Here is a 1,153,433-nt window from a genome sequence, read left to right on the forward strand (position 1 = left end):
CTTTGCCAACGACAATGAAATTTGCGTTTACCAGCAGAAATAATAATAATAAACCCTGCCGAGGTTTTCCCTAGAGACTGCTATATGGAGTTCTGCAGGCGTCTATAAGCTACAGTCATCATTTACCATCAGACGGGCTGTATGCTTGTTTGCCACCATTATGGTATAAAAAATGCCTCACAATTACGTAACTTGTTTGGTCTTCAAACTAGTATACCTTGTGTTTAAATAACAAGAAAGGCATCTGGGAACACAACCTAAAACACCCAAATCTAAGCCAAAATTTCATGCCCTAAATTGGCCCGATTGGGAATCGTACCCGCGACCTCATTTACGCACAGCAACGTGTTCACCACTATACTATGTACTAAGATGGAATTTCTGTTTCATAGCATGAGTGGCACGAATAATTCTTCATGCTTATCCAGATGAGCTTATTATGCTTTTGGCAACGCATGGGGGGTATCATGGGTGAAACAGTATAGTCTGCTATGTCCATGGTACTGCTCATGTCTATAGGCGACGGTTACCACTTTCCATCAGGTGGGCCGTCAGCTTGTTTGTCATTCTAAGTTGCATAAAAAAAAAAAAAAAAGATGAAGGTACATATTACACTATCGAAATATACTTGTTTATTTTATTACTAACTGTATCCTGCGGCTTTGCTCGCGGGAATCAGTATATAAAGTATTTTATATACTAAGTTAAGGATATAACGTACCCGTATACTGAATTTCATTCGCTTCCGTTCGATAGTTTTTACGTGAAGGAGTAACAAACATTCATCCACTCATCCTTACAAACTTTCCCAATTGGGGGAAGGGATTATTAGTAATGGGATCTAACTGACCCATTGCTAGCAATACACTCTTCAAGTCGACCTCCTCGTGGTTCCCCCTGGAAACCATCGTGGTTAATTCTAGTAGAATTCGTCACGATGGGCTAACTGACATGCTTTCATGCATTTGCAGGTGACGACCTATCATCCCTCACTGGGACCCCGCCAGCGTATAACGATAGCGCGGGCGGAGTTACCATTCCATTATCGCTCATAAAAAAAAATACTTCCCAATTTATAATATTAATAAAATAGAATTTAGGCATATTAAGTTCAATAATAAATAAATAGTGGAAATTTTTTTCCTCAATCCTTTCCTTCCAAACGGTAAGTGGCAGGAACCACCTACAAATGCATTCTCAAAGAGTGTTGACGTCAGACAGGCGGCCGGTCGTAAAACTATAAACAAAATCCTTTAGTAATATGGATAAAACCATATTACGCCGATCCCTAATAATAATTGGGCTGAAGGTAGAAAGATGTTGATTAAATAAATAGTAGACAAATTAAATGAGTAAAATCATACTCTCCACATTTTGTTTGACTCTAAAATATATCAATAATTAAGGCATAAAGGTATAACTTCTCAATCATCAGAAATAGCAACACATGAGAGGTGGCATGAGCGTCACAATGTTACCTGTGACTATTTATTTCTAAAAGCGACAGTTACCACTTTCCATCACGTGGGCTTGTTTGTCGATCCGAGTCGCATAAAAAAACAATGATCACATAAACTTGACAGCGTATTGCCAACTTTCAAGTTACGAACCTATTGTTGTACAAATGCATATTAATAAAGTCTATATAAGTAAAAATGTTCGCTAAAGGTGTCGAGAACGGTTGGACCAATTCGGTTAATTTTTTTTTTTTTTTTTAATATTCGTTGTAGTTCGAGAAAGTTTCTTAATAAGAAAGTTAAGTTTTTTAAAAAAGGTAAATTGCCGAAAAACGTAAATACTTTTCTTTTCCCCTTATAAACTGTTCCTAATTGTCAATTGAAACATTTCAATTGAGTATTAACACCAAACTACCACAGGTTAATAGCTTTTTACAGAACGGCGTAACTAGTATAATAAATTTGAAATCTGTTTAAAATTGTAAAATCGAACATATAAGTTCTATCTTAAATAATATAGAGCATCGAGTATCAAAAATATGTCAATATACATGTTTTTAATTTAATTTAAATCGATTATCGACTGATTAATTTCTTTTTTAAATCCAAATAAAGCGCTCTTTCTGCTATGTTGCACGTAATTAGATTAAATTTTCTCCATATCTGGTCGATTTTCTAAAATTTTAATTTAGAACTATTATTTGCAATATAATATAAATACATATACATATGTCCCTGTTGCTTATAAACTACTATATATGCATTAATTAAAAAAGCGGTCTTTTTCAATGATTTAAGACCAAAATATATTTTATGTGTATATTCAAGTATAAATGAAAATATTTAATAAAAACTTTTAAATATATTCTTAAAAAAATTATATATTTTTTTTTATTTAACCTCATAATATAATTTTCTCCCACATACTTAACATTGGCTGTAAAAACTGGTAACCCAATTTACGCAGTCATAGATAAAATGTTGAGCTATTTTTGGTGAAATGTTTGTTTTGAGACATTCTATCTATATAATTTAAAAGTCCTATATTATAAGATAATATTACTATAATCCAATATATTGGTTCGTGTATTAAACCCCTTACATTAGACTATACCACTATTATTCTCGTCTAACAAGGTGTTAAAAAAACGTATCTAATGAGACATATTTGCCATTCCCAATAGAGTTAAAAATTCAAATCCCACAAAAGACTTTAATTTCACAGATTTAATATTACAATGAAATGTGTAAGGAGCTCTCCTCCCGGCGGGTGTTCCTACAATTTGATTTTACCCTTTTCTACCCCATTTCCGTAACTACTACGTTGATGAATCAATACTATTTTGACCCCTAGTGAGCATAAACTAACCGTGATATAATGAAATCAAATACGCTACGGATGTTTACGATTTAAATTTTAAAACCAACACATATACACCACACACACACATTCATACAACATTATACGATATTATATACTGTAACAACTTGCCGGCGATCATTGGAAATGACAAAAATAAGTAAGTAATAAAAATGTTAAATAAATAAATAAATTCATTAAATTCCAGTTTCCGTGAATCTACTGAATAATTTAGTGAAAATTGGCAACTTTATCCAAGCCCCTTTATTTGGCATTTCTAAATAAAAGGAGTAAAATATAAAATTGCAAATTTTGTAAATGTGTAAATGCATTATTTTTTTTTTGTTCATAACTCTTCAATCGTTATGAAATTTACATACGCATAAATAAAGTATAGGTTACTATTTACTCCCAACAATTCATAAATATCTAGTTCATACGAAGTCAAGAGTAAAAAATTCGAATATAAATATGCACTAAAAAGAACCATCGATAATGGTAAACAGAGAACTAAATACCTACTACGAGTACATCCTTAACGGTAAATTCCCTCCAGTTTATTTCTGAGAACGTGTTAACATATTTTTTAGCGTCCACATCTAAGAAACCTACCTGACCATTTCCAACTTAATCATTAGATAGGTATTCGATTTGTCTAAGCGGAAAATGAATCCACTTTTTTCTCTAATTACAAGAAACACGTTTGTTCTAATCATTTTATATTCAAAACTAAATCTTTTCGCATTTTCTTCCAGTGAAACAGATTAAAAAATAATCTGGAACATCTCTAGGCGTTCATAGGTTACAGTAACCGTTTACTTTCTGACGAGTTGTATACTTTTTTGCGGCCTTCGTGATTTAAAAAAGGAATTAAATTAAGAATATCAGTGCCTATGCTAAATTTGTTATTGTAAATATCGGACGATGCCTTGAGCTTGCATTAGTGAATAATAAATATTGTAAATATGATATTGAGACATGAATTTGTCTCTACACAGTTCAAACGAGTGAATAACATTTAAAAATAATGTTAAGTATGCTCAGTTCTTCTGGCTTAGGTTCTGTATAATATACTAACACTACATAGTATAAAACAAAGACGATTCCCGTCTGTCTATACTTTTGTATGCTTAAATCTTTAAAACTACGTAACGGATTTTAATGCGTTTTTTTTTTAAAGATAAAGTGATTCAAGATGAAGGTTTATCTGTATAATATAGTAGAGAAACATTGATAATTTGAAAGAGTTGTAATGTAATGTCATAATGTAATAGGGGACTGGCGACGCTATTTAGTATCAGTATACATAGTATTACACTCGTGCGAAGCCGGGGCGGGTCGCTAGTCTATAATAATTTCTATAAACGTCGGTTATGTCGTATAATAAACACATAAAAAAAACAGTTAAAATATTTTGCAATCAGATAAAAATTGCTTGCTTTGCGGTAGGTAGGCATACACATTCTCAAATATATTATTTTTGTGTAGGTTATACAGTTATAATTATGTTAATTTAAATATAAAAGGTATTTAAAACCATAAAACCAACATAACATTATCGAAAATGGCGGAATTCGCATAATTTTCCAACAAATCACAAACGCCTTTTGTTGCCCGTTTGGTTTAACACTTTCACTAGAAAACTAATGGATAGGCACTAACTAAGCTGCTGCTAGACCGAAATTATATAAACTGAAAAATAAATCAAAATTAAAATTTGTATTATATTATTTATAAATAAAAAAATAATAATTAAAAAAATTCTGTTGATCTTATTAAGACCCCTCATATCATATTTTCTTAAATATCTCCTATATACAAATATAATTTAATTTCAGTCTTATTATATTAGTAAAATTGTTGATTTATACATAACTAAATATTCTCCATTAATTTGTTGAAAATAATTTGTAATAATATTAACTTTTATAATAATGTGTAATAAATTTAAAATCAGAATAATATCATAAACGTTGAAGTAAGTATATCTACTTGTTTGTTTGTTACATCTTATGACACCTTAACGGATGTATCCATTATTATAAAAATTGCTTGACACATAATATTTGGCATAGAGAAGGACATATATAATATAAGATATAAAATAAACTAGAATATTTTCCTAATAGTAATACATCAAAACATCACACGTTAACCGCGCTGTTGTAACTCGTAACTCTCTCTCGTTCTGACGCATAGTAGTGGAGGTATGTTAATATTGTATAGGTACATGTTGCACTATAAAAGATGTGACGCTGTACGCATCTCTTATATGAAACAGGCGTTATTCAAATCTAGATTATATTTTAGTACACATACATTTAGAGCACTAGTTTTTAGCCGCGACGTCGTTCACATACATTTTTGTAGTCTACATAGTATAGTGGTAATTTAACGCAGTTTCATCTTCCAATGGTTGCGGGTTCGATTCTTAGGATATATATAGGAGCTTAAACTTTTATTCTATATCTAATTAATAACATAATATTCACAATTATAAGTCTGTACACATCATTACTTAAAAAATATAAACTTTCACTAATACCTACATTATGTATCTATTTTGCGTACAAGAATGACCAATAATCAATATTTTCATAATACTAGAAAAATAGACAGCAGTCTGTTCCTAACTTTATTTCTGAAGAAGTGACAACATCATTTGTTTGTTTACTACATCTGTGCTAAATTAAGCACAGAAAAATCAAAGAACAATTCAAATTTTGGTTTTACCGTTAACATCATGATGATGATTAACTTTTAAGTAATTTGCAAATGTATGAGGCTCTAAATTAGTATTTTTTTTTTTTGTAAATATATTACGCGATTACATCGCTAATTCTGAACCTATTTTGATGATTTTTTTATTCGATAGGAATTAATTCTTTGTTGGATCCATATAATTTCTGTGATGATTGTTTATTTTTATTTTTCTTTTCGTAGCTAAACGCACAATATATCTACAAGTGATATGCCCTGTGTCTAATTCATCTACAAAATATCGTCTTGACTGATGTCGCTTCTTTGTGTCAAAATATATTTGTTTAAACTTTAATAAAAAGAGAAAGCTATGTTGTGGTTCTAACACTACCAATAACTGCTTACGGATCCCTGGGTGTACGTCAATATAAAACTGTACTAAAGAATACCTGCTGTGCCGGGCTGCACTAAGTGATTTCTGTTATTTCTCTAACTATATCTAATTAATCAAAATAAATAATTGTTATTTGTATATTTAACTTGGCTCATTTAATTTTGATACTTGCAATTACATAAAGTATATTTATACATGATACCTATCTAAATAAATGTTTCTAATGGAATAAATTTAAATAGTTAAAGATAACAAAATTCCTTTAGATCACTGCCAGCTGGTAATCCCATAAGGTAGCCACCTAGGAGACTTGCTGCATTTCCACGCTGAATAGCTATGGAAATGCGTTGACCAAAGTATAGGCCAGTCTTCTGGTCGCCAGAGGTTTCTACCAGTCGGTGTGAAATCTCTTTAAAAAGATTCATGGCTTCGGAGCCCCACGGACCCAGAGTTTCAACTCCAAACGCCGCAAATATAAATCCATTTCCAAGGGATAAATATTTACGGTGCTTGATAATCTCCTGGTGCGTTGCGGCGGCACTAGCCCTCTTGGATGTACTTGGAAGGTGAGACGGCACCACCGTGTCGACGCAGGTGAAGTCCCATACAAGCGGACGTCCCATCCTCCAAGGTACCAAGGACATCCCGTCAGGTCCCTTGCCATCGTCACGAATCAAACCAGGAGGTTCTAGAATGGCAGGCACGCCCGCGGTGACAAGAGCCCGACGGAGAATGTCATTAACAGCTGAGTGGCGCAGCAAACGTCCAGCACTCTTAAGGCAAGATAGGCCATGGTGTCCCAAGGTAATGACGTTGTCCCCACACCTGCAGTGGTGGGAAGCATTCGTTTTGGCCCCCAATCTGAGAGAGATAGAGAGTCTAAACGTTGCGTTATTCAATAATGTTCCGATATGAGGTGAGGGAATTGTGTGTAATAGGCCAGATTCCCATTTGGACACCGCGAGTAAAATATCTATATCTTACAATATACTTCTAAACGAACATTGAAACAATATGGTCAATAGATTAAAATTATATTCCACACAAAAAATCTGCTTCTATTATGAAAACTAGTGATTTTGATCTACAAAAAAAAACTGAACTTATTTATATAAAACTTCTATGGGGCCAATGTATAAAAATATCTTTTCATATAAAAAAATATTTTTTCAAATCGGTTTACAACTGAGATAATTACATCTTTTTGTAGTTGGTTAAAAAACAGTTGCTTTAAGCCTACTGTATACAAAAAGAATTATCGAAATCCGTGTAAATTTGTCGAAGATATCATGTTACGTACTCGCATACACAAAAAATACAAGCAAACTGAGAACATCTCTTAAATAAGACTACTATTTTTTATTAGCATGTTATTCGATTTCCATTTTAATACAAATAAAAATGAAAAGTACCAAGATGGGTCAAGATTGATTGACAGATGTTCGGTTATTGAAGCGTGGATGATTATATTTAAAGTGACCGCTCTTAAGATCGTACATACACATACAAATATCGTATAAATATAAATTTATGTATGTAGACAAACAAAAAAAGTTTTGCATGCACTCCGCTCTGCTCGTAAACATTTAAAATTTTAACGTTCTCTTTGAATTAGTACTGTATAAATATGTAGGCATATTTTGCTTTGTAAAAAAAAGCAACAATTTCGAACCTGATCAAATTAAATTTAACTAGCAATTATCATCATATCAGCCATTAACTGTTCACTGCTGAACATAGGCCTCCCTCTATTTGAGGAGTTTTGTCAGTAGTTGCCACAATTGGCAGGTGGATTGACAACCGTAGTTAGGCATTGGTGATACTTTAAGAGGGACGCTGCTCATCTCTAAATCATTAAGTTCCCTTAATCGCCTCTTAGGACACCCACGGTAAAGGAAGGAGGAAAGAGGGAAAAAATTAACTAGCAATGTCTAAATACATAAATAAAGATAAATACAGTTTAATATTTTAATACATTATAATGGACACATTTAATAAAATAACATTGATTAACAATATATTTTTTTTTTTTTTTTTTTTTTATAGAACTTAGAATGGCAAACAAGCTGACGGCCCACCTGATGGAAAGTGGTAACCGTCGCCTATAGACATGAGCAGTACCATGGACATAACAAAGTATACTGTTTCGCCCATGATACCCCCCATGCGTTGCCATTCCTGAGGACTCAGGTGTTATACCTCTGTACCCAGTAAATTCACGCCATATCCCACCCTTCAAACCGAAACACAGCTATGCAAACACAACTGCTTCACGGTTGAAACACGAAATATAATACTATAATAGATTATAAATTACAATACATGTATTACAATATAATACTAGATTATCCCTAAGTAACAAGACAGATTTCCCATTGAAAATCCCATGGAAAAAGGAACTAACTCACCATTAATCATACAATATACCACATACGGGGGGAAAGGGATTGCCCTATTAGGTCGAACTCCACGTGATTCCCCCTGGAAACCATCGTGACCAATTCTTGTTGAATTCGTCACGATGGGCTAACTGACCTACTTCATCCTCAACTATCATCCTTCACTGGTGCCCCGCCGGTGTATACCGATAGCGCGGATACCATTCCATTTTTATCCATGAAAAAAAAAATATACCACATACTTTACATAGAAGTGTTCCACTTAGGTACCTCTCTTCCATTTGTATTTCTACCGTAAGCAGTTGTGTTTGCATGGCTGAGTTTCAAGACTGAAGGATGGGATATGGCAATCAAATTTTAAGGTACAGAGGCATAACACCTTAGTCTTCAACAATGATAATGCGTGATAGGTATCATGAGCAACACAGTATACTCTATTACATCCATGATACTGTCCATGATACTGCCGCTTTCCATCAGGTGGGCCGTTAACTTGTTTGCCATTCTAAGGTGCATAAAAAAATGAATAGATCGCTCTTGTGATAACTAGTGCTTCCACTTATCTGTTCAATCTTAGACAAACACAACATAGACAACAAAAACTGTGAAAAACAACACCAAAATTAAATTAAAAATATAAATATTTATGGTCATTGCAATGACATTAGCTGTCATACTAATGTGTCATAATTTATAGTAGGAAAAAACAATTTAGTATAGAAATACTATACCGTAGAGAACTACGGTGGCCCCTTATGATATGAGCTAGATGCTACAAACACACATGCTGGTAAAATAATTATTGATAACATAGTATAATAGACATGTTACGTTTAAGGGTATGACGCTTCATTTGGTGGTTATAAAAAAATTATGTCCCAAACTGAAACTCGAATTGAGCAATTAAGTAAAATAATAAATTTTCACAGCCATAAAAGAAAAATACTTAAAATAATATCATCAATTCATAATCGGTTTCAATATAAAATCCCGTTCGCAACGACAAAGACACACACACACACACACACACACGCACGCACGCACGCACGCACGCACGCACGCACGCACGCATGCACACGCAAGCACACGCGCGCGTACACACACACATTTAAATAAATATATATATATACCATATTAATTTATATTAAGAAGACAGCTATAAATTTAATTCAATAAGTGAAAATTAATTAGCAATATATATTCAAATTTATTTTATAAATATATATAATGACATTCCTAGTAGAGACTATAAACTCCTGTAATATCACTTGCGTGTTTCTATTAATTTATTTTTGATATTTTAATTATTGGTGTTAATTATCTTAGTAATTTAAACCATTAATTAATAAAGCATTTTATTTATTACTAGTAATCCGGCCCGGCTTCGCACGGGTAGACAGAATTTTCGAAAATAATATATAGACTATGTTACTCGTTGATAATTGTAATTAACTATCAGTGAAACAATTTTTAAAATTTATTGAGCAGTTGTTGAATTATCTACTCGTATTATAAACAAATAAATAAAATAATTATATTAGTACAAATATAGAAGTACTAACTAGCAATAAACAGTGTGTGGGGGGAAAGGGATTGTTAGTAATGGAAACTAAAAATCCCATTGCTAGCAATATACCCAACCAGGTCGACCTCCTCGTGGTTCCCCCTGGAAACTATCATGGTTAATTCCTGATGAATTTATCATGATGGGCTAACTGGCCTGTTTTCATTCTCATCTATCACCCTTCACTGGTGCTCCGCCAGCGTATCCCATTAGCGCAGGCGGGGTTACCATTCCACTTTCATCCACCAAAAAAAAAAAAATAAACAGTGTGTTTGTCTTTGTAGGCTAGAATAAAAAATATCTTATGTATTTGGCATTATTTATAAGTTTTTTTGAGAAATAAAAAAAGAATTCTCCTAAAACCACTTAGCTATACACTTCGATTTTAACTACAATTACATCCAGAAATAAGGAATTCCTAAGTACAATAAGAATAATTTGCCGTGTGGTCCCGGCATAGAATAGGTCACCCCTTCCTTTCCCGTGGGTGTCGTAAGAGGCGACTAAAGAAGGGCGAGAGATAGGCAGCAGCGTCCCTCTTAAACATCTCCAAACACTAACTGCGATTGCCAATCCATCTGTCAAGCGAAGCAACTATTGGCAAAACCCCTCTTATGAGGGAGGCTATGTTCAGCAATGAACACTTAACAGCTGATACAACAAGAAGAAGTACAATTTCACCGGCGGAATATACGAAATGAATCATACTATGAATCATATAAAGCTACTGCTATATTTCCCTTAATATGATATATATATATTAAGGAGTATACTTCTATAAACCTATAGCCAGAGCCAATTAATTGAATAAGAGGGGGGAGGGGGAAGGGTTATTAGTAATGAGTACTAGTAAGCCCATTGCTAAGAATATACCATGTCAGATCAACCTCCACGCGGTTTCTACTTGCTTAGTTCTAAATAAATTCATCGCGATGGGTTGACTGATCTGCCTTTTCATCCTCACCTAGATTATCCCTCGTTGATGCTCCGCCAGCGTGTTAGCACAGGCGAGGTTTACATTCCATTATCACCCATTAAAAAATCTGAATATTATTATTACTCGTATGAGGAAGGATTACCTCTTGTCTCAAGAGTTTTTAGACCTCCTTCATAATACAAAGACCTCTGACGCAATTTACAGGACGATGACTTTTCATCCTCTCAGTACGAATTAAATGTGTGTGACAAATGCCTTTGGAAAATTCAGAGGTTCAGACTGGGATTCGATCTTGAAACACACAGTCAAGCTGTGAATAACTGACTTGTCACTACTTCGAATCCTATGTTCCGTAATGTTGTTTGCAAACCATCAACAAAAATAACAGAGGAATCGTGTGTCAAGGCAAGGTACCTCGTCTATTACTTTTAGTATCTATACCGTTGCCTTTATTGGTTTTAAAGCATGTCTAAGTCAATAAATATTAATAAATTTCACGCTTATCCGAGCCCACCACGCTTGTTTATATATTTATATGTATAAATATAGGCATACCTATGGATTTGCCAAAAGAAATGTAGACATCCTTTGGACAATATTATGCAAAACGTCAGTCATAATTTTATAATTTCAAATCTCGAATTGTACGATAACTAATTTTAACTTTTCTAAAAGTAAATCCCTAATCAAATGAAAGAGTTAAAAATAGACTACTAATATGGTTTGACAGGGGGAAAAGGATTGTTAGTAATGGAGACTGAGAATCTCATTGCTAGCAATATACCCAACCAGGTCGACCTTCTCGCAGTTCCCTCTGGAAACTATCATGGTTAATTCCTGATAAATTCATCATGGTGCGCTAACTGGCCTGTTTTCATTCTCATCTATTCCCCTTCACTGGTGCTTCGCCAGCGTATCCTGTTAGCGTAGGCGGGGTACCATACCATTTTCGCCCATCAAAAAAAATATGATTTGACACATTTATCACAAACGATGTCTATACTATACTCATAACTTTGTTTTGCAAATATCCACTGATTACGCTATTTACCATTTGACTGGTTGTATGCATATTCCTTCCCCGTGGGTGTCGTAAGAGGCAATTAAGGGAACTTAATAAACAAGAGATGGACAGCAGCATCTCTCTTAAAACGTCAGCAAAACTTAACTGCGGTTGCCAACCAATCTGCCAAGCTTGCCCAACTACAGGCAAACTCCCCCAAAAGGAGGAGTAGGTTCAGTGGTAGACGATGACAGCTGATATCCTCATCATCATGCATATTTTGTAACTTCGTCGTATATAAAAATCTTACCAGCACTTAAATCGTGATATCGTTTTAGTTAAGTAAGGATACCTGTGTGAATATATTTTACTACTAGTAAGAAACTGGTGTCAAGGATTTCTAGGTCCCCTTTATTATATATACACGAATATATTTCTCTAAATCTGTGTCCTAATAATGTGTCCACTGTATGGTAACATAATAAGAATTTGTCTCAGCATCCTGTTATCCCCAGGATAAGACGATTTATTTTAGAGTATTTTTAAAGTATTCTCTTATCACATAGGTCAATGCAAAAAAGATATCTCAAAAAAACCCTATACAAAGACACTCCTTTGTAACGTATCTCTATCTGTGCCAATCAGTAGAACGTCATGTCTATGATTAATTTATTTAATAAATCATTACCTCTCGCATATAGCTTACCATGAAAAACACACACAGAAATAGACGGTCAAGTTCATTGATTTCGATAATAAATTAGACTTATTTGAATAATTTCGCAGTTATACTAGACACTTAGATATAATAACTATAACGTGGATGTACGATGTAGTGTAAGGATGCGGCACACTTCATGAGACATGTGGCCAAGTTAATAATATACGTATTTACTAAGTACCTACCATATACGTGCTAAGTACTGTACTCCCGTTTACATATTTAATCAACCTGTATAAGGTTCTCAGGTCCGGTTCATTTTATTATAAGGAATTATATTTTATTATATGTATGTAAATATTAAATTATTCATATATACCTTACCCTGTACTAATGTGATAGAGGTTGCATTATTATATCAGACTTTAACTGTCTACTGCTGAACATAGGCGTCTCTCATTAGGAGTTTTGCCAATAGGTAGCTTTCAGTTTCATATTGGAATGAATATAATTGATTGCTTCTGTAAAAAAATTTAAGAGAAATAAAGGAAAACAAACTTGATATAGGTGAAGTCTAAAAAAAGGAATTACACTTTTGTCATTAACTGTCTACTGTGTTTAAATTTCTCATAGTGTCGGTGTGTTTTTACGTTTGATTTACGCATATTATCTTTCGATGTAAGTTTTAGAGTGTAAATGATGATTTACTGTACCATAAAGTAGAAAAATAATTAAATTTTCTGACAAGAAAGATTATTCAGATATACTTACCAGAGGGAGACTTTGTACAAAAGATTGCTTGGGTACCTCTGTCCCATTCGTTTTTCAACCGTGAAGCAGTTGTGTTTGTATGGCTGTGTTTCGGTTTGAAGGGTAAGATATGGTGTGAATTTACTGGGTACAGAGTTATAACACCTGAATTCTCAGGAATGGCAACGCATCGGGGGTATCATGGGCGAAACAGTATACTCTGTTATGTCCATGATACTGCTCATGTCTATAGGCGACGGTTACCACTTTCCATCAAGTGGGCCGTCAGCTTGTTTGCCATTCTAAGTTGTATAAAAAAAATACTCGTAAGTAAACTTGTACATAAGCTAAACCAATAAAAGTTGTTAGATATACATATATGTATGTATTGACAAGTCAGATTTATACCTCAGATTCTATTTTTATAGTAAACTAGCTTTCAGTCCGCTACTTTGTATATATAGATATCAGAAGTAAGGAAATCAATGAAATAGACCTCCTCTAAATGGCGTATGAAGATCACGCATGTACCAGATTTTAAGTTAGTCTTCAAGTTTTTGCGTGATATCAAAACAAACATTTACACAGACAAAATTTCTAAAAAAATATTATTTTGGCTTCTGTTAATCTTATTAAAACCTCTTTATAATGTTTTCTTAAATATCTGACATGTACAGATATCTTCTACATTTAAATTTTATTATATTAATAAAATTAGGTATGCAGAAAAAAATATAAAAAAAATATACTAAGAAACTATCACAGATAGATCTTCTATGATAATTTTTAGTATCAGTTATTAATGGAACAAATAAATTATTTGAAAAATTAATTGGACAAACTGATGATTACTAAATAAAAAACAAAAATCACTAAGTCCAAGTTGACGAGGTTAAGACAAAGATACTATATATTAAAGACGTTTTATGTTTTTATTAATAATACAGCTGGGTACGTTATTTTCGTAACTCTTTGTTAACTGCCATTTGTCAACATGGTAACCGACGCCATCTTAGATGAATAATGCGTGAAAGCACCAGTTTTGACGATCGGAATTGAATATGTTATTCTTTTCTCATGCCATTAATTAACAAAACGAACAATGTTCGACCTTACAATTATTATGAATAGGAGATATAATCGTAAAACACAAGTATTGTATCTGACATAAGTTTGACTAATTCAATCTATTATAAGATGGGTTTTCACACACTATATTTATATTATTGTGTAATAATATATGAATTTGTTTTATTGTTTACTTTGAAAAAATATGGGCATCGTGAATCTTTATAATTTACACAAAGAAGAAGAAGAAATAATGTAATTATAAATAATCTATACTTATAATAAATCTTTAAGGAGGTCAATTCTGTACATGAAATATATTTCCAAAATAACTATCAGGGGGTGATTAGTGATCGATACTGATGCCAAAAATGCAATCAGTAAAATTTTTGTCTGTAAACTACTTGACGGATTTTAACGAAACTTGGTACAATTATTCTTCATACTCCTGGACAGGTTATAGTATATTTTTCATCACGCTACGGTCAATAGGAGCAGAGCAGTGAAGGGAAATGTTGGGAAAACGGGAGAAGTTACTCCATTTTTAAGCTTCCGTCGCGTTTGCAGCCTTAATGGACACTTTTTAAAATGTAAAAATGTCCACACGTGCGCCGCCGGGACGGGCGGCTAGTTGTTAAATAAAATATTACGATTATCAAAAACAAATAAAACTTACACTCAAAAGACTTAGTAGAAATAAAATTCTAAAATTTTGTAAATATTTTTGCTTGACTGGGTAATCTTAATAAATAAAAATCTTTACACATGTATTTATTTATTTAGAGATTTTAATATGGCTTAGCACCTTTCCTTATGGCAGTCTGTATAGAGAGAGAGAGGATATGGGAGGCCTATGTTCAATAGTGGACAATTAACGGCTGATGTGATGATGATGATGATGATGATAATGTAAATAAATAATTATTTCATACACACTCATATCACATAGTAGTATAAGGTAGTATTTTATACTAGTGTCGTAGCAAAAAATAGCGTAAAGCAGCGTTAATAGACGCCTGTAACACTAAAGATGCCAGGCGCGTTTTGTCGACGATTAAGAAACCACATTACACTCTTTTTGCAGAACCCCATGCTGTAATCTCTAGGGAAAATCTTGGCAGGAAAGTCATTCCAAAACCTGAGTGTTCGCAAAAGGAACTCTGTCTAAAACCACACTGCGCGCGACCACTTTGATTCTAAGGTTTGACGATGAATTCTTCACCAATAGCCGCCGATGATGTCTGTGAACATCATGTCGAAGTGTACTTCAAAATATTGCACAATTCAATATACAGTCAAGTGAACTAAATTTCATTCAAATCTGTTTAGTCATTTAAGTGTTATTGAGTAACGAACATACAAACATTTTTACAAAATTTCACAATTATAATATTAGTATTAGTGTCCGACCGAATTTTCGATTTCGGTTTCGGCTAGTTTCGGCCAGAAATTCTACTTTCTACCTTAGTTTCGGTTTCGGCCAAAAATTGGCCGATACTTTCGGCCGCGCCGAAACTTTGTGTGTGTGTGTTTGTGTTGTGTGTGTGTCTAACTGAAAGTTCTTTTTTTTAAGTTTACTTCCAAGAGTAAGTCATAGTTTTAACATGTCTTTACATACAAATATATATGACATATTTGTTACATACTTTAGTTAGTGTTTATTATTACCCTTTAACTATCTGTGTGTTTGTGTAAATGATTGTGTAAAAAATACACTAGATTTCAGTATAGAAGAGAAATTCTAAATATGTTTCAGTAAGTTTCGGTTTCGGTTTCGGCTGTAAAACCTGTTTCGATCGGACACTAATTAATATCATTCGTTATTAAACTATAATATGTTTTTATATTATTTGACGTAATCTTGTATCTAAGGAATGGCAACATATGACGGATATCATGAGCGATACAGTATACTCTGTTATGCCTATGCACCTTCTCATATCTATAGGCGACGATTACCAATTTTCATCAGGTAAGCTGTCAACCTATTTGTCATTCTGAGTTGCATAAAAAAATCTCCTATCATGCCTTAGATTACTGCAAAATAAAGCTCATGTGAACGAGAACTTATCATACTGCCACGCAATGCATAATGGAGTACAAAAAGAAACTATAACAAATTATTGGTAGATATTTTTTATATACATATATAAACATGTTTAACGATGTATATGTATATTGTACGCATGTAACATGTCACACGGTAGGTCGACAAGACAGGCCGCCACTTAACTAAGCTATCGAGCGACGCGTCAAACAGGACGACCTCCCAGCAAATATGGACTTTAACATAGATTAAACATGCAGACTGTCACTGTAAGTAGACTCTCACATACTTTTTCAATATTGTTTTTATAGTTTTTCGTTTAAAATCAGAATTTTATAGCTTCAAAAACAATACAAATTTACCAATAAATGTAAATTGAAACACCGAGAAGAATTACTTGGCGCATTTAATTAAAAATCTTAGAATGTCTATATATTTAGACTTTTAATTTTTGGTTTTTACTATCTATTATATTGTTGCATCTAAATATATTAATTATCTCCGATAAACGGAAAATCATAACAACAAATGCATCATTACCTGTACTGTATACCTTCATTATCATCATTATATTGGCCATTAACTACCTCTTGAGAAGTTTTATTAGTTGCATCGCTTAGCTGCAACCAGCCTGGGTTGGCATCCGCAGTTAGGCTTCGGTGATGTTTTAAGTGATTGTATACCTAAACGATAATATCTACCCAAATGAATAACACGATATCTTATCGTACAATATACTTCCCACTAATTTTTATTTACGATTAGGCTGAATCTTCGCTATAGTGTTACTCTCGGTCCACTCTCGCTCCTCTCTCAACGTGATCAATATATACAATTCAAGATTTATAATAACAGGAATGGATTGTAGCGTGAACACACATATTGTTACTTACGTAATAGTATTTTACCATATCGAAATCAAAGCGAAAACGGACCGACCCACCTGATAGAAAATGGTGATTGTCACCTATAAACATTGAATAACTCCATTGATTTAATAAAATACAGCTATTTCCATCCCCAACGAGTGAAGTGTAGTTTCATTACCAATATCTCTTTAGACTAACACACAGTATGAAAAAGAGAGAGAGTACCAAAGACTTTTTATTATAATATTCATTACAAATACAGATAATTACCATCTGGTTTATAGAAAGCGTCTGTTACTCTTTGACCAGTCACTCCATTTATCGCGAGGTTTAAGTTGTTGATAGCGGCGATGATTCATTTGCTGTGCTTTTCTGTTTTTTTCGTTAATGTACCTGCCATTAAGTAGAGTCCTAGCAGGACAGAGTGACAACCAATTTAAGGATCCCTGGGTAGGTTTATGAACCCATTTATCTGACCGTAACAAACTTAATGGTGTAGAGATTTAATATTTTACCTTTCGATGGATTCTCGAATAATACAAATATTCTTAAATATATAAATATTCATGAATATCTATTTGTATTAATTTAAGTATTTTCTCTGTATAGTTATTATAAAATGTTGTATATATTAAAAAAAAACAATGTTCCAATTATCATGTATATCATTTGTCAGGTACTCACAATATCCTTATCAGCTTTGTCTAATCTGGGACTAGGTGGCATCATAAGGTCCATTATGTTTAATTTTTTACTTAAACTAATAAATAATAAATAAATTAATTAAAAATAAATTTCAAATTAAATTAGTTTAAATTAATTTACCTATAATAAGATTCATGAATTGATACATCGAAACTATCTAATTCTGTCGTTTAAATAATAACTGATTCTTCCGTCATACTAATAAACGAATGGTGCTTATAGGAACTGTTCTGTTTTGATTACTAAATTTTACTTCCCGTTGAGTTTTAATTTCGATACTAGCTATGCTAATATGTAATTATATTCTAAGCAATATTTTAAACGTCATTATGAATGTGCTAATTTTTTGTGTATATTTTCTCCAAAAATTACTAATCATGTCTATGGACGACTATTGCCACTTTCCATCAGGTGAGCTGTTACATAGTCATTGTTAATTGATTAAAAAAGGAACTTTTATCATAAACTTACACGTACACAAACGCGCGAGCGCGCGTGCACACACACCTGCACGCACGCATGCGTACATACACACACATACACGCACACAAACACACGTGTGCTCGCGCTGCGTGCGCGCTCTCAAACACACACACACACACACATATAACAAAAATAATTTCATAGATATATTTATTTAATATAAAATATTATATATTAATTTAATATAATGGTCCAATGACCAACATTAAAGTAAACACTATCAAATGCAAAATTCGTATAACGTAGTCACAAAAACAAAGATTGAGATGCTCCTTATTTTGTAAGTCGCTTAAAATGTGCTTGTAAATCAATTTATATTTATTTCTATATAGATAAGGAACCCGACATATTTTTATCAAACACACTCAGCCGCATACCCACGTAATCGGTCAAGTCCCGGTTTAAGCACGACTTAAGTGATCCCAATAAAGGGCACTGTTTTATTATTTCGTTCTTAAACTTATCTTTTGAATGTATGTTACATGGTAACTCCGGAACTTCGTATTGACTGACTTTAGAAACCACACTTCGACACATTTTTTAACCAACTGAAGTGAGGCAGAACAAATAATTATTATTCTTAATCTATTTTATTTAATTTTCATATAACTAAAGCACACATAGAGGTCATAACATCTAAACAAAGCCATTTTCTACCAGTTAACTATGGGACTAACAGGAACTGAAGTCAATCAATGATGCAATTGAAAATTTAAATAAAGTATACAAAAAAAATATAGTATAGTATAGTATATAGTATATTAAAAAAATATATCTACGTCCAATTACAAATTAATAATTCATTATTTGTACTATGATTTCTTGATGGGATTACACTGTCATCAGAGTATTTTAGCCATTACCTGTCCATTGCTGAACATAGGCCGTCTCCATAAGGGAGGTTTTGTCAGTAGCTTGCGATTGCCATCTCATCTGCTCGCTTGGCAGACGAAATGGCAACTACAGTTAAACTAGAAGTTAAACAAGAAAAGGAAGGAGAAGAGAGACGCTGCTTAGTCGCCTCTTAAGACACTCACAGGAAAGAAAGGGGTAGTCCATTCTATGTCAGAACCACACAGCGGGATTCCAATATATTAATTATATAATATTACTAGTTGCTCGCCCTGGCTTCATACTGGTTTACTCTTCGTACGATTCTTTAAATGTAACTTAAAAAATATTTTAATAAAGTTATTTGTTCCACTGTCTTTACTCATTCATTCAGTATGCTGTTTTTTTTATTTTTATTGCAATTAAAAACATCCTTTTTAATCCCAAATATTTCACTTTAATAATAGCAACATTCAAGTTTAATCTATGTAGATTAAAAAAAAAAGTATATTGAGCCTAGATATTTTACGAAAAAGACTTTATTTAAATTTCATTGAACAAAGTACTTTATTCAGGAATGGGACCTAAATATTAAACGCATGCCCATCAGGTGGTCCATTTGTCGTGCACCGCGAGAGTAGAAACTAATTATCGAACATTGATTTACATCACAAATATGTTTGACAATCTGAACCCGGTAGGCGAGACGTGCACCGTACGTTCCCCACACCAGCTTCTGTTAAGGCGTAGCTTGTTACTCTTGCAGGTCTATTTATTTTAATGTTTTTAAGTTGAGGCTCCCTTTTGGGCAAAAGAAATTGCTAGTGAGATACGTTCTCTCCTACTGGAGGTTGGGAAGCATGAGTATCAAGGGTGGGAAGCTTGTGTTATGTTTTGTATTTGCTTGTTCCTGTTGTAACTGTTGCCAACACTTTTCGATTGAAATATATCGAAAATGGTAGTTATATGAATATATTGTAGATGTATTATTTTACACACACACAATCACTGTTATATTGCTACATAAATAAGGAAAAGAAGAGTAGTTGTTTTACGTATCACTTTTTACACAATTGCCAAAAAAAGAAGTGTAATGGTATCAAGGTTCATATATGTGAATTTCTTTGTTCCACCGTAACTTTTTAATGTCTAAATCAATCTATTGAAATATTCAGAAGTATAAAGATATATGGGATATCATTAAGATATCAATATCGGAGAGTAACCTTTACTTCTTAAAATTAGTTGACGTAATTTTTAATTTTACATTTTATAATATTTATTTTCATAATTATGCTATTATCATAATTATCTTAATTACTCAACTGTATAAGCAATTATGTGTATAAAATGTCTTTTCTAATGTAAAATATCAATAAACTATAATACCAAGGTATTATACATTTGAAATTGTAATTTATTATTGATATGACACGCAAAATGTAATTTATTAATCATATTTACTATATTGAACATTAACGTATTAAAATTTATTAGTTTAATTTTATTTTATTTTATCTTTGACATAAAGTTTGTATAATCTAAATAATCGCCAATATCAGTATGTCCTTATTTAATTGATACATTAAATTTGCATGCCTACTATTTTAAGGCAATTAAATAGATGCCAAAAGATGTCACATCTGTATTGTGCTCAATGTCTGTGTAAAACAAATAAATATTTCATTTCATTTCATAGGATCTCTACATCATCCCAAGTATAACTGGCTATATATTTGTGTTTTTTTTTTGTTTTGACAGGGCAATGCACTATATGTATTTGTAAAAATAAATAAATAAATTCGCTTTCATTTTTGCTAAAAAAAATTGTGTTGTCATATACTTCCCCGATTTATAGATGCTATAGGTCATGAATACAAATCTAGCCAGCACCAAAAACTTAGTGTATCAATTTAATTACTTACATACCCGTGAGAAAAAACACCATTGAAACCGTTGAAACAAATAATATGACAATGGTAGGCTCGCCTACCATTAATAATAATATAATTATAATAATATAATATACCATTAATAATATAATTTATTTGCTGAAAAACATGGTATACAGATGTTAGCAATAATATGTTAGGAACAGGTGTGTTTTGCCAAAACAATGGCATGCAAAATTTTAATATTTATGGTAACTTCTTTTCAAATACTATTAATAAAATATTATTTATGTGCTTATAAAGTGTAATTATTCTTTATATTGTCATTGTCATATTATTTGTTGGATTTAATATGTGTATTATGTTTACCACAATGACAATAGCCCAACAATGTCTGTGTCTACTCCAATGTAGATTACGGTTGCGAGGATATCGTCACGAATTCATTTCTATTAGGACCATCGATCATGAATACCACGTACATGTCCCATCAAAGCATCAATGTAACCGGTTACCGTAAGCTGTAAATATCTGCAACACCAGGTGTATCACGTCGTCACATGCATTGTCGACCCAGAAGATGCCTTTTGTATTAATTTTTTTTAACCAACTTCAAAATATACGAATTTTGCAATGCACGTACGCGCGCCATCATAATTTAGTGTCTTTTTTTTTTGAAAAATCGAAATAAAAGATTGAATATCTTCAATTTCCTAAAAAGTAATATAAATCAGTAATGATTTTCATAAGTATACCAATTTAAATTATTCTTAATGAAATCAAAGGAATACCTTATTTTTATTTTTCTTATATGAATTTTCAGTCGATGATACTTTCTACCGACTTGAAAAAGAAGGAGATTCTTAATTATGCTTTTTTTTATTTGTTACCTCATAACTCATTCAGTTATAAACCGATTCAGATTTTTTTTTATCTGAAAGGAGATACAGATACAGATTGGCCGCAAGATTGGCCACACATACAAATTTTAGCAAAATCGATTTAGAAGTTTAGTCTTTGAATCAAATAAACTAGTTTTGTTTAGTCACAATTGATGTCGGTTTTTTTTTTACACGATTTTAATTATTCTTATTTTAACAATTAATGACGTTAGTTGCATCAACTTATTTTCTAATAAATAATGATTTCATCCTCGCACAACACGTGCTTTTGTATAATATTTGTTAGTGTATCTGTTTGTACTGGTTTGGGTGATTTCTATATACCTGTATTACTTAAGTTTCTATTACAAACTCTACTTAGTTTGGAACTAGATGGCGCTGTCTAATATCTATGTACACTGGGGAGGAAAGGGATTGTTAGTAATGGGGTCTGATTTCCCTAAAACTAACAATACACCCTATCAGCTCGATCTCCACGCGGTTCGCCCTGGAAACTATCGTGATTAATTCTAGGTGGAAATCGTCACGATTGACTAACTGACCTGCTTTTTCATCCTCACCTACCATCCTTCACTGGTACACCTTCACCACCTCGCCAGCGTATACCGATAGCGCAACTCTTGTCAATGAAGCTCTTGCCACTCACTACGATATTCTATGTACAGTGTCATAAAAAAATCTTTTGAACACTGATAAGAGTTCGACCTTTTTTGTCATTTAATGAAATATTTATTTTATATTGATTTTATTATTTCATTTATATATATATATATATATATATATATATATATATATATATATATATATATATATATATATATATATATATATATTATACTAGTCTATGTTACTTTTTATTATGAATATATGAATATAAATACTTCTTAAATCGAAACAGTAGAACGTGTGTTCTTTAGCTTTAGTTATGGTATATATGTAGGTAGTTTTTACCATATCTAGCAGTGAGCGATCCTTGGTGCAGTGACAGACAGGTTATTTTCTTTATTTTAAATTTATTTATTTATACTTTTGCACACATTAAAATATGTCTACAGGGCAGACTTAATACCCGATGGTATTCTCTACCAGTCAACCATTAAGCTAAACAGAGAGAGTAACAGTGAAATTACAGGGTACAGGGGAATAGCAGCTGAGTCCTCAAAAATGGCAACGCATGGGAAGTATCATAGGTAAAATAGTATACTCTGTTATGTCCATAGCACTGCTCATGTCTATAGGCGACGGTTACCACTTTCTATCAGGTGGGCTGTCAGCTTGTTTTCCATTCTAAGTTGCATAAAAAAGAGTATGTGGCAGTGCATTGGTCTAATAAATTTAATTTTGTTGTTGTGCGTAGGTAAGGTCTCGGGTTCGATTCTTGATAGTGATAATTTAGGAAACATACTTTTCAAAAGTTACTTCAGTGTAGGTGTTCTGGATTAATACCCAAAGTGTTAATTATTTCATTTTTATGATACAGCCTATTTGTTCGATCTTTTAGACGATTCAATTGCTTAACCTTTTATCTTTTATATTTAATTGAAAACTAGATAAAAAAATAACCTCTATAAAATACTAATTATGAGCAAAAACGATCATTGAGAAACAGACAAACGGACAAATAATCCCACCTCATAGGACTATTTTTTTTCTTTTAAAATATGGTATCCTCGTAAAAAAATTACCTAAAAGATTTGTTACATAAAACAAATTACCTTTTTGATTCCGTGTTATATATATATATATATATATATATATATATATATATATATATATATATATATATATATATATATTAAATTCATTATATTATAAATATTTATTCATATTTATAATTATTTCACAACATATTTTATAATGTCCGTGTCTATAAGCAACACTATCTCTTTCCATCAAATGCTTCGTTTGCTTGTTTACCATTCTAAATTGCATAAAAAATATAGTCTTTTTTTCCATTTCTAAACTACTATTTACATAATTATCTCTATGTCAGTTATCTTTTATTACCCCTGCCCTTTAGTTTCAGTCAAATAAATCACTCAATAACAATAAGCTTCTACTTAACAAATTAATTATGCATACAGTAGTTACGGCCCATCCAAATATAAATAACAAAAGACACACGGCTTTTGAAAATTCATTTATTTATTATAATTACATATTTTTTACATTTATTTACATATTTCAAAGGTTGCCGAGTAATGTAGCGTGGTTGTTTATTTTAGAAATCGATTTGTAATCACAAAATGTTTGTTCAATTTGTTAGAAAATGTTTGTTTTATAGCATCAGTAAAAAATGTCTTTATGAATGAGAACTGAGATGTAGATATATCATTTTACCTTTTACATTTTACCTAAAAAGTGAGAGCAATATAATCATACACTGTAAAAAGTTTTATACAAACATAATGTAAGTTTAAAACAGTATAAAGATTAGAAACAATACCTTAAACAACATTTCTACCATACATAAAACATGTATACCTGTTTAATAATAGTTTATAGTTTACACATATTACCATATTATATGTATCGTAGGAAAACCTTTTGCTTTTTATTTTATTACATTGCTAATACTTGTATTGATACCAAACAAGTCGCGTACACAATATATTTTACTGAATGTGTTTTGATAGAAACGAAGTGTTATGATGCATATAATTATTATCATTTAATTTTATCAGGTATTTATATATTTCCAAACAAAAATTCCTAAATTTTAATTGTAAATGTCTTATCAACTGTACTCCTAGAAGTAAAATTACGCTACAATTCGGCAAGAATTTTAATAGTGCACTAAACCGTATGTACATTCAATATTTAAAATTGATAATAACCTTAACAATTTAAATATCACGTTATTATAATTATACACTGGCACAAATACAATATTTATATTTTTACAATAAATTAATTTATTTGGTATCGAAAAATGCTTATAATATCACGTTTTTGCATCATTTGTCTTTTGCACACAATCTTTTGTATTTTTATGTCCGTCCCGAATTTATAATGCGACACAAATTATTGTGTACAAATTTGATGCGATTACAAAATAACTATCTATACTTTTGCTCACATTTCTCAATTTGACTTAGAACCTTGCCAATCCTCTCGTGTAATATTTTAGCATTTTTCTCTGGCAATGGCGGCAGAATGTCTCTTATTACAGCATTATTTTTCATATGAAACATATCACTAATTTTTGTCTTTATCGACTGCTGATACAAATTGTTCAAAGCTTCTACAGTCTTTTTTCTAAATACACATAGATTATCTAACATTAAACTATGGTATACATTATATTTTTTTAACAATCTATAACCATGTAACAAACCAGATTCATTGTCTAAAAATAAGAGTAAACCACTATCCATTTTCCTGGCTAAGTTATGTGCTGGCCCATCCATAATGTTTATATTCCACTGGTAATTGAATAAATTGTTAACAATTCTATCTAAATTCGCTGTTAAATAGTCGAAAATAATGAGATCAGACCATTGGGCAAGCTCTACAAAAGATGCAATTGTTTTTTTACTCAATATCATATCAATATACTCAAAGTTATTGGCGGTATTTTTGGTTGATTTAAGATTTTTTGTTTTCAATTTTTCTATTAGGATCTCTTTTGATATCTCAACTGTCTTGTTTTCTTTCAAACACATCTGTAAAACGTCATTTTTATTCAAATGTCTGTTTGATGGTTTGAAAATATCTGGAATACTAGCTGGTTCTAGGCTCGGTATATACTGGGTCAAAACAACAGCTCTGTTAGTATTCCACTGTGCAGAAGCAATGTCGGTAGCTACATTTCTCCATAGCTTATCTTTTAAATCTACAACTTTGACAACAGATGGAGCTAAATTTGTCAAGTTTAATAATCTTCCTACGTAAAAACTAAAGATTTCTCCTTGAATTTGATCTGTGTTCTGTCTGTATCGAACACAAGCTTGAATACCGTCTTTAAATGTAACTAAACGATTTTGCATTCGTCCACAACCTGGCTCTAATTTGATTACTTCGCTTTGCTCCACATACTTTTCCCAAATTTCTGCTGTATTTTCGCCATAACCTTGAGGCATCATGTCTTCCACTTCTGGTCCCCAAAAAACGTTGTCATACAACACGGTATATTCATTAGGAACATAATTCGTTGTATTATTAATAACCTTATTTATTGAATGTTTATGATTAGTTACTTTGTTATCTTTTAAAATATCTTTCATATCCTCTGTTAAACCTTTGGGATAAATATCTTTCTTATATTTATGACTCTCACCAGTAAATGATACAGCAACAAATTTACTATCTCTTGTCTTAACTTTTTCATTTAAATCAATTTTATTTTCAGTCTTATAAAAATTATCATCAAATTTCAAACTATTTAGAGTTCTTGAAGTTACTTCTCTAGTGTTATTTGATCTCATTATTTTTCTATCATAATTTGGATTGAATCGCGTTTGGGATGATCCCATTAATATTACTCCTATTACTAATCCAAATACAAAACTAATAATTACACTTAGAAAACAATAATTGTAAAAACTATAATCTTTTTTCATCATGTTTCTTCTTGATAATTCTTCTCTATATTGAAAATTATTATATAAAATATAATTAGGTTTCTTTATAGCTAAAAATTTCGACAGATCAATGGGAGGTATTTTAATTTTGTTGTCTATGATTGGCTCTTTTTTTATGTCATCTATAGTTGGTATTCTTTCACTGATGTCGCTTTCTTTTTGCAGAGATTTCGTCTCGCCTTGTATGAGATACATGACTGGGTGATTATCCATCGTACTTGTGCTTACTTAGTTGCCATTTTGGATATCTGTAACAAAAGAAATAGTTCTGTTAGCAACAGTAAAAACAGTTATTTTTTTACACAAAAGTAAAGGTTTAAAGTTTTAAAGGTTTCATTTAACATGATATTTTGTCAAAGTTGAAAAATATATTATATTCATAGCACAAGCTATTAAATCCAACTTAATGTGCAAGTAAACGAGGATGTTTTTGCGCGATTTAAATTACATATTCTTTTCAGTCTACTTTACTCATAGATATAGCGTATACTTATAAATAAAGAAACTTGCAAATAAAGTTCCATAATTTATGTTATTATCAACCCCTATGATGGTATATGATTTCATCACCTCAGATTATGTACAGTCTATGCAAAATCAGATTTTCACTGCTAAGAACATGAAGTTTAATTCTTAAATTTATGTTAACATAATTTGGCCCGTTCGACGGTATTTGAACCCATATCCCAGGCTACTCAGGCATGTGTTGTATGCCACGGTAGGAGTACTATTAGTTGGCAGTATTCTTTTTTTGACGTCATTAACTTCGAAGTTACATAACGTACATACGAAGTTTTAATCTGATATATAATCTAATAATATATGATAATAATAAGACTGCAGAATGGCATTCTTTGTACAAAAATAAAAATCAAAGATGTAGGTACAGAATAAAAAGCGATATTAAAAATAGAAGGCATTCAATGAAATTCTGTATTCATTTCAAAACTGCTAATTAAGTGTATTGTGACTAATTCAGAAATATTCGATGATTTTATATATTGTAAAAACGCTTAAAATGACAACAAAGACATGTGGTGTCCATAACCTATAGACATGAACATCACAGAATATCCTCACGCATGTGTTGCCATTCCTGAGGACTGTGGTATTTTGGTGATTGCATTACATCACGATCATATTCCATTCATAACTACGTTTTTTTTTAACAATTTTTTTTTATATCGATGACTCTAGGTTTATTTTTTATTTTAATTATAATAATATTTGCATATTGAAATGTTTCATATAATCGTAGTTTTGACAGCCCGATATTAATAAACAAACATACATTAAGATGTCTACCCGATATAGAGCAATTAACAGATTAAATGTACGACATAAAAAAATGTAGAAGTCATTTTGCGTCAATCACATGTAGGATTAAAGTAACTAGTTTATTCAACTCGCCTCGCTTGAGTGCACGTTGTTGTTTGCGAACGAAATAACATATTATATTATATACTTCTGGATTAGGTGTATATCCTTTCCGTTCTTTTATTTTACTTTTGACAACTTGAATACTTATATTTATTTACTTTGTAATTTAAAAGTCGACATCAAAATTAGTGGTAAAAGAAAATATGTTAACCATATTGATTGGGGGGAAATGGTTGTTATTAACGGGTTGCTAGCAATATACCCTATCAAGTCGACCTCCACGACGTTACCGTACCATTTTCACCCGTTATAAAAAAAAACCTTAATAATCTTTATTCCAATTTACACTTTTAAAAATATTATAGATTTTTACGTTATAAATGAAGAAAAATATGTCTGAAAGTAAAATATTATTTTATAAACATTGTCCACTTCCATACAAAATTGTGACGGTAATGAACAAAATTAAAACGGGTAACTTTATGCCAGAGATATAAACACAAAAAGTATATTAATATTATGATAATTACCAAAAAATATATTAATAAACGTTTAAAATCACATGCATAATTAGTAAAAAAAAGCCTAATATTAAAACGGAAGCCCAACAATAAAAAAAGATAAAACCACAAATATACGAACAAATTGGGAAATAACACGGTGTTGTTATAACCCCCAATTATTATGTTAACCGCCACTAATAATTCAATTAGGATCGCCCGTGTGTAATCGACTTTATGAGCGTACGCCCATTCCGAGACAAAAAAACGTAGGGAGGGGCACACGATTTGAAATAATGGACACTGGTAATTATTTTTTTTATCTGTAAACTTACGATTGTGGACTATATTTCGTTCAATTTTATGCAAACAATGAGAAAAAAATCTGTATAGGTTTCTTTCTTATAGGACTAGCTGTTTTCCGCAGCGTTACTTGTGTGAATAAGTATATAAAGTATTCTATCTGATAAGTTTAGAGACAACGTACCCGTGTACCACATTTCATTTAAATCCGCTCAGTCTTTGAAGCGAGATTGAATAACATCTTTTCATATTTTTATTACATCTTTACAAACTTTCACATTTATAATGTTAGTGGTAATAATAATAATAGTTCAGTTTTAATATCTTCTTATACAATTATTTTTAAACATGAGATAAAACCATGCTCCATAAATAGGTAAATCCTGTAAATACTAAACAATGCTCTTCCCTATAACAACATCATCATCATCATCATCAGTCGTTAACTGTTCACTGCTCAATATAGACCTCTTGTAACAATGAAAAAGTGTCGAATATCCACAACACTGGTCAAATTACAGTACTTTTCGACGAAAACCACTGTGTTTTCTACACAGATAAAATAACTAACAGAATACCATTCTTAATCTATGCTCTTAAGTCTATTTGATTTATACACTGAATGAACTGACTGCAATTTACCAACGTTGCGTTTTTAATCTTATATCAATCAAATTTATGTCGATTGATTAAAACCAATTAGCTTGAGGCCAACTTTAAATTGGTACAAAAAAAGGGGCTATGACCCGTTCTAAGCTCAACCCAAACAACGCTTTTTGTCGGACTCGGCTGTTTTATTTTTTGTCCTTTGCCACGCTACTCTTTTTTTATTTGAAACTTGTAAATTTCTGTTGAACATACTCTATGACAGTTTTGTTTTTTATTTTTATTTTATTCACTCCGGCGTCGTAATTAAGTCAGGTAGTAAACAGGAAAATTATCAGAAGGAAATACCAACTAGCGGTATTCATCTACTCTGATAGTAGCAAGAGCTTTCTTTCAAACTACAGGATACATACTGATTATTTACATAATGATTGAGAATAACTAATATATTTACGTATTTGCAAAGTGAGTACAAAGATAAAACGAAAATCCTAATCCGTCAGTCTCATTCGTCTCAGACGCGACACGGGTCTATTAATGGGGCCAAGTGTCCCCGTTACTAGCAATATACCCCTATTAGGTCGACTTCTAACAATAAGGTGGTTGTTAGAAAAGACAGTGGCGATTTCTTATTTGTAACGATATGACAATTGATTTGTCTTTATGCTAACCTATCATCAATCACTGCCACCTCGCCAGGGTATATCAATAGCGCAGGCGGGCTTACAAATCCATTTTGAGGTCATAAAAAAAACTAGTAAAATTGTAAAATGAGAACAGTAAATAGTTTTTTTTTTACAACACAGGGTGCAAACGAGCTTACCTGATGGTAAGTGACTACCGCCGCCCATGATTTTATATAAATTATAAAATAACTATGTATTTACTGTTCTCATTTTATAATCGATATAAAACAATCTCATTATGCATTAATCAATTAAACAAACAGTATTTTTTTATTGAACATCTTGAAATTTACATTTAAAGTGATCACTCGGAGACAGCGATTAAGAAGGATGACGGTACTTTTCGTTATCATACACATAACTCAATTTGGAAAGTGTGTACTTGACCCTAAAATGACCGTCTGTTGGTTATAAGTGAAAGTATTTGCCTTGTCTTTCTAAATTTCCAAACAGACGTGAACTGGACAATGGGATTAACTAAACATAAGCAACGGACACTATCGGGCCCTTGCTAGCAATATTGGATCAAGCCAACCTCTACGTGGTTTCCTCAGGAATCCATGACGGACCCAGGTAAAACTTTAACGAAAATGACGATGAGTCAACTTCAACATCACCTATCATTCCTCCCTGGAGGAGAAAGGGATTGTCATTACTTATTGGAAGTCATTACTTATCCCGTTAGATCGAACAGGTTCATTGCTAGCAATATTCCCTATCAAGTGGACCTTTACGCAGTTCCCCCTGAAAACCATCATGGCGGAGCACCAGTGAGAGATGATTGGTTAGGATGAAAAGGCAGGTTAATTAGCCCACCATGACAAATTGACAGTTAGCCCATCATGAACCACGTGAAGGTCGACTTGATAGGGTATATTGATAAAGGGACTAATCTTCCTATTACTAATAATTCCTTCCCCCCATCATGATGAGTTAATCAATCTGACTTCACGCCCATCTGACATCACTCAATGGCGCCTCGATAACGTTAGTAGGGTTAGTATTTCGTTATCATCCCATAAAAAAGATGATCCCTTATTAGTACCCCACGTAAACCAATAACAACTAAGATAAGGTCACCATTCCATTTACATACAATAAAAACATGTTTCTTAATATATACTGACAAATTAAAGAAAAAGTATACTCTGTGATGTTCATAGGCATAACAAGTAACAGAAGACAAAGGGAACTTAAAGGGATAGGCAGGACCGTCTCTCTTAAAACATCACTAAAAGCCTAATTGCGATCGCCAAACTGCCTGGCAAGCGTAGCAAATACCAGCAAACCCCTTCTTATCGAGGAGGCCTATTTTCAGCAATGAACAGTTAACGGCTCATATGTTACGATGAAATGAATAAGTAAGGATTTTACAGGAATGCATTTCACAGTTAGAAGTCAAAGTAGCCAGATCTCGCTTTTAAAATTCAAACAAATATAATGCACACTCGATTGCTGAGCTACAGAAAACAGAGGTTATCAAACGTAACCCTTCACAATACATCAAATATCATCACGACAACAATATTCAAAGGGGCCGACATATCATATATTACGAGGTCACTCTGTGAACCGAACCTTAGGGTCTAGATTAAGCCCGCATTGTCGATAAAAGATCGCAGATACCAACAAACAGTTCATGTTTTATTGTTTATTAGATGTCTCCGAGATGGGGAAATGATACTGAAATGGTTTTGATCTATCGAAGCATGGGGAAAAATCTAGAGAAACAAATACACAATGTATGTGTTTAATGTTTCGTCTCACAGACAAATGATGTTTATACATATATGTAGTACATTACACAATACATTACATATAGTACACAGAAGTACATATATGTATAATCTGTTTTGATAGAACTTAATAAAAATGTGACCCAGTTTTCGACCGACTTCAGAAAGCTGGAGTTTTTTAATTCAGTTGTACTTTGCTTTTTGTTTATTACTTCATAACTCCGTCAATTTTAACCCGATTTGGTAAATTATTTTTTATCTGAAAAGATATACAGTACTAAATCAATTTAGTAGTTTAGTTTTTTGATCAAAATAACTGGTTGTGTCACAATTGAAATGAATTTTTTTTTTATAAGACACAATCTTTAATTATGTAGTAATATTATCATAGAAACGCTCGTTAAATGAAATAAATAGCAAATCGAAACATTCAATCAATATATTGATATTTATTTGTATTACTATTGAACATCAATAGACTGTTTTATCGTTGGGTCAATTATATGATTTCATTTTCATTGAATTCTATCAAAAGGACCTACGTGCGGTCCCTCTGGAAACTATCTTAGTTAAGTTCAGGAATTAGTCACGATGGGCCAACTGACCTGACTTCATCCGCACTGTATCCCGCTAGCGTATACCGATAGTGTATTGTCATTCCATAAAAAAATTCGTTGACACAAATTCAATACTTACATAAAGGTATACTTGTAATACCAGTCTTTAATACAGTGTCTTAAAAAATAATAACCTCGATTCCATATTTAAATCCCTGGTCGCCCCCCACTGTTAAGAGGCGTGATATTTATGTCCCTTTCACGAGTTCACTGTAAAATAATTTTATTAAGCCAATATTGAACATAACCATTGTTGGTTCGCCTACGCGGCTGTATATCGTAAACTATATTTTCGGCTTTGTATTAGGTAGCCGTGTCAGGTTTCAGAAATGATTTTATGTAAATATTGAATTTAGAACTTTAATTTATATGCCACAATCTACTGTAAATTTAGATCTATTGACGTCTACAGACAGCTTTTTTTTACTTGATATATATTTTAAACAACATGTCTATTTGTCAAATTTAAATATGAAACAGAATCAAGTATATTTCGCCCCAGAAAAAGGCATCAATTATTGTGAAATAAATTGCTATTAGCAAGATTTTTTCTCGTCACATTACATATTCTTTCTTAAACTCAACTTTTGTTTAAATAAAACAGTAAATTTTTTAGTTCTTCTCGTCCTAAATTGTATTCTAATCTGGGTGGTAAATTGATAAAAAAAAATACTATTAAAAAATATTTTGAAGTTATAATAATATCTTTTTTTATACCATGAAGGTGGCATACAACCATACAGCCCGACTGATGGTAAACGGTCAGAATAGTCCATGGACGCCTGCAACACGTGCGCGTGGCCGACATACATTCTTTTTGAATAACCCCATACTGGGGAAAATCTTATTCCATAGCCATTCGCATGAAACTGCACTGTACACGACCATTTAGGATTTAGCGTGTGAAGACGAATCCCCTGTGGTAAGAAGTGAAGATAAAAGGTGTTTGTGGATATTATTTCGAATAATTTCCGGACAGTTTATAATGTACAGCTGATTAAAGTAATAATTTCTGATAGACTTTAAATAAGTCACTTCTCTCGTCTTAATTAGGCAAAATTCTGACTAATATACCATGACAAAACCACACAAAGTTATCATAGTCTCTAAAATTATGAATTATTATAAGAATATTTGATACAGTGCATCTATAAAAGGCCGAAAATAATCCAACGTATCAGTTATTTCGAATTTCGAACGTCACGGTGACCGCGCGCATGCGCCCGTTCCTAATTCAAATGATTAATGATAACCGCCACGATCGACCATAGACTAAGCTTTTATTTTTTTTACTGACAAGAGTTTATGTTGTCTGTCTGAATTTAATTCGCTCGCATCATTATTATGAGTTAATTTGATACTATTGAATTTTATAAATTGAAGATAATTATTAAAGATAATCATATAATGAATATGGTATTTTTAAATACTAAGTTGTAATAATAGACAAAGATTTAGAATTAGAAATATTTTGGAGACAATTCCATATGTGAAACTAGAGGTGACGACTCTATTATCTACTGATTAAACAAGAAAAGCCTGACCTATCAAACCTGTCACAACTATTTTATAAATGTAGTCTGTTACCGCAGATGGAACTGTATGAGTAGATATGTCAGATTTTTATTGGACATTAATATATCTATTTCTCTTTTCAAAATATAATCCTATTTTTGACAGACATATGAATAATTTTATAAACGTTTTATAAGACAATAATTAAATATTTGATAATATTAAAATAAAATATTAAATATACAGTTTATAGATATCAGTAGTAACGTAAAGTTTATAGTCATAAATATCGATAATCTATGATTACCTTATAATTACTAATACGAGGTCTGTCCGGAAAGTTCGTATAAAAGTGTTCTGGAATGCGAGAAAGAGGAGTGGGGAGGCCAGGTAAGCGCAGGACCCCTTCCTTATGTCCCTAACAATGCTTCAGTTCTGGTCTGACCGCCGTGCGGTGCGAACTGGCTTGTCACGCCATCTGTGAAGTTACCTCTTAACGAAACCCCGTCGGCATGGAGCCCGCTTCCGTTGAAGAGCAGCGCGTCGTAATCAAGTTTCTCTCGAAACTCGGCAAGAATGGCCGTGAAATTTTTGCCGATCTCAGAACAGTTTATGGGGATGATGCTGTGAAGGAACCAACCGTCCACAAGTGGCTAAAAAGATTCAGAGAGGGCCGAGAAAGAGTTCGATGTTCGGGGGATTGTCCATCAAGAATTCGTCCCTCCAGGCCAGACAGTTGATGGAAAATTCTACGTCGATGTGCTCAGACGCCTCAAAGCTCGTGTGGCACGAGTTCGTCCAGAATTGGCGCGAGAGGGGCGTTGGATTCTTCACCACGACAATGCCCCTGCCCACACCTCTCTTGTTGTCCGTGAGTTTTTGAGTAAAAATTCCATTACGGTGACCGAACACCCCCCTATTCGCCGGATTTGGCCCCGTGTGACTTCTTCTTGTTCCCAAAAACCAAATTGGTACTTCGGGGGCGGCATTTGGGGGACATAAATGAGATAAAAAAAGCTACGACGGGGCAGCTGAGAAACCTACAACCAGAGGACTTTCAAGGAGCCTTCTCACAGTGGAAACGGCGTTGGCACAAGTGCATTATGTCACAGGGGGAGTACTTTGAAGGGGATAAAATTGATTTACCTGAATAATTGTAAAATAAAATTTTTAAAAAACTTTTATACGTACTTTCCGGACAAACCTCGTAAAACAACAACAGTGCTACCAACATTATGACATTTATCATTCACTGTCACCCTGTATTGAAAATTCAATGTTTTATCAGTCTTAAACAAATACAGCACAATACCGAATTTTATTTCATGGAAGAATTAGATAGATGCATAGATATATATATACACGATATATATATGATAGGGACACTCGCCCGAATCAGTCACTGAGTCTGCCAAATCATCAAAATGTCATCAAAAGTTCATTCATGTTTTACTCAGTAAAAAAACTACTAAATTGTAATAAACACATACATACACAAATATCAATAAATACGAGATATAGTAAACACACTACACTAAGAAAAAAATTGGAATGCAAATTCCTGTGTCTATGAGTAGATTTTGCTTTGCAAACAGTTTTTTCGGCTTCAGTAATTTTAAAACTAATACGAGACTAAGACAGAAGAGAACCCTATCGATTTCGTAAAGAGTTACGATAATCGGTTTAAAATTGGCAACATAATCGCATGAGCAACAACTACCAAAAATTCGTACACAATGAAAAGAAAGGAGATCTTATAAAACTCGCTTGTATACTCGTATGTATGTAGTAAAGTGCTACATTTTACCTACTTATACATCTGCGCAATTGATCTATAAGCCACAATACCGGTCCCAATGTCAATGTTCTGGGTGGAGCCGTGGTCCACGGATGTTTAGATAGCATCACTCTTGTTATATGATTTTTAGTATAAATAACTAATGGGTTAAACATTTGTAAACTTGTGTATATGCAACGAATAGACTACATCGCAATCATCTATTTCTAAAAGATTTCCAAAGAAAGAGGATTTTAATACGTCTTTAATTATGTATTAAATTCTAAATACGCTAAGTGCAAATCTAATCGCAATTAGAAAAAATGCTAATTATGATTCGACTTTGGTAATTCCTTACGTAATCAACAGGGTTCGATCTCACATACGCAAACAAGCATAAAGCTATCCTGAACTACATATATGGATCGAAGCACGATCTTTTACAGTAAATCAGCGATGCGAATATAGTAGTGTTTCCTATAGTAATCTATATTTAGTAGAAGACTAGATGGCTGAAATTATTAATAAGACCACCTTTTCCTTACCTATAACTGTTTTAAGAGAATTTAATGATAGAGAGATGGGCGTCGGCGTTCTTCTTAAAACATCTCTAAAAACCTAACTGCTGTTGCCAACCCGCCTACCAAGTGTGGCACCTACTGACAAAACTCTCCGTATGGGGAAGGCAGTTGAGAGTGAACGGCTGATATGAATCCATTTAATATAGACAGACTATCTTTCATACTCATATTAGTAGAAATACTAACCTCTAACAAGCATTGAAAGATTGGACATTTCACAATCGGCTAAGTAATATAAGTCGTTGCTTAGACGTTTCGCTATATGCCCCATTAATCATTAGTGGCTGGAGTACAGCCATTGTGGATTTTATAACCTCGTAAAAGGAGACAGAAGGAATGTCGGGCGAGCAGACCAGCGGCTGTGAAACGTTTAAATATATTATTATTTATAAATAGAAATTTCGAAAAAATTATATATTCAGTGTTACTCTCTGATAATGTAGCTTTCTATGAGTGAAAGAATTTCTAAAATTGTTCAAGTAGTTTTTGAGTTTATTCATTACAAACAAACAATCAAATGTTTCTTCTTCATAGTTGTGGTGTTCGCCTGTAAGTCTTTTACATTAGGCAAAATTATTTTTGTGTTATTGATTAAGTAGCATGTAAAATGTAAAAGTTGTAGGTGAACCTTATTAAATAAATAAATAAATAATATTAATAAAGACAAATTTGAATAGCAATAAAACCAAACCGCACCTAATGGAAATGACAACCGTCACCTGTAAACATGAACTATGATACCCATAGTAATCCATATGCACGGTTATTCCAAAGAATTAAGGTGATATGCCAGATGATTGCTGTTGTTTGGTACTAAATATTTACTCCAACTTAAGAACATGACTCTTAATATAATTATTTGGTCCTACTTGTTAATTATTATTTACTTCTTGACTGGTAACTACCAAATACACAGAAATCTAGATTAGCTCTTTAAGTAAAGATAGATATTATAATCATGTTTTAAAAATATTCAAATAAATCTAAAAGGGCAGGTTTTGTTAACATTAATACAAAATACGTATTTACTTTGTCACTTTCGCTTGTAGCTATATATTATAATTAATAATAAACTTTGACGTTTGTGCAGCGTTTGAACCGCCCGTTTGCATTATATCTAACACTAAACTGCTATACTTACCCTGCATGATTAAATTATGGCATAACGTACAATTAGTTGAAACACAATTCACATATAAATATAAATATTTATTGCAATTCAAATGAATCATACAAAACGAGAATATTAGAGAATATCGTAAACGTAATGTTATTATCTAAATCTAATAAATATAAATTATTTAAAATTAATAATAATAGAAATTTAATAGTTCTTTTAAATAGTCATAAATTTTCAACTCTCAGCTCTCTCACTCTTAAAATAAAGGGGAGAGGAAGTATTATCTCTATTCTGTCTCGGTAATCAAAGTATTCCTATAATAGAGTTCATCAAAATTAGCCCAGACATTTAGGTATAAAAACTATTTAGTTATTCTTACAGTAAGAGAACATACATATGGCATTTGCATATGAATCTATCACTAAAAACTTTGCACCTACTTCATATTTTGCTTTAATATTTTTTAAAGACTTTATTGGCATCAAAATCCAAACTTTCAGCGACAGCTTAAGAAGTATATTGTGTACATTATTTACACCATGTGATACCGGCATAGTATAGGCCACCCCTTCATTTCTCGTGGGTGTCGTAAGAGGTGACTAAGGGAGGGCGAGGGATAGGCAGCAACGTCCCTCTTAAAACATCTCTAAAGCCTAACTACGGTTGCCAACACGCCTGCTAAGCGTGGCAACTACTGAAAAAACTCCCCTTCTGGGGAATGCTTATGTTCAGCAATTGCCAGTTAACAGCTAATATGGGATGAAAATAGATTTGACGTTGATTTAGTCTCCGTGAGTTCTTCACTGTCCTTGAATTATATTTAAGTGTATTTGTTTGTTTGTTTGTTTTTTACATGACTAAAATAGGCTGAGGAAAAGAATGATTTTGATAACCATTTAACACAGGGGGAAAGGGATTGTTAGTAATGAAGACTGAGAATCTTATTGCCAGCAATATACCCAGCCAGGTCGACCTCTTCGCGGTTCCCTCTAGAAACTGTCATGGTTAATTCCTGATGAATTCATCATGATGGGTTAACTAGCCTGTTTTCATTCTCATCTATCACCCTTCACTGGTGCACCGCCAGCATATCCCGTCAGCGCAGACGGGGTTACCATACCATTTTTACCCATCAAAAAAAAACACCATTTAACACAAAATTTTATATACTTTTTATTATAGTTAATTTTATTTTGATACTTGTTTATTTATAATTAAAAAATATCTATAAAAAGACGAAAATTTGTCATTATATTATATACTAGCAATGCTCGCGACTTTGTCCACGTAATAGAGATAAAAATTAGTCTCTACCCTCCGCCATACCAAATAACTACTAAATGGAGTAGTAGTAGGTATTGGTAATCTGGATAGAATTATTTTGTTTAATTCCGCTACCAATCCAACATCCGAAGATTGATCACCACTGTTACTACCAGAAGTTCCACAACCTTCCATATTAGCCATCAATCTCCGACTACCATTTTATTCACGCATCTTTTTCGATACATATTTCACATCTAAACGCAATATCTACAGGCAAATAATTAGATCGCTGCTCAAAGCCTAGTATTAACTGTTTGGCGCCCAAACTGCGGATCTCCGCAGTTTATTCAAATAACCAGTGATATGAACTACCGGAAATGAGTACCTAGTTCGGTAAAATATTTATTACATTTATGCCAAACTTCATCATGATTGGTTAAACTGGTATGCTGTTTTGATATACCAAGAGATAACAAACAAATAACTCACTGTCACATTCATAATATTTGTAAAGATATAATAATCAAGTTTGTGTGCGAAATTTACCTATAAGTTACAAACATTTTTTTAAGATTTCACATTTAATTTATTACAGGAATTAGTAAAGATTTACATAATGAATTTTGATTAAACAAAGTAAGACACAAACATTTTTTAACTATATTGCTTCTCTAAAATTCCTTCTTAATCGTCCCGTAACAAAAAACAAAAACAGTACCTACGTCAAAATAACTTTGCATATGAGAATTTACGACGAAAAAAAAGATCGGGCCACTCAATCGATCACGCTTGACACATTTACGTAGACGACAATATGAGACAATCGTATAAAAAAGTAACCCGTATATCCAATGCGTAAGTACTAAAATCGAATGTCTCCATTATTCAACTTTAAATCCATGTTATTCAATAAGAGAATTCAATTCCAAATTAATTTGTACCTTATACGCTTTAGTTACGATTGATTTTCTTGTGGCAAATTGTTTAATGATTTTTTGTACTTTTTTGTCCCGTTTCAGTCCATTTGTCCCGTGATGTTGTATACATGTAGAAACATGCCAGGAGACATGTTGGTTTGATGTGGTTATTAACTTGGTTTTAACGGTCGAGTTGGTTGAAATTTTGTTACGAAACTACCAATTAATACCTTTATAGTTACGGTAGACAAAAAACATCCCCACGACAGTAATTCCAAATGGGGTAAACTTAATTCCAAATGGGACGGACTTAATCCCAAATAGGGTGGTTTGACGTATTTTATAAGCTTTTTCTTAATACAATGATTATTATATTAATACTACATTATATAGAGACTACAGCATGGGGTTCTTCAAAAAAGAGATAAAGAGGTTTCTTCAAGGTCGACAATGCGCGCTTAATACCTTTGGTATTGCAGGCGTTTATAGGCTACGATAACTACTTACCATCAGGTGAGCCGTATGCTTGTTGGCCACCTCAGTGGTATAAAAATATGCATAGATAAAAATCAGGATACCACCCCTACTTTACTAATAATCAAAGTTACAGTATCCTGTAAAATGTTGTACTTCTTCATAGTTAAACTTTTATGGAACGTAATAAATATATTTTTTTATGCAACTTAGAATAGCATACAAGCTGTTAGACTGTTAAATTAAAATTACATTTTCCATCAGGTGGGCTATCGCCCACCTGATGGAAAATGGTAACAGTCGCCTACAGATATGCTTATATGAACATAACAGAGTATACTGTTTCGCCCATGTTACCCCTGTATTATTCTTCTGTACCCTGTAAATCCATTGCCATATCCATGATCTAAATATATTATGATATAATTTCTTCGTATTTTCTAAAATTACTGAATAAAATAAGATACTCGTACATAGCCGGAATGAATTTGACTAGAATATTATGGACAGTGTGAGTACTATTAATAAGAAATCGTTAAGTATAGTAAATATCATAATAATAAAAAAATACAAGTTAAATTAATTCTACATAACCACATACACATATTTAAACTAAAGAAATAAACTATGAGAACAAATTTGAAAATTTTCAATATTAATAAATGAGAGGAGACAAATTCTGTATAAGAAGACTAAAACTGTCAAAAAAAAAGAATCATCAAAACTGGCAAGACATTCCTCGATATACCTACAGTTAATTATAAAATTCCTCTTTTTTGAAGTGGATTCGAAATTACTAATCAAAATTAAAAATACTACGTAGTTTCTGAGTTTAAACTTTAAATACCCATACAATTTATAAATCCTAGCATAGACTGCCCTGACTGTACAAGTACAGTCGCCTGCAAGTAAAAACAAGTAACAATGACTGTAATGTGATCGTAGAGCCTTATACCCTGAGGTCAAGTTACAGGTCGATAATACCACAGAAGTTAACTCGCGTTTAACTATAGATTACTTTTAGATCGAAAGATTCAAATGTCATAAAAAACTGTAGAAGACCGAACGCATTTTGAAGAAACTTAGTCTAATGATCTTATAAGTCTTAATCCGAGGATAAGATAATAATAAAAAATAAAATATATATATAAGGATAAGATTAACGATACCCAAATTATACGAGATTTAAAGTAATGCGTTTTTTATATGTATATATAGGAGTCGTATTTAATTTAAAAATAAATAATTTTATGCTACCAAAATATCAAGCATACGGACTGTACCTAATGTCGAAAACATTACCATACAAAATCAGAAATATTGGATGTTCATTTAATTTATTAATCGATTTATTTATGAAAATAATTTATGATTATTGGAATGCCAAAATTTACATAAATTTGGAAACAGTCAAACAGTCTAACAAATTAAAATATCCGTTCTATAATCTACAAAAATTATTTACGATGCAATTATCGTTCTAACAAATCGTTACTAATAATAATACTAGAGAAAGAGAGAAAAAATATTCGAACTACGAATTAATATTTAGGATATAATAAAGGAATCAATAAAGGAATCTATTTAAAAAATTTACTTCGACTAACCGAATCAAATCTAAAATTTTAACCCCTATTACGCGCAACGGCACTACAAATTTCCAACCTCCAATCAAACAGAATAAAATAATTGACTTGCTATAAAGAAGCGACAAATAATAGTACCAGGTGCTGTAATAGTAACAGGTGCTATAACTACCTACCATTTTTGGTAGCAAATTGACTCCCGTTAAATTTTTGATCACTGGGCGTTTAAAGACACACGTGTAAACCGGCTTTTAACTTTATAGTTTCCCCTTCATAAAAGTCTACGATGTCAATCCGGGGATAAACGTTGCAAACACAAATACAAAACTTTATAGCAGCATTTCGAGTCCTAATTCCAATGACATAGAGTTGTTTTTAAGTTTCATAAATTTCATTTAAATTTGTTACGTGGTACAAAAGTATTTTGTTTTGCTGTTTATTATTAGATATTTTATAATTTGTCCTGGAGTTTTTATTACTAAGTATAGATGTACTCGTATACGCAGTTTCGCTTGATGAATCCTAAAGAAATGAGCGAATATTAATAATAGAAAATAAAAACTGTCACCTATAAACACGAAGAATATCAAGAATAATACATCAAAGAATACACTATGATACCCATGGTACCATCATGTATTTTTTTTTATAAATGAAGATGAAAATGTGCACTCACTTATGCAATAGCGGGGCATTAGAGCAAAAGGAAATTATACAAATGAAAGTAGGACAGTTAGCCTATCTGGGCAAATGCACTTCAAATTTAGCACAATAGTTTCTTGGACCCCCCACATGGAGGTCAATCTGACAAGGTATATTGCTAGCAATAGGTAGTAATATTACTAACAATCCCTTCCCCTGACCACTCACGCATTGCTATGCCTGAGGACTAAGGACGTTATGCCTGCGTACACTGTAATTTCACTGCCATATCCCATCTTTCAAACTGAAACACAGGCATATATAATTACCTGCATGTACAATAATCTTATTTCTTATCTTGGTAATATAATGAAATTGTAAGTAGACGACGTCTATACATAAAAAATATATGAAGGATCTTATTAATAAGATAAAAGTCTTATTAATGAGCATTAGAAGCTAAAATAATAGTTTTTTAAATGTTTGTCTATCTATTAGTCTGTATGTTTTTTGACATCACACGAAAATTACTTGAACAAATTAAATATTACACACACACACACACACACACATACACACATCAAACACAGTTATGTTGTTTAAGATCGAACTTAAAATCTGATGTTTGTTTTATCTTGATACACAATTTAGAAGTTACCTACCAGTAAAAGTTAAAGAGAAGAAAGAATTCAATTCAAATATCATTCAAGTATTTTATTAAGTCATTGGAAATAGGTAATACCTATAACTGAATGATATTTCATTATTAATAATTTTAAATCTACAGGTACTAGAGATGTTGTCAGTCTTATGGCAAGCGCCCTCTTAATTTCACTCGGCGCTGAAAACATCACAATATCGTACGATCGACGATTAGTACATAATTATCTTAATAAACGTTCGTAGAATTTAAATTATTAATTCCGTAACCGTACTTGAGATATAAAAAAATACGAGCTGTATGCCCAAGAGTGAGTGGTACAATGAAGGGTTCCTTACTATTTTACGTCAATACAAAAAAAAAGTATGCAAAATTCTTAATCTTAATACTTTAAAATATCGGCAAATAGCATAGCAACTACTGGCAACTGGGGAGTTGCCAGTAGTTGATTAGCAACCGCAGTTAAACTTTGGAGATATTTTAAGAGGCACGCTGCTGCCTATCCCTCGCCCTCCCTTAATTGCCTCTTACGACACCCACAGGGAAAGATGGGATGGCCTATTCTATGCCGGGACCATATGTAAGATGTGGTGAAATGAAATGACATGAAATAAAAATTATTTGCCAGAAACATTGCTGATATGATGTTACATTTGTCAAGTTTACAAGATTTCCATTATGTTTCGAGAGCATGAATGTGTATCTTTCATGTTTCTCTGTAAATGTATGTAATGTATGTGGTCTGTGACGTTAGATGCTTGACGCTGCATAATTATAGGGTGCCAAAAAACACAATAACATTAAATTTTTAAGATTTTATTTCACTAAAAATCCGACTTCAATCTTGGCCGATATAATATGAGACCAACAAGTCATTTGGTATATACGAGGTTTGTCCGGAAAGTACGTATAAAAGTTTTTTAAAAATTTTATTTTACAATTATTCAGGTAAATCAATTTTATCCCCTTCAAAGTACTCCATGTCCTGTGACATAATGCACTTGTGCCAACGCCGTTTCCACTGTGAGAAGGCTCCTTGAAAGTCCTCTGGTTGTAGGTTTCTCAGCTGCCCCGTCGTAGCTTTTTTTATCTCATTTATGTCCCCCAAATGCCGCCCCCGAAGTACCAATTTGGTTTTTGGGAACAAGAAGAAGTCACACGGGGCCAAATCCGGCGAATAGGGGGGTGTTCGGTCACCGTAATGGAATTTTTACTCAAAAACTCACGGACAACAAGAGAGGTGTGGGCAGGGGCATTGTCGTGGTGAAGAATCCAACGCCCCTCTCGCGCCAATTCAGGACGAACTCGTGCCACACGAGCTTTGAGGCGTCTGAGCACATCGACGTAGAATTTTCCATCAACTGTCTGGCCTGGAGGGACGAATTCTTGATGGACAATCCCCCGAACATCGAAAAAAACAATCAACATTGTCTTGACATTTGAGCGGGATTTTCTTGATTTTTTTGTTCGTGGTTCCCCGGATGTCTTCCACTCTTTGCTTTGGGATTTTAATTCGACATCAAATTCGTAGAACCAAGACTCATCTCCAGTGATGACTCGGTTCAAAAAGTCACCATTCTCTTCGGCTTCCAACCAGTCCTCACAGCAAGCAACTCTTCGTGATTTTTGATCCGGGGACAAAAGCTTGGGAACGATCTTGGTGCAAATTTTTTTCATTTGAAGTTCGTTTCTTAGAATTTCGTGGACCACGGTTTTGCCCAAATTAAGCTCTTCAGCCACCTGTCTGACCGTTAAACGACGGTCCCCATTAACACAAGTTCGAATTCTTTCCATGTTTTCGTCGGAATGTGAAGTGGAAGGACGTCCTGAACGTGGGTCATCTTGAACGTTTTCTCGGCCCTCTCTGAATCTTTTTAGCCACTTGTGGACGGTTGGTTCCTTCACAGCATCATCCCCATAAACTGTTCTGAGATCGGCAAAAATTTCACGGCCATTCTTGCCGAGTTTCGAGAGAAACTTGATTACGACGCGCTGCTCTTCAACGGAAGCGGGCTCCATGCCGACGGGGTTTCGTTAAGAGGTAACTTCACAGATGGCGTGACAAGCCAGTTCGCACCGCACGGCGGTCAGACCAGAACTGAAGCATTGTTAGGGACATAAGGAAGGGGTCCTGTGCTTACCTGGCCTCCCCACTCCTCTTTCTCGCATTCCAGAACACTTTTATACGAACTTTCCGGACAGACCTCGTATATGAGATAGGTATCACTTTATGTGAGTAAGTAATAGATACTAATGACAAGCTGTGAGTGAAGAGACATCTACCTCACACAATTGCCTACGAAACCCCAAAAAGGGGTATATTGGCAACGATCCCTCATACGATAAGTTACGCTGAACATTATATACTCGCATTAGCGCACCGATGGCTAACGCGAGCTGGAAAAAAAGGAAAAAGTAAAAAAAGTTAAGGAACACAGGTATATGTATGAGCATGAATGATATGGCCTGACGCTTTGTCGTAGCGTTAGCAAAAGAATTTAGAATACTTCTTCATTAACATATCATTTATTCAAATATTTTTTTTGTTATTACCAATTTATTTTTATTTTCATTTTTCCTCTACTATATGCTAAACGGCTATCTCGTATGTAAAATAAATTTTCCGATCTTTTTCTTTATTTTACTGAGATTATAACAAAGTACAAAATGACAACAATTTGTACTTTGTAAGATTTCATGATACAAAAGTAAATTCATCTTATAGTAATATATGTTCGAATCTCATCTACTTCGTATATTCTCTTTGTAATAGGAAATGTAGTATGTATATAACATATAAATAATAATAATAATTTATATTTTTTCTCCCACAACCATATTACATTTTGATTGGCAATAATAACATAAAACGAAATATAGTTGTAAACTGGCGTCTAAATTAGGCAGCGAGCTGCCTGTGTCTTAGATCACCAGGCAGCATCAGAATAGAAAAATATCACTCAAAGAAAAAAAATTACCTTCTTTTTCTATAATATTTATTTCTTTCGTATTTTCATCTATAAGTATTCTTTTTCTTTTTTTTTTTTATACCACGAAAATGGCAAACAAGGATACAGCCTTCGATATAATTTTTACATCATTGTATAATTTTATATATAAAATGCAATAGAGAAATAATGAATTAAAAATACAGGAAACAATTTTTATACTGTCCATACCCACTATCTCGACTGGAAATTTTTGGAATACCGCCGACCGGCGGCCGGGGAGATGCTATCTGCTCGCCCTAAACATAGTGGATTCGAATCCAGCCGCGCGACCGGTTCGTAAAATAGATGTCTCTATCTCATTGAATATAATGTAATTTTGTTTAATATTTAATAATAATTATTGAGTAATTTCATAACATTAATAGGGAGGCAAAAAAAAGAATGTTCATAAGAGAAATGTAACGTAGGAGATGAAATTTGAAACTAAATGATGTAAAACATACATACAATTCCCTTTTCGCCTAGCACATAACGAACTTAAAAATATTAAAAAAAAATAATGAGTGAAAATATAAATAGTACAGCGAGATAAAGTATACAGCATCCTAAACAAGTTGTTCCTCATGCTCCCTTACCAACACCCAAACTTTTAATTCCATCTTTTCTAAATAAAACAACCTTCGGCATAATTATGATGATTCAAGAAAGAACTGAAGGCGCTACCTGCATTTATCTTTACGTATATATAATCTTACACTAGATCATTTTGGGATATGCGAGAGAAAATATTTTCCAATTTCCAACTCTATAGGTAAATATTTATGGTGTAAAATCAATCTCGTATCGCTTTTGACTTCTGTGAGTAATTATAGTCTGTGCTTCTAATAGCGTCTTTAGAGCTTCACAAAATACTTTCCTTCCCATATTGGGTTTATTTTCTTTATCAGATGAAAAAGAAATAGCAACGTAGGCGAAGTACCAAAAAGAGATGATAGATGAGGTTGAAATCAGGGCAGTCGTCGTGATGTATTAAGGAATTAAACATGACGGTTTTCAGGGAGAACCGCATCTAAGTTAACCTGGAGGATACACTGCTAGCAATCCTTGCTAGATCTAATCGTTTACTATCGAGTAGGACTTGCTTAATTGTCACTTTTGAATAGGTCCATGGCTGCCACATCCTATAGGGGTATGAATGGTCCATTCCCTTTGTGGTGATATTAGACGTAACCACATTGCGCCGAACCAAATTGTACTCTACGTAGCAACTGGGCGAGCTTACCACTGTCTGACAAACTTGCACTTTTATAGTTAATAAAATGTTTGTATATTATTATAGATTCCTACTGAGTGCACGGTCTATCCGAAACATCCGGTCAACATCTTCTCAAAGGGCGAATTCCTAAAACGCGCGCAAGAGCAAAAACCGCCCAAGTTCTCAGCTAATGACCATGGAATCTCATTGTTTGTCGTGCTACTTATTCTGCGAATGGACGATCGGAACAATTAGGAGTTTTGTATAGGATCCAATGGGGCTTTTTAGAGCTCTCACGAATTGAGAAGCCATGACACGCTTCTATTTAAGCTTCCATGTAATTTTTACTGTAATTTTTACCATCTCTAAACAATAATATACATATTTATTTCATCGCACTAAGTCCCGATTGTTTATTTAAAATAATATAGGTACATCATCATCCGTCCATTAATAAGTGTGTCATAGGAGTCATTATGTTCTGTGATGTTCATGTCTATATGCGTTAGATTAGGTTAAATCCAATTTACACAAAAAAAGTCCTTAATATTTTATTATAGGATTGACTGTGCTCGTTTCTAAATAAAAAGATTCTAACCTACTACGCCGACCACACGGCTCAGTATAGCGTTTCCTTCTCTTGCACTGTTCAATAGTGCTTCACTTTTTTTGCGACATTCTAAAGATGAAAAACACTAGCAGAAATTCCATAACCTTCCAACAATCTCCAACTGTCATTATATTCACGCAGGTTTTGCGATACGTGTCTCACTTCTAAACAAGACATCTTGAGGCAAATAATTAAATCACTGCTCAAAGCCACTAGGTTCTAATAAATAACCAATATAATTTAATAATTTGCATGAAGAAGCCTCGTTTAAATTGCCTGATCCTTTGAACTTCATCGGTAACAACTGTATAAATAAAATAGCGCTAAGCACAAAACTCGAGAATGGCTAGACCTATCTAATTAAATTCAAAAAAATTCTTATGTCTCTATATAATACAGATTGGAGTGTGGTGTGAGGCAAGGAGGGTTGTCTTCGCCGGTACTATTTAATCTGTATATTAATGATCTGATTGTTGCTTTGAGTGGTACCCGTGTCGGCTGTCACATAGACGGCATTAATGTTAATAATATAAGTTATGCTGATGACATGGTGCTGCTCAGCGCATCGATATGTGGGCTTAAAAAACTCGTGGCTATTTGCGAGTCGTATGCTGCATGCCACGGACTGATATACAATGCTGTGAAAAGTGTGGTCATGGTCTTTGAGAGCAGAGGCAAAAACGCAATAGGCTTTCCAGATATTAAACTTAAGGGTTCAGCGCTGAAGAGGGTGTATAAATTTAAATATTTAGGACATCAATTGGCCTCGGATCTCAAAGATGATGATGACATTGAACGGGAGCGGAGGGCGCTGGCGGTGAGGGCGAATATGATAGCACGCAGGTTTGCGCGGTGCTCTAGACAAGTTAAAATTACGTTATTTAGATCACATTGCACATCTTTCTATGCATGCAACCTGTGGGCTGTATATACTCAAAAATCCTACAGCGACCTCCGTATCCAATATAATAACGCGTTCAGGGTGTTGATGGGGCTGCCACGATTCTGCAGCGCGTCAGGGATGTTCGCTGAGCATAGTGTAGATTGTTTTTATGCCACGATGCGAATAAGGTGTATGCACACCTGGTGCGCAGAGTACTTGCCAGCACCAACAGCATCCTGAGTATGATAGCAAGCAGGCTGGACTGTGTGTACGTTAATCGCTGCTGCGCAATTTCCAATGGAATTGTGCAGCGGTGATTATCTGTATACTACTTAATATATTGTATGTGTGTATGTGTGTGTATGTGTTTTGTGTATGTAAATTTACTAACATTAGTTTTTAAGAATATTGTTACTAATAAATATTTAATGGACCAAAAAGTCTGAAATAAAAAATTATTATTATTATTATTTAAATACATATTGTATTTAACATCTCCCTTTTTATGGGGGTAAATGTTCAACCATGCGGGCCTTAGCCAAGCAATGGTTGACTTTAAATTATATATGAGGATGATGACAATGATGAGGAAAGAAATTTTCTGACTATGCGGCAGGTATTGAGGATGACCGCTTTCTGTAGCAAATCTATTGTATAGGTAGGAATTTGTAACATATCTAAATGCTTGTGAAGATTTTTGGGTACGATTCCTGTAGACGATAGTACTATGGGTATTATGTGGATGGTGTGCGCTTTCCATTGCTTCTTTATCTCTATTGCTAAGTCTGTATATTTTGATAGTTTTTCATTAATAGTGCTTTGTAATTGTGTGTATTCGGAATAGCTATGTCAACTATGTATACTACATTATTTTCTTTATCATGTATAGTTATATCGGGTCTATTGAAATGAATGGTTTTATCGGTAATGATGGTTCTATCCCAGTATAGTTTACAGTGTGCATTCTCAAGTACGTTGGTTGGGTTGTATTTATAATATGGAACTTTATTTTCTATGAATTTATATTTATGTGCTATATATTGATGTATAATTGAAGCGACTTGATCGTGACGATGTTTGTAATCTGTTTGTACTAGTGTCTTGCAAGCACCTGTAATATGTTGGATAGTTTCGGAAGCACTATTACAGTGTCGACATGAGTCACTAGGCAAATTGCGGTCCTTTATTATTTATTATTATTATTATTATAAGAATTTTTCTCTAAAAATTGTAAAAATTTCTCAGAAAATATAAAAACCACATTTCTCTTTTTCCTACATAAATTATTCTTAGCTGCCAATTTCAGCATTTCAATCAATAGTTTGACAAAACGACGTCTGTCGATATAGATGTGAAAATGAGTTTGTTTGTATGTTTGTTACCTTATAGCGCTTTGACAAAGCAATCAATCCCTATAAATTCTTATTACGTAGACGTAGTCGCGGTAAAAGCTAATATATCCATAGCAATATTCAAATTTTTAACCTATATTAACATTCTTTCAACTCAAAAAGCCATATTCTTTTTCTAACCACGTATCGAATCTAAACCTTTAAAAATACTATAACTCATTCAGGAAGTATGTAAAAAGTTTTGCAATATTTCTTTATAATTTCTAACTACTCTATTACAAAGGTTTATAATATAAAATATATTCCACAATAGTAATTTATCTTTAATCTTTATGGATACGAGGAGAAAGGCGATGTCGTAAATATACAGTATTTACTGTGCCGATTCCGATAAGACTCCCATTCGTGGACAGATTAGACGAAGGTGAAAGCTTTTTGCGTGTAGACATACTAATAATTTTGAATACATTGTTGCGTAAACGCTTGGTACAAGAGAATATTGTTATAAGCCATTGCCTTTTACGATACCGTAGAAAAATAACCAAAATAGAATACTTATACAATTATACATATTATGCTATATCTGTATGTCCATCCATAGATTTGACCCTGTCATATATGAGAATCTTACTAATATAATAAAATTATAACTTAACGATATCTATTTACATGGAAGATATTTAAGGAAAAATAATATGACGGGTCTTAGTAAGACCAGTAGATCTGAAAGCAATATTTTTTTGAAATTTTGCCTATTTGTCTGTCTGTATATTTGTTCCAGTATCACGCAAAAACTACTTCGTAAAATTGAATGCGGTTTTAACAGTTGTATTCTTAAAGATCTAGTTTCAAAACTGGTGTATGTTTTATCTTAATACTCCATCTAAAAGTTGATTTTCTTACTTCTGAAATCCGCACCTATGAAATAACGGGTAAAAAGCTAACAAATATGAGAATAAAATATTAGTTTTACTTGAAAGTAATTAAAATTTCGCATAAATTATTTACATCATTAATAACAGACTTTAAAAACAGGAGGTTCAAAATTCAATTTCTTTTGCATGGTTGCATTGTTATGCTAATTCTATGATGTTAGGCGATATCTTTGAAGAATTCGGTTGATATAAATCGCTTGGTTTTAATCCCCATTTTAGTAAAATTGTGATTTTATAAAAAAGAGATTAAAATATAATTAAACAGGAATTGGATGGTACTTTACAATTTTTGTTTAAATATGATGATATTCAGAATTCCTTATAACATCTACCAAGGTCTGTTATATGAGTATGTATTACAAATGTAATTACTGATTTACATCTTTCCTTAGTATCTTTAAAACTATGTATAATCTAAATATATATAAGTACTACTGTGAAATCACTAAGAGAGCGTGCAATAGACAATGCAATTTGACCTTCGATCCACAGTAAAGACCTATTTCAGTTACAAATAAGTAATCGTAAATACCGCGTAGACCACCGACCATAGACAAATGATTATTAATTGAAACCACAGACTATGAAATTAGATTTATAATAAAAAAAAATCTTTGCAGATCAAATTGTTTGGATCGTACATTTGTGACCGTATATATAAAATCGATGTACGTAATAAAATTTAATACTCAAGAGCACATTGAACGAAAAATCAAATAAATATAAACACATTAATTAAAATACATGGCGCAATAATAATGATAATATGTCAATAATTTTTACAACCAAGTTACGAATAGCTTTATTTGATACCATTGACAATTTTATATGAGACAAATCACTTTAAAAAATATACGATACGTGTAATATTGTATAGGAATTTCAAATTGCCTACCGCTAAAAACTAGTTTTGCAAGATGGCGCGCCGCGATTATAAATTTGTATTCAATATGAATTTGTTCATTTTTATCATCTCACTTCCTTTACATAATTATGTGAGATAACCATACTATGAAAATTTTTTTGTTCAAAATATCAAAAGTTTAATGAAATTTGCTTTATAAATTAAATTTTTTCTCATTATAGTTCACATTGGTAAAGCTTTGTTAATAATTTTTTTTTTGTATTTTTTATATAGTTGTATGTTTTGTAAATTATTACATAAAATTTGTTATTTTAATCTTTTGCTAAAGTTTATTTGCTAAATAAAAACTGAAACACAATTTAGTAACTCCCTTACTAAAAATAATTAAGTAAAGTGTAGACATGACAAGAATTTTTATAAAAGTTAACCGCTAGTGACTCCTGACAAGGAAAATATTAAAAGAAACATGAATGGGACAGAGCTACCGACAAAAACAACTTTTGTACAAAGTCTCCCTCTAGTATATGGGCTTTATCTCCATTGGTAAAAAAAAACATATCAGAATTATTTGATATTGATGTGTATTTTTAATAGAAACTGTTAATATCATAAGTTCCATCAAACAAAAAAATAATACACACAAATCTAAATTATCATAACCGTTGGCAAGCCTGATATAGATGATGCCTGACAATTAAAAAAAAATTAAAATAGCAATAGTTATTAAATTCTAACACGCCTAACAAGTGTTACTTTATTTTATTACACGCTACTTATACCAATAAATTTTATTGATCAAACAAAAATAAATACAAATTGGGCAATAATGTATAATTTATAGCTAAACCGGTTTAATATTATATAGCAGTTTATTTATTACCTTGTAAAAAGTTAGGTATAGACAATTTTATAATAAAAACCATTAAAATAACTATATATAAGAAATGGGTAGGTAGTATAACCATATCTGTATAAAACTGGAATTAAAATATTTTATATAAGTAAATAGAACATTTAATAGTGTATTTAAACAGGCATTTTTAAGAAATTATTTAAAAACGTAATTAATAGATTATTAAGTTGTTTCACACTGATTAACATTTGGTCATGACAGAAACAGAAAATTGATATGCATTATCATATATAACTAAATTTGTAGGCAATTTAAATTACTGTAATTTTAACTGTATTTTTTTATTTACTTTACTTTTAAATATGTAGTATATTAGGTATTTTATTTTTAATTTAAAAATTATCAAAATAAATACTTTCATAAGATCACTTATAAGCGACGTAATTTGGAAACTATCATTAATATTTTTTTTATGCAACATAGAATGGCAAACAGTCAAACGGCACTCCTGATGGAAAGTGGTAACCGTCGCTTATAGACATGAGTAGTACCACGGACATAATAAAGTATACTGTTTCGCCTATGATACCCCCCATGCGTTGCCATTCCTGAGGACTTGGTTGTTATTTCTCTGTACCCTGTAAATTCACTGCCATATCCCATGCTTCAAACTGTAACACAACCATGTCATTAATCTTTATTATAAGAGTATTACAGTCTTTTTAATTTGAAGTTAATAAAGATGTAATCAAAAAAATAATTACCCCACCAAAAGACGATTTGCTGATACCCAATTAAAACAATTAATTTATTAGTTGAATGCTTCGATTTATTACTAATTTCAATTAAATAGTGTTTCTATGATAAATTGAACAAAACTTTGTTACCTACCCATTAAATTCATTAGATTTTTAAAATAATAGAATATTCGATATTGTCTATGATTCCTATCTTGAAACAAGACGAAATCGTTATGGATGAAATCTTTAATCTCATTTGCCTGCAACAGTCATATAAATTTTAAAGACAAAAAGAAAAGAAAGAAATTATTACCTTCTTCTATTCCCTATGTCGTCATTTTATATGTATGGGATGGTCGGGTTACATTACCTTTGATAGTTTAAAAACGTTTAAACAAAAAAACCCTATTAAATATTTCACTCCGTATCATTATTTGTTATATTTTATAACGTTATATTTCTTTTAAGCAATGCAAACCAGATCTCAAAACTTGTTCCATTGTTAATTGACGTTTGCTAAAAAGATCAAAGCTTATTTATTATAAGGTACATCCATAATTTTGGCCATAGAGTTGTAGATTGCCGATAAAATATTCCATAATGATTAAGCTATCCGAACAGGCATCTTGTTTCATTGTTGCAAAATCACGAATACACGGATATTTAATCAGAGACTGATCAATAGATGATGTATTTAGCATTGATGATGGGTAGATTTCGGATTTCTTGTTCTCTAAAGGTCAACTGATTCTTATATATTCAAAACAAGCCGCTATTGTGTCGATCAGTTTGACAACAGTGAATTGGCGATTTTTATAAATAAAATTATTTTATGTATTTGAAAAAATAACTGTGATTTCAAACGTAACAAAATTAATATGAGACCAACACTAGAGTAAACCTTAACAATTATTAAAAGAACTATCAAAATCGGATTGAATCTGTTGAGAAGCTTTTATATAATAATAGTTTCTCAATCGATAACATACAAAGAAAATACAGAACAATCTCAGTTTTTTAATTTCTTGTCGAATTCACCACGGTGGGCCAACTGACCTGCTTTCTTCCTCACCTATCATCTCTCACTGGTGACCCGCCAGCGTACACTGATTGCGTAGGCAAGATATTATCCTATTTTCACTCATTAAAATAAAAACTATTTCAAATTCAGAGATTTAAGGCTGGAATTTAATTAATCATCTTAAGCGAAAGGTCTTCATGAGAGTAATGTTTTTTTTTTTAATTTTCTCCTATCTGTCTATATGTATGTTTGTTGTGACATCCCGCAAAATCTACTGCATTACATTGAACTTAAAATCTTATGTGTTATTATCTACTTCCAATCCACACCTACAAAGTCACAGACATTAAGTTAGTAATAAATAAATTGTAATTCGATTTAAAACATGCTTTGAACTCCTCATAATACAATCGAAAAGAATGTCAATTTGCTTTTTTTTATGATTCCCAAACACAACTCGTCCGTGTCTGGGGTTAACAGATTAAAAATAGTTGTCTATGGTTCAAATACGGCGGGAATGGTCTTTTGTGAGAAAAATTGTCGCGTGACCCCAAGATTACAAGCTCGTGGGTCAAAGTGTCACGAACTGCTTTGTTACTTTATAATGTTTTGTTAAAGAATTTTTCCGGTCTCCAAATTTTACGGTAGCAGCAAGATGTAGTACTTAAATTTTTATATTTTCTTTTTCCCGCAACTTCGTAGGTTTTATTTTTAGAAATAGATAACATTTCTAGATGGCAAAACATAGTTTAATTCATTAAATATACATAGCGGAGTTATATATTATTATTAATTTTCTAATAAATACTAGACAAAACATACACCAGCTTTTATTAGATTCTATTTAGACCCTCATAAATATAACTGTTAAAACCACATTCAGTTTGATGTTATAGCTTCTGCGTGATACCAAAAAAAACACAGATAGACAGACGAACAGACAGACAGACAAAAATTCTAAAAAATCCTGCTTTGGCTTCTATTCCTCTTATTAAGACCCCTCGTATATTTTTTTCTTATACATCTTCTATGTACAGACGGCCTCTAGTTACAATTGTATTATATTAGTAACATAAGATTATAATAAATTTTCACGTGATACTAACGGCTCCAGAGCCAGTTTAAAATCTTGAAGACTTTGTACTTGATTCGCATTAGACGGAAACAAAAGTTTAAACCGGTTTTACTTGCGCGCAACTTAGTTTTTATATATATAATAATAAATACCACTAAATATAAAACAGCACCATCTAGTCCCAAACTAGTCAAAATTTATAAATTGGATACCAGACAGTGATACTACATTGTGGTAAATACATACATAATATTTATAGGAAAGACTCTAATACAGACAGATATACTCATTAATACAAAAGTTTGTGTTGTGCGAAGATCGAATAAATTTGCACTTAATGGTAAATTAAAGATGCAATGTTATTAAATGTAAATTACTATGTTTTTAATGGGTGAAAATGAAATGGCAACCCCACTTGTGCTATAGATATACGCTGGCGGAGAGATGAGGGGCGAGGATAAAAGTAGATGAACTGGCCCATCGTTATGAATTAAAAAAATATATCACTATGATTTCCTAGGAAAACCACGTGGAAGTCAATCTGACCCCATTACTATCAATCCCTTTTCCCTGCAATGGTATCTAATAATGATAATTAAGCATAATCTCTATGAATTTATCAATAAAACATTGCAAAAGTTTTCTTGTTCTACTGGAAACGAATAAAGCCGTATGAAACAGCTAGTGAAGTACATATGAGAATGTTTGAGCACCTACCCTTCATAGCCTCCGATATCAGAAAGGCTCTACACAGCGGGGCATAAATTTATGGCCTACTCAGCGTATGCCAGAACCTGATTGTGGTATCAAAGTTTCTTTTTACTGAATTCCTTAAAGTTTTTTTTAGAGAGTTCCGTACCTATACGAATAAACTAACTTTTGCCCGCGACTTTCGTGCGTGTGGATTTTGAAAGTAGAAAAATAAATGGCATAAATCACTTCTAAAATAGCGTACTAAAATATAATTTCAGATTGTTTTCCACAAAAAAAGACATCAATTGTGATAATACCAGTTGTTTTAATTTAAAAACTAAACTACTGGACTATTTTTCATAAAATTTCAATAGACCACTCTGCACTTTAAAACAAACAAAAAAAAAAACTTAATTGACAACCTCCTTGTTTTCGAAGTTGGTTGAAAGCGTTTGAAATCTGGTGTAGGTTTTATATGCGACTTTCAGGAACACAGCGGTGAAAACTGCATCCAATTTGGTAAAATAGTATTTGCGTGATCTCGAAATAAACTTACAGACAGACAAAAATACTAAAAACTATTGTTTGGATTTCTAGTGCTCTTATTAAATCATCTTCAACACACAAATACTTCGTAAATATTATAACCGTACTTTTAGCCATGACCAAACGTTTAATCCAATTAAATTCAAAATTAAGATGTTTTTGAAATATGTGTAATTTCTTTTTGAATATTTCTCTTATTAAATTTCCACATATAAATTAGACATTTAGTATAGTCAACTTACAATTCTATTAATCTTTATAATAAAATGTTAGAAGAAAGAGCATCGAGCCTCAAAAATGGATCAACTTTTTGTCAACCAATTGTCAAATTAGCTGACTCGTTTTTTTTTTTATCAATGTCTAATAGAAATACACATAAAAATGTATCTTGACGTATTATTGAATAAATAAAATGAGGGTTTACCCATCAAAAAGATGAAGAAATTATAAGACAAAATAAATATAGAAGTTATATAAGAATCACTCGTAACAATTTTTCACGCATAATTGTATGAAAAAGTTGACCTGCTTTTCTCAAAGCATTTCTATAGAGATTATCTATATAATCTAAGAATAAAATATATATAATAAAATTGTAACTTGATTATAAGATTAAAGATGTTAGCACCGAGTGTTCTCTGCCTATCCTATTAGGATCTAAACTGCAGATATACAATTACGCAATGATATTGACAACATAAGATAAATAGACAATAGTTAAAACTAAAGATTATCATAAACAATACACAACTATTTGCGACCCCATTAGGTTATTAGAAAGGAGATTGCGAAAGAAACATGATAAATGATTACTTGTTACGTTCACAGTATGACTAACTTGGTTTGTTCTTGCAAAACAACGCCCTCGGAATTTTGTGAGATAAATAAATCAATCATAGAGACGAGTACATTCCTTTGAAATATATACCATGACGTCACATGGTAATCTCATAAGTTGGGGGTAAGGGATTGTTATTATTATTACGGACTACCAGTCCCATTGCTAACAATATACCCTATCAGGTCGACCTCCATGTGATCTCGCTTATAACAATCGTGCTAAATTTCAGAAGTATTAATTACGATGGAGTAACTGACTTGCCCTTTCATTCTCACTTGTCATCCCTCAATGGTTACCATTCCATTATAATGCAAAAAAATCCTAACTTTCAAGTTAAATTTTTATGTACTGATATATTTATGTATGTAATGATGTGATAATCATTGGTGTGGATATTTAAGCTTTTCCAATAGGGAATATGGGAGAAGAGGTTGGCCCTAAAAAAAGGGTATATCGACACTCCAGTCATAGCTGAAAGATATGCTCTTGATCCCAGGATTCTGATCCTAGAATCAGATCTCTTTACATATAAATTAATATGTATAGATTAATGTAAATCAACATTAATTCCCCATTTTTGGGTTTGCTCAAAGAGAACTCTTGTAGAGTTAAACTCGCCTTTGTACATTTGCTTACTTCTGTCGTGTTTTTATGTGTCATTAGTATGTACAATAAAGTATAAATAAATAAAAATAACGACGGTTTTCAGAATCGTCCTGATGTATATTGCTAGTGTCTATATTTTTTTTAATGGATGATAATAGAATGGTAATCCCACTTACGCTATCGTTATAGGTACATTGCCAAGGCACCAGTGACGAATGATAAATGAAGATGAAACAGGTCAATCAGTTTCAAAATTCACCAATTTCACAAATTCACCAATGAATCAATCACGGTGGTTTCTAGGGGGAACCGCGAAGAGGTCGACCTAATAAGGTATATTGCTATTAATAGGATTGCTAATCCCCATTACTAACAATTCCTTTTCCCCCCGTAGTGGGGCTGTTGAACCTCAATACTAACAATTCCTTCCCCCCATCCCCCACCCCCACGCTATTGGTTTCTACTGTCGAGTCCAGTGAGGAATAATAGGGAAGGTCAGATCAGTTGGTACAACGTCACGAATGCACCAGGGCCAGGAATTGACCACGATATTTTCGAAGAGAAACTGCATGGATTTATTATTATTATTATATTGAACGACCTTACTAGCGATCCCCTTTCCCTTTCCATTCATTACATTAGTATATGATGAAATAGTGAACACGCTTTTTATTCAAGGTTGTTATTTTGAAACATAAATACAGGATTTCACACACGCAACATAATCCTCGTTCTCATCAAGTAACCGCCCACTGTATTAAAAATCACATTTTTAAATTTAATGAACGTATTTAACAATTCTGTGGTAATTAATTTGACAACATAATTAAGAAGTAATGGCCTGAGATGTTATCTGTCCGTTGTTTAACACAAGTGAAGCTTAATAAGTAATTAATTAAAACAAATTTTATAACCTTCGGATACTTTGTTTTAGTTACCATAATACCGGTATTGTTTTTACATAAGGTACTAGGTTCACTAGGTGGTCCTGGCATGGAATAGGCCACCCCTTCCTTTCACGTAAGTTTCGTAAGAGGCTACTAAGGGAGAGATGGGCAGCAGTACCCCTCTTAAAACATCTCTAAGGCCTAACTGCGATTGCTAACTCGACTGCCAAGCGTGGCAACTAATGGCAAATCTCCCCAAAGGAAGCCTTATGTTTAGCAGTGGACAGTTAAAAGCTGATATGACGATGATAATGTTTACATATATATGTATGTATAAATATATATATACATATATATGTATATATATATATGTATATATATGTGTATATATATATGTATACATATGGGTAGGTAAGTGTATTTTACAGAACTGTCCAAAAGAAATGTAGTGTTTTTACGGTTCACGTATGTTTATTTTTTCCACCGTAACTTTAAATTCCTTAACAGATTTAGATGTATGGGATATCATTTAAGTCCATACATCATCCTTAGTTATTACTGACTAATTTTAAATAGTTCGTTTTTGACAAGGCCGTCGTGTTTTCTTTTTAGTTTGCGAATCAGAATATATTTGTTTTATAATTTCTTTATTTATTAACTCTTTATAAGGTCAAGTCAGAGAATAGATAAGAAGCAAACCAGGCAAATGCCTTGACCGGTACAATTAGGAGTGACTGTTAAAAATGACAGGAAATATTACTTTTGCTAGATATTGGACTGATCCTCCGCTATGAGAAATGACTACAAGGATACTGTAAATTTTGACCTGCTCCTATATTGTAGAATCGAACCCGGAACCTCATTCTGGCAAAGCAAAACACTCAATCACTATGTTGCGGTGGCCATTATAAATGTTTTATCGTTGTGTTATGAATTATGAGACTGCACTTGTCTAAAGCTTTATTACAATAATAAATTATACGATAGATAACACTCAGAAATAATAACATGAATGGATATGATTTTAATTTTTTTTTTTTTTTACAAATCTGAATATATATTGCTTTTTATCACATGAGACATCCTCCTTGATTAAAAGTGGTTCCTAAGCATCGCCATAGAATAATACTGTGACATCGAACAATTTCATCGAAAATCTCACTCGGAGGTAATCTAGAGCCGAAGGGTCAAACAAAATCTTGTACAGGATGTTTAGGACAGGACATATTACGTTGATACCTTATTGTGAACTAATTGAGTTGAACCTTTTTATTTCATCCTAAGTTTAACACCTTAAGCATTTTATGCCTACCGAAAATTAAGATTTCCGTAAGATTTAGGACTCGCTAACTAACCTTTTACATCTTTCTAAGATTAAGAATTATACAACACAGAAATTATTTTACATACAGCCAGTGTTATAATTTATGGCATTTTTGAACAAAGATCTTTAAACATAAAATTATTACCTGCTTAATTTAGTTAATCATACTTTATTAATCTCTTTTACATAATATATATTAAAAAAACTTATATAATACATAGAGATAGTTACAAAATCGAGAAAAATAACAATATAAATCAATGACAGTTACGTGATAAATATGCTCAGCTTTACCCGTTATTTGTGTATTTTAAACATAAGAAATTCTGCTAGGACTTCTATCACAGTTAAATTTCTATTCTATCTCAATATTGACATAAAAATGTAACAACATTAACATAAAACTGTATATTTTAACAATATTTGTACATAAAAATTGATTTGATTCGATATCGGAATAAAACTAGGTATATTCTCACAAGTGATACCACAGTAGGTAATAAACTTGTAAACATAATAATAAAGACACCAGTACGATGGACATAAAACAAAATAAAAATAAAAAAATGTTACAAACCTTCCATAAAAATTCCAAACATAATTTATATCAAAAGTTTCATATTATTCCACAGCATGTAAGCACTGTCACAAACACTTTATAAAAAGTACAAAATAGTTTCATAAAATATAAAGTAATATTATTATAACACTTTTATAAGCGTCCGTTCAGTAATAAAAAAGTATATCACTAAAAATAAACTCGTAAAAAATTAGTCAATAATATTTAAATCACAAAATCGTTTTTATCTTAAAGACGTCTGAACTCCTAGACGTCCGATGCAAGACTGCCGACTAAACTACAATGCACACTTGAATAAGAGTTATAGCTGTCTCTTTTTAACACTCGAACCGACAAGTGAGCGAGCAGAACAGATATAATGGCATGCATTATGGTATCGTGTCTCGATGTACTTTTTTCCGATTTCTTTGAAGGATCTATATATGATCTATAGATCTTTACAGCGCGTGAGTTATGCCTCCATCCACGCAGTGATTCATTGATACGCTGCCATTCCGTTCACTATAAAATTATAGTATTTGATTTTTTAACTATTATGGTTGGACGGTTGTTTAAAGTTATGGTAAACAAGTTGTAACTGTTATTTGATCAGTGTACGAGCCAAACGTTGGACTTTAAATGAACTTTCGGATATTAATCTATAATTTATTTCTTTAATAATGACCATATGGGTAACTAGCTAGAAATATGAATAGTAGGACAAAAATTCTGCTGATTTAAATATGAATAGTAGGACAAAAATTTTGTCTTGATGAATACCTAATAACTTGAGAGTAAAAATAAATCATTCTTAGAAACAGCACAAGAATATACTCTTTTTACTTGTTATAAAAATAGCGGCAAAAATATCGTGTAACTTACGTCTAAAATTTTTTTTCATACAACTTAGAATGGCAAACAAGCTGACGGCCCACCTGATGGAAAGTGGTAACCGTCGCCTATAGACATGAGCAGTACCATGGACGTAACAGAGTATACTGTTTCGCCCATGATACTTCCCATGCGTTGCCATTCCTGAGGACTCAGGTGTTATTCCTCCGTACCCAGTAAATTCACGCCATATCCCACCCTTCAAACTGAAACTCAGCCATGCAAACACAACTGCTTTACGATTGAAACACGAATGGGACAGAGGTACCCAAGCAATCGACTTTTGTACAAAGTCTCCCTCTGGTACCTAATACTAATGTAAATACAAATTTTTATCAGCAATTTCGTCTGCATAGCCATAACACGTAAGACTCAGGTGTTATTCCTCTGTACCGAGTAAATTCAGTAAATAGTAAAGATTAATGCTTGATATTTTTTTCTATTTTCTTTAAAGATTGCAAAAAAATTATATATAGCATTGTGAAATATGAAGATTCATTTTGAGTTCTATATTTTCAACAAAGATGTTAAAACCCAAAAGAATGTGAGTAAAACTCACTATGTATTTATTGTTTCTTTAATATTTTTTTATATATGTTACTGAACAACAAGCGCTTCTCATTTTGCAGCCATTTTCGTTGTAAGGTGGTAATAAAATGTGCTAAAACGGCAATTTAGATAGTATATACTGTGGTCTTTGCCAAATCTATATGTAAAACAAAACAGTGCGAGTTTATTCCAGTGATGTTTACTTTAACATATCTAGCTATACATATAAAGCATTTTTTATATAAAAACGGATACAATAAAAATATGTCTATGAATCAGTCGTATACATTTAAAAAATATATTATTTCACTTTTTTTTATTGTGATTATTTCAATTATTTATTGTCCATTACTTAACACAAGCCTCGGCTATGGACTGCCACTCTACTTCAATTCTCAGTCGAATTTAACGACACCAGTTTTATTACTATAAAAAGTATAAAATTGCAAACAAGTCGGCGGTCCACCTTATAAAATGTCCTGTCCATCGCCTATAAACATGAACAATATTGTTGTTTTTTTTTTAAATACTTGCCAATTTTTTTACCCGCCTATGTCATGAGAAACAAAACAGCAAACGTCTAAGAGCACAATTCAAATCATCCAGGCCTAAATCACTTCAAAAAGTTTGTTAGGAAAATTGTCATAACCGAGAATTAAATCCTACCTGAGACATTAAGATAAATAATGCTGACTCCCCAATCCTCAAAAAGTAATTCTAAAAACTATATTGGCAATCTTCCCTCCAGATTAAAAATTAAACGCTCAAATTAGAATTGAATTTGATGTACAATTTCCTAGAATTACAATTTTAATTTGATAGTTCAATTATAGCAAATTATTGTAGTATGGACTACTAAGAATTATTAAAACAATTCTAATTGTATTCTACAAAAAATTTGTTTAAACAAGTTCTTAAAATAAAAATTTCGCTGTAATATCAAATTAAAATTTTAAAATTAAGCACAGAGAATGATGCTGCAGAATCTGCTTCATTGCTGCTACAAGTATCGAGGTCAGTGTTTAACCCCCGCTTCTATTAAACCACCAAAATATATAAATACAAAGCAGCGAAACATGTTCTGTCTGCGACATTTACTGCCGTGTATATTTTTATGGAAATTATTATCATAAAACAAATATTATTATATTCTTTTTATACGTATCACAACATATATGTATGTCTAGTTTAAATGCGGTAATTTATGTGTATTTCACATGTTATAATAGAATACAATATATATAAAAAATTACATGGCCAGAACAGGAAATGATGAGATGAATTGAAGAAAACATATTACACCGATCCAAATAGATATGGCAAGATGGCTGGGAGAAGAAGAAGTATAGAATACAATAAATCTTAAATCAAATCAAAAAGTGGATCTGAACTTTCTTATATTCTAGTACTAAGTTCTGAAGAAAAATAAAAACAAAGACCTTTCGTAACCGCAAAGACTTATATCTTAGAGAACAGTGTATCCTTTTCACGCTGTTCTCTATCATCAATGACCCTTCCTCTTCTCCTTATTTGAAAGATAGGTTTCAGTTTTTTAAAGACTTCCATTCCCGTAATCTTCGGTCATCACACAATCTCCTCCTCGTAACCCCACCACATCATTCGGGATTTATGACCATTTCCCATTTCTTTTACTATCAAGACTATCAGCCTTTGGAATAAAATCCCTGTAGATCTACGCAGAGCATCTAGTAAAAATATTTTTAAAAGAAAACGAAAAACGAAACGACGAAACTGCTTCTGTCACTACAATCTTAGGGTACCATAAGGACCCAAGAAAGACCCACATGGGCTGGATTCTGTTTATACACATTTTAGTTGACTGGTCGATCAGTTTTTTCTATATGTTTAGATAAGAAATAATTTCCATCGTGCCGTCTCGCCTCAAGTGTTGTTACTGGACTGTAGGTATACTGTATGTGGACATGGGCATGGGCAGTCGTGTAAAAAAGTGTTGAATTATTTATAATTATTAATAATGTATACAATTATATTATATCCCACATCCCTACTAGATAGAGTGAATACCTCAAATGTATTAAGGGAGTCAATGAATACAGGTAACTCGAGACCGTTCCTTATAGCAGTTTATGGGGAAAATGCCAACTGCAGTTAAGTTTTGACGATGTTTTAAAAGGGACGCTACAACCCGTGCCTCTACTATTAAGTAAAATAAAATACAAATTTGTAATTGTAAAATCAACTTTAACAATTTTAAAATGCTTATAATGAAATTTCAATAAAAACATATTCTTTTTCTATAGAGAGAGATAAAAATTATTTACAATCAAGGTCTGTCTACACCACCCTAATTTGCTATATTTCTATATTACAATAATAATATATAGTGCAAATTTTAATGAGCATAATACACTGAAACGATTTTCATTAAACAGGGACGTGTTTCATTAAAATGCCATAAAAATCATTAATAATGCCAAGTCAACGGCCGCGTACAATACAGATGGCTTATTTTATTTATTTTACAAGTCTAATTATATCAATGAATCGGGAATTCGCAATAATGATTGATGAGTAAGGGCGTATGCACACTCGACATAATGTTCTTTATGAATGTCGCTCCCTTTTGGAAGTCGTTCACATTCTGCGTAACTATAAAATTTAAAATTAGATCTAGAAAAAAGGGTAGTAAGCTATCTTGTAAGGGCGAATTTGTATTCTGTTCTATTTTAAATTTAATGAAAAAATATCTAAATTTTGTTGAAACTATCAAAGAAATCCTTACAAGTTCTTACTACTATTGTAAATGTGAAAGTAACTTTGTTTGTATGTTTATTACCTCTTAGCGCCTTAGGGGCCTAACCAATAAAACTTATGGTATACCCGTACTATATGGAATGGAAAAAGGCATAGGCTACCTTTTACCTCGGTCAATTAACATATCCCGGTCACGTGATCGAAGTTACGGATAAAAGCTAATACTTACTAAACACTAAATAAATTAATAAATTAATTATATATAAAAAATAATAAATAAATTAAAGTGAAAAATCTAAATATTCAATCGACTAATCGATTTTTCATTGGAACTTTTATCTCGGCATCGTCATACTCTTAGTCAACTCAATTATTGGTTACTTTACATTTTCATTAAATTCTACTAAAACAGTCTATAGTAAGTGTATTTTTTATTGCTTTAATCTCATTCGGAATTCATTTATAATTCGATTCGCATCACAGTGCTCAGAGCCCTAAGTGCGCAGGTGCTGTATCCATCATATTCACAACAATGTTAATTTGACAACACCCGTCCGCGGCGGGTTCGAGTCCCGTCCTTATTTCATGATTTTGAACCAATTTCCCGAACATTACAGCGATATTATATTGGTACTAGATTTAATTCCCAGCTTCACTTACATTATTTATGACAAAAGTAATTACAATAATAAATCAATTCTACACAAGAAAGATATAATACTTAATTTAAAACGCTATTTTTTCTAATAATTATAAAGAAAGAAAAATATGTTTATTATTACATATAAGTTTTATATAAAACATTAAAATAAGTGTAAATTCGATATTATTTTATCAGAATAAAATTTCAAAAACTTGAGAGGTATTAGAATCGATTCTGAGGTTCTATCATTCTTTTAATTTATCTCTAAAATTACTATTTTTATTCGATAGTTTAGAATAATTATTACGGTATGGACCATCGATAATTAAATGTAGTTCCAACGCAATTCTACTAAAAAAAAAAACAATTTTACTGGTCCTTAGAATAATTATGTAGCTAAAAAATGTTACATCAGGATCAATTAACTAAAATCTTAATAATTAATAAATATATAAATAAAATATGTTTACGCCCAAATGTAGTAGTTAAGTACATTAGTGCCTGTAATAACGTGGTTGCATTGCACCAAGCACATTTCAATCCAATATAGCAGGAGATAAGCCTACTGCAAAATTTCAAACTAAATTAATTTGTTAATAGTGTTCTCTATCGCTACATAATCAGATTACTATCACATTGTTTTTACAGTAGTCGTAACACTCATATAAATATGGTGCTCCCTAGTATCTAGTGTTTTTGGTATTGTCATAATTTTTATTATTAACCTTTGGAGTATAAAATACTATGCAACCCGATATTCTAAGCTTCCTGTTGTTATTTATATTTGTTAGTATTTTACTTTACACTTCTATTATATAATACCTGAAACCTAAAACAATCCATTGTCTTATTAACAAAGATTCATCAACATAATCATTATCATTACAGCCGTTAACTGTCCACTGCTGAAATAGACTTCCCCCATAAGGGAAGTATTGCTACAAATTGCTGCTTTTGGCAGGCAGGTTGACAATCGCAGTTCGGCTTTTGATTATGTTATAAGAGGAGCACTGCTGCCCATCTATCACTCAACCATTAAAGTTCCCTTAATCGTCACTTACGACATCCACAGGGGTAGGGGTGGCCCATTCTATGCCAGAACTATACGAAATTAACAAGGATCCGATTCAAGCATTTGATATCATTTCTAAATACATTAAACAATTTTCTCCAGTGACGATTATACACAAAGCTTTACCCCCTCAATTAACCGACTAGTGTATTCCGACAAATCGTGACGTCATCAAAAAGTATGCAATGGGAACAAAAAAGCCGGTAACAGTGAGTCATTAGCTAATAACAAAACAAAAACCGTTTACAATATTGAGGAATCTATTTTGCAAATTGTAGACAATACCTGTTATTCCATAATGGTCTCTGACATCCGACATATTTTTTTTTTATATTACTAGGAATTACGAACAAGTTTTGAGCTTATTTATTATATCTATATTACAAATAACAGAATTTTAATTTTATTGTATCCTTAACAAATTGCTTTACAACCTTGTTTGTTGGAACAAGATATTATTTGCTGTTCATAATTTAGAACTGTCTTTCAAATTAAATATTGAACTGAAATTAAAGATACAAAAGACTTCAATATATAAAATAGAAATCTATTTATAATAAATATATAAATTGTATAATATTGTCTTAAAAAATTGCTTTTGATAATAAGACCACCTTACTGTAGGTACTTATACAAATGTATTGTTACATTTATTAATTGTTTTTTTTATGCAACTTAGAATGACATGAGCAGTATCATAGACATAACAGAGTATATTGTCGTCCATGATACTCCCCATGCGTTGCCATTCCTGAAGACTCCAGATTGGCTGTTTGTTTCTCTGTCTTATTGTCTGGCTTATTCCCTATATTGTGTAATGCAAATAAATTATACTCATTTATATGAATATATATTAATATATTTATTTATTATATGAATGATCGTATAAATAAAAAAAAATATATTTTTATTAAAATTTTAAACTTTCGTCCTAAATTTAAATTAATGTCAATAATAAATGTTTAAAATTTTCTGTGTTTGTAAATTAAACACATTTACTCTAGCATATTTATTTTTTATTTTAATTATCGTCTTGCATCCAGGTAAAGACCGATCAATGCAAATTTTAAAAAGGTTTAATTGAATTTAAAACACTTTTTGTATACGACTGTACTTTAGAACTGTTATTTTTCGTCGGTGAGCGATGTCGATAACACTTTAAGTCTGTCTGTCTGTAACAGTCTGTCGATAACACTCTGTCTGTACTTTAGCTAGACACTGCAGACTATAACTTAACTATTCAAAATATATCGCTACAAGATATATAATTAATCCAGCTTTGTTGTATAAAAAAGACATTAATAGCGCATTTAGATATTTTGCTTGTACTCGAGTTACAAAATAAAAATATTGAGTCCAGATTGGGTCTGACAGATTTACAATTTTTTATATTATCTAAATCTTATTATTATCTCCGACCTAATTATTCATAATGTAAATATGAAACTATTAATTTTTATGATAGAAGATATGTAACTCTTGATGTTATTTAGCACCAACTAGTGCTGTATAGTCCGATACCAATATTTTGATGAATCTATTACCAGAGGGAGACTTTGTACAAAAGTCATTTGCTTGGGTATCTATGTCCCATTCGTATTTCTACCGTGAAGCAGTTATATTTGCATGGCTGTGTTTCGATTTGAAGGCTGGGATATGACAATTTTACAGGGTACAGAGCAATAATACTTGAGTCCTTAGGAATGGCAACGTATGGAGAATGTCATGGGCGAAACAATATACTCTAAATAGTTCATGATACTGCTAATGTCTATAGGCGACGGTTACCACTTTCCATCAGGTGGGCCATCAGCTTGATTGCACCGTTGTTTTCAGCTAAAATTGCATTCATAAATAAAATATTATTCAAAATAGCATATAAAATTAAGTTTAGTTGAAGTACAAATATTGCTAAAGTTATACAAACTCTGAAAACTGTTGTTTTTTAAAAAGACTACATTATAAAGCGATTGGTATTAACTAGACGATCTATATAAATACAACAATTGAAATTGTTATTAAAGTCATATGAAAACATTAAATATAATACTCATATTATGATATACCTAGGCCGGTGACTCCATCCGTGTGATGTGCGTGGGGTGTCCTGTTAACACTAAGGGATCCATCCATTCATGCGATGCTAGAATTTATACGAGGAAATTCAAAATACACACGCCTACACATAGTTCAGCTTTATTGTTAAAACACTCAATATGTATAATAAATAATATACAACGAATTAAACAAATACAGTGAACGCTCTATAACTCTTTCAGACCTGAACGATACGAACGTGAGTTGTAACTTTAAAAAATTCTAAAACCGCGCGCAATTCATTTTTACGCACGAAGCTGAAATAACATGATAGTGAGATTCTAAACCAGCCAATAAAAAATAATTTTAGCGGTTAGGTGGTGCAGTAGTCTCGTGCGTGCCGGCAAGATGGCTTGGCTCCAAAACACGAAAATATATTTAATCTGAAAGAAAAAAAAATCCTGGGTCTAAAGGGCTATAAATAAGCAACTCATTTGAACCAATTGCAATAAAAAAATTCTTATTGGAAAAAGTTACTTATAGGGAAAAAAGGAGTATAAAAATACTTTACCGTCTGGAAAATCATTTTACTTATTTTTTTTACTAACTAAGCTGAGTAGAATAAATCAAATATAAAGAATGATGCTTATAGAGAGGTTGCTTATATAGAGCGTTCACTGTATAATGTTCCACAAAAAAAAACAAATCTCAACAGGATTTTTTTTAATACATTATAAATATAGCAGTTTTTGTTACGCAAATGAAAAACGGCAGCTTCAATTGTCAAATAATTAAAGTTAAAAATACACCGACTTAATTTGTGACAAAACTAAAAAAAACTAAACCGACTTGAATAATTCTTTTTTAAACCGAACGGATATGCTTACAGATTGGGTTTATAGAAATTATATCCAAATCGATTTAGTAATTTAGTTTATAAATCAAAATAACTGGTTTATCACAAATTAAGTCCGTTTTTTTTTCTAGGATAAAGATAATTATTTTTGCAGCCGATAGTTTTTACTCCCAGGATATTCGGTAATTAATATGGGGCCAATGTTAATTTTGCCATAACAACAGAACAAGCCACAAGCCTCTATTTTAAGTAGCAGGCAATCAAAAATAATCGATATTATATTACATTTTGCAACTAAAGTTTTATTTAATTTATCTATAAACAAAAAAAAAAAGATTGTCTAATTACCTATGGAAGCCTAGGTTAGGTCTTCAAAGTCCGGATTTCATTCCTAACCCACTGAATAAATAAGGTCTTATATTCCAAACAGTATAAAAACATAACAAAATTGTATTTATCAGATTTAGAGATTAATGCAAACACACACAAGTACACTAGTACACTACTACATGAGTATTCGCTAATGACAAATAGACACACAGCTTGAGTGTTTCCCATGCTAACAATATTATCTATCGTCATACACGGTTTACGACAAAAAAGGGACAAACAAACAGACAAACGGATCATTAACTGGGGACTGAACCATCCCAGCGCATTCTATACTTCGGTATGTCTTAACATTGTAGCGTTAAGGGGCAGTTCTATCTAATATATTTCAATTTATTTTATAACTTTATCATAATTCGACCTTTTTGCTTTATTTTTTTTATTTACTGGTTAAATACCTATATTACTGTGATGGTTTAAAGTTTTAGACTTTTAAAGTAATTCCAAAACCTATTTAAATAGTGCAAAAAAAAATAACATAAAAAAAAATGAAAAAAGAAATAAAAAAAATAAAGTAAATGAATAAAGTACCGAAAGTATAACATAAATAATTTATTTAAATTCCTACTTTCAAAATGTCAGTTGATGGGATAAGAGTCGTTGAGGTTTATAATTTTATTTTACACTTTGTACATTTTGCACGTGCTGTATAATTTTAAGACAGTATTTACAAAAATAGTAAATTAAAAAAATATTATTCTGAACAATACTATAGGCATTGTAGAATTACTAATCCGCTCATACGTTCCCTCTGCGGTTCATTCTTTCTGTTTTTTTCGGACTTTTAAACTCTGGTACTAGTTTTTGGTAATGCAGCCAATTAAGCCGCAATGAGCCCAAGAAACCGATAAGGCTCATGACTCTCAGTAAGGTTCTCATTTTCTTAGTATGTAAATACTGCGAATATCTAAACTCACAAATTTTACCTCTTTAAAATGTTAGTATGTATAACCATATTTTTATATTAAAAAAAAAAAAAAACATAAAATGGTGGCAAAGAGGTAACATAGAGTATACCCCTTAACAATCGATGGTTGAAGGCAAGCTTTGTTCGGTAGGTCTTTGAGTTGGTATCTCGCTGATTTATTGTCTACCCGTCTGTTAGTAGCGGTGTGCACACATTGACAAGTGGCAATAATTGTAATTTATTTTAATACCCATGACTTCGACTGTGTGTATCATAATTACGAGTATTCTATTAATTAATTGTATATGTTAATCTACGATATGGTTTGAGATAGTAATGTTAAAAAAGAAAGTAACGGTGGAGGACAGATAGACTGAGACATGCATACATACGTGTCTCATCGTCCTAAAATGATCGCCTTAGGACGTTGAAACCATCTTATAAAAATCTAGTCTAAAAAATTCCCTACAATAGAATCAGCGACAATTGCGAAGAACTCTCTGCTTGCGCAAATATAAACACAATTGCTCTGTATAATATTTTGTGTATGATATGTAATATTGCGACCAATTTAAACTATTATTTTCTCTATCGATATAATTCACTTCTTTGTTAATTAATTTTATCCTGATTGAATTCGGAACCGTAGTAAATTCCGGAACCACCACTATTCGGTAACAGATGGCGCAAGTTGTCCCATTCTTATGTTACTAATACATTATATATACAACTAAAACATTTTTTTTAAGAACAATATCTTTAAATATTTAAACAATATGTTTACCACAAACGTTAAATAAGGAGTAAGATTAAACATATACAAAAATATAATTTCCAAAGTACAAATCCGCTTGTCGCTCAACTACTCGCTTTGCCGGAATCACAGTGGTAGCTTCCATGACCGCGGTGTCCACTAACACGAGTTTTTGTCCGTCCGTTTGTCATAATAGCTGGTTATCTATTTAGTGGCAGCGTTTTGGGGTGTGATTCAGATGTTTTAGGATTCAATATTGATATAAGTAGAATTAGTATAGTGTTTGGATTTGCAGGGTAGCATTCTCTTAGTAGTAGATAATTTTTTTTATACAACTTAGAATGGCAAACAAGCTGACGGCCCACCTGATGGAAAGTTGTAACCATCGCCTATAGACATGATCATAACAGAGTATACTTTTTCGCCCATGATACTCCCCATGCGTTGCAATTCCTGAGGACTCAGATGTTATTCCACTGTACCCTGTAAACTCACGCCATATCCCACTCTTCAAACCGAAACACAGCTATGCAAACAACTGCTTCATGGTAGAAACACGAATGGGACAGAGGTACCCAAGCAATCGACTTGTTCATATATCCATTTATACACTATCATCATCATTTAAGCCATTATCCGTCCACTGCTGGACATAGACCTCCCCCATAGACTGACATAAGGAACAGTCCTAAGCCACCTGCATCCACTGACTCCCTGCAATGCATTTGATGTCGTCACTCCATCTAGTAGAGGGTCATTCTACACTGCGATTGCCCGTATGGGGTCGCCACTCAAGAACTTTTCTTCCCCATCGGTTGTCGGTTCTTCAAGCTATATGACCAACCCATTTCCACTTCATCTTGCTTATCCTTCGAGCTATGTCGGTTCCATTGGTTCTTTTGCGGATATTCTCGTTTCGGATTCTATTACGCCAATATACTACGAACATATGCCATCAACTTAATAAAGTCGTAACAAGATTATTTATTTTATTAATTAACTTTTGGATCCAATTTTAATATCAATATATTTACAGGCCACAAAATATAACGGGCTCGGAATTTATATCAGCTTAAACCTCAGAAATAGCAATGGTCGTCACAGTACATTGTCATGTCCATGATTACCACTCCCCATCAGGTTATTTATAAAGATATCTAGTTTAATAATTTTTAACGACCAACTTCCCACTGCTGCGCACAGCGCGCGTGTCCTCGTAAGAGTTCTTTTTTCCCCAATTAAAAAAATTATAGTGTAATAACTAACTTATATTAATTATTACACCCAAGTAAGATTAATTTCAGGCAAGCGTCTGGTTATTGAACTAAAAGCCAAAACCGGAGGGAGACTTTGTACAAAAGTCGATTGCTTGGGTAACTCTGTCCCATTCGTGTTTCAACCGTGAAGCAGTTGTGTTTGCATGGCTGTGTTTCGGTTTGAAGGGTGGGATATGGCGTGAATTTACTGGGTACAGAGGAATAACACCCGAGTCCTCAGGAATGGCAACGCATGGGGGGTATCATGGGCGAAACAGTATACTCTGTTACTTCCATGGTACTGCTCATGTCTATAGGCGACGGTTACCACTTTCCATCAGGTGGGCCGTCAGCTTGTTTGCCATTCTAAGTTGTATAAAAAAAAAGTTATATAAATAAAATCATATTATGTCGGCCCCAAATAATTGGGTTAAGAATAGGAAGACGATGAAGGTGAACTATGTACATTCTTTTAATAATTATACAACTATCCATATATAAATAAATGTCTAAGTGACAAATGATAAATTATAAATAAATAAATTGCTTAATTTTCAAAGAGAAAAACTTAGAACTACAATTTGATATTTTTTTATTTAAATAATAGAGTTTGGAACATTGTGACATATCGTCATCATTGAACAAAAATGCAAAAATCTATATAGTTACTTACTCTAAATTAAAAAAAAATCTATGTCGCTCGCCATAAGTCAAAGAGTGTTCAAAGTACACAATATAAAATAAAATAGCTAAATACGGAACCATTAGTTTGTTTCACATGTTCATGCCATATACGAGCAAACTCATATAAATTAAATATTATAAACAGGGTGAGCCATATGACTTCATTGTTGTCAGTCGAATCACTACGGGTTTTTTGGACATGATTTCATCATATTTCATAATATTTTATTATATATATATATATATATATATATATATATATATATATATATATATATATATATATATATATATATATATATATATGCATATCAACAAAATTTTAAAAGTCTATGAAAATATGTATACATATACATTTCTCCAATATGTCACTGTTTAATTGTTTATAATAAATGAGTTTTTAATTATTTATTTATTTATTTCTTATTGCGCCAAATTAATACGTATCGCTTAAGCAATCTCTTCCAGCGTTGATCTTCCATTCATAATGAACATTATTATCGTACCAACCGGTAATTGTCCACAGTTAAATATAGGTCTCCCTCTGGAGGGTTTTGCCAGTAGTTGCCACACTTGGCAAGCGGATTAACAATCGCAGTTAAGCTTTGGTGACGTTTTAAAACAGGCCGGTGCGGCCCATCCCTCGTACATTAAATTCCCTTAGTCATCTCTTACGACACCTACGAGAAAGAAGGGGTGGCCTATTCTATGCCGAGACTATACAGCTAAATTCATATTATGTACTCATACCTAATTATGTATCTACATAGTATATATATGTAAACTTTGTATGTCTGTATTTCAGTTTGAAGGGTAGATATAACAGCCAAATTTAAAAAATACAAAGGTATAAACATGAAAGATACCAGAGGCGTCACAGTATAGTATCGAATATCCATGCTGTTGCTAATACCTATTTTTTTTATAGATTTTAATGGATGACAATGGAATGGTAACTGCCTGCGCTAATGGTATACGCTAGCGGGGTACCAGTGAATGATGATAGGTGAGATGAATAGGTCTGCTAGCCTATCGTGATGAATACACCAGGAATCCAACACGATGGATTCCAGGGGGGACCACGTGGAGGTCGATTTGACAGGGTATATTGCTAACAATGGGTACGGTAGTCCGCATCTAACAATCCCCTCTCCTCGCTAATACCTATTGGTATTAATAACTATTTTAATCAAGTAGACTGGCAGTCTATTTGCCATTCCTAGTTATATAAAAAATATGAGATTATGACAATGTCACAAAAGCCGGTAGAGTTTTTTTGTGCCTTTATGACGTTCAATTGTTTAAGCAATTGTCCAATTTTATTACCCAAACAAACCACTTACCACCAACAATTCCTCGTACGTAACAACAACATAAACAAAGACTTGTTTTTATCGACACAAAAACAAACAGGAGGCGTGTCTGTCCCTCGCGTCAATACAATTCAACTCAATTTAAAAGAAAAAAAAACATTATGCTTTCTATTACCATAGAAAATATTTATACACCTTAAATTATCCGTTTGTTAATATACTACTGCTGTAACTACAACTTTAAATGTCCGTTTATTTAATATTTTATTATATTACTGCTGTATTAAATTGAAAAAACACATACTACATTTTAATTATGATAGAAATCAAAAGTAACCTGCGATCCTAGGGATGGGTAATATGTAGTAATATCCATATATTTTAGTTACAATATTACAATACTGGTCCAATAATAGATATGTTAAAAGTCTGTTATCTAAAAAATAATATTGGATAATAGAGTTGTAGCGTATTTGAAAATATATATCAGGCCGATATAGGCGATATTGAGACGGATGACGACCTTTTTTACACCATCAATGTCCAGAGGAAGCCAATATATAGATATCGAATCGGTATCTATATTATTATCGGTATTCATATTACCCATGCCTAGGCGGTCTTACTAATTAAATATAGAAATGATAAAACATAAACCAACTTTAAAATAAAACCTAAATTATACTTATAATATTTCGTTTATGCATTAAATGTTAATGTTTAATACGTAAACGAAATGTTTTAATATATATATTAAAAAAATAAACACTCATCATTATATTCCTGCTTTTATCCCATATAATTTGAGAACGGCGTAATAAAAAAATCATTTAAAAACATCGTGTTAGTTATTCACTCCACAAATACAAATCTGGAGAAAAGACCTGTATATTGTTATGCATATTACTCAAGGTTTTGGTTTTATGACCGGCCGCCTACTTGACGTCAGGCATCCTTGGAAACACACTTGTTGGTGGTAACCTAACCTCACACTTACGGTATGGCGGAAAGAATTGAGGAAAAAGGAAGTGAACTTCGGGAGCGAGGAAAGGAAGTTAGTGAAATAGGAGTGAAGGATTTATGGGGAAAAGGCGTAGCAGAGACACAGCTGTTGCAGAGGAAATACACGTACTGGACAGACTGTAGCTGCTCAGGAGACCGGGGTCGCATACCAGTATGCCCTTACTCTAACATCAAACAGACAATTTAACTAGAACATCCCTGATATAAAAAAAAATAAGCAATACCGTCTTAAAATTTTCAAGAGAATTTGTACTTGGGTGTGATAATATCAGACTATTCGTCAATTTTCAAAAATAATTAAATATTTTTTAATATTTTCGCTTGATTTTCTCAAAGCGATTTGTTTGAAAATTCATTTATACTGTTAAATTTGTTCTAGAAATTATAACAGAGACCAATTGTTCTAAAAACAAACACTAACAATCTTTAACTTTGTTATGCTTTTTTCTAAATATTTTCAAGAATATGCAAAGACGTCATGATATACAGTTAAATGACATTGAATCAGAACTTGTTTTTTATTAAAGATTTTGAAATGCTCAGTTATTTACTGGATCCTTCATAAGAATATGAGTCAGATTTTTGTTCTTTTTTTTCTGCGACGGATTAAATATGACGATATCAAAACTTAAAACAGGCTATGACAATAAGCTTTCCGGTTTTTATGCAACGTAATAAAAATGTCAGAATGTAGCACATTTGCAAATTGGTTTTTGGAAATATTTCGAGGTGATGTTTCCTAACATGGCGGGATTATGCTAAACAAATAACTGAACAAAACATCGTAAACAATGCACAACTGCGTGTCCCCTGCAAATGCCTTCAAGTATTATCATTATCTTTGAATACCAGCTTTTAAAGCAAATCCTTCGATGGTAATTATTGATGGTACCAATTTATTTTTAAGCGACCTCTTTAAAAAAGTATTTGTTGTGGCTATGTTACGCATTTACCGTACTGATTTTGATAACTTTGCAATTGACTCCATATTAATCTTTCCATAGTCAAAGCCGCCAATGTAGAACTGTTATTCATTATCAATTAATTCGCATGTAGATCACGAATCATTACAATGAAAAAAATAATGAAGATCAGTTTATTATAGAAAATAAATAACATAAGTATCACTGTACCTAGTTTTATTATTATACAATACTAAAATTCTACGTTATCATCAGTTCCCAAACTTGGTTAAACCTGTATCTTAGATAACTTTAAGTATATTTTATTTATTTAATAAGTCAGTGGTTTTCAAAGCACCGTATTTTCTCCTAAATCTTCCTAATTTCGTAAAATTACTTCTATACTTTTAAGTCATTGCATACATTTATTTCGAGTATGGCGCCATGACAAAGAAGCAAACCTGAAGTGCGCTGTTTGAGAAACTCCAATGATAAACTAACTGTATACTAAATGACTCGACTTCGTATCACAGGTTACATTTTAAAATCGCATTCGCCATTTTTCTTTATTTCTCAACCTGTCACAAGAATCGAACCCGGAACCCCTATTTACAAAGCTACAACTATATTCCATAAAATCAACCGCAAATACACCGCACTCGTCGTATTTTATGAATACCATAAGGGGCCCGCATTCGCGAAGACATAATTTTTACGACAACATTTGAAGAGAAACGCACGAATTCAAATTATTGGGCACGGCAGTAACAAAGTAAAGTATGTTCATTTGTGTGAATTATACTAATTTGTAGTCTGCGCGCTGCCAAATTCAACGTGCGGCATCCAAGTTCCGATCGATTCGTTGCCTGTTCAAAGGCGAGACACGTATTAAAACATTGTAAATAAGTTTAATTTCACCATTATCAAGTCACTGTTCTGCTTTAGTAATGGCGGAATTAAACAAATTTATAATGAATCAAAGTAATATCTGACGTGTTTTATTTAAGCAAAGTATTTTAAATTATACATTCGTAATAGCAACGTGTGTAGTGTTGTCGAAATTTTACACTTATCTATTTTTCACATAATGTTTATCACTATCATATATTTTAAATATGTAATAAGCATACGGAACTAAAAATATGCTTCTTCTGTAGTACAATACTGAATAAAAATAAATAAAAAAGGAAACAAAATACCTACAAAAAAAAATCTCTTCCTGGTATTTTGACTCCAAATAATATGTATTATCCACTTCGAAGAAATATGGCCAAGTTGAGATTTATGTTTATCACAATTGCAACGGTCGATAAAATTCCTCTGACTACTGCAACTGATTTCACTTTTCAGGTAATACATTTAAAAAAGAAAACTTGACCTATTTTTTCATATGTACATTTATGAAGTGCATTTATTCATTTCTTGCCGTTTCATTTTTCGAGACAATATAGACTTTATTAGCCTCAGATTATAGCTGATAATGGATCCGAGGTGTCAGTTTTATTGTTGAAAAACGAACCAACGTGACATTAGAATAATATGGATTATTTGTAATAATAAAGTTATTTAATATTTTTATCATAATAACTCCAATAAAGCATACTGTTTTAATAACACCATTGCTTCTCCTCTTAAATTTTCATGTTCTATTACATGGGAATGTAATAATTTTTTTTAATTAATATGTATCACATATACATTATTTTTTAATGTATTATATTTTGTATGTTACCTGTTAACATATGCATTGTCGCTTCTGAAGATATTTATACTCTTATTCCCATGTTACCCTCTACAGAATGCTACTGACTCTGAACTTTGTCCTAGAGCAATTCTAAACTGGATTTTTCTTATTTATAAAATAAAATAATTTATACGCACTATTGCGATGGACCATGGTGTTGATTATGTCTATACAGGATCAATCGTAAAAAGTATACCAAACCCAAAATCAGTGGCAGTATTCATATAACAACCTCTTTCTCCAAGCAATAAAATGCAGCACCAATTTTTTTAAATAATTTAAAAAATGTCTATACAAGCCACGTGGTCACGTGATCTACTCAATAAAAGACATTAAAAAATGTATATTTAGAATTTGCCTTTTTTGAGCAAATAGTTTAGTTCCTTTAATACTGTCACTGGCGTTTGGCTTGATATATTCTTTACGAGTAGCCCTGTATATAAACAACTATAATCCCCTTTTCTTTTACTTAGCTCATCTATTTGTTTTTTTTTTTTATATTACTTAGAATGGCAAACAAGCTGACGGCCCACCTGATGGAAAGTGGTAACCGTCGCCTATAGACATGAGCAGTACCATGGACATAACAGAGTATACTGTTTCGCCTATGATACCCATGCGTTGCCATTCCTGAGGACTCAGGTGTTATTCCTCTGTACCCAGTAAATTCACGCCATATCCCACCCTTCAAACCGAAACACAGCCATGCAAACACAACTGCTTCCCGGTTGAAACACGAATAGGACAGGGGTACCCAAGTAAACGACTTTTGTACAAAGTCTCCCATCTGGTATTATTTACTATTCCTCCAAAAATATGACACTAAAACTTGCCTAAACAGAAAACGATTACAGACACAGATGTAAACTTCGTTACCAATTATAATTAAAATAATACGCCGACTTTATCAATTCTCATTAAAATTAGCATTTCATCCGTAATGTGTCAAATATTTTATTTATAATATTATTGTATAAGATTACGAATATGGATATTACGTGGTAATGTCCATATAAATACTGCCATTAATATCAGTACCTTAAAATAATGGCCGATAAGCAACCAATCATATAATTGAAATCGGGTTGTTTTAAGGTTGTATAAATAAAACTGTGTTGATCGCTCAACGAATTAATGTGCGATCTACAGATATATTTAACCATCTTTTAAAAAATAAATTCCTAATATACCTGTAATATTTCGTTTATATTTATCTCACACTAATCACATTTATCTTACCCCAACTACGCACGGTTTTTTCAAAAACAAATTATAGCCTATGTTACTCGCTGTTAAAGTAACTTTCTATAGGTGAAAGAACTTGTAAAATCCGTAAAGTATTTTTTAAACCTTTACTCTTTGTTAAAAATATAACTAATATTTTTCATCCATTCATCATATCGTCCTTGGGGGATTTTACCAGTAGTTACATTACTTGGCAGGCAGATCAATAACCTCAGTTAGGCTTTGGAGTTGTTTTAAGAGGAACTGTGCTATCCATCTCTTGCCATTCCTTAGTCGTCTTTTATGACACCCATGGGAAAGGAAATGGTGGCGTATTTTATGCTGGGACTACACGGCAATACTTTAATAATATTTACATCAATTTGTACAAAAATCGTTTGCTTGGGTACCTCTGTCCCATTCGTGTTTCAACCATAAAGCAGTTGTGTTTCCATGGCTGTGTTTCGATTTGAAGGGTGGGATATGGCATGAATTTACAGGGTACAGAGGAATAACACCTGAGTGCTCAGGAATGACAACGCATGGGGAGTATCAAGGGCGAAACAGTATACTCTGTTATGTTCATGGTATTACTCATGTCTATAGGCGACGGTTGTCACTTTTCATCAGGTAGGCTGTCAGCTTGTTTGCCATTCTAAGTTGTATAAAAAAATTAAATTACTGTATTTCATAGTTTCATTAAAAATAGTATTACAGCAATAACATAGCTGTTAAAATAATGGGCACCGGCCAAATATCTGGAAATACTAAGCGCTTCTAGACAAGTGTCAAACTAATTTATCAATAGATAAATCTATCTCACTTGGTAAAACTATCTACGAAACGGGAACGAAATTAAACGAACAAAAATAAAATAAAAATATTCTCCATTATTTGTCGTTTAAATTATAAAGAGAAAATATACTAATAAGTACGTTCGTATAATATAGTGGCATGAAGTATTTATAATATGTGTTTATCCAAAATTCTTCGACCAAACAGCGGGAAATATCATAAATTTAAGGTTTTGCGAAACGATATCGCAAACAAAATGGCACGCTTCCGACTGCAGCTAAATAAACTTGACCGGTTTAATGATCTATAGGTGTTATATATTTTACATACATACCATTACCATAAAAATAAATAAACAAAGATTTTTATTTTTACTTCATTACCATACCAGTTTTAAAATATTTTATCCTTAAATATAATATTATTTTAAAATATTTTTTAAATGCGATTATTTGTAAATTTAGCACGGAAATGAACCATATTGTGTAGAATTAATATACAATTTTTTTTAATATAATGTAAGCGGAGAAAGTTGCGGGAGACTACTAGTATACTATTTACTATATAATATGTAACATATGTACAGTATATACTTTATTGCTGACAATGAAAATGATATACCTCAACACGTTGGATAGAAAGTGGTATTCACCTCTTGTTTTCCTAATCATACATTTAAAAACTGTTTGATTTTTACAACTTACAATGGCAAACAAGCTGACGGCCCACCTGATGGAAAGTGGTAACCGTCGCATATAAACATGAGCAGTACCATGGACATAATAGAGTATACCGTTTCGAAATCCCTGGAAACCATTGCTGTAAATTCATTTTAAATTCATCATTCTGAGCCTCACCAGCGTATACCGATAACGCAGACGAGTTTACTATCACATTTTCACCCATTAAAATAAAATAAACTCTATCACTAGTAAAAAATTACTTATAATTACTGGCTGTTTTACACTCAGTCTACGCTGTTCGTCTTTCTGTTTGTATCAGTCACATCACAGTTTCGCGAATCTCCGTATCTCCATTATCGTTCTATTAGTAAAAGATAAAATATATAAAATATACTATAAAATTAATTCTATTAAAGAATCTCTAGTAGTTTACATTGCCCCTACTTACAAACAATTTTAGCTTAATAAAATATTAGTACTGTCGCGTGGACTCGGCATAGAATTAGCCACTCCTTCCTTTCCCGTGGGTGTCATAAGAAGCGACTTAGGGAACCTAATGGCCAAGGGATGGGTATCAGCGTCCCTCTTAAAACTCACTCACACTAAAGCCCAACTGGCGTTGCCAATCCACCTGCCAAGTGAGGCAAAGCCCTCTTATAGAGGAAGTCTATGCTGAACAGTGAACAGTTAACGGCTTATGGGAGAGGGGATATTAGTATAGATTTACCAAAATAAATTTAGATTTCCGAACAACGACAAGCTCCTATTCGTTCTATTAACCTAAAATTAAGTTAAATAACTTTTCCGTCATTTAAATAAAATAACCACGTGTGCAAGAATATACAAGTAAAACTAAACCTTATTGTGTACTCGCCCTCGACGATAATATGCAACTAAAAGTCATATAAAGACTTTATAAAGTGCTCGCATGTCACCCTCATCACAATCGCTACAGTCTACATACTTCTGCCTACCCCGCCCAGCATTACTACCATAAGAATAATTCACAAAGTATGGCATGACCATAAAATGTCGGGTCCATGGACACTAAGAGCCGTTTTATTCATTCAAAAGTAGTTTTATTTGTCACAGTACGTTTCTTTAATGTCATATAAAGCCTATTTGAATAATATTTGAGCATTTAAGACTTTGTGCGAATACCATGTTTTGCAGGTAGGGGGTCGATATTATTTGATATAAGTTTATGATCGTTTGTTAAAGTTGAGGATGCAGTAAGCTTTAGGCTATTATTTATAAATTAAATATATGAAATCTAAAAAATATAATTATAACATTATTTATCCTTTCCATGTGCTGTATAGATAAAAAAAAGGTAAATTACTGACATAACTTTTTATAAACATTCAAAATTCAAAATTATATATAATTACAATTTTATTAGTGTTATGATAGGAGCATCATATGTATGTCATATAGTGTGACATTTATCGTCTGTCATGTCGGAATATCCTTCGCGGCGTCCATATCACGTCGTAATTTTTGTCTATAAAGTCTTTATAGTAAGTGCCGTTTATTGATGTATCGCCACAAGCCGCTCTCATGATAATTACTAAGATGTATCACGCCTATGCCACTTCTACTACTGCCACTCAGTGTGCCAATTGCTTTATATTACAAAGAATACAAAATAACCCACATGACATGATGACCAGCACACATTTTTTTAAATTTAATGAGATCATTTTGAATGGTCACTTTATTGGTGCAAGTTGAGTTATAGAGGTGTTCTCGACCATACATATTTACAGTCAATTAAATATTACCCTTCGACAGAGAAATCGAGGAAGTTTAAATCTGTATGCAAAAATTTAAACACTCATTCTAAATCTTTTTCAAAAAGGACTATTTTAATAAACATGTTTTAATTAATATTTTACATATTAATTATATGACCTCCTTTCCCGTGGGTGTCGTAAGAAGCAATAAAAGGACTAAGTAGATAGTTATTATCCCTGTATGTAAACGTTTAGCTATTGTTTAACTAAGAAATTAATTTTATTGCCAGATAAAAAAAAAGATTCCAAAGCAAGGTAAACTAAGAAAGACTTTGTACAAAAATCATTTTCTTGCTTACCTTTGTTGCACTCATGTTTTTGCCGTAAAGCAGCTGTGCTGTCTATAGGCGATAGTTATCACTTTCTGTTACGTGAACTGTGAGTTTGTTTACAATTCTAAGTTTAATAAAAAAACTTTATAGAATTAATTACATTAATTATAAAGGTTTCTTTACAACGCTTTATTAAATCCTTAACCTAGTACAACTAAGAAGAACTATAACGTACTTTCTTGTCATAAAAGAAAGTACTTTACTTAAAACTGTCTAAAATGAAATCTTGGCTTGCATTTGTAATGATTTGCGAATTATTGACTAATCGTTCCTCACTATTAAAATGTAACAACTTTCTGTTAATACACTGAGCACGCGCGTAAAGCAGTACAATCATTTCCCAGCCGCATTTGGATAAAAAGGTCCACGCGTTCAAAAACTCAAACAATTTCGAACATCTAAATACATGCACAAAACGAATGGCTCGCATTTGTCTCCCTGCGTGCGACGCGACGCCACTTTTATATTTATTTAAAAAAGGAATACATTTTTAAATTTAAAAAAAAGAACCCGCGCCCGATCGTTTTGTTTCTCTTTCGCTTGCCCGCGCTTCGGAGATAAAACGAAACGATACAACCTATCACATACCACAGATTAGAAAAGGACAGAGGCAATCGATTGTTTTTTTTTTCTCAATGGCCAGTTATGAGAGCTGTCTTTGGTGGAGATCATAAAGAATTTAAAAATGATATTACTAAGACATCTCTGGATATTTTGGATGTTTACTTTGATTCGTTGGTTTACTTTTTTTTCTATCCTTTCTCATAGAGCGGTTTGAAAATTTCTTTGAGACATCCGGGTGTCCTGCTGTAGATAATAATCTTATTTTTATTGAATAAAAAAAGCTATTGATCGTATCAGAGCGATGTTTAAAATGAAGAATGGCAGGATACCGCGTATGAATGTTTTTATTGAAAATAAAAAGTCATATGTAGATACGTATGGTTTTTATTTATTATTATTAATTTGTCCCACGGCCATTTAGTTAAATATTATTTTATTGACATGCATAATTTACTGTGCTTGTTTTGTTTAATTATTGAAACAACTTTATTATAAATTCCTTGATAAAAATAATAATCTTGGTCAATAGGCGAACTTTTGTTGTTCCCGTAACTTCTTTTGCACAATCTGGAAAAAATGCCTATAACATCTAACTCTATAACGTTTTTCATTCTAAATTTCATGACGATTGTTGGAGCCACTCTGGCGCCAGGAGCGATAATAAACATCCTCATTTTTTTACTAAGAATAATGACAATGCTTCGATACCATTTGGTGCTCCTCGCGGTTTTTTCAATGAACTGATATCATGCAACTAATTTCATAGTGTAAACTATTATTAAAATGAAATCTCTCTGCAAAAAATTTGTACTGGTAAGTAGTAGTAAGTAATAATATATGACAATTAAATTAGTCCAATAGGTCCACAGTGGCAAATTCGCCAAAAATTTATCACGAAGGTATAAATTAGTATGACCCTTACATGTTTTTTATGAAATATTAGATAAATAGGACAACAAAAAATTTAATCATATAATGCATATATCACTTAATACAAATCCTGTACTAATTGTGAATTTCATTAAAATAAGGTATTTTCTTTACTAACTTGAACGAGAATCAAACCCAAAGTTTAAACGAAAGGGTTTGGATACCACTGAGCTACCGGAGATCGTCAAAGTAAAGGTTTGTCCCACATTTTTTATTGAATAAAAACGTCTTTGGGCATTACTCATTTCAATAAAAATACGTAAAAAAAGAAACCACACTGAAGGTTACCCTTTTTGTTACGAGAAGTTTTAAAAAGAAAAATATATACATATAAAAAAAAAACAACATAAAAGCATTCCGCCACCGGTACTCATAAGTCACCATGGTATATTTAACCGATTTTGACATTAAAAAGGTCATGGCTTTTATACTCGGCGACTAGTTGACGAGAAATTACAATTTTAACCTATTATAAAATAAGACTTATAGTAATGTCTCTTTCAAATATGAAGATTTAGTGAAAATTATAGTTAAGTTATAGAAATTACTTAGCCATTATGGAACCCTAAAAACTGGTTTATTCAAATAGTCTATGAGTTACAGTACCACATATAATAACTATTTATTTTTTGCACGTGTATGAGTGATACAAATGAAATATATTATCTTCTCTCTTTTTCTCTTTTTATTCTCTAGCTATAATAATTATAAAACCAGAACTTTTAATCGACATATAATCCTTTATTTTAATACCTAGTAATTAGTCCTTACTTACCGCTATGCGGTCTCAGCATGGAATGAGCCACCCCTTCCTTTCCGGGGAGTTTCGTAAGAGACGACTAAAGTAACTTAATAGTGGAGTGATGGGCAGCAGCGTCCCTCTTAAAACAAAATCTTCCAAAATCCTAACTGCAGTTGCCAACCCACCTGTCAAGGGAGGCAACTACTGGCAAAACCCCCCTTATGGGGGAGGCCTATATTCAGCAGTGGTCAGTTAACAGTTTATATAATGATGTTAAATTAGCCCTTTCGGAAATACTTGTGTAGCCAGTTGTTATGCAACTTTAATTGTTCCTCGCCATCCTAAGCTTACCTGGAATATATCTCTATTTAGCGATAACTCCGCCCATTGTTGCCTCTTTACCTTGCTTCTTGCAATTAAGATTTTTTGTGTACATACATATGTAATTTATATCTTTTTTAGGGGAAAAATAAAAAGTTTAAAAGAGAGAGAGAGTGAATAAAGAATTTATTCGCTTAAAAGTAAGAAAAACCTCCCATATATATGGTCACTAATGACTATCCCGCAATCGTATCGCAATCGTATCGTGCTCGTATCTCACGGTTGAAATGTCCCAAATAGTTTCGTATTATTGATGACCGTACACGTAGAGTAGAGCAAGCATGCAAGAAATATTTTAAAGATAAAAAAGGCATGTCCGTACTTGATGGTCGGTTGAATTGTTGCTTTATTTATGGATTTTAAGGGTTAGGGTAAACGATTTTATTTATTGCATAGTTAAGTAACCCTTTTGCGACTACCCCTTAAGTAAATTGAATCTAGTGTCAAATTATAGATATGTAAGTAAAAAGCTTATTTTAAAGTCTTATTACTAGATAAAACGTATGTTGGAAATTCGATAGTATGCTTCCTTAACTATATTTAAAACTAATAAAGTAATTAATGCCCTTAGAACGAATATTTATATTTAGTAAATCCTTACTATATATATATATATATATATATATATATATATATATATATATATATATATATATATATATATATATATATATGTGTGTGTGTATAATTATATTATTATAAACCTAAGAGTAACTTTGTTTGTTTATTACCCCTTAGCATCTTGTTAACCAATCTATGATTTGTTACGCTTGTTACGCTTTCTATATCAGACAGAAAAAATAAATTCCTTTTTAATCCTGGTCAGTGAACATATCCCGATTGCACGGACCAAGTCGTATGTATGCTAATAATAATATGAATCTGATAGTGTAAGGAGAGAAGTAAAAAATTGTAATTTCAATAAAAACACCAATTAAATTCCAAAACACCTCAAAGTTTGAAGACGAAGGTCTTTAATCAGTGCGTGTTGCCAGTAATGACCTTTGGAACCGAAACATGGTTCTATAGTTATCCATAGGATCCATGGTTGTCCATATGCAAAAGCTTCAAGTTACTCAGCGAGCTATAGAGAGAGCTCGGAGTTCCCTTGCGTGATCAATCCGAAATAAGGATATCCACCAACGAATCAAAGTGGTCGACATTGCCTAAAGGATAAGCAAGCTGAAGTGGCGAAAAGCTAGTTATATAGCTCGAAGAACCGACAACCGATGGGGACGAAAGATTCTTGAGTAGTGACCTCGTACCGCCAAACGCAGTATAGGATGACTATATGACATAGGTGGAGTGATGACCTCAAATGCATTAAGTCAGTGAATACAGATGGCTCAGTAGTGTTTCTTACAGCAGTCTATAGGGGAAGCCTATATTCAGTAATGGACTGATAACAGCTGATATGAAGATGATAACGAAAACATTTAAAAAAAAACGGTGGAAGACTTAGTACATAATTGTCTGCGTCCACATAAAATACAAATGTAATATATATCACTGTCACATTTGTATTTTCACCACCATATAACTGTGCTTGCATTACTGTGTTTTACATATTATATAATATATAGATAGATAGATAGATACTCTTTATTGTTTCCTACAAAAGATTACAATAGTAAACTTATTATAAATATAAACAATTACAAGAAATAATCACCATGAGAAAACAATGGGCGACCTTATCGCTAAGAGCGATCTCCTCCAGGCAACCTTTGGATGTAGAGGAGATCGGAGGCATAATGAAATTCTATTATTTCTTAATATAGAGATACGATACATGTAATAATGTAAAATATATATCATATATTGCATATTAATAAGGATAATTAATCACGACCTTAATTCCAATTGGAGTAGTTAGATTATTGGATCCAGCTTAAAGATAACAAAATGTACCTTGTCTATGCGACTAGTCAATTAGGTTTGAATCCTATTAAGGAATAGCAATCAAACCACTATGTTTGAATTCCAAAGATCCAAGACTATATTTCATAAAATGGGTACATGAAGATTGACAAATAAATATAATTACCATCAGCATGATGATATCAGCCATTAACTGTTCACTGTTAAACATAGGCCTTCCCCTTGGGAGGTTTTGCTAGTAGTTGCCACGCTTAGCGGGCGGATTAGCAACTGTAGTTAGGTTTTGGTGACGTTTTAAGACAGACACTACTGCCCATCCGTCGACCATTAAGTTCTCTTAGTCGCCACTTACGACACCCACGGGAAAGGAAAGAGTGGCCCATCCTATTCCGGGACCACACGGACTATCAACAATCGACATAACAAATAGAAAATAGGAAAATAGATAACACATAAACATTTAGAGCCGATAATTTCGAACACTAAAATATTTTCGAGAGTAATCAATCAGTTGATAACCACGCTCTTGTCACAACTTTTTTGTTTAATTGTTTATTTAATTTAATCTCTTAGCACCTTCACGGCTTAACTAATCGGTAATTAACTAACTTTGGACCAAATATAGTAATTGGGATAAAGAAAAATGATGTCTTCTTACGATCGAATCCTGCAGTAGATTTAAAAAAAAAGTACGTTTTAAAAGTGCTTGTAAACAAGTATTTTTGAATAAAGATGATTTGAATTTAACATTAATGCTACTGTTTAATAAAATAAAATAAAATATATAATAAAATGTGGAAAAAGTTTTCGATGAGAACTGTTTAAAAAAAAACTATTCAACGCAAGTAAAGTCGCTAAATAATACTTAGTAATTACAAAATGTTATATTTATGTATAATAAGTTTGGACACGGACGTAATTTGTCGAATATTGTCCACTGCTGTAATTTATGTTCGATACAATGCGCGCGCGCAGACCTGTTGAAGCAATCCTTATTAAGGCGATGCCCGTATAATCAAATAATATAATAACAATATATGAATTGTATATTATATAGACAGGACGATAAATATATTTATTTATTTATTTAACACTTTATATAATATAGACTATAGGACCGATACAATTAAGAACAATATTGATATAAATATAAAACTAAATCATTCAATACAAAAGTTAATTTTTCTAGTTTATCTGAAATTGGTATTTCGTATTTATTTAAAAATGTAGAGTAGAAATAATATATATTTCTACTATAATTGTTATATTAGCGATTGTATAACAACTTAAATTTTTTATTATATTTAAACTAGAGCAAATCTAAATTTTAAGAGAATATGGATTTTTTTTATCAATCAGTTTAAAAAATATATTTAATTAATTGTTACATATTGTAAATACAAATATTTTCCAACTTTAACAAGTTTTAACTTTATAAGAATCCCCTATTTTACATCAGAATTTAATTTAACGAAGTTCCTTTTCTACATACCCCCTAAAATTACATCTTAGTTAAGTAGGTTTGTTATTACAGTATAGACATTCCCCTTAACATATATAATTAAAGTCGAAACCACCTCATTTGTAACCGTCTGTCCGTCCGTCACGCGACGGCCGTGCAAAATCCCGATTTTTTCATTAACTACATGTGAATTGCAATAAAAAAAAAACATATCCCATAAACAAATTATATTGCATACTCTAATGAAAACTTCAAATTTAGAAATAAAAAAAATATGTATTACTCTAATAAATATATTGAAACAAAAAAAATTGTATAATCCATAAATAATTAGAAAACAAATATTTTTTTGAAATAAATATTATGAATAGTAAATATTCATTGAAAAAAAATATAAAAAAAAATGTTCTACGCAACTTGGAGTTATCGCAGAAATTCATCTTACCGGTTATTTGTATATATTATAATTATTTTATTAAATTTGTTTCTTCTAGTATTGATAGTACAAATATTAATGGAAACGAAAAAAAAAATAATAATTCTAATCAAATAACCATTAAAAAAGTGTTAATATACTTACTATATAGTTATATATATGCTTTCGTATGATATCCCACATAAATTGGTGTAGATCTATTTTGAAATATTCAACAACCCTTTTAGACCCGAACTATTAGACAGAGTAAAGAAAATAATAATATTTTTTCCATTTTTATTTTTGTAATAAAGTTGAATAAAATATTTAAAACTAGTTCAAATTTAAAATCAATTAGTTCTTCTATTTTAATTATTATATACACACGAGTTCGCATACAAAAAAAATTACATAAATTTGTTTTATGACATTTCATATTTATCTTTCGCGTTTAAGTTTCGCATTTAAAACATTACAGTCTCTCCTTACATCCTTTTAGCAACCACACTCCACATTATCTATATAAATATACATATATAAACATATATTGTAACACCTTACATGTAGGTCTATATAAATCGCAAAATGCCCGTCTCTCAGAACTCGCAAAAATGTATTTAAGTCAGAGCGAGATCTCGAAAAACGAATCATTTCTTGCCCAAAAAGAAAAAGTACGCGAAAAATTTGCTGAACCGTTAAACACACTGTACATTCGACGTCGAGTTACGAAGAGAAATGCCGCATCAATTTGGAGTAAGCAAGCTAACGAAAACATAAAAAGAAAAAAAAAATAAAAGATAGAATGAGAGACAGTCTTATTAGAGAGAAGTGTGTACTGAAAGACTATGTAGTGACAAAAATCGTAAAGAGAATGTTGCGTTAGTTTGGGCATTTGGAGAGGAAATGAAGGAAGAAAGGAAAGATGAAAGAAGAATTACGAAAGAGATTTATCTAGCAAAAATGATTGCAGATGTTGATAAGACCCGCCCTAGACGGACATATGTCGACCAAATAAACGACGTCCTGAAGTAGGGCCAAATTAACAAAAAAAAGTACCCATAATCGGCGAGCGTGTATAAAAAGATAGATGAATAGAGGAAGCGAAAGAGATTTGTTCGAATCGAAGCATTTAGCGTTCCATTGTTTCTGCATACCCTAATGGGAGACAAACGTGACAGATATGTGTGTATATATAAATAAATGTCATCTATAGATATACAATGCGAATTCAGATAAATGTTAGCACTGAGGGAGACTATACTAACCTATTCTGATCAGCTAGATCGTATTCTTTCTAAAAGAGGAGTCAAAAGTCTCTGGAACTGGAATATGTATGAGATAAGTTATGAAATTGCAAGAAGCAAGATAGGTATATGGGTAAGGATAGAGATTTTTTCCACTTAGTTGTCTCTCTCTACCCGAAAAAAAGACTTGGTATGATAAATAGATACGTATGTATAAAAATCATCGCTTGGCAGTCGTGATATAGATATATATCTACGTGTATAGCATTCGATAATTGTTTACATTAAATAATTTCATACAAATCTGTTCATCCGTTTAAACGTGATTAAGTAAAATAAACATACAAACATCCAAACATTTTTACAAACTTTCACAGTTGTAATATTAGTAGAATATTATAGACATAACTGATGTCTTCTTCTTTTCTCCTCTACCCAAAGGTTATTTGGAAGAGATTGCTTTGGTGAGAAGACCACCTTTTGTACTTCATATGTGTAGTATACATATAAGTATATAGTTTTGTATTATTATTTAAGTGGTGCAATAAAGAGTATATTAATAACTGAATATACTGTGCCTCTCTTACAGCACCACTATTAATTTTACATACAGATTTATTTAATAAACTATGTATTATTCCTTCATGATAAAATATTCTATCAACAGAATAGCAACTAGAGCAATCTACTACCAGTTTGAAGCTGTAGTAAGACATCCTTATAAATATTATAAATGTGAAAGTGGGCTTATTTGTTTATTATCTCTTGCGGCGTTAATGACTTAACCAATTACTATGTAATTTGATATACACATATTATATGGGATGGAGAACCGATTACTTTTTGTCCTAGTCAGTAAAAAGTCAAACATATCCTGGTGGGGGGAAAGGGATTGTGATGTATTATTGATGGAGACTGAGAACCCCATTGCTAGCAATATACCCAACCAGGTCGACCTCCTCGCGGTTCCCCCTGGAAACTATCATGGTTAATTCCTGATGAATTCATCATGATGGGCTAACTGGCCTGTTTTCATTCTCATCTATCATCCTTCACTGGTGCCCCGCCAGCATCCGATAGCGCAGGCGGGGTTACCATTTCATTATCATTCATTAAAAAAAAAACATGTCCTGGTCACGGTGAGCAAATCAGTGCTAAAAGCTAAACCGTAATAAATCGAAATAGCAAAATAAAACTACATTTATATTCAAGATTTAGCAATATTGGATAATTTGGTACTTACTTTGGTAAGTAAAATAACCTCAATATTTAATAAAAATAAATAAATAATATCAAAACTAATTAATTTTAATATTTTCCGTTTTCTGTGCAACTACAATGCTCACTCTAAACATTCGTACTCGTTGTGTCCCACCAAATATCTCTGACAATCAAAAGAAACTAACTGCACGCAGATATCCGTCAAAAAACACATGGAATACCACCGCGAACAGCAAAATGGGCTTAATTATCCGACCCATTGCAATTGTGGTGAACTTGTTTCGGGCAAACGGGAAAAAACGTTTTTAAAATCGAAATGGCGACCTTAAAGCATTGAGGGTAAGTACCAACGCAATTCCGCCGGGTTATAATTACGTCGTGGTACCGGCGTATTACGGTCCGAGGCCCCGCCCAAACTGTATTTTTTGCGCCGAATTATTTCTTACTGGGTGTGGTTTTTGAGGAGTAACGCCTCGATAATTATAACTTTGTGGAAATTTTCCTTTGCCCGAAAACTCTTATCTGTACAGAGGCCGACAAATAACTGGAACACTATATTTATACCGCGTAACTTGCGTAGTAGCAATTTTATCTGAGAAATTCGACATTTTGCTCCAGAAACAAAACAATGATAAAATTAATATAAAGACCAATATAGGAGTAAGTTCTAACAATTCCAATTATCAAAAATGTCAAAATCAATTCCAATTTGCTGAAGACATCGTGTAACACACACACAAATAATCCTATTTAAAGTTGCATGAAATAAAAGATCAGTTCAATTCATTTTTAAAACACCGTTGGCTGTCTCTATCTCTAAAACAAAAATTTTTGTTTAATATTATATGTATATATATAATTATATAAAAACGTATTTTATATTGTTTTATTCGAGTTGTTGTTAAATAGTTTAGTAGTTGTTCTTTATTACCAAAATAATATATAACTATTTCTTAAATAATCTAACAAATTATTAGTGCTTTATATTATTCCCAAATTCGTGTATAATATAGTATATATCATATATGTGTAAGTATATTTGTTATTCATATACATTTATTCGTTTATATATGTAATTTTAGTATGTATGTATATCAATAATTAGTAGTACCGCATTCGAGTATTCTGACACTTCCCTATGGTTGACTGGGAGAGAATACTTTTAGCATTAAGTCCGCCATATACACATATTTGTACTAATGAATAAATAAATAAATAAAAAATAAAGTATTAAATAATTTAATTTATGGAATTGTCGTAAAATAACTAATAATAACTAATTTTAAATTACTAAATATTATTTTCACATCTGAATGTAAAAAAGCCGCCGTTGATGTCTTTTGTTCGTTTTGGGTTTTATTCAAAGTATTTTATATCTACATAATACTAAGTTTATAAAACATTGATTATTTGTTTATATAGGCTATACGTATATTATTTTCAAAAATTCTGTCTACTCACACAGGTAGACATAAATTAAACTGAGTCAGAACGCTAAGATATTAGGATTGGATACGTGGGAAATAAAAAATGTCGCGGCACTTTTTAATTTTCATTGTAAAAAGAAACCAATTAAACTTATTTCTTATAACCAATCAATAATTTAACTGAATTATAATATTTTGGACAATAACTAAAACAGGTTTATGAGAGGTAAGACCTAATTATGAATAAGGAGGATTAGCCTAAATGCATTTATTAGATTTAAATAAACAAAGATAGATAGATAGATAGATTTCACGCCGGCTGGTGGAAACTACTGGTGACCAGAAGGCTGGCCTATACTTTGGTCAACGCATTTCCATTGCTATTCAGCGTGGAAATGCAGCAAGTATCCTAGGCACCCTACCAGCTGGCAGTGATCTCAAAGAAATTTTTTATCTTTAAAAAAAAAAAAAAATATATATATATATATTATTTTAATTACTTATTTCTAATTATATATCTAGATTAACTATCTCTTCTATTTAGATATTTATAGTTTATGGTTAATAGACAAATTCATTTCGGACCTAATACATTTCCTTCAGTGAGAATAGGTTACTGTTGCTGTTATATTTTCACTTATAATATGATTAAGTTTTACATAGTGCTAAAATGTCGAAAATTAAGACAAAAATTATAATAATAACAGGTATCAATTAGGCGCTGAATAAAATATAATATCTTTTACCAGCAATATCTTGTGAAGTAAAGCTGTAAATCAAAATTAAAACCAAATTATACACGATTACATTTCTGTTTTCCTAAAGGTTGACGTGATAGAATGCTTTACAGCACTAAATCCGCCTTTTGTATCAAACATTTTTTTCATAAATATTAAATAAATAAATAGACCATATTTTTTTATGCAACTGAAAATAGATAAAAAGATGACTTTCTACCTTATAAAACTGACTGCCTATAGTAAAAATCTGCAACATAATCTCATATTGCGATACCGATGGTTACCTTCATGCGTTGCCATTCTTAAGGCTAGTATAGTGTTATACCTTCATATCACATAATTTTGACTGCTATATAGCCTTCAAACTGAAACATAGTAGATAATATCTGTTCCACAGTATAATTACGACTGAGACAGAAGTGTCCAAAGTGACATTGCTAGCAATATACCCTGTTTGATCGACCTCCACGTGGTCCTTCCAGAAACTATCGTGCTGAATTTCAGGTGTATTCATCACGGTGGGCTAACTGATCTGCCTTTTCATTTTAACCTATCATCCCTCACTAATGCCCCAACAACGTATACCGTTAGCGCAGACAAGGCTACCCATTATCATCCAAAAAACAAAATGTTTAATGCTTTGTTTTTCATCAGACATTTATAACGTAAAATATATATGTATGTATAATAAAAAATAATATAAGAATATTATATGCTATGTATATGATTTATATATTACTATTTATTCTTAATATTGTTTTTATTTCTATTTATTTGTTAATCACGTTGCACCGTCAATTATATTTTCTGTTATTCCCGTCTACGGTCAACTGGTAGATAACGCCATGTCGTGTTGAGTCCTCCATTTACACTTTCTAGGTGTGTTAAAGTTTAATAAATAAATAAATGTGTAAGACTTTATGAAAACCTATCGATTATTCCTCAAGCTAGGATATCCTTTATTACGTGAAACCATGTAAGGAACTTCTTAGAATACGCATAATGCCTAAAAATAGGATAATATCCTTCTCTTATAGCGAAAGACCCATGCCCAGCAGTGGGAGGTTAATATGTTAATTTTCGTAGATATGGTATAAACTGACGTCATAATTAACTTCACACAAACGAAGCCGCGTGTAGAGCTAGTTTTATCCATAACACTAAGGATACGATATACTCGTCAGATGCCATCAGAGCACCGCGATATGTCTATTAAGAGTAAGCGGCTTAGCGCGGGTTCGATTCCCAACGTACGTTCAAAATAAAACTATTGTGTGTAACGCCGGTGTGCACACAAGCGATAAGCGCAAGCGGTAAGGAAACTGTATTTTATACAAAAAAGTGCGTGCCTTTAAAAAAATCTACATAATTTTTAATAGTAAAGTAAATCTAAATTGTAATTAGTCCTCTTTCATAAACCTGAATAGGATCGAAGGATAATAACATTTTATTTTAACATTTTATTTTATTATAATTCTATAATTATAACATTTTTCTACATATAATATATAATCTTATTATAAGTATATTTTTTTACATTTCATTACAATTGTACAAACAAATCTTCTACTTACACCAGCAATATATTGAATTTAAAATATAAATAAGCTTCTTATTTCATTTTGTGCTCACAAATCTGTCGGCAAAATATTCCAACTCGTACATAGTAACTGTAATATATCAGTCTCTTACTAATAATAATATATCTTTAACTATTCTTGTGAATATAAAATCAGTCTCTTTGTCGATGTATTCATTTTTGTTTTTATATTGTAGGAAAAATCGCAATCAGCTCATGCCTTGCACCAACCGTCTGATCTTTTAATAAATTGGCCGTAAGTGCTCATACGACGTCTTAAGCGCCGACTCGTTGTTTTGTACAACTATAACAAGCTGATACATATATAAAAACTGTTTGTCCGTCCGTCTATTTGTCCGTATTAACTGTTATGATGGATTCCCCACCATTGACTATCACGGTATAGAACTAAATCTATTTCAAAATGGAAAGACATTTTTAAAATGCATTGTCGTGTTTAATAAAAAGGATAGAAGTAATATGATTTTTAAGTGACTAATTATGACCGTGGGTTTACTTGTGTTTGATTTCTAATGTTATGTATGAAAATTATTTTAGAAACTATTCTTAGAAGAGATTTTACCTCACTATATATATTCTACTGCTTTTACCAGAGGGAGACTTTGTACAAAAGTCGATTGCTTGGGTACCTCTGTCCCATTCGTGTTTCAACTGTAAAGCAGTTGTGTTTGCATGGCTGAGTTTCGGTTTGAAGGGTTGGATATGGCGTGAATTTACTGAGTACGGAGAAATAACACCTGAGTCCTCAGGAAAAGCAACGCATGGGGAGTATCACAGGCGAAACAGTATACTCTGTTATGTCCATGGTACTGCTCATGTCTATAGGTGACGGTTACCACTTTTCATCAGGTGGTTACCACTTCCCACATTCCCTCATACCTTAGAACCTAGGTGGTCGCATACAGTGCGGTGTCAAAGATGTTTCTTCCCACGAACGCTCAGGTTATGGAATGAGTTCCCTGTTGAGGTTTTTCCAAAAGACTACAGCATGGGGTTCTTCGAAAAAGGAATAAATATGTTTACTCAGTATCGGAAACACGTCATGCCCTGTAAAAAATTTCTATAATTTAGCAGTTATTGAGCTGCAAATTTGGACATAATAACTGGACAACCGATAGAAAATATTTCAATACTTTTTTTACCCATGTACATGTTATATGTAAAAAACACTGAGATCAATATTTAATACTCGTAAATTAATATAAAGGACTCGAACCCGCGACCATTAAAATATAAAGCGATATATAAATCATCAAGAACGTCATATAATTATATTCAAATAACTATATATTGATAGTAAAAATGTGGAACTGACTTTAAAGAAGTTTTCAATTAAACTCAGCTCTTTAATCCTTTTAATTTTTGCTAATTATGGATCAATATTTTTAAATTTTACTTACTTAGTTTCTACTGTTATAGAACTCAATATGGCCACAATTAGCCCAATAATTTATGAATATTTATTTTAAAGACCTAGATGTTATTTTGCGGAAATCCATATCATTGGTTTGTCGATTAGAATTATCTTGTTTCATTTTGCTACCCTTAGTATGCATGTGCATGCCGTGCGAGCTCCAGCATAGAATGGGCTACTCCTTCCTTTCCCATGCGACTAAGGGAAAGCGAGGGTTGGGCAGTAGCGTAAAACATCTCTAAAAGCCTATCTGCGGTTATCAACCCGCCTGCCAAGTGTGGCATCTACTGGCAAAACTCCCCTTATGTGGAAGGCTTATGTTCAGCAGTGGACAGTCATTGGCTGAAATAATAGTATAATGCGTGTAATTGCTAAAAATTGAGGATGAGACATTATATTAGAATTCAAAATAGCAAAAAGTCCAACGACGTCATATGAAATAATTTGATATATTGTTTATTCTTTATCGTTCGTAAAAGACATTATAACAGAACCGGCTTCGTGCGGAAAAACAGATTTTTCGAAAACAATATATATATGTATGTTTCTTGCTGATAATAAAGCTTTCTACAGGTGTAAGAATTTTTAAAATCGGTTAAGTAGCTTTAAAGTTTATCCGTTACCAACAAACAGTCAAATCTTTCCTCTTTTAATATTAATATAGATAATCACTATACATAACAGTATACAAGGAATACACAAGTATGGTTTGTTTCCATCACTAAAATAACATAATTAAAAATTTAAATTAACACGATTTTTTTTAATTCGTTCAACAACAAACTCACAGTTTTTGCTTTTCGTAAAGTATATATGTATTTATCAAGTATACGCATTGTGATTATTTGATACTGCTTAATAGCTTAATACTAATGTATCAAATCATCGTCATCAGGTCAGCAGTTAACTGTACACTACCAGGCCTCTCCGTGAGAGAAGTAGTACTACTACTAACTGGTACTACTACTGTTGCCAGTAGTTACCAGGCTTGGCAGCCAGCTTAGCAACTGCAGTTATGCTTTTGGTGATGTTTTAAGAGGAACGCTGCTGTCCATCTCTTCCATTAAATTTACGACGCCCACGGGAAAGGAGGAGCCCATTCCATACTCGGACCACACAGCGTATGTATATATTTTATTATATGCAATAAAATCAAAATAACAGTGGATTAAACTAATTCTGTATCCATACATAACGTGATTATTATCTATTAAATTTATTTAAATTTTCATTAAATTCATTATACCTACGTTGTTTAAATAAATTTCCATTGTTCAGATCACAGGCAAGAAACACCGAGGCGATCTCAAGATCACTGATATGGACAGAGAAAGAAATGTAAAAAGTGTCTACTAATGCCAGTAATTTTATAAATTAATCAGCGTGTCCCACGACTGATTACCAATTTAAATGTAAAAGACATGTGCGCATCGTGCATGCATTATTAAAGTTCCGTAGTATTATTATTTTTAAGTTTCCAAAATGTACCGTTTTCCAATTTTTATTTAATAGATGAGAATAGATAGTTAACCCCGCCTGCGCTATTGGTACGCTGGCGGTGCACCAGTGACACATAATAAGTAAAGATGAAAGAAGGTCAATTAACCCAACTTAACCACGATGGCTTCCAGGGGGAACCACGTAGAGATCAACCTAATAGGGTACTGTCAGACCCCATTACTAACATACCCTTTTCCCCAACATTTTTCTATTACAATCTAACCAACAGAGTCATAACTTGGCTATATTTACGCAAATTCGTAGGCTAATACTTTGATGATTACAAGAATAATTTTTGTAGTCTTAGACCCTGTTAATTCGGTGTGTTAGATTTGGGTTTCAAACTAACATTTTAGTTAAAATATTTTTTCTTTCTGTCTTCTAAATTTACCCCATATGTGTATAAGCTATATGCGCTGAATATATTACCTATTCCAAATAATACAAAAATTTTACTTTATATTTTATTTTTACAAAAATAATACATAAATCCTCAATCTAAATCAACATTAGACAGATCATCTGTTATCTTCTTAATTTCCTCTTTGCTCCTCTTTGTTTCTCTCAACTTTATGGCTTCTTCCTTTTTCTGTCCGTAAAGTCTAAAAATAAAAGATTTATTAATTGTAAAGAACAATTTCACTTATTATTAAATTTCAGCGTTACAAATATCAGAAACTTACAAACGCATTCCTACTAATCTAAATAAACTTTAAATTCAATTTTAGAAGGCTTACAGCGCCACCTTCTAAAAATGTATAAGACAATCTGAAGTCACTTTATAGCGACATCTGTGAGAGATGTTGGAACGTAAAAATGTCAATCAATAATACTTTGTCACTAATACATATAGGTGGCAGTATTTAATATTAAAGTGATTTTATAGTATTTAATTATCGATAGTCAAATTAACCTGTATGTAGTATTGTAATATATGTATTATTACTAATATTATAAATGTGAAAGTGAGTTTGTTTAATTTTATTCAAGCATTAAACTAATAATTTAAGTAGGTCCTTAGATTTTAATTTTTATGACTAAAAGATATATAGATACCTTTTTAAATCCTCTAAAACTTTTTGTGGTAGATTCCCAGGCCTTGGCTGATGAATTTCGTACTCTCCTTTTTCGTTCTTCACCAACTCAACCATGGAATCTTCCAAGTTCGGCACCTCGCCTGGTCTCGACGTCTCCTTGTTTACTTTTGATGGATGTTTCATCTTCTGCGCCCAAGTCTGAAGATATTTGCCTCCATCTGACTGCAAAATACATTTATTTATTAAAATCTGGCCCGGCTTCGGACAGGTACATAGAATTTTCAAAATTAATATACATATCCTATGTTACTCGCTGATAATGTAGCTTTTCATAAGTAAGAGAATTTTTAAAATGGGTACTTTATATACACTCCTCGCAAAAATTAAGGGAACATAAAATTTTTTGAAATTTCTGGGTGATTTTCAACAGGCTGTATTTCAGTGAAAAATAATCGTACAGGAAATTTAAAAAAAGGGTTTTGAAGCTTGAAAACTCTAGTTTTCAGATTTTTTGGGAAAAAAATTTTTTGAGCTCCGGTTTTCATGCAATTCTTAAACAAAGCTGAAAATAATTTTTTTCTAAATTTTCTAGGTTTCGTTTTTCACTCTATGGGCATGGAAAAATTTTTTCGAGCTACTCCATTGTATAGGTCTCTTAGCGTGTTTATTCAGCTTCAAAAATCGCTTTGGATGGCTCAATTACGACCATTTGTCTCCGAGATATCGAACTTTGAATGCAAAAGCATCCTTTTCCATTCAACTGCTAATATCTCTGGAACTACTGGTCGCACAGCAAGCGGGCGTCGAGTTTCTTTATCTGCATAAAATTTCCAATTAAGCACAGTCAAGAGTTAGTGAAGAAAAAATTTTTTTCCACCTCTAACATTGAATTGAAAAAAGTGGAAAAAAGTGACTTTTTCTCCTTTTTTGGTTACTTGGCTGTATCTTCGCTAATATGGGCGGGAAAGCTAAGGTTTGAGGAAAATTTTACAGTCTATTGTTCCTTAAAGAACCCCCTAAATCCCTGGAGCGATCGGTTCAACGGTTTTTCCCGGACCAATTGATTGAAATTTTGGAAAAAATAAGGGAACAAGGTTTTTGTCCCTTAAACTCACCCTAATCCATTCAAAAATCAATAATTTCATTTGTTTTTCACTTTTTACTCAATTTTTTGTTTTTTAAAAATTCATTATCAAAAAAAAATCGAAAAAAAGCAAGAAAATTTTTAAGAAAAATTTTTGCTTGCTTTGCGATCAGTAGTTCCAGAGATATTAGCAGTTGAATGGAAAAGGATGCTTTTGCATTCAAAGTTCGATATCTCGGAGACAAATGGTCGTAATTGAGCCATCCAAAGCGATTTTTGAAGCTGAATAAACACGCTAAGAGACCTATACAATGGAGTAGCTCGAAAAAATTTTTCCATGCCCATAGAGTGAAAAACGAAACCTAGAAAATTTAGAAAAAAATTATTTTCAGCTTTGTTTAAGAATTGCATGGAAACCGGAGCTCAAAAAATTTTTTCACCAAAAAATCTGAAAACTAGAGTTTTCAAGCTTCAAAACCCTTTTTTTAAATTTCCTATACGATTATTTTTCATTGAAATACAGCCTGTTGAAAATCACCCAAAAATTTCAAAAAATTTTATGTTCCCTTAATTTTTGCGAGGAGTGTATTTATTTACAAAACAGCTTGTTAAGCATTATAGCTTTTACCAATTCGCATGACAAGGCCTTATAAAAATTATTTCACATAGATTGCATTAAATTTTACATTAATTAATTAATTAACGCCATAGATAAACTACGTTGCCATCCTGTAAAACTCTTCATTAGTAGAATGGAATAAGTCTACTTGTTGATACTTATTAAACACACAGTTATCATCATCATGTCAGCCTTTAACTCTCCACTGCTGAACATAAGCCTCCCCTGGGGGCTTTGCCAATAGTCGCCAGACTTGGCAGGCGAATGGGCAACCGCAGTAAGGCTTTAGAGATGTTCCATCCCTCGCAACCCCTTAGTCGGCTCTTACGATACCCACGGAAAGGAAAGGATGGCCCATTCTATGCCGGGAGCACACGGGTTAAGAGCATATTTTGAGTTTAATTTTGAATAGATTGAGATATAGATCAGGTAGATGTAGGTCGTTTTTTTCTTGCAACAGCAAAAGCGAAACTGAGCATAGAAGTTACCTTTTCTCTGTTCTTGTTAATTTTAGACGGAGGCGGTGAGGGTGCTTGCCGTTTTGTGTTGCTAGATGAAAAGCCCTGGCCCGCTGTAAAATAATAATATACATTTAAAATCCAATTTTAAAATTTTCTTGTATACGAAAAATAGAAGTAAATTTTCTGACTGAAATAAAAATATAAAGTCTCGTGTCTAACTTTCTAATCCTTTACGTTTTTTGCTGTAAGTAGAAGAAAAGTTTTATATGATCCAAATTAATGTTTTATTTTTATTGCATTTAATTTTTTATATGTCATGATATTATCAAAATAGATTCCCAATAATTATCGTTATCTATATCAGTCCTTTAGTAATTTATTTTACAACAATTATACCTTATAATAACGGACATCTTTGCATTTTAGCAACAAAATTACGACTTCCATGACGTAGTAGTGGGCATATTCATCATATCAGCCTTTAACTGTCCACTGCTGAACTTCCCCCTTCTGGGGTATTTGCCAGTAGTTGCCACGCTTGACAGGTGGATTGGCAACCGCACTTAGACTTTGGAAGTATTTTAATAGGGACGCTACTGCCCATCCCTCGTCCATCCTTAATCGCCTTTTACTATACCCACGAAAAAGGAAGGGATGGTCTATTTTATGCTGGGACTATATGACATAGAATATATATATATATATATATATATATATATATATATATATGTATATATATATATTGCATAAATAAATTCCTGAGTTCAATTCACAATCTAACAACTTAGGAAACGAACTTTTCTAAAATGGCACGGATTATAGGTATTTTGAATTGTGCTTCTCAGTAGTATTCGCCGTCTGTTTTCTCCTAACACAGGGTATCCTAGTTTGAGGACCAATCTATAGATCTTAGTGTGTAGCATTTATTATTATTATAATAATTATTGTAATTTATAATAATTATTACCAATAAACCATATTTTCTTTTTAACAGATTACTCTTGAATTAGTTAAAAACTTACTTAAATTCTGCGTCGTTGTCTGCGGTCCCAACTCAAAAACAACTTGAAAATCAGCGTGATTTCCAAAAGCGAAACCAAACCCGACACGAGAATCAGTGCCTGAAATAGTACAAAGAAGTAATATCATTAATAAAAATACTACATCTATTTAGAACAGACTTTTATAATCTGCCATCAGTGACGATACGCTGGTAGTGTCCTTATATTACACCGCAGCCAAATAAGACTTTGGAGCGTCGTATTCCTGTGATATATGTAATAAGATTATTAGAACTTCTACTGGTTCTTATTTATGAATGAAACCTTATACGTCTAAGGCATTCGTATGAGTGACTAAAATAAACTCTTACTATGAAACGAAAGTATCAAATAAATCATACATATCTCTTCCTCTCTTTTTTATACTACTGAGGTGGCAAACAATCATGCGACCCAACTGATGGTAAGCGATTACCATAGCTTATGAACACCTGCAGTACTAGGGGCATAACGCGCGCGTTGCCTAGCCTGAAGAAACCTCTTCACCTCTTTTTTAAAAAAACCTCATGTTGTAGTCTCTTGAAAAAAACCTCTATAGAAAGCTCATTCCATAACCTAAGCGTTAGTTTCTTTACATTAATTTCCTCATGTGCTGAAAATCGTGACTCCATGTTGTGTAGTCAATTCACAAAGCAGTATATAATGTATTTGTAATGTGGTATACAATATTTGAAGCAATATTTGATCAGAGTAACTACTGTAAATTGTATATATGTAAATTTATATAACGAATGCATTCATGTTTATTTCACCTCATTTCATTTGAATCCATAATTAGGATTCACGTGTGGATCGATTATTATTTCGATAAGTTCGTATGAATATCTGAATTTGCGAAACCATCCGCTAGAGGCTAGGTTTTCAATAGAAGTAGAAATCATTCTTGGTTGATCTTTACAGTATTTGCTCTCTAGTCCCCTGTCTTTTCTATTTATAATAGAAGTTTCTTATTTAACGTTGGGTAGCTGCCCTACAGGATTCATTATCAACAGAGTTTACTATAACAAAATTCAATTAGAAATAATTTACCTTTCTTTATGGGTGGTATATTTGAGTAAGCGACTGACAGTAAGGATGGAAGCTCCTCTGGTATGATCACTGAACTCGATACTGAAACAAAAAAAACATACAATAAAAAGCTATGCTTGGTAGATAATGGGGCCAGTTCTGACGTCCCATTTCTCTAAATTAAAAAACAAAATCTGTTTTCTTAATAATTTACTTTAATGTCTATGGATAAAATCATATTACGCCGATCCCAAATAATAATTGGGCTAAAAGTAGAAAGATGATGATAACAATGATGAAGAAAAATTTCGCGAAGTTACTGTTTTGTGGACCACTATTTATTATATATTACATATACTTAATACTTATAATTATTTTCCTTAATGTTTTATTCTATTAATTTTCTTAATTATACAGTACCTACTTGTACAACAATTAGTCCATTACCCTAAGGTTGTCTTGAAAAGATTGCTCTCAGCAATAAGACTACCTTACTGTACTTATACAACTGTATCGTTATATTTATTAATTGTCTTGTTTTTCCACTATATTGTATAATGCAAATAAAATATACTCATTCATTCTCTATATAATTTACATTTTAATAATTTTGACTCAAACCAATTCGAAAATTAGTTCATATTGGTCCTTACAATAAAAATTCCGCTAAGACATCAAATTTTATATTTACAGATTAATTTAGAGAAATTCTAAGGCTTACTTAGAATTGATCCTAATCAATGTCTATAACATAAAGACCGCCTTTTATGCCATATTTCATTGTTAAATAAATAAAATTAATATAAATTACAAAATATGATATCTAGGTACCCATCCATTTAAGATTACTGCTCTCTGTCCAAAGGTTAAATGGAAGAAGCCGCTTTTAACAATAATAATGCCAAATACTATAATCTATAATCTATTTCTAGTAATTGTTCTTCTCTTCTAATGTTAATTCTTGGGGGGAAAGAATTGTTAATAATGCGAACTACCATTGCTATTGCTAGCAAAATATCCTATCCACGGATGGTCTCCCCTTGAAACAATCATGCTAAATTCCAGGTGTATTCATCACGATGGGCTAATTGACCTATCTTTTCAGTTTCACCTGTCATCCCTCACTGGTGCACCGCCAGGGTATGTGTTATAGCGTAAGCGGTGTCACCATTCCATTATCATCCATTAAAAAAAAATGAAGTTTCTTAAGAAAACTGTTTGTCTAATTTGCTGAGAAATGTTACAAACATTAAAAGAGAAATACTTTCTAATTTGTATTATGTAAGAATTAATATACAAACGTATCTTTAAAAATACTTAAAGTCGCCACTGTCGTCATGAACTCTGATCTAAGTTGACGCAATACGTCCTCAAACGAATAGGTACATGTGTTACATGTTGAGCAATTAAAGCCTCCACGAACCATACGACACAGATCTCCAAATAAGTATATATTTAACCTGCCATACATTATAATCCTTAGTTTTTATTTAATCCTTATAATATTATAAATGTAAAAGTGAATTTGTTTGTTGTCCATTAATGCCATAACCAAACATTGTAAGGTATACACATATGTGTATGAAAAAAAGAGAATAGACTATTTTTTAACCCAATTATAGACATATCCTGGTTATGAGGGTAAAATAGTAAAACTCAATAATAATATAAATGGGAAAGTTTTGTTTATACGTTACGCCATAGACAATATACCACTTACTTCATTTGACATGGAAATATATATAAATATATAGATATTATAATATTGTTTGCTCCAAAAGATTGCGTATATATAATATTTTTATATGATTTTTAGGTACCTCTGTCCCAATCGTGTTCCAACCGTAAAGCAGTTGTGTTTGCATGGCTGCGTTTCTGTTTGAAGGGTGGGATATGGCGTGAATTTACTGGGTACGGAGGAATAACACCTAAGTCCTCAGGAATGGCAACGCATGGGGGGTATCATGGGCGAAACAGTATACTCTATTATGTCCATGTTACTGCTCATGTCTATAGGCGACGGTTACCACTTTCCATCAGGTGGGCCGTCAGCTTGTTTGCCATTCTAAGTTGTATAAAAAAAATATGATGGTATTACAAATGCCTGCAGAAGCAAGATTCGGTGCATAGTCGAGGTCATAGTAAACAAAAACAGTAATTAAGTATAGATTAATACCTCAATAATAAATAAGATATCGAGATATACAGGAGTATATCCTCACTAATTATATAAATGTAAAAGTGAGTTTGTTTATTGCTTTATTGCACCTTATCCGCTTAACAAATCACTATGAAATTTGATATACATGTATTATTTGAGATAACGAAAGATAAAGAAGGGTATAGCCTAGTATTTATTCCAACGTATTCCGATTATGCAAATATACGTGTATAACGTACTATAAGGAATAAAAAACAATATAAACTACCTTTTATCCCGGTCACACGGACGAAGACACGGATAAAAACTAGTATCTGTATAATAATAAATAGCAACATCTTGTTTACCAAATCGTTGCTTATAATTTTTAAAAGTTGAAAACATAATAACTCTTATAATGATAAATCAATAGATTATGTAAGAAAACTACTGTGCAGTGAAAACATAAAAATAGTTAAAACTTATATTACCTACTGTGTAGTATATCTACTCGTATATATTTACGTCGAATCGCTGTCACTTTCATTCGTAATGCATCAAAACAAAAAATATATGTTGTCACACATGTAACAGAAGTAAAATATGACAGTACATACGACGGTCACGAGTGATTTACTGCAGTGTAAAATATATGTGTCAATCTATGAACCTATCGATGTATTAATATTATTTCTTGTAATTGTTTACATTTATAATAAGTTTACTATTGTAATCTTTTGAAGGAAACAATAAAGAGTATCTATCTATCTATCTAATAATATTTTATAAGTTTCCAGAAAAACTAATAAGATCTTAGCTCAGTAGCGAGCCTTGAGAGAGACCTATGTGCAGAGGTGGACTGCAGTAGACTAACTACGAGTATGATTATTATGTTAATGTAGTGGTATGAATTTATGTCTGACAGTATAATATTTAAACTATTATAATAAAACGATTTTTTTGATACGCGCTAATACCGCGTACTGCCGCAACTAGCAGTCGGATTTGAAAAATTCATTTTACATTTGACTGCTCATTTTTCGAAGAAAGTTAGGCTATTCACCATAACGATACGAGAACTGGCTAAGCCGCGGAATATAACTAGCACTCCTTATATAACACAATTGATATAACTGTGACTCTCATAGTAGGCCTTATGCTAATAACATCGAAGCCATTTACATTATCGCTCAAAAAAACTATTGTATCCTAGCTGTATTCCTATAATATAATTAGATAAATTTTCATTTTCAAATACTCTTCAGTTTTAATTTCAGTCGCAAAATTAGTATCTCATATCAATAGGAATAAAGATCTATTTGTATTAACAACTAGTTATGTTGTCTAGACTCTAATAATGATTCACTTACGAGTATAACGCAATTGTATAATACAGTAGTGAGATTATGAAACGCCCAATAATCTGATACTTTATGTGGTATTGTTAACTCTCACAAGCCTAATACATACCATAAGACTAGTACTCACTTTAATGCGAAAAAAACTATTTTAATATTTAACTGGTAATACTTCTATATTAGGAGTTAAATATTGAAAATATTTTCTCTTTGCATTATAAACTACTTACCTAGATCTTAAAAAAAAACACTTAAATACAAATTTTAATAAACTTATTTTTTATACTTTTTAATGGCATCGTACACCCGTCGTATTAAATATTCAAAAACATAGCTAATATCACTTGGGGTGATGTAAGGATTCTTACAATATCCCATGCATTCTTATTTGTTCAGGCAGTTAAAAGTTTTGATAGGACAAGTACACGCACATACGTACATACATGAACTCTATATGGTCCTTTTTTTTAAATAAAATACTTTTTTGTAATACAAATATAGTTATCGGGAGGGGGGGTAGGGGGAGCGGGTGTATTGGCGACTAAGGGCCCAATTGCTAGCAATATACCCAACTAAGTCGCACTCCACGTGGTCCCCCTGAAAACCATCGTGCTGAATTCTAGGTGAATTCTAATTTATAATGCTGAATTCTAATTTCATCACGATAGGCTAACTGATCTATCTTTTCATCTTCACTTATCTCTTACTGGTACCCTGTCAGTGTATACCGTTAGCACGGGCGGGGTTTACCATTTCATTGTCATCCATTAAAAATATATATAAATGCCTAATACAAATAAGACTAATAAACCGTTGATAGTACTTTCTGTATGTGAACTCTAGAAATTTCCTAGATATAGCTACCTACATTTAGAAATCGACATAGTGTCAATCAAAAACTTCTAACATATTATTTTAAAAACTTGTATTTATTTTTTAACGATATAACGACTAATACTGTAAATTTATAAAATTCCCTTTGTACATACGAATATATGTTGATTTTTAACAATCTATTGCTCTCAGATGTTTCACTCTCACATCATCACATCAGCTATCAACTGTCCACTGCTAAATATAGGCTTCTGCCCGGGAGGGAGGGAGTTACTACTCTCTCGTTTTTTGTATACTTTCTCATAATTAATGGTGCCATAAATCAACACCCAGGAAACAAGTTTGATTAATATAATTATTCATACAGTGAGGACTAAACAAAGAACCGAAGGCTACTTACGTAATCTCTTTGTCAACTTTCGTAACTCGTCTCGTAATTGCCGGTCAAAGATTAAAGCCGGTTATGGATCTTAAATATTTTGAACATAGAAAGTTAGGACCGCAGGGACTATCCTTAATCTATGAATCTAAAGTACCTGATACATAGATTAAGAATAATACCTGTGGCAAACTCTTTCTATGACCTGATAGATACCACAGATAAAGGTTGTAATATTTTTTTCTGTGCTTATACTATTTCTACTGTTTTTTTTTTTTTTGGAAATATAGATGCAGTACAATTAGCAAAACATTCCATCTTAATAGCTAAATCTTTATCTATGATGTCTATAGGTACTTTAATTTTATTCGTCTTGAATTTTTGAATTGAACTGTTTTCAACCGATTTAAAAAAAAAGGGAAATATTGAGTATTTTTATTAACTGTTTTTTTTTTATATTACTTACGCTATCGTATAAATTTATAACTTAAACCATAAATTACCAAAACACGGCTCTCTGTTTTATTTCTGCTCATTAGGTATAATAATTAACAGATACTTACCCTAATGTATTATATATTAAAGTCATTAATAACACATTAATTATAATTTTGTCCAAGAATTAATTATTTTAATTATGAAATACTCACTTATTGCTAAATAATAATATAATATTAAAGTATGTTAATTGATACTATATTTAATCGATAACTTAATAAGTAAGATGTGAAGTAGGTACTACTAATTTGTCCTCAATAAAGCTATAGTGCGGACATGCCGTTCACTTATGCAATGTATGTGCTTTAATATCTCGATGTCCTTTGATAATTAAGAAATTGTATATAGGTATGAACTTTAAATACTTATTGTACACTTCAAATTGTGTCGGTCAACGAAAAAAAATGTTTTACAAATTACATAAGATTTTATTTTTTGATTATTTATTCCAATAATCCGTCATTATTACACATATATATTCTACATATATATTCTACACATATATTCTATTAATATTATAAATGCAAATGTTTGTAATGATGGATATATGAACGAATGAATGTTTGCTACTATATCACACAAAAACTGCACATCTGATTTGAATGAAATTTAGTACACAGATAAGTTATATCCTAACTTAGCACATAAAATACCTAATACATTGATTCACACGGATAAAGCCACTGTGTAAGCTAGTTATCGAATATAACCTTTTACGATCTTCCTACCCTTATCCCAATCATTTGGGGTCGGCGTAATATGATTTTAACCATATTAAAAAAAGATTTGGTTTTTAGTTTTACAACCGGCCACCTGCCTGACGTCAACCCTCTTTGGGAATTATGATATATTTGTTGTTTTAAAAACAACAAATATCACCAACTAAATGTTTATATAAAATAATTTAAAAAAAAGTAATGATTTTTTTATTAATGTGTTTTAAATACCACACACACACACACACACGCACACTGAATGAAGACGAATAAAATCATTCGTATGAAATTTAAATTAACTGTTAAAATAATACTCACCCAAAGAAACAAGGAACAGGAAAATACATAATCTCACATCCATTGCGTATTAATTTCACAATTACGACTGAATAAAGCACAGACACTTAACACTACTAAACAATATTACAATCTCCTTTTACATTCGTCCTTTGTCATCAATGATATTAAAAAAATAATATTTATAAAATAAAATCGAACGTCAACCACCGATTTTACCGCCAAACTGACTACAGTATCATATACAAACGAGTGTCGTAACTCTCACATAATTATTATGGCCTAAGTGGGGAAACTAAATCGATTAATTTCATACCTTACGATTTGTTCAAATTAGGTATACATTCCTTAGCTATTATTCATCGAATATACCTCTTTGCAATTCGATTTCTCAGGGTCCATGCGTACAAAATTCAAAATCTTTTCGAAATAAGTGCTAAAATCATTTTCTCTTGACAATCAACTCTATTCCATTCGATAATGGCACATATTGCATTGTGCTAAAATATCTCGTATGTTTTACGTATGTGTGAGTTTCCATTCACCGCGAAAAGTGAAAGGTTGTCGTAACTTATGTCAGACAATGCTGCTTGTATATTTTAAACCTTATTATTAAAATAACAAGAAGTTACTATTAAATGATTCAAAATGGTTTATATTATATTTTAAAACAATAACATAGAGCCACCACTTTCTTATTTCGTGAAACCTATGGTAGTCTGAGCGGGACAGTGCATATATTTTCCTATAGGCGCAACTATAGATAGAAAGCTGCAAGGCTTGGTCCGGGAAGAATTATACATATTATTGAAATTATGAAAAAAGTAGTTTTTTAAATATTATATGTATAATTAACTAAATAAAAAATAAAATCACAGCTTCATAATATTTATAAAAGAAATTATAAAAAAAATATTAGAGAAATCATGAGCTAATAATTATTTTCGAATCTATAAAAGTCAGTTATTTAATTCAAATTAAATTAAACTGTAAAGTAATTGGAATTATTTTTTTTACAACACAGGGGGCAAACGAGCATGCGGCTCACCTGATGCACTCGAAATCAATATATGTGAATACATTTTGAGAGAAAATTAGACGGCTATGCTAAATCTGTACTAAGTCATCGTCATCATCATCATCATATCAGCCGTATAATATAGGCCTCTCCATAAGGGGGATTTTTGCCAGTAGTTGCTACGCTTGGCGAGCGGGTTAGCAACCGAAGTTAGCCTTTGGTGATGTTTTAAAAGAGACGCTGCTGTCCATCCCTCGACTATTAAGTGTACTAAATATTTCAATTAAATTTACTACTACATTTATATGGTTATTATTCACGTAATCGACAAATTTCTGTCCATTATCGTCAGAGAGACTTCAAAAAGGGAATTTTCTATTCTATATGTTGCGCGATTCTATATTCAATTTGATGATTATTTTTTATTTTCGTGGGTCTATGTATGTGTTTGTGCGTGTATGTGTGTGTGTGTTTTTTTTTAATTCGTGTATCCGCAACTATTTAAGATGCTACAAAAGTATGTTTTATTTATGGATACAAGTCACACTCATAAGGATTACAAACCGTCTGTGTAGTTAGAACAAAAATTTACTAATACAATATTGCACCATTGATTTGATAAGTAGGTGCTTTACGTACAGTCATGGAGATAAAAAATAGACATAGAGTTTTAGTATTTCAATTACCTATGTACTTAATATACATCATAATAAGACAGTATTTCTATTTCTCTGAATTTTTATTTCACACATAATATTGTATTGAAAATGAAGTACCTAAATATATTTGGCGTTGTAAAATCTACAAAGTGGTGTCTATCTTAAACTATACATAACATCTCTAAATTCAATAATAAATATAAACCTTTTAAGGGGGGAGACTCATGTAAAATTTTCAAAAAATCGATTTTTTTTTTTTCGATATTCTGAAAGTATACTATGTTGAGCGTGTACTGACGAGCCGGAAAAAAAAAATCTCGAATATTTACAAAGTTATAGCTAATACAGTGGAGCGGGCCGAAGTACGTATTGTCAAGTAACGAGCCAGGTAGTCGGGGCGCTTGAAAAGGACCCTTCTATTATAATACCTGGAAATATTTCTTTTGTTCAACTATCGAGAATCCTTTTTAGTAAATATATATATATATATACTTTTACATTTCTGCACACGTGTAACATTAGTACACGAATAATCGTTAGTCGAGAAATATATTTAGTTTAGCTGGAGATTTCTTCGTGTTCAGTCGATTTTGAAAAGCAAAAATGCCGAATTATAAAAAAGGTACACGTGGGAATATTGCAAGAAATAACACCCGGAAACGAAAGTTTCAGGGCAATCAATTCACTAATAATGAAGGTGAAAAATTCGAAGCCAGTGTAAGCCATGATCACAGTGCCAGTGGCAAAAAACTCCATGCCCGTGATAGTGAAGATATAATAACAAATCCTTTACACGGGTACAGGATAATTGAATTTTTTACAGTGTTTACAGCTTTGTCTGAAATTGTGAAGTGCTCGGTGTGTAATCAGAAGATAAAATTCAATGAGTGTAGTTCCAGAGGTCTTGGTTTTAAAATTGTTGTCACATGTCCATGTGGTAATAAAACAATAAATTCAGGTCCTTTCATTAACAACGGATTTGAAATAAACCGGAGAATAGTGTTTATCATGAGACTTTTGGGTGTTGGAAGAGAAGGGATAAATTTATTTTGTAACCTGATGGACCTATGCACTGGTTTGAGTAAAAGTTGTTACGCTAACATTGTGGAACACATTTATAATACAGTGAAATTATCATTTGAATTTCTATCGCAGAAGGCAGTGAAAGAAGAGATGGAAAAAAATGTCGAGCAAGGAAGAGAAAAAATATTTTAAAAGTATCTGGAGATGGTACTTGGAAAAAACGTGGTTTCAAATCAAATTACGGTGTTGCAACGCTCATAGGATATTATTCAGGGAAAGTTATTGATTTGAAAACAAAAAGTAGTTACTGTCAAGGCTGTATTTACTGGAAGAACAAGACTCATACAGAAGAATTCCGTAAGTGGATTGAATATCACGAGGATGAGTGTCAAAAAAATCACGAAGGTTCGTCAGGAAAGATGGAAGTCGATGCCATGAAAGAAATGTTCTCGACTTCAGAAGAAAAATTCGGAGTAAAATATGGTAACTACATTGGTGACGGAGATTCTAAGACATTCAAGGCTATTCTAGATTTAGAACCTTACGGTAATGAGTTACCAGTAGTGAAGAGTGAATGTATTGGTCATGTAGAAAAAAGAATGGGTTCTCGACTTAGAAATGTAAGAAAAGAAAAGAAACTTTCGGGGAGAGGAAAACTAACTGATAAAGTGGTAAAAAAATTAACAAAATATTATGGTTTAAGTATTCAGAGAAATGTTAACAGTGTTGAAAATATGAAAAAAGCCATAATGGCTACTTATGATCATATTTTTTCCACTACAGAAAATCCCCAACATGATAACTGCCCTGTAGGCGTTGATAGCTGGTGCAAATGGCAGAAGGCTATTGCTCAAAATCGAGATCCTCGAAAGGAAAATTTAGCTCCATTACTTGGTGAAGATTTAAAACAGCATCTTTTACCAATATATCAAGATTTGTCCAAAGATGATTTACTTGAGCGATGCCTTGGTGGTCATACGCAGAACGCGAACGAAAGTTTTAACGCTACAGTTTGGCGATTATCCCCAAAACACCTGCATTCCGGACTAAAAGTAGTCGAAATTTCAGCTTACATTGCTGCAGGGATATTTAATGAAGGTTATACTTCCGTATTAAGAATAATGAACCTTTTGAATCTGAATATTGGCACTTATGCTAAGATATTTGCGGATAGTACAGACGAGGAGCGAATAACCCGACAGAATCGTAAAAGCCTTTCAGAGACCAAAGATGCTCGTTCAGCTCGCAGACAACATCAAATAGATGAAAATCAACTTTTTGAGGAGGAAGAAGGACTGTTATATGGACCTGGAATTGCAAATTAGTCGGTAAGTAATTAATAATTCAGTAAAACTACTCATTTTCCTGTACTGAAACTTTAAACGCGATTATCTCGAAACTACTTTTTGAAAAACTGTTCGTGTTGTAGCTCAAAAAATTATTGACCGATTTGTTTGAAATTTGGTGAGGCTTTTCTCTACATTACTATCGGAAGGATAAACCTAAAACTTCAGGTATTTCTGATTGATTACTTATTTTTTTTGGGGTCAAAAGGGTCAAAAAAATAGCCCAAAATCGTAACTTTTTTTTAAGGCTGATTTTATATTGGATTTTATCCTTTTCTTTTTAATTTTATAGGTTTATCCTTTCCGTTTATATGTCCTGAAAAAAAATAATTTTTTTTTTTGTGTTTCAGATCAATGGTTGATGAGTGACAAATGAAGCAGTTTCGGACCTCGCGTCAGAGGCAGCCTACAAGACATCATGCTGAGCCGCCATTTTGAATTAAAAAAAAAAAAAATAATTCTTTTTTTGTAGTCTTAAAATGTTTAATAAAGTTGTGTTAAAAGTTCTAAACAATTAAATTATTTTTTCACTGTAAAAAAAAATATTAAAAAATGACCGATTTCGAGGCATTTACATGAGTCTCCCCCCTTAAAATGTCAGTCTGAATTTAAATCCTATTTTATAATTTGCAGTTTGGTAACCTTCCTTCGACGTAGTTAAATAAATTTTACTTCTTGTTCAACTCTTACAATTTATTCAACTAGAAATATTTAATAAAAGTACAATTAAAAATCCCTTTGGTAATATAGTCCATTTTTCATTTCTCTATACCTAATTTTCATAAGAAATTTTATTAAGTAAAAGTTAAAATGCACTTCCTGTGAATAATGGAGTAAAAGTTAATAATAAGACATATTAACACACAATCCTCCCCTGGTATATCATAAAAGCCAACTAAAGGTACAAAACACCCATATTAGAAAAAAAATTTTTTATATAAAGTCGTAAACCAAGCCTCTGGCTAACCGAAGGCAGAAGATAAGTGATAATTAGTAATCACGTATAACAACCCCTTTGCTAACAATATTTAAAAAGACATCCATACCGTTCATCAGAAACCATCGTGATTATCGTCGTGAATTAATCACAATGCACTATCTGACCTCAGTTTATTCTCACCTATCATCCCTCGCTAGTATACTGTCAGCGTAAACCAATAGCGTAGGCAGGATACCATGTCATGTTCATCCCAAAAAAGGTAATAGGTAAATCTCTACCTCTAACAGAGAGACACCTGTGTCTAGTAGTAGCAACTATTCAACACGAATTTTCGTTCGTTAACTGCTTGTTTTATTATGATTACATAAATATATTGTATATATGTACGTAATAACACACATACTCGTGCATACCATATGTTTAAAGAAAATTTTATTTTTTCCATATATTTCGAATTTTTGTAACTGACTGTACCAATAATCTCGTGGGAATCGTTTAAGAAAACAATGTCTAATTAATTATAATTACAGGAGTATTGACATACTTTGTTCTTAGCATTCTATCATAATCCACGGCATAGTTAGAACGCCCTTTGGCTGTAACTTAACCTTTTATCCAAAACTATAATATATCGATTAAAAATGTATTGTTAGTAATTTTGTGAAAAAAATCATTATGAGTACATGAATAATTAAAATTACCTATACCTAATTAAAATATTCTGTGAATTGTCCAAAATGGCTCGGAAGGTGATTTTGATGATTATTTTTATTTTTGAATGTAAGTATCCATTTCAATCAGCATTTATTTATTTATTGCTAAATTAAAAAAAAATATTTATTTGTTGCAATCTATTGATATTGTTTTATTTTCACCAAAAACCAGTGAATGGTAGTATGAAAATTTTTCGACTGAAAAGAGCCTCGAGCTGACGTTTTTGTTGTTCTTAATTAATTTATTAAAATTCAAACGTATATAAACGTATATATTGGCTTGTACATAACGTTAAGTTACAAAATTTGATTTTTAAGCGACTCTATTGCTGATGGAATAATACAAGTGTTGCTTTTATTTATAATCAACAGCTTTTTTAAATCAATAGACAATGTTATCAAAAATTATAACTATATATATACTGCACTAATTTCAATTGTCAAAATCAGCCTCCTACGAGCCTCGTTATGTTTTTATGATTGCTCGTTTACAGTCATATGAAAATGCTTTAAATTTTTTCTACACATAAGTACTTTTTACTATTATATCAATCGTTGACTGTCCACTGCTGAACATAGACCTTCCCAATAAGGGGAATTTTGCCAGTAGTCGCCATGCTTGGCAAGTAGGTTGGCAACCGCAATCAGGTTTTTGATGATGTTTTAAGAGGGATGTTGCTGCCCATCTCTTCACCATAAACACCCTTCTTACGACACCCATGGGAAAGGAAAGTGTGGACCAATATGGCAGCAAGTACTTACATAGGATTCATGTTGGCCAATGTTTAGTAACATTGTTAGTGGATGACATTCTTAAGATATTTACATTGTCTGTTTCTCCACAGGTCTTCTAGCCGAAGGTATAATACTGGTGGTGCCCGAGGATGTCCCAGCTGGATTTGCAGCCATCTATGGATTCTCCCCTCGACTTAAATTTGGTACGAGATGGATATAAATATACATATATTAACATTGTCAATTTTCACAATATATATCTTATTAATATTATAAATGCAAAAAGTTGGTAATGATGTACAAATGGATGGACCGTTACTGTTTTACGCAAAAACTATTGAACGGATTTGAAATAAATTTGATACATGGGTAGGATTTATCCTAACTTAGCACTTAAAATATTTTGTACTGATTCACGCAGACGGGGCTGCAGTATATAACTAGTATGTTATATCGATTACGATTTGTAAAATAAATTCAATAATTCTTGTTAAATACAGTCGGGAGACTTTAATTTTAACTAAATTAATAAATATACATAGATTGGTACCATTAAAGTAAACAACACCAAATACAAAAAATAGCGTAATTAAAGTCGATTCACAAAATCAAATATATTTCTCGCGAAAATATTGTCGTACATACACAAATAATATATATGCAATTTAAGACTTTTTTTTGAAGACTTGGTAACAATTTTTAAAAAGACACTAAATTTAATAAAAAATTATTTGCAAACGTTCTTTAATATAAAATACCTACTTATTTGGTACCTATATAAAATATCATCATGGTCCTTAACAATAATTGCTTTTGCAAGATAATTACGTGCCTAAAAATAGCTTATAATCTAACAGGTAACGATCAACGCGTCGGTTTCGGATTCCGTTTTGGCAACCACGCTGATTTCCAGCTACTGTACGAGTTCGGACCGCAGCTCGTGACAAAGCCCCTAGCTAAGACCAATCGTAAGTCATTTCAAAGAATTCAGTATAACAGAAAAAGTTAATCAATTATTTTTGTTCCGACTTATTACTTTCATATTATGAATGTTATATATCTGAGTAACGACTACCAGACATTCTATAATACCTCAACTTATAGATACAGACACATTTATTAATACAAAATACTTGTTCTGAGCGGAGTTCAAACTTCTTACCGTGAACCTACGAGTACTAACAGACACTAAAAATTATAATCGTCATTATATCTAACAATCAATAGGCTTGGGGACTTGATCAGTCTGCTTTCTTTACTCTTTGTATCATTATCGTCATTATTACAACTATCATCCACTGCTGAACATTGGTCTGCCTCAAATTTCCCTATATAATCATATATTCTAATCCTATATGATCCTAAGCAAGCGCAAAAACACCGTTGTGATTACTAGGGCGCATTGTCCATATCATGTCACAAATCTAATAGAGTTGTGGACACACTTTCACGGTTCATTGAGGCCGATAGGGTGATGATATTCCAATCCATCCAATTCCTTACTTTAACATTTCACAAGTTAATTTACTAGTGTTCGCCTAACAACTTTGCCCACATTGAACTATACACTGTACAAAATCTTGGTTTGGACATGTGTTTTGTAAACATCTCTTTTGGAAATAGAATTGGAAATATCTTTTTTGGAATTTAGGAATGTACTACATCGATCATGAATTCATACTCCGAGTCGCACTTGGCCAATTTTCGGATGGCTGTGTCCAAAACCTTTTTTGAGAGCTGAATTCGCACCTAATCTTAAACCATTAGTATCCAGTAACTCACTATAACGCTTTTAAGATCGTTACTGCACCACACGAGGAGCCGTCTCAAATCTAATTGCGCATAGTCACTTAGGAACCTTTTTCCCCGTCTATCAATCATTTTACCAGAGGGAGACTTTGTACAAAAGTCGTTTGCTTGGGTACCTCTGTCCCATTCGTATTTCAACTGTAAAGCAGTTATGTTTGCATGGCTGTGTTTCGGTTTGAAGGGTAGGATATGGCGTGAATTTACAGGGTACAGAGAAATAACACCTAAGTCCTCAGGAATGGCAACGCATAGGGGATATCATGGGCGAAACAGTATACTCTGTTATGCCCATGGTACTGCTCATGTCTATAGGCGACGGTTACCACTTTCCATCAGGTGGGCCGTCAGCTTGTTTGCCATTTTAAGTTATATAAAAAACCTATAATGTTGATTACCATGTATATTCTGTAATAAGCATGGTGCTGTTCATGTTTATACGACGGTTACCGCTTGCTTCCTATCAGGCGGAACATCAGCTTGTTTGCCATTACAAATTTCTAAACAAAATGTTAGACTTCGTAATACATTAATGTGTATTATTCTAGGTATTCGATCCGCGTCGTACACTTGTATAGTGAGAAGACGTCCACTGCTGGACTTCCTCGTGAACCTCGGCCTCGTGAAGCAGATCTCGTACAGATACAACGTAGTCACCGACAGCACCGAGGTCGCTGATGATGAACCCAGATAGTTTTGGATTTAACTGTCATACTATCACTAATACTAGAACAAATCGCCTACAATCTCTTTTTTGGGTAGTTGTGTAAGAGATTCTCAATTTTCCTATATTTTATGCGTGTCTGTGTAATTATTATTATTATCTTTAAAAATTCTAAACCCATTACGATATTTTTTATGTGAAACAAAATCGTAAAATACTTTATATAAATATTTAATATCTACTTTGCTATTTTATTTCAAAATGCATCTTCTGGTGCGGTACTTGTAATGTAATCTTAGTAAATGTAATCTTACATTTGAGAACTTACGACGTTAAATAAGATTTTTATGTTAACATACAACTAAATGATTTCGAAGCACTAAATATCCTCACACAATTTTTCGATACCTATTTTTTAATTGACTTTAAAAAAGAAGGAGTTTCGTTCGGATGTATTTTATTTTACATCAGAATACCAACATTTATAAACCGCTATGGAAAACTTTTATCTGAAAAGGTTTACTTATAGATTGGTATCATGGCAATTTTATCAAAATCGGTGCAGTAATTTAGTTATAAAATAAAAATTATTATTTTTGCCACGACTGAAGTTGGTGTTTATTTTATTTTGTACGACTACTACTATTTATTTTTGTTGTTTGTCATATTGTCTAAGTGAAACGTTCTTATAAGATCGCATTATGGCATAGTAAGATTACATGTCTACCCGTATGTGTGTCACGGCTATTCTTCTCAGTAACTGCTAAGTACATTGCAATAGAGAAATCTGTCAACATGAAGTTTAACACACTTAACAAATTAAAAGTATTAAATAAAAATATGAAATAATATTTTAATTATACACAAATTACATCGAATTACCTACGTAAATATTACTGCGGTACTCATTCTAAAACCTTATTTTGTTCTATTTTATTCGACACAGAAACCTGTTTTAATTCAATAAAACTCATTAATTTAAAACAAATTGAAATAAGTACACAGTAGTGCCAATATATTCAATAAATTATTAATAAATCCTGAATGTTTATTTAAACCATTTTTTATTTCACTTTTAAATATTCAAATATTTATTACGAAAAAATAATACTAAAACTTTAGTGAAGAGATAAAATTTGCGTGTGGTCCCGACAGAATAGGCCACCCCTTCCTCTCCCGTGGATGTCGTCGCCTCAACTAAGAGAGATTAATTAAGCAGCAGCATCCTTCTTAAAATATACCTATAGCCTAAATGCCAACACGCCTGCCAAGCGTGGCAACAACTAGCAGAACTCCTCTTATGGGGAAGGCAGTGGACAGTTAACGGGTGATATAATGACGTTGATGGTGAAGAGATAAAATAAACATATTCCACATGTTTGATATAAATTAATTTATTACGATAATATTCAGGTAACCTATCGAGAACAAAATTAAAAAAGTAACCAAATTATCTGCACTACATACACAATTATAATATCGTATTTAATAATATTAGTCTTCGTAAATGGCAATACAATTTTGAACATATAAAATAATTAACTACATAATACAAAACTCGCGGGGGTTGACAACAGGCCACATGGGTTATGAAAACAAATGGATATATCGTCCATATTAGAAACATTGTTAATACGAAATGCCCAATCTTCCCCACACCATTCCCCAAATGTATTTACTAATCTACGCCTACGGTATAATTAACCCACCTAATACCTCGATTAACAGTTTGAACCAGAGACTTTGGATCACAAATAAATTATTTTCTACCGACATTTTAAATTCCAAAATATTGACGATATATCGTTTTGTCTATGACTGATAGCATAAACAAGAGCTATATAAAATAATACCAAAGATGTGACACAATCTGTTGTAGAAACGCAAAATCATAAATACACTTATCATGAAAAATAAATACACCTCTGAAGTTAATATAATTATAGTATTGACAATATGGCGAGTGAGATATGCGGGTAAAACAAGGAGAAAAGAGAGGAACCCGTCCTTTTTTTCTTTTGTATGTCTGTTTATGCCATAGGAATGCTAAATACAAAATGAAGAACTATAGAATTATGACTTTCCATTAAATTTCCAAATTTATTTTTAATAATGACTAAGGAATCAAAAATTGATAATGTTTTGTCATACTAGAAAAGTATCACATTCTTGTGTTTTTATGGCCTAGTTTAAACTTCAAAATAATGACTGAAAATTATTAACCGATTGTGTCAGCATAGAACTATCTGTTCTTTTTTTTATTGAAGCTTTTAAGACAGTCAATTACTACATATATAAATAATAAAGACCTTTGTACATAAATAATTACGACTTGTGATCAGAAAACGGAGTTGTTCTATATATAATGAGAGATTAACAATTTATAATTGCATAAATTTAAATAACAGATATAAATTTATTTAATTTAATTAACCAGGGCTACTATCTGTGGAAGGCTGAAAAATTATTTTTCAATCACAATTAATATGACATGTTAAAAAGATTTAAAAAAAAGAAAGTAAAATTTAAGTAACAAGACTTGAAAACATATTTAAAGTAGTATTAAATATTTGAAAAAGAAAGCAATACATAAATCTTACGTCAGCATTTAAAACTGATACACTCTCAGTCTATATAGAGAAACTCCTATAAAAGATATAGTCATAAATGCTTAAGCCCTGAGCCATGCTTAAAAAAAAATCAGAATCTGTTAAAATATTACAATAGCTTAGTTTAATATCGTTATTTACACTTTCAACATACACTTCGTACATACAACCTCGCATACAATAACCATTACTACATATTTGTGACGAATCCAAATAAAAACACTTAGAACTACGATAACATTGACTTGCGGACGTTAATCGATTGAGTTAATTTAAAACACCTCCAATTATCAGAGAAAAGATATTAACAGCGCCATCTATATTACAATAAGTGACTTAGTGACTCAGTATTGAGAATTAAGATAACGAAGAACGCAATCTTAGATCGCATTTTCCAATTTCGAAGCTCTTAAATGCCCTTATCATAATAAGACAAATATCTTTTTCAGACTGACATTATACCATCAGTATGAAATTTATTTAACAATTTCCCAAAACAATTTGCACTAACATCCCTGATGTTTTATCTATTTATTCTAAGTTTCATTTTTAAACTGAAAACAAGAATATAAACTAATTCTCTTTCATTGTGAATGCAAAATGAAACTCCTTGTTTATGGTTTGGATTGTCTATTAAAAGTGACAGAACACATACCATAAACAAAAATTACAAACGTTTTGGAGAATTTGCAGCGCTTACACATTTTAGCGAACTATTTGTACAAAACTATATACATTTCAAGCGTTAGAAATCACATTATCAATGTCGACTTGTTTAAACACTCTGTACAATCTATCCCTATAAAACTTCCGAGCGAATTATCAATTAATACAACGAATCCACATGCCTTAAGAGCCATTATTTTTACTATTCATATTCATGTACAAACGACCCAAACAGCGACCAATTATATACATAACATCAATCACTGTTTATGATCTGCAAACTTTGGCGCATTTACCTTTGTCGACACAGTTACCCACTATAATAATTTTCATGACGACTTTTTAAAAATACCTCAACACTTCACTTGAAAACATTGTATCTCACACCTTATCAAATCCAATATGGCGGACTATTTATAAAATTTTCTTGCACTTCCTCGAATCGTTAATTAATTTTTAACGATTGTAGTACAATAGCGAGAAATAGGTACTGTTGGTTGCATTTTTGCAATTAACTGCCGACGAAAGCGGTAAAACAGTTTTTCAACCATTTATGATGATACTTGTATTTGGTATTCTTAGATTAATAATTGGTCTAAAGGAAAGACCAATCGTTAATCTCAATTTATATTGTAGACTTTACAGAATATTTTACTTGCAATATTAAAACCTCGACTAATGCAAATACGCCATTAACGTTACTTTGGTAGAAATTCGAATATGAGGTAGTGTTAACATTATAATGTTAAAATTTTAATTTGATATAAGCACAAAAATAGATTGAAATACATGCTGAAAAGACATTTGGTTTGAGTGTTTATTTATTTCTTTTTTTTACTTAAGTAAGCATATTTCCAAGAATAAGTAATTACACTCGTTTTCATATTTGAAGCGTAAATTTATATTGGAACTTCCTTTGAATTATAGTGTTCTATTTCTGATAGTTCAATTGTTATTTTTCTGCTAGTTGACTAGCTTCTTAATGAAACAAATTTTACAAATCTGACAACACAATTCTGGTTTGGCATGGTCATTGAATGCATTTATGAATATTTTTTTAATCTATAAATAATAATGCTAAATTATGGAAACCAATTAGCTATAATACCCGTGTCGTTTAAAAATTCTTTTAATTCATTACAATTGCGCCGGCTTCAGAGTTTAGGTCCATTTATTCTAACCGTAAATAGAATAGAATTATCTAATTTATGCTATATGACTAATAATAATAAAGTTCAAATTATTTATGCTACATGTAACGATGTCAAAACATCTAACTTTGCTCGCTGACAATTTCGTTATATTAAATAGTTCTATAACTCTGAAGCCAATATACAAAACCAATATTATAATTAGTCTAGACATTAATTTGAATAGATAACGCAAATATTAAACCAGTAATCCGTTATTACCCCAGTATTACTTTTAAACTAACTTCGTACCCGGTCTTTAATTTTGTCAAACAAAAATTATCGTTTAATCACTCAGTATATTCTTCCGCAGATTTGGACTGTTCTGCACTTGCTCGTTTCATTTTCTATGAATCTGAATGCAGAGATATTTATTGGATAATAGATTAGTCCAAAGAAATCCCAGCGCTCCTCTTTAATATAAATATAATTGTTTAAGGTCATGCTCTAGAGCATGCTTAATTACATCAAACCGACCATCTATTCAAATTAATATCAACGTTATGACTTTATGACCAGCTGTGATAATTTTAGAAGGATACATAAATATTTATCACATTCTATAAAATCATACATACGATCACGTAAGGCACTTCACACATAGAGCAACACTGCGTTATATGTAAAAACTCTGCAATTAACACACAGATGTAGAAGATACGGTGCCACGGCCATCAGTCGTGTGGCGATATGTTACCATAGTATAAAAAAACAACCAGTAGTATAATATCTTAACATACCCCGAAAGATTACATGATTTTTAATTCCGAAACTCGTTACTTTATCTAACGTGTCTAATGGTCTACTGTTGATTACTGTATATATAAACTGCAGTGTGTTTTCAAACGATTAATCGACAATCGCGGCGATACTACTCTATGTGCTGAAAGCCTTATATCTATGCAATATTTAATTTTACCTACATCAAAGTCTCATAATGTATAACACATTTCAATACATAAACACGATACAAGTATAAAATTTTCTAATAACAAATTGGAATGAATTTAAATGCAATAATTAGTATGGCAGAATTAACATGATTTATTAATAAACATACCGAATAATCATGTTTATAAATTGATTAACTCTGATTAAATTCGTTAATTGAGTGTAAAATGTAAGTCAAGGTTACATGAAAGTCAAGGATATATTAAAGTATACAATTAAAAATTGATCATATCTTTTCTTTGGAATGGTTGTCTTTTTAAATTGTCACTCCATAACTTTTTGTTATACTTTTATATATATTGTAATCATTACAAATATGTTGTAACATATATATTTTGTCTCTAACTACACTGGGTTGGCTGGAAGAGATTTCTTCCAGAGATAAGCCCTCCCTTGTTAACAAGTTGTTAAACTAATCGCTACATGTATTGTTCAAGTGCAATAAAGAATATATATATTTGTAATTATTACAATACATGTATTAATCATAATACTGTTACAAAAACATTTATCATAAGACAATAAACAGTAATCATAACTTGATGTTTTAATAACTAACAGATGATATTAGTTAACTTTTAAACGTAGTAAACTTTTAGTTTGCTAGCATTGAAAGTCATAAAAGATCACCTTTGCGGATCAATACCGCACTAGACAGTATATTATCTTTCTTTTATAGATATGTCAAAAAATTTGGAATATGTTTAATTAAAATTTCAAACTCAGCTTATAGCATATAATTTGGAATGTCAAAAAATAAATTGAATTAATAGAATTTTAACAAAATAACAAGGATATGCTAAACCAATTTAAAAATAAGCCGTATGAGTTCCCTATTTAAAACGTAAAATACATGTGTGTAAGACGCAGAATATTTTATTACATTTTAATGCGTTCCATTTCAACAATTATGGATATATCTCTTTTTATGGTACAAAAACTTATTCCTTGACATCGACTCAATATCGTTCAGTAAAACATGTAATTTTATCGTGCGAATAAAATCAGAGTTTTACAGTGTCCCTCGCGGAGCGCGTGAAGGCAACTAGACGAATATGTACCATACCCATCTGTTGCGTTTATCTAGACTTATTCACGCCAATGACATTTGATTGTGAGAATTTTTTTTTTTTATTTCTCTAAGAAAAGCTCAAGAATCCAGTCATTCAGTATTGCAGAGTCAGTACAGTAATTCAGTAGTAAATTAAATTTTAAATTGTCTTATATCGGTAATTCAATAGGACAAATACATAAAATCCATTTTAGGATTGAATATTTATTGCAATTGTCAATGTATATACAAAAGTACAACCATTTTAAGCCATAATTTGCAGCAATTGCAAATCGAAATTGCTACTTTAATCCTTGAGAATAAACAAAAGGACTGTTATCTGTACCGCCCCATATATTGTTTGGTATTTTAATAAACGTTAATCGCTCTATCCATGGAGCGACAAACTCAAATGCACTACGGGGAGGCAATGGCAGTTTATGGGAGTGGCCTATATTCAATAATGGACAGTTAACAGCTTATATGATTATGATGATGATGATGATGATAAAATGTTTGTGCAATTCGTTCTCTGTTTGTGCTGTTTGTAAAAAAAAAATTAAAAAAATCATAAATAGTATAAAATGTACATATGTATATAGTATGAGGACGACATAGAATAATCAATAAAAAATTATATTCGTGCAAAAGTTTTTGCCGTGATAATTTGTTAATAAATTTAATTAATTTATTATTACTTCTTACAATCAAATGTCAATAATGAAGCCATAAAGACACATTGAAAAACCACTAAACGTCACAATCATTCGAAATACAAATAAAGAAGTCACAAAACTCGATAACGGTTATAACGACACCTACCGCTCATTTAAAAGTTTTCCAGTTTTTATCACATGTTAGGCTTATACTAGCTCTCCGCCCCTGGTTCTCTTGACGTGTTCGGCGGTAAACTTTGGGGGCTTTGAGGGAACTGATTCACCATTTTCGTTTGCATCATATTTAATAATATATCGGAGTATTGTTCGAAGAATGATAATGCTGTAGTGTTGCCAGCGTTGCCTGCTTCTGTAGAAATAAAAATAAAACCTTTATATAACTGTAATTACAGCCGGATCTTATAAATATGCAAATGTTTAAATTATTCATTTTAAATTATTTTAATTCTTTAAGACAATAAAATAGAATTAAAGTCATACAAACAAATGACTATAATTTTTTTATCACAATCTACTATATAAGTACATAAATATTTTAATTACATACATACATATTTAAATTATCGTTTTTAAATCAATTTTTAGTTTGCGCATTTGATTTCTAATACATTAAAATGGAGTTAAAGTTATACTCTTTTATTTTGTATTTCTTTAATGACTTTCTTTTTAATTTTTTACTTAAAACTACTAAAAAATATAAGACACATTACATACTTCAATAATCAACAATCATTCGAGACACCGTTGGATCTCTTACAAAAAAAGCTTAGTCTAATATTATCATGCCGAGTAATACGTACTCGTATGCTCCAAGACTTAAGTTGATTATTGAATTGCAACATACAATTGTACCGACAATCACAACAAATGTACCGTTTCCCTTGTATAATAAACTCAAAGAATTAATTCAAATTGCATCAGCACGAAACAAATTGTGTGATAAAAAAATACTATCGTGTTAGAAAAAATGTAAATATGTATAAACAACAGTAATGTAAAAACAGTCTGTAAAATGTTTGTTTCTTTTTGTTGGTAGTTAACAAAAACAAAGTATACATTATAATAAAACTGTAACTAGACTAGTTAGTAAGGGTGGGCTTATCTCTAAAAGAGATCTCTTCCAGCCAACCCAATGCAGTTAGTGAGAGACTTTGCACACTGCACTTCACAAATCGTCATAGTAGTAGAATACTGACGGATCTGAGAAAGATTATATATAAAGATCCGTCAGTATTCTACGACTATGACGAAATGTTAACTGTTTAGTAATATTTGTAATACAATCAAATAGTCGCTTTTAGAAGTTTGCTTTCAGCAGTAACACCACTTTATTACATCCATATCAATTATCTCTGTGCAATATTGTTATATTTAACCGACTTCAAAAAAAAAAAGGCATTCTCAATTCGATTGTATTCGTTATTGTCCCGCCAATTAGAAAACAATTTGGAAAATTATTTTTTTAACTGAAAAAATATACTTACAAATTATCACATAGAACTTTTATTGAACTCGCTTCAGCGTTTTGAAATCAAATTAACTGTTTTTGCCACAATTGAAGTCTTTTTTTTTAAACAATATTATTATTACCCAAATGTGTAGTCAAAGAAAGCATATTTCTTTCTCTCTCCCTCTCTATATCTTAATTTTTATTTGTCGATAATTTCAATAAATAAATATACTAAATTACATGTATATACATATTACAAATCATCCAAAGACAACGTTACCACCACCATCAGCACGCCACAAACATCACGTCACGAGACCCTGAAATAAACTCAAAACTACCTTATTCGTCGGCTCAGTGGCTATTGTGGACACTACCTTTCGAGACGAGGTGCTCCAATTTCTGTCGAGTGGAGTCCACGTTTAGACCTTTGTAGTCCCCGTCGTTGGACGAGAGGCTGCTCAGGGCTTCGCCCCCGTTCTGCGCGTTCCGCATCACGGCGCTACGAAGGACCTTTTGCGTTTCAACTATAGCCGCTTCGAGACCTGAAAAGAACATTATTAAAAACAATAGACAATAGAAGCAAATTGCCAGGCCACCTTATAAGACATGACGATTTTTTAAAGATCATGCTAGAAGAAAAATTAGAGGGCAAAAGAGGAAGAGAAAAACAGAGAAATAACTACATGGGACAGATAAAGGAAACACTAGGTGTCATGTCTATGTCATGTATAGGAAACTAACTGACCTGCTTCATCCTCGCCTATCACTACTCACTGGTGCCCCGCCAACGTATACCGATAGCGCAGGCGGGGTTACTATTCCATTATCATCACTTTATAACTGATTAAGGCGGGTAAAGCCGGGGGATACTGTTAGTGATATATAAAGTCAATTGTCTTAGCCTTAGACGTTACACTTTTATGAACTAACAAATAAAGATTTATTTATTGCCTGTATTTAGAATAATTTAGAACTTAACCAGCATAAGAAATATATTAAACATAATAATTTACCGCTGATATCAGCGGCGGAATTGGGCTCCCTTTGCAGACTCGTGTACAGCTGGACCACTTTGCACGCGGTTTTCGTCAGTTGTTCCGTTAACGCGGAGCACAGCTGTGACGACGACACTACAAAAATAAACAAAATTAAGGTAATAAAATAACAGCTACATTAACCTATTATTAAGCCCTAATCAAATAACACAGTAAAAATATTTATATGTATAAATATGCTTGGTTGGAGTAAAAATATTAATTATATTTTATGATGGCATGTAATAATGATACATTTACATTGGCTAATGTAAGGAACTGACCATTGTAAACCTATGTAAGATCTACAATGATAACCCGTGAATACAGTAAATCTGTATATACATACGTATAAAAATCTCGTGTCACGATGTTTGTAGTCGCACTCCTCCAAAATCTCGACTCGACCGATTTTTATGATTTTTTTGTGATAATTTGGTAATTATGAGCATATCTCATAAAGTACATTTTATACCGTTAACTGATTAAGACGTCCCTATTCTTAATTTATATAGCAGAATAATATTTGCCAAGTTAGGTAATAACGATCATTCACAAACAATAATTTATAAATCACTTTTACATGAAAGACATACAATCGTTTCTCTGAATCCCAGAAAACGTAAAAATAATTATTTCCGTTATGATATAAGTAAAATTAAAAAAAAACCTTACTGTTGGCCTCTGGGGCGGTGTCCTGTTTGGGTCGCTGCCTCGTGTTGGCCGTCAACCGCGCGGTCACCTCTCTCGCCTTCGCCGACAAGTCCCGTTCGCTACCGCTACGTCCTGATAAATGTATTTTACAAATAATATGCATGTGAGAGTTGTTTAAATGTTTGTATATTTAATTAAATAAAATTTTTTGTTTGTTTGTTTCAACCGTGAAGTAGTTGTGTTTGCATGGTTGTGTTTCGGTTTGAAGGTTGGGATATGGCAGTCAATTTACACGGCACAGAGGAATAACACCTGAGTCCTCAGGAATGGCAACGCATGGGGAGTATCATGGGCGAAACAGTATACTTTGTTATGTCCATGGTACTGCTCATGTCTATAGGCGACGCTTACCACTTTCCATCAGGTGAGCCGTCAGCTTGTTTGCCATTCTAAGTTGCATAAAAAAACATCTTTTAAGGGCAGCTTACTATACACGTCTACGTCATACTCAATGCAACAAGCTGATACAAAAAAAAAATTAAGTGTATATGACCCATGCGAAGCCGGGGTTGCTAGTTTATCGGTAGACAAAAATACTTAACCACGTTCCTTCAGATGCTCCGAAAGTTTTTTTTTTTTTTTTTTAATTTCCATCAAAATAAATATTAGACCAGATAATGTAGTTTTTTTTTTTTTTTTTAAAGAAAAATCGATGTCTACTACTCTTGCAATATCATTTGTGGTTTACTTATTGAATCCAAGTAAATAACCACTCACCAATACGTCGCTGGTCGACCGAGCCCGCTCTAGGCCGCGGCGGGACCGCCGGCTTCTCCGCGGTCCTTTCCTCCGCTTCGGAACTGGACTCCTCCTGCCCCCCGGTTGAGAGGCTCACTGTGATGTGCATGTTAGTTTATTAGGTGCAGGTTCGATAATTGTTAAGCGCTGTGGTCAGTGTAATTGTAACTACTTCCTATTGTTTGTGGATTATTACTATTGGAGCAGTGTATGCTGACATTTTTGACTCTACAATAATTTTATTGTTAAAAATTTCATAAGTACATTATATTTTATATAATAACTACCAATTTAACTCATATGTAATTTGGTTGAGATAATAAATTTTACAATAATGTTCTATAATATGACAAAGAAATACGACAATTTTTCATTTTTTTTTTTTACATTTGGCTTATTTAGTAAATAATGATACGTATAACTATATTTTTTCAAAATATTATTGCAGGAAATAATAGAATATAAACAAATAGCTAAAATAAAAAATTAATGAATGAAATTCTATGAATATTTGAATAGAATATCTATAATAATGTAATTACGTATAATAGGCATGTGCATTACTATTGTATTATATTTAATGTTTGTTTTATATGTTATGCTGTTGGTGTTCCTTTAAATAAATAAAATATCTAACTTTATACTACTGTCAATATTAATATATCTTTATATGAGCAAAAGCATGGCAACTACTGGCAAAACCCCCCTTATGGAACAGATCTATGTTGAGCAGTGGACAGTTAAAGGCTGATATGATGATGATGATGATGATGATATGGGCGAATGTCAAAAATGTCATCGTACTATCAAAATAAAGAGTACTATCGAGTGACAGTTGCTAGAGTAAATGCGATGTTATTATTCATTACTGACTCACGCTGGCGCACGTAAGTCTATTATATACCAATGAAAATTAAATAAAAGTGCATTTAAAGTTCGTATATATAAAAATTATTTTAAACTAACACTTTACTAGCTACGTTAGTTTATGATATAATTGAATATAAGTTTAATATTGAGTGGAGATCGAACCTGCACTATAAGCGTTGGCGAGTCCCCGTCTCCTGGCTGTGTTCGCAGCAACCTTGTTCATTGAACTGATGGTCGGCCGCATCAGACCCTGGGCACGAGGGGGCTGCTGCCGAGACGGTTGTGGATCGGATTCTGAATCACTCTGTGAAATAAAAAACATGATTATAAATTATGACTGTTAATAATACCAAATACCATAAACAGAGTTTTATGTAATAATGTTGCGTTTTTTTATCAATTACAATAAATATATAAATTATTAAGTTAATTTTATATTTTATCTTATCTACCTAAATAATAATGGACATTTAGCCTGATGATAATTATTTATTTTTGACACACCTGTATTATGTACAGAATGACTAGGTTATTAGTATTTCAATAAATTTTACATACCAGTACTTTGATGAAACATGTAGCTCGAAGTATACACAACTGAATATCTAATGTAACCATGTTTAATGCAAATAAAGACATTTAAATTGGTAAACAAACTGACCGCCCGCCTAATTTAAACTGGTAGTATAATGTGCATGCAAATTCTATAAAATTTACTGTATCCGGGACCTAGCAGATAATGGAGATATCTTTTCCTTATTAAAAAAGTCTTATATCCAATAGAGAGAAGTTAGTGGGTTGTAAAGTACGGCTGGCACGTCGATGATATAGAAAGATTTCTCTCCTTATTGTTCCATATTACTTCGTATCAGTCGTCTTTAGAATAGGTCTCGAAAATCTAGTACAAAATACCCAAATACCTGATTATTTAAGACCCCAACACTTGAACTTCGGGTCATGTTTGACTTGTTGTTATACCGGGGTGTAGGCCGGACGAATCCGCTGGGCGATTTTGTCGCAGGCGCTGTAGGCTGCGCCGGTTTCGATGTGGCTACAATATAAAAATAACGTTAATGTTACGCAGTAGAAAAACATTTCAAGTATTTACATATTACGTCGTTTATAAAGTAAGTAACAGTATGAAAATATCCATCTGTTATTTCTAGTATAATAAAAAGTATATATTTTTTTGTATTTTCTTTACCTTTAATTTCGAAAACTACTAAATTTGTTATTGTTAGAAAGCTATACCATAATAAAATAATATAGGCTATATTTCTCACAAAAATTATGGGAAATAATATAACAAAATTAAATTCTCAAAAAAGTCCAAAAAAGACAATAAAAATTTAAACTTAAAATATGCTGTTTATTTTTTCAATATATGTATAAGTTAATGATATAAACGTTAATGTTATTTATGTTAATTAAGTTATTTATATTAAGACTAGGCACTGGTCTCAATGACAACGATAAAGCGACTAACGATTGACAATCAACACATAAGAGATACACAATTACAATTACAAATTTTAGAATTTTTTTTTTTTAATCGTCTATATGCAAACGGATACTGCATTATCGTGGATCACCAATAATTTCAATAAGTTCTTTAATTCTGAATGACTTCATCATTATTTTAAAACATCACAATTTGTTTTCCAAAAGAGATTTAAACGTTTCCCCAAGACCTACATTTTTTATATTAAAGATATAATTTAAGTAAATTCGGTACACTGCTGCAGATCCGCACTATATAGAACAAAGAACCTGATAGAACAAGCTATGGATATGCCCAAATATTTATATTTCACATGTTTTAATAATAAAAAAATATAACATGTCTCATATTAAAATCTATTGATGTACTCTATTGCAATCAACTCGCTAGTCGCTTGATAAAATCGCTACTCGTTGCCTGTCAGACAAGTGGTTTATATTAAGTTAAAATAAAAACACATAAAGCTCGCACAATATGCAAGCAAGCTCAAATATGCAAAGCTATTTGAATAGAAAAAAGAACATGCAAAGTAACTTGCACTGTATTGAAGATTTCCTATTTTTTAATACATGTCTATAAACTCCACATAGTGGCACATTTGTAATACTCATATACGTCAATAATTTAAAAACGTAGAGCATCATTTACCATTTCTAGCAGTTTCAAATAGTTGAATACCTTCACCATGATATGTTTCCGAATAAAATGCAAACCCAACACCAATAATTAGGTAACCAAAAATGTAATGTGTTTAAAATCATAATGTACAGTTATTTCAACCCAAATAATAGTTTTGAAACTTTATTATGTGTGAGTTAATCCCTTCCATTCATTACAGGCAATATACTAGATTATTCATCTTTAATATATTTATGTTCAAAATAAGAATCAATAATTTTAATTAAGTAGTGGCGCCTCCACCTTCAAATATCCGATTCCGACAAGTTAGTTTTGAATTCATAACCTTCTGTGCAACCATTCTGTGTCAACCTATAGGAACCTACCTTGTGGCGTTCTCGGTGCCGGCATAGGTTTGACGGCGAGATCGGACAGCGATATAGCCCGCCTCATCCCCGCTGATTCCTCTTCAGGCTCAGACGACATGTGGTTGCGATTGACTGATGGTATACCCGAATATAAATAACATGCAAGCTATCTGAATGATTGGTCGGTACGTAATACTTATTATTTTTTTGTTGGCATTATGCTGATAATGAATTTCAGTACAAAACTCATGATTTAATATCACAAGATCGACTAGTAATCCTGTTTAACGCATGACATGACGTTATCTGTGTGTATCCTTATTTTAAGTAAAATACAAACATGGCACTAATAATTTCTAAACTTATTAAAACGAAATAAATATACTATTCAATTGAAAATGTAGTAAAAAATTGATAAGCATAAAATATTGGTAAATCATCAATCAATTCATTAAAGTAAAGAAAAAAAAAAGTGTAAAAGCAATTTTAATATTATAGTTACAATTCAAACTTTTGAGTGCCGTGTGATGTTTAATTAAATAAAAATTATGAAATAATATTAAATATATCAGTAATCTAAGTGACCATTCCTTCAGATGCGAATCCAGCAAAAGCAAAGACAAAATATAACACTATGTGTCAAAAAACACGTGCACACATGATTGTAACAAAATAATTATAACATGCCGTAAAAATCGTTATTATTTAAAAATAAAAACGAGAAGCTATGATTTGTGATGATTTGTGAAGATCAGCCAAAAGAAAGCAAAATGAATATAGATAATAAATATTGTAAATTTCCCGAATAAAATGTTTGGCTTCTTCACATTGATCACAAATTTGGCAAATTCATGGTTGAATTTGGTATAACGAAAGACAGCGACGTCTGATAAGCGCAAATTAACGTGACATCTATTTTTTGTATAACTGCCAAACATGCTTCCGAACCTTGCGCTGGCGTAAACTTCGATGGAAGGACCGGTGTTTGAAATGGCACCCTTTTAGCTAGACAAGAACCTCTAACGACATTCCCCGAACAAATTACTGGTCGTATTTTACTAGTAGCTACAATTTTATTTTCCATACACAATCTCGGAGTAGGAACTCTTATAACCTTTCTAAAAGGTGTTTTTGGACGATTGAATCCATAAAAAGAAAGTCGTTTTGGAGAATTGGTACAACTCGAACTTGTCGTCGAAGATTCGTAATTTTCACTGTCTAAATGAACGTCAGTTTTTGGTATTACCATTTCATTGTATACTCTCTGTTTTAAGTTTTTGGGAACGTTTACCTCAGTTTTTATTGTATTATTTAGTTTAATTTCCGGTTCCTCGACACCAACAAGTTCGTTGCCTGATTCGTTTGTTACGTTGTTACTTTCTTCCTGAACGTCTACAGTTACCAAACCTCCTATTTGTTCAGAATCCAATATATCGGGTAAACTTAAATTACGTTTAATTTCTTTGTTTTCAGAAATTGGCAGTGTGTCTGCGTCAGCTTCTTCCAAAGTCAACGATGCAAAATTTGGTACCGTATTTTGTTTTGTTGCTAATTTTTCAAATTTCCTAGATAATACTTTAACCACGCCTTTGCCGTCATTTATATTGGCTTTTAAAGGTTTCATTCTCCATTCTTTTAATATTTTCTCTTGCAGTATTTTCCTTTCCTCCATTTCTACCAACTTATTTATAATTTCTATTTTACGTTCAATATATTTATATTTTTTTATCTCTTCATTTATTTCAGTTTCAGGCACTACATTTTCTTTAGTATCCATTTGTCTACTATGACACGGTTGAGATAAATCCCTATCATGTGAAATCTTCTTATTAATTTGATCTTTAATACATTTCCCGTAAAACTTGTTATCTTGCTCCGCATAATAATCTAATGAATCTTTGGCAAAATCATTACTGTCTTCTATAACATCTAAAGAGTCCATACTAACTTGTTTCATTCTTTCAATTCTCTGCAAAGCGTAAACCTCTAAACTGTCCATTTGTATTTCAGATTTATTCTCATTCACATCTTTTTCTTTAACAAAAATGTCAAATGTCTTTTCCGCGCTATCAGAAGAGTCAATTTTGTTCGAATTTTTGTCTTCCTCTTTCTTATTACCTAAATAATTTTTGTTTTGCAAACCATCTAATTTAGCTTTATATTGGGATGATATGGAAGAACTAAGACTAGCCTTATCTAATCCTGCTTTTAATCTGTTGTTTATTTTCACCGACGATGTTCTTTTAATAGGTTTAGGTGGTTTGTGTGGAACGAATTCCATTGTGATTTTAACGTTGTTGTTCTTCTGAGATCCTCGTTCAAGACTTTTAGTGACATTATTGTATTTCGAGCCGTTCGCTTTATCCTTATTCAATTGATTTTTGCTAACTTTGGTTTGAGCATTTTTACGTATCTGTTCTTCGAATTTTTCAAGATTTTTTTGTACATGAGAATTGCGTTTCTCCATCAACGTTTTGAGTGGATTCGGTTTAGAAGCAGGTTCCAATACAACTTCAAAACTACAACTTTTAGATTTAATCATAGTGTTTCGGTCACAGCCTTCCATTTCACTCACATGTTTACGTTTTTCTACAAATTGTGGTTGTAGAGATTTGCTGGTATTAGCCCTGTAATCAGTAGTTTTTAATCTGGGTATTTCATCTGTCTGTTTCTTTTCTTTCGTATACTGCTGAATATTATTTCCATCGAAATAATACGCAATATTCTTTGCTGGTGGAGGCTCTTTTGATGCAGAATCATAGAGACTTTTAGATCTAGTCACCGTCTTATGTCCTGACATTTCTGAAGTGGGAATTTCGAATCCATAAATTTTACTAGCCGGAACCTTTGGGCTAATACTGATCGGAGCAATATCTTTATAATTAGGACTCGTACCTTCTAAATAATTATTATACATGTAACTACCAAAGTATGGAACATTATTAGGACTTGATCCATAACTTTTCGATGTATTATCGAATTCGTAGCAACTTTTACTGTTTCTAGGTATCCCTACACCGTGACTTCTTTGTTGGCGTTTAAGCCTCGTACCTTCGAATAGCATTTCCAAAGGAGCACTCTTAGTACATTCTGAATCATCAGATAGTACGCTTTCTAAAGAGTTGCAATTAGTCCTCGATAACTGGTTATCGTTATCCAAAAACATCTCGTCTGATAATACAGATTCTTGACTACAACTAGACTTTATATATTTTTTCTGATTCAGAAAGAAACTAGCACTGCTATGTCTGTGATGTTCCAAATATTGTCCATCGGGTTCATTAATATTTTCAAAGGAACAATTTTGGGAATCATTCAAATTGTATCTACTACTATCAAATTTAGCTTGTTGGAACGCTACTTCGTTGCCGTATTTTAAAAATATTTCATTAGAAACACTGGAACAGTTTGAATTATCACTAAGAACGGATTCATTTGAACGTGTCACGCATCTTTTGGTTAATACACTTTGGCACCTATATATATTCGAATAATTATAATTAATTGAATCTTCATCCATAATATCATCAAGATTCGATGGCATATTTCGAGGTAATGTAGAACTTTTCTGACCAATGCACTGTGGTTTAGCAGGCACTGCGGGCTTATCACCAACATATATTTCGTAATTAGAAACAGCACGTCTGGGAGCTTGTGATTTATTGTGTTTCTTACAAACTTTCTTGGAATAAAGTTTATTTTTACAGCTTGCGTCTTGACTTAAACTACAATCTTCTAAAGAATCAGAAGAGAAATTACCGTCATCCTTTTCTTCTACTTCTTTAGTCGGGTGTAAATCTAAATCATTTTCTGCTTTAGGCCCATAATCATCTAAATCTCCATACTTTTTAGTTATTTCAGCTATCATTTTCTCTGTATCAGTTTTTATAGTATCCACAATACTTTTCCCACTGTCTTTCAAATTTTTACTATCAAGCCCTACAAAGAAACATAAAGAATTTCTTTTTTTAGGATCTAAAGAGTTTGTTTGTGGCTTTTGTTCATTTTGATTATGGTTTCGATTTTGAGCAACTTTATCTGTCCATTTACACTCTTCCGAAACCGGGGAGACTGGGCATGATTTGTAATTTTTAAAAATACTTCTTGCATTTGGTTTAGGTTTGGGTTGAGGTTTATCATCAGGCTTTAAATTTAAATGGAAGTTTTTAGATGGTACTTTAGGAGTTTCTTTCTCATCCTTATTAGGAAATAGTCTATTGAAGACCTTAGACTGAACAGGCTTTTTGCCCATATCTATAGTAAAAGCTAATGCTTGTTTCTGAGGCAGTTGTTCTTTAAATACAATGGGTTTGCTCCCATAAGGAGTGAAATTCATTGTGCGTCTATCATTTTGTGTTTTTGGTATATTGGCATGAGGTGGTACATATGGTGCCACATTTTCTATATATTCGGGTATAATTTTGTTTAAATTCGCAGGAATGGCGTAGGGGTTTTTGTTCCGATAATCAATATTCATATTAGGGTATGGATTTAGACTGTCGAAATAATTTGAGTTTAGACTATCCAGGGTTTCCTCTGGACAAGGGTTGGGTACTCCTGGTTAGCGTGATGGGGAAATTTTAAATGTTAGTATATAGCAATACATATGTTATCGTATCTGACAAGAAATATACTTACATACATAATAAAATTATATTACTTTCTATTTTTAAATCACATTTATAGTCAACTATCTTTATATGTAAATGTAACTTAAAACTTGTATACAAACAATTACATTTTTTTACTTATATCATATAATTATTAATTTCTTGTCAGAATATGGTATGTAATAGCAGATGTTTATGATGTGTCACGCTCAATCTTCAACAAGAATTAGAATAATTCAACACAAATAATTTATTACTGTATTTTCTTAATATGTAATTTTATTAATAGTATAGTAGACTGATATTAATTAATTCTCAGTAATTAGTTATTTACATACAGTTGGCCATGACATACTTGTCAATGATAAAATGAACTATTGCTCTTCATTTTTTAATCACATCAGTGCCTTATCCTCTAAAAATTATTTATTAGTATTTATTAATATACTAAGATTCTTGACTGTGTTAATAATTTTACCACATACAATTTATTAAGTTTACTAAACTTTACTAAAATCAAAATCTACTTTTAAATTGATTCAAACATTTACTGTTGTTAATAGAAAACTAAACTCTATTATAACAATATTACAGTAATAAATTGACTGTATTCATTAGAACAATAACACGCATTATTACTAGGAGGCACTTACCATATTGCCTCGTATTGGACGGAACCGCCATAGAGATGGGGCGGGCCCGCCGCGAACCATCTTTCTCTGGCACGTAGGACAGATCTGTGGTCGACTGACTACTTTTTAGATTCGACCGGAACGCCACCTGATAAACGAATATCAATTTAATAACATTTATAACTAAAAAGGTATTAAAAATTCTTATTCTATGAGTTGTGTGTACCTACATGCATAGTAATTAAAAAATAATAATAAAAAAAAACTAAAGTTATTAATAAATATTTAAGTATTCTATTCCACTTTACCAGATAATCTGACGTCATTGTTGACAAAAAAAAGTAATTTTAAGCATCTATACAAATAATCTCTGTATTTGTGTTATAAGTTGTAATGTGTATGTATCCATTATTGTATTATGATTATATGTATTATGATGCATAGTTCCCCAATAGATGAACCGATTTTGATTCAGTTTTGATTGTGCTGACATACAGTACAAGCAGTAGTCTAAGCACTAATCTAAACTAATATTATAGAGAAAAGATTTAATTATCTGTTTGTAATGGATAAACTCATGACTTAACCGATTTTAAAAATTCTTTTACCTATAGATAGCCACACCATCAGCTTTTAACATAAGACTATTTAAAATTTAAAATAAAAAAAAATATCTAGAATAAATAAAGATCCCTTCACTATATACCCGTGCGGAGCTGGGGCGGGTCGCTAGTCTACAATATTATCTGTGTATTAATTTTAATTAAAAACTATTCAGCTGTTAAAACGCAATTGAGTTGGAAACATTCAAAATCAACTTTTATTTATCATAAGAGTTATAGTTCAAGTCAATTTCAAGATTAGTAAGATACTAAGATACATTTCTAAGATACTGACGCTTTCAAGCTGCCGCCGCGTCTCCAATATGCGCCTAGTAAGTTCTTCTCGCTTTCTAGCCGCTTCAGGGTCCACGTGTTTGCCCGGCGTCCTCGGCGCCGGCGCCGGAGCCGAGGGTCTGGCTGCTGGTACTGGAGCTCGTGACAAGTGTTGTGACGATAGAGATGTGTTGCCTGCATTAAACAAAAAAGTCCAAAATGAAACAAGTTTGTATTGACGACTGTCTTAGGTCATCAAACATAGTCATTGCATCAAGCATATGCAAAACGAATACTTGAAATCAGTATATATAAGTATCAGTATATTGTAATCTTAAATTATATAGATAGAGCATCGAGTGTAAAAAATGGGTTAACTTTTAGCCAGCCAAACATCAAATTAGCTAATAGTTTTTTTTTTAATCAAAATAAACGCATTTTTTTTTTAAGTGTTGCAAGTAACTAGAAAAAAAAGCTCAGATGTTTTAAATTAAATTCGGAACTATTTTTCGGATATAATAATATACAAATGTACTTATTACTTACCAATTAATATACATGTATTAATTAAAATGGCAACTATTTACAATTACATAAAAACGAGTACAAATTTTATGTCCATACTTGATATAAATAAAAGTATCCAAATAAAGATAAACATTATTACAAATTACCATGAAATTTGGTTTGAATTTACTTTTTTTACGTTTTTACTTTTTAATTTAACCTTATAATATACACACTAATAAATGTAAATTATGATGACCGTATTCACGAAGCATAGACAAACACTCGACCTATATAATCTATGGATCAAATATGCCCACAAAAAATAGAACAGATTGTATCTAAATAAAATCACGTTGTTATGTATTATATTCTTACTATACAAGAATGAATAGTTAACAAACCTCCAGGTGGTGTCGTGTCTAAATCAGCGCCACTCAAACTATCGAACGCGGATTTAATGTACTTCTCACGACGACCAGCGGTGTCGATCGACTCGCAAGAACCCGATAGTGGATTCCGTTCTGCATTGTCGCCAGATGGCGTTGAAACCTGTGATAAATATTAAAAACATTATATCTACATAGTTTAAAACAAAGTTGCTACCCGCTGTACGTTTATATCTTTTAAATTAAGAAATTTATTTTAATGCGGTTTTCATAAACAGAATGCTTTAAGAGGGATGGTTTATATGTATAATTTAATATTCGTTTATGTTAATTTGTTGAAATATTATGATTATTCAAGATGTCAGAAGTAATCAAATTGACTGAAATCTTTCATCGAAAACGCCGCCTAATGTACAAAAAACTAGTCTAATTTATACTCGATACAAAAATGTAAGCATATATGTTCTACTACACGTGTAAAGCCGGGGCGGGTCGCTAGTTAAAAATAAAACTGCTAATACATCGATTTGATATTTCAAATATAATTTATTAATGAATTAAAACAAGAACGAATGGAACTTGAACCCTAAAGCTTCTGAATAGAATGTTGTATCATAATAATGTATTACTTACCTCGTCGTCGTCTGAGTCATGGCCGGAGCCACTGAGAGACGTCCCGCTAGGTGGCAGCTCCAGTCTTGGTGACTCCGCTTTCCACCTCTTGGAGCGACGTACCGATTGCCGCAACTCTTCTGCGTCCATTGCGTTCACCATAAACTCGCTAAAACATAAAACAAATATTAATGGGGAAATTAATGTATTGGAAAAGACCTTCCTGTAGGCACTTCGTTGTATAAGTGAAAGGGAGATGATTGGCATGTCATCTACTTATAAAACAAATGTTAATGACCTGCTTTATGCAGACGTAGAAGTTCTAGGAGGAGGGAAGGGAGATCGCCATTGTACGCGAAACAATGGTATTTGCTTTGAATAATCCGCCGATGTAAATATCTCTTAATATTACGCGTTCTCAACATTTAAAATCATTTTCTAGGCTTCTTAACATATACCCACATGTTGTTTTTTGGACGTGTCTTTTCTCATAGCTAAAACTGCTCCCGACCTTGGCTACTACACAATTCTATAGTGGGGACGACCCACCCGGCCTTCTCTTAAATACGCCTACAGTTTTCAACATTTATAATTCTCGAAGTGTATTAAACAAGATGAATTATGTGAAGAAAATAAAAAAATAGGTAATTAGTGGGCTTTTCAACCCCCAAAATAAACTCACCCGGGCGTGTCGACCTCATTGTTGCCCGGATAATATGTGGGCCGGTTGCCCCGTTCCGAAGATGACGTCCTCTCGCCGTCCGATATATCCTCGATGTCACCATCGTGCTCCGTTGACTCCTGGTCCTGAGGAAAAAAGCTCATCAGTAGTTTTTCCACTATACCAGAATACCTGATGGACAGTGGTAACTGTTACCTATAGATATGAACAGATATGAACAGTGGATATACTGCTAATAGTAATCCTGATAATGAAGATGTCTTCTTGTATTAAATATTACTCAGGTTGCACTCCCATACATTCCAAATTATGAATAACAAACAAAATGACGCAGTCTGGATGTAAGCGCTATAATTGAAAACTGATTGAATGAAAAAAAGATAACTTTAGACCTCAAAAAGAATCAAACGGTCTCTTAAAGAGATAAAATAAGACCGATAGAAATCAACTGATAAAACTCTTAATATTAAGATCTCTTTTATCACAAAATGCGTATTAAAATCGACAAATGATAATACAATTTGTGTAAATTCCTTTTTTTTATGCCACCAGCCTTGCATACAAGTGGTGAACGAATCAACCGATTGATACATTTTAGTTAGCGTAAAAAAATATAAAATACATAACAACACTGTCTCATTGTATCCTGTTCACATGGTAGCGAAAATATATCTATCGGCAAAATCATTCGGCACTTGCTCACGATGGCTGTTCTTTTTACATTTTTATTTCATTGTTAAAAAAATACCATTAAATAACTATAAATAACAACCTGTAAATAACAAATCACTAATCATAAAGTTACAGTATTGTGAAAAAAAAAATTAAAAACATAACACAAATAACCCATGACCATAAATATAAAACAAAAACAAAAAAAAAAAAACAAAAATCGAACCTCGTACTTAAAACTGCCGAGCGACGAGTCATCCGTATGATGCCGAGTTCTACCCTCACCCGTTCGGGTATTGGACACAATAGTCACCTGGTGCCGTGGGAAAATAACAAAACATAAGCACACGAAAAATAAAAGGAGCATGCCATTTAACACACTTATTAATATGGTGAATGTGTAGGAAACGCTTCCGAACTTTGAACATAAACTGTTTCACATACATACAACGCGACACTGATTAATACGTGTGCAACATTTACATACTTGTATTACTGTGCCCCAATGATTACTCCAAATTTTATATGAGACGAGTGTTAAGGCCATCATTTAGGTAAACTATGATTATTAAGTTATACACATCATAACTTACCTACCCGTCTCTTATAAAACATAAAACATGCACAGCGCAAGACTAAGTTAAAACATGTTTTAAACTTCATTTTATTAATTTTCATGTAAATACTAATGCTATATTAATAGTACATAAAATTCCATTTTAACAAAATACTACTTTTACTTTTTTATATAATTACCTACCTACGGAAGCATTTCCTTAAAACACGTTATATTGACTTCTAAAATATCGAAACAATATTTCTAAATAAAAGACAAACTATTTTTTATAATGACAAAATTGTCATTCCAATGTTAGTGATATTAAAAAAAAAACACAAAGCAGATTATACTCTGTACGTTATAGCATGTTACTACTGACACCTGACAATTTTACCAGGTTCTACTGGTTTTTTTTTTAGTAAGATTTTTAGAATCAATCATAATAAATCTAACTTTCTTATAATCAAATGTTTTGTTGCGTACTTTATAACGATAAGTTGTTTTAGAATACTTTTTTATAGTTTTAGTTCTAGTGCATTCACACCTTGCTATAATGTACAGAGTATAAATAAGAGTTAAATGAAAATAATGTATGCAGTGAAAAGCAAGACGTAAAAATCTATCTTTATTATACTTTACAGAAGGAAATATAGAAGTCATAATTAATTCAATAAGGCAAATTAATGATACTATGAAATGCGATGACTTATGAACCCAAAGCATCATGCATAAGTATGTAACTACAGTCTGTACTACTTGATATATTTAGTAAACAAAACCTGCTAACTTTTTAGTTTTTTAATAAAAAGATATTCAAGGAAATTATAAAATAATATATGTACAATATAATCAATTAACATAATACCCTTTTCATAAAAACTATTATTTTATGTATTGTAATAATGATCGATAAAAGATTATTTTCTATATAATAAAAATTAAAAAATAACGATTTTTTTTTTAAATTAAACAAGTGATATGCCATTATAAATAACAAATAAGCTTATATACATAAACAACAAAGTGAACTTCACAGAATATACTGTGTTACCCATGACACTCTTCTAACGACTAACCGCTTTACAGTGTCGGACGTTTTTAGGATTAAAACTACTTTTATTAGCTGACTATTATTATTGTCTTGTAAAATAATAATAAAAATGTAAGTAACATCTGTATAACTGTTAAAAAAAAAACAATAAGAAATGCAGCTCTTCATCTCGGTATGAAAGAAATGAATAAAAACTCATTAAACACGCTAAGAATTTAAAATTTCCCTCATGCAATAATGACAGAACATCTCTGTTTCTGAGCGAGAGAGAGATGGCATGTGTTGAATTTGTATGAGACACGAAATGCATGCGTGACAAACGAATATACAGCTGCTGCGCTGAGTGAGCGCATTCTTAATAAATTAACAACTAATTAATAATAACAATACTTAAGCAATGATAAGGAAACACATGGTATGTTTGATGTTGGTATTATAATCGTCAAAATAATATCCAAAATTTTAAAAGGCCTTCTTTGCTAAGAACTGCAACATCGCAAAATCCTGTAAAATTTTGTGCTTTCATTAATAAGATACTTTTAGTTAGTTTTTTTTTTTTTTTTTTTAATAAGAGAGATCTACGCAATATATTTTACATTAGTCAATTTAAGAACGCCAATTTAAAAACCCTTCTTTGCATAATGGTGGAAATTTCCATAATAACATTGTATGCCCAAAAATTATATAAAGAACAAGTTCACTTTTAATTGATCTGGATACCTTTTTAATGTCTATCTCAGAGAAAAAAGCATAGCTGTATATATATTTATTTTTTTAACCATTTTTTCTTTAATTTTGAGCATGAATTATATCACATTGATTTATTTCACCAATAAAAAAATAATACAAAGAAGGGTTGAAGTAAGATTTATAATGATAATTGTTTATACCCTTTGTAGTTCATTTTATAAGATTAAATATTACATTTTTTTACATAGACTTTTCTCAATATTTTTTTATATTTAGATAACAGTGAAAAACTACAAAATTCGACAGGAGATCGCAGCGTGCAATTGTCAGCACAGATATCCTCTCTAATTCCGATGTCAACAATATGCAAACGGTGAATGAAGCATACAAGCGGACACTCGGACAAACAAAAGAAAAAATAAATTGCAACTAAAACCTTCTCGGCCCTCGGAGATATCATGAGTATGTCATATGTCTTTCTCATGGTGTTATCAAAATGGCGAAATAGGGCTTCCACTCTTGGTAACTGCGTCAGGTTGAGGGACCTCGGCCTCTAGCGTAGTATCATAACCAATAAAAAAATAAAATTACATTTTTTTCCCCCTTTTTACTTATCCGCAATACGGAAAAATTTTTGCTGTATGATAATTTTCTAAAAAAGAAAAACTTACGTGTTGATCTCTATAGTAGAATTAGTCTATTCGACATCTATATTGCCCCGAAAAAAATGAAAAAAAAAAAGGATAAAATATAATTATAAAATTTATCAGCAGTTATATAGGGTCAAAACATTCCTACTTTTATGTATTAACAAAATAAATAAATTATTTACATTATAAAAACCCTCACCAGAAAGAAAACCAAAACCATATTGTGAGTGATTAAACAACACGTTAGACATATAAGGAGCTTTAGCCGAGTAAAAATATTCCAATCACTTATATTATCATTTGAATTGAACCTTTTTAGTATACAAATAAAGTCTTATTTACGAAAAAAATTAGCAAAAGTGATCCTTAAGAGGATTAAACATTAAAACAACTTTTAATAAAATAATAATGAAAATTAAATAAATTTTTATTGAAATTCATGTCAAATTATAAATATAAAAAGAAACCATAAATATTCCTTATACTATTTAACATAAGCTTCAAAATCGTATTTAGAATATTTGAACTCGCTCCCAGCACACCACCAAAATACATCCTGGTTGTGTATAAATACCTGTTTAACGTTGGTTTGCTCTCTTCTTTTCTCAATATACCGAGTGTCCGTGCCACTATCCAACGAACTGTCTTTCGAACCATCCGAGTCCACGCGTTTTTCTATATACAAACAAAATTTGATTCATTGTATTTCACAATAAAAACCAATTTCAATTGAAGCAGAACAAGTTATTCTGAATTCAAAATTAAACTACTTAACCGATTTTGATAAAATTTGTACGGAACCAATCTGTAAGTATATCCTTTCAGTTAAAAATTGAATTTTCCAAGTAGAGTTATAACTGACGGAGTTATGATGTAACAAACATATAAAAAATACAAGTGAATTGAGAACTTATTTTTAAAGTCGGTTGAAATTTTGAAATTGATAAGTAGTAATTTCAAGCTACTAAAATATACAATTATTTACAGCTCCATCTAGTGATCTATTAATTGTGACTTGCATTTATGTTAAAAGGCAACTAGATGACGCTGTACACAAATGAATACCTGAACCCAAATCACAAATGTTTTAACATCTCTGTAAATTATTGATGCCCATTAATTTCTCTCTTTCCATTAGTTTATAAACTAAATAAAATCTTATCTGAGAAATCAGTTCAAGGTACGATAGGACTGATATACCTGAAGTAGGTAAAAACCCTTAAAGATTAAAAAAAAGAATAAAGTATAGGATGAAGTAATTACCGGGCTGCACCCTGGTGGCCCACTTGCCGCGGGGCGGGTGCGCGGGCGGCGCGGCGGCGGCCGGCGTGGGCGGCGCAGTCGGCAGCGAGTCCCCTAAACTCTTTTTAGCCCACGTCGGCAGCTTCCCGATGCGGAGCCTGGCAACAATTCAATATAAGATGCATGCAAAATATCAATTGGAAACATCAATGACCTCGACATATCTGGGGGAAAGGATTGTTAGTAATGTGGTAAAAATATACCCTGTCAAGTCGACCTTCACTTGGTCTCCCTTGGAAACCATCGTGCTGAATCCCAGGTGTATTCATCACAGTGGGCTGACTGGCCTTTTCATTCTCACCTGTCATCTCTCGTAGGTGCCCCGCAAGTGCGGGGCACCAGTATACGATATTCCGTTAACGCTCACAGGATTGCCATTCCATTATCATCCATTAAAAAAAGACCTTGCATGTCAACGGTCACTCGAATACTATGGTTTGCAGCCTCCAAAAGTTTCCCCCTGGAAACCACGATGGTTGATACTTAAATGAATTCATCACGACTAATCTGACTTCATCATTCTCTAATACCCTGCAAATACTAAGAGCGGAGGCGTCCAATTTTCGTGTTATAAACAAAAAATATGATTTGAACAGAAAATTATTTTCCATACTTATCTCTTTTGTCTACATTAAATAAGTAATTCATATATGAAACTGCTTTATTGATAGCGTTAATACTTCACAATAGCGCAAAAAGTTAGTATTCATTTGTATCATTTACTAATACATTTAAATATAAAATAAAAAAAAAAAGTAAGTATTTCATAAAACTCACGTGTAGTCCGGAACGATGGGAGTGCCGTACTGTGTTTGATCGGGAAGGTCACGTGGCGGAGATCCGAAATGGGAATCACTCTCGCTGTCCAATGCCGACATACCGTTAGTTGGCGCTGATACTTTTCTGGACAAAGTTATTAATTATATAAATTATTTAAGTATATCTTTGAAATACTTCAGACTTAAAAATATAAAAGAACTTCATAATATGGACACCGCAATTGTTTTTCAAATACATTTAAAATCTTTAACATTTAAGATATGCTGCAATACTTAACAAACAACATTTCCACATAGGAAATAAATATGATTATATTTATTTATTCATAGTAATAATTATTGAATTAGTATGGGTAAATATTTACAGATGTTTCTATTTACATTGACACAAATCATACAATAATGTACATAATGAGTGGGCATGAATAGTATTGATACCGATCCGATATCTATATATTGGGTTTCTCTGAGCATTGATGGTGGAAAAAGGCCATCACTCATATCGATATCAGTCGGATTATCAGTCGGATATTTATTTTCGAATATGTTAAAAGGCTGTCAATTCAATATTATTTTATATTATATATATATATATATATATATATATATATATATATATATATATATATATATATATATATATATATGAGTATACATAAATACACAATAAAAATATATATTTTTTTTTATTTTATTTATTTATAAACAATAATTTGTATTTTAATGTCATAATAGGTACGTACAATAAAATTCATACAGTACATGAAAATAAATATAATAGAAATTAAAATTTGTTATAGTTACAGCATACATAATATTGTAACTAAAACCACTTTTCATTAAGAGCGTTTTTAATAGAAAAAAAAATGGTTACTAACTTGCCCTGGCGGATGGCTTGCTGCGCGAGCCGCGCCCGCATAGTGACCACCATGTCGTGCGGCACCCGCCACACGAAGATGCAGCCGTCTCCCGACGCCGACACCAGGTGCTGGCAGTCCGGCGTGAACCTAGAATAAAGTAATTAACGTCACAATGTAAGCGGTCATTAAACATCAGTCATTCTATAACAAAACAACCAGAACCACCACTACAACATGGTTTCATTCCTTTAAATAACAAACCAGAGGGAGACTTTGTACAAAAGTCGTTTGCTTGGATACCTTTGTCCCATTCATGTTTCTACTGTGAAGTAGTTGTGTTTGCATGACTGGGTTTCGGTTGAGAAGGGTGGGATGTGGCAGTGAATTTACAGGGTACAGAAGAATAACACCCGAGTCTCTATATAAAAAAAAGCATCATTCATATCATTAAAATATAAAAAAATTTAATGATAGCATTAATGGATTAAATAATAAGTGATACTGACTTTTGCGTATTAATACATTAACATGGAACTATTAACATATAATGATAGACTCATATGAAAAAAATAAACAAACCTGAGACCAGTGACAATTTCCGAATGACCGTACATAGTCGCCATGCACTCGCCAGAATAATAATCATAGACGCTCAGTATCTTGTCCGTGCTGGATGTTGCCAGGTATATACCGCTGCTATCTAACGCCACCTGGTGTTATAAAAATTAAGTTATTTAAACTTGGAATATATTTAAAAACTTACAACTAATTAATACCCTCTATAATATTGGATTGAATATCAAAATTTCGCTTGTTGTTTCGTCTATAAATTTCGCAAATCAAATATCAAGTGTTCAAGATAAGAATCTTGAACACTTGATACTTGATTTGCTCACATTTCAAATTCGATTGGTAAATACTATTAACCATTTAGGGTTGCCACAGAAGGAGCGGTATGAAACAGACCGAAAAATAACAACACATGCATTACTGGTTCATAGCAGGATAGCTGGGTACAGAGGAATAACATCTGAGTCCTCAGGAATGGCAACGCATGGGGGGTATCATGGGCGAAACAGTATACTCTGTTATGTCCATGGTACTGCTCATGTCTATAGGCGACGGTTACCACTTTCCATCAGGTGGACCGTCAGCTTGTTTGCCATTCTAAGTTGTATAAAAAAATCTAGTATGGCGATATTACTGCTAGCATATAAATTATAATAAATATAAAAAGACAATAAGAAATATAAATAATAAGAATATTAGACCTTGATAAGTGTGCCGTCCTCAGCGGTGGTTCCACGGAAGGTCTTGGTGTGACGACCCTGAGCCGCACTGTACACGCGGACGTTGCGGTCCTAAACACAACATTCTTTTATAATACACTAATCGTTATTAGTTTCAACAACCTTTTATGTCCAGTTTTATATAAAATTAAGACGTGTTTAATTCACAATTAAGTAATTAATCATATTATTTAAAAAAGGCACTATAACGAATTAACGGAATGTTTTTGGGTACTATTATATTTATTAACCAGTCACTGAAACCAGCCATTCAGATAAAAAAAATATATATATAAATAATTCAAAATAATTCACGCTCACTTTTTATCTTTATCCGACCAGTATATTATTCTCAATTTCGTGTATAATATAGTATATATCATATATGTGTAAGTATATTTGTTATTAATATATATTTATTCGTTTATATATGTAATTTTACTATGTATGTATATCAATAATTAGTAGTGCCGCATTCAAGTATTCTGACACTTCCCTATGGTTGACTGGGAGAGAATGCTTTTAGCATTAAGTCCGCCATGTACACATATTTGTACTAATGAATAAATAAATAAATAAATAAATAAAAATAATACGTATTTTACTTTTTATATTCAAATAAGCCCACTAACCTGGCAAGCGGTAAGTATATGCCTGCCGCCCGCATCCACCTCCATGTCGTACAGCGTGGTTCGACCAGACACGTTCTGACCACGGGCAAATTGATAACTGCCATCTGGATTCTAAAATGATATAAATGACGTGGATTAGCAAGAAACGTATTTTATGATTGACAATTTTTAAAAGCAGATAAGGAATATATAGATAAACAAGAAGACGATCAATTATAATTTTTTTATTCTTAAATTGCAGTGGTGTTTTATACAATACAACTTAGAATGGCAAACAAGCTGACGGCCCACCTGATGGAAAGTGGTAACCGTCGCCTATAGACATGAGCAGTACCATGGACATAACAGAGTATACTGTTTCGCCCATGATACCTCCCATGCGTTGCCATTCCTGAGGACTCAGGTGTTATTCCTCTGTACCCAGTAAATTCACGCCATATTCCATCCTTCAAACTGAAACACAGTCATGCAAACATAACTGCTTCACGGTTGAAACACGAATGGGACAGAGGTACCCAAGCAATCGACTTATACTAATGTCAAAATTATCTCTTAACTGCATATAATATGTAATACTGACCGTTCGTATCTGTCGGAAGAGTATCGTCTTATCCGCTCCACAAGACACCATCTGCAGCTGCCTGTTCGTGCTCAGGAATCGAACCGCGGTTATTGACGACGAGTGGTCATCAAGAGTTTGCATTATTTGATAACCCTGGAAATAATTGATGAATTTTTAAGATTTATTAGAATTGTAAGTAATTTAAGGTAGTATATGTGACATTGGGAGATATAAATGGCGACAAAAAATATTAAATGAAAAATGTTTCGTTTTAAAGGATGGGATATGAGCAGTGTTATACCAGACAATGACTTGGTCGTCAGGAATGGCAAAATAAGAGTATCATGGGCTTCACTGTATATTCTGTGCTATTCGTGTGTACAGACGACGTTTACCTTTACATCAGGTGGGCAGTTAAACCCTTTGCAATTCCATATAAATTAATAATAGATAGATACTCTTTGTTTCCTCCAAAACATTACAGTAGTAAACTTATTATAGATACAAACAATAACAAGAAATGATCACACTGAGAAAACAGTTCACGACCTTATCACCAAAAGCAGACTCTTCTAAGCAACTTTTGAGTGGAGAGCAGTTTTTTTTTGTGGGTAAAAATGGTATAGTAACCCCGCCTGCGATAACGGGATACGCTGGCGGAGCACCAGTGAAGGGCGACAAATGAAAATGAAAACAGGCCAGTCAGCCCATCATGACGAATTTGTCAGGAACCAACCATGACAGTTTCCAGGGGGAATCGCGAGGAGGTCGACCTGGTTGAGTATATTGCTAGCAATGGGATTCCCAGTCTCCATTACTAACAATCCCTTTCCCCCCGGAGAGCAATAGTTATAAACTGTTTGATCGGAAGCACAATGATACATTAATAACAATAAACTATAGTGCACAATAGAAACGTATACAAGGAGTATTTATAAATGAAGTGCATATACAAAAGGCAGCTTTATCGCTAAAAGCAATCTCTTACAAACAGCTTGGGATAACCTGGATATAATATGAGAGATACCTGGTCGACCCGGAAGACGTGTATGAGACGATCCCTGGAGGCGGAGGCGAGCAGCCGCGGACGCGCCGAGTACTCGAGACAAAGGACTTCAGCGTCGTGGGCTTCGAGCGTATGCAGCGGGCCGCCGCCGCCGCCGGCGCGGTGCACGTGTACGTTGCCGGCGCGGTCGCCCGCCGCCACGTGGGCGCCGTCCGGGGACACGCGGACGCACCTACGAGTACATTATATATTTTATATGTAAAAAGATTATAGTACAATCTTAGATTATATAGTTGGAGCCTCAAGTCTTAAAAAACGGCCTGACTTTTTGTCAGTTAACTATCAAATAAGCTGACTCATTTTTTTATCAGTGTTCTATATATTTACGCACATAATGTATCTTGACGGATCTATATTTAATAAATGAGTTTTTACTCATTAAAAAGATGTAAAAATTATACGACAAAATAAATATAGAAGTTATAAAAGAATCAATTATAACTATTTATCCAGTAAAATTGTATGGAAAAGTTGACTCCCTTTTCTCGAAGCATTTGTATGGAGGCACTATATCTATATAATCTAAGAGTATGATATAGATATCATACCTCAGAACCATTGTTTATTGCAACATGAATTTCTTAATACATAAAAGTCCCATGTTACGATGTTCTTACAGGCTAACCTCTGAAACCATCCAACCGACTTTAATAACAATTTGAAATGTATATTGTTTGTCCCAACTTGAAAGATAGAATAATTTTAATACCAATAAGAAAAAAACCGACAAATCGTCTTGACAGACAGACAGACAAACTGACATATAATTAAATGATCCTATAATAGTTCCGTTTTCCTTTCGAGGTATGGAACAACTGCCGAGTTTCATGCATTCTTCTCATCAACAAAACTCAGCATACGGAATGGCAGTCATTAAGAAGAATATTGTTTCTATTCTACATTGCTATAAAATATAACTACTCCTTGACACTTTCATGAGAGGATACCAACGTATGGACAGAAGTTAAAAGAATATAGTATACGAAAAATATGATGCAACATACCTGACTCCAGTCTTATCGTCATAGGATTTCGACTTGTCTTTATCACTGGTGGCTGTCAGGTCCACATCCTTCAGGAACTTTAATTCAGGGTCGACGTATATCACTTTCGTCAGCTCCTGAATACGAAAATATTCATCTTTTACTTCTTTCACTTTTATAATTTGACTAACATTGAACATACAATGTCCATGGTACATATAGACAGAGTGTATTATATTTGGCAACGAATGGGGGGTATCATGAGCGAAACAGTATACTCTGTTATGTCAATGGTACTGCTCATGTCTATAGGCGACGGTTACCACTATCCATCAGGTGGGCCGTCAGCTTGTTTGCCATTCTAAGTTGTATAAAAAAATGCAAGCCAATTTCAGATATCAGACTTCGTTCCTAAACTGGAAAACGGTATTATGTATATATTACCAGAGGGAGACTTTGTACAAAAGTCGATTGCTTGGGCACCTCTGTCCCATTCGTGTTTCAACCGTGAAGCAGTTGTGTTTGCATGACTGTGTTTCGGTTTGAAGGGTGGGATATGGCGTGAATTTACAGGGTACAGAGGAATAACACCTGAGTCCTCAGGAATGGCAACCCATGGGGGGTATCATGGGTGAAACAGTATAGTCTGCTATGTCCATGGTACTGCTCATGTCTATAGGCGACGGTTACCACTTTCCATCAGGTGGGCCGTCAGCTTGTTTGTCATTCTAAGTTGCATAAAAAAAAAAAAAAAAAAAAAAAAAAAAAAAAAAAAAAAAAAAAATATTAGAAAACAAAAATAGTTTATAATTATTTTTAAAACGTATGTTCATTTTTTATTCAATGTCTATATACACATATAAGGGAAATTAATGAACCAACTGTGTTTTTGTCGTTTTCTCAGTGAATTCATTAATTTCACGTTACATATGTAAATAAACATAGTTCATAATTCTTAAAACTTTTTTAATTACTTAACTGAATATGAATTATTCAGCAAAATAAAAATTCTTTCACAACACAGCAAAGACACTTAATATTATACAATAATAATTTTGAATAAGCTCCTGAGAGACAAGTAACGTCTTATTTAAAATAGGAAAAATATCAAATACTCTTAACACATACTAAAAATATGAAATATATATAATATAAAAAATATATAGACACCGTTGTCTCAATCTATTTATTTATTTATCTCGTTCTATTTCATGCATGTTAGTAACAATAACATATCCGTCGACAGATTCGTTTGCCACTTGTCCAAGGTAAATAAAAATATATAAGAAAGGAATAGGACTCACGTTGCTGTAGATGTTGGAAGCTGCAGAGAGGTTCCATGCTCGGACGGTATCATCGCTCGAGCATGTGAGGAAAGTGCCCGGCGGCAGTGGCCCGCCGCTCGGGGCCACATCCACGCCCCATATGCACGCCGAGTGATACAACGCCGAGTGACATTTGCCTACCTGCATACATGTCAAAGGTCAATACAATACATATGTACAGGTTGTAAAGGGATATATAATAATAGACATAACTATAAACACAGTGATCATTTAATTCACAACTTTATCTAAGAAACATAAGTTGGAATTAATATGAAAATTAAGTTCATACTGTTAAAATATTGGCGTCACAAAAAATTTTACGCCATAATGGGTCGCTATTTGTATTAATATTTATTTGTAAATGTTATGAGTTATTATTAAATCAGACAGTATCGAGACACGTGGGACCGTGTCTGTACACGGTCAAGTTCAAAGAAAAAGGATAGAGTTTACACTATATTTAAGTATTACCACTAGTTGCTTTATACTTATAGTACAAGTTCTGCTTATTTTGAGACTAAATAGTGATGTGTAATATATCCAAGGTTAAAAAAAAAACACATTTCAATCTGTATTCCTTGTTATAGAAATTTCAACAATTTCATAAAATAATAAACTTAATTCTCAATTAGGTATATAAAGGTTAATTGTCTTCACAATTAAGTAGGTATATTTTAGAAATGAACTTTGAAACTGGCCAAGTCTTTAACTCACCCTTTTGATATCTCTGACGTCCCACACATATAAACTGTGGTCGTTGTACACACACGTGAGCTTGTGGTTCCTCTCGTCGTATGTTAACGCCACTGCGTCTGGATACCGCGCGTTTTGGGGCTGTGTGAACATATGGCTGGAAGAAACAATAGGAACATCTTATTAATATAATAGAATTGTAAATAGATGACATCTGTACATGGAGATATTTAAAAAAAATATATATATATGAGGGGTCTTCATAAGAGCAATAGAAGCTAAAATAATATTTTTTTACAAGTTTTGTCTAGATAATCTAGTGAAGTTCAACATCCAATGTGGTGCAATAGCTTGCAAAAGCTACACCTTGCTTACTTGCTAAAGCACCATATTGGATGTGGCTTTTATATTCTGAAGTGCTAACTTAAAAAGTGATATATATTTTATCTTAATACATCATCTAGAGGTATATTTAATTATTTTATCTACTTCTAAAATTCATGAGTACGGAGTAGTGAGTAAAAAGCCAGTATTAATATAATAATAATCATCATCATCATCATATTAGTCATTAACTGTCCACTCCCGAACATAGGCCTAGGAGCTTGGCAGGCGAGTTAGCAAATACAGTCAGGCTTTGTCTGATGTTTTAAGAGGGATCCTGTTGCCCATCCCTCGACCATTAAATTCCGTTAGTAACCTCTTATGGCACCCGCGGAAAAAGAAGAGGTGGCCCATTCCATGCTGGGACCATATGGCTGGTTAAAGTATTAATATAATAATAAAAAAAAAACCGGATTTGTGAAACAGAAACTTTCATAAAATGTACGGTACAATAAGTATTGTTTTTTTCTTAAGGAGATAGTTAACACATTATCGTTATCTTTCGTTTCATTAAGCTAGTGACGCACTTTCAATATCAAAATATTTTTCAATGATATATAGATTAGATTATGATGACGAAAATGATTTTATAATGTTTCAATTAGATTTTATAGTTTAGATAATAATCTATTGAGATCAGTTATCATTTCACTTAGGTATTACTAACATAGTCAGTCACAGTAATAAATAATTTTAGAAGGTACAAGGTTTTATTTGAGATATATAAATTCAGGTATAGTGTGAATTATGAAAGGTCACAGAGAAAGCACTTTTTAAAAAATCAATCAAAAATAGTAAATAAAGACTGTGTTCTACAAAAAAAAACCGACTTCAATTGTGGCACAACCAGTTAATTTCATTTTAAAACGGAATTTTGAATGGATTTGGACACAATTTCTATAGGACCAATCTGTTAAAGTGTCCCTTTAGATAAGAAAAAATTAATGTTCCGAATCGGATCATAACTGACGGAATTATCCTTATAATTATAACAAACATAAAAAAATACAACTGAATCGAAATCCTACTTCTTCTTGAAGTCGGTTACAAACATTTGTTTTGTATAATACTTACTGCCTTATTAACATTATAAAAGTGAGTTTATTTGTAACATCTCAGCACCTCAACTGCTTATCCAAACGTAATGAAATTTGGTATATACATACCATGTCGGAGGGAGAAAGGCATAGAAACATCCCGATTAACGAATATATCCCTATCATGTAAACTAAATCGTGAGTAAAGGCCATTTGACAGATTATTCCGACGTTGGCACACTTTGGTAAACTTCAGTACTCCTTAAGATATGAGAGGAGGAGGTGGTCGCACCTGATGGAGGAGCCCTGAGCGACGTCGACGCCGAGGTAGTGCGTGCGCGGCAGCGTGGTGATGTACTGCAGCGCGCTCGGCGAGAAGCAACGCACGATGCCCTCCGCGCACCCCACGAAGATGTACTCGTTGCCGATCGCCATGCAGTTGGCAGACGTCGTCTGAGAAATACATTTACAAATAAAATAATCATTACACCAAATGTCTCTTTAGTATTGTATTCACAAAAATAGAGTTCAAAATTTAACAATGTATAACATTCGGGAAAGAAAACAATTGGGCCATTTTACATAGGATAAGATATGTATACCACATTTACAATATAGATGAATGGTGATCTTGTTCTTATCCTTCATAATTTTCAAGCATAGCGTGAAAAAGCACTTCGTAAGCCAGGAGAAAAATCCCCTTTTCGGTCGCTCGCATTTATGGATTATACTGTATATGTATATATGTAGATTAATTCCCATATAACGAGATGAAAATGAGTTGCCAACACATTTTCATCTCGTAAAAAAACCGGATCTCGTACTGACCCTTAACTCGACCCATTTGTCGAGCAGACGTCGCCCGTTGAACTCGCACAGCAGACCACCGCGCGTGATCGCGTACGTGCTGTCCGCGGCCGCGCCGCGCCCGCACACCACGTCGCAGAACTCGTTGTCCTTCTGCTCGCCTAGGATCGCCGACCGGCCCATCAACGGCACTGGCTCTTTGAACTGTGAATCAATTAATAAATATACATTAAATCATTTGCTGCGATAACCTAATCGTTAAGATCCAATTCTATTTTTTTTTTATTTAGAATGACAAAGAAGCTGATGGCCCATCTGATTGAAAATAGTTACCGTCGCCTATAAATATAAACAATGTAACAATGTAGCCACCGGTTATACACGTATGTAAAAGGTGGTTAATTATTTGCGGAAGTACTTAAGCTGCAAAAGTTAATTATGTACTGTAAAGAGAGATATATCGAAATTTAGTAATCAAATCGGAACAGACAGCACCACCGAGACAGATGCTGGCACACAGACATAGTTATAATACTAATAGTGATATTTTTAATATGGAATAAATTTTGTTAACAATTGTTTCTGAACAACATGGTGAAAACTATTCTTTTATATTACCTTAGCATTCCTGGAGTACTCCAGATACCAGAACTTGACGTGCCTAAATCCAACTGTGACGAAGTAGTTTCCATTCTCAGAGAAACTTACTGCCTTCACTCGAGACGAAACCTGTAACGAGAAACATATTTATTACAGGATATCCCAAAGAAGCTAATGTTCCCCTGACAATGAATGCTAAGCGACGAAAAATAATATACTAAAAATGTCCATTATCTGTGCCTTTATAATATTAAAATAAATAAATTCTAACATAATTTCTGTACTTTAAACAACAAACAAGAGAACAACATTATAATAATTAATAAATAAAATTAAAGATTTTATCCAAAAAAAATCTACTTCAACTGTGACAAAACAGTTATTTTCATTTAAAAACTATACAATTGAACCGATTTTAATAAAATTTATATGAAAACAATCTATAAGTATATCCTATCAGATAATATAAGAATTTTCCAAATAATAATAAAATTGTATCATAGTTTTATTTTTAATTATAAATTCAAATAATATAAAATTGTATCATAGTTTTATTTTTTGCCGTATTTTTTCAAATACCAGCTGTTGCCCGCGACTTCGTCCGCATTTCCGTTGTTTTTCGTAAAATAGGATACTTCTATGTCCTTCCTCACGGTACAGTGGTTTTGATATAACAGACACATTTCCCTTCACTGCACTGCTCCTATTGATCGTAGCGCGATGAAAAGTATACTATAACCTGCCCAGGAGTATGAAGAATAATTGTAGCAAGTTTCGTTAAAATCCGTGGAGTAGTTTTTGTTTCTCTAATGAACATACAGACAGACAAAAATTTTACTGATTGCATTTTTGGCATCAGTATCGACCACTAATCACCCCCTGATAGTTATTTTGGAAATATATTTCATGTACAGAATTGACCTCTCTACAGATTTATTATAAGTATAGATATACTCGTAGATAGAAGAAAATATAGATAAACATTTGCATGCCTACATGGCTTAAGACAATTAAACATATGCCAAACTTAATACTACATGGCCTATGTTCATAATTTTATGATTGTTTTTTGCAAATAATCTCATTTCACTGAATAAAAATACAACCAAATTGCTCCTCCTGCTTTGTAAAGTCGGTTGAAAACAATAATACATAACAATTTAACAATTTACCTTGTTACTAGCTAGTTTAAGGTTGGCACGCCAATCCCACACGTTGACTATCATGTCATGTTGCGACCCGACTGACACTAGATACTTCGATGATGTCGAAAATGCCTGAAAATATAATAAATAGGAAATGAAAAAGAAAGTTTTTTCAACGTAGCATGATGTACTTTTAAAAAAGATTAAAGAGCTTTCTTCGAGGTAGGCAACGCGCGCATAATGCCCCTAATATTGCATCAGGTGAGCCGTATACTTGATTGTCACCTCAGTGGTATAAAAAAGACATGATGAATAATTGGAAAGTAATTTTTTGGTGTTAGCTTTGCTAATAATTTTCCATTACTTCTACGGTTATATTGCAATGGAGAATGCTAGCAATTTAGAAGTTAATTATTTTTTAATAAGATATCTCTCTCACTAGATCACAATAGGTTTTTTTAATGAGTGAAAATAGAATAGTAACCCCGCCTGCGGTATTGGTATACGCTGGCGAGGCACCAATGAGAGACAATAGGTGATGATGAATGCAGGGCAGTTGGCTCATCATGAAGACCACCACCCAGAATATGGTCAACTAACTAGTTTCTAATCATGTATATTTCTTCAATAGTACCCAGCCAACATAAAGCAATAGCACAAGCGGATTTACTACTCCATTCTCATGTATAATAATTAAAGATCGTGTCCTACAAAAAAGACCAACTGTAATTCTGACGAAACCAGTTATTATGCTCGAAAAATTAAAGTACTGAACCCATTTTGATAAAATTTCTATGGGACCAATCTGTATGTATATCCTTTCAGATAAAAAAATATCCAAATCGTTTTAGAACTGACAGAGTTATGATGTAACAAACATAAAAAAATGCAACAGAATTGAGAACCTCCTTTATTTTTGAAGTCAGTTGGGAATTTGAAAAAGGGTGAATTTGGAACTGTGCACAGGAATTAAGACAAATTGAACTACAATTTCCTTCTTGAATAGTTGAGTAAATATAGGACTCACCACACAACTGACACCATGTGTGTGTCCTGGGAACTCTGCTATCTGCACGGCACCAGATGCGGTTGGGTCCTGAAAACGCAATATACGTAAATTAGGCACAAAAATTTAAGTACAAAAAAATTAAATGTCACTACTTTTCTTCATTTTCAAAGCACGGTTTTACATATTTATTTATAAATTCAAATATTTTATTTAGAAAATAAAGGTCCGTAACATATAGATCGACACTTTTTTATGGAATTACGAAAATATATATTTTAGTTTCAAATCAGCTATTAGGCAATAGATGGCGCTATATATTTATAACTATAAAATAATAATACTCATTACTCGCCACTAGGTGGCGTCAATGGTTTAATGCGCTTCAATTTTTTAAAATGAATGAAAATTTTTACAATTTATTACATTATTACAACAACTTGTTTTATGATTTAAATTTTCAAAGTGGACAGTCATTCTTCGGCAACTATAAAAAGTCAAACAATCAATTTAACTGTACATTTGAATATCACATGTACCTTTTCACAAATTGAGAACCAATTCTGATAATCCTTTTAGTAACCGATAGCATTTACTCCTCTGTTGACCGCATATTCATCGCTATTGAAGTCTTTTTTTGTAATAGAAACTAAAATTATTAATGCATGATTGCTTCCTTTTTTATATTGCCAGGTAACACAGCGTTTGCTAATCAATAAAGTCTCTCACGTGTAGATCCCACACCCGCACAGCGGGCGCGTGTCCACACTCCCCGGTCGCTAGGTACCGCCCGTCCGGGGAGAACGCAACGCACGTCACACTCTTGCGGGACGCGTTCAACACGTGCGACTGTCTGTTCTTTCTGACGTTGTACAGCACAACCGTGCATCTGGAAATGTAATAAAATGTAATTAATATAAAAAAAATTAGGTTACTAAGGATACACTAACAAAGATTATGGGAAAGGGAAAAATACTATAGCAAAATTAAATAATTTGATACAAAAGGAAGTAGCAAATAATCTGATGATCCAACTAACAATTTTGATACTATAATAAGTGCAACAAAGTTACAAGAATCGCTTGGTGTTGAAGGTAGAATACCTTACGGTGGATCGAGCTTGGAGCCTTATCGATGCAAAGCAATGTACCTATCTCTGTACCGCTGAGGTCGTCGCTCGAGTCACACAGAACCAATTTTATTTTTTAATAACAAACAACTTTTATCTCTCCGTACATATAAAATGTTAAAACACCCCAAATATCAAAATATCCCGGGGGCCCGAACTAATTAAAAAAGTTTGTTATCTAACACGTAAGTCTTTACGAAGTAAAATGAGTAAAGTTTAGGAGGGTGCAAGTGTTTTAAAAGATTGTTTTTCATTATATATCCCTATCTGGTCGACGTGGGAATCCTCTATCGATTTATCTAGTCACTTCACCCCTACAGATCCGCTAGTCCACAGTCATCTATCATTAATCCTCTCAAGAACATGGATGGCGGTACTGGCTATCATAACATAGTAATTTGCGTCAAACGTGCTTGTCTGAACAAAAAATCTTAAAGTCAGTCCAAAAGTTTAAACTCAGCACAACAGTTTTATTAATCCTAGCCTCATTTAAGCAAACCTTGCCACTTTCTCTCAAGTAAGACGTATTTGCCATACCAAGTTGTTTAAAAAAAGAACGTATACCAAAGTCCATCATGTAATGGCTCCCACATAGTTAAACCGCAATGATAATATGTAAACGCATGTGTAAGTGTCACGCGCGTGGGTTACATGAAGCTTAAACCATCGACTGTTAGCATGGGAAGGGCTTGGTTTGCCATCACTGTGACGAGCGGAGCGTGTATGGCAAACTCAATGTTTTGGAATTAATTCTTATATTATTGAAAAAAAGAAAGAGCTTAGGAGAGCAGTGACTACTCAATCGGACAACACTTGTGCATACCCATATTTGAAGGAGGCCGGATGGGCTGTACCCACCCCAAAATTATCTGATGCGTGCTCAAGAATAAGAGCAAATAGTGGTCTTTCTGCTATATGCAAAGACCCTATGCTCACAGGCGATATCGAGCCCTTAAGTCTAAGGTAAGACTTTGGCACCCTTTGTGTGTTCTACCGTTTCTATAATGGATTGTGTTTTAATTAATTCTTTGAAATTATGCCCAAAGCCACCTTTTATCCTCGCATTACTCGCCATCGACAGGGAATTCATCCTCACACACTTGAACTTAAATGGCCACGTACAGTGCGGTTTTAAAGAAATTTTCTCCCGCGAACGTTCAAGCTGTCAGGATATATGCGCCTTTTCAAAAGGGCGAAAAAGTTCCCCTGGAAAATCTTAAAAACGCCAATAAATGCACCTACATTCCGGAACATCCGACCTAAAAGTCTGAATTTTTCAAAACCGTGTTTGCGATTATTTAAAAATGATTACCCCTTGCTTTGTATTTCGAAAAGCACGTAAAGCAGTCATGTGATAAGTCACATGAAAAGTAAAAAAAAAAGTCTATCGTATATAACGAGGGCGGTCTAAAAAACTGTTGATAGTAGAGGGGCACCCTCATACACGAACTAAAAATGGTAACCGTACAATAGATACACATCTGTTGGTACCAGAGGGTGCCACCCTTGTACAAGTAATAGTGTCGAAAATTAATGACAAACATTGTTCTAACAATTAAAAGTAGTAATCGTCCATTAATAGAAATAGAAAACACGATAGGTATGCCAGATTATAATAATCTGAAATTCAAGGCACTACTCCTGCCATATTTAAAAACAACTGACAGAAGTGTTACAAAACTTAGTCCAGTTTTATAGCAGTTCTGTCAAAGATGCAAGCAATAAGACTAGATTGTTATCCTAAAACGAGTCAACACAGTATTATTCGTGATGCAACTTAATTAAAATTAACAATGACAACTATTAAAATTGCAGAAACAAATTACGTTAAATTTAATGTAAAATGTTACATTCATATACATATAACATACATATACGTATAATAAAATAAAAATACGTATATAAAGATATAAGCTATATTCAATATATTACTATTTAAAAAAAATCTTATATCTAAGCATAGCATGATTATTTGAGACGATCTTCAGAGGACCTGTGCTCATTATTTATACAAGACATTAAAATACGTTTATGGCATTATCCGCCATTCTTTCCGCTTGTCGCCCAGTACATCATCACAGCCGCATTTTTAAAGAGGCCTTACCTTATTCGTATGTATGACGGACAGACGGACGGTCTCACGGCTACAAATACCATGGTGTACATATAACTGTCGTGTTTTGTCTATTGTACTAATCGTCGGCTTAAGCCTGCTGGCTTGTATGTCGTGCATTTCAATTGATTGATTTTAACAAGACAACGAGCTGTGGTGTGAATTTTTAATAGCTCTTTTTTTAATAATACTAATTGCGGCTTTACCCGCGGGATCCATTATCTCCTTTTCCCGTGGGAATTTAAGGATATCCTTTCTTAGCACTCACCTAAATTAAAACCTGTATAAATAACATTTCTAGAGTTCTAGTCCCACCGGCAATAGGCTTAAGAATATGCAGTAGTGTTTTAAAAGATATTAATGAAAACCAATATATTTAAACAATACAACAACTGTATAATTTTTAGGATATCCTACCAAAATACAAAAACGTAACTGAATCTTAATCTAATTGTGTTAAATTATAACTTACTATTTAGGCTTTTTTTTCTAAAAAGTTTGAAATAAAAAAAAAAACTGAATTTATAAACGCGACGTATAATGCGACATACAATAATGACAATATCAGTTAATTTTACGCTTCTAAACATAGGCCACCCTTGAGGTGTTTTGTCAATAGTTGCCACATTGCAGGCGGATTGTAAACAACTCGACGTACAATAACCGTCATAAATCTGCTGTGAATATTAATTTTTTTTTATACAACTTAGAATGGCAAAGAAGCTGACGGCCCACCTGAGGAAAAGTGGTAACCGTCGCCTATAGACATGAGCAAGTACCATGGACATAACAGAGTATACTGTTTCGCCCATGATACCCTCCATGCGTTGCCATTCCTGAGGACTCAGATGTTATTCCTCTGTATCCAGTAAATTCACGCCATATCCCATCCTTCAAACTGAAACACAGCCATGCAAGCACAACTGCTTCACGGTAGAAACACGAATGGGACAGAGGTATCCAAGCAATCGACTTTTGTACAAAGTCTCCCTCTGGTGTACCTTTATCACTAGGGGCATGTCTTATTCTGCAAGAATGACAACAGCAACCAAATAGAAGTATCATGAGCAGAATTGTATAAAATGTCTTCGGTGCTATTCCTGTTTATGGGTGATAGTTATCGCTTTCATCATCATAGCAAACAACTTGTTTCACATTCTCAATACATAATATAAAAAAGAACCTACACTTATATAGTTTTCGTTTCATAATAGAGCCTACAACGGTACTTCAAGACAAAAAATCTAGTGGACAGAGCGTCCACCGACCGACAATCACGTTCAACTGTACCTCACTTCCGTTTCCGCGAATCTTTTATAGCCTGTGATTTATACTCGGACTGTCTGTTATGTCTATTATTAGTTACTAGCCGTTATCTGTGGCTTTAGTCACGTGCTGGACAATTACGTTAACTACCTCAAGTGTACTTCTAATCTCAATATCGTTTACAATCCAAGCTATTGCCAATGTCAATTTTATACCGTACTCTTGAAATAAAACGTAACTATTAAAAATTGGGTTACAATTGTATTCGCATTAGCAAACAATATATAGATAGATAGATACTCTTTATTGTTTCCTCCATAAGATTACAATAGTAAACTTATTATAAATATAAACAATTACAAGAAATAATCACATAATAATCAATACTAATACATATCAGTCAAAATAGCGTCAATAGCACCCAATAAACCGATTACAATATTAAACCAATACTATTTTAGTTTTTTACAGATTTAAAAAAAAAAGGTTCTCAATTCGGTTGTACTTTGTTTTAATGTTTGTCATAACTCGGGGGGAAAGGGATTGTTAGTAATGGAGACTGAGAATCCTATTGCTAGCAATATACCTAACCACGTCGACCTCCACGCGGTTCTCCCTGGAAACTATCATGGTTAATTCCTGATGAATTCATCATGATGGGCTACCTAGCCTGTTTTCATTCTCATCTATCACCCTTCACTGGTGCTCCGCCAGCGTATGCAGTTAGCGCAGGCGGGGTTACCATACCATTTTCACCCATCAAAAAAAAACTCCGTCGATTCTAAACCGATTTGGAAAATTCTCATTTGAAAGAATATACTTACAGATTGGTTCCATAGAGATCTTATCAAAATTGGTTCAGGAGTTTAATTTTTAAACCGAAATAACTAATTTTGCCACAACTGAAGTTGGTTTTTTTGGAACACAATTTTTAAATATAATTAAATACACATACAAAATGGAGGGACCAATATATCGTTACTGTTGCAATTCGAGTATGCGAAATATCAGAATTCCCATATTGATTGATCGGTTTCAATTTCAAGAGTATCCCTACAGATCCGTCCTTGACGGAGAACATCAACAGGGTCGGCACCCCGCACGTGACCCTCCTTGTAATGTAGGTATCCATAGCCTACGGTAACCTTTTACGATCATCCATAGCCTACGGTAACTTTTTACGATCAAATAGGTTATGCACTTGTTCACCGTTTTTGTTGAATAAAAAATGGGCACTAATCATAAGACTACGGACTGAAAATAAATTATTTTTAACATAATATCTCAAATAAATACATACATACATATCTGTCACGCCTGTCTCCCATTAGGGTAGGCTGAAACAATGGAACGCCAAATGCTACGATTCAAACAAACCTTTTTCAATATCTCAAATATTACTGGATAAATCTAATAAGTATTCGCCGTATATTCATATTCGTAGTTGCATTATTACCAAATTATCAATTGCATTATTTTCGGCGTTGACAGTAACATCCTATTAATTAAACAACTATTATGACACATTTTTAATACTATAGAAAAATATATTGTATGTTTTTAACAGAGAGAGATTTAGGACAAAAATCGTTTATGGATACCTCTGCTGTACCTTGGAGGCAAGTAAGGCATAATATCTTGCTTTTTTTAATATTTTTATACAATATTAATAGCAAACAAGCTGACAACCAACCTGATGGAAAGTGGTAACGGTCGCCTGTAGACATTAATAGTGTCATGGACATCACAGAGCCTTTCTATGGTGGCCATAGTATTTCTTATATGTATATAGATGCCACGTCTAAGAACTAAAATATTGTCTCCGTACCCTATAATTACTTTCATTGGTTCTCAAAAATAGAAATACATGAGGAACCACAAGAAAATATAGATAAATATATACACTTTATTGTTTCCTCCGACATAGCCCGGAAGATAAGCAAGCTGAAATAACAATAGGCTGAGAAAAAAGGTTCTTGAGTGGCGACCTCGTACGGGTTAGCGCAGTGTAGGACGACTCCCACTAGATAAAGTAACGACTTCAAACGCATTGCAAAGAGTCAGTGGATACAGGTGGCTCAGGACCATTCCTTATGGCAGTCTAAAGAGGAAACCTATGTTCAGCAGTTGACGGATAATGATTAAGATGATGATGTGGACGATGATGATGAGGATGATTGTTTCCTCCAAAATATTACAGTAGTAAACTTATCAATGTATACTATGATGTCCATGGTACTGTACATATTTATAGGTGACGGTTACCATTTTGAAATAGGTGGGCAGTCAACTTATTTACCATCGCATGTCGCGTAAAAATAAAAATAGTCTCTGGTAGGGCAACTCCATTCATAATAAGACTCCCTTGACTTTCAATTAAAATTGAAACACGAAATAGATGTGTATCGATCTAAAGGTGTGCCGCGCCGCGCCCGCCGCCGCGCCCGCTCCGTCTGCCGTCTAGCGCAATCAATACTATTACAAAACCGTACGGACGTTATGCACACTGCACATGTGTTGCACTTCCACGGGACAATATTCAGGCTTCTATATCCTAAAGCGGTGAATACGAAATCTTTTATATAGGTTTTGTTTTTATGGATTACAAAAATAAAAACTAGACATAGATGCTAAAGAGTTATTAGATTGTTATATCTAATGTATATATAATAATATATATATTCTCCTATATTCTAGTAAACACGACAATTTATTTAAACAACAAGAATAAGATCTAAAAAATAGAACTGAGTATATTTAGACTAAACGAGTAACCAAAAAACAGCATATAAAATTAAAATAAAAAAAATACAAAAAAAAACCTAAGAACATTCTATTCTAAAATCTTTGAGAAGAACAATAATCATAGATCAAGATAACTTAGAATCGAGTAAGTATAGACTAAATAAATTGAGATTATGCTCCGAAAAAAAGCAACAACTTTCATATGAAACGTACGAAACTAGTGTAAACTCTATAGATTTCAAATTATCAAAATAAGTTTAAAATTTGCGAAGATATAACGTAAATAAATATAGAAAAAATAGAGGTTATCAATTAACCTTTTTTTTTTTATGAAATCACTTAAATATCAATATAAGAAAGAAAAAATCATTCCCGAATGCAGTCGTGTACTAAAAGACTACGAAATCAAATTGAATATGGATTAAACCTATTTTAACTATTAGCACTGGTAGTTTTGTCTCTTTTTTTCTGATAAAGAATTAAGTTGAAATTTTCAATATAGGTTTATTTATAAAGTATGAGCTATTAGTACTAGTAATACCAATACGTAAAAATGCATATAGCATTCTTACTAATATTATAAAATAAGAATGTATTTTTTTATAACGGCTTGATCAATCTTCCTGAAATCTGATATATTACCATATTTAGTATTTGGTATAGTAAAAGACAGATAAAAGTTGCAAGAACAACTTTTCAATGTAGGTTTATTTTATGGGGCGCATCCATAAAATAAACCTATATAATTTTTTTTTATTTATTTATGTATACTATTTATGTATACCTAGTACTACCATTAATACTAAAAAATAATTCATGAATACCCGAAGTTGCTACGCGATTGGAAATAATAGGTTTCTTGTGGGTAAAGCCATCGTAAACAGCTAGTTTATGACATTAGTATGTAGGGACTGGTTTAAATGGATTGGATTAAAGTTCTCCATTACACAGCAAAATATGACAGGTTTATTTAACTTGGCTAATTTACAGGGTTCGTGTTATTCAGCTGAAACAGTCGTCGGGGACGGGGGAATGAACTTCGCAGTGTACGTACATTGTTTACTGCTATAAAACATTTTGAACTGTATCTCGAAAGATTACATTAACTAAAGTGCGGTTTACAATTTGACTTGTAATTTCAATCTCGATTTGTTTTTCACAGACTTAAAAATAAAACAACCTGTTTCTCTCAGTATTATCTATTTTCCTATATTTGAGTCACAGCGAGGGGATGAGATAGGCTCGATAGAGAGGCAGGTTGTAGCCATACTGTACAGAATAGTACTATTATCTACGTATGCTGTCGTTATTTTGAAAAAGATAAAAATATCTGCCAAATCTATTTAAAATGGGAAAATGGCCACCATCATATATAGACAGCAATTAATTGCACTCTCATACCCTCATACCTCACATGCTCTCACGACCTTAGTTTGCATTTGCATTGACTATCTTTACATCGAAACAAATAATGTACATATTACTATATCAAGCCAAAAACAGTAAAACAGTGTTTCTTTCTTCAAAATAATCCTTGAGGAGTCTATAGGCAAATGCAATACCTAGCATCAATGCTATTTCTTTGCCTGTTTATTATATGTATAAATCTAATTTGAATATATAACTGGTAACACCATTCAAATTGAGATATAACATTGTGCTAATTTATACATACACATGTCACTACCGGTAGTAATATTTGTACATTTGTAAACATTATTATTATGAAACGTGTCTACTCTGTTAGGGCAATAGACACAAAATATAATATGGTCGTTATAGATTCGCGCTCGTTAGTGAACGAGGCCAAGTCCTTTGTTATAACAAATAAATAATATATGTTGCGTTGTTCTTCCAATTTCTTAACAACAGCATATATATGTATCTGCCATAATATAATATCGTCTCATGATGTCATGACACAATAAATCTTTCACAATGAACTTAGTGAGTGACACAGAGTAAATTTTTTCCGCGTCGCGACATAAATAATTTATATTTAGATGGATGACTGGTACACTTTACGTCTACTTATAAAATAATAATAATTTAATTTTCCTAATAATAAGTTTGTGAAAATAAAATATAATACAGAAACATTTCTTACTGAAAAAACCTTAATAAACTATACAAAGAATAATACAATTACATTACAAAATAATCTCTATAAAGAAATGTGGATGGTTAAGTTAAATAAAAACCGGTATAATGGAGTAATTGAGATGTCACAATATACTCTATTTCAAATGAGATGACACATGAAATGATACTGCCTCTGTAAAAAATATAAAAAAGTTAAATGATAAGAAACTCATAATCGAATATCTCCATAGTCGAGCAAATACAACAATTTTCTGCGAATACTATGGTAATGATCTATGAGTGATACCAGTATTACTGAAATTTAAATTTTAAAAACATTTAATTAAGATCTTTAAAAAGTTTTACGTCCACTCCCATATCCCATTCATTTGCACGTCAACTCTCGCATGTGAGAGTCGACGTGCAAATGAACGTCGACTCTCACATGCGAGCCTTGCGAACCATGCCTCATCATAAAACTAACCCTGTATCATATTGCCGTCATGAATGGACGAAACCATAACGGGAACGTATCAGTGTCAAATATGACGTAACACCGGTCATTGTATCCGTTTCATTATGACAGGTTGCGGTGGTAATAGTCGATATGATAATAATAATAAATCAATTTTTATATTCAAGAACTTGACTTTATCCTTGCATATAAAAACGTCTGAAAACATCCACACAGAGTCCCAGTTTTAGATGCGTGTATACGTTATTACATTATCCCACTATATAAATTATAGTCCTTCATTCGTCAGTAAGCTATTCTAAGCTATGGTAATCCAGCCTGCGCTATCGGTATACGTTGGTGGAGCACCAATAAAAGATGATAGGTAAGGATGAAAGCAGGTCAATTAGCCCATCGTGAAGAATGACATAAGAATTAACCACGATGGTTTCCAAGGGGAACCGCGCGGAGGTCAACCCGATAGGTTGGGTATATTGCTAGCAATGGGACTGTTAGATTTCCCCCTTTATTAAGGTATTTGGGGAAGCAAGTAATCATCTTATCTGTAGAAAAATATATTGAGATAATAATAGTATTTTTTTTAATATTACAAAATTAATTTCAAACCTCTGTAGTATTAAAATAACAATGAGCAATGAATTCTTATACCTACTAAAATTTATGTTTAAGTTAACCATCTGTAAAATAAATTCGTACCTTTTTCCCGTTAATAAATTCTCTAATTCATATTTAAGTTATTACATTTGCTGTATATATTAAACATGCAAACAGTGTCCAATAATTTATGTACGAATTAGAGTAAGTAATATTCAGGTTTATTTAAAAATACGATTTGACTAGAGAAAGCAAACTGGTCAATGGGCGAGTACAGTAAGCAGTAATCTGAGCATATGGAATGAACGATCGATCATACTTGTACATTGTTATGTAAGCAGACAAAATCATAGTCAATAGAGGTCTGTATAAACAGATTGATGGCGGCAAGTAACTCAAGGACGCCCTCGCGACTAAACTACGAATATTCCAAATAAAGGCCAAATATGAAATATTTAGTAAAATACAGAATGAATATGTAGAATAAAAATAAAAATTAAAAAATTCTTGTAAACCTAAAAGCAAATTATCTCTAAGAGAATATGAGAAAAATTAATGTTTATAATTTCAAAACTATTAATAATAACGAAGTTAATATTTTTTTTATGGTTTGCTATGTGTAATCTATTGCTTATTCAAGGATGAAGCCCAAAAGTAAACGAATGTCTAGTTCCACCACAATAATGGTTAATGTGCGTCAATGCAACAAGTTATGGTCGCTATACTGACGTACAGTAATAGTAATCAGACAATAAACCTTAGGCTATCTATACTCAACCAAACAGGAACTATGGAAGCTCTATTATGACTTTATTACCCAACTTTACAGTTTACAAAAACTTAAAAGTAGATTATTAAACAAAAATTTACTTTTTTTATATACAACTTAGAATGGCAAACAAGCTGATGGTCAACCTGATGGAAAGTGGTAACCGTCGTCTATAGCATGAGCAGTACCATGGACATAACAGAGTATACTGTTTCGCCTACGATACCCTCTATGCGTTACCATTCCTACTAGACAGAACAATATATACGACTACTAGATCGAACGAAACACACATTCGAAAAATAAAATGAAAACCCTTTCCTGAAATATTCTGAAAACAACCTATATCTGGTATCTTGAAGCACCGGAAAGTAAATAAGTAATAAGTAAATAACGCGTAATGTTGATTCACGGCATAGGCACGGATATAGGTAAAATGATGGTAACAAAACCAGCGACTATTAAAAACTATTCTAACTACTAATATGCCATACAACCATCAACTTATTACAAACAGCTATAACTGATTATGGTTTTATAGGTTCTACCACCATTTATATGTATATCAATTTTAAATTTGCAATTTGAACAAATTGTAACATCAAATTGCACGTCTGCCAGACAGATCGAGTAGTGGGTATCAAATTAGAGCGGGATGCGCTCCGACCGGAAAATTGGATTCCTCTAGCCGTGAAATATAAATCTAGGGTTGACTCTAAGGGTACGTGAGTCAAGTAATGTGATTTGTTTATTAATAATCTTTAACCAATATAGATGGAAAGCAGTGACCGAATAGCCTTCCTAATGCAATTACCGTCTTTCTGCCTTTATTCCAATTTTCTAAGTCAACGTAATACATTTCCTCTTCTATTCATCTATAATCTCAATTTTCACCTTAATTCCTACTCTGACTATATCAACTTTCACACAATCTACCATGTTCCAGGTAACAGGTGACGTTACAGCCATTCATAAAACATTCTCTTCACTCTTGCGCATCACATGTCCATTCAAAAACAATTGTTTACTTCATAACATTTATATTACTAAAGCTAACTAGACTTAATGAAGACTATTTGAATATTTAAAAATTCACTGAAATGTCGCGAAGTATATTCAACTCTGAATTGAGAGTTTAAAATTTGAGAACTTCTGCTCTAATTTTTACATGTAAGTGGCAGCGTATACTACAGAAATCAGGCTGACACAATTTGCATCAATTCAACATTTCCTACTCTGCGCGGTGATGGCGTAACGCCGCCGTCATTTACCATATCTATCTTCATGTTAAAGCCGTAATACGCTGTGAGAATCAAAAGACTGATTGTCCTGTCTTTACGTCTTTGACTTTATACTAATATATACATAGATACATACCTTTTGAAATACTACATTCGAATGCACTCAGCAAAGTATTATAATTCTAAACATAATCATCTCTAATAATCGAAAATCTACGTGAATCTATTAAAAGTATTCAGTGGTTTGTACTCACCCTGCTGGGTAGGCGACGATCTCTGTGTTAGGATCACAGTCGAGGGCCGCATTACTGCCCACTGTCAGTCCGAGCACGCTCTCCAATTTGATCTGTGGACAAAAGAACAAAAGTATCAACAAGTGTTTAACAAAGCGTTAACAAAGCCCTCAGTAACTCTTTACCATAAAAGAGGAGATTATTTTGGTGGTTATCTATAGATACAAGGTCTTCAAATTTATGCACATACACAGTAGATAGTTATTGAACATTTCAAATTATAATTAATGATACACTCATTAAAATTGAGTGAAATTTTTATTATATTTTACGGATTTGAGAAAAAAAAAATAAGCATTATCAATGAAGCAAATTACAAAATATGATAGCGTCTATAAGCAACAGGGACTGCTAAAAATCATTTTTATTTATTTATTTATTTTTTGTTTATGGCAACAAACAGTCATTTACAAAATAATTAACAACAATATACATTACAGTTTTAGAACAATAGACCTAACAGTGCCAATAACAGTATTTTAAAAACATAGAGATAATTATTTATGAAGTCCCATGGAAACACGCATGAAATTTAGCAACAAATCTAAGGTACTAATATATATAAGTATCAAAGATGAAGAAAAAGAAAGAAAAAGCGCCGATCATATGGGTTGTATGCTTATTTGCCACATTTGTGATATAAAAAAAATATGACTCGTTTTAGAATTCTGTCACAACTTATAAATCTTTAAAGTAACGATTCGAAACCTCAAGATCTGGGCATATTCTATTCAGGAAACAAACGTGACATAATAAAGTTTCATGGAATCATTTAAATAGTATAATTTGTGTAAATAGTACAACAGCCTTGTAACACTATCTCAAACTAGGCCCAAAGTTTACATAGAGATTAACGTTTTTGGGTTAGTTACTTGATTTTTTGTTTACTTTGCGTAAGATCTCTTTGCAATTCCGATAAGTGCTTATGACGTACAAACAATATGAGGCACCTTTAATTGAAATTTTAATGTTAGAGCAAATTGTTTTTAGCTGCTGTACTGCCTAAGTGGATAAGTATAAAGTAAATAACGTTGTTGATTTATTCGTCTGGAAAAGATAGACATCGCCATTTTTATGTGTCTAGTTGAGGTACACTTTCATAAATATCGATGAATTGGTGAATGTAACGTTTATTGTGATTGTATGTAACTAGAATATATTGAAATGCCAAGACAAAGACAACTATGAGTGAAATTCGACTAGGTATGATAGGATCTACGTTCAAGGTTGGTAGAGAGTATGAAATAAAATATGTTATTGAAAACTCCCAAGATATAAAAACAAGAGAAAACAAGGTAAATAAATAGGATTAAGAAGGAAGAGCAAAGTTAATAATGAAAGGTGTAATAATAGAAGTAATAGAACGAGATAATTTAATAGTAAATATTAATATACGGAGAATATGCAATTATGACAAATTATGCAATTATGAAAAATTATGACATTTTATATGATAACTTGATAAGAAAATGATAACCTGGATAAAAAAACGTAATCTAGAATCACAGATACTGACTGACTTGACCGGTCGTCCTTGTAGAGGACGTGCATGCCCACCGACAGTTACAAAATAGTAGGAAGTCAAGGCTCAAGGTCATGACCTTGCAGTTAGTGCTTTAAAGTATTTTTTAAAGGTACATACTAAAATAATGTGACAAATAGGACTTATTTCAACTTCAAAACGGAAGTACAGGTATGGGGATGAATCATTGCAAACATTGACACCTACATACGAGTATATATGTACACAAACACTCAGAGTCGCTTACCTTCTATGAATAAAATTTAATAAGATGATTTCAAATTTTATAGATCACTTTCGAAACATTTTTAATACAAGCTTATTTCCTTTTACACTGATGGATGAAAGCGTAAAATCTACTAAGTTCCACAGTTGGAGGCTTATCATTTTTAAAATTTCGAATGATGGCGAGGTACCAGATAAAAATTATAACCGTTATTTATAGAATAGACATTAATAGCTAAAATATTTTAAGACCCTTGATACGTAGATCGTGCCTACGGGTTACCTAATTAAAGTAAAAAAATGGTATACAAGCTAAACTTAAATAATTCAATGACTTTATTCCAAAAAAAAACCGTGAAATTCTCACAAAATTAGAATGAAGCGGATAGGAGAGTAACAACAAGAAATACTGTGACATTTGAAACCTTCTCTTAGAACTCGCTTAATTAAAGAAACAGTCGAAATACCTAATCCAGTTTAAATGAAGAATCATATGTATGTGTAATAGAAATAAAATCCAAGGCCATCGACACCTGATCTAACCGGTTGTCCTCGCGAAGGATGAGCACTCGCTCGTTACAGACTTGTTGGGGACTTTAGGACCGTAACATATCATAACCTTGGAACGGAAGTTCGAATTACACGTTTTATTAATAACACTAAACTGGTCCCATATTGGCAGTCACATGGGAAATGTGCTAGTTACTGAATGAACTAAAATATAATTGTAGTGATAGAATGAAAAATAAAAACTCCACGGGCGATATATAGTACGAAGAAGCCAGTTCAAATGATAGTAACGGAGGATTTTGAACTACTGTCCCGTACACGAGTAGGCAAACACAGTAGAGATCGATCTATGTCTTATAAGTGTGCATATTGAATTTAATAAAAAAAAATACAAACAAAATAACAGTAAACGCCAGCTTTTTTACGTGCGTAAATCTTTAAACTAGAGTTTTATTTAGTAAATTGTGATGGCATCTCGCTTCTAAGTAATTCCAAGATGGCGAACTGGTTGTCCTTGTGAAGGATGCGCACGCGCCGACCGTTACAGCTACACGATCTACCTGAGACCTTGTAATTTGAACTTAGATTACAACGCAGATGCTTTTTAATGTTTCGTATATTACACATGAGCTCCCTGAATTCCATTTCTAGTTAACGACGTCATGTTTCGTAGTTATATCTAAAATATTTTAATTTAGAATACGAAATGGTGTGTTTACAAGTAAATTAGCTCAGCAACAAGCAATGTTTTGCATAAATAAATAGGCACCGGTTTCCATCGTTGCAATAATTATATGGAACCATCACGGGAGCAAACACTATCGATTGCAATAAGAATTGTGACAATATTTTGATTTTTATTAAAAAAAAGTTGCAAGTATATGCAACAATTTATAGATTATTGGAAAATCCAATTATTAATATATAAACATTGACATCGATACAAATATTTGTATTGACACTTCGATAATTTGGCACACCTAAACTCAAATCAGTATCTAACCATATCAGGTTAATCTTAAAACACGGATCCCTAAATATTTTATATGTGTAACGGAATATTCCTTTTCCTTTTTTTCGCTTGAATAATTAACCGAACTTGAACTCTCTATAAAAATTAATATTCGTACCGCAGCTCTCACTTTCTCGAATCGATCAATACCTAGACTTTAGTTTCGGAGATAATGGAATAATCACAACGGTTTATCAATAGTATCTATTATTTTATAATTATAATCACTACGCAATTTTCTGATAAGGAGCTGGTTTCTGGTATGACGAGTCTACAGATTGGTAGTAATCGACACAAATGTTCTCAGAAATAATTAAGTTGCAACTCGTAGAGAAATGTGAGTGCGTGCGCGTTCATCTTCACCACGGCAGTTCCGCACGTTATGCAAGCACCCTAATTACAGCATGACAAACTGGGTAATTTATCGCTCTTACTTATTTCTATCGTGAAACAGCAACAGCGTTATAGTGTTAGTTCGTAAGTTTATACCCGGGGGTGGCAAATGACAACATCTAAAAGTCGCATTTCACCGAACATTCTATATCTGTGGTGATGTTTTATACGTTACGGTTACAACTTTTCATCAAATGGTTCGTTTGCCATTCACTCCCAATAAACGCGGGAAGATTGATAATATTCTCACGTACACAAACAGCACGTAAACATCCAAAGTTTCGGTGAATTCCGATAAAAGAAACTGGTTAAACAGTGCATGCGTAATTTGACCCAAACGTACAAATTGACGAGTGAATAATTTACTTGCTAGATATATAAATAGAAACACAAGATAACCACATATGACCATAAGTACATTTTTCCCAGCTATTATAATGTACTGCGATGTTTATTAAAGAGCCCAAAGAATAGGTAACTTTTTATATCATCATCATCAACCGTCAACTATCTACTGTTGAACATAAGCCTCTCCCATTTTTTATATACTGGAATATAAATACATTTTAACGAACTACCAAATCTTCTATTATTATATTTTTTTACATTATAATATTTTGTTACTACGTCTACATAAGTATGTACTGAACTATTACCTCTACACAAAATATTCTTAGCAAAAAAATTTATACCTGCAGAACCCGCAAGCGCATTCTACTACTACTACTAGACCAGTTTCTATTATCTATAGAACTAAATAAGCCTTTCACTTTGTTAGCTTTAAATTAAAATATAGATTGCACGCACAAATTAATTATGTGCCGAATTATAACCGATCTGATATTGCGTCTAACTGAGATATTCGTATTTGCGTTACAATTAAAACAGGGCAAATGCTAAACAGAATTGCCCACTGATTTATTTTTTATTTTTAGGAAGACAAACGAACAGACGGTCCACCTAATGGAAAGCAGCTACTGTCGCCCGTGAACACCTGCAACACGAGAGAAGTTACTTGTGCGTTGCCAATCTTTTAAACTTCCAAAGAACTTAATAATTTATAATTATTTCCGCGAGATAATAACATAATCAATAGTACCAAAAGTAATAAAAACAATACTTATTGTTTGTACAAAGAATCACATATTTTTTAACTACAAAGTATGTATACAGATCCATGCAAAATATCACCTACCTACCTGACCTAAAGTCGCAGTTATTTGCGAATCAAAATAATCACATTGGTATAACACATAATTAATTTATCTCTATACATGCAATTACTCACATGTCTAAACTAAAAAGTCCCGCCGCCATAACAGCACTTGACGAAATACCTCGTCAAAATATTTCAACACAAATATTCATAAGGTCCCACCCACGCCGATCAGCTGTTACGGTGGCTAGAGATTACGGCTCCAGGTGACCCAGTTTCAATATCAACTTGTTACAAATAGAACTACAAGTTAGTGAGCGCATATTAAAATATATAAGCTATTATAGTTTACATGAGAATATCAAGATTTCAACCCTGATTAGATAAACTACGAAATAATACATTTCGCGAATCGGCGACTTAAAAAAGAAGGAAATTCCTAATTTGAATGTATTTTCTTTTGTGTGTGTATATAACGCAATATCTTTCCACACTATTAACTTCAAATCAGTTTTTCTTGCGAATCGATAAAAACTCCCGTGTTTATTCCATATTAATCACGATAAAAATAGTTGTTTTTCTGAATCAAAACCTAGTTATTCATTTTTATCTATATGTATTTCATTAACAAAAAAAAGATTTTCTTTTTACTTTTCCTATTTTACGACAGGAAATAGGCAAACAGCGTTAACGAAAGAACTTAAACAGGCGTGTGACAAAATCTGCCACAAGTTATCTTGATTACACAATATAACCTTAGCGGCCCAGTATAAGTAATGGTGCCATAATCCGCAACCTGCTTGTCCATTATGGCCATGGTATGTGCGTTGGCGTTACATTCAGTTAGTTAACCAATAATTTGCAGTCAGGACCCACTGTAATGCGATGGAGAGCTTAGAATTTACATATAACAATGGATAAATTTAAATCTAACATATTTGACTTGATTTTAATCCGCCAGGTAAAGTGCGGGCAACTCTATCGACTTTAATTTTTTTTATGAAGGCCCACCTGATAGAAAATAGTAATTACTAATATATATTATATGTATCATCAAAAATCACTAAAGTATATGTATCATATTCTCCAATAATAAAACAACTACAATATTTTGTATACCACTGAAGTGGCTAATAAGCATACAGCCCATCTAATGGTAAGCAATTACCGTTGCCTATGAACGCCTGCCATACCAGAGGCATTACGTTGGGGCGGTTAAAAAGGTTTTTCAGGGTCGGCACGTTGCTGTGAAACTTTTTTACCCCTTTTTTGAAGAACCCCATTTTTTGTGCAATGAATAATTGTGGGGCCAATATCAGAAGTTAAATCCCTGATTTAATATTAACCCATATCATGAATAATTATAATACATACCACTTTTGTCACGACCAAATTCATATTTTTGTCCAAAAACCTGTTTGGATAATAGAATTGCATAGTTACGAATACAATAAGAAACAAATTCAGAGGAAGCAAATCACACCCAATTATAAAATTACAAATCTTAAATAGACTTGGCCAAAAACCAAACTCAGAATGCCATTTACGAAAAGCAGCATACCCACTACTGTGCCACAGCGCCGTTCGGTCATAAATTTTACACTATGGCAAGAATGGTGCTAATTCAAACCAGCCCAGTATAAATTAGACACGCTAAATACGTTCCTCTCGCTTTTACACAAATTCGCTTTCAATTTCCGTGTAAACACGACTATCTGGAGGACGTTTATGGTTTTATGATATATGTCTTACGGTTTATTTTACCAGTATTTGATGAGCTAAGTCAATGAAACGTCATATATACCTATTGTGCGCGTCATAACCATAGTACGAGTTCACTTGAATCAATTTAACAATACTAAATAAAAAAAGTACTAAAATGTAAATTACGAATTCAACGAGGGATTTGTTCGTGAAAAAGCAAATCTTTATTAGATTGAATTAGAGATTCCATTCAATGCAGTTCTTTCGTAGTAAAAATTGCCAAAAACTGTAATCCACACCATGCAAATGAGCAGAATACAATATCATCAAATAAATACCCACAATTATTAAAAATTTGTTCCACGAACAAAACAGTGACTGCAATCGCAATATAATGTAAGTTTTCTGCGCAGAAACAATCCGCAACTACATAATAACATTAATACTCGTAAGACGGTACCATCACAACAAAACAGTCTAAATCGATTACAAAAACATCTAAGGCGGTTTAGAAGTAGCAGAGATATCACGTAACATATACACTGATAAAAAACAACCGAAATGAGTGCCTTCTTCTTTGGAAGTCAATTGAAAATATTAATGTCAATATGAAAAATACCAGAGATAACATTATGTATGTATCTAACCTGTTTACGTGACTTCACTCTATTATCAACAATGATTATTAAATCACACATTTACACATGACTTAAGATCAACTTAAATTATACTGACGTTGTTATTATAAATAATTTAAACCTTTAGATTCTACGCTATTACACAATTTGATACTCACTCGACCTAAAAAATATGATTGACGGTTTAGCAAAGTCACGCACTGTAGTATACGACTGTAACAATATAATATACATTTAAACAGCAAAATACTGGTGAGCTTGTATGAAAAGATTTGATGAATATAGAAGATGCGACAAAATTATATTTGAATCGGAGCATTTGGCATTTCATTGTTTCTGTCTACTTCAATGAAAGACAGTCCTGACGTATACGCGTATAGGCAATGTGGCAACATTGCATATACATGTATATATTTATGTTTCGAATGGCATTGTATGCCAGTGTAGTCTAATGACGTTACATTGAATTTCATACTTATTTATCGGATCCGGTGACGCCTTCTGATAACAAGTTTTTTCTTCCAACCTTCGTTGTACAAAGAGACCTTTAGCATAGTTTACCGGATGACGGCCTTCATCATCATCATATCAGCCGTTAACTGTCCACTGATGAACACAAAGCCCACTCATAAGAGGGGCCAAGGGGTTTGCCAATACTTGCCACGCTTGGCAGGTGGGTTGCCAAAACCGCAATTTTAAGAGATACTGAACACTTTTCCTTAAGGATCATAACGGATCTTATAAGACCTAGCCAAAATGTGAAAACAAGTTTTCATATCTACTTTATATGAAAGACCAAGAAATATCTTTATAATAATTGGAAAAAAATCATTGAGTTTATGGCAACTTACTGGATTTCCAATCATTTACATTCAAGCCGTTACAGGCAGTATACATACTATCATTTGGAAGAAAAAATATAGACTGGTACTTTGTTTTACAATGTTATAAGAAGTACTTGAAGTTATTATAAATTCTACACGTGTCCAAATTAATCAAATATAAAACTATAAGAATATAATGACTAAACAAAATTACTTTTAAATCACATTATTTTGACACTTGCGTTGCAAATAAATCTTAATTATAATTCGTAATTTGCCAATGTAATTTCCTTTATCGCTGTCATTATACGAGCATCATAATAATTTGATTCTTTAATGAAAAATAAGCAACAGGAAATCTCCAACTCAAAACCGGATTCAATTAGCCATTAGTTCTACTCGCTCAACTAAGTAACCAATAGTTTAAAGCAGAGGCTTCACATTTTCAAACTAAACGATTTTGTACAATGTCATCTGCACGAGTACGCCTCACCTATTGCTAGTGCCAAGAAGTTTGCTTAACTGTTATGTAAAGGATGAGGTATAATTGTAAAATCTCTCCCAAAATCACGGTGTGTGAAACACACATACAGAATCACATAAAAAAATTCGTGTTAAAAGGTCATCGCGAACATCTGCCATTGAAGCGTTCATAGGATGCGGCATCCGATTAACTCCAGGTAAAAATCTCAATATAGAACATCTTCGCTAATGTTATAAATATGTAAGTGGGTTTATTGGTTTGTTACCTTATTGAGACTTAACGTTTTAAATAATTACTATAAAATTTGGTATACACGTACTATATATGATGGAGAAGCATATAAGCTGCTTTTTATTCCGGTCAGTAAACATATCCCAGTCACGCGGACAAAGGCGCGGATAAAAGCCAGTAATCAAATAAAGTGGACAAAGTTGGAATGTATATTACTTGATATGTAATATAATTATATGTATACTTATTATATTCAAACAAAAAGTTGTAAGATGACACCACGTGGTTTGTAAGACGACACCAAAACAAACAAGTTATTGCGATGTCTACTAGTCTTAAATTATCTTGCAATAGCGTATAAACCTCATTGTAGTAACTCAATTTTTGTGTTATCTTTTTTTATATACTGTATTCGTATATTTGATAGAATAGCATTTATAATAATAATATTGTTATTGCCGGTTGAAACGTTAAATATGTAAATTTTATTTATCTGAATCTCCTAGACAGTACTCAACTGCTCCGTATTACATTCAAAAGTACATAAAATATATTTCGATCTTCTATGTTACCACTTCTAACATGAATTAAAATGATAACGATACCAAATTATTAATAAAACCATAGATAACGAATTGTGTTCTGATGAATTTTTGAGCATTATGCTTGCAGCCATCTTTTACCATCGCACCGCTTACTATCAGTGGGGAATCTATCCCTACAACCTAGAACTAAAATGGTCACACACAATGCGGTTTCAGAGAAGTTTCCTCCCGCGAACGCTCAAATTGTGAAATAATTTTCCTGCCGAGATTTTCCCTAGAGACTACAGCATGGAATTCTTCAAAAAGAGCGTAATAAAGTTTCTTAAGGGTCGGCAACGCGCGAGTGACATCCCTGATGTTACAGGCGTCAATAGGCTACGGTAACCTCGTTTACCATCAGATAGGCCCTGTGGTTATTTGCTACCATAGTAGTATAAAATAAATATAAAACTTTGTTTATAATCACAGCCATGAAAATTACGATTATAATGATGTTATAGCTATTAACGTAATATTTTTTTTTTTATATTTAAAATCTACGTTACTAAATAATTAATGTAATTCAATGCCCTGACTCAAACACACTCAATGAAAATTTAATACTCCGCCTGGAGTTTTCGGTCTATTTGCGTCATGGATTGCCATAAAGAACAATTCATATCATCAATCCTCTGGTAATTTCTAGAATATTATAAACGCATTCATATACGCTAGAACCACCCACTATCGCAAATTTAAATTGCTCATGATGGTTCATGGGCGACAATTTGTCTCGTGTGAGCTCATTGTGAAAGATAAAAATAACTACGACCTTTTGCTGTTTCCGACTTAAATCTTGCAACGGTCGATATGTAATTAGCACGAACACGACGAACTTACTGTTAGATGGATAAAGATGGCGCTATAAATTCCATAAAATGTGCCATATTTTTTCTACTAACTGTGAAGATACAAAATATCTATTGATACTAAATCAAATCAAATGTTATATATATATATATATATATATATTCGTTTAAAAACTTGTTAGTAAGGGTGGGCTTATCTCTAAAAGAGATCTCTTCCAGCCAACCCAATGCAATTAGTGAGAGACATTTATCAATCGTCCAAACTTTTTTCGACATACTAGGAACTCCTACTAAATCGTAATTTAGCCGTAAAAACTAAACAGGTTCCTTTGAGCTTACTTGATCAATCGATACTAGTCATTGCTAATTATATAAGTATGACCCGCAGTGTTTGAGTTTTTATTTGAATAGGTAATATGTATACGTCGTCTAGTCTAAGTAAACAATACATTTTTTTTTCCTTTGAGTATCTATCCTTGTAATCATAAAAGATATTGATACTTAGAAAACATTTGGTCTCTTTCAAAGTTGTTATAATAAATACCATATTATAACAACGTTATATCGCCGTTTAAGGCATTTGCATTTTATTTACATATGTGTACAAACTTCCGTCAAATTCCGACAACTACAACATAATCAAGGATGTAACAACAACTATTAATATATGTATATGTGGTCCCGACATAGAATGGGCCACCCCCTCCTTTTCGATGGAGTTGTTAGAGGCAACTAAAGGAACTTAATAGTTAAAAGATGGGTAGCAGCGTCCCTCTTAAAACATCAACAAAACCTAACTGCAGATGCCAACCCGCCTGCCAAACGTGACAACTACTGGCAAAACCCAAGAAGGGTTTATTGGTATTTATATTCCAGTATAAAAAAATGGAGTTAACGGCTGGTATGATGATGATGAATATAATCAAGGATATTTAATCAAAATACGTTTAATTCTTGATAGTCAATATTTAGCTATCCAGCTTACGCCAGAGTCACTTATAATGTAAATATTATGCTCGTATCTGAGAAATTCAGAGGGGAATCTCAGTCCAATCTTGGGATTCCTGGACCTTAGCCAAACATTACATAAATTGTCAAATGTATGTCAAACTAAAAATTTTTGATAACATCATGTTACGCACTATTGTACAAAAGTCAACCGCACAGTCTTGCGATTTACAATTTATGAATGAACAAATAAACCATGAATCGTAATTTAGGTTTGTTGTAGTATATATAGCAGTTAATAGTACAAGTTATAAAATAAAAAATAGGGACCAAGTAACCAGTAGTAAGCTTCTATGAATGAATTCAATCGGTTCTATTGAACATAATCGGTATTTAACCATCATCAGTAAAAGTAACACCTGGAAAACATTCCGTTAAAAACCGTCACACTTCGTTAGTTCCATTAACCGAGATAAAGCGCTGGAAATGGTGTAAACGCTGAATTCTATCACGTTCAGGAGTTCACTCACCTCATACGCCGGTGTGTGTAGACTGTCCTTGATGACTGGCGCACTGTTCCTCGGTCCGATAAGCGCCATATTCTCATTTTAAAACATAAAATAATAGGCAAAGTAGCGCAAATAACGATAACCGATATAGATGCTCCAAATTCAAATCACAATACGTCGATCACTGGCCGTTTCCAATTATAATTTATAGCACTGTCACATAAAAATGATATTTCCACGAATTCAACAACGTTATTTTACATCACATGCACACTTCCTCATAGCAGCTACAGCTGATGTAACACAAGGTCACTGAAATTATCATTGTTAACGTAACACTTGCAATATTTGTAATGCTAAACATGTTATTTTTTGCAGGTATGTACGACGAGCTACAAACTGTTTATGTTTATTGAGGTGTTAGTTATGGGTATTTTTTATATTAGGTAATTGTTTATATCTGTGCGTGTACATTATTACCAAATATACTTTTCCAAGGACAAGTAACTACTCATTTTTTATTCATACATAACAAACATATCGAAGATATATCACTTAAGATTTTTCTACGCAAAAAAAAAAACAGCTAATTCAAAATTTATATAAGATCAACGTTGCAATAAAACATTAACTACAGGGCGAAAATTTTGTTTTGAAGAAAATTTTGGCCAGTTAGTATATATATATATATATATATATATATATATATATATATATATATATATATATATATATATATATATATATATATATATATATATATATATATATATATATATATATATATATATATATATATATCAACGATATCAAATAACGTCCATAAAAACGGCATGAAATATAATCTATGCTCTTTTTGAAGTCAATTAAAAACAGTTATAAAGAGAAAAACTAGTTTCTTTTTTTTTCATACCACTTACAATTCTCTTTGTTTGCTTACTTATAACACTTAATTATCTACAGTGAGACAATTAAAATAATCTTAATATCCGTCCCACAACTTCAAGCCAACCACACGCAGTAAGATTTAATGACATTAAAATATTTTATTTTCATCTAGCTATTGTTCTTAACACAGTATTTGTGCAATGTTTAACGATTGAAGATTGTTTCACGTGTGATTGTGGTTGAGCTGAATGTATGTCCCGTATTATGAATTTGAAATATAGCACAAATTTGTGATCGCCAGTCGGCACACATTTAATAAACAATTATTATTTATTAATTTGTTCATTAAAATTAAATTAAAATGTATTTATTGGAACCATAAAAAATTACAAAAGTAGGGTAGTGTATGATAACAGCTACAATTCAGACGTTATTTGTGTAGTTTATTCATTTATATATAGGTACAGAAATAAGACAATTTCCTTAGCGAAATCATTAACGACTGGATCTTGCTTTGCAAAAAAATCCCCTGCCATCGTGATCAAATTAATTTAGGAATTATTATAAGTAGTTGAAAATTGACAAAGATATCACGTAACATATACTCAAAAAATACAGGCGAATTGAGAACCTTCTCGTCTGGAAAATCACTTAAAATTACTGTATCACTTAGTTATTATAAATTGCACAAGAACAACAAAGATACTATAGTAATACGAAAGCGACCAGGATATATTCACTCACCAGAATAAAAATTAGCATATATTCTTCTCCACCCCGTATAGTAAGTGTATACCAAATTTCATAGAAATTGGTTGAGTCGTTAAAGCGTAATAAGGTAACAAACAAACAAACTCACTTTCACATCTATAATATTAATAAGGATTAACACAAAAACAACGAATAGTAAGGGCTTTAGCCCTACCGACAGATTGTTGATCAGGCATGCACCTGTTGACTTTCGCCGGAGAAACTGCTTATAATTGGAGATCGCTTTCACGCTGCGCCGGCGCAGGCCTCTCGCGAATGCGGTTTGTATACAATGTCCCGGATTAAGTTATTTGTACCTGGAGATAAATGGACGTTAGATATACAACATTTTCGAATTACTTACGAAAACGTAGCCCTCAATTTAGCTGTATCACTATTACGTGATATCTTCCCAAATTTCAAATCCAATTTCATGAATAATTTTATTTATGGAAAAGGTTTACTCCCATCTTTATCCTGTAGTAATTTTATTATAATTTTTTTTTTAATAAAATTTAAAATAAATTGTACGGAACAATTTAACATAAAGTAACCATTATCGTCATTAAAAACCAAATTAATTACACGTGATTATTTTTTAATGTGACTAAACATAATTACATAATAACACCTTGATTAATTGATTGTAGCGGTAAAAAAATAAGGTAATTAGCAAACGAATGTACAAAAATGTATGGTACAACAGTATTTATGTTTACGTAGATAGGTTCGCATAGAAATCTCCGTTTCCGAAACCATCCGCTAGGGGCACTTTTAAATTATGGTCAATGTAAATAGGAACACGATCATAAAATAAAATGCATACTGGACACTCAGTAAAGATTCTAGATGGTTTTGAATTTGTTACAAAAAATCAGCAACTTCACTGATGACAAAATTAATATTAAACGGCAGCAAACACCATCGATTACAATAAGAAAAATAAATTATCAAAAATACACACAACAAATTTACTGTTACATTTAAAACATATATACTAAAAGGAAAACATAGTTGTAAATATCGTAGTTTTTTCAAATGCTGTTAAAAGCGAAACAAAGCATCAAGTTCAAGCGTCTTTTCAGAAAGCTATATTCTGCTCGGGCCCCATAATGTTCAGCTTCCATTGTTTCAAAGTATCGACTTAGCAAAGAATGGCAGCGAGGCTTTTAACACTGTCGACTTTTCAAGTTACTGGCAACCTTCATTCGCTTTATAGCACAAATATATATTTACATTGTGATAAAGACAAAACTTTGTTTATTGTAAAAGCGAAATGTTGGATGAAATAAACTATTAAATGGAATAGAATTCAACAAATCAATACACGAAACCCTAATAATTGATTCTATATCCATTTTACTGATATAGGTGTTATCTTTTTTTTATACAACCGAGATGGCAAACAAGCATAGGACCCACCTGATAGTAAGCAATTACCGTAGCTTATGAACGCCTGTAATACCAGGGACATTACGCGCGCATTGCCGACTGAAGAAACCTCTTTACACCTTTTTTGAAGAACTTTATTGTTGTAGTCTCTTAAAAGAAACCTCAACAAGGAGCTCATCCCATTATACACTAGCGGCCCGTCCAGTCGCATGGGTGGACATTTTTTACATTTCCCTTCACTGCTCTGCTCCTATTGATCGTAGCGTGATGAAAAGTATACTATAACCTACCTAGGAGTATGAAGAATAATTATACTAAGTTTCGTTAAAATCCGTCTAGTAGTTTTTGTTTCTATAACGAACATACAGACAGACAAAAATTTTACTGATTGCATTTTTGGCATCAGTATCGATCACTAATCACCCCCTGATAGTTGGTCAATTCTGTACATGAAATATATTTTGGAAATATATTTCATGTACAGAATTGACTTCTCTACAAATTTATTATAAGCTTAGATATAGATGAGCGTTCGGGAGAGAAAACATCTTTGAAACCGCGCTGTATACGATCACTTAGGCCCAGAAAGTCTCTTGCAGAAGTCCATATCGCTGATTATTTAATTAGAATTATTATGTTTAATTCCGCTACCAATAAACGGTAGTAGAAATAAACAAAATAATTTTAATCAAATAACCAGTGATTCTGTATCGATATACGTCACAAACACTTACATAACAACATTATGGTCACGAGTTTAGTACACGAGTGTGCCAATAGATCAATCAATATACACTTATCATAAGTACTATCACATAATAATTTGTTTTGCAATACAGATAGACAAGAGTCATAAAATAATAAATGTCACACAATTACACCAACTGCCTGGTGGTCAAGCTGGGACAACTTGCGTTATGAGGATCCTGGCAACGAATATCTGGGGGAACAACCCATTGTTGACTGGTAGAGATCGCCGTTAGGTGTTAAGTCTGCCATATATGTATATGTACACTTACTTATATAATTGTGTAATGAAGTTTAAATAAAAGAAACACCCATCTTAGCCAATTCAAAAAAGATAATTGTCTAAATTGGCTCAACCGGGATTTGAACAAAATAAATGGTAAAGGAAAAAGTTGTAATAAATACTAAAATAATGGGATGCAACCCAGCTTGCGCTTTTAGTATTCACTGGCGAAGCAACATTGGGAGATGATAAATGAGGAAGAAAACTGGTCAGTTAGCCCATCGCAACGAATTAACCACAAAAATTAACCAGTGGTTTTAGGAGAAACGACGTGAAGATCGAACTGATAGGATCGAACTGATATTGCTAGCAATGGGGTTGTCAAACCTATTAGTGACAATCTCTTTCCCCACCGCATGAAGAGTACCAGGCAACACAGTTTATTGTGTGTTGCCAATGGCATTATTCGGATTTTCAAAAGACGTTTATTACTTGCCATCAGATAGTACGGCGTTTTACCACTCCCAGTAGTATAAAATTCTTATTAATTCCTTCATATTTCTACGTGCAAAAAAGCCGGTGAAATCAAAGCGTATAGAGCTGAACAGTAGATAGATCCGAAACATCATAAAAAGTGGATCCAGTTTTAGAAATCTCATAATTCCTTTCTTGCACGGGTGAAAATGTAAAGCTTGTGCATCATTGAGCAAGTGGAGATATATCATAATATAAATAGAAATAAATATTTGTAACTAATGAATAATTATAATAATTTTCTTTTACACGCGATCTTATCACTTTTCTTGTGCATAAATATATGGCGTATATAAAAAAACCTCACTCTATTAAATATTTTTTTCTTCAGAAATATTATTTTCCTCTTAAGAATAAAAAAAAATTAACTATATGTCTAATAATTCCTACTGTCATAGGGTTGGAAGTCATTAGCGCATTCTTTCAGTGACGTTTTAATATTTATTTATTTATAGCATAATTTTCGAGTTCATAGCAAAAAAATTACATACAAATAAAACGCGTTGAAATCTTTTACTTTAAGGAAATGCCACGTTAAACTCTGTTCTTTCTAATTCCTAAAATCCTGAATAGGAGAGGTATTGATAATAATGAGGATTCATATCCCCATTGCTAGCAATATACCCTATTGAGTCAACATTCATGTGCTCCCTATTAGAAACCATCATTATTATTTTCTAGTAAATTAATCACGATGGGCTGATGAATTAACTTCATCCTCGTCTAGCATTCTTCATTGGTACTCCACCAGTGTATACCGAAAACACAGATAAGGTTACAATTCCATTTTCATGCCATTAACAAAATCCTAAAAATCTCTTATGAAAATAAGTAGATAAGATATATATAGGCCTACGTACATATCTGTCATCCCTCATTGGTACTTCGCCAATGTATACCGATAACACAGGTGGTGTTACAATTCCATTTTTGTCAATTGTCATTAAAAAAAAATACCTAAAAACCTGGTAGGAAAATAGGTAGATAAAACCTACGTATGCCTGTACAGACAATACGAATACAAGAATATTTTATAGCTGGCAATATAAAGCAAGCTAAAGGGTGGGGCGCGTTCTCTCACGAACGCCCTCCGGCGTATGACATTTCGAGGCTGGACCTCTATAATGGTTCAAATCGCGAACGTTTCGCAATGCCGCATATTTGGAGTATTGTTTCACAACGGCATATTGAAGAGTTATTGGACATATTAATATGCAAAGACTTCGGGTAATTGGATTCAATGAATATTTTCATTGTCAACATCTCGTCGTCCATCGCTGTATACGAGTACTATTTGCTTTAGAAGTAATATTGTGAGACTAGATGTATACCGAGGCTTCTTCCGCGTGAAGTATGTATGAAGTATATTATGTGCTTACTTAGGATAGAATCCATGCATGAAAGAGTAATAAACAAACATCCATCCATCCTTACAAGCTTTCACTTTTTATTATTATATGTTTGTATGTTCATTTATGTTAAAATGTATTAATGTTATTATCTATCAAAACATTTATTTCATTTAGAAATTGATTTTGTTAGACCAATGCAGCGACATGTGCTCTCTCTGTTTAGTGTAACGGTTGACTGGTAGAGAATGCCATTAAGCATTCAAGCAAGTCCGCCCTGTACACATATTTTAATGTATGCAAAAGTATAAATAATTAAATTAAAAGGGTAACTGAACAATATTAATGTTGTCCAAATTTAGTAGCTCTATCATTAATTACAAAATACCGAGTACCCTCGTGAGACAATGAGAAATAACACATCCCATGTATCACGCGAACGAAATCGCGAGCAAAAGTTAGTGTGTTTAGCAAAAACGGCATCTCTTTCACTCAACGCAGACGCAACTTTCATCTAATTACTTCCTAGTACTCGATACATATTGTTTCCGCTATCGTGATCGGTCGGAAGCGCCATTTTCTCGTGGCATTGAACCGGTTAGAACCGGTTCATAAAGATTTATTATAGCGTACAGTATACAAGCAGATCCCGAGGCTTTGCTCACGTGAGTTAGAATAAAAAGTGCTCTATTTGTTGATCTAGAATACAGTCTATCCGTATGTCAGATTTCATTGATAACACCTAAAGGCGGTTAAACCTGGTTGAGTAAGAAATATCCAAACAGATTTACTAAACTTTTACATTTATAATATTCCTAAAAACTAAAGCTAAGATAGAAGAATCACAAACATATTGAAACTGACAGTAAATATATAATAGAAGATATAACGATAGAATGAGAAAATTCAGAGTGCGTTAGGGAAGACTAATAGGGATTTATTAGCACGTCGAATTTCGATGTGTTTGCCTGTTCTTGAAAGCGATATTACGACCTTAGATTATATAGATAGAGTGTCTCCATACAAATGCTTCGAGAAAAACAGGTCTTTTCATATTTTTCATACAATTTTGCGTGATAAACAGTTATGAATGACTCCTTTATAACTTCTATATTTATTTTTCTTAAAATTTCTGCATCTTTTTAACGCGTAAATAATCATTTTATTCATTAAATAATACGTCAAGATACATTTTATGCGTAAATATATAGATACTGATAAAATAAAACAACAAAAAGTTGACCCATTTTTTAGGTTAGATGCTCTATCTATATAATCTAAGATTACGACTTACGATGAAATAAATGGCATCAAAATAACAGCCATTATATGGTATCTTAATTTTAAATCTTATAATATGTTACAAACTGATAATTAAGTAACAATGTAAACTATGTGATAGATATTATTAACCATTATATCAAAAGATGAAGAGCGGATCTTTATTACACTTAAAATCATCATCATTAATACATAAATGTCTCGAAGTTAATTCATATGTAATACAAATTAGTAAAAAAAAAATATGTCAGCTAATAAAATTCTAATATAGCAATAAAATTCATAACAATAAAACTGTTAGAAACCAAACTATTACGGATATCTAAATTTGTAAAAAAATAAACTTCCCTATAAGTTTTTGAGGGCATATATAGCCGAACAACATTCTGTTTACGGAACGACCGCTAGATGGCGCACGGAAGACGCCATATTTAAAGCGGAAACACTTTTGCGCGGGAAATAACGTCGCCATATTTGTGTTGACACGATACCATTTTAGGGCTATAAATGGTAATCTATGTGAATGTTAATATCATCTTTTTAATATATCCATCCATCAGTTATTTTTTATTGCACATATGAATTATTAATAGAGATTTATGTGATAAATAAATAAGATCAATTATTCAAACATGTAAACAAAGTCACACCTCTATGGTAGTCTATGAAAGATACCTACGTACAATCAGAATAGCATATAAGTGATGGAAATAATGATAATTGATGAATACTATTAGGATAACATAGATAAGTACCTACAAATGTCATAATAAAAAGATGGTCCGATGCCTATTAATTAAATTATCGCGTCGCGTAGCACGAATCATGACAATCTAAAACCAGAAAATTTTAAATCTTTAGCATGAATAGTTACCGAAATATAAGGTAAATGGACGGCTAAAGTCACAAGGGTTCTTTATAATTTTAACTCTGAATTCTAAAAATACAAATGGAATAAGAGGATTCTCCAATGTCGCTTAAAATACAAACGAATGGACGCCATGTTCTATTATGCAAATAAATTATTTAGAATTAAATAATATCGCGATACCTGTTATCCATCTGTAATATCTAGTGATCTGTCACAAATTATTTCACTTTCTCCACGACTCTATTCATCAGGTGACATCATTAATAAAATACTAAATGTCACTATCACGTAACATCGCGTGACGTGACTTCATCCTTAATTTAATTTTGTTCTACAAAAGACTGGTCGCGACAAAATGAATACCTAGCCAACACGGTAGTAAACCCTATCGATTGCGAAACAACCATCAAAATCGGCTTGATCTGACGAACATATTGCGTGACACTTGGATAGGTATACAAAGAATATAAACAAAATGAGAACCTCCTCCTTTGGAGACTGGGTTGAAAATTGAAACAAATTGCATCTTGTCTAGCCCCCGGTCACACCTCTAACAACTAAATAATCTCGACATTGCTAAACTTAAATATGAACTCACATCCTCATTCTGCGACTATTTAACTTATGATCTTGAGAAGTCATTGCAACCCACACGGCGGCCATGGTCATATTACGTAGAATTTTCTAGAAGTTTCTAGAGACTATTGCATGTATATTCATTAATACACCCACAGGTATACCATGGTGTATAATTACGATGAAAATAATTTTTATACACACATTTGTTCGTTTTGACAAAATGAATTTGGATATATAAGACCACAAGTTCGTTTCTCGGACGAATCACTGCAGGGAGCAAAATTTTTAAAAAGTAGTTCTACTTGTATGTTTAGCTACTTCAGGACTAAGCGATTCAAATAAAAACATAAGTTGTTGGAAATCCAACAGACGACATTTGTGTGAGAGATAACATTGCCAGAAATGGAGTGAAGGACGAAATGACTGCAAAAAGTGATAAATGGAAGAAGAAAACACATTACGCCGGCCCCTAATAGATATGGGAATGGATAGGATGAAATCCAACACACTTTTGAACGATTTATATAACTAAGTGCCGCCTCTCATAAGGAAATTTTTTATGTATTTCAAAACTATACTCGTCAATACCAAACTCCAAAGGTAATTGTGTAACTTATTAAAATAATTACAAAACAAAAGAACTACTGAACTATAGCATACAACCCGTTAGTCTATTTGTCACCAATTAACATAATAAAACAAGTATTTGCAACTGCTATTGTCTACAGCGGTGCACTACGCTTAAATAATACAATTATGTATGCGCATATGCTAATAGAAGATTACGTATCGAGCCGTAATGTTGAGGTGTGAAATAAAATAATAAAAATACTTGATACGCAATCGTATGGTTACTTACTCTTAAAAATAAAAGAGAAAAGAGTGTCGGTCACACATTAACAGACTTCCGTTGTTATAATACCATGTTTAATTATACTCGACTGCTAATACGCCTTTACTATACCTAATTTGTATTGTAGATAGCAACCAAAACAAATTATTGTATTTAAAACTTCAGCTAGGAGACTCTCCTTTTTCATTTTTATGTTACACCAGTAATCTTCTCCAATTCTAAACTATAACAATAACTCTATATGTGATTTTTTTTTAATCAGTTCCATATAGGAGGATGTTCTCAAATCGTATATATTTTTTGTGCCATATCACGCAATATTTTTGCCAAATTCAACATCATGATAATTCTTTCTGCTATCGATAGAGTTGGTTTTATATTATTGATATCATGGTTAAAGTCCATGTTTTTATTTCGAAGCTATTCTTTTATATTGTATTATTTTATGTTTTTATATTTTAAATTATTAGATTCACTACCAAACCCTATAATGTCAGAGCTTTTAAAATCGTCTTTGTAAGAAGATAAAGAAGGATATCCATTACATTTTTTAAAAAATCGATACATAATTTATAATATTTATTATTTTGTATAATTATTAATATGTGTAGCTTGTATTATTCTTCATATATACACATCTTACAAATATGTTTATGCAATGTACATAAATCGTATAACTGGCTATTTTTGATATACGTATCAATTTAATTCTCATGAAAAGGTTTACATTTATTCCATAAATCTCTTATTAGAGGTAATCGTCTTTTCACATTATATTTAAAATTAATTGTTCATATCATTATGTTTGTGTACAATAAAGAATAAAGAAAGGTCAAAGTGTAAGTGAGTTAAATACCTTTGCCATCATTTAAGAGAGGAATACTTATTTATTGTTTGTGGAACACGCAAACCTTGTGAAAAGACACTAATAGCGTGTAATTGTGTTTATAAAGTTTATAGGAGTGTTATACGAAAATGTTATTTGATTCTGATTTCATTCTTGATCATTTCTTCGTGTTTGCAATGTAAGCAACGCTTAGATACGTCTATTGATATTATTACAATAATACATGATCTTCCACAATTTGTTACAATGAATACCTGTCAGGTTTTATCTTTCAAGGCAATTTCAAAAGTTTATTTACATTTAGTTAGATGTCTAAAGCATTGAAAAACTTTTTTTTTTTCTTTATTACTAAGAATCGCAAAGACCGCGCCCGCATGATTGTTAATAACGTTGCTTACAAGCATGAAAAAACATAGACATTACAGTGTAGTAAAACATATTCAAGATTTTTTATCGATGCTCAAAAAAAAAACTATAAACTATCATGAGACATCAATCATTTCAGCCGTTAACTGTCCGCTGCTGAACAGAAGCCTTCCCCATAGTTTTTGCCAGTAGTTGCCAAGCTTGACAAACAGTTGGCGACCGCAGCGAGGATTTTAGAGATATTTTAAGAGGGACGCTGCTGCTCATCCCTCTACCATTAAGTTCCCTTAATCATCTCGACGACTCAGACGACACCCGCGGAAAAGGAAGGGGTAGTCTTTATTCTATGCCGGGACCACACAGCCGTGCACGCACACACATAACACATCAATATAACCAACATATTATAAAAACCTTAATTTTTTGCAAGTCTCAATTAGATCTCGGAGCACACAGGTATTAACCCACTTGCTTATCTTACTTTTAGTTACGAAGATCTTTGCAGTTTCGCGTACAATACGTAGTTGCGTCATTGTTGCATTGTATTTTGTAATTATAGGTAGACTTGAACGGTGTATAGCGGTTTATTGAAAAGGTGTTAATTACCGTAGTTTAAAGACCCTCATATTTTAACAATAAAGATCGCTCGGTGAAATTGATATCTATGTTTATATATTTATGTTATATAGTTAAATCTATAAAGATTTAACTATATAACATAAATTTAGAAGTGTTTATAAATTGCTAATCTTATAACGAAAATATAAATTTGTCTCGTCAAATTGGACAGATTTATAAATTTTAAACATTAAGTAGTTTCCTTATTTACTATATTTGTTGGTTCGTAGTAGCTATGACATGTGGGGCATGTGGTGATTGACATGTGGGGTAATGAACGCTAATTGTACGATGTGTCTGCGCTGATGTCGCGGGACGGAGGGCTCCTGCTATTGGATACATGAGCTTCTCCTTCCGTATACGGTACTAGATTCATTAAGTACATAGAACAGAATTTATAATTCAACTTGTGGAAAAAGAATTTGACACGTAGTTAACGACTCAATTACTCGTAAATTAAACTTTAATTTATAAAATTTATGAAATAGAAAACTACTGACTTAATGTTAAAATATTAACTCACTCAATTAAATTAAATTCAAATTAATAAATATATAACTAATAAGTATTCCCCTATATCATAGACAATAACTATTTCAACTTATTGACGACCCAAATCACTATTCTAATTAAATAAGTTCGAGGTACCGCTGGGTTCAAGCTCTCGGATTCTTAACTGTTAAATAATGAAATATATGAGTTTCTATTTTAAGGGATGACCTACATGAAAGATGATAATCTTACATATAAAAAATGATGTTTTAATAGAGATAGTAAATTTTTATTATACTTCCATACTTCAGTATGCTGTAAAAATTTAAATTAAACCTAAACTAATATTATAAACAGGTAAAGTTTGTTAGTTTGGATATTCGGGGTAATTTCGGATACTACTAATCCGATTTTGGAAATTCTTCCACTGTTAGAAAGATCCCTGCGTGAAATAGACTATTTTTTATTTTGATAAATATATAATTTTCAATAATTAAATCAATTTCATTTATTCAATTAATTAATTTATGTAATTGAAGTCGGTCCAAGTTCAATAACAGTTTAAAGTAAAAGAATAAAATCTATAGCAAAAATATAAATTACTTTTAGCTTTACAAAAAAATCCACGACACCATACATCTAAGTTTAATTCTTCAGCAAAAAAAATGGTTTTAAGTTAAAGGTAAAATTAATTTTATAAGCCGTTAATTTTAAAATCTTAGAAAATATTAGTGCAATACTTTCACACACGCCATAATATCAGCCTTACTACAATGTGTTGAACAATTTAAAAATTACACAAATAAACATTGCACCCGTACTAAACCGCGGTGGATTACTAGTATTTAATATAATTACAAAGAAATACTACAAATGGTATTCTTACCTAACAGTACATAAGTGCAACTTACAGGTTAAGGGATAAATACTATATACTATCCATAGAGAAAAAAAACATGACAAATTGTTCGATACAGCCAACATCGTAATTTAACTGTACATCCTTCCTCACATATTATACGATGATAAATTCCACGGACAAAGTCGCGCGTATACATCACTCATTCAATACAATTAGCACATCAATGATATTATGTTGACAACAAGACCGACTGGCGAACAGAAGGTCACATGTAATCTTGTTTGAGACAGAACCAGTCTTCAGTTGTTATTAAGCAATATTTAGACGTGGTACGAGTACAGATGATTTAAAAGTAAAGAAGTGACTGTCAAGAAGAGGCCCGCAGGGCTTATATGGATTTAATATAAGCTAAGTAAATCCAATCTGTACACTATGTTTTCAATCATGGCGTTAAATAATAATAAGAATAATTTATTGGATTAATACGTTCAACATCATATTTTGTAATAATAATTCATGCGCTTAAACAAATCTTGCGTTTTTCATTTATATTTTAAATTAATAAAATCAAAATATTAAAATCTATTACTACGGCAACGGCAAAAGTTACATCTTTGTACTTTTATTTTGTTTTATAATTAAATCTATCAAAAATCAATAGATAAAAATTGGAATGGAAGAATACGAGTACCACGCAAATCTTAAAAATGCCATTAAACTAATGATGATACTGTTTAAATAACAAAGATCCCTTACTCACTAAACTATTTAGTTAGGACTTTTTAATTACTATTGCAAGAAGACAGTAGAGCTTATTGTACACAAAATATCATCATTCATTGAAAAAATGTTGTAAAAATAAAATCCGGGACATAATCTAGGCTAATATATTACTGATTAAAGATTATAACGATCGACGAAAGTAAAAGCTGAATAGACTGTCTTATGACACTGCTATCCATCATATTTGACCTTTATTCTCCGATCACGAAGTATGTTTTAGCTTATTGAGTAGAAACTATTACAGATATCATCAGTACCAGCACAGCAACACAATGAATCTTTGTACCTCCACAGATTGAAGGAAATGATATAACAGATTTATAACAGATCCTATTCTTGAAGAGAAAGAAATAAAACATTCTAAATAATCGACGGTTGTAAATGATATACCCGTATATAAATGAGATGTAAATACATTACGCAAATGTAAAACTAATCATTATTCATAACACATTATACCTACTCAAGGACAATTCGCAAGTGTCTACTAGGCGAGATTTTATATATTTGTAGAAGAAAAAAGAAGAACCCTATTATAATTTTTATTAACAAATCAAAAAGACATGTTCTGTAAGTCATCAAATTCTATAAACAAAAGTGATGAGCGTTAAATATTTAATGAATTTGTAATTCATAACATTCACGAGTATTGATTTATTGTTAATTTAAATACAATGTTTAAAAATGAATGTGTACAACATAAAGATACAAAAACAAATACAATGTAATAATCCATCTAATTGAGTGTCAATAAATCTGAAGTAACTATAATAATGAATTCTAAAACAAAGCATTTTTTTATGTTAATAATTAACAATCATTAATTGTGTTAAGTCTATTAAATTAATTAAGATAATTATAAAAGAAACTATTAAAACCTTTATATTTGATAGCCGTAATAGTGATAATTCATTGAGAGTATGAATAGCTGTGAAACTAGAAACGAACACTGCTGATGTATAGAGCAATGTTGAAGTAAATTATAGCATCATCAAGACAGAAGCCAACAATATCCACAATATTAAAGTCAATAAAATAAAATGCGTTGGTCTCAAAACACTTCATTATCATGTTAATGAGGTACGCAATATTCAAGTTAGAATATAACTAGCATTTTTTGTTTATGTCGGTTCACGCGTTGGCAAAGAGCGTCTGTAATGGTAAAAACTCGAGTTTTTACTCGGTTTGATATTATTAATAGAGTACAACTGTTTCGCTAAAGATACTAAAGAAGAATTTTAAAACAAGGGCGCTTTTAATTTTATTTATTGACATATAATTTTTAAACATATGTTCACTTTTATTCGATGTTTTTTTTTATTTAATTAACTTTATTGTTACCAAAATAAAATATGGTATAAAAGGAGTACTTAATGCTAATAGCATTGTCTACCAGTCAACCTTTGAGATAAACAGAGAATCACGAACGTGGTACTTCATTATTGGGATAAATAAAGAAAATAACAACTAGTAATGTACACCTATACAAAATAAATAATATATGAATAAGTAAAATATAAAAGATGATGACTAGCTTTGCTGTAATGAGTTCATAAGGTGAGCATGGAATTTATGTAATAAAATTGTAATACTGCGATTGCTAACCCGCCTGCCAAGCATGGCAACTACTGACAAAACTCCCCTTATGGGGAAGGTTTATGTTCAACAGTGGACAGTTAACGGCTGAAATAACTATACGGGGTAAGCATAAACATGAAACTACAGTTCGTCATGGATATCTCACATAATCGTTAGTTAGTATTTGTTTCTGTTTGTTACAATCCCTATAGATAATACCCAAAAGATTGCAATACACAAAAGATATCCACAAACTTCTACCAGTGGTTTAAAATACAATCTTAATTGCGCAAATAGCTAAGTACCTCATAAAATCCATGTTAAAAATTAATTATTAATAAATTTTTTTAACATCAAATCAGTACTTTCTATAATAAAATATAGTTAAATTTTATATAATCATTGTACTATTGGACCACAAAAGAACAAGAAAGTTCTTTCAGAGATGAAGCACGCGACGTAAGTGATCTGTCAGACTGTCACCATCGATCTTTATATCTCGTTATGTATTGCTAAGTCAATAATTACCCTCCCAAGCATCTGATGTTACCGTAACTAGTGTTATCTACACAAAACCATGGGAAACATTCCCAGCATCCTCCATAATGAATATTAACAAGAACTACTTTCATTAATGAAACCGTATAAAGCTCAGTTATTATGCGAATATTATTTTAATTTATTAAGTGATTCATTCAATCCAACTGATATAATAATATAGAAGAAAGGTTGAATCTCAAATCTTATAAAAGAATAATAAATATGCTCACGATTGTAATAACACATAATTTGTCGACTGCGGTCGATGTGGTGAACGTAATACTCAATTTGCCTGCATTTCACCGAATACATTAGAATTTAACATGGGAGGCGACAAGACTATTGCAATTTCACGGATTAATCTGATTTGTCGAAAGGGTTTTCATCACTAGGGAGTTAATCTGCATGCAATTTAGTTCAATCCTAACAAAAATATTCAAAAATATAATTTTGAAAAACAAAAAGGAACTAAGTTGTTTGCTATATAAATGATATACAGTATCATATCATAAAGTCAACCCAACGAAAGTGTTGCACTGCGGTGACGTCATAGTACTCAGAGGAGCAAGGCAAATTGAGATAAGTGGACCAAGTGTTAGGTCATCGTCATTTAGATCATTACTAACGACCGCTGCACGTGTAGCTTATTTCGGGATTAATACTTAAACCAATTTACAAAATGAAGTTATCAAAATAGTGTGAAATGTTCTCGTTGCCAGGAAAGAAGGTATGTTTTAAAATTTACTTTTAAACTAAGTTTTCTATCTTTCTATAATATTGGAGTTTTAATTTTAAGAAACAATAAAAAATTGTTCGACAGTAGGGTCAATTCTGAAGAGGTATTTCTTGAAACCAATCTTTAAAATTAAAATTGCTATTTGTTACTACAGCGAAATCTTTATTCTAAACACAAATATGAATTAAACTTCTAATAATATATTAAAGTCCAATTATAATTTTAGTTGAAGATGATCCATAAAACGGTAATATCTCGAAACTATTGTTTTAAATAATTGAAATTAATATTATATTATGAGATAAATTTCGAGAAACGGCGGCTCAGAAGCGACCCCAATGTGGATTCTATTTTGGAAGTTATTTCCGTTAAAATCTCATCCAATGAAACCTTCATTCGAAATGAGATGTGCAAGAATTTAAACTAAACTTTAAAAGTTGTGATTCTGACAACATAAGAACGACCGATTAGACAAACGAGCAGATATAATGTAACATGGATCTCCGTTTAGGTCACAGTTTTAAAATGTTAAAATCCCTAAATAGATTTCATACTTTAAAATGCTTACTCACAGGATTTTATACCAGACTATACTAATTAGGAGTCTAGGACGTGAGTCACGGCCGAATAACTACAGAACAGGAAAGCAGGCTGCATTGTATGTAAACATGTTGCATCCTTTGAATTAACAAATACGCTGTAATTGTTGCATTTATTTATAGAAGATGCATATACGTATTAGCAAATAGACAATCTAAGTTTCTGTTAGAAACTTAAAATTCAAAGTCCTTTATTTTTGAATATAATAAAGATATTAACAAATTTATGGTAATTATCACAGAGAGTAGCTTGCTTTTTAACTTTTATATAGGTTATAGTATGACAAAAATTGCATACACAGACATTTTTAATGTGATTAAATACATAAATCTTCACAGCTACGTCATTCTTCTAAAAGATCTCAATTTTTGCATTTATAATATTAGTACATTTGTAATAATGTAATAAGTTACTCTATTTATGTCAAAGATAATGAACAAAATATACGGTAATCTCCTACTCGTATTATAAATAGCGAGTATGGTAATGAGGAATAAATAATAATATGGTAATAGTGAAGAATAGAACATAAAGATGCAATCTTTCACATCTTTATTTAACCTTCATATCATTTAAATGTTGGATATGTTTTCTTTTTCGGATCAAAAAAACTGCTTATCAAGAAGCATAATTTACTAGTAGAAACGACATATTATATAAAGTATGCGTTCAAAATTTAAATATTTTCGATAACATACACACGAAATATCTCCTCGTTCATTAAAGCCAACCTGACAGGATATATTGCTAGCAATGAAGACTAATGGGGAGGCTATTACTAACAATCCCTTCTCTAATAGAGTAGGTATTAAATCAAATAGGAAAATACCGTGTCTAACCCTGTCTGACCTAGTCTGTCTGATCTATTTGACTTGCAAGTTGTTCATTATAAGAATGAAGGTTAGCAGATAGTAATATGCGATTAACCAACGATATGCCAATTTAGGTACGATTTGATCTATTTTCATAAGTCACAAGCCCATTTAACAATACGGACTAACAAAACATTTTGTTACCTTGAATATTAAATACTTATGATTGGAATCTTACATAAAGACACAATAAGCGCGGATTACTTGAGGACATGAGTGATGTCATTCTGTATTATATAGCCCGAGATCTTGCGACATAAACATTTATGGGATATATATCTATGTATGCAGGTATGTACTTTGCTTCACTTAAATGTATAATAAATAAGGAATAAAATTCATTAAGAAAACTTACTAAGATTTATTACTCGAAGTACTCGACTCAAAGAGTCTAAAATTAAAATATGATATTAGAATTACAAAAAAAGTCCGTAAAGACTTAAACCTCCAACCAATCACGTAATCTAATTAAGTTACGTAGTTATAAATTTTACAATTTTAAGATAAATTGATAATTTTTTTTGTAATTAAAAAATTCTGCGAATCTTCTACTGAAAATTTCCACTCTATATTTTTATTCCCAAGTTTTTGTTATTTGCTTTACCAAAGACATAGGTATCTTATTCTTAAGCGGCTTAAAAGTGAAAAGGTTCTCGATTTTCTGATAGGTATAATGAAATAATGAAAAAAAATTTTTTTTTTTCATTGTTGATCGATGTTGATATATTTTTTTAATTTAGCGGATTTGCTCCCAAAAAATTTATCAGGATTATTAAAATCAATATTTTTCGTTTGTGGAACACATTTTTAAATTACATTTATTAATATTATATTCCTAATTCTATACTGCGCGTTAGAATTAACATTTCAACGTAAATGATGTCTGTTATCTGTATCATTATTTGCTTATGATTAGACACTGCATGAATTACACTACATTTGCCTCTCCAGTTATATATTTAACTGAACTAAGTGTTATCTTGTTATCTCATTATCTCCCGTTATATTTTCACAGAATAAAGATTAGTAGGCTCGTTGTGTCGTTGACTGTTTTGTTTGTGTACTAGTAAACATTTACGGCAAACTTTGCTTGCACTTCACAGAACATTAATCCGTCTTATATACAAACAACAAGAGTACATATGAAATTATAACCTTACATTTTTTATTGGAAAAACAAATGTATAATTGCTTCATTTCTTATTTACTATAAAATAATAATTCGGTCATATTGCAATTTTTGTATTTTCTAGCTGTTATCTTACATTCCCAGTTTCGGAATTGTCTAACTACTTTCAGGTTCAACTACTACTACTACTTTCTTACTGTACGAAAAAGCATGTATTTGCTCCGTAACGATAAACAAGTGATGTAATAGATTATTAAAATCGGTTCCGAATTAGAAACCAATTAACCAAAAAGAATAGGGAAACCAATGAAACAAAAAAACCAATTTCGATAATAAAAATAATCCTTTCATTTTTTAATTTATTTATTTAATACTTTATTGTATACACAAATTATACATAAAAATATGAGAGAGGTAATCAAATGTACAAAGGCGAGATTAACTCTAATAGAGTTCCCTTCCAGCAAACCCAAACTAGAATGGAGCATCAATATCAGCGGGTAGAGCATTTTCATTCCTAATGAGTGTCTTGTGGTTGTAATGGTTGCTACTGTTAATTATTTTAAATAATAAATCGACATTATTTTTAGATTATTTAACAAACGCAGTACACTTCGTCGACCGCATTGGGCGTAGATAACTTCCTACTATTTGTAACTGATCTTAGAATACTTGTCACCATAGATGGCTGGACCGGATTCCTAAAGCTTGTATATCGTTAATTAAAGCACTTGATCAGATAATGACGCGTGTTTGTATTATATTTATATCACAACTATTTGTAAAGTTGGTTAAATCTTCATGCCCTTAGCACTTTCGTCTTACTCAAATATAGCGGTTCTGAAGATTTAAACAAATCCCTTATACAATACACAGCCTGATTCTAAGGTTGACTCAGTTTTCTATCAATATCCCGTGTACCGCCTTACTTCAATATCCGCATTTTATAAACTGTATGTGCGTATATAAAAAAATGTTTTTGCTCTAATCCAATTAATTAGGATTAAAATTAAAATATTTGTAGGTATTCTATGCCAGTTTATATCACTTAGGTTCATAATAAGTTTTCTATCTCACTTATAATAACAAAAGATAAAATAAAAGTAAACATAGTCTCTTATCACGACTGTAACATCAGAAGAGTTATACAGATATTTAAAGACAAAACATAGAAACTTTTATCAAATCGCATAGTTTTCTTCTAGTAATGTCTTTATACGTAATGTATATGTATGTATACACGTGACCTTGCAGATACCAAAACTCCAGCCTACTAGATGCACAAATGTAGTGGCAACCATGAACTCAATATGTTACCGAATAATTTATCGTTTGATAGCCGAATCCGCAAGGCGGCACAAAGGATCGTGGGTTCGAATTTTATGTAAACACAACATAGTTTAAGGTTGAATACGCTGTCGCTAAATAAATGTGAAAGATTTGCAAAGTTATTTGAACCAACTATACTTAAGTGCATTTGAATGAATTTGATACCTAGGCAGAACTATGATATGTAAATATCACTGATAGGAACATAGGATTACTTCTCTTTATGCTAATACTATCTCTCTCACACAAATGTACACAAACACTCATAGGTATGGCGTATGTACTAAGAAACAGTTAGGTAGAATAACTGTAATGTAATTATGTTCAATATTAAAAATATACTAGTACAAATAAAAAATTAATACACATTTTTTTATTTTCTTGTTTATCTCCATCTAGTCAAAATATATCTCACAACATAGTAATAATAAAATTCTATGTCAAATATCACAGATGACCCCTATACGTGTAGAATGTAGATACAGTTATCAAAATAATAAAATTGGTATAAAAGAAAAACATAGCTATTAAAATCTGCCAAAGCATATTATGCTGAGTAGAGACTATGTTGACTATCTAATATGTTATAGATAGACGAACACTTTTCTTTCTAATAATTATCGAATCTTCGAAAATAATACATTAAACGGAATTCTAAAACTATTGACCTAATAATTATATTGATTTTAAACTAGTATGTTAATTAAACACCTCATACCATAGCATTTAGAATCTGTTACGACCTAAAGCAACTTATCTAAGTGATATACGGTTAGCTCATTTCCTAACATTGTTTATACTGGATGAAATCACGTTTGCATATTATCATACTACCTTGGTTTTGCGACTTTGTCTACGTATTCAAGCGACTTACAGAAGGAGTTTCTCAATTCGTCCGAGTTATTTTTATATCTAGATATGTTATGAGATTACGTCTCCAATTCTAAACTGATTTTCACGATTCTTTTTGCTATAAATTGGATTTACTCTTATATTGATCTCATTTTAATTTTGTGACGATTGAATTGACATTTTTCTTTGTTTAGCAAACAACTACTAGTTGAGAAGAAAAATTTACATAGCGATATGGCGTTCTAATTTCAAATATTCACAATGTAGGGTATCTACGCAACATCTCATCGTTTATCGGTGTTTGTGTATCTATTCGCAATAGAAGAGGCATTTCTTTTTCGCGGACAAACAGTATTTATTATTTCTTTTTATTAATGGACCCATTTCAGTGCGCCTTATTTTTAATTAAAAAAAAAATTAATAGAATAATATACAATAAAAGGATAGTTAGTTCCTAGCTATATTTAGTGGATATCAAGCACCCAGAAGCCAGGCTCGGCACTGGTGGTATTTGGTTAAATATTATCACTAGAATATTAAATAGTACTATACAGATAGACTACATCCTAGATTAATGCACAGGATACTTCATTTTTTACTAAATTACGCAGACAAAATCTAAAAAAAAACATTTTTAATATATACGTATTTTATAATAAATGTAGCAATTTCATGAATATAAGAATCTGGTTGGTATGTTCAAAAGCAATATTTTTATTGTATTTGAGATTCTTATGTTATCAAATCAGGCTTCATTATTATTCATTATTATTTTGGAAAATTTACTAAGTACATGTTTACTTACACTTTCTACTTTAAAAAATAATGCAGACATCTATATGTGTTTTTTATCCAACAACAATACCCATAACATAACACCTTAAAACTCACTTGCAAATTTTACGCGACAAGAAATATGAATAAATGAGATATAGACCGCACAAAACTATTTCGAACTGTCAAAATAAAATCACCACAGATAGCACAAATTCCAAAATCGATTCCAATATCGAACTACTCCCGTAACGAGAGAAATTATTCCTCACATATCAGCGCGAGTGTCGCGCGCGGCGCTAACACCATCACTGGCTTTGGCGGATTGGCTCATGGCTGGTGTGGGAGAGGTATGTTTAAATTAATCGGCGGATGTCTGCATTTGGCTGTTGAAGGTGCTGTATGGGTGACATAATTTGTTTTTAATGTACTATGCCTATAATCTGCCGACATATTATAAAATACCGAATCAATAATAAAACTTATTAAAAAAAATCTATATCTATATTCCTTAGTAAGCGTATTGCTTCAAAACGTCTTATTTATTTATTTACTTATCTTAAACAATATAACAAAAATTTTAAAATCCATAACAGGTTAAGGTTTAGGTTCAAGTCTTTAGATAATTTTTCGGATCAACTAGGTAGCTATTGTTCTAAATAATTGTGCGAATATAACAAAAAATTTACTGCAGGATCGGATATTTACTAGAGAGCATTTATATAACTATATGACATGATGATTATGATTTATGTAACATGAATTCATGAAATTTCATATAATTTAGAGCTGATCAGATTCGAATTCACTAGCACTGTGGTTGTGTTGGGGCAGCAAACCATTATGTCACAATACTGTATTTATTACATTACTAGCTTTTACACGTGACTTCGTCAGCGTGACCAGATCATATTCACTGACCGCGATAAAAAAAAAGTAGCCTGTATCCTTCTGCAACCCATGTAGTAGATAATGTTGTTTCAGACTAGTTGGGATAAGAACCTTCACGGACAACAACGATTATGATTTGGGTGAATGTCACCCCAACATTTCCGTCACCTCGTGAGCCAAGTCGAGATATTTCCTCTTCTTCTCGGTTTCGACTTTCACGAAGTACTCATCAAGCGGTATGGTGGCGTCCACCAAAAAAACTCTCGAGATTGCCTAATTATATTATTATAAATATATTTTTAACTTATGGTTTTCACCTTCTCGACTTACGTCGGCTTTAATATATACCTCATCCTGTAACCCACAGGAATGCCCCCTAGCGATATATTTTTTATGTTGCGTTTATATAATATTATTTAAATTATTATAATTATATCATAGTAATGGCTAAGATGATGACATTAGAGTAAAGGATAGGATTAGAATCTATTCTTAAAACGAGTCTGAATCTTCATAAGCAGTCATGTTAATAACATACTACCCACCTTTTCTCTACCGTGCACTTACGCAATTAGTTTTTACAACATGTCTGTACATTAACTTTTTGCCGTCCATTTACTTACATATGTAGTTTGTTTCTAATTGAGTTATCGTGCGAGCCGATGCTGACAGTATATTCAAGTTTTCATACAATTTAATTCCCTATTGAATATTTGAAGATGTTGCAACAAATTTTTCGGCAAGTTTCAACAGACTTCAAAAAGGAGAAGTCTCTAATTCATAAGAAGTATTTTCTTGCATTTATGTTACGTTATACGAGCATGTTTTTGATTATTAATTCTGTTCTTGTGTTGCTCCCATAAATAATTGTGTCAAGAAGTCAGATTTTTTATGGAGCAAAATTTCAAATATTCATTGATTAATTGGTTTAAAGAGAAAACTTGACAAGTAGACAGACATAGCACCTACTTTCTCATTTCCCATATTATTTCGTCTTTTTCAAATGTAGGTGCTAATTATGAGCACAGCGTGTAATATTTGAAGGTTCCGTAGCCAAAAGATTCACATAATAATGGATGTTCATAACTTTGGCTTTAGTTTATTATATATCAGAAGAACATATAAGTAGAAATTGACCATTACATCATATTTTTTATTCAGCTATTATTCTTCATTTGTGAATCGCCTATGTGGTCGGGATATATTGATTAATTGAGATAAAAAGTATAAACATTAATATTATTATTATCCATGCTCAAGTTATAAATACCAGAGGGAGACTTTGTACAAAAATCGTTTGCTTGGGCACCTCTGTCCCATTTGTGTGAAGCAGTTGTGTTTGCATGGTTATTTTTCGATTTGAAGGGTGGGATATGGCAGTGAATTTACAAGATACAGAGGAATAACATTGAGTCCTCAGGAATATCAACGCATGGGAAGTATCATGGGTGAAACAGTATACTCTGTTATGCCATGTGATATGCAGGCGACGGTTACCACTTTCCATCAGGTGAGCAGTCAGCTTGTTTGCCATTCTAAGTTGCATAAAAAAAAGATAAGAAGTACAAGTATCACGAGTTAGTACTTATAATATTTCTTACTAGAAAAAATTCAACAAGGAACTGCAGCAAGTATTTTTAGCACTAGCGCTGTAATTTTCCAGACTAACATTTTCGACACCTGGGAAGGTAAACTGTAGGTTTTTCTCGAGATATAAATAAATTTTGTTTTATCTAAACATACATAATATTACAAAACTTATGACTTTTTTACAATAAACAACTTAATATATTCCAAAGTACCGTTTGGATAAAGTTAATAGACTCTTTTTTTATAGGGAAAATAAACATTACGGAACGATTTATAAGATCCTCCTCTGCATAAATTTAAAAGTTTTGTTAAGAACCATTTACTTACTGAATTAATTCCGAGACCATTAACAAAGTAAACTATATATTGTAAGCAACTTCTTAAAGACGAAGGTTCCCAATTTATGCGATTATCTACTTTTCCAGCGACTTCAAAAATAACTTTCTCAATACGCTTGTATTTTATTTATGTTTGTTACTCCATAACTGTCTCGGTTATAAACCCATTTAGATAATTATTCTTTTATCTGAAAGGGTATATTTACAGATATTTAGCAAAATCATAAAAATGTTAATAAAATCGGTTCAGTAGTTTATATATAGTTTTCGAATGAAAATAACTGGTTTTGCTATAATTGAAGACGGTTTATTTTTGTAGAGCAGAATCCTAAATTATTTGTAAATCATGTTAAGCAACTACGTCACAAATTCAGATCTTATTTTCAAAATTAGTTTTTAAATCAGCAGTGTTTACTCCTACAGTGGTAATTGAAGTCGCTTTTTTTACTAAACAAACGATACTTACATGACAACGACTAGAAGTTATTCTATTGTAAGCCTCTTAGGAGGTGATAGAGAATCAAAAGTCTACAACTGCTTTAATTTTTACATGTGTTGGCAGCCCAACACAACAAATAAAGTATTTTTGTATAATGACAATAGCACCCTCTATCTGCTCATATCCCTACTTCAACAGTCGTGTACAATTTTACTAAATGTACTTAATTTGTAGTATCATCGACATTTAATATCATCTCACAACAACCAGCTCCTATAACATCCAGACGAAAGTTAGGAGTCGTATAACATGGTCTTATCTTCTACACTTTTAAATCTTATGGACGTGCTCCAGTTTCGCATATTCATGACATTTTTTCACATTACATACTGTTAATCTGAAGCAATACGATTTATTTCTTATAACTCGCGGATGAAACTGCTGACCTAGGCCGACCTAAGCCGTTAACAGTGCGCCCTCAGGTGCTCTCAATGTGAGAGATCTAATAAACTCGGCAGGTAATATAAAATAAATCCTATTATGATCCGTGTAAAGTGGATTTTTTATATTCTTATATATTTGTATTATCATACTTCCGCCTTTTATTACCAAAGCAATATTTGACAATTTGTTTAAAATTGTTAATTGGCTTCGTCATCGCTACATGCTATAACAATATCGTTTCTTCAATCGCAAATTCGGAATGCAATTGGTTGCACGCGAATGTTCTGCTCCCGTAGTAAGTGGGTCAATTTCTATGCGCCTGCGTTGCATTAATGACAATTTAAATAATTTACAAATCAAATTATTTGCATACTTCTCGCAGCAATTAGAATTACAGGATACGCAGGCATAACTTTTTAATCCTCAGGAATAGCAACGCATGAAGGGTACCATAGGGTACCATAACTACCTGAACCTCCTTTCGGAAGTTGGAAATAAGCAAAAAATAAATCACGTGTTTCTCTTGTCTATTGCCAGGGTCGTATGTTTATTTGTCACCTTTACTGAAAGAAAACCAGCTGATGACACATAAAATGAAGGAAGTCACTATCATAGTATTTATTACACATTCATCTTTATCAAAATCTCTTAACGTATCGTCACTTAAACAATGACATCATATTTACTCTCGCCTCAAAAAACTGCGTGTGCTATTTATATATAAAACTGTGAGTGCTATTTATATTATTTTTAAGAGATATTTATTTTAAGCTTTTTATAATTTGAATAGGATCCAATAAGTTAAAACACGTTTGAAAACAAGTTGGAAATTTGTTTTTATGACACCTCGGGATAAACAAGACATTAAGGGTTCTCGAAGGCTTACATTGTATCCATCTAGTAGGTTAACTTTCATATAATCGAATTGAAATCAAATCGAATAGACGTCAATAAAACTAATAGTAACATCCACTTGATGTTTATTCGATGAGATTCCGATTTGAACTCAACTCGATTGGGTTAAATGTCAGCCTGCAGGTTGTTCTTACTCTTATAATAAAATTGAGCACAAGTACATTTTGTTCTTTTAAAAGAAAACAACTTCAATCTTGAACACACGTGGGCTGATAAATGCCGAGATTTTCCGTTGTTGTAGCAGGGATTTGCCACACTTGGCAGGCGGGTTGGCAATCGCAGTTTCGCATTGGGTAATGTTTTAATAGGGATGCTGCTGTTTATCCCTCCATATCATACCTATTACGACACCCACGGGAAAAAAAGGGTGGACTTATTCTATGCCGGGACCTACACAGCGATGGAGCAGTTTCATACACATATTAATTTGAAAATATTTAAGCTGAGCACGCAGAATCGAATATCTTTTTGTTTTGCTTCACAAGAAGCATTTATATGCTCCACAAAGAAGATGGACGCCTACAACCGTTGCAAAATTTATATGGGATGAATATAGGAGTAAACCGCATCGATGATGAAAAGAATTATTAAAATCGAAATAGAATTGGCGAAGTAACCGTGTTATATATTACTAGCTTTTGCCCACGTCTTTATCTGCGTCATATGTTTACTGACCAAGGTAAAAGTTTTACCTTTGACATTCTCCATTCCATATAGTAAGTGCATACCAAATCTCATAGTGATTATTCCGTTACGCCTTAACATTTACAATATTAGTAAGCATAGCCACAAACAATACAAACGAAATGAAACCCTCCTTTTTTAGAAGTCTGTTTAGAAGCTATTCGTATCAGATGAACTAGCGAGTATAAAAAATTTTTTCTTCCATAGATTACGGTTTGCTGACAGCAAAGCGATGTCGCAAGTACGGACCATAGTTTGAAAATCACCGGCAACCGTAACTGTACAAATGGAGACACCGTACTTCTTGGAAGAGGCGAGCCTATTTAGAGGTAACAAGTTCTAGAAACATTAAATAATTGCATGATCACTTTGACAAGAACGTTAATTACAAAAAAAAAAGAAGCAATTGCGTTTACTGATATAAGTTCTAATATATTGAATAATAATCTATAGAATATTTACATTTTAACAAACGACATAAGTTCTTTATGATTACACTACGAAATACTGGTATTAATTCAAAAAGAAAGGAAGTTTTCAATGTGTTTGTATTTTTTAAAAACTTTAAAAAAGATTCTAAATCTTATGATTTATTTTATTTTGTATTTTTTTGTTGTGTGAGTCATATAAGTCATTGATTGAAGCTGTTTTTTGTAGAGAAAAAACCTTATTGTCATATCCACACTTCTACATTTGACAATTCTGCATTCTAAATTCAAATATTTTAAAATCTTAATGTATTATCTATGATAATGTCGTCGTCTATCGGCGCGTTATATTCACCTATATATAAAATAGACTATATATTATTTTCAAAACTTCTATGCAGTCTTGCGAAGCTGGGCCAGATCGGTGGTATAATAGTGAATAAATATATTTATCATTTAATTTATAATTAATTACAAATGCAAAATAAGACTGCCGGCACACAACGTTCCGCGGACACTTTACGAGAAGCGATACTTCACCCATCTGTAGGGCCCTTGTGCTTGCCAAAGGGAAGCCTCAGAAAGTACAAGAGCAACGTGTAAAATTTCCATCTTTTTCTTGTCTTTTTAAGCCACCACAAAATTAAAGACATTTCCTAGTTCACTTTTAATTCTGGTTCTTCACGCGATATCTTTGCCAATTTTGAAATTATTTGGGTTAATTCTTCCCAAAAGAAACGAAATAAAAATTAGGTCCGGCCAACACAGGAATAAATCCTTATCAAAATCAATTAATCGATGCAGAATTAGCGAGGATATCGTATAGCATACACACATATACAGGAGAATTGACAATGTGATTTTTTTGGAGTCGCTTAAAAATATAAGTGTTTATATATCAACTTATATTTAGAAGAATGAATATATGGCGACTAATAAGTATATAATTCTGTACTGTTTGTACAGTATGTTAATATGCTGGATGACGCCATCTATTGGCAAGTAGTATGCAATGTAAATTGTAGTTCAATAAATGTATTTTTTTTTTATGGGTGAAAATGGTATGGTAACCCCGCCTGCGCTAACGGGATACGCTGGTGGAGCACCAGTGAAGGGTGATAGGTGAGAATGAAAACAGGCCAGTTAGCCCATCATGATGAATTCATCAGGAATTAACCATGATAGTTTCCAGGGGGAACCGCGAGGAGGTCGACCTGGTGGGGTATATTGCTAGCAATGGGATTCTCAGTCGCCATTACTAACAATCCCTTTCCCCCCTCAATAAATGTATTAAAGAAACAATCTATCTTATGAAGAAGTGAGTGAGCATATTTGCAACATACCGTCACTATATTCATATATATATATATATATATATATATATATATATATATATATATATATATATATATATATATATATATATATATATATATATATATATATATATATATATATAGATGGATAAGAAAATTCTTCAAGAACTTCTTAATTAATAATTAGATAAATAATTGTTAAAGATTAGGTATTATTTAAGATATAATAAAAATTCATATATTTGGACTTGCCATATAAGCAAACCATAGACGTAGATCATTCAACTGTTAAACCATTAAAATATTAAAATTTTCTAAACGGATAGCCTTGGCACTACACGCACTTTGTAAATTCTAACATTATTATAAAAATTGAGTTACGAATAACGCATTTAATTTTACCAAGAACTTCACACCTTCAAACAGCAATAAATAATAATAATAGTAGTTAATAAAAAAAGCTATTAAACTTACCCTGTCTGAGATAGCTTCCTCCATTTTTCCGCGTTTTAAACTAGGCGCGCGAATTACATTTGTTGCTGGCGCTACCACGCTGGGAGGCGGCGCATTCCCGGCATTGCCAGTCGACACCGGTATGTAACCGGCCTCCATTCTATCTTGTACTACATATGTCCGCTACTCGGCAATAGATGGCGTTGTACGGCAAAAATTAAAAATGGATCAATTCCTTCCGTGCGCACATTATTCAATATTCTCGCACTATTATTCCACAAAAAAAAAAAAAAACAATTTAATTCACTGTATGGACGTATATGTATTATCGGCACTAGCCATTTTTAAGGAACTGTTAAGTTGAGCACTAGCACTGAGCATTAATTGTTGCATGGAATTAAAATTAAGTATAGTCCAAACGACGCACACTAAATTCACTTATGTATTACTCAAATAATATTTAATATCACAATTAAATCACTGGAAAACAAAGCGAGCGTGACACTGCCTCGAGGTTTTCTGACTCTTCTAAATTTTCGAGTGAATGACATCCATTCACTCGCTCACTCTCAGCACCTGTGAAAAAGACAAACAATAGTGAGGTTAATTGACAAAACACAAACAGAAGGTGCTTTGGAGTTTGGACAAGTTTTGCATCATTAAACAAAGTAGGTAAAATCTTAATTTAGTATTAACACATCAAGGTTTCCAATATAAAGGTCAGTATCTATTATACTTAAAAAGTTATTTTATCACAAATTAAGTCTGAAATGAAATGCTGCAGTGTTTGTTAACTAAGACTTATGAATTATTCTATTTTCCGATCATAGAAACCTAGATAAGTTTTTAGTACTACTTAAATTCTTAAAAAATTTTGGGTATACAATTATCTAAAGGTACCTAGATAGAGCTTTATTTCTCTAATAAGTATATTAAGTACTAACAATGACAATATGGCGAAATTACGTTACACACGTATTACTCCTTAGCAAGCAAAGAATGATAATAAATATTAATCTTATCTTTACATATAGGTATATGCTATTTAAAGAATTAACTACGTAATAATCAAATGCCACAAAAGGAAAACAAACGTAATTATATAAGGTTGTGATAGATACTTAAATCAACAACATATGGAAATAACTATCCAGAAGTGCCAGAAATGCCCTTAATAATAATAATAATGTTCGTTTCCCCTTGTGTTATTAAAAAAAATAAGACACGACGTACAAAATGTCCGATGTCTATAGAGACAGCCTAGTAATTTTAACTATATTTTTTTCTTATTATAACCTTCAAGAAAAGAGTATACTCCTTTTTAAAAGACCGGCAGCACACCTGCAATTCCTCTAGTGATCATGGGCAGCGAGTGATAGCCGCTTACCAAGCTTGCTTGGTCCTTGTATTATAAAAAAAATCCCATAATAACTTTGATAATAAAGTCTTAAAGTCGATAGACACGATATCACACTTCCTTGCCCCTTACCCTCCCCCTTAATGTGTAACGTAATACATCGACGATCCCTAGCTTATAATTCATAGAACCAAACAGGTAATCCTCATAATATTATAGATGAACAAACAGAACAAACAAAGGAAGTAGCAAATGAAATCTGCTACTTACTAATTGACAATGACACATATTTCATCAATACTACCAGCCCACTTGATAGGTAAGCGTGCGTATAGAGCAGTAACTAGTCGCGGAATTTCGCCAACGCCTATTGTTAGCGGGAGCAACACATGTTCAGTATGCAAATACAAATGTTATGCAACGGCTTCAGCCACGGTGAAATGGTATTACATTTAATTGCTATTACACTAAATACTACATTCACAACCCACCCTAGCTTCGTAACTTACATGTTTAAGATTTAGTCACGAAAAACAATTTTTTTAGTGACTTAACGACAAAACGTTGAATTTATTTACGTATATAAAAGTTATAAAGAACGTATTGTACATATAAACATTCCACAAAAAAAGTGTTTCAATGACAATGAATTCCGTATCAAAATCAACTGCGTGGTTTAGAAGAAACAGAGGAAGGAGCAGATGCGGATGACTTTGTTTTTATACTATTTAAGACACTGCAAAAGGTATTTTACTACTATACTTGTATATTAAATGCGTTTAAAAATACAATAAAATGCAAGTGTACAACACTTTTATAAGTACCAAAAAAATTTACTACTTATTAATTCTTCCAAGCAGACAATATTATTAAAATTGAAACATTATAATTTATCAAAAATAAATTAGAAATAACAAGGTTTCGTGATTATGACGAACTGCATTAATGCGCAATATGACTAATTGCGATTATGACAAACTGTTTGCGTATTGTTGAGCTAGGATTATGAGAAACTACGTAAATCTCCTGACTCGACTATATGCTTTGTGATGTGAGGCATACAATCTACTCATGGTAGAGTTTGGTATTGTTGGTTGTTTGAGGAGTTGATGGTTTGACATTGTGTCAGGAATCACTACCTCATCTATCCATCATCACTTATTGATACTCTGCAATTGTATACCAATAGCATAGGCATGCTTCCATTTTCATCTTTCAAGATGAAATCATGTTACCGTGGTTGAATTTGAATGGTAAAAACCTTAAATTCCCAAGAGTGGCAACGCTTACAAAATACCTGTTCCTTGAAGCACAGTATTATTATGTAATACCTATTGATGGAGTTTTTTTTATGTCTATAATAAAGCAGTTATTAACAGTATTTAGTATTTTATAGTAGTTTTACATATAAAAGATCTTATAATGATTTTGTTATGCTCTGTCAGAGAATGGCAATATAGGTTGATGTGCCTGACAATTTGTTGTATTATACATATTTAATATTACATAATTTTACATCCATAAAGAACATTATGGCAGTCTATGAGAGAGTTCTATATTCTATATAACAGTCGACAATTAACGGCTAAAATGATGGTGATAAACATAAATAGGTACTTATAATTTGATGGGCTTGTTCGCCACGCCTTATATACAAAAAAAAAAAATTATACAATTAACAACGCCGAAGACATATTGTAAGATAATATAGCCATTATGACATCTGATCGTAGCTTGGACAATAGCAACTCGATGCCAAATCAATCATCAAGAAATCGATTATTCGAACTCGTTGATGCATGCAGAGAATCCATTATGCGTCGATTATGCTCCACCTATTTGATGATAAATATGTTGACACTGCAATGCAGATATGATGCAGACATTTGTGCAAACTTTAACTGATAGATAACACTTATACGCGTAAACCGGTGGTTCTAAAAGCCTTGAATTAGATATTAAAATTTACCCAACAGTTCCTTATTATTCTTGGAGAGAAGGGGAGGGATTGGTTTAAAAACAAAAATTTTACAAGAGACTTATTAATTACTAGTATTTTTATAATATCTAATTCGTTGATTAATTTCAACCGTAAAGCAGTTATGTTTGCATGGCTGTGTTTCGGTTTGAAGGGTTGGATATGGCGTGAATTTACTGAGTACGGAGGAATAACACCTGAGTCCTCAGGAATGGCAACGCATGGGGGGTTCATGGGCAAAAAAGTATACTCTGTTATGTCCATAGTACTGCTCATGTCTATAGGTTGGGTTAGGTTAGGTTAGGTATAAAAAAAAATTGTAGTGTTCTATATTATTCGGACATGATTTTTACAGAGAAAGTTTGCTAATATTTCATCATGGAGTAGGCAGCATTACGCCAGAAAAATGATATACACTTCAAGTAACATTACAAATTTACGATATGGAAGGGAGGAGGGGGGGAGTGTAAGACAATATTAACTGCAGACGGACTGCCAACGGAAATTGTCGCCGCAACACGCTCTGTTTAGCGTGCAGATGCCGAGACAATGTTTCAGGGTTCCTTGTGCTTTATGCGAATATTTATTAATCTTTCTTCAAATTCTTATCCAACTCACTACTTCCAATCTCTGCATTAGATTAGAAGTATTGACTCTTCACCTTTACCCTTATTCTTTTCAGCTATAAAAAATATTACCTATGAATTTTTAGAGCACAATAAAAAGTACTATACTATATGACCGTGTTGTCCAGTCATAGAATAGGCCACCCCTTCCTTTCCCATGGATATCGTAAAAGGCGACTAAGGGAGAGCGAGGAGTAGACAGCAGTATATTAAAACATCTCCAAATCCCAAATGCGGTTGCCAATCTGCCTGCCAAGCGTGACAACTACTGACAATACCCCCAAGGGCCTCCATATGTTCAGCAATGGACAGTTATAAGCTGATATGACGACGATAATTATACTTTTTGAATAGATAAATCAGAAAATAGGGTGCACTAACCCTAATATGTGTACTTCATGCCTCATAAACCCTTATCCACCTTATTCCGTTCCCTTTAATTCAAATTCTTGAGGTAATTAAAAAGCAGTAAAATCATGGTATGACAACTAGAAAACTTAAATAAATGCCATTCAATTACACCAATGGCCAAGAACAAAGCGTATCCTAGTTGAAGGATACGCTTTGTTCTTGAATGAGAAACCAGACATCTATGATCTGAGAACATATCACAATCCAGAATTTTTAATCCCGAGTCTATTTAGAAAAGCCCATCGCTCTTTCCGCGGGATTTCGTTTATGCAAAGTAACGTTCTTACCACTGCACACGGTGATGGTCGGATTTGGAATAAAATTAAAGTTATCTTTATTTAAATTATTTCTATTTCAGAATAATAGATAAGAGAACCCACAACTAACTCCTCGACTTGCGGCTTTACTATTTTTTGTACGCAGTTTCTCACGCGCCAATTTATAGCACACTCTGAATACCAATGAACCCGTATAAAAACTACTTACATGAGTAACTTATAATCATTGCGGTGATGATGGAAATTCCAGATTAGAATAAGCTTACTTTACTACAATGGTCATAGGCATACCGTCGGTTGCCAGCCAAAAACTTTTAACTAACATGGACAAAGATTTACAGGTATCAATGAAATCAAAAAGAAAAGAAAGTAAAGAAAAAAGTAATTTAATAAATCAGAAAGTAAATTAATAAATTCACAATATATTGATGTAAAAATTATTCCTCTACATAACATAGATAGAGAAACAGGAAAGTTAAAAAATATATCTACAGCTATTTTATAAATGCCAGTTAGGAGATATTAGTGGTTAACCGTCGATATTCTGTAACCGCAGGAATGCTTAAAGCCCAGTCAGTGGCCTATAGAATATTCAACAACCTCTTATCATTGTCGACCTTTACCTGTTTTTGCATAATATAAAAATATATACAAAAAATATATGCATAATATATACAAAAAATGTCTTTCCTTATAACTGAAAGTGTTTATTGCGATTATCGTATATATTATAAAGTTTAAAAAAGGTAAGTGCCAAAACGAGAGTAAACTTTTCGTTAAAAAAAAGAGTTATCAAAGTCTATTCAATTAGTAATAAACATAAGAGAAACATAAAAAAAATTCAAAAAATTGTGGAATTGAGAGATACCTTCGTAGGTGAATTGAGATAATTATTATATTTCCTTTCTTCAAGTCAAAAGAAAGGCCCGTCCAATATTTTACTATTTTTTTTTTTTGCATTATTTTGATACGTATTTTAGAAATAGATACTTCATGTTTATCAAGACAATGAATTGCGTACTTCAAACAAAGGGATCTGGGTCGCTAAAGATAAGTAAATTTCCGTGGTAAAACAAGGGCCTAGCTATATGTTCAGGGCCATTTTATATATTTGTATGGGTCATACACACAAGCTCGGGTTAAGTTAGTAAGCTCCGGACCATCCAGATCAGTAGTCCCATCAGGGAGATACGATTCGTTACTCATGTTCACATATATCTGGTAATTCAATATAAGTGCGCAGTGTCCTTATTTAATACATAAGAATTAGCAATTATTGACAACAAGTCTTTTTTATTCATTTTTGTGACAAAACCAACAGATTATCAACAGATTATACTTATAGATTAGACATATTTACGACAAAGCTATTAACACAGTCGGACAAAACATCTAATATTTAAAATTTATATTTTAATCATTTAAAAATTATTGTGAATTACTTCGTGCTTCGAAAAAGACTTACACTAACTATCAATTACAAATTACAATTAACTAAACAAGTCCTCTAAAAGAACAAGGTTCAAGTGGGGGCATCGGGGCGAACCCCTTTGCTCCGGAATCATCACCAAAAACGACTAGCCCCGGGTCTCTAGCATCAATGCCTTTTGATGGCTTCGTGAGATTCAATGGGGGAGCAGGTCGTACATAACAAAGGGAGCATTACTAACTCCTGACACCAGAAAAAACCACTCATGAGTAATAGTTGTATGACAAAATAGTTTTTTTTTTCTCTTGGAACTTTAATGGCTCATATAATCATTATGAAACTTAACGTAAAGGTAAGTATTTGACATTGAGAAGGATTGATGATTCCCTTTAGACTAGAACTTTTGATCCCGTTCAATCAATATCATCCAATCACGTGACGAAATATCAGGCACAGCTAGGTACTTTTTCAAAGGTTAAAATAGCTACCGTAATTTCTTACATAAGAGGAATTAAGATCTTAAAAACTTATAGTCCTTTGAAGTGGCAACATTTGAGAGATGACATGGCCGAGACAGTACAAATTGATGTTCATATCTACAGGCGACAGTTACCAGTATCCGTCATTGAGGAATCAGCGTGTGTGCCATTCTTAGTAAAATAATAAAAATCAACAAAATTTTGGATACAATTAAAAATAGGAATAGTCAGACAATATATGTACCTATGAACAACATAAAAATTACCTATACATATTGTGACGTCAATAGCTCGCCTTCGTTACGTGTACTGAGTACAATTGGAAGAAATAATAAATAACAGAGAATATCTGTACAGAGGCGAGTCACACAAAACTAGCACCAGTATAATTTATTACTATATATATATATATATATATATATATTTACTTTACTTTTTATAAATTATAAATTTTCTACATATATTTTAATTTTTATGTTTTTCTTTTTGTATGTTTTGATTGTTATATTTTTATATGTTATCCGTGCACGTTGTAATACAATTGTACCTCTATGGGCTAAGTACCTGATAATAAAGAATTATTATTATTATTATTATTATTATAATGACCTACATATGCCACCTATTTTTGAGGCAATGGACAAAAATATAAAGTACTCGTGGACATATGGTTTGATGAATGACCGGCGCGCCTCAGGACTCAAACTCTGAATATGCTGAGTCAAAATCACCTATTAAAACTGTATTCGAATATTCATCGAGAATCGATTAACTCGAACAAATCGCCCAAATCGATTGTTCACGGACAATTTGTTGCAGTTTTATTGTGCGGGTCGGTGGGTCGTGCTCTAGTAAGTAATAATTGCTATTAGCGGTACACGATTTGTTTTATTTTAATATTTATCAAAGGGTTATTACATAAATAAACACACATGTACTATAAATTATCTAGACTAATATTATAAAGAAGAAAGATTTTATTTTTTGTACATGTGTTTGTAGTATATTACCCCAAAACTACCTAAACGATCTAAAAAAAATTTCACCTATAGAAAACTATATTAACAGCGGATAACATAGACGGTTTTTTTTTTAATTAAAATATTAAAAAAAAGGCCGTTAAAGCTGGGATGTACTACGAGTAAGTAATCAAATAAAAAAGGAAAAAGATTTAGCAAAGGGATAATTTGTACCAAGTCGTATCGTCGTCTAAAAAGCTTACTAACGTGCAGTATATCAGTCTGAAAGGTAATGAAATTACCTAGTGTGTAGTGAGTGTGACTCAAGATCTTCATGTCACAAGGGTCAGTAACGCGCGAATGATGCCTCTGCTGTTGCAAGCAACTTAACTCTTTATTTTCGTTCGTGACTAAGTCTGGTTGGCAAACGGCCAATCCGGATTAAAGTCTTTATTACACTATTTTATTACATTATAAAACTTATTTAGTATGTAAATACGATTCTAAATTGCAGTAACAATTTTGCACTTAAGTTACTCATATGTTCTGATACTACCTAACCTAATTAAATGATGGCGAGCGAATGTAATTGACATTGTTTGAAAGATTAAACTGATTGATTGAATAGATTTGAATTCGTTCGATTTCATAATGTCTCTGGCTATCCCATCAGACAATACACTCCTGCCTGACCATGTATATAGGCATATGTTATATTTTTTTTATTATTATGAATAAAAATAGAACTGGCAACCCCGCTTGCGTTGTTAGTATACGAGGTCTGTCCGGAAAGTTCGTATAAAAGTGTTCTGGAATGCGAGAAAGAGGAGTGGGGAGGCCAGGTAAGCGCAGGACCCCTTCCTTATGTCCCTAACAATGCTTCAGTTCTGGTCTGACCGCCGTGCGGTGCGAACTGGCTTGTCACGCCATCTGTGAAGTTACCTCTTAACGAAACCCCGTCGGCATGGAGCCCGCTTCCGTTGAAGAGCAGCGCGTCGTAATCAAGTTTCTCTCGAAACTCGGCAAGAATGGCCGTGAAATTTTTGCCGATCTCAGAACAGTTTATGGGGATGATGCTGTGAAGGAACCAACCGTCCACAAGTGGCTAAAAAGATTCAGAGAGGGCCGAGAAAGAGTTCGATGTTCGGGGGATTGTCCATCAAGAATTCGTCCCTCCAGGCCAGACAGTTGATGGAAAATTCTACGTCGATGTGCTCAGACGCCTCAAAGCTCGTGTGGCACGAGTTCGTCCAGAATTGGCGCGAGAGGGGCGTTGGATTCTTCACCACGACAATGCCCCTGCCCACACCTCTCTTGTTGTCCGTGAGTTTTTGAGTAAAAATTCCATTACGGTGACCGAACACCCCCCTATTCGCCGGATTTGGCCCCGTGTGACTTCTTCTTGTTCCCAAAAACCAAATGGGTACTTCGGGGGCGGCATTTGGGGGACATAAATGAGATAAAAAAAGCTACGACGGGGCAGCTGAGAAACCTACAACCAGAGGACTTTCAAGGAGCCTTCTCACAGTGGAAACGGCGTTGGCACAAGTGCATTATGTCACAGGGGGAGTACTTTGAAGGGGATAAAATTGATTTACCTGAATAATTGTAAAATAAAATTTTTAAAAAACTTTTATACGTACTTTCCGAACAAACCTCGTACGCTGGCGTTAAGAGACGATTGATAAGGATGAAAGCAGCGGGTCTACCATAAAATGAAATTCCGAAAGTTCGGACTCAATTTCGTGTTTTTGTTTATACCAAAATCGGACCAATAAATGGAGTTTAACATTTCGTTCGTCATACATCCTATCATAAAAGTCCAAATATTTTAACATTTTTAATATTTCCAAACTATTATGTAATTTTAACATCAAATTTGTGTTTCGTTTGGCTCCAAAATTTCAGAAAACACTTCATGGTAGGCCCTCTGATCAATTTGCTTATCGTGATAAATTCAACAAAAAATAGACTCAGTAGTTGCCAAGGATAAGCACGTGGAAGTCGACCTGATAGAGTATATTGCTAACAATGGGGTTGTTAGACCCATTACTGACAATCCCTTTTCCCCATTATAATTTAATTATTAGTCTTCTCGATGATCTTTCTTTAAAATCATTAATTATATATAAACCAACTGTTTTCCGCAACATCGTCCGCGACGCAGTTTTGTCTGCAGACAACGTCTCGAGACACAGAAAACATACGAACTACTTTTATAAATCATACCAAATGCCAAGGAGCATGACCTAACCACGCCCAATACCGATGAAGTTACAGAGGTCGTTGCTCTTAAAACTGATGCATGGACAAGTTTCAATAACCTTAATTTCTATCTCTAATTGAGGTTATTAATAGGTAGAACATCGGGCTCATCGTAATACCACTAAAGGAAGATTTTTACTAAAGTTGTCTGCTTGGGCATCTCTGTCTCACTCGTGTTTCAGCCGTGAAACAACTGTGCTTACATGGCTGTTGTATCGGCTTGAGGACAGACTTTAGCTGCTTCAGAGTACGTAGATATAACACTTTAGGAATAGCAATATAGGAATAACATGAACGCGCAGTATATACGTCTGACATACGATGTCTACTTTTTCATGCCTTTATTTCTTTTCTTCTTTAAGCTTAATCTTTAAGTGACAGCGGTGGTTACCACTTTCCATTGAATGAAGCGTCGACTCGTTTGCCATTCTACCTAAGTTGCATAAAAAACCACAATTTGACATTGACCTACAGACGACCTCAGCCGAATTTTGTGGACGCGGCAAATCCCAGGCATAATAGACCTGCTATAGGGTATAAAGTTCCCTGAATAATAGCGTCATAGTAAATGATTACTAGGTGTAGGTGGTACGGACAGGTACGAAAATTTAAGCGTTTTAGGGGCCAACATGTTTCTTGAGAATGCTACAACTGACTTTAATTATATTATTGACAAAACAAAACTCCAATATTTAAATACAACGATATCTACTGATAACATTAAAAAAATACAAGCGAATAAATAACAATTCGTTGACAAATTTTAAAATAAATTTCGCTTAAGGGCCGTTTATTAAATAAGTCCTTAATAAGCAGTACATTTATTATCCTATTTCAAATAGGCTTACAGTACAGTTGTTGCAGATTTGAAATCGTAAACTTCATGAAAAATGATGAAAGCTGTCAGTAGTCGAGTGAAATATGAACGTAAACATGTTAGCCGTCATAACTTAACTAATAACTTAGATGGTGGTAACTTGTGACTCACCTGGATACCACTACTATCCTGTTAAATTACTGATATGACGCATACATGGTTGTCTGTGTGAAGAGTGAAACAACCAGTCATTGATTAGCAATACTGATTGCAGTTAGTTTTACTTCAAATCTACGAAAATAACGTACCTACGTACGGTTGCCAAGTAATTACTTCGATGTTTAAAATAAAAAAGAACTATGAAAACTATTCATGTGATTGTACCCACATGCAATAAATTATTTATAGTACTACTTCTTGTCTATCCATTTATACATTCATCAGAATTTTTATATTTATTGCTATGACGTTCATCGCGTTGTGCATGACGATAATATTAGATGAAAGACGATAGTCACCACTTTTGATTGATCAGTAGTATAAAAAGTCAATTTAAAAATCAAATAAAACAAAAATGCAGATAAAATATTTAAATATCTTATGATTTATTAACTTCAATGAAGTCAAATTTGGCAATTTTACTTGGCCATTACCTATAGAAAAAGCAAATCGAATGCCTAAGACCATTATTTTTACATACATACATTTATTTGTTTCATTTTCATGCCTCTTTAATTTTAGATTTACTCCAATTTACAGATTTAGCACACTGAACCTTCCACGTATAAGTCATTTCGCACTTGACCTCCCGCGTTATATTGCTGTCACTGACCTTTATTCCATTGACTCGGGCCAACTTTTTTGTAACCAAAAACATGTTTTCACATATTGAATCGATCTATTTTTGACTTTATTACTAGTAGACCTAGATTGAAATAAGGATAAACTTAGTAGGAAACGTATCAGGATTTTCTTGTATTGAAGGGCCTGCTTGTTGAAGATCCGTGCACTAGCGTGAACTTTCGAACAATGTTCTATATTTTTTATTGTATATTTATTGCATAGTCAATAAACAATCTTACTAAGTCTTTTTTTTTTAATGAATACTCTTAAATCCAAAGATTATGGACGTGTTTGCTTAGAATCAAAATAATAGTTTAAGAAGGTACTGTACTCTCAACACATCACTACAATATTCTAAAGAAAATTAATCCAATTTCACACAAAGTTCTTTACCGAGTAAACGAAAAAAAACTGAATAACAACAGCTCGTGCTGTACATAATTAATAAAGCATGACAAAAAATATTTCGTTTGATATCGACAGACAATAAAAGATTTACAATATTTAACATATTATCTAAATCAGTCGAGAGAACAATGCTCAGGTTACATGTGAGAATATAAGAGAAAGTAAATAAAACAAAAAAAGAAAGATCTAGAAATTACCATTAAAATGTTCCGTTTACATCAGTTTAGGCCTAATACTGTACGTTTGTGGCAACGAATAAACATTCTAAGCAGCGAGCGCAATGTACTAAACGCCGACACAAAGACAGGATGCTGGCCGATGAATTCTTAATGCAACCGATGTTGCTATTCGTATGCGATTGTTATCCATACACGAATCGAACCAGTACTATACTTACTAACAACAGTATCGTAAGATAATTTATTGTATGTACGAGTACAATACAGGTATCATTTGCGGTAAAAAATTTCAACTGCATTTAAAATTTCCTTTCACAAACAGATTCTGCGAAAGAAAATGACTAGTAATTTCAATATATTTTTTTTTATTTTATAGTCAAGTAAACGTATCATGGACGACTATATACGATTTTATATACACATTAGATTAAAAATATTTTAATTTAATACGCAGAATACAGTGTATTAATAATCGAAGTAGATTTTGCTAAAGAAAAACAATCGCTTCATTTGTGACATAATTAATATGATACCGATCGTTGAAATGTATAGCTATCAGTAGACTTCGCTTCACAACAAGTACATTTTTTATCCGCAAAGAAATATCATATGAGACCAACACAAAACCGTATCGATTGCAAAAAAATTAATCAAAATCGGTTTCGCAAACATATAATTAAATTAACAATGACGTATTGAAATAACATAATAAAATAATGCAAATAAAAATAGTATTAAGGACATTAGGTCCTTAATTCTGTTATAATTTACATACGTACATAATTTACATACGTACATAATTTACATACATGTATGGCGAAACATGTACTTATGCTTTTTATATGTCACCCCTTGTATCTCATGTTTCAAGAGAATGATAAATAAATAAATCACGAAACAAATATAAATAAAAAACACACCGGCGTATTGAGAACCATGTCCTTTCAGAAACCAACACAAATAAATTGCAAATTCACGACGTGAGTATAAAAACTCGCAACTTTAGTAAATGAACATTGTAACTTCACTGTTCATATTCGTATTCGTACATTTAGTTTATTTACAATCAAATAGACGAAACACGTTTGTATCAATACTAGCTTTTGGTGAAACCATGTAAATGTTGATTGCGCAAGTGAAAGTTTTTTGTTTTGTCTGTATATCTCTGGTGGATAATGTCAATCAATGTAATTGTTAATATGTTATTAAATTACAATAGCCCTATAGGCAATATTTTAATTGAAATAAAATAAAATTCATTACTTACCAATAGGCATGGGTAATATGAATACCGATTCCATGTTGGGTTCTGGACATTAATTTTTTTTTTATACGACTTAGAATGGCAAACAAGCTGACGGCCCACCTGATGGAAAGTGGTAACCGTCGCCTATAGACATGAGCAGTACCATGGACATAACAGTACACACACATACTGTTTCGCCCATGATACCCCCCATGCGTTGCCATTCCTGAAGACTCAGGTGTTATTCCTCTGTACCCTGTAAATTTACGCCATATCCCACCCTTCAAACCGCACAGCCATGCAAACACAACTGCTTCACGGTAGAAACACGAATGGGACAGAGGTACCCAAGCAATCGACTTTTGTACAAAGTCTCCCTCTGGTAAAGGAAAACAGGTCATCACCTATTTCGATATCGCCCATATCGGTCAAATATCTATTTTCGAATATGTTATAAGTCTGTTATCCAATATTATTTTTTGCATACTTTTAACATATTCGTTACTGGACATGAATATTATAACCAAAATATATAGATATTGCTATATATTATCCACTCCTACTTACCAAATACGTTTTGGTAATAAAAGAATTACTACAATCATGAAAAAAGAAGCAAAGAAATTTTCGTACACATTGGTATAAGCATATTTTTATTCAAAATGTGGAATCATATATCTACAACCAAATTGTGTTTTCTAAAGAAAAATAAGAACTTTGATAGTCACTAAATATATAGGATCAACTCACGAGTTAATCTTATAAATTTTTAAAACAGTTCCCATAATCGATTCAGAAGATATAACACACACAAAAAAAAAATACTCTTCAAAATAAGAACCTCTTCTTTATGAAAGTTAAGACGCACAAAAACAAAAGTTGTGAAATTTACTTAGATATGGATTACTCTTTATTACGATCAATCAATTTGTTCCTATAAGACAACAAAATTATGTTACACAACCAAAGCCATGGGACAAAGAATTGATAATAATAAATGATTGCTGACTCATAAAGACCAGTTTAGTTCCGTCGCTTTTATGACATTCATAAAAGGCACCATTTTTCATTTTCAGCCAATAATTACACAACAATGCGATGTTTGTAGCCTAAAAACATCAATATCAAAATATTTCTCCGCTTTCATTTCAAATAACACCGCAATGGAAATTAGTTCCACTGTGACGGTAAAAGACTGAAAAATCTATCCTTTAACCCAACGGTGTAGAGACTATTATAGTGCTAGACTATGTACCGGTTGATAAATCACACAAATTACTCGGTTTCCTGTACAATGAGCTAAATACAAAAACAGTGTTAGTTGTATGCAAATCTTTTAAGAAAATAAACACGAATATACATTTGTCAAATGAATCAAAATGGAGAAGGTATATTTATAAATAGATTTCTGAGGTAAGTGCCGAATACATACTTCTAAATTCCAATACCACTATCAACTAACAAAATGTGTTTAGTAATTCTCATTTCTCTTTAACAAAGGGATTTTTACTACTATTCAATAAATAAATTTTTACAAGAACATCAGCCATGATTCTTTTATCTATTATCAAATCATCATACAACTTAAAATACAAACACACATACAATTTAAAGTACACTTTGATCCACAAGATAGCGACTTTAACGTTTCGTACACACGTTACATTGAAAAAATTGGAATTTACACACTTCTTTTGGGAGTATTGTTGATATTATTTTGTAATTATATTAATTTTATGTATATATTAATTATATGTACAAAAATGTTCAATACCACATCCACTTAATTTCCAAACTACAGTGTATACATGGGTCTTCCTGGCTTACAGCCTTTACAATGGGATTCGCAATGGTTCCGTAACTTGTTGTGTAACAAATAGCAATTAGTTATCTTACTTCATGTACAGTGTTGCGTTTTGCCGTCTCTTCACTAAAAGGTATCTTAAAACATACATTTCAAAATGCAAGCAAACAGCGTGGGAATTCATACCATGAACGAACAACTACAAGATTTTTACATCTGTCTCTGAGATATTTTTTTATACCAAAGAGAAGCATACAGCCCGTCTGATAGAAAACATGCTATGGCCTATAGATACCAGAAATACCAAGGACATTGAGTGAACCCTTTTCTTGTGCGCGTTGCCGACCCTGAGGAAACTTCCTTACCGGATATTTTTAACCATATACTGAATTCGGACGGCCCGAAGCTTGGAAGCCTCTGACCCGGAGATGTGTAATTAACTCTTTTTATCACCACTTTGACATTGGAAAATACTAACATCTGACCATAATATAAGGACGAAATTCCCTCAACAAAATTGAGACATGTTTCCCACGAAGAAGCGATTTCGTGTGTCAGTATGTTTGTAGGTAACGATCTACGTAACTACGGGAGTTGGGAACCGTTATTTGCAAATAGTTTGTACGAAGTGTGAAGTAATTAACAAAAACGATGCGATTGTGAAGAAGCTTTAAAGTTAAGTAGAAAACACGACGCAATAATTGTTAACTCAGAGAAGTATAAGACTTACAGATCCGTAGCCAAATTACCAAAATGTTTCGTCTTACTTATCTGTCTAAACGTAAGTTACGCTCAATGTTAATATTTCTTTACAGACATATGAAATCAAAATCTTGAGAAAAGATATAGGATTAGATTCTTTAGAGTAGTTTCTCAACATCTTCATTTCCTTTATTTTTTTCACATTTATACATTTTTTCATAGAGGTTCAACGTTTTCCTCTAAAAAGTTTCTAATTTAGACACTACAAGTATGTAGCATTTTATCTATGATAAATGCGGCAAGAGCACCCTCGACTGACTTGCTCAGTTACTTCTTCCTTGTACCTGTAAATCTGCTAACATAGTCCTCTATCAATCACTCTCTTAACAAAGAAATAGTTATAAATACGTTAGCTAACTAATGATACAGATTTGTGTTACTCCTTTGGGTAGATGTCACCGTGTTACTTATTTCTACTGTGGAGCAACAGCACATGCATTGGATTTTGAAATAAAATTCTTAGCTATATGCCGACCGTGCCGTTGTAGCAACGTAACACTCGACCGTTCCACGTTAAAACCATCACGCAGAGCATATCCAAATCAAACATACCCAATGGAAAGGTATAGACAGCCGTCTCTCACATATTTGCTATTACCACAGACCGAAGATTTCTTATTAATACATCTAGAACCATGGCTATCACTATTACATAATGAAACATCTACTTACGCTCATATGTACAAGTACCGTGCGCGGTGCGTACTTTTTTCGAAAGGTCATATTTGAGTAGCAAATAGAGACAGGAACAGGGAGTGGTCAATGGCTACCAGCCATACTGTATCAAGTTGTATTACTAAAGAGTACATAGAATCAAGAATTAATAGATATTTTTTATATCATCTACGAATGGACTCGTTGCTAACAACCAAGGTGGTAATAAAAGACTTTGAATATAATTAATCTACCAATAATTACAGTTCATGGCAATTAATTTAGTACCTTCTAAGGTAAGGATACTTTTATTTATTGTACGAAAAAATTCATAGACACTTATAAATTATTTGAATGGATCGACTTGACATCAATACTGTTGTAGGGATCTAGTTTCACCGACAGCAAATAGCGAATTACAAAGATAAACTAATAATGTACGCTTTTCGCAGAGTAATAAAAATGTTAAGCTTTATATTACCTAAAGTGTCTTATCAACTATGGCAGCAGCAAGCTGTATATAAAATTACAGTACACTTCCATATTCAAAAACCGCGGATTGAGCCTCGTGACTTGTAACACATCTGGGGTCATTCGTACCGACTTTAAGCACCAATTCTCTCCAAATTGTTAGTCATAAATACGTATGTATCTCTGTACACATATGAGTGAGATAGTGGAATGTAAACACTGACTCGTGTTCGCACTGATACCCCACTTTCGGATTTGAGATTAAACAACTCCGTTTTATTTACTCTGAAATCTGGGGTGCCTCTTTGCCAATTTACATTTCGTTATTCTGGAAGTTCATATTTAGAATGAAATAAATATAGTCCCATTTTTGTATTTCATTTTTTGGAAAATAAGGACTATAAATAGTTTTTATTTATATAGATCTATAGAAAACACAGTAAACGTGTAATAACTTTGTGTGTGACAATTATATTATATTTTTAAATGCCTCTCTATATCTCGCTCGTTGTGGTCTGTACGACCAGTCCCTAAATGAGAGACCCGTTGGTACGGTAAAACTGAAGGCCACATGGGTTTGTATTCTTAATACCATGAAACCATAAATTCGTCAAGGTGAAGCGCACGTTATAGGTACAAGTTGTTAATTCAACGCTAATAAACAGAAGCCATACAAATTATTTATTTACCAAATTATGTTAAGTCTTAGTTCCTAAACAGTATCACGTTTCTATACACGTCGTGGTTCAGCAGTTAAGTACTGCTACCTTAATTCATAGAAGGTCGTAATTTTAATTTTAATTGCCTACTAAAAACTTTTAAATTTTATTATTTAAGTTTCGTACCTGGGTCTGTATGAGAAATTGGTTTATATAAAAAGTAATTGACAAGAATATTATTTTACATTATAAAAATATCTGTATATAATAATATCTCATTATCAGACAGTCATCAATCTGTCAAATTCTCAATCAAATGTGACAATCACACAACAAAATATATGCTTATGACTATAATTGTAAATGGAGTAATCAGAAGCATTTTCGTTTTGAGTATTCAAAAGCTCTATTTATTTACATATGTATAATTAATACTAGCTTTTAGGAAGTACCCACTTTTAAACAGCATATCAAGATAAAAGAAACATCAGATTTTAAGTTAAAACACTCAGAAACATAATAGTGAAAACAGTAGTAATACTGGAACAAACATACAAACTGCCAAATTTCTAATCATTATTGTTTTGACATCTATTGATCTTCTTATTAATTATTTTTTCTTAAATATCTTCCATATACAGTCATTGTCTAGATTGACAAGGTCAAACTAGTATTATTATTGAAAGATTTATTGCCAACTGGATGTATACTGTGGCGTCCCACACGTGATTTAGGATAAAAAGTTACTTAGGATATTGTATATATATTTGTGTATTAAATTTAATTCAACGCCATTTACTGTTTATACATAAATGCGTAATAAACATCTAAATATTATTACAAACTTTCACATTTATTATTATCATTAATGGGATTATAAATTTTAATAAAGTATGGGTGTAATTGCCGGAACTAAATGTAAAAAATGTAATGTAAATTAACCTGATATGATAGTCAGCTTTGACTGATAAGAAAGTGGCCTGTTATCTATTTATAGGTATAAAATGTGACGCAATAATATTTACTTTAGGATGACGCATTTATTGTATTCAGTTGTTTATTTAATTAATTTTTTTTTACATATTAGGGCTTAGGGCTAATTACGATGTACGTAGACTATGTCATTACAGTGACGTAATACTTTTTTTTTAAAAGGCAATGGCCTCACCTTCACTACCAGTATAAGCTGGTGGCAGGGCACCAGAAAGGTGACAGGTAAGGATGAAAGCTAGATAAAATCCAACCATGTATTAGGAACCGCATCAAGGTCAACCTGATAAGGTATGTTGATATCAAGAAAGCTATTAGGTAGAGTCCATTATTAACAATTCCTTTCCACACAGTGACAAGATATTACACTTTGATCTTATTGAAACGGCTGAGAAGCAATAAAATGACATGAATCTATCTACTAATCACACCTACATTTTGCAGAATATCGTAGAATCCTATGTAGCAGAGGGCGAGTTGTACCAGAGGGAGACTATATTCAAAAATCGTTTGCTTGGGTACCACTGTCCCATTCGTGTTTCAACCGTAAGGCAGTTGTGTTTGCATGGCTGTGTTTCGGTTTGAAGGGTGGGATATAGTGTGAATTTACAGGGTACAGAGGAATAACCTCAAGAATGACAATGCATGGGGATGTCATAAGCAAAACAGTATACTCTATTATGTCCATGGTACTGCTCATGTCTATAGGCGACGATTACCACTTTCCATCAGGTGGGCCATCAGCTTGTTTGCCATTCTAAATTATATAAAAAAAAAAAATAAGCCTGCCACTATCATCAGACAATTTGCAATTTTATTAATATTTTTTAGCTCTAAAGCCCATAATTAATAAACCACTTTGAAAATTTTTATTATATCTAAAATATAGATTGGTTTCATAGAAAATGTAACAATTTAGTAGTTTATTTTTTAAATCGGGATGGTTGGTCTTATATTATGGTTTTGACTTAATTGAAGTTGCTGTCATGCTTTTATATGGTATAGGTTATGTACCTAAAGGGTATAAAGGAACCCTCATGGTGCAACTTTGTCTATCTATTCATCCATTTATCACAGCATTATATCTTGGTAGTATCTGAAGCAAAATATCTAAAATTATTACAATTAATAAGGGTATATGTGAATATAACAAGAAAAATAAAATGACAACAAACTTAGTTACAGCTTTTTTTTACTACAATTAGGCTTGGGCCTAACAAAATTCTTTTTAATTAGGGCATAAAAAGATATTTATTTCACATGAAAAATGTAATGAAGATATTTTTATTTCATATTTATATATAACACTCTCAGTTTATGTCATGTTTAAGTTAACTCGCAACTGACAGTTTTTATTTTTGTGGATCAAAATTTTAAATGATTTGCGAAACCTTCAAATATTTCATAAATCTATTTTAGCTATTTAAGTGTTTTGTCCTTTTTTTCAGTTAATTTCACAAATTGAAACTAAGTGAGAGAACACTAGTTAAATTATTAGAAAGATTTCTATAAGTAAAATAATATGATAGAAGATTTAATAAAATCCTCAGTTTAGATAAAATCCCTAAATTGAGCCTATATTGTGTTAATTTAAATATATCATGCATGAATAACAAGGAAACTATAGTTATGAACTTTATAAATAATACCTAAAGTTATGACAGGAAAAGTTGTCAGACCTTCAATAAAACTGGTTATTGCAATACAAAAATGACTCTTAATAATTGCTGAAAGTAATAATATATTAAAGAATTCAATTAGACGAAATCTTTTTTTTTTTTTTATTAATTTTATTAAATGTTTTAAATTACTTAACTCCAATCACATAATCTACCTTACAGAAATCTTCTCAGATAAATAACATTTATTTTCGGAAATGAAACAAGTTTATACCAGACTTAAAAAAATCGTAACTAAGATCATCGAAATCTTAAGACAGCTAAGTCTCCCTTCTTCATATAATTATCCCATCTTCATAATTAAACCAAACAAATGCTTCATAATACAAAGATGATTTTGGTAAAAACTTTCACCGGTTCTGCTGCAACAGAGCGATAGTAATCTAATGATATTGTCTCAGGCTACCTATAATATTCGAGCATGGTAGGTACACAATAAGTCAATAAAAATAATTGCATTCCATTTAAAAAAAAAGGCACTTACCATATGTTATTATGCATTTCCTAAGGCCAGCGCTGCAACGAATTCACTACACACAGGTATTATTATGATAAGAAATCACGGTAATATGTAAATAACATGGGTCACTTGTCCAAGCATATTCCGGGACGATTTTAACACAAAAAAGTCACTGCCACATTAACATTCAATGTACGGCTTTCAATATAATTAAAATACATATGCACAACATAAGACAGAAATAATTTGAGCAAATTAAGTTAAAAATACGAGCGTCTACAGAAGTGACACCCTCAATCGGTTGGCAATCTTATGAAATTTATAAAAAAAAATAATTGATTGATTTTATCGTGAAGTTGCAACAATTTCGTTCATTTCAAATCAGTCGTCATTCATAACGAATGAGTGATAGTTATCGTTTAGAAATAAGGTGCATCAAAATTTGTGTAAATAAATAGTCAAAGGATTATTTAAGTTTTTATATATTATGTTTTATTAGAAATCTGCAGGTTAAGAAACAACAATAATTTTATAAAGCAAATTGTTTCAACCGGGTTATATTGCAAGTTATTAGTTGATAACATGTTTACGAGGATTACTAATTTATGAAAAATCTTTTAGTTATTATTCATTTTGTCTGGATTCAGTTTTAATTTAATACATCGTGATTTTATTACATATAACTAAAATTTATTTACTGAACAGTGGATCAGTCAATTGAATGAATTGTTTGAAGTGTCACAGTCATTAATGACATTTCCCAAAGTTCTCAATCCAATCAAAATATACAATCCTGAATTACACAAAATTTCTATTAATTAATTTCAATAAATCCTAGTCTTAAATTTACTGTAAACTCTTTACTTTTCTTGAAATTTTAGGGTGTATTTTCAGTACATTAATTTACTACACAGTTATTTATTTGCTGCAATAAATAATCAAAAATGGAAGAAAATAAATCAGAAGAGTCGTCAAAAAATGAATCACAAACAGAATTTAAAAAGCCTGTTCTAATAGGACGAATTGGTAAATTGCCTAAAAAGGCTAAAAATGAATCTGAAAAATTTGTTGAGGAGAAAAAAGGAGAAAACTCATCAGAGAATATCACAGAAGCTAATGTTAAAAGTAACTTGCCTCCAGCTATGTTACTAAAGGAAATGTCTACAGTGATACCGTATAAAGAACCAAAATGGTCAGGTTTATGTCCTGATGGTAAGTGTTCTAGTCAATAATAAGTAAACAAATCTTGTATTTATATGTGAACTCTAGTCCTTATGACATTTTAACATACAACTATTTCTTATCCTTTGGATTTTTTAAATTAATTTTTACCATTTACTTAAGTTTATTTGACTTCTTTCAAATTAAATTTTAAATAGTTTTTGATCTGCCTATTTTAACATTGTAGTTTTCTTTAAGAAACTTTGCTCATTAATATATTATTACTTTATAAATACTCTTTACAAATTGCTACTTTTGTTGTTTTCATTCTACCTAATTTGAACTAAACAAGTTTTTAATGATGAAGGCTATTACTTCAATAGCTAGATAGATTGTAGGAATATTATTAAAGCCCATTGAATTTATTATGCTAATGTTTGTTCTATTGTTTATTTAAACTGATCATAATAATTTTGTTACAGGTTCAGATTATGCTTTAGAAGTATTAAAATCTGGGGTTATTGTAGAAAAAATTGAACTGACAAAAAAAGCTTATTATGTGTTTGGAAGGCTAGCCAACTGTGATATTGTTATGGCTAATCCTACCATATCAAGGTACATTGAACTGTAAAACTATATATGACTTTCGTTGGTCTTAAGTATTTCCAATGCATAACGTAACATCCCACTTGCTTGCAGCGTAATATTTAAAGTGCTAATATTTAAAAAAAGACAGTTCCTATTTATAGGTTGAGATATTATCATAGCATGCTGATCAAGTCATTGAACATTAGAAATAAAAGTACTTGTAGATACAAATATTGTTTTTAAATTAAGAAAAATAGTTAATAAGTTAAATAAGGAAGGTCTTTAGAATTCTATTTGCAGTAGGATCCAGAAAAAATATGATAACAACACTAATCAGATTCTAGGGGTGGAAAGATATAAAAAGTATGTTATAAAGATAAAAATATGTAGAATATCACATACCATTATATTAAATCAATGTTGATATTTGGCATCAATTTAAGTTTTTGATGTATTTAATGTTTTATGTATTTGTTAAGAACAAAATTTTTTTTTTGTTATCTTTTTAGTACACTTAATCCAACTGTAATCTGATTAAAATGGTGTTATCAACTGATTGAAGAATTAAATTTTTTATGTACACAATTATAAATGATTATGATATTTCCTCCTTTGTTTATAATTTGTAAAGTGTACTGAATGAAGAATTGGAGTTGTCTAAATAAGTTATTATATTTTCTTTTAATTGAAAATATGCCTCATACTGTTCATCAAGATTTGATCAATTAGAATACAACTCATGATCTGTACTGTATGTATATGCCTTGTATCTTCATATGTACCTATATAAAAATCTCCTGCCATAATGTTCATTAATGCTAATTTCTAAAATGGCTCAGTAAAACTATTTCAATTTATATATTATGAAAATTTGTATTGTTTACTCCAACTCGAGAGATACTTTTTTCCTGATAAGAAAATATATGGTAGGTGGTGGTAGGTGTCAATATGTTTGCTATTGAAATTTGTTATTGTGTACTTTAAGCTATAATAAAAATTATTAATAATTTACATTACACTACACAAAAAAGATTTAATATACAACTGTGAACTTATCTCATAGAGGGATCTGTTACAGTTAACCTTTGAGAAATTGGAAAAAAAAAACATAGAATATTTGAGGATAAAAATTGTACAGCTAAAGATACAACTTAATAAAACCTACTTAAATTACAATTATAAATGTAATATTTTAAATATTATAAAAACAGATTTTTCATATATCTTGGAAGAGTAGACAATTTTATACTAAATCACTTCTAAATACTTACAGACATCATGCAGTCCTACAATATAAAGCGTTCGCAGAAGATGGTGAACCACCATCAGGATGGTATTTATACGACCTAGGCAGCACACATGGAACTTTCTTGAACAAGGATAGACTAAAGCCCAGTCACTATACAAGGGTACGAGTGGGACACCAGATCAAGTTTGGAAATAGCACACGATCTTATATTGTATTGGTAAATTGAATCTTTTATTTAGTAAAAAACTAGTACTAAAAGGTCAATTAACTATGCCTTTTTTTGTTATTTTTTTTATATGTTACATTAATATAATTAAAGAATATAATAAAAAAATTATTTTATATTTTATTTTTTAAAAGTCCACCCTTGTATTGGTGACTTCTTTGGTATCTTAGATTTTACATATAAGAGTAGAACAGTTATTTATTCTTAAAAAATAATTATAGGGTCCGGACTTTGACTGTGAAGGTGAATCAGAATTATCAGTTACGGAAATAAAAAAGAGAGCAGAAATAATGAAGTTGGAGAGAGATAGAATGATACAGGCGGCAATAGAACAAAAGGAGAAAGACAGACTCGAAGAAGAGAGGAAAAGAGATGAACAGGGAATTGACTGGGGAATGGGTAAGGATAGTAATGTCACTAGGTTTTTATAGTAGAATTGCAGATGATTTAATTATCATTAGTACTGGAATATCTATATAATCTAATAATTAATTGTTGAAATTAAATTGTAATGCTATCATTATTGTCTCTGCATTCCTTATTTCTGTCAATGTACTAATATTTATAATTTCCAAATTATTTTAACAATACCTTGGAACACTAATCGAGAATTCTAGAATGATTAATTATTACAGCAACTAATAAAATTTTCTGTTTCAAAGGTGAGGATGCAGAAGAAGAACCAGACTTAGCTGACAATCCTTATGCCGTCACAGCCAATGAGGAGTTGTATCTTGATGACCCTAAGAAAACGCTCAGGGGCTACTTCGAGAGAGAAGGGCTCGAGCTAAAATATGACTGTCAAGAGAGAGGCATTGGACAGTTCATGTGCAGGTACTCGTATAGTCGCACAAGTAAATAGCTTAATGTAAAGAAATTACGCGTCAAAATGTTCATTCATGCATATCTCCGTAACTACTCGCAAGATTTTAATTAAATTTTATAAATATATTGTTTATTCCAACTTAAAATATTTAAATACGATATTTTATGTCTTGATAGTAAAAAATTGACTGAAAAGCTAGCGTGGTAGAGTGCAAAATAATGTTTCCCGGGCCAACAAGTACATACAAAATTTATAGTGACACCTTGTTATTATTTCCCTTCACACACGCGCAAACCATTCAACCTTTTTTTTTATTTTTGTACAAATTCTTGATATAATGTGTAGAACTCATGATATAATCATGATAGAATACATTTGCTGTACCGATTCCTTGTTACAGCCAGTTCTGACTTCTCTTAAGCAAATAAGTAATCTTATTTACTAATCTATACGTCTATACTAATATTATACAAAGAAAAAAATTGTTGGTTTGTAAAGGATAAATTTAAAACTATTCAACAGATTAAAAAAAACCATCTATAGATAACTACATTATCAAGGAGTAATGTAGGCACATATATAATTGTAATTACTTAAGTTCCTTATCCCCGTCTCTGTAAACATATCACAAACTTTAGTAAAAGCTAGTAAATTATATTTGCAGAGTGGAATTACCAATAGATGACGCTCGCGGCAATCCAGTTATCGCTGAGGTGATGCACCGTGGCAAGAAGAAGGAAGCTGTGATCGCGTGCGCACTGGAGGCGTGTAGGATACTCGACCGGGCTGGTCTGCTGAGGCAGTCCAAACATGGTGAGTAAATCTAATTACTCAGTCAGATGAAATAGTAACCCCACCCCACCTGGCTATCGTTATATGCTGGTGAAACACCACTGAGTTATGAAAGTGGGGGGTCCCTGATAGAGTCCTTGATATTTTTCAATGGGGCTGTTAATCCCCATAATTATAATGTTCCCAGCGTAGTATATTGGTCTTCAAGAATGGCAATGCATGAAGGGTATTATAGGCATTACAGCGTATTATGGAATGTCTATAGGCTAAGGTTGTCACTATTTATTTTCTAATATAAATATAAAAGTTTGTATTTAAAATTCAGCTAGTTGCAACCAGCGCCTTTGTACACGCGTGTCTATTCTATAGTTACATATACAATATGGGGGGAAAAGGGAATGTTAGCAATGGAGTTTGTTAGCCCCATTGCTAACAATATACCCTATTAAGTCAATCTCCACGTGGTTCCCCCTGGAAACCACCGTGAACAATTCTTGTTGAATTCGTCACGTTGGCCTAACTGACCTACTTCATCCTCATCTATCATCTTTCACTGGTGCCCCGCCAATGTATACTGATAGCGCGGGCGGGTTTACCATTCCATTATCACTCATTAAAAAAAAAGATATATACAATATGCACTAAAAATAGGAACTCGTATTTGTAGTAATTAATATTCGACTGCTAAAAGTTTTTGTATTGCCATTTAATATTAACAAAATTTAAAAATAGGTCGTAACTACGATTTTTAGCTAAGTAAACCTCTTAACTTCTTTTTTACCGTATACCAAACAGAATCTCGCAAGCGTAAGGAGCGTGATTGGAGCGCAGACGACTATTACGACTCCGATGACGATACGTTCCTCGATCGCACTGGCAGTGTTGAACGCAAAAGGAAGTTGCGAATGGAGAAACATGGCGCCATTGACAAGAAGAAAGATAAACCACTCACATATGATGACTTGGTGAGTATTTATACTCTCTCATATTGGTGTAATACACAAATTAATTAAATGTATGTATATCTGACCCGTTTTGCCATCAGAAAATACCTTGAATGGTGAAAATTTCGAGAGGTACTACAAGTATGTTTAAACAACTTCAATAAAAAGCAGGTATATATATATATATATATATATATATATATATATATATATATATATATATATATATATATATATATATATATATATATTTGTATGGAACTATAAGAAACTCAACAGATGTTATTAATCTTTAGACTTTAATGTTTAAAGTTCTACAAAACCAACAATTACAACTTTTTAGTTTTTATTTAATCTGCACTGTAAATGCATAAACCATAAACACATAAAAGTAACACTACATATTTTTTACAGCTTAAACAAATAAAAGAAACAGAAGAGAAGATAGCGGCAGAGGAAGTCAGACTAGAGCGTCTCCGCGCCTCCTCTAAACCCGTGCAACAGACAGACGGCGAAGCGGACGCCCTCGATGCATTCATGAGCTCCCTAAAACAAGGACCCACTGTTGCACAGAGAGCCGATATTTCAAACGCCAAGGTATGTTATATTAACTTTTAGACTTTCGCACTGCATGGTCTACTCATGATCGCGAGTGGTGTAACCTGGTTGGAACGTTGAAAAACTCAGGTAAATGGAATTAATCTCCATCTCTTATAAACTAAGATATGTTTAGTCTTTAGTCTATTTTAATAGACTTTAAGGTAAAGGTTTTTTGAAACATACAGAAACAGTTTGTAAATGAAATTAATAAAAAATTGGAACATTCATTCAATTAATATTAAATACACACAAAATATTAGATACTCTGATATCTTCTATGATCTTCTTCTATGATATTCTATGATCATATTAAATTTTCTTCTATAATCAGGTCAACTATTCGTTTTATTCCTAAGTTTCATAAGTACACATTATATTTTAATGTAATAACTAAAGATTGTACCATATCCTCTCAAGAGTAAGGCACCCAATGCTCCCAAAACTAGTTGAGCTTTCTTGACCAAATTACATGTATGTTAAACTGGCAGTTATTACATTACAATTATTTGTTTTATTGATTATATTAAAACAAACTACAGTATTGTTATTACCATTTCTATTTTATATTGATCTTAAACATTCCATGTGATGCGTCAGAATATTTAACAGTTCATTTGATTAAATGATAGATAAGCTTTAAACCAGTAATTTTCAGTGTTATCGTTTTCTATTTTAATAGCATAGTTCAGTTAGACATTAAATTTAAAAAAGAAACCGACATAAAAAAAATAACGAAACAAAAACACAAAAAGCATAAAATAAACTAACACATTAAAAAAACATAATCTGTTTCAAAATAAACTCTTTAATTATATGTCCCTTAGAATAAGATTTAATTTAATCTATATTGGTAAAATATTGAATTAATTTACATATGTTTGTATAGATGAACATACAAAAATTGAAAGCAGAGCTTACGAAAATGCACCGTTTGGCGGAGCTCGCACGGCCGGCGCATATGCCGCCATTGTTAAAGAAGGACAGCAAAATGGCTGTTAAAGTCGGCAGTAACTCCGTTATCTATGGCAAGAGGTGAGTTAGCTTACATGTAAGAACATGTAAGTTTTATACTATATATATATATATATATATATATATATATATATATATATATATATATATATATATATATAAAAATGTAATTCAAACACTTTTATGAATTGTTTAATAAGTGCCCTTACTACAAGCTTTGCTTAAAATCAAACTAGATGGTAATTAATTTAATTTGAAGGAGATTTTTCAGTATTTATTAATCCTGGTTATGTACATCATATATAAAAAATCTAATGAAAAAACATCAATCTTATAGTTTTAAACTATGCACAGTAATTATTGTTATTGAAAAGAAAACACCTAAATTTTTTTTTATTAAAACTTAGATCACAATCAACGTAACCAAAAAAAAGTAGAATTGGGCACATTCTCTTTTTTAGAATTGGTTAATTTATGTAAATTATCATTAATAATTATAAAATATTGAAGTTATTAAACAGTCTTTTAAATAAAATATCAATTGTAATATTCAAGGCAAGGTAAGGCTATAGACACCTGTAACACTCAGGGTGTAACGTGTGTGTTGTCGACCCTAAAGAATCCTTAATACACACTTTTTGCAGAACCTCATACTGTAGTCTCTGGGAAACCCTCAATATTATTATATTAATTATTAATTTTTATTCTTTTAATTACAGAATAAAATTAAAAGAAGATAACGAAAAACGTCCAAAAATAAGACAGGAAGTAAAAAAAGAAGAAACAGAATTTGTTGAAGAAATGGATTCTGATGAAGAGGTGGAAGTAAAACAATCGGAAAAAAAAAGTGAAATGTCAGAAAATGTTACAAAAGTAACTGTGAGTGAGACGACGAATGATAGCAGTAAGAGTGTAACAGACGATAATAATGAAAGAAAAAGAATGTATGGCCCCATGCGACCTCCAGATGATTACGTAATTCCAGGAGATTACTTTGATCAAGAAACTGACAGAGATCTACCAGAAATAATGGAGAAAGAAGATGTTTAATTATAAGAAATAAATCAAATGTTAGAACTTAGCAGTTTTATTTTCTCTTCTGTTTTGTAGATTTTCTTCGATTATAAACTGAAAATTTTAGTGCTAACAATCGATACAATATTTTACTCTGTGTAAAATAAACAGTGTATTCGCCCGTAATCCTAGAACTCAATTGTTAACATTGCACTTCGCGTCAGCTTCAGTGTTGTTAATTACTCCATTTGTAATTTGCCTAGCTTTTATCCTAATTCACTCCTTTTAACTTTTCGATGTTACAATAACCCTGCGTTTATATGATCAACTTAGGTCATGTAACATCCTTTCGCACAACGCGATACAAACAATTTTGGGATTTAGAAAAATTTTGACGACTTTCTATGTCGAATTAATCCCTTCTCTATGCGCCCATCGGATAGGGTTCCTCAAGGGGATCAACTTTCGTCATGTGACATTTCATCATCCATCGTTTTTTTTTTAACAGCCATATGGATATCCACCAACCCACAGTTCACTTTATTTTAATTATTCCTTTACTTATATTCTGATTTTATTATATGTGTATAACTTTCATTTAATATGGCCCGAAAATCAAAACTGAGTGAGCAACACTAGTCACCCATCTATGGTCTTTTTCATCTGTGACTATGCGTCGCCGTCTATTGCTTGCTTTTGACGTCATTCTCGTTGCTTTTTTAAATTTCCTTCGTACCTATTCTTTTCTATGTGTCTAAATGTGACTTTTTTTTAAACAACATAAATATTACAATATTAATTGATACTTAATGTAATGTATTGTGTTATTGTAATTCGATTCACTTTCTGAGATAAGTGATATTAACATAACCTGCAAACAAAACACCGCCTTACTAAAATGGATAATACCGATGAAAATGTTGAAATTGTGAGTACACTTTTATTTCTCGTTTTTATTTCAGTTTCATAGTTGTAAATAGATATTAAAACCATCTTAGATAGTACAGTTTTAGTTAAATACGCTAAAATATCTACAGTGTAATCCTAACTCCCCACAATGCGTGGTATTTATAAGCGCTTAGCTTGATATTTATTTTTTAGATACGTGATAACTACATTAATATTATTCTATATTTCCTATAAATTTATTCCCACGACGAACATGGTCCCTGTTTTTTTAACTTCATATTAAAGAATAAAGGACAAATTGTATGCAAGTGAACAGAACTTTAAATATTTTGAATATCTAGTTATTTTTATAATTTTGCCGCCTAATTTACAATGCATTTTTATCAAAGAAGAAGCTAAATCACTCGGCTATCGCTGTTTTAAAGCAAAATTACAATTTCACAGTATGATTTTGTGTGAATACAAACTACCAAATAAAATAAAATTATAGTTTTAGGTTAGATATAAGTTTAGAAAAAGATTAGTTGTTGGCCAATAACATTTGAATAGAATATTAAGCTATGAAATAAATATATAATTTGTCTTTTCTCTCATGATACCCATTATAAGGCATCTGTTAGTTTCCTTTTTTTAATGGATGATAATGAAATTGTAACCCTGCCTGTGTTATCGGTATACACTAGTGAGGGATGATTGGCGAGGATAAAAAGGTAGGACAGTTAGTCCATCATGACTAATTCAACGATAAATGAGTCACTATAGTTTCCATGGGGAACTGAGTGGAAGTCGACCCAATAGGATAGAATAGCAATAGGGGCTGACCTCCCCATTACTAACAATCCTTTCCCTCCACCTGTTAGAGATTAGGTTTCAGTTATATAATAATAAGTATATACATTTGAAATTTCAGGACTGGGGAAATGAAAGGCTGAGTCGTGCCCAACGTGCTGTTGAGGCAAACATTTATGATGTAGATTCATGGTCTTTGCTTATTAGAGAAGCCCAGACAAGGCATATAAATGACGTGCGCTCAATGTATGAGAAGCTTATTACAGCTTTTCCTACTACAGGTCGTTACTGGAAAATCTACATTGAACAGGAGGTTAGTATAACACTGTACTACTTTTTTTCTTTCTTATAAGAAAGCATATATTCTAATTTGATAGTCACAGACATGCTGAAAAGCTGTCTCTCATAAAATACATTTAATTAAATTCTCATATTTATTAATTGTCGATATATTTAATGGTAATTTTATGAACTTGCTATATTAAATTATATTTACAATGTGATACTGTGATGTAAGGCACCATACTTACCTTCAGGGTGACATCCAAATGAAGTTGACATAATTGTTGGAAACAATATACATAGCAAGTACATAAAATTCCCATTATACACATACATAGATATAAAAAAATGAAGAGAAATTGTTTTAAAAATAATAATTATAAATTGTTTCTATTGTTTCAGATGAAAGCAAGACTATTTGAAAAAGTAGAAAAGGTTAGTATGTAACATCGTAAGTTATTTAGTTGTAAGTAACATCTGTGATATTAAAAAAAAATAATTAAAATAAGCTTGTCAATGTGACAAGAAGGTATTAACAGATTCTATGAATCTATGTACATTTAGATGTAAGATGAAATAAATGAGACAATATGAAACTTTATCTTTTTTTTCGGATAGGGTGTCTGTGTTCAGACATGTTGGAGGTGATTTTTGGCAGGCAGCAAATATAGAAATTAACATCTGGTTTTTTATATTGATGTTTAAATCTTAGAAATTTATGATAATGTTGCCATAAAAAGATCACTTTTGACATGTATTTCAACCCTACATACATATCCCTGTCTTGTGTAGTTTGGCTATAAAGTCACAATTTATAACATTTGTCACAATATTTCTTTATTTTTATTTAAGAAATTTTTTTACAAGGATGATCAAGATATCCTATTTATAAAAAAAAACCAAGAAAGTAGAGATACACGTACTCCTTTCACTATCCCACTGGCAATGATGACAATTAAATCAGTTTATCTGAATAATTAAAATAGTGTTCTCATTAATGTCCACCCCCCACCCCCTTCACTTTCTTTACAATTCGTACTGTAGAGCTATACCCAAAAATTCAGTACAGTGTACACATTTTACATCATGCTACAACTATCAGTGAATCATACTAAACTAGAATTTTAAAATAATCTATTTTTGTTATATATATATATTTAAAAAATTATTAAATTTACTAAATAATGTTAAACAACTATGCCAAGTTTATTAAACATGGTTTAAATAGGCAGTGTTTTAAACTTTTTTTGTAGTAATAGAACAACTGTAAAATCTAGAGCCAAATTAGACCTTCATTTCAAAATCTGAATTTACTATATAATTAAAAATTTACCTCTATTTTCACATCAAATCGTAGCGTATAAAAGAATCGAGTGCCAAAAGCCATAAAAATTTTCTTATCTCATACATGCACACCAATTCTTGACTCCTCCCAATTAAAAGACAATCTAATTATAATAAGTTAGTTTTCCTTTATTACCTACATCCATCTACTTTAATATTGTTATTTTAGTAGACGAAGTAATACATTACTAAGTTATTAATATATACCCCAAATCAATAATTACATACATATCTGCTACACCTGTCTCCCATTGGGGCAGACAGAAACAATGTAATGCCAAATGCTTCGATTCAAACGGACCTCTATTATTTCCTCCACATTTATCAATCTTTTCATACACGCTCCCGGCTAATTTGGCTCTACTTCAGCATGTCTCCTATTTAGTCGACATATGTCCGTTTAGAAGGCACTTATTGACATCTCCATTCATTCGTGCTAGATAAATCTCTTTTGTAATTATTTTTCATCCATCCTTTCAAAATAACCAAACTAACGCAACATTTCAATCTTTGTCACTGTAAGAACAAGGAATTTTTGTTGTCACTACATCACCTTTCAGTCCACGCTTTTCTCTAATCACATTATTTTTCACTCTATCTTTTAATGTAATACCACACATCTTTCCGAGCTCTCATCTCTACAGCCTTTATCCTGCTTTCTGTTGGTGTCAGTTCCTCCTGAATTATGGCAAGGCAAGCTTTACTCAGTACACGAGATTTTTACACTCATCATTCGGAATCCGCAATCAGACTCTTTCAAATCGGTCTAGCAACTGTCCATGAAAAGATTGAACAGCCAAAGAGATGCTACACAGCTTTGTTGTACACCACGTTGAAAGCCAAACCAGATTGTATAGATCCTATCTTATTCGAATGCCTGTAACAGAATATTTACTCTCTTATTATTCGAATATACTAATCCTTATATAAGAGTTTGAATGCCCATATCAAGTGGCTGCCCACCCCATACATAGTCAGTGTTTGTCATTTCTGTCCATTCTGTTATAAGCCTTTTAAAGTCAACGAAGGCACAAAAAAGCTTGATATTGAGCTAAGGATTTCTCTGCTATGCAACAAAGGAAAAGACTTAATCCGTACATACCATACCCAGAGTCGAATTATCTCTAAAACAAACTAAGCAAGTGTTTAGGCAAATTGTAAATAAAGAAAAAAAGAACAAAATTGTGCAATACCTACTTAAACAATATAAAATTGGCATAGCCTTAAAAATATGCATAACAATGGCAGTCAGCAATTGCGATGATGTGCGGAGTTTTTCCTGTTCAAAGAGAGTGAAAAATTATAGTCGCACGACCATGACAGATAACAGATTAAATTCGTTAGCAATTAATTTCAGTAGTAAATATTGAATTTAATTTATTGCTATCTTTGAACTATGTATAACGATATTATTGGCAATTTCGAAGACTATTAATTTCATTTTTTTTTACAATTGTCATTGAATATGTTTAGTATATATTTTTAAATATACTAAATATTTATAATAAATGGCGCGCTAGAGGGGCGCCGATGAGGTGCTTGGTTTTCGCGACATTTAATCCCCCTTCGCTCATACACTTTCAAAATCCTGATTGCACATCCCAAATTTCACTCTCCGTTTCGTTCATCACTCTTAATCGAAATCCTAGCATACAAATTGCCTATTGAAAAGATTTATTTCACGGAAATTTTTGCTCTCCTACTGTGCTTGCGACTTTTATGTAGTGGCCTATTAAAGTCTTTGTCCTAGTCACCTAATACACAACTAGACCGCCAAAATTTATTATACAACAATTACAGCAGGCTTACAATGATATCTCAACCTTTTTTAAACATCCCAGTAGATAGTCTATCGAAATTCTGCTTTACTAACGTTCACTGTCTTCATTGCTTTTATTACTTCATCCATATTCATATTATTTTTACTATCAACTTCCTTGCTCATCATTTGCTCTCTGATTATATTACCATCTGCATACGTTATCACACCCACTTTTGAATCTCCCTTTTTACCTCTAGCTGTTCGAATTAAATGCTAAAATAGCTTTTGGTTCCTTACAATTCCTTTTTTGTTTTTTTTCGTCACTACTTCTTTAACTTTTTTTTTTCATTATGTGATACTTCTCTTGCAATTTTTTCAACATTATTTACGTAACCTTGCATTCTTTTATTGACATCGGTGGCCAACAAATCTATCCAAGCTTTTTCTTTAAAACCACCATGTCTTTCATATCTGCTCTTCTATCTATCTTTACTCTCACTCTTTCTATTTGTGAATAAGCCACTTATTCTTGAAACTACCAAAAAGTAATCATACATTCAGTCATTACTCATGAGTGGAAATCGAGCAGTCTTTCTTCTTCATTTTATTCACTCCTAAAACATCAATTATTCTCTCGTTAATCATCATACTTCATTTATTTTACTATCCATATGTCCAATTTGACATTCCTTTGCCCTCTTTTTGCCGTTCGGGCAAACAGGAGAGTCATGAATTGACTCGAGACGTAGCAAATCGTCATCGATGAAAAATTTATTAAATAATTATTATAATAAATAGTCTTAGCAATACAAATTAAAATCGTTATTTATGATCCTGTAAGTGTTTAATTTTTATATTTAATTGTGTATAATAGTAACTATCAAATAATTTAGAATATTTATCTAATAATCAAATTAATTATTTTCCTCCTATATGGCAAGGTAAGTTTCATTTATTGATAAAAGACACAAGTCTGCGCGTTTACCGCAAAAAAGACGCCGTTTGTCGTATCTCCTCACTTTCAGGGCACTTCCCTTGATAAAAAGTCAAGTCTAGGAATTCTGGGCGTTGATATATCTTGCGACGTCCAGTTTTGCGGTCATCTGGAGGAGAAGGCTAAGATAGCTTCCAAAAAGTTAGGAGTGCTCAATAGGGTGAGACGATATTTCATGCCAGAACACCGCCTGAAATTATATAAAGCCCAAGTCAGGCCGCATATGGAATACTGTTCTCACCTGTGGGCAGGAGCGCCACAGTACCAACTCCTTCCGTTAGACCGCATTCAAAGTCGGGCGGCTCGAATTATCGATAGTCAACGCCTTACTGTCCGACTTGACCCATTGAAACTGCGCAGAGATGTTGCATCTCTGTGCATCTTCTACCGAATTTATCATGGGGAGTGTTCTGAGGAATTGTTCGGATTGATACCTGCTGCTGATTTTTACAACCCGCCACAAACTAAAGTTTCATCCCAATCATCTGGACGAGTGGCGGTCTTCCACCGTGCGTTTTTCAAGGCACTTTCTTCCACGCACAACCATTCTTTGGAATCAACTTCCAGCAGCAGTATTTCCGAACCGATACGACAACATAACCTTCAAGAAAAGAGTATATTCCTTTTTAAAAGGCCGGCAGCACACCTGCAATGCCGCTGGTGTTGTGGGTGATCATGGGCGGCGGTAGTCACTTACCATCAGGTGAGCCGCATGCTCGTTTGCCCCCTGTGTTGTAAAAAAAAAAAAAAAAAAAATAATATCTATATATATAAAGTAAAATGTCTTGACCATTACACAGCAAAAACTGCTGATTCTAATGTCTATTTTATTTCTACACTTATTATTTATCTTGTCTTCGCACGGTTAGATAGATAAAAAGATAAATTAGTGTTTTATATTAACGTTAATAATTTTTGTTGGTTCCGGCAAAAATGGGCCACCGCTTCCTTTCCCACGAGTGTCATAAGAGGCGATTAAGGGAACTTAATAGTCGAGTGATGGAGAGTAGCGCCCCTCTTAAAACATCACCAAAAGGCTAATTGTGGTTGCCAATCTGCCTGCCAAACGTGGCAACTACTGATAAACCAACCTAAGTTTGTCAGTTTAGAAGTAAGAGGCAGTCGGTGCTGTGCACACCCCATAGGGTAGACATGGATAAGTCGACGATTTTTCTTGCGTCAACTCGATAACTCAGACGTCACCCCACTGCGCTAGCACATCTTATAGTTAACTCAAAATTGTGCCGCGACGCACAAAATATCTGGTATCGCTGTACACTGTGCTTAAAACTGGACTCCGAAAAAAAACAAGCCTTTATATTTTACTGCATTTATACCATTTATACAGTTTACAACTGCACCTATTACCCAAATTTCTCCAAGTCCAAAGCCCATTTCACTGTTTTCCAACAACTTCCCGGTACTGCGCTGTGTGCCAACTCATTTTGAAGGAGTGAATCGACACATCCAGCGCAATGAAGTGAGTTGGCGCAATTGCATGGTGTAGCGCTGTGTTACCCATGTCTACCATAGGGATAAAGGCGTTAGAATATAATAATAATATTGTATGTGTGGTCATCTAGCTGTTCCAGCGGTGTCTCATGAAGATTCTCAACATCGAACTGTGGCGGCTTTACCTGAACTATGTAAAGGAGACCAAGTGTATGTTGCCAACATACAAGTAAGTTAATATTTACATTTCTGTTTGTACCTACTATTGAAGCTGGGGGAAAGGCATTGTTTGTACTAGTGTGGTACTAGCAATATACCCTACTAACAGGCCCTTTCCGACGCGGTCCCCCTTGGAAACTATCACGGTTGATTTTTGATGAATTAGTTATAAACGGCCAACTGACTTGCTTTCATCCTCACTTATCATCCATCCTGCTAACACTAGCAGGGCCCCATTATACACATACTAAAAACCTAGCGGAGTTACTATTCCATTATTACCCAAAAAAAAATATTGAAGCTGGGCGTGAAGGGATTATTAGTACTTGTATTGGGGTCTAAAAGGTTAGTTGTTAGCAATAAACCACCATATATAACTATCAGATCAACCTCTTCGTAGTTCTCTCTAAAAACTGTCATAATTAATTCTTGTGGAATTCATCTCAATGGACTTGCTTTCATTCTCTTTCAACATTTCTCACTGATACCCCGCTAGCGTATACCAATAGTGCAGGCGGGGTTACCATTCTATTGTCAACCATAAAAAAACGCTATAGAAATTTTTCTTTGAGGGAGCTATTTATAGTAGGTAATTACAAATTTTTCATTGTGTAATCTAGATGTTCTTTCATTTTTTGTATTTAGATATAACAATAATAGGATTTTATTAGATCTCTGAAGGAAAGATTGATAATTATATAATTTCTGATTGGCATATCTTCTCAGACTATCTTACAGACCTTTGTAATTTATTCCTTTTCTAGGGAGAAAATGGCTCAAGCATACGATTTCGCACTGGAAAAAATAGGGCTAGATATCCACGCTTACCCAATATGGAATGACTACGTCACATTCCTGAAGAGTGTGGACGCTGTCGGCTCTTATGCTGAGAATCAGAAAATATCTGCAGTCAGAAAGGTTTATATGTTCTCTGTTTATATTCGCATATCAGATAGTTTTAGCGTAATCTTACTGATATAATAAAATTGCAATTAGTTTATGTTTGTACAGAGGAGATATTTAAGAAAAATTAATATGAGGGGTCTTAATAAGATAAATAAATGCTAAAACAATAATTGTTCTGGTACCATGTAAAAACTACTGCGCCAAATTGGATGCGGTTTTCTCAGTTGTATATGTATACCTAAAGGTCTAACATGTTTTCCTACTTCTGAAATCTACGCGTACAAAGTAGCCGAAAAAACTAATATAAAATATGAACATGTTCTGTGACAGACACGTTTCTTCATCTTTTTGGCCTCCTGCTCTTAGATTTAATGGATCAAATGTTGACAACAGTAAAGTAATGCCATGGACTACCTTTGTCGGGATTATGATCGTTAGCGTATTTATTTTAATCAATATTTTTTATCTTAGGTCTACCAAAGGGCCGTTATAACCCCAATAATAGGCATAGAGACGCTGTGGAAGGATTACATAGCTTTCGAACAAAGTATCAACAGTATTATTGGTGAGTTTTTACATATGAAATTGTTATTGCAGGCGTTTATAGGCTACGGTAATCGGTTAACATCAGGTGGGCCGTATGCTTGTTTGCCACCTCAGTGGTATAAAGAAAAGTTATTATTACCTTATACATACGTATATTTTATTTATTCAAAAGTAAAAAAAAAAATAACAGAACACTAATTTTATTAAAAGTTTTCATATTTAAAGAATAAAACAGAATCAAGCCGGTTCGTAACAGGTATTTTACTCTATCTTTCAATTGTCCATTTACTTAGAAATATTCTACTTATCTTACTAATTATAATTGTTATTAATTTGGAATTGATTCAGTATATTAATCCGTTACTAATTAATTGCAAAGTATTTTTTGTTACAATTTTGAATTAAATGTATTATTATTTCATGAACAGCGGAACGAATGGCTATGGAGCGTTCAAGGGAGTATATGAACGCCCGACGCGTGGCCAAAGAGTTGGAGACTGTCACACGGGGCCTAAATAGGAACATGCCGGCGACTCCGCCCACTGTCGACCGGGAGGAAATGAAACAGGTTTAAATCTCATATAGCTACAGTGTATCTTAATCCTCAGCCATGGGCATTAGAAGGAAAGGGGTTGTTGGTAATGGAGTTTAACAGCCCCATTGTCAGCAATATACCGTATCAGGTCGACTTCCACGTGGTTTTTCCTGAAAACTATTTTAGTTAATTTATACAAAAGTCGTCACGATGGACCAACTAACTGTACTTCATCCTCACCTATAATCTCTCACTGGTGTCCTGCCAGTGTATACGAATAGCGCAGGCGGGGTTACCATTCCACTATCATTCTTAAAAAAAAACCATGGGCGTTACAATTTATTATATAATGTCCATGGTGCTGTTAATCTCGGTAACGGTTACCACTTTCCATGACATAGGTTTTCAGTTTGTTTGCAATTTTATGTTGCATAAAAAAAAAAGTAGTTGAAAATGTTATTATTATTCCATATATTATAAGAATACAAAGTATATGGCAACACAATTTAAATTGTTAAAATGAAAATAAATCAAAATCATCATTATCATAGCAACCGTTATCTGTTCACTGCTGGACGTAGGCCTCCCCTACAGACTGTCATAAGGTACGGTCCTAAACGACCTGAATCCACTGACTCCCTACAATCTATTTGAGGTCGGTCGTCTATTTAGTAGGTGGTCGCTACTCAAAAACCTTTCTTTCCCTCGGTTGTCGACGAAGAATTCGAACTATGTGACCAGTGGACCTACCATGAAGTGTTTTCCGAAATTTCGGAGCCAAACGAAATACAAATTTGATGTTAAAATTACATAATACATGCCGTTTGGAAATATTAAAAATGTTAAAATATTTGGACTTTTATGATATTATATGATGACTTATATGATGAACGAAATTCATTTTATTGATCCGATTTTAGTATAAACACGAAATTGAGCCCGAAATTTCGGAATTTCATTTCATGGTAGACTCGCAGCCCTATTGCCACTTTATCTTCCTTGTCCTAAAATCAAAACGAGTAATAATAATAATGAAACCTATGCTGTATGTTACTTTTTATGCAGTTTTTCAATCATATACTGTAATTGGTTTATGTGTAGGTGGAACTGTGGAAGAAGTACATAACATGGGAACGCTCGAATCCTCTCCGCTCAGAGGACACGGCGTTAGTCGCGCGCCGAGTAATGTTTGCCATAGAGCAGTGCCTCTTGTGCCTGGCGCACCACCCTGATGTATGGCACCAAGCGGCGCAGTTTCTAGATCATTCTGCTAAACTGCTCACGGAGAAAGGGGTGAGTTCGCCAGTCGTTGTTGTATTGTGTATCTGCTATGCAAGTGTTTATATTACATTCGCGACTCGAACCGGCTTCGCACGGTTTTTGTTTTTAAATAAAAAACAGCCATGTCACTCGCTGTTAATGTGGCCTTCTATAGGTGAAAGTATTTTTTATACTGTATAAGAAATTTTCAGTTTATCCATTACTAGTTATCCGACTTGATAAATAAAAATTTTAAAAACAACATATAGTAAATCTTACTCATTGATAATGTAGGTTTTTATAGGAAAAGGTATTTTTAAATTATTTAACAATTTTTGAATGAATCCTTTACAAAAAAAGCTTTCTTAGTTTTTACCCGCCATTTTGTTTGCGGGTCAACTATGTGTTGATTGATCGGAGTAAAAAGTAACCAATCCTTCTCCATCTCAAATAGTACACGTGTACCAAATTTCATAACGATTGATTTAACTATTGAGGCGCTAAGAGGTAACGAACTGACTCACTTAAAATGTTGCAGGCGTTTAGAGGCTACACTAACCGTTTACTATCAGACGGGTTGTACGCTTGTTTAGCACCTTCATGTTATATAAAAATAGACTATATTCTTTGTTACCATCAGCTGATCCATCGGTTTATTTGCGTCTCCATATCATATAAAAAATATAATTATTTCTTGTAATTGTTTATATTTATAATAAGTTTACTATTGTAATCTTTTGGAGGAAACAATAAAGAGTATCTATTATCTATTCATCTATAAATTGTTTTGTCCAGGATTCAAATGCGGCACGACTATTCTCAGACGAAGCGGCCGCTGTATACGAGCGGGCGACGAGCGGGCCGCTCAAGCAATCTACGTTGCTACATTTCGCGCACGCCGACTATGAAGAGAGCAGGCTGCATTACAACAAGGTTAGTTTGACGGGCTGTTAATGCGATTAAACACACTCGAACAAGTTTTAATTTATCCTACTTAGGTTAACCTTAAAATCTGGATTACATACTTAAATTATTTAGTGAATTTCTAAATTTCTTGACATTGGCAATATACTTCTTTTTGTATTACTAATTGAAGAATTATGGTACTGATTGTATAAATAATAATTTGTTAAAGTAATATAGAAAAAAGAGTGCTAAATTTATAGTCAATCCATTAATGTAAACTCACTTTTATGATCACAGCATATACACAGCAGCAGGTATATATAGCACAGTACATAATATTGTTTATATTCCCAGGTGCACCAAGTGTATACAAGATATTTAGATATGGAAGATATAGATCCAACGCTGGCTTACGTACAGTACATGAAGTTCGCGAGGAGAGCTGAAGGTATCAAGTCAGCGCGGACCGTGTTCAAACGGGCCAGGGAGGACCCTAGGTAAGGTTCCAGTCGATTGATTAATAGAAAAGATCTACTGTAGCTACTGTCTATTGGGATGCCAAGTCTGTAAGGTTTGTAACATTCGTGTTATTTAATTTCGATAATGACAAAAGATATAAGAAATGAAGCTGTTCGATCTAAGTCTACGTTTTCTCACGACAATTTTAGGAAGTATTATCTTAGTTATACACATGGTTTCTTGCGCCAAATAGCTATCGGCATTTTCTTTTCTCCTCTACTCAAAGGTCTAGAAGAATGTAACATCTATAGCGCCTACTATTTCCATATTTGATATACTATTATTGATGGAACATCTGCTATAGCTGCATATACTTCATTTAAGCCACCCATTCGTTTTCAGTGTGATTATCTCTTATAATGCTTTATATTTACAAGGAAACAATAAAGAGTATCTATATATCTATAGCTACTTGAAGTATATTGGAAACACAATCTGTAAAACAGACGTATTTATATAGAACATAGGCGTATTGGGGAGGGGGACAGCCCAGCATTATCTGGTGTCCTCCCTAGAATCAAGATTCGTAAAACACTTTTAAAAATAAGTATGGGCCTCTTAGAAACAGCTGTAATCCCTACACGTTTGTTTGTCCCAGATCCCGCTACCACGTGTTCGTCGCCGCTGCTCTCATGGAGTACTACTGCTCCAAAGACAAGAACATAGCCTTTCGAATCTTTGAACTTGGACTCAAGAAGTTCTCGCATATACCGGAGTATGTGCTCTGCTATATCGATTATTTGTCGCATCTGAACGGTGAGTATATCTGTCTCGCTCATGTCTAATGTAAAAGAGAGAGATAGATGGAGTTTTTTTTGATGGGTGAAAATGGAATGGTGACCCGCCTGCGCTAACGGGATACGCTGGCGGAGCACCAGTGAAGGGTGATAGATGAGAATGAAAACAGGCCAGTTAGCCCATCATGATGAATTCATCAGGAATTAACTATGATAGTTTCCAGGGAGAATCACGAGGAGATCGACCTGGTTGGGTATATTGCTAGCAATGGCATTCTCAGTCTCCATTACTAACAATCCCTTTCCCCCCAGTCAAAGTGGGTTAGAGTTTATTTGTTACCTGTTGACCTCTCAATAGCTCAACCAGTCGTTACAAAATATGTCACGCATACAATATTTAGGATGGGTCATTATTTTTATCTTAATTAATAAATATATTCCATTCACGTAGTCGAAATTGCAGGTAAAAACTGTTCTTTATGTAATAAATGAGAATACAGTTCAGTTAGAAATTAAAATCCTCATAATATTTTCCTTGTGCAGAGGATAACAACACTCGAGTGCTGTTCGAGCGAGTGCTCTCGTCGGGCAGCCTCAAGCCTGAGAGTTCAGTGGACATATGGAACAGGTTCCTCGAGTTCGAATCCAACATCGGCGATTTGATTTCTATCGTTAAGGTAGAGAAACGACGGCAAGCTGTACTAGAGAAGGTAAAGTCCCTTTTAAATTTTCTTTTTACTTTTTTTATTTCATGTTGTTTTTACTTTTTTTTTTTTTAATGTAATCAAGCTTACAGTGTGCCTAATGAAAAGCGGCCAGCTCATGAAAGTCTACAACAGTAGAGGTTAGAAGTATCATTCATACTAAGAAAAATTTCATCAAGTGACATAAAGCGATCATTGTGATGATCTTGATTTAAAAATCATTGCTTTCTTATAGGTGTCCTAAGAGACGAATAAGGGAACTTAATGATGGAGGGATGAGCAGCAGCGTCGTCTTTAAACATCATCAAAGCTTAACTGCGGTTGCGAACCCGCCTGCCCAGCGTGGCAAAACCCTCCTCATGAGGGAGGCCTATGTTCAGCAGTAGAGGGTTAACGGCTAATATAATGAATATAATTTCTACCATCGTACGGCTCGCCATCGACAGAGAGTTCATCCTCATATCCTACAGCCCAATGGTCACGTACAGAGCGGTTTAAGAGATGTTTCCTCCCACGAACACTCAGGTTATGGAATGAGCTCCCTGCCGAGGATTTCCTAAGAGCCTACAGCATGGGGTTCTTTAAAAGAGGTTTCTTCAGGGTCGGCAACGCACGTGTAATACCTCTGGTATTGCAGGCCGTATGCTTGTTTGCCACCTCAGTGGTATAAAAAAAAAGTAATTCAACTTAATATATTGGTTCGACGTTGCCTTCCTAAGTGGAATTATGGTTGAAGTATACTTAAAATTCGGCAGGAATATTGAGTCATCATTATCATATCAGTCGTTAACTGTCCACTGCTGGACATAGGCCTCCTCCATAAGGGAAGTTTTACCAGTAGATCCCACACATGGCAGGTAGGTTAACTACCGCAGTTAGGTTTTTGGTGATGTTTGAAGAGAGTCGCTACTGACTATCCCTCCACCATAAGCTCCCTTAGTCGCCTCTTACACACCCACGGGAAAGGAAGTGGTGGCCCATTCTATGCCGTGACCTACTCGGCTATTAATTTTAATAAAAATTTTATATTACTTTTCGTGTTTCAAATTGTAATTTTTATAATTACTACTTAACATTGATAAGCAAATTAATCATTTAAAATTTATCTCTTTAATATTCCTTTTTTTTTTATACAACTTAGAATGGCAAACAAGCTGACGGCCCACCTGATGGAAAGTGGTAACCGTCGCCTATAGACATGAGCAGTACCATGGACGTAACAGAGCATACTGTTTCGCCCATGATACCCCCCCATGCGTTGCCATTTCTGAGGACTCAGATGTTATTCCTCTGTACCCTGTAAATTCACGCCATATCCCACCCTTCAAACCGAAACACAGCTATGCAAACACAACTGCTTCACGGTAGAAATACGAATGGGACAGAGGTACCCAAGCAATCGACTTTTGTACAAAGTCTCCCTCTGGTTCCTTCCTTCTTAAAGTATTGTTAAGATACGATAATTTGTTTTAGATAAAAGAGTTTGAAGGCAAAGAGACCGCTCAGCTGGTGGACAGATACAAGTTCCTAGACCTGTACCCCTGCAGTATTGCCGAGCTCAAATCAATTGGATACACAGAGGTACGAAATAATTTTACAATTTATTTATTTTCATTTAATAACGCAGCATAATGTTATATTTTTTTACATATAATGAATTATCACTAACTTCATATATTCGTTACTTATTAGTATTTAATTATTTTTTCCACACACACATATATATACCTATATCTTCACAGTTTTATAGCTCGGGCTCAACTAGTAAATCGAAACGATCTAATAACCCTTGTTTACTTTCAGGTCGCATCTATGTCTAATAAATCTTGGGCGCTTGGTGGACCTTTGGCGGGCATATCGCCAGAATTAGCAGCTGTCATATTAGGACAGAAGTATGCTTTTTTTAATGTGTTGATAGATACTATAATATAGACTAGATGGAAATTGTTTTAAACCAAAATATTATATAAATAAAAATGTGCTTGAAATATACATACTACAAAAATGCCTATTTCATATTCTTTAATCTTGACTCTATATTCTTTCTATATGTCTTTTCTTGTCCTCTTATAGATTTTCGTAAATAATATTGGTGTGAATTTTTAACAAAATTAGTATACGAAAGACTGATATAATCAGAGAGAAGAAAATACGAAAAATTATATTGTAATCTTTTTATAAAAACTAGAAAAAGTTTATACAAATCTTTGTAATACTTATGAGCAGAAGTTCAAATAAAAACACTTACCAGTTGATTACTACCTCCTCAGGGACAACGATCCAAACAAAGACATTGCTCGGCCGGACACTAATCAGATGATACCTTACAAACCGAAAGTGAACCCCCTACCTGGAGAACATCCTATATCTGGTGAGAAACATGTACATTATAACCATAGACTGAACGGGAATAGATGACGCAAGTACATCAAACTTGTGTCGTTTCTTCTCCTGATAAAAACAAAATAGTGCCATATTTTCATATGATTACCAATAGGAGCAGTTTTACAATTTTTTTATATTTGTCGTGAATATGTTATAGAATTACAAGCTATTTTTTTTTTTATTATCTAAAATTTTATTATTGTATATAATCATTAAACTTTTACTACATTGTCCATATTTAACTCGCCTTATTACGTATTTCCTGTTATTATATAATTAGATATTAGAGACCTATAAGAGATAAATTGTTTTTACAACAAATGGCTAAACTCAGTAATTATTAAAATCAAATCAAATTATATTAATATCTTCAATTAGTCTGAGAAAAAAAATCACATAATTTCAATAACAGAAAAAACGTTCATAGTCAAATCTTTTTTGATTCTGTATATATTAATAAATGTTATTTTTTTTTTTTTGGTATAATATAGTTTTTATTTGCCAAAAATAAGTATTTATTAAATATAAAAAAGTATAAATAGAAGGGGGCACCCAGGTTTGAACTGGGGACCCTACGATCTGCAGTCGTATGCTCTACCACTGAGCTATACCCCCTGTATAGTGTGTCTTGAAATTGAAAGTCATTTTTGTAAAGGATTCTGTTATAACGATTTTTTTGTTTAAAAATGTATTCTTACGACTATAATTCCAATTGGAGTAACCAGACACGTCGTCGACAGTTACATTTATAATGAACGTAATACGTAAACATATAAAGCTGTGGTCAATATTTTTTAAAATGTCGGTAATCAAAGAATAAATAGTTAATGTAGTCGACTTATTTTTTGAAACCCATATATTTTATTTAAAGCAAAAATTTTAAAGTCGTGAAAAGCATAGGTATATTTCACAAATTTTTTGGATATCACCGGTATTAGAGTTATCGGTCTAAACATTAAATCTGTAAAGTCTTTAAAATATTAAAGACTTGACAGATTTAATGTTTTCACACGAATTCGTTATTTATATACTTTTCTAGAAAAGATAGGATATATTTTTATTTTTTACACATTTTTACACATACAATTCTTTATCCAATTACATTTACACCCAACAAACATATGTCTTTCTAATAACATGTGTGATAATATGTAACAGGTGGCACATTCCCGATGCCGCCTGCGTGCGCTCATTTGTGCACGCTGATGCCGCCGCCGACCAGCTTCCGCGGACCGTTCGTAGCCGTCGACCGCCTCATGCAGCTCTTCAACAGGATCTCCCTCCCTGACAAGCGTGAGTGTTTCATTCATAGTCACTTACGAGCATAAATAGTGTTATTATTTCAAAAATTTCAATTCTTTTATTCATTTTAATCGTCTCTCAGTATTGCCACATCGGGTATGCTTTTCGCAATTTGGAGCGAAAATTTTTGTGTGTGCAAAATTATATAGTTATAGTTTTTTGGTACTTGTAATGTTTGTAAGTGTGTTAAGGTACATATTTATAGTAAATTATAATAGAATAATACAATAATTACAGAAGAAACAATCCTTTTTTTTACGTCTTTCACTTTCTGGCACATAGCAAAATGTAGTGAAAAACGATAATTTTTTTTATTGGATAAAAGTCCTGGAAATCATATTTGATTCAGAGAAAAAATGTTTGACGTTTGGATAAAAAATAAAATTCGCATCTGGCAACCGTATAATCTCCATCAATGAACAGATACATACATAAAGTGCCATAAAAATATCCAAATATCCAATGTCTGCCTGTCTAAACTCAAAATATCTCGACTAGCCTACATTTAAAAATGTAATTTGTTTAAGATGGCTTCTCACTGGATATGCTCTATTTCTTAACTCCCATAATAATTATGCAATGCTGTTTGCAAATAGAAAGTTGCCAAAAAAATCTAATCATCTTTTTTTTGCTTAGGGAACTGTTGAGCAATCTTCCCATTTGTTCTTGAATGTCTTTATTGATAAACTCAATACTAACTCAAATTCTACAACCACAAATAATCTAGATCGGTGAATTATTTGTTACTTTGTATGTACAGTTTTTCTTAAAACATTGTCCTTCTTAAAACTTTACCAGAGCCAAACTGCGGTTGCCAACCCCTCTGCCCAAAAGAAAGAGAGAAAAATATTTATTTAAAAATATTTATCAATATCAATTACAACTAAAACATAAACAATTATAAACTTAAAGTAAAAGGAAATACACAAACAAATGTATACCTTATGATTATTATAATTAGAAATTATGCGACCAAAATGGTCACCACTCAACTAAGTAATAAAGGCTGATGATGATGACGTACAGTTTGTTGCGGGTGGTTTGTCAATACTATTAATCTTTACAGCCCCAGCGCCGACCCAGGAGAATGGCTGCGACACGAAGCTGTTTGACTTGGCGCGCTCCGTTCACTGGATTGTGGATGATGAGGGAATCACCACCGTAGCCAATAAGGTAATAGTTTCTTTTATTCGTGCAAAAGAAATGTTAGTGGTAGTCGTTAAAAAAAACCATATTTGTCTTACAACCATGCGGTATACTTTTAGTCTTTATGTATTTCATAAAAATAACTCACATGCACTCCGGACATGGTGTGCTTATTCCAGACATTTAAAAGCTTGACAAGTTTAAGTCTGTACAAACTACAGATTTTTGAACTAATATTTAATTTGTAAAATTGTAAAATTTAACTTATAATAAGCCCACAGATAGAGAAAGGGATTGTTAGTAATAAGGCCTAACAGCCCCATTGATAGCAATATATCTTATCAGGTCAACCTCTACGCGGTTTCCCCTACCTATTTTCATACTTACTTATTATCTCTTACTGACGACCCACCAATATATAGTGCAGTGGGTTTACTATTTCATTTTTATCCATTAAAAAATAAACAGGTCGATTTCGACGTGATTTCCCCTGGAAAGCATCGTGGTTAATTCTTGTTGAATTTATAACGATAGACGAATTGACCATGGGATGAAAGTATCTCATCTATCATCTCTCACTAATGCCCCGCCAGCAAATACTGATAGCTCGGGGAGAGAGGAGCTTCCATTTTCATCCATTAAATAAAAATAAACGGACCTGTTTACTGTGGTATGTGTGGTATTTTCTGCCCGCCATTTTAAAAAGATCCCATCAAAGAGTTTTTCATTTAATTATGTTATTCTGTGTGTATAAATATAGTATTAACATATGAGTAATCCAGAATGCACTTTGTGACAGACGCGTCGAAGAAAAGCCGGCGAGGACTCGGATGATGACGAGTTGGGTGTAGCACCACCCGTCAACGATATCTACCGGCAGAGGCAGCAGAAGCGGGTCAAATAGATGGTTCTGACACACTCGACTAGTAGAAATATAAGACATACATATAGAATCGTAGCCTTGATCTATGTGATGTAGAACGTTTAGGTATAGTAGACGTTCTCTATATAACTGGATATAACTAGCACTGTTTTTAATTATTCCCAATGGCTAACAGAATCACCTGTTGCTACTAGCGCCATCTAGTACCGAACTAAATAGTTTTTATTGTAGAGCATAATATATAATACATGCTAGTCTCGTTTACTAATAATCCCCTCCACCACCTTCACCCATTTCATTATATTAGATTATGAGTTTCAGACTCAGACGGGCCACACAAGACTATTTGTACCTAGTAATTAATAACAATATATTTAACATGTTCACTGAAATGTTAACTACTTGATCTAATAAACGCTACCCATTTAGATGTGAGGCCTCCCTTTGATCTGTAAGATGAGTAAATGTCGTACCTATATTTTTATGTACTTCAACTTTAAGGAAAAGTTCAGACATTTGTTTTTTAATACTTACGTTACATTGTACAATACATTTTTCATGAATAATGTTGCTAAGTCATTTTGTCTACACCTATAACTATACAAAATATATAATTTGAAACAATAACATAATAATTAATTAACACAAAGTCTCATTTAATGACATTATTGTACCAATTCATAGGCTACAGTAATCACTTAACATAAAGCGGGCCGTGTATTTGCCACCTCAGTGGTATTAAAATCTACTTAATGTAATACCAAGATAGTTTATTAAATGTGTCAAATTTCAAACGATTATTATAAGGAGGAAACAAGAATATATACCTATCTATTTATAAGGATTTATTCTTCTTTCAGTCTAATATGTATCCAACCTTTTTTGTTCTAATACATGGGAAATTGGTTCTGGTTTTAATAAAGCTATACATGTGCAGTCTGTAACCTAAACTTAGATATTTTATTTTTAATGATTAATTGTATAATTATATTATCGTATGTTTAGTTAAGTAATAGATTATAAACATATTCATGTAATAAAATTTTATAATGACTTATATTGGTTTTATTTCTTCTGACACTCCTTTTCCTTTCAAGATTTTTTTTTACCATAGAATAATTGTTTTCACCATACAGTACACAATTAAGTGATTTTCGTACGTGTGTTATTTTCTGCCCATCATTTTAAAAAAGCCAATTATTTAACATAATGTTAAATCTTGGTCCTGTTAAATTATTGTGTTATGCGTATTTTACTTGAGAGTTAGATAAAAGTAAAAATGATAGAACTGAAAAATTTATAATTCTAAATTTATAGCTCACAAAAAATATTTATTAATTTATAAGTAAAAGGACAAAATAAATATTAGGTTATGAAGTCTTATAGGTTGTGTTATTTATTCCATAATTTCATTAGCTCTGCATGCTTCTTTTGAAACAAAAAATGTGCGCCTCTTTTTATATGTGTATATGACCATCTATGGCCTCATTATAGTAGTTGATGAAAGAGTCATATAAATCCAAGCTGTTTGAAAAATTTTATGATTATAAACATATTTGCTTAAAAAATACTTTCGAATTCTTTAGAATGGAACTAGTTCATCAACTACGTCCATTGAGATACGAGAATTTTAAATCTAAAAATAAGTTGAATGTTTTGTATCTAAAGGAGTAAGGTTAAATAGTTTGCATATAATCAATTATATTCTATCTAAATTATAGTTTATGAACGAAACTGAAAGGACACAAACTGACATCTTTGTTTGACAGACATTGTTGACATTTGATTAATCCAGCCCTTCATGTATTTTGGTCGAAAAGTCGAAATAGTATTTCGGCCCGAAAATGGCCTCTTTATTAAATATTTTGGTCCGTAAATCTGCTTTGGGTCAGACCAAGTCTTTACTGAATAACTTACCAGCAGTTTACAATGTAAAGTGAGTGTTGAACTTAATTATTTGCTCCTCATTTGTTAATTTACGTGTTCGAATTCGTTACGTAATTTTGTTTTTTGATTATGTAGGTTATTGTTTTGTCTAATTTAGGTTTACAAAATAGTTTTACATCTCTATTATATTCTTCTTTAAATACCCATTCTTAATTTGCTACATATTGTGAAGGAAGTTCCTATAAAAATAACAAGCAAACTTGGTTAGAATTAACTCTACCATACCTCTATCAAAATCCGATCAAGTCTTTATAATAAAACAGTTTCTGTCTGTTTGTAGATTTGATGTATATTACTTACTATAAGTAGTAGCCAACTCGAAAATAACAAATACACAAGAATTGTTTACTATTGATAGGCAATTATAATCTAACTATAATACTGTTGGCATATTAATATTCTTGATTATCTCATTTAGCTTAATTAAGCTTTTGGAATAGACCAATTTCATAAATTAACTCACTAGATGCAGTATTATAAATTACCTACGTGCCTTTATGTTTATTATGTTATGGTATGGCATAAACATTAGTAATCTGTTTATTTAAATAAAATAACAGTATAATTACTAGGCAATAGATGCATTTTTATGACACAATTGACACATTTCCCTGTTAACTCTGTTTTAGTGAATACCCTTAGGAAAATGGATATGTATTGCATGCAGGTGACTTAGGACCATTCCTTATTGGCTGTCTATAGGGGAAGCCTATGTTCAACAGTGGACAGATAATGACTAAGATGATGATACATTGAATAATAAATTGACTAAAGAATCTTAAATTTAGATATATATTTTTATCATAATTTCAAACTCAAGGGCCATAGAGTAGTGTCATGTCATTTATTTATTTTACCTACCTTATTGGCAGATTAACACATTTGTTGTGAGTAGTCAATTAAATTATCTACAATTTGGTACCACAGTTTGCAATCATATTATGTTTTTTTGTAAATGAAACTAAATTTTGGCCTTAAATTTGCTGCTCCTAAAATTTACCACCTTTTATTATGGATGAAGATGGCATGGTAACATTTCCTGTACTGTCAATATACACTGGTGAATCACCAGCGAGAGATGATAGGTGAGGATAAAAGCAGGTCAGTTAAATGAGTCTATTAGACCCCATTACTAACAATTTCTTTCCCACCAAATCTGCCATCTTAGCCTTCAGCAAAGCAGCCAGCTGGTAAATTTGCCACTGAGTACCTCCAAATATTACAGGATACATAGATATTAAGAGCACTCATAACTTTACCATACTGAAGTTCGACAATATTACAATTATCTGACTATTTTCAAATACAATTTTAAAGATTTCTATCTGATTATTTAAAATGTTTTCTATTGATAAACTAAAATGTTTATCATACAAAATCAATTTGCATATATTTTTTAAAATACATTTACATTAAACTTTTTGTATTTCCAGCTCACAACGCAAAGCTCATAGATGGATGCCAGATGCTGAATTTGTGAAGCAGTTTGAGGGTGCTGTGATGTATCCTGATGAAGTCACATCATTACTCAAACACCCTCCATATAACAGTAAATAATATACTTTAATAGCTTGTAATACAAATTTAAATACTCTTTATTATATTTTGACTGTTAAAGGTAGAGGTAAATTAAGGAGTTCAAAATAAGAGTTAGAACATCCTACTTTTTACTAGTATTATAATTGTGATAGTATGTAATTTTTTCTTATGCAACTTAAAATGGCAAACGAGCTATTGGTCCACCTCATGGAAAAAAACTGGAAGATTACTGTCGCCTATAGACATAAGCAATACCATGGACACAACAGAGTATACTGTTTCGCCCATGATATCTCCATTATGTTGTTGTCATGTATGTATAGTTGGTTTTTGTTACTCTTTCATGCAAAAATTGCTGTATGAATTTGAATAAAATTTGGTATAAGGATACATTACATCATAATATAGAATAAAGAATACTTTATATACTGATTCATATAACTGAAGCTATAGTAATGTAATGGACATATTGGGAACCAAACTTTACCTGATTTATTTAAATAAGAAATTTGATTCCCATTTTTAATACACAATTTCGTGAAGGTGATTGTCTTAGGAAAAGCTTCTTAATAAAAGCAATGAATTGTTTAAAAAGGTAGATGGCTATTGTTTCCCATTTGTGCAGAAGTGTATACAAATGTTATAATGGTGTTAATTTAGTATTTAATGTTTGAAGCACTTTATAAAAAAATATATAAAAGTTAGTTTATGACATCGTCATTAATATAGTCTGATTGTTTTTAGGTGTGATCACTCCAACGGCAAAACAAGTGCGTAATATGGTGTTGAACTTCGGACCGCAGCATCCCGCCGCCCACGGTGTACTTCGGTTGGTGCTTGAGCTTGATGGAGAGGTATTATAAATCCTTTAATAATAATAATAACAGTATTAGCCATATGCTCCATAGTTAGAAAATTTTTAAATATTCCCACTGAACAAAATAAAACAGGAGAACAAGTTTATATGACTATATCATTATATAATGCTTTTTCCTATATCTTAAATTAATCTTCGTTCTTCTTATTCCAGTATAGTAACCCCTTTTTGGTTATAAGCCCCCTCCAGCTTTAACTAATTATCCCTATCCTTTGCTTTTATTTCCCACTCTTTACCTATTGTAGTTATGATATCATTACTCTATCGTTTCCTGGGTCATCCTTTTCTTTTGTTTCCATTTGGATCATCTACCTTGTTGCTTCTACTGTCCATCTTTCTTCACAAATATAAATCTTTTATACACTCAAAAGAGCAATAGAACTGACCACCTATGATTGAGATACATAACTGTCTTTTATAAACATGAACAACACCATAAATATAACGATGTACTCCTTCATATTCTATGTGATAATCTCTGAAATATCTAGCACAAATTTATTTCTCAGGTAGTATCAGAAGTATAAAATTTCTACAAGTTCAGTGGTACAATCGTGATTTTTTTTATACAACTTAGAATGGCAAACAAGCTGACGGCCCACCTGATGGAAAGTGGTAACCGTCGCCTATGAACATGAGCAGTACCATGGACATAACAGAGTATACTGTTTCGCCCATGATAACCCCCATGCGTTGCCATTCCTTAGAACTTAGGTGTTATTCCTCTGTACCCAGTAAATTCACGCCATATCCCACCCTTCAAACCGAAACACAGCCATGCAAACACAACTGCTTCACGGTTGAAACACGAATGGGACGGAGGTACCCAAGCAATCGACTTTTGTACAAAGTCTCCCTCTGGTAAAAGATTGAGTAATAAACAATCAAACACCTTAACAAACTTTCACATTTATAATAATTATAATTGAATAACAGTATATTAGCAAGAAAGAACAGCTGATTAATATTCTATGATTCATACAGACCGTTCGCGCGGCGGACCCTCACATCGGGCTGCTGCACCGCGGCACAGAGAAACTTATCGAGTACAAGACGTACACACAAGCGCTGCCGTACTTCGACCGGCTCGACTACGTGTCCATGATGTGCAATGAACAGTGCTACAGTTTGGCTGTAGAGAAACTACTCAACATCGACGTCCCGCTCCGCGCCAAGTACATTAGATGTATGTTGTATTTTTTTTATATTTTTTAACAAGATTGTAACCTAAATATACTTGATGGAAAGTGATGTCACACATATACAATATCGTAGATGTCACAGATTATATTATTTCACTATGTACCACCACATCTTGCGATCTTATTTCCGCAGATTATTTATTTTAATGGTTGAAAATAGAATGGTAATTCCGGCTACTCTATCACTATATGCTAGCGGGGCACTAGTAAGGTATAATAGGTAAGAATAAAAGCAAGTCAGTTTGCTCATCATGATAAATTTGACAATGAACCATGAACCTTTGGGTGTATTGCTAACAATACTTGCTTTTCTCCCAGACTAATTATCCCATAGAGTACACTACACTAGTTATCTTTTACTTTAGAAACAATGCAAAGATGATTTTTTGCTTTACGCCAAAAAAATAGGCAAAATAGCCATACCTTTCCAGATGGTTAAAATAAATATCAGTAGAAATTCACAAAACTATTTATGAATGTCACAAGGAAAGGAAAAAACAGTTATTTGCCAGTCACAATATTCATCTGGAAGCCATTTTTGTTTATTTATTTATTATTAGACCTTATAAGTATGTAGTAAAATAATGAAAAAGTTTTACCTAGCCATTTTTGTGATAATTGTCAGGTCTGTTCGCGGAGCTGACTCGGCTGTTGAATCATATCATGGCGATCGGCACGCACGCGCTGGACGTGGGCGCGCTCACACCTTTCTTCTGGCTGTTCGAGGAGCGCGAGAAGATGATGGAGTTCTACGAGAGGGTCAGCGGCGCTAGGATGCACGCCGCATACATCAGGCCCGGAGGTGTTGCTATTGTGAGTGCACCTTTCTAAGTTACCTTTTTCTATTTTTATAATTTAATGGATAAACTCAAAAAGTATTTGACTGACTTTAAAATTTCATTCACTTATGAAAAGCTACATTATCAGCAAGTACAATAAGCTCTATATTATTTAAAAAAATTGAGAAATTTGCAAAAACTATTATAATGTAACTAAAATATAAAAAAATTACCTATTAAAGTTAATATAAAAGACTAAATTATTTTTCTAATTTACCCCTGAGAAGCTGGGGCGGATCGCTAGTATATAATAAACAATTGAATTCCACAGGACATGCCGCTAGGTTTAATGGACGACATTTATGAGTTTAGCAGCAAGTTCGCGGAGCGTATCGACGAAGTAGAAGACGTGCTGACCACTAACCGGCTCTGGGTGCAGCGCACCAAGGACATCGGGATAGTCTCGGCGCAGGACGCCCTTAATTACGGCTTCAGGTAGTTAAATAAATAAATGTAGGAAATGTTTATGTTAATATTAAATGTTTCAGAAACGAGTTTGGACGCGCTGGAATTTGTTGTCAGTAATATACGAAGCTTGCAATCAATTACTACCAGGGGTTCTCTAAAGCTTATTATACATCCCAAGAATCTCTACTCGTTCACACCTAGAGATGGTGTAAAGGAATAGGTACATGAAATTGTCAGAGTAAAACCATTTATTCTAATTTATTCTTTGGACATCATATATAACCGATTTTGATGAAACTACAAGTATGCTTAACCAGACATGGTTTGCCATGTAGGCAGTAAAAAGGTTAGAACATATTAGGATAAAAAATTTAAGGAATTAATTATAGAGGTGATACCCATATAATTTCTAATATATTTTTTTCCATGTTTTAATATATATATTTTGTTACCTATCGGCAGCGGTGTGATGCTCCGCGGGTCGGGTATCAAGTGGGACCTCCGCAAGGCGCAGCCCTACGACGCGTACCATCTGCTCGATTTCGACGTACCGATCGGTACCAATGGAGACTGCTATGACAGGTGACCTACATATTCTATAACCGTAAAGGAGTGAATGAATAATATTATTAACTTTTTCCCCGCTAGTTTGTACTATGGCCTCGCTACATCTGAATAAAATTCTCAATTTTATGAAATAAGAAAACAAATGTAATAGATCATTTATATTTATAATAAGTTTACTATTGTAATCTTTTGGAGGAAACAATAAAGAGTATCTATCTATCTATCATTTCTAAAAGGCGTATAAATATGAAACATATTTTAAATTGGACCATCAAGATGACAACTGTGTAAACCGCATCTAATTTGGTGTAGTAGTTTTTATATGATACCAAAACAAACAGACCCACAAAATTAAAAAAAATTGTTTAGTATTCCATTACTCTTATTAAGACTTTTCATAACAATCTTTTTCAAATGTCTTCAATGTATGTCAATATACAATGAAAAAATAAAATTTTATAATATTAGATATATTTACAATTAAGTTTTTAATTATGTTTCTCCAATGTCTAGGACCATAGTACAAGCTGTGCTTAGTTTAGAGCTAGATGGCGCTGTGTAATATATTCAATGTTATTTATTTCATTTAGATACTTGTGTCGTGCTGAGGAGATGCGTCAGTCACTGCGCATCATCGAACAGTGTCTCAACCAAATGCCGGCTGGGGAGATCAAGACGGATGACTCTAAACTTACACCCCCATCTAGGGAAGAGATGAAGGTAACAAATTGACAACCTACTAACATCATTTGTATAAAAAGTTGTATGAGTATATAATAATGAGGCAATTATCTTCTGAGAAAGATGGAAAGACCTTTGCTTCTACATACTACCCGCATAGTGCGCCGATTTAATTTTCTTTAGCCCTGAACTGCAGCCAACAGTGCTTCCCATGGGAGTTAATTATATTAATCTGTGAAAGTTTGAATTTTGGAGAAAAAATAATAATAAATGTTTAATTTATTTTTTAATCTACCTAAAATAACAATATTAAAATCTGAAAAATAATTATCGTGAGTCATACTGTATTGTAGTCGTGAACCGCGCTCATTAATAAGGGCTCCTATTGGGTTCCAAACTAGTCTGGTGTAGTAAAACGTGAGTAAAGCAGCACTAAGATCTCTTAAAATATGTATGCATACTAATATGTATATTAATTTACAATAAAAAGTCCTAGGGGCAGGTCAATCTTCAGTCATAAATAATAGTCAGGTTAAAATGATATATTTCTACAGACATCAATGGAGGCCCTGATCCACCACTTCAAGCTGTTCACACAAGGGTACCAAGTGCCTCCCGGATCCACCTACACTGCTGTGGAGGCGCCCAAGGGAGAGTTCGGCATCTACCTCGTGTCTGATGGCGGTTCTAAGCCCTACAGGTATATGAGATAATTTTCGGCTCTTCTCCTTCTATATTGGATAATAATATCAACATTTAACCATCAATATCTCCTCAATAATATGGACAAAACTGTACAAGTGACATAAAACATAATTCATCAGCCACGCCAATGGCTCGCCGGGATACGTACACCATAAGTACACCTATGAGCATAGTAATTATAAATATTTGCAATATCAAAGCCTCAGTCGACCGTGCCCTCCATTGTAATATTAAAATCTTATGCCAATAATTTCCCTAAATGTTACAACATTTGAACTGAAATACAATATGCAAACAAACTTCTTTACTGATGATGATTTATGGATGAGACAAAGATATAGTCTATTTCAAAAGAACTAGAAAGGTAACGCAATTTTATTGAAATGGTTACAAAAACAGTAAGTGAAATTAATAACAAATTGAAATGTTTAATCAACTGATTATTGTTTTGTATTATTCTTGGACGTCAGCGGACTGTAGATGCAGGTGACTCGGGACTGTTCCTTATGACGGTTTATGGAAAAGGCCTATGTTCACCAGCGGACAGTTAATTGCTGATATGATAACGATCAGCAAATTGATTGTTTGTATTTTTATTTATTAAAATATCGACTATTTGAAATCAACTATGCCCATATCCACATCACTACACATTTTGTATTATAGAGTCCTTCTATTAAATTTCTAATAGAATGGTAAATAAATGAAACAATGTTCTTCCAGATGTAAAATCAAGGCGCCTGGCTTCGCTCACCTTGCGGCTTTAGAGAAAATCGGTACAGGTCTAATGTTGGCCGATATCGTAGCAATTATAGGCACCCTCGACGTTGTCTTTGGTGAGATCGACCGGTAAATAATTTATTATGTGATAGTAAGAATTCGTTAGCTCTTAAGTGTATCTCACAATTGTATATTGACAGAAATTTATTTGTACCTACAGTGTGTAAGCGATATAATGGAAAAATAAACTATGTTTAGTTCAGAATTTATTTTGCTGTATATTTATTATATTTACAGTTCGCTAAATATAAGTTGGCCATCTAATAATAATAATTATATTTGATTATGCCCACATGACAGAAACACATACCACTATGATAGAAATAATATATAAAACAATTCTCTAATTCTCTCTTATCCCTTATTTTTATGGTTCATTTCACAAATGTATTAAGGTAGTAAGACTTGTATATCACGCAAACTGTAATACAATGTATACATCTAAGCAAAAGGAAGTAAACATAGCGTCAATATACCGATGGCAATATGACGAGCATAATGAAATTTAAATTTCTCACTGAATCGATGAACCTTACAAAACACCACATCTACAGTAGTCTTTAGTAACCAAAGGCAACATTAGAAATTTTGTTTTTTAATATATGTGGGTTATGGTAAAGAATTTCGCATCTAGTTTTTTGAAATTTATATTATGATATTTGTTGCCCAATAGGAGACTAAAAAGTGTAATTATGATATGCATAGATATTACAACCTACCTAAATTTTTTTATGCTGTATTCGCTATAGCGCAAAATATATATTATTTCTGAAATTTCGTTTTAAATCATTTACACGCTATACTGTATTTTTACCTACAATTATAAAGACTACTTTTAGCATTTGCTTCTAATAAAATTATTAATAGAGTCAAAATTAAAAATGCGACCCTTGTTTATAATCAACTTATAAAAATAATTATAATGAGTATTTAAGTCAATATACAACTTGTAAAAAAAAATTTTTATTTCTCTACTAATAACCCTGGTATGTATTCCTTCTATGGTGTAACTGGAAATACACTCGCTCCGCCTAATAGAGAGATGAGGACTTGAATCCCATTAGATTGAATTGTTGGATAGGAGATAAATTTTTCAACTTATTACCATATACCATATTATATCAGCTGTTTTCTGCTAAATGTAGGCCTCCTCCTATTGGGCGGTTTTGCTAGTAATTGCCACGTTTGGCAAGCGGGTTGACAAGCGCAGTTAATTCTTCAATCGCCTCTTACGGCACCCAGGAGAGAGGAAGGGGTGGCCTATTCTATGCCAAGATCACACTTCAACTTATTAATTTAAAATTTCCAAATTCAGATTCACTCTGGTAAATTTTATTCTAATTTATAACTTTAAATATTAATTACGATATACGATTGATTGTTTGATCAAAAATTTGCAATCTACATGCAAATGCTTTACAGACATGTGATTATAGATTTACTATGTATATAGAGATACCTACAAGTTATAATTGTTCATTTATATCAGGTTGTATTCCTTTAAAGCTTATTTTGTTAGTCCTTTGATTTTAAAGGCTAATGTCAGTTTATTTTTCTCTATTTGTTTTCTGTTTATCCTTTTTTTTTTTTGAGGCCTGTTATTTTTTTTTTTTTAATATTATATTCTCTTTTTTAGCGTAAATATATTATTTAAATAAAATAAACATTAGTAATTAGGAAGCAGTGAGTAAAAAATGCATATGTATAATACAATCAAACTATTATTATATCATAGCATAATTGTAAGTTAATTTTCAAATTAATTAATTTTAGTATTCTATTTTTTTTTTTTTATTTTTTGTGATAATACCACTCGTATTTAACAACAACTTTTAACATACGCAAATGGGATAATCCACTCACTAAACCAATAGAGTATTATTAAATCTTAACATACGATTTTATTTTGGGGGAAAGAGATTGTTAGTAATGGAGACTGAGAATCCCATTGCTAGCAATATACCCAACCAGGTCGACCTCCTCGCGGTTCCCCCTGGAAACTATCATGGTTAATTCCTGATGAATTCATCATGATGGGCTAACTGGCCTGTTTTCATTCTCATCTATCACCCTTCACTGGTGCTCCGCCAGCGTATCCCATTAGCGCAGACGGGGCTACCATACCATTTTCACCCATTAAAAAAAAAACTTAACATACGTATTTTGTTAATCGATATAGAGTTCTATAGTTTCCAGCATCATCTCAACAGCCTGAAATGATGACTTCTAGATGCAATCACTCAAATAACTTGAAATACAAATAGTGAAACAGTATACTTCTTTACAATATTCAAGGAATTATCCCCTAACCTCTAACCATTAAAAAGTTAAACCTTCTATTATCAGCTCATTTGAATAACTTAAGGGAATATGACAACTAATATTACGTGCCCGGGGGGAAAGTGATTGTTAGTAATGGAGACTGAGAATCCCATTGCTAGCAATATACCAAACCACATCGTTCTCCATGGAAACTATCATGGTTAATTCCTGATGAATTCATCATGATGGGCTAACTGGCCTGTTTTTATTCTCATCTATCACCCTTCACTGGTGCTCCGCCAGCGTATCCCGTTAGTGCAGACGGGGCTACCATACCATTTTCACCCATAAAAAAAAAAATTACGTGCCCATAGTATTTAAAGAATTTTTCTCTAACTCCTAAACTCAATGTTAGGAGTTATTCCTTCTATCAGCAACATTTAATGATAACTACCAAATGCAAGTATCCGCATAAGTTTTGAAAAATGTGAACCACCATATATGTTCCTATTAAATTTGGGGTTGCCCTTAATTTTCTTGGGATCCCATTATCAGATCCTGAATTGGTGACAATGGGACCACTTCAGACGTATACTCTTTCGAATACAAAACGAATTTTTAAAATCGGTCCACAATTGACTACGAAACTGGTGGATATGGATAAAAGATATACAATTGAATATATAACCTCCTCCTTTTTCAAAATCGTTTAAAAATTGTACTGATTTGGGAAATTTTTAATTCAATAAATAAAAAAAACTTGCAATACAAAAAAAAATATTTTAAAGATATGTGTCAGTTACTAATCTTTGACTAGTTTTTGATACTCGATTATCTAAATAATCGAGGATATATTCTCAAAGCAAGTAAACAGTAAGTTACATTTATTAAATTAATAAATTATTAGTATTGTTTTTTTATGTGCGTAACATTCTATGATCAATATATTAATTTTATATTGAACTTTTTTAAATAATCAAACAGGAATATTGAAAAATAAATACATAAAGTTTTTTTGCAAATACATATTATACATACAAAACACTCGAATCAAAACAGTTACGCTAGTGAATACAAACGTTTGTATTGTACAAGTAAACTCGCAACAATCAGAAATAAAGGCAGTGTTAATCTCTAGAAAACCAAGATCGTCAAATAATTTTAGATTAATAATATTTAATTACCTATATACAGTACAGACATTTAATTACCTATATACAGTACAGACATTGTAACATCTAAAGATGATGAAGTATGAACGCTTTTAATAGTGTTATAAAAAGAAATATTCGACATGGCTGTATGGCTATAAATCATTTGCCTGAACATTGAATGTTTAAGAAAAATAATTGTCATACATTGATACATGACGTTTGATGACATTTGTAAATTTGACAGCGACGCAATAAAAATAAACAGCATATTCTTTTGGGTGTTTTTACCGCTTTTTATATAAAAACAAATTTCAAAATGTTATTTTATTCATTTTTTAAGTCTTTAGTTGGTAAAGATGTTGTAGTTGAACTAAAAAACGATCTCAGCATATGCGGCACGTTACATTCTGTGGATCAATATTTAAACATAAAGTTGTCGGATATTAGCGTTATAGATTCGGATAAATATCCACATATGTTATCAGTGAAGAACTGTTTTATCCGTGGTTCTGTAGTCCGCTACGTACAACTTCCAGCTGATGAAGTGGACACTCAATTGTTACAAGATGCTGCGCGTAAAGAGGCTACCGTTTCTACAAGATAAACCTAACCTCAAACCGAGTATTGGCTCATTGATTCCGGTCACGAAAGCAGTGGTTGTAAATACTAATTATAAGTTTTGGAATAAACACTCGATGTGAATGAGTATTTTAATGTCTTATTATTTTACAATCGCCCATTTTTTGTTTAGAATTCCACCTTTTAATAAAGTTTTATACACTTATAAATAACTTTAATACGCCATCTATTATTCAGTAGCAAATTTATTAATATTTTTGTCGTCTATCCTGAGCTTCCACTACATCAGTGTTACTATATGTTAAAAAATAAAAATCTAATTGGGACTATTTTGTTAAATTTTTAAGCAAATTTAATATTTAATTTGTATTATCTGTGATAATTAGTTTGTAATATAAAAAAATAGTACATTCAATAATAATAAATGTGAGTGACCATCATAAACTACATAAGACAGACACGGCTGTTAAGAGTTATTCATTATTGCTGTAAACATTCTATAAAATCTTGAGAAATGATTCCTAAATATCAAAACATGGTATTACATAGCACAATTGCTTCTTAATTAATATATCTTATTATTGCTAACTTCAAAATCTTTGTTAAGTCCTACTATAAAATCATTGTTAAGATGTCTGTTTTATCATTCTGTTTAGTCGTTTACAATACGAATGCTATAAAAAATTATATCTTTTCCTACTTTTATCTTATTACTTAATAAACTTAATTCATCCTGATTATTCTATTTCAAAAACACTAGCCTTATTCATTAGGATAGAACCATAATTCATGGCTACAGAAATCTATTTCGTTTCCCGTTTGTTCTAAGTTTTTTTTTTTTAAGTTGGAAATGGGCTATTTCCAAATGAAAAAAACATAGTAGAAAACAATTTTTAGATTGGTAACTTTATTGGAAATTCCAAATCATTTTAACTCTATAATCGAGTCGATTCGATTTCGATTCGATGCAAGCTAGAGAGACGACAAGAAAGACGGGAAGGAAATTGGAGAAGCCGGAGAGAGAGGGTTTATTTTCTTCTCTGAGTTCTAGCTTTACTATACGATTCTGTTATGCTGTTCATTGAATGAACATATTGTTGTTATATTATTACATCTATCTATGTTTTATCATTTCTTCGAACGAAAAGCTAAAGAAATCTATCTACCTATATCTATTTCATCGCGAGTGATGCAAGGTGCCTCCATTTTATTATACGACAAATTTAATACAAATGCAATATTCTGATTTATGAACAAAAGTAGCAAACTATTAGTGTCTAACATGTGATTACAAATGTAAATATTTAATTGAATTTATCGCACAAAATGGACGTGAAAGGTTGTAATCGTGGGTGTTAGTTGATGTGACTAGTATATTATTTGGTTTTGTTTGGTGATAATCTTTGTGCATTCAATGTTTTTACTGAAGAACAGCGTTAATTATAACTACGTCGTTTGTGCTGAATATCTTCCGTCAAGCATCGTCTGTAGTTGCTGAATAAAGTAAGTTGTCTTTCTATATTTTGAATTGGGAATGTTTTGCTGAAGTTTAGTAGAGGATTTTCCAAAGTATATACTTAATTGTACCTACTTTTTTATCTATGTCTTGTTTAAAATAGCTAATATTAAAATATAAAATTTTTTACAATGGACTCTAGTAATTCTTAAAACGCTGAAATTGTTCTTAACATTATCCAATAGGTATGATTCCCTTAGGAATTCTCGTTTAAAATAATTAGTCTTTAAATTGGTAAAAGTTACGTCCACTTCGCCAATTTGAATAGTAGATTTGTATGATCAGAATACTATTTATAAAATTTCTTGTAATAACTAATTAATAAGTCCATACATGTAGATATTTCTTGTTATATTTTTTGTTTAATATTTTAATCAGTATTGTCAGGCGGTTCTTAGTTTCCTATGTTGGGCAGATAGCTTGCAGAGTACTGGTGACTCATTATAATTATAGATTTTTTTAGTAGTTGTGTACTGAAGCTTGCTTATATGATTTAGGATGGAAGTATCCTATCAGGGAATCATACAATAGGTTGTTTACATAATTTCATTCAAAATTTCCAGCCATTTAAGTGTAAGAATTCAAACATTGATACATCAAAATGACTTTGCACTAATACTACTATTACATTTACTACTACATATAATTACAGTTACATATTACTGAATCTTGCTGTTTTGTTTTGTTTTATATGTTAAGAGTGTTCATAATTTTTGCTTACCAAACTGTTTTTAATATATAAATTTTAACCATGTTAAAGAAAAAAATGAATGTTGAATGATATATAAATGAAAGAATATATAGAAATGATATAAAATGCATAAGATCCTTAATATGCAATACTCAGGGGAACCTGTGATACTATGAAAAGTAGGGTCAACAAAAAAGTCACAATTCAGTATCTATCAATATTCTGTCAGTGGTGTGACCCTTAGGAGCAGTTTTTGTAGTTGTTGAAGTTTGGGTGTATGGATAGGGGCACTATTGAAAAGCTTAAAAAACAAAATAATTTTTGAATAATGATGAAAAAATGATAACCCTCCCCTTCCCCCTTATTTACTCATTGCATAGGATTTCTTTAGAAAAGGAACTTGTATCATATGCTTTTTTTCATGCACTGCCCCATTTTCGAGTTATAGAGGCTCTAACATTTCTGGGACTTAAAAAAAACATTCAATAATTTTTTTATGTCGAAGTATTTATCTGTTTAGTTTGAACTTTGGTTCTTGGTCCATAGTGCCTCTAAGAGTATACATTATTCTACCCAATTTTCTGGCGGCAAGGGATTGTTATCAAATAGGAAGGTTAGTCCACCATTGATATCTATATAACATATCAGGTCGACTTCCACACAATTCCCTCTGAAAACCATCATAACTAATTTATGAATTCGTCATGATGGGCTAACTGATCTGCCTTTTCATCCTCACTGATGTCCCATCAGTGTTCAGGCGGCCCCCATCAGGCGGGGTTATCATTCCGCTATCATCTATTATTATATATTCCGTTTTCATCTATTAAAAAAAGCAAATTTTCTATTTAACAATTTAACTTTTTTTTATATTTCTAACTGATTATTTAAAAAGTGCTTTTCTAAGGAATTAAAACATTAATTATAGAATATATTACATACAAATCTATTCAAATCTGTTTTAGCTTAATTTCAGTAAGAATATTCTTAACTTAATCCAGGATGTAGTATATCTATGTAAATTTTAAACATCAAACATCTTTGCAAACTTATGTATATCATGTCTAAATAACTAAACAGATTTAAATGCAATTTGGCATACCGATGAATAATTTTTTTTATGGGTGAAAATGGAATAGTAACCCCGCCTGCGCTAACGGGATACGCTGGCGGAGCACTAGTGAAGGGTGATAGATGAGAATGAAAACAGACCAGTTAGCCCATTATGATGAATTCGTCAGGAATTAACCATGATAGTTTCCAGGGGGAACCGCGAGGAGGTTGACCTGGTTGGGTATATTGCTAGCAATGGGATTCTCAGTCTCCATTACTAACAATCTCTTTCCCCCCTGATGAATCATATTGACACTGGAAAGACTAAATATTAAGTGCCACTTTGGTTGATATTGAGCTATACATATATCATTATATTCAGTTTTTTCCGCATTAAAACCATTTAATATACCAACATTAAATAAATAAATATAAATACATATATTTATATAATAATATATTTTGCATATTTCAGGCACACACCTGTAGTTTACATACATATTACATACACATTCATTAGTGTAATTTATTTTTAATTAATTATAATTTCTACATTATACAAACATTAATGAATAAAATAATAATTAAAATAATTTTATTATAAATTCCTTGGTCATCAGGTAGGCAGTACGCATATATCTATATATATATATATATATAATTATTATTTTATCAAGACTTATTATAAAAGAAAAAAACAGAGCAATTGGTGACAATTTAGACAAGTCTCAAAATGATCAACCACAAAAATTGTTTTGGTTCACCTCCACATGGTTCTCCCAACTCACTTATTCACTTTCATCCTCATCTGTCATCCTTCACTGATGCCCAGCCAGCATATACCAATAGTGTAGGCGGGATTACTATACCATTTTCAACTATTAAAAAAATAGTAAAAAATAGAAAATAGAAATTGTGTAGCAATATAACTTTTGCAAAGATCCAGTACTGTATATATTCAGTTCTGTTACATGTTTTTTTTATCAATAAAGTTATATAATTTTTTTTAAACAAAAAAGAAAGTTGTGGAACACTTTTTTAATCAGTTGCTAAACATTGAAATCAAATTAATAACTACTGAATTCCTTTTGATTAAAGAAGAATAATACACAATCAAAATTGGGAATATACATATACATCTGAATATATAAATGTTATTTCTAAATAAACAATTAAAGTTAACATATTTACCTATTAATTGATACAAACAATGAGATTACACAATGGCCTATTCAGTCCCACGCTTTCGTTTTCTTTTAGGTAAATTATAGTTATAATTATTTAATTTATGTTATGTCATACTTTTGCCTTCTGTGGTGACTTGTTGTCTTTAATTAAAGAGTTACTTTCTAATGTATAATTCATTCTTTACCTTGTGACTTCTTGATGGAATCTCATTATATCAATTATATATTTTATTTATATTTGTGCTTTATTTTGCTGTCTTTATTATGTTCTATCATTTGTACAAATGATTGTTTTCAAAACATCATCTTCAGGCTCATGAATTTTATGTAAAAAAGAATTGGATGTTTTTGAATAATACAAAAATTCTCCCCATTTCCACTTTTTGAAAAAATAGTTGATATATGGTCAAAATAGATATGTCACATATTATCAAAAAATACAGAATTCAGAACCTCCTTCTTTTTGATATAGGTTAAAAAAATATCCCTTTAATAATGAAATGTAGTTAGATTTATATTGAAGTATTAGAGTCTAATCAGTTTGTATGATCATAGAAAAAGAGTAATATGTACATTATTCATCTATGGTATGTGATATAACAAATTATCCACTCACAGCCTTTTGAACTAATGTCATAAAGTCCACACTTCTACAGTGATTTCGTCCGTGATTATTATCTCGACCGTGAAGTTATCATTACCTAATAATAAAGAATACCGATGGCAATGACCTCTTATCATCAGTGGTATGCAAATAGGTCAATGACAAAAAGCCTAGAGTTAATAATTGAAACTGTATACCTATTGTCCCTCAATACTGTGATGTAGTGGCTGATACTGATACAACATTGTTATAAAAAACTGGGACGTATATCTTAAGTATGCAAGTACTCTAAGTAACAAGTCACTTGCAGTTACCTATTCAAGAATGGCTCCTAATGATGCTTGACCTTATTGATCCACGCCGATTAGTTAATGCACGGGTTGAAAATTGGTGCAGAAGGGGGGAAAGGAATTGTTACTAATTTCACGCATTAAAAAAAAATGGTTACAAACGAGAAAAAAGGACGAAACACAAAAAAAAAAACGTCTACAAAGACCTGTCGTGAAAATACGAGTTTTTTTATGAATAGTATTTAACGAGTCGATTTTCACACGATTCCTCTTGGATACCATTGTGTTTTTTTCGTAATGGATGATAATGGATTGATAACTTTGCCTGCGTTATCGATATACATTGGCTGGACACCAGTCATGGATGAAATCGGTCACGATGGTTTTTAAGGGTAACCATAAGGAGATTGACCTGATAAATATTGCTAGCAATGTTTAGTTATCCCTTCCCATTACTAACAATCCCTCCTCGCTCTTACCGTTGTAGTTAATTCATGGTGCATTCTTCATGATACGCCAAGTGATTTGACTTAATATTCGAATCTCACTGGTAAACCAATAGTGAAGAAGGAATTACCATTACTTATTCATAAAACAAAAATGGTAGATCTCTAAAGATTTACTGCCTTCTTTTTTCTATCCACACGATCGTAAGTAAAGCGCCCAAATCATACATACACGTGTCAATTACACGCTTACACAGTTTGTAAATTAGATGCGTATGTGTCGACAGGATTTTTTAAGTAATTACATCATCTTCATCTATTCTATATTTATGCATCACACATGTTGAATTTTGCCGTGTTATGTACTTGTTCAACTAGTTGTTATGACCGTGGGAATACTTTACTATCACGTAGTGTTCCGTTGCTTATAGTTATCCTAAATGCGGTATTGTTTAAGCACTTTATTTGTTTGTTTGTTTGTTTGTTTATATGTTATAAGCTTTATTGTATAATCATCTTCCTGTCATTATTCCTATATTTGGGGTCAGCGTAATATGTTTTCATTCATATTACACAAGTATTAAGCTTTTGATTTTAAGATTGACTAACCGTCTTCCTGACGTCAATCCTCCTTTGGGATGCATTTAATGATGGTATCCGCCACTACTGTATGGAGAAAAGGATTGAAGAGAAAGGAGAACAACTTTTTGTTCTCCTTTTTCTTCAATCCTTTCCTCCATACAGTACTTAAAAAGTTGTTAAAAATATATTGATATTTTTTTTTTTTATTTATTCTATTTTTCTAAGTGACTTCCAAAAATGGAATCTCAAATTTCCATTCATCTAATTTATTTTCGTGGTTACGTTAAGCGACTACGTCGCGAAATCTGAACCTATTTTCACAATTACTGTTGCAATCGATAGATTATTCTCCCGTATTGGTTCCATATTAATTGGGACATAAAATTCTACTAACAATAAATAATTGGTCTTTCATAATTTTGCTCCTCATTATCTTAAGTCTTATAGAATTTACACTATAGTGAGAAATAGTTTGTTAACAGTGAAACAGAATTTATGGATGAATTACTAATAAAAAAATTTGAAATAAATCATTGCAATAATTTTTGAATTTATTTGTGAAAAAATTTTATTATTGTCATCTGTTTTTAAACAACAAAAAGATTTTATGGCAGCGGTGGGATTCGAACCCACGCCATTTCTGACTGGTGCCTAAAACCAGCGCCTTAGACCGCTCGGCCACGCTACCTTTTGGTGGGGCGTCTGAAATTAGCATACACTATGGTAGTAATAAAAATTATTACAGTGCTTTTAATTATTCTATTAAAGTAATAAACAAGGAATACAATAGAAAAAATTTAACGGCTATGTTTTTTCTAAGTAATTAATTTTGACTTGAAAAAATTCAAACAAAAGATAATAATAGTATAATATATAATGTATAAAACATTTTAGTAATTAATAAAATTGTAACTAGACGATCTCTTTACATGGGACATATTTAAGAAAAAAATCATAAGAGGTGTCTTAAGTAGATGCCATAATAATAATTTTAGAAATTTTGTGTTTGTATGTTTAATCCGGTATCATGCAAAAACAACTGCGCCAAAATGGATGCGGTTTTCACAATTGTATTTCTAAAGGTCTAACTTAAAAAATGTTATATGTTTTATCTTGATACGTTATCTAGAAGAGGTCTATTTCATTGTTTTTTTTTTCTGAAATCGACGCGTACGAAGTAACGAACAAAAAGCTAGTAGCTCTCTGTGTGACCAATCAGTCTATCTCAACGGAATAAATTATTGGGACTTCTGTTTTCTGAGAAACCTTTATGAAAATTACCAAGAATATAGAAAAATTGAATGTCAAAAGCTTTTTATTTTTACATATGTAGGCATATGTAGAGATAAGCTAGGACGAACGGATTTTCTCGTCAGATTTTGTAAGGGAATAGTTTGCTCATCACACACAGCGTGCGTTGGACTAGAGTCCTAAGTTTGATTCTTGATTTATTATAGTTTAAACAATTTTGATGTGACTTTTTTTCGATATTGGTAATTTGAAAGTAGGATGGATTGATTATGATGGAATAATATTAAACAATAATATAATATTTTTTTGCTATTTTTTTATTTTATATTTTGATGATATTTATATAATACAATATTATATATAGTTACATACATAAATAGACAAGATCGAATTGGCTTTGTGGTTTATTTTCTCGACTCATAAAGCTCTAAGTTCGAATCTGGACGTCACTAACCCCCTTAATCGTAAACTGAAAATTGAAAACATGAGATACAAAACAGTTCAATAACTAAAATAGGTTTATGAGATGTTTGACGTTTTTATGAAGAAGAGGGTAAAACTATGTGTCTATTTAAATGCCCGACAAGTTCTAGCGATGCATTGGATACAAATATGCCTCGGCAAACGGCGGGCACTCTCGTATAGCAGTCGAGTAATAAGAGTAAATTTCAAAGTTAAAAACTACCGACCCAATTTAATATTTATAGCGTCAATAGTTCCACCTCGGAAATGATGAGTCAGTTTAGACTCGTTTCTGGTGCATTGCTGATTTTGAACGAATGCAGTTCGTATGAAAACAGCGGGATAAATTTGGACGCAAAGAATTGCAGTCAAATAAAAGATCTATTCTTACCAAATACATTCGATTTTATTCCAATTTGATTGCCTTAATTTAATAGTTATCACGTTGTACATATTCGAAATGAACGTATTCTGTTTGGCCTTTTTTATTGTTATGGAGGTAAACGAGCAGACGGTTTACCTGATGGGAAATGGCTACTGTCGCCCATTAACACTTGCAACAGGAGGGAAGCTGCCTACGTATTGCCGGCCTTTTAAAATTTTGTAGGCACGTTTTTTCGAAAACCTGTATTATATTGTAAGGCGAAAACTGCAGAAGGGAGTTCATTGCACAACTCAAATGCACAAGATAGAGACGAACGGTATGCACGAATAGTGGTAGTGCGCTACGCTCCTACTAAATATCGATGAGCTCTATCACTATGGCGAGAGGTATGGTGGTATAAGGGTGATGAAGGCATCAGGAAAATTGTTTTTATAATCAGTAGGGTTCGGTCTCATATTAGTTTTGTTTTGCTATTTTTAATTTTAAAGCTTCTTTTAAAGACTGCATTGCGTTTGCACCGTTTACGTGAGGTGTAATTTGCACCTGTCTAAACATTATAAGTAATTGAAGATTTATTACAAGTGCGAATAGCTTTCTTACGATTTTATTATAATTTTAGTAAGTACTAAGTTGGTTTGTTGCGGTTTTATTACAATTTTAATATGTACAAAGTGCAATGGCTTTGTTACGAGATTATCGTAATTTTTGTAAGTATAAATGTCGTTGTAAAGATATTATTAAAACCCTTACTAATATTATAAAAGTAAAATTAAGTTTGTTTATTGTTAGCGCACTAATGGCTTATTCAAGTTTCAATTTATACCACTGAGGTGGCGTCTTTTTATTTCATACAATATATTCCGGTTGAATTATGGACGAATTTGCGGGTAAAAACTAGTTTTATATAAATTTATATTTATTCATCTATTTATACACTTGTAGACTTAACAAACGCCCTCTTGGTTCGTAGGGCGTAGACGGTCATTATTTGTTTATTTTGAAGCCTCGCCGCTATGATTGAGTGTTGAGTTAAGAGGCAGGCCGTCGCGCCGTCTGCGATAAGGATTTACGATCAATACTATTCGGTGCACGTGTACTTAACATACAAACCGAGGTAGTTATAATTTACTTGTGATATCGACGGTTAATCCACCAATATCTCCTCATCACAGAAGAAATTCAAAATTTATTCCATATATTATAAAGCTAAAACGTAAAGTAGTTGATTTTAAGATAAACTAATAATATATTGATGTAAATATTATTTCATTGTGTAACATGGAAAAGAAGGTATAGTGTTACAAAAATTCAACAAATACTTTGTAAATTGACGATTTAAAAGTGCTTGGAAATAAGGTTAATTGAATAAAGATGATTTGAATTTAAATGTCAGTTAACTGATATCGGTGGCTTAATATCGATTTATCAATTAAGCGTGGAAAAGGAGAAGGTTGCCATTAGGTGTATTTTTTTTTTATATTTTTGGTGTAGATGGAATACTTATTAATTCAATTTCTTTATTTTTGACATAGTTGCGATTTGCTATTTTTCTTTCTTCATTGTTTGTTAATTAATTACTAAAATAATTTGTAGGATAGTCGATTTAAGGAAGAAAAATAATATCCATTATAATATTGATATTGCCGTGTAGTCTCGGCGTAGAATAGGGTATCCCTTTCTTTCGCGTGGGTATCGTAAGAGCCAACTAAGGGAGGGCGAGTGATAGGCAGCAGCGTCTCTCTTAAAATATCTCTAAAGCCTGACTGTGGTTGCCAACCGGCTTGCCAAGCGTGGCAACTACTGGCTAAACCCCTCCCCCCCAAGGGGAGGCTTATCTTCAGCATTGGACAGTTAAAGGCTGATATGATGATGATGATGAATACTAATATGATACTACATGTTTAAAACAATTTGTTTGTACTTTGTTTAACATGTATGGGGGTTTTAAAAGGACCGTAATAAGGTTTCCTTATGGATCAATAACGCGCATGTGACGTCCCTGGTATACAATCGTCCATAGGCTACGGTAACCGTATACCATCATCATCATCAGACGGGGTGTATGCCCGTTGGCCATCATAGTAGTATTAATTTTTTTTTTTTTTTTTACAACACAGGGGGCAAACGAGCATGCGGCTCACCTGATGGTAAGTGACTACCGCCGCCCATGATCACCCACAACACCAGCGGCATTGCAGGTGTGCTGCCGGCCAAATAATAAAATAATTAAAGATTGTGTTCCATAATAAAACTGATTTTTGAAATGTGAAAAAAAATAGTTATTTTGATGTAAAAACTAAACTACAGAACTGATTTTAAATAACTATGGGATCAGTCTGTAAGTACATCTTTTCAGATAAAGAATTTTCAAAATCGGTTTAGAACTGACTGAGTTATATGGTAACAAATATAAAAAAAATACAACCGATTTGGGAACCTCCTTCTTTTTGAAGTCGGTTGAAAAGATTTTATTTCCAAAATTGTTCCAATCGAGAATCGGACCTGCGACCTTGTACACGTAAATGTGTCGTGTGATCGTGTCTATCACGCGCTACGGAGGTCGGTCTGTCTGACTATCGCATCTGACTAACAGTTTAACATATTCACATATTCATATCACCAGAATACTGTGGTGACATCACTAGCTGTTTAAATCGTTAATAAAATATCTTGTTTTACATTGTATCTTAGTCATGCATTAATATTTTAAAGCTACGTCAAACTAGTTAATTTCGACAGTACAATTAAATCTCAATTCGATACTATTTCTGATTTGTTATTAGTAAAGAGTAGTAATAGTTACAAATTACTTAGCGGTATGCTCGGAGTCTCCTTGCGTGATAGAAACGAGGATATTCGCAAAAGAACCAAAGTAACCGACATAGCCCGAAGGGTGGTGACACACATGAGGGAAAGATCTGCTGAAGCAAACTGAAGTGGCAATGGGCTGGTCTATGTTACCAGCCCATTGCCACTTCAGCTTGCTTATCTTTGAATCTGGGCCTAAAATTTAAAAAAAATATTATAAAAATAGATCTTTACCTATTGATTACAGGAAAATCTATAAGGTCTCTGGTATTTAAAGGAATGTTGTCGGTTTTTTTTTAATATTACTATTAGGATGTAGTTGCCATCACAGTTCTGACTTGCAACAGCAGAGGCAACGCTATAAAATACTTGCGGGCAAAACTGTATAAAAAAGTTTGTTAAAAAGCGATAAATTCACGATAAAACGCAATAAACTGGTCCACGACAACTGCAACAACTCGTGCAGCAAATAGGAATTCCGCCGGCCACTGTGTTAGTTGCTGTTCTGCTTTTAAAAAGTTAGCCTTAGGGTTGTCGACTTACTTAATCACGTTTTTAACCCTGGTACCAAAGGGGATAATGAATTGTTAAAAATGGGGATTAGTAGCCCCATTGTTAGCAATGTACCATGTCAGGTCGACCTACTCGCAGTTCCCTCTGGAAACTGTCGTGTTCTATTCCAAGTGAATCCATCACGATAGGCTAACTGACCTGACTTTTCATTGTAATCTATCATTCCTCACTGGTGCTCCGCCAGCGTATACTGTTAGTGCAGGCGAGGTTACCATTCCATTATCATCCATTAAAAAAAACCCTGGTACTTATATTTATTATCTACTATTACCTTATATTTATTATCTGTGACTTTACCATTCAACTCAGTAAGTATATATTTTTAATGCATATTTATATTTGTTTAATAATAAAACTAATAAAATAAGTATTTAACTTTTTTTAACAATAGAGAAAATTAACAATTTGATTGAATCTAAAAAAAAGTAGATTGAATACTTTTTATTGTTCCTCTCAAAGGATGATACAGTTATATAACAATATGTACACAAAAACATTATTACAAGAAGCTACCTAAAGAGACAATGTTACTTTTTGCAATTTAATTTTGGCCTTAGATTGATTCCTCACATACAATTTTTTTTTTTATAGATGAAAATGAAATTTAACTCTGTCTGCACCATCGATATACGCTAGCAGAACATCAGTGATAGATGATAGGTAGTGAAGAAAGCGAGTCAGTTGACTTATTGTGAAAACATCAATAAGAAATACTCATACTAGTTTCCAAGGGAAACCACGGAAGGTAAACCCCTTTCCCGTCTCACGCACAATTATTATCATCAGTACAATTATTACATATTGCATGTAATAACATTCCTCTTTGGTTCCGTTACGTTTGCTTCACAGCGGAGATGAAGCTACGCGTATTCCACACGAGCTCGACTCGTATGCAAACACAGTTTAATATTCAACCGGTATGTACTACGCTTGTGCGTTGAATATTTTACAATAGTGTTACGGTGTTTGTAGTATTAACATGTCGGTATACCGTAAGATTAGATTAAAAATAGACGATTATTTAATACTCAATTTTGTTTTTTATACGTATTAAAACTTATCGTGTCTTTGTAACCGACATGCAAAACAAGATACTTAATTGGCCTATATTTTTTTTATATGTTACGATATTTTTTTTATACAACTTAGAATAACAACAAAGCTGATGACCCACCTGATGGAAAGTGGTAACTATCGCTTATAGATATGAACAGTACCATGGACTTAATAGAATATACTGTTTTACCCATGATACCCTCCCATGCGGTGCCATTTTTGAGGACTAAGGTGTTATTCCTCTGTACCCTGTAAATTCACTGCCATATACCACCTTTCAAACCGAAACAGCCATGCAAACTGATTCACGGTAGAAACACGAATGGTACAGAGGTACCCAAGTAAACGACTTTTGTACAGTCTCTCTCTGGTTATTTTTTTTTTTAATACGTCTATATATAATTTATAGGGCCGAAGAAAACCTAAAAAGATATGGACGGACTGTGTGAAAAATGGTATGGCTAGAATGAGAGTGAACACGAAAATGTCTGCGAATAGAAAAGAATGGAAGAGAAAAACAGTACGCCAACCCTAAATAATAATTGAGATATGGCTATAAAGAAAATACAATGATGATTTTCAATAATTCTCAACCAACTTTGTTTATTTTTGTAATTGACAATGTATCTTTCTTCTTCCGTGTTAGTCTCATAATAATTGAAATCTAGCAAATGAGCCATTTCCTAATATAACAGTCTTCTCTTCCTATCCCAAAGAATTAACCCTTTATTCATAAAAATGTCAAACCTCTCATAAACCTGTTTTAGCTATTGAACTGTTTTGTCTCTTTTTTTAGTTAAATATCCAATTTTAATGAAAGTTACAAAATAGTTTAATAGTTATAATTAAAGATTGTGTTCTATAAAAAAAAAATGAACAAAACCAGTTATTTTGATCTAAAAAATTATACTACTAAACCGATTTAGATAAAATTTCTATAAGACCAATCTGTAAGTATATCCTTTCGAATAAAAAAAGAACTTTCCAAAACGATTTATAACTTATAGAGTTATGAAGTAACAAGCATAAAAATAGAACTGAATTTAAGTTGGTTAAAATAGATTTATAGGTTTTAGTTTTTATAAGAGGGTTAACTTATAAATAATATAACGAGTCTGATAAGAATTCCAATTATAGAGGGTGTTAGCTGTCCGTTTCAGAGTCGCAATCTGTTAAACCACTTCATTAGTCATTCATGTCAGTAAGCACTAGACCTCAAGGCACTTCCCACTGCCAAATGCAGACTTCCTATTACGTAACATTGTTTTATCGACTGTTGTATAGCCAGAACCTGCTTTTGAGCACGATTTTGTCTTTGATTGTGATCCTACAGAATGTTGACAGATGTGAGTTCGGTATTTGAATTTTATGCGAATCGTGGTATCCTGGTGATAGCAATTAATACCAACATTTGAACAGATGTAATAAAATTAGACTAACAAGATAAGGGCCCGATATTTGATATACGAGTATATGGTATAAATTCACAAGTTTAGTTTTGACATGCAAATAAACAGACTTCGTGATAAAACACCGATGCATGTTTAAAAGGCCGGTACAAACAATCCCTCTCGTATTGCAGGTGTTCATGGGCGACGGTGGCCCCTTTCCATCAGGTGGACCGTCTGCTCGTTATATATTATATTACAATAAAAAAAATATTTTAAGGATTGGAAATAATTTGAATTGCATGGCGTCCCGTTGTCGATATTAGATACGGGTAGCGGCATGCCTGTAGTAGTGGATACATAGTGTATTAATGAATAGTTGGAGTATGTTATTTGAGGAGTATGAGGAAAGTGTATGGACGGTCGGAGACTGCAACAATTAGTAAGTGGTCGGCGTATTGGGAACCCCAGCTGTTTACCAGTCGCCAATTTGAGGGACGACCGATTGCCGGCTGTCAGAAATAGCGTAAACAGTTTATGGAGGTGCACCAGTCTTATGTAGTGTAGAACACGTAAACGTAACTAAATTTTGCTTCGCAACGGACAGATTTTGGTCCTCAAAGAAAAGCCACAACCTTTTCTTTAACTCTCAGTCATTATAACATTAAAATGGGATCAACACGAGATTAAATCCCTAATAAAACTATAAACGAAGTAATCGCCTAACAACCACAAAACTGTAGATAAATCCAGCACTTCCTCTTTTTTGAAGTTGTTTAACATATAACCCGCTTTAAAAAGTAGTTTTGGGGGTAATCTGTAAATGCGAATCCCAGAGCTGTCATTATAAATATCCACTAAATATAAGCGGATCTCAATGGCTCCGGCATAGACATAACATCGCGTGGCTTGTGCTTCCTAACTCGGTGTCCCGATGGACAACGATTTCTGACTAGTGTTAGTGTTGTAGTCGATATCACTTATCGAGAATTCGATTGAAATATTAAATTGTTTTTGTCATTAACATTAATAAGCATATTGTACCGTAAATTTATAATATTCAATTTTCCGCGATAAAATAATAATCTATAAATCTTATTTAAAAACGAATAAAACACACTAATGGACGACCAGATGATTAGATAAATACAGATGAACACATTATATTTAAAATATTTGAATTTAAAACTATGTTAATATGAAGATTTTGTTCCGTAACATCGTCACATCACAAAATTAATGTGGGATCAACACGGGAGTAAATTCTAATAATTAAAAAAGAATGATCAAAATAGGTTCAGAATTGGCGAAGATATCGTATAATGTTTAAAAAATATAGACTAGTTTAGAACAATTTTATTTGTAAGTCGCTTAAAATATTAATAAGCAAGTGACAAGATCATTCTTTAGCGTTTAGTTAATTTTTATACTACATTAGTAGTTTATATCGATAATTACTGATTGATTTGTAGGTGTAACATCACTATTCGACTATATAACGGGCAGTTTGTTCTATTAGAGCAGCGCTCTCGTTTAACCATTTGTCAGATGTCAGAACCACGGTCAGAATCAAGAACTCTGTTAATATTGTTATCTTCTTTCATGTTTTATTTATATAGGTACATACTAGCTTCTATTCTGGACTTCGTCTGATTGACCGAGATAAAACGTAATCTATGTTCTTCTCCATTATAAATACATACGACGCATAGAACAAATTTCATGATTGTTTATTGAGCTGTTACAGAGGTAACAAACTCACTTTCATATTTTAATACTAAACTGTTTCCTGTGCTTTTGCTTGTGTGAATAAGTATATAAAGTATCTTATGTGTTAGGATATATGTTAACCTATTCGTGTATCAAATTTCAGCTAAATCCGTGCAGCTATTTAATTGTGATTAAATAACAAACATACATCTAAAGAACTATAAAAACGATCTATTAATAATACCATATGTACGACTATATGGGACTTTCTTCCTTTCTTCATCGTTTGGTTAGTGTTTTAAATAAGTTTTGACAGAAAAAAACCGATCATAATTTGCCTAACGTCGTGATTGACAAATTGTCTGATCTATAAATTTCTATATGTTGTTCTATTAATTTCCCAAAACTCCCACGGGAATGGGAGATAACGGGTTCGTACGATTGAAGTGATGTTAAACTGCTAATTATATCAGTACTTTCTTAAATAGCTAATACTATTCACAAACATCAAATACTGTATGCTTGGCTATTTAGATATAAAGTTTTATAAAGACAGGTAACGTTTGTGTCGAGTCACCACATATCTATTAAGAAAATTTAAAACAAAGTTGCAGGTATCATCTAGTTACTTAATCAATTAAAAATAAGTAATGTTTCTGTTAATTGTCTAGAATCCATAATAAAAGCTCTACGTAGCTTGAGACTAGATGATAGTAATATTTATTTACCGACTGACTTTCAAAAAGGAAGAGGTTTTTAATTCAGTTGTATTTTTGTATGTTACCTCCACTGTGTCATTTATAAACTAATTTGGAAAATCTTTTTTTTTTATCTGAATCTATCCAAATATATTACGTAGTTTAGTTGTGAAATTAAAATTAAAAGTCGGGGTTTTTTTATGTGGAACAAAAATTTTAGTTATTTTGAAAATGGAATACTTTTCGATGTGCTGACGATACATCACTAGCCTGTTACATAACGGACAGTTATTTCTGCTAAAAGCGGCTCGCTCTCATTTGTTCCACTGTCGGATGACGGAACACGTATATGAGGGATTGCTCGCAATCGATACGTCGATATTTGTGGTATCGAAGTTTATGTGTTCATTCTGGTTTCCGAGTAATGAACCGAGAGTATAAGCTCTACCAATAATAACAACGGTTCAAGATATTGTGGTCTCGGGATGAAATGATTGGGATTGAGCAAAATACGAGTATGTTTTAGAACGATACACGATTTATGTTTCACAATTTTAGAATAGATATTATACTTACATGTACTATTTTTAGGGAAGTTCCTAAAGGCCTCCTGTTCAAATCGTTTTTATTTTTAACAGACTTCAAAAAGATGGAGGTTTTCAATTCGGTTGTATTTTTTTTAATGTTTGTTACTTAACAACTCTGTCAATTCTAAACCGATTTGAAAATTTCTTTTTTATCTGAAATAATATACTTATAGATTGGATTCATGTAGATTTTATCTTAGGTTTTTTTTTTCAATAATAGTGTTTCTTTTTGTGTTTTTCTTTCATCTGTGTAAACTTTATTGTCTGATGTATTATTTAATTGTGTACAATACTGTAATAATTTACAAGCAAAAAAGAACAAGACAAACTTAGGCTTATACATAGCCAATTATATTAGGAATGTGATACATAATTTAAACTAAAAAAGACAAATGAGGTGATTTTTCAAGTCCATCAGATATACAGTTTGGTAAAAAGTATTCTGCCTGAGTAGTTGTATATTATTTGTGTTTCTGTAGTCAAATAGATTACTATGTTTGCATAGTTGTTTCGGGTTATTAGAAGTAAATTACTGGGTAATATAGTTCGCCATTTTGAGTGGAGATCCCGCAAGGGCAAATGCAGTGTAGGACGACCCCCACTAGGTGGAATGACGACCTCAAATGCACTGCAGGAGGTCAGTGGATACAGATGGGTCAGGACCGTTCCTTATGGCAATCTAAGGGGTAGGCCTATATTTAGCAGTAGACAGATAATTGCTGAGATGATGATGTTGATGATAGTTCGCCTTTTATACTGTCTAGGTGTATTAAAGTTTAATCAATAATTATAAATAATATCTTTGTATTGTCGCTACGAACGCCATCGTATCCCATGGTCGCTCTAATGTATTCTCTTATATCCATTAAGCCATTTATTTCTATAGACTACATTCTATTAGATAGGGTGTCAGGTTGTTTATGAAAATTCGTATAAAAAGAATTACTTTGTTATCATCATTATTTTATTATCCTTTAATCGTCCACTGCTGAACATAAGCCTCCCCTTGGGAGGTTCTGCCAGTAGTTGCCACGCTTGGCAAGTAGATTTGTAATCGCAGTCAGGCTTAAGAGGTGTTTAAGAGGGATGCTACTGTCCATCCCTCGCCCTCCCTTAGTCGGTTCTAACGACACCCACGGGAAAGGAAGTGGTGGTCTATTCTATGCCGGGACCACACGGTCACTTCTCTATTACTGTTATATCTAACTTTTATTGTTTTTGATATCGAGAATTGGAAACATTGACGTCAACAGCATGATTCGGTTACGACAAACCCAGTAACTTTTATGTCTATTTTTAGATCCAATTCGTGTTTTTATCGCTTACAGGGTACGTGCGTCGAATACGAGCTGTGAAAGCGATACCATTGTATTTCTATTCGATTAAAACTAGATTCGATCAAAATTATATAATGATATAATAGTCGTTCCGGCGATCGTTCGTGTACTATGGGTAATAAACTTCCGTCACAATTAATTTTGTATTTTTAATAACAATTTAACCTCTTTAGAGGGCATTTTTTTAAACTTTATGTAACTTGTAGTTGACCCATAATTCGATAGATAGATAGATAGATTGTTTCCTGCATAAGATTACATTAGTAAGAGATACATTCAGATACATTCAATTACAAGAAAAGATTATTAAAAAATTTGCGTCATATTTTGTAAAATTTTCGACATAATTAGTACAGCTGTTTTTACGTGAAATGCTGACAAACAGATATACTAAATAAATTCCAGAATACTTGATAATATTTTCAAACATATTCACACATATTATATTTAAATTTGTATTTACTTATTTATTAGGCAATCTATTTGACTGTGATTCTTGAATCGATTCAGTGACCATATTGTGAGTGATATGTATTCGAATTACACAATCGCAAATTGATAATCGAAATTGCTCTGTTGCAAGTGATAATTATATTCTAATAGCAATAAAATCGAAACTTCGTATCGAATGAGTGTTTGGCGTGTTGTTGGTTTCCTATTTATTTTTGTTTGTTCAGTGTTTGCGCAAAGAACGAAAAACCTACATAATGCAATTGACCAAGATAAAAATAGCTCTGTCTTTCTCCATCCTAAATACTACGTATAAAATTAAATTTTGTGACGGTTGATTGAACCGTTATGGTGCCAAGAAGTACCAAATAAACAAAGGCGTATTAGAAAGGCTGCCCGCTGCTGAGAATAGTCCGGTGCACGTCAAAGGATGTAGGAAAAGCTTCGTAAAAATGTGTCTAAGAGTATATATGCGCTTTCTTTGAAGAGCTCACACTCCTCTTGGAAAATAATTCTAAATACGCCAATGTACGTATAAATAAACAAAATTTTACATTTATAATATTAGTAAGAATTATTATCTGGCAACTATATGGTGATATTCGATGATAGGGAATCATTGACATTATAAACGTCTGTAAATGCAGCGGACGTATACCGTATTGATAGTCAGTGCCATTTAGACTACTTAATAAAGTAAAAAACGACAGGACAAAAGATACAACAAAGAATGAGGGTACATTGAGACGACAAAGAAAGTACACAAGCATAATTTATAAAAACAGTGACTTTATTCGTGAACAAACACGCACACATCGATGATCGACAAGACGTTTCGTAGACACATTAAAATATTGGAAATATTTTAATTTAGGACACGGATTCGTAGGAAGATGTTGCTTCACAACAAATAGTTTTTTGCTCAAAAATCATGAACCAATTTCTATCATCACAATATTAATCTGGGACTAAAACAGCAGTAAACTATTTTGTTGTAGGAGTATACTATATTGTTGTATTTTGTTAAGAGAGAGAATGGCTGACAACCAGCGCTCTGCAGCTGTACATAATGCACTGGGACACTCACAGCATGAGCTGAGCCAGTTCCTTTGCCTAATATGAGACACTTATATATAATATTTCTATATTTTCTATTGTAACTATGTTTTTTTTTGACAATAAATATTTTCTATTCTAAACTCCATCGATTGCAGAAATAATTTTATATTAAACTAGTTCTTCAGTCTGGCTTCGTATCGCTAGATAGAAATACGAAAATAGTAGGCTACAGCCTATGTTACTCGCTGATAATATAGCTATAGGTGAAAGAATTGTTAAAATCGGTTAAGTAGTTTTTGAGTTTATCCATTACAAAAAAATCTTTCCTTTTTATAATATTAATATAGATACAGGTACTTAATTAGTAAGGAATTCGCGATGTAATCGTGTAAAAGTGAAATAGCAGCGAAAAAAGACAAATTGAAAACATTCTTCTTAAAATGTTTGCAGGATGAGTTTGGAGTTATTCCATTTTTCTTTGGATTTTGAAGTAGTTTTTTTATGGGATAAAATTTTTAATTATGTATGTTGTAATCATGTTGTAATGCTAACTCAAGATGTAACGGTCTTTGTAATTATGATTATGTCGGTCCGTCTGTTGAACCCACATGTGATAACCACGCCTTCTATAAATAAATTCGACATGACAGTAAATGCACATCTTATTACTTAAGTGATAAGGTAGAGATTATGTTGGACTAAAGCTTTGTACTTACGTTAAGCTTCTTTTGTTGGAACCGTATGTGTGGACGTATGATCTTTTTTGTGCTGTTTAATAGAATGTGTGGAATTATTTAATAGGTAGTGCATTTTTTTACTGTATTTGTAATTTTAGTTCCAGAGAAGAAATTCTCAAAATAATGCATTATTTAATAACATACCAGGCCATCTGCCTAGAGTAGTAACCAGTAACGTTCTCTCACATGCTGCTAACTACCTGATTCCTTTTCCACCAACTTCGTAAGTAACCTATGGTAAAGATACAATGATAGAGATATATCTTTAATGGATCTTTGTCCTCACTAATTGCGTGCATTGTGTTGTCTTTTACTTGATTTGGTTAGTTTTATGTCCATGTCCTGGCACTTGTTTGATGTAAAAGAAGCGGATGAAGTCACGGATATCAGTAGTATATTTAGTATTAATATAATTACATCTCTAGCTCCATAATCCACTTGAAATGTTAATTTTATTAATTTCGTCTCAGTGCGTATTCTAACTGTTTAAAAAAGAAAAGAAAAGAAAAATAAACGCGGGAAATGAGCGCTCTTGTCCGTCATAATGGAATTGTGGACTTTCATTCATCTTTGTATTCATTAAGAATGGCTTCTTTTTATAGTCATCAAATAGGGCACTTGTGCACGTTTGACTTCAAAGTATACTTAGCAGGGTTCTCCAAATTTGTTTTTTTGTTTGTAATTATGAATTGATTGCTGTAAAAGAAACTGAACTATTGACTTATTAACATTTTCAGACAGCGAAACGATCTGGAAGTACATATATACATTTTTCAGTGTTTAAAGTCTAAATGCACAGTAGTTCTTGTAAAATTAGAATCTATTAGAAAGAAAGAAAGAATATTTTTCAATTTTTATCGGGCCAGTGGAATACAAGTACTATGCTGATAAAATGTTGCAGCGTAAACGAATTTGTAAAAGCAATTCGAAATTAAAATGGGTAGATCGACGTTTAGTTTACTTAAGTGTGGCAAGACTATCTTTGACTATGAAATTCAACAACGACGATCCACACAATTCAATCGGTTCCCATGGATTATAAATTGGTCCCTGTAGATTAGGGATGAATCGACTTGTCGGTCGCGATCGACCATTTGAACTTGACTAAAAGAGTGTTTATTTTGAGGAAAACTAATATCTATGTTACGTTATACACTAACTAGACGTCAATTCTGCATCACACATCTCACAGCTCTTAGAATCAATCGATTGTAGTCTGACAATATTGAGGTATATTGCAAGCAGTTCAAGTTTGAGTACCCCTGCATGTATGATGATCTAGATAAAGAATCATAAATTTAGATAAGGAAATCAGAAAGTATAGAATTCGTAGGTTACCACAGTCGTTTAGGGATTATGTGGGTAGGTATTAATTTTTTCTGTCGATCGTCATGTCGGTTTTTTTTTTGTGGAATTATATTTTATTGACATTCAGTAGAACTTACAAATTTTAGCAAGACAAGTATTTATCGCATTTGTCTTATTCATGAGGAAAACCAATAAATGCATAATTTATAATTATATACATATACCTATCATTATATTATTTTATGAGACATAATTACAACTCTGCAACAATCTTATCATCTCTGACAGTTCAGTGATAGTGATGTATCATCGGACATTCGTCATTGATTTATTATTGATTGTCAATTAGTCCGACTCCGCCCAGGATAAATATAATTAACATCATTAATAATTATCCTTGGATATAATTGCGTGAAAAGAACTTACGTCCGGTTAAAATACACTAGTCTTTTTAATGTAAGGAAAACTTTGGAGACCTGAAAGTCTTAAATTATCTTAGATTAGTAGATAGATGTGAGTACTGTCAGACTTTTACTGGTTAAAATCCCATATTGTTTTATGGGGTTTATGTGTTGTTTTAACATTCGAAAATGACCACAGCGTCGATGGTTCGAAAATAGGCCCCTCCTCCTTACTATTTTAATTCGTTTATCTAATGGGACTATAGGACTAACATGGTAAATCCTATCTGTATATAACCCTATATTATAAATACTAATATCAAAGTTGCGTAATGTTTACAAAAAAAAAATCAGTGTACATAGAACCTCTTTATTTAAAGATGTTTAAAAATATTACATATATAAATGGGTTTGTTATTCAAAATAACGCCCTACTGTTTAGATTTGTAGTCTCAAACTTATAATGCTTGTATGGTTGGTTAAATATAAAAATATAATATTGTATTTAGTATGTCGCATTAAGTCGCCCGTCTGTGACCTACCTAACGTTGCAGTCATCGCCCTTTTGTTTTTAGTTCTTATAAGCGTTTAGGAAGTTTGTTAATGATAGGGTTAACAGAGCATTATGTGCTTCTATTTATTTGATTTTAATGGCAGAAACGGGACCCATTATAATTTCGACATGTCTGTCCGTCTGGTTGTTTGTAGGTTGTGACATATCCATTAGACAGATCTTTTACAGTTTAAGTTTGATCTTCATAAAACGTTACAAGAAGACCATTGTGCCGTTACAAAAAAGTAAAAAATTAACTAGTTTTTTTTTTTTCCAAAAGTGACCATATATCAAATGATCTCAGATCTCGTTAAAGAGGCCTATAATTTAGTTTAGCCGTTGTAATGTTTTTTATTTAACTTGAAACGGCAGCTGACGGACCATCATCATGGGAAGTGGTAACCGTCGCGTGTAGATATAAACACCTACAAGTGATAGCGCATTAGGCCTCTCGTGAGTAATTCACAAGGAATTAACTACGACGCTATCTGAAGGGACCAATCTGATTAGGTTTATTTTTAGCAGTGGGGTCGCTAATTCTGTTTTTTTTTTTATACAACTTAGAATAGCAAACAAGCTAACGGCCCACCTGATGGAAAGTGGCAACCGTCGCCTATAGTCATAAGAAGTACCATGGACACAACTGTTTCGCCCATAACACCCCCCATTCGTTGCCAATCCTAAGGACTCAGGTGTTATTCCACTGTACTAAAATGTGTCTTATCTGTGTACTAACTGTGACTGGTTACTAACAACCCCCCCGGTCTACGAACGATTTTTTTTTCAAAGTTTCTCTCCCGCAAAAAATAATGTGATTGCTATATATTTCAATTTAAATAATTAAGGACTCGTATAACTATTCTGTGTGGGTGTAGGTGTCGGTAGGTACAGAAAGTTTATTTTAAGAATGTCATTGTAAGGGACCTTGCACTTTTTACTTGTAGGTGTATATAACCTTCTAAACTTTTAAAAAGGAGGTTCTGTGTTTGTTTTGATATAAGTACTTAGATAGGCGAAATAAGGTGGTATGTTCCGATGTTCTCTAGTAATAAGCAGAGTTAATACTAAAATTGCCTTTTACGATTTTGAAATAGTGAAATATTTTTCTTATTGCAGATAGGAAATAACAAGCGATTCATATTTCTTATCAATTAGTTCTGTCTTTTTGAAAGCGGGACGACCCCACACTAGATGGAGTGACGACCTTAAATGCATTGCAGGGAGTCAGTGGGAGCAATGGCAGTCTATGGGGGGGGGGGGGCTTATGTCCAGCAGTGGACGGATAATGGGTGACTTCATTTTTTAAATATATTAAACGGATTATGACGGACGTACTCGTAATTTGGGCACATTATACCAATATCATTTGATTCTATGTATATATCTATCTGAAATATATCAAGGTCCTGACTGATTGCCAGTACCTTGATGGTGTTTGTATTCATAGGCGACGGTTAGTACGGGCCGTCGTTACTGTGACTAGTTATTTACAATAGTAAAACATGCTTAAATTTAATACTGTAATTATTTAGAAATGATGCCAAAAAAAACCTATTTTTATATATTTAAATTATTCTTAAGACCAGACGAACTTGAGAAGTTTTGATACAAATAATTTTAGTATTATACCGGCACTTTCTAAATACGTACATTAAAATTTATTTAAAACAAGAATATCATCATAAGATTCAAAGTTACACAAATGATCCGAAAGTCAATCCTCACATAGCTGGAGGGTTCAATTATCGATGTGTTGAGAAACCTTAAAATAAAGAAGTCAAAGTACAGGTTTTGTGCCTTAGATTGCACCCCACGTAAATAGATGCGCTTATGAGGGTTTTTTTTGTTGGATGAAAATGGATTGGTTACTCCGTCTGCGTTAACGGGATATGCTGGCGGAGCACCAGTGAAGGGTGATCGACGAGATTGAAAACAGGCCAGTTAGCCTATCATGATGAATTCATCATGAATTAATCATGATAGTTTCCAGGGGGAACCGCGTGGAGGTCGACTTGGTTAGGTATATTGCTAGCAATGGGATTTTTAGTCTCCATTACTAACAATTCCTTTCCCCGCGTTTATAAGGGTTAAGATGTTACCATTTACAAGTTAATGTATTCTGTGATATCTATGGTACTGTGCCATACTGGTAAAGTTTATAGGCGACGACGGCTATCATTTTTATTAGGTGAGCTTTCAGCTTGTTTGTAACTTTAAGTTTTAAAAAATTCTATACAGTAGTATCCCTGTAAAAAGAATGAATGAATCTATGAGTATTACTTTTTTATTTTATACAGAGCTGTCTATGAAAAATTCCTGCGATTGGTAGATTCGATTGTAGCTTTTAGTTTAACCTTGGCGATGGTGAATGGCCTATGAATCGCGTCTTTTATGACAGAAACCTGGCAGAATACCAACAGCTGCTATGATACCTGTGCAGTTATGCACCACAGCATTAAGCTGAGTCAGGCATACACTGACCCGTATTAATAATTAATAGTACTTGCTGTAGTATTTGTGTTGTGGCTAAATTAACCAACTTCCAAAAGGGGAAGTTCACAGTGCGTTTGAATTTTTATGTGGCTATATTACGTGATTACCTCGCCATTTCTGAGTCCCTTCTAAGAAATTATTTTTCGATCAATAGGGTTGATTTCCATATTGATTCTGTTTGTTTTATGACGAGTGAAAATCTTGTTGTACTTATAGATCTATGATTTTCTGTTCTAAATCTGATATAATGTATCTGCAAAACGTCTTTCATTGGTGTAATTAGTAAAGGTCAAAGTAGTCTTTTAATCGACTGTTTTTCTTATATTTGTTACCTCATAACTCCGTTAGTTATAAAATGATTTAGAAATATCTTTTCTTTTTTTATCTAAAATAATACATTTATATATAAATTGGTCCATAGAAATTCTATCAAAATCTATTTAGTAGTTAATTTTTATATCAAAATTGTTATTGCCATAATTGAAGTGGTTTTTTTTAGTGACTGTGTTATTTTTTTGCAGATCCATATGTACTTTGTATTGTGTTCTAAATGTTTTAAGGTTTAGCCTATAGAGACTGTAGTGTTTGCTTTAATTTCATCATGGGTGCCTCGGATAATTTCCGAGGCGGACTACACAAGTCCTCTGTCGAATATTTGATTAGTCAGCCATTTGCCACGCGGCGGACGTTGCATTATTAACGAGACACGCGGCAGATTACTCTGTAGATGCCCGTACGATTTTCTGTGAGAGAGAGAAACGATTTTAAATAGCCATAAATAATAAATTGCGTTTTACACGACTGTCCAAAAAGAAGTGTGGTATTTTTAATGTTAAGACTTAATGTTAGTGGGAGCTTTTATGATTTACCATAGCACGGCATGATCCAAGAACCAGAGGGAGACTTTGTACAAAAGTCGATTGCTTGAGTACCTCTGTCCCATTCGTGTTTCAACCGTGAAGCAGTTGTGTTTGCATGGCTGTGTTTCGGTTTGAAGGATGGAATATGGCGTAAATTTACTGAGTATAGAGGAATAACACCTGAGTCCTCAGGAATGGCAACGCATGGGGGGGTATCATGTCTATAGGCGACGGTTACCACTTTCCATCAGATGGGCCATCAGCTTATTTGCCATTCTAAGTTAAAAAAAATCTTTAATAATTTTATCATCACTATGATAGGAGAGTAAAAGTTAGACTTTCTGTGGAGACTTCGCGGCGAATTTTGCATGTGTCTTATTGATAATATAATTTGCCATAATAGTATTGTTTCACAAAAAAAAAAAACACGACTTCAATCGTCAAAACAATTTATTTTGATTTAAAAACTAAACGAAATATTTGATTTTGATGAAATTTCTATGATCAATCTAAAAATATATCCTTTCAGATAAAAAAAGAAAATAATTTATAAATTGATTTGCAAATGATGGTCTGAGCCAACAAAAAATACTACCGAATTGAAAACTCTCTTCTTTTTTTTAAGTCGATTGATAAATATATTAAAAAAGTCATTTGTCATTAATTCTCTGAACATTATAATGATTTATTGATTGGTCATGTGAATGGCGTGGTACCCATAGCCAAGCGAGCAGCAAAGAATACTGAGGAAATTTAAAACAGAAATATCAGTATAATCGGATAGTCGTAACAGGAGCTCTTTATACGATATCTGCAAGCAAAACCTAATGTACCGACGTAATGTAATATCTTTAATTAGAAATGAACCGTTTAAAATTCGAATTCTTTGAAAAACAAACCCTCGGGCCATTGTAATACGAGTCTTTTTGTCAAAACTAGTAAGAGTATTTTTTTAAATTGATGCTCAACTGTAGGGCTTCCTGCAATTGAGGGTACTAAGAAGGAAATTCACTTATACTACTGTTGGGAACGGCTATAAAATTTTGTACCTTATGTAGACGGAATAAGGCGGACTTGATTTTTAGGTCATGGTGGATCTTTCAAATTGTCTATTTTTCTATTATCTAATTTACTGCATAATTTGTTACAAGTCATGCAATCAAATCATCTCGTTTCTACATTTTATTGATCTACAAGTTTTGTTGTTATTGTCCTGTTTTACTAGCCGTTTACTCTTCGTTTTCCTTTTCAAGAATTCCATGATTATTGGAACATTTCGAATATAATGATTATGAAGCGTAATCTCGTCTAAAATTTCACTGTATTATTTAAATTCAAAGGATAAAAAGACTGATATTACAATTTTATCTAGAATGTTAAAATTTCTTTAAAAACTTTTTACGGTTTTTAGTGGTAGCTTGATGAGGCTGATCTTTTGTCGGCTTTAAGTTTTTCAAACTTTGCAAATGGGGTTGAATTCAAAGGCTTCCTTTCTATCATCTGCACCCTCCACGTAGGCTGTTGGAAACTTAAAATAAGGGGTTTTGATACGTATAATGATACTGTACTTTGTACTATTTTTAGATTGTATTTCAAACCTATTTAATTCACATATATTATTAACTTTTCGGCTTTCTGTATTTGAATGAATTTTATTACACAGATGAATCATATTCTAAATGAGTGCGAAGAATAATTTATTCACGCGGCAAAGACGAAATTATTTTGTTACGAACTGTTGTGTTGCTGTTTGTATTTGAAGTTGTATATATTCTTTTTTTTTATATTTGATTAAAATATTAAATGTGTCTTATTACTTGTTACAGATATCACACCGTCAGCCAACGTCATGGCGTCTTCGGAGAAAATATGGAAGCGTCGATGAACAGATTCGAGGATTGATAGAGGTCACACTCATAAAATGACCTGAATCTCATTGAGATAATTTATTTTGTGATACATCGCCGCATCTACGTATACATAAGGCCTATTTTATTATAAAATATTAATATTATTATATAAATCGCAGATATCACTTTCCCGGGTTCCTCTAGTTATAGTGTCAATTAACTCAAAACCAAAGCCATTTTCGTGTTAAAAATAAATAGAAAAAAAAACAACAAGTTAGGTTACTCTACCTCTAAAAAAGTTAAAACTCAAAATATATTTTTGTCTAACCAAAGCTAGTCTAAGATGTCGAACGAAATGCCAATTTATAGTCAAATAGTACCAAAATCACAATATCGCGCGAAGAATTCGAAGACATCTTCGAATCGCGCGCAAAATTTGGCGCGTACAGACTTCGATCCACTAAATTACAATAACGGTGGGAATTTTCAAATGATGACACCCATAGAGAAGGTAGAGAGGACAGAGAAAAAAGAATCTAAGCGATCGAGAGACGAGACAAGCAGAGCGAGGAGAACCCAAAATAGGAACGAGGCGAGCGAGAGTAAAGTCGAGGCATATTTGAGGCAGAATCAAGTCAGTATGAGGCAACAACAACACAGACATTCGGCTGTACGACAAGCGGAACACAGAGTTAACCTTCGGTAAGCTATTTAGACACCTTATAAACTTTAAACAGCAACGTATTCACACAAATGAATGAATCATTTTCTCCTTCTTTCTGTTTGTTGCCCGTTGTTTTCTTATGTCCATAAATTAAAAATTTACGGACATAAGAAAAAACAGGTTATGGTATGAGCGTCTTGTCAAGATTCTTAACAATTGTTATTTCCATTTAATTTTTTAAAATGGACGTGAAAAAGGCTTGTTAGTATAAAAAACATAGTTCAATTTATAATTTATTGTTACTATATTTAATACTAACATGACTATGATATTTTTTTATTTCTAGATCTCTACCATTAAACGATGTGGCAACACCACGAAGTCACGATCGAACTCCAACAGAGCGACATCGAGGCTTCCCCGAGCGAGAAAGCACGAGAGAACATCGCCGTGAGAGAGAAAGAGACAGGGACAGGGACAAGGACAGAGATAGAGATAGGGAGAGAGATAACTATGATTTCGATGGTTAATATAAATTTTTTACTATAATATTAGTAGTTAGTATAAACTAATCATAGATTCATAATTAATGATAGAAACACAAATGATCGTGTTTTTGATTTGCTTTTTAATTATTTTATTAGGCACACCATTGAGCCCTATAGCGCCAAGGACCCATGAAAAGGAACCAACACGTCCCGTTCGCAAATCTTCCTCTGCGCACAGAGTGAGCGAGACGTCAATTTCGACCGATAAGAGAAGATTCTACTGTCGCGAGTGGGCATTCCAGAAGATAGCTCATTGCTTGGAGCAGAGACCCGTTAGCAAGACTTGTGGAGCTCTTATTTTGGGTAAGTTGGATAAACTTCTTTTTTATTAGACTAGAACAATTTTAGTAATTACTTGCTTCTTGCCCGCTACTTCGTACTAGTGGATATTAGAAGTAGGAAAACCAATAAAATCACTTCTAGATGGCGTGACAAGATGAAAGTTATACCTTTTGATCTTAAGCAAAATCTTCAGAAATAAAACTGCAAAACGTATCCCATTTTGTTATTTTATACCACAAAGATAACAAATAAGCATACAGTCGTCTAATGATAAATAGTTACTGTAGCAGTAGTACTTTTTGCGTGATGCCGGAACAAATATATAGACAGACAGATAAAATTTCGAAAAAATATAGTTTTGGCCCAATAGACGGTCTTATTAAGACCGCATATACATTTTTCTTTAATATCTCATATACAGACATCGTCTAGTTAGAATTTTATTATATTAGTAAGATTTTAGTAAATTACTAAGTTTGAATATTGTATAATATTTTGTAAAAATAATCAAATTAAATTACCTGTATATTTGTCTATAATGCTTGACTGTCCGGGACCCTTAGTCATGAGTAGTTTTGACGCAAGCATGAGTATGACTTTTATTACATTCCATTAATATTATACATGCTAAAGTTTGAAGCATGAATGATGAATGAATGTCTGTAACTCGCACGTAAAAGGTACTAAATGTATTTTTTTTTGTTTTGTCTCTTGTTATTTGCAATCGGCTCTTTCATAACAGCCATATTCAGATAGTCTTGTGTAAAAATTAGCGTTTTGAGGAGCAGTCCACTGACAGCTCTCGTAGAATGATTTTGTAAAGGTCTTCAGGCTCTAGTGTCAAGGTTAAATACAAGCCATCGTCTCAGCCTTGATTGTTGTGCTGAGAGTGGTTCTCCACCCAGGTCATTTGTATGATTTATAACGCGCTTAAATGGGTTTGAATGAAATTTTGAACATGGGTAGCTTCTATATTAACTTAGAACCTAGGATTCATGGATTGATACGCAGGCAAGGAGGTGGGATACAGCTAATATAAAATATTGTGTCCTTACAAATTTTTTAAGAATAAAATTGTAATTTAATATTAATAATATATATAGTGCTGGCTTAGTGGATTGTATCTTAGTTTCTGAGACCTTATTGCTTTAACATCAACCCTTGATCTCCAGGTCTTGCCTATGCCTAAACCTACTCATTACTTCCACAACAGCAGACCTTCCCTTATTGACTTAATCATAGTTTCACAACCAAATTTAGTATTCTCCCATGGACAAATGTGTTCTCCTTTCTCACAGCATGATTTAATTTATTTGTCCTATAAAGTGCGTCCCCCTAAAAACAGGAATAGGACTCATTTACTTCGCGATTTTAAGCATATGGATGTTGAGCGTTTGAGGGAGGATATGGGGAGTATTGATTGGTCTCCCTTGTTGTTGGCTTCTTGTATCGACACCATGGTGGGGATATTGAACAGCGAGTTGCTTAAAATTTACAACATTCATGCACCAGTCCGACCGGTACGTATCAAGCATGCTCCTGCTCCTTGGCTTACCCCTATTATTAAGAGAAGTATGGCAAAGCGTGACAGGGCCAAAAGCAGATATAAACATGAGAGATCACAAGTAAACTTTGACACGTATAAAAAACTGCGGAACATCTGTAACAGAATGTGTAGGGATGCCAAACGCCGATACATTCATTCTACTATTCAAAACCTTTCTCAGACCCAAATCTGGAAATTTCTCCAATCACTGGGGGTGGGTAAGTCCTCAGAAAATTGTCAGAGCGGTTTAGATCTCAATGCTCTAAATAATCATTTTTCGTCCTCCTCTGTTACACTCAGTACTGTGACAGGCAAATACTATATCATATCTTTCTAATCTTGTCCCACCCGATTGTCCTCCATTCACTTTTAGCTTGGTGACTGTAGATGTTGTCAAGAGAACCATTCGTTCATTATCTACTAAAGCTATCGGTAGCGATAATGTGAGCCTTGATATGATCCTTCCCGTGTTGGATGTTATTTTGCCTGTGCTCACTCACATAATTAACTTTTCTCTCATGCATAATGTCTTCCCATCACAATGGAAAAAGGCTTACGTCATACCACTTCCTAAATCTACTAATCCGACTAGCTTTTCCCAGTACCGTCCCATATCTATTCTTCCCATTCTTTCAAAAGTTTTAGAATCTATAGTTCACAGCCAATTATTTAAATTTCTTTCCACCAACAACCTTTTATGCCCCTTTCAATCGGGCTTCCGACCCTCTCATAGCACTACTGGAGCGCTTCTTAATATTACAGAGGACATACGTCGGGCTATGGATAGCACAAAATTGACTGCAATTGTTTTGTTGGATTTCAGTAATGCTTTCAATTCGGTTGATTTTGATGTTCTCCTTAGCACCCTTCGTGCAGTCAACGTTTCCACTCCAGTTATCGAATGGTTCTCTTCTTTTCTTTTCGGCCGCCAGCAGTGTGTTAGAACCAATGATGGTTTATCGAACTGGGCTTCATTAACTGCTGGCGTGCCTCAAGGCGGTGTACTTTCCCCTTTATTATTTTCTATCTTTATTAATAATATTTCTCGAGTCATTACTTCTCCCTTCCATCTGAATGCGGATGATCTGCAGTTGTATCGTCACTTTATGCTGTCTGAGGTTACACAGGCAACTTCAGCTCTAAACGATGATCTACTGGCTATTCACTCCTGGGCTAAATCGTTTGGTCTTATTGTTAATCCAGCCAAATCTCAAGCTATGATTGTCGGTAGTGGCAGGCTGAGGTGTAAGTTGGAATGGTCTCAGATTCCTCCATTGGTATACGAGGGTACTAAGATATCTTATACTGATAAAGTGAAAAACTTAGGACTTATTATGGATAGTACATTGTCGTGGACCTCTCATATTAATGACATTAGTAGACGGATGTACTTTTCATATCATTCTCTCAAACGTCTCCAATACTTTCTCCCTTTCAATACCAAAATTATGCTTGCACAATCTATTCTTCTTCCCATTCTGGATTATGCCGATGTCTGTTTCTTAGATGTGACCGAGGAGCTGCTAAATAAGCTTGAGCGGTTGCAAAATTTAGCGATAAGGTTTATTTTCAGCTTACGAAAATATGATCATGTCTCGGAATACCGCACTCGTTTAAAGTGGCTCCCAATTAGACTTCGTCATGAGACACATGTCCTAGCGGTCCTTTATAATATCCTTAATAATCCCAATTCTCCTTCCTACCTTCGTTCCCGGTTCCAATTATTACCTCCTCCTTCCAGACCTAGACGTCTTTGTCTGAACCAGTCCAGGGTACTGAAGCTTCCCAGCTGTAAAACCCATTTTATGGGTAACTCATTTGCATATCGTGCTGTACAGCTGTGGAATAAACTTCCCGTGAATATTCAGAATAGCCCGTCTAGCAGTTCCTTCAAAAAAGATTAAAATCATTTTATCTTTCCAATTTAATTTAAATATAAAAATGATTAGAAGACTGTCATCATTGTGTTCTCTTGTATCTGATATTTATATGTTGTATTTAACGTGTGTATGTATGTGTGTATATGTATGTGTATATGTATATATATGTGTATGTGTATGTATGTATATATGTGAATGCATGTGTGTATATATATAATTATTTATAATTTATGTAAATATTTATTTAAATTTCTGTCTTGCACTACTACTGCCCACTCACTACTTCCTATGCCACTGCGTTAGGTTGACTGGAAGAAATCTCTTTTAGAGATAAGTTCGCCTTTGCTAACATTGTTATTAACTTATTGTTGTTACTGTATGTTTTTGTGCAATAAAGAATATATATATAATAACAGCTGATAATGATGATAAAGAATTCAATTTAGTTTTATATATTTGTAGGGGACGCGGGCAGCGGTAAAACAGCTTTATGCCAAGAACTGAGCGAGCCAGGCCAGGGTCCTCAGGCGAGGCAGCAGAGAGCACTGAACAGACGACTGCTTGCCAGGCATTTCTTACAGGTGATTATGGATGTCGATACACATCTGAATAAATGAAAAAGTCTTTTTTCTCTTTTGTTCCCTTCAAAGAAATTTTACAGATTATAAAGATTAACAATATACACACAAACAAAATGAATAATGAATTACATGAAAGCAAGATTTTTTTTAATTTATTTTCTATAGCAGGTAGACGAATGCAAGCGAAACTGCCAATTGTTTCGATGAAGTAACTTTTTAACTCAATATTGCATATTTAAAAAAAATGTTTTAAAGTTAATAATATTGTATAATTACATAAAAAATAATTTTGTGAAATCACTATTTTTTAACTTCACCAAGAAGGAGGTTAACAATTCAGTTTTTTTAGGTTTGTTACTTCATAATTCCTTTTTTGTCTAAAAGGATATATTTACAGATTTGTACCATAGAAATTTTATCAGAGTCGATTCAAAAGTTTAGTTTTAAATCAAAATATTGGGATTTGTGACAACTGAAAGTTGATTTTCTTCCTGTGGGACACAATTTTTGATTATTTATGTTTTACTCGTCGCTTACATTATTGTAAAATGTAGTGTAACAATAGTTAACTTTAGTCAAATTGAAAATAATAGTACATTAATCACATTTACTACTTGAAGTTATTGAATTTCATAAAAAAATAATAGTATAGGGACTTCATACTTATTATTATTAGCATTATACTGATAGGTATGAGATTTATTGAAAATGGAATAGTAAAATATAAGAGAAACCATGGGCGTCGCAGTATATTCTGTGATGTTTATGGTGTTATTCTATAGGGGACGGTTACCGATTTTCATCAGATGGGCTGTCAGATCCTTTGACATTCCATGTTACATAAAAAAGTAAAAACCAAAATACTACATTGTAGTCCCAAATCAACAGTTTTCTAGCCTTTTTAACATATTTCATTTATATATAAGTATGTGTGTTTATATGTGTGCATTGTACACCATTCTACCCGCTGACATTGATTTTCCTTTCCATTTTGGATTTACTGCAAGAGAGATATCTTGTAGACTTAAGCTCGCATTTGTACATTTGTTTTAAACTGTTATATTTCCGTATTTATTACTAGTGTGTACAATACAGTATAAGTAATAAATAAATTTATAGGGCCACAACGACAGCAGCCTACGACCGAGCGAGTTCGTCCGCTCGCTCGCTATGCAGATACTGAGTCACTCGTCGCGGCGAGCGCGCACGGCTAACGAGCAAGAGGCACAGTCCGAACAGCAATCCGACTCGCAAACTAACAGGTACAAGTGTCCTGACCACACATCAATATACCTATCATACAGTGAGTTTTTTTATGCAACATAGAATGGCAAACAGGTTGGCAGCTCACCTGATGGAAAGTGGTAATCGTCACCTATAGACATGAGTAGGACTGAGTATACTGTTTCGCCCATGATACCCCCCATGTGTTGCCATTCCTGAGGACTTAGGTGTTATTCTTCTGTATACTGTAAATTCATTGCCATATCCCACTCGTCAAACTGAAACACAGCCATGCAAACGTTACTACTTCACAGTAGAAACATGAATGGGACAGAGGTTGTACAAAGCCTCCTGGTTTTTGTGTGGTTTCGACATAGAATGGGTCACCTACCCACCCCTTCCTTTCTCGTGGATGTCTTAAGAGATGAATAAGGGAATTTAATGGTCGAAGGATGGACAGCAACATCCTTCGCAAAACATCACCAAAAGTGAATAATTGCGGTTGCCAACTCGGTTGCCATTCATGGCAACTATTGGCAAAACTCCTTCTGGAGGAGGTCTGTTCAATAGTGGTCAGTTAACGACTGATATGATGTTGACAGTGGGATGAAACATTCTGCAAAAGATTAGATTAAAAGGATTACTTATTAACGTAAACATGTTTGTGAAATTAAAAATAAACCCAAAAAAATGAAGGTGACCCATTAAATTTTCCAAAACACAATTAAGAAGCACTTTTTTAATAGATGATCGTGACTGCCATTGTTAGCAAGAATCTCTAAAAATATTAGAATTTAGATAAAATAGAATATTTTCAATATTTCAGGATTTTATAGATAGGGTAATACAATTTTTGTTCTATGTACTTCAATGTCTTGAATGTGTTTTCAGGCGTAATTCTGAAGAGGAGAATCTAGTCAGCCGTTTCCGAGGACTCGGAGACGACGCCGAGGAGAGCTCCAAACCCCTGCTTGCTGATAGTGAAGGTGATTAGAACATGATATAAAAAATAATTTCTTTACTACTCTGGTTATTAAAAATACAAATGGTTATTAAAAAAACATATGCAGTTATAAATTTATTAGTTTTAAGTTTACCCAGCCACAGAGAATACGCTGTGACAACCAGGTTACTTCATGCGCTGTTATTTCTTAAGACCAAGATGTTATATCTACAAAATTAATGATTTATTTATTTTTATGCTTTTGTACATTCACTTTTAATATAGGTTATAACAAAAATGTAAATATCAACCTTGATGACATGATTTATTTATATATGACAATTTATTTATCAATTAATACCTAAACTAACATGTTGTTTTGTCTTTTACTACTAGCTACGGGCTATATTTTTTTCTTATGAAATAAAAGTATGAATTTTTTTTTATAATAAGTCTTATTATCTGTGGTAATCAGAATAATTGTATTATAATTGAAAGATCAACGTACAGACGAGGAGGACGGTGGCAGCGGGCGCCGCCGCCGCACTATTGACCGTTTGCACGAGCGCGCCGCCTATAGAGACTCGCTCGCTGACGCACAGCTCAGTCGCGCTGACGAGGTCAGGACTGTACTTTATTTTTGTCTCATTTGGTAAATAATTTTTGCATGTTTTTGAAGGAGATTTAAAAATGAGTATATTCTCAGATGAATGTACTAATATTGTATGTTGTTGTGATAACATTTGAACAGATTTGAGTAATTTTTATCTCATAAATTATTATGGTATTAATATGAGAGGATTCTCGTAATTACCATATAATATGCCTTTTTTCATCATATCAGCCTTTAACTGTCTACTGCTAAACATAAGCCTTCCCCTTGGGGGGGGGGGGGGGGTTGCCGGTAGTTGCCACATTTGACAGGCGGCCTTTCTTACCATAATAAAATACAACAATGCAGTCATTCCTGTTTCATGGCTGACAGGTAGGTAAGACTATAATCTACCCAGTCGAATCACATAAAAATTTTGCATCTGGTGTATTTAGTGTAATTCAATGCGATATGATGTGTTGATGTAAAAATTTTTTTTTAATTATAGGTACCCGAAATCCTACCTCGTGCAAGCGTAAAACCAACCAACCCATTCGTAAACGACGAAAAAGACCCAGACTTCCGCACGTATGAAAATCACGAAAATTTATTCCTACGGAATATTTCACAACGACAGTCTAAAGAGTTAAGAAATTCTAGACTATTGCGCCAAAGCTCTGAGCCATTGACGGAGAAGAAACAAGTCGTATTACAGAAAAGTCTGTCAACAGAACAGAAGAATGATAGTGCAAGCGAAACTGATAAACCCAAGATAGAGAATAGCCCTCCAAAATCACGGATCCCAGTTGCTAACTTCCGGTACCCTAATAAAAGTGATTTGCGTTCAGCAGAAAATTCTCCGAAAAAGACCGATAAAGAAGAAAGAAAGGAAGAAGAATTACCAGAATACCAGAATATTGTTAAGCCTAATTCATCACCTATTCAAGATAACCAGACTCATGAGTTGGAAGTGTTATTGGAAAAGAAGAGGTCTCAAAACGATGATGTTCCTCCACCCATACCTAGTCTACCTATAAGCCCCAGGACTTTAATAGCAAATGCATATTATGATAAGCTATTATCAGAACCTGAGATCCAACAGGCATTATTGCCTCACAATTTGGAGAAGAACCCTGATGAATGCTTTAAAAAGGCGTTGCTGTTCCCATTGTTAGAAATAGATCCGCCAAAGCAATGTTTGTTCTTGCTTGTGGATGCTATTGACGAAGGAAATGCTAATGGTAAATATAGTTTTGTTTAATTTACAATTCCTGATTTCATGTCAAGTTGCTTTTTAAGTATTTGCCTCATTCAAACTGAGGTAAAACGCTTCCTATAATTCTACCTACTTTTAGAATTACATTTATTTTGCATTTACTTGTAATAACGTTTTTTTATTAAGGTCAACCCCCAGAGGATCGCGAAGGCGAAGGTGCTAGCACCGTTGCGGCGTTATTAGCTCGTCATCAACATCTATTCCCACAATGGTTACTTTTGGTGTGTACTGCTAGGAGACACTCTAGGACCTTTACTGGCATGTTTACAGGTGAGGTGAATTGAACGTAGACATTATTACAATGTAGTTTGTAACCAAGTAAAGATGGTAATAATGAAATTATTATTTCAGTTTAATCTCTTTTATTATCTAGAATTCTAGATGTGTGTTATTATCAAAGGGTGATGGAGGGTATTGTAGGACTGCATGTTCATGGTAGATAAGCTGTTTTATACATTATTAGTATATGTAATAATTTGTAACGTGGTAATGGTATAAATATATAAAAATTACCTTTTTAACAAACTTGTTTTTGCTGATTTCAATCAGGTGTTCTGCTGGGCTGTATTCTAGATCCTTTATAAATATGTACATTTTTTATGAATTAATCTATTATGGGTCTTTGCACGAAGAGTCCATATAAAACAACCAATGTACGATGCAGGGTTCCGTAAGATCTCCCTCGACGAACTGCAGCGTGCGCATGTAGCGGCCGACGTGCAACGGTACGTGCTCGCGCGCCTCGACGCCGAGCACCGCCTGCGGTACGTATTATATATGCATACATTACATTCTTAGTTTATGTTAGAGTATTGAGCCTCAAAAACCGATCAACTTTATGTCAGCTAATTATCAAATTAGCTACCTCGTTTTTTTTATCAGTTTTCTGTACACAATGTATCTTGACGTATCTATAATGAATTATTTTAATATAAAAATGTGCAGAATCTATAAGACTAATATAGAAGTTATAAAAGAATTACTCATAACTATTTATCACGCAAAATTGTATGATAAAGTTGACCCGCTTTTCTCGAATCATTTATATGGATAATTATATAATTGTAACCGTCTATAATCCATTATAGACGGTTACAATTATAACAACTATTTGTATAATAAATATGTTTAAATAGAGTTTATGGTTGTTATGTTTTTAATTAAAGAACGTAGTGGAGAGTAGAAATAAATATATGTTGAGTTTCAGAAATAAAATTTATCTTTGAGGCTTAAAGAGTTAAATTTCATTTTTGGAATTTTCTAATTATTTGAGGTTTGGCCGTTCTGAGTTCACAAGGATTATAACTTGTTTGTTTTTTTTTTCATAACACAAAAAAGACCAGACAATTTCTTAAAATCTGTTATTAAATTATTGTTCTATAATAATTTTGGTTAATATAATCAACATTATTGTATTTGAACTACATTTTGATTGATTGTATATGTTGCTTGATTGTGTATGATTAGTGCCCGCGTATCGAGTGACTCAGCGGCGGCAGCGGCGGCTGCGGCCGCACTTGACCATCTGCGTATCAAGAGCGACGGATGTCTACTCTATCTAGAAAAGGTAAAGGATTAGAAAAGGAATGAGATAGAATTAATACATATTTGACTATTATGTCTATAATTTATTATAGCGGGATATATATCGATCACCATTATTACATCCATTAGTATAAAATCCCGCTGAAAATCATAGCTGTAGCGTACATAGTTGTATATTATTAACTGGGTGAATTGCCAGTGATGTGACGCATATAGAACTACCCATATTATTTGTTTAATAATGTTATTTCTTTTTCATAATACCTTATGTTTATGTCACACTTTGGACAAATAGTACATTGAATAGTAATCATTGTTTTAAGTTTACTATCGATTCGCTCTGGCTTCGTAGGGTTTCAACAACAACTTCGCTTTTAGGGTCCATCTATGTACCTATCAACTATCCTATCTTTCAAGCTCTACATAATTCACAAAAATTCATAGAATTTAGTTCGGCGGTTTATGTATGGCGTATCGAGGATAGAAAGATAGTTACTATTTATTGTTTCTTCCAAAAGATTACAAAAAGGGCATGTATATTTCTCTGGCAGGTATTGGACGGCGTCGCGGACGGGTTCATCGCTCTCCGTGAGATCCGAGAGATCCCCGGTACACTCAACGGGCTATACCTCTGGCTCGCGCAGAGACTCTTCCACGGCAGACGATTCACTAAGGTATCCGTGGTATTATCACATGATAGACGTCATGCGTCAACAACCGTACGTTTAGTTAGAGATTACGTTACGCTTCTAGTCACACATTTTTGATACCTTTTTTTTATTGTGTATAAGATAAAGTCATCAAACATCGGTCACTTATTATCCATGTCTTTATTATTTGCAATGTAAGTGTTGTCATTCCTTATTTAATTTTTACGTAATTTTTTTATTCTAGTATTTTATTTATGCCTCTCACTCTGCTTGAGAGATTTAAGTGAGTCGTGTCTTCTATTTTGAAAATTATTTTAGAAAATATTTGTGTCATGTTAAAACTACTATATAGATTGTAATACAAATAAGATCAGCGAAATGTACTTAAAATGGTTTGTTCCAGGTCCGCCTATTACTGGATGTGCTACTGGCAGCCCGTTGTGGTGTTACAGAAGAAATGCTATATAAGTGTTTACTGACTAAAGAGTATAGCGTTACAAGAGAAGATTTCAACAGACGGTTACATCTGCTTAGAAGGTATTGTACGATAATTACACATATAATAACTTTTTAACTTGTTCAAAGAACATTTATCACAAACTAGAGTCTATCTTTGTTTGATTTTGCTGTAACATGCAAAAAAAAAAATTGTCCACCACTCTTTAGCGTTTTTCATTTTTGATGCTTTGAGCATTTATCTGTCTTACAATAATAATTAAAATTTTAGTCTATTAGTTAGTTAGTAATTGTATTTTTTAAGGTAGTCTATGTTCAGCAGAATATAATAATCTATTAATTAATTACCATTATCATCAGGATCCTGGTGATGGAGCGGAGTACGGGATATCTGTCCATCTTTCACCATTCATTCGCCAAGTGGCTGGTTGACGTGAAGCACTGTACACGCAGATACTTGTGCTGCCCCGCAGATGGACACGCCGCCCTCGCTATGTACTACACACTTGATGCTAAAAGGTACGTTTTTTTTTTTATTTAATGCAAGGTATATATGCATCCGCCTTATATTATGCGGCCATTGTACCATAAAAACACTTGTGACACCACCTTATCGCGTCGCATGTTTCTATTATATAAACAAGGTTGACTGTAAGAGATCCCTCTATGGGATAAGTCGGCCATTGTATATTAAAACTTTTGAAGTGTCCAATGTAAATTATGTACGATAAAGATTTTACAATATAATACAATTTAGTAATTTTTTTTTAATAGGTATATTAATAAACTTTTGAAGAACGAATCGGAAATACCATTGTCAAAATAGAAGTGTTGTCTCAGAGCATATAACTAAAGAGAACATAATCCAAATCTCAGAATATTAAAGTTTAAACCATGTGGTGTTTTAAACGTGATTGAGTAATTGTAACCTACTATTTGTCCTTTAAATCAATGATATGTTTATGTTTCTAATTTTTCATTTATACTTATTTATAGGTTGAGCGCGCTCGAAATACACAACTACATCTTCCACATGACAAACCTAGAGCAGCATTTGATGACTCAGAAGAAAAGCAAAAATAAGTAAGTTTAGATAATTATATCTATAATACAATTTGCACCAGTTATTATTGTTATTATTTCAGCTGTTAACTGTCAACTGCTGAACGTAAGTTTTCTCCATTAGGGGAGTTTTTCCAGTAGTCACCACGCTTGGCAGGTGGGTTGACATCGCAGTTAGGGTTTTAGAGATGTTTTATTTATTTATTTAGGTTTACCAACAATTGTTTCCACAAAATAATGTAAATATATATACAATTATGGAGCTTAGAACTAAGTGTAACAATTTTTTATAGGCAAACACAGCATATATTGATACATGTATAACAATAAGTACAGAGAAATAAAGAGAAATTTTAAGAGGGACGTTGCTGCCAATCCCTCGATGATTAAGTTCCCTTAGTCGCCTCTTACGACACTCACGAGAAAGGAATATGTAATATGGCCTATTCTATGCCGGGACACACATGGTGTCTGTACCAGTAAGTTAATTAAAATCTAATATTTTTGGCACAGCGACCAATCGGATGAAACGGTAGATCTTCACACGCTGTTCCTGTTGTGGGTTCTGGACTCGGGTTGTGACGTGGAGGCCGCGCTCAAGAGGGAGAGCGACACTATCAAGCAATTGGAAGCCTTTGAAGCGCAGGTATTTTGTCACGAAAGTATTCGCTGTTCCAATAGAACTTAACAAAAATGTAATTAAGCGAATAATTGACTGCCTTTATAACACAGGGGGCAAACGAGCATTCGGTTCACCTGATGGTAAGTGACTACCGCCGCCCAAGAGTATATGTAAAACTAGAGGCAATGCAGGTGTGCTGTCAGCTTTTTAAAAAGGAATATGCTCTTTTCTTGAAGGTTGTAATGTCGTATTGGTAGTTGATTCCAAAGAGTGGTCGTGCGTAATTAATTATTTGTCCTGTAATAATAATCTGTCCATAAGATATTCTGCTGATGTGGCAATGAAAACATACATAAAAAATCGATTAATCGATTTGTTACAATTTCACATTTCTGTGATAATTTCTACAAAACTTGGATATTTTTTCATTAACTTCTAATGAAACATACTAGTTAGAGACATCGTCGGCTACATAATTTTAGGTCTATTGTTATATTACTGATGTTACCAGCATAAATATCAGTTTATTACTTTTTTTTTGCTGTAATATGTTTTTTTTTTTACAGAAAGATGATGGCAAATCCGAAGAGAAAGAAGCTGATGCCGACTCTGAAGGGAAAGAATCATTGTCAGGTACAACCATTATTATTGTTATTTTTGTAAGTGGTAACAAGCATACGGCCCATCTGATGGTAAACTGTTACCGTAGCCATATTGCTTTTTATTTGGCGTTATATGGCAAATTCTTGTGATATAATTTGGAATTTTGAAAACCCAATTTAAATACTAATATATTTGTTTATACAAATTCGACTAAATTTGCATGAACTGAATATGGGAATAAACTTTTTGATAAATAAATAAATAAAAAAAAATATATCAAGCGGATCAGAATTAAAAACAGTTAAACATTATTTATACACTAAGATACTTGTTAGTAATATACAACAATAAGCATACAATGTTTTGCAGACTGCCTGACTGTATTTACGTCAATGCAAGAATAAGGTCAGTCCATGGCATAAAAAGCATATTGTATTATTATAATTGTAATATTATATTGTTGCATTAGATATGGTCGCCTGGGTAGGGTTACATCATGAGATAGTTACTGTTACTTTGTAATATGGTCGGAAAATATTGAAATTTGCAATAATTTTATATTAATATTTACGTGTCTACTATTGTTAAAAATAATCTTATTTTTATTTAAACATAAATATTTATAGCAAATTTTTGCATTATAATTATCAAATTTCAATTTCGTATCAAAACGCTAGCAAGTATCATGGCGCCAATTGTGACGTCACGCTAATCACATTTCTATTTATTTTTGTTATAATGAACAAAAATAATGTATGCCTTTTGTAGTCTCTCATGGATGTATATTTAATAAAAAAAAAAAAAACATAAAATTGAGAGGGTTAAAATAATTTAAATATCTAAAACCATATAATGTATATAATAAACATGTCATTAAAAAACAGTGTTATTGAAAATTCTTCAACAAGTCCTGTAATATTGGTGCAATAAAGTATTAAATAAATAAATGTGTCAATTCTTACAAGAATACCTAGTATTAGTAGAAACATTGATATAAATTTATTTATTTATGTGCATACATATATTATAATACCTATACAGCTTACACGAGTCGAATGTAGAGTACAATGGATTTGCCCTATGGTAATTTTGTATGGAAAATATTTATAGGTAGTTGATATATTTATATGGAAACGTTTATATATCTGTTGTCCTTGTTTATAATTATTTATATGATGCAAGTAGTAGACACCACAGGAAAAACTTTATATAAGTTATCTCTGCCTATATAAAGTTGTAAGAATAGTCTTATATTTATATTTATACAAATGGTTATAGATACATTTGTATAAATATAAATTTCGCCCTATTTGCCTCTATTAGTGTCTCATTTAGAACATTCATTTATTTATTTATTACTTTTTTTATTTATTGTTTGGATTGGATATTTCAAACTACTGTCACCGATGCAATATTCCTTTAACTACATATTGTTAGCCGTATTAAATATTATGCATAAAAGCAGGGGGTATTCTGGTCCTAGTATAGTTCATAATAGTTAATCTTCAATAACCAAGCTTTTTATAATAATAATTATATAAAATTTTCACTGCCTGCTATCTTGTATATCTTCCTCGGACCAGCCATAGTGCTACGTTACCTCACCATGAACAATTCCAACGTCCACTTGGGGAGAAGGGATTATTAATGATTGTGATTAGTAACCCCTTTGGTAGCAATACAGGTTTGGTAGTAATGTCAGGTTGACCTCTTCGCGTTTCCCCCCTGGAAACCATCGTATTCAATTCCAAGTAAAATCATAATGATGGGTAACTGACCTGCCATTTCTACCTCATCTATCATCCCTTACTGGTGTCCCGACGGCGTATACCGTTAGCGCAGGCGGTTTTTTTAATGGGTAATAATGGTATGGTAACCCCGTTTGCGCTATCGGTATACAATGGCGGGGCACCAGTGATAGATGACTGATGAAGATGAAAACAGATCAGTTAGCCCATCCTGACGAATTCTACTAGTATTAGTTACGATGGTTTCCAGGGGGAACCATGCATGGAGGTCGACCTGACAAGGTATATTGCTAGTAATGGGGCTATTTGACCCCAATACTAACAATCCCTTTCCCGTTATCGTCCCATTATAATCCTTTTAAAAAAAAGGTCCACTAATGATGGTGCTGCTGTCGTTGGGAATTTGTCTTGGGGTTTTCGTTCCTAGACAAAATACAAATAAACCTATTCATAGAATCGTGTCTAGCTAGCCCATGAGACGACATGAGCTGTCTTGTTCTTTCTCACGCGAGCTCAGACTGATTCATCAATAGATTCGTTTGTATTTTGTCTAGGGGGACGGATTTGTCTTTCTTATATCCAGCATCAAAGTGTATATTTACATAATATAAAGTCAATTTCTTAAAATCAGGGAATTTAATTAATTAGGGAAACAATCACTAAACAAATATTATTTTAGCTGCTAACTAAATAGCTCTCTTGAGCTATTCTACTCTACTTTCTTATCCGCTTCTCTGTCACAGTCGTGTGTAGTAGCACGTTCACAACAATGTATAACTAATTTGGTTTTTATCTAAAGCATTTCTATTGAACTAATCAGTTTATCTCCATGTAACTGACCTACTGTTTCTCATTATTTTCAATGAATACAATTACAAATAATTTCTTTATCTCTTCCTGTGTTTTTAGTTATTAAATATTGTACTTTAATTTTATCATTGTATGGTTTATGTTTGATGTTTAATTAGTAGTAGGAAAATATGCAGAATTGTCCCTGTCCCAGTAATTATTCAGTAGTTGCCATCAATTTGTCGTACGGTGTGGTAATGTGTTCTTTTAATTAAACAAATGTTAATTGAAAAATGACCTTTTATAATTAGAATTAATTAGTCATGAATGAAAGTGTTTAAATATAATTAGTGCAGTACTCTTATAGTACTTATACAGATTATTCATTGAAAATTATCAGGTTGTCATTATGAAATTGGTTTAAAAGTTAAACAATATATATTAAAATATTTTACACATTCATCACGCGTGTAAACCTAGGAAGTAGTGAACAGTTCGCTAAAGGTAAGTTTGAATTACAATAACAAATAGCTATACACATATTAGATGGCGAAACTAAATATCAGACACTGATATACATAATGTATTCATAATTTTTACATAAATCATTTGTAAACAATCAAAGTTATTTACATGCAACATGCCCCTTTTATTATAAAACATTTGATTAAACAATGAACGGTTATCAGCACTATTGATTTTGTTTTATATTTAATGACACGTTGACTGGGGTATCGATGATGTTCCTGTATATACGAGTTTACCAGAGGGAGACTTTGTACAAAAGTCGATTGCTTGGATACCTCTGTCCCATTCGTATTTCAACCGTGAAGCAGTTGTGTTTGCATGACTGTGTTTCGGTTTGAAGGGTGGGATATGCCGTGAATTTACTGGGTACAGAGGAATAACACCTGAGTCCTCAGGAATGGCAACGCATGGGAGGTATCATGGGCAAAACAGTATATGTTATGTCCATGGTACTTGCTCATGTCTATAGGCAACGGTTACCACTTTCCATCAGGTGGGCGTTAGCTTGTTTGCCATTCTAAGTTGTATAAAACAAACAAAACAGTTATCTTCGGATTTGAGAAGTCATTCGATTGAAGTCCTATTCAAAATTGAACTACCCTATTACTAATATGATCCTAAATGAGACTTCAAGTTAACAAGATCAAAACTGAATAGGGTCGAAATTGAAAGGGTATTGAAATACTTGTTGTTTTCGCCTTTTATAAGAAAACAGTTTTGTTCAAATGAATATATTATTCTGTTTTCTGGCTTAAGGTTTTTACGTTCAATGACGTCTTAATCTACGAATTCAATGATTCAGTTAATTTACTAAAAACATTACAATGACTCTTCGGTATTAGGTATAAATTATGTAATTCGAGGTTAATAAACCTAGTAGCTCGAAGAGTAGTTTATTTACGAACCATAGTTGATGAGTATTGAATATCGTTCATAATTTTACATATTTAATTGTTCATATTTGTCTGTGATTTGATATGATTTCATATGTTCGTGTATTATAAAAAGTGGTTAATGCACTTGGGAGTCGGAAACATAAATTTCTTTCAGATCTTTATCAAATCTATAACTTATCTGCTTATTTAAATAACAGAAACAATATCTTATATTTTGTTAGGATAAATAATACTAATGTTATTGTATAGGGTAGACAATTACGAATTCCTGTAATGATCGAACTAAAATCTTCTCGTACTTTCAAATGTAATCAATTACTTACTAATCAATATATCTTTGTATATATTTACAATACTTTTAATACTATGTTTTCTTTGATTTTAAAGTTACTCTAAGTGTGGATATGCTAGAATAATCCAAGGAATTAAATTCCTCTAAACAATCGATTCTATTGATAGAATCGTTCTGGTTAGCGCACGCGTGAGAAAGAGCAAGACAGCGCACGTCGCCATCTCATTCTATCTCATAGATTCGCTAGCGGTAACGATTCTATCAATAGATTCGTTTGCTACTTACCTACGGGAGCTTGTTAGTTTCCATATTATAAGAATGGAAAGTAGTGTGAACGTCGATTGGGAGTATAATTACTTATTAAAAAATATGAAAATTGAAGGTTCAAATGTACTGAAATGTTTTTATTGCGCTCATTTTCTTAGTTTATTTTCAACCGATTTAAAAAAGTTGTTTTTTTTTTATGTTTGCTATCTTGTAACTCCTTTAGTCGTAAACCGATTTGGAAAATTCTTTTTTATCTGAAAGGATATACCAGAGGGAGACTTTGTACAAAAGTCGATTGCTTGGATACTTCTGTCCCATTCGTGTTTCAACCGTGAAGCAGTTGTGTTTGCATGGCTGTGTTTCGGTTTGAAGGGTGGGATATGGCGTGAATTTACAGGGTACAGAGAAATAATACCTGAGCCCTCAGGAATGGCAACGCATGGGGGGTATCGCGAGCGAAACAGTATACTCTGTTATGTCCATGGTACTGCTCATGTCTATAGGCGACGGTCACCACTAAATATTCATACATTTATATATGTATAAAAAAAATATTCATACATTTGGTCTCATAAAAATTTTATCAATATCGGTTCAGTAATTTAATTTTTAAATCAAAATACTTGATTTTACCACCATTGACGTCGGTTTTTTCGTGGAACACAATTATGTTTTATTTATAACATGACAATAAGGTACTGAGGAACATTAAAAATAGGTTCTGCGCATTGTTGTATGGAAATGTAGTTTTTAATATTAACGTATTTAAATGATGTCCAGTTACAGGCGATCAGTCGACCTTAGAGACGATAATGCCCGAGCTCATATCAGGATCGGGCGGGGCGGGCTGGCCGCGGGATCGCCGCGTCTTCAGGACTCTACTGGAGCTGAGTAGATCTGACTCTGTGACCGCTGAGAGTGATGCCGAGGAGATACGAGCGCTGGTATGTCCTGTCCTGTATCTGTGTCCTGTACCTGTCTCGTCTACATCACCCATTTTTCAGATTACGTTTTTTTTTTTAACTAGAGATAAGAAGTGAATGTATCAGCTGATGGAAGTGGTAACCGCCGCCTATAGATATGAACAACACCACTGACATTGCAGAATAACAACAATAAGTAACACAGTCACGCCAATTGCGTTCTTAAGCTAGGCTACAAGTTCAGAATATCTTCTTCTTCTTTTCTATTAAGAGTTTCCTCTTGTCGGTGCAACTAATTCATGCATCTTCCTCCAGTCAGCTCTATCCCAGGCCATATTCTTTATCTCCCTATACGATATGACACCTAGTATTTCCTTTATCTGTCCCATGTAGTTATTCCTTGGTCTTCCTCTTTGTCTTATCTTGCCTGCAGAATATCTTGTAACATCCTAAATACCACTTTTGCGTGTATATTCCTAAGGACGAAGGTATTATGCCTCTTTCTATAAATACATTGCCATGTCCCACTGTCCAAACTGAAACACAGCTGTCATCTTCATTTACGTTCCTTTATATGTTTATTTATTTTTTATCGACATTACAAAAAAGTATTTGTTACAAAAGACGGACTTAATATTATTATATAGCATTCACTCCCAGTCAAATTATGGACAAACAGAAATGTAATTATGCAGTGAAAAATATTGAAAATTGGTGATATACATGGAGACGATAAATTAAAACAGCTTAACATTGGTCAGAGACCGTTCTTTCTGACCCATGTTCAATGGGCTTTGAGTCTCCCGTATCTATTTACTTTCTGTAATATTTGGAAAGTTTATTTATTTATACTTTTGCACACATTAGAAAATGTCTACAGGGCGGACTTAACACCTCATGGCATTTACTACCAGTCAACTGTTATGTTAAACAGAGAGAGAGAGAGAGAGAGAGTAAATGGCGGTGCATAGATTTAAAAAAAGTTTAAAGTTGTCATTCTATCTCGTGGAAATCCATCTCGAGGAAAAGGGGAGAGTTCTGACTTGTTTCGACCATTTGAGAAACTTCAAAGAAATTATTTGTTTGTCTATGTAAAAAGAAAATTATTTCATGCAGCTAAATACTGACCAGCCGTTAGAAACGGAGGAGAGTCACGAGGTAAATGAAGATGAACAAGACGAGACGGAATTGCTGGACCCGAACTTGGTGCACGAGCTTGCTGCTAAAGGGGACGAAGAAACTCTCATAGCGTTATTAAAGGCAAGTCTACAAATTGCCTACCTAATTCTGCTATTTGTTTTTTATTGAAACGAAAAATTGTTTTAAATTATTATCTACTGTTGCAAATTTAGCAATATGTGTATAACCAGCGTTGCACCGACGTCACATCTAATTATATCGCTATTGGTTATAAATTGTTATAATAAAATTAGTGAGCCGACAAAGCGATGTTTGTACAAGAAAGATATTTAAGAAAAATTTACATGAGGGGTCTCAATAAGAGTGTTAATTTGCAGAACAGTATTTTTTGGAACCCGGTCTGAATAAATCATGTTTGAAAAATATGGTATTATTTTTAAATATTTTCAAATATGTGTCTTAGACTTCAAGGTATATATTTATGGGCCTATGTTATTGTTGGCTGAAATTCTACTCTCTCTTTTCATTTAAGAGTTTCCTCTTGTCGGTGCAACTAATTCTACTAACATTATAAAATTTACAATTTTATAATGATGTTTGGATGTTTGTTGCTCAATATCGCTTAAACGGCTGAACAAATTGGGTAGGTTATATTCTAAATATGTGCTAAAATTGAGATTTTGTATACTGATTCACATGGGCAAAGTCGCGTGACAAAGTTATAAGTTGTATACTGAGTGTATATGATTCATGTATAACAAGGTCGTTGTATGTCGGCAGCGTGCCCCCGGGCTTGCTAACGCGGTGGACGGCGCAGGCAGCACGGCGCTACACGCGGCGGCTCGCGCTGGCCGCGCCGGCGCCGCTGCCGCGCTGCTACGCGCCGGGGCCGCCGCCGGCGCCGCCGACGCCGATGGTTGGAGCCCGCTGCGCGCTGCAGCCTGGGCTGGACACACTGAGGTACTCGTTGCTTCCCAAAGTTTATTATTATTTTATTACCTCCCTTGCTAAATTACTTTTAAGTGCTTAATTGTACTAACGTTTATCATTTTACCATCTTTGTAACTACATATGTAACGTTAGTTCAGTTAAGTAATTAATATGTTTATGGTGTAAAGGTTTTGGTGAACTAGATAGAGCATGAGAATATAAATTTGAAAATGATGTACAAACATTTTTGAAGATCTAAGATAGTTGTTTAAAGGAACCGAAATTATGAGGTATTTTCTTATTTGCAGGTCGTTGAAGTATTATTGGAATTCGGATGTGATGTGGATTGTGTAGATGCTGACAATAGAACTGCTTTAAGGTAACATAAACATAGTTTTTGTTTATAATATATTCAGTAAATTTATATTATATATAAATAATAATTAATTTTAACATGACTTAAATCTGAAAAGAAAATCTGCCGATGTTAAAATTAATGTTTTTTTTTTTAAATAATGTTAAGTTCCACTGGTGGTAGAGCATTCCTTTAAAAAGACGCAGGATACTATCTATATTTTGTATCACCTAGAACGTCACCTATTAAAAGAATTCCGAAGTATCGATTCCCATACAAAATTATTATTTGCGATTTTCAGTTGAACTTACGAGATTTTTTTTCCTTGTACTATGATGAACAAAATAAAAAAAAAAAATCTGTCAAGTCGTTTCTCAGTTTTAGTGTTTTATGTAACATGTACGAATATTTTTTTACAGAGCTGCAGCATGGTCGGGTCACGAAGCAGTAGTGTCTCGGTTACTAGCGGCGGGCGCGAATCCAGACAAAGCGGACGCTGAGGGCCGGACCCCTCTTATTGCCGCCGCCTACATGGGCCACGCTGATATAGTACGAGCACTGTTAGACGCAGGCGCAGAGATCGATCATGCCGATGAAGATGGTAAGATAAGTTTTAGTTGGGGGGGGGGGGGGGTCCGGTGACCGGTGCCTCTATGTCTAGTGATCACGTATAAAATATTCATTATTTATTAGTATCCAATACCCGTTATTATTATTAAAATTCATATTTACAACCCAATTTAAGTGAAGCAATTATCGTGTTGTCTGGAAGCTGGAAGTCGTGTTGTCTTAGCGATAATGCCGTCTTTTATATCGCATTAATATTTACTGTATTTATTATTATTTTTACTTGGTGCAATAAACTGTAAAATAATTAAATATCGTGCAAATATGATACGCATATGTTATAAACAAAACTTTGTGCTATTTTATTTATTATAGAAAAAAAAATATTAAAAAATCTTGTGGTTCTATATTATTACTTGATGTATATATCTATAAATTTTCTCCTTAAAATAGTCTCTAGACATGGCTAAAATCACTACCACTTCAATATCTATATATTGGAGAGTATCTATATATAGAGTATCTCTGATCTTTGATAAAGGAATAAGAAATCATCATATATTCATTCAATATTCATTTCGATCGGATGCTTCACTTCAATATTATATATTGCGTGACCGATATTTAATTTCAAATTAAAATCTTCATAGACGGTCATCACAGTGTTGTTTCTCTTGCCTGTTCTTGCCTGGGTTACCGGGATATATTATCGACACGTTTCATTATGACAGGTCGTACTGCTCTATCGGTGGCATCGTTGTGTGCGACCGGTGCCGCCTGTGCAGCACTGCTGCTCGAGCGGGGTGCCGACGTCGCTAAGGCTGACAGAGACAACGCTACACCGCTACTCGTTGCCGCATTCGAAGGACACACGTGAGTTGTTTGTTTTTTACTTTTTTCTTGTAGTTATCTATTATAAACATAAAGTCAAATTATTGCTCTTTATGTTCAGACTATGATTGTAAATGTCAAAGTGTATGTAAATAATATTGGAGCTGGTTAATAAGTTGAATGCGTGTTGCATGTCGTCGTATGGTCCCGGCATAGAATAGGCCTATCCCGTGGGTGTCGTAATAGTCGACTAAGCGAGGGCAAGAGATGGGCAGCAGCATCCCTTTTAAAACATCTCCAAAGCCTTATTGCGGTTGCCAATCTGCCTACCACCGGCTTATGTTCAGCAGTGGACGGTTGAAGGCTAAGATGATGTGTTGCATGCGCGTGCGCAGCGAGATCTGCGAGCTGCTGCTGGAGGCGGAGGCGGACGTGGAGGCGGTGGACGCGGCGGGCCGCACGGCGCTGTGGGCGGCGGCGGCGGCCGGCCACGCGCGCACGCTGCGCCTGCTGCTGTTCTGGGGCGCCTGCGTCGACTCCATGGACGCCGAGGGCCGCACCGTGCTCAGCACCGCCGCCGCGCAAGGTCACTGCTCACCGCACACATTATAATCCGGCTCAATCTTGATCTCCATTGATTTCGATTGCTTGGGTACCTCTGTCCCATTCGTGTTTCTACCGTGAAGCAGTTGGGGTTGCATGGCTGTGTTTCGGTTTGAAGGGTGCGATATGGCGTGAATTTATAGGGTACAGAGGAATAACACCTGAGTCCTCAGGAATGGCAACGCATAGGGGTATCATGGACGAAAGGGTTCTATATACTCTGTTATGTCTATGGTTACTGCTTATGTCTATAGGCGACGGTTACTACTTTCCATCAGGTGGGCCGTCAGCTTGTTTTGCCATTCTAAGTCATAAGAAAAAAAAAATCAGTACTTGACTACTGCATACAATACTACTGCTTTGTATAAAGCGAAGGATACAGTTAAACTCTATTGAAGAAGCGACGGCTTTGGTGAATTCAACTAGACAAGGTTACTGGTTAAAGATTATAGGTTTCTCATATTATAGTTTTGTGCTTGGGGTCATTTATGGCCTTATGTGCAATGTGAGGCCTAACTACAATGTGAGGCGGTGACCTCCATCAATTAAGGTGTCTGATGACTTCATTGTAGTTGGGGTTGTAAATGATTCGTAATGGGGATCACCGCTATCCACCTACTTTCTTTTGGGATTTTTCAAATGAAAAGCGATATAAAAATAAAATTGTTAAATTGTAATAGAATTAAAATATGTCTGTTTTGGTATGCAGGTAACGTGGAAGTGGTGCGACAGTTGCTGGACCGCGGTTTGGATGAACACCACAGGGACAACTCGGGATGGACGCCACTGCATTACGCCGCTTTCGAAGGTATGAACCCCTCTATGGAAAGCCTTATTAAGTGCCAATATGCCAATTGCTTTATTATATAAGTAGCATATTGATTAATAGATATGTTATGACAACACATAATATATGTTAAAACGAGATAACTTTCAGGTTATTTCTTTCTTATGTATGTCAACGAAAATGTAGTTAATCGATGTATTTCTTTGCCGCATGCCAAGTAGGGTATTATATTAAAAAATAATTTAAATTTAATTAAATGGAAAAAAAAACATGTTTTATTTACGATGCAAAGCAAATATAAATCTGTAATGATTTTAGATGATGGTTTTTTATGCGCATTATTAAAAAATAAATTGGCAGAGAATTTTAAGTAATTAAATAATTCGTAATGAACTGTTGAAAAATTATCAGACATATAATGAATAAAAAATTAATCATTCACATTCATCTTATTTCAATGTTAGTAAACTATAAGTGATAAGGATATGGTAGTGAAATTACTGGCTACAGAGGCGTAACACTATAGTGAACAAGAACAGCAACTTATGAGGAACTATGTACGTCCACAGAGTATTCTGTAAAGTCTCTAGCGCTGTTCATGTCTATAGATTTCATTACCATCATATGGGTCGACAACTTGCCTGCCATTTAACGTTGCATAATAAACAGAAAAAAATATGAATTCTTTATAGGTCACATTGAGGTTTGCGAAGCATTACTCGAAGCGGGCGCGAAAGTGGACGAAGTGGATAATGATGGCAAAGGCGCTTTGATGCTGGCCGCACAGGAAGGTCATACCAGGCTCGTCGAGTTGTTAGTGGACGAGTGGGGTGCGCCGGTAGATCAGCACGCCCACGATGGGAAGACTGCGTTCAGGTAATGATAGTTAAGAATTTCATCTTAAATTTATATTAGCCTTAGGTTATTTAATATTTATTGTGTATAGTTAATATTTGGTAATTTAATTGCTAAGCAATTACATCACTTACTTGGTTCTCAATTTATAATTCCTTGTTATAAGCATGAAGAAGATACGAAAATTTGGAGATAATTGAAAATATTTATATTTATTAAACACTATTACTTCGCCTGTGACGTAAGCTTTTAGCGGTATAAACCTTACGTTTCATTGGTCCTCTTTAGGTCCTTCGAGCCAGATATTTTTAGAAGTCACGAAGATATGGTGTACTTATTATACATACTGTATATTTATTTACAAAAATACAGTTGCATTGAGAGCATCCTTTTCAAATGTAAAAACGTCAAGTAGGTGTCTGGTCCTAATAACCAGTGCGAGCGGTGTGATCGAGTGGTACTTAATGACTAAGGAACTTATTGGTAGCGGGATGGGCAGCAGCGTCCCACTTAAAACATCACCAAAAACCAAACTGTGGTTACCAATCCGCCTGCAAGCATGGCAACTACTGGCAAAATGAAGGAACGGTCCTTATGGCAGTCTATGGGGGAGGCCTGTGTTCAGCAGTGGACAGGTAACGTTTGATATGGTGATGATATACGAGTAGGCTACCAACCTCTTTCAAACTTATGTAGTTTTAGAAAAATGAATAGCGACGTGCTTGACAATCTTCTTGTCTTAGCAATTAATTTTACCGAACAATATTTTTGTATTGCGACAAATTTATTGTAAATATTATTCATTATACAATCTCGTACCTAATAATCTTTCTCTCACTCCTTCTGAATGTATATAATATATAAATATCATCAAGCCAACATGTGATTATTTCTTGTAATTGTTTATATCTACAATAAGTTTACTGTTGTAATCTGTTGGAGGAAACAATAAAGAGTATGTATGTGGTCGGGCGGCAGGCTGGCGGCGCTGGAGGGCCAGTTCGCGGCGGTGCGCGCGCTGGTGGCGCGCGGCGCGGCCGTGGACGCGCTGGACGCGGACCGGCGCAGCGCGCTGTACGTGCTCGCGCTCGACAACCGCCTCGCCATGGCGCGCTACCTGCTCGCGCACTGCGGCGCCGACGTCAACACCACCGACGCGGAGGTGCGCATACACACACACACACACACACACACACACACACACACACACACACACACACACACACACACACACACACACACACACACACACACACACACACACACACACACACACACACACACACACACACACACACACACACACACACACACACACACACACACACACACACACACACACACACACACACACACACACACACACACACACACACACACACACACACACACACACACACACACACACACACACACACACACACACACACACACACACACACACACACACACACACACACACACACACACACACACACACACACACACACACACACACACACACACACACACACACACACACACACACACACACACACACACACACACACACACACACACACACACACACACACACACACACACACACACACACACACACACACACACACACACACACACACACACACACACACACACACACACACACACACACACACACACACACACACACACACACACACACACACACACACACACACACACACACACACACACACACACACACACACACACACACACACACACACACACACACACACACACACACACACACACACACACACACACACACACACACACACACACACACACACACACACACACACACACACACACACACACACACACACACACACACACACACACACACACACACACACACACACACACACACACACACACACACACACACACACACACACACACACACACACACACACACACACACACACACACACACACACACACACACACACACACACACACACACACACACACACACACACACACACACACACACACACACACACACACACACACACACACACACACACACACACACACACACACACACACACACACACACACACACACACACACACACACACACACACACACACACACACACACACACACACACACACACACACACACACACACACACACACACACACACACACACACACACACACACACACACACACACACACACACACACACACACACACACACACACACACACACACACACACACACACACACACACACACACACACACACACACACACACACACACACACACACACACACACACACACACACACACACACACACACACACACACACACACACACACACACACACACACACACACACACACACACACACACACACACACACACACACACACACACACACACACACACACACACACACACACACACACACACACACACACACACACACACACACACACACACACACACACACACACACACACACACACACACACACACACACACACACACACACACACACACACACACACACACACACACACACACACACACACACACACACACACACACACACACACACACACACACACACACACACACACACACACACACACACACACACACACACACACACACACACACACACACACACACACACACACACACACACACACACACACACACACACACACACACACACACACACACACACACACACACACACACACACACACACACACACACACACACACACACACACACACACACACACACACACACACACACACACACACACACACACACACACACACACACACACACACACACACACACACACACACACACACACACACACACACACACACACACACACACACACACACACACACACACACACACACACACACACACACACACACACACACACACACACACACACACACACACACACACACACACACACACACACACACACACACACACACACACACACACACACACACACACACACACACACACACACACACACACACACACACACACACACACACACACACACACACACACACACACACACACACACACACACACACACACACACACACACACACACACACACACACACACACACACACACACACACACACACACACACACACACACACACACACACACACACACACACACACACACACACACACACACACACACACACACACACACACACACACACACACACACACACACACACACACACACACACACACACACACACACACACACACACACACACACACACACACACACACACACACACACACACACACACACACACACACACACACACACACACACACACACACACACACACACACACACACACACACACACACACACACACACACACACACACACACACACACACACACACACACACACACACACACACACACACACACACACACACACACACACACACACACACACACACACACACACACACACACACACACACACACACACACACACACACACACACACACACACACACACACACACACACACACACACACACACACACACACACACACACACACACACACACACACACACACACACACACACACACACACACACACACACACACACACACACACACACACACACACACACACACACACACACACACACACACACACACACACACACACACACACACACACACACACACACACACACACACACACACACACACACACACACACACACACACACACACACACACACACACACACACACACACACACACACACACACACACACACACACACACACACACACACACACACACACACACACACACACACACACACACACACACACACACACACACACACACACACACACACACACACACACACACACACACACACACACACACACACACACACACACACACACACACACACACACACACACACACACACACACACACACACACACACACACACACACACACACACACACACACACACACACACACACACACACACACACACACACACACACACACACACACACACACACACACACACACACACACACACACACACACACACACACACACACACACACACACACACACACACACACACACACACACACACACACACACACACACACACACACACACACACACACACACACACACACACACACACACACACACACACACACACACACACACACACACACACACACACACACACACACACACACACACACACACACACACACACACACACACACACACACACACACACACACACACACACACACACACACACACACACACACACACACACACACACACACACACACACACACACACACACACACACACACACACACACACACACACACACACACACACACACACACACACACACACACACACACACACACACACACACACACACACACACACACACACACACACACACACACACACACACACACACACACACACACACACACACACACACACACACACACACACACACACACACACACACACACACACACACACACACACACACACACACACACACACACACACACACACACACACACACACACACACACACACACACACACACACACACACACACACACACACACACACACACACACACACACACACACACACACACACACACACACACACACACACACACACACACACACACACACACACACACACACACACACACACACACACACACACACACACACACACACACACACACACACACACACACACACACACACACACACACACACACACACACACACACACACACACACACACACACACACACACACACACACACACACACACACACACACACACACACACACACACACACACACACACACACACACACACACACACACACACACACACACACACACACACACACACACACACACACACACACACACACACACACACACACACACACACACACACACACACACACACACACACACACACACACACACACACACACACACACACACACACACACACACACACACACACACACACACACACACACCACACACACACACACACACACACACACACACACACACACACACACACACACACACACACACACACACACACACACACACACACACACACACACACACACACACACACACACACACACACACACACACACACACACACACACACACACACACACACACACACACACACACACACACACACACACACACACACACACACACACACACACACACACACACACACACACACACACACACACACACACACACACACACACACACACACACACACACACACACACACACACACACACACACACACACACACACACACACACACACACACACACACACACACACACACACACACACACACACACACACACACACACACACACACACACACACACACACACACACACACACACACACACACACACACACACACACACACACACACACACACACATTGATTGATTGATTGATATTGATAACGTTTTTAATAACAAAATGAAAAAAAAAATGAAATTTCGTTTTCCATTAGTAAAGTTAGTAATATCAAATATTTTTTTGCAGGGTCGGACTCCATTGCATGTATCGGCTTGGCAAGGACATACTGAAATGGTCAATTTATTAATAAAAGTTGGTAAGTTACATTTTCTTCAATTCTTCGTTACATTTATATAAAATTACATTAATTACAATATAATATGTGTACGTCTTGAATTTATTATTAAGAAATATTTATAAAATTCATTTCATATACACATTCGTCTTTTTACTTTGTGTCAGGTGGGGCAGTGGTCGATGGCCGTGACCGCTGTGCGCGGACGGCACTGCACGCAGCAGCATGGCGGGGCCGAGCCCCCGCCCTACGTGCCCTGCTGCAGCACGGCGCCTCGCCCTCCGCTGTCTGCACACAGGGCGCCACGCCGCTAGGTTGGTACTTGCTGCTCACTGTACACTGCACATTACAGTACATGCTACACTTCACCGCGCTCTGCTATCGTACGGCGTCTTGTCGCTCATTATACACTGTACACTACGTTGTGTAGTTCACGCTGCTTTCCACAGTGCTCTATTGTTACCGTATCTAAATAATATAAATCTTACAGGTATAGCAGCACAAGAGGGTCACGAGGAATGCGTGCTGTGGTTACTGCAACATGGTGCTGATCCGTTACAAGCAGATCATTGTGGTAAGGGTTTAATCCGTTTGCCAATACATTTTAATTTCTTGCTTACAAATGTAAATTTCATGTGTATTTTCTAGTACAGCATTATATTTTTATTAGGGTAAAACTGTGATTGTTACAGCCTATGCTGTAAATACTATAAATGACGTAGTGGAGTAACTTGAAACAGTCATGCTCGCTATAAAGTTCTAACTTGTGGCGACGTGGTGGGCCGGGTTGATGCTCTAAGATGGTTGAGTGCAATGACGGCTGATCATCCATCATACTCGTGAACTCAGCTCTGCTTATGTGGCCTGGTCTGTTTGGGTTACAAACATTGATTAGACTATTTGCTTTTGCAATAGCACATGCTGGTGGTCACTCTATTCTCTGAAATTTGAATTTAAAAATTAATCTGTATTATTGTAAACATGCATAAAATTTATTTGAAAAGAACACGACTTGAGTTTCTTGTCAGTTCTTCTTATCTCGAAATCATTCCGAACTGACGGTAGATTTGACATATCATAAGAGTCAATTGACCTACATGAATAAAGATATTTTGAATTTGAATTTATTTCCTTCTCATATGAGTCGTACGCTATGTGATCCGAATGTGATGATATTTGTTGTAAATATTCTTAAGAGATTTTATGTGAAGTGTCATTGGTGGATGTTGTGTGTAGGCCGCACGCCGGCGAAGGTGGCGTGGCGCGCGGGGCACGCGAACATCTGCCGCCTGCTGGAGCGCTGGACCGCGCCCTCCGCCCCCGCGCCGCCCCTCGCGGCCCCCGCACTCGACCTGCCGCCGCCCGCGCGCCCGCCCAGCGCTGGTCAGTCATCTACGTATAACTCACACGCCGAGTACACGACAACGTCTACTAGTATTAACGGCGCTGATAAGAGAATAGGACGGCGGCAATAATAATATTAGAGAGGCTTACCAGTATAATTAAAATTTCTTGACGTACACAATATATACAATATGTCAATCTAGTAAGAAAACAAAAAAGGTATCAAAAGACATATTCAAAATATAGAAATATAAATCTAAAAAGATAAACTTATATAAAAAGAGGTCTGTCGCCAACAACTAAGGAAAGGGAATTATTAGTAACGGGACTAGCAAATAAATTGTTATCCTTAAAATATTGAATGAATTTTCATTTCTTTATTTGAAAAATCAATCGTAGTAATTAATGTAAATACACTAAATGTTTTAAATAACGAATAGGTTTCTAATTGATTTTGCAATGTACTTATCCCATTTTTTTATTTATTATATAGTGTGCCAATACAAACAATATGATTGTTAACCTCCGTGCAGGTTCTCCCGAGTACAAGCGTCGCAGCGTGCACAGTTCCAACTCTACCAAGTCGTCGTCCAACTTGACAGCTGGCTCGGCTCGCTCGCACGACCACCACGAGCACGCCGCCGCCGACCACGCGCACAATACACACGATAAGGTATTTCCTTATTTCCTAGGATGATGAAAATGCATATGACAAGTCTTTAATTACCTCGTCATTAATGAAGATATTTTATCTTGGGCCCAAACGATGTACAGTATCTCAAAGGTTAAAGGAATTCATGATTAGGCCTAATCGAGGTACATTATCTTAAAAGTTTATGAAATATACGAGGATTGTTGGAAAAAGAGTTAAATTGATTTAATTTATAGGCACACAACTGTTTTTGAACAAGTTTAATGAAACATCTATCAGACCTATGTTTTATGACAAGTGGTCATAAAAGTTATTGATATATTTTCACATACAAATTTTCTTTACAGGCTAATCGCGCAAATCTATCCCTCTCTTTCACGCAACAAGTAGCGCGATGCGGAAGAGGGAGAAGAGATAAAGAACGAGACAGTACTATACCGGAGCATCATGTTGTAGAGAAAGACTCTAAATTAAGGTATGCAACATGTAAAAGAGAATGGCACTGGCATATTCTGTGAATATGACAGAAGATGTTATGATGATAAATTTAGAGTCTAGAATATGATCACGGTTCCAATGTTTTTTTTTTTTATTTATTCAATTAAATTTATGCAACAAGATAACATGAACTTTCGACTGATATTTTTGAGCGGAAGGTGCCATCTTAGTAATACGATTTTTAGGTGGTTTTTGTTGTACATGAAAACCTAATAATTATGTAATGCGCAGGAGTTATGCAGCGAATGAGCGAGACGCCGATATCCGCGGGTACGCATGCGAGCGAGACAGGAGGCGTGAGGAACGGCACTACAGCGGGTACGAGCGGGACAACATGAGTCCGCTATATGCGTCACCTCCAAGGAGCCCTGTCAGCGACATATGCAGTCCCACGCAGCCCATACAAGCTTTTGGTGAGATGTCTGTTTATAGTTAAATTAGAGATAAATTTCGTTTTAAAAGTGAAAATAATAATGTTTTAGAGACCCTTTATATTGTATATTATATTTTGTCACTTTTTTCTAATGGGAAATTTAATACAAAAGACCAAGCAGTTCAATGGCTAAAATAGGTTTATGAGAGGATTGACGTTTTTATGAATAAATAAATTATTTTAAGAATAAATTATAATTGTGGTATTAACTATAGGTAATTAGGTATTATATAGGTACTATTTGCTGGGAAAAAAATATTCATCGCGTTAAGTCCTGATAGTGTATTTAAAATATGTGTAAACAATTCGAAAGCTTTAAAATTTTTATTAAAAGTCTATTGATATATAATATTTATACATAAAATGATATAGTAAATACAAGAGTTAACTATATTTGTGACAGAATTAAACAAGATCAACATGGGAGTGGTAGGAATGATTAAAATCCATCTAAAATTGTTGTAGATGTCGAGTAATATTATCAAAATATAGTGGAAATATGAAATACATGTATATATCAAAGCACATACTTCGCTTAAACTATATTATTTCGTCAGAAGCTAAAGTAACTTATACAGACATATATTCTTTTATTCAATGCTAAAGCAAATTTCCTTAAATATGCACTATTCCATTCAGGGTCTCAACCTCCGAGTTTAACCAATCAGCCCATACTAACAGACACGCACTTCAACCGGGACACCCACATGCGAATAATCCTGGGGAGAGACAGCAAGCCGCAAGACAGGAGTGACAGGTAAGACGACGACAGTTTTCAGAGCTTTTATAAACTCTTATATTTTTCATAAAAAAATAAAATAATCTAGTTTAGCTAAAAAGGGAAGTGATAAAAAATTAAAAGTAATCCATGTTTTATTTTTTATGATGCCTAGTTAGGGTTTAATTATTGAGAGATTATTTTTCCGCAAACTCCATCAAATTTTAAGAGAAATAATATTATTTTTTCTTTTCTTATTGTTCAATAAAAAAGCTTTGCATTAGCATGAAGGGCTTCTTATAAATGAAATATTTAAACGGGACTCACCTGTATTAAATTGGAACTGGATAAAAACAATAAGATCACGTTCTTACTTTTTTATGGGAGTCTACCATGAAATGTAATTCTGAACTTTCGGATGTCGTACTTTAGCACATGCTCCTCATATCAAAACTTAATGATGTATCTGTTTGTCATAAACTGTAGCATAGTGTGTGAACAACCGAAATAGCATTTTGACAGGATATTTTTGTTGTTTTTAACATTTTTTTATTTCTTTATATTCCGAAATTTCGAACAGATTTTCGTGGTAGATTAATATAATAATAGTGTCTCCTGTTATAAATGCCCTACAAAGTTACAGCATGTCTATATGCCTCTGCCCTATGTCAATAGTACATGCAGTGTCGTTACTTTAATGTTAAGGGCTTGATTCACAGTTGTTAATGTTCGTAAAAAACATCTTAAATATTTCATATCAGAATTCCAAAACTATTAAGATTTGTTAAGTAAATTAATAGTGTTTATTTCTGAATTGTGATCAATTTGTCAGGAAACCTATTGGGCACCTGAGAAACAGGCTCTAAATAACCTCAAATACCTTTATAAATGCTACTTAACTACGTAATTTATGTCGCTTTTTCAATGCAGACTATGGTGTCGTTACAAAGAGGTAGTGAACGATAAAGTGGGAATTGTACTCGCGGCTAGAGATTACTTGGACGCGTTTGTTTATTTAATATGTATTTACTTAATTTTAAGTGCTTGATCTTTTAAATTAATTTATTTAATTAAATTTATAAAAAACGTGTTCTCGCATTGAAGTGGCGAATATAAATTTTTATATTTGTGCTCGTATGCCTACAGAGTTTATAATAGAGATATACCGACTATTAACTAACTTTATTTCGTAATTTATTAGTCGCAGTTAATTTGGATGGATTCAAGGGATGGGCAACAGCGTCTCTTAAAACCTCACCAAAAAAGCACCAAAACGTACATACGGTACCTCCAACCAACACCCCCCCCCTTCCCAATCGTGGGAAAGGCCTATGTTTTGCATTGGACAGTTAATGGCTGATATAATAATAATTTATTTGCCTTTATAGTGATTTAAAATAAGTAAAAAATGAAAATGAGCGAAATAAATAAGATTACGAGTATATCCCATATCGTGGTTGTCTTGGTTCTCTTACGTTTTGTAAAAAGTTTTGTTGGCTGCAAGAAGCTTTTAATAAATGAGCTTTTTTTAGTCGGTACATCTCCGTTATACATTTGTTGCATAACTTCGCCTGTGCTTTTGTTGCCAGATTTTTTGTTCTTATTTATATGTAGCCGAGCTTTCTAGATTTCCCCATTTATTTCCGACGAATGATTTTCTCATCTAATATTTTAATTATTGCTATTATATTGTTTTTTTTTTTTGCGTGACAATAAATAGGAGAAGAGCCGTTTGATCAGCTTTAGGAGCTATGAATGTCATATAAATACATACATGTTAAAAATAATAAATACTCCTCTTTTTGTAAACATATTTGTAATAAGTATGTTGTTCTATATTTCTTTAACGTGAGAAAATTGTTCGTTTCGAATTTAATATAATAGAGTATCCTATTAGAGAGGTGTACACATCGAAGGGTCGCCTAGCATACAACCGCATAGTGGGCAGTATCGGACGAGCGAGAGGCAGGATATTTAAGAAAACGTGAGTGAAAGAGACGGTATAATGTTTCGTTGGTGGGTGGTGACTGTACTGTGCTGTTTATATTTAAATTGTCGTTTTGGTTTACACGATATTAGCTGTTTTGATAGTGGGTTTTTATTCAGTGGTCGGGATATGAATTGCTGACAAAGATTAGAAAAATAAATACCTTTCTGCCCTGGTTGCCTATAAAAAAAGTAAAGCTCCAATTTTTTTTATTGCAGCCATTTTACCAACTGAAATGTGCAACTTTGTAGCTTTCCTCAATATAGCTTGTATCTTTCTGTTTTTTTAATTGTCGTTATTGCTACCATTATCTGTCAGATTCTGAACCATAGTCTTCCTCTAACGGTTTCCAATTTAGTTTGTTTCCAGTCCTTTTGAATCCGCTGCATGTCTTGCGGTCGTTATTAGATTGTTGCGCTTTTGCAATCTGTTTTTCGGTTACCTATCTATTACCAGAGGGAGACTTTGTACAAAGGTCGATTGCTTGGGTACCTCTGTCCCATTCGTGTTTCAACCGTAAAGCAGTTGTGTTTGCATGGCTGTGTTTCGGTTTGAAGGGTGAGATATGGCGTGAATTTACAGGGTACAGAGGAATAACACCTGAGTCCTCAGGAATGGCAACGCATGGGGGGTATCATGAGCGGAAACAGTATACTCTGTCATGTCCATGGTACTGCTCGTGTCTATAGGCGACGGTTACCACTTTCCATCAGGTGGGTCGTCAGCTTGTTTGCCATTTTAAGGCGTATAAAAAAGAATTCATACCACGTTGTGCACATAAATAATTTTATTTGCAATACAAATGTTTAAAATTTTGCAATATAAAATTTATATAATTTGAGGCGGTATATTTATAGTTACCCGGGCAGAAGCGTATTTCTTCATTAATAGTTTACAACAATTATAGGTTAAGAATATGTGTCGTTTCTGGTGTTGTAAAATTGTGCTTTGAGATGGGATGTCAAAATTGTCCAATTTTTATTTCATTAGGATAAAAAATACGTTTTCATGTTTGTAAAATAGTATTTGTTTATATTTTAGGTTCTTCTTTAAATAAATACAAATTAATTTATTTATTCGATATTAAAATTATAAATTATTATAAAATTAAGAAAGAAAATATCTCAATTAGCCTGATCTAAAATTGAACCTAGAACCTCATTTACTTTCATCTTTGCTCATCCACGAGGTACAAGTCACAGTACAGTCACTGCTAGTTTGCAAATTTTTGCTAGGATTGGCTATGCTGGTGATAGGTTTATACTGTAACTTTCATCATCATTCATCATTTTGATCATTCCTCATCAGACTGTAGTAAAGGTTTGTTTTCTATTAATTGGATTTATCTATTTTTCACAATGTGGTATATAATAGTATAAGTAGTAGGATAATATCTAAAAATTTGTTTAATTAAAAAAAAAGTAAATTTGACAATTTTTATTATAAAAGAATTATTGTATTGTATTGTAAAAATCTTTATTGTACATATTTTGTATCGGATACATTAAAAGATTTAATATACAATGGCAGACTTGTCTCATAAAGGGATCTCTTATAGTCAACATTTGAGAAGCTGAAAGAAAAGTGTAGAATGTACATGGGCAAAAACCGTACAGCTAAAGATAAACTAAATAATATCTAGTAAAATTGAATATATAATACAATAAAAAATAACTGTATACACATACAGGATTGTATTAAGATTTATCGAGTCAATGTTAACTTAATAATAACTGTTAATACTTTTTCGTACAAATGTTTCGATGAATTCGTAAATTATATTTTAGTATATTTATTTTATGGTTTTAGTGGCCAGTATTGTGTTACAAAGAGAAGAATGAAGTTTCTGTGGTCAAAGAAAAAAAGGTCGATTGACATTTCTAGCTCAACCTATACTTAAATATGCAGGAGTTAATTGAAAAAAAGAAATAAATATTTTTTATTTAAGTAAACTTAAACTTAAGCATTTTTTAATAGTCATTTTTATTATTTTACCACCTATTCGGGATGCAACGGGCAAGAAATTTTCTTCAAATACTTGAATATCAGATTTATAATTTCTGTGATTACAAAGTACTATACGTACTGATCTTAAAAATGAATATATGTGCATACAAACCATTTTAGAATAAATTTATAAATTAAATCCGTAGCAGCGCCCTGCAATTAACATATTTGTAGCATTGTTTTTATGAGAAGGTGACAGATATCAGACTTTTGGGAAGTGGCTTTTATGAAAAGAGGTCTAATAATTAACATTTTTGATGCGTATTTCTAAAACAGACTATAGTAAATATCATAGATTAAGGTGACAGTTAACCATTAGACGAATCGTATGCTTTTTCCAGTAGTTTGTAATATGTAATAATTAGTAAATATAAAGTTGTCGTTGCACTATATAATGTTTGTTTTATATTTATTATTAGTATTTTTTTATTGTTTTTTTTTTTTATGTGAATGTTTTTACTGATTTATAAAAGTGTTTTTTTTTATAAATCAGTGGAGTGGTGTTGGTTTTATTAACACTACATGTAACATCATAATCATTGACGTGGTTACAGTATAAAACTTAATTTTTAACACAATAACTTCAATTTAGTTAGGAATCTCTTGCCGCTATGTCTGCGACTTCGGCTTACTTTATTACATATATAGATGGCGTAACAACCAATAAGGTCAAATCGATATCTGTTAAAATATGCTAAAAACATTCTTTATTTTTTTTATACTTGTTTTATATTCTAGTTCAAGTTTTGTAATATTTATTCTTTTATTGTTAATTCACCTTCACATTAATGTCCCATTAAGTTTCGTAATTAGTTAATAATTTTGAGTTTTAATTAAAGAAGTTAATGTGTTAACAGTTGCTAACATTTTAACGGCGCTAAGCTTTAACAAACTAATTGTACTGATATCACATTTAGTTCACACCAAATCCTATTTTTTCAGCACTATTTGAAATTACGTTTATATGTTTAAGACTGGATTCTTACGTGGGGGTAGATTGTCTAAATCTGTAAATTATATTAGGATAGTAAACGTAATAAATAATAATTAGTGGGAAATTACAATGAATAGGCGTCGAATATAAGGTAAGATTACGTCCATTTGACGTCTATTCGATCTTTTTGCTCCGAAATATTTTAATACCTAAATTTAACCTGTAGAATAAATCCCACGTAGTCAATTTCACTCGACCACTTCATGAGTATGACGGTATAACATATCAATTAGTATTGTTTCATGCGTGTATCCGCTTGGGTTTGATATCAGTAACAAAACGGTCTCCTTGAAGATTAACAAATATTTTATTCTGTCTACAGTAAGAGCAAGAGGAACGGTATAGTCACAAATCCGGCCATGAGACTCGTAGCAAATGTGCGAAATGGACTAGGTGAGTTTTTGTATTTAATATTATAGGATAATGTTGCTGTATCTCTAAATAGTATAAAATTTAGTCTCTACTACGTCTGTCTGTCTGTTTCTCCGCTTACTTTGTCTAAACCATGCAACTTTTTTGGGCTTTAATAAATATTTACCAGAAGGAGACTTTGTACAAAAGTCGATTGCTTGGGTACCTCTGTTCCAGTCGTGTTTCACCCTTAAGCGGTTTTGTTTGTATGGCTGTGTTTCGGTTTGAAGGGTGAGATATGGCGTGAATTTACTGGGTACAGAGGAATAACACCTGAGTCCTCAGGAATGGCAACGCATGGGGGGTATCATGGGCGAAACAGTATACTCTGTTATGTCCATGGTACTGCTCATGTGTATAGGCGACGGTTATCACTTTCCATCAGGTGGACCGTCAGCTTGTTTGCCATTCTGAGTTGTATAAAATAAAATAATAAATAATATATATATATATATATAATTTTTTTTTCTTACCGAACTTGTACCAGTGCTAAACGTACGTTTATTAATAACAAATCATTTGGGAATGATTATAATGACTTGAATAATATTTGTGTGTTCCTTATAGTTAATTACAAGTTTTTACGGAATGAAAAAAAAAAACATGGAATTTGAGTACAACGTCTATAAATCCATAGTATAATTGTGGACAAAGCTGTGATATTAATAAAACTGTTTTTATTAAAATTACATTTGTGAAACCAACTTTTTTAATTAATAAATAATACTTTTTAAATAAATAATTAATAAATAATTTTCTGATAAATGTATTGATATTTATTTTTATTAAAACTTTTTATTATTTTAGATAATGCTGCGGCCAATATTCGGCGCACCGGCGTAGCTTTGGCAGCCAGTGCCAGTTCCGCAAATCCCGCAGTCAAAACGAACGCTTTTCAGTGGAGGAAAGAGACACCACTATAATACAACCTAAGGTAGAACGAAATGGATAAACGACCGCTCCGAAGAGCGTGGATACATTTCCAAATATTTGGATGCATGTCCAGTGGGTGGCTCCAAAGAGTCCAATATTGGATTGCGTCCGTGGTAGAGATAGGGAATAATTTGCAATAATAAAAAATGATAAATATTTGTTACTAATAAGGTAATTATTATAAAAAGAAATTAATCTATAAAAATAAATACTAATTATTAAAAATTGGCAATATTTATTGAACTATAAATAATAAATATATAATAGAAATTATTCGAATAATAATTATGTACTTATTCATTTAACATAATAATATTATTTACAACCTGTTTTTGATTAAAACATTTCAACCTTACACAATATTTTAAAGTAGTAGTCGGTTTAGTTTACAGATCCAACATAATCGTGTCTATAAAAATGTACGTTTAAAATATTGGATCCAAAATTGGACGATTGGAGCCAACCTTTGGACAGTCGAGTAGACACGATGCAAAAACGAACGCTTAACGACTGTAATGAATATTTTTATTTTTTTATGACTATTCTTTTTATATTTGTATACGACATAAAAATCTTGATATCATTTTTGTTTATCACTTTTGTACCTGATTATACATTATTTAATTTCAGTACTTAAGAATATGTACAAAAATATAGTTCAATTAAACTATTGTGTACATTTATCGGCTCAAGTGGTATTGAATTCAATACTCGGATGATGCGAATGTGTGTTATTAGTGCTTTGTTTGAGATCGTTATAAATTATAATTTTAACCATATCGATCGAATTATTTATTATCTTTCAATAGTAAGAGGAAAGACGACAAAAGCGTTTCAATCTGTTTATTAAGATTTCCAAATACAAAGATTTAAAAATATTTTTAAAGAATGTAATATAGGATTACAGTCTATAGTTTAAAAACACAATAGATGGCGCTTATCTCAAGTTTAAATTCATTATGTAATTCGAGAAGTCAGTTCGGATACCTAAGAGAACGGATTCAAGATCTTTTTATCTATAATAAAAATAACTTGCGTCTATAATCCCTAATGGAGCGGTCAGTGGCATGTGTCGATTGTTACCATTGTCGGTTTATATAATAATATAATGTATTTCAGAGGTACATAAGTGTTAAACAAAACAACGAATATTTTTTTTTTATTGTATAATCTCGAACATCACTGTAGAAGCAATGTATTAAACAAATATAGCATACAATTGTATTATTTAGAAATTAGTTTGTACGAACAATTATATTTAACTGGGTGATGTTTTAAAGAGTGTTTGTTTAAAATTGTAACGTCCTATCACAGTTAAAGGTGCTGTATAAGGGTGTTTAGTAATTTTATTTTGGTCAGTAATCATTTAACTAATTGATGATTAAACTAAACTAATCGATCGATTAGTTTAATATTTAAATTAAAGTTAGACTATGATTTTTGTATTTACATATATAAGAAGAAGAGAAACACATTATATCGTTTAGAAGTTTAAAAATGGGCAAAGATTTCTGACCAAAGTAAAATGATATTATCAAATTGATTTTGAATAATAAATCAGTATTAAATATTATGCATTCAATATTGTATCTTCAAAGTGAATAGTACAATGATAAAGAAGCCTGATCTCAAGTGAACAAAGCTGTAAAGTTTTTTTTTATTAGAGAAAAAAATTTTTCGTAGCTAAATTTAGACGTATAATGCATTTAATAACATGTTTGTATATTGGTATATACTAGTCTCGGGACGTGCGTACGATTTCGTCAGCAAGTTAATTTTATATTAATCATCATTTTTTTTTTCAATCATTCATGTTGATGGCTCTATTAATTCATTTATTTTTTCTATTTTCCACTTTCTTTTTTAATATTGTAAAGCGCAATGGTTAATTGTAATAAAAAGAGGAACATGTATTTATTATTATTTCTTTAAAGACTTCCTTTCCTATATGGTAAAGGTTGTTTAACTGGTTCATGTTTATCTAATCTACTTTTTAACGATTGATAAAAATATGATCAGTTTGAGCAAAGAAAAATATAACTTGTCAAAGTTACAGAGTGGACCTTGTCTTTTTATTTTTGTCTGCGTTTTGGAATTATTTTGAAACTCTTTTGAAACAAAAAAAAAATAAACATTTTATTTTAATGATTCTTAAAAGTTTTTTTTATCATTTAAAATTTTATCGCAGTATGAAACGAATTATTTCGTAAAACGTACCATTCGGATACTTTTTGTTAAATAAAAATAAAGTGTGTCTTAAGTAGGGGGAAAATTTGCTGCATGACCACCAGATTTGTCGACATAACTTTTTTTTATTATTATTATTAAACGAAATCTACGCAGTCTGAATGTAATGTCTGCACAAATATATTGGGATAACGTGACAAGTATGTAACATAGTGTAGTTTATGAAGTTTTTAATATGGCAACACCAAACGACGACGACGAACGCTCAAAACCTTAGAGTCTAGAGCCGAAAAATATTGCGAACGAATGTGTGTTTGTGAAAATTACAAGTGGCTTGCACTAGCTTATATGTTTTGCATATATTAGCAAGTGCTTCCAAAATTATGGGAGAATGTGAATGAATATATATATATGTCAACACTAATATATAATTATATCCATCTTCAGGTTTAGTCCCACATGGGGTAGGCAGAGAGAATACGTAATACGTAATAATAATCGATATAATACTATTTATTGCTTATTATAAATTTAAATTATAAGTCAGCAATCGATGTATCAGTTTAACGTTCAGAGGATTTTTTTTTTATGAAAATTAAATCAAATTGAGCTCTCTTGTTTGAGTGAAGAATTTGTTTTTTGTTATTCATACAGCTGAAGGAATACAATTTTTTTTTATTTTTATTTATGACTGGCAGGCTAATAACCTTATATTAATTAGTCATGTTTTCAAATGTATGGTGCAATGATTTCCCACTTTTGTTTAAAGAAAAATACTCTTGAAGTTAGAGTCAAAGGAGGTTGTGTTATGTTTGAATTAGAATAAAAATGTATTTGCTTATGGAACGTTGGACAATCGCCAAAAAATCCGGTAATGACAGATATAGGTATGTAGTCAGTTTTCAATATCATAATTGTTTTTAAATAACAGCTCTTTGATTTAGTCAATTGATAGCGAAATATTATTTTTTATATTCCAAAACGGCATTTATTAGTAAGACTTTCGAATAACTTCTCCTCCATGATGTAAATGATATAGATTATGATTTAATTTCCATTTAACATAGCGTGTAATGTAAAGACTTAATAATGTAATTAGTAACGTACTAGCCACAGTAATCGAACAAATGCGTGTAAAAATATTTCTTTTCTGTAGCTTGCCGCGTAAATGTGACTTTAAATATCACAGGACATATTACACAGCGCCATCTAGCTCCACTAAATGAAGCAGAGTTTGTACTATAGGTACTAAACAACTCATAGAAATACTTTTTTTTTCTAAATACACTTTTTTTTAATACCTTTGTTGGAGCATTATCACACTTTAGTTTCGTGGTTGGGCCATTGTGTGTTACGGTTAGAGTGTGGTTAATCCATCCAACCTAAACTTTTCCAGAAGATCACTGGGATTGCCACTAGAAGGCATCCCGGTATTCTAAAGATCTGCTCCAGTTTGTCGATCACGCTCCAGTGTAAATGTAATAATAATATTAAATTTCTAAAAGAATTGTTACCAGTGTGATTAAATGTAAATCTGACTTTATTAATAATTTATTTAAATACAATATTTGCCTTTCGTCGAGTTCAGTAGGCAGTTTCAGCTGTGAGAAACTGGCAACACACTCAGATGTAACTGCGAAAAAAATTTGTTGTGAAGTATTATAAAAATAATCTATAATAATTCATTGTATATTTAAGACATACTATTAAATTTTATTTACAGAGAGTTTATACCTATATAAAAGCAAAAATGTTTACAAAGTCGATTATCACATTTATGCGGCAGAGTCATTATGAAGTCATTACGAAATTATAACAAAAAAAAAATTAGAATTGAAAACAAATTCTCAATGGGTAGTTGTGGTAGTTTTTTGGAATTATTAGATATATAAAAAATGAATGATTGAAATAACGCGAGGCTGATAAAGAAACGATGTGTCCGTTTTATTTTTTATTTTTAATCTAGTGTTTCTGAAACATCGATATTTATGTAGACTATCGATAAAAATACTAAAAGTCATAATAGATATTGTAAAAAAATTACGTTACGTCTTTATAATGTGTCGCTTTTCATTAGCTTTATTAATAATAGAAAATGTGTTAATATTATTTTATTAATAATGTAATTGTTAATTGGCAATCAAGAAGTATTTTTTTTGTAATTTTTTTCTAATTTATATGTATTATTAATATCGATTATACCAATTAATCGATAATTATTTTGATGTTTGTTGAACATCACTATATCGCGTGTCATATATTGAGGCTATATATTTAAATATTAATTGGCAATGAAACGTATACAAAATATAAAGAAAAGCAATTAATGATAATGTACGAATGTTCTTATATTGTATCGTATAGTGAAGTTAAGCTGTGATCAAACGAACGCGGTAAAGTACAGAACGCGGGACATTCTGCCATTTATAATTCGTTTTAGTATATTATCATTTAATACTGTTTTTTTGATATAAAATGTGACAATAATACATGAATTATGAACTATTTGTACTAACTTAATATCTGTGTTGATGTTGCAAGGTATAGAGATAGAGGTATAATAAATAATGACGAATACAAAATATTTGTTGTCCCGCTGCTTGTTCATATCCGCGTCGGTTTGGTCAATGCTTTGCCAGATATTATAGTGATATTTACTTTATATTGTAATCACGAATCAATTCTTGCTATATCGAGTCAATAGTTTAGTTATTTTATGTGGTTTATGGTATTGATAGAGTTTTTTATTAGGTGATACTATTGCACATTAAATATATATAATTGGTGTTTATTTTTTTTGCAACCGTACAATTATACTTATGTTTTATTATAAAGTTATTATCTGAATTTGAATACTCTAAAATTACCTTCGAGCGAAATGGGACGTCAATTGTTAAAAATAAAAAAAATAATAAAAACTAGTCATTAACATCAGATCATGAATAGTTTTTTTTTATATATATATGTTCAATAAGTTGAAAAAAATTTCAGAAAATGTTGGTTCATATCTATTTTATTTAAACACCATTATTCAGAATTCTCCAGGTCATGTTATTTTTACAATTTGTATTGATATTTTGTAATATAATATGTATGTATACGTTTTCTACAAATTAGTTTATGTATATTAACCAAAATGGTGGCCTCTTTCAATGATTCTGACAACGAATGTATATCTATTGCTAGTCTGTTAACAGATATCTTAGTAACTACTGGGTAAAGACGAGCATATTTGCTAATCTTGTAACTTTTACTTTATCCCCCCCCCCCCCTTTAGAATAAAAACGTGAAGAACATCATTATCTTCCTACCCTTATCCTAATTAGTAATTGGTCGGCGTAATATGTTTTTATCCATATTACAAAAAGATTTGGCTTTTAGTTTTATGACCGGCCGCCTGCCTGACGTCAACCCTCTTTGGGAATACAAACGTGAAGATATTCTATTTATTTAGAAGTTAAAATTGCAGTACTCTTTTACCCCATTTAATTAGTAATAGCCATAACATTTAGTTCTGGTATTCCTATTTATGCACACAAGAATAATGGTTTGTCTATTTTTAGAAAAGCCTTTGTGGTGAGATACTCTATCTAGGTCTTATTAGTCTGTGTATCCTTCAGGTCTAATCTTGTATTTTTTTTTATACAGCGATATATGCTTTCTTTCTCTGATACTCATTAGTGATGAGTACGTGTAAAAGAGATGCACTAACGCTGAAACGAAAGGAAGGTGTATTAATTTATGTTTGTTTTATTTAATTACAAAAAATAATGTATGGAAATTTTATATATTATAAATTCTATCAAAATCGTAAACCAAATTGTCCGTAGTTTTACATCGATGCTTTATTGTGTATATAATTAAATAGTATAACAATATTTATTTATTGAATCACGCCCATGTAAAACTGTCTTTTTTTTGGACATTTAATTTTTATACTTTTTCGACAAAATGAATTAAATGAAGTAAAAAAGGGCTATTTACAATGTGTACTTTTGTCTACTTTTTTTTTTTTATTAAGTTAGACGGCGTAACAAATTTTGAATGTCCAAAAAAAAAAGCGGATTGGGTTTAGTTTTTGTTTTGTATTTTGCGTGTGAGTTTGGTGGCATTGTGATGTAGCTGTATAGATTACGGTGAATTTGTACGAATAGTGTAGTGAGTGCAGTACGGTATAACTGTGTTGTGAAGAAATATATTGAAATATATATAATTTCTCTTAAAATGAGCGTTTTATTTATTAAACACTTTGTTATTAGACTACCAAGATACGATTATTTCCAATCCCAATAATATTTATTTATAACTAGATATTTTGCAATTATAAATTGTAAATTTGTGTCCCCAAATTGTAAATTCCCGTGTGGTCCCGTGAATTTACTGGGTACAGAGGAATAACACCTGAGTCCTCAGGAATGGCAACGCATGACGGGTATCATGGGCGAAACAGTATACTCTGTCATGTCCATGGTACTGCTCATGTCTATAGGCCTACGGTTACCACTTTCCATCAGGTGGGCCGTCAGCTTGTTTGCCATTCTAAGTTGTATAAAAATAGAATAGGCTACTTCTTTCCCGTGGGTTCGTAAGAGGCGACAAAGGGAGGGCGAGGAATAGGCAGCAGTATCCCTCTAAAAACATCTCCAAAAGCTAAACTACGGTTGCCAACCTTTCAAGCGTGCTAACTACTGGCAAAACCCCCCAAAGGGGAGGCTTATGTTCAGTCCTAGATAGTTAAAAGCTGATATCGTCATAGTCGTAGAATACTGACGGATCTGACAAAGATTACATATAAAGATCCGTCAGTATTCTACGACTATGACAATATAATGATGAATTGTAAATTTATTTATTTAACTTTTAATTTAATTGCACCAAAAATATACAATAACAAAATAAATTACATATACAAAATGAAAATCATGTTCTAGTATAGACTTAGTATAACGAACTACATACTAAAATCTAAGAATTCTAGTATAAAAGAGTCAAATATTGTAATCATGTGCTAATTATTAAAACAAGTAATTTTTATTATCATAAAAGACAAGAACCCTTTGCAAACGTCAATTAAAAAAAAAAAACGCAGCCACGTGGCGCGCTTTTCAATTCAGCGACGTCGAGTCTCTCGATCAAATCTGGCGTAAACCGAAAATAATGGGCGGGTAATTGTCGCACGGAACCATTGTAACACGACACCGAACCCTTGTTACATCCAGTTTAGGGGCCCGTTGTTTATTATTCACTGTTTCATTCTCGTAGTTATATTTATAGATAAACATGTGGATGAAATTCAAATTCAGTTAAATATTCTGTGTCTTTTCAAAGTATTAAAGAGAAAAAAAGAAAAGTAGAGTAATTACGATCTCTTTTCCCCTACATTCGTCACGGATTTCAATACATTTTATATCTCATTTGTCACCTCTTGTGTCATCACCTGAAGGTGGACCTTTATTTATAAAAAAATCTGTTCCCTATGATGAATGAAGTACTCGACTTACTTTATTTTGCTAACGGTATTTACTAGTATCGGGAAATTATCCTAAGAATCAAAAATTTTTATTGATACTCAAGAGTTTCGACTACAAAAAAGGATTTTTTTTTATTTATGGTTTATTTTACTTTACATTTAATCAGGTAACTGATACAGTTTACCGTGTCCACATAGCTAAATATTTTTTATATAATACTTAAAAATATAGGATTATTTAAAAATCAAACCCCTTGTTTTATACAGAGAGGTTAGTTCCGCCACTCGACGCGTGGCGCGCGCGTGTGCCGTCTCAAATTCATTCGCTTGTAAACGAGCAATTGCCTTTGTTTTGATATCCTGCTCTGAAGGACTTTCTTGATGCTTACACACTTTGTAAAGTGTATTTTTAAGATTTCCTCACTTCTTTTACCGGAGAAGTATCTATCGTGTAAAGTTACTTAATTATTTTTTTATACTTTTTTTTATTAAGTATTAATTATTTAATTAACACAATTTGTGTACTTGTTTACTGTTACAAGACAGGTAAAACTAATATCACTTGCAGAAATAAAAATCAGGCTGAGATAAATGGATAAACGTATCAATTATTGATTATATTTGTGATAAAATATAAATAGCATCACAGCAAACGTAATGACGCCCACTTATACGCAGATTTCTGTCACGTGTGTCCTTTAATGTCCTTTAATTTTCTTAAATACACATATTGTACCAAAATACAAAGATAACGATATATAGAAATTATTGAAGGAATAAAAATTCTTTATTGTTTCCTTTAAAGAATTATTACAAAGATTAATAATGTGTACACAAAAAATTAATAATTACAAAAAGTAAGATAAAAAGTAGGTATTGTTTATTTTTATTTACTACCACTATATTAATTATTTAATTAAGAAAATTTAATGGTTGAGTGTTGAGGTATGGGCAGCCGTATTTTTTTTAAAACATTATCAAAGCCTAACTGTAGTTGCTAACCCGCCTGCCAAGCGTGGCAATTACTGGCAAAGCCCCTCTTTGTGGGGGAGGCCTATGTTTAGCAGTGGACAGTTAATGGCTGATATGGTGATGATGATGATGATGATAATGACATAAATTACATTAAATTACCTATGCATAATCATACAACAGTGTCGCAATGTTTATATTTATTCCGCTAATTTGCGTCTATTGTAAACAAAATATTTTTAATATAAACTCCGCGTAGATAGGTCACGTGTACTCAATCAGACATCTTGTCGAAACAAATCTGTTTTGACAAGTATAATCGAATCAGTTTGGGGGATCAAAGGGACAATGCCTGCTATTAGTTGGGTATAATTTGGTTTATAAATCTAAAAAGCTTTTATTCGCAGACTTCGCGCACGTTTAACGTTGGTCGGTTAGTGTAAATAAGGCGATAAAAATTTAAGGGCTCGGTCAGAGTCGAATGACCTATGATATTAACCTATGAACTTGAGATCTTATTGACTCAGGTAGTACGCTCAATAAAAATATTTAATTATTAATTTATTTAATAATACATTATAATATTATTAAATAATTTATTATTTTAATATATACAAAAGTCGTTTGCTCGGGTATCTCTATTTCGTGTTTCAACCGTGAAGCAGTTGTGTTTGCATGGCTGTGTTTCGGTTTGAAGGGTGGGATATGACGTGAATTTACAGGGTACAAAGGAATAACACCTGAGTCCTCAGGAGTGGCAACGCATGGGGGGTATCGTGGGCGAAACAGTATACTCTGTTATGTCCATGGTACTGCTCATGTGTATATGCGACGGTTATCACTTTCCATCAATCAGGTGGGCCGTCAGCTTGTTTGCCATTCTAAGTTGTATAAAAAAAATTATATTGCGAAGGTGGCACACTAGTATATAGCCCATCTAAACTATCACTGTAGTCTATGGACGTCTTTATCACTAGGAGTGCCACGTGCTCGTTGCTGACCCTGAAGAAGCCTTAATACACCCTTATTAAAAAGCCACATACTGTAGTCTCTAGAGAAAACTGAAGGTATACCCAGTTGAATCCACAATAATAACTGTATGTTGTAATCAATTTTATTTATTAGAAGATTTTACAATAGTGTAATAACAAGAAAAACGCGGGATTGGGACACAGTGGCATAACAAAAAAAGGTTTTTTTTTAAATTCACAAAACTGAGTACGGAACGAGTTGTAATATTGCTGTTTTCATGGATACAGACTTTAAAACCTTGACAGGGAGCTCATTCCACAATCAGAGATTTCGTGGGAAGAAACCAGCCACTTCGATCGTGTCAAAATAAACTTACACGGTCCAGGTATCTGCCTAGCTTGTTCTTGTCTTTGTTGTATGTGTATATGTGGTATTCCGATAATTTGGCTTTTTCAATTTCCTCTGAACTGGTATATTGTATATAATAAACTTATCTAACTTATTTTTTTATTACACGATTTTTTTATACATTATTGTATATTATTTTTTAAATTGATTTAATTTTATGTTGTATTCCGTATAGACTGGCGATGTTTTGCAGAGAAAAATATATCACATAGATACAAGATATCTTATCTAAGTTCGAACCGATTTTGTTTATTCTTTTTTCTGTCAATACTTTTTCCCTTTGTGTTAGTCTCATGTAAATTCGGTTTTGTTTATGGACCAAATATTTAATTGTATTTAATTTTTTTTGTATAAATAATTATTTATAAAGATAATTTTAAATGCTTTATAATCTACCCATTTCAAAACTCGCAGGGAATAAAGGTATGCATTTATTTAAACGTTAGTGGGTAGATACGTGTTGATAGAGTGATGACGCCGCGTGTTGTATCAACAATCTCGACCACTCGCGTCGCTAATTGGGTACAAAAGTGAAGTGTTACTTCAGATTTGAGGGTCGGATAGTGACGAAAGGGACCCTTATCCTAATTAAACATATCTAATGTGATAATAATGACAGATAATACAACTATAGACAATTGTTTGTCTATGCATTGGCGCCAGCAACTGTGATGTGTAATGTGTAAATAGGTACCTAACTATGGGGTCGGGGGGAAAGGGATTATTAGCAATGGGGTTTGACTGCCCCATTGCTAGCAATATGCTCTAGTAGGTCAACCTCCACGTGGCTCCCCCTGGAAACCATCGTGAACAATTCTTGATGAATTCGTCACGATGGGCTAACTGACCTGCTCTCATTCTCATCTATCACCCTTCCCTGGTGCTCCGCCAGCGTATTCCGTTAGCGCAGGCGGGGTTACCATTCCATTTTCACCCATCAAAAAAAAACTATGGGGTTAATTTTAAAGCGCCGCGCAGTTTTTTTAACCTACCTTTAAAATTAAAATTTTACTTCAATATCATAGGGAAATTTTTATTCTAATGACCAGTATGAACAAAATTTCTAATAGATTTGAGGCAAAATTATTATAAACTTTATAAATTAAGTTACAGTTTCATTCGAAAAACAAATCTAATTAAAATATTGGATAAGTTTAGAGAAAAGGTAAATTAGAATCGACTCTATTCTATAAGTACCTATTACATATTGCATGGGGATTGTAATAATTAAAACAAATTTATTTGCAAAAAATACATGTTATATTGATGTTACAATATACCTAGAAATAATAAAAGTACCTACATGCCGCATTGTACTCATAGGCTGTGCAAAATTTAAAAGTAAATACATTCACAGGTTTTCACTAATATCGTTATCCAGTCGTTAATTATTATATAAAAAAAACCATTATTTTTCATAGATTATTACGAATGAAATTTGTTTATCGCGTAGGTTTACCAAATACAAATTTACAAAATGTCACCATAAAATAAAAAAAGAATATATATAATACAATTACATAGAGAAACAGATAAAAAACGTCACATTTATACAAAATATCTATAGTTTATCATCCAGAAATTGTATAATACATTTATACCATAGTTTATATATTGATAATTGTATTTATACCATAGACATATTTACATTATACAGATCATACTATGATGAAAAGTTTGCTTGCCAGTAAAAAATATTTTAAATTATTTAGCAAGTAAGTAAGTATATTTAGAAACTTTTATCTGTTTTAAATCTCTGTTAAAAGTATGTGTATTTATTTAAATGTACTAACATTTAAATAAATACACATACCTAATGTTAACAGAGAACAGTAACTGTTGAGTTTCTTGCGGGCTTTTCTCAACAGATAACAACCTTCCGAACCCTGCATTAGATTAAAAAAAAAATACAATTTAAAAGTTCTTGTATACAAGTCTATTCGAATAAAGATGATTTGAATTCGAATATATTCTTAATAAAATTATTTCTGTTTAATTGAAATTGTTTTTTAATTATCTCTTAGTTCTCTCTCTTTTACAGGTTAATCTTCTGTCATGAAATTTGGTATACACATAGCATATATTTATTTGAGATAGAGAAAGAAATGGATTACTTTTTATCTAGGTCCTATGTCAATTAATATATTCCGGTCACACGGAAAGTCGTGGGTGGATACTTGTATTCTATAATGGACATCATGCAGACGATATCACGGTATATCCTTTCCCTTCTACTTTTCTATGAAAGTTTATAAAATACACAGTAAGCTTAATTCAGCTGTGCGCCCAATGACACTTCATAAACGCCTTTCTACTTCGGTAATGAGAACGTGACTTATCGTCAATTTGCCAACGAAATGTGTTGTGTAAACACGATCGCTATCAGGTATGGGGTGTGGGAATTTTTTATCGCCAGGAATAAGTGTTTTTATGGTGTTTAGAGTGGCAAACAAACTGACGGTTTACCTAAACAAATGTTTTATTTAATGGAGCCAGTTGAATAGTAGCCCCGGTCTGGCCTTTAGGATTATAGGAGCATATTGACCGGAAAAAAATATTATTTCGTCTTGTACATATAATTATAATATTATGTATTAGATTATATATTTTTATTTTTACACTTTTGTGTATTTTTTACCTGTGCGGTCCCGCCATAGAATAAACCATCCTTTTTTTCTGTGAGTGTTGTACGAGGCGACTATGGGAAATTATTGGCCGGGGGATGAGCAGAAACGTCCCTGTTAAAACGTCTCCAAAGCCTAACTGCGGTTGCCAACCCGCCTGCTAACCGTGGCAACTATTGGCAAAACTCTCTAAAGCTGATATGATAATAGAAACGGACACGATAATAGGACGGACCAGAGGGAGACTTTGTACAAAAGTCGATTGTTTGGGTTTCTCTGTCCCATTCGTATTTTAACCGTGAAGCAGTTGTGTTTGCATGGCTGTGTTTCGGTTTGAAGGGTGGGATATGGCGTGAATTTACTGGGTACAGAGAAATAACACTCGAGTCCTCAGGAATAGCAATGCATGGGGGGTATTATGGGCGAAACAGTATATTCTGTTATGTCCATAGTACTTCTCATATCTATAGGCGACGGTTACCATTTTCCATCAGGTGGGCCGTCAGCTTGTTTGCCATTCGAAGTTGTATAAAAAAAACACTGATAGAAAATTGCGCACACCTCTATTGCTGCAAGAGTTTAGTGAACTCTACATCACCAAGTTTTAATACGAGGGTAAGGTGAAAAGTTCTCGGTCTGGCAATGAAAGACTGTGATTTTCAGTAAAAAAGTATTTTTATTTTTCTACATAATCCCTCTTGACTTTAAGACCCTTAATCCAGCGTTTCTCTAACATCAAAATTCCTTTCTAGAAGTAAGAGTCTAGAAAGTTTTGAAAATATTCATTTACGACCCTCTCAACTTCTTTATCAGACGCTTCCCAGAAATAAATTTCTGCGAATTTGGGAATAGATAGAAGTCTGAGGGTGCCAAATCAGGAGAATATATCCCATCGCCAACGCACCCTTGTGTGCTGGTGCGTTGTTGCACAACATTTACTGCAAAAATTCATGTAAATAAACTATTTAAGAGAACAAGTTTAAACTTGTCATACGAACTAATAACATATGCACCTAGGCAAGAAAAATAAATTTTTGCTAATTAGAACGCCATTTCTGTATCAGACCGAGAAATTTTCACTTTGCCCTCATAGATACTGGCCACGATGTTCCTAAAGGGAGAAATTATTTTTATTTTATTGATGATAAAGTTTTGTGAACATTATAATTTATCACTGGAGTGTAATAAATACTGGCCAACATCATGATATGTTTTACTTCTTTTATTTTTCATCTATTATTTGCAGAACTTACTAATAGATTTTTATGTCAATTATTTGAGGAGATCATCTTACATATTTCTGAAGTCCCGTAAATTAGAAATAATTTAGAAAATTGCTTAATCGAGAATTCAACCTGAGACCTCATCTGGATTTATATCCAGATGTGCTTTATAGCACAGAGCTCACTACTGTGTCACGGGGGTACTCTTTTTAAATTTATTTATTTATTTATTTAAGTATACGAGTACATTGCTCACTTCACTGTCAGTTTCCCTAAATATGTAGTGAGCCATCGTCATCATAGGAGCAGTGGACAGCCACTGCTGAATATAGGATTCCCCTATAGTAGGGATGGCCGATTTGACTTGACCCAAGATCTATTATTTATAGATGAAACCCTGTGCGATCTACTAATTACATACTTCTTGAAATCTCGAATGAAACAACGTACACAATTAGGTATGTAGTATTAAAGTATTTTTTATTTTGTTAAGAGAGAAATCATAAAACTGGAAATTATTCTTAGTAATTATTTATTTATATTAGTTAGAGCATTAAGTCCGAGCATCTTCCGTTAGATTAGCAAAATATTATATTTTTACTTTGCCACGATCGACTCGCGAAGCCGTGATCGACCGGTTGGCCGCCCCTGCCCTGTAGACTGCCATAAGGAACGATTTTGAACTAGCTGTATCTATTGATCCTATGCAGTGCATTTGAGGTCGTCACTCCAGTGGGGGGAGAAGGGGAGGGGGTCGTCCTAATTTATCTTTGCCCGTACAGGGTCGCTACTCAAGAACCTTTTTTCCCAATCGGTTGTTTTTCGAGAGTGTGACCAACCCTTTATCACTTCAGCTTGATTATCCATCGATATCGGTACGGGGCGCCTAAACGGATATATGTCGACTAAATAGGCGCCGGGCTATTTCGGTTCCCTAGATTCATTTTATAAACTAAGTAGGTATATTCTATAAATTATTATTTAGAAAAACATGTCACAAAAGGGACTATGTTACACCTAACTTTAGCAATAGGTACGCTTAAGAAATTGTTACTGTGGTTTTTCTTTAAAAAAGCTGTCAGACAAACCCTTGTGTCGCTGCACTAGTTATAACAACACGACAATCTGTGCAAAGTGACCCCAAACGCGTAATCTTTTGATCCCTAATTGGCGCGACGTGATTGGTCGGTGTGAGGGTGCGGCGCGCGCTCTGTGCGCCGATTGGCAGGAACTGCCCCGCCCCGGGATAAGGTTAGGGTGACTGTTGAGTATTCCGATTTGATCTTGATACTTGGGATTGAAGGGTTATAACACGCATCTGTTCTGATAGCAATTTATTTAATTTTATTGTTAAAAATTTTGTAAATGCACATTATATTAAAATATAAGTAATAATTAAATAATTTACACCTATTTAAACATATGATTCGTTCAAGTATTACTTCTAAATTATACATTTATTATCTCTGTATGTATTAGTACCATAGGTACTAATAAATAAATAAATATGAATTTATAAATAAATACAATAAAGAAAATACATGGTTATTTTCTTACGAACCTTAAAAAAATACATATGTATTTTCTATTATATTTTCATATTTAACATATGATTTTACTTATAAAAAGAAAATAAAATTGTAAAAGAATACATATAATAACATAATAAGATAAATATTTTAGGATTTTTCTAAGAGACTACAGTATGGAGATTTTAAAAAGGAGTAAAGAAATTTCTTTAGTATCAGCAACGCGTGCGTAATGTCTCTAGTATTGCAGGCGTTCACGATAACCGCTTACCATCAGATGGTCTGTAACGCTTGTTTGCCATTTCAGTAGTATATAAAAAAATTATTAGTTGTCCAGCAGTAGTAGTCTGTCTATGTACATATCAAATTTCGTTCAAACCCGTTTAGCTGTTTAAGCTTCCACACTTAGATTATTATTATTTAAATATAAATGAATCACCATTTGGCATGCTTGGAAGAATAATTTAATAGGTTTTCATTTAAGTATATTAAGCCTAAAAGGCGCTGGGATAAACAAATATATTAAGCATATTCCTTTTTAAAAGGCCGGCAGCATACCTGCAATGCCGTTGGTGTTGTGGGTGATCATAGACGGCGGCAGTCACTTACCATCAGCTGAGTCGCATGCTCGTTTGCCCCCTGTGTTGTAAAAAAAATATATGTATATTAAATTGATAAAATTATCAAGATTATCATGTCGCACTACAACCGCTTTGCATTCGAGGGATCATCCGTTGAGTTACACCGTCTTGGCAATTTAACCGCTCCACAGTCATCAAGGTATATATGGGTACAGGGTAGATATAGAATAGCGCTGGGTACACACGACATTGTTTTTAAATTTATTTCAAAAATGAGGTTCTGAATTTTGTTATAAGTATCTACTTAATTATTTTTCTGTTAATGACATTTGAATTATATCAAATGTCATAAATGTCCTTATGGACTCAATCTGGAAGGGGAACTGAGGGGGGGGGGGTCAGGCAATATTGCCCAACAAATTTTAATATTATAGGCAGTTCAAACATTACACTCCGCTTATCCTGCATATTCTTCTGTCACACGTTATGCTTTGTAAGAATTTTTTTGTAATATAAAGTACATAGGTACTTAAAGTTTATATATAATCACGCTTATATATATTATTTTAATTAATATAGTAAACCTAAAACTATCTATAGACCTTAGCTATAGACATTATTCTTTTTTAGGTTAAAAGTGATTTATCGGAATCTAGAATGTATAAAAGTACTAAAACATGAAATTTTATACATGATCTCTCATCTTGAATTTATTTTAATTCTTACAGATACATTCGCAGGCGAACACAGTGTTCCTACCTTCGCGGGCAAACCTGAATTCCCGTTCAACAACTTTAAAAAATATAGACACTTATCTAAAATCTATTTGTGAACTAGAAATAGGTAATGAAATATTCTTATTGACAAATATACACTATTTTATTCAACGAATCTAGGTTACGACAGATCTGGAGTATGTCGAGTCCGAAACACGACGAATACGGAGCAAATCTATAAAATTTTATTAATACAAGTCAAAGTATAAATTTGTAGTTACATTTAAATTTTGAAAGAAATGTGATTTATTTATATTCTGAATGTGGGAGAAATTTTTACTAGTTCAATTTATAGTTTGTACATCAGTGTTCGAGGGGCCCCCTGAGCTTGGAGGGCCCGGGGCACTGCCCCGTCGCGTCGAGCCCTCCGGTAGCTACACCGCTAGTGTGAACTAAGTCTTATAACGAAATTCTGTCGCCCTAGCCGTGGAATTTCGCATCAGTATTCAGATAGCGGACATCAGATCTATATTTATTTACTCTAGGTTCACACTCTTGCACGTATTTATTCATATATTGTATTTTTTTTTATTCTAAAACAAGCAAACAAGCCGACAGCCCACATGATAGAATGTGGTAATCATCGAGACCTATAGACCTACCTAGAGAGATAGGTACCTTATGTACCCATAAGGTACCCATATTATCTAAGAAAGAAAACGTCTGACAGATAAAGTCATAGACTTATAGATCTAGAAACATATTTAGATTTTATTATTAGATTTTTGCCCACTACATTTTGTTTTTTGTACACATGAATTTAAAAAAGAATAATAATCAGACTTCTCTAGATGTCGTGTCCAGATTTTAAGTTATACCTTCAGGAATACAACTGTTAAAACAGCATTGAATTTCATGCAGTAGTTTTTGCATGATACCGGAATAAACATACAGAGAGACAGACAAAATTTCTAAAATTATTGTTTTGACTTCTATTGCTTTAATTAAGACCTCATATATATATTTTTTAAATATTCCCATGTACCTATAGACGTCGTTCAGTTACACATTTGTTATAATTAATAAAGTCAGTAAGCTAAGTTAATTTTATACATAATTTCTTTACAAACCGTAAAAGAGCATTTAGACAAGATGAAGTGAAGCTACGAGTAACATCTAGTCTGCCTACTAGGTGCTACTTAGAAACCTGTATAATATTCACTGAATTATATAGATTCCTAAGTATGTGATCTGCTTAGGTGTGCAAATTATAAATTTAAGAAATTACGTGAAGGTCTACTTACGCAATGAACCTCAACGATGGCTAAATGATACTGAACAATTTTCTCTAAATATAACAATGTATTTTGTTAGATTTTTGTGTTGTTTTATATAAATTTTGTTTCTTCGATAAATTTTTATTAAAAATTTACTTGTAAATTGTTATTTTAAATTGGTATTAAATAAAAAAAAACAAGAATGTATGTATATATAAAGAAAGTGTATCTTTTTTTATAACAAAGGAAGCAAACGAGCAATAATATCTAAGTTGAAATTTCGAAATAATTTTTTTTAATAAAAGTAAAAATAAATCTACATATCTGGCTATGTTATGTAGACATTTTTAAACGTAAAACACGATTTGATCTCAAAAAAGTTTAGACCTCCCACCCTCGTAAGGCGTCACCGCTCATCCCCTAGCATCCCCACCCTATTCTGCCACAGTTTAACCCTGCCCGCTGACGAAATCGCCTCGTTTGCGACAAACAATCGGTAAACTGGCGATTATGGTCGTAATCGATAACATTATGCCCGAAAATAATTTTGGCTGTATAGAGTTTTTTTCGTGAACTAACCATTTTTGGCGGGAAAGTTGGGTTACCTGATGTCAAAATATTTGTATTTGGGAGAAAATAATGAAAGATATCTTATTGTGCTACTGACAGCATTAGTGATATTTTATAAAAGTGTTTATTAAATTTCAATAATAATTTATATAAAGATTTTTTTAATTTATGTACTTAATAAGTGTCGTGATGCAAGAAATATATAATACATAATTATTAAAGACTATATTTTTAAAAGTAGACGGCGCAAAAGGTTTCACCATTTAAATTTAAACATATTTTATAAATTTGATAAAAACTTCTAAAAATAAGATAAAATTAAAAGTCATAATTATGTCATATAAAATAAAATATTTACATATGGAAATGTTTTAATAACTTTTAAAATTGAGAAAATGGAGCAACAAACTAGAAGCGAGTCACCCACGAACACCAATCAAGAGCAAACAAAAACTTCTTTTTTAATCGAAGACATTTTGTACCGGGGGCAACAAAGGAATTTCAAACAGCCTATATGTGAGGCACGGAGGCAATTTGAATATGAAAGGCCAGAACCGAAACCTTATTTCCCAATACCCAATGAAGTCAGGCCGCACGCACCCAGGGAAGGCTCGTATTTACAAGTTGCAATGGGTGCTTTGGGTGCATATTTACACACACCGAATACGTATAAAAGCGTGGAGGCACCGTATTTTTTATCCCAAGGTAAGCAAAAGTATTTTATTTATTTAAATTTGTTTATACATAATTTAAAAAAAACGTGAGTTAATATTATAGGTAGCAAAAAGAATGATTAAAATCAATCGAGTTATCAATTTTAGAACTGGCAAAAATGTTTTCTTGTTAGCCATTCTGTGTTGCTTAAAAAATGTCCTGTTACGCACAAAAAATTGAGTAAATTGAAAAATTTCTCGTTTTTAAGAAACATATTAGGAGATAAGATTAATAGTTACATAGCCGTTTAAAATATATTTTCTTAATGTACGCATGTACATGGCAAAATTCGAAACTATGCAACACAGGGACTTATTGCAATAAAAAAAAAACTGCAATAATAGAGTTTGTATAAAATAAATATCCTAATTGGAAATCGAATTCTTAATAAAATATTAACGTTTTTAAACTTTAATTAAATTAAAATCGTTTATTACCCAAAACATACAGAGACAATAAATAAATAGAATATCACTTACATCAGACGTTATATCAAGTTACGTTATGAAAAGTCTGCATTACCATTTTTTTTTAATTATTTGGATTTATACCGCACTAAACCCGGATAAAGTAGTTCATACATCTAAACGGAGTAGGATACGTGTTTAAAAGACTTTAGAAACCAGAAGGTTGTAGTTTACTTTTTATATTTTGTATTCTTGGTTCTAAATAGATTTTAATAGGTATATTTTTTTGCAAGCAATATGGTTTACTGCTGTCTTAGTCCCGCTAATAAGGTTTCTAAATACCATATTTTAGTATGACCATATTTTTTTGTATAATAGCAAACAAAATGATCATTATTTAAAAAGCCATCCCTCAGAGTTGAATAATAGGGGTTTTATGAATGTTTACAAGATAATTTTTACTCATCAGGTGTACCGTACCACGCGCTGTTCACGCCGTCGGAACTCTCACTGTCAGCTCTAAAGCATTGCCGACGGAGGAAGGCCAGGACTGTCTTCTCCGACCCTCAGCTTACGGGTATCTAGTTAAAATTCGTGGATAATATTCATTTTCATAAATAACCTGTTAACACGAGTTCGAGTTGAGGTATTGAAATAATGACCTTTAGTTTAATATCGTTGGTGATTAGACATTAGTTTTCAAAAATATTTCTTAGTACCTAATTGTATGAGAAATGTTCATATAGCGAACAAGTTACAAAATTTTTTTTAAAAACTTATTTCACATTTTGATTATAAAGTTTTTAAAAGAATAAGATTAGAGTGAACATACAATTGGGTTGTTATTATCAGGTCTAGAGAAGCGGTTTGAGTCGCAACGCTATCTGTCGACTCCTGAGCGTGTAGAACTGGCAGGGGCCCTCAACTTGTCGGAGACTCAAGTCAAAACTTGGTTCCAGAATCGGCGAATGAAACATAAAAAGCAAATGAGGAAACAGCAGCAGCAGAGAGGTAAATGTCTATATCTTGTAGATAGCAGAGAGCTATAAATAGAAGAAGCTTGCAGTCACGATCGCCGTTTAGTTCCGGCGCTCATTCCTTTCCCGTGGATATCGTAAAAGGAGACTTAGGGATCTTAAAAGTCAAAGGATGGGTAGCAACGTTTCTCTTAAAATATCATCAAAGCTTAACTATGATTGCCAACCCGCCTGCCAAGTGTGGCAACTACTGGCAGACTCCCTTTATAGGGGAAACCTATGTTCAGCAGCGGACTGTTAACAGCTAATATGCTATAGTATAGTAGTCAGGATCGGCCATAATTAATTTAAAGCCGTAATTTGAAACGATTTTTTTGGCGTACATAATTATTAAAAATTTAAAATCTCGCAACCAAATGAAATAAAAATGTACAGCAATAATATAACATAATTTAATTTTAAGATTAACTGGATCGATTTATGTACCTATATTTTAGGTTCCTAAACAAGTCAAGCATTTGATGAATTGTTGGGCGCTGGTTAATCTTATAGTTTAATTATTTATAAGGTAATTATTTTGCAATGTGCACTCACAAAACTTAACAATAAAAATCTAACTTAATGTAGTCATATATATATATTCTTCCTTTCTTTTAATTTTGCTGTGCTGCCCATCAAACTTGTGTTTGTGGTGTGCATGATATTTGTCTTTAACAAGTTGAAAAAAAAAAAGGATTCCAGAAAATTCAAATTTCGATTGCTATTTTTGTAAAATAATTCTCAAAATAAATTAGTCGTTATGTAATCACCTTATGGAAGTAAAATTAATAAACAGATTCAATATTAATCGATTGGTTATTATTAATAATAGGAGTTATTAATACAGAATAATAATATGTAATTAAATTAGAAGCAAGCGTAGGAGTTCTGACAAGTCCCACGATTGAATATGGCTCACCTACACTGTATCGGAAACTATAGCTAATAACGAAGTTATAACTATTTGAAACTTCGCAGCTTCTTGTTAGTTGCGGAACTATGCGAAAATTCTAAACACGTGCTAAGGTTACATGTTTAACTATTCTTGCTTATAATAGCGTTCATACTGAAGTTTAGCAATTTTTATTATTTTTTAATTATTATATAATTATTAAGATCGAGTTCCACAAAAAAACATACTTTAGTTACAGCGAGACCAGTTATTTTAATAAAATTTTTATGGAAAAAAAAAACTGTAAGTATATCCTTTCAGATAAAAAAAAAAGTATTTTTCAAATCAGTTTACTTTAGTTTAAATCACTTTCTGATGTAACAAACAGTTATGAGGTAACAAACAATAAAAAAAAAAACGATAACCGACTCGAGAACCTAATAGTTATACTACTATTTTTCATATTATACCCCTTCCTTTCCCGTGGACGAGACATTTTCTTACGACAAGAGGCTACTAAGAGAACTTGATGGTCGAGGAATGAGCAGCAGCCTTCCTCATAAAACATTTCCAAAGACAACTGCGGATGCCAACTCGCCGGCTAAGCGTGTCAGCTACTGGCGAAAACCCCTTTATGGGTCAGGCCTATCTTTAGCAGCGGACGGTTAACATCTAATATGATGATAATGACGATGATACATCTTTCATTGACTTGATCTGTTGCTCTAAAAACTAAATATTTCTATCCAATAAACCGTAATGACTAATTTCACTAATATAATTTAAAATAAGAATCACAATCTCGTACAAAAGACGGTTCCTCGTATTAATTAGCTGCTAATTTAAATAACGATCGCAGCTTAATAATGATAATTAGCAGTAACAGTTAATAAGCGTTATTACGAACATAATCGTGATATATAATTTGGAGAGATCGTTTAATTAGAGACGCTTTTGGGTATCGCTTTTAGCTCATATTTTAATATTAGAAAACATTAATATTGTAATCTTGTATTATTTAGACTTCAACAGAATATATCTGATTTAAAATAGTCACTGTATTTTTCGTTTTTTTTTTTTTATTTATTTATATGCTTTTGTGCATTCTCTTTTAATATTAGGTTATAACGAAAAGGTATACTATGTTTCTATTTTAATGACGTAACAATAACGTAAACGTAAATACGTTTGCGTTATTGGTATGTCGCTGACGGGACATGGTGTATGAGGATGATAGGTAAAGATGAAAAGAGATCTGTTAGCCATTGTAACGAATTCAACAAGAATTAATCACGATGGTTTCCAAGAGAAATCGAATGGAGGGTGATCTGATAGGATGTATTGCTGGCAATGAGGTTATTAAACCCCATTACTAACAATCCCTTTCCCCTTTAAATTTTAAATTGTTGTTTAAACGTTAAACTCTTTCTGTCTAGATAGAGCTATCCGCCAGTTTTAAATGTACCTACTCAGGGCTGTTCGATAAGGGTTTTGTAAAGTTTTTGTTAATAGTTGGAGGATAATAAATTATTCAATTGAATGACAATTAACAAATTGAAATAAAATTTTACTGCCGTATATAAGCAAATTTCGGCATAGCAAAAATAATGAGAAACTATTAGGTTCTTATTTTACACAAATACCGATAACAAAGTACCTACATTTTAATTTTGAGTAAAAGGATATAGGAGCATTAAATTGCGCAAATCTATGTAAAATTTCTTAATTATGTCGTTACGATAACGATAGTATTATGCCAATATACCTATATTAACTAGAGCTACCGTCAATAAAAGGTTGAAAAGAAGCAGTTATTCCTTACCTTCAGAAAATGTTGATGAACAATAATTACCTGATCACTCAGACAGCTGTAAAGAAAACTATGTTCAAAATTTCTTTACGTTAAAGAATTTGAAATTAAGATTTTCGTACAAGAACTAATCGATATAGCTTGAAATATCGGCAAGTTGGGTAATCAATTGGCCATATAGCTCGAAGGACCAAAATCCGATGAGATAATGTTTTCTACTGGCAAATCGGTATATAGGCAAACGATCCAGTAACGATATCAAATGGATATCGTTACTGGAAATAAGCAAGATACGATTGAGTATAGCCGGAGTATAGCAGTCCTTGAGGGAAGCCTATATTCGACAGTGGAGTTGTTAAGATGTTTTATGATGGACTGCATAACTTGGAACGTATAAGTACCTCTATAGGAAGAAGATTAAGGTATAAAATAAAAAAATTGTTATACCTACGTACCTATTGGGCTTGAATAAATTGGTACTGATAAAGGCTTTAGTTGCAAAAAAAATTGATGGGGAAACGTTCAAGCGCTTTCAAGCGTAATATAGCGTTGGCTAATTGACAGTGAAACCTCAAAGGCGGGCAAATTAAATTTGGAATAGCACCGCTTTTGTGCCACAACTCAAGATGTTCGCAGTAACTTCGTTATGGAGACAAGATGGCTGACGTCTTGGTCGCTAAGCAACGGGACGTCTTGGCGCACTCACATCAGAAGTTTCGACTTTAATATTATAATATTAAAGTTTAATTTTGAACTACGAAGGTATTATGAAGACATTAGGGTGTTGATAGCAACATTTTATAACGTAAAATCGACTTAATCTCGTTCCGTTATGGGTTATAATTATACGAACGGAATTTAATTTAATAAGAGACGAGTTTTGTGAGAATTTGTTGAGATTCACCCGATGCATAAAAATGTCTTCAGTTAAAAGAAACGGATGAAATAGTCTTTATTCAAGTTTAGACTTGAAAAAAGTGTATTTCTAAACCTAACCTAACCTAACTATTAGTAGTTGGGTACTACTTGGGTATTTAAGTCGTAATCCGTAATTAGAGCGAATCAGGTACCTGATCACTTTAATTAAGTTACCTACTAAGCGCTAGTAAATAATTATACTAAAATAGACTGTAAGGAAATAAGTCATGTTTTTACGATTGGGAACAGGAAATAATTAAAATTAAATCGTATGTGATCGTGAGACCAATTCATATTTGATTAAGTGGCTTTTTAAATGTATAATACTTAATTTAATTTATTTAACTTATTTTATTTTATATTAAATTATATATGAAATTGTGTTAATTTTATTGCATCACAAGTTGTAGTAAAATTAAATGTAACAAAAGGTGTTAATGTTGACAGGAGCAGCGGTAGACTTCTCTTCAAAGCAACCTCCACAGCATTCGGAATGCAGAAAGGTAAATTCTACTATACAGGGTGAAAGGGACAGGTTGGCCAAAACGAAAATAGATGATTTAGATGAATAGTCTGAATGACAGATTGCAGATTATTTTTCCACCGGAAATGCACCACAGCCACATGTATACGATTATTAGATTTGCGCCGCGCAATGTATTTGAAATTTTATGATTCACACAACGTGTGATTCTTACAACACGTGCTTTTTTGTAGGTATTTTCCGTACACTTGTGGCGGTAAACTCACATAGCTGATTTCACGCGTCGCGGTAGAATTGCTGTTTTTTTGGTATTTTATTATATTTCATTATAAAATATTATTATTTCTTTATATTATGTCATAATATCATAGATTACGTGATTATTAATGAAAAAAAAAACAAGGGATAAATTTTAAACATTTCTGGAAAGAATGTCTACTGGTTTTCAGTTTTTGTTAACGTGTTCCTTACAGTATTTATTATATCACTGTCAAAATTGTTGCAGCAATATGGAAATAACCTACTTAAAATATAACGCATAACTAGCAGTATTAAGGAAAGAGTTCTCGAGTTTCTAAGGGAACGGGGATAGATGTTTGTATTACTGTAGGTCGGGAGACAGTATTTTTTTTAGTAATTTTTAACAGTACATGTTACCAGAAGGATGCAGGTTGTTACATATGTCTATGACAGAAACCATTATTCAGATATGAGCAATAGATCGGTTGAAGAGATACTACATCTAACAATTGTGTGCAATTTTACCATTTTATAGGTGTATTTTTAAAAAATAAACTCGCTTCTTCTGTTACAATCATCACAGCCATTATCAGTCCACTGCTGAACATAGGCGTGGCGGATCCCATGAACTGCCATAAAGAACGATCCTGAGCCACCTGCAGAACTGACTTCCTGCAATGCATTTGAGGTCGTCACACCATCTAGTGGGAGGGGGAGGGGGGTCCTCATACACTGCATTTAATGTATTCTTACTTAGTTATATTTAAAGTATTCTTAATTTAATATTGTATGTTACCAGATGGATGAGTCTCGGATGTCGACAACACATACGTCGGACTCCGAGACAGAGCACAGTGACAGCGATATCGATATCGTCGGGGAGTCCAATTATGCACAACACTATTCGGTGGACTCGTAAAAATAATTTTTAAAAAATAATTATGAAGTTTGCAGTGGAATAGAAAATGTTAGAATGGAAAAACATAGTTGATTTTGATACCTAGATACATAGTTGAGTTTCAGTGTAAATAGATACTTATATGTTCATGCGTAGGTCTAACTAAATAGCACTAATAGTTAAGAAATTAGTCCTATTATTAATTATTTTTTCATATTTAGTTATGTATTTATTTTATGCATCATAATTTATTGGTGTTAAAATATAGAAATTATTTAAATAAAATGGACAATAAAAAATTGGATAACAACAAATTTTCTTTGCGCAATAAAAGGCAATTTCACAGTTAAGATTTAAATTCCAGTGCACGACATTTTTGAAAAATGTTTATAGACACATTTATAGACGATACTGTTGTTATGGGAGGAAATTGCTTTTAATAGGTATTATATTAGTCTGTTACACTGTGGCAAATATTTTAGTATCTATACCTTTAATATAGTAATGTACGTAGCTTAGTTTTCGTCTGAGTGGAGGTACCTACTTGCTTTGTCTCTCTTTGTCTATACCTGTGGGTTTTTTTATTTATTAATATAATATTAGACATTTATCCGACAAAGAACTATCAAATTAAGTGACATTAATTGTATATGTATGTATAAGTCGCGTGCGTTTTTATAATATTGAGTATCATCATGTAAACACTATGTATTGGTGATTGTTAACTTTTTTTTATATTATTTTATCAAATTTATATCTATTTATTTACCTACTTCTTATATTTTAGTTATAAAATATGTGCAATAATAGCTGATTTTGTATAAAAATAAGAGTGTTTCTAGTCTTGTTTGAAACTAGTCATAATACTTTGTTGTATAATACCTACATTAAATAAAAAAAAAAAATAATGAGCCATTTGTTTCACGTCATACGATCGATTAAATACTAGCAAGGATTAGGATTGATAAGTCAGTAAGATATAAGAGCTCTATGAAGCTATATGTATGCAATTAAAAAAAAAAAACCGTGCACAAGTAATATTGTGCACATGCTATAAATTGCTTAGTAATTTTGCAGTTGGACGTTTTGCAGTGTCCGGTTTAGTCCGGTAAGTTTGCCCGGGCAGAAATAATATTTACCGCACTTTTTAACGGTCAGTCGCAGTCATTTTTGCGGATTGATGTTCTTTCATTTAAAATTATTTCATTAAAACAGAACTTGATATTTATCTTTTAATTATAAAAATCAGGGCCGGATTTGCAAGTCAACTTGAGATTGATTTTGTAAGATGGTAGGTGTAGAGTTGTTCTAAAAAATAATCTTGTCCCTTTGTATGTGTGCTGTGGTAAGAAGTACTCCACTGCAAAAGAATTTCTAGTGTCTGTTAAATAATTCGATGTATTCCACCTACATTTATTTACTTGCAAGTATATACACTTACGATATCCTTTATATATATACTACTTTTAAACTACTACTAGATACTATACTTACGAGATCCTTTATACCATTTTTCAAACAAAATAAAGCTATTTGTATTTAATAAAGTTCTATATTTTCTCCTGTTATCCGAATGGTTTTTTGGACTCTATTATCGATAATCAGAGTTCAATCAACTAATGAAGTAACAATGAAATTCACCTATCAAAAAGTAAACTTGGTGGCTCTAAAATGTAATTTTTATAATGAAATATTTCGCCTAATCCTACAACATACTAATATAAGGATTCTAAAAAATACATATGTTGCCGACTTAATTGTTAAGTAATAAATTTATTTAGGTAAAATAACCTAAATATTTGAATTAGATATATAGGTTATTTAGCACAGTATGTGCAGTTGGTTTAATTGTAACTTTGTGACTAGTTCGGTTGTTTAGTCATTATAATTTGTATATATATATATATATAATAGCATATATTATATGATAAGTGAAATTAAAAAGATGAGCTCATTAAACATTAAATAGGCATAGTTAAATAAGAACTTATAGAAGTGACTGCTGTTCTCAAAACATAAATGTAAAAATTGTATTACAATTTTCTTTATTTCATAAAAATAAAGGTAGTTATTTGAATTCTAGTTTCTTTGTTAACCATAATTTCCTTACAAAACTTATGAAATGAAGTTGCATATTTACTACGTTAATTTTACCTAATATACACAGCTAATCTACTATTCTCTCTGCTTTAACTTTAATTTAACTAAATTAAACTCAATTATAAATAAATCAATTAAAGAAAATTGTTTGTCTCTGTATGTTTTTGTTACTGAGACGATACATTTATTTAGAGGAGAGGTGAAGAATTTCTTCAGAGGTGGTTTAGAATCGTGAAATTTTGCACAAAGATTCCCTATGTAACTTAATAAGTCTATGGAAAATAGAATAATATATATATATATATATATATATATATATATATATATATATATATATATATATATATATATATATTATACTTTTTTAATTTATTATTTGTTAATTTTTCTCTGATCTACAAAGGGCCATCATCAAAAATATTTAATATATAATATTATTATATATTAAATATAATGTGTTAATATTTTATATATAAATTTAACAGAATTAAATTATGGGTAGATATTTTAGTTGAGAAAGTTCGACTAACTAGCTTTATGTTAGAACTCGTGTTTGAAACATTGAAATCTGAAATCCTCGCTTTTGTGGTTGTCTATGAAAGACAAAGGCGATCTAAATTGTAAAGTTATAGAGATTCAAACTCAAAAAGTGATCATAGTGTTTGTCTGTGGATCTGACAATTCGTATTCCAACCAAGCGACCTCATGTATCCTTAATCTATGTATAAGAAAAAGAGTTGAGACACTGCATTTTATTTAAACGGAGGTCTAATTCGCAAACCGTATTGCTGAAGCCATATTCGACATTTAATATTACAAAATACGAAACATGACGGCGCTCTCTAACAAAATTTACTCGGCGACGGTCGAGATAACTTTGTTACGGCGTTCACAGAATCACACGCACAATTTGCCACTAATTTGCCCATTGTGCGCCCCCAGCGAGTGCGTGTTATTGTTGGACGTATAATTGCTTGCTTTCTTGTAAATAAAATTGTTAATTTTATTTATGGAAATTCTTATATTAACTGTAATAATAATAATAAAATAATTTTCGTTGTAAACCATTAATGTCCGATTATTGGGCACTGGTGTCCTTTTTAAAGCAGAGAGTGCACGTTAAGTAACCACGCTAGTCAGTCAGAATTTATTTTAAGTTTTTCATTTACACTGGTGTATCGCGCTATTTTTCTTAGTGTACTCTTACATATCCTGGGACGAAAAAATTTATATATTATAATTATTTTAATAAATGAATAAAATAAATATTCTTATTTTGTCAATATATAATATAATAACAAGATATAGCTCTATCTTTATGTTAGATCTTTCAAGAGAAAACTAAGTGCCCAAGATCTCTACTCTTGCGTAATCCTACTTCGTCTACTTTCATAATCAGTTTTATGATTACCTTAATGAATGAAATTCGTTTCAGAAATTCTTAACTCTTAAATAACACTGTGAATTTACTGGGTACAGGTTTCCATCAGGTGAGCCATTAGCTTGTTTGCCATGCTAAGTTTAATAAAAAAAATCCAGGCAGAACATCAAAAATATCTAAATATAAAAGTTATTTCCCGATAGCCTAATAGATAGACGGTATGGAATCTCATAGCAGTTTAACTCTTGTTAAGATCCTATAAAACTAATAAAAGCTTTGGCAATAGCTAAAGAAAAAAGGGCAGACGGCATAATAGCTATATGGCATTTCAATGTGATTATATCCAGACGTGGCACCTGTATAAAGGTACCGAAAAAAGTGCACCGCCCTATAGGTGGTGGATAGGTTAATACAAAATTAACCAAGATAACATGTATTTAATCGAATGAAACGTGACAATTATTATCTCATCGTTTAAGAAAAATAGTCTATTTTAATGTATTTTTTTTTTGCTGCATAGAAAACTAGTATTACTTTAATTATTTAGCATAATAATGTAGGCATATTTTATATCTAAGGGTCACTGTATCTACATTATTTAGTATATAAAATATTCTGTGTTTGCTAAAATTTAGTCACATAAATACTATCTATTTCTGTTATTAAATTTTATTTTTATTTTTTAGATAGTTTCTTATACAAAGAAATTAAAAAAGTAATACCCGATCCATAGTATATATATACAATTATATAAACTATTAACAAATTTATTTATTTAAGCTCAATATTATACAATAAATAATAATACAAGTAATACAGTGTACATTCATCCATCCAATAATCAAATCACTTCAATATCTAAAGCTCCTGTGCCCAAATTAAAAGAGTTGTCATCGCCCCCATGATTCAATATACGTGTCTATTGTTGAATAAATGCAATACTGTCTTTGTAATCTCAACACCTCTTGTGATACAGTTCAAAATACAATACGCAGATTTAATGGTATGTGGGTAGTACGTAATTCGACGTTATTGGGCTAGGAACGCGTCGCTTTGATCCACTTAGAGCTGGATTGAACCGGTTTAAACTCCTTAGTGTGCAATTAAGTATAATATGATACATCATGGTAATTGGTTATATATATCTAATTATATAACTAAATATTTATTTTACATAATGGTATAATAAACAAAAGAAAATTGCAAATATTCTTTATATATTATATATTTATTGGAAAACAACAATATAAAAATTTATTCCAGGAAATGGCTTAGCTACATGTCCCAGTACAATGTGTACAGCTGCACAGCGCTGGTTTTCAGCCAGTCCCTCTCTTAATAAAATACAACAAAAATGCAAATGTGTACAACTGTAATTGCTTGTTATAAAAATTATTTCTTAGGTAGTTTCACTACATAGTGTAAAACAAAGTCGCTGTCGCTGTCTGCCTGTCCCTATGTATGCTTAAATCTTTAAAACTACGCAACAGATTTTGAAGTGGTTTTTTTTAGTAGATAGAGTGATTCAAGAGGAAGGTTTGTATAATACATGCATAATATAGTGGAGGAACACTGACAAATTTAGAGGTATCTAATGTGATGTCGTAAATAAACACATTTTTTTTGCGCTTACAAACGCTGGCTGAACCCCACGAGATAAATCAAAATAATCTACTACAGTATTGTACAACTTAAAAAGGTCAACAAAAAAGTCCGCCATGGTATATGTCTATCTCTTAGGGATAAGTGTGGGTGCTAGCACTAGATAAAAAGGAAAGAAAAATTATCAGTTGGGCTCACATTTGGCACATATATAAGGGCAATATCGTATTGAGAATTAGATATTACCGATAATTATGCTCTTCTTTATTTTGTTTCTCCAATAGTACTCGTTTTAGTCTATATTTGAAGCTGAGCTCGTACATTTTCCCACACAGAGGCGAAGGCAAATCGTTCCAGATTTAGCCGTGGAGAACTTAAAGCTTTCTCTGGTTGCCGTCTTCCTATGCATAGGAAATGATAACACGCTTCCACTCTTATTAAGAGGATGTAAATCTCTCATCCAGGAGAATTTGTCATAGACCTACTTTGGTTTTTTCTTTTGTACCATATTATGTATTAGGCATGTAAGATATAGATGTCTTCTTAGGTCCATTTTCAATATTCCTTTTTTATTTAAAATAGGAGCTATTTATATCAAAATTGATCAATATCTATATGTTTTCATTACTTAATTATACTATACTTAAGTAAACCTACTGTAATAAGAAAGAAGAGATTAGATTATTAATTATTAGTAATAGTTAGTTAATATTAGTTTAGTCTTTCCTGGAATAATCGTCGTTAATTTTTCATAAATTCATTAACATGATTTTTACCTATCATACTTTACTACAACCTCTCATATCATTACACCATCACCACTTATATGTATTAATTTAAAAAGTACTCATTTAGGATCTTAATATCTCATACTAATACTGTAACAAAGCATCAATGTATATATATTTAGCTCGCTCTGTGCAAATCTGTTTATATTAAAACCCCTAGTGAGATCATTTTGATGATAACTTCTAAGAGCTATAATGACACCGCTTCATGTCGACAAATTTAATAAACTGAACAAATCAACCCCTCAGTGCGAAATAATAGACCTGTCCAAACTATTACACGACAAATTAAGTTTATTTGGGAAAATATTGTAAGGTATTAAATGCAATTTTGTTAGATTAGAGACGATCGAAGTGGGGTGCTATTTTAGTACAAGTTCTGCTTAATAATAAATGCAAAACTTTGTGAAGTTGACGAGCATATTTTGACATTTATTATTAAATAATTTGTAAATAATGAAAGTAATTTATATATAGGTACAAAGATAAAATTAATTACAAAGGTCAACGCCCTTATCCTGTGTAATTAATTTAAAATTCCTATACTGAAAGTCGCTACAACAATAATATTGTAGTACCTAATCAAAACAATTTTCTTATCGTTAATAGATTCACTTACGTATTAAATATTTAATATATAATCATAATTTAAATATGTATTCATATTTATCCAAAGTTAATCTAGATTCTATGCGTAATAATAGACATTATGCTCAAATTGGCCGTGTGGTTCCGGCATAGAATAGAAACCCTTTTGTATCCCGTGAGTGTCGTAAGAGTCGACTAAGGAAGGCCGAGAAATGGGCAACAGCGTCCCTATTAAAATATCTCTAAAGCCTGAATGCCACTGAGGTCGCCAATCTGCCTGCTAAGCGTGGCAACTACTAGTAAAACCCCCCCAAGGGGGAGGCTTATGTACAGCGGTGGATAGTTAAAGGCTGATATGATGATGATGATGATCAAATTAGTAAGTTTGCTTCTAATGAATTCAAAATGCCTTCGTTTTTGCTGCATTGGATCGGGCATTAGAGATAGAGAAATAAACCACCTAGAATCTAAACCGGTATTTTTTATGTATTATTAAAAAATCTATTCATGCCTATTTGTCTATTATTTATTTAGTATTCAATATAAGATTCAGTATAGTTTGTGTTTAAATGATATTGTGTACTAAAAGTCAATATTTAGGCCTATTTATATATTTATAATTCTTTTTAGAATTCGTATTAACATGTATCAAAATATTAAGGGTCATTACACTGAAGGACACCCATCATAGCAGAAAACTATCCATTAAGAGCGTTTATCGTTTTACCCATCTATAACGCCAAATTGTCCCCTTGTTACTACGGCAAATGTCACCTCCCACGGTAGTTTTTAACCTTTCCAAGTTAATTGACTTACGACGGTGCAAGGTTAGTACGTACCAATCCTTTTACCAGTTTTCAAGTCCCAATGGAGTTTTTTAGGATTCCGTAGTTAAATAATCAAATTTAACCTTATAATTAAAAAAATAAAATAAAAACTGAAATCGCAATACCACTAAAAATGAACAGCTTTAGCTACAGCATTAAAATATCTGAATTAAAATGATTCTTGTATTTTCTACTTTTAAGGAAATCAAGGAAGAGGGAGGAGAGTAGAAGAGAAAATAGGATGATTAAGAAGAATGAACGTCGATACTTAAAAAAATATTTTCAGTATATTAATAAAATAATGCTTTATTCAAATAACACGAAAGAGACGTTTTTAACTAGTAGCGTACTTCGGCATCACTTGTAGTTGTCAAGCTACAAAGCGAGGGGCGTCTCGTAATCTGATATCTCGTGAACATACGTACTTACCTCTAAGGGTTGCCAAAACAGAAAGATAAATATGAATAAAATTAAGTAAATTGTTTAATTTTATTTCACGTGTGAATTGTAGTGAATATTTTGTAAAATTTGGTCATTTTTTAAGGAGCTTATTAATAGATTGTAACAGTTTATCGATAGACTGAAAGTAGTCTGTTTTCTGTAGTTATCTTCATTATAGTTATTGTAATTGTAAAGTCTTTATTGTGCATAATTTATATTGGACACATTAAAACATTTAATATGCAAAGGCGGATTTATCTCATAAAGGGATCTCTTACAGTCAACCTTCGAGAAACTGATTTTTCTTTATTTATTATTTTAAGTAATTTTCCTTTAATCTCATTGTTTAATATCGTCCGTAATATAATCCATAATGTCGTCCATATTTATATACATAATATGACTTTTTATCGGAATTAAAACCTTGCTTCTCAAGTTCGAGCAAATAATACCTACACATTTAACAAATTTCATTAATAAAGCTAGTTTGAATAAATTATGTTTATTTTTATAAATCAAGATTAAAGAGAGACAACCCTAGCAGGTTCCTTGTTACGGCTTGTCACTTCTTTCAAGCGGCTCTTAGCGACTTACAGGAAGCTGTTAAAACAATATAAGTGTATGTATTTAGATTATTTTTTAAAATGCTCGTATTTTTTTTTTGTAATTACAAATACAAGTTTTTAACTATACACGTAAAGTAATGACACAAATATTATTAACTCTTTGAGTAATATATAGTTTTATAATAGCAAATAATAAGTTAACGGTTCACATGATAGAAAGTGGTAATTATCGTTTTTATATTATATAATTATGTTTTATTATATTTTATGTTTATTTTCTTTACATGAATATATAAACATGTATAGGTACTTACGACTATACTTTAGAAATAAATTGTCTTACCAGTTACTTAATTAAACTGTAATAATTTTATAAAACAGTTTATTAATGTTATTGAAATACAGTCTAATTTTATTATTATTTGCCACTTATCTATCTATGTACGAGTAATGTTACCAAGTCGCCTCATTTAGGCCAATTTCCCGCATTTTGTCGTCAACGTGTACTTTACGTCAATTATCAAGTGATTATCCTACTCGCCGCTAGATGTCGGGCATCGGATTACGCTCCTTTGGGACTTGTTAGTGTACACTGACGGCCACTATAGCATGACCCGTCTTGTTCATTAAAATGTATTGAAAATGTTCTAAAAAAGCAAAGCTCTCTATTAACTGACCATAATTATTATTCGTATTTTATTGTAAGGTAAATGTAACAACCGAACCAATAAGGCACACTTTTCTGTGAAGGCTCAAGTGTTTAAAGTTTAAATGCTTCGGGCATTTTGTTTTAGATAATTCTGTTATCTGATTATCAGCAAGTATTACTCATTCAGGGCGTGATATGAAGTTTGCAAGTTTTTATTTAATATTAGTATATTTCTTCATACTAATATTAAATTACTATAGAGTTTCAGAATATACATATATCTTCATGCAACGTTTCTATTAAGCTTGTCAAAAAGAATCAACCGCCAAAGCTCTCTACCTTAATTAATAAATTATCTCAAATCATCTACTATTTTAGAGATTTGTGGTTTATTCTAGAATATTTTAGCTTGCTTTATTCATTATATTGTAGGAGTAAGGTGACCTGTTTCACATTTAATAAATAACAGTTAATTTTTTTCGGATATTTTTATTTCCTTGCGGGTTTAATGTTATACCAGATACGATTAACATGTCCGGCTATAATATTCATACTTGTAATACATTATTCTAGGAATTATTCTGAGTAATCAATTGTAAGTATCGCATACTTGTTTATTGATAAAACGTTTTGGTATACACCTATAGTATATTTAAAAAACGCTGTAAATGACATTATATTTTTCATACTGAAGCATGTACGAGTTGCAGAATCCTACCAATAAGGCATACTGTAAAAGTTTAGAATCTTTATTCAAACAGACAAGCTCTTTTAAATTGTCAATTTTTTATGATTCTTCTGCTAAGTTCAGAATGTTGTTTACTAAAAAGAACCCGCAAGGAACTCAACAGTCACTCTTTTCAAATTGTTATATACGAGAATCAGATATCTTTTTAGATTTGTAAGGTTACTGCGACTGTAATTAGCATTAAGTTGTATTTATATGTATTATTTAATGTAAAATAAAGAAGTAAACATGAGCTGACCAATCCTCACATGCAGCATCCATTCACGTGTTTGATAGATGAGCTAGCCATCACTGCATTCAATCATATTTTAGGGAACTTAACGACCGGGATTCGAACTCGGGGTTTCATTAACGCAAAGCAACATCCTGACACGGCGTCAATACAACTACAGGTAATGAGAACAGTAGTTATCTATGTAAAGCTAGTAATAGCTTCACATAAATAGATACTACGATAACAAACAAAAATAATTTTGTAGTTGTTGCAAAATAAAATGAAAGTTAATGATAGAATACAATCAAAAAGGTTAAAAGTCTTCGCTATTTGAGCCTCTGCCTACACAGTAAGAAATTGGCGTTAGGATAGCCAAATATGAGAAAAAAGGAAGATTTCTTTAGTGTTGACAACGAGTACATCACACCGCTGTTTTTGCAAATATCCATAGGTCACGTTAACAGTTTATCATATACATAAGTTGTATACTTTTTTACCACCATCAATAATTATAAAACAACTATAAATAATTATTATAATGTTCACAACCATTATTCACAAATCTACGTATAATTTTTTTATCTTTCGTCTTTGTCACATACTGTGTTATTTTTTTCGAACAAATACTTCGTAATCTCATAGATAAAAATACTGATAATACTGATATAGAGATAATATACAAACAAACTGTTGAAGTCAGTTTGAGATTGTGGATGTAACATTACGCTTTGTTCATAATACATGAAAGTGTAACACTATTGTAATTAATGAGTATTTTATTTTAATTATAAGGCAACAGTGCAAAAAAGGTAAGTTTTTTAGTGCAATAAAAATATTAACGAAATTGTATTATCTATTTTCTTATATAATAAATTAGTATCACGATTAAGTGATGATAAAAACAAAACAAGATAACTATAGGTACAACTATATATTTCTGCGCAGTAACATTCAAGTACGGTTTAAAAAGATAATGATTTGGATAATGGAAGGACAATTTTTTATGTAACTTAGAATGGCAAACAAGCTGACGGCCCACCTGATGGAAAGTGGTAACCGTCGCCTATAGACATGAGCAGTACCATGGATATAACAGAGTATACTGTTTCGCCCATTATACCCCCTAAGCGTTGCCATTCCTGAGGACTAAGGTGTTACTCTGTACCCTGTAAACTCACTGCCACTGTTCACTGTTCTGTCTCTGTAACTGTCCACTGCTTACATATTTGCGTTGATTGACTCCTTGCAATGTATTTGAGATAGTTACTTGATATAGTGGTGGGTCGTCCTACGCTGTGTTTGCCTATATGCGGTCGCCACTCACCGTTATTCTCCATCAGTTGTCAATTTCAAATATTATTAATAAATAATGAAAGTTTAAGAAGTATTGTATAAATGACTTTGTATTTATGTTATCCTTTCGTTTGTTTGTACAAATGTAATTAATTAACTTTAAATGTAATTAATTGATTGGACTTCTAACTTGTATTTGGTTAACTACATTATATTAGTAAATGAATGAAAAATGAATGAAATTAAAATAATTAAGAAAGTAATGAATAAAGTGATTAATTTTTATCGATATGTAATGTGGCTGTTTTGTATCAAAGTTTAGTATCTAGATAACTAGCTATTACTAGGTATATTTACCTAGATTTGAGTTATTTTGCAGTATTTTTAATTCCCTACTCACAAATATGAAAGTGAGTTTGTTACCTCTTAGCGTCTTAACGGCTGAACCAATTACTAAAAAATGTGGTATACGCGTGTTATATGAAATGGAAAAGCTATACGTATAGACTACTTTTCACCCAGTCAGTAAACATATGTCTTTCACACTGACGAAATCACGGGTGAAAGCTAGTGAGTAATAAATCAAATATAGGAATAGGATACGAGTAAATAGGATTTTAATTAAAACATCATCTACCAAGATCTGGAACGGTTAATAATAATACTTATTAAAATATATATCATAATATTTTTTCCTCTATAGTCCTATAAAATCCGTTCTGTATAAAACGACAATCAATAAAGATAATATTATCTAGTGATAACCTATTTTAGTTATGTGTGATACTGTTGATATTATATTGAAAAATATATATACTTCTTGATTTATTTCAATTTTCAGGGCGATATGGGCAAGCGTTTATTGACCTGCTTTGTTTTAGCCATTTTTATGGCTACAATTAGTTGTCAGGATAGTAAGTAGCGACATCTGTTTTTATATTATCGAGTTTATTGAATGAAATTTGATACCTTTATATCTGCTTCATTATTATATATATATATATATATATATATATATATATATATATATATATATATATATATATATATATATATATATATATATATATATATATATATATATATATTTAATAAATTATAATTTGACTAATAATTACTACTCATATTTAAACGACTGAACGAAATTGAACAAAATTTGGTAGAATATTCACCCTTTACATAAGTAAAGGTGAATATTCTATATATTAACAACGAACGGCTAGCGGCAATGGAATTTAGTTTCGTTTACGCTAGCGACATCTGTTATTCAATAGAAGAAACAATATTTTATAGATGGAGAAGTAGCGGAAACAACGACGGAATCTTCAACGGATGTTAACATAGCTTCAGAATCAGGAATATGCAGAAAGTGCAAATGTAAGGATCAAAAAGTAGACTGCGCAGATCAAGGATTGACGAAATTCTTTGAAAAGAGCGAATGGGAAGGTAAGTTATAATATTTTCAAGTGACTACAAAAATCACATTTTGTGTGTATGTTATGAGATACAAATAACAAGTTCAAGGTGTGAGTTTGTGTGGTGTGAGTTTCAAAACAGATTTACTTGACTACTGCGTCAGTGTTAACGTCGATAAATTATATTGAAAACTTAGCTGCGCCTCTAGCGGATAGTTTCGGAAACTCTAATTATACCATTCAAGAGTTGCCTGGAGAGATCGCTTTTAGCGATAAGGCCGCCCATTGTTTTCTCAGTATAATCTTTTCTTGTAATTGTTTGTATCTACAATAAGTTTACTACTGTAACCTTTTAAGAAACAATAAAGAGTATGATAGATTTATTTATTTTTTATACCAAACAAACTTTTCTACGTAAACGTGAACGCATTTATAACGAAAATTTTTGCGCAGTTTACATTAACCACTGAAGACAAATATTGATTGTAGTTTTTGCAACTGATAGTATTTTTTTAACGGATGATAATGAAATGGTAAGACCGCCTGCGGTAACGGTAAACGCTGGCGGGGCACTAGTGAGGTATGATAGGCGGCAGTGAAAGCTGACCAGTTAGCCAATCGTGATGAATACACCTGAAATTCAGCACAATATTTTCAAAGACTACGTGGAGTCGAATTGACAGAGTATATTGCTGGTAATTGGACAGTTACATCCTTTTACTAACAATCACTTTCTTCCACGCCTATGTGTTTGTGAAACAAAACTTAAATTATTTTTTGGCGAAATACATATTTTTTATGATTCTTATTTGTTATAAGCGATTAAGTCTCTGTATATTATGAAGACTCTTGACATCAGAGCTGTGACCAGAGGGTGTCATCCATATTAGATTATTACACTAACTACTAAGCGTGGGGCGACGATCTGCGCCCCGTCGGTCGTTGACTCTTTCTTTTTAATAGGTGAAAATGAAATGACAACCCTGCCTGAGCTATCGGTAAACGATGGCGAGACACCATTGAGAGATGATAGGTGAAGATGCAAGCAGGTCAGTTGGCCCATAATGACCAAGTCATCAATAATTAAGCACGATTAATATTTTGGTGTATATTACTAGGCTGTGAGGCTGTTCGACTTATTACTAATAATCCCATTCCCCCCCGGTCGTCGACTCACCTCATTCAGGATCTTAATGACTCCACGCTATGAGCGTAGCGAGCTTTTTATTTATTTTCAGTTAGCGTTCTGTATAATTCATTTTCGGGCTAAACCTAATTTAAATGTAAAGGGGGTAAAGAGGTTTCTTCAGGGTCGGCAACGCGCGCGTAATGCCACTGGTATTGCAGGCGTTCATAGGCTACGGTAACCGCTTACCATCAGGTGGGCCGTATGCTTGTTTGCCACCTCAGTGGTATAAAAAAAACGTTTAGTATACTAGTTAACAAAATTTACAGTGAATTCCTTGCATACCCTGATTACTGTATAACTATTTACAGCACTGCAAGTACTGAAGCCGACGCATGTTGATATGAGTGACAATTCTTTTATAAATATAACATTGATGGCTGAACTGCCGATTAAAGTGCTGAACCTTTCCCGATGTGGCATACAGTTCATAGAGTATACCAGTTTCAAGGATTTACAAGAAATGGTCACATTGGATTTAAGTCATAATAAGTTGACTTCTGCAAAGTTGAGTCCGCATGCTTTTGAGGTAATAAATATTACTTGTTCTTGTATTTTGTTAGTTTTACGATAAAATTGTTTTTTTTTTTTTTAAGTTTAAGGTTCTATACTAATTTGAACTATATAATTTAGGAAGAATGTTTTTTAAATTGTGTTGACTCTGGACATTCGAGGTTGTGTCCCTAGTTATTCATACATATGAATTTTGTACAAATATTCCCTTGAACTACTTAAAAAACATTTAAAGTTTGTATATTTAATCGGATATCACACAAAGAAAAGCCCTTTTTCTTTTAATTTGTGGAAGTCATGTTGATCGAGTCGATAAATTAACATAATTGATTAATTTTATTATATTTTTATCTCATTTAACTGTCCACTGCTGAGCATAGATCTCCCTTATAAGGGAGGTTTTGCTTGTAGTTGGCACGCTTGGCAGGCGGGGTTGGCAACCGCAGTTAGGCTTTGGTGATGTTTTAAGAGAAACACTACTGTTCATTCCTCGAATATTAAGTTTGCTTAGTCACCTCTTACGACACCTATGGAACCCTTAAGGGAAGGAGTGGCCCATTCTATGCTGGGAATAATAGTATAGAGTATAGGTACGGCAAATTAATTAATATGATTCAATAATGTTTTATATCTTTAATTCCAGGGTCGTTACTCCCCCGAGGAATACGAACCGCTCAGCTCAATGAGACAGTTGAACTTGGCGTACAACGACCTCCACTCGCTACATCAGGATATGTTCGAGCATCTGCCAGAACTGGAGGAGCTTGATCTGAGCGGGAATCCTCTAACCACCATAGATCAAGTGACATTAGTCGCGATTTCTAGTTTGCCCATGTTAAAGGTATATACCTTTATTAGTTTTTTTTTTGTGAGATGAATAATTAATATTTTATTATAAAGTCATAAGAAGGCTAAAACGCTTCATTTAGGTCTTTAGAGTTGTAACCTTGCTATTCCATAGTCGAAAGTGGTAAGTCACCAAAGGGAGACTTTGTGCAAGTAAAAGTTGATTGCTTGGGTACCTCTGTCCCACTCGTGTTTCTACCGTGAAGCAGTTGTGTTTGCATGGCTGTGTTTCGGTTTGAAGGGTGAGATATGGCGAAAATTTACAGGGTACAGAGGAATAGCATCTGAGTCCTCAGGAATGGCAACGCATGGGGAGTATCATGGGCGAAACAGTATACTCTTTTATGTCCATGGTACTGCTCATGTCTATAAGCGACGGTTACCACTTTCCATCAGGTGGGCCGTCAGCTTGCTTGGCATTCTAAGTTGTATAAAAAAAAAGATAATTATGTTATACATCATAGATAGTAAATCCTACGATAGCCAACCCAAAGATTAGGCGTATTTAGTAAGTTCGAATGAGTGAATTAAAACTCTTTATTGTTTAATGATTTTTATTTTTATAAATAACTTCAATTCTGAATAGAGTACCTACTCCTATTAACAGAGATTTATTTTGGCGCAAACTATCTACGGTAGGGGGAAAGGGATAGTTACTAATGGAGACTGAGAATCCCATTGCTAGCAATATACCCAACCAGGTCGACCTCCTCGCGGTTCTCCCTGGAAACTATCATGGTTAATTCCTGATGAATTCATCATGATGGGCTAACTGGCCTGTTTTCATTCTCATCTATCACCCTTCACTGGTGCTCCGCCAGCGTATCCCATTAGCGTAGGCGGGGTTACCATACCATTTTCACCCATCCAAAAAAAAACTAATGTTAATGATGTCCTTCTTCTCCAGATCTTACGACTACGTTCTTGCCAACTGACAGAAATCCCAGAAAAGTTCTTGCACACGCCCCGGTACTTAGAACGGCTGGATATCAGCGACAATAAACTGACAGCTGTGCCTCAAGAGCTGGAGGAAACCAAGAACTTGCTGTTCCTGAATTTGAACCAGAACCCGATAGTTGAGATTACTGCCAATTCTGAAGATTATCCGTAAGTACCAGTAATTCTACATTTAAAAGCTGACCTGACCTATCAATTTCTGTCTTTAACTTATCAAATTTGACAATATAAGAAAGGTAACAAACAGATCCTCTAAACTGTAACTTTATAAGTTTTATTGTAATACTAGTTTATATCCGCGTCTTCGTCCGCATGACTAGGATATATTAATTGACCAGAATAAACAGTAGTCCTTCTCCTTTCTAAATAGAACGTATATATGCCCAATGTTGTGTGATTGGTACAACCGTTAAAGTGCCAAGTGGTATCAATTCATATTTAGAATATTATTAAAGATAGCCGCTAGTGGAAAACAAAAAAGAAATTTACTTATTCGAGAAACTTACGTCCTATTACAGTGCTTTCCCGAATCTTCGTAAGCTGAAGGAATTACACATGTGCAATATGCCAGCTTTGAGACAGGTCGGCGCAGGTGCACTCGCTGGCCTGGAGTCGTTAGAGAGTCTTCATATGAGCTACAACCCAAAACTGGCCGTCATCGATCCCAAAGCACTGGCAAGACCTGATGATATAGGGGAGACTTACGATTGGCCATTGATAAAAGAGGTTATTTATCCAACCTACTATCTCCTTTATTTATAGTATTTAATTTTTTTTTCAATTATCTGAGTGTATTGCTTGGATATAATATAATCAAAGATGCACGACCGCACGTACATTTTTCGAGCTTACTTAGTATTTATTTAGAAGGGGAGGGAGACTTTGTACAAAAGTCGGTTGCTTGGGTACCTCTGTCCCATTCGTGTTTCTACTGTGAAGCAGTTGTGTTTGCATAGCTGTGTTTTGGTTTGAAGGTTGGGATATGGCGTAAATTTACTGGGTACAGAGGAATAACACCTGAGTCCTCAGGAATGGCAACGCATGGGGGGTATCCTGGGCGAAACAGTATACTCTGTAATGTCCATGGTACTGCTCATGTTTATAGGCGACGGTTACCACTTTCCATCAGGTGGGCCGTCAGCTTGTTTGCCATTCTAAGTTGTATAAATAAAAATTTATAAATAGTTAATTTTAGCTTATTTAATTTAACTATTAACCTCTGATATAAGTAGTTATATTAGAGGTCTCATGTATAATGAACAAGTAGTCTTTAAATACGAGTATAAAGGCTTATGACAATGACTTACCTATATAAAGTCAAAAAGAAATTAATAATATCTTTGTAAAAGAATATTCTACCAGTAAATACAACTATTTTCGAAAATTTAACTTTTCAATTGTTCCAAATTAGTATTATGGGGTGCCCATACTAACTTAGAACAATATAAAATTAATTATATTTAATAAATTAATAAATTTTAAAGAAATAGATTATAATATTAATATAATATAATAAATTAATTAACTTAAACTTTTCCCAAAGAGGGTTGACGTCAGGCAGGTGGCCGGTCGTAAAACTAAAAACCAAATCTTTTTGTAATATGGATAAAATCATATTACGCCGACCCCAAATGATTGGGATAAGGGTAGGAAGATGATGATGATGAACTTAAATTTTTGTTACCAAAAGTCTGTAACTGAATATTACAAGTTCCTATATAATTTTTATTATTTCATCACTGGTTTAGCGATGTATTTTTAAAAGAGGAAAATTAGCATTGCCATTTTGTAAGATCTAATACCTTACTTACCTTAATATCTTTTTGTACCTAATGTCGGTGATGATATTAATGGGAACATCTTATTATTGTTTTTAGCTATACCTCCAGTCAAACAACTTGTCAGTGATAGACTCTCGGCTGCTCGCTCGCTGGGACCTTCTGACCGCGGTCGACGTGTCCAACAACCCGTTGCTATGCGATTGTTCCACGCAGTGGATGGTCGACAACTTAGTGCCGACCATTGAATCATTGAATGTCAATGCTTCTGAGAAGCTTGTGTGAGTATTTTCATACAAATGATGTGCATTTTGGTATTTATTAAAAAGGAATCGAATCCTGTCTCGAGTCTGATACTCGAACAAATACTCGTATGGGTATTCGAGTATTTAATTAGAGTCGGTCGGTTACGAGAAGGTAAAGCTCACAAAACTAAAACATTTCTTTTTATTTTATTCCGTTTTATTGGTATTTTTTTTATACACTTCAGGTGTCAAGAGCCCATTGAAATGCGTGGATATACCATGAAGCACCTTCATGATATCCACCGCAACATGAGATGCCTTGATAAGTACGGAAACAGGCCAGAAAGAGATGGTGCTATTCTTCTTGGCTTACTTATTGGTATGTGCACTTTATTTACTGTAAATCTCAACTATAATTCCTTTAGCCTTTTTTACAAAAAGACAAAAAAATCTAAATAAATTTGCAAAATTATCTTTAAAAATAATATGAACATCTTCCAGGTGTCCTGTTAGCTGTACCAGTGATGTTGGCTCTAGTCTTGATGTGGAGAAATGGTTACTTCGCATGGATCGGCCTCCGAGGACCGAGAGATGTCTCTCGTGCTTTCTACAAACGGGCACCAGATGATGACAATTATATATAAATCCCAAATAAAATTCTACCTTTTAGTAAAGTAACACGTTATTGAAAAGATATAAAAAAAATCCAAAACGTAAATTATTGATATAATAAAATAATTGGTTGTCAAAAAATATTAATTACTAGTTTTTACCTGCGACTTCGTACGCGTGACTGGGATATGTTCTCTGAACGGGATAAAAAGAAGCCTTCTATATCCTTCTACAACCTATACAATTTGCGTAATTTCATAATAATTGGTCAAGTCGTTAATGCGCTAATAGGTCACAAATAAACAAACTAACTTTCACATTTATAATATTAGTAAAGATAATTATTAGATTGAATTTAGTTTCGAAAAGCTTATTGATTATTTTATAAAAAAGAATCGGCCGTCACTGACACTGTGCAACTACGCGGTAAAACAGACGTAAATTTTCAGAATAACCTATACTCAAAATAGAAGATTCTTCTTTAAAATAGACACAATAATCTTAATAATCTTCTTAATAACAAATTTATAAAATATTATTTTACGATAATAATTTCTTTTAAATTAATTAAATTAAACATCAATTAAAATAAGTTATTAAATATTAACAGTCATGTCGTACTGTTTATATAATTATTTATATCAGTTTTACCAGTGTAAATAAATCTGGAACAAATCGGCCAAGCCCCTAAACTAATTATTTAATTTATATAAACGAGTAAAATTGTTGAAAATAATAATAATAATACTAATATAAGTTGTCTTTTGTGCGATTTTATTAAACACAGTATTAGGGATTAACTATATGTTATTTGTATGTATTGATTTTTTTTAACATTCTACTACTAACCAGTTGTATTTTTTAAATTTATTGTCTAAAATTTTTAAGATAGGGTAAGACGGTAGTTACTTCTTTGAATTGTGAAAGGGTTCGTTCGGATGTAAGTTTAAACATTTTAGGTACACAATAATTAATTTAATTAAACTACTTAGTGCTAGTACTTTTTTTAGAGACGAATAAAATTGTATAAATAATATTGAATGCACATGCATATCATTATTATAATTTCTTTATGGAAGCGAGTCTCTCGCCATATTAAAAATATTAACTATGTTAGCTAGGTCGAGAGTTTTACTTTGAGTAATATATTAAAATAAAACAATATATAAAACGATTTTGAAAAGAGACTGGACTTTTAAATTTTGTAATAATTATATTTATTTATTTTTATTTTTGTAATATATGTAAAATATAGATCCTCCAAATTTAAAAATAACTTTTTTAATTTTTTCCTTGTAAAGATCGTTCATAATTTTTTATAAAGAGATCCATACGAATTATTTAAAGTTTGGAATGCAGTATTTTGTGATTTAAAATAGACAATTATAGCCTAGAAACAATTATTCTAAATAGGTGTAATATGATTAAGCAAAGCTTTATATTTACAAATCTTTATTTATTATTAAAATTCATTTTTCACTACTCACTTTTCCTTTTTTAATCACCCACCAAATTTTTATGAAACCAAAATTGTACTTACCTAATTATTTAAAATATGTACATAAAATATATGTTTATATAGATACACATACCGTGCAAATATTTATAAAATAAACGTAGTTTGATAAAAAATTACGAAAGTTTTATTTATTAGATACTTCGCCATCACTATCAGTGATAATGGCGGATGACAATTCTTCACCACATGTTAATTGGTCCTGTCAAAGATGTTCCTGTAATAAAGTGACAAGCGAAATTAGCGATAAATATATGTTTTTGTTACCGCGCACAAACCGCAAGGGGGAAGAAGTCGAAGAAAGTTTTTGTCACGTTTTATCTAGTGACCTCAGGAATTCACTTTTTTTTTTAAATAAAATATAGCCCATGTTACGCGTTAATAAATGCAGCTTTTAATAAGTGTAAGAATTAATAAAATTGGTTACGAATTAGAGTTTTTTTTTTATACTACTATGGTGGCAAACGAGCATATGGCCCGCCTGATAGTAAACGGGGTATACCATCAGACCAAGTTTAAAAAAATCTAATCTTTTCTCTTTGTATCGTAAGACATATGATAGATATAGTATATCTGTCGATAGATTCGCTGGTTGTTTGTCTCAACTACCTACTAGTGTGGTGTAACATACAACTATTATATGAAACGTTATGATTCGGTTTGCACTTTTTTTTAACAAGCCCATTGGCCCATAACTGGTCCATGGCTATGTCAAAGAAAAATCATTGTTCATTGATATAAAACTTCCATTAATACTATCTTACAGCATTAATCATACAAGAATAAAGGTATACAATATCGAGTATGGCGGTAAAATATATACAGATATAATAATACCTACAAAAATATTACTATATGTTGCAATAAAAAGCCACTCAAATAAGATATGATATATAAAATTCAGCTGTATTATTTTAATAGTATAATAGTATTTTAATAGCGCGTCAGAATAAGGGCATACGGGTATGCGACCCCGGCCTCCCGAGCCGCTGCAGTGTTCCAGTCCTTTCCACAACTGCAGTGTCCTCCCCCCCCCCTTTCCTTTCCCACATAAGTTCCTTATTCCTTTCATTCACCAATTTCCTTTACGCATTTCCAACGTTCCCTTCCTTTTTTCCTCAATCTTTTCCTCCATACTGTAGGTGGCGGAAACCACCAACAAATGAATTCCCAAAGAGGGTTGACGTCAAGCAGGTGGCCGGTCGTAAAACTAAAAACCAAATCTTTTTCTAATATGGATAAAATCATATTACGCTGACCCCAAATGATTGGAATAAGGGTAGGAAGATGATGATGATTATTTTAATAGTAGCGCGACATTTGACCACGTCATTCTAAATGAATACAGGAACAATAATATGGTCCATGTTCTATTCTCAACCGTTGGCCGTACTATGCCGGCTCACAAAGTAATTTTTCACGTGACGTTTGAAGGATCCTAGGTTATAAAGGGAATACTTCACAGAAAAGACCATTTTACAATGTTACTGTATAATACACGTAGGAGTTCGCAAACTTATTTGTTCGCGAGAGCAGAAGGTTTCTCGTGTAAGGATGCAGTCGCTGAACCATTCTCGTACTGCGATATACTTTACGAGTAAGTTGCCTCAATTATGCTCGAGTATTAGAGTCTAGAAAATATATAGACAGTCTGGCGAGAGGGAGATTTTGTAGATACAAAAGTCGATTGCTTGGGTACCTCTGTCCAACTTGTGTTTCAACCGTTAAGCAGTTGTGTTTGCATGGCTGTGTTTCGGTTTGAAGGGTGGGATATGGCGTGAATTTACTGGGTACAGAGGAATAACACATGAGTCCTCAGGAATGGCAACGCATGGGGGGTATCATGTCTATAGGCGACGGTTACCGCTTTCCATCAGGTGGGCCGTCAGCTTGTTTGCCATTGTAAGTTGTATAAAAGGAATATTCAAAAAAATATTCTTTTGACTTTTATTGCTCTTACTAAGACCGCTTATATTATTTTTAAAAATATCGTTCAGTTCAAAGTTTATTACATGCAGGTACATATATAGATAAATCTGTTTTGAAAGATAAACCCAATTTATAGATAACTCGTGAGAAATAACACTGAGTGCTATGGTATAAGTAATAGTAAATTTTCCGTGCCATAAGGTATTAGAAAATGTTTTGATATGTATTTCCAACACTCACAAGCTAGAAGACTGAGTCAACGTCGAATAACTATAATTATCTAATAAATAAATGCGATATCTGATAGCAAATATATACATATATATAACATAAGACTAATAAACAACTTCATATTGTTACTAAATGACTTGGCAGATATAACATTATCTTGAGATGGATCACTCAAACATTTATGGAAATGAAACAACGGACCAATTAGCAAAGGAAAGGGCAAAAAGTGCCCAAATAAACTACAAAATAGGACCAGATTCTTATTGTGGCATGCCTCAAAACCTAAAGCTCAGATATCTCAAACTTGAAAGCTTAGAAGCAGCAAATAATAGCTGGCATCTGTAACTAGGATTAAATCACTCGAAAGCCCTGATTAAGACTTTTTAGGAAATTATTCTAAGAAATTAATTCTTTTGAGTAAAAATTATATTTGTGTATTAACAAGGGTCCTCACTGTACACTGCATACTAAACAAGCATTTGGCTCAACTAGTCTTATGCCCATAGTGTTAGCAGATTTTGTCATAATGACGAAAAAACGCCGCAGCATTTAATTTGTGGCTGTACTTATTCATAAACGATATATCTTCTTTGGAAAATACATTTTATATCCTGAGGAGATAAAAAACTATCGCTACAATAGTACTTTTAAAATTCCTATCACTAATACAAATTAGTAACGAACTATAAAAATAATACGAACACAAAAGATTATGAAAAAGCCCATCTTTTAAAAATAATATTAATACCTTTACCTAGAAGACCGAGTCAACGTCGAATTGTGAATACAAATTGCGATATCTGATAGCTAATATCTATATATTGTAATAAGTAATAGATAAAGTCTATAAGAACATTCTTTCTTGTATACGATAATGTATTTATAGTTTATATTTATATATAATCATATCCTGTATCAATGAATCATAGAATTTATTGTAACAAAAATATTTTATTTCTTTTCTTTTGTTTTTTCACGTTACGTTATAAACTAATATTATAAAGCAGGCGGTATCTACTCAACTCTCTAGTAACTGTACTAAGTTTATGGTTTAAGTTTAGTATTTATAACCTATCTACATATAAAATATCGTATTCTATCTATTTATTTACACTTTTTTGCACCACTTTTAAGTGGTGCAATAAAGTGCTAGTGGAAAGTGCTGGTGGAATAATACAAAATAATATATACATTATAGATAGATAGATAGATAGATAAACACTTTATTTGAGCCATTTATGACACACGTAAATTAATAAATAAATTTATACAATCTGATTATTTACATTTTTTCAAATATAAATTATTATTCTTCTTCATATAATATTCTATTATATGAAGTATTAAGTATACAAGTAACCTATGTGGTGAGATAGATAACCTATCCGTATATCAAAATTAATTCAAATTCATTCAGTAATTTTTATAGGAAAGAGTAATAAACATTAAAAGATCTGTACAAACTTTCGCATTTATCTATAATAGTATATCAAATACATCACATATCTTTATATAAGTAAAAAGAATTTCAAGGAGTAAAACTTTGTTTACAGATTTATGGAGAATTCGGTCACAGTTATAACTTACACGTATTTACAAACGTTTGGTATCAACAGAGGTCTGTACACGCAACATTTACGAATGGTATGCTACTTTGAACTCTATTTTATGATGAATTTGTTTATCTCCAAATGTTTTTTATTTGAATTGCTTATCATATATATAAATCCAGTAAGATTATCTATAGAGTAAATAATGTTTGTAGACTGGCCATTAGGTTTTAAGGTACTAAAATGCTTGTGTTCACTCTATGTATTCCATTAAACCAGTATGTTTAGATATAGTTCATAATTACGATTCTTTAATTTCATTGCTAAATACAACATACTACGTGTATGATTTGTATCTTTTCTATAAACTATCTTCTTGCTCTCGACGATTCACAGTTTTCATATAATTAGTCAGAAATATATAATTGTTCAATTGGTTTTAAAAATTGACAACAATGTGGTCAATATAAATAGGTAAATAATAAGGTAAATGAATAATTCTGACGTTACCTCATTTCGGTACCAACCATTCCGTAATAGTCGTTTTACACTCTTACGAAAAAGTATAAAGTTTTAGGTAAAAAACTATTAGATCAGTACTGTGACTGTTAGTGCAATTCTGTTGTTATGTTTTCTATGACACAGTCTGCAAGGATATTTCAAATTTTATCTACCATAGGTAACGTCAGAATTTCAAATTTATAGTTTGGTAAAACATGATAAATATAACGTGTGTTGTGGTTTTTGCGATGCTGATTAGTTTTAGTGCATCACAAGTTAACGATGGTAAGTAATAACATATTGTCTTTTTGTTTATCAACAAAGTAATAATACAGTTACTTTGTTTAGCAGACTTTAAAAGGGAAGGGACTTAAATCGATAAACATATTGTTGTTACTAAATTAAATTTTTTTCGTTGATTTATGATAGGTTATGTTTATTATTCTTTTGTTTTTACATCCGTTTTCATATTATTTTGCGTCATAGATTCTTAGGATTTTTATTACATTTCAGAGGATTGGGAATTCAGAAATTTCAATAGCAATATTACAAAATGGGGATGAATAGATTATTAGTAAGGACTATTTAAAATAGTTTTTATTGTTTTCAACTAGCTTAAACAAAAAACAAGGTTCTCAATTCGATTGTACTTTTTTATGTTTGTTACAACTTCGTCATTTGTAAACCAACTAGCGACCCGCCCCGGCTTCGCACAGGTGCACATTACATGACATCACATTAGAAACCTCTAAAATTATCAGTGTTTCTCTACAATATTATGCATGTATTATACATATAAACCTACCTTTGAAATCACTCTATCTATTAAAAAAAACGCTTCAAAATCCGTTGTTTAGTTTTAAAGATTTAAACATACATAGGGACGGACAGACAGCGATAGCGAGTTTGTTTTATATTATGGTATGTAGTGGTGATGATTTAGAAAGTTTTTTTTTTTATTTAAAAGGATATACTTTCGGATTAGTAGTCCCGTAGAAATATCCACAATTAGTCCAGTAGTTTAGTTTTTAAATCAAAATAGTATTAAATAAAAAAATAACTGGTTTGGCTACAATTGAGTTAGTTTTTTTTCGTGGAACAAAATCTACTTGAGTAAATAAATTGTTCTTTTACAGAAACAGAAAAAATGGAAATGCCATCGAGGGAGGTTGAAGAATTAATACCAAATTTAATTTCGGAGGAGGACTTAGGACATAACAACCTAGAAAACAACGAACCAACATGGCCGCTAACAGTTTCTTTGTGCAAAAAATGTGCATGCGATAATGAAAAAGTGGATTGTAGGGATCATAACTTGCTTATATTAGAAGATGATGATTTAGGAGGTAATTTAATTAAAACAATATTTAGTAGCTAATAACCGTTAATATTTAAACAGTCGTGTAATCCAGGCATAGAATAGACTACGCCATCCTTTCCCGTGGGTGTCGTAATAGGCAACTAAGGGAGGGCGAAGGATGGGCAATAGCGCCCCTCTTAGAACATCTCTAAAGCCTATCTGTGGTGGGTCAACCTGCTTGTCAAGCATGTTAATTACTGGCAAATCTCCCCTTATGGGGAAGGCTTATGTTCAGCGGGACAATTAAAAGCTGATATCGTCACCTTTATGGTAAACTTACGAAACTGAAAAAGATACATTTTACAGGAGAACGTTTTGAAACATTAGAATGCAAATAACTTTTGATAGAAGACTACTGTAAAAGATCATGCTAACATTTTAGTTATAAAATCCTGTTTTTTATTAATTAATTATTATTATATTACAAGTATCAGAAATAATCGCATATTCGTTACTTTGCACCTTCATACATGAGAATTCCTAGGTATTGAGTTATACAACAACAAATCTACGAAAGTGGCAGTTTCGTAAGTTGCCAAAGAAAATCATTTATTTTAATATCTAGCAAACTAACGAAATTGCCACTTTCGTAAATATACCAAGGTATAAATCACGTGTTTTGAAGAGAACTTCAGTTTAAATAACAACGTTATAGCAATCATTCATGTAAAATAACTAAATTAGGATTGAAAAATTGATAAAATAATTATTGACATTTTCAAATTAAAGTGTTTATTATAGAAAATACTATAAAAATATGCTAAGTAAGTTTACTTTGGGTATATCACAAAAATATGGAGATTCGAGCTACTAGATTTCTTTAACCGTTAGAGATAGAAATTTGAAAATAAGCCACAATAAGTAGTATGACGCAAACTGTAGATTTTTAAAGAAATGTCAAATTTGAAAAAACTGCGGATTCGTAAATTTGCCATAGAGGTGACGATATAATGATGATAAATATAACATATAAGTAAATATGATATAAGTTGTAAACCAATCCATCTCGTTCTATCATCATATTCATTGTAACCCCGCCTGCGCTGACGGTATACGTTAGCGAGGCATCAGTGAGGGATAGTGAGTAGCCCATCGTGATGAATACGTCTGGAATTCAGCACGATGGTTTCCAGGGAGAACTGCACGGAGGTGGACCCGATAGATTGCTAGCAATGGGATTGATAGCCCACATTACTAACAATTCCTTAAATAGCAGGTTTTTTTTTATGCGTGAAAATGGCATGTTTACCGCGCCTGCGCTATCGGTAAACACTAGCGGAGTACCAGTGAGCGGTGATAGGTGAGGATGAAAAGGCAGGTCAGTTAGCCCATTGTGACGAATTCAATGATAAATTGGTCACGATAGTTTCCAGGGAGAACCGCGTGGAGGTCGACCCGATAGGATATATTGCTAGCAATGGGACTGGTAGTCCATATTACTAACAATCCCTCTCCCCCCCCCCATAACAGGTATTATATAGGTACAAGGGCCTCGGCCTCGCTTTGTGATTAGTTGGTCGCTTAATATATCTTTAAAAATTCTTTGAAAATACAAGTTATCCTGCCTATTATCTATTTCCAATAAATGATAAGACTGTTTTTCATTTTTAGGTTTAATATCAACGAATGTCGTAGAACTAGATCTGAGTGGAAACCCAATAAAGGCGCTAAAACGACTGCCAAAATTGCCTATAGAGAGGCTGAATTTATCCCGATGTGACCTTAGTTACTTAGACGGGTCACCATTCCTAAAGTTGAAGAATTTGGAATACTTGGATCTCAGTTACAATCAACTACCAACTTCAGCTATCACTAGAATGACGTTAGCGGCAAGTATTATCATAATTATTATCAAATAATAGTATATGTACTATATATAGTACTATATGGGACAGATAAAGGAAACACTAGGCGTCATGTCGTATAGGGAGATAAAGGATATGGCCTGGGATAGAGCTGGCTGGAGGAAGATGCATGAAGAAACTCTTAAATGAAAATGAATGAATAGTATATTGCCGTGTAGGTCCCGGTATAGAATGGACCAGCCCTTCCCTTCCCGTGGGTGTCGTAAGAGGCGACTAAAGGAGCTTATGGTGGAGGAATAGACAGCAGCGTCCCTTTTAAAAATATCTGTAAAAGCTTAATTGTGGTTGACAACCCGCCTCTCAAGCGTGTCAACTACTGGAAAACTCCTTTTATGAGGAAAGCTTATGCTCAACAGTGAAGTTAACGGTTGAAATAATAATAATAATAAAATAGTATATTTTATATACATATGTTATCAGTGACAGCATATCAGCAACGTCAAAAGGAGACTTCGGAAAGTCGTCTGCGTGGGTACCTCTGTCCCACTCGTGTTTTTTGCCGTAAAGCATCTGTACTCACATGGCTGTATTTCGATTTGAATCACAGTATATTCTGTGGTGTCCATGTTATTATTCAATGGCTGTCCAATTGTTTGTCATTTTAAATATTATAATAATAATTTAAGATTGAGTCCCACAAATCCTTCAAAAAGTGAGCATTACAAATATTGTAATATTATAGGTTATAGCACCTTAAGAGTATAAACGATCACTATGAAATTTAGTATATGAGATGAAGAAGGAAATAGGTTACTTTTTATGTCGATTAGTAAACATAATCCTGTCACGCGGACGAAGATATTGATAAAAGCTAGTTCAGTAATAAACATACAAACGCCTAAATATTTTTACAAAATTTCACCTTTCTATTCGTAATATTAGTGGGATGAAACGAGCCTATAAAACATCGTGTCTTATTGTGATAGTGATCATAGTGGGATAACTAGTAAATTTTAATTTTTTCCCGGTTGAAATAGGTAGTTTTTTGTGACGCGTAATCTTTTTGTATTTTCCATTTTTATAATAATAATAAATCATATATTCAGCTACAAAACATATTGATGTTTTATTTAAAAAAAAAAAAAACAGTGGACAATATTTCTATAATATTTAATTTTTCTTTTAACAAATTTTTACATGTACAGTTTTGTTGGAAAAGGAAGAACCACAGACAATAGAGCACACACTATCTTAAAAAAAATACAAGAGTTGCCACCTATGAATAATATTAATAATATTTTTGGACCTTTAGTGAAACACACTTAATACTCCAACACATATAAACATTAATGACAACTTTATACATTAAAATAATAATTTTCTAGAAGCAGCTAAATTGAACCCTACTTAGCTTAAGCTGCAGCGTGTTGCTGCAGCGTGTTGCCGCAGCGCTGATTTTCAGTGGTTTTTATTTTTAATAATAAAAAAATTGCTGCTTTTTCCAGGGTTATCTGGAGGATGACTTTATACTTCCAAGACGTTTTCCCAATATCAGATCTCTTAGTTTGGCGTACAATAACATCCATTCTTTGCAAAAGGACGCTTTCATATTCATGACAGAATTACAGTTTCTGGATCTTACTGGGAATCCTTTAGTTTTCATAGATCAAGTTACGATGGCTGCTATTACTGATCTCAGTAAATTAAAGGTAAACACTTTGGGAATGACAGTTTTAAATAGTATAAAACTAAATTGCTTTCCGCATCCGTCTCTCCATTTACTTTTTTAACCTACGCAATTGCAAATCTAGGGGTTTACCATGAAATGAAATTTCGAATTTTCCGACTTAATTTCGTGTTTTTATTCATACTGAAATCAACCCAGTAAATGAAGCTTAACATAACCATATAATTTTAACATTAAATTTGTAAACCGTTCGGTCTCAAAATTTCGAAAATCATTTCATGGTAGGCCCTCTGTTTATAAATGACAGAGTATTTTTTATGCAACTTAGAATGACAAAAAAGTTACCAGATGAAAAGTGGTAACGTATGTATACCGTGTATGTCTTAGCTTATCGTAAATTATTGTGAGCTTTAATTCAACTAACGTTATCGTTTTGTCAAATTTATTTTTAACGCAATGTAAAGGAATTACGACTTTCTGGATGTGAACTGGAGAGCATACCTGATGGTCTGTTGCGGAGACAGCGCTATTTGGAGAGATTGGATCTCAGCAGCAATAAATTTACCACCGTGCCCACTGTTCTGAGTGAGACTGTTAACTTGTTATATTTAAACCTCGATGGCAACTTGATCAGCTCTCTAACCGAAAAAACGTAAGTTTCCGTTATATCTATTGGAATAATAAACGAACTGATTGATCATTTGAGGGATTGTGGTAATTACTAAAGCTATGAGCATGAGAATCGCATAATGTATATACGTCCATTATCTTTCTTACTTGTTCTTATTCGTTAAGTCTCATTAGTTTATTAATTATTTTAAAGATATTTTATTCTTCAATTTTAAACATGTTTGTGTTCCTATTTCACTGGATAAATAGACAAGACAGTAAAACCTACCCAAGTGAATCAAATAAAACTCTACCAACATTTTAGTTAATCCCATTTCAAATGGAATTTGACGCAAACTTCATCTATATATATCCGTAGGAGAAATTGTAATCTAAATCCATGTCGATTAAATTATTTTAACTACTGGTTAGAAGGTTTGCAAAATTTATATTATTATTTTCAGTGCTTTGTCCAACTTGTCCAAGCTTGAAGAACTCCACTTTTCTGGTTTTACGAGGCTGCAGTCAATAGGTCCTGGAGCGCTGGGAGGTCTAGCGAATCTAGTCTCGCTTTATATTACTGATAATCCTAAATTAACGAATCTAGATCCCAATTTTTTGATATGGGAAGAAAACGAAGAGGAAAAGTGGCCTCCGATCAAACAGGTAATGGAATTCACTATTGTATCAATAGGTGCCAAGAACCAGATGATAAATACGTTAATTTAAATTATATATAGGATACTATTTGCTACGAGTGATAGAAATATATAATTTATCATAGCATATGACAATATTTGTAACAACATATCTCGAAGCCATATCTGGAAAAGAAATTATGTATAATGTATTAAAATTGACAATAACCTTACAACTTCTCTGTTAATTATATCTATTTGCTACTAAGTTCCAAATCACATTGTCGAGATTTGAATTTTTCTGAAGATTGGGTATTCATTATTTTAAGTGGTAATAGCATAAAATGTGTTTCTGTTCATTTTTCATGATATAGTAAGATATAATTAAAACAAAAAATGAGATTAAGTTGCGATAAAGATTTAGCATAAAGAAATAGAAATATGATACCTAAATGAATTGTTTTTCAGATTTTGAGAATTATAATTGCAAAACAACAACCTGAATAGGATAATTGTGAATTTTACAATATTATTTGAGAGACTAAAATGTCTAAAATTTCTAAACAATTTTTCTCCAGTTATACCTAAACAACAATAATATATCAGAAATCAGCCCCGACTATGTGGTCAATTGGGGCGAGCTGGTTGCAGCGAACTTCAGTAACAACCCATACGTATGTGATTGTAGCAACCAGTGGATGGTGGATGTACTTGTACCAATGTTGAGGAGGATTGTCAAAGATGATGATAACGCTATGACGTAAGTACGAGTAATATTATAAAGATATCTAAAGAATAACTGTCTCTTAACGATTTTACAATTCTTTATGCAACAGAATATCGGAGGAAGACTTTGTACAAAAGTCATCTGCATGGATAAATAAGAGCATATACCTTTTTAAAAGGCGGGCAGCATATCTGCAATTTCTTTGGTGTTGAGATTGATCATAGGCGGCGGTAAGGAGTTACTTACAATCAAGTGAGCCGCATATTCATTTGCCCCTTGCGATATAAAATTAAAAAAAAATTACGACTGTATATCAGTTTGAAAGGTGTGATATAGTATTGAAACTACAGAATGTAGACATTATTAAGTAGTGCCATTCCTGACGATTAAGATATTATGGCTTTATGCACACAGTATAAGGCCATAAGATCAGTGCCATAACATAGCAAACGCAATTCAAGCATAGCTTATCGGCAGAAATATAAGTGTGATAAAGTCACTTTAGTAGTTGTATTGTCCTCCTGTGGTAATTTTTATTTCTCTATGTAATAATGCTGACTTATCTGTTCGTTTCAATGAGAAGATAGCTGATACTGTCTCTGGTATAAAAAGCAACATGGCACTTTAAAGAGAAGGCAGCTGATAGAACTTTCAAGTGAATAGATTCAATATATATTTTATATATTTTGGCAGCTGTAGAAAACCTCCCGTGTTGAGAAGTCAGGCAATAAGTTACCTTCACGACATATCGAAGCAGCTAGAATGTCCATCTTCGGTTATGATGAGAACCGTGAATAGACCAAACACTGCAATAGTTCTCGGGATTATGATCGGTAAGCTTAAAATTTCACTTTCATTTAATTTACATTCTACGCTTCGCTACGTTTTTTTTCTGAAATTTATAGGGAGTATATACCATAATTTTTATTTTTTTAAATACTCTAGTTTACATTGGAAATTTTGAAACTGGTCATTTGTTTTAAAACCTATTAAGAATGAACTCGATGTCAGAAAATTTAACCAACATGAAACTGAGTAATCCAACTTAATTATATAATTGCATTTTTCTTTAAAGGGAGCAATAGTTTTTATTCGTTTTCCATAAAAAGTACTACAGAAGATACGTCTACATGTGTATATATATGCCTACATATATTCACTCCAATACAATTTTTAATAAAAGTCGTCCGCGTTTGACGTTAAAGATTCTATTTTTATAACATATTTTGTTTACAGGAATCTTCGTCACATTCCCAATGGTGTTCTTAATTGTACTGTTATGGAGAAGAGGTTTCTTTTTGAGGTGCAGGAAAAGAATGATGAGATCTGACGATAAGTATGAAGATGAGGAAACTGACGCGTTTTAGCTTCTAAAGTATCTCAGTGATTGAATGTGATCATTTAATATTGCGATAGTGATAGATCTCATAGAAACCTTAATCAGAGACTATAAATTTTATTTATTATAGTAAAACATAATATTGTCTCCGTCTTAAATGAACGGATCGCGTAGATCGTGTTTATAAATCATAATTACAGGAATTTCATTAGATAATTAAATAAAATAACATTTACTCCTACAACATTATAGACAGTTAATGACGAAAATTATTATTAAAGTCGGATCAAATTAAAGATTAATTCGAACAAATTTGGATACATATTTATTATTTAGTTCTATAAGGTCTACGTACATGTTAACTTTAGAAATTTAAGTTACCAAAACCATCCGCAAGAAGCGAATTAAGTTTTCAATACAAAACTATCGATGTAAACGCAAATGCAGTAGCATCGTAAATCTCACTATGTTAAACCCACATTAAGAAATAGATAATGCAGTAATTTATTTTTTTGTAAGGGGAAAGGAGAAAATTATTCATAATAAATCAAATAGTTTTGTATACTTTTAATTATAAGGAAAGTAAGCTACCAAAACATTTATTTTTGATTCTGTTTTCCCCCTAAGAACAATTTTTGTTTTCCCTATCAATAGGGAAGGTAAAAGGACTAAGTCTATACAGCCGTTGTCTTCAGTTAATTTCTGCTAATATTTCTTTTTTCCATTTTGGTATATAAGATTGCTTCAAATGTTGAAATTACATATTCATATATGCATTTATATGTTTCTTTGTTTTTTTTTTACCAACCTCGGGATGGAACCTGAGATATTCTCTTTTGTAGATAATCAACAACGACGGTCCATCAGTATAGTATAAACCTTAGTAAGTACGTTTTTAGTATTAAAGTTTATGGTACGAGTTATACTTTTGGATCGTACGATATAAAAGTTAAAACGGTTAACCATGATTAAATAATAAATAAAAAAAATAAAATAATTTATTTTTATTTTCCACATCAATTATTTATTAATTTATTTATTGTATTAAATTGTACTTTATTAATGTAGTTCACTACCACAAGCTTGAGACATTGTGATTGCAATTTTTTTATCTGTAACAAACAGAAGACTTTTCTATAAAGAAATAATTTATTTAACGTATCCCCAAATTGGGGATATTATATAAAATGTTTAAATAGTAATGCCCGGAACGCCAGACAATACTATCTGTAGTAACGACCATATGAAGAGATATATTAATTAACTAGATAGAAAGAAAAGTTCGAGTTTATATGTATAAAATATTTGTTAATTATGAATAAACATGCGAGCGGATAAGAATGAAATTTATCCCCTATATTAGCTGATTTATAACGTTGATTTTTACTTCAAACTTGAAAATATAACATCAGAACTAAAATGGAATTATTATAGATAAAAAGATCTGGGAAAATATCAAGTAACCTTTATCTAGTACTACAAACAAAAATATGGTAGAGTCACCATTTACAAGACTGTTAAAAAATTTTTACTCTTTCCAAAAAAACTATGCCTACTTTTAGATAAAACATAATAGTACTTACTGCTTACGAGAATATTCTTGAAAGAAACCGGAATCAGTATCTTTTTTATTTTCATTCGGAACCCCGCTAATCTGAACAAAAAAAAAATTAAAGCACAAATGAAAATAATATGTAAAAAAGACAATGAAAAATGGTACTACTGCTACTCAAGTAAAACGGCGCTTTCTGGTTTCCAGAGCTAAATGCAAATTAAAACGTTTTAATTCTTACTCGCTTTCTGTGGGTCCAGCGAGCCGCATCACTTGGGATCTCATGCAACGGTAGCTATGAGATGTTTTGAAATGTTGACACCTAAAAATAAAGGAATAGAGCAATTGGTGGGTTTTTCGGTTGTCATAGATTGTTTTGGAAAGTCCACAGTAGAATGATAATTACATTAGAGTTTTTGACCATTTTTTTAATGGATGACCATGGTATGGTATTCTCGCCTGCGTTGACGGTATACGCTGGCGGAACACCAGTGACGGATGATAAGTGAGATGAAAAGGTAGGTCAGTTAGCCCAATAAATTAAACGATAAATTAGTCGACCTCCATGCGGTTCCACCTGGAACCGCGTTGACCAGATAGGGTATATATCAATATACCCTATCTGGTCAACTGGTTAGTCCCCATAGCTATCAAGCGATGGGGACTAACCTCCCCATTACTAACAATCCCTTCCCCCCAGTTTTGACCTTAAAAACATCCCATTTTTATTTCACTTATATTTTATAGATACACGCTTTAGGGACCGTGTGAATACTGTCGAACTCTTATTGGCTAAAAATCTAATGATTTGTCACCCAACTTAAAGCAAAAGTGCAGTGGGATTGCGTTTGAAATCAACCATGAATATAGAGCATCCTTGGGTACAACATATGTCCATGGTACCGCTCATGTCTATAGGCGATAGCTACCACTTTCCATCAGGTGAGCCATCAGCTTGTTTGTCATTCTAAGTTGCATAGAAAAATCTTATGGGTACAAGAATAGAAACGCGATTTTATAATTTTATAATAATAAATCTATGTACAACATATTCTAGTCACCCTGTTCTTTGATACATAGATAATAACCATCTTTTTTGGACAGCCCAGGTAATATAGCTGTTTTCTGCATACCTAGTACCAATTTCGAAAGAATGAGAGTAAAAAATCGAGCATATAGCAAAAAAATTAACCACATAAACCAAAATTAATCGTTAAACGTGTTACTAAGCACAAAAGTTGAGAACGGGTGGACCAATTGGCTTATATTTTTTTAATTCGTAGAGAAATATTGATTGAATTGTCCAGTAAACAAAAATTCCAACTTTACTTTTTGGCCATACAAAATATTCCCAGTATCAATTGAAATGTTTCATTCTAGAATTGACCTCAGTGGACGTATATTGTTTGCTTTAACTTAAATAATAAGATTATTTTACAGCGCTGGACACGGTAGGTGGCGTTAGAAGCCAATTCTCAGCTAGTTATTACAATAAAAAAAGTAAGAAAGTTACTTATTACCTTTTAGGTTTTCGATTGTGGCTTAATCTGTAAAAAAATATTTTAATGTATAAATATTTTAAATCGCGTCACAGCTGTTCAAGACTAAGGGTCCCGAATGGTCGCGAAACTAGTGTAGTATTCAAAACCAAAATGCACGTAAGTAATTCGGTAGTTATTACATTAAAATATAAATGTATTTACGAAACTTTTAACAATAAAATTATTAAAAATTAAATTCTGAATAAAAATAGTTTCTGTTACTTGAATAGGTTTAACCTATTTTTCATTTCGATTATATTTTTTTTACTACCTATGTTGTACTGGTGATATTGTCACCACTTCTGCACTGATTTCGTAATTTTTTTTACAATAGATATCGTTCACTCTTATGTCGATCCTACAATAATACTGTCCTTTTCAATCGACTTGAAAAAGAAGGGGCTTCTCAATTCCGCTGTATTTTTTATGTTTGTTACCTGATAACTCCGTCAGTTTTTAAACCAATTTGAATTTTTTTTTCAACGTTGAAGTGAGTTTTTTTGTGGAACTCTATGTTCATTATTGAAATAGTTTCTTGTGGATCTCAGTACCAGCTTGTACTTTGAAAAAGTCATGCAATTAATTAACTTATTTACAAGTAGGCCAAACAACAGATACTTTTTACAAAACGCATAACACATTTTATTCATTAGTGTCTGAATTTATCTTAAATTTATTTGGGTTAAAAATAATTAATTCACTTAATTTCTGTGTACGAAATTTTAATTAAATTAATGATAATCATGATAATGATAAAATTAAAAAAAAATATATTATTTATAAAAAACTAAAATACTAACCCCGTAACTGAGACTTTTGCCATTAAATCTAACCTGAAATTGAAAATTACTAATTAGAATTCAATAAAGCAAAACCAGTGTTAGGTACCTATCTAGGTTTGTTTGTATGCTTCATACGATTTGGCATGTAAAATTACAAATAAATATAAGATAGTTTCAATTATCACTTAAAGAAATTTTGTCAAACATTGTTTAGGTAAACAGTGTTCGAAAAATTTTTTTTTTAGTAAGTTCGTAATTTTTTTTTTTTAATTTATTTAAATATATATACAATTATGGAGCTTAGAACTAAATGTAACAATTTTTTATAGGCAAACACAGCATATAGAGGGGAAAGGGATTGTTAGTAATGGAGACTGAGAATCCCATTACTAGCAATATACCCAACCAGGTTGACCTTCTCGCGGTTCCTTCTGGAAACTATCATGGTTAATTTCTAAGGAATTCATCATGATGGGCTAACGGACCTGTTTACATTCTCATCAATGACCCTTCACTGGTACTCCGTATCCAGCGTATTCTATTAGCGCAGGCGGGGTTACCATTCCACTTTCACTCATCAAAAAAAAAAAAAAAAAAAAACAGCATATATTGATACATGTATAACAATAAGTACGGAGAAATATATATAGCTTACAACTATTATTAAATGCTTAACAACTAACAACTAAAGCCAACCATATCCATAAGCAGATCCAGCAGCACGACTCATTTTATATATTAATAGATATTTCGTACAAAAACAATTGGAGTATGTAGTATTGCTAACATTGTTATTAACTTATTGTTGTTACTGTATGTTTTTGTGCAATAAAGAATATATATATATATATATATATATATATATATATATATATTTACCATCCCAATTTATATGGTGTTTTCCGTCTATTTACTGCAGAGTATAATCTTCTTAGGCCACGACCTTTAATGGGATGAAGAAAAATATTAAACCATGTATAATATCATTACTATCGGTATTAAACTTTGTAAGTTTTCTTTTGTAAACTTTTATACAAAGGAAGGACTTTAAAAGTATTTTCAATACATATTATTTATGTGACAACTGATTGTTTCCCGCGGTTTTTCCCGCGTCAATAACCTATGAATTTAAGATATAATCTACCTTGCTCTAAATTTCATCAAAATCCATTTAGCCATTTAAGCGTTATTGAAATAGCATACAAATATCTTTATAAATTTTCACATTTTATAATTATAGTATGATTTAAATTTACAATTAATATTTCGATTAATATAAATACCGTCAATAAATATAATTCTTAATCTGTCGATCTTCACGTAATGTTCATTAAAAAGTGGATAGAGAGAATAAAGAGCCAAGGGTCTTTGCAGGTAATACAAATCTTTTACTTTATTCACTATCATAATTCGTTTTAAGCATATTTAATGATTTTGAAGACTTTTTATTTCTCCTTCAGCTGAATTGCCTACGGTTAATTTGATTTATCATAGACAAAATATCTCTGACCATCCTATTAATTTCTTATAGTAACAGATATTAGCATATTTTAGTATTTTTTTTATCCCAACTAATATTTGCAATATAAAGAGAAAAGATTCGATTTTTTAAATGTTTGTTTGTAATAGATAAATTCAAAATTAGTTAATAAATAAAAAAATTATTAACTCTTTCATCTACAACAAGTTAATATATAATAAAATCACTCACGTTGATGTTCCGTAACCTCTTCATGAAATAACGTTTTGAGGCGGTTCACTAGAACTCTAGAAAATGGAATATAATTTATTATTTATACTATTAATTGATTATATTTGCGTTTTTTGCTTAGATAATTAAAGTTAATTGTTACACGGTTACGTTTATATTAAAATTTATATGAATAAGTAAGATTTCAGATTGATATAGAAATCTTTGAGGCCGATTTAATAATTAAGTAGCTCTCATTACACATATGCGAATTTATAGGCTCTCATTTCCCGCAAAGTCGGGTAATGAGAGCGATTCTCTTTTTTTCTTTAATGTTTATTTGTGGCCAAATGCCTAATTATGTAACGTTAACGCTGTGAACAAATGATAGTCAAATGAGTAAGGATTTAGTTTTTAGTAAAAAGGTTTAAAGTATCTATCCATAAATTTGCCTTTTATTGAACTTTTTCCTTAGTAGGCTCCAATTCCCCCCTTCACCCCTATAATGAAATAAAAGCCTTTATTAACTTTTTAGGTAAATGCCCCATAAGTGAAACTGACTATTTTCTTAGAGACTTCAAAAATGTTCTTAATTCGGTTGTATCTTTTTTATGTTTACTTCATAACTCCGTCAGTTATAAATTAGATTTGGGAAAAGTCTTTTTTTACTTACAAATTAGTCCCATAGAAATTTTATCAAAATCGAATAAATTGCCACAATTGATATCGTTTTTTTTTTGTGGAATATACTCGTAATTTTATTCTACAAAACATGAGCCGAAATAATGTGAAAAAATTTTAAGCCTTCCATACTAAAATGGTCCGTCCAAGTGTCAAGTTTAAAAGGCTAAAAGGTAGGAAATTTTTTTTTTTTGGAAATATTGTTCAATTTCACTAGTTGAATGTTCTAAATATCCATTTAAAGGATAGTATTAAAAAAAATATACGCTGGTTATAATGGCAGGCTACAAAGCCCTGTCTTGCCTAATTTAATGCAGTAATTTTTAACCTCAAAATAGAAAATTTCCTTCCATTAACTAAATTCTATCTATATAATGTACATAATATATTTTTTATTGTAATGTAACGTGCTGGTGCGCTTAATTTAAATAAATAAATAAACACTTGTGTATACTCACTGTTTCTCGCCTTCATTACTCATTAGGACAGTAATCAAAGAGCTACGATTCAATATATTTCTCTTAACTGTAAAAAGAATTTTTTTTATATTTTATACAATAAATTATACAACGTATTCTACCAGAATCTTTTTCTGGAGGTGAGATTCAAAATTTTTTTATATTAGCCGTCAGCTGTGAATAGATTTTAATTAAGAGTTAATATTTTTTAATAACGTCTTTTTTTGTAAAATAAACAACAAATTAATTACCGGTTGCCAATCCGCCTGCCAAGCGCGGTAATTACTGGTAAAATCCCCCAAAGGGGAGGGTTATGTTCAGCAGTGGACAGTTAAAGGCTGATATGATGATGATATATATTGAGCTATATGGTACAATAGATATATTATACTGTGCAGTCAAACCATATGTCCGTGTACCCTATATCTAGTGTATAGATGTGTTGTAAAGATGGTATTTTAATTAGGTTTTGCAATGGACTACATGTATATATATATATACTTACAGCACTTGTATGGCATTTTTAATATACTCCGGATGCGTCTGTCTAGACAATTCCTGTGAAGAATTAAAATGTATAAATTAAAGAACGAAGGAAATAATAAGGCAGAGGGTGTTCACTTGTTTCGGACTTTGGCTGAGGTTATCAGCTTCAATAATGAGAGGCGACTACAGCAACGAAGCAACATGAGTGCAGAACAAGGAAAACTCGACAAACCACTAGTCTTGTGAGGGTGGCACTTGGGGTTGCCAACATTTTTTCGGCTGATTATAGTATTTCTTAAAATAAATTATAAAAAAGTAAAAAATAGTAAAAATATTTATTAAAACAATTGTTTGTTTATTATAATATAAAATATTCCTTTTGTAAATGCCTATTATATATTAGCTACTGAAATATAGTCTTTTTGTGTATTATATATTAATTCAACGGGAATCTGAAATATTATACTATACTATATACTTAGACTATATATTATGTAGTGCGCTTGGCGATCCTAGCGATAAGACCACTTTTTGTACTTATCTTTTTATGTCTATTTTACAGCTTGATATTAATTATATTCGACTTTGTTTTAATTTCTAATTGTCACTATAAATTTTTATGTGTAATAGTTTTTTTTAATGGATGATAATGGAATGGTAACCTCGCCTGCGCTAATGGTATACGCTGACGTGATACCAGTGAGGGATGATAAGTGAGAATAAAAGGGCAGGTCAGTTGGCCCATCGTGATGAATACACCTGGAATTTAGCACGATGGTTTCCAGGGGGACCATGTGGAAGTCAACCTGATAGGGTACATTGTTAGCAATGGGACTAGTAATCCACATTACTAATAATCTCCTCCCCCGGTGTAATAGAGGTAAAAAAATAAAGGAAACAAAATGTTATATCACGTACAAGTTAGCAGATTTCTGTAATCGATATGTAGACACCATGCAGTCGGTAGTGACATCATCGGAAATATCTGGAATAAAAGTAAAACAGAGAAGAAAGTATTATCACCTATCCCTATCCTTCGGAATCCCCCAACGTAAATTAGAAATCCACCTAAGTTTAGATGTATACATTACATGAGCGGACTGATAATGGAAAATTATTTTCATTTAGAGACTCGAGATTTTTGTACCTAATAAACTTATTGAAAGAGTAGATAATAACCTGATTCTTGGTTTAACGTTGACATATTTAAAGATTTCGTGCATTTCAATGGTAGTCTGAAAATAAAATGTAAATAGTAAGAAATTGAAAAACATTACTCAAATAGGAGCAAATGTCAAGTTATTTGAGGTCCTGAGTTAACATCGTTTTTATGTTTAGCAGTAAATATTTGGAATACATATAATATATAATCTGTACCTTCGTGGTACTTAATAGATGTAAATGAAATTAATTCTTTTATGAGAGTGTTCTACCAAAGAAACATTTTTTTCTAAGAAAACGAGTCGAAATACCTACGTGAAAAGATTTTGTCTTCTTTACTTTCAACTTTCAAGTACTATGTTAATTTGAAGTCTGAACACGTCGTGCTCTTAGATCTATATACATATATCTTTGACAAGTGTTCAGTTATACTAACAGAGAACTTTTGTAAAAGGATGCTAATGCTTTTGATTCACCACCTACATGTGTACACCTACTAATTTAAATAAAGTGACTGGAATATATAAAAAAAGCAATTTATTTTATTAAATTTGGTGTTATTTTGCGGAAGTCTATATCTCTGTTTAGTTGATTAGAATTATTTCGTTTAATTCCGCTACCATTGTTATAAGTGTGACTGCCAACACTCGTAAACTGACTACTATTGTTTGAGTGTTGGCAGTGGCACAAATACTAATGGTAGCGGAATTAAACAAAATAATTCTAATCAACTAACCTACGTTATTTATATCTAATGTAATGTGTATATATATAGAACTCACTCGGATTTTATAAGGATTGGTACTTCAGACTTCTTTCTCAATGCCATATGAGCAATTTCTGTTGACGCTCCCAGTTCTAAAAATAATAGAATACTTTTCCCAATATTTTTTCTACATTTTATATAAGACCGATGGCAAAACTTAAGCAGCACAACTCAGAATACTCAAACCTGATTAATTTCATATACGTTCCTTTTTTAAATCTCCTCTGGCCCGACCGGAATCGATCACATGCCCAATTTACGCAAAGTTAAACGTCTATTATTGGCCTATGCTCCTGATACTTAGATAATTGTTTATTTACCTGCGATTCTTAAGTCGCTGCAATCTTTTTTGCTCTGAAAATAAATAAATTAAAATTTAATTAGCAGATAAAGAATAATTAAGTTATTCAATACGTGCTTTTAGATAGAACAAATAAAATAAAAAAAGATTTCAGAAGGGTTATTTTTTGTGATATAGAGATGATAAGACGAAGAACGGAGGATGAATGCGGGAGTTTTAGGGCCGTTTCATATGGCAGTAAACAGGAGAGGACTATCTTTACCAATAGGCTTATGAATGACTGAAATTATGATGATAATGACAAATTATTTCTCTTACATGTTTCTCTGCTTTTTCTTGCGCTTTAAGTGAAGAAAGATTCATACTGAAATATCGATAAGAAAATTTTGAGAAATAGAGCAAAAGAGAATACTTATACAACTTTGTAAGATTTTGAAAATGGACAAATAATTGCGACGTTGTCATGCTTCGTTAAAAACAGTCTTAATTCAAATTCAAAAGGAAGTTTATTAGAACAGAATGGTAAACTTTTGGGTTTACAAAAGATCTCAATGTTATTTGTGGTTATAGAGAGCAGATTAATATGTAATGTATGTAATAATAGAGTGTATAATAAGGTTTTTGATGTAAGTAACTTAGACACTTACATGTTTTTACAGTCTTCGATGACGGGACATTTCATTTGCCTTAATAATTCTTGTGTCACGTCTGTTGTCAAACCCATTTCTGAAAGTTTTTTTTTTTATATTAATGCGAGCAGCAACATAAAATATTTACTCACTTATTCGGAAAAACATGAAGCGTCTCATAAACCTATTTTAGCTTAAAATAAAAATAAAATGCCCTAAAATAAAATTAAAATATTCATTTCTTTTGCGCTTAATTTCCAAATTAACAGAACTGTAATAATTAAAATAGATTTATAGAAAAAAAAGTTGTTTAGTTTTTATGAAATATACAATAATAAACTCTTAGGTATCTAATTTATTTACGTCTGTAAAGCTATTGGATTCGGCTTACTTTTTTAAATGAATGAACATTGAATTCGAGCTTATTATACAATTATATAATATTTTTAAAGAAAACTTATAAAAAGATGGCAATAATTTTGTATTTTGTATTATGTGAAATCACGGAAAAAAAAGTATATATTTTAATATTTTATATTTTTTTAAATCCATTTCAACTAATGTTGACAATATGAAGCATTATCTCATCAGACATTACAATTCCTGGGTGAGCGTATTGGAAGACTGTTAAACTCATCTAGTTGTTGTAATAAATAAGAAAATAAATAAGTAAGTAAATAGCATAGGAGTTAAAACTTTATGTAGGTAGGTACCTTCAAATTTACTCTTACAGGACAATTTCGATTGTAAGACTAGGTGTAAACAATTTGATAAGTGGTTAATTTAAACCCTATATTAACTTGTAAGTTCGTTGATAAAATTTAAGTTGATAATTCAATTAGATATACAGATAATTTGTATTAGGTTGTTAATATAAGAAACTCGGGGGGAAAGAGATTGTTAGTAATGGAGACTGAGAATCCCATTGCTAGCAATATACCCAATCAGGTTAACCTCTTCGCGGTTCCCCCTGGAAGCTATCATGGTTAATTCCTGATGAATTCATCATGATGGGCTAACTGGCCTGTTTTCATTCTCATCTATCACCCTTCACTGGTGCTCCGCCAGCATATCCCGTTAGCGCAGGCGGGGTTACCATATCATTTTCACCCACCAAACAAAAAAATATAAGAAACTCACCGGTGCTGTGTGTTTTGCAATTTGTCCAATTCTGTAAGAATAAGTTTTACAAAGAGGTAATTTATCCATTTATACCTGCCGTGCAGAGTTAATATATTGTGTTTTTGAAACCTCAATTTGTACAATTCTTGTTAGTTATTTTTTTTTTCATTAAAATAAGTTATTTTAATTATTATATTTATTATCTAAATTAAAATACATACATTTAAATAAATACACATAATTAACAGAGATTTAAAAGAATAACTGTTAAGTTTCTTGTGGGCTCTTCTTAACAGATAACAACCTTCCAAACTTGCAATAGATAAAAAAATTACGATTTAAAAGTGCTTGTATACAAGTCTATTCGAATAAAGATGATTTGAATTCGAATATATCCTTACTTAAATTATTTACATTTAACAAAAATTGTTTATTAATTATCTCTTAGTTCTATCTTTTTTACAGGTTAATCTACTATCATGAAATTTGGCATACATATAACATATATTTAAATGAAATAGAGAAGGAAATGGGTTACGTTAAAAAATTACGATTTAAAAGTGCTTCTAAACAAGTCTATTTTGAATAGAGATGATTTGAATTTAATTTGAATGGACAGTAAATAAAGCACTTATTTTAATTGCCTATATGAGATTTTAATAATTTAGTAAATAAATTATTGACAAAAGCTTTTCTTAGTTCTGGTTAGTCAAAGCATAATCTGGATCTCTCTCTCCATTAGATACAGGTATAACTCACAATAAATTATTCTAAATCCAACTGTTTTTAGATTATATCTACCTCGTTCGCACGAAACTTAACAATGTAGCACAGTAATAGTGCTAAGATGACAAGACAATATACGAGCATGATTTTAAACGCTACAGCATAACAATGCCTATCAAAATTTTTTACTTGTCTTCCCATCTTGAGCAATGCATTTATAAAGTTAGAGCATTATTTTATAAAGCTGTATTTACTTCATATATAAATTTAATGAAGTAATATTGAGTGAGGATAAAGAAAATATTTAAAAAACCTATGATAAAGAAAATGATTTGGGTAAAATATAGAAAAAATTTGGCGTAATTTTCTTCATTAGTACACACGAAGCCAAGCCGCGGTGGGCAGCTGGCTTTTCATAAAAACTTACTTAGATTTCATCGAATTTTGAAAGATTATTATTGTCATGACAACCAGATAGATATACAAACCAGTTATTTGCAGTACATCACTGAATTCAAATGGAACATTAAGTATTTAAATATCTTTGAGTCCCAGACAAACAATGTCTACAATGTAGGATGATTTGTTACACTCACATGATCATGTATTTGCTTGTCAACTTGAAGCGCGAATTCTGTGGTCATTGCTGGTGTATTGCTGAAAAAAATTAATAAAGATGAGGTACAACAAAATTTCATTAATCTTTACTAATATTATAAATGTGAAAGTGAGTTTATTATCTCTGAACTCCTTAACAGTTTAACAAATCACTAGGTATTCATGTACTATATGGGATAAAAAAGGACATCGGCTAATTTTGTCTCTCGATCAGTGAACGTAATCCGGTTATGAAGTCGCGGGTAAGAGCTAGTTTAATATATATAGTTAGTATACATTTTTGTTTTGCCTACCTAATAGAAGATGGTGAGGAGGGAAGGGATTGTTAGTAATGCGGATTACCAATCCTATTTCTAGCAATATACCCTTGTCAGGCCGACCTCTACGATCACCGTGCTGAATTATAGGTTTATTTATCACGACGGGCTAACTGACTTCCCTGGGTGGGAAAGGGATTGTTAGTAATGGAGACTGAGAATCCCATTGCTAGCAATATACCCAACCAGGTCGACCTCCTCGCGATTCTCCCTGGAAACTATCATAGGTAATTCCTGATGAATTCATCATGATGGGCTAACTGGCCTGTTCATTCTCATCTATCACCCTTCACTGGTGCTCCGCCAGCGTATCCCGTTAGCGCAAGCGGGGTTACTATGCGGTTATCATCCATTAAAAAAATAAAAAAATGGTAATTATATGTTTAATTACATGAACAACAACATCACAAAAAATACTAAGCCACGTATGCGATACCAAATGCAATATAGAAATACACGCTATGACATGTAGGTATCTACAAAGTGAATTAATCTTAGCCTTCTAAAGTGGCAAAGAATGTCGTGAACAATTATATAATGTACCTACTGTTGTGCATAGTATTTGTAAAAAAATAATTAATTGCTAAATTAATTAAACCATGTTTAATGTTTTCAGGATAGGGGTGTCACATAATTACACTATGTGTTTTTGACATCATTTTTTGTAGGTTGTCGTGATTTTCTTTATACTTAACTTAAAATAACAAACAAGTTGATGCCTGATTGGCAAGCCAATGGAATTAGTAACTGTCGACTATAGATGTAATAAAACATAATAAAACCCAATATACAGTTGTTTCCCAAACCCCTTTATTTCCTAAATACCACACCAAAACCTACGAATAAAATTTCCAAACCCACAACCACACTCCTTAACCCTAAACTCCAACCCGACAGAAGCGAGCGTATACCGATAACGCAACCGCGACTGACATTGGGCCCCATAAACAAAAACCAAACACAAAAAAAGTATACAGTTGGTATATTTAAGACATTTTACATTTTTATAGCATCATTTATGGTTTTGTTCATGCTGTGGTGACGATAACACTTACCACTTTCCATTTGAAACAATGACCTTGTTTGTAAGCATGGATAATATATAGCAATATTTATATCTTGTAGTTACAATATCTGTATATATCTTGGTCCAATAACATATATATTTGATATCGGTTTACCAATATATAATATCGAAGAACCTGCTTGTAATGAATATCCAACTGGTATGTGTGATATCGCATTGAGTGTACTGCAGTCTGCCATGTCCAGAAGAACTCAATATATAGGTAGATATCCCATATTACCCATCTCTTTTTTTTTGCTAACGTCTATCGATAAAGCAAGTAAAATAAATAGATAAAAAATTAAATGCATTTTTACCTTAATATCCAAGGTTCTTTGTCTGTCTCTTGTTGTAAATTACTTTTGCTGTCCGTGTCGGTCGAAGCTGTTAATCTGGCCAGTTCTAGGACTGCCTTAATGGGGCGAGTATTTCTTTGAGCTACATTTATATCCTGTAAGTTGTAAACTCTAGAAAGTTGTCTACATATGTATGTACTTACTTTTATATTAAATTTTTTTCAAGACATGAAAGTGGAATGGAGGAACATCGTCTATACCAGATAATACAGATACTCTATCTTCTTAAGACTTTCCTTTTATTTGTGCAACTAATTTATGCATTCTCTTCCAACCAACTCTATTCCAGACAATATCTTTGACCTAGCATTTTCTTTATCTGTCCCATGTAGTTGTTTCTCCGTCTTCCTCTTCCTCTTTTGTCCTCTACTTTTCCTTATACTATGCTCTTTTAAAATCATCTCGTCGTATAAAGTGACCCAGCATTTTGCCTTTTCCATTCTATCTCTATTATATTATTTTATTCTACTCTATCTATACTATCAATATACACAATCGGGCTACTAGTGTGAGATAATAGATGAAGATAAAGTAAGGTCTGTTTTCAAGAGGTACATTACAAGGTACATTACAAATAACCCTCTCCCTCTCTCGGGTTATAAGTACGTAGTAGATATGCGTTTACAAAAAAAAAGCCCTAGTAAGAGTTATACAATCTCTGCAGATAGGGAGTAGATGGTTTTGTTTTATTCATAAGTGAAATTGTGGTAAGCTTTCCTAGACTGTAGTGAATGGCATTGAATGTACGGGTAGATATGTTTACTTTGCCACGCATTTGAGAATTTGTTTTGTTTTATCACAAACATGCGATAACGGTAACATATGTATCCTTAAATTCCTATTCACTCGACGAGGGGGAAGGTACCTGTGCTCTAACCTTCTCTCGCCGTTTGTTTCTCGTTTTAGATTTGGCTCGATTCCCGCTCTTCATTCGCCGCACCATGGAACAGCCTCGGAAGATCCGCTTCGAGCAGTTTGAGCAAAATATCACACCTTTGAACACCTCCGCATTTTGTAGATTTGTTTCGCTGCATACATCTGATAAAACATATGAATATAATTTGTTTCAACTCTCGGTTATGGTTAAGTAAGAACAGGTGACCAGGATTTATATTGTATAATATTTTAGCTCATCTTTCATTTAAATCAGATTTCTTGAAAAGTCTCAATACTTATGGCTATTAAAGAGAGTTTCTGTGGTAATGGAAACAAAACATTACTCCGATAGAATTCGGGGTGTCCCCGAATTTAAAACGTAAGTAAAACCGAAATAAATATTTACAATACGACTTACGACAGTAAATGTTCAATGAAAACTTATTACTTTTTATATTAATTTACATTGAAACAGACTGTAGTTGTAACTTTATGCAATCGTAAATGAAAAATAAATTCACATATAATGGAAAGTAAGTCACTTAATGGCCGAAGGATGGGCAGCAGCGTCCCTCTCAAAACATCATCAAAAGCCTAACTGCGGTTGCCACCCCGCTTGCCAAACGTGGCAGTTACTAACAGAACCCCCTTATGGGAAATGCTTATGTTCAGCTTTGGACAGTTAACTGCTGATATGATGATGATGATAATGGAAAGTGTTTACCTTCACCTTTAGATATGAATAGCATCATGAACATCAGAAAAACCTGCTGTAACGTACAGACGAAGTTTCATAGCAAAATAGCTAAAATGAGCCACATATCGTAGTAGCATAAGTTTTGCAATCTAATGCTACTTCTCATGCATTATTATTTTTAAATTGATGTGTTTTGGCCATATAAAAGTTAATTTTGATAGTTTGTCTGCTTACCATGTAGATACCTAAGTGACTTGGCGTGTAGATAATAGATAGCTTATAATGTCTAGAAATCTGTACCAAACTAATATGTCAATGAGTTTGTTGGGTCTTGGGGGGAAAGGGATTGTTAGCAATGGAGACTAAGAATCCCATTGCTAGCAATATACCCAACCAGGTCGACCTCCTCGCGGTTCCCCTGGAAACCATCATGATTAATTCCTGATGAATTCATCATGATGGGCTAACTGGCCTGTTTTCATTATCATCTATCACCCTTCACTGGTGCTCCGCCAGCGTATCTCGTTAGCGCAGGCGGGGTTACCATTTCATTTTCACCAATAAAAAAAATGAGTTTTTTGGGCAGAGAAGTGAATGTTAGTAATCGGGACTAAAGGTCTCATCACTAGCAATATACAGGGGCACCTCCACGCGATTCCCCTTAGAAACCATCGATCGATTAATTCATATAAATTCGTTACAGCAGGTCAGTTAGGCGTGCTTGATCTTTTCTTGTCATCCCTCACTGGTGCCTCGCCAGTGAATACCGTTAGCGCAGGCAGGGTTACCATTCCATTATCATCTCATTAAAATTGAGTTTGTTGATTCAACCAATCGTCATGAAATTCTGCATACATACATACACAGGCCAGAAAAAGGCAACTTTTTTATCCAAGTCGATGAATATCAGCCAGTTATGTGGACAAAGTCGCATGTACAGCTAGTGATTACTAATCAGTATAAACAGGTGTGCCAATTGTATATATAAATTGACCCCTTCAGACTGGTATCGAATAATCTGCATTAATCGATTGAAATTTAAATCAACAAATTGTGTGGAAATTGAGTATTTATTCTACTGGGAATTCGCTTACGTCAGACCTTGTTCTACGTGGGTGCACTTACGTCAAGATGTGATTATCAGACAGGCGAAGCATTACAGCACTAGGCCATATTTTTTACTACTTGTATAGATCGTAACATAAGCATGTTTGTTATTGTTAGTTATCCACATCATCATCATCATATCAGCCCTTAACCGCCCCCTGATGAACATAAGTCTCCCCCTTGGCGGGTTTTGGCAGTAATTGCCACGCTTGACAGGCGAATTAGCAACCGCAGTTAGACTTTAGAGATGTTTTAAGATGGACGCTGTTGCCCATCCCTCGCCGTCTCTTAGTCTTACGACATCCACGGGCGAGGAAGGGGTGGCCTATTCTATGCCGGGACCAAACGGCTATAGTCATCTATATACTAACAGCATTTGTGGCATTTATTGTGGTAACTAAAGCCTTCTCGAATAGCGTAGCCCTCCTCACGAGACACGGCTTCCTGGCAGTGCTGGCACACCTCGCAACTAGATAGGAGAAATTTCTATGATTTACAGGAAACGTATAGTATAAATTACATTATAACATAGTATCCATAACTTTTGCAATCTAATTCTAGTTTTAATTGGGGGAAAAGAAGTCGTTAGTAACGGGATCTAAGGGCTCCATTTCTAGCAATATACCCAAGATTTTTTTGTGGAATTCATCACGTTGGGCCCACTGACCTGCTTATCTTTACCTATCATCTCTCAATAGTGCCCTGCAAGGGTGTACTGATAGCGTAAGCGGAATTACAATTTCATTTATCAAGTATGAGAAAAAAAATCCAATCCAAGCACAAGAAATCAGAAATGTGCCATGCGTTTTTCAAGTCCCCATTAATTATGCATGAGAAAAAAACAAAATTTATGTAAATCAGGATAATGGCTTTCAATTAATGCGACAATTAACAATGCGAAATTAATTTTCACATTAATATTTATAGCTTGAAAGAATAAAGTCATGATATTCATGAAAAACCATAAAAATGCATATAGACTGTCTATATTAATCGGTTCTTAGTAACAGCGATCTTACCGGTCTCTTAGTTACTTCGACCAAATATATAATTTTCTAATCTATCGTTTTATAATTATTTATTGATATAATTTTCACCATTGTGTTTATAAGCAATAATTTTGTATGTTTTCACGATTTTTTTGAGGTTTTAACAAAATTTCTATGTTACTTGGCTATGTCGATTTCGTACACTTCTTGGTGGAATAGTATCCAAGACCAGAGGGCCTACCATGAAATGTTTTCCGAAATTTCGGTGCCATACGAAACAGAAATTTGATGTTAAACTTACATAATACACACCGTTTGGAAATATTAAAAATGTTAAAATATTATTACTTTTGACATTTCTGATAGGATGTATGACGAAAGAAATGTTAAACTCCATTTATTGGTCCGATTTTGGTATAGACAAAAACACGAAATTGAATCCCAAAATTTCGGAATTTCATTTCATGGTAGACCCGCTGATTGGATATATAATTTTCTATCTATCTTATTATGACTAATTAATTCATATTACTTACGCCATTGTGGTTATGAATAATACTTTTTTATATTTTTACATTTTTTTTTTGTGATTTTAACTAAATCTACATTTTGTTTTGTTTGACAGAAAGATGAAAATAAAAATGAAAATGGTCCTATTCATAGAAAGAGGTCTTATTTTTATTCTATGCCGCTATAAATGTTTTTTTTTTCACAACTAGATATATTTGCAGAATTAAAACATGAAGTTAAGAATTAAATAATCTTATATAGATAATAATATATGAATCAACTGTTATTCGTTAGTCTAGCTAAAACTTAAAACCGGCTTATTCGAATTAATTTCTTTTCATTTCATTCATTGTAATTGAGAGGTAATTTAAAAATAAAAATGTCAAAAAAAACCTAAACTTAAACTGAAAATCTAAAAACTAAAAATAGAAAATTTTCTATGAGAATTGCAACTTTAAACTATTTTTAATAGATGGCGTTATAGGTAATACGACGTTTAACGGGTTATCTAGCCTCAAACAAACATCGAATAATATTGATGAATATTTATGTATTAAAAAAAAAACTTGAGTATTTGATGATAATACGAGTATAATCTTTAAATTTCTATGACGTTCTGAGGATGGCTGGTTAATTTCATTGAATTCGAGTTGAGGAGCTACTAAATTTTGGAGTCCAGTAACAAAACAACTTTTGTAATTTATGCATTTATTTTTATTAAACATAAAATATAGGTAGGTACATATGTGACTATAAACGATTTATATAAGAATATAAATTTATATATACAAAACTATTGAGAATTTTTCAAATTATAGTTCATAAAACAGTGTTAAGGCTGATAACAATGTTAAGCAATTGTGACGTTTTAAAGTTTCATGAGTCTGGAATCTGGGCGACATTCAGACTTAAAAAATATGTCTTTTTATTACAAATGGTAAATCCATTTGTAATTGAATTTATAATGGTTAAACAATGTTGACATTTAATTAATTCATTTTAAAAGGGTACCATCTTATGATTGGTAATATCTGATTACGTCTTCAACATAATTCAGCAACTTTACCCAATGGAAATATGTAAAATCGTTCCTTTTTTTATAATTTGACTGAATAAATTAAACAGGAGACGTCTCAAATCTTCAGCGCCCTTCAATCCCTAAACTTATATTTTTAAAATTTAAAAGAAAAACATTTTCTAAATAAATAGAAACGTAAACAATATTTTTTAAATACATGTATATTTTTATATAAAAGTACCACTTGACCAGCACCATATGTTGCAATATATAAAAATAATGATATTATTTTTTTAATTAATAAAAATCACATTTTGCGACCACACTTATAATCAGACAGTGGATAAAATTTCTATACAATATACCTACTATATAACACATTTTTTATTTATTATTATAGACAAACACCTCACAAAAATTAAACTTATTATTACAATAAAAAAGAAATAAAAAAATTAGGAATCTATATTAAAATTGCATTTTCTTTTACTGGCCGGTAAAATGCGAGATAAGTAATTACTGTTATTTAAGTATAATATAATACATTATGACATAAGTACTACTTTTGTTTGCTGAGTGATATTTTTCAATCAGAATTCATGTTTTTATTTTCCTTATTGATAAATATTGTTGTATTTTATAGATACCAAATTGTACATAAATTTACATTAAAATAAAAATGAACCGTTACATGTGTTGCTAAGCGCAAAATTCGAGAACAAAATTTAGACCGAAAAAGCTCGACTAGTTTCGAGATTATTTCGTGATCCTTATTCATGAGCGGCTGTGATGCGAGCGCGAGCCTGATTGCACGCTTCTACTAGCTAGTCGAGCTTTCTTGATCTAATTACACGTAAGTTAAACCGGTAGTTATTACATTAAAATATAATGTGTGCTTACGAAATTTTTAATAAGAAATAAACTGCCTAAAAATATAAAAGCCCTTATTTTTTTCTAAATAGTTCCCAATTGCCACATCAAATATTTTTGAAGGATATCTGTCAGATCAACTGGTTTAAAATGAAAAATACACTACAATCTCAGATCAGGGCAGGCAAAATTTATTTCTCAACCATTAGCGGTGTAAACATAAGCGCTATGTTAACTTGCTTAATATAAGCAGACTATTTCATTCCTGATGTTATTAGTTTCACTTCTCACTTGTATTAATTCTCTTTTTAAAATCATTATTTGTATAGAATTATAAATAAATAAAAACTGAACTTTTTGTTATCTAAGAAGTAAACGAAATTTCAGATCGAAGATATAATTAAATTTTATTAATTCACCAGAAAAATATAACAGCTTCATTAAAAATATAATATATTGCGCACGAAACGAAAGATAAGTTAAAATTATGACGAATGTCAAAATATCACTCTATTGTTAGTTTACAAATACACAGTTTGTTAATTTACCACAATAAGTAAAAGTATATTGTAAATTCATTTGAGATCAACACTCACAAATTAAACAGGAAAAAAATAAGGAATACCCAATTTGAGATCAATAATTACATAATTTTTACTAATTATTTTTCTATAATTTCTTACAATTTTTTTCAGAGAGAAATAAACACTACTATAGATATTTTTAAATAATTCTATTTCTATTTCTACTATGTAATTTCAAAAATACTGGCCCCAAAATTACTTTCAGTTTAACTTTAGCCTAAAACTAGTGTATAACTAATTATTATATATTTCATAATAATATAATAATAATAAACTTTGCCATACTACCCAATATCTTATAAACATTTGAAACAAAACAATAAATGTATATCTCCTATATTTATAATATTTCTTTTTTAATAGGAAATAATTTTTTTTTTTATACTAATATTGCCGTAATTGCCCTGTATAATTACTAAATTTTACACATTGTGGAACATTCGTGTTTGAGCATTTTTATAATTATACATACTCATAATCTTAGACTATACAAAGGTATCGTATATTAAATATAACGTATACGTAATTACACAATTCACTCTTACACTAAATTCTATAAAAAAATAATAATAATTGAACAACTACATTATATTATGTAAATAAAAATAATAAGTTGTTTTTTTTTCTAACCGTACATGCTGTTGGCCGAAGATGACCTTTATAGCTTTACGGGATGCGAAAAAAAAATGACAAAGTAAAAATATGTATGTAATAAGAATTGCGTTGGTCTGAACAGAATCTTTATCAGTAAGAATTTATAATACGTTATTTCATAATCCTTAACAAAGTATACCTAAAACATCTTTTCTTGCAAAAAAAATAAAAATAAAAAAGACCATTCCAAATTTTTGCAGTCTTTCTATAGAATACTAGCTTTCTATCCGCAACTTTGTACGCGTGAATTTAAGAAGTAGTAAAATTGCTTAAATATACCAATTATAGATGGCGTATCAAGATAAGTTAGACTTTCAGGAACACAACAGTGAAAACCCCATTCAACTGTGTGCGCTGTAGTTTTTGCGTAAAGTCGAAATTAATATTCATACAAAGAAAATGTCTAATAATTATTGTTTCGACTTTTATTGCTTTCATTAAGACCGCTCACATATTGTTTTCATAAACGTTTTCCATGTACAGACGTTACAATTTTATTATATTATTAAGATTTTATAATATAATATTTTATAGTCTTATCCCATGCACGCGCGCCATTTTCGAAATCTTCTCTTATAACTATTTTCTTACATATTACTAACGTTGACAACTAGATTCTTCATTAATTAATAACATGATTTAAAATTATATTAAGTACACTTTAAACACCTCAAAAAATACGTTTTCTATAATAGATTTTAAATTAATACACACTTGAATGTAATTCTACGTATAATTATATTAATAAATGTTTTATATATACTGGCCCTTAAGTTAATAATGCTAGGTAATGTTACTAAAATAGCGATGTAGACAATAAAAGGAACACTAAAGATTTTCAGTAGTGCGTAAGAAAGAGTAAATCTAATATACTGGCTTTATAAACGTAATATTACATTATATATTAAACGTAACGCAAGTTGAATTGCTGAAACAGATAGCTTTATGTGGAAAATGGTATAAATATTGGCTATTCAGGATTCAGTGAAGTTCCGGAAGATTAATCCTAAAATACTGGCCTTTAAGTGTAACGTCAAAAAAAAAATGTAACATTACAATTATAGTATGACTTTTGATAGTAATGAGGATTAGCGGCCCCATTAACTGCGGTGCTCCACCAGTGTATATCGATATTAAAAATCACGTTGCCATTCTATTATTGTAACAAAAAAAAAATTATAGACACATGTAGAAAGCTACAGATATCCATTTGAGATTCAAGTTTTTGTAATCTCCCAATAATTACTACTACATGACCTTAAGTTTAATAATAACACAAATTAGAGAAATTTAGGTTGGATAACGTTACTAAATAAACACACAACACAACATAAAAGGGATTATTTGAGAGCACAAAATAAGAGTTACTTGAGATTCAAATTCCAGTAATAAATTCGCACAATTTGTAAATCCACCTGATTATGCTATATGTGTATGGTATAAAGCATGAATTTCAATTACAATTGCAATATATTGATCCTTAAAGTTTCAATATAAAACAGTGATATAAATCAATTCACAGGACTGGTGAGTAAAGTACTGTTCACACACCTCTTAGATTTCCGTCAGGGACAGGAAAAAAATTGCATGCGTACATTTTATATAAACTTCTTCACACTCACACACATATGTATATGTACATTTTATTATAGCACATGTGACCACACTATACTGAGCGAACACAAAGACAATGTGGTCCATAAATACGATTAATCAAAAAGATAATGATTTATTCTCAACGATTGACTGCATTATAAAGACAACACTAATATTTAAGGGACGTTGTTTTACCGTAAGTGTCTATGTTATTTGCGCATTAGTGACGATAATGAACACTTATTCTTATTTGATGATAAATACAGATAAATTTGCATTAATCATTAATTTTTCAATACACGAGTACAAAATTTTAATGATGTGCGAACATTGGTAACAAACAGAATGTCCTTGACGGATTATTAAGCTCTGATGGTCAGGGCTCAGAAAACTTTGATCTGGGACTGTGTGAATGGTGCTTAAAATTGAAATTGTATTCTCAAGCAAATTAATTGTAATATCTTTAAATTAAAATACTACAAAAGAGAAGTCATGTACAAAAAGCGTGTGGTAATAATGGAGATTCATAGTTTCATAATAATAATATGTATGAAATACACTAAAATTTATTGAATAGAGAGGACGACAGCTAATGGAGAATAATGGGAATGGGAGTAGAATATATCTTGCGAGTACAATGAGATAATATCATTATTGTAAGTCCTGAGTAATTCAAAATCACGAATACGTTATATACTTCTTTTATAATTTTTTATATTTCGCATTCGGGAAATGCTCTTTTCATAGATAGATAGTGAGACATTATCACACTATGTTGTCAAAATAAAAAGAACCTAAAACTTTTAAACATATAAGAGTTAAATTTGCATATTTATCCTTTACAAATATTTTTCGTTTGCAAAATACTTTACACATACAAGTAAACTTCACAGGTACAGAATCCTAAATTGAACCAAAAGACCTTAAAAGTTTAAGACTTAAATTCGCACATCCTATTTCTCAGGTAGTACTAGAGCTAGTGTTATAACAACTAATGTCGTCTCATATGCAGCCCAAGATGGTCAGACCTGGCGAAAGACCGTCGACACAGCGGGCAGGTAAAAGGTCGATGGCCAGTGTGCTTCCGGGTGTGGCGAGTCAACTCATCTGAGCGGGCGAAACGCCACTCACAGCCCGCCCACGCACACGAGTAGGGCTTCTCGCCTGAAATGCAATAGTTTTAAAGCCATGAAAATAAAAAGAAAATCGGCTAATCTAACTGGAATGGAGTGAGGAAATGGATTGTGAGTATTGGGGTCTAACAGCTCCATTGCTAGGAATATACGCTATTAGGTCGACCTCCACCAGGTTCTTTTGGAAATCATAGTGATTAATTTTTCAATTCGTCACGATGGATCAACGGACCTGCATTCATCCTCACATATCATGTCCCACTGATGCCTCACCAGCGTATACCGTTAGTTGGAGACACGAATTCTTCTTCCCAACTCGAAACTGTTTTGTTGATCCTCTAAATATTTTCTAAAGTTCTGTTTGAAATTTAGTTCGACATGGAATTTTTAACAGACGATTTTCATTACGGGCAAAAAATGGTTAAAAGATAAATTTTATTGAAATTTGATATGATTTAACATTACTAAAGGACGGTACACTTTAAGGTCAAAGTTAATAATAACAAAATACCTGTATGCGTTCGTTTGTGCGCCTTCAAATGCGAACTCTTCGTATATACTTTATGGCACCCGGCCACGTCGCATTTATGGAGACGGCGTCTATTCTGTTCATTGTTAACTTCAATATTTTCATTTTCAGCTGGCTTCGTGAATGTTTTCCGTTGTGTTAATTGGCTTAGAGAGCCTGTTAGAGCGTTCTGTAGTGCCGTGTTTAGGAGAAAATTCTTCAGGTCCGCTTCTGTGGGCTTGTGCGCTACGGGGAAGGGTATGAGAGGCGATAGGAACTGCTTGTGGGGTAGATCGTGTGGTGTTTGCGGAATCGGCTGTTGTGTTGGTTGTTTGAATCTAGAAAAATAAATATTTATGTTATTACTAATGTAATTTATTACTTGTTTGTATTAGTAATTAAATTTAATTGTTATTACTAATTTAAGTTATTTCTAATTAAATTTATGTTATAACTAGATAAACACTATTGTGAGGCCTATTGTATTTTGTATTTGTAACTTTGTGATTTTTGTCAAATAATAAATAAATAAAAAAAAAAAACTTATAGAAATAATGCCCTTCCTTTCCTGTGGATGTCGTAAGTGTAACTAAGGGAACTTAATATGGTCGAGGGATGGACAGCAGCGTTCCTCTTAAAATAACACCAAAACCTAACTGCGGTTGCCAACCCTAGGTGGCCAAGCGTGGCCAGCCAAAACCCCAATAGGGGTAGACCAATGTTCAGCAGTAAACAGTTAACGACTAATATAATGACGATGATGCGATGATGCGATGATGCGATGACTTATACAAATAGTGTTTAATTTAATTTATAAATTACACTGGTCATAAGAGACAGCGCCATCTAGTGATTATGTATGCAAATACATATAAATAAGTAGACTGTTTTTTAATAGTTATAAAATATAATAGTTAAATAATTCAATGCCAGTAACGTTAACAATATTTACTTCTGCTGATGTGGTTTTGGTTTCCTTGCACTGCGGAGATCTGGCCCTAGTTTAATTTTCGGCACCTGATGGCTGGACTTGAAATGAAAAAAATAATTATCATTATCTCAGCCATTATCCATCCACTGCTGAACATAGGCCTCGCCCATAGACTGCCATGAAGAACGGTCCTAAGCCACCTGCATCCGCAGAGTCTCTGCAATGCATTTGAGATCGTCACTCCATCTAGTGGGGGGGCGGGAGGTCGGTAGGTATATTATACTAGCTATAATCCGCGGATTCGTCTATAGTCATATCGTGATGTTGAATGACCTAATAAGTTAATGAGCAATCAAATGCACAAAAAAATCAAATCCAACTGGGTACTTCGAGAGATTAGCGCGTTCAAACAATCGTTTGCTTTTTTTATGCAACTTAGAATAGCAAACAACCAATGGAACCGTCGCCTATAGACATGAGTAGTACCATGGACATAACAGAGTATACTGTTTCGCTAATGATACCTCCCATATGTTGCCATTCCTGAGGACTTCTGTGTTATTCCTCTGTATCGTGTAAATTCAGGCCATATCCCACCCTTCAAACCAAAACACAGCCATGAAGACAATTGCTTCATGGTAGAAACAAGAATGGGACAGAGGTACCCAAGCAAACAATTTTTGTTCAGTCTCTCTCTGGTAAAACTGTAAGTATAGATTATTATATACTATATTATTAAAAATCTCACCATTACACAATTGCCCTATATATTATACCTTATTTATGAATTTGAAATAGCCAATTCAGATTTTTCCTAAATTGGTCCAAGCAGAATTCGAACTCGAGACTCATTTATGCAAGATGACTTTCTTACTTTTGCACCACGGTGGGTGGTAATCAACTTAAATAATCTGAGGAATTTTATATAATGCGGAAAATATGTATAAAGTAGCGGATACGTCCTAGATGTGGATGGTATGCTAAAGCACATACTTACTGGAATAATAATTGCGTGGAAGTACATTCAGTTTCTTTGACTAACTTTGACGATGTGGGAATCGTGCCTGAAAAAGAAAAAATAAATATAAATTTTATTATTCTAACGTACCTATTAATTTTTTTTTTATTTAAAATGACCGACTATGGACTTCTTTCTCGGATACAATTCACGATGGACAATCCTCGGCGTATACTTTTGTCCGTAAAAATAAAACGCATTGTTTTTCATGCTACAGAACTACAACACCCATGTAACCATGCTAGTACGCAGCTAAGGGGGGAAGGGATTGTTAGTAATGGGGAGTGTAGTCCCCATTGCTATCAATATACCCTATCAGGTCGACCTGCATGCGGTTCCCCCTAGAAACTATCGTGACCAATTCATCACTGAATTCGTCACAATAGGCTAACTGACCTGCCTTTTCATCCTCACCTATCACCGCTCACTGGTACCCCGCTAGTGAATACCGATAGGGCAGGCGGAGTAACCATGCCATTTTCACGCTTAAGTACGCGGCTAACGCAAAGGGACAACATGCCCTCCGTCGACTAAAGCTTTTTAGTATTTTGTCTGTGCCTTTACTAATAAAAGATTATAAAAACTATTAAATTCCAATTACCGCACCTTCTTATTAGCTTCCATATACAACAGAATACAAAACACTAAACACCATTATATTCATCTCACTCGACTAATGAAGGTGTGAATGAGACAGAAACGCCGGTGTTAGTAAAAGCACAATTTGTCCATATACGTCTAGAAATTATCCAATTATCAGGTACTTTACGTTCCTACGCGATCACCGGAGGAATAGACAAAGGCAGGCAAGTACGAAACGTTCTTTTATATTGAGGTTCGGTTATATTAAAAAATATGATGGGAAAAATTAAAACGAATGTGGCGTGTGCCTCCGTGTCGGTATTTTTTTTTGTATGCAGCTTGGAATAACAAGTAACTTGACGGCCTATTTGATTGTAAAAAAGTAATCGTCTCCAGTATAGATAGATAGATAGATAGATACTCTTTATTGTTTCCTCCATAAGATTACAATAGTAAACTACAAACAATTACAAGAAAAATATTACACTGAGAAAACAATGCCTTATCGCTAAGAGCGAACTATTTCTACACTTCATAAACTCATTCGTTTGAAAATATTTGAATTTGGAACTCGAAATAGTGTGTTCTACTACACTAAATTTTCCATTCCAAAATTAAACTTTTAAAATTCATTCAGAACTGACAATGTCATCGCGTAACATACCTTAAAAAAGGAACTATTAAAATAGCTCTAACTACTGTTTAGAAAAAAAAAAACGTTTAAAAAAGCGGGAGTGTTTTTTGATCTTCTTTAAATTAATTTTATTTTTATTTATATAAGGATTAGTCTTTTTTATATATTGTGTATTAGATTGTATATTTAATTGTATATTTTGTAGTAATAGTGTTTGTTGCTGTAAATATTGGTAAGTAAATTACCTATATTAACATTATGGATCCACCTATAGACCCTGGGGGGACAACCCCCAGGTGTCTGCAAATATAACTATTCCATTCAATAATAGTTTTGATATATTGGGTGAATCTAGTATGGACACAGATGGTTCTAGCGTTGCAAGTTCTAAACGTAAGCGAGTACGTGGTGAACGTCGCATTTGCAAACATTGCAATAAAAAACGAAGGAGGCACACCAAGGGTCTTGAATCTAAAATTAAAGATAGTGATTGTCAATGTATTGAAGATGAGAATCAAACTCAAGTATCAATACCAGTTGTAAACAATACCGAGTCTGTTAAACCTGCTTCTCCACCCAGTACTTTAAGCAGAACTTTGTACAATGCCGAGGATATAGCACCTTATGTCGTTCATGTACAAAAAAATGAAACACATCCTAATGATAACACTACATTACATCCTATTGCATTTGGTCGCTTTTTACACACTAATAAGATAAATAATATAGTGAATGGTAGCCTCAAAAGAATAGGAAGAAACCGTTTATCGCTTTCTTTCTCAAATTTTGAAAATGCAAATGCATTTTTAAATAATAGTAACTTAGTGACACATAATTTTAAGGCATTTATACCTTCTTTCCATGTGACCCGTATGGGAATTGTGAGGGGTATTCCTAAAGATTGGACAGAAGAGGAAGTAATCCAAAATATATCAGTACCGATAGGTTGTGGGAAAATTCTAAAAACCAGAAGAATAAAGAAAAAGACAATTAATGAAGGACAACCAAGTTTTATTAATACTGAAACCATTGTTATTACTTTTGATGGACAAATATTGCCAAAAAGAGTATTTATGTTTTACACATCATTAACTGTAGATTTGTACATTTACCCTACTATCCAATGCTATAACTGCTGTAGGTTCGGACATGTCAAGATGCAGTGTCGTTCAAATCCTCGGTGTTATAAATGCAGGCAAAATCATACAGGTGATAAATGTGAAGTAGATGAGGAAAATGTTTCTTGTATCTTGTGTAATGGTTCTCATTCAGCAATTAGTAAAAAATGTCCTGAATATGCACGTCAGAAAGCCATTAAAGAAACAATGGCCCATAGTTGTGTTTCTTATGCTGAAGCATCAAAATTTCATCCTCCAACTTCTAAACTATATTCAGATGTATTAACATCATCATCTCCTTCCAATAAATCTCATTTTCAATCTTCTTTCCTTAAAGAGAAATCATCATTACCACATATACAATCATCATATAAAAAAACAGTTACACTTAAACCACGCTCTCCTCAAAAAATACAACAAGGATATGATCGTTCTGCCCATGAAGCCATAGTTAAGGAATATAATATTCCTGCTCCCTCTAATGGTTGTGCATTATCATCAAATAATATTGACAATAATCAATCCATCATTGATATTATTCTCATGCTTATTAAAGTGTTATCGCAATCAAAAACGATACAAACAACTTTACCACCGTCCAACGATGCCATGTACAATGTATTTTCTCAATTATTAACTTCTCACAATGGATTACAAAGTCCAAATAATTCAGTGGAACTGTCGTAGCATAACAAATAAGAAATCAGACTTATTTTATTTGATTAATAAATATAATCCTTTTATAATAGCTCTACAAGAGACTTGGTTAAAGCCAGGATATCCTTTTAGGATTTCAGGCTTTACAAGTCTCCGTGATGATAGAGCTGACGGATATGGCGGTGTTACCATATTGGTCAAAAACTCCCTTCTTTTTTCTTCTTTTTCGCTTCCTGTATATAGCGGCATTAATGCAGCTGCTATAATTATAAATGGTATCTGTTTTGTTACTTTATATATTCCTGATCCTACATGCCAAATATATTCACAACTAGAACAATTATTTTCAATTTTACCTAAACCTTTTCTCGTAATGGGCGATTTTAATGCTCAGCACCAATCGTGGGGCAGTTCTACTTCTAATTTTTATGGTGGAAAACTCCTGACGATAATTGACACTTACAACTTATGTATTATTAACTCAGATGTACCGACACGTAGAACTGCACCGAATGAAGGGTTTAGTGCTCCTGATATTTCAATATGTTCTTCTGATTTAGCTTCTTCACTGTCGTGGTATCCTCATTCCTCTACCTTCGGAAGCGATCACTTTCCCCTCATTCTTTCTTTTCCAATTTCCATTCCCTCAAGTCGAAAGAGTCGTCCTCGACTTAAATATAATTTATCAAATGTAGACTGGAATATTTACAAACAATATTTAGATAATAAAATATCGGAGTTACCTATTGTTTATCATGGAAATGAACATCAATGTTGTAATGACTTGATAATTAATATGAAGCAGGTTGCTGATTTATTATTTCCTGTTAAAAATAGTGCTTCAGGGAAAATTCCCTCCCCACCTTGGTGGGACAAAGATTGTACGGAAGCAATTAAAAATCGTAAAGAGGCTGAAAAAAATTATAATAATTACATGACATCAGAAAATTTTGAAATTTACACCGCAGTTTCACGTTCTACTCGAAAACTACTGAAAAAAAAGAAATTGGAAGGTTGGAGAAGATTTTGTTCTTCTATCTGTCCAGAAGTTAATTCATCAGTCGTTTGGAATAATATTAAAAGATTCAGATCTGCCTTTAGTGATCATACATCACGTTCTGCACTCGATTTAACTTTAGCGAATAAATTTTTAGATCGCCTTGCTCCTAGTTATGTGCCGGAATGCCTTTACAATATTTCTCTATCCGTCTCTGACGAATTATCCGAACTTGAGTCTCCTTTTACTCTTGTAGAACTTAAAGGTGTTCTAGCTTGTATTAAAGACTCTGCACCGGGAGAAGACGGTATACCGTATTCCTTTTTTAAAAATGCTAGCGATGCGACATTAATTTACTTTTTAAATATAATTAATTCCATAATTATTTCGGGAAATATACCTACTTCATGGAAGTCTCAGATTATTATACCATTTCTAAAGCCTCATAAACCACCTTCTGAACCATCTTCATACCGTCCTGTTGCACTTTCCTCTGTCTTACTAAAGCTAGCTGAACATTTAGTGAAGAACCGTCTAGAATGGTTTTTAGAAAGTAATAACTTACTATCCCCGAACCAGTTTGGTTTTAGGAAAGGTAAGAGCACCTTAGATAATGTGAGCATTCTTATTTCAGATATTCATATAGCTTTCTCACAAAATTTGTCAATCCTCTCAGCCTTTTTAGATATAAATTCTGCCTATGATAATGTAATAATTTCTATTTTAAAAACTAAATTACAAGCTTTAAATGTACCGGTAATACTTTCTAATTTCATTATTAATATTTTATCAGAAAGAACAATACATATGGATCTAGATGAAGATACCAAATTATCTAGAACAGTATGGAAAGGCCTTCCACAAGGATCTGTTCTCAGTCCAATTTTATTCAACATATACACATACGATCTAGAATCATTCCTTGATAAATCCGTCAAAATTTTACAATATGCTGATGATCTCTTATTATATTTTACTGCGAAGTCCATAGAATCTGCTTCTGCCAAATTATCTGATTCATTAGATTTGTTAAAAACGTGGTTAGATGCAAATGGTCTTAATCTTTCTGTAACCAAGAGTAGTGTAGTTTTGTTTTCAAGAATGAGATCACCGCAACAAATTAAGGTGCTTTATGATAACTCATACATTCCTATAAAGACTGAAATTAAATTTTTAGGTATCGTGCTAGATAATAAATTAACAGGTCTGTCCCACTGTAATTATATTTCCACGAAATGTGAGCGTAACCTCAACATTCTTAGGTGCCTTGCTGGAGTTTGGTGGGGAGCACATCCCGTTTCACTAAAACTTGCTTATAATGGTCTTATAAGGAGTGTCATTGATTATGGAACTTTTTTGTTAGCTCCAGGAAGTTCATTTGCTTTTAAGAAATTGGATTTAATTCAATCAAAGGCCTTGAGGATTATCTCTGGAGCAATGAAATCAAGTCCAATCAATGCTTTACAGCTCGAAGTCGGTGATCCACCTTTGGTTTTAAGAAGGCAATATTTATCTGATCGCTTCTTTTTTCGTTGTTTACAATTATCTGATCATCCGCTTATTCAAAAGTTATCTCAACTATATATCTTTATTTCGTCTTCATCTTATTGGAAACATAAAAAACCTCCATGTTTAATACAAAGTTATGAAAAATATAAATCCATAGAATCTCCCACTTTTACATCGTCCTGTTTTCCCATTTATAAATGCTCATATCAATCTTTAGTTTTATCTCCTAATATTAAATATGATTTTGGGTTATCAAAAAATGATTCAGAATTGAATGCCAAATTTATGTTTATAACTGACATTGAATGGAATGAATGGCACTACATCTTTACTGATGCATCAAAACCAGACAATAGCGGTTGTGTAGGTGTGGGTGTGTTTCATTCACAATTTAATATCGTTCAAAAAATTAAACTTCCACCGGAATCTTCAGTTTTTACCGGGGAATGCTATGGTATTTTAAAAGCTGTAGAATATATACTTTTAATGAAATTACATAAGGCAATAGTTTTCACTGACTCTATGAGCTCTTTGCAAGCTCTAGCCAAATATCCGTTTAAATCAAAACCAGTTTATCCCATTATTTGTGACATAAGACAAAGTCTTTATCTTTGCATGTTGAGAGGGTATTCCGTTTCTTTTGCCTGGTTACCAGGACACAGTGGTATTAGCGGCAATGACAAAGCTGACCTTATTGCAAGAGAGGCTGTAACTTGTGGTGATATGTATCCGTATCATAATTACTGTAGTGACCTAGCTTGTCTCCCAAAAATATATTTAAGGTATGCCTGGAAGGAATATTGGGAAAAAACAAGTACAATAAAAGGAAGATTTTATCGCCTTATACAACCCGATATTCCTTTCAAACCATGGTTTTGTAAATTAAAGCTTGGAAAGACCGCAACAACTATTATAACTCGTATGCGTCTAGGTCACGTATGCACACCTTCTCATTTATACAAGCTTGGTATTGTACAAAGTTCGTCGTGTAATTGCGGTGCTGAAGTGGCGGACTTGAATCATATATTCTTCTCATGTTCTAAATTTGACCACACCTCCCTTTTTAATCATCTCCGATCCATCCGTGTTCCATTCCCAACTTCTATTCTTACTCTACTTTCTTCCAATGATCCTATTATCTATAAAATACTATCTTCATATATATATGATAACAATATTAAGATTTAGTTATATTACATGAATACATTTATAGTTGCATCAATTGCTTTTCCTATATATTTATAAATATATTCTCATATGTACAAGTATATCCTTCATATCCTATAAATATCCTAGACCTAATCCTTATCCTTTCTAAATTCGTTTGTGTTAGGTATTTTTATTACTATTATCGTTTCCCCGTTTTGTTCTTGGCAAAATACCCTAATATCGGGGTGAACGCCACAAAAGAAGAAAAAAAAAAAAAAAAAAAAAAACTACTGTTTATGATACCAATTGTTAGCATGATTTATCTACAGATGCCCGATGAATCCAACGAGTAACATTCTATCTTCTCTATATAAAACTTTGTTTTTGCTACAATTCTAATGCAGTCTTCCAATTTAAACCTGTAAGTACGGAATGTTACGTATTATCTAATAGTTCTTAGACGTGAAAGGACTTAAGGCGATTTTATCAGAATGTGTGAATACATCAGAATGGAATATATATTAGGCTTCTTATATCTATAGAAAGCTACATTATCAGGCGTGAATTTACTGGGTACAGAGGAATAACACCTGAGTCCTCAGGAATGGCAACGCATGGGGGTATCATGGGCGAAACAGTATACTATGTCCATGGTACTACTCATGTCTATAGGCGACGGTTACCACTTTCCATCAGGTGGACCGTCAGCTTGTTTGCCATTCTAAGTTGTATATAAAAAAAAGAGTAGCATAGGCTATATATTATTTTAGAAAATTCTATCTACCCGTGCAAAGCCAGACTAGATTTAGTCTTAGATAAGTAAAGGTATAAAAGGTTGTATCGCCATGCTATGATATTTTAAACTAATTATAAAAGAAGTGAGTTCTCTTCAGTTTTTTTTTTTTTTGTCAATATGTTACGCGATTATTTCGACAATTTTGAACACATTTTTACAATACTTTTACATTAGCAATTGCAATTTATAATTTACTCTCATATAGATCTCATGTTAATTAGTTACGATGTAAACAAAAAAAAAAAATTGAAGCAAAATCATGTCGATAAACTTCGTGTTCTAAATTCAAATGTTTCAAATCTCACGTATCTAACATATGAAACATCTCGTCGTTCTTCAATATGTGAGTATCTACTAATGAAATCGCTATTTTTGCGAAGCAAAAAATAATATTAAAATAATAAATAATTTGATAATTTCCTTTACAATCGTAAATAACATCATTACGGTTACAATGACTAATAACCTATCTGTGCATAGGATAAAATCTCATGTATCAAATGTACGGATCGACGTACAGACTTTCTCTCTGACTGAATATATTGTAAACGAGATGGGTAATCTTAATTGTTCTAGTCTCAGTTCATAGTGAAGGGACAGTTTATGTATGAGCTTTAAATCAATGCGAGTAAATTACGAGTGGGAAACGTAACGGACGCTAGTTAGATTTTGTTCCAGCATTTTTATATTAGACAAGTAGTTTTTACTAGAGATGAGTAACAATCGATATTTATATATAATGTTCTTCTGGACATAAAGGACCACCCATTGCGATATCGCCTATACTATTCGGATATCTAATTCATTACGAACAGATTTTTCTTCCCCATATTATATATTGGATAACCGATTAATATATCTGTTATTTGCCCAATATAAGTATAGATATTGTAAATACAATATATAGGGGGAAAATGGATTGTTAGTAATGGAGACTGAGAATCCCATTGCTAGCAATATACCCAACCAGGTCGACCTCCTCGCGGTTCTCCCTGGAAACTAAAATGGTTAATTCCTAATGAATTTATCATGATGGGCTAACTGGCCTGTTTTCATTCTCATCTATCACCCTTCAGTGGTGCTCCGCCAGCGTATACCGTTAGCGCAGGCGGGGTAACCATACCATTTTAATCCATCAAAAAAAAAACAATATATAGATATTGCTATATATTAACCATCTTTAGTTCTTATTATGTTAGAAAACAGTAACAAAAATATTGACAAGTGATCTTAATTTTAAAACTAGTAAAACGTACCAATGAATAAAAAGTTTAACTAAGATATTTTAAACATTTGAATTTAGAATGCGGATTCATATCTCTACAAATAGATTTTCGGCGTGGTGGACTAGGTCGTCGAGTTTCCTAAAATATGGTTGAACGTAAGGATTTTTTTTTTATAATACAAGAGGCAAACGAGCATTCGGCTCACCTAATGGTAAGTGACTACCGCCGTCCATGATCACCCACAACATCAAAGGCATTGCAGGTGTGCTGTCGACCTTTAAAAAGAAATATGCTCTTTTCTTGAAGGTTCATCCGTCATACTCCTGATGGACGGATGAACGGGTGATGTTTGTGGGGATTAATCTGCTCTTGTTTGCATGTTTATTTTTCGTTTAATAATAAATACAAATAGAACTCAATGCTAATTATAGTCACAGTATCCATACAAATGTAAAATTATCTTGTACTTTATAATTATAAAAAAGTAACTGTTGAATTTCAGACAGCAATGTCTGTTGAGCAATGAAATTCCAAACCAAGCAGTAAAATAATAAAAATGGATGTTTTGAAAAAAGAGCTTGTAAACGAATCTATTTGAATAAAGATTATATCTATTCTTTTCTATTAAACACATACATAATATCAGCTTTGTGAACGCTTATTTCTAAATAAGGAAATAATACAAATTTAAATTCGTAATTGGCTATAAGTACTAAAAATAACACTAAAATGTTATAGTTTTTAAGAGTTGTGTATTTTGTAATAATAAATAATTAAATAAACATTTGGCCTTAAAACGAATAGGATTTGGCTGACCAAAAAAAAGGTAGATTCAATTCAAACTTCAAAGAATTTTAACACGATGCAGCTACACGAAAGACAAGTCTCAGATTAGATTCACGATCCGTCTTTGAGGTCAGTGTAATAAATACATTTAAAACTATTAAACCATTAATCCCGATTTAATAATTTCGTAAGAGAAATATAAGAAACAGACATTCGCTTTCTAATTTATACTAGAAATGTTATTGAGAACATTACAGCCACCTTAAACATATTTTATATCACTACACAATAGGTCTGCGATTAGTACAATACAAAATAACAATAGAAGCAATTCATGAGAGTGTCACGTAATAATGCCTTCCATTTCACGGTAAGCCAATCGTTTATTTCACGACTACATACATTCAGAGCACTGTAACGGAGCCCGTAAACTCTTAACTGCAATGATTGGTTCTGCTGATTGAAATCGTTGTATGGTACAAGTTTACAAGTGCAGCGACATCAGCGATAGTGTCTAAATACTAGCTTTAAAAACGCGTAGTGTTTTTTTTCTTAAATAGAACTTCTATATCAACATCGTTATTCCAACATTAGTATTGCCTTTTAGTTACAGCCAACTTGCAAAATAGAATCAGAGTCTAACAGTTCTGCCTAGATTTGTTTTTTTTTTTATTGTTAGGGAGGCAAACGAACAGACAGTCCACCTGATAGAAAGCGGCTACTGTCGTCCATGAACACGTGCAACACGAGAGAAGTTGCTTGTGCGTAAAATGAAAAACAAGATGATGGGTAAAAAATTGGTAAGTTTCGTGTATAGATTTGAACAACACCATAGCCCATCTGAGAAGTAAATAAATTGTGTTAAATCGAACGCAAAATTAGCTTTTTATTTATGGCAAAAAACTGTGATGTCACATTTGCGAACTTTAAACGTTTTCGATAGAATTTTCTGCATTACGTATATACATATTGATATTACATTGTTACTACATTTCAAACATAACTTAAAAAGAATAAAAAAATAACCATAAATTGCTGATTTTAACATAACATTGTTATGGTTAATAATCGCTAGATTCTATAACTTACACCCCATTCACAAATTGATTCTCACACTTTACTCGCTACAATTATGCGTGAATTTATACATTCGGTAGTCATTGTTACGCCACCGTGTTACGAAGTAAGGTGGTGGTTACACTGTAGATATGAAGCGATGCTATAAATAAGCTATACTATATAGCTACTATATAATGATACAAACGAATTTATTGATAAAATTGCTTCAGTCCACTTTCACATGCGAAAAAACAAGACAGCGTTTGTCGCTATCTCATTCTATTTTACGGATTCGCTAGCGATATTTTATTAATATATTCGTCTATACTTTATCTAGGGGACTAAGTTAATTGTAAAGATGATACGAGTACAAGTCTTAACCCAACGACAGTACTAATGAAACTGAATAATTTATTTTATTGGGACAAATAGCAGCAGTGGTAAGCAAAATCTGTAAATGTTTGTAATCTTATCATGCAAAATTGATCGCGTGAGCGCGGGGCTTGTATGAAAGTTTCAAACGTTATATTGAGACTTTGTATGTGTTCCTTGAAGTAAATTGAAGTAATTTCTTTAGTTTTTGCAATGTCAAAAACTGAAGTTGAGATATTTTAATTGTACCAAAGAGTACATTACCAAAATCAATTATTACTAACACTACTAATACAGAAGAGCTAAAGAGCCATACAATTAAGTGATTCCCATTAAAATAGATACGTGTATATTTGTAAGAAATAATAATCAATACGAGTAATAACTACTAAATGAAGCGAGGACTTCCAATGCATTACAAGGAAGTAGAGGATGCATGTGGCTCAGGACCGTTTCTTATGGTAATCTATGAGGAAGGCCTATATACAGCAGTGGAGCAATAACGGCTTAAACGATAATAAATCATCACTAATTATCGTCAGTTATTACTTTACGATGACGAGTAAACACATAAAAAAATATTTTAAAGGTTTACAGTAGCAATGAAGTGTGCACAATCTTTATACTTCCGATTCGTATCGCTGATGTTATAGCCTCTATTTATAGCCCATAGCTTTTTGTATCGTATAGTAACATCTACTGATACCGATTGGGTCGGTAAAAGTACTACTTGTAAAGGGGTCAACACACTTATCCGCGACGAATCGATAAGGAGATAATTGTTTCCATAGATACCTTGTTATATATAAAAGTTCACGGGTACAGTAATAAAAAATAACGAATCAATGTAAAAGAGTAGCTATCTACTGGTCAAGGTGGTTTTAAGAACACTGACACTAAATAAGAAGAATAGTAAAATGAATGAATAATTAAATCACGTAATGAAATAAAAAAGATTGATAATTTATTTACATTACTTACAGCACACAAATTACAATAAAAAAACATACACATAATACACAGTAAAAGAGATAAAAGAATGAAAATAAAAAAGCAACAAAACAAAAAAAAATACAAAATATATAAACCACAATTTCCTTTCTTTCCTTAATGCGTGCGCCCTAGTAACACAAAATGGCCACAACTTAGTTTATTGCTTTGCCCTTAAAAGAGCAAAACACTTATATTCTGTTGTGGCCAAGAGTCAGTCGCGATACTCCTTATTAAAAATAATAATAAAAAGAAATATAAATAAAATTCATTGTGTGTGTCCATTACATTCGCCTTCATTTGATATTATATTCTAAATAAATAAATAACAGATACCATTAGATGAGGAGTAGTCAGAGGTCACATTCAGGCATTCAGGCAATAAATATTTCCGCTACGTACCTATTAGGTATGCCAATTTTATGTTTATTAATTAAAAAATATTTAATTCTTTTTTTAAAAATGTGTTTAGTTTTAGACAATCTCAAAAAGACTTCGACACTATCTATTATTTCTGAAAAGATAATATTAATAAGTTGGATTGAGGAAGATAATTGGAGTGAGAATTTGACTGTAAATTTCATTTCCAACTAAATTTCAAGAAATGAAAAGCTTTGTTTATAACCCCGATCTCAGATGTATGGATATCACCCTACGCCGCATGTATGTTACACAATATAAGTTTTTTATTAAAACAGTTAAGTTCTGAGGATAATAATCAGTAATAATAATCGACAGAACAGACAGAAACCTTTTATTATTAATTTTAAGATCATAGACCACAGAGTCAAATATCTGAATAGCTTCGATCAGCGGGTCTACCATGAAATGAAATTCCGAAATTTCGGACTCAATTTCGTGTTTATGTTTATACTAAAATCAGGTTAATAAATGGAGTTTAACATTTCGTTCGTCATACATCCTATCACGGTTACCATTTTCCATCAGATGCGCCGTCAGCTTGTTTGCCATTTTAAGTTGTATAAAAAAAAATATATCACATAAGACCAAAGGAACAATATTTTAACATTTTTAATATTTCCAAACGGCATGTATGTAATTTTAACATCAAATTTGTGTTTCGTTTAGCTCCGAAATTTCGGAAAACATTTCATGGTAGGTCCTCAGATGCCATAATCGTATACGCCGGTCGAGTGTGTTGAGGCCTTAACGCATAGATTTGTAAGTTTAACTTTACGATCCATTTAACCGTTCCAATAGTTCTACACTGTTGTTTATTACTCTACTGCGAATGTAAAAGGAGGGTAATGTTTTACATCTTTTATGTATAAGTAACAATTGTTTGCATATATACGTGTACTAAAATGGTGGAATAGAATATGTACGTACTTTATTACAATTAAATCTAACTTCTGAGATATTATCATAACTTACAAAATGTATAGACAGATTTCATGAATTGTCTAACCGTAAGTACACCGTCTTACCTATTTCTGCTGTGAAGGAGCAAAAAGTACCATGTTATAAGGTGGTACACGTACGTGGTAAGGTGGTTATATATATGACAATCACCATAATTATCAAATTCATGCTGTTAAAGGGAAGTTATTTAGCCCATCGTGATGAATACACCTGGAGTTCAGCACGATGATTTTTAGGGGCGACCAAGTCAACCTGTCAGGGTATATTGCTATCAATGGGACTAGTAGTTCGCATTACTAACAATCCTTTCCCTCTTCCCCCAAGTGCGACAGTTGTAACTACTTAGTTAGAGGGGAAAGGGATTGTTAGTAATGGGAGTCTAACAGACCCATTGCTAGCAAAATACTCTCCTATTAGGTCGACCTCCACGTGGTTCCCCCTGGAAATGATCGTGACTAATTATTGTTGAATTCGTCACGATGGGCTAACTGACTTGTTTCATCCTCATCTGTCATCACTTACTGGTGCCCAGCCAGTGTATACCGATAGCGCAGGCTGAACTACCATTCCATTATCACCCATAAAAAAAAACCTACTTAGTTTTTTTTTTTTTTTTTTTACAACACAGGGGGCAAACGAGCATGCGGCTCACCTGATGGTAAGTGGAGGACCGCCACTCGTCCAGATGGTTGGGATGAAATTTTAGTTTATGGCGGGTTGTACGATGGTGAAAATCTGCAGCAGGTATCAATCCGAACAATTCTTCAGAGCACTCCCCATGATAAATTCGGTAGAAGATGCACAAAGATGCAACATCTCTACGCAGTTTCAGTGGTTCGAGCCGGACAGTAAGACGCCGATCGTCAACAACAACAAATTCAAACAACAACAACAACAAACAACAATCGTCAAAAACAACAACAGTTACATAAATAAATATGCTTACAACTGTACAAAGAGATGATCAGAATTTGTCGACTATTACTAATGTGGATAAGGCAATATATTTGAGATTCCAAAATGGATATGCATAATTGAAGTAAAAGTAAGTAAGTATATTTATCATTGTTTGCACCATCTGAGTAGGATAATGCAAGCATTTGCATTAGTTAAATATAAGACATTGTTAGTACCACTATAAGACTTATTTATAACTTAATCTTGTGCTTGTGTGATACGTGTTTAGTACAAAGCGGAAAGCGGAAAGCGGATAGCTTTTATCGAAATAATAATTATAATTACTATTTGTTGTCGCGTGGCGTCGGCATAGAATGAGGCACCCCTTCCTTACTTGTGAGTGCGACTAAGAGTACTTAATGGTCGAGGGATAGACAGCAGCATCCCTTTTAAAACATCACCAAAGTCTAACTGCGCTTGCCAACCCATCTGCTAAGCGTGGCATCTACTGGTACTACCTCAGGGGTTGTTCAGCAGTGGACAGTTAAAGGCTGTTATCATAATAAATATAATAATAAAAAGTTAACTCGAGATTACGGTGAGAATCTAAGTACTCATATATAAAAGAACAAATTGAATGGCTGGTAAATGCATAAAAGAAACTGTATCGTACACATGTATAAAGACCCTGTGGAAAGATCTGACATGAATTTTTGTAGAAGGATATCCCGAAATTCTCACAGAATAACAGGTATCATGCGGGCGATATAGCAGTAAGCATTGCAGTGGCTAAATGAAATTACATATATCGTCATTTATAGTTGACTCTAACTATTATAGTTAGAGTTAACAACACTATATATAACACATAGTAAAAATTACAAGGTACTTCAAAAATATTTTACACATAAGTACACCAGTTACAAAAATAAGCAATACGGGAAATCACTAAGCAATGTCTTCTGAAGACCCTTTGAAAAGAGGACGTAGGAGAAAAATAAACAACGTACGAGTAAAACAACTAATTTAAGCGAGAGTTTCAAATCCGCTAAACGCTGCGCTCGTCACACACGTAGCATAAATAGGACCATACTTGACACAAATCCAATATCAGAATAACATTGAATTATACTTAAGTTATAATAATTAAAATTATTGTTGACAACCGCTATTGTTCCGTATTCGTACAATCTACTTTGCGCTTTCGATTTATTATCATTATATTACGATAAGAGCTTGTGAATAGTGGTGATAGTGACGTTAGTGGCGGCAGACACCAAAGACAGGAACATGAGATGAATATGATATTAAATTAGAATTTATGTAAATGTTAATCAAATTAATACAATTATAAATAAAACAACACAAGATACTTCATTTCTCACTTCGTCTTTACACTTTAAAAAGTTATATATATATATATATATATATTTCACACTTTAAAAAAGTTATAGCGAAAATTTCGCATAACGTATACATAAAAAAAAATACAGTTGAATTCTCCTTTTTGAAATCCGTTTAAACATTGATTGAAACATTACTATGCAATTAGTTACTAAACTTTTAATTTTTATAGAAGATGTTCTACATAAGGCTATAATGTCAAACACTACTCCTTTATTTCCATGTAAGACAACCCTATCGCAAAATCAATGTTGTACCGTAGTCGATAAAACCGGTACGATAGTTTTATCGAAACCAGTACGCAACGCGTAGCCGTTAATTATAGTGGACGTATACACGGTCTGTACATTGTTTGGATATCGGAGTGTACGGTGTGTGGCGTGTTTGTATTTCGAACAGCTGAAAGTTAGTTACGTATGAGAAAATATACGAGTACGGTACTTCATTGGAATAGTTGCAATTTTAAGAAATAAGGATTATGTGTCGTAGTTTTGAAATTATAGTATTTTATTATAATGTCTATTATTTTCTACAAAGACGAAATAAAAACTGTAATTCATATACTTGCGTAGTGGCTAGTGACCAGCAAGGTGTAATCATGTCGGGTAATTTAAATTCTTAAAACTTGACATTCAATATAATCATATTAGAAACCTATCAATAATACATTAATATCTAATGTGATTACACTCTGAAGCAATAACGTCGTATATCTATTAGACACGCATTAACATTATAAATGTATGAAGGTTTTTTTATTATTACATTCTATTAATATTATTATGTAACGATGGACAAATGGATGGACGGATGGGTGATTTGTTAGTTTCTCGCAAAAATTACTTAACAGATTCGAATGGAATTTGGTATACGGGTAGGTCATATCTAACTTAGCAAATAGGATAATTAATATAATAATAACAGATTCACACGTATAAAGTCGCGGAGTACAGCTATAAAAGCAAAGTTACTATGTAGTATGATAAATAATTAGTCAAATATATTACGATACTACAATAGAAGAGTTATATGTGAACCAATTTAGGTCCAATGTTGGTTAAACAAGTAAATATGAGGCCCTAATTTAAAATAATGACTAACACAATTTCTTCATACCACATTTTTTTTCTACTTGGTTAATCGATAAACAATAACACTATTATCGTAACGTTCACGACACTAGAATATAAACCATATATTATAATGTTAGCGTAGTTAACGATTTACGTAAATCTGATTTCCTTCACTACTTCAATAGTAGCCGAGTCCTTAATACTTACTAAAGTTTAGGTATACTAGAAAATTACCGTCTAAAACATTATCTTACGATTTTTTTTATTTCTTATATTCAGTTAAGAGTCCTATTAAAAGAGGATAAACATATTATGGATAGGACTCGTGGAGGGAGGTCAAAATGGCCAACGATGTCTCATCCGGTCTGTATGCATGTAGTTCTTTTTTTTTTTAATTTAGTACAACACCGAAAAAAACATTTACTACTATTTCACGCCCCGACCTCGATATTAGCGATTAACATTAAGATGAGCGTGGTACGAACATTAACATAATTCATAAACTGAAGCGGATTAGGTTTAGAATAGAGCTCAAAGATAAGAGGTTAGTCTTTTATCTAGTTATATTACTAGCCAAGCCGAAACCCAGTGTTAGTACTATTCTGTATACTATTTCTGATACTAAACGACTTTCCCTAAAAAATATAATCGAAGTTTTTGAAACTTAGTAAACATATCCTGTAACCGCGGTGTTTATATAAACAATTCAAAAATATATTTTAAATATTTCCAGTTATGTACTTTATATTCCTTAATAAATACTAGCAAAAGTAGTGTACTCATAACTCACTTTAACCTAAAAAAATGGGATCAATATATTATTAAAACACTTAGCATGAATTTTAAATACACTATCGGAACTTAATGTAATAAAATATAATTACAAGTAAATAGTACCTACATACTTGCTTCTTTATTGTAGACTGTTGGCGATAGACCTCCTTTTATATAAGTTTATCTTTTCAGACTTTATTTTTCTATCTTAAATATGCCCTTTTATAACTGTTTTGTCTTTTACTATTGACATCTTGTAATCCTTTTGTCAAGAAATTATACTGGTAAGCGCCACTAATAATATTTATTTACTGCCTCTGCTCTTCCCTTCTACCAGTGTAGTTAATGCCAACGTTTCTTCTGGTGCAAATTTTTTCTTCGTGTTTAGTATTTAAAATATGTGTAAACACGAAAGTTTAAAATTAACTTAGCACGAAGACAGATAAATAGGTTTTAATTAACTTTTAAAAAAGGATATGCCTTCCTTTCGTAATAAAACTTAAACAAGCCAGTATGTTATGCAAATAACCCAACCCAACTCTACCGTCATGTCAATCAAGTTTTTTTAACAAAATCCTCCATTTATCAATGCACGCTCAATCTATTTACTTCGCCCACACCCAAATGCGGCGATGGTAATGCGTTTTTAAAGTGTAGTGTGACCATGATAATTATTGTTATACGTTTTTAATTATGCAGTGTTATTACATTAATTGAACTGATACTAAAACTTTTATTGTACCGTATTTTTCAAAGATTATTCCAATTAATATTTATAAAAATTTGCTATCTCTTATTAAAGTTAAAAATATACTTATTGAAATTATAAAACGTGAAAAGTACATGTGTTTGTTACATAATTTTCAATGTATAAAAATTATATTTTCATACTAATATTTGAAACAGTACTTGATCATTACTCTCCGTAACATGCATAAAATGTTGTCACCCGAGTTAATACTGAGAATGCGTACAAAAAAATTAATACTCAAGCCAATCGTTATAGAGTTGAAGTTTGTTAGTACACAAATGGGCATGCGATAGTAGTTTCTTTTACGAGGCCTTATATCTATGACGTAGAGTTGAATTTTCGTTAACAAATTCGCTATAATGCAATAGTTTTCTAGTTTTTGTAACGATGGCGTGACCTGGACTGGTAGCGTCTTCGGCCTTCGGGCAATTCTAATGTCCTTTAATATAAGAGCGTATGCGCACGCTAGGTAGCACCGGATTGGTGTTAAGAATTTTTCGAATATATTTAAGATTTAAGTGATCTCTAAGTGTAATAATGCCAGTATCAACAGGAACTTGTTTTTTTTTTTGAGTCTTTTCAACCGTTTTTAAAATAAAAAAGGTTTCTAAATTGATTTTAGTACTTATGGTATGCAATATCTTCGATCATTGTAAACTATTTTTTTTTATGACTTGAGCAAGGAAAATATTATGTCAGGTATACGTTTTAACGCAGTCCCTCTCGAAACAATTGTGGTTCATTCATAGCGTAATTATTTACAATGATGAGCAAATTAAGACGACTTCATCCTCAACTACGGGTATCATCCCTCACTAATAACTCGTGAGTATATCGTCATAGTCGTAGAATACTGTCGGATCTTTATATGTAATCTTTGTCAGATCCGTCAGTATTCTACGACTATGACGATATGTCAATAGTACAAGTTCACTATCCATTTTTATTCATTAAAAAATAACAGTCACGAAGGAAACCTCATTGCGTAGAATGAGCCATCCCTTCTTACCCATGGGTGTCGTAAGAGACCACTAGAGGAACTTAATGATTCAAAGATGAGCAGTAGCGTCCCTCTTAAAAAATCCCAAAAGCTAACTGTGATTGCCGACCCGCCTGCCAAGCATGGCAACTACTGGCAAAACCCCCCTTATGGGGGAGGCTTATGTTCAGCAGTAAACAGTTAACGGCTTTTTACCTTCCCCATTCTTCGATGGAAATAAATCACATGGTGATGGTGATGGTATCACGTTACGTCACATGATCGTACACCATTAGCATACACGGACCACTACTCTATCCTTATTCATTAAAATAACAGATCATTAATAATCTAAGACTAGGTATCACGCAAAAGCTTGCCCTATACGCCAATAATTGCCACGGCAATACACCGACAATGGTCCTATTTCCTTGTCCTACAAGAGATAGTAAGTAACGCGAGAGCGTAACTAGTTGTAACTAAGTTAGTGGGACAACACACGAGTCGGTAATCCATACTGTTTATCCTACTTCGTAATTTTCGGATATTAAGAAACTAAAATCTTAGTTCAGTTTTCACAGTAACCACCTCTTGACGGATCTATTGAAATAGACTATACTGTTTCAATAGAATTTAATAAAAATGTAAAAAAATTAATAATTGATCCAACTATAAGACGATCAGCTGATATGTAATAGTAGGTACAAGTTAAAAATCGATTAAATGAATCAGCAATTTAATTGATGTTTCGAGTGGTTTCGATTTGTTACTAATTCTAGACAAGTGTTTCTGTGACAATTTTAACAAAACCTGTTTACTTTTCATTAGTTCTAATAAAATAGACTAAAACAGAAATAAAAAAAAAACTTCATAGGGAGAATAAAACAATTTTGTACAAAGTAGTTTGCATAGGTCTCTGTCTAAAACATGCTTCTGCCGTTAAAAAGCTACACGTGTTTTGGATTGATATGACGGGCTAATATAGCAATAAACATTATTTCATTTATTATAGTCATTAAGAATATTTCAGTGAATTCCATTATAATAAGTGCTATACAATGACACCAATTGTCTGATTCTTAAGCTAGAATACCTTAATTATTGATTGATCTCATAAGACAGAGATACCCGGGGAGGGCGGAAGGAAAGGGATTGTTAGTAATGCGGACTTCCAATCTCATTGCTAGTAATATACCCTATTAGGTGGACCTCCCCGTGATTCCCCTGGAAATCATCGTGCTAATTTTCAGGTGTATTTATCACGATGGATTAACAGACCAGCCTTTACATTCTCACTTATCATCCCTCAAAGGGACCGTTAGCGCAGACGGGGTTACCATTCGATTATCATCCATTAAAAAAAATAAATAAACAGAGATACCAGAGAACGACTATCTGGGGGTACGCCCCATTACACCCAGACCCAAATCAATTTAGAAAAGATCGTTTCCTAAATCGACCCAACCGAGAATCGAAATTGGAACTTGCGCATAGCGATATGCTTGCCACAACGCTACGAAGGTCGTCCACGGAGTTGGTCTATAGGGGAAAGTTAGAATATACCTTTAGGTAGATCTATAGCTTGTTTTAAACAGCAAAATTAGTACATACATATGACAACAGAACGTATAAATTTTGCCATTCTCTCTTTGAATAGACGTGGTTTAAATATTTTGCTATAAATCTTCTACACCGTGTGCGGAGGCCTTAAAAACATATAGGCTCAGTATGGCATGATCCCTTTCACTCGCACCTCTTTAATTAACATAGTATAGATATAATGTGCCTAACAACGGTTATACAACATTTACTATCGAGCTCTTACTACAAACTGTCCCATATCTTATGTGTTAATCCAGGATAGAACCTATCTAAGTAAATTTTAAGTAACAATCGCCTATATCTCTTGCTTGTTTGAATTGTTGGTCTGAAGGATGAGATAGTAGTAAATAAATATTGGATAGTTTAACTCAAAATCTGTAATTTGGCTCTGTTGTTACAAGGATTTATGGTGCTCACTATTGGATATATTGTATGACTGTTTGCGACATACAAACATATGTGAATATGGTTATAATTTCAAGTACCTACATATTGTTCCGCAAAAGAAAAGCTACTTCAATTGTGAACACATTGATAAATGACGAGATGTTTCGTAGATAACCTACATTGCAAATGGTGTTACATATAGATTTTACTTCGTAATAAACAGTTTTTGCTCCAAAGAAAACATGCAGTTTCAATCTTACAAGATTAAAATAGGAGTAAAAATAATTGTGAAAATAGACATAGACTAGCGACGTAAAGATATAACACATAAAAAAAATTCAGAGAAATTGAGAATTTCTAAGTGTTTTTTAAAGTCGAACAATAATTAATATGTTATTTTTGAACTATTGTTTTGATTTACATATTTTCTGTTATTTCTGTCTACAGATGATTGGTAGATAATGCCATATGGTGTTAAGTCCGCCATTTACACTTACTTTATGTATTAAAGTTTACTAAATAAGTAATAATAAAAAAATAATTGTAATCTACTTTCCGCATAACACGTGAACAGACAAACGATAAGTTATTTATTGTCTAGTTATTAGTAGGTGTCGACTACTTTGTCATGTAGGGTCCAAGGTCTACTGGGTGACAACTGTACCTATACGTTACCGGATCTATTAAACTGTGAGACATGCGCGACGCGAAAAAGGAGGTGTTTCTGATGGGCCATAAATCTTGATCATGCATTCATGCACACCTTCATGACAAGTATTTACGGTATAGCCTTAAAGAAATAGAACTTTAACTAATTGTTTGGCATAATAAAAAGCTACAATTAGGATCTTATAAATTCCTGTTAGTTTAAAAAATATTTGATCAGGAGTCACCAAATATTGTGTATTCCTCCTACTAAAACTGTTACCCAAAATTTCCAAAAATTTTCTTTTCAAGAATTTCATTATCACAAAATTTCACGAAAAGAAAAAAATACCTCAAAATCTGCGAAAAATATACCCAATCTGGCAACGTTGAACTAGGAACAATACTACTCGACCTGGATAGTAAAGAAATAAAGGTTCGAATCCCGTCAGATCGACCTGGCGGAAAGAACTTTTTTATATGCATAAACACCTATGTTATGAGAAACCAAACAAATCAGAATACTCAAACTCGAGTCAATTTAAAGGTCAAACGAAACTAATATAATTAATAGAGCAAATACATACTGATAGCACGCAGACGTCGCCGTGGCGTCGGTGGGCGTTTCAAACTTAGGTCGACTGGCTCCAGCTGAATCGGAGGCCCGCAAGCCTGTGACAAAAATAAAGATTAATAATTAATAAGTAATAAACTAGTAGACATCTCCACAAAAAAAAAAAAAGATGGTAACTTCAATCGTATTAAAGACATTTTGATTTTAAAACCAAACTACTGAATGGTTTTTGATGAAATTTCTATGAGACCAACAGGAAATAAGGATAATTTTCTTAATCGATTTATAAATAACTGAGTTATAAGGTAAGAAACAAAAAATACAACAGAATTTAGAACCCCATCTTTTTTTTTAAAGCCGGTTGATGAAATGATTAATACTGAATTATGATCACAGAATTTTAAAAAAAATCTTTATTTGAATATAGACTTATAACTTTTTTATAACGTCACTCTTTTATATTTCTACCGTTGAGTTTGGGCTGTCATTATTTGCTAAAAAGAATCTGCAAGAAATTCAGCAATGACTCTTTTCAAATAAAACGTACAAAACTATGTATATATATTTGAAAAGTTTTTGCTAAAACTGCTGAGTTTTTGCTGGCAGACGGAACATCTTGTAACATAAGGAAACTATATAGTTCTAAAACTTAGACAAGGCACTCTAAAATAATTCCGAAAACCGGCCGACTCGTGAGCGTCGTGTGCGGGCATCAAATGCATGCATGCGATGCAAAATTGGAAATTGGAGTTTCAATGCAAGCGGAAAACAGCATGTGAATATGTAATAGCTTTTTTTCATATATTAGTAGAAATTACAGAAAAACATCAATGAAATGAATGAGTTTATTCGGGGTAAAAAAAGTTACTAGCCAATCGTGACAAAACCAGTTATTGTAAAAACTAAACTACTGAACCGATTATAATAAAAGTATATACTTTCAGATAAAAAAATAACTTTCCAAATCGGCGCATAAATAAGTATATAAAAAAATTACCTATATATATATATATATATATATTTTTTTTTTTTTATTGCACTAAAACATACAATAACAACAATAAGTTAATAACAATGTTAGCAAAGGCGAACTTATCTCTAAAAGAGATTTCTTCCAGTCAACCCAACACAGTGGCATAGGAAGTAGTGAGTGGGCAGTAGTAGTGCTAACCAGAAATTAAAATAAATATTTACATAAATTATAAATAATTATATATATTATAACCAAATTGAGAGCCTCCTCCTTTTTAAGTGGGTTGAAAACAATTTCAATTGTGACAAAATGAATATGAGAGTAAAAACTAGGTAGCAATAAAATTTATATATTGTTTATACGATATATAAATGTGATTGGACATTATTTTTTTCCCAATTTGCTGGTAATATTTTGTAAATGTTATCATATACAAAATATTACCAGTAAATTGGGAACCGCCTTTTCTTAGAAGCGCTTAAAAAAGGTTACCAAAAAATTAGAAACATGTTTAAAAAAGTTACACATATAGTCTTTCCGCTAATACTGAGACCTTACTAATGATGGTTTTAATTGAAGATGATTTGTGCAACTGTAACTGTATGTTGCGTAAATACTTGTACAATCTATGGTTGTGAAGCAGCGCCACGCCCGGTTCTTCATACACGCGATCACATCTGTATTCCATAACAAGTGGACGTGACAATCTCAAAAAAATAACTACTAGTACTCCTGCAAAGGAGGTTGTCTCTTGATGTCAAAAAACTACCAAAATATATTTTATTTTTCCCCCATATATATTTGCAAGTTTAGAACTTCGTGACTTTTCTAATGCAATCACATTTTTTACTATTTCTCACTCACACACATAATTTATTTTTTTTCTATTTTAAATACCGTTTTATTCTTTCTATAATTCTATTTGCTTTCTTTTATTCGCATACTGTATTTTATAATTGAAATGTTATCTACTAATTATATTATGGAATGCAATAAGAAATAAATAAATATAATCTAGATTTCCATACTATGACGAAGTTAAAAAAAATATATATATATATTTATTAATATTAAATTAAATATTAAACGGTACAATACTCCCACAGAATATAGAAATACATGATAAGTACAACAAAAAAATATTTCTCTCTTTGGCAGTCGGATAAAAAAGGCGCACAATCCATTTAGGATAGATAATAATTGTCACCCTTATACAAAACCCAAAGGCCTACAAATTCCGGTAGAAATGAATCATCCAGCAATTCAAGTAGTTAGTTTTGTTTGGGCCATTGTTGTAAAAGTTCCTTCCTTTTAGTATTCTATACTTTAAAAAGAATCCAACGTGACCTAGAACTCCCGCTAGCAGTGAAGCCTCACTATAACAGTTTTAATTGAAGATGAGTCGTGCAACCGGCTGTCCGTTGCGTAAACGCCGCGGTCGTGCAGCGACGCCACGCCCGATATTATTCGCACTAAAATCGCAGGAGTACCTATATGAAATTGTACTTGTAATATCTATTCTGTGACATGATTCTTACGAAATGGAAGATAAATATTATTGAGTAGTTATTATCAATTACTAGTATCCGGCTCCGGCTTCACATGGGTGCAAATTGTACAATAAACCTTCCGTTAAAATTATCTAAATAGAAGTTAAACGTGGTAGTAATGTGTGGTTTAGAAGTAAGGACAGACAGAGACAGCGATATTTTTATACTATTTAACGATATTTTTAATGCAGTTTGCAAAGGTAACGTAACAGACGATATGGAATCAAAACATCATGAAATAAAGTCATACTAATCGCTGCTTGGTGATTAAAATGTAAGTGGAATAAAGGTTCTTATGCAGGCAGAGTTTGGCCAAAACCTTACTCAGGTATTCAAAGGATTTGAATAAAAACACTTCAAAAGATAAAATAAAACATACTGAAATTATCGAAATAATAATTGATATGAAGCTATAAAGCTTCTGTCATAAGTACGTAATATTATCATATAGGTAAAGCCCACTAAAGGTATTACAAAAATATGATACATTCTAATTTGATTTATAATACAACTTAACATGCCCTATGAAACACGAAGCCACATTCATATTTTAATTTCATACTCAAAACCCTCAGACCGCAATCAAGCGTACCGCCGAACGAACTGTCAACGTTTTTGTTCATAGTAAAAACCTGGATTCATTCACGAGGAAATAGTGTTTCGCGAGTAACAGTGGTTTCCAATATTTCAACGGCATTGCGTGCATTGCAGTTAGGATGGTCGGTGTTATGCAATGGCTGCTTGGCTCACCTTGCCTGCCACGCCCCAAGCCAATCAGACACGTGGAAATTATTTCCACTTTTTATACGACGTGAAAACGAGGTTTTTTTTTTTTTTAATTAGTTGGGCATATTTCGTTAAGATGTAACTCGCAAGTCTGAAGGAATCCTAATGATCTTCACATTCACGCTCATTGATTCTGATTCAATATAATTCTTTACACCTGATAGTAAGTACCTTAGATATGCTTTTATGAAAAATGACAGATACCATAAACCATTATTCTTCTATAGTGATTTAATAGTAAAACCGAGTGAATCTCAGTATCTCATAAAAAATATTAAAAAAATTTGCCAATAATGAAATAGAGATAAGATAACCGCGTAAAATGCATATAAATAAAAAAAATTCAGGATAATTAAGTAGTCTTCTTTTAGAAGTTGTTTAAACAAATAGAAAGACGAATAAGTTGACTGACAATCAAAGCATAGCAAAATCTATACATTATAGATGATTTTTGGAAAACCCTTCAGTAACGAGAAATAATGGAATTATGTTAGCAAAGGCGTAAAGTCTTTAAATATGGAACCATCCCTTATGGAAAGTGGTAACAGTCGCCTAAAGACATGAGCAGTATCATAGTTTCGAGATAACCGCAACGATTTTGTATAATTTTTGTAATTAATCACTGACAGATAATTGAACTGTCGATACTTTTATAAATGTCAACAGTAAAATTATCCTGATCATTAATTAAGTTAAAAAAGGAGGAAAATATGTAAATCTTGTTTATCTGGTAACAACATAGATTTAGTTCATAAATTCCCATATAACATCTACAATTGATTCTATGCAAAAACTTTTTGAATGTATTGAAAAATATCATCTGATCAATGAATATTTCAGAGTTAATTTCGCATTAGATCCGCGTGAATAGAAACAACTGCTCAAATATCTAAAGCATTACACAACAAGTTTTACATTTCTCTAGCAATAAATACCAGAGACAATTTTAGGCTACACATAGAGAATTCTGATGGTGAAATATACCATAATGTCCTATCACCGAATCAATGCATTGCAAAATGGTACAAACGTAATAGATTGCAATGTGGACGGTTTGTTAGACATACCTATTTGAATAGATAGGGCTGTTAATATAAGTCTGACTACACAAGGTTTTGCTGCGCATTGCAAAAATAATTATAACACAATAAAGATTGAGAAATATCTTAAAATAAATCATCTTAAAGTGTAGTTATCGAGGTTTTTTTTTTTCGGAAAAATCTAGACCAATTTATCATGATCAAATAGATCGTAACCTGCTTAATAGAGAGGTCAAGAATCTTCGGTATCTGCACGCAAAGGGAATGTAAGAGACGCATATATAAACGTAGCAAGTGATTCACTCTATTCTACAGAGGGCCTGGCCCTCTACACAAGTAGTAAGAACTATCAATGGAATCGTTATGACTAGCGAGACAATGAGATAGAGTGAGCTGGCAACGTCCCATGTTCATTCGAACTTATGAACTCGTTTACGATAACAATTCCATCGATGGATTCGTTTGCCACTCGTTTAGGAGAACTGGCGTGAAGATAAATAGAAATACGAGCTTTTCTTTATTATTAGCGACTAAGATTGCCCATGATCACTTGCAATACGAGAGAAGTTGCTTGTGCGTTGCCGGGCTTTTAAATATTTGTAGGCACGTTTTTTTAAATTCCAAATATTACATTGTCAGAGGAAAACTAAAGACTTGAGCTCATTCCACGACTAAAATATACGAGGTAGAAATGAACAGGATGCACGGACAGTAATTGTATGCCACGTACCCAAGAAATGAGGGTGAACTGTAGCTCTATGGCGAGAAGTAGGATGGTCAAAATGTGACGATGGCGTTAAGTCATATACGTATATAATACCCTGTACTGGAGTATAGTCAAGATATTAAATTATATTGAAAAATATTGAACATACAATGGCGGACTTATAGATCAATCTCTTACAGTCAACCTTTGAGAAGTTGAAAGAAATAAATATTGTCGTTTTCCGACCTATGTTTCCTTGGGGGAAAATATTTAATTTCACTGGTATTCTACCATAAAAGGATGCTAATGATCTAGATATCGTTCAATAGAGCCTAAGGCATTAATAATGTCTACAACTTATATAAAATGGTCTCATTGAACAGCCCTATACCAAATAGGTAAGGTATCATTTAATTGATCCATTGATTTGTCACTTATCTGATGATAGCTCTGGGCTAGTGTTGCTACACTAACATTACTAAATTCTAATATAATTTTCTGAGAAATTATTATATAGTTAAATAATGTTATTGTGTAATTGTCTATCTAATGAAGAAGATTGACTCGTTTGAGCTAATAAAGAATATTATCGTACCTACGAACATTTGCGACATTTAAATAATTCAAGATAATGTTCTAAAAAACAACTTCAATAGTGACAAAATTACTACGATTGGCTTCTATTAAAATAGAACAATCAAAACCAGTTTAGAATTATTTAATCAATTATATAAAAATCAATTGAACTATTGTATAAATAATTACGAATATTAAAGGAAATATTTTTGGGTAGCCTTAACATTCAGGTAGTTTGGCATGCAACATGAACAAATAAATAAATTGCATAAAAAAAATACAATATACTACTAGTACTAATATAAACATTTAAAAAAGTGTAAGTAGACTTCACTTAGGAACTCGATCGATATTAATTACAAAGTTGACAAAGGCAACGAAAGATTTTTTTTCTTTGTAATGTAACTTTAAAAAGATTATTCGACTTTAAAAATTCTTTTACCTGTAAAAAGTTACAATAATATAGCGCTATTTCCCTAAACCTATCTCTAAAATTAAAATTTGATACCGCAGCGAAATCTTATTGTAAGAACTAATATAAACTAATTTTGTAATAGATTTAAGTGAAAATTATTATAACTTTAGTTTATGATAACCCATAAAACAATTGTTGTAAGTATGTATCAACCGTTAACTGTCCACTGCTGAACATAACCTCCCCTATAAGGGAGTTTTACTAGTAGATGTCACGCTTTGTAAGCGGGATGACAATCGCAGTTTGACTTTTGGTGATATTTTAAGAGGACGCTGCTGTCCACCCCGCTACCATAAGTTCCCTTAGTCGCCTCTTACGACACTTACAGGAATGAAAGAGATAGCCTATTCTGTCAGGACATACACGGCTAATAAAACAGTAATAACTCGTAATTATCAAATAAAATATTACATTAAGCGATAAATTTAGAGAAATGGCACCTTAGAAATGGCCGTATTAACAACGAGCAGTAAAGGCTGTATTTTACTAAAATAAAACCGTGCGAAGCCGCGACAGGTCGCTAGTATAAATTGTAACTTTTGTAATAAGAGAAACGAGTCTGCAATTAATTATTGTATACAACAGCGGACAGTTAGATCGTACCTAGGAGCCTATCGATACATCTCAGATGTCGGCTAATTTAGCGGCTATAAACTTAATCCGCTATAATCTAGATCAAGATCCAGCAATCGGAAATTGAAAACTATGGGAACTTGTGAGAAATACATTGGAACGTACTTTGTGTGCGCTGTTTTTGCGGGTACAAACAAAAACAAATGAAAATTAATAAAACAACAAGTTTTTAACATACACATGTGTATGATAAGATATTTTGTTTATGTTTAGTGCTAAGTCTTACACATGCTGTGTTATTATAATGTAATCATCATTCATCATTTGATAACTGTCCAGCGCTGAACATAAGTCCATATGTTCTCTTGATCACTAAAATTTTATCCTTCTTATTTTATCCACAATGAAGTTACAGGGGAGATCAAAAGTGTCGTAAATCGCTCCGAAAAAAAGATCTCGGCAAAGACACGGCAGTGTAAACAAAACCAAGTATTTACCTCGACAGTTGCAGGCAGCACAGCACCTCCCCGGCGCCTAGCGCCTTCCCTCTCATCCTGAAACAAGATTAATCTTGTTTACTAGCAAGTACATTGTGCTCCTTATAAAAAAAAAAAAAAAAACTACTTCAATTGTTTCAAAACATACCAACGAAAAGACGAGATTCTTCGTGGATCGATTGAAAATAGTTCAATTTAGAACGCGGAATTGTAGTGCGTAACCTGAACTTTGTTTATGATTTATTGCAATAGGCAGAATTGTGGTTCGATTTAACACAAATAGCAAGAAAGTAAAAAAAATACAGATTAATTGCAAACCTCCTCTTTTTTCAAGTTTACAAAAAAGGTGTAAAGATACAATCGTCTACTGATGTTAATTTTAATTTGGCTTCGTTATTCATGAAGGTCTCTAAGGTATCATAGCCGAAGATGGATTACGTATTTATAATATCTCTAAAAATGTGATGTGTGTGTTTATTCACGATTCATAGACGAATTTGAAATTTGGTGGTTTAAAAGTGGATTCGAACTAGAGACCTGCAGATCGCAATCAAGCGCATTCCATCTACCAAGCTGTCACTGTTTCGACACACTATTAGGAATGACAAACAAGCTGACGGACCACCTGATGGAATGTGACAACTGTCGCCTATATACATTAAGTCCATAGCATCGCTTACATAACCCGAAGGTGAGGTATCAAGAACGAGAATATCGGCGAGTATACGTAAAATGATTTGTATGAAGAGATATTAATGGAAACCTTTATCCCACTCTAATTATCCTGTAAGAGTTCTAGTGTGAAGATAGATAAGTGCCTCTTATATATTACCAATAATGAACCGGCTTTCTTATCATTTATAGTAAAACATGGTTTTAATTTTTTGTTCCTTTGATTAACTTGTAATATTTGCTCAAATTATCTACAATAAATTGACAACCCTATATATGATTACCAAATACAACGAATGTGCCAACCCTATGCCATACGCACTATTCTCTATAACCTCCCCTCGCCTCCTTAAATTAAGGCAACCTAGCCATATTTAGACTTCACCAAGGCAACACGCAACACTTTCGGACGCCAACCGCTGCAGTCCAGCGGTGAAAGCGCCAAATGTTACGTTCCCACGCTACAGTTACCGAGCGTGACTTCGCACGTCCCTGTTACACATTCTAATTTTATTTGCGACTGACAAGGACAGCGAATGTGGTCATCCTGAATTCGAAATGGACAATCGACATATGCCGATCTACTGAAGTTTTCAGTATGTACATACTCCTTATTTTATTAGGGAACTATGGAAACTATAGAGCTGAACATAAAGATTATTGTAAAAGTATATCAATAATTTATCCTATAAATATTTACATATGAGTTTTAAAAAAATCGACTACAAAAATAGATAATATTCTCATTATATTACTGTTCATGTCGACGATTAATACCAAATGAGAATAAAAAAGTAAACTATTACCTATTAAAATTTATGACTTCCATGGATCTTGGCATCATTTTACCTTCTCGGAATTTAATTGGCATAGCTATATGGTCTACAGTATTAGTAAACTTCCTATATCAGTTTTCGTACATTTTTAAAAACTATTTTAATTTGCTGTATCATTGTTACCCTATGAAATCTTTCTACACTATGAAATAACACAAAGGTGTGTTTTATGCATTGATATATCATAGTCAGGATTCAGGAAATCATACTTTGTTCTATGCAGATCACATATACGTATGGATTGCCGGAAACATTACGAAATTAAATAAGTTTCATCACGTTTCCGGTCATCTCATAATGAGGCCAAACCTGTATTATTGGAAAACTAATGGATACTGAACACGTAACAATATGATTAGTAAATTGGTAGATAGACAGGTTAATTTTACTTGCAAAAGAGAACAACTGATTGTTGTTTAAATTAACATATAATTAAAGAAAGAAAGCCCTGTCGACTGAATAAAAATACCTATTGAAATCAGTTTAGAATTAGCGAAGGTATCGCGTAACATGTATATATAAAAAAACACATGCTAATTGAGTAATTCTTTATTTTTAACTCGACTTAAGTATGTTATCTTATGATATGTATAAAAGTAATATTTTAAAATTATATTTAAAAATAAAACACCGACTCGATTGCAAAACTGACCCGATTTTGGCAATTTTTTTATAAATTAGATCTAAAAGTATCAATTTGAAAAATTTTTTTCTTATCCTTTTAGAATTTACAAATCGGTGTATAAATGACGAAATAAATAAATATCGCTGGATTATTGATTATACCTAATTATTCAGTTACATCTTCTTATCGTATTCTTTCTACATAAAAAAATTTATATATTATTTTTTTTACAACACAGGGGGCATACGAACATGCGGCTCAACTGATAGCAAGTGACTACCGCCGCCCATGATCACCCACAACACCAACGGCATTGCAGGTGTGCTGCTGGCCTTTTAAAAAGGCTCTTTTCTTGAAGGTTATGCGTCATCATATCGGTTCGGAAATACTGCTACTGGAAGTTAATTCCAAAGAGTAGTAATGCGTGGAAGAAAGTGCCTTAAAAAACGCACGGTGGAAGACCGCCACTCGTCCAGATGGTTGGGATGAAATTTTAGTTTATGGCGGTTTAGTTATTGACTGACTAAGGGGGTGTCGTTTACTGAGTGAGCGTACGAATAAAATGGATATAAGCTCAATACATGGAACAAATATTCAAATAAAAAAACACGTCATTTTGACGTTCCCAAAACATAACACCCAACACGAATAGACTAGTCAATTAACATGAAAATTTGCACAGGACTTCCTTATACTTAGTATCACATACATGTAGGTGACTATAAGGATTTAAATAATGATAAAAAAGGGGAAAGTTAGTATAGAAATTGTCGATGAAATATGAAGCAGGCAACAAGTAATATAATAAATTGTATACATTCTGACAGAAGGACATCGCGTCGATTGCATTAGATATACTAACTCCCACTAGTTCCCACGGCAACAACACTTTCTAATGGTTTGATATTTATTTTTCGTACGTTACATCGATATTAACAACTATTAACTCGTAAATCATAATAATATCTCATGTCATAGACAAGAAAACATCCTTCTTATTGTAAATGCCAAATTAATCTAAATGTTAAACATTAAGTTTTCGTCTGGTTTTGTATTTTGATAAACTCGTTCGATAATAAAAAGTTCGTGTTGTGATATAATATCTTCGCCAATATTTTGATAATTCCATTTGCAATCGACATTATTTACATTCGTGATGGTAACAACATAATATTGACACTATCACGATATAATTCGTTCTTTAGTTGAGAAAAATATTTTTTTACTATAAGAGAATGGCAAGAAACCTTAGAAATTGCCTTAGGACTCTTTTTTAAAAATATTCTGTGTGATTGCAAAAATCGGTTCTACGCCCTTTTTCCTCGTCAAATCTTGAAAAAATTGCAATTTTTTTACGGCAGAGTATGTGGAAAGATATATAACGCGCTCAAGTTCTTAAGATTCTGAATTAAGATGCGTCCGAACGGTCCGAAGTTGGATAATAGTAACCAAAACTCATGTTTTAAAGATGATACTACTTGAATTGCTTCTTACCCTCTAGACTGAGTCTCAAAATGTTGCTTTTATATATCTCTTATTATATTTTTGTAAATTATAAAGATAAAATAATTACTGGTTTACTACAAAAAAAAAAAGTAGATACCTACTAAAAATACTACCAGTGAAACTTTCAGCAAACAATAAGAAAGCGCATGTCTAAAACGGAATGACGGGAATAATCGATAGACTATTCAATTGTTCAAAGCCGCGCCCGCTTGTTTGTAAGAGCCAAAGGTCCTTACGAGGTTAATAAACAGCATCGAATGAGTGACAGTAACACTAACACTTCCTAAGACATTAAGCCATTTCGATATGACCTTCACCCAATGAAGCGAGGATGCTCTCGCGGTTTACCCTGAACAGTATTTTATAGCAGATCAGCCTGCCAAGGCAAGTAACTACTGATTTTATTCTATAACTTTATCCAGGAATTACTGTAATTAAGACCACAGTATGGAATTTCCGTTTCAATGGAACTAATGAAAATGTAAACAAAAAAAAACTGTCCCGATCAAGAGACAGTTTGCTGATAGCAAATAGTAATCCAAATAATAATTAAAGATTGTGTCTCACAGTAATAAACGACTTCAATTGTGCCAAAACTAGTTGTTTTGATTAAAAAATTAAGTTACTGAACAGATTTTTATAAAATTTCTATAGGACCAATCTGTATTTTTTTTATGCTACTTAAAATGGCAAACAAGTTGACGGCCCACCTGATGGATAGTGGTAACCGTCGCACTATAAACATGAGCAGTACCATGGACATAACAGAATATATTGTTTTGCCTATGATACCCCCCCCCCTTTGTTGCCATTATAACATTTCAGATAAAAAAATAATTTTCGAAATCGGTTTAGATCTGACGGAGTTACGGATGTTTTTTTGATTGTTAAACTTAAAAAAAAAATACAATGGAATTGAAAACCTCCTTATATTTGAAGTCGGTAGTCGGTAATAATAATTACAATAAAACTTGATTACCTTTTCACAACATTCTATTAAAACAGATTATGGGAAAAAAATCTTAGTTAAATAACAATCCTACTACTAAAATATTCGTGAAAATGTTTGAGTACGGAAGGATGTCTGGTACTCTTTCACGCAAAATCTACTAAAAAACTTCGAATGAAATTTAGTACACAGATTATACTCATATCGTAAGATATAAAATATTTTATATACTATTCCATGCAGGCTAGGCCGCGGGTTACAAATAGTTCATTTATAAATCAATAGAAGTTGCGACCTAGTAGTAACTTAGATGAAGCGACGGCCTCAAATATGTTGCTATCTAAAAGAAGTCATTGGATGCAGGTGATTAAGGATCGTTGCTTATGGCAGTCTATGGGAGAGTCCAAGTTCAGCGAATAATTATTCAATTAATAATCAGAATCAATGAATAAATAAATCGATTGTTATTTATACTAATTTCCAAAGACATCATATAATATACACTAAAAAATACCTGCAGAGGATTCTACCCCTTATTGAGGAAACTATATACCACTGAGGTGGCAAACAAGCATACGGCCCACCTGATAAAACTTCAATGAATCTTTAAATAGAACTCGATCCGATAGGATTCGAAAGCTTATCCTACAACTATCCATACTAAATGCGTTTCCAGTTAGATTGTTCACTACGAAACTCTGAAGGAGTACCTATAGCCCTTATAGAAAAGTGACAAACGAATCTATTGATGGAATCGTTGTCGCTAGCAAATATATGAGATACAATGAGATAGCGATGTCTGATATCTCGTTTTATTAGCGCATCTATTGAACAATTTACATTTGTCTAGGTGAGTAGGATAGTAAATTGAACAATCTCTTTTTTTAACGATGTTCGAAACCAGTCGAATCGAGTTCTGATAGAATTATGTTGTCCTATTATTTTTTTCCATTTTATTACTCAGGATTCGTTTACGCGGTATGCATTTTAAATTATTTTTAAACATGGTATTGAATATTTAACAATATTCAAAAACGTAGTTGTCATTGTGACCTTTTTTCTTTTTATTTCTTGTGAGTATTTTACGCGACATCTACGAACGAAAAATTGTACCCTAAACTCAGCAAGGTCACGATACCACCGGCAAATTTGATCCGGTACAGTTAGCTTGATAGCAATTTGCGTTAAAGGTTATGTAGTAAAAAACCAGTTAACCGCTAGTTAAATTAATCTAGTGAGGGATCCTTCTATGTATCCTACAAATATGATAAATGTGAAAGTTTGTAAAGTTTTTTATTACTCAATCATGTTGAAACGATTTAAGTGATGGATTAGCAGTATACAATATTTTCTTTCATTTGTATCTTATAAACGAAATACGTCCAGAAGCCTTTCCAAAGGAAAAATGTAATATCGCGATTTCTCCATCTTTAGTTGATATCGTGTTCTTTAGTAACATTAATAAAATCTGGATATTTTGGGCTGGGTCTATTGTGACGTTATTTTTATTACAGTTTAGTTTTATAATAGTTATTATATGATTTGTTAATAGTTTCATTAATTCTCCATTGATTGACAAGTCTATTTTATAGAGTACAGTCGAAATGTTTAGAATCGTCTTAAGGAGATACTACTTATTAAATTGAACTTTTTCACCAAAAAAACAGGTCACAATACAACAAAAAAATTTTGGTTAGATACTCAATTTTTTCCGTTTTTTAATTTTATATAGATATAATATTAGTTTTACATTCAGCTAACTTCAATTTCAAATGTTTAATCAAAAAATACTACCCAGGATTACTGGTGGTAATTTAAGGAGTTTTTAGGCAGTATTAAGAGCAGTCCTGAATCACCTACTTCTACAGACTCTCTGCAATATATTTCATTGAAGTTTCTTTATCCGAATATATGTATGGTACTGGTCTCTCCCTATAAAACGAGAATGGGAGCCTAATAAACCACGTTGGTCAGGTGGCTAAGCACAGATTTTTACCTCCAGTTTTCCCTTTTTTACATGATATCATAGAAATAAAAAAATCTCCTTCTAGCATCATGCTTGAATACATGCATGCTAGAGGGAGTACTATTAGGTATCTATAATCACTAGAGGTTGACTTCATATAAAGTCATCTACATAGATACCTCTGTTGTATCAGTGTTTCGGCCGAAAACAGCTGTGCCTACATGGCTGCGTTTCAGTTTTAAGGGATTGCTAGTCAAATAATAATGGACAGAGGCATAATATGTTCGTCCTTAGAAATGGTAACGCAAGACAGGTATTATGCGTCTTCTGTGATGTACATGGGCCGTCAGTTTCTATGCCATAAATGTTTTGATAAATGTTTGATATTTATTATAATTTTGTTTTCTCCACAGAAGAAGCGCTCGCGCATGATCAGAACGGGCGTGTCGCAATACTTTGATTAATAGACGCGCACGCCGCGACCTCTTTACTGACCTTATTCAAATGCAACTTGTATAGGGAAGGTCGTCAATACGAACCCATCGTGAGACGATTTAAAGACGCATTTTTAATCTAATTGCAGACAAGTTAATGCAATGTGTAGTTCATAGTGGCATTCCAAAAGAATCTCTGATTATAAAAAAAAATTAACCAAGAACGTGTAAGACTCGTATTAATAACGTTCTATTAATTTATTATTGATAGGTGACTAATGAAGCGATAGCTCTAATGATACGATAAAAAAACTAGTTCAAATATGGTAAAGGATGTGCACAGCTTTAAAATTAATAAAAAAAAATCCGTTAGCGTCGTAAAATTGATGAGAATTTTTTGTAATGGGGTCTAACGCCTATTCTTAAGAATATACTCTATCAGGTCAATCCCCAAGCGGTTCCACTTAGAAAGCACCATGACTAATTCTTAGTGAATACGAACGTTTAGACTCCCTTATCGTTTCCTCTACCACTGATACCCAGTCATTATATAACATTAGCATAAATAGGCGGTAAATGTACCATTCCACATTCATTTAATTTAATATCAATGATTTACAAGTGATGATATAAAGAACTCACCATCGACACCATCAAGGGCCTTCGTGTCACCACAATGGTGTCTTGTTAACTGAAAACAGAATTGAATTTACATAAATAATATAAGGTTAATCATTTCATTAGAATTCTTTTTTTTTTGTTTTTTACAATACAGGGGGCAAACTAGCATGCGGCTCACCTGGTGGTAAGTGACTACCGCCGCCCATGATCACCCACAACACTAACGGCATTGCAGGTATGCTGCCGGCCTTTTAAAAAGGAATATGCTCTTTTCTTGAAGGTTATGTTGTCGTATCGGTTCGAAAATACTGCTGCTGGAAGTTGATTCCAAAGAGTGGTTGTGCGTGGAAGAAAGTGCCTTGAAAAACGCAGTGTATATCCTGTATATCGACTAAAGCATTTAAAAAAAAAAACCAGTTTCACTGGTCTTCCTATAGTATCCTCCTTAAAAGGAAAACTAGATCTTTCTATTTCATTCTGTATAGAATTTTCTGTGATAAGAAAGTAAGAATATGTCACCACCATTTCATCCCCAGATTATTGCAAGAGTGAACTAAGAGAACAATACTCTTAACATAGCAAAGTGCAAGACAAGAACAAAATAGGAGAACAATACTACAAGTACAGTATTATATTAAACCACCTGGACAGTGAGCCAGTTAGTTATAGCAACCTCTCAAAGAAGATTTGTACCCAGCGATACAGGGCAGGCCAGCTGTTATTACATAATATTAATTTCAAACTATGAATTTGCATAGTAAATTTTACATAAAAAAAGTCAGAAGTCTAATTGTCTCTGGTTTTGTCAAATAACTTCATTATTTGAAAAAAGAAAAAGACAGAAGTTGTTGCAATGGAGTTTGACAGCCCCATTTCTAGCAATATGTCCTATTAGGTCAATCTCTATGTGGTTCCCCCTGGAGACCATCATGAACAATTCTCGTTGAATTCGTCATAATGGGTTAACTGACCTGCTTCATCCTCACCTATCATCCTTCACTGGTGCCCCACCGGTGTACACCGACAGCATGGGTAGGGTTACTATTTCATTATCACTTATTAAAAAACCATATGCAAGGGATAAATCGAGATAGCAGCAACTTGTATTTTTAAAGTGAATAATTCTTTTTCATGATGCAGTAACAAAAATGTACATGCAGAATGTTTGCCACTTATCTAGAGGTGATGGACACCCACCTCATACATAAATTACCTGTATATCAATTCATACTTACAAAATAATATCTCCAGTAGATGTATTGCGGGCTTGTAAGCTCGATGCACAACAAACATTATTATTTAATAAAAAAAAAATTAATCTAATACTGGCCTTAAATTATAGAATTCTAAAATTACATAAATTATATATTTTTAATTACATAATGAATTGTATGTTATTGTAGTACATAATAATTGAAATTAAAGTGTTTTTCTAAGTTTTCTAATGCTCTGTTCCATAAATGATCCATTTTTCAATCTGTAAAGAAAGAAAAACAAAATATAATAATGTAATAAACAAATACATTCAATTTTAATTTAATAATTATGACACTATGTATTTTTTAATATATTTAAATAATTATTTTTCTTTTAAAGATGGACCAGCAAATAATAGTGTTTTCCAAAATATACTACTTAAATAATTTATGTTACCTATTCATTAACTGATAATTATTAATAAACAAAATTGAACTTTGATTAAATTTTATCTTCTTTTTTATAATACATGAAAGAAGAAATAGAATGACTGATATTCAATACATACTGTCAAGAAAATTTATCTGAATATCTAATCCTCTTATATAAATAAAAGCAGAGGTAAGCAGAGATACTAATGACGAATTTTATATTTATATTTTCTTAGTATCTCTTATATTATGTGAAGTAGATTAAGATTATAATAATATTAATCTACTTCACATACCTATTAGACTTTCAATGTTTTAATGATTATGATTTTAACTGATCATAGGTATTAATTTTATAATGATAATAAAATTAATAGCTATTACAATTAGACAATTTTTAATATTACTAAATGATTACTTAAAAAATTGCCTTCTATTATACAAATTATATAGAACAAACTTATCCATATTTTGATGATTATATTTGTTTTTGACAAAAAGCATATTACCTGACTGATGTTCCTAAAAACTATTATCCACTTATTTAAGCTTAAATGCTAGTACAAACTCAGATTTTACTCAATATTTTATTTTTTTGTCTTGATATAACAAAGTTATTATGTAGTTGATGAATAACAGTATGTAAATAGTGATTAGAACAGATATATAACACGTTAGTATTATCATATTAGTTGGACAATAAATTCAATAAAAAAAAAGAATAAACAACAGAAACCATTAGTTAATCATAAACTCTAATAAATGGGAGTATAATGGGAACTTCTAAAAAGAGTTCATGATTACCTATTATAAAATTTAGGAAAAATATACTCTTTGAACTAAACAGGAAACCTACGAATAGTTGATATTCACCTACTAAAATACCAAATATCCTGCCGAATAAATTTACCTTGCTACGTTTCTAAAAATGTGGAAGTGAAATTTACACACCTGTATTTTAGAAAATGTCAGTTGAAATCCCTTCGTATCCAATTCACTACATTTATTTTGTTCACCTAATTACGTTTTTACACTTCTTAGTAATTTCAATAGGATAAGAATAACTAAAACAAAAGTTAAGTTTTCCAAAGTCACGTCACGAAAGTAAATATTTTCATCTACTCATAGAACTGTCAAAATTGTATTAACCGATTTTATTGCTGGCGCTTTAGTTGCGTACTATCTTGTGTTAAATAGATACATTTCAAACAAGTCGGATTTTAGAATGGTGAAAAAGTTTAGAAACCGCCAAAAAGTGATAGCCTTTTATTTTTTTAAGATTTTTTAATTGATGTGGTGCAGGAATTGATTACAGTTCGGATTGGGTATTATTCGGATTCGCCGATTCTATTTCGCGCAAAAGGCTGCTACTCGGCCGATGCAGCCTTCTAAAATACTGTTGAAGCAACGGCGAGATAGTAAAATAGGACCGACTGCCGTTCGCCGCGGCCGGTTTTGCGTACTGAAGCTCGGATTATCTACAATACTGCTGCATTGTACAATGCCATAATAATTACGGGACAATTACGGATACAAAACGTTCTCGCTACTGTTTAGAGGCCGAACTGCCCGCTTTTTGCTACTGTACCTGTGGCACAATGACCTTAGCAACTCGAGTTAAGGATGATTGCTTGTCGTAATTCATGTTTAATGCAAGTTATTTGACACGATGTACATAGACAAAAACATTTTACGTCAATGCACTTCTTACCAATAACTGAATTATACGGCTATAAACTAGACAACCCACGCAGTTTCTTTTAATCTTCCAGTTAATCTAGATACAACTACAATATACTTTAACAGTATTAGCTTTAGCCTATCTCGTATCCATGAGTAAAATTTTAGATGCTCAGTGATCCGTTAGTATTACTGGTACAATGATTTACAAGTCTAGTTACCACTTGTAATCTTTTATTCTTTATTCTTTATTGTACACAAAACATACTGGTAATTACAATTCATTATAAACATAATGTACAAAGGCGAGCTTATCTCTAATAAGAGATTTCTTCCAGCAAAATCTTGTGCTCCCTTCGCCGCTAAAACCAGTAAAATCACGAAATTTACCTTTAGTTTTGATGCGACATTACCAACTTGACAACCGTTGTGATTAATTCCCGGTAAATTCGTCATGATGGGTCAACTAACCTAATTTCATTCTTACCTATTATATATGTATCATATTATATACGAAATGTCACTGGTACCTTGCCAGGGTATTCCGCTAGCAAAGGTTGGGAAAACCATACACCAATGTAGTTTTTAATTACCTGTTTTAATGCCGATTTCAGGGGTACATTCTTTGAGAACGCCGCATTCGATGCAGGTTCTTTGGAAGCGTAAGAGTAGCGCTCCACAGCCCCTGACTTTATATTAATGTTATGCGCTGTATACACTACACCATACCTAAGTACCGTTCACTAAAAAAAAATTGACAAAGTACTATTGTACAACCCCATTGATACCTAGTATTCTACCATGGAGGGAGGGATCGCTAGTAATGGTCAATGGCCATTATTAGCAATATAGGGTACATTGCTAATATTGGGCAGTGTACCATGTTAGGTCAATCTCCATGCTGTTCTCCATGGAAACCATTGTGGTTACATTTCTGGCAAATTCGTCACGATGGGGCAACTGACTTGTCTTGGCAACTGACATCCTTACCGTTTCATCCTTTACTGGTGCACCACTATTATAGTATACCGTTAGCACAGGCGAGAGCACTATCCCATCTTGACCCATTAAAAAAACTACTCTATCATAAATTCCCATTTTGCCTATTGACCATAATTTGTTAATTAAAACAACATTCTATTTCTGATTTCCTTTATTTACGTTATTTTTCTTTTCTTTTTATAAAACTCGATCATTTCTTCTAAACTTGCTGAAAAGAAATAAACATAACATTATTATTTCAATGATTTTCTTGAGACTAAATGCTAGGTAGGATTATTAGTGATTTGTGGTAAGACATTTACAACTGTCAAGTTGAAAAGCCGTGAACGTTACGGATTAATTTAAAGTTTGTTTAAAAGTTAATAAGAGATAATTTAAACGTTGCCTATTTTATGAGAACCATCCTCTAGACTTTAGTATTATTTTTATATCGCATTTCTTAAATTCAGCCTTATTACTGTAATAATAATAGTTACTGCTACCAATCGTGCATAACTGTGTTTCGGTTTGATGGATGAGATATGGCACTGAAATTACAGGAGACGGGGGCATAACAGTTTAGAAATGGCAGCACATAAGGGGTACCATGAGCGTTAATGCATTTTGTGAAGTCAAAGGTGGTATTTTATAACGGATGGTTACCTCTATTTTCCATTTTTAGCTGTATAAAAAATAAACTTACAACAAGTTTCTCTTTTCAAAAGAGGAGTATATACTCTAGATTTGACACCCTGTATTAAACAATCAGTATACGATATCACTCTATCTCTGTCATTTTCATCGATTTCGTCACTGTCCATTTTACAGCCATTTAAAAGTTTAGCATATTCTATTTCTAATTGCTGTATTGAATCTTTTATCATGGTGGTTCTGAAATAAAAAAAAATGTAATTCACAAAATATACTTTTTCTTATATTGTACATTAACTTTTATATAAGAACATCAAAGATTGGTTATTTTGTTATTTCAATATATCGCATAAAAATTATTTAAAATTTTACGGGTACCGGTAAGGGAGGGGGATCAATTTTAGTGTGTGCCACTCGTAAAAACTGAAATGCGTAGGTAGGTAAGTAAGCACATAATGTAATTAGAATACACGATATTGCGAGCCTCATTCTTTGGCTGACACCTCTGAGACATCTATTTTTATTTTTATATCAGCCAGTATCCACCGCTAAACAGAGAGTTCTGTTAGTTGTTGCCACACTTGGTAGGTAGTTTAGCAACCGCAATTAAGCTTTGGTGGTTTTAAAAGAAATGCTGCTGCCCATTCACACAATTCATACACAAGAAAGGAAGGGGTGGTCTACTCTATGTCGGGAGCACACGGCACATTAAGGTATATTCGCTAGGAAATACCATGCATTAAATAAATTGACTATATAGTTACTTCTTTTTCATATTTACTTTGTGTAGTTTTACACAATACAAACTATCTTATTTTTAATGACATCATTGTACTCTAGTCCTAGTCAGTTCTTTAATGGATATTCAACCATACACTAGATTGATCATTTAATGAATTCATATTAAGAACCAAAAAATCATATCACTATTATTTAAAAAAAAAACTTACTTAATATTATTCAACGTCCATTCTGTTTGTAAATGTGATATTACACATCTCAATTCATCCTTGTCATATACCCATTTGTTTGTTTCTTCCAACTCATATGTGCAGTGAAATAAATTTAACGGTACATCCAGCGCCATATTGTATTGGGGTTTCCTGTAAGCATTCGAGTTATTATTTTATTTGTACATGAAACTTTATACGTTATCAGAAAAAAAGTTATACTTACAGACAATTATATTTACTTTGTTAATATCATATTTACTAAATCAACTCTTAAAAATTACAGATGTAACCAACAATTCATAGTATAGATAATGACAGCACTGTTAAACAAACCTGGGATTTTTTTCTATATCCAGCAATTCTGCTATGACTTCAGGTGTCTCATTCCCCTGTCCTACCAAAAGTAACACTCCCATAATACATCTGATTTGGTGCCAGAGGAATGCATTCCCTTCTATGATGAGGCAATACATAGTTGTTGCTGAAGAAATATTTAAATAGTTGTTAGTGGCAAATAATTTCATTACCATTGAATAACATCCAACAACTTCGTCTAAATACAATTTACAATCATTTACTCATTATCTTATTTTAATTTATTAATTAATTCTAAACAAAATATTAAATTATTAAATATAACATTGTATTGGAAATAAGTTTTTGTAAGGGATAACTTTTCTTTTTTTATAGGTCTAGGAGAAAGAGACGTTCTGTAATCTTGGCTTATTTCAAAAGTAAATATAACGCATTAGTTTATTGTTAAATTATTATCTTTATCTACATACGATCATTGCTCTCATCTGCTACAGGAGTAATGTCAGCTCTAAAGATTTCCCGCCGAAACTCCGTAACTCCATTACCGACATCCATTTTACAAAGATGGCGGTAGTCGTTAGAACCGAGTAGGAGCTTGCAAGCGTCCTGCATGGCGGCAATGTTTAGTGATGAGCGAGGAAAGTAATATTTATATTGCCTTTTTTTACAATCAAATCTGAAAATAAAGTACATTAGTCATTGCATCATTTTCTCAAGTATTACGTTGTAACATAATTGTTTTCTTTTTGAATTAAATAAAAAATTATGCAACTAAAATATCCCAAATTGGCAACCCCTTAAATATTTTATGAGGAATCTCTCGACTTAAGAACAAGGCTCTTGACTGTATTGTATGTCATTTTTGTTGTCAGTATTATATAGTATGTCAGTATACTGTCATAACTTGCAGGTAAAAATGGTTACTGTTGGTAACGTTTAGGGATGGCAGAGGTACAGAAAAATGTTATGGTGCTTTACATGGAGTAGGGGGGGGGGGGGAAGGGAACTTAAAAAATTATGGTACGGTATAATACTTAAATGTCCCCAAAGCTACATTACAAGGCCGTATTAAACTGTATGAAATAAAGAGTGTGTCTCTAGTACTGGATGAATAGACAAATATAATGGTCTTAGCGATTGTAAACAAAATTGCTAGTTACTTCACAAATAAAATTAAAATAATTAAGATACACATCTTACTAATATAATAAAACAATATCACTAAGAGATGTCTGTACTTGGAAGATATATACGAAAAATTAATAAGACTATAATTATTAATAACAGTCCTAAAAAGACTAATAAAAGACAAATAATTTTAGAAATTTGTCTGTCTATATGTTTGTTCCCGTAACAGCTACTGTACCAAATTGGAAGCAGTTTTCACAGTGTAGGTTGTAGGTCTAACTTAAAATTAGGTTTTATTTAGAAGTGGTCTACTTCATTGGTTTTTTCATACTTCTACAACTAAGTATATGAAGTGGCAGGCAAAAAATTAATTAATATTAAAATGAGAAGTAGTAGTTAAAAGCTTTTTAAAGATTAGAGATAGTGATAAGGCTTGACAAATTACTTGGTTACTACATAATGCCATCCTGAATATCTCATGATTTTTCCAGTGTATTAGGGTTACCACTTTCCATTATAAGTATTGACAATTTATATTTAAGTGGTATTAAAAATTGTAGGCATTTGCAAGAAAACTATAGATCATTACCTAGCACTAAACTCAGGTTTATCTTCTGGTATTGGCATCCACCTAACTGCCCTGATCTCCTTTGGTAACAATCTGTTTAGGATCTTACAGTATGGCATCTCACTTGAAATGGAACTATCTGTATGCTGCTGCTCAGGTGGATATTTACTTCGAAGAGTTATTGATATTACCTGAAATTATGTAAATTAATATTTTTATTAAAAATTTTCATATACAGTATTATAAATCGAAATATTATAAAAAGAAGAGATATTATTCTTTGTGGATATGGATGAACACAAATATTACACAATAAATACGTAATCAATTTAAAAAATATGCATAGAATACTACAATGTCAGTGAGTAACAGCTGTATATTATTTAAAAAAAAAATTAATAGGGGACGGAATGAACAATATAATACTAGTCCAACCATGATGTTGTAATTGTCTAGTATTATAGTATTATTTTGCTCACCTGTCCAAATGCACTGACACCTTTATCAGTCCGTCCACATCTATGATATTGTGATGTTTCCCGGCTTTGAATCAGACATGATTTTGACAAAGCATTGAAAAGGTGATGTTCTATTGTCTGGTTTGAATCTTCCTGTACAGCTAGTCCTTGATAGTTCCAGCCAAAATAGAGTATGTGAAGTAGGATTCGGCGATAATGACATCTGGCAATTATCCATAAGAAATGTAATTAGAATTATTTTTGTTAATCCTTGCATAAATAAATATGTATTAAAAAAAAATTACATTGGAATTGATACAGTTAACACAAACTGATTAAAGAAGATAAAACACATTTTTTATTTATAGATAAAAATAAATAATTTAATTAACATGAATAATAATTACTTTATTTATTTATTACTTTTGACAAAGTACATTTTTAAGTATTTTCAACATATTTACAAATGAATTTAGAAATATAATTAATACTATCTCATAATTGTTTAAATAGTAGGGAAGTATTTTACAGCAATTAATGACAGAAAATGTGTATGTGTTAAGTGTTAAATTATACAACAGTAAATTATATTTAATTTAAAATATAGAATTTAATTGATTACATACTCATACAGTGGTCTAATAATATTTTCAAAACCCAAATATAAATGAGGAAATTATAAAAAAAAATTCTAAATATAAATAAATAATAATATATATAATAATAATAATAATAATAATATAAGCCTTTATTCAGACATTTTTTTTTTAAAAAACAATGTATTAACAACTTATTATTTAATTGCTGTTGTCTGTTTGCTTATTAGCAAAGGCCTCCTCCAACTGTCTCCAATGGTCTCTATTACTAGCAATTCTTGTCCAAATACCCCCTGCTTCAGCCCTAATGTCATCTACCCATCTTCTGTGTGGTCTTCCTCTTCTCCTTTTTTTGTCTTTCGTGTACCAAAACATTATCTTTTTACTCCATTTATCTCTCCCTCTAATTGTATGCCCTGCCCATTTCCATTTAAGTTTTTTAACTGTGACTGTAACATCTTTAGTTTTTATGTGTTTTTTAATTGTGCTAGTTTTAATTCTGTCTGATAATCTTATCCCCATCATACTTCTTTCCATGGCATTCTGGCAATTTTGTAGTTTTTTAAAGTGGGATTTGGTAAGAGCCCAGGTTTGGCAACCATATGTAAGAACTGGTAAAATACAGGTTTCAAATAGTTTACTTTTTAAGGCTGTGTTTGTCATTTTGCTTTTAAGTATTTCCTTTAGACTCCAAAATCGTTTCCAGGCATTTCCTATACGTTTTTCAATCTCCTTTGTAGTTAAGTCTGTTGGTGAAATTATTTGACCCAAATATACATACTCATCTACATATTCAATTTTTTTGTTGTTGATGCAGATAGTTTCCCCTTTTTTCCCATTTGTCATAATTTTTGTTTTTTCTTTGTTCATAACCAAACCTACTTTTCGGCTTTCTTTATCTAATTCATTAAGCATTACTTGTAGATTGTCTCTTGTTGGGGAAAATAAAATTAAATCGTCGGCGAATCTCAGATGTGACAGGTATTCCCCGTTCATTAATAGTCCATACTCATCCCAATTTAGTTGACGAAAGATCTCTTCTAATACTGCAGTGAAAAGTTTTTTTTTTTTTTTTTTTTTTTACAACACAGGGGGCAAACGAGCATGCGGCTCACCTGATGGTAAGTGACTACCGCCGCCCATGATCACCCACAACACCAGCGGCATTGCAGGTGTGCTGCCGGCCTTTTAAAAAGGAATATACTCTTTTCTTGAAGGTTATGTTGTCGTATCGGTTCGGAAATACTGCTGCTGGAAGTTGATTCCAAAGAATGGTTGTGCGTGGAAGAAAGTGCCTTGAAAAACGCACGGTGGAAGACCGCCACTCGTCCAGATGATTGGGATGAAACTTTAGTTTGTGGCGGGTTGTACGGTGGTGAAAATCAGCAGCAGGTATCAATCCGAACAATTCCTCAGAACACTCCCCATGATAAATTCGGTAGAAGATGCACAGAGACGCAACATCTCTGCGCAGTTTCAATGGGTCAAGTCGGGCAGTAAGGCGTTGACTATCGATAATTCGAGCCGCCCGACTTTGAATGCGGTCTAACGGAAGGAGTTGGTACTGTGGCGCTCCTGCCCACAGGTGAGAACAGTATTCCATATGCGGCCTGACTTGGGCTTTATATAATTTCAGGCGGTGTTCTGGCATGAAATATCGTCTCACCCTATTGAGCACTCCTAACTTTTTGGAAGCTATCTTAGCCTTCTCCTCCAGATGACCGCAAAACTGGACGTCGCAAGATATATCAACGCCCAGAATTCCTAGACTTGACTTTTTATCAAGGGAAGTGCCCTGAAAGTGAGGAGATACGACAAACGGCGTCTTTTTTGCGGTAAACGCGCAGACTTGTGTCTTTTTGGGGTTAAATTGGACAAGATTTTGTTCACCCCAGATCGAAACTTGATGGAGTGAAGTTTCGATTTCAGACACAAGTCTATTCCGGCACTCATCGGTATGTGCCCGCGAGATCTTTGCATGACCGGTATATAATGTATCTCCTGTACTGTCGTCCGCATAGCAATGAATATTACTTATCTGTAACATATCATTGATATGCAGAAGAAACAGAGTCGGAGATAGTACACAGCCTTGCGGGACACCAGCATTCAAAGGTTTTAAATCAGAGCATGCACCGTCGACTACGACCTTAATGCTACGTTCCTTGAGAAAACTGGCGACCCAAATGCACAGTCTCGCAGGCAACCCAAATGAAGGTAGCTTTGAAAGCAGCGCTCTATGCCACACCCGATCAAAGGCCTTCGCAATATCCAGACTAACTGCTAAGGCCTCTCCCTTACTCTCGATTGCCACTGCCCATCGGTGTGTTAAGTAAGCTAAAAGATCACCGGCCGAACGTCCCTGTCGAAAGCCATACTGGCGATCACAGATCAGCCGGTGCTCTTCTAGGTACCGGAGCAGTTGACGGTTAATGATGGATTCCATAACCTTCGAGAATAAGGAAGTGATAGCTATGGGCCTATAGTTAGCTGGATCTGAGCGATCTCCCTTTTTAGGGATCGGATGCACCAGAGCAGTCTTCCAAAACTTTGGGACTATGCCCGATGAGTAGCTAAGCCGAAAAAGACGCGTAAGAACCGGAGCCAACTCTGGTGCGCACGTCCTAAGCACAATTGGAGGAATACCATCAGGCCCACTCGACTTATGGATTTCGAGAGAGAAAAGTGCTCTACGCACTGAGCTATGCGTGAATTTAATGTCAGGCATAGAGCTCCTACAACACGTGATGGTCGGTGGTGGTTTCTCCCCGTCATCCAATGTCGAGTTTGACGCAAAGATGGATCCAAGAAGATCGGCCTTTTCTTTAGCGTTCTGGGCCAACGAGTCATCCTCCCTGCGCAAAGGTGGAAAAGATGACTTACAGAAATTCCCTTGTGCAGCTTTGGCAAGAGACCAGTAGTGCTATTCTCTAAGCAAACAGCCTAGACATCAGCCTTGACGCAGCGATGAAATATTGAAATGGTATTCACTAATTCTTAAGACGCGACACTAGCGCCCAAAGACGAGCTCAAAGACGAGCGGCATAAACGGGAACTACTCAAGGCTGTGCGATTTGACATTTTGCCATAGTATTTGGTATTCACTAACAAAAATCAGCCTCGCCTTCGCCGACAGCCTAGCCTACAGCCTCGATTTCTTATGTCAAACTCAAAAGCTTTGTTTTCTACGCTGTTTGCATAGTATTCATCTAATATATTTATTTGTTTCTTGAATTCTGTGATTATTAATTGTATTGAAATTATCAATTTGTGTTTAAAAACGATTGCTGCCCGTTTATGTGTAATGACCCATTTGTTGAAAGAAGCTAAAATAGAAAATGATTGTAAGAAATGCCGACAATCAACAACTTTATGTGATGTGGATTATATTCATCATTACCGACTTTCTGAAGAATTAATCAATATGTTAGAAAAAGAATTGTCACCATGTATGCCTGTTCCAGAGAGTTGTTAAAGCTAAAGGTTTGTAACTTAAATTTTATTAATTGATGGTATTAGGTACATAAATAAATTTAAAGCAGGAAAAAGAATACTTTGCAGTGATTGTGTGCACTTGTTTATTTTATTGAGACAAGCTTAATTGTGTCAGCAGATGTTTGTGTAGGGAACAACTAGCTAGTTAATAATGGTGTGTAACAAGTATTCTAGTATGCATAATAATACTTCTGGTGTTACAAATATTCATGGATCATGGTAACCGTTTCCCATTAGGTGATCCATAAGCTTAGTGGCCTCTGGTTTTGTATAAAAATAACTATGTCTAATATGTTAGAAAGAAACCAACTTAGTTAAACATGTAGTAAATTATTAATTCATGTCAATTAATTTTTGTTAAATTAGACCACTAAATTTAGCATTCAGGTTGAAACTATTATAAAAAATTGTTTCAAAATCATAGTTTTAAAAAACATGACACACATAAATTCAGGATTGGCTATGTGGCTAATTAAAAATAATTAACATTACTTGTTTTTTTTCAGGTGATTTTGAAACTCATTTAGTAGCATGACACAAACCCTTGGACAGCCACAATAATAGTAGTGTATTGCTGTATTGTTTGTGATATGCTGATAATATGATGCAGTTACATCATCTATACAAAATGAAGAAGCACAAAAGAAAATTTTGTAGTCAAAATAAGCTAGCTATACTTTTTGTACTTATATCTTAAAACTATTTTCAAATACTTTTTTATTGTTACATTTTTGTCTACCTGTGAATTAAAATTAATATTATATTATGTTGTAAATGTATATTTTAATTTAAAATTATTATAATTAATTCATATTATAACTAGTATGGAGTAAGAAATTAAAAAAAATATTCATTAAAAATTATTTATTTGAAATTGAAACAAGTTTATAATTATAAAATTTTATTGTAATTGTGTTTTTATTTGAAAATTATATAAGATGAAACTTATATTTCAAAATTACTAATGACTATTAAATGACATAATTTAATCTTATATTTTCAATAATGAACTTGATTTAACTAATAATTCCAATAACTCTTGTTATGTTTGGCAGTGTATATTTTTAGAAATGTATTATTGTAAAATCTATTAGTATTTTAAAAACCAAAATTGAGGTTTCTCCCCTTCTTCACAATGGATGGTAGAATCATAAAGAATTACCATTTATAATATTTTAAATTTAATTGAATAAAAATTATTTGAAATTTTTTTAAAAAATTTTTAATTAAATCGTACAATGGCTGACTTTAATTTAGTCATATCTCATTCATTAGCTATAAGATATGAACTAGTGTTGTCTGATTCTCTATCAAAATTTGTTCTGTCTCTACTCGGTGCTCTTCAGTGGCAACAAATCTTTGTGAGACTACTCTCTTTCTAGTTGAGGCTGCTATTGTGAAGGAGATAAGTGTCATCGGGATACTGTCAGTCAAATGACGGCGTGGACCTAAAAATAACAATAAGACCAATTAGACACATAATTCTAAAATTATAAATTAGTTATTTATTTAAGATACTCCACAAAAATATAATTAATCCTTTTTTCTGTTCGTGTATGTCCTGTCACAAGCCATGTCTGATTCTTTATATAATCCATCAGCATCTCCGACTACTTTGCGAAGGGACCTCATTTCATGGCATGTTACGAGATATGCATTTATTTTAGTTACTAAAAATATAACCTTAAAAACAGTACAAGTAAATAAAAAGCACATTTTACTTACGTATTTGATAGATACATCCAAACTTATAAAACGTTGGTAAAGTTACGTTAATTTTATTAATTATTTTTAAAAGAGAATAAACAAATACAAAAAGTGCGCCTCTGGAATGTTAAGTACAAGGAATATAATACTCTCTACGTACCTACGTATAAGTGTTATTTGTTTATTTTACGGCAATGGAAGCAAGGGTATTCAAACAAATCTTAACTTTAAAAAACAAAATCAAATGTTTGATGTATAAATTTATGTTTATTTTATATAATATTTATTTAAATAACATTCTAAACTGAATAAAACATTCCATTTGTCAATAAAATATTATATTTCTACAGTTATCGGTTTCATTTTACGGTTTTTGTTGCAAGCCCTATCTCGTCCGTGCGCACAGCCTCGAGTTATCACAGCCTACAGTTCGTCGATGAGGTTTGACACGTTAGTGAATACCAATTACCGCAGCGCTGTAGCCACGGTCGTTCGCAAGGCTGATCAGCCTAGAGCTCGTCGGCGGGCGCAGCGTTGCGGTAGATTTTTAGTGAATAGCATTGCAGAAAGCTCGAGTCCCAGAGGGCAAACTAGCCAGTCTCTTGCCAATTCTACTAATATGCTCTGACTTCGCTGTGGCTATAACTCTTTTGAAAGACCTAGAGGCAGAGTTATACTTCTTTTTAAGAGCACTGGTGTTAGGATCTCGCGACGCCACACCTTTAGCCCAGGTTAGGAAGCACTCCTGTTTCAGACGAGATGCTGTTCTACAGGAGGCTCCATACCAGGGCTGGGATTTCCCGCCGACGGGCACCACAGAGTTAGGAATAAATAATTCCATTCCCTGAAGCACCACATCAGCAATGGAATCGGCAATGGCGTCGGGATCATCCAGTGTGAAGCAAACCTGCCTCCATGGGTAAGATGCGAAAAAAATCCGCATCTCATCCCAATCTGCCGACCTGTAGTGCCAAATGCGACGTCTACCCGTAGAACGAGGTGGAGTCGGACTCGTAAGAGGCACTTCGCTCCGCACCAAACAGTGATCCGACGATCCAAGCGGGGCTTCGACGGAGATCACATAGTTGTCTGGGTGGGTGGTCAGCAGAAGGTCCAGCAGTGAAGGTGAATGGTCCAACACATCAGGGATTCGCGTAGGCGAGGAAACAAGCTGTGTCAGACCATAAGCCAAAGCAAAGTCATGAACAGATCTTCCCGCATAGTCGGTTGTACGCGAACCAAGCCATTCGGCATGGTGGGCATTAAAGTCGCCAACAATCACGACTTCAGCGGAAGGAATCTGCTCAAGCAGGGAATCTGTAGCCATTTGGACGTGCTCGATTAGTTGGTCGGTTTCAGTGTTACCGCTGTGGGACCTGTATAGGCACGCATAGATGCGGGGATGGTCATTGTAATCTACGCGCAGCCATAGAATGGACAGGTCCGTACCTTCAAGAGTCCCAAGGCGTCGACAGCAGATATCCTCTCTGACATACGCACATACACCGGCACGCGAAACAAAACAATGTTCAAGCTTATACCCCGGGTAGGTCAGGTATGATGTTTCGTTAGGAGGGGATATCTGTGTCTCCGTGAGGAAGAGCAATGCCGGCCGCGCCGTTTCTAGGTGGTGGTGGACAGCGTTCAGGTTTGAATGAATTCCCCTAATATTACAGAGGCTCACATTGAGCAAAGGGGATGCCGCAGAAGTCTTGCTCTGTTTGCCCTTGGTCCCATAGAGCGGAATTTTGCCCCCCCCAGAATACGCAGGGCAGCCCGAGCGTGGTTGCTCGAGGGAGGATTCTCCAGCAACATGGCTGCTGGTACCTCCCTGGGGTACGTTAATTTTTTTAAATTCCACTGCCATGGTATTGAAAGATGGGGGGACGGAGTTGGGGGAGGATTTTAGGATAAGGAAGGGGATGGGTATAGGATGGGCCTCCGGACTCCCTCACTCACCATACGGAATGTGGTCAGAAGTTTAGGTGATATGGGGTCACCCTGCCTTACTCCCCTTTCTATTTTGAATTCCTTTCCTTCTTTTTCTAGCTTTACTTTTGCTTTACTGTTTCCATATATGTTCTTCAATATTCTGATGTATTTAATATCAATACCCTGATTTTTAAGTGCATACCAAATTGCCTCATGTTCGAGGGTGTCGAAAGCCTTACTATAGTCTACAAAGCAGCAGTAAAAGGTGATATTGTATTCTTTACTTTGTTCGAAAAGTTGCTTGACAACATGGATATGGTCTAAAGTTGAATACCCACTCCTGAAACCTGCTTGCTCCCTTGGTTGGTTATCGTCTAATAGTTTGGTTATGCGGTTTAAAATAACTTTAATAAAGATTTTATATATGTTCGACATAAGGCTTATGGGTCTATAATTATTCATGTTACTTTTGTCCCCTTTCTTGTGCAACAATATAATGGTGGATATAGTCCATTGTGTTGGTATTGACTCACTTCTTAATATGTCGTTAAACATATGTGTAAATATTGGTGTAAGAGTATCTTTATTGTTAATAAGAAATTCATTACTGATATTGTCAGGACCTGGAGCTTTATCCTTCTTTAGAGATTTCATAACTGTTTCGACTTCTATGAGCAAGATCTCTGGAACATCCTTTTGCTTTGTCAAGTCTTTTTGCATATTAGAGCTCTTAGTAGAATATAAGTTTTGAAAAAAATTTGTAGCTATTGTAAGTATATCTGATCTTTTGGTTGCGGATTTACAGTTATCACCTTCTATATTTGGTATCCAATCCCTTTTTTCTAACAATTGTTTTGTGGCTCTTTTTGTGCCCCCAGTCTTCTGAATGCATTCCTCCATTGTCTTTAATCTGTGATTTTGTCGGTCTTTCCTCATATTTAACTTAATTTTTTTACTAATCTCAGTTATGTCATTTCTGACTTTTTTTGTTTTATTAGTTGTAGTTAGTAATTTAGCTCTAGTTTGTATCATTTCTCTTGTTTTAGCTGTTAGCCATTTTATTTTAAGGATTTTATCATTTTTTCGATTTACAATACTTTTGTTCAGGATTTCTTGTAGTTTATCGTATCTGTCCTGAGTATTTAATTGTTTTGTGTTTTCTATAAAATCTATTAACCTATTGTTTAAGTCTTTTGTATTCACTGATTCTACTTGATTTGATTGTTTAATTTTAAAGGGTCTGTTATCTTTCTTAATTTTTAGGTTTAATTTTGCTCTTACCATTCTGTGATTACTATTAAAGTTAAGAGTTTTTATGGTCCTACAGTCCTCAAAGTCTTTACTCCTATTGGTTAGTATATAATCGATCTCGTTTTTATAGCGACCATCAGGGGATATCCATGTCCACCTATTATTTACTCTGTTTTTGTACAGACTGTTAAGTATTTTTAAGTTGTTCTCATATGCCAGTTCAATTAGTTTTTCGCCGTTTCTAGTTCGTTTTCCTGAACAATAAGGACCCAATATCAGTTCTTCCCCACCTTTTCTATTTCCGATTCTGGCATTAAAATCTCCCATCACGATTAAATTTTTATATGTATATTTGTGTATTGCATTTGAAAGCAAGAAGTAGAAGGAGTCTATTTCTGTACTGTTGTATTGCTCTGTTGGCGAGTAAACTTGTATAATTGACCACTTCATATTGGTGTGTGGTAAAGTTAAATTTAGTATTGCAATACGTTCTGATATACCAATGAATTCATCTATATATCCCTTTAGTTCTTTACTTATCAAAAATCCTACTCCATATTGTCCTGGTGTGTCTCCATTATGATAAAATACAAACTGTTTGTGATCCTCTATACTTTCGCCCAATCGTCTAACTTCACTCATTCCTACTATTGTCCAGTTTATTTTTTCCAATGCTAACATCAATTCCGCTAAGCTTTCGTTGGTGCGTAATGAGAGGGTATTATATGTTGCAATGTATATGGTTATATTATCGTTTTTCGGATTTTTTTTGTTGTGTAATGGTGTTTTAGGTGGAATACTTGGAGGGTAGTAGTCGTCTTCCCCCACGGTGACTAGCCGGCTTGGGGTGCGGTTTTCAGATGTTTGTTTATATTTAGTTCTAGATTTTTCCTTGTTTTGGTTCCAGGTTGACATTTCTAGTTTTTTGGGGTTTCTGACACTGAAGCTGATCTTCCTCTTATGTAATTAAATAAATTGTTTGGTTTCATTATTTCCTTTAAACTTGAAGCAATTAACTTTTCTGGTGAAGCAGCTTTTGCGTTTAACTTCTTTTGTACTTGTGCAATAGGAGACCCAGTCTTCTCACGTTTTCTTTTCTCTCTATTCGTATCATTTGGTTTCTTTACTATTAATTTATCTCCCCTTATATATGCTATATTGCCTTTTTTCCTCTCTTCTATCATTTTGGGTTGTAACTGTTTTCGTACCTCTAGCACTTCCTTAGTATAATCTTCTTTAATGTAAATGCTTGAGGGAAGACTAGATTTATTTTTCAATATTAGATGTTTTTTCCATACAGTGGTAAGCGAAATTACAAGGGGTCGATTTTTAGTAGATGGCGCTCCAATCCTATAAATGTTACTTATTTCTTGGCTATCTAAGGGAATACCCGATTCTTCTATAATTTCTTTTACACAATCAACAAGTTCACCCTTACTTTTTCCTTTTTCTTGGACTCCAAAAATGACCAAATTATTCATTCGTTTTTCTTTTTCCATAGTTTTAAGTTTTTGTTCCAAATATGTTACTTTAGTTTTCAAATGCTTATTTTCCTCAATTAGCGTATTTATTTTTTCATCTAATGCCACCATAACGCTTTTTGTAACTTCTGTAGTAATTGTATAAGTTTGTTGAATTAATTTTTCATCAAGTTTTGTTAGTAATAACTCCAAAACGTTTTGGTCCATTTTTGAGCTTTTTTGGTAATTTAGGGTAACTTAAGTTGGATTATGGTCACACAATAGGCAATTTTTTGATTTTTTTTTTTTGTTAGCAACACTGCAGTACAATTATTAATTGTCACAAGTTACCTATCGTTTGATGTATGCTTTTCTCAATAATTTGTGGGTAGGTAGTACTCACTTGATTTGACGCTTGATTTTCACTTCAAAGGTTATGAGGACAAATAAATAATTGAAGTTTTTTCGCATAAGTATTGGTACTTGCAGTTTGATCACTTCTTGGTTGTAATTGCTGGTGATTATTGTGTTGAGTGTTTATAGAATCACAGTTGTTTGCTGACAATTTACACTGATTTTATAAATGTTTTGCGGAGCTCACTAATGTACGTGTTTATCGATTAATAACCGGAATCGGAACATTAACAACAACAAGTACATTTTTAAGTATTTTCAACATATTTACAAATGAATTTAGAAATATAATTAATACTATCTCATAATTGTTTAAATAGTAGGGAAGTATTTTACAGCAATTAATGACAGAAAATGTGTATGTGTTAAGTGTTAAATTATACAACAGTAAATTATATTTAATTTAAAATATAGAATTTAATTGATTACATACTCATACAGTGGTCTAATAATATTTTCAAAACCCAAATATAAATGAGGAAATTATAAAAAAAAATTCTAAATATAAATAAATAATAATAGTATAAATAATAATAAGGTGTTTCTAGATAAAAATCATGATAGACCAAAAATAAGACCGACTTACTTGGTGAAATCAAAAGGCTTTTTCTTCAAATTTACCTCACTTTCAGATTGATCACTCAAATTTTTAGCTATTATATTCTTTAATTGTAAATTGTGTGCCTCCAATTGTATCAGTCTTTCAACTAATTCCTGTAAAATTCATGAAATATACAGTACATAAAAGCAAACGAGAGGTTACAATAACTGTTTAAAATAAATTATTACTGTTTTATCCAGGTTTAAAAGCTCTTCTCTGGTAACATTTTTTTTCTTTGGTTTTGGAGGAAGTTTTTCCATTTTTTTATGATATATTCTATATATGTACTATTTTAATTTATGTAATATTTTAATTAACTATGTTATTTTAAAAATAAAAAAAACAATATGAAACTGAAATATTGTGCTCATTCCAAACAGTATGTCAATGTCATAATGATTGACATTATAAATGTCAATGTAAGAACAAGAACAAAACAAGGAATAGCAAACTCTTTGTCTAAGGTCTGCCGTCGTAATTCTTAGAGGCAATCTTGGACAATACATAGCCAGAAGCCAAATCAATGAAAAAAACCAGTTAAGTGCGAGTCGGACTCGCGCAACGAGGGTTTCGTACAAAATTATCAAATAATTTTTTTTATATTAAATAACTACACATTGGCTTCTTGCCAAATTTTATGATTCTAGGTCAATGGGAAGTATCCTATAGGTTTTGATTCACTTAGCGAAAGTTAAAATATGCGATATAAATAAAACATAAACGGCTATATCTTTTGATTGCGTCAATTTAGAAACTTGAATTTTTAACCACTTTAAGAGATTGTAGACCTTAGTATATGATATTTTTTTTCAATTTGATACCTCTACGCGTTCTTAAGAAAAAGGATATTGATAGACGGATGGACAGGCAACAAAGTGATCCTTTAAGGGTTCCGTTTTTCCTATAGAGATACGGAACCCTAAAAATTATTACCTAATTCAGCCATGTGTACCTTCAAAACCTTGGTTTTCTAAATTACATTTTAGTAAAACTGTCTCCACTATATACTTAGTATAAAATACTAATCCTAAAATACTAATACTAATAAAGAAAGGGATTGTTAGTAGACTACATCCTATTGCTAGCAAGGTATATTACCCTGTCAGGTCAACTTCCACGTGGTCCCCCTGAAAATGTTATACAGTCGTACAACCTGCTTGCATTCTTTCTACATAAACTGTGTCGAATATATAACATCTAGTAATGTAAAATCTGTCATTATTATTATTATTTTTAAATAGGTTCCTTTTTAATGATAAGGGTTTCATTTATTTTCATTATTATATTTTTATCATATATTAAATTCTTTCGTATTTTTCTTTTATTTATTGTAAGTTTCTTTTTCTAGACGAAATATAATTTTATTCGATATACATATTTATTTGAATATATGGATCAATATTATAATGATAAATTGATAGTTTGGCAACAAAGAAACAGATTAATTTCTTCAGTCTTTGTAATGTTAAATGAAACAATAGTTATTTCAATATATTTTTATTGTAGATGTAGATATCGGTAACATGTTATGGAAATATAATATAATACAAACATATAGCTTTGTACAATATGAATGTTTTGTAATAATATAAGTACACCTTATACAATCGTGCACGATCAATCGTATTTTCAATAATACAGATAATTCGTGGTACAAGTACGTACCTAATATTAACAATAATAAAAAACTGACGGTCCATTTGATGGAATATAGCCACTAGCGCCTAGATAATTATTATCCAGTTTCCAAATGCAGAGTCAGTATTTAAAAAAGATTTTCAAGTATTATATACTTACATATTTTTATGCACTTGATTTAGTTAAATTATAAACTATTAGTTACATCGATAGTTCATCGTTACTAATAAGTTCGACAGTAAAAATTTTACACGAACCGAGTTAAACAGCTTATACTTTATTACGGATTTAGAAATGACAATAGACGAACATTACTAAATAAAAAAAAAAAAATTATAAACTTTTACACCATTTAAAGCACAAAACATAAAGACCGTTTATGACTGGTATAATGGAACAAATATTTTATTCTGGCTAGCGACAATTTACCCAGTATAAAAATAGATCTTAGCCAGTTAAGAAATATAAAAAAATATTCAATTGTAACATCTATTATCTATATAATGTTAAAATATAAGCATTGGTGTAGATACAACTATATTTTATCAATGACTAAAATTCATTTTGAAATTTAAATTTAAACGTATACACATGATTTCTAAACAATATATGTATATATTTCAGTAATTATATTTAATTTCCAAAAAGTATTAATTAAATACTTTGGTCCACAAGTAAACGATAAATTAAAAAAAAATCCTGAATTATGTTCAAGAGACTTATCAATATAGGTAACAATACTTATGTGTAATAACTCATTTTTCAAAAACAAATGTAAAAAATAAAAGATGTAATTATATTACTCAAATATTGTAGTTGAATACTATTAAGAGGGTGCTTCCTTCAAGACTGGAAGTATCTGCAATACTTTGCAAATTTCAAACTAAATACATTGATATAAATAGATTTAAGTTAAACTATAAATTTATAATTTAGTTTTCTTTAAAATTTGACAAATAAAGCGGACGATGCCCATCTCTTATACACCCCGAAACACCTTCAAAATTATTCTAGTAACTAATACATAAATTCGACTAAGAAATGCAATTAAATGTAATAATATCACTTGAGCATATTAAAAATTAACCACTGAAACAAAAACATGAAAAATTTAATTACTAAAAATTATTAAAATAATATAAAACGACTTAATTATAGTGTGTAATACTATTTTTGTGATAGAAAGACAATTCAAGCATGAATTCAAATTGCCTCCACTATATAGTTGTAGCTCTCACAGTTAAAAGCTATAAGCATTTTGTAAAAATACAGCAAATTATATATTACTGTTATAACATTATGTACAAACAAAAAAATATATTTTTATTACAAACAAATTTTAAAAGGAGGATCCAATAGGTAATGAAGTCTAAATTTAAAAAATGGAGGCAAAATATAATCGCATATACTCAGATAAATGTTAAATATGTTTACAAGATATTGCAACATTGTAAATTACTGTCAACTTTTGTAGTTTTCAATTCTATTTTATTTATAGATTCTCTTCTACGGTTTTAATGTACTATGGAAAAATAATATAATGAAAATACAAAAAAATATGAAGAAAACTACAAAAAAAAAGACAATTGTACCAATGTTGCTGTTTTTAGACATAGATAATAAATACTATTCTCCATCTAAGTTTTCAAAAGTTTTAGAAAACAATTTTCTTTAATTGTAATTTTATTTGGTCATACCTTATTCGAGTTCGTATAATTATTTTAACAACTTTTTGAATTAAGTTAATAAAATATGTTTCTTTTATATTATATTATAAAATTATTATTTATTTTATATTATATTATTTTATATTATTAAAAAACTTTCAGTATAAATTAATTTCATATTTATATATTTCATCATATAAGTTTTATATTTCATACAACAAACACTGTCATCAAACGTGAAAAGTGACCTTAAAACAGTTCCGAAAACCGTTGCGTTCAGTTAAACTCAATTTGAGATAGCTATATAATTGATGTTCTAACAAATTGAAAACATAATAAGGGCCTCACTGCAATAAAACGATCCGTAGATCACTTCGTCCTTTACGGGGGGGAATGATTCCCTATAACAGTATTTACTGCGTGAACATTGCTAATTAACAAAAATCGTATTACATATCACGTTTGCTTAATGAGCGTTAGATGGGTTAAATGCATGTGCAAAAATTGCTATTAAGATTTACAGCAAATGTCGCGCAATTGTCGATTGTTACAATGTTTACTGTTATAGGGAATCCATCTACATCAGGTAGGCAATCTCATGTTATTCATATGTAAAAGCCTTAACCCTCTAACCCTGTATTTTTTTCGCTTCATTTTCGCACATCGCTTTGGCAACAAATAGTAGTACGAGTATTTAGCCATCTAGCGAGATTCTGAGAGACAATATCTATCTACCAAAACAAAAATCGCGGGATAACAACGTCAATAAACTTAAAAAATGCGAGCACGTCGAAATCGCGGGATGCGTAAAATTAAACTAGTAGATACTGCACGCGAAAATCGAGTGGTGGTCAGAGGGTTAATAACATATATGCATTGTTATAACAGTTTTAACTCAATAATAAAAAATCTTAAATACATGGTACAAATGCGTTATCGTATTTTTATAATATCTAGATATACATGTATTAGCCGTCGTGTGCAAGTAGAGTATACAGCACCTATAATAAACTATTTATTTAATTAATTGATGGAAGTGATGAGCGACACAGCAGCAGGAAAGTTTGTTAGTAACTGGGACTAGAGAGTAGTTCTATGCAATAGACATTGTCAGATCGACTTCCACGCCGTTCATTCTAGACACTGCCTGTGTTAATTCATGATGAATTTGTCACGATGGGTTAATTGACCTAATTCAAGGCCGTAGCTAGACCCAAGTTTAAGGTAGGACAAAAGCACTTTTTGATAGGGCAGAAGCCATAATTTTCTTGGGGCTTTTTATTTTAAGGTAGGGCATTGCCCCTCAATGTACCCTAGCGCCCAATGCACTCATGCTAAGGCCATGACCTGACTGCATTCTCACCTATCATCTCGTACAATGATAACGTATAATATATGACGATTAATACATGTAAGAATTATCTAGTATATTATATACATTTTATCTATATAAATACACTTAGCTGTCCAGACCGTGATGTTTGCGCTTGATCCTCGCATACGGTCCAATGTCTGGATCCATCACAAAGTCGTATAGAACACTCGTCCAGCTGTTGTGTTGAGGTAGATTATCGTAAAACTCCGACGCTATCCGTTTCACCTATAAAAATAACATAACAGCCACCTTTTATTATCGCCTTGTTCGCCATCGTCAGGGAATTCATCCTCACATGTTAGAACCTAAATAGTCGAACACACTGTGTTTTCTGTGTGGTTTTCTCTCACGAACACTCAAGTTGTGGGGGGAAAGGGATTGTTAGTAATGGAGACTGAGAATCCCATTGCTAGCAATATACCCAATCAGGTCGACCTCCACGCGGTTCTCTCTGGAAACTATCATGGTTAATTCCTTCCCCTGGTATTATTTTCCAAATTTTACTTTATTATAATTTTTAATGTTATACAGTTCCGAAATGAAATTTTAATTTATATTTTTTACAAATTGTGAATATTTTCCACTATATTTATATCATGTAATTATATATAGATATATATATATATATATATATATATATATATATATATATATATATATATATATATATATATATATAAGTTATACTAACCTCAGGTAATCTCCTCCCAGGCACCGCTGGAAAGTCATGATGTTCGTTATGGTATCCCACGTTGAACGTAATCCAGTTCAATGGTCCATAGTATGAATAGGTCTCGAAACCCTTGCGGAACATATAGTGCTCAGATATGAAGTGGCCTGTGAACAATAAAAATAAAACGATGACTGCAAGTTTACTAGACGTTGAGTTTGTACTAAAGTTGTCCGCATGGGTACATCTGTCCCACTTGTATTTCTGCTGTGAAACAGCCGTGATTTAATCGCTGCATTTCAGTGTAAAGTGTGAGATATAATAAGGAGTCATGGCGATTCCATTGCTAGTAATAAACCGTCTTTTTTTTTAATGGGTGCAAATGGAATTGTAACCCCGCCTACGCTATCGGTATACGAGGCACCAGTAATAGATGAGGATGAAGGCAGGTCATCCTCATCTATCATCGTTTCCAGGGGGAACCGCGTGGTAAAACCGCGCGTATTTTATGATATTCACGGTACTGTTGACGGTTATCACTTTCCATAAGACAGATTATTGACTTATTATTTAAACTTCATAAAATATTTTCGTATCATAAGAAAATACAATAGAAAAAATGTAAAAATTCTGAATTTAACTCACCTGCCACTGGATGCACTCCCATTGCCATCAAAGATCCTACAACTAGATATACTAGCACCTGCCAACCTATAAAAGATAATTGTTAATTTAAATTCCACAATTCTTTTCCAAATGTTTTGACAAATTTCTTAGAACAAAAAATAAATAAGATATACTTCAAAAATTCTTCACATTCTTTTAGTATTATAGTTTTAGATTTAAAACCTACATTATTTTGTTAACTTTTAACAGCTATATTGGTATAATAAAGTTAAATAAAATAATATAAGAAATCATTGTATATTTCATTTCGTTCACATGCTGATTTAGTGTTGGGGCAAACATCAGGCGGTTAAGAGTTGAACCAGCTTAACAATACACTGGCTTACTGTGTAGAAATGGATATTACGATGAATCATCTCAAAAGATGAGGTATGACCCACAGCATTTGTAAACTCATGCCTTTTTCTCTTACGCGTAGGTCTATTCATACATACATATATATGTACACAAATATAATAATGATTAATATAAATACAAAATAACTTACCAAACAGTTTTACTATGACTGCGTCGAAAAATAATTGTATAATTAAATTTATAAGTTCCATAGGTGACGGTGGTTTCGGTCGCACCACCAGTGGGCGCAGTGCATAAAAGAAAGGCTGCAAGAACAGCCAAAGCAATTTTCCGCCTGTTGTGCAGAAGAGTTTAGCTTCTATAAGGGTTGGGAGATCAGTGTCTATTACTTCATCGCCTTGGTACTGAAAGAAAAAGGCGAATGTTATGAACTCATTCAGCATTCGTCATGAAATTAAGATCAAAGGCCGTAATTCACATCACAAATCTAGATTAGAATAAACCAGAATACCTGGTATATCTTTTTTTTATACAATTTAGAATGGCAAACAAACTGACGTTCCACCTGATGGAAAGTGGTAACCGTCGCCTATAGACATGAACATACTGTAACATGGACATAACAAAGTATATTGTTTCGCCCATGATACCCCCCATGCGTTGCCATTCCTGAGGACTCAGGTGTTATTCCTCTGTACCCAGTAAAATTATTGCCATATCCCTTCCCTTCAAATCCTTCAAACCGAACATGCCATGTAAACACAATTGCTTCACGGTTAAAACACAAATGGAAGAGAGGTACCCAAACAAATGATTTTTGTAGAAAGTCTCCTTCTGGTGAAAAATTATTAGGTGATTACTAAAGAAACTGTTACATCAACGTCAAAGTCCCTTCATGTGTTGCCACTCATTTGGACTAAGGTTTTATGCCTCTGTACTCTGTAATTTCACTGTAATATCCATAGGTGCAAACGAGCATGTGGTTCACCTAATGATGAGTAACTGCCACCGCCTATGAGAACAAGCAACACTTGAGTTATTGCAGGTGTGCTGCCGGCCTTTAAAAAAGAATGTTCTTGAAGATTATGAGGTCATATCGGTTTGGAAATACTACTATTGAAAGTTGACTTCAAAGCGTGGTAGTTCGTGTGTAGAACAAAGTACATTGAAAACACACGATGAAAAACACACCACTCATCATTTGTTAGGATGAAACTTCGAGTTTGTGGCGGGTTATGCGATGGTGAAATTTAGCAGCAGAACTCTTGAGAACACTCCCCATGGTACTTTCAATAAAAGATGCATAGAGATTTAATTTCTTTATGCTGTTTCAGTGGGTCGAGTCGTAAGGCGTTGATCATTAATAATTAGAGCTGCCCAATATTGAATGCGATCCAACCTCAAGGTGATGTTCTAACCTAAAGGTGGGAACGGTATTCTTTCATTCATATTATTATATGTGGGTGGGCTTGAGCTTTATACTATTGCAAGAAAAGTGTTGGTATGAAATACCGTTTCACTTTACTGAGCACTCCTACCTTTTTTAGGCTACCTTTTCTTATCGCAAAACTGAGTTTTGAGTTAGATTGTTTCGATATCAAAATCTGTTTGAACTTATGCTCAAATTCTACCTAAACTTCATAATATTAATAAAGTATAGATTTTTAATGAATATACCTATTAATAAGATTTTTGTAGTCATTACTAGAGGCGTATATAGACGATGGCCGGGTGAGTCGTGGCCACCCTAGAATTGGTCGTTGCCTCTTGATATAAGAAAAGCTTCACAAAGAATTATCTGAGAGTAAGTACATTTGCTTGTTTTTAAGAGGCTAGGCCCCCCTGGAAAATAATGTTAAATACGCCAAAGGTCATCACTATTTGGCAGGTGGCGGTACTCAACTTATATTAAATGTCAGATTAATGTGAATGCTATCTAATGTTTAGACAGACGGAACGTGTCAAATTGACACCTTTCATGTGGCGGTTAAGCAGCGACATCCGGTCTCCATACAAAGCGCTTCACATTATCTATCTCCTGTATTTAGATATGTAAGATTTAGACAGTTTATAGACGCCATATGTTATATTGTCAACATGCAGTTAACAATAAAAACAGTAGTATAATAAAGACGAGTCTTAGGTTGAGTTACACTTCAAACCATATGTACTACTTACCCTATGATGTTCCAGATGATACTTCTTGAAGCTTATTGATATTGGTATCCCGATGGGTAAATTGGCGAAGAAACCAAACAATCTATTGTGCAGGGGCCGGTTATGACCAAACGCTAGGTTATGCGCTATTTCGTGGATAGCTAAAAGAAAAATTTATAAATAATTAGTATACAATTACAATGACCATAAATTGGCAAATATTATAGGGACAATATTGTATTGTAAAGCACATTATAAAACCGCTGAATTATCTATACATGGTGAAATCGTTAGCATCCTTGTAAGCGAGACTTCTACCAGTGCTATTGATCATTTTCACTGAAATATGGTTCGAAAACGAATGAATCTAATTGAGGTTGTCAACCTGCCTGCCAGTCAAGCTATGGCAACTATTGGCAAGACTACCCTTATGGCGAGGACTTATGTTCAGCAATGGATAGCTAACGGCTGAAATGATGATGATGAATAGTCATCATTTCAGCCGTTAAACATTCAAAACGAAAAATAAAATCTCCCAAACTTACACACGCATCCAACGTTAAATTCATATGGGAGAATCGAAATGTTGTGTCAATTTTCTGTTCTAATATAGTTCTGTAGCATGGGTAGATAAAACGTAATAATTTTACCCTGTATATATTTAATATAAGGTGATGGACATATTTAAACAGTACCTATCCTAAACATAATAGTAAATAGATTCGACTCCGTACGTTAACGACCCTAGAATTAATGGCAATGAAAAATGTAAACCAGTAAAGCCGAAATATCTGTTTTCTGATGTTGAATGTATAGTCATTAAACTTGGGGGTTTATCTAAGAAAAACATTGATAACGATAAAAGTATGCGCACAGAATTACGGAGAGAAACGTACTTAATATAAATATCGTAAATAATATCAGGTTTACAAGGAGAGAAACTGAAATTGCAATAAAAACTATTAGATTGATCAAACATTGGTTGATTGGTATCCCAGAGATGGATAGCGGAAAAGATACGCTGGAGAAAGATGTTCGATTATAACCTAACCTAATTATAATCTAACCTATTAAGAAGCCGGTTAATGTTTAAAAAGAAAGAAATTAATACGAAATCACAATGTTCAATAGAACCCTATTATCAAGGTTCAAGCCTTACTGGTGTCGTAAGATATAAATTTCTAAAAAAAAGTCTGAGAAAAGTTTTGTGAAAAATTATGGACATAAACCATAATAACCATACTTCTTTGCATGCCTCACTGCCATATCAAAGTAAAACACATATACCTATGTATTCTATAAAAGACAGACATCCAATTTTAAAATTCTTACACTTGTCCGGTCATGGATTGTATTTTTTAAATTTTAAGATAATCCCTTCAAATATATTACAATCAAGGCCAATACCATAACAATGGTGTTTATACTAATTTACCACCAAAGTATTTATGGATGATATGTACTTGGATAGTCCAATTGGTTGAAAGTGGCAACCATCATTTATAGTCATGAACAGCACTTTGATTGCATTGATGATGTGTTTTCATTCCTAAAGACTATGGTTTTATGCCTTCATCTCTTTAATTTCACACACAGGTGTTTCACAGCAGAAACACGAATGGGACAAAAGTGCTTAAGCAGACAACTTAAGTTCATGGCTTTAGTTCATAATACAGTGGTTAGAAGCCATCTAGAGTTAGTTTTGGTGACTATAATACTCGACAAGCTCACATACATAATAATTATGCCTTCTAAAATATGAACGGTATGTTTCCTTTACGTATGTACATATCATATATGATAATACTCGCTATGAGTAACTGCGGTGTGACCTTGTCGTTTACTTGTGTTGACGAATCACTATTCTGTATGTGTGTTCAGTATTAGAACTATCTATAGACTTTTCTATGAATATCATCTATTGATATGATACATAATATTTATATAAAGTTATCACTAATACAGATTTATAGATGTGGTAAGACGAAAAGAGTTCGGTTTAACAATTCTAAATGTAGTGATTGTTTGCATGACACTGAATTACCTTTAAGGAGTATTAATTAAAACATTTACGAATTTGATAGTAATCATAAATTAGATATATATTTCCCTTTAATAATTCTTAGTGTATGTCCAATTAATCACTGAAATCAATATTATATTATATTAATACGGGATCGACATTTGCAGGAAACACTGACAAAATTATTAAAATAGGTTCTAAATTGATGAAAATATTACATGATTTATACATATAATAAAACTGTAGAGGTCGAATGTCTGTACATTGAAAAAAAAGACTAAAAACCGAGTCAGAAGGATGTTAAAAGTGAAATAGAACACATCCAGATTTTTTCAATATTTTTTTGTGTCTCTGTCTGTTTGTACGAGATAATCTCCGAAAATGTTGAACCGATTTAAATGAAATTTTGTATACATATTGTACCTTACATCCCTGGTCAACATTTATAATACTTTTAATTACGGAAAATTAAATAGTTCCCGTGGAATAGTTAAAAAAACTATAGTAACTTATACAGATTAGTAAACGACCTACTGAAGTTACTTTGACCTAAGGCAAAGAGTGAGAACGACACATCATTTGTTAATTTTAGTTTAGTATTCCTAGACAATAGTTCACTACAATAAGTAAGTTAAAAATGTTTTTTCGAAAAATTCGAAGGATTAACAAATACCACGCGGACAAAGTAGCGGGCATCAGCAAATGCACATAAAAATATAAATAGAGTATTTAGGTATATATATATTTTAAATACGTTTCAAAATTTTTACTACTTTTAACTTGTAATTATTTATATTGACTATAACCATGTTTTAAATTCGGGGATTCCCAACTAGTTTCTAATTCAATAGGTGCCTTTATTCATGAGTGCGTTTTATAGTTGTACCAATATTTATGCAAATAAATTATTAGTCGACTGATAGATAGTTATCTTGCTTGCAACATTGCCGAAAAGTAGAAACTAGTTGGGCGTCACCGAATTTAAAACGTGAGAAGAACCGATATAAATAATTACAATACAGTATGAATATTTGATACTGGTATGATGATTATTAAAAGATTGTTAAAAATATTCCTAAAAAAATATATATTAATATAGGAAACACGAAATTCACTCAACTAAAAAAGATAACACAGGCTTCAGCCATATAAGATTCTATTATTTAAGCATCAAGTAAGTCACTTTTTGAGTAGGTAAATTTAAAAATAATTAGCGCATATTTACTCTCTTAAAGATAAAAAAAAACATTAATGACATAATATAATGTTATGAACATCTGTTTAAACACTTAACGAAGACTATTTGATGAAATCTTATCTAAGATCTACAGTGATTAACGGACACGTTATTGTACAATTAAAAGCAATTTACTACTAGAGTGGCTTCAGATAAGACTAACATATCACTCTAGGATTAAAAAATTATGGGGATTGTTTATGGTTTATAATCTTGCGCGAAAATTGTCTGCATATGTTTTTAATTTTTTTTTTTTGTGGTTGCGTTATGTGTTACATTTAACGTCGCCAATAAGTTTTTAAAATTATTTATTCATCCCATATTATTTTTGTGACATTTGAAGATGGATGTAGTTTTTTCCAGAATAATATGTATTAAAATTTGTTACTTGTGTGGACGGTAACCATTTATAACAAAATACATGTCGCAGGCTTCAAACCATACATAGTACATACAAAAATCGCTTTTAGTCATAATTACTAGTTTGTGTAATACTTAGAATTAAACTATGCATTTTATATAAAAAAAAATAACAATTTTACTCATTGTAAAAAACAATTTTATTTTAAATTTTTTTCTTCTGCAAGGTTTTGCATGCACGCCCCTCAGGTAAAAGACTGCAACATGTTTTGTGATATGTATTTTGTCGAAAATCGGATTTTCTTACCTAACATGAGCGAGTGGTTGATGACTCCGCCATAACAATAGGCGACCAATAGCATGACTGGCCAGCTGAGTTGTTGGATGAATGGCAACACAGCCAACTGTGCGATCACCATCCCTGTCACCACCCATTTGAAAAGCGGATCGTAACCAAACAGCTGCTTTATTTCCGGATATTTTTCTGTGGGCAAAAAAAAAATGAAGTGTTTACACATATTATTTATCATTTATACATTCATATCAGCCGTTAACTTTCCTCAGCTGAACATAGGCCATCACTATAAGGAGAGTTTTTCCAGTAGTTGTCACGTTTAGTAAACGGATTGGCATGCGCAGTTAGACTTTTGGTGATGTTTTAAGAGGGACGCTGCTGCCCATCCTGTCCTTTAGTTGTAATTGTTAGTAAGTAGTAATACAGTCTACCAGCCTTATTGCTAGCAATATACCTTAGCAGGTCAACCTCCACGTGGAAATCACCGTGCTGAAGTCCAGGTGTATTCATCATGATGGGCTAACTGACCTGCCTTTTCATTCTTACCTATCATCCCTCATTGATGCTCCGTCAGTGTATATGGTTAGCGCAGACAGTTACATTATATTATCATCCATTAAAAATATTTCGGTACCTATTTATTGGGTTCCTGGAGATATACGGTGGAATAAAATGTCATTATCCATTTTGATATCGTCTATACGAGTCGGATATCTATATTCACTTCGATTGAGTTTAGCATTTCAATATTATTTATTGAATAAGCGACATTTAATATATCCGTTATTGGGATGTATTTAACAGATAAGCATTCGAACAGAACCTGTGACAGAGTCACCAAAAGTAATGAAAACACTGAACTGGATCAGACATGTATTTACGAAGCTTTCTTTGAATCCTGGAGTGGGCACTAGACAATTCTGGGCTAGACACGGCCCACCTGCCCCCCGTTTAAATATGCCTATGTGGACTATAGTTGAAGAAAATTTTGGCGGGGTTCATTTTTATTAAAATTTAAACTTAATGCTTTAAGTACATAACACATATGTACGTAAATTAGGTTCACAGAGAACCAAGGATTCATTGGGCCTGCAGTACCCAGTGTCGAAATTTACTGCTATTAAATTCAATGAAACAAATTCAGTAGATTAAAATTTATATTTATTGTTATAGCTTTCAGCATATCTTTTTAATAAATTATTCCAAATTGCAAATTTTAAATTGTAACGAATGCTTAATTCAGTTATTACCATTTCAATACTTAAATCTATTTCGTTCGCTAGACCGTAAATCATAAACCATTTATCATACGAACTAACCTTGCGTTTTATTAATTAGTTAATTTACCGAACCACTCATATTTCGGTATTATGGTATGTCGAACACCGAACATGGGGCTAAAATACTGAACAGCATGTGATCAAATAGCTCCATTACTAGCAATATACCCCCCTGTCAGATCGACCTCCACGTGGTTCCCCCTGGAAACCATCGTGGCTAATTCTAGCTGAATTCGTCAGGATGGGCTAACTGGCCTGCTTTCATCCTCATCAGTCATCTATCATTGGTGCCCCGCATGGAGACTGAGAATCCTATTGCTAGCAATATACCCAACCAGGTCGACCTCTTCGCGGTTCTCCCTGGATACTATCATGGTTAATTTCTGACGAATTCATCATGATGGGCTAATTGGCCTATTTTCATTCTCATCTATCACCCTTCACTGGTGCTCCGCCAGCGTATCCCGTTAGCGCAGGCGGGGTTACCATACCATTTTTACCCATAAAAAAAAAATTGTTTGCATTGGCAAGTTGCAGTCATATGCATCTATCAGAAGAAGATGGAACCATTATGTCGTGAGTATTACAATTTGAGAGTGTCAAACATTTCAATACCAATATCTATTAGTTTTTTTTTCAAAAGTAACCCAAAGTTTGGCAATAAAATGAAACCTGACTTACGATCAATTTGTCACGTATGCAATGCCGCTATTAGATTTTCTTAAAATAAACGTGAGTCATGATAATTTTTCCTTAACTTTACATAAGTAATTGCATTGCACTCCTTATCACCGCTTTTATTAGCATTATTATACTATGTACAATAATTTTAGGATTAAAATTTAATAGCTTAGATAAATTTTGACAAGTAGGTTATATTTAACGTAACCAGTTCCGGGACTGTCCCATTTTATAGTTAAGAATCCCGGTGTCTCCGACATGAACTTTGAGACGCAAAATTGTCCCGTTTTCGGAAACCGCACGAAAATTTGAGTAATTTAAAGACGATGTTGATAATTAAGGTGAGTATAAAAATAAATATGCCAAAAATTTCATTCCCACTTAAAATCTTCACCAGTTAGCTATATTAAAGCATATTTATAATAACTAAACATTTTGTTTATAAACTAAAATTTGTAATTAGTAACTTTTAAGCTAACTTTTTCTGAATAAATGACTTTAAAAAAGTTTTTTTTTTCATTGACTACCTGTTAATTGATCTAAATAAACAAATTTTGAGTCAAAGGATAAATAGTCACGTCTTCCAAGAAAATTGGTTTATAAATGACGGAGTTCTGAGGTAACAAACAAAAAAGATAACTGAATTGAGAACATCCTCCTTTTTTGAAGTAGGTTAAAAATCTAAAATGCTACATAATCTGCAATAAAAACTTTACATAATAGATAATTTGGACTTTATAATATGTTGGACTATGTTCTCATATTAGCCTCTTCGCATTTAACTAGATGGGCAATTAACTGTAATTAGGAGATACTCGAGAATGCTTCTCGTTAAAAGGCTGTTAAACAATCTTTTAGGCATCTTAGAGAGTAAGCGTGAGTACGATTTGTAAACTTTAAAAAGATATTTGCTTTCAAGGAATTTCAAAAGTATGAGTTTTTTTTGTTTTTTTTTTTTTGTTATGTTATAACCAGAGAAATACGCAACTGAACTGATTTGGATAATTTTTTTTTTCGTGTTTACTCCCGATTTTATAACGATTAAATCTGTAGTTTTTGTACTCAAACCAAAAATTTGCTTGTTGTGAAACAAAAGTAGACACTACCGCATTCTAAATTATTTCCATATTAGTGGTCATTTAATAAGTTTTCCTATAATAACAATAACTATTTGTCAAAAACATAGGTACAAAATATATTACAGTTTGTCTTTTAATGTTCAGTATGTTTCGCTATATTTAAAAGCAACAAATCTTTAAAGGTAATATTTATCAAACGTAATGAATCCGTTACGTTATTATCTAAACTAAAATATTTCTAAAATCCGCTATGAAGTAACGTGTAAAAAGCTAGTCCCAAAGTAAGAACAATTAGACAGGAGTGATAAAATTGTCAATTCATAGCAGGCTAGTGTATAGAAAATGTTATACGGCCGGATAACCCTGCCAAATTCAGATACAACTTGCTTGTATACTTTTTACATAAACTGTGTCGAATATAGTAATGTAAAATTTGTTATTGTCAAATAAAATAATTGACATATCAAACATTTTCTACACACTAGCCTGCTATGAATTGAGAAAATAGCAACTAAGGGTGTATCTTTCGTCCTCTTTTTACTAATTATATTTGCATAAGAAGAAAGGAGGCAACCATATGATTTACAGTTTTTATTTTATCATTCCTTGTATCTTTTCTCGTAATCGTAATATCTAATATCGTTAATAATATCTAATCGTAATATCGTTTCTATGTAATTTCTTATTCTTAGGTCCCTAAAAAAAATTTAAAAAGTTCTGTTTGACAAATGTGTGAATATCATTCACAATGTTGCACACCAAAAAGATGTTTACGTTCAGTGAATCACTGTACAAATTAGTACAGTTATGGTGTTTGAATCGCCATCGCCATCGCAACGCTTATGGCGCTTACAACATGAATTTTGATTAAACGATAATTACTGAAATTGGTACACTGAACGCAGTACATGGCGATACATATGTTTATAGTTACAAGCTGGCTTCATATAGAATTATTTCAATTATTAAAATTATTAGTTCTATTTGTTTGACTAAAAAAATTTACTTCAATTTTGGCAACCACTTATTTTGATTTAATAAATAAACTGCTGAACTGATTTTGATAAAATTTCTATGAAATCAATCTGTAAGTATATCCTTTCAAATACAAAAAGAATTTTCCAAATTGGTTCACAACTGGCGGAGTTATGAACTAATAAACATAAAAAAATACAACAAATTGAGAAGCTTCTTTTTGAAATTGGTTGAAACTAGATAATGACTTTATCATACATTGATAAAATTGATTAATCATTTTACTAACTAATCAATCAACATGTCATGCTATAAGACAAGAAGTAATATTTTTATAAAATATGGCATGGTGTATAAGATATTCTGATAATAATGATGATGATGCCAATATGGTAGTAGTCTTCCATATTGGCATCATCATTATTATTTTAGCCATTATCCGTCCATTGCTGGACATAAGCCTTCCCCATAGCCATTAAGAAGGGTCCTGAGCCACCTTCATCAATGGATGGAGTCAATGGACTCCCTACAATGCATTTCAGGTCGTCACTCCATTTAGTTGTCTTATATTGAGTTTGCCCACACGCAGTCGCCACTAAAGAACCTTTCTTCCCCATTGGTTGTTGGTTCTTCGAGCTATGTGACCAGCCCATTGCCACTTCAGTTTGCTTATCTTTTAGCATATTTAAGATTTTTCTCATATTGGTGAAAAAGACTCCAGTTTCTGCGCTTAGCCTCTCACTTGGGCCATTGTGTGTATGATTTCTCATATTGGTATATTTAAGATTTTTTTCCTGGATGGCGCGGTCCTTTAAAAAAGGCTCATATGTACTCTCAGACATGTCAGAGTATGGTCCAACTAGCCCCTCTCTAAATATGCTTATGGTCTTCAGTGGTTAAAGCCCATTAAGCTGAACTCACTAGTTGTGTAGTTACAATAATTGAATCAAATGAGATATATCAAATTTTTACACAATTTAGAATAGCAAACAAGGTAACGGCCTGACTAATGGACAGATATCTATAAACATATGCAAGCAAAGCAGTTTGGTGGGCCGCAGAAATGCAAATAGAAGAGACTTTGTTACCATAATCACACTGTACTCATAGACATTTATTGTAAAAAGAAAATACACAATGTAAAGTAAATAAATATACATTTATCCATACAATGACAAAATAAGTTTAATAATAAAAAAATATGTATACATTTATTGTAGTACATATAATATTATACAATTAAATAAATAATATATATGTTAATGTTATTTAATAAATGTAAATATTTGAATTAGGTGTTTGAAATAAGTGATTAAATTTTAATAACAAAAAGATTTCTTCTAACTTTTAAAAGAGGTAACTTTAAATTAATAGTTGTTCAAAAATTTGTCAAGTGAATTATCACATGAAAAACTTTCCGTCTATTTTGTGATTGGAAATACAATCCTGATAACAGAGATGTGGGTTCAAATTCCATCAAATTAATCCTATAGATACCTATATTAAGTTCTGAGAAAGTAAATTTTTAATTTATTACTTATACATACTAATTAATTTTTAGTTTAGGTTTTTTATATTAATGTGCTTGAAAAGTTAAATATTTTATTGTAGTATGGGGCAAGTATCAGCTGATAGTTTTTACTGTACTGAACTCTAACTCTATTGTCATTTTGGAGACCAAATCAAAAATAATAATATAATACAATTTTCTATTTCTATGGAAAAACCAGTAAATCTATGAGTAGCTATAGAATGAAATTAACAAAATTTCATATTCATATTATTAACCCTACTTTACCGCTATCAACAGACTCTGCTTAGGTTAATGTAATTATTTTTCAAGTTGTATCTTTGGAAAAAAGAAGTAAGCAACAATATGGTGTGCCTAGACTTGCCGGCTTTTGCTATAAATACTTTAATTTATATGACGTAACGTAACAAGTAATGTACAAATATTACCTAGTATAATCTTTCGACGGCTCGCATGCGGCTCTTCGGTGTATACCCACTCAAAATCATTTCTAGACACTTTTGCACCCATTATAACTACTTAAAAAAGTGATTCAAAGTACATTATACAAATTTAATTAACTATACGAAACTAAAACTTTCGCAAATTAGAAAATGAATGAAACTTTAAAAAAAATACAAGTGACAACAATGGAACGAAACCTTAGACACAAACTGAAATAAATATGACATGACCACAGAAGAGTGTTGCCGATGGGAAGCTTTATCAATACCTAGTTATATAGAGGATATACAAAGACAGCTGTGGGTAAGTTATCTGTGGTCGACATAACCAGCTATAGGTTATAGCTATAGCCATTAAGCATGTAATCACTATATTCTAAAAGTTGGTACAGTCCTATGTCAACGGAACCTAAAAAAAATAGAAAAATAAATAAACGTTTATAGTGTTGTCCTACTATATATATATTCAATCTATATATTGATATCAACAGTTGCCATAAAAATAAAATCTATAATATAAAATCTGATTTTTTTGACAGGTGAGTTTTTTTTTTTTTTTTTTTTTTTTTTCTTTTTTTTGTGGCGGACAGGTGAGTTAGGCAAATTCATTTAACGATAATTGAAAGTATTATGCCGATTCAAACAGCACCTAAAAAACAATAACAAATATCTAATTTTAAAGAATATATATTTACTACATTATATGCATATAAAAGAAATAGCTGTATTTAAAATAATAATAATAATATAAGCCTTTATTCAGAAAACATTTTTTTTATAACAACTTATTATTTATTTAATTGCTGTTGTCTGTTTGCTTATTAGCAAAGGCCTCCTTCAACTGCCTCCAATGGTTTCTATTGCTAGTAATTCTTGTCCAAATTCCACCTGCTTCAGCCCTAATGTCATCTACCCATCCTCTATGTGGTCTTCCTTTTCTTCTTTTTTGTCTTTCGTGTACCAAAACATTATCTTTTTACTCCATTTATCTCTCCCTCTAATTGTATGCCCTGCCCATTTCCATTTAAGTTTTTTAACTGTGACTGTAACATCTTTAGTTTTTATGTGGTTTTTAATTTTTTTTTTACAACACAAGGGGCAAACGAGCATACGGCTCACCTGATGGTTTTTAATTGTGCTAGTTTTAATTCTGTCTGATAATCTTATCCCCATCATACTTCTTTCCATGGCATTCTGGCAATTTTGTAGTTTTTAAAGTGGGATTTGGTAAGAGCCTAGGTTTGGCAACCATATGTAAGAACTGGTAAAATACAGGTTTCAAGTAATTTACCTTTTAAGGCTGTGTTTGTCATTTTACTTTTAAGTATTTCCTTTAGACTCCAAAATCGTTTCCAAGCATTTCCTATACGTTTTTTATTCTCCTTTGTAGTTAAGTCTGTTTGTGAAATTATTTGACTCAAATATATATACTCATTTACATATTCAATTTTTTTGTTGTTGATGCAGATAGTTTCCTCTTTTTTCCCATTTGTCATAATTTTTGTTTTTTCTTTGTTTATAACCAAACCTACTTTTAGGCTTTCTTTACCTAATTCATTAAGCATTACTTGTAGACTATCTCTTGTTGGGGAAAATAAAATTAAATCGTCCGCGAATCTCAGATGTGACAGGTATTCCCCGTTCATTAATAATCCATACTTATCCCAATTTAGTTGACGAAACATCTCTTCTAATACTGCAGTGAAAAGTTTAGGTGATATGGGGTTTCCTTCTTTTTCTAGCTTTACTTTTGCTTTACTATTTCCATATATGTTCTTCAATATTCTGACGTATTTAATATCAATACCCTGATTTTTAAGTGCATGCCAAATTGCCTCATGTTCGAGGGTGTCGAAAGCCTTACTATAGTCTAAAAAGCAGCAATAAAAGGTGATATTGTATTCTTTACTTTGTTCGAAAAGTTGCTTGACAACATGGATATGGTTTAAAGTTGAATATCTACTCCTGAAACCTGCTTGCTCCCTTGGTTGGTTATCGTCTAATAGTTTGGTTATGCGGTTTAAAATAACTTTATTAAAGATTTTAAATATGTTCGACATAAGGCCTATAATTATTCATATTACTTTTGTCTCCTTTCTTGTGCAACAATATAATGGTGGATATAGTCCATTGTGTTGGTATTGACTCACTTCTTAATATGTCTTTAAACATATGTGTAAATATTGGTGTAAGAGTATCTTTATTGTTAATAAGAAATTCACTGCTAATATTATCAGGATTTGGAGCTTTATCCTTCTTTAGAGATTTCATAACTGTTTCGACTTCTATGAGCAAGATCTCTGGAACATCCTTTCGCTTTGTCAAGTCTGTTTGCATAATAGAGCTCTTAGTAGAATATAAGTTTTGAAAAAAAATTGTAGCTATTGTAAGTATATCTGATCTTTTGATTGCAGATTTAGAGTTATCACCTTCTATATTTGGTATCCAATCCCTTTTTTCTAGCAATTGTTTTGTGGCTCTTTTTGTGCCACCAGTCTTCTGAATGCATTCCTCCATTGTCTTTAATCTGTGATTTTGTCGGTATTTCTTCATATTTAACTAAATTTTTTTACTAATCTCAGTTATGTCATTTCTGACTTTTTTTGTTTTTTAGCTGTATTTATAGTTATAATATAATTACAATTATATATAATAACTAGCTGATCCTGCAAACGTTGTTTTGCCATATACATTATTTCTAGAAAATAGTTTTTTTTTTATTCTGTTGATGATCAGATCATAACATTTAATAATCTCATCACTAACATCACAGCTGGTGTATCTCAGGGTAGCATCTTATCTCCATTATTTTTTTCGTTATTTATTAATACGATTCAACTTTGTACTTCTTACTATCTTTATGCAGGTGATCTTAAAATTTACTCGCTCGTTCCATTACCTTGACTCTACGAAATATATAGTAAATAAAGACCCGGTACACATATAGAACTGGTGTAAATCTAACCCTAATAAAACTCAGGCGATTATTATTGGAAGTCCAAACTACATTTCAAGAATTTGTTGAGAAAGTCTACCTCAAATAGTAGAGAGACTTTAATCAAATGTTATCTGTAAGAGATTGCTCAAGTGATAAGACCGCCTTTTGTACCTTTATGTATATATATTTTAATCTGTATTTTTTATTATTGTATTTCAATTTAATTGTTCAATTCTCATTGTATATTTTTATGTTTATGGTGCGATAAAGAGTTACATAAATAAAATAATAATTTAATGCAGCTGGATATAGTTAGTTTAACTATTTACTTGAGCTAACGTTAAATGTAACGCTATTGGGTCAATTATAATTAATCTTTCAAACAATAGCAAAATATAATAATTAGCAGGATATCTGTTATAAAAATTCCGTCTAATTACATATCGCTAGGTAAAATTTTTATCTTATTTTTCGCATATGGGGTCAGCTAAGCTGTTGCACGTCGACCCATACGGATCTTTTGTGCTAGCTTAGCTTGATCACTAGGTAAAATAGTCATTCATCAGAAATTAAACCCCAAGTAGACCAAATTCGCATATTTTTTTACAGAAATATAGCCTAAAATTGCCTAAATCTACTTATCCTGTCAAATTATCGCTATATTGATCTGAGTTGATTTCCCCGTTTTATATTTGGCTAATGGCAACCCAAACAGCCGAAGCTAAAAAAAAGTATACTCTGACATTTCCTCTCGGTCGTTGTGTCATAAACATAATATAATTCTTTCCTAAGTGTCTTTGCGAACATGGCGGTCGGTAAAAATAAAGGCCTTTCGAAAGGCGGTAAAAAAGGTGTTAAAAAGAAGATGTAAGTTTGAAATAGATTCAAGATTTTGTAGTTTATTTATTATAGTATCCATTAGATATTATAAAAGAATTCTGATCACTGTGATTGTTTTATTATTTATGGATACAAGTTTTGTCTCGTGTCCTTTACCAGGATTTCTGAAAATCATATTCGACTTGTTGTATTGGTGGCGGTTTCCAGACATTTAGTAATTTAACAGATCTGTCGTCGCAAGTGGCTACTAAATCACTGTTAAACCTTAGAGAATTTTTAGATTGAGAGGTTATGTTTTAAATTTTTGTTTTTAGCGTTGATCCCTTCACACGCAAGGACTGGTATGATGTTAAAGCACCGTCTATGTTCACTAAGAGACAAGTGGGCACCACCCTTGTCAATCGTACACAAGTGAGTGGTTTTTTTTTCTAACCTATATTATGTTATTAATTTTATGTACCGATATTTACTATTTTCTGATCGGTAGGAACAGATTATTAATTTTAGGTTTCATGGCAGTAATATTTACAGTCCACCCTTCTTGGACTTAATGTAGTTTTATTTTTCATTACATGTAATAAGCTATTTCTATAGACAGTAATGGTTTGTGCAAACCTTGTCTGTGGTCACTCAAGAGTTTAGAAATAATTAAGTTGTTATATTTGTTTGATTATATACACATTTTTCATTTAACTTTGAAGTTTTTTTTAGTTTGCTGTTCACTATTTTACTGTCCTTGTTGATATGGGTGGGGGAATGCCTGTAGTAGAGTACATACCACATTTATTATCTAGGTCAACATAATGTTTTTTAGCATTAACATTAATCAGTTTTTATGTACTTTGTTTAAAAAAAATGCCACAATACAAAGGTTTTTATATTGGTGACTAGGGCTTACAGTGGTAAACTGTTTTAACAAAATGCCTCTCCTAGAACTGCAGGTTTAATTCCTGTACAATACAGACATGTGTCTTGTCATTAGCATGTGTTTGGGTTCAGCTTGGAGGTTATGTATTTACAAAAAAACAATACAATAGAAAAAACAAATTCAATTGCTGATTAAATTGGCATGAAGGTAGATGAATAAATGATGTAGGAATGAATATAGATTAGCATTTCTATTTTTTGAACTACAGTTATAGATAACTACATATGTTTTATTTTTATGATGACACACCTAGCTCGCAATGACACAGAACTGATGAAAACATTTGTTCCCTTTTGATTTACTGCTGAACACTCTCTTTAATGTTTAAAATTGTTATGCTATATGAACATTATGCTGTATAAGTTGAATTCTTTTAGGGTACAAAAATCGCTTCAGAAGGACTGAAGGGCCGTGTGTTTGAAGTTTCACTGGCTGATCTTCAAGCTGACACTGATGCTGAAAGGTGTGTATCATTTATCATTCTAGATCAAAAATTAAACAAATATACTATATATAATTATATAACTGATGCCTGTGACTTTATTTGTGTGGTATTTGTTATTCCTGTTTAGTATGTATCAATTTATGTACCTACCTATTTATTGTGTTTGGGAATATACGACCAAAATAAACAAATTTTGTAATTTTTACTATGCCATAGATTTGTGAAAAAGTAACTTAAAGGTTGTATGGAAGAGCTTGCATAGTGTTAAGGTGGCCTTTTGTATCACTTTGTATTAATAATTTTCTTTCTATACCACTTAGGTGACAAACATTTATATAGTCCACTTGTTTGTAAATGCAATAATAATGCAATGCTAGAATACAATGTGCAGGTTGCTGACTCTATAATATACTGTGTATTAATTTGCAAATGGTGCATTAAAATCTAAAATAAATAACTTGCAGTCCAGCTATATGAAGGCTCACCTTATGGTCTTTATATCGTTACAAACTGCAAATAATAAAAGCTATCACATAAAAAAGTGCCTTTCTATCACAACTTGTAGATTGGCCTTTTATGTCATTGCAACATTTATTTGAAGTTTGTTTATCGGATTTCAAAGTTTTTTTCTTTGGGGGAAGGTATTTAATTATATATTACTGTTTATAATTACTCTTCTCCATCCAAAGCTTCCCTGGAAGAGATACCTTTTAGTAACAAGGCTACCCATTGTTTTCTGTTTTCTTATTTATTATTTTAGTGTGCAAATAAGTTTCTTTAACATTTTAGTTAATATTTAGATGAATTATGGCAATGTATGAAGTAATAATATATTAAACACTATTTTATCAGGTCCTTCCGTAAATTTCGTCTGATTGCTGAGGATGTTCAGGGCCGCAATGTGCTCTGCAACTTCCATGGTATGGACCTCACCACTGATAAACTCAGGTATGTATTCTGAATGAACTTATATTTTTTATTTATTAGGTGATCTGATATACACTTCAATAAGTTTCTGTACTAGCCCTTTTTAAAAAAAAATACTGATTACCATATGATAAGTTTGAGATATTCTGCAGTCCAGCTATATGGAGGCTTATAACTTGTCTTCATATCGTTTCAAACCTGCAGATAGTAAATGTTATCACATGATATAGTGCCTTTATACCTGTGTACATAGGACTTTCATGTCACTACTACAATAAATACATGGACCGCTATAACGCGAGCGCGATTCGCGCCTGTGAATATTATTTGCATATGGATAAGACCTCTTATTGTTTTTGAAAATAGTTTGGCATTCTCGAATTTAAAACGAGAGTAAAACCAACCATAAATAATTGCAGTTGGACTCACAATAGCTATTATGCAACGAGTTTGAGATTGAGCTACGATCCTAGTCATTTATTTACAATTTTGTAAATATTTTACTGAAATAGATATATTATTTTGCTGTAGTGTATATCACAGGTTATTTGATTAAAATGTTTTTATTCTACTACCATCAGTATGTATGTAACTGCCAACACTCGAAGATTGACCATAATTATTATTACCAGACGTTTTACAACCTTTCATATTAGCCATCAATCTCTGACTGCCATTTCATTTAGAATTAAACAAAATAATTCTAATCAAATAACCAGGAGAATTTTGTATCCAGGTGGATGGTTAAGAAATGGCAAACCCTCGTAGAGGCCAATATTGACGTGAAGACCACCGACGGTTACCTCCTACGTGTCTTCTGCATCGGTTTCACCAACAAGGACACGCTGAGTCAGCGCAAGACGTGCTACGCTCAGCATACCCAGGTATTTTAATTTAACATTCTTAAAACGGACAAAGCTTCCATTGCATATTTCCACCTCTAGCACCTTTTGCATTTCTTTTTCGAGCACTTTTATGAGGTTTTTTTTTTAACTAAGTATATTAACAATGCAATTATCTGTCAATTTTCAAAAACAATTGAATAAATGTCAATCTTTTTGATTGATTATTTAAAAATGTGTTCTGCTTATGTAATAAAACGTCAATCATAGAATATGTTACATACAAATCTACCACTAAAAATTTTGTACCTACTTAGTATTTTTGGAATTTTTCGAATATTTTTTATCAAAATCCAAATCTGGTATTTTAAATATTTACTCAGACGTGTCTACACATAGCTTAATCTTCGCTTTCATCTTGTGGTGGGCTCAGCTCGCACAGTTCCCCCCTTAAACGTACCTATGAAATGCGCAGCCAGGGACGTCATAGACATAGTTGTAGCTGTCTATGTCGGTCTATTTACAAATGATAAGCTGCGTACAGTATCGTGGCATCACCATGAACGCGGCTCGCGGGGTTCCGCCGGCTTTTTGTGGAGTTGCTACAAATCCATCTAAATTTCAAGGAAAGGACTAGTACTGCATTTTTAAAAACTTGGAATTGCATTCATATATCATAGCGTAGTCCTTATATGTGGCAACTCATAAGTGGTGCCATTGGCATCACTTTACGTTCAAGTCTGTAGGCGATGTTTACAACTTTCTGTCACTTGGGCTTTAAGTATCTCCCTGTGATTTCTTTTCTGTAGTAAGGCTACTGGAGTTATTTTTGGAAAGGGGTTATTTGATTGGCAATATCATAAAAATCCGTTTCTTATAGTTTTTTTTTTTGACTAATTACTATCTGTCATCAATTGGCTTTTGTTTACAATCTGTTATAAAAAAAAAATACAAGGCATTACTGCTTTATGTCATTTTATTACGTTCCACCACAAAATCTAGCAACATCTTCACATCTGTTGTAGAGAGTTGTTAGACGCAGGCGATCAAGGCGGGATCAAGTTATTACTATATCACATTATATATGCCACATTATTGAGGCTGTTTAAGAGTAATATATTCAGTCCAATCTCCTCCAATCTAGCCTTTATGAGCATTGCCAATGTGCTGTTAGAAACGAAGCCATTGCAACAACACAAGCAAACTCCTCTCGTGCTGCAGGTGTTAATGGCTTTCCACCAGATGGAAAGCGGTTACTGTCACCCATTGCCCTGTTTCAATGCGTTGTTATTTTTAAACATATAGAAAATCAAGTGCACATCGAGCTTCTTAGGAGCTCTTGTACCTGAACTTATGATTTTGTAATTACAAATTTTCTTTAGATCCGAATAACAAAACGACTTAAGGAATAGCTATGAACTATCATAGATCGCTACGAACGCTATACTACTAACATGAGCCGTGAGTTTTAATTTACCTTTCACTTCAGGTACGCGCGATCAGAAAGAAGATGTGCGAAATCATTACTCGTGATGTGACCAGCTCTGAATTGCGAGAAGTGGTCAACAAGCTGATCCCTGACTCCATTGCTAAGGACATCGAGAAGGCCTGCCACGGAATTTACCCACTCAGGGATGTTTGCATCCGGAAAGTGAGTCATTAACATTTGGATTAATTGATTTTTAGAAGTAGTTGAAAAAATTGTTTCCTCTTAAAAGAAGTCCTAAGGGCATTAAGAGGGACCACAACTGACTGTTTATGATTATATATCTTGTATAATTATTAAGGATAATACCTGTCCTTTAGAACTGTTATGGGAACTGGATAAAATAGATAAAGCAAAAGATGTAGATGTGAGGTACCCTTGGAATTATATTAAGTTCTTTTCTATTAAAAAAAAAAAAGTCAATGTGAAGAAATAATTTACAATATTTGAACTACATATTTTCTTTTCTAATAATTAAAATTTATATAAATGATGACACACCTAGCTCGCAATGAGTACACACATGATGAACAATTTGTTCCCTTTTGATTTACTGCTGACAATCTCTTTAAAATCTTCATTAGAAAATCGACTTTACGCCTACTAAAACAAGTCCCAATTTCAGGTGAAAGTTTTGAAGAGGCCGCGATTCGAGATCGCTAAGCTTATGGAACTGCACGGTGAAGGAGGCAGTGGTAAACGAGGGGAAGTCGGAGACAAATCAGAACGCCCCGAGGGTTACGAGCCGCCCGTACAGGAGAGCGTTTAAGTTTATATTATATGTGGAAAAATTGATTTTTTGTTTTATTGCATCATCCTGCGTACAAATTCTGAGTGCAAGTATATAAATTAGTATTACAACTAGAGGGAGAGATTACAAATATCATCTGCCTAAGTAGATAGAGACTCTTTATTGTTTCTTCTATAAGATTACAATAGTACCTCTGTCTTATCTTTGTATCTGCCACGAATCACCTGTGCTAGCATAACTGTTTAGGATTCAAGACAGATGTGGCAGTGTTTTTTTAACGCATAGTATCTTAATCCGAGGGATTGTTAGTAATGCGAACTACCAGTCCCATTACTAGCAATCTACCCTGTCAGGTCGACCTTTACGTGGTACCCCCCTGGAAACGTATTCATCATGAGGGGCTAACGGGCCAGCCTTTTCATTCTCACCTGTCATCTCACTGGTGCCTCGCCAACGCATACCGTGTGCGTGAGCGGGGTAACTAGTTCATTATCATCCATTAAAAAAAAACATCTTAGTCTTCAAGAATGGCATTGCACGAGGGAAACAATGGTCATTACTGTATTTTGCAAAGTTCTTGGTCTTGTTCATGTCTATAGATGACGTCTACCACTTTCCATCGCGGGCTCTCAGCTTGTTTGGCATGTTTATCATAAAAAAAAAACTTGAATCTATTGTCATATGACCTGACCGATCTAGAGTTGCATTGTATTCATGACTTATTGAAAGTAGATACCGTAATAATTCATGTGACCTCCGCAGAATAGGACATTTTGTTCGTCGAGAACATAATTTACGTCAGTCTCATTTAACAGACTTATATGCAATTTTTTGTTATATTGTGACGAGCAGAACTACGTGCATTGAAAATAAAAGATTTAAATTCAAAGACAATTTATATTTCTATAATATAATATCACCAAATTGTTTCATCGCTTTATTAGTCAACAAATTGCAAAGCAATGTTTAACATACGATTTACATAACATCATTATTATAAATTTAACAATTTATAATTTTAGTCTAAACATATTTTTAAGTAAAAAATGAGAAAAGTCACGTTTCATTGTATTTTATTTATTAGGTATCTACAATTTTAGTAGTAGTAGTTTATAAAAAAAAAATCAAAAATGCTTATTATTAAGTTTACTTAAATAAATTATTTATTATTATTTTTGTGGTGTGCAAAAAATTTTCCAAGTTTCGGGAAAGATCTGCGGACTTACACAAATGGCAAAATAATCTAATGGTACATTTCGTTTCCCATTTTCTTTTTAGTACTTTTTTTAGTAACAAAAAACTAAACTGCCTAGTAAATTATCAGCCAAAAAAGTTACAAAAACAATAGACTACAAATGTTGCTATCTCACCCATATAAATACAACAGGTAAAATAGTCTATGGATAGTATGTAATTTGTATCTTGCTAGGTACGTACAATGATTTTATGACGTCGTTTTGAAATAAAAATCACGAATGTTAAACTCGTAAAAATATTAACTAATTCTTAAATATATACTTAAATGCTAATCAGATATACAGAAAACAACAACTTATATATGCTCTGTTTCGATAGAATTTAATTAAAATGTGAACTAAACAAAAATAATCGACCCAATCGTACGGAAGTCTGCTTATATTCGATAGTAGTACAAATCAATTAATTGATCAAAATTAGGTTACCTTTTTCTTAAGTTCTAAGGAAACAGATTAGCACTGGTAGGTATTTATGGGCCTATACTTACTATAATTCTCTGAAATGGGAAATTGGACTTTCATTCTTACATATATGTATGTATATATTTAAATCTGGCAACTGTAGGCGTATATAAGTCTCTTAACGTTAGCCATCCACTTTATTTTTTTGTTACCCTCGTATAATTAATTTCCCATTGTATATAAATTAATATTTTGTATTGATTCAATCGTTGGCTTCTCATTTCAGAGAATTACAATTATTTTCCTCGAATCTTATTTAATTGACCATGTACATAGATAATATTTACACTTAATCTAATACTCAGATCTTTATTCAAAACATTAAATCAATCATTACAATGTATACATAAGATTTATGTTATCTCTCCTAAGAACAAAAATTCAATATCTTTGGGTCAAGGATTACTATAATAGGAACAAAGCAGCTATTCACAAATAAACTAATAGGTACTACTACCAGTGGGTACTACAAGTTTAAGGACATAACAATTTTCAAATATCGTGAAAATATCGTTGCAAATATTCAAGTAAGAAATAGTTTTAGATGAAATGTAAATAAAATTATTTTAAAGTTAAATTAGTCTAATTAATAAAGAAAAGGTTTAGATGATTTAAAATGGAATGAGGAATTTGCTCACATTTACAAAAATGATTACGATTAAATCAACAGTATCTAAATGTGGTCAAATTTAGGATAAAATGGATATGCGTAAAAGCTTTTACGCATTTAATGTAATAAAGATTCTGTTTCATAAAATGTTTTCGAAAATATGGGACATTAAAAATAATCAACAAAATTGTTTCTTTTCTATGTAACTTGAAATCTGATGGGTAGCAATAAACGTTACAGTATGAATTGTGACATTCATGGTACCTCTTTTGAATTGCCATGGACTACAGTTAAAAATTGGCGAATCTATCCCGTAAAACATACAAAATATTGTGAAATTGTTTACAAAGTTCTTTTTGAATTTTGCATATTTTTACAATGAAAATATGAATGAAATTTACTTAATAAAAATAAGTAATTGAAGAAATTTTTAAGAACAGAAATAATAGAAATAATTTATATTCAATTATTATTTTACCTAAGTCAATGATTTTATATGTCATTTAATCAGTAACTTACATATCCTAAATAATTTAAGTGATTGTTAAATCGCATTTTACAGCTTATGTCATGTTTATAAAATTATTCTTAATAAATAATAATAAAAAAAAATAAACGAATGCAATAGGAACACACTAATTGCTGGGCCCTCAAATTAATACCAAAACTTTAATTGTCGTTTTCAAAGAATGAAACTTCTGAGTGATATAACCCAGAACACTTAGACATCAAAGAATTTCGAAAATAGAATAACCAGTAGATGAGCAAACGGCGACCATTACATGTCAAAATTAAGGTTTTAGTTCTTCTACTTATCACGTGGTCGCTGTAGTTAGCTTATTTATATAAAATGAACAACTACTATAACGCAGTTAGATTGTATATGGGCGGCAAATTCGTCACATTATAGTGTGTAAGGCACGTTTAAAAAGTCGCTTTTTATAATTCACTAGGTTTTTAATTAGATCTTGCACTACTCGTACAGTCTATTTTTAAATTTTACAAATAATGCAGCATTTGCCAATCATACAGGATGTGCCCATATAAGGAGTCTTGGCGAGAGGTAAACGATACGTATTGAATGTTTACGCTACTGTACGCATGAGAAAGAATGAGATAACATGTGTACAGATTATGATATGTAAAAAAATGATGCCAAAGTACTATTGGATTTAGGAATAAGATCGTTTACCACATTTAATTGACGATAATTGTCCAGTCATGACACGACTACACGACTCACTATAAATGTTAATATTATTTACATGTGCTGCACGTAAAAAAAAGTTGAATATTTTATAGTTTTACAATTTACTTTGGTACTGAGGATAGTCATTAAAATACACAAAACATGGAAGTTTATTCTCTCAAGACATTTGCATCTTTTCCATTTCGGGCTTGTGGTGTATTGATACGCAGGGCTTCGGTCTTCTGCCGAAGATTAGTGTAAATAAGCATAGTGCTGATATGATCAGCGAAAGTATGCATATTACTCTAATGATAAGTTGTATTGCGGCCGTGGAGTAGGTGCCGTGGTAAATCAATGTCTTTATACTCTCCGGTAGTTCAGCCACACTCTGTAAATAGATAATATCGTTTATTAGATATTAGCTGTTTTCTTCGACTTCGCCCGCGTGAATTATATCAAATATTTTATATGTTAAGGATATAACCTATCAGTGTATTAAATTCAAATCTATTTAAGTGTGTGAGTGAGTAAGAAAACATTGTTATTAGGAAGTAGGATTTGGATTGATTGGTTGATTTAAATGATCTTTCGTTTTGGAAGCGAAATAAGAGGCTCTTAAAACTATAGTGTATAAAAGGGATAAAATATTGATCTTAGAGATTCGATTGTCATACTTTTTAATTTAAATTATCTGCGGTTTATATATCTTTTAAATCCGTGCAATCTCAAATCGTTTATATGTGACAAATATACAAACTTTTATATGCATTTTTACATTCGAATTATACTTTTTAGTCTTTATTGTTGTTTAAATTACATGCAACTTTCGTAAATTTCCACTGTGTTATTATATTTATGGAAATGGAAAAAAATATATCAAAAGAAAATTTGAAATAACTGCAAAATGCAATCCCAAATTCCTCTATCCGGGAGGTCAGTAATCTTTTGGGAAATTTAATTTTAGTTTCCAATCCTCCTTCTGATTTGAAGCCGGTTGAAAATGCAAAGTATCTTTCATTTCGTTGGTAAATAAGTCTATTATTATAAACAATTATTTTTATTACCAATTCAATCCACGCAACAGGCAAAATGATTCCTTGCTTCAGAAATCCAAGAGCCGTGAACATGGGCGTCTTCTTGACTTCAATATTGATTTGTAAACTGAAATATAAAATACGTTAATTATGCAACAGAGTACTTATAGTAATAGTAAAAGACATAGGACCTACCTACCTCTATAATTGTTATTGAAGTAGCTATAAGAAACCAGAGGGAGACTACAAAAGTCTTGACTAAAACGAAAAAATTGGGCACATATCTTTCTGATGTAAAGCAGCTGTTATCTACATGGTTGTATTTCGGTTCGAAGTAAGGGTGGGTAATATATTATATATTTTTCGAAAGGTGTTATGGTAGAGAAATTATAAGATACGGAAGTTTAACTTCTTCAAAAATGGCAACGTATGAACGGTGATATTCTATTATATTTACGGTCCTATCCACGTCTGTAGGAGATCTTCCATCAGGTCGGTATTCAGCTTGTTTAACATTTTAAGCTTTATAAAAAATAATTACCTGGATTTTCCATAAAGTGTCAATCCTAATGTCTGGTGTATGTCGAAGTGCGACTCGTGCAGTAGGGGATCTGGGTGTAAGCCGGTCACGTCCTCACGTAGCCGAGGGTCGCCTAGATGAAAGTGGGGAAACGAAACCAGGGCTGGAGCACCTGAAAATGGACAGAATGTGTGACTTATTATATCCTGCATTCGTCGATGCACAAATATTAAACTATAAAGGTAGTAAACAGACTTGACTGCATAATAAATATATATATATATATATATACCTAATAGTCAGTTAATGGCTAGAATATATAATTATATAGATACACATGTGTATATATAAATATATATTATTATATAGGTAACGCTACAAGAGTCAGAGGTACACATGATGACAAAGTGACCTGACATAACCTTCACTTATCTCTTTTAATTAATACCTCAACGGCATAAAATCCCGTGTAAAATAAACGTTGGTTTACACAAATATCAGAAATTTCTTAATCGATTTTAATGAAATTTTGTAAATATGATTAGTTAACAATAATAATATTTATTGAAATCAAAAAGACATGTAACATTTATACATTTGTTCCCAAGACTTCACACTAGGATTCCCTGTACGTATCGTAAAGTCACGGGCCCTCTTTTGTTTACAAATCGTATTAACTAATTTACAAACTTTAGCTATATAATCTATTCAGACATATATATACATCTTTACACACATAGTTTATTTGCTCCCATTTGAGAGATAGGGTAGTTTAAATCCGAATGAGTGGCGTTGTTTTCGACGCATCGCATCACTGTTTGATATCACTCACCCATTGTACAAGCTGTGACATTGATGACTCCCTTTGGCGGACAAGTTGCTGTATCCACATGGCAGTAGCACTGATTGTCGGGATTGCCAATTGGATCGTCGAAAACATTGATTGGCATCTTGTACCGGAGAAGGGGGATATCGTCGATCTGTCAAGCAAGATAATCACGAAGATAAGTCATTGATGGTACCTAGATTTGAACGTGTAGACTGCCCCCTAGATATGACAAATGCTAAAATTATAATCAATCATCCAAACATCTAAAATATAAACATCATCATCATCATCATATCAGACGTTAACCCTTCTTTGCATAATGGTGGAAATTTCCATCATAACATTGAATGCCCAAAAATTATATAAAAGAACAATTTCACTTTAAGTTGACCGTGTCTGGATACCTTTTTAATGTCCTTTGCAAAATAAACCATAGCTGTCAAATTTATTTTTTTAACAATTTTCCTTTAATTTTTAACATGAATTATATCGCCTTGATTTATTTCACCAATAAAAAGAAAACATGCAAAGAAGGGTTAACTTCACTGCTGAACAACAGGCTTCTTCCAATTAAGAGGCTTCGTCAGTTGATGTCACGCTTGGCAGGCGGGTTAACAACCGCACTTAGGGTTCGGTGATGTTTTAAAAGGGAGGTGGTGCCCATCCCTCGACTATCAATTTCCCTTAGTCTTATCACAATAGTTTTGATAAACTATTTAATTAGAATTGTAATTTTAGAGGCAAAGGTATTACAGAATGGATCCAATTCTCTTATAAAGGATGCTTTTATACGTATTTTGTTGTGCCTACACAGTGTTGTTCAGTTAAAAAGGCGATGGTTACCACTTTCTATTAACTGGGCTTTGAGCTGGTTTGCTTTTCCAAATTTTATTAATAACGTTAATTATCGTAATATAATAACCTTATCTAATGTGATAGGGGCGAGCCTACCACTATCACTCAGATTAATTAGTATTATTATCAATATTTTACATCAGGTAGTTTTTCTGTAAAATAAATCAGCAAACAATTTAAGGTTTGGAAGTTCTTACCTCTACGTCTTTTTCAAATTGGTAGGGCAGGCGACGACACAAATTAGGGAAGAATACGTGAAGCTTAGTTTTCTTGTCTAGTTTAGACGGGGGGAACATTGTCCCATCTGTAGCGTCGATGCTGAAATAAAATAATTAAATTTATTATGCATGTACCTAGTAATTTTATTGATGGGAGAGGATTGGTAATAATAGAGTCCTTATTCTTAGCAATATACCTATTTTGTCATGTGGTCCCTCCGAAAATCATTATGGTTAATCTTGGTGTAATAGTCATGGTTGGGGGGGGGGGGAGGGATTGTTAATAATGTAATGGGGTCTAACAGCTCCATTGCTAGTCATGTACCCTATCAGGTCAACCTCCATGCGGTTCCCCTTGGAAAACATCGTAGTTAATTCTTGTGGAATTCTTCAAGATGGGCTAACTGTGCTTTCATCCTCAGCTATCACCTTTCACTGCCCCGACAGCGTATACCGATAGCGCAAGCGGGGTTACCATTTCATTTTCACCCATTAAAAAAAAATAGTCATGGTGGGCGAATTGCCTTCAATTCATTCTCATATATCATCTTTTAACGATACCCCACCAGAGTAAACTAATTGCGTAAGTTTAGTGAAGTCTTATATTTTTTCCATGGGAGTGAGACGCTTATATTAACACCTTATCTAATGTTTTGTATGATGAATTAGGTAAAAAATTTTCATACACCAAAATTTCATTAAACATCTCTTCGTTACTTTTGCACGATGTGCAAAAGTAACGAAGTTACAGTTACAGGTTACAGTTTTGTTATTTGTCTAGATAATTAATCGTAATACACGCTCGATCATTCACTATCTAAATGGCGAGTGAAGCTGAAGAAATTTGTTTTTATTATTTTCATCATGAAGTCTAGAGCATTCCTATCATTATGGATCCTGACAGTTTATCAGTTTAATTATATGTACCTATATTGATTAAAGCCCAGGCGCCATAACAACTGATACCGAAATTTATGAACTGAAAAACTATTATTGCTAATATATTATTGCAAGTAAATTATCACAGTACTGTATAAACTTTCGACCTCAGGGATCTGATAATATTTTGAGTAGGTATAACATTGCTAAAATGTTAAACTAATTGATAACGATTTACCACCTTGTCTATAAAAAACCAGCGATGGCAGATTGGATACTGTATTTTTTTTGTAATTTTGATTAAACATTTTTTGTTCGCGAAATTTTGGAGAAAAGTGTCTTAGAGACTTAGAGTAATTTGGGTAGTTTTTTTTAACACTTTTGTAAACCGTACAGCGGTATAGAAATACGAGAAATATCTCTGTACATGGTAAAAGTCGACTGATAGAGAATGTTTGTAATATTATGTCCGCCTTATGCACCACATTTTATTGGTCGATAAAGTTTAAATAAAAGAAATAAATATCAATGATGGTAGCAAAATAAAGGAGGGTATAAGAGAAGGAGAGCAAGGTGGAAACGTAAAGTAAGGCTTTTTTTTCGTCGTTTGTTTTGTGGCATATAGAAAAACTTGGTTAAAATCGATACAAGTTTGTGATTAGGTAAAAATAAAGGAAATCGTATCAATTTGGGGAAAAAACGTTTGACATTTGGGTAAAATTAAAAAATCGCATCTGGCAATCCTGATAAAAAATAAAATTCTATAATCCCCTATAAACCTGTTTTAGCTGTTTTACTCAGGTGCTTCATAACTTCCTGTTTAATTAAAATTTTTGTTTAAAAGGATAAGACAAAACACTTCAATAGCTTAAATAGGTACTAAATAGGGCTAGAACTTAACTCTTGTTAGACATTAAGGATAAGTTTGAAATGTTATAGCTATATTTTTATATAAAGTTGATAATTATTGAAGGTGTTCATATCCATGGGCGACAGTAACTGTACTTTACTGTAACAGTAATTTTTTATCAGGCGGGCGGTCAGATCTTTTCTCCCTTCTTATATAGAGTATAGATACAGTCCATCTGATGGTAAACGGTCACTGTAGCCTATGGACGCCCTCAACACTGAAGGTAATTGAAAAAACCCTCTGAAACCGCACTGGATACAACCATTTAGGTTTTAACATGTGAGGATTAATCCCATGTCGATGGTGAGAGATTATACACGATGAGTTAATTCCCTGCGTAAATTAGGACAAACTAATTTGTAGGAAATAAAAATACGACTAATCTATGTAGCAAATGTCATTTAAATCCGTTAAATCCTTTAAAAGAGATTTTACAAAATTTCTTATTTGTAATATTAATAGGATAAAGAAAGTGGATATGAGAAAGAGTATAAAAACCGAAAATAAGCTTACCAATTTTAATTTTGAAGGGGAAGGGAAGGGACTGAGACATATAAGGGGCAACAATATTTCTGTTTACTTTTCTATTACGCTGTAGTCGGCCCTGATTCTCGAGAAACTGAACTGTTAATTATCTCCGAAGATAAACCTATGAACTCAATTAGGTATATCTCTTACATTATTCTAAAGATTCTCATTGAGCACAGATAACAAATCAATGGCCTACATTGAATGCTTATTACTTTATGAGTCTAGTGACAAAAGAGATAAAATAGGTGTAATCACTGCAAGTCCCTTATTGTTGTATAATTTTCCTGACACGAGTAATACATTTAATAATAAATTATTGTATTTTTTTATCGGACAATTTGTATTTTTTTTTTACTAATATTATATTATAATATTATGATTCATAGATCATTCCAAGGATTGACTGGTAGCATTAAATCCGCCTTTTGTAATAGTACAATTTATATCTATAATTAATTTGGTCAATAAAGTTTTTTTAAATAAACGAATTAATGAATATGTAAACAAATGACAATTGACTTGACCATATGGTAGACAGAAAATCGATTAATTAATTTAATGTTTCGGTTTGTTACTAAACTCAGTTAGAGAGTATTTCTTTAACAATTTCCATAAAACTTGGTTATTTTTTTGATTAATTTGCATTAAAATAGACTATATTATTAATATTATAACAATACGTTTAGATACAAACCAGTTAATTAGATTTTACGTGACTTCGTTTAATTCGGCTTTATTTTTTTGTTACGCGATATCTTTATTAATTTTGGTAAGTTTTAGCAATCGATAGAATATAGTAATGTAAAAGTCGGCAATATCATAAATTTCAAATTATACGCAACTAGCGATAGCGATCTGTCCTGATTTCGTACACTTTTTTTTTTAAATAATAAAATAGGTGAAAGAAGTTTTCAAATCGGCTAAGTATATTTTGAGTTTAAATTATCCTTTAAATATGTTTATGTTTCAATTAAATAGGTATATGTTTCCTTTGTTTTTCTTATGGCTTTATGCCTATATACCTGGATGTTTTTCATTGATTTTCCAAAAGCTGGATTAGCTATAAATTTTAAAAAGAGGTCCGAATGTTTATATATTACTAGCTAACCCGGCAAACGAGATTTTGCCATATAAACGCACTTTTTTGACACGCTAATCAGCTGGCGGTGTAAAATATACTTTATGACCTATTCTCATACCTACCAAATATATATAGAAAAATTCACAAAAATTGATCGAGTCGTTTCGGAGGAGTTTAAACACAAACATAGTAAGACGAGTTTTTTATATATAAGATTTAAATACAATCAAACATTAAAAAATCAGATATGTATCCGCCTACTTTGAATCTGAGCCCGGTATAAGTAGGTAACATTTATGACCTTATTTATGTGCATTTATATCTTGTTGAAATATTACATGGCTTTATAGATAGCATGACAATAATCTGGTGTTTCTTCTTCGGTGGAGTGCGTGATAACTTTAGCGGATAAGGTATGTAGTTATAGGTATAATAATAATATATAATAATCGTATCATCTTTCACATAGTCTGCTAATTTATTTTAAATCATTCTTATAGCTTAATACTGTAATATATATATATATATATATATATATATATATATATACACGTAGATATAGACTACGTAGATAGATAATGGTATAGAAACCCCGCCTGATCTGTCGGTATCCATTGGTGCCAGTTAGGGATACTATTATCACCTCACCTATGTGAGGATAAAAAAAGGTCAGTGATGAAATCATCAAGTATTTAAAAAAATATATATTCAAGTGGAATCGCGTGGTGGTCGACCTGTCACAGTATATATCTAGTAATGGGGCTGCTTAAGTTCATATTTTTATGATATTTACAATTACAAACAAGTCGAAGGCCCACTTGGATGATGGAACGTGATGATGATGTACATATGTAACATTGATGGAACGTGGCAACTATCACCTGTAACATGATCATGGTGTTGGTCATGTCTACATATGAAAAGTACCATGGACATCACAAAAAACACTGTGATATCCATGGACTAAGTTATTACGCCTTAGTACTCAGTAATATTATTGCCATATTCCACCATTCAAATCATTACTAATTGATAAGCTGATGATAATTTTTTTTATTATAGCACGACATAGGACCTCACTGTTCTGAGCGAAACCAGAACCAATATGGTCTATGAATACAATCAACTGAAAAGATAATTATTTATTCTCTATGGTTGATTGCACTATGCAGGCTCACTAAATGTTTTTTCACGTTCGAAGTTCAAAGGATTAATTAATAATTAATTTTTTCTTACGTTTTCTTCGTTATGTTTTTCATGTTTTTAAATTGCAACAAAGTATTTTATAATTATGTGCATATATTATTAGTTAGTTGAAACTATGTCAAAAATTTTAGTAAAGTAACATGGCAAAGCCTTGTACCTACCGAAAAAGTATTTTTTAAGATATGTTTATAATCTTTTTATTAAATTAAATATCCTTTTATACTATATTGAAATTAATATTTCAAAGCCGCATATAATGTAAGTGCACGTTGTAAAACTAAATTTGTTGATTTATTTAGCATCAGTTGAGTTCCGCGGCTTTGCCCGCGTGAATCGGTTTATAAAGTATTGTATTTGCTAAGTTAATATATAACCAACTCATATATCTACCAAAATTTATTCTTATCCCTTCGGTGGGTTTTGTGCGAAAGTGTAAGAAATATCCATTCATCCTTGCAAAATTTCGCATTTATAATATTAACTAGCAAATAAGAGACTTTGTACGATATTTTACCTAAGAGACCGCGCCTTTTTTTTATAGGTAAGTCAGTTAAAAATGGGAAACATGCAAATTACCATACCTGTTGCATTGTGGGCTGTCCCAATACGGCAGATGGTCACTGCCTTCCACTTCCTCCAATACATTTATCTTGTCTTTGGCTATCTCGCCTGTGTTGATGGTCAGATGCTCGGACAAGGTGTCATTTTTCTGAAAACAAAAAACAGAACAGGGTTATTGTTGTTGTAAAATCGTTATTGTACATAATTTATATTGGACACATAAAAAGATTTAATATATTATGGCGATCGTGTGTGCTCGACATAGAGTGGGCCACCCCTTCATTTCCCGTGGGTGTCGTAAGAGGCGCCTAAGGGAGGGCAAAGGATCGGTAGCAGTATCACTCTTAAAACATCTCTAAAAGCCTAAGCGCGGTTGCCAATCTGCCTGCCAAGCGTGGCAATTACTGGCAAATTTCCTCCTAAGGGGAAGGCTTATGGCCAGCAGTGGACAGTTAATGGCTGAAATAATAATACAATGGCGAACTTATCCCACAGAGGGATCTCTTACAGCCAGCCTTTGAGAAGTTGAAAGAAAACTATAGAATGTTAAGAACTATAGAACTAAAGGTAAAAACTGTAAAATTTGAAATAAAATTTAACAATACCTAGTTAAAACTAAACATGTGTTTGTGAGACAGGTAGATATATTGATCACAGATTATAATATACAGGTATATAACATATTTGACCACCTTAGTAGGGTAATGATTTAATACACCACGTCGCTTTCCGATAGTTGCGGGTTCAATTCCCGCAGGTATTTGTATTTATGATCATATCTATTCGTATTGGTTTTGGGTGGACAAAGCCACGGGATACAGCTATATAAATATATAAAATGAAATCAATGTCGTTAGCTGTACTATATTGGAACAGAAATTTCGTGAATCAAAATTTCCGAAACAACAAACATTTTTGAGTAGCTCAATTCATGTTTATTTTTTAAATAGGTATTAATATATAAATACTATATTAATATGTATTTATTTTATGAATATTTGTACATTTTTTTATACAATTTAGAATGGCAATCAAGCTGACGGCTCACCTGATAGATAGTGGTAATCGTTGTCTATAGACATGAGCAGTACCATGGACATAACAGAGTATACTGTTTCACCCATGATATCCCCATGCGTTGCCATTTCTGAGGGCTCAGGTGTTATTCCTTTGTACCCAGTAAATACTAGGTTAGTTATAAAGAAACTTAATATAAGGTTTACATACCGGCGCTAGAAGTCCAAACTTGTCAAACTTCATCTCACCGCTCCATTTGAGAAAAATTTTTGCCGTGTCAATAATAGTGTCGTCATAACCCCACAGAAACCTATTGGAGAGACACAGTATAATTTTTTTTTAATGGATGAAAACGGAATAGTTCTTCCTCCTATGTTAAGGTATACAATGACGGGGCACTACTAGAGAACGAAACGACGAGGACGAAGGCAGTTGACCCATCGTGCCGAATTCACTACAAAATAAACAATGACTTTCAGGACAACTTCATGGAGGTCGTCCTGACAGGTTAAAATGCTAGCAACAGGATTTAATCTGGATGGCTAACAATCGCTTTTGAAGGGAAGTACGTAGGGACGTATATTTATATAGGATTTATAAATATCGGTATTAGTTTTTAGTAACTATTTTAAAGCATTTTAACTATTAAATTTTTATTAATTTGTTAGATGCTGGTTTCATATGATTTTTGTGTGAAATTAATGCAATACAGTCCAGTGAGTATAAAAGGCTTTATTCCCATTTATTTTTGGAGTTTGACTTCAATACAGAAGCAATAGAACAATATTGTATTCTGTAGTCCTTACCTGTGCACAGGTAATTCGAGGAAGGCGTCATGGTTTTTCGCGAAATTCAGTAGAGATTGTAACGTCAGTTGTTGTATCGTGCTCAGATCCATGCTCTTGGTCTTTGCCACTAGACCCTGAAAAAAAGTAATTGAAAAATTAAAACGTTATACCAAATTTTATGTTTATAATTTTTTTATACCTCAAAGTTGGCAAACAAGTAATGCATCTAAGTCACTGACAATAGTTTATGTTAAATCTCTATGAAGTACCAAAGAGACGAATTTAAAAAAGATTCTTCACTTAGATTATCTTAGTATTAGTAGATTTTGTTATAAGAGACTTAACATTTTTTTTTTATTTAAATGAACCAAAAGCGTTACTCTTACTTAATATTATAAATGTCAAAATTGATTGTTTGTTTGAAACATTTTATTGTAAGGTACCGGTGGCAATTAAGGCCCACCTAAAATAATATTGCTTTAAATCCGAGTGTAATGCGTATAGGACGTCAAAAACATATTGTTTACATAGCTTGTACATGTTGCTGTAATAAATGGTGTAAAACTATTAAGAAAAGCATATTTTTTAATAAGAAAATACACTTTTTAAAAACCCTTCACAGGGGCCTTATTATACTACGGTAGTATATTAAAGCCCATATAAAATTTGCTTTATTTTCACAGTAAATCGTCTTAAATTTACCTAGAAATAAGTTTAAATAAAAGTAAATTGTTGTTTTTTACTTATTTAATCATTTTCCTTTATTTATTAAACGTGGGCCTTGTTGCCCACTTTATAATTATCGTAGACAATTTAGTTTCAAGGAACTAGTTGGTCTTAATTAAGGTACTTAGTACAATCAGAACATGTTTTGTAACTTTGAAAACTTAAATAATCAGTTCTTTTCTTATTAAACAAACAATATAATTACTTTTATATAAATTTTTAAGACTTAAAATCAGACTCTAATTAAAGGTACCTAATTCAGTTCTTTAGTATCACAATCATATTCCTAAAATAAAAAAATAGACTCTCAAAACAAACAAAAAAAAAAAATTTTCTACAAGCAAAATAAAAATAAAAACGATTAACAAACAAATTATTTATACTGAGACGGTAAGATATAGTTAAGTATCTTGTTTAATCACAGTCACAGCAATAAAACATATCTTTATCGTCGGTTGACAGTCCGACACACTCTTCATGGTACCATTTAAAACATTGGACACATTGTCGCATGTCCGAAACACGTCCTTCTTTGCAAGCATGGCAGAACCATTCAGATTCAATTATTTTTGACTTCTTAACCTTACTGCTATCTTTTCCAGGCTTATTCTTACGATCTTTAGTTTTTTGATTGGCTTTTTTTGATTTTTTCACCTTTATCATCTTATTTTCTTTTAGCTCTTCTCGTTTCTTAAAAAGGTCCCTAGTGATCCGTTGACCCCTATAATTGATGGCTTTTCTTCTTGGTTTCTCTTTGATTACAGCATAGTTTGGAGTTGGCATAAGTTCTTGAAACGGGGATTTAGTTTCCTTTGTTTTAAGACTGGCTAGCTGAGTATCATCGTCTGAGTCTTCTTCGTAGGTATATATATTGATTCTGGAGTGATCATTTCTACTCAACATCTTCTGTACAGCGTCAGGCTCAATATCAGTCTCTGAGTCTGAACTTAGAATAAGAGGACGTTTTGTCATAATACCAGATGTTGATGGTTTTGGCGATAGAGTTGAAGCATTGCAATTTGTATTTTTGCTTTGTGGTACTTTTACGGGAAAGGTTGATGTAGCAATATCAGTTAAAGCCTTTACAGCAATTTGCTTTTCTGGGGTAACAATGTCAGCAATAGTACATTCTTCGTTGTTAAGTATTGATGGTGAAACAGTGTCATAACGTGACGTTACTTCAGGGTACTCTACGTTCGCCTCAATAATAGTTGAAGTTTGTGGAGGAGGATGTTCGGTCAAGATCGCTGGTGCAAATGCTTCATCTGGTAATACATCAGGGTTAAATGGAAACAATCCAGTAGCTCGGAATCCATTTATTATATTTTCATGAATCAATGCCCTTGACCAAGTTTTTGAGAATATTTTGTTGAAGTTCGATTTCGTCAAGCGTCTGTCAGGATTTTGATACATGTATGTCATAGCTTCTTGATCCCAGTGATGCTCAAAAGACTTATTAACGGATTTATCGAGGGGTTGAAGTTCATGGGTTGTGTTACTAGGCAAACAATAAAGCACAATATCATGCTTATCTGCTTCTTCAACAATTGTATAATCCAGGTGCGAGGACGCTCCATCAAATATTAACAAGACTTTCCCCTGCGTTTTATACTTCCCCAAATGCTTGATGAATTCTATAAATAACTCCGTGGTCATACTTCCTTTTGGAGCCATCTTTACGAGAGATCCAGCTGGTAAGTTATCACTATATTCTGATTTTTGTCTTTGGCCTTTAAAGATGATCATTGGTGGGATAGCGGTACCAACAGCATTAACACACATTGCTATGGTAACATTTTCGGCGTGCTCAGGTGCAATCAAATGGACTCGACGAGCTCCTTTTTGCGCCAAAACAGTTTGTTGATGATGAATAGTGAGTCTACACCCCTTTTCATCCATATTATAGAGGCGTTGCGGGTTCTGTAGAATGTCTAATTCCTCATATAGGTCTTTCACTTCTTGGAAATGTTGAGCAACAATAGGACGGTTTAATTTTTGTGCTCTGCCTGGATTCATAAACTGGGCTTTTCTTTTGGAAATTTCTGGGTTCCTTTTCAAAAACATTTTAAGCCAGTCTTTGCCCGCAATGCCAGAGTCTTTATTAAAATTATGCTTAATATCATAATTCTCGCAAAATAAAAATGCTTGTCTCCGTATGACTTTTGGAGTGACAGGTACACCAATGTTAGCAAATCGTATAATGCGTTGTACAAGATCTTTTTCTTGGTCTATTGTTAGTATAGACCTACGACCTAAGCGCTTAATAATACTTTTTGATTTTACATGGTTTCGGAGAGTTCGTCTTGGAATGTTGTAACGTTCAGCTGCAGCTCGTTGCGTCAGCTGCCCTCGTTCTATTGCCGCCAAAGCGGCCCGTAAATTCTCTTCTGTCCACTGAGCTCTCTTTGGAGGCATTTTAATCAAAATCTGTAACAATGTTACACATATATTGTCAGTAAAATTCACATAGTAAATTGACCTAGAACACAAAAAAATCCAATCTGATACTCAAATATAAAGAGGCCAATAAGGCCCAAGTACCGTTATAATGGGCCTTATTAACCTCATGCCACATTTTTACAAAATAACCTAATAAACCTTATAACACTTTCTCTGGATAGGGAAAACCATATTCTTTGTTTTGTACAACACATACTTAAGATAATAAATACAGCATTATTAGTCAATTATTGAATTAAACGTAAAAATACTTACAGTTTCTTGTTATAAAAATTATAAAATTGCACAGTAGCCGACCATTTCATCAACGCATCGCACGTGACTGGCAAGATGGCGGCGCTAGCGACTGCGGACCAATACGGAAACATTCACACCGACATTTTGCACGTGTGCGTAAACTGTGAAGTGTCATAGAAATGTTTTTCCGCAAAATTTTAAATGTGGGCTTTATTACCCCCTGGGCCTTATTTACCTCAGGTACCTTACAATAAAGTCATAATTATAGGATACAGAGTTCTTACAAAAAGAATAACTACAATGGCAGACTTATCTCACAAAAGGGATGTCTTCCAGGCAACCTTTAAATGTCTGATAAAAATTGTAAATTGGTGGAGACAAAAAAAAAATAATTTGTTTGTTTATTACCTCTGGTGACTTAATTGCTTAACTAATTAATATGAAATTTAGTACACAAGTATTATATGGAATGGAGAAAGACATAGGTTAATTTTTATCCCCGTTACGCGGACGAAGTCGCGGGTAAAATCTAGTAAAAGTATAAAAGTAATAACTTACCAATAACGGTAGATTTGGTACGTAAACTTTATCGAAGTATGCCCCAACGGATTTCTCGGGTAAGTATCTGAAATAGTTCTTCTCCTGATAGCTTAGTTTGTCATTGTCGAACCCTATGTTCACTCGTTCAACTTGTTGTCTGTAAACATAATTATTTATGTAGATATAATAACAATTTAAAGATTTAAAATTATTTATAACGTTAGTTTACTGAAGTTTAGAGCTACATCGTAAATTTTTAAAAACAATTGAACAATTTTAATATTTTTGATTGATTATTATAAAGTTCTCTGCCTACGAACTAGAACATTAATATATATAAATGGTATATCTTACATATATACATATATATTTACTGTTAAAAATTTTGCACCTACTTTCTATTTCGTTTTAGAATTTTTTAAATACTTTTTTACCAATAAAATCTAAATTTCCAACGATAGCTTATTAAGTATAGGTACTACAGCATGATTAACGTTTCAGATCGCTAACAGAACACTTTTTAAATAATTAATTAAAAATATTGATAAGTATTAAATTGTTTTTGAAAATTGACAAATAATTATAATAAAGATAATTGCGATGTACCCATACTTCGTCAATTTAAAGTTATGAACATTCTGAAGATATTATTTTGGAAATTAAACAACATTCCATGAAGAAAATGTAACATAGTTACATAAAACATTCAGACGAATTGAGAACTTTTTTCCTTTTGAAAAAGACTTAAAACAGATTAGTGATCCCATGAAGAAAATTGTTTAGTTTTATGACTTAATACTAATACTATAAAGAAGTATGATTGTTTTTGCCAATAGTATACAAATCTATTGAAAGTTTCTGACTAAAAGCTCAAATATGGACATTGTTTTATTAATAATTTTACATCATTCTTTCGTACAGTTCGTGGCTGGAATGGGGATATTACCCTTTCGTTATCTTATTACTATTGCCTATTACGAAGGAGGTTATCACAACTTTGCTTATAGCTACGTAGCGAGCTGATTTATTTGTGATAAGTAATTTAATAACTACTCGTACGTCGCAGAAAAAATGTATATTTGTGTAAAATTGTATGTCGAAACCAACATACAATTTTACACAAATATATAATAAATGTGTAGGTATTAACTGTTTGTTCAGTAAATATAAGTAACATTAATATAGGTGTACTTATCTACAAATTTATAGACAAGGCAAAGTGTATTATAAAATATCTCGCCAGATTAAGGTTAGGTATTAAGTATTGTATTAAGCTTCATCTAATTAAGAAGATACTAGGGTTTTTATTAAAAATCTACCTACAGCAAACTGAGTATTTTTTTCATGTTTGTTACCTCAGAACTTTGGCTTTATAAAAACCGATTTGGAAAATTTAAAAGAAGTTCAGCGGTTGTGAATTGTTGAAGATTTCAAATCAAAATACCGGTTTAGCCACGATAGACGTCGGTGACCTTTTTGTAACAACAAACTATAGATGGTTTTTAAACTTTGAAAACAGGGATCGACTAAAAATAGTAATAATATATAAACAGCACGATGGAGTCCATTGAATAAATACAATACGACGACCATAGATAGAATTTTGCGGCATTTTTTTTATATTATTGAGGTGGCAAACAAGCCTACGGCCCACCTGATGGTGAGCGGTTACCGTAGCCTACGAATGTCTGCAATATCAGGGACATTTCGTGCGCGTTGCCGACTCTGAAGAAACCTCTTTATCCTTTTTTTGAAGTGCCCCATGCTATGGTCTCTTGGAAAAACCTCGGAAGGGAGCTCACTGCATAGCCTGAATGTTCGTAGGAGGAAATAACTCTGAAACCGCGCTGTATGCGATTATCTACGATTTAAGTTATAGGGGAAATTACGAATTATTATTAAATCATTTAAATGCTGTATCTCAACTAATTTATGATTAGTATAAACATACTTATAAAATTTAATTAGCACGTTACTTAAGTAATAAAAATAAGATGTTATCATATTTGACAATATATCTACCTAGCTTTAATTTTAGGTACATGCACACAATATCTAATTAGAATAATATATATGTTTAAATTAACATACCTATTTAAACCTTGACACTACTGTATCATTTGTAACAGGCCAAGTTGTGACGGTTCACCTATAGTACAATAGGTTTAATACCATAAGTACATAGAAAAGAAACAGGGGTTCCTATGGGTGACCGCTGCGAAAGCTGAGCTATTTAATATAAACAAACTTTAAAGTCAAGGTTCACAATAGTATACAGAGAAGACGTTACCATATATGAAATATTGACACAGAAGGGAAACTCCTTTGATGTGTTTCCAGAGTGTAGTGGACGTCACAAGAAAATTAAATAAATTAAACAAAAATATATTATATTTTATATTAACCAAATTATAGTTTACCTTTTTCTCATCAGGTGTAAAAAGGATGCATATAACACAGTTTAATAAGGTTTATGAGAGCCTTTAAAGTTTTATAAATTCGATAATCAATTTAATATAAAATACCAAAATACGTTAACATATAATTAAATTGAATTTAAAGAAAAGTTCAGTTCGAATAATAGGCTAAATCCGATTATTGAAATATCTACCCTTCGGTGACATAATCTATGACGTTACTAGGTGAGAAAAAAAAAATAGAAAGAAAAGGAGAGACGGCAGATCGGCGGGCGCGCGGGGGTCGCTTTTTAGGAATTGCGCAATAGAAGAAAAAAAAAAAAAAGAAAAAGAAAATGGCGCGGGAGTCGTGTTTTAAGGAACTGCGGAATAAAATAAAAAAATAACTAGGAAATAGATCTAGGAGGGACTGGATCGATGAAGGGGTTTGAGATCTTAGTGTATCACTACCGATTAAGTGTGTGAAAAGAGTCAATGAAAGACTGGAGAATCCGGTGAGCTTGTTCCATTTATTACTACGTAGTTAGATTTTTGACTGTGATCACAGGGCAATGTTTATATTACTTAATATTTTCCCACGAACTATTGAAATATGTATTTAATCAAGTCCATATACCTTTAGGTAATGCATATATCTTTAAATGCAATCACATTTGAACAAAATTCTACATCAATATAATTTCCGTAATAAAACATACTTACGTTATTCTACTCATATGCAAAATCCAACTATATGGTCGTTTGATAGAAGTTCATCGATTTGACTCAATATTCTAATTGTCCAGTTTTGGCAAATACTTATTGAATCAACTATTAAACTATTATAATACTAACTAAATTCATATCTAGTTACTATAAATTATTTATTTATTGAGGATAAATAGACTGAGGTGGCTGTGGTCTGGTCTCATTGCTGGGGAAACAACCATTGATGAGACAGAGGGGTTATTGAGTGGCGACTCTGTATATGCAAGTGTGGTGAGGGCTGCCTCCATTGGTTGGAGTGACTGTTTTAAGTGTATTGTGGGGACTCGGTGGGTGCAGGAGTTTGGGGCCGTTCCTAGTGGCAGTCTATGGGGAATTGCCTGTGTTCAGTCGTGGATTGGTGATGGTTGAGACGATGATGATGATGGAATAGTTGTATTTATTACACTATTACAGTGTTGATTTGGAACACCTGCTCATGCTTAACGTCTCATGGTAAAGTGTTTTCATACCATTGCTCGGTCAACTGTACTAATGATTCTTTTGTATACTTTTAATTATCCATGATTACATGTGGGAATTTGTTTTACACCAGATGTACAGAGAAACAGCTTAGCTGTTGCAGGTGATTTTATGTGAATGTATTACTTTTAATACATTATTGTGTTAGTAGATAAATTCATGTAACGGTGGGATGTTTATGGTAAACAAGCCTGTATTGTTTAAGTAGATATTTTGTCTTGATTTATTATAAACTTTAATATTGATTTTATTGTAGTAAACAAGCTGATAATAACAATTTTGTGTGTATTACTGGTTTCTAATAATATTTAATTATGCTGATATTATAGGTGTGGATTTAATTCCTAGTGGTAATAAAATTATCAAAGGATTCTCTGACTATAATTACTATTAACTAGGTAACTGTACCTCATGTACAGTATAAAATTAGTACTAAATGACAAGTATGAGTTCTGTATTTTACTTATATTTAGGAAGAAAGTTGTCATGGCGATAAGGTTTGTATGTGTGTTGTTTGTTTATGCTATATTGACTAGACAAGTTCAGACAGGGTTAATATTAGTGAATCTTTATTGGATTTATATTTAATATACATATTTTAAATATTTATGGGATAGAATGGAGATATACAAGTAGTAAAATATAATATTAGTATTTTATAAATTTCATTATCGAGTTAGTTGTATATGTTGGGCTGTATCCAAGGAGATATGAACCTATTAATATCAAGTTAGGACAATTACTTTAAATATCAATAAAGCAAACACTAACACTGATTATTCACTTCTTTAATAAATTTACATTAGAGGTTAGAAATCAAATAGATAGCATATTGGGAAAATCTTCACCACACATGTATTTGAGGAATGTTCTTGATAATTAGTACTGTATGTATATATTATTGCAAGTACAATTGCAATAAGAATGTTAAACTTCTAATCTTCTGTTCATTCTTGAATTTGAAAGTAAGCTTGGCTACTGATATGAATATAAAACTGCAGCATTACTGGATACTATTAATTATTTCTGGTGTAAACCATGATTATTTATGTCACTGATAATTTAGTTGTATATTACGGTTGATATATGATGATTTTATATTTAATTATATTAAACAAATACAAATAAACAAACTTGCTAGTATTTGTTATGTTGACAGTTGAGATAGATAATCAAAATTCAATTCAATACATCAATACGTCATTCAATACGTCATTAATATGACAGATGTCAAACAAAAGGAGATTATACACGTTATGATTCTATATCTAAGTCTATAGAAAATTTATATAATTTTCTGTTATTTTATAATAACTGTAGGGGAAATATTGGAATTATTTATATGAGAAATTTCACTTAAATGATATGATAATTATTTAAAGACCTAATTTCTTAGGGATTTAATCATGATGATTTAAACACTAAAACACTTGTTTATCTGAGAAATCCTCTTAGTAAATAGGTTTACTAAGACACTAAAAGGAAGTAGATATAGTATAACTATAGTACAGCTCCTTTCTATACAAATATATATTTAATCTATATCTTCACATTATAATTATGCAATATATTGCCTCTACTACTACAACATACACAAATAGGATTTATTGTCCTTCCTATATACCTATATATAATAATTGACCTGGCACTTTAATGTGTAATTTATCAGTACTTATGACAACAACAAATTAGGACTTATAGTCCTCTCTATAAAGCTACATAATTATTTAATCTGATTATTTCACTATGTGATTAATCAAACCTCTACAAATATTACAGAAGATCTCTATTACTCTCAACACAATAATAGCTTGTTGGACTTAGTGTCCTCAAACTTATAGAAACCCAACTGGTTATTTCACGAGACGTTGTTAACTTGTGATTAATCAGTGTCTTTTAGAGGACTTACAGTTCCTTTAGATATATCTCTCTAAATAAATAATTGGTTAATTCACAATGTGGTTAATCAACAATAATAATATTAAATATAATTGACTGGACTTATAGTTCATTCAATAGCACTCATTACTTTTAGTAGCTCTCGACCTATGGGTTGGACTACTCGTTCTTAGGCTCTGGCCTAATTAACAAATGTAACTTGAACCTTGAGTATTCTTGGTATTAAGTAAATAATATTAAATTGACAATGCTATGTTATGATATAGCAATTATCAACATTATATGGCTTGGCCAATTCCGGGGTGTGGAAGGTATCCCCTATCACACAAATCTTCATCTCTATCGGACTGTCTTCACAGGTGATCTCTAATGTCACATTATAGGGCCGAAGGGTTATGTCCCATCAAAGTAAGTTCTGGTGTCTGGGTGATCTCGCTTCTTGGTCTGATCTCTTGTGGAGCCGAAGGGAAACCCCCATTGAGTAAGCTCGTAACAGGGTGACGCTGGGAAACAGTTTCGTACTGTTAGTGGGTGATCTCTATGTCGCCATATAGGACTGAAAGGGTCATCGCCCATGAGTAAGCTCTCGTGTCGGAGTGATCCTGGGATTTCAGTTCCGATCTGTTTGCCTCTGGCAAACACTAATTTATACTGGAAGCATCGTGGGGCTGGTGGAGCCACTGTAATGTTGAAGTAAATGTACTTATGTTTGGTTTGGAACTGAGAATACTCATTCCCTTATTACCATCAGAGTGCATTAATAAATAGTAATACCCTTCCCTACCTTTTTGGAGGAAGAGTTATAGATAGTTGGAAAGTCTTCCACTGGTCCGGGCGTGTGAGGGGCCCGACCGCTCCCCCATTTTTTTTATTATTACAGTTATACTGTGATTTACTATTAAATTAACATAACTTCCTAGTTACATGAATTATGAGTATAATTCATTAATTATTCTTAATCCTTAAAGACTTATCAATCATCTTCATTATTTAACTCCTATCATATACCAATTAAAGAACCTTTTGGTTATTACACACACAACGGGTCCTACATTACTAGACGATCACACATTTATTTATCTGGCCAATGATCAAGTGTTCTACTATAAGATCTGTTCAATATTATGTGTTTATTGTAAGGGTTTATATGATTCATAGGATGTTTGGGGTGTATAAGGCAATATAGGTATGGGGTTATATTGAGGGTGTTATGCCATTCTTTAGGGTAAGTTTTCATTAGATTTTCATTAGGTTAAGCCTTCGTAGGCTTTTTCTTAGGCTTTGTAGGTTTTCCATGTGTAGCTTAGTTTAGAGGGTAGTTAGATTATTTAGGGTGCTCATACAAAGGGGGGGACCATCACAAAGTAAACAATTGTTTTGTGATAATTTGTGACTTGCAATAATAATACCAACTAATCGTCATTCAAACAATTTAAGTACTTTCACTCTATATCCTTTATGGTTTTTTTTTGTCATAGTTTGGTACATTTAATCGAAGTAAGTGTCCTTGCTATTTGGTACAGGCGACGTAGTAGTCTTAGGCCGTCGATATTACTTTATGTCCCTTAATTTGCACTCTATCTCCAAATATATATACTCTATCTGACCAATAGAGTAGGCATCCCGCCACTCGCGAAATAGCGAGGACAGGAAGCCTGAACAAGTGCACCTTGAACTATAAAAAAAAAGATACGAGCGACGGGACAACCGAATGTATAGTATTATATTATCTATGCTCGAATTAAAAGCGCGGTGCAGGTAAGTGACTTTAAGGGGTTGGTATTATTATATATTGCATATGTTGAATCGTGATAGTCACAAAGTTACAAAAAAAGCGACTGTGAAATGGTCTATGCGCGGTTCGCTAAATACTTATTTGACAGAATTGCACACATTTGCCCTGTTACAATAAAAAAAAAAAAAACTAGATATTACACATATTTTTAATATATGTTCCTTAGTATACTGTATGTACTTGTATCATTTATATATATTTGGTGCAATGTATAGTCTGAAGAGAAACCTTTAGACTCTACATTGCACCAAACATACCGTCAAAACTTACATAATAATTTTAATATAATTTATTAATAAAATATACAAATTTTCCCTTTTTTTTTGCAATCAAGGAAAAATATGTATGTAATACATTGTACACATTCGGTATATAGTTGTGGTGACAGAAATATATTTATATCTACTTATATCCTGTAAATAAACTTCACAATACTGAAAATAACGTTTTCGACAGCGTAAATTTGCGGTACACAACTAGTGAATGCTACATATTAAAGACTTTAGTGTTTATTTTGTTTGTCACAGACAGTTAATAAACTCTTGCTGCAGTTCTTATATTTAAGTACAATTGATACGCTCCGGATTCTCATGGATAGATAGATAAATATGTATTTTATACTAGCTTTGACAGGTAATATTTTGACATTTTGTGTTACATTATTGCGACTTTCGTAGAATTTTCCAATTTTATGAAAATAATATATAGTTATTGTTATTCATTGATAATGTAGCTTTTTGTAGATGAAATAATTATTAAAATCGGTTGAGTAGTTTTCGAATTTATCCATTACAAACAAACACACAGAAAGTCAAATAATTCCTCTATAAAATATTAGTATTAGTATAGATTATAGAAAAAGTATAGATAAAAAATTTAAACGTTCATTGATTTTATGTGAATTTTGTTGAAAATAATAAGCTAGGTTCGATAAAAATAAAATGTCTCGAATGTTAAAAATAATAAGCTCAGTTTGATGAATAATAAAATGTATGTATTATGTGAAATTTTGAAGAGAACAGCGAACTGTCATAAATTATTATATTGTTATATTTTTGTATTTAATATTTTGATTATAGAACATTAATAAAAACGACTATAGAGTTTTTACAGCAAATTTTTGTTTCATTGTTTACAAACAATTTAGTAGTCGTCTCCCGAACATAGAACACTTCCTACTACGTAATAGTATCAGCCAATATCGATAACACATAACAAGCTATGGTGTAATGAACAAGCCAAAATTAGATATATTTTATGGTATCATAAAAAAATATTGTTGCAATATGGCGGACGAATCGTTGTATTTTACTGAAGTGTCCCAAGAGGGCGTATATGTATATATGTATTTTTTGGATATATAGTTATGTAAGTTTATACCGACACTTTGGCATGACTGATATAAATATTCGTACGTAATTTAAAAACAGTTTAATAAATTTTATAAATAGGGTGTTATTAAATGCTTGGAATTTCTACGTGTAATTTGGAAGTGGGTAATCATTTCTAGATGAGGTATTAAAGTAAAATATACACTATATTTGAAAATAGACCTTTTAAAATAGAATTGTTAAAACAGCATTCAATTTGGTGCAGTAGTTTTTACAATAAACATATACACTCTTTTCAGTACATATGTACAAACAGACTAATAAAAATCCTAAAAAAAAATGTTTTGGCTTCTATTGCTCTTATTAGACTCCTCTTATCAAATTTTTTTAAATATCCTTTACTCGTATGAAAATACAAACATAGTCCAATTACAGTTTTATTATATTAGTAGATAGATACTCTTTATTGTTTCCTCAAAAAAATTACAGTTGTAAACTTATTATAGATACAAACAATTACAAGAAATAGTCAGACTGAGAAAACAATGGGTGGCTTTATCTCTATAAGCGATCTCTTCCAGCCATCTTTTGGATAGAATTTTTTGATCGAAGGCACGACGAAAATTTTTATAATTTTTAAATACCTATGGTGATAGGATTTAATATTATAAACAGAGGGCCTACCATGAAGTATTTTCCGAAATTTCGGGGACGAACGAAACAGAAATTTGATGTTAAAATTACATAATACATGCTGTTTAAAATTATTAAAAATGTTAAAATATCGTTCCTTTGGACTATTAAAATAGGATTTATGATGAACGAAATGTTAAACTGCATTTACTGGGTCGATTTTGATACGAACAAAAACACGAAATTGAGCCCGAAATTTCGGAATTTCATTTCATGGTAGACCTCCAGATACAAATGATCGATATAATTAAATTCCAACTAGATACATAAACAATTGCAATGAGGCAGGTGTTAGGTATATTACAATTCACATACACTTACTAATACTTTAATATTGTTTGGTTTTTGGCATTAGATTGTTTAGCACACACAAGATACTTTTTGTATTTACTGATTCGCGGACAAAGTAGCGGAATACAGGTAACGTGAGCAGTAAGTAATGTTTTCCATATTACCTATTACGATTACCAATCTCAGAAGTAAACTAAACTTAAAGCCAATTAGTATTATAAGTTTCTGAGATTTCTGAATACCAATCTATAGTCGAACTATTAACTGTACGAATAGATAAACCCATGTATTCTAATGTCAGAACAGACGGACATTTCCGAATCGTTTATCTTATCACCCCTTTGTCGAATTCCGACGAAACGTTCATTCATAAAAGATAATTAATTGACAAATACACAAATAAGTAGTTTTGTAATGTTATAGTAGGATTAGATATAAGTTTTTTTTGAGCTATTTAATATCTGTCTACATGTATATATACATATAATTTTCGTTTATAAAGAAAATATAAATATATATAATATAGTCCGTTAATAACTGTATTTATAAGATAATCTGTATGGAAGTTATCTTGTAAGGGAGCAATATATATATATATATATATATTGCTGCACACACACACACACACACACACACACACACATATATATATATATATATATATATATATATATATATATATATGTGTGTGTGTGTGTGTGTGTGTGTGTGTGTGTGTGTGTGTGTGTGTGTGTGTGTGTGTATATATATATGTATATTATATATTCGTATATATATATATATATATTTTGGAATTTGCGAATTGGGAAACTATCAAGCTTCCGTTATTTTTTTCGTTATGTTTCCCGTTATTAGTTGGTTATAAATAAATACATATTATATATAATATATGTATACTCACGAGTACGCATACGGTCCAACTTCTTCAACGTGCAGTTTCTCTTCTATTCCGTCCCTAACCTCCTGCCAGTTGGTATAGTTGAAGATGTAGACTTTCATTACGGGCTGCACGGTGGGTTGCCGCCATAACGAGAACGAGAGCGTGTTGTTTCGGATCACCATGTTCTGGGAACGTAGATACATTGTTATTTACTATCTGTGCTTAGTGCTACTCGGGCTAACCAGCGCCATCTGGTGTCAATAGTTTCTATGGGGGATGGGTGGAATTGTTAGTAATGCGGACTACCAGTACCATAGCTAGCAATAAATCCTGTCAGGTTGATATCCACGTGGTTCCCTCTGGAAACCATAGTGTTAAATTACAGGTGTATACATCCTTCATTTAACTGACCTGCCTTTTCATTCTCATCTATCATCCCTCATGGGGTTACCATTTTATGATCATCCATTAAAACTATAATTTCCATGACTCGTTCGGAGGGGTTGGAGTGTCTAGTGTGAGTTATGCAATCTACGTTTACCTAAATATTTTGTGTGGAAAGCTGCACCTCCTGGCGATGTGATTGATTTCGGAAACTTAGCTTACCATACAAACGCATCGATGTAAACAAACGCAACAAATCTTAGAATAAGTACAACTTATTCTAAGTACTTGTAAGGCTTACTAGATCAAGATTGTACGTGCCTTCTGAATTACGAGGTAAGTGACAATCATTTGTTAATGACTCAAACATAAATTTGATAATTTTTGAGGTTTAATCAAGTCTACCTGTGTTACAGATACATGCTGTCTGCGTGAATGGTATAAATTACACAATAAAAAATGACCATTAAAGTTTTAGAATGGTTGCATTTTTTCCGTATTCTTAGAGAATGCTAAATTATTTTACAATTACTCATTGATTGAGATGAATATTTCCTAGTTGTGTAGACAAAGATTTAATGATAACAAATTAGCTCGATTAAGTCGTAAACTATGTACCGTGTTCAATAATCGTTTCAGAGTTATTACAAGATCATCCAATGGTATGGTAATTAACAATAAATCATAGGTATATTACTACAGAAATCTAAGTACATACCTAGGTATGTATGAATGCTTAATATTGTGTAAGTTAACAACGCAATATTGATAATCCTTCTCTTCATGCTCCGAGATTTTTTTTTTATACAACTTAGAATGGCAATCAAGCTGACGGTCCACCTGATGGAAAGTGGTAACCGTCGCCTATAGACATGAGCAGTGTCATGGACATAACAGAGTATACTGTTTCGCTCATGATACTCCCCATGCGTTGCCATTCCCGAGGACTCAGGTGTTATTCCTCTGTACCCAGTAAATTCACGCTATATTTATTAAATTTTTACCTATATTGCTTAATTTTTATGTGATTTAACACGAGGAAGGCCTTCATTCGCTTGTGTTTACTTTTTTGCCTAATTTTAATAATTCTTTTTAAGTGTTGGCCCCATATTTAGCCATGATTGAAGGTGTTATTTTTATGTCAAACGAAACTAAGCACTGTATACGGGATAATGAGGTCTAATCTTTGTCAATTTTTGTAATGAGAACACGTTATATTTATTATTATATAATATAAAATGACAGCCATTTTTTTTAAATTCTATATTTTCTTACCCTAAAAATTTTCATATTCCATTAGTAATTATTACAAACGTTCAAAAATGTGCCGAATAAGTTTAACCGTTCTTAAATAATGTTCTTAAAATTATTATCGCATTTAGTTTTGATTTAAAATCGTTTAAATAAGAACGTTTTAGTACTTATTGACGCGACGCCGCGATGTGTAAATAATAATAAGTATTTTTAACTTGTTACCAAGTTACGTGATAACAATGGTCATTGTATAATCCGTTTCAATAAAACTTTTTTTTTATGATATTACTTGTCGTGTTTTTTAAAAGCTATTAATTATCAGCATACCATCTTCTGCACTAAATGCTTTCGAATCTACAATTCGTATCTAACGTTATTTTTGTTAATCTTTTAATTTTTTTTGACATGAATTTTAAATGAGAACACTGAACCGATATTTAGTCGGAGTCCAATAGGTATGTAAAGAGTACATCTTCATATCAGCTGTTAACCGTCCACTGTTGAACATAGGTCTTTCTCTTAGGGAAAGAGTACATGCCAGCGCAGTATCTAATTAGATAATTAGATAATTGTGACCACTATGAATAGTATAGCAGTATATTCTATAAACTTATGAAATGCTTATCACTGATTAATTTTAACCTTTCGCGTTGCTTACACATACATATTTGAATTTTCAGAACCTAATGCGAAGAAAAACTTGCAAGTAAAAATAATTATAATATTATAATTATTGCCGATTGCACCATAACGACAGTTCTATCGTGACCACGACATAGTGTAATCCACGTCGAAATATCGACAATAAAGAAGCAGGTATGTAGGTAATATTTACCTGCAAATTTTTCATCACGTTATAATATTAAATTAGCTGTTCGCCTTCGATTTGGTCATTATCTATTAAAAATATTTGCACATATGATGGGGAGTCCTGGTAACTTCATTGTCAAGTTTGTGATACCATCGATGATGTATAACACATACTAATAGAGTGTCATATAAACTCAATGGAAGGAGAAGAATTCATTGGCCACTTTAACCTAAATAAGTATTGGTTTTATTCAATCTGTATTAACTGAACCCAAATCAGAAATATTTAAACATCTCTGTAAACTATTGATACCCATTAATTCCTTTCTCTCCGTGATTTTTTTTTATGGGTGAAAATGGAATGGTAACCCCGCCTGTGCTGACGGGATACGCTGGCGGAGCACCAGTGAAGGGTGATAGATGAGAATGAAAACAGGCCAGTTAGCCCATCATGATGAATTCATCAGGAATTAACCATGATAGTTTCCAGGGAGAACCGCGAGGAGGCCGACCTGGTTGGGTATATTGCTAGCAATGGGATTCTCAGTCTCCATTACTAACAATCCCTTTCCTCCCTCTCTCTCCGTGATTAGGGACAGTAGATGAAACTTTATTTAAGAAATCAGTTCCGGGTACGATAGGGTTGATATACCTGAAGAGGTAAAAGGCCTTATATTAAAAAAATACTAATAAAAAAGTCCCGATAGTGTATTTAAAATATGCATAGCACTTTTCTTATACATACGTAGCTGATAGTTACCATAGAAATTAAAGGATATTGAGAGATACTTACAGACAGTACGGCATCGTTAATAGTGTTCGTTAGACTGAAAAATATTGTGCCCATTAGACTTAGCACTAATGTTGTAGCCAGAAGTACAAGTACTGAAACAAAAAAATAAATAATTAGGACTAATATAGCGCATAAGAAATTATTTCTATATAAAAATCTGTGTGAATTACAGATCGGATTTTGTAATTCTTTTTTGAATCATTAGAATTCAGTCCCACGTCTTTCTTATATGCATCCAGAGGGAGACTTTGTACAAAAGTCGATTGCTTGGGTACCTCTGTCCCATTCGTGTTTCAACCGTGAAGCAGTTGTATTTGCATGGCTGTGTTTCGGTTTGAAGGATGGGATATGGCGTGAATTTACTGGGTACAGAGGAATAACACCTGAGTCCTCAGGAATGGCAGCGCAATGGGGGGTATCATGGACGAAACAGTATACTCTGTTATGTCCATGGTACTGCTCATGTCTATAGGCGACGGTTACCACTTTCCATCAGGTGGGCCATCAGATTGTTTGCCATTGCCAAGTTGTATAAAGAAAAAAAAAATAACTTTTCTTGACAAAGTCTAAATAAAGTTGAATTATCAATATTCATTGTTTAAATTTTTAGTATAAGTGAGTACAGATTTTAAATCAGAATAACAGATTGAAGTCCGTCTTTTCTCAACTGACTTCAAAAACGTCATAACTCCGTCGGTTGGAAACCAATTTGGAAAATTCTTTTTTATCTGAAAGGATGTACTTACAGATTAATCCTATAGAATACTAAACAGATTTTTTTCGAAATCGGTTCACTAGTTTACTGTTTAAATCTTAATAACTGGTTTTGCCACAATGATGTCGGTTTTTTTGTGAAACACATATCAATTATTTTTATAAGGAATTAAAGAAGTACATTGTGATATATAAAATAGGTTTAGAATCGACGATCTCTGGCTGACTTTGGACTAATGACAACAGCAACGTGTTTACTTAGATATCGTTTATAAGATTGGTTTATCAAGTATTGCCTTGATGGTGTTTTTTTTCTACCGACTTTAAAAAGGAAGAAGTTCACAGTACAGTTCTAGAAGTACAGTTTTTGAAAATTCTTTTTTTATATATATACTATATATACTTATATATATATATACTTTATATTTATATATATACTATGGAAAATGTTTCATGTTTGTTTCCAAATAGACTCGACCAAACATTATACTTGACAAATGAAGTAACGCCTCATACCTTAGCCTTAGTTTTCAGGATAATATTTAAATGCTTGAATTGTATTTCGTGGTATTTTTGTACTATGTAAACATAATGCGCCTATTTGGACTTCAAATTTCAACTTTAATTTTTTGTATTGAATAATAATTGATGTAGTTGAAGTTGATGAAGTTTTGGTTCAAATGAAAAGCTTAAAAAATCTTCTTAAAATCTATTGAAATACACTGAGAACAATACAGTTACAAGCCTTTCATTTAAAAACGTAAAAACTCAAATGTAATTGGTCAAGATATAACGTTACATATATTAAAATTTAGAAAAATTTTAATAAAAAAAAATTGTAAACAATTGACTAAAACAGGATTTTAGGATATTTATTCCAATAGGTTTAGCGCAGAAGATATAACTATTACAAAAAATCTCTTGTTATATCTTATTTATTATGGCATTTATGTCTCTAATTATTGTTTTTCATAATTTAATTAAATCATTAAAGTAATCAATATAATCATATTCTATATCCTTCTTATTTTTTCAACTGATAAGCGCGTGATAATTGTTAGTAAGTTTTTTTTTTTTCACTAATTTTCTCATAATATTATTATCTGTATTTGCTTGTATGAAGCTAATATAAACATGCAAACTACAAAAAAAGTCCGTTTACTTAAATTTAATAATTTATGATAGATTTATGCAAAACTTCATGTTTTAGGACTTGTAATAGGTATGATACAAGTATATAATAGTTGTACTTTAACTGCGATTAGAAAGTTATTGTCTGACTACATTGGAAACATAGACGTAATATAATATATGTACTGAAAAAATGGTAATAGAATCATAAAGACAAGAAGACAAGAAAATTTTGCACTAGTGTGCGTGTTTGGTAAATGTACGCATGCATGTAAAAAACAACTTAAATTGTGACAAGGCTTTAATTCAAAAATGAAACTACGAAACCGATTTTGATAAAATTTCTATGGAAGTAATTTGTAAGTATATATATCCTTTCAGATAAAAAATAATTTAAAAATAATTACACTTTATAATTTAAAAATAATAAGAATTTATTTTGTTAATACTCCTGCCAAATCTGCTTCGAGCTTATATTGTTTAGCCGAATGTCCTACTTGTCTATCTCGCTCTAACATATATGTTATTGTGTTTTTTTTTCACTGTTTTATATTACCAATCATATAGATTTTTCATAATCTTAGATAGGAAACTTGGTACTGCAGTTAGGTTACCATCCCAGACATAAATATACATCTAACTTTGTTATTAGCAAATTGTTATCAGTAAATTATTTTAATAACATCATAGTGAGTAGTCAAAACATATTACAGTTGATTTTGTTAAAACTTGATATACTTGCTGAATTTTATTATATTAACATTGTAAATTGGGCCGACGTATTCATTAAAAAAGTAATCAATTCAATACAAGCTAATTTTCTGTCGCAAAGAAACGTGACAGCGATAATTTTTATGACTTTTTTTTCTTGATAGGCATGTAATCTTGTGTCACTGAGATTGTCTATGGTTATCATTTGCAGACGTAATATTTTGTTGATTTATTTAAAAATAATTAAACAGAGGGGAATTTTGCATATAAATCGGCTTTTGTAGAAGTACAAAGAAGAATGGAAGAATTTCCCCAAGAAAAATATAATTAAATAAAGTCTTCAAACTGAACTGAATAAAAGAAGCTAAAACAACTGTTTTAGCTTCTTTTATTTATGCAATTTAGAATAGCAAACAAAATCAGGTGGGCCGTCCCAACTAATGGGACAGTAGTCACCGTCGTAGATATGAACTATTTGTGGTGTTATGCCATTAGTCATAAGCTGTTATTTAAATTACATATTAATTTATTTCTGGCTCGTTGTCTTCTCTCTATTTTTTTTAAATAATTTTTGAATCGTTTAAAAATTATAGCCACTTTTTTCGTGCTTAGAAAAGCAAGTAAAGCCATCCTTCGTTAAGCCATGTCGGAGGCCTTCGTGTATAACAAAAACGCTCTAGACGACAGATGGCGCCGCTCTCACACGAGTAACAATAGTATCTATATTTTTAAAAATAGAAATGGATATTTATTTCGCTATCAATAAATAGTTCTTCTATTAACATATAGTAAATACACAAAGTGACTCAGTTGGTTTTCTGATAGTAGGTAAATTTATTAAATTTTTTTATTCGATGACAACAATATTAGTAAAAAATGTAATCAATACGAACAAATTACATATTTTCTGCAACTAAAAACGTAGATAAGTTTTAGATATTTTTTTTGTGACTTTTTTGCAGCACTCCGGAAAGTTTTTTAATATTTAAATACTAAACTGCAAATAAGGTTTTATTTTACCTAAATATTTACGCACAAAGGAACTTTCCGGGATATACAGTATTATGCTATGTATTTTCTTTTAATCATCTATGATATACAAGAAGTGTGCCAAAATGTAATTGTTTATCATATCTTCACTCGTGTCAACATAAATACCTTGTAGATATACCTACACGTGGGGGAAAAATCTATATAATAGCAACTCGCCCTGGTTTCGCACTAATAGATAAGTAGATATCTATTTTTCTTTAAATAATATTCAGCCATTGGTTGAACTTACTTTTATTTCAGCCAATTGAATAACTCGCTGATATTTTCTGACGATGGCTTTCTGTAGACGATAGAGTTTTTCAAATTGTTTAATTATAATTAATAAAGTATTGGCCGGGTGTTCTCGGTATAGAATAGGCCATACCATTTTCTCCCGTGGGTATTGCAAAAGGTGACTAAGGAAACTTGATAAAGGGAGGATGGAAGGGAAATGGTTGAGGAATAGGCAGCAGCATCCCACTTAAAACTTTACAAGTGAAACTGCGGTTACCATTTCACCTGCCAAGCGTGGAAACTACTGGCAAATTCTCCAATAGGCCTACCAGTATGTACAGCAATGGACAGTTAATTGCTGATAAAAATATAGTATAAATAAATAAATAAATAAATTAATTAATAAATGAATAAATGAATAAATAAATAAATAAAGAACCTAACCTTTATTCAACTGACTTTATATTTCTAAGAACCTTATCAATGTCCATGTAGCAAATTTGTTTTCTATAACAAAATAAAGAGCTATGATAACTTATTAGGCAACTAACCTCTAAAATACTTAAATATATAAGTAAACAGTATACATATGTTGATATCTATACAAGCATGACTATGAAAACGGTTATTTTGATAAAATTAAAAATTCAGCTTTTTAATAATATATTTTATGTTGCTATAATAATTCAAGATTGCATTTTATACAAACAAGTCAATTTTAATTTTTGATAAAATTTCTATGGAACTAATCTCTATATAAAGAAAATACTATAAAGAAAAATAAATCCAAATTGGTTTATAACTGATGGAGTTCTAAGGTAACAAACAAAAAAATACAACCGAATTACGAGTAATAACCTCCTTCTTTTTAAAGTCGGTTAAAAAGGAAACGATTTTCAATTTTTTTTTGCAAATAAACACGTATTATACACATAAATAAAACGTTTATAAAAATGGCAATGAAATAAAAATGTAAGTCAAAACTAACTAACATAAAAATTATAAAAGTGTTTTCGGAAGCACGAAGTAAAATTCATAATGCATGAATTTACTGGGTACAGAGGAATAACACCTGAGTCCTCAGGAATGGCAACGCATGGGGGTATCATGGGCAAAACAGTATACTCTGTTATGTCCATGGTACTGCTCATGTCTATAGGCGACTGTTACCACATTCCATCAGGTGGGCCGTCAGCTTGTTTGCCATTCTAAGTTGTATAAAAAAAAACAATACTCGTATATTTTGAAATTATTGTGGTAGAAGGCACAGATATAGGTACAGGTACAGGTGATGGTTAGACCCCATTACTAACAATCCCTTCCCTCCAAATCGTACGTACTATCTATGATGTCTAATAATTATGATTTCTTTTTAAATAAATATCAGTCTAACGCGCAAAGGAAATATCGAATACATCGTAATTCATTGTTCATCTCAAAGGTTGACTGGTAGAGAATGCTAATTAACATTAAGTACGCTTTTTGTACCATATTTTCTTTTGGTCAATAAAGTTATTTAAATAAATAAATAAAGCTATTATTGGATTAAAATTATGAACGGCTTACGAATGGCGCTTCATAGTAATTTATTAACAGTACAGATATGACAAATTGTATGAATGTGTTTGTATGTGTGCCTGTACGAGGTTATCATAGGCCAGGAGATAAGAGCCAGACGAGGGCAATTTGAAGAAACCAAAAACGAATATGTTGTAAATACAATTATATCTATAAAGATATTTTCCTTTCATCAATGTAATTATGTATTTAACGAGAATTTAGATAGACGCCGTGGTGGGCTGGGTTTTTTCGCTTCCTGTAAGGGGTAATCAATAATATGTAACACAACTTGGAGGGAGGGGCGGTCTTGTAAAATGTTATTTCGCATTTTAAGGGTAGAAGGGGCGGTCCAAACGCATTACGTAACATTGTTTTATTTTTATTTAAATAACTAGTGTAACATATGCACCCAAATGAGAGGCTAAGCGCGGAAAAGAGAGTCCAATTTACATTACATTACAAAACTAGTGAATTAAAATCTTCAAGTTGGCAACCCTTTTGGTTTGTTTTACGGGGAATCCTCGACTGTATTGTATGTAATTTTTTTTTAAAGGGTGATAATGGAATGGTAACCCCGCTTGCGCTATTGGGATACGCTGGCGGGGCACCAGTAAAGGATGATAGGTGAGGATGAAGCAGGTCAGTTAGCCCATCGTGACGAATTCAACAAGAATTGTTTACGATGGTTTCCAGGGGGAACTACGTGGAGGTCGACCTAATAGGGCATTTTGCTAGCAATGGGGCTGTCAAACTCCATTGCTAACAATCCCTCCCCCCCCCCTCCGTCACTTATTTTGTTTCCGTTGTCAGTATTCGTTAATTTTGTGACTTTTAAGTAAAAATGTTACTTGGTATCTCCTTATGGGGGAGGCCTATGTTCAGTAATGGATAAATTAACGGCTGATATAACGATGATGATGAGGATATACTCCGAAATTGATTCTGATTGGTTTAAATTAGAAAAATCGAAGAAATTACATTTTATGGCTAAGCAGACTTAAAATTCCTGGGTTTGATAAAAGTAAAAACTTGTCTTATTTTTATGCCGTAAAAATGTGATATCTATTACATGAAGTCAAACTAATATTCAGCCTTGACTGTTCATTCAACAATTTACTCCACGGTTTCTTACATTCATCTAATTACTCTGACTGTAATTTTTATTACATAAGGGACATTTTTCGACTCACTGTAGACTTGTGCAACTAGAGTACATGCTAAGAAGTCTTTGTGTTTCAAAGTAGCTGTGTAGGTAACTACATATAAATGACTTCTATAAAAATCGACTCGAATTAGTACAAAATTAATCTTTTCGATTAAAGAAAAACTTCGAAAATAACCTTTTAGCATTAATAAAGGTACCGCATACATAAAAACAAACAATAAATAGCAGTTGAATTGGTTTCGAGTTCACTGAAAATACAAAAATGCAATACGAAAAAGAACATGTTCCAAATCCAAATTGTTAATATTCTTTTGGTTTATTCCTATCATATTACTTTCTGCTTTTATTTTGTTTTTGTTGAAACGTCGTAATCTTAAATTATCAGTCGAAGCCACCAAATTATACAGATACGTGGTTATTTAAAGATACATGAACTACTTGAATACCTACTGCATAATTAAAATGTTACAACTTAGAATTAATTATTGTGACCGTGACGCGCAAGAGTCCGGACTATTTATTATGAAATACGTCATTACTAATGCAATATCTGATACAAGGGGAGCATCGCGTTAATGATAACACCATAATTGCTAAATAGCTATGTCAGAGTACCAAAATACATGAACTATCTTGGAACATAAGGTTTAAGGAGTGTTCTTACTTCTTATTCTAGCTTATCGAAGTGCCGCTACATAAAAATTGTTTATTTGTTTAACACTTTATTGCACCAACATTACAGAATTTGTTGAACAATTTTCGATAAGTATAATGTAGTACAAAATGCGGTCTTATTTCTAAGCAAGAATAAGTAAGAATTATATACATATATTATATACACAGCACAATCATATACACATAAATATATATACATTATATATATATATATATATATATATATATACTATGGAAAATGTTTCATGTTTGTCATTTGTTTCCAAATAGACTCGACCAAACATTATACTTGACAAATGAAGTAACAAACGTTTTCAATTCTTTTTTAATAATTGAACAATTTTCTAAAGCGATTAAATAATTTTATTTGTTATTTTAATATTTGTGATTGTTTATTTATAATTATTAGTTATTATAGTGCGTTAAAACATTATTCATAGAATACTTCGCACATAAATCTACTACTAAAATTTTCGCAGCGACTTCACTTCTGAAGATTTCAAATATTTATTCTGTCATCAAACTTTAAATTTTGAATAATAGCTTAATATGAATCTTTTAGATCTTGCTACATGGTTATCCTCATATAATGAGATTTTTAATAACGAGAATAAATTATATTGATATAAAAAAGAACTACTGTAATCGCATATTCATTAAACAAACATATAATAGATATTGCATAATATATTAAAGAAAAGTTATATTCAGATCGGGAACCAAATAAAAATTTTGAAATTTGATGCTTTCCTGTTTCATTGATTTACTAAAGAAATAGAATCAAGTAGCAAGGCATCGAATTTCCATTTCTATAAATTAAATGGTAAAAAAATTGGTACATACAGGGACAAGTCACAAAAAAACTAAACAGTAAATAATTTTCATGACTTACAAAAAAAAGATCTGCGTCTTGGAACCAAATGACCTCTTGTTGAAACAAGCGATAAGATCTGGTCATACGATGTTTTGTTTATATAATTAAAAGTATAGATAGATATTCGTGATATAATTATCATTAACACTTTTCATTTATTAAATAAATTTAAATATAACATGACAGTTTTTGACTGTAATGACTTTTCTTTGAATATTTACGGTAAAATTACATTTTATGTTATTATATATTAACTATATTACGAGGCTTTATACAGTTGCATTAGATTCAAAGAAATATTAAGTTAAAAAGATTCAAATGCATTCAGTCGTTTGGTCGTGATAGAATAACGAATATCTAAACATATGTACAAATAACAGATAAAAACTATACTTACTATATTTTGTATACTTTTTATATATGCGAAAGTTTTTTGCGCATTATTAAAAATACCTATAATATATAATAAATTAACTTTAATATTTTTTTTTATACCACTAAAGTGGCAAACGACCATACGGTCCACCTGATGGTAAGCGGTTATCGTAGCTTATGAACGCCTGCAATACCAGGGGCAATACACCCGCGTTGACGACCCTGAAGAAATCTCTCTTAAAAAACAAGTAATTTTTATTAAGAACTCTATGTTGTAATCTCTTAGAAATTTGGCGACAGGGAGATCACTCCAAAAGCTGAGCGTTCGTTGAAAAGGAAATCATTCATGAACCATGGTTCATCTCTGATCCAGGCTCTAAGGTATGGAGATGAACTCCCTATTAATGGCGAGCTGCACGATGGTAGTAGTAGAGAAGTGGCCGTGGGCATCATGTTAAACAATTTTTCTGAGCACAGCCCGTTGCACAAGCGGTAGAATATGCAGAGTGCGGCAAAATCTCTTTTAAAATTTAAGGGATTTTCTCTTAAATTTTATATCGATACCACTTGTAAACCTAAGGTCCTCGATAATTATTAATAAGTATTAATTATTATTTTTTTTTTCTATTTTTAAAGAAAATTGTGATAATTTTGAGTACATAGTCGTAATTCGAAGTACAGAATATTCTTTAATATAAAGAACAGTGTTTGTTCAATTGTGAATGAGTATAAATTCTAAATAAAAATAAATATACAGATAAAATATGTATGTACACATATGTATAAAAACTGTCAGTACGTCAGCAACATGTTCCTTAGTTTTTTTTTTGCAAAAATAATGGTTGTAATAATGTTGTAACATTCGAAAAACCGGCAAAATGGAACAAAATGTTCATTGTTTTAATGCCATACTTACAGAAAGGTCGTCGACATATATCTATTGTTAAAACGTACATACAGACGTAATAAGGTCATGTCTATATTATCAAGAAATTAAATCAATATTTTATTTAAGACATTGTAAAAAAAATCTAATTTAATATCCATCTATAAATTAGTATTTTTAACAATATCTTGCATAAAATATTGGTTTGCCTTTTTAATAGAATAAATAAAATAATGGTGATAAAAATGTCTTTTTTTTGTTAAATCATTACGAATTCTTAATAGCTATGGGTTTTATTATTTGTGTGTCTATTTTATTTCTAAACTTTATGTTAATAATAGTAAGAGAAAAGAAGACCCTTATAGCAATACTGCAGTAGATTTAATTTGAAATTCTTTTGTTTTTTTTTATTTTTAAACTTTTTTAGTTATTAGTTTATTTCTAACATTTTTATTTTGATAAAAAATCTCGGTGAGGATGTTTATTATATATACAAAGTATTACGAAGTATTAAAAAGAATTTATAGGTATATATGAGATATACTATAAATAGGTACTTAATTCTCATATTATCGAGAATGTAATTATTTTAAATTTTAAAATGCGTCTACCATTCATTGACGAGACATATTTAACGAATGAGACACACATTTTTAATTGTAACAGACGACAAATAATTCATGTCTCATTCATAATTATGTACTTACAGAACGTAATTGATCAATTGTGTTTTATAAAACTGCTAGCTTTTACCCGCGACTTCGTCCTCTTGACCGGTATATGCTTACTAACCGGGATAAAAAGTAGCTCACATCCTTCTCACATGAGATATCATATAATACGAATATATCAAATTTCATAGTGATTATTTAAGCCCTTAAAATTTTGTAATATAACAAACAAACTCACAATTATAATATTAGTAAGAATTAGCTGCTACTAGAATTGTTAGTTGATCTAAGATTCGTAATATTTTATAAATTATAATTTACATTACAATTCACTCATATTAATCTATTTAATTCAGTTAATCTAATTACAACTATTTAACAGGAACACGTGTATAAAATGTATCGTCGTCATTATTAATTTAATGTTAATTAATAAAAAATTTGTATTCTGGATAAGATGTGATATTTTCAACCAAAAAAAAAACCCGTCCTTGTGTATGGCTGCCAATCATGGACTCTAACCCATGACATAAGAAGTAAACTCGCAACTTGCCAATACGCTATGGAGAGAAGTATGCTGAATGTCAAGAGATCGACAGATTGTAAAACTGCGTCATCAGGAATAAAACAAAAGCCATAGATGTAAATTTGAAAATAAAAAGACTCAAATGGAGATGGGCAGGGCACATGATTAGAGGAGATGACAAATGGAGTAAGAAAGTGACAAGATGGTATCCCAGGGAAGACAAATGGAAAAGAGGCAGATCCTGCATAAGATGGGATAATGACATCAGGGAAGTGGCTGGAAAGATGTGGTACAGAGTGGGTCAGGATAGACGAGAGTGGAAACGGTTGGTGGAGGCCTTTGCCAAATGGCAAACAGATCTTTAAAAAATAAGCAAGAAGCAATTATTAGAATAAGTTATTTTGTTTGAAGTTTTTTAAATTTTATGTTTGTTTTAATGGCAGTACTAAGTTGATCTGAATAAAGGCTATATTATTATTAATTAATAAAAAAAAATATTTATTGTTAATTACTTAAATTTTATTAAGGTATGTACATTATAATACTGTTTCTCGTATTTGCTTTATCTGGTGTTTAAATGGGAGATTTCTTATTATTAATTACCTTGAAACTGTCCAAGGTGTTTACAAGGATAAACCTATTTTATACATTCTATAATAATAACTAAATAATATAAAATAGGTACTTAGTATTCTCACCTATCATCTTTCACTGGGGGGGCCCCACTTAAAGATGATAGGTAAGGATGCCAGCGTATATCAATATTGCAGAATGCGTCAACATTATAGTTTATCACTAAATAAAAAACAAAGTGTCAATGTTCCACTGATAGGTTCCTATCTTTTCCTTATAACCACGCTAACCAGGGTTTTGATGGTTTTTGTAATGGATGAGAATGGAACAGCCATCTGCGCTATAGGTATACGCTGGCGGGGCCCCAGTGAAGAATGAAATCAGGTCAGTTGGCCGATCATGATGAATTCGAGAATTAAACACGCTGGTTTCTAGAAACGTCGACTTCAGAAGCTATATCACTCACAATGAAGCTATTAGACCTCAATACTAAGAATTATTTTTTCCCCAGGGTTTTGATATAGTGGTTTTACATTTTTTTTTATGATGTTTCTGTTTTATTGTTTTGATCACCTCTTACGAAATTCTTGAGATAAGCTGAGGAATATAACCTATTGTATTCTTATTCTGATTAATTAACCTATATCTTATTGATGAATGTTTAATAAATTGGCCTTATATATTTACCTATTAAAAAAAGTAATAACAATGTTATCAAAAGAGAGTGTGCTTCTGCAGAAACGATTAAACAATAAATTATCAATTAATGATATTACAAGGGATAATAAATAAGTTATGCAGTTATCAAAGGACTGTCATATTATATAGTATAGTGTCTTTAAATAATTGGTTTAATTAATTTATAACAGGGTAGTGTAACAATTATTAAGAGTCTAATCTAATTAAAACTATAAATATTAATTTTCAACCGATTTAAAAGACATGGATGTTCTCAATTCAGTTTTTTTTTTATATTTGTTGTTTTATAATTCCGTTAGTTTCTACAGATTTAAAAAATACTTTTTTATCAGAAAGTATACCTACTTACAGGAATTGTATCCAAATAGGTCTAGTAGTTTAATTTTTAGACTAAAATAAATGATTTTGTCACAATTGATGTCGATTTTTTACACATGCTTTAATTATATTGATATTAATTTGTAAAGATTAGTAAAAGCGACTTGACGTTTCTTGGCATTTTATTGGCTCTACCAGTTTTCATGGAATAAACATGTAGTATTTGGAAAGCAGAAAGAAGAATGAACACTAAACTATAGACCGATTCAATAGAATTTAAAGAAAATGTAAACAAACGAATAATCGACTCGACCATAGACAATGTTGATATCCAATAGATACAATAATCAATTGAATATTTCTATTTGTTAGTTTATTTTTTAAAGAGTATTTCTGTGATAATTTCAACAGAACTTAATTACATTTTCATTACTTAAATTTCATTAAAAAGTTCATTAAAGAGATTATAGTTAATTTCAAGCAATTTACAGCAAGGTTCTGCGGACGAAGTCGCGGACGCAACTAGTGTATCGTATATAACGATATTTTTCCAGAACTGGTTATTGTATACAAAGTCTGTATACAAATATGATCCATGATCTGACGGGGCAATTAGTATGATTGCTTAAGGCACTTACTGACATTATAAAGTTAACGTACGCTTTCTTTGTAAACTATGAGTATAGGTATATAAATTGGTATATAGCTAATAATAAAATATGTAATAACACATATAATTAAATTAGCCCTTTATTATAAAAAAACATATCATCATCATCATTATATCTGTTGCTGTAGTTGCCATGCATGGCACGCGGGTTTGCAACCGCAGTTAGGATCTGGTGCTGTTTTTTTTGATGGGTGAAAATGGTATGGTAACCTCGCCTGCGCTAACGGGATACGCTGGCGGAGCACCAGTGAAGGGTGATAGATGAGAATGAAAACAGGCCAGTTAGCCCATCATGATGATAACTAAAATTAAATAAACTAAAATCAATTTCAAATTTATATACTTGAAAATTCAGTCATTTGGTCTAAGAGACAGTGTTACATGGATACTGGTTACCTCACTGTAATTGCAATGTATGCATTGAGTGCGAGTAATGCGCTAGTCCTTCAACCCTATCACGTGCTTGATATGAACGATACAACAACATCTGGCGTCTCTTTCTTTTTCATACGTGCGCTAATGAAAATGTTTCTACCAATAGATTAATTTACTACTGGTGTAAGGCGGCTATTGTTAGTGTACTGTATCCTTGTTTAATTAATACAATGACATTCAATTTATAATGTAGGCATACAATTTTAAGCCAATTAAACAGATGCCAAAAGTTTTGCCACATGTTACGTTCAATGTTCAATTCATTCCATTTCATTTAGATTAGTAATGAAAATTATTATATGTATAGTTTTTTAAAAATGGACCTTCAAAAACAAAGATCTTCGTCAGCAAGCATTTGGTAATACAAGTATGTAGTTATTCCTCACTCATGCACACACATAATTCTACAGTTGAATTTTATAGATTTAACTAGATTTTGTTCTGCATATTAAGTTTAATACAAACTGCCAAAATACAAATTATTAAAAAATATAGCCAGTTTTATTCGAGATAATATAAGGATTCTAATAATACTTCATTGGTCTAAATCTGTTTAGGCATTTATGAGTTGTGGTATAAAAAAAACTCACATGCATATATGAAATCTGAAAACATTTTTCTCCTTTTCTGGGAATCATGTAAATGTTTAACCTCCTTACAATACTTAGTAACTAGGGTATCATTATCAAGTAATGAGTTTTGAGCGGAAGTGACGTATCTAGAAATTGACAACGTTATGTCCGGTACATCGTAAGTAATCTGTTAATATTTTTAGGGTTTCGTGCCAAAAAGGTTTGTCCGTTTATCAAAACGTTTGTTGTTATAATATTTTAGCAACCGTTAATGTTATCGATTTGAAATTCGGAACACTTTTAAATAAAGATAACTCTTTCTTTATGTTTATAGGCGACGGTTATTGCTTTCCATCAAGTGGGCCCGTCAACTTGTTTGCTATATCTAAGTATCGTAAAAAAACCGCGCCAGTGTATACCGTTAGCGCAGGCAGGGTTAAAATTACATTATCATCCATTACAAAAAATCTTGTAGGATTTATGCTAAATTTTGCTTGTTTGTGGGTGAAATTTTTGTGTACATTGTTCACGGTCATTCACTACTTATTACTATGTATGAACGCTGTTTCTTTATAAACGTACAACAGTTTTTTAAGACAAGGTTACAGAATATTTAAAATGGTAAGGTAAAGGTAAAATGTAACACAATACATAGGTAGTTTTCGACAAATCGACCAACTTTCCCTAAGGAAATATATTATCTACCGTGCATTGTTTCTACCATGAAGCAGTTGTTGTATGTTTGTGTTTCGGTTTGAAAGATGGGATATGGCAGTAAATTTACAGGCAACAGAGGAATAACACCTGAGTCTTCAGGAATGGCAACGTATGGGGAATATTATGGGCGAACAATATAGTCTATTCTATCCATGGTATTGCTCATATCTATAGGCGACGGTTACCACTTTCCATGAGGTGGACCGTCAGCTTGTTTGCCATTCTAATGTTGGAACAATAAAATTTCATTAAAATCAGTTGAGCGGTTTCGTAGATTAGCTTGCATAAATATTTTATTTTTATTTTTATTATTTTTTATGCAATTTAGAATGGAAGCTGACGGCCCACCTGAAGAAAAGTTGTAACCGTCGCTTATAGACATGAGTAGTACCATGGAAATTACAGAGTATACTGTTTCGCCTATGATAGCCCCCATGCTTTGCCATTTCTGAGAACTCAGGTGTTATCCCTCTGTACCCTGAAAATTCATATCCCACCCTTCAAACCGAAACACAGCCATGCAAACACAACTGCTTCACGGTAGAAACACGAATGGGACAGAGGTGAACAAGCAAACGACTTTTGTACAGTCTCCCTCTGGTAAACATTGTGACTTGGGATTCATTTAATTAAGAAGATTGTAAGCTTCGAAAAAAAATGTACATAGATTTTTTGGGATAAACTAGCTATAGAAAGTAAAGAATAAATAAAATTAGAAAAATAAATTTTGTTTACTGTATCATCGTTACAAATGCCTAAAAGGATTTGAATGAAATTTTATAATCGTGTAGAATGTTTATAAGAATCGGTCGAGAGTATTACGCAGTTTATTGTCCGTCCATTATATGAAGTGGCGTAGTAGTTAGAACGTAGAAAATTTTTTGTTAAGTAATTGGATAGACTGGCATGTTTACGAAAAAGTCCTATTAATGATCAAACAACCATAATGTTTTCACCAATTAAGTTAATTTTCATTGGCAGTAAGTATAAGATACGCAATTTTCTTTATATTATTATGCTATATGTTGTAAGCGAAATTATGGACTTTTAAGTGAATTATTTAAATCTATCTCTAAAATTTAAATTTCAATTAGACATCATAGCGAAATCTTAATTGTAAAGACCAACATAAACTCATTTTTTAATAGATTTAAGTTAAAAATAATTTTATTTTAGTTTACGATGGTCAATAAAATAGTAATTTCAGAAAAAAAAAAACTAATAAATAGGTTTAGATACATAGCACCTTAGAATCACATTGTTTCTTACGTGATAATATTCGATAAGATCGGACCGAAAACAGCATTATAGAGTAGATAGATCCTATGTTTAAAAAAAGAATCCAGCCTAACAGATTGAATCCTAATGTTTGTATTTCTAGATCTAGATTTGGATTTTCTTCTTTTTTATAATTTAGGTAGCAAACGAGCATGCGGCTCATCTGATGGTAAGCGATTACAGCCTCCCTTTGGCACACGCACCATGAAAAAAATGAAGAAAAAATGCAAGTGTGTTGCTGGTCTTTTTAAAGAACTTTTTGGAAATTTAAAAGGATTAAAATTTCATATTTTTATTTGAAATTTATGCTAGCAAACTAGCTATAGTTAGCTAGTATAATTGTAATGTATAAATTTATAAATAGTGATAAACTTCTTTCTTTGCGTAATTATTTAACTTGTTACTGAAAATGGGTACTTTGATCATTCCATATTCTATTATTGGTGTAATTATATTCGTGACGTAGTCAAGTAACTCGAAGCATGTCATGCTTACTGCAGCGTAAATTGTCGACTTGTATAGAGCAGTAAAATATAGTTGAATGCCATAATGACTGTGCTCAGAGGAATTGTTCAATATGATGCCCACGGTCACTTTCTACTATCGTACAGCTCGTCAGCGACAAGGAGTTCTCCTTGCAGCCCAGATAGTTGCGTACACCGTGGTTTCAGAGATGTTTTCTCCCATGAACGATCAGGTTCTGAAATAAGCTCCCTGTCGAGGTTTTTCCAAGAGACTAAAGCATGGGGTTATTAATAAAGGGGTAAAGAGGTTTCTTCAGGGTCGGCTAATACCCCTGCTCGCGCGAAATACCCCTGGTATTGAAGACGTTTAAAGGCTACGGTAACCGCTTACTATCAGGTGGGCCATATGCTTGTTTGCCACCTTAGTGGTATAAAAAAAATATGTTATATTCGAGAACGGGTATTCTAAGTCTGTTCATGTTTACTATTCATGACTCATTACAAAATTTCACTTTAAATAATGTAAATACTAAATGCTGTAACGTTACTTCATTTTTTATAGATACTTAAATATTTTTGAACAGAGTGACTACCGATTTTTTGTATGTTTCTCTTGGCATTTTCTTTTGTATATCTGTTAATCTATAGGATTTATTTTCTTCTATAGCATATGTAAAGGTAGTTAATGTTTTGTAAAAAAAAAATATTAAATTAAAATAGTAATAAAATTATTTTAAAAATAAAGAAAAAACTGTAGAAATTATTAGAAGATGAGGACTGAAAATTCAAATAGGACTTATTTAAAAAAAGTACTTAAAAAATCAACTTTAAAGTTAGGTTTTAAGATTTTAAAAATAAAGAAAGTATTGATTGCCATTAATAAGTTGCAATTTTATTAAAATGGATGAATATTGTCATATTTTTAATATTTAGTAAAACTAACACTATTGGTTCATAATATTAATAGTTTATGATATGAGAAAAGTTATTTTGTAAAATCTTTTTCACCACTCGTTGAGAAGTCCTTTGCCTTGTTAATCTTAGTATTAAAATTAAAAAAAAAAAACTTATTAAGCAAAAATGTACTTACAGAAATAATACTTCTTGTCAGAGGGTCTGCCCCAACACAAAACTGACCACTGGTTTTTCACCGCCGAACACGTAAAGTTGACCGTGCCACACAGAGCACAACCTGGTATATTAGCTAGTATAGTGTCCTCCCTAATCAAAGTCTTCCCGTGCGGCGAGACGATAACATTTTCCTGGTTCTCCTTCGCCGTCATTAAGGGAGTAGAGGCCACAGTTTCAGAATTCGTACTCATCGCGGGATTTTTTTTTTTTATTAATTATTCGATCCCAATGAGCACGGAAGTGCTCTGTTTACAGCGGTCGACGGACAACTGATATCAGTAGCGGTCATAGGCTACTGTGAAGTTAATCAGACATGTTGATGTTGCTAGTTATTTTTTACAAGTAAACTGTTATCAATTTGTCGGTGTCTTCCACTCTCAGTTAATGATGTGCGATGGTGATGTGAGGACCGATGGTTTTTATCAATATCGATATTTGATAACTTGAAAAAGTTTAAATATCGTAATTCTCAAGATTCTATAGAACTATTTTTTAAATTATGTAGCGAGGTACAGTTACATGTAAATGTTACATGTAATGTATGCATTAAACTTATGTCATACCTAATGTTTTGGTTTAGCGTTCCAAGGTGTCAATGTGCTCATTAAATCAGCTGCAACATATAGCTCCAATTCAAGCATATTCTATCTTATATTTAGTGTAAATCACATTGAATTACATTACGTCACTTTTGCTCATCTAAAAATAATAATATACTAACTGGATTCGCGGCTTTGTTTAAGATAACGTTTTTCTATGTTTTCTTTCAGCATAATGTCTATTTGGGATGCCAAATTTGATTAAAATCGAATCAGCCGTTTCACATTTAAGATTAATTGTAATTATAATTTAAAATTTTGCACCTCAGAAAAAAGAGACTATATCAAGATAAAATTATAGAGAGCATTTACGTATAGATACCTAATATATATAAAAATATTTATTAATATCTTTTTTTGTTTGTATAAGTTAAAGTACAAAAAACTTAACCGACTTTAAAAATAGTCTCACACATAGAAAGGTATATCTATAATCAGCGAGTACTATGGGTTATTATAGGCTGGTAATAACAAAAAAAAAAGATATCTTTCACACCTAATACATATATATAAAAATATTTGTCGATATCGATAAGTGCAAACCACTAGAATCTACTTAAGTTGGTAGCAATGATGTTATTTTTTTAACTGAATTGAAATGGGAAGAGTTCTCGATTCGACTGGATTTTTTTTATGTTATCACGTCATTGACAAATAATTACCAGTACTGTACCGATATAATTTTTCAACTGAATTCGATATCAAACTATTGATTATTTTTCCAATGCGTTATACTTTTGCTTAAAAACCAAATTATTATTTGTTGTTTTTTATTTAAATAAATTATTTAATTCTTTTTTTATTCCCGTGTTAATTTCATACAAATTGTAACAGAATTGAAGTAGATTTATTGTGAAACTAAATCTTAAATTATATAATTTTTATCCATTTTTAAAAGGTATCTCAAGAACAAGGGGATTCGCTGTTACTCTAATCTAGGTATAGGTACAAAACTACGAAGTAGGTATATATTAAACAATATTAGTAAAAAAATCTTTGTTTTTTTTTCATATTGATTTATAGATTTGTTATTTAATTATATCGTTTGACTTATCTGTGTAGGTACGAAATGACCAGCGACACAGTATACGAGGTCTGTCCGGAAAGTTCGTATAAAAGTGTTCTGGAATGCGAGAAAGAGGAGTGGGGAGGCCAGGTAAGCGCAGGACCCCTTCCTTATGTCCCTAACAATGCTTCAGTTCTGGTCTGACCGCCGTGCGGTGCGAACTGGCTTGTCACGCCATCTGTGAAGTTACCTCTTAACGAAACCCCGTCGGCATGGAGCCCGCTTCCGTTGAAGAGCAGCGCGTCGTAATCAAGTTTCTCTCGAAACTCGGCAAGAATGGCCGTGAAATTTTTGCCGATCTCAGAACAGTTTATGGGGATGATGCTGTGAAGGAACCAACCGTCCACAAGTGGCTAAAAAGATTCAGAGAGGGCCGAGACAATGTTGATTGTTTTTTTCGATGTTCGGGGGATTGTCCATCAAGAATTCGTCCCTCCAGGCCAGACAGTTGATGGAAAATTCTACGTCGATGTGCTCAGACGCCTCAAAGCTCGTGTGGCACGAGTTCGTCCAGAATTGGCGCGAGAGGGGCGTTGGATTCTTCACCACGACAATGCCCCTGCCCACACCTCTCTTGTTGTCCGTGAGTTTTTGAGTAAAAATTCCATTACGGTGACCGAACACCCCCCCTATTCGCCGGATTTGGCCCCGTGTGACTTCTTCTTGTTCCCAAAAACCAAATTGGTACTTCGGGGGCGGCATTTGGGGGACATAAATGAGATAAAAAAAGCTACGACGGGGCAGCTGAGAAACCTACAACCAGAGGACTTTCAAGGAGCCTTCTCACAGTGGAAACGGCGTTGGCACAAGTGCATTATGTCACAGGGGGAGTACTTTGAAGGGGATAAAATTGATTTACCTGAATAATTGTAAAATAAAATTTTTAAAAAACTTTTATACGTACTTTCCGGACAAACCTCGTATCGTAGGCATAACTGAAAAATTAAATAATAAAATTGTAATTTGGAAATAAACGTTTGTTCTAATAACCGCAAAATAATTTTAATAAAAGATACTTTTATTAATATTGACAGATTATATAAAGGATTTAAAAAGCGAAAAAAGAATTAATTAATTAAAATTAATTATTTAAATTAACTAACTAATACATAAAATGGGCTAGCGAACCTAAACCATTGTAATACAGCAGAGGGGAATGTTAATTATGGGGACTTTAGTCTCCATTTCTAGCAACATGCCCAGGTTAACCTCCACGCTGTCCTCCTAGATCTAAAACGGTTAATTTCTAGCAAATTCGACACGATATGGGCCAATTAATATTATTTTATGCTTTTCTATCATCTCTCATTGGTAGGCAATTTGCCAGCGTATGGCATTAGCAAATTATTTTTTCCATTTTTAACATATAAAAAAAAAGCTTAATATTTTAAAGTTGTTGTGTCCGCTATGAGTACTTTTCAACCGACTTAAAAAAGAAGAAGGTTCTCAATTCGGTTGTTATATTGTATTGTTTTTTTATTTCTTACCTCATAACTACGTCAGTTCTAAACTGCTTTAGAAAATTCTTTTTTTATCTGAAAGGAAAATTTAGTTACAGTAGAAATTTTATCAAAATCAATTCAGTAGTTTAGTTTTTAGATTTTTTTTTATACAACTTAGAATGGCAAACAAGCTGACGGTCCACCTGATGGAAAGTGATAACCGTCGCCTATAGACATGAGCAGTACCATGGACATAACAGAGTATATTGTTTTGCCCATGATACCCCCTATGTGTTGCCATTCCTGAGGACTCAGGCGTTATTCCTCTGTACCCAGTAAATTCACGCCATATCCCACCCTTCAAACTGGAACACAGCCATGCAAACACAACTGATTCACGGTTGAAACACGAATGGGACAGAGGTACCCAAGCAATTGACTTTTGTACAAAGTCTCCCTCTGGATATGATATGGATCAAAATATATGGATCTTATATCAATATACCTATTACAATCTTTACTCAGTATGTACATGAAATTAAATAAATATATATAATTTGTGCGTTGTAGGACGAGTCTGCGATAGCAGTAATATAAACCAATATATAGCATAATATAAAACAATGTTATAAAGAGGAAAGATTTTTTGTTTCATCATATCAGACATTATCTGTCCACTGCTGAATATAAATATAATAACAAAAATAAAAATAATATAAGCATCCCCCTTTGGAGGGTTTTGCCAGTAGTTGCTACACTTGGCAGGCGGATTGGCAACCGCAGTTAAGCTTTAAAGATGTTTTAATAGGAACTCTACTGCTCATCCTTCGTCCTCCTTTTACGACACCCATGGGAAAAGTCACCTTTTACGACACCCATGGGAAAAGAAGGGGTGGCCTATTCTATGCCGAGGCTATACGATACTTTTTTTTTGGTTAAGGTAAATTAAAACTTATCCGACTTTAAAAATTGTCTCACCTAAAGCTATTATACTAGCGAGTACTATGGGTAATATAGTAGTATGGGTGGGTACACGCAGGTAACAACAAAAAAATAGATTTTTTTTTTACAACACAGGGGGCAAACGAGCATGCGGCTCACCTGATGGTAAGTGACTACCGCCGCCCATGGTCACCCACAACACCTACGGCATTGCAGGTGTGCTGCCGGCCTATATCTTCCCATGCGAAGCCGGGGCGCATAGCTAGTATTATAATCTCTTCGGATGAAGTCTTTGTATATGTATATGTATTATTTAATTTATGATTGAACTTCTTGTACAGGTAAGTTCGTTTAATCATTAATTATTATAGCAAACAATACAACAATTCATGCTTAATTATATACTTATACACAATTAAGATTTTTTATGTAGAATGTATGCATGCAGAAATGTATTGTTGGACGGTATTTTTTATTTTACTAGAATGGATAATTATTTTATTAACTACTAGATTTATTATTATAATTACTAAATGCTCATAACTTCGCATGTGTGGATTCCAGTAAAAAAAATTATACCAGATTTCTACCTACCTTCAGGAACATAATTGTGAAAATTGCGACCGATTTTTTTTTATACAACTTAGAATGGCAAACAAGCTGACAGTCCACCTGATGGAAAGTGATAACCGTTGCCTATAGATGCAGCAGTAGTTTTCGCGTGTTGTCGATTTGCCAGATACAAGCATACAGACATATCTATTTGTCACGCCTGTCTCCCTAATGGGAGAGACAATACTCTAATTATTTCGGCATCTCGTGTTCTTATTAATTCAACTTAACTCATAATTATATGAATATTTCATAAAATTTATTAAGTGACTATTGGCATCTTCTATTTACAATTTTAACTGTAATGTCTAACTTAAAATCTGGTGTATGTTTTATATAGATACGCTATCTAGAAATGGTGAACATTGGGTTTCCTACTTCGGAAATCTAGGCGTACGAAGTAATAACTTTATTTTATTTATTTCCTTATACAAAATTTGCCTGTAGTACAATATAACTATGATCCCACACTAGGCAAAGCCTGTCTCGTGGAAGTCAACGCTAGAATTTTAACAGTTATAGTGCTGCGAACAGGGTTAATTTAAATATGTGACATTGAATGTGAGTTTGGATATGCATAGGTGTTTGATGTGTGTGTGTGTGTGTGTGTGTGTGTGTGTGTGTGTGTGTGTGTGTGTGTGTGTGTGTGTGTATGTGTGTGCGTGCATATGTGCTGAGTGCGTGCGTGCGTGCGTACGTGCGTGCGTGTGTATGTGTGTGTGCGTGTGCGTAAGTTAGTGCGTAAACATTAGGGTATTTCTATATATAAAGGTCGTAAACTTTTAGTTCTGTCCCGGTAAGTAGCGGACATAAAGCTAATTTTAAATGTATATACTAATGTCTGTACATAAGAATGTATTTTTTAAAAATATTAATTTTAATAATAAAATAAAATTTAAAATATATAATTAGAAGATAGATAATGTCAATTCTACAAAATGTGTCTACTCTGTGTTTAATGCCAAACAGTAACTGCGCGGTACAGTCAATTGCAAGTACGGCTAACACAAAAAGGAATATTTATTTTTCGTAAAAAATGTTCTTTGGAGATTGAGATGATGTTTAGATGTTTGTTTCTCAATCAACAATTTTAAACAATGTACCACAAAGGTGGCAAACAAGCACTGTAGCCTACAGATGAATTTATTTGACATGTTAAAAGTGTTGCTTAGCACAGGAGTGTTGGAAAATTGAAACGCATTTTGCAATATTTTATAATATATTTGTTTATTTAAATTATATGACAGAATAATAATAGACGCATTTCATTATAATCTTTAATGTATTTGATATTTTCAATATCACACTGTTTTACCGGTAGTCTAGTTCATTGACTTGAGCACTTTACAAAATTTTGTGCAACAAATTCTTTTTCTTCCGTTTGCTTGGAAATTGCTACAATACTTAAGAAAAATAATATAATTATCGCTTCTTTTTAGCACTTCACCGACAATAATAGAAGTTATTGTTAAGTTACTTTTTAAAATTATTATTGATTTCTTTTCATGTGTGCGAACTGAAATATAACTTTTGTTAGGAACATTTATGTATCTTAAATTAATTTATTTACAATTTCCTCGCAATTTAGAGAAAAGTAACTACTATTTGCTTAAAAATTATGATTGCATCGAACAATTGAGGACCTCGTTTGGTTAAAAAGAATTCGGCCGGTGGCTCGTCTTTTTAAAATCACTTCGTAAGTATTCGGCTCCGTCTCGTCATTTGAATATTGTTGGGATGTAAATTGCTTAATTTTCTGCCGTCATTTATCTATGTGTTTTAAGTACTTATTCTTATTTACATAAACAGCAATTATTATTATTACAATATTGGGGCATTAAATTAATACGCCTAAGAAAAATACATCATAATATATTCATTCATTACCTTACATTTAAAACTAACTCATCATTTCGTATTTTAAAAATACGATTTACTTTCAATTTAAATAGAACACACGTAAGTATAATTTAAATGCAACATTCAATATTTAATAACAATGATCAAAATTAATTTGATCACAATAAGTCAGTCGAATGTTAAAATGCCATTTTTTTAACATTAAATTTCTAAAATAATAACATTAAATAATTATCTATTTAATAAGTAATAATTTATTTAAATATATAGTGAATACGGAAAAATATTAACCCATCTTTTGTCTATGGATGTTTGTTATAAAATTTAATTCGGTATTTTTATAACCAAAAATTATTGGCGGTTTTTGTCATAGACAGCGATGAAATAATAACTAATGTAGTTTTGGTGTAATCATAACAATATTTTTTTTATCCAATGATCACATGACATCAGATCTATATCTTTGGCTTAGTATATGAGATTCATTATCCCTCATCTAAATTAAATAGTAAAATGATGACACAATTAGTTTTTATTTAGATTATTAGATAGATCTAAAAGTTGATTCCACATGTGTGGTAGCGCTCTCTGGTGTCCATAATACAATTTTAAGAATATAATATACGCCTATCAGACATGTTTTAATTTCAATAATGCAAAATTGGCGGGAATTTATTAATGAGTGATGGTCGGCGATAAAGGGCGCTGCGCGACGGCTACGTGCGCGTCGAGTCCGTCGGACGCTCGTGAGTGGCGCCGAGGCCACGGTCCGCTGCGTTCTGCTAAAGTAGAATAAAATAAAATAAATATATATATACCAAAAATATGATGGCGACTTGATTGCAAAAATAATGATCAAAATCTGTTAGAAAATATTGAGGAAAAATATTGGGTAACATAAAAAACACAGTTGAATTAAGCTTCCTTTTTTGAACGACAAAAATTTTTATTACAATTGTCTATGGCTATTGTAAATGTTGAATTACAAGGTTTGCTTTTCTGGAAATTCTGCATTAGGTATATTATCATACGAAATTAAGGATATACTTTCAGATTGATCCTATAGAATGCTCTTAAAGTCGGTTTAAAAGTTACGTATTGAACTTCAAATATGTATTTATGCCACTATTGAAATTGGGTGTTTATTTATGGAAACAATCTTATATTATTTATCAATGTGAGCCCAGAAGAAATAATAACAATATAGATTATAAAAGACTCAAGGAAAAATTTCGAAAGTTAAACACTACTGGTGGTCTACCATAAAATGAAATTCCGAAATGTCGGGCTCAATTTTGTGTTTTTGATCGTATCAAAATCGAGCAGTACCAGACAGGCCGGTAAATAGAGCTTAACATTTCGTTCATCATAAATCCTATTCTAATAGTCCAAAGGAACGATATTTTAACATTTTTACTAATTGTAAACAGCATGTATTATGTAATTTTGACATCAAATATGTTTCGTTCGTTCCTGAAATTTCGGAAAATACTTCATGGTAGGCCCTCTGATCTAATATTATGATCACCTACTTTATGTTTTAAAAAGTTACTGATTTTATTTTATCGTTAGGAGGCAAAAGTATAATAACTGTACAGCTATACTTTTTGTGTTTCTTTCTTTTACGCAAAATTGGCATTTGCTAAGATTACACACGTTTATGATTTAATTTAATAATGCATCTCTACCGATTATTAATAATGATATGCTAATACGTAAGAATTGTTATCATTTATTGTAAACATGAACGCGCATTAGTTGACACGTGTATCCTACGCTAATGCAGGATAAACAATGTCTCATTAGTAACTTATTAAAATAATTATATCTATACTTCACGGAATATATTATAATAAAGGTATAGGTATATATGTAAATTCTCAAAGTACACCAGTCATTGAAATTACGTTAATTTATTCTTGACATAAAATATGTGTGGACTTTTTAAGGAACTGCTTAAAAACAAGTAGATTGGTATTTATTTCTTTATCTCATCAATAAATCGTTGTATCGTAATTACAGAGTAGTATAAGTATAAAAAATAATTTAAAAAAGTTATTTAAGATTTTTTTATATTATATAAAGAATATTACAAATTATGTAGTTTCTTATATATATATATATATATATATATATATATATATATATATATATATATATATATATATATATATATATATATATATATATATATATATATATTATATGTGTGTGTGTGTAATTGTTTGTGTCTATAATAATTTTACTATTGTAATCTTTTGGAGGAAACAATAAAGAGTATCTATCTATATCTATCCTACAAAATTCATTCTTACCTCCACTTTCAGTTTTCTGTGGTATCAATTGTCTGTCGGTGGACAGTCTTCTCCTGCCGTGTTCGTACTTGGCTTCTTTGGCTAGTAAGGCTTCCCTTTGCATCTGAGTGCGCAGCTCGCTTGGTACATCTGGTATAAAGAGCTGCATCAGGCCCGTTAGACCGAAAACCACGTGCTGAAATAAAAAAAATTATGTAATTCGGAATGGAAAACTAACAGTCGCATACATATACATATGAACAGCACTGTGGAAATCACAGAATAAACTGTGACGCCCATAGCACCTAATTGCTACGATGTTATGCCTCCGTACCTTGTAATCACAATGCCATATGCCAACTTTGCAGGTGGATCAACGAGAAAATAGTTCATTATAAAAAAAAAAAAAACTTACCTCAAAAACCACTACGAAGGCCAATCTCGCAGCAAAAACATGCCAGTAGTGTGGAGATAGTCCATACGGGTCCGGATGGTTTGGTGGGTTCCTGTACCCGCGGTAGGCACAGGTCGGGGGGTCGTATTCCTTCTCATCAGCACCCCAGTCGGCTTGATAATCAGATGTGTTGAATACTGGGAAAATAATTAAAATATTATTAACTTACCAAAAAAATCCACAATAAATACTCGGAAAATCGTAATAACACATTTTTCTTTTTAATCGGCTTCAAAATAAGAGGAGGTTATATGTATGTTCAATTGAATATTTTTTCTTTTATGTATGCCCTCTGTCTTTCTCCATCAATTGTGGAATGATTTCAAAGAATCTTTTTTTTAATCAAAAGAGTTTACTTCTGAATCCCATTACCATCAAATCATGATCTGATGATGGAATCCCAAGGAAATCGAGAGCAACCCTCAAATTTTATAGGCATAGTGTTTTATATTTGTGCAAAACTTATTCCTATGTAAATAATGTAGCTGCTAATTCAAACATTTTCATCAAATACTGACGTCATAAATATATTTTGGAACGACGTTTGTCATCAGCTAGTAAACAATAATAAATTAAAGAAATAAAAAATTTGGACACACTTATAATCAAGCTCACTGAGGTGAATCAAGAGATGACAGACGGGAAGGGATTTTTAGTAATGTGGATGTCCATTTACAATCCTAGCCAATATACCCTTTCAGATCGACCTGCCCGTGGTCCCTCCCTGGGAACAACTGTGCCGAATTCTAGGTGTATTCATCATGACGGGCTAACTGACCTGCCTCTTCATTCTCATCTGTCATTCTTCTCTGGTACTCCGCCAGCACATACCGTTAGGGAGATCATTCCATTATTATCCAGTAAAAAAAATCGCATCATAAAAAAGTATTCCAAAATGTGCTTGGACGGAATGGCGATTGAAGACTGATCGCTAATATGGAATGTTGTAGAACTCCTGTTAATAATAATAGTAGCCAGTTTTCGAGTTTTTTCTTTATACAACTTAGAATGGCAAACAAGCTGACGGCCCACCTGATGGAAAGTGGTAACCGTCGCCTATAGACATGAGCAGTACCATGGACATAACAGAGTTTACTGTTTCGCCCATGATACCCCCCATGCGTTGCCATTCCTAAGGATTCAGGTGTTATTCCTCTGTATTCAGTAAATTCACGCGTTGTGCGACTTGACGTGTTGACTGTCGCACGCATACGCATAATGGTAGCGGAATTAAACAAAATAATTGTAATCAACTAATCAAAGTGTTTGTTGTTTGCCTTTATCACGAATTATTTAAACAAAAACACCTTCTTTAAACGATATTAAGAAAGTTGCTTATAAACTTACATGAAAGCGAATGGTCGATGTAGCCAGCTAGGGTGTTGTCTGGGGAGTATACATATTTGTACACCATGCGTGGAATGAAGTCACTTGTATACGCGATTACAAAGGCCTGGAAAGATTTGAATATCAATTTAAAAAACGAATATTTCCGATATGCTAAAGTTCAAAAACTTAAGTAAAAATACAAAACTCTAAAAGAATACGGTATTCGAGTCATTAGTAAACGAATGGTATGCGGGTAGGATACAGTTTTTAGTTTAGTAACAACTATACTTACATTAGACACAACAGCGGCGTAAGTGATTCCTCGTAATATACCATACCTGGAATCAATTTGAATGGTTTTTACTATTTTGTTTTTTTTAAAGAGTACTATTTTGTTTTTTAATTGACAAAGGACTGATGTTGCCCATTATGCCACCAACAAACATGAAATGAGATGGGATATTAAAAAGGAACGGTAAGTATTTTGATATTAGTGATAGTTATAGTATCATATAAATAAAGGAAGTTAAGCAGTTATAAATCAGAGAGTCAGAATGAGTTAATATGCATAAAGTGAATGTAGGAAAAGGAATCTTTTATGCAATTCCAGACTTAATGAGTGGGAAATGATCATTTAAGGAACGGAAAGTTATATTGTTGTTATCGTTTTAAAATTCGTCCAAAATTAGACAGACAAAGAGCACGGCCCATACAGCTTAGTTAAAGTACCGAGCGTCAAAATTCACTGTTAATAAATTTCTGTTCAAATGATCATGAGTTATATTTAAGGGTGGGAGGATGGGATGGGATCAGGACATGGGATGGGAGATGGGGTGGGAGGTGGACAGATATCAATTCGATCAAGGGTCAGGGAATGTTTAAGGGGAATGTGAATGTGAATGTGAAAGGGACTCCATTTTCCGCACTTAGCCTCTCATTTGGGCCATTGTGCGTATGAGTCGTGGCTAGTGCAGCCAACCTAGCTCCGTCCAGAAGCGCAGAAGCTTCCTGGGTTCTTCACAGGCCTCACGGAGCGACTTCACCGTTCCGAGGATTTCTAAACGTTGATGGGCCACAGCCTCACATTCCAGGATTACGTGAGCTGCCGTTTCTTCGGCGTTGAAACAGCCTCGACATAGAGGGCTGTCTGTGGCTCCTATTGTGTATAGATGTTTGTTTAATGGACAATGACCCGTTATTGTCCCTATCATTGTTTTGAGGTTTTTTCTGTCTAGATGTAATAAACGTTTTGATAGTCGTTGATTCAACATAGGTACGGCCAATTTTGATTGTCTGCAATCAGTAGCCTGTATCCATCTTTGGTTTTGTATGTCAGAGGATCTTTGACGAATCCACATTCGAAATTGTGAGAATGGAAGAGGAAGGAGTGGGTACGGGCCTACCACCCTCGTTCCTGAGCCCTTCCTAGCTAGTTCGTCTGCGGCATCGTTACCATAAGATCCACTGTGCCCTCTTATCCATTGGAGGATAACACGGTTATTGGAAGATATCCTATCCAGTGAATGGTGGCATTCAATTATTAGTTTGTTGTTTGTCTTGTTGTTTCTTAATGTTTTTAGTACTGCTGCGCTGTCGGATAAGAATCTAATACTATAACCATTTATTCCTAGCTTATGTACAACTGCAGCAGCCTCGGTTATTGCAACACATTCGCATTGGAAAATGTTTAAGGGGAATATACATACTGTATGAATAGCACTAGATAATACTTGTACTATCATACAAAAATAACATTTATCACGTCTTACCATGCGCCTATGTCTTCAACCCTTTCAGCTAGAGGGCGCCTCGCTTGTGTCACCATCTTGTATGCGTCCAGTCTGATCTCTGCTATATTGTTGAGCAGAGCGAATAGTGGCGCTAGGGGGAACGCCGCCACGAACAGTGTGACGAAACCGTATTGGAGAACTAAGTAACAAATAAAAGAAAAGAATAAATTAATTTATAATAAACTGATGACGTTTTACATTTAAATGAAAGAAAATTTAAGATATATATAAAAAGGACTCTCTGTACAAAAACATATTATAAAATAAATGACTATTTAAATGCATGGATTTGAATATTGTATTAATGTGAATTGTATTATAAATGTAATTATTGTAATTTTTTTTTAATTAATATTATTGTATATAGTAATTATTATAATTACAAATTGACGTATCATAAGAATCTGTAACAGATGTATATGAATAAAGATGATTGATTGATTGATTGATTGATTGATATTGTTTACTCCAAAAGATAACAGCAACTAAAAATACGAGAAAAGATCGCACTGCGTCATGGACATCACAGTATAGTCTGTAATGTTTGTGGTAACCATCACACGTTGCTGTCTTTCAGAATTATGGAGTTATGCCTTCGTATTCTAACTGAAACAAACAAGTAGTACTTCTTGTGGTAACTTCGCTATATGTTACAAGCGTCATTTAAACAGTAGTTTACTGTTCCAATCGGAATACCTGCTACGAGATAGGAACACGAATGGGGCAGAAGTACGCATGCATACCAGTTTTTTACAATATCTCTCTGATGCCGGAAAGTTCAGTCTTATATTTGACAATCAAAAATCCAGAGTACTTAAGCTTTTCTAAAAGTTTTCAGAGATGACTTAATATTTCTATTTTCAATTCAGAAAATTTATATATTTTTTATTGCACTACTTAAAGAATAATACAAAACAATATATATAAATTACACATATGAAGTACAAAAGACGATCTTATTGCTAAAGCAATCTCTTCCAGACAACCTTTGGGTAGAGGAGAAAAGAAAAAGGTCATAGCTATTTGAAACAATAAGTGCCTACATCTAATAAAAAAATATCTACGTACTCATCTCAAGGTATTCATCGAACAGAGCCAGCCGACCAGGATCCTGCAGGTGATAGTCTTGTTCCCACGCCATGTCGGGCTTGGACAGATCCCTGGTGACAGCTCGGTGGGACCGCTGTCTCCACCAATTGTGGAACTTCCTGTAATAGTTATTATTCTTATTAGATTAGACAAAATGTAGAATCTAGAAGGTTTCTGATGAGGCTACCTGGATTTATGTGCCCTGTAAAGCAGGTAACGATCATTTTTAAATGTAACATATCAAACATGAATTAAAAAAATTCTTATGTTTGAACTGATCTTAGAGTCTCCGAACCTTAGTCACGTGACATGCAACTAACTTGTCATTGCTTTTAAATTGGAATAAAATTCTATACCGGGAGAGACCATATCCTAAATTAACATACAAGAACATACAGAATACTTTTATCTATAGCAGAAAAAAACCAAAATCGATAGACAATTGTCAAAGATATAAGGGTAACAAATATTTATTTATTTATAGCAAGGCCTGTTGCCTTGCCATTACAAATTAATACATTTATAAATATACAAAAAGCACTATCGAATTCAAAACTTCAAACTTTTTTTGTAGTCATTTAAAAGTCGCCTTTTAACAATCGGGACTTTATTGATTAATAGTACGAGCATTGGTCCAAATCGCAAAACAATTCTGTGTCAGAAATTAAAACAAGTAAGTTTCCAATTTATCTTTCTGTGATAATGAAAACAACAAATATAATGTGATCTGTTGACATGGGAATAGATCTCTTTTCTTACTGATACATTAGATCTTAGCCGTGTAGATCTTGGCATAGATTATGCCACTTCCTTCTCGTAAGTGTCGTAAGAGGCGACTAAGGGAATGGTCGACGGATGGGCAGTAGCGTCCCTCTTAAAGCATCACCAAAAGCCAAACTGTGGTTGCCAACCTACCTGCCAATCATGGCAACTACTGGCAAAACCCCGCTTCTTATGGAAAAGGCTATGTTCAACAGTGGACTGTTGAAGGCTGATACAAGAATTTAATAACATTAGACCTTAATTTAGTTGCAGATATTTGGAAAAAATAAATGATCTGTCATAACATACAATAGTAACAAATAGACGCCTTTGACATTATGAATTAAGGTTTCGAGAAAATTTTTTGTTATAAATAAAGACGGCACAAGACAACCACGACACACGTACGTACGGGTATCCCAGCTCGAGGAAGTTATTGAAGCACTGCTTGCCAATCATGATGATAGCTAATTGTATGCACAACTCGGATAGACAACCGGCAGGGTCGCAGATGTCGCCTTTCAGCTTGAAGAACTCTGATTTTCTCGCTTGATCGTCGCCTGGATAATCGTAGAATCGACCCTGGTGATACAATAATAATGAATGAATGAATGAATGAATGAGTATACTTTATTTGCATTAAACAATATAGGAGATAGGCAAGACAATTAACGAATATAACGATACAATAGTATGTTTAGGAAAGTTTTTTTTTATACAACTATGGCGGCAAACAAGCATATGGCCCATATGATAGCAAACGGAGTTACCGTAGCCTATAAACGCCTGTAACACCAGAGTCACAACTCTATTAATATAATAGAGTTGCAAGTAAATAACCATTTGCCATCGTGTGGGCCGTATGCTTGATTGCCACCTCAGTGGTATAAAAAAGCGATTATTTTATTACACTATATTCTGTTTTAAAACTATATTATTTTTCTTGACTGTACAAACTGTACCTAATATAAATAGCGCGCAAATGCTGCCCCAACATTGGTATTTTTTGCTTATAAGTTAGAAAAACATAACAGATGTGTGGTATTGTGACTATCCAAATGATCGTGAGAACCTTCTATTGGAAAATTATAATTTTTAGGCGCGAAAATCCATCAGTGAACAGATAATACTAGAAGATGATAATTCAGGAACAACATAGCACGTTTCCATTTTGTATCATTTTTCCAAATATTTCTGCAGGTGATTTATGTGAAATGTCTATGTAAATACTTTACCTATTTGTCATGAATATAAATAAGACCGTACGAGCATTTCAATCAGAAGAATTAGGGAAATATTTGACACAAGAAGCAAATTACCAACTTTATGTCACAGGAGATTAAATTAATTTTATTTAAGTTTAAACGGCTACATTGGTAAAGTTAACATAGCTATGTAGAATTATTCTTGGCAACTGTTTAATTGCTTATTGTTTAATATAATATTTGTTATATTATTTTTATACCAATGAAATGGCAGAAAAGCATCCGGCTTTCCTGATGGTAAGCGGTTACTGTAGCCTATGAAAGCCTGCAATATCAGGGCATTACGCGCACTTTGCCGACCCTGAAGAAACCTCTTTATCACTTTTTGAAGAACCCCATGCTGTAGTCTCTTGGAAAACCTTCGATATCCCTATCGAAGGTTTTCCAAGAGACTATATATATATATATCCGAATCGTTCATTCTGTAATGTGAACATTCGTGGGACAAAACATCTTTGAAATCTCGCTGTATGCGACCATCTAGGCTCTAAGATATGGAGGTAAACTCTCTTTTGTTAAATTAATTGATAAATATAAATAATAACTTGAAATTATGCAAATAGTAATTAAAACATATTGAATATGGGGGTATTATAATAGGTATTCAATTACTAATGCCTCCACATGCATTGACGCAACGCTGTCTCTTCCTCTTAATAACTAAGATAGTGAAAGTATATATTTCTGTAAGGTACGATCAGAAAAACTTTTTGTTGCGAGTTATTTAAATAAATACCTTGAAAAACGCAATGTAGATGAGCGAAGAATAAAAGTTCATGAATTCAAAGAAGAATATTTTGAATGTGTATGAGTCCTCGTATTCAGTCTGCGTTCGTGGGTTCTCCATATTCGTGAGGTATACTGCCACTTTTGCGTATATCTGAAAAAGATTTTTATTGAGATACTCACGCTAAATTGAACCGGATAACTATTATTGTAATAGCAAATTAAAAGTCTCTTTAGTTAGTTGAATAGAATTATTTTGTTTAACTCCGCTATCAACATTGAGGGTGGATTACTAAGTATTAATATTAGTAGATGACTTACGATCTTTCTTAAAACATTGAATAGTAGTCAATTCCCAAATATTAGCATTAGCATGCATACTATTGGTAGCGGAATTAAACCAAATAATTCTGATTAACTAACCAGTGACATGGATTTCCGCAAAATAACGCCTAATTCAGTAAAATAATAGTCCTTTCTTACGGTTGGATTCATTCCAATAGTGAAACGTTGGGTTGTTATAATACGGTATGGTATGGTATTATAAGGAACATTTGTTTTTCTATGGCTCTTGACCATCATATATTTTAGTGATAACCATAGTCTTATTATCTTCTTCGGCCTATTTTGTATTTAATTTATTTCCGCTATATTTAATTTAAATTTTCCTATTTTTTTAATCCATTTGCCATATATTACCATAATTCTATAAGTAACAAATAAAAATATTCACCGAGATTTCTCAAGGCGGTATTATAGGCCATAGAAATTAATTTTGGATAAGTATTGGGATTACGCAAGAGAACAGAAAACAATGGGTTCTATACAAAAAAAGCAACACTGATTTTTTATAATACAAAAATAAATAAAAAATCTTACCCTGGTGAGTATCATGATAATGGTCAAGTTAATCAGCGCAGCAGTCATGGCAGTGAAGATCTTGGCGTGTCTTTTCAGAAAGAATCCGGTCCCACCATAGATCACTGACACCATGGATATACGATAAATTATGGTGCCAAGTACTGCGCCCATTACTATGGTAATCTATAAATTAAAAAAAAAAAGAAATAAGAAAAAATAAAACATTACCAGGAAAACATATGATTTAGCAACTTGATGAAACACTAGCTGCGTTTACAATATTGGTTCAAGTGGTAGTAAAACAAAATAAAGAAGTCCCAGTATTCAAAAAGCTACTTAGGACAAGAAATTTTGACGACGATATGAGAAAACCTGAACCCAACTAGATAAATATCAAATAAAAGTAGAAAAAATGTATTAATTTCATAATATTTGTGTGCTATGCTAATATCGCAATAGATAATAATTTTAGCGAGATCTGGTGGGTTACTTTTAAAATAAATTCCATTAAATCGATATTTAAAAATAAGAAATTTCGCACAAGATTTCAAGATGATTTCGCATATTGTTCTGATAGATGCATAACTTGTCAAAAAAAAAATTCTGACTGTTGTTATATGAGTGCTGTATAAAATTATTATTGGCAATATTTTGGATTGGATTGATATTGATATTAGATTCAAAAGTAAACCTGCTGGTCTGAATAATACAAGATGGACAAACATACCATAAACAATACAGCTGAGCTGGTCGCTACACATCTCATTGTCTTTTGCCAAGTTGGTAAGAATGGCTCCTTTTCTCTGGTCACTGGATTTGTCCTGAAGGTTTTCACTGACGTTTCAAACTCGGGACGAGGTTCTTCATCCTAATTAATAAAAACTATTTAATTTTTACTTCAAGATAAACATATATAGTAAGTACGTATGTCTGAATGAAATTTGAGTATTATAATGTCAGTGAGCCAATCTGATAGTAGAACTTTGAGATAACAAAATCAGAATGTGCTCGAACGAAAAATCATGCAATAGCTTATGAGCTCATTATACAAGTAGAGTATTACCTGATCGACACCGCCCAAATCCCACTCCCACCTTAGTATTGATTGCTTCCTTTTCCATAACTCCAAGAATGTAGTGGCTGGGAACACAGATAAGCAATTTAAATGGCTCGTTTGTACAGGTATCAGACCAATACGGTAATATACATTTTTCATATTAACTATGTTATCAGAGTACATACCCCAGAAGGACATGAAGATAGCGAAAAAGACGGTAGCTGGGTTGTCGAAGAGATACGTCAGCTTGGCAAATAGGCAGGAGTCAGATAAACTCTGATACTGGCAGGCTTTGTCACACAGTGGGCAGAGCGTCGTGTTACCTGGACCTTTTAGGTCGCAGATTTCTTGGCTAGAGAGAATAATTTATAAATTCAAGACAATTATATGATTAGGTTAACAATTAACTGTTACTGAAAGGTGTTTGACTGAATATCGAAGTATTTACTATGTATTTATAAATATTAATATAATTGATCTTGGCAAAGCTGGAGAAATAATAAGCATAGCCAATCATCGTAGTAATATTTGATTAACCTGGGTATATTATCTTCCGATTCCATACTCGCTAGGCCATATAGGAAACACAATGTTCCAACAATAGCTGGGGCGTAAAGCATTTTGGTGTAGAAGCCAAGCCAGCAGAAATACAGTCCAATCTTGTCCCCAAAGTATCGCCTTACTAGCCAAAGCGGCTGTTTCTTGTACCATTTTGAGGGACGAGCCCATTCTAAGTATAGAAGCTGGGAACAAATTATAAAAGACATTTTATTGTATACTTTTTTGTTTGTAGTTTGAGATATATTTATCATCTTTGTAATTTCGTTATAACCTGATGATTTAATATTAAATTTATAAAACTTCCAAAAACGTATGGTCTAATTTGGTCGATTCCAAAAACATTGCGCCTCTATCTATCTTATGGTGATGGTTACAAAAACTGATCATAAAGGTAGTAGTAAGTAGCAAATATAAAATTTCTATCAGGTTGTTAGTCATAGTTTTATGTCGAAATATTTTAGTGCATTTAATTTCATCGATCTACTACAAAAATGAGATTCTCAACTGACTGTATTTTTTTTTTGTGTCATGTAATATTTCCGCAAACACTAAATCGATTTAGATGAAAATCATTTGCAATTGCAATCAACAGGAATTCCCGTATTAATATCATATATATTAGGATGCCCCTTGTTTGCTGGGTCAGCTAATATACTCAGATCAGTGATCAGGTCTGGACCAATTTTTTTAACAGTATAAAACAAATAAAACAATGCTATCTCTCAAGTTGAAGTACATATTTACAATATTTCATTAAAATCGATTGAGCGGTTTTAGATATTAGTATGAATCCACGAACATCGTGATACTGATTTTTTTTATATATTAATGATTTTTTTTTATATACTAGTAACTTACTCTTCTATCAGTAGCGGTTCCGTCTGACAAATCGACGTCATATCTGCCCTCGTGGAGTGGGAAACAGGCCGTATACGTGCCGTCGTTGAGCAAGCGACGGATACCCATCTAATAAATAAAATAAACTCGAAATTATGAATATCATTTTAAGGGGATATTCTTTAAATCAAGCGGTATCGAACCCTTAGGTCTTAGGAGAGATTTTGCCCCGCTCTGCGTGTTCTACCGCTTGTACAACGGACTGTGCTCAAAGAAATTGTTCAATATGACTTTCTATTGTCGAACAGCTCGCCATTGACAGGAAGTTTATTCCCATACCTTAGAGCCTAGATGGTCGCGTACAACGTGGTTTCAGAAATATTTTCTTCCACGAACACTCAGGTAATAGAATGAGCTCCCTGTCGAGGTTTATCCAAGAAACTACAGCAAGTTTTTCAAGAAAGGAGTAAAAAGGTTTCTTCGGGGTCGGCAACGCGCGTAAGAAACAGTGAAAGAAACATGGGTGTAAAACATAAATAAGTTTGAGCCTCCGATATTAATTTGACAACTGGATGTTTATATTTAGTACTAGCGTCCCGTCCCGACTTCGCAGGGGTAGACATTTTTACAACATTTTAAAAAGTCGTTATTGTGACATAACGATAATAGTTGGGCATATAGTATCTTGAAGTTTTTTATAGTTATTGATATTCTCTTCAATATTGTAGAACATACTTATGTTCTATCACCGATAGATTCCGCAACGCACGCGACGAAACATATTTTATGGCATGTTTTTTACACCTTGAGTTACGTTACTAGAGTTTTAGTAAGGATCCCTAATCTTTTTTAGCAATAAATATAGCCTATGTTACTCAGGGTGAATGTATCTTTGTAATGGTGAAAGAATTTTTGAAATCGGCAATGTAGTTCTTGAGTTTATTCATTACAAACACACAAAAATACAAATCTTTAGTGTAGATGAAAGGTATATTTTGTTATATATATACCTCGAAGATCGTAAACAGGCATACTGACCGTTTGTTGGTAATCGGTCACTGTAGCCTATGGACGCTTACAACACTATGGGTGTCACGTGCGCGTTGCCGATCCTGAAGAAACCTTTATATACCCTTTTTGAATTAGTGAATTAGAGATTTTTATATTAGTGAAATCTGAGCTTAGTACTAATTAACATTCTTTTAAAAAATTACAGAACATAATGAAAAACTCTCGTCTTATTCACAATTGAGCAGGAGGAAAAAAAGGACAATGTTAAACTCCTGTACATATATTACTATCTTCAGCCTAAGTCCCTTAAGAGATAGGTAGTGAGTACCAAGCATCAAAGGCCTCAATCTGTCAGTCGATATACATTTCTTGCTAAATTTATAAAAGATATTACCAGTAATAGTAATATAGTAATAATAATGTAATAATTACTCATATATTATTCAAGATTCAATAAATCAAACATAAGACTGAAAAAACCGAGTAGAAACTCATATACTTTGTAGTTAATGTAATACAGTGAACCAATATTTTTTATCAGCTTGATATTGTGATATTTTCATACAGTTATCTACATTATTATGTTATTTTGATTTTCATCTCATAATAAAACTTGTAGGTATAGTATAACCCTTTATAATATAAATAGGAAAGTGAGTTTGTTTGTTACTTTACAGCGCAATGACGGCTTAACTTTTACTATGAAATTTGATACACTTGTACTGTATAGGATGAAGAAGAATATAGGTTACTTCTTATCCCGGTCACGGAGACGAATCCACGGATAAAAGCTAGTGTAAAGAGTAAAGAGTAAATTTTAGGAATGAATATCTGTTACCTTAGTATCAGTATTGTCATATTTGGCCCTTAATAATATTTGCATAACTAATAGGCTTCGTTGAGCTGGCGAGAATTGTGTATGGCGATCTTTGACTAGAAACCTAGAAAAAAAAAAAAAATTTGTGATGCACTTGCATATTTATTATTCCGTATATTGTGTGCACAAAATTCTCACACTAATAACCATTCAACTGTATGTTACGAATCTTTAGCTCATAAAAATTGAATTAGCTAAAATCTAATATTTATATTATATTAAATGAATCTTGGAGCTTATTTTTCAGACAGCTGATTACTAGAAACTGGTATGTGATATTTTCTTAATACAGGCAATGTTTATGTATGTATGTATTTCTGGTAATTTGATTATTTTGTTTAATTCCACTACCATAAACAAAATAACTCTCATCAAATAACTAGTGACATGGACTTCCTCAAAATAACGCCTACTTCAGTAAAAGATATTTTATTTCGTATTTTTTTTTCTAAATTAATATATTTCCTTTGTAATCTTTCTGGAAATTTAAATTCCAGGCTTTATTTTTTAGTTAAACTTACTGTTCTTCTCTTCTAATTCCTTTCTGCTCTGTGGCATCATAAAATGAGGGTTCAGGTTCGATTCTACTGTGTTCATATTCATACAGCTGTTTCCATCGTCGTCGCCATTTTGAATACCATTTCTTGTCTTTTTCGCCTTGTTTTTCGTCACTCTATTGAGAGAATTAAGAGAGAATATAAATAAAAAATAGATAATACAATAATAACTGAAATTATTGTAACAATTTAATAGGATTATACTCTTGACCATATTTATCTTATAAAATTTTTGAACCTCAACGACACTTACTAAGGGTGGGTAATATATAATATATATATATATATATATATATATATATATATATATATATATATATATATATATATATATATATATATATATATATATATACTGGTCCAATGATGAATATATTAGACTTATGCAAAAAAATTATACGGGATTTTTTTTATAAAACTTAGAATGGCAAACGAGCTGACGGCTCACCTGATGGAAAGTGATGACCGTCGCCTATAGACATGAGCAGTACCATGGACATAACTGAGTATACTGTTTTGCCCATGATACCTCCCATGCGTTGCCATTCCTGAGGACTCAGGTGTTATTCTTCTGTACCCAGTAAATTCACGCCATATCCCACCCTTCAAACCGAAACACAGCTATGTAAACACAACTGCTTCACGGTTGAAACACGAATGGGACAGAGGACCAACCATAATGGGCGATATCGAAACGGATAAGGTTCTTTTTTCCGCCATCAATGTCCAGAGAAACCCAATATATAGATATCGAATCGGTATCCATATTACCCATGCCCAATACTTACCCATGCTCTGACTGATATTGAGATAAAGCGTTTTGTCGGTAACTTCATTCCTATCACCTCTGCTAATCTCATTTCACATTTCCATGGTATATGCACCTTCAGGAACCATGTTTTTTCGTCAAATGATAGACATTTATTTTCTAATTCTAATTCCAAACCTTCTTTTATGAGATTCTCCTAAAAATATATACATATATTAATATGAGGACACAAAATTATACCCCACAGAGTATATCATAGAATAAAAAAGTTCAACTAAGATTTCATATTACTTTACTACTTATAATAGTAGTTAATTAATATTAGTAATTATTTTTTTAATTAAAGACCTAAAAACATAGGAGAGTTAAAAAGTTTTTAATGCCTATAATGTCAGTTGCTTTAATAAGTCCTCACATTCTGATTATGTATTATTAGCAACAATTACGTACTAGGTGCTTGAAATAATATGTAATTATAATTTAATTTTTAATTCTAACATGATTTTATGGTTTATTTAATTTGTAATAATTTACATAGTAGAGGGAAAAATAGAGGGCAAAAGAGGAAGAGGAAGACCGAGGAATAACTATATGGGACAGATAAAAGAAACACTAGGTGTCATGTCGTATAGGGAGGTCAAGGATATGGCCTGGGATAGAACTGGCTGGAAGAAGATGTATGAATTAGTTGCACCGACAAGAGGAAACTCTTAAATGAAAAGAAGAATAATTTACATTATATATGTTTCGATTTGCCACTTCGACTGATAATTTAACTTGTGTTAGTAGATATTTCCGATTGCATATGTCATTACCTGGAATGTCTTTCTATGCTCCCTTCTTTTGGCTTCAGCTTCAGTCATGACTCCATAGTCTTCTTCCTCGTACGCCAACACCATATCTATTCTACGACGACCGTCTCGGAATAACAGAGATTCGGGATCAAGTCCCTACAATTACATTATGAATTGAGGATTTTTAAATTTTTAATATGAACAGTTAGGATGGCTTAATTTTTTTTATTCAAACCTAACATTTACGAAATTTCCAACAGAATACATTCTCAATTTGCATGTAATTTTTTGGTGTTAGATACGCTATAAGATATATCTATATTAGAATCAAAACTGATTTTAATGAATACAGAATTTACATTTACAATGATCCCATATGGGTTCTATCGTGATTGAATTAGCAATTTTTTTTTGAGGAACAAAATGTTTAAACTTCCATCATCATATCTTTCATCATCTGCTAAACATAAGCTTTCCTCTTGGGGGGTTTTGTCAGCAGTTACCACACTTGGCAGGTGGACTGGCAACCGCAGTCAGGCTTTGGAGATGTTTTAAGAAAGACGCTGCTGCCCACCTCTCGCTCTTCCTTACTCGCCTCTTACGACACCCACGTGAGAGTAAGGGGTGGCCTATTCTATGCCGAGACCACACGTCGTATGCTGTTTACACTTTTATGGTGGTACCTATTAACTTAACTTTAACTTGTGCATTAATTACCTCTGGACTAGTTTCACCGACATTCTCTTCTTTCTCATTTGGATAATTAGGCAGTGATGGTTTCCTGTCGTCTTTATTTGTATAATCTGACTTCTTACTCTCTGATTGTGGCTGTAAATCATAATATTCATTTAACGATCTAGATATTTCTTTTTCTGAGTCTACTAAAATCCAAACCTAATATCAAACGGTGCTTTTGCCGTGCCAAATACTGAGATCTCGAGATCATATCAATATTTGTAAATGCTACCAAAAAGAAACGCAAATCTAGCTATACTCTGATCTAAATATTATATGAAGTAGAATATGAAAAACCATTAGTTTTATGATCAAGCAAAATTAATTAGTTTACTTACAAAAAAATGCTGTAAATAAGCGACATAGTCGCTTTTCTGCGGATTTCTGTTTGGACAATGACGATTAAATCCCAAGCGGATTTTTGTTTTACTGTTTTTATGTTAGTAGTATGTATTTGATATTCATACTCGAAATAAGTGGAAAAAAATCTTTTATACATCTTTTTACCATTTATTCTGTACCAATAATGCAACAACATTAATTAAAATCAACAGTTTCAGAACCTGGAAATCTGGCAGAGGCGTGCCAGGTAGTGCTGGAGCAGTTGAGGTCTCCTTGGACTTGGGGGAGAAGGCCCCAGCAACGTATGTTACGTTTCTGACAAACCTCCATCCCATACGAGCCTTGTGTTCCTCTGAACTATCTGAATGTACCGATTTAATGTCTTCTCTCAGATGCACCTAAATGAAGTTTGGAATTCAACGACATAAATTATGATTAAATTGATAAAATTAAGATATTTTTTTAAAACTTGTTAGCAGAGATGTATAGACTCGATATAAATATCTTAAAAAAAAAAGTTAAAAATCACTCGAAAGTCAATCCCATTTGTTTCAGTTTTTACTAGAGCAAAGGTAGTTTTCATTGCAGAGAAAAACATTTTATTACAGTGGCATCTTACTCGTTTGTTATATTACGCCTACAGAGTTCCAGCAATTTTTAAAAGTAACATTACAATTTGAAAGTATTTTCATGAAATCAAGAATTTTCTTGTAATAAGTAATATATCGTATCGGGTGGGAAGGGTTTGTTAGTAATGCGGACTATCAATTCCTTTGCTAGCAATATACCCTATCACATCAATCTCCACGTGGTTCCCCCTGGAAACTATCGTGCCGAATTCCAAATGTATTCATTATGATGGGCTAACTGACCTACCTTTTTATTCTCACCTATCATCTGTCACTGGTGCCCCGCCAGCGTATACCATTAGCGCAGGCGGAGTTACCGCTCCATTGTCATCCATTAAAAATAAAATATCGTATCTTGTTGCCTATGAATTAATATTAAACCTGTTCGTTTCATTGCTTTGTCTTTTTGTTAACTTCATATAGGTATTTATTGCACAGAGTATGTGTAGCACTATGTGCGTTTCACAAATACTAGTTATTTTATACATATTTGTGCAATGTGTTCAGAAGAAATCCTCTAACATGCAGTGTACTGAATTAGTTATGAAAGTCGAATTTGTTTGCAATATATTTAAATATTTTTTTAAAATAATATTTAACTATAAAGATACTAGTATAATTTACTATAAATATAATTTTATTTACTAATTTCATATCTATTTGCGTAGTTACTAAGTAATTTCACTGCAGAAATCATTAGATATTGTCAAAAATAGCTCTATAAGCATCTAAAACACTCCATGCCATTGTTTTGACAAGAACAAGGTACATATTTCTTATAAATATTTATATTTGTTCTTTTTTTTATCTAAAATTTGATATTTATTGCTATGAGTTCAAATATGACCATCAAATGACAGCAAATCAAAAAATAAATCAGTATTTTAATTTATCTTTAGTAACAAAACACAATTATCTAAGCTTAATAGAATGTTCTTACAGTCTATCAAAAAATGATAAGACATTCAATAAAACGGTTTTTTTAAATATATGTATATCATGTAATAATATATGTTTTAAATTAAGCTATGAACGTAAAGAATTTTTATAAATTAAGTTAAATAAATAATTATAAATGAATAATTCATTTGATAATAATAAACCTAAAGATTAATGTGTTGAATAAATATAAATAATATACTAATTTTCTTTTTATGTTTTGCTGTCTGTTCATTTAAAGTTATTTAATGTTTCTAATAAATTCATTGACATATTTGCTAACACAAAACCACTCGAAACATTGAGATCTAATACACAGATAACTATAGAAATTAGTACCTTTTTCTCACCCGTATCTCTTATAGGAACACTCTGAAAACATTAGCGTCGAATTTTTTCATATTGTCCAAAATTATGAGAAAGAGTTTAATTCAGCTGTGTTTGAATCCACTATTTAACCTATAAGTACATATATCTGGTACTTCTGCCTGCCTGCCTTTTCCATGGTAAAATAAAGTAGGATGAAGAAAAAAGTACATGTAATGTCGTGTTTCGGTTTGAAGAATAAGAAGGGTAAGATATCTATACCACAGTTATTTTCAAAAGTAGCAACCTTGCTGTTGTTGTCATTGTTTCAAAAGTCGTCCAAAATTGGACAGGCAAAGAGCGTAGTTCATACAGCCCAGTCATAGTGGCAACATTGCTTTAACACCATTGAACGACATATAATCAACGATGTTATTTATAAGATGTCTATGTATCTACATTGTATACTGTTATATCTATGGTACTGTTCATGTCTATAGGCGACGGTTCCACCAGGTGGGCCGTCAAATTGTTTGCCGTTCTAAGTTACTTAAAAAAAGAAGATAATTTCTGAATTTATTTTTAAGTAATAAAACAATAGAAGCAAAAAAAATTAACTTAATCATTTATGATGAAAAAATTAAGACGACAATAAAAATTTCTACGTAGACTCTGATTTTTTTTATATATATATATATATATATTTTTATATATATATATATATATATATATATATATATATATATATATATATATATATATACATATACGAACCTTGTTGGCTGGGCTTTCCATGATATCAGCTAAGGATGTACCGAAGGCCGCGTCTGGGGTGAGACTATCAGCTGACTTCCACAGTGCTCGAGGATGTAATGGTGTTCCTGGCAATGCAGACTCGTGACTTCTGCGACGTATTTTAGTCTGATAGTAAAAAAATGACATTTATCCTTTATTATTTATTAATTTGGAATAATATTTGATACTATTTATTCGTCCTAATGAAAAAAAGTATTTAATAATTGGATTTTTTTTCTATTTAAGAGCTTAAAAGCAGGAACGAAGTAGACTATCATATGCAAGGACTTAATTTTCCAGGTTGTCTGTAAGAGATTGTTTTTAAAGATAAAGTTTTTTGTAAATGCACTTTATGTATTGGTACATATTGTACCAATATTCTATGTATGCATCTAAAATAACTATTACGACTAGGTAATTCAAAATAAGCAGTAGTTAATTTTATTTATTTATATAATTTTATTTACCAGAGGAAGACATTGTCCAAAAGTCGTTTGCTTAAACACCTCTGTTTCATTCGTGTTTCTACCGTGAAGCAGTTATGTTTGCATGGCTGTGTTTCGGTTTGAATGGTGGGATACGGAGTGAATTTACAGGGTACAGAGGAATAACACCTGAGTCTTCAAGAATAGCAAACGCATGAGGCGAAACAGTATACTCTGTTATGTCCATGGTACTGCTGATGTGTATAGGCGATCACATATCGTACTTATAATAAAAAAAAATATATATATATATATATATATATATATATATATATATATATATATATATATATATATATATATATATATTACATTATACAATTGTTCACCTGTTCGTCAGTAGTGCTATCAGATAAACTAAGTTCAGTTCTGGTGGTTGACGTTGAGCTGCTCAATTCATTCCACATGTTGTGGTTGGTCACATTCGCTGTAGGCGGCTCCGAGCACGTTCCATCTGTTATAACATTACATGTTACGGGATTCACATTATTATAGATACCCAAATCAAAATCAATTTATCAAAGGAATATATATGATATTATAGTCAAGAAATGTTCACGTCGCGTCAAGATTCTCCGATCAGCATGAGTCCAAATATGAAAAAAAATTGTGAACCTTTCAAAGTAAATCGATCATGTGCTCGCGTGGTTTTTATAGAAACGAAAAAGAAATACTTATTACCTTTTCTAAATTCTTCTTTTCTTGCTCTTCCGCCGTCATCGCTGTTCCTTCTAGAAGACGCCTCGCTGTGGCTTGATTTTAACCTTTCACTTTCAAAAGTAACTCTGTCCAATACACTCTGATGTGTCTCCAATTCTTGTGCACCTATTTGCCCAATCTTCTCCAAACCTGGAGGGAGCTTGTCCAATATTCTAGGAGCACGTTGGTTGAGCCGTGCGACCACTTTTTTAACTGTGATTTCTTCTGTGTAACCATTTTCCATTGTTTATACTGAAAATAGAAAACATTAAACTTAAAATTTGGGTCCTTTAGTCTTCTGTGTCTTAAAATGTAAAACGGAACTCTTGTAAAAGTAAGTATAACTAGAATATACATATATCTAATTATATAGCGTAAATGAACAATAAAAAAGAAAGTTTGAAAATTCATTTTACCAGAGGGAGACTTTGTACAAAAGTCGATTGCTTGGGTACCTCTGTCCCATTCGTGTTTCTACCGTGAAGCAGTTGTGTTTGCATGGCTGTGTTTCGGTTTGAAGGGTGGGATATGGCGTGAATTTACAGAGTACAGAGGAATAACACCTGAGTCTTCAGGAATGGCAACGCATGGGGGGTGTCATGGACGAAACAGTATACTCTGTTATGTCCATGGTACTGCTCATGTCTATAGGCGACGGTTATCACTTTCCATCAGGTGGGCCGTCACAGCTTGTTTGCCATTCCAAGTTGTATAAAAAAAAATTCAATCCCCAAGAAAGTGAAACTTCAAAAAATCCACGCATACGAAATCGCGAATATTGTAGTATATTTGAGAATGGTGTATTTTTTACGTAACTGAAAATGACGAATTGGCTTACGGCCTACCTGATGGAACCACGATGTAACCATTGCCTGTCGCTGATACTCATTGTACCCCTCATGCGTTATTATTCTTAAAAACTAAAGGGTTATATTCCTTTTTTATTTACTGTATCGATATTTTTTATTATAGTCTTCTTAAAATTAAATACTAACCGAATACAAAAAAGCCATTGTGATTGTTTAAAAAAATAATTAAATATCGAACGCTGAAAATAGTGAAATGACCTACATATCAAGGTAGTAGTAGTAGAAATATAACCTAGCAGCTGGCACTGAAGTGACATTTGGTCGAACTCCAATCGATTTAAAATAATTAAGTGCACAACTGCAAAAGGTTTGTTTTTCGCGCGCATTTGTATAAATCTGTGTATAAAATAGAATGGCTATTCTATACTGCTTTTTTGTAACATTCAAATAGCGTGTAAATATAAATAAATATGCTCATGACTACAATCTAACGGGGTAGAGAAAGGCGTTCATAGAATGTTGCCGTTAATAGATGAACGTTAATTAATTGATGAAATAAATAGCGTCAGAAGTATCTACTTTTTTGTCTCTTATTTTTTTTGTAATTAATTAATACAAGTCACTATGTTACTTGCAAGGAGTAATACTACCTGTGGTAAGAGTTACAACTGTCCTAGCGTTTGCCTAGTATCGGCCATGTTGTTAAATAGTTATACCATATTATCACCATATTGCATACCATACAAGAGCGTAAAGCTGCAGACAAACTGCAATGCAGTTTCGCGGCACTAAGAATATATATTGTCTATGTAGTTGTTTACTTGAAATAAATAAATAAATAAAACTATCTGCAACTGAACAATAGGCCTTCTTCATGGATTTTATGTGCCACGTTTTACAAGGGGAATATCGACCACAATTATGAAGGGTAAGGAATATCGATCAATTCCTTTAGTCGACTCTTACGACACCCACGAGAAAGGAAGGTGTGATCCATTATAAACCACACCAACTACAATAGTTATAGTTGCTACTTTGTAAAAGGTATTTTTTTTTATAATTGAGCTGTTGTTAATAAAACTTTTTATTTTTAAAGGGTTAAAATCTTAGAACATATCTGTGATTAAAATGAAACCTGCTATTATGTCTATATTTTTTCTGGACCACATCCCTACAAAACATGTCTAGAGAAATTTAACATAATTTTTTTATGTTTATTATGAGATAATATTTTTTTTTTTTAATTATATATTTATAATGTCAACTTTCCAAATAATCTTATATTTTTTTTATACAACTTAGAATGGCAAACAAGCTGACGGCCCACCTGATGGAAAGTGGTAACCGTCGCCTATAGACATGAGCAGTACCATGGACATAACTGAGTATACTGTTTCGCCCATGATACCCCCCCATGCGTTGCCATTCCTGAGGACTCAGGTGTTATTTCTCTATACCCAGTAAATTCACGCCATATCCTACTCTTCAAACCAACTTCACCATGCAAACACAACTGCTTCACGGTTGAAACACGAATGGGATAGAGGTACCCAATATATTATAAATATTCTCCCAACGCAACGCATCGAAGCAGCGTATCCAAGATACGGGCAACATTACCTTTTTGGATCGCCCAACTTATTTTCTGCACAAAGTAGCTACCAGTTCTCGGGTCACCAGTAACCTCGATGAGTCCGATAAAAATTTTATTTGAATGCTTGTTTTGTCATATACTCTAATATATTTAAGACATTGATATATGGTATACCGATTACATTAAAAAATATAAGCGCGCGTGTAGATTCTCTTACGTTAAGAGCATTCATACTTTAGCCGAAGAGTGCCAACGCCATTGTTTACCATCTAATCAATTATCAAAAACAATTGATATTTTTTAACTACGTCTTTTCTCAACTGATTTGAAAAATTCTTTTTTTATATGAAAGGACATAGTTTCAAATTGGTCTCATAGAAATTATATCAATACCGGCTCAGTAGTTCAGTTTTTAAATCAAAATAATATTAGTATTCGGCGATTTTTTTTCGTAAGACAAATCTTAAATTATGTATTATGCCGAAATTGTATTGGTGTTTCTACAGATCGTTAACCAGCTTGATGACCAAACACATACGTACATACGTCGTAGGCGAATCAAACGTCATTAACGGACCATGTCAGTATTGTTCATATCTAATATATCAGATCTATAGGCGTAGCCCGCTTCAATCGATATTCCCTTTAATAATTCAAAACGGCGCCGTGTGATCGTACAAGTGTGACGGTTATTACTCTGTTAGGTAGGCAGCCCTTAGTCATTGATGAAAATAATTTGAGATGGGTAAAGGTGTACCATAGACGATCGTCTATGGTACACTAACAGCTCTCTGCTGCTTCAGTTCATGCAACTGAAGCGGCAGTTAAAATAAAAAGTATCAACAATTGTATGCATCTTCTTACTAGCTTTTAGCTTCGAATTCGTTCGTGTGGATATATTAACTGACCAAGATCAAAGTAGCCTATATCCTTCTCCCTCCCATGTAAGTGTATGCCAAATTTCACAGTGATTAGTGAAACCGTTAAGATGCTAAGGTAATAAATACTTAAGATACATACTTTCAATTTTTTTTTTATATTTATAAGTTACACAGTTGTAACATTCCAACATTCAAATATAAGTATTAGTGTATTAATTAGTAATTAGTAATAGATTGTAATTAGTGGCCCCATTATTTTTTTCATGGCTTATAATAGATGGGAAACCCTGTCTGCGCCATTGGAATATGCTGCCGGGGTGCCAGTGAGAGATGATAGATGAGGATAAAACAGGTCAGTTGGCCCATAATGACAAATTCATAAAGAATTCATCAAGATGGTTTCCGGGGATATCCGCGTGGAGGTCGACCTGATAGGGTATACTGCTAGTAATTGGATCATTATACTTCATTGCTAACAATCTCTTCTTCCCAGGCGCCATTGGTACCTTTATACCTATTAGGGCAACCTTCTCGCCGTCATCCTGATAACCACCACTGGTTCTAATTCCCACACAATTGGCTGACATACCTGATTTCATCTTCGCTAGTCTACGATGGTACCTGGCCAGTGTAAACCAATAGCACAGACAGAGTAACTTATCCATTCTCATCTACTAAAAGAAAATTCTAATATTTTTAAAAACTTTTTGAATTGTAATAAAAGATTTGGATAGTTTTTCAAAAGAGCGAAATCTCCTCACTAATAATGTACTAGTTAATAAAACTTTAAATATATAATTATGAAATAAAGTTCCCGTCATAGCCCGAAGGATAAGCAAGCTGAGGGAGCAATGGGCTAGTCACATAACTTGAAGAACCGACAACCGATGAGGAAGAAAGGTACTTGAGTGGCGTCTTCGTACGGGCAAACTCAGTGTAGGACAACTCCCCACTAGATGGAGTGACGACCTCAAGTACATTGCAGGGAGTCAGTGGTTGCAGGTGACTCAGGACTGTTCTTTATGACAGTCTATGGGGGAAACCTATATTTAGCATTAGACGAATGATGGCTGAGATAAATGTGAATGTGAGTTTTGTTTCTTATCACTTAGCATCTTGACGGCTCAAACAATCGTCATAAAATTTGGTATAAATTAATATAAATTTTATGATATATAGAGTATGAATAAAGAAATAGCCTATTATTATATTATTTTTCTCGGACAATCAACATATCCTGGTCACGCGGAGGAATCCGTGGCTAAAAGCTAGTTTATAATGTTTAAATAGCAACAGGGGCAAACGACGATGCATAAATTTACTAGTACTTATTTACTTTATAAATTTAGCACAGATTTCTCAAGCGATTCTTTGATGGGAGCATCAACAGATGACTTCATCTGTAAACTTACGCACACCCAAATAAATATTGGAAGACTTCAAATACAAATCCATTTCTTGAGAGAGATCTATCACTTGAAACCGTTATATGATGTTTAGCAAATATAATTTATAATTTATTATACAATATGTATAATAAATTATGAAATAACGAAATGACGAATTCCACAATACACTAATCACGATGTTTTCCAAGGGGAATCGCGTAGAGGTCGACTTGATAGGGTATTTTTTTATTTAATGGGTGATAATGAAATGCTAACCTCGCTTGCACTATTGCTTATCTGGTATTCGCTGACAGGAGCACCAGTGTAGGATGATAGGTGACGATGAAAGCAGGTCTGATCCATAATATTAGTAAGGGTACCATCTACTGTTTATTTATTTAACTTTTATATACATAACAAAAGTGACAAATGGCGAACATAATACTTAAAGGCATTCTCTACAATTTGACAAAAAAAATCTTATAAACTCTCCAGCCGTTATAACGTGAAACTCTGATATAAAACACAGTTACGATTCAGCATCGTCTATATTATAGACCTATATGGTCACGAGTAATTTGATATCAAGTGTCAAATTAGTCCTTGATTACCGGGTAACGTGATTTTTATAAATGGGTTAAACTTAAAGCACTTTAACCAAATTACTTCCGTCGGACAATATTTATATAGCACTTTTGTATAATTATATTGATTGATGTAGATATATGTAATACTGGCTGTATCCCACGGCTTCACCTCCGTTATTTAGTATATGAACTATTTTATATGTTAAATTCGAATATAAACAGTTCAGCAGTTATTGCATGAAAGAGTAACAAACATCCATTCGTCTATCCTTTGTTACAAACTTTCGCTTTTACAGTATTATTAATATTAATAGGATAGGATAACAATAATAATAATAATAAATAGATTATATTCAAGTAAACTTAAGAATAAGCATTTTTAAATAGTAATTTTTTTTTATAAACTACCGCTCAGTTCGGAATGCTATTTCAGCTGGGAAGAATTGGGAAAGAAATACAGCTGTTGCTTTTTTTTCAAATATATGTAAGTTAAGATTGCAACAAAAGAATTATGAATGGTTAACCGTATTGTATGGATAAAAATTAAAGTGAAACAAAAATATTATATATCTGCAGTACGCTAATAGTGTGTTATTTAATTATCTTAAATTTACATTATTTTGTCCTTTTTTGGGGGTAGAAATCTGTCAAATCTTGCCAAATTTTGGGATCGATTCTGAGGTATCATATATTATTATGGTTATATATTCGAACACGGTTACATTCGGATTGATGCAGATTGATTAATGTAAACGCGGTTTTATTTTATTTTATACAAAAGCATATATATAATTATCGTAAAGTTATATGACAGCTGTGCTGTCCTCCTCGTATGGTAGGTAGGTGTAGGAAATAATAAACAATAATATGTCACAATGCGACTCACACGACCACCCGCCCGGACGTCACCCAGAGGAGTGGCAGGAGCGGGGGGACTTGCAGTCTCAACTTTAATGAGTACATCACATCTCTCCCTTTTCAAAATATTTTAAAATTAATAATAGAATATGAATATTTTTACTCTAGGAAACTTAATTATTATTTTTTAAGCATTTTTGAATAGTCATATTTTTTATAAATCTACCGCCCATTCGGAATGCAATTTCAGCTAAGAAGAACGGGCAAGAAACTTAGCTGTTGCTTTTTTCAAACAAAGTTGAGTTTACAACAAAATGTGAAAGGATACAATTACTCACAAATTTCATATAGATACAACTACAACAATATAGTTTTACATTACAGTCATAGGTAACTAAAATAATATCATGATATTACCATATATATTATGTTACAAAATATAACTTAGGCAACTAAATATAATAAGACTGGTTTGTATAAAAATAACTATATGACTATTTCCTCTCGAAGTCCATCGAGATCTTTCTTTTCATCATCCTTATAATTTCTTACTGATCTTCCACCTTCTTAAGTATATTATTGTGTATATTTCATCTTAATTCTTGTCCCATAATTTCTTCTAGATATAGCGCCAATAAGTATATGTATACAGGGATTGAAGTATCGCATATATATTTTCTTTAATTATATTCCGAATACACTTTCTCCTATTTTCAATATCTATGTCACTATATCTTTCCCTTCCAATTTTAAAATGTTCTTTTATTGATTTGTCTCTGCCATTCTAAATAAATCTCATTATTCTTAGCATGTACAATAGAAGAGATTTTATCTCTAATGACAAATCAATAATGTGGCATGATATTGTAACTTATGAGGTATAGCAGGAGTTTATCCCTCCAGTCAGATTTTGGGTTTTAATTTATTTGTACACGTATTATAATGTCACATTTTTGTATTCTACTTGCTTCGTTCTACTGCGGTCGATATGGTGTCGAATAGTATAGTTTAATACCAAATTCTAAGCAGTTATCCAATGTTGTGCTGAATAAAGTGTCAAGTCTTGTAAAATTTCTTTTATTTATGTACTTTTAAGAAGATTTATGGTCTTATACTAAGTATATCAGAATTCCAATTAATAATTCCTACAATACATATACTGACAATATTAGAGACGTTACTATTTATAATCTCAATATTTACATAAGTATGTCACATTTATTATAGTTTAGACATCGATTAATTTTAGGAATGTTACATAATATATTGTTTTAGATCAGATGTAATGTAGACAAAATTTTATTTCTTCATGAACATTGATTACAACATCTATTATATGTACCGAGACTGGTATCAATCCTTTGTACCTTGATACATAATCTACTGTTTATGGCAACAGTGCCGGGGTGCCAGAATAATTATCATGAGTCGTAGCGAATGCTCGTCTACGCTATCTCAAATGAAATAAAAATAGAAAACCATTAATAAAGGACTCAGAATTCGTATTTAAAGAGTTTGTAATGATTGACTTTAAGGTTCAGTTTTCCTGGGAGCATCTAACTACTAATTGCATGGCTTATAAAACTTAAGTGTCCACAATTTACTAACTCTTTTTGCTTTGAAATTACGAATTACTGTAAATGTTTGCTTTTCTTTCCAGAACTCTGAATACAGTATATTTAGCGAGCTTACGCCTTCACATTTTACGTATTTGTTCAGTCATTGTAGCCAAATTTTGAGTCCATTTTCTTTTATTGTGTACCAATAAACTGATAAAGATAGATAAGTGTGACTGTGTACAACTTGTAATTTAAGATATTGATAATATACAGTTATATACATATATCTAAAATATTTACGCATAAAATCTAAATATTATTATAACACATTATCATATTTATTTCTCAAAATAGGTTACTAGTTTTATAACTTTAAAATTTTCCAAAAAATTGGTTTTCTAAGTGATTCTATAGTCTTTAGGGACTTACAAGTAATACTTTCTGAGATTAGCTCATGCCCTAAAAATTCTACTTACGATTGATTAAACATGAACATAAATCCTTTATTAATACATTATTTGTAACCTACGTGTACAGATATGTAGGTATATTATTTTGCCTTACAAAGTTAAAATACGTTGAACACATTTTTAAACTTTCGCGTTGTGAATCGCGAATTTAAATAGATGTAGGACATGTTTTAGCCTTACATCATTTGTTCGAAATTAAAATATTAACAAACAAACAGTTAATCTTGTGTAAGATATTTAATACATGTTTAGGTGTCTTATTCATTTCCTTTATTTGGGATTATTTCCAATTATTACATTTAAAACATTCATGTGTATATTATAATATACCTATTAGTTGGTGGTTTACATGTCTTGCTACAAAACCGTGACCAATATTTGTTTATATTTAAACTAAGGTAAGTCTCTGTTATTAAAAATAAAGATACTTAAAGTAATAAATTATATTTATATAATTTATAGATTTTGACACGTTAAGTTACAAGTATCATTGTTACACAAACTAAATAATATAATATTTAGTCACTGTAAACAGAGATTTGGTAAATACTGTTTAAATAAACAGAGTTTTAATTATTTATTGTAGTAGGATCGTAATCGAAACGAAATAACCACTTGCTTGTTATAAAAAACTTAAGTACATTCTAATCTCAATTTGATAAAAAGCATCTTTTAAGCCAGGTTTAGATAAAGATAAATTTATTTGCATAAACAAATCTCGTTGTGTGTGTGCAGTAAATACATATTAGGTATTTTAATTATGTAGTAATTGTAACATGTTTTTTACCAAGATTAGCATGCACATTTTTTGTTTAGGACTTTTCCCTTGACAGACAGATTCATATTCCTTTTTTCTATTCTTTAAAATAAGTATGACTAGAGAAACTCAATTCGCAGCTTTGTCTACAAGTTCGAATATATTTTCTGTTTATTTGAGCTATACTATTTTATTTTACTAAACACTTGATTTTATGATCAATATCTAACTGATGTTCATTTAGATATTGAATTTTTTTTTTTTTTTTGTTTTGTGTTTAGTAAATTAATATGCAACTTAATTGTAATATATAATGAATCATAGCAGTCTCTTAGGTACACAATAAGCTGCGAGTACAATTTTTCTCTACTTCTTCCAGATCCAACCAAGACTGACATTTTAAATGGGCCCAGTACATCAGCGAGTCTTTAGGACTCGATATGTCCTAGAATTTTGTCAGATTTTTCTTGGTTAGTTTTTTTTTTTAAGTAGTTTTAAGTAGTCCTAGGTTTTGTCGACTATTATTATTATTGTTACTTTTGTACCCGAATTGATGGGTATATAATATTATGTCAATTATTATGTTAGTTTTGTACCCGAATTAATGGGTATGTTACTTTTATACCCGAATTGATGGGTATGTTAGTTTTGTACCCGAATTGATGGGTATGTTAGTTTTGTACCCGAATTGATGGGTATGTTAGTTTTGTACCCGAATTGATGGGTATGTTAGTTTTGTACCCGAATTGATGGGTATGTTAGTTTTGTACCCGAATTTATGGGTATGTTAGTTTTGTACCCGAATTGATGGGTATGTTAGTTTTGTACCCGAATTGATGGGTATGTTAGTTTTGTACCCGAATTTATGGGTATACTAGTTTTGTACCCAAATCAATGGGTATGTTTAATGTAACTCCATCACTTTGGCAAGATATATATTTTATAGTGGAATAGAGGATGGTTAACATTTAGTTCCACCATTTTGACAAGATATTTTATAATAGAATAGAGTTACACTTAGTTCCACAATTTTGGCAAGATATTTTATAATGGAATAGAGTATGGTTAACATTTAGTTCCACTATTTTGGCAAGATATTTTATAGTGGAATAGAGTATGTTCAACATTCAGTATGAATGTAGTTATAGGAGAGTTGAATGATTGTTTGGTAACTTTATTTATTTTTTACTTGATGGATTATTTGGTTTATACTATTTATTTCGCCATATAACTATCGCTTGCACATTCATGCACTTATTTCGATTAGTGCGATATTGCTTTTGACCTAAATGGCTTATAAATCCACACTTTTAGCAAAAGTTATTTCTTGCAACACATTGTGCATCATAACTATTTTGATATGTACTCTCACATTTCATACACCGTATATTCTTCACCGAAATCTCTTTACAAGATTTGGTTTCTTTAGTGTCCTTTTACTGATCTTTCATCAGTCTCTATTGAATTGCTTCCACAATATTTATTTCTATTTAAGTAGAATTATCTTTTAACTTAAGTTCTGAGGAACTGCATTTTTCTACGATTTGACAATTGAGATGTTATAATAAGACAATTTGCAAAACGGGAATTTTATGGTGGTATATTATTTATACGTATTTATATAAATACTGTCAACTAATGATAATCGACAAATAACCAATTATGTTACTATTATTAACAAATATATTAACCGTATATCGTAGTCGACAAATGCGTCTGACTACCCCGTCAAGGATTGAATCTAAATAAAATATTATAAGTTGTTATTATTATATTTTTTTCAGAATTTTGTGTTTGTAAATGAATATACTAAAATGATTGTTCTAAAACAACCTGAAAAATAAGATGTTGCTGATGTCAACATTAATTATTTATACATATTTACAATTTAAAAAAAGAATCTGTAATTCAGGAATAAAGGCTATTTTATTTTATTTTTTATTAAATGATTATACCTACCTACCGTAATAATGTATGCTATTATAATTGTAGGCAACAATATTGTAAATGCGAATACTTGTACTTGTTGTACAGGTGGATAAATGGATTATTCTCAGTTACAAACACAGCCTTTTGAACTTATAAACCAACATAAATACGTAGGTAAATTTATGTGCCCCAACGGCGAAAGGGTAACCAATTCAGAATTAAGCAGAGAACTACCGGCAACGCTAATATTCTGCTGGTTCCTTGTAAGAAAAACAAAATCGTAACCTCAACTCTTACCAAATATCTGTCAAATAATGAAGTTAATGTGAAGTGTTTGAATATATCATAATTATCTTATGATAATTACATTTGTATTAGGTTTATACCTACATACACATCTATTTATTATGGAAGCAACCTCTATAATCGGAACCACCAATTGCATAAACTTGTATCTAAATAGATTACAGTTTATGTGGAATTATGTATTTAATGGGCTTTGCTCATTCGGATTGTACGGTGTATTTTATTTGTCAAAATAATTACTCCGACTCGGCTAATACATGCAGGCACATTTTGTTGTATGTATAGTCAGTATTCGCTGGTATCCCCGAACTACTTATCTTAAGAATTCAACTGTTATAATCACTTATACTGTGATGTAAATATAAACAGAAAGTATGCGGTACGGTATACCTAGACATCAACAAACGCCGACCATTTGTTTAGGCATGTATAGCAAGTTATTGTACGACTATGATGCGCAAACGCGTTAAAATCAGTCACAGTGTGTCGCTAAATTACAAAACGTACTATGCACCGTAATATGTATTATCAATATTTTGCTCTCTCTATACAATTTATAGAATCAAATCTTTATTTCTTTTTGAAATTGCTTTTAGTCTTTTCTATATTTAATAAATTGATTGAGAATTAATAAATTATCTTCTCTCTTCCTTGTGAATTTAGAAATTTAACAGTTTAATGTTATTCGTGTCAAGTTACATTAAAATAACAACGCAATAGTTACACTCTTTGGACTGATTAGAACAGGTAATTTTGTAGTCGTATGACATATATATATATATTTTTTACTTACAAATTTTCACCTCGTCGCCAATTTTGTGCTGTCCTCCTCGTATGGTAGGTAGGTGTAGGAAATAATAAACAATAATATGTCACAATGCGACTCACACGACCACCCGCCCGGACGTCACCCAGAGGAGTGGCAGGAGCGGGGGGACTTGCAGTCTCAACTTTAATGAGTACATCACAACAGCTACCAAATTATGGTAGATAAAATATGACATATAATAAAGGCACCATTTTTATAGGTTTTAATAATATAGAGGAGAAACAGTGTGACTGGTACAATAATTATAATTATTACGTATGTACCTAAGCTGACACTGCATAGGCCTTGGTATATTGTGCTACTCCGTGTTTATTTTAATATATACCTTAGAATCATCATCATCATTATCATCTCTATCATATAATGGCGTGAATTTACTTGGTACAGAGGAATAACACCTGAGTCCTCAGGAATGGCAACGCATGGGGGGTTTCATGTGCGAAACAGGATACTCTGTTATGTCCATGGTACTGCTCATGTCTATAGGCGACGGTTACCACTTTCCATCAGGTGGGCCGTCAGCTTGTTTGCCATTCTAAGTTGTATAAAAAAAAATTGTCTACTGCTGAATATAGGCCTCCCCATAGACTGCCATAAGGCTTGCTACCGAGTCACCTGCATTCGTTGACTACCTGCAATGTATTTGTGGTTGTCGCTCCATCTAGTAGGGGTTCGTCCTACACTTCGTTTGCCTGTATTATATTAGTATATTGTACATAGGTATGTATTTTTATTTGTAATTTTAAATACACATGTATATATGATGCAAATAAAACAAAATATTCTTCTATTACCTTAAGACAGTAACAAATTTATACTGTGGTCGTGGGGTCCTAAGGTCCGAATCTCAGCATAAACCTTTGAATTTTTGTGTTTGGATCACTCAAAAATAATTGTTACTTGTTTTTTGCTTCGGAATCCAGCAAATCACATTAAGAATTCATCTATAACGAAGGCAGTCTAGAAACTCTTGGCAATAGAGGTGGCCACCCACTATCGACTAGTAATAGTAATTAGACAGCATATCTCTAGATAATTGTGAAGAAGAATTTAAGAAATTGAAATAAATGGGCGTAATATAAATAATTATTATATCGACCTGAATAGGATCAAATTATTAAGGCCAGCCTACACGATTGTGATCTTATTAATATTAATTTCGCTGTGTCCACGTTAAGCCCTAACAGTAACGGAACCATAAGCGGCAGCGGTTATTACTGTTACATGTTATGATATTAAATTAGTGAAATTACTAGGTATGGAAGCATATGCCTTATTTCTCATGTTGTAATAAAACGATGAGAATATTTAATTAAACTCTTTTTAATTCTATGAAATAAGCGCCGCATTTAACATGCTAAAAACGCGGTCACATACATTACAGATCAAATCACAGAACGGACTATAATAATCAACTAGATGGCGCTACATGATTCCTTTTTAAATATTTTAGATACAGTAAAATATCAAAATTATGGGACAATGGCAAAATAATAGGTAGTATTTTATGTATCTTTCATATCCATCATTGGTTTCTTAATAATTTCGGCAATATACTCTCGGCGACATACCATCTAATGAACACTAATATGCACCCGTCTTCCATAAAAATTTAAACACTACCATTTTGAAACAAAATATACTTTGAATATATTTCATTATGTTTCATTTGCTAAAAAGATAGTATAGACTGCCCAAGGTTCTTCAAAGAAGGATAAAGTGTTATCTTTAAGGTTAGCAATGTTACTTTAATATTGCAACTACACTATCTGAGTACCATTAAGGAGCCGCACATATATTTGCCATCTCAGTGGCATAACAAACGATTTATTGTCTGATTATAATTTTATAGGCTAACACACACGTGAATTTATTATTATAATATATTTATAAATGATAAATAAAGAACTTTTCAAAGTAAAACAATGGCCTTATAAAAATAAATAATAAAAACTTTGCATTTTATTGTCTTCTTCTTTTCATTTAAGAGTTTCCTCTTGTCGGTACAACTAATTTATGCATCTTCTTCCAACCAGCTCTATCCCAGGCCATATCCTTTATCTCCCTATACGACATGACACCTAGTGTTTCCTTTATCTGTCCCGTGTAGTTATTCCTCGGTCTTCCTCTTCCTCTTTTGCCCAATTTTATTGTACTATTTATAAAAATAATAAATACAGTAAATTTTAATGTGAAGTGATACAAAAGGCGACCTTATCGCTAAGCAATCACTTTTGAGGCAACCTTTGGGTAGAGGACTTTGACAATCTGTCTCGCTAACGTTATGGCCCCATAGAATACACGGTTATTACGCCTACGTAGGCATAATAACTGGCGTATTCCCATTGACAGACGTACCCACCCTACTTTATTAGAGGGTAGCAGTAATTATTTCTGAATAATACATTAATAAAACTTACTTCCACTTCGAAACCACTGTGGAAATTTACAAACGTTTAAAAACAGAATGTTTTGTCGAATTTAATGTGTCCAAACTCATATGAACGTACCAATTACATTAATGACTAACAATTTCTCTTCGGTTTATGTGCGTGGGTTATCATTCATTATATTCGGAATGGCCGGTAAAATCATTAAAAAAAATACTATTCAAAATTGCTTAAATTTAAGTTTACTTGAATAAAAATATTTCTTTCTTTATCCTTTCTTTATGAATATAGAATAGATTATTTTCTACAAAAAAAAAACCTTAATTAAATCGTCAAAACTTTTTATTTTATTAAAAAATTAAACTAGTGAACCGATTTTGATAAGATTCATCATTTATCTTTTCAAATATGAAATGAATTTTCCAAATCGATTTATAACTGGCAGAGGTATGTTACTACATACCTTAAAAAAAAAAAACTAATTGAGAGCCTCCTCCTTTTCTGAAGTCGGTCGATAATAATGATGATATTCCAGTCGAGGTGAATTTTAAAATAAATTCTAAAAGAAGGAAGTACTCAAAACCTGTGTGTTTATTTCCTTAACACGTTACACAATCATTTCGCCATTTCCAAATCGAATTTTAAAGTTCTTTTTTTCAATTGGTAAGGTTTACTCCCATTATTTCAGTTGTTAACTGTCCACTGCTGAACATAGCCTTCCTCATAAGGGGAGTTTTGCCAGTAATTGCCACACTTGGAAGGCGGGTTGGCAACCGCAGTTAGGCTTTGAGAGTTGTTTTAAGAGGGACGCTGCTGCCAATACCTCCATCATTAAGTTCCCTTAATTGCCTCTTACGACACCTACAGGAAAGAAAGGGGTGGCCTATTCTATTCCGGGACCACACGGCCAGTAATTACTTCCATTTATTCCCATATTGCTTCCATGTAAATTATGTAACGAGTGAAGCTGCCGTTTTATTATGCGGAACAAAAAGTCGCTTGTTGGGAACTAAAATCTTCAACCAACATTAATCGATTCTTTACTCGTATGTAAAAAGTAACGATATTTTACTCCTAATCTTTATAGGCAATTTCACGAGATTCTTTTAGTATATTCATTACGTACTTGTATTGTATGTAATATTTAAAAATTATAAACAACTTATTGTGAAAATAGTGTTATTGCCAATCAATTGTGTGTTTCAGAGCGAACAATGGCGGCATTTTATTGTGCGCGCGCGCGTTGTGTCCGGATGAACAAAAATATATCGTTTAACAATCGACTTGTTGAACGGTGATTAATTACTGGTTAGATCAATAGTGACGGATTTGCATCGCATAAGAAAGCTCAGCATACAACATTGGAGCTACGTTTCTTGCACATTGTTATCTTCGTGTGATGCTACGCAGCTGTACTAGTAAGGGGGGAGAAGGGATTGTTAGTAATGCGGATTAGTAACCCCATTGTTAGCAATATACCCTGTCAGGTCAACTTCTTCGTGGTTCCCCCTGTCAATCATCGTGATTGATTTATTATTAGATTCGTCACGGTGGGCTAACGTGGTGGGCACGGGTGGGCCTTTTCATCCTCACTTATCACCCTTTACTGGTGCCCCGCCAGCGTATACCGTTAGCGCAGGCGAGGTTGCCATTCCATTATCATCCATTGAAAACAAAATGTGCAACTTTCGATTTTTCTTATATAAGGGTCATATCATCTCTTACTGGTGCCCCTTCGGTAGACACTAACAACGCAAGTCACCAGATCCAGATTACCATTCCGTTAATAGCTATTAAAAAAAACTAGTATGACCATTAATGTTTGAATAGTGTAATATGGTTTATTCTTTAATTTCTTCTACCCAAAGTTTGTCTGGAAGAGATTGCTTAGCAATAAGACCGCCTTTTATACTAGGTACTCTATATTTATTAAAAGAATTTCAACAAGTCCTGTAGGATTAGTGCAATAAAGTCTTAAATAAATAAAAAAAATAGTGTATTGAAAAAAAGGACGGATGTACCGTGTTCATCCTAAAATTGTCTAATGGGCACCCTAAGATGCAAGATATTATAAGTTTTATGGTAATAAGAACAGTAGAAGCCGTAACAATAGTTTTAAGAAATTTTGTCTTTCTGTATGTTTGTTTTAGCATCACATAAAAACTTTTTCATCAAATTGGATGTAATTTTCACAGTTGTGTTCCTGAAGTTCTAACTTAAAAAGTGGTGTTTGTTTAATCAACCGACATCAAAATGAAATTTACACGTCAGTTTTATTTTGTTTTATAATAAGAATAATATTAAATAATTCTTTAATAAGGTTACCAGGATCTACTTTTTATATTTAATAAATTATTATAATTATAGTTAGGTTCTTTCGACATGCAACACGACACAATGGTTCATGTAGACAGAATCCAGCCTATTTCTTAAAATGGTTAAAACGCAGTTGGAGTTGGCCCCATTTATGTTTGTTACCTTCAGTTGTAAACCGATTTGGAAAATTCTTTCTTTATCTAAAAATATATACTTACAGATTGGTTCTAAAAAAAAACCTAAGACCTGTTAATGACAAAATATAACACTGGCCAGACAGCTGTTAGTATAACAAATTATTTGTAAAGCTATTATAAACATGGAATATCGCGAATATATCATTTGACATAGAGTATGAGCAGGCAAATTATGTATAATCAATTTGTGATTATCTTTTAAGTCAATGGCAATGATTATCTTTGAAGTATTTGATATCAAGATGCCAGACAGCGTTCTCACTAACCTTTTTTTATAAGTATCATTGAGATGGTAAACAAGCAAACGGCTCATCTGATAGTAAGCAATTACCCTTTTTTTATTATTGTCCCTTCTATTATTTTCTTATATTTTTTTTTTTAATGAATGATAATGAAATTGTAACGCCGCCTGCGCTATCGGTATACACTGGCGGGGCATCAGGATGATTGATGAGGATGAAAAGGCAGGTCAGTTAGCACATCGTGGCTAATTCAACGATAAATAAATTACGATAGTTTCCAGGGGAAACCGCGTGGAGGTCGATCTGATAGGGTATATTGATAGCAATGGAGACTAACCTCCTCATTATTAAGAATCCCTTCCCCCCATACTGTTCTTATTATCATTATTAATATTATGTGAAAATGAATTTGTTTGTTGCTTCCTGGTGTTTTAACGGTTCAATCTATCGTAGGAGGGGAGGTGATTGTTAGTCATAAAGGTCAAACAGCTCCATTGTTAACAATATATCCTATCAGGTCAATCTCCACGCTGTTCCCCCTGGAAAACATTGAGGTCAATTCTTGTCTGTTACAATGGGCTAACTGATCTGCTTTTATCCTCACCTATCATCTCATCACTGGTACCCTGCCACCGTATACCGATAGCGCAGGAGGGGTTACAGTTCCATTAAAAACCTATGTTGTAAAATGATTTATAAAACAGAATTAGAAATTTATTCTAAAGAGATATGAAAATCTCTTTTTCAATTAGAGAATTAATATTAAAACCGATTATTGCTTTTTTATAAGTATTTGAAACAATTCATGTGTGTGTGTGATGTTTTCTGTGTGTGTTAGTTAGGGGACATTTGTGGCTAATCGTCGACCTGTCATTTGATAAAAATAAATCAATTTATCCTGTTTACAAGTAATGTATCACATCTGCAAATTAATGTACGAATTGTTTCTTTTTCTAATGATCAATCTCCCACGCAAAATAACCACACAGCTGATTCATATCTATAAATAGCATTAACATGCACTAGATTAGTTGAAATAATGTCTTTTTTATTTATAACACGGGACCAACGAGCATGCGGTTCACCTGATGATTAGTGATTAGCGCCATCTATGAGCACTGCAACACCGGAGGCATTGCAGTTGTGTTGCCGACCATTTGAATAGAAATATGAAGACACCACGCCGGCATACACAGACCACCAGTGTAGGCCGGCTGAAGAACCCAGCGACCCGGAGGTCGTCGCCTCCGAAGTTGAAGCCAGGTAGAGGGGTATACCCCGAGGCCCCTACCTCGCCCGTCCACACAACATCTGGCGGGCACGAGAAGCCCTTGTTGATTGATTGAATGAAGAAATATGCTCTTTTTGTTTCATTGTCTAAATATGATTTTGTCAACACAATGTTCACCAGTATCTCAGTAATAATTAAATAAGTAATTTAATATTTAATTTCACAAAAATAAACGATCGACACAAGAGTAAACTTATTTTAATGAAAAAAAAAACTGGTAAACTGCGAGTTGGTAATACACTGAGGGTTCTGTGTTTGAAATAATCTATTAAAATAGGTTTTTGTTTTTTTTTTTACATTATAATTTATTCCAATCCTATCAATATAATATATGTTGGGGAGAAAGGGGTTTGTTAGTAATGGAAACTGAGAATCCTATTGCTAGCAATATTCCCAACTAGGTCGACCTCCTCGCGGTTCTCCCTGGAAACTATCATGGTTAATTCCTGATGAATTCATCATGATGGGTTAACTGGCCTGTTTTCATTCTCATTTATCACCCTTCACTGGTGTTCTGCCAGCGAATCCCGTTAGCGCAGGCGGGGTTACCATACCATTTTCACCCATCAAAAAAAAAACAATATAATAGATGCAAAAGTTTATAACGATGGATGGATGTTTGTTGCTCTTTCATGAAAAACTACTAAATTGATTTGAATAAAATTTAGTACACGGGTACGTTATAGATATCCTAACTTAGCATATATAATACTTTATCTCATATCCTTTGTATTTACGTGATACCTCATATGTTCTTGAACACAATGGTACTGTGCCTCCGTATCTTCGTACCTACGTTGGTAATTTCACCCTTCAAACCGAGTTCGAATATCTTTAGTGTCATACAATGTTTTCAACTATATATCTACAAATAATATAAAACTATACTAGTAAGTTAGTATAGTTACTTCATTCGATTTATTAATTCGTGTCCTGTAAAGGAGGTTACTAGGTACTTCAAAATTATGTATCCTATTACTCAGATACAAATGAAAATCGACCGAATCTTGTATAGCTTATTCTCTTATTATATATACCTAATCTTATGGAAAGAATAATAAAGAGTATCCTATTTTATCTACCTATGGTCCAATCAAATTTATTTGCTTGCTTTCATTCATTCATGCTTCATTTATTACATTATATTATATCCTAAACCAAAAATCTAAATCGCATTCAAAGTTTATATTGACCGTTCGAAATCAATAAAGTTCGTATATATATATATATATATATATATATATATATATATATATATATATATATATATATATATATATATATATATATGATATGATATGATATGATCGACGTATGAATCTATGTTCTTTTCTTTTGCTAAGACGTATGAGTATTTGGTCTGTTCCTAAACCGTTGATTTACTGGATAAATTTTATGAAAATAAAATTACATACATTTTTACTTACTATACGCCCTTTACTAAAATCTTTTTTCATAAACTATAGTATTGTGCAAAACCTTTTACACTAATAATGTGCATTGCCTTCAATATCTTTATAGATACAACATTTATAAATAGACACCATAGACGCCATAAACCCCATTTCATTAAAAGCACATGCCATTAAAACTCCCATGAGGTACTTCAATGCCAAGTACGAATTTACGATACTATTAATGTCTTAATCCTTTTTAAAGTAAACGTTAATAAGATTTGCAATAGGTAAAATATTAATAGATGTAAGGTTTAAAAGTGAAATTAATAAAATACAAAATTTTGATGACTATATTTTTTGGTTATTTGTTATTCAATCACGAACCAAGGAAATTCAATGTACGACGTAAAATCGAATTTCACACGATCTGTATGGGAAGCTATTGTAGTTAATTCTTAGTAAATTTCTCATGATGACCCAAATAATCATCATTATTTACCTTTCACTGTTTTCCAACCATCGTATACCAATAGCGGAGGCAGCGTTACCAGTTCATTTTCACCCATTAAAAACTTTGTATCTATTAAGATATTAACTATCTATAAATCCCCTAATCACGTCAGAGGCGTTTTTTTTCATCGTACATGTCCTACAAACTCTTAATAATAGAGGGCGCCACCTGCACACGTTAAGTAGAGTATTTCTTCAGCTGCGTCCAACCAATAACTCGTTCAACCGCAGTTCGATTGTAACAACACTACCCACCAATAAAACGTTGCTTTTATTAGACAAGCTAATTGCAGCTTTTGTTACTCATAAATGAAACAGTTTTAAAATAAACGTCCACTATAATATTTGACTGTACATACAGTCTACCTACCTACCTTTATAAGTCAACCAGCTGCAAACCTTGGCATATGCGAGCGTACATCAAAAGCGCAAACGCAAGTGCTTTGGAACTCAAATCCAATACATAGCACAAAAAAAACCTACCTACCAACCTACCTATCTACCTACCTACCTACCTACCTATCTACCTACCTACGCTCTCAATTATATTTTCTGGACTAATCAACATAATTTCTTTTCGCAACTTCTAAAGCGAGAAGGTACTCATTCTTGTGTTTTTTTTTGTAGCTATTCTACACTACAATTATGTCGCCATTTCTGAAGATCTCCAGTAAATTATTTATATTTTATTGTACTCACTAGTGTAACATAACAAATGTGAGAGAGGTAAACATATGTACAAAGGCGAGCTTAACTGTAAAAGAGTTCTTTTCCAGCAAACCCAAAGTGGAAAAGAGCATCATTGTCAGCGGGTCGAGTTATTTTATATTTATTATGTAATTAATTTTCTGCACACTACCCCCTGAGAAAGTGTGGATTTCAGAAGTAGAAAAACATTAGTTTATCTTTAATTGTACGGTTATTACCCTTATACATTCTACAGTTTTCTTTCAGCTTCCTAAAGGTTGACTGTAAGAGATCCTTTTATGGGATAAGTCCGCCATTGTATATTAAATCATTCACCAGTGTTTAATCTGAGTTATGTACAATAAAGATTTTACAATACAATTTACAACATTAATATGAGTACTTTTTATACCATTCTCTCAAACATCTCCAATACTTTTGTCCCTTTTAATACCAAAATTATGCTTGCTCAATCCAGTCAACTTTCAATTCTAGACTATGTTGACGTTTGTTTTTTAGATGTGGCCAGTATCTGCTAATATTAGGTTTTCCCAAGAAACTACAGCATGGGGTTCTTCAAAAAGGGGGTAAAGAGGTTTCTTCGCAGTGAACAACGCGCGCGTGAATCCCCTTACCATCAAGTGGGCCGTATGCTTGTTTGCCACCTCAGTGGTATAAAAAAAACTTAAATAATATCTCTAAATACTGCACTCGTTTAAAGTGGCTATCAATCCGACTTCATCATGAGATACATATCCTATCTGTTCTTTATAATATCCTTAATGATCCCAATTCTCCTATTTACCTTCGTTCCTGATTTCAATTATTATCTCCTCCTTCCAGACCTAAGCACCTTTTATTACACTAGTCCAGGGTACTGAAGCTTCCCAGCTGTAAAACTCATTTTATGGGTAACTCATTTGTATTCCGTGCTGCACAGTTGTGGAATAAACTTCCCGTGAACGTTCAAAATAACCCCCCTATCGGCAACTTCAAGAAAAGTTTATAATCACATTATCTTTCCAATGTCGCTTGATTATTACTACAATTATTGATTACAGGATTGTCATCGCTGTGCTCTCATTTATTTAATAATAGCAACTCGCCCCGGCTTTGCACGGGTTCTTTACAGAAAATATAAAATAGCCTATGTTACTCTGAGAAGATGTAGCTTTCGGTAAAATTTGTTGAGTACTTTTTGAGTAAAATCGTAATAAACAAAAAATCAATCATCTTTTCCCGTTATACAAAATATTAATTTACATTAATACACTACCTAAACTTTCGAACCACAAACAAATATCGTTATTTTTTAGCTAATGTATACAAAAACTTAACAAATTATATACTAAAACCTTTTTCGAGATCTACTCTATCCATTGGTGAAAACAGTTTTTGAATTTATCGCGAATAACAGATAGATAGACAGACAGACGCAGCGGAGGACTGTTTTATAATATGTAGTGGTATAATCGTATATACATTAGTATTGTATATTTAAGATACAGACACAATGATTTATAAAATATGTAAATATTTATTATATGTAAATATTTTATTATTGTTGTTAAGATTTCTGTTTTACGCTACTGCTAGCCACTACTTCCTATGCTACTATGTTAGGTTGATCGGAACAGATCTCTTTTAGAGATACGTTTACCTTTGCTTACAATGTTAAAAATTGTTATTATTATTGTATGTTTAAGTGCAATAAAGAATATTTAAAACCAATAAAGTAGATCATTTCAAGATGGCGTATCAAGATGAAACATACACCAGATTCTAAGTTAGACCTTCAGAAGTACTACTGTGAAAACAGCATTGATGCAATATTTTTTAGTAATATCAAGATAGTGGAACAAATATATAGACTGATATAAAAATTTCTAAAAATGATTGTTTTGGTTTTTATTGCCCTTATTAAGACCCCGTACGTCCAGTAATTATTACTATTTTATTATATTTAATTTTTTAGATTCCATATTTGTTAGGTAACAATCGAATACGTCTTTTTTCAAAATCTTATGTTGCGTAAATAACCTATCAAAACTTGTCTATAGTATTTATTGAAAATGTTTAAAAGAAAATTTCCAGATAAAGTCGAAACGACTGTTAGAAAAGATCGTAACGAATATTTTCACTCGAATATTATATTTTCCGCGAAATCTAATATATATATATATATATATATATATATATATATATATATATATATATATATATATATATATATATACATATATATATATACTATCTCTTGTCATGTGATTTTACCATCATCATATGTAAAATCATTTCCTAACCAAGCGGAACCAGAACTATGAACTGATGTGTTACTAATTTTTTAGTACATGAACGCAAGCCGTGACTAAAGGCGTTGCACACTAAAACCGATTTTAGTAATACATCTACTTTATGTTTACCAACTTCAGAAAAGAAAAAAATCTGATCATGTATTAGATACTTGATAGATAGATCTACTCTTTGGACTGATTTTTATACAATTGTCCAAAAAAGGATTATAATGTTTTTAGGGTTCATATATGTAAGTTTCTTTTTTCCACTATAACTTCTAAAAACCTAAACAGATTTAGATATATGGAGTATTGTTAGATCTCTACATCAACCCGAATGAAACTGTCTATATATTTTTTAAATAGTTTTTGGCAAGGCAGTCGTGTCTTTATTCGCGGAACAAAATATACTTATTTCTTACGATTCAAATTGGCAAACACGCTGCCAGCGTACATAACGGATATTAATATTTAAATTTAATACTTTATTTATGTAGAAATTTAGAAATAAAAAATAAAATTAAAAATCTTTTCAATAATCGTTTGAGTGTATATCGGTGTTTTTTTTTTTGATAAGTGAAAATGGTGTGGTAACCCCGCCTGTGCTAACGGGATACGCTGGCGGAGCACCAGTGAAGGGTGATAGATGAGAATGAAAACAGGCCAGTTAGCCCATCATGATGAATTCATCAGGAATTAACCACGATAGTTTCCAAGAGGAACCACGAGGAGGTCGACCTGGTTGGGATTGGGCAATGGGATTCTCAGTCTCCATTACTAACAATCCCTTTCCCCCCTGTATATCGGTGTTAGGTACACCTAAAATAACTATGTTAAATAAATATATTTATAACATATTTAATGTATGAAATATGCATGATTTTTTAATTTGCTATTATTTATTTATTTCAAAATTATTTTATTTAGTAAGTGCAATTATCTACCTATAATTTCTTAATGAATCTTTTTAAAATAGTTGAAAAATAGAACTAATTTTTTTTTGATACAATGATGTGACGCTATTGAAATCTCTTATATGTTGCGTTGTTATTTGTGGACTAAGATTCTATATGTAGAATGTGCCTTCTGACCATGAAAACTTGAGTATCATTAAAGCCGAACGACACAAAAAACGTACATATCTGTAGCAATTATAAGTTACAATAGAATTAGTGTGCTACTATTGTGAGCTTAAAAATAGGTTAAATAGTATATTTAATGTTTTTTTTTTTTTTTTTTTTTACAACACAGGGGGCAAACGAGCATGCGGCTCACCTGATGGTAAGTGACTACCGCCGCCCATGATCACCCACAACACCAGCGGCATTGCAGGTGTGCTGCCGGCCTTTTAAAAAGGAATATACTCTTTTCTTGAAGGTTATGTTGTCGTATCGGTTCGGAAATACTGCTGCTGGAAGTTGATTCCAAAGAATGGTTGTGCGTGGAAGAAAGTGCCTTGAAAAACGCACGGTGGAAGACCGCCACTCGTCCAGATGATTGGGATGAAACTTTAGTTTGTGGCGGGTTGTACGGTGGTGAAAATCAGCAGCAGGTATCAATCCGAACAATTCCTCAGAACACTCCCCATGATAAATTCGGTAGAAGATGCACAGAGACGCAACATCTCTGCGCAGTTTCAATGGGTCAAGTCGGACAGTAAGGCGTTGACTATCGATAATTCGAGCCGCCCGACTTTGAATGCGGTCTAACGGAAGGAGTTGGTACTGTGGCGCTCCTGCCCACAGGTGAGAACAGTATTCCATATGCGGCCTGACTTGGGCTTTATATAATTTCAGGCGGTGTTCTGGCATGAAATATCGTCTCACCCTATTGAGCACTCTTAACTTTTTGGAAGCTATCTTAGCCTTCTCCTCCAGATGACCGCAAAACTGGACGTCGCAAGATATATCAACGCCCAGAATTCCTAGACTTGACTTTTTATCAAGGGAAGTGCCCTGAATGTGAGGAGATACGACAAACGGCGTCTTTTTTGCGGTAAACGCGCAGACTTGTGTCTTTTTGGGGTTAAATTGGACAAGATTTTGTTCACCCCAGATCGAAACTTGATGGAGTGAAGTTTCGATTTCAGACACAAGTCTATTCCGGCACTCATCGGTATGTGCCCGCGAGATCTTTGCATGACCGGTATATAATGTATCTCCTGTACTGTCGTCCGCATAGCAATGAATATTACTTATCTGTAACATATCATTGATATGCAGAAGAAACAGAGTCGGAGATAGTACACAGCCTTGCGGGACACCAGCATTCAAAGGTTTTAAATCAGAGCATGCACCGTCGACTACGACCTTAATGCTACGTTCCTTGAGAAAACTGGCGACCCAAATGCACAGTCTCGCAGGCAACCCAAATGAAGGTAGCTTTGAAAGCAGCGCTCTATGCCACACCCGATCAAAGGCCTTCGCAATATCCAGACTAACTGCTAAGGCCTCTCCCTTACTCTCGATTGCCACTGCCCATCGGTGTGTTAAGTAAGCTAAAAGATCACCGGCCGAACGTCCCTGTCGAAAGCCATACTGGCGATCACAGATCAGCCGGTGCTCTTCTAGGTACCGGAGCAGTTGACGGTTAATGATGGATTCCATAACCTTCGAGAATAGGGAAGTGATAGCTATGGGCCTATAGTTAGCTGGATCTGAGCGATCTCCCTTTTTAGGGATCGGATGCACCAGAGCAGTCTTCCAAAACTTTGGGACTATGCCCGATGAGTAGCTAAGCCGAAAAAGACGCGTAAGAACCGGAGCCAACTCTGGTGCGCACGTCCTAAGCACAATTGGAGGAATACCATCAGGCCCACTCGACTTATGGATTTCGAGAGAGAAAAGTGCTCTACGCACTGAGCTATGCGTGAATTTAATGTCAGGCATAGAGCTCCTACAACACGTGATGGTCGGTGGTGGTTTCTCCCCGTCATCCAATGTCGAGTTTGACGCAAAGATGGATCCAAAAAGATCGGCCTTTTCTTTAGCGTTCTGGGCCAACGAGTCATCCTCCCTGCGCAAAGGTGGAAAAGATGACTTACAGAAATTCCCTTGTGCAGCTTTGGCAAGAGACCAGAAAGCTCGAGTCCCAGAGGGCAAACTAGCCAGTCTCTTGCCAATTCTACTAATATGCTCTGACTTCGCTGTGGCTATAACTCTTTTGAAAGACCTAGAGGCAGAGTTATACTTCTTTTTAAGAGCACTGGTGTTAGGATCTCGCGACGCCACACCTTTAGCCCAGGTTAGGAAACACTCCTGTTTCAGACGAGATGCTGTTCTACAGGAGGCTCCATACCAGGGCTGGGATTTCCCGCCGACGGGCACCACAGAGTTAGGAATAAATAATTCCATTCCCTGAAGCACCACATCAGCAATGGAATCGGCAATGGCGTCGGGATCATCCAGTGTGAAGCAAACCTGCCTCCATGGGTAAGATGCGAAAAAAATCCGCATCTCATCCCAATCTGCCGACCTGTAGTGCCAAATGCGACGTCTACCCGTAGAACGAGGTGGAGTCGGACTCGTAAGAGGCACTTCGCTCCGCACCAAACAGTGATCCGACGATCCAAGCGGGGCTTCGACGGAGATCACATAGTTGTCTGGGTGGGTGGTCAGCAGAAGGTCCAGCAGTGAAGGTGAATGGTCCAACACATCAGGGATTCGCGTAGGCGAGGAAACAAGCTGTGTCAGACCATAAGCCAAAGCAAAGTCATGAACAGATCTTCCCGCATAGTCGGTTGTACGCGAACCAAGCCATTCGGCATGGTGGGCATTAAAGTCGCCAACAATCACGACTTCAGCGGAAGGAATCTGCTCAAGCAGGGAATCTGTAGCCATTTGGACGTGCTCAATTAGTTGGTCGGTTTCAGTGTTACCGCTGTGGGACCTGTATAGGCACGCATAGATGCGGGGATGGTCATTGCAATCTACGCGCAGCCATAGAATGGAATGTTTCACAATATATGTATTATTTTGTCTATTTTTTTCTGAATTAATGTTCATTTTTAACAAACGAACCGTCACTATCTGTTTTTGTATTAAATTTCGGAATAAACGTGTTCCATCGTACGCATGAGGTTTGAGTCGGAAAAAGTAATTAGGTTTCATAGTAGACCTGATTATGTTATTCTACTACTATTCGAACCAAAACATAGCATGTGTATTGATGCTTCACGACAAAAAATAGGCAAACTATGTAATTGTTGAAAATTGACGATGAAATGTACACCGTCCGATGTTTATGACGCGTGACCATTCATAATCGCGTGTGCATGCAGGATCTAACGAGATTTCTAGTCATTATAATCTGCGGTTTTCTACTTAACCACAAAGTCATATGAAGAATTAAAAAAAAAACATAAATAATCAGCTTTTACCCATGATTTATGACCAGAATGCGTTCACTGTATCCTAGTATAGATGTATACCAAATTTCAAAGTGATTGAAAAAGGCACTAAGAGATAATAAACAAATAAAAAAGCCACTTTCACAGTTATAATATTAGTAAGCAAAATAGTAACAGCAATAAAAAATATTCAAAGAGCTCTATCAACTACAGATAAGCCGCATTTTCATTTTTATACTTGTACATATATTTAAAACTTCTAAAGAGTTTAAACCAAGTTTTAATTCGTGTTTAAATCATTATTCTTATTTTATAGGTACACTAGCGATTCGTTCTTGCTATACACGGGTTGATAGATAAAAAGATAAATTTTATATTAATTTTAATACGCAAAATTTTGATACTTTGGGTTCCATTATTGAAATTTTTGTAGGGATTTCTAATTTTTTTTTAAATAATATATAGCCTATTTTACTCGCTGATAATATAGCCTTCTATATGTGATAAATTTTTATAATTGGTTGAGTTGTTTTTGAGTTTGTCCATATATTAGTGTAGATGTATAAAACATATTTTTTTCTTTTTGGTTTTGACCAAAATACATGTCGTAAATATATTTTGGTGAAAACATCAAATTATGTAGATTAAACGATGATAATTTTTATATTGTACATTTTAACTATTTTTTTTATTCTTTCACCAAAGAGACTTCTCTTTAAAACCGTCTACATGGATACCTTTGTCTCATATTTTTAATATGAAACAGCTGTATTTACGTAGCTGTTCTGGTTTGAAAGCTATAGGTGAAAATTATAGATTATAAAAACATAGCGCCTTAGTCCTTAAGAATGGTAATGCCTGAGGGATACCATGGTCCTAACAGTTTATTCTGTGATGTCAATGGTGCTGTTAATGTCTATGGGTGACCGTTATCACTTTCCCTCAGGCAGTCCGTGAACTTATTTGCTAGGTATATTATAAAAAAAGGTTATCCACAGTTTTCTAAAAAATCAGTACTTTTGTGTAAATATCTATATAATAGATACTCTCTATATTATGATATAATTATGTATTACTTACCTCATTCAGATACAATGAATTATAATTAGTTTTACACTATCACATAATCACAGCACAAATGAAACACAATATTGGCATAATATTATCAGATCGTAGACTTTAAAAAAAAATTAGAAAATTTATCGACGTAATTATTTCCCGCGCATTCCATTAAACGCGCGTTTCCGCCGGCATTCGATTTTCAAATAATCCATTCAAGATGGCCGCGTATGATAGCATTATGTACTAGTGCTGCAACTACTAATTTATCGACGTTTTTCTTTACTCCTTTTGAAAATATCTACTATACATTACCTCTGTAGTAGATATTTATTTTTTACATCAAGTCACTTATGACATCAGCAGAAAGAATCGAGTGTCAAAGGTAATCCTTACATAATACTTCTCTAGCTTATAGGTTTTTTTAATGAGATGATAATGGATTAGTAACACCGCCTGAGCTGTCGGAATACACTGACGGGGCACGGGCGAGGGATAACAAATGATAATAAAGCTGACCAGTTGGTCCATCGTGACGCATTTTAAAGAAAAGTCGACCTAATGGGGTAAATGGGGTACCCCATTATTAAAAATCTCTCCTCCCCTCAACTTGTAGGTTCTACTAGGTCAGTTCAGTATATATATTAATAAGTGATGCATTTTACAATGTTTTACAATTTTCGAATTATTTTTTATTGACTACATTTGACTATACAAATAATGACCACGTTGAAAGTTTAAACGCCTTAATATTACACGGTTAGTAAGTTAGGTAGGCACGTCCACAATAGCATTATAGGAAATAAAAAGCATCTCCATATGACCAATGGATAGGTAGTTAGTAGTTAAATATCCAATTATTGGGGGAGGGGGACATTGTCAGTAATGGGGATATTAGTACACCATACGATCTTATCCGGAAATCATCGTTATTAATTCCTAAGAAGTCGCCATGAATTTGAGCCAACTGTTCTTAGTTAATTCTCACTGTTTGATTCTTTACTGTTAACCCACCATTGGGCATCATTAACTTAGTTGAGTGCGCTATTGCATTTTCAGCAATAAAATAAAAACAAAATTCTTACATATCGATATCGACAGTTAACAACACTTCTCTTCATGGACACCGTGTAATTTGGTGACACAGGTCTATCACTACATACATAAGTATATAGTTTGATGAACACTGTCCACACAAACACGAAAATAGATTTTTTAAATATTAACACGGAAAAGGTTATACGCCTCCGTTGGAAGAACACAACAGAACAATTTTCTATATCTTCATAATTTTTTTATTAGATGAAATTATCGCGATAAACGTGTCTCAATGGACTGACTTAACTTCATCCCTTACTGGTACCTTACCAGCGTAAATCTAAAACACAGATAGGGTTACCATTTTCATTAATAATCATCATATTAAAACAAAGCTATTAGTTTACGCTGATGAATTTAAAAAATGGAATGACAGGTGAAAATGAAGTCTACTGGGTCAAAGTGACGAATTCTTCAGAAATTAACTACGAAGGTTTTCCGGGGATACTGCGTGGGTGCGTGGAGGTTGACCTGACTATACTAGATGTATGTATATTGCTAACAATGAGGGCAAGGCCACGAATTCCCCTAAAAATAATTGTATTTAATTCTTGATGAATTCGACACTATATGCCTACTGACCTGCTTTCATCCTGCCTATCATCCCTCACTGGTGCTCCGCTAACGTATATACCGATAAGAACAGGTTTCCTTCTTATTATTATCTATAACTTACTAAAGTAAAAGAGGAGATGGGATTGTTAGGAAATGGGTCTAATGACCAAATAGCTAGCTATGTATATGGTGCCTTAGATTTATAATCTAAACTTTGTCAAGTCGATCTTCGGAGAGGAAAGGGATTTTTAGTAATAGGGTATTACTAAAAAATCCCTTTTTTGCTAGCAATATATACCTGGAAACCATCATAGTTAATTATTGATGATATGTAGTATGTAGACTACACTTAAAAATTAATATAGGCTGGCCTTATCAGTCACTACTATGGAATATAATTGAAACCTGTAATGGTGAATGTAAATTTTAAAACAAAGAGTTCTAATGTACAAGAGCTAAACTATACAGATGGGCCAATTGATCTACTTTCATCCTCACCTATCATCTCTCGCTGATACTCCGCGAACGTATACCGATAGCGCAGGTGGAACAGCCATTTCATCTTCACGCATTAAAAAATTCGATATTCCTGTGGCCTTTCTTATGTTTTTTTCATGATCTAAATTTTCTTCCAATAGAGTAGACAGAGTTTCCAATCCACATTTGTCTATTAAACAACCACGAAGGTTAGATACCTACTTGGTTTAATGAATGGACTGAACACACCATACTTCTTACGGAGGTAGTGAGAACCAAATATCAAAATCTTTACATACATCTTTTGGTCTTGTCATAATGTAATGGTACCTGTATAAATCTTGAACACACCCGCAATGTCTCTGTTGTAACGGGTGCTCGTTTTTTTGTTAATGGGTGATAATAGAATGGTAACCCCGCCTGCGCTATCGATATACGCTGGCGGGGCACCAGTGGGGGATGATAGGTGACAATGAAAGCAGGTCAGTTAGCCCATCGTGACGAATTCCGCTACAATTAACCACGATGGTTTCCAGGGGGAACCGCTTGGAGGTCGAGCTGACAGGGTGTATTGCTAGCAATAGGTCAGTTAGACCCCATTACCAACAATCCCTTTCCCACCCAACGGGTGCTCGTTGGCGAGAGTAGTCAATATCAGGTAAACCGCATGGTCATTTGCCCTCTATGTTATAAAAAGAAAGAAAGCTTTATTGACAGACAACTGCATTTACAAAACAAAAAAGACAATAATGAGCCATCCAACTGCTTGGTTCTCAAGCTAAGTTTTCCTGGAGCAAAATCCCGAATACCCTACCTCGGATCAATTTACAAGTGTTCGTTACCGGGGGAAAGGGATTGTTAGTAATAGAGACTGAGAATCCCATTGCTAGCAATATATCCAACCAGGTCGACCTCTTTGCGGTTCTCCCTGGAAACTATCATGGTTAATTCCTGATGAATTCATCATGATGGGCTAACTGGCCTGTTTTCATTCTCATCTATTACCCTTCACTAGTGCTCCGCCAGCGTATCCTGTTAGCGCAGACAGGGTTACCATACCATTTTCACCCATCAAAAAAAAAAGTGTTCGTTTCCTAAATTAAATAATTCGAGTCATACACCCAGGACCTTATATACAGAAAATTGACAAGATATAACAGTTTAAATAAAATTCTGAGTTCAGTTTTCTGTTCTCAGTCTTCGATCGGGTTATTTGTAAAAAAAAAACTGCATATCTATTAAGTTTCTATACCATTTTTTGTTTTTATTGATTACTTATTCGTATACATTACTAATAGTACCTAAATTTATGGTTCGTGCATAAAATGATCGTTATTGTTTATTACAGGTACAACATTATAAACTAATTCTAGAAAGTGCTTTTAATAAGCTAAAGTTACCTATAACTAATAAAACATAACATACCCTTAAAAATACTCGTTCGTACCATCATCATACAACCCATCAACGTCCCATAACTGGACACCTGTAAAGTGGATTAAAATAGATGAGGTTTGAGGTTTTTATGTTATTTATAATGGCAAACACTACAAGAACGGCATCAGTAATGCACTGTGACACTTATGGTGTCTCTTGTTAATTGTCATTGGCGTTTCCACGAACTATGATGTTATACTACCGTACACAGTAATTTCACTGCCGTGTGCCACTTTTCAAACTGAAATTTAACCATTCAAGCATTTCAAGCACAGCTTATTATTTTTTATTATTATTATTTCAGCCGTTAACTGTCCACTGCTTGAACATAAGCCTTCCCTATAAGGGGAGTTTTGCCAGTAGTTGCCATGATTGACAGACGGGTTATCAACCGCAATTAGACTTTTAGAGATGTTTTAAGAGGGACGCTGCTGCCCATTTCCCGCTCTCTCTTAGCCTCTTACGACACCCACGGGAAAGGAAGGAGTGGCTTATTCTATGCCGAGGTATACACGGTACATGTTCTTCATGGCAAAAACACACAGAGATACCCAGCGGACGACCTTTGTATAAAGTTTCCCTCTGGTAAGTTTTTTTTTTCAATCGACTTCAAAAAGAAGGACGTTCTCAATACGGTTGTATTTTATTTTGTTTAGACCTCATAACTCTGTCAGTTGTAAATCGACTTGGAAAATTCTTACTTTATCTGAAAGGATATACTTACAGTTTGGTCCCATGGAAAATTTATCAAACTCGGTTCAGTAGTTTAGTTTTAAATCAAAATAACTGGTTTTGCCACAACTGAAGTGCATGTTTTGTGGGACACAATCATATTCATTGATACATTGTACTAACTAGTCGGCTCTTACTACACCTTGAGGAGGAATACGGTGGCGAAATGGGCTATAGCAGGGGTGGCCGACTTGACTAGATCCAAGATCCACTGTTTACTGACGAAATCCTGTGCGATATGTAATTCAGTACACAATTATGTAGCTTTGTAGTATTTCTTATTTTATTAAGAGGGAAGACATAAAACTGAAAATTATTCTTAATAACTATTTATTTATATTAGTGTGAGCATTGCGTCTGAGCATCTTCCGCTAGATTATTGAAATATTACGTATACGTTTTGGCTTTGCCAGGATCAACTGGATTAATTGTCGCAATCGACCAGTTAGCATCCCTGGGCTATAGGATACTTATTTTGTTTAATTTTCAATAATATCAGTCGATGATCGTTAATGATTATAATCACAATATAATTTAGAATCTATTCCGTCAACAAAACGATACAAACGTGGCCTAAGGATGGGTAAAAGTTTATTTTTATTTAGAAATGTCAAACTTTGTACCGACGCGATAATTTGTGGGGCGAAAATAACCAACTGCCTAAATGATGCATGACACCTCGTGACGTTTGCAATGACGTCATGTACTATGAGGAGGTCGTGACCGGAATGTTAGATTATTAATATGAATTTTAAAAATTCAGCCGCTGCTTGAGTGATGTCTGTATGTCTGTAATAAAGTTGTGTAAGGAATTGTTTTTTGAGGCAGAGAAACAGTTTTGCAACAGATTCATGTCTATTTGTCTAATTTTTTTTGATGGGTGAAACGGATTGGTGACGGTATACGCTGGTAGAGCACCAGTGAGGGATGATAGCTGTGAATAAAAACAGGTCAGTTAGCCCATCATGATTAATTCATCAGGAATTAACCGTTATAGTTTCCGGGGGGAAACGCGGTTTCCACCGTAAACCGCGTTTTCCGAATTAGGTGGTCGACCTAATTGGGTATATTGCTAGCAATGGGATTCTTAGTCTCCATTACTAACAAATCCCTTTCCTTCCTATTTGTCTAATTATATCCCATCATTGATGGTGTATTACTTGACTGCATGGACATTCCTACCATAATATGTTAAATGCAAAAGTTTGTGAGGATAGATATTTGTTAGTCTTTCACACAAAAACTATTGAATGACTTTTACACGAGTAGGCTATATCCTAACTTAACACATAAGATACATTATATACTGATTCCAGCGGGTAAAGCCACGGAATACAGTATAAAAAAAATTAAACTATGTCTCTATGTCTCTATGGTCTACCATGAAATGATATTCCGAATTTTCGGACTGAATGTCGTGTTTTCATTCATACTGAATTCAGCTCAATAAACGAAACTTAACATTTCGTTCGTCATAAATCCTGTCATAAAAGTACAAAGGAACGATATTTTAATATGTTTAATATTTTTAAACGGTATGTACCTACTATAGAATTTTAACATCAAATTTTAGTTTCGTTCGGCTCCGAAATTTCGAAAATCATTTCTTGGTAGGCCCTCTGGTCATATTACACAGCGCTATCTAGTCCCATACTAAACAGAATTATGGGTAGTTATTATGGGTACGAGTATTTATTTTTACAACACAGGGAGCAAACGAGCATGCAACTCACCTGATGGTAAGTGACTTAGGTAAATATATGGCATATAAATATGTATACATATAAAATATATGAATATGGTGTAGATACATACGAGTAAAGAGTACTACCTACGATAAAAAAAACACCATTTAAATTTATACAAACAGAAATACTCATAAATAATAATTATGTATTTTGTGTAGGACGAACCCCCTCTAGATAGAGTGACGACCTGAAATGCATTGCAGGGAGTCAGTGGACGCAGGTGGCTCAGGACCGATCTTTATGGGGGTCTATGGGGGAGTCTTATGTCCAGCAGTGGACGGATAATGGCTGAAATGATGATGATGTGGGAAACAAACCTGTTATAATTAGAAAATGATGCGTTGTTTTGACCCCTACACTATCGAAGTAAATTACGTGTAGGAAACAGAAAGTACCTATAACACCTTACACATAGTTGATCCCTTCCTGTCCTGTGGGTGTCGGAAGAGGTAATGAAGGGGATTTAACGGTCGAGGAATAGGCAGCAGAGTCCCTTTTAAAACATTACCAAAGCCTAACTGGTGTTGTCGTCCCGCCTGCCAAGCGTGGCTACTACTAGCAAAACCCCCCTTATGGGGGTAGCCTATGTCCAGCAGGGGACAGTTAACGACTAATATAATAAAAGAAAAGAAATATACTTTAACGCCTGAGGGCTGACTTGGGGGGAAAGGGATTGTTAGTATTGGAGACTGAGAATCCCATTGCTAGCAATACACCCAACCAGGTCGACCTCCTCGCGGTTCTCCCTGTAAACTATCATGGTTAATTCCTGATAAATTCATCATGATGGGCTAACTGGCCTGTTTTCATTCTCATCTATCACCTTTCACTGGTGCTCTGCCAGCGTAGCCCATTAGCGCAGGCGGGGTTACCATACCATTTTCACCCATAAAAAAAGCGCCTGAGGGCTTAACCAAGGAAATATTCTCCTAAAGGTTATTGCTTATAGGAAATAGAAATTGTATGGGATTGACATAAGTCGTAACAAGGTCAAGTGTCTTTCTACACCCAAAACAGGAAAGATAGTATAATGTTTTTTCGCCTATAACTTATTGTTTTACTTAATTCTGCCATGATAGGGATTAACTTTATCCTGACCTATTATTAGAGGAGAAAGGATTATTGGTAATGGAGATTATCAACTGCATTGCTAGCAAAATACCCTGTCAGGTTGACCTCCACGTGGTCCCCCTTAGGAACCATCGTGCTGAATTCCAGGTGTATCTATCACGATAAAGTAACTGACTTGCCTCGTCATTCTTACCTTTCATTTCTCACTGGAGCTCCGCCAGCGTATACTACTAGCGCAGGCGAGGTTACCATTCCATTATCATCTATTAAAAAATCTCTTAGATACATAAGAATAACATAAACATAATACACGAAATGTGTAAGATAATGCCTTCATTTTCGCGTACTGAGGCAAATAGTTCCCACGTATTGTCTTTAGATTGTATAATTACTTATTATATTTTAAATTGTTTTATTCGAGATTATGGTATTTACCATATTCGTACCTATATAAATTTTTATGATGATACTCTACTCAAAGTCTTTGCTACTGTATATAATCCAATACTAAAAAGCAGGCCTTTTGTTATTTGAATGATATGGTCTCTGGATTGTCCCAAATTTATTTTAAAATAGTTATACTACACAGAGGCGGATTAAATGCCCAGAGGGCCCTAGACAAGCACCTCTTTTTTCTTTACAACACAGGGAGCAAACGAGCATGCGGCTCACCTGATGGTAAGTGACTACCGCCGCCCATGATCACCCACAACACCAGCGGCATTGCAGGTGTGCTGCCGGCCTTTTAAAAAGGAATACTCTTACCTCGTGGGCGCTTTAGTACTAGTAGTAATAAACATTGAAGTCTGAAGTTACGAAGTATTTATTTGGCGTGAATTTACAGGGTACAGAGGAATAATATCTGAGTCCTCAGGAATGGCAACGCATGGGAGGTATCATGGACGAAACAGTATACTCTGTTATGTCCATGGTACTGCTCATGTCTATAAGTGACGGTTACCACTTAATATCAATTTTAATTTTTTTTTATACAACTTACAATGGCAAACAAGCTGACGGCCCACCTGATGGAAAGTGGTAACCGTCGCCTATAGACATGAGCAGTACCATGTACACAGAGTATACTAAATAAAAAAATCAGAGGGGTTGAAAACTTCATCTTTTTTGACGTTACCTTAAAAATTACCACTGGACCATAGTTTAAAAGTTATCTTATAATAAAGTAGCATAAAGTCCATTTTCTCACATTACAGTTTTACCAGTGGTATTATGAAGCTTCTAGAATGACGTAAGCAAGCCACCACGTTTTCATAATTTATATCCACGTGCTGCTAAGAATACAGTTGTATTAATAACTTATTATTCTATATATAAACGCACGCATTAAACTAAAAAAGAGTAGATAATTTTATATATGTTAGCCATATGTAGAAGTTCCAAGTTTTTCAGCGAGTTATGGAGAGGGCTGGAATTTCTTTGCGTGATTAGAATCCGAAATGAGGGCATCCATAGAAGAATCAGTGACTGATATAGCCCGAAGGCTATTGAAATGTACCTACAGTAACCCGAAGGAAGTTTTTTTTTAATGGGTGATAATGGAATGGTAACCCCGCCCGCGCTATCAGTATACACCGGCGGGGCAACTGTGAAGAATGTTAAGTGAGGATGAAACAGGTCAGTTAGCCCATCGTAACGTATTCAATAAGAATTGTTCACAATGGTTACCAGGGGGAACCACGTGTAGGTCGACCTAATAGGGCATATTGCTAGCAATGGGGTTATCAAACTCCATTGCTAACAATCCTTTTCCCCCTACCCGAAGGAAGTTGAAATGGCAGTTCGCTGATCACATAGCTTGCAGAACTGGTAACTGGTGGGGAAGAAAGGTTCTAGAGTTACGACACTGTACAGGCAAACACAGATGGAGTGATGACTTCAAATATATCGCAAGGAGTCAGTAAATAGAAGTGGCCAGGGAATGTTTCATATGGTAGTTTAAGGAAGTAGAAATGGCAGTTCGCTGATCACATAGCTTGCAGAACTGGTAACCGGTTGGGAAGAAAGGTTCTAGAGTTACGACACTGTACAGGCAAACACAGATGGAGTGATGACTTCAAATATATCGCAAGGAGTCAGTAAATAGAAATGGCCAGGGAATGTTTCATATGGTAGTTTAAGGAAGTAGAAATGGCAGTTCGCTGATCACATAGCTTGCAGAACTGGTAACCGGTTGGGAAGAAAGGTTCTAGAGTTACGACACTGTACAGGCAAACACAGATGGAGTGACGACTTCAAATATATCGCAAGGAGTCAGTAAATAGAAGTGGCCAGGGAATATTTCATATGGTAGTTTACGTATAAGTACAAGTACATATTTTAAGTGGATGATATAGTAATATTAGTAATTATAGTATAATTAGGATAAAATGGAACGGTCTCTTCGTTTTCCTTCGTCATTTTTTTTTCTGTTGTATGTGTGCTGTTGTAGTATGTTATGTATATATTTAATTGTGTATATATTATATATATATGTGTATGTATGTATGCATGTATATATGTTTGTATATGATAATATTTATATAATAGTGCGCCACCTACCCTTTGTCTTTTTCTTAATGTCCTCTACCCAAAGGTTGTCTGGAAGAGATTGCTTAGCGATAAGGCCGCCTTTTGTATCACTTCTCATTAATATTTACTGTATTTATTTGTTATTTCTCTTTTTACTTGGAGCAATAAAGTGTAAAATAAATAAATAAAAAATAAATAACCCCGTTTACGCTATCGGTGTGGATGTGGAGGGATATTAGTGAGTGATGGAAGACGAAGTAAAAAAAATTAACAACGATGGTTTTCAGGACGACCGTGAGGAGGTTGCGTTGTTGCGTATTGCTAACAATGTTTCTCCAGGGGTAAAGGGATTGTAAATAATGGGGTCTAACTGCCTTCTTGTTAACAATATACCCTATCAAGTGAACTGTGTGACAGTTCCCCCTGGAAACTATCGTGGTTAGTAGTTGTTAAATTCGTCACGATGGGTCAACTGACCTGCTTTTATCCTCACCTACTATTTCCAACAATATACTAAGGGCGTACAATACAGGAGCACCAGTAAAGGATGAAACCGTGAGGTTGAAGACTTTAACCCGTAAATACCTGAAGTTTCAAATTTGATACCGGGGTTATAAATCGCATTGGACGCCTACAATCGATTTTATTTTAATATTTGGCTGTTTACATGTTACCAAATGTTTTTTTCAAAATAAATATATAAAAACTTCGTTTTGTTTTTTTTTTACTATTTTTCCCCATTAGTAAGCACAGTAAAGGGTACACTTATATATTTTTTAATTAGATTTAAAAAATCAGGCTTTTAAGGATTAATGGATGACAATGGAATGGTAACTAACAATATACGCCGGCGGGGCACTAGTGAGAGATAGGTGATGACGAAAAGGCAGGTCAGTTAGACCATCGTAATAAATAAGCCTGGAATTCAGCACGATGGTTTCCAGAGGGAACAACGTAAAGGTCGACCTGGTTGAATTCTTGCTAGCAATGAGGCACTTAGTCTCTATTACTAACAATCCCCTCCCCCTCCGAGGTTGAAGTCTTTTTTTTAATGTATGATAATGGAATGGTAACCCCGCCTGCGCTATCGGTATACGCTGACGGGGTGAGCTTGAAGTCAGGTCAATTGGCCCATCGTGGCAAATTCACGACGATAGTTTATAGAAGCAAACTGACTGAAACCTCATTACTAGCAATGGTGTCGATTCTAAGATGTTATTTCAGTAAACTTGTCTCTTGACATATTTTAATTTGATAATTATACGAAGTTTCTGTTTTATGGATATACTAAAATTATAACAATTTTGCCTTAAATCTATTAGAAAATTAGAACAAATTGGTCCTTACAATAAAGATTTCGCTGTGATATTAAATAGAAATTTCAATTTAAGAGATAAGTTTAGAGAAATGGTATCTCAGAATCAGGAATAGGTAATATATAGCAATATCTATATATCTAATTACAATATCTATATCCTGGTCCAATAACGAATATGTTAAGTCAGTTATCCAAAAAATAATATCGTATAACAGACTTTTATTATATTCGAAAATAGATATCCGACAGATATGGACGATATCGAAATCGGTGATGACCTTTTTTAAGTCATCAATGTCCAGAGAAACCCAATATATAGATATCGGATTGGTATCCATATTCCCATGCCTACTCAGAATTGACCCCAATGGCTTCCCATTGTCTTCTTTGATTCCTAGAGGATCAAATAAAAACAAAATTATTTTGTTTGGTAAATTTTATTGGGTACATTGTATAATTATGGTTAAAACACGTGTACAACACGACGGACGGTATAATTACATCACTATTCAGTACAATTTACATTCTAGGGGTGAGATGTAGGCGTTGGACATTGACTATAAGTCCATACAAAAATATATAAATCTTATATTAATACTAACGGCAGTACTAGTTAATAACTGTGCGTATAGATGGACAAGGCACTGAAAAGGCACAATTATAAAGTCCAATAAAGATATGAGCATAGTTCGGTGCTAAGTGCTTTAATATGAATTGGCGTACTTAAGTTTGTTTATGAGTTAGGAATGGGGGGGGGGGAGCCTTGAAAGCACAATTATTTACTATCAGACATCTCTGCGCACAGCTGAAAGCTTCGCTTGTATCCAGGGGTGGGCATCAGTGAATTCTGGGGAGGGTACGGGCCATCGGGCCACCCTCCACTCAATACACCTATGGCATACTCATGTGCCATGTGCAATTTAAGATTATAACCTGATTTTCTTTCTTTATATTGATTAAAAACTAAAATAAAAACGCGACCAATTTTTTTATACAGCAAAATCACTGGTTCGAAGAAAATCAACGAACAATTTTCGGTGTTGGCTGCCCACGCATTCATTGCACATTTAAAAAAATATATACACAAACATTTGTTACTTTATTGATCATTCGTTAACTCATGATGCTTTACTATGCTGTAATCTTTGATCACTGGGACAGCAAAACTGAATGAGGTCTCCATTTAAATAGTTGTAATTTCACAAGCTAATTATTCAGTTCACATTTGTATGTATAAGTCTCTGATTAAAAATCTTGCAAGTGAAATTTAAAGCAGATTTAAATAAACATTAGCTCCCAACTTAGGATACAAGAAATGCTTCGCATATTTGTCAGAGAGTACATATTGCTCCTTTTTTTAAGAGGCAAGAACCCCTGGATAGTGATTCTAAACACGCCAATGTTTATGTGTTACCATTCATGTAATTTTCCCTTAAATTTCTCAGGAATTAGAAAGACTGGGGGACCATAGGAAAATATCTACTGTCAATACGCCATAGTTTAACAAATGCATAAGCTATACTCGTATGTTACGAATGTATTAAGTATAGGTAGCTTATTGGTAAGTAACAATCATGTTATATTGGCGTATGTTGTTATCAAACTAATATTCTTCTTTTTATCATAAAATTTAAACTTAAAATAAAATTTATTACATTACAAAATAAATTTTACACCATTCTGGTATGAATAACAAACAATTATTGCAGTATTATTTTTAAAACTTATGTTCATTTTTTGACTATGTCTATGTATATATATAAAACAGGAATTTTATAAACTTAATATGTTTCTCGTTTCCAAATATCTAAAAAAATGCATATATCCATATATAAGAGATTCTTGACACGTTTTACTTGTACAATAATATATAGATAACATAACATTAAGTAAGAAATCTTATTAATTACTTTTAAACACACAAATAAAGCTAGATAGTAAAGGAAATTATTTTTTAAAATAAAAAATTAATGGTAAAAAAACCATGGACGGAATTACCATAACAAATAAGGGCATTCGACAAAGAAATATGTATTACTTAATCCTAATTTATAAATAATCATAATTATTATTAAATTATTTTTTTTAATTAGTGACACATAACCTCGAAAAATGTGTAACGTAACTGTTGTTAGGAATGGCGCACACTGGATAATCAGTAAATGCATATTGATTATGATTACTCCTAATACACATGGTCAATTTATTATTATTGCCAATGTAAATAAAAATATTCAATTATGCGACCAAAAAAAATTATGTGACGTCACACATTGTCCTCAGTTTTTACTAACCTTATGCTGGATTTACACGATTGGCATTTGCCGCAAGCCCCAAGTCTCTACAAATGCTATACTCATACATATTCGTAATTACAAGACTTAAGTTTTCTTAAGGCCCAAGTCTTAAGCCGAACCAAAGACCGTGTTCTGTTTGTGCTTGTGGGCACTTGCCATGATATCCCCAATGTGTAAATCCTACATATTACTCATTTTTTTTATTATGGGCACATGTAATACTTAAGTTGTTGATATATATCGTTGGGTTAAAATAATTATGTTGTCTACCACAAACATTGTAAGTCATATAAAAATTAAATTTATTAAAATAGATCTGATCAAGGGTTCTTTTGGTGGTGTAAAAAAATATTTGCCTATTTTGCCCAGGCATTTAAAATCGACGGCGGAATCTTTTGCGTATATTTTAGTTCCGTTATAATAAAACACCTAAAATTATATGGTACATCGCACACATGTTATGCAAGTAGGTACATTACACAAAGACATTTTATCTACAGTCAAAACGTGTGCATAGCCCTTTAAAAGTTAGGGGCCCAGTGCTCTGTGATACAAGTGAAGATAATCAATTAGGTATTCCGCGACTAATTTTAGTAGATTCATTTAGCTATCATTAATACTTTGAGATGTGAGAAAGCTTTGGTGAACAGGACTGTTCGCTTTGAGGATCTACAAGCTTATTTATCCATCTTCCATTTATAAAATAAAATCTTGACAGGATGTAGCCAAAATTCAAGCCCCAGATGATTAGATGGACGGATAATATCGTGAACACGCATAGAAATATAAAAACTAGTGCTTACAATTTCATATATTCCTATCGTGACGACAAAATGGAATCAATTATACCACACTGTTCTACAGTGAATTATTAAAGCGCCTGTGGTATTTGTGAGGGTACTTGTATATAAAATATATACATGCTCTGCTATCTCGAGCATGCACACACGGAATACGCAGTCAGTAATGCGAGAATGGCGCTAATACATATGTACGTGCATCATTGTATTATCTGGTGGGTGAACATGGGGTATTGAGCACGGAGAAGTAGGTATTACCGCGCGTTACACTATTGCGTTCGATGGGTTTAATATGCAATATGAATCAAAACATGTTATCAGTAATACTGATGGTGAAATATTTGGGAGACTGCTTCTAAGATTTAAATTGGCCAATCAATGACCAAAATATAGGTAACATTTACAGAAAGAGTTAAAAATGCACTATATATATTACTAAAATATGTCCTACTTATATTCATTACAAACAATATCAGTCTGTAAGTGCAAATATAATGCTATCTCGTTCACGTTTGTGTTATAGTTTAGTCAAATATATAATTTAAAAAAGAGGCTGCTTACTGTAATAATGGCAATATCTAGACTTATTGTCAAATTATTCAATATAAAGTAAAAACAAAGTATGATAACAGAAACCAGATCTACTCGTAATTATAGCATATAGAAAGTCAAACAGTCCAATAAGGATCATTTACGTTATTAACATTTTAGCGCACTGCCTTTATGAGACATTGTAAATAATTTTCCCAAAATGTTTTTTTATAATTTGACAGATAACTCGACATTACCAGCCTTACGTGAAGCGCCCTCTATAACTAATCTATATTAATTGATCACTACACAGGCGTTTCCAGAGAACCTTCTATAGACAATGGGGTAGCTTCGTCCGCGCTGTCTAGTTCTCGAGTGTTCTCAGGCTGTACAGTTAGGGATGTATCTTCTTTCTTTTTCTCATATCATATTTGTGACGCTGGCATTGTGGACACTGTGCTGTGGGGGGTGGTAGGGCGCGAGCCAGCCAGGGAAGCATTGAGTGAGGCCATTGTGCCCATCTATATAATGAATAAAAAAGAAAATATTCGATTGGCCATCATATTTAAAAATATAATAAAATAGATGTAAAAAAGTTACTAAACAAATTGCTATAAAGATACCATAAACTGCAACATTTGAAAAACGGATTGTTAGTAATGCATAGTCCCATTGATAGTATCCCTTTGAAATTACCCTCTATATATCTCCACCATACAACGGGTCGACTGAAATGACTTCATCATCATCATTTCAGCCATCAACTGTCTACCGCTGTACATAAGCCTTCCTCTTAAGAGAATTTTACCAGTAATTGCCACACTTAGTGGATTGGCAACTGCAGTTAGCCTTTTAGGGGGATGCTGCTGTCCATCATTCTACCATTAAGTTTCTTTAGTCGTCTCTTACGACACCCACAGGAAAGGAAGGGATAGCCCATGCTATGTCAGGATAAAATGGCCAAACGACATAACGTTATTCTCATATATCATTGTTCACTGGTACCCCGCCAGCATAACGAGGAATTACCATTACACTAAAAAACTCACCCTTAAATGAGCCAAATCCTCCAGTTTAGTCAAGTCCGCCAACTCCAAATATAGACTGTACACGAGCACCCATCCATAGACACCACACACGCAGAAGACAATCCAACACAGGCACATCAGGATATTGTAGGCAAAAATCATGTCATTCACTATAGAAGCGAATATAAATGCCACAGTCCTAAACAATATGAATACGCCAAATGTATACAGCCACGGCACTATCCGTTTTTCGTGTTCCTGAAAATTATAATCAGGTTTTACCATAGAATGAGTTTTCCATACTTACTCCCATTCCTATGCCCATTTCTGTGCATGTAGTATTTTAGAGTTTAGGTTTTTTGCCTTAATATGTAAAAATTCTTTGTCCTTGTTTTCAGTCATGCTAATCTCTGAAACTCAATCGATTTTAATGAAAATTTATAAACGTGTTTTATTTGCTCCAACTTGAGAGATAAAATTGTCAATTATCTTGAACATAAAACAGTTCTGGAAATTTGGTATAAAAACAGATCATATTGTAGACAAATAAAATACCATTTAACCTAATTCAGATAGGCAAAGCCATATGATAGTAGCTAGTATTTAATTATTATATTGCTTACTGCAATAAGAACAGAGATCTCATGTGCATAAACCATTAAGAGATGAGACTACATCTAGTTTTAATTTTATGTTTTATTATTATATACTTGTACCTTGTTTTTAGCCTGCTGAACTAACTACAGGATGGCAGCATGAGTGAATGAAATGAATGGGTGAGTGAATATGATGTGCAAATACAAAAAGCAAATACATTGAATGAAATATGAACAAGCGTAAACAAGAGATGAGTCCAAATTTTAATAATATTATGTAAAAACATTATAAATTATTTATTAAACGTTAAATAAATTACCTTTCTTAGAGCATTAATGAGGATAATGCTAGTTATGAGTACCGCGACAGAACCAATCCAAGAAAATAATGCAAACACGATGAGAACATTACGGACTGGAATAGAGAAAAAATTTAACATAAATGTGTAATAATTGTTAACACAAATTAAAAATATATATATCAAGTAGCTTTGTAATTTGAATGTTTATTTTACACAAAAAAAAAAACAAGTATACATGCACAGAATTAATCCAGTAATTCAGCTACAACTTTTCTGTAAAATTTTTTTAACTTTCCATCATTTCCTAATAATTTTTCAAAGACATTGTTACCTTTAAGACAATACACAGCAATCAAATATGGTATTTCTGCTGGTAAGCAGCCACTGCATCTCATGAACACTTGCCACACCAAATAAAGGAATCACCAAGTAAATTATTAATGTATTGTGACATACAGATTTTGTCCAACTTTTTTTATATACTCATAAACTATGCAAAGGAAAATAATGGAGAGGTGGTCAAGTTTTTGAAAAGACACTATGACTTAATAACTCTTAACTAAGCATGTAGAATGAAGGTAAATAAATAGTAAATAAATTTGCCAAGTTACAAGACATTCGTAATTTTCCCCATATTGATATCATTTTTATTATAAAAGATTATAACAAATCTTACCTGGTGCACTACCAACATAGACAAATTGGAAACTAAGAACATAGTAGCCATAGTGTACGGAGCCAGGTGATGCCATCCCCAAGCAGTACAGGTCAAAAATGCTCTGTGCAAATGTGAACAGAGATATGAACTGGAACAAAAATAAAAAAAAAAATATACAAATACCTGATAACAATATTGTTTCTATAGTATAAATAAAATCATTATTAAAATCGGAATATTAGAATTCTTATTATTATATACATATACGTACATTAAATAGTATAAATGTGAAACTGAGTTTGTTACTTTATAATACCTAAATACTTTATAAACTTTTATAATAAGGACGACTATAAAATTTGGTATACACATACCATATAGGATGGAGAAGGATAAGGTACTCTTTATCCCAGTTATTAAATATATTCTAGTTGTGCAGACAAAATTGTAGGTAATAGCTAGTATATTCATACAGGCCTTTAGCAAATTATTATTTCTGTATACACTACACAGGACTTGGTGTAAAGTAGTGAATAAATACAATTAGCTGATCTAACAGACACTGTCCTGTTAAATGATCTGTCAAATGTGCAAAGTTAAAACGGTCATAAAGTATTTTCAATTTTCAGCATAATTTTCCATCAAAAACTTCTACAAAGTATTAGAAAACTTATAAAAAATTAACAAAATTGGTTAAGTCATTCTCAATTTACAGTGTGACTAAGAAAAATAAAGATTCATTAACATATATAGATTACTAGCTGATTCAACATTATCACTACCTAATGTCTGTATTTTTTTTATTGGGTTAAAAATATTCTATCTCTGCAGTTAGAGCAAATAATACAAATTTATAAAATTAAAACTGGTGAAGTGTATGTATGTAAAATATCTCATATTGTTACTTTCATCACAGCTGTCATCACATTACTTTATATACCCAAATATCTTTTTCTTTCTTTGCATCCACATTTTCTTTCAACCCAACTTCTTTTCATTTTACTGTCCTACAAATAACATCTTCTAGGTATTTCTTATTTATGTACATTTTTACTATATTCATTGTAATTTTGTTGTTCTTCTTTTAACTAAAATAGATGTTCTTGAAAGTAACTGTGAGTAAAAGGCATATGAAAATGCTGGAAGTAAAGGGTGCCTTACAAGAGAAATAAATCCTGTGAGCAGCGAGCCCCTCTGTAGGTCTAAAAAAAATGCATCATGCAGTATAGGCTTCTGGTACCATGGCACTCGGAGAGATCTCACAGATTTTGTTGAACGAAGATTTGATGTTGACCTGCAAAAAAAAAATGTTTAATATCTCCTTTCATTCATAAATATTTTTAATTACATACTGTCACATTTAGACACTTCATACCATATATATGTAACTTCTTAATCCCTGGCAGGTTTTTTTTAGCATAGAAATCAAGAGCAAAAAATTTTTGTTTTTTTTTAAATGGACCCACTCCTTGTTGACACAACTCATAACAGTATACATAATATTCTTGACAGTTCACCTTCACACCTTGACAATATTTTATACCTCCAGAGCTTAGAAGGGTAAATATAAGCTATTTTTGTATGTAAAGCTGATTATCCATTGCTGGCACTATCAAATAAACAGTTGATCTATATATAAACTATATGTGAACTAATCTATATATGGGAGGGAAAGGGATTGTTAGTAATGGAGACTGAGAATCCCATTGCTAGCAATATACCCAACCAGGTCGACCTCCTCCCCCTGTAAACTATCATGGTTAATTCCTGATGAATTCATAATGATGGGCTAACTGGCCTGTTTTCATTCTCATCTATCACCCTTCACTGGTGCTCTGCCAGCGTATCCAGTTATCGCAGGCGGGGTTACCATTCCATTTTCATCCATAAAAAAAAACTAATGTATATATAAAAAAGAAACTGGATAAACAGATCTAATACAAAAATAATTGTTATTTAAATATAACTTAGAAAATAATAGGCATGCCATTCATATGTACTGCAGCAATAAGAAAATTTTATTAATAAAGAAGTTAAACATATACATTAAATTCTTATTTGAAAATTCAATGAGAAAGTATCAAAATATAGTCCGGCTACAGAATTAAATAATTAATAGCATTAACACTGAACTTACTTCCCGGTGTAATGTGAGTATACAGACGGTGTGGAACGGTAAGTAGACGGCGTCTTTCTTCCATACATTTTGAATTAAACAGCAAATTTCGTTTATATTTCTAAAGTTAAACCCCTACAGAATCGAGATTAGTAGATAGTGTAAACAGCATCAACCTTAAGATGCACTTGTAAAACATGAAGGGAGATATAACTAATATTGTTCTTCTTTCATTTAGGAGTAATATTTCTAATTAGAAAATTGATTTTATAGTAGAAAAAAATAAAATAGCCACGCCTGTAAACTGTTGTTTAGCAAATTTGACAGTTATACTATACTGTTGCCAGTAATCAGTAATTAAATAAGAGTTGCCAGAAAAATAATTATGTATATTTCCTTTTTCTCGATTTTATTTTTTATGTCTTAGAAAGATTATTGTAAATATTGCTACAATAGAACCTTTTTTGTAAAAAAAATTCTTTTTGTGCAACATTCATAATTAAAAAGTAATTGTATATTTTCTTATGACAAATTATATAATAAAATATTTTCTGTAATAAAAATTACTAAAAGAAATATGACTTAAATACAAAAATATCCTTTTATCGCTCTTCGGCCTTTTGGTTAAGATCAAAGTATAATAAATAAAAAAACTTTGGTATCGTGGGAGAAAATATAATCAATGAACATGAATAAAAAATGGGCAATGAAGTAGAAGCAAAATTTACTTATACACAAAACTTTCGAACGTATAGTGGAATATATTGTACGTTAAATTCTTATCTTCAAACCAAGTCGCTTGCGGGCTAGTCAGAGGAAACTGAATGTCATTAATCTCTATTTTTTTATATGCAAGCCTTTTCTTTCAAATAAAAATAAATCTGTGATATGATGTTCGTTTACACTAATCTCTGAAATCATTGCATTGTTTTTAATAATATCATTATTATATCAGCCCTTAACTGTCCTTAACTTGTCCTTAATAGCTGAACATAAGCCTTTTCCATAAGTTTTGTGTTGCCAAGCGTGGTAACTGTATATTGTTCATTTATTCTGACAAGAAAAAAATATAGACATAGTATTCATTGAAACGTCCAAGAAAAGAATATATTCGTACCCAATAGATGGCCCCGCAAGGAAATATGTTTTTCGAGTGGTCTAGTTTTTAGTACAGAACAATGATCGCCGGCTGGTAATAATAGTGCACATAACATATATAATATAATCTGGTATCTTTTTTCAGGTCTTTGTCATTGTGTATCTGTTCACTCTCATATGTATTACGGTCACACATTCTGTATAGATTACTTCTACACAAATATCTTACGAATATTTGACGAAATTAGAATTGTTCAGTAAAACACAAATTAAAAGATGTTGTACAAGAGCCAGCAAAGTGAAATAGTATTAAGTACACTAATGTTTTGTATTTTTGGCTATAATTAGGTATCCCAATATTTCCATACCCACTACAGTATCTAACCATACCAATTAAGGATTCGCAGATTAAAAGAAAAACAAAATTGAATGACACTATACATTTTATTCGAAAGAGCAATTTTCTTCGCAATAATCTTTTCGCAAATATTTACTGTTTACATAAATAGGACCACACTGCCACAGACACTTAGGACAATCCAAATTAGTCTTGTACTTTTTTGGGTCAGCCAAATTGACCCATCCATTATAAGACTGATCACAATCCGACGTCAATGAATTTTTGTCGCATTCGATGTAATTTTTCCATTTTTTCGTGCTTTTTTGATGATTATTATCAACAGGTTTTTCATGTAGGTATTTTGTCAGCTTTTCGATTTTTTCCGCTGCAGCCACAATCAAATGTTCATGGTAAGCCGAATTTTCGATGATGGTGTTCGTCTCAGGAAAGTCGGACACTTCGGTGCGATTCTCAAAAGACAGGTCCCAGGTGTCGAAAGAATCATCTCCAACAGATACGGTGGCCGGTGTAGCAGCTGAAATTTTTCATCATTTTATGCACCTATGGAAATAAATAATGCATATTATTTGTGTGCATTTAAATTATTATGAAGTAATAAAATACACACAAAATAATTTGTGTGGTGACGCAGTAATTATACATTATGCTCTTTTTTATGTCCAGAACACAAAAGACGACTTCTGTACACACATATAAGAATGAAGCGTTTCTAAGACAATTCAATTTGAAAAGAGAAAATTTAAATATAAAATAAAAAGATTTTTAAAAATCGTGTACAATTTGTGGCTGCCAGTATGTTTGCAACAAGAAAGAAAACTGAAAAAACTCTATCTAATCACTTTTTTTGGTAACAATATACTGTACTATGTTGTGATACAATATATTTTAAAATTTCGTAAGAGTCAGTAACGCGCGCGTGACATCCCTAGTATTACAAGTGTTCATAGGCTATTGTAACTCTGTTTACCATTAGAAGGGCCGTATGCTTGTTTGTCACCGTAATAGTATATAAAGCAAGTATAAGATATGTAACTGTATAAGATACTGTAATTGTTCAAAGTATTTGAAAATAGATAATTATATAGCAAAAATACTTGCATTTTCTAGGTTCATTAGGTAGAAACCAGTCTTGTGGTCCAGACCCGCACCTATAGAACGGAGACTGTGATCCATGCATCATAAAGATAAAAGGCGCAGCCTCTCCCCTTCCAGTCATAAATTCTCTCATATTTTCAGAAAACTGGCTATTGTTTTGCCACTGTTCGAAGCATGTTCTAAAAAACTCAGATGGATTGTCCTTATTGCGGCTCAATACGTGTCGGTGGAAGCATTGTTCGCAAAATACTTGTCCGTAATAGATTTTTAGGTTTTCTGTTGGTATTGTTTGACAAAAGTCTGTAAGTACAAATTTATTTATTTATTCATTGACCTTTCATATAATTAAATAGTGTATAAGGTGGGATAAAATCATATGTCGTTATGTACCAGTCAAGCATAGACAGGAATAACAGAAAATACAAATTATTGTATTTATAGATGATAAGACTTCTCAAATATATCAGAACTAGCGGCCCGTCCCGGCTTCGCACGGGTGGATATTTTTATAACATTTTAAAAAGTGGTTACTGTGACATAACGATGATAGTTGGACATTATATAGTATTGCGAAGTTTTTTGTACTTATTGATATTTTCTTCAATATTGTAAAACATACTTTTATTCTATTGTAGTTGTTCGGAGGAAATAAGTATATCAATTAACTTTGTCTATTCACATATATTATATACTGAAGGTAAATATTATATACAAAGAAATATGTAGAAAATAATATATAAAAACGGAAATTAGAAATGTAAGAGGCGAGCGATCGAGATGGAGAGAATGATAGCAGAAATGAATGTAAATAGTAAACATGGCTGTCATGCCTCTACGAACAGTCCGAAAGATAGAAAGAGGTGAAATATCTATGTCCAATTTATTTAACCTACTTGATGGAAAAGATAGTAATGATGTTGACAAGGGGCTATGAGATGAATATGTACCTACAATATTTATTTACAGACGCCACACTATCACCAATAGTTTACGCAGCGCACGCGGCGAAAAATATTTTATAGCATTTTTTTATACCTTAAGTTACGTTACTAAAGTTTTAGTAAGGATCCCTAATCTTTTCTAGCAATAAACATAATAGCCTATGTTACTCAGAGCGAATGTAACTTTCTAATGGTGAATGTGAATGAAATCGGCATAGTAGTTTTTGAGTTTATTCATTACAAACACGCATACACACAAAAATACAAATCTTCCTTCTTTATAATATTCGTGTACATTATTGTATAGTGACGGCGTTAATAAAAAAGAATATAATAGATTTAAAAAAATATTTTTTGACTCCGAGTGAAATGATTATAAGTTCCTTAAGAAATCCTGACGAAACTCCATGACAACTCGCAATATCCGAATTTTTTAAAAACTTACAGCATTTTGCGCATTGTGGATGAAAGGTCTGCCCACCGACATCCATTTTGTTATTTTCGTCCACAGCTTGCAAGCATCGTGCGCAGATGCATTTTCGGGGCTGGCTCTCTGCATCGTTGTGCGATTTCATTTCTGTTTCAATGTAGAATTTTATGCATTTGATCTGTTACTACATAAAATAAATATAATGCAACTGCAATACTTAATCGATAACTTTTTAAACCAAGAAATTTGTTTAAAAAATGTGAACACCTATTACTTCAATCGTCATTAATGTTTGGACCCTTAAAGACTTATGATACATTTTATAACAGAAAAACCATTTTAGTAGTAAAGACTTCGTATTTACCTGCATCCTTATCATCAGTACTCTCTTTAGCTTCATGAGGTTTTGTACCAGGTGCCCACTGCATCCACCAGCTATTCGAGTGGATTCGTGGACTCTCCCCCCTAAATTTCGTCAGGACATGAGTTTTGAAGCATTCGTTACAAAACACATGGCCGTAAAACATTTTAATGGAGGTAGGGATAGTTCGGCAAATACCTTTAAAATAAAAAAACCTTTTTAAAGCAACTTTTTAAGGTAATTTCAATTATGGAAGATTACAATAGAAAATAATACCTATATAGCTACTAAAAGTCATGAGATATTACTAGATTTATAAAGGAAAGAAATGACAGTATTTAAAATATTACAGGATAGTAAATCTATGGATGCCAATGGCATATTCTATAACCGTTCTTTTTAATTTTTTTTTTATGTTGTATGTTATATTTTAAAGTGAATTGTGACTGACAATTTCAGCCGTTGTCTACTTTATTTTAAGCGGAAACTATGATAATGATGAATAATGCAGAAAGCAACTTACAACACGTACTGCAAAGCCTATGAAAGTTTTGACCTTCGATGTCCACTTTATCTTCAGGCTCTATCTGCATGAAACATCTAGCGCAATAGCATTTCTTTGGTTGTTCTTGCGAATTCATGTTTAAAATTATATGGTACTTTCAAATTTATAATTAGAAAATGTTAAATGAGTGAATTTAAGCAATAATTTTTTTTTATGTAATCAATAAATTATTTCCATGATAGTTTAATATGAAGGGAAATGAGAATGAAACAAAAGAATTATACAATAATACAGAAGATAGAAATTTAAAATTTAGAACTTTTCGACAGCATTTTTAAAATAATGAGTTTTATTAATTTTATGTAAATACTTTTTCGATTTTTTTATAATTCTTCTGTCACATGTTCTTCGTGTATTTACATAAATAACAATTACATAATTTACAATCTAAACTAATTAAAAATTTGTATAAGAAGATAATTGAATTCGTACAAACCGGGGCGGGTTTCATTATAAGAGTCCTTATCTAAAAAGGTCTCTAACTTATCAGCTCGGAAATAAAAACTTTAAATTGATTTTTATAATTTCTTTTTACGCTTCATTTCTTTCGTTAAAAGAGGTAATTTTCTTAATTAATGACTACATATTAGTTTTAAATTTGCGTACATATTTGTATTTCCATTTCGATTTCAAATTTCTCGACTTACGATGTTGAATGTTTGTAAGCACTAGTGACAGTTACGATTAATCAATTTAAGTTAGTTATTTACAACACTAGTAGAGCTTATGTGTATGTGTGATATGTGTTCGTTGTTTGTGTTATCGTGTTTTTATCAAAAAAGTGATGTTTGTTAAATTGTTTTGGATTAAATCTACGCATATTTAGTGGTAAAGTAAATTTCTTATCTTTTCATAGCATATTTGTTTAATAATACGTTTGTATAATACAGATTGCATAGGTTATGAGGGTCGTTCAACGGCCGAACCCATGTTTTTGATGTTTTACATTTAAAAAAGTATGCTATAGTCCGGGTGCGGTCCTTTATAGGATATACGATTTCGTAATTAAAGAAATAAAATCAACTTTATGTCTCCTACGTTTGGTATTTAAAATTTTGGAGGAGTAAAATCGTAACTGGTTTTGTTTTTTAGAGTTCAACTTATGACCTAAATGTTGAGGTTTCACGTTCGTGACCTTCAATTTAAGCGATAAAACAAATTATAGAAATAAATTACATTTTCTTTGGAAAGTATCGAAAATATATGTATGTTATTTAAGAAGATACTTTGACATACTTTTTATTTCAATATTTTCATTGTAGAATAATTAATTGATATAACATATATAAAACCACAGAAACAAAATGCTTTGAACTTCAATAGGTTCAAGGCACTCTCTCTAAATAAATTCTACCAGGAGAAGAATTTATATAATATCATCTGCTTGGCTATTCATGTTTCTGCCACCAAGCATCTGTTCTTATAACATTGATAGTTATGGTAGTGAAATTATTAGGTACAGGCAATAGAGGCATAATTCTTTAGTCCTTAGGAATGGAATGGTTTATGGCAATGGAATATAACTGTTGGTTTATACTTTAATAAGTCTGTTTCTTTGTTATATTTCCAGTAATTTATAATTTTTTTTTTTGTATAATATTTTTTTTTATATAAAATAAATAATGAATTTATTTAAACCAACTAATTGAACATTCATTTTCCTGATATGTATTGTATACAAGATTCCACTATTTTCTTGTTGGAATAATCATTTGGGATTATTGTGATTCTAGTCGTTGTATGTATACTCATATCATTATTTGGATTAATTGTATTGAGTATAGATTTATATGGATGAAGCAGTATGTCACAACTGTACTAGTTGTGACATGCTACTTCATTCATATTATATAAAAATAAATAGTTATTAATATGTATTATCATAATATTTAATAAACATTTATCTGTGAAATATCTGTGATATCAATATTGTAGCTGAAATATTAAAACTGCTATAGAATAGGTCTATTGAGTTTATGTAAAAATGTTATTTTCATAATGATTGTACATTGTAATATTATTGTTAAAACAGTTTTCAGTTGGATTGTCAATGTTTTTAAGGATTTTCCTATTTGAACTGCTGTTTTGGATAATATTAAACTCTTACTACTGTAAATCAGCAATCTGGATGATGAAAAAAGTTCTTTATATAATAAATGTTATTAAATATGTACATATTATATGTGTCTCCCGTTAGGGTGGGCAGAAATAATGGAATGTCAAATGCTTTCATTCAAATGAGCCTCCTTCGCTTCCTCCACATTCATTAAATTTTTTATACACACATACATCAAGTATAAATAATTATTATTATTAATTTCCTATAACTCATGAAATTTTTTCATGCACCAAGAATATTATTATTATTAATACATCTTTAGCATATTCAAAGCAAAATGAATCATGTTATTGTTATGATTAATATTAATTTGGAATTTAACCCCTTAATTTGATATTCTGGTGACAGTTTTATTGAATTGAAAATATGGAAACCTTATAATATGGAATGTAAATGCATATAGGCATGTTTGAAGTTATTATAAACTTATTTGTTGCAGAATGGTCCACCTGAATGTTAACAAAAGAAAAATGTCCCGCCATGAGAAAGCAAAAAGTGGCTTTGTAAGTAATGCTTATAATATTTTTAAATTCATTTAATTATCTTTATTTTCAAAATTTATCATTCTTTCTAGATATTTATGACTTTTTACTTTTTTTCCTTTATCTTTAGACCAAGGGTATGACAAATGATCACTTTCTTTCATTTTTTAAATGAAATGAAAATGTCCTTATTTTTATTGAGTGATATTTTAAATTGACTCAGTTATTTGATCACTTTGTACAAAAATCTGAATAATTAGTCAACTAATTAGTAATTGTAAATCAATTAAAAAATGAGTTTCAGATCACTTTATGTATCATATGAAACAAAATCAAAGAGGTTTGCACATCACACATAAGTAATATCTCTAATGTTGTGGGCAATTATGACTTGATGTTCACTTATCATATACCTGCTTGCCATTCTTGTAAAACAATTTATTTTAGAGGTTATTTTTTTGGTAATTGAGAATCTTATTTTGTACCCTATTTTTTTTTTATTGTTTGCATTATTTAACAGATAGACCTTCATAACAGATTTACCATCTTAGATACATTCTCTCTCTTAGACTAAGGTCTTATGGTCTGAATCAGCTAAATATTATTGATTGATTTATTCCATAAATGGATAAAATGATAATGATTATATAAATCATCCATTCATCATCATTTTCCTACCCTTATCCCAGTTATTATTTGGGGTCGGCGTAATATGTTTTTATCCATATTACAAAAAGATTTGGCTTTAAGTTTTACGACTGGCTGCCTGCCTGAACCCTCTTTGGGAAATATAATATAAATCATCCATTATTATCATAAATTAGATCTTCAACTATATCCCATTTACAAACAATTATTTTATGTTTAGACTTTTATTTTAATAGCTTATGCACAACGGTTCTGTGACATTGTGCGATGAACGATACTAGTATTGTCTGCAAGTAAATTCTAATAAAATTAATTTACAAAAAAAATATATTATTATACATGCACAATATAGTACTTTATTTTATTTTATAATTTATTTAACGTTATACTAATAATTATTATTTAAATCTTTATCTTTTAGCTTTGCTCTAAGTTATGTAGATTATAGGCATTATAGATACTATTTGCCTCCTGTCATTTAAAGGATAAGAGATGAACTAATCTTCCAGTGTAATTGGTTCTCCGATCGGAGGAAAGGGAGTGTTAGTATTGGAGATTTAACAGTCCTATTGCGAGCAATATACCCTATTAGTATGACCTCCATGCGGTTCCCCATTGGAAACCATCTTGATTAATTCTTTAAGAATTTGTTATTAGGCCAGCAGATTTATTTTTTAATCCTCATCTATCATCTCTCACTGGTGCTCCGCTAGCGTATATCGATAGCGCAGGCGGGGTCACCATTCTATTATCACCCATTAAAAAAAAATCGTACCCCCGACCCACCTTACGACTTCAAATGAACTTTTATTTATCAAACTACGATTCAAGTCGATTTACTTATTTTCTAGGTTTGAGTAACGTTTATGCCAACGCTACTTCTAAGGCTTTGTTTGTTAATCAAAATGGATACCGCTTCTTAGGTTTTCAGTCATTTTTTACGTGATATTCTTTTAGTGTAGGCGTCAGTGAATCACTGAGTGTAATGTAGTGATTGTTTCTTTTTAATATTGTAATTACGTCATACGAGAGATGAGGGCGTTATCAGCACGTGGAATGTAAGAATGAATGGAAGATAAGATCATAAGATGAACGAGCCAAAATGTAAAATATTCGAGTGATGAATGACATATGTATGTAAGAATTAAGACCGAGATAGCGCTATGATATATAAATATATGTACATACTTGTGTAATTTTATATTTTATGTATGTTGTTTAAATTTATCCCGCAGTTTTACATCTCATTTATCCCTCCCACTACTATGAGTACAGGTCTCTCCCGAAAAGGAGGATTACTAATATATTTTTATATATTATTTACACAAATTATAATATGATTAATTTCGTATATCTCTCGATGGCATTATGTCGTCCACATGGAATGCCTATTCAACTCGTTTATATAAAATGTGTCGTATTAGGAATCGGTTATCTTTTTATTGGGTGGAAATGGAATAGTAGCTACGCCCGCACTATCGGTATACCGGCGTGGCGCCAGTGAAAGATGGTAGATGAGAATGAATGCAGGTCAGTTAGCCCACCATGACAAATACGATAAAAATTAACCATGATGGTTTCCAGGCGGAATTGCGTGGAGGTCAACCAAGGTGGAGGAGAATGAGGGAGGATATATTGCTACTAACAATCCCAGGTATCGGGTATTGTGACCTTTTATACCGCCCCGGAGATGAAATTGATTCGCATCGTTTTTCGTTATCTCAAACCAAAATTAGATTAGGCTTGGAGCAAGTCTAAATCATTGTTAATATGGTAATCATGGCTACATATAATATCAGATAATACAATAATATGTGTATAATTTTCCATCAAAGCCAACACGTGTTGCCGCCGTAATGTTATGCACTTGTGTACACATTAATACCATAAGCTTTGTTGCCGAGATTACATTATATCAGCGGCCGAATTATACGCCTTGATTCAGATTGTAATTTTATTGTATTGAAACAGTAATAAGGGAATTGAAAATAAAATGTTTTTGTAGTATCCTCTGGGAAACAATACGTGCCGCATTTTATACGAATTTGATTATTATTAGGCGAGACTTCTGAAGGTTTTGTTTTTTTTATTACGTTATATTTAAGTCAATTCTAAACTGATCTTTACAATTATTTTGTAACTGATAAGATTTACCTAGTTGTTGATGGCATGTTAATTTTGTAAAGCCGTCATAGAAGTTATTGAAGGGAATCCTTTTCTACTTGATCAAGCGGGTATCCTGAGCTGAGCCGCTGCCTAATCGAGACCTATTGTCATACGTACCGACGCCGTGTCGTCAAACCTAATGGTTTTCAAAATTCGAAGCCTTAAAACTACAAGACACGTGGTCTGTCCGTCGAGATATGTCGAAGCTGCCGTTTTGTTCACTGGGCTGGGGGAGGGGGCACGTGAAGTTCGACCTGACAGAGTATATTGCTAACAATGGGACTGGTAAATCGCATTACTAACAAACCCTCCCCCCTACACACATGAGGGTAGTTCATCATCATCTTAAACCTCTACTTTCTTTTCACTCTTTTTGGAACTCGGTGCTTGAAGCTGTCATGTCCAGCATAAATATATTTTGTGATGTCCATGGTTCATATCGTCCACAGTTACCACTTTGGTGGGCCGTTATTGTTATTCTGCATAGCATATAAATCGTGATAGCACACCGTCAGTACTGCACCGTCTCTTTATTTGGTAAACATCAACACCTAAACAATAGATCGTCGTAATAATTGCGTAATTACAGCTACAGTTTGTATATTTGATGTCGAAAATAATGGAAGTAAGTAGTTAATTCTAGTAATTAATTCGATACGGTGATTGTAATTGGCTGAAAGTACGCTCTAGATATTTTTTAAGTTTATTGTGACGTCATTCAAGGATTCCAGTGAAATATCACCTGTATATATCTATCATATATATAATAATAAATGTAAAATTTTATATTTATTTACAGTTTTACATTTCCTTCCAACCCCCTTATACAAGGTACAAACGATTCTATTTATGCCAGGTTGTCTATAAGAAATCGCTTTTATCGATAAGACTGCCTTTTATGTATGCGCATTCTGTATAAATGTAATAAATAATCCTTGTTATATCTCTTTTGTGCGTAATAAAGATTTTATTATTATTATTATTTTAACGATAGATTCGTTTGTTGTCTGGGGAGTGGGGAGAGGAAGAGCAGGTTGCTTAAAACTTTATAGTATTCATCTAAAGCTAAGATCTAAAGATAGAATCTCCTCTTGTTAGAAATATTGTTATAAATAATTTTGAAAGGTAAAAAAAGCTAACGGCCCATTTAATAGAAAATGGTCACCGTCACCTATAGACATGAACAGCACAGACATGATGGCCGTGGCAATCTTTATACATTATCATTCCTGATTTATAGAGTTGCCCATACAGCCGACTTTGTTTTCTAATACAATCTCCCCCCTGTGTCGATTAAAAATACATTCCATACATTTCATTCATTTATTCATACTGTTGTTTATTTCACGAATATTCTGATTCTTATCAGCAACACCTATTTTCTGATTATGCGCGATAGATAACGAAATTACTTTGTGACACAGTTTGTAATGAGACATGTGACGGTCGGTTGTTTTAATGTAGAAATCATGTGTATTAAAAAAATAATACTAATTGAATAATAATAATTATTATTATTATTGTTTTTGGAGAATTATTATTAGTAGTGCTTAGTGAGCGATAATGTGCAAGTGTTGTGTACTTTCAAAGTTTGTTTTTTATTCAGTATTAGGTACTTATGTACATATTGATTACCTTCGTCTTTTATAGTTACCATTTATCTATGTCTTTTTTAGATTTCAATGCGGAAAACCTTAATTTACATTTTCTTAATGCTATGAATTAAAGAAACTACTCGAAAGAAAGAGACCAAACGATTTTCCACTCTTATTCACATTAATGTAAAATTATATCTTCTATATTTCTATAATATAGCTAATAGTATATTCTATAATATATATAATAATAAGGGGAATGTTTAACTTTATATTAATTTTCAGAAGCCAATATTGGCTCTATTGCTTGGGTTCGTTCACTATTTCAATTTGACTCTTGTTAACGAAAAATTTAAAAATTGAAGTGGATTGTAATATTCGAATATAATGAAGGGTATAATTACATAGTATAGTGCAGTATTAGTGTAGTGTCATAACCAGAGGACTTGTATGAAACGAAGGCGGTCTAGAAACTCTTGATACTAGAGGGTGATATTTACGCACGAATAGTAATAGAGTAATGTAGCATAATGTACAACCAGCATACACTGCCTAGAATGAAAAGGAGGGAATCATGGAGAAAGAAAAGGGTGAGTTGGGTACTATATTAATTTAACATTATATACCTAGGTAAATTTCTTGATTTTTGTCTACAAAAGTTATTTTTAAAAGTATCACAGTAGATATACTGTAATACTTTTAAAAGTTCTAGTAGTAGATATACTAATTAATGTAATTACACTATTTTAATGTAAATCTTTCTTTTTTTTTTCAATTTATTACGAATATTCCTATTTAAAAATGTAGTTTCACGAAAAAAACTACCACAATTATAACAAAATTTATATAGGGCCAACATGAAAGTCAATCAGTTTAGAATTACAGAAGATATCATAGAAGATGTAATACCCGTACGCGTAAAAAAAAGCCGCGACCTAACTCTTTTTTATAATCACGTAAAAATGCAATGACTGCATATTTATTTTGAGCTCGCAATTTCCATTTTGATATGGCGTTTTGATAATGTTTAATATTATAAAGGAATTATAAATTTATTCATACTGATAACGATAAACAATAGAAAAAAATCAAATTTTTATTATGCAATCGATTAAATGATGCAGTGTGACTATCATTGTACAGTGTGTTTCACTAATTAAATCCTTTGTCGTCATCACGCATTAAATAATGAAATCATACGGAACCGTAATCTCTATTGATATTATGTATAATGCGATAAGTCCAAACTGACGCATCGCCGTTGATCCGAACCTATCAAAAAAAAATCGTCGCGTCAAATCTGCCTTTTGGAAATTGATTAAAACTTTTGAAATTATATAGTGTTTTCGTTGCAACGTTCCATAGTAGATAGATACCCTTTATTGTTTCCTCCAATAGATTACAACAGTAAACTTATTACAGATACAAACAATTATAAGAAATTAATATGATTTAGATTAATTTCTAGATTTTCAAAAGAACAACTTCCTAAAGAAGGTTCCCGGTTGGCCTGTATTTTTTTGTTTGTGTATCTGTTACAGAATATATTCGTTAAATTTGATCCGATCTTGCAAATTGCTAATAAATTATTTTTGCTATCAATAAGGCAAAAATATTATATATATTTAATTATATTTATAAAATATATCAATATTACTCCTCTTTGCCCCATATAGTTTTTGTTATGACTGACGCAATTTTTTATGCGGTGCAAAATGCTAGGAATGGAGGCAGCGAAACAAATTGTCGGCGGACCCTATATTAGCAATAACGTCAGTAATAAAAGCTAATCTCAACGAGCCTTTAATATTTGTATGCACTGATGATATCATTGTGACATCACGCTGGGTCAGTGCCGACTAGTGTTTGCCATACAAACTCATATTGCAACATGTGGGTGCTGGCAATCTTGTTAAAACGCTTGCAATTATGATAAACTTTATTAAACATAAGGCTAAACATATTGCAATGTTTATTTGACAGCAAGCTGATTCAAATAAATGTTTTTTTTTTATACGGACAAATCACACAGATTGAGCCAGCCCCAAAGTAAGTTCGAGACTTGTGTTATGGGATACTAACTCAACGATACTATATTTATAATAGATACATATATAGATAAACATCCAAGACTCAGGCCAATCAGGAAAAGATCGTTTTCCATCATGACTTGGCCGGGGATCGAACCCGGGGCCTCCAAGTCGCAGGCAGGCGTGTTGACCGCTGCGCCACCGAGGACGGCTTTTTTATTTTGCTCCGTAAAATAAAAAAGCCATTTCAATCGAGTGGCAGAATATTAATTTACCAAAATTTTCGGAGGAAAAATCAGTTTGTAGTCCTTTATAATCATACCGGCACGCTGATCGATTACTTAACTGTTAAGAATAGAATAGAATAGAATAGAAATCATTTATTCAAATAAACTTACATTGAAGCACTTTTGAAAAGTCATTACATTTTTTTTAATTTACCGCTCGTTCGGAAAGCTGTCTCATCACAAGAAGAACGAGCAAGAAACTTGCGTGATGCTCTTTTAAATAATTTTATTATTATTTTACATTTTTAAGTTTAATTGTGTGAATACAAACCACCAATTAGCACTAATTCAATTAAATACTCAAAAAGAAAAAAAAATTGAATACATAACCAACTGGTTAAACAATTAATAAGAGGAAATCAGTCATAGTGATTAGAGCAGACCAGTCCCTACAAGCAGCACCCGTTCACGAGTATGACGGATGAGCCAGCCATCACTGCGCTCGACCATATTTTAGGGAGCCCAATGACCCGGCCCACCACGCCGCCACAAGTCTGGACATTTTAGTGAGCATGACTACTCAAAACACTAGACCACGTCAAAGCTACTCACAATTGCCATCTGATAGTTATAGTATTCACATTTTACATAAGAATGCATGCGGCAATTAATACAAAAAACCGCTACGCTTTCATATTTCTAAAATTAATCAATTAAATCAAGAAAGCAATGAGAAAATAAAATTATAACGTTGTATGCTAATAAACTAATTATTTACTTGATATGTTGTCATCTATGAATTCGTCTATCCTGTAATAGGCTTTCTTACATAAAAATTGTTTAATATAAGATTTGAATTGCCTCTCTGTCAGATTTAATGCAGATTCCGGCAGTTTATTATAAAATCTTATGCAATTACCATAGAATGAATTACTGATTTTGTGCAGACGGCATTTAGGTAAAATAAGCTTATTTATATTGCGTAAGTTTCTACTTGTACAGTCTTTGAGTTTTTTAAAACTCGCTAAGTTCTTCCGTGTATACATAATATTTTCATAAATGTATTGTGAAGTAACTGTGAGGATATTTGAGTCTTTAAAGCACTGACATAATGACTCTCTTGAACCCATACCATAAATAGAACGTATGGCTCTCTTTTGTAAAACAAATATAGTATTTATATCGGCTGCTTTAGCCCACAGCAGTATGCCATAAGACATTATGCTATGGAAATAACTAAAATATACAAGTTTAGCCGTCGCCACGTCTGTTAATTGCCTAATTCTTCTAATTGCATATGCAGCAGAACTGAGTCTACTGGCCAATTTTGAAATATGGGGCCCCCATTGTAATTTCGAGTCCACTGTTATACCTAAAAAAACTGTATCATTAACAAAATTTACTATTTCGTCATTAAGCAATAACTGTGTATTTATTAGTCTTACATTAGGAAGTGTAAATTTTATACACTTTGTTTTGCTGGAATTTAATAATAGGTTATTACATGTAAACCAATTTAATATTGCAGACATAGCACAATTTACATCGTCTAATTGATTACTTTGACGTCCAATTTTAAACACTAACGAAGTATCATCCGCAAACAGCACTATATCTGCAATTTTCTCTACCATAAAGGGAAGGTCATTTATGTAGATTAAAAAGAGAAAGGGGCCTAAGATTGACCCTTGTGAAACGCCCATCTTAATATTAGCTCCCTTAGATTTTACACCGTCAATATCTACAGTTTGAACCCTATCCTCTAAATAAGTTCTCATTAATTTTAGATCATTATCTCTTATACCATAATGTTCGAGCTTGTACAAAAGCGTTTTATGATCCACACAATCAAATGCCTTTGATAGGTCACAAAAAACTCCGAGTGCATCCTGTGACCTCTCCCAAGATTCGAAAATATGTGTCATTAGCGCAACACCTGCGTCAGTGGTAGACTTGCCGGCGGTGAAACCATATTGCTGACTGTGAAGCAGTCCGTTAACCCTGAAGTGATGTAACATTTGATTTAACATTATCTTTTCAAACACCTTACTTAGAACTGGCAAAATAGATATAGGTCTATAGTTCCCTGGCTCAAATTTATCTCCTGATTTAAATAGTGGGATTAATTTGCTAAATTTCATTAAATGTGGAAAAACGCCATTATCAATACATTTATTAAAAATAGTGGCTAGATATGGAGCAACAATATCTATGAAAGAACTAACTACTTTTACAGACATGCCCCAAAGGTCTTCCGTATTTTTTAAATTTAGCTGTTTGAATATTTTTATGATATGAAAGGGGCTAACATGTGAAAATTTAAATCTTAAAGAACAACAACCGATATTAGTCTCTAGTAATTTTTTTGCTCGAGATTGAGATGAGTCCAGAGAAGATGTAATATCAATCGGAATATTAGCAAAAAAATCTTCAAAAATATTAACTACATCTTTTGTTGTTGTTATTAATTTATTATCATAATTTAATGTAAATTGATTACAGGCTATTTTAGATCTTCCAGTTTCTTTATTTATAATGCTCCAGATGGTTTTAATTTTGTCAGAAGACTGCTTAATTTGTTTATTAAAATAATTAGACTTAGCCATAATACAAACTTTTTTAAAAATTTTAGAATAATTTTTTACATAAGTGGTGAATTTGTCATCAAATCGATATTTTTTTTGATCGTATAAATCAAACAAAATATTTCTACTTTTAAGTATTCCTACTGTTGCCCATTCCGTGAATTTAGATTTAACATGAACTTCTTTTTTCTTGAAAAATTGTTCATATTCTCCGGATAAAATATTAATTAGCTTGGTGTAAAGATAATCAGGATTATTACTAGATTGTAACAGCAAATCCAATTTATTTTTAATCGCGCTTTTGTATTTATTAATATTGTAAACGTTTATTTGTCTTTTTGATTTTTTATTATTGTTGACTTTATTGATTTGACTGCTAAACTTAACAACTTGACCACAGTGATCTGAAGGAAGTTTATTTATTATGAATTTTTCTGTATACTCGCAGTTACAAAAAACATTGTCAAGACAAGTAGCAGACGTGGCAGTTACACGAGTGGGTTCATGAAAGACATGACATAAATCAAATGACTGAAATAAACTAATAATTTTTGTACATGTGGGTGTGTTACAAAGAATATCAACGTTAAAATCTCCACATACAATAATTTTTTTAATACTATTAAATACTTTTTTTAAAATATCCTCCATCACCCCTTCAAAAACATTGTAATCACTATTAGGAGGCCTGTACACACATATAAGGATATAATTTTCTAGTTCTATACAAGATAATTCTATACAACACTCAATAGAAAGTCTAACAATGTCAGCACGTTCCTTTACTTTAATATTATTTCTTGCAATTATCATAGACCCGCCTCTGTTAACTGACTTTCTATTGAAGCAGCTGACAACGTTATAATTATTTAAATTGAACATCATATTGCTTTCTTTAAGCCAATGTTCTGTGAAACAGACAATATCAATATTATACTTTTCTAAAAATAATTGTATAATTAACTCACTGCCGGGAAAACTTTGTATGTTCTGATGAACAATTATTAATTCTGATTGCTTTCCCTTTGTCTTTGTGAGCAGTTTAAATCTGCAGTCATAGTACTTATGTCACAAATATTAATAGAATTATCTGTTATGTCAGCATTTTTATGTTTAAGTTTACCATGTAAACTGTTCATGTAGTCAATATTATAAGCCACTAAAGTGGCTATTTTATTTTTAGATGATTTAGAAAGATACATTGTATCTTTTGTCAAATAAAAATCACTAATAAAACTATTAGTATCAAAAAATGTCAAAATGTCACTATGACGACATGTCAATGTATGTAATAAGTTATTCAGGTAATGTACCTTACTGTTAATTTTTTTATGAAGATGTCTATTTGTGTAAGGAAAAGCGCACAATACAATCTTATACACATTTAATTGTAATAAATATTCAATTCCTTTAATTACATCCTGCCTATTTAATTGAATACTATTACCAAAAAATAACACAATTGTGGTCATATTGTTCATTTTCGTAGACTTAATTTTATTTATTATTTGTGTAAATGATGCTTCTGGCATGCAGTAGTTTAATAAATCACCCTTAAGATGATACTTCAATATAGACCCAAAGTTACAGCCTATTCTGTCAGAGAACACCATTGTGCTACTCTTAGGGTTACAGTCACTGGCACAAACACCCTGAACTTCATTTTCCAGCACAGTTACAACTGAATTATTATTTGATATATTTGTGTGATTACATGTACAATGCTTAGTCAACGACTCAAAACGGTCAGCATTGTATTTACTGACATCAATCAGATCATCCATTGCTAAAATATGCTCCTGGATTTGTTTCTGAGAGATAATATACTTTGTATTTAAATCATGAAGCGAAGATTCTAAACTATTGATTTTTGAAGTTAGGTAGTCTGTATCAATGTCATATAACTTTTGGCTTTCCACTAACTTATTATTACACTTATTAATGTAATCATGCAATTTTAAATTATTCAAAGTGGTTTTTTTCAATAATTGTCCCTTTTTGCAACGCTTATTTAATATATTCCGATTCTTAATTATAAACTTTTTTAGTTAAGTTACTACCTAATAAGCCTTAACATATCAACCGACTGCAAAAAGAAGGAGGTTCTCAATTCTGTTGTATTTTTTTTTGTGTTTGTTGCATCATAGCTCTGTTACTTCTAAATGGATTTGGGAATTTCTTTTTTGATCCCCATTTTTGGTCCCATAGAAATTTTATCCTAATCGGTTAAGTAGCTTAGTTTTTAGATCAAAATAATTGGTTTTGTTACAATAGAAGTAAATTTTTTTTGTGGTACACAATTTTTAATTATTTATTTTTTATTATTATTTAAAAAATATTGCATGATCACTTCATAATCTAATTGATACATTCAACTAATTGTCAAAAAAAAATGGTATTATGTAGCACAATTGCTTCCTAATCTGTAGATATAATAATAATTTTAATTCCTAAATCACTTTTCATCATCATATCAGCCATTAACCACTGCTGAACATAAGCCTCATAAGGCATGGTTTTGCCAGTAGTTGCCACGCTTGGCAAACGGGTGGACAACCGCAGTTAGGCTTCGGTGATGTTTTAAAAGGGACGCTGCTGTTTATTTCTCGACCATTAAGTTCTCTTAATCGCCATTTACATCTTCGGCAAAGGAAGGGATGACCTATTCTATACTTGAACCACACGGGTTTGCTTATAGGTAATACAAAACAATACCATAGTTCTTTTTTTTTTATACTACTTAGAATGGCAAACAAGCTGACGACCTACCTGATGGAAAGTGGTAACCGTCGCCTATAGACATGAGCAGACCATGGACATAACAGAGTATACTGTTTCGCCCATGATACTCCCCATGCGTTGCCATTCCTGAGGACTCAGATGTTATTCCTCTGTACCCAGTAAATTCACGCCATATCCCACCCTCCAAACCGAAACACAGCCATCTCCTTATGGTTATAGGTGACGGTTACCATTTTCCATTAGACAGATAAGGCGTCCACTCTTAGTCACTTATAGAACTTTAAAAGAAAACTACAAAATTTTTAAAAGTGTTTATAATATTAATGATTTGAAAGTCAACATTTGTAAATGTCTGCAGTTGATTTGTGAAGAATGTAACGAACGGGTTTTCGGTAGGGCTCGGCTTTCATTTGTATAAATTAACTTTATGCAGTCAAAATATTCATAAGAAGTTTGTATGCGACACAAATAAATAAAACATATAAATAGATGACACTTGGCAGTTAGAAAACTTTTGAACTTAACCACTTAAATAAATTTGAATCATATGTTGCTCTATGAAGGGCGAGGAGAACAGATGATTAGATTTGTTGCGGAGCAAAGTGTAAATTTACCATTTTTCTCACAAATGTGAACCATTTGTTGCTTTATTTTTATTTCGCCTTTTGGCGAGGGCAAAAGACTATCAGCTTTGTTGCGGAGCAAGATGTAAACTTGACATTTTTCTCACAAATGTGAATTATTTGTTGCTTCATCTTTATCTCGCCCTTTGACGAGGAGAAATGAATATCAGATTTGTTGCGGAGCAAAAAGTTAAGTTTACATTTTGGTAACAAAAATATTATGACATCAACGTGATGGTAAATTATGAATTAAAAATAATACTAAAAAAATCTATTTATAATTAAGGTGTTAATTATGTAAGATTTTTTATACTAATATGGTGGCAAACAAACATACGGCCCGTTTGATGGTAAACGGAATTATCGTATCCTATGGACGCTTGTAACACCAGGGACGTCACGCATTGCCGACCCTTAAGAAACCGTAATATGCCGTTTTTTAAGAACATTGCCAAGAAAAGATAGCCACAAAACAATAACTAAATTGATATTCGTCAGTATGTATCATTCACATTCCAATCATCTTATTTGTATGTGTCAAAATCGAAGGCCAATTTAAATTGAATTTATTAATTACAATGTAAAGCTAGAATCTTTTTTACAATGATGTGTATGCACCTTGATCACGCCTGTGTAGCGGTTAAAAAGGTCGTTTATAAAATAAATGAGCCCAAGCGTCAGTAATGGATTATTCTTAAAACTAGTATCTGTTCCGTTATATATGGCTATAGAATCGACCTTATTCCGGTCACGAGCCCGCATGCTCCAGCTGAGAACGGAAACTGCGTGGAAACCAATGATTTGTAGAAATAGAAACTCTATAATTCTGTGCCACTATAAAGCTCTGTGCATACGATGAATATATTGTAAATACGTTTAGAAACGAATAAGATTGTGCCACTATAAAGCCGTCCGCGTACGATGTACATATTATTCGCGTACAAATTATAAATATCGCACAAACACAAACAACTTTCTGAACATGAAAATTTTAAATACCCTATGTCGCCAATTCTGGACCGATTTTCAGAACTTTTTGCAATCGATCTATCGTCATAGTCGTAGAATACTGACGGATCTGACAAAGATTACGTATAAAGATCCGACAGTATTCTACGACTATGATGATATGCTATACGCAATAGTTTTAAAACGGTTGAAGCTAATAGTGTATCTTTGTAAAGCAAATTCTGCTTGCAAACATTAAATGCAATTACGCAGATCCGCATTCTAAATTCAAATGATTTCTCTGTTCGTATTTCGTAGATAATGAAACATCTCGTCTAATATTAGTGTAGATTGAAATCCCTCATTATTGCAGAGATAAATGTACTTACTAATGATCTAATATTTTACAAGTTTTCTAATAATTTGTATGTATTCTGTATGTCTATGTAGTCTGCCATGAGAATAATTCTTATCATCGACTGCTGAACGTAGGCTTCTCAAAAAGGAGGCTTTTCCAGTAGTGCTGCGCTTGGCAGGCGGATTGGCAATTGCAATTAGGCTTTGGTGATGTTCTAAAAAAGACGTTGCTGCCGATCCTGCAACCATTAAGTTCTGGTAGTTGCCTCTTACGACACTCACTGGAAAGAAAGGGGTGGCCTATTCTATGCCGAAACCAGATGGTTTTTAATAATTGTAATGACAAGCAATATTACTTTGATCTTGGAAATCAAAGGTGCGGCAATCAAATGTAAATGTAAATTGAAACATCTACATTACAAAATATGATAAGTTAAAAACATTTTTAAACGATAATTTTATGGGGACTTTCCTTATAGCCAATTCCATACAAAACTGAATCCTTATTTATTTGTGTAGCAACTAATCAAATACGATAGTAGTTTTAAACAGGATAAGATTACTAATACCTAGATTTATAAGCATTCCAATTTTCCTTCAAATAATTCAATTTTAAAAATAAGAAATGCTATTATCTTTAAAGAAACTTAAATAAGCTCAATTTATAGGCAATCGAAGACAATAAACGAATCAGTTATTTGATTATTTTGTTTAATTGTGCTACCATTTAGTATGTATGTGATTGTCAACACTCGGCACATACACTAATGTTAGTGGAATTAAACAAAATAATGCTAATCAAATAACCAGTGATATGGACTTCCGTAAGATAACGCCTAGTTCAGTAAAATAATAAAGGAATTTTAATAATTCCTATCCTATTAATATTATAAATACGAAAGTTTGTAACAATAAATGAATGGATGTTTGTTATATTTCATACAAAAAACTACTAAACTAGGCATTCTAATTTAGCACATAAAATATTTTATAACGCAGGCGAAGCTGCGGGATGCAGTTAAGTAATTGTTAAAATTCGTGATTGACAGTATTTACATACGTTTAAAAAAAGACAAAAAACACACAAAGAAACCAGTCAGATATTTTTATAACTATTTTTGAAAGAGTATAAGATTTTTTTTATGAAACTTAGAATGGCTAACAAGCTGACTGCTCACCTGACGGAAAGTGGTAACCGTTCGCCTATAGACATGTACAATGGATACTGGATATGGATGTAAACAGTACCATGGGCAACACGTTTCTAATAATATAAATATGAACTTTTTAAATTTATAAATATCGGGGTCTAACGCATGGGAAAGCACGGACTAGATTATACAAGGTGTTCCACTAGTGAAACTACATTTTCCTCAAAGAATCATGATGCGAAAAAAGGACAAAAAATTTTTATGCTACTAACACGATGCGTCCAGCTACTATCTTATTAGAATGAGAGGCTCAAAATTCTCTATCGATATATTTGTTTTTGTTATTACTGCCGTTTATTTCGGCAGATTCAAGCAAATGACGTAATGCCCCTGCCCATATCATTCGTATTAGTCACAGTAAGGACACCGTCTAGTCTGTGTACCGAGGTCGTTGCGTATTATATATATATAGGTATTTGTGCTTTGTTACAATGGCCTAGGGTGTGTATTGGTGCTTCAATGATATTGTCGACGATTTCCATAGTCTATGGCAAAGTTTGGTTAGCAAAAATTAAGTAAATAGTCCAATAAGATTACCTATCGGATGTCAATAAACTGTCAATCATAATAACGAGTACACACCTTTAATGAAATATAAATAACCTTATTAATATAAAAAAAAATTGTAACCAAACGATGTCTGTACATGGGAGGTATTTAAGAAAATAAATATACTAGTAGATGATAAAACAATAATTTTTATAAATTTTGTGTTTGTCTATATATGTGATATGGCAATGAATTTACAGGGTACAGAGGGTGTTATTCCTCTATACATCTCCCATAGACTGTCATTAAGAACGGTCCTGAACCACCTGCATCTACTCACTGTAGTATGACTATAACTTTGTTTACATATAGTATAACTTTGGGTACATTGCTTAAATAAATCGGAATATAATTTTGAGTGTTAAAAACGTAGTGGCGTTATATTTAATTTTTAATTAATGGTTCGAGTCCCCCGGAGTCTTCATAAGCGGCTTTCCATAAGACAGAGAGTTTTTGTATGTTAAGCAATTAAGTCGCCGTTTACGTTCCAATTTTAACCAATAGCTTTTTTTAATGAATGACGACGACAATAGAATGGTAACCCCGCCTGCGCTATCGGTATACGCTGACAGGGCACCAATGAGAGTTATGTTAATAGGTGAGGATGAAAGTGAGTCAGTAAGCCCTTCGTGACGAATTCAAGAATTAACCACGATAGTTTCTAGGGGGAACCGCGTGGAGGTCGATCTGATATATTGCTACCAATGACGACGTTAGACGGTTAGACCACATTACTAAAACTTTTTCCTCTACGAGTATAGTGTTTTCTCCCGTGTTGGTTCGATATGATTTGGTAACTGAATGACAATATCGTTATTTCTTGTTGCGATGAGAAAATTTGCCGAGTTATAGACCGACAGACGACCATAAGGGTCCTCTTCTCCAGTTTACCACGAAACCATAAAACACATTGGCCTTGAAGTGAATCATTCGATCTGTTGAGTTCAGCGGATGATCACCAATCTCTGACTAATTATTACATCACTATACAACACAAATGGCTATTTATAACATGTTTTTATAACATAATAAGTTTTTACTCACGTAGATTTCTTCTACGTGACCGAAATGTATTGAATATGTTGAAAATTACCCTACATCCTTTTCTGTCCCAAATGCTACGTGTATATAAAATTTCATTACGATTGGTCGAGTAATAATTATTCACTTACCATCAGGTGAACCGTATGCTTAATTGACACCTTAGTGATATAAAAAAAATAAATCTAAAAACAATAAACAAACACTTTTTATAATTCTAGTTGTATACCGCAGCCTAGTCCGCGTGAAGTAGTATATAAAGTAGTTCATATTTTTATAAGTAAGGATGTAACCTATCGGTGTAACAAATTTCATTCAAATCTGTTTAGTAGTTTTCGCGTGAAAAGCCATCCGAACATTCTTACATCACATTTGCATTTATGATAGTAGATCCTTGTTCTAAAACTAAAATAATAACGCATTTATTATTATGAAGGGGACTTCAGCGGTCGACTAGCCTGATTCATACTGAAGTCACAAGTTTTATCTGGCCAGACGAAAATTTTGTCTTCATTTTGATCTCTGACTAAATCCACAGTGACGCAAGAAAAGCAAATATATTTGCAAAACAGTGGCAATACCGCCCACAACCTAGTTGCCATGATTTAAATCTATCTCATCTGAACTATACTCAGAATCATATCTAACAAAGCGATATTGGAGGGGGGGGGGGGGGTTATTAGTAATGGGGACTATCGGTCCCATCGCTAGCAAAATAACCTGTCAGAACTTGCACGTGGTCCCCTTAAAAAAATATAGTGGATAAACTCAGTGAATTTATCACGATGGACCAATCCGACTTTATTCTCACTTATCATCCATCACTAGTAACCCGATAGGGGAAGGGATTGTTAGTAGTGGGCATCTTACAGCTCCATTACTAACAATACATCCTATTAAGTCGACCTTCATGCGGTTCCAGACTAATGGGATTTCTTTCATCCTTATCTATCATCTTTCACTGGTACCCCATCAACGTATACCGATAGCTCAGGCGGGGTTACCATTCCCTTATCACCCATTAAAAAATAGTACCCCACAGCGTAAACTAATATAAAATGTAGGGTTACCATTCTATTTCTATCCATTAAAAAGTATCTCCCCCACGATGATAATCTCATTAATATAATAAAAATGAAAGTTTGCAGCGATGGATGGATGGATTTTTGTTTTTATGGATAATGGAATGGTAACCCCACCCGCGCTGTTGGTATACACCGGCGGGGCACCAGTGAAGGATGATAGGTGAGGATGAAGTAGGTCAGTTAGCCGAATGTGACGAATTCAACAAGAATTGTTTACGATGGTTTCCAGGGGGAACCACGTGGAGGTTGACCTAATAGGGCATATTGCTAGCAATGGGGCTGTCAAACTCCATTGCTAACAATCCATTGCTAACAAAGAGTAACAAACATCCATCCATCGGGGGGAAAGCCCCCGATGGATGGATGTTTGTTACTCTTTGACGCATAAACTATTGAATGAGTTAGAATGAAATTTGATACACAATAAGGCTATATCCTAAGTGCATAGCATAGTTTATATATTGCTTCTCACAGTTGAAACCGCGGGATGTAGCTAATCATCATATAAATCATCAGTTGTCTGTGTGAACAGCAACAACCTAGTAATTTTCATGTTTCATGAAAGAGACAAACGTAACCGTCTATCTTAATATGCCCGAAAACCGTGAAATAGTCATATGGTCAAGTTAATTGGTTTACAGAACGCTAATTAGCGGATCTTGTATTTATAGTGTGATCCTATGTTTTGCAAATTTACTAGCTTTTGACCGCGACTTTATCCGCTTGACTGGGTTTTTTTTATGGGTGAAAATGGTGTAGTAACTCCGCCTGTGCTAACAGGATACGCTGGCGGAGCACCAGTGAAGGGTGATCGATGGGAATGAAAACAGGCCAGTTAGCCCATCATCATGAATTCATCAGGAATTAACCATGATAGTTTCCAGGGAAAACCGCGAGGAGGTCGACCTGGTTGGGTATATTGCTAGCAATGGGATTCTCAGTCTCCATTATTAACAATCCCTTTCCCCCCAGCGCTTGTCTGGGTTATGTACGCTAATCGGGATAAAAAAAAAAACGTCCTTCTTATAGTAAGAGTTCCGTTTCATATAGTAAGAGTGCAAAATTTCATAAAGATTGGTTAAGCCATTAAGACGCTAAGAGCAAACAAAGAAACAAATTTACTTTCACGTAACATTAGTAAGGATATTTCCCCTAGTTTGGTTTTTAAAGTGTTCCCCTTCTTTATGTAGATATTAAATTGCACAATGACGTTCTCACTAAATGACCACAAAAAATGTTTACCTAATGTCAGTTTGTGAGTAATGTTTTTTGTACTGACAAATTGAATTTGGTTACAATACGACAGTATGAAATGTTTCATATTTTCATTATATTATAATAATAATTTCTACAATCGAATATGAGTATTTACAAAGTTTAACGTATACGTATGAAAATTGAAGGGCGACGTTTAGAACAAACAACGTTTAAATCGCTCGCTCTCGTACTATAAAGATATTTTGTGTCGGTTATGTCTGATGCTTGAAGCATCTGATGTATAGTAAACATCGTTACCAAGATAATAAGCTCAAATATTAGCAAAATTTTTCAGTGTTAATGAATGATTGGTTGCTAAGATAAACCATGAATGGCCTTGAATCTTTATATATAAGATATATATATATATATATATATATATATATATATCTTTTTGATAGAAATTTTTAGTGAAACACATTTATAAATTGCCTTTCAATCTTGGCATTTTGGTATGACGTTTGTTTTCATTGTTTCTCATAATAGGTTCTTGTTTATCTGAACAATTAGTGTAATTGTGGAACATTTAAATGTGTTGAAAAAGTTAAAGAGAAAGATTGTATTGTTTTGCTTTAAACATTTTATTTTCTAATTAAATCACCAATCGGTTTGGCCTTCAACGTTATTACCTCAGGTGTTCTGTAACAAATGTTAAGTGTTAGTTAAGTACACAATATTTTCATTTTCATGGCCTTGATTACGCTTTTCTTTTCAGATAGTATTAAAAATGAGATCCGACTATGAATACTTGGAGTGGCGCTCGCGCAACTTTAAAATACAGCACCAGTTCTAATTTCAAATTCGACCGCGATCTACGTCTGACCGTTAACGATTATGACGTAATGACGTCATGTATTGTATTCAGTGTGTGCTTAGTGCTATATTTTTTTTTCTGTGCATTTAGAAACGTTGATCGTATATAAAAATATTATGTTTTATTGTAACTCGATAATAGTGTCCCAAGTCCAATAGTAGAAATAAAATTCTATAAAATTACATTTTTTACATTCAGGTTCCATATGTGATAGGTGCTTTGAAAACACTCGCAAGAATAGGAGATATTCAAATATTTGCGTTTAATGTATAAAAAATAAGTGAGCGGATGATGTGTACAAAATAAATACACTATTACATACTCAATAAGTTTACATAGAGTTGGAAGTGATCCAAAGTCAACGTTTTTCTCAGAACGAACTCATTTACCGCTCAAGATGTTGACATCATATATCTTTCTTGTATGTTTTTATTTACACTCATAATGCACTGGTTTTGGCCGATAGTTTCGGTAGTTTTTACATTTATTCAAATGGTTAACACTTAAACTTTGTACCTAATTTTGTAATTTTGTCTATCCGTCTATCCATATGTCGTAGTTTATGCTTAAATTCAATATTTATGAATATATAGTAATATGAAGATAATGTGAAAAAAATAGAGTGCAAATTTTGAGTGTGAAGTTACATAGATAGCAAGTTTGTTTTATATCATGAAGGTGGCAAACAAGCGTACAGCCTGTCTAATGGTAATCGATCACTGTAGCCTATGAACGCCTGCAACACTAGGGTTGTCACGTGCGCTTTGCCGATCCTGAAGAAATCTTAAAACATTCTTATTGAAGAACCCCATACTGTAGTCTCTAGTGAAAACCTCGGCAGGGAACTCATTACCTGATTTTCTCATTAGCCTGAGCGTTCGTGGGAGAAAACTCCTCTGAAACCACAATGTGCGTAACCATTTAGTTTCTAGCGTGTAAGGATGAATTCCCTGTCGATAGCGAGTTTGGCTAAACCTTGTAAAAAGATACTCAATTAGAAATAATATATTTTAATAGTATCGGATATTGTTTTACATTAGAACTTTAAACAATAATATGTAAATACGTTAAAAAGAATTTTTTGAATGCAATACTAAATGGTACGTTTTCAGTCAACTTCAAAAAGAAGGGGGTTCTCAATTTAACCGTTTTCTTTCCTGTTTTTATTACTCGATTCCATCGCAAATTTTGAACTGATCTTGATAATTCGTTTTTTATTCCTATTACTAATTTTAATTCGGTGTGTCGTGTATTGATTTTGTAGATGGTCGTCGGATTAAAAAAAAAAATAAACTAAAACACTTCGAAACTAAATTGAAAAAATTGTAAACAATGACATTTTATATTAGTTTACGGTCCCCATCCTCAAGATTTTGTTATAGCGTAAGGATTCATTAAACGCTAATTTGACTGTGTCATTGACCTCGTACACCTCGACCTTTGTTTACGAGGGATGGGAAGTGTGACAGAGATATTGAGAGGAGAGTAAAAGCGGGAAACAGTGTTAACGGTGCACTGCTCTCGATTATGTCAAGTAAAAATGTATCGAGCAAAGCTCGCCTTGCTATAATTCAAGGAGTACTGACACCAACACTCATGTATGGAAGCGAATCGTGGGTATGGCAGAAGAAGCATGAAAGTAAGATAAATGCTGTACAGATGAGAGCTTTGAGAAGTATGTGTGGTATTACTTTAAAAGATAGAGTAAGAAACAGTGTGGTTAGAGAGAAGTGTGGACTGAAAGACGATGTAGTGACAAAAATTATGTATATGTATATATGTATATGTATGTATGTATTGACCTCGTATCGGCATCCATGGTCAATTTACACTACAATATTAATATCTCTGTTACGTAGCAAGTTGTTGCGTTTGTCCTTGGTTTGTCCACTTTAGTTATTGAATATTATTTAAAAAAAAAAGTCTAACAGCGTTTATTTATATTTGATACAATAATTTTATTATTGAAATTTGTATTTCGTTAATAAATAAAAAAAAAATGAAATAATAACTTTTTAATTGCGGTTTTATTTTATAGTCTTATTTCAATAGAACAAAGATAACCAAATTTTACTGAAATTATCACAGAAACTCTTTCTAAATGAATTTAATATCAAATCGAAGCATTCAATTTAATTGATTTTTGATTGGTTGTTGTGTTAATATCATCAGATTGTCTTATGATGGGATCAGTTATTCAATTTGTTAACATATTTTTTTTATTTATTTATCTATAGAAGTTCTAGTAACTTGTCTCTTATACTATATATTATATCTTTTTGGTATTATTTTTTCATATACTTATTATTTAAATGGTATATACTTTCGTTAATTTCTATTGAAACACATTAATATATTACTTATACATAAACGCAGTGTAGGACGACCCTCCATTGGATGGAGTGAGGACTTCAAATACATTGCAGGAATTCAGTGGATGAAGGTGGCTTAGGATCATTCCTTATCGCCGTCTATGGGGGAGCAGTGGACAGATAATAACTCATATGGTGACGATGATACTACTTATAGATTTCTAGATTCAAAGCAACTCTTTCAGGTCATTGTGTACATAATCCCACTTTTAATTTTTGTGTCATATTTAAGAATAGTTTTGCTTTTATTATTTTTGGCGATTTGACAACACGCTTCATTGCCTCATTACCTCCAACAGTCGGTACCAGATCGCTGTAAAGTGCACTACGAAAACACGAGTGTCCAATTATTTGCAACTGAATTATGTTATTTAATCTTCACAATAATTTTGCTAAATTTATCATAATACAAAAGTATTTTTAGTGTCGAACTGCCAAAGTGTTAATAAAATTCAGTGTATTATCGTATCCATTTAAATTCTATTTATTTGTGTGTATTATCATAATAGTATTTAACTATACATCCAATTACTTATACAATTAGAAATTGAAATTGTTAGCTTTCCACGAGTATTCTTTAAAATAAATTGAAAATTTTTATATAGAAATATTCAACAGGTTGAAAACAGATTTATAAAAATAGCTCCTAGACTATTCAAAGTCCATGAAGATGTAGGCTTCAAGTTCATAATCTATATAACCTTAAATAAATTAAAATATATATCTAATTCTTTAGCAATATTATATTAGGACTCGGTGAACAGTGTGAACACATTAAAAATGGACACTATAAAAGTAGTTGGAGAGTTTGTCAAAGAAAAATCTCCATTTTTGGTGAGTAACATAAAATTAAACTTTACACCAATAACATAAGATTTGAATTCGTGGAACAATGTGTACCGGATTAAGTTTTAGTTTTATTAATTGAAAGTAATCAAAACTCACCTTTATATCAATGGCATAAGCTTTGAGTTTGCGGCACTGGTCGACTAATGAAGTTATTTGTGCACGCCACTTCATCTGAGTAACTAGGATTTATTGATTGACTAGGCATTAGGGTAAAAAGTAGTTTATGTCCTTATGCCAAACATGACGAATGGTTTTCTGTTAAGGTTTTAAAAGGTAACAAACAAACCTACTTTCACATAATAAAACTAATTAATATTGTTTTATTATTATATTAATATGTGTGTAAAAATGTGTATTAATCTAAAACTAAATATATAGCTAAAATTTGTTAATAAAAATAATGATTTATAAACAGAAGGAGGGCCCATGACTTCACGGAATCCTGGTGTGAAGTTTTGGGAATTAAATCTATAATTTTTACATGTCTTTTTGATTCCAATAAACTATTATTATTATATTATACTAATATTATAAATGAAACGGATAAAAACTAAACTGTAACAAAATTATATCAATGACATACGGGCTGTGAAGTAAATTGTAATTTTTTTTTCGCATCATTGTTTCCCTAAAAAAATTTGCCTTGTATACTTTAAATTTTTTTACAATTTTCTCCTCTCCTACGTCAACACAATTTTTCTGAACGTGCCCTGGTCATCGATGTCTTTCTGTGTCTATAACGCACGACATAATTGACAAAAAAATTAATCAAAATGTGGAACCACATTTCTAATATCATCTTGAATTAGTCTATAATTGCTTTAGTTTCTCAGATAAGGGAAGTATAAAAGTTAAAACGAACGATAACAATGGATAACTATTGCTAAACAATATTGACTCGGTTTCACCGTAATCGATTGAGCCGCCATCGATTCGCGTTGCGATTATTTTAAAGCCCTACAAGGGTAACATAACAATAACACAATGGCCAATGCTTTGGCTGACGTCGACTTGTTTGTCAATGGCATTCGATTGTGACCATAGATAGAGGATTCATTTGCCGTTATGTGTGTAAGGAATTAATTGGATTTTCAATGCAATATTTATATAATTCAAGTGATTAAAAATAATAAAACGGTAGAAATGGTGGTAGTGATATTGTCTCATGATAATTTTTTTTTTTGTTGGTTAGACTATGGTAAGAACTTTCCTACAAGTGGCCTGTTATTGTATTTTGAATCTTCATGTAAACAAATTTGTGAACCATAAAATTCCCATTAAATAAGGTAAAAAATAACATTGACCGCTGCAAGGAAGCTCATAATGGCTTGTTATCGTAAAGAACTTAAATTTCTGGATACTCATTAAAAATCAAGAACTTGAGAAATTTTCGCTGAGGACTAATTTTAAGCCGATGAAGCACTTTTGAAGGGCGATAAAATGTGTCTTAGGGATTTGAAAATGATGAGATTTTCTAAGATGTTCAAATACTTTGTTAATATTTTCATCTTTAATTTCATTTAAGAAGAGCATCTTGGCCTTTAGAAGATTTGGACGTAACTTTCACGTTTTATTTATGGGTATTTTTTTGTCAACAGCTGGACACATGGTTTGGGAGGCCGAAGAAAGCCGGCGGCGGCATCGAGCGCGGCTACGAGACGGTCCCGCGCGGGGCCGAGCCGAAGCCCGAGGACGAGGCCGCCGCCGAGTACACCAGCAAAATCAAGGCGCTCGATGACAACCAGCTGTCTAGAAGATTCGAGGAAATGCTCGTAAGTCAACTTCAAATACATATGAATGACGTCAGTTGTTTAGTGCCTCAACACACCGTATTGTTTGTTGACTGTCGCGAGTTCGATCCTCGTACAACAAAAATATTTGTATTCATGAGTATGTCCGTTTGTATTGATCTGTTGTTTTCTATGTATAATACGAGTATATATTAATAAAAGAAAGTATTTAAATAGTTTACCAGTTGTCTAATATTCATAGTACAAGCTTTGTTTAGTTTGGAAGTCGATGACGCTGGGAAATGTGTCCAGTGGTATTTATTTATTTAAAGAATTTGAAATATTCTTATCCCATATTCTGATAGCGCTCGAATTACCATAGATTTTCTTAGAAAAGCCCATTTGCTTTTTTTTTAAAGTCAAATAACTATGCATTCTCAAAGTATCTGCAATGCTTATATCGAGCATTCATTAAGCTATTTAACTCTTGAACAGATAATACATTGTAAAACAGACTTTGGAGTCGATTATAAAGCGCAATTTCTGAAAATCTATCCCTAAAATTAAAATGTCAAGCTTGCAACAAAAATAAATTCATTTGTAAAAGATTTAAGTCACAATTTAGTTAATGATGGTTAGTAATACCATTAGCAGATTAAAATATTAGGTTTTTGTTTAAGAGATAAGGAATTGATCCCAATATTATCCTTATAAGCATTTAATTAACATTGAATACATTGAATTCACTTATTATATTACAAGTACTTAGTAAGTAATCCTGCGGAGTGAGGCCCTGGTGACCTGTAATACAGGTATTCTTATACCATAATATCTCAGGCATAAGTCTCTCATAATTATATTTATAATTTGATTACTTTAATATAAGCATATCTCATTGTACTTCACTGTGAAGAATTGTGAAGAGAAAATAAATCTATTATTATTTATTATTCCAGTCAAAAACGTCTTTATTAAATATCTACAAAGCACCTTTTACTAATATATATATAATTTCTGCTATTCACAGAGCGACATGAACCTGAGTGAGGAAAAGAAGGCTCCGCTCAGGAAATATTCAAGAGATCAGAAACAGAAAATGCTTATAGCATATAAGTTTGTTAATGCCCAGGTTTGTATATCTGCATAGTATAAAAAGTCGCTTCCTGCCATCTATACGCTTAGATCTTTTATTCAACGTAAAGGATTTTAATGCGGTTGTCATCAATAGATAGAGTAATTCAAGAGAAAGGCTTATATAGTTTAATATTATTTTGTGTTAATTTGTTGAAATATGACGACAAAGATAGCTTTCATCGACGATGCTAAAATATAACAAAATAATGTACGATCAAATCTAGATACATATAGCTTTCCAAGTCCATTTTAATATTTAAAAAAAAAATACAAATTATGTGGAGTTTTGGTCTATGTTCAGCAGTAGACAGTTATCGGCTGATATGATACAATAGTAGTATTAATAATCATTCCATACTGATTCCACACTGATACCACATTGTTTCTACATAGCACGCGTGCGAAGACGGGGCGGGTCGCTAGTTCTCTATACAATGGCTTTAACATTATAATGAAATCGAATGGGTACTGTCTTCACTACTTGATAGAAAGCGGTCATGTGTAAATACCATGACCTTCGCAACGCAGCGGTGGTTGAGTTATGTGGTACCAGGTTCGATTCTGGGACTCAATTTAAGCCACTTTTTTTTTTTAATTGGCTAGGATCGGGGTATTGTAAGGTTTGTACCTTATAAGGTATCATAGTTTGATTATATTAGGTGGACTTTTCTTTATTACGAAAACAAAAATCCGCCAGATGTTGCTTTACTGTAGGTAAGACCATGGTAGGAAATATTTAAGAAATTATGTTCTTAAGAGCAATAGAAGCCAAAACAATATTGTTTGTCCGTTCGTACGTTTGTTTCCGATATCACATAAAAACTACTGCATTCATTGCATATTATTTCAGTAGTACATAATCCACGCTTATGTATTTTTTTTATAAAGCACTACCAGTATTAAAAATTTTATCTTCTCTCATCAGGAAGGTCGTTCAAAATTCGAGAAACCCTCCGATTACGTGGCCTACCTAAGTCAACAAGAGCTCTCAGTCGGGAAGCTGCACAGCTGTTTAGAGAATCTCCGTATAGCCCTCACCAACAACCCACTGTCCTGGATAGAAGAGTTCGGCACCAAAGGCATCACCACTTTGCTTGCTACCCTCAACTTATGTTACAGCAAGTAAGTGAAATCCCCTTGTTTATATTTTAAAATATTCTAATATAGCTATTGAACGGTTGTCTTATTCCCTTGTGCTAATTTTGCAACTTGAATGTGGCAAAAAATAATTAAAATAGGTTTTGGAAAAAAATAAGACTAAATATTTGTAAAAGAAAAATAGAGATAAATTTTATTAATATAATAAAATTGTAACTAAACGGTATCTGTACAAGACAAATTAATATGAGGTGTTTTACAAAACAATAGAAGCTAAGACAACAATTTCTAGAGCTTTCGTTTATCTATCTTTTTTTTTTGTATATGTATGTTGTAATTTGTGTGCTGTAAGTAATGCAAATAAACTATCTATCTATCTATCTGTATATTCGTAATACCTATACTACGAAAATTGTTATTGATTAAGTAGCATGTAAAATGTAAAAGTTGTAGGTGAACATTATTAAATAAATAAATAAATAAAAACTGCGTGGCCATATACAATTGCTGGAATTTAAAAGTATTATCTTTTTACATGCTGTCAGTGGCAGAGGGTTTTATCGGTAAGTGGTGTATTAAAAATTAATTTAAAAAAAAATTAGCATTAGAGTGTAAGAATAAATTTATTTCGATTCTGCCATGAAAAATTTATATTGTTTATTGTTATTATAATTCTTTTACAGTGGAGCTGTGTATAAATAAGTAAAATTATTCTAGGGTACATCCACAAGAGAAATAGTCCAACTCAAAATTGTGAGAGATTATGCAAAATTTGCTACTGGTATACAAATGAAAATAACTTTATTTACTCAGAACTGATACACACTTTTATTATATGTCAGTTAAGATTAAATTTTTGGATGAATACTGTGATTACCAACAGAGGATAATGTCAAGTCAAAATTAATGCTTCTCATATATGAGTAGTAACGACCACAATATACTAGTCTCCATTAAAGGATATGACAATTGAGTAACACCCGTTCACTAGTATGACAGTTGAGCCAGCCATCGCTGTACTCAACCATTTTATAGGCAAACAACTAGCTATTATAAACCTAATTATACTAATGTCTGTTTTCAGCGATTCCCGATACGATCGTGTCCAGTACGAATGCATTAGATGCATATCCGCCATATTGAACAACACTGTCGGAATCCGGACGATGTTCGACTGCAAAGAATCGCTTCCAGTCCTCGCAAGAAGTCTGGACGCGAAGAAACCACATTGTGCCTTAGAAGCGGCTAAAGTACGTAGTACAAATCTCAATTAGGAATCTATATAGTATACAGGAGCGTCGACTCCGTGGGTGCTCAGCTCCCACTAGAGTAAATAATGGTTGCGGAGCATCCAAGACACTAGACATCATAATATAACCAAAATAATTCTCATCTCATTATCTATTATATAGGTCGCGTCTGATTGTCTAGCAAGCAGTGTCCGCCTATCAGCTGAAATAATGATGATGTACCTAGTTATCAAAAGAACATGAGCGCCCCCGAGGTTTAGAACCCGGCGTCCCTGATATAGTATAAGCATTTGCTTAGCTAGTAAAAGGGACACCTTGTACATGATGCCAGATCGTGTATAAGGTGCGGGTTCAAATCCCGTCCCCTTCGCTAAGCTAAACGAAATATTACACAGAAAAAGCGCCATAGGGTAAATAAAAGATAGCACCAAATTGGGACCATTCCAAAATCCAAACGACTTTGGAGTGTTCCTTTTTTATCGTCATTTTTTCATCATCAGCCAGGGTGCATGTTGTCATCAAAAATAAAAAAAAAGTGCTTAGGTGTACGTCAGTAATGAGTTGTAACTTTTTAATCATCAATATGAAACCATGAAAGTCTTGTTTCAGGGCGCTAGGAATGCTAAATTCCGTCCTGATAATAGATTCTCAGTTTTGAGAATTACATGACGTTTTCGATAATAAATTATATAAAAATAAATATTAATCGTATCTTATTTATGTCTATTTCAGGTTCTAGCCGCCATCTGCTTGATTCCGAATGGCCACGAGAAGGTTCTAGAAGCTATAACAATGGCTGGGGATTCAAATCAGCGGCCGAGGTTGTTGCCAATCCTGGAAGGGCTCCGTCCTAATGCGCCGGAGAGTTTAAAGGTATTTTTTTGTTCCGTAATTGTTAAATTTTATGCTTTGTAATGGTTTGGTTGTCCAGCTGAGAAGATGCTTTTAAATGGAAGTAGAGTATTGCTATCATGAACTTCACAGTATACTGTGATACCCTTGTTATAATCAGTTGCTGTTCGTTGTATTCGTTAATTTGCTCATATTTTTTGTGTCTATATGTGTGTTACTAATACTAGACAGGTTTTGATAATCCTTTTTATTTTCAATATGAATTTATATTTACTTCTGTTTTGGTTGTAATATATATATATATATATATATATATATATATATATATATATATATATATATATATATATAATATTTAAATTTTAGTATTATTTTTTAACTGATACAATAAATAAATAAAATTATTATAGATAACTTTTTGAGTTTCGTTTATAGACGGGGTGTATGCAACTGATTAATGCAATCATCACAGACCCGGAAGAATTAGAGTTCAGGATGCACCTGCGTTGCGAGTTCATGAGGACCGGACTTATTGATTTGATTGGTAAGCAAATAATTTTATGGAACCGAAAATACAATGTGTCTATTTGCCTTCATGCCAAGTCCATTGTGACGTAAAGAGAATGAATCAAGTGGCAAAGGCCTAATGTTACATTTCTTGCTTCATCCACTTTTACAACTCATCTTAACGTCGATTTTTTTTTTATGATACTTCGAGGGTCAAGCATACTGACAGCCGAGTAATCGAAAGTGGTTACCGTCGCCTATATTCATGAACAGCACCACGAACATAACAGAATATACTATAATTACCATGAGTAATCTCCATGCGTTGTTATTCCTGAGGACTAAGGTGCTATACCTCCATTCTATACCCTGTTGATATTACTACTATATCCCACTCATCTAACATAAAACACAGGAATGCAAACTGCTTCACGACAGAAACATGGTGCAGGAGATTCTTGACTTCTCTGTCTTATAGATTAGTCTATGTCTTCCCCAATTTCTACAACCATCTGTTTTCGCATTGTATATAACTTTCGTCTGATAGTCTTTCTATAATATATCCCTATTTTTTCTTTATTCTAACTTGAGGATCAAATGATTTATGTGATTATCAGATGACCTATCGGATATCAACAGTACTAACCATATATACTGTTATAACGTAATGCTGGGATCGTTCCAGTCTTCTACATCTTGCTTCTTTAGCAATTGTTATTTTATTCTATTTCTTTTTTTTTTTTTTGCATGTTAAATTGATCGTGACTAATGAAATTCTTCAGACGATCTACGTAAAGACGCGGAGGGCGCTCGGCAGATACAGATGAACGTGTTTGATACCCACGCCGCTGCAGATCAAGAGGAGTATCTAGCCAAATTTGATGATGTTAGGTTAGTAAAAAAAAACCTAAAAATCAATATATTAACATATGATTAGATTCTAGATTACTTTTTTTACGCTTTATACTTCTGTAAACGAGGTTTTAGATTTTCTAAGACAATAAGAACATATAAACATATGTTCATATTGTATCTTTCTTTAAAGAAAATAATAAAAGGTATTCTTTCTTTAAATAAAGTTAGTGAAGTCTGGCAACATTTGCATATTCGAAAACCGTTTTATTATATATTTATATATTTCTGAATTTATATTTATTTTGTTTTTAAATGGCGTTATTTTGGGTAAAGACTCTTAGTAAAATGTACAGTCTCTGTTTATGCCGTTATATCAGTCCATATATTTAAGATTACTAAATTATTTATATTTAAATTTACGTTTTTTTTTACAGGGTCGACTTCAACGACGCGAATGAATGTTTCGAGCTGGTGAAGAACCTAGTGATGGACACACCGGCAGAACCTTATCTTCTCTCAATATTGCAGCATTTACTCTTCATCAGAGACGATGAACTTATTAGGTAAATACTCTCTAAAACTGTATGAGAATTTGAAACAAAAAAGTATTAAATCGTTTTTTAGTCACTGTTTTTAAACCTTTGGTCACTGTCGAATTGTATAATAGTTTTATACAGAAAATCGAGTTATTTATATCCATCATTTTCCTGTAACATATTTGGAGTTGTCACCTAATGCAATGTTGCTAATTTTCAACCGACTGAAAAAAGTATGAACGAAATTAAAAAAGAATGAATTAAAAAAATAACGAAATTGAGAGGAGGTTCCTCTCAATTTCGTTATTTTTCTTTTTGATCCCTACCTCATAACTTCGTCAGTTCTAAACCTATTTCAAAAATTGATTTTTTATTTTATCTGAAAGGATATACTTGCAGCTTGGCCCCAAAGAAATTTTATTAAAATCGGTTCAGGAGTTTACTTTTTAGGTCAAAACAACTAATTTTGTCATAATTGAAGTATTTTTTTTTTTGTCTAAATTATTGCATTTGTCTATAAAAAGTCGTCACTCCAGGTCCTTTTTCCTTCGTCGTTTATTCCAATTTTTCGAGTTTGAGCGGATCCAATACCCTGTCAGATTAATGATCCTAAAGATAAGTAATAAATGCATACATTAGTATTTTACTCCTTGTTTTTGTTTGTAAAATTTTATTATTGTTCGGCAGGCCGGCATATTACAAGCTCATAGAAGAATGCGTCACACAGATAGTTCTGCATAAGAATGGCTACGACCCTGACTTTAGAGCGACACAACGTTTCAATATAGATGTCCAGCCACTCATTGATGGACTCATAGGTGAGTTTTTGGCAGCCATAAAAACTATTATCATAATAGGGTGGGGGGGGGGGGGGGGGGGTTCAATTATTACGTATCGCACTTGGAAGAGAAGCGGCGGTCTTGCAAAACGTTACAATCCGTTACAACTGGTTTATTAATATTTTTAGAAAAATCGAGAGCAGAAGAAGAACGTAAAGTAGAGGAGTTGAAAACGAAGCTGGAAGCGGCGATCGCAGCGCGGCAGGAGGCGGAGGCGCGCGCCGCGCATTTAGAGGAGCGGCTCAAGGGCGCCCCCGGCGGCGGCCTGCCGCAATCTACCGTCGCTGCTATCGCCAAGGTATGCCCACCGCTGCCCACGTGGGGTTACCTGCGTTTCCCATGATATAACTTCATACTTACACTTGTTTATGATATTTAGAAAGGCAAATAAGCTGATAGTCCACCTTTTTTATGAGAGGCAAACAAGCTTACGGCCCTGATGGAAAGTGGTAACCGTCGCCTATAGTCATGAGCAGTATCATGGAATACCCTTCATGCATTACCATTCCTGCACAGCATTATGGACAGTCCTAAAATATACAGTGATGCGTTCATGCGTTATCTTTCTTGAGGGCTACGATGTTATATCTCCATAATCTGTAACTTTACTGCTATATCCCACCCTTAAAGCTGAAATATTGCTACATTAAGTTAAATTTTGTAATTTTTTTTTTCTCATTTTATAATTCTCAAAAAACTTCATATAAAATAGTTCACAGTTTTTTTTAAAGCTAAGATTAGTACTATATTTGCGTAAGTTCTTCTTTTTTTTTTCAAAAAAAGGGGTAATGAGTTTTCTTCAGGATCGGCAGGGCACGCTTAAAATCCCTGGTATTGCAGGCGGTCAGACTACAATAACCCCTTACCATTTTGTTTGCCACTTCAGTAATTCTAAGTAAAAAGTTATATTGCATAGTGTTTTGGTATTGCGCCGCGGAAGATTCGCTTAATGTGACGTTTATTTGTAGGAAAATCTTAATTTTCTTGTAAACATTCTTTCAGGTTATCGGTAGTCCCGGTGGCCCCCCGCCCCCACCGCCCCCTCCCATGCCAGGAGGTGAGTCTTCCCTCTCTATATAATATGGGAAAAATTCACTAAAATCAAATTTTACCTTGCATGATTGTGTCGTAACACGGTAATATATATATTTTTATATTTAATTTATAAATAAACATATTTACTATAAAAAGATCTGACTGAATACTTGAACAAGATCGAAACGTTTTAATAAATTAATTATTTATTTAGCTAATGGGTTCAGTAAAGTAATTGATTATACATCACTACCGCATCCTGAACTATTTTCAAGTACAGTAGTAGTAAATTAAAATTAGTAAAGTAGTAGTAGTAATGTAGTAGTAAATTATTATGTTTATAATAACTCATGTTCAGTAATAATATTAATTAATAAAAATAATCGAAAATACTCTAAATAAATAGAAGCTGGGAGAGCTTTGAATCCCAAAAGCAAATATATTTAATTTTACTACAGATAACCCTGTCTATTGGTTTTATTTCACTTTGAATGTTTTTCTATAATTATGTAATATTATTTAATACAGCAATAAAATATCTATTGTTCACGCGTTAATATTACTCACAACCTCACTATTACATGCATGTGTATACGCACTATAGCTATCTATCGGTGTGTGCTTCTAGGAGGACCGCCGCCGCCGCCTCCTCCACCGTTACCAACAGGTAGGACATCATTTCTTATTAAATATTCTTTATGTTACAAAATAATCTTGTAATACTTTTTTCCTTTATCCAAAGGTAGTCTGGAAGAGGTACTACATATGTATAATATATATATATATATATATATATATATATATATATATATATATATATATATATATATATATATATATATATATATATATATATATATATATACAGGCAGTCCTCGTACTTACAACATATTAGGTTCTCGAAAAACGCAACATAAATCGAAACGACGTAAGTCGAGACATATTTTTTCATATATTTACATGTAAAATTCAAGGGTTAGGATTCACACAGATTCAAAATAAAAAAAAAAATACTGAGCATTTATAACAAAGGATATACATACTTTATTATCAAAAGTAAATTCTTAAAATAATTATATATGAAGTGGAGTAAATTCTCCTATGCCGGAAATCGAAACAGTTGACGTATGTTTGAGGAATAGTGTCAGAACATTGTTCGACGTAACTTGAAATGACGTAAGTCGAGGACCACTTGTTTTGTATTATTCTTTAAGTGATACAAAAACGGGTAACAAAATAAATAAAAATATAGGTTTATGTAATTAACCGGGACAACATGCATGTAAATAAAGGAGATAGTAAATCTTGGCTTATAACCAGTCGCTATCATTGTGATAGAATGTCTATCATTTAATATACTTAATACTATTATATATTAATTATTAATATAATTATGGGATTCGATGTTAAAGGAATAAACATGATATTGCCAGAGAGGGATAGAAATCTATTTATGGAAAAAGACAAGAATTTAACTACAACAACTTATGAGAATGGATTATGGTTAAATTAAAAGAGTTATTATTAAATACAGACTCAATTGTGCACTTTTGATATTATTATAGGAAAATCTTTTTTTAATTCTTCAATAATTTTTTTTCAATTACTTAATTAGATTTAAATGCATGCCCACACGTTATGAAAGCAATTTTATGTAATTGTATGTGTCTATTAATATTCAAGTTATTGGTGAACGCTTAACTCATTGCATGCCAGCACTATAGCTATGTCGGTGTGTTCTTCTAGGGGGTCCAGCGCCTCCGCCTCCACCCCCAATGCCGTCAGGTTGGTATTATATATACACATAATATATATTTTCTATGCTTTATCAAGTATAAACCGTTTTGTGTATTACATAGCATATTTTATGATATGACGCAGTTAAATTAGCTACACATTAACTACGGCGTTTTATTTAATTTGACATGCCATCTGGAAAAAAATAGCGAACTTTTACGAATCATGTCAAAATTCATTTTATATACTCAACCGAATGAATACAGAACTGAGAACTCGATTGATTTTTGAGACATTTCGCGTTTTTAATATAACATAAATACACTGATTTAATCGGTTGTTTTGTGGGTAATTAATCATATTAAGATTTGCATAAAATGTTTATTAATCCATCTGAAATTATTATTAAAAGAATGTTTTTAATTGTAATTATCCCCACAGCAGGAGGCGGTCCTCCCCCTCCGCCCCCACCGCCAATGCCAGGCGGGATGGGCGGTCCCCCACCACCTCCAATGCCGGGCATGGGAGGTCCCCCACCGCCCCCAATGCCCGGCATGGGGGGACCTCGACCGCCCCCGCCACCTGGTGGTTTCATGGCGCCGAGGATGGTATGTATAATTTTATTAAACTTAACTAAAATTACAGAAAATGTCACTGTGTCTACAGACCGAACGTTTGTTCAAAATTTCCGAATGGAAATACTATAAAAACAGTAATATCGTTTCATCACTCGAAAATTTGAAATAAAAAAAAAAGGTATCAATAAGACACATCACTCCATCTTGGAACGTATCGATATATTTTAACGTAGGTATGCACAAAATTTCGATCCGAACTTAAAATAGGTAGATAATTTATGGTCATTTTGCAGATAATTTACTTAAATTTGATAGTTGCTGTTTCAATTATTCTGCTGAACTTTAACTCGATTTATGCTTCTAGCCGCAACCAGACGTTCTTCCTCACGGTCTCAAGCCAAAAAAGAAGTGGGAAGTGGAAGGGCCCCTCAAGAGGGCAAATTGGAAGACGATTATTCCGCAGAAGATGTCGGAAAAGGCGTTCTGGGTCAAGGTAACCTTTTTAGATATTAATTTTAATTCCAACAATACTTATCTAACCCCTAATTTATATAATTAATTATTAAATAATAATACTTTATAGTTGTGTGGTCCCGGCGTAGAATAAGTTACCCCTTCCTTTCCCGTGGTTGTCGTAAGAGGCGACTAAGGTAGGGCGAGGGATGGGCAGTAGCGTCCCTATTAAAACATCTCTAAAGTCTAAGTGCGGTTGTCAATTTGTCTGCCAAGTGTGGCAACTTCTGGTAAAACCCCTTAAGGGGAAAGCTTATTTTCAGGAGTGAATAGTTAAAGGATGATATGATGATGAATAATTTATAGAATATTAAATAAAAAATTCATTTTAGACTTTTTAGACAAAAATACTTTAATTAAGAGGGAATAATTGTATGCATTAGGTTCAAGAAGACAAGTTGGCGTCACCAGACATTCTCAATGGACTTGCGCAGAAGTTCTCCAGCAAACCCGTCGCCAAGAAGAACGAGGACTCTGTCGATAAGTGAGTTTACTTCATCACCACACCCCTTTCATGCTATGCCCATTCATCTAACTTTTTTTATACTACTGAGGTGGCAAACAAGCATACGCCCCACCTGATGGTAAGTGGTTAACGTAGCCTATGAATACCAGGGGCATTACGCGCGTTGCCGATCCTGAAGAAGCCTTTTTACCCCCCTTTTGGCTGCATTTGTACATCTAATGGTGACAAACATAGTATAGTATTCTATATAAAATACTTGTTCCTTCTCGGCTTTTGTATAAGTAGATAGTCTAAGAATCTTTATTTTCTTTTAAATAAATTACAGCTCATGTTATTCACTAATAATGTTGGATTTAAGGTATCGATGAAGTGACGACTTCAAATGCATTACAGAGAGTTAGTAGATACAGGTGGTTCAGAACTATTCTTTATGACAGTCTATTGGGGAAGCCTATGTTCAGCAGTGGACGGATAATGGCTGAGATGATGATGTGGCATTCTATAGATGAAAGGGTTTTTGAATCGGTTAAATATTTTTTTAGTTTATTATAATTATTTTAGTATAAATATGCCTATGTTTTTGCAAATTTATTTTATTATCAATTGATTGATGGATCATAATAAGTTTTAAAAGTATTAGTGATAGTCTACTTGTTTATACTATGATTAGCAAACAAGCTGATGGCCTATGTGATGGAATACGATAACTGCCTCCTATAGATTAGAACAGTACCATAAACATGGATTTTGTCCATATTAGTTAATGATTTATTCTTATATCTCATATATATTTGACATTATTAAAAAGGAAAAAAATATTGATAAAAGATTTTTTTGTATTGATCATCATACATGTATTTTTCCAGAGTGCCAACCCTGAAGAAAGTTAAAGATCTAAAAGTGCTGGATAGTAAAGCAGCTCAAAGTCTATCTATATTATTGGGCGGATCTCTAAAGCATATGTCGTATGAGCACATCCGTACATGCATACTCAGATGCGATACAAACGTGTTGACAGCGAACGTACTAGATCTGTTAATACAGGTATGTGTCATTGTATACACTTCTGAAATATGAAAATTTACACTCTTTGTGCACGCACGCACTCACGCACGCACACCCACACATCCACTCAGACACACCCTATAACGTACGGTATTTTTTTTTTGTATTATCTAATAGGAAACTAACTAAAGTTCCATCTGGATGAGTGACAGTTATTTTTCTCAATGTCCTCTACCCAAAGGTTGTCTGGAAAGGATTCCTTAGCGATAAGGCCGTCTTTTGTGTCTCTTCTCATTAAAATTTACTGTTTTAATATTTTTATTTGTCGCAATAAAGTGTAAATAAATAAACAAATGTTTGAATCAACACGACATTTTCCAGTATCTACCAACAGCGGATCAGCTCAAAAAGTTAGCGGAACTGAAATGCAAAAGTGAAGAGTTGACGGAAGCGGAACAATTCGCGGCCACGGTGTCCGATATAAAGAGGCTGGTGCCGAGACTGAGGAGTTTGGCCTTCAGGGAACACTATCAGGAGATCATATCTGAAGTCAAACCGGTGAGTTGTCAATACCTTTACTGGTCCATTAAGCCGTGACAGGTAAATTGATGGAGGCAAGAAATTTATAAAGAGTGAAATTGAAGTTGTTAGCTGTAGGAAACATTAAGAAGACGAGTATTAAAACGTAAAGTTCCTGAATCAAAATTAAAAAAATACAAAAATTTTGAGCCTTCCTCGTACTAACCCTCCCTCTATTCGTTGATGGAGTCGGCATCACTGGCGGGTTCGTGGGATAAATGAGACAGCAATATCGGATGTCTCATTCCGACTCGCGGACTCGTTGACAATATCGATTCCATCGACGAATTCGCTTGCTGCTTCTCTGGAGGGCTAGGTCTATTTTCATCATGATGGGCTAATTGACTTGTATAATATTTTTCTCTCCTCACCTATCATCACGCGCTTGGGTATACCGATAGAGCTGGCGGGGTTACCATTCCATCATCATCCATTAATAAAAAAATCTCCTCCCCTACTAAATTAATAGGGGATGCGCTGTTTGTATGGGGACTCAAAGTTTTAGCGCGTTTTGATCTACGTTTCTTTAGTAAAAAAAATTAATTTGGATAGAAAAAATAATATTAATAGTAACACAATCCATTTCTTGTCACAAGACAGAGACAGCTATGTTAATGAAAGACAATGTTTATTGCATTGGTCTCGTAATAGTGCATGGAAAATGTTGTAAATCGTCGAATATATGAAGTGATTATTAGAAACAAAAAACGTATTCAAAGAGAATTGGTAACAAAAACTGGAATATTTTGTCTTACAGGATATAGTATCGGGTACTGCGGCGTGCGAAGAGGTGAAATCGAGCGGAAAGTTCGCGAAGATTCTAGAACTGTTGCTCTTACTGGGCAACTACATGAACACAGGGTCCAACAACGCGGGTGCATACGGTTTCGAGATCAGCTTCTTGACTAAGGTTTTTAAATTTATAAATTTAATTTTATAATTTTCACACCTTGTAATTTAAAATGTGAAAATTTATTTATAAATATACTTTATAGTAAACTAGGAAATTAGACGCAATGTGACACTGATGGAAAGTTTGACAGACATAGCAACCGAATTTCTTATTGTAGATACCTATTATACATTTTGTGAAATTTCTATAAGACCTTTTCATGCAAATTGGTGAAAACAGTGATGCTGAACAGGATATTGTTTTAAAAACATAAATAATTACTGTTTTACAGTTAACAGCAACAAAAGATCTGGAAAACAAACAAACCCTGCTGCATTACCTAGTCGAGACGATTGAGAACAAATTCCCGGATGTGCTCACGTTTGCAGACGAAATGCCACACATTGACAGGTAAAATTAACGTACATTATCGTTATTTTTTATTATTATTTTATTGCATCTTAAAATAATAGTATTTTATGTATTTTAACTGCAAAAGGCTAATAAAATGTATATAAAGATAACTTGCACATGTCCGTTATCCTATTTTTTTTATGGGTGAAAATGGAATAGTAACTCCGCCTGCGTTAACGGGATACGCTGGCGGAGCACCAGTTAAGGGTGATAGATGAGAATGAATTATCCGTTATCCTATTAGTATAATAAATACGATATTTATTATACTAATAGGATATTTGCTGCTTTTTCACGAAAAAAATAATATATAGGAAATAGCTAATTTGGAATAATCCTATAATAATTACAATAAATTTGAGAATAAATAAAATAAAATAATATTTTGTTAAGTTTTAAGAAGGTTTATAGAAGGTTATCAGCGGTCATTTAAATAAAAAATGTACCTATCATGGTTATAACCAAAGAGAACATTTCGACTATAATTACTTAACAGCCGATGCCCCATTTAATCCAGTATTCGTTTTTGATAATACGCCTTGCTTTTATAATACAGGGCAGCGAGGGTATCCATGGAGAATCTCCAGAAGGCGCTGAAGAAAATGGAGAACGATATAAGAGCTCTCGAGACGGATCTGAACAACTCGAGGGTTCCGCAGTGTCCCGACGATCTGTTCCATGAGTCTATGAGTGTATCCTTTGTATTTCTTGAATATTTTATATTTTCTTTTATATCGCATAATTAAACTACTATCTAAGAGGTCCACCTGATGAAAATGCAGCTTCAAAATTAAGTAATTGGTAAAGTATAAAAAGATCTAAACATTGCTCCATAATTGAATGAAAGTAAAACGCTAAGGGAAATGAGAACTATTCTCCTACAGGAAAAGTTCATTCTGTAATAAAAAAAAATTACTCTAACTTCACAGTACAAAGAAGTAAGTTGTGTTGTTACTTTTGTAGATCAGTCTTTATAACATTACTATTACATTTCCTTAACGAATATTACAGTCGTTCGCTAAAGAGGCCCGTGAACAATGCGATCTGTTACATTCAATGTGCCGCAAGATGGAAGCATTGTACGGGGAACTGGCTGAATACTATGTATTCGATCCACATAAATACACTCTAGAAGAGTTCTTTTCGGATATCAAGACGTTTAAGGACTCGTTCATGGTGAGTTATGAATAATATTGTCATTGTTTTATAAGCAAATGTGTCTTCAGCGATAGAGTGATACGTTAACCGCTGAGGTCGACTCAATTTTTATTTATGAATCAAAATAGCATTTTGACTTCGTTAAGATCAGCGCACATAGCCTCTGCATCTTTTCATACTTAAGTTCGCCTACAAGAATAAGCTAGGCTAAGTAACTGAACTATATGATGTATAATAAAGAATAGAAAAGACAAAATGCTAGGTCACCTTATACGACATGACGATTTTTTAAAGAGCATACTAAAAAGAACAATAGGGGGCAAAAAAGAAAGGGGAAAGTCGAGAAATAACTATGTGGAATGAATAAAGCAAAAATTAGGTGTCATGTCGTATAGGTAGGTTAACGATATGCCCTGGAACAAAGCTGACTGGAAGAGAATACATGAATTAGTTGCCCCGACAAGAGGAAGCCTTCTATATAAACGATAATAAATAAGTGCTCTTTGCGACGGATAATATGCGTTACTCTATCTTTTATTTTCACGTTTCAGTATATTTTTAATGGGATAAATATGGTACGGTAACCTTACGCTTTTAATATACGCTAGCAGTTTGTCTGTCAGGGACAATAGGTGAGAATAAAAACAGGTCAGTTACTTCATTGTGACGAATTCGACCGAAAATACTAAGTTAATTAAGCTAAGCTCTCAGAGTGATCTGCAGCACGCACCAAAGATTGTTTTATGGCTGAGATTGACTTATTATGCGACTGCACAAAAAAGGAGTGTAATGTTTTCGTGGTTCATGTATGTATGTCAGTTTTTTTTATATTCCATCATAACTTCTAAATGTTTCGTTTTAGTATGCTGAGGAAAATGTACTTAATAATACCAGTTTACGACTGTGTTATTTATTTATTATTTATTGGCTACATTACAAAAAATGTCTGGTACAAAAGGTAAGCGTTCTCTCTTAGTCAAGCTTTGGCAAAACAGAAATGTTATGTGTGTAGACGGCGCACCACGAGAACGTGGTGGGGCGCGAGACAGAGGAGCGCGCGCGCCGCGCCAAGGAGGCGCGCGAGGTGGCCGAGCGTGAGCGTCGCGACCGGCAGCTGCGCTACAAGCAGTTCGTCGACATGGAGCGCGCGCAGGACGGCGTCATGGACAGGTGCATACACGGCCACACACCACACACCACACACCCACACGCACACCGCACATGACACACCCACACCGCACACCACACACTCACACCGCACACGACACACCCACACCCACACCGCACACGACACACCCACACCCACACCCACACCGCACACGACACACCCACACCCACATTGCACACCGCACACCGCACACCCACACCGCACACGGCACACCCACATCCACACTCACACCCCACACGGCACACCCACACCCACACCCACACCGCACACGACACACCCACACCCACACCGCACACGACACACCCACACCCACACCCACACCGCACACGACACACCCACACCCACACTGCACACGACACACCCACACCCACAGCGCACACGACACACCCACACCCACACCGCACACGACACACCCACACCCACACTGCACACGACACACCCACACCCACAGCGCACACGACACACCCGCACCCACACCGCACACGACACACCCACACCCACACTGCACACGACACACCCACACCCACAGCGCACACGACACACCCACACCCACATTGCACACCGCACACCCACACCGCACACGGCACACCCACATCCACACTCACACCGCACACGGCACACCCACACCCACAGCGCACACCGCACACGACACACCGCACACCCACGACGCACACGGCACACGACACACCGCACACCCACACCGCACACGGCACACACACACACACACACCCACACCCACACCCACACCCACACCCACACCGCACACGACACACCCACACCCACAGCGCACACGACACACCTACACCCACACTGCACACCGCACACGACACACCCACACCCACACCGCACACCGCACACCGCACACCCACACCGCACACGGCACACACACACCCACACAGCACACGACACACCCACACCCACACCGCACACCGCACACCCACACCGCACACGGCACACACACACCCACACCGCACACGACACACCCACACCCACACCGCACACGACACACCCACACCCACACCGCACACGGCACACCGCACACCGCACACCGCACACCCACACCGCACACGGCACACACACACACACCCACAGCGCACACGGCACACACACACCCACAGCACACACTCTTCTCCTTACATAACTGAGGCTAACGCCACACGAAACCGATCTTCGATGTTGTATTTTCGACGACGGAACGTCAGTACGTCAAATTGCATAAAATTAACTAATACGGATTACACTGCGTGCAAGATCGGTCATTATGTCGACGTAGTGCTACTGTTTTGCTTGCACCTGGCATCTGTTTAGTTGTAGGCTTGCGGATCTTCCGCACAGGGATGATAGGTATCGATAATTGCGTGTCTTCATATGTGACAGTAAATTAGGTAAGTTCAGTAAATGGTACGCGTTACTGTTCGTGTTAGGAGGAATTCATATTCATTCATATAACTGAAGACAGGACCAATTTATGAGCTCTGTTCGCAATCACCGTTTAGGCTTATTCCATATTTAATATTTAAAAATAAATCTTTTTTTATACAATGTCAAACAAGCCAATGGACCACGTAATAGAAAATGGCAAATCCATCCATTTTCAGTCGCTGATCTTCCGTCGCGGAAATAGTGTCTCTGTATAAACTCGTAGATAAAACGGTGTTTGTTATCAAACTCCTCCGAAACGGCTTTACCGATTTTTATAAAATTTTGTGTGCATATTGGGTAGGTCTGAGAATCGGCCAACATCTATTTTTTATACCCCTAAATGATAAGGGTGACCCTCCCCAAAATTTTTTTTTATATTTTTAACAAATTTTTTCCATTTTTATTTTATTATGATTTAGCATTAAAAAATACACACAACTTTAAATTTTCATCGTTTTACGATCAACCCCTTTTAATCGCGATTTTTATATTTCGCAATAAGTGATAAAACAACGTTTACGGGGTCAGCTAGTAATAAATATATATATTTTTAGATCCAACTGCGACTATTAAAATGTTACATTTATTTTTCAGTTTAATGGAGGCACTGCAGAGTGGATCGGCGTTTAGCAGAGAACGACCAAGGAAGAAAGCAAACCCACGGGCGGCCGGAGGTAATTACATTTCTAGTCTTATATATAATATAGTACACATTACATTTGGGTTTTCAATAATTAATAATTCATATACAATTTCACACTGGCATTTTTATTTGCAATTAGAAAAAAAAAGAAACTAAATGATTTGTAATCATAATAACCTTTCATAAATGTTTCAATACATTTCATTAATGTATTTCACTTTTTTAAATATGTCTAAGTTATATAAATGTTCACTGGCACATTATATTTTAGTTGCTTGAAGCAACACGATTCTTCACGTTCTTTAGATATAAACTATTAATTCGTTAGTATTTTTAATATACTGCACATATCATTATCATTATCATCATCATATTAGCTGTGAACATAGGTCTCTATCTACGGGTGCTTTGTCAGTGGCTGCCACACTAACTATTTAAAAGAAGTCTTATTCTCTTTTTCATTAAAATTAAAATAAAATGTCTATAACTTTTTTTATTTCAAGAAATTAGTCTAAAGATAAAACACTTCGTTAATAAAAATAGGTTTATTAGACGTTTAAGATTTTTAAGATTAAGGAGGATGGTGTCTGTTATATTTAGCATAATTTCTTAATAATTTAATGGTATCCCATACATTTTTATTTCAATACATTTCACAATATTAGTTCATAATTTTTTTTTATATACCTACGTACTATGACATATGTACATGTTTGTGGAATTTTGCACGCTCACTAGTAGAGGATCTGATTGAGGATATCGTGGACGAAGACGGTGTAGTGCATGCGATATTGCACAGAATCGAAGGTGGGTCGACGACATTAGTGCACTCCCCCCAACTCCCTTTCCCCGAAACATGTACTTGGCTGTATATCTATTAGCTGAACTCCAAATGTATGGAATAGACACATTATTAGGATATGGCACTTATCATCTTACAAAATTAATTCTACCATATTATGATACTTAGACTCTAGTATGATATTAGGTAAAGTTATATTTTTTACTCCTCTTAGTATATAAAAAACCCGTATTCATATATAAAAACACAATATTTTCCGAAACCGTTCAACTGATTATAAATAAAAATTGTCTATTATTTAGATAGATAGCATAGTTTTCATCCCGATAATGGAAAAATGAACCCGGAAGGGGTCTAAACGTTTGTCGGGTCAGCTAGAATATTAATAAGTTTATTAACTGTATAATATTTACCCAGCGGGACTTCATGCGATAAATTTTTTTTGAGCAGGTGTGTAGGTTCTATTTACCTGCAAAAAAATTCATTTCGTTAAATCTCGCTAATGTATTTAAATATAAGTAAATAACGTGAAAATTTAAAATTGACTATGTAATATTATTTATAATACTTGTACTTGAATTTTAATAAGTACATATTTGTCAATCTTTGAATTGACAGGTTTCATTTTTTTAAAATACTACCTTTTACCTGCGACTTTGACCGCGAGACCGAGAAATAATCACTGACCGGGATAAAAATTAGCTTATATCCTTCTCCATCCCAAATAGTACGTGTGTACTAAATTTCATAGCGATTGGTTAAGCGGTTAAGGCGCTATAAGGTAACAAACAAGCTCACTTTCACATTTATTAGTAAGGATTAAACTTAAAGGACTACAGTCGCGAGCTAATGTCTTGGAATACAAATAATAAGCTCATATATATTGTTTATAGATTTTACCACAATGTAGCCACGCGGAGCACAGTGTACTGTTTGCAACATTAAGTATTGTTTGTTTTTTGGTTTTATAATAATCGAGTGATTTCCTTTTAATGCCATAATTAAACATTGACTGGACTATTAGCACTCTTACCCTACTTTTTTTTTATAAGCAAATAACAGTATACAAGGTGTAAATTGTATTGAAAAATACAAATCCTAAAAAGAATGTTTTTAGCATTTGAATTTTCAAATCAATTCTCGAATTCTGCGAAGACTTTTATTCGACTATATTTTTTGTGTGTTTATACCTTGTATATAACTGAATAATGTGTATTATTGAATTGAAGCTTGTTGTACAATTAACAGTTTTGTTAATTTAATATTAATGTGGCCTTTTTTTTTAATGTATTATGTACTAAGTTTTTATACTAATATAATTAATTATAATATACTTAATTAAATCTAATGTGTTTCCCGATTCCTTTAACGCAATTTTTTTTAAAGTGTCGAGTTAATAGGCATTATTTTGAATGTGTGTGTAACACCTTAGACCTCACCGTCACTTAACATCTGGTGAGATTTTGATCAAATGCGCTCAAGTTTAACGTAAAAGAAATTTAGCCATCAAATGCTTGAGTTTTGCTTGGTGTTTATCTACTTAATTTTATTGACATGGTAGAATGCATTTTTTTTTGTCATAAACAATATTCATAAACAAATTTTCATTACCTTGTAGAATTAATTTTGTTATATACTAGTTTTTTTTACAGACTCTGTGTTAACAAGGTATCCAAGTAGGTTACTCATGGGAACTATCCCCTGAAATATATATGTACATAATATAAATATAGAACCTTAAAATATATTGAAAAATTTAACGTCCTATCAACTCGATCCGACGGAATCCGAACCCACATCTATGTTATCCAGAAGGCATACTATCAAGTAGTTTTTTCAATCTCGTGAACGTTACTAATCACCATCGTGAGAAGTAGGCGCCATCTATCGTGTTAATGAATTATTATTTTACCCCTTGTGTTCTATATTTTTCGGATACCTTTGCGTCAACTTTATATGTTATATATTTTATTCTTAAACATGTCCAGCTGCTAAAATGATATAGGGGGTTCAAATTTTTATTGACATTTTTCGACCCATGTTCCTTGTTTGAAAATATTCAAATTCATTTGTAGAATACTTCCTTGAAAGGATGCTTGTAATTCCAATATTATTCTGTATATACATACATATTTAAAATATAATATTTTCATATGTGGTGTATTAATATTGGTAACAATTTTTCAGCTGAAAGGAGGGCGCAACTTAGTCGGTCGAGATCTCGGTCAGGATTGACGGGGCCGATCATTACGCGAGAATTAACCAAGTATGATTTATTTTATTTATTTCTATTAACATATATTGAACTAATAAGTTTTTTATGATGAAAATGGAATGGCAACCCCGCCTTCGCTAACTGTACACGCTAGGGGGACACCAGTGAGAGATGATAGATGAGAATGAAAACAAACCAATAAGCCCATCGTGATAAATTCATCAGAAATTAACCATGATAGTTTCCAAAGGGAAGAACCGTGTGGAAGTCGACCTGATTGCGTATATTTCTAGCAATGGGGTTCTTAATCCCCTTTACTAACGATCTCTTTCCCCCCTGAACTAATAAATTAGGCAAATAAAGCTGTCGTCTAACTAAATCATCTTGTGTAAAACACATAATTTTACACAAGTTGTTTGTTGAAAATGGAGGTTTAAAAAATAACTGTGAGATTACAGATTAGTTAAGCTTGTAGCATCTCAGTATTCATGAGGGGTTAAATGGGCTTTACAGTGTCTCTTGTAATATCTATGGTGCTGTTCAAGTCTATAGGCAACGTTTATCATTTCAAGTGGACTGTTTTTTGCTTTGAATTTAAAAGAAAATACTGTATTGTTGCTTGTTGTAATTGTAATACCATTGAGTAAAAGATATGAGAATTTTTTTTTTTATTTATTATAAATAAATATTGTTCCAGTGAGCTGCTCAGCAATGCGTGATGTTCAAGCTCATATCAAGTGATATTAGTACTATGTATATTAATTTAGTTTTAAGTGAAATAATAAAAACGAGAATATTAAATTGTGCCTAAGGACTGTTTCAAATTGGACGAAGCGCTAAATGTCCAAGACAATATTACATTCAAGATAAGTTATCGTAACGTAAAATCATTTTATAATACCATTAATTTAATATTTGTTGGCCACTACTAGACATCGGGTTCTTCCACATATTACCACAGAGAACGATCCTTAACTACTTAGTAAAAGTTGCTTCACCCACTCATTGTATATTATTGATACTTATAGAATGACCGTATAAAGTGAAAATTTATTCATGCTCAAATAGTTTATAACGGTTTATAGTTTATATATATATATATATATATATATATATATATATATATATATATATATATATATATATATATATATATATATATATTCTGACTACATCAGTTACTTCTGCGCACATCGTTTATAAATAAATACTAAACATTTCTTCCATATATTTAGTTTTTTTTATTTAAAGAAATTTACAAGAGACTGTCTTGGCTTTTTTTTAACGCGTTACCATTTTTCGTGTATTACTAATGTAAATTTTTTGAATATTCGATAATATTAACAAAAATGCAAGGATATATTTTGAAAGCTAGGTTTATTTGCACTTCGTCGAGTTTGAATAGGGCCTTTTTTAATTTTGGCCGTAAATAATGCTATATTCAGTTTATGTAAATTGAAAATGATAAATCAGAATTCAATTAAATGGAGAAAATTACTAAAAACGATGAAATAGTAACATGAAACATTCCAGTGATTGCCTCATCGCTCGTTTTAATATTTTTTAACGATGATTTTTTTAAAGTGTTACGACAGCTTGTGTGCTGTTATAAAATGATCTAATGTGTTTTTATCGATCATATCAACGATTACTATTGTATTTAATAAATAAAAGTGGTCGCTAACTCGCACATCAGGATAAATCTTTGAATTTTTTGTCTAATTTCTGTGTATAAAATTTAAACAAAAAGAACTATTTTAAAAATTGAATTAACAAAAATATCACAGAGAAAAAATAAACAGAATGTATTCTGACAAGATATTGTGTCATTATTGAAGATTTTTGTGTCAAACGTAAACGTAGTATGAACACAGGCCTATTAGATTTTCTTATTTAATAAAATTTTTAATATGGCTGTATACATGTCTACTTAATATAATTTACAACAATTATAAAAATTTCCACTTTCAATTAAAGTGGAGTTCTGTAAAAGCAAAAGTACGAAATACAAAATACGAAAGACAAAAGTTGCTCAAATGTTTTCCCTTTCTGACATTCCAAAATGATTGTTCTACGTTTGACGTAATGAGATACAATAAATATAAGAATAAGAAACGAGGGCGCCACTGTGCACACAGGATTTTATACATTTAACAGATGATATATAATAATGTCTAAATTATCTTAAAATATTTTATGAAATTAAAATAAAGTCTTCTAAAGTCCAATATAACGAACTGTGTTAGCTAAAAATAAAATATTATGTAATAAATTTATTAATTACTATGTAATCGTACAGGTTTAATCATACAATATGTTAATAAACGTAATCCATTCCTTAAAAGTAGTGTAAGTATTCATTAATAGGGTCTCAAGAAATATGTTTTGACTTCCTACAAAAAAAAAATAATAATACAAAAAAAAATCATTAAAATTCTCTACTACTAAGAATACTAATACTAGTTTTAAGGATTTGGTTACGTTAATTATACTATATCGGTAACACTAATTGCTTATACATTGTTTCCTAAATAGTTATTCGCTTTACTAGTGCAATTAATAGAATAACATAAAGTAAAATCAGTATCAGGTATGTAATAACAGAAAGTGAATACATTAAGCGTTTATTGTAATAAATTTTAAATGTAAATAATATTTTACAGCAAAGATGTAAAAAGAGCGTATTAAGGTTTGTTCAAGACTGGCAACGCGCACGTGATACCCCTAGTGTTGTAGGCGTCCGTAGCCTATAGTGACCGTTTACTGTCAGACGGGCTGTATGCCTGTATGCCTTTGCCACTTTCATGGTATAAAAAAAAAATAAGTATTCGAACTTTTAGAAAAATATTTTCTGATACTGATTGTACAATCACTTTCATTGTGGCTTCGAAATAAATTTTATCCTCTGTCTTTCCAATCGTACGTAATGTTTGAATATTAGAGCTACGTAAACTTTATTAAAAACACATATAGTTGTTTAATACATTAGCAGCATTAAACTTTATTTTTAATTGTATCAATGTTAAAGTCGAGTCTGAAGTTTATTTCTCAAGCCTAGATATTTCTAAAATCATAAAATAGTTGAGCGAAAATTTTATGTACGACCACCAACATTTAAATTTAAAATAATTTTGTCTCAGATTAGAAATTTTGGTTATTACTGAAGTTGTACCCCTTCAGAATCGATATCATCGTCGCTTTAAAAAATTTAAAGACCTAATTGTAGTAAGACTTGAATGCTGTTAGCAATTTATATGGCGAGTGAAAAGTTTAATAACAGTCTTCCATATTTGAATGGAAATATTTCTTTTTTTAAACACCTATTGTATCATAATTTATTAACATAAATTTCACCGAACCGCTTATAAAATTTTATTTTTATGATAAAAAAAAAAAAAACATTTTAACAATATTCTAAGTCAGTTACAAATATTACAAGACACATTACAAGGTTTAATTTTATTATTATAGCAATGAAGTTTTATGAGTGTTTAACTATTTCTAGAATTTGGCTGACGTCTTTCAGTGATAAAATACATCACAATTAAGACTGTCGTGAAAAATATACGCTTTATTATTGATGGAGGGGATCAAAATGAATATATTTTTTACATTTCTTTCAAATATGTATAAAGGGCTATAACGATGTATATTAATTTACATTTATTTGATCCCCCAATAAGCAAATATGTAGCATAAAGAGGAAAATGTAATATTTTACGCAGTCACGTGTCTCAGCTGTCTTATGTTTATGAGAGGATTAATACTAGTCCTATTTTTGATCCATTATATTTAGTCTTATATTATATAAATAGAGAATGCCCATGCAAATACTTTACCATTCAATAAGTTATTTTTTTTATCTATTTGTACATGAATAGGATTCCAATAATATTTAATTAATAAATGTGTATTAATTTGTAACCAATACGAACTTGCTGTTCTTAAATTGTTGCATGCCTGATTAGGTATAACTGTTGATACTGATGTCAAATCCAAAGCAATGGTTACTGCTATATGTATGTACACAGTTAGCAATAAAATTCTATTCTATTATGTATATTTATTTATGTAATATACCAGAAGAAATGGTTCCCAATTAGAATAAAAAAAAATAGACTTGGTCTGGGAAGTTTTTAATTACTTGCAACCCAGAAAAAGGGCGCATTTTGTTTTAATAAAAAAAAAGTGTCAACTTGAGCCTTTAAAATTTCAATTTAGCTGACTACATGTTTACGAATACGTTTTTGACACCAGATGCTCTATCTATATAATCTAAGATTATCATCATCAACGTAAGACATTTTTAATTTAGGTGGTAATTTAGTGGCTAGCAGTCAGATGGCAAAAAAAAAGTAAACAAGCTTTATTTTTTTTTTATAAATGGGTTTAAAGCCCATGTTTTATTTGTGCTCATCTTGGAATCACTGTTTCATCTACAGTGACCTCTAACTGTTATAAAGACCCCCAAATAAAAAGACTGTTACATGTCGTAATGTCTATGTTTTACTCAAAATTAGCTTTAAGCTATTTGAGTGTTGTAACCTCCATTTTAAAATTATTCGTAACGCTGTCTATTCTCTGTTCATTCGAATTACGAAGATTTGTATGTATATAATGACAACGTATGCAAAGTTCTAATAATATGTAAAAAAGTTATTATATAGTTAAATTTTTTTCTTTTATTTTTAGCGTCGAAAGATGTATATGTAATTTTTTAATTATTTTAATAACTACTTAATTTAGTTTTATATAGTTAATCATCGTAAGGACGTAGTTTAGCGCTATTCTTATATTAATTATACATGTAAATATATTTTTGTAAAATGTTGCATTTTTCATTGATTAAAATGTTTTTAAAACTAGAATATTTTATTATTGTTACCTTTACTTTTTTTTTTTCTTTAATTTGCCCAAAATTGCCAACTACAACAGACAGGAAACAGGACGGGAAATGAAGGAACGTATAGGAGAACGTTTAGATACTGAAATGAAAAAGTATTTCATATCGCCACTTACTCCTAAACTGAGCAGTTTTTTAGGTAATTAAAAAAAAACCTAGTCAGTTGTACAGTACTTTCGCATTTTAATTTAGTAATACCTAATGGTTAGTCTTTTCGGAGCAAAGCCTTATTGTAAACAAAATCTATATCGAATGTAAACATAATCAGTGATTTCTATATGGAAGTCAATTTTTACATATACTAGTGCAATAACTCACGGTTAATTATTCATAAATTAATTAAAAACCTATCATCCAAATTTTTTTTATACAACTTAGAATGGCAAACAAGCTGACGGCCCACCTGATGGAAAGTGGTAACCGTCGCTTTTAGACATGAGCAGTACCATGGACATAACAGAGTATACTGTTTCGCCTATGATACCCCCCATGCGGTGCTATCCTGAGGACTCGTGTGTTATTTCTCTGAACCCTGTAAATTCACGCCATATCCCACCCTTCAAATCGAAACAGCCATGCAAACACAACTGCTTCACGATTGAAACACAATTAGGACAGAGGTACCCAAGCAAACGATTTGTGCAGTCTCCCTCTGGTAAAAATTTGAAAAGAAATTAAATTTCTCTATACAGTTTCGTTCTAAATACCTCAGAAGGATACAAATATATAGATAAGGATATGAATATAATTTCTTGAATCAAACAATTTCAAATTTTAAAAAACCCACTTTTAACAGTGAAAGTGGAACTATCTAAAATGCAACTTTTGCAATATCATTAGAGAGTATAAAACAAAGTCGCTTCCCGTCTGTCTGTTCTTGTAAATGTTTAGATCTTTAAAACTACGCAATGGATTTTGATGCGGTTTTTTTAATAGATAGAGTGATTCAAGAGGAAGGTTTATATGTATAATACATGCATAATATAGTAGAGGAACTCTGACGATTTTAGAAGTTTCTATTGTGAAGTAATGTGCACACGAGCGAAGCCGGGGCGGGTCACTAGTAGGTCATATAACAAGGTACAATAACAAACGGTTATTGAGTATGTAAATAGGCAAATAAAGGATGATAATATGTTACCGTTACCTTAATAAAACTATTTATAGCCCGTACTACGAACGAGTTAAAACCATGTTTTCTCTAAATAAATCATATTAGATGTAGTGTTATTTGGAACATTTGGCAACCTCTCCGATGGGCGTTACCTACCACCGCAATTATTGTCACGCCCATATCTCAAATGCGACTATCTTTCATGTATAACAGCGTCGCGATATTGCTATACACATGAGAGAACAGAAGCGCTATAATAAACTGCATTATCAACCAACTTCAAAAAGAAAGAGGTTCTTAATTCAATTGTATTTTTTATGTTTGTTACCTCATAACTTCAAAAGTAGACCGATTTGGAAAATTCTTTTTCTTTTATTTGAGAGATTATATTTACAGATCCTATAGAAATCTTGTCAAAATCTGTTCAATAATTTAGTTTTCAAATCAAAAAAACTGATTATGCCACAATTGAAGTGATTTTTTTTATGGGACACAATCTTAATTACCTTATTTTAGTCAAATAAAAAAAATATGATTACGACTATAATACCTTATGAGTAAACAGACTCATTTATCTACTTTTGCTGTGGAGAAAAACGTAATCATGATGACATGATATCCCTTCTTTCCGCCGAGCATACAACGTAAGAGGTGGCGAGCCTACCGCTGTCGCTCGCATTATTTTTGTTAATAATATAATATTGTTTTGAAATTAGTGCTTCGGATGTTAGTTGGATAATTAAATTGACACAGTGGTTATTCAGATTGCTTAGTGTGAATTATCTGAATGTATCGATACCTATACTCAGCATTTTTTAGTCGAAGGGTAAACGGATGTCATGATTAGTTGTTCGCAACATTAGCCAAAATGCGACTTACAGGCGATCGAAAGATAATTTTCAAATTAATGAAACCGCACTAAGTACTCAGATACGAACTCACGACCTTTGCGTCAAAGTAAAGTAACATTAGAAACTTTTTTGGTCACTTGAAAATATAACCGTAAATAAAATTATAAAATAAAATATAACTATATAACCTAATATTCTATATCTATTACACAAGCCTATAACGTCGTCTTGGGCGGAGTCAAACCCAGAGCCAAGCAACGCCCATCGGCGCCGGCGCATATATTAGGCAAAATAAATTTCGCTTTAGTAGACGGCATTAGAACTATTGCATATTATTTTTGTAACATTAAACGATAGGTTATTTAAGAATATCTAATATACAGGTCTGGGGGAACGAAAATGTTAATAATGGGATCTAAATGATCCCTTGCTAGTAATCAGGTCGACCTCCACATGTTTCCCCCTGAAAACTGTCATGGTTAATTCTAGTAGAATTCGTCACGATGGGCTAACTGACCTGCCTTTTCATCCTCACCTGTCATCCCTTAATGGTACCCCGCCAGCGTATTCCGATAGCGCAAGCGAGGTTACCATTCCATTATAGTTTATTTTATCAACTGTAACTTTTAAGATTATAAAAAAAAAATATTAGGCGCCATATTTCCTGTTTCTAAAATCTGTCATTCGAGGATTCAGCCTGCTGGTAAATTTATCACTAAGTACTTACATGTCTAAAATTAATTAATGATATTATTATGGCAATTGCAACTGACTGCAGTTTTCAAATTAAAGGTTTTATCTACATTAATTGGGGACCAATTTTAATGTACTTATTAGATGGGTCGTTAGCTTGTTTGCCGTAGTTTTTTTTATGGGTGAAAATGGTATGGTAACCCCGCCTGCGCTAACGGAATACGCTGGCGGAGCACCAGTGAAGGGTGATAGATGAAAATGAAAACAGGCAGTGATACACACACAATACAGACAATGATAGTTTGCAGGGAGAACCGCGAGAAGGTCGACCTGGTTGGGTATATTGCTAGCAATGGGATTCTCAGTCTCTATTACTAACAATCCCTTTTCCCTCTACCTGTTTGCCGTAGTTGTAAGTATAAAAAAATGGGTAGGTCCCTACTATTAAAGAAACAAAAAGACAAGTTTATAATTTATTTATTGTCTACTTAGCTATTTAACTATTGATATGTATATAAAATCTCATGTCTCTGGTATTTTTCTACATTTTCTTAATATTCTGAATAAATATTTACATCATAGAACTTAACTTATTGTACCTAAATATATTAAATGGTTTTAGCAACAAATTAAATATTTGATTTTATTTTTAAGGTTGGTATTAATTTATTATATTTAACATTACTACAATTACGGAAGTACCTACTATTTTACTTATTTAAGAGTAACATTTTATTATACGTAAATATATTTGTTAATTTTGAGCAAATTCTATTTAGCATGTTTATGTAATGTCTACCTAAGCTTATTTTAAATTAAGTCCAAATCCCGTTGAGCATTCTGATTTGAATTGATATGTATTAAAAAAAAAAAAACAATAAAAATTATCATCGTAATACAAATACTATGAATGCTAAAACTGTCATGCATTCATTAATTTCTGAGTAATTCAAACCAAATTAAATTCGCATTTATTGCATAAAATTATCTAATTACCTACTTTCATTTGAGCATTTTACCCCATTTCTCCAGTATACTGTAATACCTAGCCCTCTAATATGTTCCAATAGGAATTGTCGGGCAAATTTTATATCTATCAATTGATCATTTATCTGCAAAAACATAAGAACAGTTTAAAGTTTGATGTTGCAGACTATGTAGCGCGCTATACTTTATATTTATGAAATAATTTAATAAATCGATTCCCGCAGTTACATAAACTACCTCAAACATATAAACAAACAACTTTTAAACCCACAACTGCTACCATGTGAGGCGGCCCCCGATTTCAAGATATTTTACACCGCCTTCGTTGCCAGACATGAAGGGCATTGATGCCAGAGACCTGGGGGTAGCCGACGCCTATGATGATTTCGGGACATAAGAGTTCGCCCCGAGGCCCTCATCTGAACTCTTCTAGGATGGCTGAGAAGACGCGGTCGTCGTTATACAAGGTCTCTAACATACCAATATGTTAAAGATCTTGTATAACCTCTACGTATCATACGAGCCTCTAACATTTTCTTTCCGGACAACCATTTACCTTGTTCTCCAAGCAATTGATAATTTGAGATGTTTATAATAATATAGACTAGGATTCCAACTTAAATATGTCGGATTGCTTAGGTATTATTTTTTTATCTACTACTGTAGGCAACAAATACAACCCTGAAGACTTGATTAATGATAATCATGACTATACCATATTTTAAGTCGCTTCTAGAGACAAATCTATTGATAGATACATTTTCGTTCACATATGTAAGAACAATACCCATTGTATTGCTGTCTTGTTCAATGTCGTTTCAATCGTTACAGATAACGTATCTATCGAATAATTCGTTCGCCACTTGTCTAGAATTTCACAAGAAATCTCAAGTAGATTTCTTATAACGTCTGGACACATTTTTAAACTTTCTAATCTATGGCCCACACCGTATATTCTTTAAGTAGTCTGTGAGCTTCAGGGTCGGCAACGCGCGCGTAATACCTCTGGTATTGCAGGCGTTCATAGGCTACGGTAACCGCTTACCATCAGGTGGGCCGTATGCTTGTTTGCCACCTCAGTGGTATAAAAAAAAAAAAAGAGCTACACTGATTTCTTCACTATGTACTAAGACCAAAGATTCAGCGAATCTGAATAACAAACCGATACCAGTACCAATTTCGGAGTACTTCTAGGCTCCAGTTTGAAGAGAAATCCCGGGTATTTACTAATGTATTGAAAGCTAAATGTTGTCCTTGCATGCGTCATGCGTGATTGTCTTTCACTGCTAACGCTTGCACGATGCACCGTAGTCTTGCAAGACTGTTAACTGCACAACTGGGGCTCTCATCTGGAACATAACATTTATCTTAAATATAAAGGAACGTCCAATATTTACGCGAAATTTAATTTTTTTATTTCAAACATAGATACACAGATACATTCAAGAAGAACTTCAAACATATAAAACTAAGTATTAAGTATGATTAAGTAAAATATTTCGTATTGTCCCGGCATAGAATAGGACGCCCCTTCCTTTCCTGTGGGTGTCGTAAGAGGCGAAAAAGGGAATGCGAGGTATGAGCAGCAGCATCCTTTCTTATAACATCTCCAAAGCCTAATTGTGGTTTCCAATCCGCCTGCCAAGCATTCAGCATTGGACAGTTAAAGGCTGATAATGATGATGATGAAGTGAAATACTAACTATTAAGGAATGGCGTCTCTTTTTCCATCTTGGTCTCCCGTGAGTCGCAGTGTGACCGGGCGACTGTCACCGGCGACTCCATGTAGCTCTTACAGCTTTCAGACTCCAACTGAGGAAAAGAAACTCCCTTACAGCCTGAACACAATTGCATATAAATATAAATTCATTATACATCCATAACATCCATTATCGTTTAAAAAGTGCACACCTTACTGTTCGGAAATAACATGACGTGGTCTCGAGGTTAGCACATTATATCCTGTACATATACATAACAGAATATAACATAATGGAAGGTCTACTATAAAACCTGATTTTTAAAAATCCAACCTGAATTCCCCGCATATAATGAAGCAACTTCAGAACGAAATTAAATGGATTAAGATTCATTATGAACTACACGATAAAGTTTCCAAACTATTGAAATGGTATCATTGTTAATAACATTTCTTTCTTTATTTTATTCAGCTGTAATTTTGTTCGGTTCTGAAATTTCGTGATTAACGTATATGTCAAATAAATGATGATTTACCTCTTTCGGTCAACTAATTTGCTATTTCTAATGTAGGTATTAAACTTTATTAGACAAATAAAAACAAAGAAAAAAATAACAAATTTAATTTTTATAAATAAAATAAAATAGCCATAAACTGTAAAAGCAAATCGGATAGTGTTAAGTACTCTATAATTTTAAATTTTATTTCTTAAAAAAATTGCAATTTTAGATTGTATGTGAGACTATTTTGAGTAGTCTATAAAGCGGGAGCAATTCATACCCGAATTCCGACCGTAAAAAATATCATAATCGGTCTATAATTAACAAAGATGTCGCATAACATATTTACAATACACATACATTAATGCGAGAAGTTCTCTATTCTCGTATTTGATGTGGCTTCGAAATACTAAACACACACTAAAATAAGCATCAAATGTTGGTTAAAACAATTTCGCTATCCACAACATTTTATGACCACCATATTTATTCCGTTATGGTCTTATTACAGACTGTCTACACGCGGTAGCAGCAATTAAAATAATTCGATATCTTCCCTCCGTCTTGTCTGATTCTATTTCGATGCGCGCGCGCACGTGTACCGATAAATAATCCGTGGACATGGATTAATGACAATTTAACATCGCGACACGCACATAACAGGGTTGTCAAAACTTTGTAATTTATTTTTTTATTTCGATATAACACAAACTGAAAGAGGGCATTGTGAAAGTGTTATACCTATTTTGGACCCCGGACAGATGGAAAAACAAACTATATATTTTTTAACTTTTACAGAAATAAATTAAAAAATTAGTTGTAAAACCGTAATTCTTCTGATGCAAATGAAATGCATGATTAACTAATTATATATAACTTAATACAAACGATGAGATAAATAAAAAAATACGTCTAGTGTTTTTAACAATTTTTTTTAATTCAGTTGACTATATTTATACTATTTTTTTTTTATTAAAAAATATAATTGCCAGTGTTTAAGTATAATAAAAAAGTATTAAATTAATTCAAAATCGAAACTCGGACACAGAGAAAGTGAGGCGGGGGGAGGGGTAGGATGTAAGTATACAAAAAAAGATTAATTAATTTTTTAAGCCTTATCATAAGTAATATAACACTATATCTACTAATATATTTATAAAGCAACTTTCAACATGCATATATCTTTTTTGTAATGGAGTGCCAGTGTCTCTTGTTGAATTATACTACTCAGAACTAAATATAAAATTATCAAATAAAATTCAGTACTCTAAATTCTATTATATACCTAGTTACCGACCGACTTATTAAGTCGGTCTAAAACGGTCTAACTAGGTATAAAAGTAAAAAGTAAAAGCATCTTGATAAAATAATAAAACTAAATATAAAACATAATATTTTGTAACAACCCTGAAAACAAGTGACGCGTGCACCACCGACGACGTTGCAAGATCGGTGCCTACAGAGCTTTTCGTTCATGCTGACCGGCATCTACAAAAATATATCAATATATTTATAATAATGGATTCTTTTCTATTAATGTAATTATAATTTTATTTCCATTTGTTATGTTCGCCGATGGCTTTATGTGCTGCAACGGTGAAAAGGTAACTCAAATATTAGGTGTTTTCAATTTTCCAATCTTCTAGAATCTAGAAAATAGCCTAGAGTCTAGACTAATTTCTAAAACTATATACATTGTAGATAAAAACAATGTGCTCATTAATAAAGTCCCTAATGGGTTCGACAGAGACATTTCTCAACTGTTTCTGTTATTGTAAACATAACCTTTGCATGTCCACATTTTGTCTAGCGTATGAGAATAATTTTGGTTTATTATCGATGGTGAAAATTTAAATTGACAAGCCTTTGATATTGGCTAGATTTTAAATCATGGCCTTTGTCTTTATAATCTATAAGTCGGAGTAAGTAGATTACTAATTGACTATTATTGGCTGACGACACTCTCTGCTTTCTATAATCGATGGTAATTTATGATTAAAATTTTCCTTTTCTTATTTAATTATAAATCACTTTATAAATTACCTTTCTTAAAACACCTCTCGTATATTACAGAACCTAAACATATCTGAACGGTACATTCATATCAAATTATTACAGCGATCTCCCGAACTGATGTCGCGAATCAAAACTTCTTTGACGGGAACGTTGTGACATATGCGCGCGCAGAAATAGCTATCCGGACAAGATGGCGGCTTGCACAAAATAATAAACATAATTTGATTCATGCTCAAGAGTATCAGGTTTAAAGGAATAGCGATATTGATACTCTACTTTGCATCCGAACTCAAATTGGTGCAACTGCACCTATAAACGTGGATACAGAAAACATAAACACAGATATGCACGAAGTGAACACAATACACGGTCAGCTCTTATAAACCTATTGTACTGGGATTTTTGTTGATGAAAATAAAAAGGATGAAGTCAAGCCATTTGGCTCATCGCTAGGAATTAAAAATGATGTTTTCCTAACCTTAACCTACCTTAGAGCATATTGCTAGTGATGGGGCTAGCCACCCCATTACTAACAATCCCCTACTGTAGCTACCTACCAGGGTTGTATTTCGATCTGAAGGATAAAATAGTCAAGATACATTTTATTTCATTTATTAAACATCTTACTATTCAAGAGTGACAAGCAACATTGAAAACCGCAAATTTGCAGTTACATCACAAAAAAAGTTTTAACAATTTTTTTAAATTTAATTTTGTAAAAAATCCTCGGGTTGTAAGTGTCTGACTTGGTTGGTTTTTATGAAGCTTAAAATAGTCAACAAGCATAGCGTATCTGATAAAAAGTAGTAAATGACATAGAATAGTACTTGGACATGAATACCGCCATGGACATCATAGAAATCATAGTGATTAACTAACGCCTGAAACACAGGTTTTTCATGCCTACCTCGGGAGTTAAAGACTTCACACTATTTTGTAACAACAAGTGAAATAAAGATTTATTACCTATTATTATTAGTGACGACTATGCGTTCCCTTTCTTGAGGACTAAAAGTTCAGTTGCCTTGGATTTCATTGCCATATTCTAACTTTTAAACCGAAATACAATCGTAGAAGCTGCATCATGGTAGAAACACAAATGTAATAAAGGTACCCAAACAGGTGACTTTTGTACAGCCTTCCTATCTATCTATCTATCCATTTAAGAGCTGCGCTCTTGTCGGTACAGCCTTCCTAAATATACAAAATTTATTTATTATTCTGAACTTATTATAAACTTTTTCATACAATTTTGCGCGATAAATAGAGTGATTCCTTTATAACTTTTATATTTATTTTGTCCTATAAATAATTTAAATATAATATTAACAATTACAGTACATCAATAAATTACAATTAAGATACAATGTCTTATTCTATTACTAATTATAAAGTCTTCCAACGCACCACACCGAGGCATTGTAATCAAGATACTGACAGCATTACCTCTTAAAAATTCATTTTATTTATTAAATAATTAAATATAGATACGTCAAGATACATTGTGTGCGTAAAAATATAAAATATTAATAAAAAAAAAACGAATCAGCTAATTGGAAAATTAGCTGACAAAAAGTTGATCTTTTTTGAGACTCGACGCTCTACCCATATAATCCAAGAGTCCAACTTACAACAGCAGCAGCTCGCAGCGCCGCTTGCAGCCGCTCGATATGCTGTATAGCCGCCCGTAGTATCTCCAACTTGGGTAATCGCCCGCTGCCTGCGCGCGCTCTGATGCGAAGCTCTTCAAATGCCGCGTTTACCTGTGTCAAAAGGTCGGTATTATAGTAACATACCACCTTTATGTAGATTGCACTTTTCTTTGTAATGGTTGTGATCCAGATTTAATTTGTAATTTAGTCGTATATTTATATAAATGACTAGCTGTTGCCCGCGACTTCGTCCGCGTTTCCGTCGTTTTTCGTAAAATAAGTAGCCTATGTCCTTCCTCACGATTCAGTGGTTTTTATGTAACAGACACATTTCCCTTCACTGCTCTGCTCCTATTGATCATAGCGTGATGAAAAGTATACTATAATAATCTGTCCAGGAGTATAAAGAATAATTGTACCAAGTTTCGTTAAAATCCATCGAGTAGTTTTTTAAAACGAGTAGTTTAGTAAAAATTTTACTGATTGCATTTTTGGCATCAGTATCGATCACTAATCTCCCCCTGATAGTTATTATTTTGGAAATATATTTCATGTACAGAATTGACCTCTCTACAGATTAATAAATATGTATCGTACATTAATCATCTATACTTATAATAATAAGTATAGATGATTAATGTGCGATTCATTTGTTTTTTTTTTTCTGTTTTTACTGCGTCCGATTTGCGCCACCTTCTCTGTACTTACCTACTACTTTATGTGAAGTTGTCTGTAAGAGATTGCTGATAATGTAAGATGCCTTTTCTATTTGCATCATCATCATCATCTCAGCCATTATCCGTCCACTGCTGATCATAGGCTTCCCCAATAGACTGTCATAAGAAACGGTCCTGAACCTGCATCCACTGACTTGCAGGGAGTATGCACCATTGGGGAGTCGTAGGGAGGTTTGGAACCAAACCATTTGCATATTCTATATCAATAATCTAAGTATAGATACATTTTTCTTGTTCCAAGAAAGATTTTGTTAATATTATTACCCTCGGTAGCAGAACCAAAATTTAAGAAAGAAATATTTCCTAAATTGACTTGGAACAAGATTTTGATTTTAAATATCCTTATATTCCAAGTAAACTTCTAAAATCCTAAATGTATGTAACAATAAGATATATTCTAATATATATAACTGATACTCGTTTATATACCGATGAACATCGCTCGACATAAAACCCCAATGGACTAAATCAGAAGAATCCAATTTAAAAGTTTGGCCTATATTTCTCGAAAATCGATTTTACTTAGCGACCCACCATGCAGGTTATGATATTATTATTACATCGATAGTGCAGTTGGCTGAATTTAGGAAGGTTCTTGTGTATAAACTACAACTATGATACAATTCGAAATTGAACAATAGGTGTTTTTATATTTTTCCGTGCATCTTCACGATATCGTACGATTTTCAAGAAAATGTGTACGTGTGTGTGTATGTGTTATATTATATGTATAATGTATGTGATATATATTATTAATTATATTATTCTTTATTCTTTATTGTACACAAAACATATTGTTAATCACAATTCATTATAAACATAATGTACAAAGGCGAGCTTATCTCTAATAAAAGATTTCTTCCAGCAAAACCTTTTCATGTAGATTGTGTTATTTTAAAAATAAAAATAGGCAGTCATACGATCTGCATATATTGTATAAACTATAATTAGTATATATATAATATAATAGTTATATTATTTACGTATTATGTATAATATTATGTAATTAGGACGTTACTATCATAAAACAGTCCGTAGAACGAACGCAGTAGTATAGTGATCTGTGTTAAAAGAGAATTAGAAATAAAGCGATTCATAAAAGAAATTAACCAATTAGTCTTTTTTTATATAAATGTCAAAATATTTTTGTTTATTCCGATAATATATTGTTTCCGTCATGATAATATAAATCTCGGAATCGTGTCGGTTAATGTAAATGGTCCGTGGCTAATAAGCGAGCGCGGGCATCCGTTGGTTTAGGCATTTTACACACCAGATCATATCGTATTTTTAGATATTTTTACCCCGGCCATTTCAGGGTTAGCCATTAGGTGGTTTAAAAAAACTGTCAAGTACGAGAGGTCCTTGTGCTCGTTTCATACTGTTACGAGACTAATTAAAACGGAAATCCACTAATTAAAATTTTAAAAATAAGATGTAATTTATCAAATAAAAGTTAACTATATCTTTTTAAATTTATAAACCAATAACTACGTATATAAAAATTATTACCAATTTAAATAAATAGAATACTGAACATACTTCAAAATTGTTATGTAATATCTTTAAGCGGTAATTTGTACATACATTTATTTACCAGTCAATTCACGGATACATCGTCAAATAGTATAAAATAAAGTTACTCTCCGCGTCTACCTGATTCTCTGCTTAGTTCTTTGAAACTATGCAACGAATATGGGTTTCATTATCATTGAGATTTTTTACCGAAGATTTATATACCTATAACTAACTTTATGCCCGCTACTTCGCACGCATGGATTTCAAAAATCAATAAAACAGTCCACTTCTAGGTGGCGTAAAACAAAATATATATCAGATTTTAAGTCACACCCTCAGAAATACAACTGTGAAAAAAGCGTTCCATTAAGGGATGTAGTATTTGCGTGATGCCAAAACAAATACACAATTAAACATAATTATTAAAACTAGTATAGTTTTGTATTCCATTGGTCTTATCTTCAATACCTCTTAGCTATTTTTTTTAAATCTCCCATGTACAGACTTCGTTTTGTTTAATGTTGCATATTTTTTTATGCAACTTAGAATGGCAAACAAAGTGGCGGCCCACCTGATGGAAAGTGATAACGGTCGCCTATAGACATGAGCAGTGCCATGGGCATAACAGAGTATACTGTTTCACCCATGATACTCCCCATGCGTTGCTATTCCTGAGGACTCAGGTGTTATTCCTCTGTAAGTTCACTGCCATATCCCACCCTTCAAACTAAAACACAGCCATGCAAACTAGTATATTGTATATTATATGCATATTAACACCGATAATAAGATGCACCCGTGTAATACCGTGCTGTGTCACTAGTCTAGTATAATCTAAAGCAATTCCTCTTGTATATTTAGTTCAAAGACTTTCGAGGCCAACGTAATGATTTAGGGTCCCTACATGCAGTGCGACAGCGTCCTAACATCATTAGAGCGACACAAAGACACGGTCCGCGACAGATTTATCGTTGGCCAATCACAATATTTAACGCCACTACAAAACGGTACAAGCATTTAAAAATAAAAATAAATTGTAGCGTCTTTGAGTGCGGCAGTAAATTTGTTTTTATGTGAAATTAAGATGTCCGTCGTATATTCAGATGTTTATTGACGGTGTGTTTCTATTTTTATTGGTAGGGTAGCTGCGGGCGGACGGCGGGTGGGTGCGACTCGAGGAACCCGCGAAAACGGCATTACTAAGTTACGATAAATTAGTATGCACTAATTTATTATTACATTCTAATTTATCATTATTATATATTTATTTTAATTTATTAATAATTCAGCCCAATACAACAGTGTTACTATAAGAAAACTCTTTTAGAGTCAAGTTAGCCCTTTATCGATTTCTTTTTCTACTTAATAATTTTATAATCTTTTTTTTTATGTGCACAATAAAGTATAAATATTAATAACAATAATATTTTTAAGCAAATTCAAAAAGAAAGTTCCCTGTTGCCCTGTATTTCTTTTATCTATATCTATACTTTTATATTTATATAATAACTCGTCGTATTATAAATAAATAGGGGAAAAATATTGTCGTTTGTTTGTAATGGATAAAATCTAAAACTAGTCAACCAATTTTTAAAGTTTTTTCACCTATAAAAAGCTATTTTGAAAAAAAAATTGAGTTTTCTACGAAAATTACAATAATTGTAAAAATAATTATAATTATAGCCCAAGGTATCGAAAATATAAAATACTAATTTATCTTTCTATCTAGCTACTCGTGCGAAGCCGGGGCGAATAGTTAGCGCACTTATATGACACGACAGCTTCGCCAATCTAAACTGATTTTAATAATGTTTTTGCAGTCAATATAATTTACTTCCTTATTGGTTCATTATGATTTATGTAACAATTTTTTTTTTAAAGAAAAATTTAAATCTAAAATGACAATAACAATGTTTAAAAGTCTATAACAGTTACTTAATATAAAAAAGCATAATAATAACCGACCGACCCTTAATTTAATTAAGGCAGCATTTTATAATGTAACTATATTATCATGTATTTAAGGTAAATATAAATGTATGCTTTATTTGTTGTCCTTAAATAAATAAACAAATTGCTAAGATAAAAAAATAAATAATATAATAAAAATGTGTATCTAAGTAAGTTCAAACATCAGAATATTCTAAATCAAGCTTTTAATTATCTACACTTATTTAAAAATAAACTCCACTCATGGGAGCTATTTTAAAATATATGCAAATATGATTAGTCAAATTCATTATTAATTTTATAGATTCATTAAAATATTAAATCGCTCGACTGCGTACAGCTTAACTATTCATGTTTACATTTTGTGTGCTAGCTTTTTTGTAACTTTTATTATTATTTACCTTTTTTTGTCTTTTTACTATATTCTATGCACGTTGAAGGACGATATATAAAATTTTTGGAGTTGAAATCTATTTAGTAATCATAATTTTATGATCAATACTTTCGTTGAATCTGTACGTTACAATTTGGTATTTTTTCTTTTTGATTTGATATTTTTGGCTATGGTTTTAATAATTTTATTTATATTTATCAATAATCGATATATATATATATAATAATCAATAAAAATTAATAATTTAATATATTTATCACCTGAAGCACGCGCCGAGTATAAATGCGAGTAATTGATTACTTTCAGATAAATTACTAAGACTTGAGTAGTAAGTCTATCTGCATCTATTTATAAATTACTAAGTTCGACAAACAGACAGACAGACGTGCTAAGATTAAAATTATTCATTAATTATACCAAGCAATCTAAAATAAAACATACATATTTAGTTTTGCTTTGTTGCATGAACTCACTTAAAGACTTCATTATTATCATATCGTATCAGGCGTTATCTGTCCACTACTGATCATAGGTCTCCTCCTTGAGGGTTTTGCCAGTAGTTGCTACGCTTGGCAAGCGCGTTGGCAACCGTATTCAAGCCTTGAAGATTTATTTATTTATTTATTCATTAAAAATAATTACAACATTATAACAGCAAAAGCCAAATCAATGTTATAAATCTAGTGTGCTAACATACAAAGTTATAATAAAAGTATTTAATCTTATTTAAGATATTCCAAGAGGGAAGTCGGTGCCCATTGCTAGACCATTAAGTTCCCTAAGTCGCCTCCTACAACACCCACGGCAAACGCAGCGGTGGCCCATTCTACGCAAAACCACAAAGCAAACATGAAGAGATTTAATAACCATAAACTTAGGATGAGACCGATTACTAACGTTTAAAAACCTGTCGAATGTAAAAAGATTAATTGAAAAAGTCACTTAAAACTTGACAAGTAGAATTTATTATAGGGTATTATCCAAAGCATATTTGTATTACAAAAACGTACTATTCGCGCAATATATTCTATAGGAAGTCGAAAATCATTAGGAGAAAAATTTTAAAGAAGTAAATATTCTCGCTGTAGCTTCACAGTAGTAATCTTTTTTTTATATACGTAGGAATCTTTAACTGTTTCTTAAAAACAGCGATCTTAATATAATAATACAAAGTTGCTATTCCGAAGTATCGTTTAGAAAAAGTTGATAGGTCTTTTATAGGAATGGGCATTAAATGTTATAATAAGATACCGAAGGATATTTTGCATGTACCTTTTAATAAATTTAAAACGATTATTAAAAAAACACTTATTGAATAAGGCCTATTACACTTTAAACGATTACTTGAATAACAAGCGTGCATGGTGTTAGTCGATCATGCACGGGCTTTGTAATGATCATATAATTTTAGACATAGTCATCACTTAAATAAATATACGTGTACTTATAATATATGTATATGTAAACAGAGATTTAAAAGAATAACTGTTAAGTTTCTTGCGGGCTCTTGTCAACAGATAATAACTATCCGAATCCCGCAGTAGGTTTAAAAAATGACGATTTAAAAGTGCTTGTAAAGAAGTCTATTTTGAGAATTGAAGAATATAAGATTTAAGAATTTGACGAAAGGTCGAGACATGGTGATACTTAGTAAGAAGGGTCCCTTGGAAGTTAAAGGAAACTTAAAGAGCCTCTTATGAAACTCGCGCGCTTCTGGTTATTGATAATTTTTATTCTCATAAAAATTTTTAATTCTATTTCTCACAAATACTAAAAAGAAGGAATTGAGGAAAAGACGTTACAAAAATATTTTTATTTGTTTAAAAAAGTTTGGAAATAAAACAGAATTAAGTCATTAAGTCCGCCTCTTGTACCAAACATTTTGTTTTAATGTAGTCAATAAAATAGCTTTATATAACAGAACTTTGATCAGTTTCGTCACTTTTCTATAATAAATGTGCTTTTCTTCTACACTCTTGGATGTCACACTGATTTTACGTCCGCCGTTGTCAAGTTAATGCAAGTAAATGAACTGGGTTGGAAATAAAACGGCTCGTGAGTTAATAGCGTTTAAAGTGGGCTTTTTGTGGACGACCGGTCCCACGGGACACGGGTGTCACAACAAATTAACTGCAGAGTGGCGCATCACTAGAGAAGTGTAGGGTTGGTCCGTTATCTATGCCATATAAAAATATTGAGAAAGAAATACAATAGCTTAGCAATACTTTTTATAAATTTTATTGATAATTCCAAATAAGCTCCATAGTCACTCTCTCTTTCTTCTTTTAAGATCTTCCGTTTGTACTATTATTCTGTTTTTATTATTATTATTCTGAGTAAAAGCAGTATAACAGTACATCCGTTTATTATAATGGTATACAATGGCAGGGCAATAGTGGAAGATGAAAGATAATGCCGGGACCACACGACAGCCCTTTATACTAGAGAGAATAAGATGAAACCACACACAGTGGTTCCCAGGAGGATGAAACCAACTGATATGGTTTCATGATCCTGGAAACCACTGTGAGTGGTTTCATCTTATTCTCTCTAGTATAAAGGGCTGTATAGAATGAACCATCCCTTACTCTCCCGTAGGTGTCGTAAGAAGCGACTAAAGGAACTGAATGGTCGAGGGATGGCCAGCAGCGTCCCTTTAAAAACATCACTGAAAGGTCGATGGACCGCCTTTTAGGTCAAAGGGTCCGAATTTGTCGTCAAAATGTATTAAAAATTAAAAGGCAAAATTAGTCATCAAAACTATGTCCGTCTTCTCATCGGTCTTTTTCAAAGTCCTTTTGTTTTGTCCCAAGCTGTCAGTTTTAATTGTCGAATGTCTTAGCGGCCAGCGATAAAACCGGTCAAAGAGGCCGCAACATCCCCACCTCCAGTATTGGAAGCCAATACTTCAGGCGTGGCCTAAGCGCGGACGTCTAGTCTGGCCAGTTTTGTCACTGGTCGCTTATAGAGTCCGGTCGAAGTCAGCACGTCAGCTACTCGAACCTTGCCGTCCTTCCCAGGATACACTGCCGTCACTCGTCCTTTGGGCCACTGGTTTCGTGGGAGTTGATCGTCAGTTACAATTACAACGTCATCAGTCATTAATGGTCGTGTTTCTTGTCAAAACCATTTGTCTCGTCTTGTCAAAGTTGGTAGGTACTCTTTTACCCAACGTTTCCAGGTAAGGTCGGCTAGCCGCTGGGAGTGACGCCAGGATCGTCGCAGTATGTCACCGTCGTCAAAGGTACTCAAAGGATGGTCCATGTCATTTGTCTTCGTCATCAAAAAGTCATTCGGAGTTAAAGGTAAGTCGTCGTCCTTGTCAATAGGTACATACGTTAGTGGTCTACTATTTACAAAATGTTCTGTCTCCGCTAGGAGTGTTGACAGAACTTGATCACTCGGCGCTGTTTCTTTTAGAGTGACACGGAGAGCAGTCTTAACAGAGCGCACCATTCGCTCCCAACAACCTCCCATATGAGGAGCGTTAGGGGCGATAAAGTGCCAGTCAATTCCCCTGGTACTTCCCATCCTAGTTAGTTCGTCTTTGTCCAAGGCCGCCACGGACAATTTCAGCTCACGGTCGGCTCCTTTAAAAGTGGTGGCATTGTCACTCCATATTTGTCTTGGGCAACCACGACGAGCAATGAAACGTCGGATGGCCATGATAGCACTGCTTGTTGATAAATCATGTGTCACCTCAATATGGATAGCTCGAACCGTAAGACAGGTGAAAAGAGCTCCATATCTCTTCTCTCGATGACGGCCTACCTTGACCAGCATTGGGCCGAAATAGTCCAGACCCGTATACTGGAAAGCGCGTCCACCAGGAGTCAGCCTTATATCGGGTAATGACCCCATCAGAGGTGGGTCAGGTCTTGCTCTCCTTATTCTACATAACTGACAGTCGTTCCAAATAGACTTGACAGCGTTCCTTCCACCGATTATCCAAAAACGTTGTCGAAGATTATTAAATACCAGTTCCCGTCCACTATGGGCTGCATCTTGATGGTACTGGTGCATGATGAGACGCGTAAATTTGTCTTTTGGATGCAAAATGATTGGGTGTCGAGTGTCATTGCCAACATTCGCTTCGCGAATCCTCCCATCAACGCGGAGAATGGCGTCTCCATCCAGAAATGGCGTTAATTGGCATAGAAAACTCTCTTTGTCCACTTGTCCACATTTTTTAATATTTTTAATATCGTCAGAAAATATTCTTCTTTGACTATCCTTAATAAGCGCCTTCTCTGCTTCTTTAACTTCGTCCGCTGTCAATTCACCTCGTTTTCTGTTATCTTTGTGAATCCAGTTACATACAGCGCGGTAGAACCACGCGGTACTTCTTATTAGCCTCCAAAACTTTGAGAATCGGCTGACGTCAGGCAGATTAACGGGCATTTCAGTTAAAACTAAGATGGTTTTCACCTCAACGTCGTCAGGATCAACAATGAATTCAGTCTCTTCTGACGGCCAGAATTCCTTGGATCCCCGGAGAAACTGTGGTCCATATAACCATCTCGTATTATCCTCGGTAACTGTCTCTCTAGTTGCATCGTCTGCTGCATTTAGGCCTGACGGTACCCACCTCCAGTGATTAACGTCGGTTAACTCGGAGATCTCGCTGACACGATGGGCGACGAAAGGCTTAAAACGACCGCTGTCAGAACGAAGCCAGCTCAGAACAGTCATAGAGTCAGACCAAAGTGTTATGCTTGCATCAAAGTGTTGCTTCAATGTGTGAGCTAGTCTAGCACCCAGCAAGGCAGCCTGTAACTCGAGGCGAGGTATGCTCATTACTTTGAGTGGTGCGACGTGAGCACGTGCCAAGACGAAAGCTACATGCCAACTACCATCTGACATCTTGACGCGTAGATATGCAACGCTCGCATAAGCCTTACTGCTTGCATCGCAAAAAATGTGAAGTTCTAAGTCAGCTTGTTTGTCACACATGTCAGTAAAAAGCCAACGAGGAAGTCTAAAGTCGCTGACCTTTTGTAATTCCAACAACCATAACTGCCATTCCTTGAAACTAGTCGATTCGATTTCATCGTCCCAGCTGATTTTGGATTTCCAGACATTTTGCAGGAGAATTCGCCCCTTCACTGTCACATATAAGAGGAAACCCAAAGGATCAAAAATGGACATCGTCAATCTTAATATGTCACGCTTGGTTGGTTTCTTCACCCCTGACTTAATGTCCTCGCTCACCTTAGGAAGCTTCAATAGAAAGATAAACTCATCGGAATCCTGGTTCCAGCGCACTCCAAGCACACGTTCTACCTGATCATCCTTGGAGTCAGAGAGGATCTTCAGGATACACGGGGATAGCTTGTCTGAAGGTAAGTGTTCCAATAGTGTATGAGAATTAGAGACAAAATTCCTTATATTGAAGCCGCCTGCAGCATGTATACGTATTACATCATCCACTACGCGTACCAAGTCATCCTCATTGTCAAAAGAGTGGATGTAGTCGTCGACGTAATGGTGGTCTATAATAGCTTTGACAGCTTCTGGGTGAGTCGCCTCATATCTACGAGCATTCAAATTTTTTACATATTGAGCTGATGATGGTGAACAGACAGCTCCAAAAGTCATGACATTCATGACATAAACGTCATTATTCCAGAGAAGTCTTTGGGCATGTCGGTCATCTTCCCTAATAAGTACTCTATGAAACATCTCTTGGATGTCACCAATTACACAATATTTGCCTAGACGGAACCCTAATAATACAGCAGGCAAAGATGTTAAAAAATCAGGTCCACTCAATAAGAAGTCATTGAGTGACTTACCGTCAGACTTAGCTGCACAGTCAAGTACAATTCGCAACTTATTAGGCTTATTAGGATTAAAAACGGCAAAGTGAGGAAGATACCATGTCTTATTGGTCTGGATCGAGGCCTCTTCAGGAGTTAATTTTGAGATGTATCCTTTATCAACATTCTCCTGGATCTTCTCCTCATACTTGACAGCAAGCTCAGGATACCTACGAAATTTTCTCTGGATACCTATAAGTCTACTCTTCGCCTGTGGGTAGCTATTCGGGAGCTGAACGTCATCAGACCTCCAGAGTAGGCCGGTCTCCCATCGTCCTTGAGGCAAGAGTTTCGTGGTCTGTTCCATAATCTTCAGCGCCAGCTGATCCTCTCGAGAACGAGGAAAGTCACCTGTCTGCTTCACGCCGAAAGACTCTGTGGAAAAAGATCTCTTAACGAGGTCGTGTAATTCGTCACAAGAGCATAGATGTAATATAGTTCTGTCATTCGCTATACTACGAAGTCCTATGTTCCCATGTACAACATAACCCAAGTCCGTCTTAGATATTATAGGTCCGTTCTTATGTCCTTGTATTATTTGTCTAGTAATAATTAAGTCAATATTATCTTGTCCAATTAATAATTCAATCTTTCTAGGTCGTATGTCATAGTCTGTCACATAGTCAGTCACATAAGGAAATTTATTTACAATATTTTTATATGAAATACTATCTACTACAATATTCAAATTATTTATAGAACGAACACTATTTACACTATACACATTTTTTTCATTCAAACCGCGAATATTAAATGACACTATTTTTGAGTCCGTCTCTGTGGTTGACATTCCGGACACACCACGCATGTGTAGATTTGTCGTCGGACCAGTAATGCCTGCCTTCTCGAGCAGAGCAGCATCAACCAGGCTCACAGATGCGCCTTCATCAAAGAGAGCGAAGGTAGTGACGTCACCTTTTGTACCTGATACAACTACTGGCACGACCTTCAGTAGTACATGCGAGCTTTGACTGTCGTTGCTCACTGTCATTTTGGCATGGTTAACTGATATTACTCTATCATCAGTATCGTTGCGTGGGGCAGCATGAAGCAAGGTGTGATGAGCACGGACACATTCAGGAACAGAGCATTTAATTTTTCTCTTACAGGCTTTTAGTTGGTGTCGTACAGATAGACAAGAGAAACATAACTTTTTGTCAGTTACCAACTTCCAGCGGTCGTCTATCGTCATCCGTTTGAAATCATCACAATCACTTAGTCGATGATTACTGTTGCAGAGCACACATGTAGGTGATGATGATGAAACTGTAGCTACCACCGGTCTCCATGGTCTATGGTCAGGCTTGGTCGGCGGCTTCGCAACAGTATTATTTACAGTCCTTATAGGCAGCGGAGCAATATAAGTGGCGGCGTTAGCTACGGTCATGAGCCACTCAGATACATGACATAAAGTAGCAATATTTACATTTTTATTCGATATATACATACTCCATTGATATTTCAATAGTGACGGCAGTTTACTTATTATTTCTCGAATTAAAGTGGGATTAGTCAGATGTCCAACCTCTTCTGTCATTTTCATCGTAGCTACAACATTTTGAATTGCAGTCGCATATTCTATTAAATGATTGACGTCGTCATGACGGACTTCACGCATGAGCCTTATTTTATTCAACATGACTTCTATGATTAATTCAGGTCTACCAAATCGTAACTTCAATGTGTCTATTATTAGTTTTAGGTTTGTAGCACTCACCAACAGCGCAGATACAGCGTCACGCGCACGGCCCTTCAGGCAGCGCGCTAGTCGTTCGATGTTTTCATCGTCGCTATAACCACACAGCCGTGTTGTCGATATATACTGCCTATAGAACAACGGCCACTCATCAGGCTCACCGCTATACAAGGGCAGCTCCTTTGCGCTTATTTGCCTGGCTAGGAGTTTAGACATGTTCGTGTTGTCATTCTCTAGTCTGCGTGTAGGAATGTGTGGTGGTACAGGCATCATTTCAGGCTGTGTCTGTGTATCAGTATTGATAGCCGTCGAGATAGCGTGAGGCATACTAATATTATTTTGATACACCATACCTGAGGTTGTAGGCAGACGTAGGGACTCGCGTGACTGTGTCCTATTGAGCATGAGGAGGTTCTCTTCATCTTCAAGTGCTTGTGCTGATAATGCAAGTTTTTCTTCGATGAGTCTGGTTTGTATCAACGCGCGCTCTTCCGCGGCTTGCAATTGTAGTTGTAGGAGTCGTTGTCTTCTTACTACAGTCGATGTGGACGTACTAGAGTGCGAACGGGCGGATGGCGTGGGTGAGGGCTGGCGGCTACCGTGGGCGGACTGTCGGTCGTGTTCACCCTGGTCAGCAGTAGCAAGCAGCGTCGTCGGAATTGTCGTCATCTTCGCTTGTCTTCGTGTCTGCACCATAGGTTGGTTGTAGTTTGTTCGAAGGACCACTTGAAAGGTCGATGGACCGCCTTTTAGGTCAAAGGGTCCGAATTTGTCGTCAAAATGTGTTAAAAATTAAAAGGCAAAATTAGTCATCAAAACTATGTCCGTCTTCTCATCGGTCTTTTTCAAAGTCCTTTTGTTTTGTCCCAAGCTGTCAGTTTTAATTGTCGAATGTCTTAGCGGCCAGCGATAAAACCGGTCAAAGAGGCCGCAACAATCACTAAAGGCTAACTGCGGTTGCCCATCTGCCTGCCAAGCATGGCCACTACTAGCAAACCCCCCTCTATGGGGGAGGCTTATGTTCAACAGCAACAGTTAGCGGCTAAAATGATGTTATTTATTATTTTATACAACTTAGAATGGCACACAAGCTGACGACCCACCTGATGGAAAGTGATAACCGTCGCCTATACTCTGTACCCTGTAAATTCACTGCCATATACCACCCTTCAAACCGAAACGCAGCCATGCAAACACAACGGCTTCACGGTAAAAACACTTATGGAAGAGAAGTACCCAAGCAAACGACTTTTGTACAAACTCTCTCTAGTTTTAATGTTGATAAGGAATTGTACATACATAAAATTTGCCTAATAAAATACTTTTGTTTATAATTAATAATAGTGCAGCGACACCCCTGATGGAATGTCGCACATGGGAGTGATTTCAAAGTTCACGGGATTAATTTCGGCATCAATACATGCCAGATCGAGAGGTAGAAAGCTCGCTTCCGTTTTTACACTGGTACCTACTGACAGTGTAAAATAAATAAACCTTTAAATAAAGTTTAAACCCGCATTCGTTCATCAGTCCAGTAAGTACCACATTATATTAAAACCCAGCTGATTATGGGGTTTTTCTTTAATAGATAAAAATGGAATGGTAACCCCGCCCGCGCTATCGGTATACACCGACGAGGCACCAGTGGAAAATGATAGGTGAGAATGAATGCAGATCAGTTGGCCCACCATGATGAATTCATCAAGAATTATGAATTTATCATGATAGTTTCCAGAGGGAACCGCGTGGAGGTCGACCTGATTAGGAATATTGCTAGCAATGGGATTCTTAGTCTCCATTATTTACAATTCCTTTCTCCCCGCTGATTATGGGGTAGGCTCATGTTCAGCAGTGATATGATAATAATGATGAAACCTTAATTGCAGAACCCAAAAAATTTTATTGATAATTTTATTTTATTATGCAATTTTAATATTATCATAATTATGTTAAAACGAATAGACGTATTGTCTATTTTATACCTATATATTACCTTTACAAACATACTAATACTGAGGAAAGAAATTGTTAGTAATGGACCATTGCTAGCAAAATACCAAAATAAACCAGCCCCATTGTTAGCAATATACCTTGTTAAGTCAACCTCCCCGCTGTTCCCCCTAGAAACTGATTCTTGAATCCGTCACGATGGGTTAGTTAGACCTGCTTTTGTCGTCACCTATCATCCCTCATTGGTGCCTACCAGCGTTTACCAATAGGGCAGGCGTGGTTACCATTCCATTTTCACCCATTAAAAAAAACAAACACACTAGTACTAAATACCCAAGAATAATACAAAGGTCTTATATTGTGCTGAAGTCGAGATCATCGAAAAATAATTGAAAAGTCACAAGAATAATGTAGAATAAATTATAAATAAATTTGTTCTGCAAAGTAATTTAGTTTTTATTATGTTCTAATTCTAAACATGTGAAACCGGCACACATCCACTTGTAAGGGTAATAAAAATTTTTGATCCGCCTTCGATTCCGGGCTAATCCCATAATCTCGTATACGTGACATACAGACGGACGACACTTTATTTATATTAAATCTGGAGACATCTCGTCACAGGAGATTAAAGAGTTAAACTAAGTCGGCTACAAGAATAAATTGGAATGTCTTTTCAAATTTTCTTATAAATAACAAAAGACACTTATCACCAAAAATATTCCATCGTACCTAGGTAACTACCCAAAAGTTCAAATTGGTTAACGGTCAAATCCATTATGGTAATATAATTCTAAATTTAAATATTTTCGATCTAAACCTTATTATTCAATCGATTATAAAAACAAATACCTATTAAAATTGAATTAGAATCGATGACGTAGGTAATTAAGTATGAAACTTTGAGTTGGAAACGTCTTTTGTTGTATAATCGTGATGAAGTTTGCACGATGCAGGGCTGCAGGAAGCGAGCACAATTTACTTCAAGGGTGAACTTTTTAATATCACTGAATATAGGTACACATTTATTTCGTTACAAGAGGAAGTGACGAGAGGAACCTTAACGATTAACTGTGAGTGAGGGCGTTCAATACTAATGTATATAACATTGATAGTTCTCAATATTTGTTTACGCCGTGCTAAGAGGCAATTTCATAATTCAAAGAAAAAAATCACTTATTTGTAACCTATTATTCATTAAGCTTTCTACATTATTAGATAATTATTATTATCATAATTATTAACTGTGTAGTGTTGAATATAAGCCTCCCTCATAAGGGAGAGCCTTACCAGTCGTTGCCATGCTTGGTAGGCATAAGCCACCCCTTTCTTTCCCATGGATGTCGCAAAAGGCGACTAAGGGAACTTCGGGGATTGTCAGCAGCGTCCTTCTTAAAACATCCTAAAAGCTTAACTGCGGTTGCCAACCCACCTACCAAGCGTGGCAACTACTAGGAAAACTTCCCTTATGAGGAAGACTTATGTCCAGCAGTGGACAGTTAACGGCTAAAATAATTATAATAAATAGGTATGTGTATGTTTATTACGCATACACTTAATATAACGTAAGTAGAGTTTACTTTTTTTTTGTTTTTTTTTTTATTTGTTCTTGTTTTGTGCGCTACTGTGTGGGCCGCATGCTTCTTCGATTAAAATATTTCTTTCTTCTCCTTCTTCTTCTTCAGAAGAAGAAGAATATATATATAGAAATATATTTTCCTTGGTCTTATTTTGTAGATATGAATATCACAAAAGATATTCGAATATAAAACAGAAGCTCTCAAAATCTCTGCTCGGTTTAATTTTTTTTTTTATCTAACGTAGTTTTGAACTGAAATAATAGTAGAATAGAGAATTATTTAGGTAATTTATTATTTTTTTTAGAATCCACCCTCTTATCTATGACTAACAGTAAATTTGAAGAATACATCAGTTCACTTGAACATAAGAGCTATATAATTCATCTGAGATGAGAGCAAATTTTCACTTATCATCATCAGTGATTCAATGGGATCTTACTAGATCTGTTCACACTAGTGTAGTCGGATATTGGAACCAATTGCAAACAATTACAGTACTCTCTTGGAGACCATTCACATGGTGGACTTAGATGAGACTTTTATTATGACAATAACGGAAAACTCAGGGTGTATCTAATTTTGAATGATAGTTTTTCATTAGTAACATACATTTTTATAATGGGCTAAATGGCAGATTATATATATTCTTTACTGCACTTGTAAAACTGCACTTGTATGTTACATTTAAAAAAATAAAACCGTTTAATAATCTATCTATAAATGTTGTGAGCAAGGGTTATATTGATTGGTGAGACACCAAAAATTAACAAATTTTCAAATATTTTATAATACTATTAAAGAAGTAAGGATTAGACATAAATGATCTATTGCCATGGACTGAACGACTGATTATGATGTGAACATGTCAAAGATAGTCGTATTTATATATAAGTATTTATCAGACCTAACAACAAATTATGGGCGTGCTAGTAAATAACAACACCTGAGTGTAATTGTTTGAATTTATTTGGTGGCCAAAAAAAAACGATAAACGTGAACAATTCCGTACAAATGTTCTGCTACCGGAGCACAAAATTATTTTATTGTATTCCAAATCCGATTATAGTGGAAATCCAATGAGATATACTAATATCCACATATTGTAAGTCTTACAAGTTTGTAAGCATTTAAAAAACATATACGTAGGTATAAAAAAAAAATACAGGCAAAAAAACTTGTTTCGATAATCTTTTATATTGTATTTCCATTAAATTTCATGTTACTACAGAGAGAAATGTACTGTCAGTAATGGAGTCTAACAGTCTCACTGCTAGCATAATACCCCGTCGGGTCGACCTCCACGCGGTCTCCCCTCCCCCTCCCCCTGCCCCTGGAAACCATCGTGATGAATTACTGTTCATTTCATCTTGATAGACCTGCTTCCATCCTCACCTATTATCCCTCACTGGTGCGGCGAGGTTACCATTTAATTTTCCAGCCATCCATTAAAAAAAAATTGTTTTCTTAAAAATGTTATGTATTGTGTCGTGTTTTGTGCCTTGAATATTTTTCTTATACTTGCAAATCGCACTTTGATAAACATTGTAATAGCACAATAATTTGATGAAATTATTGCTTTGTTTACATAATATTCAGTTTGCTAGATGGCAGCGATGCCAAAAGTATTTTATTTATCCTCGTATTGTAGATTTAATAGTAGGTATTGTTCAATTTGTATCTATTTGAATCTAAGGGAAATTTATAACAAATGCATATCTACCCTATCTACTTATAAATATTTATATATATGAAGCATTTGTGTCAAATAAATTGTCTTTGTGGTTTAGGTAACATGTTATAATTAACTTTTTTTTTTTCATATATAAAATAAGAAAATTAGACTGAAAATGAGATACTATCTACTTAATATTATTCATTCCAATATGGTACCCTCTGTACATTCATAGTTTCTAGTGAATGTCTAGATAATTATCGGCAAACCGATTGTGACGAAAAAACTTAAATTATTCAAAGCTTTTCGGATTGAAACAACTTTGAAGTTACTTTCGTATACTAAAATATTAAAGCGGGTGAATCGGTCCCCAGCATCGATTGAAAAAACCTTTGGTCGATGAAAAATTTAACAGGAAAAACGCACTTTTCTTAGCCGCCGGCGCTCCCGCAACGTCGCAGCTTTCCGTCGGTCGACAGCCGCCGTTTTCCTCTTACACGCTTTGCATGCCCAAGCCAAACATCGTCTGCTTGGCCCCAAAACATGTTGCACGTGGTCTTCTTCTTTCGCGCCATTTTCTCCGCCATTTTGGGTTTCAACATTTTTTACCTCATTTTTCACTTGGCAACACTGATCTGACTTTTCGCTCGCTTTTTGAAAATCAAACTCTTTATAATTATAATCAAAGACACTATAACTCATTTTGACACTTAACGAAAATGGCCAGTGTTTTTATAGTTACTCCACAATAAATGTTTGAAGATTTTGGTTTTTTTTCGGGCGTTCGTCGCCGCGACACACGCGACACTGCTTAGTCGAGGGTGGACTCGAGATTTGAGAAAATATATGCTATTAATAAACAGTCTAGCCAACGTTGAGAGATGCCAATTTATTACTGTTTAGATTGAAATTGATGCTGGCAATATTTTTCCGTTAAATTTGTTACGTTGAAAGCGTGGGGACGTTTTTATTCGTAGCTCGTTTTCGTGTTGTGAATCGATTTTTAATGTGCCGTTTCATTTGAAATATACAGTCGGTGTTATAATTACAATAAATCATGGTAAATGATACGTTCATAATAAAAGAAAAGAAATGTACTGTTTATTGTAACAAGGAAGAAAGTTTATATACTGGAAAAACAATCCAGTTAACAAACAATTTATGCGTAATCCATACAATGAAGGATTACGCATAAATTGTTTTGTTACCTTGTCTTAATACATTCCGCAGGAGGGGAGGCGGGAGATTGTTAGCAATACTGACTATTAGTCTCATTGCTAGCAATATACTCTATCAGGTCGACTTCTACGTAGTCTGCCCTGGAAACCATCGTGCTAATTTCAGACCCATCACGACGAGTTAACTGACCTGCCTTTTCAATTTCATCCATCATCCCTCACTGGTGCCCCGCCAGCATATACCGTTAGGGCAGGCGCGGTCACCATTCCATTGTCATCTATTTAAAAAAAATACATCCCGCAATAAATAGCAGTATTTGGCATATATCACTCTATCTAGATAAAGTATACAGCCAGTCTAGTATACTCCATATAGTAAATTTTGCTTCTCAATAAACAATTTTTTATTACGCAAAAATAAGCGACATTTTTAATCGTTTGCAATAAATAGCACAATTAAAAGTATTTACGCACTCTATCTAGGTAAAATATATAGCCAAATACGTATCTACGTAGCAGATTTTACATTGAAATAAGCAATTATTTATATCGCAATGAAAAACGCCGTTTTTAATTGTCACAAATTTTTTATGGAACACGAAAGAAACTTACTCGTATTAATGTTAAAAAAATTGTCGACCTTAAAAAAAAACCGCTTTTCTGAAATACTTGAATCTTTTTGAAAAACGAAACCTTTGGAGAAAAAAAAACTGCTTTTTGAGAATCAATATAAATAGATATTGAAAACTCAAAAATATAATACAACTTCAACTCCTATTAATGATATAAATGCGAAAGTTGGTAACGATAGATGAATGAATTTTTTCAGACAAAAACTACTAAACGGATTTAAATGAAATTTGTTACATAGACAGATTATATTCTAATTTAGCACATAAAGATTCATATAACTCACGCAAGTGAAGCTGCAGTATGCAGTTAGTAAGCGATATCCCTCCTTTTTACTTCGCCGTAGTCGAATAAATAGACAACATGTTTAAGTCGTTTCTGGTCGTACATTTTATGAATCTCAAAGCTAAACTAAACATCTCCATCTCCAAATTATATGCAGTCTTGCCAGTTTTGTTCCCGAAGTTCGAAATTAAAAACTGGGTGTAAGTATGTTTTATCTGAATACGCCATCCAGAAGCGGACTATTTCATTGGTTTCCCATCAAAAATCCAAATTAAATCGCTAGCCAAAGCTATTCGCATAAAAATTGCTGCACAAAATTAACTATGGTTTTCACAGTTGTGTTTCTAAAGGTTTAACTTAAAATCTAAAGTATATTTCACAATAATACATCGCCTAGAAGTGATTACCTACTTTCACAATCCACGCGTACAAAGTTGCGGGCAAGAGCTAGTCTACATTAATATTATAAAAGATAAAAGTTTTGATTATTTGTTTTTAATTCATAAACTCAAAAACTACTTAACCGATTTTAAAATTTCTTTTATTTATAGATAACTACATTATCAGAGAGTAGTAGGCTATATATTATTTTCAAAAGTCCTGTAGATATACCCGTGCGAAGCCGGGTCAGATCATTAGTTTATAGTAAAATTATAGTTATAAGCAATTTTACAGTGTGACAAATTGTACAAAGTCATAAGTGTAAAGTGACAGGACAGTACATGGCGTCACAGTACTGGGGCGGAGTGGAGGGGCGCGCGCGCGCCGTACGGCTCTCCGCCGGTGGAGGGATGCTGGCCGGCACAGGGCGGTCCGTGGAGTCGCCCTGTAATAAAAAAATATAGTTTGCTGACGTCATTGATAGATTTTGCGGTCTTATTTATATCTTTAATAGACAATATAAGAAACTTACGGACCTGGTAAACGTTTGTATTACCTCTTACCGCCACTTTTATTATTAAATCTGCCATTAACTGTCCAGTGCTCAACCTCCTCTAATCCTCCTTCTGCTTCCCCTATAAGGAGAGTTTGCCAATAGTTGTTACGCTTAGCAAGGTTAGCAACTGCAGTTAGGCTTTGAAGTTGTTTAAGAGGGACGCTGCTTCATATCCTACGATCATTAAATTTCCTTAGACGCCACTTCCGACACCCACGGGAAAGGAACGAGTGGCCTGTTCTATGCCGGGACCACACAGCATTACCGCTACTTACCGGAACATTTTTCTCGGAATTTTCTTATATTATACTTAAGTTAAACATATAATACATATAATGTAGGTGGTGAGTAGTAAGCGAATTTCTTATTAAAAACTTAAGTATATATTTTTGGTGGACTGACAAAAACACTAATATGAAAATATTTATTTCTTTTTATGGTGTAATATAAATTGTTTTGGTGACAAGTAAAATATTCAAAAAATATATAAATATAGAAGATAGTGCTCCAATCTCATTTTATTTTTGCATTTATTTTAATAATAATACCTAAATTCTTCTTAATCCAAAACCGCAGTTCATATTCACATTCATTCACATTTTTATTACTATTCAATAAATAGGACTGTTCTGTTTTGTTATAAAAAAAAGTGAAACCTGGCGACTCTAAACATGCCTATAACCCCGAACACAACATCCCCCGTTGATTGGGGTGTGATCCGCAACAAGGACATCTGCGCCATTAAATTAACAATATACGATAACTGTGCAAAACAAAACGATTAAAATATAAGAAAACCTTCGTGGAAAATATAGTACATTTCATGTGACGTCCAACAGCACCTGAAAACCTAAAAACAAAACGTGGACACATTCCTCAATGGATCAGTTGTAGGTGAGTGTAACGATTTTTCGTGTTCTTATTTTTAAAACTGTTCTATTTTTGAATAAACTAATATTTTTTTCTAAATATGTCTTAATTAAAACAATATACATTTTTTAACGTCTAGTTTTCATTAGAATTTCTTTTTTAAATTGGCAACCTGTGATCTCACACTTTTTTAGGGTTACGTTGAGAATATATACTTTTGAGTAGGCGAAAAAAAATTATAGGAAAAGCTCCATGTGATATTTCCTTTACTTTAGATTTTTTTTTAATATTAGTTTATGCTCATAATATCTAGAACTTAGTTACAATGACCTAATTTTAAGATGTCACTTACCCAGATATGACCTAGGTCACATTCGTTTGTATCTAGGTATTTAAGATTTGTCTCAACCTTATATTACACTTACATATTTTCTTGGAAAAATTTATTTTTTTATTTTTATTTTATTTTTAATCGTGACTATTTGTTATAGCACAGATAATATAATAGTTACACTAACCTATTTAAATATAATTTATGGTCGGGATTCGGTCAATTATCGTTTTCTATATTTTTTCGTTTATATTTAAGGTACAGTAAAGTTTCATACCTTCTTTTAATGAATTTTAAACAGAAGGAGATTCTCTATTTGTCCGTATTTTTTTAAATATAATGTCGCTATATTTATAATTCATTTTTAAATTCAGTTAGGTTTTCTCCCATTTTTAATTAGAATTTTTATTTAGAATATTTTTTTTTTTGTGCAGAATATATTTTATCTTTACTATAGTGTATAAATATAAAATTGTATTTGATTGATACCTCTTGGCACCAATCGAAAATTACATGTAAAAATATTATAATTAATACAATATACGACAACGAATACAAGATAACGAATCTGGAATACTATACGGATTGGAACAGGACATAAGCTATATATCCCGGTCACGCAGACGAATTCGCAAGTAGAAACTAGTAATTTATTGAATAATAAAATATTTTAATGAGTTCAACATAATTTTTAATACATTTCCCAACATTGCATTCTATTCAGTCACAATGAAAAGTTAACCATTTATATTATTAAAATAGGATTGACGATTTTTGGTATTCGTGGGACAATAAGGGAAGAATTCTAACTTACTTAATACCATACTACTGGCTAGGCAGTTTGATAGATATATAAAGATATGTACTAATTTGGATATATTTTTAATTATATTTATTAGTATTAGAGAAACAATTAAAGTTGTGTAGTTAATGTCAAAAATCAAATAATATTTTTATACCACTAGCATACGTTGTAAACCATAGGTTATAGGCGATACCTTTACTATTTTCCGTGAGGCACACCGACAGCTTATTTGCCAATCCCACTTGAAAATAAAATAAAAAGTTTCATAGTACATATTTTTTAGATTTGAATTTGTTATATCCATGGCATTGCTCATGTTTATAGGCGACGGTTACCGCTTTCCATCAGGTGGACCGTCAGCTTGTTTGCCATTTTAAGTTGTATAAAATAAAAAATAAATAAAAACCTTTACAATTTTTTTTTAATTAGAATAAGAAATCACCAGGCACGACCTTCTCGTATTATTCAATTACACCTGTCATTAGTGAACAGGGGAAAAGAGAGAGTGTTAGTAATGGGGTCTAACTGTCCCATTGCTAACAATATACCCTATCAGGCCGACCTCCACGTCATTCCTCTGATAATTATTGTGGTTAATTCTTGTTGAATTCATCACAATGGGCCAACTGATCTGTTTTGATCATCACCTATCATCCCTCACGGGTGTCCCGCCAACGTACATCGCTAGCGTAGGCGGGGTTACTATTCTATAATTATCCATTAAAAAAAAAACATTAGTAAACAAAGTAAGGGGTGACAGAAAAGATCCCCATGGGTCGAAGTTCAGGATGGTTAATCCTGACCTCAAACGCGATCAAACATGCAGTACCCTTTTGAGGCGAGAATTAAAAATTAGTCATGTGTAAGTAGAAGTCGCAACCCTTGGGTTACGTGCCATCGAGTGTTCAATAAAATAAACAATTTATAAATTAATAAATAATACATTTAGATTTCTCTAATTAATGCCTTTTTTCTTTTTCATTTAAGATTTTCCTCTTGTCGGTGCAACTAATTCATACATCTTCTTCCAGCCAGCTCTGTCCCAGGCTATCCTTGACCTCCCTATACGACATGACACCTAGTGTTTCTTTTATCTGTCCCATGTAGTTATTTCTCGGTCTTCCTCTTCCTCTTTTGCCCTCTATTTTAATTAATGCCAAGTTCTAAAAATAAAATATCTATATTATATACAAGATTCATAGTCATAAAAGATTTTATGTGCCATGTGTTTCCATTTACTTATTTATTATTTATTGGCCACATTACATAAAATCGTTTAAAATAGAAGGTAGACTCCATCTCGAGAATTCATGAAACTTTTCTAAGGAAAGTTTAAATCTCTCCTACATATTATGTATGCACATCATATTATCTTAATATATGTAAATCTAGTATCATGAACTTCGTTCACGTTAATCATCAAAATTGCTCAACCAATTTTAATGAAATTTTGTTCTAGTTTTTATCCTAGTAAAAAAAAAGTGATCCCATAAGTAATGGAAAGAAACAGTGTTTTTTTTTTACCATTCCATTATCACCCATTAAGGGTGATAACGGGAATGGTAACCCCATCCGCGCTATTGGTATACACCAGCAGGGCACCAGTGAAGGATGATAGGTGAGAATGAAGCAGGTCAGTTAGCCCATCGTGACGAATTCAACAAGAATTATTCACGATTGTTTCCAAGGGGAACCACGTGGAGGTCGACCTGGTAGGGCACCAACATATTGCTAGCAATGTCGAACTCCATTGCCAACTATCCCTTTCCCCCAGGAAACAGTGTTTACCGGGTCAACTGACCCAGTATATCATACTAGTATTATTAACAGAGTTATTCACACGCACAGTCTTCTGAAGGTTTAACTTCAAGTCTCTGTTTTATCTTGATTGCACCACATAAAAGTGGTTACCGACTTAAAAAAATCTATATGCATGAAATTGAAAGAAAAACCTAGTTTATAATATTTTTTACACCACGAAGATGCCAAACAAATATAATCCGTCTAAACGTGGTAAACGGTCACTGTAGCCTATGGAAGCATGCAACACTAGGGGTATCACGTACGTGTTACCGACCCTAAAGAGAACTTACTATACCCTTTTTCAAGAACTCCATACTGTAGTCTCTAGAAAAAACTTCGGCAGCGAGTTCATACCACAGCCTCAGCGTTCGCGTACATATATACGTGACCATTTAGGTTCTAGCGTATGAGAATGAATTCCCTGTCAATGGCCAGCGGTGCGATGATAAAAGGTGGCTGTGGGCATCACTTCAAATAATTCCTCGGTACATAATCCGTTACACAAGATGTACTCGTAGAACACACAAAGGGAGGCAAAGTCTCACTTTAAACTTAAGGGCTCGATATCGCCTGTGAGCTTGAGATCGTCGATTATTCTCATGGCCCGTCTTTGAACCGCGTCAAGAGGACTAAGCTGGTAATCAGATGCTCCGGCCCACAGGGGTAGTAGTACTCTATAAGGGTACAATAATAGTTTATAATATATAAATATATTAAGTAAATTTATAATTATTTTATTAATTCTTTAAGTTATAGTAAAGTTCGCCATATGTAGACACTTGTTTACTCTATGCATTATGTAAATACATGGACAGGATCTTCCTGTTGATTTATACTTCTCACCACATTAAATCTCACTATCATAATGGAAGAGGCGTACATATTAAAAAGAAAACCATAATTAACAAATAATGAATAAAAGAATAACACCAAATAAGACAGTAAAAGTAAGAGAGCTGCAGATAAATTCCAAAGCGGCTTAGAGGCGTTATAAATGTAATTATTTAAAATGTATAAATTTTGTAAAATGTAAAATTATTTAAATTTACAAAAAAAAATACTGACTATGTGGCAAACAAGTGATTATGATTTAAAAACTAAACTTCTCAGCAGATTTTAATAAAAATTTTATGGCATCAATGTGCAAGGATATCCTTTCAGATAAAAAAAAACAAGTTTCCATATCGGTTTACAACTGACAGAGTTATTAAAGGCAAAGAACATTAAAAAAACATACAAAAGTATTGAGAAACTCCTTCTTGTTGAAGTCGGTTGATAAATAAATAGAAATGATAGTGAAAATTTATAATTTTTTTTCATTAACAGTTAAATTAAAGTTATAGTCTATGAATTTACATTTCACCATTTAATATTCATATAACTACATGCATTATAAATTCAAGATAAAAACGATAACTTTGATACGAATAAGAAATGATAGGCCCGCTTATTAAATACGTTTTACTCATTATGAAAATGAATCAAGTGACAATGGACTCATGAATATTTTCCGTGTCTACAGGTAATGAAGCCTTTGTAAATGAACGGCCGCGTTAGCGCTGATGACGTCGATATGGATCCCAATTTGATTTTGTGTCCTCCAGACACCGCCTGATTTAGGTATGTACTAGATCATACACATCTACATTCTAGATGGAGCGTCAAATATCAAAAAACGTCTTAAAAATATCAGCAAAGTATTGGCTGAAAATCATCTTCGTTTAAATAGTCTTTTTTACAAGCATTTTAAAATCGTAATTTTTTTAATCTACTCAGAATTCGTAAAGTTATTATTTTCTGAGAAGATCCCATATTTTTTTATGTAACATATTTGTATATCTATTGTGCTCTTTAAAACTTGATCGTAGGCCCGTGATATAATTATTCCGACTAATAAACTGCAAAGGCCGTGGATATGAATGGCCGATGTCAGAAATTGTGTCAATTTAAATTGAACCGACTGTAATTAATAAAATTTTAAATCTTCGATCATGAAAAACATAGATAACATAGCAAATGAACTTGAGTGTCGTTAGTGGATTCTCTGGGCATATCTTTTTTTTTGTGAATGAAAATGGAATGGTAACCCCATTTTCGCTATCGGTATACGTTAGCAGGGTATCAGTGAAGGATGATAGATGAAGCAGATCAATTGGCCCATCATGATGAATTTGTCTAAAATTAATCACGGTTTCCAGGGGAAACTGCCGTCGCGGAAGTCGACCTGTTAGGGTTTATTGCTAGCAATAGCCCTATCAGATCTCATTAGTAACAATCCCTTTCCTCCCTCTCTGGGTATGTCGAACGTTATACATTCACTACAACGGTAATAGTTGATGTAGATTCTGATTATTTTTTATTTCGCTCACTATCAGTGCAGCGGCGCGGTGTGCAAACGAGAGAGGCGCGATGCACCCAACGGCCAGGTGACGCTGTCGCCTACACCCGCGGAACATGTCATGGGACTCAATAGAGTCGCGCGACTTCCTCGGGTAAGCGACATCTATAATATCGTCATATCCGTCTTTATCTGTCTTCTGTTAAACATAGTCCTCCCCCATGAGGGAGGTTTTGCCAGTAGTTGCCACGCTTGACGCCAGTAGTTGGCCACCCCTTCAGTATCGTACGAGATAACTAAGAGAAAGCGAGGGATGGGTAGCAGCGTCCCTCTTAAAACATCTCTAAAGCGTAACTGCGATTGCCAATCTGCCTGCCAAGCGTGGCAACTATTGGCAAAACAACCCAAGGGGAAGACATGTGTTCAGCAATGGATATTTAAAGGCTGATCTAATGATGATGGTGATATTAACTTGACCATTGGTGATATCATGTCGTCTTAGTGTGAAATGGGGTACTTAAATTACTTTGACGTTTTTGTCGTGTGTTTTTTTATTTTTAAATTTTGCCAGTAGAATTGTTTGCTTGGGTACACCTGTTTTATTCGTGTTTCCACCGTGAAGCAGTTATGCTTGCATGACTGTGTTGCGATTTCAAAACCGAGATATGGCTGTCATAACACCATGCTTCTGAGGAATATCAAATAATGAAGGATTTCATGGAAATCGCAGTGCATATTATGATATCATAATGCCTTTTATGTCTATTACCGACGGTTATCACTTTCTGTCTGGCAGGCTATCAGCTTATTTGCTATTCTAAGTTGTATAAAAAAAACTTTAACTATTTCTAACGTTCTAGCGGGGTGCCGGCGCATCAGTTGTCGGCGACGCGACTACTCAGCTCACCTGACCCGTCGCGACACCATCTCGATGAGCAGCCAGGTTCGATTCTAATAGAATTCCAACGATAACTGTAAAATGGGATGAAAATGGAATGGAATACCCGTTTGCGCTATTGATGTATACTCTGGCGGGGTATTAGCGAAGGATGATAAGTGAGGATAAATATCGGTCGTGATGAATTAATTAAGAATTTATCAAGATGATTTCTAATAAACCCTCCCCCCCCCCGGTCCCCAAACCCAATGATAATATTCTTGCCACTTAATATGAAAATATGTTTTGAACCTTTCATAAAAAGATATTTTGTTTATTAATTATGCTCCTTTGAAAAAACTACGTTTGTTTCTAATATTTTATTGTACTTAGAAATTATATAGAACAGGTACTCTCTTTGTAAAAGTTGAGAAATGGTATGGATTAATTTATAAAATAACTCGAATTACCTGCCTTCAAATTTTCCAGAAGTTTACCCATTCTCTGAGGATTATACAGGGGGAGACCTGCGCAATGGTGCTCTACGTTGGGGCTCCAGGTTTGGGCCAGCTCACCGTCCTCCCACCGCTGGGCTGCTTGACTGTTTCCGTGTTTGCCGGTCAAGGTTGGACCAGTATCTAGCCAGGAGAAAGGTAGAGAATATATATTTTAAAGACTAAAGTACTAATTAGCGCCATATTCACAAGAGACATAATATCTTATTTTCGAGTGTAATAATGCATGAGGCTTATTAGCTCCACTATGTCGTTTAAGTTTAGGTTTTTTTTTAATGAATAAAATTGGAATAGTTATCTCGCCTAAGTTATTTATTTACACTGGCGAACTACCAGTAAGATTGAAGTTTTCCAGGAACTAAACACGATGGTTTTCAAGAATGACCACGTGAATGTTGACCTAACTAGGTATTTTATTAGCAATGTAGCTACTAGTCCATGTTATTAATAATCCTGTCCCACCCCAAATCCAAATACGTGTATAATATGTAGATACAGATACAATAAAGTTACTTAACCCTCGAGTTACCCCGAATGTGTACCTTGTTATGCCTGGGACACACACAAGCGAATACAACGTCAATCAGTTGCCCACAATTATGCATGATTCATCATTGATATGATTTACAGATCGAGCGCGGAGTAAGACTCTACGGTCAGAATGAACAACGCCTAGCCGTGAAGATTTGGCTGTCCGCCCTTCGTGGCATCCGACACCGCACCGACAAGTTCACGCTACTTGGACATTTGTACCAGGCGTACATGGACTTCGGGAAGTACAGGCTAGTACTCAAACAATTCCATCCTATTAATCTTATATATAAAATTCTCGTGTCGCGGTGTTTGTTACCAAACTCCTCCGAAACGGCTTTACCGATTTTTATGAAATTTTGTGTGCATATTGGGTAGGTCTGAGAATCGACCAACATCTATTTTTCATACCCCTCAATGATAAGGGTGACCTACCCTTATATATATTTTTTTTATTTTTTTGATATTTTTATTTTATTATGACTAAGCATCGAAAAATATATACAGCTTCAAATTTTTACCCTTTTACGATCAACCCCTGTATTTTAATCGCGATTTTTATATTTCGCAATAAGTGGTAAAACAACGTTTACGGGGTCAGCTAGTTATATTATAAAAATGCAAAAGTTTGGAACTATGAATAGATATTTCTTAATCTTTCTTGCAAAAAGTACTGAAAGGATTTGATTAAATATGTGGTGAAACTGCAGAAGACAGCTATACTAGTTGTCTATCCCAGCTTCACCCGCGTGAAAATAGCCATTCAAACATTCAGATTAAGTGATATAAAACGATCATATATAATTAATAGATTGTATGGAATAGAGTAACGAATACAAGAAATTCTTAATTCATCTGTGTGTATGAATATATTTTTTGTGAACATATTCTGGAGTCTCTGTCACTTTTTTACTAAATGATTCTCTATTTTTCTATAGGAATTATGTCATCCTAATTTTGTCGAAATTGATGAGTTTGTAGATTTAAATTTTAAATAATATTTTCTTTTAATACGCAGAGAATCTCTGGAATTCGCTAACCGTCAACTTGGTATATCCGAGGAGTTGGACTCGGCGCCAATGCGAGCGGAGGCTTACCTGAACTTAGCACGCGCTCATCAAACCTTGGGTGGTCTGGACAGGTCTGTATATATTAATTAATTTATTTATTTATTTATTCATTAGTACAAATATGTGTACATGGCGGACTTAATGCTAAAAGCATTCTCTCCCAGTCAACCATAGGGAAGTGTCAGAATACTCGAATGCGGTACTACTAATTATTGATATACATACATACTAAAATTACATATATAAACGAATAAATATATATGAATAACAAATATACTTACACATATATGATATATACTATATTATACACGAATTTGGGAATAATATAAAGCACTTACTGCTCGGATAAAGATAAAAAGTGAGCGTGAACGCTTTTTTTGATAGACGGTTTAGTCGGTAGTCTCTTAATGGCATCAGGAAGCGCGTTCCAAAGTCGTGAAGAATGTAGGAGAAAAGATTGAATTATACGATTTAAAGAAAAACCTAATTGTAACGTAGAGTTTGGTTTGTTCACGAATTCTGTTTAAATATCAAACCATGATCCTTCTATCATATTTGGAAAGTAATTTATTGTATGTTCTATCATATACACGGTGCTGTTCTGGGTTCTATTATCATACTTCTATACTAGGATCGTTAGTTTGCCAGTTCAGATTACATAAATAAACACACACCTACACACAAAGACCGAGGAATGACAGAATGTTTCATAAATATATCATTTAAATATTTGAAATTAGAATACGGAATTGTACAGCGCTAAGGAAGTGATGTTTTCTCTTTACTTTCTCTGTATAACAAAATGTACAAAATATATTAATTTGCGTTATCAATCTCTATTCCTCAGAGCTCTGTCGTACGCTCGCCATGCCCTCTACAATGATTGCGGAGGCGGGTCAACTGCAGGCTGCGTGCACCTCACAGTGGCAGCGGTAAGCTTGGAGCTGGGGGCATTCTCCAAAGCGATGGATGGCTTCCAGAAGGCACTGGCGGTTGCACAGGCGCAAAATGATAACACGTTGTTACTTCAGGTATGTTAGATCTGATGAGAAAATAATATTACATTGATGAAAGTGGGAACGAGGTACATAGTAAATGTTGTCAAATGTATAGCAGACAACAGTGTTTTTGTTGGAAAATGTAGGTTAAATAATTATCAAAAAAAAAAGAATTATCGAAATCGATTTCGGTGTGTTTGGTTCATACTTGCCAGTACCAGTGAGGCATAAAAAGTAACGATGAAGGAATTAAGTATGATAATTTGTAGTGACCGCGTGCAATAGCATTATAACTCTACAGAGAATATTATTATTATTTAGAAGATTAGCAACACACGTGCAATTTCTCTGATGTTGCTTATAGGCGGTGGTAATCACTTACCATCAGATGAGCCGCAAGCTTGTTAGCCCTCTATTTAATTAAAAAAATTCGCAATGGGGTCACTAATTCTGTTATTAACAATTTCTTTCTATCGTAAGTAATTCATGGTGAATTATTCATAATGGGTCAACGGATCTAATTACATCCTTATTTAATCTTCCTAACTGGTCCTCCCGGGGGGAACGATTATTAATAATGGAGACTAAGGGCCCCATTGTTAGCAATATACCCAACCAGGTCGATCTCCACGTGCTCCCCCCTGGTAACCATCGTGCTGAATTCCAAGTGTATTTATCACTGTTGAGCTAACTGACCTGCCTTTTCATCCTAACCTATCATCTTTCACTAGCGCAGTTAGTTAGCGCAGGCAGGGTTACCATTGCATCATTACCTAATAAAAAAAAACTGGTCCTCCCGCCAGCATATACCGACAGTATAATCGGAATTGCCATTCCCGTCATGTCATTAAAATGAATCCGTTTGGCTCACCGGTGCAGGTGTACGTGGGCCTGTCGGAGCTGTGGCGGCGGCTGCGCGACGCGGAGCGCGCGGTGGCGTGCGCGGCGCGCGCGTGCGACCTGGGCCGCACGCCGCGCGCGCTCGACCTCAACACGCGCCACCACCGCACCGCGCTGCTGCAGATGGCCGCCGCGCTGCGCGCCCGCGGCGAGCTCGGCGACGCGCACGACTACTGCAACGTTAGTATCGCCACCTGCATATTATACCAGTACAGCTGCTGCCTGTACCTATACTTACACAACACCGTGAGAAGCGATAGCGCAATTTTTCAAAATACGAACTCCCAAGATTAAAACCCAAACATCAGTTTTTTTTTTTTTATAATTCAGTGTTGTCTGAGAATGAAGCATGCAAGAAACTTTTGATAGATAGATAGATAGAGAAGTAATAAATTGAGTCACTTACTTCATGCTTTGACACGTAAATTTGTTACCCGATAAGCAATAACAAAGGCCTTTACGAGTATATATAACTTAGACTTATATAGTTATAAATTACTTAACTTTAGGTCTCCGACCTCAATTATTGCGACATGCTCCATTACTGCATAAGTACCCCCAATGTATTTCAGGCTACCTCAAACGCATTCAATAAATTAAGTAATACACATGATTATCGCAACGTTAGTATTTGCATGAAACTTATATACTTAATTATATATTATATCTCCAATTATTTACAAAGCATTTATTACTATACTATATACTATCTATCAAAGTATATATGAACTATGTTACTATAGCACAATGCTCCATGTTTTTATTTTGCGCTTAATTTTTCACACATTGTCGTTTCAACGTAATAAAGTTTTAGTTTATGGATTACACAGAGTCCACTCGTAATCGTATTGAGGTTTCGATCACAAAAATGTTTAATTAAAATATTCTGAATAGATATCTCACCAAAAATTTGTTGTAACAGGAGGCACTGCGACTGGCAGCGGTGGCGGGTGACCAGGGTTGTTATGCGCGCGCAGTGAGGATAGCCGGCGACGTGTATAGGCGAAAATGTGACATTGGAAAGGCGCTAAGGTAGAGAGCAATTTCCTCTGCTATCTTTAATACATTTAGATTATGTAAGCAATTATAAAATTTTACGAGAAACTCATGAGAACCTTACGAGAATCTTCTGTTTGAGGAAAAAGCATCACGCTCGCTGAGCGATGATTCTATATGAAATGACTTATAAAAGTCGATCAAGCAAGAGATATAATGAGAATGATTAAGAGATCTCTGGTCTCTCTAAAGCCATCTGTTTAATCCAAAAGCTTAATAGACCAGATAGAAAACAATCGTTTTAATAATTTCTATATCTTTAACAAGTGAATTTCTATTTTATTCAAGGCACTACGAAGTAGCAATGGGGGCAGGCCAGGCACTTGGTGACAGGCTCGCTCAGATGGAAGCTATGGATGGTGCGGCACGGTGTCTCGAAGCTTTGCGTCTGCAGGGCAGGATCTGCAATTGTAGACCGTTGGAGTTCAACACTAGGTTATTGGAGGTCGCGACTTCAGTTGGTGCTAAGGTGAGGAACTTTATATATTACTTATAATGACAGACTAAGATATCTTTTGATGAAATCAAAGGCAGACTATGTACAAAAGTCATCTGTTAGGTATCTTTGTCCTACTCTTGCTTCTACCTGGAAGCAGCTGTACATGGTTCTATTTCGGTTTAAGTAGTAGTATATAGCAGTCTACAAATAACATCATAGTCCTTAGGAAATGCAACGCATGAGGGGTACCATGGGCGTCACAGAATGTTCTGCACCTATATATGGGACACTACTCAATCCTATACCTTGCATAACATTCACACTTTTGTAAGTTTCGATATGAAACTTCTTAAATAAAGGTGCTTCTGTACCAGATGCTAGTGCGTCGCGTGCGACTCCGGCTCGCGGAGATCTACACGGCACTGGGCGACAACAACGCGGCGGCGCGGCAAAAGCGCGCGGCGGCGGCGTGGGCGGCGCCTGCATGCGCGCGCTGTCGCGAACCACTTGCCGAACAACCTGAACCGCTCGCGTCATTGCCCTGCGCTCACATTGTCCATCACGCGTAAGTGTATTTGTTTGTAAAGAACTATACAAAAATACCAGAGGGAGACTATATAAAAGACGTTGCTTTGCAAGTATTATTATGTACTAATAAGATTTTTTTTTTAAAAGACAACTACTTAAGGCATGAAACATATCCATAAATGACGAATATTTCGTAGACAAATTTGTTTTATCCAAATTGAGGTTTGTTATCTATTGTACTTGGCAAACAGTTCGCAGCCCATTTGTAGCCAAACGTCACAAAAACGATATGTGACGAATAGTTGAGACTGAGATGAAGGATAGAAGTAAACCGTCTAGATTGCTAAAAAATGTTAATAACAGAACACAAATGACGCATAACACATAAAATATTTAAAAAAAATACAAACGAATTAAGAACCTCTTTGTCGACTGACTTCAAAGAGACAGAGATTCTCGATTGGATTGTATTTTTCTATATTTATTACCACATTACATCGTCAGTTGAAAACCAAGTTGTAAATTTATTCTTTTATCAAAAAAGATATATTTACAGATTAGTTCCATATGACGTTTAATCATAAAATCGTTCAGTAGTTTAATTCTTAAATTAAAATAACATGTTTTGTCACAACCGAAGTCGATTTGTTTATGGAACTAAATATTCATTATTAAGTTATTTAGTTTGTATTTTATAGAGGATGTATCAATGACGAAAAGAATGGTGTTCTGATATCAGATGCATGCCTGAGTCGTGGTCACGGCGCTCGACTCGTAGTGCAAGCGGCGCAGCGGGCGCGGCATGTGCGGCGACCGAATGTGCCGAGTGCGCGTCGCCGCGCGCGCCCCGCGCCCCGCCGCCTGCGCCGCCCGCGCCTCGCACACTGCCGTCGCAGGTCTGTCATACCCATTATCTATACACAAATGTATAATAAAATTAATAATAATAAGCGCCACTTTTACGCAGCAGTTGCCTGATCTTCATGCTAAGATACCCTATGTTATGAAATATCAGATAACGGACATCTGAAAGCACAACTCAGAATATCTAGACCCGAGCCAATTCAAAAAAGTTCGTTTTTTAAATTGACCCGATTGAAAATCTAATTTGGGAGCTCATTTACGCGAAGAAACGCACTTGCCACTATATCATGGAAATTCGAAAAAAAATTAACTAAATGGTGTTACATAGGATATAAAGATATGAGAGATCTTAACAAGAGCGATTAAAGACAAATATTTTTTAAAATTTTTGTCTCTCTGTATGTTTATTTAGTTTGGAATTGGATGTCATAACCAATTGGATGCGGTTTTTACGGTTGTGTTCATGTATTACGAACTTATAATAATGTACATTTTATCGAAAGTATATATGTTATCCTAAGTGTATATCTCAAAATCCACGTGTAAATTGCAGATAAAAGCTTAATAAAAATATATAAAATTAAATTGAAATAATAAAATATATGTCGTGTGATCCCGGCATAGAATAGGCCACCCCTTCTTTTCCGTGGGTGTCGTAAAAGTTGACTAAAAGAGGGCATGGATAGTAGCATTCCTCTTAAAACATCTCCAACGCCTAACAGCGATGGAGAATCCGCCTGTCGAGCGTGGCACTTACTAGCAAAACCTCCTATGAGGAAGGCTTATGTTCAGCAGTGGATAGCTAAAGACTGATATGATGAATAAAGTATTATTATTAAATCATTAGCTAATGTTGTACCTAATTCTAATTTCTGTTTATTGACGCTTGCATGTAACACTGAAATGTGAATGTAGTATAGAGATAATTGCTACAATTTATTATATAATCAATAGAGATATTCATATAGAATTTATTTCATATTAATCGCCTATTAATCGTAGAATATTTGCTAAGTAGACACTTTTATAACTAGATCTTTTATTTATCATGTAGCTAATTCTTTTGTCATAGTAATTTAATTTTGAATGAAATTTTTAAAGACTTTGTTTTCTTTTTCTTTGTGTACTTTAGTTAATATTTAATGTTATATTTTAATTCTTCATCTTAGCGTCATCTCGGCCTCTGCCAGGGTCCACAACTCACAATTGAATTTGGCTTTAAATCTAAATTGTTATTTGGACCCCCGGTGGAACCCGAGGAGTAGGTCATCTGAACTTCTAAAAGTGAGTCGTTCACCACTCCCACCCTCATTTCTGTGGCATCACCTGTCAATTTGAGGGCCATGATTGTTCCTATTACTGTCATCGCATTACCTTTGTCGTCATTTGGAGTTGGCGTTATATACTTCCTTTCATTGGTGTTTGTCAATCATCATACTTTCGTATTTGTTTGTTATGTCGTGGAACATTAATTGTATTTAGTACGCATATATCATGTGTTCCTTTCAGTCAATTTTACATTTCATTATTGCGTCTTTTTTTTACAACACTGGGGGCAAACGAGCATACGGCTCACCTTTCTTTCATTTATAATTATGTAATAAAGTTTTATATATTGTTTAATAAGTATTTTCTGTGTAGGTACATATTTTAATGTTCCAAAAATGGTAATAGATAAATGAACTTTTTTTGCATAACATAGATGGCGTTGCATAATACAAACAAAAACATTGATAGTTTTCTACGGCCTTACTTATTCTTTGGCCATTAGTTTGTTTGCCATTCTAATTGCATAAAAAAATTACACCAATCCAACTGAATATACGGGGTGCATATGTTGAAAATTGTTTTGTAATTAAAAAACAAAGAAAAAATATCACATGTACATGATCTTAAGTCGTACCTATGTGTGAAAATGAAACCGAAGCTTTCCGTTAGATCTAGAAAAGCGCTTATGATTTTATTTTTTCATTAATTATTTTACCGTTTCTTGTAGAAATTAATATTTGCTTCTTAACTCATTTAGACATGAATTAGTTGCACCGACAAGAGTAAAATTTTAAAAGAAAAGAGAACTCATTTAGAAGCTCTGTGGTCAATCTTCAAACCGAGCCTATTGTACGCCATTCAATAGTATTATATTATGTATGGTCAAACTATGTATCAACAAACTGATATTTTCTTTTATAAAGTAAAATAGGCAATGTGCGATTGTCTGAAATTTATTCATTTCTTTTAATTTCAGGACTTCCCTTTCGGCACCCCACCGACGCTCCGTGATTCGGATCTGAACTCCGTGATATCTGATCATAGCAGTCAACAAGCCACATCTAGTGTTTAATTTTTGCGACATTAGACTACCTACATGATTATATATGTATTTTTTCAGTCTTATCAATATATACTATACTACACTAAATTAGAGTTCATTATAAGATGTATTTTCTTGCAAATTCATCATTATGAAACTTAAAAGTGAATATTAATATTATTTATATTAGTTACAGTCGTATAACAGGTGAGTTCTTTTTTTTTTTTTTCATTCAAACACAATTTTTAAGGTAGAAAACCTGATTTAGCTTATCTAATAAATGAGCCAGATTACTACCAGTATACAACCACTATACATTTATACATACTTAGTTATATTGCTTTTATAATGCTTCATTAAAAAATTTACACTAGAAGTAGGTAGAGTGTGGCGCTCTCACGATAAAACTTTATATGCAGCTTTCATTTTACAAAAAGGTCTTGAACTTAGCTTAAATTAAAAATGCTAAATTACGCTGCGGGATATAGATCTCCATCCTACGAATAATAGTTTACGTCGTAGAGTTAAAATAGAACAAAGCTACGCTATAGGGATACAAGTCTACGTAATGAGCAATAAATCAATGACAGATCATAAATTCAAATAGTAAAAATACATAGACAGACGCTACATGCGACGTTATTCTAGCCTACATCGTAGACTCGTAATCTCTCGTAATTCTACGGCATAGCTTAGAATAAGCTACGCTCAATAGTAATTCAAGTAAGGCTACGCCGTAGACCGTAGACTCGATCCTTCCTTTCACTACGGCTGTGACGTCACAATGGCAGATATTAGGGCAGTAAACGGATCTGCCTGGCTAAGGTAGGTAAGCTATCATTAAATATAATATTTGCGCTACCTATCCGTAACTCTCTACCCATCCAGTTAATATTTAATATATTTTTTTTTATTTGATAGCGACAAAGCGAAGTCTTTTATCGAAATTAATATGAATGGATTTATCCTCAATAGTTCCATGCTTTTGATACTTTATAATTTCAAAATAATATTTTTAGGCTTTAAAAAAAATATTACAAAAAATGTAAGGGGAAAAGGGTGATAGAATATTTTTACGGTGAAATAAAAGATAGTAAAGAATCCTAATGGAATTGTAAACGATTGGAAAGGAACGAATGTCCATATCCTTTTAAATTAATCTATTGTATAACTTTAGGATACGATTCCTTTAAAAGATACGCTTTATTAACCAAAAGGGAACCTTTGTTTTTGTACGAATTATTATAAAATTAATTATATACATACATAAAAAAAAGGTATTGATGTATATTTAATAATAATTATACATGTATAAATCCGTTTAATATGTAATTAATGGTTTTCGAAAGAGTATATACGCTTATATCATAAATTAAATTTGTTGCTACGTTATTATATTTTTGTTGTAGCGTGTAATATGTAGGAACTAAACAAACGATATGTAGATATAATTCCAAAATGTTCCGATTAAAAAAAAACACTTATTAAATATTCTAAGTCCACGATAAATAATTCTCAACTGCCAAGTAGGTATGGTCAATTAATGTAAGAACACAACAACATAAAAAATAATAATAATAATATAAATACATAAATTCATAATCAAATAACTGCACTGGTTTTAAGGGAGAGCACTCTATATGGAGTAGTGAAGAAGTATTATATATAACATATCCATTTTTTTTTTTTCCAAAAAAATAGACAATTTATAATACAACCTAATTCACCTAAAGATATACAGAGTCATTTATTCGTACTTATATTCTAGTTAACAATAACTTTTAATAAAGAAAATCCACATTATTATTATTTATTTAGACATCATCAGACCCTTTTGTGATTTGATTTGATATGCTTGTTATTTACTATTGAGTGAAAACTTTGTACGTCTGCTTAAATAAATAAATATTTGGAATCAAATATGGATCAAGTCGAAACAATTATCGGAAATGACAAAAATATTGAGTTCTTTAATTTTCCGTTAGATATGTATATAGACATTGATATAAATTATATGTTATTTAATGCTAACAAATTTTTAGCCGTGTCTTCATCTATGTACTCTTCCATCTCCAAAAGTTCCTGTGTATCCAATGGTTGAATCATCAAAGTACCAACGAACAAAGTCGCTGTAATCTGTCAATTTATTAACAAATATAAATACTATTTCACTACTCCCATAAACCAAAAAAATTCATAAATTATATCGACGTTGCTATATAATTATGTTACAAATCCAATTTACATAAAATATTATGTATATAATAATAATAGTAACAGTACTGTTATTACTACCTGTAAGTATATTTTGATTTTATTAAAAACAAACTGTTAAAAAATATACAGTTTCCGATATGTATATTAATTTATTGAAACATACTTATCGCATTACAGTAACATAAAATTAAGAAGTATAGTTAGAAAAATATTATATATTATAACTATTTACATTGTGAAATAAATATACATATATACGTAAGTGCAGTCAGCTCCATAAATAATCGTTGTAATAATGTTAAAATATAGATATTTAATATCAACAAATCGATCTAAATTAAAATCCTTACATTCCTTTATTTTCAAACAAAGATCTTCGATTTTACTTTGTTATTAATATAAAAAATATTTATGGAGTTAATGCATTTTTTAATCAAATTTATTTAGACATTTTCTTTTGCTTGCATCAAATTTTTTGGATGACATTAAAAATAACACGCTAACCTCGTCAATTCTGGACCGATTTTGATGTATTCTTTTTGCAATCGACAGAGATCAATAATTTTATTCCTGTTTGTCCCTTACCAATTTTATTACAATTGTTTACGATGTAAGCAATATGAAAATATCTAAATAACTTCTGATATTATATTATCAACTGAAGTATTTGTAACACGTTTGGAATATGTGTATAGATGTTACAAATGCAACAGACGTCCTATTGTGTCCTTCTGTCATTGTACCTGCGCAAATGAAAACGTCTACTTAAATATATAATTCCTATTTGTCAAATATATAATACTATATATGTATAAAAATATACGAAATATACCTGCCTACTTTATTCTTCGTACTAAAAATTAAACATTCGATATTTTGTTTCTGTAATAGTCTTGACTCGGTGTAACAAAAATTATATTGATATATTTTAACTTTCTCACACTAAAACTAGCTATCGTAGTTGAAGTGCACGATATAATATATATATATATATATATATATATATATATATATATATATATATATATATATATATATATATATATATATATATACAAAAATAGATTTAATTTAAATATATATTTCCCATGTGTTCTGTCTAACATATTATTATTGTATGATATCGTATGATAAACTATTGGTTTGATGCAATAATATTTATTGTATCTACAAATATATTGATAGTGTCAAATAAAAGGATCGTTTTAATATTTTGATAAAATCAAAATATATAATAAATAAACTATTTTAAATTAATTGTAATTACTATTAAAACAAATTTTCTTTAATTTACAATATAATACTATTCATCTTATATATTATATGATAAGTATTAAACCACAATCAAAAATATTTCTTATACATGATTGTGAAATGTTGGTGTACGACATTCTCGTAAGACATTACGATGCGTTACAAGGGCGCGAAGTGGGTTCGAACAACGCGTTACGTAATATTGTTTTTTTTTTTTTTAATTTAAATAAAAAACCAGGGAATTAAAATCTCCCAAGTTGGCAATCCTTTTCGGTTATATTTTACGGGGAATCCCTCGATTATACAGTAGGTCATTTTTATATTGTTTTCGTTGTCGGAATTGATTAGTGTTGTGACTTTTAAGTATAAATGGTCATTTGGAGGTTAAGTAACGTTTAAAGAGGGGAGGGGGAATACAAAAAAGTTTTTGTATGAACAGTGAAAGGGTAAAAAGCTTTGTCTGATTTTGTTGCTCCTTCTTCTTAATTTAATTATATTTAGTATAATACTCATTTAACAAACCTTAGATAATAAAATTTACGTGACTACGTGTGTACTATCTTTATAAAACAAACGGATGCATTTATATTAAATTAAATGTAGTTAAGTGAATGTTTTTTTAAATATTTCACACAATAAAAAATAACATTATCAAACTTAAAATGACCTTTTATTTGACAAATTAACTTTATTTTACAATAATATTGAGTGTTATTTTAAAGCACGCCAAAATATTCCTATGTGATTCTGAACAAAATAATAAAATATATTATTGTTACTAAAAATAAACATGTAGTTGTGAAATTGGCGTTGTGTTAATCGGTCATTTTAGATAAAGTTGAAATATGATTGTTCGTTATATTTTAAAATTTTAATTGAAATATATTGGTTTGAGAATTACTTGTTTTATTTATTGCATAAAATGCTTCGACCTTTCCTTCCAACTTAATTAAAAGCAAAAAATGGCAAAGATAAGAAATACCTAGGTAACTAATATTAGCAGTGCTTCTTGATCTTTATGATCATTTTGAAAAGACCGCCGTTCGTCGACGTATCGTTCGACGACTACCGGAATTGTCGACAGAAAGCGTTCCATAATACGCACTTAAACAGTATTTTATATGTGTGCACTTCAAATGCCTTGACATGAAATAAAATATTACCATTCAAAGTTATATTGTAATTATTTTATCTTCATTTTATATAGATTCTATTGTGATTTGAACATTAAATTATATTATTTGATATTAACGTTGACTTGTCAATTTTGGCTGTTTATATTTTTGTCTATGCCGCAAAGAAAAATAACAAAAAGTTGTTTATAAAAAAAAACTTCATTTGTATTGATTTCTATCGCTGTCGCCCAGATTTTCTTGCAAAAAAAGTCCTAATATTTTGAATAACCCCATAATTCTTGCGTGAAAACACTCAAGGTATACGAAAACAGTCAACAATATATTTTCGGCTCCGTTTGTTAGTCTTTTTATAGAGCTGTTTAACCACCCGTAACGTGTTCATTAATAAAATTTAAATATCTAGGTGTTTTCAATGATATTACACTGTTTTAGGTGAAAATGAGTGCTATAGCGCAGCAAGAGTCCTTGGTTAAGGAGAGTTTATTTCAATTCATCACTAAAAATATCCCATCTGCAAATTTAAATGTAATTGATGACATAGTCTTGTCCTACGTTATATCTATCTTGGAGGAGGCTTCTCAAGATCCTTGCTTCGATGTCGAAGGTAAGGAATAATGTAGAAAAAGAATATTTTGTATATCATAAAAATACAAATTTTTAGTCCAATTCCAAAGTACCTACTAGATTACTTAGGGAGTCCATTTTCAAGGTAAGAATGACGTCGCCTTTTTCATTGTTTACACGAGGATTTCATCTAAATAAAATAATACTAGTTCCAGAAAACCTGTTTCATTGAATATGCACCCTATAATCTTGTTGAACTTTTACTTATTTCATTTAAATATTATTGAAAACCTTGTTTTTTATTGCTTTTTATCCTTCCCTGTTTTATAAAGTAAATATAAAGGTATAAGATATTTTGTGAACTTGAAATGCCTTTTAGCTATGATTTAAGAAATGTTTAGATGATCTTTTAAAATATTTTTAGTAAAAGTTTAAACTTCAATTTGAGGTGTAAACAATATAATATTAGGATTTATTTAATGTAAATAAACCAATTTAATATTGTCATTCTGAGTTACTTGTAAAAGAAGAACTACACCTAAAGAAATAAAAAACAAGTTATAAAACACTTGAGTTTAAAGTCTCTCTAAAGTCATGAAAATCTTAAAATAAGCAAAATGTAAGGTACATTTTACCTACAATCTACAATGTTAATTGCTTGTTATCAATTAGTAGGAGTAGAATAGTTGAATACCAATGGGATATATTCATTAGTCACTAGACTGTTTCTTAACACAATGATATTTTTACTACAGGTTTTATAGAAATGATGGCAGCATATATCCCAGAGTTTGCTGGCATAGATGCTGGCCAGGTGTGTTCATGGGTGTTGGAACTCGAGGCAGAGTTGTCTCGCAGGACTGATTCTGACTCAATATCTAACCATGGTAAGTTTGTGATTATATCTTCTTTTAGTATTTATTTACAATTTTAATAATAATCTTTAGAAATAATTATTTAAATGTTGATTATCTCTGTTTGATGATTGTAGAAAGTAACCTACTTTATGTTTAGTTATGGGATACAATTATTTAGCAGAAATATTAATGAACAATACAACATGAATCACTAATTATTATCGATTAGTAATCAATTTATTGATAATGTTAAAGAGTATGTATCTTTTATATAATATATTTTGTATCATTTTATATAAATGATATATGACTACTTAAAGGGTTTATAGTGTTTACATATTTGATTATTAAATTCTAAATCTTTGAATTACAATTGGATAATATTCAATCAACCCAATTTCTAATCAAAATATTTTATTCCAATTTTTGTTTGTTTTTTACTAGATGAAACAGCAGGCAGTGACAAAATAAGCGTCACTTTGCAGAACTTGAGTGAGATGTTGCCGTCTATTACTAAAAACAATAGGTATTTTCTTACTATTCTTTCTTTATGTTTTAGCAATTCTAATGCCATGTGTTTCCACCTATAAATCAATAATTTGAATATTTATTTTATATTTTAATATAGGTTGTAATGTAAATTGCAACTTTTACAAATTTTGTTAAAACATATATTTATCAATTGTTTATATCATTAAATTATTAGATTAAACAGAAGTTTGAGGGTGTTAAAATTCAATATTAACCTTAAAAACTTATGCGAATAATTCATAATTCTGTACTGTAAAACAAGTTTGGTTTTATTGAAGTGAGTTTGAATATAGTGTGTGCACCCAGGTCTCACACCAACTCTGAGAGCTCTGAGTCAACGGAGGGCGGACGGCGCCTTCTTGACGGCGACGAGCATGCCGCCCAGTGCCGTGCCCTTCACGAAATGTTCCCCAACACTTGTGCTATGGAGGTAAGCTAAAGTCGCTACAAATTTGCACATCTTGTCGAATTACATACCTGAGACTCAATTCTAAACTAACATGATGTCCAATGCGAATGTGTTGCAATAACCATGGCTGCTGCAGCTGTACATAAGCTAGGAATAAATGGTTTTAGCATTAGATTCTTATCTGAAAGCGCAGCAGTAAGCATTACGAAACAACAAGACTAAGAGGGCACAGTGGATCTTATGGTAACGATGTTGCAGACGAACTAGCTAGAAGAGGCTCAGGAATGAGGGTGGTAGGCCCGTATCCACTTCTTCCTCTTCCATTCTCACAACTTCGAATAAGGATTCGTCAAAGATCCGCTGACATACAAAACCAAAGATGGATACAGGCTACTGAATGCAGACAATCAAAATTGGCCATACCTACGTTGAATCAACGACTATCAAAACGTTTATTACATCTAGATAGAAAAAAACCTCAAAATAATGATAGGGACAATAATGGGCCATTGTCCATTAAACAAACATTTATACACAATAGGAGCCACAGACAGCCCTCTATGTCGAGGCTGTTTCGACGCTGAAGAAACGGCTGCTCACGTAATCCTGGAATGTGAGGCTGTGGCCCATCAACGTTTAGAAATCCTCGGAACGGTGAGGTCGCTCCGTGAGGCCTGTGAAAAACCCAGGAAGCTTCTGCGCTTCTAGGCGGAGCTAGGTTGGCTGCACTAGCCACGACTCATACGCACAATGGCCCAAATGAGAGGCTAAGCGCGGAAAATGGAGTCTTTTTCACATTCACTAACATGATGAACATCCATGTTAATAACTCTTCACCACATTTCATATCATCAACAGCAAAATATAATCTTATTATACCACAAAAGTGGTAAACAAGCAAACAGCCCGTCTGATGGTAAACAGTTAAAGTAGCCTATGAACGTCAGCAACACAAGGGGTGCCACATGCATGTTGCCGACCCTGAAGAAACCTTAATATACCCTTTTTGAAGAACCTCAAACTGTAGTCTCTAGGGAATAACTCAGCAGGGAGTTCATCCCACAGCCTGAATGTTCGCAGGAGAAAATTCTTTTGAAATCTCACTGTATTCTGTATCGTACTGTAATCTCTGTATATTCTTGCTGAATGATGGACCTATTGACCTTAAGTCCATACATTTAATTTTACATATTAGAATGTACTATTTTTTAGTTTATTTCTTATTGTTTTTTTTTTTGTGTGCTTGTTATTGATATTTTGACCAAATATTTATTTATAAACTGTTTTTTTCTCTTTGTGTATAAAGGATAGTGTTTCGTGTGTCTTTTTATGGCTAATAATGGAACGGTGATCCACCTACGTCATCGGGGTATGCTGACAGGGTATGATATTGGTGAGAAAGAAAGCAGATAAGGCTCATTGTAAAGAATTCCCAAAGATTTAACTACGATAGGGGACCTCCCAAGTTGGTTTATGTTTTACGGGGAATCCCTCTATTATATTCTTTGTCATTTTGTTTTCAGTATTCCTTAGTGTTGTATCACTTGGATGTTACGTAACCAGTGTGACCGTTTTAAGTGTATTCAGTACCAAATTGGTATAATTTGGGCTCCGTAAAACTAATTTAGTTTTTTTTTTTTTGTATCCTTTCATATAATAATAAGTACAAAAGGGAACACGGATTTTTTGTTCCTTATTTATCTCACTCTCTCTTTGTTATCGTCCGTGTGTAGTAAAGATAATGTAATATGATTCTAGTAGTAGTGCTAGGTGTTGTAAATGTTGAACAGTTTTGGAGCAAATTAGGTTGTATTGTTAACAGTAAAAATGTTCCTAAGTACAAAAATTTGACTAATTTTGTAAAATATCTAATGTGCATACCAATTTCACACGCTGAATGCGAAATAATTTTTTCAAAAGTTAATCACATAAAAACTAAATACAGAAACAGGTTTCTAGCTAAACATTTTGCGTGCCTATTGTATGTTAAGCAAGGTCTAAGTGAAGGGAGTGTAGCTTGTGTCTCATTTGACCCATCGAAAGATATAGTAAAAAATAATCCGTCGAATACTGACTATTTGTAATAATACTTTATGTAAATATTATTTGAATATGTCTGTATAATGAAAGTGTGTAATTGGTAAAATAAAAAAAAAGTAACTGTTTTAATTCAATTTTTTCTCTTCAACATTTTATTTTTACTTTAGTATATTTTTAGTATAATTCAGCATATGTTTTGGTATTATTTAGTACTAGCACCTTATAATTTTAGTAGATCACCACTTTTAAAACGGTCGCACAGTACGTAACATTTAGGGAGAGAGAGGGAGGGATAAAAATCTTTAAAAGTTACGCTACGTAATAAGTACTACGTAACGTAAGGACGTGCAAGTGCACGTTCTCATAGTTTTCAAAGAGGACCACGTGAAAGTTGACTACATAGGAGGGTGTATTTATAACAAAGGGACAGCTGGTCCCCGTAACTAACACTCATGTTCCATATGCGGACAGATCAAGCACTGCGTTTCGATCGCCCGCGGAGACGTGGAACGCGCGGCCGCGACGCTGCTGCACCGCCGCGAGCAGGGGCAGGCGCTGTCCGCAGCCGCGCTGCACTCCGCCGCCCGCCAGCCGCTTTGCGATGATCACGAGCTCAAAAACCGCATCATCGCACGGTGAGTTACCACTTCGCATTCTGTCAGCCAATCTAAGACACCATGAACTCAAAAAAACCCGCATCCATGGTATGCATGGTTAGAGTGACAGCTCTGCCAGCACCCAACCACTTCGCAACAATATTATCGCACGGTGAATTACTCAATACATCAGTTCCACTATATTAACCACAAAACATCAAACTACAGCAAGTACAACGGATTGTGCTCAGAGAAATTATTCAATATGATGCCTACGGCCACTTTCTATCATCGTACGGCTCGCCATCGACAGGGAGTTCACCCTCATACCTTACAGCCTAAATGATCGCGTACAACGCGGTTTCAGAGATGTTTTCTCCCACGAACACTCAGGTTATGGAATGAGCTCCCTGCCGAGGTTTTCCCAAGAGACTACAGCGTGGGGTTCTTCAAAAGGGGGGTAAAGAGGTTTCTTCAGGGTCGGCAACGCGCGCGTAATACCTCTGGTATTGCAGGCGTTCATAGGCTACGGTAACCGCTTACCATCAGGTGGGCTGTATGCTTGTTTGCCACCTCAGTGGTATAAAAAAAAAAGTCACTTCCCAAACCTTTGCTACAATCTTAAGCCTTAACAACCACATCATTGCGCGGTCAGTTACGTCGCGGTTACTATTTTACAGCCTTTTTTAACTGCGTACGATCACAAGTCCAATAGCGTTAAAATCACATTATCAATTATCCCGAAATCACAGAGTGAAGAAGATGCTAAAGAAAAATGCCATTCAAATATAACGAGATCATCATTAAAATTTCTAACATTTATTTACAGAACCTTATATCAATATAGAATTTAAAAAAAAACTTATATTTTTCTTAACATGGAGTTACTATAATTTTTCATATATATTCATAATACATTATGACCTAGTGGGTCATAATATTATGAATAGCTTAGCGTGTTTAACTTCGCCTAAAGTCTCTTTATTGTTAGTATTTTATTTCATTTTACAGTTATTCTTACGTTGACAAGAATTCCGATACAAAGGAACATAAGCCATTAGCACCGAAGATTGAACCTAAGAAACTGGTGCGTTACCGAGACAACAAGATAGTATCGCTCAAGGGAGAGAGGTACACGGAGGTGAGTTATATAAAACTTTTTGCTCTGTTATATATTTTTATTATACATACATGCCTGCTAAAATATCTAAAAATTCTATCTTAACATGAATTCTGATTAAATTTCCCTCTGTAATACTAAATGTGAACACATACTTAAAAATATCCAGCACGAAGGTATGTCTCTCACAGTCTTCCTCATTTCAACAAATATCTCTAATCCCTAGGTACTTATGAATATGGTGATATCAATGTTTGTGCTGATCTCTACTGCTCTTAATATTTAACTATAAATTGATTTTATGAACGCTATTTTCTACTATATAGGTGCCAAAATCCGGTATCGACGAGGAACATTTGAAGAAACCCAAAAAACAGCACTGCCCTTAACCATTAAACCCACGTCAGTACGGTGTAAAAGCGGTGACTCCCGCTATATCGGTGTCCTTTATAAATTTAGTATTCCTGATATATGTCGGTGTTAGCCCCGCACGCCCCAAAGGCGCTTATAAGCGCGAACTTTCTAAGCAGACTCCTATTAGTAAGCCCATGCTTTTGTGTAAGAAAAATAATTCTATTTGTACGCGCGTACTTTCTTGTGAATCTTACAGTAAGCGCGAACTTTTATATTTTAAATCAATAATTACTATTTATAGGCGCATTTTAATGGTTTTATCGTACAATCATTATGCGCCTGAGCGCTCAACAATAGTTAATTCGCGCGGACATGTACCCGATAAGTGCATATTTTTATTTGTTGGTATGTGTATAAAGTATGGTGGAGTGGTTTTGAGTCTACTGTTAAAAGTACACGTAAACCGTGTAATGTACGTCTTGCACGATAAAAACATCGCGAAAAAATCTAGTCAAGCATATGGATATATTATTTTGAATCTCTGTTTTACAAATGTTTATGCGTTATCCTATGTCATATTGACATATTTCTCTTATGTCATATTGACAGTTAACGTCATTCTGATATTGGCTTCAGTTTTAATATTTAGTGTGGCTATGAGCCTCACTTTGAATTATGTCTTTTTAACAATTAGTTTTATTTCGACGTGTATCCCAATGATACTATTTCCGCGTTCAAAGCCCTTGCGGCGTGCGTTAGTGATTCGTGTTTGTAGTGTCTTAGATTTAGAAGCGCGTGATTCGTACATAGTTTATTTTTACCCGCTTTTTGCCGTAACTGATTTATTTTGGGTTAAGTTGTCTCGGCGACAGCAACTTAATGACATGGACTGTAGTTATGTTAAGTTTAAGTTAATTCGCACCGTATTTATTATCGTTCGTAAGCTCACGAGGCAGCTGTGTTCCAGTATTATTTTGTCTGTGGCATCGATTGTATCAAATGACGTCGTAGGGTCGGTATGTGTTCAATTTAGGAGAATTGTAACAAATTGTGCGTGCGTGTATGGTTGTCGAGCCACAGACAAGAAATTTTTATCTATGACGAATATCGGAAAGATAAAATGGCGCTCACTGAATCGTCAAAGTGACGGTGACAATTGTAAGTGTTGTTTTATCGCCCCGATTAGTAACCTCGAATTCACTCTAGTTTTAAGTGACAAGATCTGTATAATACCTGTGATTTTTAATTGTTATTATTTTATTATTAATAATGTAATTCCTATTGTAGTTTTATCGTTTTTATATACATCTGTGATTATGATGCCATTGAATTATACGATAGTTTACACCTTAAGTGGTTTTTATAATTTTAGTTTAGGATTTTTATTGCCGTTTTTCATCCGGTTCGTTATTAATTCCGTTATCTTGCTATTGTGATGTAGATTTCGTTTAGAAATCGATGTCAGTGATTCATATATTTTTAATGTAGCTAGTAATTCGAATTTTAAGCTGTCTTTAAGACAGCATTGAAATTATAGCTCTTTAGAGCAAAACTTTACATTTATTAGAAATAAACTTTGTTAATATATAATATGAAAGAACTGATACCAATTGAATTAAGCATAACATTTCCGGTTTAGAGTCCTGGTTGTGATGTAAAAAAAAAAACTCCCACAAGAAGAAATTGTGTATTGGGATGGAACGATTTTTTGTATAACTATGACATACAATAGCAATACGATTGCTCAACCAAGCTACATTGGACTATATATTAATTGCAGAGATGTTGTTTAAAAATATATAGAAATGTATGGAATGTGGATTCCGTCAGTATAAAAACTAGAAAACACGTAGAGGCTTATCTGACAGGGTGAACATATTATGCCCCGGGATGTTTGGGTCTAACAAAATGTGTAGGATGATTTCTCTAAGCCGCATTTGAAAATGTTATAATTGTCTATGGTAAGGTTTCTGCTCAATAGTGATATAAGTAGCATCATACCGTATTTATGGCTGGAATATATACTTTCAATACCCTACATCCACAAAATACAATCTCATATGAGTACTAATGGAAATAAGTTGCAATTTGTATTAAAATATTTGCAATAGATATATTAGATAAATTGGATGTAATATTGAGTATTATGGAGAGAAATGATTGACCATTGATATATGAACCAATTAGAATTTAAATTATATGAATCACTTACATCTTCGAGTTTATATGAAAATCACATTATATAAGTAACATTAGTAATTACTAAATAAAGGAATCCTGTATCTTATGATATAGGATTCCGTTATGTTCACTAGGGTTGGCAACTTCTAAAAAAATGTATTAAAGTTTGAAGGGAATGAAAATTAAACAGTATTTATGAAAGGCACATATTTTTTCGTAGTACTTACACTGGCTTGTATTTAATGATTTATATGTTTTTGAAATTCTTTACAATTCGCAGCACATTCCAAGTTTATCTTCTGGCTGTGGCTTAATAATGCTTATAATGACATTATAAAAACAGTTTACGTACCACGTTTTTGGCCAATCTAATAAATACAGGGAAATAAATTATAACTAAATTAACGAGTCTAATCGAATGGTTGGCAACATGGCAACCCTAATTCTAAATCTCGAATGTTTAGTATTCAGTATAATAATGATAATGTGATTCTCATACAAATATTTATACTCATTTTTTAATAGACTGATTCATTACGATCTCATGTGATGAGGAATGGTAATCTTCGTTTTTAGTACAGTCGCCAATAAAAATAGTCGATCAACTGTAAAGTTTCAGTATTATAATTCATATATTACTTTTTTTTATTAAATCTGATGATATATTTATTTATATCATTTGCAATGAAAGTACGTCTATGCACGATTTTTCGAGCCATTGACATGTTAACAATAATATGTTAAAAAGAACGGGCGTTTTTGTTGCCGACTGTACATTGTTCGGGTGGCCCGAATTTTCCATCTATGTATTTATTTTATCAATCTGACTATTCGTGTCGTTAATTTGAATATAACTGTAAAGTTGCCTCGTTGCCATGAAATTAGCCGAAGAATTCGATTTTAATGGATCTTGTAATTTGAATTAAATTTAATTTAATATAACTCAAAATCCAAAGCCAGTTCCGACAAAGCGGCATCTTGATAAGTCAATGAAGTATATCTATTTTGCTACCTTTGCCAGCCTCGAGCTATTCACCTCAGATATAATCTGGACGAATGATGTACAACAATACAGATAATAATTAAAAAAAAAAAAAACAGGCCTTAAGTATTGAATTTTCAAATATCTTGTCTGTTTTACATTGCGCAGTAACAGGATAGTTGTTTTGCATAAATTATAACGAAAAGATTTTAGATTTTTTTTTTATTAGTCATGTTTGCTCGCGAATTAATAAAAAATAAATAAAACGAAAACGGTTAACGGTCATGATAAAATTCGCGTCTAGTCTAGCCTAGCAAATGTAGCAGACTAATAAATATACTAATTTATTCTAAAACGACACGATTATTAATTTGGCGTTATAGTTATATTATTGTTGATTATTATGTATGAAACTGAATCAAATGATAGTGAAATCTTATGGACATATTATTGTAATGTTAGTGTTTTTTTTTTCTGTTCAAGAACAACTCGACATACAGCCTACTGAATCATAGACTGTGGTTATTTCGAAAAATTTAATACATGATTTCGTATTATTATATATTATATATATTATATAGCTATCTATTTAATATTATATACAGCGCGTAACAGAAAGAATATAATAAGCCGAAATGTATTATGCATGAAAATGTTCGTTTAGAACCTTCCATGCAAATTGCGCGGTCACGTGATCAGTTTAGTATGACAGATTCAACATTTTTATTATATTCATAATTATATTTCTAGTATATTCCACTGGGAAAGTTATAGATATTGTGACTAAATTTCAGCTTATTATATATCCGTTGTATTTTATATACTTATATTTTTGATAAATAGATTAATGGGTACATGTTAGTATAATTTTTAGCAAATATTTTATTAGATTTATTTTAATTTTTTAACCAATTATTTATTGTGGATCAAATAAATCAGTTGTTCCACATACATGATCATTATGTTGTTTTGTTTGCGATTGGCAGATCGAATGCAACTTTATGAATGATTACTAACGAAAATATAATCACACACTGAACGCTAATTACGGTCACCATAATAATTCTCATAATAAGTTTACCATGTCATTTTCAGCGCCGGTTTAGGGCTTATATATTTCTTTGCTTATTAATTGAATTTTATTTGACTTAGGATAGTTCCTATGGCAAAGATGTTGAGACATATGAATCATTTCAGTTGAATTACATGACATATAGTTATATAGTATAGAATAATAAATTTTTTTTTTATTTTTTCTGTGACTATAATGTTCACACATTTTTAATTGAGAATTTAGACAAGTTTATGATCTGTCCACTATTGGACATAACGCTATAAATGTATACCACTATTCAGATATCACTCACATTTGATTCGGTCTATACTAAGCGATTTAGCCAAAATTTTGGTGCTAAATTAGTATTGAAAATGCCAAAAGCGTTAGATAATGAATGTTTTAACAAATTGACGGTGACCATTACACGCATTTAATGTATTTTTTTTGTTGTTATTGTAAAATTGGATATTTTAATGTGATCTATAAAAGTTATGGCGCTTTTTAATTTAAATGTAGCAAAAGTATTAAAATTATAGGGCTAATGCATCATGCCCATTCCTAGATGTGATATTGTACAGTCAAATGCAGTAGTATATTGAACTTGTTTAACATTAACCTTTAATACCAATTAGAAAAAAAAATGAGTCATGTTACGACAAAGTACTATACGATTATTGCAGATGACCGTCATATCGATTGTTCGATAGTGATACCTAATCTGGGATACATATATGTACATTTATTATTAGTGATAAAAAAAAAATTAAAAAGCGCCGTAAATATTTTAATGTATTTATTGAAATTGTTGTAGACAGAGTTGTCTTATACATTATCTAAAAATGTTGAGGTTCATTAAACTAAGGTTTGATTATTATAACTGAGCGGTTAACAAAACAATATGATTTAACAAATATAACGCATCGTATATCACAAATATTAGGTATTATTACAACACAATTATTTTGGAACAATTTTATTTTATAGATATTATAGTGAAAATTCTTTATTCAAAACAGCCAATGATTTTAAAAATCGATTGGCTGTTTGGAATTTGAAATTGTAATTTGAGAATACATAAATATGACACGTTAAAAATTAATGCGATGTATTTATATATCGTAGTAGTCATATGCCCTTTGCCAACTTTTAATGACCTTTTTACATGGACTTCGTAAAAAGTTTATATGACGCTCCTACGGAGCTGCATCTATGTATAAAATTTGAGGCTAACATAAATATCACTGGACATATTTGCACAACGCCATCTAGTCCCAAATTAAGCAGTGACCACGATTGTCATACATTAAAGAATCGAATATAAAAATAATTATCAAAGTTGATTCAGATTTGTGACGAAAATATCGCGTTCTAATTTGTCTCAATTTTTGTGTACGTTACACAAAAAATTGAGGCAAATTAGAATGGCCGCTCGTCGGTAAAGTAACTACTTTAGAATCATAAATAGTTTTGATTTAATGGATAACACCAATATGGCTAACATGCAAATTTATATATTCTCATTGTATAATTCAAAGTCTGGAATGAAATTATTGTTCGAAGATGTAATTGATGTTGCAAGTACCAGTAAATTCCATTCTTGTGTTTGCTAAGGTGATAGAGCGTTATACATAATAGCAGATTGTTATAGGATTGAAGTGCTACATATATATGTATGTACAAAATTGAGCCCTATTCGAATATAAATTTGACTCTATATTCGACAGTCGTTTCCGAACCGCTCGCTTCTTATAGTAATCAAACCTAAAGCCCCTATATATATTACAACAGAACCAGTACAAAAAATCTGGCATCAAAATCACAGATTATAAAAACATTAAAACAAAAATCGCCGCATTTATTTTCTGAATATTATTATATTGTAATAAGAGGTTTTTTTTATTGAATTATTATAATTATTATTATTAAGTGTAAAATGCGATGAGCGCGCACTTTGATGTCATATCTTCGAGTCTGAACTTGAACAAACATTATATTCAATATAACGTTAAATATCCCTTGGTTTTGAATTTTATTTCGTCACTATCTTTTACCCGCGACTCCATCCGCTTGACCGAGACAAAAGTAGCGTATGTCCTTCTCCATCTCATAAAAAAGTTATATACTAAATTTCATAGTGATTGGTTATACCGTTACAGTAAATATCGTTACTTTCACATTTATAAAATTAGCAAAGATTATATCATGTCTTTCGCCTTATGAGGTTCCGTATTCGAATAACGGAAATAGAAGCTGTTTTCTTTTTCAGTCGTCGATCTATTTTTCCCACTCCAGAAAAAAAAATTGCCGCCCTTAAAATATATTTTTTTTTATACAACTTAGAATTGCAAACAAGCTGACGGCCCACCTGATGGAAAGTGGTAACTATCGCCTATATACATGAGCAGTACCATGGACATAACAGAGTATACTGTTTCGCCCATGATACCCCTATAGTAGTAATAGATAGTTGCAATTCTTGAGGACTCAGGTGTTATTCCTCTGTACCCATTAAATTCAAGCCATATCCCACCCTTCAAACCAAAACACAGCCATGCAAACACAACTGCTTCACGGTTGAAACACGAATGGGACAGAGGTACCCAAGGAATCGACTTTTGTACAAAATCTCCCTCCGCTGAGGGAAGTAAGCTGAAATATGTTAACTCGCAGAGAACTCTGGGCCCGACTGTATGTTCTTGTTAAGGTCTTTCTAGCCGATTAATACTTAAAATGTACCTGAAACTCAAGACGTAGAATACTGACCTTCTTAATGGTGTAAATAATAAAAAAATACATAGGTACTTTTATCGTATCGCCGTATGGTCGCAGCATAGAGTGGGCCACCACTTGCTTTCTCGTAAGTGTCGTAAGAGGCGAGTAAAAGAAGTTAATAATCAAGGGATGAGTAGCAGCATCCCTCAAAAGCAAAATTGCGGCTAAACCCGCCAGCCAATTGTGGCAACTGTTAGTAAAACTACAATAGGGGAGGCTTATGTTCAGCACTGGACAATAAACGGCTGATATGATGGTAATGAGGGATACTCGTATTACAATATTTGTTTCTTTACGATTCTTTGTTACTCCATTACTTTATTTAACACGTTCGGTGCGAGTGTCGAGTATGCCTCGACGGAGCTTATCCCTTCCCCCGGCCTACCGCCGAGGGTGCCTCGACGCTGGGTTTTTCATTTCAAATCCCGCCAAGGAAATTCCTTTGCTGGCGCGTGTGCCGACTACGCCTCGACAAAGCTTTTTTTAATTGAAAAACGTAATTATAATTTTTTTAAATATTTTATATGTGTATTTGGGTGCAGAAGGAATATTTTAAGAAAAAAAAAAGTGCTCGCATTTCGGAAGACCCCGGCAAATACGAGGTTTGTCCGGAAAGTACGTATAAAAGTTTTTTAAAAATTTTATTTTACAATTATTCAGGTAAATCAATTTTATCCCCTTCAAAGTACTCCCCCTGTGACATAATGCACTTGTGCCAACGCCGTTTCCACTGTGAGAAGGCTCCTTGAAAGTCCTCTGGTTGTAGGTTTCTCAGCTGCCCCGTCGTAGCTTTTTTTATCTCATTTATGTCCCCCAAATGCCGCCCCCGAAGTACCAATTTGGTTTTTGGGAACAAGAAGAAGTCACACGGGGCCAAATCCGGCGAATAGGGGGGGTGTTCGGTCACCGTAATGGAATTTTTACTCAAAAACTCACGGACAACAAGAGAGGTGTGGGCAGGGGCATTGTCGTGGTGAAGAATCCAACGCCCCTCTCGCGCCAATTCTGGACGAACTCGTGCCACACGAGCTTTGAGGCGTCTGAGCACATCGACGTAGAATTTTCCATCAACTGTCTGGCCTGGAGGGACGAATTCTTGATGGACAATCCCCCGAACATCGAAAAAAACAATCAACATTGTCTCGGCCCTCTCTGAATCTTTTTAGCCACTTGTGGACGGTTGGTTCCTTCACAGCATCATCCCCATAAACTGTTCTGAGATCGGCAAAAATTTCACGGCCATTCTTGCCGAGTTTCGAGAGAAACTTGATTACGACGCGCTGCTCTTCAACGGAAGCGGGCTCCGTGCCGACGGGGTTTCGTTAAGAGGTAACTTCACAGATGGCGTGACAAGCCAGTTCGCACCGCACGGCGGTCAGACCAGAACTGAAGCATTGTTAGGGACATAAGGAAGGGGTCCTGCGCTTACCTGGCCTCCCCACTCCTCTTTCTCGCATTCCAGAACACTTTTATACGAACTTTCCGGACAGACCTCGTACAGTGCCGCACCGAACGTGTTAAATGGTTACATCAGAATTGTACATCAAGTCATAAACTAACCACGCTATTGAGAAATAAGGATAACTGGTAATACCTATCTTACTTTAACCATGATTTTGGCTTCACGTTATCTAAGAACATTTACAATATCAAATATAAGTATATGGTAATATTATGTGCTTGCTAGATTATATACCACCTGACTTATAAATAATATAAGTTCTTAAGCGAAAGCCATAAGGACTATTTTATAATTTAATTTAACATTGAATAATAGTTTTAAATGCATAATCATAATGTCAATCAAAACAGTGGTATTTTTTACATTTTAATAATATATTTATATAGCTATTTATCGAGTTCCTTAACAGATATTAATTAGTTTAATCCAAATCCACGCGTGAGACAAGTAACTCGACATTGCCTGAAAAAGTAATAATTAATCCATTAAGAATAAATCTGTAGCTTTTATGTTACCACATCGCCAATCAGACTAAATTCAACATAACACCAAAAAGTTAGCCTATACGCGGTCACTACTCAAGGTCATAAAATGAAATTATTGATGTGATATATGAATTAGTCCGCAGTCATATAAAAATGCCTCAAGCACCGATTATACAGTGTAATAGTTTCAATTTCATGTATATTTATATATAAAGACAGAGGGGATAACCCTTACAAAATATTCGTATTTTTTTTTCATTTTCAAATTTAGAATTCAATGTAAAAGAAAAAGTCAACGCTTCAACAGCTAAAATATGATAGGTTTGAAACGTCTGACGTATTTATGAATATGGAGGTTATTAAGTAAAGCAAAGCTATTATATATAACTACCTACATAGAATAAAAAAGTATTAAATTAGAAATCGTAACGAATCTGTAGTTTGATTCTTTGCATTTTCTGATACATAAAATATATGAGTATTAAACTGCCTGTTTATGCAGAAGATACGCATAGATACGTTATCCGTACCTAGTAGGCATGGGTAATATGGATACCGGTCCGATATCTATATACTGGTTTTCTCAGGACTTTAATGGCGAAAAAAAGGCCATTCACCCATTTTGATATCATCCATATCGGTCGGATATTTATTTGCGAATATGTTAAAAGTCTGTCCAATCTAATGTTATTTTTTAGATAACAGACTTTTAATAAATTCATTATTGGACCAATATATAGATATTGTAATTAAAATATATAGATACTGCTATATATTATCTACCCGTAGTACCTAAGCATAATTGAAGTTGAAGGTTGGTATTATTTATATCATCAAAATTTGAAACAATATTTACGTCGACTTATAATTGAAAAATTACTAATTCGATAACTAGGCTAAATAAAACTACGTAGTTGAATACTAAATAAAGTTTATTAACTACAATATAAATACAATAAATAATTAAGTATTCCCAATTTTAAGGTAACTACGTGGTAATAACATAAAAATGGTCGTGCACACACCATGTTCTAAAAAGAAATCGGACTTAATTTTTTTTTTAATACAATGCCACATTTCCGTAACTTAATGGCCGCCATATTCATTTTATACTATCTTCATGTAGCCTTTAGCGCTTCCACGATAATATACAAGAGATACAAAGATACTCTATTAAATTCCAGAAAACATCGTTTAAAATTTCAAGTAGTTATGTGACCTCACAATTTGTATGAAAGAACATTTTTCTATTTCGACTTTTGCTTTTTATGGCAACAACATTTTATTTTACTCTTTGGTACATAAGAATAAAAAATATTTGTATGTGCATGACCTATTTATAATTACTACAAAATAAGATCAACAAAATCAACTTAGAATGATATTAAGCAAATTCGACAAAATAAAATGTTTTCGAAGCTAATATTTGTACAAATTTTACAAGATCTATTCATTTTTGTAATAATTATTTCTACAAACAGTAATGTACTGGTACTACTTATAAGATTTTTATAAAAAGAAAATGTAAGTTTTTACAAGAAAATTCACTAGTAATATAAAAGACAAAACATTATTGTCTTGGAAAAAAGTGTAAGGTCAGCAAAAATATATATATAATATAAAACAGAAAGCTTTCTTCTTCACGCTAACGCTTTGTATTCTTAAAAATTTATTAAAATTCAAGCTGACCATACAAACTACATGTGTAGTAAACAAATACTGAGACATATATTTCTTGGATCTCTATTGTAAATTATATAACTAATTTAGGCTGATGATAAAAATTGCCTCTAAATACGAAATCTAAAAAAACCATTTCTGAGGGTATATTACATTCGTGATTATAATAATCAGTAACTTTATATAATTTTAATGAGTCAATTTATGAAAAATATTAACAAGAGCGAATCTTATTCATGTAAAATGTTATTAACAATGAGTTCAAACTATGTACATGTTATATGACATTCATCGCGATAGGAATAATACACCTCATTTAAATGGTCCATAAAATTATCTATTCACTGTACCAAAAAGTGTTGCCATTGTACTAAAATTTTATATTTATATATAATAGAAGGGTGGGTCAGTGTCACTAAATATGGTTATTTTTATATTGTTTTTTTTTATATAAAATCAAAAATACCATCAATAAATAGAATAATTACACCAACTGGTTTTGTGAATAGACAATAATGAGATTTACATTTTGAAAATTGTAGCGTAGCACCCGATAATTTACTCTAATTATGCTGCATAAGATACAATATTTACAAGCCTATGTTACCTATGATGGCATTGACGACTTCGGTCGAGGTCGCAGTGCCACCAACGTCGGGGGTCAAGATGCGATCCTCGTTGATGGTCTTGTACACAGCTCGCTTCAGCAGATCGGCATGGAAAAAGTGGCCGAGGTGCTCAAGCATATCTATTGATGCATTGATCATAGCCACTGGGTTGGCAATGTTTTTGCCGGCTATTGCTGTGCCTGGAATCAATTAATTATACTAATTAAAATCTATTTAAAAATACTATTCAGTATACTTGTACCTAGTCTTGTAAATAGTGCACTATTTTTTATCAAAAACTATTAACACCCCTTATACATTTTTTTAAATATCTCTTTGGCATTGTCTTGTTACAATTGTATCAGTAAGATGTGACTTATTATATAGTTAACAATCTGTATTCCGCGGCTATTTTGTGTTGTTAAATAGTCTATAATTTTCTTCAAGTAATGTTATCAAATTCAAAAAGAATTTTTCAAATTCAACTACTAATAATAGGGATTAACCCCTTTAGGTCATACAAACTATTCTGCTTTATCTATGGTACATTTTTTAGGTTGTAAAATAAGATAATTAGCATCACCCTAGTTCTTAAGCGCAGTTTTATAATGGTAGTACAATGAATAAAAATTGTCATAATACATGGTATACTGGGTTGTTCATGAATTATTAATTGTATGAGCAATAATGCCCATTTTTGCTCTTAGCTTGTTTTTAGGCATTTATTTATGTAGCCTTTAAAGTGGTCAGACAATAAAGGTAAGAGAACCTTTAATTTGCTAGATTTGTGCACCTCACTCAATGTCCAATAGCTACTGTAACCATCTACCATCAGACGGGCTGTATGCTTATTTGTCATCTTTATGGTATATAAAAAAAATGTGAGATATTATTTAATGTCAATCATCTTTTCAATTATTAATAGTAAAATAATTGCCTACACTTAAGTATATAGGTTTCACCAAGTATTTAAAACTTGAAAAACCAAAGATCTTAACCATATTAGATAATGTTCCATCTCATACCTGTGTTCCTGGTACCGGGCTCGAAGACTGCGTAGTGGTCGCCATAGTTCCTACCAGAGAGCAGGCCAGCACCTCCCAGTAGTCCACAGACCACGTTGGATACAATTGACCCATAAAGGTTAGTCATCAGCATCACATCAAACTGGTGCGGCCTATTAATCAGACAGTCTATATTTTTTTTTTATACCACAAAGGTGGCAAACAAATATACAGGTCTAATGGAAAACAATCACTGTTACATACAAGGCTTGCAACAACTAGGGGTCTGAAGTGTGCATTGCTGTCCCTGAAGAAACCTTATTACACCTTTTTTGGAGAACTCCATACCATAGTCTCTAAGGAAAAGCTCGATAGGGAGCTCATTCTATAGCTGGAGCGTTCACAGGAAAAAAACTCCTCTGAAAGCTCATTGTACGTGACTATTTAGGTTTATTTAATTTCATTATAGTAAGGTAAACTATGTGTTTGTTATTCAGTCTAAGGCCTGATCCCCTCAACTCTTTTATGCGAGTCTAGCATTACTAAAATATAGTTATAAACATTTCACATGTTATAAAAATAAAGTACCATAATGCTATGCATACTTAGCGACAAGCTGCATACAACAGTTATCAATGATCATATCATTGTGCTCAATGTCAGGGTACTCCTTTGCCATCCGCCTGGATGTCTCCAGGAACAGACCATCTGATAGCTTCATAATGTTTGCCTTGTGCACTGTGGTTACCTGAAAAGTAATAATTCTATTTATAATTGGAAACGTCATGTGATCTTTTAGATCAGTTTAGTTGGTAGTTGACTGTATTAATTCCTATTTAAGTTGTAAATAATCACAAAGATAAGTACCGAAAAACCCAATCAAGCTACAATATAAATAATAGTATTGCTCAATATAGTATGACTGGTCACTTTCTCCAAACTTCTAGAAATTAAATTTGTTGATTTAGTTTTCTAAACATTCTATCTTACTTAGTCAAATTAAAGCCAGTCATATTTGTAAACAATCACATTGTTTAGTGAGTGATAAGCTTTATCAGTAATGATAAAATTACCTTCTTTCTGCCGTTTCTCTTGGCAAATTCGAATGCAAACCTAGCGACGCGTTCTGAATTACTGGCTGTCACGACTTTCATGGACTCAATAACTCCATTGACAGACTCATGTTCCAACATGGCATATTCACCTTCGGTGTTTTGCCTGAGAAGCAATTAATTCTTAAAGTTCCTTCATATATATTCATAGCCAAAAAAATGCATAGAGATGTATTGTGTGTCATGCACTAACAAGCCATGATGCTGACTACTATTATCTATGTCAAATTTTAGATTTCTTGCTCCTTCATTGCAAAAAAAAAAAAATAAGAAGCTAAAAAAAGGTCCATTCTAAAATGCTAATATATTCCAAGTCAAAGACTTCTGTTTTCTTTTGAACAAAATTATATGAAGAAAATGCCATTATAGCACATATTTAAATCTTCATATTTCTTAAAATCAAGTGAAGAATAGTTTGTTAAATCTACACTCTTCTACTAAGTTCCCTTTTCATATATAATAGGAGGCAAAAACATTCATACAGAATGCTATTTTTAACAGTATTACCAAAAAGATGTATTATCTTACCTGATAATAACAACATCAATATCCTTATGTCTAGTTGGGACACCAGGGAAGGATTTGCAGTTTAGTATATATGCATACATGTCGAGTTCATTTCGAAGAGCTACATTGCGGGAAGTTACATATGCAGCCTCACTTTTGGTCTCAATGTTGCCCTGAAAATAGTAAAAATTGCCTGATTGTTTACCATATTGTTTTTATATAATTGTTTTCACAATTGTTCTTTTTTGTAAGTAACAAATTATAAAATTTTTCTTTCATCTTCTACACAATGGTTGCCTGGTATTATTCCCTAAATGGTGCAAGAGTAAATAAATAAATAAATATTTTCCAAGAAATTAGTATAAACCACATCTGTAACTAAAATAAAGTTTAATGTGTAATAATGTTTTACATTTTTACAAGTAATTATTTATTTAATATAATTTACCTATCTAAAATCGAGAATCATATATTAAATAAATTATATACTGTTTTAAAAAATATATAAATTACTATTAATATATTAAACATTATATACCCAAATTAAACTGAGAATGTACTAAGAAATAAAGATGTTATTATTAAAACATTAATAAAAATATATAAATTAAAATATGCTTGTGTATGCTATGTATTTAGAATACTTTTTACATTCCATCAAAATTATATTTTATTTTGTATAACAACAACATTTAATCAGTGTAGAAATCTCTTTTAAACTATGTTCTAAATTAAACATGTAAAATGAATAAATAAATTACAGGTTACAACTACTTACAGGAGGTAAAGTATCAATTTGTAATTGGAGGATAAACAATTATGTAATAAATCAGGTACTAGATATATTCATGAAATAAAATGTGTGACCAAAGGGTTGATCAAATTATTTATTATTTACATATATAGCAGTTGCTAATAAGAATAATTGTTTAATAATAGAAAGAAATAAAAATTTTAATTGAGCTGTTACTAGTAAAATTATTACTAGATCAACTCTGATACAGAAACCTACCTTAAGGCCGACGCCATTTCTTTTGATAGTTGTAATAGCATATTGTACATCATCATCATTGTCCATTGTTGGGTCAATATCCACTACCTCAAAGTCAACAGGGGCACCAATATACCTGTAATTCGAGAATCTATAATTACAATTTGATCAATTGATTATTTCAAATAACTGTGATAAAAAAAAAAACACCCCTATAATAAGCCTCTGCTCCTTAAATGTCAGGGCAGGATTGTTGAATACTTTTCAACAAAAACAAAATAAATAATATACCACAGTATTACAATAAAAATAACTGCCATTATGAAGAAACACTTAAATTGTAACATTTAATAATCATTAAAGAAAACTTAGCAAGAATTTAATATCTCTACAGTTGAGAGTAAGGGCAGAGACTGGTTACATCCAGCCAAATCTTATTCATTTTTACAATATGGTGAATATAGTAAAATAATACAAATGTAGGCTATATTTGTATTTAAATCCATTTATAATATTTTTTATGTAAGTTGGTACAGCAAAGAAGCTAATGACTTATCTGATATAATTCATCATCTACAAACATAATAGACAAACAAACATAATGTTACCTCATCCATATCCTGTAATTCCAACTTCATTTTAAACCGAAACACAGCCATTCAAGCACAGCTACTTTAAGGTAGAAAAGCAAGTGGAATAAAGGCAACTAAGCAGAAGACTTTTATACTAACAGTCTGCCTTGCCTGTGCTATACAAAACAAATGGAGTGCATCCAAAGTTTCAGATAGGTGAAAAACACAACAAAAAGTTAATCTTACTTGAAAATATCTCTGACGTAACCCATGCATTCGGGGCCGATGCCTCCACCAGGCAACATGGTAACGGCGTGGCGGCCACCATAATGAGCCTTTGGGATTAACTTCTGTTTCCTGATGACTGGAGTTTTATGCTGGAGATCGAAGTCTGATAGAGTAGCAGGCGCTGCGGCCGAACTCGCAAACGATACATTTCGGAATTCAGGGAGAACCTTCAATTTAGAAAATAATCTCACAGCCATCCTTTTGTTTTATTCTGCGCCAATGGAGTAAAATCTTAAAAACTCAGCTGACAGTTGTTAAATAATCACAGGAAGAGGAAAGAAAAGAAAAATTTTCTTTAATTTTAACAGCAGATGGTGCTGTAAATGTCACAGTTTTACGAGATGGCGCTGCTGTCTACTGTCAAATTGACGTTAAATTGCAAAACCAACTCACATGTTTCATTTGTTAGATTCAAGAAATACTTTATTTTACTTAGATTCTTAGAACCAATTTAATCTTTAATATAAAAAAATATTAAGTTTTTTTCACTACAAATCATAATTAAGTATATGAAAACAGCTTTCAAAAAATTATTGTGGCGGATATTGCATCTGGCAACTTTTGGTATCAAAAATGAAAATGACATGTATAGATGCCTTAGTAATCTATGTACAATTCTTTTGCACGAACGACTGCGGGAAGGGCGTCCATTTTGCTTCGCCATATTGAATTTGGTCGGACATCTTTGGACGCCATGTTTAGTCGGACATATTTTATAAACATTTTCGCGTAATATTCAAATATTTTTCAGTCTAAATAGTGAACTTTTTTTCACTGAAAACTGTGACATTGATTGTAGTGAATATTGAACAGGAAAATTCTGAATCTACGCAGTAGTCCATATCTGTCTCCAGGGGGCCGTCCAGCTTTTGTTACAAGATAAATAGAGGTAAATTATTTCTACCAAAAACATCTTACTTTTTGACACATCGTAACAAGTGTTCCTCTTTTTCTATGTAATTACGTTTTTTATGTTCCAATAAGGGAAGATTAAATGAAGGTCATGATAAGAGACTTTCGTCTTTATAATCATTGGCGTGGTCATTTTATATTTATTTAGAAAATTGGTACAAATCAATCGCTCCGGCCGGTTGCGCCAGTTCAATCACACCTGCTGCAAGCTATAGCTGTTTTTAAATACTTCAATGTAGTTCTTTATGTAGTTAAGTATATTTTATTCTCTGCGGGTGGTAACAAAGAATTTGTGCATATCAATTAGGTACTAATTCCGCAGCAGACGTAACGTTAATAGTACCTATTGCATGATAAGTGTCATTCAATACTCTTCTATACGTTCGATTTTAGAATCTTTCTACACACTATTTAACTAATTGGATCGATTCGTTCTATTTAAGTACTTATTGTAGGACTGTATGACTAAAAATATCTTTGATAAGCAGTTTATCCTATACGGTTATTTATATCATAATTGAGCATTGTTTGTGTACTTCTAATCATTTGTTTATTTTTAATGTGTTATGGAGGCAAAGGAAATAATGTTCTCATGATACAGCCATTTAGTTTTTTTTATTATCCATCAAAACTTGTTTGATAATTCTTGCTTTATTTCTATATAGTTAACCTGCATTTCCTTTTTTATTAAAATAATCAGTTTTGGTTTTTTGATATATAATCTTGGTTATAATTAAGTTTTTATTCCTAAAACTTTAATGGTCTTTGAAACTCTACCAAATTATGTAAATTATGAAATGATCAATAGATCTATTACTATTTTTAATTACCCTTAGGGTATGCACTGACCAAAATTTCCTATTTTACAGCTAAGCTTTTTGTTATACTAGTCAGATTGTAATAAATAATTAAATAAAATAATCATTCAATCATGTTAGCAAGACATTTCAAGTTGTCAAATGTCTAAACAAATATAGAGTAAATGAAAGACATTAAAAGTGGGTAGATAAATGCCCCAATATCATATTACATTATTTAAAGGCAAGTATAGGTATTACATGTAAATCTAAATATATTATATGACTATTGTTGACAAACTTGAATAAATAAATGGCAACAACAATTTCTGTTTGCCTATATAATAGATTGTATTATAATTAAAAATGTTAAATAGATAATAGGTGTGACCAATCAGAAAAATACCTACCTATTCCACTTAAAAGAAATGCTCACTTACACACCAAATACATATTGTGAGGTTATGTGTGCAATTCTTATAAATCAATTAACATTTGTAATGCGAGAACAAAATAGGATTATAAGCTTCCTGTACTCTGGTGCTTTAGTGTGAGATTATTACTGTAATGTACCTATTAATTAAATTCTGTGTTGTTGAGGTTTCAATAGCGTATTTAAAATATTAGTGGATTGCGCTGTTTCAGAGATTAATAGTTAATGAAGATAGTGACACAGGATTTTGAGGTCATTATCAAAGTCAAGATTAATTTATTCAAGTTGAGCTTCAAATCAATTATGTAACCAATGACAATAAACCCATATTTAAATTTTAAATTCAAATCTTTGTTAATGAAATTGTAATCCTGCTTGTGTTGTTAGTTTATGCTATCTAAGTATTGATAAGGATAATAGACAAGGATGAAGGCGGGTCAATCAATCCATTGTGATAAATTCAACAATGTAACCATACTTGAGTTTATCAAGCGGACTGGAGGTATTGCTAGCAATAGGGTAGCAAATACCCATTACAACAAGTCTCTTCCTTCTTGGATATTATTGATTTTTTTAAGAGAAATAGAAAAGTCAAGATCTATTAATATTCCATATTTGTTGAATCTAGCTCCACAACTAAATGCTTGTTTGAACAGGAAATAAATGGACTGACTGGATAAGGAGGTCTTTAATTAACACAATCATTTAAAAGTTATTAAACTTAGTCTAATGATATATAATAATCTTTCCATTAATTTAATAGTATAATTAACATTTCTGATTATTTAAATACTATCATAAATAAATTATAAAAGTAATTTTTTTTTTAATTTCGAAGTGCAATAGACGGAATTCTATTAGCATGGTAATAGAATAATGAATAATAATAGGCAAAGAACAGTTATTCACATAGTTTTCAATGGACTTCAAAGAAAAGGTTCTTAATTCAGCTATATTTTTTTTTTAAGTTTGTTACCATAACTCCATCAGTTTTAAACCAATTTGGATTTTTTTTTTTTTTATAAAATGGCTATACTTACATATTGGATTGAAACTGGCTTTATCATTATTAAAGTCAGTTTTTTTTTTTTTGGAAAACACAATTTTAAATTATTTTAATATCTCAAAATATATGCGAAACTAGCTTATTTTTCCTCTTACAGAGTCCATTTTTACTTATCGGGCTAAATACTATCCTATCTCTAAATTTGGAACGGATAATACGCATTTAGGAAATTTCATTAAAAACGGATAAAATGGTTTTGGAGATTAGTGTGTACCAATATTGACACGGCATTTTCATATATTAATATTTGTATTACATAACATACTGGAGTTCGACAAATAAATACAAGGGCTACTCTCACTCCATGTACAATAGTTCCTTTGTGCATATCTTAAAGTGAAAATAAACTTTTGAACTACTCACCTAAATAGTAATCTGAGAGAACAACATAGTCATCATGTTCCTTTTTCGATAGCAGGTGAAAGGTGGTGCGGTTCAAGATGATGAACCAGGAGATTATGTGCGAGGTGGAGATCGGCACGCACGGCTCCATGGTTGAGATCGATGGGGATGACCAGGTCGGAGTCAAGGTGAGTCGTCAATTGCCAACAAGCCATTATCAATTGTATTTATTATTTAAGAAAGTATCAAAATATACCTTTACATTGAAAATCTATAAAAATGAATCACGGAATGTGTTGCTAAGCGCAAATCTCGAGAACAGCTGAACTGATTTCGCTAATTCTTATTTTAGAATATTCCTTTAAGTACGAGGATGGTGCTTACAGAGAGAAAAATTTTAAAAATTTAAAAATTCTAAAAACACTTCTATACTCCCATACAAACAATTCGTAATAAGACTTAAAAGGCAATTTGAACTTTAATACCATACCATAAAGTTCAAGTGTCAGTGGAGAGGTTCCGGGAAGGCAAAACAATTGAGTGACGTTAGTATCTCAATATTTATACGATGGTAGCATTAGTCAAACAAAACAAATAGCAGATTAAATATTAAAAAAAAAATTAAAGAATCGACTGTTAGGCGGTACGAAGTTCGCGGGGCCAGCTAGTAAATAATATAATAAAATGCAACTGCACATATCACACAGCGCCATCTAGTTCAGAACTAAACAAACATTGTGCTATGGATACTAGACTCTGAAAGACATACTTAAATACTTTTTATATTTTTTTTATAAATACTTTTATATACATAATGAACATCTAGGTCTAGATTCTAGACCAATACAAACAGACATGACTAATACGAATATTTGTATTGTATGAAAATCGAACTCTTGACTATTGGTAGGTGAAACAATGTGTTAAGGTCATCTCAAGAGTAAAATATTTTACACGTTAAGTTACAAATGTACCTTATTCTACCGATTTGTAACTATTATATAGTAAATAAAAAGACTACTATATATTTAAAAAAAAAAAATTGAATGAAAGTTATCTTAGTCTTTTAGTAAATCTATTCTCATTATGAAAATATATAAATATGCACATATTCACAACTACAACTAGAATTATTCTTGGCTGATTAACATATAGTACACCACGCGGAAGTTATTCGACTCCATAATTTAAGCTTCAAGAACTGCAATATTCATTTGATTTACAACTTCCTGCATACAAAGTAACGTTCCATATTGAAAATTATATTAAATCTGCCTATTAGCATGCCGTTTGAACTTATGATTATGTGACAGCGTATATGTGAAACAAAACAATCTCAACACCTACTTATATTGAATGTACATACTATGTTTTACATATCTCTAACGAATGCAAGTGGCAACAGCTTCTGAGTGTGAATGTATACTCAAATACGAAACGAGATATAGCAATCTATACTAAATGTGGCCTTATGGCCGATTTTCCTAGCTTTTTATTCCTAGCCGGGTATCGAACTCTCCTGACATAAACCAGTAAGATAAAGTAAATGACCCATTATTATCATGCTTCTATTAGTTACGCCTATAACCTATACCGCCACCGAGTATCCTTACGGAAATACCTTTTCACACTAAGCTAGATGTGTAAAAGGAATCACAAATCTCGTTTTTAATTTTCCACACAAAACCACAGATGTAATAGATGTAATATAAAATATTCCCAGTGGCGTTAAAACCGGATAGCACTCACGTTACGTTAATACGGCATAAACACTGAACACTTGCATGCATCTGACATGAAACTATGTGAATAAGTTTATACAAAATGTTAACATTTTTTCTCTATTTCTGAAAAATATTGATAGGCCGTTGCCCCATAGCTGTCAATAGCAAATAAAATCCCTTCAATTAACTCGTACCATATTTCAACGCATGTTGAATTAATACAATATCTTTTAAATACACAAACGGGACTTACGCAATAAAACCTTTGCAGATAAACAATACCTACATACCTGTTTCTTTATTGCCGATAATTTAATTTAATGTATAATTAACATAGAACTACAGTTCTAGAGATCCCCTTAAATAGTTTTATGGGACTCTTGATACCTACATTCTTATAATACCTGCATTCTTACATTTCCACATAATTGTAATCTCTATTATATTTGTGTTCTAGTATGAAGAGATAGAAGCAGCTCAATATGAGGAGTACATAACGGATGATCAATATGAAGAAGTGGAAGAACAAGTCATTGGTATGCAGCATTTGGAGGAAGGTACTTAATTCAACATCTTGTATTACTATACTAAACATACCCTTATATCTGGAACCCACACAGATAATGTTCACAATGTTACAAAATTATGACCAAATAGATTTATTTTACTGCACTATAGGTTATCAAATGATACTGAGGTGACTACATCTAATTAATAGAAGCTTTATATCTATGACAATAAGGCTTTTTGTAACTACAAGTGAGTTAAATTTCAGTGGCAATATATATATATATATATATATATATATATATATATATATATATATATATATATATATATATATATATATTTTAAAGTAGACTACAATGTAAATATCAATATTATAAATTGGGTAAAACTTTTCAGAACAAATCAAAGTATAATAAGTTTACGTTCTGAGCAAAATCAAATATGTAGTAATCTCTAACCCGGTTATGGTATAAGTACTTAGTTATTCTTATGTAAATGACAATGAATTCATGTCCATTTTATTTCCTCATTTTTTTTTTATTTATTTTATGTTATTTTTCTTTCGTTTGTTATTATTATTTTATTTCTGCTCTCTCTTTCTCTATTATCACTTTTAATTCATCATAATTTGTTTTCATTCCTTTATATCATAGATCCAGCTCCTGTCCAGCCCTGTATTGCACGCACTTATACAGCTAACATGCGGCCAACGTTATGATTTTGAGTGAGACGGGTTTATAGTTTTGTCTGCATTTCACCAACGGCGTAGTAGCCCCGGGTGTTGATTGCTTTTGTTATTTTTTTGTCTCTAAAATAGAAAGTGGATATAGCTTATAAGCCACAATGGGTTTGAATAATTTACCTCAATATTAAAGTGAACTAATCCTGTCAACCGGAAGTAAGCCGAAATCAAATTGAAATCGTTTTATTATATAGCATATTTTTTAGTCACTTATGCACTTGTGTAATTTTTGTAGAGTAATGTAAAAGTCAACTACTACGCCCGTCTCTCTGTCGTATTTCCTAGAGAGTTAAGACTAATTATGAATACTAAACCCCTACACGGTGTTAAGGTCTAAAATAAGCACAATATTAAACTCTCATCTTTTTTATTTAATTTTCTTTTTTATTGAATACACTTTACCGATAATCCTACTTTCAACGAAAATTCACCCGATTTGGAAATGTCGGCTCGTTGCTGACAGATTACAAAATTGCAGTTGGCAGTGAGGAGGTGATACTGCCCGGTATATCTGGCGAGGAGGTGTTGAACCCTAACGAGAACCCGTACGACCCGATATACCAAACCCCGCCATCTAGCAGCAGGTATGTATATTTTTATTTCTTTTATAAAACTCTTACATTTATACGGTCTTACTACAAAAATAATTAAACATTTGGCTCAATTTATTTATTTATTCATTAAAAGCATTCTCTCCCAGTCAACCTTAGAGAAGTGTCAGTATACTCGAATGCGTTACTAGTAATAATTGATATACATACATACAAAATTTTACTAATATAAACAATACATATGTACACATGTATAAAATATATTGTACACGAAGATGAGAATAATAGATAGTACTTACTGATTCTCTTAATGATTACTCGATTCTTAGGCGTTATTTCTTTAAACCTATCCTCTTAACCAAATATTAGAATTTTATATTTTCTCAAAATTAATCCTTTTATGGACAATCATAAATTAAATTTATAATAGTTTTAAATCTATTAGAAATTTTGTAGAACCTATTCATAAAGATTTCGTTATGATATCAAACTGAAATTTAATTTTTAGTTAAGTGGTGCCTTAGAATCCACTTTACTATGTATCTATATAGATTTTAACAGAACCATAGAATTTACTTCTACATTGCTGTATCAATATGTAATGTATACCAGATTATAAATCGGACCTTCAGGAATACAACTGAAACTGCACCCAATTTGTTGCTGTTGTTTTTACGTTATGTCGATTCAAACATACAAGATAAACAAACTTTCTAAAATTATTATTTTGGCATCAATTCACCTTGTTAAGACCATTCAAGAAAAAATATTCTTAAATATTTCCCAAGCACAGACATAGCCTAGTTGCGATTTCTTTTTATTAATTAGTAAGATAATCTATAGATTATTGTAACAAAATTTACACCTTTTATTTTTAATAAATAATACTTTGTTTTGTTTAGACATAAACAGATGTTATATACGCTTTTGTAAATATGTTTTGAATAGTCGTTTGTATTTTTTTTGTATGACGCATAATCTTTAATTATTTATTTATATGCTTTTGTACATTCACTTCTAATAAAGATATTAGGTTATAATGAAATATACAAAGGCAACCTTGAGAATCTGAAAGGTGCGTACTACAGAGTATAGATAAATAAAATTATAAATATTTATAAACATAAAATAACTATTATACATATAAATAACTTAACTGTCAATTGTATTGTAAATTTTTTTTATTTGAGCTTTGAGGCATGAATGGTCTGCGCCATTCTGATATCATTTGGGAGGGAATTCTAAATTTTTTTTTTCCAAAATTTCCAAAGCAGCTTGCACTGTAAAGGATTTGGTTGGTTTCTTTAATAAGACTACCTAAGCATCACTTATAGTCTGATGAATTATAATTTAAATAAAATGTAAATAAACGAATAATTGACACAACCAAAAGATAGTAAACACACACTTCCTAATCTCCCTCCGTTTCCTTCCCAATCCTATTCCAAGCTTGTGAGCACATCCAACTTTAAAAAAAAATATAACACTTTCCTGAAGTTGACTGAGAGAGAAAGCTTTGAGAATAAAGTCCGCCTTGTACACATGTACTAATGAATAAGTAAATAAGATAGTAGAAAAAACGATAAATTAATTATTTCGATTTGTTACTAATTATACTTAAAGAACGTTTATAATTTTAACAAAACTTGATTACATTTACATTAAGTTGTCGAAGTCTAACAACGTTTTGCATTATCTACCGATTTTCATTGTCTATTTAAAAAGTGCTTCTATTATTATACTACCACCACATAGTGCCTAAACCTAGTGTACAATTTTTTTCTTTGATATGTACATAATAGTATTTACATCAAAATAGAAACCAGAACATAGAGTACTTATTTGAGAGAAAATTATATAATATATTAATAGGCAAATATAAAGGCAAACAAGACAGCGCCATGCTGATTTTAATAAATTTATTAAAGTCAAAAGAGATCGCTGACTCGTCCCGGAAGTGCTATAAACATTTATGTATATTGATAATATAAAAATAATAGGCCACATATATAAACTGCTTCTTTACGTCATTTAACAATATGATATTTGTTCCAGAAGAGGTCGAGGCAGACCCCGTGCCAATGCTAACATAGCAAACAATATTCACCATCTGATGCCCATTGGTAAGTTATAAACTTATATGTCACAATATCAAAATCATATTGTTTTTTTTTTTGTCTGGGAATTGAGTTTAATTCGAACTGATGATAGGAAAACATCACAGTACAAACCCCTATACAAGAGGTAAATGAATCCATCTATGAAATCGATAGAATGAGATAGCGTCGTGTGCTGTCTCATTCTATCTTATGCACTCACGATAACTATTCCATCATTAGATTCGTTTACCGTTTCTAAGAAGCCATGATTTTTAGCATCATCGATCGTATTGGCAATGTATTTATTATATTCTTGTAAAAAGATGTAAGAGTTATTTAAAAATTTGAATTATGATAAAGTGGAAGTTAATAACTAGTTTTGAACTGAACAATTTCTCACAGTATTAATATGTATTGTCTTTTATCTCTCTCATATGTAATTTTGCTGAAAAAAAAATCATAGAGTATTGACATTTTCTAAACAAGAATGTGCATGCACTGTTATCTGTATCTATTATTAATTTTTATCACTGTCTATTTAGCCATAAAAAAACAACCAGTCAGACTTCACATTTATATTATTAAATCGGCTTTTGCTTTCCAGGCGAGGTGCCCATGGGCCTAATGGAGGGAGTGGGCACTAACCGCGGCACAGCGCGCCGGTGGGAACAGAAACAAGTACAGATCAAGACTATGGAGGGCGAGTTCTCAGTTACTATGTGGGCTACTGGTGAAGATGATGGTATTTATTTTATTTTTTTAATTATTTAAATACAATATTAGCGATCTGCCCCAACTTTGCATAAGTAAAAAATACAAATAGATAAATTAATAATAGAATAGAAAGAAAAATTTGTATTTTATGTTAGCATTGAGCATGTTTGATAGGCAGCAGCTTCCCTCTTTAGACATCTCCAAAGCCTTCGGTTGTCAATCCACCTGCCGTGGCAACTACTGGCAAAACCCCCCAAGGAAGAAGCTTATATTCAACAGTGGACTCATATGATGATAATGATGATTAGCATTAATAAGCAAATTTTTGATACCTTTGGTTGGAATATGCAAAAATCTATATCAGTGGTCTTGATAAGGGCAAAACAATAATTATTAGAAATTTTCTCTATGCGTCTATTATGTTTGTTTCGTAATCAAAACTAAACAAACTAAACCTACTTCAATTGGATGTGGTTCTCACATTTCTATTCCTGAAATCATATTTAGAATTTATGTTAAACCATAAATTCTGAATATGTTTTATCTTAGACCATCAAAAAGTTGTATCTATTTCATTAATTTTCGCACTTCTGCAATTCACGGGTATTAAATAGCCGGCAAAAAGTTACTTCTGTAAATAGCTGTTATTTTCTATTGGTCTAAGTAAACAATAAATAAAATAGTATTTTATTAAAATCAACAAAAAAGTATACTTCTAAAGGTATACATGTGAAATTTAATCTTTTTCAATTATACTTAGCATAATTATTCATTCCAAGTACCTTTTTATTATATAGTATAAGTTAATTTGTCTTTCTACCTGTGTGAAGCCGGGGCTGGTTGCTAGTATATAATAGGGATTTTATAGCAACACAATACAATCATATTACTCAAGTCTTCCATATGTTATGGAACACAGCGTAGTCTGAACTCTCTATCGCAAATACACTGACTAATTCTGACCCACAGTATAATCTGGGTTTTTGGATAAACCGTGCAGTGGCCATCTCTTCAAGGCCGCCACCACGGACCGGCGTCTAGCCCGTCAGAAATTTAGACTGTGAGCTTTACAATTTATCAAAAAAAAAATGTATGCAACAATGACACCAGTTAATGACTCGCTTTATAATTAAAATATTATTTTCAGATGATGGTTCAAACCCTGAGCCCGATCCAGACTACACGGAGTACATGACTGGAAAGAAAAATATATTAGGCAGTGAAACTATGCCAGGTAACTGTTGGTATATTTTGTTAGCGGTTAGTTACAAGTTGTATACATATACAGATATACCAGAAGAAGTCTTTGTACAAAAGTTATTTACTTGGGTACCTCTGTCACATTCGTGTTTCTACCGTGAATCAGTTGTTATCATGGCTGTGTTTCGTTTTGAAAGGTGAGATATGGCTGTAAATTTACACGGTACAGAGATATAACACTAGTCCTTAGAAATATATAAATTGTGAGTTATAGTTACTTTTTTTTCACCTTAGAAATGGCAACACATAGAGGATATTATGAGCGAAACAGTATACTCTGTTATGTTCATGTCAATAGGTGACGGTTACCACTAAGGTAGACCATCAGCTTGTTTATCATTCTAAGTTGCATAAAAAAATTAACTTATAACTTTGAAAAAGAACTTAACCAATCACTATTAATATTGGTATACACATACTAAATGGGATGGAGAAGGATATGGGCTACTTTTTATCCCGGTTAGTAAACATACCCCGGCCATGTGGACGAAGTCGCGGGTGAAAACTAATATGTAATCTATTTCTTTGTTTTGTTTAAGGAATGTCGTTTTTATTGTTTGCATTATAATACTCATAATAAAATAACAGCAAACTTCCTGGTTTTATTTGAAATTAATACTGACACATTCTAATTAATTGGCACCTCAAAAATTTTGAAAATGAGTTAAATTATTTTGCTGCAGGTTCCATATAGGAAAGGTAGCCTGTTACTAAATAATGTGATTGTCTAATACGATAAATACCATTTCAGGTCTAGACTTGTCAGATCCCAAGCAGTTAGCGGAATTCGCCAGGCCCGGTCATAAGATACGGTTAAAGAAGCCTTCACCAGAATCATCTGATAGAACTATAGGTAAGTCACATTCTTACTAAACGAACATCTTAATTGACAAATTAGCTGTGTAACCTTCACCTATAGCCCCTACCTGGTGCCGCAACTGCGTATACTAATAGCACACACGCGGTAGCTATTTATTATGGTTTACCGAGTACAGCATGAAACAATAGATGGCAACACTGGAGGTGCTTAAAATTGGTTAACTCAAGTACTTAAATTTTTTTTTTACGTGTGTATGGACGACTTTTAAAAATTGTATTGTATCGAGGCAATGTCCTTTTTTTGTCAAAAATTGTATTTTATAACATTTGTCGAATAAAATCTAAAAATCGAGCTTATTTTTTATCAATTATACCACACTGCCATCTACTGCAGACATGAGTACATATCAGGTCTATTCAAATAATATCCCTAGAGATGTCAACTAGACAACCTTGTCTCAAAAATTTATATATAATTTACAAAAAATAATACATATATACATTTTGTACAAAGTCTAAGTAAATAGTTACTAATTATTAAATATTTTTTTCGACAGCATGTCCACACAAGGGCTGCACGAAAATGTTCCGTGATAACTCCGCCATGCGCAAACATCTACACACACACGGACCGCGAGTGCATGTGTGCGCCGAGTGTGGTTTGTATTAATATATAAAAATATATTCACTGTAAGCCATGTCAGATACCTTTGTGTATATCAAAGATGACCTAGAAACTATTGACCCTCACATTTTACCAGAGGGAGACTTTGTACAAAAGTTGATTGCTTGGGTACCACTGTCCCATTCGTGTTTCAACCGTGAAGCAGTTGTGCTTGCATGGCTGTGTTTCGGTTTGAAGGATGGGATATGGCGTGAATTTACTGGGTACAGAGGAATAACACCTGAGTCCTCAGGAATAGCAACGCGTGAGGAGTATCATGGGTGAAACAGTATACTCTGTTATGTCCATGGTACTGCTCATGTCTATAGGCGACGGTTACCATTTTCCATCAGGTGGGCCGTCAGCTTGTTTGCCATTCTAAGTTGTATAAAAAAAATCATGAGTTTGTGTCTATAATTTGAAATATTGAACTTTATGAGTATTGACAAAGAAACACTTATAATCGTCTGTGACAAAATAAAACTGTATATGGATGGATACAACAATTATGTAATATTCCAAACCAAATTGCAGAGTGACCAAGCTGAAAAGATCTTATTTCTGGGAAACTACAGGGCTAAGGTGCCTCATTGTATGAAATAGTAAAACTTACGAGAGCGTATATCTCTAGACGATATATAGCGTAGCACAACACACGTGATGAAAGCTCAAAGACCTATAATAAATAGATTATCCTTTAAACAAAATAACAAAGTACAGTCAACACCAGTTACCAACAGAACAGTTCATGCCTAGCAGCTACATACATAAGTGTAAATTTTATTTGCAAATTTTTATTTAATTTCAATATATGACAATTATTATTCCAGGTAAGGCATTTGTAGAGAGTTCCAAGTTAAAACGTCACCAGTTGGTGCATACTGGAGAGAAGCCATTCCAGTGCACGTTTGAGGGGTGCGGCAAGAGGTTCTCATTGGACTTCAACCTCAGGTATGACTCATTACCAATTTATCGAGGTATATTTTATATTTGATATATATCACAGGTCAGTTAGCCCATCATGATGAATTCATCAGGAATTAACCATGATAGTTTCCAGGGAGAACCGCGAGGAGGTCGACCTGGTTGGGTATATTGCTAGCAATGGAATTCTCAGTATCCATTACTTACAATCTCTTCCCCCCCCCCCCCCGGTATATTTTATATCTAATATAAAATATATATATATTTTATGGTCATAGAAAATAATGTAGTACTTTGACTTAAACTTTATTGTTGTTTATTTTTAAATCGTGTAAATTTCATCAGGCCATTGTCCCTCTAGACAATGACAGCGAAAAAAAGTTTATTACCTATTTCGATATCATCCATACCAATGGGATATCTTAAGTGTTTAAGAGCAATAGAAGCCAGAACAATATTTTTTAAGAAATTTTGTCTGTGTGCTTAATCCAGTGTCACATAAAAACTACTGCATCAAATTGGTTGCATCAATCGCTTTATGTTTTACTTTATTGATATTCACGCATACGAGGTAAAAGTCGAAAAGCATGTCTACTTGAAAGTAAAATAATATTTATTTCAACTATTACTTTTATTTCAGAACCCATGTTCGTATTCACACCGGGGACCGTCCATACGTTTGCCCGTTCGATGGGTGCAACAAGAAATTCGCACAGTCCACCAACCTCAAGTCGCACATACTCACACACGCTAAAGCCAAGTATGTATGTCCAAATACATTTATGTAGTCTAGCAAATTTGTTATGTTGCGAAACAAATTGCCAGTATTTTCTTAAGCACAAATCCTCAATAATTTTTTTTTAATGTTTGAAAATGGAATAGTAACCCCATCTGTGTTATCACTATACGCTAGTGAGGCACAAATAAAAGATGATAGGTGGAGAAGAAAGCAGGTTATTTGGCCTATAGTGACCCCATTCTAGACTCCATGTATCTAACTATCCCTTTCCCCTCCAGCTCAGTTGATGTTTAAATACTCAATTGGTTGGAAATAGTTGTAAATTTGTGTATTTATAATATTTAAATGAACCTATTTAATTTAAACTGAAAAATCTCTAGTTATTTATATTAAAAAAAAAAAAATATTGAAATAATATTTATTTCATTGTTTTAACCTTCATTATTTCAATTATTAATCTAGTTTTTTATTTGTTACAGCCTCCCCCGCCCTATGCTAGTGGTAAATGAATCTATATACATAAATTAGATACAGTTTCATTAAGAAATTTAAGAAAGAAGATATCAGACTATAATTCTATCTCACTTATATGATGATAGCATAATAACCTATCTTTGAATAGATTCATTTTCGACTTGTCTAGGGATCAGGATTCTTTTTTTATTTATATATCATAAACCTGTCAAATGGTCAATTCCAGATCTAGAAGTTCCCTATCACGCAACAGCGGCAATAATTACGAATCGGCGCGAACGACACCACAATTCGTACAGCTAGAGATGTCACCTGACGACTCTAACCCCCAGCTCATCTTCTACGCACATGACTGAAGTTCCGCACAGCTCGCCACTATCGCCACGTCCACCACGCTCACCAAGCATCTTTACACCAATACTCGGGGGCTGGTACGAGTGTTGTGACGTATCGTGCGATGACGCTCTAGTGTAGTGCTAATTAAAATTGTGAATGCGAGACTCGAATAGCAAGACTCTGATGCAGATTTGCAAGACTGGTGATTGATAGTAACATAGTGTTATAATTTTGTAGTTGTTTTAGTGTAAATTGGATGTGACCAAAGTTGGAGTAATTAGATAGAATAACGAACGCCATTTTCTTTATTAGAGACAGTATTTTCTCTGTCCGCCCATACCTGTATAAACTATGGTACCTTCTGGGCATTCAAAACAATGTTTATGTACTATGTATAGTAATCTCTCTTTATCTCTGCCATTTTTCTTAATAGATGAAACTTTCAATATATTTTGAAATAAAAAAAGAACATGAAATAATTATGTTTTTAGAAATTCTAAAGCAAATACAATAAAATACATTAAGTCTTAGATATCTACTAGTTGTTTGCTTAGAAACAAACATGTAGATGATTCTAAATCTGTTCAAACTCAAATCATTTTAATAACTTTTTTTAAACAATTTTTCAGAAGTTTGAGAGTCTACCGTGAAGTGAAATTCCGAATTTTCGGACTTAATTTCATGTTTTCGTCGTTCATACCGTAATTGGATCAGTAAAAAGAGCTTAACATTTCATTCGTTATTTTCTTAACAATATATTAACATTTTATGATAATAGTTCAAAGAAACTTTTTAATATTTTTAAATGGTAAGTATTATGTAATTTTGACATTAAATTTGTATTTCGTTCGGCCCCGAAATTTTGGAAAAAGTTTTATGGTAGGCCCTCTGTTTCACGTGCTTACCCAAACTGAAGATGAGCAAATTCTCTGACGTGGATACATTACTATACATAATATAAAAATAAGAAATATTGTTTGTTGCTGTAATTGCAACAATGACTTATACTAATACAAATTTTTGCACTTGTCTAAATATGTTCACCTTATCAAAACTTGAAATAATGTTTATTGATTAAATATTTTTGTATACTAGTTGGCAGGGAAGTATACGAGAGGCCTGATGATAAGTGGTAGTTACTGTAGCTTATAGATGCCTGCTCCATGTGACGTAATACATGTAACATACTGTTAAGCAACTGATCACGCGCTGGGATGATGCTAGTCCTAGATGCTTTATCACATGCGCCAAATAATGTCCAATCTTTCCCACATCTAGAAATTTGTATTATTTTGATAATAAAATCATTAAATATTGTGTGACTTGAGAACTGACTGAACCAATTTATCTATTTTTTAATATTTTAAATAGCCCAATTAAGATAAAAAAATGTAAATTAACAATTGTCATCATACTTTCAAATGCAAGAACTTAATTTCTGTCTACCTATATTTCAACTAGATATTTCTAAGAACGGCTTAGTATGAAATACAGCTTGTTAGGCATGAGTAATATTGTGTATGTGTGATAATGAAGCGCAACTATATATTGGATTTTAAATATATCCTTACTATACATAGGCCTCCCCTATAGACAACCATAAGAAACGGTCCTAAGTCACTTGCATCCACTGGCTCCCTGCAATTAATTTGAGGTCGTCTCTCCAACCAGTAGGGGTTCATTAGACACTGTATTTGCCCATATAGGGGTATTCTAAACTGTATTTGCCCGTACTGGGTCGCTACTCAAGAACTTTTTTTCACAATTGGTCTTTGAGTTATATAACCAGCCCATAAGGGCATATCGCTATGCTCGAAGTTTCTTTGTGTAACTGAAATGAGGACATCTGAAATAACCAAAGTGACCAATATAGCCTGAAGGATAAGCAAGCTAAAGTAGCAATTGTGGGTAAAAGTTGCTAAATATATAAAAAAAGATTGACAAATATTTAATTTATAATATATGTCGCCCTCCACTTGCTTGTTACGTGTATTATGTCAATGATTTTTTTAATGAATAAAAATGGAATGGTAATTTCGCCGATAATGATTTATGTTGGCGAGATACCAATGATGAGTGTTGAATGAGGATGAAGTCAGGTACAGGGTACTATTACTGGCAATGGAGCTATGCTAATGGTATGCATTTCATCTAAGTTATTAGTGGCCCTATAGATTTATAAATCTTCAACTAAAAAAGAAATGGTCAAAATTCCTAAACACTAGGTTTAAATACCTGAGAATGTACGCTTGAATAACCTGTAAATTTTGTACTATAATTTATAGATATGCCAAAAAATAACAATTGTAATATATAAGTTGAAATAACGTTAAGTAAGGAGAATGCATAATCTTATGTGTAACTAAAAGAAAAATATGTGGCTTTGAGCCTAATATTCAATTAAATCATAACAGATTTTTATTTTCAGTATTGCTTTCTTCATTATTCTAGTAAATTGAATTATTTGTTTCAATGAACTTTTATTACTAACGTAAGTGTAATGTGTCCTGGGACCTTTTCTTCCTTTACATGTTTATTTTCAAGTTATCTTATGTAAGCAATATCATATCCCAACAGTAAAATTGAAGATAACCTTCTGAAATTACAGTAAAATCGCAATTTTATTTAATTAATAATTTACATAGTGATTAAAATAATTTGATTTTGAAAAGGTTGAGCTTATATTCAATCTGTCATTAACCAAATGTGTATGAAGTAACTTCGTATGGTTTAAAGATGTCGCGTATTTTTTGAACTGACCACTGTTTATTTTACTATTACTATTAATAATATTTGCCATAAGTAATATCGAAATCAAGATATTTGAGTTTAAAATTCTACAAATCTGTACATAGTACTGAGAATTTTAAACTTTAATATCTTATAAATCGATAATTTTACCTATATTCTTTCATTACTTTAAACATAACCTAATTTTTTTTTTAGTTTTACTCAAATTTATATAAAATTAATAAATGTTCCTTTATAAAATGATCATACCAAAAAAGGTATGTTTATACCGTCATCGTCATTACGACGAAAATGTTTTAGTCTCACTAATATGCATTCTCCTTTAGTGCGCACATGGAAAAATTTGGTAAAACCTAAGAATTTTTCAAACATATTAATACCATATTTTTCTGAACTCACTGGCATTTCTAATTGTGTAATCAGTAGCAGCTTGTTAACCCCCAAGGAGTTAACATTACACCATATCTCTGCATCTCATAGTTTGAAAAACGATGTCAGTGCTATTTTACCATTGCAACCAATATTTTCCATATGTGCATTATTAATTTTCTTTTTTAGGGCATATTAAGAGAATTGACGATGTTACTCGTCACAAACATAAAGTTTTGTAATGACTGATGTATATATTATGTTTGTTTTTCATGGAAATTTAGCTGTATTGCATTATTTATATTGAAAACATATATTGCTTTTTAAAATTTGTTTTTAAAGGCCCTCTTGACTAAGAATTGCAATATTATGATCTTTTTTTTTTAAACATACTTTTTTTATATGTTACATCACTCCAATAAAAATTGTCAGTATATGTCTTTTTTTTCTAATATTATTTTTTTTAAACGTATCAACTACCAAAGGATCAATTTCATTACTAAAATTGTTATTAAAATAAATGTTTTCTGCTAATTGGTGTTGTAAACAAATGTATAAATAATTTATGTTCTGAAACATTGGATGGTACATGTTAGTTTAAGTAAAGAGGAGACACAGAGAACATAAAATTCCAATTATAAAAAAAGACTTCAATATACAATCAACGCCTTTTAAGTAAATTACCATGAAATTGCATGATACAAACCTTATTTATATACATATATTTTCATTCATCTGTTTCTATGTAATATACATAAATTAAATTTGTATATATATATATATATATATATATATATACAAATTTAAAAAATATCTATTAGTTGTCTAATACTCACATTATTAGCTGTATTTAATTTGGGACTAGATGGCGCGGTGAGATAAGTCTAACGCACTATATAATCTAAAAGTTTAATGCTATTATATCCACTGCTAATACAATTCCTTATATCCGATAAACATAAAAAGGGCCTTTTAATAACAAATTTATAATTGATTAAACAAAATCAATATAAGTTCCCTAAGAGTAATTTATTGGAACACATACATATTTTTTATATAATATATAATTGTGTAATATAGTGGTGCAATACAACTGAATAGTTTTCTTAATCGAAGTGAGAAGGGACAAACAATAAATTGTAAATATTTATATTAATTGTGTTTAATTTATATATCACCACATCTAAGACTAATAAATAAAATCTGATTACACCTATCAGGCAAACAGTATTGTATGAATTTTGGTGAGATAATTATGATGATAAATAAGAACAAAATGTTTCATTCCTATGGCAAAAATAGAGAAAATTGCCGCGTTATAAATAAATAAATATATGCGTTGTAATCCCAGATGGAGGTATATCATCTATTACTGGTAGACGTTATGCTACGTGCGGCACATTACGCCGAACATATTTGAATTCAACATCGCAAGCCCACTCTTTTTAGCCAAGAGATCTCTATATAAACATAAAATTAAAGACAATTTGACCTAAGGTAAAAGGACACCTAAAGGTCCCGTCAAAAAATCTAATTCATTAGCTTTTTTAATAAGGTAACTTATAAGCAACAGAAAGTTAAAGAAAACAAACCCAGACTCAATATAGAAATGTGCGTTTTCTACTGGCAATTGAACTCGAGATCTCATTTATAAAACGAGTTCACCACTGCGCTGCACTGAGTATTCTATATTATAATTCTAGCGGCCTGTCCCGGCGTCGCACGGATGGACATTTTTAACATTTCCCTTCACTGCTCTGCTCTTATTGTTCGTAGCGTGATGAAAACCTGCCCAGGAATATGAAGAATAATTGTACCAAGTTTCGTTAAAATCCGTCGAGTAGTTTTTGTTTCTATAACGAACATACAGACAGACAAAAAATTTACTGATTGCATTTTTTGCATTAGTGTCGATCAGTAATCACCCCCTGATAGTTATTTTGGAAATATATTTCATGTAGAGAATTGACCTTTACAGATTTATTATAAGTATAGATTTGTTCTTCAAGTAAAAGATAACAGAAAAAACTTTTTTCTCAAACATGCTTGGAAATGTGAGCATTATTTTGACAATCTTCTTCGAGATAAATCAAAATTGCCGTACTGGCCAGATACATGCAGGCAGCGGCCGGCAAAAGTTGTATGAAAATACATATCTGTCGTGTTTTGCGGCCAGATAAATTACTATGTAAACTCATATCTGTCCTATAATTTAAAAATGGAATGACCTTTTACTTCGAAACATAGCTACCAAGGAGGTAACTAATAAAAGGTTTTATTTAAATTTCGAACTGGCTTGCAAATAGAAAGTTGTTTATTAAAAAAAAAAACAAAGGAACATTATGGCGCGTAAAAAATTATTATTGTTGGTTATTCGTCATTGAACTTAAAAAGTAAAATTGTGTTTTTGGTTTCCGAGCATTGTTTGAGAAAAGTACTATACAAGCCTTGACCACAACTAGTCATTGATGGACGATTACGATTACGAATCTTTATGATTATGATTATGATTACGAATGTGTGCCTCGGCTACGCCTCGGCCCACATTTGCACATTCGTCCATCAATGCCTCAGTTGCTGGCCGCTGCAGTAATGTACTATAAGAAACCTCATCAAATCACTCGTCACTAATGAACAAACCTAATTATTTCAGTAACTTTGTCGAAATTACCTAAATTAATAATTTAAAAAAATCCTATATATAAATTTTGTATAATTATAACAAAATCGTTAAATATCGCTATCTTGACTGAATATCCGAACACACAATCTATTAAGCGTGTATTCGAACGCAAAATTTGACAACTAAACATTACTATTGATTGAGTGACGTGTAAAGTGTATTCGTCGGCGCCCCATAATTTTCTTATTTCTAAAAAGAAAAAGCTCAAAATGAGCTCTTTCAAACGTGATAAAAAAGAAGAGGAGGATAGTGGTGGCAATCCATATCAGAATCTGGACAAAACGATTGTATTACAAGAAGCCAGATACTTCAACCAGACTCCAGTGAATCCACGAAAATGCTGTCTGATTTTGTCGAAAGTTCTCTATTTGTTGAATCAAGGAGAAAAATTTACTACACAGGAGGCAACTGAGGCTTTTTTCGCTACAACAAAACTGTTTCAATCGAAGGATGTCATGTTACGACGTATGGTTTACTTGTGCATAAAAGAACTGAGTACACTGGCCCAAGATGTAATAATTGTTACCTCTTCCTTGACTAAAGACATGACTGGCAAGGAGGATCTATATCGAGCAGCAGCAATAAGGGCTCTATGTAGTATAACTGATAGCACCATGCTGCAAGCTATAGAGAGATATATGAAACAAGCGATTGTAGATAAGAATCCTGCAGTGAGCTCGGCGGCGCTCGTATCCGCTTTGCATTTATCGTCGACCGCTCCAGATTTAGTTCGGCGATGGGCGAATGAGGCACAGGTTCGTTATTTACTATTACCTCTAGCTTTTTCTCTGTGAATTAGGATTAAAAGGGTTCTATTTTAAATTAGAATATGGTCTATTGACATACCAATTCGCATTTAAATTTATTCACTTATTCGGACATGATTTAGTAACTTTAACTCTTTACAACCTTTTTCTTTTTTAATTTAATATAGCTGATCTAACTGATAATGTAAATTTCTATGTGAAATAATTTTATTATGGTGAAAGAATTTATAAAATTGGTCTATAATTTTTTGTACAAATAAAAATTAAATATTTTTTCTTAGTGACCTACCTAAGTGATTTTTCATGATGATATCTACTTTTTATTTCCTATCTGTAGAATCATATTTTACAACTGCTATACATTTATTTTACGCTGTATTCTCTCTGAATTAAGATGAATCTATTGATATGACATTCATACTATATATTGTATCAAAAATATTGATAAAAATCATGTACTTAAAAACATTGCTCTTCTTCCTTATCCTTCCTCTTCTAATATGTGTATATATATATATATATATATATATATATATATATATATATATATGTATCTCTGTATCTATCTATATCTGTGTATCTATGTGTGTGTGTATATATATATATATATATATATATATATATATATATATATTAGAATATATATATATTTGAGAAGTAAATTTGTATGTAAATATTTTCCAGTGGTAGTAAAGTAGTATATATAATGGAAACCTGTGTTAAAAAAGAATTTCATTTTTATAAAAAAAAGTTACCAAGTACATGACATAATTTACTTAGAAGGCTTTCTCAAATGTGTAATTGTAAAAATTTTACCTTTTATAATGTTTAAAGGAAAAGGAAGACAAAGGCATCATTATAAGTAAAATAAAAAAAATGAGGTTCTTCTGAATAATTTTGTGCACATATGTGTAAATTCTAACTCTTAAATCTTGTATTGCTTAGAAGCTTATACATCTGAGATTTACTGCTAATATAATAATAAAATTCTAGGAATATGAAAATGGTTAAGATGATAAGTTTTTGTATTTTATTTTGTTACAGGAAGCCATCAGTTCAGACAACCCAATGGTGTCATACCATGCCCTTGGAGTTGTGGCTGGTTCCAGAAAGAATGATAAGTTATCAACAGTAAAACTTGTCACCCGTCTTGCTCGTTCTCCTTTAAAATCTCCATATGCTCTTTGCCTTCTCATTCGTCTTGCTGCACAACTTGTAGAAGACGATGATTCTGAAGCATCTCAACCTTATATTGAATTTATTGAATGCTGCCTTCGCCACAAATCTGAAATGGTAATCTATGAAGCAGCTCATGCAATTGTGAACCTCCGGAAAACTGCAAGGGACCTTGCCCCCGCTGTTTCTGTGTTGCAACTCTTCTGTGGTTCTTCTAAAGCGTCATTAAGACTTGCTGGTGCTAGGACCCTGGCGAGATTGACAGCAAAACACCCTACAGCTGTTGCTGCATGTGCTGTCGACTTAGAAAACTTAATATCAGATCCAAATCGTTCTGTAGCCACTTTAGCAGTTACAACTTTGCTAGCAACAGGGGCAGAGAGTTCTGTTGATAGACTAATGAAGCAAATATCAAGTTTCGTGTCTGAAATTTCTGATGAGTTCAAAATAGTTGTCGTGAGGGCCATAAGACGCCTATGCACCAAGTTCCCGAGAAAACATCAGTCATTGGCAGCATTTTTAGCCGGGATGCTTCGAGATGAAGGTGGTTTGGAATATAAAGCTGCCATTGCTGACGCTATAATTGCTTTGGTTGAGGAAAACCCTGATGCTAAAGAGACAGGTCTAGCTCATCTATGTGAATTTATTGAAGATTGTGAACATACAGCTTTGGCTGTACGTATTCTGCATTTGTTAGGTCGCGAAGGCCCGAAATCCCGTCAACCATCACGTTACATACGTTTTATATACAACAGAGTTATCTTGGAGTCCGGACCTGTTCGTGCTGCCGCTGTTTCCGCTGTTGCCCAATTTGGTGCTCAAAGGCCTGAATTATTGCCTAACATTAGCGTTCTACTGTCAAGGTGCCAATTAGATGATGAAGATGAAGTCAGAGACAGAGCTATATATTTTAGTGCGATCTTAGAAACTGGGGATCAGCAACTGATTAATGATTACATTATAAATGTGTCTAAACCAAATCCAGTTTTGCTTGAAAAGGCTTTAAGGGACCATATCGCAACACGGCCTGAAGAACCGTTTGATATAAACGCAGTACCAACGGAAGAAGAACCAAAAGAAAATAAAGAGGCAATTGTTGAGATTGAAGTTAGGAAACCAGTTCAAGTATCGATGGAAGAGATGTATGCAGAACAATTGTCGAAGATTGCAGGTATAGAAAGGCTGGGGCCAGTATTCAAGACCAATAATCCAGTTGATTTGACAGAAGCTGAGACGGAATATAGAGTGCGTCTGATTAAGCATATTTTCGGTCGTCATGTTGTATTACAATTTGAATGTGTGAACACACTTAGCGATCAAGTACTTGAAGATGTTCATGTAAGATTGGAATGTCCACCTGAATATGAAGTAAAATCCATTACTCCATGTCAAAAATTGGTTTATGATAAACCTGACAGTGTGTTCGTCATTGTGGAATATCCAAGTGCATTTTTGGACAGTCTAGGAACCTTCGGTGCTAGCTTGGAATTTACAGTCCGCGATTGTGATCCTAATACGGGGGTTCCTGATCCTGGAGAAGGTTATGCTGACAATTATCCACTGGAAGAGTTTGAAATGGGTTGTGCTGACCAGATTCGCGCTAGAGCTGCTACAGACGATTGGGAACAAACTTGGGAGCGTGCAGCAAACGCTCCTGAAGCGTCAGACACATTTATACTGTCGCAGAATGACATAAACGATGCAGCTAAAGCTGTTTGTGAGCATCTTGGTCTGCCAAAGAATGCCATAATAGGAGAAGCTGTCAAGGAGATCCGTGGTGGTGGTATATTTAGAGGAGGAGCACCAGTATTGGTAAGAGCTCGTTTAGCAGGAGGTAGTGCTGGCATTACCATGAAGTTGGCCTCCAGATCCCCTAGAGAGGACATCGCACAATTACTTCTTGCAGCAGTAGGATAAACAGTGTAATACAATATTTGATTTCCAACTTATATGTCGAATTATAATGATATGTTTTTATAGGTTATTCTGTCATTGAGATATGTGATGTATACTTTTCATATTTTGTAGGCCTGGCCTACCATAGCCAATATTAAATGTTCATTACAAATTATTACATAATTATACATGTTATTTCCTATGAACGAGTTTTAATAATATTAACTTTCTGAAGCTATAATAATTATACTAATATGGTAACTAACATAATAGCGTGTACATAACAGGCAATAGTAAATATTTATAATAGGACAGTAGTTTTTATTAATGGGTGATAATGGTATGATAATCCCGCCAGCGTTATCGATATTCACTAGCAGGGCACTAGATTTTTTTTTTAATGGGTGAAAATGGTATGGTAACCCCGCCTGCGTTAACGGGATACACTGCCGGGGCACCAGTGAAGGGTGATCGATGAGAATGAAGACAGGCCAGTTAGCCCATCATGATGAATTCATCAGGAATTAACCATGATAGTTTCCAGGGGGAATCGCGAGGAGGTCGACCTTGTTAGGTATATTGCTAGCAATGAGATTTTTAATCTCCATTACTAACAATCCCTTTCCCCCGCAGGGCACTAGTAGGAGATTATAGGTGAAGATGAAAACAGGTCAGTTAGCCAATTGTGACGAATTCAACAGGAATTAAACACGACGGTTACCAGGAAGAAACGATTTGGTAATGTAAGGTAAATTGCTAGCAATGAAGATTACCGTCCCCATCCCTCTTCCCCTATGGAACAGTATTGAATATATTGTCATGGTCATGGCCTTGGTCTGCCTTTTTAAGCCGAACAATATTATATCGCAATATTACACTATTTCTATAGATGGTAACATACAGAATTAAATGCTAAATATTTATTTTGCCTAGAGCGGAAAATAGCCAGACGAGACATTTTAATGTCTACACAGATTCACTAAAAGACCTGGAAAAAACCGTGTATCATTGGTTTGTCATTAGTACATTAAATAAAACCAGCATTATTGATCATATTTTATTATCAATCAACTTTATAACAAATATAAAATTTGGAAAATAAAAATGTAACAAAAAATGCTTTAAAGCAACAGAAAAGGAACAGAAAATTTATAATCAACAATAATAAATTTTGAAACTTATAGCCTTATGTAACAAGGGTATAGATTGTCTAAAATAACATGGCACACTCCTCTAAAGCCCGAATTATAAACGTGTGAGTCAAATTCTTTACAAGGTTTCGACCAAGAGCTATAATACTCCAGACCGCCAGACCACTACTGAAGACGTTTCCTCAAAAACACAAACAGAAAACCACGTCTGTATATGGTAACACACATTCAAATAATTTTAGGGTTGTCATGTAGTGTAGACAATTTATAAATCTCTTTTTGTTTAATGTATTTAGAAGTAATCAAAGAATTTATTTAATGTATGTATTTAAAGATAAGTAATGATTACTTACGAGAATATTCGCGAATCAAGTTGGCCCAAGTTCTACTCAAGAGATATCTACTTACCTACATTACTGTGTAACAGTGTCCATAAAGATATATGTAACAAACGGAATATCCAGCGATACTCATAAAACTAAACTTTATACAAACTGCTTAAAACATACATTTTCTCTTATAAACTATATATTAGTGGTGGGTTATATTTTCCGAAAGGTTACAACCTTTTGAATCTTCGTCCTCAACTCCTTAGGAATAAGAACCGTGGATGTCAACTGTGATATCCAGGTGTTGATTCAGGAGCGAATCCAGCCCTCAAAAAATATGATCAAAGCCACCCGAAAATTGGCCAAGCGAGAGTCTGAGAATGAATTCGCTCATGACTCCTACAAAAGAGATGTTTACAAAATCTGGACCAAGATTTTGTTCAGTATATACCTACGTGGGCAAAGCCGATCACTAATAAATTAATAAATTTATAAAATGTTAGTATTTTCAGTCTTCATAAGTGAAAAAAGTTACAAAAACATAAAAACAATCGATACAATACCATCAGCCTATCGACGATGAAAGTGTGATATCATAACTTTGAGAATTGTGGGCATGCCTATCGTTCCCATAACGGTGGATCCGTGCTTGCATTGATTGTTTTTCCTATTAACATAACATATTGTATTATATTTATATATAAATATATGCGACGGTTGCTGCTTTCTATCAAACTACTTATTTGCCAGTCTAAATACTGTCACCTTATACGCAAATTAGACTATATGAACGCATTGGGGTCGATTCTGAATCACCATTTTTCGAAATATATTTAATTTTGACCTGCGAAATCTTTATGGAAGAATATGAACTAAATTTCTAATAGGTTTATTTAAAAAAATATTATAAATTTAGTTTAAAATAGTTCATAAAACAGTAAATTTGCGAAACTACCAAATTAAAATATTAGCTAAAGATTAAATTTAGAGAAACGGCGCCTCAGAATCGATTCTATTATATATTTACAATATATTTTGAATAGAGTGACTCAAGGTAATATTGCATTATAGAAATATTTTCACTTAAAAATAATCAGTCCAATATTCTTTAAATTTTGCATGATATACCTACACGACGTTCGACTTGACTATGAATACGAGGTCTGTCCGGAAAGTTCGTATAAAAGTGTTCTGGAATGCGAGAAAGAGGAGTGGGGAGGCCAGGTAAGCGCAGGACCCCTTCCTTATGTCCCTAACAATGCTTCAGTTCTGGTCTGACCGCCGTGCGGTGCGAACTGGCTTGTCACGCCATCTGTGAAGTTACCTCTTAACGAAACCCCGTCGGCATGGAGCCCGCTTCCGTTGAAGAGCAGCGCGTCGTAATCAAGTTTCTCTCGAAACTCGGCAAGAATGGCCGTGAAATTTTTGCCGATCTCAGAACAGTTTATGGGGATGATGCTGTGAAGGAACCAACCGTCCACAAGTGGCTAAAAAGATTCAGAGAGGGCCGAGAAAGCATCAAGAATTCGTCCCTCCAGGCCAGACAGTTGATGGAAAATTCTACGTCGATGTGCTCAGACGCCTCAAAGCTCGTGTGGCACGAGTTCGTCCAGAATTGGCGCGAGAGGGGCGTTGGATTCTTCACCACGACAATGCCCCTGCCCACACCTCTCTTGTTGTCCGTGAGTTTTTGAGTAAAAATTCCATTACGGTGACCGAACACCCCCCCTATTCGCCGGATTTGGCCCCGTGTGACTTCTTCTTGTTCCCAAAAACCAAATTGGTACTTCGGGGGCGGCATTTGGGGGACATAAATGAGATAAAAAAAGCTACGACGGGGCAGCTGAGAAACCTACAACCAGAGGACTTTCAAGGAGCCTTCTCACAGTGGAAACGGCGTTGGCACAAGTGCATTATGTCACAGGGGGAGTACTTTGAAGGGGATAAAATTGATTTACCTGAATAATTGTAAAATAAAATTTTTAAAAAACTTTTATACGTACTTTCCGGACAAACCTCGTACAGTAACATAAGGTATCAATGTAAAGATGCAGGACCGATGGAGACCTACTCCCTAATTCATAAAAAACTAAAACCTCCTACAAACCTATTTTAACTACTGCAGTGGTCTCTTTCTTTCAAATTGGGAATTAAACTAAAAAAAAAAAAAGATAAAATAGTTCAAGAGCTAAAATACGTTAATGAGACGGTTAACGTTTTTATGAATAAGAGGACTAAGTAGACTGAGATATATTGAGATAATAGTCGCTGCGAATGTATCAGAGGCGTTATAAAAGTAGATGCAGATGCGTATGAATAAAAGAATAGGTATATATACTTATTTCTAAAATGTAGTTTAACAGCACATAAAAAGTATGAAAGTTTAAAAATTTTATGATACAAACGTTACTTCAAAAGCAAATTATGAAATCTTAAACTTGCAGCAGTAAATTTATCTCTGCATCATAGAAATAACCAACTTAAACAACTTTTTATGTTTATATCATAGAAACTTATATATTAAGTACTTACTTAAGGAAAGATTAAAATCTTTTCTAAAGTTTTGACAACTATAAAATAAAAGTATATAAATTTTCTTAGCACGTATACCCACCTAGCAATAATTAAGTGACTGCCTAATAACAAACTTTTGTACTTTAAAAAGTATCAGGGTGCTTCACTAAATTCAACACCTTGAAGCAATTCTATGGCCACGATAACAATGAACACTTATAATTTATTGTCGAAAAAAATTTACCCATGCGAAGCCGGGTCTCAGTTCTAGTATTATTACATAAACGCCCAATACTCTTGACCGGTGTATCATAAAACTGGCGTGATATATAAATCGGTACAACCTTCTTTGACTTTTATCTAACCACATTTTTTAATAATGTTAGTACAGATACTCTATCTTTGGTTTCGACTACTTAAACAATAGCACCAATTACTTAATTTTTAATTAATTACCCTGTATCATGAGATACTATGAGATAGACAAGGTACATCTAATTTACCTACATAAGCTATTACGCTAAGGTCGAGCCAATTCAGAAATTTCTTAAACACCTGAGTATCAAACCGACCGACCTCATGCAATACAAAGTGCCGAATACGCTACGGTGTCATTGTACAATAACATATAATTTACCTAATATAGGTACATAACAATATCTAAATTAAAATATAGAAAATTTATGTCAATTAAGAATCTTCCATTTTTTGTCAATCTATTTCAACCGAGACCTTTTTCACGATAACATTATCAGGAACATTATCAAGGAAGTAGTGTTTCTCTTTAGATAAAATCACTTCTAAGATATAAATTATATGTATGCTTACGTACGGAGAAACATATAAATTTATACTCTATATAGTATACTTAATTCTCAAATAAATTGTAATATTTAATAGTCTGCAGCGACACTGTGCTTATTGATGCGTCGTCGTCATCAGTCAACGCTAGCATCATCTTTAGAGCATTCTCCAACATTTGTGCTTGCTCCAAACATTTTGTTACCACTTGTCTGAAAACAATACATATGTTATAGTTAATTTTAAACTTTCGCGTTGTTTACACGTATTTTTTAAATACACTATCGAGACGCGATATTTTTTTGCAGTAAATTAGTTATTTTTTAAGTTAAAAGTTAATACCTACATACTAGGTTTTATTCCCCAAGATTATAGTCTGGTCTAGATTAGGGACTGTTTTTCTTTTTCAGTATAAATTGTAAAAGTAACGTATTTTCAGAGTTACCAAATACTGTTGGCATATTTGTAAATGTTCAAACGTTCAATCTCATTTAAAACTTTTATCACTGTTATTAACTGAATCTTGCTCAGCAGTCGGTCAGCTGTTCGACTACATAGTCTGTCTATTTTTTTTTTTTTGATGGGTGAAAATGGTATGGTAACCCCGCCTGCGCTAACGAGATACGCTGGCGGAGCACCAGTGAAGGGTGATAGATGAGAATGAAAACAGGCCAGTTAGCCCATCATGATGAATTCATCAGGAATTAACCATGATAGTTTCCAGGGGGAACCGCGAGGAGGTCGACCTGGTTGGGTATATTGCTAGCAATGGGATTCTCAGTCTCCATTACTAACAATCCCTTTCCCCCCCCCCCCCCCCCCATAGTCTGTCTATTGAAGGATAGTATTGCGGATTTCAGTTCTCTTTAGTCTAAGTTGAATTGTGTCTGTTAACAAGACTCGATGTAAAATTGAAGGAATGATTTGAACGTGTAATATGTAGTATTATTGATTAATCGGTGAATTGCTCTTGCAAAATGAACTTATTATTATTACTATTGTTATTTGCCTGCAAAAAAATCTCATCCGGTTAAGCCCTAATAGCGTATTCAAAATATATACACTAGAGGAAAAAATTAAGGTATAAAAAAAAATCCCACATTTTTTGAGGTTTTTCAAGTACTTGATGTACTTGAGTTAAAAAAAATTTAGTTACCTGTATCTCGTCATTCGTTTGTCAGTAGATGCTTGTATTCCGGCTTTGATAAGTAGTTCTTTTAATTCACTGCTTTCTTTGGATTCTCTTTGAATTATACTGAAAATTAAATAAATGTAGTATCATGGCTTTGGATTCTTGCAAATTCTACGTCGCCAAATTTGCCTGTCTAATGTTACATTACAAATTATCTGTCAATCATTACTTTTAAAAACTAAGGGTGGATGTAATATCTATCGTGTAAACAACATCATCATTATCAGACTTTAACTGTCCATTGCTGAACATAAGCCTCCCCTACGAGGGGCATTTGCCAGTAGTTGCCACGCTTAGCAAGCGGATTGGCAACCGCAGTCAGGTTTTAGAGATGTTTTAATTGGGACGCTGCTGCCCATCTCTCGCCCTCTCTTAGTCGGCTCTTACGACACCCACGGGATAGTAAGGGGTGGACTATTCTATGCCGGGACCACATGGCCAGAACAATATAACTATAGCAATGGTAAACAACTGTATTCCTGTAAATCTTCTATACTAGTAGGATTAGTACTAATTACTACAAAAAAATTGAAGGCATGAAGGTCAAACCGCTTTTTCACTATTATTATTATTATGGTATATTCGTGAAGCAGTTGTGTCTGCATGGCTGTGTTTTGGTTTGAAGGGTGGGATATGGCGTGAATTTACTGGGTACAGAGGAATAACACCTGAGTCCTCAGGAATGGCAACACATGGAGGGTCTCATGGGCGAAACAGTATACTCTGTTATGTCCATGGTACTGCTCATGTCTATAGGTGACGGTTACCACTAGGTTACCATCAGTTGGGCCGTCAGCTTGTTTGCCATTCTAAGTTGTATAAAAAAAAATGCAAGGATGGAGGTTTTATGTGCATACTAATAACTGTAAGTAACTAGCTAAGTATATAATACATAGCATTATAAAGAATAATCACCCTTTCAACTTATCGATGATATTCGCAAGGTGGCAGTGCGTGAGTGACGCTTTGTTGTGGAGATGCCGTTTTTTCTCGTCTTGAATGTTTTCATCATATTTAAATTCTGCTATATTGTCATCTCTGTAATTGGTAAATATATGTTATTGTGACGAGAGACAGAGAGAGAGAAGATAAGAGAAGGATAATGTGAGAAAGAGTTGCCTACAGCTAGGGAGATTTAGCTAGTTGTTAAAATCTTCAGAATTTTAGTTGCGAGGTCTAATCCTAAGGCGTTAAATTGAAGAATCTAATATAATCATCTATTAATGGGTTATACACGTCAGCCTGTTAACCTCCAAAAATAAAGAAAGAGAGAGAGTTTTGCCACGATTGAAGTAAGTTTTTTGGTGACCTAAATTATAGAGAATAAAATAAATTCAATCCTCTTTTCACAAAAAAAGCGTATAGTTCACAAAAAAGTTAAAGTGAATTACAACTACAAAATAAATTTGCACTTTAAATACTTACATAAATTTATAAATTGATTTCAAAGAACCGCTTAATTCGATTAGAAATATTTTCAACAATGAATAAGCCTGCATACTCTCACTCTCGAAACCACTATCGTTTGTGCAATCGTCTCTGTTCGTATCCGAGCCTCCAATTGCGGATTTATTATTCGCAGTATAATCATTGTCATTATTCAATACAACAGAATCAGTATTATTTATTGTAACCTTATTTATGTCATCATCGTCAATTACGTTTACATTATTTGCAATGCTGAAACTTTCATTTCTTATACTGGATAATGGTAATGTGTTATAATCCAACGCTTCTAGGTTACACAGAATTTTCGACTTCTCCTCGAATGCATCAATTAGTCTTATATTTTTTATTACTTTAGGTCCATTATTTAGAACGTCATTTGAAGTGTCACCGTGCACGGCTGTATTAAAATAAACATCATCTCTTTCACTAACATCATGTTCTTTATCTACATTTGCACATTCTAATTGTCTTGTATAATTTGACTCGTCAAGTTTTGTAAAATTGTTATTGTCTGTACTGTCTACTTGTTGTGGAAGTTTAGTTTCATTACTGATTATTATGACGTCATTTATTTGGCATTTTACTTTTGTTTCGTTTGTCCTAGTACCTGTATATGCATCGTCTATGCCCGGTTGGGCAAGTGACAGAGATTTCGTGTTATTAATAGTTAAATTTTTTAAATTTCTCCCGAATGTACGCACTATTTTTGTATCGTTGTTAATCGTGTAGCTTTCTTCTTTCGGTGTTTCTTTTACCTCGACATTTGTCTTCCACTGCGGGAAATGTTTCTGCAGGTACTGCAGAACCTTCGATGGTTCTTTTACAACTGTTGTTTCGGGAAAATACATTTAGTTTACCGATTATATGTTATTATTTAAAATACTTGTACTTAGTTCCAATATTTTTATTGTAAAAAAATTTGTATACATACAAAAACTTACTTTTTTTTTCAACTAACTTTTTTAGTTTTTTTATGTTTGATACCTCATAAGTCCATCAGTTATAAACCGTCTTGGAAAATTCTTTTTTATCTGAATGGATATATTACAGAATGATTCCTTAAATTCTTTATAAATAAGTTCAGTAGGTTAGTTTAAAAAAAAATTGCTACGATTGAAGTTTGTTTTTTTTTTTTGTGGACACTCTGAACTTATTACAATAATATTAAGACAATATTATGATATAGTGTGATAAAAATAAATTACTCACAACATTTTCTTGGTGTTACAGTCTCTTCTTCTAAATTATGGCTGGGGACTGAATGTGGTACCAAATCTTTTTGGTCGAGTGACGGAGGCTTTTGGATGTTGTGTATCAAATTTATAAGTAATTGTTCCGCTTCCGAAAGTGCTTCACAATCTGGATAAACCGCCTGGAAAATATTACTATTTGTTCTACTACTAATATTATTTGATAGTTGGTAAACATGTTTTCTTACTCGATCATGTTTATACAGCTGGATGGATTTGAACGAAAATATAAACATAGATAAACGAGTCTAGATTAGCTCATAGGATACTTTTTCATGCAGATAAAACAATTTTTAATGGGTGTTGAGTGTGAGTGATAACGGTATACGCTTGCGAATATCGATGAGAATGAAAAAGCAGGTTAGTTAGTCCATCATGATGAAGATACCTGGAATTAAGCACGATGGTTTCCAGGGGGGGCCACTTGAAGGTCAAGGTGACAGGGTATATTGATAGCAATAGGGCTGGTAGTCCGCATTACTAACAATTACCTCCCCCCCCCCCTAGAAAAAAACATTAGGTACAGCTAATAAATTTTATAATAATACGATAAGATAGATTACATTAAGAATTACAATGTGTTTCAAGGGGGATTGTGTGAACGTCGACCTATGAAGGTACATTATTAGCAATAAAGTCCATTATTAAAGATACACTGCACTCCATCCCCCCACATCATCATCATCATCAGACATCGCACTGACATGCTGTGGCATCGAGCTTTTTTGAGTAGTAAACCAATTACTCACCTGTAAGCTCTCTAACAATATTACAGAACATCCTGTAATTTGCATAAAGTCATTCGCCTGCATATTTGAGTCCAGTTTACCTGAAATATGTAATAAAAATTAATTAATTTAAATAGAATATAAATTATACTAGAAATAAAATTATCTTTTATTTATTATATATATAATATACCGTTTTCAGAACTACTGTGCAACATTATTAATAATTTGTCTACAACCACTACCGTATTCTGGTCTTTGCAAACTTCTTTAATGCAAACCGTTGCTTCCTGGAGTGTCCATGGCGGACTTAACGGTAGGGAGTTTGAGTCCCCGCATCTCTGTAAATATTTATGTTAAATATGTATGTCAAAACGAATTTAATTGAAAACAAATGTAAGTGTTAAAATTGCAAAAAGTGTTTTTCCAAACTCAAATATTTTTTTTAATTTTTTGATGGTTTATGGCGACTATATATAATTTTTAGAGTAAGTGTACATATATCGAATATTGTATTATTTACGTGTCCATAACGGCAATAGACAATACAATAGCACTGACCCCTGGGGGACTGTCCCCACTGGGGGAGCGCTGCTACCTCCCCCCCCCCCCCATTGTAAATTCGACTTTGCAAGATTCAAGTTTATTGTATATTTCACAATAACTATTGAAGTTGACAGAACATTTGTCAGAATGAACTCAAAATATTACCTGTAATAAAATAGTCAATGCATCTTCCATAATTTGTGAGTATGAACAAAACAATTCATCAATTTTAAACTTGATTGTATCCTCCATGTCTTTATTTATCACATTGAAACTCTTCAAAATATCATCTAAAGAAGCCTCAGGATCAATTTTTTGACTCTCATCTAATACTGGCATGTTTTTGTATCCATTCTCTTTTCTAGTATGCGACAAATTCTCTTTATCAAATTGATTTTGAATTTCGAATGTACAATTTTCGCGGCCTAATTGATTTGAATTGTCAAAAACATTTTGACATCTTTGTTCTATGGTATTTGGAAAGTTAATTAATATATTTTGTAATTTATTTGGCGGTAATTCTTTTCCAGAATTTTGATTATGTGATTCGAATGAGTCTATTTGATTTTCAATTTGTCTATCTGAGTTGTAATCATATTTTTTAATTGTTACACTTTTTCTAAACATATTTTTTAAGTCTGCATTAATATCCGGACAAATTCGACTATCACGTTCATGGTCGACCTCGCATATTTTATTTTGTACAGATATACCTTCAAGATCTGTATTTTTAATTTGGTCAAATTTTATCGGAGACGTATTAGCATCCGCCATATGCTTGACTATTTGTACCTGGGACTTATCAAATAACGGTTTCCTGGATACATTAACTGTAAAATCGATGGTTTTGCTCAATAAAAAAGGGTTCAAATCATTTGCACTTTGCAAAAACAGGTTTTCATTATCGTTTTTTACACTGACGTGTAGCTTTTCCGGTTCAAACGTCACTTGCGGTTGGACGCCATGTTTGATTTCGTCCAGTTTGTAACAATGTAGGTGTAAAGATTCTGCTTTTGTATATAATTTTGCATCATTTGTTAGTAGTACCTAAAATATGAACATCAATATAAGAGAGAAATAGGCGCTATTCCCAAAATTATAGTTCCCTGATTTTTGCTTTACATGAATACATTATTTCATACAATTCACTCAAGTTAATTCGAGCTTTTTTTAAAGTTTGAAAATGAAATAGTAACTCCGCCTGCAACGCTGCCATCAGTATACGCTGAAAGTGTACTAGTGAAAGATGATAGGTGAAGATGGAAGCAGGTCAGTGTGATGAATTCCACAAGAGTTCATCACTATGTTTTCCAGATTTATTGATGCATTAATACGACATAAATCGTATTATGATTTGTATAAATACTTCAAGGTGCCGTCAATGTACATCAGATATAAGAAAAATAGTTTCGATCCATGTACCTACATTGATAAAAAAGGTGCGTGTTTTATGAACGCCATTTTTTCGGAACCTTCGATTTATAAACATTGTCACAAAAACTCATACGTCATTTCCGGACGTATTTTGACCATAGATATATCAATAAAACAATGCAAATTTAACATAATTGTAAATGTATTTATCGTTTGTTTATTTTATCATTTCAACCATTAACTGTCCACTGCTGAACATAAGCCTTTCCCATAAGGAGAGTTCTGCCAGTAGTTGCCTCGCTTGGCAGACGGATTGGCAACCGCAGCTAGGTTTTTAGATGTTTTAAAAGGGAGGCTGCTGACCATCGCTCTACCAGTAAGTTCCCTTATTATCAGTTCGAGGTGAATGTATGAATGTATGTATATATATATATATACATACATTCATACATTCATACATATATATATATATATATATATATATATATATATATATATATATATTAATATATATATATTACTACTAAAATATAAAAATTCTCCATACCACATGGTAATTTTGTCTAGACTTCTTCAGGCAACAATTCAAAATTCTATCTATCGCAGACATATTTTTGGCCGTCTCACTGGTTTCTAATTCCTGAACTGTAAAAAAGAATTAAATTGCAGAATTATCACTAAGTTTTTCCCGCAATTTGTGGATTTAGGAAGTAATTAAGCACTTTTATATGGCGCACCAACATAATCATCATAACAGCTGTTAACTGTCCAATGCTGAACCTTGACTTGGCTTTCCCCATTAGGGAAGTTTTTCCAGTAGATTCTACGTTTGGCAGGCGGGTTGGCAACCGCAGTTAGGCTTTCAGAGACGTTTTAAGAGGGACGTTTCTAGTCATCTCCCGCAAGCGCTAACTATATGCTGGCGGGGCACCAGTAAAGAATGATAGGTGAGAATGAAAAGGCAGGTCAGTTATTAACCCATTGTGTTGAATACACCTGGCATTCAGCACGATGGTTTCCAGGTAAGACCACGTGGGGGTCGACCTGACAAATGTATTACTAGCAATGGGGTTGGTAGTCCGTATTACTAACAATCCCTTCCTCTCGCAATGGGGTTGTTTTTTTAATGGGTAATAATGAAATGTTTACCCCACCTGTGATATCAGCATACACTGGCGAGGCTCCAATGAGGCATGATAGGTGAGAATAAAAAAGCAGGTCAGTTAGCCCACTGTGACGAATCTAACAATAAATCAATCACGATGGTTTCCAGGGGAAACCATGAGGAGGTCGACTTGACGGGGTATATTGATACTATCAATTGGGCTACTAATCCCTTCTCTCCATAATAGGGTTGTTGGACCCCATCACAGTCACGTCCTCCCTATTATAGAATTAGAACTTACCGACGATATGTGGGGGCGATGCGGTCAGTTTGCGGACTATATGGCGCGCAACCACTATTCGCCGCCCGCCGTCCTCACCGCGCCCTGCTGCCACCATCACCTCCATAACGCTACGGGGAACCAGGAGCCGGCAACTCGAATCTACAACACACATTCTGTTTAGATGAATTTTGATCAAACAAGCTAATTTATTATTGCCTTACACTTCCAGTTTCAAAGTTGCCTAAATATTGTTAAATAGAGATTTCTACCAAGCAAATTAAGGATGGAGAGAAATAATAAAAATTGTGTCTGCTCAAGCCCTAACAATAGAAATAATAAGACATATAAATAGCTAAAGAGAAATTTAATCAGTGACGGATGATAAGTGAGAATAAAAAGCAGGTCAGTTAGCCCACTGTGACGATTCTAACAATAAATCGATCACGATGGTTTCTAGGAGGAACCACTATTTGACCCCATTACTAACAATCCCTTTCCTCTCGCAGGGAACGGGTCGTCCTACACTGCATTTGTCCGTACATACCCCCATCGGTTATCGGTACTTCGAGCTATGTGATCAGCCCATTACCACTTCAGCTTGCTTATCCTTAATAGTATTATTATATAGTACTTATTACCTAATTTAACAAAACTGTCTATAAATGCTAACTCCTCCAACAGTATCTCAGCGTCCACTACAATATACCAGATGTCAGATTGTAGATGCGATGGAGCCAAGTTCTTTAAGATTTTCAGAGTGTTCAGTTCCTCTTCATAGGTCTGAAAAATTGACTTTAAAAATATAAGATACGGTCTAACAACAAAAAAGTCTAATTTGCGATAATCAGATATTTAACACATGTTTAAATGCTTAATTAAAAAAGCGTATCTAACATCTGCTTATGTCTATAAAAGTGGCAATTATTGTTTTGCCAATAGTTGTCACTCTTAGCAAGCGGGTTGGCAACCGCAAGCTTTTCGTGATGTTTTAAAAGGCTCGCTGCTACCCATCCCTCGAACACTAAATTCTCTTAGTCGCCTCTTACTCCACCCACAAGAAAGGAAGGGGCGGTCCCGGTATAGAACATGCCAATGTCAAAATAAGCCAGATAAATTAGTGTAGTGAACCTACACGATCGGATTAATTCCCGTCTTCTATAAAGCATAAAGTCTATCTTTTTAGAAATAGAAGCATTTACAGGAATAAATTTTATTACAAGACCGTATCCTATCATTATCTTAATAATCGTGTTTATACGATTTTGAATTATGAAATAAAAAAAAAAACACGATGGCCCTGTCAAAAACAGACTAATTTCAAAATACCTACCATAATAGGAATATAACAGTGTACACTTTTTTTTCAATGATTGGCATATTCAAAATATTTCCCTTAAAAATGGCATTTTTTTTTTATGTAACTTAGAATGGCAAACAAGCTAACGGCCCATGTATGTACTCGCAAACACGTCATTTTTAATGTATGATGACTATATGAAATAATGAAATGGTAACCCCGCCTACGGTATCGGTATACGCCGGCGGGGCACCAATGCGGGATGATAGGTGACGATGAAAGCAGGTCAGTTAGCCCATTGAGACAAATTTCACTAAAATTAACCAAGATGGTTTCCAGGGGGAACCGCGTGGAGGTCGACCTGATAGAGTGTACTGCGGCAATGGCTCTATTACTAACAATCCCCTCCCCCGACATGTTTTTGCGCGTAGTTAAGCTTCACTCGCATCCTGGGGTGGATCATCAGATAATTAGGTAGGGGAAGGAATTATTAGTAATAGGGTTCAACTGTCACATTGCTAACAATACACTCAATCACAGGGTATATCGATAGCGCAGGGGCGGGGGTTACCATTTCATAACTTTCCCATTAAAAAACAGACAATTCGATGTTGGAAACCCCACTCTCCTTACAAAAGTCTATGTACTGTGTTTCCATAAATTGAGTAATTCCGTAAATATATTTAAAATGTAACCACAAATGGTGCCCCATTATACTTACGTTGTTTACATTCCCTTCATTATCGATATAATATACATCTTCACTGCTAAAATCGTCTCGAGTCGTCAGATCAAAACTGACTCTCTTCTTCCCAATTGGTTTTGCGATTTCCTCTAAAACAGTATAACAACTTTCATTTTTAGAAACATTATTGGAATATAAAAATCATATAACAATAATTATTAACCTTATGACCGCGTATTTTTTTTTTTCACAATAATAGAACACATCGCTTTGACAACAGCAGTTTACAAGCAGTACGGGTATTTAGCCATCTACCAAAACAATGTCAATCTACCAAAACAAAAACCGCGGGATAACAACGTCAATGGACATACAAAATGCGAGAAAGTCGAAATCGCGGGGTGCTTAACAGGAGGCTAAGTAATCGAAAAATTACGAAGCGGCTGTAATTCACGTTCGCACCTTCTACGCCTGGGCGAATGCTCGAGTGCAAATTAAAGTCATTTTGCATGCATCAACATTTCATACGGTATATGCTACAGTAGAATCTCGATTCTCTGAATCAAACAAAACCAAGGGTATTCCTTATAATCGGAAATCTGGATAAACGATTTCAAAGTCAAATAAAACAATATGTAATTAAATAATAATATATTTTTATTATGTAAAAGGTTTATTCGTCATTGAAACAATACGATATAAAAAAAAATTATGACCTATAATGTATTACAAAATACCTATTGGCCACATCAATACATAATACCATTTATAAATAAGTACATAGAGCTGTAAAGAATAAGTCTGGATAATCGATGTTTAGATAATTGAGATTCTACTGTAGTTACTTTATTACAGTTGGTTGTTATACTTTCTCATAAACTTTGTATAGGTATTTTTTGTCTGTGGGATTATAGCTTCCAAAAAAAAATAGGTCAATATATCCTTTTTCAACCCCAAGGCAATAATGATTAGAGGAATAAAGCACACCACCAGAGGGAGACTTTGTACAAAAGTCGATTGCTTGGGTACCTCTGTCCCATTCGTGTTTTAACCGTGATGCAGTTGTGTTTGCATGGCTGTGTTTCGATTTGGAGGATGGGATATAGAGTAAATTTACTGGGTACAGAGGAATAACACCTGAGTCCTCAGGAATGGCAACGCATGGGGAGTATCATGGGTGAAACAGTATACTCTGTTATGTCCATGGTACTGCTCATGTCTATAGGCGACGGTTACCACTTTCCATCAGGTGGGCCGTCAGCTTGTTTGCCATTCTAAGTTGTATAAAAAAAAAAAAAAATAAAGCACAATGTCAATGTAAAACTTAAAATCAAAACCTATGCCATACCACTTGACCAGTGTGGTACTAATATGTTAATATTTTCTCTTTTGGGGATTGGTTCCCAGGAGTGGGATGTTAATCCTTACTAATTTTATAAATCTAAAAATGAGTTTCTTTGCTTGTTTGTTACCTCATAGTGTCTTACAGTTTAAACAATCACTATGAAATTTGGTAATAATACCAAGATGAGATGACGAAGGATGGAGAATATGCAATATTATGGTACTATAGGATGGAGAAGAATATAGACTACTTTTCATTCTTCTTCATCTCATATAATATCCTTCTCTTATAAGGATTAGTTCTCAAAAGGAGGATATTAATCCTTACTAATATTATAACTCTGAAAGTGTGTTTGCTTGTTTGTTAGTCATAGTGCCTTACAGTTTAAACAATCACTATGAAATTTGGTATTATATGGGATGAAGAAGGATGGAGATGTATTATTATGGTAGTATATGATGAAGAATATAGGCTACTTTTTATCCTGGTCTGTAAATATATACCAGTGAAGCAGGTGAAGTAGCAGATAAAAGCCACATACCTTCTGTATCCATAGAGAGATTACCCAAATCTATAGATTTCCTTCTTTTTGCCACCAGCAAAAATCTCAAATCAGTTTTGTCTAAAGCATCCAATTTTACAATATTTTTCTCAACATCATCCTCAACTTTATCACCTGATCTTACAGGTGATGTTTTCAGAACTGATATTGAAGTATCAGTTTTCATAGGTACTTGATTTATTTCATTCCTTGATTCTGAGTCACTTTGAAATTTTTTTTTTTCATGAGCTAATGCTAATAAAGTTCTAAATGTTACATTATTATTATTCGTTTGTACTGGGGTTGTTGGTTCAACTACTTGAGTAATTGTGATTTGGTTGTCAATTTTAGTATTTGATACATTCGTCAAGTTGCTTAATAAGTTATTTGTCTCCTTTATTTTATTTTCATCATTAAAACTTAGAAGGGGTGTTTCAAAGTTCTTAAACCTTTTAAACAAAGGAATACCACAGGTCTGTGGAACATGTGCATGGTTTTCTTCTGCAAATGTTTGTGTTTTTTGATTTACTGTTTGTTTTATTGGTGTACTGGTTACAAGTACTGGAGTTGAAAGTTGAATAGGAGTCCATATAACATTTTGCATATATGGACCTGATTCTGTAATATATTTGGGGAAGATAACTTGGCCAAATACTGGGGTTGGTTGCGTTAGGTTTACAGGCTTTTGTGGGGGATATTGATAGTTCATATAATTCACATGTGAACTAGTAGGTATTTGATAATCTGCTGGAGGACTTTTTGGTTCTGGATAATTATGGGATTTATCTGATATATTTTCTATATTATGGTCCTTTCTTACATTTTTTTTCTGAAAATAAAAATATATATTCAAGTTGGTTCTTACTTCAGAAAAATTCATGTTACTTGTATTATTGTTTTCTATACCTGAATTATATATATATATATATATATATATATATATATATATATATATATATATATATATATATATATATATATAGTATTTAAAAATATAATAATAATAAAGTACCAAACAAATAGACTAATATAAAATAAAACTACTAAAAATCTAGAGGCAAACCCCAGAACACCCAGACCTTAAAGTACAATAGAATTTCATTTATGTTTGTCAGATACTAAAACCTGGAAAATTCGTAATTTTTTTACATTATCCAGAAAGTGGTATAATAATTCATACCAGTACCTGGTTTATTAACAAAAAAAATAATATAATAATCAAATAATCAAAAGAAAATAATAATATAATTAAAGGGTTCCACCATTGCAAGTTAAATTTAAAAATAAATATATTTGTTAAATAATAATTAGTGTACTAGACACATACCTTATTTTGATAAAGCAACATTGCTCTATCGTCAAAAGTTCGTTAAAAATAAAATAAAATTTGTATACTTACATCAGTATCGTTCAAACTCCACGCGGTCTCACCATTTGTAACATTAAAATAATAGAATTTGCCTGGAAAACTTTTCGATGGACATAAAATCCAACCACTATTATCTTTCTTATTGGGATTCATTGTTTTGTTTTATATATAGTATCATATTTTATTACAACTCCACATTTTTCTTAGAATTCGATTTTTTATTCTGAATGAGAAGAAATCTGATAACTTTTGTAAACATTGAAATAAAACAACCCGCTAAACTTTTTGCTGACACCCGCGAATATTTTCATTTGTAATTTTTCTAACGAATGAGATGTGATATCACAGAGCCGGCACTGCTGGTATATTGATGTAATGGGAAAATACATCTATGCATCCATTTAGAAATATCGAAACTATAAAATAAATTAATACTCATAGTGTTTTACGAATATTTTAAATATATCTTTGTCCAAAATATGTATATAAAACATTAATATGCGCGGTAAAAGAACTGTCTACTTTATAATATAAAATTTTTAATTCTATGAACTGGAAGCATATTTATGCTTTTTTGTTCAAAGTGATGTGGGTCTGATGGGCTGAGTTACAGATTATCTCTGCTACTGTAGATGGTATAAACATGTCTGTCGTCTGAGCATAGACAGAGGATAGTAGTAGTAAAGATAGTGAAAATCTTTGGCTTTGCAAATTAGTAAAAATAGAAGGTAAACTAAATTAGGTAGGTATAGTACATGTTCCGTAGTACAGGTTATTATTTTTTTTTATTCTTCTGCTATTAGGTAATTAATTGATCGTTAATATATAATATTCTAACATATAATCCTATAATCGCTGTAATCCAAGGTTGTATTCAGTTGTAATGTTATGATATGATGACGTCATCTTTACAGAACTATACATAAGCTTCCCTAAAAAACTTCCCTATTGGAATCAAATAAACATCACATTATAATAATATTAATAAAAAATATTATATTATTTACTTATTACTGTAATACAATACATATCCTTTCAAATTCAATAGTAAAGATGGTAATCGTTTCATATGACTTAAATAGAGGACTAAACTACACTGTTTCAGTTGTCAATTAGTAAAAATTAAGCTAAAAATACCTAACATTCTAAACCTAACACGTACCTACACAGTTTCCATCACCATGTGTTCTTTTAATGAATCTTTTCATGAAATTTCCTATTTTAAATATTTAAGATAATTAAATTATTACAAGTTTAGGATCAAATGAAATCAAAGTTTCATTTTAACCCTACTAATATTATGAAATGTGAAAGTTTATAAAGACGTTTATATATATGTTACTCAATCACGCTTAAACGATTGAATAGATTTGAATAAAATTACGAGTATAACTTTATAGATATTCTAACTTAACATTTAGGTTCACGAAGGCAATGCTGTGAGGAACAGTTAGTTAAATAATAATAATAAAAAAATGCTCACGACAATAATACTTAGACGTTATTCTGACTATATTTCTTCGAGCGTATTAGAGACTAAAATGGGTTGTATCACAATAACAGAGATAATATAATACTATGCAATAGGGAATGAGCTTATCATCACTCAGATTAATTTTCCTAGTTATATCACCTAATAATTGAACGATACATAAATTTAAATATAATATCATAACCAGACGAAGACTTTGTACAAGTCTGCATGGACACTACCCTCCAATTTGCGTTTCTGCTGTGCTTGTATAGGTGGTTTGGTTTGAAGGGAATATGACAGTGATATTACAGGGTACGGAGGCATAATCTTATAATACTTAAGAATGGCAACGCATGAGGGACACCACAGGCATCATGCTGTATGCTATAACGTCCATGGTGCAGTTAATATTTAAAGGTGACAGTTATCACTATCCATCAGGTAGTCGGTTAGCTAGTTTGCCATTCTAAAAAAATATGAAAAGGTATGAGAAAAATAAAATATATGTGTATTTTTTGTTATATTGTATTTTTTATTTACAAAACATCTCCTTTATAATATTAAAATAAATTGTGTCATGTCTTAAAGCTAATAATGAGCAAGTTAGATAACAATATAGGAACAATCACAGCTACATACTACCACCCACATTGATTCTTAGTTAATTATAATTACCATACTGTACAATGTGCCGCCTTTAAACGTAGTATAACGTTCTCATTACATCGATCTTTGAAACGATTCGAATGAAGAAAGTCTCCGATCAATTCATCTAATCGATCAATCTAATCAACATTCAAAAGATCGATTACGAGAAATTCGATCAATCTTTTTTTTTTGTATAAGTTTACGTCTACAGAAAAAGGAAAACTGCATAAGGTAAAGAATATTTTTTACACCAAAGAAAAAAATGAAAAAGCTAACATAATCATAGGTATATAAATTAAACAATAAATTTAATTGTTCTAAAAAAGAAAGTAAATTACAAGGAATGGCAACTTTCAAATGATATACTTGTATTATATACAATATAATTATTATAGATTTTACTTCGATAATCCTTGGAAAAGATCGATACTAAAAATCAATATTCGGTCAAATCGAATCAAGATCGCAAACCCTAACACCACTCCTTTGTCTGTTTTCATTATTGCCTATTCAAGATGTAAAAAATGATTAATGAAACAAAGTACAATACAGTAGTACAAGAGAGGAAAATCTGGAAATAAAACCCTAAACCAAGCCGCGTGGCAAGCGTGGTAATAGTACTTATAGTTTACGTCCCCTTTGGAGAGAGACCCGTGCCCAACAGTGGGACGTTATGGTTGTTAATGGGAAATACCAAACCGTACCGTAATTGTTATTAAACCATTGTACCTAATAATGAGAATATTAAATTTTATTTATTAATTAATTATAAAAAAATATTACATTATCACAATTTTGACACATGTTTACTATACCTAATGACATTTTAAGTCCATATTTTAATTAGACTATAAATAGTTAGGTACTTAAATAATTTAGCAAAGTAGGTACCTACATAATTACAATTTTTAATATAAAATGCCACTGTCTATATTTTAATAGCTCTTTTCCCGTAGGTGTCGTAAGAGACGACTAAGTGAGGGCGAGAGATAGGCAACAGTGTCCCTCTTAAAATATCTTCAAAGCCTAACTGCGGTTGCCAATTTGCCTACCAAGCATGGCAGCTACTGACAAACCCCCCAAGGGGGAAGCTTATGTTTAGCAGTGGCTAATATGAAAGATGTTCACTATAGGTACATTATTTATTTAAAAATAGATAAGATACATATCTTGAACATTTTAATAGCTGTTACTGCATATCTACATCGATATTTCTATAACCCACCACATAGATGTATGCTTATGAGTTACATTTATCAAATTTCTGCAACCTCCAGAAGGTTGTTGATCTATCTAATGAGAGATCACCAAGCTCCATACTGCAATTATTAAATTTGGAATCATCCACAGAGTAGTACAGTAAAACATAGTTTTATTATATAAAAAAAAAATGCCAGATCCTTGTCAATATTCCTTTTTGTTCAATATAAAAAAAGGTAATCACATAGCTGGGAATTACGCTTACGGCCAGACCGATGGCAAACAGTGACTGTAGTATATGGATCTTACAAAGTGGAGTGTGTGTATTTTGCTAGCTCTAAAGATACATTATCGTCCTTTTTGAAGAGCACGATTGCTGTAATGCATTATGAAAACAACGACAGGAAGCTCATCTAATTTCATTTATATCTATTTAATTTTTACTAATATTTTGGTAAACAATCATAAACGATCTATACCAACACAAGTATCTACTTCACATTATTGTAAAGTACCAACTATATTTATAGGTATTCTTGCAATACCAATTTCTATTTTAATCACATACTGTAAACTTATCAATTAACCGTAATTTATAGGTATTTTTAATTTTTAACGCCCCACATTTCTAATTAATATTCAGTCTTTACTGTTTATTTAAATTTAACATCTAAAGAGACAATTATATGCTTACAATATTATTTTCGCTTATAAATTTTAGCTAGGAATTTTTAGAAAGGCTTCCTTTTCATAAGCATATAGTCTATTATTTGACAATATCTGTGAGTTACTGCTCTTGTAGTGTAATAGAGAATTCAACATTTCACTACGTACATGATAATTATAAATATTTTTGGTTAGAAAGTAACAGCCTAGTAGTAATAGTAGAGATAAGATCACATATGATAAAGGAGGTAGAACAACTACTATGAAATATATGGTCCATCTTATTTTTGGTGGCAGCCCTTCTTGATTCTGAAATATAAGCAAACAATTATGTTATTAATAAACATTTGTTTAAAGAAAGAAAGAAAGAAATATTTTTATTCAATTAAACTTAGATTTACGCATTTTTTAATTACTATTTTTTCATTATTTTTTTTTAAAAAATTTTATTTATTAATACTAATTAAAGACTGTGTCATACAAAAAAGGACTTTAATTAAGAAAAAACCAATTATTTTAATTTAAAAACTAAACAACTGAAACAATTTTGATAATATTATATGGGTCCAATTTGGGGGAAAGGGATTGTTAGTAATGGGGTCTAATAGCGCCATTACTAGCAATATACCCTCTCAAGTCGACCTCCACGCGGTTCCCCCTGGAAACCATTATGTTTAATTCTTGTCAATGCCACCCAATGATGGGCCAACTGATCTGCATTCATTCTCACCTATCATCTTTTACTGGTGCCTCGTCGGTATATACCGATAGCACGGGCGGGGTTATCATTCCATTTTCACCCATAAAAAAAATATGGGGCCAATTTGTAAGAATCTCCTGTCAGATAACGGAAGAATTTTCCAAATCGGTTTACAACCTTTGGAGTTATGAAGTAACAAACATAAACATATACAACCGAATTGAGAACCATCTTCTTTTTGAAGTCAGTTGAAAAATGATACTTATCATAATGAAATAAACTTACGTATTCCGCCCAAAACAACGGCAGCACGAGATTAGAAAACTTGGAGTAGGGAGAACTGAAACGGGAAATGTCATGGACCCACAGGTTGCTTTGCATTCGTGCCACCGATCGAAAAGGAATGCCAGTTAGCTGAAAACAGACAAACAAATAATAATTATAATTACATCGAATTTTTTAATCTACTTAAATAATCGTATAATTTCCTTTTTATGATATTATATATTTTTTTATACAACTTAGAATGACAAACAAGCTGACGGCCCACCTGATGGAAAGTGGTAACCGTCGCCTATAGACATGAGCAGTACCATGGACATAACAGAGTATACTGTTTCGCCCATGATATCCCCCATGCGTTGCCATCCCTGAGGACTCAGGTGATTATAAGTATGATTATATTTCTATTAGAATACATTTAAATGTAAATTATATGAAGAAGCAACGTTCGTCTCCAATTGGGGTAGACAGAATGTAGGCACAATGTTCAGCTCGATCCAATATAATCAAATGTCTAAAAATTTTGAGGTGGGCATAAGACAATTCTGAAGTGGGCACGCCCCTCCACCCCTTACAATTCAAACCACCTCCAGATAGCGTATTAAGATAAAACTATATAAGAAATAAATAAATTCACATTAGATGAAGAAATCTAAATAATTTTACCATAGTTTGTCATCTATAAAGGTTTTTTTAACCCTACCGCCTAAAGGTGGATACAAAAATAAAAGAAATATAGATATATAGATAATTTATACAAAAATAAATCCAATCAATCTACCCCATTCTAAGTTGTGCTATTCAGTCAATATTGATCAATTTCTTATGTCCGTTTTCGAGATCGATTTTTGTAAGATCAATATTGTGAACTTTCGTTTTTGTTCTTCCTGAAAGCATGATGGAAGCTATCCATTGCATAATCCTTTCCGATTTGAATCAAATGCCATATTTTTGACCAAGACAAGTAGCACTGCTCCAATTTAAACTAAGGGTCTACCATGAAATAAGATTCTGAATTTTCGGACAATTTTGTTTTTCTGTTCATACCAAAATCTATCCAGTAAATGGAGCTGTATCTATCCAGTAAATCGCATAAATTCTACCATAAAAGTCTAAAGGAACGATATTCTAAAATTTTTAATATTTTTAAACGTCATATATTATGTAATTTTAACATCAAATATCTATTTTCTTCGACCCCGAAATTTCGGATTTCATGGTAGACCCTCTAAATTCTTTTACGTTATCCACATTCATAAACGTACTTATTTATACAAGTTCGTCATTAAAGGTACTAAAATTTAATGTACTTACAGGTTCAACTATTATGTAAGAGTTGTGCTTATATCTATCCGGTTGGAGTCCTGTCACGTATTGATCTTTTGGTGGTCTGCCGGTGTAGAAGTGTGGATAAGATGCTACCATTGGAATGTCTAGAAAAAAATTCACTCTCACACGATTTTTAAGAAATAAAACAACAGCACAGTCCCACATTCGTTCGTAAGTATTATCCTTAATTTACTTGTATGGCCAGATAGGAAGTTTTAATCGTTGAAAACAAATATTAATATATTTTATTATTTTTTTAATAATAATATATTATTAATAATATTTAAGGAAGAATAAAAAATCTATCTAGAAAAAAAGAGAGCAGAAAATTTTTATGAAAATTCCAATAATTTTTTTTTTAAATTATCACAGAATCACTCCCTAAATTAAATTAGTGACAAATGTAAGCATTTAATAAATTAATCAAATTTTTATTTGTATTGAAAATCAGTAGTCAATTATTTGTTTATTTATATTTTTTATTATGTTCAATCAATCGTGGACTTCTCATTGTCCGCCTTATGTTGTGCGGGCGGGCGAGGTAGGGGCCTCGGGGTAAACTCCTCTACCCCGGCTTCAACTCCGGAGGCGACGACCTCCGGGTCGCTGGGTTCTTCAGCCGGCATACACTGATGGTCTGTGTATGCCCGCGTGGTGTCTTTTATGTTCAATATCAACGAACTATAGAACATTAGCTTTATGCACGCTACTTCGTAGATCAGTAGTACAAAAAATTTTAAGTAGTACTACTTCATACTACTAGATGGCGTATCAAGATCAAATACATGCCAGTTTTTAATTTAGAACTTCAGGAACGCAACTGTGATGAAGACTGTATCCAATTTGTTGCACTAGCTTTTGAGTGACACCAGAATAACAAAATGCAAGACACAAGATAGACACAGACAAACAGACTGACAAATTGATCTTCTATAGGTCTTATTAAGACTCCTTATATTATTTTTTCTCAAATATCCCCCATGTACAGACATTTTCAGTCCTATTACAATTTTATTATATTAGCACGTTTCCCATAAAAAAATGTCAATAATTTTTACCTCGCTATAATAATCTTGTTTTAAATTATTTATGAGAATTTATCACAACTTACTGAAATAGCATTTCGAAGCGTCGCTCAAACCAGCTGGCAATGAAGGTACCATGTCGTAACAGTCAGTTCCATTGGTGACCCTTTCAAATACTGACTCGGAGAGATTGTATCTGTATAATGGCACGTTGTCTAGTGTTAATTCACCTAAAACATTTATATATTGTGAGACATTTGAACAATTTATTAATTAAAATTGTTTAGTTTAGTTAATTGTTAATTAATTTTAAATTAATTTGTTTATTCATCAACTGGCTTCATGAATACTCATTGTTATTGTTTCTTTCACACACGCCCACTCTAATTTGCCTTACTTATTTTAAACTTATAATTTTCTTTTGTAATTAAAATCCGTTATTTGCTGTATTTTACCACAGGGAGACTTTGTACAAAATTCGTTTGCTTGGGCAGAGGTGGGAGGGACAGAGGTGTCCCATTCGTGTTTCTACCGTGAAGCAGTTATGTTTGCATTGCTGTGTTTCGGTTTAAAAAGTGGGATATGGCAGTGAATTTATAGAGTACAGAGGAATAACACCTGAGTCCTCAGGAATGGCAACGCATGGGGGGTATCAAGTGCGAAAGAGTATACTCTGTTATGTCCATGCTACTGCTCATGTCTATAGGCGACGTTTACCCTTTTTCATCAGGTGGGCTGTCATCTTGTTTGCCATTCTAAGTTGCATAAAAAAAAATATAAAAGACTTAGCATGTAAGTTATTTTGTAAGAGAGCTGTGGTTTTTTGTTTGAAGTAAAATAAAATGGATAAACTATTGAAAGCGTAAGGGATTCGAATATGCGCCTTCTATTCTATGCTGTCCCGGAGTTAGTGTTCTGACAAACTATTTTTGGAACTGATAAGATGTTTGGCCACCATAGAAAATGCGGGTTTAATCTCTCTCTCTCAAACGTTTAAATGTTTTTTTACTACGTGAAATGACATTGACATGACCATAACCATAAGAATAAGGATTGCTTATTCTTATGACAAAACTATGGCTGTAACAGAATGTTAGTGCCCCGCCCAGTGGCACCATTATGCATTTATTGACTCAACGCCACTCCTGTATACTGAATTGCAGTTATTAAAAAAATACCTACGCAGTCTTAACACAAAAAATATTTAAAACACTGTCTATCTGAACAGAGTTTAACGAAACTCTATTTAAGTGACCAAATATTGTTTAGTTAGTATTTGTTTGTAATTTTATGTATATTTAATTATTTCATTTATTTTTATTTTATTTATATTATTAATTTTATCTATATTATAAACAAATGTTATAAAATGTATTACTTCAAAAAACCTTTAATTATTATTTTTATTAAATAAAACAGATTTTATTGTATTTAGATATAAATAGATATTTTTTCATTTATTTGCGTAAACTAACAATGATAAAATAAAGAATAATACATAACTCTCTGATTGCTCAGCAGCCAGATATTAATATATTTAATGACAAAATAGATATATTTTTAAAATGTTGTTCAAAATTTTTAAGTTTGTAAAGTAAACCTATGGCTCACTACACGTTTTGGAAGACTGTAAGTGTGGTGAGTAATTTATAAATAAATAAATAAAATAAATAATATTAATAAAAGAAAACATTGAAGAAATTTGCCACCAACACCGATTGCCACAATTTCAAATTCATGTTAAATACGCTTTTGTAATAGAACATCCAAATATATATTAAACACCTGTCTATCGCAAGTTTAACTTTTTTGTGATAAAACGGCCAATAGTTGTATATCTACTTTGTAATAAACTTTAAAACAATCTTAGGTGGAATTTTTGTACAACTAGGTATGGCAAACAAGCTAACGGTCTGTTGGAGAGTGATAACTGTTGCCTGTAGATACATGAACAGCATCGTGGATATAAGAGACTGACATTCATGGTACCCCTAATATGTTACTATTTCTAAGAATTAGACAATTCTGGAGTGGCCTCATCCCTCCACCTAAACACGCCTATGCTAATAAAGAAAATAACAAAAAATTTCTTACCTGAGTTTCCTTTCCTTTTTTGCTTAAATTTCGCAATAAAATTGAAATAAAAATGATATTATTATTTTTAAAATATTATATATTTTTTTATTAATATTAATTAACCATACTCACGGTCGAAGTAAAGAGGCATCAGTTTGCAGACAGTTTTCCTCCAGTAAAGTACCACGTCTTTCTTTGTGAGACGCTGTTGGTACATAACTCCTTCAGAGGAACCAAAAATTCTATCCGGACATTCCTGGAAACAGGTATAAACCTAAACAGAGCCGGCCTTAGCTTGCCTGCCTAATTTTCAACCGACTTATAAAAGAAAGACGTTCTCGATTTGGTTGTATTTTTTATGTTCGTTACCTGAAAACCCCGTGTGACGGTTCGCCTATAGTACAATAGGTTTAATACCATAAGTACATAGAAAAGAAACAGGGGTTCCTATGGGTGACCGCTGCGAAAGCTGAGCTATTTAATATAAACAAACTTTAAAGTCAAGGTTCACAATAGTATACAGAGAAGACGTTACCATATATGAAATATTGACACAGAAGGGAAACTCCTTTGATATGTTTCCAAAGTGTAGTGGACGTCACAAGAAAATTAAATAAATTAAACAAAAATATATTATATTTTATATTAACCAAATTATAGTTTACCTTTTTCTCATCAGGTATAAAAAGGATGCATACAACACAGTTAATAAGGTTTATGAGAGCCTTTAAAGTTTTATAAATTCGATAATCAATTTAATAGAAAATACCAAAATACGTTAATATATAATTAAATTGAATTTAAAGAAAAGTTCAGTTCGAATAATAGGCTAAATCTGATTATTGAAATATCTACGCTTCGGTGACATAATCTATGACATTACTAGATGAATAGAAAAAAAAAAGAAAAAAAGGGAGAGCCGGCAGATCGGCGGGCGCGCGGGGGTCGCTTTTTAGGAATTGCGGAATAAAAAAAAAAGAAAAGAAAAAAATGGCGCGGGAGTCGTGTTTTAGGAACTGCGCAATAAAATAAAAAAGATAACTGGAATATAGAGCTAGGAGTGACTGGATCTATGAAGGGGTTTAAGATCTTAGTGTATCACTATCGATTAAGTGTGTGAAAAGAGTCAATGGAAGACTGGAGAATCCGGTGAGCTTGTTCCATTTATTACTACGTAGTTAGATTTTTGACTGTGATCACAGGCAAAGTTTATACTTAATATTTTTCCCAACAACTATTAAAATACGTATTTAATCGAGTCCATATACCTTTAGGTAATGCATATCGTTTGTATATCGTTAAATGCAATCACATTTGAACAAAGATCTACATCAATATAATTTACGTAATAATAATACATACTTACGTTATTCTACTCATATACAAAATTCAATTATATGGCTGTTTGATAGAAATTCATCGATTTGACTCAATATTCTAATTGTCCAGTTTTGGCAAATACTTATTGAATCAACTATTAAACTATTATAATACTAACTAAATTCATATCTAGTTACTATAAATTATTTATTTATTGAGAATAAATAGACTGAGGTGGCTGTGGTCTGGTCTCATTGCTGGGGAAACAACCATTGATGAGACAGAGGGGTTATTGAGTGGCGACTATGTATATGCAAGTGTGGTGAGGGCTGCCTCCATTGGTTGGAGTGACTGTTTTATGGGTATTATGGGGACTCGGTGGGTGCAGGAGTTTGGGGCCGTTCCTAGTGGCGGTCTATGGGGAATTGCCTGTGTTCAGTCGTGGATTGGTGATGGTTGGGATGATGATGATGATGGAATAGTTGTATTTATTACACTATTACAGTGTTGGTTTGGAATATCTGCTCATGCTTAACGTCTCATGGTAAAGTGTTTTCATACCATTGCTCGGTCAACTGTACTAATGATTCTTTTGTATACTTTTAATTACCCATGATTACATGTGGGAATTTGTTTTACACCAGATGTACAGAGAAACAGCTTAGCTGTTGCAGGTGATTTTATGTGAATGTATTACTTTTAATACATTATTGTGTTAGTAGATAAATTAATGTAACGGTGGGATGTTTATGGTAAACAAGCCTGTATTGTTTAAGTAGATATTTTGTCTTGATTTATTATAAACTTTAATATTGATTTTATTGTAGTAAACAAGCTGATAATAACAATTCTGTGTGTATTACTGGTTTCTAATAATATTTAATTATGCTGATATTATAGGTGTGGATTTAATTCCTAGTGGTAATAAAATTATCAAAGGATTCTCTGACTATAATTACTATTAACTAGGTAACTGTACCTCATGTATAGTATAAAATTAGTACTAAATGACAAGTATGAGTTATGTATTTTACTTATATTTAGGAAGAAAGTTGTCATGGCGATAAAGTTGTATGTGTGTTGTTTGTTCATGCTATATTGACTAGACAAGTTCAGACAGGGTTAATATTAGTGAATATTTGCTGGATTTATATTTAATATACATGTTTTGAATATTTTATGGGAATAGTATGGAGATATACAAGTAGTAAAATATAATATTAGTATTTTATAAATTTAATTATTGAGTTCTATGTTTATGTCGGACTGTATCCAAAGAGATATGATCCTATTAATATCAAGTTAGGACAATTACCTTAAATATTAATAAAGCAAACACTAACACTGATTATTCACTTCTTTAATAAATTTACATTAGAGGTTAGGAATCAAATAGATAGCATATTGGGAAAATCTTCACCACACATGTATTTGAGGAATGTTCTTGATATAGTACTGTATGTATATATTATTGCGGGTACAATTGCAGTAAGAGTGTTAAACTTCTAATCTTCTGTTCATTCTTGAGTTTGAAAGTAAGCTTGGCTACTGATATGAATATAAAACTGCAGCATTACTGGATACTATTGGTTATTTCTGGTGTAAACCATGATTATTTATGTCACTGATAATTTAGTTGTATATTACGGTTGATATATGATGATTTTATATTTAATTATATTAAACAAATACAAATAAACAAACTTGCTGGTATTTGTTACGTTGACAGTTGTGATAGATAATCAAAATTCAATTCAATACATCAATACGTCATTCAATACGTCATTAATGTGACAGATGTCAAACAAAAGGAGATTATACACGTTATGATTCTATATCTAAGTCTATAGAAAATTTATATAATTTTCTGTTATTTTATAATAACTGTAGGGGAAATATTGGAATTATTTATATGAGAAATTTCACTTAAATGATATGATAATTATTTAAAGACCTAATTTCTTAGGGATTTAATCATGATGATTTAAACACTAAAACACTTGTTTACCTGAGAAATCCTCTTAGTAAATAGGTTTACTAAGACACTAAAAGGAAGTAGATATAGTGTAACTATAGTACAGCTACAATAATTGTATGGGACTTACTGTCCTTTCTATACAAATATATATTTAATCTATATCTTTCACATTATAATTATGCAATATATTGCCTCTACTACTACAACATACACAAATAGGACTTATTGTCCTTCCTATATACCTATATATAATAATTGACCTGGCACTTTAATGTGTAATTTATCAGTACTTATGACAATAACCAATTAGGACTTATAGTCCTCTCTATAAAGCTAGATAATTATTTAATCTGATTATTTCACAATGTGATTAATCAAACCTCTACAAATATTACAAAAGATCTCTATTACTCTCAACACAATAATAGCTTGTTGGACTTAGTGTCCTCAAACTTATAGAAAACCCAACTGGTTATTTCACGAGACGTTGTTAACTTGTGATTAATCAGTGTCTTTTAAAGGACTTATAGTTCCTTTAGATATATCTCTCTCTATAAATAATTGGTTAATTCACAATGTGGTTAATCAACAATAATATTATATATAATTGACTGGACTTATAGTTCATTCAATAGCACTCATTACTTTTAGTAGCTCTCGACCTATGGGTTGGACTACTCGTTCTTAGGCTCCGGCCTAATCAACAGACTTAACTTGAACCTTGAGTATTCTTGGTATTAAGTAAATAATATTAAATTGACAATGCTATGTTATGATATAGCAATTATCAACATTATATGGCTTGGCCAATTCCAGGGTGTGGAAGGTATCCCCTATCACACAAATCTTCATCTCTATCGGACTGTCTTCACAGGTGATCTCTAATGTCACATTATAGGGCCGAAGGGTTATGTCCCAACAAAGTAAGTTCTGGTGTCTGGGTGATCTCGCTTCTTGGTCTGATCTCTTGTGGAGCCGAAGGGAAACCCCCATTGAGTAAGCTCGTAACAGGGTGACGCTGGGAAACAGTTTCGTACTGTTAGTGGGTGATCTCTATGTCGCCATATAGGATTGAAAGGGTCATCGCCCATGAGTAAGCTCTCGTGTCGGAGTGATCCTGGGATTTCAGTTCCGATCCGTTTGCCTCTGGCAAACACTAATTTATACTGGAAGCATCGTGGGGCTGGTGGAGCCACTGTAATGTTGAAGTAAATGTACTTATGTTTGGTTTGGAACTGAGAATACTCATTCCCTTATTACCATCAGAGTGCATTAATAAATAGTAATACCCTTCCCTACCTGCTAGGAGGAAGAGTTATAGATAGTTGGAAAGTCTTCCACTGGTCCGGGCGTGTGAGGGGCCCGACCGCTCCCCCATTTTTTTTATTATTACAGTTATTCTGTAATTTACTATTAAATTAACATAACTTCCTTGTTACATGAATTATGAGTATAATTCATTAATTATTCGTAATCCTTAAATATTTATCAATCATCTTCATTATTTAACTCCTATCATATACCAATTAAAGAACCTTTTGGTTATTACAAACACAACGGGTCCTACATTACTAGACGATCACACATTTATTTATCTGGCCAATGATCAAGTGTTCTACTAAAGATCTGTTCAATATTATGTGTTTATTGTAAGGTTTTTTAAGATTCATAAGATGTTTAGGGTGTATAAGGTAATATAGGTATGGCCTATATTGAGGGTGTTAGGCCTTTCTTTAGGGTAGATTTTCATTATATTTTCATAGATTTCATTAGGTAAAGCCTTCGTAGGCTTTTCATAGGCTTTGTAGGTTTTCTATGTGTAGGTTAGTTTAGAGGGTAGTTATTATAAGGGGTGCAAAGGGGGGGACCATCACACCCGACAGTTATAAATTAATTTGAAAGCTTATTTTTATCTGAAAGGACATATTTACAGATTAGTTCCTTAGAATTTTTTTATTATAAATTAAAATAATTAGTTTTGCCACAATGCAGCCGATTTTTTTTTTGCAAAATTCAATCTTAATTATTCGATGTCGAAAACGTACATATCTACAATATATTCCTATATGTATTTATCAATTGTCCCTTCAAAGCGATGTTGAAAGGAAAAAAGATGTTCATACAATTGTTTATAAGCAGTAAAAAATATAATTATTATGATCCCGTAGCGAAAAAGAAAAAGGGGTATCGAGCAGGCCGACAAGTTGATTTTAAGTACCGTTCTCTAAATTTATCTCTAAATTTAGAGAATTTAAAGGTAAGTTACACTGTAATTTTTTTTTTGATACTTTAGAAATGTTATTAGAGTATAGTATGGACTTGTAAGAATTTAATGTAAAACATTTTTGACGCAATTCAACTGAAAATTTAGTTTATACTGATCTTTAAATAATTATTTCGCTATATCAAATTGAATTTTTAATTTTAAAGATAGAAAACGATGTTTCGTAATCGTCCCAAGGTTAGGTACGTTACGTACCTAACCTTGGGACGTTGTTAGGTATGTCTTTTGCTATCTGAGAGTTCCTTCCCCAATCCTGAGATGGGCACCAGACAATTCTTAGTTATGCACGAAAAAACCGGCGTCTCCTTATATAGATAGATAGATAAGTACTCTATATTGTTTCCTCCAAAAGATTACAATAGTAAACTTATTATAAATATAAACAATTACAAGAAATAATCACAATGAGAAACCAATGGGCGACCTTATCGCTAAAAGCGATCTCTTCCAGGTAACCTTTGGATGGAGAGGAGTAATTATAAACAGTTAAATACACTTATGGCTGTTTTTTATTCAAAAAACCAACATAGAATTTTATTGTTTAGTAAATACACATTATATTTTATTACGGTTTAATAATTACTATTTTAATCAAGAAAGTTCGACTGGTTTAGTTAGCAGTTAGGTTCGCGTTCGTGTTACAGTTGCTCATCACTAAGGGTCCCCGATAACACCGTAATTAGTCAAGCTTTCTCGACTAAAATACACGTAAGTTAAATCTGTAGTTAACATCGAATTTGATACGTTTCTTTACAAATGCGCCTTCAAAGGCTCTTGGCGTCCTATATAAACCTTGACGCGCTGGCTCCAGCTCTAATCGAAATATCCGAGTTCTTGTAGATGGATCAACTTACCGCTTACTCAGTGTTAAAAGTGCGTGAACTTACATTAGGATCATAACCAGGTAACTGTGGTTGTCCTCGAAATCTATCTATTTGGAAGAACTCCTCGTCGCCCCACTGTTGACCAATCTTCACTGTGACCTCGTCGGTGAAATCAGCGTAAATCTATAGAATTAATGATAAAGTTCATCTTATCTTAGTAATATAATTGTAACTAGAAAGTTAAAAAAATAAAGGATATATTAAAATATCTAATAATAGGAGGAGTCTTAATAAGACCAACAGATGCCAAAACAATAAATATACAATTTTATAAAAAAATTGTCTGTCCATCTGTCTGTATGTTTGTTTTGGCATCACCCAAAAACTACTGTATCAAAATGGATGCGGTTTTCACAAATGTATTCCTAAAGGTCTAAGTACAAAGTCTCTCTCTGGTGTACTAGTATCCTCAGTACACAAACAAAGCATAGCTTGTGCTTAGTTTGAAACTAGATGGCGTATTATACGAAATAACGTGTCATTCTAAGAATATAACATTATAATTGTTAAAAAGACCTACATTAATTTTAATTAGAGAGAAGTAAGCAAACAAGGGCAAACACAATGTAGAACGACCTCAACTAGATGGAGTGACAACCTCAAATGCACTGCAGAGAGTCAGTGGATGCAGGTGGCTGAGGATCGTTCTTTATGGCAGTTTATGGAGGAGTGGAGTTTATGTTCAGCAGTGGACAGACAATGGCTGAGATGATGATGAAGCAAACACTTACTCTAGCCAGCATTCCCATATTATTAACAGGCACTAAACCTGGGGCAATATTTTTAGACGTATCCAATATCGGCTCTCTGTAGTCCCACAAATATTCATAAATAGTCTTCTTCAAAAAGAATTTGCTGCCATGCGTGGTGACCATCAAACGGAATGCAGTTAGTACGAAATAATTCGCGTCGTGCAAATACGAAGACATTGCCTGTAATTAAAAAAAAAAAAAGCTATTATTTAACATTATCACTAGAATTATATGCAATTAAACGGCATTATAAATTAAAAAAATAACAAGTTGCAGACTTGCTGTTATTATGGATCCTATAACAGTATATTTTCATTATTATAATTTAAATAAACAATGAACAATAAATGGCTAAAATTGATGTAATTAGGTCATTTAAATAAATTTTTCAAGAAATAAAAATAATATATTGTTATTATTATAATTTATATAAACAATGAACATAAAATAATGGCTGAAATTATTATAATGAGATCGTTTTAATACATTTTTCAAACGATAAAAATACGATATTTTCGATAAATGTGATAAGTTATGAGCAATATAGAATTGCAAATAGAGATTTTATGAAAACAATGGACACTAATTTATTTGAGTTTTATTGTATAGTAGCCTTTGCTCTCGAATCTTTACATGTGAATTTTGAAAGTAGGGAAAATATTATTATGAAAATAAATTATGATAAAAAAAATTTACTAACAATACGTTAATTAGTATTAAAATATATCAAGTTCGTAGGAAAGTTTAAAAATTAGTTGGCAACATTTTCACTTTCAGTTTTTAATTTGACTTTGGCGCGAACTACTGACTCACTTCTTTTTTAATTGCTAGGTGAATATAAGTACAATATAAAATATAATATTTTTTCCCACAGACAATTTACATAATATTTAGGACAATCTAATACAATCGACCTCAATGTCGCTGGACCAAGACCAAACACTTTTGTACTTCACATAATTTTCATCGTTTGCATAATGAACACTAATCGTCACTACACTCAAGATAGGGTTGCCATTGATCTATTAGATCAGAAGAGTAATTCTCCTAAAGGAGATCTAGATCTTATAAATTTGTATTTTTTCATGACTGCCCTAAAAACAAAAACCCGAAACTTTATCAGTTGCAAAAATAATGATCAAAATCGGTTTTGATTTAAATACTTAATCACGTTACATAGCTATAAAAATACAAATGAATTGAGACCCTCCTCAAAATTATGCGTTTCTCATATATTGTTGTAGAGTGGATCATATAACACTTATGCTGTATGATGATGATGTATACGTCTTACCCCAGGGGTAACTATACGGCTGGTAATCACCCTCAAAGGGAGGGAGAAGAGATTGTTAGTAATGGGGATAAAGAGCTCCATTGCTAACAATATACCCTACCGGATAGTACTACTCTCTCTCGAAACCATCGTGGTTTTAATGTCCGGTGAATTCGTCACCATGGGTCAATGACCTGACTTCACCTTACCTATCACCGTTAAATGGTGCCTCTTTTTTTAATGGGTGAAAATAGAATGTTAAGCCCGCCTGGTTTATCAGTATACGCTGGTGAGGCATCAATGAAAGATGATAAACGAGGATAAAAGCAGGTCAATTGACCCGTCGTGACGAACTCATCAAGATTAACCAAAAGTGGTGGAGGGGAGGGGAAGGGATTATTAGTAATGCAGACTACCAGGCCTATTGGTAGCAATACATTCTGTCAGGTCGACCTCAACATGCCCCCCCCCCCCCCAAAACATTATGCTGAATTCCAGGTGTATTCATCACGATGGGCTGACTGACTTGCCTTTTCATTCTCACCTATTTATTATCGCTCACTGCGTATACCTTTAGCGCAGGCGGAGCTATCATTCCATTATCATCCATTAAAAAAACCCTTTAGTGATGGCTCGCTAGAGTATACTAACAACGCAGGCAGTTTCCTTCCAATTTTCATCTCATAAAAAAAATTACACTCAAAGTCCAGGGATAACTAGTTTATTGTTTTCTACTCTTTATTTTTTTTTTATAACACATCGTGATATAGTATAATATTATACAAGCAAATGGCAACCCTATTGTTAGGCTGTTACTTACGTACTAAGTATTTTATAGCAATTACTTAAATTATCAATCCTTGACACGGTCTTTTAAAGAATTATGTGGCCCTATGTTATTATCTTAACATGTATCTAATTGTGGGCGTGTTCCGGTTATTTTGAAAAGACATTAAAAAGAAGTTTGTTGGTGTTTATTATAAAATAGCTTTGAATACTCAACTCCGTCCGGTTTAGATAAGTACTGTGATTAAAGTTCAATATGTGTGTGTGTGGTTCCGGCATAGAATGGGCCACCTCTTCCTTTCCCGTGGGTATCGTAAGAGTCGATTAAGGAAGGTCAAGGGATGGGCAGCAGAGTCCTTCTTAAAACATCTCTAAAGCCTAACTGCGGTTGCTAGTCCGCCTGCCAAGCGTGGCAACCACTGGCAACCCCCCTCCCCCAGGGGGTGGCTTATTGTCAGCAGTGGACAGTTAAGGGCTGATATGATGATGATGATGTATGTTTTATCTTGGCTTTGTGCTCCCGGCATAGAATAGGCCACCCCTTCTTTTTCCGTAAGTGTCGTAAGAGATGACTTAAGGAATTTAATCAAGCTATTCGCTTATAAGATATTACGAAACTAATAAAAAAAAAATACTCACCAATAAAGCTAAATTTGGCACTAATAAGGTCGCATTGAGGTCTATAGTGTTCTCTTTGGGCAGGAAGACGGGATACCTCTGACCCGTAAACGTCATTGTACTATTTTCGTTAAACACTATATTTCTATGCACCAGTTTCTCTCTGAAAAAAAAAAAAAACAAAACAATACCTAATTAATTTTAACGACTCCTAAAATAAGGAGAAGATTTCCTCTCCTTTTTGTAATGGACATACTTATAAATACGAGATTTAAAAAAATATTTCATCAACAGTAAGCTATCAGCGAGTAATGAAGGCTATACATTATTTTCTATCTTCTATTTACCCGTGCGAATCCGAGTCGGTTCGCTAGTCATAAAAAATATAATCTAATTGAGAATCTTCTCTTTGTAATAATTGCGAATAGATACAAAAATATGATTATTATATGGATGAAAGAAAAATTACGAAAGAGATTTATCAAGCAAGAATGAATGGAGATGTCGGTAGGGACCACCCTAGACGGACGTATGTCGACAAAATAGGCGACGTGCTGAAGAAGGGCCAAATTAAAATTACCCGTAACCGGTGAGCGTGTATGAAAATATTGATGAATGTGAAGGAAACGAAAGAGGTTTGTTTGAATCAAATCATTTGGCGTTCCATTGTTTCTGCCTACCCTAATGGGAGACAGGCGTGACAGATATGTATATATGTATGTATGTATGTATGTACAAAAATATTAGTATCCTATCATATCTATCGAAAATCATATTTCAACAACTATTAAATGATAAAGTTCAAGTTCAATGCAGTTTCAAGTCTCGCACGCTTCGAAATTTTTCTATCACCTGGGGAATTCGTCACGATGACCTGATTTCATCCTCACCTGTCATCTATAACTGATACCCCGTCTACATCTATCGATAGCGTAGGCGGGGTTACCATTCCACTTCCATCTAATTTAAAAAAAAAAAAAACATTACTGTATAACTATACAATTGGATATGAAAGATAAAGAATGAAAGTAGGTAGATTAAATGCGGTCAAGATGCGATTATTGCGCGGATTATGCTGAGTAACGTTGACATGCCATTCGTTATAGAATAAAGCGAGAGCCAGTTGGTTCGAAAGAAAGTATCAGTCCAAAAATGAGACTGGCATATAAGATACAATAAAAATATTTTTTATACAAGTTTATATATTATTATATTTATATTAATTTTTAAATAATCGTTTTTTTTTATGAATCTTATACCGAGTGCAATTTCAGCTGAGAATAACGGATACAAAATTCATTTGTTGCTTTTTCGAACAAATGTTGAATTTATAATATAAAAATGTGTTTGAATACAATGACTATCAGAAACTTGACATTAATGAAAATTACAATTAATCGCAGTATACTACTTATAGTACATAAGTACAAACAATACAGATATGTAATGTAAAAATGGAAGGTGCCTACTATGTATAGGCACCAACCGGGAGAGCTCTAAATTAATCTGTAATGATTAGACCCTACTCTATCTGAAGGCAATCATTTATCCAATCATCTGGACGAGTGGCGGTTTTCCACCGTGCACTTTCTTCCACGCTTAACCATTCTTTGGAATCAACTTCCAGCAGCAGTATTTCCGAACCGATACGACAACATAACCTTCAAGAAAAGAGTATATTCCTTTTTAAAAGGCCGGCAGCACACCTGCAATGCCGCTGGTATTGTGGGTGATCATGGGCGGCGGTAGTCACTTACCATCAGGTGAGCCGCATGCTCGTTTGCCTCTGTGTTGTAAAAAAAAAGGCGAGGTCAAGAATCTCCGGAATGGACATCCATGCAAAAAAGTCATTAAGTCAGTAAAAAATCGAACCATTAAATCGATTAATTAACTTTTGATTTTTACTACTAAGATAATAATATAAAATAAGAATAAGGATATCAGCAGACTCTCTTATGGTCGTGTCAGTTATTATTTTTTGTCATTTTAATCAAATTTCTTTAAAGTAAACAGAGTACATATCTGCCATAATGTATAGACTCTGACAGTATGCCTTGAACAGACTGACAAACTTTCAACAGGCTTGCAAAAAAATCAAACCGTACCCGGATAAGGCTAATCCGGTTTATGGTACTCATAAAACATTACGGTCATAGTATTCATTTTTTTCTATAGCACACCTAAAATGACAGTAACAATTTTGAAGAAAAAAGATACTTAATAGTAACAATATAATGAGTATAAAAACATAATGAACCGAAAAAAAAACTATTGAGTGTCCACACCTGTACATACGAGTGTCTACTTATTTCATCAACTAGTTAGTGCTTGTGAATTCGTTCACGTGGTAATCGGAATTTCAATCGTACACTTTACTGTTGTATGTAGCAAAGCAGACCAATCTCTACAAGCAATGGTTCTTGCCTATAGGAACTAGTTTACTGCAACTGATTTATTTTTTAATTTGATCTAATTTAATTTTCACGAAATTACTGTTTTATAGATTATAATAAATTTAATTTATTAAATCTATTAGAAATTTAGTTCATATTGATTTTTAAAATTGAGATTTTGCTGTATTATTAAATTTAAATTTAAATTCTAGAGGTTTTTGAGAAATTACACCTCAGTATAGGCCTCATTATCTTAATTTTTATAATCTGGTATTGATTTGTATTCATGCAAATTCTTAATTTATAACATTCAATCATTTGAAAATAGCAACAGCTGAGTTTTTTTTTTTCTATTCTTCTTAACTGAAATGTGCGCTCGTTTGGAATAAATGGGCGATAGAATTACTCGTATATAAAAAAAAAACTATTAAAAATACTTTAAGCGTTCATGAATAGGTTTTTTATTGCTCTACAAAAATAACGACTTCAGTCGTGACTTGTAGAGACGAATTGAGAACCTCATTTTTTTTGGAAATGCCATCTAAGAATGTCTTTGTTAATGTAATCCTTAAAAAAAAGCCTTATTTAATTTAATTTATCTATCAATTAGATGGTCCTAAACATAACTATTCAATTAACAAATAAAAAAAAACTTCATTCGTGAACGAGAACACACTCGACGATGAACTTGAACGACAAGATGTTTCGTAAATATTGTGAGTATTTAACTTTTAAACAAAAAAATCGTGTTTTTGCAAAAAAAAAAAATTGTTACTTCAATCGACACAAGGACCAACACGAGAAGTCTAAACCCTGTTGATTTCAAAAATTATTGTGAAATTCGGAATTGATGTTGTTATTGTGTAACAAATCCTACTTCTCTTAAAAATTCCTTTTAGATGGCGCTTTACTGATATTATTTGCATCTAGAAGATATACAGGCGTTGAGCTATATGTTTTATTTGCTTAAATTTTATTTTATTAAATTAATACTAGTGGGAGACTTTGTACAAAAGTCGTGTTTTTACTGTGAAGCAGTTGTGTTTGCGTGACTATGTTTCGGTTTGAAGTGTGGGATATGGCAGTAAATTTACAGGGTACAGAGGAATAACACCTGAGTCCTCAGGAATGGCAACGCAATGGGGAGTATCATGGGCGAAACGGTATACCTACTCTATAGGCGACGGTTACCACTTTCCATCAGGTGGGCCGTCAGCTAGTTTGCCATTGTAAGTTGTATAAAAAAAGATACTAGTCAAGTTTACTTAAAATTGAATGGGCAAAGTAAAATATAAGTACTTTAGTACTATTACTTAAACCGTGACATTAGCTGTAGATAATTATTTAAAAAAAAATTGGAAAGTATGTCAAAATGTTTAGTAAATGTTGTTATGTTAATCACACTAGTGTTAGACACACCACGTCCTAGATTAACACTTATCTAGAATACTTTTATCCTAATTCACGCGAATAAAGTCGCGAGTTAAAACTAGCAAATGATAATATGTATACCTCTGTCCCATTCGTGTTTCAACCGTGAAGCAGTAGTGTTTGCATGGCTGTGTTTCGGTTTGAAGGGTGGGATATGGCGTGAATTTACTGGGTACAGAGGAATAACACCTGAGTCCTCAGGAATGGCAACGCATGGGGGGTATCATGAGCGAAACAGTATACTCTGTTATGTCCATGGTACTGCTCATGTCTATAGGTGACGGTTACCACTTTCCATCAGGTGGGCCGTCAGCTTGTTTGCCATTCTATGTTGCATAAAAAAAAAAATGTAAAATTATTTAGGTATTATCGTTTGAATCGAAGCATTTGGCGTTCCATTGTTTCTGCCTACCCTAATGGGAGACAGGCGTGACAGATATGTACGTATGTATGTATTATTTAGGTATCACATGAAATAAAATGTGACTACGATACCACAATGTCATAGGATTTACTTCAGTCAAGCTTCATTGATCATCAGCGTCATTGCTTTATAATTCGTGCATTGTCAGGGTTTTGCCAAATGGAATAGTTAAAAAAAATCGTAATACAGCGTGTAGAGGTTCCGTAGTAATGTTTTAACTCGTTTTAACTTTGTTGAAACACTTTTGCAATATAGCGTTTATAATCACACTGTACTCATTAAATATTATTTAAGATTTTCTTTTACAACAAGTAGGTTTTGTTTAAAAGAAGCGGCTTTAATCGTCATAAAGTAAATGAATTTATTAAGACATATTTTATATTCAAAATATTTAAATTTTGGAAACCGAATTAATAGTTAAATTTTTCTTTTAAAACACGTTTTTTTTTTTGCTTGCAAAGAAAAATTGTACCTAGTTACAACTATCCACATAATTAATACAAGCTTCTCAAAGGTTGACTATAAGAGATCCCTTTATGAGACAGGCAAGTCCGCCATTCTGTATTAAATCTTTTAATGTGTCCAATATGTACAATAAAGATTTCACAATACAATACAACAAATAAATTAATCCTATCGGTTGCAAAAATATTTTTTTATTTATTTTTTTACTATTGAAGGGCACTACGATTGATCACGATCTCATCTGATGGAAAGTGATAATATGATATAAGATAGGGCTCGCGGGGCCACAAATAGCCTATTCACATTTGAAGTTGTGAATAAGCTATAAAATATTTGAAGAGTAACCATAAATACAAGTATAGGCATGTTTAAGCGTCGTCTAAGAGAGCATTACTTATCACTATGCTGACGTATTATGTATATGTGTATATATGTGTATATGTATGTTTGTGTAAGTATATGTGTATGTTTACAGGGTATTTTATGTAATTTATAATGTGTAGTTTGTATTGTTCTTTGTGTATACATAACTTATGTTTTTATACAATATATGCAGATCGTACGATTGCCTATTTTTATTTTTAAAATAACACAATTAACATGGAAAGGTTTTGCTGGAAGAAATCTCTTATTAGAGATAAGCTCGCCTTTGTACATTATGTTCATAATGAATTGTAATTAACAATATGTTTTGTGTACAATAAAGAATAAAGAAATACAGATGAATTTGTTCTCCTTTTGGTCATATGTACTTATTATATACCAGCTATTAACTGTCCACTGAACATAGGTTTTTCCAGTATTTGCTACGCAGCGAGTGGGTTGGCAACCGCAGTTTGGTCCTGCTAATAATTTAATACAGACGTTTCTGCCTGTTCCTTGACCATTTTCTTGCCTTAGTCGCCTCTTATAATACCCACGGAAAAGGAAGATGTGGCTCACTCTATCCCAAACCACATGGCGAATGTACCTATTACATAGAAAAAAATATTTACCGCTCAGTTTTTATACAGACATTGCATCGTTTACTATATATTTACAATGATAGTTATGATTTATTAATTTAATAACAAAAATTGGTGGAATTAGAGCTTGGATGTTTGAAACATTGCGTCACGGAACCCTAAAAAGTCAAAAGGGTACAGTTGACCTTAAAAGAGCACGATTTGCATTTAATCTCTACGAGTAACGCAAATTATTCACGATGTGCTTAATACTGTTGTTTTGCTATATGAATTAACGGAGTCTAAAATAATTAATTATATTTCATTAATAACAGCCAGGGGCCCCTGAGATATGCCCAAGGTGTATGATCTATAAATGATCCACAGTATGCTATGATTTTTCCGTATGTCTTGTGGTCCCGGCATAGAATAGGCCACCCCTTCCTTTTCCGTGAATGTCGTAAGAATCCACTAAGGGAGAACGAGGGATGGGCAGTAGCGTCTCTCTTAAAACATCTCTAAAGCCTAACTGCGGTTGTCAACCCACCTTCCAAGCGTGGCAACTACTGGCAAAACCCCCCAAGGAGAAAGCTTATGTTCAGCAGTGGACAGTTAAAGTCTGATATGATGATGACGATGATGACGATACTGTGATTTAAGATCATATTAATAAAGTACATTAGATATATAGCTATATGGATAGTCACCAGAGGGAGACTTTGTACAAAAGTCGTTTGCTTGGCTACCTCTGTCCCATTCGTGTTTCAACCGTGAAGCAGTTGTGTTTGCATGGCTGTGTTTAGGTTTGAAGGGTGGGATATGGCGTGAATTTACAAGGTACAGAGGAATAACGTCTGAGTCTTCAGGAATGGCAACACATGGGGGATATCATGGGCGGAACAATATACTCTGTTATGTCCGTGGTACTGCTCATGTTGATAAGCAACGGTTACCACTTTCCATAAGGTAGGCCGTCATCTTGTTTGCCATTCTAAGTTGTATAAAAAAAAAGCAAAAACAGGTCAAAATTTCAGCCAGAACAGCGTTTAACTGACTAATTTTTTTATTAGTTTTATAGGCTGTTCTTGTCCTATTCTTTGCTACTCTAAATATCATACAAAAAGTAAGAGAAGCATGGCAACTATAACATTTTTTTTTTTATTAAAGGTAAAGTTACTATAATATAATACTTACAAATAAACTATGGGTCCAATTTCTTCAATATTAATTTTCTCGTCTAGACCTGACATGAATCGATCGTGGTTGGTTACATTGAAAACGTAGACTCGGAGTTTCACTTCGTCCGGGGGATCCGCCCACCATTCGTATGGCGGGAAACCTGCAACAATATTTTTTTTAATTATATATAAATAGATTCATTAAAAGTCATTTTTGACGACTTTAATAAGGATGTTCACAATTTGTCTAATTTTTTTTTACGTTACAAAAACACGTTGCCAATTATAAAAGTATTTTTACTTTTGTTTTTGCAACCGATACGGTTTACACCCGTGATCCCATATTAGTTTTGTTATAATTGAAATCGCTATTGTTTTTTCGAAACAAAATAATTACTTCGTTACATTATCCGGGTGACTGGAATATATTTATTGAATACGAAAGTAAAATATGTTTTGCAAATGTATGAAAATATTATTAATATATTACGTCACACTTGTTCCTATTGACAATATCATAAAATTATAATATGTACATAGACGTATGATTAGCCTTTACAAGCGACTTCATCTACGTAAACTGAATAAAAAGTGACCTATATATTTTTCTATACTAAATGCTAATATATACCAAATTTTATAATGAATAGTCAAAAGGTTATAAAACCAAGAAGTAACGATTAACCAATAAGTACTGATTGTATTAGTATGGACCATTTGTATTTTGTGATTTTGCCTATATAAAAAAATATTTTGTGTTAAGTTAGGATTTAACCTATTCGTGTACTAAATTAATATTAAAATCTGTTTAAGCATGAAACAATAACAAACATCCGTCCATGCATTCTCAGAAACTTTTGCGTAAATAATAATAGGATATTCAAATTTTGTATTGCTTTTATAGATACTTGCCTGGTCTCATATTTAGTTTTTCTTTCAGTACGAAGTCCAACGGCTGAAATATGAAACCACCGATAGACATGAAGAGCAGTAACACGCCCCATACACACTGCGCCACGGTGTCTGTAACAAAATAATCTATTAATAAAATGTTTAAAATAAACCTTATTTATTTTATTTATTTAATTCTTTATTGTACACACCAGTTATATGAATATGACATAGGTAATCAAATGTACAAAGGCGAGCTTAACTCTAATAGAGTTTTCTTCCAGCAAACCCAAAGTGGAAAGGAACATCAATGTCAGCGAGAAGAGCGGTGTACAATATTGTGACAATTTTTAAGCAAACCTTACCTACTCCTCTTGCAACAAAAATTTAAAAGTAAACAAGCATTTAAAGCCATATATTATATAATGTATTTTTTGTGATATGTTTGCAAATTGTGAAGTATTTTTTGTAAATAAATTGAATTTAAAGTAATTTTTGTCCAAATAGCGTATAAATATAGTTGTATATTATAGTTTACAAGCACTTTTAAATCATCTTTTATAATTCCACTGCTGTCTTTGAAATGTTGTTATCTGTTAAAAAGCACCCGCAAGAAACTTAAGAGTTACTCTCTTAAATCTCTGTTAATAATATTTATATTTATTTAAAGATGATATGTCTAAAATAATATTTCGATAGACCATTTCTTTTTCTGTAATTTTTGTATACCTATTACATTTCATTACGAAAAGTAACGTAAAAGTAACATTTTGATTCATATAACGAGGGGAGTAACGCAACTGAATCAAAAATGACGTAAACGCTTTGTTTTTATGTAAAAGTGTAACAAACGTCTTTCTATCCATTTATGTTTTCAAACTTTTGCATTTATAATACTACTAAGAAATAATGGAATCTACTAACATTGTTGGATAATAAATATATTTATTTTTACAACTTAATTATTGAAAAGATCAAAAGCTGTTATTTTGACCTGTAAATACTTAGGTCAAATATTATAATGCCTCTTTTTTATAATTAAACGCTAGGTATATTATTAAAATCATTAATCAGTGTTATTAAAGGCTGTAAATATTATTGTGGTTACATAAAATATACAATCATACAGAAGACATAAAAATAATGGATATAACATTGTATTTATTTTGTATTGATGTACTATGTACTCATGTTTTACTGTAATTGACAAATACATTGTTCCTATCTCTCCATGAAAAATATTTGTAATGCTAATTAATAAACACCAAAGTCCAAAACACAGTTGCAGAACTGCACGCATTGACTATCAAAGATTAACCCTGTTAAAAACTAAAATAATAAATAAACCTATTTTGTCTCTTGAACTGTTTTGTAACTTTCTTTCAAATTGGGAATGTAGCATTAAAGAAAGAGATAAATTCAATAGCTAAAATAGATTCATGCGAAGTTTGTCATTTTATGAATAAGAACGTTGTTTTTTATATATGTTTCCGTGCTTCCGACCTGCTATACATCCTATGTAAGTTACAATCGCTTCCCTCGATGTAAAATATGTACTCACGTACTGTACAAAATAATACTTAAGTATATGGGGGGAAAGGGATTATTAGTAATGGAGACTGAGAATCCCATTGCTAGCAATATACCCAACTAGGTCGACCTTCTCGCGGTTCTCCCTGGAAACTATCATGGTTAATTCCTGATGAATTCATCATGATGGGCTAACTGGCCTGTTTTCATTCTCATCTATCACCGTTCACTGGTGCTCCACCAGCGTATCCCGTTAGCGCAGGCGGGGTTACCATACCATTTTCACCCATAAAAAAATTAATAAGTACTTAAGTATAGGTATAATTTTATATTATTTGCTTTACAACCGACCAACACAGTACAGGGACAAAATCTTGTAAATAGATTTATCCTCACCGTCAACTTTTTTAGTATTCCGCACTGGATAATAAAAACGGAATACTTCAGCACAGTTTGGTTTATTCCAAGGGCTTATTGGAATAGGTGCAGTTTACGAAGTTAATGATAAATCTGGTTGTTTACATACGTATACTAAATATAAGATTAATTTCGAACCCTGTAAATTATACCTACGGCTACAAATGGCTAACAAGTTGACAGCCACTTTATAAAAATTGATAATCGTCGACTATTAAGCCATTCGACGGTGTCATTCGTGTTTAAAATAAAATATTAAACAAGAAGTCAATGGATCAGGCGACTGGGACTGTACTTTGTGAAGGTCTACTATGAAAATGATAAAAATTAGTCCATCGGTAAGAATCGACACTTTGTCGCTCCCCTATCACGGGCTAGGAGTGCCATCTGCTCTCGCTCCTGCACACGCGTCCGGTGAAGCTGTAAAGGCCATCAGCGGCCAAAAACACGTACGTAGAAAAATAAAATAATGGTCCATCCATTATTATTATTTTTTGTTTAGATAGAGATAAGTAATGATGATGAGAATTGTTAAAAAGCTTTTGCTCGTATCTTAATATACTTGGATTTTGAACATAGATCATATCACATTAGAACATAGAACATCTCCAGAGGTGTGAAAGGGATTCTTAGTAATGAGGTCAAATAGCCCCATTGCTAGTGATATACCCTGTTAGGTTGAGATCAATCTGACAGGGTATAGCAAATGGTTTACAAGGCGAATCGTGCTTTCATTCTCGCCTCTCACTGATGCTCCTGAATGGGATGTTGAAGCATTTACCGATAGCGCAGAGTTACCTTTCCATTTTCACCCATTAAAACTACCTCCAGGTGATTTATCAAGATAAAACTATATTATATATAATTAAAACATATACCTGATTTTAAGTTCGACTTTGAGAAATACAATTGTGAAAACCTCATCCATTTTGGTGCAGACGATTTTGTGTGAAACCGAAATAAACACATAATACTCGTAGAAATAGACAGATAAAAATTCAAAAAATTATTGTTTCGATTTCTACTGTGCGCATCAATCTATCATTTTTTTATTAAAGTTTAAACATCTAGTTACAGTGTTATTATATTCGTAATAAGTAAAATATATAACATTTTAATGACCTAAGTTGACCTTAAGAAAAAAAAATAACAGAGAACTCAACTATAATTTCAATGGATAATCACTTAATTAACATCCATTTTCAAACCTTGGATAAGTAAATAAATAAAGAAGGTAACAACTTAAATCTTTATTCATAAATGCACCATTGGAAACCAATAAGTAGAAACCATCAACTATGGTTCCTGTACACTTATAATGGAGTGATGCTAATGCCTTCTATTAAAATAATGTAACCTCAAAGTGTAGTTTTATTAAATTAAAATAAATTCATCATTTTCTACGATCTAAAATAAGATTCGGTTGAAAATCTGCGCCAGAAAGTAAGAATATTAGAGATACAAAAGAAACAAAACAAAAAATTACAGAGAACTGTAACTCTTCAACATCTCATTATCACATATTTTTATTATGTAGAAGAAAGAGGATGTTAAATATTCCGGTGTAAGCGAATGGAACGCACCTTGAGCTTAGTGTCTGAACATAAATCTAAAGTTTCAATCTCAAGTTTATAAAATATATATATATATATATATATATATATATATATATATATATATATATAAAAATAAAATGTATATATTATTTAAAATAGCAATTATTAAATTTTATAATTGTTATTTTTTTATACATAACACAGGGGGCTAACTAGCATGCAGCTCAACTGATAGTAAGTGAGTAAACAAACTGATCAACAGTCATTCATTAATAGTTGACATAACTGATAATATATAATAACAATACCTACTTCTGTATACAGGTCGGTAGGTATATATAGGTATCTATCTTAGTAATGCGGACTACCAACCTCATTACTAACAGTGTACCCTGTCACGTAGTACTCCACATGGTCCCCCCTGGAAACCATCGTGCTGAATTCCAGGTGTATTCATCACGATGGGCTAACTGACCTGCCTTTTCATTCTTATCTACCATCCCTTCACTGGTGCCCCGCCAGCGAATACCGTTAGCGCGGTTACTATTCCATTATCATCTATTAACAAAAAAACGAAAAAGTTTCAAAATATGCTTGTTATTTATTTATTTAATTTCATATACTTTTTTCAATAAAAGAACATTCGACTTCAATCGTGTGACTTCAATTGACTCAAATCGTAAACAGTAATATTATTATATTCTTTCTAAATCAGTTTATAAATTAGGAGACATGAGCTAACAAATAAAAAAGAAGTTACACCCGAATTAGAACCTCTTACATCTTTAGGAGTTGCTCGAAAACCGGTCAAATGCGAATTTAACTCATACACCAAGGTTTCCGTATATAATAATATGTAAATAAGTTTTTGTTTCCTTTAATTAAAATATATATATATAGATACTAGCTGACTCGGCAAACGTTGTTTTACCATATACATTATTTCAATAATTATACATGAAAATTTCTCGTACTACAATTATTATATTCGATCGCCATCTTGCTACCCTATTGCGGAATATAAAAATCGCGATTTAAAAACAGGAGTTGATTGTAAAAGCGTGAAAATTGGAAGTTGTGTGTATTTTTCAATGCTAAATCACACTATATTTAAAATAAAAAAAATTGTCGAAAAAATAAAAATTAAAATTATTTAGGGGTGGGTCATCCTTATCATTGAGGGGTGTGAAAAATAGATGTTAGCCGATTCTCAGACCTACCCGATATGCACACAAAATTTCATAAGAATCGGTAAAGCCGTTTCGGGGGAGTTTGTTAACAAACACCGCGACACGAGAATTTTATATATTAGATGAGTTATATTAACCACAAATGTAATGTATTGTGTTATGTAAATAAATCACCATAGCAGCCTTTAACTCCACTGCTGAACATAAGCGTGCCCCTTGGAGCGTTTTGCCAGTAGTTACCACGCTTGGCAGGCGGATTGGTAGTTAGGCTTTAAAGATGTTTAGAGAGAAACGCTACTGCCCATTTCTCGTTCTCCTTTAGTCGCCTCATACGACACCCACGGGAAAGGAAGGGGATAGACATAGATAGGGTGAGACCACACGGCAATGTAAATAAATAGTTAATGTTTATTATACAATTCGAATGCCGTGTGCTTCCGCCATAGAATAGGCCATAGGCTTTTTTTCCGTGGGTATTGAAAGAAGCGATTAAGGGAATCTGATGGTAGAGGGATGGACAGCAGCATTCTTCTTAAAACATCACCAAAGCGTAACTGCGTTGACAACTACTGGCAAAATTCCCCTTATGAGGAAGGCATAGGATAGTTCATATATAGTTCAGCAGTGGATGGTAGAAATGAATCTAATTTAATAACACTAAAACGTACTAATTAAAAACTTTCCATATATTATCTTTCTATATATTCTTATTAGTCCCATAGAAATTTTATCAATTTTGCTTTAGTAGTTTAAATAAAATTTCAAACAAAAACTGATTTTACTGCGATTAAAGTCGGTGTTTTTTTGTAGAATAACATCATAAAGTATTAAATTTCTGTTTCAGCATTTTATTATTATTTTTCTTGGTCACTAAAGTAAATATTATTAAATTAATGAACACTTATTATCTTCATAAAAGTAATATTCAAAAATCGATCAAAAAACTAAAGTAAGTAGACTCTGATAAAGTACTTTGACAACTGTACAAGTACTCGAGTACCTCCTGTACTAGAGTCCTTGTCTGAATTCTCAGACTCAATTAGGATACGATGAATATATAAAAATAAATACTACAATACAAAAAAAACGCCGACTCGGCACATCACTAATGCTCACTAAGATTTGTCTACATTGTACCTAATGAAGAGGAATAACTTTATTCTTCATTTTATCGTATAATCAATATTCATCTAACGATCTAAATAACGTTACATAGTAGCAAACGTCGATATATCTCAATAGCTACATACTTATAATTCACAGTGCACGACATGTGACCTCCAAAACGTGGAACACGGACATACGGACGCATGTTTATTTATCATAGATGCGGCATGATGTAATTGTGCGTAATTATATTTATTATAAAACTATAAGGGCTTGTCGCCTACTAAAATATAGGCTTCAATTGGTTTTTTTGTCATAATCTAAGTGAAGTACCGATCAAAAGTGTACTGTAAAAGATTGGAGTGGAACCTTTTTCTAGAATCTTACGTTCCCACTCGTTGTTAGCCATTAAAATGTAAACAAAGAAATAAAATTTTTAAAAAGGGAATACGATTTCGATAGTGACATGTAAGTATTATCCTTAAGAGCATTCATAACTTTTATTTGCCAAAATGTAGCAACGTCACAATTATCTGTCAATTATTAAAAACAATTGTTTTTGACTGGTTTTTTCAAAAGTTTTTGCTAGCGTACTATAACGTTAATCATGAAAAAAATATCCTTATGAAATAGCTGTCACTGAAAATTTGGATTTGGACTGCAAAAATATATTTGGAAGATTTCCAAGCAAAATGTAAAGTAGGTGCAAAGTTAACAACAAAACATAACAATAGCAAAAAAAAATAAAATTTTGGTACAGGCGGACTTTATACTGTGTAGCATTCTCTCACAATTAACCTTTGAAAGTACATACGTATTTTCTAAATACACATTATATTATATATTTCTTTTTTTTTACCACTATGAAATAAATTTACTATCCTTATTGTATATTTACTCATTTTTAATCTTATTTAACTACCTACCAATGTTAAAATCAAAAGTACATTAATTAATATTTAGAATGTTAAAATTATTTTAAGATAAAAAAATTCTTTGAGATCACTGCCAGGTAGGGTGCCTAGGTTACTTGCTGCATTTCCACGCTGAATAGCAATAGAAATGCGTTGACCAAAGTGTATATATTATTATTTTATTTACATTACATTTGATAATTAATATTAAAAACAAAATCCACATCTCCTATACTTAAGGAGATGAGGTGGCAAGCTAACCCCCGGCAGAAGCACAATCGCTTGATTTCGGACCGGTCGTTCTATGCGGGCAAAATCTAAAAGCACTACTTTCTGCATCTTTCCCGAGAGTGTGCTGCTTCGGAATCCCAACCGTCTGAGATGTTGTTCCAGTCTGGTTGGGATGGGACCGTTCACCGAAAGAATGTTTGGGATGATTCCGGTGGATGTGGCCCACCATATTTCCGTCACCTCGTGAGCCAGGTCGAGTTATAATAATCAGTATTATCATTGTTACTATAAATAACGGAAGCAATTGATGATATTCAACTTTAACCCCTTATTTATATTGTTCGGACATAAATATTATCAGTTATGCGTGTACAAACAATTTATCTCATTATTTCCCGTCTTGCCTCGTTAATTTTCTATTGATAACGGAGATAGTAAGCATTATGTTTACAATTTAAGTATAATTAATTTATCTAATTTATGCTAATTTTATATATATTTAATAGCAATGTTATTAACTATGACCGCGAATTGATTTGGTCTTCGGGGTCAGTTGGTCACACTTTTTCAACCGACTTCAAAAAGAAAGAGTTGCCACGCTTGACAAGCGAATTGGCAACCGCAGTTAGGATTTGGAGAAATTTTAAGAGAGACGTTGCTGCCCATCCGTCCCAAGGATAGGAGCCGGGACCACATGGATATTAAACCCGGATATGTCACTATAATAAATTATAATTCCAATAATTTAATAATAGATTTTTCGAATGGACCGAAACATATGGCTGTCATTTTGACGAATGAAAAATACAATATACCTCAAAAGTTAAAACAGATTTATTAGACGTTTTTATGTCTGTCTACGGCTATGTTCAGCAATAGACCTCCCCCTTAGGGGGTTTAGCCTGTAGTTGTCACGCTTGGCAGGCGGGTTGGCAACCGCTTTCCGTTGGCAAAAGCCTATCATAAATATATATCATAATATCTGTTTATAAGCTTATTATTTTATTAAGATTTTTTTTATTTATTATTATACGTACACATTGAGTTATTGAGAAAATTTAACAATTAGTATTCATCCTTTTTTTAGTTTAGTAACTATAAAACAAAATATTTCCATATATATTTTCTTTTAAATAATTTAATTTACATTAAGTTTCACAATTAATATTCTCAACAAAAATTTTATTTTTTTAAGATAAGTCAAAGTTTCAACTTTATTTGTAGCCCTTACTTGTAAAATCTTTAGTTTCCAACTAATCATAATTAAAGTGACCGCCTGAAGGGAGGGATGCAACTTATCGTTGTATGTGTTTGTTTAAATTCGATGTTCAATCGCAATGAAATTTACTGATAACTGTCGAAACCTTATAAATATTATTAACATACATTTTCTTATTCTTTGGATTTTGGAGAGAGTGTCATGTTATTGTTGGCAATGTATGAATGAATGGTCAAATGGATGAATAGATGAATGAATGAATATGTATGAATGAATATTTATTTGCAAGAAACATGGTAAGGTATACAAGTGGTAAAATAATAATAAGTTCACATATTTCGCCAAAATTAAGCATGCAAAATTTAAAATACTTAAATATTGAATGAATAATCCTTATAAAAAAATATGTCGAATATAATTTCATGTCAATTAATATACTTTATTTTATTTGATCTTGATACGTACTGGTAGGTCTGGTTAGTGTCAACAGTATTATCATAATATTAATACTCATTTCATTTTAATTTCATAAATTCATTGATTGAATAAAAACAATGGTCAATAAGCCATTTTTGTAATTAGGATTTTAAAGAGTAATATTTAAAAAAAAAACCCTTCAAAAATTATAGTAATGCAACGTAAAGCATAAAAAAATTACATATAATATTTAACAAATATAAAACTTTATATGTCACTAAATATAAAACTATATATTTATTTTATTTATTTATTTACACTTTATTGCACCAAGTAATAGGAGAAATAACAAATACAGTAAATATTAATATATTTATAAATCTTTCTGTATTACGTGTAGATACCCGTGCGAAACTGAAACCAATCACTACTCATTGAACAAATTTTATTAAGTAATTTTTAAAAGAAAGAGGTACCGAATTCGCCTGTAATGTATACATGATATGCCATATAACAAATTTAAAGCCGATTTTGTTGATTATTTTTGCAAATCGGTAAGTTTTATTTCCGCATTGTATCCACATTAATTTATCACGATTAATAATCGCTATTTTTTTGCAGAAAAACCTGCTTTTAATTTAAGTAGATATTATTCTTATGTCATACACTAATAATAATAGACGAGTTATATGGAACATTTAAATAGATACACGCAAAACCTGTTATTTTATATTCATAAGTTCATTTGCCAGTTATATATATATTTTTTCATAACCCACTTCCTACATTTTTTTCATCATATAAAATAATTAACATAATAAACGGCTTTTAGACTTTTTTATTTATAACCTGATACAGACAGGTTTTTTCTTTTTTATTTGCACTTTGTGTATTACAAGGACATGCCTGTCCCACTACGGTGAACTTCGCTATTAATGTTATATAATATATATAGTAATGTACCGTTAGAACTATTAGTACCTACTTGTGTCTATTTATGTTACGATAGTTGTATTTTTTATTGCCGATTTTGGACTTATTTTTTATAATCCTTTTCGCATTTAAATTTATTCACTCTCTTATTAATCCCATACTAATTTGTTGGATTGAAGACGGTTTTTTCCGAATCAAATTTATAGTAATATTATAAAGAGGAAAGATTTGAAAATTTGTTTGTTTGTTTCTCATACCACAAAGGTGGCAAACATACAGCCCGTCTGAAAGAAAATAGTCATATAGCCACTGGACGCCTGTAACATTAAGTGTCACATTTTTTTTATACAACTTAGAATGGCAAACAAGCTGACGGCCCACCTAATGGAAAGTGGTAACCGTCGCCTATAGACATGAACAGTACCATGGACATAACATAGTATGTTATTTCGCCCATGATACCCCCCCATGCATTGCCATTCCTGAAGACTCAGGTGTTATTCCTCTGTACCCTGTAATTTCATGCCATATCCCACCCTTCAAATCGAAACATAGCCAGGCAAACACAACTGCTTCACGGTTGAAACACGAATGGGACAGAGGTACCAAAGCAAACGACTTTTGTACAGTCTCCCTCTGGTAAGCGTTGCTGACCTTGAAGAAAATTTAATATACCCTTTTTGTAGAACCCCATACTGTAGTCTCTAGGGAAAGCCGTTCTCTATTTCATCATTCATCATTTCAGCTGTTGGACATAAACCTTCCCCATCCAGTTATGTCAATAGTTGCCACGCTTGGCAGGCGAGTTGGTAATCGCAGTTAGGATTTAAGGATGTTTTAAGAAAGACGCTTACCCATTCCCCAATCATTAAGTTCTTTTAGTCACCTCTTACGACACCCATAGGAAAGGGAAGTGTGGCCTATTCTATGCCGGGACCACATAGACTCTAGTTAGTAATTGATAAACTAAAGAAATCTCGACAGATTCTAAAAACTACATTATCAGCGAATATACGAGTAGGTTATTTTAAAAAAATAGTCAGAATCCCCACAAATAACACAAAGTAAAAAAAATTTGCCTATTAAAGCTTATAAAATACTAATTTATCTTTCCATCTATCTACCCGTACCAAGCCGGGCGGATCACTAGTCTTATAATAAATTTAATTAATTCAGATGGCCTCCGCTTGTCCTTCATTCATTTCTAATGTGAGGATATCGACCTTTAATTTATTTTATATAAACTTCTGTTTAGTTTTTTTTTTTTTTATTTTAAATTGTCACAGTATAGTACATTGTACGCTGATATTAATGCTCCTTTGCACTGGGTTTGCTCCAAGAGAATTCTTGTAAAGTTCATCTTTGTAAATTTACTTTTCACTACCATGTTTCTGTATACAAAAATATGGTACAGAAAAGTAACATTTACTAATAATACTAATAATAGTATTAGTGTGTACAATAAACTATAAAAAAAAATCATTAAAACATGAATTTGAAAATTCAGAAGTTCAGGCTGGGATTCCAATGTTGGGATCGTAATCAAGCGTTGTCCGACTGCGCTCTCATCACTGCACCATGTGTACTATATCTTACTATGAAGGGTCTTAATAAAAGCAATATAAACCATTTTTTTTTATCTGGTCTGTCTGTTAGAATGTTTGTTTCGACATCACACAAAAACTACAGCACCAAACTGTATGTGATTTTCACTGTTGTATTCCTGTAAGTCTAATTTAATCGGTCTATGTTTTATCTTAATCTACATATGGACTATTTTATTGGTTTTCCTAATTCACTTTCCAAATCTACGCGAACAAAGTAACGGACAAAAGTTAGTATAGTATATTATCTGTGGTATTAGTAATATTACATAATCAATGACCTCAACCTCAACAGAAATCTTTTTTTCTTCTTTGAAACCAAATGTATAGCGGTTTAAGATTTTCTTAGCGCTGTCGACACCTTTTGTTATCGAGCGTATGACGTCAAGCGTTGCTATCTCGTTCTATTTCATGTATACAACAGCGAAAACGTATCTATCGATATATTCGTGTACTGCTTCTCAAGGGAACTGCGATTTTTTTAGACAGACTTGACAATATAAGTTTCCTCAAAGTCGAAAACAAAACTGCATAATAGTAAAGGCGAACATAGTTGCTTGTTTACCACTTTCGTAGTAAAGAATCTTACCTGTTTAGATATGTAAATAAGCAATTTAAAATGCCCTCAGCAACATTAGAGAAACAATAAACATTGTTTACACCAATAAGGAAACATTAACGCCTAAATGTGTAAATATATAAATCTAGCTATAATTCTAAAACTATGACGTATCCCGCCGTCATTTCGTGACGTATCGTAAGCTTGTGCCGTTCACTCATAGTATGTTCAAAAGGAAAATTTGAATTCCCGCCAAAAATGTTACTAAGCATTCTTTAAATGCAATTAGAATACCAATGAAGATACTCGTAGACGTTATAAAGTTATTTTGTATGCATGTTGCGTATTCGTTACCTATTGTAGGGATCGGCTAGGTCATACTTACATTGTTAGATGGAGGTAACTTTGGTTGATCTAGGTTGAATCCCGTCGATCTTTTATTGAAGATCACGTAAAAAATAATGCTAAGTTGTTAAACTAAATATTGAGTAAAATTACATTTACCATTGCTACCATATACGTTTTAGGAAAACTAATTCTTTATTTTATATAATTAAGAATAACAAATAAGCTGATTAAAAATTATCAACAACAATGAATACTTGCTATGAAATAATTTTAGATTTTTACCCAAAAAAACTTAAGCAACACCACAAAATTAGGGGGAACCAAAAACTTTTTGTTAAAAAATCGGTTTAGAATTTGTTAAGATATTACGTTCTTAATCTGTACACGAAAATAGGTAATTGTAAAATTTTTTAACTAACTTACATAGACAAACATTTTTTACTCCAATGTGATAATAAGTCTTAAATTCAGTTACATTTTAGATACATTGCATTTGGAACTACTTCAAAATTTTTTCACCGCATATTAAAATTTCTGTTTAGCCAAAGGTTGACTGGGAGAGAATGCTATATAGTATTAAGTTCGCCTTTTGTACCAGACATTTTTTTGTAATGTGGTCAATAAAGCATAAATAAATAAATAAAAAATTGGAATGTTTTCTATGTCCCTAGTAGAATTTTGTCCTTGTTAGTTTAAGAACTATTAACAAATCAATGTCGTTATGAAATAACATACTGCAACAAACAGATCTCCTCTTCTTTGATTTTTGGTTGTTTTCGCAAGTAACCGGGCACTGCTCGGTCAGGGAATCTAATTCTAAACAAGGCTCTTGAATCTTTCCCTCTATCAAACTGTTCAGAGAATCTGATGCGCTACGCTGCTCGTCAGCGCATTTTGTCGCTGATGATGATGACAATCCATCTGTGTCTATGGACGGTGAAGGCATCTCGACGAACATTTCTTTGGTATTTCTGCGAAAAAAAAAAACTTACATAAGAATACATATTAAATAAACAAAACAATTTTCAATATTTTTTAACACATGGGAGTGAATACTATATAGCATTAAGTACGCCTTTTGTACCAAAATTTTTTTTGTAATGTGGTCAATAAGTAATAAACAAATAATTGAAAGAAGTGTAATTACTTATTATTAAATGTTTATAGAGTTTCCGATCTCGATTCGATATATCGAAAAACCGAACTTTTGGTTCGATATTTTTAACATGAATGTAACATAAGAAATGTTCGAAACGAAAATAAAGAGACTGAAAACAATGTATCTCAATTTATTCAGATCTGATCATTCGAGTCAAATCGAAAAAAGATGTCGTAAGAGGCGACTAAAGAAGCTTAATGATCGAGTAATGGGCAGCAGCGTCCCTCTTAAAACATCACCAAATTCTAACTGCAGTTGCCAACCCGCCCGCCAAGCGTGGCAACGCCCCCTGTAGGATGAGGCCTATAGTCAGCAGTTGTCAATTAACGGCTAATATGATGAACATGTAAGTATTAAGAAATGTACTTAAATATTTCTGCCAGTTGTCCAGTACTTAAAGCTTGTATGTACAAGCTACATAGTTTTGAATTAAATAATGCTCTTTAATATGTCCAATAGTACTTATTATTTGTTTTTTTTTTTTAATTGGATGAAAATGGAATGGTAAACCCGCCTGCCCTAACGGGATACGCTGGCGGGGCACCAGTGAAGGGTGATCGATGAGGATGAAAACAGGCCAGTTAGTCAATCATGATGAATTCATCTGGAATTAATCACGATAGTTTCCAGGGGGCACCGCGAGGAGGTCGACCTGGTTGGGTATATTGCTAGCAATGGGATTCTTAGTCTCCATTACTAACAATCCCTTTCCCTCCTTATTATTTGATTATTATTAGTAATACTAAATAACGCTTTAGCGCTCACATCGTACTAAGAGATAAGTGTCGTATGGGTTATAATAACAACTAGATGAAGCAAAAGCGGTAGTTTCTGTGATAATAATTAATGGCGGTAGGTGATCCTCGTTCGCCATGTGTGTATCAGAATAGCGGTCAACTTGAAGAAGTGGTGAGACGTTCAGAGGCCTTCTTCTTATTCGAATAGAGTCAACCACTGACTCTATTCGAATAAGAAGTTTTCCGTAGAAATTTATAAATGTGGAATGGAGTTTGTTTGTTGCCTTTTAACGTTATAACGGCTCAGCCAGTCATAATGGAATTTGCTCATTTTCATTTCCTATTGAAGAGCTGGGCTCTTGTCGGTGCCACTCACTACTACTTTTAGCGACTCTCTTCACCTCTTGATATAACATGACACCAACTTTTTCCTTGATCTGCCTGATGTAACTATACTTTGGTTTCTCCTTTTATTGTATCCATAAGTTCGTCGTGTCCATTTATTTTTTTGTATATGCATTCTTTTATCTCTTTTTACTGTGTATGTATGTTGCTATTTGCGTGCTGTAAGTAATGTAAATAAATTATATATCTATCTATCTATATCAAGTGTCCCGACATTTTTTCAACCTCAAGGTGAGTGAAAAATGAGAAAATCTTAGTTTCAATTAATATTTAATTTACCTGAAAACTTTTAAGGCACGTTGAATACTTTTTGAGATAGGGAAAAAGCATTGAACTCGCATGACTATCACCCTCATACGTACCTATACATATACATACATGTGTATATATATATATATATATTATTTCTAACACGCAGTCCTACGATTGATTTTGTTACTTTTTTATTATAAATTGGGTAGATCCACTGTTTCTGCACTCACTGCTTGATCTTACCTCACCTGATAGTAAGTGATGATAAGATCTAGGATACCCAGTAATTATTTGGTTATCATCGATTTTAAAAATCCCAGAATTTGGAAGAGCAAATTCTCCTTATTACCGTTTATATTAAAATTATGACGAAACTGTGGAATTTTTATAACGTAGAGATAACATACCCATAGTCCCAAAATAGCAGCTTCAGTGGAGATAAAATACGGCGACGAATTACGACATAATTGTAGACATATTAGATTAAAAATATTTAAATTTAGAATGCGGAATTGTGTCTATAGGCAGATTTTGCTTTGCAACACGCAGATTTTTGCATTCGTTTTAAAATTAATATGGGACTGACACACCAGAGTAGACTCTTGTTGAATAATAATTATCGTGAATCACATTGTATTATAATGATTATAGCTAGAATCTATATCGGAACTCTATTCAAAAGGAATAATCGAAATCGGTTCAGAATTGACGACATAATCATGACATAGCAACAGAAACAGGCAAAAACCAATGATTTTTTTTAATATGATGAAAATACACCTTCTTGGTATATAAATGTTAAATTACAATAATTATATTCCAGAGTCTAATTCGTGATTATTTTCGTAGTTTCTCAAAACGTAAACTGTTAAACTATAAATGTATTTGTATCTATAAAACTATAATTTCATGGAACATTTATTAACAAGTTTATTTTTCTTCTTAAAAGAAAATATTATTCTCATTTTAACACAAAATATATGTAAATAAAATATTTGAAATTAGAACGTGAAATTGTGTGTCTATAGATTTTGTGTCCTCCGTATATAAAAAAGTAGCTCCAAATGTTCCGATCTTCACAAATCCAACACGGAAATCAAGTCTATAAGTATGACACACAAAAACATCCAAAATAATTGAGGACATGTTCGTTTTAAATAGCTTAAAAAGATACCGAACAGCAATATTTTTGAATCTACCTTTCAATAAATTACTAAGCAAAGCCTAAGTATTATTCATTGAACGTAAACAATTATTCAGAAAACAAACGTGCTTGGCTTTAGTTTTATCTAGAGTTAATTTATACCTATGTTAATGCAATTTGTTAGATATTTCTAAATAAATAAATACATATCTGTTAATATGTAAGTATATTTTAAACTCGTTGACCTTGGCTTCGATCGGGAAGTCAAGGTCTATGATAGTATTTCACAGCATATAACTGGAAATAAATAAATAAGTGGAAAATAACATATATAATGTAAAACATCTTAAGTGAAAATTCAACCCATAACAGTGTAATTTATGGATTTTAAAAATGTCATTAAAAATATATGGACATATTTATATGAGTTTTTATGAAATGACGCAAAAATGTAATCGCCAGTTTACAGGTAGTTTTTAAAACGACACAAAAAATAAAGATCAAGAGAAATAACAAAGGTAAGTTTATCAAAATTATTTTGTTTAATTCCACGGTCATTAAATTAAACAAAATAATTCTAATCATTTAACCAGTGATATATATAGACTTTCGCAAAACAATACCTAGTTCAGTAAAATAGGAATTTGAATAACAAATTTTGCTCCACCAAAAGTGACAAAATATACTTTACCCGTAATTTTTACTTTCTTTCGTAATTCTTACTTTTCTTGGAATAGAAGATCTTCTAGTAATAAATTTATCTCAATTTTATACTAAAATCCTGATAAAGATTCAACATTTGTGTACTTTATATTAAAGTAGTTTAGGGGTAAAAAATTGTGACTTAAACTCTCAATTCCTTGTTGACCCCATTGGAGAGCAAATTTTCAAGAATTTTTCATATCACTCGTCAACTATAGACGAAAAATCGAGTGTACTTCTAGATCTTTATAGCTTTCGTGGTTTCAGTTTGACAAACAAGAAATTAGTCGATCAGGGTATATATAAAAATCTCGTATCACGATGTTTATGGTCGAACTTCTCCGAAACGACTCGACCGATTTTTATAATTTTTTTGTATTTCGTAGGTATAAGTAAAATATATTTCATAAGACTACTAGGTGATTAGGGTGTCCCTATCCAGAAAAAATAATTTCTATAGCAGACAACGATTGCCGGGTCAGCTAGTCTCTTTATAATATCAGTGTTGTAACCTGCCAACTTCTGGTGCCACACTCCAGTTGTTTATTAGATTGTGATGTAAAAAAATTTCGCGCGTAAGAAGAAAAACAAATCTAAATACTCAAAATCCAGCCGTGTGGTCTCTACACAAAATAGGCTACTTCTTCCTTTCTTGTAGGTGACGTAAGGGGCAACTAAGGGAACTTAATGGTAGAGTGATGGGAAACAGCGTCGCTCTTAAAACATCTCTAAAAGCTTAACTGCATTTGCCAACCCGCCTGCCAAGCGTGGCAACTATTGGCAAAACTCCCCTTATGGGCAAGACTTATGTTCAGCAGTAGACAGTTAACGGCTCAAATGATGATGATTATTCAGAAACAAAAGTCATTTCTTTAGGTCTCAAAAATTATGGATTCAAGCCTGACTACATATATATAAATAGATATCACAACTACATATAATTGGCGTGTCTATCTTTGGTCATTAACGCTTTTGTGACATCACATCAAGCTAGTTTGGTAGTTGCAGATCTAGTTTCACATCAATTGAGGTATTTATGTCATCTATCCGAATCTTCGCCTATGAATCTGACCGACACACCAAAATCTATGTGTGTCAATTTAACTTTCAAATTAACACATTTCTTACTTTCTTTTTAATGGTGATAAAAAAGCAATCTGAGAAATGACGCTCGAGCACAACGAGCATATTGATGCAAATAGTGATTATTCTCTTTATTGGGATGCTAAAATTTGTAACAATGGATGGGTGGGTGGATGGATGGGTGCATGTTTATTATTATTTCACCCAAAAACTGCTAAACAGATTTGAATAAATTTCTTTAATAACCTCCTTTCGATTAATCACTATTAAGTTCACTTACAAAAAGAATTTCAAAAAATCTTAATCGATTCACAGAAATTGAATCAAGTTAACTTTCCTTCCCATTTACCAGTGAGAGACTTTGTACAAAAGTCATTTGCTTGGGCACCTCTGTCCCATTCGTGTCTCTACCGTGAAGCAGTTATGTTTGCACGACTGTATTTCGGTTTGAAGGGTGAGGCTGTGAATTTACAGGACACAGAGGAATCACACCTGAGTCCTCAAGATTGCCAACGCATGGGGAGTATCATGGGCGAAACAGTATACTCTGTTATGTCCATGGTACTGCTCATGTCTATAATCGACGGTTACGACTTTCCATCAGGTGGGTCGTCAGTTTGTTTGCCATTCTAAGTTACATAAAAAATAACCTGCTAGATGAACTGTCACATTATTGTATATTGTATAAATAATTCAATATTGGCCGCAACAGAATATCGAACTCTGCTCTTTAGAGGGCAAAGCAATGAACTGAGCTGTGACCATTTTGTATTGCTATGACACACGCATGAAAGAAAAATTATTTTAATTCTTTTATGTATTTTTTTTTGTATGTCTATCTATAGCTGTTGTTAATTGTGTGCTGTAAGTAACGCAAATAAATTATATATTTATTTATAATACCGTTATGTCCATGGTACTGCTCATGTCTATAGGCGACGGTTACCACTTTCCATCAGGTGGACCGTCAGCTTGCTTGCCATTCTAAGTTTTATAAATATATATATATATATATATATATATATATATATATATATATATATATATATATATATATATATATATATATATATATATAATATTGTCATTAAAAGTATCATAAAAAGCAGATCATCACTTAGAAATCAATGAAGAGATTAATGATACTCGTTTGACATTATTATAAGATGCAGTAATGACTAGATTATGGATTTGCCTTGCTTTAATATTCAAACTTATGTCAAATCATTTACTATACATACTGCACGTCTCTGGAACTCGCTTCTTAACAATTTGAAGATGGCACAATTAATGAAATCGTTTAAAGCAGGTTTATTAAAAAATATTCTGAAATTCCTGGTTCATTGAGCGAATTGTGAATATATGTATATATTAATTTATATTTATACTTGTAGGTTTATTATTTTTATTTATGCATTATTATTATTTTAATATGTAGGGGTGTACAATTATTTATTACTGTAATATGTATGAAACATTTCGCTGTTAAAATTAAACATAATATTCCAAACGAACATTATGTTTAATTTTAACTAAGTATATTTAAATTTAATCATTAACTATACGGTTTTTACCCTCAAACATATTATAGTTTTCTTTTAGCTTTTCAAAGGTTGACTGTAAGAAATAAAAGAGAGAGAGAGAAGAGATGGGTTAAGTTTATCTTTGCATTTATTTTTTATACCATTGAGCCGGCAAACGAGCATACAGCCCACCTCACCGGTCACCGTAGCCTATTAATGTATCTGAAAAACTCTTTACCCCTTTTTTGAAGAACCCCATACTGTAGTCTTTTGGAGAAACCTAGACAGGGAGCTTATTCCATAACCTGAGCGTTCGTGGAAGGAAACATCTCTGAAACCACGCTGTACACGACCATCCAGGCTCTAAGATTATGACATATTAAATATTTTTTAATGTATCCAATATAAATTATGTACAATAAATATTTTACAGTACAATACAATTATAAATCTGAACAAGACAAAGTGGTAGGCCATCGTTTATGTTATATATGTATATCATAAATATATGTCAAGGCCTATTCGATGCGTGTCTATTAATTTGTGAATAGTTAAGCGACAATCGTTATTGTTCTATCTGAATTAGGTCGCAAGTGTATTTCCTGTCTGTGACGCCTGATGGTACACTACCCCGAATCACAAGGTTTTAGACACTAGACTCTCTTCATCAGATAAATATACAATAAAAATATGCTACAAGATATACTGCACAGTGCCACCTAGTCCCAAACTAAGCGGCGGTTTCACAGGACAACTGGTACACATACTTAAATATACTTTTTGTAAATACATACATATATATGAAATACTCATAAAGACAAATGTTTCTATATCAATGTACGGGGATCGAACTCGCAATTATCAGAAGGTGAGGCAGTGTGGTTAACAATTGCACCATCAAAGTCTTTTTCGATAGATTGCAAACAGTCTGAGGAAGATGTAACGAATCTGAACGAGTCCCTGGTCTCTTAGAGAAGTGACAGATGAATCCATCGATAGAATCGTTATCGCAAACGAGACTGAAATAGAATGAGATAACGACATTCGATATCTTGTTCTTTCTCGCAGATTGGCTAACGACAACGATTCGCAATTTTATCGTTAGTTATAAGAAAGTTTCGGAAGTACACATTATATTTTACTGTAATAACTATCGGTTTAATTTACGTGTAATTAGATTGAGTAATCTCAACTAGTTTCGGGACCAGTCAGACTCACGCTCGCGTCACAGCCTCTCATGATTAAAGGTCCCGAATTGGTCCTGTAACTATCAATTAGTTTTTCTATCAAATTACACGTAAGTTAAACCGGTAGTTATTACATTAAAAAGATAACGATTCCATCGATGGATTTATTTGCTTTTTTTATATAGTTAGTTATTTGCTTTAGTTTATGTATTTAGTTTACGACAGTTATAAATTACTCGATATGTTTATATTATTATATATATACATTTTAAAATATATTTTAAAACTTATATTCATTATGGTGCTGCATATTTACTGTCACTCTTCATTTTCAGAATATTTTGTATCACCAAAAATCAATTAGAAAGCGAACAACAATAACCGTTGACGTCACTTTTCTAGAGCGATTTATTGATTCAAAATACAACCATAAATCAATTCTATCGATTGCCACTTGGTTGCGAACGATCCTGTTTATAAGAGAAAAGTGCATTTAACCTATCTAACAATAAGAAGCAATCGTATACAAAACCTGTAATTTAATTATTATTATAAACGTAAAAGTTAGTATGTTTATTAGTTTGTTACTTTTTAGCGCGACTAACTTAACAACTTAACCAATCACTGAGAAATGTATACGCGTATATACATATATAGGTACACTATATAGCTACGTTATATATATATATATATATATATATATATATATATATATATATATATATATATATATATATATATATATATATTGTAAATGTTCAGATGTTTGTTATTCAATTGCACATAAACGGCTAACAGATGAATGAAATTTGATGCAATTTTGATGCAATTGGAATTAACATAGTGGCAATTATTGGCAAAACCCCTGAATTTATGGGAGAGGCCTATTATCAGCAATGAACGGATAACGGTTGATATAACCATAACGAATTTATATACTAATTTACAAAGTCAAGATCGCAGAAAAGAGTAGTTAATAAGTCTGCCAAAATCAGTATGTACATTAAAACGAGGAAAACAAACGAAATGTGTGAGAAGCCTTTGGTTTCGAAGTTATAATTACGTATTAAATACTGTTATCAAAAAGTTTAGTGTGCTAAAAGAATTAAAGCTGATAACGGTGGTGTGGAGCGTTGTCTAACCGTGTTAAACTCGTTGAATTTGTTTCAATGATCCGATAAAGTCATAATTATGATGATATAATAGTTACTATGTAATAAAGGCCGCGTGTTTTTATTATTAATTTTTTTTTACAAATTATTATTTTGCTAAATATGTCTGGTACCACTACAACTCCTGGCAAAACTCCCCTAATGGGGAAGGCCTATATTCAGCTATGGACAATTAACGGCTATTATAATGATAATGACGATGATTATCGAAATGTTAGTCATTGTGCCTACAATATTTCCAAAAATTGAGTACAATAGTAAGATTATTACAAAATAAAAAATATATACATATATTTTACTGCATAGTTTAAATGGGCACAAAAATGTTGCATGGTTATTTTTTTGCAATCACATCACTAGATATATAAGTATAAAAATACATAGACAGATAGATACATTTTTTTTTTCGGTCGGAGGTAGTTGTGCGAACATTGTTAAAAACTGCTCCAATTCGATTTTCGTTTTATAAATAGATAAAGTGGTAAAACAGTATATTTTAATGAAAATATATAAACTATAATCACTTCACTTCACTTGCCGGAATAAATTACACTTTTACCTCTACTACAACAACAAAAATGTCTGTGGAAAAGTTGAGCTTACAGGAGACTAGAGACGAATTTGTCAAAAGGATGCAGGACTTTGAAGGACGACTGCAGAAGGCAACTCTTACAAGCCCAGGAGTAGCGGATATTGCTTCAGAGTTTGCCATTTTTAAACATATGACGCTGAAGAGTCTACAATCATTGCAACACCAAGTTGACCTGCTGGCAAAAGAAGTTGATTTACAGGAAATGCGTGGTCGAAGGAAAATATTGCTTCTTCATGGTGTCTCAGAGAGTGATCGGGAAGATGTTAACTCAGTGGTATGCAGTGTCCTTGTTGATCAATTGAAATTGGTGGAGTTTTCAACAGAACACATTAGCCGGTGTCACAGAATGGGACGCATAACAACCAATGAAAAGGCTCGTCCACTTTTGGTTAAGTTTCGAGATATCAACACTCGCGACATGATCTGGTCCAATAAAACAAAGCTGAAGGGCACAAATGTTTCCATTTCCGAGTTCTTGACAAAAACTCGGCACGATACATTTATGGCGGCCAGACAACGGTTTGGTGTCAGAAAATGTTGGACACGTGATGGGTTTGTTCACGTCCTTGGATCCGATGGGGTACGGCATCGTATTAGTAGCATGACTGAACTGGGTAGAATTGCAGTACCAGGATCCCAACAGCCAGCTCCAGTTGCGGCTAAGGTGGACGTCGGCGTCAGCAGAACGAAACGGGCTCAAACCAGCAAGAAATAAGTCTTGTTAGCTTTGAATATTATATTCTACGGTTTGGTGAGTGAGTTTGGTCTGTATTAACATTAATATCGTTTTACCCACTTTTATTTATATCAAATAATATCATTTTTAATATCATTTCATTCGCTTTTTCTATTTATAATTCAACTGTAATGCGACCTACTTATTAAATGTAAAATAGACGGTAGATTGATTGGTTAGTAGTAGAAGTTTAATTTATCCCACTCAGGGAAAGGCAAAGGTATTGAGCCATACAGCCTAATCTCCAGTAATGTAATTATTAATTAATTTATTAAAGCAAGTAATTATTCTAATTTACATAGATCAATGTCAATATGTTGGTTGACAGTTATCAGATAACATCTGAATATTGGCTACATATCAAAGTTGTATATAATCTATGTTTCTATATTTTAAAAAAAGATATGAACTGTTACCATCCTTAATCTATGCTCATTACAGCTCCGGCACAGATAATACTAGTAATGAATGGATGTAAAGGGGAATACTCAGTACTCAGTACTATTTTTAATGTATACAATTTTTAACATGAATATTCTTATTATTATTATATTTTTTGTATTCAAGTTTATATTTAGATTTTCTTTTTATTGTACTTTTTTTGTATTCAAGTTTATATTTAGATTTTCTTTTTATTGTACTTTATGATTAAGTCAAACTTATAAATTTTCTGTGCCGGGATAGCTGTAGCTGTTTTCATTCATTTTTCAGTTACATTTACCCTAACCATTTACCATATTATTGTAACCTTTTAATATATCTTTACTACCTGTATGTATTGACAGGCTCACTCACCAAACCTGTGGACGAGTTATTAAGCGAAGTAGTATTATTTTTTTTATTTTCTTTCCTGATAACCGGCAGGTGGAGTATGCATGTACTCGTATTATTTTTAGTAATTTAAATTATATAATATATATTTATATATATTATTATTATTCTAATATATTATTATAACTAGTGTATTTAATTTTTTATATTATATTCTATTTTTTAAGATATTCATTTAGTATTTATTAGATTATTTATTTATTTTTCTCAAAGTATGCACAATTTATTTTGCAATAGTGACGAGGACATTGATAATGATGATTACTTCTCTGTTTCTACACATAATTCCTCTTGCAGCACTAACAACAGTTTCAATAGTTTGCCATGCCTATCGGATTCTTTGGCTGCACTGTTTTCAGATGTACCTAATAATCTCAACATACATAATTCACATTAATGCCCAAAGTATTCCAGCACACCATTCTGACTTGATTGTTTCTCTTAATCAACATAACATACACGCTATATTAGTTTCTGAATCTTGGTTAAAACCATGTCTCTCCTCTGCTTCCTACTCCCTCCCAGGCTTCCAACTTATACGAAATGATCGAACTGGCGGTGGCGGTGGCGGTGTAGCTATTTATCTCCGTTCTCATTTCACTTACTCTGTAGTTAGTATATCTGCACAGCCGCCCCCAAAGAATGCTGGTGAGCACCTTTTTATTGAAATCTCTCTCTCCCATTCAAAATTACTTCTCGGAGTCTACTACAGTCCTTCCATGCGCAATGACTATTTTTCATCTTTTGAAAAAACTCTCGAATCCCTCACTCCTTCCTACAATCACACAATCATAATGGGCGATTTTAATACTTGTCTCCTAAAAAAAAAATTCACGTGCTTCCACTCTCGTATCTACTGTAAAAGCTTGTAATTTAAATATACTCCCGCTATCTGCGACACATCATTTTCCCGACTCTACTCCTTCACTCCTCGACCTAATTATGATCTCATCCCTGCAAAATGTCGCGAGGCATGGTCAGTGCGCAGCGGACTGTTTTTCTTATCATGATCTGATTTATTTGTCTTACAAAATACGTTCCCCAAAAGCAAAATCTAAAACTGTTTTCCAGCGTAGTTTTGGCAGTATAAATGTGGAGAGACTACGTAGTGACGCAAAAACAATTGACTGGACACCTGTTAAAGACGCAATATCCGTAGACGAGCAGGTCGTACAGTTTAACAAATTGATTGTTCAACTGTACGATGTGCATGCTCCCATTAAGGCCATAAAAATTAAACACACTCCGGCTCCATGGATTAATAATGAAATTAGGATATTGATGCACAGAAGGGATGTAGCAAAGACTCGTTACAAGCATCGTCCCAGTGACGATAATAAGACCAAATATTTAAAACATCGAAATCGCTGCAATAGAGTGTGTAGGGATGCACAACGACGCTACATTCATGATTCTATTGCAGAACGAGATTCCGGCAAAGTCTGGAAGTTTCTTAGGACATTAGGAGTCGGTAATACCCAACCGAATAACATATATACTAACTTAGATGTTAATTCTCTCAACTTGCATTTTTCAACATCTCCTATAGTTGATGTTAATAATAAGACCAAAACATTATCAGATCTTTCCTTGCTTCCGACTCCTAATTATTCGCCGTTTGTTTTTAATCGACTTACAGAGTGTGACGTTAAGAGCAGCATTAATTCAATAACATCGAATGCAGTAGGTACCGATTGTATCAGTCGTAATATGATTATTCTAATTCTCGATGAGATATTGTCTGTAATTTGTTTAATCCTGAACCGCTCTATTGAAACTTGTGTTTTTCCAAAGTGTTGGAAAGAAGCACAAATTATCCCCATTCCAAAAAAAACAATCCTATCTCTTTCTCTGACTTGCGACCTATCTCAATCCTACCATTCCTCTCTAAAGTGCTTGAACGCCTTATTCATACTCAACTGACAAAATTCCTTACCCAAAACAACCTATTGAATCCTTTTCAGTCTGGCTACCGACCCGGTCATAGCACAGTAACAGCACTAGTTAAGATCACTGATGATATTCGATCGGGAATGGAACACGGCCAACTGACCATCCTAACACTCCTAGATTTTAGTAATGCATTCAATACCGTCGACTTTGACATCTTACTAGAACTGTTACACTCTCTTAACGTATCTCCGCCTGTAGTTGAGTGGTTTCGTGATTACTTGTGTGGACGTCGGCAGCGAGTTCGAATTAACGATGTGTCTTCATCTTGGTGCGATACGTTTGCTGGCGTTCCGCAAGGTGGCGTCTTGTCTCCTCTCCTTTTTTCAGTTCTTATAAATACTATATCAAACCAACTAACTTCTCTCTACCATCTATATGCAGACGATTTACAAATGTATACTCAGGCTCCTTTAGACGACTTGAACGATGCTATTGCATTAACTAACCAAGATCTCAAACATATAAGTAAATGGAGTAAAGCTTTTGGCCTTAAAGTAAATCCTTCCAAATCTCAGGTAGTACTGGTAGGTAGTCCTAAGCTAATCCAAAAGGTAGATTATTCAACGCTTATACCTATAACTTTTGGTGATGTGGTTATCCCCTTCAGTGTATCGGTAAAGGATCTAGGTGTAATTATTGATAGTTCTCTTACTTGGCGGCCACAAATAGAATTTGTCAGCAGAAAAGTTTTCGGATCAGTATGCTCACTTCGTAGACTACGTAATTTCCTTCCTACTGCTACCAAAATTACGCTATCCCAATCTCTTTTACTTCCAATTCTTGATTATGCCGATACTTGTTATCTGGATCTTACGGAGGACCAGCTTAACAAACTTGAGCGCCTTCAAAATGTTTGTATCAGGTTTATTTTCGGTCTTAGAAAATATGATCATATTTCCCAGTTTCGCGCTAAGCTCAAGTGGCTTCCTATTCGTTTTCGCCGGAATACTCACATTCTTTCACTGCTCCACAATGTCCTTTTCAACTCTTCTTCCCCTCACTATCTGAAGGAGCGGTTTGAATTCCTGCATACCGTCAATTCTTTTAATCTTAGGTCTTCTGAGGGCCTCCAGCTGAAGACTCCGGTACATTTCTCAAACTTTTATGACAAATCGTTTACGGTGCAAGCTGTACGGCTTTGGAATGCTCTACCAGTTTCCATACGAAGTATAAAATGTCTGGTTACTTTTAAAACAAAAGTTAAGGACTTTTATTTAAGCAAGTTGTCATCTCCTTAATATGTTTATATGTCTGCTTAGCATACTTATTTCTTGCATATTTTTCGTGAACGTTTATATGCATGTATGTATATGTGTGTATGTATGTGTATGTGTATATGTATGTATATGTGTGTGTATGTATATGTATGTGTATATGTATATATATGTATATATAATAATAAGTAAGGATAATTTTTATATTATTATATGTATTACATATCCCATATCTAGAACTAACAAATTTTTTTATCATGCCTCCTACCAAATTGTTTATAATTACTCCTCTCCATCCAAAGGTTGCCTGGAAGAGATCGCTCTTAGCGATAAGGTCGCCCATTGTTTTCTCATTGTGATTATTTCTTGTGATTGTTTGTATTTATAATAAGTTTACTGTTGTAATCTTTTGGAGGAAACAATAAAGAGTATCTATCTTTTTTACTGAGAACAATAAAAACAATAATTGCAGTTAAACTAAACAACAATAAAATGAAGAAAAAACAATACATATGTACATAACATACACACATAAATAAGAATAAAAAAAGCAATAAAAATATATATAAATTATTGTATAAACTATGAAAATAAGAATTTACAATCCAAAAATATTTTTAAAAAGGTAAATTTCAATAAATTGCATAGGTTGCAACATGAGTTTTTAAAGAAAAACAATGCAATCAGAAAATCATCCCGTCTTTAACAATTTAACAATTATTTTGCAATTTTCACACGTCATTTCTGCAGTCAATGCCCATCAAAGTGACATTGATGAGCCTGTGTTCGACTTTGCAAAATAAATGTTTAATTTGAAATTAATTTTGTGGTAAAAAAGACAATTAAATCATCTAATATAAATAATAAAAACGTGTTAAATTCGAATTGATTTTAGATCAGCTTTTTTGCATAGCTACCTTACAAATATTTTTTTTAATAGGGTGAAAATGAAATGATAGTCTTGCCTGCGCTATCGATATACATTGGCGAAATATCAGAGAATGAGTAAGAAATTAGGTCAGTTGTCCCATCGTGACGTATTCTCTAGGAAATAACTACCAAACCCTGGATCCAATGGGGAACCGTAGAGATAACCTGACAGAGTCTATTGCTAGCAATGGGGCCATTAGTCCCCATTACTCACGATGTCACTTCTACTTCGGATACATCAATTGAGTCCATACTCCATACATTTTAGAGGAACATTTCCTTCCGTCGGAGTCGCAGTACTTTCTTAGGGCAAAACAATTGACACACCAAGTGCTGCTTCTACACCACAGACGTAGTGTAACACACTACGTACCTACTAATGGACTAGAAATGCAATCATAAAAATGAAACAAGAAAATGGTTATAAATATCGTCTTGTAAATGCGTGCAAAAATAACATAAATTTGAAGGTGTTTTGAACTTTATTTAGATTAAATTAGCTAATGCTTTTGAACAAATTCTTGTACAAAATATTTCCGATTGTTCTACAATATGACATTTAAAGAGATAAATGTTGAAAGTGTAATTACGTGAATATATTCTTTTTTTTTATTTATAAGTTTGACTAATTACATTCATTTAAAATTAATTCCACTTCAAAAGGTAAAAAATAATTACAACTTATTTTGAATTAATAAGCTTCGAGCTTATATTGTGTAAATGAATGTCCTACTTGCCTATCTCGCTGTAACATATGTTATTATGTTTTATCTCTTTTACATTGCCAATTTTTACAATAATAAATAATCGAGGAATAACACCTGAGTCCTTAGGAATGGTAACGCATGGGGGTATCATGGACGAAACAGTATACTCTGTTATGTCCATGGTACTGCTCATATATATAGGCGACGATTACCACTTTCCATCAGGTGGGCTGTCAGCTTGTTTGCCATTCTAAATTGTATAAAAAAATCTAAGATTCATAGAGTGCGACATCTGTTTATATCCATGTCTTTGATATTAACTCCCAATTAGTATTTAGTATCAATATCACAATGTTATAAATATTTAACAAGTTGTTTGTCCTAAATAACACATTGACCTGGTTCGCTGGCAATTGTTCTTGCTTATCGTTTATTTGTTTAAATTGAACGGGGTGGTTGTGACCTAAATTAGCTTGGTATTTAGAATGTGTAGATAGAAGCACATCCAAAACTAACCACTAAATACTTTTAAGGACCGTAGCTTTTTAATGTACTTCAAAGGTACGCGATATGTGAACCGCTTTTTAAAAACACAAAAATCTTACTAATATAATAGAATTGTAATTGGACGATATCTGTTCATGGGAGATCTCTGTCTTTTCATTTAAGAGTTTGCTCTTGTCGGTGCAACTAATTCATGTATTTTCTTCCAACCAACTCTATTCCAAGGCATATTTTTTACCTCCTTATACGACATGACACCTAATGTTTCCTTTATCTGACACGGATATGGGAGATATTTAGGAAAAATTATTATGAAGGGTCTTATAAGACCGCAAATGCCAAAACAAGTTTTAAATATTTTGTCTATCTGTTCATCCGTTTGCCTTTTTGTATAATTGTTCCAGCATCCCACAAAAACTATTGCACAAACTGGATGTGGTTTCCAATGTTGTTCTCCTGGAGATGTAACTTAAAATCTTTTAAACACAACATCTTTTAAACAAAAAAATTTATCTTGATACACGATTTAGAACATATCGCATGTTTTAATATTTTTCCTACTTCCGAAAGCCAAAAGCAGAAAAAATTAAAAAATTAAATAAAAATAGTTTTATTACCTATATATTTATAATACATATGTATTTATTATTACAAAAAAACAAGTCGTAAATAAAATTCTTTTAAAATAGATAACGTGGGTAACGTAATTTTACAGGTTTTCCCTCACAACATACAGTTATTTCGTTACGCAAAGAAAATCATAAAAAATATAAGTAGTACCAAATACACTCTGTTATATATAAAAAAAGTATATATTTAAATCGGTTCAGAATTAGAGAAACATAACATAAATAATAATAGCCAAAGAATAAGTACGAATGGGGAATCTCTTCCATTCAATTCGCAAGCTTAAATACATATTATACAGCAGTTTATATAGAAGTGTAGCTTTGAAAATTATCCTATTCTCTATAAACATATATATACATATACATACATAAATAATATAGTAAAACACAGTTGGGTCAAGAAACCTGAATGCCTGATAGAGTTCAATAAAGTTACGCAATACCGCTTCGGTCGACCGGTCGACGGTAGTGATGGGCCGAATCAGGTTGACTCGGCTACTGTTTAGAATACCTAATAAGCACTCTGGTATCCCGATCAAATATAGCAATCTAGATTTATATATAGATATTTGATCGGGATACTCAAGTATTGTATACAGATACATAATAATGACATATGAAATTCGAATACAGGTTTCAAGTTCGAGGAGAGAAATTGTTAGTAGGGATCAATTCTCATTGGTACCCTCTCAGTGAACACCGATAGCGCAGACGAGCTACTATTCCATTTATCATTAATTAAAAAAAAACAGTCACTCAGGTACTGCAATATATAGAATTCTGATACACGATATTTGAATAATTGCTGTAGTCAAATAATAATCACGTGTTTATCATAAGTTTTTATATTTCTGTTTCATCATTTAATTGGGTACTTCAATTTTCCTTAAATCTCAAAGGGAAAATTAAATTAATGAGTATTTAATATGTTCATTTAAAGTTAAGTTCTGTTAAAAACCAATAGAAAAATTACTTGAGTTTGATAAAGTACTTGAATACCCGTATAAATACTCGAGTCCGAATTCGATTCATTTTTTAGCGACTACAAATACTCGTATACCAAAAAAGGGCTATCCAGCACATCACTATCGACTATCACATCGTACTATAACATGGCCGGTTCAACTCGAGAACTGCCCTATGTGATTTACAAGACTGTGTCAGAAGGGCAGTCTGACAAGTCACTGTCACAGCTGTTTATCTCTAAGGTCACCATTAGTATAATTATAAATATGTAAATTTTGTACTATTACGCAATGTAAGGTAACACCCAGCTTTGTGTGGATGAAGATGGAATGGTGCACGTATCTGTAGATATGCAACAGTGGAGAATAAATTAATGAGGATGAACTCAGGTCACTTGGCCCTCGACCGAAAATTTACTATGAATTATGCCGGCAACGCACAAGCAACTCCTCTCGTGTTGCAGGTGTCCATGGGCGACAGCATCTTTTGTGTGAGATATCAGTACCAAAGAGAGACTTTGTACAATATTCGAGTGCTTGGTCACCTCTGTCCCATTCGTGTTTCTACCGTGAAGCAGTTGTGTTTGCATGGGTGTGTTTCGGTTTGAATGGTGGGATATGGCAGTAATTTTACAGGGTACAAAAGAATAACGCCTGGTTATGTCCGTGTTACTGCTCATATCGTCATAGTCGTAGAATACTGGCGGATATATATATATATATATATATATATATATATATATATATATATATATATATATTTATATATATATATATATGTAATATTTGTCAGATCAGTCAGTATTCTACAACTATGACGATATTTTTTTTTTTTTTTTTTTTTTTACAACACAGGGGGCAAACGAGCATGCGGCTCACCTGATGGTAAGTGACTACCGCCGCCCATGATCACCCACAACACCAGCGGCATTGCAGGTGTGCTGCCGGCCTTTTAAAAAGGAATATACTCTTTTCTTGAAGGTTATGTTGTCGTATCGGTTCGGAAATACTGCTGCTGGAAGTTGATTCCAAAGAATGGTTGTGCGTGGAAGAAAGTGCCTTGAAAAACGCACGGTGGAAGACCGCCACTCGTCCAGATGATTGGGATGAAACTTTAGTTTGTGGCGGGTTGTACGGTGGTGAAAATCAGCAGCAGGTATCAATCCGAACAATTCCTCAGAACACTCCCCATGATAAATTCGGTAGAAGATGCACAGAGATGCAACATCTCTGCGCAGTTTCAATAGGTCAAGTCGGACAGTAAGGCGTTGACTATCGATAATTCGAGCCGCCCGACTTTGAATGCGGTCTAACGGAAGGAGTTGGTACTGTGGCGCTCCTGCCCACAGGTGAGAACAGTATTCCATATGCGGCCTGACTTGGGCTTTATATAATTTCAGGCGGTGTTCTGGCATGAAATATCGTCTCACCCTATTGAGCACTCCTAACTTTTTGGAAGCTATCTTAGCCTTCTCCTCCAGATGACCGCAAAACTGGACGTCGCAAGATATATCAACGCCCAGAATTCCTAGACTTGACTTTTTATCGAGGGAAGTGCCCTGAAAGTGAGGAGATACGACAAACGGCGTCTTTTTTGCGGTAAACGCGCAGACTTGTGTCTTTTTGGGGTTAAATTGGACAAGATTTTGTTCACCCCAGATCGAAACTTGATGTCTATAGGCGACGGTTACCACTTTTCATCAAGTGGGCCGTCAGCTCGTTTGCCATTTTAAGTTGCATAAAAAAGCTGCTTTCCATTAGTTGGACCGTTTGTTTGGCTCCCTAACAATAAAAAAAAAATTAACCACGAATGGGTCTAGACAAACCGCGTGGAGGTCGACTTGACAAAATATTTTGCTAGTAATGAAGACGAATTTTCACTGACAATCCTTTTTTCACACAAAACAAAAAACTACTTCATGTCATCCAACACAAAAACACGTTTCCAGTCCTATCGTAATTAATTTCCCTTCTAAATTCAGCCCCACCTATCTAATACGCACTTATCTAAGTGCGGTCATAAATCGATATTGCAACCGCGTTTATCTTAGCGAACCTCCCACCACAAAACCAAAAAATCCTTACCTCCACGGCCCCAAGCTAAATCGAATGATAACCTCAAATTTTTTGCATGGAATTAATGAATATGGATGACTCAAGACAATTCCTTTTTGCATTATAGAGTGAAATCCATAATCGTACATAAAAATAAAATCTTGCCGTGTAGTTCCAGCACAGAATGGGCCACCTCTTCCTTTCCTGTTAGTGTCGTAAGAAGCGACAAAAGGATCTTAATAGACGAAGCATGAGCAGCAGCAACCTTCTTAAAACGTCACCAAAAGTCTAACTGTGATTGCCAATTCGTTTGCTAATCATGGTGACTACTGGCAAAACCCCACTTATTTGCTTAGGGGAAGCCTATATTCAGCATTGGACAGTTAATGATGAATGACACTGTTAGACCTCATTACTAACAACCCCTTTCCCCCCAATGCCCATTGTTATGCCTCCGTACTGTATTAACGCTGCTATATTTCTTCAAAGCGTTTAAAACGAAACACATGCATACAATTGATATGCAATGTGCACTCACTTGCATCAAATATTGGACCCCCAATATGCTGTGGATCCATTCAATCTTGATTCTATTTATTTCTTTTATATAATAGATATATAATATTCATAAGTACGAGTATAGTATGCCGCCTCATGGCAATTCATGCCTTGCCACTGCTAAGGTCTAAGATGCTATCTGTCTTCTAGACAAATGGTAAACAAATCTATCACTTCGGTTGGGTGTAAGACACAGAACATTGCTGCCTCATTCTGTCTCATGTACTCGCTAACGATAACGACTCTATCGATAGATTCGTTTGTAGTCAAAGAGAGCAGATGATTTTAAAAAACTCTACGACCAACATAGAAAACGATATTTTATACGAGTAACGTCCAACCTGCAACTGCGCATGACCGTTCCAAGAGCCCAAATGTACCGAACAAAATATATGTTCTGTGGTTTTTCTCAAGGTTCCCTCTCACTTAGCGATTCAAAACAAGAATTCATTTAATATTATAGGTACACTGATCCTAATGTAGATAAAGTTATATAACACATGATATCCATGACTTGGAAATCTTGGTGTACGTAAAATTTTCGGTCACTTTATATTTAAAAGTAAAAGTAATCAGCAAGTAGATTTTGAATTGCAATAAACAGGACATTTCGCCGCAAAAAAGCGACGTCTTTAGTCGTTAATAAATTTATTTGGGACTGACATCTACTAATTCTTAATACTATTAATTCCTTTTGGACTTTCAAGATCGGATCAGATAAATGAACTGACACATTTGTAAATCCTATTGACTGTAAAAATTCCCAAAGACGGTTGACATCAGGCAAATGGCCGGTCGTAATATTAGCCAAATCTTTTTGTAATATGGATAAAAAAACATTAGGCCGACCCCAAAATTATAATTGGGATAAGGGTAGGAAATGATGATGACTTGATGACTGAATGATGATTGGCTGTAAAAATAATTATTAAAGGCACAATCAGTATAGCCACAATAACAATAAGGACAATCAGTATCATTACTCAGGCAATAGGTAATTAGTCTAGGACATACTCGTAATGCGTCTTTGTGACAAATTTTATTTAAATTTGTTCAATCAGTTGACTAACAAACATGTAAATGTGTTTACATACTTCGATATTTGTAATATTAGTACGATTAGGAAAGCACAGTAACATAGACTAGGAATAGCACAGACTAGCTGTATCCTGCAGCTCCGCCCGCGTATATTAGTACATAAAGTATCCTATGTACTAAGTTAGGATATAACCTACCCGTGTACCAATTTTTATTGAAATATATTTAGTAGTTTTTGCGTGAAAGAGTAACAAACATCCATCTATTCTTACACTCTTTTGCATTCGTAATATTAAATAGGATAGAATAACAGCAGATTTGCATGTTTATGTATATTTTATATCTATGCATATTATTATATAAAAGTCCTTTTTTAAGATATAACTCAATTACAATCAAAAACAACATTCATAATTCCTACATATTTGTAAAGAAACTAAAAAACATTATGAATAAACGAGTACATACAAATATGTAAATATAAAATCGAAAGTTAATAGATTTTGTAGTAGTAGGTTTCTATGTTTGTATACCAAATATCAGCATCCTCAGAATAATGGTGTAACCTACCTTCGGTTTACCCATCAACCTATTTTGAGATTGACACGAAGGTGTGTCATTAACCCTGCATTGGGCAATCGCATTGTTTTCTTCAATAGTCTTGAATTACTAATAAGTTTCTAAAGTAACCTTACGACCTCAGAAATTCTGAAATTGTGTTAAAAAAAATATTACCGAATATATACCATTGCGTTTCCACCAGAGCAGCATGTTTTGTTTTACGTAAACTTACCTAATCAGGGTTCAGTACCAAAAAGGTACAAAGGAACCTTTAACAGCACTATATTTCAACAACTATTGATTTGAAGTTTAGAACAGTTTTAGATATTGTCGTTCCACATATATTGCTATGAGAAAAATTTTAAAAACATATTTTATTTAATGGGGGATTCAAAAAGGATACTCATTAAAATTAACTTACGTCTAAGCGGGGTATTATATAAATGGGTTTTATTTGAACATTTCAAAATGGATTTTTATTTAATTGATGTTGCGTAACTTTTAGTGTTTATAAAAAAAATATGTTAAAATGTTAGAAAACTAATCCTCAAAGTTATATTTATATATGAAAATATAAATTGATGAAAATATATCCTTTAAATCTGTTTTAAATGAGGATTGTTTCTCGACACATTGAAAAGCTTGAAAAGATGAGGCAAAAAATAGAAATAAAAAATATGAACTAAGCAGTTTATTTATTTTTTTACTGATAGGCAATATATGATCTGCCTGATGGTAAATGTTAAAATAACACTTTTATAGACCAAGAGATCTATAAAAGATTATTTATTATTATAGATTATTCTATTTCTTACTCCCTTTTATTGCCCTTGCACTTGCACAAACGAAGTAGCAAAACTGTGCAATTTTATTATATTCTTTATTGCACTTGTAAATTACATTGTTAATGCATTTATAAATATTGTGAGCAAGGGTGGACTTATCTCTGACAGAGATAAGCTTTTTTTATTTTTTTTATTTTCGTTTAATTGTTTTTTTATTTTATTTTTTTAGTTTTTTAAATTTAAGTTTAATTTAAATTTTTAATCTTCTCTACCTAAATATCCATAATTAATTAGATACTTATAGACAGATGCTTTTTTTATTCCCTTCAAAAGATTACAATAGTAAACTTGTAATTATTTATGTCTGCTTTACTCACGTTTCAAATTCACACTTATGAATAGAGCTTATATTCATTTAAACTAGTCGAGCATCTCCGTATTTAAAACATGAGTAAAGCCGACAAACATAATTATAATATAGTATGACTCACGATAGTTATTATTCAACAATAGTAATCTTAGCAAAAACGAAAAGAGCACAGTATATAAGATCATCAAGTATTATAAGTAGTGATACAGCTAAAAGTAACGTTACTTGATTGCGGCCCTCTTTAAATTGGAAATATTTCTAAGCAAGGCAGCTGCGAATCGAGCTTAACCACCATAATTATCTTTAAAATCATTCGTTACTTTTTGTTTCCTTCTATAACTGTCTCTAAAAAAACTGAAATTTAGCAGATGGATCCACTAAGATGAGATTTTTAGATATAACTGGATTTTAGTGTATGATTCGAGTCAATTATGTTTAATAAATAATTAGCAATTACATTATTATGAAAAGCTCGTATTACAATCCGATTTTTTTTTCGGGATTTTAAATAACCGCTTTAGTTGATATGGTAATTCCTAAATTATCTTACATGCCTGTCTACTTTTCATATATTCATTCGTATACAGCCTTTTACTGTCCACTGCTGAACATAAGCCTCCCCTTGAGGAGTTTTACCGGTAGTTGCCACGTTTGGCAGACGGATTGGCAACCGCAGTTTTAAGAGGGATGCTATTATCCATTCTCGTTCTCTCATAGTCGCCTCTTACGACACCCACGGAAAAAGAAGGGGCTATTTTATGCCGGGCCCACACACCTGCTGCTTACCATTCAATTAACACCATAGATAGAATAACAATCCTATAGTAATAAAACAAAGTCCCTATCCACATCTGTTTGTTTCTCCTCTGATTTGTTTTAATTCATGCAATAGATTTTGAAACTGGTCTCACAGTTGTTCAGATATTTTTCTACTCAAGGTTTATGTCTTTGTATCCTAATTATTTTATTTAACTTTTGTTTAAGTAAATGATTATACTAGTGCGAAACCGCGGCATGCCACTAAAAATATTACATTTTCATCATCATCTCAGCCATTCTCTGTCTACTGCTGAAAATAGGCTGCACCCATAGACTACCATAAAGAATGGTTCAGAGCCAATTGCATCCACTGACTCTCTATAATGAATTTAAAATCGTCACTCCATCTAGTGGAGGGTCGTCCTGCATTGCGTTTGCCTGTACAGGGTTGCCACTCAAGAAACTTTCTTTCCTTCGGTTGTCGGTTCTTCGAGCTATGTTACGAACCATTTCACTTAAAAATATTTAATTTGTATTATGTTAATTTTCTCTGATTTCATTATAGTTGTATTGTTAAAGATATTATACACTTGTATATACTACACTAATATTATAAAGAGGAAAGTTGTCTGATTGTTTGTTGATAAACAATAAACTCATAAAATACATCCTGATTTTAAAAAATCTTTCATCTATAGAAAGCTATATTAGAGAGTAACATAAGCTAGGTACATATAATTTTCAAAAAATTTAAAGATCCCAACAAAAATTACAATAATACAACCCAAGGTAGTAAAAATTTGCATTTGACGCGCGTTGCGAAAACTATTTATGATACATAAAATGAAGTACTACCTACGTGTACACATTATTACTCACAAAAAAGTTCGCGAGGCTATGTTAATTAAATCACAATAACTATTTTTTGTGGAAATTAGTCTATAATACGGATAGTGTAATATTTAATGAATACTTTAATAATAATAATAATAATAAATAACTTTTAATCCAAGTAAACTTAATAACAAGCATTTTAGAATAATTCAATTTTCATTCAATATTTTTTTTTAAACTATCGCTCAGTTCGGAATGTAATTTCAACTGAGAAGAAAGGACAAGAAACACAGCCGTTGCTTTTTTTTTATAAATAAGTGAAGTGTACAAAGGGAAGTTTGCAATAAAAATTAAAAATTATGAATGGATAAAAAGACTGTCATAATTTTCGTATTGATAAAAAATAGAAAAAAATAAATAAAAGCTACCTCTACTCTCATTCCACAATAATGGATTTTATTGTAATATTTATGTACAAACATTTAATTATAGCAAGGCCGATTTAGTGTAGTGACTAAGCAACAAGTGACAAAAATTATAGTAACGTTCTGACATTGAAATTTTATAATTAAGATGCGTTTATCTTACAGGTAGAACCGAAGGATGATCACAATCAAATCATGATATAAATCCTTATCCAAAACTAAATAGTTTTATAATCAAGGTTATGTACATGTGAATTCCTCTTTAAATTATTCTAATCAGAACTCTCGTTTAGAAATTACAATGGATATAAAAAATAAGAAAAATATTGTTATATTTTTTTAATTATATTCTTTACTGCACTTGTAAATTACACTGTTAATGCATTTATAAATATTGTGAGCAAGGGTGGACTTAGCTCTGACAGAGATCTCTTCCAGTCAACCCAATGCAGTTAGAAAGCATGTTGTTAGCAGGTAGCTGAAGTGCTATAACTATTAATATTTAGAATACATAAACAAATATACAGTTAAATAAAATATTAAGATACATAATAAAATATTACATAAATACATATACTATAAATAAATATATTTTAATGGATGATAAAGGAATGGTAATGCCCGCCTGCGCTAACGTTAAACGCTGGCGGGACACCAATGAGGGATGGTTGATGAGAATAAAGAGGCAGATCAGTTAGCCCATCGTGACGAATTGCACAAGAATTAAGAAAAACTGAGGTTAACCTGATAGGGTATATTGCTAGCAATGGAACTGTTAGATCACCATTACTAACAATCCCTTCCCCCCTAATATTGTTATTATCGTCTATTGGTTCAATAACCAATTTAAAATAGGTACTAATTTATCTTTCTATCTATTCGTGTAAAGCCGGGGTGAGTAGCTAGTTACTTTAATTCTTTTTCTCATTGTATGTAAAGTATTTCGTTGTCGCAATTGTAAAACTATTTTAACGTACGAAATTATGGGGGGAAAGGGATTGTTAGTAATGGAGACTGAGAATCCCATTGCTAGCAATATACCCAACCAGGTCGACCTCCTCGCGGTTCCCCCTGGAAACTACCATGGTTAATTCCTGATGAATTCATCATGATGGGTTAACTGGCCTGTTTTCATTCTCATCTATCACCCTTCACTGGTGCCCCGCCAGCGTATCCCGTTAGCGCAGGCGGGGTTACCATACCATTTTCACCCATAAAAAAAAACGTACGAAATTATATTACTTAATATATTTTAAAACGACGGCTGAGATGATATACTTTTAATTTAAATCTTTAAACAGTTTATATTTAAATTATAGTTATAGTCAAATTAATTACATCTACCATTTATTTCCGGTTACGCAGCATAATTTGTAGGTTAAACGGGATTTCTTAGCAACGTGTTAACTGGTTCTTTGTTCAATATATCAGGCCATTACATAAAGAGACTTTAATGAAGGCATAGGTTGAGGTAGGCTTAAAGACTTCTTTTAGCGAGACATCTTTGTTAATAAACTATTATTATTATTAACTTATTGAAAATTTTATCTTTTAACTTACTTTTGTGTCAGCTTCATACTTTTATACTTTATCCAAGCTGAGTGTGTTTCTAGTTATACCAAGAAGGGATATCAGTTAGTGGTAACAATCCATCAACAATTGAATTTCTGAAATGTGAAGATTACGTATTTTAATATTTTCAAATATTTTTACTTGGTTTCCACGATACTAATATAACAGCATGAATTCATTCATTGGACACGTTAAATTTGACTTATCGGATCAACTTGTTCTTAGTCATGCATAGATTTTTCGTAAATACACAATGTTGCATCCTTTTTAGTTCTCAGTTACGGAAATTCCGTATGATGACGATGGCAGAACATTTCGTGCGTATCACAACGTCTTGTTTTGTCTCTTCTTCTTTTGAATATTAATTTTCAAGCTTAACCCCATAAATAGATAATAAATTAATCTATTCATACAATAAAAACGCTTTCGTTAGCGTTATGAGAAAAAAATACACTTTCTCAGCTCACCAAAATCTCTCCTCCAAAAACACAACGCACTGAGACCAAATATTTGTAGAAAATCTAACCTAACTTGACCTACTCTTAATTTTTTTCATTTATATTTCACTTTTATACTACTGAGGTGGCAAACAAGCATATGGCGCACCCGATGGTAAGCAATCACCAAAGCCTGTTAACACCTGCAATATCGGGGGTATTACACACGCGTTTCCTTCCGACCCTAAAGAAACTTCTTTACCTCTTTTTTGAAGAACCCCATGCTGTAGTCTTTACGAAAAATTTTATTTAATTACCATGCAAATATTTAAAAAACACAAGATAAACATTTTTAATACCACTTAAACCTTTCGAGTTTATACATGGCGCTTTACATCATATAATCTTACATATAGTACGATACAGACTTAAAGGCACCTCATAAAATTTATTAATAGAATAAAATATAGAAAATATAATAATCTTCTTTTTCAGTCTCAGCCTTTGAATTTTTAAATATGAAAGTAATGTTATAATTTATGAGTCATGATAATTGATTGGCATTCAAATTTATCATTTGCATTGATTAATGTGAATATTTATAATATCGATATGAAAGAAATGACAGTTAATTAACGCTTAAATATCGATTAAATTGCATTCCTTTGATAATTATGAGAATGCGTATTATTACAGTTAAAATGTTACGTGTAATTTTTGACTATCGGATGTTGGCAGCACTGAAGTAGGGTTCAACAATATTCAAACAATTTGGAGTCGCCTGCGGGATTTGATTTGATTTTAGGCGGGTTTTCAATTTCCATATGAAAAAGTCGATTATCAATGGGGGGAGGGGGATAGGTTTGTTAGTAATCCTTACTAATATTATAAATATGAAAGTGATTTCGTTTATTGGTTTGTAAAGCGCCTTAACGATTTAACCAATCACTATTCAAATTTGGAATACGTATACTATATGGGATGGAGAAGGATATAGGTTGTATCTTCACCTGACCGAGATAAAAGATATTTTATCCTGGTCAGTAAATACATCCCGTTTAGTCAGACGTAGTCGCGGGTCCAAGCTAGTTCCTAATAAATTTGTCACGATGATCCAGCTGAACTGACTTGATTCTCATGTATCATCTTTCACTGTTGCCCCTCCAGTGGATAAAACGAGTGTATCCGTTTTCACCTATTGAAAAAAATCGCCAATCATTGCCACGTTCCAAAAATCAATTCGTGCCTAGAAAAATCATCCAAAACTGGTCTATAAGTAGACTGTCCGGTTTATCACTTTCGTTTCGGTTTTTTAAAATTTTTTAATTGTCAGACAAGTGAGTGATTACCCTACTGTGCCTTATTCCGTTAGTTAGTCTGTCATTTGAACGAGCTCGCATTAGGGTAGTCTTCCTAATAATAAATCGTGATATTTTTTTTATTTTTAATTATTATTATTTCAGGAGTTAACTGTCCACTGCTGGACATAAGCTTTCCCCATAAGAGGAGTTTTGCCAGTAGTTGCCATGCTTGGCAAGTGAGTTGGCAACCGCAGTTACGCTTTTTAGAGATGTTTTAAGAACGACGCTGCTGCCCATCCCTCGCCCTCCCTTAGTTGCCTCTTACAACACTCACGGAAAACGTAGGGCCCATTCTATGCCGGGGCACACACGATGAATTTAAAAAATTGTCACCAAATATTTAATTTTATTTACAAAAATATTAAGACTAAAAAAATTATTCAAAATACAGAAATTCTTTTTTTTTTAATTATCTGACTAATTCAACCATATAGACATAAACAGTCCAAGTTTACGTTTTACTATCATGTCTCCTCAACCTTCCTTTCTAAAACAACACTTGCTAATCTCAAATAATACATACTCATATGCAGGTTCTGAATATGAATACAAAAAATATTAGATTATGATATTACGAAAAAAAAAACAATAACGGGTACGAATAGATTCGAAATCTATTTTTTTTTTTCTTTATTTATAGAATTTTGTTTTTATTCGCGTATACTTTTCATGCTACAATATATTTAATTTTACAATTAAATGCTATTAAAACTATGTGATTTTAGAATTTCGGAGATTCTCACCTGTTCTTTTTTTTTTTGTAAGTGAAATACTTTTACAATTCTGAACTGACTTTGATAATTTTTTTAATCGACTTCAAAAAGAAGGAAGGTCTCAGTTCGTATGTTTTTGTATTTTTTTATGTTTATTAACTCATAACTCCGTCAGTTGTGAACCGACTTAAAAAAAATCTTTTTTGTCTTAGATTGGTCCCATACAAATTTTTATCAAAATCATCAAAGGTTACACGGTTTAGTTTTTAAATCAAAATAACTGGTTTTACCACAAGTGGAGTCTGTTTTTTTTTAGAAACATAGTTTTAATTATTTGTATTCGATAGCGGTAACTTCCTTATAACTAATGTAAGTTTGTCACAACTAATATCACTAGGTTTTTGTGTAAATCAAATAGCTATCCGAAAAACTTTGTAAATAATATACGATACAAAGATATGGAAAATAACAATAATAATTTTATGCAAAACTTGTGATCCGACCCAACTTCGCACGGCTAGATAAAATTTTCGAAAATAATATGTTAGTCGCTGATAATATAGCTTTCTATAGGTGAAAGACAATCAGGTATTTTCTCTTTGTAATATTAGTGTAGAAAAACAAAAACCTACACTTAAAGATTTTATATAATATATGGAACACTCGATGTGTGATTGTGAATCCAAACAACTCGCGCTTGACCGGAGTTATTGTACTTTAATCAACGTTGCGTGCACCAGAACACTTTGTCTTTGGCAATTCAATTAATTTTTTTTTATTTAATTCAATAAAAGTTTGGGCGCGTGGCGATTTATCTCTTGATTGATGCAAGCACCTTATAATATTATGTGACCATTATATGTCAAAGTGCACATAATTAAAAATAACTGTAAAAAATTGGTATGTTTATTCAACAATAAAGGTACTTTAAAATAAAGATCGGAAACGATTATTATGGTATAAAACAAATTGAAATAAAATAAATTCATATGCTCACTACCGTAATCTCTTTTGGGGTAGATAGAGGCGTTATTAACTATTCTTGTTTAAATGTATATAACATTCGATATGCCACATTTCGCCGAGCATATTTTGTATATTTAAATTGGTACGCAAAGTTTGACGTCCACGAGATTCAAACTCACGACCTTTGAGGTCTATAAGTCGGGATAGTATGCCACTAGGCCATAATGCTGATATATTGGTATATTTATTTTTAATACTTGACATAGGTATCTTGACATATATTTTTATCAACATAAAATAGAATGAGCGTTTATATTATTTAATTAATTATTTTAAATATGCCAAGTTTAAAAAAATAAATTGTATCTACTTATACCTATCGTCCATGACTCTATTCACATCTATAAGCAATGGTTAGCACTTTGGTAGGCCGTCAACTTACGAGTATTGGACTTGTAAAGTCATAAAAAAAATAATTACATTATAAAAAAAGAAATATCAACAATATAAACTTACCTATTGAAATAAACGTTACAGACACAATTCAGAGTCTTTACGTAAAAAAAAGACTAAAACTTTTCACTACTGAAAGACTCGTTAAAAAGTTATTTTATAACGGACACTTTTAAAGAAAATTAAACTTAATTTTTTTATTCTTATTCAAACTAAACACAAAGCGTTTTTTTTTTTTTAAATAATATCCTACGTTTTTATTTTAAAATTAGCCACATGTGCGTTTTTCGCCTTAGATGATAATGTATTTAAAATTCGAATTGCGAAGAATACGTTCGGAAGTTTGAAAGAGGCGCGCTCGCGCGTCCTAGCGGCGCGCACGTTTAGTTGCGAAATGATTATGTGTATGCCACTGCATTCATCTGCTAGTCTATAATAGTTTTTAACTGATAATTAAACACGACATTCCTTGACCGTAGGGCCGTGCGTTAGACTGAGTACTGCATTTTTGTAATATTCCAGTTAGAAAGGTCGCCTTAGTCAGGTAAATAATTGATGAATGAATTTAGGATTAGTAAATAGACAGGGCTAGATTACGACTTATGTACGAATATACTCGACTTAAGTCACTTAAGCGTCTTAAGAAAGTCACTTATTTGTGATTTTTGTCTGCTAAAAAATGTCCTTTTACATTAACATCGTGTTTTTTTTTTAAATGAATGATAATAAAATGGTAACCCCGCCTACGCTAAAGGTATACTCGCGAAGCACCAGTGAAGAGTGATAGGTGAGAATAAAGAGGCAGGTCAGTCAGCCCATCGTGATGAATTCATTTAGAATTGAACACGATGGTTTCCAGGGAAAATCGCGAGAAGGTGTATACCTAACAAAGTGGCTACTAATCCTCATTCTTAACATTTCCTTCTTCACCCTATTGTCTACCTATGCTTTTAATTGTGACAAGAGACAATATTTGACTTTAATTTTAATCTGACTATAATAAAATTCACTAAAATTGCATACTTGGGTGTGGATATTCTAGATTTTTATTTTGATGAATGAAAATGGAATGGTAGCCCCGCCTGCGTTATTGGTAGACGCTAGAGGGGCGCTAGTCAAGGGTGAAGTGATAGGTGAGGATGAAAGCAGGTCAATTAGTCCATCGTGACGAATTCAACAAGAATTGCTTGCCAAGGATAAATACGTAGAAGTTATTGACTTCTACGCGATTAACATTGACAACCATATTGCTGAAAGAATATTGATACAGCCTTACTTTTTTTTATGCAACTTAGAATGGCAAACAAGCTGACGGCTCATCTGATGGAAAGTGGTAATCGTCGCTTATAGACATGAGCAGAACCATGGACATAACAAAGTATACTGTTTCGTCCATGATACCCCACATGCGTTGCCATTCCTGAGGACTCAGGTGTTATTCCTCTGTACCCAGTAAATTCACGCCGTATCCCACCCTTCAAACCGCAACACAGCCATGCAAACACAACTGCTTTACGGTTGAAACACAAATGGGACAGAGGTACCCAAGCAATCGACTTTTGTACAAAGTCTCCCTCTGGTAACAGAAAAGCAATAAGGCTGTATTATTGTACTCATAGCATTTATATATACAGACAATACTCGTTGTACTATTAGTCCTACTAATATTAATGTGAAAATTTATAGAGATCATTGAACATTTGTATGTTTTTACTAAAGGACGCGTACGGATTTAAATGAAATTTTGGTGGTGGGTGGGTTATATCCTAACTATATATATATATATATATATATATATATATATATATATATATATATATATATATATATATATATATATATATATATATATATATATATATATATATATATATATATATATATATATATATATATATATATATATATATATATATATATATATATATATATATATATATATAAAATTCAAGGTACTGTTCATGTCTATAAAAGACGGTTACCGCTTTCCATAAAATGGGCCGTCTACTTGTACCATTGTAAGTTGTGTACAAAGAAATAAAACGTATTTTTACTCTATTATAACATATGTATGTATTTATTAATAGAAATAAATTACAGAAGATAAGTAACAGCTCATTACAAATAATTGATATGCAGTTCCGTTATGTGTCTGATAGTTACTCATCACTTGTACCACAGATAATATAATACTCTTGTACCTAGCTACCTATATTGGACCTTTCACCAAACAGCTTGGACTTAGATGAATTACATTTCGTATATTTGTCCCAGATTCCTAGACTGGTCCTAATAAAGTGTTATTTCCATTCTTAGGATGATAATGGAATGGTAACCCCGCCTGCGCTCTCGGTATACGCTGGCGGAGCACCAGTGAAGGGTGACAGATGAGAATGAAAATAGGCCTAACTGGCCTATTTTCATTCTCATCTATCACCCTTCACTGATCTCCTTCACTCATCATGATGAATTCATCAGGAATTAAGCATGATAGTTTCCAGGGGAAACCGCGAGGAGGTCGACCTGGTTGGGTATATTGCTAGCAATGGGATTCTCAGTCTCCATTACTAACAATCCCTTTCCCCCCAAGTCCGCCTATGTACCTTGTCATTGTCTTTATGGCCTGATATCTACATTAAATATGTACATATAATAAAATGTATACAAACAAACAAACAAAGAATACTATTTGTCAGTAACTACATCACTTGAGAACGGTTGAAGATGAATGGATTGAGTAATATGGGTAATATAGTTTATGTTCCTCATTTAAGGGGGGGGGGGGTTGTTAGTAACGCGGACTGCCCAGTCACATTGCTAGCAACAGTTAGATTTTTTTAATGGATGACAATGGAATGGTAACCCCACCCGCGCTATCGGTATACATCGGCGGGGCACCAGTGAAGGATAATAGGTGAGGATGAAGCAGGTCAGTTAGCCCATCATGACGAACACAACAAGAATTGTTCACGATGATTTCCAGGGGGAACCACGTGGAGGTCGACCTAATAGGGCATATTGCTAGCAATGGAGCTGTCAAACTCCATTGCTAACTATCCCTTTCCCCCCGCAATAGTTAGGTTAGGTTAAATAGTCTTTGCTTAACAGGAGATACCAAACCCTGTAATTTAACTAACTACCTTCGTATAAAGAAATAAATTTATTATTATTATAATAGTCAAGTCGGTCTCCACGTGACCCCCTTGGAAACCATCGTGCTGAGTTCCGGGTATATTCATTAGATACTATAAGCTAACTGACCTGCCTTTTCATTCTCACTTATCATTCCTCACTGATACCCTGCCAGCGTATACCTTTAGCACAGGTGGGTTCACCATTTCATTATCATCCATTAAAAAAAAAAAACATTTAAAAACTTGAAGGTACAAAATAACAGACAAAATAGTTAAATAAATAATAAATAATCTCACATAAAAATCTATAATATACGATAATAGTACATTGTTCATCAAGGGAAGCAATTAACCGATTGCCAAAGAGTTTCTTCCGCATGGTATTCTTGTCGAATGTTTGTTTTTTAATCGTTGTTTATATTTCTTTATGCAAATCCTCAATTTAGGTAGAATACATGCAGTAAACTAGGTTAGTATTGTCTATACATTTTTAATAAAAAAAAAGCGTTAAATAGCTACTTACTCAAGTATTTTTATAGAGCATAGATAATATTATGTACATTTTTATTGTTTAACTAAATGTGGTCACGACTTAGTTGGCATGTGGTCATCTTCTATCAAAATAATTTTTTAGCTATTTCCAAACAAAGACACCAAAAATGTTTTTTTTTTTGTGTCATATCGAAGGCATATTTAAGGACGTGCCGGATGGATCATTACTAACCACGCAAAATTTGTTTAGTGCCCACCTCAGGATCAGGAGCAGAACTATCAGTTGTAGAGAAAAACATATCTACGAATACATATGCACCTTTTTAAGAAGCCATACTCCCATTCCCTTAAAAATAATCTTAAATGCTCAAATAAAATAATCAAAATTACAATTTTCTAGTCTTAATTTCGTATGTCAATAAATAATATTGACTCTAACTCCGACTATTATCAAGGGCATTCTTGTCTACTGCAATAGACTATAATATATATGTCTATATAATTATTTTGAAAACATTACTATTTAACCCATTTTGGGGAATAATTTTTAACCACAGATAAATTGCTATATAGTACCTATATCGCTATTTTTAACCTTTTTCCTAAATTGTTCCTATCTATTGCCAAGTAGAATTGACTTTACAATTTTACATGATAGTACTTGACTTTGAAGAATTGACCCTTAGGTCTTTTGATGATGGGGGGGCGGGAATCCCCCAAAGCCCAACTAGAGGAACGAGATCCGTGAGTCGGTGCCCGCGTATTCCCGGGCACCACTCGGAGTGAGCCCCGATGAGGGCGGCGCTGCTGGGGATGTGGAGATATGCGAAAGCCCATCCCAGGTCACCAGCACTATGGCGCCAAGAGGAATACTGGAGGGTTTTTAATGGGTAAGAATCCCACAGTACCCATCGTTATCCCGCTGGCGGTGGGTCTCTTTCTGAAGATTTTCCCCTCGACAAAGAAAAGGTCTTTTGGTGATGAATATTTAAAATTTCTATAATCTACACGTTGACTCATAGTCCGTCACAGTGACAAATCGGTTACGTGAGACGTGAAATTCTAATACACAAATAGATAAATCAACAAACAAAAAAAAACAAAGCATCGTTGTCGGTTATAGTATACATGAATTACATTTCCAAAAATGTACCGTTTTGACTCCGTTCCGATTTTAAAATGTGTAACAAAATAAGTTTTTTTTTTAATCAGAACCGTCTACAGTGCAAAATTCTTGAACAGTTATAATAAAGACCCGAGCCGTAGACGGTCTTTTTAGTCCGCTGTACAGAAATGACCGTATCTAACGAATGTTGTGATGGTCATTTTACGCGCACTCAACGCACATGATAGTTTGTGAGCGATCATAGCGGTCAAGTTTGTACCATGTTTGTCCATCGTCTGCTCAGAGCCAAATCGTTGTTTAGCGTAACAATGCGTTCGCATGGTTTGCCGGCCGGTGTCTACTGTATACCTACCCAGTGAGCGCGTGCCTCATTTTGAACCAGTTTTAATTTTCGCCCCGAGCAATAATATTATTATTAGTAAGCATAAAGGCATAAAAAACGAAACGAAGGTCTAATTGATATATTAATAGATAGAACACCAATTACTATTCAACGCCATTTTAACGCCTACTGTAAAATATTTATTGCTTGGTTATGTAAAATATAGTTCCTATATTACCTTATTTTAGATTAGTTTAATTAGAAATATACCCTGTAAGGTTAACCTTCACGCGTTGTCCCCTAGAAACTACCATTATTACTTCCTGACCCAATTCTTCACGATCTGTCAATTGATTTGAAGGCCTACCACGAAATATTTTCCGAAATTTCAGGGACGAACGAAATAGAAATTTGATGTTAAAATTACATAATAAATGCCGTTTAAAATTATTAAAAATATTAAAATACCGTTCCTCTGGACTATTAGGATAAGATTTATGATGAATGAAACATTAAGCCATTTACTGGGTCGATTTAGGTATGAACAAAAACACGAAATTGAACCCGAAAATTCGGAATTTCATTTCATGGTAGGCCCCCTGACTTTATCCCTATCTATAATATTATCAATCACTAATATCCCATACTCTTCCAATGTTACCGTATTAAAAAAAGCTTGCACATACGAATAAGTTATCTCTGCTGCGCGTATGCCACTAATATGGCTATCTTAACACTGTTTAGTGTAATAAAAGTTCATCTATCCATGAATTACTTTCGCTATTTCAATAATCTGTGCCACCTTTCTACGGCACCGTTATTTCGAGGATGTATGGAGAGGGTCGGGTTTTATTTATACCTAAGCCACTCTATCAATTTCCTAAACAAACAACTTTCAAATTAGCGACCCTGATCTATTATAGCCATTAGCTGAAGTAGGTAATGACCTAATGATCTATGTATATGCACTTGTCTAAAACAGTCGCAAAAAAACAATGCAGTTTTAAATACAGTTTTTTTTTTGCATATAGAAAGATATTAAAAGCATGTATTAATAGGCATGTGGTCCCGGCATAGAATAGGCCACCCCTTCCTTTCCCGTGGATGTCGTAAGAGGCGATTAAGGGAAGGCGAGAGATGGCAGCAGCGTCCCTTTTACAACATCTCCAAAGCCTTTCCGCTGTTGCCAATTCACTTGCCAAGCGAGGCAACTACTGGCAAACCCTCCAAGGGGGAGGCTTACGTTCAACACTGGATAGTTAAAGCTGATTAAATGGTGATTAAATGCAACCCCGCCTGCGTTATTGATTTACATTGACGGTGTACCAATGAAGGATGATTATAACAAATTTATTAGAATGTAATCACAATGGTTTATAGAAAGGACCGCGCCAATGTTATTCTAACAGCTTGTATTGGGGGGAAAGGGATTGCTAGTAATGGAGACAAAAAATTTAATTGCTAGCAATATACCCAACCAGGTTGACCTCCTCGTGGTTCCCCTTGGAAACTATCATGGTTAATTCCTGATGAATTCATCATGATGGGCTAACTGACCTGTTTTCATCCTCATCGATCACCCTTCACTGGTGCTCCGCCAGCGTATTCCATTACCATTCAATTTTCAACCGTGAAAAAAAAGCAGTTTGTATTACTAGTAATGGTGGCCAATCCCCATGATTAACCGTTTCCTCTCGCCCAAAATGTAGAATTAGTGTCCGATCACCTGTGAACATTGGCAAAAAATATAAGTTTTTGCGCACTTACCTATCATTGTCATTATTCATAACAGCGAAAAAACTTTGTCGGAAAGCCTACTGGGATGTCTTAATTCATCCATTTGACTTTTCTGAAGAACGGTTCTTAGCGGTTTTAACTTATTATTCGAAACGATGCCGAAAAAAGTTTGTTGCAAAATGGTATAACTATTTCCTATAAATAAATATTAATTACCTAAGATTATTACATACATACATACGGACATATCTGTCACGCCTGTCTTCCCTTGGTGTAGTGCAAGTGTAGACAGCAGCAATGGAATGTCGAAGGCTTCGATTCAAACCATAAACTCAGTACGACGTACTTATTTAATTTAAAAAATACTTTTTTCGTTTTTTTTTTTATACAACTTAAAATGGCATACAAGCTGACGGCCCACCTGATGGAAAGTGGTAACCGTCGCCTATAGACATGAGCAATACCATGGACATAACAGAGTGTACCGTTTCACCCATGACACCCCCATGCGTTGCCACTCCTGAGGACCCAGGTGTTATTCCTCTGTACCCTGTAAATTCACTGTCATATCCCACCCTTTTAAACAGAAACACAGCCATGCAAACATAACTGCTTCACGGTTGAAACAAGAATGCGACAGAGGTACCCAATCATACGACTTTTGTACAAAGTCTCCCTCGTTTCTTCCACATTCATCAATATTTTCATTAATATTATTATATTTTATTGATTAGAATAGTGTTATTAGATTGACACTATGCAAAGCATTTGTACGAATCACTATTATAATATAGTTGACCATAGAGAAAATTCATACATATTTTATACACTGTGTATTTTTTATGACCAGGTTATAGTCTAAAATACATTTTTTGGTCTCTAAACCTACATTTTGATAAATTTATGGAAATATAATTGATTATGTCTTTCGAGACCTTGTTCTGAGTATTTTTATGTTTTCAAATTGATTCATTAATTGATTAGCTATAAAGAAAGACCTCATATCAGAAAGAAAATAAAAAATAGATCTTGAATAACGGCGTTGTATTTCGACCGTGACTAGTTGTGACCCCCGGATTCTCCCGCGTGAAGCAGTGCATACGAATAAGTGTCATACCTATATGGTAAATTAGGATATAGCCTACTTGTATCATTTTAATGAAATCCGTTTAGTAGTTTTTGCGTAAAAGAGTAATAAACATCCATACATCGTTACAATGCATAAGATTATGTTACGTACATAACCCAAACGTCAGTCTTGGAAATTCAAATAAACTAAAGGTTTGTTTTGAATAAGTATAGTTTTCTTTTTATGTTTGAACCAAGGAAAAATAAATAAATTAACTCCGAATATATGTAAATGTGAAATAATAGCTTATTTATCAAAGAAATAAGTAGGTTACAGTGACCGTTTACCATAAAGATTGAAAATCTTTGTAGTATAAAAAATGTCTATGTAAAATATTATATCCTTGGTAAAGGTTAGTGATCAATCATTCAAAAGCCATCATTCATTCATATAGGACATATTTTTGCTACTATATATATATATATATATATATATATATATATATATATATATATATATATATATATATATATATATATATATATATATATATAAATTTTTTACTCCACTGTCCACTAAAGTAGCAATTTCATAAAAACATCCCGTTTTCCTAATGTAAATCTATACTAAATACCGGTCAACATTAATTAGAATCCGACGGCGATACATTCGTTCACGAGCATTTATAATATATAACTGCATTAAACGTGAGTATATCACTAGTGTTATTGAAAATCGAGCATTAATAAAAATAAAAATAAAAAACTGTTAACATACATGTTATTACGGTACTTATTTGAAGTTCAAATATAATACGTCAATCAAACAAGCCAAGTATTGTACAAGTAACTGTTGCGGTGAACGTACTAGGTACATGCTCACCAGTGTCCGATTAAACTTTCAGTTTCGTTTTAGCCAATTTCAAACCAAAGGAGTTTACTTTTTGTTTTGGCATAATAATAAATATTCTTATGTTTTTGGTACAAAATTGGTCCAAACCGAAACTACATGGGGGGAAAGGGATTGTTAGTAATGGAGACTAAAAATCCCATTGCTAGCAATATACCCAACCAGGACGACCTCCTCATGGTTCCCCCTGGAAACTATCATGGTTAATTCCTGATGAATTCATCATGATGGGTTAACTGGTCTGTTTTCATTCTCATCTATCACCCTTCACTGGTGCTCCGCTAGCGTATCCCATTAGCACAGGCGGGGTTACCATTCCATTTTCATCCACCAAAAAAAAAAAACCGAAACTATTGAAAAATTTATTTTTGTGTCACTTTGACCTCTAGAAATGTTTTATGGTTCCTCAAATCTTATATTATGATATATTCTTTTAAAGCGCCTGGTAATTTTTGAAGATTTTTTTTGGTTCGAGAAACTTCCAACTTTGTTTCTTTGCAAATTAACTAGGAAGATTTTCTTTTTAATATTTCCTTGTTACACTGTAATGATTTAAGAAGTGAAAGTTTTAAATTGATGAAAAAAACGAGAAAACGCGATAAAGAAAGATAAATAAATGAAAACAATACAATATTATTTAATATTCCGCACTCTTCTTCAGTGTTTATTTCCGCCTATAATATGATCATCATAGATAAATGAAATTATTATTGGACCAATCTGTAAGTATATCTTTTCAAATGAAAAGAAATTTCTAAATCGGTTTATATCTGACGGAGTTATGAGCCAACAAACAAAAAAAATGTAACCACATTGAGAACCTACTGTTTTGAAGTCGGTTTAAAAGTTTCGACTAAGAAATAGAGAACCAGTTTATTTCGGAGTACCGAAATTTTCGGTACCAGCCTATTCTGGTACCGAGAAATTCCGGGATTTGCTGTACTTTTGATAATTTTTAAATAAAAGCGATCCCACAAAAAAGACTTCAATTGTAACAAAACAAGGTATTTTGTTTTAAAAACGAAACTACTGAACCGATTTTAATAAAATTTCTATGGGACTAATCTGTAAGTATATCTTTTCTGATAAAAGAAGAATTTCCCAAATCGGTTTACAATTGACAGAATTTTGAGATAACAAACAAAAAAATACAACCGAACTTCTTAGTTCGGTTGTATTTTTTAAATTGGTTGAAAAGTCTAGATATCACAGGTACTTCTTAATCTATGATCAAACATGTTGTTAGACAAATGCAGTAGTTCTAAAGATAAGGTATTCTTAGAGGCAATCCACTATCCGTAATCTATGGTCAAGCAGTTAACGAGGGTCGATTTGGAGGTGCCATTCCTCTAACTCCTGTCTCTAAAATTAAAATTTCAATTTGATGACACAGCGAAAATTTTTGTAAGAACCAATATGAAGTAGTTTGTTAATATACTTAAATTTAAATTATTATAGTTTTAGTTTATAGCGGTCCATAAAATAGTAAATTTGCGAAATTAACACATTAAAATATAAGAATAATAGATAAATTTCAAGTAATGGCGTCTCCGAAACGACCCCAATGTCAATTTTTTACTGTCAGTGTCAGCTGTCATTTTGAATTTTACCTAACCTTTGAAATTTTGAAGTCAAAGTCAATATCGAAGTCATACTTGAAAATGAATTAATGAAGTGTTTGAGTGAAGTAATTCGTAACAAGATGATATCATACCCCAACAAAAAATGATAAGTTTAATATTTTAATCAAAATAATAATATGAAATAATGGCCGACCGTATCCGGCAAATCGCCCAACGTTTAAGGGATAAAGTCCATTTGCCTCAAATAAATGTTAACAGCAGGGAAAAAGTAGACCAACTAATAACTAAATACACTCCCGGTGCTAAAGTCACAGAAATTGCAGAAAAGTTCAAGCATGAAGCTATCACAAAAAGGGTTCAAGAGCTGGTGTCTAAGTATGAAAAATTCACGGGAGTTGAAGAGATAATGGCATTACAAAACACGGTAGTTGAGGCGCAGGTAAATATCGTACGTAAGTTTGGAGCAGACAATAAAGGTCACTTTGGGGATGGTCACCACCACAATAATAATAATTCATTAACATCGCAACACTGGATAAATATCTTTCTGTACCACGCTAACAAGGTGCCTTGGAATAATGTGTAGGTCTTGGAATATGCTGTATCCTGCTTAGCTCTCTTAGTCACCTCTTAGTGTCATGAAAAGAGGGAGAATGAATTGTTAGTAATGAAGTCTAACAGCTCCATTGCTAGCAATATACCTTATAAAATCAACCTCCATACAATTCCTCCTGGAAATCATCATATTCAATACTTATAGAAGTCATTACAGTGGGTGAACTGATTTAGTTTCATTTTCACCCATCATCTCTCACTGGTGTCCATCTAACATATACTGATAGTGCAAGCAAGGCTATTCCATTTTCAGCCATCAATAAAATATTTTGAGTATGAAAAGAAGTGGCTACATATTATATATGTATTTAATGACCACACTAAGAATATAATATCCTGTATTTTCCTGAAATGAAAATTTATTGTTTTAATATAATAATCTTACATTTTAGATTAGCTTTTAGCCTGCTATTTCATATGTGTGGATTTCAGAAGTAGGAAAACCAATTAAACAGACCAGTTTTAGATGGTGTTTCAAGATAAAATATACACCATTTTTTAGGATAGACTTACAGGAACACAGCTGTGAAAGCCACATTCAATTTGGTGTAGTAGTTTTTGCATGATCCCACAACAAATATACAGACAGGCAGACATATAAAATTTCTATAACTTCATGTTTCTGGCATCTATTGGTCTTATATATTCTAAAATGACTTGCATGTATAGACATGACAATTTTATTATATTAGATGTTCCATACAATTGCTTAAAATGTTCTTGATCATTCTTATCTCAACCTGTAAGTATATAATGATAAGACAGCTGTATAAATATTTAAATTAGTCACATTGCAATAATATTCTTGTTATTTTAGTACTTAGTTATTTCTAACTCTTGTCAGTAATTTGACCAACATTCAATATTCAGAATTTTTATTCCATTGTCTGAAAATATAATGTATTTAAATATAATAGGTTGAGATAATATACAAAGGTGTGATGTGGCTCTACAAAGAGAGCCTTACAAATTAAATTAAAATACTTTAATAAATTAATTATTACAATATTACCTATATTTGATTTTGCATTTGAGGCATATAATATGTAATTTTATTTAAAATAAAATTAAGCTGTATTCAGTTTTCCTATAATAAAAATTATAATTAATTTTTATTTGTTATTAAATAAAATATATTATACACTATTAATTAATGAAATCCATCTAAACTAGTGCTAGTCTCAAAAATTTTAGAATATTAACATACTAACCAAGTTAGTATGTTAATATCTTTCTCTTGGAGATAATTAGTAGTGGAGATTTTTTAATGGGTGAAAATGAAATGGTAACTCTGCTTGCAGTATTATTATATGGTAGTGGGGCACCAGTGAGGGATAATGATAGGTGATAATGAAAGCAGGTCAGTTAGCCCATCATAACGAATTCAACTAGAATTAACCACAATGGTTTCCAAGGAAAACCGCATAAAGGTCAACCTGATAGGGAGGGTGCATTGCTAGCAATGAGGTTGTTAGAATCCATTACCAACAAACCCTTTCCCCCCCACAGATTAGTCTTAGTTATTTATGTTTATCCAATATATTGTATCTCACCATCGGCAGGGAATCCATCCTCACACTTTAGAAACAGAAGGGTCGCGCACAGTGGTATGATCAGATGGGTGGTATGCTTGTTTTCCACCAAAGTAGCATAAAAAAAACATCAATATGAGCAATGATTAATCTATTTGAATATTTATTTCTCAGGAACGCTTCATGACGGCACAAGAACGGAGACGGGAACTTGGCCGTGAGGTAGCAAATATTGAGGCTCGGCTTAAGGAGCTTCATGCTGAAATGCAGAACACTATGAAAGGTGATGATAAGTACTTACACCTGTGCACTGAGGAACATAAGGTTATTGAATTTTTTTTTTTATATTGATTCTATAGCACCAATTCATTTAACTTCATCTATCCCGTAATTAAGTGTATTTTTTTACTTATACTTTATAAATTTATATTTCGCATGATATAATAAATACGCTTGCCTGCTACCAGTAAGATAAGTGCCCTCACACTGTTATAAAATTACAAAATTTGCCATTCATTACAACTGCACTATTTCAACCCAGCCAGTAAACTCCTTGATCAATTTGTGTTTTATACTAAATATGTATATTTACCAAGAATGCCCTTTTTATAAAGGTTCATGCAATTTCTCATAAAGAAGATAGATATTTCATATTGCGCTCAGTCATTATATTCTTTGCTACAATTCTGAAAAATTACTCGTGATGTATACTGTGAGCATCTAAATTGGTTCAGGACGAGTTATCATCCTTTGTCCATGTAGTTTCAACTCATTTAACTTTGATATGAATTACATTTTACACTGTGTCCCTGTACAGGCAAACACAGTGTAGGATGATACCCTACTAGATAGCGTGACGACCTCATGTATGCATTGCCGGGAGTCAATGGATGTAGATGGCTCAGGATCGTTCCTTATCGCAGTCTATGAGAGAGACTTATGTTCAGCAGTGGACAGATAACGTCTGATATGATAATGATGATAAATTACAATATATTTAAATCAGTCCAGTGTTTATGCTTTACTAAATTAAAAAAATATAACATTTTTTTATTTAAATGTGTAACAGCTCATTATCCAAGAGAGAGCACTTCGTTCACAATTTTCCGATGCGGAACGTGAAGAGCGCGAACTATTCGCCACAATGTCCGCCGCTGTCAAACTAGGCCACGAGAGGGAGAGGGCGCATGCTGAAAGGAACAAATATTGGTACATAGTCGCATCTATATTCGGTAAGTCTAGACATAGTGATCTGAGATCCAGCGATTAGCATTTATGAAATCTGGCAATTTTCCTCAAGGAAGGTTGAAGCTCGGATTGCATAAGAAAAACAATCTTACAAACCCTGCAGTCCTCATTTGCTGAAGGGCTTCCGTTTCTGAACGTTTTGGGAAATTAGTGCTGGTTATGCTTCTACTATAGAAGTGACGCGTGACACATAACGCGATACTCTTCGTAATTTTACTATAACACCATGATTTCATACACATTCCACACCTCTTTCTGCTATAATATATGGTAGAAGCCGATTTGTAGCAAATTCTCAAAGATTCGCGTCTTTACAGACTATTGTGTATTTGAATTGTCAGCTTTGCGCCTGGAACTGAGCTCCGAATCAATAAACAAGGTCTTAGTACAAAAGATTAAAATTGTTTTTTTTAATATCATACCAACTTTCTTGGAGAAAGTTGACCAGTTTCGTGAATATTGTCAATGGATTTTGGATTATTGTATCCTTTATATTACATTTGTATTTACATTGGAATTGTTTCCAATAGGTACAGTGTTGGGTATAGCAGGTTCGACAATCAACAACCACCTCAAAATGGCCGAGTTCCGTGACATGATGGAGCAGCAGATGGCTCGTAGTGCTAGTGTACTCTATACAATTGCCGGTGGCAGCGGCGGTACAGCCAGCAAAGCTGACATAGCTGAAGCTATGAAGACAGAGTTTGCTTATCAGGTTATTGATAACTCTTTGATTGATTTAATTTTTAAGGATAACCACTACCGTATTAATCAGCCGTGTGGTGAGGATGAAAAGGCAGATCCAGTTAGCCCATCATGACGAATTCAACGATAAATTAGTCATGATAGTTTCCGGGGGAACCGCGTGGAGGTCGACCTGATTAAATATATTGATAGCAATGGGGACTAACCTCCCCATTACTAATAATCTCTTCCCCCCAGTTGCGACGCTTGGTAGGCGGGTTGGCAACCGCAGTTAGGCTTTGGTGATGTTTTAAGAGGAATGCTGCTGTCCATTCCTCGACAATTAAGTTCCTTTAGTCGCCTCTTACAAAACAACTACAGGAAAGGAAAGGGTGGCCCGTTCTATACCGGGACCACACAGCATAGAATGGCACAGTAGAACCATAACAATATCCATCAACTATAATCAAAATTACAGACGGATTATTGTGCATAGAGTGGCGAAAGTAGTTCAGATTATTATATGTTATTGTTAGAGTTTGAATTGGTATAAGAGTTCTTTCACTTTCAGTTATATATCCTTTACTTATATGTCTATCTCAATTTTCTTTATAGGATCAACTGGCAGAAAATCTTAAGCTAATGCAGGAAAATATAGACAATCTAGTCAACAAGCAGTCTTCACTAATTGGTAAATATTTTCTTTCGCAGTAATATAATTGAGCAATCTTGAGATATGATCAGGTAGGTAGAATTGATCGTCGTCGAGAAATACTAAAAAAAAAAGTCGTCTCGTACGCCCGCGCTAGTTTTATTGAGTTTTAGTGAGTGTAATCTGCAAAAAAACAAAAAGTGCATCTGTACAAGATGGCGCACTATACAATATGTGTCTCACACACTCATGTCACTAGACTTTGGTTGTAGCTGCAAATAAAATTTACTAGACATACATTTGGTTTCGATTTCCATTCATCATTATCATCATCATCATCATCGAAAGCCGATAAAGTATGGCTTCATTAGGGAGTTGGCGTGTGAAAAACTGACAGTTTAATTTTCAAGTTATAGGAAATACTATTAGCAAACTAAATTAATCCAAATGATAGTGAAGTAGCAAATTATCCTATCAGAGTTTACAGTCGTGAGCATACTTATTTATTTTAAACTTTTTTTTTTAATTTAATACATCCTTTTCAGAGTCTGTAACTTATGAAAGACTGAATTATGTATTTTTTATATAGCGGCAACAATTTTATTTCAGAACACTTGCACCGCCAAGAGCACATTATAGAAACCCAAATGCGTGATATAAAACGACTAATCGTCACTGCATCCCAATCTAGTGCTAAATCTGATGCAGAACTCGCTAAAGCGTTATCAGTGGTCCACCAAGACTTCGATGAATCAGAGAGAGACAAAGATGAGTCCAAGAACAAAGTAGCATTTGACCCTAATCAAATTTTAACGGGAGTGGGAATTATAATTTGCGCTGCCATTATATTTGGCAATTTTATCGGCAGAATTAGTTGATTTCTAAAATTCCATTGTGTTCCTGGGTTTTTTTTATGGCAACTCTTAATTAATTTCCTACCTATACCTAATCAATTGCAGATTTTTTACTGCTGAACTGAATAGTTAGGAATCCAGTTAATATTTATTTAAAAAAAAATAAAACTGTCCATATAAAAGTAGTCATTTTAAGAATTTTTATACTTACTAATTTTCCTCTACTTGCCACAAACTATTAAGTTAATTTTATGTTTTAAACATTGTGTAAAAATAACCCAAGGCACTTTATAAATGTGATTATGTAGATAATGTATTTGTTAAGATTCAAAATGTCAACACTAATAGTAACTTATTTTGTACTTTGTTAAATCTTCTTTCTTATTTATGTGTTTATAACTTTACTATGTAATAACATGTAAAAGACAACAAAGGTATAATAATCGATACTTTTAATATAGACTGAATCAGGGTAAAAAACACATTTGATTATTAATTTTGGATATTACATTTTTTGCCAAATTTCGCTGATATTTTACAAGCTACTGATGAACAGATCAAAATATTTCATTGTCATATTTTAAATAACATTTGCTTCTAAATAATAATTTTTAAAATATATAAAGCTATAAATTAATAATGCCTACCTACCTACTGCTATAAATAATAAATATTTATGTTAGTGAACACATGCTAAACATATTTAAGCTTTCATGTTGGAGCTTAATGTATATAATCGGATATAAATAATAACAGAAATATTTTTTCTATGATATACCTATCTACAGAATTATTATATGTTATAAACTTATGTTTAATTATTTTTTGTTTGTGAATTTCCTTCTATGTATATACTATAATTAAGTTGCACAGAACGCCTGATTGAACCCACTATTATTATAATAACATTAGAGATTACAATGGTTAACAAAAAATAAATATAAATGTTTCTTATTGTTTTATTTTAAATATCAATATCAAGTGGAGTTAAATATCACGGAAAATGTTATCCCCATACTATAATTTTAGAATAATACCTTCCAACACCTTGCTCCAAATAGTTTAACTGCAATAAATAATATAAAGATGAGAACATGGAAATATCTGGAGCGCTGCAGCAATAAGCATTTCCATCTTAATTCCTCAAATGAATTATATAAATGGAAAGAGTCGTTTAACTTGGACATGAAAACCAGAAAATATCTCTGACGACATTCAAGACTGGCTCGCCAATTTTGAAACTTACATACCTATATATTTGTTTCTTACGCTTACATCACTGGATGTCTGATATTAAACAGAAACGTCTGGATAAAACATCTCATACATTATTATTCTTATATAAATGTGAAGAAAAAAAAGAAATTAACTTTTATAACGAATTTGGATCAAAAACTACCAAAATAAGACTAGGCTGTAGGGTTACATGACCATTGCCTGACCCATATGGAAAAAGATCTGACGAATATAAAAAAAAAATTGACAATTGCACAAATTAGAGATGTCTTTATATAAAAGTTCTCTTTTTTTTTTTTTTTTTTTTTTTTTTTTTGTGGCGTTCACCCCGATATTAGGGTATTTTGCCAAGAACAAAACGGGGAAACGATAATAGTAATAAAAATACCTAACACAAACGAATTTAGAAAGGATAAGGATTAGGTCTAGGATATTTATAGGATATGAAACATATACTTGTACATATGAGAATATACTTATAAATATATAGGAAAAGCAATTGATGCAACTATAAATGTATTCATGTAATATAACTAAATCTTAATATTGTTATCATATATATATGAAGATAGTATTTTATAGATAATAGGATCATTGGAAGAAAGTAGAGTAAGAATAGAAGTTGGGAATGGAACACGGATGGATCGGAGATGATTAAAAAGGGAGGTGTGGTCAAATTTAGAACATGAGAAGAATATATGATTCAAGTCCGCCACTTCAGCACCGCAATTACACGACGAACTTTGTACAATACCAAGCTTGTATAAATGAGAAGGTGTGCATACGTGACCTAGACGCATACGAGTTATAATAGTTGTTGCGGTCTTTCCAAGCTTTAATTTACAAAACCATGGTTTGAAAGGAATATCGGGTTGTATAAGGCGATAAAATCTTCCTTTTATTGTACTTGTTTTTTCCCAATATTCCTTCCAGGCATACCTTAAATATATTTTTGGGAGACAAGCTAGGTCACTACAGTAATTATGATACGGATACATATCACCACAAGTTACAGCCTCTCTTGCAATAAGGTCAGCTTTGTCATTGCCGCTAATACCACTGTGTCCTGGTAACCAGGCAAAAGAAACGGAATAACCTCTCAACATGCAAAGATAAAGACTTTGTCTTATGTCACAAATAATGGGATAAACTGGTTTTGATTTAAACGGATATTTGGCTAGAGCTTGCAAAGAGCTCATAGAGTCAGTGAAAACTATTGCCTTATGTAATTTCATTAAAAGTATATATTCTACAGCTTTTAAAATACCATAACATTCCCCGGTAAAAACTGAAGACTCCGGTGGAAGTTTAATTTTTTGAACGATATTAAATTGTGAATGAAACACACCCACACCTACACAACCGCTATTGTCTGGTTTTGATGCATCAGTAAAGATGTAGTGCCATTCATTCCATTCAATGTCAGTTATAAACATAAATTTGGCATTCAATTCTGAATCATTTTTTAATAACCCAAAATCATATTTAATATTAGGAGATAAAACTAAAGATTGATATGAGCATTTATAAATGGGAAAACAGGACGATGTAAAAGTGGGAGATTCTATGGATTTTGTTATGATTATTATTGTTATTACACGTCAAATAAATATGTTATTACAAGTCAACTAAATGGATTATTAACGATGGAGAAGAGAAATAAAAAAACAACCTTTTTCAGTTCTGTCATTGACACACAAGAAGTTTTTTTTTTTTTTTTTATTTTATAATACCATAAACAAAGTTAGGGTTGCTATATAAAGTTCACAATAAACTATACTTCAACACTACCCCTCAAACCAAACTTTGTTTCAAACATAAAAAAAAAATACCATAAGCACAAACAGCACAATACAAAAAATAAACTTATAATTTCTGATACAGTGAAATATCTTTCATAAAATTACTTATTTTACAGAACTCAGAGGCTTGGTGAACATATCAGCCACCATACACTGAGTAGACAAATACTTAATCTCTATTTTGTTACTCTCAACTGCTTCTCTAATAAAATGAAATTTAATGTCTATGTACTTAGTCCTATTACTATTTACCTTGTTAGCAGCTATCTTATGACATGACTGGTTGTCATTATACAAAATAATAGGTTTATCTATCATCTCTACATATAGTTCTTTAATAATATTCTTTAAGAAAATAGCCTCCTTGGCACCCTGAGCCAGGGCAACATATTCCGCTTCAGTTGATGATAATGAAACACAAGTTTGCTTTTTACTTTCAAAGGCAATAAGATTATCACCAAGTTTAAACACTAATCCGGAATATGATCTCCTGTCTTCTGAATTTGCCCAATCGGCATCAACATATCCATATAAACTGAAGTTCTTTGACTTCTTATATACTAAACAATAATTAATTGTACCTTTCAGATACCTTACAATCCTTTTTACCTGTACAAAATGTTCTTTTGTATAACAATTATTATATTGAGATAATACACAAACTGCATGTAATATGTCTGGTCTGGTATTTAGAGCAATATACATCAAGCTTCCAATTAAATTTTGATATGGAATTTTTGGATCAACGGTGTCACTTTTACTCATCCTCAAACCTGGTAGAATTGGTGAATTTACAGGTTTGCAATCTTGCATTCCATACACACTTAATATATTTTCTATATACCTTTTCTGATCAACAATTAATTCTGAACCTACTCTTCTTATTCTCAAACTTAGGGCATGTTCTATGGGACCTAAATTCTTTAATTTAAATTTACTATCTAGTAGAGAAAATATATCATGCTTTTTCTTTTGATTATTACCAAATGCAAAAATGTCATCCACATAAATTGCTAAAATTAAATAAAGGTTATCTTGTTTGAGAATATAAATACATGGTTCATGAACAGACTGCTTAAAACCAATATTAATCAAAGCATTATGCAACTCTTTATTCCAACTTGAGGCTGCCTGCTTCAGTCCATACATAGCTTTGTTTAGTTTGCATACCTTAGGCACATTATCATTTTTACCTTTATCAATTAACAAGCCCTTTGGCATATACATAAAAACATCTTCATTTAATGTTCCATGAAGAAAAGCAGTAACAACATCCCAATGGTCTATAAACCAATCAAACTGAATTGCCAAAGAAAAAAGAATTCTAAGTGCACTAGCACGAACAACTGGTGAATATGTATCATGATAATCAATACCAAATCTTTGATTATACCCACGTGCAACTAACCTAGCCTTATATTTGACAATATTGTTGTCACTGTCTTTCTTTATTTTAAATACCCATTTGCTATCTATAGGGGTTACACCCTTTGGTAAATCTACAATAGACCAAGTATTATTAATATCCAATGATGAAAGTTCAGCATTAATAGCATCTTTCCAACAAGCTGGTAAATTATCAAAATCATCAAAATGTAAACATTCATCATCAGATTCCATGCACATATACACATGATAGTCTGGAAACTCCTTTATCTTTCTATTACGCAATGGATATCGTTGAGAATTTTCACTTTCGACATTTCCATTACTGTTACCACTACACAAAGGATCCACATTTATCACTGACTCACTTTCACTTTCTGATAAATTATCACAGTCTAAGAACACAGGATCACTATCACATGAATTATGTATAAAATCTTTACCTGAACTTGGAACCTGGTCACATGCTTGAGCTGGATCAGCGGTGACAGCCCTTGGGGCCATAGACGATGATGCATGTCCTCTTGTCACTTTCTGAACTTTGCTGCTGTTGACTTCATCAGCATCAGGAATTAAGGATATCACAAAATCATGATTTTTCGAAGATTCCTTCTGATGTTTAGACTGCTGCTCTGTTAAATCCTGTTTAAAAATATCAACACATACTTGTTCTGGTAGGAATTTAACATCTCTAGATAAAACTATCTTTCTGTCCTCTGTCCATATTCTATACCCATCTTTGTCTCCACAATATCCAACTAAGTTTCCCTTTATTGCCTTTTTATCTAGCTTTCTGCGCTTTTGGTCAGGTACATGAATAAAACATTTTGTGCCAAATATCTTCAGATGACTTATATCAGCTTTTTTGCCAAACCATAAACTGTATGGTGTAGATGAGTCATCAACACCTGTTGGACCAGTCCTATTCAGAACATATGCAGCAGTGTTAACAGCTTCTGCCCATAGCTGCTTATCAAAATTATTTGCATGTAGCATACTCCGAGCTGCTTCCATTAATATTCTGTTTTCACGCTCCGCAGCTCCATTCTGCTGTGGGCTATATGGAATGGTCATGCGATGATTAATTCCAAATGATGACAATATGGCTTGCATTTCCTTGTTTATAAATTCTTTACCTCCATCAGTTATTAATTCTTTTATTGTATGACCTATTGTCGTAGCTTCCAAAATAAAGTTCTTTGTTACTTCTGAAACTGCTGTTTTTTCTTTTATAAAATATACTTTTCTGTATTTGGAGTAATCGTCTTTGAATGCAATACAATATCTACTACCTCCAACAGATACTTCAGCAATGGGGCCACAGACATCAGCATGAATAATTTGTCCTGGTACCTGTGCTCTGATATTTCTTGTATGAAAAGGCAAGCGAGACATTTTACCAAACATGCACCCATCGCAAACAATTTTTTCTGCTGGCTGGAATGGAATATTATTCAGTTTTAAGAATTTTTCAACATGTCTAATATTCTGGTGACATAGGCGTTCATGCCAGATATTTAAGTCTGCCGTATGACTACTAAGCATACAATAATTTTCAGGTAATATCACCCTCATCTCCAATCTGTACATATTTCCCTTATTTCTTATTGCAACTGCTTTTATGTTATTGCCATTTTTAAATATTCTTTTATTTTTATCACCTATTTCAATTAAATTATTTTTTAAAGCTGACCCTGAAGAGAATAAATTCTGTTTACAGGTAGGAACAAACCAAGCATCTTTTAAATGACCTTTCTCCCATTTTCCATTAACCAACATTTTTATGTCTATGATGCCAAATCCTACAGCCATCATTTGACTACCATCTCCGAGATAAACTGGAATTGGGTTATCAAATTGTTCATATGAAGCAAAATACTCTCTATGTGAAGTAATATGGTGTGACGCACCAGAATCTATTATCCAGTCCTCTTTAGTTATCACGGTACTATGTGCAACAAAAGCATGTCCATTTGTAGAATCAGATTTTTGTTTATTTTTAAATTTAAAACAATGTTTTTTGATATGTCCTTTTCTTTTACAATAATTACAAACTGGACCTTTATTATATATACGCTTTTCAGTCTTTGCAACTAGAGCGACTTCACTTTCAGGTTTGCTTTCATTCAATCTTTGCTCATGTAAGCGAAGACGTTCCATTAATGTGGTTACATTTCTATCCGATGCAGGGACAGATTCCCATGCATTTTTGAACTCAAGATAGTTAACAGGCAATGTATTCAGTATTCTGTTTAAAAGTAAGGACTGAGGCAAAGTACTGCCTTCATTTTTCAATTCTAAGTTTAATTGAGTATACAGTCTTTGTAACTTAGAGACATGCGTAGCTATACTGTCCTCTGGTAACTTTTTATACGTAAATAGCTCGCAGTACAAAAGATCCAGTCTTCTTTCATTTTTCTGTTCATACACAGCATGAAGAGTATCCCACATTTCTTTCGCACTTTTGCAGGTTAAAATGTGCTGTTTCGGCTCTCTGCCTACTGTTGAACCTATTAAATACCTTGCAATTGATTCCTTTTCATGGTATAATTTGAAAGACTTTGGTTCTTCTCCATCTTTTGGTTGTTGCGCTACACCGGTCACATGGTCCTCAACTCCATGTAGGGTTATTTGTAAGTTGATATCGAATTTCCATGAAATCCAATTACCTTCACCCTCCAACTTGTCCACTGTGATTTTATCTAATCGCACAGACATTATTGACAAGTACCTCAAGAAGTTCTGAACAAAAAACTTTCAACCGGAAAAAAAAAAAAATGGCGGCTGTGACTTGTGGAAATTGTTCTAGTTTTGTACGAATAATTACAATACCATATAAATGGAAAATCAGGCTGGGCCCATAACCTGTTATGATTATTATTGTTATTACACGTCAAATAAATATGTTATTACAAGTCAACTAAATGGATTATTAACGATGGAGAAGAGAAATAAAAAAACAACCTTTTTCAGTTCTGTCATTGACACACAAGAAGTTTTTTTTTTTTTTTTTATTTTATAATACCATAAACAAAGTTAGGGTTGCTATATAAAGTTCACAATAAACTATACTTCAACAGATTTATATTTTTCATAACTTTGTATTAAACATGGAGGTTTTTTATGTTTCCAATAAGATGAAGACGAAATAAAGATATGTAGTTGAGATAACTTTTGAATAAGCGGATGATCAGATAATTGTAAACAACGAAAAAAGAAGCGATCAGATAGATATTGTCTTCTTAAAACCAAAGGTGGATCACCGACTTCGAGCTGTAAAGCATTGATTGGACTTGATTTCATTGCTCCAGAGATAATCCTCAAGGCCTTTGATTGAATTAAATCCAATTTCTTAAAAGCAAATGAACTTCCTGGAGCTAACAAAAAAGTTCCATAATCAATGACACTCCTTATAAGACCATTATAAGCAAGTTTTAGTGAAACGGGATGTGCTCCCCACCAAACTCCAGCAAGGCACCTAAGAATGTTGAGGTTACGCTCACATTTCGTAGAAATATAATTACAGTGGGACAGACCTGTTAATTTATTATCTAGCACGATACCTAAAAATTTAATTTCAGTCTTTATAGGAATGTATGAGTTATCATAAAGCACCTTAATTTGTTGCGGTGATCTCATTCTTGAAAACAAAACTACACTACTCTTGGTTACAGAAAGATTAAGACCATTTGCATCTAACCACGTTTTTAACAAATCTAATGAATCAGATAATTTGGCAGAAGCAGATTCTATGGACTTCGCAATAAAATATAATAAAAGATCATCAGCATATTGTAAAATTTTGACGGATTTATCAAGGAATAATTCTAGATCGTATGTGTATATGTTAAATAAGATTGGACTGAGAACAGATCCTTGTGGAAGGCCTTTCCATACTGTTCTAGATAATTTGGTATCTTCATCTAAATTCATATATATTGTTCTTTCTGATAAAATATTAATAATGAAATTAGAAAGCATTACCGGTACATTTAGAGCTTGTAATTTAGTTTTTAAAATAGAAATTATTACATTATCATAGGCAGAATTTATATCTAAAAAGGCTGAGAGGATTGACAAATTTTGTGAGAAAGCTATATGAATATCTGAAATAAGAATGCTCACATTATCTAAGGTGCTCTTACCTTTCCTAAAACCAAACTGGTTCGGGGATAGTAAGTTATTACTTTCTAAAAACCATTCTAGACGGTTTTTCACTAAATGTTCAGCTAGCTTTAGTAAGACAGAGGAAAGTGCAACAGGACGGTATGAAGATGGTTCAGAAGGTGGTTTATGAGGCTTTAGAAATGGTATAATAATCTGAGACTTCCATGAAGTAGGTATATTTCCCGAAATAATTATGGAATTAATTATATTTAAAAAGTAAATTAATGTCGCATCGCTAGCATTTTTTAAAAAAGGAATACGGTATACCGTCTTCTCCCGGTGCAGAGTCTTTAATAGAAGCTAGAACACCTTTAAGTTCTACTAGAGTAAAAGGAGAGTCAAGTTCGAATAATTCGTCAGAGACGGATAGAGAAATATTGTAAAGGCATTCCGGCACATAACTAGGAGCAAGGCGATCTAAAAATTTATTCGCTAAAGTTAAATCGAGTGCAGAACGTGATGTATGATCACTAAAGGCAGATCTGAATCTTTTAATATTATTCCAAACGACTGATGAATTAACTTCTGGACAGATAGAAGAACAAAATCTTCTCCAGCCTTCTAATTTCTTTTTTTTCAGTAGTTTTCGAGTAGAACGTGAAACTGCGGTGTAAATTTCAAAATTTTCTGGTGTCATGTAATTATTATAATTTTTTTCAGCCTCTTTACGATTTTTAATTGCTTCCGTACAATCTTTGTCCCACCAAGGTGGCGAGGGAATTTTCCCTGAAGCACTATTTTTAACAGGAAATAATAAATCAGCAACCTCCTTCATATTTATCATCAAGTCATTACAACATTGATGTTCATTTCCATGGTAAACAATAGGTAACTCCGATATTTTATTATCTAAATATTGTTTGTAAATATTCCAGTCTACATTTGATAAATTATATTTAAGCCGAGGACCACTCTTTCGACTTGAGGGAATGGAAATTGGAAAAGAAAGAATGAGGGGAAAGTGATCGCTTCCGAAAGTAGAGGAATGAGGATACCACGACAGTGAAGAAGCTAAATCAGAAGAACATATTGAAATGTCAGGAGCACTAAACCCTTCATTCGGTGCAGTTCTACGTGTTGGTACATCTGAGTTAATAATACATAAGTTGTAAGTGTCAATTATCGTCAGGAGTTTTCCACCATAAAAATTAGAAGTAGAACTGCCCCACGATTGGTGTTGAGCATTAAAATCGCCCATTACGAGAAAAGGTTTAGGTAAAATTGAAAATAATTGTTCTAGTTGTGAATATATTTGGCATGTAGGATCAGGAATATATAAAGTAACAAAACAGATACCATTTATAATTATAGCAGCTGCATTAATGCCGCTATATACAGGAAGCGAAAAAGAAGAAAAAGGAAGGGAGTTTTTGACCAATATGGCAACACCGCCATATCCGTCAGCTCTATCATCACGGAGACTTGTAAAGCCTGAAATCCTAAAAGGATATCCTGGCTTTAACCAAGTCTCTTGGAGAGCTATTATAAAAGGATTATATTTATTAATCAAATAAAATAAGTCTGATTTCTTGTTTGTTATGCTACGACAGTTCCACTGAATTATTAGGACTTTGTAATCCATTGTGAGAAGTTAATAATTGAGAAAATACATTGTAAATGGCATCGTTGGACGGTGGTAAAGTTGTTTGTATCATTTTCGATTGCGATAACACTTTAATAAGCATGAGAATAATATCAAAGATGGATTGATTATTGTCAATATTATTTGATGATAATGCACAACCATTAGAGGGAGCAGGAATATTATATTCCTTAACTATGGCTTCATGGGCAGAACGATCATATCCTTGTTGTGCTTTTTGAGGAGAGCGTGGTTTAAGTGTAACTGTTTTTTTATGTGATGATTGAATATGTGGTAATGATGATTTCTCTTTGAGGAAAGAAGATTGAAAATGAGATTTATTGGACGGAGATGATGATGTTAATACATCTGAATATAGTTTAGAAGTGGGAGGATGAAATTTTGATGCTTCAGCATAAGAAACACAACTGTGGGCCATTGTTTCTTTAATGGCTTTCTGACGTGCATATTCAGGACATTTCTTACTAATTGCTGAATGAGAACCATTACACAAGATACAAGAAACATTTTCCTCATCTACTTCACATTTATCACCTGTATGATTTTGCCTGCATTTATAACACCGAGGATTTGAACGACACTGCATCTTGACATGTCCGAACCTACAGCAGTTATAGCATTGGATAGTGGGGTAAATGTACAAATCTACAGTTAATGATGTGTAAAACATAAATACTCTTTTTGGTAATATTTGTCCATCAAAAGTAATAACAATGGTTTCAGTATTAATAAAACTTGGTTGTCCTTCATTAATGGTCTTTTTCTTAATTCTTCTGGTTTTTAGAATTCTCCCACAACCTATAGGTACTGATATATTTTGGATTACTTCCTCTTCTGTCCAATCTTTAGGAATACCCCTCACAATTCCCATACGGGTTACATGAAAAGAAGGTATAAATGCCTTAAAATTATGTGTTTCTAAGTGACTATTATTTAAAAATGCATTTGCATTTTCAAAATTGAGAAAGAAAGCGATAAACGGTTTCTTCCTATTCTTTTGAGGCTACCATTCACTATATTATTTATCTTATTAGTGTGTAAAAAGCGACCAAATGCAATAGGATGTAATGTAGTGTTATCATTAGGATGTGTTTCATTTTTTTGTACATGAACGACATAAGGAGCTACATCCTCGGCATTGTACAAAGTTCTGCTTAAAGTACTGGGTGGAGAAGCAGGTTTAACAGACTCGGTATTATTTACAACTGGTATTGATACTAGAGTTTGATTCTCATCCTCAATACATTGACAATCACTATCTTTAATTTTAGATTCGAGACCTTTGGTGTGCCTCCTTCGTTTTTTATTGCAATGTTTGCAAATGCGACGTTCGCCACGTACTCGCTTACGTTTAGAACTTGCAACGCTAGAACCATCTGTGTCCATACTAGATTCACCCAATATATCAAAACTATTATTAAATGGGATAGTTATATTTGCAGACACCTGGGGGGTTGTCCCCCCAGGGTCTATAGGTAGATCCATAATGTCTAATTAATATAGGTAATTTACTTACCAATATTTACAGCAACAAACACTATTACTACAAAATATACAATTATATATACAATCTAATACACAATATATAAATAAAACTAATCCTTATATAATTAAAAATAAAATTAATTTAAAGAAGATCAAAAAACACTCCCGCTTTTTTAAACGTTTCCCGCGCTTTTCCAAAAGTTCTCTTATCTATGGATATATTCTCAATAACTTCCATACTAACTTTAAGTGTATAGATTTAGTCAGTGAATATTATGCCAATATTTAATTAAACAATGAAATCACAATAGTGCCAACTTAACTAACAAAAGTACTGTCAAATGCAATGCAAAAGTCTGTCATCTAAACTATTCGTCGAACAGTTTTAGCTTTGTATTTGATATTTCTTTTTATTTGAGCGTGGGAATTACGACTATATAATTAATATTGACTTTATTACGAAGCAATGACTCTAGAAATTGACCAAATACATATTACGGGAAGTGTTGAAAACTTGTGTTCATTATCAATAATATTACGAAATTAAGATTATAAGGTAATATTGTAAAAGACAATAAATAAATTTATGAATGTTTTATTTTTTAATTCATTCGTCCTTTGTTTTATTTTTGCTAAAAAATCGAAACATGCAATTTGATATAAAATTTATATATTTCTATTATCGCATGATTCACGTTTCAGTGATAAATATTTACATTTTATTATTATTGAAAAATATCTAACTATAGTATCATTATAGCTATATTCCTTTCTATTTTGAATATTAGGCTAGTCAACATAATGAGAAAGGGAAGATCTTTTATGTAGATTGGTAACATATTCCTGACCAAATTGGTTTTAGTAACTTGTATAAAGTGCTATCTCTTTTCTTTTGGTTATGTACTCTGAATACAAAATTTTGCAATATTTTTTTTTACTTTTAATTAACGATCAACAAATATTTTAACTTATTTTATATTCCTATATTCAGTTAAAAACAATATTTACAAATTCGAAAACTCCAATATAACAAAATGCAAGAAGGTAAGTTGGAAAAGGCAAATCAAAATTTCCTTTACGACGTAATTCTGCCGTTGTGTTGATATTTCTTCAATTTTAGATTTAGAAGTCACTGGGATATCTCGCAGTGGTCGAGTTAGAAAGAAGAGTTCCAAGTTAATGGATTTCGAGTCTCCTGATGACATCGAGTCTAGATATCGAAGACAAACACCTGTGAAATCCTTCATGGGGTTCAAGCAGGAGGAGACACCCGAGTTTCAGCCCGAGCCTCAAGTGACGCCGAGGCCAACAGAGGAGGCAGGCACCGCCTCAGGGAGCGAGAGTGATTACTATGAAAACAATGGAGAGAATGCTGATAGGTTGGAACTCCTTACGTTTCTGACCCTACATTTAACATAAAAAGACCCTGAAGCTCCTGACTAATTTTATATATTTTTTTTATAGTATTAAAACTCATTATAGCAATCCGTTTGATATAACATTGCAAAATAATAGTATGACTATGGAATAGTTATATGGGTTATAATGGTATTTTTTTTAATGGGTAATAATGGAATGGTAACCCCACCCGTACTATCGGTATACACCGGCGGGACACCAGTGAAGGATGATACGTGAGAATGAAGCAGGTCAGTTAGCCCATTGTGACGAATTCAACAAAAATTGTTCATTATGGTTCCCAGGGGGAACCACGTGAAGGTCGACTTGATAGGGCATATTGCTAGCAATGGGGCTGTCAAACTCCATTGCTAACAACCCCTTTCCCCCCGATCATAAGGGTATTGTTATTACTATCTTTTAGGGTAATCATTAGTCACTACATATAGAATATAGTTGTCATCACAGCAAAGCAATAAATTGGCCTATGACAATTTTGTATAATTTACATGAATAAACTTACTAAATTCTATTTTAAAATTTTTGTATGTTATGTTTTGAAGATAAAATACATAGTTTATATATCTATCTTGACATTTCAGCATGGAATCAGACAGTTCTGCATCTGACGAAGGTTCAACTCGTACTCCAGCCAATTCTTTATATATGATGGAGAAAAGCAGCAAGAAAAAATTGATTGTGAAAGATGGGAGGGTGGTTGGCAGAGCGAAGGCTCAGCGAAAGGATAAAGGTGATATTTTAAAATTTTTATATAGTCCACAATTATTGTTATTATATCAGTTTATTACTTCTATGTATCTTTATATACCACTAATATGGTAAATAAATACCACACTGTATGCATAGTTGCTGTATTATTTATAGATGTTAATCAAGCATTTAGTCTGGTTGGTTACTGTGATATATCTATTAACCCATTGCACTACATTGTCACCTTATTTGTAACATTAAATCCATTGTCGCAGCTATGGTGACATGTTTATTTTACTGACTCAGCACCCTTAACACTTAGGTAAGCAAAATTGTCTGCGTTTATCTTAGTGTTTTTTTATGGGTGAAAATGGAATGATAACCCTGCCCACGTTATCGGTATACACGAATGAGGCACCAGTGGAAGATGATAGATGAGAATAAATGCAGGTCTGTTGGTCCATCATGATGAATTCATCAGGAATTAACCATGATAGTTTCCAGGGGGAACCGTGAGGAGGTTGACCTGGTTGGGTATATTGTTAACAATGGGATTCTCAGTCTCCATTACTAACAATCCCTTTCTCCCCAATATCTTATAGTGTTTATGATAAGTTATTAATGAGTTATTGGTATCCTCTATGAGTCACTAGGCTGGAGTGCAAAGGGTTAATAAAACAGTTGCCACCACATATTTTGTAGAATATCATAATGCTGATAGTTAGATATGAGTGTATTTTTTTTTTATATGTACTCTATTTTCGGTATCATTTCTTATTCTCTAATATATCTAAGAATGTATATATTACAATACTTCAATGTCAAAATTAAGTTTTTACTTTGCAATCAAAATATCACATTTAATTCTTAAAACATATCAATATTGTTATTACTAAGATATTGAACATTTGAGTCTTACAGAACTACTAACAGTAAATAATTTTCAATTACAATTTACAAAAGTTTGTATTCAGGTAAAACTCGCATCACAGCATACATGATGTGGGCGAAGGAAGCGCGCAATGAGCTGCTGCGCAAACACCCTGACATGGACTTCTCAGCTATATCTAAACGATTGGGTGAAATGTGGGCCAATGTGAGTATTGTTAAAAATGTATAAAAAAATACTTTTTTAATCAATCTACACTAATATTATAAACAGGAAAGATTTGTATTTTTGTGTATATGTATGTTTGTAATGAATAAATTCAAAAACTACTTTTCCGATTTTAAAAATTCTTTCACCATTAGAAAGCTACATTCACCCTGAGTTATATAGGCTATATTTATTGTTAGAAAATATTAAGGATCTTTACTAAAACTTTAGTAACATAACTCAAGGTGTACAAAAATGCTATAAAATATCTTTCGTCGCGTGCGCTGCGGAAACTAATGGTGATATGTTCTATAATATTGAAGAAAATATCAATAACTACAAAAAACTTCGCAATACTATATGTCCAACTATTATCGTTATGGCACAATAACCACTTTTTAAAATGTTGTAAAAATGTCCACCCGTGCGAAGCCGGTACAGGCCACTAAATCTATGATAAATTAATTTTCATTTATAATTATAAAGTACTAATACATAGGTTACTTTTTGTCTCAAACAATAAAAAGATGCATGGGAGTAAAAACTAGTGACGAAGTTAGTTTTATCTTCCTGAGGCTAAATTACAATCGTTTTTCATGTACAGGTGACATACAGTGAGCGTTACTTGTGGCGTCGCAAGGCAAAGCGATTCGCTATGCAAAAAGAACAAGGCAACCATACCAGCAAAATTATATCCAACCCCAGTGAGTACTATTATGAATTAAATGCTATTCTGCATGATTTCGATATGCCTAAATATCCAATTGAATTGTAAAATATGTCCCGGAATGCATTATTAGGACAAAAAAATTAAAAAGAACTTATATGATTAGGCATCCGCCCGCCAACGAACTCGGGCCCCGGTCGTCCGCCATCTAATCGAGCTCAGCCCAAGCAATCACCAACTACTACACCACCTCAGCAAGCTTTGGTCGTAAGTATACACTACCTACATTCGTAATTCTTTACTTTTTCATATTATACTATTCAAGACATTTGAGTTCAACTGCCGTTGAAAATCATGTTTCACGTACTGTAAATATAAACAATATTTACCATGTTGTCTGCAAATGCCTAAATGGAAGACAATTTCCGAAAATTAATTATTTTTCATGCAATTAATTAATATACATGCGATTAATTATTATTCATGCAAATGATGTCTAGAATCCTCAGTTAAAAGTCATTCGCAGTAACAGTCAGAAAAAGTCATTTCGCAGTAAACACGCTACAGAGACAACTCTTTAGTCGACAATATTTTAAGTCCTCTGGAGTGGCAATACATGATAGCATGGCAACCATGGCATTACTGTATTTTGTAATTCATGTTGCAGTTCATGTCTGTAGGCGATGTTTAAGTCTCGTCTCACTTGTCAACAAGTGCATTATCAATTTGCTTTATTGCAAAAGGCTATACTTTAAAATCTAGAATATGGATGCAGTTGCTAGTTTATTTACGTTTTATAGGATACACTTTGGTGCACACTGTACTACTTGATCCTGCCTTCTCTCTTTTACCACCGAACTACACGATGAAGACTACTTCAGGACTTCATCCTCACGTCGTCGAAATTCCCCATATTCACATTGCGGATGAATGATTAATGATGACGCAAAGTCATCATTCCTGGTGCAAACTGCCAAGAAGAGAAACACTTCCTGCTTCTGTTGGCCTGCAGAAATACAATCTCGGCCTCTTCAAGTCAATGGTGTATAATTATCTTCTGGGTAAGCGCGTTCTTATTAAGTTTTGCCATCACTTTCCATCAGGTGAGGTAAGACTAAGCGCGAACCCTTTGTCCAATAAAAAAAAAGCAATGAACGGTGTCTGTTCGCCAGCCGGTGTCGAGTAGCGGCGGGGCGGGCATGTACCGCGTGACGGGCTGCGGCGCCGTGGAGGTGGCCGCGCACCTGCGGCTGCTGGGCGAGAGCCTCGCCATCATCGGCGAGCGGCTCAAGGAACACGAGGTATGTACTCGGGGTAGTTGAACTGCTGAAGATGCTCGTCTAGAAAATTAGTAAGTGCCACACAGTAATTGTCTGGTCCTCGAGCTAGGATAGCTGTTCTATGAGGAATTTGATCTTGAGTGTACCAGCTAAGTAAATGTCCAAAATGGAAAAATAAGAGAAAAATCTTACTAATTTGCGCATTTATAATAAATGCGCAAGTGAGTTTGTTTGTTACCTTACAGTGTTTTAAGGGCTAATATATATAATAGATCTTAACTAATCACTGTAAAATTTGATATACATTATATAGAAGAAGGACATAAGTTATTTTTTATCCTGGCTAGTAAATTTGTCCCTGCCACGAGACGAAATCACAGGTAAAAACTTAGATATAAACATAAAAGACAGCTTGTTAGTTACTTCTTGGCATTTTAACGACTCCTCTAATCACGTGATTTAGTACAGCACATACTATTTGGAGTAGAGCAGGACATACCTTAGTTCATTATATATGATTGCAACTATTTACTTTTTCCTGGAATTATAATTAAATTGACTGGAAGAAATCTCTTTTAGCGATAAGTTCGCCTTTGCTAACTTTGTTATTAACTTGTTCTTATTACTGTATATTTTAGTGCAATAAAGAATAATAATATATTTATAAAACAATAATTGTTTTCATAAGTGAATTGTCTTTTTCCCCGGTCAGGGCCAGATCGCCGTGTCCGGGTCGGTGTCGGTGCTGTTGGACACGCTGCTGTGTTCGCTGGCGCCGCTGCTGGGTGTCGCTCGCGCTGTACCCGCCATCGCGCCGCCGCCGCGCCTCCTGCAGGACACTCTGCACAACATTGCTTACATCATGCCCGGCCTCTGAGGGCCACGCTCGAGACGAGGCATACAACTCGGGAGAGCTTGTCCAGTTGTAAATTTATTGTCTTGTCGAACTTGATATAAGTATTTAAATAAAAGAAAATTATGAAATGTGTGTTTAATTATCGTAACTTTAAATTTTTTTACGATTTTGAATGACTGGCTGACTATAGATTCTGTCGATAATGCATGTTCTATCCCTTAGTATATAATTTTCTATAGTTCTATCTACCTTACCCCCCCCCCCCCCCCCCCCCCCACTCCCACACTACCGTAATTTTAGCTATATTTATGTATATTTAATAATATATATAATATTAGGTATATTTTATAATTTACATTAAATTTGTATTTTAGTAAACAAAAATGTTAAATAAAAGCTGATTTTTTTTTACAATACTGTATTTATTTTATCCACTCGTACAAGATAATATTTACACAAGTTACTAATCAGTAAATACAAGGTTAATGATAATCCTTAAAACAAAAAGTATACAGTCTAGAGAAGACTTGACTACAAAGTAGACGCCACTACAGTACTCAATCTTCATTTGTGCTAATTTAAAAATTCAGTCTTATCAACTATATAAATTAAACATAATTGTTTGTAAAAAAGAAAAATAAGTAATGCTATCGATGGAAATAAATTGAAAAAAAAACTTTATTTTTGATACTTTCTTATATTCAATTAGTTTAAACCCGATTTCTCTTATGTAGAAGAAGCATTATAAAATTATGTAACGCATCCTTTGTCACAATTCAACTTAAAAGCTAAATAAAAATAGCCTACTTATATTTATTACAATATTGGATGACGCGTTACATATATTTTTAGCCTAGTTCAAGTCATCTCTTAATAATTTCATAGGTATTTACATTTCTCAAAATTAACGTAATGACTTAAAAAACTTGTCCGGAAGCAGCTTCAAATATTTTTTCGACTAGGAGTGGGTAACTATTTCTAGCTAGCCCCTTAAAGTAGCCGCATATGCATTCCCAGACTTGTCTTTACTTATAGCTAAAAGCTTATTCTGGGTTGGACAAGGATCGTCAGCTCCCCCTTCATGAGGTATGGGGGTAATGGGTGAAGGGGGGACCTTCACCCATTACGCGAAAGCTTAATAGCAATTAAACCATTAAATGAGTATTCTATTAGTGAAACCGAAGATTTTCACTAAGGAAACGGGTCGAAAAGCGACTAAAAATTTCGAGTCTTCATATTAACGCAGTGCTTGCAGCTTTTCTATTCGAAAGCAAGGATCGATGCTTAGTTTTTCGTATAGCTAATGATCTTGGTTACAACCTGCATATAAACAGCGCACCCATCGTCGATTGCCACTGCTTCATCTATAACGACTAATATACTTAATATATTATCAAGATACGTCCTTGTAATTTAAATAAAACAACATTAATGCATGATTTAAACCTATACAATCAAAATGCATAACGAGCATTATACCTATTTAGTTTGACAAAAAATATTCAATGATTTGAATTTATAATAAGCATCTCATAAATTTAATATTCATAATATGCCAGATTATGTAGCATGGTACGGGCGACAGTTCACTAATGTGCCATCAATGATATCGTCATAGTCGTAGAATACTGACGGATCTGACGAATATTACATATAAAGATCCGTCAGTATTCTACGACTATGACGATATAGTATCAACAAAACATTTCATTATGGAAAAGTATTAGTAAAGTTCATTTGACGTTACACACTGGGGTCGATTCAGATGCGCCATTTCTCTAAAGGTTTACCAACCTATATCTATTTACATATAAATCAATTGGTGTTCCTTAATCTCGTTAAAACTCAAAAACGACTGAATTGTTTATTTTTTTTTTGTTTTATAACACAGGGGTGGTTTAAAACAAAAAAGGAAAAAGAAACTCTAAAGTTCATTTAAAAAATTAAAAATAATTCTGTATGGGAATCTCTAATCCGGATCACTTTTAGTAGACAGCATTGTAGGTGAAAATTAAGTGTACCGAATCATTTAGTATGAACCAATTTTCTAAATTAAAATTATTACAAAATATTATCAAATAAAAATAAAAAGTCAAGAATTAAGTTTGAGAAAAGGCGCTTCAGAATCGACTCAATCGGCTACAAAAATCTCACTCAATGTCTTTCACAGTTAAAACTTCCAAAGTGATCACTGTCACCGGGCTCATATTTTTATGCACATGCAACGAATAAATAAACAAATAAGATTATTTCTACATCAAACAAGATATTGTACAATATTTTACTTGCCCTTACGGGCCCTTAGTAAAAGTCGACGTAAATCAAAATTGACCAATTTAGAAAAAAAAAAACGCCAATTGATACTTTTTACAAAAACGTAGAATTCTTCCATAAACTGTTATAATAAATATCTGACCGGTATCGCTTATACAGCGAAACCCTTCAGGTCAAGTCAGGCGTGTTCTTTTTTATCGAGGTCAATTACAAAGGTCTAAGAGGTTAAAGTCAACTTCTATAAGGGTTAACTAAGGGTGCCCGTATTTAGCCATGATCTTACATACATATATATATGTATATAACAGTATAATTTCAATCGAAATCATATCAATATTAAATAACGCGACGAACTAAGAAAACGGAATGGTGGTCAAAAAGATTTAGAGGCAACATATACTTTAAGTGCTTTGGTGACAAAAACCGATATGTCTCGTTACTTCTCCCTTTTAAGACTGCATGAAAATTGTCCTTATACAATTTTAAAATAATAAAAAAACACTGGTATCTCTAGATCGGATATCTGATAAGGTTTTATATTATTTCTTTTGTTTTATATATTTATGATTAGGTTACAGTGAGAACATTTAAGGGTCCTCATACCGAAATCTAACAACACCTATATTATTATTAAACTTTCATTATATTTAAATAATCATTTAAAATGTGCTCTCATAGTGACCTTAAGTCACTTAAAACACAAGGTGTCATATCATATAGGGAGGTAAAAGATATGGCTCTGAAATAGAGCTGGCTGGAAGAGAATGCATGCATTAGTTGCCTCAACAAGAGGAAACTCTTGAATAAGAAGAGAGTGTGACCTTAAACGTTATGAAATAATGTATATAACTTTTTATTAAGTTATCACTGAAATTTTGGATTTTGTAAGCGAAAAATTATTTGGAAATAAAACATGAAGTGGGTTCAAAATTGAATGTGTAGACTTATGTGCAGCTTCTTCAATGAGTTTTAATTCGCTTTAAGAGCGTTTTATGAATAATCATTTAAAAAATATCGGAAATGATTCAACTGTTTGTAGAAATTGATCTATTATAACTATTACATTTTTTAATATTAAATATATTTAAGAATGTGATCCTTAAAAAATAAATAAATAATATAGACAATGCAATATTTCGGTATGAACGCTCTTAATTGAGACAAGTACAAATGAGAATTGTCAAAAATTTCCGAGCTGAGACCAGCGTACAAAAATAGATCTAATTTACAGCAGTCGTCCTCTACAGTTGGGCGCTCCACAGTAGCAATAGAGGACCTTCCCGGGAACCGAACCCACATCATAGTTGTAATTCCACGTGAGCTCGGTGCCGGCACGGATATGTGAGAGGGCGAAGAACGCGACCCAGGGGAACCGAGGGTCGTGCGTGTCCACGAACACGTTTTGGACAAAGACATTCGGAGTGCACGAGTGCTGAAACAATGAATGATACTCTTAGAACATTTTTTTTTATACAACTTAGAATGGCAAACAAGCTGACGGTCCACCTGATGGAAAGTGGTAACCGTCGCCAATAGGCATGAGCAATACCGTGGACATAACAGAGTATATTGTTTCGCCCATGATACCCCCCATGCGTTGCCATTCCTGAGGACTCAGGTGTTATTCCTCTGTACCCTGTAAATTCACACCACATCCCACCCTTCAAACCGAAACACAGCCATGCAAACACAGCTGCTTCACGGTTGAAACACGAATGGGACAGACCTGACTTGCAATCTGACCAATGTTATTAAGGTTGTTAACCTTTCGTAAAATAAGATGTTACAAATTGAAATTAATCGTCCGGCAACGTTATTAGTGAACGAGAGCGACGATAACGAACGCACGTTCTACCGACACATTCGATAACAATAGACAAGACTTTTTTTTCTTTTTTACGATATTGTTGCCAGGCGAAATTTATTAAAGTTACAATTCTTAACAAAGATCATTAAACAAAATGGACACTTCTCGTCAATATTTGCATATTTATATACTTTCTTTCTTTATATAGTAGATGGATACCAGAGGGAGACTTTGTACAAAAGTCTCCCTCTGTCGATGGAACTCTTGCCAGTAATATTTATGTATTTGTACAGAGCATGAACAGAACATATAATCTGACACCCCACCAGTTGAAAACATGGTCATCATCGCATACACACTATCCCTCTTCTTCCAAATTCAGAATTTAATGCAAAAGAAAAGGACAAAACAGTTCAATAGTTAAAATATGTTTATGAAAGGTTTATTGTTGTTAAGAGAGTAATAATATTATACGACATAATGGTAACAGGAGGTAGTGTATTCATGCAAACTCTGTTGTATTTATAAAAGTATAAAATAAATATACCAGTACTGAATATACTGTAACATACATGCATTTGTAAACATTTGTATTTGAGTGTCTTGTGATTGCATGTCTGCATTTTTTTTTGATGGGTGAAAATGGAATAGTAACCCGCCTGCGCTAACGGGATACGCTGGCGGAGCACCAGTGAAGGGTGATAGATGAGAATGAAAACAGGCCAGTTAGTCCATCATGATGAATTCATTAGGAATTAACCATGATAATTTCCAGGGGGAACCGCGAGGAGGTCGACCTGGTTGGGTATATTGCTAGCAATGGGATTCTCAGTCTCCATCACTAACAATCCCTTTCCCCCCAAGCATGTCTGCATTGTACTTTTCCTTTTTTGCGCAAACCAATTTTGTACTTTTATAATAATAAGAAACCTGTTATTAGCCTTAATATTTTAAATACTAGTATGTAAATCTTAACTGTAACGCCGTTAAATTTACGTTAAATAAATAAATAAATACTCACATTGAGATATCTGCCAATGTTGCCCTGAACCTTAGCGTCCATGATATAGCACGCCTCATCTTCGCCGAACAGCGAACGCACAGATCTATGACAAATAAATAAATCTCGTTGAAAGCTATATTCTAATTTATTTTTATTTATTTTATTTTATTTTATTGGCACATAAAACAGATTATAACCATAAAAAACATAAGTAAGTAATAATTACATTTGTGATTCGGCTAGGTTATCATCCAATTACATTATGCGCACAGCTTGAGTAATTCATTAAAAGCAAACATATAATATAAAAAGAAATACTTAAAATGTTATATAAATATATAAAAGATAAAACTATATAAAAAAAACAGATTTTCAATCGTATTCTACAATTATTACATTTGTATTTTTTACATTGAGGTGGCCAGCCTGTTGATAATTTGTCATTGCAGCTTCAACAACACGCAACAGTAGCTAGTAATTTCACTGCCATATCTCATTTTTCAAATAAGAACAACTGGGGATGAGATTGTTAGCAACGCGGACTACAGTCCCATTGCTAGCAATATACCTTATCAGGTCGACCTCTACATGGTCCCTTATGGAAACCATGGTGCTGAATTCCAGGTGTATTCGTTACGATGGACTAACTGATCTGCCTTTTCATTCTCACTGATCATCCCTGACTGGTATCCCGCCAGCGTATACCGTTAGCGCAGGCGGGGTTACCATTCCATTATCATCCATTAAAAAAAAATAAGAACAGCAGGCACGCAAGCTGCTCGGCGACAAAAGACAAGAAATAAACATATATTTAAGGCATTTTATAAAAAGAAATAAATCTATAATGATCTCACTTAAAATATATATTTTTTTAATATAATAACTACCGATTTAGCTAATGTACAATGAGGTAGAAAAACCTCAATTAGTTTCGGGACCATCCTGGACTTTTAGTCTTGGGCGGCTGCGATGCTGGAGCAGCAGTCTAACTTTTACATAATAATTAGTTGAAAATATAAGATACATGACGCAACGTCTGTATTTTAAATGTATACATTAAACATTTTAATATAAGCTTATATACTTATTCTTACCTATACTTAGGTACAAATTCATTCGACTTCATTCCGGCCTGTGCCATAAATCTTGATGGTTCTCGAACTGTGAATATTAAAATAAATATATTAATACGCAGATAAAGACATGGATTACAATTAGTTACTAGAATTATTGACATTTCCATAGATTAAGTAATTATATTATATTCAAACCTTCATCGTCGTCGCTAATAGTGATACAGTCGTCTTCGTTCTCTTTTTCCTTCTCCACAATCTTTTCCTTCTCCTTCTCTGCTTTCAGTTTCTCTTTGTCCTTCTTATCTTTGTCACGGATACGCAGACGTTTACTGTCGATAAATTAGTAATCACATACATATTATTTATAACACCTTTATCCATATTGTGTCTTTCAAATTAAGAATATCACCATCATCATTTCAGCCATTATCCGTCCACTGCTGGACATAAGCCTACCCCATACACTGCCATAAAGAACGGTCCTCAGCCACCTGCATCCACTGATGCATTGATCCACCAGAGGGAGGCTTTATAGAAAAGTCGATTGCCTAGGTACCTCTGTCCCATTCGTGTTTCTACCGTGAAGCAGTTGTGTTTGCATAGCTGTGTTCCGGTTTGAAGGGTGGGATGTGGCGTGAATTTTCAGGGTACAGAGGAATAACATCTGAGTCTTCAGGAATGGCAACGGATGGGGCTATCATGGGCGAAACAGTATACTTTGTTATGTCCATGGTACTGCTCATGTCTATCAGGTAGGTTACCACTTTCCATCAGGTGGGCCGTCAGCTTGTTTGCCATTCTAATGTGTAAAAAAAAAATGGTTGAGGAATGGGCAGCAGCGTTCCTCTTAAAATATCTCAAAAGACCTAACTGCGGTTGACAACCGGCATGCCAAGCGTGGCAACTACTGGCAACCCCCCGCCCCCCCCCCCTCCATAGTAAATTAAGAATGTACCTCTAAAAAACTATTATTACTATTAGATGTTTATATAATAAGGGGGTAAAATATTTTTAAAAAATTTGGAATAAAAGTTTGTAGATAGATCATAATATTCCAGATCAGGAGTACCCAAATTTATTTTGTTTCCTGTCCACTTTGAGATTAATTAATTTTTACTTAAAAACCACTATTACTTCAAGATCAACAACCTTCGCCCCAAGCCTCTACACAATGCACCCATTTTATCTGGATCTCTTACCGCCCCCCTTTCGGCCTACAGCGCCCACAAGAGGACATTATCGCCCACTTTGGGAAAGGCTGTTCTAGATCAAGGGACAGGTATTGTATCCTATTTTAAGTAGATCAAAATAAAATTTCCAAATTACTTGAACTCTTGAACGCCCAAACCGATATGTCCTGGCTGAAAGTCGTCATCCTCTTTTTCTTCCCTTTTATTGATCTCGTCATCCGAACTGGACGATTGCTCCTCGTCGCAGTTATCGGCTTCCTGATAGAGAAAAAACAGTAATTAGCTATAATTCTAACTGCTGTCTATTCTAATTGAAAGATGTGATGGGGGAGGGGGGGGAGAATTGATATTACTGAGATCCAGCGGTCTCATTGCAAACAATAGGCCCAGTTTGTCTATTATCCATATTTAATCTCTCTCATCATATCCATATATCCCTTGGAAACCATTGTGGTCAATTCCTAATGAAACTGTGACGCTAAGCCACTGATCTGACTTCATCTTTATTTGTCATCACTCACTGGTACTTTACCAGTGTTAGAAATTTTTTAATAGGTGATAATGGAATGGTAACTCCGCCTACGCTATCGGTATATTTAACGGAGATCCAGTTAAGGATGATAGGTGAGGATGAAAGCAGGTCAGTTGGCCCATCACGACAAGAATTGATAAAGATCGTTTTCAGGGGGAACCGCGTGGAGATCGGCCTTTAAAGATATATTGCTAGCAATAAAGTTGTTAGATTCTCATTACAAACAACCCCTTTCCCCCCATTAGCGCAGGCTGAGTTTACATTCCTTTTCATCCCAATTAAAAAAACCTCGATGATGTGATATGGAAGAAGGTAGGATTATTAGTACTTGAGTCAACCTTATCGAGCTTCTTGTCAGCTTCTGGGATATCTTCCTCGTAGCCTTCCTTCATCTGTTCCACAACCTCGATATAGTCCAACTCTGCTAGGTACTCGTCGCCTTCGTTTAAACCATCCTGTAGATATACTTGACTGTTAGACAAGATTTAAGAAACTAACAAGAACCCTCATTGGTCAGGGAGATGGTAGTAAACTTGCCACCTGCCAGCTTTACTATATTGGACAACTGATATTGTTATATATTTTATCTTTTTCTTTGTGTGCCGCCAAATTTTGAAAGCGTTAAATGTGTGCCGCAACAAAAAAAAGGTTGAGAATCACTGAACTAGGTAGTCAGCCGTTCGCTCACCATAACAGTTATTTACGCGAGCGCTATTGGTACAAAGTTATTATCGTGCGACCGCCCTCGTATATACAGCATGATTAATTTCATTCATAAGTTGTCCAGGTACCCATAATATAAGCTCCACCTAATTTTGTATTAGATAGTAGAAGCAAGTAATATATAGCAATATCTATATATTGTAGTTACAATATGCATATACTGATCCAATAACGAATATAAATGTCTGTTATCCAAAAAATAATATTGGATAACACACTTTTAACATATTCGAAAATAGATATTCGAAAATAGATATCCGACCGATATTGGCGATATCGAAATAAGTGGATGACCATTTTTCCCGCTATCAGTGTATAGGGAGACTTTGTACAAAAGTCGATTGCTCGGGTACCTCTGTCCCATTCGTGTTTCAACCGTGAAGCAGTTGTGTCTGCATGGCTGTTTCGGTTTGAAGGGTAGAATATGGCGTGAATTTACTGGGTACAGAGGAATAATACCTGAGTCCTCAGGAATGACAACACATGGGGGTATCATGGGCGAAACAGTATACTCTGTTATGTCCATGGTACTGGTCATGTTTATAGGCGACGGTTACCACTTTCCATCAGGTGGGCCGTCAGCTTGTTTGCCATTCTAAGTTGTATAAAAAAAAAATTAAAACGATACTTCTTGCATGATATTAAAACAAATTAAATAGTTTTAATGTATTTAGTAAAAATAAAAACCTACGTGGTTTCTGAATGCTAATGTAACATAATTTCTGTAACTCTGTATTTTGTAATAATAAATAAAAAAAAAATAAAAAAAACTGATAGAAATACAAGAGTTTTTTTTTAATAAATGCATTCATATTACACAGTTACATGAATACTATCAATTGAATATTAATATTATGATTTTCCAAAGACTTATAAATCTGTTATTACTGACAAGATTGGCGGTGGCATCGGTGAGCAGGTTACCAGCGTACACGCAGAGGAAGGAACCTTTGGGGACATCATTCAATGCCCGGATACCCCAGCCACGGTTGAGCGTCTTGAACACCTGCACAGGTAGAAAATAGAGAAAAGTTTTAGAAAAAAAAAATATTAAAATATTTTTTTAATCTCACACAATTAGATTAATAACTCAGTTCTCGAATTACGTTATCCTGTGTTATGAAAAACTGTTTTAAAAAGATCTATGAGCAAACCCAGTTCTGATCACCAAGATCTACAAAAATTCGTAACATGAAGGTCTGAAAAAAATTACAGTTTATTTCTTAAATTGAATCCAGAATTTCACAAACAAAATCATTCATTTTTTAACTGTACTTTACTAAACTCAAGTTGTTTCGTAATTTCTAGCAGGATCCAATTACCTGTAATTTCAACTGCAAAGGATGTTGAGCGACGCGATTCAGGCATGTTGGTTTACATTTACATCTGTAAAAAATAAAAAGGAAGCTAGTATTTGTTCATTTGGTCAAATAAAAAATATGTATTCAAATTTATATTTAAAAACAGCATTTTTTTTATACCACTAAGGTGGCAAACAAGCAAACGGTCCACCTAATGGTAAGTGGTTACCGTAGCCTATGAACGCCTGCAATACCAGAGGCATTACGCGCGCGTTGCCGACCCTGAAGAAACCTCTTTACCCCCTTTTGAAGAATGTTAATACCTACATGAAAAAACGAGATAGAATAGGACATTACTGCCATTACAAATACATACAGAATTCATGTCGGGTCAAACAAAATTGGACCTTATATACGAATATAAACAAGCATTTATAAAAAGTAAAACTCAAATCTAAATATTAATCAATTTATAATATGATAAGATCATAAGAAAGACACATTTCAAATATACCTGGAAACTTATACTTAAGCACCTATAAAAACTGGGGTACATCAAGGCTGGATATCGTTTGCATTTGTGTTCTTAAAGACTAAATCCCTTATTTATAAAATTTAAAAGTCCTGCAAGACAGTGATAAAATATTCTTAGAGTATTTTATCACTATATTTTATATTGAGAAATTAGTGCAAAAGAACAAAACACTTCAATAGCTAAAATAGGTTTATGAGGTTTGACGTGTTTATGAATAAGAGAGTAATATTAGAATTCGATAATTGTAAATATATCAACGTGAAAATATTGACATGATGGCAACACAGAATTGGCATTGCAAGTGTACGCAAACGGATGCATTCAATGTTGCCTACATAACAACTTTGATTGAGTTTCGCATGCATTACTTTATACAAATTATTTTTACTAGCAGTAATGGGAATGGTCGTTTAATACCTTGAGTTACATTCATATATGCCGGAAGGCAGGGGTTCCGGTAGCCGTTTGTACACGTATCCCACATTGGGTCCGTCCAGGCCGATTGTCCGGGCGCCCTCTAGTGTCATCTTCCAGCACGCGCATTTAGTCTTATCCTGAGAAAGTTAGAATAACTTAATTATTTTTTTATTTATTTATGTAGGTTCACTAACAATTGTTTCCACAAAATTGTCCAAATATATATACGATTATGAAATTTAGAACTGAGTGTAACAATTTTTTATAGGGAAACACAGCATATATTGATACATTTATAACAATAAGTACGAAGAAATATATATAGCTAATATAATGTGAGCACAGAGTTTTTGCCACCATTAGGGATAACAATACACTAACATGTTTATGATAACAATAGCTGTATCCCGCGTGACTTTAGACAAAAACTTATAATTAGGAGTTTATTTAGGATATTATTTATCTATGTACAAAATTTTATTCAAAAACAATCGTTTAAATGTGATTGCGTAACAAATAGCTGTACAAACTTTACTAAATGATTGGTCTACATTTGTATTTATACAGGAGACTAATTATAGATAGAGTACTATCTATAATTAGTCTTTTTTCTCAATGACTCTATCCAAAGATTGTCTGGAAGAGATTGCTTAGCAAACAAAGGCCGCCTCTTGTATCACTTCTCATTAGAATTTACTTTACTTATTATTTTTAATTCATGCAATAAAAAGTAAATAAATTTCCACCTAATAAATTCAATAAACATTAAAAATATTTTTTTTATTATTCCAATAATATTTCGAGTCAAATACCTGGCAATCGTCCGTACAGTCGCACCCGCACAGGAACTCGGGGTCCAAGTTAAGTGGGACCCCAGCGGTGGGCGTCCGCTCCGTGTTGTACGAACAGAACTCCGGCAGCGAGTCGTCATAGTAGTTCACGCACGGAACGGGAACGTTTTCTTTGCCGTGCGACAAGTCCTGTGGTAAGTGAAGAGATCAACATCATTTTGTACGCACGTAATTAAATTCGAAAATAATAAAAAATTTAAAAGTGTAATTAAAAATTATTGGATAATAAATCAAAATGGTAATGTATTTTTAGAGGTATAAAGTTGATCAACTGATATTAAAATGAAGTAGGTGTAGTTTTTAATGCAAAATTTATATGTATTTTGTGATTATAGTTTTAGTTCGCTAGCGGAGCTCTTTTTAAATAATCAATCAGAAACATTGATATTATTCGTTTCTGTAAATTGACAGTTAATTGCGACGTTGCCACACTTGATTGTGAACGCTCTTAATCTATACATATAATAAAACTATAGAGGTCGAATGTCTGTATATAGAAAAAATAACGCTAAAAACCGAGTCCAGGGGGGATGTTAGAAGCAAAAAAGAACACATCCAGAATTTTTTCAAATTTTTTGTTCCTCTGTCTGTTTGTACGGGTTAATCTCTGAAACTATTGGACCGATTTAAATAAAACTTTGCATGGGGGTACCTTACATCCTCAGTCAACATTTTAGATACTTTTAATTACGTAAAATTAAAGAGTTCCTGTGGGATAGTTAAAACACTATAGTAACTTATACAGCTTAATACACAACCTACTTAAGTAAAGTCATTTTGACCTATGGCAAAGAGTGGGAACGACATGTCATTTGTTAATTTTGGTAAATGGTATAAAAACATACATCGATACATACAGAACAAGAATAACAAACACCACGCGGACAAAGTGACGGGCATCAGGTAGTGTATAATGTTTTTGTTTGTTGCGTGAGCGCGCACCTTCTTGCCGACGAGGCACTTGTTGAGCACGAACTCGGCGAGGCAGTGCGTGTTGGGCGCGAAGTCGAACAGGTCGACGGGCAGCTCGGAGCCCACGCGCGACAGGTACGCGTGCAGCTCGCGCGGCCCGCGCAGCCGCCGCCCGCACGGCGCCCGGTACATCACCTCCTTGTGGCCCTTGTACCGCACTATCTGCCTATAACGCGCCGTCAACTCTACTTAGCGGACTTCTATTTTTTTTTATACAACTTAGAATGCCAAACAAGCTGACGGCCCACCTGATGGAAAGCGGTAACCGTCGCCTATAGACATGAGCAGTACCATGGACGTAACAGAGTATACTGTTTCGCCCATGATACCCCCCGTGCGTTGCCATTCCTGAGGACTCAGGTGTTATTCCTCTGTACCCTGTAAATTCACGCCATATCCCACCCTTCAAACCGAAACACAGCCATGCAAACACAACTGCTTCCCGGTAGAAACACGAATGGAACAGAAGCGCCCAAGCAATCGACTTTTTTACAAAGTCTCCCTCTGGTAAACTATAACACTTACACAGGTTATTGTATCAACCTATTTAGGAACCCAGTTCTAAAATCACAACTACTGTAACCTTATAAAACTGTAATACAGTGAACGCTCTATATAAGCAACTCATTTGAACAAATTTCAATAAAAAAATTTCTTATTGGGAAAAATTGCTTATAGGAAAAAAAAATAGTATAAAAATACTTTACCGTGTGGAAAATATTTTTACTAATTTCTTTCACTAACTAAGCCGAGTAGAATAAACAAAATATAAAGAATGTTACTTATATAGAGCGTTCACTGTAATAATATTAGTTAAAAAATTACAGTAATGTTTTTTACGAATAAATCTCAAGTCTCTATTTAACAAATGACTCAAAATGTCATTGCTAAGATGTGTTTGATTTACATTGTTACTCTTGTATTGTAACATTTTACACAGGCGATACAATCACTCTTAATAACGAAACAATATATCGTTATTGGAACCCCGATAAATATTAGTTTCACTGGCCTTGAAATACAATATAGACAGAATTGTAAATATTTCTTCTTTTCAAAAACTTATTTTTAACGAAGATGATCCCACTATATCGCAGGTCATGAATAAAATACAAGAAAAGATACAATTAAAATACTGGCATAGTACAAAAACAACAAACAAAGATAACTGATTATAACTTTGGTATGTATTTTTTTTTATTTTTTTTTTTATTTTTGTCAAAATTAAAAGGTACTTATTTGTAAAATTATGTTGTTTTTTTTACTCTTCTTTCAATAAAAGCTTTTTATAACGCATTAAAATACCCGGTCCCCTCGATTTCGCTATATAGAGTTTTCACTGTATTTTATTTCTCGATCACTGCCTGTTTACTGTAGCTGATTGAAATCAAAAACAAGGAGCTTTCCAATTTAGTTGCATTTTTTTAATGGTTGTTACCCCATAAGTTATGGGCCATAACTCAGTCAATTATAAACTGATTTGTAATTTTTTTTTTGTCCTATAGAAATTTTATTAAAATTAGATTAAAAATTTAGCTTTCAGATCAAAATAGCTGATTTTTTTCACGGTTAAAGTCGATTTCTTTGTAAGACACAATTTTTAATTATCTTTTGCCTAGTACTTTATTAATTTATTTTTGTTTGCCCAATGTCTAAATTTACACATATTAAATTGTAGACTTCTCTACCACTTCCTCTACCACTAATACGAGTATAATCATAGCAGAGGTAGAGTTTTTAGCGACTGAGAAGTCTATTCAAATTCAATTTTAATAACAAGCTATAACGTTTTATTATTATTACCTACTCTGTTTGGTACTTATATCAACAGGGTTGACAAAATATACACTATCCGTCATCTTGTGACTGCGGCCATTTTGTAAATACCACAATATTGAATATGTATCGTTTGAGAGTAAAATTTCAGCAAAATGGATTAGTAAGAACTAATTTAGCTTGCAAGATTTTACCTAAACAAACACAGTAAATTAAATAAAAGTTTCTATAAAGTAACTTACCTCTCCCAGCCGCTGAGTAAGGGCTTAGCTAGTGGATTGTACGTCCTCAGATCCTTCAGTGCTAGCACATCAGTTCTCTTGCACTTGGGACCACACGAGTGAGGTACCATTTTGTATGGCTTAACGGCATTTTTCGGCGTGTAGTACTATGATATAAGAAATACAATAAATAATTAAGGTGAAGTGACCCAAAAGGCAGTTTTTTAAGCACACACCACTTTTAGGTAAAAGACATTAATAAAAACATGAAGGGTAGGTGGCGCACTATAATATACTAATATATGTATACATATATAAATAAACATATATATAGGGTGTAAGAGACAGGTTGGCAAAAACTAGAACAATGAAATCATACTATTATTATGAACTGAATATCAGTGGAAATTCTTTTTTTAATTTTTTAAATATTTCGCATGTTTAATATCATTCATAATATAAAGAAATAATGAAATTTTATAGTAAAATAATATGAAATACCAGAAAACAGCAATATATTATAGTTCTACAGCAACGCGCGGAATCAGCTGTTGGAGGCCAATGCCACAAGCGTACGAAAAATACCTACGAAGAGGCACGCGGTATAGATTCCGCGTCGCGTGGAGAACGGTATGTCATAAAATTTCAAATACATTGAGCGGCGTCAAAAGTAAGAATCGTTTATTATATAGCTGTGGTGCATTTCCGGTGTGAAAATAATTTGCCGTCTGATTCAGATCATCGACCTGAATCAGTTGCTTTCGTTTTGGCCAACCTGCCCCCTACATTCTTTATATTATATATGCTTATCTTCGTCTACCTCGCAAGGGATTTAGCGTGAAAATAATCTATACCAATACATACCACAACTCTGCTGGTGACGCTGTCGAGGTTAGTGGCCGCCACTGGTGGTGGTTGCTGGCTGGCAGGTGTTGTTGATTTCTTCGCGACCGCTCGTTGACGACGCATTTCCTAAATAAAAAAAAAAAAAAACTAGTTAATTTTGTTTAAAAAAAACATGCTTCAATCGTAACATAAATGATGCACTGACGAGTAATAAATATTTTCATTTTTTTTAATGAATTTAACGCATCAAAGCATGATAAGATGTCATTTATAAATCACCTACATCTAATGTAACTTTTTTTTTTATAAAAGTCTTTAATTTTGACAAAATTAACTATGAAACAGACATACATACATAGGCAACCTAATTAATATTATACCACAATTTTGTCATAGAAGTCAAGAAAAGAACAGTATACCCACCTCTTGCGCTTGCGCAACGCCTTCGGTCGTTTTATTTTCATCTGAACGTGTGTATTCCACATAAGGCATGTTTGTCTGAAAAAACAAAACTTTAAATACAGTGAAAAAAATATATAATTTATTTCTAACGGAGTTTAGCGTTTTAATATGAAATAAATGGGGGGAAAGGGATTGTTAGTAATGGGGACTGAGAATCCTATTGTTAGCAATATACCCAACCAGGTTGACCTCCTCGCGGTTCTCCCTGGAAACTATCGTGGTTAATTCCTGATGAATTAATCACGATGGGCTAACTGGCCTGTTTTCATTTTCATTCTCATCTATCACCCATCACTGGTGCTCCGCCAGCGTATCCCGTTAGCGCAGGTAGGGTTACCATACCATTTTCACACATCAAAAAAAAAAAATATGAAATAAATTTTTAGAAATATTATGGTCTAGTAATTTCTTGGTACGTTAATGGGGTACCAATGAGAAATGATGGGTAAAGTTAGGTTAGTTACTATAATGTGAAAAATTTACTGGCAATTAACCATAGTGGACTCCATGGGGAACCATGTAAACAACGTCCTAACAGGATTAATTGCTAGCAATTAGATTACTCGTCCACTTTACTAACAATTCTGTCCCCTCCTATCATGATACTAGGATCCTATTACAAATAATGAATGACAGACTTGTTTAACAGAATTGTCTTTTATAACACAGGGAGCAGACGAAACTTAATGAAAAGGTAATCAAGTGTTGTTAAATTATCACGGGAGTGATAAATTATCATTTCTATGATAATTCAACACTTGACTTGTGACTGTTTTTTTATACGACTTAGAATGGCAAACAAGCTGACGGCCCACCTGATGGAAAGTGATAATCGTCGCCTATAGACGTGAGCAGTACCATGGACGTAACAGAGTATACTGTTTCGATTTTCTACACTCTCTAAATGAATTTAGTAACAAATTTGGTTTTTGTCTACTATTGGACATCAGCAGACATCAACAGGTTAATTGCTCGTTTATATTTTCATTAATTTCCACTGAAATAAACTATAGTTTACCTTGACTTGTTTGCTGCGTGGCAAGGGCCTGGCACGGTGTCGTTCCGCGGCTTGCAGTTCCAAGTAAAGAGGCGCCAGCCGCGTCGACCCGCGGTATATCCATTCGGTACGATTGTCCTCTTCGAAGTGGACTTGTACTAACGAGGCGTCCACCTTTATCACACGGGAGGCCCACCACCTGCCTATTGAAATATTTTTTTTTTATTTCTGTTACTTTTTCCAAACACCTTCCTTCTTCATAAATATTATAACTGGTTATTGTTACTTCATCCCATTCAGGATCTATGGTTTCTGAATAATTAATTTTTACAGCAAAGACAACATTCCGACGGGAATTCAGTAGTTTTTAATTTAATTATATTACATTCATTTATTATTAAATCGATGTGATGCTCGGGTGACATAATTCCTAAGAAAATAGTGGATGGAGTTAGTATACGACCGTTACAAGTGGTGCAACAAAAAGTGAGTTTTATGCCCAATAGTAGATTGATATGGGCTAATTACATATAGAGATAGATCTTAAGTGACAAATGTGCTCGGTATTAGTACATCATGCACAAGTTCTGGAAAAACTCACCAAGCCTATGTTCAGTGGACAGTTAATGGGTGATACTTTTTAATTTAAATTATTACACATAATATTAATTGACATTTGAAAAATTACTGTATACTGTAAATTGAAAAGCATAATGGCGAGTTACTTGCGAGTTCGAACCAGAAAAATGTAGCTGCTGAGTTTTAGCAGGATCGAGAATGGGTAACTGGTGTTGTGGCGTGGATGTAGACCGAGAATGTGGCTATGTGGGTATGTGTGTATGGTATAGATACCGTTCCACTCGGTCTTGAGGCTCTGTCCGGCATGCAGTCGCACCATGGGCCGCTCGGGGTAGGCGGCGAGGTACTGGTGCACGAACTCGCGCGAGAACGGGTGCACCTCCTCCCACACCAGCGGCGACGCCTCGCACACCGGCCGCGCGTCCGCGTGCCGCACGTACTGCGCGTACCCGTCGTCGAAAAATACCAGGTACCTGCACATTTTTGTATACAATTTAGAATGGCAAACCAGGTGACGGCCCACTTGATGGAAAGTGGTAATCGTCGCCTTTAGACATGAGCAGTATCATGGACACAACAGAGTGTAATGTTTCGCCCATGATACCCCCCATGCGTTACCATTCCTGGGGCCACAAGTATTTTTTTTGTAATGGGTGAAAATGGAATGGCTACCCCGCCTGCGGTAACGGGATACGCTGGCGGAGCACCAGTGAAGGGTGATCGATGAGAATGAAAACAGGCCATGATAGTTTCCAGGGGGAACCGCGAAGAGATCGACCTAGTTGGGTATATTGCTAGCAATGGGATTCTTAGTCTCCATTACTAACAATGCCTTTCCCCCGGGGCTTCAGGTGTTATTACCCCTGTACCCTGTAAATTTACTGCCATATCCGGTCATATCCCATCCTTCAAACCGAAACACATGCAAGCACAACTGCTTCACGGCAGAAACACGAGTAGGACAGAGGTGCCTTTTCCATGAGTGAGGCCGTCAGCTTGTTTGCCATTCTAAGTTGCATAAAAAGATATCCATTACAAAAAAGAGATAGCAGTATATGATTTTTAGAATTTTTACATTTTAAAAATCTACCTGTAACTATTGACTGGATTTGGTATCTCAGCGATCACACCCGAGTAGAAGGAATCTTTCTTCATTTGGTTGCCTTTGAATAACGCTATCACTCTAGTACCTGGGGAATTAAATTAAAAATTCATTAAATTTCACTTGCTCCATTTATACGTAGGGATAATCTATTTTTCCTTACTTGACCCAATTAGTGAATCATCTTAGTATATTTTTTTATCCAAATAACAGGGTGACAAACAACAAAATTAAAATAAATAAAAAGTTAATAAATTATCTATTTCTAAAGTTACTTTGTTGAATAAAAAATGTTTTTATACTATACAGTTCATGTTACGTGCTGATAATGTAGCTCTTTACAGGTGAACGAACTTTTAAATCGGCCAAGCATTTTTTGAGTTTATCAATTACAATAAAAAAACAAAATCTCTCCCTTTTAAAATATTTATTTGTTCATATATAATATTCGTTTAGATATTTGATTAAAATACATGCCTTTATACTTTGTAAGGAATCATGTTTTTTGACATTTATTATTACAATGCAGTATGTACATTTAAATAAATACACATAATGTTAAAAGATATTTAAAAGAGTAACTTATGAGTTTCTTGTGGATTCTTCTCAGCAGATAACAATATTCCGTACCCACAAGTAAAGTCATAAAATATGGCGATTTGAAAGAGTTTGTAAACAAGTCTATTTAAATAAAGATAATTTGAATTTGCCAAGATTCTAATTATTTACAAGACTAAACTATTCGAGAATTTAAAACGTGATTAAAGCCAATATGTGTAATTACAATGCAGTATGTATACTCGCGACTAACTATATATATATATTTGCAGTGCCAGCGAGTATATACATATACTGACCAATGGTAAGCCTGCAGTCGGCCGGATCGTAGTAGGCGAGGCACCGCGCAGTCGTTGTCCTGCATAAATTCTTCGTTCGGTTCTCGAACTTCACGCGGCACACTGTAAACTGGTGCTACAGGAACAAATATTCAAAATTTTACTTGCGGTAATTTTCAATTATTTCAGTCTATTATTCACAGTCACAGACATTCACCATTTTATTTTTGCTAATATCACTTGTAGTATCAATTATCACAGTTCCACACATTTAGTTCTAATATTATGAACTAGTGCTGTAGTCATAAATAATTTATCGTTTCCCTCGTGGTAATGTCATTTGTGGGAATTTTGAGCTAGCAGAGCTAATTATAGATTAATTCAACGGTTGTAAAGTTGGAAAAGATAAGAGAGAGAAAGAGATAGATAGATAGAGGGGGGAGGGGAGAGGGGAGAAGGGAAGAGAGAAGTGTGAAGATATGAGGCATTTATCCTTGTAATTATTCTTTATTATTAGAGTCGTCTATTCAGTTTTTAATAATGCAATCATTGTGAATTCAGAGTTAGTGTTGTTGTAAATTGGCTAGTGGTAACTCTGAGTTGTTAAAACTTTTTATAATTAATTCATAGACTTGTGGCAATTATAACTGTAACAAGTTCTGAGTTGTTAGAATGGTTTATTTAATTTCCTAATGCAAAAATGACAGGAAGATCTTGTCTTCCAAATTCCAAATAAAAACATTTGTATTGTGCAGGAATCAAACCCGCTACAATTGAAATATGAACCAGACAATATGGTACTGTAATAATTGCAGAATAATAAAAAAAATGTCTATTTAAAAAATGCTTGTAATTAAGTTCGCTTGAATAAAAATATTAATATTAAAATTAAACTGTAACAAAGGAAATTTTAAACTCACCACGCTGCTCCTTGGCTGGCATTCAGTGATTTTGGCCAACGACCAGGAGCCAAACACGTTGCGCATCGCGTACACCGTCATCCCGACTCGCAGCGGCGGCCGGCTGCACTCGCCGGGCGGGGGCAGGTCCGACGGCGCCGATTCCGCCGATAACTTCACCACCGATATATCTTTCTGTAAAATATATGGTATATAAACACATTATCAGAAACTAGTGGCAGTATTCATGAATAAATACTTCAATTCAATTTATGTTTCATGATTGTTCAATTTTTTTTTTTTGTATTACTGATGTAGCAAATAAACATATGATCCACCTGATTGGTAAGCGGTTACCATAGCCTATGAACGCCTGCAAAACCAGAGGCTTTACGCGTGCGTTGCCAGGTCTCTTCTAAATACGTTTTTCATATACGTATTTAGAAGGGAGGGGTGAGACTAGATTTGTGTGATGCCCATCCCAGGTTGCGAGCGAAACTTTACAAAGACGTGTCTGAGAGTACATAATTGACTTTTTTAAGGAGCCAGCAACACTAATCTTAAATATACCTATATTTCTTTTTCGTTCACTTCCATAACTATATTTATAAATGAAACTTTTTATAAAAATACAATAGTTACTTACATCGTCGTCAATCTTAGACGAATCAATAGCAGCACTCTTTATTTCCTAAAAAATAAGACAATCAATCAATCAATCAATCAACCTTTATTTTTACAATGAAAATATAATCTTTTATTTAATTATCTATAAATAAAAGAAATATTAATGGAATTTAACACTAAAAATTAAGATCGCAGCTTAATTTTAAACTTTATATTTCATAAGTAATTAATAGAATATTAAAAAGTAAAATTTAATTGCAATTAATAATTAAATAATTTAAGAATAGCAAATTCGTAATATTTATATAAATTTATCAATAAATTTATTACCAGTATAATGTCCTCATCTATTCAATAGTAAAGTAAAATATTAAAAAACATATATATATATATATATTACCCACCCTTGATTGACATATTGTATTATTAGTATATCACTATACATAATTTAGTATTTATTTAGTTACCTGTGGCTTGGTGTCGGTGGAGACGGTAGCGGAAGCGGATACGGCAGCGGCAGCGGGCGTGGCTTCGAGCGGGGTGTATCCGAGTGGAATTGCAGGGCGCTTGCTGATTGGATCGCTCGCTGATGACAACCGGCGCTTTTGTCGACCCTGCAGTAAAAAGCATCTCTTAATTAAGTATCTCAGTTCATCTCTCATATTAATACTCTAACGGATGCGAAATAAAAAACCAATTTTTAGATACTGACTGTACACTGACAGAGCACGTACTGAAACCATAAAGAAATGGGTAAATCTAAATTTTTAAGTATCGTGCGTACCTTTAGACTTTAATTTTTATTTATAAAGGACTAAGAAATGACGTTGACGATGTACGTAGAAGTAATAACAATAAATATTTTTTATTAATTTTAGTAATAAGGATTTTTGAATAGTCATTTTTTAATGCAATTTCCCCTTGGAAAACATCATGGTTAATTTTTGTCGAATTCATCATGGGCCACCAGATCTGCATTCATCCTTACCTATCATCTCTCACCGGTGCCCCGCCAGTATGTACCAATAGCGCAGGCGGGCTAACCATTCTATTCTCATCCATTAAAATTATTATGATTTGTTGAAGTCAACCCTATAACTATATTATCTTAATTCTGTACTTACATCTCGTGTAGTGGCGTTATTCTCAGTAGACGATTCAGTGGTTATGTACTGAAAAACAAAGACAATGTTTGTTTAAACTTCGACATCCAATTTTTGTGATAAATGCAATGAAACAGACTTACAATTCCATTTTTAACTTAAAAAAAAAACTTACCAGATTATTGGGCGTATCGAATATGACCAGCGGTGTCAACTCGTGCCGGTCCACCTCGAACGTGGCGTACAGTTCACCGCGCAACTTGTCGGTCGCCCGCTGGCATTCGTTCAGCAATGTGTCGATCTCTTTGCCCTCCTCTGTACCGTCACGGAATATGTAAATAAAGTATAAACACTTTTTGATACTTTGTTTTTTATTGAGGAAATAAAAATGTACACGAGATGTGATAAAATATAATGATACTACCCCCCCCCCCCTCACCCCTTTCTCTCTATTCTTTATATCTAATTTCCTTCTAATCAATTCATTGAATTTTGTTTGTTTAGATACATAAAATCTTTTTTTTTTTTTTATACAACTTAGAATGGCGAACAAGCTGACAGCCCACATGATGGAAAGTGGTGACCGTCGCCTATAGACATGAGCAGTACCATGGACATAACAGAGTATATTGTTTCGCCCATGATACCCCCCATGCGTTGCCATTCCTGAGGACTCAGGTGTCATTCCTCCATATCCAGTAAATTCACGCCACATCCCACCTTTCAAACCGAAACACAGCTATGCAAACACAACTGCTTTACGGTTGAAACACGAATGGGACAGAGGTACCCAAGCAATCGACTTTTGTACAAAGTCTCCCTCTTTATAATCTGTATTATTCTTGGAAGGGAACACAATAAAGAGTTTTCATTCGTTCATTCATTGACTCATTGAATATTAGACTTGCCTTCTAGAATGCTGAGCTGTTTCTTAAGTTCTTCTTCTGTTTCAGTGAGCCGTTGGTCCAGCTTATATTTCTTCCAGGTGTTATTTATCACATCAGCCAAGTGCTCTTCTAACAATCTGAAATTACAAGATACAGTGGAATAAGAATATATTCCTCAGAAATGTCAAAGCATAAGGGATACACGCCCGATCCTCAAATATATGTAGTTCAAGATTCTATGGGCCAACATATAGACCAGGGAGCAAAAGGGATTGTTAGTAATGGAGACTGAGAATCCCATTGCTAGCAAAATACTCAACCAGGTCGACCTCCTCGCGGTTCTCCCTGGAAACTATCACGGTTAATTCCTGATGAATTCATCATGATGGGCTAACTGGCCTGTTTTCATTCTCATCTATCACCCTTCACTGGTGCTCCGCCAGCGTATCCCATTAGCGCAGGCGGGGTTACCATACCATTTTCACCCATCAAAAAAAAAAACATATAGGCCATGGAAACTTTAAACAAATATTTTTTAAAGAAGTTCAATATGAATTATAATCAAAGCTACTTCATGAAGACAACTTCACGTGGCTTTAAAAAATAAAAATGCGAATTCTATACAAACTTAAACGTGATTAAAAGTTATTATAGGATAGTAAATAGTACTAATAATAATAAAAATACAAATTATTTTGTAATGTAATTTGGATAATGTAACATTATATATATATATATATATATATATATATATATATATATATATATATATATATATATATATATATATATATAATGTAATGTAATATAATAAACAACAAGTAACATTACAAATAATGAAAAATGGGACAAATGAATCCTTCAATACTTACTTAGCGCCAGCCTCGCCTACAGTTTCTTTTATCTCCTCACCGACATCGGCCTCATCCTCAGAATCCGAGTCAGATATCTCGACCAGTTCTTGAGACACCCTGGTCATATCGAGTTCCAACAGGGGTGTGAACTCTTTGATACCATTAATAAGTTTCTGCAACAATATATTAGTTACATTTATCGGTGTAATTTCATTTACTCTGTGGTATAATCTAACATTGCTATACTTATATCTATTACTATAAAATATAAAAATAATTCTAAAAACTAGTTATGATTGTTGTTTTTGTTACTGTGAAATAAAATAATTTAAAAAAGAACTGGCAAGAAAATTCGTCTTTTTTATCAAGTAAAGTTACTTCGTAAAAAAACGGAAATAATGTATAACATCATAAATGATGAACCTATATGAATTAATTTTTTTTTTTTCGATTTTATTATACTGGCCGTAAAAATTGCTGATGTCTAAAATTGATCTTTCATGTAAAGGTATAGAGTGCATATTTTTTAAAATTTTGTAAAAACAATTTTACTTTCAACAAAATACACACCTGTGTCCTTTCAGTGACAACATTTGCACAGTTCTGACATACTGTGGGTTTCCGCTTGCGGGCCGCGTCGTAGTACGCTATGGTGGCGGCGTCCGCATGGAAGTACGTAACCCCCCGCGTACTCTTACACGCATAGTTGATACACTTGTTGGTTTCACAGATTTTCCCCGTATGGGTTGTCACCTGCTTGGCCGTCTCTGAAGGCGGTGCTAACGGTTCCTCTACAAATAATGTATTAACATTGTTAGTCCTTATGTTTTCACTGTTAAACTTAGAAGTATTCGAAGGATCGTTATCAAAAATTCGTGTTGACAAAGTTGCGAATCCTGTCCAAGTATATTTAATAAACTAAAAATATTACTTTTTAACAGTACTGGAATATACTAATTTTGCTAAGTGCATTGCAGATTTGGCTAAAAAACTATATCTAGCTATATCTTGTTCATTTTATGTAGGAGGGATTACATTAAAGCAGTTATAACAAGAAAGAACAATCAATAAATTTGGAATATACAGCTATATAGGACAAACTATTTAAAAGTATATCAAAGAAAATATAAATTAACACTAAATATATATTTATTTTAAGGTAAAAAAATATATGTAAGAAAAAGCATATACCTTTTGGAGCAGCGACCGCCGCATCCTCCTCCTCATCAGAGTCTAGATTGAATATTTCGATGCCTAACTTCGGTTTCTCTTCTTCGTCTTTTATAGGCTGCGCATAAAACAATGAAATGTTAAAATTACAACCACACGAAGACTTTGCACAAAAGTCGTCTGCACGTTTACATCTATACCACTCGTATCTGCCGCTGAGTAGCTATGCTAAAATGACCGCTTCGATCTGAACACTGCAGGGTGGAATATAACAGTGTAATTACAGGGTATGAAGGTAATATCTTAGTCTTCAGGAACGCCAATTCATGAGAAGTATCATGTATATTTATATATTGGTTTCTTCTGAACATTCATGATGGAAAAAAGGTTATATGAAATAAAAATAAAAATGGTACGGCGACACATTAATCTAGTGCGTGCAGTGCTAAATTAACAATTATTAAATTTCTTAATAAACAAACAATTTCCTTATTGTACTACATAAACACAGATATGACTCCATAGATACCCCCTTTGAAAAAGAAAAAATATATAAATTACATTAAGGAATAATTAAAAATTTATGTATTGTAAAATTCTATTTTTTTTTATACAACTTAGAATGGCAAACAAGCTAACGGTCCACCTGATGGTAAGTGGTAACCGTTGCGTATAGACATGAGCAGTTCCATGGACATAACGGAGTATACTGTTTCGCCCATGATACCCCCCCATGCCTTACCATTCCTGAGGACTCAGGTGTTATTTCTCTGTATCCAGTAAATTCACGCCATATCCCACCCTTCAAACCGAAACATAGCGAATGAAGCGAATATAATTATCATGTGACTGAATCATACCTTAGTTTCAGGTATAACTAGTGTGGATTCTGTTGGGGTACTCGTCGTTTTTATGGACACCTCGCTTGTATTCAACCTCGCCTGTATAATAAATAATAAGTAAATGTATTAATTTTTTTTGTAACTGGATACATACAAGATACATCCAAATCAATACAAATATTTTTTAAGACTTTCCAAATCAAATACTCTATTTGTCTGCATTTTTTACAACCATGTTACGCCGATTATGGTACTAACTGATTTCCATATTTTTTTTTAATCCACAAGGCTTACTCCAACACTTGTTCCATTTTAAGTATGTAGAGATTAAAGATGCGGATTTTGACCAAAAGCAAAACAATATGTATTTACACGAGAATCTATGCTCCAAATTCAAATGTTGGGTGTACAATGTAAAGAAAACAAGAGCGGAGAAATGCATGGATATAGGATGAGATCCATGAAACATCCCTTATCGTTGCGTTCATAATAAGGTCAAATACTAAATTTTTTTAAATTGTCAACATTATTTATTTAGTAATTAGCATTATTATTTACACTTACAAGTTTCAATGGCTGCGGTTTCGGTATCCCACTAATAACGACCTCCCCCTCTTTGCTGACGATCTCGGAGGTGCCCCCGCCTGATGTGCACATAACCTCGATGTCATTTGGTATATTCACACTTGTCACCTTATCCGTCGAACTTGGCTTTTGTTCTAGTGACTGCTCCTTTGACTCTTTCTTAATTTCTTGGACATCTAAAATTAAATTAAAAAAAGTTACAAATAACAATAATTTAAGATTGATCACCAGAGGGAAACTTTGTTTTGTACAAAGTTTCCCTCTGATGTCGATTGCTTGGGTACCTCTGTCCTATTCGTGTTTCTACCGTGAAGCAGTTGTGTTTGCATAGTTGTGTTTCGGTTTGAAGGGTGGGATATGGCGTGAATTTACTGGATACGGAGAAATAACACCTGAGTCCTCAGGAATGGCAATGCATGGGGGGTATCATGGGCGAAACAGTATACTCTGTAGCTTATATCTATAGGCGACGGTTACCACTTTCCATCAGGTGGGCCATCAGCTTGTTTGCTATTCTAAGTTGTATATAAAAAAAATGGAGAAAAATCTTTTATCTCTTCTTACCTTAAATATGTCCTTGGGCATTTCCCTCTCTTTTAAATATACACTATTTAGGAGATAAGAAAATGTTAATAATAGGACCTAGCAATAGAGTATATTGTACCCGCACGATGTCCACACGATTTCATTTGGAAATTATCCTGATTAATTTTTGTTGAATTCATCACAATGAGCCAACTGACCTGCTTTCATCTTCACCTATCATCCATATACATCATAGTACATGCAGACTTCCTGAGTCCTCAAGAATGGCAACCCATTCCTGAGGACTAAGGAATTACTTAAGACCAAAGAAAAATGATAAAAAATATTGTCCAAACACGGGACAAATACAGGCTCTAAACTCACCATCATCGGAACTTTCCTCCAATTCAACAATGTTAAGTATATGCCTCTGTTTAGATATCTCCAATTTCTTCGCCTTACTTGGAGAATTTGTGTTCTTCTCCACTTCTTCCTTCTCCTTTGTGTCGTCTAATAATAATAAATCTATATTAATTAACATATCACATGGTATATATAGTAGAGGGACTGCAATTTCCTATAGAGAAATTCATCCACCTTTTTTTTTTTTATTTTTAATACCACAAAAGTGGCAACCAAGCATACAGCCCGTCATGGTAAACAGTCATTGTAGTCTATGGACGTCTGCAACACGAGGGGTGTCACGTGAGCTTTGCCGACCCTAATATATATGTACTACTAGTACATAGTAGTAGTATTAATTATAGATAACAAATTATTAGTATAAGAACAAAAAAATATTGTTAACATTTATAAAATTGCAAAGCTTTGTTGTCTTTTGATTTTATATATATTTTAAATTACTTATTTATTTTATGTATTGACAATTGTAACCATGGACTAGTTTTGAATCTTAATAAACCACGTCATTCGCACAAAAAAAATTATGTTTATTACTATAATTATTAAAAAGATTTTGTGGTCATATATTCAGTCTTTTCATACATAATTTCATACCAATTGAACTAACCTTTCAACAACAATGATTCCAATATAGGTGATTTCTCTTTGGTTTCTTTATCCTGATTGACGAAACTGCATGATGCCTCCACAGTTTGCGTATTTTCTGGTGACTCAACAGCCGTTTCGGATGGTTCTTCCTATAAGAAAGCGCAAGAGGCATCTCATGTGAACACTTACATATTATAAACACTTAGCTTACGCATGCGCGTCAATATATAAAATATCCATGTAACAAATTTCATTTAAATTCGTTCAGCTGTATAAGCAACAAACATCGAAACATCTTTACAAGCTTTTACATTTATAATATCAGTTTGATTTATTATAATTCAATGTCAATTTTAAGACCTTTATTTATTGTACATAATTAATAGCTATGATGCGCAACAGTCGCTGGATCAATGTGATCTTTCGATATAATTGGCTCCTCCAGCATCCTTGGATCAGCTCCTCCTTGGATTTTTTCTGAACACGTCCTGAGCTACAATGCACCCGCAAAACATTTGATCTCATCTAACCCTCTTTTATATTGACAGCCTATTTTCCTTTAAGCTCTGTAACGAGGAAGCCATATACTATTACAGTATTGACACATTTACTGTTATCCCTTAACATATAACCTGCCCATCTCCATTTCACCTTTTTAAATTTTCTTGTAACCTCTGTTCTCTTATCTCGGATTTATTATGATAAAATAATAGCAAATAATTGTTACATTTTACTTAAAAATATGTAGATCAATTTCTACTTAATATTATTGTAAGACTGAAAAATATATTATTGATTTGAATGGGTTTGAGCCTGCACCTTGTGTAGTAAACCTATTTGCGAGATTTGCTTGTTTTTTGATTGATTGACTTGTTTTTAAGTTTATAGTAAGTTTTTTAGTGAAATATAATCTTATATATATTACTACAATCAGTGACATTCACCAATCATATTCAAATTAATGGTACATACCATTTCTAGTTTCATTGGTTCACTATCTGGCTCAGGTAGTACATTTTCTGTTGTTTCTATATTGTCATCTGCTATGTTTACTTCTGTACTCAAGTCCACCTGGAATTGTATATATTGCTTAAATTAAAAAAACTAGTCTTATAAAGATTGTTTTCATTATTCTCTATGAACATGAAATATTTCATATATGTAATTAAATTTTTTATCCAGGGGAAGGTCTCAAAGGGCCACAGAACAGCTGTCCCAAGACACTTTCTGGCTCAAAAGATATTGTTGTCGGTCAAGGACTGGATTCCTTTTCTGGGTGGCAGTTTCTGTAGAGTACTCCTCAATGATTGCCAACCTACAATAGCAAATGGTATAAGAAAAAAAAATCATGCATATTCATAATCCTAATATATCTTATAGTTTTTGGAGAGCAAAACATACAATACAGTTTTAGTTAATACAGAATCGGGGTTACCTCTATCATACATCATGATACCAAGTCTAAACCTAAACAATCTTATAATGACACAATATACAATATCAGTCAAGTTCAATGCAACTACAGTAACCAGTTATTTAAAACTAAATTTATTTCACATAATTATAAACTTTTGTGTTATTTATGCATATTTAAATTTGTTTTTTTGAGCCATATTCAATCTCATAATCAAAATATGTTGCAATGACTATTATTGGATAAATGAAATATGACAATACTCACATCTTCACATTCCACTTCATCAATCTCCATATCCTTATCAATGCCTGCATCATCAGTGACAGGAAATCCAAAATCAGCAGTCTTCACTTCTGGAGATTCTAGATCCTTCTCATCATTATCCTTAGCATCATGCTCTGATTGCTGTGCATTTGAGTCCTCAGAATGTTCAGCCGTCATTTGATTACTACTCTCTGTGTAAAAATAATAAGTATAAAATTAAAATAATTTATCTTCTTATAACAAACTAGCTATTATATATTCTGCAATTTCGCTTGCATAAGTCAGTACCTACACATAAAATCCCATATGCCAAGTTATTAAGTTATATGTGTGCATTTCATTCTAATTTTAAGTTTTTGCATGAAAGAAAAATCCATTTTAACGGGCCTATGTCATGAAAAAAAGTGCAACAAAATCAAATAATATAATAACTAAATATAATTGGAGTTATTTCTTTAGGGCAAAAAGTAAAAGTCCAGTTTCTGTGCTATGAAATATAAACTTATATGATATAATAGAATGATATTTATATAAGGACCATTGGCATAAGGATCAGGTATAGCAGTAGATAATAACTCATCATTAAGAATATTAACTAACCATCATCCTGATCAAAATCCTCATCATCATCACCATCATCATCTTCCTCCACTTCCTCATCATCTTCCATAACTCTTGATGACTCAGCCAACAATCCCAAACTATCTGTAACTTCTGGCACAACCACCATTTTATCTAATGCTGATTGTTGAAGTTGTGCATCTGTACTTAATTCTACAGATGTGGATGGTTGAACAGCATTTACATCATCTATATTTGACTGATTATCCTGTGTTAATGGTGCTTGACTAGTTAAGTCTGATGTTTTTATTATTTTTGATTTTTCATTTAGTTTGCTTGTATCTGATTCTGTATCTACTATAGACATGCTAGAAGATTCAATTTTTTCTGCACCTGTACTAGATAAAACTATAGTTTTAGATAATTGTTCATCAGCAACAGATAATGTCAAATGTGGTGGATCAGATTTACCCTCATTACAAAGAAATTGTTTTTCTGGTGCAAACAGTGATCTTTCCATCCCTTCTTTATTTTCCATATTTTCAATTGTCTTCATTTTAATACTATTTGTCTCCAATTCATTATTTTCATTAACTATTTGTAAATTAGAGTGTTCTGATTCAATTTTATTATCTTTTTCTATTATTCCCATATCAGTTTGTGATTCTATGGTATCTTTAGGTTTATCCTTATTCTCATCTAGCTGATGGTCAACATTAACAATGGAAGAACATAATTTAGGATCACTCACATCTTTTTCACAAATATCTAGTTTCTGTTGATCCACAGTTTCAACTTGTTCTGAATCTGATACCAAAGCACTTGTTTTCTCTTTCTCAACTTTACCATCATATTCACTGTTCACACTTTTTTCTTTTGTGCTATCACTTTCGCCAGATATGTCACTTTGTGAGAAATTATCATCATTCATGAAATCAATTAACTCTTGGGTTGGAATCTCCAACATTACATCAGGTTTATTTAAGCCATGCTCTACATTAGTTTTATATTCACTATCATTTTGAAATGATTCATTAATTGTACTTGATAATAAATTATTTTTTTCTGTGAAATCTTCCAACTCAGACTTTTCATCAACATCCATTTTACGATCTTTATGAGTAATACTTTCAGTAGGCTTAATTTGTTTTTTTAATGTATTAATGCATTTATCTGCTTCATTCTGGATATTTAACTTTTCAATAATTCCAAATGATGTTTCATGACATTTATTGTTCTTCTCATATGTATTTTCTAATGCTGTATCAGTAATATCTGCTTCATTAGTATTAGTAATTTGAGCAGGAACTTGAGAAACATTGTCAATATCAATATTACAATTATCTTTGGTAGTATTTATTTTTATACTACTAGTCATTTCATTTATTTCTTTATCTTTATGCTCTACTAAATCAACAGACAAGTTTTCTGAATTATTAGAAGTTTTAGCCAATACATATTCTTTATCCTTCTTGGAAAATTCTTTATTGATATTTACATTCATAGGATTAAGTTTATCCTCATAAATGTTACTATCCATTGTAGTACTTTCTATCGGACTATTTAAAACTACTTTACGATTAATTTCAACCATAGTATTACCTTCAATTAGTTCACTTTCATTTACAACTTTAGAATCATTTGTTACTTTCGAAGGTGTATCATTAAGAATAGCTTCTTCATCAATTTCATCATCATCATCCCATCTCAATTCTATATCATCACTGTTAAAATCATCTTCATCTGTTATTACATCTAACTGGTTTTTATCTCGTTCTATGTCAAGGTCTTGAGATGCAGTTTCTTCAGATACCTGGTCACTATTGTCAGAAACTTTGATGGTACTAGTAGATTTTGTGGAGTCTGGCAGTAATTTTTCAACTTCGTTTAAAATGTTTAAATCTTCGATATTGTCATTTTTTATTGATTGTTCAGTGTGATGCGTCTCAGAACTCATATTGTTGAGTTTAAAAAGTTTAGTAATCAAACAAACACCGCTACAATAGCAATTATACAAGAAAGACTATTAACTAAACCTGTATGTATTATACTTAATATGATTTAGGGTTAACAAAAAGGATAATTAAATATACAGATTAACACGATAGGTGCACAATTCTTGTTGTTTCAACGTTTATTTCTTTAGCCATGATTAGGAGAATTTCTTCAAAATAAACTAGGTTTTTTTTATTTGTAAAGCCGAAAGCAGAGTGAAAAACAGATATTTTTTGACAAATGACAATGTACACTGTGACTTATTTGACATTAGCATAATCATACATAGACGACTTAGATTAAGAATAGTCAAGCGTTATGCAATTAAGAATTGTCTAATTATAATCTCAGAAGTATCTGATATACATATATAATTATATATCATAAAATCATAGGCGTGTTTAGATAGAGGATTGGGCGAGCCATGTTCATCCTAGAATTAAAAAAAATAAGCCTAATTAAAAAAAAGGATCAAAGCTTTAAGCTATGGGCAGAGATATCTCTGAGAATACATATGTGGCTTTTTAAAAATCGAGACTCCCCTGCAATACAATCATAAATAAGCTAATGATTGAAATCGTGGCAGGGCCGTAGATACATAGTGATTTTAAACTCGTGACTATACAGTCACGAGGACATTTGTTTTGTTTTCAACGATTACTTTTCACTGTCATACATGCAGCCTGCAAATACATATCTTGATCTCGATTCCACAAACATTGAATACGATTTTGTGATTGGTTTTATAGATATTACTATGGAACATTTTGAAAAATTATTGCGTAGCTTAGGCGTTAGTAAAAGTGCAGAAAGTGATTAAATACCTTTAATATTTTTCATTAAATGCACTAATACCCTTGCATTACCAGTGATTCTGTTATACAATTGTTTTATAAAAGAAGGTCATTTTCCTTATATATGGGAAGAAGCACATTATGTGCCTATTCATAAAAAAGGTTTAAAATAAAACATTGAGAAATATAAGCCAATACCTACGCTTTCTACACGGAGACCTATTGAGATGGATAAAATGGTATCTCTCTAATAGGATACAGCAGGATGATTGGACTTTATTTCGGTACCCGCCGGTATTTCTCTGTCTGTCGTTTACAGCTTATTTATACGACGTTGGAGCGTGACAAGAAAGTGTATTTTACACACACACACACAGTTTATGTAGAAAGTATGCAAGTTGTATCTGAATTTGGTAGGGTTATAGAGCTGTATAATATTTTCTATATAAATATTAATGCATTCATGCCTGCTATGAATTAACAAAAATAGTAATTAATGGTGTATTTTTCATTCTCTTTTTACTAATTATATTTGCATAAGAAGAAAGGAGGCATCCATATGATTTACTGTTTTTATTTCATCATTCCTTCTATTTAATTCCTCGTTCTTAGATCGAGATTCATGCATACTTTTTTTGCATTAATTTGCAAAAGCAGCTAAATATTGCTTAAAAACCAAAATCTTTACTTAAAACTATATAGCTAGCTAAATATAGAAATATTGTTAATCTATGTCGATAGCCAAAGAGTAGACACTTGTTCATAAATTATTTACGATGAACGTGAAAATTAAAATGTCATTTAACTATGAAACAGGTCAGTCAACAATCAATCATTGTCATTCTTTTAGAATGAATTTTGTTCGACCTTCGCGCATATTCAGCGTATTTTTCTTGCTACAAAATGCAAATTAATAAAATAACAAATATTGTACTTAACATTAATATTCAGTAATCTCATAAACATTAATATATTCAACTTTATATTTTACAATTTTAATTTTCACAATTTCTCATCGTACGTCATTCTGTGTAAACATTTTTTTGCATTTTTCCAACGTTTTTTTGTGATAAATAATTATACCCAGTTGTGTAATGTGTTTTTGTTTCACCATTGCGAACGTAATTAATATACCTAACACTGACTGAATACAGATTACTTAATCTGATTTCCAAAGGTTAACTACTAATATTTGACCTCCAATATTTGTGTTACTAAAATGAATGTAAACAGTATTTTGAATCCACGTGTGGTGTTTGGAGCCGCTATTGTGGGCATTGTCGGCGCCGCCGGTGTGTTAATATATGAGCAATTGTATGCTGAAAAGAGGAGATCTATGTTAGGTTAGTTTTAACATTTTTAATTTTTTTTTGTAACAATACTATAATAACCCATCAACGTTCTACTTCTAGGCATAAGTAGCTTCCCATATATAAATAACTAGTGTAACTATGGCGTACAGATGATTTATGGTGATTAATTGAAGTTTTCTTTTGCATTAGTATATATTGGAACAGATTGCTTGTGTTTTAATTATGATGCTGATTTAAAGCTTTACAAAAAATCCTAACATGCTGAACAAAAATTCTTTAACAATCTTTTCAGGACTCAACTCTCCAATATTTACTTTATGCTCAAGTTCTCAATACATTTTGTAATTTTTAAAATATCCCAGCTGAGAAACTATTTCTGCAACTTAGAAATTTTGAAAAATTAGATATCTATGTATAAAAAACCTATGTACAAAATATTTGGTGTTACTAAAGGTAACCGAGGTAATAAATTATTATTCTAAGTATAGATTTTATAGGGTGCAACCATTCTTTATACTTGAAGGGAAAGGATTGTAAATGTATCTACCGGTAATACTCTTAAGTAAATTGATAAACATTCAATTTTATTAATAAATGATAATATTAATATTTACAGTGAATGAAGTAGCAAGACTGGACAAACAAGTCTCAACTATGAGAACAGAATTAGAAGCACTTAGAGAGTTACAAAAAGAAAGGTAAATATTGGGAGTTAATAAAAAAAACATGTTTCATAGATAATCCTTTAGTTTTAGCAATGTATGGCTGAAAGAAGAATTATGAATGTAACATGGAGTGTGTGTTTTTATTTCATCTTTCATTATTTGAATGCCCTAACTTAACTACAGTAGCTGTCTCATTCTATCTCAAGAATAATGAAAGTAATAGATAGTTTTGGCTATGGTATTGGCAGGGTGGTGGTCATTGACCTAAATTTTAGGAAATTGTGTTACCCATCTTATTTGTTACAACTAAAATATTTTTCACACACAATTTTCTCTATGGTTGCATAATAAAGGATATCGCGATGCTAGTCACATAAGTGTCATGACATTGTTGTAAAACAAATCAAAATAAATGCTATTTAATTTTATATTTTATGTTCCTTAGCCAGCTTCGCCGGTTGAAACAAAAGAAGAATGTTCATAGAAGAGAGAGGAAAGCGAAAACACCAAGTGGGGATGCCACAGATGGGCATGAGCCAAGTTATGCCTCGGACTCTGAATATTTTACAGACTACCAGTCTGTCTTGGGTATGTGTTAAGTATTCCTATAAATCTATTTAACTATCTGTACCACCTCTGTGGATATGTAGCAAATGAGTCTATTTATAGTGTTATTATCGCTAGTGAGTCCATAAGGTAGAATGAGATTACCACACCTGGTGTCACACTCATTTGCACGCTGATTAAGACCATTCTATCAATGGATTCGTCTAAGAAGCCTTATTTTCACACCAAAGCGTCACTGCAAGCCAACAGTCATTATTTATATTGTTAATATTGTTACACTACACCTGAATATAAAGTTTTAGGCTTACATGTTAAAATCTTGAGAAATAAAGCTCAAGTTCAAGTACATATATACATGGGACAATATACAAGTACAAGACTAGATAGAAGTTCTATACATGGGAGATATTTAAGCAAAATTAACATTGATCTTATTAAGATCAACCAGGGTCTTAGGGGGGAAGGGATTGTTAGCAATGACGTTTGACAGCCCCATTGCTAGCAATATGCCCTATCAGGTCAACCTCCACATGGTTCACCCTGGAAACCATCGTGAACAATTCTCATTGAATTCGTCACAATGGGCTAACTGACCTATTTCATCCTCACCTATCATCCTTCACTGGTACCCCGCTGGTGTATACTAATAGCGCGGGTGGCGTTACTATTTCATTATCACCTATAAAAAAACCAGGGTCTTAATAAAATCAGTAGAACCCAAAGCAATATTTTTTAGAAAATTTGTCTATCTGTCTGTATGTTTGTTCTGGTATCACGCAAAAACTACTGCATCAAATTAGATGTGAATTACACAGTTGCGTTCCGGAAGGTCTAACTGCAAAAGTTGTGTAGGTTTTATCATGATATGCCATCTAAAAGTGATCTTTTTCATTAGTTTTCCTACTTCTAAAACCTATGTGTACGAAATAGCAGACAAAGAGATAGTTTTACATATTTATTTACCTATTTATATATATGAATGTATTTATTTATTCATACATATGTATACTCGTAATTGAACACAGCCTTATGCCTATGATAATATGATATCTATTTGTACGCTCAGGTACTGATGGCGAAATGGACAGCGAAGAGTTTTACGACGTGCATACAGACGATGATGATGACACCCTAAGGGAGTCGTTACGAAATGGTACCGTATCTCCGGACCAACTAGACGAGGTGGGTCAGATGAATGGCTTTCGTCATACCTTGCATGTATTCAGGGCCGGCCTTAGTCTACCTAGTGCTCCTAGACTAGTTTTTAATAGTGTACATGGAATTATGTGTCTATGAATAAATGAAGAATTAATATGGGACTGATACGGAAATAAGTCCTGTCAATTGTAAATAAATTATCATAATAATCATTAATTATAATAATAATAACATAATAAATTATCATATCATAAGTGGTTTAGAAAATATTAACATAAAGTTTAAATTATAAACCATGCAATGGTGTGATTTTAAAGTATAATTTAAAAAAAATGTAAAATGTAAATGGCTTATATATATTATTTAACAAAAATTGTTTTCATTTTTTTTCTATACATCTTTATATTTATTATATTTATAAACCGATTAAAAATAAGGATATTCTCAATTTGATTATCTTTTTTATCTGAAAGGATATACTTACAGATGGGCTACATAGGAATTTTATCAAAATCGGTTTAATAGTTTAGTTTATAAATCAAAATAACTGGTTTGGAATGGTCCATTCCATTCCAAACCAGTTATTTTGATATCATTTGAGCTGGTATTTTTTGTAAAATACAATTTAATTATAATTCTATTATTATGTTGCAGGATGGTCCAAACACAATCCCAAAGTCGCCATTGAAGTCTAACACGGCTGTATAGTGAGCACAAAATATTAAGGTTCGTTTATTTATAACTCTATTTTATTATCTTTACTTATCCTTAATGGCTTAACCAATCATTATGAAATTTAGTATACACATACTATGAGCGATGGAGAAGTCTAGTCGCGGGTAAAAGCTAAATATAATTGTGTAATTATAAGTGTCATACATAATAATATCTATGCCTGGCTAGAGATAAATCTGTTTTTTTTATACCACTGAGGTGGCAAACAAGCATACGGCCCGCCTTATGGTAAGCAGCCTATGATAACCTGCAATACGCGCGCTTTGCTAACCCTGAAGAATTGTCTTTATCCCTTTTTTGAAGAATCCCATGCTATAGTCTCTTGAAAAAAGAGCTCATTCCATAACATGAGTGTTTGTGGGAGAAAACATAACATCCTGTTTAATGGCGATAAATCTTTCTATGAGGTTTCCAATAATTTGTTGAAAGAAATTAATGTATAGTTTTTAGTATCAATCTTTTTAATTTACGACAACAAAGTAACAGATTTATAATTTACTTTTTAATTACTATAGTTTAAAAATATGCTATCTGCCTGCTAAGCGTGACAACTACTGGCAAACTGCGCAATAGGGAGAGGCTTATGTTCAGCAGTGGACGGTTAAGGGCTGAAATGCTAATGATTTTGCAAACTATACTTGTATATTGTAATTTTTTGACGATCTTCTTCCTCGTATACCCATATCAGCCGATAATTATTTTGCCCGTATATATTTCAATATTTTTTTCATCATTACAGATAAATCATTTTAAAAGTGAATTAGTCGGGAATAGAACTTGTGTACCACCGTAGCAGTATTTAGTGCTAGTAAAGTGAAATTCAAAGGTATGCACTGAATATGCATCAAACGGCAAAATTGTAGACCTGTACAATATTACAATTTTGCTTTTTATTGTATACTTTGGACAAAAATAATATGAATATAATAAATAACTGGAATTATGGATATTTTTGGGTGTTTTTGGGCAATGCAATTACGATTCTTATTAGTAATTTTTAATGAATAATGAAGGAATAAGTTATTTTTATTTGTGAAATATTTAGAGGCAACAATCAATAGAATCACTTGATAAACTTAGAACCATTTATTTTCTAAATATTAAATGTCTCTGTAGACTTTTTCAATAGGAATTAACGAAATGGCGACCAGGTTGTTTTTTTAATTATGACAATTTCTTTTAATTAGTAATAATTCGTAACATTCAATAATTAATTTTTAATTTATTCGATTTCATTATTGGGTCATTTATTCATTATTATTAATTTATTTACATTTTCATTAAGCCCCATTGAAACAGGCTATAATTTAATGCATTTTTCTGTTACATATTTATTTGAGGGTCCCGAGTGCTGCGTTGTGTACTCAAAATGTTGTCGAATAATTATTCAGTATAATATATATATTTTTTTTTATATTATATTAATAATTAAGAATAATTCTGGCACAAATGAATTCTGGTTTTAAATTATCAATTTTTATTTGTATAATAATGTAGATGATGTAATTTATTAATTTCATAATAATTTCACTATAAATTATTTTTTATATTTGACAATTAATTTAAATTTAATATTATGTTTATTTAAACGACAATTGGAAGAATGGAAATGAATTGAGAATATTAATTATGAGTGGTTTTACTTTAAATTAATTTTGATATTGTATTACAAAATATTCAGTCCATTTGTAATTAAGATCAAAACATAATAACATCTGTTTTTTTTTTGTATGATGTTTAGAATGGCAATAAGTTGACGGTTCATCTCATGGAAAGAAGTAACCGTCGCCTGTAGACATGAACGGCTCCACGGATATAAACATATTAAAAAATACGCTATAAACCTATGTATAATGTTTACAGATCACTTTAACATGAGGCCTTTCAAAACTGGAAGAATAGGCATTATTTGGGTTTGCATGTAACACAAAACTCATCGTCACTTAAGATGCGGTGAGATTACAGTCAAACATGCTCAAATTTAATATATATATATATAAAAAAATTGTGTCCATGGTGCCCCTTATGCGTTGCCATTTCATGTCGTTATGTATCATAATATAAGTAGTAACAAATTGAAATAAAATTTTGTTGTATATAAAAAAATTTAATTGATTGACATATGTAGTTATGTAGAATTTTGTACAAGGGTTCCATTATAATTCGTGTATTAAGATGAAATTTGCCACAGCTATTACGAAAATGAGAAATGTATTTGTGAGATTCGTGTCGTGGGAAACAAACAGAGTAAATCGAAATGATAATACAAACTTAACAAAACTTGTAGTCAATAAATAAATTTTACTTACTGGAAAGGTCAAATAAGTAAAGACTTAGTATAATACTTAATTATTTCCTAGACAACTTTACAACAAAATTAGGTTTATAATTATATTAATAAAATTGTGAAATTTCAGTTTCCATGTAAATTAATTAAAAATCGATTTTGTATTAAAACGTTATAAGGTATAAAATTGTAAGCCATGCGGCTTCTTTTATTTGACTGTCCGTTATATAATGAGTCATATAATCAGATTAATTGTCCAATAACAATATAGAATTTGGATCACAATATGTTATGGTTGTCATTTTTAATGCAGACTTGTATATTTATTTTTTTATTTAAGATTTTCTTTTAAGATATGTCTACCAAAAGGAGACCATAAACGTTTAAGCGGTTTGAGTAATGCCCATATATATTTCTGTTTATCTTGATACAGAAGGAGATGCTTCGAATTCCTTACCTAACAATTGCATAGTGTATAGCTGCAGATGCGTGACTCAACCCACTTGATCGTCTATGGAGTCCAAAGTTTAATAATTCATTATGTATCAAGTCTTCTAATTAATTGTCACAAATGACGCGGTCATTATATGATTCGTAAGGATCAACCAACTGTAGACATTGGGCATTTTTATAATTTACCGTAATATGGTATGGCTCTGGTATGACCTGCATGTTAACGATATCAAAATATTAAAGTGCCTTTATACATTTGCATATTGTATCGTGACGATATACATAAAAGTGTCGTAAACATAAAATGGTATTGTGACGATATAATCGTGTTGTGACGATAAAATTGTATCGTAACGATAATGTCATGTCGTGACGATAATATCGTATCGATCGTAACGTTAAAATTTTATTGTACTGTGTCGCGATGACATATAAAATTGCCCAATTGAAGATAAAATATAAATTTGTGACGTGTATGATCAACGACGACCTTATATACTGGTGAGCCAGTAAAGTTCGTCGTCTACAAATGTCAACCTAAGTCAACTACTGTATACCTAAGCATTGTATGTACCTGTCACATGTAAACGTTGTACCTTGCTTGCGTTAATTTTGGTTAACCTTTTAATCGCTCCTTTAGGATTTATCCAATAGAATAGGTTGCTTGTTGTACCATTTATTTATAGTAACAAAACAAAGAATATAATCAAATTTATTGAAAAATAAAATAAGTACAATAAATAAAAATATATTGTTCACAATTTGAGTTGAACACTAAGCGTTTGGTAATTGTTAAAAAGTCAAGCGGTGAAAAGGTTAACAAATTTAATAATTGGATTGCATATTATTATCGTAAATAACTAAGGTGTTCATTTGTTTCATAATAATTTTACGGTATAGTGGCACAAATTCTTTTCCTTCGCTCTAATATAGTCTCACTTAAAAAACTGAGGCATTATTTCGACTGAATATAATTCTAGTGTATATTTATAGGGAATGGGATTTTTTTAGTGGGAAAACCTTAGTTTGTAGTTATGTAACATGGATATTGAATTTGTATAATAATCTGGCCAAGATGTAGTGTTTATCACAATAAAACCCTGGAGTGAATATAGATTGATACATAATACAATGGGAACAATTCTGAGGTGCTATTTCTGTAAAGCTATCTCTTAATCTAAGATTTCAAGTTGATAGTTTCGCAAAATTATTGTTTTTTGAACCATTATAAATCTCATATTTTTTTTTATATTTTTTACTTAAATCTATTAGAAATTTAGTTCATATTGGTCCTTAGAATAAAGATTTCGCTGCGACATCAAATTTAAATTTTAGCGTCAGATTTAGAGAAATGGCGCCTCAGAATCAACTACATTATATATTTTTCTATCTTCACACTAAATACCTTATGTACAAGGTACAGATATTAGTATAGTTTTATGTTCTCTGTGACGCACATAACTAAGTGCCGGTGCCATTGTTCTTATGTCTTGCTTCATCCATAGACTCTAGATTTAACTTTACTATTAAAAAAATGCTCCAAATACAGATTAATTTGGCTCTATTAAAATTTTTAAAAAATAAAAGATCATTTAACAAAATAACTTCACTTTATTCATAAAACTAAAACTAGTTGTTTTGTCTTTTTCATTTGCACTAATTTCTCAATTTGAAAAACAGGAACAAAACATTATAATAGTTAAAATAAGTTTGTATGATGTTTTAGTTTTATGAATAAGGAGGCTCGAGTTGACACCTTGATTCTATATCGCATATTTATTCATGAAAATTTCATTTTATGCATTTAAAAAAATTTTTTTTTAACTTACAAATTCAATTTGAGTAAAGGTAGGCTGTACAATGATTTTTTTTTTATTATTCTTATGGTATAAGTATGTCACACTCGAATACGTTTCACCGAAGTGTTTATTATTTATACTTAATATGTTTATTATTTTATATAACGGTGCTTTTTATTATTGGGGGTTTAGTCTGTAGTTTAAATACCTAAAGTTTGAATACACCGAGGATTGAATCGAACTTCTTTCTGCATCTTCGTTCGATAGAGTTTACAAAAATGTAATGAGATAGATGAAAAAATACTTTTCTTTTTGTAATGTACATATATTAATAATTACCATAATATTTCAAATACATATTTAATTTTTATAATGAATATAATCTTAGATGAATTTGTACTCAATAGTAAAATATAAAGAATGTATAGAAATGCCTTACTCATAGAAATAATATAGTTATTATCTTCCAGTAGACATAATATGTAGTTGAAGTTTTTGCTAATTGAATTCCGTGTCCATATTGTGGTTATTAAAAAAAAAAGAAATAATACTCTAAAGCAAAGTGGTGGAATGTTTCAGAAAAAGCATTAATGTTAATAGTATAATAGTAAAATGGTTCTTTTTTTATTTAGAAACTTTTTAACGTTATGCTTTCGTTGATGCTACTTCAGTATGTTTTGATCCTAAGATGATGTGTTCGATAGAAGATATAGCTTTGGTCAGGGAGGTTATAAAATCAAATTAATTCCATTTATTTAACCTTGTAATGGTACATAGTAGTTTTATTGGCACAAACTATTATTATAGGTGAATATTATTGATATATATTTAACATAAATGCACTGATATGTATGTGTATTTTGTGTTGTCTATTTAAAATGGGAATTTGTTTTGAATATTAAGTTTTTATTTTCAGTATATGCTTCTGAGCATGATTTTGGCTGTAAAAAAAACGTCCATTTCGCATTTTGGTAAAATAAGTTTAAATTAGCTTGACAACATTCCTGTAAATTTTACTATTATGGCTAGGTTGGTAAGGTGGTGTTTCAACTATATTCATTTACATACACGTAGTATTAATAACTCGCCTGTATATTAAAACTATATGTATGTAAATTTTGTAGATATTTAAAAATAGACATTCGATTTATACCGGGAGATAATTAGCTTGCCTAGACGTGGCCATTAGAGAATATATGTTGCTATTAACAAAAAATAAAATTCAATTGTCTATAGAAGTTTTTTACTGCGAAGTGTAATTTAAATCAATTTATTAATAAATGACACAATCACATTTGCGTTAGTGAGCTGCCGAAGCAGGGTTCATTTGCTCAAACGAATAATAACTTGAATTTTGAGAATTGCCTAATTGCTCATTTTAATGAGAATACGCATCAAGGGTCAATTTAAATTGTTTCAGTATATTAAGTCCCTTATATGTAGATACATTATATTGCTGTACCTACTGTATTATATAAGTATATACTATACAAAATACAAGCATAGTAAAAGTTCAGGGCTGGGGTAATTTCAAGACTCAAAAACCGGTATAACGTGCATGCCGAAAATGCTCATTCTCTTTACCTCTCTGTATCTTTAAAATACACTAATTTTAGAGATACGTAAAGTTTTCCATTTATTATGAATTTATATTCAGAAATATATTTTTCTTGACCATAATAAATAAATTAAAAACAAATTCTAGACAAGTGACAAACGAATATCGGATACATTTTTATTATGTCACATGTGAAAAAACAAGATGTCAGTTATTTCGTTCCATCTCATCCATACGGTAGCGAAATCGTATCTGTCGATAAATTCGTTTGCAACTCATCTAGGATGGCTGAAATAATAAAAAGGAGACAAGTCTAATATATTGTAATAACTATCAAGCACCTATGGTGACCATCGATTGAATTTATACTCTGTGTAGATAGACTATTCAATGCTTGTATAATTGATAAACACTTGCCACCTGATGTTCTGGACAATATAACTCGATTATTGTTACTGCATTTGGGATTACGTCTTAAGTTACTAACATTATCGGATCCTCCCACCCGTATATTCTTGCCTCAGTCGCCTTACTAATGCTGACATGTCTTTTTTGGCATATTCATCTTATGAGAAAGCATAGATACAGCGTAAGTACCTATGGTGCCTTTTCTATGCAAAAAATAAATTATAAATTAGTGCAGGAGTAATAATAGAGTTATATGTAGATTTAGGAGTCTCATCGGCGCGAAATCATTGTTGGGATTTATTGAACTATAATTTTCAATTGTTCTTAATAGATGTAGGCATTATTATGGGTTATAATTGGTATTTATTTTGTTATGAAATAAAGAACTTTTATGAAAAAAATATATCTTTTATTTATACTTGCCACCTACCACTTATAATGGTGGACTCTCCATTTTAATTCCATATTTTTTTTTTTATAAATAAGCAAATTATGCTAATTGGGTAGTCAGACTTTCGACTCAGTCACTGTGGTAAACATAATGTTTAACTTACCTTCTAAAGCACTTGTTTAATCTTACCTATATTTTCATTATTCTTAATTGGTTGTAAAAGCTAACATTTTTTATATAGATATATATAATTTATTTTCATTACTGACAGCACACAAGTAACAACAGACAAATAGACATACACAAAAAAAGTAAAAGGATAAAAAAAAAACTAAAAAGAATAAAGGAAAATAATAAAAGAAGTAACAATTTTCCTTTCGTGCGTGTGCCACAACAACAAAAAGGTCACAACTCAATTTATTGCTTTGCCCTCAAAAGAGCAAAACACTGATTTTCAACAGAACTTTCTAAAGGTAATCGAGGAGATAAATAAAACAATGACGTGTTATGTATTTTTTACTAAATACATCAAATAGTTATCTTTTCATAATATAATATTTTTTTATATATATATATATATATAGTAATAAATTTTCTTAAAAAATAGTAATACTGAGAAATATTCTCAAGCTGATGCACATCAAACACGTAACGAAATATATAAGAAAACAATAAGGAAAACTAAAATTGGTGATAATATCTAAATCGTTTCATTCCAATTATTGCGGGTTCGAACCCCGGTGAATACAAATATTTTGTATTTATATATCTATTAAAAGTTTTGCACAGTTTGGGTTTAGATTGCACTGTGCGATCATTAAAAGCTATATATATAATCAATTAGTTTCACTTTTGGACTTAGATTTATATAGAACTTATTATTATTTCAAATAATCATTCACTTCTATAGTCACACTCAATATTTCCATTGACGAATGTTGACGTGCATCATTTGAGACTGTGTATATATATATAAATTGTGATTCGTATAAAATTATACAACATTGTATCAGATCTTTAAAAGTACAACAATAGCTTGATATAAAGTATGTTAGTTCCAACAAATAGATACCCCCGACCAAAGCGGCTTCATTGCCTTCCCACTAAAAATGGCACATCATAGAGAGCGAGAGATCATTATTTTCATTTGTTTGTACATAATAAAACTTCGGTAGGCCTTGCCTGCATGCATATATCTCTATTTAGTGAATAACAATAATTGTAATTTCCATTTGGCAATGAAATTTAAATAATTTTTACTAATGTAAACGATATTGGGGGGGGGGGGGGGGGGTATACAATACACTCTATCAAGTCGACCTCCACGTGATCCCCTGGAAATCATCAGGCTGAATTACAGGTGTATTCATCACGATGGGCTAATTGATCTGTCTGTTCATTTTCACCTATCATTCCTCACTGGTGCCCCACCAGCGTATAGTAACCCTACCGTTAACACAGATGGGGTTATCATTCCATTATTATCCATTAAAAATGCAAACAATACAATAAAAAGAATCATGACATTATCTAGCATCTTATTGGATACTATAATTTAAAAAACAAAATAATTTACCTGGTCAATCAACTAGAACACTATTTATTTTCAGATAGACACAGAAAACTGGGATTCTATTATAAGAAACCCGTTAATGAAACCTCTTGAAGTGTTGTTGGAGAATAAATGGTTGGTTCGTTTTTAAAATAAATACACGTCCTAAAATATATTACATTATTACATGTTAGTTTTTGGTCGGGGGCAGAATTTACAAGCTCATATTTTTTTTTTGCATTTCCTAATCCCCGTATGTTTAGATAAATATTTAATAGATATTTAGGAAACAAATAAATCCATAATTAGGTACAAAATTCATCTAAATAGGTTATTTTTTATTTTAACTAAATTATAATTAAATAAATAACTAAACATATGGGTACATCAATTCACTATCCTTTTCTTACGCGTAAACATGAATGAGACGAAACATTGATAAAATTATTAGTTAGCGCCCAATTTAGGCCATAGTATATACATTCAGATCTGTATAATTTTTATAACTTTTCTATCTATTTTATTCAAAAATAAAAGCAAAATGTATACTGTTCGCGTCAGGTGAGCTTAAGTGAAGGGATGTGATGTATTGTTGGGGTATATTTATCGACATTTGATATCGATAATATTATATATGATTTTTTTATAACACAGAGGGCAAACGAGCATGCAGCTCACGTGATGGGAAGTGATTACCGCCGCCCATAGTTAGCAATCAATAGTCAGAAGTCATAGTATTAGTCAGAGAAATTGCAGGTGTGTTACTGGTTTATTAAGAAAAAATATATTCTTTTCTTGAAATTAAAATTCCATAATCTAACGTAAAATACAGCTTCATTAATGCGTAAAATACAGTTTTATGCTGGGCCTTAGCATTTCCAATTTGTTAATAAAAAGTATTATATGTTATATAATGTGCTACTTTCTTATCAATTCTTCTATGCAAATAATTTTTTTTTGCATTCTCTACAAAAACATACGTAAGACAATTATTTTTTTTGCACTACAATATATGCACTTATATGTAAAGCATTTTATATTTTGGTTTCAATTTGTGATGTGTGTTCAATAAAATAATAAGTAAAATAGAAAAATATCACATTCAGAGCAAGTCATAAATCAACCTGTCGCGAACTGTATAGTTTAGTCCCTAATTTTTATTTTTACTATAACTTAAACGGTGCATGAAAGCAGCTTTCAAGTGTAAATTATTTAAAACTTTCTTTACATCACAACTCTGGCAATTAAGGGACATTTGCATAGACATTGCATGACATGTAAAATAACGTTTACACATTTAAATAAGCATGACCTGTGCAGACGAGAAACAATTTATCCTTTATTTCAATTTGAACAAAATTCTGTAAAGAAATTAACACACCAAACTAAGATGCACGCCGAAGATTGTTTCTCGTCTGGGCCTTCAAACAAATTTTCACATGCTATACAGACGTACAATGATAAAAAATAACTCTATGGCATCATGAAAAAATCATGTGGACTAAATATTTTCCCTTTAGATGAGTGTTTATCGAATCTATGTATACGTTTCTGCTGTTGTATACATGTGATATAATAAGACAGCAACATCCGGCATCTCGTTATATCTCACCTATTGGTATAAAATTCATCTATTGAATCGATAAATTTGTTCGCTACATGTCTTGAGATGCATGCTACGTTCAAATTATATTTTTTCTACGGTATTGCATTTTCACTTACGTCTACAAGTTAATAAATTATAAAAAAAGCACATTTAAATAAAATATTCTTAAACATAATTACTAGTACTTGTAAAAATCCATATACTAACTCATGAGTTTATTACTTGTATATTATTTACAAAAAATGTAAAAAATACATATAAGTGGACAGACAACAAAAGTAAATACATAAAAATATAATTCTAAATTAATTTGTACTAATAGTTTTTGTTTATTATAGGCAATTAATTTAATAAACTAACCTATTATGTTAACAACTTGTTTGCTGATTTCGAAATTGTAAATGTATTAAAAATGTATTACAGAAAAATTTTGAGGCGGTATATGACTTCATACAGAACATCTATTGAAATAATTTAAAAAAATCACATGAATTCTAAATATCTTTGATAAAAAAAAGTTTACCTTCGTGTTTAAGTTTTTTATGGAACAGCGTCTTAAATTATTCACATAGATTTTCTGTGACTTATTGAGATGGAGTGGTGATGAAACCAAATAAATACGATAGTTTTTATTAAATATAATTATCGTGAGTCATGCTGTACTGTAACGATTTATATCGCCTTTAGTCAACGTTTTAAATTCGAGGTTGCCAAACTAGTTTCAAACTTAATAGGAGCCCTTATTCATGAGCGCGGTTAACGGCAGTTGAGTTCGAAACTAGATGGGCACCCTCAAATTTAAAAAACGTGAATAAAGCTGACTTAAATAATTACAATAAATATTTAATGTTAAATTTTCCCTACACATCAATACCTCCTCAAAACTAGTAGACTAGTATGAACTCTAAAGCTGAAAATGAATAATAAAATGAACGGTATTATTTGGCAAATATCATTCTCGGTACGTTACTACATAATTAATAACAGTTATGACTGGAATTTGGCTGTGATGACTTTTACTGTATACTTACCGATGAGAATGCGTTTCCGAGATAATGATACACGAATATAACACCATTTATTAATATCGATTAAGTTACAACCTATCCGTGTGTCAAAATTCATGCAAATCAGTTCAACTATTATGCGTGATTATGGAACAAATATCTAAACATTTTCACAATTCAATAAATTCTACATTTTTATATTTACTGTGATGTTATTTTTTTTTAATACTTACACTACATATTAATATAATTATGCAGTCAATTAGCATGCTTACGTCATTTTAGACATCAAAATTAATTAATTATAAATTATTCGAGTTATATAAATACACATGTTAAATGCATGCTTTGTGTGATGTATTTGTTAACATATCTATACCCGCATTTGTGCAGAGTGAAATTGAAATCTTTAGCATCCTTTAAACGAATTAAAAAAAAAAATTGTAAAAAAAAAAAACAAAACACTGAGTCGACAGTCAATTTCACTAGTATAACAATTCCTTAAAAGGATGCTAAACATCTTGTTCCCACACTGTATATACAACGGTTGCAGGAAGGATTATTATGCGATCTAGAGACTCTTAACATTAGTTGGCGCCATCATTACTAAATTAGTAGTTGTAGTAATTTAGTATCTCCTATTTATCGATATATAGATATCTAGGGTACATCACTATTATTAGAAATCTGTCAGAAGTATTGGACAATGCCGATATCAAATATTTAAATAAATTAAAATTATTGTAATCTCAATAGCAGGTTGTTATAGTTCGTCAACTTCATATTTGATACACCCTGATGAGAATGAGAATGTATTGTGTAGCATGGAAACACTAAGTTTGGACAGCTTAGCATTTGTCACACCGCAGGAGTGCTGTGGACGAAGTTGTTGAGCTATAGGGAAAGGTGGGTGGATACCAATACTGGATTGTAACGAAACTATATGCATACTAATGGTGATGTACTAAAACACAGTGACACTGGTGAATAGCTCGTCGGTTTATAGTGTGTTAACTGCCAAATCCCGAGTCTGTAACAAAATTTAATGTATAAAATATTTTTTTTATACCATGAACGTGGCAAACAAGCATACAGCCCGTCTGATGTTAAATGGTTACTGTAGCCTATGGACGCCTGTAACACTAGGGGTGTCACGTGCACGTTGTCGACCCTGAAGAAATCTTAATACAAGCTTTTTGAAGAACCCCATACTGTAGACTCTAGGGAAAACCTCGGTAGTGAGGTCGTCCCACAGCCTGAGTATTCGCGTTCGTTAAGATGATATTTAAAAATTTAAATTAACTAAGTAACAAGCAAAGCTTTAACCGACAGATGGGGCAATAAGCTCTTAAATATGTACAGTAAAAATTCCTTATTCACGTTTCCTTGACTCGCGGATTAAAAAATTGCGACCCAATTCCTATATTCGCGGCTAAAGATTTGTATATTTGCGGATCTAATCGTTGCATATTAATAAAAAGGATTATGTATCCTTTGTAAACACGTCGGCAAATAGACGGATAAAAAAGTAAAATAGACCTTATTACAACTATACGTAAAGTATATTGTCAAATGACATTGCCGCTGTATAAGTGCTTCGACTTTCTACGAGTATATTCGCGGCATATTCACGGAACGTTATACGCCGCGAATAAAGGACTTTTACTGTATGTACTTACTTTACGTTTTCGCTATGTGTCCGGCCCCGAGCAGTAGAGTGTAGGCTGACGATGCACACCTGAATAGAGACATTATTTATTAATTTGTTGCAATTCAATGATAATAGATTTATATTCGAATAACAAACGTGCATGGTGTTATTCAATCAAGCGTGGGCTTTTTAATTACCATTTTGGTCATTAAAAATCCCACGGTTTCAAGAAGACGGAGGGGGGGGGGGGAGGTTGCCAGTAATTTACACGCTTAACAGATGGATTGGCCACCGCAGTTAAGCTTTAGAAATGTTTTAAGAGGGACGCTGCTGTCCATTCTTAGACCTCCCGTAGTCGCCTGTTACGACACCCACGGAAAAGAAAGGGGTGGCCTTTTCTATGCCAGAATCACAAAAAAAAAGATTTGGTATGCTTAACATATTATTATAGCAGCTTTTACTCGCGACTTCATTCGCGTGGCCGGAATAATTTCATGGATCGGGATAAAAAACAGCGTTTAGTATATCCTTTGTCATTCCACATAGTACTGGTGAAGACGTTAAGGTGTTATAAGGTTACAGACAAACAAACTCACTTTCATATTTATTATTTTTATATGAGTAAGGATGGTAGTCTATGCAGTCTATGGGAAAGCCTATGATCAGCGGTGGACAGTTAACGGCTGATATGAGGGTACTGTTGAAGGCTCGTAACAATCACCATAGCGATGCGTGTCCGCCTCGAGCGCGAGGCCGGGCGATGCGTGGGATGCGTGGGATGCGTGGGAGGCGTGGGATGCAGGGTGCGGCCCGTCGGGGTCGGGCGGCGGCGCCCGCGCCAGCGGCTCGTCCCCGCCCGGCAGGCACGTCTCCACCATCGCCTCCAGGCAGTTCACGAATAGCTCGCTGCTCTCCGCCGTGCACTGGTTCTACAGATGCAACACTCATTTGGATTACTTACTTAATCACATCGTACCGGCGGGACGCGATTGTTTGACGACCTTAGTGGTCGCATATACTCGCTAATGACGTAGCTTTCTATAAGTAAAAAAAAAATTTAAATTGACTGAGTAGTTTTTTAGTTTATCCAATGAGTTCAATTACACGATGCATCTAGCTTATAGACAGCCAGTTTAGTTTTACCTTGGTGAAGGGTCCAGCAAACCTCCAAAGTCCCCCGAAACCACAGCTCTGCATGTAGTGAAGTTGTTGTTGGCTTGGGTCTTCTGACGCTATCATGTTCTGTAGTGATATTTGCAAATTAAATTAATTCATTATTTAATTTGAAATAGAATGATATCAATAAATTGCGTGTGAACTAGCGATTGTTCGCTCGGGATTTAGAGGTGCAAAGCAAAACTATAAAAATTTAATTAGATAAAAAAAATATTCAAATAACAAGGAAATCAGTTTCCAAATTGGTCGTGTGGTTTAAAAGAATTAAAAGGATAAACAAACAGACGCAAACAGAGACGTTCTTTATTTTATTTCCACTTTCCAGTCCTATCGTACTCTGAACTGATTTCTCAAATAATATTTACCTGCTTTAACCTATCTACGGAAATAAATGTTTTAAATTATTTAAAAATGTGATATGCAAACACGATCATTTTAGGCCGGTGCGTATATTACCTGTATGATGCTCTGTACAGCGCTGAGTATGACCTGATCGTGACAGTGCATCAGTACGTGGTTGATCTTCATGTCCAGCAGGCTGTGACTGTTGTACACGGAAAAAGAGAACGTTACAATAAATACGCATTACGCATCATTTCTTTAGGAGAAATGACAAACGAAACAATCGAGCATGCATGAAATAGAACGAGACAACAATATCCGTCGACATATTGCATGCATTAACGAAAACGTATCTATTGGTAGATTCATTTAGAAAGAAAGAATTTGTTACTTGTTTGTTTTGTTACTAGTTACTCATTTGTTATTAGTTTAGAACTTGTAAGGGATACTATATAATGTTACATATGTAATTTAAGTAGAACGGTTACAGATAGTAACGACATAGTTTAAAGTACCTAGAACTTAAGGGGAAAAAAATTCTCAAGTGGCGACCGCGTACAAGCAAACGCAAAAGAGAGACGTCCTTAAATATGTTGCAGTGAGTCCTTATAAATATTAATATTATAGTTTTATAAGGGTACAGTAATTATGGTTTTAGAACTGGGCTCCTAAATAGGTTAGTCCATAGATACGTGTGACTCAGGATTGCTTATTACGATGGTCTATGGGGGATTAACAGTTATTGGCTAAAATAACAATGATACTTATTATAAAGTTTCACCCGCATTTTTACTAAACTAAATAATAACCTATTTTAATACTTACATCACTGGAAACACTTTGGCGAACACGACGGAACCCTCCGCTAAGTACTGGTACAGTATTCTTATCTCGTTCTCATCTATACAAAATTAAAAAGTAAATTAATCATAAAAAGTGCTTTCTGAAATATGTGATTACAGCGAGGTTTGTTAGAATAACGATCTACCATATTCGATTATCGCTGGATGTACTGTATGACTTGTAGTCTTTGTACCTGACTTTAATAGGGAGTGGAGGGCTGGATTAATTTTTTTTTTGTACAACTCAGAATGACACATCTTTTTTTTTAATTATCTGCTACAATAGACTTTTAGACTGACATTTTTTTTCAGACCCGGTTCATTAGTTTAATTTTTAAATAAAAGTAACTGGTTTTATAATTACTAAAGTCGGTGTTTATTTTTTGGATTAAATAACTCAATTATGTACTATGCTGTATATGCAATAGCACGATATGTGGTCAAAGCTTCCTGGGTCAACACAGGGACAATTATAGTACATGACTGTTTTATATATTATTCTTATATATTTATACATAACATCTCTTGCACACATGTGTCCGTGAGTTACGTATTTAGGGCCTACTGAAAATCAGTGTCGTAGCTTCAGATTTGAAACTGCGACATATGCTGAGTTAGGTCCTTTGCACAAACACTGCTACATGAATTCTGTCAATCCTGAAAATGAGAGTATTCTACTCTCAACAGTTGGCTGCACTATATCGGCTTATTACTTGTTTCTTAATAGTACGTTTGAAGGATCCAAGAAACATTTAGAATTTCTCACCGGTGGTATATTTGACGAGCGTGGCGAGTACGGTCAGCACCAGGGCTTGCGTGGTGGAATCAGACAGCACCGATGGGTCCAGCAAGCTGTTGCTCTCTGGGCTGCTCGTGTCTTTATCTGTTGACGCTTGCTGTAGATGAATCAGTGAATATCAACTTATTGATTTAGTACTATATTTATTCATTTATTCATATCAGTAGTTAACCGCCTACTGTTGAATATAGTCCTCTCCCTTGGAGGGTTTTGCTTTGATTGAGTAGTTGCTTTGATAGGAAGTGTGGTGCATCACTAAATGCAATGCCCATCACTACCGAAAAACCGGTCCAGGCGACCCAAGGGTACGGCAGCGCGCGGGGTGAACGGCCGACCTGCTCCCAGATGCAAGCGCAGCACGATAGAGCGCATCCAAATCAATTATACGCAAGACCACTGTCTGTCACTGTAGCTAATATTTGTACTACGCGTAACATACATAGTGGTCGTAATAAAACAGTTGGTGTAAAGAAATTGATTGTTATTTCGGGATCATATAGACCAACATACATAGAAGGAATTAATTTGATTTATTACCTGTTTTTTTCTCACCATATAGTTTATGTATCATAGACAAAGTATAACCTAAGTAACACTGACGGACTGGCAATGTAATCACAAAAACGAGACATGAAAACAGTTACACTAGTGTGCGTAAATTGTAAATGTGACAGTTTTATTTCCGGAATATATGATAAATCTAGATGCAGTACACTTCACTCTGACTAACTTCATTTACTAAAAATTAATTCTACTTCAAAACGGAAAAATAAATAGTTTTTTTTTGTCAAAAAATCAGCTTCGAGCTTATATAGTGTAAGTGAATATCATAATTTTCTATCTTGCTCTAACATATACGTTATACTTTTTTTTTCTTTTTTTTTAATATATATACAAAAAAGCACGAAGTACATATGTGTTTTAAAAATGAATTTGTTTGAAATATTTGTAAGTACAAAGCTCAGTATAAATTTAATTATTTAACACACACGTGTCACAACAAACCTTAGTAGACGTGTCCGGGTAGTCACTGTCACCTGACTTCGTGGACGGCGGCCGCTCGTTGACATCGTCCGTGCTGCTCGGCGAAATCCGGCCGTCGTCTTCTACCACCTGAAAAAAAATATAGACTCATTGAGAACCTCTTTCTTCTGGACGTTGATATTTCTAAAAGGAATTGACACCAAAAATGTTTTCATTTCATCATTATGATTTAGGAGAAAGTCTAATTGTATCGGTCTTAGTTTTCTCTATATGTAAAAAAATTATATATTTACAAAAAGTATTAAAGCAAATCTGTCTTAAAGTAGTCTAGTACCCATAGTACGAGCTTAGTTAGGGACTAGATGTCGCTGAGTAATAATATGCACAACAGAATTTATTATTTTTTAAAATAGAAATATAAATAATATTTGAATAGACAAGTTCTTTTAAACCACTCTTCATGATTATATCGCTAGGTTCAAAATGTTATTTGCTGAGAAGAACCGGCAAGAAACAGTCTTTATTTGTATAACACATGCATTTGAGAGAGGGGATTGTTAATAATATTGATAAGTAGTCCCATTGCTAGCAATACACCTGTCAGGTCGACCTCATCACGGTTTCCCCTGAAAAACATCGTGTTCAATTCCAAGTGAATTCATCACGACGGGCTAATTGACCTGTCATTTCATTCTCACCTATCATCCTTCACCGGTGCCTCGACAGCGTATACCGTTATCACAGGCGGGGTTACCATTACATTAACATACATTTAAAAAAAACATCCAGGTGTTCGAGAAAAAATAGTAAATCCGGGAAAATGTTAGGATACCTACATCGAGACCGCTATCAGTATCACCGCCCTGCTCAGCCCTGGCCGCCTCCCCCGTGGCGCCGTGTTGCATGCTGTGCGCACGCCCTTCGCTGTCCTGTACCATTGTGTCCACATTACAATCATGTACTATTATATTTGGGAAGAACGACGGCACACTGGCGGGAACTTGGCGAGATCTCGTGGACGCATTTTTTTTTTTGTTAATTATTTAAAATAAACAATAATAGTCAGTACGTTGTAGCATGATGCGGTTGATATATAACATTTAGAAAAAATACTAAATTCAATCTATTAGTCACTGTTTAAGTTACGTTTCAGTATTTTTTTATAGATTTAATAACTTGTCACCAGCGTCATGCTATAATGCATGGAGTATTAATATATTTTTTTTTTATTGTAATTATTTATGTCGGCTTTACACACGTCTTAAATAACTACAATAAAGTATGACTTGCGATAGTTATTATTCAACAAAAATTTTTTATGTCATGTCATAAATTAAGACGAAAATATACTAAACTCGAGTTCATTAAGTGGGCCAAATTATACAAATGCATTGAGATCTCACCAACACAATGATATAAGGGAATAAAATAGAAAGTGGATAAAAAACTGCCACCGAGACACTTAGAAGCATCTATTTATTTTCTTGTCTATATTAAAGCTTTTATTTTTAATATTTTTTTTTTATTTTACTATCTAATAATAACTAATATTGTAAGCATTTTTGTGTGTGCGTTTATATGTTACTGTGTTAGTTGTATTTGACTATTCACTACACACACTTGTATGTCTTAAAAGTAAATGATAACTAATTTTTTGCGCAAAAAACTTATTTTATTGATAAAATTAAAAAAAAAATAAACAATAATTTACATTATAAGAAAGTGGGTTCATACATTTAAAATAAAAAATCAATTGCATAGTTTCATGTCGGGTTGATAAATAGACTTAGTCGTTATTCCTTAGTGCGAAAGGTACAATTTCATATGGTTGCGTGTTTCGTGTGCACAGTGCATGTTTTGCAGTGTTTTAATGAACTTTATTGCTCAAAATTTATAATCTTCTTTATACAAGCCAAAATAGTCCTTATTTATATAAACATAAAACACTAGTATACGTAAATTGAATCTTGCAAGGACTATAAATAAAAACTATTTGGGCTTGAAACTAAAAGGGTTTTTTAGGTCTGTTAAACCATGCAGGTTCCTTAGGGTCAAACTCTAATGGTTCAACAGGGTTTCTAAGGGCCAACATTAGTACTATCCATATATCGATACGCAGATAAAATAAATTCTACGTTGACACCTTTTTTTTTAAATAAATAAATAAAATAATTGTAAGGCGATAGAACTAATTATAATTTTATAAAAATATTATAAGAAAAATTGTAGCATAGAAGGCTACGTAATAGGGTTTCTTGCTTTAAAAATATGAATAAAAACCTACTGTGATACATTATGGTTTCATTTGATAGTTTCAACAGAAAGTACTATTAGTTCAATATTTTTTTTTATATATAAGTATTATAAGCTGACGGTCTATATAGGAGATAAGGCAAGTATCACCTATAGACATGAATAGTTTATATATACTTTACAAAGTTATATAATATATTGAGCATTTTGCAGTTTTAAAATTCATAATCTATATTACAACACGCCAATAAATAAGGCGATCAATAAAGTCCACAAATAGATAGCTATTTATAGCTGGCTGATAAGTTTCCTGGCCTTATTCATAAGTTATTCTTAATTTGAAAATATCCCTTCACCGATTAATTAATAATTACCCTTGGCGGTCCAATGGTGTCTTTCGATGTGGGAACAGAGAAAGACCTTTGAGTTTTGAAAAGCATTCTAGCTGATGTCTATAGTTTCAAGCGATGCACAAGCGTATCAGTCGGAACGTTTGTTTCACGTTATAACCGTTATAACAGTTATAACCAGAAATCATTCGTTATTTATTTATTTACGCAATATATTCGTTGAAAGAAAAAAAAATATTATTTTTATTAAATAAATAATACAAATACTTATTGAAATAGGATAGACATATTATACAGAGTAGGAATGCATTTGTTACGATATTATTAATAACACAGATATAGGGGACAACAGTTATTCATAAAAACGAATACACAGTGCCATTAAAATTTGTTAAACATGTTTGTATTGAAGAATAACAGTTAACGAAAACGTTAAATTAACAACAACGAATATAAACGTAAACAGCAGCGGGGTGACATGAACGTTATTCAATGCATACAAACGATATCAATGAACCAAGTCCAAACAAGTTGCGTGAAAAAACACATGTGATATAATAGAATGGTTATAATTTGTGTCCTAGATATACTGGAAGATAAGAGATTATATAGTTTTTTTATGTATGGCGGGTGGAATTTCGATAACGTTCATTATTTATATAACGTTTAAAATAACGGCTATATTAAAAAAATAACAGTTCATATTGTTATTTACTCGTAGTATATAATAATAATAATCGTAGGTAAGATAAAATATATGAAAAATTTTCAATAATCACAATATTTTCAAAGAGTAAAGCTACAGTTAAAATTCACATGTGCTGCCATCTAGTGTTTACGTAAATCTGATTTAATTTGTTGATATTATCAAGAAACCGAGCAATATTCGATATAACTAATCGAGTCAATATTTAACATTCCACCCTCCATATACAGGATTTTAGAAAAATCACTGCAACCTCAAAATCAAAGCAGAAACCCGGGGAAGGACCATTTTGAACGGTATTTCAGACACGTTAGCCATATCGTATAATTTGGCTACAAATTAGATATAGATCGTATCACCGGGCATATGACTAGCGGTAAACAGGGATTTTAAATATTATTTTAAAGAAAAAAAGTATGAAAATGACTTTTTTCCAATATAAATCGGTATTAAGGACTGAACTGAAGGGTCGCAGTGACTTTCCTCATATCCTGTAATAATAATAATAGAATGAAAACATATTATCTAATTACAAACTAACTATAAACGATGACAATGACCAGAAGACAGGACCATGGATGACACGATTCCTCAACCTTACACAAGCTTATTATAAATTAGTTGCTAAAAGCCAATTATTATGTCTGCGTGGGAAAGATACATAGGTAATTTTTTTTTATCTAATTTTTTACTACCAGGAATGGTAAACAATATTATGGTTCAGTTGATGGAAAATTCTAGAAATTATGGGAAGTAACCGTTCCTTGGACATAAACATCACAGTGTCCTATGTCAACGTCAACTCTCATGCGATGGACTTTTATGGGGTTTATGAATTGTCTACTAGGTCAGAGGTTGCTATATTTCATCAAAGTTCAAATTTTACAAATTTAAATAAAATACATGTCATTTCTATAAACAAATAAAATATAATATTTTGGAGAAAAGGTACATAAATAATATTATATTACGTCATAATTTGAGATATATAAGGTAAAAAGGCAGTATTAGCAAAACATTGTTGCTTCCTATATCTGGTATAGTTATAACCTACACGAACTCTTGCTATTAATTAAAATAAACAAACTAATTTCCAAAAATAATATAATAAATACTCAGAATGTTCTCAATAAGAATATAAATATTTTTTTATGTAACTTAGAATAAGAAACAAACAGACGGATCATCTGATGGTTAGTGATAATAATCGCCTAAAGACATGAACAGTACCGTGGACATAAAAAAGAATACTGTGCTGCCCCTAATGATATGAACATGAAAATAAAGTATCTTCGAAAAAAGTCTACCATCTTGTGACCACTGTAGACCTACTGCTTGTCTATTAGTTCAATTCAAGCATAAAAAATAAATATATAATTGTAATGAGAAAATTTTCAAATAACATTTTACACAATTGGATTGTATACACGAACTCGTCGCGGAATGTAATTAATTTTACGCTAATTCCACGTAATGTAGTCAGTTGCGCACACGTTTCGTAGAATGCAAATGCAATTTGGTTACGCGTACATTCTGCAAAACGTATCTATTCGACTACGCACATATTCTGTAGAACGTAGATAGCTACACACGTATTCCGCGGTCTTTAATTTTAAATGCAGAAATTTAAATATTTTTTTTTAAATACAATAATCGAATTCTTAAACTCATGTTTTTCTCAGTGCACTCAGCATACTTATTGTTACGTTTTATCATCATGAATTTCATCTAGGGATGATATAAAATAAGTAACGCTCCTAGAACTTTCCCACAGCAGACTTACAACTTAAATTATTGCCATTCCTTCGCCTGTAGACAAGTGGCAAACGCTTCTATTTCTACAATTAACGCTTCGGCTTAATCGTACCTAATTTTTTATAGATAGGTTGAATTTATGGGTTATAAGAAATAACAAAAGGTCAACTTTGCAATAGACCTAGATTTTTCTTATACTTCTGGTAACGTAAATAGCTCATAAACAATACAAATAATATAATAAAATTTAATCTTTCTGTAATTAAATAAAGAAATAATACATTTATCCATTCATCATGTTTTCAAAATTAATTATAAGGTTTAAATTGAAATTTGACATCGAAATATATCTCTTTCTATCTATATAAATATACATAATATATATTTATAACGTTCACAAATGAAGGAGCTTAATTTTAAGTCACATTTACGGCCAAAGCGTTACCGATTATAGAAAGAGAATAGTTAAGAGTCAATTGCACCTTGTCTAGGCCTACATGACTAAACACTGACAACTGATCACATTGCAATGGTTATATATTTTAAGTATATTTATAATAATGTTTAACGGTGTTACCTGATGCGGCATGTTGATTAAATGAGGGCTGTGACCCCCACTATTAGACTGCTGTAGTGTGGGAGATTTACCTAAAACAAATAGCTGATATTAAAACAAAGTATTATGATTTTGGTGTTTCTATAATGTAAAGGGTAAAAAATATACTGTTCTACTTAAGGAATATTATAAATTATAATCCTTACTAATACTAAAAATATGAAAGTGAGTTTGTTTGTTACTTTATAGCGCTTTTACGGATTAACTAATCACTATGAAATTTAGTGCACATGTACTATATGGGACGAAGAAGGTTACAGGCTATTTTTATCCCGGTCACGTGGATAATGTCGGGGGCAAAAGCTAGTAAATTAATAATGGTCACTAGAACGAATTATCATAATACTATTTGCGGTGTTGAAGTATTCGTTGGTCGACTATTTTTTTTCTTTAATCTTACCTCCGTGTGCAGACGATATGGCCGCCTGGTCGAGTATGTCCCAAGACTTTTGGCGGCGACTCTGGCAGACTGAGTGGGACGATGACGGCTGGATCAACATCGATGACTGAAAGTCAATATACATATTTAATGGTACAGGTGTGACAATCTGAAATAAGTTTATTGAGATACAATACTTGCACTTTTATTATAAAGCGCGCGATTACAAGATCACTATATGAAAAATGAAAGCAGAGAAGTAATTTTCATATTATTTTGTTACCGTAGTATCGTTTACATATAGATGGTGCACGATGTGTAAAGCCCATATTTATTTATATTTTGGGATTTTTTTATACCATTGAGGAAGCAATGATGCCAGGAAATTCCTTTTTAGTGCTCATCTAGATTAGAAGGGAATTACTAATTTAGGCTGTATATTGTCTGTCAGTCAGGATTTTCAAAGTAAAAAATTTTTATTAATTTAGGTTGTACATTGTCAGTCGGAACTTTCAAAGAAGTAAAAAAGAATTACTAATATAGGCTGTACATTGTCTAATAGTCAGGATTTTCAAAATAATAAAGATTTTATCAATTTAGGTGGTCCATTGTTTGTCAGTCAAGACTTTCAAAGAAGTTTTATTTATTTATTCATTAGTACACATATGTTTACACGGCGAACATAATGTTAAAAGCATTCTCTCCCAGTCAACCATAGGGGAGTGTCAAAATACTCAAATGCGGTATTAACCCTTAAATACCTGAAGTTTCAAATTTGATACCGGGGTTATAAATCGCATTAGGCGCCTACAATCGATTTTATTATAATATTTGGCTGTTTACATGTTACCAAAAGTTTTTTCAAAATAAATATACAAAAATATCGTTTTGATTTTTTTTACTATTTTCCCCATTAGTAAACATAGTATATACTTATATATTTTTAATTTGATTTAAAAAATTAGGCTTTTAAGGGTTAAAGAAGTGAAAAAGATACATAAAAATTCCACGCCGTGATTTTCATTCACGCTAATCTTAATGCTCAATCAATTTTAATGAAATGTAAATGCATATTGTTTACTCTAACAACCCCATTCCTCCCCGGCCAGGGCGACTTGGCTACTACTTAATAATGATCTCTTAAATTTATAAAGCAGGAGGATGATTACCTGATGATGTTCAGCGGTAGGACAGTAGTGGTCACAATTGTCCGGCAACCACTTGGGCAGGGAGTGCTTCACGTGGCAGCGTGACCGCACCTCTTCACTCACGCACACCAGGGCTGAAAGTAAATATTATGAAAATATAGGCGAAGAAAGCGTATGGAGAGCGAATGAGCCAATCTGATATAAAACATTTATCATCATATCGGCCTTTAACTGTCCACTGCTGAACATAAATCTTCCTTTTGTGGGGTTTTGCCAGTAGTTGCCATGCTTGGCAGACGGATTGGCAACCGCAGTTAGGCTTCGGAGACGTTTTAAGAGAGATGCTACTGCCCTTACCCTCTTACGACACCCACAGGAAAGGAAGGGGTGGCTTATTCTATGCTGGAACCACACGGGACATTAATAATATGTTAACAGATAACTTTCTATCAGATGTTGTAGACAGAGACAATCTAACGTTAAAAGCCTCTGTCATAGATAGATAGATTGAGATATACTCTTTATTGTTTCCTCCAAAAGATTACAGTAGTAAATTTAATAGGAATATACATTTACACATCTTAGTACTCAGTTATGGCAACGCATGAAGGGTATCATGTACGACACAGTATACTCTGTTATGTCCATGGTACTGTTCAGGCGACGGTTAGCACTTTCAATCAGGTGGATTTTTTTTGATGGGTGAAAATGGAATAGTAACCCCGCTTGCGCTAATGGGATATGCTGGCGGAGCACCAGTGAAGGGTGATTGATGAGAATGAAAACAGACCAGTTAGCCCATCATGATAAATTCATCAGGAATTAATCATGATAGTTTCCAGGGGAAACCGCGTGGAGGTTAACCTGGTTGGGTATATTGCTAGCAATGGGATTCTTAGTCTCCATTACTAACAATCCTTTCCCCCTTTCAATCAGGTGGGCCGTCAACTTGTTTTCCATTTCAAGTTGTATAAAAAAAAACAGGTACGTCTCTCGCTTTATTGACTTGCGTAGCTTGTAGGGCGACTAAAGATTATACATGCTTGAGAACCATCTTATATGTTATTGTCGTAAGGGTACTAGTTTGTGTTGCGTTAATGATAGCTCAGTTGGACAGTGTTTGACTATAATCTATGGTTTCAAAAATTAAATCTCAACTTAAACTTATGAATTATCTATTTCATTACTTTGGAGGGCACATACAGTATCGACCGGTGAGTCAGGTCAAAGGACTCAGTGTATAACGAAAGTGGCCAAAAAACTCTCGATTGTAGAGGTTAACACTATCACACTAACAGTGTCATGCGAGGGAAAGGCATTGTTACTACCCTATCAGGTGGACCTCCACCCGGTTCCCCATGGAAACTGTCGTGACTAATTTATCGTTGAATACGTCACGATGGGCTAACTGAACTGGCCTTTTCATCTTCACTTATTGCCTCTCACTGGTACCGCGCCAGAGTATACCGATAGCGCAGAGGGAGTTACGATGCCATTTTCACTCAATAAAAAGAAAAAACAATAGCGTGCTGACCCGTGAGGTAGGCGACGGTGTCCCTGGTGAGCTGGAACTTGTCGCGGTCGGGCGCGGCGATGGCCAGCAGGGCAGCTAGTACGCGGCACGTTCGCGATACCGTAGCCGCTTGTGGGTGACGGTAGCCCTTGATCAGGTGGCCTACCAGTGCGAAGTGGAAGTTAGACCGGAAGCTGAAACCATTAGCACTGTTAGTTGACACATAATTTTTGTTTTTATTTTTTTTATTTTTTGTAAGCACGTTTTCATCTAATTATGTTATGCTAATCTTTACCTACTACCTCGTTCACAAAATATATTGACTGACCAAGGCCATCTAAGTCCTTTATAATCTCAAGTAGTATGTGTATGTCATCGTATTCTTTCCTAGAAGAATTCATAACGATGGGCTAACTGACCTGCCTTTTCATTCTCACCTACCATAATTTACTGGTGCCTCCCCAGCATATACCGTTGGAGAGGCAGGCGGGATTATTATTTTATTATTATTCAATAAAAAAAGACTACATTTAATCAAACTCCCGTTATATTTATAATACTAGCTTTTACCCGTGACTTCGTCCGTTTGACCAAATATATTCATTGGCTGGGATAAAACGTAGCCCAAATCCTTTTGCATCCCAAATAGTATATCATATTTAGTAGCTATTGGTTGATCTGTAAAAGTGCTATAAGGCAAAAAAGCAACAAATTCACTTTCATATTTATAATATTAATAAGAATACAAAATGTGACATTATATTCCATCCAGTACATGATCTGTATGCATACCAAATTTCACCCAAACACGTTCAGTCAGTAAAATTTGATAAACTAATAAAAATCCAAACATGTTTGTTATTTCTTTTTTATGCAACTTAGAATGGCAAACAAGCTGACGGCCCACTTAAACATTATCATGGACATAAAAGAGTATTATACTGTTTTGTCCATGATACTCATTATGCGTTGCCATTCCTGAGGACTGTGTTATGCCTCTATACCCTGTAAATTCACTGCCATATCCTACCCTTGAAAACGAAACACAGCCATGAAAACCACAAACCCAAGCAAACGACTTTTGTACAAAGTCTCCCTCTGGTATTTGTTAGATGCACTTACCTTAGTCCCACTGCATGGTCCAACTGTTTGAAATGCCACTCCAACGGTTCTCGGGTCTCCATCATCACTTGCTCTATGGACTGTAAACATTTTATATAATAAACAGAAAATTATAATATGAATGAATGAGTTACTGTAACTGCATTATACAATATAGGGAATAAGCAAGACAATTAATAAATTTAACGATACAGTTGTATAAGGTACAGTAAGGTGGTCTTATTAATGAAAAAAATCTTTTTAAGACAACCTTAAGAGTAATAGATTAATATATAATATGACAAAGAGTATGGGAATGCCTATTATTTTTCTATTGCGTCCTTAAATGGGGAGAAGTGAAGAGAATATAAGAGAATAAAAGCTTATATCTCACCTGATGAAAAGTGGTAACCGTCGCCTGTAGACACGAAGAGGACAGGTTACACACTAACAAATTTACGCATGAGGTGAAACCATGGGCGTCACAGTGTATGTTCATAGTTATTGTTGTAATTAACCACTTTACACTAAATGGACCGTCAAGTTGTTTACTATTCCAAGTTGTTTATATATATATATATATATATACTTAATATCGCTACAAGTACCCGTGATCCAATCGGACTGATCGGATTACTGGTAACATTATAAAGAAGCAATGAGCTCCAGTGACCTTGTGGTCGAACTGTCCCTGCGAGTCGAGCGTGTGCAGGTTCTGTTCCATTAGCGCGAGCCCCGCCGCGTACAGCGTGGGCTCGTCCAGCTGCAGCACCGACAGCGCCACCCAGAACAACGCCTTGTGGATTGGGGATTCCTGTGAACGAACATGGGATGAATTAACAACCATGACAATCTGTCGTTGATATTCTTACACTTCTTTTTACTCACATTACTGACAACAGGCCGATGCAAACTCTTTAGATATATTATTATACTTTTTTTATACATATTTACTTTTAGAATGTTCTTATTTGTAATTTCAATTTTATATTTTTTGACACTGTCTGTTCCTTGCACACTGTTAATACAATTTTCTCTGCTAAATGAAATGAAATGATTTTATTTTGCTAGAATGTAAGTCGTTTTAGATGAAAGAGGTTTACATTTCCCATATACATTCTGCCTCTATGTCGGCGTGCAAATTATTAACGATATGAGAGATTTACTCTTCATTAGTCATATAAATCAATATATACATAATTTATTACAATAAACAGAAAATTAAACTTAAGAGCAAAAGTACCAATTACATCTCCAGTATAGGTTGTCAAGTACATTTATTTTTTTTAGTAAAATATTCATTAAAATCCGTATCTACATCATTTTACCACTTTCGTCGCAGTCCACCACTTCGTAATACACATAATAATTTTTTCTACGAGTAAATATAGAATAAAATAGTTTTTGTGATTTTTTCTCCACAGATTAGGGGTGAGTAATGTATAGCAACATATAGAGACTACTAATAGAAAAAAAGAAGTCAAAGAATCTTTAAAAACTTTAACAATATAATGACTCACCGGGTGCAAAAGTGGCTGTAATCTCGTCAGGCACATAATCAAAGCTTCTAAAAGGGCAAGATCGTTGAAAGATTCTAGCGCTTTGACCAATATCCTTAGGAGTTGCTTCATATCATCGTCTGTTACATTCTTACCTGATAATTAAAGAGCATACATTTAATAAGGTATCGAGTGCATATTCCCTGCCTTGAAGAAAGCGTTTCATTTTCTATCGTAGTCTCCAGAAAAAATCTTATCAGGAATTTATTCCACATCTTGAGTGTTTACAGAAGAAAAGTCAAATTGTATTTAAAAAATACATTTAAATAATATATTTTATGCTAATTTTATATTGATAGAGTAATCATATATTGATATTATTGTATAAAGACCAAGCAGACTTGGTAATAGATTTTATGAAAAATAAACTAACTTATACAGCCAAACACGATGAGCGCTCGAGGTTGAAGTGCTGGGTTGAAACAAAAGGCAAAACTCTTCGCCAAGGAGGTCCTGCAGACAAAATATTATAAGATGTAGTAGTAAATAACAAAACAAAGTATAAATATACAAAAAATATGAAGGGACCGAGTTTCGACCCTTGTGGAACACCTATTTTCATAATAAATTCTTATGAGGTTATGAGTTATCATTGTGATAAATATAGTTTATTTATAATATAATATAATTTATAAATAAATAAACTATATTTATCATGATGATTGCACTTCTTAAAGACTAATAAAAAGATATATATATATATATATATATATATATATATATATATATATATATATATATATATATATATATATATATATATATATATTTCACTTATAAAGTACAAAAGGTGGTCTTATTGTTAAAGCATTAAGTTTATTCAAATTAAATATGTAAAGAATCATTAAATTATTAAAAAATAAGAAAGGATCGAATAACAATACACATTTAATACTACACACAGGGTACATTCATATTATTCATACATTATTTAAATAAGGTTATTTTTAAGTTCTAAGGTGATGAACTAACCAGGTACAGAGCCAATCGCAGTCGGGTATGTCCTGCATACACGCTTCCATGATCTCGAGCAGCGCGTCGGTGATGGTCTCAAGCGACTGCAGCGGCAGCCGCTCGCGGTCGGTGTGTGTCGCAGAGAGGGGGGCGGGTGTAGTGGGTGGGTTGGAGGGCCCGGCTGGCGGCGCCAGGGCTGAACCTACACCCGCGCCCGACCCCACGCCGCTGCCTGATGAAGATTCCGTGCACGCCGCGTACGAGTGCTCCGAGTACCTGATGACAATGCTCGTCTCACTACCGCAGTCGCTAATCTGCTATGCTGTTCGTAATCGACAATTTCGGACCCGTGCGAGGTCTGCGTTTAACAGCTTGTTTTGTAGACTCTTAACTCCCTCAGTAGTCAATTATATCAACACATTTTACATCTGTTTATTAAATAAATAATTAAATAAGTGTTAGTCGATCATGCACGGGTTTTTAACGACCATGTAATTTTAGATTTAGTACATTTAAATACATATAATATTAATAGAGATTTAAAAGAGCAACTGTCGAGTTTCTTGCGGGCTCTTCTCAACAGATAACAACTTTTCGAAATCAGCAGTAGATTAAAAAAGAAATAGCGATTTAAAAGTACTTGTAAACAAGTCTATTTGAATAAGGATGATTTTGACTATAACTCACCAATCGCTCGTGTGTCGGTTATAAGCGCTCCGGAAGGCGGTGACAGCGGCCGACTTCACTTTCGAAATGCCGAACATCTGGTAGAACTTAGGGAGTGCAAATTCGTCAAGAGACAACATTAGCACTCGCTGTGTCTCCTCTGTATATAAAAGAAATTATTAATGTATATTTTTTTAATATAGCGATACACATGGACACTGTGTCAAGTGAGTGAACGAATGTGAGTGAGCGGAAACTGACCGGAGAAGCTGGGCGTGTTGCACGTACACAACGAGTGTATGATGTTGATAACGAGTCCGTGAGTGGCGGCGCGCATGGACACCGTGCCGGAGCACACGAGGAAGGTGACCGTGTGGAACAGGTACGGCAGGTGGCGTGCCACGTCCAGGCAGTTGTTGAACGACAGCATCAACTGCACACGAGAGACAACACGTTTTAACGGCTCAACAAATAGGAGGCACGGGGAGCATTTAGTTTGCAAAATACAATAATTTTGATCGAGACAAAACAACGAAGTATTTGAATTTAGAACGCGTAATATTTATTCACTATTCCAGTCCTCAGTAAGCCATGCGTGCATGGCTAAACATGTATGTGTTTATGCACTTGTACAAGTGGCAGACCTGATACCCTAATGGTTGAGTTAATATTGAGATGTCTTGAGATTATTAAAAGCTTAGTCTTCTTTACATTCTTTCTGATCCCAGCTCTCTTACTGCACTCAATCAACTAGAGAAGTTATGGATACATGCAAATGCACCCATATTGAATTCACTTACCAAATATCTGGCTAGTATAGCTATGTCGTCCCACATCATATGCTGTTCCAGCATTGCTGTCGGCGAGTGGCATGTTTTATCGACCACCTATAACACACAAACTTTAAAAATATATCATTTAAAAATACACATCGTGATTTTTTTAACTATTAGTGTGTCACTTTCTTTCAAGAGTTCAGCTCGAAAGAAAAAGAAAACACTCCTTAATAACTAAAACAAGTTACATTTAACGTTTTTAAGAAAAAAAAACGGAAGATATGAGGTATTTTAAAATTTTAAATACACTCTCAAGAAGTATAACAGATAATACGATAGTAAATTATAATACAGAATCTGTCATTATCCGATATTGTTTAAAACTCTAAACAAATAGCTGTAGCCATTATAGATAATGTTCAAGTTTAGTATATACAATGTAATAACATAATTTTTTTTATTTTCAATTTTTTTTTTTAATAGAAGACTTAGGCTTATGAAACTTGAACCTTATCGTCACACTATAAAGTCGAAAAGTATATATCAAATTCAACTCTTAATGGCAACGACTCTACAGAAAAGTTAATAGATCTTAAGTAGAAATTTTTTAAAAAATTAATGAAAATTATTATTTACATTTTGGTAATAAATTCGGATAATGACTTTATTTCATTCATAAATACTACTACTATCTTAAGCATATAGTTTAATCAATATAGGTAATGGAATTTGGAATTTTGGATGAGTGCTGGCCAATTAGTTTAATCCAATTCAAAATAAAAATAAATCGAATAAAGAAAAGGATAAAAAACAAATTAGGCAAAATTAAATATAAGTGTTTATATGTGTAGCAAAATAAAATGAAAATAAAAGCGTGAACTCACAGTGGCCGGGGTAACGGGACCCAGGATATTATTGGGCAGTTTGGATAGGGCCTGTTGGACAACAAATACATTCAGTTTACTTCGCCTCTGTGCCGGAAATTACCCATTTCTACATCTTGTACTAAGTATTTTTATAGTATTGATAGATGATCTATACATCTGTATGGAATATTGAGTACTAAAGACATCCGAAAAACTCGTTAGAAGTATTTTTTTTTTTTATAAAAAATGGATGAAATTAATGAAAATTGACATAGATATAGCTCGAGAAAAATCTTATTGGTATGGTTTTAACATAAGCATAATTTATTTATATAAAAATTTACATCCTCATCTTCCTACTAATATTTTTTTACTACTATATTTATCAAATTTTTTGGAGTTGGCGTAACACGTTTTCCACTTCCATTCATATTATTCATAATCATTTCCGCATTGACTTCCATTCTGGTCATATCATTTTTCATGCAGTTCATCCATGTCTTTTTAAGCCTTCTACTATCCTTGTAGTTATCCAAATAAACATTTATAGTATCTTAAAAACACACTCAGTGAATAAATACAGAAACTAATCTACATGCCACAAATGTACATGAGAAGAGCAGTAGTGAACGATGTGAAATCTGGACACACCTATTACTAGTAGAAACTGCATTAATATGTACTTAGTAATTATAATAACTTACCCTGCACATTCGTCCTATAACCTTCTTGGAAACGAGCTGCACGTTAGCCGAGGCGAGTGCCACAGCAGTGTCGGCCATGATTTCGATCATTGGTGATCCCAGACCTTTAAATAAACAAATGTTCTAGGTATCCAAAGCTGTAAAAATGACTCGTTAACATAAATTAACAGAGCAGTTGATTATAAGAGGCAATTTCTGAAATTAAAATTTCGATTTCCTAATACAGCGAACTTTATGCTTAAAATCAATATAAACTAGATTTCTAATATATTTAAATAGAAACTGTAATAAATTTAGTTTATAATAGTCTATAAAACAGTAATTTCTTGAAACTATCAACTTAATATACTAAATTTAGAGAAAAAGCCCCTCAGAATCAAGACGAATATCTTCATCTTTCAGACAATTTTTCCTTATTTAGGGCATGTAGAGTGAGCCATTGTTTTATATAAAATTTCGAGTGTTCCTTTTCACGTAACGTAGATGGCAATTGTATATGTTTTAATATGATATTTTTTTATAGTGCTATGGTGGCAAGCAAGCATACGGCTCGTTTGATGGTAAACGGGGCTACCGTAGCCTGTAAACGCCTGTAACACCAGAGACGTCACGCGCGCGTTGTCGATAATATCGTATTATAATTTACTTGGTAGATACTAGAATAAGTAGGTGAATGAGACAAAAGCTGCATGCTTTTGTCGACACAGACGACTTTATATAATGTATAAAAACACTATATTCACCAGAATTGACACTCCTCTGGATGAAGCTGTCCAGAACCATGTCGATTAGTTCGGGCACCTGACCTATGGAACCCCATATCTTGGCTTGCACCGATGGATACATTTCCGTCTCCTCTATGGTCAACGTGATGAGTTTCTCCAGGATCTGCGCCACTTGTTTCTGGCGTCGAGACTCGTCTGATGGTTTGCAGAATCTGGCCAATAGTAAATAGTTCAATATAGATTATTATTATTAACTGATTATGATAAACATTGAAAAATTATTAAAATTATTGGATTTTATGGCGGCCATATCGATTGTTTCGTTCAAAAGTTGACAAATATCTATAACTAGGTGTGTGTAATATATATTTATTTATTTATTTAAAGGAACACCAACAGCATATTGCATTATAACATATAGGTATAACAAACATTAAATACAATACAATATTAATGCACATGCCTATTATTGGTATTCACAGCATTTACTTTAACATATTATAGTTATACAGTGCGAAAAAATGAAGTAACAATTATAATGAATTAAATAACACTAGACTTATAATATTTTAAAAGTTGCATTATTAGTTATAAAAATATACATGTAACCTAAGTTGTGAGCAATTGTGGTGTATCAATATAATTGTAGTAATAACATCTATATATTGACTCAGTATTAAATTTTGGTTATATAATATTATCGAAATGAAGAACTTGATCGTAATTTATATACATATATATGGGTGTGGGTGATGTCAAAATAGGACTTTTTTATAGTCCATCAATGTCCAGAGGAACCCAATATATAGATATTGGAGCGGTACTGATTTTTTTTTCTTCAGGATCTGCTGAGATCCTGTTATTTGGGAGCCAAAGTGCATCGCTATTGGAATACAACGCACAGCGGTGTATATATATGGTAAGTTATTTTAATTTTGATTTTTGAGTGCGTATACGAGTATTATTTGATATTATCTGATGTTAGTTTATTATATTTGTTGTTTATTTTTTATATTATTTTATTCATTTATTTATTTATGTTTTTTTTTGTTTATATACTTTATATTTACTTTTTTTGATATAGTTATGTCTTTTTTAGAATTTGTATCTTTTTTTCCGGTACTGATATTATCATGCCATGCATATCTCTAACTACCTCTTTAGACTATTTCAAATTCAATTAAATATTTAACTAATTATAGTGACACCGCTGCACTTATAATAAGTGAATTGTAATCACAAAGACAGAGACGTTAGCACTGTTCAATCTGCCGATTCTGTAAGTGATCTGTCACGAAAATAGAGATAATATAGTGCTTACCTGACTAAATTAGCGAGCCACGGCGTCATGTATTCTAAACATAAATGTTTCAGCTCTATCGTGGAGCCCCGGAATCCCTGAAATCATTAGTTGTTATTAAGATCCCGGGTTCCCATCACTAGATAATACGACCTTGGTAGTCTAGCGGCTTTACATCGCTTTGCTTTCTGATGTTCGATCGATTCACAATATAAACATTTATATTCATAACTGTTTGTATTGGTTTGCGTATTTTTTATATGTGTATGTATGTGGTCCCAGCATAGAATAAGCCACCCCTTCTTTTCCCGTGGGTGTCTTAAGAATCGACTAAGGGAGGGATAGCAAGGGCAGCAGCGCCCTCTTAAAACATTTGTAAAAGCCTAACTGCGGTTGCCAATCCGACTGCCAAGCGTAGCAACTATTGGCAAAACCCCCCTTATAGGGAAAGCTTATGTTCAGCAGTGGACTGTTAACGGCTGAAATAATAAAATGTATGTATTTATAAAAAAAAGCATTTAAGTATTTTTATCAGTTGTCTAGTACCTATAGCTCTGCTTAGTTTGGGACTGAATGGCGCTGTGTAATATAATTGTCCACTGCTGAAGGCATCCCCATAAGGGGGGTTTTGCCAGTAGTTACCACGCTAGGCTGTCGGGTTGGCTATCGCAGTTTGGCTTTTGTTGCCTATCCCTCGACCATAAGCTCTCTTAGTTGCCTCTTACGAGATCCACGGGACAGAAAGTGGTGGCCTATTCTATGCCGGAATCTACAGAGTATGTAATATGTACAGTATTGTTTATTAATATAGTTAGGACAGTAGTTTACAATACGAGTGAAAAATATAACCCTCAGTAAGTGGGGGGAAAGGGATTGTTAGTAATGAAGACTGAGAATCCCATTGCTAGCAATATATCCAACCAGATCGACCTCCTCGCAATTCCCCCTGGAAACTATCATGATTAATTCCAGATGAATTCATCATGATGGGCTAACTGGCCTGTTTTCATTCTCATCTATCACCCTTCACTGGTGCCCTGCCAGCGTATTCCGTTAGCGCAGGCGGGGTTACCATTCCATTTTCATCTACCAAAAAACCCTCAGTAAGTTGCATATTAGAGATAGAGTGTCTCCATACAAATGCTTCGAGAAAAGCGATTCACCTTTTTCATACAATTTTGCGTTTAAGAGTTAGGACTAATTCCTTTATAATTTCTATATTTATTTTGTCTTATAAATTCTACTTTTTTTTTGCGTAAAAACTCATTTTGTTTGTTAAATAATTAAGTATAGATACATCAAAATACATTGTGTTCGTAAGTATATAGAACATTAATAAAAAAAAAGTTAACCCGTTTTTGAAGCTCTATCTATATAATCTAAGGGAACTAGTTTATTTATCTGGTAAAAAATACCTGTATACATTCCTCGAGAAATTCTAACGTGAGATGTGGCTCATTGTGCGCCAGTTTCTCACTAACGGATTTTATGAATATCGTGTTGTTGGATGGTATGCACAGCCCTGAAAAAAAAAAATTATTGTAAGTAGGAGTGAGGCGACTTCAATAGCATAGTCCGTCTCTCTTGCTCTTATCTCATAATTATCAATCGTGTCTATCATGCTGTCTCGCTTCCATACGTTACGATCCATACACTTGAAGTATCTGATATGCACATTTGTTCTTTTTAGCGATCTTTCAAATATAAAAAAATACTTTTTATTATTTATTATTCACTTGAAACATGAAATACATGGTGTTACGTATAAAAACCATAAGTACCTACATGTCTACGTATGGCGTGACATGTTCGGTCCTTAATACAAATTTTATTTACATTATTTGTTTGTTATTTCAGTATGTCAGTGTTACATTAATTATTTATTCGCTCCATTATATTTACTTTTTTTTTATACAACTTAGAATAGCAAACAAGCTGACGGCCACTTGATGGAAAGTGGTAACCGTCGCCTATAGACATGTGCAGTACCATGGACATAACAGAGTGTACTGTTTCGCCCATGATACCCCCCATGCGTTGCCATTCCTGAGGACTCAGATGTTATTCCTCTGTACCCTGTAAATACACGCCATATCTCACCCTTCAAACCGAAACACAGCCATGCAAACACAACTGCTTCACGGTAGAAACACGAATGGGACAGAGGTACCCAAGCAATCGACTTACTATTCTTACATTCTATGATATAAGAGAATGTCAAAAAGCTAACAACACATCTGATAGATAAGGTAACTATCGCCTATAAACAGGATCAGTACCATAGGCATAACTGTGTCGCTTATGATACCCTATTTGCATAAAAATATATCAATATTGAAGATATCAAGTGTTGCCATTTTTTTTTAATTATGATTATTAGTTGTAATCAATGATCACTGACCTGACGTCTCCAACAGCTGGCCCTCGATTTTCAGGTGGAAGGTGGCGGTGAGGGCGCACAGCTGGTTGTACGCTGCCGTCCTCAAGTTAGGATCGCAGGACCCCAGATTCAGCAGCGCCATGTTGAGCAGCGTCCCTGGCACGTCTTTGGGTCTAATCTTCTGGTGAACTGTTACCGAGTCCTATAAGTAATTGTACAAGTCAGTCAATTAGCATCCTCTTTTAAATATAGTGGGTAAAGGACAGATTGGCAACAACTGAAACAATGTATTCAGATCATTATTCTGAACTGAAAACCAGTGGCAATTCTTTCCAGAAAATTTTAATCATTTTTCCTGTATTTTTTTTTTCGAAATAATTATGTAATCTAATCTATCAATCTATCATAATAATAATATTGTATTATATCTATAAAACATTATTATTAACTATTAAAATATTACTAATAATAATATTTTATTGTAAAATACTATAAAATACCAAAAAAAAAGCAATGTAACATGCGTATTAATATCCTACTGCGACGCGCGGAACCAGCTGTATAAGGTCAACATCACAAAGGTATGAAAGCTACCAATGAAAAAGTGCCATTGACCGCGCGATGTAGGTATCACGCGTCGTACGGATCGTAAATTTCAAATACATTGCGCGGCGCCAAAACTAAGAATCGTTATTTATATGGCTGTAGTATATTTCCGGTAGGAAAATAATCTCCCATCTGATTCAGACCATTCATCTGAATCAGCTGTTTTTGTTTCGGCCAACCTGTCTCTTCCATTCTGTAAATATAAATAGGTTAATACTGACCGGTGAGGGGAAAGTTATTGTTAGCAATGGAGTTTGACAGCCCCATTGCTAGCAATATGCCTTATTAGGTCGACCCCCACGTGGTTCCCCTTGGAAACCATCGTGAACAATTCTTGTTGAATTTGTCACGATGGGCTAACTGACCTGCTTCATCCTCACCTATCATCCTTCACTGGTGCCCCGCCGGTGTATACCGATAGCGCGGGTGAGGTTATCATTCCATTATCACCCATTAAAAAAAATACTGACCGGTTGGCTGAGCTCCCACCGGTTGCGTATGTGTATTATGGACTGGACGATATTGTCGCAGTCGTTGTGTATAAAACTGAGCGGAGTACCCTCATTGATGATGGACAGCGAGAACTGGTTGTCGTCCACGAGGCACACCTGCAGGTAAACACAAAAAACCTTCAATATTAAAAGTTCTTAAGTTGCGACTAACTGACCCATAAAAGACTATCTTTTTTGTTTACCTAATAACCTTAATCACAGTATGACAAACCGTAACAAGTCTGTTTAAAAACATTTTTAAAACAAGCTTCTTTCATCAAATGATGTAATTTATTTTATCGTTATCTAATCTTCAGGAGCTTACATTCGATACCTATATTAAAATGGCTAATAAAATATATACTATTCACCATTTTGTGTTGACGGCCATTTTGAAAATCGAAACTATGTTTACGTCATAATGAAGTAAAACTATGTTTTGTAAATACTCGTATGTAAAAAATTAACTCAATACGATTTTGTATACGACGGTATTAGTATTTATGCATACCTCATCAATTTCTGAAGCGTAATAAACATCGTTGAGTAACACCGGCAAACCTAACACCTTTGTCTTCTCCACAGACGTTATTTGAAGAGCTGTAGGTCCCACCTGCGAAAATTTAAGTGTTTTTATACTTACGAATATGGCAAATATATCAATGATCCAATTAGTGAATGATGGTACGCTGTGATGAAAACGGTATTTCGCAAGACTTTAAAGGATGTATTACTGGTTACTTCTTGCGTTGTGATATCGAACGAATACCTTTGTTTAATAAATTTCTAACAAAGTGTACTTTTTATTACAAAAAAAAAATATCGGTAGGAAAAGGTGCCATATTTGTTTCATTTAAACCTACTGGACACATAATGGTAGAGACAGGTGAAAAAAAAAAATCCACTCTCACCACCAAGGAGGAAAGTCGGTACTGACAAGTATAACTGGCTAACGATTCTTCATATATTCTATATAGAAGAATAAATCTTCATGTGTTATGACCTTTGGTAACTAAAGTCATGTGTTGGCTGTTATTGGGAGGTTAAAAGAGCGAATTTACAGAAATAGTACGATAGCTTTTGTATAGTTATAAGAGTTTAATAGAAATCTCATTCTATATTTAAAATACATGCATACCTTAATAGCAACTTTTGTGTCCTTATGCGACAACTTCAATGCATTATTGAATACTTTCAAGTCTTCCTCCAACGCTAAGGTTGCGCCTGGTAACTTCTGTTGTTCACTTTCTACGTACTCGCTGAGCCGACTGTGGTTGTCTATGAATATTAGTTTGCGATTACCCTAAAAATGAGGAAAGTAATAAAACATCGAAAACGACTTGATTGGGATGAAATTTAAATATATTGCGTATCGACTTTATCTTCATAATGGACTACAGTTTTGTTATATGAATAAACAAATAAACATTTGAACGTAATGTTACCATGTTACAATAAATTTAATTGTGTAGTCGACTACTAAGTCAAGCAAAAAGAATAAGCCCTAGTAGCAAGCAGCCTTAGAAAAATAGTATATAAATTTATAAATAAGTACGTTATTACTATTGAAGAACCATCTCTCAGAACGAAGGAGAAATCATCATCCTATCTTCTTAATGTGCGAATCCTTAAATTTTAATCTTAAGGATATGTATCTCCCTACTAATCTGGAGCAATTTATTAAAAGTTGACTCCGTAAAAAACACGCTCAATCCTACTGTTAACTTCAAAATTATTAAATGAGTCACTTGTTTATTATTCTGAGCATAAGTCTATCACCAGTAATGAATTATAAGTTAATTATTATTGTTTTATTTAATTCAGCTACCATCAGTATGTGTGCGACTGGCAACATTTAACTACTATTTTATTTTTTATTTTAAGCATATGAACTTACTCCCCTTCCTTTCCCGTAGGTGTCGTAAGAGGCGACAAAGAGAATTTAATGGTTGAGAGACAGATAGCAGCATCTCTGTTAAAACATCACTAATGCCTAAGTACGGTTGATAACCCGCCTGTCAAGCATGGTAAGAACTGACAACACCCCTCTCAAGAGGAGGCCTACGTTCGGCAGAGAGTAATTAACGGTTAGTATGGATGAAATATGAACTTAAACAAAATAACACCTAATTCAGTAAAGTATTTACAACTAATGAGTATATATTTTTTTTAAATATCCTTACGAAAAATAAAAACTTACCCTAAGCGGTGCAAGTATTGCCTCATGGAACTTGGTGTATTCGCGCACCCAACTGTTGCAATTATAGATATAACACGCGTGAATATTTATGTATGCTACTTCTGGCAACACTGTGAACCATTTCTGAAGAAAGTCGGTCCTGTAAAACACAAATAACCGTTACTCATTACTCTAACCTAGAATAGATTTTATTATTATTACACAAGATTCATAATCCTTAGAAAGGGCATAATATGTATATATTTATGTATGGGAATACTTATGTAACTTCTACTGGCTCTGCCCCAATATAATTAATATTTTTACGTGTCTATATATGTTAGAATTTTCTCTTGTTCCATTTGTTGTGTTCAACTCATGTTTGACTATGCAGCCAGCATATGAGATATCCAACTAACCTGAACCTATTATCAGAGTTGGTGTGCGTAAAGTCCACAATCAGCTCGAAAGGTTGCTGACAGAACGGCTTCAGCGTTAGGATGACGTGGTAGATTAGCAGATCAGCGTTCACCTCGCCGATCCTGGGGAAAATTGCAATTACATATTTTATCTATTACTTATTATTAGCAGTATAAAATATATTAAACAAATTAAAATACAATTTTGTGATTGGACAATGACTTGGTATCAGTAATTATTAACTTTATAATATGTAAAAATTTATTTTACGGTTAAGAGATTTCTAAACATTTCAATCACTTATTCCGATAAGGATTTGTCTTACCCTTTATTGAATTATTTTATTATACTATTAGACGGGCAGTGTGCTTGTTTGCCACATTTGTTATATAAAAATAATTGAACTAGCAACACGTAGATTGCTGATCTTCTTGTATAATATATATTCTCTCTCGCTCTCTCCTATTATACTATTTAGCTTTAACCTACAGTATGGTATATGTACTACGTAAGTACACACATACAGTACATAATACACAGCGCCATCTAGTTACAAACTAAATTGTGTTTAGGAAACTGAGCATCACGTAGAAATACTTTTTCTTGTAAATATTATACATAAATATTTTTTTAAAACATTAAACATTTAAACTAATATAAATAGACATACTTATGAACACAAACATATTATTCTTTATAAAGGTTATGTCAATTTTTATTCAATGTCTATGTAAAAACGGGAGATAAATGAACTCACTGTATTTTAGTCGTTTCCGACAATTGTTTCGACTTCATCCAGAAGTCTTCTTTAATCCCCAATTTTTACATAAACATATCATTGGAATGTTTGGCTGTGTGTTAAATTACTGCATTACCAAATTTATCATATAAAGTCGAAATCTATTAACTCACTTATATCTTCTGGATATGAAGTAGAACACCGGGTTCCCGATCTTGCTGGTGCCAGCCTGGTAGAAGATGTTCAAGCTCTTTATGCTCTTGAACTCCTCCTTCTCGTGCATGTTGTGTTTCACTATGAACTCCTCAAAGTTGGTCGACGACATGTCTATTGAGGACCAGCGGGCGTATGAGGAGAACAGGAGACCTGAAGTACTGTAGTACGAATGACTTTTAATAATCATGAAAACGACAGCTCATAAGAAAATTACATAATTATTTAATTAAAGCATAGACCAGCAATTAGAGGGCAGTGTGTTTTATATGTTGTTTTATACAACTTAGAATGGCAAACAAGCTGACGGCCCACCTGATGGAAAGTGGTAACCGTCGCCTATAGACATGAGCAGTACCATGGACATAACAGAGTATACTGTTTCGCCCATGATACCCCCCATGCGTTGCCATTCCTAAGGACCCAGGTGTTATTCCTCTGTACCCTGTAAATTTACGCCATATCACACTCTTCAAACCGAAACACAGCCATGCAAACACAACTGCTTCACAGTTGAAACACGAATGAGTGTAAACTGAAAGATGATGTAGTGATAAAGACCATTAAATAAATCTTGCGTTGGTTTGACCATTTGGAGAGGATTTATGAGAGAAGAATTATGAAAGACATTTATGGATCACAAATGAATGGAATCGTCAGGGGGTGCCCTAGACGAATGTATAACGTACCAAAAAGGCGACGCACTGAAGAATGGCCAAATTAAAAGTACTCGTAACCGATGAGCGTTTGGAGGAGCGATAAACAAGGGCTGTTTGAATTTTGTTTATATTTGGCGTTCTATTATTTCTGCCTATCTCAATCGACGACAGACGATACGAATATATATGTTATATATTAAAAGTTGCATTGCAATGTCTATAAATTTTGGTACTTACGATTCCACGGGTTTGTGCTCCGGTGGTCCCAAATAAGCAAGCAGCGTCGCCATCTTGTGAAATAATACGAAAATTAATCTATATTAATATTATAAAAGTGAACTTGAGTTTGTATTTTTGTTACCCCTTAACGCCATGACGGCTTAACCAATCACTAATAGTCAATCAGAAAAAAATTATAATGTTCAATTGTTTGAGGGCGTTTAAGTATTACGTAACGCAATTTGGGGTTAAAACAATAATCTTGTAAAACGTTACGATTCGTTACAGGGGCGGGAGGAGGGTTCAAACAACGTGTTACGCAACATTGTTTTTTTTTATTTATTCAAATAACTAAGGAATTAAGATCTCTCAAATTGGCAACCCTTTTCGTATTTTACGGGGAATCTGTCCACTGTATTGTACGTCATTTTTATTTAGTTTTCATTGTAAGTATTCGTTAATGTTATGATTTCTAGGTAGTAATGATCACTTAAGTGTTACGTAACTGTTAGGGAGGGGGAGTGGGGGTTAAGAAAAATGTTACGATGCGTTATATGCGAGAGAAAAAAAATTATAAAAATTGCATTACAAAATACTTAACCCTTATCTTTTTTTAAAATTGCTCAATCTCATACTTAAAAACCATTTCATTCATTCATCTTAATGCATGTAAAATAATTAACAAATTACCTTGTCGAAGGGACGTCGCCCGACGGCCTTGTGGTCGCGACTACAGGACAAATAGTCCCCTATACGCTCCTGGTGATTCCAGAGGAGGCGGTGAAGAGCAACAACGTTGGCATCGCTGATGAATGACAGGTTGTGCGACGTTTGGTCCACACTCTCGCAATCTGACGCGATTTGGATGAAGAATCTGTAACGGAAACTCGGTTTATGATTCTCTAAAACTCTAAATGGACTTATGCTGTAATATTATTATAAATATATATTATATTAGTAATAGTATTTTACTAATATAATTTTATGTGAGTATAATATACATAATGCTTACAGCCTTTACAGTCGTGTTCCTGACTGTAAAGGTCGTTTCCTAACTTAAAATGAGGTGTGTTTCATCTTGAAATTTTCATATCTCTGAAATCTACGCGGACAAAATAGCGGATAAAAAGCTAGCAGGATATATATATATATATATATATATATATATATATATATATATATATATAAATTACTAATAATATTTTGGCTCAATATTGTAAATATAATTGATAACTGATAATTATTTAATAACAATTTACACCTAGTTACATCTACTAGCCACCGAACTAGGCTGAGCCTGTATCTCAGTGGCTAAAATATGATAATGAGTTTGTCTGTTTATTATCTCATGGCGCCTTAATGGCTCAACGAAACATTATTAAATTTGGTATACATGTACCGTACGGTATGGAGAATAAAATAGGCTAATAATTTTTATTCCAGTCAGTCAACATATCGCGGTCATGCGAAGAAAAATGCTGGTAAACCCAATAAAATATACTTCAACATACTTGCGGCCGGCTTCGAAGTGAGCTCTCAAAAAGTCGTTGAAAGGCAACATGTGCTGTTCTTTTGAGAACTCCACGTGGTTAGCTATATTTTGCAGTATCTTGGACATCAGCATCAAGCCTCGTTTCACTTGGGCCGGTACAGGTCGTGAGACTATGCCCATTTCTTGGGGTGACACTATTAAAAAAAAAAAACAGTTTTAAATATACTCGTCTACAATCAAGTAACACAGAATCTATATGTACACCTACAACTGTACATTACAAAAAACTCATATCGTACACGCACTCTTACGTCTCTCTTAGCGTATGCCTGTATAAAAAGCATCCATGCTGCACAGACAAACGCATTCATGCAATTAATCTCTTCTTCTCCCTCTATTTCTCTCTCTGTCTCTGTCTCACTTACACACAGGACCGCGAAGTCAAAGAACTCACCAATGGCGGGGTTGATAAACCGCAGGAAAAGTACAGTGCCGACGGCCCCCACGCTCGTTTGCGGGAACTGCGCGAATCGCTTACTCAGCACCTGCATACAACATAACACTGGCGTACTGACAAAATCTTCATTACTATTAGTTTGCATAACAAACAAAAGACATTATCTTTCTTCATTATTTGTTCGTCCAGTTTTTCATAAATATAAAAGTTTGTTGTATTAATAGTTGTAGCACTTCAGCTGCCCGCTAACGAAATGCTTTCTCACTGTACTGGGTTGACTGGAAGAGATCTCTGTCAGAGATAAGTCCACACTTGCTCACAACATTTATAAATACATTATTTTATATGTAACTTACAAGTGCAATAAAGATATATATATATATATATATATATATATATATATATATATATGTTTGTTATATATAACTCAATAACGTATATAATTCAAATACTAGATTGACATGTGTAGCATTTTTATCCCATTACATGCAGTCAAAGCCGCGGGATATAGTTAGTAACTAAAAAATAGCGGTATGATTAGATAGTAGTACACACATAAACGTAAATGCCATGGTTGATTTCTCAATTTTGAGCAAAAAGTACTAGGTCTAGTAAATTAAAATTATACAAACATATAGTATTGCATCGGAATTCATCAATAAAAGTCTTACAATTTTAATTTATACAATTTTTTTTTTAATTTAATTATTCCCATTAGGTCAAACTCACCTGATACAAACAGTGGCACATGCTGCGAAGTTGCGGAGGAAATTTGTCAGCTGAATTGACGATTCTGTCAAACACTTCTTTCGTTAGATCAATTAGGTTTGATCTATTCACCTCGATGTCTTGATTTGGATCTAATCTGGAAGGGAAGTATAGTGCAATGTGGTAACAATATTACGAAACTAGGAGGTATAATATCTTAGTTTGGTAAAGTTATGGGCATTCTCTGATGTTTATAGCTAGCTTTATTCATGTTTACTAATGACAATTATTATTTTCCAAGAAGTGAGTTGATAGCTTGTTTGGCATTTCAAGCTACATAATTAGATTTGATTCCATAAAAAAGACTTCAATTGTGGTTTGCCACCAGTTATTTTGATGTAAAAACTAAACGACTGAACCGATTTTAATAAAATTTCTGTAGAAAATATATATTTACAGATTGGTTAATCTGTAAATATATATTTTCATATAAAAAATAATTTTATATGAAAATATATATTTTCATATAAAAAATAATTTTTCAAATCGGTTTATAACTGACGGAGTTATGAAGTAACAAACATAAAAAATAAAACCAAATTGAGAATCTAATTATTTTTAAAGTTGGTTGGAATATCATAAAAAGGTAACAATGACATGTTTTAACTACAATCAACTTCGTGTTAAATGCTTACTTAGATACAACACAATATCGTCTATGAGGAAGGAAGTATGTGTACAAACCTCGCTGGATCTACTTCGAAGCTCAATTCAGGTTGTCCTTCAGCCTGATCCAGCAGTGAGGAGATGAGAGGTTCCAGTAATGCTTGCAAATAGCCATAGCCGTATATCTTGAAACAAAACGCCATAATCTTGCTGCCCAGTGAGTTGCCACGGAAGAGAGTCTGCATGCAGTCTGACACCTAGAAAGGTGAAAGTAACATTTAATGTAAAGCCCTACGACTTTTTTTGTCAATTTTAGTGATATTGCAATCTATACAATACCATCATCATCATATCAGCTTTTAACCGTTCACTGCTGAACATAAGCCTCCCCCTTGGGGGGTTTTGCCAGTAGTTGCCACGCTTGGCAGGCATGGCAGCAACCGCAGTTAGGCTTTGGAGACGTTTTAAGAGGAACGCTTCTGCCCAACCCTCGACCATAAGTTCTTATTCGAATCATACGACACATACGGGAAAGGAAAGGGTAGCTTATTCTATGCCGGGACTTACAAGGTGTAATTAGTATTGCAAATTAATACATTGACTCAAAAATAAAAACATATTTCATATGTCTGTCTCTTGTAGTCATAACGACAATAGCTTTTATCAAAACTTACTCTACAGTAGCGTTCCGAGATACTGTTCGAGGAAGAGAGTCTTTTACTTCCATATCTTTTATGTGAGAGAGAGTAGAAAAACTTTCAGTTTTCACCTACTAGTAGAAGAATTTATTGTTATTTTTGGTATTTTAAAGAAGTAGCAGTGGAAGAAGAGTCTATGTGTGCCACTCACCTCCACCTCCCGGTAGAAGATGTTCCATAGCAACGGCGCAAGCAGGTGCTTAGCGTCGAACAGCGTGACGAACACGCGCGCCAGCTCGTCCATCTGGGATGTACTCACTACATTCGCGAGCGCCATCGCTATCGGCAGCTCACCCTGCAACACAAAACCTTGTTGAAAAATTATTGTTATTTGACTTTATTAATAGGATTAAATTCAAATTGTTTCAACCGTGAAGCAGTTGTGTTGGCATGGCTGTGTTTCGGTTTGAAGGGTGGGATATAGCGTGAATTAACTAGGTACGGAGGAATAACACCTAAGTCCTCAGGAATGACAACGCATGAAGGGTATCATGGGTGAAACAGTATACTCTGTTATGTCCATGGTTCTGCTCATGTCTATAGGCGACGGTTACCACTTTCTATCAGGTGAGCCGTCAGCTTGTTTGCCATTCTAAATTGAATAAAAAAAATCTATTTTTACCTAGCAACCCTAGGTTGTGGCTAACTAAGTTCATTATATTTTAGCTCATCTTTCATTAAAACCAAGTTATATTGAAAGGTCTTCTACCTGTAGAATTCAATGGTAAGATCTAGGGCTACGTCTTATTTTAATACATATTAGCTTACCTTGTCCGATATCATAGTGACTAGTTGTACTAGTTGTTCAAACCGATCAGCCAGGACTGTCTCAGCTAATGTGTCGAATTCGGTGCCTTGCTGCAGGATCTTGGTCAATACTTCCATGAAGGCAGCACGGGTTTGAAGGTCTCTGTGGTACCCCAGATCTAGAAGGAGATATTGATCGTTGAGATACTCCAGGGGAAATTACATATGTGCAAAAGATATCCTTATTCTGGCTGTTGATTCTCTTGGGTTTATAATCACAATACGATTTTATACAGTAATCTGTAGAAACAGATAAGACAGAAATTCTATCTATCTCTATCATTGAATGCACATAACGGAAACTATAGTGTGTATTCCGGTTTGAATGGATGGCTTCTAACAGTACAATTGATTAAACTTCATGTCACATGGGTCAATAATGTGCAAGTTATGTCACAATTGTTGTTGTATTCATGGGGTTTGATGGCCACTAACTATCGAGCAGACAGTATGATGACAATAGTTATTCCAATAAAAAAGTAACATCACACAAAGATCATGGAAGGGTCCCAGTGTCATAGGTTTTTTTTAGCTGAAAAAGCCCGTCTTTCGATAGTAATAAATATATATAATAATTCAAAAACATAGTTGTAGACTAGAGAGAGAATATGCTTTATATGCACCACATATAATGAAAATAAAATATACTACTAATTAATACTAATTAATTACTGTCGTATTATTAATCTTGTTATTCAGATAATAGATAAATAGATAGATAGATAATTTATTTGCATTACTTACAGCCCACTAATTACAACATATATAGACATACATAAAAAGTGAGATAACAAAAATTATTTAAAAAAACACATAAAGCTAAATACAACTTTTCGTTTGTGCGTCTGCCATAACAATACAAAATGGCCACAACTCAGTTTATTGCTTCACCCTCAAAAGAGCAAAGCACTGATATTCGGTTGCGGTCAAAGGGAATAGGGTAACAATAAAACAATACTACCAGATTATCCATACAGTAAACAGACAGATATGACAGTTTATCTAGCAGACAAAAGGAACATAGAGGTAACTTGCAGGAATGTCTAACTTTTGTCTCTCAATTGAGAATTTTTTTAAATTAATTTTAAAACTGGACTTAGTGGCGAATAGTCTAATGGGAGGTGGTCTTTTAATTGAAAGCTGACATATAATGCAGATGCTAAAAATAATCGCTATGTGATAATCAAATATAAATGGTACCAATGCTATGCATGAGGCCGGAGTCAATGTTGGCGCTGAGCAGGTTGGACATGGCCTGTATGGTCGCGTTGCGGAGCGTCTCCAGCCGGCCCGGACCCTCGGACAGTTCCACTTCGTTACAATCGTTTAATAGGTTCATGAACAGTGTGAAGTATCTGTGGACAAGTTCAATTCAATATTAGTAGTGCGGTCCAACTGCCCCGTATTAGTCATCAGGTATTATTCACTCCTTAAGTACTTACTCGTATCTAGCGAACAGTTAAAAATAGCTAAAAACTACTCCATATTTGGATATATTTTGTATTACTTACATACATACATACATATCTGCCACGCCTGTGTCCCATTAGGATAGGCAGAAACAATGGAACGCCAAATACTTCGATTCAAACAAACCTCTATCGCTTCTTTCACATTCATCAATCTTTTCATACACGCTCGCCGGTTACGGGTATTTTTAATTTGGCCCTTCTTCAGCACTTCGCCTATTTGGTCAACATACGTCCGTCTAGGGCGGCCCCTGCCGACATCTCCATTCATTCTTGCTCCATAAATCTCTTTCGTAATTCTTCTTTCATCTATCCTTTCCAAATGACTAAACCAACGCAACATTCCTTTTTCGATTTTTGTCACTACATCGTCTTTCAGTCCACACTTCTCTCTAATCACACTGTTTCTTACTCTATCTTTTAATGTAATACCACACTTATTGTATTACTTATAAGTATTTATAAATGACCGAGTCTGCAGAAATTAGAAAGCGAAAAAATGTAAGTATCAATATCGAGATCAGAATCGGCCTTAGCCTAACTGCCCCTCCTCTCATTCTCAAAACTAATATTGACTGATATTAAAGGTTTGTTATAATAATGATGAAATTCAGTACAAACTTGAGGAAAAGCTGACTCTTGGCCTCCATGAGATCTCCCCTATCGGACTCCTCGGGTTGGAGAGGAAGCCCCTTGAGTAGGGCTGCCACTGCTTCCATACACGCTTGATCCAGTTCTCGACAACATACTAGATACCTGAATGAATATTGTGATTAAGAAATTATATGCTGACTGGAAAAAGTGAATTATTATTAGTAATGGCATATTGGTAGTAATACATTTTGTTAGTAAAACTGGGAACATTTCATCTTTATAGGCGACGTTACTACTTTTTATCAAGTGGGTCGACAGCGTGTTTGCCATTCTAAATTATATAAAAAAGAAACCGAGAAGAAGACCGTTAATCTGTTAATATTAAAAATTGTTAAAGGACTTATTAGCTTCCGTTAATTTTCCATAAGTCCATTAATGGTTAATTAAATCTTATAAGCCACAGAGTCTTAAGAAGTACCACAGGTGTATATTATGTTACGCAGCAAAAAATCTCGTTATCACAATTTTGACGTAGAAATATGAATATGAATACGAATCGTTGGCTGTCTTGTCATTTCAAAATGTTTTATACGACAAATAAAAAAAAAAGCACAAAATTAAATGATAAGACACTTTATTGGAATGATGCAGTAAAAAAATATTGGTATTTAGCCTGCATGCATATGTTAACCACCTTACCTGGAGATAGAGGACGCGTCAGCACGCAGTGGTGGCGCTATCTGGTGACTAGTGCCTAGTACCCAATCTGTCACATACTCCACCATTTTGTTGCGGAATTTCATTTCCTGTATATGTAACAAATATTGAAATATAGACATTTATCAAATTGTCTTATTTTTTTCTATTTTTTTTTTGCAACAGCTTTATAGCTGATATTTGATGAAAATCAACGATATTCACACATAAAAATAATATGCAGGAATAATTTTTTTTTTTTTATTATTATTATAAATAGAACTTAAAAAAAGAAAAGAAATTTGCTTTTTTATAATTTGTTCATAGGAAAAATATATATATTGAGAACAGCCGTATCGAGTTCGCGTACCTGTCTGAAGGCGAGGTCGTCACGTCTCCTCATCATGGCCTCAACGACCTGGCACAGTTTTGTCTTTATGTGTACCGACAAGACCGTCATGTCTAAGTGTCGGACATATCTGCAATGAAAAGACACATAGTCACACAGTATAAGCCTGAATATAAAAAACTATTTTAAAATTTTGAACTACGTTCAATTATGTTGGATAGTTTACTATTAGATACAGTTTCAATTCCCACATTTAAGGGACAAGGGGATAATAGTAGCATTAAGGACTTTTTTTAACGGTAATTCTTTAAAAGATGACAATTTGATAAAATGGAAATGGCAACCTCACCTGCGCTATATGTATACGTTAGCGGGGTACTCAATTTGCCTATCGTGATGAATATATCTGAAATTCAGCGCGATGGTTTCCAGGGGAAACTGCGGAGAGGTTGACCTAATATGGGGGGGCTGATAGCTCCCATTACTTTTCCCGTCCCCGTATCTAACTGGGCTAACGTCCCCAATTTCATTTCTGTAAGATGTACACGGTTCTGCATTCCATCGTGTTTAATTCCTAGAAAATTCGTGCACAGTGGGCATAGTGACCTAATTTGACCTTCTATCATTCCTTATTGATACGTCGCCAGCGTAAACCAACAGCGCCGGGGAAGTACCATTTCATTCATTAAAAAAACATCAAAGAAACAAGTCTTCTAATCAACACACCTGACTATAGCCAGCATGAGTCCTTCGATGGAGGTGGTACTGAGATGTTCCGAGGGTTGTCCACTTTTCTTGTTGTCCAATATACTCTTCATAATAAATATAGTATGCTCCACAAACTGGGTGTTTATGTCTGTTAGCATCACCTGTTGACAGTGTAATTGCCTGTTTCATTAATTCTGGCACTAAAGGTTTTCGGTCTTGTTACAAAAAAAAAAAATTAAAAGCTATTTATTTAAATAGTACATAATAAAACTCCTAAGTGACTACATATTGTTTAGTAAGTACAATAATTTTTAAATGTAATATTATGTGTCAAAATGTGTAAATTATTATAATAAAATCTAGTATATAAAATATCTTTTATTTTTACTAACATAGACTTTCTTTTGTTTAGATGTAAACAAATGGCCAGCAAAAAATATGCCACACCTTCTTTTCCCGTGGGTGTCGTAAAAACCGACTAAGGGAGGGCGAGGGATGGGTAGTAGAGTCTCTCTTAAAACATCTCTAAAGTCTGACTGTGTTTGCCAATCCGCATGCCAAGCGTGGTAACTACTAGCAAAACCTTCCTAAGGGGGAGGCTTATGTTCAGCAGTGGACGGTTAAAGACTGATATGATAATGATGATCGTCATTAAAGATGCTTCCAAGTGCAATAACAATAACAGCAGGCATAGAAAAAAAATACTTCAATAATCTTCACCGGTGACCATGTACACTGACCTGTTGCTGCTGATCGAAGAACTTGTCAATTATCGCCTTGATCTGGTCGAAGAGTATGGGATAGAGCGCTGGCGACATCTCGTGACCGACCAGCTCCTTCACGTGAGTCTGTATCTGCTGACCGAAGCGTTCGTTGCTGCAGAGCAACAACCTTAGAAGCTGGCCGATGAATCTGACGAGTTGAATGTATAACCATCTATAGTACTAATATGCAGATTTGCTTACATGTATTCAATTAATGGGACATGGTGCCAGGAATAAATGACTGAAGTAATACTTTATTTGCATTGTACAACATAAAAAAGGTAACATGTAATTGTAAAAGTACAGTAAGGCGGCCTTACTGCTGAAAGCAATCTTTTCAAAATAACCTTAAGAATGTTTTTAAATTAAAATAGTATACTCACTGTGTGACAGGACAGTACTGCACTTCTTGTGAACTGTTCGCCAATACGTTATATTTACGTGAATCTGTAACAAAAATTATAACAAAGTGAGATAATATACTTATTAAGCTGCCACTGAAAACTTGGATTTTGATACCAAAAAAGTATTTAAAAAGTTTCAAAACAATAAATAAAGTATAGATGCAAAATTTTTAGTGGTAGATTTATATGCAATGTATTCTATGAGTAACGTTTTAGTTCTTAGGTAGAGTACTTTTTAAATAATCAGTCAGGAACATTGAAAATTCTTCAATTGTTTTGGAAAATTGACAGATAACTGCGACGTTGCCATATCTTGTTATGAACGCTCTTAAATGTCTTAATCTAGCAATATGACTAGTTTCTTTTATAGAAAAAATGAAATAGTAACCTCACCTGTGCTATCGGCACACGTTGGCGAGATATCAGTGAGGGATGATAGATGATGATGAAGCATGTCAAATACCCTATTGTGACAAATTCCGTAAGAATTAAACCCTGATGGTTTCTAGGGATAACTGCGTTGAAGTAGACCTGATAAGGTATATTGCCAGCAATGGGGCTGTTAGACCCCATTACTAACGATCCCTTTCCCCCCATATGAATAGTTGGGTGAATACGGGTGACTGACCGTGCGCGTGCAAATGCGGCCAGACGGGCGGCGGGCGGCGCTGCAGGCACACGCCGCCTAGCGCGCACAAGAACGACGTGATGTTCGCCCACTCCTGGACCTGCGTCTGAACACCGCCACATCGTAATCATTACGTTATTCGAGACTCGGCACTACACTCAAAATCGATGAAGCTTTAATAATCTATGTAATTATCTAGTAGAAATATCAATCATTGGCGTAATTATTTTATCTTAAAAAGGCGCATATGTACTCTAATATATTTCTTTGTGAAGCTTCTACGGTTAATTCTATGAGCCACACAGCCTAAATAAGCCTATGGTATCAATATAATGAAATAAATGAATATTTATAGTATTGTACAACTACTTACAATATGCCTCTATCAATAATTATACGAGTAGCATAGAATTCATAAAAATGCTCTTTTCGTTATAAGTAACTTGGACCTATGTATCAAAATTGATGTAAGTGTAATGTGTAACAGTAGTTAAAAAAATATATTTAATTTTATTTAATTGCTTCGTCAGATTTTTCTCGAGAATAATAGTAACTTTTAAACTATTTTTAATGAATCTTAATCAATAGATAAATTATATCAAAAGATACAAGTCATTAAATAATTATATTAGAAATATACTAAACAAACTGATTGATAATCTAATCACGGCATGGTAATCGTCACCTACAGACCATGGATGCCATGAATATAACAATGCCTTTTGTATAACAAAAACCATGTTTCTACAAAATACTATACCGCCATTGACTAGATATGTTACTGAAATAAATATTATTTTGTGGAAGTCCATATGTTGGTCAAGTTCAATGTACTGACCTCAAAGTCATGTTCACTGCTGGTATGATGCGAGACCCTGCGTTTAGCGACAGCTCTGTGCAGCGCTTCCATCTGACACTCGTCCATCTTGTCGCCCTGCCCTTTGGGGTATTTCTGTAGGAGCTTGCATAGTGAGTCCCTAAAAACAAAAGATATCACATGATGATTACTTTCCATTTATTATAATTTTCCAATTATAATATGTATAAGGTGGGTGGCAATCAAGCATACGATTTGCCTAATGGTAAGCAACTACCGAAAGCTATAAGCGCTTGTTATCAAAGACATTATTCACCCGCACTGTCGACTTATGACTAGTAACTCTTAAGCCGCAGTACCCAGTAATTTGACATGCATATCTCATCCTATAAAATGATATTATTTGAGATTAGGCACTGATCTTATGTGGACGAGTTTGGAACCTGAATCTTTGTAATCAAATATAAGTATTAAAATAATAAAAAAAAAAAAAATTAATTACTTTGTAGTGTAAATAAATATCTTCATATTCAATTAACTAGTTACATACATAGATTACATAAGATAAGAAAGTTTTTTGTTAAACAAAGATAAATAAAACATTTTGCACAATTCAATGGGTACTTTAACAGTGCCATATTTCTCAGTCCTTCTGGCTTTCTTTACTTTATTGATCATGACATCACCCTACTATTGAATATAGACCTCTCCCTGGGGGGTGTGCCCCCCTGCCCCATATTAATACAGCGGTTATAATTTGTTACACTTACCAACATCGGAATGTTTCTTCCCAAACAGGCTGCACGCCATTCACACAGTGTTCAATCTTCCTCAGTAACGCCATTATTCGTTTTAGTAACGCTGCCGAACCTACAAATATGTACCAAATAAGATCACATTTTATTTCATTACTATATATCTTGATTGATAATTACAATAAAAGTTAGCATATAATAATTAAATTAATTCTGATCTAACTAAATATAATTTAATTATTAAGTGCAAACTTTTATTACTATTAAATTACCTAGAACTAACTTGCTTTATTAAAGATAATACTAAGACAAATAAGTTTAAAATCAAAACCTGAAGATTGTACCGTAAACAAAACAACAACGTAATTAAGCTAATTAAATTTTCTGTTGGACGTAATCGCCAAATACAAAAAATAAAAAAATAAAAAAAGAGTCCCTTCACTAATTATAAAGATATAATAACAATAAAGAACATTGACAATTAGTTCACTCTGCCTGTTCTGTAAAATTCTTGTCGATAGCATATCTTGATATATAAAATTCCTGTGTCCGTTCACACTAATTTCCGAAACTGCGTCTACATTTTAATGAATTTTTGTAAATATCTATTGTTTGTTCGAACTTGAGAAACATGCTACTTCTTATCATAATAAGAAAAAATAGACCCTAAATAAAAAAAAATAGATAATAAATTACAATAATATGATAGATTACAGTATTTGTCAAAATGGCATCAGCTAGTAATTAAAAATGTCGATATGATTACTTACTGTGAATATTTTTGTAAAAACAACCTCTGCCTATATCCTGGCTGGCTGCTTGTAAATATAAATTCAATCGTAAGTTACTTTAACTATTTAAAGAAGGAGGAAGTACGCAATTCGTCTGTTTTTTTTTTTATGTAAATACAAATACAAAGAGACAAGAGTTCCTCAATTAAAAACGTTACTCTTGCAATAATATTTCTGTAACTATCACTGAAAATTTGGATTTGCAAAAATATACTTGAAAAATAATGAAGTAAAATATGAGGCAAAAATTTTAGTGGAAAATTTACTTTATTAACGGACACTATGATTAATGGTTTATTTTGATAGGAGCATACACATTTCAAAGTGATCAGGAACATTAAAAAAAAGTTCAATTGTTTTTGAAAGTTGACAGATAATTGCGACGTTGCCACACTTTGGTAAGCTAAAGTATGAACGTTCTTAAGCATACCTATTAGTTGTATTTAAGCCATAACACGATCTCTGCTTGGTTTAGGCACAGTAAAGTAATAATACTAAAGTACATTATAGACACTCTCTGCCGCCCGCTCAGATCTGACCTCACCCTTCTCAAATATGCATTAGAACCCAAACCCTATTTTTCTACGCCAATCGTAACTACACATGCACACATTGGGTCCTGTACATACATTAATTGTTTCTGTAGTTGTGCCAAGTACGGGTCGAGGCGTTTTTGTTTGAAGTGTCCGGGGAGTGATGTGATATGTCGAATAACTCATGGTAACTAACCAGTGGTAAGCACGGTGGACGTGTGCGCGATCTCTTGGAAGACGGCGTAGTTGGGCAGCAGACACTGCGTAGTGATCTCGTCGGAGCCGCATCGTATGTCAGCCTCCTGGCAGAGCAGCGCGAAGCACGACATCGCCACCAGCACCACATCCGTGTCGATCGACCACAGACACATAAAGAACACCACCTGGTATGGGCAAAGTTATGTGTTATGTAATTAAATAGACAATAAAAGGCAATATACCCTGTCAGGTCGATCTCCGCGTGGTCCCCCCTGGAAACCATCGTGCTGAATTCTAGGTGTATTCATCACGATAGGCTAACTGACCTTCCTTTTCATTCTCACCTATCATCCCTCACTGGTGTTCCATTAGCGCAGGCGGAATTACCAATCCATTATCATTCATAAAAAATACCCCATACTCTGGTTTCATCCAACACCGCACACAGAGATGATGCACGTGTGCACTTGTCCATGGCTCTCACGTTACTGACCATTCAATCCATGTGTGTGAGTGCCAGAAATAGCGTGTACCTTATCTCAATGTTATAAAGTCGAATTTCATTAGTTTTGATTTGTTCGAATTTATATTTGTTACGTTTTAGTTTCACTGTGAATTACACTTGTATAATACAATGTAAACATTTAAAATAATACGCTTTTACGTGCGCTGATGTGAAAACGTACCTCAAGTTTGATATGCGCTTGTTTGCATATAGGTATCTGTGATCCAACATTGGCATACTCCTTATGTTTGGCAAGAAACTCATTTCGACAAGTCAGGATGTCGCGCAGCCAGCGGAGCACCTCGCGGTAGTTGCAGATCTGGCGCTGGATCAGCTTCTGACTGATATTGTAGAGGACCTGCGAACTGAAGCAAGGGGCGCGTCATGCTCGGGAACGGTCTATACTATATCAATATTTGTTTATTTATTTAAACTTTAATGCACAGTAAAATTCTACGTACATTTGGCGGACTTAACACCGGACGATGTTCTCTACGAGTCAACCATTGGGCAAATCGAGAAACAAGTATAAACAATATATATTTTAAAAAAGTCCCTTCGTGAACATGACTTCAATTTATCACAACAATGAAAAGCCTTAATCTGTTATATAATTAGTTATTATTTATATATTTTCTAATTTAGTATATAATATGTATGGTTATTTATATATGTATTGTATGTGATTTATGTGTGTATATTTTTTATAAGTATATTATTCTATATGTTTGTATGTTTATTTATCATAAATTGTTATCTTTTAAAATATTTATTTCATTTACTATTTTCTTAAATCTGTGCACCGCCATTTTCTCTCTCTGTTTGGCGTTGCGGTTGACTGGTAGAGAATGCCATCGGGCATTAAGTCCGCCCTGTAGACATTTTTCAATGTGTGCAAAAGTATAAATAAATAAATAAAATAAATATTACAATGTACACCGTGAATGGTATTAGACTGTCTATCAGTCGTAACAGTATCTGTATGGTACTAAACTGCACATTTTGCGCGCATTCTGCTACTTTCATTTGAGACATGCGCCATCAGATCCAAAGTCAAATTTTCTTTATTCTAATACATTTGTTTACAATCAATTTTAAATCGTTATCTTCGATTGCTGGATTCGGAATGTTGCTATCTGCTTAGAATTGTTAGTAATGCAGAGTACTAGTCGCATTGCTAGTAATACACCTAGACAGATCGACCTCTACGTGTGCGCCGCCTAGAAACCATGGTGTTAAATTCCAGGTGTATTCATCATAATGGGATAACTACCCTGCTTTTTCATTCTCATCTATCATCCCTCACTATTGGGGGAAAGGGATTTTTAGTAATGGGGTCTAACTGACTCATTGCTAGCAATACACCCTAACAGATCAACCTCCACGCGGTTCTCCCTGGAAACCATCGTGGTTAATTCTAGTGAAATTCGTCACGATGGGCTAACTGACCTGCTTTCATCGTCACCTATCATCCCTCACTGGTACCCCCCCCCCCCAGTGTATACCGATAACGTAGACGGGGTTATCATTCAATTATCACACATTAAAAAAAATCCCTCACTATTTATATTTCTCTTATCATTACATATAATGGAAATATTCAATATTTGATATTTCCATTATCGGACCATTACATAGATATTGTAACTACAATAAATAGATATCGATTTGAGATTAACCACTCCAGTCTAGAGTATAATATTAAAAGAATCTTACCTAATGTCCCAGAATGTGTTCAGAGGCGCTTCAGGGTTCCACATATGCACCCTGTCGGGACGGTGCAGCGCAAGCAATGCGTCCATCGCCTCTTGGGAGATCTCCCCCATGCCCGTCTGGTGTACCAATGACACTAGGCCGTTGATGAGTTCAGTGGTCGACGATTGTATCTCCACACCAGAGCGTCCTGGGTTCTGTAGATTATAATCAATCGTATCATATTCGACGTATATATATTATATTAGCCAGGGAGGTCCCAGCATAGGATAGGCCACACCTTCCTTTCCCATGGGTTTCGTAAGAGGCGACTGAGGGAGAAATCCTGGGATTGTAGTCTCTAGCTATGATATATATTATTTTGAAAATTGTATGTATATATATTTCATAAAAAATTAGAGATCTCTAAGAATATTACAATAATATAACCCAAATTATTAAACACTTGTTTATTAAATTAAAGCTAATATAAAATACAAATATATATTTGTTTTCCTATCTATCTACCCGTACCAATCCGGGCCTAGATGAAGTGCCAATTTTTATATAAAACCCAACGAACTTACACTTAGCATCAACATAGGATCAGCATGTATCAGCTTCACCATACACAACAAGAGGTTCCTGTAGGCCGGCATCTCTTCAGATTTGTTAAACTTGGATTGAACTTCTTTGGACTTCAGCGACAGGGATATCATACGGAGTGGAGTATGCACTATGTAACCCTGAAAGTTAAAAAATAGTTATAAAGTTGTTCATTTTGGGATCATAAATTGTAATGTAACAATTCAATTCAATTTATTCGTAACAATAGTATATCGTGTTAAATATTTTTTTTAAGTTATAAGAAGGTATCATAAAAGAATGTTATATATGTAATGTTAATTAAAAAAAATAATCCACGTTTTAAATACGTTGTTGTCCGACTAGTTTAGAAATTAACTGAGACAAGAGGAAATTCTTAAATAAAAAACAAATGTATCACTACAGATAATATGTTATAATTCCACACATATTACTTTATACCTGTGTTGCTTTATTCAGTGTATCCGTAAACATAGCTCTGAGTTCTGCCGCTCTTGGATATAACAATTCTATTTGTGGCCACCACGGTAGTCTAGGCTGTTTTATAATCCTAAAAAAAAAAAGAAATATTACATGCAGTTGTGTTATACTCCTTACTATAAATGTGAAAGTTTTTTTTTAGTATTGAAGGGTCCTGCGATTAATCACAATCTCACCTGATGGAAAGCGATGCCTATAAAAAAGCCTATAAATAGTCTATTTTTTAATACATTTGGTGCTATTTTTTTATGCATTTTAATTGGTGCTGTTTATATTGGAATGGTAAAACGTCAGCGGGGAGACAGTTACACATACCATGGCTTTGAAAGCGAGTTTGTTACCCCTCAGCACATTAATGGCTTAACCAATTACTATGAAATTAGGTATAGAGATACTATACGAGACGGAGATGAATATTGGCTACTTTTATCCAGCGAACAAATCCCGGTCTATATACATAAGTAGTCATATTTTGGCATTAATCCATTACCACAAGTTTAATATTGTGTCAACAAAAAGAAAACTGACTGCAATTAACCACTGAACCGATTTCAATAAAATTTCTATGCAGACAATCTGCAAGTGTATTAAATATCATTTCAGATAAAAAAAGAATTTCCCAAATCGGTTTATAGCTGATTCTGATATTCTTTTCTTATTAATTAAATTAAATTAATTAAAGTCAATTGAAAAACAGTTGTTTATTTTATATTTGTATGTATCTTGTATTGATGGCAAGAAAACACATCAACAAAAGACGAAATGTTTCTTAGATATTACACTGATAATATTTAATATTAAAATAATTATTTGTTCCTGTACATAGATTATGAATTTTTTATCTCAGAGAAGTAAGAACCATCTAAGGCAACTAAGCATAATTTCAATGCAAGAGATGAAAAACTAAAAATGAAACCTCTATCAGACTATAAAATACTAGCTGTATCTCGCGGCTTCACCCACGTGAATCAGCACATAAAATATCCTACATGCTATGTTAGGATATAACCTACTCATATACCAAATTTCATTCAAATCCGCTCAGTAGTTTTTGTGTGAAAGAGTAAGAAACATCCATTAATCCATTCATTGTTACAAATTTTCGCATTTATTATATTAATAGAATTAGCTGTCTGAATAAAATTGCCTTTTATAATTGCATATTCTCTTACATTATTTCATATATACTTTAATTTTCTGAACAATAAAGAGTTTATTATGTTATAGGCCTTTAATAACAATTCTTATTCTTGTCTACATATTTGTTTTTATTTATTTAAGGCAAACAAACAGCTAAAATAATACATAATTATATACTTAAATAGTAATTTGGTAGCCACTAGAATTTGCACAAAATAAAATGCGAGTAAACGAAACACAAAATTAGACAATACTAAATTAAAACAAAATTCTTATATAATATTATATATAATAAGGATAGGCAGTGCGGTACTCCTCCTGAAGAAGACTTCCTGATTCGATTTTCAAAACAATTGTCGAAAACGATAAATATAACAAGTTCATAAAATACATGTAAATAAACAGCGTTTAAAAAATGCACGTAAATTTTAAAAGTAATACTCTCTATTCTATAAGATATTTCCCAAAGAGGGTTGACGTCAGGCAGGCGGCCGGTCGTAAAACTATAAGCTAAATCCTTTTGTAATATAGATAAAACCATATTACGCTGACCCCAAATAATAATTGGAATAAGGGTAGGGAGATGATGATGATGACTCTCTATTCTATAAGGAACTGTGAAAATACATAAAGAAGCCACTCACCTCAATAGCGAGTTCACAATAACATAATGATAGGATATGTGCGTGTTAAGATTCAAACACACTTTGAGCGCGTCATTGTTATGTGGCATTATTCTGAACAGAGATACGAAACAATCCGTCATTAGGTCCAGTTCTGAATATCCTGAGATGAGGTTGCCTCGTATGTACGACTTGGATGGATTGAAAAGGAGTGACTGAAAGAAACATATTTTCATTTAATAATATAATAAATACCTCTGGACGCATAATACAACGCTTCTTAGTTCTAAACTCAGCAGATTTGGGGGGAAGGGATTATTAGTAATGGAGACTAAAAATCCCATTGCTAGCAATATGCCTAACCAGGTCGACCTCCACGCGGTTCCCCCTGGAAACTATAATGATTAATTCCCGATGAATTCATCATGATGGGCTAACTGGCCTGTTTCATTCTCATCGATCACCCTTCACTGGTGCTCCGCCAGCGTATCCCGTCAACGCAGGCGGAGTTACCAATTCATTATCATCTAACAAAAAAAAAATAACAGCAGATCTTGTATATACTATGTACTCTTTTTTTTTAATGAGTGATAATAAAATGGTAACCCGACCTGTGCAATCTGTATACGCTGGTGGGGCACCACCTATCCTGGTGAGGATGAAAGCAAGCTATTAACTTATCGTGACGAATCCCACTATTAACCATGATGGTTTCCAGAGGGAATTGCGTAGATATAAATCTGATAAAGTATACTACTAGCAATGGGGCTATAAGAGCCCATTTTTTTTTATACACTTAGAATGGCAAACAAGCTGACGGCCCACCCGATGGAAAGTGGTAACTGTCGCCTACAGACAAGACAGCTTGTTTGTCATTTTAAGTTGTATAAAAAAAATTTAATGTATAGAAATCAAAAAGTCTCAATTTTAATATACATCGATTACGTAAGTTTAGTTAACACAACTATATCTTACATACATACTACATTTTTAATTTTATTACATATTATAAACAAATCTCACCTTGAGATCATTTATAACTGATTTGACTAGCACGAAAGTGACATTGCCCGAATCAGCAATGTTTAAGTATGTGGACGCCTTGCAGAGTTTCACGCAAGTCACTACAGCCGCTTCTGTCATCTGTTTTGAATTATTCTGAGGACCTGAAGGAAAAAACCGATCGTGTTTATCACAATTCAAATTTCAAGAAAGAATTAAACCATTATAAATATTTGCGAATGGCTTATTTACAATATAAGACTACATACATCTTAGTATGTTAAATATATATTTCAATATGTTGACTTTAGAGTAGGTATCGTAACGAACTGACAGATAAATGGACAATAGATATTTTTAAATTCTAAGGAACGAAACCTTAAAAATGAATACTGCTAATATCTGTAATAAATACTCACTCAGTCCCCTCTTGACCGAGTCTATGAAGTGTTTCTTCTTTGTATGTCGTGGACTACAAGGTGCACCGCTGTCCGCATTTACTATTTCTTCTAGAACTTTCTGCAAAAAAAATTATACATAATTTACTTAGAGATATAACACTGTATGCCCCATCAGACATCCCAACACTTGTAGTTCAAGACATGCTTGCTTATGTATTACCGTAGATTACATTGTTCAATTTGTCGATATATGACTCTAACAATACCAGACTATACCACCTTATAATGACTATATATTCCCCTGTAAGATATTATAACATTTATTTATTGTATATATTTGGACCTTTGACTATAATTACAACCATATTCCTTTACTAAAAGGCAATACGCCGTGTGTCCCAGCATAGAATGAACCACCAAACTTAGGGAACTTATAGTCGAGGGATGGGCAGCAGCGTCCCTTTTAAAACATCTCTTTTTAGAGCTTAAATACGGTTGCCAAGCCGTCTGCCAAACAAGACAACTACTGGCAAAACTGTCCTTATAGGGAAGTCTTATATCCAGCAGTTTACAGTTAACGGCTAAAATAATAATAATTGTAAAAATATAACAGAGAAAGGTAGTTTGAATATATGTTGTATGTATATGTTACAGAGAGATAGACGGACAAGATTAAGGGCATATAAAGACTATGAGCAGCCTAGATTTTCAACTATTTGTAGTAATTTTGAGTCAACCTTGTTTTTGCATTGAATATGATTTAATAAGTAGCTATTGCCAGTTGATATTATGAATATTTTTTTTGATTTTGTATAAAAAAAAGATAATTATTGGCAAAACGTACAGATAAACATTTGAAGATCGCATAATGAATCTTATATCTATACTAACAGGGTTTAAAACAAGAAGCATGATCTGCAAGGGCCACATGGCTACCCTAGACTTTTTGTTGTCCGAGAAACTGTCTTGCAATATGTCAAAAAGGGTATCACAGCATTTACTTAATTCTTCATTAGGCCGACACTGGACTTCTGCGAATTCCTGCAAACGAAACATTCTGTCAGATTTTATATCTGTGATTAATTGGATATCATAGAGTTCCATCATGAAAAAGAGTTACGAACACTGAGCTTTCATCACATATACGACGTATATTATACATGTATAAAGACAGATAATTATTTTTGCTGTTATAAACATCCATTATAAACGTTTTCATAAAAATAGATAGGTATAAATCACAATTTGTTTTTATACAATGACAATGGAATGGTAACCCCGCCTGCGCTATCGGTATACACCGACGGGGCACCAGTGAAAGATGATAGGTGAGGATGAAGCAGGTCAGTTAGCCCATCGTAACGAATGCAACAAGAATTGTTCACGATGGTTTCCAGGGGGAACCACGTGGAGGTCGACCTAATAGGACATATTGCTAGTAATGGCGCTGTCAAACTCCATTGCTAACAATCCCTTTCCCCCCGATGAATTCAAGTTAGCACATCATGACGAATTCAGCTGAAATTAACCACATTTGTTTCCAAAGGGAGGCCAATCCGATAGGGTATATTGCTAGGAATTAAGATGTTACCGTATTGCTAACAATCTCTTTCCCCTCTGTCGCAAATTGAACAATATTGTGGTCAAGGCCAGGTGGATGAAAATGATGTACGAGCATATAGGTATACTATATACTTACTTGGGGGTATGTGTCCATCCAGTTCCAAATTGCTTTCTCTAATGAAGTCACTAACACAATATGAGCTGATTTCCTTAATAATTTAAATTTTTGTATGGATTCTAGAACAAAAAAAAAATTTCAAAAATAAAATATACATATTATTCAATTGACGATTTTCTTAAAAATAAATGTAATAATTTTCCTTAACCCTATGCTTTATTAAACTTTAAATGCCATTATTGTGTTTCTTTTTTTTTCATATATTTGTAAAATTGTATACCTCGATGTGTGAGGTTGATCATAGAGGACTTATCTTCTATTACCATTCATTGTTATCCACATCTATATATCACAAAATAAATAAATGAAATGAAATAAAAAAACTGCTGTCTCTCAGTACAATCTAGAATTATAGTAAATATTATATCTAACCTGTAAGAAGCCGTATAAGCCTCAAAATATCGACATTTATATGTTGAATGAGTTCTATATCAGTATAATCGGGGTTTTCTTCTGAGCTGGACGATAATTCCTGCAAAAAACATAAAATACTGAATACTGAATAGTTGTAGGGGCGAATTTAAGTTGTGTGTATTTGCTGCCTTCTAGATCGGAAAGCAGGTCGGTCTGCACCGAAGCGCTGATAATTTACGACAAACTTATTCCCCTACAACGGCACCCTGTGTACGACAGCGACATAGTATACCGTTTTTCGACGAGCTTCGGTCGAAGACGCAGACCATGGGTGAACGTGAAGGACCAGATGCGTGAGCACCAACGATCATGATTACTAATGACATGACTGAAACGATGACTCGACTATTGCGGATGGTGGAGAAGAACTGTGGGGTGAAACAGGAACGAAATAAAACGATGAGATGAGATTTTTCTGTAATAATGAATAAGGATGCAGGAGTACTAGTTTTCTGTTTTTTCTATCTTCAAAAGAGGAGGAGAGTGAATTGAAGAGAATAACTTACAATCTTATATTTATTTCGGCCTATCATAAACAAACACATGAACGAACTACGAACAAAAACACGAAATTGAGCTCGAAAATTAGCATATTTATTTCATGGTAGACAGGGGGTCTCACTGTCTCTATTTGGTAAAACTGTAAACTATTACAAACACTATTTCTATTATCTGTAGACGATTTTACTATACGAATATGATACTATGAAGATATCTTAAACCGCAGGGTATCGATAGGGTGTGTTACCCTATATCAGTATGAGTCTACTGGGAACGACTTATCCAGAACCAGGGTACTACAGATATCTTAAATCGCGGGATATCGTTAGGGTAACCCATAGGATCTATGAAATAATGGTATAAGGCAGGGGGAAGCACAAAAGATCCGTATGGGTCGACGTGCATCGGCTTAGCTGACCCCATATGCGAAAAATAAGATACTATGAACTGTTCAGAAACAAAACTATATTATTTTTATTTTAAAACAATGCACCGAAAATCACTACGACGATGTTGATGCTGTGGCGATGTAGTCATTCGGAACATAAATAATTCATATTTACATTTATCTAGTAATTGAAATCGGCATCATTTAATTTTAGCATAGTTTTACCTTTTAATACCATCCAAGTTTCCTTTCAACATCATTATTATTTCAGCTTCCATATACCCCAAAAAATAGGAGTTAATTCAATAGGTAATTAATACTTATATTTTACGTCTATCATTTAATTCTACTAGATGGCAGTGTGCGTCTATTTGTGAGCTATTTATTATTTATTAATATTAAAAAAAAATAAGTACAATATTTACCTGTAACCTGGCACTGATTCTGTTGAAGACAGCATTGAAAAAATTAAGACTGAGAGCAAAAAGCACCTTACTGGATAACTGCCTCAATAGCGTATTACTTACGACACTCTCATTGCGCATATCTGAAAAAAAGCACACCATTAGTGACTTTTTTTATTGAAAAAAAAATTTTTTTTAATTATTTATTATTTTATTAATTTAATAATGGATGATTAAATAAATGAGATATACTCTTAATGAACAAAATTAACCAATATGTGATAACATTTGATTTAAGTATACTTTGCAAAATATAGATAAGTAAAAAGTTATGATCACAGGAATAATCAAGTAATGGCCACCCTTTTCAGGATTACAGTTGTAAGTATATTATTTATTTATACATACCAATAAATTGGCAGACCTCTCTCAGCAATATTTTAACATTCATGGCCTCATCATACTTGGTAGTATCTTTAGGCTGTGAGCTGAGACATATCTCAAGGGTATCCAGCACTATCACCAAGCTGTCATGATAACTCTTCTCCGACTCACGGTTCACAGTAGCAGATATAGTAGGTTGGTACTGAAATAATATTGTTATTTGAATACCTTTTTCTTATAATCATGAAAGCAAATTGTTTATGTTCAAGTGTTGTAGTTCAAAAGAAAAATATTTATTTTTAAATTTGTAGTCTGTCAGAAATACCCTACGAGAGTATGTTTACTGTTATGGTAGCAGAAATTTATGTCAATAAGTAATGTTATCTTCTCCAATATTGAAGAGAATAGAAGGGAAATATTTTTTTATCATGTAAACTAAAATTATAACATTTCTAATAGATATTTTTAATGTTGTTGTCAGAAATACCCTATAAGGGTATGTTCTCTGCCAAAGTGGCAGAAATTTATGTCAATAAGTAATGTTATCTTCTCCTATATAGAATAGAATAGAACGGAAATAATTTTTTACCATGTAAACTTTAACATTTCTACTAGATATTTATATTGTTACCAATTCTTAAATATTACTTTATGTATAAATGTGAAAACATATGTGTTATTACTTTTTGGAGCTTTAAAAGTTCATTCATTCTTACATACATTTTGCATGAAGGAGAATAGAGGCTACTTTTTATTCTGGTAAAATAAATATGTTCCTGATATAAATATAAATTCATGGACGCTGCCAGTTACTTTATAAATAATATATAAGGACAGTCAAAGACTGTAACTATTATTAAGCAGTCTTACCTGTTCATTAACACGCTGTAATATTTTAGTGAGACCTGCTATGACTAATGAGAACCGGTGTCGACTAATCTGCACAAGGCAAGCCTTGCATTGCTCCTCATTAATTCTTGAGTGTAAATTCTGTGCCCCAGTCTTGTATGGAAGCTATTTGGTGAAGGTATCTTGTTAGTGGTAGTAAATACATTTAGATTACAGTAAAAAAAAAAGACATAAAAATATAAAATTTCATTAAGTAATATTAATTTTTTTTTTTAAAGTATTTCAATAGTGTATTATGTTGTCTGATATATATGACAGGAAGGAGAAATATATAATTCGATGGGATAATTAAAAATCAATCGTTCACTAAAGAATACTGTAGAGAATTAAAAAAATAAATATCTTTTTCATGAGTAGGTACTTATTCAGTGCAATAATATTAATGAATATTAATATATAGTAATTTTAATAAAAATTTATATTAAGGATTTATTTTTACATATTCTACGAAACGAAATTAAAAATAAGAAGAGAAAAAAGTATAAATTTGTTTACATTTTGCGAATAAAAAATAACGCAAAAGGGTGCGATATTACAATAAAAATAAACGAATATTGAGAACTTACCTGTTCCTCGAAACGGGCTATGAGGGAATTGGCCCATTCTCCAGGCTTTTGTGTACCCATTTTGACTTATATATTCTAAATTTACGAGTAAATATTTGAAAAACAAATTTTTATTAATGGAACCACTTCATCTTTTTGCTTTCAAAAACTACTACTATAATTTCTGAATTTTAATATACTACCATAAAATCTTTACTAAGAAACATTAGTTGAATCTAGGAATAAAATGAATATAGAATTAGAAAATCGTTACATCCCTATAAAAATTAAGGTGAACTATTTTTACTGTGATTTTCAAATAAAATACAAATATTGAAATATTTTGTATGTATGAACATTTACTACGAACTCATAATATAATTTTAAATAATGGCAGCACATTTGTTAATTTGTCAAAAAATCAATAAAATTAGAAACATTCCAGACAAATTATCTTTTTGAAGACTAGGCAGCATGGTCTCCGACCTTAGCCTGTTCCAAACGGAACAAACGTACTAAAAAAAAAAAAATCAATAAAATTATGTTGCGTTCATACAATTAAAAAGTCAATTTTGTTGTACTAAGGTATTTTTATTCTTTAAATTAACTTGGATTCTCTTTATAGTATGTACTTATAATAAATCCTTAGATTTTTTATACAACTTAGCGATAGCGAACATACAATGGCAAACAAGCTGACGGCCCACCTGATGAAAAGTGGTAAACATCGCCTGTAGATATGAGCAGTACCATGAACATAACAGAGTATACTGTTTCGCCCATGATACCCCCATGCTTTATTAAATGCATGCTTACGTATGCACTGTGTTCTCCGACATTAAGGCGCCGGTTGCAAGCCCAGCAAAACATCGTTCTTCGTTTGTTCGTGGGAACGGGTAGATACGTCCGCAACGACGTCATCGCCCGTGGCTTAAGGGTTTCGTCAGTCAAGGAATTCGTCGTTGGCATGGTGAGCAAAATGTCCGCCCGTGCCGAAGGCGGACCCCATTTTCACCTGAGAGGCCTAGCGCCGCTGCACGCGCGTCCGCCAGACGGCCATCCCACGTTTAGGAACCTCTTGCGCACAGGAGAACTAGCGATAGCGACACCTCGTCGTCTAATACGACGACACTTTTCTATTCCCTATTCTCTTTTCTCTCTTTCCCACCTCTCTACCGTTCCTAGTGTGGAATTAAGTTCCCCGCAGTAGTGGGGGGAGGGCCGACACACTTCTTGTGTCGGTCCTTAACATTATTGGGAACGGGGAAGAGGGAAGAAAAGAAAACAACAATTTAAATATTATTAAAAAAACGGAAAGAAGAATAAGCGGAAAAAAGAAACCTAGTGCAATGGGGTAGAGCCCGAGGCTCCTACCTCACCTAGCCCGCCTTCCCATATGAGGAACAAGAGATGGCCCCATTCATTAAATTACATTAATATACTGGATTGTCAAAGTTAGGCAAAAACAAACTGTCAAAGTCAGTCAATACAGTGTCACTGTGCAAGTCACGAATGTCATGTTAACTGTCAAACATTACAACACAATACGTTGCTAAAGATTTCTAATTTATTTTTTGATACTGATTTATTGTTTTACAAAAGGTACCCAATCTAAAGTATCTTGTCTTATTACCTCTTTAATTATTTACTTCGCCATTATACTTAAAAATGATGGTAAGTTTTATCTTTCAATGTAGTTTTATATCTTTTTATTAACAAAAACTTGTTAACCGGGGGGCGTCTCCGAAATCACATTCTATTAACGTTCAATACACTGCTCTTATTAAGAAATCTATATTCAATATCTATTTAGAATGATTCATATTCTTTGTTCATTATTTAATTAACCTTTCAAGGGCTGTTTATCTAGTTTCACATGAAAAACACTTAGTGACGTGGTAGTAACATCTAATAAGTTTGAATCAAGTTTCTTATTGAATTCAAGGTTGATTCTTTGTTATGGTTATTATCAGAGGGGCCGCTAGTGAATTTTTATAATAGTATACCCTTTTTTATTATACCTAATAGATTTTTAGAATAAGTTAATTGACATATCCAAAATCAATATAAAAATGTTTAATATTCTGTTGTTTTTTTAATTTATTCAATTACGTATTGGAGTCCTTAATAAAAAGAGATAAAGATTATAAATGCCATTTACACTATAGTTTTCTTCTGATTTTTTGATAAAGTTGCCAATCATTGATTTATTTTTTAGGCTATAGCTAGTAGTAAATAAGCTAATACTTATAAGATATGTACTATGGACATCACACAGTACCCTCCTATGGCTCAATTTTTTTTTATTGAAAACAGAATCATCTGTCATGCGCATGAAAAAGTGCTGCTTGTAGGGATAGGTCTTTTCAAGAATACTGTCATCAATTATATAGTTCTTGTTAATATGCTATTTATGATGTCATTGTATCTATTATTTTTTTTTTATAAATTGTAATTGAAGAACAATTTAAAAAGATTGTTATTTTGTATTTAATTGTTATTTTCTTTCTTGGAATGATAGCCTAATATATGTTATTTTTTTTTTTTTTATATACATTGATTAATAAAAATAATATATGTTTTTTGTTTTACAGGACTGTGTGGAAGACTCCAGCCATGATCCATTGTCGGTACCATCATCACAACCGGCACCTGTGGGTGACCCTAAACAGGATAAGAAAAAGCCTAATGAAAATATATCACTAGCAGATAATAGTTTGTTGGTATGTAGTCAATTATACATGTTTACATTGTGTAAGATATCAGATGTAACAAGTCAATATTTAGTTATTTGTAAAGTTAAGTAAAATAACTTTAACTTTTCCATAGAGTATTTTACAAAAGATAAATCACTACATTAAAAAAAAAGAATTGAGTACCAATAAGAGAAATTAATAAAGAAATAAAACTACTATTTTTTTTTTATTTTAATAACTTTCATATTTAGTAAGTTTAAACAAAAAAAAAAAGAATCTATTACTTATAAAATAAATTGAAAAAATTCTTATATTGTTTTGAGGAGTTTTAATGTATAATTATTTAATTTAATCAGTTATATTTTTCTACAGGTAGACATCTCAGATGCCCTTAGTGAAAAGGAAAAGGTGAAATTTACAGTACATACAAAAACAACTCTACCAGAGTTTCAGAAGTCCGAGTTTATAGTGGTTCGCCAACATGAAGAGTTTGTATGGTTGCATGACAGATATGAAGAGAATGAGGAATATGCAGGATACATTGTAAGTAAATATTTATTCATTATTTCTCTGTTTAAAATAGGCTAATATTTCAGAGGAGGGAGGCTTTGTACAAAAGTCATCTGTCAATTATGTTTTTTTTAATGGGGTTAAAATGAAATTGTAATTCCCGGGGGGGGGGGGGGGGGTTGTTAATAATGCACACTACCAGTCTCATTGTTAGCAATATGCGCAAAAAGGTCAACCTCCATGTGGTCTCCCCTGGAAACAAACAATCGTGCTGAATTTCAAGTGAATTGATTCAGAATTAACTATGATGCTTTCTAGGGTAGACCATATGGAGGTCGACCTGATGAGGTATATTGCTAGCATTAAGGATTAACTTCTCCTTACTAACAATTTCTTCCTTCCCCTGTCACATATGAGTATCTCTATCTGTGTTCTGTGAAGCAGACGTGCTTCCACGGTAGTGTTTCAGTTTGAAGGTCATCCAGTGAAATAACAGTGTACAGAGGCATAAAGCATGGCTTTAATCAGGATTCAGGAATGACAATGGTAGTCATGGTGCTGATGATGTATATATATGACAATTATAAAATTATTTATCAAGTGTGCAGTCTGCTTGTTTATTGTACTAAGTGTCATAATGTATGAGTTCCACAAGCAGTGGTTCTGGATATGCCTAACATTGCATGAGGGAGGGGAAATTGTTAGTAATTACCAGTTCCACTGCTAGCAATATACTCTGTGAGATTGACCTCCACATGGTTCTCGTGTATTCATCTTAATAGGCTAACTGACCTGCTTTTTCATTCTCATCTATCATCCGTCACCGGTGCCCCACTAGCATATTCTGTTAGCGCAGGCGGGGTTATCATTTCATTGTCATCCATTAAAAAAAAACATTGTCTTCTAAGACAATTTATTGGATTTAGTTAAAATAGACTGTTACACATAATTATACATTGATTTTCTTGTGTAGATCCCACCAGCACCTCCTCGTCCCGACTTTGACGCTTCTCGCGAGAAGCTGCAGCGCCTTGGCGAAGGTGAGGGTGCTCTCACACGCGAGGAGTTCACCAAAATGAAGGAAGAACTAGAGGAGTGAGTAGAAGTTAATTATATCTTTTAAAGTACAGTTTTTACATAACTGGGCAAAAATTTTTGAATTTTGACAAAATCTATTTTATGTTGTGCCAAATCTATTTTATGTTGTGCCAAATCTATTTTATTGACTATGGCAACTCCGTTTACTATCAGACGGACTGTATGCTTGTTTGTCACCAACGTAATATAAAGAAAATGTTATCTTTGGTCATTCTTTATTTAAATTGTATTTTTACCGATAAAAAAATAAAATTATTATTTGTGTCATATATAGATAATCATAAACTAATATATCATTGTAGTGAGTATTTGGCGACTTTCAAGAAGACAGTAGCGATGCACGAGGTTTTCCTCCAGCGGTTGGCAGCGCACCCTGTCTTTCGTACTGACTCACATTTAAGGGTATTTCTGGAGTACGAACACGATCTGTGTGCTAAACCTCGCGGCAAAATGGACCTTATTGGTGGCCTCGTATGTACTATTTCAATTTATATTTATTAACACTTATTTCATTATTTGATAAATCAACAGTGATTGGGTAGAATTGAACCTACTCTTTCTGTGTGAGTTTCAGATTTTTAAAGGGTATGTTAATGATTTGAGTCTTTTGTAGATAAAAATGTAATAATGACTCATTAGTTTGCACGAGTGGGGAATCAATTAGGTCACGTGCACGAAGTCACCAGAGGGAGACTTTGTACAAAAGTCGATTGCTTGGGCACCTCTGTCCCATTCGTGTTTCAACCGTGAAGCAGTTGTGTTTGCATGACTGTGTTTCGGTTTGAAGGGTGGGATATGGCGTGAATTTACAGGGTACAGAGGAATAACACCTGAGTCCTCAGGAATGGCAACGCATGGGGGGTATCATGGGTGAAACAGTATAGTCTGCTATGTCCATGGTACTGCTCATGTCTATAGGCGACGGTTACCACTTTCCATCAGGTGGGCCGTCAGCTTGTTTGTCATTCTAAGTTGCATAAAAAAAAAAAAAAAAAAATGGGTAAAAGCTAGTACGAAATATACACAATTACGATCTTCAGCATCTTTAAATTGGTATAATAAACCATTTGGCTGTGTTGCTCTCCACTAAACATGCATTTTAAATCTGGGTAAATACCCATAATATAATTTTATATATAAAGATTAGGATTATAACATTGATTTGATTTTTACTATAATAATGTTATAATTATTTCAGTGAATATCACCGAATTACAAACAATATGTATGTTTTGTTTTTGTTTTGTTATGTAGATGCGATCAATGACAACAACCACAGATGAGATATACCTAGGAGCGACTGTTCGCGATGTGAACGACTTCTTCGAACAGGAAACAGCTTTCCTACAGGAGTACTACTCGCATCTGAAGGAAGCAGTCGCGAAAGTTGATCGGATGACGTCCAAACATAAGGGTAAATTTATTTTATATAAAGACGATACTAGCGTCAAGCTTAATTGATTGTCTATGGAAAGACAGGATATGTTTAACAGTAGACAGTGGTTGATAAGTAGATGAGTAGCTTTGAGATTTTGTTTCACAAAAAAACATCGAATTATATTTTTGTATTACCAGTTATTTTGATATAAAAACTTAAACGATTTAGATAGAATTTTAATGGAACTAATCTATTTCCTATCAGTTAAAAAAAGGAATTTTTAAATTGGTTTATAAATGACGTAGATATGAGGAAACTTACATAAAAAAAAATACATCTAAACTGAGAACTCCTGTTTTGAAATCAGTTGAAGGTACCAACTATTATTTATATTTATTTATGTTTATAATAAGTTTACTATTGTAATCTTTTGGAGGAAACAATAAAGAGTAGCTATCTATTTATGTAATCTTAAACTAAGTTCTTGTGCTAGTAGTTCCCGATACTTTATAACAGAAAAATATATTTAAGTTTTAGTCATATTTAATTTTTTACAAATACCCTGTACAAATAGACATACTTATGAATGCAAACAAATATTTATGTTGTGAGGAATTCGAACTTTTAACCATTGAAATACGAGATAGCATTATATATATATGTTTTTTTTTTTAAATATTGATTAGTGATGAGTCTATGACCAATCTCAAAATGTTGTGTCTAAAAAGCTTTGTTCAATAAGTGTTTTTAATAAGTTTTATATTTATTAAAAGATTATCTGATGTCTTATCATGAAATATATTACATCAAAGATATAATCGTTATAAATGTTAAACGATATCGCTTTAGGCAAGATCTATAATGACATCGTTATAGTAAATGAATTTATTATTAAACAAAGGATTATGTTTGTGTACGATAGAGGTGGCGGACGCTCATATCAAGCTGTCGTCATGCCTGACGCAGCTAGCGTCCCGCGAGCAGCCGCCTACTGAGAGGTTCCTTACGCGCGCCGCCGACACCTTTGACAAGTGCCGGGTGAGACATTACCTTATATCAACAACAAATTGATCAAACTAAAACAAGTGTAGGAATCAGTTTCTTAATTATTTCTTGATATAATTTAGATGCATTCCGTGTCCCATCTAATGTAGTCAAGTATACAATACAAAGTAATATAATATTACAGAATAAAATCTTAGGAATATGTAATCTGATATTAGTTTTTTAAAAAAAGATTTAATTTAAAATGCGCGTCCGTTTTTTAAATTTAATATTGAACTAGCGCGTCGCTTGCTGGTTACGATTTCCTTTAATTTATTATGAATAATTTTAGAATGGCAAGTAAGTTAAATGCTCCCCTGTTGGGACACTGTTCCTTATGGTTTCTAACTAAAGAGTATAAATACGTTATCCATTTTAGATCAGAGATTGCACTAGTTATTTGACTATTTAATGTATATCTTATACTGATTGCAGAAGATCGAAGGTCGTATGGCGTCAGACCAGGATCTAAAGCTGGCGGACACATTGCGTTACTACATGCGCGATGCTCATGCTGCTAAGGCTGTGCTCGTCAGGAGACTGAGGTAAGTCTCCTCCCTCCTCTCCTTTTTAGTTTTTTTATACCATGGAGTTAGTAAACAAGCATTCGGCCCACCTGATGGTAAGCGGTTACTGGAGTCTATGAACACCTGCAATATCAGCGACAGTATGTGCATGTTGTCGAATCTCTTTACCCACTTTTGAAGAACCCCATATTGTAGTCTTTTGGAAAAACTTCGACAGGGAGCTCATTTCATAACCTGATTCTTTGTAAGTTTTTGGTAACATAAAAATTATTATAGGAATATTTTTATTCATTTACACATTTTACCACTGTCGCTTTACTCATTGTAAATTCATGTAGGTGAAGTGTAACTCTCATGTTACATGTTTTCAGATGTCTGGCGGCATATGAAGCGGCCAACAGGAATCTGGAGAAGGCCAGGGCAAAAAATAAAGATGTCCATGCTGTAAGATGTTTTATTTTGTATAATATAAGTAATTTGGGATAGTAATCCATCTTGTTATAAACTATTTTATTCATTCATTCAATTATTCCCTTATCTCTCGAAGGGGTTGATTCTAAGGTACTCTATCTTTAAATTGTCTCTATAATTATAATTTTTATTTAATAGTTTAGCCAAACCATTACGGTACGGAGATCCTCACTGGTATTCCGCTGGCGTATACCTTTAGCGTAGGCTCGGTTATTATTCCATTATCATGTATTGGAAAAAATCTTATATTCATTTATGGGTTTCAAGCTTTTAAAATTGTGGTTGAATAAGTTTAGTCGCCAAAATATGACAAACACGATGACATACAACTGCAACATTAATATTAGTGTGGATACACTAAAGCAAATAAAATAATTAATTCATAGGCGAGCACGTAATTATAACTGATGTGTGTTTTCTATACGTTGTAATGTTCAAAAACACGATTTCGTTTTATGCCTACACCCAGCCACTGGAGGTACAAGAGGTATGCACGCTTAATCCTTAGTTTGATTGCCAGCGATTAGCGATTTAAAAAAAAGTCGGTCTAAAATATTTTCAATAATATATGTAGTTTTTTTTTTTTTTGTAAATACTTCATTCATGACCTAAAAATTAATTTGATAAACTCGATTATTTGGTCTTGGCTTACCCCAGAAACAGTTGTAAAAAAAGTCGTATCATGTTCAGTTAATGCTGGTGATTGAATTAAGATTTTATGTAAAGCTTACTGTTTGTTTATTGTTGAAAAGTACAAAGTTGCACTTCCGTTATTGACGGTCTCGAATAGTCTCTTTAATTAAGAATATGTATTATTAACTAATTACTTTTGTTTGTGTAACTGGCGGAAGTGGATTCATTTGATTTGCACCAAACATAGTAAAGAACCATCTCGACGCTTTAAAATAAAAATCATTTCGATTGCGGTACATGGTCCATTCGTTTGAGAGTTATATTGTTATACAAATATATATTGCGATTGTATCTATAATGGGTATTACCCATTTTACGTTTTTGATATAGTGATGCTTTCTACTTTTAAAAACAATTGAATATTTTTATTTTAGTAACAAATATATACAACATTTCTATATTCGTTTGCAACAGGCCGAGCAAGCGCAAGCGGACGCGTGCGCTCGATTCGAGCAACTCTCCGCCCGCGCTCGTGAGGAGCTCATTGATTTTCGTACACGTCGCGTTGCCGCTTTCAGAAAGAGGTAAGACACAAGCTTTATATTGTCAGTTTTTGTAGTCGCTTTTAGTGGATCAGACTTTATCAGTAATACAAAAAATGAAGTCTGTATGTATTATGTATGTTTCCGTTCTTCAATTTTGGGCCTCGACCTAAAAAGATATTATAATGAAAAGATAAAGTATGATGCAGATTAGAGATGATGCTAATTGACACCATTGTAATATTTGCATACACTTATGCGCAAATGACAAACGTTAGCCAACTTATTCTTTTAATCACTTCATTCTTCTTAAATGGTTCGATTTAGTGAAATGCCTATGTATGTTGTCATTGTATTTGGAACATTTTTTTAGTTATTTTCTAAGTTTTTATGTTCTAAAAAAATCATTGTATAAACTCAATAAAAAAAGTAATGAAAAATGTAATTTGTTTACAGTCTAATTGATCTGGCAGAACTAGAGATCAAACATGCGCGCGCGCAGCAGGAGCTGTTTCGGAAATCGCTTCAGATCCTTAAGGACAGCCAGTGAGATTATACATCCGTCTCAACAGATGCTAGGGCTAACGTCCATCAAAGCGGGAAATTACCAATTTGGTAGAATTTTTATCAATGGCAACATTGACAATATTAATGGATTAATAAAGTGGAAAATATATTTCACGTTTAAGAGGTGCAATCAAAATATAAAAAATGAGTGTTTCAGTTTTAAATTTACTATTTTATAAAGTCAGAAGCTTATCAAATATATTATACACTTGTATCTTGAGGTTCATTTGAGAAAATCAATCAGAAATCAGTAGGATAGTAAGAATATTACCTACCATTTTCATCACCACATTAATTTGAGATTCATCATGATCACCGCTGAGATTTTTATAATTGAATGTTGATATAAACATGAATAGATAATTATTTAATATCTTTAAAGATATTAATGTTATTGAAAAAAAAGAAATACGTCATATTCTTACTACCTTCCATATGTAAGATAGAAGTGAAAGTTTATTCACTCATCAAGTGAGGTATCACAGATAAGGAGGTTGATTATTTTGTTATATCTTAATTATTTTAAAATTATGCTTATTTTTAAATAATTTTAGTAATCTCAATATTGGTGACTATAGTTGATTTAGAATGTGTAAAGAGATCATAGACACTTGGTAAAAGACAGTGTGAAAACAGAATGTATCTTCAGGTTCTTTTCTCCCGCTTTGGTGAAAATAGATCTTTATAAAGAACGTTTAAAAAACATATTGGGGTGTATCTATTTGTTTATGATAGTGATATTTGGTCTAGCGCAGACTATCGATTAAAATAGATTGATATTTTTTATTGTTTCTTGCAAAAGAATAGTAAAAAGAAGTTACAAGAAAATGTCACACTCAGAAATGTTATGATTGTTTTTCAAGAACGTTGTTTTACATAAATAAGTTCCAAGGTTCGGTTCTCTGTAGAGCTAATTTATAAAATGAACTTAGGAGTGGATTTTTACTACTTTGAAAAAAATTCGAAATTTGTTTTCTTTCATATTTTATGTAAGAAAAAGGTAGTTGATAATAGTATATATAGTATAATAAATAGTAAATGACGATGATGCATAAGTGTCAGTTAAGCTATCCCTTCATTTGATGTCCCTCTCAAAATTAACAACCGCTACATTATTATTACCGTCGGTCGTCTGCGCTAGTCTATCCCTTTCGAAAGACTGTCAAGTGTAAGTATTTGTAGCTTAGTACAGTCAAGTTATTCGTATGTCATATATTATAAGGATGAACATTACGTTTTGTTATTTATCTATTATTAATGTAAGAATGTATATAAATATCTAAGAGGTCATATGTACGGTGCGGTCATTCCGGTTAGATTAATAAATGGAATAAAAACTGTATGATAACATTTAAATATTCATTATATCTTTAGTAAAAGTTTTTACTTGATAGCAAGAGTTGTTATTCACACGCATGCATGTACTAATATTTGTACTTTCATATTATTTAAGCAGCTGCTTAGATTTCAATCATTTACCATAGATATCGCTGGAATTACATGGATTTTTTGACAGTCAAGTTTTACTGTATATAAAGGTAAATGTTATTTTAAAATATATTAGGTTAAACAATTTAACCTAGTATGTTTCGAGATTCTTAAATGTAGATTTAAAAAAAAATGCTATTATGTCGAAGTGTAAACAAAAAAGATAGCCCTCATATATGGGTATCATATGAAAAGGCTCACCTGAAAGATTCTGAAATATTTCTTTCGAGTTAATATTTATTTAAGTTATTGACTTGAAAGTTTAGTCGGGTTTTTATGACATTGTCATTTATGTTTTAGTAATCTAAGTTCCGGTTCTATATCATTAAAATAGAACTAAAATAAATGTATATATTAAAAATAATACAGGTTCTGTTATATCACATTACCGATTATGTTGTAAGCGTCGAAAGTGGACCAATACTGAAATATTTTTTGTTTCGTAATATGTTAGGACGACCAGCTCGAAATTATAAGCGTTTTAAATTGGCTACTCGATACTAAAATATCACCCTTGACGCACAGACATAGATTAAATCTATATAGATATCAATGAAGTAGTAATTATATTCATATTTTAAATTAGTAAATGAGACAATTGTTTTATCTGTTTTTCTATTATTGTTTCTGTGTTTATTACACTGTTTATGATCTCTCCCCCCATGCTACTGATGTATAATTATTTTCCATATATATTTTAGGTAAATGTATAATTGAATTCATATTTTTATATTTGGTCTATTATACTATTTATAATGCAATTTGTGCTTATTATTTAATATCTATGTCTGTGAATCGATATTTTACATCTTTGATACGCCATCTATCGGCGATAGTAAGCTATCAAATGAATATCAGTAAGCTTTTTAAACTGTTGTAACTTGATTTTAATTTTCAATATACGTTCTAAATATTATGAAACGACTATATATGATTTGTCTCATTTGTTTTTCTTGTTAGATATATTAAGAATTATTCTCGTCAAATACTTTATTGGAAATATAGTAGTGTAAATCGGACTTCACCAATACTGATTTTTTTTTAGCATATATAAAAATATATAATGATAGGGTATAACAATCATAAATCTTATTATGTTTGCCTGATATAAAGAAATAAATAAAAAAATGTTAAATATTGAATTTGTGGATGAAATATTAGGTACTGTGTAACGTGAAACTAAACAACTGTCTTAACAATTCCCCCCAACAGATCTGAATATAAAAATATAACTTGAACATTTAACATAACGTAACATTTATGACTCACGTTTTTTATTTCGTACGAAACATTCAAAAATAGTTTTTATATTTCGACCAAGGAACATTTTTTTTTTAACGTTGAAGTAACAAAGTTACAATCTGACCGATGATGAGTGGTTACCGTTGACTATGCATACTTGCAGTACTCGTTCGCGTTGCCGACCTTGAAACGTTTTGGAATTTTTAAGAACCTCGTGCTTCAGTATTATAGGAAAACTTCGACAGGGAGCTCAGTTTATAACCTGAGTGTCCACGCCTTGAAATTTCTCTGTATACGCGCTGTATACCACTAAGTTCTATGGTCTGGGAGTGGATTCTCCATGGCGAGTAGTCTGATAGTAGAGTATAACCATGCGTATCAATCTCTCGAGATGTTCGCCGTCTAATATACTACCTATCAGGGCTGGCCTTGGCCTACTTGACACTTCTGGGTAGGATTTTGATCACTCCCTCCAACTACTAAAAAAAAAGTTAACACATTTTATCAACATGCCCTGAATATTGACGGCACTTGGCGCCTTGCCTGATGATGGTCTTTTCTTTATTATCATCAGGGCATTGTTGATTCCGAAGTCGAATTTAATGTGATCCTTTATCAATCCTATGATCTTCTCTCGCTTCTCTCACACTTTGACTCCTTTTTTAGACTTCGCCTACTTTTGGTGCTTCTAGACGCTGCCCGATAAAGCCGGTACTGCTTTCTATAGATAAATACTTCAATGGGGAAAGTTGTTCAGTTTCTTGTAAACTTGATTTCGAATATTATTTTATATTATACTTTTCATATCGCATCTTGTGTAATTTAGTTAAGGATTAAAAAAAAGTCACAGTTCTTTGTGATATACAATGTTATACTTTACGAAGAGGATTAGTGCTATTTATTTGGTGTTATATTGAAGCACTCGTTTTGGCTATGCAATTAATTCATGTTATGTTTAATTTTGTTTATTATTTTTAACATATCTTAGGAGAGTTCATACCGTAAGACGGCTGTGTTCATACTACGTAAAAGGAAGTACCTATATGAGAAATCCATGGTGTCACGATGTCAGATCACGTTAACTTCTGAAACTGCCCGGTTTTAATGAAATTTGCAAATGTGTATTATTAAATGTTTTTCAATCGAAGTAATATCAATAAATGAAAAGGGCCGTATTGAGCTAATACAGTAGTAATTTGGCATCTGTCTATATCTCATTTTGCTTTGGAAGTTGCTGAATATTGTTAACTCAAACGTATTTGTCGATTTTGACAGAGAACACAGACCAGTCTAGTCTTACGGCGTTAACCTCCTTTAAGGCATTACCAATTGGAAATTCATGTTTATATTTAGATTACGAAATGGCTGTAAAGTAACGTAAGCGGAAGTTATTTTTAAATGTTTATATTATAGGAAAATATATAAATGTAATTAATAGAAACACGTGTTTGTATTTGTGTAACGGAAATCTTAGTTAAAGGTATGCCCTCTTTTTCGTTAACAAGAGATTTACCAGTGGGAGATTTTGTATAAAAGTCGTTTGCTTGGGTACCTCTCGCCTCGGGTGTCCCATTCGTGTTTCAACCGTAAAGCAGTTGTGTTTGCATGGCTGTGTTTCGGTTTGAAGGGTGGGATATGGCATGAATTTACAGGGTACAGAGGAATAACATCTGAGTCCTCAGGAATGGCAACGCATGCGGGGTATCATGGGCGAAACAGCATACTCTGTTATGTCCATGGTACTGTTTAGGTCTATAGGCGACGGTTACTACTTTCCATCAGGTGGGCCGTCAGTTTGTTTGCCATTCTAAGTTGTGTATAAAAAAGATCTTGGTCGGAGTGAAGTTAACGCATTTTTAACAGTCCTGATTTTAACACAATGGATGAGTGAAGAGTCAAATGACCGGCGAAATAGATTATTAGTTATGGGTTTTAACAATCCCATTCTTAGCTTTATACCTTTTCAGGTCAACCTCCACGCGGTTCCATCTTCAGCGATCTACCCCCTAGAAACCAATGTGATTATTTCTCGTTGAATCCGTCACAATGGGCCAACTGACCTGCTTTCATCCTCTGATACAACTGTGGTGCCCCGCCAGCATATACCGACAGCACTGGTGGAGATGTCATTTTCATCTACCAAGAAGAATAAGAGATCTTTTTTTGTGTGTTACGTTCATAGTTTGCCCAGACTATGAACCGATTATATTTTAATGGAAAAGATACATCGTGTATAAAATTATTATTGTACAAAACCACATACAAAAAGGCCATTTCTGAAGATGGTTTTTTTGTAGATTAAAATCATAAATTACTTAGTTTTTATTTGTAATTAGTTATAAAAGAAAAGTTTGAGAATTTGTATTGCAAAAAACAGTCTTTAATCACGTTAAAAATAATATGGACCAATCAGGGAATAGATACAGACAAATACATATAGAATTATCCAAACTGGTACAAAATTAGTGAATATTTCGCAGTATATACAATAAAGAAGCTACTCTATTCGCTTGCAATTGAAAATCTCAATTTTGAGGTCACCTAAAAAGTTATCTTAAAAAGCTCGGTATTTCAATAATTACATGGTGTAAAATTGTAGATAGAGTACGTACTGTGGAAGGTACAAATTATTAGACGCGTTGCTATAGCAACACAATATTCACAACAATTCTTACTTCAAAACAAATGCTCATTAATTAAAGACGATAATTACATTTAATATTCTAAATAAACAGTTAATTACGCAATATTATATAGATATGTCAAGACAAGTGCGGTCGTTTTGAATCTGTGTTCGTTAACATGTAATGGAGAAAAGATGGGTGAGTGATTTTTAAAATTAAATCTTATCTATTTAGTTACAAGCCAATGGTATTAATACATAATGAGTTTAATAATAAGTTGGGAAATGTGCGTCGTAGTTTTAAATGTTCTTTTATTTTATTTTTATGTTACGACTTTTACGTGGAATTTCTTGTAAAATATTTCTCTCCTATAGATGAAAAAAAAAAAAACAAGCAGAAAGGACCTCATAATCATCTGCTGCAATAATTTTATTATTCCAACGATAGTATTATTCCAATCTTATTTCGTAGTTAACGTTTTGGTTCTTTGTAAAGACATTATTTCAATTATTGAGAGATATGTATAAACATTTAATTCTATTATAATTTATTCTATTAACAGTCGAACTGTTAATACTAACAATTACAGTAGTAAATCTCTAAATATATGATAACGTATTTTATTATCGCCAGCTATCCGTAAGAAAATAATAAATGAGTGTATATTATGTTATGTTCCATACTAATTTAAAAAAAAAATTGCCGGAAATTGAATCTAGGGCGGCATTTATGTGAAGCAATACGAAAGTTAAAGTGATTAGAGCACTTATGCGCCTAATTCATGTTTGTAGTAATAATTTTTGTAGGTCAAGGAAAAGCGACTAGGGATTTAGGACTCGGAAGGTTTTACGTTTTACTTATTTTACTCTGCTGATCGGAATTTCGTTGACTCTTTAGTACTCGTATAATCAAAAAAATTCTACAGTATAATATAAAATTGTTAAAAAAGTTACTAGGCAAAATAATCAGTGTACTATTCTTATTTTGGATGTATCATCGTATAGAGGGGTTTTATGAGCATTTGCCAGAGGGCAACCCCAATTAGGCTTTGGATATATTTTAAAAGGCACGCTGCTTCCCATCCCTTGAATATATATATATGTATATATATATATATATATATATATATATATATATATATATATATATATATATATATATATGTATATATATATATATGTATATATATGTATTAAATTGACGCTTTATTTTATAATATTTCTAAATAATTTTTAGATTTTTTTGTCTGTTTGTACGTTTGTACACGCTAATCTCAGAAACGGCTTAACCGATTTGGATGCGGTTTCACTAATGCGTTGCGGTTTGCTCCACTTAACATTTAATGTTTGTATTATTTTAATCGGTTTATAAATAAAAAAGTTATATCAATCTAAAGAATCACATATAAAATGCTATAAAATAATCGATCAGTTGAATTGGCTGAATTTTTTTTTTATTATATGTATTGATTTTCGAAAATTCTGTCTACTTATGCGAAGCTGAGTTGGATCGGTAGTAAATTACTAAGTATCTGAATATAACCAATGTTTATTTTTTTATTCCAGTGAACTCAAGGCAATCGGGAACATAAATCAATATGTTCCCTCGGTTGGCAAGCTGTTGTTTGATCCTGTGCATATTGGAGACGTTGCTAGGGAGCGTCAGCTGCAAATGGGTTGAGGGTAACATCAACACTAAGGAGGTAATTTTTTAACTACCTACCATATATAACCAGAGGGAGACTGTACAAAAGTCGATTGCTTGGGTACCTCTGTCCCATTCGTGTTTCAACCGTGAAGCAGTTGTGTTTGCATGGCTGTGTTTCGGTTTGAAGGGTAGGATATATCGTGAATTTACTGGGTACAGAGGAATAACATCTAAGTCCTTAGGAATGGCAACGCATGGGGGGTATCATGGGCGATCAATCATCAATCAAACAATGCTGGTCGCTGCCTATACACGGAAGATATATAAGGAAATCTATTATAGGGATGCTTAATGAACGTAATAGAACCCAAGCAATGATTTTTAGAATTTTTGTCTGTTTTTCTCTTTGTCTGTACGTTTGTGCACGCTAATTTCAGAAACGTCTTAGCTGATTTCAATGCGGTTTTTCACTATTGCGTGGCAGTTTGTTCCACTTAACATTTAGTGCTTGCTTCTTTTAATCGATTAATAAATAAAAAAGTTATATCAATCTAAAGAATCACATATAAAATACTATAAAATAACCGATCAATTAAATTAGCTGAAACTTTTTTTATTATTTATTTATTTATTTATTCATTAGTACAAATATGTGTACATGGCGGACTTAATGCTAAAAGCATTCTCTTCCAGTCAACCATAGGGAAGTGTCAGAATACTCGAATGCGGTACTACTAATTATTGATATACATACATACTAAAATTACATATATAAACGAATAAATATATATGAATAACAAATATACTTACACATATATGATATATACTATATTATACACGAATTTGGGAATAATATAAAGCACTTATTGCTCGGATAAAAATAAAAAGTGAGCGTGAACGCTTTTTATATGTATTGATTTTCGAAAATTGTGTCTACTCGTTCAAAGCCGGGTTGGATCGTTAGTTATTAGTAAAAAAAAGAGAAACTAAAAAGTAATGTATCTTGTTGACTTTAAGATACATTTTTAACATATTTAAAATAAAAAATATTTTTCTTCTAGTTGTATCCTACGGCTTCGTCCGTATTTATCAGTATTTATATAACATAAAGTGTCCTATGTTCTAAGTTTTTTTTGACGGGTGAAAATGGTATGTAACCCCGCCTGCGCTAACGGAATACGCTGGCGGAGCATCAGTGAAGGGTGATAGATGAGAATGAAAACAGGCCAGTTAGTCCATCATGATGAATTCATCAGAAATTAACCTTGATAGTTTCCAGGGAGAACCGCGAGGAGGCCGACCTGGTTGGGTATATTGCTAGCAATGGGATTCTCAGTCTCCATTACTAACAATCCCTTTCCCCCCTATGTTCTAAGTTAGGATATAACATATCAGTGTACCAAGTTTCTTTTAAATCCATTTAATAGTTTTTCTATGAAAAAGAAATCCATCCATCCGTCCTAGCATATATAGGCCAAGCTGAAAAAAAAAACATTACTTTTGATAGATACCAATATGTTATATAATATGTTTTTTTTTCATAGATTTTTTTTTTATTATTATAACAACCGTTAACTGTCTATTGCTGAACATAGGCCTCCCCCAAAAAGAGAATTTTGCTAGTAGTTACCACGCTTCAGTGATATTTTAAGAAGGACGTTGCTGTCTTTCATTTGATATTTAGTTCTCTTGTCGCCTCTTAGTATACTCACAGGTAAGAAAGAGGTGGCCCATTCTATGTCGGGACTACGCACTGAGGACATTTCATAGGATAGGTACAGGATGGTATATTCTGAGAGATTTATTTTGCTATTCGTATAGGCGATCGTTATCACTTTTAGGTTATTGAACCATCAGGGCTTGTCATTTTGAACAATTTGTCATTCTAAACAGTAAAAAGAGCAATTAATGTCGTTGTGGTTAAACTTACAATATAGTTTTTAATGTTTCAGAATTGGGCTTTCCTGGCGCGCTTCTGTTTCCTATCACTAGATGGCCAGTTCGAATATTTGATAGAGTATGATAAAGACATGGGTATACCCAATCTTTTGTTGTATTATGACGATGACAGCCAATGGCCTGCCGTCTACCACAGTAGCAAGGTGAGAGGATCTTTTATATGACAGTTAAATCCCGATGTGTCTGCAAACCTTAGCTTTGGTAGTAAATTGCTTTCAGTCCTCGAAAACTACACAATTTTTTTTTATCTATGTGATCGTCAGAAATATTAATATAGAATTATTATGTATTTTTATCCCATGTTATATTTTATTATATTTCTTTATATGATATTTTAAAAATAAATTATTTCCAGACATGTAGAGAACGTGAGGCAGTTCTCAATAAGGCTGGTCAAAACCAAATGATAAAACTGTCTTACTGGTATCCGGACACAGAGTTTTCTGGTTGCATCATCAGAAAAGCAAATAAGGAAATGCCTGCCGAAAAAAGGTAGATTATTAATTATATTGTTGAAATATTTTTATGATTACTGTAATCTGTGTAAGCAGGTATATACCTATTTTATACACACTTTTATTAAACAAAGATAATCTTTATATATTATAACCAATAATAATGTATTTAATAGCACAACAACGACGACAACGAATGCCCCATCACCAACAACAAAGAATCCGACAGCAAAAAGGAAAAACAGCACAAAAATAGAACATCCCCTTGATCCGGCTTATTATGACCAATTCTTGAAAACTACCACGCCGAAAACAAAAACTTCTATAATCGACTCAAATTCCACTACGTGGTTCGAAATACTGCCGACGGACGACTTAAATTCTACAGCAGTGTTGCCAGAGGAAGATCTCTGGGAGAGTGTGGGAACGGATAGAAATGACAGTCAATTTGAAAATCTTAAAGATGTAGAGATATTATTTGATAACGATAACGGTGTTAATGTAAGTATATATTCTATCTTAAGTATCAATAGCATGATTCTCTATTTACCTATTTTTATAATTGTGACATCATGCAGTTATATTTTTATTATATTAGTAATTTAAGATTTTTGTATTAAAATGCACTCAAATTTTGCAGCACAAAATAAAGCGATCTACTTTTGAACTGTACGAGCATTATCATCGTCGTCGGCTCGCGTCCAACCAAGCCTCCAGCAACAGTCAAAGGAATGACAATAAGAACAATAATGTTGAGAAAATTGTCGTATCCTGCCATAACTCTAGGCGGTTTAGATCTGCTAGAGAAAGGTGGTGGTTCATAGCAATAAGTAACTGTGACAGCCCTAAGGTACGTACACAATAGTGTCCGTTGTAATGTTACCAGTTATAAAAATTTATATGAAAATAGAAATTTTCAAGTATCTATTTGTTAAAAAACTTTTATATACAATGCAATACAACCAATACAAGTCTTATTATATATGAAACAAATCTATTTTTTTTTACAACACACGGGGCAAACGAGCATGTGGCTCACCTGATGGTAAGTGACTACCGCCGCCCATGATCACTCACAACACCAACGGCATTGCAAATGTGCTGCCGGTCTTTTAAAAAGGAATATGCTCTTTTCTTGAAGGTTATAATGTCATATCAGTTCGGAAGTACTGCTGATGCTTGCTTGTTTTCTAAGTCTTTGACCGATTCAGATAAAAATTGACAGATATTAATTATTATAAAATGCTAATCATGAACAAAAGCTTATTAATGGTAAAATAAGTAAAATATAGGATTGAAACACATTTGATATATTGTATTACAATTTTAGGGTTTGGATGTACACTACAAATTTCTGATGACAAATGGCCCAGATGGTGATTTCTGGCATGAACACTTTTCTGCTGACGAGTTTTGTAAGTTTATAACTGATTGCTTATCAGCGTATTATTCTATAATTTTATTAATTAGTACAGCATCTATCCATTTTTTAAAAATACATTTTAAATTGTTTTCTGTAAGGAGGGCGAGGTTTTAAATAATTGATTACTGTTTTATTGCGGTGGCTTTGATAGTCATGCTTTTATTATTTTTACTACTAATACTTTCATAGTGGCCGGTCAAATAGTGTTAAAATCTGCTGGTATCCTTTTAGCTTACACTCATGCATAAGCGCGGTTTGGCAGCTATTTTAATTTATTATAAAAAAGATGTTGTGTATATAAAATTTGTATGTATTTTAATTTTTTCAGACGTACTCCCAGTGTTGCTAGCTTACACATTTGCTTACGTAATAGTGATGATCGCAGTAGTGATGTGCAGTGTTGAACTCAAGTCTCGGCATCTTCTTCACTCCACTTACAAACTCTTCCTAATATCCATAGTGGCGCAACACATTGGAGTGGTATTGCAGAGTTTAGCATACATACGGTACGCTGTTAACGGCGTTGGTAGTGACAATGCAAAAGTTTTTGGTAAGTTTTGAGATTTATGTATTCTGTGAATGTTTGTTGTCTATTTTTTCATAGCATAGAGTTTCCTAGCTTGAGGACCAAGAAATTGGTGTGTATGTGTGCGTGTGAGTACGCGTGCTTGCTTGCGTGCGTGCATGCATTTGTTTGTGCGTGTGTGTGTAGTGCCATTTAGTGTAGAATTTTTAAATTCTATAATATTAAAAATTGTTAAAACTAGTCCACAGCGAAAATATCGCATAATATATTTATAGAAACGTTGAATTTAAAGCGGATAATTATCTTATAATTTAGGTTTGACTATATCTGAAGCACAGTAGTATCTGATGAGTATTCTTTCCGCAACTGCAGTGTTTCCTCTTTCTCTTTTCTCCATAAATCCTTTATTTTCACCAACTCCTTTTATTCACTTCCAACATCCCCCAACTTTTTCATAAATTCATTCCTCTATGCATTCTCATGGAAGGTTGAAATTAGGCAGGTTTTTGTTTTAATGGATGATAATGGAATGGTAACCCTGCTTGTGCTAAAGGTATACGCTGGCGGGGCGCCAGTGAGGGATGATAGGTGAGGATGAAAAGGCAAATCAGTCAGCCCATTGTAATGAATAGTTACACTTGGAATTCAGCACGATCGTTTCCAGGGAGGATCACGTGGAGATCGACCTGACAGTGCATATTGCTTGTAATAGAACTGGTAGTTATTAACAATCCCTCCCTCCCAACATCAGGTAGGTAGCATACTCCAAACCAAAAGCTAAAGCCTTGGGTGATATAAATAAAAATATATCACATCGACCCCAAATAATTGAGATAGGGGTAGAAAGATGACGATATCTATGTCTAAAATTAAATTCTCTTTTAGGACAATTCTTCTGCGGTGTATCAGAGACCACATTTTTGCTGCTACTTATTCTGATGGCAAAAGGATACACAATTACCCGGGGCCGGCTCAAAGTTGCGTTCACTGTTAAACTAACCATCTTCATGTGCTGTTATATTGTCACTTACATAGTTCTGTTTGTGTACCAAGCTAAGGTTAGTTAAATTTTATTTAAGGTTTTTATTTGTTTGTATATTTACTTTATTGTACATTCGTAACTTAGATTATATAGATAGAGCTTCGAATCTCAAAAACGAGTCAACTTTTTGTCAGCTAATTGTCAAATTAGCTGACTCTTTTTTTTATCAGTGTTCTATATAGTTACGCATAAAATGTATCTTGATATATTTAATAAATAAAATGAATGTTTACGCATTAAAAAGATGCAGAAGTTATAAGACAAAATAAATATAGAAGTTATAAAGGTAACACTCGTAACTATTTATTACGCAAAAGTGTATGAAGAAGTTGACCCGTTTTTCTCGAAGCATTTCTATGGAGACACTCTATCTATATAATCTAGGATTCATACTTATTATACATATCATATTTTTATATTAGATATTTATAATGTACGAATACGTTAAGTATTGATTATGTTTCTTTAATTCTTGAATAGGTAAGTGGTGCACTTACCTATGTTTCTGTTTGCCCAATGGTTGACTAGTAAAAATACCATCTGGTGTTAAGTCTGCGAATTACACATACATTTACACTATGCATTAAAGTTTAAATAAATATCAGGTTGTCAAGAAAATAACAAGGTACACAGGCGGACTTTTCCCTTGAAGGAAGTGTCTTACAGTCAACCTTGAGTACTTGAAGGTTGTTTTATATTAGTAGGGTAGTAGAATCAATAAATTAAGACTTAAGTGGTTTTAGGTTTTTTAGATCTGATTTCACAGGTTTTGCTTGAAACTAAAATCGGGATGTATAAACTCAAGAATTTCTGCTTAGGGCTTAAAATCAAAACAAAAATTAATTGATAAGTGATCCACTTGTCATTTCATTTTCCAAAGTTGAGTGTTGGAATAACTTTACACGTACTTTTTATTTTACGTATGTACGTACGTACTTGTACGTATTTTTAGGTGCTTTTATTTAGAAATTAGTTAAAATGTTTGTATAAATGTATTTAAAAATGTATAAAATAATTTCAGTGCTCGAGTTTGGGTTTTAACATGGCAGTGAATACTGGGTACTATATATGACTCAAGATATGCATGCTACAAAGTACGTCGACGCACGAATGACGCTACAATATCACTTACCATCACCCTATGTTTGTTTGCTTATTTTTAATATTTTATGATACTTAGAATGTCAAACAAACTGACGGCCTACCTGTTGGAAGGTGGTAACTGTCGCTTATACACATGAATAAGACAAACATGCAAATAGACTTGTTTACGTTTATAAGTTTTTTTTTTATACAACTTAGAATGGCAAACAAGCTGACGGCCCACCTGGTGGAAAGTGGTAACCGTCGCCTATAGACATGAGCAGTACCATTGACATAACAGAGTATACTGTTTCGCCCATGATACCCCCCATGCGTTGCCATTCCTGAGGACTCAGGTGTTATTCTTTTGTACCCAGTAAATTAACATAAAAACCGAAACATAGCTATGCAAACACAACTGCTTCACGGTTGAAACACGAATGGGACAGAGGTACCCAAGCAATCGAAATGAATACTGCTGGGTTTGAAATGTTTTTATTTACTCATTGCAGAATATTTTGTCTAATTATTTATATTATGTGGTCAACTTACTTATTTCTTGGTTTGTCTGCTGATTGTCTGGTAGAGAACACCGTCCAGTGTTAAATCCGCCTAATGTGCATAGAATTTCACAGTGCGTTAAAGTTTAAATTAATAAATATTGTGATGCCTTCGGTGTCTCTTGTGCGTTGTCATTCCTGAGGACTATCGTGTCGTGCTTACGTACCCTGTAATTTTATTGATATATCCCATTCTAGAAAGCGAAATACAATGATAAATACATACTATGCCTTTACGGTATGTCTGCAGGCTTTCGACCCTGGCGAGGTGCTGTATCTGTACGAGAGCCCGGCGGGGTACGGTCTGATAGTGCTGCGAATACTTGCGTGGTGTATGTTCGCTTATTCCACATTCTTCACTGTCAAGAAATATCCGGAGAAGGTATAACTCTTTTTTAATACAGGCCTTACTCATTTTTAATACAAGCAGTACAGATAATTTTTACCTACACTTGTGTACAATTTGCTTTTTTTTCTTAAATAATGAGTGCGTCTCGTGATGATTTGAATTAAAGGTAATGAAACTACAAGTTTGCTTTGTGTTTGACTGGGTTTTATTTTTATGGATATTTTATCCATGGTATGATAATCTATCAAGCTGTGCTATCGGTACATGCTGGCGGGGCACCAGTGAGAAATGATAGGTGAGGATGAAAGCAAACCAGGGTAGCCCATCGTGATAAATTCCACAGAATTAACATGGTTTTTTTTTTATTGGATGAAAATGGAATGGTAGCCCCGCCTGCACTAACAGAATATGCTGGCGGAGCACCAGTGAAGGATGATCGATGAGAATGAAAACAGGCCAGTTAGCCCATCATGATGAATTCATCTGGAAATAATCATGATAGTTTCCAGGGGGAACCACGAGGAGGGCGACCTGATTGGGTATATTACTAGCAATGGGATTCTTAGTCTCCATTACTAATAACCCCTTTCCCCCCGAATTATGATTTATTACGAATTACGATTATGACAGGGTATATTGCTAGCAATGGATCTGTTAGATTCCATTAATAACAAGTCAATTCCACCCTATGTGGTTAAATTGGCCCTTCTCTCACCCGTAGGGCTATTAAAAATGTACCATCACCTGATTTAGTTGATATATCGTTTGATTGCTGGCCAGAGGCGAACCTCAATTTCGTTAATTGATACCGCTAATCACTTAGTCAAGATTTGAAACTTGCCAATAAATTATTATTTCTACATTAATTTTAATTTATTTGCAGAATATGTTCTACTGTCCATTTTTTATTTGTGGCACTCTCTGGTTCCACGCTGGGGCACTGTTCATACTCACAGCCAACTCATACATAGGTAAGATTAATTAATAAAATTGTTTAAATTGATCCCTGAAAGATTCATTGGTAGAATGTTTTCTTAAAAGGATGCTAATTATTTCGATATCAGTCAATCAGAATATTATATAATTATATAATATTTGGACTATTGCGGCAAAAGTGATGAGACCTCAATAATTTTATCTTTGAATATAATACATGAAGTTTATTTGCATTAAACAGTCTTAAAATTAATTTAAATTATTGATGTATATAAATGTGTAAATTATTATTATTACTATAGCTTTTTATCCACTTCAGTGGTCCCCAAGGGTAAAAGCCTCCTTCATCTTTTTCCACTTCTCCTTATCTATAGCAATATTTGTCCAGTTTTTTCCTATTGTCTTTATTATGTCATCTGCCCATCTCTTTCTTTGCCTTCCAACATTTCTTTTTCCTCCTGGACCTCGCCATTTTGTTGTTTGGAGAGTCCACCTTTTATCTTTGTACCTCACTATGTGACCCATCTCCACTTCTGTTTCATACTATACTGAAGAGCATCTGTTATTTTGATTTTCTTCCTAATATCAGTGTTTCTTATTTTCTGTATTTAAATACAGAATACAGAAAAAAATACAGAAATACAGAAAATACAGAATGTGTAAATATTTGAATGTAATTTTACAGACAAATGGGTGAGAGAGAGCGTCGTGACTGCTGTGTTACTCTTCATTACATTTAGTGGACACATCATGTTTTTGGTATGTAGCCTTATCAGATATTCGCTATTTTCTTTTGTCATTTTTTTTTATTTATTTAAACTCTATTGATAAAAAAAATGTGGTACAAAGGATGGACTTATTGCTATAGACATTCTCTATCAATCAGCCTTTAGGATGTTAGGTGCAGAGATACTCAATGGCTGTTTATATTATAATTTATATTTTACTGTGCTTATCATCATATCAGCCATTAACTGTTCACTGCTAAACATAGGCTTCCCCCTATGAAGGGGGAGGGGGGGCGGGTTGCCAATAGTTGCCACGCTTGGCAACCTTAGTTAGTCTTTAGTGTTGTTTAAGAGGGACCCTGTTGCTTATCCCTTGACCGTGAGTTCCCTTAATCGTTTTTTTACGATACCCACGGGGAAAGAAAAAGACGGCTCATTCTATGCCGGGACCACACGGCAAATCATTATCATTGCTTTGTATTTATTCCATTACTTAGGATTTGTTATTATATATATTCTTTATTACACTAAAACATACAGTAACAACAATAAGTTAATAACAATGTTAGCAATGGCGAACTTATCTCTAAAAGAGATTTCTTCCAGTCAACCTAACGCAGTGGCATAGGAAGTTATTGCACATCTTCCAGTGAATATAGTGTATAAAATAATTGAAAAGGTGTTCTTGCTTGCATTCTTTCTCTTAGTTATCAATTTTTAATATTTTTTTGCAGTAAATTTTAGGAACATACGATATGTAACTTTATTCAAATCAGATTTAATCTTATGGTATTTTATTTTTCAGCTATTGACACTACCTGTGTTTGCAAATAAGAACTTCCCATATCATGTCCGTACCACACAAATAGGAGTTATGGAGGTAAACATATAAATCTGTACCTTTTAATATTGTAAAGAGGTGAAATTGTTTATTTTTTTATATTACTATGGTGGCATACAAGCATACGGCCCGCCTGATGATAAACGGGGTTACCGTAGTCTATAGACACCTGTATTACCAGGAATGTCATGCGCGCATTGCTGACTTTTGAACTCCAAGCTGTAGTCTCTAAGAAAAGCCTCGGTACGAAGATCATTCCACAACCTGAGTGTTCGCGGCAGGAGGTTCCTCTGAAACCGCATTGTGCGGTATTATTTGTATAATTGATGAAACTTACAAAAAATCTTTCATTTATTGGCGCTGTTATATCGTAGTATGAAATGACACGATTTTATCGTTACGATTAATACAAAACCGAAAGACGTTCAATATTTACCGTCAACGATAATCGTGGGCGGCAAAGGAAACCAGAAAGAACCCATCATGATATGTTTTCCAAAATTTCGGGACCGAACGAAAAACAAATTTAAGGCGCTTCATCTGTATATGACCTTGACCATATCAGCGTGGACGTGGCCTTTTTCACCTCTGCACCCGCTAAAAAAGATCGCGATGGCATTGAGGCGTTAAGCATAAAAACACTACATTGAGTTCGAAAATTCGGGATTTCATTTCATGGTAGACCCTCAGGAATGGAAATATATGTACTATATTAATTAAGGAAACATAGAAAACTAGGGTTGTTAAGGGGAGCCAAAGAGAATAATAGAAAGATGTGTCTATTTTGAATTTGGTAGATAATAATATTAAAAGTAAACGATATATGTGGCCTGTATTTCCCAATATCCGATCCGATATAACTTCATGTTGATATTGTGGACGTTAATGAATAAACGTGTCGTGTCGTGCCACGATAAATTACAAAATCGTCAAATAAAAACACGAGCTTTGTATAAGCATTATAGTAGTATTTTTTATTTTTATTATTTAAGATAAATAGATTTCATTTTAATATTAATTTGTCAATTTTAGGTGACTGGCAACACAGCGTTGGACAGTTTTGGCCATAATGCATACCATCCCAGCAATGGAACCGCACAGACTGTTATAATTCCGTTAACCAGGTAAATAGAAATCGGAATAGTTTTAAAATTAACTCTAAATATACCAAAAGAGAACATATATATTGTAATGTACTTCTCGTATACAGAATAGTAAAAACAAAAAAAAGACCATCTCCAAATACCGCCATTTGGAAATATACAAATTGTATTCTTCTCAATCTTACTCTTTCTTATTTTTTAACAACATCCTCATTTCTAGTCTCCTTAGAAAAGGAGGTGGTTCTATATCAGATTGTACTTTTTTTCATTATTAATTTTTTCTTGAAATAAATGTATTGGATTAAATCGAACATTCCTCTTGTAGTAACGCTGTTCACATTAACTAATTATTAACGCCTTGTCGACAGACGTACGGAAGAACTTATTGGGAATATGTACAATCAATATATGGCTTCAGCTCCGCCGTTGCCACTCGAACATGATACCCCGAAACTGAATGGTGTACCGAAACGAATCGACTCTTTGTCACCAAAAAACCGACTCGTTCAACAAGATAGTACAGATACTAATACATCTGACGATATTAACCCGGTTCTAAACGAGAACAGAGAAATATTTACAGTTGAAAATCAAATGAAGAAAATCGATAACGTGTTGCCACAAGAGAAAGCTAAATCTGTGTTGCCACATGAAAACGTTAATTTGCCGTCTGTGTTGCCAATCGCGAACGGTGTTCCATTAGTACTGCCATATGAGAACGGAGTGAAGTTACCAAATACAGAAAAGGAATCAAGGAATGATATGCCGAGCGTGTTGAGGTCTAGAAGAAACATCCTAGAGCCCATTAAGAGGGAGGAAGCACCAGTGCCTTCGTGGTCTTTAGCCAAAGGGCCATGTGTGATTTCTATGCACAAAAAAGCAAAACCTCCAGATGAAGAAGGTAGGAATTTATTTATTTATTCAATAAATAATATCTGTATAAAAAGTAAAATAGGGTTTATTTATTGACGAGGATCTGTAATGCAATATGAATAATGAGGTGGAGTATTATTTGCAAATTTACATTTTCAATACTAATGAAATAATATAATAGAAATTTTGTACAATATATTATATTTAAAACGCCTTATTAAATATAAAATAAAGGTAATCACAATTAATTCACTTTCAATAGTTTTAACAATAAGTAAATCTGCCCATAGAGTGGCATATTATTTAATATATTTAATTAATATTCACTATTAATCATATTCACAGAATCACCGAATTCTCCTAATGGTAGTATAACATTGCCAAATGGCAAGAAAGTTCCACCAGTAAGAAACGGCCTACCGAGTTCTGGTGAAATTTCTACTATCCACGAAGGACACGTGCAATCTTACAAGAATACAGTCAGCAAAGCTACCATAGATCTGTTTAGTGTTGCTAGTAATAAGGAATGATATTTAACAGATAGTAGTAGTTTCTGAAATACTAATTAATAGTTTAGGTAATGTTTATTTTGTAAGCAAGTGAATTTGTATTATAAGGCCGAATATAATAAGGCAGACAACGGATAAAATTTTCGGGGTTATATTATGATTATACTAAAATTTTGAATGAGGACTGTTTCTCTCCACACTAAAATAGTTGAGACGACGAGACAAACATATAAAGAAATTTTGTTCATAAATAATTATAGACATTTATTAACACAGACCACTAGTATTATGGTGAAACGGATTTTAAATTTTTTGACGTGGTGTTGCAGTGTAAAAAGAATTTATTATTTTGCACCATTGCAGAACATACTGTACAATTTATTTATTTGGTAATAAGATTGTCGATGTATGCAATCGCTGGACCAAGGCTTATCTACTAAAAAAATATGATATCGCGATATGCGATTTTCTGTCAGAGTTAATAGTTATTTTTCTATTTTTACTTTACTAAAAACTAGACTAGTCATATGTTAAAACTGTACATATTAATTAAATTAATGTTTGATTTAATAAGAGTTGTATTCTGGCATGGGACTTTATTAATATTGGAGATGTGCATAAAGTGGTAACAAGTCAGTGTAAGGTGACTCGTATGCTCTTTTGTACCGTTATATAAAATTAAAAAATAATAAATCCATATTTGGGGTTTCAGTATGGTAAAGCACTATATTATATATACTTATTTAATAGAATGTATTTAATAGTAGTTGGTCGTTAGTAGATTATACGTACAATATTTTATTTGGCAAATGCATAACAATTCCATGTTTCAGAGGCGCACATTATATTTTAATGTAATAACTTATATGTAATTAGATCGAGAAAGCTTGAATAATTTCGGGAACAATTCGTGATCCTTAATCATGAGCGGGTGTGATTAAGGATCCCGAAACTAGTCGAGATTTCTCGATTTAATTACACGTAAATTAAAGCAGTAGTTAATACATTAAAACCACGTGTTCTGATATACAAATAATTGGTTTTAGTTCAAGCAAATATCAACCGCAAGGAAACAGCTATTTATTAATTTTTTTTTTTTTTTTTAGTTCTTAAGGGCTTTTACTTTCTTAGGGCCATCAGCCTCTTACGAATGTAAATCGCAAGACGCGTGTTCCCAAACAGTGACGTTGTTTTTCCGACAGTAAATATATTTTTTATTGCATCTTATTACTATTTTAGACAGAGTAAAGGGGCGAAGGATGTTCGTAGACAAATGGCAAACGAATCTATCGATTGAATAGTTGCTGTGAGCAAAACACCGAACATTGTTGCAGGCGTCCATAGGCTAGTGACCGTATACCATCAGATGGGCTGTATGCTTGTTGGCCACCTTTGTGATATAAAAAAAAATTACGTTTTTTATTTCATGTATTTGCTAACAACAACGATTCTATCAGTAGATTCGTTTGACATTTGTCTGGGAGAGGAAGGGAATTTCGCTTTGCGTTTTCAATTAAATGGAATTTACAAAAATATATTTTTAAACAGAACACTGATATTGTCTAAAAATTATATAATTACGGTACCTTGTAGTTGAATATTATATATAATAATTATTACAACTCATTAACACAATTGTTTATATCTAATACTCATGATAATGGATTTCTAAAGTGTGTGATATTTTTATTACCCATTTAGTTTTAAAAAAATAAAACAATTACTCTATATTTGTTGTTTTAACTTAATATTAAATACCTAACCAAAAAAAGAGTGTAATGAGTTCGAATTTTTATGTAGTTTAGGTTTAAATACTTCCAAGCTAAAGTTGTCTCGATAACATGGCATGCCCCTCCAAAATATAATGAATTAAAAACGTGTAAGTAAAAAAAAATACAAGATTTTCACCAAGGCATATATTCCTCTGGATGGACTGCTACTAAAGATTTTTTCTCACTAAAACAAACGGAGCACTACGTCCATATATAATATGATTGAAGTTGATTGAACATATATGGACGTAATACTCTGTGTGTGCTGCACACATTGAAGTAAAAAGTTGGAAGGGCGTGCCATGTTAACATAGACTACACTTCAGTGTATTGCTCGAAAATAAGTAAAATAACGTCAATAAGTTTGTATGGGAAGCGGAGTTTCTGACATTATCCGTTAGAGGCGCAGTTAAGTTTCAGTACATATTATGGTCGAAAGCCTGAACGCGATCTAACGTAAATCTTTGTACAACGCATTCTATGAACTTAGTAGAGAACAATGAATGCCTTTTTTTAACTTACTTAAATTCCAGAAAATATTCAGTCTTTTAATTCTACGGTATATACGATATTGTGAAGGTTGAGACTAGATCCTGTTCCGTATTAAATGAAAACAAATAGCCAAGTAATAATAAAAACATTTATTTTATGTATAATTCACAGTCTTACTCTCGAGTAATGGACTCAAATAATACAAAAAATGTACAGAGTATGTTTAGTAATTAAAACGTATACGGTAATTAATTATAGGTACATTTTAATAAGCATTCGTTGAAAGTGGAGAAAATATGATTGCATAATTTTAATTAGCAAGTTAGCGCAAAATTTTAATGTGTCATACGTTGACGATAAAAATGCGTACGTACGTACATATTTACGTTAATACGTATTAATGTAAATAAAAGTGAATACATTTATGAAGAGAAAAAAAAAATCGTCATATAATTTAATTAAAATAATGCATGTTTATCGGGTAATACATTAAAAAAATACATTCACAATAAGAACGTTTTGCTGTTTAAACATTTTTAAAAATGTTAATATATATATTTCTTATACATCATAGCCTCCTGGCGGTAATTAAAAATTGCGGTATATTTAATTATTTTACATTTCGCAAAATATATTGAATTTAATCCGAGAAGATTGGTTATTGACATTTCTTTACCAATTACTATCGGTCGAACATTAAAACTGATACACTTTATATATTAGTTTTATTTGTATTGAAATCAGCTATATAAAAACTTACGATTTATGTTGCGGCACTGAACTACTAGGACCTGATGCATTCAATATATTATATATATTAGTATTGTAATATAAAAAAAAAAATCGATAATATACCGTAATATCGTATCGCTACGCGTCGATCAACCATAACACATTTCCATCGCGACAAAAAATAGCTTAGCAATGATTTAGAACATAATATGTGTTTATTCGATAAATAAAGGTTTAAGTCATCAATATTTTTGTAATTTAAACTAAATAACTTATAATAAATTGAAACAATATGCTGCACTTTGTTGAAGTTAAAAATGCTTATTATTCAATAATAATAATAAAAAATAGTTTCACTTGACCCGTCGTCATGGTAACAAGTAGGTTTGTTACCATGACGACGATTGCTTGGGCACCTCTGTCCAATTCATGTTTTAACCATAAAGCAGTTGTATTTGCATGGCTGTGTTTCGATTTGAAGGGTGGGATATGGCGTGAATTTACTGGGTACGGAGGAATAATAACTGAGTCCTCAGGAATGGCAACGCATGGGGGACATCATGGGCGAAACAGTATACTCTGTTATGTCCATGGTATTGCTCATGTTTATTGGCGACGGTTACCACTTTCCATCAGGTGGGCGGTCAGCTGTTTGAATAAAAAAAAAAGCATAGGTAATACCGGTATCACTCCGATATTATGTTCCTTTGCATATATTTGTTGATATTAATTAACGGACGATAACCAATATATATATATATATATATATATATATATATTAATTTATATATTTATATTATATTGCTATATATTACCTATCCCTATTTAGGTACAAGAACACAGACAATTACATCAAATTATGTATTCAAGTATATACAATTTTAGAGAAGGATATTCACTATAATAATAGTACATAATCGATATTAAAAATAGGTTATAAGGAAACCTCCAACCACAGACAGTGGGGAATACAGATTCTATTAAAGTTAATCTGTGACCAGTATTGACCACAGACAGTGGAAAAATAGATTATATAGTAGATCTGTAACCAGTATTCTAATCTACTTAATTTAATTAAATATTATAGGACTGGTTAACTGGAATATAATGAATATTGTATTAATTTAAATCTTGTATATAAAATAAAATTTTATATAAGAATATATATAATTTGTCGATCTCAATGGCGTAGTAATGGGCACGTCCCTCTGTGTAAATGAGGTCGCGCGTTTGATTCCCAGTAGAGTCAATTTGGGAAATGAACTTTTTTAAATTATCTCTGCTCTGGGTGCTCTAGTTTATGCTCCAAGATGTTTGATGCCTGGTTGCTCTTAATACAGAAGTGAGGATCACTTGAGGACAAAGTGATTGATGTGATTGTGTAGCACTAATTATTTTTATTAATATTAAATAATATTATATTCAAATATGATTAATCACTTAAACACAACCTTCAAAAATAACGTAGAATCAAAGTGCAGCATACAACGGTATCAATATGAGCTCATTGTGACCTTCAATTGTCCCATTTCTTGAACTCCAAGCCATCAGGTGGTTTAACTTCTACCTTGTCTTTGGACACTTGGTTCCAGTTTGTGCTCAGTACTGTACCGCCTGATTCCACCTGGCAAATATGGAAATAAATTATTAAATTTCGACGATTTATAAATTTTCATAGAGAAAACTGGTGCATCTTTTCGAAAATAAGTTTTTTGATACCGATTATGAAAGTTAAGCAAGTTGGGTGACTCTCTAGTCAGTCTATATAGTAATATGATATCTTTGATTATAGATTAAACTAAAAAGATACTTCATATTATTTATTTGAAATTTCTCATGGAAATGACATGTGCAATCTAAGGAACCATGTACTTTATGAACTATGTGATTAGATGATATTACTACTGGTTATTTCACAGTTATATTTGAGTGAAAATGTTATTTTCCATAAGCATTTAAGTAAATTCCTTTTAGTTTTATCAAATTGTTAGTTTTATTTACATATATAGTTACATATGCAAACTGAATATATTAGTTTTTTTTTATTTGGTCATACAGAAACACTTACAAAGCTCTTATTCATCGCCCGACGGACCTCGTCGGACCCCTCGCCGTATATTTTCTGGAAGAGAGCGTTCAGCGCTGCCTCACCTTCTGGCTTTTCTTCTTCTTCCTAGAATGTTATTTTCTTTATTCTACTGGGAATAACTATCAGCTAGCTGGCCAGTGATATGTTCCCAGTCATGCAGATAAAGTTGAGGGTAAAAGCCAGTTATTAATAAGTATAATATTGGACAATAATGGGAAAGTGGAATAACTACTTGATGTTAATAGAATAACTTCATTTTTTGTTACTTTATTCTTAAAACATGTTATTCATAGTTTCGTAACCATACATTATATTTTAATGTAATAACTACCGGTTTACAAGAGTCTACAGTTCGCGCTTAACAAGCCGAGGGACATTGTCAGGCTCGTGTTCGCGTCATAGTCGCTCATGGCTAAGAATCATGAATTACTTTTAAAACTTGTCGAGCTTTTTTTTCGATCTAATTTTACGTAAGTTAAACAGGTAGTTATTACATTTAAATGTAAATAAAATAAAACTTTCAGCACTTAAAAATAAAATCAATAAAATAATTATAAAGCCATGGATAGACAGACAACCCTGTTTGTAAATGATAATTATTTTCAAGCTGTCCCAGAATATACAACACAGTGATTATGCAATCAACTGCTCAGTTGTACATACCATTTTTTTGATGTCCTTCTCTATTTTGTCCCAGTCTTTTTTATACAATTTTGGAGGCTGCTGGGGACCAGATGCATCTACAATGGCTGAAATAAGAAAAAATATAAGACTACGAATATTTTTTCTGTATATTTTTATAGGTTAAATAATACAGATACTAGCAAATAGTTTACAGAAATATTTGTATTACATCAACAATTTATATATAAAAGCATATACTCTAGGTTTTTGGTTTGTCTAGTGTATATTTCATTGTGTAAAGGTTATTTTGTTTGATATAAGTTGCACTTATTGGAAATGTGAAACAAGGTAACTGGAAAATTATTATTGTTGTCTACAAACATGAAAAATATAGAGAATATTCCAATAGTAGAAATACAATATAAAGACTACAGGACAGAAATTAAGCTACATGGTGCTCCTAGGTAGTTTGTGATGATGCTCTTCCTAATGATTAAAAAAAACACTAGATCATCACCTTTTACTGACTCACTTTTCTAATGACGACAAAAAATTTGTCATTAGGGATAAGCATTGTTTACTCCAAATTTTTATTTGACGTAATTCTTTATTAATTTTATGGCGCCAAAGAATGCCACCCTACCATCCCTCCCAATTAAAAGACTACAATTAGTCTAACTTGAAATTATACTCATGGAATATTCCAATTCACCTTGTGGTATAGCCTTAATGTTTTCATCAGATCCCTCTCCTTCCAGCACCGTCCACCGTAATCCCTCTTTCTTTCTCAGCTTCACTTCAATCTTGGACGGGGTTACCAGATGAGTGCACATGGATGGCACTATTTCATGTGCTAATTCTATTTCTAGGCTGTACTCATTGTCCGAGTCTGGGATTGCACTTGATACTGATAACTGCAATAAAATTTTTTAAAAATAAAATTTTGTAGTTTTTTATTTATCAACATGAAGTTTGTGATACTCTTTTTATCCATTCACATTTTTGTTGTAAATCTAACTTTTATTTAAAATAAAGAAACAGCTGTGTTTGTTGCCTAATATAATTTATTAAAAATAATTAATCAAAAATGCTTATAATTAATTTTACTTGAATATTTATTTTATAGAATAGTAGTAATGTTTACTCAAATAAACTTATTAACAAGCTCTTTTAAATCATCATTTTTTATGATTCTACTGTTGGGTTTAGAATGTTGTTTTTCCAGAATGTCATATGAATTAAACCAGAATTGGGTTTTATTTAATTTTAAGAAATTTTGGAAACATCACAAATGATTGAAAGTACTACTGTTCTTCCTTTTGCTTATGTACTGTGTAAAATTATAACAATTTAAAAAGTAAATAATATTAAAATTAAGTACTTTTCAAAATATAAACAAACTGATCCTATATTAATAAAAACATTTTAATTAAGACAGTGTGACAAAGTACAAGAATTTTAAATAACATTCTATTGTCAATATTATGAAGTTTCATGAAGAAGTCACAACACAAACAATGAAATATAACATAAGATTGTGTTCCAAAAAAAAAAACCCAACTTCAATAGTGGCAAATCCAGTTATTTTAATTTAAATACTAAATTACTAAATCAATTTTGATAAAATTTCTATAGGTCCAATCTGTATGTATATCCTTTCAGATAAAAAAGAATATTCCAAATCAGTTTACAACTGAAAGAGCTAAGAGGTAACAAATATAGAAAAAGATACAATAAAACTGAGAAATTTCTTCTTTTTGAAGTTGGTTTATAATAAATATTATGTTACATAGCCTACTTCATACTTACACTTCTATCCCCATAGTGGACCTTTACTTTGTCTTTAGGCGCATTTTTGATCAAAATAGTGATAACTACTTGAGCCTCAGTCTGGTACCAGTCATGTTTGATTTTAGGTTTCACTGGCTTGAAACAGAATTTTTATTTAAAAGAAAAAAAAATTATTTAGTCAACTATGTTTGAGTATAACATAAACTATATATTTTTAAAGTATTTCAATTTTTAAAGAATATTGTGTTAAGATGCAATTCTAAAATTATACTGAAAGTACATTGAAATTCGGGGCTTAAAAATAGATGCAGTGCATCCAGTTTTATCAATTTGTGTAAATATCTATATTTGTAATATAGGCATTAATTTCATGAACACAAGACAGTATTGTGTTACACTGCAGTTTTTTTAAACTACTAAATGACATGATACTGAATACAAATCGTAACATATATTCGACCGTACTCTCTTGTAACAATACAAGACTACAATAAGAAAATTAAGAATTTCATGACTACTTTTCCATATTGAACAAAAAAATTACATAAATTTAAAATAATTACTTAGCAAGTTTTCATAATCGTTAAGATTTATTTTGTGTCATTTAATTTTTATAGAGAATGTAAAAATCCTTTCATCTTAAGTAGTATTTTTAATCTTAAAGAAAAACTATAAACTTTTACCTCTGTTGGTGATGTATCCTTCGTTTCAGACATTGTTTCAGTTCTTGGCACGATTAAATATAACAGCAATTAGTTCAGAAGTATCTCTGTACTATTTTATTTTTATAACAATTACATTCACACTTCAGAGAGAAAAAGATGAAATTCAAAATATTCGAATGTTTTTCAGATTTTTCTAGATCCACTGCACAGATTTGACAGTTTATTGTTGCTATGTCAGTGTCACAGAATACAAGTCAATGTCATCAGCTATGTAGGGGCTCTATAGTCTGTAGAATTTTAAGCAGCTTGAATCAAACGCGTATCTAATGATAATAGGTTAAAGATGGATTTTTTACGGTCTTACTTACTACAAAAATGATTAAAACACTGTTAAGATAAAAGTTCAAAGAAACCCTAACTTATTAAATGTTTTTTAAACTGCTAAACATAGACCTCTTTAGCCCTATATGGAGTTTTGATAGTATTTGCTACGCTTGCCAGGCGGATTGGCAACCGTCGTTAGGCTTTGATTGGTGATATTTAATTGAAGAGGGATGAGCAACAACATGGATGCTCAGTTTCCTAAATCACTTCCTACTATACTTACGGGAACGAAAGAAACGGGCTTTATCGGAATCACATGGTAATATAATTTAATATCATGTAAATATTATTTAGAGGGTATAATACATACAGTAAAAAAATATACAAATAAACAACTTGCAATTTATATGTTAGAGTTTTTATAAAATTTATTGATTTAAATATCTTTTGTATTTAAATCACTAAATTAAACAGACTTTCTTTTATATAAAAAGATACAGATGTTAGATATGCTTTCGTAGTAAGACATCTAAACATGTATTGAGTACCTATTTATTGCTATTTTAAATATTTTCTGATAAGCAGTAATCATGTGCTTGTTCTAAGCTGCTTGACTATTAGAAGAACCATAATGTGGTCTTGACTGACACATAACAGCTGTAAAGACTGACATATACATCGTGACATAAAGGTGAGCAAAAAAGGCGGGAAACTCGAATAAGAACAAGCGGGTTTTTTAAATTTTTTTTATTAATTTATTAAAACTATCTCTATCAATTCTTATTATTGAATAAAATATTATATTCTCACTAAATTCAGCGACAGTAATATAATTAGCATTCATGGGGAAGCGCAGTTGTAGAAAAAGGAAAAAAAAAGATGACGATTCAGGTGATGTAGACCATGAACCTTGTAATGACAAGGATATATATTCGGAAGATACTTCTACTGACTCAGAATCTGAAATTGATAAGGCCGATAAGTATAAACCTTACTACGTCACAGATTATATTAGAAGATATCCCGAGGAATCCCCTGGGACAGAATTTGTTGTCTTTGTAGAATCCTCAGATAGTCAGAAAACCATTGGATCCAGAGACTTGCTCTCACTCTCCTCCTGTTTAAAACGATTTAATAAAGGGGTAACTTATCTTAGATCTATAAATAAATTCAAAATCGGAGTATACTTTCAAAAGCCAGACTTAGCCAATGCTTTTTTAAATAATAAAACTTTTTTAAATGACTACCATTTTAAGGCCAGTATTCCTGCTTCTTCAACAGAAGTTACAGGCGTTATTAGAAATGTACCTACAAATATATCTAATAAAAAAATATATACTATGATATCGAGTTCTAAGAAAATTATTGCTATTAAAAGAATTTTAAGAAAAAATACCTTGACTCATGGATATGTGTTACAGCCAACTCTAACCGTGACAATTACTTTTGCTGCATCTGTATTACCTGAATATCTGGATATTGGAGGTTGGCGCCACAATGTCACTCCATATATACCACCAGTTAAACAATGCTACCGGTGCTTGAGGTATGGACATTTAGCTAAATTCTGTAAGAATTCTGAGCGTTGCAGCATCTGCAAAGGTGAGCATAATTATAAAACTTGTACAACTGGAATGGAAAACGCTATTTGTGTACACTGCAATGGAAATCACACAAGTGTATCACCGCAATGCCCTGTTAAACAAAAGAAAATTGCTGAAAATAGATCTAAATGCAGACCTGCTTCTTTTGGAGATATACTTAGCACTGAAATATTTCCTAAACTGGGTAACAAACCTAAAAAAAATGTAGACCTAATTTCAATTCTAAATTCTGATAACAAGAGTTTATCACTTTTAATAGAAAGCATAATCAAACTTATTTCACTACATAACACAAAGAACACATCTATTAACACTAAAAGTGTTTTGAATGTGTTATATGATACTTTTGGTAATAGACCTATTTCACAAAATTCAATCGAGACCAATTAACTATCATACAGTGGAACGCTCAGAGCCTACTGAGCAATCGACATATTTTTACACAATTTTTAAATGAACATCATATTCACATTGCTCTCATCTCAGAAACTTGGCTTAAACCACATTACAAATTAAAAATTAAAGATTATTGTATAGAACGAAATGATTGTGGTAATAACCACAATGGAGTAGCGATTATTATACATAATAGTATTAGATATAAAAAACTTCACTCTTTTTTCGACAATTCTTTGCAAACTATAGCTATTAGTATTGAAGTTAATAATTCTTGGTATTCAGTTGCCAGTATTTACTGTCCTACCAATAGTACACCTAGTTTTACTAAAGCCAAATTTAAGTTCTTTTTGGAGTCTCTTCCTAAACCCACTATCATATCTGGAGATTTAAATGCACATCATACTATGTGGGGTTGTACCTCCACTAATACAAGAGGTAAAGACATTCTTGATTGTTTAGATGAATGTAATTTGGTACTATTAAATGATAAGCAAGTTACTACTGTTGGCTCTCATATTTGGAGACCCAATGGCCTTGATTTAACTATGGTATCCCCATCCATATCATTAAAATGCGAGTGGTCGGTTCATGATGATCCGTTAGGAAGTTATCACCTGCCGACTTTTACTAAAATAAACACAAAGAACTCTTCATCAACTCCGTCAGGTGAACAACATGCTCCTATAGATGAAGTTAATAAACTTTTGTTAAATCGTATAAACCTACGTCTCGTTAATTGGGATCTTTATTCTGAAACTGTTAATCGATTACTTTTGGATTTCGAGTATGATGTCAATGAACCCTTAAACAATTACAATAGGTTCTGTAAAATTATTTTGACAGCTGTGGAACGTTCCGTTCCACGTAGGAACTTATCAAATAGCGGTGCAAATACTTCAAAGAGGCACAAACATATTGCAGTACCTTGGTGGAATAACAGGTGTGCGACAGCTGTCAATGATAGTAAAGCGGCTTACCTTAGGTTTAAACAAAATCCAACTCTCGATAATTACATAAATTTTAAAAGAGTTCAAGCTGTTAAAAAGTTAGTAATTAAGCAAGTAAGACAACAGGGGTGGCAGGAATTTTGTTCCAAATTTAATAGATTAACACCAATTTCCACTGTTTGGCAAAATATGAGAAAACTAAATTCAAAACATCGTCAAAATCATTTTAAAGATATATCATGGGTCAATGATTTTTTACGCAAATATACTCCTGATTTTGTACACTCACCTTTTGATGACAAACAGTTTAATTCTGTTAATTCATGCCCAAAATTTCTCACTGACCCATTCTCAATTGATGAAATATCCAGTGCAGTAAAATCTAGAAAAGATACAGCTAGTGGCCTTGATCGCTTAACATACAATATGTTTCGATTGCTGAATAAAATAAACCTTACTAAACTCTTACAAATTTTTAACGATTTATGGAAGGACTGTATTATCCCACCAGAATGGAAAATGGATTGTTTGATTCCAGTAATTAAACCCGGTAAAGATCCTACAAATTTCGACTCCTATAGACCTATAACATTGACGTCCTGTGCAGGCAAATTATTCGAACAATTAATTAAACAGCGTTTAGAGTTCTTTATTGAAAGTAATAGTATATTACCATCGAATCAATTTGGTTTTCGCCGTGGATATTCAGCGCGCGAAAGTTTAGCGAACTTCTATGTCGACCTTAGTACTGCTTTGAATAACGATGAATATGTTCTATCTGTTTTTTTAGATGTCGTAGGAGCTTTTAACAATGTAAATTTAACAGTTCTATCTTCGATTCTATCCTCATTTCTTCCAATGAAACTTATCGAATGGATTTATAATTTTCTTAGTAATAGAGAAGTGTATGTTAAAGTAAATAGTAAATTAATAGGACCTAGGTTAAGCTCTAAAGGAGTATGTCAAGGTGGTATTCTAAGCCCGCTACTATATATTTTATATATCTATAAACTTAATTCAATTTTAGGAAACAGTGTGAACAACTTGCAATTTGCCGATGATTTATTAATTTATATAAAAGGAAAGAATATTATTGATATGCAATTAGTGTTAAATGAGTCATTAAAAAGACTTGAGAAATATTTTTCTCTTCTTTCCCTCGATATTAGTTTAACCAAAAGTAAAGTAGTTGTTTTTCATCAAGTTCATAAATATGTTCCATTAATGAATATTATATATAATAATCAAACTCTTCCAACAGACTGTAGCGTTAAATTTCTGGGGGTAATTTTTCATCAAAATTTAAAATGGGATCTATACGTTGATTGCTTAGTAGATCGTGCTTTAAGAGCCACTAATATAATAAGATCTGTAATTGGTCGTAACTGGGGAGCTGATCCTAAAATTATCCTTTTACTTTACAAATCTCTTGTTAGAAGTAATTTTGATTACGCTTTCTTTTGTTATGCCTCAGAACATAAATTAGTAGAAAAACTCGAAAAAATTCAAAATATGAATTTAAGACTTATTTTAGGTGCTATGTATACTTCTCCAATTATCTCAATGCAAGTAGAATGTAATTTGCCTCCTATCCTTCTTCGTTTCGAATACCTAAAACTCAAATTTCTCTTCAAAGTTTTTTCAGTTTCCAATAACCCACTCATACTCAAATTATTAAATTGCCCCATTTCTATGTTTTTGAATAAAACTATTGTCAATGATTTGAATTTACGAGATGAATATAACATCTATAGTAGTAAGATACTTCCTTGTTATAATGGCCTTTATGAGAGTAAGTTCTGTAAGATCAAAATTGTTATACGTAAAGACATAAAAGAAAAGCACGATATGTATGAGACTTTATCAGAATTTATTGACTACAGGCAGATATATACAGATGGTTCCAAAAATGCACTTAGCACTTCAGTGGCTTTTTACGATTTGTCAAATAGATTTGGTCACGGTTATAAAATTTCAACTTTGGCTAGTATTTACACAGCAGAAGCAAAAGCTATATTTTTAGCATTAGAATACATAGAAAAACAGGTACTATATTCGAAATGGATTATAATTACAGATAGTATGAGTGTTCTTATGGCATTAAAAAATAACACATTCATTTCATCATCAAACTACTTAATTCAAGAAATTCGTAATAAATATTATCATCTCTGTACTATATATGGAAAAGATATTATCTTCATCTGGACCCCTTCACATATTGGAGTGTTTGGGAATGAACAAGTAGACACTTTGGCTAAAATTATTAATTCAAGTGCTGCTCGTGTTCAAGATTTATCCCTTTGTTACTCAGATTGTAGTATTGGAATACATAAAATCGTTACAACTAAATGGCATTGGACTCAAATATTACAGACTAAAGGCAAATGGTACCGCAAAATTAATTGGCGTATTGGAAAACCGTGGTTCTGCAAAGGAAAGGACACAAACAGAAAATTTTACACCAATATTTGTAGATTACGAATCGGCCACGGACATTTCAACGAACACCTGCACCGAATGGGCATGATCGCTTCCCCATCATGCACATGGTGTAACTCAAATACAGCCCAATCTCTACATCACCTTTTTTTTGATTGCTCTGAATTTGTCATTCAAAGACACATTATGTTTGACGAACTTAGGATTATCTTCAAAAAACCCGAAAATATCCCGCACTCAATCCCGCTTCTCTTAAGATTTCCTTCTTGTTTCAAAGCTATTTTCACTTATATTACTACAACATTCAAGGAGCTATAAGAATACTTTTATTGAATTGCAAGACAATGATTTTTTATAATTATTTATTTTTAATTTGATAAATCCACTGGTTTAAGAAAACTCAAGAAAAGATATTTATGAAAATGTACTTACCGGATTTGACAAATGAAATATTGAAGATTATGACAATAATTGAAGCGACATTAGAAAAATAAAATTCCAGACAAATTATCTTTTTGAAGACTAGGCAGCATGGTCTCCGACCTTAGCCTGTTCCAAACGGAACAAACGTACTAAAAAAAAAAAAAACGTGACATAAAAAGTTGGTAGTAGGTACTTTCTTACAGGTACCATAATTGTAAACAAAAACAATAATTTTATAGGTATTTATTTTATTTAAATCTATTTTACGGTATTAAGTTATTAACCTTCAAATTTTAAAAATAATTTTGTAGTAAATATAATACGATTTGTATTTTTTGCATAAGTTTGTAGAATGCGGGTGAGTTTATATTATTATAAGGTTTAACATAGGAAATTATTATTTTTATCAGTACTTATTGACATTAATTTTATCTTATCAGTTTATTTAAAGTTTTCTTAGTTATTCTTTTTAGTCTGAGTAATATTTACGCGGTTCGGTGTCTATTTAATTATAATTGTAAATGAGATTTTAACACTGATTTTACTGAAATATATAGATAAGTATTAATATAATAAGGTACGTATTTTTTGGTAAATCGGTACTTACATCAGTTAATTGCATAAGTATAGTATTTTATATTAAAAAATTATAATATGTACCATGCTGTAGGGTGGATAAAAAAAAAAACATTTTTTAATGTTATTTTTATTTTATTTATTTTCATAACAAAAAAAATATGTAGTGTTGAAGATCAAGCACAAACTATTGAGAATTACATATCAATAGATAAATTGTAATTTCATGGGAATATTTCAAATACATATAAAATTTATATAATAATATAAAAAATATTTCAAAAATACATACATACATAACACAGTATATAATATAGTATATAAACAAGTGACTTAACTGTAAAAACCCTGCTCTAAACTGGCAAATATTTAATCCCTGTTATTTAAAAGTTGTTCATTCCTATCTCTATGAATTCCAGCTAATTATTCAATAAAAAAAATAAAAAAAAAATTGTACTGAAAATTATCTTGAATCCAAATAAAACTGTATGTAGTACTTAATTATACTTTGCAGAGGAAAAATAATTCAAATAAATGAATAAAAATATTATTTTCATGATTTTACTTCATATTCGAGTAATAAAAAATGTTTAATGTTACTATTAATGTAACTTAATACTTGACTTGTTCACAGTTTTTTTTCTATATTCACACTACATATTGAGTCATAGCTAAATGGTAAGTGGTTATTGAATTTATCCATATATCTATTTCACTGTATATTTTCAAATTTTATATGGAAGGGAGTGATTTATTTTGTTAATGATGTTTATCATCATCAGAAGATTATAAAAAAAAGCTATTGATGTTTATTATAGTACCTAATATGCTTTGTTACAGTATCGGAATATAACATTATTAAAACACATATATAGATTTGAATTTGTAAGAAGATTAAGCAATATGAATGATACAAAGAGGGTTGCTATATGTCAGATGACATCTGTGGCTGACAAGTCCACTAATTTGCAAGTAGTTAGTCAACTAATCAGTGATGCAGCCAAGGAAAATGTACAGGTTAGTAAATTTATATAAATTCATCATTATTATTTCAGTCAGTTTTATACACTACTCAATATAGGCTTTTTCCAATTCCTTCCACCAAGAGTGATCCACACTTTTCCCATCTTTAAACTCTCTCCTCCCCCTTCCTTAAACATGCCTATGAGCATTGCTATTTTTATGATTATTTTCCAAAGGAGGCTGGTTTCTTGAAAAGGTGCATAAGTACTCTCAGACATGTCTTTATGAAGCTTTGCTTGCATTCTGTGGTGGGCACTAGATGATTTTATGGCTCACCAAGTCCTCCCTTAAATACACCTATGCCTATGAGTATCTAACAGTAAAGCTATATGAAATATAGTAGAACATTTTCCTAATATTTAACACCATTTTTTAGTGCCCATGCATTATTGTAAAATATGTTACAGATGGTATTTTTCCCAGAAGCATGTGATTATATATGTGATAACAAAAAAGATGTAGTAGGCCAAGCAGAACCGATACTGACAGGCAATATTGTAAATAAGTATAGACAGCTGGCCGCTGAGCATAGTGTGTGGTTGTCTATGGGTGGAATCCATGAAAAGGTTTGTAGTTTTTGGATTGTTATTTCCTGGGAATTATTCCACTTTCAAAGGCGTGTGTTTCTATTATAATGTTCCAAGCAGAGTAAACAGTAGTTAAGGGATGATTTTGTATGGTATGCTTGATCAGGGTTTTTATATTTGCTATTTTTGCTGCGAAGCAGTAATTTTGTAGATTTAAATCTAATGTAATATATAGATATCTGGATTACAATGTTCAATTTTGTTTTTAAATGCAAAGTTATGGTTTTGAAAGTATGTTTTTTTCAAAATTTTAATTTTAGGATGAATCCAACCCAACAAAAATGTTCAATACGCATTTAATAATAGATGACAAGGGTAATATAGTACAATCATATAGGAAATTGCATCTATTCGATGTGGAAATACCCGAAAAGAATGTACGACTGAAGGAGAGTGACTTCTCAAATGCTGGTAGACATATTGTGACGCCAGTCGAGTCGCCGGTAGGAAGAATAGGTATTTTATTTTATTTTAATATAGTGTTTGACGATATGAAGCTTCGGAGGATAGGGATAGTTTTTTTTTTTTTTTTTGATGGGTGAAAATGGTATGGTAACCCCGCCTGCGCTAACGGGATACGCTGGCGGGGCACCAGTGAAGGGTGATCGATGAGAATGAAAACAGGCCAGTTAGCCCATCATGATGAATTCATCAGGAATGAACCATGATAGTTTCCAGGGGGAACCGCGAGGAGGTCGACCTGGTTGGGTATATTGCTAGCAATGGGATTCTCAGTCTCCATTACTAACAATCCCTTTCCCCCCGGATAGGGATAGTTAGTAATGGGAACTAGTGGCCTCATTGCTAGCAATATAGATAAAAATAATAGTGATTAATTTTTGTTGAATATGTCATTTGGGCTAATTGACTTGTGTTTTGTGTGCAGACATATCAGAGGGAGACTTTGTACAAAAGTCGATTGCTTGGGTATTTCTGTCCCATTTGTGTTTCAACCGTGAAGCAGTTGTGTTTGCATGGCTGTGTTTCGGTTTGAAGGATGAGATATGGCGTTAATTTACTGGATACAGAGGAATAACACCTGAGTCCTCAGGAATGGCAACGCATGGGAGGTATCATGGGCGAAACAGTATACTTTGTTATATCCATGGTACTGCTCACGTCTATAGGTGACGGTTACCACTTTCCATCAGGTGGACCGTTAGCTTGTTTGCCATTCTAAGTTGTATACTAATATTTCTTACTAGTACTCCGTTAGCGTATACCGATAACAGGCGAGTTAACAATCTATTATCATCCTATAAAAAGGTAAAAAAAAAACTACAGCACATTGGCACGTCTAGATGAAGATTGGCTGGCTATGTTAGTTGCGGCTTTACACGTACCATGGCCCAAATAAGAGAATAAATGTGAAAAAGGGAGTTCTATTTACATTTACGTTTTGGTATATTTATATATTTGGTTATCTTATATCATCTATAGAAAGTCAATTACGTGTTATTAGCCGATTTAAAAAAGGAGGAGGTTCGCAATTCAATTGTATTTTTTTCATTTATGAACAGATAGGGAATTTTTTTGAAAGGATGTACTTTGGTCCCATAAAATTTTTATCAAAATCAGTTCAGTAGGTTTTTATTAAAAACAACTGGTTTTGCTACGATCGACATCTGTGTTTTGTTTTTGTGAAACAAAATCTACAAGTTAGTTTGTTTAATTCTGCTCTCATTAGTGTATGTACTCATTGTGTCTGAAGGAAGACTAGGTTTTTTTTTAATGGGTTAAAAATGGCATAGTTACGCCGCCTGCGCTATCGGTTTACACTGGCGGGATACCAGTGAGAGGTGATAGGTGACGATGAAAGCAAGTCAGTTAACCCATCGTGGTGAATTCAATGATAAATTAGTCACGAGTTTCAAAGGGGAACCGCGTGGAGGTCGACCTGATAGGATATATTGATAGCAATGGGGGCTAATCTTTCTATAACAAATAATCCCTTCCCCTCGGAGACTCTAGGTTTTTTTCCAATATTATTTGGTTCGCGATTAAGGAAAAAGGAGACTAGGTTAGGACTAGGTTTCAAGTCCTAAATATGCCAGAATTTGAACATATTTTCCAAACTAATACTTGAAATACACGTATTGCAGGCATGGCTATCTGCTATGATATGCGATTTCCTGAGCTCAGCACATCACTCAGTATAATGGGCGCTGAAATACTGACGTTTCCTTCGGCCTTCACTCAGGCGACTGGCGCGGCTCATTGGCATGTACTACTCAGGTATAGACATAGTGTTACTATCTACTATTACGTAAAGATTACCATTTTCCATTAAACCATTAGCTTGTTTCCCAGTATCTGTTTCAATTTTAGTATGATTTAATAGAATTCATGTATTTTTTTTAATGGATGATAATGATATGGTAACCCCGCCTGCGCTAACGGGATACGCCGGCGGAGCACTAGTGAAGGGTGATAGATGAGAATGAAAACAGGCCAGTTAGCCCATCATGATGAATTCATCAGGAATTAACCATGATACTTTCCAGGGGGAACCACGAGGAGGTCGATATTGCTAGCAATGGGATTTTTAGTCTCCATTACTAACAGTCTCTTTCTCCCCCATTTCATGTATTACTTAACGTAGCCAAGTGTAACATTTAACAGATCGAGAGCAATAGAGAACCAATGCTACGTCATCGCGGCAGCCCAAACCGGCGAGCACAACGCAAAGCGGCGTTCATACGGGCACGCGATATGCATAGACCCTTGGGGGGAGGTGGTGGCCGACTGCGGGGACTCTTCTCCCACTTACAAAGTGGCCGAGATATCACCCCGCAAACTGGCTGATGTGAGACGGAATATGCCTGTTTTTCAGCATAGAAGGTACTAAAAGAAAAAATGTTTTCCCATAATCTAATATTGTATTAATAAACGTAATTAAATTAAAACCGATAGAAATATTTAAAATATGTTTTCCTTTTATTCACAGACGTGACGTCTATTCACTTTATACCCTAAGCCTCCGCAAGAGCGTCCTACCAGAACACAATGAGACACCAAGTATTGATGAGAAGCCAACCGACTGCACCACAGACGAGGAGTGTAATGTGTTTGGCCATGTTCGAGTGCCCAACAGCTGCATTTTCTACAAATCCAAATTGTCGTATGCGTTCGTCAATTTGAGGTAAAGTTTAGTGCTTGTTCCAGTGTTTTATTACTGTTCTTTTATCTCTCCATTCTAATACCAGGAAAACATTTTCCTGGCATTAGAATGGAGAGATTTGAAATAGAGCTAGAATGGTAATAGTAGGTAAATATATATTAATTGTATATATTTTTTTTTCATTTAAGAGTTTTCTCTTGTCAGTGCAACAAATTCATGCATCTTCTTCCAGCCAGCTCTGTCCCAGGCCATATCCTTGATCTCCCTATACGACATGACACCTAGTATTTCTTTTATCTGTCCCATGTAGTTATTGCTTGGTCTTCCTCTTCCTCTTTTGCCCTCTATTTTCCTTCTATTATTGTTAATTATTCTTATTATTAATTACTAATTTTATTATTAATTATTAATTTTATTATTAATTATTTCTCTTTATTGGTTAAAAAAATTACAGTAGTAAACTTAGTAAAAATACAAAGAAGAAAATTACAAGAAAAGCTTCACTAAGAAAACAATGAACGGTCTTATTGCTAAAACGGATCTCTTCCAGGCAACCTTTGAATGGAGAGGAGTAATTATAAACACTTTTGTTGAAGGCCCGATACAAGTCTGTCTGTTTTAAAATACCTATAGTGATATAATACATGCAATAATGTGGGTATCTCTGCACATCCTAAACGTTGATTGGTAGAGAATGCTTGTAGCATTAAGTCCGCCTTTTGTACCACATTTTATTGGTCAATAAAGTTTAAATAATTATGTAAATGTACATTTTAGCTTCCTGATACATAGATAAATAAATAAATAAATAAAAATATAAAAAAATACAACCGAATAAGGAACATCGTCCTTTTTTAAAATCGGTTAAAAAGCAAAATTCACGACGAAAAAAGAAACTGTTAATATGCCAGTGAGCTATCAGTTTCTCGTGTTACAGATGCGTGATACCCGGCCACGTGCTAGTGGCGCCCATTCGCATGGCCGAAAGGAACAAAGACCTGTCTGATGAGGAGGCGGAAGACTTTTATCGGACGGTCAGAACTGTTCAAAAGGTATACCAAGTAGATTTATATAGGTATTCTAGCGATTCGTGATTCTTAATGATTCGTGTATAAAGTATTCTATGTGCTAAGTTAGGACATCGATAATACACTAGTCACAAAAATTAAAGGATATAAAAAAATTCCAAATTTTTGAGTGATATTCAACAAGCTGTAACTCTGAGCAAAATGATGGTACAGCAAAAAGAAAAAAAGCAAATTGTAGCTCCAAGTGTCTAGTTTTCAAACATGACCATAAATATTTTTTATCATGTTTGGGTCTGAAGTATCGACTATATCGACGATATATATGGACACGTGGAGGTCGACCGGATGTTTTACTAGTATTGAGGTATAACCACTTCCTTACTAGCAAACCTTTTTCCCCGAACATCAGTAGTTAAGGTTTCACTTTGTATTTTGTTTTAGTTAATGGAGAAGGTGCACAATACAGAATCGTGTACAGTGACTATACAGGACGGGCCCGACGCTGGACAGACCGTGAAGGTATGACTTACGAGTTTTTATTATTTATTCATTTTATTGAGGGAGGAGTCGATTGCTTGGGTACCTCTGTCCCATTCGTGTTTTAACCGTGAAGCAGTTGTGTTTGCATGGCTGTGTTTCGGTTTGAAGGGTCGGATATGGCGTGAATTTACAGGGTACAGAGGAATAACACCTGAGTCCTCAGAAATGGCAACACATGGGGGGTATCATGGGCGAAACATGTTATATCCATGGTACTGCTCATGTCTATAGGCGACGGTTACCACTTTCCATCAGGTGGGCTATCAGGTTGTTTGCCATTTTAAGTTGAATAAAAAAAAAAATTATAAAAATAATAATACTCGGTTTATTTTGTGAAATAAATATTTTTTTTTGTTACAGCATCTCCACTGTCATATAATGCCAAGAAAAAAAGGAGACTTCATAGAAAATGACCTTATATATTTGGAATTGGCGAAACATGATCAGTGAGTTATTAAAGAAATATATTTATTCATTAGAAGATATTAAGGTTGGCAATGAGCGGTGACCATGTTTCTTTCATGTAGTGGCAAGGTAGTGTGGACCATTGGGGGGAGAAGGGATTTTTAGTAATGGAGATTTGTTAGTTCATTGCTAGCAATATACCCTATCAGGTCGACCTTTATACGGTTCCCTCTGGAAACCATTGTCATTCATCTGGAAAACATGTTCATCCCAACTGTGCTGCTCATCCTTATCATCTTTTACCGCTACCCCGCTAGTGTATACCGTTAGTGAAGGCGGTATAACCATTCCATTATCATCCATTAAAAAAAAGTGTGTTCTAAATCAAACAATAAAACAATATAATTATTTTTCAATTAATCATTGTTTTTTTTTATGCAATTTAAAAAGGCAAACAAGTTGTCGGTCCGCCTTGTGGATAGTGATAACCATTTGACTACTGAATATACTGTGACGTCCACGATACCTTTCAATGTAGTTATTAGATTCTGAATTATGAAATTGTATTTTCTTTTGTGCTTTTATATATCAAAGAAGCTGACGGCCCACCGACGGAGCAAATAGTATCCGTCGTTAATCCTCGACGTTCGGAATGCAAATGAGCGGGAGAATCATAAAACAAAACTATTCAAATATGCTTGTATTTAAGTTTACTGGAATAAAAAAATGTTCTTATTATTATTATTTTTTATACAACTTAGAATGGCAAACAAGCTGACGGCCCACCTGATGGAAAGTGGTAACCGTCGCCTATAGACATGAGCAGTACCATGGACATAACAGAGTATACTATTTCACCCATAATACCCTCATGCGTTGGCCTTCCTGAGGACTCAGGTGTTATTCCTCCGTACCCAGTAAATTCACTGCCATATCTCACCCTTCAAACCGAAACACAGCCATGCAAACACAACTGCTTCACGGTAGAAACACGAATGGGACAGAGGTACCCAAGCAATCGACTTTTGTACAAAGTCTCTCCCTTAAAAATAAATAAGAAATTTCAAATTAAAATATTATATTATATTCAGGTTCAAAAGAGGTCACCCATCGAAGCCGCCAAGGAGTCTGGAAGAAATGAGGACAGAAGCGGAATTGTTGAGGAATGAATTGGATAAAATGCTTAACGAAGACAAAGTTTCTAGTAGATAAATGTATTACAGAATAAAATGTAACTAGTGTCGAAAAACTCAAATTTGACGTACCTCTATATAGTGGTACTTTGTTTTTATATAATTTGTATATAAATAAGTATAATATGTATATTTGTAAATATATAGCTGTTACAGCCCATTGCTTAATAATATATTTTTTTTTTATTAATAAAGTGTGTATATAATTGGATAATGGGAATTTAATGGGCTTACAGTGTTTGTCGTTTCTGACAATTGTATTGATTTCATCTGGAATATTCTTCTGGATTTGTATGGTGCTTATATAGTAAGTTCATTAAATTCCTGTTATATAGTTTCATATATGGTTATAAATAGTTTTTTAGAAAAAAATAATAAGAAATTAATCTGCACACGTTAGAACCTAAATGGCTGCGTACAGTGCGGTGTAAAATGCTCAGGTTTTTGAATGACCTCATTGCCGAGATTTTTTCTAGAGTCTACAGTATGGGGCTTTTCAAAAAGGTTGTATTAAGGTGTTCTCGAGGTCGGCAACGCGCGCGTGACACTCCTAGTGTTACAGGCGTCTATAGGCTACAGTGACCATTTACCATCAGACGGATTGTAAATATACCACGTAAGTGGTTTAAAAAAGTAATAATAGTATGGACTGGCTGCCATGAAAATCGTAAATAACATAATACTTTATACTAAACTTATGAAATAATGCATTTTATCATTAACAATAGAAAATGTCACAGACCTCCGACTAACATTGCAGTAAAATACATTGATACCTATCTTTTAAACCGTTCATAGCTGTTTTAATATTATTATTTTTTTATTATTTTTTATGTTTTTTAAAAGTTTGTTTATTATGAATTATTGGTTCAATTTAGATGGAATACGGTATTGAAATTATAGCTAGTGAGATTGAACCTGAAAGATACAAAAAATGTCTTATTTGAAAACTATCTAGTGATGGTAAATATCATTAACAACCGACTTCTATTTCATGATATTCAAAATAAAGACAAAATAAAATAATGTTTTATGATACAAAACGATATAGACCATAGGGAAATATTGGTTTAATTCAACTAAAAATAACGATACATTGGTATTATTACAGACAATAGTAGTTAGAAAGGGAATGTCACAATCTTAAGTCAATAATAGAAAAACAAACCAGTATTTGTAAAGAGTTTCGTATACTACATTTTATTCATTTTACAGAGTGTGAACTATCTTATATGTATTTGTTATTATATACCTTTATTTATAAAAACTAAAATCTACAACACTGTTTTGTCACTCAAAGAAAGTCCACGAGAGAAGACAAAGTCGAAATAATTGTCGGAAGCGTCAAACGGTAGGTTAATAAAATTCTCGTTGTACATGTGTGTGGATCAAGAGAAAATCTTATTTCTTTTAGTTTTAGATCTAAAGACACACGACGCACGAAGTAACGTCAAATCTCTCATCAAATCCATTTTAGCTGTTAATGTGTTTTGCCACTTTTTTCAAATTGAGAATTTAGCGTAAAAGGAATAGATAAAAAAGTTCAGTATCCAAAATAATTTTATAAAAGATTTGACGGTTTTATGAATAAGGGGTTAGCTTTTATTAGATTCAATATTGCAGTTTACATACCCGTTTTCGTAGATATGAAATGTTTACAGTTTACGTAATATTCACTGTCTCTATATATGAGATTTTATTGCCGGAAAAAAATATAATAAGTTTTTTTGTTTATATATACTTTACCAAATTTTGAGTAACAGTATTGATACGACGAGACTGGTACTGACGTATATTTCTACTACAACTAAGTATATTAACAGGTAAAAATGATCTTATCTCTCGCTACCCGCCGTAGTCCGGCGGATGGAGAGCAGTGAGAGATCGTGGGAAGCAATGCTCGTCTTGTGCGATGCCGTCATGTCGCAGAAGGAGGCGGCTGAAAGGGAGCGGGAGAATGCCACTCTCGCACCGTCAATCCGCCGCAGACGAGTCAGACGCAGAAGAAGGGGCGTGCCCAGTTACGCCCCTCCTCCTTCCCCACTGGAGCCGGGGTGATACCTGTGGGAAGGTATTGTCCCAATGGTCCTGGGGGATGTGCTAATATACCGGCGCATCCCCCGAGTGGTAGGGTGAGCACGCCATCCACCCTATCTTGAAAGAGGAGACCTGCTCTTACCATCAGGGGGCGGGTCGCTGCCGTCGGAGACGTGGTGAGTGCGAAAGCGAACCCATGTCTCCGACATATGGCACCTCGAGGGTATATCGTCTGGTTTTTGGTGGGTACACCCCCACCTTACGGGGGGACTCCCACAGTACCCATTCACCTCCCACAAGGTGTATGGGTCTGCATAAAGCATTTTCCAGACGTTAAAAAAAAAAAAGGTAAAAATGATCTTAAATACTAAATAATAAACTAAGGAAACTATGATAGAAATAATCATCATATCATTCTTTAACTTTCTACTATTAAACATAAGCCTCCTTATGATGTTTTAAAAAAGAGACTGTTACCCATTCCTTGCTCTCTCTGTCATCTCTTACGACACCCACAGTAATGGAAGGGGTGGCCTATTCTATGCTTGAACCACGGCCAAAAGATAGAAATAGTGGAGTGATATATTAACTCAGTACGTGTAGTGCTACATTGGTAATAGACAAGTTTTTTACTGTACTGCATGCTATTACATAAATCATCATTTCAGGCATTATTCGTCCACTGCTTACCCCATAGAATGCCATAAAGAACGGTCCTGAGCTACCATTTAACCTTTAAACAGTGCGTATTTTTTTTTATACAACTTAGAATGGTAAACAAGCTGACGGCCCACCTGATGGAAAGTGGTAACCGCCGCCTATAGACATGAGCAGTACCATGAACATAACAGAGTATACTGTTTCGCCCATGATACCCCCCATGTGTTGCCAGTCTTGAGGATTCAGGTGTATAACAGTATAACATAGATATGACATTAAAATTAAATATTTTATTAAATTCGAGTTGATGAAAATGAATTAATTCCTACACCTCCCTACTTATACCTACAATCCAGCAAATGAGGTGAAAGGAACAAACTTCATTATGGCAATCGAGTTTGCAGCGAAAAGGTCGCGTCTATCACATTACACGGAATAGTATGTGAGAACTTGGCGCTGGTCGATATTTACTCTTGGGCACTTTACAAATTAGATTTGCCTGATCAAATTAAATTTCCAGAAATATTTGTTTGTTTTTATCTTAAATTTTATTGTAAACAAATCACAAGGGTCCAAAAGTTTGTAGATACTTATATGCATATTCACTTTTCTTCGAAAATGAGGCAGCGGATGGATGTTAATGATGAATAAATTGTATACAAAAAAAAAGTCCTCCAGACTTGTTCATGAGTTACAGGCGTCCATAGGGTACTTAACGTAACTTTTTTTTACCATTCTATGGCCCACATGATTGTTTGCCATTATAGTAATACAAAAAAAGACGGAAATGCAATGGTAGCTCCATTTGCATTATCGATACACGCTGGTGAGGTAGCAGTGTAGGTAAGGATGAGGTCAGGTTAACTGGTCCATCATGACGTATTCGCCAGGAATTACCCACGATGATTTCCATGGATCCCGACAATGTATTGGTTGATCTGATAGAGTTAGTTTTTTTCTTAATGGAACATAATGGAATGGTAACTCCACCTATGCTATCAGTACACGCTGGCGAGGCACCAGTGGAAGATAGTAGGTGAGGATAAAAGCAGGTCAGTTAGACCATTGTGAAAAAATAAATAACAATTAAACACGAAGGTTTCCAGCGGGAACCGCGAGGAGGTCGACATAAATTAAAATTTCATCAATCATTTTTATTTAAATAGATTTGTTTACAAGCATTTTTAAATGATCTTTTTTTAAATCTATCTTAGTCATGAGCGACTGAAGCGAGCGTGAGCTTGACTGCTCGCCTCGGCGCGCTGAGTGCCAGCTGTAAGCGCTTGCTTTGCTTGCTTATATATTTTTCTTATAAAATTATAATTTTATATTCATATTAATTTTAATTTAATAAAATTAATATGGAACATGTATGTAAATTCTTAGGTTTAAAAATAATAAATCAGAATCAGTTCAGAAAACCCATAAATATTGCGTAACACAAAATAAACACGGTTGGTTTGAGGAATTTCCTTTCACTGAAGTGGATCGGCAACTGGGGCAGTTTACAGAACCCATTTTCAATAACATTATGACAAAAGCAGTGACGGAAATTCGTTTACTCTTTATTATTATTAATTAAAATGTCGAATCATTTCTAAAACAGAAAATCAATTCTTCAAACAAATATATCTAAAGTCTTTGTATAAATTATGTTACAATGGTCTATAATTTACATTTTATTTGTAGGACTTCACCATAGATATAGATTTAGATAGATGGCGTAACTGTTTATAATTTGCATGTCATTATTTAGCCTAAATTAGTCTAATTGACTTCGGCTATACTTCGATTTCGTGAATACATGGTAATTTTTCATTATAGAACAATATAGAATTCCGAAATGCAAGGAATGGTTGCGCATTACAAGTATTTGTAACATTAAATTTTAGGAAGGGTTTAGTTTTTTTATACCACTCAAGTGGCAAACAAGCATACAGCCCATCTGATGGCAAGCGGATATCGTAACCTATGAACGCCTGCAATACCATAGGCATTATGCGCGTTGTCGACGCTGAAGAAACCTCCTTATCCCATTTTTGAAGACCCCATGCTGTAGTTTTTTGCAAAAATCTCGAATAAGATTTTAGTGTAAGGAGTTTGTTGTATTGAAAAAAAAAATAGAGTCCCACACTGGCTTCGCATATTAGGTTTATATGTACAATATAAAATTTATTTGACTTTTTGGCTACTTGATTATGAAATTAATTTAATAATAAAAGTTTAATTAGTGTAAAATTGTATGCAATAATGTATATAAATATGACTGATTGTATCTACATACAAATATTTCGTAAAAATATGTAAATGACAGTGAAATTTGTATTAAAATCCCTTGTGCACGATTTAAGAATAAATAAGCGGAGAAACAGACGGACGCGAATAGCGACGAGTCGTTTAAGCATAATTGAGTAACAAATATTTAAATATCTTTATATGCTTTCACATTATAATATTAGTAAAATATAGTGATACCGCATTTTGTAATATCGAGACAAAATATATCATGTTGTTTAATAACGTCTTTAGTTTTCATATAAATTAGGGTACTTGAGTTTATCTTTAGGTATCAAAGTCTGTGGGCTATTCAGACTTAGCCCCAATCTTGTTAATAGAGGTTTGTTGCCCCGACTAATGGAGAAAACGACCATGAATGCTAACTTCTAACAGTCGGTCCATAGATCGATACGTCCTATACGACCTATTAATAAATAATTAACAACAGCCCTACGAAAGTTCCCGAAATATAGGTCCTTGTTCTAGTGACATATGGACGTATCTTACTAATTTAATAAAATTGTAACTAGATGATGTTTGTATATAGATATAAAAAATATATATATTAGGGATCTTAAAAGAGCTGTAGAAGTATGACTTCACAACCAATATGTTCAGAGTTTTTGTCTGTCAGTCTGTCTGAATATTTGTTTTGGCATCACGCGAAAACATGTACTAGACAGTTGTATTCCTGAATGTTTAATTTAAAATCTGGTGTACGTTTTATCACATTAAAGTCATTTTACGACATCCTATTACCAGAAGGAGACTTTGTACAAAAGTCGATTGCTTGGGTACCTCTGTCCCATTCGTGTTTCTACCGTGAAGCAGTTGTGTTTGCATGGCTGTGTTTCGGTTTGAAGGGTGAGATATGGCAGTGAATTTACAGCGTACAAAGGAATGGTACCTGATTCCTCAGGAATGGCAACGCATGGGGGGTATCATGGGCGAAACAGTATACTCTGTTATGTCCATGGTACTGTTCATGTCTACAGGCGACGGTTACTACTTTCTATTAGGTGGGCCGTCAGCTTGTTTGCCATTCTAAGTTGAATAAAAAAATCCACGCGTACGAATTTGCGGACATAAGTTTAATAAATAAAAAGAGTGCGTCATGCCCTTTGTCGTTGAAATGTGGGCGAAATCAGTTCTAATTATTCTTAAGACCGTAATAAATCATGAACGTCTCAGAAGTGCAGTGCGACGAATCTTGAACACGTGTCTCTCCCTATTAGAAGAGGATAATAGTCTACTATTACCACACTGATCAGGCGGCTTAGTATAATAGTTTTCTTTTTTTTTGTAGTGGTACGAGAACACATTATATACCAGAGGGAGACTTTGTACAAAAGTCGATAGCTTGGGTACCTCTGTCCCATTCGTGTTTCTACCGTGAAGCAGTTGTGGCGTGAATTTTCAGGGTACAGAGGAATAACATCTGAGTCTTCAGGAACGGCAACGCATGGGGGATATCATGGGTGAAACAGTAGGTATACTCTGTTATGTCCATGGTACTGCTCATGTCTATAGGCGATGGTTACCACTTTCCATCAGGTGGGCCGTCAGCTTGTTTGCAATTATAAGTTGTATAAAAAAAAACCCTTATTTGTCTCTTATGACATCCTGTAAACCATATTGTCCTTGTGTCCTCAGGATAGTGTAGTCACACGAAGAGATATTATAAAAAAGGAGTAAAGTTTATATTTTTACTCAAAATTATTCAGAAATGTTTGGAAATTTTATGTTCGACATAGACAGATATAGACATTGTCAGACTTATTGCGTAACTCCGTTACATTGATCCGATCGTAACTATGGATTGAAGGTGGCGCCCTCTAGTGTTGAGAGTATCTAGCCGCTTTGTCAGACTCTCTATCTCCATTTTAAGCTCACGTAATTAATGGTTGTAATCTTATAAAATAAGCACCAATTGCCTTCGCCTTTAAAAGTATTAGAATTTTTAATAATGTTTACTGTTATCGAAGATTTACTTGGATGGATATTTCAAATTAACGCACTATTTTCTTGTATCAACATCATCATCATGTCAGCTGTTAACTGTCCACTGCTGAACATAGGCCGACCTCTATTGGGGGGCTTTGTCAGTAGTTGCCACACTTGGCAGGAGGACTGGCAACCACAGGTAGGCTTTGGTAATGTTTTAAGAGGGACGCTGCTGCCCATCTCTCGAGCATTAAGTTCCCTTAGATACCCACGAGAAAGGAAGGGGTAGTCCATTCTATGCCGGGACCACAAGGGATATTGGTGTATGTAAGGATTGATAACGAGTTCAAACTCGTTATCTTAGAGGTATAACTTGGGCTAACGACTACGTCGTCCTCAATGTAATGTTAAAGCGAGTTATCTGTGATAAGTACTATCCTTTATCTAAGTGTACGAATATTGTACTGTAATTCATACAAAGCTTTGAAAAAGGAACGTTTTTATTCATCGAGATATTTTTATTGGTTTTTGTAAATAAGTCAATTATTTGTCTTATTTCTTTTAAGTACTTATATGAAAACATAAATTGTCAAAAAAAAATAGACCACAATTTCCAATTGCTACTTACTACTTTTTTTTTAAACGAGTTACCAAATTAGTGTAGCTTTCATTGGACTTAAACTACGATGGATAACCCTTCCGTAGCCAACCTCACTAAATACTACCCATTAATCAAAATCAGTCGAGTAATTTATTTCATGTTACCTTTTCTCTACAAAAATGATCACTAAAGTTCATGTAATTATATATGTAACATTGTAATATATTGTAGTTACATATTAACTTACTCGACTGACCTTTTTTTTAATGGGTGACAATGGAATGGTAACCCCACCCGCGCTATCGGTATACACTGGCGGGGCACCAGTGAAGGATGACAGGTGAGGATGAAGCAGGTCAGTTAGCTCATCGTGACGAATTCAACAATCAACAACAACAATCCCTTTCCCCCCAAACTCGAATGGACTAGTCGATATTTGCACAGTCTCCTACACTTTGTACAAATATTTTCTCCATTGGTACCTACCTCTGTCTCAATCATAAAACAGCAGTACTAGTAATGTTGTCTTTCATTTTGAAAGAAGGAATTCATAGTGAATAAATAGCCTTGTAGCCATCATAGAATGGGCCACCCCTTTCTTTCCCGTGGTAGTCGTAATAGGAGACTAAAGGAATTTGATGGTTGAGGAATGGGTAGCAGCGTTCCTCTTAAAATATCATCAAAGCCTAACTGCAGTTGCCGATTCACCCGCTAAGCGTGGCAATTACTGGCAAAACTCTACGGTAGAGGGAGGCCTATGTTCAGGAGTGGACAGTTAAATTAAATAAATAAATGAACAAATGAAATTCCCTCAAAGAATGATAGGTACAGATAGTGACAATTAGTGCTATTTATGTTTATAGGTGACGGTTACTATTTTCACTTCGACGGATTATGAGGTGGTTTTTCATTTTAAGTGCATACAGTAACCGAAAATTTGAAAAAGTTGATCTAAATGGTAAGTAAGTAAATATGTAATGTAACAATTAGTCTATTACCTTAAGATTGTCTTGAAAAGATTGCTCTCAGCAATAAGACCGCCTTACTGTACTTATACAATTGTATCGTTGAGTTTGTAAATTGCTTTGCTTATTTCCTATATTGTATAATGCAAATAAAGTATACTCATTCATTCATTCATGTAAGTTTATCATAGCTTTACAAAAAAAATTTGAGTCCACATTTGTTCATTGTTAAATAAAAGCCTTTCTCATACATTATCTAATTCCTTAAAATCTCTGTGATATTATTTTATTTTTCTCATTTTAGATGTAATGATGAGATCAGTACACTTGATTAAACTTTGACTTTAACCATCTATTGAGGTAGTCAATGTCAAGGCTATTTAAAAAAAATTAAGAACTGGGTTCTTGTGGATAGGGCTTCATCCATCAACCTATCAATCTACTGTTCAGCCAGTCTCTTTTTATCTCGATGTGACAGGCCACTAGCTACAACTAGCTGTTTTCCGGTCTTCTCGTTTGTCGCCTAAAATGAAAAAAAAAAAAAAAACAAATCACTATGATGAGGCCAGATATAAGTCATCTCATATTATCTTATATTTCTTTCATATTAAAATATACTCACGATTATAACCTTTTATTTTGAAGTAGGTGAAAAGTAAAAAGCAATTTGATGCAATTATGTCACGTTCAGGAGTGGCAACGACTAGGGGCATTATGGGCGTGACCATATACCTACATAATAACACGTGATATCACCAATGTCGTATCTGTATATAAATGGGACACGAGCAGTTATGTATCACTATTTTACGATTTCGTAAATATATATCTGATAGAAAAAAACCACGAAATATATATATATATATATATAAAATAAAAAAATAACGAGATTGATTATTTTTTAAAGGTTCATAATAATCCAATCAAGGCTTTTAAGGAAAGAACATGTAATATAGACAAAATAATTCTGACGACTCAGTAAAACTTCGCTCTACGAAGTAAAAAACACGATTGCGCTACCATACATGAATTATTAAAAAAATATATAACGAGAGCCACTCGGAATGATATAAGGATTTTTTCTAACGATACTCCATATATTCAGCTCTGCTTGGGCATTTAAAAGTTAAGTTGGAATAAAAAACTCACGTACATGAACCTTGGAAAGATTATAGTCCTTTTTTGGCAATTATATTAAAAAACAGCCACTTTAATCATGCCAAAATTAATATGGAATCAATACGAAAGTATCTAAATATTATCGATTAAAAAGGATTATCAAAATTTATTAAATTTGCCAGTGAATTGGCAAATAGAAATTATTTTCAATGCCGCTTAAGTTTGTTTTTTCAAAAGTAATTTTTAGGTTGTTTATTTTATTTATATTTGACAACTTTGATAGCTTATATTTTTTTTCTACATCTTAAGTTAAGGATAGTAAACGGTTTGAATTCTTTTTCTACGTTCCTATTTACTGCTACTGTAAGTGCTAAAAGTTGTCATTCCAATTTGTCAAAATAATATTGTCCTAAAATTTATAAGATACGATTTATAATTTCGTTAGGAGTTTCTTGTTGTTATAAATGAATCCGTACGTGTATTTTAAATAATAATGTATATACTATTTATTATATTAAAAATACATAGTAAAGAACGCAAGCCACACTTAAAAGCGGTGTCCTGAAAGTCTGAAAGCTATCACGCAGTGACGGTTTGGTCTTTACTGAAGGCAGTCGTGTACAGCCTTCGTCCTTAAGCGCGCAATTTTCGAAATTCAAAAGTTCTGAAGTGTGAAAAAGTGTTTGTGTTTAGTTTCCTATTATATTCTATAAAGTGTTGTGTTTCTGGAGTGTAGTGTAATTATTTGGTGTATTGAGGTTTTATTTTAAATTATGGATTTGTGTGAACTCATGGCTGATTAACTGAAGGCTTCAGAGATATAAGGTACGGTACCTTTGTCATATCTATTTTTAGGGGTTTAACGGATTAGGTAGTAAAATGTGGGGCTATGAGCGACGTGCAACGTGCTTTAATAGTTATTATCATTTATTGGATAATGGCATGGTATTATTTTATGCTATGTTTAATAGTATATACAAATGTAATTTTTTAATTTATGTGGTTCACAGGATAGACGAAAAATAACTTTATTATAGTGATTTTGGTTGAGCCGACGGACATATCGTCATATCTAAATTCCGGTTATTTTTTTTATATCATAATTGGATTATTAAAATATTAAAAAAATATTAAATCCATACAGCCGTTCTTGTCATGCGTTTAACAAAGAACGATATTTAATTTTTATTTAATAATACGGCAAAAAATAAGAGTCGTTGTTGTTTCAACTCCTACTAGTCTCTTCTTCTGGTAAGATATGCTTGTATTTCTCTTATTTTTTGTAGAAATATGAGGTTTACTGCCACGACTCGATCTTCGTGTTAGTAAGTTTGAATCTCGCTAACAATACGCGTGAAAAAATATTTTTCATGCAAACCAATTTGAATTCTATCAGTAGTTAGTGAAAATGTAATTTTTGCTTAGTGTAGTGTAGTGTGTTTTAAATGGTAAATGTAGTGCAGACAATGACGTTGAATAAACATGTTAAACTACGTCAGTGAGGACGTTTCGAAGCGAAATTTAAAAGCAAAGATGCTACTTTGTGAAGAATACTGATGTAAAACATCGTTAATATTTGATAGTAATATTTAAGGATGTATATAAAATGATATTTATGTATTACTGTACTACAAAAATAAGGAGATTATCGATTTTTTTTGTGTGCATAATAGTACGCAATATCTTTGTCAATTATTCTAAATACACTAATTTACTTTTTTATTTATTTATTAGATCAACTGGGTAAGCTTTACAGTCTCAAAATACGCTCACAGGAAAGCATCAGTACAATAACACATACTTTATAAATATAATTAAAAGGAATAATATTTATAAGATTAAAATACTATAAAACCACACAACAATAATAGAAATAACATTTAAATAACAATGTTTCTTTTCTAACCGTATAGGTCTTTCTACATTTCTCGTTTTTTTTTATGCATTCAAATAATATTATGTCTAACCTGCCTGTTACTAATTTATGCATTGTAACAATTGTACCTACGTGCATTATGAATATACATGGTGATGAAAATTGTTTAGGTTAGTAAATTAGCACTAAGGACGAAGCCACCATAATTGGGCTATTATGATGAAGCTACTGAACGCATGCGGGGTGCGATCGGCGGCGCAATACTGTGACGCCCAAGGTGACATTCAAATCTATTGGTGGTAGTCATGATTTTTTACTGTACGCGTACACTTCACTATTAATATGATTCGTCGGGAGTTAAAACAAATTATTTAATGTTTAACAAAGCATTCATCTTTCATACAATGAAATTATTTTCTACGACAAATTTGAAACATAATTTAAAAAAATGGTAAAATCGTAAAATACAACATATATAAATTATAGCACAGGGGGCAAACGAGCATACGGCTCACCCGATGGTCAGTGACTACCGCCGACTATGATCACCCGCAACACCAGACGCATTGCAGGTGTGCTGCCGGCCTATATATATATATAAATAGGAAAGATTTAATATTTCTTTTGTAATGGATAACAAAAAAAAAATAACAGATTTTGAATATTCTATCACCTATACAAAACTACGTTATCCCCTAATAATAAAGTTTCCTGTAGGAATTTTTTAGTTATTTTTAAATATATTTCTCTACATTTTTTATTTATTTATTTATTTATTAACACAAATATGTGTACATGGCGGACTTAATGCTAAAAGCATTCTCTCCCAGTCAACCATAGGGATGATGATACTACATGATATTATCCGTGCGAAGTCGGGGCAAATCGCTAGTTTTTTGATATTAACTTTATGATAAATCCAACTCGTGAGACATGCCAAGCGCACTGTTTATATTATTGCCCACAATACACGCCGTATTGTCCTGTCGCATTTCTATTGTTTGAATATGTAGCTTCAAGTAGGGACTGTCAAGGGTACCCAGGGTGAATAGTCAAGGACTAAAATGTCATATTGTGCTGTGACCGAAACGATTTGTATTATTTCACATTCGTCAAGAGAAAAACGTATATTTTTTCTTTTTTTTTATGTAACTTAGAATGGCAAAGAAGCTGACGGCCTACCTTATGAAAAGTGGTACCCGTCGTCTATAGACATGAGCAGTACCATAGATATAACAGAGTAGGTATACTGTTTAGCCCATGGGCTCCCTCCAATGCGTTACCGTTCCTGAGGACTCAGGTGTTATTCCTCTGTACCTTGTAAATTCAGTGCCATATCCCACCTTTCAAACCGAAACACAGCCATACAAACACAACTGCTTCACGGTAGAAACACGAATGGGACAGAGGTGCTCAAGCAAACGACTTTTGTACAAAGTTTCCTTTTGGTAGATTTTAAATTACATTTTAAATGAGTAAAAAGTTAAAAAAGTTTAACTTTTTAATTTTATAATTATCTCTAATTGATTTGTATAATTCTACGAAATTAAATTTTGTAATTACTAAGTAATATAATATTGTAATTAGTAAGTATTTTCAAATGGGATAATGATAGAACGTTTTGGCTATTCACATCCTCTTATATAGAGTCGTTAACTGTCCCTTGCTGAACATAGGCCTCTCCTATAAAAAGGAGTTTGCCACTAGGTGCCACGCTTGGCAGGCACGTTAGCAACTGCAATTAGGCTTTGATGATGTTTAAAGAGGGATTGCTGCCTATCTCTCGACCATTAAATTCTCTTAGTCGTCTCTTACGACACCCACGGAAAAGGAAGGGGCCACCTCTTCCTTTTACGTGGGTGTCGTATATTTTATGTCGTATATTATACATTCTATATCGGGATCACACGGCAATATCTTACGAAATATGCGAGTACTTAGGATTAGTTCTATGCCTGTCTAATATGCGGTCAATGCCATAGTATTACAGTGAGATAATTTTAGAAGTCCCATATATAGACTGTATATCAAATCCTATATATATATATATATATATATATATATATATATATATATATATATATATATATATAAAATTTCATAATGATTAAATATTAACTCACTACCTACCTCTATTCGATGCGCTCAATCTCTCGCTAGCTTCAAAACCTCTGTTAAAGCCCATTATCTCTCCCTTTAAGTAACAATTTTTTCCCATGTTCTATCTTCATCTTCCAGTGTCACTCTCTCCTGTTGTATGTGTACTTTTAAGTTTGTGTATGTTTATGTATGTATTTATGTATATATATGTATATACATATATATGTATATATCTTTGTAAATATTTGTTTATATATGTATAATAGTGCGCCACCTACCCTTTACTTTTCTTTGTTTTCTCAATGTTCTCTACCCAAAGGTTGTCTGGAAGAGATTGCTTAGCGATAAGGCCGCCTTTTGTATCATTTATTATTACAGTTAAATGTGTTTACTATTTTATAAATGGTGCAATAAAGTGTACATAAATACATAAATAATTAAATAATTTCATAATAAAAAAAATTATCGTTAAGCTAGTTAATGCACTATAACAAATAGACAAACTTGCTTTCATATTTATAATATAACATTAGTAAGGATGGATAAGAAGGATTCACGAATTGTTATGTACGTTGGTTTAATCGAGGCTGCAAATATATTGGATTGTTCCACATCTTTTTGTGAGGATGTATACCAACTTATTGATGGACTATCTGAAAAATTACAGTCTACAGAAGAGGATAGATTGGATATAAATATAATGTCGTAAGCAAAATTTATTTTTTAGTTAATTATTATAATATTGTATGCATAATTTATTTTTGTTTATAATAAAAGTTCCTAAAATAGAAAAATTATATAAAAAATATTCATTTACTTTTTATTATACCATTTGAGAATAATACAAAACAATATAATATACTTACTATAGTAATAAAGTATAAGAGGGTGTCTTACCGCTAAAGCTATGTCTTCCAGACCTATTGTGTTGTGGCAGCAGACCTACAATTCAGTGGAATATGATACTATTAAATTATATATTTCCAAAACAGCATAAGCCTGCTCTCATATATTCCTTATTTTGTTTCTAGGAAAATTATCTACAAAGTGCTTATTTTATTAGTTGAACGTCTGAAGAGGAAGTTTCTCTGAAAATCTCCTGAGGTACGAGGATAATATAGTTAAAATGTTGAAAAGTGACTGCAGTCTTATTCATTTGTGAGGTCCAAATGAAATATTTTAGTTACAATATACTCGTTAATTGAATAATATAAGTATTCAATGTTCAATAGTCCGTTAAAAATATACAATGGCCATTGATTGTGAAAATCTCTCATAAAGTTCTAGATACTTAGGTAATTTAGCGTTTCTTGTAGTCTCCGTAACGAACTAGAATCGGTAATGTAGCCGCGGTCTTCTCATTAATTTATTTTCATACTTGGCTTATACCATCTTCGTTCGTTTTGGAGGAAATAGGTTTTTCTAATAGGATGAAAACGGAATAGCATTCACGTTTGCGCTTTCGGTAGACACTGGCGGGGTATCAAAAGGTAATGCGAGGTAAGGATGAAGTCAGTTCTATTGGTCTATCCCTTTTTTATATACGACTTTTTTATATACGACTTAGAATGGCAAACAAGCTGACGGCCCACCTGATGGAAAGCGGTAACCGTCGCCTATGAGCAGTACCATGGACATAACAGAGTATACTGATTCGCCCATGATACCCCCATGCGTTGCCATATCCCACCCTTCAAACCGAAACACAGCCATGCAAACACAACTGCTTCATGGTTGAAACTCAAATGGGACAGAGGTAGCCAAGCAAACGACTTTTGTACAAAGTTTCCCTCTGGTAAATCCCGACGAATTAATTAGAAATTAACCACTATTGCTAACAATGGGGTCGCTAGTACCCGTCACTAATATTCTTTTCGCCCCGGTCACGGTATTAAAGTACATTCTTCTATGATTCAAGTTTTAGTTCGTAGGCAAAGAACAGAGAATAATCAGTCACTAATATTGAAAATTCTTCAAATGACTCTTGAAAGTTGACAGATAATTACGACGTTGCCACCGTCGGTCAAGTTAAAGTTATAAATGCTTCCAAATAAATTTATTTTTACATAAACGGATTGTGTAAAAGATGCATACAAGTTGTTGGTAGGTTCATGTTCTCGATAGAGCAGACTTGTTTACCACCACACGTTTCAAGCTATTCAGCTAGTTTATGAATAGATTGACTGTTCTCATTATACCCACTCAATGTTTTTGTATGTCTCCAACTTTGCAAATTTTGTTCTGTCTCGACTCGTTAAGAGATTCTAGAGCTTGATAGAGGCACGTGGATTAATTAGGGGTTCGCCTCTAAGATATCGTCTAAAAACTTTCCAAGTTTCCAAATCCAGTTTTACTTTGAATAATCTTGTTTTTCGTGTTTTGGATCATGGATATGATGCTTTTTGTAAATGAGGGCTCAAGTTCGACACTCTTTTCTACATTGGCTCGGCTCTGGATTGTTATCTGAGATGTTTATTATCTTGTTACACAAAGCAAATATTTAAGATCAAGATTTAGATATTAATAAGTCTGGGTGCCTTAACTGAATATGTGCCTCTAAGGCATATACTATACAAGATGTGTTTATCCTCGGACACGCTGTGCAGACTGTGCGGTGAGAAATCGGAATTCATGGAACATCTGATATTCAGCTGTGATTCGTTGGCAAGTATGCGTATGAGTGTCTACTGGGAACGGTTTACCTAGAGTCAGGGGACTATAGGTATCTTAAACCGCGGAATATCGTAAAGGTAATACCTAGGATCTATAAAATGATAGTATAAGGCAGGGAAAGCACAAAAGATTTTAATGGGTCTACGTGCAGCGGTTTAGCTGACTCCATACGCAAATAAAAGATAAGATTAAGATAAGTATATTAAGATAAGTTAAAAGATAAGTCTATCTTCTTTTCTTCTACATGAATAAAAATTCAGAACGACTGCAATTTTCTTTATAACATAGGGAAAAAACGAGCATGCGGCTTACTATCAGATAATGAAAGATAAAAAAAAGTAAATTTAGTTGTTCTGAAGTGATGCGCTTGATGATAAGTAACTACAGCAGCCCATGAGAACTTACAACACCAAAGGAATTGCAGGTGTTCTGGCGGCCTTTTAAAAAAGAAAATTTTGGCCATATTTTTTTATATGTTTGTAATTGTTAGAACAAGGATAGAATCCGATAAAAGAAAATGTTAGAATATTGAATGTAAAAATTAAAAGGAAAGATTTGTTTAATTTTTTTTTGACTGGGGCGGGCATTTATGAAGAAATAAATAACATTTTTTTATAATACGTGCCATACAATTACATCAATTTCGTGGTCTTCGAGCAAAGATATGAGAAACTAGGCCACGTACGAACTGTTTTCTGTTATTATTTTACTTTACACAATCGAAAGGGCGAGGGACGGGTAGTAGCGTCTCTCTTAAAACATCTCTAAAAGGCTAACTGCAGTTGCCCACTCGCCCGCCAAACGTGGCAACTATTGGCAAAACTTTCCTTATGGGGAAGGCTTATGTTCAGCAATGGACAGTTAAAGGCTGAAATAATAATAACAATTGAAAAATGTTTTGTAGGTTTGTTAGTATTAAGGAAAGAGACAAAAAATATTATATTCGTTTTAGAGATGTCAGTAAGGGTCTTCGGCATTCGGTTTCCTCTGTTTACCCCGAGAAGGGCTTGGTATGAAGATAGATAAATATTTGTTTTAAATAGAGTCGGAGTTTTATTTATTTATTTATTTATTTAATACTTATTGCATTACAGGATTTGTTGAACAATTTTCAATAAGTATATTGTAGTACAAAAGTCGGTCTTATTGCTAAGCAATCTCTTCCAGACAATCTTTGGGTAGAAAGTTTTTGTTACTGTGCACAAGCACGTAAGCTACTCATAGGTTGTAACCGTCGTCTAAGGACATGAATAGTTAAATTTAATACGGAATAATTAATGTACAGCGATCTCATTATTTCGTGCTGCCATGTTGGCTCCAGAGATTAAGGTATAATGCCTCTTATGTTATGTCAGACAATGCATTTAGAGCACTTAATTAATTTGAGTAGCGGCGGCATGCTTGTTTCTGCTTGAACTTAATTTAAATATGGTTGGCCACATACTTTTTTATATCTGTTTCACTGTTTCTTTGTACACCATATTCACGCAACACTACACACACAAATAACACACACTTTTACATTAATTATTGCTAAACTTCCAGTGATGCTACGTTTCAAATAAGTATCTCAATAGATTTTTTTTGCCAATTATCTATCCTGCGAAAATAATCATAATTTATGTATTATTCTTATATATTTATACATAACATCTCTTGCACACATATGTTCGTGAGTTACGTATTTAGGGCCTACTGAAAATCAGTGTCGTAGCTTCAGATTTGAAACTGCGACATATGCTGAGTTAGGTCCTTTGCACAAACACTGCTACATTCAATTTGTTTTTTATATGTTTATCTTTTTATTCTAAATTCAAAGTAAAATAGTAATGTTTTTATATCATTGTGTAATGTTAATTCTTATGTTGTTTTGTTATATGTAATATGTATAATTTATATTATATTATTTTTCTTAAACAGCGATTGTATTTAATTAATGATATTATTTAAATAAAAAGTTTGTTTAGTGTATGTATAAATAAATAAATAAATAATATTGTTTGTATGGGTATACAAATTGGGAATCTATAATTGGTGTAAATAGATATAAGATATTGATTCCAGATGAAATATTAAAATAAAAAAAAATACCATGAAGATAGCAAACAAGCGTAGAGCGTAAAGATAGTAAATGGTTACTGTAGTTTATACACACACAACACTAGGGGTGTCACGTGTGTTTTGCTGACCTCGAAGAAACTTTAATATATACTTTTTGAAAAACCTTTTATTATATACGTCTTTACGGAATGTGAGTAAGACCCTATCACTATAACGGCAGCAGTCGAGAAAACTACTACAATAACTTACTAACTACTTACTAATATAATAAAATTGTAACTAGACGACGTCTGTACATGGGAAATATTTAGGAAAACTTGATATGAGGGATTTTAATAAGGCAATAGAAGCCGAATCAATAATTTTTAGAAATTTTGTCTAACTCTCTCATTTTGTAGAATACGGGCGAAATACCTATACAGATAGACAGAAAAAAAATTAATAAATTATTATTATTGTATTTATTGATTACTTATTAAGACCCCTTATATTCCTTTTTTTTTAAATAATTTAGCTACAATTTAGTAAGATGATTATTACGCTTATATTTATGTAATTAGTTATATAAAAGTCATCAGCTTAACTTACTTTGCTTCACTTGTGTTTCTGTCGCCAAGTCGTGCTTGTCAGGCTGATATGGTAATTAAATTACAGGCTGTGGAGGTATATAATATGTTAATTCTCTGAAATGGTAATGCATGGACGGTATTGTGGGGGTCACAGTATACTCTGTAGTCCATGATGCTATCCTTGTCTAAAAGTAACGGTTATTGCTTTGCACTAGGCCGCCGACTTGTTTGTAATTTTTATAAAAAATATATATAATATAATGTTATAATAATTATTTATTTATATAAATAACTTAATTAACCAAAGAAAAAAGGTGCAAAAGGCGAACTTGATGCTGGCAGAAATTTTTACCAGTTAAGTAAAGAAGTTTGAGTATGTCACACGATATCTTCTGAACCTATTTTGATGATTTTTCAAGCGATCGATACAGTTTAACTCCCGTGTTGGTTTCATTCTAATTTTGTAACAACTGTTGCTACAACTGAAGTCTTACCTTTTTTGTGCAACAATTTTTAATTATAACGATAAAAAAATGTTTTAAAAATTAAACACAAAGGAATACCATACAGTTTAATAGCTTGATATATCTCGTACCTTTACCGCTACCCACTATATCTCTCTTAATTGTTATGGGTTTATCCTAAATAGGGGATAATATAAATGTATTACACACACATTTAATATGCTACAGAATTGGTTCAGACAATTTTCGTGGTAAATTAATAACTGACGAATTATATGCAATTATTTCTTTTGTTAAAAAAGATATTTTCTGATTTTGATTAGATAGGTTTTATTGTGTGGTTAAATACTAATAATTTATCTTGATACCTTTGCCGTGTGGTCCCGGCATAGAAAGGACTACCCCTTCCTTTCCCGTGGTTGTCATAAGAGGTGAATAAGGGAATTTAACGGTCGAGGAATGGGTAGCAGCGTCCCTCTAGAGAAACACCAAAAGCCTAACTGCGATTGTCATCCTGCCTGCCAAGTGTGGCAACTATTGTCAGTAGTTGCTACGTTTGGCAGTTGGGTTCCCCTTATGGGGGTTTATGTTCAGCAACGGCTGATATGACGATGATCCTAATAATATAAAAATATAAAAGTTTGTAAAGGTGCTAGGATTTTTATATGTTTGTTTTTTAATAAAGGGCTGGATGGATTGAATTGTGTGATATATGATATATGCGATAATTTGTATACTAATACATGCGGGCAAAGTCGTGGGGAATGGCTATTTACGGGTATTAAAATAATTTAAGATAATATATGTAATAATACTAGCTGACTCGGCAAACGTTGTTTTACCATATACATTATTTTTAGAACTATACATGAAAATTTATCCTACTACAATTATTATATTCGATTGCCATCTTGCAACCCTATTGCAGCATATGAAAATCGCGATTAAAAAACAGGAGTTGATCGTAAAACGGTAAAAATTTGAGGTTGTATGTATTTTTCATTGCTAAATCATAATAAAATAAAAATGGAATAAATTGTCAAAAAAATAAAAAAATTTTTTTTGGGGAGGGTCACCCTTATCATTGAGGGGTAAGAAAAATAGATGTTGGCCGATTCTCAAACCTACCCAATATGCACACAAAATTTCATAAAAATCGGTATAGCCGTTTTGGAGGAGTTTGGTAACAAACACCGTGACACGAGAATTTTATATATAAGATTTAACAAAAAAAAAAAAACGATATTAAACGAGGTAAAACCATTTATTTTGATTTAAAAATCTAAACTACTGAACTGACAATAATAAAATTTCTATAGGACCAATCTAAAAGTAATGAAACCCTTTTTTCTGATAAAAAAAAATGAAAATTTCAAATAATAAACAATTTATTTATAATTGACGGACTTATAAGGTAACAAACATAAAAAAATTAGTTTTATTTCTTTTTAAATCAGTTGAAAACAGTTAAATCTATAAATTTCAAGCGTTAGCATTTGTTATAATTGGAAATTTATAACATTTTTCTTTACTAAAAAAAAAATATTGGAGTATTACGAAAAAGACTCAATACATAAATGTAAGAAGAAGAAAAATAGCAATAAGAACGTGTACCAAACCACCTGGTGCACATGGTAAATATCTTATGGGGCTCTCTCCCCTATAGAGAAAAATATTGGCCTCCTTTTGTTACTTTTATGGTGAGAGAATTGTCCCCATGAGACATTATTGGGATATTATGATAACCGTAACTTTTATTGATATCTGATTTCTTTTCTCATGACTAAAGTTATTTGGCAGCCAATTTCAGTCAAAATACTCAAGTTTAATTTTACTATTTTTATAATAATGAAAGTGAGTTTTATATGTTTATTTGTTACCTCTTGGCGCCTTAACGGCTCAAATAATTGTCATAAAATACTTGGTATGCATGTATTATTTGAAGGACAAGATGAGAAGTAGTATAAATTACAAGATAAAATTATTTCCTCAATATCTACCTACATAAATAAAGTTTCACGAGTTCTAATTCTGTCTCTCTCGCATTTACGTTGGCAAAAATACCTACTGAAGATTCCGTACAAAATATTATTTTTTATTGGAGTTTTTGAAGGTTGTTTTCTGAACAAATATTTTTGAGAACAACCATCGAAATGTTTTATTTGGAAACGTAATAAATATATAATTATTTTCTTATTTGTACAGAGATACGCAATAAGTATCAATTTTCATAGCTTTAACTCCAAAATTGACGTAGTTTTCATTTACGTAGTTCAATAATAAAATTATAAATATAAAAGTGAGTTGTTTGTTTATTTATTTGGTTACTCACACACTCGCAATATTCCTTCCTAGTGTGTATTTTTTTTAAATTGTACGACATAGGCGAATAAGAATGAAAATGACGATAAATTATTACTGTATGGGTAAAAAATTAATATAACCGTCCGCAGATTTAGAAATTTTGCTTCAAATTATCTTTATTTACAAAATAATCAATAAAAACTACAAATATCGATTCTATCGCCATCTAGTATTTCGTGTCTATTTTTGTTTAGGGACCAACCACCTTAAAGACTCAACCAGTAATAAAATTTGGTACACACGTAATGCCTATTTGTGATGGAGGAAGACATTACTATTTTTATTCTCAGCAATTTACATATGATAGTACAAATATACCCATGAATACAAATACAATTCACTAAAAAGGTTGTTTTATGAATGATTTAAGATTTCATAATTTAAGCTTCAACAAAACTGATTTTATGAAGTCAGTTTTTACATACTAACGCATCTTTGCACTGCAAACTGTGCAAAATTAAAATGTAATTACCATTAAAATTGGAGTGAACCGTATATTTTGTTGTAAATAGCAGAATGCAGTAATAAAACATATATGTATTTGAGATATAAAATAATAAGTTTAGTGAAAAAATACGAGACATATCTTATAAAAATCTGACATAGAACAAACACTTAAAAATAATACATTGTTCTAAAAAACCTTAGTGTCAACAGCCAGTATTAAAACTCCAACATATTTTGTAAAAAAATATCAAAAACCGGTCTGAATTTGTTACGTGCATAAAAATACACTCGATGAGAATTTCCTTTTATAAGTCAGATAAAAAATTGTTTTTTCGTATAGTACTTTAGTACTTATACATTGTTTTACAACTAAAGAAACAAAAGTTTGATGTCTCTAACTTAGGTGGATAGTTTTGGATAACTACTTGTCAAACTTTCGTCTCCTATTTTATATCCTTGTGGAGGTGGATTCTAGATTTATTGGTTGCTTACAAAAGGCAGTGTTTCCAATTTCAACAGTTTCGGATCTATGTTATGTAATCTCTAAGAGCCAGGTCTCGTTTGTAGTTAAGCATCACGAGAATGAAGTTAAACTAGCAGGTATTTTCGTTTAAAGCTTTCTTTGTGTTACTAAAGATTTAAAATTTGAGACGGTACTAGTAAAGCTTTAATTGATTTTAAATTGATCGATACTCGTTTTAGCTCTTCAACGTTTTTTTTTATATGTTATTCGATGTCTATTTGGGTTCGAAACCGATATTGACGATTTTTTTATAAAGAGTTTTTTACCGTTCTATTTTTCTAATGATTTTTAGTGTACTACCTTTTTTGTTAGTTACTTCTTAGCACCTTGATAAATCACTACGAAATTTGGTATGCGGACTATATGGGATAGAGAAGGCTATAGGATACTTTTTATTCCGGTCATTGAATATATCCTTGTTACTCGGACGAAGTTACGAGTATCATATCAGCCGTTAACTATCCTTCCACTGTTGCTCACAGGCCTCCCCCATAAAGGGAGAGGGGTTTGCAATTAGTTGTCACGCTCGGCAGGCTGTTTGGCAACTGCAGTTGGGCTTTGATGGTGTTTTAAGACGGACGTCGCTGCCAATCCCTCCACCATTAAATTTCCTTAGTCGCGCCTTACGACACTCACGGGAAATGAAGGGGTGACCTTTTCTATGCCGGGATTAGACGGATAAAACAAGTCGCGAGCTAAAAGCTAGTAATAAATAATTGGCTTGAGAATAATTCGGTGTTATTTGGATATAAATATAAATTGGCCCAATATAATATAAATAGACACGACAATAATTTAATACACAATATGAAAATCCATTATATTTTCGAGGTAAATCCCTATTTTGCGGGTATTGCGTAGATATTTCATGGTAAGTAATAAATTGGATGAAGGGATTTGTGTTATTATCGTTAGTCAATATTAGACGGTTTTGCTTGTGGTTTTTTTTATGTTTTTCTACAAAATATAAGTATTTTATTCAACGTGCGCGGTTGCCTATATATTCTAAATATGTATTTACAGGTAAGAATAAGCCTACGAATGTATATCACTTTCTATCAAGTGAAATCATGTATGCAGATTAGGCAAAAGAAACTGGCTCAGCTGATGCTGTGAGTATCTTAGTGCAATGTGTATAGCTGCACAGCGCTGGTTTTCAGCCAGTCCTTCTATTATCAAAATACAAACGAGTACATTAATGACGTCAATGACACTGATTAATGTAACTTAATTTGACACGTCGACAAAGTGTATGTCGCAGTAACTTTACCGTATCTAAGGAAGAATGCGATGCCTTAATTATAGGGCTAGCGTTGGTCGATAGATGAACAGACTTGGTCCTTTGTCTGTCGTATTTTTACTGTACAAAATTAAGAAATGATCGGATATGAATAATTCATTTGAATGATATTCGGATAATTCGATTACGGAAGACCAGGCTGTATGACTTATTTCCTTTCCTTTCTTCAGCTTTACATAGTATAAAAATAAAGTCGTTTGCCGCCATCTGTACGTTTAGATTTTTTAAATTACGTAATGGATTTTAATACGGTTTTCATAGATGGGGTAATTCAATTAAAAATTTTGTATTGTGTTCCTTTGTTTAAATATGATGGTATTTGTTCAAAGTGTTTCAAAAAAGCATGTCACTGAGAACATTTTATCCAAAATGCTAAAATATAACAAAATAATGTATGATGGAATTATTTTTCTTTTTTTAGAAGTACAAAAAGTCTGCGTTGGCGATCTGTGTGTAATATAGAATATATTATACAGATTAGCTGTAATCTGTAACTATTTTAATGTTTTAAAAAATATAGGACTTTGATAAGCTATTTAGAGGGATACAATAGTAAATAAACTGATAGGTGTGTATAAGAAAATGTTAATGAATAAACTTGGTTATTTGCTGACCAGTTAATACAGAACTGTAATGTAAAATACCATTGTACCACTATCAATCCTCATTATATGGTAAAGTTTGTAGAAGATTCGCTAAGGGATTATTTACAATATTCTCATAACCTCATTTGATTACGTAATTTTAGGGTTCTCCTTGGGGATGGAGAGTGGGGTGGTAATTTCCAGATTATCAAGTGACCTTTACTAGGTACCTTTTATACACTACTTGTGAGATGTAGGCACGTACTAAATATTACTGTTAAGTAATTAAAAGCTTTCATTGTAGTAATTTGCAACCTAGTATAACATTATAGCATTTAAAGTTAGATTTTTATATCTACTGCAGAGTATAGTGCGTCTATATCATTATTATAATTTTTTGTATGTTTGTTTGTAAAACATAAACTCAAAAATTACTCAACCGAATTTAAAAATTCCTCTGCTTATAGAAACCTACATTATGAGTGATTAATAAAGGCAACATATATTTATTAAAAAATAAACTAGAGATCTCTATAAAAAATATAATAATACAACCCAAAGTATCAAAAACTTGCCTATGATTTGTAATTTTTTGCAGATTGGCAATCGCAGTTAGGCTTTAAAGATGTTTTAAGAAGGACGCTGCTGTCCATCTTTCGCCCTCCCTTAGTCGGCTTTTACGATACCCACGGGAAAGGAAGGGGTGGCCTATTCTATGCCGGGACTACACGGCGAATATTATAAATGTGAATATGAGTTTGTTTGTTACCTTAAGTCACCTTAACAGTTTAACCAATTACTATGAAATGTGGCAACACGTATTATATGAGAGGTAGAATGCTAAAGGCTACTTTTAAAGCCGGTCAGTATACATTATTCGATCATGCGGATGAAGCCGCGGGTAAAAGCTAGTAGCTCATAATTCTGTATCAGCTCAAATTTAATATCCAGACGTACCGACATACTCACGACCGCTTATCGAATTTATCAGCCTTTTTCTATAATATCTATAGTGTTTGTGTTTAGCTAATGAAAACTAGCTTCGTTTCCATCACGCTATCTTATCTCTACGCATTTATCGTAGTGCATTGCAATGCAAACGCTTTTTACTCCACTGTGAATAAATGAGGGCAGAAGGTGTGTTCGATGATCTAATCGATTATAATCCAGTTATTTCGAATATGCTCCATGGTACTGCTCATGTCTATAGGCGACGGTTACCACTTTCCATCAGGTGGACCGTCAGCTTGATTGCCATTCTAAGTTGTATAAAAAAAAATTGCGGCGTGCTCCCGGCGAAGCATGCGTCACCCCTTTTTTCCCGTGGGTGTTTGTAAGATGGTTTCCAGGGGGAACCACGTGGAGGTCGACCTAATACGGCATATTGCTAACAATGGGGCTGTCAAACTCCATTACTAACAATCCCTTTCCCCCAAGGGACTGTATGTTTGTCTTAAATAAATAATTTAATGGTCGAGAGATGGGCAGCAGCGTTCCGCTTAAAACATCACCAAAGCTGAACTGCTGTTGCCAAATCGCTAAATGTGACAACTAATAGCAAAATCCTCCAGCGGCAAATAGCACGAGTAAATGATCCCCAATGCTTTGGCTTAGGAACCATTCCTTATGGTAGTTTATAGGCGACTAAGGAAACTTAGTGGTCGAGGGACGGGCGGCAGCGTGCCAAGAACCAAACTGCGGTTGCCAACTCACCTGCCAAGCGCGTTTACTACTGGCAACCCCTCCCCACCCTCTTACGGGGAAAATCTATGTTCAGCATTGAACAGTCAATGGTTGATGTAATGGTCTTAGTCAATTATAATCGAGTAAAGAGGTAAATATTATTTTTGATTGCATAATCGATTATTAGATTGTAAGTGACCTTAATTCAAATTTACGATTCATAAATCGATAATGAATGATTATTATAGGCAACAGTAAGTCGTAGTGCTATAGAATACACGACAACAGTATTGGTTAATATAATCTTATAATTTTTATATAAACTTAAACATTTCCGAACGCAATGCTGCAATATCTTTTTACCTTCCTTACTGATTCACATTTCCGATTAAATCTGGAGTCACATTGGGGGGCGTCGAGCAGATCATGTTCCTTAAGCTAAAACTTAAGCGAATCAACACAAGTGTTGGGTAATTTGAAAATAAAACAAGAACGCCTATAAAAAGACCTACACGCGGTGACTACGTGAACCAAGTTTGTCCTTCACCCTTCTTTTTATCCAACAGTATAGGTATATAAAATAAATAAGTTTGGCATAAACTATTAAAAACTTTTGGAATTTAATAATCGGATTTTCTGTCACTTTATTCACTCGGTCATTTGTTGCTTCTTAGTGAACATTTGGCGGTTGACTTTTGCGGGGCTCCCCTGGGTTATTATCCAGGATAGTACGTAGTTCATTTTATCTTCTTTAAGCAATGAATAATCAATGCGTTCGCCGATGTTGCTTTTATTTGAAAATAAAATAATTGCCACAATGGATATTTACTTTATATTTTAATTTTTATGATATTTGTTGAGCAACTTGGAATAATAAAAATGACGGCCCATCTTAAAAATAATAATCGTCGTCTGCAGACACGGATAACACCATAAATATAACCCAATATATAGGGTAACCCAATCCTATTGCTAGCAATATACCTTATTAGATCGACATCCACGCGGTTTCTCCTGGAAACAAATCGTGATTAATATATTATTGAATTCGTCACGATGGGCTAACTGAGCTGCTTCATCATCATCTATCATCCGTGACTGGACCGATAGCGCAGGTGGGGCATATATATATATATATATATATATATATATATATATATATATATATATATATATATATATATATATATATATATATATATATGCGATGCTTCCATTATGTGTTATCATTCGTGCCCCCCTCCCCCCGCGCCCTAGACAAAGTACAAATGAATCTATTGATAGAATCGTTATCGTTAATGAGTCCATGCAATAGAATGAGATGGTGACGTGCGCTGTTTTGTTCTTCCACGCGTCAGCACTGACCGAAGCGATTCTAATGATAGATTTGTGTGTACCTTGTTTAGGAGCTAACGATTAAGATGTTACGCCTTTCGAATCTTGTACTACTATTCTATTTGGCGTATGTAAAAATACTTCACTAATATTATCTAAGTTTTAAATTTAACAGCTTGAATTGTTAACAGCTTAAATTGACCTTATTTTTAACATAAAATCCATCTTTTTCGTTGAGATATTAAACTATATATTATGTTGCGGACTTTTTTGTAAAGCTGAAGGTAATGCATATTTTGCTATAGATTTTATTTCTTTATTTCAAATCGTTCAGGCAGCGTTCGTCATAATAATTATAGATTTTTTTACCGACTTCAATTACAATAATTGTAATTAATTATTGAAAATATATAGTTACCAAAATAAAAAGTAGCCTATAGCACTCAGGGATAATATACCTTAGTAACAGTGAAAGTCGCCGTGTGGTCTCAGCATAGAATAGGCCACCCCTTCTTATCCTGTGGATGTCGTAAGAGCCAACTAAGGGAGGGCAGCAGTGTCACTCTTAAAACATTTCTAAAGCCTAGCTGCGTTTGCCAATTCGCCAGACATGCGTAACAACTTTTGCCAAAACCCTCCAAGCGGGAGGCTTATGTTCAGCAGTAGACAGTAAAAGGCTGATATGATGAACAGTGAAATAATTTTCAAAATCGCATTAGTAGTACCGGAGATTACCCCGAACATACAAACTAATAAATTTATTATCTTATATATAAAATTCTCGTGTCACGGTGTTTGTTACCAAATTCCTCCGAAACGGCTTTACCGATTTTTATGAAATTGTGTGTGCATATTGGGTACATCTATTTTTCATACCCCTCAATGATAAGGGTGACCCTCCTCAAAATTTTTTTTTATTTTTTTAACAAATTTTTCTATTTTTATTTTATTACGATTTAGCATTGAAAAATACACACAGCTTTAAATTTTCACCGTTTTACGATCAACCCCTGTCTTTTAATCGCGATTTTTATATTTCGATAAGTGGTAAAACAACGTTTACGGGGTCTGCTAGTATTTTATAATATTAGTATAGATATAGATAAAGGCAACAGTGAAGTAATTGAAAAGCATCTGCTACGCTACGTTATAATCCTAGAAGGTGTCACATGTACGTTGAAAATGTGTGTTCTCATAGTGATACAGCAATTTAGTACGTGCTTAGGTTAAGTGCCTATTAGATAAGTATAGCATATGTATAATACATATAATCTTTATTAGGCCTTACGAAATATTGGTAAACTAGCTGTATCCTGTACCTCCGCCTACGTCAGTTAGAAAGCACAAGTATCTTTAGGTTATATAGATCTCTATCTACTTATTTAATCTAAGGATACTTTATGTACTGTTTGAGCTGACCTTAAGCGGGTCAACTTTTTCCTACAATTTTACGTGATAAATAGTTATGAGTATTTCCTTTATAACTTCATTAATTTTTTTAATTTTTGAATTTTTTTAATGCGTAAAAACACATTTTATATAATATATGGTATGTACGTCAAGATACATTATGTGCGTAAGTATATAGAACACATAAAAAAGCGAGTAATTGTACAATTAGCTGACAAAAAGTTGACCCGTTTTCGAGACTCTATGCTCTTTCTATATAATCTAAGAAAGTATCATATGCTCTAAATTATTATATATGCAACCTGCTCGTTTAACAAATTTCATTCGAAACTGTCCAATAGTTTTTCGTAAAAGAGTGATTATAATATGTAAAAGTGAATTTGTTTGTTTGCTATCTCTTGGTGCCTCAATGGTTCGATTAACTGTCTTAAATTTTAGTGTACACGTATGATTTTAGATGGAGAAAGATATAGAATACTATTTATAATACCTAATCGGTAGCTGGTAGAGAATGCCACACGGCATTAAGCTCGCTGTATGTACAAATTTTATTGTGCAATAAATAAGTAAATAAATAAACCAATGAACAAACGAACGAATGAAGGAAGGCACGAACGACCAAATAAATGATTACCATTTATTTCAAGGTAAAGCTAATAATTTATATCGCTTTTACCTAATTTTATTAGTCTGGTAACCCCGAAGTTAATATGTGGATAAAGCCTATGTAAGTTAGATACATGTAAATATATAAAAAAAATTTATCCTACATCAAAATTTCATAATAAAATAAATAAGAATATTAAGATAATACCAAAAGTAAATCGTCCTAAATTTTAAAGCTATAAAGTAAAAATTTGATTCAACTTTTTCGATTCACTCTTTTGATGTTTCTTTGTTTCTTGATCCCTTTGTTAACTTTTTCATTAATTCCTATTAAAAAAAAAAGAACTTTTAACCATTTTGTTGAAGAATAATTTGTTTTCTATTTCTATTACAAATTAGCTAAATAGGACTCCAATACGACGATCTTTTTTCATCCAAATTCTAAAAGTATGAAGTTCTTAATACGGTTATTTTTTTTTGTTTGGTATCTCTTAACACCGTCAGTTGTAAACCTATTTGGACAATTCTTTTATTATCTGAAAAAATATACTTACAGATTGGTCTAGTTTTTAAAATAACTAACTAATTTCGCTACAATTAAAGTAGTTTTCTTTGTGGAACACAATCTTAATAATTTGCTTAATGAAATTAAATTAATTACATACTTGTTTTTTTTGGGTGATACAATTTTGTGGGAACTACTGCCTATCTTAGTATTACCGTTTTATATTTATATCTATAGCCGTGTGGTCCCGGCATAGAATAGGCCACCCCTTCCTTTCCCGTGGGTGTCGTAAGAGTCGACGAAGGGAGGGCGAGGGACAGGCAGTAGCGTCCCTGTTAAAACATCTCTAAAAGTCTAACTGCGGTTGCCAACCCGCCTGTCAAGCGTGGCAACTACTGGCAAAACTTCCCTTATGGGGAAGGCTTATGTTCTGCAGTGGACAGTTACCGGCTGAAATAATAATAATAATTTATATCTATTGGCATTTATCCGCACGGAATCGGGATAAAATAGTATTCATGTCCCTTTCCATCTCAATACGTGCAGATATATTAAATTACGTGACGATTGATATCCGTTAAGGACCCAGTTATATGCGTCTTTAGAGGGGCCGCGTGCCCATCCTCCACCCCACCATAGGATGCGAGCTTTGCAAAGACAATCTGACAGTACATATGCACCCTTTTTTAAAGAAATGCTCTTATTTAACATTATGTTCTAGGCAACAAAGAAACCTGCGTTCATATTTATAATTTTTTATTATTATTATTTTAGCCGTTAATTGTCCACTGGTGGACATTATAGGCTTATGCTTAGGCTACCTAATAAGGGTAGTTTTACCTGTAGTTGCCACGCTTGGTAGGCGGGTTGGCAACCGCAGTTCGGCTTTTAGAGATGTTTTAAGAGGGACGCTGCTGCCTATTCCTCACCCGTTCTTAGTCGCCTCTTACGACACCCACGGGGAAGGAAGGGATGGCCCATTCTATGCCGGCATAGAATAATATTTCAATATTGATATACGGCGATAATATTTATAATATTAGTAAAGATGTCTGCCGTGTAATAGTAATTCTATTTATTTTAAAGTACCTCAGAGACAATAATTGCGAATTGTCAGTTCTCATGTCTATGTTATTGACAATATTATTGATGTAAATTGAAGATATTGTCAATCATAGCCACGGTATTTATGGACTTTAATGGGAATTTTAATTAAAGTTTATTGACAAGCCTGTATGATGTTAAATCGATCGGTTCATATTAGAAAAGGCATTTTATTTATTTACTACTAGCAATTCGATCCGGTTTCGCACGAGTAGAGAGAATTTTCGAAGATCAATAATATTTCAGCCAATTCAACTGATGATAGGTTATTTTATAGCATTTTATATGTGATTCTTTAGATTGATATATTTTTTTTACGTGATAGAATCTAAAATGAGGATATCCGCAAAAGAACCAAAATAACTGACATAGCCCGAAGGATAAGCAAGTTGAAGTGGCAATGGGCTGGTCATATAACTCGAAGAATCGACAACCGACGGGGAAGAAAAGTTCTTGAGTGGCCACCGCGTACGGGTAAACGCAGTGTAGGACGACCCCCCACTAGATAGAGTGACGACCTGAAACGCATTGCAGGGATTCAGTAGATGCAGGTGGCTCAGGGCCGTTCTATGTGGCAGTCTATGGGGGAGGTTTATGTCCAGCAGTGGACGGATAATGGCTGAAAATATTTTTTTATTTTTGAACCGGTTAAAATAAAACAAACATTAAATGTTAAGTGGAACAAACCGCAAAGCACTAGTGAAAACCGCGCATTTAAATCGGTTAAGCCGTTTCTGAGATTAGCGTGCACAAACAGACAAACATTCTAAAAATAATTGTTTTGGGTTCTATTGCGTTCATAAAGCCCCCTTATAATTTTCTTATATATCTTCCATGTACAGACAGAAACTAGTTACAGTTTTATTATATGTATTGATTTATTATTAATCAGTTATTATGCAAAAGGTATTGGAATATTTCCTAGCGTATGTCGTGCGAACTCGACAGCGAATAAGTAATTAGGTAAGTTAATTACTTGAATAAAAATTTGTTATTTTTATTGTTATAACTATGTAATAATTTGTTTGTTGTTATTACAAAGATGTTTTGTTAATGTTCTTTTAAGTTTCTTTTCAGGGTACAAACAGATGGCAGTAAAATTACTGGGTACGGAAGCATAATACATTAGTTCTCAGGAATGTGCAATGGGAATCTAGTACTGGTTTTAGGGTGAGTCCGGTCTGTTGAGGCGAAAAGGGGCACTATATACTATTATAAATATGAAAGAGTGTAAAAATATTTATTCCATACCTTAGAGTCTCGATGATACAGAAAAACTATGTCCATAAATGTTGGGCTTAAAATAATATTGGTGTTATATAGTCATCCCATAGTTCTTATTAAAGCTAGCACGTATTTCATTATAAAAAGTTCATATAGCAAGATAGATAGATAGATAGATAGATACTCTTTATTGTTTCCTCCAAAAGATTACAATAGTAAACTTATTATAAATATAAATAATTACAAGAAATAATCACAATGAGAAAACAATGGGCGACCTTATCGCTAAGAGCGATCTCTTCCAGGCAACCTTTGGATGGAGAGGAGCAAGTGCTTCTTCATCATCTTTTTTTTTTTTTGATGGGTGAAAATGGTATGGTTACCCCGCCTGCGCTAACGGGATACGCTGACGGAGCACCAGTGACGGGTGATAGATGAAAATGAAAACAGGCCAGTTAGCCCATCATGATGAATTCATCAGGAATTAACCATGATAGTTTCCAGGGGGAACCGCGAGGAGGTCGACCTGGTTGGGTATATTGCTAGCAATGGGATTTTCAGTCTCCATTACTAACAATCCCTTTCCCCCCTCATCATCATATTAGTAATTAACTGCCCACTGCTAAATATAGGCCTCACCTTATTGGTGGGATTTCCCAGTAGTTGCCACGCTTAGTAGACTGTTTGGCAACCGTAGTTGTGGTTTGGTGATGTTTTAAGAGCGACGCTCGACTTTTAAATTCCCTTATTCGCCTCTTACGACTTACGAGCTTAGAAAACGTATACATATTTAAAGAAATAACAGAGTGAAACCAACCATGATTGTAATGCTAATCTTTCCTTGACTATGAGCAACTAGCACATTATTTATCGATAAATTCAGCGAGAATTCCCGCTGAATTGTGCGGTTTACGGAAACCTTAGTGGAGTTGAGGCAAAATATTGTCTGCCTCGAGATATTTCGTACCGTGTTAGTAAATTATGTGCTTATTCTTTAAAAGATAGGTGTTGATTTTATAACTGTCTGTTTTAAGGGAAAATTTAAATATTACAAATCTTAACTTAATTACATAAGTTTATATTTCTGGTATTTAAAAAGTAAGCTAAGACTTCTTTCTTAGCTACTTAATTTTTTTCCACTTTTTTTGAAATTTTACTTACCTATATTGGTGAAAGTTTCCATATATTAAACGTATATTAGTCCTAGTGAAAATAAGTACAATATTTTATTATATATTGTACTTATCATTTATATTATATACAATATTGAGAATATTCAACATTGTAATTTCAAAATGGCCGCCGTTATAAGATGGCGGATGATGTACATTTTGTCAACCTGTCAATATGGGTATCGAATGAATGAACTTGAGAAGAGAAGCTAATGATAAAATAAATAATGTAACTTTAAAATGATCGCAGTTAAAATATATCAAATTACGTTATAAAAGCTTCAAACTTATTATTTTTTATAGATATAAAGTGGCTATGTTCGATATTTAAGTAAAAGATTTTAAATAAACTTTTCTAAATCAATTAAGGATAACTGTTATTCACAGTTTAAGAGAATTCAAATTATTGTGAAGGGCGTGACCAAATTATAAGTCGATTCTCTTAATAGGTTTCGAATTAGTGTCTCACTTTATCCATTTATAATGAGATGGGACATTTACAGAACTCTATCTGAATTTAACTTGGCGTCTTGGAACTTTTTGATTATACAGAATCCTTAGATACGTATCTATTAGATATGTATAATATGAAGCGAAATTTCAATTGTCGATAATTGACTAAGATTAATTATTAGGATTTTGTCGTTTACTTGGTACCTCTGTCCCTTGCGCGTTTCTGCCGTGAAGCAATTGTGTTTGCATGGCTGTGTTTCGGTTTGAAGGGTGGAATATATGTGGTAAATGAAATGGAGGATTGTATAAATTACTTTTATTTCGATCAATTAATTTTTTAATTGTGTCGGGATTGCAATCGCGGTCATTGAAAGGTTAGGTACTGTTATATTAGCTATATAACTGAGATCGCTCTGGATAATAGGTTATAAATACAAGCCAATTACAGTTGTTACAAAAAGCTTTGTGATTCCAAATTTACTACTTTAAATGGTTACCACAAATCGAAAACTTGGATTGAAATAAATTTCAATTTCAATCGAAACTCTCAACAAATATCTATCTACGCTATTCACAGAACCCATCCTAAGTTTTGAATTGATAGTTTAAATGGATATCTGTACTTGAATGGGTCGGGTATTGAGGTCTAAATATCTAATTAAAGTCAAGTGTGAACATCGTTTGTTAAAACGGTAGACAGTTGTTCATCGTCATTACAAGTTATTATTGGCTGTCTATCACAAACTAAGTGATATTGTTTTATGAAGTACTAGCTTTAAGCCACGACATTGTCCGCGTGGCCGGGATATTTTCACTGACCAGGATAAAAACTGGCCATCTCATTTACATCTATACCAAATTTATTAGTGATTGTTTAAGTTGTTAGAGTGATACGAGGTAACAACTTAGTTTCACATTTATTATATTCGTAAGAAAATAATAGTAATAATAAAGTATTTATTTTTTTGTTGTACACACTAGTTATAAGAATATGACAGAGGTAATCAAATGTACAAAGGCGAGCTTAACTCTGATAGAGTTTTCTTCCAGCAAACCCAAAGTGGAAAGGAGCATCAATGTCAGCGGATACAGCAGTGTACAATATTGTGACAATTTTTAAACAGACAAAATTAAATTAATTACATTATATTTAATCGTACAAATACACATATACATATACATAAATATATACCTAAATCTATGCATATACTTATAAACACATATACATACAATATACCTACATATATAAATAAAAGTAGTTTATTTTCTTCACGATACCAGTAAGTACATCTATTATATTCTATATAAGTTATTATAGACGTATTTTTTACATTACTCAAATTAATATATTGTGAAAAATTGGTGCTTGAAACAGTTCATTCATTCATTCAATTACTTATTCATTCATAGGATAAACCTATGTCACGGTTGAAAAAAGTAGCTTACATTTCTCTCTATTCCCATCATGCCGTGTGTACGATTGATTTTAAAGTAAACAAAATCGTTTCTACATTAACAAATATATCTACTGCGTATTATATACAAAAAAAAAAAAATCAATACAATTGAAATTAGAATTCTCCATTTAAACCTTTTTATAAATTATCTTTGAACCCTTCAAATTAAATCAATCACGCGACTCAATGCCTTATACATATATGTATGAATAATTTACAAAATGATTTGTATATGTAAATGTTATGAGATCTCTGCTTTTTTTTATTAAAATTTTCTTAAACACATTATATTTCTCAATCTAATTACACGTAAGTTAAACCAGTTGTTATTACACTAAAATCTTTCACTTGGTACCTAATAGGTTTTAGTGTATTTTCTGATCGTTGGTACATACCGTTTCTGTAATAACCTGTACATATAAAAAGATCCAGAGGGAGACTTTGTACAAAAGTCGATTGCTTGGGTACCTCTGTCCCATTCGTGTTTCAACCGTGATGCAGTTGTGTTTGCATGGCTGTGTTTCGGTTTGAAGGGTGGGATATGGCGTGAATTTACTGGGTACAGAAGAATAACACCTGAGTCCTCAGGAATGGTAACGCATGGTTATTATGGGCGAAACAGTATGCTTTGTTATGTCCATGGTACTGCTCATGCCTATAGGCGACGGTTACCACTTTCCATCAGGTGGGCCGTCAGCTTGTTTGCCATTCTAAGTAGTAAAAAAAAAAAATTTTTTTTTATTTTACGAATAATATATTAACAAAAATTGACGAGGAAAACGGAAATAAACATAGTATTTTTTATATTATGACATATTTATTTGTATATATTATAAACTATTATTACATTTAACTCGAAAAAAAAAACTCAGTAAATGTATAAGATAGTCAATATGAGTAAGATATGAAGGTTGTCGCATAAAACATAGTGACGGAAGCAACAGATAAAATTAATATATAAAAAAATCTATACATATAGTTAGATATAAGGGCAACGTCTCAAGTTGCTGACTCTACACAGAACAATAAAGTTTAAAGTTACTGTAGAAATACAGTATATTGTGTGGAATGCACTATAGAATGCTTCCGTGCCAGATGCAATTCGGTATGCTTTTTCTAGAATTGTAGATCTGGAAAGTATTCACTATTAGTAAAGCGAAATAGTTGGCTTGGTTATACTTTTTACGCAATTATTTCTGGAATAGTGTAAGCGTTCTGTACAGTAAAGTAATATTTATTTCAATAGACTATTTTAATGCACTTTATAGTCGTATTTTTTATTCTACCATTGATTTTTTTTTATATGTTTCCCTAGATTGCTGAATTACTAGCAAGATTGAACTCCAGACTTTAAAATATGATTTTTTTGTGTTTTCATTCTAAAGTAAATTGCACATTGTTCATTGTTTTTTCTGGTCGTTAGATTTTGTATTGAATAATTTGAAGAGAATCTAATGTACAAGAATAAAATTTTGTTAATATTATTATTAAAGTTATTTTTTCACGCAAAAACTATTCAACACTATTTAATATAATATAATTAAATATATAGTTAAATGTTATATTAAAATATAAAATATTACATAAATAAATATACTATAAATAAATAATATCCTACTGATAGATATAATATATACCTACTTATATTTTAACTTAGCACATAGGATACTTTATATACTGATTTAGTCAGGCACAGCCGTGGGATATAACTAGTGATAAATAAAATAAAATTTTATTTACAGACATGCATATACTAATAATACATATATTCTACTTTCAATAATAATAACACATTTTAAAACAAAAGTATAAAATTGTTCCATAATAGAAACTTAAGTTGTGATTTATACAGAAACCTTATGGATATTTTAACCTTTCAGGTTCTCAAGGTTGGCTGGAAGAAATCTCTTTAAGGGATAACTCCGCCTGTGTATATTTTTGTTATAACTAATAATTCTATATTAAAAGTAAATGTACAGAGTATATAAATAGTTTACATTCTCACTAGAAAAAATTTATTAGATAATAAACAAACAGTGTGATTAGAGAGAAGTGTGGACTGAAAGACGATGTAGTGACAAAAATCGAAAAAGGAATGTTGCGTTGGTTTGGTCATTTGGAAATGATGGATGAAAGAAGAATTACGAAAGAGATTTATCGAGCAAGAATGAAATGTGATGATGATATTCTATTCTATTCTATTCATGTGATGTCGGTAGAGGCCGCTCTAGACGGACGTATGTTGATCAAATAGGCGACGTGCTGAAGAAGGGCCAAATTAAAAGTACCCGTAACCGGCGAGCGTGTATGGAAAGATTGATGTATGTGGAAGAAGCGAAAGAGGTTTGTTTGAATCGAAGCATTTGGCGTTCCATTGTTTTTGCCTAATGGGAGACAGGCGTGACAAATATGTATGTATGTATGTAAAATAAATGTCAGTGAAATTTTAAGGTACGTATGCATAACTAGGTCCTTCAGAATATCAATGTCTGATCCGTACTGTGATAAATAAAGTATATAAATAGTTGCGTAAACACTCATTATTTTTTTATGCAATAACTACCGGTTTAATCGTGTAATTAGATCGAGAAAACTTGCCTAGTTTCGAGATCAATTCGTGATCCTTAGCCATGAGCGACTGTGACGCGAGCGTGAGCCTGTCTCATCTAATTACACGTAAGTTAAACCGGTGGGGGGAAAGGGATTATTAGCAATAGAGTTTGACAGCCTTGTTGCTAGCAATAAACCCTATTAGGTCGACCTCCGCGTGGTTCCCCCTGGAAATCATCGTGAACAATTCTCGTTGAATTCGTCACGATAGGCAAATTGATATGTTTCATCCTGACCTATCATCTCTCACTGGTGCCCCGCCAGTGTATACCGATAGTGCGGGCGGGGTTACCATTCCATTATCACCCATCAAAAAAAAAGTTAAACCGATTAAACATTGAAATACAGTATTTATTTATTTGCGTTGCTACTCCTCAGAAATTAAGTGTTATGTGATGCCCATGACGCTGTCAATTCGTTCGAGGCAATGTTTATCATTCTACATCGGATGGGTGTCAATCTATTAAAATTTTCTTTAGTTTTCTTTTAACTGCTTTAAAATATTTCAGAATTCATATTTGAAATATTTGATAAATGATCGTCAATCGATTAAATTTTTTTTTTATGCGTGAAAATGGCATGGTTAACTCCGCCTGCGCTATCGGTATACACTAGCGGTGTACCAGTGAGCGGTGATAGGTGAGGATGAAAAGGCAGGTCAGTTAGCCCATTGTGACAAATTCAATGATAAATTGGTCACGATAGTTTCCGCTAGATATAGATAGGAACCGCGTGGAGGTCGACCTGATAGGGTATATTGATAGCAATGGGGACTAAACTCCCCATTACTAACAATTCCTTCCCCCTGATTGATTTATTGGTTTCGGGTAGTATGTAAAGCGCTCTAGTGTAAGTGTATATTTAAAGTAAGGATACCCAAGTGTACTATGAAAATAGAATAGTATTTAATCCTTGTAATTGAGAGCTCCTCCCTCACACAACTTCTACATTGGACTCCGTAACTCATAGTCATTGTATATAATTATCAGCCATATATACCGTCTTTGTAGTTAGCTTCAATCGTTCAAATGCCATTAAAGTTGAGAAGTTGTTCGATCGAAGTCCAATTCAAAGTTTGTATTCAAGTATTACTTGTCATTTGACTTGTAACTTGAAACAAAATATTTTCAGTTAAATTTCTCTGTATTATAACAGGTTTTATATATATAATTTTATAACGTTAATACGGATAGGGAGAGAGGGAATCCATTTTCACATCTTAGAAGCAGAGTGCAGTCGCGCACAGTGAGATAATAGAGGCGGGAGAGAGAGTTTGTACAAAAGTCGTTTGCTCGACCTCTGTTCCATTCGTATTTCAACCGTGAATCAGTTGTGTTTGCATGGTTGTGTTTCGGTTTGAAGGATGGGATATGGCGTGAACTTACAGGCTACAGAGGAATAACACCTAAGTCCTCAGGAATGGCAACGTATGAGGGGTGTCATGGGCGAAACGGTATACGAGTACTCTGTTATGTCCATGGTACTGCTCATGTTTACAGGTGACGGTTATCATTTCTATCAGGTGGACCGTCAGTATGTTGCTTGTTTGCTATTCTAAGTTGTGTAAAAAAAGCTTCCTCTCGCGAAAACTCAGGTTATAGAATGATCTTCCTGCCGAGGCCCTAGAGAATAGAACATAGGGTTCTGGAAGGCGTGTGTGGGATCCCTGGTGTTACAGGTGTCCATAGGCTACAGTAACCCGTTAACCATCAGACGGGCCATATAATTGTTTGCCATGCCATGTATATAAATACTTGTATAATTATATATTATATGATACAATTAAAGGTCTTTTAATGAAAATACCAGCAAGTATTATAATATTTATTTATGCAATTTGGAATGGCAAACGCTCATGAATGGCTTACATTAAAGATACATTTTGACACCCATAATAGCCCTGCCACATATGTTGCTATATTTGAGGACCAAGATGTTATGTCGTGTAATTTCACTATTATATCCCATCCTATTTCCGTGTGGCCTCGAAATAGAATAAGTGACCCTATTCTTCCCGCTGGGGTCGTAAGGGCATAGGCTACTTTTTATTCCCAGTTATGCAGACGTATTCGTGGGTAAAAACAAATATTTTATATATTGGAAGAATGGCAAATAATCAGACGATACAATTGACCGAATGTGGCCTGCATTCTATAATGCACAGTGCTATTTACTGTGACATCATGAATTGTATTTACATTTGTTTTACTTCTCTCTGTCTTCGTCCTCTTCATTACTGAAGGTCGTGTCCTTGAAAGGTGTCTGTTGCCTCTCTTATGATGTTATTCCATTTTACACGGTCTTCAGCTTCTCGCAGGGCAGCTGCAATCGACAGTCCCGTAACGGCGGTTACTTGGTCCGACCATCGATTAGGCGATCGTCCGCGTGGTCTTTTTCCCTCTATCTTGCCTACAACCATTAGTTTGTCCAGATTGTCGGCCTGTCGTCGAGCAATATGACCGAAGTATCCAAGAATCCTCCGATAGCAGACTGTCGAGAGCCTATCTTTTATGCGGAGTCGCGTCAGGATAGATATATTTGTGCGCTTTGCTGTCCAGGGAATTCTCAGCATCCTTCGCCAGCACCACATCTGGAGAGCATCAATCTTTTTTCGCTCCTTTGCTCTTATTGTCCATGACTCGACTCCATACAAAAATATCGGGAAAATCAGAGTACGGACTAGTCTTATTTTGGTGGCATTTGAGATTTTTCTGTTCTGCCAAATGCAAGTTACTTTACTTACTAATGTTTAATTTAAGGTATTAATAAGTAAGAATAATCTAGAAGAACCTTAATGAACTTGGCTTCTCTTGAGACGAATCCCTTGTTAATTCCAAAAGTGTCGGACACTTGTACTAGAACAAAAACTAAAGTAGGTGATAATTGAAAAAGTTTTCTGTTGCCATCAAGGAGGAATCTACGTAGCGAGTTTGCGAGTCCTTCGATCATAGGTGAACGGCGATTTATATATTTTTTTTAATTTTAAGTGACAAGTAGCAAACAAATTATCATAAATGTATATGATAATAATAACATAATAATATATAATCTCTATATATGATTTCACTATCACATGTGTCAGAAAGTTAGACAACATGTTCGGTATTTATTTATTTAACTCTTTATTGCACCAAAAACATAAAAATAAACAATGACATATAAAAAATTCAAGTGCAATACAGTAGCATGAAGTATAGATTAAAATACACATAAAGGTGGGTTCTAATCCCAATAGAATGAGTTGTTAGAAGGTATTTTTTCTAACTACGAGTACCATGATGATTATTGCACGAGTGCGGTCCTTCGCCATGCATTTCTGTAGGCACTTTCTTCCATGTGCAATCAAAGTAAGCAATTCTCAGTAGCTGATTACCGAATAGATACGATATTGATATATTAAAGAAAAGAGCATATACCTTCTTAAAAGCCCGGCAATATACCTGCAATTTCTCTAACGTTATGGATGCCTATGGGCGACGGTAATCACATACTATTTGGTGAGTTATTAAAAAAAATAATTTAATTTTGTTCTGTGCCAAAAAGTTTTTAACTTGAACCTCACAAGCAAGTTTCTGCATGTGCCCAATTTTTCCTTTTTTACGGATACACGGGATCTGCCGTTAGTTTTATTTCTCTGATTCACTTAAGTTTATTGAATTTACTTTGTACTTGGCTTATCTAATTTTGGAGGTGTGTTTGAACTAATTTAGCACTGGTTTCCCTCGGAGGTTTGCAAACATAAATTTTATTGAGTAAATGAATATTACACTAAACTTTCTAATTTGATCTTCTAGGTAACAAGGTCATATGTTTAGACATTTTTCATAAAATATCTAAATATTGTCATTTGTTCGTTGCAAAAAACTATTGTAAATTATTCCCTGTCATTTTATAATGAATAACTTTTTTAATAAACGAGAAATAGTATTTAATTTACACATAAATTAATTAACAATTCCATTAACTATATGCGATAGCTCATAATTTGCTTATTATTGTTATATATATTATAAATAATTAAATTAGTTGAATATCTTTGTTTCAATAAAGGAATTTGGCAATATCAAATACATTTCATACTTCATCGCTGTTGGTTCAGCTATAATTATACAGACAGGTAAGGTATTTAAATAATTATTTTATATTAGTTTTTTGCTCGCTACTTCGTATATATGGATTTATACAAAATGGAATATATACCAGATTTTAAGTTAGAACTTTAGAAATATGACTGTTAAAACAACATTTTTTTTTATACAACTTAGAATGGCAAACAAGCCCACCTGATGGAAAGTGGTAATCGTCGCCTATAGACATGAGCAGTACATAACAGACCATGGACATAACAGAGTATACTGTTACGCCCATGATACCCATACCCATGATACAATTTGATGTAGTACTGTTTGCGTGTTATCGAAACAAACATACAGTCAGATATTTTTTTTTAAATTATGATTTTGGTTTCTATTGCTCTTATTTATATCTCTCATAACAATTTGTCTTAAATACATTTACAGATATCGTCTAGTTGCAATTATATTATACTAGTAAGATTTTATAATGCAAGAAGTCTGTTATTGACACATTTGAAAGATCAATGCCATGCGATGATGATCGCATGATTCAGCGCAATTTACTCGCTAAACAACGACGCCTAATTGTTCATTAAAATCGTAAAAAGCTCGACTGTCGCAGGAAAATGACTGGGAAAATTTATGTTTAGTTTTAATTTGACTCAAATTTCCTCTACTTTGAATTTACGTAATATTTCAGTGAGTTTATTTTTTGTTATTTAAAAGCGTTCATAAATTGTGTCAATTTTTAAAACACAATTTAACATTTTTTAAAAACTGATTATTTAAAAAGTGCTCTGCTATCGAAATAAAACATTAATCATACAATACATTGCATATAAATCTACCATTGAAAACTTTACATCTATTCATATTTTGCCTTGGAATTTTTCAAATAAATTTTTGCCATCAAAATGCAAATATTCAGTGATAGCTTAATAAAAATGTTATTTATTTATTTACACTCTATTGCACCATTTATAAAAATAACAAATGCAGTAAAATTTAATGAGAAGTGATAGAAAAAGTAGGCTTATCGGGAAGCAATCTCTTCCAGACAATCTTTGGATAGAGGAAATTGAGAAAAAAGACAAAGGGTAGGTGGCGCACCTCGTATATAATACGAGTACGTTAGATACTAATGTATACAAGTAGGAAATTAGGTAACCTCTTCAAGGCATTAGTAGCAGTAAACACTTTTTGACTAACTTCCGAGATTTGCGAAGACCATAACAAAGTATCGTAAAAAATAAATCCAAGAAAAAATTTTACTTTTTTTCTGGTAATCTATTAAAACCTCATCAAAACCACAAGTAGAAGACTGTGTAATGAAATTCTTGAGATAAGTCAGGGACCTATAATCATGGCTTGTCTCTTTAAGGAGTATACAATAAGATCATAAGATTAACTCAAAGCAGATATACGTGCAAAATCGACGTTAACAGTAGATATCGCTAAAGAGATATCAACAAGAGAGGTCAGAGAGTAAATTTGGAGATCATCTACATAAAAGTGGTAAGAAGATTATTTATTTATTATTGTATGGTTAATATTTTATTTCGATAGCAGAGCATTTTTTAAATAATCAGTTAGCAACATTGAAAAATGTTACATTGTTTTTGGAAATTGACACATAACTTATGAACGCTATTAAATAACAAAAAATAAACTAACTAAAAGAATACGCAAGACAGTGGGACAAGCTGTTAGGGGAAATAGAGTATCATTGGAGGTTTATGTCCAGCAGTGAACAGTTAACGGCTGAAATAATAATATAGATATATAATACTACTACTGTTGGTTAAAAGATATCCGTTGATTTAACATAGTGAACGTTAATTGTATAACACGGTGATTGAAAATGGCGGGAAACGTTAAACTTGGCGATATTAAGAAGAATAAAACTAAAATTAAAATGCTTGACGCTGGCAGAAATGGTTGTAAAAATAACGATCGATTTTCATTGAAGAAAGAAAAAGAATAAGTAAATGCAACCTAGAGGAAATGGATTTTTGTCAAATATTTTTTTTTTAATTGACAGATAATTGCGACATTGCCATACTTAGTTATAAACGCTCGAAGTAGGATCAGTACATATCGAGAGTTTCTTTAATTTAATTAGTTTATAATTCTCGAAAGGAGTATAATTTATGACATTCTATTTTGAGGTTTTAGAAGTGAATATTTTAAGAAATATTTAGTTTTTTTGGAAAGTGGTAAATTTAGAACGAGTTTCAAGTAATTATAATTATTAAAATATGAAAGTCTTCTAATAATAATTTGGCCGTTTGGCCCCAGCATAGAATAGGCCACCCCTTTCTTTTTTCCTGTGGGTATAGTAAGATTCGACTAAAATTGAAAAATTTTGAAGCGCGCGGAATTCGAACCTGCACTTTTTACGCTATTGCTAGAGTTACTGCACTTAACCAGTCGAACTACCGCTTCGCTAGACACCCGATTTGAAATCAAGTCAGCTGAAGTCAACTGGTAAAAAGCATATATATATATATATACATTCACTCATAAATTACATTGATAACGCTTAATTTATTGGAATATATTTACGTATTTTAATAATATTTAAATGTAAATTGCAACCTGAAAAGATTTTATTTGGCGAATGTAAATTTTATTGAATAACAAAGAAATCTTCAAAGTATTTTATAGTAATTTTATTGAAAATTAAGATATGAAAAATGATAGACACGAGCAGAGTTGCTGGCATTTAAAACGTAATGGGAATAATATTTTAATATCAAGTATAACAATGCTCATAAATATTAAAATTGTTGGTATATTGAAGTGACGGAATGAAGAAGGCAAAATGATAACGAATTTATTGGAGTATGAAAATCAAAATTAGTTCGCATGAGTAGAATCTATTTTATAACAATTTTAAATAATATTTTATCTCTGCACTAGCCTTTGCTTGCAACTTTGTATGTATGGATTTTGGACGTAGGCAACCAATTTAAATGGCGTATCAAGATAAAATATACAACACATTTTAGGTGGGGGTAAAGAAATTGTTTGTAATGGGTTCTAACAGCCCTATTGCTAGCATATATTGCTAGCAATATGGCTGTATGACCTGATAGGGTATACCCTATCAGGTCAAATTCTGTTCGGTTCCGTCTGGAAACCATCGTGGTTGATTTCCTGTTCAATTCTTCACAATGGGCCAACTGATCTGACTTCATCCTTACCTATCATCTCGCACTGACACCTCGCTAGCGAATACCTTCATTAAAAAAACAGATTTTGGGTTAGAACATCAGAAGCACAACTTTTAAAACCATTCATGTCTATAAAAGTCACAATTACTGCTTCCAACAGCTGAATCTACAACTTGTTTTCTTTTTGTAATGCTATAAAACAGAGAAATGCAATCAGTTTCATTTAATTTCTTTTAAAATAAAACTTCCTTAAGCTGTCAATACCAGGCCGAGTTAATCGAATACTGTGTCTACAGACTCTACTTGACCTAATTCCGTCTGCATTCCAGTTTCATGTTGAAACTTGGTCTTTATTCTTATTTGTTGCCTATTATTACATATCCTAGTACTATGTTTAAATCTTACATATGTCTAGTAATTGATTTTTACTGTAATTATCAGAAAGAAAATGTTTCTTGTTTCGGACTTGTGGACAATATGATAGGGGGCTTTTTAAAAACGTGTCTATAAACATTTCAAGATTCGGCAACGCACGAGCATCTCCTCTTGTATTGCAGGTTTTCTTGGGCGACGGTAGCCACTTCCCAACAGGTGAACCGCCTGCTCGTTTGCCTCTCTAACCATAAAAAAGCCTGTTGTACTCTCATCTATACTCACACTGTTTAAATAATTAAACTATTAGTACTACTCGTAGGGGGGGGGGAGGGATTGTTAGTAATGCGGACTATTAGTCTCATTGCTAGCAATATATCCTGTCAGGTCGACGTCCTCCCTGAAAACCATCGTGCTGAACCCCAGGTGTATTCATTACGATGGGCAAACTGACCTGCCCTTTCATTCTCACGTATCATACCTGACTGGTGCCCCGTCAGCGTATATCCATTAGCATACGCTGATTGGCATTACTTCCATTAATGGAAGTAATGTCGGTAAAATTTTGATAGTTGTTGTACTGTGATTGAAAACACCGAATGCAAGTCGCTCCCTACCACGTTGAATTATATATCCTTGGTAATATATATATATATATATATATATAGATATATATATATATATATATATATATATATATATGTGTCAAGTGTCGTATGCACCATAATTAGAGGCGTCATAAGACGTGGGTGACGGAGGCCACCGCCCACGGCATCGCTGTCAGAGGGGCTACGTGTCGCGTAGATTTGTTTTCTTTTTTTTACCTAAAGGACTACATAATTTTTCCTAAACAATTTTTTTTGCTTCACGAAAGCGACTTGTGCTTAATGTATCTTGCCCATATGCAATTTAAGTATTATTTCACCACCATAACGGTAACATTCGACAAACATCTCTGATTATTTCATTAGGAATTGCAACTATGAGTATATTTATTTATTCTACTACTAACTACGAATACTATATGTATTGTATATTAAATCTTTTAATGTGTCCAATATAATTTTTTTTTATACCACTGAGGTGGCAAACTAGCATACGGCCCACCTGATGGTAAGTGGTTACCGTAGCCTATGAACACCTGCAATTCCAGAGGTATTACACGTGCGTTGTCGACCCTGAAGAAATCTCTTTACCCCCCTTTTGAAGAACCCCATGCTGTAGTCTCTTGGGAAAACCTCGGCAGGAAGCTCATTCTACAATCTGAGTGTTCGTGGGAGGAAATATCTCTGAAACCACGCAGTACGCGACCATTGAGGCTGTAGGACATGAGGATGAACTCCTATTAATATGTTTAATACTCCTTGTTACTATGATTTAAAAACTAAACTACTTAACCAATGTTAATAAAATTTTTATAGTACCAATCTGTAAGTATATGTTTTATGTAAAAACAAGAATTTACCAAATCGGTTTATAACTGACGGAGTTATGAGTAGGGGTGCGTCTTGCGTACAGACTTTTAATATATTCGAAAATAGATATTCGACTGATATGGGCGAAATCGAAATGGGTGACGACCTTTTTTCACCATAAACGTCCAGAGGAATCCAATATATAGATATCAGATCGGTATTCATATTACCCATGCCTGAGAACTTACTTCTTTTTGAAGTCGATTGAAAAATGCGTAGTCACGTGTCAAATACCCTCAAATAAAAAGAAAATTACACAGTGCTCTAAAAGTTGTGTAACTTATAAATTTCGCAGGTGGGTATATTGAGGTTTCGTGACATTCGATTACCGCCGTGTGCCGAGAGGCATAGAATCGGCCACCCCTTTCCTACCCGTGGGTGTCGTAAGTGGCGACTACCGAATTTATCATGGGGAGTGCTCTGAAGAATTGTTCGGATTGATACCTGCTGCTGATTTACAGCATCGTACAACCCGCCTTAAACTAAAATTTCATCCCAACCATCTGGACGAGTGGCGGTCCTCCACCGTGCGTTTTTCAAGGCACTCTCTCCCACGCATAACCACTCTTTGGAATTAACTTCCAGCAGCAATATTTCCGAACTGATACGACAACATTTTCAAGAAAAAAGCATATTCTCTTTTAAAAGGCTGGCAGCACATCTGTAATGCCGTTCGTGTTGTGGGTGACCATAGGCGGCGGTAGTCACTTACCATCAGGTGAGCTACATGCTTGTTTGCCCCCGTGTTGTAAAAAAAAGGGAACTTAATGGTTGAGGTGTAGGCAGCAGTGTTCCACTTCAAACACCACCAAAGTCTAACTGCGATTGCCAACCTGTTTGCCAAGCATAGCAACTACTCGCAAAACCCCTTTAATAGGGGGAGGTCTATGTTTAGCAGTTGTCAGTCAACAGCTGATATGATGATGACGATGCTGATTACGGTTGAGATTCTTAAAGAAATTGTATATATATTTTAAATATCACTCATCAAGATTGCTAATTAAGTTTCTTTTATTATACCGAGCTGCAAACTATACATTTAAAATATAAGTAAATGAGTATAAAGTTATAATACCTTGATATAGATTGACATTGTATAAAAAAAACTGTTATTTTTTGTTGTTGTCAATAAATGTTTTCTTTCTTTCTTTCTTATTACAGAGAAAATATATGATAAAATACTGAAATGATATAAAGAGATTTGACAAATAAAAAGTTTAATGAGAAACTTTACAATTGGCTAGCTGTGAAATGTTTTTATTTACCTTAAGACTATTTTAATGAAAAATTTTAAGGACAACTTCACGTCGCACGGTTGAATATAGAGATATTGTGAATATTAATTGCTCATAAATATATAATACCTCTTTATCTAAAGGTTGTCTATAAGAGATCGCTTTTAGCTTTAAGGCTGCCAATTGTTTTCTCACTATGATGTTTTCTTGTAATTGTTTGTATTTACAATAAGTTTACTATTGTAATATTTTGGAAGAAACAATAAAGAGTATCTATCCATCTATCTATCTAATGTAATTCTAATGTTATATTCTGTATTCAGGTAAATCAAGATATCATTAATTCATTCATTCTTTAAAAAAACTATGTGATCGTAATTCATATTAAAATTCTGATAAAAAAATTACAGACCAGTCTGCAAATAACGCCTGTCCATAAATCTTAATCCAATTTCTTTAGAAACAAAAAGCTTTGAACGATAGTTGAATAGAGACATTGACATATGGTCGGCAAGTCATTTACATAAAAGGGTATCTACTGTAATTGATACAATAGAAACCAACCCTGTGATGGTTACTTCAGTAGTTCTATATATCGATCAATATAAGTACATTTTTGACCACATATACAAACTGAAATATACACAGAATGTGGACACTTTCATGACCATTAATATGCTACAGTACAATTAGACGTTATTTGGACAAAAAAAGGCTATTTACATCATGGATAATTGTCTATTTAGACTTCTACATGAAATTGATGAAGTAAAATATTTAGACGATTGAAAAAATAAATATTAGTTACAATTTATATAGTAACCTAACTGGATAATGGGAATTTAATGAACTACACATTTAGAGAATATTTCAGCTACAATTTTATGAGTAACATAGAATGTTACAGAACGAAATGCAGTTGATGTCATTTTTATTTATCTAAATATATTTAGATAAAATATTTTTTTAATATATACATGTATATTTTTTATACAACTTAGAATGGCAAACAAGCTGACGGCCCACCTGATGGAAAGTGGTAACCGTCGTCTATAGACATGAGCAGTACCATGGACATAACAGAGTATACTGTTTCGCCCATGATACCCCCCATGCGTTGCCATTCCTGAGGATTCAGATGTACCTCTGTATCCTGTAAATTAACGCTATATCCCACCCTTAAAACCGAAACACAGCTACGCAAACACAGCTGCTTCATGGTAGAAACACGAATGGGACAGAGGTACCCAAGCAATCGACTTTTGTACAAAGTCTCCCTCTGGTATCTAGTTAGTTTTCAGATTCCTATGCTGGATTATACCTGGCTTATACCACATAACTCGCAAAAAAGTCTGTGATAAAAAATTACCTATATCTTTCTCCATCTCGTATAGTACGTATTTATCAAATGTCATAGTGATTGATAAAGTCGTTAAGGTGCTAAAAGCTAACAAACAAATTCACTTTCATATTTATAATATTAGCTTTGCTATATATGCCTTGCTTCAATTTATTTATTTACATCATGAACACAATTATACTTTTAGTTATACTGTGTGACGATGTACCGAATTATTTCAATATAATATATCATTTTAATATTGCTATCGAAATTTAGAACATTATTTGTAAGCTAAAGTTTGTAATATAGTTTTCGGAAAACACATGTTTTCATCCAAAATACCTTAAAGTTTCAAGACGAAGATCTTTAACCAGTGCGTGCTGCAAGTGATGACTTATAGAATCGTAACATGGTCCTACAAGATTGTCTGTATGCAAAAGCTTCAAATTACTCAGTGGGCTATGGAGAAGACTATGCTCGGAGTTTCTTTGCGTGACAGAATCAGAAACGAGGATATCCGCAAAAGAATCAAAGCAACTGACATAACCCGAAGAATAAGCAAGCTGAAGTGGCAATGGGCTGGTCACATAGTTCGAAGAACCGACAACCGATGGGGAAGAAAGGTCCATGAGTGGCGATACCGTACGGGCAAACGCAGTGAAGGACGATTTCTCATGATGAATATAGTTTTTTAATAAAAATGGAGCACCGAGTGGGGGTCGACCTAAAGTATATTGTTATCACCCCGACACGTCTAGTTTACCTTCGTTTAAGAATTTATATCCACTATCTGACAAATGGATGGCATTACTAAAATAAATTGTAGTGTACAAGACTAAAAGGAATACAGTAAGATGGATATTGGCAAATGGATCATTGGAAACACGGATCACGTAAAGGTCTACAAACGAAACTTGCTGACATCTACAAAGTTTATACTGTATGTGTTGGGATCAAACAATCTATATGTCGGAGGGAAATAAGGATACAAGGGATTTCGTGAAATATCTAGGGATACCATTTGTGGAGACTGAAAGCTTCTTATTAAATAAAACTAAAAAAAACTTATTGAATATTATATAAGTACATAAAACCCGCACACAAAGTGGTGTGGAAGAACGGATATCAAACAGAATATATAAAAAAAAGGATACCAAAATTATGTATTTTAATTTTGATATTTTTTGTCTATTCTTGCCTCTTTATCTTGCTTCTTGTAATGCTAGTTTTTTTTATGTGTACAATTTTACGCAATTGTATTTTTCTTAAAGCGGATCAGTAAAGATGTTTGTTTCGTTCATTCAATGTATAAAAATATTGACAATCTATTACTATTACTACTAGAATATTTAATCTAAAGATTTACACTAATTATTAAAATAATAGATTTTTTTTCCATTTTATAAGATTTTGAATGAGAAAGTTTTGCCAGTAGTTGCCATGCTTAGCAGGCGGGTTGGTAACCGTAGTTAGGTTTTGGTGGTGTTTTAAGAGGGACGCTGCTGCCCATGCTTTCACCATTAAGTTCCCGTAGTCGCCTCTTACGACATCCATGGGAAAAGAAGAGGTTCATGCCCCACGTCGTGTTAAATTAGATAATCCGATATCTTTATGATTTCCATGTATTCTTATCTTCCTGCGACATACCTGGTACCTACATACACAACAAATTGTTTGTTTTACATTAAATTTGAATGACGATAGAGGTACACGTTTTAATAAATGTGCAGCTACATTTTTATTAGTGCTCCACGTAAATAAATAGCGGTGTAGTAATAATACTTTCTGGGTCAAGATATTAAACTTTTGTACCCTTTCAAAGTACTTTGTCTAAATTTAAATATTATGTAGGTTTTTATACTATTAAAAATGGTAAACCAGTAGAATTAATATTATTAAAAACCTGAATTTCTCTTCTTTTTAATTTTGTATACCTTATGGGGTTGTTCTTTTACAACAAAGGGGGCAAACGAGCATGCAGCTCACCTAATAGTAAGTGACTACCGCCGCCTATGATCTCCCACAGCACCAACGGTATTGCAGGTGTGCTGCCGGCCTTTTAAAAAGGAATATGCTCTTTTCTTGAAGGTTATAATGTCGTATCGGTTCGGAAATATTGCTGCTGGAAGTTGATTCCAGAGTAGTTGTGCGTGGAAGAAAGTGCCTTGAAAAACGCACGGTGGAAGACCGCCACTCGTTCAGATGGTTGGGATGAAACTTTAGTTTATGGCGGGTTGTACGGTGGTGAAAATCAGCAGCAGGTATCAATCCGAACAATTTCTCAGAGCACTCCCCATGATAAATTTGGTAGAAGATGCACAGATATGCAACATCTTTGGGCAGTTTCAGTGGGTCGAGTCGGACAGTAAGGCGCTGATTATCAATAATTCGAGCCGCCCGACTTTGAATGCGGTCTAACAAAAGGAGCTGGTACTGTGGCGCTCCTACCCATAGCTGAGAACAGTATTCCATATGCAGCCTGAATTGAGGTTTATACAGAGCTTTATAAACAGCACCATGTTATAGAATATACTGACGGAATGTCCATGACGTCCCTCACGCGTGTAAATAACTATAAGCGTAGTTGCTAACTGGTAGAAACAATGTTTGGACTTTAATACAAAGCCTCCTTCTGGCAGGTTCAATAAAAACATGACAAAGTCCACCATTCACCATCCGCCATTCATTGGAAAATTGCCTAGTTTGAATATACTGTAAGATAAAAGGCTAGAATCTGAGAAATGTTTCGCAGAGTTCACCGGTATTGTTGATCGAAGCAAAATTCAAAGGAATATTTCAGACGACCGGTTCCCTAACAGCAAATTCTAATTTGTTCCACGAATTTTTCGATAAATAGCGCATTCTATTTTATCCTACTATTAAATACCGTTTCAAAACAAGGCACTTTTAACAAGAAGGCAGAGATGACTTCTTAATCACTTCTCCCTTTTTGTTTTTGAGCCGCAGTGTTACAATTTTCTATACAGTTTTATAGCTTACATTAGCTTTTACCTGTGACTTTGTGCGTGATCAGGATATGTTTACTGACTCTTATAAGAGTAGCCTATATTTTTCTCTGTCTCATATAGTACGGGTATACCAAATTTCATAGTGATTGATTAAGCCGTTACAGCGTTACAAGTTAACAAAAAAAAAACATTAGTAAGGATTAGATATTTAAGATCTAATCAATTTAGTGTATATACTTCCCATTTTAAATATATTTTTGTATTAGGTACAGAGTATGTTATATTTGAAAGTTGAAGTATTATAATTAATTTGAGATAAGGCCGCTTTTTGTATCACTTCTCATTAATATTTACTGTATTTGTTATTTTTTTTTTAACTTCGTGCAATAAAGTGTAAAATAAATAAATAATTAAAATAATGTCCTTTAAAAACAAGCGAATAAATATAATAAAACCAAAATTGTACTGTTAATTTTAACAAACCTTTGACAGTTTACATTCGCATTCATATCTATTTTAAATCTATCATCATGTTCATAGGCTACGGTAACCACTTACCATCAGGTAGGCCGTATGCTTGTTTACCACCTCAGTGGCATAAAAAAAAGTATTTTTACAATTAAGTCAAATTTTACGAGTTTCGTTGTAAGTATGCCATTAATTCATTTTTATAAAATCTGCATAAAACATTATTTCATTCGAAAGTCGAATAAAAAATCTAAAAATAGTAGATTTTTATATGCATACGTTAATTTCTGTATTTCGGTACAGTTAACATAATAAAAGAGATATAGTATAGATTTATAGTGTTTATGTATGTAGTACAAAATGTTAACTCACTTGGCAGACTTCCGATGTATGACTAAGAGCGATGTATGGGCAATTTGCCAGTGTTCTTAAATCATGATATCCTATTAGAAGTCTGCCTTCAACTGAGTGAGTGAATATATTCTTAATCCTTGAACTTTGCGAAGACGGTCATCTGTCAGACATACTCCAGTAGTGTGGTCGTGCCCTCTAATATTTCATGCGTTACATTTTGCCCATATTCCAGTAAAAATACCAATCGCCAAGGTATCAATCGAATCTATTAATGGCATTTTCTAAATTCATATAAATATACAATTTTTTCTTTATCACTAACCAAGCAATTTTTTTTTATCACAATAAAAATTATCCTATCTTTCAAGTTAGATTAAACAAGATACTTTTACAAAATTTCATGAACATCGGTTGAGCTATTTTGGAGGTTAGCTTTAACAAACACCCTGAAATGATATGGCAATGAGTCTATTAAAAAAAAAGGGTTTTAATTCAAATAATGTATTTTAATTAATTTATTTATACTTTATTGTACACACTAATAAAACATCAAAAATATGACAGAGTTAAGCAAATATACAAAGGAGAGCTTAACTATAAAAGAGTTTTCTTCCAGCAAACCCAAAGTGTAAGGAGCATCAATGTCAGCTGGTAAAGCGGTGTACAATATAGTGACAATTTTCAAACAAAAAGAATTAGACAAATTTCAGTTTATACATATCCAATTATATCATATTTAATCGTATACACACAACACACGCACACACATATAAATACACATACACACCTTTATATATATACACATACCCACACATACAAATAAATAAAATGTGTTTATAAGAATAGAAGATGCTCTTTAAGTCTACTCTTAAAAATATTTAGGGATTGATTCTCACCTTGTATAAAGAATAAACAATTAGATAAAGAGATACTAAAATGTTTAATAGTTTGCTTTCTATTGATCCCATGAACAGACTCTGACCATCCTTGACCGATGGCCTCGGTGGGGTAGCGATTTAACACTCTGCCTTACTACCTATTTGTTGTGTAGTTTGGTTGTGGGTTGTATCCCTCCAAATTAAAAACATTTGTATTTTCCAGAGTTGTATATTCTCATTAAAGTTTAAGGCCTTACAAAAAAAAAAGAAGTAATAAACAACAAATATGTACAACAGTTTTCACTATTTTACCGCAAAATTACATTTCTGTTTTGCCAAAGGTTGACTGAGAGAGAACGCTATATAGTATTAAGTCCGCTTTTTGTACTAATAATTTTTTGTAATGTGCTTAATAAAGAGTAAATAAATAATATAAATAAATATGCACACACTATACTAATGGTAGCGGAATTGAACAAAATTATTCTAATCAAAAAACCAATTCAATAAGTTTTTTATCGAACCTTGACTTTAAGATTATCTGAAATTAATATTTTGCAATTAATAATAATAATTTATTTATTTATTTAAGGAACACCAATAGCATATTGCATTATAACATATAGGTATAACAAATATTAAATATAATACAATATTAATGGTATTATAGGTATTCACAGCATTTATTTTAACATTAACACATTAATTGTACATATATCCTTCTAGAAATATGAATACTGGGTACAGAGGAATAACACCTGAGTCCTTAGGAATGGCAACGCATGGGGGGTATCATGGGTGAAACAGTATACTCTGTTATGTCCATGGTACTGCTCATGTCTATAGGCGACGGTTACCACTTTCCATCAGGTGGACCGTCAGCTTGTTTGCCATTCTAAGTTGTATAAAAAAAATACAATATAGTTACGAGCACAGGTAATAAAACGCCGATGTGTTAAGGAACCTGCCTTTATTCACCATACACTAACAATGGTATGGCTATTAAGCGATTCGAATACCCTAGAATTATTTTCAAAGTCCGCTTTATTTCGCAGTAGTCATGGTATAATATTCATGGACACCTAATCGCATCGTATTATGTTCGCTATTACTGCGCGAAAAGAAACTGTCCATCTAATTCCAAAACGCATGAGTGCTGTCGCGTCATATATATTTTTTTTTATCAGATAGAGGATTTGTTGAAATTGGGTAAAGGAATATTTATTCCACGAAATTATGGGGACATGTGAGTGGTTTTAACGTTACAATGGCCGGCAATATTGCCTCTAGCGTTGTGAATCTTCATGGACTGACTGCCTTCTATATCTGAAGGACTATATTCATGTTTGATAGTCATTTACATTTGATAATAATATATTTATTTTCCACTTATATTATTTATTAGTTTTTTTCTACAATTTTCTACAACTCTCTTTTTATTCTAAAATAACCATCAGTTCTACTGCACAAAGAACTGTACATAACTGTACTAAATAAAATTTTATTATATTATAATTTAAGATCGCGTTTATTTTTTTTTATATATTACAATAATTTGTTTATATATTTATTTACTTTTTTTATATATTAAACGTTTTACTGTATTATATTGAGGATATTAATTATTTTTATTATAAATCTAACTCTGTACTTTTTGAAGAAGTATTTTGGGATCATTATTTGTCGAGCAGTCTTTCTCGCCCCATCTATTACATTGTCATTTATTAATCTATGTCCCCATACAAACCATATGTACAATGTTATTTGATGGGCTGAGGTCGATATATTCAACTAATGGCATTAGTGATACACACTATATCTATCAACGTGTACAGCACAACTTTTGTTAGGCGAATTAAGTTTTAAATATCCAATCGATTTTGTTTTATACATCTGAGGTGGCAAACAAGTATACGGCCCACCTGATGATAAGTGGTTACCATAGCCCGTGACCGCCTGCATTGCCAGGGGTATTAAGTTCGCATTGCCGAATCTGAAGAAACCTCTTTACGTTCCTTTTGAAGAACCCCTTATTGTAGTCTCTTGGAAAAACTTCGACAGGGACAAATTCATTCTCAAATGGTAACGGATATTCTCTTTTACATAATTAAACATTGTGTTCCAAAAAACCGTCTTCAATTGTGACAAATCAGTAATTTTGGTCTAAAAACTAAGTAATTGAACCGATTTTATAAAAAATTTTGTATAGGATCAATCAAAAAAATAATTTTCCACATCGATTTAGAACTAAAGGAGAAACTCATTCTTTTTGAAGTTGGTTGAAAATTATGACCAGTTTCTATAACAAGATATAAATATGTTTATATCTGTAACTTTTGAGGTAAATAATTTTGCGTTACATATTTTAGCAGAAGCAGGTGAAGTAGAGAAGAAATTTAGAAGCAAAGTTGAATTGCAATAAAAGAACAATGGGAGACGATAGCTTTTTTCCATCATCACTGACCGTTTGATAGGGAATCAATTAAGAAAATATATTTCAAATTTGAATCGTATTAATACATCTCCCGAGTTCGCACTCTCTACATATTTTCTATTATAAAAATTGATTAATAATAAGTAAACGAAAAAGTAATTAAGGATGGAGCCTTTCGAAATTAAAATATTGTGTTTTTATTCTTTGGACGCTGCAAAACCAACAGCCTTGATAAGAAAAGTAGAAAGAACCTCATCTCTTAATTTTAGTAATGATGTTTGACGTTCTTATCTCGTCGGCTTTTATAATTTATAAATAAGTAGGTCAGTGGGCTGAGCACTTTTTAATACAAATATATATATATATATATATATATATATATATATATATATATATATATATATATATATATATAATTTGTTAATTAATTAATAAAAAATATTAATTGTTAATCTGTATTTACAAGTTTTTTAAGTGTAGGAATACATTTTGTTTGTCGTTTCTTTTTCTTTTGTTATAAAAAAGTAGTGTAACCTTAAGTCATTTAGTAGTATATATTTAAAACAGATAAATAACATAAGTTGTTAAGTCACATCACAATTAAGTCACGCCTTCGTCGATGGCAGCCTTGAAATGCTTGTCATCAGAGGGTGCTCATTACCAGTAGTAATTACTACTACATCTGTTTTCTTATTAATTGGATGAAAATGGAATGGTAACCCCGTCTGCGCTATCAGTGCGGGGTGATAGATGAGGATAAAAGCAGATTAGTTGGTCCATTGTGACAAATTTCACGAGAATTAACCACGATGGTTACCAAGGGTAACCGCGTGGGGTGGTCTGTCTACTATATCTGCTCTACAGGCATAGTTTACGACGAGGAAGACTTGTGCATGTAGGTAACTTTATATATGAGTATACTCATGTACAAAATCATTAGCCTGTATCATTTACTAATTCCAAGCCAGTAATCTTTACTAATATTATAAATGTTAAAATGAGTGTTTGTTTGGGATATGTAAGGGATAGCAACCCTTAGCGATTAAATCCTTAACCAATCAATATCGAAATTTGGTATACCATACACATATTTATCATTTATCCTTGTCAGGGAATATATCCCGGTCATGCGAACGAAGTCATGCCTAAAAATTATTTTATAATAAATCTATGTGACCCAGGGCCTTAGTTATTCATGTTTAAAGTAGGACAAAAGAAGCTTTTGGTAGGCCAGAAGTCATAATTAAATGATTTCAAAAAAGCGAATCTGTCTAATTTTCTTGTCTATAATTTAATGGTAGAGCATTGGGCCTTTTAAGGTGGGCCATTGCCCCTTAAAGGCCCACTACTCCCCCTTTATAGATATGGCCATGATGTGACTCAAGATCTTATCTCACAATGATGGGAAGCGTTTATAGAGCGCAGTAGTCATTTATCATCAGGATGACCGTATGACTAATCACTATGGTCGTTATACTGTAGTCAACGTTACAGTTTAATAAATAATGATCCATATACAGTTCACAGAAAGAAAATCATTCACTAAAAGAGATTTTTTTATTAATTATTAGTGAATAGGTCAGAAAACTCTGCTTCAAGTGTAGTTATATATTCAAAGAGTCATTACATATTCCCTGTACGAGTGGACCGACTATTTAGGTACTTCCGTTGTAAAAAATTCCAAAAAATATTTCTTAAATACGTACTAATATCCTACAACTATTAATGCAATATGAAGATGTATGGATGGAATTCTTTTGCATGCATGCGTACATAAATCTATCACGCCTGTCTCCCATTAGGATAGGCAGATTAAACCTTTACACACGAGCCTGATATATACATATACTATGTACACGACGGCTTACTAATACAACTAGTGGCAATACCGAGGTAGACGAAGAGGAAGACAACGGAGACCAGTCGTTCATACCCGAAGAGTACTGAAGGCCGTCTTTCTTATCTGTGACATTGCCACAAGCGTCTACAGCTCGCGCACAGCGGGCAGAGGCACGTAGTCAGTCTCGTGCTCGCGTCACAGTCGCTCGAGACTAAGGATCACGAATTGATCCCGAAATTAGTCGAGCTTTTTTGATTTAATTACACGTAAGTTAAACCGGTAGTTATTACATTAAAATATACTGATTCACGCCGGCGTAATAAGAGTATAAAATGTAAAAATAAATTTGTTTATTATTTCTTGATATTTTAATAACTTAATCAACCATCATAAAAAGGGACCCCCCTTTTTATAATGGTTGGTTATGGTATTAGGGGTTATTAGTAATGGGGTCTAATTGACCCATTGCTAGCAATATACCCTATCAGGTCGACCTCCACGCAATTCTTCCTGGAAACCATCGTGGTTAATTCTAGTGGAATTCATTACAATGGGCTAACTGACCTGCTGAAGCAAGTACATGAAGTACATATACTAAATTTGACCTGCTTTCATTGTCATCTACCATCCTTCACTGGTGTCCCGCCAGCGTAAACTGATAGCGCGGACGGGGTTACCATTCCATTAACACCCATTAAAAAAAACATCACAAAATACATGTGCTATTTGGGATGGAGAAGAATATAGGTTATTTTTTTTTTATCTCGATTAATGAATATTTTCCGATCGCGTGGAAAAAGTCGCAGGTAAAGAGTTGCATATAGGCGGCAAAAATAATTGAAATTCAACACACTGATAGACCACGTTTTTCATTATGTCGCCTCCTTTTTCACAGTAACAAATTTATATGAGATGGCAGCGGTCTCATTTAACTGGAATTAATAATAGGTGGAGAACTTTGAAACCAAAGAACTGTCTTTGATTTTTTTTCCTATAATTGGCGGTTACGCTGGCCTGGTTTAATAAATAATGATATACATATCATAGAATATTTATATTTTATAAGAATTTTTGTGAAATTTATTTTTATTTCCCGCTCTTTAAATCTAAATTTACGAGATTTTGAGAGCGGGAAATAAAGAATTTTATCTCGACTTTATTTAACTTCATGTGAAACTTAAAAAATGTGACGATTCACACGTCGTGTTTCTTGTAACTTGGGTTTCTGTCGTGTGTGTGTATTTATTAGTTTGTGAAAATTTGTTAGTTTTTCTTATAGAATTGTCACCTATTCAGTGATAATAATAATTTTTGAGAGAGAAATAAATAAAATAAATAATAATGTTACTCCACATTAGGACAAGACTATTTATTTATAATTTTATTTATCTATACTCTTTTCCTAACTACATAGCTACTAATAATACAGATTATTATTTACATTTTAATTTACACCATAAATGTTATATTTTGTATATAAACTTTATAGATACACGTACCCCACCAGCGTATACCGTTAGCGCAGGCGGGGTTTTCATTCCATTTTCATCCAAAAAAATATATACATTTCGTCTATTTATGTTAATCATCCTTTATTGGTTCTTGGGCATCGAAAATGGCACAAGAGGGTTTATTATTCTATTGTCATCTATTAAAAAATGTATATACTTGCGTACATTGTTTAATTTTTCATTGAAACTCGAACGGTTTTTGTGTTGACTGTACTGCATGAAAGAATAATGAAGTCTATGGAAAAACGTTGACCGGTTGTGACGTCACGCCGGAAACCGAGGGTCCTTCATTATGTATAGTCAATGGAGTGACTATAGCTATGTGTGGGTCAGTTATGACCGTTTCTGAATAATCGACGCTCTCAACATTTGCAAGCATACAGTGTGAAATGCTTTCTCAAAAGTTCTATATTATCATATACTCGTATAAATAAAGTCTTTTTAAATTTAAATAACTTTTAGGTACTTCTATTTTTTTTAGAATGTTAACCTGTTATGTTTTTATATATTACTAGCTATTACCCGCGACTTCGTCTGTTAGAGCGAGACATGTACACTGATCGGTATAAACAGTATACTCGTATACCTGTATATCCCAATGCCATAGTAATTGGTCAAAACGTTAAGAGGTAATAAACAAACTTGTTTTCATATTTATAATATTAGTAATGATGTTTTTAATCAATATTATAATTTTGTGTATTATTTGCTACTTATTTAATATTCTTTTTATTTAAAATCTCTTGAATCGAAATATGTTGTAGACGTTTTGTTTTGTCTGATGCTGGTATTTGAGTGGTTATCCATCTGACATTATTTACGAGTATTATTCCATTATATATATATATATATATATATATATATATATATATATATATATATATATATATATATATATATATATATATACATATATACATATATACATACATACATACATATTCTTTATTGCACTTGTAAATTACATGTAATATAGCATTTATAAATGTTGTGAGTAATAAATATAATACCTATCTACTTATATAATAAATGTTAAAATAAATGAATATACAACCTACAATAGAAATTTAGTTTAAAGATTTTAAGATTTGACAGTACAATTAGACAAATAAAAAAAATATAACTAAAGGGAAAGAAGATGCAATTTTAACCTTTATATATAGAATTTAGATAATATGACTATTATCTGTATGTTATTTATATATAACTATTGTTTTTCTATTTATTTGCTCATTGCATTGCATTGTCAATTATATTTTCTGTTATTCCTGTTTACGGTCGACTGGTAGTAGATAACGTCATACTGTGTTAAGTTCACCATTTATATTATCTAAGCGTATTCAAGTTTCATAAATAAATAAACACATTTTTAAATATTTTGAAAATTATTACATTGAAATAATTGATAAAAATACAATCCTTCGACAAGTTTCAAACGGGATCTAATCCTTTTTACATTCACGGGGAAAAAATAAGTGTAATAGAGAAAAGATATCTTTTTTTTTTATTTAAATTCAATCCTTATGTCTGCGCTATATTATTACACTATGTTGCAAAGTAACTACCCGTTTACGATCCGAGATTGCAGCAAGAGTGCGCAATAAAATTTTGATATGACCTGAATCAACATGTTTAATATCATTTTGAAGTGCTCATCCCGTATTTGGAACTGTAAATATTAAATGAATTTTTTTCTTTGTTTTTATGAGACTTAGAATAACAAACTATCCGATGGCCGATAAGATAAAAGAGTAAACGTCGTAAATAATATACATTGTGTTCGTGTTTGTATATCATAGGTTTATAATCAATCACTATACATTTCAGGCCTTTATTTTACACACACACACACATATATATATATATATATATATATATATATATATATATATATATATATATATATATATATATATTTACTTTTTTCATGATGATGTATGGATGGAATACATCTATCACGCCTGTCTCCCATCAGGATAAGCAGAAACAACGGAACGCCAAATGCATCATATCTTTTTACCTTTTTTTGAAAAAAACTATTGAATGGTTTTTGAATGAAATTTTATATAGGAATTGGTTATATCTTAACTTAACACACCAGATACTTTATATTATATATATATATATATAGCTCCAGTTTTCATAATCAACTGTAAATAAATAAAAAATTACAGTTGATTATCAATATACTGTAGATTTTTTTTATACATCTTAGAATGGCAAACAAGCTGACGGCCCACCTGATGGAAAGTGGTAACCGTCGCCTATAGACATGAGCAGTACCATGGACATAACAGAGTATACTGTTTCGCCCATGATACCCCCCATGCGTTGCCATTCCTGAGGACTCAGGTGTTATTCCTTTGTATCCTGTAAATTCGCGCCATATCCCATCCTTCAAACTGAAACACAGCCATGCAAACACAATTGCTTCCCGGTTGAAACACAAATGGGACAGAGATACCGAAGCAAACGACTTTTGTACAAAGTCTCCCTCTGGTGATTTGCAGTTGATATGATGTCATAATCAACTGTAAATACAATTAGTCTCCAACATTTGCATAAAAAGAACTTATAGGTCGTAACAGTCTGAGGACCGATATTTACCCACCATTTTATCCTAATACTTTTCGCCACTAAAGTCCGTGTTAAATTGCGGAGCTGGGATGCGCAATTCTCACAAATCAGGTCTTCTGTAAGTAACAACGTTGATCTTTGTTCCTTCAATAATCACTTTTCACTAAAGTCAAGACGTCCGTCATTCGTATCAAATAGCGGTGACGAAATTCCTAGAATCCTTTGTTTAACTTCAAAAAGAAAGACTCCTCCAAAAAATACCTACAGTACCGATAAATAACAAGGTTTTTAATAATTTACTTCATATTTATTAAAAAAAAAAAAAGAACAAAATAATGTGTGAAAGGTATTATAATGATACGATTTCGTGCGATATCAGATTTATTAACAGAGCCCGAGGGACATTGGACACGGCAGCCAAAATGGTGAATAAATATTGAAAATATTGACAGCAGGATCAAAGACCCAAACCGAACCTTAATCGGATACAGAGCCCACGTAGCATTACGTGATTATCTTTACTTTGTAAATTTATTCTAAAAATTGTTACCTTTTATCTAGATGGTTTTGTGAAACACGCCTGGTTTAAGTATAAATCAATACAAGAAAAAGAGATATATATATCTAGTGTTTACCATCTTATTTATGTTACCTCTTCTTTTATTTTATTACGTAACTTAAAATGAATAGTACACTTGATGGAACGTGGTAACTGTTGCCAATGAATCAGTTTTTCTTTTTTATACAACTTAGAATGGCAAATAAGCTGACGGCTCACCTGATGGAAAGTGGTAACCGTCGCCTATAGACATAAGCAGTACCATAGACATAACAGAGAACTGTTTCGCCCATGTTCTAAGTTAGGATGTAACTTAACTGTGTATCAGATTTCAATAAAACCTGCGCAATAGTTTCTGCGTGATAGAGTAATAAATATCCATCCATTCTTACAAGCTTTCGTATTTATAACTGTAGTAGCATATTACACAGCATGTACAGCTACTTGACTGTAGAAAATCAATTGTTATAAGGATATCCATGCAGACGAATTTTCTACAAAATCTCTGAAGTTTGTACAAAAATAGTTTTGTACAATGTATAAAACAAATACTTGTATGATACCAACAAGGCCTACACCAAGTACAAGTTACAAGTTACAAGTACAAGTAGCTCTAATTTTTAATTAAGGTATTACACCTTTGTACTCTGTAATGTCTTTGTCATATCCTACACTTCGAATTTGGTCTCAGCATGCAAGGAAAGTTGCTTGGGAGTAGAAACACAAATGTCACAAGTGTATCCATGCAGGCGATTTTTGTACAAAATCTCAAAACTTGTACAAAACGAGTTTTGTACAAAGTATAAAATAAACACTCATATAATACCCAAAAGGCCGACTCGTCACATCCCTATGTCACACCTTTAAACGTTCCATTACACGTGGTTCAAATTTCCGTAAATGTTGTATAGAGTCGTGTTTGTCTTCCCTGTTTGCTAATAGTGTTTATTTGCTTTCACGAGTCAGAGGTATGTTTGATTAACTTACATTGTATTATCTGGATAAATATCAGTCATTAAATTAGCCATTGTGTTAGACAAACGATGCTAATATTACTTTTTTTTTGTTTATTAGTAGTTTATAGTATTTTGTTTATTAGTTTATTTGTACAATATAAAAAAACATATAAACATCATCATTATCATCACAGACATTTTCAGACCACGGTTGAACATAGGCTTTTCCCATAGACTGCCATAAGGAACGGTCCCGAGCCATCAGCATCCACTGCCTGCAATGTGTTTGAGGTCGTCACTTCATTTAGGGGGGGGGGGGCGTCTACATTACGTCGTTCGTATGGTGTCGCCACTCAAGAACTTTTCTTCTCATCGGTTTCATCCTCATTTTATAAACATAGACATTGAATTCTAAGAATGGCGAATTTGGGTTGAATTGCTTATCGCTAGACATCCTAGCTAATTTTAACAAAAAAATAAACCATGTAGAGCTATTTCGACTATTAAGATTTTACAATTTTTTTTATGGGTGATAATGGAATGGTAACTCCACCCGCGCTATCGGTATACACTGGCGGGGCACCAGTGAAGGATGATAGGTAAGGATGAAGTAGGTCAGTTAGCCCATCGTGATGAATTCAACAAGAATTATTCACGATGGTTTCCAGGGGGAACCACGTGGAGGTCCACCTAATAGGTCATATTGCTAGCAATAGAGCTGTCAAACTCCATTGCTAACAATCCCTTTTACCCCAGATTTTACTATTAGTAAGTAGTTCTTTATATTGTAAATTTTTTTTTTACAAAGAAAAAATGTAGAGTTGAAACAACCACAATCAGAAAGTGATTGCAATATAAATTCTTACAAGGTTTTTTTCAATATGTAATAATGGAATGGTATCACCGTCTGCGTTATTGGTATACGCTGACAGGATATCATTGATAGATGATAGTTGAGGATGATAGCAGGTTAGTTAGCGCATCGTAACAAAGTTCCACAAGAATTAATCATGATGGTTTTCTGGGGGAACCGCGTGAAGGTCGACCTGATAGGATATATTGCTAGAAATAGAGCTATTAGACCCCATTACTAACAATTCCCTCACCGATATACAATCACTTCCTTTTCTCTGCGAAACGTTAGGGGTAATAAAGGAAACTTAATAATATTCAAGGAATGGACTGCAGCGTCCCTGTTAAAATTTTACCAAAGCCTAATTGCGGTTGCCAAATCGCCACTATATAAGCTCGCCACTTACCATCAGGTGAGTCGCATACGCGTTTGCCCCCTGTGTTATAAAAAAAAAATATAGATACAAAGTTTTATTGTGCAATAAAGAATAAATAAATAAATTACAATTTCATTTTCATCAATACATAAGTATAAAACCATATTTTTGGCGGTAAAAATGTAAAATGACAGTATTAAATTTCTAGTGCCATCTTCGTATGTAGGAAATATAAAATCACATCAAATTTTATGATGGCATTATATGGACGGATGTGTCCACCCATAATATGTGAAGTACGTATCGATTTTGATAAACGATAATAGCTGCTATCCATTCAATACGGTGGAAGATATATCCGAGCAAATGGCTTTATGAGACCTTATCTTAGCATACAAATCTGGTAATCTACTTAGGAAAAGAAGAATCGACAAGTAGGCTTATCGATTTTACTGCAAAGTGTATCTAAGTGATTAGATACTATTTATATAGAAAGTACAAGGTTCAATGACCCGAAAAACGGTAGCGTTCATAAAAATGAACAAGTTCTGACTTAATAATTTTTTCCACATAGAATAATAGAATTGCATTTTGTTTTATTCTATTTTTTATTGAATTTTATTAGGATTGGTTTGACGTGGCGCAGAACAGAAAGTTTTGGAAGAAGATAGGTGAGAGCTTTACCTAGGACATCATAGGTTGAGGATAGAATTTATTATTACGTCTAATTTATTATTAAGTATTGGTTATTTGAATTATTATGTTTAATTCCGCTACCATTAGTATGTGATTGACAACACTTGTAGATGGACTATTATTCTTATTACCAGAAGTTCTACCAGAGGGAGATTTTGTACAAAAGTCGTTTGCTTGGGCACCTCTGTCCCATTCGTGTTTCTATCGTAAAGCAGCTGTGTTTGCATGGCTGTGTTTCGGTTTGAAAGGATATGGCAGTGAATTTACAGGGTACAGAGAAATAACATCTGAGTCCTCAGGAATGGCAGCGCGGGGGGGGTATCATGGGCAAAACAATATACTCTGTATCGTCCATGTTTATAGGCGATGGTTACCACATTCCATCAAGTGGGCTGTCAGGTTGTTTACCATTCTAGATGTATAAAAAAAAAAGTTCTACAATCTTCCTTATCAGCCATCAATCTCCGACTGCCATTACGTTCAAGCACGTTTTGCGGCACGTGTTTCACATCTAAACGAGGCATCTTTGGGTAAATTAATAGATCCTAGAGCCTAGTAGTCCTAGAACCGTTCGGAACTCAAATTTTGAATAGACCATTGAATAGACGTAAAATAAGTGTTGCAAAATGTGCTTGAACGAATATATATATATATATATATATATATATATATATATATATATATATATATATATATATATATTATGTTTATAATATAATATATTTGCCTAAGATGTTTCTTTTATTATTTCCACTGAAGTGCCACCTACTTTATTTTTCGTTTCACGATTCTCTCTTCAAAGGTTCTGAAGGGATTGCATTAGCGACAAGACAGTCTTTTGTATTTGTAACTGCTTAACAATTTTCCTTTATGTACTTTATTCATCAGTATCAATGCAATAAAGTGTCAATAAATAAATAAACTAATAATACTACCTTTGGATTTTATATTTTTATAATTTATATATATGTAAGTATATTTACATTATACTGTGATAAGAAATAGGCTATGTTCTTCTCCATGCCAAACACAGCGTTTCTTTTTTTTTATACAACTTAGAATGGAAACAATCTGACGGCCCACCTGATATAAAGTGGTAACCGTTGCCTATAGACATGAGCAGTACCATAGACATAACAGACTATACTGTTTCGCCCATGATACCCCTCATGCGTTGTCATTCTTGAGGACTCAGGTGTTATTCCTCTGTACCCAGTAAATTCACGCCATATCCCACCCTTCAAACCGAAACACAGCCATGCAAACACAACTGCATCACGGTAGAAACAGGAATGGGACATAGATACCCAAGCAATCGACTTTTGTACAAAGTCTCTCAAGGCAATAAGGTCAAGATTTAGGCAAGGTCTTAACGGCTTAAACATTTATAATTAAAATTGACAACAAGTACGAACCGTCAGTAGGCCAATATCGTTTGGTAAAAAAAATATTAAACATTTGCCACTACGTTGCAGCAATATAATGTATTAAAAATTAATTTACATATTACAACTTTATCTCACATTGGCTTGCGTGACTATAGCGGATTAAAATTTTACACGAACTGGAGAATTTTCCATTAAAATCGCTTTTTATAAAATGTGTGATTCACGCGAAGGGGACGTGGTCAACATTTCTTAGGTGTTAGATTCGGCATAACATAACGAAGTATTTTTATATTCATAATGCTAATGTATTATTTATGATGTAAGAATGTAAGGTTGAAATTCCCAAAATCCATACATCCCATTTTACCCTTTGAAAGTTGATGAGTAGTATTAGAGTTTCTATAGTTGCCTTCACGAGATAGAATGACATGGACGACTTTATTTGCCCCAAATCAGAAACGAGTGAGACATTTAAATTTTGTTATTTTAGACACATGTTTTTATGTTTTATTAATAGACTTGATTTTAGGATTTTTTTTATACAACTTAGAATGTCAAACAAGTTGACGGCCCACCTGATGGAAAGTGGTAGCCGTCGCCTATAGACATGAGCAGTACCATGGACATAACAGAGTATACTGTCGCCCATGATACCCCCCATGCGTTGCCATTCCTGAGGACTCAGGTGTTATTCCTCTGTACCTAGTAAATTCACTGCCATATCCCACCCTTCAAACCGAAACACAGCCATGCAAACACAACTGCTTCACGGTAGAAACACGAATGGGACAGAGGTACCCAAGCAATCGACTTTTGTACAAAGTCTCCCTCTGGTATTCTTAGATTGCCGATCATAGTACACCATCTTACCACTATATCCATAATGCTGTTAATTCTTGATTTGAATTTCCTTCAACAAATTGACTAGACCATTAGTATTCGTCGAGAAGTCGACTACTTTGGACGTGTTTAGAATACAATTTTGAGACCGTAGTACTTTTAAATTCAGCTGCTTTCCCGTACTCATTATAATATTTGCTTAGAAAAAATGTTGTGTTCACTACATCTTTGAGTGGTTGTTCAGTAAAAGAGAGTGTTCTTTTTACGAGATTTTATATGGTTAGTGTCTTAGTTGTTTTGATATTACAATGGCTTAGATTATATAGATAAAGTGTTTTCATAGAAATGCTTTGAGAAAAACGGGTCAACTTTTCATATAATTGTGCATGATAAATTGTTATGAGTGATACCATTATAACTTTTATATTTATTTTGTCTTATAATTTCTGCATCTTTTTAATGCGTAAATATTAATTTTATTTATTAAATACATCAAGATACATTTTATGCATAAGTATATAGAACACTGATAAAAGAAACGAGTCAGCTAATTTGACAATTAGCTGACAAAAAGTTGACCCGTTTTGAGGCTCAATGTTCTATCTATATAATCTAAGTACAATGAATATTCATTACAAAGTCCCATATATGTAGAAATGAAGGAGATTCTACTACAATTGTTTGTTTGGGTACATTTGTCCCGTTCATGTTTCTGCTGTGAAGCAGCTGTGCATGTAAGCACGTCTTTCGGTTGGTGGAAAGGTAGAGCATAGCAGTGAATATATATATTACGAAGGCATAAGAATGAGATCATCAGTGGCCATCACAATGTTCATGGTGCATTTTACCTGTAGACGACACTCAATATTTTTCATCAGGTTGGCCGATAGATCATTTGCTATTGCATGTTCTATAAAAAAACCTTGTAGTATCTGTATCTGTGATAATTTTTTTCTATCATCATCTAGTTATATTTCTTTAGAAAAAGTTTAATGTCACTAGTAGAAATCCATTCAATAATGACTTCGAGTCTCATCCTGTAGTTTTGATATTAATTATCATTATCGTATATATTGTTGAATGTACTTCTCCCCCCTAAATTACCACAAGGAACGGTCCCGAACCAACTGCATCCATTGGAAGCCAATGGATGCAATGCATGAAATTAAGGTCGTCGGTCCATCTATTTGGGGTTGTCTTACATTGCCTGTACGAAGACGTTATTCAAGAACTTTTCTTCTTCATAGGTTGTCGGTTTTTCAAGCGTGTGACCAGCTCATTGCTACTTCAGCTTGCGAAAGCTGAAGTACTTTACGATAGCCCGAAGGATAACCTTCGGGCTATGCTAATGACTTTGATTCTTCTGCGGATATTCTCGTTTCGGATTCTGTTACGCAAAGAAACTCTGAGCATAGCCCTCTCTATAGTTTCCTGAGCAACTTGTAGCTACGGAATACGGGGGAGTGTGTAGGATTATGTTTTGGACCTGTAGGTCATACGTTGTAATATTAATATCAATAAATTATGGATATTAAGGAAAATATTGTAAAACCAACGGTTTACTTACAGCTTGTTAGATGGTCGACGGTCCATTGAACTGAAATGCATAGTTCAGTGAGCCAGTCACCGAGTTCAGTATTAAATGTAGCAAAATTAAGAAACGCCTGAATGGAGAGTGCTGGTATTTATCTTTGCTTTGTTTCTTAAGTAATTTCCTGTTACACAGTGGTCCATTGGGATCTATTGTTCTTTTGTCTTACTGTTTATGTGTATCTGATGTTCCGCATTTTGAGATAACAGCAACGTTGCCAAATTGGGTATTTTTTTGCAATTTTAGGTAAAAAGTTTTGTGTTCGTGAAATATTGTAAAAATAAAATGTTGAAATAAAAATGAAATGAGTTTGGAGAAATTTGCGTTATTTTTTCACAGTTTTGGTATTTGTAAATTGTACAGCAGTACGAAATTATACAACTCTGTAGTGGAGAACTATTAAAATAAAGTACAGAAAGTAGTTTTTTCGTTGTTGTGTATTGATTATATGACAAAACGTAAAACCGACGTACGGGAGGGAGACTTTGTACAAAAGTCGATTGCTTGGATACCTCTGTCCCATTTCTGTTTCTACCGTGATGCAGTTGTGTTTGCATGGCTGTGTTTTGACTTGAAGGGTAGGATATGACGTGAATTTACAGGGTACAGAGGAATAACACCTGGGTCCTTAGGAATGGCAACGCATGGGGGGTATCATGGGCGAAACAGTATACTCTATTATGTCCATGGTACTGCTCATGTCTATAGGCGACGGTTATCACTTTCCACCAGGTGGGCTGTCAGCTTATTTGCCATTCTAAGTTGTATAATAGAAAACGAAATCCGATTTATGTTTTGATTGGATAATATAATAAATAGTGCATATATAATAGTAGTATCGATTTGGAGAACAAATATTTGGATAAATATCAAAAATTTCATTCAGAGGGTTACTAGATAGGATAGGATAGGAGCCACTCTAGACAAAAAGTAAATGAATCTATTCATATATTCAATAGGGCGCGTATAAAAAAGAACAAGATAAGTAATTGTATCTCGGTTAATTAAAAAAGTAACTGTCGAGTTAATTGCACTACGAAACATTTGGAAATATTCTAGTAATATGGGCAAAGATACAAGCAATTAATAAATATCTTAAAAGTATTATTTTCAATTGATGATTCTACAATTTTAAATGTCTATAATACTATGTATCTACATATATTTTTTTTATACCACTGAGATGGCAAACAAGCGTACGGCCCACCTGATGGCAAGTGGTTACCGTAGCCTATGAACGTTTGCAATACTAGGGGTATTACGCACGCGTTGTCGACCCTGAAGAAACTTCTTTATTCCCCTTTTGAAGAACCCCGTGCTGTAGTGTATAATAATGGTATATTTTCAAAAGAGGTATGAATAGATTGTTATGATTATTTTTTTAGCAAGTGATAAGTAAGGGCAACAATAATTAATTCCGGTCTAATTCATAAATCATACAGCGCAACAATTTTAAAGTTAATATAAGTATAGGATGAAAAGTCTTGAGCACAGATGTAACTCTGTTAAAAGTTTTTCAACATCTGTCGTGCTCATGGGAAGGAAGGGATGAGGACTGGAAGCAATTACGTTCAAATTGTTGGGTAAAAAAGTATTTGAAATGAAGGATAATTTTTTTTTAATTCTGTCTTGTGGTAATATTCCATCTTCGATGGGGTAAAATGGGGTCCTTCAAAAATAGGGTAGAGAGGTTTCTTCAGAGTCTGCAACGCATGTTATGTCTTTGCTATTGTTGTTCGTATAGGCGTTCATTGGATACGGTAACCGCTTACCATAAGGCGGGCTGTTTACAATTATGGTGATATAAAAAAAATTAAAAAATAGCATGGGGCAAAGATAGGAGTAAATACTAATAATTGCAACGGAATAACATCGCATGAGGGGACAACGGATATCAGAGTTTATTCTGTAATGTTCATGGTCCTGCGGGGTTAAAAACCCATTTCACATGAATTTTAATGGGATTTGCTTTGAATTACTGGACGAGTATAATAGGCTTCTGTGCTAAGGACGTAATAATAACAAACTAGTATATTTGCATAGCCAGATTATATACAAAGCAATTTCTATTATAATTCCTAGAATGTTTAATTCCCCACTTCATGTTTTTTACTTTTTTAATTATGTAAATAACTTTTTCTCAAACATGCTTGGAAATGTGAGCATTATTTTGACAATCTTCTAAGAGATAAATCAAAATTGCCGTACTGGCCAGATACATGCGGGCAGCGGCCGGCAAAAATTGTATGAAAATCCATATCTGTCGTGTTTTGCGGCCAGATAAATTATAGTAATTTGTTACAAATGTATATATTATGTAAATAATATATACATTTCATCAGGTGGGTCGTTACTTTGTATGCAATTTTAAGTATCATAAAAAATGTACACTATAACATTTGATTTAATTGAGAACATGCTTAATTTTGAATTCATTTTAAAAATAGATGTTTCTCTTGGAGATATGGTACCTACTGAAATTATAATATTTAAGCATAAACATGGCCACTTTTCCAGTTTGTTGTTAGCCAAAGTTATTACTATGTAAACTTTGAGTTCTCCAAGCTGTCCATAATACAAACTGAAGTTTTCAAGTTTGCATAATTTTAGCCAATCAGTAAAATAATTTCACAGTAATAATAATAACAATTATAAATTTGACTTTTATTTTTATTTATCTATAAAACAAATCTGTTATATTATGGGCTGTTAACAATAGATTAGTGTAATACTATCAGGTTTTCTTTAAAAATGTCTAAATTACTTGACCAAATTTTTTAATACGTTTAATTTATAAAAAAAAAAAAAAACAGTAGTGTCTGTGATAGTTCTGCTAGGGAAATCCTGTATTATGGTGGTCAGGTTACCGTATTTTACATATTTAATATCACAATATAAATTTAAAAAATTTGAAAAAATAGAAATATCCTACAGAATTTAAACTGGAATTGTAAATAAAATAACAGTGATACAAATATGCAATGGTGTGGTAAACTCATTGTGTTTGAACTTTAATTAGTGCGAAACTAAAGAACGAACACTAGAGTAAACGGCAGAAAGGATTTAAGAATAATTTTGTGCAAGATAGACCATATTCTATTTACTTTTTATGGTAATCTATAGGATTACATATAAGAATTTTTCGTATACAAAATGTTTAGGTATTATGTTATTATAATTACTCCATTTATAAAGAAAACTACGGAAGACAGACTACGACAGCGAAAAAGAGCAAAGTGACAATTGTAAAAATAAAAGTATAAAATTACAATAAAAATTAAATCTTTAAAAATAACTAATGTGTTCGCAACATTACCGATCATACAGTTAAATGTTATAACGTAGAAATATTACATTTTCTGTTTTATAATGAATAAAATAAATTAATCCTTACAGATATTTCAAATTGTTTGTATATCAGATTGGGATTTTTTTTTTTGTTTTAAAATAAAACACAGATTCTTACAATAATTGTAATAATATACCCATGTGAAATAGAAGTAGGTAATAAACATTAAACTGTGTTTCAAGTCGAAAGAGAATGTGCCAGGTTTTTTATGTTCTTAACCATTGTTTCAGTAAAGTTGCGTTATATCTACAAGTAATTTCTGACTCGTTATAACTAAATACTTTTTAGTTTCAAATTTCTAAATGCTAATTAACATTTAAAGTGGGGTAAACATTAGGTACCTACGGGTCAAAAAGTCGTTAAACACGATAAACATGTTTATGAAAGGAAAGTCTGATACAAACTAGAACAATGCTAACTAACGTACTATTAAACTGTAGTCGATTAAAGATATTCGACTTTATACACATGGTAATGGCGGCAATTATACCGCTTTTATCTAAAAACAGTATTCTATATAAACGTAAAATATCAGAGGTGACTTTGTACAATAGTAGTTTGCTTGGACACCTAATGGGAGGTATTCACCCGGCCCTGAATTGTAGTCTATGCTTCAATGCTCACCCCAGGATACGAGCGAAGTTTTTAACTCTTTTAACAAATACATGGCTGAGAGTACTTACTGTGTTTTTTAAGGGGCCTTCTGGAAAATAAACTGAATAGGTTTTCTCTAGAGGCTACAATATGGGGTTCTTTAAAAAGGTTGTATTAAGGTTTCATCAGGGTCCGTAAGCTACAGTGACAGTTTACCATCAAAGAAGCTGTATGCTTGGTTGCCACTTGCGTGGTATAAAAAAAAATACGCCAACGTTTGTATTATTTCATAATCAAATGCAAATATTTTTTGTAACTTATGTTCCGTATCTATGGAAGTTTACAGGAAAATGAAGCGGAACTGATTCTTATAAAATCGTGTTCTGAGAGAGTAAGATAATTAACGCATCTTGTTTTTGGAGGTTATACAGAGGTGACATCATAGATAGATAGATATATAATTTATTTGCATCACTTACAGCATACAAGTTACGTCAGATATTGGTACATACTCTAAAAAAGGAATAAAAAAATACATACTCAAAAAAGGTAAATACATAAAAGAGGTAACATAATTTTTGTGAATGTTCCACGGTAACACAAAATGGTCACAACTCAATGATCATATTGGATTCGGAGTTGGCAACTTCAAAACATTGTTTAAATTAGTTGTGTTTGCATGGCTGTGCATGCTTTCGCATGGTTTGAAAAGTAGGATATAGCGTGAATTTACTGGGTAATAAGGAATAACACCTGAGTCCTCAGAAATGGCTACGCATGGGGGGTATCATGGGCGAAACAGTATACTCTATTATGTCCATGGTACTGTTCATGTCTATAGGCGACGGTTACCACTTTACATCAGGTGGGCCGTCAGCTTGTTTGCCATTCTAAGTTGTATTAAAAAAATTGATAGAATTAGAATAAAACGGACGTAGAAACTTGTGAATTAGACAAAATAATAAATAGTACTATTTTTGTATTAATAAAAAGAATTTTATATACTAATAAAAAAGTGATAAAAGAATTTATACACTCCTTTCCATCAGCATGACATTGTAAGTGGTGGTTGAAGAATAGGGAGGTGGAGAATTAGAAATAATACCTTATACCAAACTGACCATACATACTTTTACAACACGGACCGTGGTCCGCGTTGTAATAGTATGTAGTTTGGTGGCTGGCAATTGTGTTCTATATTTCTGAACAAATTACGGTGAAACATTAGGTTTGGGGAAACGTAAATGTTTTATGAGCCGCCTTTCATTATGGCCGTTCGAATAATCAAAGAAGTTGTTCGAATTCACATAGAGAAAACTAAAAGGATAGATAAATAATATATGTAATCCGATTCAGGGTCATGATAAAACGTTTTGTACTATGTTAACCGATTTTAAAAAGAAGAAATTTCTCTATTCGGTTGTACTTTGTTACCTCCTAACTGCGTCAATTATAAACCGATTTGGAAAATTATTTTTTGATCTGAAATGATAAACTTATGAATTAGTTTCATAGAAATTTTATCAAAATTGGTTTTGTTTTTAAATCAAACTAATTGGTTTTGCTACAATTGAAGTAGGTTTTTTTTTGTGGAACACAATTTTAATTATAAAGTGAATAAATTTAGTATTGTATGGTATAGTAAACTTATTTGTTATTTTTTATATTACAGGTAAGGCGAATACAGAAATATGGTTCGAGATAGTTGCCCGTAAGCAAAATCTTCTAGTTACTCGGCTAGCTTTGCTGATATAGAGGGCTATGCTCCGAGTTTCTTTACGTGATAGAATCCAAAATGAGGATATCCGCAGAAGAACTAAAGTGACCGACATAGGCCGAAAGGTAAGCAAGTTGAAGTGGCAATGCGTTGGTCACATAGCGCAAAGTATCGACAATCGATGGGGAAGAAACGTTCTTGAGTACCAACTCCGTACAGGTAAAAGCAGTGTAGGACGACTCCCCACTGGATGAACCGACAACTTTAAATGCATTGCATGCATGCAATCAGTGGAGTCAGTGACTTGGGACGTTTCCTTATGGCAGTCTCCACTGTTGAAGATTCGGCCTTGTATTATTTATTTATTCAATGATATATTATGATGATGATGAAGGCAAATACGGAAAACTGTTATGTCTTATTATTTTACTGTGTATGTATTTTACATCTGAGCATATCCTGAACACTATACAAAATGCCGTGCACGATCCTTGGCTATGCTTTCTATATGAACAGTTCTTGTTTGTATACTATATGTGCTATTTTGGATGTGTATAGTCTATTTTAATAGAATGTAAACAAACGAATAGTTGAATCGATCTTAAGGTAGTCTGCTGAATTCCAATAGCAGTACAAATAAAAAAAAACCATTAATTTGATTGTTCTGAATTGTTATAAATTTTATTAATATGATTGTGAGATAATATCATCAAAACGATTTTTTTAAATCGATGAAAATATAATGGCACCCTAGCCTACGCTATTGTTTACATTGGCAGGTATATTAGTAGGGTTTAAAAGGAAAATTGTAGTTTCAATCGTACTAAAACTAATATGAAACCAACACGAGAGCAAAACTTTATTTATTGTAAAAATATAATTAAAAATTGATTAAAAGTTATGTAGTTTCGTAACGAAAACAAGCATATTTTTTATAAATATAATAAAAAAATACGACTCTTACAAAAAAAAGTTCATGTTTAAAAATGGCGCTACGAGGTTTGTCCGGAAAGTACGTATAAAAGTTTTTTAAAAATTTTATTTTACAATTATTCAGGTAAATCAATTTTATCCCCTTAAAAGTACTCCCCCTGTGACATAATGCACTTGTGCCAACGCCGTTTCCACTGTGAGAACGCTCCTTGAAAGTCCTCTGGT

General features: G+C 33.0%; 43 protein-coding genes, 2 long non-coding RNA genes and 2 other non-coding genes across 91 annotated transcripts; 23 read left to right on the plus strand and 24 right to left on the minus strand.

Annotated features, from left to right (window-relative positions):
• Positions 1–24,147: 24,147 nt before the first annotated feature.
• On the minus strand, positions 24,148–61,253 carry LOC113514377 (extracellular serine/threonine protein kinase four-jointed). Of its 2 annotated transcripts, XR_008252646.1 has the most exons (3): positions 60,987–61,253; positions 24,469–26,853; positions 24,148–24,376 (listed from the first exon to the last, which is right to left on the minus strand). XR_008252646.1 is itself a non-coding variant. In XM_026898455.3 (2 exons), exon 2 carries the CDS (start codon positions 26,816–26,818, stop codon positions 25,082–25,084), a length of 1,737 nt encoding a protein of 578 aa, XP_026754256.2. In that variant the 5' UTR covers positions 26,819–26,853; positions 60,987–61,253; the 3' UTR covers positions 24,148–25,081. The 2 variants fall into 2 exon arrangements, 1 of the variants encoding a protein (XP_026754256.2); XM_026898455.3 differs by having other exon boundaries at positions 24,148–26,853.
• Positions 61,254–99,532: 38,279 nt separating this feature from the next.
• On the minus strand, positions 99,533–110,823 carry LOC113510116 (uncharacterized). Of its 2 annotated transcripts, none has more exons than XM_026893538.3 (6): positions 110,590–110,823; positions 104,368–104,448; positions 103,300–103,398; positions 102,305–102,387; positions 100,133–100,335; positions 99,533–99,678 (listed from the first exon to the last, which is right to left on the minus strand). In XM_026893538.3, exons 1-6 carry the CDS (start codon positions 110,630–110,632, stop codon positions 99,570–99,572), a joined length of 618 nt encoding a protein of 205 aa, XP_026749339.2. In that variant the 5' UTR covers positions 110,633–110,823; the 3' UTR covers positions 99,533–99,569. The 2 variants fall into 2 exon arrangements, with proteins under 2 accessions (XP_026749339.2, XP_052749108.1); XM_052893148.1 differs by lacking the exon at positions 110,590–110,823 and adding an exon at positions 106,776–106,916.
• Positions 110,824–112,465: 1,642 nt separating this feature from the next.
• Positions 112,466–115,201, plus strand: LOC128200264 (uncharacterized). Its single transcript, XM_052893146.1, has 2 exons — positions 112,466–114,596; positions 114,965–115,201. Exon 1 carries the CDS (start codon positions 113,688–113,690, stop codon positions 114,591–114,593), a length of 906 nt encoding a protein of 301 aa, XP_052749106.1. The 5' UTR covers positions 112,466–113,687; the 3' UTR covers positions 114,594–114,596; positions 114,965–115,201.
• A 929-nt stretch (positions 115,202–116,130) lies between these two features.
• LOC113521150 (uncharacterized) lies at positions 116,131–120,363 on the plus strand. Its single transcript, XM_052893149.1, has 4 exons — positions 116,131–116,334; positions 117,113–117,205; positions 117,860–117,970; positions 119,357–120,363. The coding sequence occupies exons 1-4, from the start codon at positions 116,292–116,294 to the stop codon at positions 119,500–119,502; spliced, it is 393 nt and encodes a 130-aa protein (XP_052749109.1). The 5' UTR covers positions 116,131–116,291; the 3' UTR covers positions 119,503–120,363.
• Positions 120,364–120,850: 487 nt separating this feature from the next.
• On the minus strand, positions 120,851–235,025 carry LOC113514452 (mitogen-activated protein kinase-binding protein 1). 12 transcript variants are annotated; one of them, XM_052893113.1, is made up of 36 exons: positions 234,692–234,995; positions 213,935–214,489; positions 172,983–173,074; positions 161,044–161,203; positions 160,336–160,404; positions 159,336–159,440; positions 158,182–158,292; positions 157,585–157,767; positions 157,049–157,209; positions 155,357–155,492; positions 154,619–154,780; positions 153,336–153,451; positions 152,293–152,503; positions 151,284–151,418; positions 150,704–150,814; positions 150,054–150,143; positions 149,362–149,492; positions 148,801–148,929; positions 147,921–148,046; positions 147,105–147,241; positions 146,416–146,516; positions 145,628–145,744; positions 143,118–143,204; positions 142,220–142,344; positions 141,559–141,706; positions 140,941–141,088; positions 140,052–140,224; positions 139,176–139,302; positions 133,931–134,044; positions 132,346–132,476; positions 131,588–131,729; positions 130,535–130,651; positions 129,779–129,889; positions 129,083–129,199; positions 128,444–128,611; positions 120,851–126,965 (listed from the first exon to the last, which is right to left on the minus strand). In XM_052893113.1, exons 2-36 carry the CDS (start codon positions 214,070–214,072, stop codon positions 126,808–126,810), a joined length of 4,587 nt encoding a protein of 1,528 aa, XP_052749073.1. In that variant the 5' UTR covers positions 214,073–214,489; positions 234,692–234,995; the 3' UTR covers positions 120,851–126,807. The 12 variants fall into 12 exon arrangements, with proteins under 12 accessions (XP_052749073.1, XP_052749074.1, XP_052749075.1 ...); XM_052893115.1 differs by having other exon boundaries at positions 126,827–126,965; positions 128,408–128,611; XM_052893114.1 differs by lacking the exon at positions 133,931–134,044.
• A 403-nt stretch (positions 235,026–235,428) lies between these two features.
• LOC113514453 (kanadaptin) lies at positions 235,429–243,102 on the plus strand. The gene is made up of 10 exons (XM_026898545.3): positions 235,429–235,879; positions 236,311–236,443; positions 237,690–237,882; positions 238,113–238,290; positions 238,554–238,725; positions 239,382–239,530; positions 240,305–240,474; positions 240,868–241,050; positions 241,940–242,085; positions 242,745–243,102. Exons 1-10 carry the CDS (start codon positions 235,612–235,614, stop codon positions 243,073–243,075), a joined length of 1,923 nt encoding a protein of 640 aa, XP_026754346.1. The 5' UTR covers positions 235,429–235,611; the 3' UTR covers positions 243,076–243,102.
• Positions 243,103–243,699: 597 nt separating this feature from the next.
• LOC113514277 (protein suppressor of forked) lies at positions 243,700–263,673 on the plus strand. Its single transcript, XM_026898317.3, has 18 exons — positions 243,700–243,967; positions 244,859–245,050; positions 245,422–245,454; positions 250,703–250,800; positions 251,555–251,708; positions 252,168–252,261; positions 252,671–252,810; positions 253,879–254,070; positions 254,833–254,970; positions 255,298–255,440; positions 256,061–256,218; positions 256,743–256,909; positions 258,377–258,484; positions 258,707–258,795; positions 259,174–259,274; positions 260,447–260,581; positions 261,657–261,763; positions 262,536–263,673. The coding sequence occupies exons 1-18, from the start codon at positions 243,938–243,940 to the stop codon at positions 262,638–262,640; spliced, it is 2,184 nt and encodes a 727-aa protein (XP_026754118.2). The 5' UTR covers positions 243,700–243,937; the 3' UTR covers positions 262,641–263,673.
• Positions 259,832–259,903, minus strand: Trnac-gca (transfer RNA cysteine (anticodon GCA)). Its single transcript has one exon. It is a non-coding gene; the product is annotated as a tRNA-Cys (tRNA).
• A 721-nt stretch (positions 263,674–264,394) lies between the features above and the next one.
• Positions 264,395–272,373, plus strand: LOC113514190 (NADH-ubiquinone oxidoreductase 49 kDa subunit). Its single transcript, XM_026898186.3, has 10 exons — positions 264,395–264,555; positions 266,000–266,115; positions 266,850–266,959; positions 267,967–268,168; positions 268,810–268,997; positions 269,295–269,458; positions 269,894–270,013; positions 270,589–270,718; positions 271,234–271,379; positions 272,108–272,373. Exons 1-10 carry the CDS (start codon positions 264,464–264,466, stop codon positions 272,235–272,237), a joined length of 1,398 nt encoding a protein of 465 aa, XP_026753987.1. The 5' UTR covers positions 264,395–264,463; the 3' UTR covers positions 272,238–272,373.
• A 3,422-nt stretch (positions 272,374–275,795) lies between these two features.
• On the plus strand, positions 275,796–276,288 carry LOC113510990 (U6 snRNA-associated Sm-like protein LSm2). Its single transcript, XM_026894539.3, has one exon. The coding sequence runs from the start codon at positions 275,897–275,899 to the stop codon at positions 276,182–276,184; it is 288 nt and encodes a 95-aa protein (XP_026750340.1). The 5' UTR covers positions 275,796–275,896; the 3' UTR covers positions 276,185–276,288.
• Positions 276,289–277,116: 828 nt separating this feature from the next.
• LOC113515921 (ankyrin repeat domain-containing protein 50) lies at positions 277,117–352,610 on the plus strand. Of its 2 annotated transcripts, XM_052892985.1 has the most exons (39): positions 277,117–277,662; positions 304,471–305,196; positions 305,505–305,683; positions 305,803–306,009; positions 309,877–309,995; positions 311,115–311,257; positions 312,111–312,205; positions 312,661–312,782; positions 313,263–313,995; positions 314,157–314,300; positions 314,695–314,794; positions 315,498–315,597; positions 316,127–316,249; positions 316,629–316,762; positions 317,042–317,200; positions 317,678–317,764; positions 318,257–318,389; positions 318,932–318,998; positions 324,269–324,432; positions 325,528–325,671; positions 326,332–326,511; positions 326,790–326,860; positions 327,256–327,437; positions 328,135–328,276; positions 328,630–328,820; positions 329,547–329,645; positions 330,317–330,500; positions 331,458–331,641; positions 336,173–336,242; positions 336,389–336,535; positions 336,712–336,795; positions 337,458–337,604; positions 338,099–338,238; positions 338,565–338,692; positions 338,947–339,128; positions 339,788–339,905; positions 341,764–341,850; positions 345,177–345,247; positions 346,073–352,610. In XM_052892985.1, the coding sequence occupies exons 2-39, from the start codon at positions 304,838–304,840 to the stop codon at positions 346,186–346,188; spliced, it is 5,835 nt and encodes a 1,944-aa protein (XP_052748945.1). In that variant the 5' UTR covers positions 277,117–277,662; positions 304,471–304,837; the 3' UTR covers positions 346,189–352,610. The 2 variants fall into 2 exon arrangements, with proteins under 2 accessions (XP_052748945.1, XP_052748946.1); XM_052892986.1 differs by lacking the exon at positions 341,764–341,850 and having other exon boundaries at positions 277,118–277,662.
• Positions 283,137–283,216, minus strand: Trnal-uag (transfer RNA leucine (anticodon UAG)). The gene has a single exon. It is a non-coding gene; the product is annotated as a tRNA-Leu (tRNA).
• Positions 352,611–364,615: 12,005 nt separating the features above from the next.
• LOC113514451 (brain-specific homeobox protein homolog) lies at positions 364,616–374,213 on the plus strand. The gene is made up of 5 exons (XM_052893171.1): positions 364,616–365,432; positions 366,318–366,425; positions 366,701–366,859; positions 370,932–370,987; positions 372,008–374,213. Exons 1-5 carry the CDS (start codon positions 365,123–365,125, stop codon positions 372,125–372,127), a joined length of 753 nt encoding a protein of 250 aa, XP_052749131.1. The 5' UTR covers positions 364,616–365,122; the 3' UTR covers positions 372,128–374,213.
• Positions 374,214–382,685: 8,472 nt separating this feature from the next.
• On the plus strand, positions 382,686–392,337 carry LOC113516303 (leucine-rich repeat neuronal protein 3-like). Its single transcript, XM_052893009.1, has 10 exons — positions 382,686–382,819; positions 384,145–384,217; positions 384,597–384,749; positions 386,216–386,433; positions 387,061–387,258; positions 388,171–388,370; positions 388,739–388,946; positions 390,098–390,279; positions 390,489–390,622; positions 390,745–392,337. The coding sequence occupies exons 2-10, from the start codon at positions 384,151–384,153 to the stop codon at positions 390,885–390,887; spliced, it is 1,503 nt and encodes a 500-aa protein (XP_052748969.1). The 5' UTR covers positions 382,686–382,819; positions 384,145–384,150; the 3' UTR covers positions 390,888–392,337.
• Positions 392,338–395,754: 3,417 nt separating this feature from the next.
• On the plus strand, positions 395,755–405,527 carry LOC113517995 (leucine-rich repeat neuronal protein 2-like). 3 transcript variants are annotated; one of them, XM_052893006.1, is made up of 10 exons: positions 395,755–395,778; positions 396,085–396,175; positions 397,719–397,928; positions 399,554–399,771; positions 401,253–401,456; positions 401,899–402,086; positions 402,508–402,709; positions 403,260–403,441; positions 404,102–404,241; positions 404,645–405,527. In XM_052893006.1, exons 1-10 carry the CDS (start codon positions 395,770–395,772, stop codon positions 404,773–404,775), a joined length of 1,575 nt encoding a protein of 524 aa, XP_052748966.1. In that variant the 5' UTR covers positions 395,755–395,769; the 3' UTR covers positions 404,776–405,527. The 3 variants fall into 3 exon arrangements, with proteins under 3 accessions (XP_052748966.1, XP_052748968.1, XP_052748967.1); XM_052893008.1 differs by lacking the exons at positions 404,102–404,241; positions 404,645–405,527 and adding an exon at positions 403,518–403,664; XM_052893007.1 differs by lacking the exons at positions 395,755–395,778; positions 396,085–396,175 and adding an exon at positions 396,731–396,867.
• A 270-nt stretch (positions 405,528–405,797) lies between these two features.
• LOC128200244 (uncharacterized) lies at positions 405,798–423,292 on the minus strand. Its single transcript, XM_052893011.1, has 21 exons — positions 423,205–423,292; positions 422,051–422,148; positions 419,877–420,037; positions 418,961–419,094; positions 417,239–417,299; positions 415,935–415,965; positions 414,813–414,891; positions 414,484–414,529; positions 414,185–414,218; positions 413,881–413,956; positions 413,117–413,172; positions 412,856–412,922; positions 411,957–412,009; positions 411,452–411,518; positions 410,334–410,389; positions 409,502–409,565; positions 408,641–408,673; positions 407,820–407,846; positions 406,541–406,621; positions 406,331–406,401; positions 405,798–405,859 (listed from the first exon to the last, which is right to left on the minus strand). The coding sequence occupies exons 1-21, from the start codon at positions 423,207–423,209 to the stop codon at positions 405,807–405,809; spliced, it is 1,353 nt and encodes a 450-aa protein (XP_052748971.1). The 5' UTR covers positions 423,210–423,292; the 3' UTR covers positions 405,798–405,806.
• A 594-nt stretch (positions 423,293–423,886) lies between these two features.
• Positions 423,887–471,724, minus strand: LOC113523059 (Krueppel-like factor 3). 2 transcript variants are annotated; one of them, XM_052893064.1, is made up of 9 exons: positions 471,199–471,724; positions 469,855–470,096; positions 468,641–468,689; positions 461,011–461,067; positions 453,848–453,932; positions 431,468–431,536; positions 430,494–430,569; positions 429,545–429,879; positions 423,887–429,064 (listed from the first exon to the last, which is right to left on the minus strand). In XM_052893064.1, exons 3-9 carry the CDS (start codon positions 468,650–468,652, stop codon positions 428,892–428,894), a joined length of 807 nt encoding a protein of 268 aa, XP_052749024.1. In that variant the 5' UTR covers positions 468,653–468,689; positions 469,855–470,096; positions 471,199–471,724; the 3' UTR covers positions 423,887–428,891. The 2 variants fall into 2 exon arrangements, with proteins under 2 accessions (XP_052749024.1, XP_052749025.1); XM_052893065.1 differs by lacking the exon at positions 430,494–430,569 and having other exon boundaries at positions 431,470–431,536.
• Positions 433,701–434,938, minus strand: LOC128200250 (uncharacterized). Its single transcript, XR_008252636.1, has 2 exons — positions 434,409–434,938; positions 433,701–434,154 (listed from the first exon to the last, which is right to left on the minus strand). It is a non-coding gene; the product is annotated as an uncharacterized LOC128200250 (long non-coding RNA).
• Positions 471,725–473,015: 1,291 nt separating the features above from the next.
• Positions 473,016–488,800, minus strand: LOC113514367 (tRNA pseudouridine(38/39) synthase). Its single transcript, XM_026898445.3, has 9 exons — positions 488,626–488,800; positions 488,423–488,550; positions 477,003–477,204; positions 476,545–476,714; positions 475,298–475,503; positions 474,846–474,993; positions 474,510–474,662; positions 473,612–473,799; positions 473,016–473,137 (listed from the first exon to the last, which is right to left on the minus strand). The coding sequence occupies exons 1-9, from the start codon at positions 488,695–488,697 to the stop codon at positions 473,085–473,087; spliced, it is 1,320 nt and encodes a 439-aa protein (XP_026754246.1). The 5' UTR covers positions 488,698–488,800; the 3' UTR covers positions 473,016–473,084.
• Positions 488,801–489,918: 1,118 nt separating this feature from the next.
• LOC113514335 (sphingolipid delta(4)-desaturase DES1) lies at positions 489,919–507,108 on the minus strand. The gene is made up of 7 exons (XM_026898396.3): positions 506,818–507,108; positions 500,856–501,032; positions 496,950–497,089; positions 494,962–495,175; positions 494,433–494,498; positions 493,809–493,954; positions 489,919–493,342 (listed from the first exon to the last, which is right to left on the minus strand). The coding sequence occupies exons 1-7, from the start codon at positions 506,897–506,899 to the stop codon at positions 493,202–493,204; spliced, it is 966 nt and encodes a 321-aa protein (XP_026754197.1). The 5' UTR covers positions 506,900–507,108; the 3' UTR covers positions 489,919–493,201.
• Positions 507,109–510,477: 3,369 nt separating this feature from the next.
• On the plus strand, positions 510,478–516,033 carry LOC113514189 (40S ribosomal protein S3a). The gene is made up of 7 exons (XM_026898185.3): positions 510,478–510,637; positions 510,925–511,021; positions 511,916–512,001; positions 512,836–512,931; positions 513,647–513,794; positions 515,242–515,403; positions 515,864–516,033. The coding sequence occupies exons 1-7, from the start codon at positions 510,576–510,578 to the stop codon at positions 516,005–516,007; spliced, it is 795 nt and encodes a 264-aa protein (XP_026753986.1). The 5' UTR covers positions 510,478–510,575; the 3' UTR covers positions 516,008–516,033.
• A 2,695-nt stretch (positions 516,034–518,728) lies between these two features.
• On the minus strand, positions 518,729–565,426 carry LOC113514205 (scavenger receptor class B member 1-like). Its single transcript, XM_026898215.3, has 12 exons — positions 565,043–565,426; positions 547,673–547,764; positions 544,453–544,616; positions 533,917–534,055; positions 529,954–530,069; positions 529,358–529,457; positions 528,151–528,278; positions 522,942–523,062; positions 521,893–522,040; positions 521,082–521,232; positions 520,571–520,667; positions 518,729–519,894 (listed from the first exon to the last, which is right to left on the minus strand). The coding sequence occupies exons 1-12, from the start codon at positions 565,272–565,274 to the stop codon at positions 519,685–519,687; spliced, it is 1,698 nt and encodes a 565-aa protein (XP_026754016.2). The 5' UTR covers positions 565,275–565,426; the 3' UTR covers positions 518,729–519,684.
• On the minus strand, positions 530,974–533,881 carry LOC128200241 (uncharacterized). Its single transcript, XM_052892992.1, has 2 exons — positions 533,377–533,881; positions 530,974–533,088 (listed from the first exon to the last, which is right to left on the minus strand). Exon 2 carries the CDS (start codon positions 533,074–533,076, stop codon positions 531,076–531,078), a length of 2,001 nt encoding a protein of 666 aa, XP_052748952.1. The 5' UTR covers positions 533,077–533,088; positions 533,377–533,881; the 3' UTR covers positions 530,974–531,075.
• Positions 565,427–570,944: 5,518 nt separating the features above from the next.
• LOC113514317 (anoctamin-4) lies at positions 570,945–622,457 on the minus strand. 4 transcript variants are annotated; one of them, XM_052893032.1, is made up of 26 exons: positions 622,287–622,457; positions 593,550–593,819; positions 593,198–593,322; positions 592,363–592,509; positions 591,622–591,654; positions 589,936–590,112; positions 589,355–589,465; positions 588,659–588,793; positions 587,863–588,039; positions 587,039–587,190; positions 586,479–586,581; positions 584,651–584,758; positions 583,769–583,974; positions 583,417–583,583; positions 583,238–583,314; positions 582,902–583,042; positions 582,193–582,357; positions 581,324–581,467; positions 579,735–579,904; positions 578,540–578,679; positions 577,451–577,610; positions 575,974–576,019; positions 575,700–575,805; positions 574,314–574,489; positions 573,920–574,094; positions 570,945–572,383 (listed from the first exon to the last, which is right to left on the minus strand). In XM_052893032.1, the coding sequence occupies exons 2-26, from the start codon at positions 593,809–593,811 to the stop codon at positions 572,280–572,282; spliced, it is 3,507 nt and encodes a 1,168-aa protein (XP_052748992.1). In that variant the 5' UTR covers positions 593,812–593,819; positions 622,287–622,457; the 3' UTR covers positions 570,945–572,279. The 4 variants fall into 4 exon arrangements, with proteins under 4 accessions (XP_052748992.1, XP_052748991.1, XP_052748993.1 ...); XM_052893031.1 differs by having other exon boundaries at positions 570,945–572,386; XM_052893033.1 differs by lacking the exon at positions 591,622–591,654 and having other exon boundaries at positions 570,945–572,386.
• A 14,400-nt stretch (positions 622,458–636,857) lies between these two features.
• On the minus strand, positions 636,858–641,877 carry LOC113514380 (uncharacterized). Its single transcript, XM_026898458.3, has 6 exons — positions 641,580–641,877; positions 640,604–640,736; positions 639,461–639,590; positions 638,803–638,897; positions 637,908–638,144; positions 636,858–637,379 (listed from the first exon to the last, which is right to left on the minus strand). The coding sequence occupies exons 1-6, from the start codon at positions 641,645–641,647 to the stop codon at positions 637,284–637,286; spliced, it is 759 nt and encodes a 252-aa protein (XP_026754259.1). The 5' UTR covers positions 641,648–641,877; the 3' UTR covers positions 636,858–637,283.
• A 1,204-nt stretch (positions 641,878–643,081) lies between these two features.
• On the minus strand, positions 643,082–646,718 carry LOC113514450 (uncharacterized). The gene is made up of 5 exons (XM_031908193.2): positions 646,368–646,718; positions 645,848–646,042; positions 645,499–645,630; positions 644,116–644,412; positions 643,082–643,531 (listed from the first exon to the last, which is right to left on the minus strand). The coding sequence occupies exons 1-5, from the start codon at positions 646,483–646,485 to the stop codon at positions 643,101–643,103; spliced, it is 1,173 nt and encodes a 390-aa protein (XP_031764053.2). The 5' UTR covers positions 646,486–646,718; the 3' UTR covers positions 643,082–643,100.
• A 403-nt stretch (positions 646,719–647,121) lies between these two features.
• Positions 647,122–696,626, plus strand: LOC113514567 (protein diaphanous). 7 transcript variants are annotated; one of them, XM_026898664.3, is made up of 28 exons: positions 647,122–647,237; positions 648,968–649,031; positions 673,708–673,881; positions 674,867–674,968; positions 675,899–676,095; positions 677,156–677,321; positions 678,054–678,194; positions 678,609–678,717; positions 679,463–679,571; positions 679,970–680,098; positions 680,759–680,889; positions 681,039–681,208; positions 681,913–681,967; positions 682,574–682,612; positions 683,692–683,730; positions 684,124–684,290; positions 684,625–684,753; positions 685,157–685,257; positions 686,106–686,283; positions 686,626–686,802; positions 687,581–687,733; positions 688,008–688,126; positions 688,686–688,821; positions 689,141–689,305; positions 690,300–690,457; positions 692,472–692,551; positions 695,510–695,588; positions 696,235–696,626. In XM_026898664.3, exons 2-28 carry the CDS (start codon positions 648,969–648,971, stop codon positions 696,254–696,256), a joined length of 3,288 nt encoding a protein of 1,095 aa, XP_026754465.2. In that variant the 5' UTR covers positions 647,122–647,237; position 648,968; the 3' UTR covers positions 696,257–696,626. The 7 variants fall into 7 exon arrangements, with proteins under 7 accessions (XP_026754465.2, XP_026754472.2, XP_026754468.2 ...); XM_026898671.3 differs by lacking the exon at positions 696,235–696,626 and adding an exon at positions 694,216–694,248 and having other exon boundaries at positions 695,510–695,587; XM_026898665.3 differs by lacking the exons at positions 647,122–647,237; positions 648,968–649,031 and adding exons at positions 653,276–653,436; positions 653,705–654,009.
• A 6,935-nt stretch (positions 696,627–703,561) lies between these two features.
• Positions 703,562–728,097, minus strand: LOC113514242 (transcription factor SUM-1). The gene is made up of 4 exons (XM_026898270.3): positions 727,695–728,097; positions 709,932–710,063; positions 705,789–705,897; positions 703,562–705,434 (listed from the first exon to the last, which is right to left on the minus strand). Exons 1-4 carry the CDS (start codon positions 727,968–727,970, stop codon positions 705,349–705,351), a joined length of 603 nt encoding a protein of 200 aa, XP_026754071.1. The 5' UTR covers positions 727,971–728,097; the 3' UTR covers positions 703,562–705,348.
• Positions 717,353–719,005, minus strand: LOC128200280 (uncharacterized). The gene is given in 1 exon segment (XM_052893203.1): positions 717,353–719,005. A coding segment is annotated over 1 exon segment (1,482 nt). The 5' UTR covers positions 718,953–719,005; the 3' UTR covers positions 717,353–717,470.
• A 2,915-nt stretch (positions 728,098–731,012) lies between the features above and the next one.
• Positions 731,013–749,718, plus strand: LOC113514449 (43 kDa receptor-associated protein of the synapse homolog). 2 transcript variants are annotated; one of them, XM_026898540.3, is made up of 14 exons: positions 731,013–731,192; positions 735,630–735,727; positions 736,483–736,599; positions 737,306–737,388; positions 737,812–737,975; positions 738,468–738,619; positions 739,387–739,509; positions 740,286–740,469; positions 741,316–741,516; positions 742,259–742,368; positions 742,681–742,861; positions 743,206–743,396; positions 744,099–744,255; positions 746,469–749,718. In XM_026898540.3, the coding sequence occupies exons 3-14, from the start codon at positions 736,562–736,564 to the stop codon at positions 746,562–746,564; spliced, it is 1,680 nt and encodes a 559-aa protein (XP_026754341.1). In that variant the 5' UTR covers positions 731,013–731,192; positions 735,630–735,727; positions 736,483–736,561; the 3' UTR covers positions 746,565–749,718. The 2 variants fall into 2 exon arrangements, with proteins under 2 accessions (XP_026754341.1, XP_031764043.1); XM_031908183.2 differs by having other exon boundaries at positions 737,842–737,975.
• A 1,629-nt stretch (positions 749,719–751,347) lies between these two features.
• LOC113514264 (CUE domain-containing protein 2) lies at positions 751,348–763,847 on the plus strand. 2 transcript variants are annotated; one of them, XM_026898301.3, is made up of 8 exons: positions 751,348–751,438; positions 751,574–751,745; positions 752,461–752,592; positions 753,007–753,088; positions 753,400–753,523; positions 756,014–756,177; positions 757,150–757,279; positions 757,585–763,847. In XM_026898301.3, exons 2-8 carry the CDS (start codon positions 751,580–751,582, stop codon positions 757,645–757,647), a joined length of 861 nt encoding a protein of 286 aa, XP_026754102.2. In that variant the 5' UTR covers positions 751,348–751,438; positions 751,574–751,579; the 3' UTR covers positions 757,648–763,847. The 2 variants fall into 2 exon arrangements, with proteins under 2 accessions (XP_026754102.2, XP_052748972.1); XM_052893012.1 differs by having other exon boundaries at positions 751,355–751,478.
• Positions 763,848–767,465: 3,618 nt separating this feature from the next.
• Positions 767,466–773,646, minus strand: LOC113514354 (isocitrate dehydrogenase [NAD] subunit gamma, mitochondrial). The gene is made up of 7 exons (XM_026898423.3): positions 773,272–773,646; positions 772,475–772,589; positions 771,484–771,635; positions 770,917–771,061; positions 770,449–770,591; positions 769,865–770,016; positions 767,466–769,039 (listed from the first exon to the last, which is right to left on the minus strand). Exons 1-7 carry the CDS (start codon positions 773,508–773,510, stop codon positions 768,822–768,824), a joined length of 1,164 nt encoding a protein of 387 aa, XP_026754224.1. The 5' UTR covers positions 773,511–773,646; the 3' UTR covers positions 767,466–768,821.
• A 282-nt stretch (positions 773,647–773,928) lies between these two features.
• LOC113514249 (transcriptional repressor protein YY1-like) lies at positions 773,929–792,331 on the plus strand. Of its 5 annotated transcripts, none has more exons than XM_026898278.3 (12): positions 773,929–774,202; positions 776,937–777,051; positions 779,045–779,144; positions 780,303–780,423; positions 782,446–782,513; positions 783,094–783,231; positions 784,351–784,437; positions 785,215–785,316; positions 785,840–785,941; positions 786,777–786,897; positions 787,511–787,630; positions 788,310–792,331. In XM_026898278.3, the coding sequence occupies exons 2-12, from the start codon at positions 776,962–776,964 to the stop codon at positions 788,437–788,439; spliced, it is 1,179 nt and encodes a 392-aa protein (XP_026754079.1). In that variant the 5' UTR covers positions 773,929–774,202; positions 776,937–776,961; the 3' UTR covers positions 788,440–792,331. The 5 variants fall into 5 exon arrangements, with proteins under 5 accessions (XP_026754079.1, XP_026754083.1, XP_026754084.1 ...); XM_026898282.3 differs by having other exon boundaries at positions 782,449–782,513; XM_026898283.3 differs by having other exon boundaries at positions 780,318–780,423.
• Positions 792,332–794,341: 2,010 nt separating this feature from the next.
• LOC113514208 (coatomer subunit gamma) lies at positions 794,342–798,263 on the plus strand. Its single transcript, XM_026898217.3, has 2 exons — positions 794,342–794,977; positions 796,034–798,263. The coding sequence occupies exons 1-2, from the start codon at positions 794,432–794,434 to the stop codon at positions 798,080–798,082; spliced, it is 2,595 nt and encodes an 864-aa protein (XP_026754018.1). The 5' UTR covers positions 794,342–794,431; the 3' UTR covers positions 798,083–798,263.
• A 3,869-nt stretch (positions 798,264–802,132) lies between these two features.
• LOC116412841 (uncharacterized) lies at positions 802,133–816,323 on the minus strand. Its single transcript, XM_031908388.2, has 14 exons — positions 816,051–816,323; positions 814,652–815,480; positions 812,802–812,914; positions 811,422–811,563; positions 810,802–810,942; positions 809,943–810,040; positions 808,187–809,068; positions 807,669–807,816; positions 807,497–807,576; positions 806,707–806,869; positions 805,474–806,323; positions 804,964–805,086; positions 804,013–804,111; positions 802,133–803,068 (listed from the first exon to the last, which is right to left on the minus strand). Exons 1-14 carry the CDS (start codon positions 816,171–816,173, stop codon positions 802,924–802,926), a joined length of 3,936 nt encoding a protein of 1,311 aa, XP_031764248.2. The 5' UTR covers positions 816,174–816,323; the 3' UTR covers positions 802,133–802,923.
• A 1,680-nt stretch (positions 816,324–818,003) lies between these two features.
• On the minus strand, positions 818,004–886,800 carry LOC113514448 (scavenger receptor class B member 1-like). The gene is made up of 12 exons (XM_031908200.2): positions 886,442–886,800; positions 855,802–856,037; positions 843,063–843,173; positions 842,167–842,311; positions 835,337–835,478; positions 832,618–832,818; positions 831,890–832,009; positions 825,553–825,676; positions 823,431–823,574; positions 822,305–822,423; positions 820,994–821,122; positions 818,004–820,317 (listed from the first exon to the last, which is right to left on the minus strand). Exons 2-12 carry the CDS (start codon positions 856,022–856,024, stop codon positions 820,060–820,062), a joined length of 1,716 nt encoding a protein of 571 aa, XP_031764060.1. The 5' UTR covers positions 856,025–856,037; positions 886,442–886,800; the 3' UTR covers positions 818,004–820,059.
• Positions 864,835–866,255, plus strand: LOC128200251 (uncharacterized). Its single transcript, XM_052893066.1, has one exon. It carries the CDS (start codon positions 865,009–865,011, stop codon positions 865,735–865,737), a length of 729 nt encoding a protein of 242 aa, XP_052749026.1. The 5' UTR covers positions 864,835–865,008; the 3' UTR covers positions 865,738–866,255.
• Positions 886,801–896,775: 9,975 nt separating the features above from the next.
• LOC113514225 (mitochondrial potassium channel-like) lies at positions 896,776–903,289 on the plus strand. Its single transcript, XM_026898244.3, has 6 exons — positions 896,776–897,189; positions 899,072–899,221; positions 899,967–900,129; positions 900,676–900,860; positions 901,445–901,520; positions 902,091–903,289. The coding sequence occupies exons 1-6, from the start codon at positions 896,935–896,937 to the stop codon at positions 902,357–902,359; spliced, it is 1,098 nt and encodes a 365-aa protein (XP_026754045.1). The 5' UTR covers positions 896,776–896,934; the 3' UTR covers positions 902,360–903,289.
• An 11,602-nt stretch (positions 903,290–914,891) lies between these two features.
• Positions 914,892–920,150, plus strand: LOC113514281 (HMG box-containing protein 4). 2 transcript variants are annotated; one of them, XM_026898323.3, is made up of 8 exons: positions 914,892–915,058; positions 915,135–915,393; positions 916,015–916,163; positions 917,098–917,219; positions 917,824–917,923; positions 918,053–918,153; positions 919,059–919,187; positions 919,879–920,150. In XM_026898323.3, exons 1-8 carry the CDS (start codon positions 915,049–915,051, stop codon positions 920,041–920,043), a joined length of 1,035 nt encoding a protein of 344 aa, XP_026754124.1. In that variant the 5' UTR covers positions 914,892–915,048; the 3' UTR covers positions 920,044–920,150. The 2 variants fall into 2 exon arrangements, with proteins under 2 accessions (XP_026754124.1, XP_026754125.1); XM_026898324.3 differs by having other exon boundaries at positions 915,141–915,393.
• A 1,735-nt stretch (positions 920,151–921,885) lies between these two features.
• On the minus strand, positions 921,886–952,509 carry LOC113514571 (uncharacterized). Its single transcript, XM_026898675.3, has 34 exons — positions 950,307–952,509; positions 949,707–949,897; positions 948,998–949,096; positions 948,045–948,174; positions 947,399–947,524; positions 946,469–946,665; positions 945,923–946,003; positions 945,084–945,180; positions 944,463–944,683; positions 943,911–944,065; positions 943,060–943,175; positions 942,327–942,466; positions 942,173–942,220; positions 941,516–941,662; positions 941,068–941,112; positions 940,443–940,616; positions 939,544–939,658; positions 938,675–938,774; positions 937,858–938,057; positions 937,027–937,208; positions 935,970–936,044; positions 935,565–935,672; positions 934,722–934,867; positions 932,674–932,869; positions 931,693–931,860; positions 930,881–931,017; positions 929,950–930,013; positions 929,520–929,633; positions 928,243–928,359; positions 927,509–927,630; positions 926,378–926,511; positions 926,201–926,267; positions 925,125–925,209; positions 921,886–923,728 (listed from the first exon to the last, which is right to left on the minus strand). Exons 1-34 carry the CDS (start codon positions 952,222–952,224, stop codon positions 923,522–923,524), a joined length of 6,222 nt encoding a protein of 2,073 aa, XP_026754476.1. The 5' UTR covers positions 952,225–952,509; the 3' UTR covers positions 921,886–923,521.
• Positions 952,510–953,898: 1,389 nt separating this feature from the next.
• On the plus strand, positions 953,899–964,400 carry LOC113514365 (uncharacterized). Its single transcript, XM_026898437.3, has 6 exons — positions 953,899–954,399; positions 954,986–955,067; positions 955,480–955,622; positions 956,668–956,783; positions 957,414–957,485; positions 958,234–964,400. The coding sequence occupies exons 1-5, from the start codon at positions 954,276–954,278 to the stop codon at positions 957,465–957,467; spliced, it is 519 nt and encodes a 172-aa protein (XP_026754238.1). The 5' UTR covers positions 953,899–954,275; the 3' UTR covers positions 957,468–957,485; positions 958,234–964,400.
• A 2,549-nt stretch (positions 964,401–966,949) lies between these two features.
• On the minus strand, positions 966,950–1,025,242 carry LOC113514447 (neurofibromin). Of its 6 annotated transcripts, none has more exons than XM_052893059.1 (68): positions 1,024,917–1,025,242; positions 1,024,312–1,024,455; positions 1,023,466–1,023,643; positions 1,023,079–1,023,200; positions 1,021,723–1,021,822; positions 1,021,309–1,021,409; positions 1,020,501–1,020,650; positions 1,019,628–1,019,727; positions 1,019,230–1,019,372; positions 1,018,228–1,018,421; positions 1,016,405–1,016,513; positions 1,015,945–1,016,103; positions 1,015,382–1,015,575; positions 1,013,847–1,014,030; positions 1,013,159–1,013,345; positions 1,012,409–1,012,453; positions 1,011,654–1,011,753; positions 1,010,905–1,011,043; positions 1,010,067–1,010,172; positions 1,009,418–1,009,481; positions 1,009,011–1,009,182; positions 1,008,289–1,008,431; positions 1,007,584–1,007,692; positions 1,007,217–1,007,323; positions 1,006,545–1,006,679; positions 1,005,655–1,005,809; positions 1,004,416–1,004,573; positions 1,003,799–1,003,942; positions 1,003,028–1,003,206; positions 1,002,305–1,002,440; positions 1,001,573–1,001,663; positions 1,001,138–1,001,312; positions 1,000,317–1,000,500; positions 999,645–999,697; positions 998,709–998,909; positions 997,796–997,918; positions 997,398–997,536; positions 996,336–996,500; positions 995,709–995,810; positions 995,177–995,314; positions 994,122–994,302; positions 993,136–993,242; positions 991,742–991,818; positions 990,439–990,632; positions 989,696–989,799; positions 989,010–989,060; positions 988,150–988,236; positions 987,611–987,782; positions 987,371–987,509; positions 986,702–986,959; positions 986,103–986,182; positions 985,691–985,824; positions 984,844–984,984; positions 984,192–984,271; positions 983,091–983,263; positions 981,578–981,690; positions 980,430–980,535; positions 979,991–980,061; positions 976,977–977,054; positions 975,186–975,278; positions 974,371–974,478; positions 973,333–973,462; positions 972,550–972,625; positions 971,839–971,926; positions 971,350–971,448; positions 970,928–971,135; positions 970,235–970,293; positions 966,950–969,585 (listed from the first exon to the last, which is right to left on the minus strand). In XM_052893059.1, the coding sequence occupies exons 1-67, from the start codon at positions 1,024,974–1,024,976 to the stop codon at positions 970,247–970,249; spliced, it is 8,583 nt and encodes a 2,860-aa protein (XP_052749019.1). In that variant the 5' UTR covers positions 1,024,977–1,025,242; the 3' UTR covers positions 966,950–969,585; positions 970,235–970,246. The 6 variants fall into 6 exon arrangements, with proteins under 6 accessions (XP_052749019.1, XP_052749018.1, XP_052749020.1 ...); XM_052893058.1 differs by having other exon boundaries at positions 1,012,409–1,012,456; XM_052893060.1 differs by lacking the exon at positions 1,012,409–1,012,453.
• Positions 1,025,243–1,026,410: 1,168 nt separating this feature from the next.
• Positions 1,026,411–1,038,532, plus strand: LOC113514331 (sorting nexin-32). Its single transcript, XM_026898390.3, has 11 exons — positions 1,026,411–1,026,569; positions 1,027,490–1,027,618; positions 1,027,964–1,028,134; positions 1,029,075–1,029,196; positions 1,029,502–1,029,670; positions 1,030,454–1,030,613; positions 1,031,500–1,031,615; positions 1,032,057–1,032,166; positions 1,032,520–1,032,592; positions 1,033,727–1,033,836; positions 1,034,251–1,038,532. Exons 1-11 carry the CDS (start codon positions 1,026,564–1,026,566, stop codon positions 1,034,342–1,034,344), a joined length of 1,260 nt encoding a protein of 419 aa, XP_026754191.1. The 5' UTR covers positions 1,026,411–1,026,563; the 3' UTR covers positions 1,034,345–1,038,532.
• Positions 1,038,533–1,039,727: 1,195 nt separating this feature from the next.
• On the plus strand, positions 1,039,728–1,055,479 carry LOC113514548 (transmembrane protein 145-like). The gene is made up of 16 exons (XM_026898637.3): positions 1,039,728–1,039,913; positions 1,041,281–1,041,417; positions 1,043,315–1,043,464; positions 1,043,677–1,043,813; positions 1,043,953–1,044,277; positions 1,044,417–1,044,626; positions 1,045,107–1,045,191; positions 1,045,528–1,045,749; positions 1,046,611–1,046,783; positions 1,048,661–1,048,792; positions 1,049,643–1,049,730; positions 1,050,381–1,050,454; positions 1,051,229–1,051,303; positions 1,052,297–1,052,388; positions 1,052,736–1,053,268; positions 1,053,586–1,055,479. The coding sequence occupies exons 2-16, from the start codon at positions 1,041,313–1,041,315 to the stop codon at positions 1,053,768–1,053,770; spliced, it is 2,586 nt and encodes an 861-aa protein (XP_026754438.1). The 5' UTR covers positions 1,039,728–1,039,913; positions 1,041,281–1,041,312; the 3' UTR covers positions 1,053,771–1,055,479.
• A 664-nt stretch (positions 1,055,480–1,056,143) lies between these two features.
• LOC113514370 (protein SGT1 homolog) lies at positions 1,056,144–1,062,139 on the minus strand. The gene is made up of 6 exons (XM_026898448.3): positions 1,061,933–1,062,139; positions 1,061,268–1,061,384; positions 1,060,171–1,060,372; positions 1,059,498–1,059,583; positions 1,058,814–1,058,918; positions 1,056,144–1,058,369 (listed from the first exon to the last, which is right to left on the minus strand). The coding sequence occupies exons 1-6, from the start codon at positions 1,061,963–1,061,965 to the stop codon at positions 1,058,262–1,058,264; spliced, it is 651 nt and encodes a 216-aa protein (XP_026754249.1). The 5' UTR covers positions 1,061,966–1,062,139; the 3' UTR covers positions 1,056,144–1,058,261.
• An 831-nt stretch (positions 1,062,140–1,062,970) lies between these two features.
• Positions 1,062,971–1,065,546, minus strand: LOC128200256 (uncharacterized). 2 transcript variants are annotated; one of them, XR_008252644.1, is made up of 2 exons: positions 1,064,856–1,065,546; positions 1,062,971–1,063,832 (listed from the first exon to the last, which is right to left on the minus strand). It is a non-coding gene; the product is annotated as an uncharacterized LOC128200256 (long non-coding RNA). The 2 variants fall into 2 exon arrangements; XR_008252643.1 differs by having other exon boundaries at positions 1,064,741–1,065,546.
• A 2,672-nt stretch (positions 1,065,547–1,068,218) lies between these two features.
• Positions 1,068,219–1,076,699, plus strand: LOC113514345 (nitrilase and fragile histidine triad fusion protein NitFhit). Of its 6 annotated transcripts, none has more exons than XM_031908282.2 (12): positions 1,068,219–1,068,292; positions 1,069,264–1,069,307; positions 1,069,470–1,069,646; positions 1,070,060–1,070,218; positions 1,070,500–1,070,695; positions 1,072,342–1,072,474; positions 1,072,862–1,073,080; positions 1,073,187–1,073,381; positions 1,074,298–1,074,412; positions 1,074,830–1,074,907; positions 1,075,289–1,075,374; positions 1,076,425–1,076,699. In XM_031908282.2, the coding sequence occupies exons 2-12, from the start codon at positions 1,069,305–1,069,307 to the stop codon at positions 1,076,543–1,076,545; spliced, it is 1,482 nt and encodes a 493-aa protein (XP_031764142.1). In that variant the 5' UTR covers positions 1,068,219–1,068,292; positions 1,069,264–1,069,304; the 3' UTR covers positions 1,076,546–1,076,699. The 6 variants fall into 6 exon arrangements, with proteins under 6 accessions (XP_031764142.1, XP_026754213.1, XP_031764141.1 ...); XM_026898411.3 differs by lacking the exon at positions 1,068,219–1,068,292 and adding an exon at positions 1,068,296–1,068,411; XM_052893120.1 differs by lacking the exon at positions 1,068,219–1,068,292 and adding an exon at positions 1,068,509–1,068,630.
• The last annotated feature ends 76,734 nt before the right edge of the window (positions 1,076,700–1,153,433 follow it).

Source organism: Galleria mellonella, unplaced genomic scaffold (assembly GCF_026898425.1).
Source record: "Galleria mellonella isolate WM207_F2 unplaced genomic scaffold, CSIRO_AGI_GalMel_v1 utg172, whole genome shotgun sequence".
Taxonomy (NCBI): Eukaryota; Metazoa; Arthropoda; class Insecta; order Lepidoptera; family Pyralidae; genus Galleria; species Galleria mellonella.

Bases quoted from the DNA above. Each gene is read 5' to 3' on its own strand.
- LOC113514377 (XM_026898455.3), bottom strand. From the start codon at position 26,818: ATGGATAATCACCCAGTCATGTATCTCATACAAGGCGAGACGAAATCT.
- LOC113510116 (XM_052893148.1), bottom strand. From the start codon at position 106,845: ATGTTGCTATTTATTATTATACAGATACTAGTTTTTATCCGTGTCTTC. The intron at 104,449-106,775 runs GTAGTTTATATT...TTTTTGTTTCAG, and splicing joins CCGTGTGACCGGGATAAAAG to TATCGAGTTCAGTGATCATA. The intron at 100,336-102,304 runs GTAACTTCTATG...TGTATTTTGCAG, and splicing joins TTAACAAGAACAGAGAAAAG to TCAGATGGAGGCAAATATCT.
- LOC128200264 (XM_052893146.1), top strand. From the start codon at position 113,688: ATGGAAGTCGATGCCATGAAAGAAATGTTCTCGACTTCAGAAGAAAAA.
- LOC113521150 (XM_052893149.1), top strand. From the start codon at position 116,292: ATGGCTCGGAAGGTGATTTTGATGATTATTTTTATTTTTGAAT. The intron at 116,335-117,112 runs GTAAGTATCCAT...GTTTCTCCACAG, and splicing joins GATTATTTTTATTTTTGAAT to GTCTTCTAGCCGAAGGTATA. The intron at 117,971-119,356 runs GTAAGTCATTTC...GTATTATTCTAG, and splicing joins GCCCCTAGCTAAGACCAATC to GTATTCGATCCGCGTCGTAC.
- LOC113514452 (XM_052893104.1), bottom strand. From the start codon at position 214,072: ATGGAGGCCGGTTACATACCGGTGTCGACTGGCAATGCCGGGAATGCG. The intron at 159,441-160,335 runs GTGAGTCCTATA...TTATATTTTCAG, and splicing joins CACATGGTGTCAGTTGTGTG to GCATTTTCGACATCATCGAA. The intron at 138,470-139,175 runs GTAAGTGCCTCC...CACGCTAACCAG, and splicing joins GTCCAATACGAGGCAATATG to GAGTACCCAACCCTTGTCCA.
- LOC113514453 (XM_026898545.3), top strand. From the start codon at position 235,612: ATGGAAGAAAATAAATCAGAAGAGTCGTCAAAAAATGAATCACAAACA. The intron at 235,880-236,310 runs GTAAGTGTTCTA...ATTTTGTTACAG, and splicing joins GTCAGGTTTATGTCCTGATG to GTTCAGATTATGCTTTAGAA. The intron at 241,051-241,939 runs GTATGTTATATT...ATGTTTGTATAG, and splicing joins CCGATATTTCAAACGCCAAG to ATGAACATACAAAAATTGAA.
- LOC113514277 (XM_026898317.3), top strand. From the start codon at position 243,938: ATGGATAATACCGATGAAAATGTTGAAATT. The intron at 243,968-244,858 runs GTGAGTACACTT...TTGAAATTTCAG, and splicing joins CCGATGAAAATGTTGAAATT to GACTGGGGAAATGAAAGGCT. The intron at 256,219-256,742 runs GTGAGTATATCT...TTCCTTGTGCAG, and splicing joins TTATTTGTCGCATCTGAACG to AGGATAACAACACTCGAGTG.
- LOC113514190 (XM_026898186.3), top strand. From the start codon at position 264,464: ATGGCCTCTTTATTAAATATTTTGGTCCGTAAATCTGCTTTGGGTCAG. The intron at 268,998-269,294 runs GTGAGTGCACCT...TGAATTCCACAG, and splicing joins GGCCCGGAGGTGTTGCTATT to GACATGCCGCTAGGTTTAAT. The intron at 271,380-272,107 runs GTATATGAGATA...ATGTTCTTCCAG, and splicing joins GGCGGTTCTAAGCCCTACAG to ATGTAAAATCAAGGCGCCTG.
- LOC113510990 (XM_026894539.3), top strand. From the start codon at position 275,897: ATGTTATTTTATTCATTTTTTAAGTCTTTAGTTGGTAAAGATGTTGTA.
- LOC113515921 (XM_052892985.1), top strand. From the start codon at position 304,838: ATGTCGAACGAAATGCCAATTTATAGTCAAATAGTACCAAAATCACAA. The intron at 316,763-317,041 runs GTATTGTACGAT...CATTATCATCAG, and splicing joins CGGTTACATCTGCTTAGAAG to GATCCTGGTGATGGAGCGGA. The intron at 341,851-345,176 runs GTGAGTGAAAGA...TTCTGTCTACAG, and splicing joins GGCAGGATATTTAAGAAAAC to TAAGAGCAAGAGGAACGGTA.
- LOC113514451 (XM_052893171.1), top strand. From the start codon at position 365,123: ATGGAGCAACAAACTAGAAGCGAGTCACCCACGAACACCAATCAAGAG. The intron at 365,433-366,317 runs GTAAGCAAAAGT...TTTACTCATCAG, and splicing joins ACCGTATTTTTTATCCCAAG to GTGTACCGTACCACGCGCTG. The intron at 366,860-370,931 runs GTAAATGTCTAT...TAATGTTGACAG, and splicing joins GAAACAGCAGCAGCAGAGAG to GAGCAGCGGTAGACTTCTCT.
- LOC113516303 (XM_052893009.1), top strand. From the start codon at position 384,151: ATGGGCAAGCGTTTATTGACCTGCTTTGTTTTAGCCATTTTTATGGCT. The intron at 384,218-384,596 runs GTAAGTAGCGAC...AATATTTTATAG, and splicing joins TACAATTAGTTGTCAGGATA to ATGGAGAAGTAGCGGAAACA. The intron at 384,750-386,215 runs GTAAGTTATAAT...AACTATTTACAG, and splicing joins TGAAAAGAGCGAATGGGAAG to CACTGCAAGTACTGAAGCCG.
- LOC113517995 (XM_052893006.1), top strand. The intron at 403,442-404,101 runs GTAAGTACGAGT...ATATTTTGGCAG, and splicing joins GATGATGATAACGCTATGAC to CTGTAGAAAACCTCCCGTGT. The intron at 404,242-404,644 runs GTAAGCTTAAAA...TTTTGTTTACAG, and splicing joins AGTTCTCGGGATTATGATCG to GAATCTTCGTCACATTCCCA.
- LOC128200244 (XM_052893011.1), bottom strand. The intron at 412,010-412,855 runs GTACGTGATATA...AATTCTTCACAG, and splicing joins TTACAGAAATCTGCTAACTT to GAATTGTCTAGACAGACGCA. The intron at 410,390-411,451 runs GTGAGTATACAC...TCCATTTTCTAG, and splicing joins AGTAATGAAGGCGAGAAACA to AGTTCTAGTGAACCGCCTCA.
- LOC113523059 (XM_052893064.1), bottom strand. The intron at 453,933-461,010 runs GTAAATACTTGG...TTTTTGTCACAG, and splicing joins TGCTGCCTGCAACTGTCGAG to GCTTGCGGGCCTCCGATTCA. The intron at 429,065-429,544 runs GTATTTTGTTAT...ATTGCATTTCAG, and splicing joins GCACAAACGAACGCATACAG to GCGAGAAGCCCTACTCGTGT.
- LOC113514367 (XM_026898445.3), bottom strand. From the start codon at position 488,697: ATGGAAAAACTTCCTCCAAAACCAAAGAAAAAAAATGTTACCAGAGAA. The intron at 488,551-488,625 runs GTAATAATTTAT...TGAATTTTACAG, and splicing joins TTTTAAACCTGGATAAAACA to GAATTAGTTGAAAGACTGAT. The intron at 474,663-474,845 runs GTTTGTTTAACA...GAATGCTTACAG, and splicing joins GATATAGAAAAAAATCCCAG to GAAACCCCAATACAATATGG.
- LOC113514335 (XM_026898396.3), bottom strand. From the start codon at position 506,899: ATGGGTGCAAAAGTGTCTAGAAATGATTTTGAGTGGGTATACACCGAA. The intron at 501,033-506,817 runs GTAATATTTGTA...TTTTGCCCACAG, and splicing joins CCGTCGAAAGATTATACTAG to AAAAATATCCGGAAATAAAG. The intron at 497,090-500,855 runs GTAAGAAAATCC...TTTTTCTTTTAG, and splicing joins CAACCACTCGCTCATGTTAG to CTATCCACGAAATAGCGCAT.
- LOC113514189 (XM_026898185.3), top strand. From the start codon at position 510,576: ATGGCGGTCGGTAAAAATAAAGGCCTTTCGAAAGGCGGTAAAAAAGGT. The intron at 511,022-511,915 runs GTGAGTGGTTTT...GAATTCTTTTAG, and splicing joins CCCTTGTCAATCGTACACAA to GGTACAAAAATCGCTTCAGA. The intron at 515,404-515,863 runs GTGAGTCATTAA...TCCCAATTTCAG, and splicing joins GGGATGTTTGCATCCGGAAA to GTGAAAGTTTTGAAGAGGCC.
- LOC128200241 (XM_052892992.1), bottom strand. From the start codon at position 533,076: ATGCCTCCAAAGAGAGCTCAGTGGACAGAAGAGAATTTACGGGCCGCT.
- LOC113514205 (XM_026898215.3), bottom strand. From the start codon at position 565,274: ATGAGTACGAATTCTGAAACTGTGGCCTCTACTCCCTTAATGACGGCG. The intron at 534,056-544,452 runs GTGAGTATACAT...TTATGTTTACAG, and splicing joins GTTGGACCGTATGCGTACTC to ACAACAAGTTGAACGAGTGA. The intron at 528,279-529,357 runs GTATGTAAACCT...TTTTGTTTTCAG, and splicing joins AGTTTGGACTTCTAGCGCCG to AAAAATGACACCTTGTCCGA.
- LOC113514317 (XM_052893031.1), bottom strand. From the start codon at position 593,811: ATGGAAAATGGTTACACAGAAGAAATCACAGTTAAAAAAGTGGTCGCA. The intron at 583,043-583,237 runs GTAATACTCTAC...TTTATTAATTAG, and splicing joins ATTTGGGCGGTGTCGATCAG to GATGAAGAACCTCGTCCCGA. The intron at 577,611-578,539 runs GTACGTAGATAT...TTTGTTACTTAG, and splicing joins CGATGAATACCTTGAGATGA to TTCTCCAATACGGTTTCGTC.
- LOC113514380 (XM_026898458.3), bottom strand. From the start codon at position 641,647: ATGTATGGAAGAAAGACGCCGTCTACTTACCGTTCCACACCGTCTGTA. The intron at 639,591-640,603 runs GTAAGGCACCCT...TTTTTGTTCCAG, and splicing joins TCACAGGATTTATTTCTCTT to TTCATATCTCTGTTCACATT. The intron at 638,898-639,460 runs GTAAGATTTGTT...TCTCTATTCCAG, and splicing joins CTATGTTGGTAGTGCACCAG to TCCGTAATGTTCTCATCGTG.
- LOC113514450 (XM_031908193.2), bottom strand. From the start codon at position 646,485: ATGAATTCGCAAGAACAACCAAAGAAATGCTATTGCGCTAGATGTTTC. The intron at 646,043-646,367 runs GTAAGTTGCTTT...TTTATTTTAAAG, and splicing joins TAGGCTTTGCAGTACGTGTT to GTATTTGCCGAACTATCCCT. The intron at 645,631-645,847 runs GTAAATACGAAG...ACATTGAAACAG, and splicing joins TACTGATGATAAGGATGCAG to AAATGAAATCGCACAACGAT.
- LOC113514567 (XM_026898664.3), top strand. From the start codon at position 648,969: ATGGTCCACCTGAATGTTAACAAAAGAAAAATGTCCCGCCATGAGAAA. The intron at 673,882-674,866 runs GTAAGTCAACTT...TGCTATTCACAG, and splicing joins GAAGATTCGAGGAAATGCTC to AGCGACATGAACCTGAGTGA. The intron at 676,096-677,155 runs GTAAGTGAAATC...GTCTGTTTTCAG, and splicing joins CTCAACTTATGTTACAGCAA to CGATTCCCGATACGATCGTG.
- LOC113514242 (XM_026898270.3), bottom strand. From the start codon at position 727,970: ATGAGTTATAGTGTCTTTGATTATAATTATAAAGAGTTTGATTTTCAA. The intron at 710,064-727,694 runs GTGCGTTTTTCC...CTTTTGACACAG, and splicing joins AGCGCCGGCGGCTAAGAAAA to GTAAACGCGGCATTTGAAGA. The intron at 705,898-709,931 runs GTAAGTTGGACT...TCTTTTCCTCAG, and splicing joins CGCTGCGAGCTGCTGCTGTT to TTGGAGTCTGAAAGCTGTAA.
- LOC113514449 (XM_026898540.3), top strand. From the start codon at position 736,562: ATGTCATGGGACTCAATAGAGTCGCGCGACTTCCTCGG. The intron at 737,976-738,467 runs GTAGAGAATATA...TATGATTTACAG, and splicing joins AGTATCTAGCCAGGAGAAAG to ATCGAGCGCGGAGTAAGACT. The intron at 742,369-742,680 runs GTAGAGAGCAAT...ATTTTATTCAAG, and splicing joins GACATTGGAAAGGCGCTAAG to GCACTACGAAGTAGCAATGG.
- LOC113514264 (XM_026898301.3), top strand. From the start codon at position 751,580: ATGAGTGCTATAGCGCAGCAAGAGTCCTTGGTTAAGGAGAGTTTATTT. The intron at 752,593-753,006 runs GTAAGTTTGTGA...GTTTTTTACTAG, and splicing joins TGACTCAATATCTAACCATG to ATGAAACAGCAGGCAGTGAC. The intron at 757,280-757,584 runs GTGAGTTATATA...TCTACTATATAG, and splicing joins AGGGAGAGAGGTACACGGAG to GTGCCAAAATCCGGTATCGA.
- LOC113514354 (XM_026898423.3), bottom strand. From the start codon at position 773,510: ATGGCTGTGAGATTATTTTCTAAATTGAAGGTTCTCCCTGAATTCCGA. The intron at 771,062-771,483 runs GTAAGATAATAC...ATTGCTTCTCAG, and splicing joins ATTGATGTTGTTATTATCAG to GCAAAACACCGAAGGTGAAT. The intron at 770,017-770,448 runs GTATGCATAGCA...TCTGATTAATAG, and splicing joins TGTATGCAGCTTGTCGCTAA to GCCGCACCAGTTTGATGTGA.
- LOC113514249 (XM_026898278.3), top strand. From the start codon at position 776,962: ATGATGAACCAGGAGATTATGTGCGAGGTGGAGATCGGCACGCACGGC. The intron at 780,424-782,445 runs GTATGTATATTT...TATTTGTTCCAG, and splicing joins ACCCCGCCATCTAGCAGCAG to AAGAGGTCGAGGCAGACCCC. The intron at 785,942-786,776 runs GTTTGTATTAAT...TTATTATTCCAG, and splicing joins GCATGTGTGCGCCGAGTGTG to GTAAGGCATTTGTAGAGAGT.
- LOC113514208 (XM_026898217.3), top strand. From the start codon at position 794,432: ATGAGCTCTTTCAAACGTGATAAAAAAGAAGAGGAGGATAGTGGTGGC. The intron at 794,978-796,033 runs GTTCGTTATTTA...ATTTTGTTACAG, and splicing joins GATGGGCGAATGAGGCACAG to GAAGCCATCAGTTCAGACAA.
- LOC116412841 (XM_031908388.2), bottom strand. From the start codon at position 816,173: ATGAATCCCAATAAGAAAGATAATAGTGGTTGGATTTTATGTCCATCG. The intron at 807,817-808,186 runs GTAATATTTTGA...AAATATTTACAG, and splicing joins CATTGACTATTTTATTACAG to AGATGCGGGGACTCAAACTC. The intron at 803,069-804,012 runs GTAACTAAATTT...TATTGTTTTCAG, and splicing joins AAACGAATGACGAGATACAG to ACAAGTGGTAACAAAATGTT.
- LOC113514448 (XM_031908200.2), bottom strand. From the start codon at position 856,024: ATGTTCGTCGAGATGCCTTCACCGTCCATAGACACAGATGGATTGTCA. The intron at 832,010-832,617 runs GTAAGTGTTTGC...TTAATTCTATAG, and splicing joins ATATGGGAATGCTGGCTAGA to ATTTACGCTGATTTCACCGA. The intron at 825,677-831,889 runs GTAAGTTCACGC...ACCTGTTTCCAG, and splicing joins TACCTGGTTATGATCCTAAT to GAATGTCCGGATAGAATTTT.
- LOC128200251 (XM_052893066.1), top strand. From the start codon at position 865,009: ATGTCTGTGGAAAAGTTGAGCTTACAGGAGACTAGAGACGAATTTGTC.
- LOC113514225 (XM_026898244.3), top strand. From the start codon at position 896,935: ATGGCCGACCGTATCCGGCAAATCGCCCAACGTTTAAGGGATAAAGTC. The intron at 900,861-901,444 runs GTTATTGATAAC...TTTTCTTTATAG, and splicing joins AGACAGAGTTTGCTTATCAG to GATCAACTGGCAGAAAATCT. The intron at 901,521-902,090 runs GTAAATATTTTC...ATTTTATTTCAG, and splicing joins CAAGCAGTCTTCACTAATTG to AACACTTGCACCGCCAAGAG.
- LOC113514281 (XM_026898323.3), top strand. The intron at 917,924-918,052 runs GTGAGTACTATT...TTATATGATTAG, and splicing joins CAAAATTATATCCAACCCCA to GCATCCGCCCGCCAACGAAC. The intron at 919,188-919,878 runs GTATGTACTCGG...TTCCCCGGTCAG, and splicing joins AGCGGCTCAAGGAACACGAG to GGCCAGATCGCCGTGTCCGG.
- LOC113514571 (XM_026898675.3), bottom strand. From the start codon at position 952,224: ATGAGTTCTGAGACGCATCACACTGAACAATCAATAAAAAATGACAAT. The intron at 946,666-947,398 runs GTGAGTTTAGAG...ATTTAATTTTAG, and splicing joins GGAGGAAAGTTCCGATGATG to ATGTCCAAGAAATTAAGAAA. The intron at 929,634-929,949 runs GTAATTGGATCC...CTACCTGTGCAG, and splicing joins CTTTGCAGTTGAAATTACAG to GTGTTCAAGACGCTCAACCG.
- LOC113514365 (XM_026898437.3), top strand. From the start codon at position 954,276: ATGAATGTAAACAGTATTTTGAATCCACGTGTGGTGTTTGGAGCCGCT. The intron at 955,068-955,479 runs GTAAATATTGGG...TATGTTCCTTAG, and splicing joins AGAGAGTTACAAAAAGAAAG to CCAGCTTCGCCGGTTGAAAC. The intron at 956,784-957,413 runs GTGGGTCAGATG...ATTATGTTGCAG, and splicing joins CTCCGGACCAACTAGACGAG to GATGGTCCAAACACAATCCC.
- LOC113514447 (XM_052893058.1), bottom strand. From the start codon at position 1,024,976: ATGGGTACACAAAAGCCTGGAGAATGGGCCAATTCCCTCATAGCCCGT. The intron at 1,016,514-1,018,227 runs GTGAGTGGCTTC...TTTTTTTTTTAG, and splicing joins ATTGTGAACTCGCTATTGAG to GATTATAAAACAGCCTAGAC. The intron at 981,691-983,090 runs GTCAGCACGCTA...ATTTACTTTCAG, and splicing joins CACCGTCGCCTACCTCACGG to CCCTGGTGTGCGTGAGTGAA.
- LOC113514331 (XM_026898390.3), top strand. The intron at 1,027,619-1,027,963 runs GTATGTAGTCAA...ATTTTTCTACAG, and splicing joins TAGCAGATAATAGTTTGTTG to GTAGACATCTCAGATGCCCT. The intron at 1,029,197-1,029,501 runs GTGAGTAGAAGT...ATATCATTGTAG, and splicing joins ATGAAGGAAGAACTAGAGGA to TGAGTATTTGGCGACTTTCA.
- LOC113514548 (XM_026898637.3), top strand. From the start codon at position 1,041,313: ATGTTCCCTCGGTTGGCAAGCTGTTGTTTGATCCTGTGCATATTGGAG. The intron at 1,041,418-1,043,314 runs GTAATTTTTTAA...TTAATGTTTCAG, and splicing joins GTAACATCAACACTAAGGAG to AATTGGGCTTTCCTGGCGCG. The intron at 1,048,793-1,049,642 runs GTATAACTCTTT...ATTTATTTGCAG, and splicing joins TCAAGAAATATCCGGAGAAG to AATATGTTCTACTGTCCATT.
- LOC113514370 (XM_026898448.3), bottom strand. From the start codon at position 1,061,965: ATGTCTGAAACGAAGGATACATCACCAACAGAG. The intron at 1,060,373-1,061,267 runs GTAAGTATGAAG...ATTTTATTGCAG, and splicing joins TCCACTATGGGGATAGAAGT to TTATCAGTATCAAGTGCAAT. The intron at 1,059,584-1,060,170 runs GTGAATTGGAAT...TTCTTATTTCAG, and splicing joins CATTAAGGCTATACCACAAG to CCATTGTAGATGCATCTGGT.
- LOC113514345 (XM_031908281.2), top strand. The intron at 1,070,219-1,070,499 runs GTTTGTAGTTTT...TTTTAATTTTAG, and splicing joins TGGGTGGAATCCATGAAAAG to GATGAATCCAACCCAACAAA. The intron at 1,073,382-1,074,297 runs GTAAAGTTTAGT...CTCGTGTTACAG, and splicing joins TATGCGTTCGTCAATTTGAG to ATGCGTGATACCCGGCCACG.